Below are 1,153,433 nucleotides of genomic sequence, written 5' to 3'. Positions count from 1 at the left end.
ACCAGAATCAAAACTTTTCGTACACGTTTCATACATTCTCCTAGAGAGTAGCACTAAAACATTCAAACAAATGATTTTTATCAAAAAAGATCAACCTCAAATTACGTAATTGCATAGGAGGGAGAAGAAAAGTGTTATTATTCTTTATTTTTAAATTTATTTTTTATTTTTGAAATACGACTTCAAAATTGAACAAACACACAGCTGAAATTTGAAATGCATCATGAGAACGATTACTTTTATATTTTATTTGAACTTTATTTGTTATTTCTACCAAATTAAGTAGAGATGGAAAACAATTCCACCCCATAAGGTGGTTTTCTGCCATGCATATAAATAATAACAAAACATATTTATAATTTCGTCAATTATTGATTGTTTATGTTCTACATTTTAATTAACAACTTATAAATGATATATTTTGAACATGTTTAATACCTCTTTACGCTTTTATTGAGGAATTTTCAGTTAATATTAAATGTGAGGTGACATACTATTAAATAAAGGGTTTCTTCCTAAAACGTAACGTATTTTATGGTTGATCCCTTATGTACATCAAATATGTACTTAAAATTAAAAATCTATGAATTATCAATCCTATTATTGTAATGGTTGACTTACTGATGTGGATTGACGTATGAAACTGGATGTGTCCCACTTGCCCCGCTTAGCGAGGCAAGTGGGACCATTGGCTCATTCTAAAACTTTCTTCCAAGGTTTTCACAATTTCGAAATTATTCGATTAGTTTCATGCACACACCAGCAAGTATGTTGCCAAAACGTGATTGTGTTGTTGGATTTGAAAAATATTGACATTTGAAAATTTGATTGAACAATTTGTTTGAACTATCGTTTTTTTCGTTCCCACTTGCCCCGCGGTACCTTACTTAGGGAGGATACACAAATTATGTCACGCTAAATTTCGACTTTTTCGACCACCTCACCCACCACCCCCCCACCCCACGCCACCTTTGTCACGTTTTTTGTATGAGTCTTTCAAAAATTTTGTAAGGCTTGTCACGCTTGGCTTGAAAATCGAGAAATGCTGTATATCAGCAAAACTATGCATTGCTGAAATGGTTGCAGCAAATGGTATTACAAGACAATTTAAACCGTCTTCAGCACATAGGCTGTGCAGACTGAACGATCACTAACATTAGGCAACGGACAACACGAAACACCCAGCAGCCCAGTGATGAATTTTTCGTTCGACATCAGTTATCGCTCAGCTTCTGAGACGCGAAGACGTTTTTACGACTGCGCTCCTCATTAGTCAGGCCTATTTTTTCTGATCGTTTATCGATAGTACGTAGTGCCGCGTCGCGTGTGTGGTGATTACGCGATGAGGCGAGAAAACACCTTCCGCATCGATTACTCGAGCTTCCCCGTGAAGCCGACATTCGAAAAGGTGCACGGCTTTTGCCGCACAGTTCTCGGCCTGAAGAAGGAAGATGTGCTAAGACTACAGTGCAGTAGAGGCGAACAATGTGCATTCGTCAAGGTCAGCGACCTGACGCTTGCACAAAAAATAGTGGACGAACATAACGATCGACACGAAGTGGAGTTAGATGGGAAGAAGCACAAGCTTCGATTAACCATCGAAGATGGAAGTGTTGAGGTGAAGGTCCATGACCTCCCCGAAAACGTGACGAAAGAGAAGATCGTGGAGTTCTTGCGTGCGTTCGGTGAAGTGATCTCAATCCACGAACTAACGTGGGGAGAGGGCTACGAGTTCGCCGGCGTACCACTCGGCATATGGTCGGCCCGTATGCTATTAAACCGAAACATTGATTCGTGGATCACCATCGATGGGCAGCCGGCGTATGTGGTGTACAAGGGGCAGCTGATATCATGCAAGCACTGCAAAGAGCAGGCACATTCTGGCATATCTTGTGTCCAGAACAAAAAACTTCTGGTGCAGAAGAGCTACGCCAATGTAGCAAAGCAGAGTGGCAACCGTCCGCCACCGAAAAAATCGTCCGGTGCGAAACCACCGAGAACAAAATCGGTAGGTCCAACCGCGCCATCACTCACCTCGTCGGCTGCTTTTCCCGAGCTGCCGAAGCCCCCGAATCGGACCGAACAGTCTGTCCAGGTGACGAAAGTAAAAAGTCAATCCGACAAGATTGATTTAACGGCACTCCCCAGCCCGCATCAACAACGCGTGCACGGTTCGTCGTCGTCTCACCGATCGACTCAACAAGCCACCGAAGCTACCCAACCTAATGTTGCTGTGGTGGACTTGTTCAAAAAGCCGATCCATGCGCTGCGATCGCACAGCAAGAATGCCAACGGCAACGAAACCGATGAATCGACAGCATCTACGAGCAGCAGGCGAAGCATAGGCCGACCACCCGGCAAAAAGCCACGCCGAGAAGACGATGACGACGAGCAGGATGAGGATTCCCAATCGTAATGGCTCTCACATCCTACAATATCGCGTCCATCAACATCGGCACCATCACCAATCCCACGAAAATAGCAGCGCTGCGCACCTTCATCAACAGCCAATGCCTCGATATTGTGTGTCTGCAAGAAGTGGAAAACGACCAGCTCTCCTTGCCTGGCTTCGTCGTATACACGAATGTAGACCACACAAGAAGAGGAACAGCTGTTGCTCTGAAGGAACACATTCAAGTCTCTCACATCGAGAAAAGCCTGGATAGCCGCCTAATCGCTCTGCGAGTGCATGATACCACGATCTGTAACCTCTACGCTCCGTCCGGCTCTGCTCAGCGCGCAGCACGGGAGGATTTCTTCAACGGCACTCTCGCCTACTATCTGCGCTATGCCACTCAGCACGTCATCCTCGCTGGCGATTTCAATTGCGTGCTTCGAGCATGCGATTCGTCCAGCCCCAATACCAGCCCTGCACTCAAAACTGCTGTGCAGCAGCTGCAGCTCCACGATGTGTGGGAAAAGTTGCGCCCCCGGGACGCCGGTTTTACGTATGTTTGCCGGAACGCACAATCGCGCCTCGACCGCATTTATGTGAGCAGCGGTTTGCGGGAGCACTTGCGTACCGCGCTTACGCATGTCTGCTCATTCACGGACCACAAAGCGCTGACACTCCGTCTTTGCCTTCCCCAGCTTGGACATGAGCCCGGCCGTGGTTTCTGGTCCCTTCGACCGCATCTTCTCACCGACGAGAACGTTGCCGAGTTCCAAACACAGTGGCAATATTGGACTCGGCAGCGCAGAAACTACGGCTCATGGATCGAGTGGTGGATTTCGTACGCTAAGCCAAAAATCAAAACCTTTTTCAAGCGTAAATCGCGTATCGTCTTTGACGAATTTCACGACGCGCATCAGCGTCTTTATGCGGAGCTCCGGCTAGCGTACGACGGGTACTACCAGCATCCCGAAATGTTACCCACAATCAATCGATTGAAAGGCGAAATGTTGGCGCTTCAGCGTAACTTTTCGCACATGTTTATGCGAATGAACGAGACGCACGTGGCGGGAGAACCCGTCTCGATTTTTCAATTGGGGGAGAGACGAAGGAGAAGGACCGTCATCACCCAGTTGCAAACGGAGGAGAATGAGACCGTTGCTGAGCCTGCAGCGATCGAAGCAAATCTGCTAAACTTCTTCTCACGTCTCTACACGGAGGAAGCCACAGCAGAAAATAACAACGATGACGGGTTTACATGCGAGCGTGTGATCCCACCCAATGATCCCATCAATCAAGCCTGCACGGACGAGATCACCACTGCAGAAATCTTCTCTGCCATCCGAGCGAGTGCCCCACGGCGTTCCCCCGGCAATGATGGTATCCCACGGGAATTTTATTTGCGTCTCTTCGACGTGATCCATCGAGAGTTAAATCTCCTGCTCAACGAAGCACTAGCAGGAAACCTTCCCCCTGCTTTTGTGGAGGGCATCATCGCGCTGGTGAAGAAGAAGGGAGGCGACAACACGGCCCGATCGTATCGGCCCATCTCGCTGCTCAACAGCGACTACAAACTCCTCTCGCGCATTCTCAAAACCAGGCTAGAGTGCGTCATGCGAGCCCACCACGTGCTGAGCGATGGGCAAAAATGCTCAAATTCGGAGCGAAACATCTTCCAAGCCACTCTCGCACTGAAAGATCGGATTGCGAGTCTCCGTCACCACCGGCGCACCGGCAAGCTTATCAGCTTCGATTTGGAGAACGCTTTCGATCGGGTTCGCCACTCATTCCTGTTCGACACCATGTGCTCGCTCGGCTTCAATCGGGATCTCATCGCTCTTCTCTCGCGCATCGCCAGCCGATCCACCTCTCGGCTGCTCATCAACGGGCGTCTCTCACGTCCGTTCGACATCCAACGATCGGTCCGGCAAGGTGACCCGTTGTCCATGCACCTCTTCGTGCTCTACCTCCACCCCCTGGTGTGTAGACTCGAGCAAGCATGTGGCAATGATTTATTGGTCGCATATGCCGACGACATCAGCGTCATCGTGACGTCAGCCGGGCAGATAGAATTAATGAATGAAATATTCACCCGGTTCGGGACTGTTGCCGGCGCGCGTTTGAACGTGCGTAAAACTGTGGCGATCGATGTCGGGTTTTGCGAGGGTAATTTAATAAACACCCAATGGCTGCAAACAGCCAATGTAGTCAAAATTTTGGGTATTATCTTCGCAAACTCGATTCGATTAATGACCACCCTTAATTGGAATGCGCTGGTGGGAAAATTTACGCAGCAAATGTGGCTGCAATCTTTGCGCACACTGACGTTACAACAGAAGGTGATCATGCTGAACACGTTCGGCACATCGAAGCTGTGGTACGTTTCATCAGTATTGCCACCGCTAGGAGTGCATACGGCAAAAGTCACCTCCACAATGGGTGCTTTCCTGTGGAGAGGAATCCCCGCCCGCGTCCCGATGGTACAGCTGGCTCGCAGCAAGGAGAATGGAGGACTGAATCTCCATCTGCCAGCATTCAAGGCGAAGTCGTTGGCAATCAACCGACATTTAAAAGAGATCGATTCCCTTCCCTACTATAAATCCTTTCTATTCCACGATCATCCCCGCCCAGTAATCTCAATAGACCATCCTGACCTCAAAATAATCCTGACAAACTATTCCCACATTCCACCCCTTATCCAAGAAAACCCCTCCGCCGATCTCATCCACCGGCATTTCGTCTCCCAAACGGACATGCCCAAGGTGGAACGAAGTCATCCGACGATCGACTGGCTCCGTGTGTGGCGTAACATCAGCGACAATAAGCTCTTCTCGGCGGAGCGCTCAAAGCTCTACCTGTTGGTGAATGAGAAGTGGGAGCACCGAAAACTGCTGTTCGTGATGCGAAGGGCAGATGATGAGTTTTGTACGCACTGCGGCGGACAGCAAATTGAAACGCTCCGGCATAAATTTTGCGACTGTGCTCGTGTCGGCCCGGCTTGGACGGTCCTACAGCAGAGACTTGCAGCGCTAATGAATGGATGGAGACGACTTTCGTTCGACGACTTGATGCGACCGGCGTTGTCCGGTATTAGGAGAGCAACAAGAGTGAAGATATTAAAATTGCTTATAAAGTACATCTGTTTTGTTGATAATGTTAACGGAATGATTGATGTAAATCAGCTTAATTTTCACCTGGACCTAGAATTTTGAAATTGTACATAACTGTTTTTGTAAAACTTTAAATTGACTAGCAAATAAAACCTATTTTACTATAAAAAAAAAAAAAAATAGTTTTCACCTACTGGAGCGGGAATCGAACTCACACTTCGTGGCACCATACGCCCAGACGACTGACGCCGCTAACCGCAAGGCCACGAAGCCCACTGAAACATGGATAGAAAATTGGGTGTGTAAAAAGAATGCTTCAATTTTTCAAATGTCATCCTTTCCGAATAACTTAACTTGATGAAAATACAAGTAAAGAATTGCGCTGATTGATTTATGGATGTAGGCACCACAGATAACAGATGTTTATGTCCGATTGTAAAACTGTGTAAGACAATTAATGGTGATTTTAAGTGGCAACACAAGTAGCAATATCGTGGTGGCGCTGTTATCGCTAAGTTCCCATGGTAATGTCTCTGGTGAATATGAAACATTTCAAGATACTTATATTCACCACTGATTGCAGCAATACGTTGTGTGGCGGCGCTAGTGTTTTCAACGTGTTTTAGTTTGAATATTTACACAAGTTTTCAGAAGATTTTTGTTCTAGCATAAACATCTGTTATCTGTGTAGGCACTAATTTATGAAAAGCTATTCCATGTTTTGACACTTTCTCCAGAAAATTCAGAATCCACGGATCAATTTTTCTTAATGGATCATTTAAGGTAGTTTTTGCAAGTGCTCACCGCATCAAAGGCGCCACAGTATATGGGATTTAACATTGTGACAGCATTGCTGTTCTGTCAAACACACAAGGCTACGGTGGCGCTATCTAGGCTTTCCATAGCGGCCGTTTTGGTTATTTTAATGATCCATTGTGTGATCTTTTTTTAAGCCATCACTGAATCGAACAAAGACAATAGGGTCGGTGTTCCCTTAGTGGACAGTCCCCTATAGTCGCACTAGTGGCTTTTCACGGCCGTTTTGCTATTAATCTTTTCAAAACATTTTTTAACATGAAGGTCAGGACCTATTTATCTAAGTACCATTGATTTACATCTTGATTTTGCTCAAAAAATGATCGAAAAAAATATTTTTGCTTAAAATTTGAGCTCCCTTGCGCCTATAGTAAACCTATTGTTCCTATAGTAGCACTACTGAGAGAAACTATTTTTTATTATACGAAATAATTGATGAATTACTAACTTTTTTTACATCAAACGAAAGCTTAAGATCCACACTTTGTAGGAAAAATATAAAAGTTTTGTGAAAATACGGTTTTGATAAGTATTTTGCCGACGCCGTGATGCTAGTGCTACTATAGGAACAGAAATTAGAAATAGTGCTACTATAGGCACATGTATTCCTATAGTGGCACACGCGATAATAAATACAAACATTTGAGTTTTCGTAGGTTTTATATTTTTCCCACAAAACCAAGATAAAAAGCTATCAGATGATGTAAAAATAATGACGCTAGCATTATTTTTCGATTTTATACGAATTTTTGTTCTTAGCTATGCGGCTATTGGTACATCGACCCTAGCAGGGTTGCGGTTCTTTTGTTGTTACAAACATACTTTATATGCATTGCTGTAAACCAGCAAATTTTTGCTGATTTTTTATTTGTGATGTAAATTCAGCAATCGGTCCAGTCCAGCAAAATGAAATGTGCTGGATCTTTTAGCAAAGCAAATTCGCATAAAAATGATAGCTGTGTTACTGATCATTCAGCAAAATACATTTCAACTTGCTGAATCATCAGCACTTGGCTATTCGTTACTCTTGTGGGATTACTTGCGGTTTCCAGCAATGGATCATTAAAATAATCAAAACGGCCGCTATGGAAAGCATAGATAGCGCCACCGTAGCCTTGTGTGTTTGACAGAACAGCAATGCTGTCACAATGTTAAATCCCATATACAGTGGCGCCTTTGTTTTGATGCGGTGAGCACTTGCAAAAACTACCTTCAATGATCCATTGCGGGCCTGGTTGATGGAAAATTTAGGTAAAGTTCGTAAAAAACATATAAAAATACTATTTCGTAACATGCTATGAATATTAATTTTCACAATAATAAATAATCAAAAATTTTCTGCTGGAGGAAAGAGCAAAACCTCGTTTACCTTTCCGCTACTGTTACCATCCTAGAAATAAACACTTGAGTTTTTTTTTTTATTAAATTTTATTAAATACTAGATGTCCCGGAAAACTTCGTCTTGCCATCAAGTAGGCTGCTGTAAAACGGCATGTAATCCTCCATACAAAATGGCACATTAGTCTTCTACCGTTTTCTTATTTATTCGGAGACTTTCCCAAACTTTTTCCTCACACTATCACGTAGAATCTCTTAGCGAGTGCAACTGTGAACATTTTACGTCGATCCGTTCATCCGTTCTCAAGCCATTTCGTGACATACAAATACCAATCCATATCTATTTATATAAATAGTACTTACTTATTTGAACAAAGAAATAGTGCTCCAGAATCATAAGAACATTATTTTTATTTATTTATCAAATTTTCGATTTATGTGAATAATTGAAAAACATGTTTTAAAAAAAACTGAAGTTCGTAGACACAAGAGTCAATTTGAACAAATTGAGATGTAAAATTGTGAAAAATAATGGAATCGTTCTGGTGGGCCACGACTCGCAATACGCTAGACTGGGCGCGTTAACCAAATGCGCCGCAGAACGGGTAACGATTCTCTTTTGCTTACTTGGACATTATGGGTTTATAAAGTGCCTAGAAAGGCCGACAAGGTCATTTTTGAGCTTAAAATAGTGGCCTATGATATTCAAGTTTTATATATGAAACCGTTAGAATTTGCCATCGATTATAGGGTAGGTGTACCAGTTATAGACATAGTGGTTCCCTATTTCGCCATACGGTATTACTTGAATGTTTTCACATTTTAAAAGATTTTATGGGTTGTAGTACTAAGGTTTAAGATATATCTTGATGTTTAAACATTCAAAAAGATTTAAAATGTGAAAGTTATAAAAATTTCACGTATGGCCAAATAGGGAACCACTATGGCCATAACTGGTACACTTTCCCTAATGTAGTTTGAACCCAGAGAGGTTTTATTTGCATCCAAACTATGAAAAATTGCCATTTTTACTTAATTATGACAATATTTTTTCCTGTTTGCATTTTAGAACCCTATGTACTTCCACAAAGTTATATATTTTGACTATTTATTTCATTTTGTACAACTTTGTTACCATCAGAAACTTCAATTTTGAAAAATATTTGAATAAAACGATATTTTGAGGTCCTTTTATGAAATGTCTTTGTATTTCGTTGGAGCGACCAGATGGTGAGTTGCTGTACTGCCGTTATACGCATAAATGTCCCATGTTCCAAAATATGAAACCGAGAAAAACGCGATTAAAGATTTTCGCACATTTATGCTCCGTATTGGTGAAGGTTATGACAAATTTGAATAATTTCTTCATAATAATATGAGGCAATGGGTGTTTTTTATAGTCAAGAATTGGTTTTTGCGAAAGAATTTGAATTTAGCTATGAAATTCAAAGTGGGACGGTTATGCCTAGAAATACCACGTTTTGGGGGAATTTCTACGCATAAGAGTCCCACTAATTGTAGCAGACCGATTTAGACCAATCACATTGCTCTTGATGGTTAGTTTGACGAGAGTTTAATACCGAAAATGGAAAATGTGTATTGTAAAGCCTATATTGAGGGTTGAGACGAAGGCTCGTGTGGCATGTAGCAAAGTGGAGCCGTATATGGGTATGTGAATCAATATGGTTATACAGGTTGGTAAATGCTGGGCATGGCGTACCATTGGTACCATGTGTACCTGAAGGAACAAAATAGATCCCTTTGAGTGGTTCATAGCCTCCAATTGTAAATGTTCCTGTGCTGAGGCTTGCAGAGCCTGACACATACCCCCTAGATTTCAAGAGAACCATTCCCCCTAATGTTTGGAGGGCCATAGAGCACAGTTTAGCTTAGAGTTTTACTCTGGCACTCGGACGATGATCAGCCGCCGCCCCTGACAATGATACGCCATGCCAGTATTTACTACCCAAACGAACCATAATGTGGCATTCAATGTTCAATTAGTTGTATTTTCTTAGAAAAATCGTTAACACTAATACAACTTCACACCGCACAAAAGTACAATCAACAGAAAAATGTGATTAAGACATGAGCTCAGAAAACCAGAAACATCAAACCAATATACATGGTCAAGTAAGTGCTGAAACTAGATAACGTCGAATGCTTCTGGATGCATCCAATTAAATTTAATTTTCAAAAAGCTTCAAGCATTTGTATTTAGGAAAAATTTCCCCTTTAGGAAAAAGTCTATCCCCTGTACAACAGTCTTAGAACACTATTTTGTGAAACAGGCAGTGTTCCACATGGGATGTAAAGCCAAAGAAAAAATATGATATAAAACGATTTGACACAGCTCAATGAATCCTATAAATTAAGTATTTTATTTGCAACTGATTTTGGCAAATACATAGTGGGACAGTTATGCGTAGAAATTCAACAGTGGGACAAATTGACTTGGTATGCTTTTCATAGAGTGTTCGAACAAAGTATATGTTTTTGAATTGTTTTATAATAATATATGTTAAAATAGACTTTTTGGCTACAAAAACTAAAAAATGACAAAAAGTAACATGGGACAATTATGCGTATAACGGCAGTGTATTCAGCAAACTTTTTTTTAATTTCATTAATTTACAACTTTGTCCTAGACACCATATTAGAAAATTGACAAATAAAAAATTGAAATTTGCAGCGCCTTCTACGGGATTCCAGACTAAATATTCTGGTCACCCGATGCGCCATATTATCCGAAAAACTTTATCTGAAAACACCATTCCGACAAAAGCGCGTTTTAACATGCTACAGAAAAAAAGATTACGATTTTAGGCGATTTGGTCCCACTGTGCTATGGACCAAAAATGGTTTAGAAGCATTTATGCAAAAACTAATACACCCCAAAGGATCCTTATGACAGGCCTAGAAACGCCTTTACATAGAAAAACTAAAAAGATTGTATTATTATTTTGCTCCATCCAATTGAAGTTCGACTGAAATTTACAATTTTCACTTCTGAAAACAACAGATAGTAATAAGCTTTTCAAATTTCAATCGATTTTTATAATACTTGTAGTGAAAGTAAGAGATTTAAAAGCTTCAATTTAAAACATTAGTTTTGAATTGAGAATTGAATCTTAAAGAGATACTCTCGCCTAACTCGAACTTTTGCCCCACTTTACTCTATATCTGAGACGGAACTCGCGAAGACGGTCTTCTTTTTCTGTGATTGCTGAGTTTTTTCTTATTCCACTTTGTGTTTATACCAATTATGCGCAAGCCGTTCAAACTCTCACATGAACCTCTCAGCAAAAAATGATTGAGTTTGCATCACATCGAATCATAAATAGCCGTTTGATTGAAATTTCATGCCAGCAAACGTACCAGACATTAGAAATAATTAATCTTCTACTTAGATTTATCAGAAACTTTGGAAAAAATTGCTCCGCTGACTGAGGGTTTCAATAACAATTTACTTTGAACACAATACTTATCATTTTTTCAGCCATAAAAACGGTGGGCTGCATTTGACGTTTCGTGAGAGGGGAATCTGGGCTGCAAATGACGTTGAAATTTTTCCTCTTCGCGAGTCTCTCTCAGCTCTATATCATCATAGAATCGTAGAATAATTGAAAAAATGGGATAAATTGATATAAAAAATGCATGTTTTCATTTTTTGTTTTGTTTTTGAAAAGAATGCTGGTAAAGCTTCAAATTATTGTTATTTCATAAAAAAATCACTTTCACGTTGCCTTAAAACATAAGTAAATAAATAAATCATCATGTGAAGAACCCGATTGTAATATGGTTAGATTTATGTTACCTTAGCAAATCAGTTAAAGATTTGCTTATCGAAGTCCTTTTTTATATAAAAAATAAGGTGATGACACTGAAGAAGACTTTTTTAAATATGCAATATGATCTTTCAGCTGTAGTGACTTTCCAATCAAATAATCTTCTAAGCCTATCTTCTCATGAACTCTCTACCTTTCTTTCTGCCTCATGGACATTTTGTCAGCACATTTTTTGTCTACTGTAAAAATTTCAAAATATTTAAAATTTTCCATCATATTTGAAAAAAAAATATACTTTGAAATTTTGACAGTAGACAAAATGCCCATGAGTTCATGAGACAGAAAGATAGGTATAGAATTGAATTTCAGATTTTTGAAAAACGCGACCATATGACCTCTAATATCTATGGAGTGAAATTATCATACAAAATGTTTATGGCTAAAGCTAAAATCCACCATATCTAGTGAAAGTATTAATCACACGCTGAGTCATTCATTAAATTCCTAAATTTCTATCAACCCTTCAAGAGGTGTTATGAGAAAAGCAGTGTTAATTACATCGTTTACACGCCTTAACCAGTTCATGAAAACACAAATTGGAAGCGGAAAATTGCAAGTTTCCACGCATGCATTCAACCAATCACGATTACTATCCCGACAGATTAGTTATTCGAGCGGTCTGTCCGATTAATCGTTTCATTGAATGCTAATGAAGGATAGACATCCAAGCTTTTCCCAGCTACCGTTGATTACTATTACATATAAGGAACCTATAAGTCTACCGGCTAAATCAGAGCTGCAAGCTAAATCGATGATGAACAGCGTGAAATCGATCCCAACTGGCGGTCTACGCAAAGCATAGGATAAGTCATAACAAGATAATCCAATCTATAAATATTGTCATGTGATCCAGCCGGGGCAAAGAGCTACCGTCAACTCTTTTAGCGTGGGAGATCCGGTGAAAAAAACGATAAAACTCAGGAAGGACAAGTAACTTGTTAGGCGTTTTATCCTTTATTTTACCCTTATCTATCGCTTTTCCTATAGGTGGGTGGGCGTCGAGCCGGATTTTCTTTCCTCCCCCTGGTTGAGTATGAAACCGACAAAAAGAATTACGAGCAAAAGTGGTGCGAAAGCACGTCCAGATGAAATTATGGCAGGATTGTTTGGGAATTCGTGGAATTTCGAGGCACTAATCGGTATTTCGTGCAGTTGCCTTTCTAGGAGTGGGATTTTGTGGCACAGTCGATCGATTATTAAATTTGTCTTTCATAAGTGGTTAGCCATGGTTTGGTTTGAGCATAACAATGGTTCGTATGAACTGGTAATACACATTCAAAACATGTGATTTCCCAAGTAGAGTAAGGTGGGGTAAAATTTCGACCTAAGTGGAATAATCAATAATTCCAGAAAAAATAGTTGAAAAGAAATAAATACCATAAAGTGAACCTTCAACATATTCTTCTTCTTCTTGGCATTAACTTCCTCACAGAGACAAAGGCTGCTTCTCAGCTTAGCACTTCCACAGTTATTATTCCTTCGCCAAAGCATATTAGAGTATTGTAGTATTGTATGGTCTCCTTTTATGAAGACGCATGAAGAACGTCTTGAATCAGTTCAAAAGCAATTTCTGTTATATGCTCTTCGTAAATTGGGCTGGACATCCTTCCCTCTTCCATCTTATGAATCAAGATGCATGCTCATTGATATTCAGACATTGAAAAAGCGCCGCGAATTCGCTATGGTTTCATTCGTGAACGATATTGTTTCGCATCGTATTGATTCTCCTAACCTATTAAACAGTTTAAATTTTTTTACTCCTTCCCGGCAATTGAGGAATCGTAACTTGTTTTTTTATTAATCACCGTCGTACTAATTATGCAAAATTTTCTCCTCTAAACCGAATGATGAGTTTATATAATCAACATTGCGAAACAATAGACTTAACAATGTCAATTTAAGTGTTAACATGTAGTCTACTTTGATTGACGATAATAAATAAATAAATAAATAAATAAATAAATAAATAAATACTCAGCTAGGGAAGGCTATTTTTAGTTGAGATACCGTGGGGCAAGTGGGTAATGCAAACCGTATATAAGAAAATCACTTCATATCCTCTAGGCCCGTGATTCCCAAAGTGGGCGAATTAGCCCCCCAGGGGGCGATTTTCTGGTTCTAGGGGGCGAAAATTTGTAGAACTGAATTTGGGGGGCGAAAAGGTATTGAAAGGGAGCGAAAGTACTAATAATAAAGCTAAAGAAACATGCAAATTATAGGAGACTTAACTATGTTACCGTAATCCGGTGGCAAATTGTGCACTATTTTACAATTTTTGGTTGTGTTGTCCTTCGGAATTTAAATATTGTCAAATAAAGTTCGACAAAATCAGCACTCAATTGATCTTTGTCAGTTTATTTAATCGACTTTTCATGAAATAATATTTAACATATCATAAAAATAGTTTCAATTAAAAAAAAATTAAAATGGCACATTGGGGCGAAATTGATCACCATATAACAAAGCAGGTTAAAAGTTAAAGAATAAAAAATTTCCCTATTTACTAAATTTGGGTCTTCTGAATCTGAAAATGATGTCAAAATTCTTACAACTTGAATATTTGATCATTTTATTGCAAAATTAAACTTTGAAAATCTGCCTAATACGCCTAAATGTAGGCAATTTCGCCTGAAATAAACACATTATTTGAGAATAATCGGTTTTATGAGCAAAACACCATACAGTCACCCCACGCAGTTGAATCACCCACAATTTATGAATCAGCTGACTTCAAAAGACAAAATTATTATCAAACTTGTCACAAAACATCACAGAATTATTTTTACTGATAAGGAACTATGTGTAAAAATAATTCTGTGATGTTTTGTGACAAGTTTGATAATAATTTTGTCTTTTGAAATCATCTGATTCATAAATTGTGGGTGATTCAACTGCGTGGGGTCACTGTACTTGCTATGCTGTATGATATTAAAAATGAGTTCAGTAGTTCATACTTGAGCTTACACAACATTTTAAACACTCAAAATTGACATGTAGGCATAGCACCAGTGGATTCTTTGGCACCAACATTTCCAACTGTATTGCTTGCACCTTAAAAAGTGTGAATATTTCTATGCAAAACTGACCCTACAAAAAATGAAATAGTTCAAAATCATCATTAGACATCTATAGACTAGAAAACATTGAATGTCTGTGGTGCCAATTAAATTTTCAGCATCCTTGGGAGGAAATGTTTTTGGTACCGACCTGATCAAATTCGCCCCAGTGATCAATTTGCCCCCGGATTACGGTACCTATATTTGTTTGTACTTTTAAGTATACTCAGGTTTCAATGATAGAAAAAAAATAAGTGAATGTCAAAAACAAAATGTTAGTATTTTTGAAACATGAATCAGATACTGAGATTTTATCCAAAGTTTTCAGTCACAGATATCTTTGAAAGTGTTTATAAGGAGAAACATTTGTTGGAGCTGTTGTTTTTTTTTGGAACTTATTTAAACATCAGAGCAAATATTTAGAAACTTTTTTGTAGGAGTACTTAAAATTAGGCTGCTAAAGTTTTCGTTGGGAGAAAGTGGGTTTTCATAAAAAAATCGACATTTTTAGTTTTTGAATTTTTGTTACACATGGTCTTATCAGTTATCATGATACCAACTATTTCAAAACTTTTTTCATATTTGACTAACAAAAATCGGGTGCTATGGATAAGATCACTAATCATTAAAAATGGAAAATTTTAAAGAAGGCTGACACAAATATTTTTTTTATGTCAAATACCGTCCAATTACTTCAAGAACTCAAAAATTATGAAAGGACGAAAGGGCTTCGTGGCCGTGCGGTTAGTGGCGTCAGTCGTTCAGGCGTATTGTGCCACGAGGTGTGGGTTCGATTCCCGCTCCAGTCGGTGGAAACTTTTCGTCAAACGGAAAATTAATCACTGGGCTACTGGGTGTTCCGTGTTGTCCGTTGCCTAATGTTAGTGATCGTTCAGTCTGTGCAGCCTATGGCTGAAGACGGTGTAAATTGTCTTTTATAAAAAAATATATTTTTGACTCCCATAAGATGTTTAAAGTTTTTAAGTCTGGTAAAACGACGATCGAAAATTGCACTATTAAAGCCATAAAAAACGGTATTTTCATGACTTTCTTCCAAAATAAAAGCTCGTTGAATCAGATTTTTTGCTTTCATTTTTTTTTTTCATATTTATGTTTAACACGTTGTGGAAATCTGTAATGTGATCGATGGGAGGCGATTCTGAAATATATTGGTCTCAAGGGGGCGAAAGTCCAAAAAGTTTGGGAAACACTGCTCTAGGCTGTACACTGGTCCTACAATTATTAATAAATTAAGGCTTTGTGAAAATTCAAATAAATATATAAAGCAAAATAAATAACATATATCAATTCAGATATTTGACCAGTAGCTTTTGAAGTATTTCTCCAAATAAATATTTTGATTTTTCCCAGGAATTCCACCGAAATTGTTCTGAATGTTTTGCAAGAATTTCTCCACCACTAAAGTCTGCCATTTTAAGGGAATCTTTCTATGTTCTTCCATTCAGGATTGCTCCAGACATTCAATCAGGAAATGCTCTAAAGCTATTCAGGAAATGCTCTAAAGCAATCAGGAAATGCTCTAAGCGATTTTTCTGTAAATTCTTCTGAAATGTTTCCAGGATCATGAATTCCTCAGATAAATTGAAGAGAGTATTTTATGTAATATTACAAATGTATTACAAAGCATATCAACAGAATTATCCGACAATATTCGAAGGTTTTTCCTAAAAAATATTCCAAAAACTAAGTTTTTCGAGTTTTGAAATACTTGTGTTTCCTTGAAGTATTTCTTTCGGATTTATACTTTCATTTATTCAAAACCCAGATCAGATATTCCTTCTGATCTTTTTTCCCAAAGATTCCTCAAAAAAATATACAGCGATTTTTCTAGGAATATCTTTATCGAATTCTTCCAAGAACATCTCCAAAGATTCATTCGTTAGACATGATCTATCTTCCTTCCGGTAACCTTTGTATAGCTCCCTTCTACGATTACTGTCCTGATAATCTCTATTCCAAGGCATAACACAAAATTCGAATTTAAGGGAGAATATTTCAGAAGTCCACTGATTCAAAATTAGGTGTTGTTTGTAAGAAGCACAGGGCTGAGTGGTTGCAGGTTTGTTTTTAGAGACTTGGTCTCTATGTTAACGCAAGTCTCTAAAAAGTATCTATTCCGAATAGAAGATCTCTAAAATCTAATTTTCAACCAATATGGTCTCTAATGTCACGATTTTCCTTCTTCTTGCAGTGAATTTTGATTCGAAATAATAATTCAGGAATTTTCGCACGTATCACCATGGAAATTTTCTGATGTGCTATTCCAGGATTTGCTTTAGAGATTCAATTTTCCACTGTTTGTTTCTTTGATAGTTACACTATCAGATTTTTCAACAAGAATTCTTCCAAGGAAATCCCCAAGAGTTTATTCCAGAGTTTTTAAAGAAATTTGTAACGGGTTCTCAAGAAACCTCTACAAAAATTCTCTAATACGCCGATGTTTTCAGTAACCATCCATTTTAATATACATTTTTTTGTGAACTCTTCGCTTTATCTGAAATTCTTCCAGGGATTATTTCCGAAAATCTTTGAGGAACGCTTCCAATGTCCACGTCAATGGTTTTGATTAGGGATTTATCGTTAAGTTTCTCCAAAATTTTGTCTAGAAATATCTCGGACATTTCATCACGAATTACTTCTGCAGTTTCTCCAAACAATTATCGAGTAGTTTTTCAGGTGAAATATCCATCGATTCCTGAAAATTTCATACAAAGTTACACACCAGCAAATACTACAGCAATTGTTCTGATTATTTCCGCGTTTTTGATGATGGTTTCGATTAGGGATTTATCGTTAAGTTTCTCCAAAATATTGTCCAGAAATTTCTCGGACATTTCATCACGAATTACTTCTGCAGTTTCTCCAAACAATTATCGAGTAGTTTTTCATGTGAAATCTCCATCGATTCCTGAAAATTTCATACAAAGTTACACACCAGCAAATACTACAGCAATTGTTCTGACTATTTCCGCGTAAGCTTCATCAGGGGTTCAGTTTACCGTTTCTCAAGGAAACCCTACATAAAATTTTGCAAGATTATATCCAATTATTGTTTTAATAATTATCTTTGAATTTCATCTGACCTACAAGACTGTCTTAGAATTTAGATAGTATATTTCAGAGATCATTGAAGAGTTTATCAAAAATTTCTACAGAAGTTTGATCCAAGATTACTATAAGATTGGTTTTAGCAATACTTTCCGGATCCGAAATTTATTCAATAATGTCTTGAAAATGTCCTTGACAATTCCTTGGAGATATCTCTGGAAAAGTTATTTGAGAAGTTCATTAGGCAATATCTCAAATAATTTGTGCAGAACTTCTGGAAAAAGTTTCTGCTAGATAGCTGTAGTAATTTCTGAAGATGTTCTTAGAGAATTTCTTGGTTGAAATTATTGAAAAACTATACTACAATTCTCCAGGAAATCCTAAGAAATCATGGGTTATTTTTTTCGAAAATGTTCTAAATGAAAATGTTGGGGGATGAACTCCAGTATAATCTCGAAAAGTTTGTGAAATGATCTTTGAAGTAAATCCAGGAGAAATTCATGGTATTTATACATTAAAAAATCCAGGTGAATTCTTTAAGTTATTTGAACAAATTTCATGGAGATAAAAATAAATAAATAAATTATGTGAGCAAATACCTGCATTAGTTTCTGATGAAATTATTAGCAGTTATACATAATTGTAACCAGTGTTGATAGACTCACACTCAAAATCTCAATCAATACGCTCTCCCGTGAGAGCAAACTCATTAGAGATCTGCTTTGCAAATCTCACGCTTGAGATTTTGATGCAAAATCAACTCAATCAACTCAAACCGTAAAAAATGATTCAGTCGCAAAACCCGGCAAAAACTCGTGAAACTCGAATGTTGTTGTTTACGTTAGAAAGGATTAACATAATTTTACCAGACTAACAAAAAATTATTGCCGTGTGTGAGTTAACTGTGGAAATACGAGACAATGAGTTAAAAAGGTGAGCCGACTCACCCATGATTTTTTGACTGCTGAATTGCATGATTGACAACTCACGCATGAAAAATCTCAAGCGTGAGTTGTGAGAAATTGAGTTTTTCACAACACTGATTGTAACTCACAAAAAATACCCATCGAAAAATTTTCTGGCCGGATTATATGCATAAATTGATATATAATGTTATATATTTGCTTGGCATCTTAGTTCCCGTTCGGTCTCTTTTTGGTTCCTGTTGTTCTGTCTCTTTTTTTTAACCATAATGTTTTCGAAGCTCCTATTTTGAAAGCACTCAGTCACTACCAGGCCTAAAAGCATGTAAATTTGCTGAACGTAAAAAAATGCCAAAGCATGTCATGAGTACAAAATCATATGAACTCTCAAACCCCCAACGTCTAACTTTTCATTAAAAAAAAACTTTAAACTTGGTTAGCTATGGACCGATGCACGAGTTCACTTTTTGACGTTTGAGCGGTGCCGTGTTATTTACGTGACCATGGCAACGAGTGAATTCGGCACCGCTCAAACGTCATATTAGTGAACTCGTGCATTGGTCCATAGACCAATTTAGGATCTTTTGGTCTAAAACAAACCGCATACTCTTCAAGATTCATTATGTTCCGAAAGAAATGGGATTGATGGGAATGGGATTGGTTCCGAAGTTATTCCGGATTCAAATGGGGTATATTCGTTCCGGAAGTAAAGGTTCACGAAGATTTTCCAAGATTAGTGGTAAGAAAATTATTTATTGTGTAATTTTTCTTAATAAAAAGCTGCCAGAAGGTCAAATGACATTGTTTCTTATTTATTCTGGCCATTTTGGATACCCGGTCACCTGGCACCGGTTCCTGAAAGTACCCAAAGAGGACATTTTCTGAAACTGGGTTCTGGCCACATCTGGATATCCCGGAATCGGTTCCGGTAGGGCCTCAGTGGGACACTTTTGTAATCCTATTCGTTCATATCGCGTGACGGCTCAAAATTCATGATTTTTTATCCTGAACATCATAAGTAACAACTTCCTTCTTTCAGACCTCTCCCTCTTCCTTTCCTTTCCCTACCTCATCTGTGTACGCCCATGTGGAGCAACGAAAATGTGAATTTTTCACCAACTGTGCTTGAACAAACATTTGCTTTTTCAAGAGAATCTAACAATACACTTGTTTAAATATGGTTCGACGGTTTATCCAGGAGAAATGACGAAAATGCTCATGGGACAGAAATGTGTTTTATTGTACTGCTAGATTTACATTGAATGGATCTATTCATAGCTTACGAACATACAGTTAGCCAACATATTGTAAACAAGATTAGCAATTCTAATGCAGTTCAACACACTATCTGATGGTTTTTTTTACAGATCGATGGCCAATTTACCGTTGACCAGATGCGAGTGGTATCCAAATCGAATAATGACACTCACTTTCGCCAGACGTTGAAACAGATTCTGAAGCCCCGCATCGTTGGCACCGCCACCCACGACGAGGTCAAACGGTACATCGTGGACCAGCTGAAGCAGCAACAGTTCACCGTCGAGTTGGACGAATTCAACGACAAGACTCCGCACTTTGGAAGGCTGAAATTTTCCAACATTGTGGGCAAACTGAACCCGGAGGCGGATAAGTATCTCACCCTCGCTTGCCACTATGATAGCAAATACTTCCGAGAGCATGCTTTCATCGGAGCAGTTGACTCAGCAGTACCTTGTGCGATGATGTTAAATCTGGCGAAAACTACCGAATCTGCGCTAACATTACTCAAGAATAATACCGATCTCAGTTTGATGTTAATTTTCTTCGATGGAGAAGAAGCATTTAGGAAGTGGTCGGCGACTGATTCTTTATACGGATCCAGACACCTGGCAACAAAGTGGACTACAATGCCATACGTTTCACGAACTCTGGGAAAATCAATGCGTGAGATCGATCGAATTCAGCTTATGTTACTGTTGGATTTAATTGGTGGCGAGAATCCAAAGTTTTACAACTTTTTTGATAATACCAAAAACTACCACCGAAGGTTGAGTAGCATCGAGTCGAACCTCAGAAAGAACAGATTGTTACTGAAAGACCCGAAAAGTAGTGAGATGTTCATAGATCAGACAACGTTCAGCAGGATCGAGGACGATCATCTACCATTTTTGAAGAGAAGTACAACTAAAATCTAATGATCGCATTTGAATATCTGACTAATCATTATTCGTTCCAGATATTCCCATTCTCCATCTGATACCGGTACCGTTCCCGAAGCACTGGCATAAACCAGAAGATACGGAAGAAAACGTTAACCTTCGAACAGTCGGCAACATCAATATGATCCTGCGTGTGTTCACGTTGGAATATCTCACATACTGCAACAGCAAATATGGAAAATCCCTCAGTTCCTGTTTGGATTAAGCACGAGTGATTGAACCCTGAAACTGTTTGAAGCTTTTTACTCATGAGCTTAATGAAAATGAAATTTATGTGATTTTGCAACTGCTTTAGAGTACCTACCGCCCAAAGTAATTTATTTTCACCTCCAGAATTGTGTGCACGATTTTAAATATGCATTTTTAGCGGCAGAAAAATAAAAGTGATTTATTTTACGGAATGAAATATTTGAATTTCTTAGTTCAATAAATTTTGTTTTGAACAAAAATCGTACAAGTTTTTTTTATTAACTAGCATTGTCCACGTTTCATGCCCGTATAGGCTTCCTGGCTTTATGAGCGTTTTGTACATGGTACGTTTGATGCAGGTGTGAATCTTTTTTGACCGCAGCTTTTTGTGGAGGCTATAGTAGTCCCCGACTTCCACTGATGATGCACCTCCGTATTTCACGACTAAAGTTATAGTCAGCCGTCAGCAAGGGTTCATGGTAGACGAACTCGTCGTCCACCTCGAACGTATCCCCGTCTATCGTAGCACTGCTACCTATGCGATCCCTGTCGCGCTCGGCTCCACCAACTAGCGTTTACTTTGTCTTTGTCGTATTCATCACCAGTTCAACTTTCGCGGCCTCGAACGAACCCTTCACACAATTTGCACACCTTCCATCTTCGTGAGCTTCCCGAGAAAGCTGTTCTCGTCCATGATTTTCCATAGCTTTACGCGGTCGATACTATTGTATGCCGCCTTAAAATCGATGAAAAGCTGATGCGTTGGGACCTGGTATTCACGACATTTTTGGAGGATTTGCCGTACAGTAAAGATCTGGTCCGTTGTTGATCGGCCGTCAACGAAGCCGGCTTGATAACTTCCCACGAACTCGTTTACTACAGGTGACAGACGACGGAAGATGATCTGGGATAGTAATTTGTGGGTCGCATTTAGAATGGTGATTGCTCGAAAGTTCTCACTATCCAGCTTGTCGCCTTTCATATAGCCCCTTCCTTCCACTCCTCCTGTAGCTGTTCTGTTTCCCAAATTGTGCCTATCAGCCGGTGCAGACAAATGGTCAGCCTCTCCAGGCTCATCTTTATGAGTCCAGCTCCGATACCATCCTTACCAACAGCTTTATTGTTCTTGAGCTGGTGAATGGAATACTTAACCTCCCTCAAAGGGGGGGCTGTTTGGTTTCCATCGCCCGCAGTACTGACGAAGGCATTTCCTCCGTTGTCCCGTCCTAGATTGCCTGTGCTCTCAGCGTCATTCAGGTGTTCATCGAAGTGCTGCTTCCACCTTTCGATCACCTCACGCTCGTTCATCAAAATGCTCCCATCCGGGATGCGTTGAGCTTCTGATACAACTTACGCGTTTCTTGAGACTGGCACAGCTGTTCCATCTCCTCGCACTCCGTCTCCTCCAGGCGGAGGTCATACCGGGGCCATCGGTTCTGTAAGTTGCTAACGACGGAGAGTTTTAGGCGCAGTTTAACCATCACCAGATGGCTCGAGATAGTGGTCAGAGTCGATGTTAGCGCCACGATAGGTCCTGATGTCGATAATGTCGGAGAATTTCCATCAGTCGATTTGTGATTCTGTCTGCTGTGGTGATCTCTAGGTGTATCGGTGATCGGTGTATGTGGTGATCTCTATGCTGGAAGTAGGTGCTACGGATGGTCATGTTCTTGGAGGCGGCGAAATCAATTAGTCGTAGGCCGTTTTCGTTCGTCAGCCGGTGGGCGCTGAACTTTCCAATAGTCGGTCTGAGGAGAAATCCTGGCCAACCTGAGCGTTTAGATCTCCTATGACGATTTTGACTTCGTGGCTTGGGCAGCTGTCGTACTCGTGTTCGAGCTGTGTGTAAAAAGCGTCTTTATCATCATCAGGGCTTCCGGAGTGAGGGCTGTGCACGTTTATTAGGCTAAAGTTGAAGAACCGATTTTTTGAGCCTCAACTTGTACATTCTCTCATTGATCGGCCACCACCCGATCTCGTGCCTCTGCATATCACCCAGCACTGTAAAAGCTGTTCCCAGCTTGTGTGTGTTGCCGCAGCTCTGGTAGGTGGTATGATTACCTCTAAACGTTCGCACCATTGATCACTTCCAACACACTTCCTGCAACGCTACAATACCGAACCCGCGGTCCTTCAGCACCTCGGCGAGTATGCGTGTGCCTCCGATGAAGTTGAGAGATTTACAGTTCCACGTACCAAGCTTTCAATCGCTAGTCTCTTTACGTCGCTGTGGTCTTCGCCGATTGTCCCGGTTCGTTTTCTCTCGTTGATTATTCGATGCTTGATTTTTTTTTACGGCTGGCTTGCAGGGCCTGACACCAACCCCCTAGATTTGTGGAGGACCATTCCCCCTAAATGTTCGGAGGACCATAGAGCGCAGTTTAGCTTAGAGTCCTTCTCTGGCCTTCGGACGATGATCAGCTACCCTTGACATGGGGAACAGACGCTGTTGTGAGCCGCTCTAGGTTAGCAGATGCAAAAGCAAAAAACATGTCATGCCGTTCATCGTGCTGATAAGATATAGCAAAAAATCTGTTACTAGGTCCGAATTAGGCCGATCAGAGCAAATAGGTGAAATATAGTGGTCGAGCTTTAATCGATCCATACATACATAAGATAATTGAAATCATACTAAGAATCTCGTAAGAAGAAATGGAATAAATATGTGAAAATCTTAAGGAATTTCGGATGAAAAGCACCTTACTCCAGACAAATGATTGCTGTTTAATCTATATTGAATTATCCTTTGCTTACCTTATACTCTAAACGATACCCTAACGTCTCTTGCGACCGACAGCTCGTTTGCTGTGATTTCTCTTGCCTTGTCCGCCTTTTGGCTTCTTCCGTCCAAAGCTACCCTTACCCTTACCCTTACCTTTTCCTTTCTTCTTTCCTCCTTCCTCATCGGCAGCTGCTTCCCTTCTGCAAATAGATGAATATAAAGTAGTGATTTTCTTATACAAGATTAAATATCGTCAAACATACTCTGCTCGTGCTTCGGCTTTCTGCATCGAAATGGCTTTCTCGACGTCGATCTTGGGCTTCTTGTTCAGCACCTTGTTGACAATTTCCAAGTTTCGTTTCTTTTCGCCCGGAATCGTGACCGGTGCCCGCTTCCGTTTCCTTCCTGGCATCAGTTCTTTAACGCCAATACCTCGGGCTTGTTTTTCGTTGGACAGTTTCTCCTGGAAAACGCCCACCGAGGCGGTGGACGCCTTAGCTATGTTGGCCGCAGTAACGAGCTGAAAAAAAAACGGAAGATGATAAATAGTATCAATAGTACAGTGGTTTTCAACCTTTTTTGTTCCATGCACGCTTTCGTGATTCCGTTTATTAATCGTTTGGAATTCTATGAGTATCTCCGAGAAGGTGTTTCTGTAAGAATTTATGACATTTCGATGGGATTCCTGCAAATTTTGGTGCGATGCTTTGAAATTCTTTCGAAAATCTTTGAGAATCCGTTGATTTCCTACTTGGGATTGATTTGCGTTGGGATTGCTGATGGAATCTTTAATTGTAGTATAAACTTTTTGAACGTCGTTGAATATCTACTGCAGGGTGGCCACCGAATTTCGATTTTGAAATTCCCGCTTTTTTCCCGGTTTTCCCGGTATATTTTACTTAATTTTCCCGGTTTTTAATCCATTCTTTCCAACGACTTTAATAGACTTTTTCTATATCGTTTCTATAAAAAGTACTGCAATATGCAAACGATTCAAAAATTTTTACTTATTTTTTTTTCTTAGTAATTTGATTGTTTCACTATTGGAATAATAAGTTAACTATTAGATTGTTCTAATCTATATAGCATTTTATCCTGAAAACTATGACATGGTATAGTATTTATCTGAATCGATTTGTCTCGTGTTCGTCGAAAATCAATGAAGCCCTGGAGCTATCTATCATGAGAAAGAGATGGTTAATTGTGCTAATAAAACAGATCCTACTCTTGACACGACAGGAGTTTAATTTGAATGCTATTTGAACCATATTTACCAACAGGCCTTTAAGCCAAATTTAAAATTTTCAACTTCAAGTTTGAGGATCTAGAGAACCTGACAACCGTTCGCGTTGAATATTTGATGGATTGGTTGCATTCTGGTGATTATAAAACGATCAAAATTTTAGCTCAGAGCTCTGTTGAGAACCAAATAGACTCGTGCTCTTAAAATTGTATGGTTTGGCTTTGGTATATAATCACCTTAAGCGCATCTTAATGCTGAATTTCAGATAATATGGCCGACAAAAGCCCCAGGTGTCTAAGTAAATCATCAAGATGCCCAAGTAGTTCTTTAACGTAATGTAAATTATTTCAATTCTTAAACCATTGAATTTTCTTGTCTAAAGCAAATAAGTTCAAGGTATGGATGAAACAATTCCGCACATGTAGAAGCACTTACATAGGGCTCACTCACAATTTTAATAACACCGAAAATCATCATTTTTGACACCCATCCACCCTCTCGTAATGCTTTTTGTATGGATATTGTACACATTTTATATGCGCTGTAACAGCTTGATCGTTATTACTTAAAATCGCAACATAGTACAAATTAAATAATTAATGTTTGAAATTATTTCGAAATTGCGGATGCCATGAGAATGTCATTAAACATAACTACTTTCTTTAATTTATTTTGGAGGTAATTATGCAGATTACAGCTTGAAGATGTTCGTTCAAAACAATTTTCCCGGTGATCTTCTCAAATTTCCGGTTTTTCCCGTCTTTTTCCCGGTGGATTCAAATTCCCGTCTTTTTCCCGCTTTTCCCGTTTTTCCCGGTTCGGTGGCCACCCTGTACTGGATTCTGATGGGAATTTCTGTGATATCGGTAAGGATCTTCATATTACCAGTCACTACAATTCCCAAAAAAAATATCAACAATCCTATCTGGATTTCTGAATTTCCAATAGATAGAATTGATTAAAGCTTTTTAACGAATCGAATGCAACACAAGATTTTAACAAGAAGCTCAGCAATCTTACTGGATTTATAAGTATTTTTAACGAAATTCTTAAAGAGCTTCCTACCAGAGGTCCAATAAAATTCCTTTATTCAACTAATATCATTAGAACTAATTGTAACTTAAAGAATTCTTTGAACTGCCAGAAGTCCTACCGCAATGAAGAGAATACCACAAAAATAATCCCATATTCATCATCAGAATTTAACATGCTGTTAGGGTGATTGTAAAACTAAGTCAAACTTCGAATTTTCATGTTCACAGGTCTAGAAAACCTGACAACCGTTCTTTCTTTCTTTCAACCGTTGATAATGTGATCGATTGGTTGCATGCTACACGGGAAAAAATTCTGTGGTAAAAATAACTATTTTAGCTGACTACGCCAATTCTTAAAACTACCATGGAAATTCAGACCAATATACTATGTTTACGGTACACCCCACCGCATTACTGGTACATTTGACAGTAATATTTTACAACAATCTGATTTCAACTACAGACATGGTAAAATCAAGCGCATTTCTGGTCTGCTGAAAATTGCCGGTGCGAGCGCTTAAGTTAACCCCCTAGAATGGTAGTTTTTACCGCACAATTTTTTTGCGTGTAGTGATGATCATTCGATCAAATTATCAGCTCAGTGCGCTGTTTGGTTCTCTAGACTAGTGCTGTTGAAAATGCGAAGTTCGGTTTCGGTTTATAATCATCCTAAATATTCACTGTTAAGGTGAAACAGTTTGGAATCAACTTCTAAGATTGCACTAAAACTTCAAAGGCACAAATCTCACGAAGAAAGCATCTAACAGCAGTGCACTTTTTATTTTGGCTTTGTGCACTAGCAGAAAGCTTAAAATAAGAAGATCAGAAACGATTGCCAACTATTTCTCCAGTTTAGTGCCTTTGAAAACGTGAGTAGGGCAACAAGTCGGCCATTGTGCCGGCCATCTTTGGATTCCGAGATGTTTCAAAATTCTACCGCAAGAATCTCAGTACGAGAATTTAAAAAGGCCAGAAAATGTATGGCTAAATACAGGCGTTGGCGAAGTTGGAAAACCATACAGAATTTATTTTAATGTAAAATCATTAGCTTAGCTTGGACTGACAACACAAATCATGCACATAAAGTGAATGCTAGCAAGTTTGCACTACAAAACGTAAAAAATTGCATCACCTACATGACTTTGTGCGAATTGTCGGGTAATCGGTTACGTCATCCATCTTGTGATTATGTGATGCATAGCTGGAATATTCATGCTAGTAGTATGCTTTCATGCGATTTGCAGCATGCCGATAAATATGCTACGAATCTGGCATTCCCTTGTGCATGATTTCACGCTGCATTTTACATGGATTTTTATTTTTGTGCAGCATCAGTTGGCAATTCGCTGCTACATTGGAGATAATAAACTATACAGGAAGAATATCGCTGGCGTCGCTCTTTCATATTTTGCTGGTGGACCTTTTATCTGACATTCTCTTAATGTACATGATTTTACATCAAAAAGTTTTTCTGTATGATTTTCCGTTTTTGCCAACGTCTGTGTTTTTATCAAATTTTGGGAGTTTAGCTTGAAAGCTGCATCCTTTGTTCAATTTTTTCAATTAGCTTGAAGCGATGAACGTTTCAAGAGAAGCTCACTCCACTATATCTGCTAGCAATCACCGGTCGTCGATAGACATTTCGATTCTTTTCTGCTAAAGAAAGATCCGATTGTATGCCAAAGACTATGGCTCATGCTTTTCAATACAGCTGGAAAAACATGAACTACACCCAGCACCATAGTACGTAACTATGAGGAGGACCGGAAGGTTTGATGAGCAATCCCCACCATCTCGGTAAAAGTAATTTTGCATGAAGCAAAAAAATTAAATATTTTTCTTTGGGTTAAAAAAGTAATCTGGGACTCATGGTCTCTTCGTTGGCATCAAGACCGAACAACTTTTGCTAGGAAAATAAACCCAATGTTGAACGATGGGACGACCCAGCATCACGGAGAGACCAAATTGTCCTTTCCAGACTACGCACGGGACATACCAGACTCTCCCATAATATGGGAGCCAATGGGGACGAGTTCAGAATATCGTGCGAAACCTGCCACACCCACAACTCCGTCGAACATTTCATAGCCAGTTGTCCTAGTCTGGAGCTTTTACGAAGAGAACACGGTATTGTGTGTGTTCAAACAACACTCAGTCAAGATGAAGATAGCCGAACTAAGCTGCTTAAATTTTTGAGGGATGCTAAAATTTATGACGCAATATAGACCAAACGCGCGAAACATAGAGCCCCGAGAGATATCCTCAACTGCAACAATGAATGCCGAAAAAGCAACACGGAGACAAACAGATACAGACCCCGCAAGCACCCGGGTATGAGATGGACATCGGTACACCGAAAACATTTGAAATGTTAACATTGAAGAACCAGAAGAGAAAAATAATTATGTATTTTCAAAAACTGTTAGCTCCCCATCCCCCTGGTTTTTAACCAGGTTTCACTTTTCCTAAACAACCCCACTCTTTCTATCAATATGAGATGAACCAGCCTAGGGCTGAAAGTCTCAATAATAAAGAAAAAAAAATTTCTTTTTAAATTTTTGTCAATGCGATTTTTAATTGTTGATTTTTTCGGCTATTTATTAGTTTGGATATGTAGCTCAAAGATCAATAAAGAAAAAAATACACTTTTTAGCAATGAGGAAGTCATGTCCGTGTTGCAATATTATACTCGACGTAGAGCAAAATCAGCACGGCTGGTCTGTTGCCAAATCATTCCATTTTACTTCCGCTTATCTCTCTATAAAGGATCACTAGTTTTGATCAATAGGGTCCTAAAGGCCTGTCCCAATTTTAGAGCCAAACGCTTACATTCAGGCCAAAAACACATGTTTACTGAATGTTTTAATGTTTTTATTTTGTTTAAGTCCAAAAATTGGACTCCTTGGCTTAAACTCAAATTTTGGGTGTATTTTGCTTTCCGTGTTCCTTCCGAAATGTCAGATAGGAACAACCCCAGTGTTAAAACTAAAAGCCCTGTGGTGTTTTTGTCGATTAAGCGAACGTCAAACATGAACAAAAGTGTCAAGGTTCATTTATGGACCCAATTTTTAAATTAAAGTTTAAATATGATGTAGCCGTTATTTGAGCGGAAAAAATTGCTAAAATAGTTGCAGTAACATGGTCTTTCGTGTCATTGAATAAAAACAAGATTTCATTAAACATTTTAACATGTTTCAAGACTAACAATTCAAAAGGCCTCATCTCCAAAAAGTAAACAATGAGAAAAATGCAATCTTGTTTTGTCAAACAATAAATCAAATTTAAATTAAAAGCATTGTATGTTATTTTATCGTCCAGAAAGTCGATGGATAAACTGATTTATAGCTATGAATATTCATTACTATAATTTTAGCAAAAAATCCTGCTAAAAAAACGAGTCAAAGGAAATGAGGCTTTTATTTCCCCAAAAGCTGTGCAGCCCTTTTCATTTGTGCCCATAGACGCCGGCCGACGCTGATGAGGCCTGTGAGTTGACGCCTTTGTTTACTCTAAAATGTGTTGAGGCTAGCGATGGGCGATTTTGAATCGATGTTCCGAAAATCGATTTTCTCGTTCCGATTAATCGATTTTTTGAATCGCTCCGTAGTATAACCTGCATCTACTTAGTGAATTTGGAACGTTTTTCGCAATCTACATTGCAATTTTGATGTTTGTTTAACAGGCCTCAACTCGGTTTCCGTCAGATATAGAAATGAGGCCTTTTTGAGAAAAGGCCGCATTTGCGATGAATATCCTGGTTAGCGGAAAATGAGATGGGGCCTTTTAGAAAAATGTTATTTTTTCAACTTTTATGCATATTTTTAAATGACTATTGTATGTTTTAGTAGGAATAGGCTCTTATACACTGAAATCAGCAGAAAACCGATTTTTTTACATTTTGGACTTGAGGCCTTTTCAATTGTTGGTCTTGGTTTGTCCATTCTTTAAGATCTGGGCTCACAGTGACAGTTCGTGACAGCAGAAGTTCTTCGGATATTACATGCCTTGAAAAATGGTTTTCTCTAGTAAATTTCATCTTTTTATGCGGGTGACCATCTTGCCTCGCAGTACAGTGGGAACTCACTCGTTGGGGGTCCGCTACATGGAATTGCTCGATGGTTGGATGCTCTCTGGTTGGAAAATATTCTAACTAAAATTAATAAGCACTCAAATGTCAAATTGACTTTGACGTCTGAATGCATTCGCACTAAAGTCTCTATATATAGAACAAATGTGCATGTATATGTGCGTTTCGTGACGATTTGTTCTCCAGATGCGTGAGTCTTGAGTATTTTTACCAGCTGTCAGTCGTTCCAACTAACGGGTCGGATTGGCTAGTTGGAAGGCAGTCGTATTCCAACCAGCGACTCCCCGCTGTAATATTTGAAAAAATGTCGTGACCTCACGTAAAAATTTGATAAAAAAAAAAGTTCAAAAAATGTTTATGCCAAAATATCTACTCATTGCCTTTCGAACGAACCATAGAGCGTTTCATTTGGACATGAATTCACAGAGCTATCGACAAATACTTCTGTATGTTTTTAATAGGTGTACCCAATTTTTTGCACAGGATTGTAAATTGACTAGAGTTGGTTTGGTATCCTTTAGCAGGTTCGCGTATTTCGACCTCAACTGAAGGCCTTACTTCAGTTTCGTGTACTTGACTCGAAATATCCTTCAAAGGATATAAATTTTAATGGAATTACATGGTATGTATTATGCCTTTTATAATAATGAGTATAATAGGTACACGCAGAGAAAACAGACCTTTTTGTTTCAAAAATAAATATTATTGAAATATTTTTTAAAAATTACAATTATTTTTGTTGAATACAAATAATAAATTTTGTTGATCCAAAAATTTAAATTGTTGTTTTTGCACCAAACTGATGGGAACATACGTTGCGTAGATTCAATGAAATATTTGTTTGATTGTTGGCATAATCTGTTTCGTTTTCAAAAAAAGTTTTTTGGTTTTAAAAAAACTCTATTACTTACACACATATTTATTATATGAGAGTGTGTATGTTTTGTTTTCGCTATTATGTACGCACGGCTTGTCAGACGCCATTTCCATGATTTCAAACAAAACTCAAAATGGATTCAACAGAAGAAGTTTTGGTTATGGAAGTTGAGGAAGTTAGTGACGGTCAATTTTTTGCTGAGTTTTGGACTCTCTGAAGAAATTATCAATCGTCTTCTGGGTAAGAAATTGTCTTGTTTCCATGTAACTATCTGATATACCAACTTATACGCATTGTTCGATTGTTTCTCTCTAGAAAATCAATACTATCTTGAAATTCTGAAAATCCTGGAACGGAAGGAAATTGAAGAATTGATACCGCCGCCATCTCTGGTTGACCGGACGAATTGCATGCATAGATTGAATGTTTGGAGAATTTCACCAGGTATAAATAAACGGATGAAATGTTTTAACAAAAGGAATAATAATTGTATTTTTCTATGTATCATAAGATTTCCACAGATTGTTATTCAACCGCATCACCGGTGGTAAGAGAAAGTAATTCTGAATCCATCACTCGTGAACGGTGCACTGCAAATTACTTGCTGACTGCGTCTACAAAATGCCGAAATGGCTAGAGTAATGTTATTAATCAGAGTTCATAGGAAGGCAATAACTCATCTGGTGATTATTTCTAAATCAGATGTAAATAAAATCCAAATGGAGAGAAAATATTCTTTTTATTTATGATCATTTCAAATGAAATAGAAAATAATGAAAATACATCCTACATAAATAAAAAAATAAATATTGAATCAAAAGTGTACTTTTTTGTTTCTAAAAATACTTTTTTTGGTTCAAAAAATATAAATTTTTAAAACAACACAGTTATTTTTTAATTCAACATAAAATACTGTATTAACAAATATATTTATTATGAATTCAAAAAAATAATTTTTGTTCGTGATGACGACTGATTCTAGAAACAAAAAAATATTTTTTTGAAACAACAAGGTTTTGTTGTTGAATTCAAAAAAATATATTATTAGCCGAGAAATGATAATTTTTTCTGTTGATTTCAATACAGAATATTATTGATTTAAAAAATCATTTCTTTGCGTGTAGTATCAAATTCGGTTTTCATTTACTTAGATATTTCACTAAACAGCTCAAATATGCGAACAATTTCCTCTAGGAAAGCCAAATTCTTCCCCAGTTGAAAACCACTGAATAGTAAGACCGTGTTGAATACATACCTCTTTAGCCGACGCAGATTCCGGTCCCAGGAAACCAGTGCGCGGCGTCTGAATCTTCTTGGCCCGCGCAATATTTCTCATTCGGGAGATCTCGTTCTTGGCTATCCTTTCGATTCGCAAATCTCGCTTCTCTGCAAACATGTCCTTGTTGGGGTCGGCATTCTGTGGCACCTCTATGATCCAATCCTTCTCCTTTTCGGCCTTAAACCGCTGATATCCGTAGGTTGGAACCCATTTGTCCAGCACCTCGTCGTACACCTTCTTGTCGCGGGTTCGCTTTTTAATACCCTTGGCCTTTGCAATCTGTTCCCATTTGGTGAGTGGTTTCGGCACTGGCAACTTCCGAGCACGGGGCAGAACCATTCGTGCTGCCGGTAGTTTTGCAACTACGGATTCCTCTTCCCTTTCCGTTGGTAACTCCCATATACTGTTGATCAGCAGCTGTGTATTGTCCCTGGTCAGGTCCAGCAAGTATTGCTCTCGGTCGCTTCTGGAAGGATTCATCAAGCTTAGCAGGTAACAATAAAACACGAAATTCATTCCGTAACTTACTTGAACTTATCATCGTCGAAATAGTTTGGATCCGTCACCATTAGGTGCCCCTCATCGACTACGGCTTCCAGATGCTTTTGTACGGTTATGGGTTTATATTTCTCCAAATCCTTTTTCTGCTTCTCCAAAACTTCCTTTACTATATCCATTTTAAACCGATTCTAGCACGAATAACGAGCAAACATCCAAAAATTTCAGTGATTTCCAACAAACACGTTTTCTTTCTGCTGATGGATATATTCGCGGTGCTCTGTGTGTTTATGTCTCTCGCCAGCAGCACGAGCCGAGATGTCAAACTGGTAAACATAACCTCCTTCTCATCGTGAGAGTAAATTTGAGGTACTAGAATGCTTTCTGGGGAGTGAGTTAGCCAGCTCAAAGTACCTTCATACACAGGTACCCGATTCCCGAAAATTTGCTTAGCTCACATACAAATAGTCACAGAATTACTAAAGTTCATGCATTAATGACCATTTTCTATGTGCCTCTCTTTTATTCTGCTGTGAATTTCTACACTAAATGTCATTTCGCCTGGGTTGAAGCTTAGCGATGCTTCAACCCAGGCGAATTGACAAATAAAATTCCCTGCTGACACTGTAAGACCAAAGTACCCTTTAAAGGGTAAAAAAGTACCCTCTTTGAGAGAAACTAGTTTAACTCATAAAAAGAGTAAAGGGCCTTTACTCTTTAAAGCGTAAACGGCTTGTACGGTAGATCAACGAGTAAATTTTACCCATTATCCAACATATTTTGTAAGAATCAGAGTAAAATTTACTCTTTTTTGTAGATGAAAATCTTATTTAATTTTTATATTCATTTTCATAGAATAACCAACAGTAAAACCAAAGACAAATTAAAGACCTCCATGTCCCTTGCAGTTGCCCAAAATTTTATGGCTCATAAGGTAATCTAGAATGTCGTGAAAAGTGTACTGCGATCTGTCAAACATGGGTACCTTTTACACTACCGAGGGACCAAATGCAGTACTAGAAGTGGTACCCAATCTGAGCCCGAGTGTGACGGACCTGGTAAAACCTTATAAATATAAACAAATTTATTCAATGCATAATAAAATATACTATTCCTATCAATATCTCCATGCATCCTCTTCATCCATCAGGGATTGAGTTTGTTTTGGACCTGTAAAATGGCGCTGGAGATTCTTGTAGAGCAAAGAGCAGAACATTCACACGGGATGTACTCTGCAGCCAAAGTATCCTGTAAAATCGGATTGTTTTATACACTCAAAAAATTCAAACGTCATTGCTACGTGAAAAATTACGTAGATCATTCCAAATTCATTTTACCTCCACTTCACCTGACTAACATAAAGATCACTAAAACATCCATAACCACCAAATAGTGACTCGGTAATGTTTACTGAGGTTACCTATCGCGCTTACGTGGAATTCACGTAGGTGCCTGAGTTCATTTTGACATCTGCATAGTGTACATATATTCGGTGTTGAGCTCAAATCCTAAGATGGCGTCCGCTTGATTTTTGAAGAACTTCAGAAGCTGCTGCTGCTTTAAACACTGTGTAAAATTGATTTCAAGGTAAATATTCTTTGAATACCGATGCATCCCTGCATTACTTCATATTTCATACGTGATTTATAACCTCTATCAATTATAGCACGCGAAGGCTACAACAGGACAGACCAAACTCACAAAATTGGGGAAACAGGATTCAAAATGCTCAGATTGACAATAAAAATATCATAATCTTTTAAGTTTGTACACATTTTCCAATTGGGTATTTGTTTTCTTCCAAAGCCTATTAGAAATAAGATTGGTCTCTATTACAGTTAAATTTAATGCAAAACCATCTAGGTCATATTGAAACGCTTCGTAAAGGCTACCGGAAAATCCACGTAGCTCTTACGTTTAGCGACGGTGGAATGGACGAACTTCCAAAGTTCATGCGTTCATTCTGGGCTACCTATGATTTACGTAAGAGCTACGTGAAAAGTGCGATGGAAAAAAATCACGTATGTTTTCACGTAACAATGACGTTTGGATTATTTTGAGTGATAGATGAAACGGCAATAAAAGCAATTCATGTACCTACCTTGTGGACATTCTGCATTTCTGCTAACTTATTTAGATATTACGGGAAAAACCTTACAGCTCAATCACTGCCGACCGATTCTTGTCAAGTAATTTTTCATACATTAAGGCCGGTTTGCTACTGACAAGAAAAGGAATCGCCTATCTCGATGCGTGGAAAATTTCTCCCAAGAAATGGTCAAGAAAATCACTTTTTTCTGATCGCAGTACGCAGTTGAGAAGAAATGTCACTTCAAAGGGGGCTCTCTGTAGGAAATTTCTTGACCCTTTCAGTCAAGGAATTTCTTTACTTTTCTTGAGCGAAACAGCATACTTAGCTTTAAAGAGTAAATGAACGGAATATGTAAAAGGGCAAAAAATACTCATTATTGGAAATTTTGTAATACCCATTATTTTGACAGCTGCATATATGAGCAAAAAATGGGCATTTTTTATTCTTTAAAGGGTAATGCCGAGTTTACAGTGAATGAAAGAGAGGCAGATAGAAAATGGACCGATGCACGAGTTCACTATCTGACGTTTGAGCGGTGCCGTGTTATTTATGTGACCATGGAAACCAGTGAATTCGGCACCGCTCGAACGTCAAATTAGTGAACTCGTGCATTGGTCCGAAGTCATAAATTACTAAAATATAGTAATTTTGTGATTAACCGTGTTTCTGAGTGCTCAATCGCAGACAGACGTTCAAGTTAGACTCAGCCACTTGTGTAAAAACATGGCCGCCACAAATCGCCAAGTGGCAATAAGCTAACAGATGGCGTTAGTGGCGCATGCGTCCCGCCACTACCCCGATCACATTTCATTGACAGCATGAGTCAAGGATGGAAATCTAGTGGTCATGACAAAATAAATGATGCATCGCGGATGTTCTTTATCGTGCGATCATAGCAACAACATTAGCAAGGTTGGGAAAAAAATCTGAAATTTACTCTACAGTAGCCAAGCAAAGCAAATCACAATCAGCGAAGCTAATGAAACTCACGCTCATCGCTGCTGTAGGCCAAAGCCTTGAAAATTGCAAAACACCCGTTGCTAAGGGCAACCCACAATAACTGTGGAAAAATGTTCTATTTCCCGCTGCATTTCCCGCATTTACAGCCTATGATGACACTACAGATTTAGAGAATTCACGCACCTAAAGTAGGCTACTTGATGAGTTTCACAAATTTTTAGCTACTGTAGTGAGAGAGCCACGTGATTTTCTCGAAATTCAAGCCTACTACTATTACCATTGCCAGCACTGACCATTAGTCGTCAAGTCCTAGCAACAAACTCCGCTCCGCGAAAAATGAATCGCTCGGCATGTGTGCTAACGATCAATTGTTCGCAAACCAAAGTCATAACTTTTGAGGGATTTTTAGTTTTTATTCCGCAATGGAATAAACCATTAATGTACAATATAACGTATTACAATACAGCGTATTGTAATTGAATGTCGAAGCAACATTATTCTTGTTTGGATATACAATTCAAAAACAATATAATATATTGTAATAGAACACTGTATTGTTTTTAATTGGTTTTATACCTTACAATTTTGGTCAAATTTCTATTTTCGCGTAAAACAACTGTTGCTTTTTCTATGTAGCTTTACTGAAAGAAGTAAATAAAACAAATTCAGAAAGCAATACATGATGGGTGACATATATTCAAAAAGTAAAAATAAGTAGTTTTTTAGAAATCACTTACATTAGCTGTAACGACCAATGCAACGATGATAAATATCTTTACTTCTATAAAAGTTAAAATTATTTTGCTACTTTCGGCACGAATATCCGGTAAGTTGGGGGACAATCCATACAAAATACAAATTCTATACTTTTCATCACTAATTGAAATACAGTTCGTTGAATTGTTTTTATATTGTACAACAATACACGAATTGCTAATCCAGACAATACATAAACAATATATCGTATTGTATTTTCAAAATGTATGTATGAGAAAATATCTATATTTGTATTATAATAAATCTTCGAGCTGTTTAGTAGAATACCTATGGAAAATGGGGCCCAGATAGCCGTAGCGGTAAACGCGCAGCTATTCAGCAAGACCAAGCTGAGGGTCGTGGGTTCGAATCCCACCGGTCGAGGATCTTTTCGGGTTGGAAATTTTCTCGACTTCCCAGGGCATAGACGTGCTTATTCTGCGCGGCGTGTGAATCGAGACGAGTCGCTCCCTCGAGTGACGTGAGACGACTAATGTTAATCAAATGGGAGCGAGTCGACAATTGTCACCTCATTCGACTCGTCTCACCTCACACGCCGCGCAGAATAAGCACAAGAGTGTCTTCGTACCTGCCACACATTAGACTGGCCCTTAAACAAAAAAGTTGTAAAACTCAACGGGGCACCCCCTAGATATGAGCCTTAGGGTAAGAAAAACGCTCTCTCAAAATTTCAACTCAATTGGTTGCTTCACCAGCTGGCGCATTCGATTTGAAGTTTGTATGGGATATTCGCCTCAAATATATTGAAAATTGATCCTATGTCACTGTTTCGTTCCGTATACTAATTTTTCGCGTTCAGATAAGCCCAGAATGACAAATACACTAGTTGATACCCTAATGAACATAATTGCAGAAGGTTGTACCTGGATTTAATCTCATTTTCATTACTCTTTCAGTTGTTGAAAGTTAGGCTAAGATCAGCACTCCCGTACAGTCACTTATATGCATGCGACATGTGCCTCAGCTCGCCCAGCGTCATAGGTGGCTATGATGCGCTTAGTGGCTACCTCCAAGCTATGTTGAAGAAATACAAGCCGTGTTGCATGATATACTTCAGATAGTTAAAACACCAACTTTATTCATTTTGATCATGGTACAATCTTCTACAATATTCTTCGCTATTACATCAAGTAGTGTTTTTGACATTCTGGGTCCAATTGAACGCGATCATAAATTTTCCTGAACCAAACAGTACATGATGTGCTGTTGCTCATATGTTTGAGCTGAAAATCCCATATTAACTTCAATTCAAATGCGCCAGCTCATGGAACGACCAAATGAGCTGAATTTTTCAGAAAGGCTTCGTTTAACCCCAAGAAATAATCCTGGGGGGTGCCCCGTGGAATCATACAACTTTATTTTTCTCCCATACTGAGCTGGGCCAGTCTAATACACATGCAAAAATGGTCATTGGCATAGTAAGCTCTCAGTTAATAACTGTGGAAGTGCTCATAAGAACACTAAGCTGAGAAGCAGGCTTTGTCCCAGTGGGGACGTAACGCCAGAAAGAAGAAAAAGAAGAACCTATGAAAAAACCGAATTTCAGGTATCAGAAGGCCGGCTCCAAAGGCACGTTCCCCACCAGTTGGGAGATTTGTGCCATCGCCATATTTGAGCCTATTTCATCATCTACCCGATGGGAGAGGAAAGGGAAGGGAAAGATGGGAGGAAATAGGAGTGGGGTCCCTTGAAGAGGGAAGATCGCATAAGCGAAATGAGAGCATGAGCTCCATACCACAATGGGTTCGAACAGCGCCCTAAAAAGGGCACTGCAAAACGCATGAGCGTAAAGAGAGCCTATAGCTCATTACCACAGCGGGTTAAGAATAACAGGATGTCCTGAAGATTCAGGCTTCTGTATTCAGTTTCACTTAATAAGTGTTTACCAAGTAATTGGAATCGCATTTGCGCAAAAACTGGACAGTTACATATCAGGTGATACGAAGTTCCATAATCGGAGTCACAACTATCACACACAAATGAGTCAGCACGCTGAATATTTGCCATGTGATAGTTGAGTCGGCAGTGGCCTGTCAACGCTCTGACCAAGAGACTGCAGTTCTGCTTTGACAGATTTGTTAAATACTTCGCCACCTTTGGAGATGGCTCAGTAATATACAATTTTGTTTGACGACACGACTCCAAACTATTCCAATATTGCTTGTGCTGAGTTGCCGCCCAAGAGTTTATTTGAAGCTTCACCCAGCACTTCGAAATTGGAATAGCCGGCTCAGGGCCAATGAAGTCATGCGATGCTCCATCGCGAGCTAGCTCATCAGCCAATTCATTTCCAGCGATGGAAGAATGGCCAGGTACCCATACAAGGTTTACAGAGTTGACTGAATTCAGTTCCTCAATTTGAGTTCGACATGCGATAACAAGCTTCGACCTTGAGTTGGCCGAAGCGAGAGCTTTTATAGCAGCTTGACTATCTGAACAGAAGTATATGACTTTACCCATTACGCGCTGTTGAAGTGCTGATTGCACTCCACACATAAGAGCAAATATTTCCGCCTGAAATACGGTGCAGTTTCTACCAAGTGAGTAAAACTGATTCAGCCTTAGCTCACGAGAATATACTCCTGCACCAGCTCTACCTTCAAGAAGGGAGCCATCAGTGTAACATACTATATTGTTTGATATACTTCTTTCCAAATAGCCAGACGTCCACTCTTCCCGTGAAGGGAATTGTGTGGTAAATGTCCTGTAAGGAAAGTTACAAGCAATTGTGAGATCACTTGGAGCAAGGACAATTTTGTCCCAATTCACCAAAAGTGGAAACAACGAAGTGTGTGTAGATCTACGATTCACTGGATTTTTCTCCAGTAGATCCAGTACCCATAAACGGTAAGAGCAAGAAAGTGCTTCTTGTTTAAGATATATGTGTAGTGGCGCAACGTCGAAAAGGGCCTCGAGCGCTGCTGTGGGAGTTGTAGAGAACGCACCAGACATCGCCATCAAGCACATCCTTTGGAGATGGCCCAATTTTGATTGGATTGTTCTCACTTCGCCCTTTTGCCACCACACAAGACATCCATATGCCAATATTGGTCGAACAACTGTTGTGTAAATCCATTTGATATATTTGGGTTTAAGGCCCCAAGTTTTACCAAAGGTTCGCCGGCATTGACCGAAGGCCATACAAGCTTTTTTGACTCTGAAATCAATGTGAGCTGTCCATAAAAGTTTGGAATCTAGAATGACTCCGACATACTTTACTTGATCAGTCACATTAATCTCAGTGCCAAAAAGACTTCTTCTTCTTTCTGGCGTTACGTCCCCACTGGGACAGAGCCTGCTTCTCAGCTTTGTTCTTATGAGCACTTCCACAGTTATTAACTGAGAGCTTACTATGCCAATGACCATTTTTGCATGCGTATATCGTGTGGCAGGTACGAAGATACTCTATGCCCTGGGAAGTCGAGAAAATTTCCAACCCGAAAAGATCCTCGACCGGTGGGATTCGAACCCACTACCCTCAGCTTGGTCTTGCTGAATAGCTGCGCGTTTACCGCTACGGCTATCTGGGCCCCCGTGCCAAAAAGACGTAAAGGTCGAATTCCATCGCGGTTTCGTCTTTCCGTAAAAAGAACAATAGATGTTTTATTCGGGTTAACCGAAAGGCCATATTGGCGACACCAACTCTCGACTACCTGAAGAGCACTTTGCATCAGGTCGAATAGGGTGCTTATGCACATACCAACTATCAGAGCTAGATAGTCGTCGGCAAATCCATAAGTTGGAAAACCGCAATTATTGAGTTGCCTCAATAGCGTATCTGCTACGAGATTCCACAAAAGTGGTGACAAGACTCCCCCTTGGAGGCATCCGCAAACACTCAATTTTCGAATCGCTGCTTGACGCAATGTCGAGAAGAGATGTCGGTTTTTGAGCATTTGATGAATCCAATTGGTAATCATTGTAGGTAGCCCATGGTTTCGTGCGGCTTCCAATATGGCATCGAAAGACACGTTATCAAAGGCACCCTCAATATCCAAGAAAACACCCAAGCACGATTGCTTCTGAGCGAATGCTTTCTCGATATCGTATACAACTTTGTGTAAAAGAGTCACAGTGGACTTTCCAGATTGGTAAGCATGTTGATTCACATGAAGAGGCATGTTTGCCAAATAAACATCACGGATGTGATGATCGATAATGCGTTCCAGACATTTCAGAAGAAAAGAGGTCAGACTGATTGGTCTAAAACTCTTCGCTTCCTCATACGACGCACGTCCTCCTTTTGGGATAAACTTTACAGTAATATCACGCCAGGATTTGGGAATGTACCCGGTAGCAAAACTGCTTACAAGTAGCTTTTTCAAAACATGTTTGATAGACTCAAATCCCTTTTGGAGCAGAACAGGATAAATCCCATCCGCTCCTGGAGATTTGAAAGGAGCAAAACTATTAAGTGCCCATTGAATCGATTCAGTAGTTACGATACTGCGAGCCGAGGCCAGAGACTCGTAACTACATGAAAAGACATTTGGTTCATCCGTAGATGCTATGTCCACACATCCGGGGAAGTGTGTATTGAATAAACATTCTAAAACTTCTTCATCGGAAGAAGTAAAGTCACCATTAGGTAAGCGAATTTCGTTCACTTGGAAATCCTTAGATTTTGCAAGAATTTTGTTCAACCGACTGACTTCACTCAAACTGGAAACATTTGTACAAAGGTTTTTCCAGCCGGATCGTTCAGCAGAACGAAGAGCCTTCTTGTAAGCCTTGCGAGCCGACTTGAACGACTCTGATCCAGCTGAACGGCGTCTGTTCCAACTCCTTCTACATTGTTTCCTGAGTCTAGTCAGATCGGAATTCCACCATGGGGTCCCTCTTGTAGTCTTTACAGACCGCAGAGGACATGCTTCTTCAAAAGCTTCCATAATGTAGGATGTTGTAGTATCAACGGCATCATCCAGATCACTTGGATTTCCAACGGACGGAGAATATCCATGAAATTTGGTCGCAACCAATTCAATGTAGAGTTCCCAGTTTGTTGACCGGGGATTCCTAAAACGCAAAGTCTGCGCAATTACATTTGAATGTTCAAAGAAGATGTAGCGATGATCAGATAATGATTCCTCATCTGATACATGCCAATTCGTCAACTCGTGACTGATTCTATTCGAGCAGAGCGTTATGTCTAACACTTCTTCTCTATTAGAAACCATGAAGGTTGGGCGATTGCCTATGTTAAGTAATCCAAGGTCTGTACTACTTAAGTATTCCATCAGACTGGAGCCTCTCAAATTGATATCCGAGCTGCCCCAGATGATGTGATGAGCATTGGCATCACTGCCCACAATCAGCGGAAGGCCTTTTGTTACGCAGTGTACGACAACTCGTTTGAAGTCATCCGTTGGGGATGGTTCATCATGTGGTAAATATACCGAACAATAGACGTATTTCCTGTTGAGGTCACCAACAGAAACATCGATTGTGACAGCACATACATCTCTGGTAGTTAACTCAGAAATGAGTGTAGCAACGATTGCTTTGTTAACGAGCACGCATGCGCGGGGCATGGAGCGCGAGTTTGCCATTTCAAGCTTGCTAAAAGTAGCAAAAACTGGGTCCACAAGGTTACCTAGATAGAAGTTCCCTCTACGAAAGTAGGGTTCTTGAACTAGCGCCACTTGGGCTGCACCATTTTGCATGAGTCTGCAAAGATTGATCGTTGCTGTTCTTTTATGCTGAAGATTGATCTGAGCTAACCTAACCGTAGCCACTACCCAAACTAGGCAGGATTAAGCTTTTTGCAATCTCAGCACGAAAAAGACCAGCAACGAAAAAACCAGATCGGTATCTATTTAAAGTCGCCAAAGGCGAAAGAGCACAGAATACACTGTGTAAAACGCATAATGCGAATCCATATAGGTGATAATTTAAATTAAATGTCAACATATTCATAATCCCACCCTTATTAAGCCTCAAGATAGAGACTGAAGAAGGGCAGCCGATTATCTCGGAGAAACACAAGGTCACCTGCACCATTGCTCCGGGTAGCACAGGAAGGACTCAATACTGTGGAGGGCGCCCTGGTACCCCACAGGCTCCGTTTGCGGTTAGGTTTTATTTAGACCCCCCTAACCATTCATTCTTAGGCACGGTACGCATCACACCATAAATTAGGGGTCACCTGTGAGGTGGACTTTTACCACCGGAACAGGCAGTCCGTAGTGTTAATTCTTAGCCAGTTGAAACAACCGCTACCGACACTACGCGGCTATCTAGGCTGCTCGGGAAAAGGAGGTTAATATTGATGATTAACTCCTGACGTGCCCAAGCAGCCTGCATTTTGACGTGCCCAAGCAGCAGCATTTTGATCATGGTACAATCTTCTACAATATTCTTCGCTATTCCATCAAGTAGTGTTTTTGACATTCTGGGTCCAATTGAACGCGATCATAAATTTTCCTGAACCAAACAGTACATGATGTGCTGTTGCTCATATGTTTGAGCTGAAAATCCCATATTAACTTCAATTCAAATGCGCCAGCTCATGGAACGACCAAATGAGCTGAATTTTTCAGAAAGGCTTCGTCTAACCCCAAGAAATAATCCTGGGGGGTGCCCCGTGGAATCATACAACTTTATTTTTCTCCCATACTGAGCTGGGCCAGTCTAATACACATGCAAAAATGGTCATTGGCATAGTAAGCTCTCAGTTAATAACTGTGGAAGTGCTCATAAGAACACTAAGCTGAGAAGCAGGCTTTGTCCCAGTGGGGACGTAACGCCAGAAAGAAGAAAAAGAAGAACCTATGAAAAAACCGAATTTAGTACTATACCATTTAATTCCACTAGAGTTTGTATTCTTTGACAGATACGCGTATTTTGACCTTAACTGTAAGGCCGTCTTCAGTGTCGTGTACTAGACTGGACTTGAAGAAAACCATCGTATAGGGTGCCGGTGTAGCGCCCGGATATATATAAATGTTAATAAATTGAGACAACCGGAGAAAGACACTGATAGAACAATTACACTTCATTTCATTTCGATACATTATTCTTCCAAAGGGGGAAGGTGTCATAGGATTTGAGAACCTCTGACTACCCAAACCTATAATCATAAATTAACCCATAGGCCATCAGCCGCAAACCGATCAATGCACTCGAAAAGTGCAAGAGAATGAAATTACATCCATATATGACACTTATAGCTCAACGCTAGCAGCTATCCATCCGTTCTTCTTTTGCCCCGCTTGCGATCCGTACTCAAGCACACTTGAAACGAAAGGTTTCAAATTGCGCAACCCGGTAGGTCTCAAAATGCACCAAATGTGCGCCAGAATTAACTGACCTAGCAAAGAACATTTTTAGGTGTCACTCCTGCCGTCTCGCTCACCCAGATGCAAACCATAGATTAGGAACAATTGAAAAACGATATAAAAATAAGTGACTGACTTGAATACAGGGTTCTTTTTGACTGGAAGCGCTCTCGAGTAGTCCTTCGAACTGAATGATGAAAAGAAAGCCCTTCTCGAAATCGTACAGTGTGTGCACCGGTACCAATGGTTGTAATGTACCAGTAGATTGGACTATGGAATAAAACGTACATTTTTTGATAAAAACGACATAAGCTATTTTTGGTGGGTAGATCGTCTCTAGTTTAGTCGATTTGCCAAATTTCAGCTTTTTATTTCATCAAAAAGTCATATAAATAATTAAGGTTACGCAAAAAATTTGCTCCCTTGCACCAATAGTTGCCGTCGTGTTCCAGTAGTGGATCAATGGATGGAAGCAGTTTTTAAAATGGATGTATAAAAATGTAGAAAAGTTCCAGAGATGTTCTTAATGCTTCATTCGAAAGATATTAGTTGCTGTTCGAAGGGAAAAATGTGAAACCTGTGTAAAAATTTGCCTTTTTGTTCAAAATTCCTTGTATAATTCCCAAACGTCTACTACTGGAGCACTAGCGCAACTACTGGAACACGTGTACCAATAGTGGCTCAAGCGATTTTATGTTAAAAAATTAGTTTTATCACTCTTTTTATATTTTTCCTATATAGTAGAGGTTGAAATCTTTCTGTTGACGCCAAAAGATCTCTGCTAAGGCTTTTCGTTATTTTGTTATGATTTTTTATAGCTTAGGTAGTCCACTAATGGCACCGGCACCCTACACACATTATTTATTAAAACTAGGTAGTGTGAAAGTAACAGCATACATTACTATTGCAAAAATACCTACTATGCTTTCGAAAATGCACAGCCCTGGTAGTAATCATAAAATTTTGTTTTAGTATGCGACAATGAATATAGATGAGTCACATGAATCTGCTCGATTTACAGAATAGACCCCTATGTTACTAGCAATAACTTAAAAAAAACAATACGATAATTTTACTGATCAGATTTTGGAAATTCAAAGCGCAGGGAACCGTAAATATTTATTTAAATTTGTAAAACCTACACAATCTAACCTAACCATTTGCTTGTTTCGTTGAACAATTTCTAAGTTTATATTACATTCCAAGACCACTGTGCACTGCACCAGGGCTGTGATACATCACATCGATAAATGGAGAACTACAACCAGCGATCCTTTTCAATCTTTAATTTACGGACTTAGCAAACTGCACTTTTATTTATACGCATGTTTTGTTTCTTGCCTGTTTCGGACAACATTCTGCTTCTCATCTCACCAAACTCGCCAAGCATCTCCGAGGATAGACATATAGGCGAGGACGTCAACATCAATGACGTGTTTGCGAAATCGTGTCACGTCGTGCCGCCTCATCTACTGCTACTAGTTTCCTTTTTCGTCTGCATCTCTATCCCTCCTCGGCTACGAAAATGCACCCTTGTCTCCTTATATTCTCACGCGTTGCTGCACCTGTCCAAGATCGCCAATCAGAGCACACGTGCGTTACTCTTCTCCGTTTGCCCATTACGATCTAGGTATTCTTTCTTACTGCTTGTTTGCTTTGGTGAGTAATGGAGTTTGCTCTTGGATTGATTTCCTTTTTTGCTTTTTCTCTAACACATCGAATCGTTCGGTACAGGTTTGTTCTTTAAGGGTATGTGGGAAAGATTAGTTTCATACTGCTGTTACTGCTGCTGCGTTTGCTGGTTTTGGCTATAAGGTAGGTAGGTTTTTAATTTATATGCTGCTGCTTTGTTGCTTGGTTGCTATTGCATTTTAATGCACTATTGAATGATGCTCTACAAAGACGACGTGTGGTGCTCACGTGTTTTTTTTTTACTTTAGCAATGACATCAGGACTGTATGTTTGATTTTATTTTATTCTGCTTTGTTGCGCTCGTAGTTCGATTAATTAGCGCCTGCAAGTTTACCTTTGTATCAGTTTGTTTTTATTCGTTTTATATAAAACATATGTATATAAACGCTTATGAAGTAACCTCATCTTACCGTTTATAGTATAAGCTTAATTTTTTGTGTTTTTCTCATTCAATTTTCTGCTCAATCTTGTTTGTATACTAATATATACTTACGAATCCTTACGGTTAGTTAAACTTATTTTCCCATCTTGCATCGTCTTGTTCTATATCCTATCTTATGTGTAGAAACTTAACTTTACATGAACTCTGCTCCTGCTAAACTCATTTCGTCAATTAGTTTTTCTTATGGTTTTTAGTTGCTTGCAATCATTTGCTTCATCCCATATTTTCCATATTTCTGACTATATGTATATAAATATAGTTTCATATGTATAAATGTATATGTTGTGTGTTCTCTATGTGTTATTCTTAGTTCTGTCGTCTATTTGATCGCCTATATGTATGCATTTGTTTTCACTTCTCATCTGCTTATTAGTACATGTTATTGTTATTCCCTACTCAATGAGATAATTGTATTATTTATTCTTTTCTTTATACTAGTTTCTTAATCTCCTGCTTAGGTTGTCGCATGTCTTTCCTTGAGGCGCACACTAGAACGCATCTCGAAATTGGATTCGATCAGCTCCCAAATAGAACTTCAGTACGAGGAAAAAAGGCCTAATATATCTTGGTTAAACAACAAAATTGACTAAAAATAAAATAAGATAAAACAAAATCTCGAAAAAGAAAAGAAATTCGGAAACAATTATCATTAGCAATAGTTGCAGAAGACACTAACAGTAAAACAGAACACTTAAGATAAACGAGAAGAATTTACTAAAAAGAAGGGGCTCAAGCATCTACTACAACACTACGAGAGCAACTACAACTAGGTATGATAAACTGAAAGAACGAACGACCAGCTGATACGTGGACTACCGTGGTCCGATCCTACGACAGCATTTTCTAGATCTAGAACTAGGAAGTGCCCTTTCGAGGAAGAGATTTTTCTGCAGGTCGAATACACATACCTTGTAGAAGACAGTAACGGCACTATTACTGGGACTCGAAATCCGGGTCAAGTACGTGGTAATAATTATACCAGTGCGTTAATTAGATGAAAATAGCTTTCTTTTATTTCAGACAATCAATCCACAAAAATGAGTTTACAAAAAGAAATAATCCAATTCAATAGTACACATCTGCCATATTTCAGTAAACTATCGCTCCTGGCAAATTGCGCAGCTATTAGTAATAAGAGTTAACAGTCTAAGTGTGGCATCGGAAAGCAATTTCCTGTTGTTGGGGTTTTATAAGTTTCTTCTTTCTTAACCTCTTTCCCTTTCTCTTAAAATCGTATCAGCAGCAAAAGACAAGTAATAAGAAGTTTAGTGCGAACAAATGAAGAGCTCAGTTTAAGGTATGACGCGTTAGATCAGGCAATTTAAATACATTTATGGATACGTTTGTGTCTGTTTGTTGTTGTTGTTGCTGTTGTTGTGTTGGGTGGATGAACGCATCTCACGGTTTTTTGTTATCCTTTGCTTCATAAGTTAACTAACAGATTAAGAGAGGTCTGCAATGAAAAAGAGTAAATTATATTCTAGGTACATTCAACTTTCGATAGTAGTAATAATACTCACAACTAGGTGCCGCTTCATAGCGTCTCTGTATTTGGTCGTATGTGAATTTGACAAATGCATCGTACTGTTCGGCTAGTTTGTTAGTCAGAACGGCATCATACTGCTCCCGTAAGGCATCTTCCCTTTCTTTCAGCATACGCTCGCAGATCATTTGTACCTAGAAAATAGTATTTTAGAAAAAACAAAATCTTCATTGGTGTTCTACAAATACCCCAAGTTGTATATGGCATCGTAATTTTTCATAGACACAATTCGATATTAAATAACAAACTTTGTTACCCTCAATCCACGCTTTCTCTCTCTTCAATGAGAATACTTCAGCTTCTAATATCATGATTTTTTTGCCACAAGAAAAAAAAGGAATGATTTTCATACGATATTCATACCCGTTACATGAAAAATGCGACGAGATGCGGCTTTTCGATTCATAGCTGTTTTAAAGTAGCATATTTTTTCAACATTTTTGATAGTATTATAGGTAGATGAAATAACGAAATACATAGAACTTTCGAAGCAAACAGTTTGAGAATGAAGAATTTTGAAAAGAAGGCTATTTTTTTAACTTTTTCGCGTTAAACTACGGTAAAACACGATCCTTTCAAAATTGTCCGGTATTTCCGTTACAACTCACATTGCCGCTGAGTCACAACAAATGAAAAACATACCTGTTTGAATGTGAACAGTGCTTTTTCTGGATGTTTGACCATGCTTGGGGGACTATCCGGCCTGCGGGGGCTGTCCGGGCCCATCTCGGACCCACTGGATTCTGAATCCTGCATTCGTTCCATGTTGCCCGTGTTGAACGTGAGCTGCTTTCGGCGGTGTAGTCTTTTGATCTCCTCTGTGATGTTCTGTGCCATTTTTTCTGTAAATAGGAGAAACAAATCAAAAATGTTTTTTTTTGAAAATGATTATCAGGATAACATTTAAGTGAAATTATACCAAACCGGTTCGTCAACTAGAACATTATTCACGAGCCTCTGTTGATTTATTGTAATAAATGTTAAGTGCCAATTCTGTTATATTTTTATTTAACCCGTCTACCAGCAACTACATTTCTTTCCATAAAAAGTATTCAAATCGCGATGTTTTGTTTCTCAATATTTTTGCACCATTTTTTCACAAGTTCTCAAAAAACTCTTCTCTTTACAGAATCTGCGTCGATATTAAGTCATCTAGTTTTGAAGATATTCCGATTTTCACAGGGAGACCGACATTCCTCATATAAAATTTCTTTGGCCGCCATTTTGTTTTTAGTCAATTTATCAAAAAACAATTCGGACCTTCTCTGAAAAAATCATGCAAACCGGTTGATATTTCTCAAAAAACTATCCTAAATTTACAATATCTGGGCTGGTAGCGACAAGTGGTGCCAAGAATGGTAACCAGATTTGAGAGAAAAAATATTTTTTCACTTTTTTTCTCAAATCTGATTATTAAAATAACTAATCTTGGCACCACTTGTCGCTACTAGCCCAGGTCCGGTGACTTACGGTTCTCAAAAAAGTGACTAAAAGTGATTTGGAAGTCAAAATGTATTTTTTTTTGTATGGTATTCAGTTTAAGCTGCCTGACAGCTTAACTTGCCAAGGCTGAACCCTCGGTCTGGCTTTTGCCAAGTTTCCCCTCTACCAGGACCAATACTCAGACGGACTAGGCAATGGCGCCCACATGAACACTGCTTTTTTATTAGTATTGTGACGTGGTAGTTTTTGAAAAGTACCCATATTCCCTTGCTTCTGAGAAAAGGAAGCATTGTTAAAATCAGCAGCTCCATCAGAAGTTGTTTGAAATAGTAGTGTAGTTGTGTCATTACTAATACTGTCTAGTCAAAATGGTTTTGAATAATTTGTCATTCAAGTGCTATTCTGATTACTCCTGTCTTTTACGTAAGATTAGAATCTTAAATGTCAATTGTCGTCAAGTCTTAACAAAATTGGGCTGTTTAGTAGTAGTTCTAGTTCATTTCATTTTTTGTTGTTTAACGTATTTATTGGTCATTACGTTCATATATCCTTGAAGAAAAAAGTCGCTTTCCTTGTTTGTTCAACAATTTTTCGAAACTAGCGAGTGTACCCTAATGATCGATCTCAGCGTCTTACTTTCCATACTATTACAGTCTCCTACAAGATTCACTTTTCGGTGGCAAATGCAATGCTTCACAACGCCTACTTTCTACTTGTAAATTTTGCGAAAATGAAGCTAGAATTAGATTATTTATACCGCTGTTACAAATGAGGTATTTCTTATTATGGCAATGTAAAAACCATATTAAAATAAGATTGTCGCCACTTATTTCTACTCAGTGAATCTACTAGTCATTTTCCTAACAGTTCCTAAGCATTCCCTACGTCGTATATGATAAAGATGTGTCTAGCTAGCTATAGTAAGAGTGGCTACGGATCATTCTGGTTAGCAAAAGGCAAACTGAACGTCACCAATAGTATTAATGTCCACTTCGAATAGATTAATTATTTGAAATGGGCATCAATTCTATCAATGACGCAGAATGTCCGTTGGATCACATCCGAGATATTATTGCGTCTATGCCATATAAATTATGACGCGGCTTTAAGCAAAAAATGCCAAAATGTGATACCACCACTACAGGTTACGCCTTTGGTTTCCATCATATGGGCTAATGGATTATGCCCTCCCATCGCGGCAAGGTCGCATAACCAAGAGGAGGGATTTGGAAGTCAAAATGTAATTAGATTAATTTTAGTTCAATTCACTGCATATTGTAGGACTAATCGTGTACTATTGAAAATCGCATTTTGAAACGTTCACTATATTCTCCTCCTAAAATTTCGAGATATTGCTTAGAAACTGTTTGAATTGTATAAGTGAACTTTTTCATGAACAATTTTCATAAAACTTACAGTTTAAATCCGATTTTTAAAACGACCAATAATCGCTTCCAATTCCAAATCATTCATTGATTCCCTACTTAAAACGGCCAATGATTGAATGTCTCTCCATCTAGACGGAATACAATCGGAAAATTTCCCAACCTGTCATTGGTCTTAACATGGTGAGGACCTAGTGTTGGTCCAAGGCACACTAAGAAAAAATTTTGCGCGTAGTTTTGAATAATTCTTATAATGTGTAAGCATGTTTTTTAGAAAACCAGCATAACATAGAAGCAAAAGCAAGGAAGGCTTTGGATCAAGCAATATAACACAAAGTGAACAATCATCAGGACTGTAAATTCCTAAAGAGCTTGAACTAGATTAAGAAAGAACTGCGTCGTGATTAATCGTTCATCAATACAGTCGACTCTCCACATCTCGATGTTCTTCATCTCGATATCTCTCCCTATGTCAATGATTTCTTCGGTCCCTTCAGTCTGCATACATTTTCTCTCTCCATATCTCGATATCCTCCTTATCTCGATATCTCCATATCTCGATGTGCTCCTGTTGATTCTTCGTTCCAAATTTTCTCACCGTATGTCGATATGACCATAATCAAAGGTGACTAGACTAGATTTTAGTGATTCAAAACTATTACAGAACGCGCGATGACATCTGCTTGTTTATTATTTTCCTGGTGTGATTTTCAATCTAGTGTTCATTAAAAATGTGTTCTTTGTCTTGATCTCTCCGTATCTCGATGGTCCCTTCGATATCGAGATGTGGAGAGGCGACTGTATATCGAATTCTGAAGAATTGTCCGCGCATTCGGATTGAAGAAGTTGAATAAGGCAGCGTCCATTTATTACGTAACGCTAAAATTGGAAATTTTCGACCACCACTTTGAACGGCATTCTAGATAACCTTATGAGCCATAAAATGTTGGGCAACTGCAAGGAACATTGGGGTCTTTAATTTGTCTTTGTTTATAGTTATAAAACAGAGTGTAGTAAATTGTCTCTCAACATGCAAGAAATCATATTGATTGATTTAAATACTGAGGAATAAGAATTGAAGGGACTATCCCGTTTGACATGAAGTCATTTGACATAAAACAAAATAAATTAGAAAAATAAATAGTGCTAGTTAAAAGATAAAAAATCGTCGTTTCTCTTATCTGGCAAAACACAATACTTTTCTAAACCATCAAAAAATAGCTTTTGCGCATCAAAAGCATTATGAACATTGATGATTAGTATTGTTATACACATAAAGTTTGAATGCTGTGGCAAATTATGCAAATAAATAGCCTTACAAGCTGGCAAACTTGCATGCAAGTTGGCTAAAATAGTCAATTTTTGCATTTTCAACAACCAATATCTCAAAAACTAGACGTGCTATGATATTTCTGTAAACGGCAATTGATTGAGCAACCCTTAATTAAGTAAATAGAGGTATTTTGATGCTGGAGACAAAAACGTGTTCCGCAGTGTTATAATGCCAACAGTTTACGTAGGAAAGAATGGAAAATTTTCAATAAAAATGATAGTACAGTCGACTCTCCGCAACTCGATATTCTATAACTCGATGGGTTTTTTCTTTTTTTTCTTAGATTTATTTGGCTTTACTTATAATAACACATAGCCTGCCAAGTTGTAATCGATGGGTTTTTCGATCCCTTCAAATTTCCATACAACGTGCTCTCCATAAGTCGACATCCACTAGTCGATGTCGCGTAAGAGGTAAATTTCTCTCCATAACTCGATATCTGTTCAAAAATTCTTTTTATACGAGGAAACTTGGACTTATTTTTTTGGTGAAATACTCATTAGGGGAAGGGGTGGTAAAATGAACACCTTAAGGATATCATCTTGTTTCTGATATAAAAACGAGGAATTTGTATAGTTTTATCGCACAAGATCAAAAACATGGATGTTAACTAAAGCAGGAACACGAATTCAGACCAAAATAGCTAAATTTTCACATATTTTTATCGCTAGCAAAAAACATTTGAAATGTTCATTTTACCTGCACTATGTGGGTAAAACGAACAGCTGTTGGTGGTAAAATGAACATCATGCAAAAAACGTGAGCAAAACTAATATTTTTAACAATTTTTGCTGCAATCCCTAAAATATATCTATAAATGGTTGTAACCCATTCAAAAAGAAATGTAAAAGTTTTAGATTTGACATCACATCACAACGATATTCCCATCACTGAAAAACCTCAAGACCTCCGAGCCAAAAGTTACGTCAGCTCCAATTTTCAAACGTGGTTTTCTAAAATCTTACTTTTCGTTGATATTTTCACTTCAATTGTCCTCCGTATTAATTCGAACACTTTGATATATGCTGTAAATCGTCCATGCGTGATAAAAATTCATTGAAATTTGTTTTTCTCGGTAAAAGGCACGGTGTTCATTTTACCACCCCTGTTCATTTTACCACCACTTCCCCTACAACTTGGATGAAAGTTGTATAACATAAAAACAAAGAAAATTGTTTATCAGTAAAAATTATATGATATTTCGATTATTTTATAAAAAAAGTTTTCAAATAATGATTTTTTTTTTTTGGAATACAAATAATAATGCCAAATATTACTTACTTACAGAAGTGATCCTCATAGTATTAGAAATACAGAAATGTGTTTCTTTGATTTTTTTTTTTGTGTCGGTGTATTCTATAACTCCATAATTCTATAAATTGATGGTCCCTTGAAAATCGAATTATATAAGGAAAAATCACATATGAACGTATTGTTAGCAATTATAGTGCCAAAAATATAGCAGCACTGTCACCAAAATTCCAATGGTGTGCACAAACCTCCAAATTGCGGTTATAGGAAAATGGGTAGTATCGACAAGATACTTCTCCTCAACTCAGTTTTCAATGATTATGGCAAACGTCAATTATGCCAAACGATCGTTATGCTAAATGACATTCCCCCGATTTTTTACCATGTATATTAGACTGGCCCTTAAACAAAAAAGTTGTAAAGCTTAACGGGCACCCCCTAGATATGAGCCTTAGGGTAAGAAAAACACTCTCTCAAAATTTCAACTCAATTGGTTGCTCCACCAGCTGGCGCAATCGATATGAAGTTTGTATGGGATATTCGTCTCAAATATATTGAAAATTGACCCTATGTCACTGTTTCGTTCCGTATACTAATTGTTCGCGTTCAAATAAGCCCAGAATGACAAATACACTAGTTGATACCCTAATGAACATAATTGCAGAAGGTTGTACCTGGATTTAATCTCATTTTCATTACTTTTTCAGTTGTTGAAAGTTAGGCTTAGATCAGTACTCCCGTACAGTCACTTATATGCATGCGACATGTGCCTCAGCTCGCCCAGCGTCATAGGTGGCTATGATGCGCTTAGTAGTTACCTCCAAGCTATTTTGAAGAAATACAAGCAGTATTGCATGATTTACTTCAGATGGTTAAAACACCAACTTTATTAATTTTGATCATGGTACAATCTTCTACAATATTCTTCGCTATTATATCAAGTAGTGTTTTTGACATTCTGGGTCCAATTGAACGCGAACATCAATTTTCCTGAACCAAACAGTAGATGATGTGCTGTTGCTCATATGTTTGAGCTGAAAATCCCATATTAACTTCAATTCAAATGCGCCAGCTCATGGAACGACCAAATGAGCTGAATTTTTCAAAAAGGCTTCCTCTAACCCCAAGAAATAATCCTGGGGGGTGCCCCGTGGAATCGTACAACATTATTTTTCTCCCATACTGAGCTGGGCCAGTCTAATGTATATCATATGGGCTATCCCCCGAATGGTATTAAAGTATGTGATCAGTTGGCATACAGTCATGTGGCATAATTATTCAAAGGGCCAAGGATCGTTTGGCATAACTTGAAGAACAGCAAGTTTGAAAAGAAGAGCCAAAACTAAATCACAAGTCAACCACCACAAAACATCAGGCCAAATGGCTAAATGGTGTTGTTATGTTATGCCAAAAGACCTTTCTCCTCCGCCCATTTTATTATGGTGCACTGCAATTGTACAGTCAACCATTCGTCGATATCCAATATCAAGTCATATAAATTCAAATTGTGACTAGAAATCATTTCTTATGTCTTCCAACTCTTATTTTTGCCCAAGATCTGTTGAACCTTGTTCTGAGTACAGGCAGCATGGGAAAAGCACGCTTGTTTACACAGCACGAGCGTAATGACGCTGGCGATAGTTGGTGGCGCGACAGCCCTTCAATTAATGAGGGGCTCCGTTCATATTTTTTTCCTGGGACTCCTAAAGCTCAAATCCTTCCCTGTCGCCACTGTCACAAGGTACAACAAGGCGACAACCTGAAGGTTAGTGTCGTAGGGGTATATGATTTTATTAGGATCGGTCGACAACCGAAAAACTCTCATAGGTATTTTTTTTTTGTTGAATCGTTTTTCGATTGCAGTAATTAAATTGAAAACCTCAGTCCCATCAAAGTTCGCTGCATGTGTGCCTGCGCAAAAGATTTCGGGCTTCCTGGGTAGGAAACAGAAAAGGAACAGCATTCAGCTGTTAACGAGGTATCGTTGAGAACACGGTTGGGTATATGCATTTATGGTATATAAAATTCACAATACATGAAGACAACAATTGAACTTACCTGGGGTCAATTTTGGGCAGACGGCTTCAGCAAATGGGGAAGGTTTCGGTTCCATCACACGCATTGCACTGTTTGAGGATGAGGAGGCCATAGCGGAAGCGGATGACGATGGACTGTTTTGGGCGTTACTGCTGCTGGGACTGCCAAAGGGATGGCACCTCCGGCGTTTTGTCGGCCGTTGATTAAGACTTTCCCAGTCCAGCGACCGTTTCAGCGTTGCACAGGCCATTTTGTCTTGTTTGCAGTGATTGATTGAGAGTTTGACAGTCTTTACGGGTTTCTTAAACTGTGGACACAAAACTTGTAGTGCACTGCAATTTTACAGGAGCGCCACCTAAATTGGTCAATCAACACAAAATTTACTTCAAATTTTTATGCTAGAGAAAAACGATCGGAACCACAATTCACAGATGCACACGACTCAGTATACGAGTGACAGTTCGTTCTTTTAGCTTAATGTTAAAACGTCAAATCGATTTTTCTTCTGTTGCCAACTTTGATTCGTTTCGACGATTTTTTTTCTTGTCCCTGCTTTCCTGTTTATTGCACACACGGGAATAAATCCAATAAAAAATGTTTCTACTCCGCACTGTTCTTTTATCACAGACCGACAGAGCTTTTCACTGCTTCTTCCTGCTGCTGCTGCTTCTGCAACCCAAAAATTCAACGTTATTCTTGCTGCTTCTTTTATTCTTTCTTCCACACGGTAGGTAGTGTTCTTCACGAATTTTCGTCGTAGCAGCCGTCGCCACACAAAGGGGTATTTCGCGAATCTAGCTGGCCAAAAGTCAATTTGGAAGTTTGATCATATGTTAAAAATTCTTCTGCATAGTGGTTTCTGCGCTCGTGTACATACACGGTACATGTCACCAACACTACTTAAAAATTGCTGGTGGAAAATATAAACAAAGATCAGCTGTTCCCAGCAAAATCAAATGGCAGTAATTTCAACCAGCAAATTTTCGCATGTGTTCGTGACACCGCTCGGCGAGAGCTCAATGTGACGTGACATAGGGAGTCGATACCGATTATTGATTCTTTGCGTATTATGGATCCCTTATAGAAAAACATAAAATTACCACTCAAAGCAACATTATTCCTATAAAAATCCACCGGGGGAACTTCGATCGCATTGTTAGTCAGCAGTTTCAGACGAAATATTTGGATTGAGACGCATAAATTCAGATATTTGAAGTTTTGTAAATGAAACCACACAAAAGGGTCTATAATACGCAGGTCCATAATAGTTACGACGGCAGCGAGCTGGATTACATGGGAATCAAATGGAGGGTCCATAATACGAAACGTCAAATTTGTAAACATTCCTATTATGAACCCCGGGAGGGTCCATAATAGGCATTCGGACAACAGTTTTCCAAAGGTATATTTCGCTGCAAAAATCGAATGATTTTGTGTGTTTCATAAGCGAACTATGAAGTAAAGATATTAGGGGTATTCACTTAATGTTGCGTAAACAGAGATATCAGTGAAGAAATATTCCGATTCTGACCAGTAGAAGCAATAACCTAAGAATGCTAATGTCGCTGCTGTTTGTGTGACCAACATCTAGTTTGCTGCGATGTGACAGCGTGGGTACTGGGCCACGTGTCAAAGGCCAAAACAAAACATTCTCTGTTGCGTGGGATCGATCAATCGATTAAAAATAACAATTAAAGGTAATAATTCGTTAAATCAATTTTGTAACAACAGCGCCATTAGCGTTCTACTACTAATATTTCTATTTTCTGACCTGAAGTGAGAAGAAATAATCTAGTAACCCAAAAAAATAAGATTTCTCGTTTGTTTTTTTTTTTGTGTGACTTCACAGTTTTTATTCGATTTGTGTCAGTCAAGAATTCAGAGTCAACAAAAATCACGAAAACGGATCGAAAATCCAAAAATTCGTTGAAAAACTATCAGTGGTGGAAAAGTTCTCATCACGAAGAAGCTCACGAGTAAATAGCAATGCATAACAAACATCACAGATTCGCGAACTTGGTAGGTGTGAGTAAGCCCGCACCCGCCTGCTCGGGAGAACATGTCAAAAGAAGTAGCAACAAGCTCAGGAACGTTTACTCGTGAGTAACCGAGCAAGATGAATTAATTGTATAACCATCAAATCAACAGTAAACTACTAGTTTGTAGTCAAAAACCATTGGAAACTGTTGGATCATAGCAACTCAGATGTTGAAGCAACCGAGCTACTTAGCAACTTAGCAACCAACTAGGCGGTTGCTTATTTAGGCCATTCAATAAGTGAAAAGGCTCATTCCTAGTCACGCACCTGAAGAGAATAAACGCTTAAAAAGTTCTTGTTCCCTTATTCATATTGTGTCACCACGGTTGTGGGACATATCAGTTGGCGACGAGTTTTTGCTGGACGTTACGTTTTCAAGCGATCCAGATCACGAATCCATCCGGAAGAATGCCTGCGAGTTCAACCCCGGCGGGAGGAAGTAGCGGTGGAGGCAACGGAGGAAACGAGCTGCAAGAAGCCATTCTGCAAATCACCAGACTTCTGTCGCGGTTGGCCGTTCCAGCACCACCGAACACCGAGCAGACCCTAGAAGCGCTATCGACCAACATCAGTGAATTCACCTTCGATCCGGACAACGGGATTACTTTTGAGAAGTGGTTTTCCCGATACACGGAGCTATTCGAGAGTGATGCCAGGAATTTGGACGATGCAGCCAAAGTTCGGTTACTCCTGAGGAAGCTGGATACCGCATCTCATAGCCGATACGTGAATTACATTCTTCCGAAGTTACCCAAGGATCTTCAGTTCACCGAAACCATCTCAACACTCAAGAAGATTTTCGGTACGCAGTCATCAATTTTCCACCGACGTTTCCAGTGCCTGCAGCTAGTCAAGTCGGAAGGCGACGACATAATCAGCTATGGCGGCATGGTGAACAGAGCTGTGGAAGAATTCGAGTTCCAGAATTGCAAGATCGACCATTTCAAGTGTTTAGTGTTCGTCTGCGGACTCAAAGCTCCTCGATATGCAGACATCCGAGCCCGACTCCTAGCACGCATCGAAGGCGAAACGGCAGAACACCCGGTAACACTCCAGACGCTCATCGACGAGTTTCAACGCCTCGTGAACTTGAAAGCGGACACATCAATGATCGAGCAGCAATCAAGCTTGAAGTCATCTGTTCGCGCAGTCTCGGAGAAGAAACCCGGTAAGTTTTCCCAGCATTCGATGAAGACGGAATCGAAAACACCCCGTACTCCCTGTTGGCAATGCGGACAAATGCATTTTGTTCGTGACTGTCCGTTTTCTACACATCAATGCAAGACGTGCAATCGAACTGGCCATAAGGAGGGCTACTGCGGCTGTATTAAGAAAACTTCTGACAGTTCATCTCAAGACAAACGTTACAAGGGAAAGAAGAAGAACAGATCAGCCACACAGACCCGAAGCGTATTCATTGTGAATCAAATCGCAAATCAGAGCAGGAAGCGGAAATTTGTGACGACATCAATCAACGGAGTTGCAGTTTCACTTCAGTTGGATTCCGCGAGCGACATCACAGTGGTTTCCGAATCAACCTGGAAATTGCTGCAGAAGCCAGAAGCAAGACTACCCTCAATAGAAGCTGTCAATGCGTCCGGCGAGCCATTAGGTCTGATCGGAGAATTCCAGTGTGATGCGGCTATCAACGGCGTTGTGAAGCAAGCAAGATGTTTTGTGACGTCTGTTCCTGATCTCAATGTTCTGGGCATAGAATGGATCGACCTGTTCAACCTGTGGTCAATACCGTTCAACGCAATCTGCAACCACATTGGATCTGGAGACAAGCCATCAACCAACAATGCACTTAATCAACTCCAAGCTAAGCATGCTCAAGTTTTTGACGAATCGTTGGGTCACTGCACGAAGACAAAAGTGAAGCTGTTTCTGAAGCCTGAAGCTAAGCCCGTATTTTGTTCCAAGCGACCGGTCCCTTTCAACACGGTTCCACTCGTTGACGCCGAACTAACCCGTCTGCAGAATCTTGGAATCATCACACCAGTAGACTTCTCAGAGTGGGCAGCGCCAATTGTAGCAGTTCGCAAGCCGAATGGACGAGTACGGATTTGTGCAGATTATTCGACAGGATTGAACGATTCCCTGGAAGCCAATCACTATCCACTACCAACGCCGGAGGAGATTTTTGCGCAACTCAACGGAAGCACTGTGTTCAGCATCATCGATTTGTCGGATGCCTATCTGCAAGTAGAAGTGGACGATGACTCCAAAAAGCTCCTCACTATCAACACCCACAGAGGATTGTTCCAGTTCAACAGACTCGCTCCAGGAGTGAAATCGGCACCAGGAGCATTCCAGCGTTTGATAGATGGCATGATAGCAGATATTCCGGGAATTCGTTCGTTCATCGATGATTTGATCATTTTCGGAAAAGACTGGAAGTCACACAACGCTTCACTCAACAAGCTACTCAGTCGTTTGCAAGAATACGGATTCCACATCAAGCTGGAGAAGTGCAGATTCTACCAAACGGAAATTGGATATCTAGGACATATTGTCGACCCTCGAGGTATACGTCCGGATCCCGAAAAACTGAAGGCCATTGCATCAATTCCACCCCCGACCAACATTTCCGAGCTTCGATCCTTCCTTGGAGCAATCAATTTCTATGGAAGATTTGTTCGCAACATGCACAATCTGCGACATCCTATGGACAAGCTGCTGAAACAAGGTGTCAAGTGGGAGTGGAACTCTGAATATCAACAGTCTTTCGATGAATTCAAGAAAATTCTTCAATCCAAGCTGCTATTAACTCACTATGACCCCAAGCTACCGATGATTGTTGCAGCCGACGCATCAAGCACAGGTATAGGCGCAGTTATATTTCATGAGTTCCCGAATGGCAGTTTGAAGGCAATTCAACATGCATCGCGCTCACTCACACCAGCCGAAAGGAATTATGGTCAACCGGAGAAGGAGGCACTTGCTCTGGTGTATGCGGTTACGAAATTCCACAAGTACTTGCTGGGACGACGATTCAAGCTATTGACGGACCATAAGCCCTTACTATCGATTTTTGGATCCAAAAAGGGCATTCCACTTCACACCGCAAACCGGCTACAGCGATGGGCGCTGACTCTTCTGAACTACGATTTCCAGATCCAGTATGTGGCTACCAACGACTTTGGCTGTGCAGATATGTTGTCAAGGCTCATCGATCGCAACATTCGACCAGAAGAGGAGTATGTAGTTGCTGCAGTTACTCTCGAAGAAGACATGACAAGCATTCTGGCGGACAATGTGGACAAGGTACCAGTTTCATTCGGCGCTCTTCAAAAAGCTACCAGGTCAAGCAAAACGTTGCAGCTGGTCACGAAGTACATACGCGAAGGATGGCCAAACAATCAAACTTCAATCACCGATCCAGAAGCCCTTCCCTACTACCACAGGCGTGAATCGCTTAGTCTAGTCAACGACTGCGTGATGTTCCACGACAGAGTAGTGGTACCTGACAGGTTTCGACGGCAGATCATGAAGCAATTTCACCGTGGTCATCCAGGGATAGTCCGAATGAAGGCAATCGCTCGAAGTTTCATCTATTGGCCCGAAATCGACAAGGACATAGAAGATTTTGTCAAGCGATGTTCACCATGTTCTACCGCGGGAAAAAGTCCAACCAAGACGACTCTCGAATCGTGGCCAGTTCCATCGAAGCCTTGGTCACGCATCCATCTGGATTATGCAGGTCCTGTCGACGGTATGTATTTTCTCGTGGTTGTCGATCCATATACAAAATGGCCAGAAGTGTTTGCGACTCGGACAATGACCTCCAAAACAACAATCAAGCTCCTCAAACAGATGTTTTCAACATTCGGTGTTCCGGTAACCCTCGTATCTGACAACGGAACTCAATTTACCAGCCATGAATTCCGGACATTCTGTGAGAGCCTCGGCATCAACCACATTCGTACAGCCCCTTACCATCCTCAATCAAATGGACTGGCAGAGCGATTTGTGGATACCCTAAAGCGAAGCTTACGAAAAATTCGTTCGGGAGGAGAGACTTTGGAAGAAGCTTTGCAAGTTTTTCTCCAAGTATATCGCACCACTCCATCAAGCGACTTAGGTGGAAAATCTCCTGCCGAAATAATGTTCCAGAGGCCAATTCGAACTGTTTTCTCACTGCTGCAACCACCAACAGAAGTTCCATCAACATCCTGTGACAAAGCAGAGAAGCAAAATACAGTTTTTAATAAGAAGCATGGTGCTGTAAAACGACAGTTTGCAACAGCAGAGCAAGTATACGCGCAAGTGCATCAAAACAACACGTGGAACTGGGAGAAGGCTACCATCGTAGAGCGAATCGGAAAAGTAAACTATAACGTGTACCTAGAAGACCGACAACGCCTAATCCGTTCCCATGCGAATCAATTGAAACAACGTGTTCCTGAAAAAAAATCACATCAAGATCCATCTCCTCTATCAGTATTTTTCGACGGATTTGGACTCTCCAGTTCTGAATTTACAAGGCGCATTATGAACGCTGATGACGACGAACCTGAGATACCTGCTTTGAATGAAAATCCAAATGAATCTGACGACTCTTTTTATTCCGAAGCATACGAAGAAGTACCAGCTCCTCCAGTTGTGGATTCCGTTCCTGACAGAGCTAGACGTATGATACGGCTGCCTTCAAGGCAAAGACAAATTAAAGACCTCCATGTCCCTTGCAGTTGCCCAAAATTTTATGGCTCATAAGGTAATCTAGAATGTCGTGAAAAGTGTACTGCGATCTGTCAAACATGGGTACCTTTTACACTACCGAGGGACCAAATGCAGTACTAGAAGTGGTACCCAATCTGAGCCCGAGTGTGACGGACCTGTTCAAGGTTCCGATCCTACTTGATGGATTAAAGGGGGGAGATGTTGGATCATAGCAACTCAGATGTTGAAGCAACCGAGCTACTTAGCAACTTAGCAACCAACTAGGCGGTTGCTTATTTAGGCCATTCAATAAGTGAAAAGGCTCATTCCTAGTCACGCACCTGAAGAGAATAAACGCTTAATTTGTTACCTCTAAAAGTTCTTGTTCCCTTATTCATATTGTGTCACCACGGTTGTGGGACATATCAGAAACCATAAATGTTGGAGGGGAAGCAGCTTTTTTCCCAAATGCACAATATGACTCTGAACTGCTTCGAACACGTTCGCGAATCACTTTTAGCTTCGGTTACTCGGGAACACGACGGATGCGAGTAAACCAGCGCTCTGACGCTCGGGAGCGTTTGGTTTTGTTTTTGTTCCAGTTCAGCAGAAATGTTTGCCGCTTGCCATCACTGAAAACTATGAAACAAGATGATCGCAGGGTAGCAATCTGTCGGAACAAGTAGGCGCCATGCGGCCAGTCCAGCGCAAATCGATCGAAGTAGTCTTAGATTTTCTATGGTAATAAAATTTTCACTTCCCTAACAACCGTCAAACAGGTGTCATGAGCCAATAATTAACAACCCAACATTGATTCAACAAGGCGTCCAGTGTTTGTTTGATTGGTTTGGAAGGGACAAAACATGTTTTCATGGGTAGGAGACATCAATGATACCTCGCAATATGATCAAAATAATGAATGCGTCAACAAATACGACGATTCAATGCGATATGTTCATTTGCCAGAATTTAGATCTAGCAGCAAATGAGCCGTATACTCGAAAATCGGGAATAGATTGAGGGCAAACCGACAAGAAAGTACCTACCCAAAACGCGAAGTACCAAAACTATGTGAGGAAGAGCCGAAATGTATGCAGGAAGACAGCCGTGTCAGTCCCCTTTCCGGAGAGTCTTTTTTTTTTTTTGGGCGTAGGGTAACTAGAAGTTTAAATTCAAAACGAACCTCGATGGTTTGCATGAGTTATCGTTCAAATTATGCTTGTTTATTGGGTTATGTTTCTGAAAATTTGGAAATTGTATAAGATAATTCTGACTTTCTGTCGCCAAAATGATGTGAAATCTGTCAAGATTCTAAAAAAAGATTATTCCTACATTTTCATCACAAGTAAAGTTGTCTAGCAAACCAGTGATGCATTTGAACGCGTTCAGTTCTCGTTCCAGTTCATTTTTGGAAAGGAGCGATCAAGTAGGCTTGTTCATTGTTCAGTTCAAAAATTTGAACTCTAATGAGCATAAATTTGAACGCAGATTGTTCTGACAGATTTCACATCTTATTGTGCCAAAATTGTTTATGAGGTGAACAAAGCAAAACATAATGTATTTATTTATGATTTAATTGATTTTATTATTGATTCAAGACATATTTTCCAAGTGAATACCTAAATCTATGCTTTAATTACCATTGTAGTGCATTGCGATCTGAACGGGCCGTTCGAGAGCAGCTACAGGCTCTCGTGCAAAATTTGAACTTGCTCCGTTCAGTTTTGGCTCGCGTTCAGTTCAAAATGCATCTCTGTAGCAAACGCCAATTTCTAAAATTTAATCACACTTTCGTCAATGGCGATCGCAATGGCTGGACAAAGATCTAAAAAGATATTATTACATTGGTTGGTCGGGGTGTAAGTCAGCCGTTCGATATGATTTTCAATTAACTATGTCATCAGACAATGATCATCGGATTTTGACACCAAAGATGCAACGAAATTCGAAATATGAGCCTATTAACATAGTAGCAATCGCCCTAACCCTAGGTGTTACTATCATAGCAACCGCCCTCTGTTATTTTTCCTAACAAGCTATTCCATCCCAATACTCCAACCAGTTAAGACGTGTTATCAATAAAGCTAGTTTCTAGCGTAACATTTGAAAAGGGCCTAACTGCAAAATGTAAACAAACTTGATTATTCATTATTCGTATCATTTTTTACGTAAATTACTCCTACATACTCTTACGGGCATGCAAAATGCATTATTAATGGTAATTTTATTCAAATTTAAAAGGGCCTATCTGAAAAATGATAAAACTAAGAGGGCCTAACTGGTCATAAAAGGGCCTAACTGAAAATTTCCATCAAAATCAGATTGGCCCTTCCGTGCATTTTTAATTTTCCTCCATATTTTTCAATATTTAGCCATTGTATAGTGTTGGAACCTAGTGAAATATTTGAAAAGGGTCTATCAGCATAACGTAAAAATTGAGAAATGCTCGATTGAAGATTCTGTAACATATTGATTGTTACTATTTTAAACTAATTGCTATCTAATAGTTTTAAACTTTTGTTCGACACTCATAGTCTATTACTGGGCCACGTAACGTTTTAAATCTAACACAACATAAAAACTAGTAAAAAATGTTGAATTCAAACATCATCGGCAGATAGGCCCTTTTACGAGTCTTCAAACTAGTTAGGCCCTTTCAATTAGGCCCTTTAATTGAACATGGTTTCAGTTAGGCCCCTCCAGTTAGGCCCTTTTATTTAACATAGTTCCAGTTAGGCCCTTTTGGAATTTGTTAATTTTATTGATTATTGAATAGATTTTCAAAGTTTTAGAACAAAATCAATCGATTATGTGAGAAAATCAACATTGAATATTGAAAATTCTTTATTGAAGATTCAGTACTATATTGATTATTCATATTTCAAACCCTTTCTCCTATTTACTAGTTTTATACTTGTGTTTGACACTCATAATAGTCTACTAGGTGGCCCATAACGTTTAAAATCTCAAATAACAAAACAACTCGTGAAAATGGTTGAATTCAAACATCATCGGCAGATAGGCCCTTTTACGAGTCTGCAAACCAGTTAGGCCCTTTCAGTTAGGCCCTTTGATTGAACATGGTTTCAGTTAGGCCCCTCCAGTTAGGCCCTTTTATTAAACTTAGTTCCAGTCAGGCCCTTTTGGAATTTGTTAATTTTATTGATTATTGAAGTGATTTTCAAAGTTTTAGATCAAAATCAATCGAATAGGTATGTGAGAAAATCAACTTTGAATATTAAAAATTCTTTATTGAAGATTCAGTACTATATTGATTCCTATTTCAATCCCATTCTCTTTTTTACTAGTTTTATCATAATCTTAATGCGAAGTTAGTTGAAAAACTGATTTTTTATCCTGAAAAAAAAAATCAATTACATTAAAAATGTTGAATAATTTTTAATTGGTAATTTTTATTTGTTGCCTCTAGTTGTAGATCGAGTTCCAAAAGTCGCGATTTTCACAAAAACAAATTCGTTTGTTTTTGCAACAGCCCTGCAAGAATTCTTCTTATACTTCTTCTTGGCATTACGTCCTCACTGGGACTGGCACTGGGAGCCTGCTTCTAAGCTTTTTGTTCAATGAGTACTTCCTCAGTTATAAACTGAGAGCTTTTTTTTTGACAAGTTGCCATTTTCGCATTCGTATATCGTGTGACAAGTACGAAGGTACTCTATATTCAGGAAAGTAAAGGAAATTTCCATTACGAAAAAACCTGGACCGACCGGGAATGGAACTCAGATACCTTCAGAATGGCTTTGCTTTGTAGCCGCGGGCTTTAACTGCTCGGCTAAGGAAGGCCCTCAAGTATAAAACAAGTAAAAAAGTGAATGGGTTTGAAATAGATATAATCAATAAGGTACTGAACCTTCAACCGAGAATATCCAACATTTAGCTATTACATTGTTTTTCTCTCGCTTTATTTTATTTAAAAACTATGAAAATCACTTCAATAAGCAATAAAATCAACAAATTCCACTAGGGCCTAACTGGAACTATGTTTAATAAAAGGGCCTAACTGGAGGGGCCTAACTGAAACCATGTCCAATCGAAGGGCCTAACTGAAAGGGCCTAACTGGTTTGAAGATTCATTGAAGGGCCTAACTGCTGAAGATATTTGAATGCAACCATTTTCACGAGTCGTTATGCTATTTGAGATTACTAACGTTCTGGGCCACGTAATAAACCATAATGAGTGTCTAACACAAGTATAAAACTAGTAAAAAAAGTAATTGGGTTTGAAATATTAATAATCAATATGTTGCTGATTTTGTATAGAATAGTTTCCAATATGTAGCTTGTATGATATTGTGTTGTTTTCTCACATAATCATTAAATGTTGTCGAAGAATTATGCAAATCACTTCATTAATCAATAAAATTAGCAAATTCAAAAAGGGCCTATCTGGTTTGAAAATTCGTAAAAGGGCCTATCTGCGGATGATGTTTGAATTGAACTATTTTTACAAGTTGTTGTGCTATTTCAAATTCAAATCGTTGTGAGCCACGTAATAGACCATTATAAGTGTCGAACACAAGGGGTTATCCGAAAATGACGTCCATCAATTGGGGCCTCCTCCAATGGGGGTATGTACGAAAATGTGATAGTGCATGGATTGGGTATTAGAAAAAGCGTGACAGAGGGGGTAGAAGGGTTCTAGAAATCCCGAAAAACGATGGACGTCATTTTTGGATCTTCCCCAAGTATGAAACAAGTAAAAAGCGAATGGGTTTGAAATAGGAATAATCAATATGGTACTGAATCTTCACCCGAAAATTTCCAATATATAGCTATTATATAGTGTTTTTTTCACATAATCGCTAAATTTTGTTCAAGATTTATGCAAACCAATTCAAAAATCAATAAAAGTAGCAAATTATTAAAGGGCCTTACTGAAACCATGTTCAATCAAAGGGCCTAACTGAAAGGGCCTAACTGGTTTGAAGATTCATAAAAGGGCCTATCTGCCGATGATGTTTGAATTCAACAATTTTCACGAGTTGTTGTGTTATTTGAGATTAGAAACATAATGGGCCACGCAACAGACTTTAATGGGTGTCGAACACAGGTCTGAAACTAGTAAAAATGCGAATGGGTTTAAAATAGGAATTATAAATATGGTACGGAATCTTCAATTGAGAATTTCTCAATGTTTACGTTTTGCAGATAGGCCCTTTTCAAATGTTACGCTAGGTTTGTTCGTTACGTTACGTGTTCGTGTCTTCACTACAAACGAGCCAAGACCCTCAATAGGTTATGGGCACCACGCAAAAGGATCTCGCTCATGGAATCCCGCAATTTCGCGGAAATATTGGAGGATACGAGAATTGGAGCTACCGTGTCAGGCTTTTCCTGGAAGCGGCCGGAGTCTCGGAGGTGCTAACGGAAGATGTGCCGGAACAAGCAGCCGAGAGGACGAAGTTCGTTGAAAAGGATCGTAAGGGAAAAGCGCTGTTGGTTAGCTGCCTGGCGGACGACTGTCTGGAGGTAGTTCGCGAAAAGACGACAACTAAGCTGATGTGGGAAAGTTTGGAGGTAACATACGCTAAGAAGTCCGTTGCCAGCCAGACTCTCATCCGAAAGCAACTGGCGCGCCTCCGTATGAAGAACGGAATCGACATGAGAAGCCATTTTCTGGAGTTCGATGGATTGGTAAGAAAGTTGAAGACGGCCGGCGCGACTTTGGTGGAGGCAGATCTGGTGTCGCAGCTTTTCTTAACGTTACCTGATACCTACGACCCACTTGTAACGGCTTTGGAGAACGTGGCTGAGAAAGAGTTAACGCTGGATTTCGTCAAGCAACGGTTATTAGCAGAAGAATCGAAACGGACTGATCGCCAGGAAGAATTCGAAGAGGTGAAACCGGCAGCGTTTACTGGCCATGGACACAAGCAAAAGAAACAGCAAAAGTTCAACGGAAAGTGCCACGGATGCGGTAGGCGGGGTCATTACAAGAAAGATTGCCGTCTACAAAGCAAAAGTGAAGCAAATTCAGTTGTGAAGAATGCGGTGAGTTTCATGGCGGATGTGGACCCATGTAGACGCAAGAGAGCCGGAAGGATCGTTTTCAAATTAGATTCCGGATGCAGTGATCACTTGGTAAGCGAAAGCGCCGTATTTGCAAACCTGCGCAAGTTGGACGATCCGGTAGAAATTAAAGTTGCAAAGGAAGGCCAAGCAATGATAGCCAAGACGGTCGGAGAAATCAACGCTGTTAGTAACCGAGGAGTGCCGTTTAACGTCAAGAATGTTCTACTCGTGCCAGACTTAAGGGAGAACTTAATGTCAGTCAAGAAAATGACGAAAGCTGGTATCGATGTGCTGTTCTCCGGAGATACGGCAGTTTTGAAGAAGAACGGAAGTGTGCTGGCAACTGGATACCTAAAGGGCAACTTGTTCGAGATAGAGCTGTTTCTACAGGATCGTTGTGCAAATATGTGTGACGTCGATACCGGAAAACTGTGGCATCGCAGATTAGGCCATATCAGCCAACAAGGACTTGAAACGATGGCCCGAAATGGTGAATTAAAAGGAATGAGGAAAGCACCCAAGATCGGCATCTGCGAAGCATGTATCCAAGGTAAGCAATGTAGGGAACCTTTTAATGGAACCAGAATCCGAGCAACTCGCCCCCTTGAGAGAATCCATTCGGATGTGTGTGGGCCTATCGACCCTGCAGCATGGGACGGGTCCCGATATTTTGTTAGCTTCATTGATGACTACAGCCACTTTGGAATGATCTATCCGATAAAAAGAAAATCCGAAGTTTTTGTGAAGTTCAAAGAATATGAAGCAGCAGTGACAGCGATGATTGGCAAGCCGATTTCGCGGATGACGTTGGATCAAGGACGGGAGTATTTTTCAACTGATCAGAAAAACTACTACAAGCAGAAAGGTATCCAAGTAGAACCCACGGTGGCGTACACGCCACAACAAAATGGTGTTGCGGAGCGGTTCAACCGAACACTCGTAGAGAGAATCCGTTCAGTCCTCATCGATTCACTGGTACCGAAAAACTTATGGTCCGAAGCAGCCCTGGCGTGCGTCTATCTTCTGAATCGAAGCCCTACGTCAGCCTTGCCAAGTGGTGTATCTCCGGCGGAGCTGTGGTTCAACTCCAAACCAAATTTGGATAAATTACGGATCTTCGGATGCAAAAGTTTTGCATGGATACCGGCGCAGAATAGGAAGAAGCTGGATCCGAAAAGCCGCGAAATGGTGATGATTGGTTATGCCCCTAATGGCTACCGGCTATGGGACAAGAAATCGAGGAAGATAATCATTGCGAGGGACGTTAAGTTTGATGAGAGTTCGTTTCCATACGCTGACTTTGAGAACATGAAGCCTGAAATAGATGTGCCATTGCTAGTTCGGTTCCCTTTCGAGCAAGAGGGGGAAGGTGAAGTTGAAGTCGAGGCGGAAAGCGAAGCCCAGAACGAAGACGTTGCTGTCCCTGATAATCATGAGCAAGTCGATGCTCGTGAAAGTGAACCGGAAGAAGAGTTCAGCGACGCGCTCCCTCTGCAAACAGAACGACCGATACAAGAGTCGAGGCACAGCGGACGGGAGCGCAGGTTACCCGGTAAGTTGTTAGATTACTTAACTGGGTATAGAGCAACTTCTGCCAGTTTACTTCTACCAGATGCCCCCGAGACATTCGCTGAAATCAATGGCCGCCCCGATCGAAAAGTCTGGCTGAAAGCGGTGGAAGACGAGCTTCGTTCGATGGATGAGAATCACGTGTGGTACTTCACGAGCTGTCCGGTAGGTGTTAAACCGTTGAAGTCAAAATGGATTTTCCGAGTGAAGGAGGACGTAAACGGTCAGCCAGTACGATGTAAAGCCCGACTGGTTGTTAAAGGTTTTCTTCAGAAACAAGGACTGGACTATGACGAAATATTTGCGCCCGTTGCGAAGTTAACCACAATTCGGATCATACTGTCAGCCGGCATCCAACAAGGTTTTCATTTCCATCAAATGGACGTGAAAACGGCTTTCCTGCATGGAGAATTGAAGGAAACGATTTTCATGGAAATTCCAGATGGCGTCGATGCACCACCAAACACTGTATGTCGATTAGTCAAGTCATTATACGGGTTGAAACAATCCCCGCGTTGTTGGAACGAGAAGTTCAACCAGAAGCTGTTGGAACAAGGATTCAAACGATCAATGCATGACTATTGTTTATATACAAGAATTCTACCTGGAGATGAGATCTACATCGTGCTTTACGTAGATGACCTGCTGATCGCTGGTAGGAAGAAATCGTCAATCTTGAAACTCAAGAAGCAGTTGATGTCTGTTTTTGCCATGTCAGATTGTGGAGAAGCTAACCATTTCTTGGGAATCAAGCTGGAATATAACGAGGATCGCACCAGAATACGTTTATCGCAAGTGTCAAATATTGAAAAGATGTTGAATCGTTTCCAAATGTCGGATTGTAATCCAGTTAAAACACCACTTGAAAAAGGACTTTTGCTGCACGAAGATGGAGAATCTACAAATGAACCGTATCGTGAACTGCTGGGTACCATAATGTATATAATGCTGTGTACCAGACCAGACCTGTGTTTTCCCGTTAGTTATCTGGGGCGTTTTCAACAGAAACCTTCATCATCTCACTGGAAATGTTTGAAAAGAGTGGTACGCTACCTGAAGGGAAGGAAGTCAAGGCATTTGGAGTTTAAGCGAAACAATAATGCGGAAATTTTGATCGGTTATGCAGACGCTGACTGGGCATCGGATACTTTGAACAGGAAGTCGGTGAGCGGCTATGTGTTTAAGGTGTTTGGAAATCTGGTGTCTTGGTCAAGCAAGAAGCAGACTACAGTTGCTACTTCGTCCAGCGAAGCTGAATATGTAGCTTTAAGTTCCGCAGCGTCAGAAGGAATATGGATAGCAGGGGTACTTGAAGATCTACAACTGAAGCAAAAGGACGAAGCCTTCGTTATTTACGAAGATAATCAAGGATGTATCGGAATGGCCCGGAACTTTGAATCGAAACGATCGAAACACATCGACATAAAGCACCATTTCTTGCGTGATCATATTGCGAATGGACGTCTGAAGATTGAACATGTTGCAACTCAGCATCAGCTAGCAGATATGTTCACGAAGCCAATGGACCAGAAACGACTAGATGAGCTATGTTGCCAAATAGGAATGGCCGATTGAGAGGGGGTATTAACATAGTAGCAATCGCCCTAACCCTAGGTGTTACTATCATAGCAACCGCCCTCTGTTATTTTTCCTAACAAGCTATTCCATCCCAATACTCCAACCAGTTAAGACGTGTTATCAATAAAGCTAGTTTGTTCGTTACGTTACGTGTTCGTGTCTTCACTACAAACGAGCCAAGACCCTCAATAGAGCCATTTCAAGTTGTTCTACTCTGATGGTGAAATTTTCATTCCTCTATGCCTCTAGCTCTTTTTGTAGCTCTTATCTATGCTATTTTTGAATCAACCTAAGCTGCTTTTTTGTTCTTTCGACGTCCAGAACAATATAAATATTTTTTTAAAACAAAACCGTCAAAATTCCTATTTAATACTCATAGATGGACACAGATATCCGTAGCGGTAAACGCGCAGTTATTCAGCAATACCAAGCTGAGGGTCGTGGGTTCAGTCGAGGATCTTTTCGGGTTGGAAACATTCTCGACTCCAAGGACAGAGTATCATCGTACCTGTCACACGATATACAGATGCAAAAATGGTCAATTGGCAAAGAAAGCTCTCAGTTAATAACTGCGGAAGTGCTCATAAGAACACTAAGCTGAGAAGCAGGCTTTGTCCCAGTGGGGACGTAACGCCAGAGAAAGAAAGAAAAAAGAAGATGGACACATTAGACCAGTTTTGCTCTGGAATTCTGCCCATTTTCGTAAGAATCCGTTTTCCGGTTCTCTGTCTTTGTCCATCAGAGACCATTTTCCGATCCAACATTAGAGCAATGGGGCGCTACCCTTCTACGTCTACTTGTTCCATGTTCTTGGTAAACCTTATGGACCACGGGACAAATATGCGTAGAACGGCAGGGTCCCCTAGAACTAACAGTATGTTTATTTCTTGCTTTCCATGCAGACATTTTTTAAACCTGCTTATCAACATAGCGCCCCATTCAACATTTGACAGTTCAACAGCCGACTAAATTGGTTGAAAAATCGGTCGATTGTTACAGCGACGCTTATGGAAGTTCAACACAACGATCAATCCACCTATTTAGTAGGATTGCGTCCATTGTCATATATAACAGTTCCGGCTCTTAGTATGTGATTGCTTGTATTAGTTACGAAAAAAAATGTAAACAAAACGATCAGCTGATGGTGACGACAATGCTGCGAAAAATTAAATCGAGTGATATTCGGTTGATCCCTGTGTTAATCTTCCATAAGCGGTGCAATAATCGACCGTTTTTTTTAAGCAATTTAGTCGGCAGTTGCACTGTCAAATGATTAATGGGGTATTGAATGGATAATTCAATAGCACTACATTACTTCCTCACAGATATGTCACAATTTTATCAATAATAGTGTTTTCAGAATCTAATAGATTTTTTTATGCGATTTTGAGTAAAATAATATTTTGTATCTCGATATCGAGTTAGAGAACCTCATTGCATTACCTCGATGGCCCCTTCGATCAAATTTGCACTGGTTATGTGTTCTATAACTTGATACCTCCCTTACTCGATAATTCCTTCGATGTCGAGTTATGTACAGTTTAATGTATTACACACAAAAAGTTCCAATTTTAATACCAACCGCCTAAGTTCAGTTCAGGCCAGAAACACATAATTACTCAATTTTGCAATGAATTTCGTTGGTCTAAGTCCAAAAAACATTGTTTTACTGTTTTTGAAATTTTACCACACCCTTTGGTATAAACTTAAATTTTGGGTATACAGGTCGGATTTGATTATCCGGAGTATCGATTTTTTTTTCACTCCGGATAATCGAATCACTAAGAAAAAAATAAATGAAATCTTCGATAAAAGTACTTAAATATTATCTTTTTTTGATGTTTTATCTATATGATGCGGTGGCGTAGCCAGAAATTATTTCTAGGAACAGTAGGGGTCTTAACAAGAAAAAAAAAATATCAGCACACACAAAAAAAAACACTTTTTCAAACCCTACTGTTCTTAAATACGTTCAAAACTGCGAAACCATTTATATTGTATAATGCAATACCAAATTCTCTCAGATTTATGCATAAAAATTGAACAACATGAACAACAAAAAACAAATTCCGGATAATCGAGTCTGAAATTCCGGATAATCGAGTCTCTGGATAATCGGTTTCGACCTGTATTTTATTTTTCGTGTCCCTTCCGAAATGTCAGATAGAAACGACCCTAGTATTAAAACTAAAGCCCCTGTGGCATTTTTGTCGATAAAGTGAACGTCAAACATGATCAAAAGAATCAAGATTCATATTTGGAACCATTTTTTAAATTAAAGTTTAAATATGTTATAGTCGTTACTTGAGCTGGAAAAATTGCTACAGTAGTTGCAAGAACATTCTCTTCCGTATTATTACATAAAAACAAGGATGCTTTAGAGATAAAAATAGGACCCAATTCGTGCTCTGTTTTTTTTTTAATGTTAATTTATTGTGTTCAATAGGTTGGATTCGAAACTTATTATTAATCAATAACTTTGAGGTCATGGTATCATCGTTCCTGCCACACGAATGCGAAAATGGCAATTTTGGCAAAGAAAGCTCTCTATTAATAACTGTGAAAGTGCTCTTAGAACACTAAGCAGGGAAGCAAGCTCTGTCCCGGTGGAGACGTAATGCAGGGGGGAAGAAGGGAAGTATAATGCATCGGGTTCACCGCTGGAAACTTGAAACGTTTTCAGCTGCTTATCAATGTACAGTCGCCCCACAGTTTTGAATAACACACAGATATGGATCAGAGTTGTATTAAGCAGAGAATATCTCATCAAAATAGAGTTGCTTTTACTGTTTTACCTATACGTGGACTATAAATCTATACAGCATCACATTCAATGATAATATGCTTAAGCGTATTTTTTCCATCCATATGGGAAGAATACGGAAAAGTAATCGCCTATCTCGATGCGTGGGAAATTTCTTGCAAGAACTGGTCAATAAAATCATTTTTCTTTGATCGCAGTACGCAGTTGAAAAAAAAAAATCATTTAAAGTGGAGCTCACTGTTGAAAATTTCTTGACAATTTCTTCCGCAGACATTTTTACTTTTCTTGAGCGGAACAGCATACTTAGCTAAAGGAAATAAAATGTCAATAATATTCCTAGAAACGCTGATTCGTAACTGTGAACCATATCCCAGTTATGAATCAAAGATAAGACGAATCCGAAAGAATCGCCAAATTGTATGCTTTTACTAACATCCCATTCGTTAACCTAGTAGATAGATTGCTGTTATAGTACCGTACACCCCCGTTAATTTGAACGATACCTCATGCAAACCATCGGGGTTCATTTTTAATTTGAACATCTAGTCACCCTAGAATCGTGTTTCTGGTCACCTCTTTCACTGTTTTGTTTTGATTCTGCGTTCCGTTCCACAGCGTTCCATTTCACTTTACTCCGTTCCAGAAGCTAAATGACGTTTGAACCATTTTTAATCTGAACGATGTGCAAATTAGCGGGGTACAAATTAAAAAGTGTTCAGATTAAATGTGGTCAAACCAACGGGGGTACCCGGTATTCTGATCTATAATATGAGTCGATTTGATCCATAATAATGATCCGCCTATCCCACTGATCCACACCTGTGGGCTGGACGTTTGGAATTTCCATCGAAATCGACACTTTTTGTGTGAATAACCGTCAATTTTGAGGTGTATTCCCGAGAACAACTATATTCTGCAGTGTCAGAGAGCTAATTCTGTTTTGTACAGCGTCACCATGATTTTTAACCATATTTTATTCTGAAAAATTACCCTTAGTTGATCCTTAACATGGGATGACTGTACGAAAAGAATGTCAGCAACAACTCGAATTACTTTTGACCAGCCAGATTACCAAAATATTCCTTAGTGCGCCGTCTCGACAACGCAATGGCCTCCGTCGCCGTCGTTTTCGTCGTCTCGTTGGAGGAGCACTCCTTTTGCAGCCCGACTATGACCGCATATTGCTGCAGAGTTGCCACATTTCCACAAACGAATACTTCCTCAGCAATAATACATTATACTTATGAACCTTTTTTCACCTTTCGGTCAGCACTTTTTTATACGAACAGTTCTGTTCAGCACAAAAGCAAACGAAAATCATCCTTTTATTCCACCATTAGAAGATGACGGCACTCTGAAACGCAGCAGAAGGCACACACAAAACGCAATATTTTCCTCCCGTTTTCGATCCGATTCGAAGTGGCGAAGCGCAGGCGATTGTAGAAAATGCACCACAAAATGAATAACAAGAGCAGCAGCAGCAGCAAGTCGAAGCAGCACGAAGAAGAAAGGCAACAATAAGATGCGAAGAAAGAAATCACAGGAGGCCAATAATTTCAATTTCACTGTCTTTTCACTGGGTCAGCGGAAAATTTTCACGATTCAATTCAACACTTCTGAACCACCTTAAAACAATGAATGCACTTTGATCAGGAACTCGCGATTGAATTTCCCCGAAACTCGACTCGATTCCGTCTACTACGCGTCTACACTTTGGAATTTATAATGCGAGACGAGAAAAATATGGCTGCAAAAGGCAGGTCTTCTTCTGATGGCTGGCCGTTCAGTTCAGTTCAGAGTGAGGTTGAGCCAAATAACACACAAACACCGACAAAACATCGACCACGGCGAACGAACCTCACACGATGACTGACTGTCTGCTGATGGCTCTCTTCTGTCCTGTCCTGCCTACTTTGATGATGTTGGCCAACGGTTACTTTGGTTGGAGGAAGAGCAGCAAAAGAGGCAAGCACCGCGCACACGAAACTCCGGAACGATCCGTTCGAGTGAAGCACGATTTTGGAAATGCGAATATCTCGCCAAGAAAATGGAGAAAAAGGGGATAAAATGGTGTGAGTGTGAGTGCAAGCGAGCGAAGAATCGGGCGAAAATGCATTTTTGCCCTCGCCTGCATCAGAATGACAGCTCATTTTGGTAACGGTAACCAGCGTTGCCAAATCTCGCGTAGGTATCAATTCAAAAGGGGCAATAGAGGTCCCCAAGCAAACTGCCACGAACACCAACGCACAATCAATCTTACACGGAGACGGAATTCAACTCAATTTTGGGTTGTTTCAACGCAATTCCGTAGTTGAGCCCAATAACTCAATTTTGGCTAAATTTCCAAGGTCCCCACTAGGTAATTTGGCTTTAATTCCATTGGAAAAATAAACTCAATTTTGGGTTGATTTAACGCAAAATTGAGTTCTTTCAACCCAAACATAAGAAAAGTTGCATTTACCCAAATTTGGCTTATTGGGCCAAAGTACCCCCATTGGGTAGATGCAGCTCTCTCTATTTTTGACAACATTCGTGTGGGAGAAAGAGAAAACCGAGAGATTTTGGGTTGAAACTATAATCGATATACTTAATTTTGGGTAAAGTAAACTCAAAAGTTAGGTAAAAATATTTCTCCGTGTACACAAGTCGATTTCCTCAGAATGAAAACGTATCGATGTTTGTTTCACGTTATTGAGCTTTCGGTCAACTGCAGGCCAACAAGGAAGTGGTTGTTTTGCAGCAATTTTGTTTATATTTGGATTCTCACAGCAAACAAAAGCAATGTTGTGACAGTTCTCACAGCAAACAAAGAAATTTTTGTCAACATTGCACTATTACGCAGGCAACTGGATTGGTCTATGCTCAGATCGTTGATTCTGAGAAAATTCGATTTGAATAACTCGCATAACTCTCGCATAACTTCTGATCTCGCCCTAAAAGCCATTGGTAACCATGGGTGTAGCTCATTGTTTCTGAGCATTTGATTGAATTTACACGTTGTTTAACAACTCTATGGTGAAGAAAGGATCATTATCTACCTACAAGTGATGTTGGTTTGGATGTTTATTCCTTCACTTGCTCAGAAACAATGATCTACACACATGGTTACCAATGGCTTTTAGGGCGTTATCTCAGAGTATGCGAGAATCTCGCATAACTTGAGATCTCGCCCTAAAAGCCATTGGTAATCGAGTGTGTATCTCCTTGTTTCTACGCAAATGAATGGCTCAGGAAGGAAGCTATTACTATTGGGAGATAGAGCAGGATCTTCTCTTAATCGTAGCATTGTTGAATAACACTCAAAAACACGGGTAGTCACAGAATGACTAAATTTTAGTAATTTATGACTATTTTCTATCTGCCTCTCTTTCATTCTGCAGGGAATTTTATTCCTATTTGTCAATTCACCTGGGTTGAAGCATCGCTAAGCTTGACTTAGTGTAGAAATTCACAGCAGAACGAAAGAGAGGCAGATAGAAAATAGTCATTATTGCATAAACTTTAGTAACTCTGTGACTATTTTTATTTCTGAGTGAACGTGTAAATCCATTCGTTTCATCGGTAACAGCAAGCTACACACTCGATTACCAATGGCTTTTAGGGCGAGATCACAGGTTATGCGAGAAATATTGTTCACCACATTTTCAATTCCTGTTTCTTAGTATTCAAATCAATTAATGTGTGTTACAGCTCATACAAAATTTGAAAAAAAAAATTCATACAAAATGCGTTACGAGGGGGTGGGTGGGTATCAAAAATGAGCATTTTTGGCGTTATGAAATATATGAATAAACCCTTATATGAAATTTCTGATAAAATATTGTCTCAGATTTATATCAGTGTAGCCTGTGCGCCCAATGAGAATATGGATTAATGCACGAGTTCACTAATTTGACGTTTGAGCGGTGCCGAATTCACTCGTTGCCATGGTCACGTAAATAACACGGCACCGCTCAAAAGTCAGATAGTGAAGTCGTGCACCGGTCCATATACCGAGGTGAGGAAGAAGACATTTAGTGTGCGTGACATCCGTGTACGGTGCAAAATGTTTCACAACTACAAACAAGCAAGCTCCCATAAGAAGCCGTGGAAATTAGTGACGTAGTTATTTTTGTTTACGTTTTTTCTCTTTACTAATACCACAGACAAACAGACGTAACACTTAGAACGAAGCTTGATCAAAATCATAGTCACGAGGACATATACGCCCAATGCTAAAATCTGTGTGTTTGGCCGATGGGCCAACAGATGGCGGTAGTGTGTGAACGTCAAACACGAACAAAAACGATGCGAGCGCTGCGAGTGGTGGATTGGCCACCTACAATATATTTGAATCGACCGTTTAAAAGGTGGTCGATGGACAACAATGAGAGTGTGACGTCTGTTTGTCTGTGCTAATACATAGCCATTGCTTCTTCTTCCACACCTTAGTATATATTCTCATTGCTGTGCGCCCCAGGGGGGGTATACGCAACGAGATGCGCCTACCGTTCATGTTTTGTGGGTGTATTCGTTTGGCTCACAACGCTGCTAGGCAACCCGCTGTTTGAGTGTTGAAATGCATCAGCATTTGCTGCCTGGCATGGCCCGTGTTCGACTGTTTGGTTCAGCCCGCGTGAGAGATGATGCTGTTTGGGACGGCCCGCCCGAGAGATGATTGTTAGGCGAGCTTTGTTTGTAGTTGACAGCCGTACACCCACACGGATAAAAATGAAAATACTAATTAGAGTGTTTTTTATTCCATTCATGATATTATATATTTATAATCATTGCTCGTCATATACAATATGCATCGCCGTCTTTTAGTTTATACTTTACATTGCATATCCAAAAAATATATTCTTGATTGAATTTTGTGATACCATTGTTACTCTTGGGACTTAATGATTTTACTTTCCTTTCATCGCCAAGTTCAACGGCTGCTTCTAGAAAGTCGAACAAGTTAAGGCTTGATTTCCACACAGCAAACAATTATTTAATATGGCTCGACGTAATACCGTTGATGTAAAAAAATTCCGATGTAATCGTGTTTTCCAGATACATAATCACACCGGTTCGATGTTAAATTACGTCCATTTGAAATTACACAGAAGTGGAATTTATTTTTTTCATTATGTTGGATATATGTAATATTTACATGAACGGAATGTGAATATTACACGCAAACAGCTGCAACCAACTCGTTGCGACTAAGTTGGGTAAAATCACACAACATCAATTTAAGATCGCATTCTTTTGAAATGCGATATTAAATCTAGCAACACTGTTCTGATTTTGTTGCGCACGCGTGCTCGGCCTCAAGCCGCCATTTTCAGTTTACCGCAACCGATGGATGTTGTGTTTTGGTAAGTATTTTTTGCATTTTAAGATGTTATTTGAATTAATTCGTTCTTTCTTTGCAGGAAAATCATTGACGGTGTTGATACATATTGCAATGAGGTAAGTAAGTAGTATGTAAACTCGTTGTATGTAATGTTGAATATGATTTCCGTAGTGATGTTCCGATGCCAAGGAACTTCATTGGGAATATTTTTTCTGAAAATCTTCAATTCCAGCATTCTTAAATGACGGAACACAACTGTTGCTGTCCGAAATCAGCCTATCAGCGGCCTAAAGAACGCCGTCAAGAGTGAATCCTTGAAAATATGGAGAAAGCTCGTCGGATCTAGTGAAACCAAAAGGAATCGAGTGCGAAAAAAAGCGACCACCCAGCGCTCCACGCTAAAGAATCGTTATCGATTCCTCCAAACTACAAGTCAACCCAATGCGTTGGCAGCATCTACGTCTTGCTTGCTCAGCGATGGATCAAAGAACGTATTCCGGTAGCAGTTCGGTGTACCTGTTTCCTCAAGCTGTAACAAATTTCCAACCGGAAGAATCAACAATAAAAGGGGATGTTGCGCTGGAAGCTACATCATCCTCATCTACAAAACTTCCGCCACAGCAACGTTTCGTCAACAGACAGCGTGGACCTCAACCTGGTAAATATAAACCATTGGATGAAGGCTACGATTCCATCGCACATGGCAAAAAACGAACCATTCCTGGCTGGTCCACCGAAGGCACACGGGTGACCATGATTTCGCTCTACATGGGATGTAGCGGAGACACCAGCTGCTCCGCTGTTTTGGGTAAGTAACGATTCTATAACATTCTCCCCTGAAAGCACCATTTCTCAGAACACTATCAGGGCTGATAGCGCCTGAGTATTTCACAATTGGGAATATTAGAGATCACATGCTTAAAAAGAGATTAATCAGGAACAAAATAAATAGTCCAATCAGGAACCAGGAGAACTTCAAGAGTAATTTTATATATTAAGTATTTTATTAAAGATTACTGAAGAATCCAACCAGACACTTCTCTGAGAGCATTTCTATGATTTTCTTTAGGGCTTCGTGACATTACGCCAGATGTTACTCAAGGCATTTTTCGGGAATTCAACGCGTTTATAGTTCTTCACAATTAGGCTGACCATAAGCCAACCAGATAAAAACGGGACAAATAAAAACCAAAAACAAAACAATTTTAAAAGACATAGATTATGCGATTGTGCTACTTTTTTTGACCCGTTCCCTTGTAAAGCAATGCAGCTCAAAAAAGTGCAATAATAGTCTTTACCCGAGCAGGCGAAAAATGCTAAGCAATACCAAATTTTGATATGGACATACAAAAAAGATATTAACTTGAAAGATATAAGAGTTAAAAGATCCGAAAATAATATCTAAAATTTACTCCTGGAATACTATAGCATATCATATTTAGCTTTTATAAGGTCTCACCAATATCAGCGAGCTATTCCTTAGATCTTCCAACATCAAATTCAGCTATGGCTCAGAAGTTCCAGGAATAAAATTTTGATATTATCTTCAGATCTTTTATCTCTTATGCCAATCAAATCAATATCTCGATTTAATGGTCAGAACTTTGCTTCTGCTCGGGTAGTGAGATAGTGTTGAGTTAGAAAGATCAATGAGCTACCAAAGAAGGAGATATTTGATCATTCTCGACTAAATACATATTGCCAAAAATACATAATGTTCACCACCTTGAAATGCGAAAGGTTATGACAATTATGAGTGTTAGAACTTTTCGGATAACTGAGCTCTTCGGGGAAACGGTTTTTTTTTTTGGGGAACTTGCATTCTGAGAACTGGCGTTGGGAGAACGACATTCGGGAAACCGCCATTCGAGGGAAAGTAGCAGAACCAGATTATGCAATCCCAAGCTACATGTCTATATGATTCTATAAAAGTCACTTAAGAACCTTGAAGCGCATTCTTTGATTTCCAAAAAGCAGCGTTTTTTAAGAATTTCCCAAAAAAAATCGTTACACTTTTCAATTTTCCAATTCAAGCTTAAATTTTTCTAATATTTCATTACTTTATTGAAATATCCAATTTTTAAACAGGTAATCCAATCAATAACGTATCAGAAGTAAACACATATTTGTTCTTTTTCATATAAGGTATTATAGAATAATTATCTTATGAAGATCCGTATTTTGGAAATCCACCAAAATTTTTCATAAATATTAGTAAAGAAACGCAAAAAGTTAAGCAGAAGCGTGTACGGATCAAGTTAAATGTTTAATTCCCTACATTTAACTCTGTATGAGAAACTAATAATTGCTTGGAAAATAGATGAGTAAGACAATAAACTCTGAAATATTTCTAAAAACTGTTTGTTATGTTGTTATTTTTATTGTTTTACTGGTGTTGTAAATTATGTGCCAATTCTCCATTTCCTAAAATACGGGACAGTTCGGGCATTTTCCACAAAACGACATAACAGCCCGTCGAGTTTAAGATCATCGTCTATAATCACGGATTCGAATTTACTTCACATTTTGGAATTGCAATGCTCCTGGCTTCAACAATGGAATTTGTTGAAGTTTCAAGAGCATTGTCAATATCAAAATCCTACAGATGCTTCTAGCTATCGTCCAATCAGTTTGCTATATCAAGTTTTGTTTGTAAAGAAATGTTAAGCTGAATAGCTGAATCAGCTGAAGAAGCTGATAGGATTAAGAATCGCTTCATGGGATATTTGAAATGTAACAGGGACATGATCATAATCAAAATATGCACAATGTAATATCTTTCCGAGAAAAATATAAATATGATCAAAACAAATTACATTTTTATGTTCAACGGTGCGAAAATCTGTAGTGGGATTTTTATGCGATTACTTTTCATCATGGAACAATTTGACTTGCTGTTGTTTCCTAATTTTTTCGAACAAATCATATTATTCTATTAATGCAGCTGAAAAAGCATTGGAAGATATGTTGAAAACTGAACTCAACTCAATTTTGACGAAAATGCAGATGGGACTGACTTGCGATTCACGGCAGTATTCGTATTACAAAAAATCCTCAAAATGAAATTCCTAAATTGGTTTCAAAGAAATATTATGAAAAAAAAAGAAAAAAAAACATTTGCATGAGAACGAACATTGTACAAGTACTTCTTAAGAATTCTAAAGGTCTAGAGGTTAAGCAATTTCATAATATTTTACAACCAGAAGGAAATCTTAGAGGAATTTCATGAATAAGTTTTACAAGAAATTTTATGATTTTTTTTCTATAAAAAAAAATTTGCAGGATATCCAGATCTTCTTATGATTTTATTCAAAGGCGATTTTATAAAGTACATATTACAATAATCAGAAAGAAATATTGGAGGAAATTCATAAATTAATCGCTAAACAACCTGGAAAGGAAAAAAACGTATGGATGGATTCCAAAAAGAAAGCCTGACAGGATTAAAAAAAAACTTCTCTATTCTATTATGGAGAAAACTCAAAAGCAATTAATAAAGAAATTCTAAATGCTCAATTTATTCTATGTGGCACAATTCCACGAAGAACTTTTAGATAAATTGTACAAGAAACTATTGCTGGATTTACCAAAAACTGGTAATATAATGGAACAATTCTAAAAGTAACTATAGGTTCGAATTACATTATTAAATCCAGAAAAAAACACTGGATGAATAACATAAATGTTTCATAAATTCATATTCATATAAATTCAATTTGATAAAAGTACACTAAAACTATATGAGAAACTCATGGAACATCTACACTCAAGAAAACAACCCCCTTAAATAAAGGTGCATTTGTGCATACATTGGTCGAATTTTCATTCTCATTAATTGTATGTGTACCTCATATCAAATAAGCTCGTAATCAATATTATGTATTTGAGTAACATACCTATATCATTTGAAGAACATTCAAAGTATGTGCAAAGTTCATACCCTTCTGGAAAACATTGTGTAAATAAACATGGTCTCCGAAAAATGTTTCCGCGATTGTGATCTCCTCGGTGTACTCAAATAACAGTATTTCAACGATATCTTGATTGAATATACAGGTATTTAGAAAAGAAAAAAAAACTATCTCAGTGGTTTTTTAACATTTATTTACTTTTGTGCAGATGCGAGAGTCTTGAAACAAAGAGTTCCTGAACAGCAGCGGGACCAAATGTTACAAGCCATAAACGAAATCGAGGATAAGTTCCACTAAGAATGATAATATGCAGATGTAACTTCCGTGTGATAACATGTCTTTTAATAATAAGTTTGTTTCAATAAACTTTTATGAAGTTTGCTCATTATAACTGTCCATTGTTGATTGTTTCTTGGATCTTATTTCATTGGAATCATGTGTGTGTGTGTGTGTGATTCCGATAAAACATTTCTGATCCAAGAAACGAAAAATGGAAATTATTCCTTTTAATGTTAAGAAAAAGGTCGCTACAATATATTTAATATATTCCATATATTCCATTCAAGCCAGCTATGAAAAATATGTGTTTCGATCATGATTTCAATGAAGATAGAGATTGGTGATGATTTATTGGTTTCGCACATACTATGTATGGGCATACCCGGATAAAAACGTATCATTCAGTGAATGGAATAAACCATTAATGTACAATATAACGTATTGGATACAATACAGCGTATTGTAATTGAATGTCGAAGCAATATTATTCATGTTTGGATATACAATTCAAAAACAATATAATGTATTGTAACAGAACATTGTATTGTTTTTAATTGGTTTTATACCTTACAATTTTGGTCAAATTCCTATTTTCGCGTAAAACAACTGTTGCTTTTTTCTATGTAGCTTTGCTGAAAGAAATAAACAAAACAAGTTCAAAAAGCAAGAAATGTTGGGTGGAAAATATTCAAAAAGTAAAAATAAGTAGTTTTTTAGAAGTCACTTGACATTAGCTGTAACGACGAATGCAACCATGATACAGTTTGTTGAATTGTTTTTGTATTGTACAACAATACACGAATTGCTTATCAAGACAATACATGAACAATATATCGTATTGTATTTTCAATATGTTTGTATGAGAAAATATCTATATTTGTGTTGTTACGATACTTAACCACCCATACATTATATTGCAAAAATCTTATATACCATACAGTGAACTGTTCAAAACAATATATTGTACTGTAATTGTATTGTCATTTTACAATATACTGTATTGTATTTCCAATATATTGAATGGTACTGTTTCAATACGTTATATTGTTTTTGTATTGTATTTTTTATCCGGGTACCTCCATTGCAAAAATCCATATGGGTTGGCACATGAATCAAATGGGAAGTTTATCTTGAGTGTAGAAACGTTTCTAAAGGAATTGCGGGAAAAAGTCAAAAGCAAGTCTTGTGGAAAATATTGAAGGAATGCTATAATGTCAGGACAATATCCTCATGTAGTTTTATAAGAAGCTCATGTAAAAAACACAATAATCTCCCGAAAAAAGCTATAAGGTATTCCTTTATGAAATTCATGATGATCTTTATGATAAATTTTAAAAGCAACTCTTCAAGTAATAGGGTAACGACTGTTTATTTCGTTCTTAATCGCTTACAGTTGGCGCCAGCGGCAAAAAGTACAGGCAACAACCTTTCGAACATTCAGTTTCTTTCACCGGCCGCCGAGCGACGACACTGTTGTTTGTATTCCTCCTACTGATCACGCTACGCTGGATTCTCAAATTTCTCAAACTTTCAACACAAGCGCATGGAAGAATGGTAGTCGGAGAACTGTCAAAACGTATGGAAAATAATGAAAAACGTAAATTACTTGCAATTTGGAAACTGGATCAAAAAAGTAGTGATTAGAAATCAAGTGTGAAGTGAATACATAACTTTTTGTGTTTAGTTCATCTTCCATAGAGCTTTCTTTGCTTCAGGATTTCGTTTTTACTACCACTGAAAAAGAGCCATCTATTGCCTTTTCAGTTTTGAATATCGCCCTATTACAATAAAAAAAAACTGAGGTGGGTTATTATATTTCGTTTATTCATCGGGGCATATGTTTATGGGCCATAATATTGCTGTGCACGTTTGAAATGCAAATATCAAATGCGGGAACAACAAACGCGGTATGATTTTTCTCAAGGAAGGCGAAGTCAAAATTTTATTTTCTTTGCTAGGGTGGCGGTGATTTGGATCATGGTTGTTAAGTATCCTTTGGTTGCTTTGTGTTACCGCATTTGAAGCCCAGTTAGCCAAGTTTTGCACGTCAAACGCAAACAGCAATAACACCATTATCTTCAAACTTTCAAATGATTTTAGAACATTTAAAATAGTTAGTGAAGACTGAAGATTTACAAAACTCGTAGAAAACCATAAATGAATTTCAAAGCTTTTATGATCCATGCGAGAAGACTAAGTAGGGTAAGTGTTCCCTTAGTTGTGGGTGTTCCTATAGTTGCGGTAGTTGCGTTTCGCTGCGTTTTCACTGATTTTATTGCATTAGCCACAGAAACGACACTGTCAATCAACGTATTGGCTTGTTGATACACGTCCAAATTGCTTGAAAACTGATGAAAAATCACTATATTTTCTAAAACTGTTCTTGCTTGTACCAATAGTTGCGGTAAAGTGTTCCTATAGTGGAGGATCCCATAAGAAAACAACGGATACCGCAACTATAGGAACACAAATTAAAAATATACCGCAACTAAAGGAACAGTGTACTAATAGTGGAGGTATTATTTTTCACTGACATGCCGTGGATTACTACGATGAAATCATTTTTCTCATTAAGTCAATGGTCGTTACTTCTCGTTACAACATTAACATGTTCATTAATTACGCTTCTTGAATTAAGGCGGTTAAATGAAGTTCAATCGCGCTTAGTACCTCCACTATTGGTACATCTACCCTATTAATGTGGGACAAAATTTAAATTCTCGCTCCAGTCTACTTTTTGGATTGCATTTAGGTCCCATAACAACTGTACAAAAGTTCAGCTCGATCGGAGAAACTATATTTTAGCGCCAGCCGTTCAAAGTTTGCATGGGATTTACTATGGGAAAAGTTACTTTTACAAAGAAAAATCGCCAGAGGTCGCCCATTGTCCTCTATAAAAATTCTGAACACAGACTTAGATAGGTATTTTTACGATGAAGAATATTGCCGAAGACACGAAACAATCCGCGAAACAATCCGACACATGTGAAAAAAGTTATTCAATGAAAACCTATTGGCAAGGCGACGTTGATTAACACGTAAAGGAATAACAATGATAACAAAATCGGGCAAAATCTCCGAATAGTCTATGTCCAATAACTTTTTTCACAAGCATCGGATTGCTTTGCGTTCTTCGGCAATGTTGTTCATCGTAGAAATACCTATTGAGATCTGAGTTCAGAATTTTTATAGAGGACAATGGGCGATCCAGAGTACCAGAGGGTTTTCTGAAGCGGGTTTGTTGAATCTTTGCATCTAAGATTTCCCCAAAGCAGAAAAAAAATGAAAACTCATATTTCCGTTAAACATTTGAATAGAACTTCCGTTTAAAATATCGATCCGTTGTAGTATACTTAAATTATATATATTTATGTATAATTCAATAATATATTCTTTTGTTATTTTTTTTAGAACGGCACGAAAAACATGAACGAGCTCTACGATTCATTTCACTGTTGGCTGAAAGAAACTAATCACTACCTGAAGTGCCTGCAGGCTTGAATTTAATCTCTGTCCACTGCGGGTTCTCGGACTATCACCTGAAGCGCTCCAGTCGTTATGCTGCATCATTTTAAAGTTTTTGAAGCAATAAAAATGAAATAAATAATGTAAATTTATTTTTTTTTGTTTGAAACATATCTTATTTTACTATCAAATCAAATTCCCTTCAATGGTTGATTAAATTGTTTAAATCGATCCCAAAACATATGAGACTCAATAACTTAGTCTGTGGGTAAAACCCAATTTAACATCATAACTATTATTTAAAAGCGAAAAAATATTAAAAAGCAATTTAATCAACCATTGAGTAGAATTTGGGATCGCTTTTTTTTCGCACGGGGGATTTGCGATCGCTATGATTACATAGTTTTTATATTACACCGCATCGATTACATCGTATTTTGTACGTCGAATATATTACATCGGAAAAATTACATCGGTCGCTTTCATTACACCAATAGCCCGCGAGTACGTCGGGCTGTGTAATATTACACAACCGAGGGAATGACTTGGTTGCAGCAGTTTCGATGTAATATTCAACAACTTTTTTTGCTGTGGCAGATAGTAAATTGAGATCTACAAGGTAAGTTAATCTGATTCATTATGTTACTTTAAAGAAAATCCCATTTATCGAACTGTTCCGTCTACCAACAGTTCTACAGAAGCAGGAAAAGGAGCTGGCCGGAAGATTCCAGAGAAGGAATGAATTTCATCGATCTATTGAGCAGACTATTGTGATAACTGTGTGGAGTAATGGATCTTTCTCATTAAGGTCCAGAACGTTGTTCCTAGTCATCCCAAAACAAGGCGTTCGCAGCCAAATCAGGATTATCCAGTTATAAAATTATCCAGTGCCAACAGCAAGAGGAGTAGCTGCATTAGTTCTTACTTGCACCGGCTACATGGTAGAACCCAAAAGTGCGACGGAAACGAAACGATGCCTGGAAAACAGCACTTATACATGATTACATATGAGATAATTAATGAGTGAAATAAATAAACTTGTTCTTTTGCTATTAATTATTTTGCTCTCATTTTGATTTCATTGTTTTATGTTTGTGTATTGAAATATGTTCTTTATGCTTAATTGGATTTATAAGGCTTTTAAGCATCAAGCGGATAATTGCCCAATATGCATTAGTTTGAATTAATGTCGTTTATACAAGCAATGCATATTGCCATAATATGCCTTACCAGGGGTGAATAGATCGAATAGGATTTTAGTATGATAATTAAGCTATTTAGAATGCTTTTATTTCTGCGTGCACCCTGGTGCGCCCTTCTCCGCACGATCTCTTCCGTTTCGAATTCGCCCTTTTGAAACGTTGTTGCTAATATCGTATTCCCACCCGCATGTGGATACCTTGGCATTGTGCTACCAAATAAAATTTCGCCCGATGCAACGGAAGATCTGTCAGTCTGTCACCGCCCACTTTTCGCTTTTCGTTCATCAAAACTCTCAGATCAAAACAAACCTGCAATCAACAAAACGAATAACAAAATTTTATACAATACTTTGCACTCTTTTAACTTTTCATCAACTCAAAATGACAGCCAAATCGTCCAGTAGTTTAGATACCAGGGCAGAGCTTGCTGAATTGGTGAAAAGAAAGGCAGAAATATCGGTAAGCTTTAAAGCAGAGCGATGGCGCTTGTTTTCTAATGAAGCCTGAATGTTGTTCACCTTCTCATTGATTTTTTTTTTAGGAAACCCTCGCAAATCTTGAGCGGCAAATCTATGCTTTCGAAGGTTCCTATTTGGAGGATACGCAGCTTTACGGAAACATCATTCGGGGATGGGACCGTTACCTGACCACAAACAAAACGACCAACTCCAAGGCGGACAAACGGAACCGGAAGTTCAAGGAAGCGGAACGATTGTTCTCCAAGTCATCCATCACTTCGATGGCCGTAAGTTGTGTAAAGCTACAGATTTAGTCCAGAGCTGGTGGCAGGATTCTTTTTAAAGTTTTGGTCTATATTTTAAAGTTTCCTTTTTAAATGAAAGGTCTCCAAAGTCTCTTTGTTCCGAATTAAGTATTTTTTCCCATTTTTCTGCCTATAGTGAATCCTGCTAACAAATCCTGGAGCACCCTGACATACCTTCAGAGGCTAGTACACGACTTTTCCACTAGTTCTTCAGGATTTTTTTTCAGAATCCTTGAAGCAATGCTTCAGGTATTCTTCTATTGATTTATCCAGATTCCTTCTGGCATACTTTCAGGGATTCCTCCAGAAGAATTTCTAGAGCTTTGTTTACAGGATGTCCTTGAGCAATCCAACGTTTCTCTCTCCTTTAAGTACCATAAGGTCTTTTCCTGTTGATGTATTTCAAATAAATAAGGATTTTATCAGAGACTACCAGGGTTTACTCTAGATATTTTTACTAACTCTTTCACTGATTTCCTCAGTTGTTAGTATAGGAGTTCTTCCAAGCAAATCCACAAAGAATCACTTTAAAGTTAAATACGTCTTTAATTGCAGGCCGTGAGTGGTTTGGTAGACCCGAACGACGCTAAGCATGACCGTAACAGCGAATCGGATTCGATGACCAACGACGATTCGAGCGACAACCAAATCGGTGCCATCAATTCCAGTTCATCGCTCTCTGCAACCCACGATCCGGCGGCAGTCAAAACGCCCGTGAGCAAGAGCTTGAATTCATCCAAGAGCAGCACCATCGAGAAATCTTCGTCCTTCTTGAACCGCCCTGTAACTCCAACCAAAGAAGCCGCGAATACAGGTTCGGCGAAGGAATCGAGCACACCGAGCAGCACCGCCAAGCACAAGGCAGCAAACGTTAGCTCGGTGAAGAAAAACAGCTCCAACAAGAAGGTTCGTCATCGTTAAGCTTTCCCGAACAGGTAGGGAGCCGAATCCTATTCTTGGCACTTTTGACTCACTTGGGCAGTGGGGTTTTTTGAAAGCTCAAATTTGGCCACAATATGCGTCGTACTGGAGCGCTTCGTACTGCAAAGTTTCAGACCATTCGGCCGAGAAAAACCCCCCATGCCAAAGTGAATCTTGGAGGTGCCCAAGTGGTTCTGCACCCTACCTACCCAAATATTGCACTTTTAGAACGGATTTTAATTGTCAAGAACACAACACTATGGATCTTAAATGCTTGTAATTGTATGTTTCAATAGAACTAACTTATGGTTAATTAGAGACGAAATCTGATAGCGATGGTCAGCTACGTTGTGAATATCACATCCTTAGTTATATCAAAACGACGGTAACCAAATAGTGGTAAACGTGCAGCTATTCAGCAAGATCACACTATGGGTTACGGGTTAGCTTAGCAAAGCTGATTAGTCTTAACTTCACAAGCACAGTTTGCGATCGAAAAAAAAAAGTTTACATAGAAATCTTCAGTTTCGGTAGGATTCAAACCATGTGAACTGTCCTATTGAACAGTGCGCGCCCATTGTGTTTCTGCCTCAGTAACAGAACAGCTATACCGTTGCTATTCTGGCGACACTGGATTGGAGTGACAGAGCTGCCGCCTATCACAAGCGTCAGTTATAATTAAAACAAAACACGAAAGAGGTGAATTTCCACGTTTATTGAAAGTTTACTAGCTAAAATCTATTATAAATCTTAGTGAACTATATGAAATTGAAAGGTAATCCTATAAATTATGAACTCATACAAACTGTTGATCAATTAATGCTATTTAGACTAAGACCACAGACAAACAGACGTCACACTCTCACCATTGTCCATCGACCACCTTTTCAACGGTTGATTCAAAAATATGGTAGGTGGCCAATCCGCTACCCACAGCGCTCGCATCGTTTTTGTTCGTGTTTGACGTTTACACACTACTGCCATCTGTTGGTCCGTCGGCCAAACACACCGATTTTAGCATTGGGCGTACATGTCCTCGTGACCTGGGAGGGAGAAACCAATACAAAATTTGTCTACGTCACAGTGAGCCGAGATTTTGCTGTTACGAACTGTCACTGTGAGCACGGTTCTTAAACAATGGACAAACATGATAAAAGTGCGTAATTAGCCAAAGCATATTTTTGCATTTCATCAAAAGTAGCAAAAAATCGAGTTAGAATCAATTCATGCACAGGTTAACAGTCTCGGTGTGCTGATTGCGTAAATTCGTGTCGTCAATAGTCTTAGCACTGACAAACAGACGTAACACTTAGAGTAAATCTCGATCCGAATCATAGTCACGAGCTGGGAGTGGATGACAGAGCCACGCACGATTGCTTCCTGGAAGCCCAACTCACGACTCCGCTACCAAAAAAAATGAGAAAACCAGAAGTGGATTTTCGGTCCTTGGTGTCACCGTCGCAGTAAACTTCCTTTACCATTCGCTGCTAGCTGTAACTGGTGATTTCGAGTGCTGTAGAGATATCTCTCATACTCTACACTCTTCGCTTTTGTCCAGTCCCTAACTCGTGGCTGGCTGACGGATCGTCCGAGAATCGATGCGGTCATCGAAATATCCGGCCGTGAATTTACTGCAATGTACAGCAAACCATCCACCAGACTTTGGTACCGGGTACCCCCGTTGGTTTGACCACATTTAATTTGAACACTTTTTAATTTGTACCCCGCTAATTTGCACATCGTTCAGATTAAAAATGGTTCAAACGTCATTTAGCTCATGGAACAGAGTAAAGTGGAATGGAACGCTGTGGAACGGAACGCAGAATCAAAGCAAAACAGTCAAAGAGGTAACCAGAAATACGTTTCTAGGGTGACTAGATGTTCAAATTAAAAATGAACCCCGATGGTTTGCATAAGGTACCGTTCAAATTAACGGGGCTGTACGGTACTGGTCGCTATTCGAAATAACAGCTGAATCCTCCTCCTTTTGCTGGTAACCAGGGTCCATTGGGATTTTCGACCCTTTCGCATCCGTCTGGCCGAACCGTGCAGCAAGCTTGGTGATATAGCCTTCCTGATTGATGAGGTACCCATTTTGATGTTTGGTCACTCGCCCTCAGGACTTGCTAAAGCTTCTTCATAACTGCGTGACTCAGCAACCGAATCTAACACCATGCCAATAGTTTCGCGATAACGTACTGGTGGTATACCCTTGGTTTGACGATTCGATCTACGAGGGGTCGCAGCGGCTTCATCCAACCCGGCATCATTCACGTTGATTCATCAGCAGTGTCATAATCGCAATTTTCATCCTCCAGGTGATCGTCATCCCTGTCCTACTCATCCAACGGTTCTGAATTGACCGTCGGCGTTACTTCAACAGCGGTTGGCTTGATCCCTAACTCGAAATCGACGACGTTCTTCGCTTCATGATGCCGAATGACATTCTCGCATCACGGCTGATAATCACTCGTCGAGTCGTTCGGTCCAGGAAGCGATATGCTTTGTGGTCCGGTGAGTACCTTACAAACATTAGTTTCGTCTATGTAGGGCTTAAATTCTTCCTCTTCTGCTTGGGGACGTGAACGTGCGCCGCACTGCCGAAAATTTTCAGGTGCGTCACATCCGGCTTCCTTCCATATCAGAACTCAAACGGGGTTGGTTGAACCGATTTCGATGGCAGTGTATATAAACGTCAGTATTTAACGCCTCAGCCCAGTAGCACTCTGGAGGATTGGCATCAAACAACGTGTACTGGCTCATCTCGACCAGGTACCGATTCTTCCTCTCGGCAACACCATTTTGTTGGGGGAATAGCTTGCGGTGAACTGCGCTCGAATACCTTCACGTTTGTAGAAAGCCCTCAGCGCACTTCCTGTGTATTCGCCTCATTGGTCGCTTCTGACTATTTTCGGCGGTCGGCCGAACTGGGTCTTCATCATGGCCACGTACTCCATTATCTTCTCTGGTACATCTTCTTTCTTTCTTAGCAGGTACAGGACACAAAATCTGCTGTAGTCGTCGATGATGGTCATAAAATAACGGCATCCACACACCAACACGTTCTCAACAGGGCCGCAAACGTCGGTGTGCACGAGGTCGAGCACGGCAGTGGATTTGCTCTCCACCGATTTCGGAAATGGTTTCCGACTCATTTTGGCCTTCTGGCAGCAGTCGCATCCTTTTCGCACACCGCAATCATACACCTTCAGTCCATTCACCAGGTCCTTCTGTACCATTTCTCCGAGAGCGTTGGGGTCACGATGCCCAAAGCGCCGATGCCACACGTGTTGGCAGTTCACGTTGTGGTGATCTTTCGCAGCCATCAAAACTTCTTTCGAGGTTCTAACCTTGTGGAGTCCACTAGTCTTGATCGCGACTGTTGCCAATTTGCCTCCGACGAGAATCCGGCACCCTACTTCCCTCCCCTTGGTTATGCGACCTTGCCGCGATGGGAGGGCATAATCCATTAGCCCATATGATGGAAACCAAAGGCGTAACCTGTAGTAGTGGTATCACATTTTGGCATTTTTTTGTTTAAAGCCGCGTCATAATAATATGGCATAGACGCAATAATATCTCGGATGTGATCCAACGGACATTCTGCGTCATTGATAGAATTGATGCCCATTTCAAATAATTAATCTATTTGAAGTGGACATTAATACTATTGGTGACGTTCAGTTTGCCTTTTGCTAACCAGAATGATCCGTAGCCACTCTTACAATTAGCTAGCTAGATACATCGTTATCATATACGACGTAGGGAATACTTAGGAACTCTTAGGAAAATGACTAGTAGATTCACTGAGTAGAAATAAGTGGCGACAATCTTATTTTAATATGGTTTTTACATGGCCATAATAAGGAATACCTCTTTTGTTACAGCGGTATAAATCTAATTCCAGCTTCATTTTTGCAAAATTTACAAGTAGAAAGTAGGCGTTGTGAAGCATTGCATTTGCCACCGAAAAGTGAATCTTGTAGGAGACTGTAATAGAAGCCTAAGGTAACTTTACTCTTCAATATTCACTATAAAAATGACTATGGAAAGTAAGACGCTGAGATCGATCATTAGGGTACACTTGCTAGTTTCGATAAATTGTTGAACAGACAAGGAAAGCGATTTTTTTCTTTAAGGATATATGAACGTAATGACCAATAAATACTTTTAACCACAAAAAATGAAATAAACTAGAACTACTACTAAACAGCCTAATTTTGCTAAGACTTGACGACAATTGACATTTAAGACTCTAATCTTACGTAAAAGACAGGAGTAATCAGAATAGCACTTGAATGACAAATTATTCAAAACCATTTCGACTAGACAGTATTAGTAATGCACTAATATTTCAAACAAATTCTAATGGAGCTGCTGATTTTCATAATGCTTCCTTTTCTCAGAAGCAAGGGAATATGGGTACTTTTCAAAAACTACCACGTCACAATACTAATAAAAAACAGTGTTCATGTGGGCGCCATTGCCTAGTCCGTCTGAGTATTGGTCCTGGTAGAGGGGAAACTTGGCAAAAGCCAGACCGAGGGTTCAGCCTTGACAAGTTAAGCTGTCAGGCAGCTCCAACTGAATACCATACAAAAAAAAAGACGAGAATCCGGCACCCTACTTCGTCGAACGTCACTGCGGCGCCTTTCTCTACGAACTTCGGTACAGAGAGCAAGTTGATTTCCAAGCTTGGTACGAACAGTACATTGCCAAGGGTAACCGTAGTTGTTTTACCGTTGTCATGGTAACATAACAACCGACCGTAACCGACACCTTCGACTTTCGCATTTTTTTCATCCGCCAGGCTGACAGATTTCACAGCGCTGTCTTCGATATCTTCGAAAAACCTTGTTCGCCTCACATGTGCCGGGATGCTCCCTAGTCCACAATCCACTCACCAAAATTCGCTTGGACACCGGCCATCAGGGCAAATGTCACCGCGTCTTCACTGCGTGCAGTTCTTGCTTTTTGTGAACGACCTTTTTCCGATTCCGTCTCCTTGGCGTACAATTTACACTCCTTTTGCTTGTGGCCAGTTATCTTGCAAAAATGGCACACCAGCGGCTTCTTTTTCTTTAGGAAACTTGCCTTCATCGCTGAATCCGCCGATCCATGGTCCCGTTTGGCCACTTCATCCAGCAGCTTGCTTTTGACCAGCTCCAGCTTCAAGTTATCGTCGGAACGGCTTTCTAGGGCCATCACCAGCGTGTCGAAAGAATCGGGGAGGCTCCTATGCACCAATGCAACCATCAGTGGCTCAGCTAGGTCCAGTCCAGCACACGAAGATTACCAAACAGTTCATCCAGCTCGAATAGATGGTTCTGCATGTCGTCCCCGTCCATATACGTTTTGTTGCAAATTCGCTTCAAAACGGCAACCTTCGAGCAGAGGGACGTCTTCTGGTGGTGTTTCTGGAGATTTTGCCAAGCTTCATTGGCCATCTTCGTATCGCGAATCAGGGCGTGTTGCTGATTTTCCACGAGCAGCGCAATCGTCACTCGGTCGCTCTCGCTTTGCGGTCACCACCCTTCCATTCGTCCGTCATAGGCTCCGAGGCTTGATCTTCGATGTACTTCCACGTGTCCTCTCGAGTCAACAGCATTTCAGCCTTGAACTTCCACACAGCATAGGGTTTCAATGCTAGTAATGGACCCCTTAGTAGCTGAAATTCATTCTCGACGCTTTTCCGCAATGATACCTCAGACGCATATACGTTTTGTGGAGTCTAACAACAAATTCAATGTCTTTACTTCATAGTACGCCTATGAAACATACAAAATCATTCGATTTTTCCAGCGAAATAGGCGTTTGAAAAACTGTTGTCCGAATGCCTATTATGGGCCCTCCCGGGTCCATAATAGGAATGTTTACAGATTTGACGTTTCCTATTATGGACCCTCTATTTGATTCCCATGTAATCCGGCTCGCTGACGACGAGCCTATTATGGACCCACCTAGAAATGCGTATTATGGACCCTCTTGTGTGGTTTCATCTACAAAACTGTTCAAATGTCTGTATTTATGCGTCTCAAACCAAATATTTTGCCTGAAACTGCTGAATAACAATGTATTCGAAGTTCCTCCGGTGGATTTTCATACGAATAAGGTTGCTTTGAGTGTTAATTTTATGTTTTTCTGTAGGGGGTCCATAATAGGCAAAGGGTCCATAACCGGCATCGACTCCCTAGTTGGAATTGTTCAGCTTCACAATCGAAATCTTGCTTCCCTCCATGGTACTCCTACTTCCAGAAACTTCTACTTCGGCAGCGAAAAGTGAAAAAATTAAAATTCGCTCAAGCGATTTCTTTGACTGGGGCCCACAACCTATTGGGTATTCGGAGGGCAAGAGAAGTTCGACTGAACGGATTGACGGTTGACTAAAGACTAATTTATACAAATAATCGTTACATTCAATATAGTTCAACGGTTGCTACGATTCGTAATCTGTAATAAAATAATTATTTGTGAAATTTGAGCTCATTCGGATGAAAACTGAGATTGCACAAGCCCTTCAAAGTTCATATGGGAATTACTATGGGAAAAGCAAGCAAATCATTCAATCGGTCATAATATTTGCCCATGTGCTCTTGGGGATTAGAGCTACGTTGATACTGTGAGATACATTCATCTGCTACAACTTTGCCGAAGACCGTTTTCAAATCGGACGCCTCAGTAATTAGTTATTGATTTATATACAGTCACAAATTTTATATTTTATGGGGCCCAGATGGCCGTAGCGGTAAACGCGCAGCTATTCAGCATGACCATGCTGAGGGTCGTGGGTTCGAATCCCACTGGTCGAGGATCTTTTCGTAAAGGAAATTTTCTCGATTCCCAGGGCATAAGAGTATCTTCGTACCTGCCACACGATATACACATGCAAAAATGGTCAATCGGCAAAGAAAGCTCTCAGTTAATAACTGTTGAAGTGCTCATAAGAACACTAATCTGAGAAGCAGGCTTTGTCCCAGTTGGGACGTAACGCCAGAAAGAAGAAGAAGAACAGTCACAAATTCTTCAGCAGTGCTCATTTAACTTCTAAACAGGCAACATTGCTGCACCTGGCGCGAAAGATAGCATGTACAAATCATGGCTACTATGTTTTACTGCATATATCCAGTGATGCCTGCAGAACAGTCCAATAATTATAGCCAAAGTTTTACAACTCATTCAAAAATCAATAATTAATTACTGGGGCGTCCGATTTAAAAACGGTCTTTGGCAAAGTTGTAGGTGATTATTGTATCTCATAGTATCAAAGTAGTTCTAATCCCCAAGAACACATGGACAGACAAAATGACCAATTGAATGAATTGCTTGCTTTTCCCATAGTAATTCCCATATAAACTTTAAAAGGCTTGTGCAGTCTCAGTTTTCCTCCGACTATGCTTAAATTTTGGGAGGACACTCAGAATTTGATCTAGAACTGAATGAGCGGTGTGGAGCAAAAACGATTTTTTGAACCTCTCTAGTCTATATGTTAGTTAACCCAAATTTGGATTGATTTGTGGCTCCGTGAACGAAGAGCGGAAGTCCTTAACGGGCGCGGAACGTAGACAATGCTCATTAATCAATACTTATTAAAAGTGTAGATTTATCAATGAATTGTTTCGGATAAATTATAACGCGGATTTGCTGTATTCAAAAACTGTAGGAATAATTATTTATTTAAATTTGATTTCGTTATAGATACTGCTAATCCTTTATTCAGGGGAAAAGGAAGAATATATTTAAACTGACTATTTACATTTTGCGAAAACCAAATTGAGCCTTATTTTGGTTCGCAAGAGACATCTCCAACTTTCACATGGAAATTTGGATACGTTTTGTAATAAGCTTGTCCACCATACTTAATGACGGGTGGCAATTGCTAAACATACAAACTATATATGCCCAACGGAACATGTGTTAGAGTTTATGACTAATTTTTATTATATATAGCTTAAAACTTTATGAAATGCTTTTCCACTTGCAACCTGAGATGTATTATCCGGTTGTACAGCTTGATTGCCGGACCTAGCTTAACGTCAAGGTATTTGATCAGATCTTCCTGAGTCATACTCAGGAACGCCATTCCATTGACCTGCTCCTCGCGAATTTGATTGCCTACCATGGAGCATCCCGGAAACCGTTCCACGTAAGATGCGACGTCCTCCACGGACCAACACAGGGGATTACGGTCGTAATCTGCCATGCCGTCCGTGCAGCGGTCCAGTATCCGGCTGGTGGACCTCCACAGTTTGTAGGACTGCTTCAACCGAGGACCGAAGTCGGCTATCACCGGAAGGGCCGTCTTTATCAGTGGATCCAGCGGGACTGTGCTGCCATTCGAGGGGGTTGACGTCTGTTGGACGTTTCTAAGGGGCGGTATCGACGCCGGGAGTTGCTCCGGTTGCATTGGGAGAGGTTCTTCGGGTTCCTTTTTAATTTTCTTCGCTGGGGGCGCCTCCGGGGGCAGTGGTTCATGTGGAGCACTGCTGCTCTTCAGGGTGATGATTTGTCTGTGGAAAATTGAAATGAGTTTTAGATTCTTTGAGTTGCTTTTTGCATCTTCTTCTACTTATTTTTGGCAAAACGTCCTCACTGAAACAGAGCCTGTTTTTCAGCTTAGTGTCAGCTTATGAGCACTTCCACAGTTATTAACTGAGAGCTTTCTTTGCCAAGGTTGCCATTTTCGCATACGTATCGTGTGGCAGGTACGATGGTACTCTATGTCCAGAGAAGTCAAGGAAATTTCCATTATGAATAGATCCTGGACCGACCGGGAATCGAACCCAGACACCCTCAGCATGGCTTTGCTTTTCTGTTTTGTAGCTGCGAACTCTGACCACTCGGCTAAGGATGGCCCAAGGTTTGCAAATGATATTGAAGCATTTAAAGGTGTTTCAATAAAAATGGCTTAAAATTGCTAGACATTGTTTGGAAAGCTCGAGAAAGAGCTTTCTCCACCTCTGAAAGTTTTGTTACAAGAATACGTACACGTATGACATTTAAACATTAAAATTTGAAAATCCTGCCAAATAAATGAAAATTAATTTGAAAGCATGGAAATAATCCATAAATTATTCATTTCAAACGATTTTCCACATCACAACCAGATAATAATTCCAGAAACAATTTCTAAAGTAATTCTTGGAGAATTTACTAGACAAATCTCAGGAAAAACTTAGAGGAAATCTTAGAAAAATTTATTCGATAAATTTCTGGGTGAATTTATTTTCAAATATCCAGTAGTCCGGATGGTAAAATCCTTAGAAAAATAATCAAAAGATGCCTGGTTAATATTTTTTATCAATAATAATTTGAACATGGGATTAATTTTCGTATCAAAGCAGTTGATTTCGAAAACAAAGTATTCATTAAACCAGATCACAGACTTCGAGTTTTAATCATTATTTGTCATTAGACATCATGTAAAATAATCAATAGTAATACTTACTCATGCGTTAGTCGCATCTTTTTCCTATCTTCCAGCAACCAGTTGTTGGCCTTGTAAGGACATTCCACTTCTCGCGTGTGGAACGATTTGCTCAGAATTTTGGCATTGCCTTGCCCCAAGCAGTAGGAAACTTCGCAGGTACTTTTGATGGATGCAGGTCGATGATCTATAGTAGAGAGTGAATTGTTAGAATTGTAGATCTCCTTTATTTTCAAAAGTAGTCAGTTTTCAATTTCACCTGGAGGAAATTCAATAGGGTGATATGTCCTCTTGCACCAGTTCATCGGATGGATGTCCGAGCTGTCGTCCTCGATCCAGAACGAGTAAAAGTTCGGCCACCCGTCGAAGCACACCTTGATTTCGTACCCATCCGTGGCCACAACCGTTGCCGGTCGCAGGAGCATCTGGTTCTTGCGGTCCACCACCTCCAACTTCATGCCCGGTTTGAAATCCATCGGTTGTCGCGTGGCAAAAAGCGACTGGTCCGCCGGGATTATGGCCTTGCCTATCCGCCGTGACTTCAGCCGAATGTATTTGGCCCACTCGAAGTCACCTTTGCTCCAATCTGTTGAAAAGTAATGATAATTAGTATTAGTATGATTAGGTTTTTATTGTCCGCTAATGATTCACTTACCTGGTGGCGGAGTAATATTGTAGCCATTCTCGTGGTGCCAATCAATGTGATGGATGTACGGTGAGTGAATATCCACCCAGTAGTCGTATCGTTCGTCCCAACCGTCGAAATGGACCAGTATACGATTGTCGATTTTATCCGTCACAGAAGCGACGCAAACTTTGCCCGATTTCTTCAGATCGTCTGCTTCCAGGCTCATGCCGATTTCAAACTTGTTCTCATTCGACTGTGGAGAAAATAATGAATAAAAGATTAGAATTTTCATGTAATGGTATGTCCTTGAACTCAGGGCAAAATAGCAACAGCAAGACCTTGCTAAGGGTTATGGGTTTAAACCCTTCGGTCGAGGTAAGATCCTCCGTAATCGATATTTTCTCGGCTTCCCAAGCCATACAGTATCTTCTTTGATTCTACAGAAGATTATTCCCCCGAAAACCGTTCTCAAGAATGCACTATTTATAAGAAAGCTATATTACAATTTTTTGATCGTAGTTTTCGGACCCCTTATCTCATGGTAGCTCCAGAGCTCCATTAATTTTCTACGAACATGAGACAATTCGATACAGATGAATACTATGCAATAGTTTCTAGAACATGATTCAACACTTATCATATAAAATCTATAGTGAACCAACTTCTTAGTTTAAGCACTGTAATCATTTCCTGTAAATATCATGCAGAAAAGATATATTGCAGGGGACGGACCTGGTGTAGTGGTTAGAACACACGCCTCTCACGCCGAGGACCTGGGATCGAATCCCATCCCCGAGATAGTCACTAAAAATTTCAGTGACGTCTTCCTTCGGAAGGGAAGTAAAGCCGTTGGTCCCGAGATGAACTAGCCCAGGGCTAAAAATCTCGTTAATAAAGATAGAAAAAAAAAAAAAAAAAAAGATATATTGCATGAATTTTCATTTCCAGTGTATATCCAGTTTCATAAAGGTGGGACGGGCCATAATGGGTCACTAAGAAAATGATCCTTGTAACTCGCTAAATAAGCTAACTAGTCATCTCTCCCTAACTCGATATTGAAGGGACTATCGAGATACAGAACAAAAATTTTTCATTCAAAATAGTAAATTAAATGCGAAAAATAGTAAATTTTTAGTACATTTGGCAACGTGACACTTTTTGCATAGTCTTCAAAAATTCAATTTTGTATCACCCTGAAATGACTTGTGAACCTTCATTTTACTATCACTATAGGGTGCCGGTACCAATGGTTATAATGTACCAGTAGATTGGACTATGGAATAAAACGTACATTTTTCGATAAAAACGACATGTGTTATTTTTGGTGTATAGATCGCCTCTAGTTTAGTTGATTCGCCAAATTACAGCTTTTTAATTTATCAAAAAGTCATATAAATAATTAAGTTTACGCAAAAAATTTGCTTCCTTGCACCAATAGTTGCTGTCGTGTTCCAGTAGTGGATCAACAGTTGGAAGCAGTTTTTAAAATGGATGTATAAAAATGAAGAAAAGCCCCAGAGATGATCTTTATGCTTTATTCAAAAGATATTCTACTACTGGAGCACTAGCGCAACTACTGGGACACGTGTACCAATAGTGGCTCAAGCGATCCCAAGTAACCATAAGCACTAATAATAAGCCCTTAATCAGAATCATAAATGCGTACATGCATTATAATAGCACCACAAATGCTTACACACCCTATAACAGCACTTCCGCTGCATAGAAACCCTATTACAGCATCATTAATGCTTCTAAGCCTGATACATACGGGCATTAAATAAGCACTATATTGGCTCTATATTCGCATACAGGGCCTGTTTAAATGCCATCCAGTGTTTTGACAGATATACCACGTGCTTTGTGTTTACATATAGTGGTGAGAGGGAGTCAAACATAAGTCTTCTCACTACTACAATTGCAGCTTTTATGACGGGGAAAAGTGATGGTTTAAATTGGTCACTTTTCTTTCCAATACTATTCATCTTATGTGGGCGAAGGAGCAAAGGAGCAGAACTTCAACAACTCAACAATACAGGTGTCGCAGGTTCGAGACGCAAAATGAGGAATTTCATCATCATAAAACAAGGATCAATATGTGGCTATTTCAAGTCCTCAAAAGGATTAAAACCACCAAAATGAATAAGTCTGATACGGAGAAGTACTATCTCAATCATTTTATTACATTTTGCATACTATTCGAGGTTTCCATTTTCATTCATTTATTTATTTACCTCGTGTACCAGCTGCTTGGCCGCATACGCGAAAGCTCTCTGGCTGCGTACGTGAAAGCACAAAATATTCGCCCGAAAAACCTGGGAAAACAACTGACGTTTCTCACGTGGTCTTATATCAGCACTAGTGATGCCGAGAAGCACGGTTATATCTTCGCATTATAATGGCACGCTATTTCGCCTTTTCTGGCATTATAATAGCATTATATGCGTATATAAAACTGACAAGCATCAAATGATTACCTTATATGCGCATATAATGCTGTTACCGTGCCGCATTATCGTGCTTACTGGTTACTTGGGACAGCTCTTATGCATACCGATCATTGCTTTTCCTCGACTGTTATAGGACAAGTAGCTGTATAAAATCTTCGGAAGGAGCTTTTTCAACTATTCCGCAACCACAGAGAAACAGACGTAACACTTCGAACAAATCGCGATCAAAATCATAGTCGCGAAAACATGTACGCCCAATACTAAAAACACTGTAGTTGGCCGATGGACCAACAGATGGCGGTAGTGTGTAAACGTCAAACACGAATAAAAGCGACGCGAGCGCTGCGGGTGGTCGATTGACCAGCTACCATATGTTCGAATCGATCGTTAAAAAGTTGGTCGATGGACATCGATGAGAGTGTGACGTCTGTTTGTCTGTACCGCAACTGTTGAATAATTTTTATACACCTTCACTGTATTATCGATCAAATATTATTTTTTAGCTGATAATAAATCTTCGAGCTGCTTAGTAGAATACCTATAAGTAGATGAAAAAACGAATTTAGTACTATGGCATTTAATTCCACTAGAGTTTGTATCCTTTACCAGATACGCGTATTTCGACCTCAACTGTAAGGCCGTCTTCAGAGTTGTGTTTGATCTTTCGACCTTGGCGCTTGCTCCTGCGGGGGCCGGCGATGAGGGCACACTCAAAAAAATCCAAACGTCAAGGCTATGTGAAAAATCACGTAGACCCTTAGAAAATGAATTTTGCAAGGATTTACCTGACAACTGTAACTATCACCGTTACATGGATCAAAATTGAATGAAATGTCGATCGTATTTACTGTGGTGCTCTATCACCCTTACGTGAAATTCACGTACCTAGCCATGTTCATTTTGACAGCTCCAGTTGTTTGTATTCATTTTGTAGCTCAGGTAGATGTGTGTAAAGATGGTGTTCATAAAAAAAAAACACGCTAGTCATTTTTAATATTGCAACACATTAGTTGGTGCTGTTTTGAAGTAAAATAATTGAAATTAGATTAGATTGCTGTAAAAGTGTGAAATCGGTATGTGATAATTGGTGTTTTAAAAGATAATAACCATGCTTGTGATGGACCAAGATTGTCTCTTGCCTAATATCAAACGTAAGTAAATCCCTAAAGTGTAATTAAATTCCTAAAGTGTAATTACTTCGACCTAAGTTTGTTTCAATAAACATAATAAAATCTAATGAAATTAACTTTATTTATATATTTATGTCTGATACAATGCACTGGAGCCTCATTTATGTTTTACTCATACACCCTATGAGACTCACGAAAAAAACACGTAACAACTACCGGATGCCTCGGTGAAATCAGAGGAGTCCATCAGTTCATGAGTTCATTCATGGTTACCTTTGATTCACGTAAGTGCTACGTTAAAAGTACGATGGAAAAAAACTACGTATGTTTTCACGTAGCCTTGACGTTTGGATTATTTTGAGTGCAGGATCAAACATGTCGCGCACCGGTCGAGTAAAGTGATAAAGTGCCGCGTTCGTTTAGTTCTTTTTGATCTTTCGACGTTGACGCTTGCCCCTGGGCAGTGCGTCAAGAAAGCCCGAGCAGTCGTCAGTTGTTTTCCCTCTCGGGTGGCGCGCCTATTTTCTCTGAGTGGTTTTACATAGCTGAGCAAACGAGTGAAGCTGAAAGTGGATTGTTGCTGCTCAAGGATGACGGATCAATTGGTGAGCTCGTTTCATGCTAATATTTCAAATCTATAAAATATGTATGACTGCACCTTTAATCGTTACAACGGTGAGACGTAAATATGATTTTTTAAAAACTACGAAAGGTTCGTCATTGTGAGTGTCGACAGAAACTCTGATTCATAAATTATTCATGTCTATTTTTTGTGTATTCAAAACACTTTTCTCTTTACCTTTATTTTTGTAATTAAAAAAAACTTTGAATGGTTCGACACTACGAGTGTAGACTTGCGAAAGGTTCACTTTATTCAACAAACTTTGAAAGTGTCGGCATAATTTTTCTCTACATAGGTATTGTTCATATCAAATAAAAATATTATATTTACATATAAGCATGTTTATATCTCACCAATAATTATTTATCATGGTCTAATCGCTTATCAAAGTGAATCCTGTGGCCCAACGATCCTCCCCATTAACAAACATCCCTCCCAGTAACCTTTGTGGAGATGCAGAGGCAAACACGGTCTCCAAATAGCAAAGGTTACACACTAACATTCCTTCCCCCAATCCTACCTGACTGCAAGGACGTGGCCGGCTCCGTTATTGACCATGTATAAATAGAGGCACTGAACTATGCACACTGAAGAAAATTATGGCCAATCCCAGCCGATCTTCTAGTTGATTCTTTGTGCATTTTCACTGACTTCGGTCAATCGCGGAATAGCAACCATTGATATGTGTAGTCAGTCTAAGCTAAGCTTGAACAGTAAGGCCGTCTTCAGTGCCGTGTACTAGACTCGACTTGTCACGAGTCTAGTACATGACACTGAAGACGGCCTTACAGTTGAGGTCGAAATACGCGTATCTGTCAAAGGATACAAACTCTACTGGAATTAAATGGTATAGTACTAAATTCGGGTTTTTCATCTACTTATTTTCTAGCTGTTTCACATCTTCCAGAACTCAATTCATAAGTATCTGTATTTTATGTTCCCAACGCTACACAATGGATCATTAAAATAACCAAAACGGCCGCTTTGGAAAGCATAGATAGCGCCACCGTAGCCTTGTGTGTTTGACAGAACTGCAATGCTGTCACAATGTTAAATCCCATATACAGTGGCGCCTTTGTTTTGACGCGGTGAGCACTGACAAAAACTACATTCAATGATCCATTAGAGTACCCGCCACCCCTTTCTGCCACCACAGTATGTATCGGCTCTGTAGGCTGTCTAGTTGCACCACATATCGTTATTGTATAGCTTGTTGCTGTATGTGCGCTGTATAACAAACGACAAAGCTCTTCTCATTTATATATTACTGTGCATTGCACAGTAATGAAAACTTCTTAAATTGCTTGTTGTAGATCATCGCTGCTACTATTCAAAGTGGCGAACTCGCTTAGGGCGAAAAGCCACTCAAATAAATGTAAATAATACCTAATAAATAATTTAATTCAAATTGATTTTGTGTTCTGCGCGATTATTCCTGATTGTCCAAGGCATGATCGCGCAGAAGACACCAAAATGACGATTTACAAGCGTTTTATAAGATCATCGGCGCGAGAATTTTTCGCGCCACACATAATAAGCAGCATAACAAAACATATTGCATAGAAGCAGCCAGATGAATGATGGGACTTTAATTCCACAACATTAGGTTGCTACTGTTTAAGGTGTTGAATTACAGCTTTGTAAAGGTAGCAAAAGCGATAAAAGACGAAATATACGCAGCTAAGATTTGTAGCTGCAAAATGTTTGCGTTATAGCTGTATGGACGCTAATCGTTCTATTTTTGCCAGGTTTCATTTTTTGCAGCGTTCGCTGCTTCAATTCGACTATTATTCAGCAGAATGCAAAAATAATATTGGCTTATTATTTTTTTGTGTGTTGTTCAGTTGGAGTTTATTAGTATTGTGAAGTGGTAGTTTTTGAAAAATACCTATATTCCCTTGCTTTTGAGAAAAGGAAGCATTGTGAAAATCAGCAGCTCAGTGGCTTCTATTACAGTCTCCTGCAAGATTCACTTTTCGGTGGCAAATGCAATGCTTCACATTCACATGCTGTAATTTTATTATTTCTCGCATACTCTGAGATAACGCCCTAAAAGCCATTGGTAGCCACGTGTGTAGCTCGTTGTTTCTGAGCAAATGAAAGAATAAGCATCCAAACCAACATCACGGACAGGTAGATAATGATCCTTTCTTCCACATAGTGTTGTTAAATAACATGAAAATCCATTCAAATGCTCAGAAACAACGAGCTACACACATGGTTACCAATGGCTTTTAGGGCGAGATCAGAAGTTATGCGAGATTTATACCATTATTACAAAAGAGCAATGTAAAAACCATATTAAAATAAGATTGTCGCCACTTATTTCTACTCAGTGAATCTACTAGTCATTTTCCTCAGAGTAATCTTCCCTGTATTTCAGGTTTCAGGTTGGTCGACGGCGCTGCAGAATCGTTACCCGTTCTGTGGCGTAGTTGGTTAACGCGCCCTGTTTAGTCTACAAACATAAGTTTATTATAATATTCCTTTTGAACGTAAACAGTAACATTCGATTTTCACGAATTTATGACGGGATTTAAGAATGGATCATTTTTGACGGTTTCTGTGTAATTGAGTGATTTTTCATGAAAATCTCAAGCATGAGATCATTGAGATTTGAGTGTCACACTACCAACACTGTCCTTAAGTCCTCCCTTAAGTTTCTATGGTTCAAATGGACAATTTAAAACTCCTCAGTTTAATGTTTTTCCTACAGAAACACATTAAACAGTATCTATCTGGTGAACTACATATAAATTCACAAAAAAAAAATAAGAACTTACCGTTACACTGAGATGTTTGAACAAATGCCTCGGGGCTGGCGTTGCCTGCTTCTCGCTGAGATACTTGATCCAACTAAAATCACTGTCGTACCCGTTGGGAGGCTGCAAAATACGATTCGTCTTCTGGCACCAACCGGCCGGGAAAATATCCAACGAATCGGCATTCACCCAAAAGTCGTAATCGCGCGAATAGCCATCGAAAGTCAGCTTCAACCGGTAGCCTCGAACGTCCACGATGCTGCACACACAGAACAGAGAATTGTTTTCCGGATCGATTGCTTCCAGCTTCATACCGATGCGGAATCGGTTCAGTCCACTCGGGTAAGGGTTCGTGAACAAATCCAACGGCGAGGGCGTGCCTTGGGTCTTGGCCAGGTAAGTTTCCCAGGAGAATTTTGGTTGGTTCAGCTCTTGAATCGGGGGTGCTTCCTGAACCGTTGGCCTGGGAGTGCTACTTTCTTTGGGCGGGAAAATGCTCTTCTCTTTAAAGGCATTGGCAAAGTTAAGCGAGCTTCCCAGAGAGTCGTCGTCGCTCGTAGGGAATGGCGTGGTGTTGGATGTTGACGACTCGGAAGATCCGATGCCTTTACGCTGAAGAGACTTCGAATAGGCAATACTCGACAATAGGGGTTCATTTTTGGTTTTCTTCATACAAGCTATTGAACAGTAATCAGGGGTGGCGAAGTCCCCAGCAGTGCCACGACCTCGACAACCCTTGCAGTGGTATGATCCTTCCGTACTTGGCGTTTTACGTTTCTTCCTAGCTGCCTTTGCGGACGGTCGACTTCCAACTGGATCCTTGAGCGAATCGTATACATTCGTGTTTACGTGTTTCAGGTACTCCTTGATATCCATCGGTTCCACCAATCCAAACTGGTTGAACTGGAAATGCAAGAAACTGCTCCGCATATATCCGATTCCATCGTTCCATTTGATGAGATCCGACGGTGTGGAACCGAAATCTCCTTCGATGAAATCTTTCTCCTCTTTTTCTTCGCGATCCACTACCGATCGTGACTCGGAACGGCTCTTCTCGCGGCTTGACTTAACCATAGCTTGCCTCTTCTTGTAGCCCTCGATCGCCGCTTGGAGCTTATCCTGATCGTACGCCGGTGGTGAATCCGAAGTGTCTTCCTTCTTCGGGGGACTGATCGTATGCAGACTAGATGCCGAAGTTTTGACACTGCGACTTTCATCCGACTCCGTTTCTAACTTTTCGTTACAAAGAAGCGACGAGTGGATTGATGACTTGGACGACCTGCTTCTTCGGCTGACGGATCTTCGGTTTCGGGTCTTTTTGATGATTGCCAAAGGCTTCGGCATCGGGGGCACATCCTCTTCATTCTCTTTTGGCGGATCATCAGGTTTGGTTGGTTCGGAAAGCCGTCGAGCGCGAACTGGACTTGAATGCTGCTGCACGTCTGAGTTGGCTCTTTTATGAAGCCGAGGACTTTTGAGTTGTTCACTCAAAATATCCTCCGGTGTGGATTCTTCATCACGTTTCTTCGTTGGAGTCTTCATACCTTCTGGCAGCTCTTGTACATGTGGCTCGATGTTCTTTTCTTCGTTTTCATCTTTTTCGATCTTCTCACTACTAATGGTATTGGATCGTGCCGAACCTTGCGAGCTGTCCAACATTTCCTGCTCAATTTCCTCCGCTTCTGCCTCTTCGTCGTTCGAATCTTCCTTGGGTTCCTGATCTTCCGCGCCTGCCGTCATCTGTTCGGTTGTTGTCGAGGAAACTTCCGTTTCCGATGCGTCCACCTGGGAACTGCTTTGTGATATAGTTTTGCTAAACTCCTCAAACGAGCTATGGAACGATGGTTCAGACGATTCGGGAAGATCATCCGGTTGTTTGGTGGGCGTATCAACCGTGGATTGAGCTTTCTCTTCTTGAAATGAAGGGAACATCGGTGGAGTAGGATCAACCATCATCGGTGTTACGGTTATATTGCTACTGCTGCAGGTGGAAATGACCGCTTGCATGGTAGTTGGAATGTTATCGATGGTAGTTCTAGCTGCTGCAAGTGCCGGTGCTAGTGGCAATGTAGGATTGGCTGCCTGAACGAAGATCTGGGTTTGAGCGGGTTGGATTGTAGTCGACCGTTGTGGAATCGACGACTGTGACTGGCCTGGAGATGGTAGCCGCGTACGGTTGGAATTGTTGGCGATGATGATCTTGCGTTTCAGATCTGGGATTGAAACTGGTGAGAGGGGCGGCGTTGCGGCAACGATCCGCGGTTGTCCGGCAGTTGGACCTGGTCCAAGATGGCTTTCCGGAGTTTTGTAGATAATTTTGTTGATGATGACTTTATTTTGGGTTGGTGATGATAGTACGGTGTTTGGCTGGGTAGCCATCGTGGCCGGCGAAAGCGGCCGGATTTGTTTAAGAAGAGTTGATGTAGATGGGGATTGTGGCTGCTGTTGAATTGGTTGCATTTGAGGGTGCTGGGGTTGTTGTGGCTGAAATTGCGCCTGTTGTTGGATCAAAGAGGGCGGTTGGATGATTTGCTGGGGTTTGGAAATGGCAAGCGGGAGTTGTTCATTTCCGGCAGTGACTTTGATGGTTGTCCCGAATGGAAGCACATGATGACAAACACTGGACGCGTTTGGCGAAGGTGTTTGGATAGTGCTTTCCTGGGCAGGTTTGATCACTGTATTGGCGTAGTTAGCAATTACCGGTTTTGGGGCAATGGGTTTCAGGATCTTGATGGACGATGGAAGACGCTTAAGATCGGCGGTTCCGGGCATAGCAAGAGAACTTGGCTGGATCATTGTCATGGATGGCGGTCCCTGGGGAGCTTGATGACTCATTGGCGCAATTATTTTCTGCTGCAGTGACATGATGTTCGTATTTCCAATTTGAACTTTGAAGCCAGGTGTGTGCAACTGTAAATGGAAACAAAAGAGAAACATTTATGAGAAGGTATTATAGGATCGAATGATTTAAAAGTACGATTTCGCGATCAAGTTATTGATGCTCGATAATCTTTCCAGAATAGGTGTTTTCTTGAGAACGTAAAACAATACAAGAAAGACTGAAGGAGAGCTAGAAAATTGTAAAACTACTGGGAAGGATAACATTGTGATAGCTAATAAGACTCTTTCTTTCGCATGGTAGCTTCAGAACTCCATTGAATTTCGATGAACTTGAGACAAACCCAATCAACAGAATATGTACTCTATACCCAAGATGTAAAACAGCCTGAAAAGATCCCTCATCGAGCCAGAATCACATCCCACCATACGCAGCATGGTCTTGCTGAATAGCTGTGCACTTATAGCTACGATTATTTGGATTCCGATATATCTTCAGGGGCCTTCCTTAGCCGAGTGGTTAGAGTCCGTGGCTACAAAGCAAAGCCATGCTGAAGGTGTCTGGGTTCGAACCCGGTCGGTCCAGGATCTTTTCGTAATGGAAATTTCCTTGGCTTCCCTGGGCATAGAGTATCTTCGTATTTGCCACACGATATACGAATGCGAACATGGCACCTTTGGCAAAGAAAGCTCTCAGTTAATAACTGTGGAAGTGCTCCTAAGAACACTAAGCTGAGAAGCCGGCTCTGTCCCAGTGGGGACTTTAACGCCAAGAAGAAGAAGATATCTTCTTTCTTCAATTTTTGACTGACATAACAGTTATTTCAGAAAGAGGTCTGCAACCAAAGCATCCATGGACAACGCTTCTGGAGGATTTCCACTAACGGTTTTAGTGGAACCAATCAAAAATTTGTTTGAAAATTCGATATTAGTTTACAAATGATCTTCTTCTTCTTCTTTTCTGGCGTTACGTCCCCACTGGGACAGAGCCTGCTTCTCAGCTTAGTGTTCTTATGAGCACTTCCACAGTTATTAACTGAGAGCTTACTAAGCCAATGACCATTTTTGCATGCGTATATCGTGTGGCAGGTACGAAGATACTCTATGCCCTGGGAAGTCGAGAAAATTTCCAAACCGAAAAGATCCTCGACCGGTGGGATTCGAACCCACGACCCTCAGCTTGGTCTTGCTGAATAGCTGCGCGTTTACCGCTACGGCTATTTGGGCCCACAAATGATCTTTTAAGGAAATCTTAAGGATTTTTCCGGCAAACATCTCTGACGAAATGTTTCAAGTATCGAACCAAATATATGCCAGGAATTTACCCAAGGATAATACGTGAAACGGTCTTAGTTCATGGTAATTATACCTAGCTGCGAATCTCTATTATACATATAAAATTTGTAATCAGTATTTCCGTATATAAAAGATCACAATCAATCACATCAATAGACATCTCATTGAATATTCCCGTACTCTATTCACTCTGTTTAACATGCAATTCAAATGGAAATGACCCATAATAGTGTGGCCACTGTATATGCATGCTTTGACAATTGGCCGAATGGACGCCTTGCAAAAAAAACTGTCGGATTGGTATCTTTGTCAAATTTGAATACAAAGGATGCATTTAAATTATTGAATATCTTTTTTTATAAAAAGTTAAGCACTAAATCTAAATGAGAAACATTGAAAGCCCCAGTATCACATATAATACCTAAAGTAACAATTTGACAAACGCTTCTATAGGTATTTCAAAACAGCCTAAGTTTGAGCACAAATTGAGCATATCCTCCAGACTAGATTTTTCAGCTCCTAAACATCTCATTTAGGGAATTTTATCCAGCCTCAAGTATATTTGAAGCTAGTTTAGAAGCTGAATAAGGGTTTAATAGGGCTTATGTTAATGTGACCAGAAGGCTATTAAGTAAAGCTTAACAATTGCTTGTCCAATTTTAATTCTGCGAACGAGCGTCGCAATTTGTGAATGGTAAGGTAACATATATGGTGAAATGTACTTTTATCAAGCGAGCTCTAGTCCAACAAAAACATACAGTTGTGTTCAGAATAATAGTAGTGAAAGCCGTTTTTCATACAAAATGCTCATATGACAAAAGATTTTTGTATTTTTTTGAGGGGGTGAACCCAAACTTTTGCACGGGAGTGTTTAATTTTTTTTTAAAGTTATAATGAAAACTTCCTTAAGGTAAGTGAAGTCGTTGGATCCTAATTATGGATAGCAAAATTTATTCAATTTATTGCGTTACATTTAATCGAGCATTTCTTGATTTCTCTTTAACCCGTATAGGCATGAGTGAAAGCAAAAATACTAAAACCCTTACCACTCAGCGAATACTTAACGGATTCAAATATTTATTTGTCAGTATACTGGCTAACATATCTAGTTTCTAGAAATCACCAGAGGAACTCGGGAATACTCCTGTAGCCGGAGTTATTGCGGTGGGTCACTGGGTCAAGTCGGGTAGAAAAAGGCGATTTTTTGGGACATGCCAAGTTATCTTTATTTATTTCCAATGCCATTAATTTTATTTTGCATAAATCATTGAGATCTGATATTCAACATTATAAATTAATAGTTTTGCACCATTTAGAGTGTACCAGATGTGGCCACTCGGACTTAATACCCTGAAGAACCGGCTCTAGATTTGTTAGGTACTAAACCGTTTCAAATCTCTAAAAGTATAGATCGAACATAATAGTTCACTAAAATGCGTTCCAATAAGCTTGACACAGATGTGAAGATATAAACTGTGCACTTTATCATGAGTTTGAGTCATCCCGGAGACTCGAAAATGGTCATTTGTAGGATCAATCAAATGCAGTTGACATAATTATTCAATTTAATCGACTACCAGAAGGTTTACGCTGATGCGTTTTTCTTAAAACTCCTTGATATTGTGGTCACATTATAGCCGATTCTGGAAAATATCTGTGACGTGAAATTTGCCTACCTCCAGGGGCACAGAAGCACAGAACCCTTGTTACCCGACCTGACCCTGTGACCCACCGCAATAACTCCGGCCACAGGAACATTTCCCAGATTTTTTCACCACTTTTAGAAACAAGATATGTGTATGAGTATACTGACAAAAAATAATTGAAATCCGTTAAGTATTCACTGAGCGATGAGAGTTTTAATAATTTTTCTTTCACTCAGGCCTATACGGGTTAAGTTGATATTCCTCTAACTTAATGTTATCTAATTGGATGCGATCTGTTTCAGTTTCCTATGCAATATTATCTCTCTAACTCTGTATTTTCAAGGAAGGTCTTAAGTACAATCAGAGCACCAGTATCCGCTCATGACTCTGTTTCCGCTCACTATAGTGTTTAAACTAATTTTTGGTGTGAAATCTGTGTTGTTTTTTTCATAAGTTCTGCATTCGTCAATTTCTATTCATCGTTGCTCTCTTTACGCTATTGCAGAAAGCTGATTGTCTTCTGGTATCATATATTTGTGCTGTAGGATGAAAAATCACTATATCTTGCTTTATTAACAAGAAAAATTACAGATTTATCTAATTTAGCGAAGTTATTAGCGAAAGAGAGGATCGATGAAGAGAAATCGCTCATGTCAGATAGGCCCTTTTGAAGAAACAGCACAGAAATGCAATCTATTGGCTATTGGACTGTTATAGTTATGGTTTGACCATAAAAAATATCAGAATTTTCAAAACTCCAAATAATGCATTTTTATTTTGTTCCTCATAAAATTCATCGACAATTTATATCGCGTGCGGAAAAGGAAAACTGACCAATAACAAATGTAATGAAGGCCTCTTTCCTGCATATACATTAAGCTACATTGTGACATAAGGACTGTTGATTTTATAAAGTGGACACTTTCTGAATGTTATATACTTTTGATTCATCAACGGAATCGCAATCGATTTTCTGTACATCGTTCGAATAATATTGTACGATGATGTGATAATAAAAAAGCAAAATAAATAAATGTCATACGAATACGGAACAACGTCGTTTTTTTTTTTAAGTTATCAAAATCAAATCAGATAATTATAAATTGGCTGAAAAATTGGACAATATATTTTTAATTTTCAAAAAGGGCGTGTCTTCAAAAGTATCATGGAGAAGAAGTCTTCTAAAAACATCAAGTTATTTTATGAGCAACAATTTTTCAGGTATCATGAAAACAATTTTCACCCATTTCAGCTATAAAAGGATTTAAAATGAATAGAATTTTTAGAGTTCAAGTACATCCTGATGGAAGTACTTATATAGTATTTATATAAAAAATATTCAACACCTTCATAGAGTTGCTTATCGCATCTCCATGTCATATTTGAAGCACAACACAGAAAAAATACGTTATTCTCAGAAGACCTCTCAAAGCACGATGGAAATCATCAAAATTTGTAACACTGCACTATGGTCCAGGAATCAGTTTTACCAGGAAAGATGTATTTTGAGCTTCAGAATGAAACATTACACAAAAACGGTCTTCTACAAAGTTGTTTGTATTAGTAAGGTCCTTTGTTTGGTGTTATTGAAAATTAGGTTGGACCACATTTTCAAAGAAATTGTGTAACTAACTTTCTTATTTGTAGAAATTATAATATACATGCTTCAGCAAATTTGTAGACCATTCAATTTCAAGCAACTTTGCAAAAAAAAAAATTTTGTATCTCTTAAATTGACCGATTTAGAGCTTTTTTCCTACAGAGACATAGGGTGGTCCGAACAAAACTGGTTTTCAGGCTCTAGAGTTTTCAATTCGAATTTCTCATCAAAATAGTAAATGAAACACTTTTAGCGCTTTGAAAAATGCGTATTTTGGTGAGTGAAGAAACTCGCTATCTCCTTCCGTTCATTAGTTATTGTTGTTTTTCTCTCAAAAACATGCCTACTTTGATTGTGAATATCTCTGATTGGGGCAAACATAAAACATATCTTTTGACGGCATTCAAAAAACAAAATTTAATTGTATATTATATCAAAAAAATACAGATGTGTTATTTTTGTAACTCTAATAAAATGTCTTGAAAACAAATATTTTTTATCACAAAAACTTTAATTACTTTTGAACTAAAATAGATATCATCAATATTTTTGTATGAAAATTTGCGTTTTGGTAAGTTCTAAAACTCGTTCATAGACGACTTTGACGAGAGTGGGAACGAGTCGAAAATTGACACCTCATTCGACTCGTCTCACCTCACACGCCACGCAGAATAAGCACATCTATTTTGCAAGGATGATTTTCATCAAATGTTGTTCTGAGATTACCGATGGAGATATTTGAAGAAAACGTTTGCAAATTGCTGTACATTCGTAAGCGGAAGGTCATGGGTTCGATTCCCAATCCTCCCTCACCGAATCACCGCACACCAATGGACTACGGCTATATGGATATGGATTGGACCAACGGCAGCTCTCTCCTCTACCTGCTCGGTATGAGAGAAATAGCAATAAGGATATAAACAGATTCTGTAACGATATGATAATCGGCATAGTAGTAGTGGCCAAGTGCACGGAGAACCTAACAAAAAAAAATGCTGTACATCGGTTAAAAGTTATACGTACATGTTATAAAAATTATGAGATTTTTCAATAAAACGCCCATGAGAGTAAAATTTATACTTAACAATGCGGTTAAAGCTATTATACAAATATATTTTTTTTAGTAATGTAAACCAATTTATAACAAGCTTTTTGCTTTTGCTGTAAACCAATTTATAACAAGATTGTCACTGAAGTGACCTAGTGTTAGAGATTGGTGGAATATTATTATTGGTATTAAAGCTCATACTTCAGTAGAATAGTAAAGGATACCAACATACAAGTTGTTCATAAAAATAAGGATTTTTATGCAAAAAATTATGTTTGAATTTAAAAAAAAAAACAGCATTTCTTAGGAGTATTTGGAAAATCTATCTAGCTTTTCAACTAGAAACATTTCGTTAGATCTTATATTTTCATAACATTCATTTCTTAAAATAATAGTTGAACTATGCACAGAAAACCGATTACGATTTTATCAATAAAACAAATTATATAATACAATAATTATGCATTATGCATGAGAAATACATTTAACTTTTCTTTGCTCTATATTCTGTAACTCTAAATTTTACTTTACTCGATAAAATGTACAGTACATTTTAATCATGCATTCTTTAAGGTCATATCTCTCTTAATCAAATGGTTCTATAAACAGCTTAGTTTTGAGTTATATGTGATTATGTTTAGTAGATTATAAAATGTTTTAAAATCCACTATGCACAAAGTTATAGAAATATTTTTTCTAAGTCCATAATCTCTTGAATATCGAGAAAAGAAGACTAAACGGTACGACATTTTTAGATGATTTTTTTTCATGGCATTTACGTCCTCACTGGGACAGAGCCTGCTTCTCAGCGTAGTGTTCTTATGAGCACTTCCACAGTTATTAACTGAGAGCTTTCTTTGCCAAAGTTGCCATTTTGCGCACTCGTATATCTTATGGCAGGTATGATGCCCAGGGAAGCCAAGGAAATTTCAATTACGAAAAGATCCTGGACCGACCGGGAATCGAACCCAAACACCTTCAGCATGGCTTTGCTTTGTAGCCGTGGACTCTAACCACTCGACTAAGGAAGGCCCCCAGATGATACAAACATCATAATCAATGATGTTGGCCTAACGTGGAATTTCCTTTTGAAAGACGTGCTTCTTTGTTTGTTCTTTTTTGAATGATCCTCATAGTTTTGCTGTGTAAGAATCAATATGTTCTCTTAATGACGATGTAGCCATGGGACATGCACCACACTAAGAATAAGATCGAAGTAATGGCTCCAAACAAGTAAATGAAAAAAAAAAACATTGTGTGACATGACCCAATTGATGATTCATCGAACTGATTTCGAGCAGTCATCTGATAAGCCGGAATGCAACTTTGATAATAGTTTTCCCATTGCACATGACACTTTCTCCTGTTTGATCTTCGGCAGCTCACATGAGTAAAATTAAATTTCACTTTCCGTAGGTCATATGGTGATTCTCGTCGCCCAACTAAATAATATGGGTGGAATTAACACTTGTCACAAGTCCGATTGGACAAACAAATTGCATTGTGTCAATCAGGGTATGTTGCATATCTATATTTAGGTTCCTATAGGTGGTATATGGTATCCATAAGGGATCACTTCTGCTGAGATGTCAATTAGAGATAAGTAATTCTTATTCAGTAATTTGAGACAGTTTCCATAGGAGAGCAAAATTACATCATCCAGTTGCATTTTCATGATTTTTCCAAACAGCTGCACCGAGGAGTCCATGTCAGATCAATTATTCAGGTTAATATCGGAACGCCCAGACTGTGCGTGTTACGTTACATTATAGTGGCAGCTCTACAATAACCATTGCCATCATCATCATCATCGTCATCCCAAAACACACCAGAAAGCGAAAACGAAAAAGGCTTCCTCGCGAGACATGGCCACTGCTGCCGCATACCGTTCACATGAATTAGCACGTTTCACGGTGTAGAGGGGCGACCTTCGCCAAAATCGTACAAGTCAGGTAGGAGCCCCGCACATTCATGAAATACGCAACAAATCGCTCAACGGGGAGATACTCCCATACTTTATTGCGAAGAACACATCGCGGAACACTGCTGCCTAATGAAAACGCACTTTGCTACCGACCGGCCTTTCAATTGGAACCGATATTTTCATACTGCGAGCGAACTGCTTTTCAATCTGGGCTGTTGCAGCCATGTTGTTATCATCGTCGTCGTCGTCGTCGTTCATCGCAGACGTTGTTCTATGAATCCCAGCCATCTCGTGCACTTCCCAATGTAAGGATATAGGCAAAGCATAATGTGCCAGGATAAGCAAATGTGCACACACGAGAATGTCTCCCCTTGAACCATAACAGCGGCGTGTGACCGACGATAAATGTAGGTTTACCTGTGACGAAATCACCTGCTCCGCTTTTGAGTCTCCGTTCCTTTGCAGCACCAACCAACAAGTCAGTGTGATATCTCTCGGTATGTCGCAAAGAGATAATCAGTTCCGAACTTCGGCGACCTTATCACTGTAATTATCCCTTCACTAGACACCGTCTGGATGCGTCTCCTTTCTGCTAATGATTACGCACTTCAAAGGACTTCTATCGAAAACCAGCTCAGTGACACATGATCTCACATTTTCAAGCTTCGCAGATTTATGTTCTGACGAGTTTCACGGTCCACACTACTGCTGATGCGATGTATTGTGGTGCTCTACGGTTAACAACTGCTCGCTTTTGCTTCTCGCGACTGGAGGCAGTCAGTAGTATAGTGAAGGAACTCTTGCTCACGTTGTTGAACGAATCGAAATATACATGTTTCCACTCGAACAGTTGCTCTCAGTGCTGTCGCTGTCGGCATGGCGATACCTCTAGCGGCCAAAGTTTGAGTTTCAGCAGCTCTGTTATAACGTTATAGAGATATGGATACGACGACGGCGTACATGTGCTCGCTTGAGAAGCACGCTGCTGTGGCTGTGTGCATATCGGAGCGTTTCTCAAACTATCTTAGTTGGTGGTTGCAATTAACTCATTCAGGACTATTGGGAGCTTTTGATGTTCTGTTAACTTTCCATAGAAACATAACTGCTCCATATCCCTTTCGGGACGGACCATATTTGAGTGATTATTTCAAAATTTACCTTATAAACTCATCATCTCGTAGAACAAAACATTCTTTATTTTGGCCATTCTATCACTCCATGAACTTTTTAGGGTCAAGTTCAGACCAGCTCAATTGTGGTGGTCCGTCCGCAAGGCGGTCAATGTTCGAAAAAAACATTATTTCTTTAATTTTTTTAGAAAATTGTTCTAGTCATGCCTTTTTAAAAAATTTTGGACCCGTATTTTTTTATTTCGTCCTTAGGGTACTCTTTCGTGAGAAAGGGTGACCCAAAATTCAGAAATAATTTTGTTTTTTTTTTGTAATGTACATTGAAATTCAAAGAAATAATATACTTTAATTTATATGATTTTTTTTATAAATGGAACGAAAACAATGTACGAGAGATAAAAATACTTCATATTCTCTCTAAGATTCAAAGCATTACGTGACGATAACGTTTATCGAGATTATTCAAGAACTAGTCAACGTCATATAAAAATGGGTAAACATTCATGTGTGAATAACTTGAAAACTAATTGTCTCAATCAAAGCGTCTTGGTTTTGCTATGTTTGTTTATATCCTCCTAAATTATATGGGATTTTTTCTCAAAAATAATTATGAAATAAAAATTAAAACTGAAAATAATAATAAACCTTCAAATTGTTTAGTGGAATACCTATAAATAAATGAAAACCGAATTGAGAACTATATCATTTTATTCCACTACAGTTTGTATCCTTTGACAGTTAAGCATAATTCGACCTCCACTATAAGGGCGTTGTCAGAGTCGTGTAGGGGAATTAGGGGCATAATGGACACGTTAAGCAAATATTCGTTTTAAGACCATAAAATGGCAATGTTTTCAATTTACTACCGGCTAGTTTTCAAGTTTGATGTTAGTACAACGTGCTACAATCATTCATCATAATAAAAATAATATCATATGTCAGAAAAGCGAGATAGAAAATTAGGTCGAAAACAAGGCTGGTAAAAAGGTATCGGGGCAAAATGAACACTTGCGGGAAATTTAGTGATTACAATATATTTAATGACAGCCAATCGTTCCGATATGTAAAAACAATCTCCCTCAATCGTAATAGCTAAAAAGAACCTTTCTGGTTTCGTCACTTTGCTAAAAAATTAGATTCTTCCACGGGCTTCCTTACATGCCAATTTGAAACTGAAAAAAACTTTAAGTCAAATTTTGAAGAACAATGGAAGCAAAACATAAACTTTTATGCCGTCAAACATTTCAAATGCAATACAGATTTCATGCAGTACATGAACTTTTGATGAAATATGCATATTCTCAGATATTGAAGGGGTGTCCATTTCGCCCCGTATGTTCATTATGCCCCTAATCCCCCTACTAGACTCAAAAATTAAGTTATTTTTTAGAGACTCCCTCCAACCTCTTTCACTCAGTTCACCTAACATATACACTATCACTTTTGAAATCACATAGCCCTCCTTCAAATGATGCTTAAACGATGTTTTTGTAAAGGTTGGTAACATGGAACTGGTTTATTTCAAATAACTGGAATCATTCATTTTATTCCTAGAGCTAAAATGGAAACGTCAAAATATTCAGTCTGCGTAAGCAGCTTCCCTAAAAATTCATGTAAATTTACGTCATATGTGCCCGACAGCTTGGACGACATTTAACAAGAATGGCGCATTTTTAAGTGCAAGTAATTACCATCAAACTTCTTCTTCTTCTTTCTGACGCTAAAGAAGCCTGCTTCTCAACTTCTCATGAGCATTTCCACAGATATTAACTAACAGCTCTCTTTGTCAATCGACCAATTTTGCATGTGTATATCGTGTGACAGGTACGATCATACTCCACGCTCAGGGAAGTCGAGAAAATTCCCTTTACGAAAAGATGCTCGACCGGCTGGACTCTAACCTACGACCCTCGGCATGATCTTGCTAAGTATCTGCGCGTTTACCGTTATGGCTATCTGGCTCCCAATATCAAATTTACTTTATTTTATTTTTTACATCGAGTCTATTTGCTTGAAAGTCATTGTAATATTAGTTTTTAGTAGTGTGTAGGATTGAAAGAACTATGACGGATAAATTACATATAACAAGGAATTAAAAACCCATTTAAAAAGAGTTGACAAAATTAGGTCAATAACCATATTATAGCATGAATTTGATTTTTGAAATTGTTACATACATATATTCCAGCTAATTGAAAAATTACATGGAACAATCATTTTTTTAGTGTATTCAAATATTTGGAAACTACCAGATTTGAAAATAAAGATACTGACAATGCTTCTAATAAGACAATACATAAGACAGCTGCAATCAGTAGACTGTTTGGTTTGCCATGAGCTTTTACAGTTTCGCAATCGGTGTGTCCGTTAGATTACAAAGGAACAAAGAATAATTCTTTTACTCTCGATTCGTATCTGTGCATACCTAGAAAAAATGAATAGTTGAAAAGTTGCGACAGATAAAACTTTTTCAATTCTTACGGTGTTTGTTTACATTTTGTTTACCCTGAGCTGGTGTTTACTAAACACGATGTAAACAAAATCTGTTGTGCTTAATTACAAGTAGCAATGATAATTCAACAATCGAAATCAAAAAAGTTTAGTAAAACAATGATTTATTGGCTAAAAGAATCATTCAATGTCATGGGTGCCGAACAGCACAATTATGCTGGTTCGTCCCGAAAGGGATATAGAAAAATTACGCATTGAGAAAACAGCTCTCAAAGTTTGAAAATTGTCTGATTGTTCATAATGTTCAGGTATATTTCTGTATGCCATGTTTATAAGCATAAATATAAGCATTAAACTGATGCAAATTTTGTAGTTTTTGCTCTCCTGTGCTTAAACGATGTCAATTATGATGAAAATCATTTTCTCAAAATTTGAAGTGATTTGGAAGAAATTTGGTTGTGCACACGCCATTTGAAGTTTATATGGAAATTATTATGGAAAAGGCAATCTTTTTGTGTTCAGTCCTCTAACTGCTCATAATAGTAATCTATGTAAAAGTGAACAAACTCTTCTTATGTGAAATCTTCCCAGCTACAACTTTGTCGAAGACCATATTTTGATGAAACGTAAGGATAATTTGTTATTGTTGATTCCAAAGTATAGATCATGCTGAGATGATCATTCAATTACATTCAGAGCAACACTGCTTTTTTGTTGTAGAACATAGTAGCCTAGATTACTTTAATCTATTCTTCACGCCAGGAGCACCACTGTTGCCTGCCGAGCAGTTAGTTAAGCATGCAAAATGCAAACCCAGTTTATGATTATGAATAGCAATTTATCCTGACGTCCAATCAAAATGTGGTCTTCGGCAAAGTTGTAGCTGAAAGGATTTCACATGAGAAGAGTTTGTTCACTTTTCCATAGATTATTATGACGAAGAGATAGAGTGTTGAACATAAAAAGATGGCGTTTTCCATAGTAATCTCCATATAAACTTGGAATGGCTTGTGCACAGTAAAATTTCATCCGAATTATTTCAAACTTTGGGAGGATGCTTTTTACCATAATATCAATTGTTTAAGCATAGGGGAATCAAAATTTCAAAATTTGCGTCACTCTAATAAGCATAGATGACCGTACAATTCGTTGTTGCTACTCCGTGATTGACTAGAACAATCTAAATTGCACAGAGAAGCAATGAACGGGGCTTGGGAGCTAATCATTCTCAATGTGCATAATTCGAGAGATATAATATAAAGAATTCAGTAACGGCACCGGCCACGTCCTTACGATCATCGAGGAGGGGAAGGGATGTTAGTGTGAATACCGTTGTTATTAGAGACCGAGATCACCTCTGCATCTCCACGGTTGTCGCAGGAAGAATTTTTGTTAGTGGGAAGGGTAAACAAATTACATGTCCAGTATTCACCTTGGTAAGTGATGCGGCTCATTAAACTTTGATTCTAAATATGATTGGCTTCATTATTGGCGTCATTGTTGTAGCAGTTCCGAGAGCATGAATGCGAACTTCTTTCATTCCAATGGACCGATGCACGAGTTCACGTTGGTGCAGTTCTTAATTTTACCATGGATTCAGTAGTTTCAACAATAAAATTCATTTCAGTGTACTACTATTGTGGTGACAAACTATTCAAAAACTATTGTATAACTCAAAGAAATGAGTATTTATTTTCATTTGAAGATTTTTTTTTTCGACACAGGGAGTGACGAATCATTCATTATTTATTTAATTAATTCACAAATATTCGAGTTATAAAACACAAAAACAGTATAAATGTGTTTCAAGGGACCATCGAAGCAGCCATGAAAACCATGGCATACTATGTTAACCACTGTTATTATTGATTTCGTCAATATCTACAATTTCCGTATACCTGGCCACGCCCTAGAAGCGCATTTATATCATAATAGTCATATACTCTTAGAAAAATTGCAGAGTGATTGGTATATTAAAAAAAAAAATATATTTATAAAAATGAAAAACACTACAAAATAAGTAGACGAAAAAACGAAACAAAACAAAAATGGTCGGTGAGATATAACTAACTGATCGATTTTAAACATAAGATCGGCTGAATCGCGGAAACAGAATCAAATAAAAGCGCTTATAAAATCCCAAACAAAACAAAATAAAAACAATGGAATAAAACAAACTTTAAGTGAAAAGAACTACGAAGCACGGCTAGAGAATGCCATAAGCATTCTTAAACAAAATTTTGAATGGCCTCTGGTCATCCTTCATTTACGTCAGTGGCCAACTACCAAATATTAGAATTATGCGCTATTTTGGTGTATGGTGCAAATAATTACGTTTTTTTTCTGTGTCACTTTGGCATATGGGTGAATCAGAAGTGTCGAAGATAGGATACATTTCCGTTAATCAATAGCTCAACGAGGCAGTTCCTTCGTTTAAAGTCGAAGTTTGCTCACAGCATTGTATTTCAATCAAAACATTTTTTTTTCAACTAACAAAGTGTTCGTTTTGAACGAAAATACTACTTTCAAAAAGAGGCGAATGAACCCTTCTGGTTTAATAAACGCAAAAAAAAACTACTTTTAAAGTTTTGACCATAACGATTAATTATTCATCGAGACCGGGATACCCACAGCTTGGGAACCACTGATGTACGCCAAAGACTTCACATGAGCATGCACGAATGTATTAGTTACCGTCGTCGTGTAGCTAGTGGAATCGCAAATTGGAGTGATAGGTTACTAAATATCCCTTCCGGTATTGGACGTGACCCTTCCTCATAAAAACCCCAATCTTCGTTTAATTAGTACAGGTATCTAAACAAAAAAGATGTGGAGCCTTCACTGCAATATTTTAGCGATTCTAAATTATGCCAATCCCTATCGAGAGCGAATGACGACAGATGAGATATGTGCATGCATGGTGGTCGCTTTACTGCGCTGACTGTAATAACGGGCGTGTGCTCATGATGTTGTTTGCAGATTTGGCACATTTCAATTGAATATACCTAGTGTGTGAAGCGAAAATTTTACGTGATTTTATAGTGAAAAAATAAGGTTAGGTTATCTATTATTTGCGTCGTGTGATGAATTGCGCTTCTTTGTTGAAAAGTTTTGCTTTCCTTATCGGTATTACAACTCCAGTGGGACTTAACCAGCTTTTCAGCATAGTGTTCTAAAAGCACTTTCACAGCTATAGAAAGCTTTCTTTGTCATTCGACAGTTTTTCTATTTTATTTATTAAATTTTTCTGACTTCAATAAAACAGATGGCCTCCCGGTCAACCAGTCAGTGATTTTCGATAACGATCGATATAAATTCGTTTTGAACCGTTAGCGATCGCCATCGTTGGTCAAAGATCTATGAAGAATTATGAAGACTGGTTGGTCGGGCTATTTGCCAAAAGGTCGGTAATTCAATTCTTTTAACTAGATCCTAGCGAAAGTACCAAGATTCAGTGTATAATAATTGAGATCACAGCTGTTGAAATCTCGGCTACTCGTTTACAGATTTACAATATAAGTTCAATATCCGTTAATTCCAATAAAAGAGTAAAAATTTCCTTCAGGCATTTCTCCAATGATTTCTTGAAAAATTCATTCAATCATTTTTCACGCATTACTCTATTTTTGTTGGAGAAATCAATCAAGATTTTTTTTTCAAAATAATCCCAGAAATAACTCCAAAGATTCTTCAAGAAATGTTTGAATCCATTGCATTTAAATCAACATTTCTCTAAGTATTATACATCCAGTGATTTTTCATGGCATTTTTTAAGAGTTTTTCGAGAATTTAAGCAAGGCTTTCGAAGAATCAGGCACCGAAAGCTTTTGATCCTAACCTAGTCGAATCCTAGCATTATCTTTTTTTTTATACCAGACCGATAGGTTATTTAAGGGATTGCAGCATTTAGTCTTTGTTACAGGTAATAGTCTTTGGATTCAACATTAACAACTTAATATTATAGCTTAAAGACTTGAATTCCAGCGAAAAGTAAACTTGACACAAGTTAAAAATGAGTTAAAGACTTCTGAATATACTAACTCTTCAAGGATTTGTAATTGCCGGTATTCAAGGAACATACGAGAATCCTTATTAATGATCGAACCTCTTTGTTCAAAATCCTTTTGTTGTTAAGAAGAAGCGACCTGAGGAAATTTCAACAGCAGGACGAGGATGACGTGGCAAAATATCAGTACTGTTAGGGGCTATCCATTAACCACGTGGTCATTTCTTTAAATTTTCAGACTTCCTCCCTCCCCCTCGTGGCCATTTGTCCATACAAAAAAAAAATAAAATTTGTATGGACCGTGGTCATTGGCCTGACTCCCCCTTATGTTTTTCTCAGATAATGAATCAATTATGTTCACTAAATAAGAGGCGGGCCTTCGTGGAGTTTATTCTCTGTGATGATATGATGCTATGAAGTTTCCATTTAGTGTAGCAAAGTATCCACCGGTAGCAATGGACAGTTCTAACAAAACGCTTTGTTCAAGATTATATGGCTATTTGCATTCAATCATACTTCTGTCTGAAGGGCCAAACACGAATGGCGGACCCGTAAGCATAGACATGTTTGAAACAATCCAACATGTTTCAATGTTCAGATCGTTAGGGTACCTGACATCTGCTTTGACCTGAAAGAGACTAATTCGTAACTTTGAATGTCCTGATTTATTGATGCGTCCATAAAACCTAAAGAATGTACTATAGTACATTGAGTTAAGCCGAAAATACATATGGATTACCACCATGCGGGGTGACATTGGGCCTAGGGGGTGACTTTGACCGCCTCTTTCGATGAATCTCATGACTGGTATGAACGCCAAAAAAACTAATCTATGGCCAGCTATTGACTATGTGTAACGTATTCTTGAAGCTTTACACATTGTTCCCATTATTCTGACATCAGTTTGCTGTAAAAATGTTGGCCCAAAGTCACCCTTATGGACCAATGTCACCCCGCACGACGGTAGCTTTAATTCAGCAGACCTTCACAGCCGTTGCAACTTTGCGAAGTTTCTAATATTTATTGACAGTTGCTTGGTACGTCCAAATCATCCAAGATATCGGTTTGGTATCATGCGTTTTACACAGTGTGTTCTGTGCTTTTTCGTCTTTGACGACTCTTAATAATAGAAATATTAGTAGTAGAACGCTAGTGGCGCTGTTGTCATAAAACTGATTTTAATTGTTATTACCTTAAATTATGGCTTTTCATTGTTTGTTCAATACCATGTCGTTGTTTTGGTTCTTATAATTAATTTGACACTTTGATGCCCGATACTCACGCTGTCAGTTCGTGGCAAACTAGATGTTGGTAACACGAACAGCAGCGACATTAGCATTCTTAGGTTAATGCTTCTACTCTCTTAATAGATATCGGGGATCGTAGTAACCTGCGCGAAGATACGGACGTTAAAAATTTTCGCTCGCTTTCTTTATGATGCTGATATTAATTGTCATTCGGAGTGCGTTTTGATCCTGATCAGTCACGGATCGATGATTAATTTGGTGAGCCATGCTTTTATCTTAAATGTTGAATTATTATAAAACATGTTTTTATCACGACAACGATACAGGGATTGAGTCCTGAGAAAATTGAGAGAATCTCTCACGTATCGCTCTCTGTAACTATCATAACATGCTGCACATTATGAGAGACTGTTTATCGTATACTGCTACAACTTTGATCAGATTGTGGGGATAGTAGTGCATGATAAAACCCCTCTAAACATGCTCCAAGCCTGGAGGACACTATTGCTATTGGAAGTTCGTGGATTGTTTATCGTGCCAGTAAAGAAAAACACCTATCCCCAACGGTAAATAAGCGAGAAAAATGGATTTTATCATCGCTCTCTCATTGGGGCTCTCGCTCGCTGCTTCCATTTATCAGACTTGTTACACCTTACGATACAACGACGATCGTGGACCGCAACAGATGGGATGTTTGTCTTTGCTTGCTTTGATCGTGCTTCATACTCAAATGAGAGCGAATTCTGCAACGCCTGCAACGATGCCACTCTTTATGTATTTCAACAAAATATGAATGGTTCGTCACTATAAGTGTCGACAAAAACTCTTCTTTATGTTTAACATAATATACCATTTCATTTACCTAGGGAGTCGAATCCTATTCTTGGCACTTTTGATTCACTTTTTTGAAAGCGACAGAGCTCATATTTGGCCACTATATGCGTCGTACTGGAGCGCTTCTTACTGCAAAGTTTCAGACGATTCCGCCAAGGAAAACCCCCCATGCCAAAGTGCCCATGTGGTCCTGCACCCTATTTCTTGTAATTACAGAAACAACTTCAGGTTCACGTTGTCTTTAGTGTCTTATGTGTGACTTTTTTAAACTGAGGCTGCATGAATCGCATCACTTACCAAGGTAAATCCTGATTATGTAGCTTTTAAACCCATCCCACTAACAAATTCCTTCCTGTGATAACCATGGAGTTGCAGAGATGATCTCGGTCTCTAGTAACAATGGATGTCACACTCATAATCCTTCATTTCTCCGATGGCCGTAAGGACGTAGCCGGCGCCGTTATTGACTTTATAATTTTGGGGTTCTCGAAAGTGTACCATGCCCACACAGTTACGGATCACTTTGGCGTTCAACATCAAATAACTCACTCAAAACATAAACGTTGACGTTAAACATATTTTTCCCATGTCATACTATTTGTCTTCTACCATTTGTAATGTTAAGGTGAAACTCCGTTGAATCCGTAAGTTTATGTTTGCAAGTAGTGGTACACAAGAAATATTCTCGTAAATGCTGGTATTAGTGAAGTTATAATTAATAATACTACGTTGCCAGTAATAACTGCATCAGTTTGAGTCTTTTTCACTTCGACTGAATAATATTGCTTGATGTTGTACTCAATCATCAACATTCCTGACAACACTGCTAGCGATCAGCCGACCCAAAATTAGAAAAATGAAAAAAGCGAAAAGTTGTGATCGGGTGATTGTTTTAAGCACGGTTTTGCAAAGTTTTAAGTTGTTTTTCTCAGAAATCAACTCTGAAGTGTTCTTTAATAAACGAGTAAAGAAAGTAAACTGTGTACGATGGTCTACGTGTGGCGAAAATTATACAATTGCGCGAAAAGTGTCCTCCGGTTGCGGGTGAATAAGTGTAAACAAACGTAGCAATGTTCGCCGCTCGTGTTGAAAATTAGCACGATTCGTGAAAATTTGAACAGTTACGAGTTGCAAAACTATGAAAATTGTAAGGTTGCAGTGTTCGGATGTCCCTTTAGCAATTTGGGAGTGATTAATTATAGGTAAGAGAAATAATTTGAGAAAAAATGCAAACCACCGTCAAATGCGTTTGTATGTGTGAGGAAGCCATTTTTCCTTCCATGACAGGGATTCCTTCCTATATGTCCTTAAGCACAACATTCAACCGCTAAATAACGGTGTTTTTGACATATTTTCAATTGATACCACACAGTTATCATTATATGGTCGTTTTCTGTAAGAAGTGCCCTGCCCATAACTGCACATTTATAACATTCGACAAAATTAGGCATTGAGTAAATGGAATACCAAGTGTGCATTTTATGGCAGTATGGGAGGAAACTAAAATTTCTAAAAATTACCAGAAACTCAAAAGAGCTTATTTGAGGCTGATACTTTGTACAACTCATATCACATACTAAGTGAATAGTCAGAAAATAATTCTGAGAGAAATTTCATTGCTATTATATTACGAGGCTCATTTATAATCTCAATGTGACTGTTATGCGGTTATAATTACCAATGTGACAAAACAACTTGGTATTTTTTTCGAATTTTCTAGAACAAACTCACAGATTTCACATTTCCGATCGAAAGTATTTATCATTTGATGACTCTCCATGGTATTAACTCCAATTTGTCAAAAATATCGAATGTGACTGATATGCAGTTATGGGCAGTGCCGTCAGCATTCATAAGCTCCCACAGGTGGTAAAATTCAAAAGTTATAGCATAAAACATGCTCGTTTGTTCCGATTTAGTATGAATTCGTCTTTGGAAAACATTTTTTGCAATTTCTCATCGTAATAGGCTGTTTTTCATCACGCCAATCTGCCATGAAACGGCCTACTTTCCTGCACTGAAGTATGCAGTGCGGGAATAGTTATTACCTAACTGAAACCAGTGCTGTAATGATTCATTACGTAACGCTTTCTCATTACGCAACTGTTTTCAGTTGCGTAATGAATCATAACACAACCATTTCTCAGAAATTGTAAAATAATGGTGGATGCATTCCGATATAATTTCTGATACCCTCAAGTGGTCTTTTACGAAATTGCAAAAAATGTTGTACGTAACTCGTTGCAGAACTCGATTTTTACAGCACTCGTCGTAATTATCCTACTCGGCAAGCCTCGTAAGATAATTTTACGACTCGTGCTGTAAAAATCATCATTCTGCAACTTGTTCCGTAAACTACTATTTCTTGATTGTTGATTCTAAATACCGAACATTAGCACTTCTAATTAGTGATCCATAATATGGACCAGGAAATTATCGTTTACCACGGTTATGGATCACTTCCAAAGAATGTAGATTTCTGCTATTTTAAGCATTGGATTCGACATTTTCAGAGAATAGCACTAAGGATAAAACTAATAAAACATCAAGGTTTGTAAATTTCATTTTATAGCAGACAAAAATGAGTGCAAAACTTGGTGTGGAGCGAAAACAGTTCATCTCTCAGTAACTATAATGCAGTATCACAAAAAAGGGCATTTTATCCTTGTTTCTAACTCTAACACTGCTATTTTTTGCAGTAATATGTGACACATTGTTAACTTTCGCCAATTCATGTAATACAGATGTATTGAGTTGAAAATCTCTTGATTTTGCACACTGATCCATAATATGAAAATTGATCCATAATATGGTTTTCAGAACACGATACAATTTTTAATTTTTATGCAATCCTATGTAAGTATTACACTCAAAACAGTTCACTAACCGAAGTTCCAGTTTGAAACGATTTAATTCGTGCTTTTAAATTACAATTTTACGTTTTCCATGTCGTTTTATTGAATTTTATAGGTTGGACTCCACACTTTTTGATCCATAACGGTAGGGTCATGGTACATGGATGGAAAGCTACTCCCATGCTACATCTGTTGGTTCCTTGTGCAACTTCGATTATTCTGGTCAATCATGCTTATGCTTTAGCGACTCTTATTAGATATCACCGGTCTGCCGTTTTCCACTGCTCTCTTTTCTCATACTAGGACTGCAACAAGCTTAATCCTACTTAGTTTGGGTAGAGGTTAGGATAACTCTGATCAATCCTCAGCATAAAAGTACAGCAAATATCAATCTATATTATTTTGAGGGATTTCTTATGCGCTTTGAAAATTTTAGTGATAATAATTTCAGCATATTTGTAGTTCTGTGTCAAAATTGCACGTTGATTGCTCATAGACAAACAAAGCTACAACACGCCAGAGTTGAACGTTTTGTATGCTAATCGGCTTTCACTACTAGTATTCTGAACACAACTGCAGGCAGTAATTTTCGTAGTTTTTCTCATTTTTCTTTTCTATTGGATCATTTACTCATTTAAGAGGAAAATAACCATCATCGTTTTAAAAATTTTCAAAACCAGTTTTTTCGCTCAAAGTTGAAGCAATGCTCAAGAAAATCTATCATTGCATTGCACTGGCTATCTGTAATGCGATGATAGATTTTCATAAGGGTTTCTCCAAATTTGAACGAAAAAACTGGTTTTTATTTTTTGATGATTGCTGATGATTGAATGATGGTGTCTTGAGCCTTAACCAGCAATTAAAAGACCACCACCAATTCTGCAGACCTAAACGTTATTTTTCCTCTAATGAATGCTACCCCAATATCATTGAGTTCGTTGATAACTTACCACAGCCAAAGGGAAACACCAGGTTCATTGATTCCTTATCTCGAGATGAACGCAGTTTTGCAAAGCAGAGACATGTACAATGTATCGTGTGCGTCCCTCGCAGAGCTGGCAAGGCGCTGCCTAAATATAAACGATTGTGTTTATTTACTGCACATAAAAACAAAACAACCCAGAGCAGAATTCAGCAATTTGTGCGCTGCGGCCTAAGACAATTCTCGCGGAACATTACTAAAGGACCTATCTAACATTGAGAGGCTCTCTTTGTTTACTTTCTCTTTCATTAATAACTGTGTCACATTAACCTCTTCTGTTGCGTTTTTTGTATGAAATGCTAGTCAAGGAAACTGACTTTCGATCTATAGTGAAAAACTTCCCAAAATCTTTAGTATTCCACTGTTATAATCGAAAGAGAACGAGAGAGAAGAGAATCTCTCATTTGTACATAGGTCCTTTAGTAATGTTCCGCGAGAATTCTCTAATGACGATTCGTGGTTGAAGCGAATAAAAAGAACGGCCCAGCGAAACAAACGGTGGCAACGTGACAGTCACAACTCACACCTAGATGAGCCGTTGGCTGTCGGGCCGACGTCATAGTTCGATTGCAGTATGCGACAATAAATACTGCAGAAATTTAAAAAAATACAATCCAATTCTCCAATAATCTATTTTGATGATTATATTTCTTTCTCGTATTATGCAACCACCTTTTAATTACATATTTTTATTTTTTATGCAATTATCAATTTTTACGTTTCCATCTAAAAGCTCCATAAATTCTTCTAAAGTAAGCTTGAATGAACTTTTGAAGAATCTACACCAGCATATATTCTTCTTCTTCATGGAATTAACGTCCTCACTGACACAGAGCCTGCTTCTCAGATAAGTGTTCTTATGAGCACTTCCACAGTTATTAACTGAGAGCTTTCTTTGCCAAAGTTGCCATTTTGCGCATTCGTATATCTTATGGCAGGTACGATGATACTCTAAGACCAGGGAAGCCAAGGAAATTTAAATTACGAAAAGATCCTGTACCGATCGGGAATTGAACCTGGATTTCTTCAGTATGGCTTTGCTTTGTAGCCGCGGACTCTAACCACTCGGTTAAGGAAGGCCCCGCACCAGCATATATTACAGCAATAATTTATGTTATCGAAGAAGATCATTCCTTAATCATTGTTCAGGCATTTCGGCCTAGACCAAATAATTATTTTAGCCATCAATCAGTAAAACCTCCCTGGGGACGGACCTGGTGTAGTGGTTAGAACACTCGCCTCTCACGCCGAGGACCTGGGGATCGAATCCCATTCCCGACATAGTCACTTATGACGTAAAAAGTTATAGTGACGACTTCCTTCGGAAGCGAAGTAAAGCCGTTGGTCTCGAGATGAACTAGCCCAGGGCTAAAAATCTCGTTAATAAAGTCAAACCAACCAACCTAAAATCTCCCTCGAGTTCCTTAAGAGTCCAGGCGTTCTTTCAGAATACCTTGCATAAGTTCATCAGAATTTTTTCCAAAAAGTTAATTTGGTGATTGCTTTACGATTTCCTTAACAAAAACCTCCCGGATTTGGAGTGATAATTTTCAATAATTATTGGAGAAATAATAATTTTTGTAAAATTTCTTGTCATTTCCATGGGATTCCAGAGATAAATGAAAACCCACAAATGGAATCGCTTGAGCTGCCTTACAAAACGTCACATTTACTTTTTTGTCTTAGTTCGGTTGGCAAGAGAAAACTCGATTTGAAATCAATAACTTTTTAATAAAAACAGTTTTTCTTCTTCTTCTTTCTGGCGTTACGTCCCCACTGGGACAGGGCCTGCTTCTCAGCTTAGTGTTCTTATGAGCACTTCCACAGTTATTAACTGAGAGCTTACTATGCCAATGACCATTTTTGCATGCGTATATCGTGTGGCAGGTACGAAGATACTCTATGCCCAGGGAAGTCGAGAAAATTTCCAACCCGAAAAGATCCTCGACCGGTGGGATTCGAACCCACGACCCTCAGCTGGGTCTTGCTGAATAGCTGCGCGTTTACCGCTATCTGGGCCTCAAAAAACAGTTGTTACACGATTTAAATTATTTTTCAAATTCAACTACCATGTTCATTTGGGACTAAGACATTTGGGAGTATATTTTACATGGAATAATCATACCAGATATCAAATTCATCCGTACATTTATAATTATAGCAGTATTTGTGATTTTGTATGTTTTGTGACCTGAAATCAGGGCTGGTAGCGTTCGGACAGCAACATAACAGTGACTTTCGTGACCAAACTGGTCCGAATAGTGTCTAAAAAGTGACTTCAAAACTACAAATGTTAGTAATAAAAATGACTAGAACTGCAAATACGTTCTATGTGGATGTCAACAGAGCCAAATACTGGGTAAAATTAAAATGTAGTGAACAGCAGTAATTTGAAATATTTCTCAATAGTTACTGTCCTCACGGATAACAGATGTGTAAATATTCAAATTGAAACTCCTTGCAATCACTAGCGCCGTCACACAGCGAATTGCGTCAATCAGTGGTGAATATCAGTATTTTGAAATATTTCATATTCACCACTGACATCGTCATGGGTACTTAGCGATGACAGCGCCACCACGATGTTGCTTCTTGTGTTGCCATTCAAAATGATCGTTAATTGTCTTACACAGTTTTACAATCGGACTTAAACGTATGTTATTTGTGCTGTCCTGAATAATGTTTGATTTCCAAAAGTGTGCAATAAGATGGCGCATTGGAGATTTCATTCCTTCATGTTCATTTACGAGATAAATATTAGCTTAGTATAGGCTACTATTTTCAATTTACGATTTCAGTCGAAAGACTGGTAGTTTATCCGAATCCATGAACTCCGGAAACAAGCTCGTGAAAGAACTTTTCAGAATGATTTCAACACTTTTCTGTAATTAACGTTAACTGCGTAAATGTTTTTTTTTCTCTCCAAAAGAATAACTCTCTGGACTCCCTAAAAATGGGTGGCATGTTTCTCTTCACTCCTCTGGCTACAGAGTACAATGAACCAGCCTTGGTTCAATCGGAGCAACCACTCTGCAAGCGTTCTGGACGGTTTTACCAACTTGCCCCAGTCTCGTTCCATTGCGTTTTTCGGCTTCCTCAGTCCTCTAGTCTACAAAAATAATTGCCGGGTCAAGAATACGAAGCAGTTGACTACGTGCGTCCGGAAGATGGACGTCAGAGCCGTCTAGCGGTCTTGTGAAAGCATCGCGACAAAGTTGCATCGTACGGCCTTTTTTCAATATTCATTGACGTTATTTTAAAGAATAAACATTGTTTACCGTGATGCATCAATACCCGGACACTTAAGCTGCCATGAACGTTCAAAATCCATTTTGGATAGGTTTTCTACGAAAAATATTAAAATGTTTTTATGCAACGAATACTTCCATATTTAATCTAAACGAAAATGAACCACTTTTCCATAAATTTGAAGATTTAACTATAAACATACTTGAAACAATGAAGGTTGTTTTGTCCTTAAATCCAGACACCTGCAGCAAATCATGTCTATTAATCCGGACAGCTATGTATTAACGTACAATTAATTAATAATAAAATGTTAATTTTTTTTTTAAACAACTGAATTTATCACTCTCTTACAAACTTGAGCAATTCAAACGTTTATTAATGATTAAAACACATTAAAATGTGAGCAAATATGTGGTTTGATTACCTGGACAGAGACCACTGTGATTTGAACTGGAACAATCACTTATTAGTTCAATTTTTCTGCATAACACTATGCTCTGTATATTTTTCATCACTAATCCCACATATATTGATTGTTTTGAATGTTTTCCTCTTGACTTGTGAATTATGTTCTTACGCCTTGTGAATAAAACATTAGGTTTCAATGTCCGGGTTTAAAACACTTGGCTCCAATTCCGAACAGCCTCTTTTTGTAGATCTTTTCACTATTTTAAATGCTTGTTTCGTCCATATTTCTGTAATTTTTTGTCACTAATCTCTTTAGCAATCACTTTGGGCACAATTATTTTAAAATCACTACATGAACCGTGTAATTTCACAGCCAAACGTTGTGAGTGCGTTCGTGGACGCTATCAACAAAATCACTTGCACCGCGTAAAAATGACGTTCAACTTGAGCAACATTTTTGGTTTGTTATTTTTATTTAATTGCAAATGGTAACTAGATAATAAATAACTGTCAAACGATCAGCGTTGTTCAAAGCAAAAATTATAATATAAAATTTAACATGATAATATATAAATTTTTCCTTTAATTCTCGAAAACTTATTCAAATAGTCTCAAGTCAAAAAAGTGAATAAACTTACTTTATTGAAGCTTCGTGTTTCGCAGGCGAAATTCCACATGTTCCGCTCCTACCCAACTAAATTTTTCACTTTTAGAACGTTTAATTTCCGGATTTACAAAACGACGAAAGTAAGATTTTCAACTTTCGCAACCTAACCACTACTTTCGCCGCCTCGCTGTATAGAGAGACAAAGTGACTTAACCACGAATCAAAACAAAACACTACTTGAGCCGATTTTACACTGGTAGAAAAACGTCGAAAGTAACTGTATGAAACGGCTTATCATTTTGTCATAATTATTTTTGTTGAAAATAATAGAAACTACCTAGTTTTTGAACGCGATCTGATTGTATGCAAAATTTGAGCGATGTACACGGCGAAAAAATGTTAAAAAGGTGATTCATTTTAAAGCAGTTTTAGAAGACAGGTTGTGATTCTTCTCAATTAGTTTTCTCAAAACCGTATGAAAGTTACTTACGTCGATTTGAAAAAGTAATCGAGAATTGATGGATATTATCATAGTGTCCGCCTGTATTGCCATAACCGGTGCAGTTCGTAGTACCCCCTCGTTTGCCCTAGATGCTATACTCAATCTGCCCCGGCTGGATCAATTCATAAAGCTGGATGCTGAGAAAAGTGCTCTTCGGCTAAAACGATCAACAGTCCTACTGTCAGGGGACTTAACAGGTCACCTCAGTATATTAAACGAATTTTCGATAAATCCTATTGTTGAAAAATGTAGTGACTGGATGGAAAAAGTGGTAAACTATGACTCGCCATTCACGGTGGTCTTTCCTTCTCGTGAGGAATGGGAAGGAGGTGGACCCACCATTTCACCGGGATCTATTAAATTATACACAGATGGTTCAAAAATGAATAATTCGACAGGGTCTGGAGTATACGGACCGAAAACCAAAATCTCTGTCTCTCTTGGACAGTGGCCTACAGTATTTCAAGCAGAAGTCTATGCAATCAAGGAATGTGCGCAGCTGTGTCTGAAAAGAAATTACAGACATGCCACCATCTGTATTTTCTCTGATAGTCAAGCAGCGCTTCAATCTTTGAAGGCTTTCACTTGCAACTCAAAACTTGTGTGGGAATGCATTCTTGCACTGAAATCCCTAGCTGAACGCAATCGAGTTAAACTATATTGGATCCCAGGACATACGGGTCTAGAGGGTAACGAAATTGCCGATCAGCTAGCAAGGAATGGATCAACCAATATGTTCATTGGTCCAGAGCCATTCCTTGGCATTCCAAACTCTGCACTAAACACGGAATTGAACAACTGGTTGTTCGGTCAAATTCAATCAAATTGGAATACAGTTTCCAATGCGAATCAGTCCAAAAGGTTCGTAACAATAAACACGGCACAAACACAAAAACTTATAGGTCTCAACAAAAGGGATCTCAGAACATACATCGGTCTAATAACTGGTCACTGCCCAAGCAGATACCACTTATACAAGATCGGTGTCGTCCAAAACACAAATTGCCGTTTCTGTGATGAGACGGACGAAACCTCACAACACCTTCTCTGCTCTTGCAGTGCACACATCCATCGTAGGTTCAAAATATTTGGCAAGCACTACTTACAGCCAGCTGATATTTGGAACGCATCCCCTAGGGAGGTGGTTAGCTTTATTAGGCTGATCACGCCAGATTGGGGGAACTACAACACTGCAACCTAGGACTTCTGCCCATCAATGGCAGATGGTTCAAAGTTCAGTCAAATGCGCAAAGTATTCCGGAAGCACATTTGCTACTGGAAAACATTGTGTACATAGAGTAATAGGGTATATCACAATAGTCCTAAAAAATGGACGCAGTGATCCCACACTCGACAGAAGAAGAATAGTGTCCGGATATTGATACCGTTACAAATTGTTAAACCATACAAATTGTTGTAGTAGTGTACTGTCATTAGCATCAGCGTTAAGCAATTCGCACAAATTCGTAGGTGGTACAGTCCTAGACTGTCGTATAGGATGTCCCAGAAAATGTGGACACGACTTTACCTTACTGCCATTTCGAGACTAATGCAGATAAAAATCTGATTTTCACACATTTTATTCTTTTACTTAGCAAGTGTAGATTTTGAGCATTTTTTTCGCTGCCTGTTTCTTAAAACTACTTGCACAAATCGCGTTATTTATGAGCGCTTGTTGTACGAATTTTGTGCCAGGTTATAAAGTACGTGCAATAAAAATCTGACAAAATATATTTATCACTGCCGATAAGATAAACAATCAGACTATCACTTATTCTATTGGAAATTATAAACTTAAGTATATGAAATGTGCATAGAAAATAGAAATCCGATTTTACTTGTGGTCGATTTTTGAAAGGGTAAAAACCAAGTCCATGTATACCCAATAAAACATGTTAAAATATAAAGTTTTCGTTGCCTATCCAAAAGTATAGACATTCGATATAGGTGAATTTGAAATGAAATAATTTTATTAATACTGAAAATACTTGAAAAGCTATGATTTCGTGAAATTATAGTATGTAAAGTGAAAAACTAACGATTTTTTAGAATTTTACCATTTTGTCAAATGTTTTCTAGCAAAGCCAAAAAAAAAATAAACAAAAAATCTTGTGGAACGTCTTAGATACAATGTACTTGAACTCACCACAACGAAGGGTTTTGGAAAAATCTTTCATTACTAGTTGAGTTCCAAGAAAACACAAAAGTAGGGTCTGTGCTGGCTGGATAAGAATTGATTTTCTAAAATGAATAATTTCAACGTAAAAGTTCATTTATTCAAACAAAATTTTTACAGGCAGCATTTAAAAGCACAAAATATAAACATATTAATTTGTTTGAAACAATATTGTGATTCTTGATATCAAAGTCGTGCCCATACTTTCTGGGACAGCTTTATGAGTGTTGCCTTCTTCCCGTCCGTTACCAAAAACATAGATTTGGGACTAACTCTTGACCCTTAGACAAGATTGGCCCATCCTCCAACAGTAGAGAGCTGCGCTGGCCACGTTCTTGCGAATGCTTTATTGAACACCTACTTAGGAAAAAAAGCAGAGAACTCTACGACCTCTCATAGGTGTTACGAACGCGATCCCTTGAGTACAATATATGTGACGTTTTTGATTTCTATAAGACGATTCTATAACATTCCCCAGAAAACCATTCCCCCGAAACCCAATTCCCAGGATGTACCATCCCCCAGAATTTCACTCCCCAGAAAACCAATGCCCAGAAAATTATATACCTACCTACTTTAAAGTTCACAAGTACATGAGAAGATAAGCATTGGTGCTGCTAATTATGAACACTTTACGCATAATTCAAATTTCATTTGCAAATTAACTATCACAGTAGTTTCACTTTTATTGGCACTTATATTTACTTTGTTTTGTTCGTTTTGATCTTGATTTGTACAACAATTATTGACATTTTTATCACGAGTTGGAATTACCTAGTCATGTTGCATTCATTTCATTGAAGTTCCCAAGCACGGAGAAATATGCCGACTACATATTTTTGTAGGATTTAGTTTGACACACTCTGTGCATGATGCACGGTGTACCTAGTTATAAATATAAAACTTATGGAGAATGAATGAACAAACGATGAATGCGTCGCTCGGGTTTATGCATTCTGAAAGACAACATATCTAGAGGAGTTGTCTGTCGATGTACATATACGCTTAATAAACTACATGCATGAGCACCGAAATGCCAGGAGTGATAATTTTTGGACTCGACTGCCTATAGAAAACAAAGAACTTGCGATGACTTACCTTCTGTTGGAACGCCTTCATGGTACCCGCTGAAACAATCTGCACTCCGCCGTGGCCAGCTACGGTTCCACTCGTTCCGGGATTGGCGGCGACGATGACTTTCTGCAAACCACCACCACCACCACCATGGACAAACTGCTGCTGCTGTTGGGGATCAGCTGCCATGACGTTGATGGGGAATGCTCCCGGTGGAAGTGGAGTGTCCTTGTTGAGCACAATTACCGAAGTGGAATCCACTCCAGGGCCACCTCCACCATCTATTCCTGCTGATGCCGTGGCAAATGACAGTTGCTGTGGAGCCACGGCCAGGGGCACCGAATTTGGCACTAACAGCGAACTCGTAGCATTGATGGTCAATGGTGTCCCTCCGGGGAATAGAATTGGCGAATTCCGTTGCACGATTACCTTCTGCTGGGCACCGGTGCCGAACGATCCCGTTGGGGAAATTAGTTTATCGATCAGATCATTTTCATCGGGGTCCATCATTCTGGGGGTAGGAACTGGTTTCTTCTCGTTCTTGCTTCCTCAAGGACACTGTCACTTCACACGTAATGTCACTTCCACTTGCTTCCGAGATTATCACGCGCTGCAGACGGAAAAAGGGTTCAATGATATGGGGCCAACTGGATGACTCGTGCGTAAGCCGTCTGTTGGGTCTGTTGGGGTGGAAAGGAGAAACTGTTGTTTGAGTTACATAAAGCTAAGTGGATAAGTAAGCTGATTGCGTTTCGGACACACGGATTGGCTTTTCACTCACGTTCAGCACTTTCGAAAGGATACCAGACTCAGACAGAGCAAGTCTAGTTTCGACCAAAATGCAAACAATCGCACACTGAAACACACTGTTTTTTTTATGTTGATGCGTTTGCGAGAGCTCTAGTTTAAAGTCGCTATCGTTGGTGTAATGTAATGAATGTGTGTTGTACACTTCTATTGGCACGGAGCCTATCTACAGATATGTACCTCGTCGTTCGTACAGTTGATAGAGTTGATAGACGGTCGGTCATCGGTGTGAAATGCATCGGTGAGAAGCAATGTGATGTACCCGTGGTGGGAAAATGGGTGAGAAATTCATATTCTCAAGCTGAGCAGGCAAGAGAGATCAACGTTCATGAGGAACAAAATGAACATCGCATGCAGCTCTGTGAGAACTGTTAATTTTATTATTACCTATTTTAGATGCAAATTTAATAAATTTATTGGGTCATTCTTATTAATACCTGAATAACTGCTTAATTTCTAACTGAAAAAAGGTTCATTACAATTTCCAACGTTTTTTTAGGATATGGCAGGAAATATCCATGAATTTTATGCAGCACTATCCAAGAGCAAAGTTTCATCTTCTTATTGATATTTTTCGTGACATTGGATCATAACTGGAACAGAATAGAAGTTGTTTTTCAGCTTGGTGTTGTAGCAAACACTTCTACAATAATTAATTGAAAGTTTCCTTTAACAAAATTTTCCATTTTTACCATTTTTTGTATTTGGATACTATATTGAGGAGAATATTCCAGCCGCCTTCAACCTGTTTTTTTGTTAACCGCAGCCAGAAGGCTGAAGAGCGACGGATATTCCGTCAGATTGAACGTTCTGAATTCATCATCGTCATCATTGAAGTACCAAAACCAGTTATTGTGTTAAAAAATTGAAATTTATTCTATGACAATATGTTCGCTGCGTTTTGGTAAAAGAATAGAGTACAGTAAACGTATTTAATTAAACAATCCAGGAGCCGATATCCCAAACAGCCGTAACGGTTAACGCGCAGAAATTCTGCAAGACCAAGCTGGGGGTCGTGGGTTCGAATACCGCCAGTCGAGGAGCTTTTCATATAGAAAATTTTCTCGACATCTATATATACACTAGAAATCCTTTATAAGAGAGATTCGCGGAAGCTGACATTTCTGTCAAAGTGTGAGCCAATCGAGCAGCGAGAGCTGTCAAAGTGTGAGCCAAACGAACATGCGTTATGTTTGTTTTGAACTTTTCTTGAGGAGTAATGTAATCCGCTTGAAATTATTTCGGTAAAAGCAATTTTGCATGAAGCAAAAATATGAATGTTTTACTTTTTAAAATTTTTGTCAATGCGATTTTTAGTTTTTGATTTTTTTCGGCTGTTTATTAGTTTTGATATGTAGCCCAAAGATCAATAACGAAACAAAATACACTTTATAGCAATGAGGAAGTCATGTCCGTGTTACAGTATTATTCTCGACGCCGAGCAAAATCAGCACTGCTGGTCTGTTGCCAAATCATGCCATTTTACTTCCGCTTATCTCTCTATAAAGGATCACTAATATACACGATATACACATGCTAAAATGGAAAAGAAAGCTCTCAATAAATGACCTTGGAAGTGCTGCTCATAAAACACTAAGCTGAGAAGCAGGCTCTGCCCCGATAAAAACGTTATGCCATAAAGAAGAAGAAGGAGAAGAGTCGATATCGACTCATGCAACTACACTTAACCAAACTAACACTCAACTCTTCATCATCGGATATTTCGTCTCTCGATATCGAGTTTGGTAGTACCATAATAACCATAGTAAAAATAAGTTTTTGCATAACAACCTACTTTTTATCAAACGAATGAACAGCACTATGAACAGTATTTTTTAAATTATGTATAGATTTTTCAATCCAACAAGGATCATTTAGATCTATTAGATTTATTCAAAACTATTTGACATTGGAAGTAACAGTATAAGGGGCCTTCCTTAGCCGAGTGGTAAGAGTCCCCGGCTACAAAGCAAAGCCATGCTGAAGGTGTCTGGGTTCGATTCCCGGTCGGTCCAGGATCTTTTCATAATGGAAATTTTCTTGACTTCCCTGGGTTTAGAGTATCATCGTAACTGCCCACACGATATACGAATGCGAAAATGGCAATTTAGGCAAAGAAAGCTCTTAGTTAATAACTGTGGAAGTGCTCTTAGAACACTACGCTGAGTAGCCGGCTCAGACCCAGTGTGGACTTTAATGCCAAGAAGAAGAAGTAACAGTATAATAGTTATTTATGTTGGAATAGAGGTAGTGTCGCACCTCAGGTAGCAGAATCGTCAGTTAAGAAGCATGCGTCGTCGTAGGTAAAAGTGTGGGAGATTAGTTGAGAGAAGTATGATATTTGTGTAGGATGTTGAATTGTAAATGTAATTGTAATTACCTGGTTTGAATAAAGAGTGTTGCAGCTGCTGATTGTGGTATCAGTCAGTAGCTGCCCAGTTGAAGGAAACATCTACTGTATTGTATTTCTTTATGATTTGCAATCGGATGTGGACGGGCTAGTCTCGCTAGGATCTGTGTGGTCTTAGCGGACTAGCTTTTCAACAATTTATGCAACAAATTGAAAAATAATGTTTTTTTCAGCACGATTCGTACATTAATGCATGGTTAAAAACGACAAGTGCTGAAAAATCATCATTTTGCAACGAGTTGAATACAACTTCTTTTGAGATTACGAAAAATTTCGATAAAGTTTTATTTTTTGGAGAAAAAAAATATTTCAAGAAAATCCACATGGGCATCCAAGCGTAGTAAAAACTCAACATTTCTGAAACAGATAAGCTATGAAATTACCAGGGATTAAATCCTGAGAAAATTGAGAGAATCTCTCACGTATTGCTCTCTGTAACTACATATCATAATACGCTGCACATTATGAGAGACTGTTTATCGTATACTGCTACAACTTTGATCAGATTGGGGGAATAGTAGTGCATGATAAAACCCATCTAAACATGCTCTAAACCTGGGGGACACTATTGCTATTGGAAGTTCGTGGATTGTTTATCGTGCCAGTAAAGAAAAACACTAGATGTTCAGCAAAAAATATAAACTTAATCAAAATTCACGTTTTACAGGTGTTATTTGGGTTCAAAGTTCATATAGAGACTGTTATGTCTTTATTTTTCAATATGGGACTGCACCAGTTTTATATTTTTCCATAACATTTTCAAACAAAGTGTGTAATTTTTGATATGCATAGTAAAGTATATAAAACATGAATGTTACGATGAAAAAGGTTATTGGGTTGGAAATCCATAAGGGAAAGTTTTGCTTGTATGGGCAGTATACATCCGCAAGACTCAGAACCCGTCACGGTCAACTAGCTTCTGATTCTACATCCGAATCTACGATCCGAATCCGACCCAGTTCGGTTCGTCAAACAGATGTAGATTCAGAACCTAGTTAACCCAGTTGAGGATTTCAGAGCATTTCAAAAATTGACATGAAGGGAAGGTAAGCCGATGTCGATTTGATAACTCACAAAACAGTGCTGAAAAGTGCTACTTTTCTATACTGTGTTTAGAGCTGAAAAATAACACTTATTCAGTACTATTTGTAATGATAATAAAAGAAGGCCCTTATGCTGCTGATTTTCTTGATAAAAAGTAGGCCGATATACTGTTCTGAATTGCGTTATGAATCATCACACAACAATTTTCAGAAATTGCGAAATAATGGTAGTATGATTTCTGATATCATCAAGGGGTCTCCTACGAAATTGCAAAAATTGTTGTGGTTTAGTATGCAACTCAAAATAGTAATTTCAACCAGTTGGGTAATGAACTATATGACTGCATAGTTCAGTTCATGAAAGTAGATCGTCCCAAGTAACATTGGTAGCTGAATAACAGCTTATTCAGCTAAACTTTTGTTTATGCAGGTTCTGAACTGGGAGTGAGGGACAGATACTAAGCACGAAATATGAAACAACGTTTTTTCAGGATACTTCCAACTTGCCAACGACAGTCAAGACAGGCTTGCTGATAATCGCTACACAGACAACCAGAATGTACATATAACGAAGTTACCTTCTGCGTTATGCGATGCTTACATGTGCAAAGATTCCGTATAAGATGTCGTCAAAAGGCATTATGCGTACAAAAGTGGAGGCGTAATATGTGCATAATTTATATGATAAAAATTGACATACAATGCGAGTGCACAGATTTTATTACGAATTAATCTGTAATCTTATACGACTTAGTTTATAATAACAAAGTTGATTTGACAGCTGCTACGGATTGATTCGGCTTCCTTTGTACGTTCATACGGAACGAAACAAAATGCACTGATGAACTCAGAAAATAGCATTCTATGCAAGGAAATTCATCACTCATATGATTTCATTCACCATGTTGTGCGGGTGTGATGTAATTCGCACAAGTAAACGACTTTTTACGTAAATTTTTATGCGACTTCTGGTTGTCTGGGTAGTTTTCTTATGTTGTGTGTCACAATCTTTCCACTATGTATTATGTGTTCAATTTTCATTTTTATTGGAAAAAAGTAAAAAAAATGCATATTTCAATACTTTATATTCAATCAAAATAAAAGGGGCTATCGTGACTGTCAGATCATTGGATGTTTGTATCCTTCGAAGAAATGCAAAAATATGTTTTGATCAATTACGCGATTTTATCATGTTGGTCCATTGTTTAAGATTCAGGCTCACAATGACAGTTCGTGACAGCAGAATCTCACCTTGACGTACATAAATTTCGTTTCTCCCTCTCAAGTTCCGATATGACTCCTGGGATGACTCCACTAAAGATTCCTACTGAAATTCCCCTAGAGATTTTCCCAGGAGTTCCTCCAAAGATTCCGCCAGGAATTCTCCTATAATTCTTCCAAGACTCCCACTAGGGATACTTTCAGGAGTTTTACCAGGGATACCCCCAAGTATTTTTCTAGGACAGCGGTTTTCATATCGTGCTCCAAATTTGTGTTTTTGAAAACTTATAATTTGGCTTCGAATCATTTTCACCTTAATGAAAGTTTGGATAATATAAATCTTACTTCGCGATTTTCGTAGGAATTATAGGGTCGATTTAAGCTCGTGTAGATTGAAAACGGAGTGGTGATGAAAAACAGATGCTCCGCGTAACAATTTTATTTCAAAAAGTGCACCGCGAGCCAAAAAGGGTTAATACCCCTGCTCTAGGAATTGTATCAAGGACTTCAGAAATTCTACGAGGGATTCCTTCAGAAATTGAACACTAAAAATCTAGTATGTAGTTCTACAGAAATACAGGTATTTGTCTTGGGAGTTCTTCAGGGATTCTTTAGGGATTGCTTCCACATATTCAAGAAACGCTTCCAACAAATTTTCCTAGGGTTCTCCAAGATATTTTTTTTCACTGGAATTCCTACTGGGATTCGTAAGGTCCTCCAGAGTTCCTCGCAAAATTTCTCCAAGGATTTCTAATTCATTGAAAAAAACTTCCATAAATTACTTCATTGATTCCTCCAGTAAATGCTCCGGGTATTTCTCAAGGGATTTTCCAGTTCAGTTATGTTTTCAGAGGTTCCTTCAGTATTTCTTTTACAAATCTTTCCAAAAATTCCTCTGGATATGATCAGATGTTCAGGATTTTCTGGAGGAATAACTGAAGGAGTCGTTGGAGGAACATCTTATCCTTTTTTCAATAATAAAGAAAAAAAAAACAACCAGATGTTCCTCAACGGCTCCTCCAGTTATTCCTCTAGGAAATTTTCAAAGATTTCCTCCAGTTGTTTCTTTTAATATTTATTCAGGAAGTTTTCTAGAAATTTCTCCAGGGTAATTTTTCAACAGATTTTTGCCGGTCTTCCTGCAAAACTTCCTCATGAGATAATTTAGAAAAATCCTCCAGGGGTTTTTCACAGATATTTTTTTAACGAGACTCTTCAAAAACCTGTCTCTAAAAATATAGATAGTACTATAAGGAGTAGTAAAATTCAATTAGCATTTTTATTAAAGTTCCAATAATACCTTCAAAAGTGTAATTGTACCTAATTAGTCAATTTAAACATATTTCCATCACACTTTTTGTAAGAGTTAAACTCATATTTTGGTGTGAATTGTCACGCTTAAAAATCTGCTATTTTATAAGGACGCTCTCGATTTGAATTTATTTGGATTTGTATATTGTTTCAAAAATCTACATTCTCATGTATCACACACTGTAATCTTACACGTTGAGAGATCTGTTTCAAAAATGCATTATAATTATTATGAACGCAATCTCATTAACGCATATACACCAAAAACGCGCCTCGAAGAATAATGTTAACCCTTGTCAAAAAACTGACCAATAAAGGCTAAAAATAGTCCACAGCGAAGAGATTGTTTCCGAATAAGTGGTAGACCAACCTTGATTAATAACGAAACCACCTCCAAGTGGAAAGGAAGAAAAAGAAGAACCATACCAATGAATATATCACACTGACTCACGAGCCTTCTCACTAATTCGTTTTCAGTTCACTCACTCACTGCTCCGAAAATCGAAATGGTAACGCACTAGCAACACTGAGAGCGCTGAATGTTGTTAATTTATTATGCGATGATTTGTGGGTAGCAGCATAAAAGTTATGCTGTATACCACCAACAGGTAAAACGATGCAAATCTAACAGGATTTTTTTTTATCTGAGCAATTTCCTATTAGTTTTAGCCCATAATGCGTGACACGCCGATTCCAATGTTTATGTTTTGCGAGGACTGTCTTCTATAATGTTTGATAAAATCTTGAAAAATGTGTTAATTACACCAATGCCCATTTCCAACATACTGTCCTATATCTGGATATAGGCATTGAGAACCGTCCCGAACACAGACCCCCAATCTGTCCTTTTCCGAGAATGACAGTAATTTCACGGAACAGGAGAGTACGACTTTTCTAATGATTTTTGCTTAAACATCCAGTAAGTCGAAGAGTAGCATATTTTTTAAATATAGTTTCCTCTGTTAACTGCGAAAGATGAGTAAGTTTCAAAAACTTATAACCAGTTTTAGAGTAGCTACGCGTAGTAGTATTCCAGTCAAAAGCATATCAATTCTCTCCACTTATTCAAGTCATGTTGCATTTTTAATATGAAATCAATAAACTGCAAAATAGGATATTTTTTTGTGTATAGTTTGAATATGAATTCAAAGAAAATTGATTATTGACATAACATTAATAGGCCAGGGGAAGTGGTTCACCTAGAGTGAATTTATGTCAAAGAAAAAGTAGATTTTGTATGAGATTTGACAGAAAAATGAATGACAAGTTCATCCACTTCTCCTGGCCTATGGTGTGGAGTAGAAATCCTTTATAAGAGAGATTCGCGGATGCTGACATTTCTGTCAAAGTGTGAGCCAATCGAGCAGCGAGAGCTGTCAAAGTGTGAGCCAAACGAACATGCGTTATGTTTGTTTTGAACTTTTCTTGAGGAGTAATGTAATCCGCTTGAAATTATTTCGGTAAAAGCAATTTTGCATGAAGCAAAAATATGAATGTTTTACTTTTTAAAATTTTTGTCAATGCGATTTTTAGTTTTTGATTTTTTTCGGCTGTTTATTAGTTTTGATATGTAGCCCAAAGATCAATAACGAAACAAAATACACTTTATAGCAATGAGGAAGTCATGTCCGTGTTACAGTATTATTCTCGACGCCGAGCAAAATCAGCACTGCTGGTCTGTTGCCAAATCATGCCATTTTACTTCCGCTTATCTCTCTATAAAGGATCACTAGTGTGGAGGTATTGAAAGCATGGTGTAGGGTAGTTTTTTTTTCAATAAATTTCGTACAGTCAACTCTCCCTAACTCGATATTGACGGAACAATTGAAAACCAACTTTTACTACGGTTCTCTAACTCGATATCGAGTAAGGGAGAATTGACTGTATCTGTAAACTGAATACATTCCAACCGAAATTCTTTCAGTGCTCACACCAGTGCATTTTAGAATGGATCCATCAACTAAGATTAACGTTACAACAAGACGTATTGAGGATTATATAAAAAATATTTTATGTATGTATGTATGAATGTATGTCTTTGCTTGTAAATTGTTCAAAAGTACCTTATTACATCTAAAAAATGCAACGAAGAACTTGTGCAATCATTTAGATTATTAAAAATTAGCTTCAAATGTTGTATGTTTGAATGTTGATAGGTGTACAAATAAGCAATTGGGTCAATTTCAGACACAAATTCAATACTTTCCCATTATTCCAAAGATGAAAGTAAACGAAAACAGTTTGTCCATTAGTAGATAACTCCTATGAACTTCTTTATTGATCAACTAGTATTTTAAATTGAATACATCATCAAGTGATGCTGTTGACAGTTTTTTACCAACATGATCTGAAAACAGTGCCCTATACGAATATGAAATTGAATCACTGTTCAATATAGTCAACCCTTCATGATTTGATCTTAAAGGGACTATTGACTCGTGGAAGTATCGAGTTATGGAACAGTGGTGTGGAATAAAACACAAATTATCGACCCAGTCCCCTTTTCCGGTTCCATTTGGTTCCTACAACAACTAACTATGCAACATTTCAGCTCGATCGATGAAACTATAACTTAGCGCCAGCCGTTTAATGTTTGTATGGGATTTACTATGAGAAAACTTTTTTTTGCAAAGCAAATTCGCCGGAAGAATCCAAAAAGTGGACTGGAGCTAGAACCTGAATTTAGTCTCACGCTACACTCCAAACCCGATTAACAATATTTTGCTAAAATGAGCCGAGCTGGTGTGTTCAGCAAACCAAATTGCTGAAAATCGGTAAAAAATACCGAAATTCAGCAAATCAATGCTGATGATCAGCAGAATTAGTTGAGTAACTTTGCTTGTAGTTTTCATTACTTTCAGTCATCAAAATTGTTGACTTTATCACCCTGAAATGGGCTGTCAGCCCTCATTTTACTTTCAGATTAATATTATAGTAATCAAACCTAAGGTTTTTTTTTTACATTTGGAAGATTTGTGAAACTTTTGATGAAAACATCGATTTTGGGAGGTACCAATAGTGCACCAGTATCCGCTAATGCCCCTATTTCCACTCACTAGTGTAAAAATGGATTTTTCGTGTCAAAAACCAACATTTTTCGCACGGATATATTCTAGGTAATATACCACTTTCAAATGAAGTCGTCGTACATTATTTTCATTTGATAAAATAATTCTTTATATCGAAAACACAAGACCTCGTGAGCGGTTATTGGATCAGTAGGTTGTGTTATCAGTGTTCTAGTAACCGCTCATGCAAAAAATTAAACAAAATTTTAAAGAAATGTCGATTTTGGTATATAGCATTCTTTATTGCAGTAGTATGCATGGTTTGACCATAAAAATGTCAGGATAAATAACGAAATTCGAAATACAGATCGGACTCGATTATCCGGAGACTCGATTATCCGGAGACTCGATTATCCGGTGACTCGATTCTTCGGGATTCGATTATCCGGAATTTTAGACTCGATTATCCGGAATTTGTTTTTTGACGTTCTTGTTTTTTCAATTTTTATGCGAAAATTTGAGATAATTTGTATTTCAATTTGAATGGTTTTGCAGTTTAGAACGTGTTCAAGAAAAAAGTGGTTTGAAAAAGTGTTTTTTTTTTTTGTAAAGACCCCTACTGTTCCCAGAAAAAAGTTCTGGCTACGCCACCCTCATCATATAAATAAAATAACGAAAAAAGATAATAACTTAATTCAACGATTTCAATTTTTTTTCTTAGTGATTCGATTATTCGGAGTGAAAAAAAAAGATACTCCGGATAATCGAGTCCGACCTGTAATGCATTTTTCAATAAGTTCGTCACGAAATCTGTTTCCGTGAGTGAAAATAGGAACACTTAGTTGCAGTAACAAATGCAATTAAATATTTTTTTTATGAAAGTTTTTCAAATTCTTTTGACTTTTCCGCTGATAACATATGCTTGGAGCTACATTGTGACATAGAAAAAGTATTGTTCGACACAATAGTTATTGTATAATAAACTTTTGAACACATAACTTCCCTTTAATGAGCGGAACCTGGTGCACCGATGGTATATCGACTTTCAGAGAGATCACAGTATGCCAGATTGAAAGGACTATGCGTTCCATCGAGTGAGGGGAAATATCGAGCTACAAAGTATCGAGTTAATATTGAAGGGATCATCGCTGCCCACAAAAGCATAACCATCCCATATGGAAAAAGAAGGCATTAAGAAAATAGAACCCATAGTTTGAAGATTGTCTTCTCATACAAATGTTCATAATTTTCTAGTACATTTTTCACGCCACGATCACCGCACAAATATCTCATTTTGGTACTACCTGTTGTTTAACAAAACTATGAACCTAGACAAAATTCACGTTTTGCAGTTGCTTTTTGGTTTGAAAGTTTATATACAGACTGTTAAGCCAGAGTCGAATAGAGACGAAGTAGTCGGGTTCAGAATGGGTACCACTTCTAGTACTGCATTTGGTCCTTTGATACTGCAAAAGGTACCCAAGTTTGACAAATCGCAGTACGCTTTTCACAGTACTCTAGATTTGCTCTATTACTTTAGGTGCCATGAAATTTTGGGCCTATACAGTTTATTTGTTGGAATTTCTAATTTACTTTCTGAAATGATTGCTATCAAAACTAGTACTTGTCATGGAGGAGTATCTGACTAACTCTGATTTTTTGGTTGTTCTTCCTAATGCTCATCTTTCGGAGGAGTTTTGATTATGTTCTTTCAGGATTCTTTCTATAGTCGTAGATTAAGTTCACTAATAATTTATTCAGCAGATGTGTCAGATATTGATCATGGTTTTCACCAAAATTTACTAAAATATTTCGCCAAAAAAATCATCTCAAAGTTGTTTTACACTATATAGTGACCGGCGAAAAGAAAAGATCATTTTGCCGTTTTTTATACAAAATGACCATTTTTGGAAACTTGGATCTTGACTCCTAGAGTTCAGATAGATCTGTAATTTCTACTGGCACTAGGATTTTGATCACACACTTTGAAGTTATCGCAAATGTCCCATATTAAAGAAAAAGTTTGAATTTTGGTTTTGATATATTTTGAAAAGTATGAATTTTACATAAAAAAAATTGTTCTGCATACTTGTTTCTCTTGTTAAATCAAACATTTTTGCTAAAGGGTATTTTCAAAAATAGTTCAAAATATTTTTTTTTTACAAAATGGGGCATTTGCAATAACTTTAAAGTGGGTGATCAAAATGCTGTGAATTTTTCACTTCGCAATTTTCAAGTTATTTCCTAGCTGCGGTAAAAAATGTCAACTCAATCGGAGCTCTAGGAGCCAAGATCCAAGTCACTAAACTTGGTAATTTTGTATGTAAAACGGTAAAATGATCTTTTTTTCGCCGGTCACTGTATTTGTCTTTATATTGCAATTTTAGGGAAAACTTTCCGTTTTACGGTTCAACGAAAAGCTACCGCAGCAGTCACATCACTGATTTGCACTGGGAAATCATCAGTATGTTTCAATGATACCTTGGATACCGTCTTGATGATTTTTGTTTATTGCTATTTTGCATAGCGATTTCTCTTTCAAGCATACTATGATTGAACTGTTTGCTTCAATGATAGAATGATTTCGAAGCCTGCGGTAGAACTTTGACAGCTGCGGTAGAACTCTGCGGCTACCGTAAACCGGAAATTTTTCTTATCAACCGTAATAATAACAAATATATATTTCTTGCGAACCTAGCCTAAAATTTCATTATCATCAGATCGGGCCTTTCCAGACAACCAGAATGTACGCATAACGAAATCACCTGGAGGCTTTGTACATACAAAATTTCACTTATAAGATGTCGCGAAAAGCCCTTCTACGTACAAAAGTGGAGGCGATATGCGTGCATATATTATGTGATGATTAATAACATACAATTCGAGTGTATAAATATTCTCCCGAACTAACCTGTTATCTTATGCGATTTAACTTATGATAACAAATGTTGATTTGACAGTTGCTACGAATTGATTCGACTTACTTTGTACGAGTGTACGGGACGAAACAAAATGTACAAATAAACTCAGAAAAAAGTGTTTTATGCGAGGAAACTCATCAATTTGACGAGTTTATCTACGGTGTTTTGCGGATTTGATGTAATTAGTATGAATAAACGAGTTATAACGTGAACTTTCATCCTATTTCTGGTTGTCTGGGTTCCTTAGCAGAGTGGTTAGAGTCCGCGGCTACAAAGCAAAGCCATGCTAAAGGTGTCTGGGTTCGATTCCCGGTCGGTCCAGGATCTTTTCTTAATAGAAATTTCCTTGACTTCCCTGGGCATATAGTATAGTCGTACCTGCCACACGATATACAAATGCTAAAATGGCAACTTTGGCAAAGAAAGCTCTCAGTTAATAACTGTGGAAGTGCTCATAAGAACACTAAGCTGAGAAGCAGGCTCTGTCCCAGTGAGGACGTTAATGCCAAGAAGAAGAAGAAGAAGATCGCGAAAATAGTGACTTTGATGAACTTTTTCTGAAAAAAGTGATTCTAGTGACTTTCTAGTGACTAGGTCGAAAAAAGTGACTTAGTCTTTAAAATGTGTTGCTACCAGCCCTGGATGTTTGAAAAACGTAAAAAAGTTGACGTGTCGTTTAAATTAGTAATTGTTTTGAATATGGCAAAATAGTTTGGACCATGCAATTTAAAATGTATTTATTATGTACCATATTCAAACCAAATGTTGACAAACTACAATTTTGGTCAATCACCTTCTGTCCCCCAGTTCCGGCAGCTTACTACTTTTTTTTAATGAAAGATTGAAGTTATACCATAACACGCATAAGTATGACATGAGGTGGTACAATATTTTTGGCCGTCAGTCTACATGGAAACCGCCCATAGTGGCGGTTCGCGGTTTGCAGTTTGGTGATCACTGTTTTAAAGAGACCGTCTCAGTAACCAAAAATTGCTTTGGTATAATTAAATGAGACGATATCGAGTCATGGGACATCTACTTATAGAGTTTTCACTGTATACTAATCCTATTGACAGTCAAACCTTCATGAGTCGATGTACCATTACTCGATATCGACCTATAAAAACATTACAAAAAAAAAACCATAACTATGATGGTACCTACTCTTAAACAACAATCCAAGGAATATCTGTCCAATAACGGGACATGTCTACGAGCCGGTGGTCCCTACAATACCGACTCCTAGAGGTTTGATTTGATGTTACATCGAACACTTGGCTCATCTGAATAAAACATCTTCCTAACTTTGCGCTGTGCTCATTAGCCGATTTCGACTGCCTGGTCAAGGCTAAAGCACACAACACTATTTGTCGTGAAGTAGTGCAATGATTACGTGCTTTTCTCTGATAGATGCAAACACTGATAGCTTATAGTCGTTTATCCTACATAGCTTAGTAGCATTACATTAATTCCAGAAAAGCAAATCGAAAACCGCAACCAAAATTTCGCTGATGCCGCGAATCTTGACAGCTTCATCTCACTGCCCTCTACCCTAAAAAGTGGGTCTCAGATTCGGATGGCGAGCATCGTCCCAAAAAAGATAATTACTCCACTAGTTGACCATACATACCGATTTCCTGACTTGTAAATCAATTCCTAGCACTTTTCCGATGATTTTACCTATTCAAATCACAAATTCACCAAAGAAAATAGATCACAACATTCGCCACTGACTGGTTTCTTCCAAATCACACGAAGCTTGAAATGACGGGTGCTGGCTGCTTCGACGATAGAAGTTCGAATTTCGAAAATGCACCTACGACGAAGATCTCGCACTCGGACTGTTTCTCTCTCACGTACGCCTCATCCCACAATCGCTGTCACACGCACACCACCATAGAAACGTGTTTTCCTTTTCCGTCTGATATGATTGGATTAAGTTTTTTTCAAATGATAATCCCGTTTTCATTTCCTATGCATTGGTATTATTTCACATGAGTCGTAAATTACTAGCACGGGGCATTGAATTAAGGATCAACGACAACAAAGGATTGTTATCAGTTCAGCCTCTAATGCTCACTCATTCATTAAAAAGCAAGGCATCACAGTGTGCGTGAGGTCTTTGCGTATCTCTCGCTGCAAGCAAGAGAGAAAACTCACATTCTCTCGCCTTCGAAAACTGCATTTCGTTCGAATGAAAGAGGAGAGGGGGGGAGCAGACTGTTCATTCGCGTATTCGATAGCGCAAAGCACCGTATCTCTGTACTGCGTATTCCCGTCTGAAGGCACACATGGCACTGTTTTTGTTTTGTCGATAGGCGAAGGTGTGTTGGATTTCATTCGGATTGGATCTCACCACACTCTCGATTCGCGGTCACATCATGAATGGGGATCTCGGAACGCATGAAACAGCTGTCAAAAATTTAGCGGCACAATCAGTGGGGGTGTGTGCGTAAGCGTGGATTGATTGTTCATAACTCGTGTTTGTGAATCAAATGCGCCCCCCCATTTGGGATTTTGTTGCAATTAGGTACTGATATGATTTTTGCAATTCTACATGTTTAAATATTTCATGATTTAATGGTGATTCTGTTGAAAAACACGACATGTCTCGCATAATTTGGTACCTAGCTAAGTTTGACACTTGTTGTTTCTGAACAAATGAGTCGCCATTGGGAAATAAAGGATTTTGTTCCTTTCATCATAATATTTCCCAACTTCTTGGCATTACGTCTCCACTGGTGATAGTCTTTTTCTCAGAATATAGAAGACAAAACCAGTGCAACTGCGGTCCAAGGGACCATCGAGGTAGCCATGAAAACTAACTTTTGCTATGGTTCTCTAACTCGATAGGTGCGAACTGGGAGGGAGGCACCGATACTACACACGAAATTGGATACAATTGTTTTACAAATTGCAAGATAACTCCAGTTTGCCAACGACAATCAAGGCAGGCTTAGTGAAAATCGCTAGTTTTCATTTGTTGTGTACCTTCGATCTTTCAGGACAAACATTGAAAAAGGGCCACAGTTTTCTATGCGTTTAATTTTCAGTTTTAATGAAAACAGTTAAACGAGCCTCATTCCAATACGTTACATTCAATTAGAATAAACGGTGCTCTCGTGATGTTACTTTTGAATGTGCATGAATTGATTCTAATTCGATTTTTGCTACTTTTGATGACATGCAAAAATATGCTTAGGCTAATTACGCGCTTTTATCATGTTTGTCCATTGTTTAAGATCCGGGCTCACAGTGACAGTTCGTGATAGCAAAATCTCGGCTCACTGTGACGTAGAGAAATTTTGCATTGGTTTCTCCCTCCCAGGGTGCGAAATATTGAGTTAGGGAGAGTTGACTGTACCCCATCTAAATAGTTGAAAACCGTCTACCTAATAATAAAACCAGTTTTCACAACAATTACAGTATTGGGCAAAACATTTGCAACTTTTTCGATTTTCCATACAAAATGATCAGCTTTGGTAAGCCAGATCTCAGTTATTTACAGTGGCCCAATTTCATATTAGTACAGGATACTGTTTTTACATCAAGTTAGTAAAAAACTGTTAAATGATGTATTGAGTTTAAAATACTTTATTCACATTGAAGGTAGTAGGTGTCATCTATTATTTGCCAATCACAAACTTTTTCCATTTACGTTCATCTTTGGATTAATGAAAAAGTATTGAATTGATGTCTAAAATTCACCCAATTCCATATTCGTACACCTACAAAAATTCAAACGTAGAGCATTAAAAACTAAATTTAAAAGCTCTAATTGATTGCTGAAGTGCTTCATTATGATGTTCAAATGTAGTGTAGTACAGTTGGACAATTTAATAGTGGACATACATAAAATTTTAGTAAAATCATGAGAAATGCCAGTTTTACAATGATTTTTGCTATAAAATCCAATAATTCGAACAATAACTTTCATTTTTGTCATTGTATCCAATCTATTAGTTATATTCGTGAGCTCTGATAGAAATTTAGTTGAAATGTATACAGTTTACAGAAATCATAAACTGATTTTATCCCTTTTGAGTTCAGAAAATTGTTTTGCCTTAACTTTAAAACTCTTCTAAAATGATATTTTTAATCAATGTAAACCAAATTTTCATTCTAAACAACAGATAGATGTTAATTTTGCGCTTGTCTGTAAAAAGAATTTGAATTACGAACTTCGTTTTACAATAAAGTACCCTAAATTACGGTGTACATACCTCCACATATTGATGGTATGGCAATATTCAATTATCTTTGAATTTCAAATTTCAATTTATGTTCAAAATAACACCCTATTTTGCAATTTATTGATTTTATAAGAAAAATACAAAATAACTTGAATAAGCAGAGAGCAGAGAGATACTTTTTACTAGATTATATCCTGTTGTTTTCATCATTTTAAAAAACGTTTTTGTTGCGGTTATGGCTACAATATTTATTCTATATATCTCTGTAATCATGTTTGGTAGTGAAATGTAAATTAAAAGTAATAATTACGCAATGTTTTGATAGGAACATTATCTATGGATTATGTATACCCATTTAGGAGCCAAACTGAGAGAAATTTACTAAAATTGTTGGTTTTGGATTTGTTATAATTGTCATATTACCTAAGATCCAAAAGTATAAGTTGTCGATATACACTCCTAGCTACTCTAAAACTGATTATATTTTTTTGAAAATTGTGCAATATTCGCAGTAATCATTCTTAAGGAAGTGATGTCGAAAGAAATGTAAGTTATTGTTCGACTTACCGAATATTTTACCTAAAAACATGGTAAACGTGGTATTTTTCTTAAGTTTACTTAAGTTTCAAATATGTCCGCTTATAAATTTTCCAAATGTACTCTACTACATCTAAACAATACAACGAAGGATTTAAGCAATCATCTAGTCCATTTAAAATTAGTTTGGATTGTTAAATATTTGTTTTTTGTTAGGTGTACGAATATGGAATTGAGTCAATTATAGACACAAACTCAATACTTTTCCATTATCCCAAAGATTTAAGCAAATGAATACAGTTTGTCATTGCCAAACAATAGATGACACCTATAACCTTCATTATTGATACAGTATATCGAAGTCCATGCACCATTTAATAGTTTTATACCAACTTGATGTGAAAACAGTGCCCCGTACGAAAATGAAATTGAGTCACTGTATGGACCGATTCGAATGACATTTTACAGAATATCGGACATAACTTGAATTTTAACATACAAAGCAAAGCTGAAGAATTGTGTAGCACACACGAAGTTTGCAAGAAAATCACAACAAATTTATATGGACGCTCATGGATCGATTCATAATTTTAGACATACAGATCAAACGTGTGGACTTTTATCAGTGTGTAGTGCTACCTGGTGGTACGGTGATCATCTTCTGAAGATTATTAATCGGGACATTTTGCACTTTTCACAACGTACCTGCAAGCTCTGTTTTGTCTGAAATACTGAACATGACTCATTCCGAACATCAACGATTACAAGATTTTTTTTTCCAGGGATTTCATTAAAAACCAATTCGGGTCTTTACTCAAAGTCTCCTTCAAGTAGGTATTACCGAAGATTTTTTCAGGAATTTATTTATTGATTGTTTAATAGCACTCTCATTAAAATCTTTCATAAATTATGTTTAGAATGATTTTAAACAATTGACTTGATTTTTTTGAATTTATTGAACTTTATTGATTACTTAAGTTTTCAACCATGAAATTATGTAAGGATACCTTCAAAAATTACTCCAGATTCTCCTCACAGAAAGTCTTCCAAAAAGTACTCAAATTATTTATCCAAAAATCATTCAGGGATGTCCTGGGAATTGTCGAGGATTATTAAAACAAATAAAAAAATATTGGAATCATTTAGTAATCTCTGACGTATCTTCTGTAGAAATTCTTGATGAACTCTTAAAAGAATTCCTGAAAGAACTCCCTAATTCCTAAGGAAGTCATGGTATACTTTCTATTTTATCGAAAAATTATCAATCGTATTTCTGTATTTTAAGAAAGATTTTATAAAAAATAATCGAACGCAATACCGGAAAAATGAACGGAATAAATGTGTATTTTCTTGCTGGTGCGATAATGAGGAAACCCAGGTCAAATTATTTAAGCTCTTGGTAGAGCTCTTAAGAGATATCCTGGTATAATTACTGGAATTTTGGAACGATTCCTGAAACAAACCGTTAATGAATCCATGAAGGAATCCTTTTGATAATGAGTTGAAGAAGGAATGTGAAAATCAGCATAGGAAATTTTCGATTCTAGTAGAATTCCCTTATACCTAATTCCTTAAAATCAGTGGAAAAATCTTGTGATAAAATCCTGAAATAGTATCTATGAAATTTTTCAGAGTAATTCCTGTAGAAATTACTGAAGATAGTTGTGTTGGATTTAATGGAGCTAGTTCTGAATAAATTTCTCTAATTATTCATTGAACAATTTTGGAGAAATTTCTGAGGCAATACAGGGAATTCCAAAAGAAATCACTATAATTATTGAAGCTTTTCCTTGAGAAATCTGAAAAGAATTTCCTTGAGAATAATTGTGTAAGAGTTTCTGAAATTTCGCTGAAGTCTCTAAAATTATACACCATAAATTAGTGCAAGGAGAAAGTGACAAATTTCTGATACATTTTTTGTTTTTGAAGGAGGATCTCTTTTCCTTTAAAAAGACCAAGTCTTTAAAAAGAGACCTACTACCAGACATGCATTCTTGATGTGTTTTAATGTTAGGATAGCTTTTTTTTTAATAATTCAAACCATCTAGGTATTGACATGAGGAAATGTCCTGCTAAATCAGGACGGATGGTAAACCAACCCGGCAGCCAAATTTTCATATCTTATGGATCATATAAAGACAAACTACTTAATATCTCTACCGAAGACGTCATCATTCTAAGTGGTCAGGATTCTGATATATCTGCAAAACAAATATTTCAAGGTCTTTCCTGATATGTGCGAAACAAATGACTTATGCACAATAGCGCCGCCTGATGGCGGAAATCCAAATCTGAATGATCCCCGCATATCAGCCCTTGATAACCTAAACAACTTTGTCGAAGTTGGTTTTTCTATATTGTATCTAGATCGCGAGACGTCCCGAAGAGGAAAAATAACTCGCAATAACTTATGCATACCATATTCTGGTATCATACCATAATTAGGTATTGTTCAGTTGTCAATACAGTTAACTCTCCCTTACTCGATATTCCGTATCTCGATATTGAGTTAGAGAACCATAGTAAAAGTTGGTTTTCATGGCTAACTCGATGGTCCCTTGGATCGCAGTTGCATTGGTTTTGTGTTCTGTAACTCGATGGTCCCTTCAATATCGAGTAAGGGCGAGTTGACTGTACCTCATTTTTTTGTTATAATAATATTGGAAAAAAAATGTTTAAAACAATTGAAAATACTTCGTTTTGGTATTCAATAGTTAGTGAGGTCTGCTGGAGGTATTGAACTACTATTGAAAATTTTTACTTTTATATGAAAATCCATCATGTATTATTAAGGTATTACAATACCTGATCTAATTATCAGCTTGGTGTTCGAAGAATATGAAGAAGGTATCATTTGAGGTATTTTACCTCTTATGCAGGGCTCATTCATACCTCATTCAGGTTGTATGTATTGGAAATTATCTGGCATGGAATACCTTAGTTTAGTATTCAGTAGTTATTTCATGAACATGAAACACCAAGGGTGTTGTACAAAGAGTATTATGGAGTAACATTGGCATTGACATACCAATGTTGCTTTTTAAGTTAGAAAAAATAGGATTTCAACCGGACCTTCTTAAATGGGTAGAGTCTTATCTTACTAATCGTCAACAAATAGTTAGATACAAAGGAGTAAAATCTATTCCAATTAAAGTTACAGCGGGAGTTCCTCAAGGGTCTTATTTAGGGCCATTATTCTTTATTTTATACGTTAACGACATTTCCTTCATTCTGAAAAAAGTGAAAGCTCTCATATATGCTGATGACATGAAACTGTTTCTTGGAATAGTAAACGATGAAGATATACATACTTTTCAAAATGAAATTGATATGTTTTACAAATGGTGCAATAAAAGCCTTCTTCAATTGAACGTGAAAAAATGTAATTCAATATCCTTTAGCAGAAAGCGTAGTATACCTAACACAACAGTCTACCTAGGGAATCAACTAGTAGAAAAATGCGTAAGAATAAGAGATTTAGGAGTGATTTTAGATTCCAAACGTTACTTTTATAGATCACTATAATACAATTATCAACAAGGCAAACAAGATGTTAGCATTTATAAAACGATTTAGCTATAATTTTCACGATCCATACACTATAAAAACATTATACATAACCTATGTGCGTTCAATTTTAGAATACTGTAGCATAGTTTGGTCACCATTTTCATCAACCCATGAAAATCGTATAGAATCAGTTCAAAAACAATTTCTGTTGTTCGCACTTCGAAAATTAGGTTGGACAAGGTTACCTCTACCATCTTATGGAGCACGATGCATGCTCATTAATATTCAAACATTGAAGAAACGTCGCGAATTTGCAATGGTCTCGTTCGTAAACGATATAGTTTCGCATCGTATTGACTCGATGACGCTTTTATCAAAATTAAATTTTTATGCTCCTTCAAGACAACTGTGAAGTCGTAGTATTTTGTATACAAACCATCACAGCACAAATTATGCCAAATTTGAGCCTTTAAATCAAATAATGTCTGTTTACAATAAACATTGCGAAACCATTGACTTTACTATGACGAAATCGGAACTAAAACAAAAATTTATGTCATATCAAAATTCGAACTAGATTAAGAAAATAACGTTTTCAAACTATATAATATTAAGTGTAAAATTGTAACAAAATGGTCTACTTCTGATTGACGACATGAAATAAATAAGTACATAATTGCGGTATTCCATATTATTGCGATATAGGAACGATATAGGAATGATATAGGAATGAAAAAAGATGGTTTGAAAAATTGTGACAATTGCTCAGCATACCAACTATGATCAGATGATCAGATGATCATATGATACTATGATTTGAAAAAACATTGCTACGGGCGACCATGTGCATATTGATGAAAAATAGTTTTGAAATTACTCCTCGGCAAGCCTCGTTGGATAAACGTACGACTCGTGCTGTCAAAATCTTCATTCTGCACCTTGTTGCGTAAACTACTATTGTTGTTATCTTTAGCAAATGCACATAATTGTCTGGAATAGGATCCTAAAGCCCTGTCCCAATTTTAATGCCAAACGCTTGAGTTTAGGCCAAAAACACATGTTTACTCAATTTTCTAATGTTTTCCGTTGGTTTAAGCCCAAAAAACATTTTTTTAGATTTTGTCACATCCTTTGGCTTAAACTCAAATTTTGGGTGTATTTTGTTTTCCGTGTCCCTTACGAAATGTCAGATAGGAACAACCCCAGTGGTCAAACTAAAACCCCTGTGGTGTTTTTGTCTACTAAGCGAAAATCAAACATGATCAAAAGTGTCAAGGTTCATTTGTGGACCAATTTTTTAAATTAAATTTCAAACATGATATAGCCATTATTTGAGCGGGAAAAATTGCTAAAGTAGTTACAGTAACATGCTTTTTCGTGTTTTTAAATAAAAACAAGATTTTATTAAAAATTTTAGGACCCAATTGTTGAAAGATTCAAGAATGCAGCTGTGCACACAAATGATAGTAACGCACAATTGTTCAGTTTTCTAAAAATCTGGCAAAACTCAATTTCCGAACATGTTTTTAGTTGAAAAACAATATCAAATTGCTAAGACCACAAAAAAAGGAAGAGTTTGTTTTTGTGTGTTGACCCTAAATAGGTGTACTTGCCAAAAAATCTTAATTTTTGCTTTGAACTCAAGTAATTTTAGTTTTTAGAATAAGTTTTTCTGGTCGGTAACTCATTTTTACCTAGATTCAACTTTCCCGGGTGCAAATTTATTTTCATTTGTCGTTAACTCCATTGAATTAACAGCTATTATTGTAGGTACGTCAAATAATAAAAGGACAGCTTTATCATGTCATACAAATTGCTCTCCGCCACTCCCTGCTGAGATATCTTGCCCAAGTGCTCTTTTAAGTCTAAGAAATCAATCAGGCAGCGTCTATTTATGTAACGCTAAAAATGTATTTTTTGACCACCTCCCCCCCCCTCCACCGTAACGCTTTTTGTATGAAAAATTTCAATTTTTTGTGTGAGCCGTAACGCTTGAGTCGACTCCCCCTAGAGCGCTACGTAATTTGTGGATGCCGCCTCAGAGAAGAATGATCTTGCCAAAGTTTGCCTAAACACTAGATTTGTGGAAAAGTTGACAACCTCAAAATGTATGGAAAACCACAATTTTGTGAAAATTTTGTTCCATGAAAACCACAAAATGGTGAATATGCTCAAAACAGGGTCTGCAACCCTGAAATATGTTCTTTAACACTTATGTTAAATATTAAAAATGCGTAATTTTTGCCATGTATTTTTGAATGTGTACTACTGTGGTGGTGGTTACTTCGACCATGCATGGGCAGTAGCCTGGGACACGGTTACCGTTTTGATTCATATTACGGACAGCTTCAAATTCCGGACACTCTACTTAGTATGGGAAATATTTCACGCGAAATGTTTCAATTTTTGCTGTTCAAAAGTTCTTAATTTCAAGGCTCGTTTTAGTAAACTTTTTTCATAAATATCTTTTAAAATTTATAATGCCCAACTATCTTAGATGTCTCTTTGGTGGTTTAACGATTTCGAATGATGATGTCACTGTTCCATTAATGATTATCATGAGCTGTCCGGAATTCGATTCAAAGTGTCCGGAATATGAGGCAAAAGTGAGGAAGCGTCCGGAATAAGAATCATGAAAAGGCCACACATTTTGATTTATTTAAAATTATTGAAGTTGCGGAAGCGTATTCTTCACCCACCGTTCGAAAGTAAAGGGCTTCCGACGCTCGATAGCGCTATGGAATCATACAGAATGATTTATTTTGTATGCTCTATGCTGGGTTATATTTCCCTGAGTCCTTAAGTGTCCGTAATATGGATCAAAACGGTATATGAAAAATATGAAATCTCTCTCCACTTTTTTTAATTGCATTTGGGTCTCATAACAACTGTGCAAAATTTCAGCTCGATCGGTGAAACTATATTTTACTTACTTACTTAACTTACTTTTGCAAAGAAAAATCACCAATGGTTGCCCATAGAACTCTATAAAAATGCTGAATACAGATCTCGATAGGTATTTTTACATCGCACGGGAAAAAATTGTGTGGTAAGAATAACTATTTTAGCTGACTACGCCCATTCTTAAAACTACCATGGAAATTCAGACCAAATTACTATGTTTACGGTACAACCCACCGAATTACTGGTACATTTGACAGACATAACAGTACATTTGACAGACCAACTACAGACATGGTAAAATCAAGCGGATTTCTGGTCTGCTGAAAATTGCCATTGCGAGCGCTAAAGTTAACCCCCTAAAATGGTAGTTTTTACCGCACAATTTTTTCGCGTGTGCCAAAGACCGTACACGGCTTGGTACACGGTGTCTTTTTGGAGTAACTTTATTACAAAAAATAGGTAAGTCTGAAATTTCGAAATAAACATATTTGGCCTTAGCTATTTAATTTGCGACCAAAACCAAAAAAAAAATCGGTGGGGGGTTTAGAACTATTTTTTTAAAATTCTGTGTGAAGTATTTATGGATAAATGGTTTTGTACCGACGCACAGTTGAATGTATGGAGATAGGACAAACTGGAAGATCAAGCCATTTGAGCACCTTGGTATGGAAGGTAAAGCTGTTCTTGGTCAAAAAGCTGTAATTAGCATAAATGACATATGATATGCACATAATCGTAAAACTGTCTCAAGCGCCAATTTAGGGGGAAGTCCTTTATGCCCGGACACTTTTGGTTTGTTTTTGAAATATTTCAAAATCTACCTTAGTTTTACCCACGGCATAAAAATTAACAAGGCAGGCTCTTCACTGATGTAAATATCACCATCGTACCATATACCTTCCGGACCACTAGATCATTTTTTTCGCAAATTTGTTCGAGGTAGATAGGAATGACGTCGTCAAGTGGCTGTCAGTTTTCGGAATATATCACCTTCTTAAATATAGTACACCGTGGTTTTACCGTTAATTTGTGTACAGCAGTGTTTCCCAAACTTTTTTGACTTTCGCCCCCTTGAGACCAATTTATTTTTGAATCGCCCCCCTGATATGAAATTTAAGTATTTCAGCATTGTTTTTTTTTTTTTTCATAAGGGCCTATCTGCTTTCATTGATTTCTCTTCATCGTTGCTCTCTTTGCGTTATTGCAGAAAATTGATCCTCTTTTCGTAACATATTTTTGTGCAGTAGGATGAAGAATCACTAAATTTTCTTCATTGACAAGAAATATTACCCCAAAAAGAGTGTATTCCATTTATTTGTTTATTCTACTTATTCTATTATTTTACTTGTGTATCCATAAAAGAGTCATGCAATATCTATCATTGTATTGTTTTTGTATCACAAATCTAAGGACTGTTCAATTTATAAAGTGGACACCTTGTGCATGCTGTATCTTTCTTATTAATCAATGAAATTTCAATCGGTTTTTTGCACATCGTTCGACTAATATTGTACAATGTTGTGATGATAAAAATTCTCCAAAATAATTAAATTTCACACGAATATGGAACAACGATTAGATCGGTCGATTTTTTGAGGTTATCAAAATCAATGATTGTAAGAAATTGGCTGGAAAATTCGATAATTTATATTTTCTATTTTCAAAAAAGGCTTGTTCTTCGAAAGCATCATCAATCAGAAGCCTGATGGAAAAAATCAAGTTAGTTTTGGAGCAACAATTTTACAGATATAATAAAATCAATTTTCCCGTATATTTTAAAGAAATTTTTTTTAAATTTGATGGGAATTGATATGAGTAGAATTGTTTGTGTAAAAGTACGTCCTGACGGAAGTCCTAGTATAGTATTAATATGAAAAATAACTTACGCCTTCATAGAGTTACTTAGTAAGTCCCCACGTCACATTCAAAGCACAACAGAAACACAATTGCTTTATTCTTAGAAGACCTATCAAAGTACATTGACAATCATCAAAATTGGCAACACTGCATTAATAAAATCGATTTTATTGTCCACATATTATTTCCATAATATCCTATTCTGAGATTACCAATTGAAAAATTCGGAGAAAACTGTTTACAATTTGCTGTGGATCGATAAATATGCGTACATGATTTTAAAAGTATGAGACTTTTTAGTAAAACTACCATAAACAGTAAAATTTATACTTAAGACTGTGGTTTAATCTCACGATTTAGCTTTCGTTTATACTAATATAGTTTCTTTAGTAATTCAAACTAGTTTTGAACACGCTTTTTACTGTTCTCTTTTGCTGGGAGTGAAAGGATGGTGTATCAGCAAATTGGCCATAAATGGGTAAATCACTAAAGTTACCTAATGTCATAGAATGGTGGAATATAATTGATATTTTTAAAGCTTTACCTTTAGTAGAATAGTAAAGGATACAAACATACAATTTGTTCATAAAAATAAGGATTTTTGTTTTGCGAAAAATAATGTTAAACTTTGACGGACAGCTTTTTTTAAGAGTTTTTGGAAAAACTATTTAGCTCTTCAACCAAAAGCATTTTCAAAGATCTTATATTTTTATAGCATTTTAGAATAATAGGTCAACGATACACAGAAAACCGATTACGATTTTATCAATAAATAAAAAAATATAGCATAAACAAAGTGTCCACTTTATAAAATGAACAGTCCTTATTATCCTGGCTAATGTGCTATCATCGAAAAAGTTTCGGCTCACGTTCTGCATTTTTGTCTTCTTTTCAAATGTTTCTCAAATTGTTGAAATCAAATTTACGAAATTTTGGTAATACATTTTCTCTATTCTGGAAATAGTCCAACCTATATACAAAATATAAAAAATCAGTAAATTCAGACTTGTTGCAACTCTTCTTTCACTGAAATATTACGTTTAATTTAGAGTTTTTTTTTCAAACTTTGATCCATGAAATTTTAAGTCGCTCAGGCCTATTTTTTTAGGGTGATTTACGTGTATGAGATTCAGTAATTTTTCAATGGCGCTCGATTTTTGTCCACCAAAGTCATATAATTTTTTTTTATGATTTGTACTATAAATACTGATTAGTATACGTGTCAACAAAATATCAAAATGAGTAGTTTAACAAATGCGTGAGAAATAATTGAAATTTAAGCTGCCTTATTCTAAAGATCCCCTAACAAAAAACCGACAAACTTTACTTTGGACTTGGAAATAAATTACAAACATCGTCTAAAGTTCTCACATACTTTCTGCTTTCAAAATGCATTCAATATTATATATTGGCAAAAACCATTAACGCGTTTAGAGGTAATTAACCAATGAAATAGTTAGGAGTCAAATAAATTCTTCCTCAGATGTATATGCTATCATTAAAATATGATTATCTCTTACAAACTTTTAATCTATTTTTGTTTTTCACTTTCGCCCACTTTCTAGCAGTTTCGCCCCCCAAATTCAGTTATACAAATTTTCGCCCCCCTGGACCTGAAAATCGCCCCCAGGGGGGCGAATTCGCCCACTTTGGGAATCACTGGTGTACAGTATAAAAATTTCACAGTATTGAAGATCGCAGCCAGCCATGCGCACGGGTAGCTGCGTTTTGGATTTTGTGTCACGTTTATCTCGTTCGCATTATTTTTTTCAATTCCGCTGCTAAAAATTAGATTCGGCGGATGGTGCTGCGTTACGGCTCAAGCTAGTGTTCAATATTAGAGGAGCGACAGAAAAAGGCGGATTTTCAAAAATGGAATTTGGTGAGTTTGTTCTGATCAGCAGCGCATGATCACAATGCGTAAATATTAAATAATTGTCGGCCAGAACGTCTACCAAACGTATCCTATGGCACTATCCTTTCCATGAACATTCCACAACATCCCGTAACACCTATGAGAGGTTGTAGAGTTCTCTGCATCTTTCTTAAGTAGGTGTTCAATCAATCATCCTTTCCCATTCCTCAGCTTTCGCAAGGACGTGGCCAGGACAGCTCTCGACTGTTGGAGGATGCATCAATCTTGTCTAAGAGTAAGAGGCTAGTCCCAAATCTCTGACTTTGGTAACGGACGGGAAGGAGGCAACCCTCATACAATGGTCTAGGACTGTACCACCTACGAATTTGTGCGAAATGTTTAATGCTAATGCTAGTGCTAATGCTAAGTATAAAAAATTCACAGTGTTTTAAGTAAAAACTCACATGAGAACAAAAATAAACCCTTACATTTAATTTACATGGTGGATTACATTATGTACCAAAAATGGTGTGCACTGAAATGTGTCCTCCATGGCCGGACACTATGTCCTCTATGCTCGGACACTATGATTTTCACCATCAAAGCTTACACCAAACCCATAGAAAGGCCAAGGGGTGCTTCGTATGTCAGCACATGCCTTGTGAGTTCAATCTTTGCATAATGTACAGCGTATGAAGCATATTAGCGAGATCATAGGTCAGTTCCTCAAACTCCTTCTTGATCAGCGCCATAGATCGATTCGCCATATGTCGCCGTCTATGTTGTATTAGCGGTTGCTCGTATTCAGATGAAAATGTCTTCGGAAATTCAACGCGTTTATAGTTCTTCACAATTTCTTTGTCAGCTCGAAGTTTGAAGTGTGCTCTTAGGTACAGTCAACTCTCCCTTACTCGACCTTCGTATCTCAATATCTAATTAGAGAACCATAGTAAAATTTGGTGTTCATGGCTACCTCCATGGTCCCCGCATATTTGCACTGCTTTAGTATTGATACTGTAACACGATATCTCCCTAACTCGATGGTCCCTTCATTATCGAGTTATGGAGAGATGACTGTACATCATACCTTGTGGCTGCTTCTCGTGCGCTCATTTGCCTTTAAAGCATCATATTTACAGCACTTTATAAGGCCTACAAGGACCGAAAGTTTTGTTGTTTATGCTTTATTTTTGTTGCTGTTAATTTTTTGTACCCTACATTTATGAAAAAAGCGAATTATGAATTAGATCCCAGTTATTAGCCTAACATTTTTACTGTCCGGCCATAAAGGATAAGAGGTGTCCGGCCATAGAGGACTTGCAATGGTTTGCAAAAAAGGTTGCTTTTCTTTCAAATTCGACATTTTCTTATAAATTTTGCATTGCGATTGATTCAAAACTTACTGAAGTTAACGTACGAAGACAATTCAGATTAAGTTAGAAGGGTTAGAAGAAACATTTGTGGCTACACTTGTATGAATTTTTATCGTTTCACATTTTTTTGGTAGATTGTATCAGTGTGGAACTTTTAACAGCTACTGTTTGTTTACGTTTGGACATGAAAACGTCATAGTTTGTATACACTGCAAAAATGTGTTTTGGTATAATCCTGAAATACTAAAATCCTAATATCATTAGGGGAACTGGGGGTAAAATGAACACCCTAAGCAATTTTCATGTTTTCTTGCTTATGAAGCTGTCAGATTATTTTTCAATTGCTCAGAATTGAAGAAGGATGTTTATGCAATGTAACAAGATGAAATATTGTGATGGAAATAGAATATTATCAGCATTATTATAATTTTAAAAATTTCTTTACACAGAGTCAATGTTTCAAACATGTGGGTAAAATGAACATGTAACGGGGGTAATATGAACATATACTGGGGGTAAAATGAACACATGCTGGGGGTAAAATGAACATGTAGTGGGGGTAGAATGAACACCATTCAAATTGTACGGGTTGCGGTATGATTCTCGGCATCTGGTAAATGTTCAATGCATATCTCACAGACATTCCGGAATCGATGGAACGTTTAGCCGCGACCATTTGGATGGCTATCCATGTCTGTCTTTGTATTTTCTCCGGAAACCTCTCGGCATCTGAAATCAAATCCGTCAGTATTCGCCCTGCCATGGTGTTCATATTACCCCCATCTTGAGTGGTTCAAATAAATACTAATAAATAAATACTTTCAATTTCCGTCTACTTATCATAAATACTTTAAAGATAAGGTGTGCTACGCTGTTTAATAGATTTTTGATGATTTTAGTCATAAAAACCTTAAATTCCACGAGTGAAAAATTACATCATATGAGTAAACGGAGAGACGTACTTTGTTTTTGTTTACTTTTCCAGCTTTTGACAGTTCTAGATCACTCTAGAGTCGTCGAAATAGTCCTTTAGTCTGAGGATTAAGGATGGTGCTATATTTTGCACAGATTTATAGCATAATTGCTGTAAAACATAAACCTGTTCATTTTACCCCCCCCTGTTCATTTTACCCACAGTTCCCCTATCCGTTTTTGGAAAATTCAAACTGTCCGGGCATAGAGGACATCCCCCTAATTATTTTCCACGAAGAATCTTACAAATCACCGCTTAGCGAATTCTTAATGGATTGAAATGATTTATTGTCAGTATATTGGCACACATATCTAGTTTCTAGAAGTGGACAGAGGAACGCGGAAATATTCCTGTGGCCAGAGTTATTCCGGTGGATCGCTGGGTCAGGTTGGGTGAGAAGGGTACTGTCCGTATGTGCCCCTGGAGGTAGGCAAATTTAAAGTCACGGATAATTTCCGAAATCGCCAATAATTTGGCCACTAAATGACGGAATTTTAAGAAAATTGCATCAGTGTGAACCTTTTGAGAAACGACTGAATAGGATAACTATAAGTTTTGAATTTGATTAATCCTACAAGTGATAATTTTTGGGTCCCGGGACGCCTCAAACTTACGATGAAGTGGCCAATTTGTATCTGAACATATGTACCAAGCTTATGGGAGCGCATTTTAGTGCACAATTATGTTTGATTTCTACTTTTCGCCAATTGAAACGGTTTAGTATCCAACAAATCTATAACCGGTTCTTCCAGGCATTACGTCCGATTGGCCCCATCCGCTATATTTTAAACGCTGCAAAACTCTTCATTTATAATGTTGAATATCAGATCTTAATGATTTATGCAAATTAAAATTATTGTCATTGCAAATAAATAAAGGTAACTTGGCATGTCCCGAAAAATTGCCCTTTTTTACTCGACTTGACCCAGTGATCCACTGGAATAATTCTAGCCACAAGAATATTACCGAGTTCCTCTGGCTACTTCTACAAACTAGATACACTCCAACCTCTTTTTACGACCGTTTTACTGATGGTTCTTTTTACGACCGAAATTCAGATTAACGACCGTTTTTATAAATGATCAATATCTTAAAAAGTATTCAAAATAGAGGATCATGATGTTCAGCAAAATTGTTCAGTAGCTCAAGGGTTAACATATGATGGTTATTGAATTGCGGAATCATGCCACTAGGTGGCGTTAGTGAGCATCGAAATTTTGTTTTGCGGATATCTCAAGATCCTGACCACTTAGAAATATGGAGTCTTCGGCAAAGTTGTTCATTAGATCAAGGACTATCATTATAAAAGCTATGAGATTCAAAATTTTGCCACCAGGCGGCGCTAGTGAGCATGAAACTTTTGTATTGCGGTTATCTCAGGATCCAGACCACTAAGAAAGATGGCGTCTTCGGTAAACTTGTTGAGTAGCTCAACTTTGCCCAAGACGCCATGTTTATGTGGTCAGGATCCTGAGATATCCGCAAAACAAAAGTTCTATGCTCACTAGCGCCGCCTGGTGGCAAAATTTTGAATCGCATAGCTTTTATAATGATAGCGCTTGAGCACTGAACAACTTTGTCGAAGGCGCCATCTTTCTAAATAGCCAGGATCCTAAGATATACGCAAAACAAAAGTTTCATGTTCACTAGTGCCGCCTGGTGGAAAAACCTCGATTCTCTTGACTACAATAATAAAGGCCCCCGAACAGCTTCACCGAAGACCCCATTTTTCTAAGTGGTCAGGATCCTGAGATATCCTTAAACCAAAAAATCGTGCTCACTAGCGCTGCCTGGTGGAAAAACCTTGTATCTCTTTACTAGAATAATGATAGCCCTTGAACTACTGAACAACTTCGCCTTAGGCGTTATTTTTCTAAGTGGTCAGGATCCTGAGCTATCCGCAAAACAAAAATTCTATGCTCACTAGCGCCGTCTGATGATGATGATGATGATGAAGGCCCTTGAGCTACCGAACAGCTTCACCGAAGACCCCATCTTTCTAAGTGGTCAGGATCCTGAGATATCCTCAAAACCAAAACATCGTGCTCACTAGCTCCGTCTGGTGGCAAAATCTCGAATCTCTTGGCTAGAATAATTATAGTCCTTGAGCTGCCGAAGACGCCATCTTTCTAAGTGGTCAGCTATCCGCAAAACAAAAGTTGCATGCACACTTGCACTGCCTTGTGACACAATTTCACTTAAGCACTGTTGCCAGCTACGACAAAATTTTGAACCCTTCATGAAAAACTGGATTTCAGTTGAAGAGTATTGCTATGTTGCTAAGCATTTTATTTTTCTATTCCGCTCAAGTTTTATGGTTTTGATCTTTTCTTTATTCTTCTTGAACAGTGTTGCCAGCCACATGAACATTTGTGATTCGGATGATTGTATGGCACGCAAAACTTCCTTTAACTTTGGTGAACATTCGGTATCGTTATTTCTAATTTTTTTTAGGTATTTGCATATTACACCCCCATAATTATAACCCTGATTTTTTTACGACCGATTTTTTTACGACCCCCCGATAACGGCCGTAAAAAGAGGTTGGGGTGTATGTGCACGAAGAAATCAGACTACCCAAAAAATAAGATCTTTTTACTCAAATTTGAGTAAACTGCATTTAGTTTTTACCCACGGTTGGGTTGTTTTGCCTCTCTCGCAACAGCAATGTTGTCAAAAACAGAGAAAGACGCATCGACCATGCGTCGGAGTTCAATGGAATAAGCTAAACTTGGGTTCCTTCGAGTTTACCTAACGTTAAGTTGTTTTTACCCATCACGGAGACTTCGAAAGCTACCGCTAGGTAGTTTTTTTTTGCACTGAGTTGTTTCTTTTGCCGCTGTCAAATGGAAACAACCTAATGATTAGTATATATCACTTAACCTAAATTTGGATTATCCCACGGAAGAACCGAATTGCGTCAAAAGAAGTCAAAGTTGGGTTGATTTGCGGCTCCGTGTGGGCCATTGAACTGACAAAAAATCATTTTAATCCGTTAAGAATTCGCTGAGCGGTGAGGGTTTCAGTATTTTTGCTTTCACTCAGGCGCCTATACGGGTTAAGAAGCCGAGGAGCTGGGAACTGTTGAATCAGATTAGCAAACATGTTTAGTTATTCTGATAAAGTGAAGTTTTCAGTAAGTCTTATTTTCGTGAGACGTTCACTTAGCAGGACTTTTCGGCATGTAGTTCACCTATCTCATGATTTAAATTTATTATTTCTTTTATTTGTCATTATTTTTTCTTCATTTTTTCTCAAATTATTCACTTTTATTTTTGTTTCCATCATCAATATAATATATGCATGACCGCTCTTAAACGCTAGTTTCTTCTGTTTTTCTGCTGGGTTCGAACGTTTTTCTTCCGGTTCCGCTTTTTCCGCATGTTTGATTTTGTTTTATGTGTGTTGTCACTTTGTGTTTCGTTTCGATTACCACTTCCAAAAAGTTTCTATTGTGTTTGTTGTTGGGGTGTTTTTTCTCATTTCCAAATCTTTGTTTCTGCACATAACAGTGCTGCCAACTTATAAACTTCCTCCGCTGACTTATGCGTGTTTTAGCTTCGTTTTGAATGAGTTTACCATTGTATGCAATACCATTTTTTATTCCTTCCTATTATATGATAAGATGATCACGGAAATTTCGAAAACGTCACTAATTGAATGTTCAAATTGTTGTTTTACTCTCAGTTTAGTTTTTTTTTTACAAAATATGTCCACCCTATATAGTTTATATGTCTAGTTTATCCTCACTCTTACATCTCCGCACTGCGCACAACACGCATCGTCTTCCTTCGCCTTCTGGATTTTTTGTTTTGCTACAATTTGCTCATTTTTAATACATACGACAATACAACGAAAAAGCGAAACAGTCGACTTTTGTGATTATTTGTTTTACTTAACTTCGGTTAGCTAGCGTTTGCCTATATGTTGTTTGTTGTTTCACGAAAATTGCCATCGATTTAGAATTTCTTCCGCAAGAAAACTACCTCTGAGGAGACGAATGAGAAGCGACTACACATTTTGCCAGCTATTGTTGTTTCTGTTTCGTTTGCGGTACTTGTTTTTTTTAAATAGATTATGTTCGTTACAAACAACAAAATTCCTAACTTGATTTGCTATTCTAGCTTACGCGGATTGTATTCACCGTTGTTCTTTTTCAAGGTTCGCTTGGTAGCAAACTGAAACTGAAAACTGTCGCTTTCTTTAGCTAGAGGCTCTTAACATTACACGGTAAACGTAAAAACTTACAAAGAAAGTGAACGCAAAACAATGAAACTAAAAGTAATTTGTATTGTATCTCAATTTGCAGCGCGAATTATTGTTTGCTTAGCAGAACACACGCTCGCGAAGGGACAAAACGCACTTGCACCACGACTTGCTTCCGTTTCTACTCGCCTGTTTTGCATCAAAAATTTACACCATCCCTAAGCTAACAAACAGTTGCTTTCGCCGTTGTTTTGTCCAAGTTTCCGATGTTCTTGTCGTTTTCTGTCCACAAGTGTTTTAGTTCCTTTATTGTAATATTCTACTACTGTTGTGTGTATTTTGATTTCAACTATACCACATAAATGGGTCCAATTAGGGTTTAATTGCTTGTTTGTTGTTTTACATGTTTCTTTTTCTTCGTCTGTTTGGTTGTTTGCAATTTTTTTTTGTTGGTTTGAATTACTCTGTTGTTGTTGTTGCTCGTTCACTTGAAATACTCCATGTTGACTTTGGATGTTCATTGTTCCAAATATAGAAAAATATTTCCATCAATTTTCTCGTTTTCACGAAGTTATGTTTGATTTGCTTACTGTTGCGGTATTGTTTTAGTTGTTTTTTTGTTTCTTCTAGCAATTGAAGTTATATATTTTTTCACAAGATATGTACAAATACAGTTTCCTATTTTTTTGGGTTATCTTCTACCGCTTAATGGGTATTTTCAAATTTGTATGTGATTCTTTCAAATAGATTAAATGGTAGACAAATGTGCGAATTGTCCTAACCGCCAGCTTGTCTCCAAACGGTGAAAAATTGATAGGTTCGAACAAAATGCCAACATTTGTCTATTGCTTGAAATGTTGCTTCTTTCGATTACTTTTCCAACAGTACGGTCCTGCACGAAAGCTCACGCTTAAGATAGTATAAGTTTAAATACGTATCCTACTTAGCCTTTTGCTTCAATTTGGTGTACGTTTGAGAGACTACTCGAAAGTAATGGCACTTCACAGCATACCTAGGGTTACAAATGTTGTTGGTTTCTTTTTTGAATGATTAAAGTCTTGTGATAATACAAGATACAGTTTAGTTTGGATCGCGGAGATCACGTGTTTCGTTACCAATTTATGCGTCATACGCGACGGACAGTTTGCTTTCGAAAACGAGGTTTCATGGATCTGTTATTTGAGCTGAATCGAATGTTTGCTTATAGTTTTAAGTATACATCAGTTCGACTTGCATAACAGACTAATGTTTCAGTTGCACTGATGAGAGGTTGGAAAATAGTTTTATAAGGTGAAGGTGAATCGAAGAAATGCCTAATAAAACATTCGCATTGAGCATTCGATTGATTCGTTACAAGCGAGCGTGCTCTAACAATTTTTCACGATTGTTTTGTATTAATATTATCAAGTTTTACTTGAGACATAACACCATGACAAACTTCCACCATATTCTTGCTTTCGCACTGGGCAAAGTATAGAGTCCAGAGCGCGGCTTGCTTCAATTTCCGAGTAAAGAGTCCAATTATCGGCTTGAAGCATTTAAGACTGATTATTATCTCAGGATTCTTGTATAGATTCCTCCAGGATATTTGTCTGGGTACTTTAAAGCACTTTTCTAGGGAAGTCTTCCAGATATTCCTTAAAGTTAAGGCCCTAACGCAATGATGGCGGATCGGTAACGGAAGCGGAACTAGTTCAGTCAGAATGAATCACACCATCTTGATTGAGCCATCAAAGAATGATAGTGAAGCAACATGAGGTCGACTAGCGTGTACTAGTTCATGCTGGCGAACCGGTTCCGCTTTCCGTTGCCGTTCCGCTATCATTGCGTTTGGGCCTTAATGCTTTAATATCACAAGGCATGACTTCATGAGTTTTTCCAGTAACTTTTATAATTATTCTTCCGGTAATTATTCCAAAGATTTAGTAATGGAATTTTCAAGGATTCTACTGAGTAGTTTTCTAAAAATTCCACTAATGACATATTCAAGAAATTTTCGACATATTTATTCCAATATTCCTTCTTGAATTCCTTCAGAATTCTGTCCCGTTATTTCTCTATTGATTTTTTAATTGTGCTTATGTTTTTTTAGGGATCAGTTTACGATTTTTTTAGGTCAATTTTGTCAATTATTATTGTGTGAATTCCATTAATAATTCCTTCGTGGATCTTTTTACTGAGCAAACTTCAGGCACGGCCTGTTAATAACAAGCTTCAAGGAGTTATACATAATTTCCTCCAGCACAAGATTTCAACCAGCCATGTCTTGTGGGATTCTTTGAGAATTAAAACTCAGCATCTATCCTGAGAATCTGAGAATTTTTCTCAGATCACAAAATTTCTTGTGAGACTCGTCTAAGTATTCCGAAAACGATTTCTTAGAAAGACCTTAAAAAATCTAACACTAGTTTCATCATGAGCCCCTCTTGGAATCATTTTAAGCATAATTTGGAATATTCCTCCAAAAATTGCTCCAGAGGTTTATACGATACTTTTTTTCAAAGGGAATTCTTCCGCAATAACTTAGAAAGTATTTCAGAAACTCCTCCAAGTATTTGCCCAGAGAAGAATATGTCTTGTAGTAATTTGTGAAATTCTAGAAGTATATTTTAGGAAACGTGGCATTCTTTTTCGCTGAAATCGGATTCCAGCACGTTCACAACATCAACATCCTGCTGTTCCCCCTCTTGCTGGTAACGCAGGGGAATGATCAATGGAACATTTTTATCAACGTCATCTTGTCCATGAAACGGGAAACACTTATCGTCAAATTTCACCTCTCGCGCAATGAAGACCTTTTTCGCTGCACGATCCCACAGACAACCCGTATCTAATCATCACTCCTTCGCAACTTTTGCTGTTCAATTTCTTACGTTTCTGATCTGGCACCCATGCAAACGCTTTGTATCCGAAGGTACGGAGCTTTTCAAAATCTGGCTTCACTTTCAACCAGCATTCCGCAGGAGTCACGTGTTCTTCCAATGCGCTCGTTGGACTCCGATTAAGCAGGTATGTAGCCATCAGCGCTGCTTCCAACCACAACCTCTTCGGTGTGTTGGAATCAATGAGCATCGCCCTCACCTTTTCAACCAACGTTCTGTTGGAGCGTTCTGCTGCGGTGAATATGCAATAGTCGGCTGTAACTGGATCCCTTTGCACTTACGTTGCTTGTTGGATCAGTACTCCCTGCCTTGATCCACGGTTAACCTGCTGATTTTTTCTTTTCGAAGTCGGTCGTTGCCCACTCCTTGTCGTACTCCTTAAACCATTCGAACATCTCCGACTTCTTCTTGATCGGTTAGATGACGGCGAATTAAGTGAAGTCGTCGATAAACGACACAAAGTACTGGCTAGCATGGCCGAGTCGACGGTGCCCTAAAATAACTCACCTCAGTCGTGCACATGTTCACTGACTTTTCCACCGTTTTCAACTGTAGCTGAAGCTTATACAGATTTAGTCACAACTGGGCAATAACGATAACGTCACCGTCGTGCTTCATCACTGCCTTTTCGGTAACATGCCGTTGTGTGAAAAGCACATCGATACCTGCCTAGGACAGTTTTTTCACCGACAGCAGATTGTTTCTTAAATCCGGCAATCACATCCCGTGCTGCATTTAAAATCTCACAGCTTGCTTGGTGTCCATGTGCAGAACATGTGCCAGCATGAAAGCACTTGGTATACGATGAACAGGGGGATAACGCAGATTATGTCGTTGCTGCAAAGATGATGGCGTGAAGAGCAGAGAGCTCCGGGTCGGGTCTTCCGTCGGGGACTAGACCGAATAGAGTGGGCGTAGCGTAGTATCGGTAATGAGTCGTCGGGGCACCTGCATACCGGAAGTCATCCTCCAACCGCAATTTCAGAACCGTCCCTGGCACTTGGCCGACCAACGTCGAGTCTGAGTAGGCTGAGTCCACCGTCGGGGTCTAGCTGAGCAATTCGCGAAACAGCACCGGCAAATGGTCGTCGGGGCGCTTGTGAATCGAAAGCTTCCCACCACCGGAATTGCAGGACCGACCTCGACATCTGCCTGGATAGCATTGGTTCGGGAGATCTTCTGCCGCCGGGGAAATCTTCGTCGGAGTAGGATAGATCCACCGTAGTACGTAGCGTATCACCGGCTCAAGTCGTCGGAGCACCAGTGAAACGGAAGCCATCCTCCAACCGGAATCGCTGGACCGATATCGGCATGGTCCAGGAGATCTCGATCAGAAGCAGCGGAGAACGAGTCGTCGTAGAGCAACGAAATGCACATGAGCGTCCAGTAAAAGTTCAACAGGGCTCTGACGCAAAGCTAGCCCAAGGGCCCCGGCGAGATTCGGTCATTCACCAGGTGGTCGCTACACCCGGAACCAACGATTAAAACGGCACTTTTTTCATTATATGGTTCGGTTTGGTTCGCCATGAAGGTAACGGATTTACCTCCCACAACAGCATTAGCGTTGCTGTCAGGCTTCTTGACCCGGAAGTCTCTCTGGATTTTGGCAGTTTTTCCACAACGATGTCATTTTCCGTTGAACTTCTCCTGTTTTTTTTTACCGCCGCCGATTCCGTCAACGAACTTTTGACGGTTTCCAAGGTGAACTCTTTTTCACCAGTGGGTCGTAACTGTCTGGAAGCGTTAGCAATACCTGATCATTTTCCTCCAAATGTGCTCCTGCTGGGGCACCAGCTCGTCGAACGACGCAAAATGGCTTCTCATCGTTGTACCCTCGTTCATGTGTAGCTTGGCAAGCCGTTTGCGCAAGAGAGTCTGGCGGGCTACAGACTTCTTTGTATACGTTTCCTTGTGCCCCCCAGCGCTTTTCACATGGTTTTCGCGGTCGTGCGGACCCGAACGATTCCCAGACAACGAATGCATCCAACAACCGGTCCGTCTTCAAGAATTTGTTGTTTGGTTCACCCTCTTCTTCCAGCACGTGCATCATAGGCGTCTCCGCAACTTCCAGGAAAAGTTGAACTCGGAAACGCCAATTTTCATATTTTGTTCCGTTCAGCAGGGGAACTCCAGCACCGTCCTTCACTGAAGTGCCCATAACCTAAAGGAACTAATTGAGCACCGAGTGTTGCAAGTGCGCCCAGATAGCCGTAGCGGTAAACGCGCAGCTATTCAGCATGACCATGCTGAGGGTCGTAGGTTCGAATCCCGCTGGTCGAGGATCTTTTCGTAAAGGAAATTTTCTCGATTCCCAGGGCATAGATATCGATTCAATCTTTTGTCATTTCAACTTCGAAAAGGAATTTGATTTTTAAGTTAATGTTTAGACAATAGTTCTGGTTGATTGAAGTTTAAAAGTATTGCCGTTTGACGGTAAGTAAGATTTTCAACTTTCGTAGTATAAGAGACAAAGTGACTGAACCACGAATTCAAACAAAAGACTACTGGCCCTCTGTTAGGTTTCAACTTTTATAGAACGCTGCATTGTTTTGATTTTGTATGGGATATTGACGTTTACTGGCCTTGTTGTTTACAAATTTCAAAGTAGAGTGAATGAGAAATATAGATTTTTATGCAGACTAAACAAAGGCTGCTAGTGCCCTATTAATTTCTCTCATCGCTCGCTTGCGATTCTATCCATCATGTTCTTTCATTACATTTCTTACTCCCTTCCCCTTTGAGTAATATCGCGTTAACCGAAAAAAGCCAATAAAATGCTCATTAAATATGAAAAACACTACTTGAGTCAATCTTATACTGGTACAAAAACGTCGTAAGTAATTAAACAAAACGGAGCATCATTTTTTCGAGGAAACTCGTGAAGAAAAGATGTCAAAATGTAGATTAATTTCAAAATAGGGTTTCAATTCTTCCCATATTTTATTGGCCAAACCGTGAGAAATTTACTTACGAAGATTTGGAAAAGTAATCGAGATTTTTACGTTTTTGAATTCCTCTGTTTCTCTTTGATAAAACATGTTTCATGAGATTAGAGCTCAATAAAGACATCTCCGAAAGTTCTTTCACAGATATCTCTGAGAACACCTCCATGAATTCTGTCAAGATTGCATCCAGGCATACCTTCTGGAAATCTTTCTGTTCTTGGTAGTATTCCTGAAAAAAATCAGTAGTAAAAACTGAATAAAGCACTGGAAAATCCTGGGAACAATTGCTGACATAATACTTAGTGTATCATTGAAAGAATACCTGGTTTAATTTTTTTTTCGCAAATTCTGTTAAAATTGTTTGAAACATGTTTTTATGGAGTGCTCACGAGAACTCGAAAAATAATATTTAGTTAAAATTATTTGTATAATTTCTGGTGGAACCATCGAATATTCCATTGAAAGTATCTCGCAGGAATTACTTTCAAGTAATTCCTGGAGTATTTCTTGGAAAATAGGAATGTCTAGAGAGATTCCAGTTATCAGGGGTATTCTGACAACTTCCTGGACCGTTCCAGAAAACATTTCTAAATCAGTACCTTAAACGATTGTGGGAAAATTACTAGTAGAATTCCTACAGGAGTTCAAGAATCACCACTTTAAAAAATGTGAAGAAAATTCCTAGGAAATCTTTCACAAACTCCCAAGATTATTCCTGTGGGTATCCTTTGCTAACTACTGTATCGTTCTAAGTGCTGTGCATATCCTTGCGGAACACTATAGTTGTTTTTTTCACAATTGAAAGCAAATTGACAGTTGATTGCTACTTCATTGCAATATGTTGCAATCAATAGACATGGTCATTAATAAACGTTGCGATGAACGATCGTAATGCAAATTTTCTTGACATTCTTAGGCATAGAGTATCATCGTATTTGCCACAAGATAAATATTTTTGAAAATTTTTATTGCAATACTGAAAATATATCCATAAATGATTGTAATAAATGGGTATATTTGACATCATATCTTAACAATATTCAACTCACTGACAAGACCTCCGAGCTAAAAGTTACATCAGAACTTCAAACGCACTTTTCTAAAATATTAGCTCGTTATTGTTTTTACTTCAATTGACCTCCGTATCAACCCGAACACTCAAATTTATTCTCTAAATTGTCCATGTGTGATAAAAATTCCATAAGAGGTACGGTGTTCATTTTATTGAAAATTGATCATGAAATCAAATTTCCTCTGAGTTTCCAATGCCGGATGTATTGTTAATGCAATTTAGAAGACATGGTTGCCTGTCTTATGAAGAGTTTCCTTTAGTTTTGTGTCACTTACTCACTTATTAAAGATGCTACAACATGAGAAGCAAACGGTTGGGCTCAAAAAACATTAAGTTACCCTATAAAGCGAAAATAAGGTAGTTTTTCGGAATTCAAAAACCCTATAGGGTTCTAAAGCCATGTCCATCAAAAGCTTAATTTTAGGCCATAAACACATGTTAACTCAATTTTTAAATGTTTTATTGCTCTTTTTAATGTATTCGAATCCTCTGAGCAGAATCTCAATAGAGAAACAAAAAAGTAAATTGGAGTACCTTGTACTTTTTTGTTTCTCTATTTTTATTGGTTTGACTAAAAACAAAAACATTTTTCCGCTTTTTTAGATTTTGCCACACTTCTTGGATCAAGCTCATAGTTTTGGTGAATTTTGTTTGCCGTGTACCTTCCGACATGTCAAATAGGAACAACCCCAGCGTTGAAAAGTAAAACTCCTGTGGCGGTTTTGTGGAACTAGTTGTCGAATAATGAACGTGATACTTTGATCAAAGGTGTTTGCTACTGACAAGAAAAGAAATCGCTTATCAGGCAACATTGTTGTATCTTGCGCGAAAAATATCATACTTAATTCATGGCTATGTTTTACTGCATACATCCAACATGGATTGGATGATCTAATGTTGCTTGCAGAGCAGCTCAATTACCTATCATAGTAAAAGATGTTCAATTTACACAAACATCAATAACTAAACTAAAGACGTCCTATTTAAAAACGACCTTCGGTAAACTTGTAGCTGACAAATGTATCCAACAGTATCAGCATAGCTCTAACCCTCCAGGGCGAACATTATGACCGATTGAACATATTACTTACTTTTCGCTTATAAACTTCAAGGTGAAGATTAATCGAAGCCAGAGTTCAAATTTTTAAGAGCACGGATCTGGCGAACCAAACATCCGTTTAAGCTGAAAACTTAATCGATTGGTCACAACCTGGTGGTGATCAATCGATTAGGTTTTTTTTTAGCTCAAACGGGTGTTTGGTTCTCCAGATCCGTGGTCTTGAAAATTTAAACTTTGGCTTCGATTCATCTTCACCTTAACGTGTTTCAGGTTTTATAAAAAAAGAGCTAAAATTTTGATAAGCCATTCATATTTTTATCTAGAATAGAATGAGCAATGTGGAGTCTATACAGTCCTTGAACCTCCTTGTAATCCCCATATAAAGTGTTTAAAAAATCGAAGGACTCATATCTCTACCAAACACTGCATTAAAAAAAGACATTTCGTATATACCAGCTTTAAATCACCATACATCCCTCACATTCGAATTCGAAAGCATCGTGCCCAATCGCCATCGCGCTTCCTTGAAGATGTTACAACGCACATTATTTCTCACGTTATCGTGCAACTGTTCCCCACCATTAACGCGCGCCTTTTTGTCCCTCTCTTTCTCTCGCTTCCAATCTTCATGTTTCCTTATGATTTTTTTTTCTTCGCCTCCTAATTCACTTTTGTTTTCGTCTCGGTAACATTCTAATAACGTCAACATTATCACAGTAGTATTATTTTCCATAATTATTTTTTTTAAAGTTTCCTTTAATTTTCTCGTTATTGAAACATGGGCTGTTTTTTGTGGTTTTCTTTGCGTTTGCATACGCATTTTCTTTTCGATTACTGTAATTAATATTTCAGTTGCTGTTTTTCTGCTCTGATTAGGGGTTTGACACTACAAACGAACTTGTATAACTTGCTGTTGAGATGCTCAGTTTTGTTTTTTTTTTGTAGTTACATGATGCGATTTGTTCAATTTAGTCAAAATTTGTTGTTTTCAAAAACCGTTGATCATTTTCGATTGGTCAATGGAATTATGTGAATGGGGAAGGGGGATGCTAATAATAGACATTTCAACAGCGTCTCCTCTGTGGAATTGAACGCTTCTCCATTGCCAGCACTCGTCTTCTCCAGGGAATGCAGGAAATGATGGAAACTGGTTCGTTTCGCCCTTTTTGCCTTCACCGCCGATTTTACCAATTGTTCTATGGTAGTGATAGATTATGCTGATGAAGATGATGATAATCCTGATGCGTTATGAATTGCTTCTGCTACTGCTGAACTGGTTACAAATTGTTCCTGATGTATGTGTGTATTGGATTTATATGTACACAATCAAATGTTTGTTGTAGTAATTCTTAATGAGAAAGGTAAAATAATGAACGGCAAAATGTCTCTGCTTGATCCTGCATTGCAGCTGTCATGGCCTATGAAACCTGGAACAAATAAAAAATAAAAACGAATTTTAGTTCAGTATCAGTTTGCGGCTCATTCTTCGGTTTGTCGAGCTTACGAGTTCGCCCAACTTTAGGGGCGGTCCATTAATTACATAAGGGGTTAGGGGGGGAGGGGGGGTTTGAGATTTCTTACGCGCCATATAAATTATTTTTAATTTTCATACAAAAAGTCTTACCATTGGGGGAGGGGGGGGGGGGGGTGGTTTCAAAAACCCGCCAAAATTGTCTTACGTAATTAATGTACCGCCCCTTACTGCGAACCCAGTATTCAGAAAATAGCAAAAGCTGGTAAATACATAAATGGGAGTAACTTGAGAAGTCTCGACCAAGATGAACGAAGACAGAGAAGCTACTTCGTAGTCAACGAAGTAAGATCTACCATCATTCGATAAACTTTTGGATAAATTCAATCAAAATCTGATACAAATTTTCAAACTGTTTCGTATGCCAGATATTGAACCATTTATCCAATAACGAATAATAGCTCACCTGGTAAGATGTCGACTGCCTTCGTGCACGGCCATCTCGGAACTTTTGAACTCGTTCAGCTCCTTCCGGATGGCAGCCTTGTCCTTGGGGGTGAGTCGCGTCCACGGTTTGTCCGCCCGTCGATCGTAGTCGTGCGCCTGCGTCACCTCGATGTAATCGTTGAAGCGGATGATCTTCTTCTCCTTCAACTCGTCCACGGTGGGTCGGAAGCTCAGCTTTCGCAGCAGGTAGCGTTTCTTCTCCTCCTTTTGCTTTTTCTCTTCCGCCGGAGTTTGCGCTGTAATAAGTAATTTTGGGTCAATAAGAATTATGAGCTCAGGCTAAAGTGCTTGATACTCACTCTTCAGGATGTTCCTCTCGACCAGCTCCTCCGCGGTAGGCCGCATCGACAGTCGCCGGATCAACCGGGCCCCGATGGCTTCCTTCGATTCCTGCTTTTCGTTGTCCGACTGCAGCTGCAGTATGTTCCGATTGATCAGCTCCTGTCGGTCCGGTCGCAGAGCCAGCTTGATCGAGAGGCTCTCCTTGCGGGCAATCTTGGCCGCTCGGTCCGTGTCGTCCTCCCGGTAGCAGATCGGGCCATCGTTATGGTCATCGTTGTCGCTCTCGCGGATCACGTACGGCCGGGTGTTCTCCTTGTTCTCGATCGTACTCGGTAGGCCAATCTGGAAACGCATGGGCCGCGCGCTACAGGGGTGGAAAAGATCATCTTAGTATTGTTTCTGGGGGTGATTATGGGACAGTGCATTCAAAAGTAATGGTTGGGTTATTCAAATAAAACTGAAAACGATATATGATTGTTAAAACAACAAAATAAAAGAAATCGGTGCTTAGCGCAAAATGATCAATGCTCGTAGATTGTGTTGATTGATATCATGATGCGTGTCGTTAGATACTCCAGTCAGTGGAATCATTAGAGATTTGATGTTTCAAGAGAATGTGGTATCACTAAAACGTGTGTTGCATACATTCTAGAGGATAGCGAAGAAACCATGCCAAAACAGCATTTTGAGTAATCGTGCAGTGCGTAGAGAATAGGATGCAATGTGTACCACGAAAGGCTCATCTAATAGACCATTTCCGTGAAAAAATTTTATTGTCTCATATGCTTTATATCAATTTATTGAACAAACTTTCCTAAGGAACACATATGTTTTGAGGCCTCTAACTATTGAAAAACAACGAAAAACTGGCGGAACGCCGTTTTACCCCACGGTCTCCGAAAAAATATTTCATGTTGATATCCCTCCCGACCCCCTTTTCCCCCCATGATTTGACCACAAACGTGGTGAATTTTTGATCAGCTGACTTAGCAGCTGGCAACCATTTATGACAGATGAGTTTTTGTTTATGTTTACATTTTTCAATCTCGAAGGTTCCAAAAAGTTTTGTAATTCGTAATTTATTTAACGTAAGCTTGGTAGTTACAAAACGTTTGGTCAGTGTAAGGTGCTTTTACGAGGCACCACTGGAACAATCAGGAGATAGTGCAAGTGGAAACGAATATGTCGAACGAATGGCTTCCGGAAATAACAGGCTGGTATGGAACTGGAATAAGAAGCCGATCTGCGGTCAGTTAAAACGCCGGTAGAGGTGCTAGAAACTGGAATTTAGGGTGCAATCGAAGAAGCAGTTGAAGAGCATGCTGCTTCCACCCTAGTTGCAGAACCCGTTTAACGAACCAGCTGCGCAGAGAAGATACTGGTCATTATACATTCCGGCTGCGACGACCTGGTAAGTTTTAACGAGAGATCAACTGTTTAAATTAATCTCCGTTCTCTCATATCACTCACGACAATCTTGGTGTTTTCGCAAACTTCTAATTTCAGCTGTTAGCAGAACGTTCCGCTTTTCAACCGACTTACTACCTATACAAAACCGACAACTGGGCAAAATTTCGACGCCGTCCTCCTACCATCAAGCAATCCTCCATCGCCCTGTGACTCGAACCCATCGAAATATCATCACATTTTAAACGAAGTGCAGTACCCGACTGATTGACATGAGAAGCACTAGGTACAAATTTCATGCCACGCTGAAACCGAGCAAGGTTGTTTGTCCAACATACCACTGAACCAGTAGGCCGCAGAGCTACTTGGGCACTTCCATGATTCACTTTGGCATGGGGTTTTTTTCTCGGCCGAATCGTCGAAAACTTTGCAATAAGAAGCACTTCAATATAGTGGCCAAATATGAGCTCAGTAGCTTTCAAAAAACCCACTGCCGAAGTTAATCAAAAGTGCCAAGAATAGGATACAGCTCCTTTTGTTATCGGACGAACAAGATATTAGAACATTAAACTGGTGTGCAAGACAATGCTTAGTGCGGGTTTTTCTATGGTTTTTCTCTTAAATATAGAAATAGTGTAAATGAACGGAATAATTAGTGATTGTAGTTTGTTCCAAGTTACCAGAAATATTTTACTACAATGGGGGATATAAGTTTTTGAATCCCTCCAATTGAACATTGATTATAAATAAAATGTGTGCTTTCCATAATCTGTTGTACTGAGACTAAATTATTTCAGTCGTGTGGGGGTTGTGAATAGAATCTTGTTGGGATTTCAACCACTTGTAAGAACCTAATTTAAACCCAGTAATATTTAGGAGAAATTTCATAAGGTTCGCGTCGAATGTTTAGAGCAGTGGTCACCAAACAGCGGCCCACGGGCCCAAATTATTTTAATATCTTAAGGTGAAGATGAAGCTAAGCCAAACCTCAAATTTTCAAGAGCACAAATCTGGAGAACCGAACACCCGTTTGAGCTGAAACCAGCGAGTGAGCAATCGATTAAGTTTTCAGCTCAAACGGATGGTTGGTTCTCCAGATCCGTGCTCTTGAAAATTTGAAGTTTGGCTTCGATTTATCTTCACCTTAATACTGTGAAAAAAACATTTACCCGTACAAGGGCTTTGACAGTATTCGTGTTGAAATTATAAGAATATATATGAGAAATACAACCACATTACACATATATTCGAAAGCCCCTAAATCTTTCTGATCGTCAGATAATTTGTGTTGGATCATCGATTTTAAAATAACAAAACCATTTCAGTTTCAATCTTTTTTAATTTTATGGTCATACACGATTCAATGTTTCGACATAAACGTAATAAAATTGCAATTATCAAAAATAATTAATTAAAACTACTGTTGAAGGAAAACTTTTACAACATAATGAATAGCTGAATCTAAACATATGATTGAAAAGCTGAATCTGAAAATATGGTTACAAAGTTCTTGAACAAAAAATAATATTTTTCAAATACTGTCACCAATTTTCCATAAATTTGTCGTATTTCAGAAAAAACACCTCTAAAATGTTACATCCTTCCATCAAGAAAACATAATTTATTATTTAGATTTAAACGTTTTCTGATATTTTTTTACATAAATATTTTATATCACGGAAACTTTAAAACAGTAAAAGAAGCAGCTATTTTGAGAAATGTCTATATTGAACTTAAGAATTAGAATTAAAGAATCTTTTTCGAAAGCGAGATAAAACTGAAAATAATTTTAAAAATTATAGCACACAATTAGGCTACTTTTCAAATGTTTTAAGAGATTTATCCAACAATGTTCACTAAAGATTTCTCATAAATTCTTAAGCATCTATTCTAGAGATGCTCGGCTCTCGGGTTTTCCAACCGGAAACCAACGGTTTCGGGCTTGCAAATTTTTAAATTTTTTTGGATTTGCATTGCATTCGGGTTTGAATGGCTACAACACTATCGGGTTCGGGCTTGAAGTCGGGATTTGGTGGGCTTGGTAAACCGAACAACAATCTGAAAGTTTTTTTATTCGTCAGAAACGACGAATTTATCATTTTAGTCCAGGTTTTCAAAAATCGGGTTCAGTTCGGGTTTAGATTTGAATGTGCGGGTTTGGCATTAAATAATTGCCTCGGGTTCGGGTTTGATAAATGTGAAACTCGACCATCTCTAATTTATCGCTAAATACTGATTTGTACCAGTTATTTTTTTCCAAGATTTTTTCTTAATTTTCACATGGAATCACTAAAAACATTGCTTCAGCGATCAAGGATTTTCGTCTCAAATTCAATGGATAGAAATATAATACCGAAAGATCTTTAAGTGAAATCTCCATCATTACCAGAGAGTTACAAATATATATCAGCTATCATAAACCCATAATCATAAGACCTCCTAAAAAAATCAGACAATTTCTTATAGTTGATCATACTTCGGAGATTTATCAAAACATTTTTGAGATATTTCATGATAAATTTATCAAGGACGTTTTCTAACCGTTTGTCTGGAGTAGTCATTTCTTTTCTAATTCTTCTCATTATTAATTTTCTAAGTTTAACAATTCTTCCGAAAATTTATTTAAAATTCTATCATGATTAGGAAACATTTATTTAGTGACTCTTCCAGAAACTTCTTCAGGATATGGTTCTGCCAGCAGTTTAATCTACGAACTCTAGGGATTTTTCAGTAATTATTTTAGAATAAATTCGTTGATTTATCATAAGAGCTAATAAGAATCCTGAGGGAAATATTGCGGATACAGGGCTGGTAGCAAGTGTCTTAAAAAATAGGAATTTTAGAAGAGGGTTCTAGCTTAAAAAAAAAAACAAAATGAACGGGAACCAAAATATAACAATTTTTACATTATGTTTTTCACAAAATCTGATCTCTTTGGATATTTTATTTTTTTCAATTGCGACAGACATAACTCGTGACATAACTACAAACATGTTAGTGTAGTTTACATCCTATTTGGATGTCGGAATAATATTTAAACTATTCAGAAACCTTTTTGAATGTCCAAGATAATTCATTTTTATTTTAATTAGTAGGACACATTGATTTAATGCAATATTCAAAAATAAAATACAAAAGTTTATTTGTTTTTATATAAGAAAATTGCGATGTCCCTCTTGTAACAATTGTAAATCATTGATACTGCGCGGAAAACTAATTATGTTTTTATATAATAAGAGTCGAACCTTATTTTCCACTGAACAGCTCGAAGATTTATTATGTTATTTTCCAGTCTTGCCTACATTTTTACAATACTTCGCAATTTTCGCGTTGGCGAGTTAAATACATTTTCTTAATTTTTCGTAGTGAAAATTTTCGACTTTAATATTTACATAAATTAGAACTCAATAAATAATTATCCTTGGTTAAACATTAAAAATAAATGTTTTTAACTTTGTGAAATTTGTGGTGGCACTCTTGCCCCTTGTCCCCCATATGCATGCTTCAAGAATTTTTCTAGGAATTGCTTCAGAAACTAATTAAGATATTTATTTCAAGTAATACTTCGCCGATATCGTCAGGGATTCATTTGTTAATTGTTTAAAGACCTTCATTAATTTGTTTCAAGATACCTTTAAGAATTCAACCTGGATTGTTACTAAGCTTGACTCTAGAAATTACTACAGAGATTACGCCATAGTATTTTTCCCAAGGCTTTTTCAAAAATTTCTTAAGAAAATTCTAAGTTTTCTAAAAGTTTATAAAGTGATTTTTCTGACAATATCGTTATTATTTTGTTGAAGGTTTCCTTCCTGAACGAAATACACCTAGTAATTTATCCGGTGATGCCTCCACTGATTTTTCGAAGATTTCCTCCGTTGATTTCCTGAAGCAAATGCTAGACATTTTTTTTTAATTATCCCTTGAAAATTTTGTAGAGGAATTTTTGGACAAATTTCTAGAAGATTTTGTGGAAATCTTTAAAGGATTCTCTGGAGAGATGCCAGAAACTGGGAAAAGTTCTGAAATTCACACTACCGTAGGCAAGCGTAGCAAATCACAGTCAGAGGAGCCAGTGAAACTCACTGCTATCGCTGCTGTAGGCAAAATGCCTTGAAAATAGCAAAACACTCATTGCTAAGGGCAACCCAAAACTACTGTAGAAAAATGTTCTATTTCCCGTTGCATTTCCCGCATTTACAGCCTTCAATGACACTATTGATTTAGAGAAACTCATGTACCCAACATAGGCTACTTGATGAGATTCACGATTTAAAACTACTGTAGTGAGAGAGCCACGTGATTTTCGCGAAATTCAAGCCTACTATTATTATCATTTCCAGCACTGCCTGGAAGTATTTCCAGAAAAAACCCCTAAAATTATTCCTGAAGTTTTGCCTCGAGGAGTTATGAGTTCCAACAAATGAAATTCCTGGATAACAATCACGTGAGAGTTTCTGAAGGTTTCTCTCGAGCCTGTAGAATTATGCACCAGGATTTACTGCAAAGATAAAGAAGTGACTTTAAAGACCATTGTTGTTAGAAATGAAAGTTTCTATTCCATTCAAAATATTGACTTTTTTGAGGCTTCATTAAAATAGATGCCAACTTTTTCAAAAGAGATCTGCTACCAGCCCTGCAGATATGTTTGCACGGATTTAGCCAGAAATTATTTAAGAGATTTTTGACAAATTTCGTAAAGAGTTCTCGGAATGAATTGAGAAGAACGCGTTGAGAAGTTTTTGGATGAATGTTTAGATCAATTCCTGGGAAAACCTTTACGGAAATGCATTAAACAATCACTGGTACAATTTCGCAGAAAATCCTGAATAAATTTAATGAACAGAAATCGTGGTAAATTCCCCGAATAGCTCTTGGATGAACTTTGGAAGGAATATCTGTTGAAGCTCTTTGAGAATCTTGATAATTACCCAGAAGTTTCTTTGAATTAATTTATAGAAAAATCCTTTAAACAATGCCTGGACATATTCTTGCTACATGAATGGCAGGAATGCTAAAACAAATATCTGAGAAAGTTTGATTTTTTGGATTAACTTAAAATTTGGAATAATCTCAGAGATTGAATTTTACATTGACGGATTGACGTCAGTTTTCCGTTTGTGAAGATATGCATGAAGTGTTAACAGCACCCTTGGACGTCGCAGGTTATTGCAAGTTTTCCTTAGGCTTGAGTACAGCGACTGTCTGGATTTGACTGTTCTCCTCGTGTGCTTCGGGGTTGTACCGTTGCTGGAGTTCTCCCTAGACGTACCGTTCCCAGCCGTCTAGCTAGATCATCGTTTTCTAATGCTGGAACTTATCGGAATATCGGGTCACTACCGTCTAAGCCGAATGCGGGCACAATTCGTGATATTGGTTAGCCACCGGAGCTGCATGAATCTGGAGCTGATGGCATGATGGATGCTCTATTTGGTCCTGGTATAGCATAATTCTTCCAGTTTCAAGGTTGTATAGTTCAAGAGATATCTTCTCGGCTGTTTCCGGGAGGCAATCCAAATAAAATAAAAATGTTATTTATCAGTTCCATGTCCGAAAACCAAACAAACATTTATTTTCAAACCTACCTCATTTCTCCTCCAGCTCGTATTAGGTCCGGGTGATGATTATGTCCTGATGTGTATCTGCATACTGGAATAACCATCCACATAAAAATGCATCGGAACGAATCGAACATGTTTGATTAAAAATCAGAAATACTCCCGGATTTCTTTTGCGACTGAACTTTTTGACATTTCGAAAAGTAAACAACAGCTGATGATAGGGCTACCAGTATAACGTTTTTTTCTTTTTTTTTTTGAAGAGGTGAAAATTAATTTCACCTCTTCTAGAGTTACCATTTTCGTTCCGCACCCCTTAAAAAGTGGTGAAAATGCCAATTTTTGAAATTTTCTACAAAATTCTAGAATACCTAAAAATAAAAAATTCCGACGCAAATGTTACTTAAAAAATATTGTCTTCCGATGAAAAATATAAAACTAGGGGGTTAGATCCGACGGAAATGGTCTATTCTAAGTGGAATTTTGTCTTATTCTGTCGAAAAAATAGCATTTCCCTTTCCAACCAGCTCCGACTCTGGGGGTGATCAATCGTGTTGAGTATACGCAGTCTGCAGTGATCGATTTCTCTTAATCAATATTCTTTTTGCATTGTTATGCAAAATTCAGCCGATTTTCGTTAACTTATGCAAGGCAGTACGGAAAACAACGATATGAACTGCCAACTAAACAAAAAGTAAACAGCCAAAATCGTTCGCTTGGCCAAGTTATTTACTAATGAGAAAATGGTGTAACTCAAAAGCGGTCGCGACATCGCCATTGACACCACGCTTGTGTTGTGTACAACAAGCGAGCTTTTTCTCGTGATACGTGATACTCAGTACACGATGCGACCGGTATTGCACTTTCTTGTGGCAACTAAGCGAACATTGGAGCTAAGATTAACAATTTTCCCCAAACGTTACCCAACATATTACTTCTTGTAATTCCACAAATAGCTACAATTCGAATTACTGCAAGAGATATTCTTAGAAGAATTCTTGGACAAAACCTTAGAAACTCCTGGAAAAAAAAAACTATAGGCTAGTCCTACATCACGTGATTTTTTTTCATGCATTTCATTTAGATTATTCATATTTATAAATGTGTAGAGTTTCATTAACTAGTGGAATTATAAGACAAATACTTAGTAGCACTCTTGAAACATTCGTTAAGAACTCTTTTGTGTATTTAAGGCAGGAATTCCTCATACCTCCTTGGAGAAATTCTTTGTGTATTTAAGACAATGCCTCCGATTATGTGTTTTGAGGAATTTCAGGAAGAATTCCTAGAAAAGTCGCAAATACTTGGACAAATGTCTGATAGAATTCGTGGAAGAATCTCGATTTAAATTTACCGAAGAAAATACTTGAAAAAAAAACCCGTTGAATGATGTCTGGAGAGATACTGTTCTCGAGAAATGCTGGAAGTGTTCTTGCTAGAGACATTTTTGGGAAACTATACGATATACTCGTATTAAAGGGTGTGCGGAATCAAATTGCACCAATTTAAGGCGAAGTAGGCCGTCATTGAAATTTGTACGCGTCGTTAATGATTGTTGCTAATTCATCTCACGATTTCGAATCAAAGAAAATCAGTTGGTTTTGCACTGACATAGCTGAAAAAGTATCAGCATACTTTATGCATGTTAGCGCGTACAGTGGTTCTTTTTCAAGTCAATATAAACTATCAAGACTGAGTTTTATTCTTTTTGAAATGCATGCTGAAAAGTCATCATTGTTGCCAAAACGAATGACGGGCTACTTAGCCTTAAAATGGCTGTAACTTTTTACCCGTTGGGTATTTTCTATTGAAGTTTTGGGTGTAATTTGTTCAATGTGTATTTGTTTACACTCACTAGCGGATGTGCAATCGTTGTGAAGCTGGAGTTGGAAGAAAAGCAGCGGCGCAAACAAATTTTGCGCACGTACCTCGAAAACCCGGATGTATCTCATCGTGCAATCAGCAGAAAGCTGGGAATGATACATTTTACGGTGTCTCGTATTTTAAATCGGTACCACGAACGTTTGACCATCGATCGGAAAGAAAAAAAGTGGCAAAAATGAATCTCTGTGTTAACTGGAACGGTCAATGGACAGGTGTACTTCAAGGAATGCCTCCAAAAGCGTCTACTTCTTCATCTGAGGTCACACGATGGTCCTACGATGTTATGGCCGGATTTGGCCTCTTGCTCGAAAGAGGTTTTGGGGTGGTACAAGGCTAAGGAGGTCAATTTCGTGCCGAAGCATCTCAACACCCCGAACGCACCGGAACTGCGACCAATTGAAAAGTACTGGGCCATCATGAAGCGGCCCTATAACACTTCACCATATACCATTACCATTCCCCGAATGCGACACTTCCCCGAAAATCAGTGATGCACTTAATTCTTCAAGGACACTTGCGAATTTGAGCTTTGAAATCCATCTTCCTCGTACTGTGTACGACAAGCGAGGTTTTTCTGGTAGTGTTAAAATAGCTGTCTACTTACATTCCTATCAGTAATTTTTTGTTCTTTCAATAGGGTCCTAAAATATTTAACGAAATCCTGTTTTTATTTAATAACACGAAAGAGCATGTTACTGCAACTACTTTAGCAATTTTTCCCGCTCAAATAACGGCTATATCAAATTTGAATTTTAATTTAAAAAATGGGTTCATAAATTAACCTTGACACTTGTGATCATGTTTGACGTTCGATTAGTCGACAAGAACACCACAGAGGTTTTAGTTTTAACACCGGGGTTGTTCTTATCTGACATTTCGGAAGGCAAACGGAAAACAAGATACACCCAAAATTAGAGTTTAAGTCAAAGGGTGTGACGAAATCTAAAAATAAAACATTTTTTTTAGACTTAAACAAACGAAAACGTTAAAAAATTGAATAAACATGTGTATTTGGCCTAAACTCATGCGTTTGGCACTAAAATTGGGACAGGGCTTTAGGACCTTATTATCGGCTGTTCTTTGGAGGTTGTATAATGCCAGTGTAAATCAAATATTGGTAATGAAACTCATATTTTTGTATCAGTTTACTTTCCCCCAGATCAGGCTTGTAAGTCAACATACGAGAGTTTTTTCCTGATAGCAGAAGAAATCATAAATCAACTTCCTCCCGAAAATAAGGTGCATATTTATGGCGATTTCAATCAACGTAATGCAGATTTCATTCCTGATTTTGAAAACGAGAGTATTCTACTCCCTGTTGTTGGCGATAATGAAACTTTGCAATTTATTTTTGACAAAACTGCATCCTTAGGCCTTAATCAAATAAATCACGTAAAAAAACAAACTGTTACCAAGATTTTTTATTGACAAATATAAACGATGGACGTCATATTTGAATCTTCCCTAACTGTTATAGACAATTTGATAGACAATGAACAAGAGAAGACGTGCTTAACCTCAACTTATTCATAGAATAATATATGGTGTTCATTTGTCGGATCTTAAATTTGAATTTTTCGGGGCAAGAAAATTCGGGGTTATGGTCCTTTCTCCGAAATGGTATTGTATAAATTCAGCCGAAAGATACCCGATCGGTGCGAAAACGAACAAAAACAAACTCCGCTAGCACGAGGCCAATCTGGTTTCGAGAACGAATGCGACGTGCAACATACGCACACATTCAGTTTCACCCTTTGTTGGTGTCATTTCAATATTCAATTTCACCTAGAGGTACTGAAATTGAAAAATGAATATAAAAAAATACAAATGAATTTTATATTACTGGTGTAAGAAAACGGAAATGTGGTGCCTCCAGTTGATAGATCATGATTGTCTTTTAATAAAAAATACAACTTTTGCAATTTGCGGATGTTTTTGTGGAGTATTCTGATGGAAATGATTTTTTTCACAAGCGAAATTGAATTTGCTGTCAGTAGGTGGATGAGAATTCAACGATGACGGATCCTACTGAAGGTCGGCGTTGTTGACTGTATATTGAAATATGCAGACACTGATTCGGGGTAATGGTATTCGGGTAATTATTATAGGATCCATGAAGCAGGAACTTCGGAAGCATCTTAAGGAAGTGAAATTGGAGGGAGATAAAAATGGACTGCCACGCAAAAAAAAAGTTGGTCCAAGTACAGGACTTTATGAGTAGTGTGAAGAGAAAAGCTCGTGCATTTTTATATCAGATTGAAACTCTATGAAACAATCACGGGAAAACGTTCATAACACGTTTTATTATACTCCCAAAATGTTTGAAGATGATTGGTTGAACGTGCGGATTTTTGCCAATTATTTGTATTTGTCGCAATTTGATTCCGTACACCATTTGTGGATCGTACAATCAGAAACTCAGTTGATCCCGTGTCTTCAACTGGTGGAACAATGATTCATCTCCGGGCATTTTCAATCGGGGATGGACCAGTAATCCTTCTGAGCTTACCCTGACTACTCCCTTAACGTTTTTGTCCTGTGACTTTGAAAAACTATTTTTTTTACGAAAAAAGCGTTTTATAATAAGTATTTGAGCAATTCTTTTTGCAAATGGGCTAATCCGTTTATTTATTTTTTAGTTGTTTAAAAAAATGATTGTTTATTAGTTGTTTTATTATTTAAACAGTTAGTTTACTATTGAATTCGAGTATGGAATCATATTCTAGCAACTATCGCATAGCATACATCTGATTCGGATTGTCTCAAGTTTTTTTTTCAGTGCTACTAAAACAGTACTTTTCAATACTATTTTTTTCTACTATTGATCCCTTTACGATCCTTGTTTGGACCCGTGCCTTCGATTTTTCGTTGGACTCGTTGGCGAAAGCTAGCGGTGGTAGTCCTTCTTGGACACCGTCTTGGGAAAAAACCTCTCGAAGGTCACGTCTTCTATCGTTCATTAACTAAACCTGGTATCAACAACAAACAAAAGGAAGGGTGAATCTCTGAATTCACGACTTCCTTCCAAAAAAAGTGGGATTTTAAACTGTCACTAAACGTGGCAAAAATGGAAGAAAGGACGCTTCCCCGGAATGCGAGTTCACTTTAACAAAAAAGAACTAAATAATATTAAAGCTTTAGAAAAAGCTAGATTTATGTTCGATGTCCGTGTGACATGGGAACATTTCCAGAAACCTGGAGTAAATTACTAGAACTTCACTCAGTGCCGTCGGTGTCAAAAGTGGGGTCATGGCACAAAACATTGCCACATGGATGATTTGCTATGGACGTCTGTCCAATAAAGGAAGATACCACCAAGTTTATAAGCTCAAATTGCGGGGGCAATCATAAGTCAAATTTTTGGGCTTGCCCTTCCCGAAGGAGAGTCGTCGAGGCTTGTGCCATGCATATGCAAGAAAATATCCATTACGATAACGGTCGTTTCCGGAATTCCCTTGGTAGAGTATCGAACAATGCTCATATTTCGATCGCCTTATCAAGAATCATACCCATAATCATGCTCATTCACAAACAAATTTTAATCCGTCGGGTAGCCGTTCGATTCTTTTAATTTCGAATGTATTTACCCAAGGAAAACCCTTTGCCGATATCGTAGCAGGTAATTTGAACTCCTCCTCTATGAGTACCTATTCTACTTGTTTCAAATCAAATGAAAAAAAAAACCCGGCCGCCACAGGTAACATCTACTCCGCCTCTTCGTCTACCGCAAATTCTAACGGTAAATCATCAGATAATGTACCCACTTCAAGTGATGCCTCTGATTTTAATTTTCTAACTGAACAATTGAATCTAATGATTGATGCAATGTTCAAAGCCACCATTATGACTGAAGCAGTCCAAGTTGGTGTACAATTTACTAATCAAATTGTTATTGGATTACGTTTTGCTAATGGATCCAAATAATAATTTAAATATTTTAAATTGGAATGCTCGTTCTCTGAATGGTAAAGAGGACGAGCTGTTTAATTTTCTTACGGTTAATAACGTGCATATAGCAGTTATTACCGAAACGTATTTAAAACCTGGATCTAAACTCAAAAGAGATCTTAACTTTTTTGTTTATCGTAAAGTACCGCGGGGCAAGTGGGAACGAAAAAAAACGATAGTTCAAACAAATTGTTAAATAAAATTTTCAAATGTCAATATTTTTCAAATCCAACAACACAATCACGTTTTGGCAACACATTTGCTGGTGTGTGCATGAAACTAATCGAATAATTTCGAAATTGTGAAAACCTTGGAAGAAAGTTTTAGAATGAGCCAATGGACGCAGTTACCTCGCAAAGCGGGGCAAGTGGGACACATCCAGTTTCATGCGTCAATCCACATCAGTAAGTCAACCATTACCATAATAGGATTGATAAGTTATAGATTCTTAATTTTAAGTACATATTTGATGTACATAAGGGATCAACCATAAAATACGTTACGTTTTAGGAAGAAACTCTTTATTTAATAGTATGTCACCTCACATTTAATATTAACTGAAAATTCCTCAATAAAAGCGTAAAGAGGAATAAAACATGTTCAAAATATATTATTTATAAGTTGTTAATTAAAATGTAGCACATAAACATTGAATAATTGACGAAATTATAAATATGTTTTGTTATTATTTATATGCATGGCAGAAAACCACCTTATGGGATGGAATTGTTTTCCATCACTACTTAATTTGGTAGAAATAACAAATAAAGTTCAAATAACATAGAAAAGTAATCGTTCTCAAGATGCATTTCAAATTTCAGCTGTGTGTTTGTTCAATTTTGAAGTCGTATTTCAAAAATAAACAAAATAATTAAAAAATAAAGAATAAAAACACTTTTCTTCTCCCTCTTATGCAATTACGTAATTTGAGGTTGATCTATTATAATAAAAATCATTTGTTTGAATGTTTTAGTGCTACTCTCTAGCAAAATGTATGAAACGTGTACGAAAAGTTTTGATTCTGGTTTTTGTTTTGATAGGTCCCACTTACCACAGGTACAAATATATTTTTGGGTAAGATAGACCATCGACAATTTCATATAAAATGAAAACAAAATACTGGTTTATCGTTAGCAGCTTGTAATAATACTAAAAATTATAGCTTACTGATGGAAATTCGATTTATAACACATTTATTTTTTGCGAGTCAATGGAAGACGTGAAACGTGTCACAATTTGTCATGCAAGTTGAAAATGGCGCTGAACTGACAACTGTTAAATGAACCACATGGTAATAAAAATAACAATATGTTTAGTACTAAATACATTCCTTGTCATTGTATCTTCAACTTTGTAGAAGAATACCCCCATGGAAAACTTTTCCTAGTTGAGCTATGACGAAACGCCCCACTTACCCCGGATTCTCACTTGCCCCGGGGTACCTTAATGATAGACTTGATGGGGCATGTGGGGGAGTTGCAATCATCATTCATAGGCGTATAAAACATCAACTGTTTTCATCATTTGAAACTAAAGTTTTTGAAACTTTAGGTGTTTCTGTTGAAACACAGTTTGGTAAATATACTTTCATAGCTGCCTATTTGCCTTTTCAATGCTCTGGACAGCAAGTTAATTTGCTCCAAACTGACTTGCGTAAATTGACTCGCAATAAGTCAATTTTTTTTTTGTCATTGGTGACTTTAATGCCAAACATAGGTCATGGAATAATTCTCAAAGTAATTCCAACGGCAGAATTTTATTTGATGAGTGCTCTTCAGGATATTTCTCAATTCAATACCATGATAGCCCTACAGGTTTTTCCTCTTTTGGAAATCCATCTACGATTGACTTGGTCATAACCGACTCTAGTCATCTTTGTAGCCAATTAGTTGCTTATGATGATTTTGATTCTGATCATGTGCCTGTTACATTTCAAATATCCCATGAAGCGATTCTCAATCCTATCAGCTTCACTTTCAATTATTTTTGAGCTGACTGGAATATATATGAAACATATATTGAATCTAACCTAGATGTTAACATTCCTTTACAAACAAAGCTTGATATTGACAATACTCTTGAAACTTTAACAAATTCTATTGTTGAAGCCAGGAGCATTGCAATACCAAAATGTGAAGTAAGATATGAATCCGTGATTATAGACGATGATCTTAAACTCTTGATCCGTCTTGAAAACGTGAGGAGAAGGCAATTTCAACGCACTCGCGATCCTGCTATGAAAATTATATGGCAGGATTTGCAGAAAGAATTCAAGAAACGTGTTTGTCAATTAAGAAACAAAAATTTTGAAAATAAAATTTCTCAATTGGACCCTGGCTCTTAGCCTTTTTGGAAATTATCTAAAACTTTGAAAAAGCCTCAGAAGCCAATACCGGCATTGAAAGAGGAAAACATATTATTACTAACTAATTGCGAAAAAGCTCAAAAACTAGTTTAGAATGGTACTAATTAAGAAATTAAAAAAAAAAGACTGATCCGGGAGATGGAAAAGTGAAACTTCCAACAAAATATCCTAGAAACCACTCAGAGCCACCGCAAAACTGAGGTAATGTGTTGCTAGAGTGAGTGCTGTCCTTTTTTCGGTCTTCCAATGAAGTCGCCGACTGTGGAACTTATTTCATTAGGAATTATGATGATTAAGTGTGCGAAATTCAAGCTGAAATTGACGCTTCGTCTTCATTCCGACTGAGTGATGAATTGCCTCCCCTGAGGGCGCCATGCCGGTAAACATTGATTCAGCAGACAAAAGTCCCCCTGGGACCGCGCCATCTTTCCTATTCACAGTAAAAAAAGGCGGCGAAAACTCAAACGGACTGTTGATTTCAAATAGATCTCATCGGAACTGTTCTCTTCAAGCCAGATGAACTCCCATCCCTCTTGGCTTCTGATGTCTGAAAAGTTATCGAGTTAAACGAATACAAAATTAAACAGAAACCCATTCTGGCGAAAAACCCAATGGAAACAAGTAGCGTCCAATCAGTTTGTTTCAATTTCGTTTGTCTGGCATTGACACGAAAGTAAAGGACAACTCTCTCAAGGCGGCAAACTGTATTCCCTAGCAGGGGTAATCCCTTCTAGGAAAAAAGCTGACCGTCCGCCAACGTGATGATGATTTCCGAGAGAAGATAACTCTTCACGGAATTTTGCCCGATGGTCAGGTGATGGAAACCTTTCCCGCGTCAGTAAAGTAAATCTTGTTTAGTCTTTCATTCGACTTTATTATCCTCCTTTCGTCAGGCTATCTTTATTGAAAGCGTTGGAGCTAACGGCCATTTTTACACGCTTATGGTCAGATATGAAGGAATAGAAACCCTAAGAAGGATCAGTTGAGCGGTAAAGTTCGTGGCGGCGGTTACGAACTTTTCCTCCGGGGTGATGAAAAAAAGAATCTGTCGAGAACATAGTTCGTTTTCCTTGTACAGTTATGTGTGATTAAGGTGAAGTTTTGCGATCTGAAGGGTTTAATGGATTTTGGAACTTAATATTAATTTGATTACTTACTCCAGCTTTTAACGAGCGTTTATGGCTGCCGCCAACAGACTCGCTTTCTGGTAGGGATCGGTCGATTAGAAGTTTGGCTTGGATCCACTCAATATAAAATGACCCAAGCCAAACGTCAAATCGATCGATCCCTACCAGAAAGCGAGCCTGTTTGCGGCAGCCATTAGCGCTTTTAAAAAGCTGGATTGAATTTTCCAACGTTCAATAAGTATACAATTTTACGTATTTACTCGTTTAAAAAGTAGATAAAATAAGTAAAAGCTTCCGCAAATAGTCACTCGTATTTGCATACTGTACTTTGTGAATTGACCAACTTCAGCCACTAGACAATTTTTAACAAGTTCGATTGACATTGTTCGAGAACGGTACACTGAAATGAATTTTATTGTATAAACTACTGAATCCATGGTAAAATTAAGAACTGCACCAACGATTTTCAACCGACTACATTAATCTGTTAACTCTACCAAAACATAGTCAACATCACTACACAAGAAAATTTCTTCTGTTGATTTAACCAGAGTTGTAGTATTTTTGACTAGAAACATTCTTGATTTGAGAAGTTTAGCATCATACTTTTGACCACACTGTGTTGTACGGTGGGTGTCACGTATTGAAATACAATGCTTTGTAGTGGATGCTACTATGGACATAGTCAAATTTACTGCACTGCTCAGTGATTTTCACCAGATTATAGTAAACTTAACAGAATTTTGTAGTCGGTTGAAAATCGTTGGTGCAGTTCTTAATTCTACCATGGATTCGGTAGATTATACAACACAATTTGTTTGCGTGTAGCATTTTTTCGCTTTCACCATTTGAGACAATTTATTAAGCAAAGTTTTTATATCATCCCTTCCTAAATCATTCCATGAATTCGTATCATTTTATAATTTCTCAAGTAAAAGTTAAGGCCTCTGAATTACACTCAGGCAAATAGACTATCGATAAACATAGGAATTCCTTATGAAAATTCGCCACAAGAAATCGGATTTAAATTCATAAATTTGCCTTATGAAACCAGAATTTGAAAACAAAAAACGTTTTCGCGGCAACCTGGAATCGAACCATGAACTTTGCGATCGATAAGCCCGAGCGTACATTACACGCCTATCGACGCCTTGATGTGGAGTGATGCTAAAACGATACATAAAGCGTTCGTATTGCAATAATCGTTCCATTTTTCATAAGGCAAAATGTATGAAATTCGATAGTCCAGTTCGCTGCGTGTACGACCTGGATGGATGATTACTATTAAGCCTGAAATTGGCATATGGACGTGTATGTAGTCAAAACTCATTCTTCAAACCATAACAAAGGCGGTTGTGGAGATCTATTTAATCCCACTGAAAGTCAGTTTAGGTATGTCTCGAACTTTTCAAATAATATTCTGAGGTTTCCGAAAAAGAGCGATGTGTTGAACTAACTTTGATGAAATTTGAGTGTTTGGAATAACTTTGATGACATTTCAAATCATATACACTCAAAAAGAAACTGTAGACGGTGTCTAAAGACAAAACTTGCGATATTTGAAGATTAATATTGCTGAAAGTTTCAACTAGTATGCTGAGTTTTGGAAAGCTTTATAGAGTAGTTGAAGCTTATGCTAAATTCTAGTTTCAATCAAACTTTGACTCAACAAGAATCAGCTCGCGACCTGTAATTTTCGCAACGCTATCTTTGACTATCCATTTCAAAACTTTCTCTTGGGCTCACCGGAAGCGCATTTTTTGTCGACCCACCCACATTGATCTAAGATAGGAGTTTCATTTTTTATGAGCTGCCGAACGCGAGGTATAAAACATTTACCACCTTGCTTATCTGTTTGCTTGCGGTAGCCTCCGAAAGTTGATGTCGAAACCCACCATTTCTTACCCAAGATCAGTGTTTTCTTTCTAATCTTACCCGTAAACACGTTCCTAGCTATACGTACATGGCAATCGTTCGGCGAGAGAAAAGCGTGTTTTGTGCGAAACACGAGCAAAACTTTTCCCGGAACACATTCTGACTACTTTGGGCCGGAGCTTTCCCGGAACCGGAAATTGGCAAGTGTAGGATGAAAATTTAATTAGCTTCTCGGATGGTGGAGTTTTCGGTTAAACTCAATAAACTCGTTTTCATGACGCGATGGGCGAAAAGGGAGGCGGTTGTCAGAATTTTATTTTATTCCTGCTTTTAATTGAGAACCGAATTAGGACTGGAAAGTTGCGCGCCACAGCACGAACGCCTCACTCTCAGGAAGTGGGCAATTGAGCCGAAACTTTGACTCGTGACGGAGAAACTTCCATCAGGCTGGTTGTTGAAGGTATACCTCTAGAGAGAGAGAGAATATGTTTTCATAACGACGAGTAGAACGGTTGTTTTCACAACATTTTGAGGTTAGAGGATACTTTGGAAACTCATTATCATACACGCTTCGACAGGGCTTTCCCATTGCCTTCACCAGCCTTAGCCGAAACAATTTATGCAAGGAACGACGATTTTCACTGCAGCAATGTCAATGTGGGAGGTGACAGAGTGTGCTGTAGATGACATGGGCGTGACCAGGATTTCCTTAAAGGGGGTGAACGGTCTCAAAGGCATTATTCACCAATTTCTTACGAATTCATTTCGACCCTTTCCGCATCCTTGTTGTGTGATTAACCACTCTACCGGCAGCTCTAGCACAGATTCTCAAAAAACTCTTCTTGTTTTAGAATCTGTGTCAATATTGTTCATTGAACAACTGGATCCTGAAATAGTCCGAAATTCCTTGGGGTACCGACGCGTAGCTATAACCCACGTAAACATCTCAGGCTACAAAATCAATTTTATTGTATTCGGATATTCACTCTTCGGAATAATGAGAGTATGTTGTGAAAAAATGAAGCAATTTGGTGCTGCCGTCTTTGAGTATTGAGTAAATCCTGCCAAATAAAGATCTTAAAAACTTAACAAACTTCATATAGTAATTTTCAAATATGTGTAGTCCAAATCTTAAATGTGATTAAATGCAATGTCATGATTACGCTACGAATTTAGTTAACGGTTTTGGACGGATTGAAAAAAGCGTGATGATTTGGTTGATTACGGAAGATGATTTGATTGAGGATCTCCATAAAACAAAATTCTCCAGTGTTTCATCCCGTAATAAAACACTCCATAAAACACTTCAAGGATTACTTCATGTTTTTAGGATTACCCATAGCTAATGAATCCTCCATCAATGTCTAATAAGATATTCTAAGGTGTTGGAATTGCCTATTTAATTCTTTCAGACACCCTACAAATTTTATTTTTAAGAGATTTTGTAAAAATATCTTTCAAAATTGATTCTATACTTGTCTTGGGATATCCTGAAAATATCCCTATGATCATTACTTCTGAAAAGGCATACCGGGGAAAGCTGATACGGCTGGGGTCAGATGGAATAGCAACCCGAGCAGGTGGAAAAAGCTGGCCAAGGTCATAATTTGTTGTTCTAAAGAATAAAAAAAAATCAAAAAGCCAGCAATCAGGATCGAACCCTCGACCTTCAGATCTATACACAGAGATGCTAACCGTTCAACTATGCCTAATAAATAGGAGATCTAGGACATAAGAGCATTATAGACTTCCTTTTGTCCTTAGAGGTTGCCTTGATGTGATTTGTTATGCTTGCCTACTGTAGTGTGAATCTCATAACTTTTCCCAACCCTGCCTGTAGGTCACTGAGAACTTCCTGGAAATACCATCCCTCAAAATACAATCTGAAATAAAATCAGACATAAATAGTAAAGTATTTCTTTGAGGAATTTGAGCAAAAATTAGAAAAGGAGAGATGGAATATATGAAGGAAATAAGTAACGCCCTGTCCGGCTACGTCCATGTATAGAGGAAAAGGCATACGTGTGAAACCTGCAAGAAGGGGTGTCGGAGACTATGCTTTATTCGCAATGACACTTCTCTGGGTTGCTGGAAAAACATGACTGCATACTGGTGAGAAGAACACTGTCCGGATCCGGAAGAGATCCAGTATGTACCAGGGAGAGGCAGCAGCAGTCCTTTGGAGTGTTCGTTCATACTCTGCGAAGAATGATAAATTATTCCATTATGATGGTAATACTTCTTCTTTCGCAATGAACGTGGGAGGCTGGATCAGGAGAGTTAAGCCAGTCGGAATGTGGGTTTGCAGTTCTATATCTTATCGCAGGGACAGTAGCAGCAACAGTACAATGCCCCAGATAGATGATCACCGGCCTGAGGCTGTGTGCCAGCATGTGGATGTTCAATATTTCGAACAATATTGTATGAGAGTATACAAAAAGGACACTATCTCAGGATGACTTGTATGTGCACCGAATGGGGAAGACTGTCTTGGTACATGATTTTATGGTGAGAGAAAGAACATAATGCTTCCTTCCTTGTGACAATGGGAAATGATAAATGAGTTCTGGTTGCTTCTGGATAGTTCATAGAAGACGTGGATAAATTATTATGAAATGATGCGAGGTGTATGGTGTGTTTGTAGTAAGTTTCGTATGATTCTTGGTGCACACGCTAATTGTACAGCTTCCATGAAATCTTAGGTCTTTACTATGATCAGCAGGTGGTTGGCTCGATTCTATTTATACGATGAAATAGCCCTACCTATGTATATGCTGAAATATCTTCTTCTTCTTCTTCTTTCTGGCGTTTACGTCCCCACTGGGACAGAGCCTACTTCTCAGCTTAGTGTTCTTATGAGCACTTCCACAGTTATTAACTGAGAGCTTACTATGCCGATGACCATTTTTGCATGTGTATATCGTGTGGCAGATACGAAGATACTCTATGCCCTGGGAAGTCGAGAAAATTTCCAACCCGAAAAGATCCTCGACCGGTGGGATTCGAACCCACGACCCTCAGCTTGGTCATGCTGAATAGCTGCGCGTTTACCGCTACGGCTATCTGCTGAAATATCTATATAGGGTAATTCACCTAATGTTGAACGGTACTTGCTCCACTGTCATGTAGAAGAGAGTTTTAGTGGTAGAAAGTGAACGTTTACGAGATTTAACGACTGGGGTGGATGAGAAAAGCTTCAGTTTGCAAAGGTTGTTCCGCTCTTTTCACATGATAATTTAGAATAGCGTATCTAATGATTGAAATGTAGATGATGATACCTAACCGATGGATCAGAGTTAAAGAACATTGTGCAGCACTCAAGAAAAAACATTCACGTTTAGGTATCGTTCTAGTATACATTAGTGTAAGTTAAAAGGTGAAATTGCAATCAAAAATAAAACAAACAGCAGTGAGGTACCAAAAACAAATGAACATAAACGGGGTTAACAACAGTTTCAAGTAAGATAAAGATAGTGTCAGAACAGGGAAATTCAAACCAAACACAAGAGGAAACAAAACAAAAAAAAAACGAAACACAAAACATGTGTCACATAAACAGAGCACTATAAGATGAATTACCATATTCTAATCCGTGGTCGTAAAACTGGCCTAAAATGTACAATAAAGTGGATAGAAAAATCATTGGTTAAGTGTTGGTATTCGGTATCAAAACAGCTGAGGTAGTTATTCTCGTTCAACAAAAAACAGTGTAAATCATTAAGAACGATAAACAGGGAAGTCTTTAGGAATTACACACAGAACTAGCTTGAGAAACTTTAGTGAGCAGATAAAATTTAGAATAATAATTGTGTAAATTTAACGCTAAAAGTCGAAGACAATGAAAGCGACAAATTAATTTTTCACCGAGTTGTCGCTACCACTGTGTTCGTAGCTTTTGAAGGCATTACGTAAAGATACTGAACCAATTAAAGCCCAATCGTTAGAATTACTAGCATTGAAGGATAGATTAATCTCAAAGATTCAGAATTTCAGGATTTTAGCATAGCCAAATAGGAGAAGGTACAGGGTGCGCACAATTTCTAGTAAAAACAGGACAACCATAAATCGTTCCTGGCGATAAACTATTGAACAGGTTTTGGGTGGAGAAAAACTCGAATCTGAACTAAACAACGAACGAAAACTGTGTGTTCGAGTCTGAAATATGGTGAATGGCGCAGCGCGGGAAATGAGTTAGGAACGGTAATAGTCGGCTGAATCGTAATATTAAAATCATGGACAAACAGACGTGACACTATCGACCAAAAGGCACACGCATCGTTTTTCTTCGTGTTTGACGTTTCACATTAACGCCTTCTGCAGGCACATAATCGTACTTCGTACAACATGGCCACATGACTGTGTAAAATGAGATTTCAAAGGAAATTGTTCTAAGTGTTACGTCTGTTTGTCTGTGTTAAAATTATCCTTTCATAATCGTTGAACAAATCGTCGCCACTTACTTGATCGTCGCGGTCGGATTGTTGTCGTAGCGCACCGTTAGCGCCCGGTTGTCTTGGGTTGGCGTCCCCGGGTTGGAACTCTTCTTCTTTAAAGCTGATTTCAATGGCACTGCGTTGAATTTGGGTTCCTTCGCAGGGATCTCGTCGATACGGTTGGTATCGATGTTGGGATTTGGTTGCGACATCGTGTACATGTACTCCTCGTCCGAGTCGAGCTCCTCGTGATCATTGTTTTCATGATCTGTGGATAGAAGATGAATAAATAAATTAGAAGATAATAAAGTGGTGGAAGAATTGTTGGAGTTGTCCATAAATTATATAACCATGTTACCTAATTTTAAAAACCGATATAAAATTATGGAATGCCCTTGAAGCATCTTATATAGTTAAACTTCCATAACTTTGTAAAAATGCACAACGGCATACATTGTAATTGATTAGAAAGGCTTTAAAAACACGATTGGAAATAAAGACAAATCCTCTTTGAATTGATTGCATTGAGATATAGCTAAATTAGATAAATACACAAGACTTCCAACAACGAATCCTACTAACAACACGATTTCACCAGCCCAGTTTTAACACATTTTTGGTAAATCTTCATAATTTGTAAATTGTGAATTATACCAGTGGATTACATTACAGACAGTTTGGGAAGTCATATCTGGAAATCGTTCTAATCAAATATTGAGGCAAAACCGTAGGTATAACCATTGATAACCGTACAATTCGTAGTTGCTGCTCCGTGATTTACCGGAGTAATCAAAATTGTACAGGGAATCAACATATGCAATTGGGGGGTGGCGTACCATCTTCGATGTACAATTTCGAGAACTCCAAACTTAGTACTGTCAATAACAGCGCCGGCCACGACCTTACGGTCATCGAGGAAGGGAAGGACTATTAGTGTGACGTCAATTGCTACTAGAGATCGAGATCACCTCTACATCTCCATGGTTTTTCACAGCAAGGAGTTTTGTTTAGTGGGAGGGATCAAAAGCTACATGATCAGGATTCACCTTGGTAAGTGATGCGATTTATGTAGCCTCAATGTAAAAAGTTAGCTATCAGTGCGTCGACATTTCTAATGTCGAACTTTTCAAAGGACACCTGCAACAGCTGCAGACTTCGTGGTTGTGCGGTTAGTGTCGTCAGGCAGTTGAGCACATCGTATCATGGGGTGTGGGTTTGATTTCCACTGCAGCCATTGAAACTATTCGTCAGGATTTTTTCTCGGCTGTACCATTGGAGCATGCTTGTCCGTTGTCTAGTGTTTTTTTTTAATAAAAGAACAGGTACGTTTTTTAAATAAAAGAGTAGGTACGTGTATCATTTTTTTTTTTTAAATCAGAAATAAGGGTTCATGCCGACACTTGTAGTGACGAACCATCCATAGCATGTTAAACAATTCAATATATGCAACATTGCCACGATGCAAATTTGTGTTATCACAAGCATGAAACGAGCTCACCAGTTAGTAATCAATCCTCGGCTGAAGTTACTTCAGCAACACAGAAAAATAACACGGACCCGCTTGCTTGGGTTTCACCAAGCACTGCAGACAAAACGCGAAAATGAAAAAAAAAAAAATCAAAACTTCCAATACGGCGGCGCAGAAAAAAACAAGAACCGGTGCTTGAATTCCACAAACCACAGGCAAAACTCTAAGGCAATTACTAGAAAAATAAACGAAGAATTTTGAATCTTGACAGGATCATCTGGAAGTATTCGCACAAGAGTTTCAGAACGAATACTGTGGTGCTTCGTGGCCGTGCGGTTAGCGGCGTCAGTCGTTTAGGCGTATTGTGTCACGGGGTGTGGGTTCGATTCCCACTCCGGTCGGTGGAAACTTTTCGTCAAACGAAAAATTCATCGCTGGACTACTGGGTGTTATGTGTTGTCCGTTGCCTAATGTTAGTGATCGTTCAGTCTGTGCAGCCTTTGGCTGAAGACGGTGTAAATTGTCTTTGTCTTTATTGAAGAAACTGGTTTTAGGGAATATTTCGTGGAGTTCATGCTGGAAATTCTTGGATGAATCATGATAACAATTACCGAGGAAATTCGGTGGGCATCCCTGAAGAATTTTTTGGGGTAATCTTTGAAGAGAAACTACAATATAACTTTGTTGAATTTCTTCAAAAAAGTTCTGTAGTAATTGAAATAATTGTTTCGAAAATTATTGTAGAAACCCTTCTAAAATCTTCAGAAAAAAATACATAGACAAAATCATGGCAGAATTGATAAAAAAAATCGTAGAGAGACTTCCTGATGAACTCTTGGAGAAATCTTAGAAGAATCGTAGAAGATATTCTTTGTACACATGAAGCAATTCCTGTAGACATCTCTAAAGAATTCTCTGGAGGAATTACTTTAGGCATTGGTGTTAAAGACATCCTTTGGATGAATCCTTGCAAGAATTCCTGAATGAGATCTTTAACCATAGAAATCCATCAAAATAACAAACTTTAATGGGTTTGTGCAGTCTCAGTTTTGGTCTAGAATCAAATGAGCGGTGTGGAGCAAAAACCATTTTTTGAACCACTCTACTATCCATAGTTTATTTGAAAAATACAAAACGTAACGTTGCCTCGATATAAATGTGTAATCATGGCAATGAATCGAGCTCACCAGTTTGTAATCCATCCTCGACTGAACACAAATATCTTTTCGCACTCGCACAACGCTAACCGCACTTTGATTAAATCGCTCGCTCCACAGGAACATGCAACCACCGACGACCCGAGCAAGAAAAACGAACACTTCTCCGAAGCACTACCCACAGTCGCGCGCAAACGGGAACCGCGCCGATGACACGAAAAAATGAACACGTTTGCTCGGGCTTCCCCGAAGCACTCTATGCATCGGTTTAGTTTTCTGTAGTCGTAATAGTTTTTGGGCCGATTATCCCATTGACCTTTATATGATTTAATATATGTTATGCTATTTTTTTAAAGATCGGTCTTGCTAATGCAGCATTATACGTTAAATGTTGATACATATTCCATTTTCCATCATTCCATCTACAATTTTTCAGCTAGATTCACCAAATGATTCTTAGTGTTATCGTTGTGTGAAAATTCAGTGCATGGCAGGACGGGAATGTCGACTTTGAACCACTTTCGCCAGAATTGACCGTCAAAACGACGTCATTTCATCACCGTTGTGGAATTTTGATTACTCATTCCAATAAAACTGGTCAAGGAAGCGCGCGCGTTGGTGTATTTTGGATGCTGTGTACACATTTCTACTACTAGAGATTTAGAATGTTTGTGGTAGCGGGGAGGGGAAGGTGTCAGGGTGACCGCTGGTGGCCGATATGTATTTATAAATAAACGTGCAGATTTATGACGGATACTACGTTCTACGCGATGACTTTGCTGAGATGTGCGAAAATCTTTTATTTTGGTTCAATTATGATTTCATTCACTGCGACGGCATTCATTCATGAAAAGTGAAATTGAAAATAAACACCGATCTCGAATCAAACAAATATTTCAAATTGTAACTTTCAAATAAATTGACTCATAATCATTAGAAAGGCATATAAGTTCGTAAAAAGCGTGTAACAAAGATGATACTAACATATATGAGTTGATAATTTTGTTGAAACTATTTAGCAGGACTTTTCTTTAAGTAAACCCAATTTACAGAACTTTTTAAGTAAAATTGTAAAATTTTGACTAATGGGGATTTTTTTTTTATTATCGGACAATTTGGGCCGGAGGTTCTCTGATTTGCAAGAAAATTTTCACCAGAGGTAGAGCTCGTGGATACATGACCAAAAGTGAAATTCAAAAAAAATATAGTGGCCTATTTTCCCGGAAAACTCTAGATGAATTTTCACGATTTCTCTATATACCTCAAACTTTGAAAATTCCTATCTCCTGAACTATGCATCGTAGAACAGAAGTTGTTTAGTGAAATCGAAAGAAAATTTTCTCAGCAATTTATTAAAAATATAAAAAGAAAAACATTTCTCGGTAAATTTTTCACCATGGAGAAAATTGTCGGAAAAATAGCGAAAAGAAATTTTCGTCAATCGGATCACTCTCCATAGGTCAGTTGGGTGTTTTGTGTGCCCTTCATCAGCAACGTTAGGGTATGGATTGATGAAACAAATAATATTTGTTTGAAAATTTTTCATGATACAGACGATAGTTTTTTCGCTATTTTTCCGTCAATTTTCTCCATGGTGAAACATTTTCCGGGAAATGTTTTTCTTTTTATATTTTTAATAGATTGCTGAGAAAATTTTCTTTCGATTTCACTTAACAACTTCTGTTCTACGATGCATAGTTCAGGAGATATGAATTTTCAAAGTTTGAGGTATATAGAGAAATCGTGAAAATTCATCTAGAGTTTTCCGGGAAAATAGGCCACTATATTTTTTTTGAATTTCACTTTTGGTCATGTATCCACGAGCTCTACCTCTGGTGAAAGTTTCATGCAAATCGGAGAACCTCCGGCCCAAACCTGTCCGATAATTTGAAAAAAATGCCCTAAACGACTTGTACTGTACAAATCATTATTCTGCACTTTGTTTTGTATATAACTCTGTGATATTTTATCAAACTTCAGTAGTCAGTAAATCAAATTTCTGTAAAACTTCACAAAAATTCGGTGGAATTGCATACACTTTTGGTACAGAAACTGTTACCAAACGCAAAGCTATTTAAAGTTAGGTACAACCTAGCCGAAGTCTTCTGTTTCCGAGGAAGACAAAACCGTAAATTGTTTGCTGACGTCAAACGCCAAGTCAAAAGTCTTCCAACATTTGCTTTTTATATGTATTAGATTACATTTTTCGTAAATTATTTCAACCACCTGTGGTGTACCTAACCAAAGCATTTACAAAAAGTTGCACGCTCGTTCAACATCCCACCACAAATGTGTACCGTAAACCGGGGTAGCTTTGATAGTTTTGTGGAAGAATATTTGGTTTTATGACCTTTTAACTTATAAAAGTCATTTAGGTTGTGGAAGAATATCTGATTAGGTGTTCCAGCATTCTGCCTTAAAGATATTTATTTTATATTAGCTATGGTATTTTAGTACAGTGAACTCTCCCTTACTTGATTTTTCATATCTCGCTACCGCGTTAGAGAACCATAGTAAAATTTGGTTTTCATGGGTAACAGAAAATAAATTGTGCTACTCCGTGTAGTTAGTTGAGCAATCCGTATTATCAAAGATAATCCGTTTAACTGTAGCCTGTTTGTGCATCCACTTTCCCTGCCATCGAATCGCACCGGAATCGTCGATTTGAGCAACACTAACTGCCCTTTAGTGAGTTTGAAACGGTACAGGTAGGTATCCACACGCCGAGCTTCAATCACACGACTATTGTTGAATTGTTATCTGGCAAAACACCGCGCACGGTGAGTTTGCAAAATCATAACGAATGGGACAGCCGAATGGCACAACAAGCAACAGATGTGCTTTCCGGCTAATGGAATAACTAACAGAAAAAAAAATGATGACGACAGCGAGGACGACGTGATGATAATCGATTTAAGGGGAGTTTCCGTTCTGAATTTTCACGCTAATCACCGTGAAACACGCCATAATGAAACGTTATTAGAGGCCGGTGGGGATCGGGGCTGAGAATGAAATAGAGTTATTTGCTGGCAGCGGAACATAATCACCTTTAAATTAGACTTTTTATGCTAGCGGCACCTGCGGATTGTTGGTTTTGTACGAATATGTACGTTGGATGATTGAATGCTAAGGGCGGTGGGAAGGGATTATGGATGATTGAAAGCTCTAGGGGCTGGGAAATGATAAGGAGATTGAAAATTGAAAGATTGCATGAAGGAATATTTGGGACTATCCTTTGCCGAGCGGTTAGAGTCCGTGCCAACAAAGCAAAGCCATGCTGAAGATGTCTGGGTTCGATTCCCGGTCGGTCCAGGATCTTTTCGTAAAGGAAATTTCCTTGACTTCCCTGGGCATAGGTATGTTTGTAACCTGCCACGCGATATACGAATGCGTAAATGGCAATTTAGGCAAAGAAAGCTCTCAGTTCTTCTTTGTGGCGTTACGTCCCAACTGGGACAAAGCCTGCTTCTCAGATTAGTGTTCTTATGAGCACTTCCACAGTTATTAACTGAGAGCTTTTTTTGCCGATTGACCATTTTTGCATGTGTATATCGTGTGACAGGTACGAAGATACTCTATGCCCTGGGAATCGAGAAAATTTCCTTTACGAAAAGATCCTCGACCAGCGGGATTCGAACCCACGACCCTCAGCATGGTCATGTTGAATAGCTGCGCGTTTACCGCTACGGCTATCTGGGCCCCTGATTAATAACTGTAAAAGTGCTTTTAGAAAACTCCGTTGAGTAGCCGGCTCTGTCCCTGTGGGGACGTTAATGCCAAGAGGAATATGGAGGAATATTTGAGTGTTGAACTAGCTTTAGGATAAAAAACACAAAAAGTTAAGAAATTGTGGTCTTGAGCTTAATTGGTCGCCCGTGGATGCTACTCCAGTATCGCCAGATCAGCTGAACTTACACAAGGAACCAACCAGATGACTGCTTGGGACAAACAGACACCTTCAGTGTATAAGTGCTAGTGATCTTCTATTTTTGAGCAACAATGAGGGGAAGAGGGAGGAATTGATGATGCATTTAAAACTGGCCCCCAGTAGACAGGATATGTGGCTGCATCTACGCCAGTTTATGCGGGAAGGTGTAGGGGTGGTGAATTTATGACAGAAAGGCTTGCTGTTTGGTTAGCAGACTGCCTATGTTTTAGGCGTAAGGGAAGGCGTGCTGTGATGATGGAAAAATGGGAGCGTAGGGAAACATGTTTCTCTTCCGTCTCTGGTTTTAGCAAATGCTATATGAATTGTAATAGATCAACTGTGATATATTAAGAGTGGAAAATAGAAGGAAGTACAAAATACAATTACGAATTACGTGGACAGGGACGGGCGTGGGGTTGAACCCATGACCTTCTACTTATGAAGCAGAAGCGGTAGCCATTGAAACACTGTTCAGCAAGACCATTCTGAACGTAGCAGGTTCAAGGCTAAGAAGCCCGTCATTCGTTTTGGCAACAATGATGACTATTCAGCTTGCATTTCAAAGTGATAAAACTCAGTCTTGATAGCTTACATTGACTTGAAATTGTATCACTGTACGCGCTAACATGCATAAAGTATGCTGATACTTTTTTCAGCTGTGTCAGTGCAAAACCAACTGATTTTCTCTGATTCGAAATCGTGAGATGAATTAGCAACAATCATCAACGGCGCGTACAAATTTCCATGACGGCCTACTTCGCCTTAAACCCCACTTAGTATTATTGACCTATCTACAATCTATCGAGTTCAGATCCCTCCCAAGTGCAAGTGTGATAACTGTTTTGTTAAGCTGAAATCGGCGTATAAGCGAAATCTTATCTCTAAAAGAAACGTGCAGAGCATAAGCCGTGTACTTACCGTCGTAATCGTAATCGTTCATATCTAACGGTATTAAATTACTCGCGCTAATACTATTATTGCTACCGGTACTAGTAGTAGTGGAATGCACATTGAGGCCATGCTGCTGCTGATGCTGGTGTGAGTGCTGCTGGTGCTGTTGCTGATGTTGTAGCATTTGCTGCTGCTGTTGTTGCTGCTGCTGCTGCTGATGTGGCCTTCCCCCGATCAGGGTGGGACTTGGTGTTGAAAACATTGGCGGCGGCGGGATCGGTCCAATCTCGGACACCGGTATCGGCGGTTCCGGCAGCTCCGACAGCATGATGTGATTCGGGTGGTGATGGTGGTGCTGATGCATTCCGGCACCGCCATGTTGCTGCTGTTGGAGTGCCTGCTGGTGCTGTTGGGCGACGGCGGCTGCTGCGGCCGAAAGAGCCGCCTGAGACGGTAGCTGCGATTGCTGCTGCTGTTGGTGGTGCTGGGCAGCGGCTGCAGCAGCTGCGGCCAGGGCAGACTGTTGTTGCTGCTGCAGCGTCGGATGGTGCTGATTGGATTGGTTTTCGACGGTCGCTGGTGGTGGTGTTTTCCGTTGATTATCTTGAACTGTGGAACATGGAAGAAAAAGGCAATGGGAAGAACAGTATGATTAGTTGTGTGCTTTTATAGATTTAGGCGTTATGAAAAATGAATGAAAAAGCCTCACTATGAACAAGTCTGAGCGAAGGGTCTACAATATATGGAAATGAGTATGATCTTAAACTATGTATGGCATTTTATAGAAGGGATGGAGTTAATATAGTTCAGGTGGAATGATGTATACATATGGATATCAATATTTGTATGATTGTGAACAAAAAGTATGGTGTATTGCTGAATACTAGAATGCGAATTGGGACTTATTCTTTTGTTCAAGGATACATAAGGTTCAATATGTTATACCACTTTCAAAAATGTGCCAATATATTCAACTTGAATGTAATGAAGTATTGGTGTGAGTCAATCAGGTGCCTCATAAATAATCAACTTGTCCTCAAAAACCTTAATGAGTTTTATACAAAAAATTCAAAACAGTTTCTCTTTTATTGAATTTATTAAATTTAAATTTGCTTACTCTTAATGACATTACATCTTCAATGGGACAGAGACTATGTCTCAGCTTAGTGTTCTAAAAGCTCTTCAAAGTTACAACCTGAGAACTTTGTTTGCAATTATTGCCATATTACTCTTGTTATACTCAAGGAAGTCAAAAAACATTTGCATTAATAAGGAATCCTGGACCATCCGGGAAACACCTTCAGAATGCCTTAGCTATATTTCCGTGGCATAGACGTTACCACAATCTTAGACTTAAAAGAACGGCCTCCAAGGCTCAGAATTTGAATGTCAAGATTTTCGTTCTATTGACGATATTCAATAGCGAGAAAATTTCACTACGTTTTCTAACAGCCTCATGAATATTTTTTATCGACTATTCCTATAATTGTATTAAATCCATTATACGAGAATGAATTCAAACCTCAATTACCAATGTATTCGTAAATATACCTACTAAACTGAAAACAGTACGATGTAGACACGAATTATGTTTGGCTTTATGACATTTTCGTGCTTAAAGATCTAGAAATTTCGATTTGTATTTGATGTTAGATATTTCCATTTATGTTTTTAACATATATTTCGCAAATGCAGTGCACTTATTTCTTCATGTAATCTTAATTTTTTAGTTCAAAATATATCTAATTTTATTGTTAAAACAACTGAAAACATATGAAATCAATGTAAGATTCCGTTTTTTTTTAAGTTGTAATTCTGGACAATTATTGTTTAAAATGCGCTTTCACAAAAGAGTTTTCTTTTTAAACCTGTCACTTCAGATATTGTATATATTTTAATCTGGGACATTCCTTAGCCTTGTGGTAACGCCCACAATATTTTTATAATGCAGGGCTGGTAGCGGTCAGACAGGAAAATAATAGTAACTTTAGTGACCAAAATGTTTGTCTTCTTCTTCTTCTTTCTGGCGTTACGTCCCAACTGGGACAAAGCCTGCTTCTCAGATTAGTGTTCTTATGAGCACTTCCACAGTTATTAACTGAGAGCTTTCTTTGCCGATTGACCATTTTTGCATGTGTATATCGTGTGGCAGGTACGAAGATACTCTATGCCCTGGGAATCGAGTAAATTTCCTTTACGAAAAGATCCTCGACCAGCGGGATTCGAACCCACGACCCTCAGCATGGTCATGCTGAATAGCTGCGCGTTTACCGCTACGGCTATCTGGGACCCACCAAAATGTTTGTAATAGTGTTCAAAAAGTGATCTTAAAGCCACTTCAAAACTACAAGTATTTATCAATAAATTTGCTTGAAATGAGAATACGTTCTAAGTAGATATTAATCAACCTGCATATGGTGTGAATATAGAATGTACAAAACTGTCGTAATTTGAAATATTTTTTAACATTTATCTGTCCGGGATAAGGCTTGATAACAATAAATGGTCAAAAAGATGGTGCATTAGAGATTTCACTTCTCACTTCCAATATTAGCTTGGTATAGGTTACTATTTAAAATTGATCAGAAACATAACTTCCGGAAAATCTCTATTTAATAGATGGATATTTGTTGCTGAAATTCAGGTGATTTTGTCGTTAAAGAATTACCAATGATATCACTATTGTTTTTTTTTTATTTCCAAAATCGTTCAAAAATTCATTATAGAATCGTATTTTTTGTACAGGCGCCTCTCCACATCTCGATATCGAAGGGACCATCGAGATAGGGAGAGATCACCGATTTAAATTAAATCGCAACAATTCAAAAAAACCAATCCTTAGATCGTTGATTTTGAGAAAGTTCGATGTGACCATTGCATTTCTACTTGTGCACAAAACCAAAATAAGAGCACTGTTGTTGGATGTTTGCTTCCCAAGATTCGTGCCTTTGAAGTTTCAGTGCAATCTTACAAGTTGATTCCAAACTGTTTCACTTTAAATGCCTGGGCCCTTCTCGTTTTTCAACCAGGCATAGGCCTTTTTTATAGTCCAAATTGGATTTTGTAAGCGTGCCTTGGATCAAGGCTAGACTGGCTAGGCCCTTTGGGTTTTCAACGAATGGACAAGAGAGAGTCATTGGCCTCTCTATATGCTAAGGCCAATGACAGTTTGCGAAATTTTCCGATTGTAGGCCCTCTTGATGGAGAAAGATCCGATCATTGGCCGTTTTAAGCGGGCCCCTGCTTGATTTGGATTTGGATGATTTGAAAAAAAAAATCGTTGCTGTTGTGTCCTTTTTAGCTCGCCTACGCAAACTAACACCACTAGCAGGAAGATTAGTGCGTGATCGAGTTGAACTGGGTTCACAGCGTCTTGCAAAGCAATTGTTTACCAATGTCGATGTGCCCTTTTCAAATGTTTGTTCTGATTTGTTTACCAATTGATCATTAGTTCTTTAGAATTGTTTCTAGACAAATATTCACAGCACGTCTTGAATTTTGATAAATATTTTTGACCGATTGTTTCAACGAGTTCAAAAGTAATGAAGGTTTGACTAAAGTGCTATTTTCGACAAAAAATGTAAACGATTTATCTGAAAATAGTTAAAATGAAAAATGTTAAATTTTCATACCGATTGCTCATAGGAATACAAAGCTACAAATATTGCATGAAAATCGGCTTTTAATACTATTATTCTGAACACAACTGTAACTCAAGCTTTATAGTATTTTTAACAGAGTTGTAGATTTAGACAAGATGAACAAGTTTACTGAACAACAGTTTTTTACCCAAATTTCTTTTTGTTTATTTTGTATTATTTATGAAATTTTAAAAATGTTATTTATCAATAACAATGATTTTGTGAACACTGATCTATTATCATCATATATATCATATATCATTCGTATAGTTTTGAACAAAACGTGCGGAATTAGGGCATTTTCCACTAAGAACAACTAATACTACGACATCTTGGGTTTGGTGGCTAAATGGTCGAAAGTGTAGCATAGAATTTTCATGAAATAAGAATTCTAATTGAAATAAGAAAAACGCCAAGATTTACATTTGTTAAGGAAGCTGTTGATCCCAATGATGCTAGTTTTTGATGTGGATTTATAGTAGTTTTAAAATCTACTTTCAGTATATAACAATCAAATTAAATTAAATTGCTTGTTGCATACTCTTTAATTAGAACTGGGAGTGTACTCTCATCCGCGTCCGGAAGTTTTTTTCAGAATTCCTCAAAAGCAAATATTATGTCACCAAGGTATCGCTAAATCTAACAAACATCAATATGCTTTGTTAAAGATTCTTAGAAGAACATATTATAACCAAGATTTATCAACCGTTTTAAACCCTAAAATTATTTCGAGAAAAATCAAAATTTGTCAGCTTGTAACTATTAGAGATACTCTACAGTTTATTGACCAGAAAGAATGTTTTTCAATCCGTGGCACCTGATCGGCTCAATCTTGTCCAATTCCCGGATATGAACCTTATGATTCCTGTCACGATTCGCGTGCAGTCACAGGGGCAATACTTACAACCATCGGTGTGGTAGCAGAGGACCCGGCGGGTCAGCTTGGCCGGTCCCAGGGTGTTGGGTCGTTCTGGTTTTGGCTGTACCAGGGGCGGAAGCGGTGCCTGCTGGAGGCTACCATCGATGGTCGCCGGACCGCCACTCGGGTGCTCCACGCAGGACCCGTTCGCACTACTCTGGACGTCAGTCTTTTCTTTTCTTGGCTCTGGTTGACGAAGGCGTCGACGTTACACAATTGGGACGTTATTTGGTGGTGTTGGCAAGTTTTTTTTTAACAGTGTGTTGAGTAAATGGCGGGCGGTGGCAAAAGGTGGTTGTTGTGTTAACGGGTAGTAGTGAGATTTTAAAGTGCGCACAAGTTACAGGTAGATTGGAAAAGAAAAAAGAAAAAGGGAAAAACCTTGTAGCAAAGCGACTCAAACGGAACACGACGGTACATTGTACATTCTATGATGGGGTTTATGGGGCATTGGATGGAATTAGTGTGTAGTTTGGCTACGTTCTCTTGGTAAACTAGAATACAGGCCTATGGTACATTAGTGGCGGATGTAAAATCTACTCGATCACTGGAGCTAGAATGTTAGAGCTGTGTCTTCGGAGAGTTGAATTTCGTTGGATTTACTAAGCATCTCATATCAGCTACTACAATTAGATTGTGCACATTATTATCGTTTAAGTCTACTGAGTGAAATGTTTCAAAAGCCAGTGCACAAATTGGAATTTTGTGAGATTTTGTAATCAATAGGTAACAACACTTTTTGTCGATCGAATGACGCAAAAATTTAAGCACATAAAACATTGTCCATGTACCATTTTAAGTTTTGTCGTGGTCTCATAACCTATTTAAAGCTAAAAACAGGACTACGAAACCTTAATAAAACCAAAATTGTACTGGATGTGCTTTTTGTTCTACCGGAAACCCGTAATACAATTTTTGTTGGATGTAAATATGCATATACAATTCATTGATCAACTCGCTTTCAAATCAGAAACGCAATATATCGCATATCCTGGAAAGCGAAACAAACAAATGAAATCAAGCACGGGATCATCAACGATTCATCACAATCAAGTTTCACCATTGCTCATTCAATTGTACTTCCTCGCACAGCCCCATGCGGAAAAAAAAATAGACGCCGCAACAGTTGACTAACGTTCACGGTAATATGTACACCCAAAATAAGACCTAACACAAAATCTGTATTGAATCCTTAAGTATATAGAAAATGTAAGATTTTAATGCAATGGTGTGCTGGAAAATATCATTTATTGTATTAAAATCTTACATTGATGGTATAAGGACCTTACATAACGAAATTATACAACATTTGTAAGGTTTTCGCGCAGAACTGTATTAGATTCTAGCAGCCGCCAGTTGGGTGTAGTCTCTTCAGGGGACCCATCAAGGCACGTCCCATCCGGACAAGGATCGGCATATCCGGAATCGACCAAACAGCAAGCAGAGGCCACATTTGGAGAAATTCGCATTTATCAATTCATTATGCATGGAGCGCCGGAACTGTGGAGATGATGTTGATGGGCGGCGGTACACGCGTTTCCCCATTCCGAATCGGTTTTGATTTGTAATAAAAATGGTGCCGTCTGTAATTTTAGGTCGTCAAACGTAGGCTCGTTTATGGGCGTTTAAACTTCCACTGACAGGAGTAAAATTTGTCTTTTTATTGATTGTAGATTGTTTTAAAATGGGTTTAATAGCGCGTACATTTATCGGATGGAGAGATGAATACGGAAGACTTTGTAAATGTAGAACAGATAACATAACAGATAGTATAATAGTTAGCGTGATATCGAATCAAACTGACTTACAGTTACACAGGCCTCACACTTATTGTAAATTTTGCCTTCGTAAATTTAAACAAACTGCACGGTCGCCATTTAACGAAATCACGATCGCCATGTCCCACGAAGATTCACACCAAAGCATCACTAACCCAGACATCAGATGCAACCAATTCCATCAAACGTATTTTTCTACTTAAACTTTTCACTTTCCACCTTTTATCCATTACGATTCACAAACTTCGCTCTAATCAGATTCAAAAACACGAAAGTTCTGCTTTTACCTTGCATCTATTTCAAATTCCGTTCGCGATTGCGTTCGATTCTGTGGTGGTGCGTTAGGTACCGCCTCGGTCAAACTTGAACCAATTCGAAACTTTGTTCTTGTTCGCTCAAATTAACATTCAGAGTAGGATTGGAAAATATGCGCCGAAGAGTGGCAATAACTTGGCGCTTTTTTGCGGTAAAAATTGCACACACTCCTGAAGTGAAAACCAAGTAAATATTTTCATACTTAGGCAAACTGGAACACCGACAAGAGTGAGAAAATTGCAGCAGTCTTTTTGCACGATGGGATTTTGGGTATTTGCGAAGGATCACGCAGGAAATTTTTGTGATTAAGGTGAAGATGAATCGAAGTCAAATCTTAAATTTTCAAGAGCACAAATCTAGAGAATCGAGCATCCATTTAAGCTGAAAACTTGATCGATTGGTCACTCGCAGGTGATAAACGGATGTTCAGTTCTCCAGATTTGTGCTCTTGAAAATTTGAATTTTTGCTTCGGTTCATCTTCACCTTAAGGAGAAGTTGAATTGCTTCCCTCGCATTCAAAACATGACTGGTCACAAAGCTTATGTTGTAAATTGTTGAAGTAATGCTTAAGAGCAATCGAAGAGCAATTAAAAAAATACATTAAAGAATAATCGTCTTTTTCTTAAGCTTAGGTTAAATTATTTGTGATTAAAATTTTGAGTAATTGAAAATTAAAATCCCTCATTAGCGCAAATCATGAAAAAAAAATCATCGTTCAACACCGAACGAACATATTAAAAGGCGATGAAGCAATCATGAATAAGGAATTGGATGCAATCAATTGGTCCGATTAATTTAAAAATAATCATCACGACAAAGGTCCATCGATGCTTCAAAGGCAACGAAAAAAAGGCACCGGAAGTTCGAGGCAACTTTCCACTAATTTGAATTCGATTCCAATAACCGAAAGAATCAATATGGAAAAAGAAGCGCTCAGACTCACAGCTATAAGGGGGTGGGGATAGAAAAAGTTCCGATTTTTTTGGCTATGTCCGACCATCCATCGTTCCTCGACTGGAATTGAATATGAACGAAATTCAACGGAAGCCAAATCTTCCATTTCACTGATTTCAAAGAAAATGTTTTGCATAAGTATGGATTCTATCGTCATACCGAATGCACAAAAAACTCATCTCATGTGAAATTCAACTATTTTGAATGGCTCATTCTTATAAATCAGATCACCTTGCTTGTTGTATACCAAATAGAAGCTTTTTTCAAGAGGAGGTTAAATAGATCCCAGTAAAAAGAGAACTTCTGGAATTTCGACCGTTTATCATAGATTTTTCAGGATTTAATTAGAGGGAATCTTAAATGCTCATGAATACAGCTTTTCCACTTTGAACTATTTTATAAACTTAAAAAATTGTTACAATACATTTCGAAAATCTGAATTCGAATGGTATGGTCATGCTATGAAAGAAAAACATTTTGCTTCACAATCCTTAAAAACTCCTGAAAAGCTGAACACGAACATCTCGCACACCGCCAGTTGAATGAATCGAAACTTTCGGTCAACTTTGAAAAGTCATCGACACATCTGCTGCAACACGCAGAGTTTCGATCGTATCACAGCACTATGGCAGGCAATAACGATAAACATTTCCATCAACGCCAGCCAGAGAAAGAAAGAGAGAGCGCGCACGCTGTCAACGATGATGACACACAGGACTGTGAACGTGAAAAGCGCGAAAACAATGGATTTTTTTTTGTTCTTCCAAATTGGCAGTCGTGAAAACTTCGAAACAAAATAAACAAAGGGAAAACTAGCGAATAAAGCAGGGAAAAAATAACATAAAAGTTGGATTGTGTCAAACTTTCTGCGATATGAGAGGGGGGAAAGAGTGGGATATGTAGCGACTTCGGTTCGGTCGTTCTCTACTGTTCGACGAGAAAGTCAGAAAAAAAAACTTACTCTTACAGTTCAGCAGTTGCGATGCAGCGCGCAAACAAAACGGAGCACAGAGGAGTAAGTAGAACAAATTCGTGGCAAAAATTTCAAATTTGGAAAATTGAGATTTTCGAACCCACTATATTTTTAAACTTTAAGTTGAAGATGAATCGAAGCCAAACTTTAAATTTTCAAGAGCATAAATCTGGAGAACTGAACATCCGTTTAAGCTCAAAAATTTAATCGATTGTTTACTAGCTGGGGGTAAGCAATAGATTTAGTTTTCAGCCCAAACGGGTGTTCGGTTCTCCAGATTTGTGCTTTTGACAATTTGAAGTTTGGCTTCGATTCATCTTCACCTTAACAGTATGCTGCATGTTGTTATGGCATGGAGAAGTCGTCAATAGCCATTGAAAAAAAAGCAGAGATTTAAAAAAATATGGTATTTTAAATAAGTTTTTCCACTATTTCCATTTCCAACGGACAACACGAAACACCAGTGATGAATTTTTCATTTGACGAAAAATTTCCACCGACTGGAGCAGGAATCGAACCCATATCTCGTGGCACAATACGATTGACACCGCTTACCGCACGGCCACAAAGCCTACAGTATTGTTTTCTGCAATGAATTTTGTAAAACAAAGTTAAAATTTTTGTTTTATTGTTCATGATCACAAAAACAACATCTGCACAAAAATTAAAAAAAAAAATGTTTCACACTGAAGAAGACAACAAGTATCTGATCATGAGCATGATTGACCGCCCGCAGTTGCTTCTCCGTTATTGCAAGATCAGCTGTACTTGCATAGGGCTGGCCTCCTCCAGAATCATCCAACTCCCTCCCCCATTTTTGATGATTATAAAAAAAATTAACATGAAGCAAAATCTTCTGAATCAATGTAGATGACTCTTGTTTGTGACACAAATCTCTTCACAAATTACGTTATTTTATGTTGTAAAACTATAGTGAGAAAACCTCGCTTGTGTCACACAGCATTCCGCGTGGCGACAACCGAAAGCTTAAACGTCCGGCTGTCGACCGAATGGTTACTGTTAAAACTACCTTCAGATAAGAGCAATTTTTAGACGTCTCTGTGGCAAAAAAACCGTGGTACAAAAAAGCGTCAATATCCTGGAAATTTCTTATTTTTTTCTTATTCACTGAATTCTGATTCCTCAAGTTTTTGGGGGATACCCTGCTCGAGGTGTCCGGTGATGATGATTTCCCTTAAAAGAATTCACTAAAGAAATCCATACATTAACTCCAACTCGGATAATATCCGAAAAAATAATTGAAAAAGAGACAGAATTACTAAAGGAATTTCTCGGGAATTTTTGTCGAAAAACAAGGCTCAACTTCCAAGGAATTTCGGCATGTCCAAGTTCCCTTCAGATGAATAAAAGTAATTTAATCTGGTGTGAAAAAATGTAACACAATCGACCATAGTGTTTTCGTATTGATAAATTTATTACTTAACCCTCTAACACCCAAATTTTTCGAACTAAATATCATCAAGAAAAAACAAAGTTTTTTTCCAAGAAATCTTATTATTTCATGAATTATTTGATTTGAATTTTCAACAGATTTGTAGCGAAAATTTTCGAAAATTTTTTCGATATTCTCTATGGAATTTTAGTATAATCGAATTCCCCATCACTTTCGCAAATCTCTTGTAAGTTAGTCAAATAATATTGTGGGACTTGTTCATATTTTCAAACCGAATTCCTCCTGGTGGACATCCATTCCTTCTATTTCTACTTTTTATTAGCAAAATGATTCCGGAATATATTCCGGAATTCACCTAAAATATGTTACTCAATCTTTCAAAAGTTCAGTTCATTGATTCTGTCAAATCCAATACTGAGATATTTCGCTGAAGGTTCTACTAGAATTCTGTGCATTCCTTTAAACCCCTTTTTTCCAAAAAATATATTACAAATTCTTCCGCAAAGTTCATCAAAAGTCCTTAAGAAATATTTCCAAAATACATCACAATCCAAAATAAATTACAAAATTATTCTATGTTTACTTTTCTAGAAATTTCGCTTCAAATCCCCGGATGATTCAAGAATTCGAAAGAAAATTGTTTTTGAAAAGTCTCTTGCCTTTGAATTTAGAGGGCATTTGTTGGAAAACCCCTGGAAAAATTTTTCTGTAGAGAAGCATGTAGCAAAATAATTGGGAAGGGAGAAAGGATTTATTAAGATATGCATAAAGAAATTTATATTGATCTTCCTTTAAACGCTTCAACTTTACCAATTATTGGCAGAATCCATATTCTTGGTTTGAATTTATGTGCAATACGAGGGGGGAATTTCTAGAGGCTTTCTTGCAGAATTGTAGAAAACCAGAAGTCAAGGAAAGCTATATTTCAAAATTTCTGACGGAACTTCTTGAGAAATTTGGTTTTATTTGTAAATTTATTAGAGCGGTTTTAACTATCCTGTAATTTACCTCTAAAGAAAAGATTATAATTAATCTTTTATCTTTAATTGTACCATTAGCCATCTATTGTTGTACCTGCTTCAAAATTTTGTTGTTTCTCCTCTTCGCATGACGCTTTGAGGAACTTCGTACAAAAATCTTTCCACACTCCATACAACATACTTTAACAAAAAAGGTAAATTATAGAAGTATTGAAAAAATACAGATCGTATAGTTCCTGATTTCTGAAAGTCGACGAAGAATTCCTTAACAATTTTTCAAAGTAATGCAAAAGTTTCCCCTAAGATTTAAAATCAATAAAACCCTCCATTACGAATTTTACCACAAAAAAAAAACTGGTAATATTTCCACTTAAAACTTCTACAGTACTGCAAAATAATCGATAATTCCCCCTTCAAAAAAAGTTTGTTTGGAATTTCTAAAGGTAGGAAAGAAAACATCACAATTCAACATCAACATGTTCACCATAGTATCATGCAACTTCGGAGCTCATACATGAGCATGAGCATGAGCATTGATGACCGTACAATTCGTTAGTTGCTACTCCGTGATTGACTAGACTAATCGAAATTGCACATGGAACTAACAGATGTAGCTTGGGAGTAGCATACCATCTTCAATGTACATTTTTGAGGACTCTGAAATTAGTAATGTCAATAGCGGCGTTAATGAATGTTAGTGTGACATCCATTGTAACTAAAGACCGAGTATATTTCTGCATCGTTATGGTTTTTACGGGAAGGAGTTTTGTTAGTGGAAGGGCTTAAAAGCTACATGATCAGGATTCACCTTGGTGAGTGATGCGATTCATGTAACCTCTGTTTAAAAAGTTATCTATCAATGCGTCGACATCATAAACATCGAACTATTCATAGGTTTGAATTTCGATTTTTTTAAAAGATGAATAAGCGCTTTTTTCAACACATTAAATGTCGAACCATCCATTGTTTCTTCAATGAATATATAAAAAATACATGTCATGGTACAAATGTGTTGTTAAAAGCATGAAACGAGCTCACCAGTTGATGATCCATCCTCGACTTAACGGTCACAATCTCAGCGTCAACACGCTTAAGCAGGGATACAAAATCACTCCGATGGCACGCGAATGAAGCGCTAACTAAAAAAAAATTCGCTCCGGGCGCGCGAAAAACGAATCGGACAGCTTGTGCCTTCGCAAAGCACTCCATGCAACTTCGAAGTTCATAAAAAATATTATCTATGAATGAGCCCTGCATAAGAGGTAAAATACCTCAAATAATACCTTCTGCATATTCTACAAATACCAAGCTGATAATTAGATCAGGAATTGCAATACCTAAATAATACTTGATGGATTTTCATATAAAAGTGAAATTTTTCAATAATAGTTCAATACCTCCAGCAGTCCTCAATAGCTATCGAATACCAAAATGAAGTATTTTTAATTGTTTTACAAATACCATTATAATACCAAAATGAGGTATTGATAACTGAACAATACCTAATTGAGGTATGATACCAAAATATGGTATGCATTAGTTATTGCCGTGTTATTCTTTCCTCCTCGGGTATCTATGGAAGAAACTGAGATTGCCATTCGGGAAAAAATGGAGTTATTTCTAGAACCTTAAAGAATACTTGTTGGAACTTCCGGAGAAATTGTTTGAGATGTTCAAGGATGAATGGCAAAATCTTACCTCTTTTTAATGTATTCGAACTCTTTTTAATGTATTCGAATCCTCTGAGCAGAATCTCAAAAGAGAAATAAAAAAATGCAATGTTTTAGTAAATCTGATAAAAAATTTCTTCAAAAATTCCCAAAATAATCGTTAATGCGGTTTTTAAAAAAATCTCTGTAGAATACGTAGATGAATCTCTGGTATTTTTTTCGTAAGAATCTCAGGGAAACAATAATATAATTCTCTAAGAAATTCCTAAACAAATTACTCGGAAAATCTTGGGAAATTTTCGCGGAATTTGTTTTGAAAGAACAGTTGAATGTATTTCGCTAGCAACTTTATAGGCATTTTTGAAAAAATAACAAATACAGTCAAACCATTGACTCATAGAAATATCGAGACATGGAACAACTAACCTATGGAAAGCTGTTTGGAGGGACCATCATAGTTACCATGATTTTCTGTTTTTAATATGGTTCCATGAGTCGATAACGAGTAATGAAACAACGACTCATGGAAGGTTGACTGTAATATTATTTGGAGAGTTTTGAAGCAATGCGGGATGTAAATTGTTGATTTTAGAGAAATTAAAAAAAAATAATTACACTGCGGAACACGTTTTTGTCTCAAGCACCAAAATATCGCTATTTACTAAATTAAAGGTTGCTGAATCCATTGCCGTTTTCAGAAATATCATAGCACGTCTAGTTTTTGAGATATTGGCTGTTGAAAAGGCGAAATATGACTATTTTAGCCAACTTGCATGCAAGCTTGCCAGCTTGTATGGCAATTTATTCGCTTAATTTGCCACAGAATTCAAACTTCATGTGTATAACAATTAAATAAGGTACAGTGGGGAAAGTGTATCAGTGGGGTAAGTGGATCATTCGTCAATATTAAGCATTAATACTTGAATATGTTGAATGTTTTCGCACCATTGCTTCGTTTTAGGTTATATGCTTACGCCCACACTGATACTATTGCAAAACTAATACTGCACGTACACTAACACAAACAAACTTGTTAGCTTCAAAAATTATTTATTTTGAAAATTGTTTTCCATCAATCAAAAAACCACTGTATCTCTGTCTAAAGTCGAATACTATTAGTTTTTTCGACACGTGGTGAGCATTTCAGTTCTAATTGAATGATTCACAATGAAAAATATGTGATTTTTATAAATAAATACAGATTAATTCAACATGGTACACTTACCCCTACTTTTTGATGGGGTGGGGTAAGTGGATCAAGTATTATTATTATTTATTGGCAGACTGCTTACGATAATTTTAAAAAGTTTTAGTATCCGCAAATGTTGTTTTCTCTTAACTTCATTCACCCCCAGCCTTAATTTTTCAAATTGCCCAAAGAAAATTTGAATTAATCCAGCTTAAAGATTTTGAACCTTTCTGATATATAAAAATAATAATTTTTAAAATTTACACGAAACTTTCCGTGGTTTATCTAAGCTGAGTTGACGAAGAGCGAAATATACAAATTTTCCAATTGAAAGCATATAATCGTACCTTATTTGACCATATAAATTGTTCTAGACAGATGATACAAATTTATTCATAAATGGAATAAAAGGAGTTCAGTTTGTTATTCGAAAGTAAATGTAACTAATATTTTTAAACTACGAGTGTTTTTATAAAACATCGTTAGGAATAATCCTTCCATACTTCTAAATGACTTATGTCTATAAATGGATGAATTTTCTTCAAATTATTCTAGCTACAATATATTTTTTGTTCGAATTAGTGGGAATCAATGTATAAAATATGTATATCCATATATCTTGATTAAATAAAGATACTTTTTAATTTCAAATTATGAAAATGTAACACTACTAGCACTAATTACAAGATCAATAGTAATATCATTCGTACTATACATAATTACAAAGAGAACAAAAGTTTTTTTATTGGTGATCCACTTACCCCACCATGGTGGGGCAAGTGTATTATTTGGCGCAAATTTTCAAGTCCCTCGTACTCAATACATAACAATCAGAAAAATCGAAATAAATGACGATTTGAAGAATATTAGTCCCTCATTTATTATCCACAGAAAAAAGTTTGAATTGCATTATTCACGTTAGCTGTACATAACAATGAAGTTGAATTTTGATTTTTCTGTATCCACTTACCCCACGGTACCTTAAATAAATACAAAATAATTATTATCAACAATGTTCATAATACTTTCAATTCTCAAAAGTTATGATTTGATGGTTTCGAAAAGTATTTTATTTTGCCATACAAGAGAAACGAAGAATTTTGTATGGAGACTGCAAGCTTATTGGAAAATCGATTTAATCTTAATTTAACCGTGCAATTTCAACCAAATTATGTCTGAAATGAATGCTAAAGTTCTATTTTGCTTGGTGCTTGGTGGATTAGATCACGAAAAAAATACTTTGAATTTCATGTAAATTTCATGAAAAACTCGTGGAAGAATCACAAAGGACATTCCTTGTGAGTTTTTTTTTGCTTGCATTCTTGAAGGATTTTTAACTGGATCACAAAAAGAATGAATCATTTCCGTAACGTAAATTGAAATTTACAAATATCACTGATGTGCCGCGAAATGAGACAAAACAACAAATAAATAAAATCAATACAAATCTATTAAAACTACGAAATTTGTGAAAATCGTGATTATTGCGACTAACATTACTTCTGTAAAACAGGTATTTGCTAGGCCTCCCCTAGGCCCCCTTCAGAAAAAATCCTAGCTGCGGCAATGACAATGGCTTCGTTGCATCTTCCCCTTAAGCTATAAACTTTTTCAGTTCATCTTAGGGCATATGAAGACACAAAAAAGGCAGCAAATAATTTTAGCCATGATATGCCAATATTACTCCTGTGTGCGACATTGAAATCGATAACGATGGTGAAGGAAATCAGACTGGGCAATAGTTGAGGGATGAGTATCTAGTTGTGCAAAACTCGAAATGGAAGTCGTTGACTGCTGTTTCGAACAGGGGGCGTGGGAGATGTTAGAGTTTCTTTGTTCAGTTTCAGTTAGTGTTGAAAATTAACAGAGTTTGTTGTTTCATAAAAGTTCGTTTCAGTGGGGGGGCACCGTTGGAATTGTGAGCCTTAATCACGTTCTAGATTTTTTCAACGTTCTATAATAAGTTTTTCTGAAGTTGAAGCGTATCTTTTGTACATCACGTAATGAATCAGTCAAATTCAAAGGACCATGCTTCGAAGCATAATTTCTGTACATTCTCACAATATCTTCGGTCAATTCAATCCTTCCCATTCAAGTAATGGCCAATAATCGACCGCCACAAATTTCTCCCCAAATGACGCTCGGGAGAGACACCCATTCAAAGGCACTACTTCTTAAACATGTCGAGAAGGGTTCCGATTCCAATAAAATCACAACTTTTACCGAATCACAACCCAATGGAAAAGGTGTACCGGCATCCGTTTTTTTCGATTTGTATCCTTTTCTGCAGAGGCAAGAAACTAGCAGGGGAGATCCGGACTTTTGATTATAATAGAAGAAAGCAACGTCTCTCGTCCTTATACTTTAAAAAAATCCAATATACCGAAGCAGAAACTGTTTCCGGATTGGTATACCTTTCGATGTTCCGAAGTCGTCGTCGACGTTGCCTCAGTCGAATCCATATGAATGAAATGGTAGGAATGTTTATGTATGATTACATATACAAACCGCCCACTTCCCCGTCGAGTTGCAGTTGGGGGGCCTCTGTCGGCACAGATGGAAACTATTCCTGCAACTCTTTATTATAATTTGATTCGTTTTATGCCATTCGAGATACTACTAGAGCTTTATTTATTTTGCAAGCCATTTCTGAAGCAGCCTCCGCAGGAGCAGACGTTCAGTCGGTCGGTCGGTCGGTCGGAATTTCGATGCTTCCCCGGCCTTCTTCTCGGTAAAGATAAATAAAGGAAGTGCTCCATTGTACAGAGCAGATGAGCGAACCATCGAAACTGTCGGTTGGTGCTATCCGATAGTAAAGATTACCCCTTTGGGACCAGCAGTGCGCCGTTGCCGAGGGTCGAACCATTAAGGGAAAATGAAATGAAATTTTTATGTTGCCCCCGGGGGTTCGGTTCTGAAAGTAAAATGGTTCTAAACTAGGTGAAATTCCTTTACTTCAAAATGTGTTGGTATGCTTGCGGAAAAATTGGATGTTTATTTCATATTTTGAATCAATTTTTAGATTGAACGTAATTTTTCATACGACAGCTGACAAAAGTGAATTTGTGTGGTTGATGTGTCTTGGTGAAATCATAATCACAAAAGTATTAAGCAAACTTAAGAGGAAAATAACCATCATCGTTTTAACAGATTTTTTTTTGAATATTTTTCTAAAACGAAATACTTTTGCAAAAGGTTAGAGAAGAACTTTCTCTACCGTTCATAGATATATTTCAAGTTCAATCTGTACAAATATTAGGTCAGGCAGGTTAAGATTTTTCCAAACTAATCATTAAGAACGTCAAAATATCAAACTTTGGTCAATTTGGCAAAGGAGGACATTTCAAGCTCGTAGAACAACGGACAGATATTTGATCGAAAAGGGAGGGCATTTCCTTTCAAAGGATGATCAACGGTAAATAAATTGCGAGATCTTGTCAGTATATAGCGAGGAATATACTTTAAAGTTTCCAGAAGAAATCTGTAACGTAGCGTTGGAAAGATTCATGAAGTATTTTTTTCAGCAACTTTAGATTTCATGCTTAAAAAATCTGTTTGTTCCAGAACAATTCCAGAACAAAATTGTTCTGGAACAAACAGATTTTTTAAGCATGAAATCTAAAGTTGCTGAAAAAAATACTTCATGAATCTTTCCAACGCTACGTTACTCTGAAGCCTTTTGTAAGAGACGAAAGTCCTTGGACAGAAAATATTTTTCGCTCGTATCGATGTCTCAAGAACAACCTAACCTTATTTTTCATTACCATCTGGCATCAAAGAGAAACCACCGTTTCGGTACAATAAACTAGCTAGCGAGAGTCGGTCACATTTATGACAGAGCGGTCATAAACCGGAATGTCACCATATTTTGCAACTAATCACCGTGTCACGCGTGCAAAACTGGCAGAAAACCCTCGCCTGGCTTTTGGGGGGCCATTACTGCCGTGATTGATGCCGGCAGACAATTGGAATAACGAACCGTGAATAAAGTGGTGCCATCGTCATACATATGAGGTCTTCGTGCGAGGTAGAGGAGCACAAAGTAAGACGCTTGGAAGGGAGGAGAGAACATTCGCTTTCCACCCCAGAATTCGACTGTCTCTCTCCGTTCGACTGTTTGTGCGAGCATAGTAAACAGACAAACATTTCACACTTTCGCTGTGACGAATCGCGATTGCTCACGCTTTTCTGTTGGTTTAGCATAATTAATCATCGGCGTAAACGATGCGGCGGCAGCTGAGCTAGCGCTTCGTCGTCGTTGAGGCCAACTACCTAATTCAAGACGTTATTCTAATGGCGCCAAGTTTCAAATTTTATGCCTGACCATGCGTCTCCTTGGGGTTTTCAGGGCTGGTAGCGAAGATACCAAAATTAGGGAAAAACAAACTAACAACAAACGTTACAAGAACAAACAATACTATTTTTTTTCAGATATATCTCCACAGATTTCCTAGCAATTTTTTTAATCAACATTTTTTAACCCTCGAATACTCATTCCCGATTTTGAAAGCTGAATAATGTTGGAAAAAATCAATTATCGTATAACTTACAAATAACTGGGTCTTATTCAATGTGTAATATAAAGCATTGAATGTTTAATTTGTTTCACAATTAATTTATCACAATTGAAGAGCCTAAAGCAGCGCTTCATAACCGGGGTTCGCGGACCCCTTTGGGTTCTATCCCGTTAGGCCGAACGCCGTTAGGCCAAATGTCGTTAGGCCGAAAGGGTAATCCAGCCGGAAGGTTCATTAAGCCGAAAATGCTCGATAGTTCCAATGGATCGGAATGGCGCATTAATTTTTAGATCAAATAGGTTGTTAGTTGTTAGATCAGGGTAATTTGCATTACCTAGAAGCTGTCGAAAGAATTTTAAGGTCACATGGGGTTTTAGTTCTTAGGTCAGTATCATTTGCATTAACTAGAAGCCCACAATATCCGCTGCGAAATATAACTAGAAAGAACAACTTTTGGAATAAACACTTATGAATGTGATGAATGGTAAAATGTAATTTCATCCTAACGACCCTTTCGGCCTGACGGCTTTCGGCCTGACGGCTTTCGGCCTGACGGCTTTCGGCCTGACGGCATTCGGCCAAACGGCATTAGGCCTAACGGCCTGTCTACTTCAAGTTATAATTATTTAATAAGTTATAACCAATTTACCAAAATAATTGGCTTATTTATTCTAACTGAAATCATTATCAACTTCACTTATTGCCATCAAGGCCATTCTCGATAAAGATCTGGTAATAAGAGGTGCTCTCTGGGTTTCTTTCTACTTTCTTCTTCTTTCTTTACATTTGTTCTTCTTTCTTTACATTTGTTCAGAATCTTAAGCTTGGGTGAAATTTTTTTTAAAATCTTGATCAACTCATTATATTTTTTTTGCATTTTCCCTCTGTGGGTTTTAAATGTTTCCGTTAAAAATCAATGCACTAAAAATGCTTTGACGAATTTATTTCGGAGCTATCGGAAAAGAAAAAAAAAACAAAACCTGCTAGGAAAATTTTAAATTTTTTTTTTCGTAATTTATGGCTGATTTTTTTTTTAAATATGTATGAATTTAAGGTGTCATATTTGACTTTGGTTAGAGAATTTTAATAAGTGTTTTCGTCGATTTTGTTAGATTCTTGGTGAACTTCTGATGATGGATTTTTGATGATTGATTGTATATAATTTGTGTGCCTTTTTCTGGAAATAATTCTTCGATGCGCAACCAAAATATATGGTGGGTTCTTCAAATGGTGCTTTGTATGTTGTTTTAAAATCCTTGTATAGTTTCAGACGTAACCCCAAATATCATGTAGTGCAAGATTTTTGAAAAATTCTTGGTGCGATTTTGACAACTTTTTTTTGTGTGTTTGTGCGTTTCGCAACTTTTTTTAAGGAAGACATTTTTTATAAATTTTCGAATGAACATTTACGACCATTGCGAATGTCGTATTGAATGAATCCAAGATCTTTGACAGAAACATGTTTTTAAAAACAATACTCAACAACAAAATATTCTGCAATATTTGAATTGAACTTCAAACACCACTTATTGGACATTCAATAATATTTCTCTAGAAATCAATGCTGAAACATGAAAATTTATGTTTTCCTCCGTGACCTTATAATTCAGAGAGATTCTTTATTTTGAACAATTAACATTTGAGGTTTAAGCGCTCTTCAAACATAGTTTTCTAGAGGAATGTTTGTAAGAGCTCTGAGGGAGCCGCAACTCTGAAAAAGTTGGGAACAACTGGCCTAAATGTATTAAATTTATTCCTATAGCTACACGGAAAATAGAATATGCGTTACAAATAAAACAGGTAGTTGAAAACCGAATTTAGTACTACGTATACCAATTAATTCCACTAGAGTTTTTATCCTTTGACAGACACACGTATTTCGACCTCAACAGGGTCCTAAAACTATATATAAAATCTTGATTTTATTATATAACACGCAAGAGCGTGTTCTTGCTGCAACTTTGAAAAATTTTCCTGCTCAAATAACGGCGACATTATATTTAAACTTTCATTTTAAAAATGAATTCAAATTTGAACCTTGACACTTTTGATTATGTTTGACATTCACTTTGCCGACAAACACGCCACAGGGGTTCAACTTTTTAATACTAGGGTTGTTCCTATCTGACATTTCGGAAGGGACACGGAAAACAAAATACGCCCGAAATTTGAGTTTAAACTAAGGGGTGTAGAAAAAAAATGTTTTTTGAAGCTCAAACGAAAAACATTTAAAAATTAAGTACACATGTGTTTCTGGCCTAAACTTAAGCGTTTGGTACTAAAATTGTGAGGCTTTAGAACCGAAGGCGAAACTGAAGTCGACTTTACCATTGTGGTCGAAATACGCGTATCTGTGAGAGGAAATTTGGTTTTCATTTATTTGAAATCTTTTCAATATAAATTACGTAAACCATTATTTCATCAAGAGTAGTTTTTACGAAAACAAAATATTACAGCGGAAGAATTGAGAAGCAATTGGATTAGGTTAAAAGCACCGGTTTAGTCAGCCTAAGCGAAAATGTTTTAAAAGGCATATGGGAAGCCATATATGTGCTGCAAATACGTAAAATGAAAGCTTTCAATATGGTTTATGGACAAAAGGTCGAAAGACAAAACGTCAAAAGGACAAAATGTCGAAAGACAAAAGGTCGAAAGGACAAAATGTCGAAAATGATTTGCTTGGTGGGAAATTTTTCCTTCTTTGAAAAAAGATTTTCGACCTTTTGTCCCTTCTTTTTTGTTCTTCGACCTTTTGTCCTTTCGACCTTTTGTCTTTCGACCTTCTGTCCTTTCGACCTTTTGTGTTTCGACCTTTTGTCATAGATTCTTTCAATATATTATGAAATATTACAAAATTTGGGATCCATATACTTACAGGTATTCCACTACACAGTTCGAACGAAACGAGTAAATTTCTGAGACATATAATGCACATAATTGGAGCGTGGAATATCATGGATATTTACATGATATGTCATGTAAACTTCAATTAAATATCATGTAACCCAGCAGGGTTCTGTGTGATTACATGATAAATAGCACATTTTTACATAATTTCAGACTTAAAATTACATGACGTCATGTTTGCATCACATAAGTGAAGTTTACATGACGTGTAATCTTCATTATTTTTTACTGTGTAAACAGCTCGAAAGCTTGTTACTAAAATTTAATGTTTTCCTAAGTAGCGTAAGAGCTTTATTTTTATTTTTGCCAAAAAGTGATTTTTTCTTACTAGGCTTCAAGAAAAAAATAAAAAAATGTGAAGATGCTCAAAAATAATCAAGAAAAATCGAAAACAAAAATTCAAAGATCTACGATTAAAAATGAATTATGGCACAAAACGTGCTTAGAACCTAAGATTGATTTTCAATAATGAAAAATATTGTTCGATAGGAGTTTTGAATATTAGAGCATAGGTTCCCAAACTTGCCGTTAAGTGTTTTCAACGCGACTCACAAAAGAAATTAGTTTTGTAGGTTACCTTGTTACACCCTTATATTATGATCAAAGTTTAGGGTGAAATTGCACCGGAATCTCAGCAGTAAAACTTTCCATAAGAAATCACCGAATGATCTGTAAAACTGGTTAACAATATCATGAAAAAAAAACTAGAAAATTTAAGACCGCGAACTGAAATCTTGCCATTTTGATAAAGAAGCAAGCATGTTTCCACTGAGCTAGCTTCCACAAACCGTGAGAGTGGTGTAAAAAAATTAAACAAAAGGAGCTAATGTATGCCAGAGCGGTTGCCAAATGGTTTAACAGAAGATCTTCGTCAGTATTTTAAAAATTAATTGCAAAATAAGAGCATACAAGCAAACAAATTTTCAGTATATCTGTAAAATATTATAAAATTGTTGATTTTTTCTATTCTATTACAAAACGGGGTGATGTATTCAAAGTTAAAAGTCATTCACGATATATCATCTTACATCATCATCAAATTTAGAAACGAAAGCAGTATCACTGGACAAATAATAATTTATGACGAAAACTTTTCCACATTCAATATTTAATACGTAGCTTCAAAACCTGTTTGAACAATTAGGATTTTTTGCAAGTGAGCAGCAATATTTTGCTTTACTTTGCGAGCTGAGATTTTCAGTAAATCGAATGCTCATACTTAAAATAAAATACTTCTTGTATATAACATGTGAAACTCCGAAACATTCATCTCAAACAAATTCAGCAAAACAGTGGTGCTAAAGATGACAATATATTTTACTCAAATTTCGTGAAAATGGTCTTTTTTCAAATTGTCGATGTTTCAGTTTCATAAAAGTCTTGAATGTTAATGGCAACTGATCCAATGCGATCAATTTGTTGAATTTAATAAATGTAAGAGTGATGAACTTGAAATAATCGGTTGTCAAAATCGAAGAGTATTTAGATTTCAATCAAGCATTTTCCTTTAGGTTCCTTCAGAAAAAAACATTCTTTTAGGGCTATCTCCAGAAAAATGTCAAAAAATCAGAGTTTAAAAAACAACTAGGAAATATTTCTAACGCAAATCTTAGAGTAACCTATAAAGAAGTTTGTGTATGTTCAAGGGTTACCTTTGAAGAACTCCTATAAGGATCTCTATAAGAATCCCTGGACTTAGAGCATGTTCTATATAAGTTACTAAAATAATTAAGAAAAAATCTCTGGATTTTCTAAAGGAGTTCCTCGAAAAACATCGGACGCGTTCCTATAGAAAATTTTGGTAGGAATGATCGGTGGAATAATTGAAAAAATGCTGTAATGTTAACTGATGTAATACCTTAAATGAACTTATGACAAATCCATGTAGATTTTACTTTTACTTTACTTGGAAGAACTGAATGAAATGCAGGAGGAATTCCTAGAATAATTCTTGAGAAGTTTCATGAGAAATGGCAGGTTTAATTTTATTAGGGAATACATTAAAAGTTCTTAATAGATTCCCTCGAATAGTCCCCGCATGATTTTTTCTCTGTAGGAATTTGGAGCAATTACCGGGAGAAACCATGTATAAATTATTGAAAAAATATTATAGGAGTTTTAAGGAAGCACCAACTAAAGAATTTAATAGAAAAACTCACTGGAGGAAGTACCATTGGATTGAAGAAATCCCTCTAAGCATCCCTTGAATCCCCTTTAGATTGGTTAAGGAATCTCAAGAAGGATTTTTGTATGGATCACTGGAGATATATTCCAGAAGAAGTATCTGGAGAATTCACTGAACGGTTTTTCGGAGCTCTTTCCCGAGCAATTGTAGAAGAAATCACTCAATAAAACAAGAGAGCCTCTAAAATTTTGCACTAGGATTCACTGATAGGAGAATAATAAGAAAATTGACTTCAGACACTGTTTTGTATAAAATGCACCGAGAAATTGTTTTAAAAATTAAGAGGCTTTCCAGATATTTAATAAGCCGTAAAAAAATGTTGATTCATGGCTGAAATAATGTCAACAGGCTGTTATATAGCACTATGTAGCATGAGATTGAGCTTGATTGGCCGCCCGTGGTTGCCAGTGCCAGTCCGATTTCGCCAGATCAGCTGTAAGTGCAATCAGGTGACCGCTTGGGACTAACAGACTCCCTCAGTGTATGAGAGCTGGTGATATTCTATTTTTAGGCAACAATGGTGCCTTACACGTCAGAATGCAAACCAATGAGAGAAAATGGGAGGAATTGATGTTCCATTTAAAACTGACCCACAGTAGACCGGATATACCCCTCCATCCACGCCAGATCACACGGGAAGGTAATTTTATGGCAGAGAAGCTTGCTGTTTGGTTAGCAGATTGCCTATGTATCAGGCGTAAGGAATGGCGTGGATGAATGGAAGCATAGGACCTGGAATTGAACCCATGACCTTCTGCATATAAAACAGAAGCGGTAGCCATTAGATCACTAACATAATCGGCACTATATAAGCCGTATACGAGGGATTGAACCCGATATACAGCTTTGAGTTATCTGGGTTGTATTGAAATAGTGACCAAGTCTCTAAGAAGAGACTCGCTACCAGTCCTGCGGTTTTGAAGGCTGCAACAAAGACACGATTCGCTTCCGAGACAGGAATTTGCGCATCCGTCGTCGAATCGACGAATCGACTTGATGAATTTCAATTCAATCAAATTACATGCACATCCAGACAAGTAACAAACGTGTGCTGATGATGAAATAGCCCCTGGAGGGAGGCTGTCAAATGCTATCAATCAAAAGGTTTTTGCACGATTGAGTGTTATCCACGCCGCCCGGCAGGATTCCTGGAAAAATCAACAACTGGGGTGGTGGGGCACACAGTATCGGGTGTTCCAGTGGCGAAGATTAATGATTGTTATGGTTTTTCCTATCAGGCCGCCATCATCGCCATCGTTGCTCTCGGGGAACACTTGGCGATAAAATCAATATTTTTTTCTTACGAAATTTCACCATTTAAAATAAATTTAATTTATATTGGTCTACAGATTCTTGAGCTGTTCTTAAAATGTTTCTAACACTATCTGTTTTTTTTTTCTGAAAAATTTTGGTTTTTATTTGCAAATTATAATTTTTGAAGAAAGTTCAAATTTTTTGTTCCACAACAGTTAATTACATTAATTGTTTTTAAAAAAACGAAATTTATGATAAAATACAACTTCTTTCGAAAAAAAAAAACTACGTGATATAAAAATTTTGAGAATCGAAATTACCTGATCAAGTTTATGTAATAGAAATTTAAAGCATGTATTTCGAAAAAACTTAAATTTCCATGAAAATATTTAAATTTCTGAATACAAAATCGTTTGTCTAAAAATATGAATGTGTTGCAAATATTCTGAAAACAGTTTCGAAGCCAGCGGGCTTAAATCTATCATTACAAATGATCAAATTGTGTGAACCGGTGTTGCCTAGTGTAACCGAAGAATTCCGTTTGAAGTGGTTATTCTTCGAAAGAAATGTTTCCCTTCTCCTGGCTCGAGTGAAGTGTTTCCAAAAAAGCTAGCAAATGCCAGCAACCGATCCATTGGAATTTCGGTAAGCAACGATTATTTCACGACAAGATGGATGGTGGGCTTTGTTCGCATTTGGAATTTGAGAGGCGTTACATCCCGTCGGAGTGATGGTAAGCTGTATTTCAAATATTTCTGGAGGTGGGAAAGAATTTCTCTGCGAACAGATTACCCCCTGACTGGTCGTTTGGTCGACTAAAGATAATTTCGTAAATATTATCCTAACCAACAAGCTCCAATCCACATCTTCTTCTTTAACATCGTACTCAATCTTAATTCGCAACCACGGATCCGCTTCCGGTTCAGTCCTAAATAAAGCAGATTTTTCTCGTTCGTCATCATCATCACCAACCAATGCCAATGCCAACGTGGCCAACCTCTAATGAATTCAATTCGCTACTTCTCGCCATCCATCAGCAACGTGATGTGACAACTTTGATACGCATTTAATTTTCATCGCAGCCAGTCAGCAGCAGCCAGAGATCCTTCACGAAGATGTAGAAAGTACTTTGGCGGCTGCCATGTGTACGCTTCTTCGCGAAAATCAAAACGGACGACCGACGACGCGTCGCGACGCGGCACGACGACATATTTTTCGCACCATAAATTTTCACCCGCTATTTGACTTGGCGGTGGGGCATCACAGCACGGACTCGTCATTCTGCTTTATAGTGATGAGCTCCGTATTACCCTTGCTGTGATGCTGCTTTTGGGAGCCGTCCAAGACAAACGAAACGATTTGAAATGATAGGAAAGAGTAGGATCCAAAAGAGAGCGAAAAAACTGATTTGTTTTGAAATTTTCTAAAAAATTTGATTATGGCGAATTTTTTTGTTTTACGTGACGTAATCAATAAAATACGCCGTCTCTACACGATGAGTGTTCAACATGTGAAATTTGTCGTTTTCCTTCGATTTCAACTGAATGGAGCGAGATACCAGAGTAGCGCGTAATAATTTAGCATTTCGAAGTGGATCTCTTTGACAAAGTCTTTTGTTCACCGGATCTGTGTTGACATAAATAACTTATTCAAAATAGAAGTATGAAACGAGCTCACCAATTAATAATCCATCGTTCATTCCGGCGGTAAAAACAAAGAAACCGCTTGCTTAGGTTTCCGAAGCGCACTCAAATATCCTTTTTAGTAACTTGTGCACAAACTAGAAATACTCAACAGTTAGCTTTTATATGATTTCTGAAAGCCATTGTTGGATGAGACATTTTGTTCTCGCTTTGTGCCTATCATTTGCTCGGGAAGCACCAAAAGCTGTGCGCAGCATTCCAGGCAATACGAGGGGATTAAATTTATTCGTTCGACTTTACCTTGAACTAGATGTTCATGTTCATGCCGGCATCGTCCTCTCGTCGGCGGTCGACGTTGAATGTGACGACGAAGTTTGCAAATATTTGTACTGCACGATTTGGGCCTCCTCGGTAGACATTGTTCTGCGAAACGGCGCAGCATTTCAGCATACGATGCGAATTCCTTCCCAAATAACGCAGCGGATAGGATAATCCACTTATAGGCACCAGACCGCCGCCAGATGTTTGGGGGAACTATAGTCAACGCTCCATAACTCGGTATTTCATGACTCGATATCGGGTTATAGAACCATAGAAAAAGTTGGTCTACTTCGATTGTCCCTTGGTTTTCAGTCGCACTGATATTGTGTTCTACAGCTACTACAGCTTCCATATCAAGTTGTGGAGAGTTGACTGTATGTCACCCGTCTTCATCTTCTACTGCGGATTGGTGGCGGTGCCTTGGAATGAAAACAATCTTTGTTTGCCTTGTTCTAAAAGTCAATCTAGTCAGCCGAACAACGTGACCCACATAGTAGGCGCAATTGCTGACGGCCATATTGGGATCGACAAAAACGTGTCTCTTCCGGAAAGCACAGCGACATATCAGGTTTCTTTCTCAGTGGAAAATTGAAAAAAAAATCCATTAACATGTAACTATGGCCCCCTGTCAGCAGCAAATCAAACGTCAGTCACTTCAGAGAAAGGCGCAGAAAAATATGATCTAAGTGAAACCGTTTACGATATAAAGAGCATTTTTTTAAAACTGCATAAGAAATCATATTCACGAGAATCAAGTTCAAATTTTAGTAAAAATGGTAGTCCAACAAAAGACTTCTAGAAATAAACTGCGAACGACTGGTTTTGAAACGGTTTTAAGATAGTTATAAAATCAATTATTGGTCTCCAAGACCATAATAAAGCATAAAATTTTACTAGAGTATCGAGTTCTAGAACCATACTAAAAGTTGGTTTTCAAGGCTACCTTGATAATCTGTTGGATCGCAGTTGCACTAATTCTTGTGTTCCATAAGTAGAATTTCTTCTTACTTGTTAGTCCATTAAATATCCAGATTTGACTGTTTACTGTAAGCAAAAACATCACTGCTTTTAGTCGTACTCGATTCGCGGATGGTCTGACGACCATGCGATCTATTTAATTATGCCACACGGAAATTAAATTACTCGTCTCATTTGCGCTTTGTTTCTGAGGTTTTTTTTTATCGCTAGGCGCTGAAAAAGAGATACCCAAATTACACAGCATACATATCCCATTTGTCACATTGCACGTCACAGCTGACAGCAAGTTTCAGTTGTTTGGTGACCAACAAAAAAAAAAAAAAGAAAATTTGCGCTTCAGACGCCAATCAGATTAAATGCTTCCATTAAATGGGCACAGTGAAGATAATAAATCTGGTCAAGTCGACAGCGACATTGAAAACAGATACACTCGTCTGTGATTGTTTCGTTGAATATTTTGATCAGAAACAAAATTTTGCATGTCAAGCTTTCTTGAACATAAATTTTGGATTTTTTTTCGCGAAGTGTACAATAAGGTATTAGGGTGGTTCAAAATATCGTTTTTTTTTTATCTATACCGCTCATTCAAATTTAAACACTAAGAAAAAATCATTGAAATTGAAGTCGAAACATGTAATAGGTCATTTTACTTTATAAATTCACATTCCGAACACACACAAAAAACTGTCACATTAGACGTATTTTTACAAGAATTACGTATTTCAAAGTTTAAATACTGTAAAACGGGGTAAAGTTGAACACTTTTGAGTGATTCTGCTCAATAAGATCGGATGGGATGCATGTATTATCATCCAAATATTTTTTCAACCATTATTGGTTAGATGTTTATCCAATTACGTAAACGACATTTTGACAAAATCATATATTCATAACAAAAACAATTTTTAGAAATCAAAAAGTGAAATTTATTATTCTAGGGTGAAATTGATCGGTTTAGGGATAAAATGTCGAAAGACAAAACGTCGAATCCTCGCGCGCGTATTTTGCCTTCTTTATTGCATGCATATAGATTGATCGTTGAATAATCTATTAGTGTTGCACAAACTGATCGGTTTCCTCTCTCTTCGTATTCCGAGAATGTGTTATTGTGCGATTGTTACAGTAGTGTTTGTAGTTTAAGTTATTTAGCTTAACATACACTAACAATTTGTATAGAGTGGCATGATATTTCGGAACTTGATCATATCAATTACTTAATTTCGTTTGCATGTATTACTTATTTAATTTAATGTGACCTACTTACTTACTACTAAGACATGATTTTTGACAATTAGTGATTTTTTTATTCATTAACAACTTACTCATTCTTTCCTTGAATAAGAACACCTAAATCGAACGATTTATTTTTTGTTCTATATATATATATATATATATATATATATATATATATATATATATATATATATATATATATATATATATATATATATATATATATATATATATATATATATATATATATATATATATATATATATATAGATCTCAGGATCTCTAGCAAGTTTCCAATATGTACTATAGAATGGCGTACCAAACAACGATTTAGTTTATGGGTAGAGAATTTATATTGTTTAATCATTTATACGATAGCAAAAAAGTACTTTTGACTCCAACACCCCGAATGACGGTACCATCAAATTTACGTCATTTCATTTTTCATATCGAGTATTTTGCTTAGCATGAAATTTACGTCATATGTAATACTGCTTTTTTCCGAGTTTGTGTATCATTTTCTAAGCGATTTGTAGTTAGCCTCGAATGAACCCTACAACAGCCAATTCAAATACAATACAAATCGTTGATCATCATATGCAAAACTTTCTCTTCAGTAATATCAAAAAGAATCTTAAATCAAATAGCAGGTTTCATTAATACAAAAAAAAATCTGAAATTAAAGAGAAAAAAATATTTGGAGAGGTCCTGAAGTAATGTCTAACAGAATCCTTAAAGAGAAGCTTCGTATTTGGTACTTAAATGTTAAAAAAAAACAACCTGAAGAAAAACGAAAAAAAATGTTAATTTTTAAATTTTAAAAAAGAAAATCCTCAAATAAATTTCTTGCTCGTGCAAACTTGAAGAGAAGTTTTCTTACCTGCTACATTTTTTTTGAGAACTCCAATAGCAACTGCTGAGCTTTTATTTTGCCAAATTCTAAGAAACGTTATAATGAGAATACCCAGAGGATTTTTTTTTTGGGAAATCTCAAAAGCAATACGTGGATTAGTTTCTAGTTGACTTCTTTGAAGAATCCTTTAGCGATTCTTGGAGGCTGTTTGAAGTAAATCCTGGAGGAATCCGTGATAGTATTCCTGGTTCTTTGAACAAATTTCTGAAAATTCTGGATGAGTTCCTTAAGAACCACTGGAAAACTTTCTAAATGGTTTCTAATGCAAACAAGAAAAAATATTGCAAAAATCAATCCATACATAATAACCAGGAGCGATTTAATAAAAAATAATTAAAAGATTGTTAGCAACAAAGGATAATAATCTTTCAAAATATCAGTAAATTGATTACTGGAAGAGTTTGAAATAAGTTAAATAATTGAGAGGTTTTTTTGAAGGATCTTTATTGGAAACCTTAAAGTCTCATGGTTGGAGATGTTTTTGTAGAAATTTTGTAGAATTTGTACTAGTTTTTAAGATATACATTTATTTATTTACAAAACTTCCTACAAATATCAAATTCTTTGGGCATTAAAAGAAATTTCTTCTAGAACTGTTATGTACATTATTGGAGGAGTCTTTTGATATTTTTTGTCAGATTCCTGATTGATCATTGAAAAAAAAAAAAACTTTCATGAATTCATGAAATAATTAATGGATCAGTGAAGACTTTCTCGAAAAATTTGTGCAGGAGTAGGTAATTCCCAAACAGATTCTACAATAATTCTTTGAGAACTCCTGAAAGGTTTTCTGTTAGACATTCTAGTCTAGGTCAGAAACCTAGCAAATTTTTTCATTGCAAAATCTTTAGTGTATATGTAAATATTAGTTGGTGTGGTGTTTAATAAAAGCCTAAATTTCTTACAGATTTTTTATCTAAAGTGTTTAGGAGACAACATTCAATATACCGATGAGCCGATTTTGTCAGCCCCTTTTTGCGGAGATGTTTTTATTCTCACCGTTTCATAAAAGAATTATTCGTTTTTTCACCGAAGAAGTAATTGTATGTGCATTAATCGGTTTTCGCGTTTTGCTGGGCAGCGGCTTATTGCGCAGTCGTGAGTAGCGTGTGGTCTTTTGATTCTGTTGCATACTCCTGTAGAGTAAACGACGAAATCAAAATCAATACTGTCCGCTTCGCGATGTGCGGGTTCGAAAGAAGTATCGCGAATCCGGTATTGTTGAGGATGCTGGTGAATAAATTGAGAGTGCTTGGCGATTTCTCTATTAATTGGTGAGCTGGTTTCATGCTACTATTTCAAATGAGTTATATATGTGAACACAGATCCCTTTTGCGGCAACAGTTTTAATATTACGTTCATGTATTTATTGAAAAAATATATTGTTAAGGTTAAAAAATATAAAGTTCGAAGAATGTTTTTGGAAAAATACATACGAAGTAAGAAAAACTCTTTGCCTTTCGAATGCGGCTTAAAGAGTTTCAATTGGACGTGTAATAACAGAGATATGGACAGAACACTTTTGCATGTTTTTAGGGGGTGAACCCAAACTTATGCACGGGAGTGTACTTCTTCTTTTTGGCATTAACGTCCCCACCGGGACAGAGCCGGCTAGTCAGCGTAGTCTTCTAAGAGCACTTCCACAGTTTTTAGCTGAGAGCTTTCTTTGACAAAGTTGCCATTTTGGCATTAGTATATCGTGTGGCAGATACAATGATACTTTATGCACAGGGAAGTCAAGGAAATTTCCATTACTAAGAGATCCTGGGCCTACCGGGATTCGAACCCTGACACCTTCAGCATGGCTTTGCTTTGTAGCCGCGGACTCTAACCACTCGGCTAAATAAGGTCCCAAAAATAGGCCCTGATAATATATACTCATCAATTCACATTCTCTCAAAACTTAACCATAATTAGTTTAATCTGAGTGATCATGTCATTATGAAGAGCAGTAAAACTTCCAACTTTAAAATAGAATAAATGATGACGCCGAACATTTATTGATTAAAAACCCGGTAAACCTCTGCATTTCCACGGTTATATAGGGGAGAAGTTTCTGTTAGTGATATAAGATTAAGATTTGGCTTCTGTGATACATTTTGCTCAAATGTCGTTTCTTCTATGTGAAGAATTTTGAATCAAATTTTGCGTCTTAAAGTTTTTAGTAAATCTCCCTGGAGAAAAGTACTAGGCTGCTAAGAATACAACAAGTTACCCTACATGGACGAGTACATAAAATAACTCAGATTAGAGTTTCGATGTTAATCTAAGCTAATATTGTTCGATCCACTAAATGCTCGGAGAGATACGTCTAATCCTTCGTGTTTTCACAGCATTTGTGTACTCTGCTGCCATAAACATAATCGAAAAAGTGCGTGGCAACTTAGTCTATGCTTTCTTTCCATCCTCCAAGCTACAATTCGCTAGAAGAACTTACATAATATCAAGAGAAAAGACGACGACGACGATGATAATATTCCACGTCCAATTTGCCAATTTACGTCTGGGTCGACGAGGACGACGAGGGCTATGATACTCTTACACACATACCCGCCTTTCACTCGGGTGGTCTAATATTGGGAGGGGACACAGGACACATGTTATTCTCCGAAAAGCACCGACAAACAGCAGGTTTATGTCAACTGGCAACTGGGTAAGCCTGTATGATGGAAAGAGAGCAGGGAAATGACGGTGTCAATTCCAGCCAAATCACCAATAGACGACATTGGTCGGCCGAAAAAAGCAGGGCGAAAATGACCACCATAATGTTTAGTAAGTGGTGGGTGTATTTTCTCGTATATGATTATGGCGGATGGCAATGAATATAGGGCCGTGTAATTAGCAGCTTGGTCTGTTTGGAGAAGGGAATATGTTAAGATTGATCGGGTGAGTCATTCAACCTTCTTCTTCTTCTTGGCATTAACGTACCCACTGGGACAGAGCCGGCTACTCAGCGTATTGTTCTTATGAGCACTTCCACAGTTATTAACTGAGAGCTTTCTTTGCCAAAGTTGCCATTTTCGCATTCGTATACCGTGTGGCAGGTACGATGATACTCTTTGCGCAGGGTAGTCAAGAAATTTTCCAATACGAAAAAATCCTGGACCGACCGGGAATCGAAGTCAGATACCTTTAGCATGGCTTTGCTTTGTAGCCGCGGACTCTAACCATTCGGCTAAGGGAGAGTCATTCAACCTCCGAATACAAATTTAGAGATTTTTACTTTTTAGGACAGTATAACTCCAAAATAGGTCCAGAACAAGCCATCATGCGTATTAATTTCTAAATCTTTTCGTAATTTTTAAGATAATTTCAGATCAATTGGACCACTAGAAGCTGAGATCCAGACCGCCAAACTTGACCATTTTGTATGTCCAGAACAGTACAATGCTAAATATAATAATATAAATTTGAATTATTACTTGACAAAACAAGATTGCATTTTTCTCTTTGTTTATTTTTTGTAGTTGTGGCCTTTTCAATTGTTGGTCTTGAATTGTATAACACGTAAGAAATCTCAAAACGCCTTCCCCCATAATAACTAACGTAATTAATGGACAAACTGGTCACAAGTTAAACAGAATGAAAGCTATCTGTAGATCTCTTGTGAAGAATATACAAAAAAAGATGGATGATCAACTGCTAATTATCAGTTAATTATTCATCTTCTGCTTCCCTTTATCGCATTTGTTTTTTTTTTATGATCATTTGTGTGGCAATTGCCCAGTTAGCTTAATTGTACCAATTACTTAAGAGTTTCATCTTGCAAAAAGCACTAGCAAACGACTGCTTAATTACTCATTAATAGCCGCCGTTTACCACGAACAATTCCGAAATACTACCAAGAATAAATGAACGAAGGTTTTCTCCTCGCTGGCTAGGTGAAATGGGACTAATTTTTCATGGTAAATAGCTGAGTACCTGCCTTCGCTATAATAAACCGTGCGTCTCCATCAACAAAACAATATCCAACTAAACACAATCCGCAAAAATCCTCCCCGGCTGCCCGCATGGTTCTTGTCGAGCCTGATAGCTCGGATTAGAAAACAAATAATCAAGCTGGTTGTTGTTTTGTTATGATTTTTAAGCGAGTAACGCCATTCGCACTGAGTTTGGACCCGACAATAACTTTTTTTTCCCAGACGGCGCTCGATACTTACTCAAACCCAAATACTTGGTAGTGGTAGTAGTCGGTAATAAAGTTGGACCGAGTAAAATGGTTTGTATAGTTGCGGCGCACAAATTTTTTCGCTTCTTTCTTGCATTAGCCAGGAAGTTGTTTGCGAATAGAATAATTTGCTGAAAAGAAATGGGGATTGATCCATCTATCAGCGATAGATATTTATTTCTATAACTCTGAATATCTTCTTCTCTCTGACGAAACTTCTAGCTGGAACAGAACCTACTTTTCATCGTACAGCTTTCTTTGCCAATTGACCATTTTTGTATTTGTATATCATGTGATAAGCACGAAGATAATCTATGCCCTGGGAAATCGAGAACTATGCTCATTAGGATTTACTCAAAAGTCCACAAATTTTAAGCATTTACATCATACTATAAGCTGGACATTCCTGGACAGGAACTCGCCTAGGGCAAAAAACTAATATAATCACAACAATAATAATAATTACTATTACTATTATAACCCCCATTATCGGCGATACCATTACCTTTCGCTACTCAATTTAAGTACCATCGGGAGAATACAACAATACTAAAAATTGACCGCGGAGGAATGCGTCTAGCGGCCACCAGTTGTTGCATTTTGTGCTAGGCAGCCTGACAGCTACAGCTAGGCAACGAATCGAACGCCTCCGCACGTGCCTGTTTGGCTTATTTTAAAATATATTACTACTGCTATACCGGCACCAACTGGCGTGCGGTGCGGGGTCTATGGTGCCACACTGGGGACCCATATGGCAGGAATAATGAGTAATTATTCTTCTGCGTCTTTCGACGGACTTGAACTTGAACTTTCATAAGTATTTTGGGCGAAGCTATTACTCAACCGGGAGCAATCTTTGTCTTCGTTGAAAATAGATACGTTGCACATGTGGTTGCTCCTTTGTGCGACAATGCATTGTAATGGCAATAATCTTATTATGAATGAGCCAGATTTCCACAGGATCTAAAACATGATTCTCACAAAATCCTGGGCAGGATTTTTAGATAATAATAACCAAGATTTTTACAGAATCCTATGTCAATTTTTAGCAGAATTCTGAGAAAGATCCTAATAAAATCCTGCAACTCATTCTCAAAAATTTGTTACCATCCGTAAAAACGCAGAAAGTTTTATACGCTCACATTATATGCTAATTTTCATCATATAGCCTCCAGTTGTGTAGGTATAAGACCTTCTGGGTGACATTTTACATGGAAACGTTGAACATATAAGCATCGCACACCGCGAAAGGTGATTTCGTTATACTTACATTCTGATTTTCTGGTTTGATCTTATTCATTTTTCATTCGATTTGAATTTAAGCGCTGCAGCTGTTTTACCGCAAAAAAAATCTACGCAAGTTATGATCGCGTGGGCAATGAAGCGTCACCGCATCTTTGACGTAGTGCATTTTTTTTCTGTGGAGCGAGTGGAGCTGATCGTTAGCAGGGCGATGATTGATTAACGACCGGAAGACAAATGCAGACACAATTTTGACGCGTGTAAGCAAATGTTTGACAGATTGCTCCAGGGATGGACTTGGGCAGGAAAATTCATAAATTGACATAGTATGGAAACAATTGAATTTGGTTGAGTGGTTTGACTGAATGTTTTTCTATCTCTTGTCCTTTCGACGTTTCGTCTTTCGACCTTTTGTCCATAAACCTTCCAATGCCCCTCTTCAAATCAGACTATTCGCATGTCTTCCATCACTAACCACCCTTTCGAGGCTCAAAGACCTGATTGATTTGACTTTATTAACGAGATTTTTAGCCCTGGGCTAGTTCATCTCGGGACCAACGGCTTTACTTCCCTTCCGAAGGAAGTCGTCACTATAACTTTTTACGTCATAAGTGACTATGTCGGGGATGGGATTCGATCCCAGGTCCTCGGCGTGAGAGGCGAGTGTTCTAACCACTACACCAGGTCCGTCCCCTGGCTCAAAGACCTGTTAGCAAAAACAAATTCAACTCCCACCCAGCCAGTCAGTCAGTCAACCAGTCAGTGTTCACCCTATAGAACCTACGATGAAACGAAAATCGACGCCGGCTGGCTTGGGGATCAACGTCCCAAATTCCATTCCCACTTACTCAAACCATATTGACGTGGCCAACCCGACCCGAGTCAATGTGTTCGATACATGCATGGCTCCCGAGTGGTGAATGATAGCTAGTTGGGAACTTTCTTTGACATTTGAATGTTCTGACCGTTACAGTTTTCGTGATTAGTAATCACTGATTTGAAATCCTGTCGATGATATTGTGATATAATGTTCTGCTCGGACGTCGCTTTCTGCTGAGCTCGGATGAGTGTAAATACAAATACCACCCCAAATAACTTTGCCTAGTAACATTTGCATTGCAAACCACATCGAGAGACATTCAGCCCGCACGAGACTCGACTCGAGAAGTGTGTTGTGACGAAGTGTTCCATTCACATCTGAAAGCACACACAAGTGCTATTACATACGCAAGAGGTATCGTAAAACGGAGTAATTTTGATCGTTTTTTGGAAGGAAAATTTATTATTTCTGCACTTCAACATAACAATTGAGGGGGCAAAAGCAAGGAAATGTGACAAAAACCTAGTTCTAACAAAATCGACTTTGAAATTTTTACATATATTTTTTCATTCCAAACAATTTGTATGGGAGCCAAAAAAAAAAAACAATTCAATCTTCTCAATCTTTCATTGCATAGGCAGTCTGTTAACCAAAAAGTAAGCCTATCTGCCATAAAATTACCTTAGCCCTATACTTTCCCGAATAAACTGGCGTAGTTGCAGGGGTATATCCGGACTACCAGTTTTAAATGCAACATCGATTGCTCCACATTCCCTTCATAGGTCTGCATTCTGACGTGGCAGGCGCCATTGTTGCCTACAAAAGTGTTATAGTTGAAACATACATGATGAAAAAATATTAGAATTCTAAAAATTTCTGTATTTCCCAAAAGAAATCAGTAAATTTTTGTTTTCCGTTTTAATAATTTTTGGAATAGAAATTTATATATCTCTAATAAAATTGAATGAACTAAACAAAGTGAAATATACATTGCATAACAAGCTGTTGTATGACATGTTTTTTATGTGGAAACAGAAATGTCATCTATGACAGGTTTTCTGAGGGGCACCCTTATGATTCCAAAAACGGTCAATGTGACCAATGATTAATTTCAAATACATTTAAAGTATTCTAATGCGAAATCATGAGGAAAAAGCTGTCATACGACTTATTTTGATGAGAAAATGCAATTTTCCATTCGAAGCAGTTCCCTGAGGAAATTCTGGTGGCTCCTGAAACGGCCCAATGACCCACTTCGTATAATTTTAAAGTGTTTCCATGACAAATCATGAAGAAAAAGTTGTCGCATGACCTGTTTTAGACCTGAAACGAGAATGTGCTAGGTCACAGGGTTCCTGAGGGCGCTCTAATGTTTCCTCAAAGGACCAGAGTGGCTAAAGATCGATTTGAAATACTTCAGAAGTCTTCACATGAAAAACTATGAATAAGAAGCTCATGCGACACTTGTTTTGAGGTAGAAACAAAAATTACTCTGTCATAGTTTCCCTTGAAGGTACTCATATGGTTCCAGGAACGAAAAATCTGTCGCACGACTTGTTTTGGTGTGGAAATGCAATTGTTTTCTCGAAGCACTTCCCTGAGGGCACACTATAATTCCAATGTGGCCTATAATCGTTGTCTAATTCATAACAAGTCTTCTCATGAAAAATCAGGAAGAAAAAAACTGTCACATGACATGTTTTGATAAGGAAGCAAGGTTCCCTGAGGACTCCCTCGTGATTCCAGAAACATTCAATGTGGTCAATTATCCTTTTCAAATACTCTGAAAGTCTTTCCATAAAAATCACGAAAAGAATGTCGCACAACATATTTTGATGTGGAAACAAACATGTCCTTTGTCGTAGGTTCCCTGGTTCCAGGAACGGACACTGTCGCTAATGATTCATTTTTAAAACATTGATAGTATTCCCATGAGAAATCATGCAGAAAAAGCTGTCGCACGACCTGTCTTGTTGAGAAAATGCAACTGTTCTCTTGAAGCAGTTCCCTGAGGGCATTTCGGTGGTTGCAGAAACGACCAATGGTGGTCCAATCCACTTGAAATAATTTTGAAGCATTTTCAAGAAATATCATGATAAAAAAGCTGTTGTATGACCTGTTTTAGAGTGGAAACGAAAGTGTCCCTGTCACAGGTTCCCTGAGGGCACCCTAACCATTCCACGAACGGAAAAATTGGCCAGTCGTTTTAAATATATTGAAAGTTTTTTCCACTTTTTACAGGTTCCCCCGGGGCATTTTGGAGAGGTTTAAGGGCATATTGGAAAACTTGAAAATTGAATACTGTTTACTGTTTGTCTATGATGTTCAGGCTGTCTACTCGTTTACCGAAATGAAATTCCCTGATATTTCCAGGTTTTTCCAGTTTTCACAAAATAATTCCAGATTTAAGAAATACCCTAATTTTATATGGCTAAAACAAAGTAATAACAAATTTTGAAGTGTTTTTGATTTAATAACAATTTATACAATTATAGTCATTTTTAACGCATGCAGAAGCTATTCCAATATCCAATATTCCAATGTGAAGGTGCTAACAATCATCATCGTGAACTGCACGGAACTTTGAAAAGCATCAGTATGCTTCTTCTTGAAGGCTTGTTCAGTACTGCGTTGCAAAAAAAAAAAATATGTACCATTCATTTTTTCAGGTGTCTTTTGGATACCAAAGACAGCTTCATGGGCGCAAAAGCAACATTTTATTTGGATTTGACTAAGTTTACCGATGTTTTCGCGCAAGTTATCATACAGTTCTGACCTGCAAAAAAGTCAAATTCTTTAAAATATCTCAAACTGATAGAATCGTGTTAATGGTTATTACAAAAGTCATCTGGTACAAACGGAGATGAACCAGCCATAGGGCTGAAAATCTCCATAATAAAGATAATAATAATAATAATAATAATAATCTGCTACATATTTGATGAGATATATTCCCATTTAAATTAATACACATAATCCGTAAAACTTTTGGATCCCTGGATCCATTTTTTCGAAATAGAAACACGGTAAAATAGCTCTTGGTTAATCGCGTCCGAACTGTAGAACATTTAAATGTGGTAATTAAAATAAATGATGAATTTTTACATTGCATTCGAAAATGTTCAAAAGTTCTAAATTAACCCTCTCTTTCCCAGAGCTTCATTGATTTTCGACGAACTTAAGACTAACTAAATCAAATAAATACAATGCAATAATTAAATATATATGATGCTAAACAAATCAGATTAATCCACACTCAGTTAACAAGTAATATTTTTCTAACAGAAATTCCTTATTATATTTTTTCTAATATTTTTCCAACGTTTTTAATAGAACACCCTTCCACTGGTTTTTGTGGAACATCCTTCAAAATTCACGTTTATAACATGTTCGAATATTCAGCCAGAAACTACTCCAGATGTCTCCAAGGATTTCTCAGGATTTTCTACAAAATTGCCATTATAATTTCTTTAAGATTTTAACTAGAAATTTCTCTAAAGATATCTTCAAGAATTACTCCAGAGATTGCCCCTAATATCTCTTTGGGAAGTCATCCAATAATTCTAAGAGATTTCTTAAGGAATTTCAAAAACATTTTCAGGCGTTCTTCCAAAAAATTTTCATGTATTTATCCAAGGAAATATGAATGAAATTTTCCAGAGAGCTGATATGTGACGTATTCTTAAAGCAAATCTTAGGGTAACTTCTGTTAAAACTTGTGTAAGTTCTTAAGTCACCCTTGATGAATAATGGTGTCTAGAAGAACTCAAACTTAAGGAAAATTTTTAAGTTTTTCTAGATAATTGCTACGATAATTATAAACAAAAAAAAAAATCAAATGAATATCTGGATAATATTCCGCAGGTTTTTGTGAAGGAACTCTTGGAAAAACATAAGACGAAATCCCTAAAAAAAATGTGTAGAAATGACCGGAATGAATAAAAGAATGGCTGTAGTGTTAACTGGTGGGGAACCTAAAATGAACTTTTGAATATTCCATGGGGATTTTTTGAGTAATTCATTGAAAAATGTGTGGAAAAACTCCAGTAATCCTTGGGTGAAATGCTGGACAAATTCCTGGAAAAAAAATTTGGGAAACTTAATAATGAAACACATATCGAATTTAAGGAATTATTTGAAATGTTCTTAATAAATTCACTCGAATAACCCCTCGAGGAGTTTTTGGAGTAATTCTTTGAAATAACCGTCGATGAAATGGAGTAGAACTTCTTGTCGGGTGTCTTGAAGAAAAAAACCTTGGGCTAATTTTACTAAAAACTCTGGAATTGACCTTTGTGGGTTTTCTTGAAAAAAAAAAAATAAAAATTTTTGGAAGATCTTTTAGAGTAACAACTCGAGAATTCGGTCGTTAAGCTAGTCAAAAAAATATCTCGAGGAAGTCCTAGGATAGTCTTTCAAAAATTAGTTAAAGTAATCCCTCAGAAAATTACTGGCGGTAGTAAAGTTGAAGTGCTCGAGGATCTTCCAAAGCAAATTCTGGAGGAATTCCTTTAAGTATTATTTGGAAAATTACAGGAAAAATAAGTAGTTTTCTTGAAGAATTTCTGGAAAGAACCCTGTATTAGTTCTTGATGGTATTTTAGATGAAAGCCCTGTAGAAATCACAAGGGTAATTCTTGAAGCTGTTCTTGAGAATTATGGGAAGAAATTTTGTATCATAATTATCTACAAGCAAGATCAGGAAACAATATACTTTAGAGACCATTTTGAAAATTATATATAGCGATATTGAAAACGTCAATAATGATTTGGTAAGTTGGTAAAATTACTTAACTGAATAGCTCAAATAACCGTTTGATAGCAGCAAAGCCGTATTCTTTTCGATTTAAGAGATTTTTTTTTGCAAATAATAGTTGCTCTGAGTTTTGACGCAAATATCCTTTGTCGTGAATTACTGCCTCAAAATGATTTCCCTGATAGGGATCGAAATTCCCTGAGAATTCCAGGTTTTTTTTCCAGATTGAATGAAATTCCCTGATAATTCCAGGTTTTCCAGGTTTTTTTTTCAGCTAGTAGACACCCTGATGTTGTTTCAGGGACGTTCCGTAGGCAAAACCTTAAAACAAGAAATAAAAACTAGATGAAAAACTGGATCTTGTCTGAAAATTTCATCAGGATTTTTCAAGTTGAAAATTTGTGTCCTGAAAGAGCTTGGCATTTTGAGTGTTGATAAACTTATTTATTTCATGGAGTAAATTATGAAAACTAAGATCAAAGATACCCTGTTTTAAGGTACCGTACCAATTAGCTAATTTTAGTAGTAATACAGCAATAGTTTTTTTTTGTTTCCCAATATTAGAATACTGAGTTTTCGAAAAACGTGTTTATTCCAAAGCTGTCTATCTTCTGGCTTAAATGCGGATTTTCAAAATTAACTTACGCAAAAAATGGTACTATTTCATATTTAATAGTTGCAAGATTAGCAAGATTTTTATTAGATTTTTTTAGATTCAAAGAATATTTAAACATATTTTTATATGTCAAACATTTTCGCCACAGAGTGTAATTTCCATTTTGTTTTTTAAATTATTTTAGGAGTTGTTATATGTTGTTCTATGAGAAATCAGTTACGTAGACTCATAAAGATCAACGACTAATTTTGTCTAAACCAGTTTGACAATTTCTGAATACGTGGGTATAATATAACGAAAATTATTAAAATAGTGATCAATGTGCCGCCGATTGACGGTACTCTCATTCGGAAACTCGAGTGCAAACAACAAAAAAATCCTCAGGAAAATAAAACAAAGACCCGATTGCCTTTGGTAGCGGGAGGAGCTGCATGATGATGCGGCTGTACCCGAGCAGAGGAAAATAACTACTGAATACCAAATTGAGGTATTCCATACCAGATAATTTCCAATACTTACAACCTGAATGAGGTATGAATGAGCCCTGCATAAGAGGTAAAATACCTCAAATAATACCTTCATCATATTCTACAAATACCAAGCTGATAACTAGATCAGGTATTGTAATACTTAAATAATACTTGAAGGATTTTCATATAAAAGTGAAATTTTTCAATACTAGTTCAATACCTCCAGCAGTCCTCAATAGCTGTCGAATACCAAAATGAAGTATTTTCAATTGTTTTAAACATTTTTTTCAAATACCATTATAATACCAAAATGAGGTATTGATAACTGAACAATACCTAATTGTGGTATGATACCAAAATATGGTATGCATAAGTTAGCGAGTTATTCTTTCCTCATCGGGTAGAGAGGCAAGAATCGATTCCGAAAATAATCGCACACTAAAGAATTTACACGCATTTCGCGATAAACAAATGAGAGCTGTTCGATTCAGCTTCGTTGACTGGTGCTCTCCTCATTTTTCGGTCTCTGGTGACGGTAGTGGAAGGAAGATTTTCGACAAAGCAAGACGAGCTGACATGGAAATGTTTTTTTTGACGACCAGACGGAATAAACAAAATTGTAATAGAATCTGCTTCTCTTCTCTGATTTTTTTGTTATCACCAGTTGTTATAAAATATGTTCCGTTAGTAGTTGAAATAACAAAAAAATTAACAAAATTTTTAGCAAGTAAATCAAGAATAACAAATCTACAATTATTACAGAATGTGTTTCAAGGATATTACAAAATATCAAAATTATTTCAAATTAGAGATATGATAACTTCCCGACCAGATGGAAGAAACACGATTATAGCAGAATGTGTTTCTCTGATATTTACATATTACCAGTTGTTATAAAGTATGTACCGTTAGTAGTAGTAAAATAACAAAAAAAATCTAACAAAAGTTACACTAAATAAAACAAGAATATAACAAAATAATAATTATAACAAAATGTTAACAGAATATGTTTCGAGGATGTTCCAAAATAACAAAATATGTTTCTGATGTTATAAATCTGTTATAAATCTGTTGCAAATGTATAACAAGTTAGGAACAAAGGCATCTCTATAACAAAATTATATCAACTTCTGTTATTTTGAACTGCTGTTGATAGAAATGTGCTCTAATCTTGTTATGTGATTCTGGTCGGGTGTGCTTGCCAACTCGATTTCCAAGTCCTTTCCAATGGCTTGTGCTGTTGTTACACAAGGTATTGGGCATCGGTCGGTGAGACAGGGTGCGAAACAGCTGCTTTAACCGTTAAGACTCAGCATTTAAATTAGACATTTGCTTGATCCCCCTCGAGCCGGTGCACGTTTTTCCAATGGAAAGGAAAATTGCAGGCGGATTCAGAACGTTTTGAGTTTGAGAGTCTCCCTAGAAAAATAGCGAGCATTTTTACAATACATATAATATATTTTTTGTGTTTTTCATATTTCAAATGATAATTTATCTGATTCCCGGAATCACATAACTATATTATAACACAACGCTATCAACAGAAGTTAAAAATAACAGAATTTGATATCATTCTGTTATTGAGATGGTTTCCAAGAGTCAAGAATGAAGACTTGTTATATTTTTTGTAATAGATTTATAGCAGGATTTGTTATATTTATGATATTGCATTTGAAAGTTTGTAGCTTTTTTTAATAATTTTGTTATAATTATAATAGGACTTGTTATATTCTTGTTTCATTTTGTGCCAACTTTGTTAAAATTTTTGTTATTTTAACTGCTAACGGTACATTTTGTAACAACCGATGATGTAAAAATATCATATCGGTGATACAGATATTGTTATATTATGTTTTCTTCCGAAAGAATGATAAGGATGAAAGGGGAGTCGTTAGGCCGAAAGAGTCGTTATGCCGAAACGTCCTAGTCGGAACAAGATTTAAGCAAGGTGTGTGCATTTTACTCTGTAACCAGAGTAAGGTGTAATCACTTGGCGAAAGTGGCTAGGAGGCTATCTTTAATTGCTGGCCGTTTTGTTCACAAAACTGACTGCCTGGCCTGGATGATGCTGAAACTGAGACTGACCGTGCTGCCATCAGTGTGGGCGAAATCTTCAAAAAAGGAATAAAAAAGTAGAGCACACAAGGAGCAGGGGCGACCAGATTAGAATTATTCTTGACAACACTGTTTCTCCAACCAATCAGAAGTCGATCTCTCGACTACGTGTCTCAGATGTTTGTAAACAAAACGGCCTTAGAGCAGGATTTCCCAACCAGTGATCCGCGGACCCCTAGGGGGCCGTGACGATTGTCCAAGGGGTCCGCGAAGCCATTTGTAAATATGTTTTGATTTCCTTGATAAATGAATAAATGTGAGGAATCTCTTACATCGCTTGTTGGCCAGAGAGTAAATTAAAAGAGAGTACATAATTGAAATGGTTTAAATTTTTGATATATGATAAAGTTTGAAAATAAAATTTAAGTGACCTTATTTTCTGCTGCACAATTTTTATGTTTAGCGGTGTTCAGTTTGTAAGGTTCGGATTCTACGTTGAAAATTGAGCCAGAACCCAAATTGTATGTGTCCTGGAACTATTTTTGAAACACGTTTGAAATTAGTATGGAATTCGATTTTGAATCACCCCTTGGCAAATTTTACTACGGGACGAGCTGTTTTTATGTAAATTGAAATGTCATTGTGTCTACAATTTTGAATCTTTGTTAATTATTTACAATGTCAAATTTAAGATATTCAATTGCAGTAAAATTTTCTTATACCTACTTAGAAAAATGTTCTTTATTGATCAATATATACGGAAACCTGTTACTTTACATCGTTCCTAAAGATACTCAAAGAAAAATTCAAGGATGTTTCAGTTTTATACTTGGCAGACTTCATCAGCTTTCTATCAAAGATCCTTGGCGAAATATGTTTCTAGATTTGGCGGAATTCTCGCGAATCTATCAGCAGAAATTTGTATGAAAGTTTCAACTAATAACTTTTCCATCGATTTTTTTTAAAATTATGGTGTGGATTCATAAAAGCCTTCTCTAAAAAGCCTACTAGCAACCCGAGCAAAGTTGAATAGCAAAATGATAACAAATCTTGTTATCTGGTTATCATCATTGGATAACTGATTTTGTTATCACCTTGGCAGAATTAACAGCCAACATAACAAAAATGAGAACTCAAATTATTCGACAAACAAGAATAACAAAGCAATAGTAAATTATGTTATCATTGAGTTCATCCAATCATTTTGAATTCTATGGTCATAAATCAGCGAAAAATTTTGAGAGTTGAGTGTTTTGGATTAAACTTATGCTCCAAATAATTTTATAGAATTTTGTATGACGAACAGTCAACTTTGTTTTATAACACACGCTTTATAAAAATGTCATAGAAAAGATATCTGATAACATATTTTGTTATCAACCTGTTATCAAAAATGTCTATCACGGATACAATGATAACTAATTTTGTTATCATTCGGTTATCAATGATAACATAATATCAAAATGATAACAACGATAATAAAAGTTGTTATCAATTTGATATCATCCAGTTATCCGAATTTGCTCGGGAACTTTATTTTTAATATTCAAAGCAGTTGATGGACACCTAAACTTGTCTTTGCAAAATTTCTTGGCGGGAACTCAGCAGATTCTGGAGAAATCTTTGGAAATTCCTGAGGAAATAATTCAAATTGTGTGAAAAAATTGTGTGATTCTCAAAAAAACTTCATCAATTCCTGTGAATTTGACAAATTTCTGTGTAAACTACCAGACCTGTTTTTTTGGATTTTTGGATATTTCTTAAAAATCCTTATCAGACTCTTGGAAAGTTGTTTGGGAAACTTCTGACTAAATTCTCGGTGGATCTATGGATTCCAGAAGATCAAGGCAGAATTGTTGCATTATGTGTGGTGGATTACAGACGTGAGTTTTGGGTGCATCTAGTTGAAAAATCGATATCAACAACATCATTTTTTGGAAGTCCGCGAGATGTTTGAAGAAATTTAAAGGGGGTCGCAGCTTAAAAAAGGTTGAGAACCACTGCCTTAGAGAATTAAACCCACCTTGGATTTAAGTACATTGCCGTTCGCTTCTACACTGTATAGCCAGAAGAAGGTTGACAGAAGACAGACAATTCGGTATTTAGTTCATCAGTTTTGTCGTCTTCACAATTCGAGATAAAACTTAAATGAGTTTTCACCTTCATACGCCACTGCGCAGGCATTAGAGGCGTCGAGTGGATTAAATTTTACGGAGAAAATTTACGTTTTCTCATAACGCCGCCGTCGTTGTCATTCGCCTCTAATGCAGAGCTTTTGAGTCATTCTCGTTAGGTTTTCATGACGCGAACTCCCAATGTCAATCTGTCGCCCATAGGAGGTGTGACACGTGTGCGTGGCTTCTGCAACCGGTGTCGAAATAAAGGAGCAGCCGCAGCCGGAGTCTTGGGTGATAAAAACCTCTACACGAACTTTATATTGCGTACCTATCCCTTGTGCTTAGTAGAGCGTACAAATAGTGTCAGAGAGTTCTCAAATTATTACCGAATTGGTCTCTCGGGCCATGTGGGTTTAGATATGAAAACTTTCCATGCAAACGATGGCGGTGCTAGGTTTTATTACAATTACTTCAGGGAAGTTTCGCGACGCGATGACATGTTTACGATCGACATGATTTTTAGATTAAATGGTAGTGGCTGCGTGTAGACATGCGAAGAGCAAATGTAATTTGAGTGAATTTTTTGCAATATATTCGAACAAAGGCTAATGTTTGCCATGGGAAGAGAATCATTCTATGGATTTTCTTAAGACACACATTCCAAATGTTTCGAGGAAGCATTCCCAATGCTTCGAGGAACCATTCTCAATGCTTTGAGGAAGCATTCTCAAAGCTTCATAGAAGCATTCTAAATGATACGAGGAAGCATTCTCAATGCTTCGAGGAAACATTCTTGATGCTGCGAGGAAGCATTCCCAATGCTTCGAGGAAGCATTTCCAATGCTTCAAAGAAGCATTCACAATGCTCTAAGGAAGCATTTCCAGTGCTTCAAGGAAGCATTCACGATGCTGCGAGGAAGCGTTCACGATGCTGCGTGGAAGCATTCACAATGCTTCGAGGAAAAATTCACAATGCTCTAAGGAAGCATTCCCAATGTTGCGAAGAAGCATCCCCAATGCTTTGAAGAAGCACTTCCAATGCTCTGAAGAAGCATTCATAATGCTCCAAAAAAGCATTCAGAATTCTTTGAGGAAGCATTCCCAGTGCACCGAGGAAGCATTCACGATGCTACGAGGAAGCATTTCCAATTCTTCGAGCAAGCATTCACAATGCTCTGAGGAATCATTTAAAACCCATTGCAAAAGCATTTTGAATGCTTCGACAGAGCATTTTTAATGCTTCCAGGACGCATACTCAACGCTTTTGAAAAACTGAAATGCCAAAAATAAGTAAATACTTACTACGACATGCATTCAAAATGGTAGAGTAGACCCGCTGGAAAGCTGTTTGAGAACTTGGTTTATTTATAAATATCAATGTGGTCAAATTACTAAAGTATCGTGATTAAATTAGAATATCCAAACTACTAAATCTTACCAGTCGTTATAGTATAACTCCAAAGAAATACATTAATTCGATACAAATTTCATTCTCGACAAAACAAGTCTGAGAACACAATAAGTAGATCCAATCGAATGAAACGGCTATCCTCCAGAACCGAGACAGCGCGGCTCCGAAGGATAAACAATCCTTCTTCCACAAAAGCAGCAAAATTTAATTTCGCCTCGAATGGTGCAAACACTCGCACACATTCGCATAAATTGATTACATGCTTCTTCTCGCCAACGTCGTCGTTCGTCCTGAACCGAATCGAATTGCTTCAAGTTCAGCGATCCGACCTTTGACAGTTAATTGATCCGCTCGTTTTCGATTCCATCAAAGTGGAGAGATTGCCATTTTGCACTAGAATCGACAGGGAACAAACAATCAGGCCAGTTTCCAAGAAGTATCGTCCTAGTCGTCGTCGTCGCCGTCACAGGCAGAAGGATACCACCACCGATCGTTAATTTCGATAAATGGGAATACGATAATGGCAAGGACGACGACCATTCGTCGGAAATTCGATTCGGTGGCAATGCAGTTCCGATTTATATGCGGAGAGAATGATACTTACAGGAACATAAGTAGGTAACCCGGCTTACGCTGTTTGACGGAATCGGGGTACATAAAATTGACGAATTGCTTTCTTGTTTCGTGGAACTCACTGAAGCATTGATGACATTGATGTTGAGAATTTGTTTTTTTTTTGCCCAAAATATACCAAAATAGAACAAACTGAATGGATTCGGCTGCGGGAGAAAGGCGTAACAGCAAGAAAGACTTGTAACAGAAAGAACGAGTGTCGAATCACGCGACGCTGTAAAAGAGGGCACGGTTCGTTGAGAAGCGAAAGCCGAAATGGTTGGATTGATCCCTCTTGAGGTGAGATTTGGGCTTTCTGCGATTTGTCAAGAAACAGATTTTTCATACTTTTTAGTCAAAGTTAATTCGTTTCTCTATGTCCAGAGATTCAGGAATGTGTTTCTGTATCTTATGAAATAGATTACCGATATAGAAACACTCAATGAACAATTTAGGTTTTATCATGACCCTAAGTCAGTTGTAAAACCACCGTAATAAAACCTGTGATAATAGACAAATTCCATCCAGAATAAGTCGAAAAAAATAAAAATCGTGCTCGATAGTCTTTGATTTGGATTAAAATTTGCGCATGTTTGTGGTATAGTAGAATAAGTGTTTTTCATAGAAAAATTGAACATTTTTACTCGAGTGTAACTTTTGAAAATGGCCTATAAATTTTAGCATGCAACTTGTTTGAAAAATTCTAACTCCGAAACTGTTGATTTTAGAGAAAAATATTATATGAAGAAGTTGTTGTGAACCGTCTGGACCAGGGACGAAAAAAAATCATGCTCACTGTACTCAATTCACTGACATTTATGCCATCATCAAAGTAACCGTACCACCACCAATATGATTGTACCAATGAAGATGGCACGGAAGTAGATGGGCAAAACAAACAACGATGCCCGTATGTCGTTGGTGTTTTTGATTATCAAGAGCAGAAGAGTGTCAGTTTTAGAAAATTGATTATCAATGAGGTTTAAATAAATTAAAAAATATGCTGCTATACGGGTAATGAACGATCCAATGCACGGAATAGATTATATTGACGCGTCTTTAGTGTGCCTCGTGCAAAAATTACAACTTCCCGAAGCGGAATGTAAAAAAGTCAAGCTTGTTAGAATGAATATCATATTTTGGTTTCCGATTGTCACAAAACGGCTGAGTGGCAGCAGGTTAAAAGGAAACTGACAATCTTGCGCAAGCGCTTTGCCAATCTTTGTCGTGTTGTCAATGTTGTCAAGGTGAGGATAAAAACAAATAAAAATCAACGAAGATTCTACCCAGATAGTATCCCAGCTAGGCGAGGTAGATTGAGTATTTTCGTCTCTGGTTTGGACTATAAGAAAAAAATATACACTGAAAAAGCCATGCTGAAGGTGTCTGGGTTCGAATCCCGGTCGGTCCAGGATCTTTTCGTAATGGAAATTTCCTTGACTTCCCTGGGTATAGAGTATCATCGTACCTGCCATACGATAAATGCGAAAATGGCAACTTAGGCAAAGAAAGCTCTCAGTTAATAACTGTGGAAGTGCTCATAAGAACACTAAGCTGAGAAGCGGGCTCTGTCCCAGTGGGGACGTTAATGCCAAGAAGAAGAAGAAGATACACTGAAAAAATATTTTATTTATTTTCATTAAAAAAATCAAAAATAAAACTTAAATTCTAAATTACACAAAACCCCATATTTAATATTTTTTCAATTTTCACCATAGAATCTTGATAGTAAACAGATGTTTGGGACAAAGTTTCATGATGGAGAAATTTTTAATTAAATTTTTTTCTAACAGCAACTTTTGGTCAATTTTTAAAATTTTAATTTTATGTTAAAATAAATACGATCTGATGATACAGTAAGCAAACAGTATTAATAAATTCTCTAGAAGTAGTCATTTTCGAATTATATCGAGTTTTATGCAAAAAATATTATATAAATATTAAAATAGGCCATTTTCATTAGTTATTCGCGATTCTCCATCAAGGAAAATAAGTAAGTGGAAAGAAATATGGTCTTTACTCTCGAAAACTACCATAATGAAACTTTGTCCCAAACATCTGTTTACTAGTAATATCTTGCTACGGTGAAAATTTAAAAATTAATAAAAATGGGTTTTTTGTGTAATTTAAAATTTAAGTTTTGTTTTTATTTTTTTTATGAAAATGAATAAAATATTTTTTCAGTGTGTTTTTTTTTCTTATAGTCCAAACGGTTCCCTACAACTTCTTCATAGAAAATTTTTCTCTAAAATTAACTGTTTCGGAGCTAGATTTTTTCAAATAAGTTGCATGCAAAAATTATAGGCCATTATACTTGTTATACTTGAGTCAAAATGAGCAATTGTTCTTTGGAAAACACTTATTCTACCATACCAAAAACATGTGCAAAATTTATTCCGAATCGAAGATGGTCAAATTCTGTGACTGACCGATTTGACATGGAATTCGTCAGTAGATAAAGGTGAAGATAAATCGAAGCCAAACCTCATGTTTTCAAGAGCACAAATCTGGTGAACCAAACATCTATTGAGGCTGAAAACCCAATCGATTGTTCACCACTAGCGGGTGACCGATAGATTAAGTTTTTAACTCAAATGGATGTTCGGTTATCCAGATTCGTGCTCTTGAAAATTTGAGACTTGGCTTGGCTTCACCTCTGCGACAAAAATTTAGGTGTGTTTTCGGATCTAGTTATCCCAGGTCTTAGGAGAGGTCGAATAACATGGCGTAACCGTTGGATAATCTACCACAAGCCGTTTCGAAGACCGTAGACTGAGACTGCCTGATCCGAATATAAAACCTGCAATGTTACCAGCGCTATGCTGTACTAAATTGAAATGGAACTTTCATAGCGATTTTGCACCCTTCCAACATCGTCGATAAAGTAAAACCATTAAGATTGCGATTGAACTTCTATGGATATTCATATTTTTCGGCTCTTTGAAGGATTGTGCAATGCAAACAGCTTACGAAAACGGGATGTCCTCGATAAATCATATTTCGCGTTACCTGGGCCTGGGCCTCAAACGTTATCCATCAAACACGACCAACCGTCCCCGATGATGGAAGATGGGCTTCAAGGTGAAGCTTGATTGAGCTTTTACAGCACATGAAAGGGTTCCATCCGAGAGATGGATCGAGAAGTTCACCAACAGGAAAAGGGTATTGTTTCCATTTCTTTTCTCAATATGGGCGCGGAAGGTTACCTCGAATGTTATGCGACTTCAAACACGAGAGTGATGACTGAACTGGGACATGGTTTGCTGAAAAAGGATATTACTTCCGTGAGGAGGTGAATTGTTGAGCACGGATAACCCATTCGTCATCTGTGGCATGGGAATTTCAATCAACTTTCGGTACTCAGTTTGTTACGTAAAAGCACATTGAAAAAGATGAATGGTTATTATCAATCATCGTGGGGCAAAGGGTTTCTAAATTTGTTAACAAATAACACGGATCTTAGATAAAATTTGAAAAAAAAACACAGCGAAGCTTGTTTTTTGGAATTTCAGGTGAAGAAATCCCAAATCATATCTGTAGAAAAGACTTAGAGGCATGTTTTACACAAAATCAAAAATGCTCCATTCACTAGCAACCGTAGAAGGTATGTACATATTTACAAAACGTTGAAAAAATGAATGAACGTTGAATCGAAACGCGTTCTCATTTCGTGGAAGTAACGAGTATTTTCGCAGTAGCTAAAACAATAAAACGAGATGATCCACAGACCATGGGGCGGAGGGACACACTCGCATACGTTCTTCGTTCCCATACCTACCATGCGTCTCCAACGAAAAAAAAGATTGTTTGACATTGAGTTGTTGATACATCAGCAAGTAGCTACACAGCCGTGGATTTTTCCACTGCTACTGAATGGTCCAGTGAAGCGGAAAATAGTTGTCGACATGGTGAATTCCTCGAGTATTTTCTTTTACTGATGAGCAGTCTTAGGTACACTATTACTGTTCTTTTTTTTGCAATCTTAGCACGAAAAGCACAGATCTTTTGAAAAACGGCAAAAGCGAAAAAGCACTGTGAATGAAAGAAACCACATAGGTACAAATTTAATTGGTTACATTTTACTGTTTGTTAACAGCCTCAGGCTTGGGGCATTATTTTGTTGCGCTCTATCTTAAAAAAAGACATTCAATTACAACGTCTCTTGCTTTTCAAAACCATAGTTTAATTTCAAGCGTTTCCTCTGCAGCTACGCAACATTTCCACTCAAACCTTCCTAATGAAGTTCGCCAGCCGTGAAAGCCCAATTTCCATCTCCACTATAACCGGTGATCAAATTCTGATTCCGCGTGAAATTAAATTTCCCTCGAACAGCAATTCGCGTTCATCTCCGAACATTCCATTATTTAATTTAGATAATTCGGCCCCAAATTACACGTCATTTACCTGAGCGCGTCTGCCGTGGGAAACGACAAAAGACAAACCCTGGTGAACATCAAGCAGATGGAACTCAATGTCGCCGTTCCCAAATTGGTGCTTATCTTTTAACGTAATTTGCCTGGCACAGTAACGGATGAGTGTGTGAGAGAGTAGAATGTCCTGAGGACCCAGCCAATGAGGTAATAGCGAAGGAACAAATTTTTTTTCGGAGGAATTTTCGAGTCGCTTTATGGTGGTACCCTAAAAAAGTGAGGACGACGTCTCGCGACGGTGGACTCCTTGATTTCCTCCGTGCTTCGGTGGAGGATTTCTCGCGTCATAATACAAAAGGGACAATCCCCAGAATCGTGAAATTTGAGAAAATTCGAAATGATTTTTTTTTGCCACATTTTCAATTTGTTTTTCCTAGTTTCCAAATCAATCAATCATATTTCTTGCATTAACAATCGATTTTATTCTGAAAAGATCCAACTAGTTTTTGTTAGTGTGCATTGGTCCGAGACTTGGCCCTTATTTACATCGAATAAACAAGAGGAAGAGAGAGAGAGAGTCATTTCCCGTTTTGTGGAGGGAATAATTAAATAATAATCAATACGGAATTAGTTCTGGCTCTCCATGCTGGGTCCAATGACAGTTTGAGGATTTTTTTCGGTTATAGGTCCTTCCTTAGCCGCGTGTTTAAGAGTCCGCGGCTACTAAGAAAAGTCATGCTGAAGGTGTCTGGGTTCGATTTCCGGTCAGGTCAGGATCTTTTTTTAAAGGAAACTTCTTGGCTTCCCTGGGCATAGAGAGTATCATCGTACTACACAGATAAAAATATGGAAATGTCAATGTAGTGTAAACTGAAGAGTACTGTAGAAATAAATCTAATTCATGTATTATTACAGCATCATGTAAACCTATACAAATATACATTCAATTCTCAACTAAGAACGCTTGAATGTTACATAATCGTGTAAATTTAAAGTGAATCTAATTGAAAAATAATAGATTGGTCGTTGAAAATTACGTTTATTTTGATGCTCAAAACATGTGCATGAAAATAAACATAAATTTACAATGGCAAAGGAAGCTCTCAGTTAATAACCGTGGAAGTGCTCATTGAACATCAAGCTCATCAAGTTGAGAAGCAGACCTGGTCCCAGTAAGGATGTAATGTCAAGAAGGTCCTTTTCGTGAAGCGCTCATTGGACGTTCCAAGTAGAGGTCTTAAGAATGATTTGAAAAAAGTGATTAAAGGTAGTTTTAAAAATGTTGTTTAAAACTATAAGCTTTATGATAATGTTATAATTTTTGCACAGTTAGTGTATGTTGGGAGAAGCTCTTGATATGCTTTCTGATCATTGACCCTTAACAATTGTTACTCGAGATTTAAAAAATAAAAAATGCATATGTTTTCCAGAAGTGTACCGGATCAGGTGTACCGTGCTGGTGGCAGAGCAGAACGGTGGTAGCAGAGCATTCCGGTGAATGAAATCCAATCACGTTACAAGAATTATTTTATTATCTGGAAAGCAAGTGGTAAAACAAAAGAGTGAAATGGCGTCCCATGAATGAAACCGGTACGCCACGAGTTCGAGCGTAGGCGTAACATTGCGAATCCGTAGGTGGATGATTGAGTTTGAATTACACGTCGCCCCGGCGCAGGACTGCATTTCATGGATCAATTTGGCTTGAGCTGTATACTGAAATGAGTTCGAATTCAATGGATGTATTCTGCGCAGCAAAGCGATAATAAGCAATTGCTTTTGAAGCTGGCAACATTGCTAAAACAGAATGAAGATAATTTGAATACCCTGAAATGCAACAATATAGCAAAATAGCAAAATTTTGAGTGCAGTTCGGTTTTTCGTTCTTGGTGAAATTCTTGGCCACTATTCTTCAAGTTCATAACACTGTACAAATAAAAATATGAATGGCTGAATACTAGGGTGCAGCTTATATTTCAAAAGTTCTCAAAACCAAAAATTAGTGTGCTCTTATGAATTTAAATCACATTAAAAGATAAACCTCGAAGTTCGAGCTAAATATATTAAGATTTAGAGTTGGCACAAGCGTCTTGAAGGAGAATTTTCAATATCTATCGATTTTATTGATGTTTTTCGGTGAACAAATAGAACATTGCATTCAAGTTATAAAAATGGCCTTCAGTAAAGTCACCATAACTTCGTTGTTTTCTAACCAATTTCAAAATTTTCAGCACCATTATCTTCAAAATTGGATTTATGAAAACTTTGTAGAACACCAAATTTGTCTGAAATCGAAACAAGTCTAAGTTAAAAATTGTTTTCTCCAAATCTCGAAGACTTATTCAAACAGACTCAAGTCAGAAAAGTTAACAAACTTACTTTATCAATCCTACGTGTTTTGCAGACGAAATTCTACACGTTCCGCTCTAAACAAACTTGATTTTTCACTTTTGGAACGTTTAATTTCCAGATTTACAAAACGACGAAAGTAAGATTCTCCACTTTCGCAACCTAACCGCTACTTTCGCCGCTCTGTTGTATGGGAGACAAAGTGACTTAACACTTACACTGATACAAAAACGTCGTAAGTAACTGATTGAAACGGCTTATCATTTTGTCATACAATTTTTGTGGGAAGTAATAGGAACTACCTTGAGTTTTAACGTGTTAAAAAAGGGATTCATTTTAAAACAGTTTTAGAAGAAAGGTTGTGATTCTTTTTAATTATCTTACTCAAAACCGTATGAAAGTTACTTACGTCGATTTGAAAAAGTAACCGAGAAATGTTTTCATATTTTACTAAAAAAATAACCTTTGTTTGACCATAACTTCATAAATTCTCAACCGATTCCAAATACTTTTACATGTTTACATATCGAATTATGGAGAGTTGACTTTTGTTTAACTCTATATGAGTACTGTTGCTAGTCACTAGGATCATTTTGAGTCACAATATCAAACAGTGTATGACATTTGATTAGTACTTCAACTTTTTAACTTGCCAAATAACCGAAAACAGTGTTGCCAGCTGTAACACAAATTATATTGAAATATATAAAATGCAGAATTACACTAGGCATCTACACCTGAAATGTTGATCATTTCAATTTGCAATCAAACAGAAGATACGGTGTTCGTTGAGTAAATCCAGCAAAGTTGTCAGCTACCAAAGTTTTTAGTATTATCAATGGGAAGCCTGATAATCATTTATATTCCACTATTTTATATTTTGACTGACCATAGAGTATGCTATCTTTTTTTCAACGAGTTTAGACAACCAAGTACAACAACAAGGCCTTCGATATCCTCCAATGTAAGTCATCAATTCTGCATGACATTAAATTTCAATCATAATCTTCTTCCTTTCATTTAAATTCGTTATCTTGTAGCAGCTTCAGATCGAGTTGAGGTAGTTCTGCACTGACCTGAGCAGTGTTGCCAGCTATATAAAAAACTGTTTTGTACTCTGGCGGGGGTTCGACTGTAACATTATCTCGTTCGGATTTAACGGCTACGCAGTCTTTTCGGGAATAAAACGAGGTTTATTATTTGCCAAACGTTTCGACACGGGATTGATTATTTAAAAAATTCCATGCAACGATTGCAATAGTTGCTATATTGGAATGACACGAAACAACCTAAACAGAAGATTAACAGGACATAGAAGCAATATAAACAAACTAGAAAAAAATATGAATGACAACCATACGCACACTGAAGAAGCTACTAGATCACTTATAGAAACCACGGCAGCATTCAACATTGTATAGAGTACAACCGCAGATTCAATCTTGACCAAACACAACAAATTTACCAGGCAGTTACAGTTAGACAAAACTTAAGACCAAAAACGACAGAATTAGTGTAAGTTGTACTGACGAGACTATTTAACGGACAACATTATCAGTAGCATATTTACACACTTCCAGTTCCCCCTGAAGAAGACACCAATCCCGTGTCGAAAAGTTGGGCAAGTAATAAACCTCGTTATATTCCCGAAAAGACTGCGTAGCCGTTAAATCCGAACGAGACTGTTTTGTACTGTACTTAGCATTGAATAGCGGATTTAGTGGACAACAATAACTGAACTTTCAAAATTTCTATCTTGATGGCTCAATTTATTGTGATTTTCAGTCAACACTCCATAACTCGATATTGAAGGGACCATTGGGTTAAGGAGGTATCGAGTTATAGACCACACAACCAGTACAACAGCGATCCAAGGAACCATCGAGGTAGCCATGAAAACCAACTTTTACTATGGTTCTCTAATTCGATATCGATGTACGAAATATCGAGTAAAGGAGAGTTGACTGTATTTGCACTGCTTGAACAGTGTTGCCATCCGTCGACATAAACAGGTACCATTTCTAGCAGCTCATAAAGATTTACAAGTTTCCGGTGAATTTTTCGAAACATCATGAATATCTAATTTGATACTCTTTTTTATTCAGTTCATTTACTTAAGGCTCGAACGCGTGTAACGCTTTACGGAACCGATAATGTTTTTTGTTTTTATATTAATTTTTCTGGATTTTCTTAAGAACCTTTAAAGGTTAGATCATAAACTAAAATTTCGCGAAGAAAAAAATAAGGTTCATTCAAGTTTGATAATACCATGGTATGCGTGCGTTCATTAACTTGAGGCTCAAATGCGTGTAACGCTTTAGGGAGCCGTATATATGTTTTTCTTCTTATATATGGAAATTTAGCTCCTTAAGTAACCAATTTTGTGCAGACTGGTGTCAGATTTATCGTGGGAACTGGAGTTAATTAACTATCTTGTTAAGATAAATAATTTCCAGAGAATTATCAAAACTGTCAAGATTCTGAGTTTTTCTCGTAGCAAAAGGGATCGGAAGCGAAACCATCGTACAGAACTGGTCAGAAAATAACTCCGAAAGTTGTTTAAATTGCATGTACAGCAACATTTGCCAACAATTTCGGGAATGATCCAAGCGCAAACAATACCCATTGGAAACTGTAACCGATTACACCATCCGCTACAATACCACCCCCTAGCAACCTGTTCCCATTTTCGCACAAATTACCAACCCATTCCCCAAAAGCAAACCGGCTCCGAATGGTTTATTCTCGACAAACTTTTGCCTTGAAGTACCATTTCATTTTTCTTGCCGACCTCGGTCCGAAAACTTCCCCGTCGTCGAACACAGCGGACATCCATCCTCGCCGCCCCCAATTTACGCCCGGCACAAAATTATAATGATTTATGCCTTCTAATTATATGGCAGAATTATAAAATGAAATTGAAATTCCCACCGCAATCGCTCCAACTCCGGTAATAAGGACTGCTGGAAACGAACAATGCAGCTCCAACGCCACCACCAAAGTTCCATTCCCATTTCTGTAAGCTGCATTTGAGGGTTTGAGTCGAAAGAAAACTTTTCTCCTCCAAGCTTGGAAACGATTCGACGAGCACAACTATTTCGAAATCGAAATTGAACCTGACAACTAGAGAGACTAAATCTACCTTTGCTTTGACCTGCAAGTGAAGCTTCGAATTGTGATTTGTTATGGGGTGGGAAAGGAACTGCAGATTGCAAAAATTCCCGAGAAAACCAACGAATTTAATCTGGCGAGCTTTCCACACGCTAACGAGGCCGAGAAGAAAATTAATGAGGAATGGGGAACACAATTTGATGACGATCGCAACAAATTTTGTTCGGATTCGATTTCAATCCTAGAAAATAAAATTGGAACATAAAACAGTTCCAAACAAAATGCCCTTTTTAAAATTGCGTTTAGTAACAAAATTTGTTTTTTAAGCTTTGAAGGCCAAAAGTCACATACATGTCATGGATGTTTATGTTCCTTGTTAGACATGAAAACAAAACAAAATCAATTGTGAACCTTTTTAATTCCTTTGTTTTTATCATCACATTCATATGTTGGTGTTCCTTGAAAGTTTTTTTTACTAGCATAAGCCCTAGATACTTAACTTCATCTGGTCAATTTAATGGAATACATCAAAACTTTTTTGCAATCTACTATACATGACAAGCAAGCTTCGTCCTTTGGCGAAAAGGCCTGTGTCATCCGCAAAACAAACATTTTTGACATCCTTGAGGTAGGGTAGAAGCACCGGTTTTGGCCATACGCCAGTTGTAGCCATAGTGGGTTATAAACCGTTTTACAAAGCCAATCAGCATAAAACCTTTTGTGTTCAGTAGATCACATTCATATGATAGAGCTACATTCATTTACTTGTCCAAATTGATTCAAATTGATTCCGAGAAAAAGATAAATAAATAAATAAATAAAAAAACATAAGAAAAACAATCAATTTTCCTTGTAATTTCAACTCTCATACACCTAATTTGGCCAGGACACTCCTAATTTGGCCACTCACATGAGAAATCAATGCGATTGGCCAATTTAGGAACCGAAGTTAAATCTCTGGCCGAAACTGGTTCCGTCTGCCTATATTAACCAACAGGATTTTCAAAGCGAAAAAATGGTTTACGCTCAGTTTTGATATTTTACACACATAATATGGATTGAAAGCTTGCATTTGACATATTTGTAATGTAAAAACGGCTACCCATTTAATTTTTATTGACATTTTCTCTTAGGCTGGCCAAAACCGGTGCTTTTACCCTAATGCAGGTAAGTCCGATGTGAAAATGTTGTGTAATATTGATCCCAAAATGCTGCCTTGAGTAATACCAGTTCTTACAGAAAGTCTTTCATACTTGAAGTTCTTATAATTGACCTAAAGTGTACAATTGACAGATAACTTTGGATTATTATGTTTTATTTAAGACGCTTTACCGTTTGTCATGGCATTCGTGTCTGAACTTAGGATTATTCTAATAATTTAATTTGGAAAATTAAAGTTTTTCAAATCTTACATTCAAACCTTCATGCCAAATACTGTCGAATGCTTTTTCAATTTCCAGAAGAGCAAGACCAGTAGAATAAACTTCGGTCTTCTTGGAACGAATCAAATTTGTTACAAGTAAAGGTTGATGAGTGGTCGAAAGTGCATGTCAGAATAAAAAATGAATTAATTGTCTTTATTATCGAGACTTTCAGCAGAATAAAAATATTCATTGGCAACAATGGTTGATGAGGGCCATCATTCTGTTCAAAATGATCTTTTTAAAAAGTTTACCGATGGAGAAAAGTAAGCTAATTGAATGATGCATCGCAAATAATTTTCAAAAAAGCTTAGAGCTAGTTTCAAATTGAGATATTTTTTAGAAAAATTCTTGTTTTTCAATTGAAACAAAAACAACTTTTTTTTTTGTAATTTAACAATTGTCAACTTATCGTAATGTTTCTTCGGGCCACCACACCAAACTAAGCAACCGAAATCAAGAATTTGAACGAGCAGCTTTCAGGAAGCTGTTTTGATTCGAATGTCTCGGAAACGGATACGTACCTACACCAGAGTTCACTCCATTTCGACGACGTACACGTACACCAGTATAGTTTTCCTGGAGGTTTTACTGCTAATACGGCAGCAGTAAGCTTCGGCAGCGTCTGTGCCTTAGAAAACCCGTACACGAGATTTACGAGCCGGGATCCTTAATTGGATCGTGCTTTTGACGCTTCGGCGATTTGAACGAGCAGAACGTGAGAATAACCCCCAGCACAGAATCCATAAACTTTGCGCTGCCGGAATTATTGCCATCATTGCTCTGTGGTTGGGATCGATTGCCGTTGTACAGTGGCTATTGTGTTTGTTTATGGTTGGGTTGTAATAAAACATGGGATTTGTGGGAAAATATATGAATTGAGTAACCTTCGGTGAAATTGGATCCTGAAGGTCAGCTGTAGTCTGCAAGTAATATTGTACCTACAAATAAAAATCATGATAGTTTCTCAGTGCGCATCGTACCTTCGTGCTGTGCGTACACGAATTCTCTCTGCTCTTTGAAGATTTTTAAAACTACCTTAAGCAATAAAACAGTACTTTCCAGTGCTACAAAAACAGTACTTTTCAGTACTATTTTGTCTGCTATTGATCCCTTTACGATCCTTGTTTGGACCCGTGCCTTCGATTTTTCGTTGGACCCGTTGGCGAAAGCTAGCGGTGGTAATCCTTCTTGGACACCTCTTAGGAGGTCTCGTCTTCTTTCGTTTATTCACTAAACATGGTTGCAACTACAAACAAAAGGAAGGGCGAATCTCTGAATTCACAACTTCCTTCCAAAAAAGTGGGATTTAAAACTGTCACTAAACGTGGCAAGAATGGAAGAAAGGACGTTTCTCCGGAATGCGAACTTTCTTCCAAGGGTGAAATGGATAATGTTGATAACTGCATCGAAATGAGCAATCAGTTCGATGCTCTCGACAAATTTTCCGAACACTAAATCGAAGCAGCCTCTAGCCCAGGCTCTTTGATTCAAATGAGGAAGCAAAGAGTGCCGCCTATCGTGGTCAGTTGTTCCGAATTTGGGGGATTTAGGCAGGAGATCTTGAACTCCATTAGGGGAATTAAGGTTTCCTTCCAAATAGCAAAGAAAGGAGACTGTCGCGTTTTGCTGGAAACTATTAAAGATCGCAAACTTCTTCTCAAACATCTTGAAGAGAAAAAGCACAAATTTTTTACTTATGACGACAAAACTGAACGTTTGTTCAAAGTTGTCTTGAAAGGTCTCTCAAGTGACTATAAGTCACCTGAAGAGATCAAAAATGGAATAAATGATTTACTTGGATTTTCCCCAGTCCAAGTAATCATTATGAAAAAGAGAACCCAATCTGGCATTGTTCGGAAAGGGCTTTCTCAAGAATTTTATTTAGTTCACTTTAACAAAAAAGAACTAAATAATATTAAAGCTTTAGAAAAAGCTAGACTTATGATCGATGTCCGTGTGGCGTGGGAACATTTCCAGAAACCTGGAGGAAACTACCAGAACCCCACTCAGTGTCGTCGGTGCCAAAAGTGGGGTTATGGTACAAAAAATTGTCACATGGATGCTAAATGCATGATTTGCGGAGGATCTTCTCACGCTAAGGACGTCTGTCTAGTGAAGGAAGATACCACCAAGTTTATATGCTCAAATTGCGGGGACAATAATAAGTCCCATTTTTGGGCTTGCCCTTCGCGTAGGTGAGTTGTCGAGGCTCGTGTCAGGCAGATGAAAGATAATATCCGTTACGATAACGGTCGTTTCCGGAATTTGCCTGGTAGAGTATCAAACAATGCTCATTTTTCAGTTAACGATCGCTTGATAAGGAATCATACCCATCAGGAAGATCAAAATCATGCTCATTCACTAACTAACTTTTAATCCGTCGGGTAGCCGTTCTTCTTCTTCTTCTTCTTCTTCTTATTCTTCTTCTTCTTATTCTTCTTCTTCTTCTTCTTCTTGGCATTAACGTCCTTACTTGGACAGAACCTGCTTCTCAGCTTAGTGTTCTTATGACCACTTCCACAGTTATTAACTGAGAGCTTTCTTTGCCAAAGTTGCCATTTTCGCATTCGTATATCGTGTGGCAGGTACGATGATACACTATGCCCAGGGGAGTCGAGGAAATTTCTATTACGAAAAGATCATGGACCGACCGGGATTCTAACCCAGAAACCTTCAATATGGCTTTGCTTTGTAGCCGCGGACTCTAACCACTCGGCTAAGGAAGGGTAGCCGTTCTAATCTTTTAATTTCGAATGTATCTAACCACGGAAAATCCATTGCCGATATTGTAGCAGATAATTTGAACTCCTCCCCTATTCACACAATGAGTACCCATTCTACTTGTTTCAAAGCAAAAAAAACCCTGCCGTCACAGGTAACATCGTCTACCGAAAATTCTAACGGAAAATCATCAAATGTACCCACTTCAAGTGATATGTCTGCCTCTGATTTTAATTTTATAACTGAACAATTGAATCTAATGATTGATGCAATGTTCAAAGCCACCACTATGACTGAAGCAGTCCAAGTTGGTATAAAATTTACTTATCAAATTGTTACGTTGTTGTTGGATTAAGTTTTTCTAATGGATCCAATAAATAATAATTTGAATATTTTTAATTGGAATGCTCCTTGAATGGTAAAGAGGATAAGCTGTTTAATATTTTTACAGCTAATTTCGTGCATATAGCAGTTATTACTGAAACATATTTAAAACCTGGATCCAAACTAAAAAGAGATCCTAATTTTTTTGTTTATCGTAATGATTGATGGGGCATGTGGGGGAGTTGCAATCATCATTCATAGGAGTATAAAGAATCAACTGTTTTAGTCATTTGAAACTAAAGCTTTTGAAACTTTTGGTGTTTCTGTTGAAACACAGTTTGGTAAATATGCGTTCATAGCTGCCTATTTGCCTTTTCAATGCTCTGGGCAGCAAGTTAATTTGCTCCAAACTGACTTGCCAAAATTGACTCGCAATAAGTCATTTTTTTGTCATTGGTGACTTTAATGCCAAATATAGGTCATGGAATAATTCTCAAAGTAATTCCAACGGCAGAATTTTATTTGATGAGTGCTCTTCAGGATATTTCTCAATTCAATACCCTGATAGCCCTACGTGTTTTTCCTCTTCTAGAAATCCTTCTACGATTTATTTGGTCTTAACCGACTCTAGTCATCTTTGTAGCCAATTAGTTACTCATGCCTATTTTGATTCTGATCATGTCCCTGTTACATTTCAAATATCCCATGAAGCGATACTCAATCCTATCAGCTCGACTATCAATTATTTTCGAGCCGACTGGAATACATATGAAACATCAAGATTAGAGATGTTAATTTTTATTTACAAACAAAACTTGATATTGACAATGCTCTTGAAACTTTAACTAATTCCATTGTAGAAGCCAGGAGCATTGCAATTCCAAAATGTGAAGTAAAATTTGAATCCGTGATTATAGACGATGATCTTAAACTCTTGATTCGCCTTAAAAACGTGAGGAGAAGGCAATTTCAACGAACTCGCGATCCTGCTATGAAAATTATATGGCAGGATTTGCAGAAAGAAATTAAAAAAACGTTTTTCACAATTAAGAAACAAAAATTTTGAAAATAACATTTCTCAATTGGAACCTGGCTCTAAGCCCTTTTGGAAATCATCTAAAATTTTGAAAAAAAAAAACCCAAAAGCCAATACCGGCATTGAAAGAGGAAAACAAATTATTACTAACCAATTGCGAATAAGCTCAAAAACTTGCTATGCAGTTTGAAAGCACGCACAATTTTCATTTAGGACTTACTAGTCCAATTGAAAATCAAGTTACTCAGGACTTCGAGAATATTCTCAATCAAGAGAACGTTTTCTAAAATTCCTGGGAGACTGATTTGGAAGAAGTGAGACCGATTATCAAAAAAAATAAAAAATATGAAGGTTCCTGGTGATGATGGAATTTTCTAAATCCTCATCAAGAAACTTCCAGAAAGTAGCTTATTATTTTTAGTTGATATATTTAACAAATGTTTTCAATAAGCATATTTTCCTGACAAATGGAAAAATGCTAAGGTTGTTCCAATTTTAAAACCAGACAAAAATCCTGCAGAAGCTTCTAGCTATCGTCGTAAACTTTTTGAAAAGGTTATTTTGAACAGAATGATGGTCCACATCAACGAAAATTCAATTTTTGCCAATGAACAGTTCGGATTCCGCCATGGACATTCGACCACTCATCAACTTTTACGTGTAACAAATTTGATCCGTTCCAACAAATCTGAAGGCTACCCAGACAACCAAAGTGTACGTATAACGAAATCATCTGGAGGCTTTGTATGTGCAAAATTTCACTTATAAGATGTCGCGAAAAGGCCTTCTACGTACAAAAGTGGAGGCGATATGCGTGCATATATAAATATGCATGTATAAATATTCTACCGAACCAACCTGTGATCTTATGCGACTCAACTTATGATAACAAATGTTGATTTGACAGCTGCTACGGATTGATGCGACTCACTTTGTACGAGTGTACGAGACGAAACAAAATGTATAAATGAACTCAGAAAAGAAGTGTTTTATGCGAGGAAACTTATCAAACTGACGAGTTTATCCACGGTGTTTTGCGGGTTTGATGTAATTAGTATGAATAAACGAGTTGTAACGTGAACTTCCATGCGATTTCTGGTTGTCTGGGTATTCTACTGGTCTTGCTCTTCTAGATATAGACAAAGCATTCGACAGTGTTTGGCATGAAGGCTTGAATGTAAAATAAAAAACATTGTTAGAATAATTCAAAGTTATCTGTCGAATCGTACACTTCAGGTTAATTATCAGAACTCCAGGTGGGAAAGACTTCCTTCCTTCCTTCTTCATATTTGCAAAAATGGAAGATTTCTCCTAATGCTTCCAAAACTCAACTAATAATATTCCCACATAAACCAAAAGCTCTTTATTTGAAACCTTCAAGTAGACATGTTGTCACGATGAGAGGGGTTTCAATAAATTGGTCAGATGAAGTGAAGTTAAGTATCTAGGGCTCATGCTAGATAAGAATTTAACTTTCAAAAATCACATTCATGGCATTCAAGCCAAATGTAACAAATATGTAAAATGTCTCTATCCCCTTATTAATAGAAAATCAAACCTATGTCTTAAGAACAAGCTTTTGATATTCAAGCAAATTTTCAGGCCAGCCATGTTGTATGCTGTACCAATATGGACTAGCTGTTGTAATACCAGGAAGAAAACTCTACTGAGAATTCAAAATAAAATTTTGAAAATGATTCTTTAGCTTCCTCCCTGGTATAGTACCAATGTTACATACAGGTTGTTCGAATATTATCCATACAACAAAATTATGTTACATAACAACTTATATTTAAAATTCAAAACTCAAGCTACCTTGTTCCATATAGTTATATGTTTAAAGAAAATGTGTCTTATTTGTTAATTTCGAAATGGCCACCCCGAGCTGAGATACACGCCTTCAAACGTTTCGGGAAGTCATCCACGATGGCCGCAAGCTGTTGCACAGAAATGTCGTCCCAAACCTTCCAATGAGATGATTTCAAGTGCTCTACGGATTTGTGCGGCGTTCTGCAGGCTCTTGTCTCCAGGATAGACCATACGGAGTAGTCCATAGGGTTCAAATCCGGAGAATTTGAGGGCCATTCCTCTTTCATCAATGAACTGGGGAAAATTCGTTCACTAAGACTAATATTCTTTTCTGCCCCATGAGCCGGCGCCCAGTCTTGTTAGAAAATCCAGTCATTTTTACTAAAATGCTATGATGCCCTTTAATTTGTTTCACCAAATTAGGATGGTAGTGTTGTCTAACACAGAAAACCTATATATAAGAAATGAATGTAATGTTTGACATGATACTTATGAAGAAATAAAAAAAAGAACAAAAATTGTTGATAGGGATCGATATGTACTCTAAAAATAGTTTGGTACTTTTTCTATTCTTAACGGCGATGTTGACTTATCCAAATACAAGAGGTAAGGATATCTGTGGCATTAATTTGTCTTGGTCAGTGGTTTTGGGATTGAGCTCAGGAATTTCCATGCAGCAGAACTAGAGCATAAGCTCCATACTAAATCTGTTCTAACTTCCCAGCTTCACTAAATCCATCCGCATCCATCTAACTTGAAAAAAAAACTGTCGTGTAGCATGTACTTTCCGACATACGTGCCCTTTCAGATAGACATCCAGCAACCAACCGAGCCATTCACATTGCACACACGCCCATCTAATCCAAGGTTTTCCGAGGATAACATAACCGCACGGAATCCCACCACTGGGCTTGGCAGAGAGCGGGCTCCGATGTGTATACCCGAGTATGATGCATTTATGCACTTGTGAACTGTATAAAATGGTCCATCATGGACGTCAGTGGCAGGCAGTGTAAAATAGTCGGTGCTTGGTAATACCACTCGCCCCATCCCATAGGGGAACACAAATTGGTCAACGGGTTCTAATTTTCAATGCCAACGTTCCATTTTCGGGACCAAACCACCATTATTGTGTCGTCCTCCATCACATAGTCGTCGGTTCTAGCCAGACCGGGCCCAGTTGTGCTAACGGGAATGCGTGGGATGGCACCGTTTCAATACGGGACATAATTCATCCCACTCTGGAGTCAGGGATTGAAAATTTCTTGTTCTTTCTTGCGTCTAACTTAACAATACAAGAAATTTTGAATTTACCAAAATTTCTTGCTATTTCTTGCAACTAACTCAACGGAGCCAGAAATTTGAAATTTTCAACCCCTGGCTCTAGATTGGGATGAATTATGTCCCGTATTGTATTTTCTCCTCTACATTTTTGTTAGAAATTGAACAGTTGAAAACTTTTGGTGGTTCGATAACCATTTTTTTTTTCAATATTAGTATTACAACTGTCAAAATTTGATAATAAATTTTCGAGCTGTTTAGTAGTCGAGTCTAGTACACGACACTGAAGACGGCCTTACAGTTGAGGTCGAAATACGCGTATCTGTCAAAGGATACAAACTCTAGTGGAATTAAATGGTATAGTAGTAAATTCGGTTTTTTCATCTACTGTCAAAATTTGTTAAAAAGGTTTTAAACTATTTTTTGCTGAGCTTTTGCTTGCTACAAGCTACCTACTTTCAATCAGCTTGACTACTTTCAATCAAAATCATTTCATTATCCGGTGTTCTCACATGAAAACAAGATTTCCAAACCCTGACCCGGTGAGTGCTTGCTTGTTTATATTGGTTTGTTTGCGAGATGGCTTTCGACCGATATGAGGGAATGGTGGCTCAAGCTGCATTCTATGTAGATACATTGTGTCAGAAAACATTTTTGCTGCCAGGATCCGAAACGTTCTGATTTAAACTGGATTTTATGGGCTCTTTTCATGTGACATTGGATTTCGGCATATTTCAGTTTCGAATATGGGGTCTGTGAAACAGTTGGCTGGTTCTTGTCTGGAAATGGGAACGATAATGGGTCATGCAACACAAATATTTAATTTTCGGGTTAAGGGTTGCGGCGTTTTCTAGAATTAATTAGCATTGAATTATGGAAATTTAAATACGACTTTTCTCGAGGCTACCCATCACCAGTAGATTAGATAACTTAACGAAATTCGTTAAACGATATAATCCACCCGTAAGTGAGCCATCAAACCGATAAATAACCTTCATTTCCTAAATCCCCATCTTCCTGAATTCTAGAAAATTATTTTCACAGCTGTTCCATATAACTTTCAAAACTCGACACTCCTGCGATTTCCTCATTCCTCGTCAACAGAGAGACGACGACGGTCGCTGAAATCATTTATTTTCCCAACTTTCGGATCACTTAACGCAAACAAAATCCACTTCGGCTCCAGTTCAGTGCCATCGTCATCATCAGTGACGGTGATCAGAAATATTTTGCCATCGATATGTACTGCGGTCCAGAATTGGCCATGGTCCAATGGATCAAGTATTGGCGGTGGCGAATGGGATTGCAGGATATTCATAGCTGCTTATGAACTTTCAGTTTTATTTTAATATAAAACAGCTTCAAAGGCAAATAGTATGAATTTCGTGAACATTTTTGTTATGGAAACTGACTTGTTCCTATTTCACTTCATCATAGTAAAATCCAGGATATATTTGAATGCAAGAAATTCGAAACAAATTTCAACGAAAGCCGAAAGATACGGAACAAAAACCAAGATTTTCGGAACGAAATCCAAAATTTTCGGAACGAAATCTGAGAGATTCTGATCGAAACCCAAAAGATTTTGAACCTAGTCAAGAGATTCGAAATGAAATTTAAGAGATTCGGGACGAAATCCAAAAGATTCGTAACAAAATCGAAAAGTAATCCAAAATATTCGGAACGAAATCCAAGAGATTTGGAACGAAACTCAAGAGATCCGGAACGGACACCAAAACATCCAAGAGATTCGGAATCAAATCCAACAGATTTGGAACGAAAACCAACGATTCGGAACGAAATCTAAGAGAACCGGAATCGGGACTGAATCTTATGAACTAAAATCCAAGATATTCGGAAAGTAATCCTTCATTTTCGTAACGACATGTAAGAGATTCTGAACGAAATCCAAGAGATTTGGAACCAAATCAATAGATTCGAAACAAAATTTGAGATTCGGGACGAAATCCAATAGATTCGTAACTAAATTTAGAAGTAATACAAGATTTTCGAAACAAAATCCACGAGATTAGGAACGAAACTCAAGAGATCTGGTACGCAAACCAAAACATCCAAGAGATTCGGAACCAAATCCAACAGATTTGGAATAAAAACCAACGATTCAGAACGAGATCTACGAGAATCAGAATCGGAACTGAAGCTCAGGAACAAAATCAATGAGATTCAGGACGAAATCCAAGAGATTTATAAGGAAATTCAAGATATTCGGAACGAAATTTAAGAGGCCAGGAACGAAACCCAAAATATCCAAGAGACTCGGAACCGAGTCCTACAGATTTTCAACGAAAACCAACGAAATCTAAGAGATTCAGAACTGAATCGAAGGAACACAATTGATGAGGTTCGGAACGAAATACACGAGATACGTAAGAGATTCCGAACTAAATCCAAGATATACGGAAAGTAGTCCAAGACATTCGAAACGGAATTTAAGACACTCTGAACGAAATCCCAGAGATTCAGAATGGAAATCAAAAGATTAGGAATCACTTAGATGATTCCTAACGAAATCCAAGAGATTCGCAAGAGAATCTGAGGATTCCGAACAGAAAATAAGAATTACGAAAGAAAAAAATTTGGAATTCAGAACGGAATCCAAAAAATTTAAGGTTCTGATCGAACCAAAAGAATAGGGTCCTAAAGCCCTGTTCCGATTTTAGTGCCAAACGCTTAAGTTTAGGCCAAAAACACATGTTTACTCAATTTTCTAATGTTTTCCGTTGGTTTAAGTCGAAAAAACATTTTTTTTTAGATTTTGCTACACCCCTAGGCTTAAACTCAAATTTTGGGTGTATTTTGATTTCCGTGTCCCTTCCGAAATGTCAGATAGGCACAACCAAGGAACAACAAGGAGATTGAAACTAAAACCCCTGTGGTGTTCTTGTCGACTAAGCGAACGTCAAACATGATCTCAAGTGTCAATGTTCATTTATTGACCCAATTTTTAAATTAAAGTTTAAATATGTTGTAGCCGTTATTTGAGCGGGAAAAAAAGCTAAAATAGTTGAATAAACATGCTCTTTCGGTTTTTTAAATAAAAACAAGATTTTATTAAAAATTTTAGGACCCAATTACGAATGAAATCCAAGAGATTTGAAACGAAATCCAAGATATTTATAACCTAATACAATAGATTCGATACAACATCCAAGAGGTTCTGAATGAAGTTTAGTCGGAACAAAATTTGAAAGAGTCGGAACGAAATCCAAGAGATTCGAAACGAAATCCAAGAGATTCGGAACGAAATTCTAGATATTCGCAACGCAACGAAAGAGATCAGGATCGAAACCCTACAGATTTGAAACGAAAATCAACGATTCGGAACGAAATCTAAGAGATTCAGAACCGAATCGAAGGAACAAAATTAGTGAGGTTCGGAACAAAATCCAAGAGATTCGTAACAAAGTGTAAGAGATTCGGAACTGAATCCATGATATTTGGAAAGTATTCCAAGATATTCGAAACGGAATCTAAGATGCTCTGAACGAAATCCCAGAGATTCAGAACGAAAATCAAAAGATTAGGAACGACATCTAAGTGATTCCTAACGAAATCCAAGAAATTCGTAGCAGAATCTGAGGATTCCTAGCAGAAACTAAAAATTCCGAAAGAAGAAATTTGGGATTCGGAATGGAATCCGAAAATTTTGGAAAGACTTTTAAGGCTCTGATCGAACCAAAAGAATTACGAATGGAATCCAAGAGATTCGGAATAAAATAAAGATATTCGAAACGAATTTCAAGACATTTGTAACCTAATAAAATACATTCGGTACAACATCCGAGAGGATCTGAATGAAATCCCAGAGATTCTGAACGAAATCTAAGAGATTCGGAACGACATATAAGAGATTCGGAACTAAATAAAAGAGTTTCGAAACGATGATCAGGAGACTTGGAACGAAATATAAAAGTTTCGGAACTTGAATATCGATTAAGATTCAGATCAAAAACCAAGAAAAATGAAAGGAATCCAAGAAATTTGCAACGAATCAAAGAGACTCGGAACGATATTCTGAAGATTATTCAAGAGCATCCAAGTAGCCATTTCATGAAAACCCGATCTAGTAGGTCACCGAATTCCGTGCAAATTTGCTGTTTTGTTCCTTATCCGAAATAAGGATACACGTGTTTTTGGATTTTTTTATTAGGGTGACCATTTACAAAATAGGGTGACCAGAAAAATCGCGATTTTGCAAAATTTTAATTAAAAAAAAATTATAACTTTTGAACCGCTCGACCGATTTACAATTTGGACGAAATGAAAGCTGAAGATTTTGAATTTTCAAGAAAAATATAAAATTTCACAAAAATTGTTTTCTTACATAAGAAAAAAATCAATAATTTCCGTTTTTCGTGTTTTGAAGGCCTCGGGACCAAAGGAGCCATTGCTGTTCTCATATTTTCTTGAAAGTTCAGTGAATTTTACGTTTACTGTCAAATTTTCAGCAATGTTTTTTTTGTTATTTGAGACACATTTTTTTGAAAATAAAATATCAGTCATTTTTCATCGGCAAACACTGTAGGTCTCAGCGGAATAGATTTTTTATTTAAAAAAAATCATAATTTTTGAACAGCTCAACCGATTTCCAACACGTGTATCCTTATTTCGGATAAGGAACAGAATAGCAAATTTTCACGGAATTCGGTGACCCACTAGTTCGGTTTTTCATGGAACGGCTGCAAGAGAACATCCATTATTGATAATATCCAAGAGACACAAAATGCAATCCAAGATATTCGGTATAGAAGTATAGAACCCAGGAGGTTTGGAAAGAAGACCAAGAGACCCGGAAAGAAAACCAAAAAAATTGTAACCTAATACATTAGATTAGAAATTACATCCAAGAGGTTCTGAATAAAATTCCAGAGATTCGGAACGAAATCCAAGAGATTTGAAACAATATTCAAGAGAGTTGGAACGAAATACGAAAGATTCGAAACGATATCCAAGAGATTTGGATAAAAAACCAAGAGAAAATTAAAGAAATCCAAGAGATATGCAACGAAATCAAAGAGACTCGGAACGATATTCTTAAGATTATACAAGAGCGTTGAAACAAATTCGAATCGACATCTACGAGAGCGGAATAGAAATTCAGTAGATTCTGAATGAAATCCAACAGATTTTGAACGAAATCCAAGAGATTCTGAACGAAATCCAAGAAGTTCAAAACGAAATCCAAGAGATTCAAAACAATATCCAAGCGACTCAGAACGCCATTTATTAAATTCAAAAATAATTCAGAATCCTGCGTGGATTCTGTTCAGGATCCTATGTGGATTTTGTTCAGTATCCTGTGTGAATTCTATTTAGAATCCTGTGTGGATTCTGTTCAGAATCCTGTTTGGATTCTGTTCAGAATTCTGTGTAGATTTTGTTCAGAATCCTATGTGGATTCTGTTCAGAACTCTGTTTGGATGTTGTTAAGAATCCTGTGAATTCTTTGCAGAATCCAGTTTGGATTCTGTTCAGAATCATTTGTGAATTTTGTTCAGATTTATGTGTGAATTTTGTTCAGAATCATGTGTTGATTCTGTTTAGAATCATGTGTGAATTCTGTTGAGAATCCTGTTTGGATTCTATTCAGAATCATGTGCGGATTTTGTTCAGAATCATGTGTAGATTCTGTTCAGAATCCTGTTTCAATTTTGTTCAGAATCCTGCGTGGATTCTGTTTAGAATCTTGCTTGGATTCTTTTCAGAATACTGCGTGCATTCTGTTCAGAATCCTGCGTGGATTCTGTTCAAGATCCTATGTGGATTTTTTCAGTATCCTGTGTGGATTCTGCTCAGAACGCTGTTTGAATGCTGTTCAGAATCTTGTGTGAATTCTGTAGAGAATCCTGTGTGGATTTTTTGCAGAATCCTGTTGGATTCTGTTCACAATCATTTGTGAATTTTGTTCAGAATCCTGCGTGGATTCTGTTAAGAATCCTGTGCGGAATCTGTTCAAAATCCACTTAGTATTCTGAACAGAATTTACACATGATTCTTAACAGAATCAGAATTGAATTCTTGAAGAATATTGTAATAAAAATAAATATGTCATTTTCGAAGATATCTCTTTCGCAAAACCCATTTATATCAAAGTGACTTTCTCTGAGCAGAACAAAATGCATGCAACGAGCTTGAAAAGCTGTGGAAACCACCACTCAAATGGGTCTTCATTTTCACACACAACGCGGCCAAGCCATTATCATCTTGGTGCTCGGAAATACACACGACGTCCAATGACCAAAGTGCACACTTTCGGTGTGAGTTGCAAATGTTCTAGGAAAACCCCGTACCCCGAGATTCAAAGATACTGAAACGTGCAGACTGTGTGTTTGTGTGTACGTGTGTGAGAGGTGCGGGCCTTAATGTGCAGCAGATTCTAACCTCAAAAAGGGGCAAGGACGACGATGAATACAGACATACAACAAGGACGACATCGTGGCTAGCTGGTTTTTCGCCGGAATTTTACGATGTATTCATGGGCATGAACTTGAAAGCGATTAAAGGCCACTCCTCGGTCGGTCGCCGGCTCGAAATCCGGTGCCGAGAGATCTTCTTCGGAGCGCACAACCGCCGCACTAACATAGGAACAGATATGGATGTACACTAGAGGGTGGCCCATAATGATCAAATAACAAAAAACTTAAGCAAAATGTCCCAAATTTGTACAGCTGGACCCCCAGGAGGTAACGTGGAAATTTAAGCGGAATCCGTCAACCCTAACAGGGGTGCTAAACAAGCTTGAAGTCAATCTGTGATAAATAATTAAAATATTATTTAAGAATTTTTAAACTTTATTAATAAAATACATATTTGAAAAATTTGTCAAAATCAAATATTGAAACTGAAACGTTTTAAAAATATTAATGTTCACTCGAAAACAATTTTAAGCTTTGTGTTTTCAAAATATATGAAATTTGGCGAATTTCCTAAAGTGGGCGTTTTTATTATTATTATTATATTATTATATTTATTAGAAAGATTTTCAGCCCACGGCTAGTTTATCTCCATGTGAGAATGTTTCAAAATTCTTACATAGAATTTAATAGTTTTCTTACAAATTTAACTTGAAGTTATTTCCATTTAGTATGAAAATCGACCTCTGTGTACTTTTTTCTTACCAGTACCATAAAAATGGACCACCCTTAAATGTGCACTGAGTGTAATGGCTTTTTGCTCGCATCGTATCCGGAATGGCCGGATCCGGTTCGAAGGGGCTCAGAAGACCGCATGCGCATCTATTGAGGGAAAGTAGGTATCTGTGCTCGGGGATGGCAGCGCAAGGATTGAGGGAAAAATGTTCTCACACAGAGTTGTTTTGTTGTTGTTTTACAACAACAACGAGATGCTGATGCTGATTGCACAACATTGGCTGTTTTTTGGATCTTTTGGAGGAATGGCGAAAGTCAGGACTCAGAAGTGGTGGGGTGAGGCCAAGTTTTACAATTTGATTACACGGCTTTTGTAGACGTATTATTCTCGCTAGAGGTATGTCTTAACTTTGTCTGAAATCAAGTTCCCACGAAGCGTGATTCTGATTACCGCCCACACTGAAATTGATTATTTTCATGAAAAAGTTTGAAATTCGTATAAATCAATTTTCTTTCTGATATAATAACATTAGAAGTGATGGGTTGGGCTCAAGAACTTCTAGAAATTTGAAGGTTAAAGCTTTTCATATTTTCCATTTATGTTACTCAGTAGACGTCTTTAAAGCCAAATTCCGTCTTTAGGTCTTCTGATTCCTGTCGGGATGAAACATTGCAACCAGCTTGATAAGTGAAGAAAACATTTTGATTTCGATCCACATGACATGACCACATGTGTTTCGGAATCGGATCCAACTTCCTCAACAAAATGAAAACATAACGAAATCCCATCTAGGGACACATCAAACATCTTCTATTGAACGACCTCAAAAGTTATTTCACAAATTTTACACACAAAACTGAACCTAAATATTCCAGCAAGTGGTCAAAGTGCTTTTCTCATTTTTTTTTTATTATTCACCGTTTGAATTAGTTATTAATTTCCAAAAAGCCAGGGACAAACCTTAAATTCTGAAAAAGCCGCAATTTGAAGATCTGTAGATAAATTAAGGTAGCCTTCCTTAGCCGAGGGGTTAGAGTCCGTGGCTACAAAGCAAAGCCATGCTGAAGGTGTCTGGATTCGATTCCCGGTCGGTCCAGGATCTTTTCGTAATGAAAATTTCCTTGCCTGTACGAATGCGAAAATGGCAAGTTTGACAAATAAAGCTCTCAGTTATTAACTGAGGAAGTGCTCATAAGAACACTAAGCTGAGAAGCAGGCTTTGTACCAGTGAGGACGTAATACCAAGAAGAAGAAGAAAAAGAAGAAGAAGACGAAGAAGAAGAAGAAGAAGAAGGAACATATTTTAGCTGAGCAGGCTTTGTCCTAGGTGAGATGTACAGGGTGTCCGCAAATTATCCGTACAAACTTTGAAGGCATGGCTCTATGCAATCAAGTGGAATAAACTCAGTATTCTTGCATGGTTTAATACATTGACGTATTATATTCTTAAGCAGTAAGTGCGACACATTTCCGATTTCAAATATTTGTAAAACCGAGCCAAATGTGTTGCATGGTCTTAGAAACAGCAATTTTCGAGCTTTAGGGCAGCAGAGAAATATCCATAGAATTCACTGAATTTGAACAATATAATTTTCGTTTTCCAGTCTTACTTGAAGCCAATGACATGTACGTTACTTCAAATAATAATAGAACATTTGGATTCATCTATTTTTAATTTCAGGGAAAAAATATCGCAAATATGACTAGCGGCCCTAAAGAAAAATGACTTCGAAATGTTTAAATTAGCCTATCTCAAGAAGAAGCAATTATTTCGAAATTATTCTGAATTCTATTTTGTGTTAACATATAGATGTATTGAAAAAGGTACACTGACATTGATTTTTCTATTGTTTTCAATAAAAGATCATCTTTCGCATATTTTGCTGTTCGGATAATTTACGGGCACTCTGTAATTCCAAGAAATAGAATAAAACGAATAGAAATTTGGCAAACAAAAGCTCTAGCTGTTTGAGCTTTAAGTCCCCATACACCTACCAAATTCCTGCAGTCTTTACGATAAAATTGAACGATGAATTATTCCATCGTTACACATTTCGTCCTCAAGAGATCCTCAGAACCATTTCGCTCGTAATTTCCATCTTTACCAAGCATAAATCTGTGATAACCGAGGGGGAGAAAGACGATGATTCAATTTTCCAACTCAACTAACCGACCGACTCTCCAGTAGTAAAGCAGACAGGATTCAGATTTTTAGCCTTCCACAGGAAGCCAGCCACATTTCCGGAGAAAACTTGGTTCGGTTGGTGTGCAATAGCATCGTATACCACCTACCTCTCTAGAGCTTCTCTCCCAAGGACACAGGAAGCAAAGCGCAATAAAATGACAGAAAAATATTTCGCTCCCCGGTTGCATCCTCATCCCCGGCTCTTTTGAAGCTCGTTTTCCACAACTTGGTTAAAACCTTACTCCCAATGGTATGATTTATCAACAACGAAGAGGAAACCGCTGCTGCAACTCTGATCCTAGAAACAGTTGCACAAAGTCTCCTGTTTCGTCGTGTGGTTCTTTGAATCGGAGCTCCATCTCGACGACGACGGCAGGCACTCGGAGACTCGAGAAGAATCGAAATCCAATCCTCCCTCCACGCGGCGTTCCTTCTAACCGGGGGAAAAGAAAGGAAGAAGACAGATCTCCGTGTGACCACCGTTACAAGGAAACTCATTTGTGCCGTCGTGGGAGGGAGCGACGGTGCGTGGGTGCGAATGCTACAAACAAGTGCACGTAATTCAACACCGAGTCTTACGATTGGACCTGTGCGCCGTCGAAGAGTTTCTCTAGGAGTTGCTTTACGGATTCTATGAAGAATTTGGCTGAGAATGTCTCTAGAACTTATTCCAAAATTATTTTAATAATTTCACCAGAGATTGTTCCTGGAATTACTACAAGGATTTCTTCATGTACACTAGTGTGGGACAAAATTTAGATTCCCGCTCCAGTCCACTTTTTGGATTGCATTTAGGTCTTTTTTGCCGAAAGCAAAGGCTGTCAAATGTAAACGAAAACGTGTCGACTACCGTGATTGCTAACAACACGAACCTGAACGAGTTCTGAGAAGTATTTGTTATGAAATTACTGTGAGAATCCCAAGTGGACTCTCTTGCGAAACATTTGTGGAGTTTTCTTTCCAAAGAATAGCTAGCTAAATACTAAGAGAGATATTCAGGGATTCTTATAAAATTCCTAAAAGAATTCTTGCTGGAAACCCTGGAGGTGGTCATTAGCCTGGGACACGGTTATATGAAAAATTTAGATTCTCGCTCCAGTCCACTTTTTGGATTGCATTTAGGTCCCATAACAACTGTGCAAAATTTCAGCTCGATCGGTGAAACTATATTTACGCCAAAGTTTATATAGGATTTACTATGAGAAAACTCACTTTTGCAAAGAAAAATCGCCATAGGACGCCCATAGTGCTCTATAAAAATGCTGAACACAGACTTCGATAGGTATTTCTACGATGAAGAATATTACCGAAGACCGCGAAAAAATCCGACACTTGTGAAAAAAGCATTAAATAATTAAAAAGAGAAAATTCCATCAGAATTTGCTTAATTTTCATGTTTTTGAAAAATTTTCGGGATCCTGGGATTTTCCGGGAAATGGCAATTATTTTCCGTTTCCCGGGAAGTCGAATTCCGGAAAAACTGGAAACACTAGTGTTATTATACTGACCTTCTACGCCTACTTGGTTATTTTTTGGTAATTGCAACAAATAAATAAAAGAATAGCTACATGCAGCTCATTTTGCCGACACTTACAGTGACGAACCATCCATTGTTTGTGTAACAAATTAATGAATCATTGTCACGATACAAATTTGTGTTTTGACAAGCATGAAACGAACTCAGAAGGGTGCATATCAGATGGCCAGTTAGTTTGCCACCCCGAAATGTATGAAGTTACTACATTTCTGAGTATCAACCATTTTTCGGTGAAATAGGCGTTCGGGAAACCGACATTCGGGGAAAAGTAGCACCACCATGTTCCTAGAAAATATTACTTCTTTTTTTTTAACAGTGACTTTTTAGTGACCAGGTCAAAAATACTACTACTTATTTTTATAGTTTGCACTAACGTAAGAAGTACACGACATTCACGAGACGCGACGGAGACAAGACATAACACTTAAGAATTTGTAAGAACGATAATAGAATTTGTAAGAACGATAAGTGTTATGTCTTGTCTCCGTCGCGTCTCGTGAATGGAGGTCAAAAATAGTGACCAAATCACTAAAAAGTGATTAACTACAGGCCCTGCTGTGGCATTAGCTTGTGTGACACCTTAAACGAGCTATTGAGGAGTCCATAGAAATTTTAGCGGAGAAATTACTCGAGAAGTTGAATGAAATTTGTGAGAAATTCCTAGAGAAATTTATGTAGAAACTACAAGAGGAACTCTATGTCGAAAAACATGAGGAATCTTCTGAAGAGTATTTAATGTATTTCCTCTAAAATTTCCTGGGACAATTTTAGAGAAATTCCTGGGATTAAATGTGCAGGAATTCATATGGAAACGCATTGAAAGATAACTGGAAAAATGCGGTGGAATTTATGTAGATCTTCCTGGAAAAAATACCGTTACGAATTCCTTTATAAACTCTGAAATGAACTTTTTCTTGACAAACTACTGTTAGAATCTTTGGAATATATCCTATAAAAACAAATAGGTAAATCGATGCAAGAATTAGTCGAAAATATCTGGAGACAATGAATTTTTGAATTATAATTCAGAACTTATGGAATAATTGGTGAAGGTATCGCTTCAGGAATTTGTGGAGAGATCTCCGAAAGCATGCTAGAAGCAATCTCCAAAAAATCACTTGCCAAATTTTGGAAGCTTTTCCTCGAGGGATCGGAGAAAAAAAAATATGAAGAACCTGTGAAATAGGTCAAATAATAGTCTCTGAAGGGTGCTCTGGAACCTCTAAAATTTAGCAACAGGATTCACTGCAAGCACAATATGAAAAAAACAATATTTTGGAGATCATTTCGGTTAAAATAGAGGCTTTAGAGATCTTCCGTTAAGAATTGAAACTTTTTTTAGAGATTTACATTAAAATACAGACCAAGTCGATCTGCTACTAGCCCTGTTATAGGAAAGCAAGATTTTCTAGCGATTCCTCCAAGAATTCCTTAACGGAATCCTAAAGGGATTCCCTGAGGAATTCTATCAAACATTTCTCTAGGGATTCTTCTAAGAATATCTTCAAATGTTCAATCAGGAAATATTCCAAGAATTTCATTATGCAATTTTTCAAGGGTTCATCTAATAATACTTCCAAAAGTTTCGCAAGATTTTTTTTGAAAATTCTTAAAAGTGTTCTCTATACTGCTAAGGATATCTCCAAAACTTCCCCCAGAAATTTTGATTTTTTCGAATATACATGCTATTTTTTTCAAGAATACTAGAATTCCCGGGTGTCGACACAATTTATTTAATTTGTTTCATATAAAAAATCCAGATCATTAAATTATGTGAATTGTATAAGCAGACTTGGCAATATTGTGTAATATATATAATTACAGAACAACCGACTTTTTTTTACGAAAATCTGTATTATAACTTTAAAATTTTAGTTACAAAACATTTTCTTTCAGGTCCTTTAACCCCTCTACAGACAGCTTCATTTTTTAAGCAAAATGAATATTCAAATCGTTATAACTTTTTTGTTTTTCAATATTTTTGCTCCATTTTTTCACAAGTTCTCAAAAAACTCTTTTAGTTTTGGGATCTGTTGCGATATTGATGATTGGCCATCTGGTTTTGAAGATATTCTAAAATTCCATGGGGGACCGACGAGTAACCAGAACCCCCCCCAAGGGTACAGAATTTTAAACGTGTTTGGATATTCACGCTTCGGAACAATACATTAATGAGAGTATGTTGTGAAAAAATGAAGCAATTTGGTGCAGCCGTCTTGGAGTAATGAGCATTTAGGTTTCTGGAATCACGCTGGCCAAATAAAGATCTTAAAAACTTCAAAAAACATCATTTAGTAATTTTTAAGAATTTCTAAATTGATTCGTATGATTTTTTCAGAGTAGCTCCTTTTTACCTGGCATTATATAGCCTACATTTTATTTTTTGATAAAATAATAAAAACCAAAATTGCCGTCAAAGACATTTTATATGGAAAATGTCGGTCCCCCAAGAAACATCTGAATATCTTCAAAAACAGATCACCAATAACAGATATCGGCACGGATTCCAAAAAACTAGAAAAGTTGTTTGAGATCTTGTGAAAAAATGGTGCAAAAATATTGAAAAACAAAAAAGTTATAAAGGTTTCAATATTTATTTTGCGGTAAAAAATAAAGCTGCCGGTAGAGGGATTAAACTGTATATATCAGATTGTAATAATTATGTGAGTCTTAAAAACTTAGAAATGCGTAATTTTATGTCTCCTGAAACCTAATTTCATATCGACAAGTTTTTGGTTGTTCCTGACTACTGTTATTCCAATTACTAACTGTATGTATCTTGATATTTTTATTTGTTTGAGATAATTTTTGGATTCATAAAGAGATATTTGACAGATCCGATTTTTGAAGTAACACTTGAAGAATCTTTGGCAAACTCCTTGAAGGATTTTTGTCAAATTGTAAAACGGTTATTACATTATCAGCTCTTAGAAAAATATTTTGCAGACTTTTCTTGTAGAAAGAGCTTTTAAATTTTTTTGAGATCCTCGGCAAATTCTCAAACAATTAGAGTTGTGTACCATATATTTTTAAGCTGGTTCCAGGAAAAGGTAAATTTCATCATGAAGAACTCCTGGGAAGATGCTTAGTAGGTTTCTGACAAATTAAATTAAAGTAAAACTATTGGCTTGGATACGCCAAGATATCATAAGTTTACTGATCTTCCGTTGGACTTAGCGATAGTCTCATATCAAACATTTCTCCAAGCGCCATGCTTTAGGTATCTTTTCAAATGTATCCTCAAGACAAAATCAACTGTTTGTAGAATTATAATTTCTACGAGTTTTTTGAAGAACTAAATTTAAAATACAAAGCAGTAGGTATACTTAAAAAAAAACTACAATATTCTCACATATTTTCAATAAATGTGGTCGTCCCTTTCAAAAAATATGTTATTAGCTTTGTAATGAAATAAATTGCTTTAATATTGCAATGACTTCATATGAAATTACCTGGCTTTCCCTGACTTTCCAGATATTTTCAGGCAGTTCACACCGTGGGAAATAAAACCTTCTGGATTTCCTATAGTAATGTCTACAGAATATTCTTAAAGATTTTTTTCGTGAAAATTCTGCAGTTCATCAACTGTTTTTTTTTTACTACAAGATTTTTTTCATCAAGCTTTCTCTAGATAATCCACAAGAGTATTCTTTTTGAGATTTAATTGGTATTCGTTAAGAATAATCTGAGAAATATCTTTCAGGAATCGTTCCTGAATTTCGCGATTTTTTTTCCTTGTTATATATCTTAGAATTATTCCTGGAAATACTAAATTCTTTCAGTAAAGTTGTCAATATTTTTTTTACAATAAATATGGTATTGATGTTTGCTGGAATTCCTTCAATCTATTTCAGAATGGTATTCGTGATACAAGTTACAATTTTTTGAGTTAATTCTGCTCATTTAAAATGTATGAGAAAAATATCCGTTTGGTTACTCCATGTTAAATTAGCCAACAACAGGGATTAGAATGCAATAGTAATGCTTAAGAACTACAGCATATGATGACTTCTAAAGATAACTAAAAGAACTCTTCAAGATATACCTCTAAAATTTTTTTGCAACTATTCTCCCAAGAATATTATCAAGAATCCCTCCAGTGATTTTTTTCTGCAACTCCGCCAGAAATCATTACAACTGCAGGGACTCCATCATGAATTTATCCTGAGATTTTCCAATGCATTTCATCAGGAATTACGCCAGCAGTAGGGCTTAATCCGTTGATTCTGTTGCGTGCTCCTGTGGAGCGAGCGACGGAATCCGGATAAATTGTGGCCAGTTCGCGTGGTGCGATAGTGAAAAAAGTATCGCTCATCTATGTTCATACTCACGCATTGATATCAACTTATTTTCTTTATCGTTTACCAAAACAAATCCCTTAATAACCATTTCCTATGTACAAACTTCCAATGTTTTCTTGTGGAAGTTCAGAGGACTCCTCGGTTTTCATTGAACAAGTAACAGATCAACATTCCTCTCCAATCTTCAAATTGACCTGCATTCGGACGCAGCCGGCGCCGTTATTGTTCCTGCATTCCTATCAAAAGTTTTTCATACGTATACCTCTAGAGTTCATTTCAGGATTCTTTCAGAAAAACTTCCAGAAAAGCTCACAAGAGTTTCCCAGTGATTCTAAATTTTTTTCAGGGATTTCAAGAGGTTTTGAGGGGATTCCTTCATATATTTTTTCAAACGATTTTTCATGAACATATGTAAAAGTTTCTTTTAATTATTTCTAAGAGAATATCTCCAATACATTCTCAACAGATTTCTGTGAGATATTTTTTCAAATATTCTTACAATAACTTCTCCAGATTCTTCTATTATTTCTCACGAATTATTGAATAAATGGTTCTCTTTCACTGACTTGTAGTTTTGCAAAAATGCCCTGACGCCACCACCGATTAAAAACAATTCGGCGCACAAGTCTACTGCCGAACGACCCCCGGGGCTCTTATCAAGCAACGGATTTACGTGGGGGTCGTGGGAGTTGGCAAAACTTTTATCCCAAACAGCTCGTAACGGACCGAACGAACGGTTCTGCCGTGAGAAAGTCCTAGTCCACAGCAGAACTCGCATCCAGAAATAACAAATGGAAGTCGGTTAACCTTTTGCTTGGAAGCGCTCATCCATCACCGCAACACGCAGAACTAGTACTGGTGGCTATGCCTTGAATCCACACCGATTAATTAAACTTGGCGATGGGTGTTTTTCTTGGGTACGACCACGCAAATGCCCCGCAGGATGTACAGCAAATAAGAAGCCTTAGCTGATAAGTATGATTTGTTTTTTCACCGTTATAACTTTGGAAAGAATGTGCGAAGTGCTGGCAGTCAAAACGTGTTGTAGCGGTTAGCGGTCTGAAATTAGTTGCAACGCTCAAATATGCCCAATAAATCGAATTCATTTTCCATTCAAGTAGATTATCGATCATGCAACAATTAGTCTCAATGTTATGTTTAATGTAGAAGAAATTTTGTTATATTTTTTTGTTTTGGCTTGGTAGCAGCCAAAATTATAACAAATTGTCTTAGAAAAAATGTGCTTACTGAGTAACAAAATTTGTAACAACTCTGTTGTAATCCACTGGTCGGGAGCCGACCAGATTGACATTTCTATCAACAGCAGTTAAAAATAGAAGAAATTGTTATAAATTTGAAATCAAGATTATAACAAAATTTGATATAATTTTGAAAGTGCATTTGTAAGTTTGTCGTAAATCACATTCAAAGTTATGAAAAGTATCATAATTAGCAATATTTTTTTTATTTTGTAACATCCTTGAAACACATTATGTAATAATTTTATTATAATGACAAAAGGACTTGTTGTATTCTCGTTTGTGAAGTAAATTGACTTTTTATTCGCATAGCCAGCCTATCTATAGTCTTCCGAATTTAACTAAACTCGTTTTAGATTCAACATTTTCGAAATCAATATTCAACTCCTCTAATGAAAAACACATTCGTCACTGTTCCTCCTTCATCTCATTTAGAAGAAAAAATCTCACTATCAAAAGCCAGCAAACAATTTTTAATTGCCATGCATTCACCCGTGTCAGTCCGAGTCACGGATTCACAAAAATTCAAATCGATCACCGACTGTGTCCTGCTGCTGTTGGCAAAAGTATCTCCTCGTCCCCTGTCAGCAGCGCATTGTTCGGTAATCAAAATCTGTCAGCCGGCATTTTTTTCTCGTTTATTTATTTTTTCGGCTTGTTAAAAGCGCAAAATCAACTTTTAAGGGCACGTGTATCACCTACCGCTTCCCTGGCCATGGCTTTCATCATCTTTCTCCTTTGTGGATTCCCGATCAGTCGTTTACAACTGAATTGTAACAGAATTTGTAACTCAGGAAGCATGATTTTTTCTAATGTTATAATTTTGACTGGTTACAAAGATGTAACTCTTTTTTGTTTTCAATCAAATAAAAACAAACTCATTGCGATATTATCCATAACTGAATTATGTCAAAATGTGTTATTTTCAATTACTTTCAGAATACTTATAACAAATTGTGTTAAAATTATGTTTTTATTGAAATAAATTTAAAGCAGATTTTGTTATTCTAACTGGTTTTGTTTTGACACAATTCATAAATTCCTAAAACAACTCAGTTTGTTTCTAACAAAAATGAAACTAATTTTTTATAACACATTTTGATAGATAATTGTTATACAATTTTGTTGTAATCGATTGGTCAGGATTCCCGAAATTATATCACAGTTATATCAAGATTTGTTACAAATTATAAATTTTGTTTCAATTTTGTTAGATACACTTTGAGTTGATGGAGGAAATTAAACACAATTTAAACAACATCAGTTATAATAACAAAAGCTTTCAAATGTGTTTCAATTTGAAACTAAATTAAAACACAATTTGTCACAAAAAATCTGAAAGCGAAGAAAATAACGAATTTTGTTATAATTCAGTTATGGAAAATAACAAAATGAGTTATATTTTTGTTTCAATTATAACATATTTTGTTCAAATATTGTAGAGTGTAGAGGAAATTGTGTTATATTTTTTGTTATTTTAACAAATATCTAGCCAAAATTATAACATATTTTATTAGAAAAAAACCTGTTATAACTCTGTTGTAATCCACTGGTCGGGACTCCTCTGCTGTCAACAGGGCGTGATATTGCCTGCATGTCCCCATCGTGAAAGCCCGTCGGGATATTTCCTGCTCCCGGTGCGACGTGGTAGATAATTGAAAGCGATGTAAACGAACTGAATTCTCGGAAAGAGGGCCTACGAGGGGGGAGCTGAGTGCCGTTTGAAGCGAGTTTTGAATGGACCACTGATCGCGACAATCACTGGCCAATTAGCGAGGTAAATGTATTGTTTGGCACTGAGAATTGGAGATGTCACTTTTGTGGGTACTGAGAGATGCAATGTGAGTTTGCTGCCTGATGACAATGTTGAAACAGTATTTTATATTTTTGAGGGGTATATTGGCAGCTATTTTTGCATAATTTGTCAAATTTCTAAAAATTATCAAAACTTTAAAATATATAAAAAATAATTAACATAATTTTAAAAGTTTTGAAATTAATAAAATAATCAGAATTTTGAAAATGTTACACTTACGACTGGCAATAAACTTTCGCAAAAAATCCTAGCACGACATCTAAAAAGATAAATTGAAAAGGTACACTCGGAACATCATAGTGAAAGAAAATTGTCATCTCGCAACAAACATCCCAAGGGCAGCGACACGGAAAATTCATCCGCAAAGTCGATGCTCTCCAAGTTTTAACGCCTAGCGCAAATATTTGCTGCCGCCAATGTAACTCACGCTCATTTCCCCAAAGCAGGCTACATACTTTTTTATGCGAGGAAATTTGTGAACGAAATTCAGCACATGTTCGCACCCACTCGGTCGTGTCTCCACTCAGCAACGCCCAGGATAAGAGGATCTGTTACTTTCGGTTTCAAGTACCACTCTTACTTAGCAGACTTTGAAACGATTCAGCTACGAAAAAGAGGCTCTCAGCGCAGTCGATTTGCTCGAGGAAAACAAACAAATTTTCACTGTATCGCGAGTTGCGTCAGAGGCAAAAATTGTTGTCACGGCGATAAATTCTAGCAATTTTGAGTTAGTTCTGTAATAAACTTTTTTACTGATTATGATGCAAAACGAATTCTGGAAATTGGAAGAGTATGTTCTTTGAAAATTATTCATTATAAATCTGAACCGATTTCGATTCGATTCGATTTCGATTCGATTTCGATTCGATTTCGATTCGATTTCGATTCGATTTCGATTCGATTTCGATTCGATTTCGATTCGATTTCGATTCGATTTCGATTCGATTTCGATTCGATTTCGATTCGATTTCGATTCGATTTCGATTCGATTTCGATTCGATTCGATTTCGATTCGATTTCGATTCGATTTCGATTCGATTTCGATTCGATTTCGATTCGATTTCGATTCGATTTCGATTCGATTTCGATTCGATTTCGATTCGATTTCGATTCGATTTCGATTCGATTTCGATTCGATTTCGATTCGATTTCGATTCGATTTCGATTCGATTTCGATTCGATTTCGATTCGATTTCGATTCGATTTCGATTCGATTTCGATTCGATTTCGATTCGATTTCGATTCGATTTCGATTCGATTTCGATTCGATTTCGATTCGATTTCGATTCGATTTCGATTCGATTTCGATTCGATTTCGATTCGATTTCGATTCGATTTCGATTCGATTTCGATTCGATTTCGATTCGATTTCGATTCGATTTCGATTCGATTTCGATTCGATTTCGATTCGATTTCGATTCGATTTCGATTCGATTTCGATTCGATTTCGATTCGATTTCGATTCGATTTCGATTCGATTTCGATTCGATTTCGATTCGATTTCGATTCGATTTCGATTCGATTTCGATTCGATTTCGATTCGATTTCGATTCGATTTCGATTCGATTTCGATTCGATTTCGATTCGATTTCGATTCGATTTCGATTCGATTTCGATTCGATTTCGATTCGATTTCGATTCGATTTCGATTCGATTTCGATTCGATTTCGATTCGATTTCGATTCGATTTCGATTCGATTTCGATTCGATTTCGATTCGATTTCGATTCGATTTCGATTCGATTCGATTCGATTCGATTTCGATTCGATTTCGATTCGATTTCGATTCGATTTCGATTCGATTTCGATTCGATTTCGATTCGATTTCGATTCGATTTCGATTCGATTTCGATTCGATTTCGATTCGATTTCGATTCGATTTCGATTCGATTTCGATTCGATTTCGATTCGATTTCGATTCGATTTCGATTCGATTTCGATTCGATTTCGATTCGATTTCGATTCGATTTCGATTCGATTTCGATTCGATTTCGATTCGATTTCGATTCGATTTCGATTCGATTTCGATTCGATTTCGATTCGATTTCGATTCGATTTCGATTCGATTTCGATTCGATTTCGATTCGATTTCGATTCGATTTCGATTCGATTTCGATTCGATTTCGATTCGATTTCGATTCGATTTCGATTCGATTTCGATTCGATTTCGATTCGATTTCGATTCGATTTCGATTCGATTTCGATTCGATTTCGATTCGATTTCGATTCGATTTCGATTCGATTTCGATTCGATTTCGATTCGATTTCGATTCGATTTCGATTCGATTTCGATTCGATTTCGATTCGATTTCGATTCGATTTCGATTCGATTTCGATTCGATTTCGATTCGATTTCGATTCGATTTCGATTCGATTTCGATTCGATTTCGATTCGATTTCGATTCGATTTCGATTCGATTTCGATTCGATTTCGATTCGATTTCGATTCGATTTCGATTCGATTTCGATTCGATTTCGATTCGATTTCGATTCGATTTCGATTCGATTTCGATTCGATTTCGATTCGATTTCGATTCGATTTCGATTCGATTTCGATTCGATTTCGATTCGATTTCGATTCGATTTCGATTCGATTTCGATTCGATTTCGATTCGATTTCGATTCGATTTCGATTCGATTTCGATTCGATTTCGATTCGATTTCGATTCGATTTCGATTCGATTTCGATTCGATTTCGATTCGATTTCGATTCGATTTCGATTCGATTTCGATTCGATTTCGATTCGATTTCGATTCGATTTCGATTCGATTTCGATTCGATTTCGATTCGATTTCGATTCGATTTCGATTCGATTTCGATTCGATTTCGATTCGATTTCGATTCGATTTCGATTCGATTTCGATTCGATTTCGATTCGATTTCGATTCGATTTCGATTCGATTTCGATTCGATTTCGATTCGATTTCGATTCGATTCGATTCGATTCGATTTCGATTCGATTTCGATTCGATTTCGATTCGATTTCGATTCGATTTCGATTCGATTTCGATTCGATTTCGATTCGATTTCGATTCGATTTCGATTCGATTTCGATTCGATTTCGATTCGATTTCGATTCGATTTCGATTCGATTTCGATTCGATTTCGATTCGATTTCGATTCGATTTCGATTCGATTTCGATTCGATTTCGATTCGATTTCGATTCGATTTCGATTCGATTTCGATTCGATTTCGATTCGATTTCGATTCGATTTCGATTCGATTTCGATTCGATTTCGATTCGATTTCGATTCGATTTCGATTCGATTTCGATTCGATTTCGATTCGATTTCGATTCGATTTCGATTCGATTTCGATTCGATTTCGATTCGATTTCGATTCGATTTCGATTCGATTTCGATTCGATTCGATTTCGATTCGATTTCGATTCGATTTCGATTCGATTTCGATTCGATTTCGATTCGATTTCGATTCGATTTCGATTCGATTTCGATTCGATTTCGATTCGATTTCGATTCGATTTCGATTCGATTTCGATTCGATTTCGATTCGATTTCGATTCGATTTCGATTCGATTCGATTTCGATTCGATTTCGATTCGATTTCGATTCGATTTCGATTCGATTTCGATTCGATTTCGATTCGATTTCGATTCGATTTCGATTCGATTTCGATTCGATTTCGATTCGATTTCGATTCGATTTCGATTCGATTTCGATTCGATTTCGATTCGATTTCGATTCGATTTCGATTCGATTTCGATTCGATTTCGATTCGATTTCGATTCGATTTCGATTCGATTTCGATTCGATTCGATTCGATTTCGATTCGATTCGATTCGATTTCGATTCGATTTCGATTCGATTTCGATTCGATTTCGATTCGATTTCGATTCGATTTCGATTCGATTTCGATTCGATTTCGATTCGATTTCGATTTCGATTTCGATTTCGATTCGATTTCGATTCGATTTCGATTCGATTTCGATTCGATTTCGATTCGATTTCGATTCGATTTCGATTCGATTTCGATTCGATTTCGATTCGATTTCGATTCGATTTCGATTCGATTTCGATTCGATTTCGATTCGATTTCGATTCGATTTCGATTCGATTTCGATTCGATTTCGATTCGATTTCGATTCGATTTCGATTCGATTTCGATTCGATTTCGATTCGATTTCGATTCGATTTCGATTCGATTTCGATTCGATTTCGATTCGATTTCGATTCGATTTCGATTCGATTTCGATTCGATTTCGATTCGATTTCGATTCGATTTCGATTCGATTTCGATTCGATTTCGATTCGATTTCGATTTCGATTCGATTTCGATTCGATTTCGATTCGATTTCGATTCGATTTCGATTCGATTTCGATTCGATTTCGATTCGATTTCGATTCGATTTCGATTCGATTCGATTTCGATTCGATTTCGATTCGATTTCGATTCGATTTCGATTCGATTTCGATTTCGATTCGATTTCGATTCGATTTCGATTCGATTTCGATTCGATTTCGATTCGATTTCGATTCGATTTCGATTCGATTTCGATTCGATTTCGATTCGATTTCGATTCGATTTCGATTCGATTTCGATTCGATTTCGATTCGATTTCGATTCGATTTCGATTCGATTTCGATTCGATTTCGATTCGATTTCGATTCGATTTCGATTCGATTTCGATTCGATTTCGATTCGATTTCGATTCGATTTCGATTCGATTTCGATTCGATTTCGATTCGATTTCGATTCGATTTCGATTCGATTTCGATTCGATTTCGATTCGATTTCGATTCGATTTCGATTCGATTTCGATTCGATTTCGATTCGATTTCGATTCGATTTCGATTCGATTTCGATTCGATTTCGATTCGATTTCGATTCGATTTCGATTCGATTTCGATTCGATTTCGATTCGATTTCGATTCGATTTCGATTCGATTTCGATTCGATTTCGATTCGATTTCGATTCGATTTCGATTCGATTCGATTTCGATTCGATTTCGATTCGATTTCGATTCGATTTCGATTCGATTTCGATTCGATTTCGATTCGATTTCGATTCGATTTCGATTCGATTTCGATTCGATTTCGATTCGATTTCGATTCGATTTCGATTCGATTTCGATTCGATTTCGATTCGATTTCGATTCGATTTCGATTCGATTTCGATTCGATTTCGATTCGATTTCGATTCGATTTCGATTCGATTTCGATTCGATTTCGATTCGATTTCGATTCGATTTCGATTCGATTTCGATTCGATTTCGATTCGATTTCGATTCGATTTCGATTCGATTTCGATTCGATTTCGATTCGATTTCGATTCGATTTCGATTCGATTTCGATTCGATTTCGATTCGATTTCGATTCGATTTCGATTCGATTTCGATTCGATTTCGATTCGATTTCGATTCGATTTCGATTCGATTTCGATTCGATTTCGATTCGATTCGATTTCGATTCGATTTCGATTCGATTTCGATTCGATTTCGATTCGATTTCGATTCGATTTCGATTCGATTTCGATTCGATTTCGATTCGATTTCGATTCGATTTCGATTCGATTTCGATTCGATTTCGATTCGATTCGATTCGATTCGATTTCGATTCGATTTCGATTCGATTTCGATTCGATTTCGATTCGATTTCGATTCGATTTCGATTCGATTTCGATTCGATTTCGATTCGATTTCGATTCGATTTCGATTCGATTTCGATTCGATTCGATTTCGATTCGATTTCGATTCGATTTCGATTCGATTCGATTTCGATTCGATTTCGATTCGATTTCGATTCGATTTCGATTCGATTTCGATTCGATTTCGATTCGATTTCGATTCGATTTCGATTCGATTTCGATTCGATTTCGATTCGATTTCGATTCGATTTCGATTCGATTTCGATTCGATTTCGATTCGATTTCGATTCGATTCGATTTCGATTCGATTTCGATTCGATTTCGATTCGATTTCGATTCGATTTCGATTCGATTTCGATTCGATTTCGATTCGATTTCGATTCGATTTCGATTCGATTCGATTCGATTCGATTTCGATTCGATTTCGATTCGATTTCGATTCGATTTCGATTCGATTTCGATTCGATTTCGATTCGATTTCGATTCGATTTCGATTCGATTTCGATTCGATTTCGATTCGATTTCGATTCGATTTCGATTCGATTTCGATTCGATTTCGATTCGATTTCGATTCGATTTCGATTCGATTTCGATTCGATTTCGATTCGATTTCGATTCGATTTCGATTCGATTTCGATTCGATTCGATTCGATTTCGATTCGATTTCGATTCGATTTCGATTCGATTTCGATTCGATTTCGATTCGATTTCGATTCGATTTCGATTCGATTTCGATTCGATTTCGATTCGATTTCGATTCGATTCGATTTCGATTCGATTTCGATTCGATTTCGATTCGATTTCGATTCGATTTCGATTCGATTTCGATTCGATTCGATTTCGATTCGATTTCGATTCGATTTCGATTCGATTTCGATTCGATTTCGATTCGATTTCGATTCGATTTCGATTCGATTTCGATTCGATTTCGATTCGATTTCGATTCGATTTCGATTCGATTTCGATTCGATTTCGATTCGATTTCGATTCGATTTCGATTCGATTTCGATTCGATTTCGATTCGATTTCGATTCGATTTCGATTCGATTTCGATTCGATTTCGATTCGATTTCGATTCGATTTCGATTCGATTTCGATTCGATTTCGATTCGATTTCGATTCGATTTCGATTCGATTTCGATTCGATTTCGATTCGATTTCGATTCGATTTCGATTCGATTTCGATTCGATTTCGATTCGATTTCGATCGATTTCGATTCGATTTCGATTCGATTTCGATTCGATTTCGATTCGATTTCGATTCGATTTCGATTCGATTTCGATTCGATTTCGATTCGATTTCGATTCGATTTCGATTCGATTTCGATTCGATTTCGATTCGATTTCGATTCGATTTCGATTCGATTTCGATTCGATTTCGATTCGATTTCGATTCGATTTCGATTCGATTTCGATTCGATTTCGATTCGATTTCGATTCGATTTCGATTCGATTTCGATTCGATTTCGATTCGATTTCGATTCGATTTCGATTCGATTTCGATTCGATTTCGATTCGATTTCGATTCGATTTCGATTCGATTTCGATTCGATTTCGATTCGATTTCGATTCGATTCGATTCGATTTCGATTCGATTTCGATTCGATTTCGATTCGATTTCGATTCGATTTCGATTCGATTTCGATTCGATTTCGATTCGATTTCGTTTCGATTTCGATTCGATTTCGACATTGGATTATGTTTGCAAATCGTATCAATAAAAAGGTACATAGATCTCAATCGATTTTCAATGCTTGTCTTTTATCAAAGGTTAAGTGGTGAGTTATCGAGGTGGGCCGTTTTTCCATGTTCAACCATATTGCTCGATAAACTGGTGACCCTCCCTAGAGGTATTTTTAAAATAGATTGGTTCGTGGAAGCATACGCTTCAACGAAGGACTCAATCAACCAAACTACTCAAAAAATGGACATTCGAAAATAATCTCTCAGAAAACCGAATCCTTTGATTTCTCCAGTCAGCCGAAACCACCCTATCGCAATCTTCGTCTTGATTCTTTAGGATGCAATCACCATACCCATCGTCTGTGTGGAATGTGCCTTTTCATCGTCCTTGAACCCCCCGCATGCGACGGGAAAACTCGTCAAGAAGTTACTTACCGGTCGCAGTTTTTGGGTCCCTGAATAAATTAACCCCTGCGTAAATAGCTTTGCACCGGTGCACGAGTTGTTTCTGTAGACCGAAGACCAAAAACAGCCCGAAACCTAAGACACCGGAATCGATTAGGATCTTGTGGGTGGTAACTCCATCATGTCTTGCTGGTTGCTGGGAAATTTTTCCGATGGGTTTTGCACGTGTAAGTGACCGTTGGATAAAGTGGTGAGGTTCTAAGTTGAAAAGAGTACTAAATTTGTTTTGGATTTTTTTTTACCGTTAAGATGAGGATTATGGGTCAATAAAACGTAAAAACTGACAATGTATGTACAGATTTAATTATTATGTTGACTCGACACTTCAATGTTATAATTTAGAAGTATTGAATTCAGTAAACGTAAAAAGTGGTCGGCTCAAATATCAATATAAAAGAATACAAGAAAAAAAATAAACATTTTATTTCCAAATCAAAACATTTAATTATGTTTGCAGAATTTCGTTTTTTTTTAAATTTACCCTCGCAAAATTTTTAAAATTTTTAAATTTTTTTTAAATAATTTTTTTTTCTATATTTAAAGATTTTTTTAATAAACAATTTTTTTTAAATATACTAAAAGGTTTGAAATTTTGCTCTTTTGAAATTCTGCCTAAACATTTAGAATATTCAAAAATTTTGAGATTGACAAAATGTTAACTGAATAAATTCATGTGGCATTTCAACTTCTGTCGATCAATAATAATTGAAAATCCAGAACTGATAATTGACAATCACCTATCATTAGTTAACGAAATGATTCTGCCGTTGAAGTTCATCCTCAATTCAATTTGACATGTGCAGCGGTCATTCGATATTGATTCAAAACTATGCATTCGAATTGTAACATTGGTCATTGTTTTGGCTTAACTGTCCAAACAAGAATCGACTTGAATGACAGTCGATTGAAGCCAAAACAGAGGGTCTGCTTTGGTTGGTTCAACATTGCCCATAAAAGGCTGTTGATGATTCGCCAATGATGTTGTTTGGTACACGTTCCGCTCTAAGCCCAAATAAAGGACGTGTGTAATAAGCGAAATGGTGTCCCAGCATCGTTATTGTGATTTTTGCCAGGTATTATTTGAGGAAGACGTGAGGAGATTTGTGATCGTGTGGTTGTTGTTCGAAGATGTAACTTGGAATAAAAAATCTAAGCTATTAAAATTATCAAAATTACCAATATTTTCAAAAAATCCAAAATTTTCGAAATTAAAAAAAATGTTTTTATATTTTTCAAATTTATCTAATTTTAAAACAAAGTTTTCTTAGTTGAAAGAAAGTTCCTCTGTAATGGCTTCTGGGCATCGTTATCATGATTTTTGTAAGGTATTAGTTAAGGCCGACGTGAGAAGATTTGTGATCGTTTGCGGTCGTTGCTCAAAGAAAGGGCAATCTGTCGTCGTGTCTGTGCGGAAAAAATCGTTATGTACCCCATTGAGGTGACTTCAGCAGACCAAATTTCGTGCCTTTCGCTCTAATGAAGAGCTTTAAAAGCGATAAAACGTTCTCGAAACAAATGTGTGTACTAACGAGTGCGAAGGAATGCCGTGAAATATTTCCTTCGCAGCGTAATAATAACCTGAATCACACCATCACACAACCGTCGAAAAACGTGAACACAACAAATTGACTCATTACGGTTTATTTATAAATGGTCCCACGACGATATCGAACGCGACGACGATGGTCCATCTTTTTTTGGCATTTCGCTGGGTTTTGGCTCTCGCGACGAAGAAGGAGAACGCCTACCCCACGACCGCTGACGATGGGGCAGACATTTGAAAGATCTTACCTTCACCGTGACTTGTGCGGTATTCTGAACAACAAGCGGCTCAACTCTCGCTCTCAGAGTTTCGCGTTTGCATGGGGACGGGTGTGGGCAGTCGCTGGGAAATGAATCAGCTGGATGGACGAATCGAAATCGAATCGAAATCGAATCGAAATCGAATCGAAATCGAATCGAAATCGAATCGAAATCGAATCGAAATCGAATCGAAATCGAATCGAAATCGAATCGAAATCGAATCGAAATCGAATCGAAATCGAATCGAAATCGAATCGAAATCGAATCGAAATCGAAATCGAAATCGAAATCGAAATTGAATCGAAATCGAATCGTAATCGAATCGAAATCGAATCGAAATCGAATCGAAATCGAATCGAAATCGAATCGAAATCGAATCGAAATCGAATCGAAATCGAAATCAAATCGAATCGAAATCGAATCAAAATCGAATCGAAATCGAATCGAAATCGAATCGAAATCGAATCGAAATCGAATCGAAATCGAATCGAAATCGAATCGAAATCGAATCGAAATCGAATCGAAATCGAATCGAAATCGAATCGAAATCGAATCGAAATCGAATCGAAATCGAATCGAAATCGAATCGAAATCGAATCGAAATCGAATCGAAATCGAATCGAAATCGAATCGAAATCGAATCGAAATCGAATCGAAATCGAATCGAAATCGAATCGAAATCGAATCGAAATCGAATCGAAATCGAATCGAAATCGAATCGAAATCGAATCGAAATCGAATCGAAATCGAATCGAAATCGAATCGAAATCGAATCGAAATCGAATCGAAATCGAATCGAAATCGAATCGAAATCGAATCGAAATCGAATCGAAATCGAATCGAAATCGAATCGAAATCGAATCGAAATCGAATCGAAATCGAATCGAAATCGAATCGAAATCGAATCGAAATCGAATCGAATCGAATCGAATCGAAATCGAATCGAAATCGAATCGAAATCGAATCGAAATCGAATCGAAATCGAATCGAATCGAATCGAAATCGAATCGAAATCGAATCGAAATCGAATCGAATCGAATCGAATCGAATCGAATCGAATCGAATCGAATCGAATCGAAATCGAATCGAAATCGAATCGAAATCGAATCGAAATCGAATCGAAATCGAATCGAAATCGAATCGAAATCGAATCGAAATCGAATCGAAATCGAATCGAAATCGAATCGAAATCGAATCGAAATCGAATCGAAATCGAATCGAAATCGAATCGAAATCGAATCGAAATCGAATCGAAATCGAATCGAAATCGAATCGAAATCGAATCGAAATCGAATCGAAATCGAATCGAAATCGAATCGAAATCGAATCGAAATCGAAATCGAATCGAAATCGAATCGAAATCGAATCGAAATCGAATCGAATCGAACGAAATCGAATCGAAATCGAAATCGAATCGAATCGAATCGAAATCGAATCGAAATCGAATCGAAATCGAATCGAAATCGAATCGAAATCGAATCGAAATCGAATCGAAATCGAATCGAAATCGAATCGAAATCGAATCGAAATCGAATCGAAATCGAATCGAAATCGAATCGAAATCGAATCGAAATCGAATCGAAATCGAATCGAAATCGAATCGAAATCGAATCGAAATCGAATCGAAATCGAATCGAAATCGAATCGAAATCGAATCGAAATCGAATCGAAATCGAATCGAAATCGAATCGAAATCGAATCGAAATCGAATCGAAATCGAATCGAAATCGAATCGAAATCGAATCGAAATCGAATCGAAATCGAATCGAAATCGAATCGAAATCGAATCGAAATCGAATCGAAATCGAATCGAAATCGAATCGAAATCGAATCGAAATCGAATCGAAATCGAATCGAAATCGAATCGAAATCGAATCGAAATCGAATCGAAATCGAAATCGAATCGAAATCGAATCGAAATCGAATCGAAATCGAATCGAAATCGAATCGAAATCGAATCGAAATCGAATCGAAATCGAATCGAAATCGAATCGAAATCGAATCGAAATCGAATCGAAATCGAATCGAAATCGAATCGAATCGAAATCGAATCGAAATCGAATCGAAATCGAATCGAAATCGAATCGAAATCGAATCGAAATCGAATCGAATCGAAATCGAATCGAAATCGAATCGAAATCGAATCGAAATCGAATCGAAATCGAATCGAAATCGAATCGAAATCGAATCGAATCGAAATCGAATCGAAATCGAATCGAAATCGAATCGAAATCGAATCGAAATCGAATCGAAATCGAATCGAAATCGAATCGAAATCGAATCGAAATCGAATCGAAATCGAATCGAAATCGAATCGAAATCGAATCGAAATCGAATCGAAATCGAATCGAAATCGAATCGAAATCGAATCGAAATCGAATCGAAATCGAATCGAAATCGAATCGAAATCGAAAATCGAATCGAAATCGAATCGAAATCGAATCGAAATCGAATCGAAATCGAATCGAAATCGAATCGAAATCGAATCGAAATCGAATCGAAATCGAATCGAAATCGAATCGAAATCGAATCGAAATCGAATCGAAATCGAATCGAAATCGAATCGAAATCGAATCGAAATCGAATCGAAATCGAATCGAAATCGAATCGAAATCGAAATCGAATCGAAATCGAATCGAAATCGAATCGAAATCGAATCGAAATCGAATCGAAATCGAATCGAAATCGAATCGAAATCGAATCGAAATCGAATCGAAATCGAATCGAAATCGAATCGAAATCGAATCGAAATCGAATCGAAATCGAATCGAAATCGAATCGAAATCGAATCGAAATCGAATCGAAATCGAATCGAAATCGAATCGAAATCGAATCGAAATCGAATCGAAATCGAATCGAAATCGAATCGAAATCGAATCGAAATCGAATCGAAATCGAATCGAAATCGAATCGAAATCGAATCGAAATCGAATCGAAATCGAATCGAAATCGAATCGAAATCGAATCGAAATCGAATCGAAATCGAATCGAAATCGAATCGAAATCGAATCGAAATCGAATCGAAATCGAATCGAAATCGAATCGAAATCGAATCGAAATCGAAATCGAATCGAAATCGAAATCGAATCGAAATCGAATCGAAATCGAATCGAAATCGAATCGAAATCGAATCGAAATCGAATCGAAATCGAAACGAAATCGAATCGAAATCGAATCGAAATCGAATCGAAATCGAATCGAAATCGAGTCAAAACCAACAAATGGAAAGGAAATAATAAACTGAAATGAAACGTTTCCATAAAAGAGTAAAAAATCTCATTCAGATTCCAATTTCATCAAAATTGCGTGGGAAGTTCACCTTTCATCTATTTTAGGGCATCCTAAATAATCAAGCTTGTGCACACTAACGATCACAAAACCCATTTACCACTTGACTGTATTTACAGTGCTTTCCATTCATCCGTTCTCCGTTCCCAGATTTTTTGGGAAGTACTCAACCGGCATTCAAACTCTACGCCCACTCTAATGAGGCCCACATCTCCCACAATTTCAAACCGTTTTTTTTTTCGACGAACTCCACTAGAAGCACCATACTGCATTCCGCCCGGGTTACAAATTGCAAATTGATGATTCCATTGCCCTCTAGCGCCACCACTAGTTATTCAGCTTCGGTCCCGGGTGCATCCCATGTCAAGTGTTGTTCTGGCATCCTTTGGGGCACTATGCGAGACTTGCCTGTCAGACATGACAGAACTTTCCGAACGAACGGTGAGGCAAATGATTGTGAAGTTCGCTCGGAACCCAAGGAAAGCTTGGCGGGAAAACGATTTGCATAGCTACTGCTTTCAGAAACTGATTGCACAAGTCGAGGAACGATACGAAGCTCCATCCGCTCGCTGAATTGTTCCACTTGATTTCAGTGGCTGCTTTACATATTGTTCTGCGTTTACAAGTAGCTACTGACTTGTGTAAGGTTCCGAGATAGGGTTACCAGTACCAGATATATTTGGAAACATTTTGGGATAGAAACCAAGTATAAAATTCAATGATTTATTTGGAAGGCTCAAGCACCCTCACGCATTACGGAGCCAAATGATATGTTTTACAAAATAACAATTGTGTTTTTCTTCGTTGCTGAAGCCTTAGTAAGTAAGATATATTTAAGGGTGAAGCTATTGAAATATACCAGTATATCTAAGAACAATTTTATTGAGAAATCAACAATAAAACATTCAAATTTCACGAATTTTTCAAACCCTTTTTAACTTAAGGTGAAGATGAATCGAAGCCAAACTTCAAATTTTCAAGAGCACGGATCTGGAGAACCAAACATCCGTTTAAGCTGAAAACTTAATCGATTGGTCACTAGCTGGTGGTGACCAATCGATTAGGTTTTCAGCTTAAACGGGTGTTTGGTTCTCCAGATCCGTGCTCTTGAAAATTTGAAGTTTGGCTTCGATTCATCTTCACCTTAAGGTTCAACCGACTTAAGGCATAACGGAGCCAAGGTACATTAATTATAAATATCAAAAAAAAAAAAAAAAAAAAATTGTTCAATGCCGTTATTTCTCCACTTCAGAATCTCTACCCCACTGCGCTAACTGCCAGCCAGATAGGATCGTCGCCAATTGGTATGCAAAGTGTGTAATAATGGAATAAGAAACAGAACGTCCTTCCCCTGTTTGCCTCCAAGGAAGGAAAAACCGTTCAACCAGTCCTTCATGTTGAGCAGTGATTCTCTCTCTTTCTTTCGCCTTTGAGAGGTACGTGGTACACCAGAGTACAGTAACAATAAGGATATAGTGCCCTCCGGGACCTACTCGTCTTGTTGCACCTCCATCAGTCCTTCAGCTGTAGGGGAGTAAGCTTTCGAAGGAATCTAGTGAATTCTGATGCGAAATAATGTACGACACTTGGAAATAATGTGCAAACATTTTTCACTTGAGACCAGTAGCAGTAGCAGCAGCTATAGAAACCTGAACGACGATGGAGTTGGAGGCACGATGAGATGCTTCCAATCGACGAAGATTTATAACGCAAACATCATACACATATCTATTTCGAGCTAGTACTAGAAACCAAGCGTCTCCATCCATTGAAGGGGAAAATTGAACCATCCACTCGTCTTCGTCTTCGGTTTTCATCGAAATTGATGCTGGACGAGTAGGGGAAGATAATTCGAAATGCCAACTCAAGCTCAATCGCGTTTTACAGGGATATTACAAAGTATACTAGAAATTTGTAACGTAACACAATAGTTTACAATATTTCCTATTGTCGCATTAAGTGTTTTCCTACAAAAACAGTTTATTTGACGACAAATATAGGTTTCAATGAAACAGTACTAGTTCAAAATGCCAAATGAACGAAACAGAAAGCACTAAAACATTGGGGTAGAATGAATCAAAATATTGGCGGTAGGACGCGCTAAAATAATGGGGTAGAATGCACCAATGTGTCCAATAGCCTATTGGCAATAGGGTGAGGCTTATTTTTCAAAAGTTCTAATTTTCAGATCGCATGGGTTGTAAGGTAATTTGGTAAGGTCAGGGTCATTTGCATTACCAAGAAGCTCACAATATCCGCTGTGAAATATAACTAGAAAGAGCAGTCTTTGGAAGGAAAAACACTGATCAATGTGATAAATGGCCAAATGTAAAATTCGTCTTAACCCGTATAGGCCTGAGTGAAGGCAAAAATTCTAAAACCCTCACCGCTCAGCGAATTCTTGACGGATTCAAATGATTTTTTGTCAGTATACTGGCACACATATCTAGTTTCTAGAAGTGGACAGAGGAACGCGGAAACATTCTTATAGCTGGAGTTATTCCGGTGGATCACTGGGTCAGGTCGGGGGAGAAGGGTACTGTATGTTTGTGCCCCTCAAGGTAGGCAAATTTCAAGTCACAGATAATTTCCGGAATCGGCTATAATGTGGCCACTACATGACGGAATTTTAAGAAAATTGCATCAGTGTAAACTTTTTGAGAAACGATTAAATTGGATAACTATGAGTTTTGCATTTGATTAATCCTATAAATGATCATTTTCGAGTCCCGGGACGCCTCAAACTTATGATAAAGTGGCCAATTTGTATCTGAACATCTGTGCCAAGATCATGGGAACGCCTTTTAGTGCAAAATTATGTTTGATTTCTACTTTTCGAGAATTGAAACGGTTTAGTATCCAACAAATCTACAGCCGGTTCTTCCGGGCATAACGTCCAAATGGCCACATCTGGTATATTTTAAACGGTGCAAAACTCTTCATTTATAATGTTGAATATCAGATCTTAATGATTTATGCAAATAAAAATGATTGTCATTGCAAATAATTAAAGGTATCTTTGCATGTCCCAAAAAAATGCTTTTTTTTACCCGACTTGACCCAGTAACCCACCGGAATAACTCCGGCCACAGACATATTTCCGAGTTTCTCTGGCCACTTCTAGAAACTAGATATGTGGGCCACTGAACTGGAAAAAAATCATTTGCATCCGTTAAGAATTCGCTGAGCGGTGAGGGTTTCAGTATTTTTGCTTCCACTCAGGCCTATACGGGTTAACTTCGGTCTAACGACCTTTTCGGCCTAATGGCATTCGGACTAATGCCCTTCAGCCTAACGACATCCGGCCCAACGGCCTACTCCCGTTCTCGGACCAACTCATGACATACAAACAGCATTCCATTTTTATAAATATTGGTTAAATTTTTTTTCCTAGACATTTAAGGATGTGCTGATTAATTGAATTTTCTTAAAGCTAATAACGTATATATAGCATTTATTACTGAAACCAATTTGAAACCTGGATCCAAATTCAAGACAGATCCAATTTTATTTCGTATATTCCAAAGATTGACTGGGTGGAATACGTTAAGCTGTTACTATCGTAATTAATAGGTGTATAAAAAATAAATAATTTATCTGCTTTAAAGTGGATTGCGACAGGATCTGCAAAACGAAAATAAAAAATAGTCTTTCCGAATGGATTACCTGCTTTGCTCTTGCCCACAGTTGATCAGCAGGAGTTTTTTTTCTCATTTTATTTTGTATGGGGAAAGGCATCTAACTTCAAATATCATGTTAATGGAAGATTTAATCGAAAAAATATTTGGTAGGCATGATAGCCTTCATCATTACGCACAACCGGTATCAAATATTTTTTCGAAAATATTTCCCAATTTTGAGAAATAATTCGCCATACAAATATTGAAAGAAGTCTAAGAATTGGATCATAGCGTGAGCCTTTTTGAAAATTAACAAAAAAAATTGAAGATCCTTGGAAGCCGATAGTTCTGATCGTAACTAACTCTGTAAAATCTCCTAATATTATCGATATTATACCAAGTTACTACGAACCAGCTAAAAGCAGCTCTGGAAAATGGCGTCCAAATTCTCCTGAGCTTCCAACAATTCGCTTCCTTTTACGGTCTTCACGATAAGCACTATCTGGTTTGGAAGTTGTTGACTACACCCGATCTCGGCGGACATGGCTGTGCAAACTCTAGCAACTCGAGAGCTCCTTCTGCTGATGGCAGCTTTTCCCAACCGTCTCATATTTTCCTGACGAAAAGGAAGCCGAAAGAAAAGATTCCGGTTCATTTCCCCGTGTGGCTCAAAAGGAGAAAAATGAAGAGATTAATCTCCGTCACGTGACGTCGTGATGCAGCGAGAAGCGTCTTTCCGTCGAGTTCTAGTCGACGACGACTAACTGCCACTCACTAGTAGCTAAATTAAACTTTTTCACTCATCAGAGTCAGATCCGTTTCTCATGTCTCCTTTTCTTGAAAACGCAAGGCGTGGAAGGTGGAATTTGTAATCGTCCGCACTCTAGATGAATTTCTCTGAAAATATTGCTTACATGTGCCGCGCGCGGTGATGACCGTGAAAAGAAAGATGGGACCGTCGATCATGACATTCCACTCCGTGAATCGAAGGGCAAACCACTTTATGAGCTCTGCACTAGATATGTGCTTCTTGGTGGTTCTAAATTTGATCCCTGGGTGCAAAGTGAACCTTTAGACACCGATGCTGTATGTGTAACCTAGACCTACATCAGCCGGCAATCTTCAGAAACGTTAAAGTAGCAAGCATCAGTGTAGCCAAACACAATCAAATCATATTTGAACAGCAGAATGGCCACCTTTACCAAACCCTAAATGAAGTAAATTTAAAAAATTTTGTAAACATTTTTTGTAAATTTCTGTTTTTTTTTTGCAAATATCTGTAATTTTTAACAATTTCAGCGAATTTTTGTAAATTTCTGTTCATTTCTGTAGGTTTCTATAAAATTTCTGCAAATCTTTTTTAAATTTCTGTTAACTTCAGTTGATTTCTGTAAATTTCTGTAATTTTCCTGTAAATTTCAGTGAGATTCTGTAAATTTCTGTTGATTACTATTAATTTCTGTTAATTTGTATTGAATTCTGTAATTTTCCTGTGAATTTCTGTAAATTTCTTTGAATATCTGTAAATGGCTGTAAATGTCTGCAAATGTCTGTAAATTTTTGTTAATTTCTGTAAATTTCTGTTGATTTCTGTTAATTCCTGTTATCTTCCTGAAAAGTTATGTAAGTTTCTGTAAATTTCTGTTAACTTCTGTGATGTTGATTTCTGTAAATTTCTGTTGATTTCTGCTCATTTCTGTAATTTTCCTGTGAATTTATGAGAAAATTCTGTAATTTTTTGTAAATTTCTGTATATTTCTGTAAATGTATGTAAATTTCTGTAATCTTTCTGTAAATTTAAGTGAGTTTCTGTAAATTTCTGTTAATTTATGTAATTTTACTGTAAATTTCTATATATTTCTGTAAATTTCTGTTAGTTTCTGTAATTTTCCTGTAAGTTTATGTGAGTTTCTGTAAATTTCTGTTAATTTATGTAATTTTACTGTAAATTTTTGTAAATTTCTGCATATTTCTGTAAGTCTCTGTAAATTATTGAAAGTTTCTGTAATTCTTGTAAATATTGTAAATTTTCTAAATTTACTGCGCTAATAAAAAAAAACAATGTGAATTAACTCTCTCGGCCACCTCTTTTTTCAAGAATGGGAATTCCCCCGTCGTGTCTATTTTACTCGGCTTAGAAATTGCGTTTTCTTATGTAATCTACACACAATGTTGTCTCTGCCATCATCGTCACAGAGAAGATCACTGTCATTATCGCCGCCCCATTCGGGCCGTTTGTTGTCCTATTTCGCGTTCGTCTCCGAAGTTACACAGATGCGGACCTAGAACAACGTCAGCCCCAACACAATCAACTAAAATGTGTAGTTTTTTGAACTTGTCATGACGTGACGCTGGGGACACCGCTCATTGAGATTTGGGAGCGATGTTTATAGAATGAAAGTAGACTGTGGGAATGACAAACGAGTGATTCTTTGCCAATTGCTAATTGTAAGTATTTTCCAAGGGATTTGTTAAAACATAAACCCAAAATTAGATTATGTTTCAAACTAGTTTACATTTTTGTAATATTGAGTTATAAATCGGTCGATCCTCAAGAAAACCGAGTTAATCGTTTCAAACCTGGCAAAAATAATTTAAAAAATCTTTAAAAAATAATTCTATATTTTTGAATGTTAATGTTTTTTCTAATTCAATGATTTCTATATAATTTGTTTAGTTTAATAAATATTTAATTCTCGTAGTTCTATTTTTTTTATTTTTATGTTTTGCTTTGTTCCAATAATTTGATTGTTTTGTTTGCTGCGTGACTTAGTTTTGGTTAACATGTTCAATATTATTTTACAATGAACCACAAATTATATAATAATTTAAAAAAAAACATTAATATTGAATGATTATAAAAGTATATCCATAAAAACATTTTTTTATTAGTTTTTGAAAGAAATGCTCACTTCATGTGAATATCGATTCTTCCTTAAAATTCATAGTTGCATTCTTTTCAATCATATGTCAGATTTGTGTAAGCGAAAATGTGGGCCTAACCGAGCTCGAACTTTATTACTTGTACGAACGAACAGCAGCTGAGCCCTACGACGACGATAAACTTGGTGTGCTTCACACCTACTTACTAACTCACAGCTGTTGGAGGCATTGAAATAGGTTTTCTTCAATCTCGTCGCTTCGTTTTCTATCGTAGTAATATTTTTCATATGTTCAAGTACTACCGCCTCGTAGAGCCGTTCCACGTTTCTTCACCCTGATATGATTGATTTTCTGCTTAAAACTTTCCGAAAACAGAACACGATTCAGCTGAATGCTGCAGACGACTACGAAACGAAGGAAACTCGTACATATGAACACGTATCGTTTAACTTAGTTCAAATGAAGCATTAATCCACTTAAAGTTTTAATATTTTTTTTTTATTTTTATGTATCGAACAATAACATTTAAATGTTGGTCTAGAAATATTCAATTCGACAAGTAAAATATTAAATCACATTCCTTAAATTTTGCATGCAATAACCTCGCGTTCAAAAACTAGGTATTTTCTATTATTTTCCACAAAAAACTTGATGACAAAATGATACAACGTTTTATTCAATTACTTACGACGTTTTTGTACCAGTGTAAAATCGACTCAAGTAGTGTTTTGTTTTGATTCGCGGTTAAGTCACTTTGCCTCTTCATACAACGTAATGGTAACGAAAGTAATGGTTAAGTAGCGAAGGTTGAAAATCTTACTTACGCCGTTTTGCAAATTCAAGATGTACCATCGAATAATCTTCACCTTAAGTTTTCTATTGTCTTCATCGTCTGTATCTTAATTTCCCCAGCAAATGTAGTCAACAGTAGTAATTTTTAATGAAAAAAAAAACTGCGGCAATGTTACATTAAGGTTTAAGATAAAACCTTCTCTTATGAATGTGGAGGTGAATACAGATACGCATAATTCTCAACGTACATCTTTAAACTTGTACTCCATACCTTCCAAGAACATCAAAATTAACATGAATAATTCTAGACCAACATTTGAAAACACGCTATGTAGCAAAAGGCTATGGTAACTATGAGGTGAATTATAATGCAAAAAATAATATCCAGCAAATATAGTCAACAGCAATGAATTTAAAGTTTTCTGGAAAACTTTGCGACAAGGATAAATTATCGTTAACGGAAAAGTCAATTCACTGATGAAAGGCCAAAAAAAGAGGGCATAAATTCAGATACGCATGAAAAGCTTGCGAAATAAGAAAGGTATAACCCTTCTACGTATATCCTTTAAATTGAATTCCATACCTTTCAAGAACATCAAAATCGTACCTAAGAAAAGCCTTTTTTTACAGCTCTACTCGCAAAATATGTCTTACGGCAGTAGAGTCCCGTCCACAATCGCTACTCTTACTTTGGAAGGGATAATAATTCACAGCGAGAGAAACCGAGCGAGCAGGTCGCACTTTTGTGTGCAAAAAGCCAAACCCAAACCAAATGTGTCACTCCTGCCATCATCCGTCATCTAGAAATGATGCATGCGCTCTAGCCACACAGTAATCACAGCCCGAATAGAACCACCGAAACAACCCAAAAAGATAGAGTTTTATGATGTGGAAAAGCCTGCTTGCCGGCTGGCTGGCAGGCACATATGTCGAGCTCAGGATTGTAACGAATTGTTGCTCGAAGACGTAACGAGACGTTGGAGAAAAAAAGGCATAACAGGGACGCATCTCAAATGATGAGGTTGCGGTTCACATTTGCGAAGATTTTCTTCTTGGTTTGTAGGAATGAGATTTTCTGTATAATTACGATGTGATAAGTGACGAGACAGCTCTTGATTCTGCAATGTACTTGTTGCTACTGATTTGTAATTGGAAAGGTGACCAAATGTGTAAGATGCCTCTAATTTCTAAACAAAAATTCAAAATCGCTCACAGAAGCTTAAAAAAAAAGTTTCGCATTTATAAACTTCCAGAAGAAGCCAAGCTTCCAGAAGAAGTTTTCCAAACTTCTAGAAGAAGCTTCTCAAGCATTTGAAGAAGCTTCCCAAGATACCAGGAGAAGCTTCACAAGCTTCCAGGAGAAGTTTCTCAAGCTTCCAGAAGAAGTTTCCCAACTTTCCAGAAGAAGCTTCCCAAGATTCCAGGAGAAGCTTCCCTAGCTTCCAAGATAAGCTTCCCAAGCTTCCAGGAGAAGCTTCCCAATTTTCCAGGAGAAGCTTCCCAAGCTTCCAGGAGAAGCTTCCCAAGCTTCCAGGAGAAGCTTCCCAAGCTTTCAGGAGAAGCTTCCCAAGCTTCCAGGAGAAGCATCCCAAGCTTCCAGGAGAAGCTTTCCAAGCTTCCAGGAGAAGCTTCCCAAGCTTCCAAGAGAAGCTTCCCAAGCTTGCAGGAGAAGCTTCCCAAGCTTCCAGGAGAAGCTTCGCAAGCTTCAAGGAGAAGCTTCCCAAGCTTCCAGGAGAAGCTTCCCAAGCTTCCAGGAGAAGCTTCCCAAGCTTCCAGGAGAAGCTTCCCAAGCTTCCAGGAGAAGCTTCCCAAGCTTCCAGGAGAAGCTTCCCAAGCTTCCAGGAGAAGCTTCCCAAGCTTCCAGGAGAAGCTTCCCAAGCTTCCAGGAGAAGCTTCCCAAGCTTCCAGGAGAAGCTTCCCAAGCTTCCAGGAGAAGCTTCCCAAGCTTCCAGGAGAAGCTTCCCAAGCTTCCAGGAGAAGCTTCCCAAGCTTCCAGGAGAAGCTTCCCAAGCTTCCAGGAGAAGCTTCCCAAGCTTCCAGGTGAAGCTTCACAAGCTTCCAGGAGAAGCTTCCCAAGCTTCCAGGAGAAGCTTCCCAAGCTTCCAGGAGAAGCTTCCCAAGCTTCCAGGAGAAGCTTCCCAAGCTTCCAGGAGAAGCTTCCCAAGCTTCCAGGAGAAGCTTCCCAAGCTTCCAGGAGAAGCTTCCCAAGCTTCCAGGAGAAGCTTCCCAAGCTTCCAGGAGAAGCTTCCCAAGCTTCCAGGAGAAGCTTCCCAAGCTTCCAGGAGAAGCTTCCCAAGCTTCCAGGAGAAGCTTCCCAAGCTTCCAGGAGAAGCTTCCCAAGCTTCCAGGAGAAGCTTTCCAAGTCTCTAGGAGAAGCTTCCCAAGCTTCCAGGAGAAGCTTCCAGGAGAAGCTTTCCAAGTCTCTAGGGGAAGCTTACCAAGCTTCCAGGAGAAGCTTCCCAAGCTTCCAGGAGAAGCTTCCCAAGCTTCCAGGTGGAGCTTCCCAAGCTTCCAGAAGGAGCTTCCCAAGCTTCCAGGAGGAGATTCCCAAGCTTCCAGTAGAAGTTTTTATGAGAAGTTTAGAAACTTTCACGAGAACCTTCCGAGATTTCTAGGAGAAAGTTTTCAAGCTTCCAGGAGCAGCATCCCAAGCTTCCAAGAGAAACTTCCCAAGCTTCCAGGAGAAGCTTCACAAGCTTCCAGGAGAAGCTTCACAAGCTTCCAGGAGAAGCTTTCCAAACTTCGAGGAGAAGCTTCCCAAGATTTCAGAGGAAGCATCCCAAACTTCCAGGAGAAGCATTCCAAGGAAACTCTTTCAGCCGAAAAAAAAAAACCGCAAACAACTTTGTGTGGCCAAAGACAAATGACCAAACCGTATTCCACACAACCCGGCTCAACAAAAGAGCTCCACAAAAACTTTAAAATGTTCGAAAACTTCTTGCAATCAATTTCAGTCGATGCACAAAGGATGAAAACCTATTCAAGGCCACTTCTCGCATAATTCATACCTCGTTACCGGAGTCCCGCAGTCGCCAATCGATGTGAAGAGTACCGAGCGGAATCGTCACACAAGACGACACGATTATTGATTTATCGTGTTACACAAAACTTCTCTCAACCGAGCTCGGCTCGGTCGACCTTGACCACCGTCGAACAATGTGCATCATTTAGAAGTGCAATCAATAGGCAGGCAGGCAAGCGGAGGATGGGAGCCGGATTTCCCTTGAACAAAAGCCAAAAACTTTTTCCGGATACCTCGACCGGGACTTGCCCGCCTCTTAGCCATGGATGATGGCGCAACCGATCCGATCCGGCTAATTGAATAGTTCGTTCGGACGAGAGCGTTTGCTAGCTTGTAGAGAGCCACTTAGCAACTTGTTCCATCCCGAAGTGGGGATGATTTGTAGCAAATACAGCCACAGACTTGCGGGAACTGCTGCAGCCGAGACGGAAACAACCACCGAGAATGCAAATCTTCGCCGAGGTGAATCAAATTTCTCGGATTCCAATTCCTTGTGATTGTGACTCATCATCGCCTTCAACGCCTCTTCAATGGATGCCGGCCGTAGTCTCCGTCGTTCGATTCTTTCGATGAAGGAGGAATTGACTGGCATACTAAGTTAGCGACGGATGCTGGCTGGCGTTGATTCCAAGGTCAACACTTTGGATTGGGGTAGGCACGTGCATGCGAACAGCAGTTTCTGGAATAGAAGGATGCTGGTTGGTCCGTCTTATTTATATGAGGGACGGATTTGGCACATTCCCATTCCCCGTAATGAGCGTCTAATAATATTTGCAGACCTCGTAATTGATTAAATTATTCGGCTTGGGAGAAGCGCCTGGTGTAATGCTAGGGGAGGTCTGGGTCAAGGCAGGGGGGTATTTAATGAAATTATTATTCGGATGAGCTGAAGGGGAAGTAAAGAGAAAACGGAAGAAAAACCCATATCCAAGCACCAATCGAGATTGCTATCGAGAATCGAAGGGTAACCAGTGACGATGATGGGCGATTTCATCGAACAAGCGAAGAAGGATGATTCTAAAAGGACATAGAACAAAGCAAAAAGCTCGTATCTCTCACCCCCACAGTTGGGTCGACTTTAGAGTGGGACAAGGTCGGCGTTGGGAAGTTAGCTACGGACTACAATGTTACGGGATAGATACGCAAAAGGGGTTTGGGGCAGAAGTGGATTGGTTTGTATTCCGGTGGTGGATGAGATTATGTTCTCGCTTCAAGTGATTGGGATGTTCAAATAACATTCTGATTTTGAAATTTAAAACAAAATCTAAAACAATTTTCACTTTCCTTAAAAAGATTAATGGTTTCTTAATGCACGCGTGGAAAGCTTCATTACAGCAACTTGGAATCTTGAAAGGTTTCTTCAAAACCTTTTAAACCCTAGTAACGAGTTAACCTCTAGCTTTCAGAAAAAGCTTCCGGCAAAACTTCTCAACTATCCAGAAGAACATCCAAAGCTTACAGAAGAAGCTTCCCTAGCTTTCAAAAGAAACTTCCCAAGCTTTCAGAAGAAGCTTCCCAAGCTTCCAGAAAAAGTTTCCTAGGCTTCCAGAAGAAGCTTCCCAAGCTTTCAGAAGAAATTTCCCAAGCTTTCAGAAGAAGCTTTCCAAGCATAAAGAATAAGCTTCCCAAGCTTTCAGGAGAAACTTTCCATGGTTTCAGGAGAAACTTCCCAAGCTTTCAGGAGAAACTTCTCAAGCTTTCTGGAGAAGCTTCCCCAGCTTCTAGAAGAAACTTCCTAAGCTTCCAGAAGAAGCTTTCCAAGCTTCCAGAAAAAAAAACTTCCCAGGCTTCCAGAAGAAGCTTCCCAAACTTTCAGAAGAAGTTTCTCAAGATTCCAGGAGAAGCTTCCCAAGCTTCAAGCAGAAGCTTCCCAAGCTACCAGAAGAAGCTTCCCAAGATTCCAGAAGAAGCTTCCCAAGTTTCCAGAAGAAGCTTCCCAAGCTTCCAATGCTCCCAGGAGAAGTTTCCTGGAGAAGCTTCCCAAGCTTCCTAGGCTTCCAGGAGAAGCTTTCCAAGCTTCCAGAAGAAGCTTCCTAAGCTTCCAGAAGAAGTTTTTCAAGATTCCTGGAGAAGCTTCCCAAGCTTCCAGAAGAAGCTTCCTAGGCTTCCAGGAGAAGCTTCCACAAGCTTCCAGCAGAAGCTTCCCTAGCTTCCAGAAGAATCTTCCCAAGCTTTCAGAAGAAGCTTTCCAAGCTTTCAGAAGAAACTTCTCAAACATTCAGAAGAAGCTCCCCAAGCTTCCAGAAGAAGCTTCCCAAGCTTTCAGGAGAAACTTCCCAAGCTTCCAGAAGAAGCTTCGCAAACTTCCAGAAGAAGCTTCGCAAGCTTCCAGAAGAAGCTTCGCAAGCTTCCAGAAGAAGCTTCGCAAGCTTCCAGAAGAAGCTTCCAAAGCTTCCAGAAGAAGTTTCCAATGCTCCCAGAAGAAGTTTCTCAAGACAGGGACGAAAACAATCATGCTCACTATACTCAATTCACTGACATTTATGCCACCATCAAAGTAACCGCACCACCACCAAAATGATTGCACCAATGAAGATGGCACAAAAGTAGATGAAAAAACAAACAACGATGCCCGTACGTCGCTGGTGTTTTTGATTATCAGAAGCAGAAGAGTGTCAGTTTTAGAAAATTGATTATCATTGAGATTCATACTAATTAAAAAATATGCTGCTTTACGGGTAATGAACGATCCGATGCACGGAATCGATGATGTTGACGCGTCTTTACTGTGCTTTGTGCAAAAATTACAACTTCCCGAAGCGGAATGTAAAAAAGTCAAGCTGTCCAGAATGAATATCATTTTTTGCTTCCGATGATCATAATGCGATTGAGTATCAGCAGGGTAAAAGGAAACTGACAATCTTGCGGCAAGCGCTTTGCCAATCTTTGTTGTGTTGTCAAGGCGAGGATAAAAACAAATAAAAATCAACGAAGATTCTACCCAGCAAGTATCAATGTAGGCGAGGGTAGATTGAGTATTTTCGTCCCTGTCTCAAGATTCCAGAAGAAGCTTCCCAAGCTTCCAGGAGAAGTTTCCCAAGCTTCCAGAAGAAGTTTCCAATGCTCCCAGAAGAAGTTTCTCAAGATTCCAGAAGAAGTTTCCCAAGCTTCCAGGAGAAGTTTCCCAAGCTTCCAGAAGAAGCTTCCTAGGCTTCCAGAAGAAGCTTCCCAAGTTTCCAGAAGAAGCTTCCCAAGCTTCCAGAAGAAACTTCCCAAGCTTCCAGAAGAAGTTTTCAATGCTCCCAGAAGAAGTTTCTTAAGATTCCAGGAGAAGCTTCCCAAGCTTTCAGGAGAAGCTTCCTTAGCTTCCAGAAGAAACTTCCTAGGCTTCCAGGAGAAGCTTCCCAAGCTTCCAGAAGAAGCTTCCAAAGCTTCCAGAAGAAGCTTCCCAAGCTTCCAGAAGAAGCTTCCAGAAGAAGCTAGAAAAAGCTTTTCCCGAAGCTTCTAGAAGAAGCTTCCCAAGCTTTCAGAAGAAGGTAACATAAGAGAGCTTCCCAAGCTTTCAGAACAAACTTCGTAAGCTATCGGAAAATGCTTATGGAGTTTTCATTACAAACTTCCTAAGCTTCTGGGAGGAGCTTCGCAAGCTTCAGGAGAAGCTTCCCAAGAAAAGCTTCTGCAGACACTTAGACGACTTTTTTCAGACGCTCATTGAGTTTCTCGATAGAAGCTTTAAAATGTTTCATATATAAGAAGGAAGAAACTTGAAATGCTTTTCAGCAGAAGCTTTTCGGCAGTCTTAAAAGTCTTCGAGAAAGTCTTCTCGCAGAACCTTGAAAGGCTTATGCCAGGAGCCTGAAAGGCTTCTGCCAGGAGCTTGAAAGGCTTCTGCCAGGAGATTGAAAGGTTTCTGGCAGGAGCTTGAAAGACTTCTGCCAGGAGCTTGAAAGGCTTCTGCTAGGAGCTTGAAGGGCTTCTGCTAGGAGCTTGAAGGGCTTCTGCCAGGAGCATGAAGGGCTTCTGCCAGGAGCTTGAAAGGCTTCTGCCAGGAGCTTGAAAGACTTCTGCCAGGAGCTTGAAAGGATTCTGCCAGGAGCTTGAAAGGCTTCTGCCAGGAGCTTGAAGGGCTTCTGCCAGGAGCTTGAAAGGCTTTTGCCAGGAGCATAAAAGGCTTCTGTCAGGAGCTTGAAAGGCTTCTGCCAGGAGCCTGAAAGGCTTTTGCCAGGAGCTTGAAGGGCTTCTGCCAGGAGCTTGAAAGGCTTCTACCAGGAGCTTGAAAGGCTTCTACCAGGAGCTTAAAAGGCTTCTGTCAGGAGCTTGAAAGGCTTCTGCCAGGAGCTTGAAGGGCTTCTGCCAGGAGCTTGAAAGGCTTTTGCCAGGAGCTTAAAAGGCTTCTGCCAGGAGCTTGAAAGGCTTATGCCAGGAGTTTGAAAGGCTTTTGTCAGGAGCTTGAAAGGCTTCTGCCAGGAACTTGAAGGGCTTCTGCCAGGAGCTTGAAAGGGTTCTGCCAGGAGCTTGAAAGCCTTCTACCAGGAGCTTGAAAGGCTTCTGCCAGGAGCTTGAAGGGCTTCTGCCAGGAGATTGAAAGGCCTCTGCCAGGAGCTTGAAAGGCTTCTGCCAGGAGTTTGAAAGGCTTCTGCCAGGAGCTTGAAAGGCTTCTGCCAGGAGCTTGAACGGCTTCTCACAGAAGCTTGAAAGGCTTCTCACAGAAGCTTGAACGGCTTCTCACAGAAGCTTGAAAGGCTTCTCACAGAAGCTTGAAAGGCTTCCCACAGAAGATTGGTACGCTTCTCTACAGAAGCTTGGGAGGTTTTAAGGTAGAAGGGAGGTTTCTCAGCGAAAGTTTTGAGGGGTTTTCAGCAGAATCTTGTAAGGCGTCTTGAAAGAAGCTTGGAAGGTTTTTAGAGAGTCTTGGAGACTTCTTAGCAGAAGTTTGGAAGGCTTCTCGCAGGAGCTTCTAAGGCTTCTTACAGAAGGCTACTTTGAGCATTGAACATCCCTAATCACAATCAAGAGTCCTCTTCCTCCTGAACGCATTTCTTACTTATCAAACTGACGAGGACGACGGAAGCTGTCAACATGCTTTTTCAATGTGGCTCTCTGGGAATGTGATAGAATTGATGTAGTCAATTCCAGAACCCAGCGTGCTCCCGACATGTGGGGATGGTTCGATCGAAGTATGATTTGATTTTGATTGAAGGCTGCCCAGCAAATTATGGCCCGTTGCTGAAATTGACAAGCAGCAACCAAAGGCTGATACCCAACAAAGGTTACAAGTTAAATCAATCCTCCAGCCAGGGTGCTGAATTGGAAACCATCCATCTATGATTAATGAAGACGTCGTGTCGTTCGGAGGGTCGGACGGACGAGCTGACAGATACGGGTAAACGATTGGGAGCAGCGATGTGGAAAGTTTCAATTTTGGCTGGTCGTATATATGTATAATAGGAGGAAAGTCTTGGAGAGCTTGATAGACATTTTCCTTCCACGAAGTAAACAAATCTCTTTAGCCACGTCCAAGGGTCTCAGAAAACGATTGGCTCGATTAAAGTACGGTCTCTCTCTCACGTTCACATTCCCTTGGATCGGTTTATTCCCTTCCGTGAATCAAGACGGGTTGCGAATAAATCAACGTCCCTTCGTCTCCCGTTCATCAAAGGCAGGAAACGCAAGTGACCGGAATTCGCAATCAGATCCAGGGTAAAAAGGGGGCCCACGAAATTTCAAGGTCGGTCCAAAAGCCAAGGAAAGGCGCCCAAGTGAACATCGATTTCGGTTCGCCCCATTCTAATAGCCACGGTCCAAGGTGTGCTTTTTCTCGCAGTCACGCCGACGCCCGGAATGGAAACAATTTGGGCGCTTCTTCGAGTGGAATTTTCATCGAAGCGAACAGCGAAACCGAGAATCTCATCCAGATGACGACAACGTCCCGAGCAGACGAGAATATTCAAATCGTAATACAAGGCGATTCAATTTCGATTCGATTTCGATTCGATTTCGATTCGATTTCGATTCGATTTCGATTCGATTTCGATTCGATTTCGATTCGATTTCGATTCGATTTCGATTCGATTTCGATTCGATTTCGATTCGATTTCGATTCGATTTCGATTCGATTTCGATTCGATTTCGATTCGATTTCGATTCGATTTCGATTCGATTTCGATTCGATTTCGATTCGATTTCGATTCGATTTCGATTCGATTTTGATTCGATTTCGATTCGATTTCGATTCGATTTTGATTCGATTTCGATTCGATTTCGATTCGATTTCGATTCGATTTCGATTCGATTTCGATTCGATTTCGATTCGATTTCGATTCGATTTCGATTCGATTTCGATTCGATTTCGATTCGATTTCGATTCGATTTCGATTCGATTTCGATTCGATTTCGATTCGATTTCGATTCGATTTCGATTCGATTTCGATTCGATTTCGATTCGATTTCGATTCGATTTCGATTCGATTTCGATTCGATTTCGATTCGATTCGATTCGATTCGATTTCGATTCGATTTCGATTCGATTTCGATTCGATTTCGATTTCGATTTCGATTCGATTTCGATTCGATTTCGATTCGATTTTGATCTCGTTTAGCTTTTTACATTTTCTCGGGAATGGCAATTGGCAACGGAACACAACAATGAATGACAGCGATTCGCAGACGTTTGACTGGGGGGATTTTCTGGTTTTCTGTCCGACAGGCCCGGAATTGGATGCTTTTGTTCGGTTCAGTGGAAGCGGCCCGAACAAATGCATGGCAGTGAAAGTCTCCGCTAGATGTAATTTATCAAGCGCCGATGGGGATCTTTTCTTTACTGTGGGGTGTATTAGAAGGTGGTTTGGCGGCGTAATGGCTAACGGAAAAGGAATTTTTTTCTGGGTGTTGTGAAATCAAAAGAGGGCCGCTTCCTTTGGATTGTTGATTATGAAAAATGATGGAATGAAAGCTACTGGTGCGGAAGAAGCTGAGAAGGCAAGGATGGATGTAGGTATAATCATTAGAAGATAAAACAAACTAAACAAAAAAATTAAACATATTTGAAAATTGAGTATGTCAGAAAAAATATTAAGAGGATAATAATTGAAAAATTTTAATACATTCAAAAATTTCTATAATTTGAAAAAAAAAATAAATGAATTCAAAAGCTTTAATGAACTTGAAAAGCTAATGATTTAGCAAGCAATGATATTTTTGGAAAATTTAACAAATTTTTTTGAACAAAATTAATGAAATATGAGATATTATTAAATTAAAAATTTAATATATAAGATATTAGGAAAATTTTGAAAATTTTAACAATTTAAGAATGTTAAAATTTGAAGAAATGAAGTAATTTGAAAAAAAAGTTCGAATAAAAAAAAATTAAAGAGATTTAAAAGCTTTGAGAAAGTTGCGAAAATATTAAACGTGATATAAATTTAAAAAAAATTAGCAAATTTAAAAAAAATCAGTGTTAATTTCGCAATTTTTGTGAAATTGTTTTTTTTTAATATTTTCAGTCTATGTTACAAATTTTGTTTACCATGAGTAAATGTCAAAAGTTTTGTAGTATATGAACATTTTTTTTTTAATTTTCATATTCAATTCTGATATTGTAGTTCTAGCATTCATCACGATATATTAAAAAAAACAGGTTGAAAAAATCACCATACAATTCCACGAACATAAACATACCAATAGGTTCTCAATAAACCGGCATGTTTTGGCTTCGTTGAACCCAACACACGATACGGAGCTTTTATTCGTCGAACTCTCGCTACACTATGAATATTCCTGGGTTATGTCTCGCACAGCGGCATCATTAGCATAATGTTGCAATAACCATTGAAATTTATTCGCTTTTGATACGGTGTCGGTACTGGCTCTGTACGTAGTTTAGCCACCCTTAAAGTGTTTATTACATTAATCTCTACGTCGTCGTCGTCGCTGTAGTCGTCGTTTTGTGGTAGATGACAAGGAATTTTAGGACCACGAAAAGGACTCGGTACGTGCTTTGTCCTCGAAATGTCTTATGTTGCAGCTATCTCGGTGCACATAAACTCGAAAGCTGCCGAACGAATCTGAACATTGAACGTTATGAGGGAAAGCATATAATCCACCTGCAAACCGGACGAGTGGATTGGAATGGTGACTACGTGACGGTCCCTCTTCTAGTGTAAGCAAATATTGCCTTCGTCTTCAGATGACAGCAATCATGCCGAAAATAGACAGAGATGGGCAATACCAAGCAGAAAAAGTGAAAGCTTCCATCGTCGTAACTGGTCTCGATTCGAATCAAGTCAGTTCTCAGTATTGTGAAAGAGTCATCTTAGAAGTTTTTTTTACCTGAACATAAAAACGGATGAGCAAAGTGACTTTACGAGTAAAAACCTTGTTCTGAGGATTGAACCTAATCAAAGTTGAGGAGTAAAGTCAGAAAATAGCTATCGATGAATAGACTCTGTCGTAAACTTCCTCGCTAAACATTTCAATTCAGGGGAATACAAAAAAAAATGTAACAGACTTTGTTAGTAAGTTTTCTAACAAAATTTGTGATAATTTAAAATCAAAAATTTTTATTGAAATTTAAAAAATATATAACTTGTAATGTTGTTTTCTATAATTGAATTACCACAAAAAAAAGTTTTTCGAACATAAATAACAAATGTGAAGGTATAATCAATTGCTCTCTGATTCGTCATAACAAATTGTGTTATGATTAAACACATTTAAAACAGCCTCTGGTTCAATTCTGTCATAGTTGTTTCCATAATCTCAAAGAGCTTCTGACAAAAATGTTTGCGCGTGAAAATTTTTGACATATTTGTTATGAACCGCTGTTCGGGTCAAATCTCTACAGTAACTGATAACTATCCATAAAAAAGAATACAGCTTGAGTTATCCCTTCATCGAATCTTCTATGTGATTTACCGAAACATTTCACATTTGCGCCAGTAGTTGTTTCGACACGATTGCAGAAGCAATAAAACTTCCATGTAAATTCCTGAGCGTCATCCATCAACCTGCGGATTCGGGGCGGCGGCGGGTGTGCGAAATTCGTCTTCCATTCATACGTTCCTTATCACCCAAAGCCAAAAGCCGCCTGCACCCAACGGAAGACGAGGCTAGAATTTCGATCAGTTTCAGCAATAAATCATTTGGCACTGACTGGAACTTACACTCTCTGGTGAAGAAAGCACGAAAAAAAAGCACTTTTGAAGAGAAACATTTCAAAAGGACCTAACTGCGAAACGTCAACATCGAGAGAATCTTGTAGAAAAATTTATCACGTATCATTTTCTTAAATATTATCTCAAACTCAATCAGTTTTGATCAAATTTCATACTTGCTTTCGAAACTTATGCAAGGTTATTACGTGGTCCGTTGGACCATTTACAAAATTGGACCTTTTACAAGTATCCAAACCAATCAGGTCTCGGCAGTTTGGCCCTTTGTTCCAACAATGTTCTGGTTTCCATGGAAATCTTCAGTTAGGATCTTTTATGTTCAGTTAAGCCGTTTCAGGTATTCAATGACCAGATAGGACTTTTTACAATTTACCCGAAGTTACCTCTAAAATGCGTTTTACCTGTTCGTGAGAATATGCAGAGAAAATATCCGAAGATATTGATAAGAGCCTATAAAGCTCTCATTTCACAGTTAGGTCCTCTTCAAATGTTACGCTCTCTATGTGGCGGAAAAACCACCGACCTTCCGCTGCGACCGACAGATGGCAACGCCATCTAACAGCGTGATAAAAATCATCTGCCATCATCGCGCTATCATCAACAATGGCCGCCGTCTCGTGCTTCGTCGTTGTCGTCACCATTCGCCATTGTTGATTTAGGATTGAATGACGAGGAAAAACCGGGGAAATTTAATTTCACCGGTTTTCGGTTTGCGCGCACACATTAACAATGGCGGCGCCCGCCATGTCAACTCTCGCCACAAAGAAGTGTCTTCTATACCTAATTGTATTATGCGGATATCTGTCAACCCGAACAAGGCCCAAATCAATTTGTTTTGGACGGGAAACGCGATCTGGGTGAAGACGCAGGGTAGTTCAGTTTCAATTAGCGTTTACTCAGAGCGGTAATGATTAATCACGAATTTTGTAGAAATAACATCTCTTCTTCTTTCTTCTTTCTGGCGTTACGTCCCAACTGGGACAAAGCCTGCTTCTCAGATAGTGTTCTTATGAGCTCTTCCACAGTTATTAACTGAGAGCTTTCTTTGCCGATTGACCATTTTTGCATGTGTATATCGTGTGGCAAGTACGAAGATACTCTATGGCCTGAGAATCGAGAAAATTTTCTCCACGAAAAGATCCTCGATCAACGGGATTCAAAACCCACGACCCTCAGCATGGTCATGCTGAATAGCTGCGCGTTTACCGCTATGGCTATCTGGGCCCCTAAATAACATCTCTTATTAATGTTCGAATCCTCTGAGCAGAATCTCAATAAAGAAATTTAAAAGTAGATGGAGTACCGTGTACCTTTTAATTCCGCTCCACTTTGGATACGAGTAACTGACACTGAAGAAGACTGCAGGTGGTAGTCAAAATACGCGTATCTGTCAAAGATAAGCATTTAGGAGCGGAATTAAAAGGTAAACGGTACTCCATCTACTTTTAGGAAATAACATAATGCTAGAACAAATTTCAAATGTTTTTGGTATTAGACTTTATCATCAATCAAGAATAATACTCATAATTTTCTAGTGTACAATCCACTCGTTGCATACTTCAAGACGTTTCGTGCATACTTCGAGGCTTATAATCATTGTCCAATGCAAAAAAGTGATAAATTGCCTCAAAGTATGCACTAAACGCCTTGAAGTATGCAACGCGTACGAAGTATACTAGATAATGATGTGATTTATTGATTGATTCATAAAAAACGTAAAAGCTTTCAACATGATTCATCGACAAGAATTCAAAATTCTAATCATGATCAACTTTGCGTTCAAAGTTTAGGAGGAAACACGGTTGCCAAGATAACAGTATTCATCAAATTGGGCGTTCGTTTGAAAATGATGTGTTAGGAAATCTGAATTTGAGCAATTTTCAGGCTCTTTTTCAAACTACATTTGAGATAATTCAATTTTGAAGCCGAATTTGTGCCATGCGATGTATAAGAAATTTTTTGTGTACAGAGTATACTTCAGATTTCCTTATAAATTTCATAATAATTGAGTTGACTAGCCTCGACGATATCATTATTACATAACTACCATCATTCTTATGTAGATTTTGTCAGTCTAGACGACGGATATAGAAGGAGCAACGTATTCCGCCAAGTTTAAGACTAAAAATGTCAAGTTTGAAGCCTAGACTCAATAGAATGTTAGAATCTAATTAGTGTCTGTCAGTAACGCTCTGAAATGATTCACGTATCATCATCTACTTTTGAAATTTGAAAAAAATGGGTGAATCAATATTTTTTTCATCAAACTCGTTATAGAAGTTTGATTGTATTGTCTAAACCATTTCATATTCGCTCAAAAACTAAATATGAAGTAGTAAAATCACGAGATAACAATAAATCCGATATTTCAAGCCTTTAACACTAATGCACGGTAATAGGAAACATAAATATTTAAAAGGATCCATTCATTGTGCATTTGTGTTTCGACTGATACAGTATAAAAAAATCTTGTGTGCATAAAATCTCATGGTTCATACGATGAAATAATTTCTTACAAGAAGTACATACAGCGAAATCTTGTTTGAATTATGAAAAATTTAATACTCTAACGTTAAAATAAAAAATGTGAATTTTAGGCGTTTCTACTAAAAGTATTTGAAAATCCTAGTACTAAATAGAATTCATATCATTTTGACTACATAAACTAGGTTTTTCAAAATGTTTTGTGACAAGAACTACTTCATTTTATCAGTTTTATCTTATTTTGCTAACAAAAGAATATTTTTTTGAAAATTGTATGAATATTCTTTAGGAATTTGTATATGTGCACGGTGAATGGAGGCCGCACGATGACTGGTGACTTAACGGTAATTAAAAAAAATGTAGTTCTGAAATTCTGGTGGTGAACCATTTGAACTACAAGAAAAAATATACACTAAAACAATATTTTACACAAAAACCCTATTTTTTAATTTCCGCCATAGAATCTGTATAGGAAACAGATGCCTGGGCCAAAATTTTTTGATAAAGAATACTTTAATAAAAAAAAGTTTTTCTAACAACATTTACAAGGTATTCAAAATTTCGGTTTTTTTAACAAAATAAACGCGTTATTGTATCATCAATAAGAAACTTGAAATTAATATAAACCATCATGATTATTATCACGATTACTTTTCTAGAAGTAGCCATTTTCGAGTTACTTCAAGTTAAATGCGAAAATTTATCAGTTAAATACAAATAGGTCATTTACATTAGTTATACGCGATTCTCCGTCAACAAAAATATGACAGATTTATCAGAACTACCTCCCAAGGCCGTTTCGGATTCATTTTTCATGGAAGTCCCTAGTTCTCCACAAATGTATCTATTGATGTTTTCATCGATTACTTAAGGCTTCCTCCAATATTCCTGTTCAAAGCATCTTCCAAAACTCAAAGTTCCTTCAGAAATTTTGCTAATTTATTCCAGTAATTCTTCCAAAAATGTCTCCAAGGAAACGCCAAAGAAAAATCGATAAGAATCTCTGAAGAAATTTAAGTATGAATTATCGGAAACTTAAATAATTTCTGTCGTTTTAACTGGTGTGGATCCCTGAATGAAGTTTTGAAGGATCCATTGATATTTGAATAAAATTTAGATAAGATTAGATTTTTTGGAGAAACTCCTGTAATCGTAGAGGAAAGTTGAAAATAATTTTTATTAAAAATGAAACAAAAATCGGATTAGGAATTATTGTAGGGTTTCTTGAAAAAAATATCGAAACTCTGAAATAAACATTTGTGGAATCTTCTGTATAAAAATAGAAAAAAAATAGTTCTGTAGGATCTATGGTAAATCTTCTTAACTGTAAAAACCCGTCTGAAGGAAATCCTGAGATTTGTTTTTAGAGTAATACCTGTGAAAATTACTGGAGGTATTAAAGTTGAAGTGCTCTAGAATTCTCTTGACCAAATTCGGAGGAAATTCAGCTAAGCATGTCTTTGAAAATACTGGTAGCGTCCCTGAAGGAGTTGCTGAAAGTGTCTCAGAAGGAATCTTTGAAAAAATTACTAGAGTTCTTGAAGCATTTCTTAGCATGTGGGAAAAATATCATTAAGAGTTTGTGGAACAATCGCGTAATAGTCCATGAAGGTTTCTTTGAAATCTAAAATTTTGCTCCAGGATTCACTAGAAGCAGATTGAGGCAAAAAAAGTGATTTTAGAGACCATTTTGATTAAAATAGAGACTCTAGAGACCTTACAAAAGAAATATACGTTTAGGAGAACAACAAATAATGTCCAACACTCTAAAATAACGTCTGCTTACCTAAGAAATTAACTCTTTTTCGTACCTGTTGCATTTTTTGCTCTTTTCCTACAAAGTTTATTTTATTTGTGTAGAATAGGTGAAAAACATTTTTGTACAATATCTGAAATGTTCTCAACCATGTTTAATATGCTCATAAACGACATCCAACTGGAACTGGGAATGTTTTTTTATATTTTACAAGATTCTTGACAAAATCCTCAGGAGTTTGCATTCAAAAGTATAACAAAATCCTCTCTAATCATTCAATTGGGTTTTTTTGCGATACGATGTTCGTTTGATATCTATAGTAGTGTTCTTAGGAAGAAATCTGCGATGATTTTTTATGGTTTTTAAAGAGTTGCAGGTGAAAATTTCGACCAGCTTCCAGAAAATATGCTTGGTAGATGTATGAGCTTCATTGGGAAAATTTCTTAACTAGAGGATTCTGGTAAAATCCTTTGGACTATCAAATCTTTCACATCTTGTATAAATCTTTTGCCATAATTCTCTAGGAAATCTTCAACAAACTCCGGAGAAAATCTAGCGGAAGTTCTTGTTGGAATCTTCCTAACTACTTGGCTTTTGGGGGGTTTTGGCAAGACCCTTTCTGGGAGTTCCACATCAATCTCTTGGAAAAATGCCTCTAAAAAAACGCATAATTTAATGATGTACGTGCGAGACGGTTAACCTGGCTGGCTAGAAATTATCAGTGGACTCCAAATTTTCATAGTCGAATTCTTGTATTATCTATGATGAATAATAGGAGATTTTTAGGTGTATTTGTCGAGGATTCAAATACATTAGAAGGTTTCCTTAAAGATTGACTTAAATAACATCTGTTTTTTGGAGTTTCAAGGGAATTAGTGATGTATTGAATCCTCCACAAATGGTCAAATAGCGTTGAAAAAGTCTAATTTTTTCGACCAGTGTAATAAAATGCTAGTGTCACTATAAACAAAGGAATCCAACTCGCTTGGTGAGCTCGTTCCATATTGTTTATTAAGGTGATTATAAAACGAAGCCAAACTTTTAATTTTCAAGTGCACAAGACTGGAGAATCTGACAAGAGTTCGCGTTGAAAATCAATCAAAATTTTGTCACCACCAACCAATGGGATAAATTTTCAACGCGGAGCGCTGTTTGATTCTCAAGTCTTGTGCTCTTGATAATTTAAGGTGTGGCTTCGTTCTATAATCAGCTTAAGTAGAACAAGACTTATTTGATGATAACAGTTCCACCGCGATACAATTGGATACATTCTTAAGTTTCTTCCGCCTTCATGATCTACAAACAATAAAGATAAATCACAAAACCATAAGAATCTCAACCATAATCACACCACCGCAGTACGACATTTCTCCATCCAACTTGTTGACTGTGAGAGCTTCTGCGGCTCCCTGCGACACTCACGTTTATGGACAATCCTAAGTAAGCCCCGAACTTTTACGACCTTGCCAACGACGAAAAGTCTACCGAAAATCTCCCTACCATTTCATCGCTTAGAAGCCAAACTGCAAACACCACTAATTCCCCCGGGGGGTGGCTGGCTGCTCGTCGCAGTAGCAAAACACGCCCATTACATAATCCCCGGTCCCGCTACGGTCCAAGCTTACCCTTCATCGAAAGCCGCTTATAGCCGGGCGGCAGGAACGCAGCCGGGGGCGTAATCGGGGGCACAATGTCCCAGCTGCTCGGCGAGATGACCTCGCCCACCCCCATGATTCCGGCCGCGATTCCTCCACGGTGATCCCCGGCCGTTGGTCCAGCCGTTGGCGTAGTGGCCGCACTGCTGCTTCGATGGGGGGTCGCCCCTACGCCACCACTATCAGTGCCACCACCTGCTCCGCCTCCGCCATTGTTGTTGTTATGTAATTCGAGATTCTGTTTATCGACCCGACGCCGACGCCGGATGCTCGGGGCGAATGTTTTCATAGTGGCCAGGAAACCCACTCCGCTCATCGTGGTTTTCTTATCTGGAGCTTCCGGTGAGTGGGAATTGATTGACTTTTGATTTCCCGTAGGATGATTGTTCTACACACACGCACTGCCCTTAGTTTGGATGCACTTGAATAGTGATTCCTGAACACCAAAAGCGTTGAACAAAGAACTTCGCAACACAGATCACTAGATTCTAGTAACAGCTCAGTTAACTACACAAATCTACAGGATACCAGCTCCAGGTGTAACTCTTCGCCGAACTGCAGCAAATCTTCATCTCACTTTTCCGGGAATCCGTAGAGTTCCCCAAGGTCAAACCTTCTGCACAGAGGAAGTTTTCAGGGTCGAACACTACGTATAGCTCAAAAATCCCTGCACTCGATTCATCGACAGTAAAATACTGTATCGTAGCACTGATTGTGTTACAGTAGGGAATTCAAAAATCGATGGTTTACAAAAATAGTTGCTGATTCTATGAAAATACGGCCTTTAACAACTGCCCCTTTCACTCTAGCTAGACAAAACACGTCAACAACACTACTTCTGCTAGGAAACCACTGAGGTGATAGTCGTCCGGTTTGCCTTCTTCGCAAATATTTCCGTTTTTTTCTTTCGCAAAGGTAGCCAGGAAGCTCGATTCAAATTTCGTTCAGAAGTTCAAGAAGGAAATTGATTGGAAACTCTACCACGCTTCAGCAAACGAACTCGGAGCTACACGTTAACAACTCCCCGACCGAAGCGTCCAACTAGTAGACTGCAACGAACGGTAACACTTTTCGGGGCCCCACAACAAAGGTGTTGAGCAACAACTGGTGGCAAAATACGCCTACACTTTCGAGGAAAGCACTCAATGTTTAACTGTTTCGATGTCCGGATTTTGCTAGTGATGGATTCAGAGTTTCGCAGCGTAGATGCTAAAGATTTACTTATAAAACTCTGTTGCACAGAGATTGACACTACTGCTGCTACCGACCGTTACCACCGGGGTTTGATTGAATTATGATGAATCAGTTGGGGCTATAGGAGCTACCAAAGCGGTTTGTATGGGTGGGAGGAAGATACAACTCTTGAGTCCTGGAGGAGGGGGTCCGATACGCGCGGGTTGTTGCCGTCGTCGTCGCCGTTGGTAAACGCGAACTGATTGGGATCCGGAAAATGACTGAGGCCACTGGCGGAACAAAACCAGGATCCGAGCGTTGAGAGCGGGAGAGAGAGAGCCAAAGTTTTTCCGATTGAGACAGTTTTCCGAGAGAGTACAAGTGTAGTCACCGTTTTATTCTCGGAGATACGGGCCGAGCCCCAACCACCAGTTGACGGGAAGCTGAACGTTACGCGAGTTGACTTGATGATGGGGACAGAGGTGTCTGTAGGTTAGGGTTGCTCATAATGACCAACAACTATAAACCACACCCTCCTTGTTCATTTGAAGCCCCAAAAGCTACTGTGAAAGTTTGAGCTGAATCTGTTAACTTTTCACAGCTAAAACTATAATGTACATACTACGAATGAACTAATATTACACATAACGTAGATTTCCTGCAAAGCAAAATATACAGTGTAAAAATGATGTAAAGCAAATTTAATAGTGTTTGCACTAATAAATCGGTTATTCTTTTAAAACTACGTGTAATGGGATTGAAAAGCATTTAGATTAGAACAATATTTAACTCAATGTGACGGAAAACAACGTCATTAGTGTCTTAAATTTAAATTTGTCGTGCATATAAGGCGTAATTTTACAGGATTTTTCTGAGTGTGTAATTTAAGGTTATTTTTATGAACATATTTCGATCATCCATTTTCAATAGAATCAATAGATTTTGATTCAAATTTACACATTCATGTGACATTTAATTAGAATTCAATTCAACCAGTTAGTAATCTACCCCCTGGCACTTGCACAACGCGAACCGGAGTCGATTGATCCAGTCGAAAATAAATCGTCTTGCTTGGGCTTTCCGAAGCACTCTGAACTTGAAGTAGGACTTACTATACTGAGCTGAAACTACTCATGAAAAATCTCAGAAAGTCTTCAGTTCTTGATGGATTCAACGGCGTACTTGGTAAGCGTACGATCCATCAGTTTTGAAACTTATCTGTTCAAATCCAATGTACAGGCACAACATCATAATTTTAAACCACGGATTTATAAAAGACATAAAACCTCAAGTTATTTAATTACAGTTAACATAAATAAAGTTGAAATTACCTACGGATAGGAAAAATGAGTCAAGAGGGGTCATTTGCCTTTTTCCACTCACTGAATTAACAAAAAAAAAACATTTCACACGATGATTGGTAGGTATTGTGACTATGGAGTATGAATTCCTATTCTAAGATAATTTTTAAATTATGGATGTCAATTTTGTTGAAATTTCCTAAATCACAGCTTGAACATTCTAGCTTACCAGACTTGTTGATAGTGAAGACTATGTACAGCTTTGAAGATGATGATGTATGGTGGTAGTAAACTTTTTCGAGACATACCTGAAACGATAAAAAAAAACAGATTTTGTAACAAGTAACTATATGTAAATAACGTTAATAATCAACAACGCCATAAGCGTCGACTTTAAATTTTACTGTTCTGAGTAGAGTCCAGACGGAATGACTGGTTCAATGAACACTGAACAGTGCAAGGGAGTAACATACAAACAAACGGTTCAAAATAAAGTGTAGAGAATTCACCGCAAGGCAGTACGGATCAAAATGATATGAGGAGGTCCTATGTAATGGGCAAAGATGCAAAGCTCAAGACTGTCAGTCATGTGCAATGACCAAGTTCATTTTCTAAAACTCGGATTATATTCACAGGAATCAGTAATATATATGGGTTAAAACTGTACATAGACCGATTTAAGCCTGAAATTTACAAGAAATTGAAGAAAGCTTTTTAAGCTTTTTAAGAGTTTAATCCAGGAGTTCCTAAAAAAAAATCTTGCATTATTTTTTCATGAATTTTTCAAGTTTTTCTTGGAATGATTTCTACAGAAACTCGTTCACAGATACGTTCAAGGATAAATTTATTAATAGCTCTTTGTTAGAGAAACCTTTGCGAAAATGTTCAGGTAGCGCCATTATTTATCGTGGGTTTCAATAAATCAACACTTCAGAGAAACTTCTATAAAGATTCCGCCAAATTTCCAACAAATCATTCAAGGAATCCAGGGAAGAATTTAACATGGAATTCTCTTGAAATCGTTCTATGAACTGTCTTAAAGATTCCCTCACGATCTTCCTGGAATCACTGCATGGACTTGTCTAGAAATTAACTCTAGGATGTATCAAGAGGTCCCTCATTGCATTTTCACAAGGATTTTCCCACAGATTCCGCTAGATTAAACTCCATTGGTTTTTGCTGAAGAAAAACTACAATAATGATAATCGAAACTTCTCATGGAATTTGTTCAAGGATTCCTTCAGAAATTCTGAAGGAAGAATGCAATAGGAATGACTACAAAAACTACAGTGAAAATGGTTCCAGGGACTCCTAATGAGCTTGAAGGCAGTCTTCCGAACACAAAACACGAACACCGAACACGTTGGTTCAGGCGGTTTCGTACTCTTTTTTCACTCTGTTCACGTGTGCAAATCGGAACGCTCGAACCTGAACCTATTCCCAAACATGTGTAAAGTGAACATCGGTTTGAAAATTGGTCCATTTGTACCTCGATTGCAACCGCGGTTCAAATTTTGGTGCAAATCTTCGGTTCTGAGGTTCAGAACGATGGCACAAAACGGACAGACAGAAACAGTTGAAATCCACGCTTATCAATTTCTACTGATTGTGTCTTGTTGTATAGTAAAATCCTTTTTTTTTTTGTAAAGTTATTTATATTGATGTTGATCTTAGTTGATCTGTCAAAATGAAACATTTATTCAAGACTCAAGGGTCTTGCGATTTGTACCAAGAAGTTCCATATATGATCATAGAAATTTATCCGCGTGGAATACACTGGCGAAGCGCATTTGCGGTTCAACACAAGTTGCAAGGTTCAAACAAAAGTTAAATATTGGTTCTGTTCATGGGAAGACTGCTTGGAGGTTGTTCGTTCTCTGGCTTTTGTACAAGGATCTAACATTACACAACGCTCTTCCCCAGTACCGGCTGTTATCGATATTGGTAGATCTAGTGTAATGGTTGCGACTGCGGCTAGCACTGTGGGCAATGCGTCCCACAGACAAGTTGTATTTCCCTTCAATCCCTAACAGAAGTTACTGCGGCACCCCTTCCTTCTTCAGCGGATTCGATCCCACGAAGGACATCAGCTTCATCGTCCAGCTCTCGTTCATCCATTGATCGTCGCCCCAGCGGCTGGTTTGACGTGCAATGGAAACTTCGTGGTCTAAGGGCCAATGTCAATGAACTGAAGCTCCTCATCGCCGGCCTGGAATCTTGCGGAATAGCACTACAATAAACCAAAGTCGACCAACACGTAATTCCTCCCGACTCGGGCAATACATGTTGTTACTAGCATCGAACAACGTACACCACTGGCAACGCGGGATAGGCTTTGCTATTCGGGAAGGTATACCCTTCAAGCGTGTACTGATTGCACCTCGTCGCTGTACGCATCTTCGCACCTATCCAGGTGACCGTCGTTTTGGTGTATATCTTGCCGAGTGCAGCTCAATGACAGACCGCTTTGGGAGAACTGTTTGAGCTGCTAAAAGGTCCACTTCTTTTTCTGGGGCTTCTCTACTCGTATCGACCCAGCAACAGGTAACACCTCAGCAATCGACGGTGACCATAACCGGATGGTCCAATCATCGAACGTCACGAGAGAAGTGGCAGTACGATCAAGATGATTGGCCATTGTACGAACGTGTCACGGCGGAAACAATTCGCTCAGATGTCGAGTGGGATGTAGACAGCTTAACGGAGAAGTTTATAGCAGCAGCAAAGAAGGGCATACCATCGACACCACCCTAGACGAACTTCTGTGGGCTCCCGACAAAGGACAAGGTTCTTAAACAGGTGATGATTCAATAGAATACCCTTTTCTTAAACGTCACCATCTGTCTGTAAAGATGACTCTTCTTGAGCTGCTTGATAAAATCTAGCGAAGTGACGAGTTTCCTGCCAGCTGGCGAAATGCTATTATAGTTCTAGTCCTAAACCTGAATTGCCAGGACCGGCTGCCTTCCGGCCTATTTCACTCAACAGCTGCATGGCAAAGTTGTTTGAGCGCAATCGTCGTTTGATTACGGAACAAGAGCGACTTGACAATTGCCAGCACGTCTTCCGTGCAGGACGCTGCCGAGCTGGAGATCTGTCGAAGGCATATGACACGACTTGGCGGTACGGAATATTGCGGACATTGATATCGTGGCGAATACGTGGTTGAATGATAATCATCTTGCAAAGTTTTCTCTCGGAGCGAACATTCCAGGTGGCTGTAGGAGGACATCTGTCCCGTGAACACCAGCTAGAGAATGGGGCACCTCAGGATACGACGACCAAAAACCAAAAGGTTACATAGGCTGCTGTGAAAGCAGTCGACAAGTGGTCAAAGAGCGTATGATTCTCCATATCTGCGACGATGTCGCACAATTTCTATTGTATTTCTATTGCTAGCCTCCCAGCCCCTCCAAAAAATATAACCCGTCCAGCTACCAGAAGACGCCGCACGGAGGACCGTGCTTAGGGGAGCACATCCATCCTCCGTCAGTATCAGATGGTGACTGAGACAAACTGACCCCCTTCGCAGGCAGCTAGCCTCAAACGACACAGGAACACGGCAAAACGAACCACCGCAAGAGAAATGGACTATGGCTAATGGAAATCGATTGGACCAACAGTAGAGCACTCTCCTACCTGTTCGGTGTGAGAGCAAAAGAGCAGAAGAGAGTGAAAGCAGATGTAAATATAGATTAGCTAAAAATAGAACTGTATCGGTAAGGAAGAAACAGATAAACTGATTCCGGCACAGTAGTGGCCATGAGCACAGAGTGCCTTACAAAAAAAAAATCTATTGCTAGCCGAGAGCTAGCACGAGAAATCATCATCGATCGAAGCGCTGTACCGAAGACCAACCGTCTAAGCAAAGACGAAATAAAAAAAACATGTTCCTTGCAGTTGCCCAAAATTGTATGGTTCATAAGGTAGTAGAGCAAAATCTAGAATGTCGTGAAAAGTATACTGCGATCTGTCAAACGTGGGTACTTTTTGCAGTACCAAGGGACCAAATGCAGTACTAGAAGTGTTACCCATTCTGAACCCGACTACTTTGTCTCTTTTCGTCTCTGGTCTAAAGATCCTAGGAATAACCCTGGATCGAACTCTCACGTTTAAACCTCATTGCCAAGCGGTTAATCATGCGATTCTCAACTTCGGATCCTTCAAATGACCGGTGCCAAACTTCCCCGCGGCAATCGATCTAGCTTGCTCAAGGTAGGTTCAGCATTAGTTACTTAAAAGCTGATCCACGGGATCGAATTAATGAGCCGAAGAGGACCAGCATCTCTGCAGATCCTTGCCCCGGCGTATAACAAAATGGTCCAGTTTGCTTCCGGAGCGTTTGTTACCAGTCCAATAATATAGGTTACGGCTGAAGCAGGCACCTTGCCATTTGATCTTTTGGCAGTACAGTCGTCAGCGCGGACGACAATTCGCATTATGGCTAAGAATCGCGACAATAACAACATCCCATTGATTCGACGAAAATTGGATCGTATGGTGGAACTAACGGGAGTAACGCTCTCCAGTATCGGCCAGCTCTTAAGGCTGAGCGATCGTATGTGGCATGTAAAAAAGCCGTCAATTGTGGGGGTAACCCATTTCGTATAAAGACTTTTCACATAATGGACGTTTCGCATAAAGTAGTTTCATACAAGAACAGGTAGAATTTCAAAGAAGGCATATAATTCTCGTTATGCTAAATGTCCATTATGCCAAACGTCCTTATGCGATACGTCCTTATGCGAAACGTCTTTATGCGAAATAGGCCACCCCCATCAATTGTGTGGGATGTCAAACGACATATCGGGCCGGTGATCCACCGGAAAAGTCCGCCAAATTGTCCAACAGCTACTCTCAAACCGATTTTGACAATCAACTATCATTTACACCGATGGATCCAAGCTTGACGATACGGTAGGAGCTGCTTTTCTTACCGCCGGATTAGCGGGCACGTACAGCCTTCTGGAAGTGTATTTCAGCTGAAGCGTTCGCCATGAAAATGGCCGTCTTCAATCTAAATGTTCATCGAGAAATAGTGATTCTCACGGACTCGTCGAGCTGTCTGCAGACCCTGGAAGCAGGAAAATCAAAGCACCCGTGGATTCAAGAAATTGAATATGCGGTAAGGACCAAACCGGTTCGATTCTGTTGGATCCCTGGACATGCAGGGATCAATGGAAACACCGAAGCCACCGACTTGCCAACGAGGCGCGAAAAAACTCGTCCAAAATCATGTTTGTTCATAACTTTTCACTAAGATTTTTAACATTTTTCATGTCTTGTACAAAGTTGTTAGATATCTTAATACGCGTGTTTTTGCTGAACATTGCACCTCTCTATCTCTTAAAATAAAGGAAATATCGGTCGAATTCGTGCTAATAGGGCTTATTTGTTTGAAAAACCCATGAAAAGGCGCTTAAAGACAAAAGTTTTTATCAACTACCGAAAGGGGAGATATGGTATTCTCATGATTTGTAAAAGTTGTCTGCGTTATTTTGCGCCGAAGCCAGTTATAGGGGCCTGAACTACCCCTTGAGAAAATAATAATTTATGAATAACTTTGTTACTTCAAAAGATATGTTTAGCAAAATTACGTGTTTTTCCATGACAAACAATTTTGTAAATAAACACAAAAAATGTTAAAAACCTTAGCAAAAAGTCATGATAAAAAATATGATTTTTTGGGGCTATTCACATACAACGGCATATATCTCAAAAAGTATGAGAGATAGAAAAATCGTGTCTTGGTCAAAGTTGTTTCAAATGACCAATTCTACAATTTTGCCGAAGACACCATAGGGGAAAAGCAGCAATTTTCGACTTAGTACTAATTTTCGACTCAATAATACGATTTTGGTCTACTTTGAATGAAAATCCGAAAATTGGCACAGAATTCTTGTTACTGTTGTTAGGTAACTGAGCGCATCATGTCATGGGATGTGGGTTCAATTCCTATTACAGCCAGTGCAACTAAATGGATGAAGACAGTATCCGTGTAACCACAAGTTCAAGGAAGGCCCTTATTCCTCGAATAACACTGATCCGATCCCAGATCCAACGATTCACTTTCACTGCTTCATCCTTTCTACACCACCGTTCCGAATTCCTTTCGAAATGTTTGAGAGAACAACATCAGAGAGCACCCCACGAAATCCCCGTCGAATGCCGACAACAAAAACAAAACCCAAAGGCTAAGGCCATTGACGTCATGTGCGAGTGCGAAAAATTTTCCACTCCCGCCCAGTCCATTGATGGCCGTCTCCATCCAGAAGGAATCAGCACAGCAAGTAAAAGCGACAGCGCCCAAGCTCTTGTGTGTTTGTGGGGATGTTGTTTGAGTGTTGCAAACGAATGCGAGAGCGCGATGCGGCGCGACGACCCTGAAGATAGATAATGACCGAGCGCCGGGAAAACAGCCGCCGAGCCGAATAGATACAACTTGTTGGCGGACAACACAGAATACATACTCTCCGACGAGAACGGTTTGCTCTCGCGACACTTAGGCCAGAAATCAAAATTTCGCGACAAAAGTCTAAAAAACTATTTTATGTGAAATGAATTTCTCATTATTTAAATCATTATTTTTTACCAACGTTTTTAATCGATCTATTACAGAATTCCATTATTGCCATTGACCTTTGTTTAAAGAAAAAAGCCGGCATTATAAGCCTATTTGAACAAATATAACACATTTTTACTAAATTTTATAATCTCTACGATCTTTCTACTTCACTCCAAACACGTCATTCGCATGTATATTTGTATTTGTATTACTTTTAAGTTGAATTTGGTTCATTATAAAGTTCTAGGAATTTTGTCACGAAATATTGATTTGTGTCCCATAGTGCGCGGGATGATTCATCCACCGTAAAGCTCTGAAAGAGAGCGAGATTTGAGCAACCGGCGGCACAAAGGAAACCCTCGCCGGAGAGAGGCAGTCACGAGTTGCTGTTGGTCGCGAAACCACATGACCGGGAAAAATAACTCTTGAAGAGTGTTTGTTGCGCGGCTCGTAAGCATTACCAAGTACCGTGCGGCCGCTTCAAAAGCGGAAAATTTGCAGGTGGTTTTGCTGCGCCTATGGAACCGCACCATGTGTGTGTGTGTTGTAAACAATGACCGGAGGACGTTTCGGCGTCGCATTTCTCGTTCCGTCAGTCAACCGTTGCTACCAATTGTCATACCTACATAAGATGTGTATTGGTCCGGTCGGTCGATGATGGAAATTGGCTGAGCTGCCACAAGGTCAAAATTGATGGTCGAGGGAAACATCTGGCTTTGAGTGGTATTTGATTGAAATCGATGTAGACTTGTGGAATGAGCTGTGATGACCTTTGAATGAAGGATAGGGCAGATTTTATGGGAAGTGCGTTGTAATAAATAAGGCCGTTACGAATTGATTCTCAGCTTTTTCTTACAGTTCTGTTTGGATGGTCCAAAAGGCTTATAAGAAAATATGATTGAAACTCATGAATAGTTTGTGTAGTGTGTCCAAGAAAGCACGGACACAACTTTGATAACAAGAATCATAGTATTTTTTCGAGCAAACAAATATTTTAATAACATTGTTTTTGCATTTTTGTATTTCTCTTCATGGTATTTTAAATAATACCTAAACAAAAATAAATATACATTGAAAATAATAAATAAGGGGCCCAAATGCAAAGGGGTGTAGTCACATTTAAGGTCGAGGTCAATTATGAAAAAAAAATCCACGTGCTCAGGTTGAATTCGAACCCACGACTCTTGTATGCTAACCGAATGCTTTATCAAGTAAGCTATCGAGCCATTTGATGACCCAGCTCGGTAGCTTAGTTAATACAGCACTCGTCTAGCATACGATAGTCGTGGGATCGAATCTCATCTGAGCACGTGATTTTTTTATAATTACACTCATAATTTATTCATTTTTACCATAAAGTTATGCCATTTAAACAGCGATTTTCAGACCTTTTGGCTCGCGGAGCAACACCTGATGATTTTGAAACGCGATAATTGTAAATAAGATTTATTGTGATCACATTTTATTGATTTAATCTTGAAACATTTGATTCTAATATTAGAAGATGTGCAAGGCTTCGAGAAGCACCGAAAATAATTTGAAATCCGCTGGTCTAGTACATTAAACTAAAATATTTCTTTTATCTATAGTAATCTAACTGCGGTTCATTAATTCCGTTAATCATTAGAACACTCAGCTTTGAAACAGGCTCTATCCTAGCTGCGACGTAATGCTACCAAGAAGATTAAAATGCAACATTTATTTTCTGTCTCTTTTTCAGATATAAATATTGATATAAATTTTAATACCATATAAATAAAAGCAACTTTTTAGTTTTGATGTAAAAACTGAAAAACTGAAACGTTAGTTTTTGAAAGTTAATATTCATATATTGACAGACGGTTATCCTCGTCCTAAGGAAAAACAGCTTTCCTTAATCGAAGATACACTTGCAAATCATCGAGACACGCATAGTCTATCGCTACAGGCATCCCATCTCAAGTGGCCCATCAAATTCATTGGCATGCCCTTGTCGTCTTCGGTTCGGTCTTAACGACTTCTCATTCTCGATGGACCGACCAATTTGGGGATGTTTATGCGGCAGTGCTCTTTTGCCCGGGTGTGATTTGTGTTCCGATGATAGGTATCTATGAGCGGAGCCATTCGTGTGCTAATTTGAAGGACCCCGCAGGACAAAGGCTGTTCACCGCCAAACTAACAGGCCATCAATTATACGGCACTGGCTGGCTGGTTGCCACCAAGAGGGCAGCATGCATTCCAGCTAGAAACAATCGTTTTCCACGAATTTCCCATCCCAGACGATTTCCATGAGCCTGCCGGCGGCCAGTGTTCTTGTTAGTTAACTTGGAATAGCAATCAAAGGATGGCCATTTTTGCGCGGTTGTCCGATGAATTTCCAGATGGAATTTCCCAGTATGTAGGTACTTTCGTAAGGTTCACAAAAGTGGAATGAAATTCAACAGAAGAGATCAAACATGTGCGGGCACACGAGCTCTGCCCTTCAGAACGAAATTGGAAAAGTTTCATCTGTTATATTTTTATGGTTGATAAGTTTCGTCATCAGCTAGTGTCAATTTGTGAGCACCTTGTTGGAAGGTTGGAAAAAACTAATTGAGGGCCCAAATAACCGTAGCGGTAAATGTGCAGCTATTCAGTAAGACAACGCTGACGGTGGTGAGTTCGAATCCCGTCCAGTCAACGAACCGTGCAAGTTGGAAATTTTCTTGAGTTCCCAGCGCATATAGTATATTCATACTTGCCACACGATATACAATAAGGACTATTCATTTTATAAAGTTGATACCTTGTTTATGCTATATCTTTTTAATTTATCAGTGAAAATTAATCGGTGCATTCTAATATTCTACCATCGATTACGTAAGACAATTTTGATAGTTTTTCGAACCCCCTGCCCCAAGAATAAGATTCGTTAATGAAAAATATGAATAATTTGTATATCGAGTAAGAAATATCGATCTCCCCTCCCCCATTATTCCTTACGTAAGATACGATTCAATTCAATTTTATGTCATGCGAACTTTTTTATGCTCTCAGTTTTGATAAATTAACCGTTAAAACGACCAAAGTTGTCCAAACTCAGTTATCAAATTCCACAACATCACATCATCAAATTTAATTTTCAATATGATCTCAAGCTGGGGTTGTTTTCAACGTTCGTAAAATATTCTCGAACTTTCATCATTGCCGATTTCATTCATCAAAACGTTATCAAATAAAGTAAATTGTAGTTTGGTCAAACCTGAATCGGGTTGGGGTTGAATATGTGATTCAGAACTGGTATCGCAATTCTAGCTTAGGTTCAAAAACGATCCTGACATATGCAAAAGTAATAAAATCATAAAAAATAAAAACATGAAACGAGCTCACCAAATTGATCATTTATCCTTAATTGTGCAGCTGTAAGCTACTTTAATCGGCATGCTCATGTCACCAAAGCAAAATATCACTACGGCAACGCGGAAACCTGAACTCGATTGCACTCAGAACGCGTGCAAAAACGACACAAAAACAAAAAAGGATTTTTCTGGTGAAGATGAAACGAAGCCGCAACTCAAACCCTCAAGAGCACAAATCTAGAAAACCAGACAGTGGCTCAAGCTGAAAACTTGATCGATTGGTCACCACCAGCGAGTGACCAATCGATCAAGCCCCCAGCCCGATCCGCTGTCCAGTCCTCCAGACTGGTGCTCCCGGAAATCTGAGGTCCGGCCTCGATGCATATTCACCTTCTGCTTGGGCTTTAACAATCACTGCCCAGCAGAATGCATGCAGAATGAACTGACTTATTTCTGCTATAGACACTTTTTTCAAAAACTGCACCAGCCGTTTCACGAGCCGAAACTCTACTTCAATTGGCATGCTAATTTCACAAAAACAACATGGAATAAACCGACTTATTTCCTCTATAGACACTTTTTTTTTCAAAAACTGCACCAGCCGTTTTATAAGCCGAATCTAATAATTTTCGGAGACAATTAAAACGTGACAGATCAATTTTCAACACATCCGTTCGCTCGCGCTGCCTACTGCGGTCCACTCTGAAGCACGAGTTTTAAATTTCAGTTGATAAATTTGTATTTCCGTTACATACACACATTGCATTGAAAGCTATGGGAGAATGGATTCTCAAACTTTTAATATTTTGAACCGCATTAATATACAGCTATCCTCTGATCTACGACGTATTTCATCTACGCGGTGTCAAAGTAGAAAGATTTTTAAGGTTTCCATGTAGGACGAAACTGCGTAGATGGAAACCCATAGCTAATGTGATTTTGGTTCCAACATAGAAGATCTTGTTAACCTTACGACATAGATAGAGGCATGCAATGCAACCAAACAACGCACTATTGCTGATAAGCAATAGCGAGTTGACGATCATAAGGGATATGCCCAAAGTGCCCACCTTGACGAGTAAGTCTGCTTTCTCATTGCCAGGTATCGAGCAATGTGAAGGGACCCATAAAAATATGATGGTGTGATTCAATGAAGCACTCTGAAAAGATCATATTTTGCGGAGTAAATTTCGAGCAGTTAAAGATTGGACTCGAGCAGTTGAAGATTTCGAGCAGTTAAGGTTTGGACATTTTATCGAGAGGGTGAACATTAATGATATTTTGGGGATTGTGCGATATTTGCCAGAAAACCATTCGCCAGAAAACTATTCGCCAGAATGACATCTGCCAGAAAACCATTCGCCAGAATGTACCATTTACCAGAATACCATTTTCCAGAATGTACCATTCGCCAGAAAGTACCATTCCCCAGAATTATTTTTCTTGTCGATTTTGATCAATTACACTGTTATTTTACATCTCTTACGAGATTTGTGCCTATGAGATTTTGATACAATATTCTAAGCTATTTTACCTAGTTTTAACTTAGAGAAAATTGCATTTCCTTTCACCGCGAGCTGTTCTTCATCAGAATATTGTATTGTACAGAATTTCTCGTACAACTACCAGATAGTTTTTGCTTTTCAATTGACAGTTTATTGGTTTTTTTTTGTAGGCACTCCGTGCTCGTGGCCACTACTGTGCCGGACTCAGTTGATCTGTAGCTTCTTTATCGACACAAATCTATTTTCAACTTATCTATATTTACATCTAGTTTCACTCTCTCCTACTCTTTTACTCTCACACCGAGTAGGTAGGAGAGAGCTCTGCTAATAGTGAGGCTAGCTGCCTGCGAAGAGGGTCAGTTTGTCTCAGTCACCATCTGATACTGACGGAGGATGGATGTGCTCCCAAAGCACGGTCCTCCGTGAGGCGTCTTCTGGTGGCTGGACGGGTTTTTTGTGGAGGGGCTGGGAATCAAACCCATAACCTTCCGTTTATGAAGCGAAAGCGTAATCTCAAGGCTACAAACCCCCCCAGTTTATTGGGGTTGTGCTACTTTCTACCGAATATCGATATCCCGAATGTCATTTCCCCGAACACCTGTTCCGCAAATGCCAGTTCCTTGAATACCCCGTTTGCTCATGTGGCCTATTTTCTCGAAAATGTTCTAACACTCATAATTATCATAACTTATTATATATTTCAGAGTTCTAAACGGTTCATATGATATGCACCCTTCTTTTTTGATGAGCGGTCCTTTAAAATTTCTTCAAACTCACAATTTTTTCTTGTTTTTTTTTTCGTTCTTTCTAGTTCACCACACTGTCTCTGAAGATTGTTTCTTAATTTTGAACTGGATCTATTTTGGGGCCGTCCATAAACCACGTGGTCGTCCAAGAGGGAGGGATAGAGGGAGTGGTTCTATCCTAACACCACGATCCATACAAATTTCGAGTCATTCGGAAGTATAGATTGCGGGGAAAAGTGTCATTTGGGTCAATGGCGTTCGATGATACTCGAGGAAACTACATTCGGGTAAAATAGACCTTAAGGTTTTTAGTGATTCTTCATATATAGGATGTTCTTATTAGTTTTGAAACTGTTTTCATTTGTCTGAAAGCTCCTGAAAATTGTTATAGTAAACGTAACTTTGGTTTGCGAGTGGAGGCATTAATTACTTCATCGAACAGACGGCACAAATAGTTTCAACGAAATATCGTTACGTTATATCGAAATCTTATAAATATCCAATGAAATAGCCCTTAAGAGGCAACAAAACTTTGACGAACAGCTTATGATGAAAAGAAGGGAGAACTACTAGTTAAATATTCCAAACCATAATATATTATAAAACTTAAAAATATTAAAAAAACATTTAATTGAAGCAAAAAAAATCAGAAAGAAAATTGTTTTAAATTTACTAATTATAAAATAACATCATCTCATGCTATAACATCTGTATAAAAATAGTTGCAACGTATATTGAAATCTCGTAAATATTCAATGAATTAGTCAATAAGAAGCAACAAAACTTTGAAGAACAGCTTATGCTGAAAAGAAGGGCGAATCTCTTGTGATGTCTTGCAAATTATAATATAATTTTACAGGGACAACATATTAAAAAAAATACTTTATTATCCGTTATGCTGAATATAAAATCTTTAGATCAGTAAGCATACATAGTGGAGCAGCTGCAGCTGCAGCAGCAGTTGAATGCAACTGTTATACCATGTATACCTAGTCCAACAATTAGAATACTAGAACCATAATCCCCAAAACGGATATTCGAAACTGGTGTCCAAGAGACCCTGTACTTGTTTGAGTATACTAACAAAAATAATCCCACAAAACGTTTTAACGCTCTGGCTCGATTATTTACCCTACAAGTGCAAACTTGATTCATCTGAAGAAAAAAAAAAATAAAAAAAAAATCTAGGTGATGGTCCATTCTGGGGAATGGTACATTCTGGCGAATGGTTTTCTGGCGATTGGTACTTTCTGGCAAATGGTTTTCTGGCATATGGTACTTTCTGGCGGATGTCATTCTGGCGAATAGTTTTCTGGCGAATGGTTTTCTGGCAAATATCGCACAATCATTTTGGGTAATACTAGTTTAGAGTGTTATGTTTATGTGTGCAAAATCCCGATCTGTCAAGTAGTTTCAAGATGCATTCGAAACAAGAAGAGTTACGCCCAGCGGTGATCGATAATCCTGGTCAGTCGCCCAGATGGATCGGCAAAAGGCTTGAAATCCACCATTCCACCGTGCCCCGCGTAGTGAAGATGTTGCAGGAGACGAAGACCATCGCGCTGGAATCGGCCGAAACCCGAAAACGGAATACCCAGAGAAGGCTCGAAAGATAAGGCAGTACTTTAAGAATAACTCGAACCTTTCCACCCGAGACGTGGTCAAAAAGGTCAATTCTTAGAGTGGTTCGTTCAGCAGACCATGAAGCGGTCTTGGCTACATGTTTTTAAGGCCAGGAAGACGCCAAACCGGGCTGACAAGCCAGGCTCGCTCTTCATGGACAACGAGACATACATCGAGGCGGACACCAAACAAATTCAAGGCCTCGAGTTTTTTGTCGTCCCGCATGGATGTTCCGAAAAAGTTCCGGATGAGAAAGATGGACAAATTCGAGAAGAAGTGCCTGTTGTGGCAGGCGATCTGTGAATGCGGACGGTACAGCAAGCCGCTCGTTACAACCGGCACCATAAACGGGCAGATTTATCGAGAGGAATCATTGTAGAAGCGCTTGCTGCCCTTCCTCCGCTCTCAACGTGATCCCACGCTGTTCTGGCCGGATCTCGCTTCATGCCTTTACGCCAAAACCGTAATTTTTTTTTTTTTTTTATTAACGACACTTTACACCAAACAGGTGCATTCGTGTCAGGATAAAGATCAATAATTTTACAATACAATTTCATATTCACAAATTCATTTCATTTACAGTATTTAGCAATAAATTTATCTTGCCGTTTTGACCGCTTGTCGAATTTAATTCTCCACCAAAACTGTAATGGATTGGTACGAAGCGAAGGGCGATAATGTGGTCGAAAAGTTTTGGGCGATAATAAAGAAGAAGCTGAAGCAAAGCGGAAAAACATTCAAAACCGATGAAGCTTCAAAGAAAAACTGGGAAAAATTGTGTAAGCAAGATGGGCAAAGCCTTGCCCAAGATATAGTGAAAAAAATGTACGAGAATTCAGCTTGGCTTATGGCAAAACATAGTTTATATATAGTTAGTTTCCTGAAATTCCTGAAAATTTGAGAGGTATCCGATTTAAGTTGAATTTTTGGTGATCATATTTGTGAGTCTAGTCTGTAAGCAATGTGAAGGGACCCATACCAAGATGATGGTGTGAACCGATGAAGCACTCTAAGAAGATCACATTTTGCGGAGGAAATAGGGCAGTTCTGTACCAACTTCAACATGGCTATCCGTAAAAATTAAATATCGATCAGTGGAAAGAGGGGCAACTCGCAGTACAATACAGTATTACCGGATAAATCTGGGAAGCAACTACGAACGGTAGTATTCAACGAAGTAAAGCTCTCAGTTAATAACTGTGGAAGTGTTCATAAGGACTCCTAGCTGAAAAACAGGGATGAGAGAAAAAGATGTTCAATAAAAATAAAACAACAGGAATTATAATTATTGTATTTTAAAATCTTACTTTTCAAACTGTAAAGATTTTAATCTGTATCTGGTTTTGCTTTCAAAATTTGGAAATTAAGTCCTGGTAACCCAATGTCAAATCAACAATCACATCAGAACCACCAGCTCAGCATATCTATAACGATTATCCCATAAAGAGGGTGTATTCGGACGTTGCGCTACTACTCATTTAGTTCTGCTGCTGCTGCTGACAGAACCATTATTGACCCTCTCTCACCCCACTAGCTAACTAAAGAAGCGTTCTAAGCAACCTTCGATCCACCCATGATTGTGTCCGATGGGTGATTGCTGATGCTTTTCCGACCGACCAGCAGCAGCTTCCGCACATAGTTCCAAATCGAGAAGCCAAAATGGGGCTGTTAATTGTGGCTATCAAAGTACTTTCACCCAAACCGCTGATATGCGGTGGCTGATGCCGGTCTCTGCGTGTGATTGCCCGAGCAGGAAAAAATAATAAACAGCTATCTGTAGAATACCATATTTTAGTATTGTACCATATTTAAGTATTGTGAGGTAATTTAGGTATTGTTAAGATATTGGCAATTTGGTATTATCGAGATATTGAAAGTATTGTTTGAAACAATCAGAATAACTTCAGTGAGGTAAGCTATTGAGGTCAGCTTGAGGTATTACACTACACTACTATTACTTTTGTATAGAAATCTATGTAGTATCGTTTAATAGCTCATCCATTTATCAGCTTGGTGCTTGTAGAATATGCATGAGATGTTATGTTTGGTATTTTAGCTCTGATAAAGGGCTCTTGAAAACCTTATCCATGTAGCAAGTATTGGAATTTATCTGGTATGGAATACCTCAATTTGGTATTCGGTAGCAATTTTCTCCTGCTCGGGTTGGTGGTGAGGTTATACCTCTATCAATCTTCCCACCCTCCCGCGGGGTGCCACCGGTCGGCAGATTTCCCGCATAAGGATCCCATCATCCAGGGTGGCTGTCGCTAGTGAAAACAGGCGATAAAGTTCATGGTCAAGTGTGTAATGAAATGGAATCGCTGCATTCGCAGGATGATGGTGGGTAACAAAACCAGTGCGAGGTTGTCATTGGACCGGGATGAGTTCTATCGAGCACCAAATCAACAAGGGCTCGGCAGCTTCATGAACTGTGCAGCTTCTGGAAATAGTGTTATGCAATCAGCATGTCATCGGTGTGAGAATGGATGCGTTACACAAAGGGCTTGTCTGCATTAACCAAAATCCATGCATGCTTTCTTGACTCTGCTCTCGATATGAAGTATCTAGCCAGATTTGGAATCGAGAATGACCCTACGTAAAAAGTTCATGCAAAATGAGAAAATCTTCAACACAAGTTTTAGGAATCTTCTCGAAATTATTCCAAACATATGTTTCGAAGTTCTTGCACAAAATACTGAAGCAATTACTTCATAATATTTATCAAGAAAAATCTCTTCAGAGCATCCTGAAGTCACTAAGGGATTTTGTAAGGATTTGACCATGTATTTCAGTAAAGAAAGTTTTTGGAGATACCTCTATGGCAAAATCTGAGCAAAAATCTTGCTGGAAAAATCTCTTTCAACAAGAAATCCTAAAAGAGATTTTTATTCAGATTTTTTTTGTTCAAAAATACTTCTGGAATTCCCTCAAAAACTTGCAAGGATTCTTCAGATAACACAGCGAAACAAAAATGATATTTTTGCGGGTCTCAAGAACCAAATTATGTGTCTCAAGTAGTTTTGGGGTTGCTGAATCTGATGTCCATCTCAGAAATGTTCCAGCACGTCACAAAGTTGCATAAAACCAAAGTTGCATAAAACACTGGTTTCCTTGATGTTTATATGAAATTTAAGGTATGATTTAAAAAACTTTTTAGTAATCCACCAAGCATACAAAATAGAACTTGATCTTTCATTTCAAATATAATTTAGTTGAAATTACACGATTAAATTTAGATTAAATCGACATGCCTGCAGTCTCCATACAAAATTCACTGTTTCTCTTGTAAGGATAAATACAATACTTTTCTAAATCATCAAAAACTAACTTTTTAACATTGAAAATATTAGAACTTTGATGATAAGTATTGTTTAACAACTGAAGTTTGATTACTGTGGCAAATTAAGCAAACAAATTGCCATACAAGCTGGCAAGCTTGCATGCAAGTTGGCTAAAATAAAAAAAAATTGCATTTTCAACAGCCAATAGCTTAAAAACTAGACGTGCTATTATATTTTTAAAAACGGCAATAGATTCAGCAACTTTTAATAAATAAAATAGTGGTATTATTGTGCTTGAGACAAAAACGTGTTCCGCAGTGTAATTGATTATTATTTTTGCAATCATCCCAAACAAGTTCAAGGAATTCTTTCCAGGATTTTTCTGGATTTGCTTCTTGCATTATCGCAAGGAAACAATTACACACGAGTTGTTCCAGTAGCTAAAACAGAGATAACAAAGTTATCTAGTTAGGAATTTCCACTTAGTATACGTCTCGAAAAAACATCACTTTGGCTGCACTATTATGCATGAGTCTTATAAGTTTAAACATCGATGTTCTTTTAAATTCAAGCAATCCTAGCCTAACCACTATCTAAACTCCGAAAGTTTAAACTGTTTTAATCATAGCCCAAAATAGCACAACAACAAAAATTGTATCGATGGAAAGACACTAAAGGCGAAACAGCGCAGAACATACTGTGTGAAACCATAGCGCTATTGCTGAAGATTAAATTGAAATTAACGACAATTTATGCTCGTATTTGGTTCTGAAGGTACTGTAGCATTTCAGGAGGACGAAGTTTATTTTACTTGGTTCGTGGCCGCATCTCTCCATCCTCGGTTCTGCCCCACGCTCGCCAAATCGATACGCACTTGATCCGCCCACCTAGCTTGCTGCACCGGATCCGACGCGAACACCATCTTTGCAGGGTTGTTGTCCGGCATTCTTGCAACATGCCCTGCCCGTCGTATCCTTCCAGCTTTGGCTACTTTCTGGATACTGGGTTCGCCGAAGAGTTGGGCGAGCTCGTGGTTCATCCTTCGCCGCAACACACCGCCAAAGATCGTCCTAAGCACCCGACATTCGAAGACTCCAAGTGCCTGCAAGTCCTCCTCGAGCATCGTCCACGTTTCATGCCCGTAGAGGACTACCGGCCTTATGAGCGCTTTGTACATGGTACATTTGGTGCGGGCGTGAATCTGTTTTGACCGCAGCTTCTTCTGGAGGCCATCGCGCCTCCGTATTTCACGGCTAACGTTATTGTCAGCCGTCAGCAAGGATCCAAGGTAGACGAACTCGTCGACCACCTCGAAAGTATCCCCGTCTATCGTAACACTGATACCTACCTAGGCGAGCCCAGTCGCGCTCGGCCCTACCAGCTAGCATGTACTTTGTTTTGTTCGCATTCACCACCAGTCCAACTTTTGCTGCTTCGCGTTTCAGGCGGGTGTACAGTTCTGCCACCTTTTCAAATGTTCGGCTGACGATGTCCATATCATCCGCGAAGCAAACAAATTGACTGGATCTCGTAAAAATCGTACCCCGGCTGTTAAGCACGGCTCTCCGCTTAACACCTTCTAGCGCAATATTGAACAACAGGCACAAAAGTCCATCACCTTGTCGTAGTCCCCGGCGGGATCCAAACGAACTAGAGTGTTCGCCTGAAACCTTCACACAATTTTGCACACCTTCCATCGTCACTCTTATCAGTCTCGTGAGCTTCCCGGGAAAGCTGTTCTCGTCCATGATTTTCCATAGCTCTACGCGGTCGATACTAGCGTATGCCGCCTTGAAATCGATGAAAAGGTGATGCGTTGGAACCTGGTATTCACGACATTTTTGGAGGATTTGCCGTACAGTAAAGATCTGATCCGTTGTCGATCGGTCGTCAACGAAGCCGGCTTGATAACTTCCCACGAACTCGCTTACTATAGGTGACAGACGACGGAAGATGATCTGGGATGATACTTTGTAAGCCGCATTTAGAATGGTGATCGCTCGAAAGTTCTCACAATATAACTTGCGCCTTTCCTGTAGATGTGGCATTTCACCCCTTCTTTCCACTCCTCCGGTAGCTAAACTGTTTCCCAGATTGTGCCTATCAGCCGGTGCAGACAAATGGCCAGCCTCTCCGGGCCCATCTTTATAAGTTCAGCTCCGATACCATCCTTACCAGCAGCTTTATTGTTCTTGAGCTGGTAAATGGCATCCTCAACCTCCCTCAAAGTGGGGGCTGGTTGGTTTCCATCCTCCGCAATACCGACGAAGGCATTTCCTCCGTTGTCCCGACCATCATTGCCTGTGCTCTCAGCGCCATTCAGATGTTCGTCGAAGTGCTACTTGCACCTTTCGATCATCTCACGCTCGTCCGTCAAAATGCTCCCATCCTTATCCCTGCACATCTCGGCTCGCGGCACGAATCCGTTACGGGGTGCGTTGAGCTTCTGATAGAATGTGCGTGTTTCTTGAGACCGGCACAGCTGTTCCATCTTCTCACACTCCGTCTCCTCCAGGCAGCGTTATTTCTCCCGAAAGAAACGGGTCTGACATTGCCATTTCCGTCTATAACGCTCCACGTTCTGCCGGGTCCCTTGCTGCAGCATGACCACTCGCGCTGCATTATTCTCCTCCAGAATCTGGCTACATTCCTCGTCGAACCAATGATGGCTGCCTTCACTGTTCTCCAGCAATACTTCCGGTAAAGCAGCCTCGAGGTGCTGCGCGTATGCCACTGCGACATCCGGTTGCTTAAGCCGTTCTAGTTCGTACCGGGGCGGCCGTCGGTACCGTACGTTGTTGACGACGGAGAGTTTTGGGCGCAGTTTAACCATCACCATATAGTGGTCAGAGTTGATGTTAGCGCCACGATAGGCCCTGACGTCGATAATGTCGGAGAAGTGCCGACCATCAATCAGAACGTGGTCGATTGGTGATTCTGTATGCTGTGGTGATCTCCACGTGTATCGGTATGGAAGGCTGTGCTGGAAGTAGGTGATACGAATGAATATGGCCATTAGAGGCGGCGAAATCAATTAGTCGTAAGCTGTCTTCGTTCGTCAGCCGGTGGGCGCTGAACTTTCCAATAGTCGGTCTGAATACCTCCTCCTGGTCAACCTGCATTTAGATCTCCTATGATGATTTTGAAGTCGTGGCTTGGGCAGCTGTCGTACTCGCGTTCGAGCTGCGCGTAAAAAGCGTTTTTATTATCATCAGTGCTTCCGGAGTGAGGGCTGTGTACGTTTATTATGCTGAAGTTGAAGAACCTTTGAGCCTCAACTTGCACATTCTCCATTGATCGGCCACCACCCGATCACGCGCCTCTGCATATCACCCATCACTATAAAAGCTGTTCCCAGCTCGTGTCTGTTGCCGCAGCTCTGGTAGATGGTATGGTTGCCTCTAAACGTTCGCACCATTGATCCCTTCCAACACACTTCCTGCAACGCTACGATGCCGAATCCACGGGCCTTCAGCACGTCGGCGAGTATGCGTGTGCGAGATTTACAGTTCCACGTACCGAGCTTCCAATCGCTAGTCCCTTTACGTCGCTGTGGTCTTCGCCGATTGTCCCGTTTCGTATTCTCTCGTTGATTATTCGTTGCTTGATGTTTTTACGGCTGGCTTGCAGGGCCTGACACCAACCCCCTAGATTTCCGGAGGACCATTCCCCCTAAAAGTTCGGAGGACCATAGTGCGCAGTTTAGCTTAGAGTCCTTCTCTGGCACTCGGACGATGATCAGCCGCCCTTGACATGGGGAACAGACGCTGTTGAGAGCCGCTCCTAACATGAAGCACAAACGGTTAACCAGGTTTGCTGAAGCAAAAGCTAAACCAAACCCTCCCTTATCTGTCAGCATACGACCAAAGTTCCCACCGGGGTTGGTTTTCAGATCTTCCCTTATGTTACTCGTACCCCGGCCAGTACCACGAGGAGGTAGGGATAGGAGTTGCTGGGCAAGAGGCTAAGTACCACACAAAGGGGTCTATTTTATTCCTGCAAGTACGCGAGGTACCAATGGTACGCCATGCCTAGCCATTTACCAGCCACGAAGTGTATTTATCATTTATAAATTCCTATCCACAACCACAGAGTGACATCAATTTTTATTGAGAATCAACTCAGCACGAGGAGTCTACAACTTCAAATTTATTGTGAGTCAAAAGCTAAAAGCACTCTTACTCCTTGCCGTTCATGCACCGCATCTACCCAAGTTTTTAAGCCACTTTATTGTGCCGATTTTCAGCGGAATCCCTTTCGTTTAGTGTCCGTCAATGGTGCTCCCAGTTGTAAACTTTACAAGTGTAATTTAGTAATGGAATTACTGCCTGGATTACCCAATCAGTCAAGTAAGTGAAGTCTGAGCAGAGCTAAACACCCTCGCATTCCCACAGGAAAAAGGATTCTTTTGAGTATACTCGAATTCTACCCTGACTCGCCGGATGGATGCTGGTGAAAATGATGATGGCAAATACCCGAATAAAGCCACATCAAAAGCTCCGCAGCTTTATTATAACTCTGATACAACAAGGGCGGCTCTCTTTTGCTGCTTTCGAAATGCGTCCGTTGGCCGTTCCGCTCGTTTCACACAGAGGTAATTTGAGTGATTTATGACCAAAATTAATGGCTGCCCTGATTGTCTTTAGATATTTAAATGTGCTTTGGAACCACAATACTAATTTTTTTTGACTACACTTGCGTAATTTCGGTGTAAAAATCTGAAAACAAGCAACCAAAGTTTCGACAAAAGGGCATGATTTGGCTTAAGCAGCTTACTTTCTAATCTAATCGAACCCAAACACCTTCAGCATGGCTTCACTTGGTAGCCGCGGACTTTACCGCTAGGCTAAGGAAATAATGAAGTTCAAGTTTAAGTTGCTTAAATAGAATGATGTTTTAAATAAAGAAGAAAAAGGTTCGACTCGTTTCATATTTTCAAATTTGAAATTATGACCACGAAATCGTTCCAGTTACTTCGGTGTGCGTCCATCTGTGAATCTCGCGCATTCCATGCAAGCATAAAAGACGAAAGGTTAAAACTTGGGATTGGGATGGTGTTTGGAACGTGACTTTGGTCAATTTTCAGCATCTAGATGAGCAGCCTTTTTTTTGTTTAGTATATGATGAAAAGGCGAAAGAAATGGTAAAAAGCTTCTTATTTACCAGCGATTTACGTCACCCGAAAATTGCTTCAAGGTTATTCAATGGAACCGGTGTCGGCGAAACGGAAAATTGATTCTGCAAAAAAGAAACACAGCCACTTTCCCAAAGGACCCCAGCTCGTGATGTTCATCACCCACACGCTCACTCATGAACCATCGCGAACCGGATTGGGAAAACGATCTTGTGAATGACGACGGTTGTCGTCGTGAATTATTAAGCAGATGTTCGCTCAAAAGTCTGTCAATTTATAAGTCCCCGCTTTCTTTGGCTTGTGGCATAAAAGGCAACCTTATGAGAGCCGCAGGTTTACAAACAACAGACTAATGCAATTCCCGAGATGGAAATAGCTATCTATGGTTAGGCACGGGGAGCCGCGCCTGAGCGTGAGAAAATTCCACAAGAGTTCAATGGAATCTGATGCGAGATGCGAGTTCAATCGCTGGTGGGTAATCGCGCATGAGCAGTGAGAACGGTCTCGCTGAGATAATTGGGAAGAGAATGGGATTGCGCTCAGAAGAGTAGTGAGAGGAAGTAGGGGAATTTGAGCAATATTTGTTTCTCTACGTGTAGCAAACGAGAATTGGTCTACAACAAGATACACGACTGGAAAATATTACACATCAAGTCTACGTTTACACAGCAGAAACTGAATTAGTGATAAACTAATCCAGCACATTTCTTCTTTCATATAAATCTACTCGAATGTGGGCCAAAATAGTGAACACCCTACCCTAAACTTCTGTCAAAGTTCGAAGCAATATGTGTGATAGTTACTGAATTTGGTATCTATTTTTAAACAGCGCAAAAGATTTGTAATATTTTAGCGTGTGGTGAGAATGTTGAATTTTTCTCTCTCGAATTTACACTCTTAATCAAAATAGAACAAAAGTGAGTAAATATGACTGTAAGAACGTCCAAGTCCATTTAGCGTGATCCAAATTTTATTTTGCTTTAGGCTGTAAAATCGCGTTGCCCACTTACAATCTTGGCAATAAGTCTTCACTGGGATAGAGCCTGCTTCTTAGCTTAGTGTTCAATGAGCACTTCCACAGTTAATGAATGAGAGCATTCTTATACACACAATATTCAATATTCAAATACACTACTAAATTTTATTGAGCTATAACTAGAACTTTAAAAAATAAATCGCCAGAGGTGCAAAAGAATGAACATAATTCAGCTTCGATATAATGACAGATATCATTTGGTCTGTTTTATCCACACTGACTATTGTGCGCTGATCCTTTTAAACATTAGCAGAGCTCAGGCTGGAGGATTATCTTCGAAGCGTTGTAACAATGCACAGTTCGAACGAAACGTGTAAATTTCTGGGACATATAATGCACACAATTGGAGCGTGAAATATCATAGATATTTACATGATATGTCATGTAAACTTCAATAATATGTCATTTAATCCAGTAGGATCCTGTGGTATTTAATGGCATAAAAAACATTCATATAATCATATAATCATGTAATCAAAGATTATCCCAAAATTTTGCCAGATTACCATTTCTTAGCTAAATATTTCAAATATGAGTAATTCTCGCTGAGACCTTGCTTATGCTCATTCGAAAGCTTCTGTCGAGTAAGGAAAGAAACTGCAAAATTGGTCAAATTGATGGACCCTCGGTAGTTATAATTGAAACAGTTTTTGAGAACCGACTAGCTCAGCTTTCCAATGATACAAAAACTTTTAAAATCGGTGGTTGCGAACACCATGAAAACTCAGTTTTTCCGATAAAATCCAATATGGTGGACAAATTCAATATGGCCGCCAAATATTTTTAATTTTACTAATGAAGCTCCTATGTTTTCTCTTTCCAAAACCATGTTATTATGAGAAATTGCTGATTTATGGCAGTTTTAGTGAATCAAAAAATGTCAAAAATCGAGGGGTTCTCAAAAACTATTTTAATTATAACTATCAAGGGGTCCATCAATTTGAAAAACCGAACCCAATTTCTTTACTTACTCGACAGGAGCTTTCGAAATAGCATAAATTTGAACATTTTTAAATAGCAAGTGTAAATAATGGTCCGGTCTCAGCGAGAATTACTCTAAATGAAGATAACATCAAATTAAATTCAGAGTTGCTGTAATTTTAACAAATATCTACAGATATTAGGCTATATAAAGTCATTTAAGACACTGTCACCCACTTTCCTCCCACTATAGTTTCTCAGCATTTTTATGGTATGAAGCTGATTTTTATTCTGTGGGCAAGATACAATAGGAACATATCACACACCGAATTTCACCTGATACGATTGAACAAACAACTCAGGGCGTGAAATGGGAGGCATCCTTTAGTAGCCCTGACTATAATAGGTTGCAGTGTTGTAAAATATGTGAGAATTCAAATTTTCCTATAATTGAAACATATAATTCGGATATTGGAAGAACGAATTAAACGTTTAACTAAAAATAGAAATGGCATATTTGGCATCAATGCCATCTTTGTTAAAACAAATCTTTTGCAAGGCTGAATCGCAAAAAACAAACAAATGTGAAAAATCTAGGAACTGGCAACGTTGTTAGACCATTGCAGTTTTCAGCAAAGAAATAATAGACGTTCAGTTTTATCTAGTCTAGTTTTTGAGGTATTGGCTGTTGAAAATGCAAACTTTGACGATTCCAGCCAACTTGCATGCAAGTTAACAATCTTGTATGGAAATTCATTTGCTTAATTTTCCAAAGAATCCAATTTTCATGTGTTAAACAATACTTATCGACTATTTATAAAATTGTTTCGATGCTCAAAAGTTATTTTTGGATGTTTTTGAAAAGTATTGTTTTTGCCATAAAAGAGAAACGAAAAATTTTTGTTTCAGATTGCAAGCATGTTGAAAAAGCTGATTTAAACTAAATTTAATCGTACAACTCAAACTTAATTGTATCTTAAATGAAAGTAAAAGCCCTATTTGACATTCTTAGTGGACAAGATCAGTAAGATTTTTGATAAAATCATACCTTAAATATCATTCAAACATCAAGGATGTCAGTGTTTTATAACACTTTGGCGACCTATAGCTCAAAAATATGACGTTCTGGAGCTTGTCTGAGAACGGCATCAGATTCAGCAAATCTACTAAAGACGCACAATTTGATCCTTGAGACATGCAAACATGTCAATTTTGTTACGATGTGTAAATGATAATTTTTCTTGGTTCCGCATTGTTTTCTATTTGGCCGATCAAATTTCAAAACTGATGGTAGCGCTGCGCTTTTTGGAAAATGTCTATTTATTGCGAGCGGTTTAAATAGCGTTCAATGAAAAGTGAAGAATAGAATGCTCATGAATTTTTTGCATTAAGTCCAAGAAGTTCATGTAAAAGACCTTAATCAATCAAACATATCTTGCTAATGGTAAGTTGCGAAAGTCATAATCTTTGAAGATCAACATCAGTACATTTGTCGAGAATCTGGTGAGATCCATCTAATTTCTCTACATTGCATGCCAATTTCAATGATTGGAAAGGAAAGTATCGGCAATATCATTTTTAATTTCTGTTCAGAGATCAAGTAATGGCGCTTAAGCCTAGGCTAGCTAGCCCGGACAGAAGGTGGAAACACGTTTGTCCCATTCTAGAGAGGCCATGAATAATGGAGTGACATTAACTTTCTTAGCTACGTCACTCCCAGAGATTTCAAATATCCTCTGAATTTGAATTGGTTATCCCCTTTTTCCCTTACGATTTACAAATGTTCGTTTATTGCGGTTCGGTTAAAAAATTTCCGTTCTGCGGTAGCCGCCAACTTCTACCGCAGCTGTCAAAGTTCTACCGCAGGCTTGAAAATCATTGTATCATTGAACGAAACCAACCAATCAAAGTATGCTTGTAGCATCCAAAGCTTTGAAAAACAGCAGAAAACAATCGTCATTATTGTGGTTTCCAAGGTATCATTGCGGCCGATCGATGATACTTTGTGAAAATCAGTAATGTGACAACTGCGGTAGCTTTCTGTTCAACCGTAGAACGGAAAGCTATCTCTAAAATTGCAATGTTAAATGGTTCATCAAATGAATGATTAAATCAACATTGTTTATTGAATCGTATCAAAAACCCAACTTTGCACAGTAGGCCTATCCATTTTAATATTTGTGTCATATTACTGAAGTGCTGCAAATATTAATGCTGTCAAAAAAATGATAGAAGTTGTCGATTCTACCATTTCCCAGGGTTGGCTGTACATGAGTAGACTAGACTAAAAGAACTCATTGATTGTTTTGGTTCTTTTTATAATACGTTCCTTGTAAAAAACTACTTGAGAACTTCAATGATTTACATTGGCATAATTGTTTTTCTCGGCCAAATGGTTTGAAATTTTTCAATAAGAAACACTTTAATACAACACATATCCTGTCTAAATATGAGCTCAGTAACTTAAAAAAACTCCCTTAGTGTCAAAATAATGAGACTAGAAACAACCAATTCAACTAAAACAACGTATTCCGGGAAAAGTACGACAATTTCTTGAAATAATTTGGATATAATTCAACAGAAACTAATTCTGTTTTAACTCCAATGTTGCATTTCATGTAAGCTTCGAAGGAAAGGAAAAAAACATCATCCCCTTTTACAATAAACTGTCGGACTTTTCCCGGAATACGGTTCATTGGCGCACAGTATTTTCATCCATTTTGACCAGTTGATTCCATTTAGTTTACAGTTCGTCGATATTTTGGCAATACTTCCATTTACTCCGAGCTTCTGCTTCATCACTTTTGCAATTTCAAATCCTGATCAAGATGGTTTTTTCAAATCTTTGTGCGCAAATATTTCCCTTCTCTCTTCTTCCATGTTAAATTTCTCAGAAGTGCGTTCGAACTAAGCTACGAAAAAAATCATGTGATGTTATTATTGTTATAGAGCACACATAGGCGGTTCAGCTTGGACCACTAGAGTCGTTGTAAGAACCAAACATGTTTGTTCCAATTCTAAGTGGGCCACACCTCAACATAAGATTATGATTCTAATGATGCATTGATTCAAAATTTTGGTCAACCCAAGGCTGAGAATATTAGCCATGTTTTTACAGTGTGTTTTTTTTAAATGTCTCAACTTTAAGTTTAAATTTAGTTTACAAAATTTAAAATTGTTTTTGGAAAAATACCTATGAAGTACGAATAACTCATTGACTCATAGAAAGTTTCAATTGGACGTCTAATTACAGAGATATGGACAAAACACTTTTGTATGTTTTTTTAGGGGGTGAACCCAAACTTATGCATGGGAGTGTATAGAGTAAAGTGGGGCAAAAGTTCGAGTGGGGTAAGAGTTTCTTTTTATGATTTCTAGCTTGATTCAAAACAAATCTTATAAATGTCATGGTGGTTCGAATGCTATTCAAGTAAGAGACTTTCACTCCAAATATCATAAAAATCGATTGAGATTTGGAAAAGTTATGGCTATTTGTTGTTTTTCGACGTGAATATTGTAATTTTTGGTCAAACTTTCGTTGCATGGAACCAATTGAAGATAAAATCTTATTCAATATTTTATGTAAGGGCGTTTCTAGGCCTATCATAAGGTTGCTTTGAGGTGTATTAGTTTTTGCATAAATGCTTGAAAACAATTTTCGGCCCATAGTGGGGCAAAAGTTCGAATCAGCGGAGCAAAAGTTCGACCCATGTATAAAATCACGGAAAAATTTTCAAATTATCTTAAATCCACATATTATCTTCAAATTTAGTTTAATTTGTCTGATCGTGTGAAAACTGTCACCAAAATCTTACATTTCCACTTAGTTTTGCGAAAAACTGCTATTTTTGAGTATATTACAATTAACTCGGTTTTGGGCAATTTTTTGATGAAAATTTAGTGTGTATTTTTCGTTAAACTTAAGTTTACAGCTGGTGTAAGGTATGCCTGTCATAAAAGGATCGATATTTTGTGTTTTAGCCAGCGAACTTTTGCCCCACACTAGATTCGAACTCTTGCCCCACCGGTGGGGCAAATGTTCGAATAGGACAATCAATTTTGAAACTGTTATAACTAAAAATGTGTAAATATTTTGACACAAGTTTGTTGAGCAAAATTGTAACCAATATGTTGAAGGTTCACTGTATGGTATTTGTTTTGTTTTAACTGCTATTGTTTTCCTGGAAACTTTGATTATACCACTAAGGTCGAACTTTTGCCCCACCTTACTCTATAGAGTACTTTAATAGTATACTATAAAAATAGGACAATTTAGGAATAATAATTCTATAGCCTTTGACATGATTACTTTTGGAACTCTATAAAATTTAATTAAATTAAACGTCTCGTATTCTAATAAAAAAAGGCTTAAGAATAAAAACATTGACAAGAATATTTCATTATAAGTACAAATGTCTACATATACTAACCCCGCTGTAAAGTTTAGGTAATTATTATCATTTAGAAAGATTCATAATTGAATTGATGAAAGTTTTGTCGGTCCATATTAAACTTATGATCCAATGGTGGCTGCTTGGGCACGTCAGGAGTTAATCATCAATATTAACCTCCTTTTCCCGGGCAGCCTAGATAGCCGCGTAGTGTCGGTAGCGGTTGTTTCAACTGGCTAAGAATTAACACTACGGACTGCCTGTTCCGGTGGTAAAAGTCCACCTCACAGGTGACCCCTAATTTATGGTGTGATGCGTACCGTGCCTAGGAATGAATGGTTAGGGGGGTCTAAATAAAACCCAACCGCAAACGGAGCCTGTGGGGTACCAGGGCGCCCTCCACAGTATTGAGTCCTTCCTGTGCTACCCGGAGCAATGGTGCAGGTGACCTTGTGTTTCTCCGAGATAATCGGCTGCCCTTCTTCAGTCTCTATCTTGAGGCTTAATAAGGGTGGGATTATGAATATGTTGACGTTAAATTTAAATTATCACCTATATGGATTCGCATTATGCGTTTTACACAGTGTATTCTGTGCTCTTTCGCCTTTGGCGACTTCAAATAGATACCGATCTGGTTTTTTCGTTGCTGGTCTTTTTCGTGCTGAGATTGCAAAAAGCTTAATCCTGCCTAGTTTGGGTAGTGGCTACGGTTAGGTTAGCTCAGATCAATCTTCAGCATAAAAGAACAGCAACGATCAATCTTTGCAGACTCATGCAAAATGGTGCAGCCCAAGTGGCGCTAGTTCAAGAACCCTACTTTCGTAGAGGGAACTTCTATCTAGGTAACCTTGTGGACCCAGTTTTTGCTACTCTCAGCAAACTTGAAACGGCAAACTCGCGCTCCATGCCCCGCGCATGCGTGCTCGTTAATAAAGCAATCGTTGCTACACTCATTTCTGAGTTAACTACCAGAGATGTATGTGCTGTCACAATCGATGTTTCTGTTGGTGACCTCAACAGGAAATACGTCTATTGTTCGGTATATTTACCACATGATGAACCATCCCCAACGGATGACTTCACACGAGTTGTCGTACACTGCGTAACAAAAGGCCTTCCGCTGATTGTGGGCAGTGATGCCAATGCTCATCACATCATCTGGGGCAGCTCGGATATCAATTTGAGAGGCTCCAGTCTGATGGAATACTTAAGTAGTACAGACCTTGGATTACTTAACATAGGCAATCGCCCAACCTTCATGGTTTCTAATAGAGAAGAAGTGTTAGACATAACGCGCTGCTCGAATAGAATCAGTCACGAGTTGACGAATTGGCATGTATCCGATGAGGAATCATTATCTGATAATCGCTACATCTTCTTTGAACATTCAAATGTAACTGCGCAGACTTTGCGTTTTAGGAATCCCCGGTCAACAAACTGGGAACTCTATATTGAATTGGTTGCGACCAAATTTCATGGATATTCTCCGTCCATTGAAAATCCAAGTGATCTGGATGATGCCGTTGATACTACAACATCCTACATTATGGAAGCTTTTGAAGAAGCATGTCCTCTGCGGTCTGTAAAGACTACAAGAGGGACCCCATGGTGGAATTCCGATCTGACTAGACTCAGGAAACAATGTAGAAGGAGTTGGAACGCCGTTCAACTGGATCAGAGTCGTTCAAGTCGGCTCGCAAGGCTTACAAGAAGGCTCTTCGTTCTGCTGAACGATCCGGCTGGAAAAACCTTTGTACAAATGTTTCCAGTTTGAGTGAAGTCAGTCGGCTGAACAAAATCCTTGCAAAGTCTAAGGATTTCCAAGTGAACGAAATTCGCTTACCTAATGGTGACTTTACTTCTTCCGATGAAGAAGTTTTAGAATGTTTATTCAATACACACTTCCCCGGATGTGTAGACATAGCATCTACGGATGAACCAAATGTCTTTTCATGTAGTTACGAGTCTCTGGCCTCGGCTCGCAGTATCGTAACTACTGAATCGATTCAATGGGCACTTAATAGTTTTGCTCCTTTCAAATCTCCAGGAGCGGATGGGATTTATCCTGTTCTGCTCCAAAAGGGATTTGAGTCTATCAAACATGTTTTGAAAAAGCTACTTGTAAGCAGTTTTGCTACCGGGTACATTCCCAAATCCTGGCGTGATATTACTGTAAAATTTATCCCAAAAGGAGGACGTGCGTCGTATGAGGAAGCGAAGAGTTTTAGACTAATCAGTCTGACCTCTTTTCTTCTGAAATATCTGGAACGCATTATCGATCATCACATCCGTGATGTTTATTTGGCAAACATGCCTCTTCATGTGAATCAACATGCTTACCAATCTGGAAAGTCCACAGTGACTCTTTTACACAAAGTTGTATACGATATCGAGAAAGCATTCGCTCAGAAGCAATCCTGCTTGGGTGTTTTCTTGGATATTGAGGGTGCCTTTGATAACGTGTCTTTCGATGCCATATTGGAAGCCGCACGAAACCATGGGCTACCTACAATGATTACCAATTGCCAATTCATCAAATGCTCAAAAACCGACATCTCTTCTCGACATTGCGTCAAGCAGCGATTCGAAAATTGAGTGTTTGCGGATGCCCCCAAGGGGGAGTCTTGTCACCACTTTTGTGGAATCTCGTAGCAGATACGCTATTGAAGCAACTCAATAATTGCGGTTTTCCAGCTTATGGATTTGCCGACGACTATCTAGCTCTGATAGTTGGTATGTGCATAAGCACCCTATTCGACCTGATGCAAAGTGCTCTTCAGGTAGTCGAGAGTTGGTGTTGCCAATATGGCCTTTCGGTTAACCCGAATAAAACATCTATTGTTCTTTTTACGGAAAGACGAAACCGCGATGGAATTCGACCTTTAAGTCTTTTTGGCACTGAGATTAATGTGACTGATCAAGTAAAGTATGTCGGAGTCATTCTAGATTCCAAACTTTCATGGACACCTCACATTGATTTCAGAGTCAAAAAAGATTGCATGGCCTTCGGTCAATACCGGCGAACCATTGGTAAAACTGGGCCTCAAACCCAAATATATCAAATGGATTTACACAACAGTTGTTCGACCAATATTGGCATATGGATGTCTTGTGTGGTGGCAAAAGGGCGAAGTGAGAACAATCCAATCAAAATTGGGCCATCTCCAAAGGATGTACTTGATGGCGATGTCTGGTGCGTTCTCTACAACTCCCACAGCAGCGCTCGAGGCCCTTTTCGACGTTGCGCCACTACATTGGGACAAAATTGTCCTTGCTCCAAGTGATCTCACAATTGCTTGTCACTTTCCTTACAGGACATTTACCACACAATTCCCTTCACGGGAAGAGTGGACGTCTGGCTATTTGGAAAGAAGTATATCAAACAATATAGTATGTTACACTGATGGCTCCCTTCTTGAAGGTAGAGCTGGTGCAGGAGTATATTCTCGTGAGCTAAGGCTGAATCAGTTTTACTCACTTGGTAGAAACTGCACCGTTTTTCAGGCGGAAATATTTGCCCTTATGTGTGGAGTGCAATCAGCACTTCAACAGCGCGTAATGGGTAAAGTCATATACTTCTGTTCAGATAGTCAAGCTGCTATAAAAGCTCTCGCTTCGGCCAACTCAAGGTCGAAGCTTGTTATCGCATGTCGAACTCAAATTGAGGAACTGAATTCAGTCAACTCTGTAAACCTTGTATGGGTACCTGGCCATTCTTCCATTGCTGGAAATGAATTGGCTGATGAGCTAGCTCGCGATGGAGCATCGCATGACTTCATTGGCCCTGAGCCGGCTATTCCAATTTCGAAGTGCTGGGTGAAGCTTCAGATAAACTCTTGGGCGGCAACTCAGTACAAGCAATATTGGAATAGTTTGGAGTCATGTCGTCAAACAAAATTGTACATTACTGAGCCATCTCCAAAGGTGGCGAAGTATTTAACAAATCTGTCAAAGCAGAATTGCAGTCTCTTGGTCAGAGCGTTGACAGGCCACTGCCGACTCAACTATCACATGGCAAATATTCAGCGTGCTGACTCATTTGTGTGTGATAGTTGTGACTCCGATTATGGAACTTCGTATCACCTGATATGTAACTGTCCAGTTTTTTCGCAAATGCGATTCCAATTACTTGGTAAACACTTATTGAGTGAAACTGAATTCAGAAGCCTGAATCTTCAGGACATTCTGTTATTCTTAACCCGCTGTGGTAATGAGCTATAGGCTCTCTTTGCGCTCATGCGTTTTGCAGTGCCCTTCTTAGGGCGCTGTTCGAACCCATTGTGGTATGGAGCTACATGCTCTCAATTCGCTTATGCGATTTTCCCTCTTCAAGGGACCCCACTCCTATTTCCTCCCATCTTTCCCTTCCCTTTCCTCTCCCATCGGGTAGATGATGAAATAGGCTCAAATACGGCGATGGCACAAATCTCCCAACTGGTGGGGAACGTGCCTTTGGAGCCGGCCTTCTGATACCTGATACCATATTAAACTTATGATCCAATGTTCATCTACGTACAAAAAATGAAGTTTGGTTTTATATCTGATCAACCAAATGATTTTCCAATCAAGCATTCTAAAGCCATTGGACTAAATGTCCCTTCGATCAAACTTACATTCGACCAAAGGTGGCGAAGTATTTAACAAATCTGTCAAAGCAGAATTGCAGTCTCTTGGTCAGAGCGTTGACAGGCCACTGCCGACTCAACTATCACATGGCAAATATTCAGCGTGCTGACTCATTTGTGTGTGATAGTTGTGACTCCGATTATGGAACTTCGTATCACCTGATATGTAACTGTCCAGTTTTTTCGCAAATGCGATTCCAATTACTTGGTAAACACTTATTGAGTGAAACTGAATTCAGAAGCCTGAATCTTCAGGACATTCTGTTATTCTTAACCCGCTGTGGTAATGAGCTATAGGCTCTCTTTGCGCTCATGCGTTTTGCAGTGCCCTTCTTAGGGCGCTGTTCGAACCCATTGTGGTATGGAGCTACATGCTCTCAATTCGCTTATGCGATTTTCCCTCTTCAAGGGACCCCACTCCTATTTCCTCCCATCTTTCCCTTCCCTTTCCTCTCCCATCGGGTAGATGATGAAATAGGCTCAAATACGGCGATGGCACAAATCTCCCAACTGGTGGGGAACGTGCCTTTGGAGCCGGCCTTCTGATACCTGATACCATATTAAACTTATGATCCAATGTTCATCTACGTACAAAAAATGAAGTTTGGTTTTATATCTGATCAACCAAATGATTTTCCAATCAAGCATTCTAAAGCCATTGGACTAAATGTCCCTTCGATCAAACTTACATTCGACCAAATGTTCTAAAGCCCTTCCTGGGTCAAAATTTTCCATTTTTAGCGTTACGTAATGAATGGATACTGCTTACAAGTCTTGACGCATGCAACGAATGAGCCATAAACACGACGATTATCGTTTATAATCATCAAAATTTGATTTGAACATATAGGGTCGATGTACCAATAGCCGCATAGCTAAGAACAAATATTCGTATAAAATCGAAAAATAACGCTAGCGTCTTTATTTTTACATCATCTGAAAGCTTTTTATCTTGGTTTTGTGGGAAAAATATGAAAACTACGAAAAATCATGTGTTTGTAATTATTATCGCTTGTGCCACTATAGGAATACATGTGCCTATAGTAGCACTATTTCTAATTTCTGTTCCTATAGTAGCACTAGCATCATGGCAAAATACTAATCAAAACCGTATTTTTACAAAACTTTTATATTTTTTCTACAAAGTGTAGATCAAAAGCTCTCGTTTGATGTAAAAAAAAGTTCTTCATTCCTCAACTATTTCATATAAAAAAAATAGTTTCTCTCAGTAGTGCTACTATAGGAGCAATAGGTTTACTATAGGCGCAAAGGAGCTCAAATTTTAAGCAAATCTAATTATTTCGATCATTTTTTAAACAAAATTAAATTGTGTATCAATGGTTCTTAGATAAATAGCTCCTGACCTTCATTTAAAAAAATATTTTGAAAAGATTTATAGCAAAACGGCCGTAAAAAGCCACTAGTGCGACTATAGGGGACTGTCCACTAAGGGAACACCGACCCTAATCAAGATTAACTTGACAGTATCATCACTGGATGGACGATGTTAGATTGCAAACATCAAACATGAACAAAAACAGCTAGAGCTGTTGGTATAATCACCACCTACTAGGGGTAAAGGAACAATTTTCGATCTCGAAACAATACACGGCGGTAAATTAGAAAACGGCATCTGGTGGCGTCGCATGAATCACGAGTTGTACCCAGTATATAAAGAGGTGGATATTATCAAGTACATAAAACACGACAATCTGCGTTAGGCTGGTCTCGTTGCCGGAAGCCGGAATAACGAAAGCAAAGACAATATTCGACATAGAACCCGGACGAGGCCGCCGACTTCGTGGTAGGCCGCGCACTCGTCAAGGAGGACTTAAGGGCACTCAACGTTCAGGGCGACTGGAAGCGATTGGCCCAGTACCGATTTCAGTGGAGAAGACTCATCCAATCGGCGTAGATTCATCGTAGCGAGTTGTAGCCCATCAAGTATCAAGTAGCTTTTTAACCCTCTAATACCCAAATTTTTATTTTCGATCTAAATATCATTTTTAGTTATTTAAAATCGTTCTAAACAAGTTTTGAGCAATGATTTATTTTTATTCGCATCTATGAATTTTGGTTTTTGATTTTTATAATTTTTATTTTTGAACATCCCTACTCTTTTCCATTTTTTCTTGAAGCCTCTTCTAGTTACTGATTTTTAGCAATAATATAAATTCAAGTTTTTACGGGACTTTTAAAAATATTAAATATTTATTTTTTTTCTGGAATTATTTTAGTTTTCCGTGTAATCAACGGAAAAACAGGTTTGAAATTATTTTAATACCACCAAACTATTCTTCTGCGATAGGTTGATGGTAGAAAAATATAAAATGTACGATTTTTTATATTACACGTTTACTTAAACCCAGGCATTTGTAGATTATATAAGAAGCAGGCTTCCCGAAATCTCACGACCGCACCGATGAGACCGTGAGCAATGCGATCGGCTGTCGCATTTCTCTTTGTATTATGGAGAGCGAAACAAACAGAGCATACACAACTAAACTGTTATGAGTGCGACAAATCGCATGCTCTCAATATTCCGATGTGTCGCACGAAGTAAAATCTCATCGCAACATTGTCGCAATGTGTACACGAGCTTGACTGCACATGTGCTGTTTCATGCGCTTTCCGATATGTGACATGTCTCATGCGCTGTTCATGCGATAGGTACTGGTTTCAAAGCTCCAAAAACTTAGCGCGTTATTTTTGTTTTACAACGGTTTGAACTGCATGGGGCTCTGCACTGTTTTGATTTTGTATGGCATTTTGACTTTTACTGGCCTTGTTGTTTACTAATTTCATGAAGGAGCGAAGGAGAGCGAATAATTCTTGTGCAGAGCCCCATTGTACGAGACGTTCCACAGTGCGTTGAATGCAAGGAGATGCGAGGCAAAAATCAAATCTGTAAAATCAAGCCATTTTAACACCTCGGTATGGAAAGGAAAGTTGTTCTTATCTAAAAGAGCTGTAATTTACATAAATGACATATTATATAAATATAATCGCAAAACTGTCTCAAGCACCAATTTAATTGTTTTCGATGAACAACCCTGTAAAATGTACCGTAAATTCGGGTGAAATTGATCAGTAGGGTGAAATTGATCACCGTGTCACTCGATTTTATTTCTTCCTAATGGAGTACAAATATCAATTTTCCCTGCAGTGAATGAACGTTGTTTGTTGTAACTATTGTTGAATTGTGTGTTGTTAAGTTTTTTGCGTTAAAAATGTTTATTTCCAAGAAAATAATGTAAAATTCCAAAACCATGTGCGGTGCAATATTGACAAACATTCATAAACTTCTAGTTCTAAACAATGATATGAACATGGTATTAACCGGAAAGTTTGTGGGGATGCTTGAGATATATCCCCAAAACAGATTTCATAACCAAAACTCGTACCAATTTGGTCATTTGGTGAAAATAATTGAATTTCTGTATAGATATCGAGAAATTCCCTAGGAAATTGCATACATTTAGGCGTTTTTCGCGTAATTTTTGAAATTTAACTATTCATTATTTCTATAATTATTGTATTGTTAAGAATTTAGCAAGCATATTCTGATTCAGGGTCCTCAAATTTATTATATAGAGTTGGTTTGAAAACTAACAATAATCGCATTGACAAGTGATCAATTTCACCCCGAAATGGAATTCCCCGATTTTTTATTTTAGAGATATTTCTTAGCACTAAAATGACATTTGTAAGAAAATGTCGGTACATGAGTCAATGAGACTCACCTTCGTACTTGTTTTCCTGCATTCAATTGTTTAGCATTGTCAACAGTATAGAAAACGGACAAGAAAAACCGTGAAAAATGATCAATTTCACCCGAAATTACGGTACTTAAATTGCTCATAAAGACGCAAGCAATTATTTGCAAACATGTCACTTTTACTTTTACGCCTTTATGCTAAAAAATCGTATATTTTCCGGTTTTCAATATAAAAATTGAATAAAATATTGGGAACTACACATATTATGTTGTATCATTTTTGATACAAATTTGCTCTGGTGTAGAGTCTGGTAGCCGATACAACATAGGATTAGAAGATTTTATGTTTTTTGTATTGCATAAAACCCATGTTTATACTTGTGCTGGTTAAGGACTGTGCTGCAAATATTCAAAAATCTTTAAAAGTTGCAGTTAGTTGCAACTGTATCTTTCAGACCTCTTAAAGAACACACTTAGAAGCAAGTCCCGAACAAAGCTTGAGATCATTGTGAAAGCTTATTTTCATGTTGTAATGTCGCGGATTTTGATAACTTAGTTGGTTGTCATTTTGGTCGTTTTAACGGTTAAAATATCAAAACGGAGAGCAGAAATATGTTCCCATGAAATCAAATTGAAAACTATTTTTGCTATCAGTAACAGCAAATTGAAAACAGTTCTGCTATCATTGAGGACAAATTGAGAACTTACTGAGATATTAATATTTTTGTTTGATACCAAAACAAAAGAAGAATGCAGTATATTGTATATTATAATAGCTTTTAAAGATGAAACAGTAATAATATATAATTATATTAAACTGTTACATAAAAAAATTAAAAGATAACAAAACAAAAACAAAATATGATACCGAATATAATAATGTTAAATTGATATCAAATTTTGACATCAACTCGATGCTGAAAACAGGATATGTTTTCGGCTTGCTTTCTTTTTGATGTTGGACTTTGTTCCGGGTCTGTGCATGATTTAGCGTGAATAATGTGAACAATTTTTTGAATCGATAATTCAATTACACGTTAGTTTTTCATAACAAAATCAACGTGTTGATTCTTCAGATTCAAATACAAATTATGGTGTTCTTGTCTCATATAATATATTTACTAACCTTCAGCCATGTTTACTTAAGATTTTAGTTGAATAGATTAGGACAACAACAATTGAAGTACGTTCCGTCTTTCAAGATTGTTCCGTTTTTTGTTCTTCATTTGTCCCGTTTTTATCCGATTTGTTTATGATCAGCCTAGCCACAGTTTCTTTACTCGATAAGTTTGATGTTAGATGCTTTTCTCCATACAAAATAAAATTAATTTACTTTTGCTGATCAACTGTGGACATGAAAGAAAAATGCAATCCATTGATGAAATCTCATAAGACAAATTGCGGGCCCACGGTGCCCCGACAGACCGTTATTATGTAAAAAAATTGTCCATCAAATCTGAGCACAGGGCTCGATTCCTGTGGTCATTCTGCACCTCTGGGCCAATTTTTAAAAAAATCCCTAGGAGGAATCTCGAGACATCTTGATTTGAAGTTTATTACTTAAAAATTCAATATAATCCATATTAAAAATTTGCAATAGCACTGAAAAAACCTACAAAAACGCTCAGAAAGTTGGCCAAACTGTTCTTAACTAGTATACAATTGTTACCGTTGTTAAAATAAAAAAAAATTACAACTGGCTTAACTTAATCCACTCCTTAAGGTGAAGATGAATAGTAAAACAAGTTAAATCGAAGCCAAACTTCAAAATTTCAAGAGCACAAATCTGGAGAACCGAATACCCGTTTGAGCAGAGGATTTAATCGATTGGTCACCACCAGCTAGTGACCAGTCGATTAGGTTTTCTTCTTAAACGGATGTTTGGTTTTCCAGATTCGTGATCTTGAAAACTAAATGTTTGGCTTCGATTTAACTTATTTTTTCATAGTTTACTGGTTTAAATTTCATTGATTGTTATTTCCCATATTAAACCGATTGAAAAGTAAACCAAATAAATCAATAATTAACAATGTTGTTATTTAAAAAAAAAGGATCTGAGAAAAAATGTTGCACAATAATAGTTACCAGATAAGTCATGTGAATACTTTTATAGTCAATTAGAGCTAGTATTACCGGTTGTTTCAAATTTTGAATGATTTGGTTACTCTGGTACGCTCAAGTCAATAACAGAATGATCATACGCCGATGTCTTCCACGGGGACGCTGAGCTTCACCTGATTGATGCAACTTTTTCTTCCGGCATTCGCACTAAATGACCAGCTCACTGAAGTTTGCCTATTTTATTCGCCTAATAGTTTTCGGTCCTGTTCTCAAATAAATGTGTTAAGGGAGCCAAGAATAAGCGTTTTATACATGACAAATTAATAGTGATGTTTCTTTTAGGCATGCTTGCATTCATCGTTACTCTCTTTGAATTATGATTGAAAACTGATTTGGTTTTCGAAACACTTTTCAGTGTTGTACAATAAAGGATCGCGAGGTGTTTTGGCGAAGTTGTCAATAAAATAATTTATCTATGAAGTCAGATAAGTCTTTATCAAGCAACAGTGTAGAAATGTCGTTTCCCTTTGAAAGCTTCGGGTGCCTAAGCCGGTTACGTAATCCGTAAAGGAGATATTCACAGCCAAAACACGTGTTTTTACTCCAAGGGAAACATTATTATCATACGTCACAATTGTTATATGGCTCTTCAACAAATTCATCCACATCTCAATCAAGCACTGCATCAGCGCCAACACATCTGAACCTTCTTCTTTCTCTACATGCAACCATATACGTTTGGGTAGAGTAAATGGCATTACACGCTTATCCTAGTTGTCCATTTTTGAAATAGTGAAACCCTTCTTTACTGAACTGCGATCGATTCCAATAAAGTCATGGTCTGCAAAATCAAGGAGTATATGCGACAAAACGCAATATTGAACAGTAAATTCAGAAACTCATCTGTTCTTAGTCCATGTAATTTTCCAAAACAAAAAAAAATAAGCTCCTCGTCTATAATTCTTACACCTGATTGTATTTGTCAGCTTAATTAGCTTTAAGTCTTATTTTTAAGTCTTTGATATTACCTGCAACAGCTATATTTTTTGTTACTGAGTCGAACGCGACTTAGAAGTCAATGAACAGATTGACGATGAATTCCGAAAAAAATAAAACGAAATGAAGGGTTGCAGGTATATAGAGTGAAAGTCCTAGTGAAGTTGATACTTAAAAAGTACTTATTGGGAATTTGTTTGAAGTTGTTAATCGTCGAACATTTGCTACATATGGTCGGAGTTCAAACAGATCTGACTAGATGACATTTTCGCCTTGCAAAGATGAGTCAAGGACTCTATCAATTACAATATTTCCAATTCTTTTGATGTTTTTTCAAATTGATAAGTTCCCTTCTCACAGCAAATAATGCAGGAATTTCATTATACTTATACCGAATGCTTGGGGCACGTTTTCCTGGAACAATTAAAGAACACTTGGTCCAGTCTCTCTGAACACCGACCATATGACAATCATGTATCTCGTGTAGTTATAATCCTGTTGTGGCTGAGAATGTTGAACAAAACATTTTTTATGTTAAGTGCTGAGGGCAATACTTGGTGGAAAACTGGACGTAAACATCAAGAGTAGTACCATATGTACAAAAAGCAATTTTTATTAAGCAAAATAAATACAGCAGACTTTGGTGGGCTGGTCACTTAGTATGAAAGTCGTAAAATAAGCTGTTAATTAATAATATTCTGCATTGAATGTTTCACGTTTATGGAACGTGACATCAATTGTATATTGACATTTATTTCTTAGATTTCATTCTATTAAACTAAGCTTACTGGTTTAAGCCATGTAAAAATATACTTAAGCCACTCTGGTAAGTTAAGCCAGTTGTAAATATTTCTAATTGTAACAAAAGTAATAATTGTATACTAGTTTAGAACAGTTGGGCCAACTTTTTAAGCGTTTTTTTTTTAGGTTTTTTCAGTGCTATTACAAAATTTCAATATGGATTATATTGAATTTTTAAGTAAAAAACTTCAAATCAAGATTTCTTGAGATTCCTCCTAGGGATTTTTTTAAAAATTGGCCCAGAGGTGCAGAATGACCTCAGGAATCGAGCCCTGTGCTCAGATTTAATGGACAATTTTTTTACATAATAACGGTCTGTCGAGACACCGTGGGGCCAAATCGCAGAAACAATTATGTGTAGCGAGCTACTTTTTTAAGTGCACAAATGTTCGCATGAATTCTGATAAAAGTTAATAAATCAAATTCTTGAACAAAATCTTTTTTTTTATTCAGCCATTCCATGAAAAACCGATCTAGTCGGTCATCGAACTCCGTGAAAATTTGATATTTTGTTCCTTATCCGAAATAAGGATACACGTGTTTTTGGATTTTTTTGATTAGGGTGACCTTTTCCAAAATAGGGTGACCAGGAGAATCGCGATTTTGCAAAATTTTTATTTTAAATAAAATTATAACTTTTGAACCGTTCGACCGATTTTCAAACTTTTGGGACGAAATGAAAGCTAAAGAATTTGACTTTTCATGAAAAATATAAGATTTCACAATTTACGTTTACTGTCAAATTTTCAACGATGTATGTTTCTTAGTTTTTGAAATATATTTTTTTTTTTGAAAATAATAAAACAGTCATTTTTCATCGGCACACACTGTAGGCCTCAGCGCATTAGATTTTTTATTTTTGAAAATATCATAACTTTTGAACAGCTCAATTGATTTCCAATCTTTTTTTATGAAATTAAAGCTTAAGATTTCAACTTTTTAGACAAAATTGAAAAATCTAAAAAAAAAATTAAAATATTATATTATATGAAAAAATATAAAAATTCAATTTTTTTTTCTAGAAATTTCCTTTTATTTTAATGTAAAAAAATATATATTTTAAGTTTTATATTTTATTCTGAAAAGTTGAAATCTAAGCTTTATTTCCATGAAAAAAGATTGGAAATCGGTTGAGCTGTTCGAAAGTTATATTTTTTTTAAATAAAAAATCTAATGCTACACTTTTTTATATTAAATTTAGGGGAGGGATTATTAGAGTATGTTTAAAACTACAAATTGAACTTTAACACTTCACTTTTTGCAAAAAAATAAAATACTAAAATCACTGTAAGGCGAGCAACTACCTTTAAACTTTAATATGTGTTGCTTATTTTGACAGATAGGCCTATTTCGTCTGCGACTTACAGACTTCTTCAGTGTCGAGTGCTCGACTTCTAATGCGCTGAGACCTACAGTGTGTGCCGTTGAAAAATGACTTTTTTTTATTTTCAAAATAATATATCTCTAAAACTAAAAAACATACATCGCTGAAAATTTGACAGTAAACGTAAAATTTTCTGATCTTTCAAGAAAAAAATAGAACAGCAATAGCCCCGTCCCGAGGCCTTCAAAACACAAAAAAACGGAAATTATTGATTTTTTTATGTAAAAAAACAATTTTTGTAAAAAAAAATATATTTTTCCTTAAAAGTCAAAATCTTCAGCTTTCATTTCATCCAAAAAGATTGAAAATCTGACAAACGGTTCGAAAGTTATAATTATTTTAGAAATAAAAATTTTGCCAAATTGCGATTTTTTTGGTCACCCTAATTCGGAAAGGATTACCTTAATAAAAAAATCCAAAAACACGTGTATCCTTATTTCGGATGAGGATGACCCACTAGATCGGTTTTTCATGGAATGGCTGTTTTATTAGGAAAAAAATTGCTGCTAATTATTCTGACGCTGGATATTTCAAAAGTCCCTTTCGAAATTATATAACAATCTCACCAAGAATATTTTGAAGGATCTATCGTAATTTTTTTGTGGACAGTGAGAATGATTCCTAAGATAAAAAAACATATTCAGAATCCGACTTAGTATTATTCATCCAGCTTAAGATGTTGTGAGAGCATGACTCAAAATTTATGAAAATTGTCATCAATCTTTTGCGAGTATCCTACTTTGAAAATATTAAAGAAGGCTTTTCAATGTGTATTTTAAAATAAAACTGCTAAAAAATCTATCATTTAAGATTCTATCAAAATATTGAATAAGATTACAATCTTGCACAGGATTATAAAAAAAACCGTTCGAATCCCACCTAAACACGTGGATTTTTTTTCATGATTTCACTCATAATTTATCCATAAAAATCCACGCGTAATGAGCTTCTTCTTCTTCTTGGCATTAACGTCCTCACTGGGACAGAGCGTGCTTCTCAGTATAGTGTTCTTATGAGCACTTTCACAGTTATTAACTGCTTTCTTTGGAAAATTTATGCCATTTTTCGCATTCGTACATATATCGTGTGACAGGTACGATGATACTCTGTGCCCCCCCCCCCCCCCTCTTTACGAAAATATTCTGGACCGACCGGATGTTCCGGATCTTCCGGTAAACCCCCAAGTGGCCATAGCTGATCATAAAGCGTTCGAAATATTAGTTTCGTCTTTTAATGTAGAAAACTAGTGAAATTAAAAAACAACGAGAATTTCCAAGACATCTTCCATGATAAGGCCAGTTTCAAGGACGTTCCGGATCGTTCGGGGGACCATACAGTAGGCAACTAGAGTCACATGGTGGCCTAAATACCGATACTGTTTATGGCAAGTGAAAACAATGAATTTTCAAAAATTGCGGTGTTGTGGGATAAATCACGCGGATTGTCCACTTTTCCGGATATTCCGGATCTTCCGGTGAGCACCCAATGGCCATATATGGTTTTATGCACTCAAAGCATTGGCTATGTCTATGTATGTTGAAAACTAATGAGATTGAAAAAACCGCGGCTTTCCAAGTTATTTTTAACGATTTGACCACTTTTACGGATGTTCCGGATCTTCCGGAAGGCATATTTCAGTTTTTAAAAGAAGCTTCCCTGAAAGTGACTCCTTAAATAACTTGAATATCTTTCATGTTGCACGATTGCCTGTTCCTACAAAACATGAGTTGTTAAATGACAGTTTAGTATTATAAAACTGCTCGGGAAAGGAAGTTGATCAATTTTTTACCCGACTCGACCCAGGAGGACACCGGAATAACTCCGGCCACAGGCAAAATTTTGGATCACTTTCCCCAGCATAAGAAAAAAGAAGAGTTTGGATTTCATATAGTGAAAAAAGTATGCAAATTGAAAAAAAATAGCTTCACGAGAATTTTTTGATTTTTTCTTTCATAACCCGGTCGGATACGGGTTAAAATCATTAATATTTGATTCGAAAAAAAAGTGTAAAACTAAACTTAAAACTAAAACAGATTGGAAGAATAGTGAACGGGTCAAACATATGAAATGTGTTCGAGACCTTCGCGGCCGCACGTAATTAAGTCGTGGGTTAGACGCGGCCCGCAAGCCGAACATTGGGCAGTAGCGTGGGACAAAATTCAGATTATCGCTTCAGTTCACTTTTTGGATTGCATTTGGGTCCCATAATAACTGTGCAAAATTTCAGCTCGACCAGTGAAACTATAATTTAACGCCGTTCAAAGTTTATATGGGATTTATTTATGGGAAAACTAACGTTTACTAGGAAAAATCGTCATCTATAAAAATTCTAGAAATAGCCCTCGATAGGTACTTTTACGATGAAAAACATTGCCAAAGACCGCGAAACAATCCGACACTTGTTAAAAAAGTTATTCCGAAAATGCTCCTAGAATACCGATCGGCAGTTGCTCTCCGTATACTACACATTTACGCAGCTGCCTCGTACATATGGAAGCCTCATGAGCTAAGTCTCATGAGACGATACATGCGCTACGGTGACATGCGGTTCACAAATTGCTAAATGCGACAAACGATGCAGTCGCACAGCGCTCGGGTTTCCTATGTACGTGCGATGCGACAAACAGTAAAAGAGAGAGACGAGAGAAGTCTCATTTCAAGCGCACGTCAAAACGATGATCGTGTGCTTCTTTTCGGTGAGTCTCACAAACAAAGTCTCACGCACTTGAAGCCTGATAAGAAGACAATTTTTCAAATAATTTTCAAAAATACAAAAAAGTTTCAAAAGTCATAACAAACTTTTCTTATATGCGTGTTATGAGTCAAGGTTGAGGCCAAAAATAAAATTGAAATTTTGATTTCAGAGCTACGATAAAATACACAAAATTACAAAGTATACCCCGTATAAAGGCGGGGTTGGGTATTAGAGGGTTAAGAAAAACCCTCCGCCCAAGTGAAACAAAAGTGCTAGGAATGGGATCCGGCTCCCTAAAAGTCAAAACAATGAGGCTACAAACAACTATTCAAAGAATGTTATTACCTTTGTAAAAACGTATTGTAGATCTTTGAAGTAAATTTTACGAGGAAATCAAAACATTTTAAATTGAGATCTTGATCATATTAATATGTAGTATTGAACCTCAAAAAGTATTGTTGTTCCTTATAGGTTTACATGATATAAGTTTTTTAGCTTACCAGATTCTGACAAGTAAATTGAATTTGGACGAATCGTACCTGTAAAGAAAAAAGCAAAAGAAAATATTAAAATATGAAATATACAAATATTTGTTCTTAAATTAACCCTTAAAGCCCCGGGACAGTCCTTCTATTTTCAATCGACTGGTGCTCAGAAACAAATAAGTTTAACGAAATGTGGTTTTAACTATGATCGATGGGATGAGTTAGACTTCCTGCGAGTGGGGTTTTCAAACTGGAAGTTCAGGTCTGGACATGTTTTTCAACCGGTAATAAGTGTTCCCTAGTCACATATTTTATAACTTTAACAACGAAACCAATGTTTAACGATAAGTTTTAGCTATTTTTAGACATTATGTGATTCATGGTTTGAAAACACCACTCGCAGGAATTCTAACTCATCCCATCGATCATAGTGAAGACCGCAATTTCGTTAAACTTATTTGTTTCTGAGCACCAGTCGATTGAAAATGAAAGGTCTGTCCCGGGGCTTTGAGGGTTAAACAAAAACCCCTTGGGTTTTCCTTAAAAAAGCGTACACCACTAAGAAAAATAGAATTAAACTGATAAACCAAATGCTGAATGACACGATATTTAATGTGCGGAATGCAAAAGACGTGACTACGTTGCTTTTATGCCTATGTATTGGATTTTTTTACATTGCTAGAAAATTTGGCTTCAACATCGCACCCATCCTGGAAATCAAGTGATATTGCCAATAATCGTCAATCATTATGCATTTTTGAAGTGTCTTCTGAAGATTCGATGATTTGTATTGAACAAAATGTATATCAAACCAAATAGGATGAAAAGCTTATTCTATCGGAAAATATGTTTACTTCACACAGCACGTAAAAAGAAATTAAAAAAAAATAATTAAAGCTCAGTAATTGGAACAAGGTCGGTTTTAGAAAGTCACTTTTGTTTAATCAACTTTTGAAGCTCTGTCATATACAGCGGTAATTATATAGAGTAACATTTTTTGCTTACGTTACTTCATAAATATGCAAAGAAACTTTTCCAATCAAAAAACATTTTTTTATTCATTACAATCGTTCGATATTACCATTAACGTGTAGAAAGAAAAAATTAAAAAACGAGGTCCTTAAAAATCGACTTTTTTCGATTTTTGTATTTGTTCTCAAATGCTTGTTAAAGAATTTTTCAAAATATTTGTTACACTATGTCATGAGAGTTGTGGCACAGAATATATTAGCATAAACAAAACCCATTTTTTTCTTAAAATTAACACATTTATTAACATATCAATTTTTTCAGAGGTGTTCAAAACTTTCATCGACATCTGTTAGTAATTTGCAAAATTATCATGCAAAATGCCACTTTATTGAAACAATATCACCGCATCATCATTTCTAAATACATTGTAAAGCATTTCTGATCAAAAAATTGTTTGTAGGTTCAACCCATTATTTTTGAGACTGTTTTGAAAGTTTGCGACTACTTTTCGATACACTCCTTAAAAGCCATCGCTCAATCTACCCAACTGTTGAGGTCAAAGCAAATTTCAGTGTGTGGCTGATTATGTACATATAGCTACAATGTAGATTCTACATTCAACGTGGTCCTTTCAATCAACCCCTCGCAAATCGGTCAACCATCAACCAATTTGGCACAGAGCTAAATGGACCTCGTAATTGCCCGACGACGGTGACATGGCAGCCATACGACTGGCCAATGCAGGTCGTATCAGAATACTTACTCACTTCCAGAGTCTGTAAATAGGATTGACGGCTTCGGCTTGCGTTCCATATGCCGGAAACGGGAACGAATAATGACCATCAACCGGTGGTCGCGGAATCACCAGAACCATGACAAATCCTCTTTGAGGAACGGTTTTGTTATGGCTGCGAGCATAACATCAATCGCTAATGGGAAACATAGCTTTCTATGCTTTATTAAAGGATAGCTAGTAAAGAGAAGAACATGCCTCTTTTTTAGCTTAGTATTCTACAAGCACTTCTACAGTTATTGACTGAGAACTTTCTTCGTCATTTGTTAAGTCAATATTAGAAGCAGTTTATAATTTGTTCTAGTATCCGGTCTGAGCTATGAAATTATGTTGTGTTGATACATCACATTTCGCTAGTCACCACAGAACAAAAGCATTCTGACACCGCGATGATGCACAATGCTTCAATAGCGAAGTAAATAAACTCACGGTGTCTTTGTGGAGCAACTTTATTACAAAAAAATAGGTAAGTCTGAAATTTCGAACTAAAAACAATTAGACTTTGCTCTTTCATTTGCGACCAAAATCAAAATAATCGGTCGGGGGGTCCAGAACATTTTTTTTTATTTTGTGTGAAGTATTTATGGATATGTGTTTTTGTACCGACACACATTGCGTTGAACATAGATACGGGACAAACTGCAAGATCAAACCATTTGAACACCTTGGCTTGGAAGGTAAATTTATTCTTGCTCAAAAGAGCTGTAATAAGCATATATGACATATGATATACGCATCGTTGCAATACTGTCTCAAACGTCATTTTAGTTATTGTCTACGACAAACCTTGAAAATCGTACTTAAATTGGTCATAATGATGTAAGAAGTTATTAGGAAATATTTTTAATAGGTGAAGATGCTTCGATATCAAACCTCGAATTTTCAAGAGCTTGTTTGTAGATTTGTATCTTGAGAATCTGACAACCTTTTGCGTTGAACATTTTATTGATTAGTCACCACCAGCGAGTGACCAGAGAGTTACCGGTTGTCTGGTTCTCTAGACTTGTGCTTTTGAAAATTCGAGGTTTGGCTTCTATGTATATTCACCCTTAAAACCATTGATAACCGAGAGTGTAGCTCTTTGTTATGAAGCAGATAAACGGACCAAAATAAAAACTGTCACCGCTGGGAGACAGAGGAGGATCTTCTCTTCGTCGTAGCATTGTGAAATAAAGTGTAAATCCATTCGTTTGCTCAGTAATAACAAGCTATGGCTTTTAAGACGAGATCATAAATTATGCGAGATTTCTCTTTTTATTCGTAGGGGATGGTACACAAATTATGTCACGCTAAATTTCAATTTTTTCGACCAACCCACCTCCCCCCCCCCTTTAACACACTTTCTGTATGAGTCCTCCGATAATTTTGTAAGGCTTGTCACGCATGGCTTAACCATCCCCCCCCCCCTTGGAGCGTGACGTAATTTGCGCATGATCCCTAGATACAAAAGTGACTTATCCGCCTTTCAAACAACACAATTTCAGTTATTCGAATTAACTAGTAGAGGGCTTCGCATGTGATAAACCTTGTTATAAGGCATGTAATATACTTGCCCCATGGTGCTGAAAAATACGCTTATTTGGATGGTATATGAGAAGTTTCAAATCCTATATTTTTTATGCTATTTTCTTAATGGCACAGTGCTTATGAAAAGATCAGAAACTAACATCATGAGGCTAAAATTGGTTTGAGATTTTTGTACTTGTTTGCAGTACCATAACCCCATATTAACCCCTCTACCGGCAGCTTCATTTTTTCAAAATATTCAAATCGCGATAACTTTTTTGTTTCTCAATATTTTTGAAAAAAAATTCCACAACTTCTCAAAAAACTCTCTTATTTTCAGAATCTGTATCGGTTATGAGCATTGGTCATCTATATTCGGAGATATTCCAAAATTCCTTGGGGGACCGACGCATAGCCATAACTCTCGTAATTATCCCTGGCTACAGATTTTTTCTCATATTCGATTATTCGCTTTTCAAAACTAAACTTTGATGAAAGTCTATTGTGAAGAAATTAAACAAATCGGTGTAACTCTTTTTGAGCAATGAGCTTTTATGTTTTTGGTACCACTCTAGCCGTAACGAGATTTTGAAAACTTCTTAAAACATCATATTGAAATTTTATATGGGAAGCGTCGGTCCCCCAAGGAACACCGAAATATTTTTAAAAACAGTTGACCAATGGTCAATACCGACATAGATTCCAAAAGTAGAGGAGTTTTTTGAGAAGTTGTGAAAAAATGATGGAAAAAAATAGAGAAAAAAAAGTTATCGCGATTCAAATATATTTTTGTGCTGAAAAAATGAAGCTGCCGGTAGAGGGGTTAAGCTAAATAATAGCAAACAAACTCAGGAATATCTCTTCTGCTAACTGTCGAATTAAATTTCTCTCTTCAGCAAATTTCTTTATTATGGTTTGAAGAATGAGCTTTTACAATGGGATAATAAGTTTGTACTTACATTACAGTACAAGCGTGTTTGGAACATACCTCAAAATTTCTTCATAGTAATTTCCGTATAAACCTACATTGTCTTTGGAACACCTTAAATCACCACCTAGAAAGCTGCGAATTTCACAGAACACTATTTTTATAGTTAGCATAGTAAGGAACATATGTGAGATTGAATTCTAAACATTTTTTAGTTTTGAACCGCCCTAATGGACATAAACACATAGATAGGCAAATTCAAACATATGTGCAAGTCTCTCGAAATCAAACAAAAAAAAATACTCTGGACCCCCCGACCGATTATTTTGGTTTTAGCAGCAAATTAACGCGAGAAACCTAGACTTAGTTGTGGAGAAGTTTCAGACTTACCTATTTTTGTAATAAACTTGTTCCACGAAACACACCGTGAACTGGTTATTGATTTTTTCGTAAGCATTCTCGAAAGAAGCACCACTACCGGTTGAATTGATGAGACAGGTCGCGCTTGCATAATGTTTGCAGTTATGAATACGGATTGCATTGCTTTCGTTCATTCTGCATGAACGAATGCACTGACGGCGGTAGATCGACGACTCTTATACTACTTTCAGGCTTACCCGTATCTATGGTTAGACAAAGTCGGCGTCACGAAAAATATTGAAATACAATATGACAGAATTTTATGAATGGAATAGTTTTGATGTACGAAAGTTTTTTTTTCTATCTTTATTAACGAGATTTTTAGCCCTTGGCTAGTTCATCTCGGGACCAACGGCTTTACTTCCCTTCCGAAGGAAGTCGACACTGAAATTTTTCAGTGACTATCTCGGGGATGGGATTCGATCCCAGGTCCTCGGCGTGAGAGGTGTGTGTTCTAACCCCTACACCAGGTCCGTCCCCAGTACGAAAGTTCGTGAATTTGAGTTTATTAACACTTAAGCTCTTAACTCTGGCAGGACGACTGAAAAAGATTTTTCTAGAAGTTCTAGATCATCCAAACTGTTCTGGAATATCAATGAAGTATGAGTAAATAACTTCCCTGCTACAAGAGTATGTCCAAGCCCTTTGAATCAAGTGAACATCATACACGACGTGCAACAACATAAAAAGTAATCAAGATATTGTGAGTACTCCAAATTGTTTCGGAGTTAAAATTCTTCAATCCACTAGATCAACCAATACTTGAAAGGTTTTCTTCTTGTTCAACTCCATGCAACATCCATATGCAACATAATACATGTGACATGGTATGAAGGTATTGGAGATATTCTAGGCTTTCCATTATCTACCAGTTCAAACCATTATCTACCATTATCTACTAGTACAACCAAAATTTGAAAGCTGGTTCATTAAATCAAAACATATTCAATAGAATGATACAAATTTTTCTTCTATGCTTTTTTATATAGTGCACATTATCATATTTCATACAATAATGCGAGAGTTCGAAAACCTCAATGTAAAAACATCATTGCCTGATAAACCCCGTTTCATTAGCGCAGCGAGCAAATAGCGGCATATCGCACTTTGTATTTTAAACTACAAAATCAACACTTTACGGGGCAAATATTGAACCACTTCCAACCATCGTGCAACCTATCTCAACTTGATTGCAGAATCAACAGCAAATCGTTTCAAATACGCTCCGTTCTACTCCCCCCTGAAGCAAATCAACCGACGCATGCACCGAAACGGGACAGAAAAGTGATCAATAGATTTTCCGCGTCACAGCCAGAAGCCACTTTCGAATAACAGCCACTTCGAACTCGCCGCACTAGAGTAGCCGGGGAATGCATCCACGTTCTGATATATGTAGGTACCGTAAAACGGGGTGACTTTGATAATGCGTGAAAGTTTAATAGTACAGAACCCAAAATTTATTGAACGAAGTAAACAAAATCCTGTTAAATCATGTGTCCTGTTAAAAATGTTAAAAAAAAACTATCAAAGTTATTCCATTTCACGGTGCCTAAATACGTATGGATGACGATGGAAGATTGAATGCATCCCCATCCATCGAGTGGATTGAACGACCTACCGACCAACCGACCGACCTAACCTAGCAGGGTGTGTTTACAGAACCAATCAATCTCCGCTGCTGTCACGGTTCTGATGCAGTGCATCAACCTAGCCAAAACACACTGAAGCGCGAAGTGAAACAGGGAAGGAGGGGTGGGAAGGTGGCGTACCAAAGGACGAACCATCAATTTGCACTTCGTGTCTCAAATCGATTCGAGCGAAAGCTGACGGATCGAATAATTGGCCCGAAGGTGGATTGGGATTAGAAATTTTGGCTGCGAACGGGAATCATGCCGACGTTTCTATTTTTGTGAAACCAACAGCGGAAATGTAGAAGTGAAGGTCTTCTTGAAATTTAGGACATTTTATTCCAATAAGGCAGATACATACGAACATCGTCCATAAAGGGCAATAACTTTGATTTTGATATTGCCATCAAATTTGAAAAAAAAAACTCTTCGTATGTACAAAAATCAATTACTTGCACAAAATTGTAAATAGCATTTTCATTTATGCATTTTTAAATTTCCCAGCTATCATAAGTATATATCCCAGCTATCATAAGTAACTATAATGTTGCCACCCACTCGAGCCACCCGCTAAAGCACCCTCTCGAGCCACCCAACAAGGCGGAGCACAATGTTATGTGCGTCGGCCAAAAATAAATCATCATATTCCATGTATACCTCCACCCTCAGAATTATGTATGCAGTGTTACAAGCACACATTTCATACAAAGTTATTATTGTCGATATGAATTCATCAACAACTTCATAAAAGCTCAAAACCACATTTTTTTTTTCATTTGGTAGTGAAAACATGTTTTTTGACCAAATTTATACGCATTTTTTACACCATGCGTGTGTTGTTTACTTTTTTTGGTAGTTTTCTCCTCTCTTCTCTCGCTTCTCACGGACGGAGAAAGTTGCCATCAGTATGCATTTGAACTCTACAGTCAATTGTACTGTATAATCACGGCGTGTCTGGTAGAACAATATTATCACAAAAAAATAGGCATCGCTAAATCTTTCATCATTCGAAAATATAGGTTTTTATTTTTCATTTGACGGGTTTCCAAAAAAAATTCACCGAGGGATCCCGAGCAATTTTTTTATATTTTATGTTTTCGTTCCTTGTAATACATTATTTTCAAATATAATCATTGTAAAAGACAGTTTTTTTTTTCTCTCAAGCTCAATGGTAGCCCAAATTTCAAATGAAAGTTGATATAACAAAGATATATAAGATTACATATTGTAATGGACATAACTGTCCTATGTGATCTTGTGGATTCAATATGCCATAGGACACTTACTCGTACAGTGGAGGACATACTCAGATAATTTTCATTCTTTTACCGAGATCCGCACAGCTGAGCGGTCAGCAAATTAATTTAACTGACATGTCAGCATAACATTAAGTTTACTTAAAACAGCACCATTGGGTGCCGTCACCAGACGTCATTTTTACTAAGATGTCAGCAAACGACCTTTTACCGAGATTTGCACAGCTGAGATCGGCATTCAAATTTAGGTGTGTATTTGATTCTATTGTATAACTGTTTTTTTTTCATATTTAGAATAGATGAATTTTCTTTTTCTTCTATCTGAAATTACACCCCTATTGAGACAATGCCAGCTTCTCAGATAAGAGTTCTTCGGTTACTCATTAACTAAGAATTTGATTCGCCAATGTTTTTTTTATATTGTATGTAAGAAAAATATTCTCGACCAATAAGATCTAATCAACCATGCTGAAAATTCCACAAATTATGCAACGCTCTAGCGGGAGGGAGGACTAGGCTCGATACAAAAAGCTTTATGGAGGAAGGGGGCGGGGTGTGTGAGGTGGTCAAAAAAGTTCGATTTTAGCGTTATGTAATAAATGGACGCTGCCTGATTGATACGAAATAGAGCTCTTCTGAACCATTTCTACAAATCAATAACACTTGCAGCTGGGTTAAAATTTTCATTTTTTCCACAATTAGGCCTATACAAATATTAAATTTCTTTTATGTCCGAGCCCACTTGGAAGGTACGAGGGGGGGGATAAAAATTAATAAGGAACAAAAAAATAAAAAGGAAAAAAAAGTTATTTTTTAGAATTTTTATTTTAAACGATAATTGTTAAACTTTTATCAAACGTCCTCTGGTTAATTATTTTAGTTGTTTTTAACTTTAAAAATTGAAAAAACCTAACTGATGTCAAAAAATGATAAATCTTTTTTTTTTCTCCCCTTCAAAATTTTCGGATTTTTGAAGGGGGGGGTGACATAAAAGAAAATTAATATTTGTATCAGCCTTAATATGATATAAAAAACAAAATGCCAAAATAGTGACTCTTTGAAATGAAAATAGTCTTGCAGTTGTGCTAACTCAACTGTTATATCCTTGAAAATATCGTGTTCAACATGCACCATCTGGCTTCATAAATAAGCAAAAATGCCACATTTGAGGAACAAACAATCTATTCAAGATTCTAGAAACGCCATTCCATGACCAAGTAGGTACTAACAGTTTGGTCCAGCGTTCGCATCAAAAGAATAATTGAGCAATTTTTTTCAAGCAGTACGAAACAGTCGATGGAATATCTCTACAATGGAAATTCCATGCACATCTGATATAAAAAAGGGACATATGATTTACACATTTGAGCCAAAAAGCTCCAAAAGGGAATGTAAAATGTAATGCTGCATGGAGCTCATTTTGCTACGACCAATAAATGCGGCCACTTGATTGATGTTGTTTTCATGAAAAAGCCCAAAAAATTGCAAAATTTTAAATTAAATAAAATACCTCATACATAGAAATTTACCGGCGTAATAGATAGTGTACCCTGTATTCGCTGATGTGCGCACGAATGGGAAGGTATCTTTTCGAGATATTGAAACCCTTAAAAGAAAGCCTTAAGGCGAAGTAGGCCGTCATTGAAATTTGTACGCACCGTTGATGATTATTGCTTATTCGTCCCACGATTTCGAATCAAAGAAAATCAGTTGGTTTTGCACTGACACAGCTGAAAAAGTATCAGCATACTTTATGTATATTGGCGCGTACAGTGATACTTTGTCAAGTCAATATAAACTATCAAGAATATGTTTTGATTTTCACTTTGAAATTGCACGCAGCTAAGTCATCATTGCTGCCAAAACGAATGACAGGCTACTTCGCATTAAAAATCTACTGTAAATTGCAGTTACTCAACTCTACGGGGAAAGTGGGCACATGAAATTTAACTTATTAATCTACCTCATAATACTAACATAATTAACCATATTTCATGTTGAAAACATATATTATATGAATAAAATATCAATTTACGAGAAGTATAAAATTATAACACTTTCTTGTTTGTAAGCTGCTTACGTGTTTTAATTACTGCAGTAATTGTGGAAATTGTATTATTGTCGTTCTGCTTGTCAGAAAACCATTTTCACGGTGGAATTATTCTTATGATTTGATTTCACAGGAAATATCTTGCACTCTATACTTATTAAATTTTGAAATTCCATGCTAAAAACATCAAAAACATTACAATACTATTAAGAAAGTTCCCCGAGATAGTTACTAAAAATTTCAGTAGTGACGACTTCCTTCGGAAGGGAAGTAAAGCCGTTGGTCCCGAGATGAACTAGCCCAGGGCTAAAAATCTCGTTAATAAAGATAGAAAGAAATATATTAAAAAAGTCTGTGGAGTGTCACTTACTCCGGGTGCCCCTATAATATGCTTAATGAGGATTTTTTAAGCTTTTTGCAAAGCTCAGCATATTCAATTTACTTTCGTAGACTGTTGTAATATTGATCCATTCTACTTTTAACCTTTTAACGGTTGATTGGAAAAGAAAATTCTCAATTAATAACTAAGTACTCAACGAACTCTGAGCTGGGAAGCAGGCTATGTCCCAGCAGAGGTGTAATGCCAGACAGAAGAAGAATAAATTTAATGTATTCTAACCATGAAAGGAAACAGTGCTCTGTTAGATATACTTCCACAGTACGAATAAGTGAACAGTCGAACTTCCAACATATCTAATCGAATAAGTGGCCTATAGCTCAATAAATCCTCAAAATCATATAGGACAGTTTTTTTTTTACAAAATGAAACTCAATATATATGTACGTATATGTATTTTATGAACTTTTATATGGAAATGAAACTTCCATAGAGCTTAAGACCAACGAAACTGTCTTTTACAATGATTACATTTAAAAATAATGTAGTCTAAAGAACAAAAATTTTAAATAAAAAAAAATGTTCGGGATCCCTCGGTGGATTTTTTTGGGAAACACATCAAATAGAAGCTAAAAACCTTTATTTTCGAATGGTTAAAGATTTAGCGATGCCTATTTTTTTGTGATAATCCTTTCCCATATACACGCCGTGTAATATCTTATATTCATTTTTGCTGTTAAATTGCGTCATACATTGTTTTTCTCACGCATAAAAATGTTTTGCAATACTTGTGACATTGTACACCTTTTGAGTATTATGAAATTGTAAAATACGTGGTTGTAGCAAGTGTATGAATATCCAAACAATTTTGATTCCAAACATAAAAACTGACATCACTTCCAATCAGTGAGAGCGGCGCATCCGATTCATAAACAATGTTGGCTCAGTGAATTCGCGTTCCGGTGCTGTTTCGAGCACAAATTGACGAATATAAGTGATTTATTGCTCCCAGGAGCATTGTGCGTAAAAAATCAAAGTGTTTCAAGTATCGCATTAGATTTTTGAATTGCTACGGTGAGTAGAAATACGATTAAAAGTGAGTTTTAGAACGGGCACCGAAAAGCCAGCAAACAATATCTCGGTGCGTGAAGGAGAAGTGATTCGGAAGTGCGTGGCATTTTACAACACAAATCACAGCAATAACTACGTCTTTGCATTCAAAAACTGGTAATTTGCGAAAAACACATTATAGAATGCTTTCAGTTAAGAAACCACCCCTCTACAATATGGTTAGTAATTTCGAATAATTATTTTTTGTGATCGCTCTGGAAAACACCGTAAGAAGCGTTAGAGGATAGAGCGGAAAGTGAAGGGGGGAGTAAGGTGCCATATTAGAGGCCATTTTGGTACTCAAGGAGATATGTCCTTAATGTCTTTGTAATTATGAAGAATAAAGAAACATAAATACACTAGAACATTACCCTTGTCTTTGATAATTTCCTTTTACAGAAAACTACTACTGTGAAAATTTGAGCAGCATCTATCAACTCTAAGGAAGGGTTGAACGACCTTGAAGTTTGTAAGGAGAATGTCATACAAATGTATGAAAAATATCCGAACGATTCTGATTACATTTCCAACCTTGGATGGCGCTGTATTTGATGAATTTCTTGATTTATTTTAGATTATCTCATTTTGTTTCCTTCCTGGTATTGTATCTAACAAAATTATTGATCGATCTTCTTATTGAACATGAATACAATGGTTCTCTTACTCGATATCGACTTAGATAACCATAGTAAAAATTAATTTTCATGGCTACCTCGATGGTCCCTTGGATTGCAGTTGCATTGGTTTTGTGTTCAGTAACTCGATGTTCATTCCAATATCGAGTTATGGAGCACCAAAACTCCAAAATACCAACTTTCAATATAAACAGAAATGTTTCTGCAGCAAACACTCTAACTACCGCCAAGGATAAGAAATGACCAAATGGGAACTTCAATGCATCGACTTTTAAGCACTTTTGAAAATTCGAATAACTACCGGTTTCAGTTCAGTCAAGGTCGCCATATGCGCTTTTACAGTTATAAAGAAACACATATGACGACCATAATTGGACTTAAAGCTGCAATTTTCGTGGTTTGAAAAAATCTAAATAATTCAGAAAATCACGTAACATCGTGAAAAGAAACAAAAAATTGGAGTAATTTCTGGTACATTTAATATCAGATGAATTTATTTAAATTTATAGCGAAATTCCCGATATTCTTTTTCTTCTTGGCATTAACCCGTATAGGCCTGAGTGAAAGCAAAAATTCTAAATCCTTCACCGCTCAGCGAATTCTTGATGGATTCAAATGATTTTTTGTCAGTTTACTGGCACACATATCTAGTTTCTAGAAGTGGACAGAGGAACACGGAAATATTCTTGTGGCCGGAGTTATTCCGGTGGATCACTGGGTCAGGTCGGGTGCGAAGGGTACTGTGCGTTCGTGCCCCTCAAGGTAGGCAAATTTCAAGTCAAACATAATTTCCGGAATCGGCTATAATGTGGCCACTACATGGCGGAATTTTAAGAAAATTGCATCAGTGTAAACCTTTTGAGAAACGATTGAATTGGATAACTATGTGTTTTGCATTTGATTAATCCTGCAAATGATCATTTTCGAGTCCCGGGACGCCTCAAACTTATGATAAAGTGGCCAATTTGTATCTGAACATATGTGCCAAGCTTGTGGGAACGCATTTTAGTGCAAAATTATGTTTGATTTCTATTTTTCGAGAATTGAAACGGTTTATTATCCAACAAAACTATAGCCGGTTCTTCCGGGCATTACGTCCTAATGGCCACATCCGGTGAGTTTTAAACGGTGCAAAACACTTCATTTATAATGTTGAGTATCAGATCTTAATGATTTATGCAAATTAAAATTATTGCCATTGCAAATAAATTAAGGTAACTTGGCATGTCAAATTCAAATCCATAACCCTCAATAAAGTGTTGCTTAACAGATGCGTAATCACCGGTATTTGGGCTTGTTAGTAGTGCTCATATTTCAATTTTGTTTTTGAACAAATATTTTTCTTTCTTATGAATATAGGTTGTGTCATAGCATCACGTTGTTACAGTGATCATTCACGTCATAGCTGCAAACATTCCACCAGAAATTTGCCCTTCTTTTTTAAATAGGCTGTTCTTTCACGTTTTTGTTGGATAAGCTAGTCACTAATATTTCCATATAGAACAGCTTGTTATGAAGGAATATATCAAAAAGTGATTCCTGTTATAATTCTAATCGAAAATTTTCCCTTTCTTTTATCTTCTTGTGTTAAAACAGACAGGTCTCTTATAGATTTACTCACCACTTTTCTGCCATCATCATTTCTTCATTATCTTGAATCAAAAAAATATTTGTTTTGTAGTTATCTCACAGAAATTCAAATTAATGATCCCACAAATCAACAAAAGTTCTTACTGTAGCGTCAATCAGAGGCCGCCGATTTTTTTAACATGTACAAGTGTACAAGTACGATAGCGGAACGGTCGTCTATTAGGTTGCTTTTTAGGCGGGTTCCAGGGATATAGTTCCGGGTAAAGGAAGTGGCTACCGACGTCCAATAAGAGACTTTACTACATCCTAATTTTGTACATATTATAGCTATCCTTCTCATAATAAATTCACCCTTTTTTTCGAAATAGGCTGTTCTTCAGAGCATTGCAATGTGGCTGTGTGAATCTTCCCAAAATTAGAGGAAAAAACTTAGTGTGTAAAAATTATTTTTTATCTTCTAATATTTGAAAAATACATTTTTAAGCCAAACTCGTGAAATACTCAAAAGGAATCGTACAATTATCTCCCCAACTAGTAGAATATGTCTCAAAATGTTATCCATTCGGGGTAATGGCGTTCGGGGTAGTGACCCATTCGGGGTAGTGGCGTTCGGGGTGATGATCCATTCGGGGTAATGGCTTTCGGGGTAGTGGCGTTCGGGGTAGTGGCATTCGGGGTAGTGGCGTTCGGGGCAGTGTCATAAAATCCGATGATACTCTATGCCCAGGAAAGTCAAGGAAATTTCCATTACGAAAAGATCCTGGACCAACCGGGAATCTAACCCAGACACCTTCAGCATGGCTTTGCTTTCTAGCCGCGGACTCTAACCACTCGGCAAAGGAAGGTACCTGCAAATTCCTGATATTATTTCTAAAAAAAAAATCTCTCGTTATTAACAATATGTTAAGCCCTGGGCTAGTTCATCTCAGGACCAACGGCTTCACTTCTTTTCCGTGGAAAGTCGTCACTATAACTCTTATGTCATAAATGACTATCTCGGGGATGGGATACGCACCAAGAACCTCGGCGTGTGAGGCGTGCGTTCTAACCCCAACACCATGTCCGTCTCCAAATTTTGTGTGACTCTTTAAGCGTGTAAAGCATTTATTCCACTGCAAACTATTTTTGAAATTCCATCTGCAAGTCTTTCATTTCATTTTGTACCAGAATTCCATCAAAACCTATTGAACCTCAACATTTTTTTTCAATCGTAGTTTTTCTCTGTATTTGAATAGTTTTCATATATTCTAACAAAAACTCTTTTACGTATTTCATCAACATCCGCCACGTGGTTTGATACGAAAAAAAACCCTGGAATATCATCAAACTGTTTTACGAAGAATTCCATAAAAGTTATCCGGTCTTATCTGCAGGAAACTGCAATGGAATTGCATCACCAATCTCAGTACACTTATTCTGTTCCAAAGCCTAGATTGGATCAAACTTTCATCTCAACAATTCCACAGAATTTACTTTACAAAATGCACTCGGTGGTTTAGGTTATGCTACAAATCTAAAACTCAAAATTACTGCATAATATTGGTCCTTGACTTTTTCGTGGAACTTTGTAAAAAATATAATGAAAAGTGTTCATAGAATGCTCAGAAAACTTTCATAATTCTGGAGAATATACCTGTTCAAGGTAAGATATCAGCAGAATTAGTAGAGTAACAACTGGTTTATTTGCCTTACTTGGGTATTTCAGGAAACAAATGTGAAATAAATGTTCTACAAACATTTTAATAAAGATTTTGGTAAAACTCTTTAATCAATTTGATAACAAAAATTTAATTTTAAGCAATCTCCAAGAAAAAAAAGATATTTGTGGTATAAACTCAATGAGTTCTGTCAGAATTTAATCTTCTTACAAGTGAGTTTTCCAAAAAAAAAAGGTTGTAGCAACTTGTAGCAAAAATTTTCCCAGAGATTTCACCCCAAAATATGACCAAATTGGCTAAAATGTACTTTTACGAATAACTTGTTCCGAATTTTTACAATTGTCCTTAAGAATTTCCAGCAAAAAAAAAGCAAAAACTCTTTAAGTGCTCCTAAACATTGCTAATAAACCATTCGAAATGTGACCACACTAGAAATTCCACTGAAAGAGATCACCAAGAATTTTTGGAAGCAGGCGAAAATCAATTCCTCCCAGAATATTGCCATTGATTTTGCTAATAATTTCGTGAAAAATTCTTCCTGGAACTTCCTACTGAGCCAGGAAGATAGCGGTATACTGAATATACAAATATGATCAGTATTGTAAAGAATTCTTTTCGAAAAAAAAACACTTGCAATTTTACTGTTTTAAACTGGATGAAGAAATGTAACTTCTGATATACACTCTGACTTATTTTGAGGAACGCTAATTTTTTTTTGCAAAACCCTGACAGTAATCACATTACAAATAATGCCAGCAAATGGGTCGTTGTTTGGACGAACCGGACTACTTGCTATTTTGGCATTATAAAGATAAGGCAACGACTTCATCAATTCTGTTTTTTTCGATGCTTATTTGATACAGATGTTTCGTTAAATAGTCAAGTTCCAATATATCAGCAAATGATGCAAATGTTTTATTTATTTGTATGGTTGGAATTATTTTGTCTGAAAACACTTGGTCCTGTCTGACTAAATACCGACCAATTGTCAAAGACACATCGGTAGGAGTTTCGCCAAGAATTCTTCCTTATTCTATTGCCAGAAATTTCATAAAAAAATCTTGGAATATTTCGACAGTAATTTTGCAAATTAAGATGTTTTAAATTCTTGCCGGAATGTTAAAACGTTACTCAAGAAATTTTCATTACGTCCTCACTTTACGGGTATCCAAGAATAGCTGTACGCCATAAAATCATAAAAAAGTGTCTCAGGAGCTTTCTCCAAATATTCCGATGAACATTTTTCCAGACTCAAACAATATGATTTCTTCAAAACATCTGTTGTTGGCAGAATAAACACATTTTTCGACATGTATACTTTGACCATACCTTCTATGAAAATTCTTCAAGAAACTCATTAAGAATCTTGGATGAAGTCTTTATAATTTCCTGAAGTAAAATTCCTCGATAATACTTTAAAGGATTTCAAGGAAAAACGCCTGGAAAGATATTCATACAAATCTCTGGAAATATTTATACATGTTTGACGTATGGAATTTTTTGATGAAACAGAGGGATCAATTACTGGATAGTTTACTGAAAGTAAAATTTCTTAAGGATTTTCAGAAGATGTTTATTGAGAATTTCATGAATATCTTATCTAGGATGGATCAACGAAAAACAGCTAAAAGCTAAGTTCTAATAACTGCTTACCTTGTGACAAAGAGGCCTTATCTGTGTCTTGAAGACTTATTCAGTGTTGAGTACTCTGTCACAAGACAAGTTATGTTTTGAACGAGTTATCCAATGTTGAACGCCAAAGTAATCCGTAACTATGGGTGATCCGTAACTGGTACTCTATAAAAGTAAATTGCGGATTGATGGCAAATTCGTGTAGCTTATAGAAGGATTTTAGAGAATTTCACTTCTGAGTCCTACGGTTCTGAAAACTTAAGCTTAAGGAATATCCTGCACTACTTCTTGAATGAAATGCTTGAAAGCAAAACTGGGGAAATGAAAGGAAGACGTTTTTTACAAGAAAATAAAAATTGTGAAAGTTATTTTGTGGTCATTTATGGCGGAATTTTTAAATGTATTTCAAGATGGATTAGTGAAGAGATTTCTCGAATAAAATTCTTAAAAGAAAGTTAAACATAAAACATGTAAACGTTTAATGTTTTACACAAGAAATATAAACCCAATGATGATTTTAAGATCTAGCAGATAAATTTATTTATATTTTTATGAAAAGTCGGTGAATTTGCTGAAAATCCCTTTAATGAAAAATGAGTGGTGTAGAATTTACGGTCAATGAACGATTTACCTTTGAAACAAGCACAACCCATGATGTATCCCATCATTGGAACAGGTAGCAGTTGATGCACTAACGGTAAGAAAACAGCAGGACCGGAAACTAACGCAACTGCTGGTCACGTGTCGCGCTCTTTCAGTTGTTCGTCGTCTATCGTCGAGAGGTGTCGCTGCCTGCAGCAGATTTCTCCGACGCCGGAACCAACCAACTCGTCGCTTCTTCCGTAGTATTCTACTTCGGACACCGGAAGCGTTGTATACTAATATGCAATCCTCCTGACTACGACGACAACGGTTCGTAGATAAAAGCAGTCCTGTTGGTGGCGTCCCACTCGTCTTGTTCGTCGTCGTCGTCGTTGTCGTCAGAGATGGTGAAGGGAGCCGTGAGTGAAGACGATTGATGACTTTCATCTCACACACACAACCCCTGGCCGGGAACCCCTAACCGATTCCGAGCGCCTTTGGCTCCGGTCTTTGGGATCACGCAGACGGTATTCTTCTGTCACTGCGCTACACGTGGGCCTTGTTTCTGTTCTTGCGCCGTGTCACGGCTCTTTGGAAATGATTGATTGAATTCACGGTTCACCGTTATCAGTTTGTTAAACTCGCATTTTTCTTCTCTGAATTACGATGATTGGATTACACTGGCGGCGGATTTCATTGGGGGTTTTTCATCATTCGTTTTTGTTCACTGAACCATCACAGACTATGATTGGAGTTGTTCGACTATTCGTCAATTGAAATAATTTACTACTTAAGCAACTATCTACTTATAGGCGAAACATAGACAAACCTATTTGAGTTCACTAACGCTTGGTTATTTCTTTGAACTTGTTTTGAACGCCCTGTCCCAATACAACCTCGTCCTCGCCGAAAGCACAGTTATTTAATCACGGACATTAGCAAAAGTAGTAAAATTAATTGCACTTTACATAAAATGTCCTAACGACCATCATCTCCATCACCTGTCACTGGCACCGTTGATGGCGTCGCCCGCCCTTCTGTTTCTGTCGGTTGAAATGTTAATTTGCAGCATCCCTGCGTCTATCTTCAACCAGCTTATACTGCCGTTTACTATCCCGTTGATGATGACGACGACGATCCTCGTAGTATGTGAACCGTTTTCATGTTGCACTCTCTTCTGCCGGAGTAAATAGTCCTTTGTTTGCATTTATTTCGCATTTTTTGCTACCACTCATTTTTTTTTCTTCATAAACACACTGCATTCAGGACTCTAACGTCGTCATCTTTATGCTTCTACTAGTTTGCTACCACCACACGCCGATATGCACTGAAATCAAGAAGTAGTCCTACGGTAAGCACACTCCACCTCCATCATTTCAGGAGTTCCAAGGAGCAGCAGACAGACATCGTGGCACAGTGTTTTGGATTGGCCGAAACCGTGAAGTTAATTCAGTAACACGTGATTGCTCTATTGAGGGTATGTATTAGTTCACAACTTTGCCATTCCTTTATTTAGAATTTCTAGTTCTTTATCTTGGAATTACGTTTATTATATTAGCAATTTTATCCTTAGATTTTATTATGATTTCATAAGTTCATTTTGCTAAAAAAAATTTGACATTTTACATATTTTTAGGATTTTTAACAGGAACTCCTTCATGATTTTTTCGGTTTATTCCTTCAAAAGTTATCCAGCGATTATTCTATGAATTACCACAAAATAATGCTTTTGAAGAGTGCTTGAGGGGCCTTCCTCAGCCGAGTGGTTAGAGTCCGCGGCTACAAAGTAAAACCATGCTGAAGGTGTCTGAGTTCGATTCCCGGTCGGTCCAGGATCTTTTCGTAATGGAAATTTCCTTGACTTCCTTGGGCATAGAGGCTTACCTGCCACATGATATACGAATGCGAAAATGGCAAATTTGGCAAAAAAAAAAGCTCTCAGTTAATAACTGTGGAAATGCTTATAAAAACAGCACTAAGCAGAGAAGCAGGCTCTGTCTCAGTGAGGACGTTAATGCCAAAAAGAAGAAAAAGAAGAAGTAGATAAATTTATTTGAATTATCTAAAACTTTGTCGTAGACACCATATTAAATAATATTATTGAACTTTCAGAAAATTTAATTTACGGTGCCTCTTACAGTATGTAAGTAAACTTTTACCATCATTATGAGCACTACATTTATAGAATTGTATTGTCCGAAGCTACCATTCCGAAATAAGCTACATTCAAAAGGAAATTCTGAATTATATTCACGATTTCGGCCAATCGAAACTCTGTGGCGTTTTGCGCGCAACACAATTTCCCCGAAGAAGCGCAAGTGAGTTGCTGGCGGCCTGACACAAAAGAATTTTCCATGCACATATTTCCCGACAAGAGTTGCATTTTCTTCGGGCGCTCGCACTTGCACCACTGCACTGCACTGGAGCTGAACGACGTTCATTCGTTGATGGGAAGGAAACGGGCGGAAACGATTCAATCCATTTTCAGGCTGCTTCGGAGTCAGATACGCATTTTTGCAGTGACTGACTTGCTGACTGACTAACCGGTGTGTGAACACATCCATGAGCAAAAGAAGGTGCTGGGACAGGTGGGGCGTAGTTCGGGGGCATGGCAGGTGTGGGTGTAGGTAAATGTTCTTCATTCTTTGCACTTGGGTGGATTGTTGTTGTAGCACTTGTTTACTATCGCTTATGGCGAACGACTTTGGAGTTCGAGGTGGTTGATTGATGCATGATGATGGAAATTCTTGCAAGAATAGTTTTCATTCGGAACCAGAAACAATTTTGAAGTTCACCAACTTCACTTTTTCTTAGAAAATTTTCTCTTGCTGATATTCATGAGTTTATCTTGCAATTTCTCATTGGAACTTTTGGAAACTGCTGGACAAAGCCAGTGATATGTTATTGCCAATTCCCTCGATAGCATTTCACCCGAATCAAAGTTGTACTAAATTTTCAGATGTTCAAAGTTTCTGCATGATAAATCCAGCCATGTCAATAAATAGATTATCGAAATATTTGTTTTCTTATATAATATACAATCACCCCACAGGTATGAATCAACGTAGGGTCATTTTTCAGAACAAAATATGATTAAAAAACACGGTGACGCTGTACAAAACAAAATTACCTCCCTAGCACTGCAGAATATAGATGTTTTTGAAAATACACCTCACAATACCCGATTTTTTAAGAAAAAGTGTCGTTTTCTTTAGAAATGGCAAATGATGTTTACCCCACAGATGTGGATCAGAGGGAGAGGGTAGATCCAAATATGTTCTGCGTAATTGCAACTCTATTTGATGAGATATTCCCGTTTTAATCCAACTCTCATTCATATATGTGAATTTAACACATGCTGTAATTTATTTTAATGTGAATTCTTAACACATGCTGTAATTTATTTTGGGCATTTCACTCGGTATGTTGCATTGTAACCACCCTTTTCTACTTTCTTCTGGCGTTACGCCTCTACTGGCCCAGATCCTTCTCTTTAGCTTAAGGTGAAGATGAATCGAAGCCAACCTTCAAATTTTCAAGAGCACGGATCTGGAGAACCAAACATTCGTTTGAGCAGAAAACTTAACCGATTGGTCACCACCAGCTAGTGACCCTATCCTTTTTCATTTTTTCTTGAAGCCTTTTCTAGTTACTGATATTTGGCAACAATAAAAATTCAAGTTTTGACGGTACTTTTAAAGATAATAAATTACAAATATTTTTCTGAAAATATTTTTATTTTCCGTGTAATTAACGGAAACACAGGTTTGGAATTATTTTAATACCACCAAGCCCTTCTTCTGTTATAGGTTAATAATAGAAAAATATAAAAGGTACGATTTTTTATATTACACGTTAAATAAACCCCAGGCTTTTGTAGGTTATATAAGAATACAATTTTTCAAACAATTTTCAAAAATACATAAAAGTTTTAAAAGTCATAAAAAACTTTTCTCATATGCGTGTCATGAGTCAAGGTTTAAGCCAAAAATAAAATCATTTTGATTTCCGAGCTACGAAAAAAATACACAAAATTCCAAAGTGTACCCCGTCTAAAGGCGGGGTTGGGTATTAGAGGGTTAATGTTCTTATGAGCATTTACGTATTTAAAAACTGTGAGCTATTTTTTGCCAATTGACTATTTTTGCAATCGTTTATCGTAAGGTAAAGTACAAATATTAATCTATGCCCTGAGAAGTGGAGAAAATTTCCAACTTGATTATGTATCTGAAAAACTTATGATTTTGATAAGAATTTTACAAATTCTCCAATTTTGAACAGGGAGACAAAAGTCAAAATCAAAATTATATTGTCAATTCTAGTGACGAATAGATTTTCTGCCTTTCATTCAGAGACGTCAAATATTTTCTCACATGAAAAGTCGATCGTAAAAATCCATAACGCCCATGGAAATATCGTTCCTAGAGGAAATGAATTTCGAAAGGTTCAATAAGATTTGATAACACCAAAGCGTTTCTGTTATTCAAAAGAGGCTCTTATTTGCGACTAAGCGTCATGAAGTTCAATCATTGCCAAATTACAAAATTTTGTTGCACGGTTTGTGAGAAAATTGATCGGTGGGAGAGTCTATTGGAGGGCAAAATCTAGAATATTGAGGATTGAATTAACCAACAGATCATAAGAAACATGATCATAATGCAATTCAAAATACCATTGGAAAGTTGTCTTGAACATTATTTTTGATGACCAGTGTGAACCGACCAGCACTACATTTGACAGATGTTTTTGTTTACTTTTGGATTTGGTGCAAAGACTGCATCGAATCTAAAGTTCGTTCTGAAATTAATCGAATACGTCAGATTTCTGTTTTAAATCCTATAGAATCTTTATAAAATTGAATATACCACAGGAAAGAACATGGACAGCGACGTTTCTCACATCGACACCGACGGATCCGACCTAGGAGAGGCAGCAGAAGGTTTCGCCGACTGCAAAGAAGAGGAACTCCAGAACTATGAAGAATAGAGTTTGCAGCCCGCGGAAAACTGTTTACTGGATGGACATACGGTATGCGTGATAATCTAGTTCACCCTGCGATTCTGGTGCTTAAAACTTTATACAGTTTGTTAATATTTCATAATTTCAATATTCAATATTTCATCCACCAAAACGGCTACAACTTCATTTCAAGCATAATATTTGAAAAAATCCTCATTTCAAAATGTGCACCCTTTTAGAAAAAGGCAAATAACAAATTTCACAAAAAAAAGTTAAATTTTACGTTCATTACAAATCTTAACGCTTCCGTGGACTAAACTTTTAATTGCTTTATTTCCTTGGGTTTGAAATAACCTTTCGAAATTTAATTTCTCTTGGAACGATATTTCCAGCCTTCGTTGGTGTTCGTGGCAGTTTGCTTGTAGACCTCTATGCTAACCAAAAGCAAATCTCTCTGTCATAAAATTTCCTTACCCCCAACTCATACATTCCAGCATGAACTGGCGTAGATGCAGTCGTACTCCACGGTCTACAGTGGGCCAATGCAACATCAATTCCTTCCCCTTCCCCTCATTGGTCTGCATTCTAACGTGACACTGACAGGCAATTGTTGCCTAAAAATAGAAAATCATCAGCACTTACACACTGAGGATGCCTGTCAGTCCCAAACAATCGTCTGGTTGGTTCCTTATGTAAGTGCAGCTGATCTGGGGATACTGGAGTAGCAACCAAACAAGCTCAAGCTCTACTTTTGCCAGTCGATAAACAAAAACACGTGATGTTGCACAATCCAGAGAGAGTCTATTGTTCCTTGCCGTTGGTCGATTGCCGTGTTATCCGAGTTCGTTAGAGTAGAGCATGTTTGGTCAGAAGAGGGTCAAATCCATGACTATCTGCTTATGAAGCAAACGTTTAGTCAACTACGCTACGTCGATCCCCAACAGTTTAGTTATTCAGTAAAATCTTTTGTACAAGTATTTTTGCTAGTTGGTTTACTGAGTATCAGTATAAATAGGTTAGGTTTACGACATACAAGAATTCTGAGTCATTTTCCGAACTTTGATGCAAAGTTATTACCCCCCCAGGCAAAGGGTAAAATCATCTGAATGAGTCAAAAACTGGCGATACGTCGAAGATTAGTGTTACCCTACTGAGCTTCCGAACCTACTCAGGAACTGACAAGGAGCTAGATAAACTATTTCAAAGCAAATCAAGGACAAAACTGATTTAATCTAGTAATTTATCTCAAACTAATGGTTGCTTGAGCTTGAGCTTGAGCTTGAGCTTGAGCTTGATTGGCCGCCCGTGGATGCACTCCAGTATCGCCAGATCAGCTGCACTTACACAAGGAACCAACCGAATGACTGCTTGGGACTAACAGGCAACCTCAGTGTATAAGTGCTGGTGATCTTCTATTTTTAGGCAACAATGGCACCTGCCACGTCAGAATGCAGACCAATGAGGGGAAGGGGGAGGAATTGTTGATGCATTGAACTGACTCCCACGTAGACCGTATATTCCACTGCATCCACGTCAGTTCATGCGGGAGTGTATGGATTGGGGGAAAGGCATGGCAGAGAGGTTTGCTTTTGTGGTTAGCAGACTGCCTATGTATCAGGCGTAAGAAAGGCATGCGCGTGGAAGAATGGAAGCGTTAGGGAAACGGTTTCTTGTCCGTCTCTGGTTCTAGCGTTTGCTATGAACGAATAGTTTGAGTGTGATATATTTAGAATGGAAGATAGAAGCAAGTGAGAGATATACAACTACAAAGTACGAGGAAAGGGACGGGCCTGGGATTGAACCCATGACCTTCTGCATATGAAGCAGAAGCGGTAGCCATCAGACCACCAACCCCGTTAGATTTATCTCAAACTAATGGTTGCAGGTAATAAAACCCATTTTATTCAACAATAAAAGCTATAAGCTTCAGCATTCATTTCTATAGTTTGAACTTGTTGCTAAAAAGCAACCACACGATTCCACATCACTACACGTATTATACTGCAGTAGAGACACCATAAATCCCAACACGACCCAACGTTCCAACAATCGTGCCACGAAAAAGCGCAACAACTCTCCCTCGCTTAATTTTTGAACAGCACTTTTCGTCATTTCCCCAGCCAGCGCCACTACATTCTCGCTACTGCCCCAACTTAGTTGTGGAGGCAAAAGCTGTACCCGAAGCATGGCACGTTCTTGATTGCAAATTCACTACTCCACTACTGGTCCTACTGTTCGCTTGACCTCCTCCTGGCTCTATCCTAGTGTTCTTTGTTCGGTTGCACTCCGTAGCACCACCACCAACCATCAGCGCAATCGTTTCATAATTATAATAACCTTTATTTTTGTATGCTTCCCACACTTCCCAGTGGAAACTGTTGCAGCAATAGCAACAAGAACAACAACAAGAGTGGTATAAAACAAAACAAAAAAGTCACGAAACGTCATCAGTCAAAGTGAGTCTGTCTGCATAGGATGCGGTTAGCTATGCTGCAATTTGTTATTGTTTTGCCAGAAGAAAACGTTTCGAAATTCAAATATATCTTTGTGTTGGTGAAGGAGTAACAAACAAATGGCAGTGCTCCCATCTTGCTTGAGACATTTTATATGTATTCTTCTCTAATTATTGTTTAAATCATAATTTGTTGAATTCTGTTATTATTAACGGCGTCTGTTATTATAAACGGCGAAATTAAACTCTTGGTGCGTCCCAAACACTTTAAAAGTGGGAAATTTCAACGAACTCGCTATCCTGATACGAAAATAATATGACTCTAAGCCTTTTTGGAAATTCTCTAAAATTTTGAAAAAGCATCACAAGCTAAATCTGAAATTGAAAGAGGATTGTCCAATTAAAATCAAGTTACTCAGAATTTCGAAAATATTCTCAATCAACAGAATATTTTCGCAAATTCCTTGGGGACTGATTTGGAAGAAGTGAAAACTATTATTGAAAAATTGAAGCCCCTGGCGATGATGGAATTTTTTACATCCTCATCAAGTAGCTTATCATTCTTAGTTGATATATTTAACAAATGCTTTCAGTTGGCATATTTTCCTGACAAATGGAAAAATGCCAAACTTGTACCAATTTTAAAACCAGACAAAATCCTGCAGAACCTTCTAGCTAACGTCCTATTAGTTTGCTTTTCTCCATCAGTAAATTTTTTGAAAAGGTCATTGTGAATAAAAATGATGGTCTACATCAACGATAATTCAGTTTCTGCCAATGAATAATTCGAATTCCGACATGGGAATTTGGTCGCTCATCATCTTTTGCGTGTAATGAATTTGATTTGTTCCAATAAATCTGAAGGCTATGCTACTGATCTTGCTCTTCTAGACGTAGATTAAGCATATTTTCACATTTGAATTACCTGATTGTCCTCAGGGATGTCAAAAATCTTTGTTTGCGGATGACACAGGCCTCTCCGCCAAAGGACGAAGCCTGTGTTATCTGTAGTATATTGCAAAAAAGTTTGGATATTTTTCTTCATAAATGCAAAAATGAAAGATTTCAAAATGATTAAAACTGACATCGCTGCCAGTATACGACAGTACAATACAAGAAAAAAACAGTAGAAACACTGCGCATGATTTCATACCAATGAGAAGAGATGCATCTCTGTAACTCGTCTCTCACGCTCACATGTTCAGGATACACCATTCACATCCAAATCATGGCCTCTGCTCTGAATCCACCCTAATCGCGTTCCTCCAAGTATTGGTGCTGTCAAAACTCAACCCTGGAAAGGGGAGCCCATTCGTAATCCTTTTCTCTCCGGTGGATTAGAAAAGAAGGAGGGAGGAGTAACCACCAGCAGGAACAAATTCACGCTCCTGTCTGTCACCCGGAAAGCGATCCCTGCCATTGGTTTTGCGAAATGCTTACGCCGCAAAACACAAATAGATGGCAAAAACAATGAATGATAATGGAATACCCGGAAATTCGGTCTTCGCAAATGTTTGTGTGTTCATTCAGGCGGAATTTAAGGTGCCACGCACGATGGGGCGGAGGGCTTTGCGTCGAGATGTGGATGTTAGCAATTATGATTGTTTAATGCTACAATGGGATTTTAGTTTTCTGGGAAAATCGGCTTATCGTCGGAACAAGGCAATATTAAAATTTGTCTTGGATACGCGATGAATGTATATGGCACACTGTGCCACATGAAATATTATCTCTTGCAGGGCTGGTAGCGACTGAATAGGAACTTTAGAGACGACATACGGTATTGGACAAAACATTTGCAACTTTTACGATTTTCAATCAAAATGATCAATTTTGGTAGGCTATATCTCAGATGTTTATGGACCGATTGAAATGAAATTTTTCAAGCACGTCAGACATAAGGGAACATCAAAAAATGACGTCCATCATTAGGGGGAGGGGGGTCTACTGAAGTGTGACAGTACGTGTATGAGGTATCGGAAAAAGCGTGACAGAGGGGGGAGGGGGGTCTAGAAATCTCAAAAAACAATGGACGTCATATTTGAATCGTCCCTAACTTGAATTTCAACATATATTTCTCGCATAACTTATGGTCTCTTCCTAAAAGCCAATGGTAACCGAGTGTGAAGCTCGTTTTCAAGCAAATAATGCATCAAGATAAAAACTATCACCACTGGGTGATGAGAGAAGGATCTCTTCTTCATCGCAGCATTGTCAAATAACCATTAAATCTATTTGTTTGCTCAGAAACAACAAGCTACACACTTGGTTACCAATGGTTTTAAGGACGAGATCACAATTTATGCGAGATTATTGTTATTTTTATTTCCGATAACGAGTTCAAAAGTTTTAACGTTTTGACCAAGGTGACATTTTGGACGAAAAATTACGAACGAAAATGTATAAGCCCTACACAAAAACTGTCTTTGGCAAACTTGTTCATTTAGTCTAAATATACAACTTTGTTGAAGATACCATGAAGCTATTGTAGTGTACAGGATTAAGAAATTGACAATCTAAATATTAAGATAAGTGAAATGTGTTGAGCGTGTGTATTCCAGCATCAGCGGGCTTAGCCCTTGAGCTTTGACGTTTCTCGTTGAAGCTGGAGCAATGAATGTTTATGTATGTGTGCGCATCGTATGATCTTTGGTATCGTTGCATGAGGATGGTACATTAAAGTGATGCAAATTTTGAAATGTTAGCTCCCCTATGCTTAAACGATTTATATTATGGTAAATAGCATCCTCCTAAAGTTTGAAATGATTCGAAAGAAATTTGACTGTGCACAAGCCATTTGAAGTTTATATGGAGATTACTATGAAAAGCGCCAACTTTTTGTGTTCAGTCCACTATCTCTTCTACATAATATTTTATGGTAAAGTGAACAACCTCTGCTCATGTAAAATTCTTTCAGTTACAACTTTGCTGAAGACCACATTTTGATAGGACTTAAGGATAAATTGCTATTCTTATTCATAAACTGGGTTTGCATTTTGCATGCTTAACCAACTGCTCGGCAGGCAACAGTGGTGCTCCTGGCGGGTAGAATAGATCAAAGTAATCCAGGCTACTATGTTCCACAGCAAAAAAGAAGTGTTGCTCTGAAAGTAATTGAATGATCATCTCAGCATGATTTAGACTTTGCTATCATTAATAACAAATTATCCTTACGTCCCATCAAAATGTGGTCTTCGGCAAAGTTGTAGCTGGGAAGATTTCACATGAGTAGAGTTTGTTCACTTTTCCATAAATTACACTGCGGAACACGTTTTTGTCTCAAGCATCAAAATACCGTTAGTTACTTAATTAAGGGTTGCTGAATCCATTGCCGTTTTCAAAAATATCACAGCACGTCTAGTTTTTGATATTGGCAGTTGAAAATGCAAAATTTGACTATTTCAGCCAACTTGCATGCAAGTTTGCCAGCTTGTAAGGAAATTTATTCGCTTAATTTGCCACAGAATTCAAACTTTATGTGTATAACAATACTTATCAGCAAAGTTCATAATACTATCGATGATCAAAAGTTGTTTTTGGTGTTTTAGAAAAGTATTGCATTTTGCCATATAAGAGAAACAAAGAGTTTTGTATGGAGACTGCAAGCATGTTGAAAAAATCGATTTAGACTAAATTTTATCGTGCAATTTCAACCAAATTATATCTAAAATGAAAGATGAAGTCCTATTTTGCATGTTTACTGTATTGGATCACAAAAAAGTTTGAGTAATCATTCTTTAAATTTCATGTAAACATCACTTAAACCAGTGTTTCATACTACTTTGGCGACCTATCGCTAAAAATTGTGACGTGCTGGGACATTTCTGAGAACGGCATCAGATTCAGCGGCTCCAAATTTACTAGAAACACATAATTTGGTTCTTGAGACACGCAAAAATGTCATTTTTGTTACGCTGTGTTATTATTATGAGCAGCTAGAGGACTTAACCCAAAAGGTTTGTCTTTTCCATAGTAATTTCCATAGAAACTTCAAATGGCCTGTGCACAACCAAATTTGTTCCAAATCACTTCAAATTTTGGGAGAATGATTTTCATCATAATTAACACCGTTTAAGCATAGGGGAGCAAAAACTTCAAAATTTGCATCAGTCTAATGGTACATTGCCCATTGCACGGTGACGTCATTAGATAATCGCTCTCTTTTGCTCCTTCGGGAATGTCAAAGTTGACAGGTACTGGCACCATTGTTTTCAAGTTTTGTTGAAGAGCGAAAGAAAGAGAATTTTGCCGTGAAATGCCTAATAGGAAGGATGGAATGGAATGCAAAATGGAAAGAATGATCGGGAAAAAAGAGAGCTATACTCGATCAAATACGGGTTCGGTTCGGCCTCTCGACTTTGATTACAGCTCTGTGCTTTAAGTCTTGGGAATAGTTCGGGATCGAAAGGTTCGGTTGCGCGATGAGTAAATTTAGAATATTTGCCGGATTCGTTTACGACACAAGGATCCTGGAAGGATTTCGGAAGCATCCTGGAACGACTCCCGAAGCATCTTGGAATGATTCCCAAACGATCCTGGAAAGGTTGTAGAACAATTCTGAAAGGATTCCGAAGCATCCTGGAACAGTTCCAGTAGGATCCTGAAACAATACCCGAAGGATCCTGGAAGGATTCCTGAAGCATCCTGGAAGGATTCCCGAAGCATTCTGAAAGGATTCCCGAAGCTTCTTATAAAAATTCCCGAAAGATCCTGGAAGTGTTACCGAAGAATCCTGCAACGATTCTCGAAGTATTTTGGAACGGTTCCAGAAGGATCCTTGAAGGGTTCCCGAAGATCCTGGAATGGTTCCAGAAGGATCCTGAACCGATTTCCGAAGGATCCTGGAAGAATACCCAAAGGATTCTGGAAGGATTTTTGAAGGATCCTGAAAGCATTTTCGAAGGATCGTGGAAGGATTTCGGAAGCAATCTGGAACGATTACCGAAGCATCCGCGAAGGATTCCCAAATGATCCCGAAAAATGCCCGAAGGATCATGGATGAGTTCTTAAAGGATCCTAAATGGATTGCCGAACGATCCTGGAAGGATTTCTGAACGATCTTGAAAGGATTTCCGAACGATCCTGGAAAGATTCCCGAAGCGTCCTGGCATGATTCCAGAAGACTCTGAAATGACTCCCGAAGGATCCTGGAAGGATACCCAAAGGACCCTGGAAGGATTCCCGAAGCATCCTAGAGGGTTTTCTAAAACATCCTGGGAGGATTCCCGAAGCATTCTGGAAGGATTCCCGAAGCGCCTTGGAAAAATTCCCGAAGGATCCTGGAAGGGTTCTTGAAGAATCCTGGAACGATTCTCGAAGGATTTTGGAACGGTTCCAGAAGGATCCTTGAAGGGTTTCCGAAGGATCCTGAAAGGATCCTGCAAGGATACGCACAGGATTCTGGAAGGATTTCCGAAGGATCCTGGAAGCATTCTCGAAGGATTCTGGATACTTTCTAAAATACTTTCTAGAACGATTCCCGAAGCATCCTCGAAGGATTTCCTGAAAGGATGCCCAAAGGATCAAGAAGAGTTCTTGAAGGATTCTGGAAGGATTTCCGAACGATGCTGGAAGGATTCCCGAAGCATCCTGGAAATATTCCTGGAGGATCCTGAAAAGACTTCCGAAGTTTCCTGGAAGGATACCCAAAGGATTCTGGAAGGATTCCCGAAGCATCCTAGAGGAATTTCCAATACATCCTGGGAGGATTCCTGAAGCATCCTAGAACAATTACTACAGCATCGTGGAAGGATTCCCCAAGCATTCTGGAAATATTCTCGAAGCATTCTGGAAGGATTCCAGAAGCATCCATGAAAGATTCCCGAACGATCCTGGAAGGGGTCCCGAAGAACCCTGGAAGATTTTCCGAAAAATCCTGGAAGGATTTCGGAAGCATCCTCGAAGGATTCCCCGATGATCCCGAAAGATCATTGGGGAGTCCTTCTTTTGTGGGCTTCGTGGCCTTGCGGTTAGTGTTACCGAACATTTAGCCGCATCAAGTCAAGGTTTCCCGAAGCATCCTGAAACGATTCCCGAATAATCCTGGAACGGTTTCAGAAGGATGATGATACGATTCCCGAGAATCCATGACACTTCAGCTATTTCTTCTTATTAAGTTATGTCAAACATTAAAATTTGTAAAAAAAACTTTAATCAAACCGAAAAAATATGAGGGAGATACCAAACCTTAGCCTCCGCATTTTTTTTTTATTTCCGTTGTTAGCATCCAAATTTATAATCGTTCAAATTCATCCTATACAAGCAGGACAGTTAAATGTTCCACAGAATCACAATGGACGATAAATTTGTAAAATCGGTATAAATTGTATTTTTGTTTCTTGATATGTATTGTCTAAATGAATTATTGAATAATATTTTCAAGTCCCTGAAAAAGGCCCCAAACGGACCGAAACGTTGGACAAGTTAAAATAATGTTGTCGAGAATAAGAAGCCATGATTTTCTATTATCGATTTGGCAGTCGTCAAAACCAATCCTAACTGGCATGCAAGTTGGTAGAATTTAGTTTTTTTTTTTTTGGCCATATAACCGCAATTTTCAAAATAAACTTAAAGATTTTACACTGATTTTGATTGTAAATTGTTTGATCTTTCGATTGCCGTCATTTGTCTTTCCTGAAAAAAGCTTCAAAACCTTAGCCCTCAACAATTTGTACACACTCAGTGAGCTCGGCAAATTTTCATTCTTTTACCGAGATCCGCACAGCCGAGCAGTCAGCAACTGAGTTTCAGCTGAGATGTCTGCAAAAAATCAAGTTTGTTTATAGCAGCACCTTTGAGTGCCGAACTCAAACCGAGATTTGCACAGCAGAGATCGGCATTCTGATTAAAGTATGTGGTTAGCTTCCAAAGAACCTTACAACAGCAAATTGTTTTCGAAAAAAAATAACTACAAATCGTCCATTATTCCTGGTCAAATTTGTTTAAGAATAACCAGAGAAATTATTTTTTTTCGGAATAATCCCTGGAGATATTCCTGGAAGAATTCATGAAGGAATGAAATATCCTTATACAAAAGGCAAGAAAATATAATGACTAAAGTTTACTGTTAGACTTCCTGAAAAAAAACCAATCGAATTAAAAACAAAATCTTGTAAAAAAAAATACTTGAAAATTTTCCTGGTAAAATCCGTGAAAAGTCTAGAAGGTTTCATGGAGTAACAAATGGATAAATTTGTTCGCGTTGGAAGAGAGGAGGGCGTAAGAAGATACCAGCTTTGGACTGAAGGATTTTCTGAACCATATTCAAGTAAGAGACTTTCACTCCAAATATCATAAAAATCATTAAGATTGGGAAAAGTTATGGCTATTTGTAGTTTTTTGACGCGAATATAATATTTTTTTGTCAAACTTTTATTGCATGGAACCAAATAAAGATAAAAGATTAAAAAATACAAAAATATATAAATATAATATAGATATATAGATATATATATATAAAAAGATAAAAGATAAAACCTTTTTCGAATTTCTCTGTTAGCGCGTTTCTAGGTTGCAAAATTTGTTTGATAGTGCAAAAAAAAAGTCATCAAAATTTCAAGTTTTTACAAAGTTTTGCAACTGATATTTTTGAGTATATTACAAATAACCCTTTTTTGGGCATTTTTTGATGAAAATTTAGTGTGTATTTTTGTGTGAACATAAGTTTATGGCTGGTATACAGTATTCCTGTCATAAACGTATCAATATTTTGTGTTTAAATCAGCAAACTTTTGCCCCACACTAGATTCGAACTTTTGCCTCACCGGTGAGGCAAAAGTTATTTTCAGACAAGCAATTTTGAAACTGTTATAACTAAAAATGGGTAAATATTTTGACACAAGTTTGTTCAACAAAATTATAGTCAATATGTTGAACGTTCACTGTGTGGTTTTTATTTCTTTTCAACTGCAATTGTTTTTCTGAAACTTTGGATTATACCACTAAGGTCGAACTTTTGCCGCAACTTACTCTAATGATAAAACTTAGAATGTACAATGGTTTATATCGACAATGACATTTTTTCTCTGTTTTCATTGATTGTATGTATGTATCAGGCTTTGGAAAATTTAACGATCATTGACACACGAGCCATAATTTCATCCCATTTATTCGCTTACATTCATGCAACACCCATGACATTTACCGTTCGTGGAAGATAACGAGCCATAAACAAGACAGACACTCACTACCCACTGTTTGGCGCCGATCACTGTATGTCAACACTTGAAACATTCGCTGACCCACTCTCATTCTGATCAAGAAAATGAGGCGAATATTTTCCATTTTCTGTGCTATGTTTGCAACCAAAGAGGTGTTCAATGGTCCAATAGATTATAATTAGGTTGTTGAAGGCTGCATTACCAGAAAATATCAAAGTTATCACCAATTTCATGCAAAACAGATCACCCGAATGGCTCGATACTGTTGCAGTCTGTTGCTGTTGCTATTAAAATTACCTTATAGTTATCATAGCTGCGCCAGTTTTAGCTTAAAAATTACTAGAAGAGAATTTATTGAAGTCAAATAAGAAATTTAAAATTCAAATCATTCACAAACTCACAAAATTTAGCTAGCCATACGACATATCACTCTATGTAAGACGCACTACAAAAAGTTACTACATTGCTATGTATTACATTTCAACCTGAGTTTTGTTGTTGTCATAAACGTACGCCCTCCATCTACCACAATTTCAACACATGTCCAGGAAAATGTTTTACCCAACACCACATCGGAAAGGCAAAGAGTCATGTCTCCTCAGAGAATAGTCATGAAATTTTAATGTAGGTCGTCTCGGGGCAGCTTAGCTTCTTCCAAAACAAGTGAAAAAGAAGAGTCTGCTACACAACTTTCTCTCTCTCTCTCTCCACCAGAAAAAAAGTCAGTAGAAACAAACTTTTCGGAACGAGATTTCGATGTTTTGCCAGTTTTTCAACAAACCCACTGACTAACGAGTGACTGTGATCTGGAAACTTAATACTTGGAACGGAGCTTTTGCCAATTGCCCCCGTCGTCGCCATTCCACACAAGGCATTCACATTTGTGTTGTGTAGTGCACAACGGTCGGAAAAAATAATGTTTGGTCAAAACCAGTTTGATCGCTTTAACCGAAAATATATCTAAGGCGGCAACCACAAATTACGTGACGCTCTAGGGGGAGGGGGGGAGTAGGCTCAAGCGTTACGGCTCATACAAAAATTTGAAATTTTTCATACAAAAAGCGTTACGAAGGGGGGAGAGGGAGTCAAAAAATTTCAAATTTTAGCGTTACGTAATAAATGGACGCTACCTATTCTCAATATGGTATTTGATGTCTTTCTTCTTCTTTCTGGCGTTACGTCCCAACTGGGACAAAGCCTGCTTTTCAGCTTAGTGTTCTTATGAGCACTTCCACAGTTATTAACTGAGAGCTTTCTTTGCCAATTCACCATTTTTGCATGTGTATATCGTGTGGTAGGTACGAAGATACTCTATGCCCTGGGAAGTCGAGAAAATTTCCAACCCGAAAAGATCCTCGATCGGTGGGATTCGAACCCACGACCATCAGCTTGGTCTTGCTGCATAGCTGCGCGTTTACCGCTACGGCTATCTGGGCCCCATTTGATGTCTTTATTGTTGGTAATTTACTTTAATATTGAAGTAATAGTTACAGTTTTGTATAAAATCAGTCAAGGATCTAAAAATACAATCAAATCACATAGTATGAAAATCTCAAAATAATACTTAATAGTTTTGGCCACCTCTACGTATAAACCTTGACCATTGTGGGAATGGACGAAATTGTGAATCTGTGGAAACAATTTTCGGTTAGGGACTTTCTTCTAATGCCTTCTCCAGCAGGGCAGTGAGAAACTACATCTGCACCATGCATGTATGCATGTAGTAGGTACCTTGAGCCACCACATGGCTTTCAGACGAGGCATCCATACCACTGCAAATTGCTAACCAATTTAGTGTTAACCACACTGTACAACACACATTGGGAATCGTTCTGGCACTATTTCAAAACGTTCGTTTTCTAGGGGGAAAGTCAAGCCTAGGAACCACAAGAACGCTGCAATCGACGACAGTGTTGCCTTACATAGGTTGAAAGAGAGAAATCACACTTAGCTCTGAATGTAGTTCGGAGCGATGTTGGCAAGGAAGCTGCTACTGTTTCAATTCAGAAGAGTGAACATTAATCAATCCCTATCTGTATACAGTTTTGAACATTTATTTTTTAAGCAACATCAAAATTTTGATTTTAATTTTAATGAGAGGATAGAAACATTTTATATATTTGTTATATTTGACATGAATGCCTGATTTTTTAAAGTAAATTTTTATCTTGCATGAGCTCTAGATACTTGACTTCATCTGACCAATTTATTGGAACCCCTCTCATCGTAACAACATGTCTACTTGAAGGTTTCAAATAAAGAGCTTTTGGTTTATATAGGAATATTATTAGTTGCGCTTTGGAATCATTAGGAGAAATCTTCCATTTTTGCAAGTATGAAGAAAAAATATCCTCCCTGAGGTATTTCAGGTCAGATGTAAAAATATTGTATAATATTTACCTCAAAATTCTGCCTTGAGGAACACCAGCTTGGAGTCTTGTCGGAAACTCACAATAATGCGACTAACTATCAATTCTATTACAGGATAAGATATCGTAATGAACTAGACTAGACTATCAATTCTACCAACTCATAAATAAAGAGATTATTCTAACAAAAGGCGTAAAAATCTAACATAAAAATTACCTTACGAACATTCATCTATCTTACAAGCACATAAATTCATTTATCGTCCATTGCACTCGGATAAATATTAGCTCGCCGGCAACCCACATTCAACAGCCAACAAAGCAAAACACCCATTTAATATATCCTGTTACGACATAAATTGGGTACATGACTATATTGGCCGTTAAGACGACGGCAGACGACGGGGACGATGACGCTGCCAGTCAGTCAGTCAGCAGTCGAGACGTTCTAAGCAATTCTGCACAGTACAAATCATTGGGGCCTTCCTTAGCCTAGTGCTAACGTCCTCGGCTTCCGAGCAAAGCAATTCTGAGTGTGTATGGGTTCAATTCCCGCTCGTCGCAGGATCCTTTCGTTATGGAAATTTCCTTGACTTCTTTGGGCATAGAGTATCATCGTACCTACCACACGATGTACGAATTGCAAAGAAAGCTCTCAGTTAATAACGGTGGAAGTGCTCTCAGAACAGCTGAGCTGAGAAGCAGGTTCTATACCAGTGGAGACATAATGCCAAGAAAATGATGAAGACAAGTCTTGAGCAATGAATGATGACGATGACAACGGTGGCTGTCGCCGCAGAAAGTCAAAATTAAATTGGCACGGTCCAAGTCTTCCTCCTTACCCCCCTTTTGGCTTGGCGTGTGTCGGTTCCCCTTAGCCAGACGACTCTGTGCGTTATTGCTGATGATCTAATTCCTTGAAACCACAACGCGAAATGTATTGACCGTCAATGATGTCGGTTTAGGGAAGGCGGTGTGTGTTGTATGTGTGTGGTTTGTACATATTTGCGACTTGTTTATGCTTAAAACGCACGTCCATCACATTTGGATTGGCGGGGAATAATAGGGAGATGGCTTTGGTGGAGTATATCGGGTTCAGAAAGGTCAGGAATTGAAGCGGTGAGAATGGGTAGAGAAGTTGCCTGTATCCATTGGCGTATCCAGGATTCCCATCAAGGGAGGGCAAGCGACCTCAAAAGTTCAATAATAATCAAGATTTTTTTTTTTCAAGAAATTATTTTCAAACTTCTTTTTTTTTGTGTTATACTCAAAATATTTCTTCAGATGTTACTGCTGGTAATTTTGTAGGTAAGATTTCCTTGACACTACTTTCAAAGATGTCTATGAGACAACCTTTTTATTTTATTTTTTAAATATCTTTAGAAACCTTTCGGTCATACCTTCTGAGATACTTACAAAATTAACTTAGCTAGCTAAGCTTAGCTTAGACTGACTACACGTATCTATGGCGGCTATTCCGTGTGTGAGCGAAGTCAGTGGAGATGCACAAAAAATCAACTAGAAGTTCGGCTGGGATTGGCCATAATCTTCTTCAGTGTGCATAATTCAGTGCCTCTATTTACACAGGGTTAAAAACGGCGCCGGCCACGTCCTTGCAGTCAGGTGCGATTGGGAAAAGGAATATTAGTGTGAAACCTTTGCTATCTCTTAACATTCATTCGGAATTAACACAATAAACTACTCTAAGAGTCTAATCATATCTCTCTGATCAGCAAAATTTTGTATAAAATATTTGTATAAAAAGATTTTTCAGGATTAGAATATTTTATATGAGTTAAATTTTATAAATATATTTCTTCAGTAACTCCTCTAAAATGACGAGATCAATCATGAATTTGTCCCATGTTTTCAAAAATATTTCATGCTTGTGACTTGAGAAAGCCTAGAAGCAATATTTGCTGGATTTTCCTTTGGATTCCGCAGAATGGAATGTTTTAGAGGCAATCAAGGAAATATGACAGTAAAACCTCCTTAAGAATGTAATGGATGTTGTCCTAAAAACCCTCTCTGATACTAAAGTACAGTTACAATTACAGGTTACAATAAAAAATAAATTAATTAATGAGGGACAAAGGGCTGAACACATAATTACATTCGTAACGTTCTCGCTACTACTTATGTGAGGAACGTCACTCTTTGAGCCCTAAAGGATGACGTTTGAGTATGCAATTTTTAGGTCCTTAAGTCGTTCCCGTAAATAATTGTGTTTTACTAAGCAAATTGTTTTTGGTCGACAGTGGCACAAGTTCTGTATTGATAGCTGAGTTTTGATCTAGGATTCTGATTCCTACAGGGTACCTCGATAATGAATCGATCCCTTTGAATTTAACATTTCGATGTCTGAGGTCGAAAAGCATAAAATGTGCAAACGATTGTGCTACTTTCCCCGAATGATTCATTTCCCCGAAAAGTGATGCTGTTCAAAAAGGTGCAGGTATAGTCTTCATTGACAGGGTGTTGAACTAGATAGAGCGATAAACAATTAAAAGAAGGAAATATTGGATCATTCTCGACTAAACACATATTGCCAAAAATGCTGAGGACGGTAAGGCTTGAAATAACCGCCAGTCAAACAAAGAAGGGTGCAAATCCGTTCACCATCTTGCATAAAGTTATGGCTACTATAAGTACCAAAACATTTTGGGGAACTGGCATTCGGGGAAAAGTAGCACAACCTGTACCAACATATATTGGCACATATTATTCAGTTCTGAAAGTGATTGCCTACTTTCAGGCGATTTGGCCTTCGATAATTCTAAATTCTTCGATTTTTCTAAGATTCCATTTTGCACATTTGTAAGATTCTAGAAAATTAAGAGACCTTCAAACGTTATCTGGACATTCAAGGGGTCATCCAAAAATGACGTTCATAATTTGGGAATGGAGGGGTCTACGAAAGTGTGACAGCCCATGTATAAGATATTGGAAAAGGCGTGACAGAGAGGGGAGGTGGGGTCTAGAGATCCCTAAAAACGAAGGACGTCATATTTGAATCATCTCCAATATAAACATACATTCAACAATGAACATTTATTACAACAAAAATAATCGTAACAGTACACTGAAGTTTTTGACAAGGTTTATTTATGCGCAAAACTGCGTAAAAACCGGATAAATAAAAAAAAACGACATAAAAACCGCGTAATTTCAAAAACCGACGTAAAAAACTTGAGTCAATTTGTTTTTACTTACAAATTCGTATGATTCGTATGGTCATGAAACGTCGAAAAACCATGAAGTCTTTTTTTACGTCGTTTTTTGAAATAATGCGGCTTTTTAACGTCGGTTTTTTACGCGGGACATCGACCGACGTAAAAAAACCTTAGTGTACTTGGAAAAATATCTGTTTGAATATTAGGAGGAATCACAAGATCGTTTCCGGAAAAAATCCATGCGACATGTTCTAAATATAATTCTTGGCGGAAACACTTGAAGGTACTTCTGGTTTAACTCCTAGATTTTTCACATTGAACACTTGAAAACTGCTGAAATCCCTGTAAAAAATAATGACGGAGCTCTAAAAAAGTCCATAAGTACTAGAGGAAAAATTCTTAGATCAATTTCTTGGAAAAATCTCTAGTGAAATCCCAGAGAATTGCCTTGATAAATTTCTGCAGTAATCACTAAATCCTTATGTAATACCTGGAAAAATGTCTAGTAATGGGAAAATGTTCAGACGACATTCCAAAAAAATACCAAATGTTTAAGGTATTTTGCAGGTTTTCTGGATGGAGCCCAGAAAACATTCCGCGGCTACAAAGCAAAGTCATGCTGAAGGTGTCTGGGTTCGATTCAAGGTTAGTCCAGGATCTTTTCGTAATGGAAATTTCCTAGACTTCCCTGGTCATAGAGTATCATCGTACCTGTCACACAATATACGAATGCGAAAATGGCAACTAAGGCAAATAAAGCTCTCAGTTGATAACTGTGGAAGTGCTCTTAGAACAATACGCTGAGAAGCCCAGTGGGGACGTTAATACCAAGAAGAAGAAGGCCTTAGAATTTTCAGCGATTTTCGTCATCACCTCGTAGTGCGCGTTCAAAAAATACCCATATTGCATGGATTTCCAACGATTTTCCCCATGGAAGTCGCCATCTTGGATTCCAAAATGGCGTCGGACATCGATCGACACAAAATTGTCAAAACTCAATTTGCACACTTCGTACAAAAAGTGACGTAAATTTAATTTGCTTCGTAAACAAAAGTGATGTAAATTTAATTTGCGTAAAAAAGACTTCGCCAATTCCGGTTAAATTTCTGGATTTTTCATCCGAAACTCTTGAAAAATGTCGAAATCTCTGAAAGAGTCCAAAGAAGTCCTTAAGAGTACTCAAGAAAAAGTTTCTAGATCAATTTCTTGGAAAGATATTCGATAAAGTCCCAGAGGATTGTTTTTGTGTAATGGCTGGAGACATTCCAAGTGATGAAAAAAGGTTCAGAAGATATACAAAAGAAATTCAATTATGTGAAGTATTTTGCGAACTTCTCGGAGAAATGAACATAAGCATAGATGACCGTACAATTCGTAGTTGCTACTCCGTGATTAATCAGAACAATCAAAATTGCACAAGCTTGGGAGCTACAGAGCTTGGGAGTACCATCTTCAGTGTACGATTTCTAGAATTCCAAACATTACAAAATCAATAACGGCGCCGACCACACCCTTTCTGTCATCGAGGAAGGGAAGGGATGTTAGTGTGACATTCATTGTTACAGTAATACTTCGATACAACGTAACTGGACTTTTATTTTCGTTACGTTATATCGAGATTACGTTACAGATTACATCCAAGCAGATTTTGTTTTCTTGATTTTATCTAGATGTATTCTTCGATGACAGAATGTACCAAAAAAATATGTGAAGCAGTTTTTACAATATTTTTTCTTGGTTTTTGTTTTAATTTAATTTTTTCGGTTTTTGGTGTGAAGACCCATTCTCACCTTAGTATACTATAATCAGTGGCGCGGGAAGTGGGTAGGACAGGTAGGACATGTACTACGCACGGAAACACCTGGGTAGGACAGTCAAAGAATTGTCCTACCCATGATTCAACATAAAAAAAACAACAAGATTAGCTTGGAACATAAATTATACTATTTACCATCTGTTCATAATACATACAAACTCAAACATACTAAATATCGTAATTATTCTTATGGAGGATTGAAGACACGGAGAGATTTCTCATGGTATTCTCATGCCTAGTAAAGCGTGACATGGTTTGTGCATGACCCTCCTAAGTACTGGCTCAAGAAAACGATTGAGAATATCTACAGTGAAAATCCTGGGAAACTAACTGTAATAATTGCTACCAGAAACTTTTTTTAATTGTAAGGAAAACAAATGAGGAATTTCTGAATGAATCAGTTAATAAATGGTTTCTTAAAAATATCTTGGGCAAACCCTGCATATGTTCTGAGACAAATTGTCGTGATCATTCCGAAAAGTAATTCTTGGGAAGTTTCTGGAACACCAATAGAGAATTATCAGAAGATTATTGAAGAATCTTTGGATGAAGTAACGGATTAATCTAATAGCCAATCGCATCGTGTTACACACAACACGATTTCTCAACGTGCGATCACTGGTGATGTGATCTATCAAAGTATTGCTGAATCTCTTGACGATATTAAGATCTATTCCTATAGAACTCCCCCAGCACACTCTCTAAAAGCACACAGCACACTCTCTTGACTGATTCCGAATTGTCATAGGAATTTCTGAAAGTAGTTCGAGATAGTTCCGGGAAAAAATGTGATAAAATTTTCACTGATATTTTATATTATCATTCATTAAAATAATTAGAGTAGAGTATGACGATTTTCTGAAAGTTTTTTTTTTGCAGAATTGTTGGTGAAATTCCAGCGAACTATTTGTCCTACTCGATGTAATAAAATTGTGTAATAAAATTGAATTAATAAGGATATAAATAAAAAGAAAATGTTTAATATAAATGATAACAAAAGTTGATCCAATGAATGATACTAAATCCAGGTCTGGTAGTGGGTTTCTTGTTGGAGGCTTGATCTATTTTTTTAATGCAAAAATCTAAAAAGTCTTTATTTTTAATGGAAAATCTCTAAAGTATCTATTCCAACCTCTGCTCGCATTGAATCCTGATGCAAATTTGTGCAGGCTCCAAAGAAACCTTTAGTGACTATTACGGGTTCAACAGGCTCTTCAAGAATTTCGTCTCAAATTCCCTGAGTAAAAGTTCTAGGAATTATCATAGTAATTTTATTTGCATTATTTTCAAGATCTCCTACAGGGATCTCTTTAGATATTATTCTTGAGATTTATCTACCAATTCCCTTTGAAATTTTATCAGAGATTGCTTAAAGGATGCTTTGAAGAATTTCTCCAAAATTTGCTCTAGGAAATCCGTTTCTGCTCAGAAATCCAAAATTTCTTGAGGAATTTTTTAATTTAAAAAAGATTCCCATACAATTTTTACAACTTTCCAATAACTCTTCCGATCATTCCTAAGAAACATTTTTATAGAGATTCTGTCCAATGTTTTCCGAGAAGTTTATTTAGGAAATTCTGCGGAATATTATCCCGAGATTCTAATGATTTTTGTTTTTCGATTGGCTTAGCATCTAATCTAGACAATCTCCTAAAATTTCTTCAAGAGTCCAGGAGTTATTTCGAAAATCCTTATTCTTTTAGGTTGACTTAAAAACATACACAAGGTTCCATAGGGTTAAAATTTTTCATAGCTTAACTGTGCACAAAATATTTGCCACCGTTTGTCCTACCCATGGTATCGAACGTGGACGCGCCTCTGGACTATAATCAACCACTACCATAGTTGGGAGATGTTTGATAATTCAATAACTTTTCGTAATACGAATGACCTGGACTTACTTGACATAAAATGACAACTTTGGAAAAAATTAATTAACGGTGGAAATGTTCATATAACAATAACCCAAACAACCATATGGCGCATAACAGTTTACGAGCACTACATGGTAAATGATGTCGTTTGATCGATGAGTTTTCTCGCATAAAGTGCGATTTTATGAGTTCATATGTACAATTCGTTTCGTCTCGTATACTCGTACAAAGTAAGTAGGATCAATCCGTAGCAGCTGTCAAATCAACTTTGTTATCATAAATTAAGTCGCATAAGAGTGAGCATATAAGCATCGCTTAACGCAAAAGGTGATTTTGTTATTCGTACATTCTGGTTGGCTGGTTCTCAGCCCACGATTTGTAAAAATATGTGGCTTTCAGTGCAATCACAAAGTTTTTGGAAGAATCCTTGAAGGAATACATGGAGAAAATCTAAAGCAATACCAAAATGAGTACTTTCAGGCATCTTGAAGAAAAATGCTGCAAGAAACAATTATGTAGGAACACTATGAGGAATTCTGACAAAAATACATAGCAAAATATTTGAAAAATTCATGTGGAGACTTACTGACTGATTTCTGAATAAAATCCCGGAAAAAATCTTATAAATCTATGCAAAAGTATGCATGAAGGAACCACATGAGAATTCCATCAAAAATGGAATTACCCTTCAATAATGAAAAAGTTCAGAACGAATAGCATTCTAGGAGAAATTTCTGGATGAATACTTGATCAGTTTTCAGAGGGATCCATGAAGAAATTCTCGCAGAGAAAAAAAAAACTGGAGGAATTAGAGTTAAACTCTCAGGATGAATACTTAGGAAATTTCTCGGGGGAAAAAAATATTGAAAGCACTCGTTGAGAACATTCTAAAAAAATACATAGGGGAATCAGTGGAGAATTTTCTTCCACGGAAAATCGTAAAAATAAAATCAAGTTTTCAAGAAGAATCCTACTCTTGGATTAATCCTTGAAGCAACTCCTGCAGAAATTAATAATGAAATTTATGTATACACCTGAAGGATTTTTTTTTCAGATATTTGGAAGAGGCCTGTACGAGTTTTTATAATTCCCACAAATAATTCCTCGAATAGTTATTCGATTGTTTTTAAAAGGGGCCTGAGGAAATTCCAGCACGAATACTTGATTTTTTATGGCGGAAATCTTGGAGTAATTTCAGGTAAACTTCCCCGTGTATTCTTTAATGGAATTCGTAAGGCAAGTATTGCTCAAATCCCTATAAAAACTTTTAGAGAAATCTATTGAGAAATTAAGAAGAGATAATAAAGGAATCTTTGGAAAAACTAGGGTCGCTGGAACCATTTATGATGGAAATCTTTAAGTGTATAGATTATTATGTGTAGGAATATCTATTGGAAATCCTGTGGGTATTCCTAACGGAATTCTTGGAAAAATACCTGGTAAAATACTTAGAGATATTAATGGAACAATCCTCGAAAAACCCATGTAAAAATATAAAATTACTAAAGGAATTCTCGCAGGAATCCCACAAATTGTCAATGAAAAAAACTCTTACAAATATTTCAAGTATGATTGTACTGAATACTATGCATACCTCTGCATCTTTAAGGTTGTCACAGAAAGCATAAGTTCATAAGTGATGCGATTTATGTAACCTCAATTGAAAAAGTCATCTATTGACATAGATGAAGACATATGGCGGCACTTATGGTGATTTTGCACTTATCAAAGATCTTGTAAATATGTGACATTTTGTAAATGTTGGTTTTTAGGCATGTAGGTAAAGAAAGGAATATTTGTAACATCCATTAGTCATTGATTTGCAACTTCCCTTCAAAAATACTCCTGTATTTCTGTAGGAATCCTTCGATAATATCAGCAACTGTGTAAAAATTATAAATACAAGATTTTCGAAAGGATCCTTCAACAAAACTATCAGAAGCATGTTTCTAAAAATATATCCTTATATATGAATTGTGTTGGGGACAGATAGCCGTAGCGGTAAACGCGCAGCTATTCAGCAAGACCAAGCTGAGGGTCTTGGTATGCATTTTTCTGGAATCACTGGAACAATTGGTCAGTGTGCAGGTAGACTGGACGGAAGTTTTTAGTCCTTGTAAAAATAAGTCAAGGGTTCCATCAGTGACTACCTTTTCGTTGTTAATTTGATACAGATATTTAACAGGTAGATGAGTTCCAATATTGTAGCAAACGATACAACTATTTTGTAAAAAAAACACTTGGTCCAATCTGACTTACCAACAAACCAACAAATATTCTTCTTCTTTTGCTTTCTGGCGTTACGTCCCAATTAAGACAAAGCCTGCTTCTCGGAATAGTGTTCTTATGAGCACTTCCACAGTTTTTAAATGAGAGCTTTCTTTGCCTTTTGATCATTTTTGCATGAGTATATTGTGTGGCAGGTACGAAGATACTCTATGCCCTGGGAATCGAGAAAATTTCCGTTTACCGCTACGGCTATCCGGGCCCTATTTTGTATTAACACCGACAAATCACTGATGTTAAATCTAGTGTTTTAAGCTGCATCAGGATACCTCAATTATACACATACGCTTTAGAAATACGAGGTACTCCCGGAAACGAATCATTAAGTAATGCCTGGAGTGGTTATTGGAAGAACTCCATGAGGAATCTGAGGAAAAGTATCTATAGGAATAATATGTGAAATCCGAGGTAAAATTCCAAAGAGATTTTTGACGAAATCTTAAATTTTTGTCTGCCAAATCTTCTGAAATCTGGCAGTAAGATAAGCTTTTATACTTAAAGTATTGATGCAAATTTTGAGTTCAATCGGTTTTACAAAACCACCCAAAACGAAGAGTACCATGCTGCCTAAAATGCAACAAGTCACTCTATGTTCTTAGTAGAAACCTTTTGAGTTGTATAAAAGACTTTTGACAGATTCATTGCGGACTGTAAATAAAACCTTCGAATAATTTCTGATAAAATCTATTTGATAAACCTACGCATATAACCAAAGATCACTTCAATTCGCCCTAGTGCTGTTATACAGCTGACATGCCCTATGTTAGTCATATAATAAGCCAAAATAGACGAATTATCGGACCATGGTGGTGCATTTCAAAACTTTTCCACGAAAACTATAACGACGCATTTAAAAAAAAAAACACACAGTTAAAAAATGTTACATAGAGTTGAATGTAACAAAATGACATCCATCACATTCACCACATATTTCCATTAGATTCTCAAATTACATGTTGGACTAAGTATGAAGCTTGTATGCAATATTTCATGCAATGAATTCATCATGTAAAATTAGTTGAAATGTAATTTAAATTTACACGTTCTTGTATTTACATAAGGTGTAAATATCAGATTTTTTTCCTGTGTATGATTGAAGGAGACATTGCACAGTGGGACGGATTGGGGTTTTAGGAGGAAAGATGGAACTCACGCCTTCAATTGTGATTTTACGTAAATATGATGTTCTACAAAGTTGTTCCTATTATAAAAACAATTTTTTTGGTCGGAGCGAAAATTAGGGTGGCCCGTTGTGAAAAAAGATAATCATAAAAACTTTTTTATTTTAAGGAATATTGGTACAGTTTGTTCTACAAAGTTGAAGATCAAAAAATTTGAAGCTGATTTGACCAAAAAAGTTTTTTTCTAGCTCAAAAATTGACCGTTTTAAAGCCTTTTTCGCTATTGATGTAGGGTGGCCCTTCAAAAACAGGTTTTTGTGTTTTATTTTTTTTATTTAGAGTATTTCAGCAAAGTTGCCTTTCCATCACCTGTAGAGCTGATTGAAACGCATATTTTGGGGCCTGCACAATTTTTTCGATGAAGAGTTATAAACATTTTTCATGAAAAAAAAAAAAAATTTTCACTTGTAGATGTATTTGAGGCAAACAAAAAGTTTTTTTTTTTTGCATGATAATAAATTCCTTCCGGCTTTAAATATGAATAACAAAGTATTTTATTTCATATTTATATAAAAGTGAATATATTCAAAGGATGTCAGCAATAAAAATAAGGAAAATAGTCTTCTAAACATCTTTTAAATGCAGCTCACGGTTGAATTTGTCATCATCCTAAACTTTCGAACACTTTTGTTATGGGATTCACCAGCCTCATCGGGAAACATTCTGATTGGAAGTAACGAATTTTTAATTACCGGAAATCCGTTTACAAGTAATTTGTGCATCGAAGGAGATAAAGCGTACCTGAAACGGTACATTATTAGAGTATGATTTATGATTACGATGCTGACTTTACAGTCCAGATTAAGGTGAATATGAATCGAAGCCAAACCTCAAATTTTCAAGAGCGAATCTGGAGAACCGAACATCCGTTCAGGCTGAAAACTTAATCGATTGGGCAGTTTTCAGCTTAAACGGGTGATCAGTTCTCCAGATCCGTGCTCTTGAAAATTTGAAGTTTGGCTTCGATTTATCTTCACCTTAAAGAACATAATCATATGCATTATTTGATACGAAGAGCTGTTTTGGAAGATGCCCAAAAACTGATTTTAACAGTTATGTACTTATGATCCAGTCAGTCGAAGAATAATACATTTTTTATTTATATTTTAAGCTGAAAAACGCTATGATTATATCAACGATTTTTTTTATTTCCCCTGCTCCATAAACCCATAAAATGCTATTTTTTGTTATAAAAAAGTCTATAACTCTTCATCAGAAAAAATGTTTAAATATTCTTTTTCTTGGCATTATGTTCCAACTAGAACAGATTATGATTCTCAGGTTACTGTTTTTAAGAGCACTTCTACAGTTATTAAAGAAGAAGGCTCTCATCTTTGTCATATTTGTCATTTTGCTCTCGTATATCGTATGTATTAGTATCGATGATACATTATGCCTATGAAAGTAAATTAAATTTTCATGACGAAAAGATTCTTGTATCTATTCGTTCCAATTAGCTATATCTTGTATGTTTGCGTTTCAATAAGCTCTACAGGTGATGGGAAGGCAACTATCTGACAAAACTTGAAATAATAAAAATAAAACACAAAAACCTATTTTTGAAGGGCCACCCTACATCAATAGCAAAAATTGCTCTAAAACGGTCAATTTTTGAGCTAGAAAAAAACTTTTTTGGTCAAATCAGTTTAAAATTTTCTGGTCTTCAACTTTGTAGAACAAACTGTACCAATATTCCTTTAAATAAAAAAGTTTTTATGATTATCTTTTTTCACAACGGGCCACCCTAATTTTCGCTCCGACCAAAAAAATTGTTTTTATAATAGGAACAACTTTGTAGAACATCATATTTACGTAAAATCACAATTGAAGGTGTGAGATCCATCTTTCCTCCTAAAACCCCAATCCGTCCCACTGTGCATTGTTTGAAGAATTCCTGCACAAGATTAATACCCGCAGCGATTTTTTAAATGGATCAAGGATATTGCGAGATTTTTCTACCCAGTATCGCATCTGTCTGAATTCTTCGAGTAAGCAAACTTATGCCAATACGGTCAATATAAAAAAAAAACATCACTGCAACACACATTCCGCAAATCTCAGCTTTTTCGTACGACTCAAATATCACTCAATCCTCCGATCTGTGTTTGCCAATATCTTACATCTTATTGGCAGGGATTACATCTCTTCCAGGGTACACTACAAGCACGAATCGCACAGAGACGACGAGGAGAAGAAAATCAATTTCACATCAGTTGGCAAAACATATTTAGTTTCGAGTCTTGAGTTTACCAACAACTCGTGGTAAAAAAAATCGATAGCTTGGCCGTAAGTAATGATAAAAAATTTGCGTTGTTGCTCCAAAAGCTTACCCAATAAAAAAGACTACATCAAATGAGGGAAAATTGCATAAAATCCTCATTTAGTTGTTCCGCTTGAATAAGTTTTCTTTTTCATTTTAGTCTCTCCACCGTGATCCACTTCAATGGGGGACAACCCTCCGGCATTGGTGCATTGCTCCCTAAGCACAGCTTAAGTACTCCTTCTATCTCAGGATGCTGAAATCAAATACCCAGCTCTTAAAGACTGGTGGCACTAAATGTGCACTTAGGGAACGACAGCGACGACGACAGTAGTGAACTTCATGCAATAGTTAGTTGAATTCAAGAGAGTTGCACCGCGTGTCATCCCCATTTTTACGACTATGGGGGCCCGATCTGATGACGGGTTTATCAGCGGGGTGTAGTTTAGCTTGAAACTTTCTTAATGACGGAATCAATTTTCTCTTCTTGCATCGTTCGAACGAGGATGCTGCGTTCACATTGAGGTATACCTTGCTTTGTTACAATGGCGGGTCTCATCTTTGCTAGGCTGGGTAGTTTAGCGGTAAAGAAGTGTCATAAACGTTGCATAGTAGGGAGATGTATCCTGTTCAAGGCATTCATTGGAGTTTTCCTAAAGCTTTGTTGATAAATTGGTAGCAAAATACTTCGAATGATCATATTATGACCAAGTTATAGATAATGTGTCCGGAACCCCCATGCCAACACAAATCATGGAGATGGTAAAATAGTCCATTACCCTATGCCTAGCTCTTTTTATAATCCTTATTCAGAGTTGGGATTTCACTGTTGGTGTGAACACCGTAAAATGGTTCAACGTTTCAAGAGTTTAACGACGCTTTGCTGCAGTTAGTTTTTATTTTAATGCATGGATACACTTGCAAGCACTCTTTCCGAGATACCATAGGCTACCATTGGTATGGTGTATAACCTTAGAGTAAGGTGGGGCAAAAGTTCGACCTTAGTGGTATTATCAAAGTTTCCTGGAAAACATTAGCAGATGAAACAAAACAAATACCATACAGCGAACCTTCAACATATTGGCTATAATTTTGCTGAACAAACTTGTGTCAAAATATTTACCCATTTTTATTTATAACAGTTTCAAAATGGATTGTCTTAAACGAACTTTTGCCCCACCGGTGGGGCAAGAGTTCGAATCTAGTGTGGGGCAAAAGTTCGTGGGATAAAACACAAAATATCAATATTTTTATGACAGGCATACTTCATATATGCCGTAAACTTATGTTTGCCGAAAAATACACACTCAATTTTCATCGAAAAAATGCCCAAAACAGGGTTAATTGTAATACACCCAAAAATAGTAGTTTTTCGCAAAATTAAGCGGAAATGTAAATTTGTTTCTGACATTTTTCGCACGATTAGGCAAATTTTGCTAAATTTGAAGATAATATATGGTTTTCGGGCAATTTGAAAATTTTTCCATGGGTCGAACTTTTGCCCCGGAGATTCGAACTTTTACCCCGCAATGGGCCAAAAATTGTTTCCAAGCATTTATGCAAAAACTAATACACGTCAAAGCATCCTTATGATAGGCCTAGAAACGCCCTTTCATAAAATATTGAAAAAGATTTTAGCTTCATTTGGTTCCATGCATCGAAAGTTTGTCCAAATATTACAATATTTACGTCGAAAAACAACAAATAGCCATAACTTTTCCAAATCTAAATCGATATTTATGATATTTGGAGTGAAAGTCTCTTAATTGAATAGCATTCGTAACACCATGACATTTCTAAGATTTGTTTTGAATTGAGCTAGAAATCTTAAAAAGCAACTCTTGCCCCACTCGAACTTTTGCCCCACTTTACTCTATGCGTAATCGGATAACCAGTTCAAACGGGAAGTTCATTACACTGTAACCTCAATTTACGAACTAGATAGAGGGTTCGTAAATTGAATTGGTTCATAAATTGAATCAGTTCGTAAAAAAGGGAGATTAGTTCGAGAACGAGGTTTTTTGCTTTTAAAATATCCAAAGCATATTATTGAATTATTAGGTAATCAAGCTAAAATATGTGCGAATTAAGGTCTCCCAAGAATTCATTGGAGTTTGGGTATATGTTTCTATACGAGTACATGGAGATCAATTCATCATTTCTCAGTAGAATAATATCTCACAACACTGGACCCTAGCACAACAGGTGTTCTAGTTCATCCGAAAACTTCCTGGAATGATTTTTTTAAAGGAACTCTACTAAAATTTAATGAAAAATACATAATTGAATAGCTAATAGTGCCTACTGCATCAATAATCATCCACTATGCACCTTATTACGTATGTAGATTTTAATATCATTATTCCAACAAGATTTTGGATGACTCAAAACGGTTCCGGGTCATTTGGCCGAATGCCATTTGGCCGAATGCCGTTTGGCTGAACGCCATTTGGCCGAATGCCGTTTGGCCGAAATAGGAAACAACAGTGAATGGCAGTTAGCATGTTATTGAAGTGAGTTTCGAAGCTGAATTTCAAAGAACTTATTCAACTTCAACTGTTAATCATCAATGATATATACATAATTTGCTCTTATATGTTAGTTCAACAAACAGTCAGTGCTTATAGAAGAACATCCTATATGTAAGCAAATATTCACTTTTCTGCTAGCGGTAATAGCTGCCAGCAGAAGTTTTTGCATTGTGTTTGTAGTCAGTGTTTTGTCGCTTCTAGATAAGGAACAATTAAAATATTTTAATTTTGAGTTCTCTGTATAACAGTTAGTTGAAACGGAGCTAAAAGTAGTATTCACATTGAACATAGAGGGTAGCACAAGAGGGAATTATACAAAAACAAGCACACTCATATTTCATTGATAGACATTAAACGCTAAGAATCAAAACAAAACCAGAAAACGTAACAGTTGAAATAAAATCTGTAGCAGAACAGACTGTATGTTTAAAATTAAACCTTTTCAATAAAAAGAAACTCACTGGTGCCGTCTTAAGTGTTGATTTTCATGAACAGCCAGCTTTCGACATTAACTGAAACGACTTATTAGTCCTGCTGCAGGACTGGATTGCTTCGATCCCTCGAATCATATTAAGTAAATTGTTTCATGATTCTAGTAATCGCAAATTTGGGCTTCTTCTTTTTACAAAGGAGAAATTGTGAGCTTTTTCCACGTAATTGTTCACCGAGTCAATCAGGGCAGTGCGTCGAGAACGCCCGAGAAGTCTTCAGTTTTTTTCCCTCTCGGGTGACACGTTCTTTTCTGCCGGGCAGTGCGTCGAGATCGCCCGAGAAGTCGTCATTATTTTTCCCTCTCGGGTGACGCGTTCTTTTCTGCCGGGCAGTGCATCGAGAAAGTCCGAGCAGTGCGTCAAGAACGCCCGAGAAGTCGTCATTATTTTTCCCTCTCGCGTTACGCGTTCTTTTCTGCCGCGCTGTACGTCGAGAAAGTCCCAGTAGTGCGTCGAGAAAGCCCGAGAAGTCGTCAGTTTTTTTTCTCGGGTTGCGCTTTCTTTGGAGTGCATGGAGAAAGCCCGATTCATTTTAGTTTGTTTTTCCTCGGGTCGCGTGCCCTTTTTTCTGAGTGCTTTTATAAGGCCGAGCAAACGAGTGAAGCTGAAAGTGGATTGTGGCTGCTCAATCAAGGATGAAGGATCAATTGGTGAGCTCGTTTCATGCTTTTTTTTAAATCTGTAAAATTTATATGACCGCACATTTAATCGTTACATAAATATGATTTTTCAACAAACTATGAATGGTTCGTCACTGTAAGTGTCGGCATAAACACTTATTTATAACTTTTTGTTTTATATTTTTATATAGTATCCCTTACCTTTATTTTTAAAAATAAAAAAAAAGCTTTGAATGGTTCGGTCTGTTTGTCTGTGCTAAAAGTACAGTCTTGCAAAACGTTCATTTGATTCAAAAGACTTTGAATGTTTCGCCACTGTAAGTGTCGGCATAAGAATTTTATGTGATGGTCCAGCCAATCGATTTTTTTTTTCAATTGAATAAAATATCCTAACAGCTGCAGGAATGTTGCTTTTAGCTATTTGTTCAACAAACTTTGAGTGGTTCTTCACTTCAAGTAACGACATTCTTTTCTCATATTTGAAATTTTTTCATGTCAATTGAAAATATGATATTCCTAAGTATGTTTATATCTCACAAAAAATCGTTTATCATGGTCTAATCGCTTATCAAAGTAAATCCTGTGACCCAACGATCCTCCTCATTAACAATCATCCCTCCCATTAGCCTTTGTGGAGATGCAGAGGAAAACACGGTCTCCAAATAGCAAAGGTTACACACTAACATTCCTCCCCCAATCCCACCTGACTGCAAGGACGTGGCCGGCGCCGTTATTGACCCTGTATAAATAGAGGCACTGAATTATGCACACTGAAGAAGGTTATGGCCAATCCCAGCCGAACATCTAGTTGATTCTTTGTGCATATTCACTGACTTCGGTCAATCACGGAATAGCAACCATTGATATGTGTAGTCAGTCTAAGCTAAGCTAAGCTAAGCTAAGTAATTGTTCACCGAGTCAATCGGTTTACTGCTATACGCAAGCAACGGTGCAGAGCTCTGTTCACACGTTGCAATCCTAATATTGGAGGAGAATCAGAAAGAACAGCCTATGACCAAAAGAAGAAAAAATCTCTTATGAAAATTTAAGCAAGTGCGATGCAAACAATTTTCGTATTAGTATAACAACAAAGAACTACCGATGATTTAGAGAAGGTAAAATTCCCAAATAAAATACAGGTTGCCCAGTATAACTCGAAAGAATAGCTTATGCTTAAAAGAAGGGAAAACTTCTAATGAAATCATTAAAAAACTGGAACCCTATCATACCGTTGGTAGCCAAAGATGAAACAACTATGAGCTTTGAGTCTTGATGCAATGAGTGGAGTTCACAACTTAGTCCTAACTCATATAGTGACAAATATGACGTCCCATCACATCATTAAAGTCAATCAATTAGCTGATTTATTATTGGGTAACACCTAAGAATCTTACACATAAGTAATGTAGTAATTTGATTTTTTTTTGTTCGTAATTCGGCCAAACGGCATTCGGCCAAACGACCCGTTCGGCCAAATGGTATTCGGCCAATTGGCGTTCAGCCAAACGGCATTCGGCCAAACGGCGTTCGGCCAAATGGCCGGACACCAGGGAGATTATTAAGACGAAATTTAGTTTAAATTTTCACCTTGGGCGGCAATTAAGCACAACTAATATTGGAATAATTTGGAGTCATGTCGTCAAACTAAATTGTACATTACTGAGGCATCCCCAAAGGTGGCAAAGTATTTAGCAAATCTGTCTAAGCAGAATTGCAGCCTTTTGGTCAAAGCCTTGAATAGCCACTGCCAACTCAACTATCACATGGTAAATATTCAGCGTTCTGACAAATGAGTCAGATGAGTGTGATAGCTGTGAATCCAATTATGGAATTTCATATCACCTGATATGTAACTGTTCAGCTCTCGCGCAATTGTGGTATAGAGCTACATGCTCCCATTTCACTTAAGGTACCCCGGGGCAAGTGAGAATCTGGGGTAAGTGGGACGTTTCGTCATAGCTCACTTAGGAAAAGTTTTTCATGGAGGTATTCTTCTAGAAAGTTGAAGATACAATGACAAGGAATGTATTAAGTACAAAACATATTGTTATTTTTATTACCATGGGGCTCATGTAACAGTTGTCAATTCAGCGCCATTTTCAACTTGCATGATAATTTGCGACACGTTTCACGTCTTGCATTGACTCGCAAAACATAAATGTGTTATAAATCGAATTTCCATCAGCAAGCTACAACTTCAATTATTATTACAAGCTGATTACGATAAACCAGTATTTTGTTTTCATTTCATATGAAATTTTCGATGGTCTAACATACCCCAAAATATCTTTGTACGCGGGGTAAGTGGGAACTATCAAAACAAAAACCAGAATCAAAACTTTTCGTATACGTTTTATACATTTTCCTAGAGAGTAGCACTAAAACATGCAAACAAATGATTTTATCAAAAAAGATAAATCTAAAATTACTTAATTGCATTAGAGGGAGAAGAAATGTGTAATTCTTCTATATGTTTTTATTTATTTTTTTATTTTTGGAATACGACTTTAAAATTTAACAAACACAGAGATGAAATTTGAAATGCATCATGAGAAAGATCATTTTTCTATCTTATTTGAACTTTATTTGTTATTTCTACCAAATTTAGTAGTGACGGAAAACAATTCCACCCTATTAAGCGGTTGTCTACTATGCAAATAAGTAATAACAAAACATATTTATAATTTCGGCAATTATTGATGGTTTATGTGCTGATTTGTAATTAACAACTTATAAATGATTTATTTTGAACATGTTTAATTCCTCTTCACGCTTTTATTGAGGTATTTTCAGTTAATATTAAATGCGAGGTGACATACTATTAAATAAACGTTTTCTTCCTAAAGCGTTACGTATTTCATGATTGATCCCTTATGTACATCAAAAATGTACTCGAAATTAAAAATATATGATTTATCAATCCTTTTATTGTAATGGTTGACTTACTGATGTGGATTGACGCATGAAACTGGATGTGTCCCACTTGCCCCGTTTAGCGAGGTAACTGCGTCAAATGGCTCATTCTAAAACTTTCCTCCAAGGTTTCCACAATTTCGAAATTATTCGATCGGTTTCATGCACACACCAGCAAATATGTTGCCAAAATGTGATTGTGCTGTTGGATTTGAAAAATATTGACATTTGAAAATTTTATTGAACCATTTGATTGAACTACCGTTTTTTAAGTTCCCACTTGCCCCGCGGTACCTTATGCGATTTTTCCTCTTCAATGAGTGAGGTCTCCTATTTCCTTCCACCTTTCCTTTCCTTTCCTCTCCCATAGGGTAGATGATGATATAGGCTCAAATATGACGATGGCACAAATCTCCCAAATGATGGGAACATGCCTGTGCATTTATCCTTTATCTAATGACTTATTTGAGTTAAGCTTCAATGAGCTGATGAACTCATGAAAAAGCATATAAAATTAAGAAGATAAATTAACATGCATGGCTATTTTACAGTTATAATGTATTATGATTTAGTAACAATTTGACTTGAATTGATAAAGCCTATAGTTCTTTAAATTCACAGGATGCCCAGGAATTCTCCAGGAAATCTCAGAAACATACAAGGAATATTTAGGACTCCGTTAAGAATCTCCAGAAACACTCTAGGATTCCAAAAGATCTTGCTAGGAATCCCCAGGATCCTGAAGAGTATCGTCAGGATCTCACTGAAGATTCCGTTGAGGAAACCCAAGGGATATTCTCAGGATATTGCTGAAAACTAGGTTTCGCAAGAATCTTAAGGTTACTCAATTAGAAATTTAAAGGAATTTTTGCAAATCCCGGAGATCCCAGTAGAAATGTTCGTGATTCCGTGAAAAATTCACAGAGCTTCCAAGTAATTGCAGAAGTTTTCTAGAATACTGCTCAGTCTAGAATCCTTAGATATCGCTAGTATTCTCAAAATGTTGCAGGGAATTATAAGCATGGCGCTATCAATACCCAGAATAAGAATCTCAGGATTCAGTTGCGAGTCTCCTGAACTCTGAATGGAATCCGTTGCATCGTGCGAAAAATCCTCTTATTTCACCGATAAAATATTTTAAAACCTTTCGATTATGAAACTATATAGATTATGAAAAAGCCCGCTAAAATTTCCTAAAGAGCGCTAATATTTTGTTCAAAATGCTTAAGACGACGCTGGGATTAATCCATAGTCCGCTAGCAATCTTAGTAGTTCGAGAGGAATTCGTGGATTCCACTAGGATATCCCCTTAGAATCTTCAAGATTTCTCTGAAGAATCGGAGGACTTGTTTGACTCATTGTTTCCGCAGATATCAGTATTCCCTTAGTATTCAGCTAATAATATTTAAAACTCCGCTAGAAATTCTCAAGACCACGCTAGAAATCCCTGGATGGTACTAGGAATTCCAAGATTTTGTTGGAATCTCTTCAGAAATCTTCTGGGAAGAGCTAGAAATTCTGAGCATTTCAGGATCTTCCGAAATTCTCAGGACCCTATTTGGAATCAGAGGATCTTGATAAGAAATCGCATATCCCTCTGGGATTTCCATGCAGAGCACCACTGTCTTCTACGATTGCAAAGTTTAGAAAAACATACACTGAAAGGACAAAAAGCACCAGGGGTAATCCTGTAATTATTTATAGAGGAAATAATGATTGATTCCTGAATTCCAGTTATTCAACAATAACTAGAGTAGGATTTTTTTATGGAGCCCTTAGAGGAAGCCTTGAAGTTTTGAGACCTTGGAAGAATTGTTGTAGCTTTTCGTGGAGATATTTTTGATAGAATATTTGCAATAATCGCGGTAGAAAATTCTTTAATTTTTTTAGAAATTCATGAGTTGGATATTCTGCAGACAATTTTTGGGAAACAACTTGAATAACTTTTTGAATGTTTTCTACGAGGATTTCTTAAAGAAATTGTAGAATTTCTTCAAGATCTTTCAACAGGAACTCTATGGGAAATATCTGCAGAGATACCAGGAAAAATACCCGGTTAAAATGCTGAAGGCAACCCTGAAACGATCATACAAAAATTGCTTGAGATTTTAAATTTAGAAAAACGTTTTAAACAAATTAGTGTAAAAAGCAAAAATATCTTTTAGTTACTGTCGAAGTACTGACTTGAATTCCTTGCTAAAGCATTTCGTTTCCACAACATGTTTTTACAAGAAACGAAGAAAAATGGCCATTCTGTGATTGACAACATTTATCTTCCAAATAGCTGCCATAGTGTCCCCGAGTCGTTTCGTCTCATATTACACGTATATTACAATGGATATCATGTTATACGGCATACCCATAAACTTACATTAACGCTGCTCATCCACTGACGAACCAGGGCAAAGTGTATCGTACCGGTCATCACCGGAAAATAAAACGGAACAAACCTAATGACAACCCCCCTCCCCTTTCCATCTCGCGACGTGTCCAGACGGCCGCAAAAGATTCCGTGTCATCACGCATGCTGATCCCATTCCGTTCGGACACCGACAACTACCCGCGACGCGGCCGTATCGATTTTTGTCATGGCAATCCTCACCCCGCTTCCGGTGCCACCCTCCGATGCGATCCGAACGGAATTCGATTCCCGAATTCCCGCGCTCGGACTCCAATCCACGCGGTCAACCTGGCTGGCAACGGTTTGTTTGTCAATCACGCTGCCGGGATATCGCTCCTGTCGTCGGTGTCATTCCATGTATGGCGAGCACATTGACACATTTTGCCATGTAAGTCACGTTCTGTTTGTTTTCCCACCCGCGTTGACAATCCGGAACCACCGTCGGGCGCCGTGATTGCGACATTAGGGTGGTTCAAATTGCAACATAGTATCTTTCTTACAATCCTTATGATAAAAATAGAGTTCTGTCAAATTTTCAGATGATTTGGTATGGGTTTGCAGGTGGCGCTCAAAGACGTTGAAACATAACACAAACTTTTCTCCAATCAGTTGAATTGAATGGCTCTCTTCAGAAACTTCCTCTACAATTATTTAAAGGAGTTTTCACGAAAATATGATAAATTTGTACAAATATTGCAACGCCAACTTATTTGAAACATTTTTTCAAAATTTCGCCATAATAAATTCCATATGAACATCTGGCGTCATGCCAACACTGACACAGATCCTATTTCTCTGCATATTGTTCCTATGAGCTCTTCATCAGTTATTAACTGAGAGCTTTCTTTGGTAATTGACCATTGATACAAGCATATATTGTGTGGCAGGCACGAAGATTCTCTATTCCCTGGGAAGTCGAGAAAATTTCCAACTCGAAAAGATCCTCGACTGGTGGGATTCGAACCCACGACCCTCAGCTTGGTCTTGCTGAATAGCTGCGTAGCGGTAATCTGACCCAAACTTGTTTGTATTTTGAACCGCCCTATTATGCCATCCTTCGCAATGCATCACACAGTCGCCGATAGCAATGGGGTGTGTTGCGGTGTGTCGTCATGCCGATCGCGAGTTACCACTATTGGCTAGAGCTCTTGAATGTCCAGTATACCAACATATTTGTATGCGGGAATTATTGAATTACTGTGAGTTTGAATATGGTTAGGCCAGCCGAAAGAAGTTTATACACGGGTACGGTCAAATTTTGCCACATTTAATTGGGTTTCTGGAAAACCATCCAAAATTGAATTGGTTTGTCTGCCCTCTCTGTTTATCTTCAGTGGGAGGAATGAAATGGAAACGGATTACTGTTGAGGAAAAACGCAAATTTCTCGGTAGAAATTGATGCGTTGTGTCAAGTTTTCTGTTTAAGGGATTAAAATTCAATTGACTTTGAATTATATTTGAGTGGCTTGGAGAAGGAATGCGCAAAAAATTCCTTTTGACGTTAAAAGCCATGAGGCAAACACAGTACTATTCGTGTCACAAACACAAAACTAAAATAAATGTTTACGGTAGCTCTAGTCAAGTTCAAACTTTTAAAATATTGCTCATGAACTTTGCTTATGAACCATTTTTAAATTTAATAAGAAAAAGAGCCATTCAAAAAATTTAAATTAAGATGGCAAGAACAAAGGAAAACTGAAGTCTTTGTCGTTAATCACAAGACGAGAAAAATTGACAAAAAATTATCTAAAAATAAAAATGCATTTGAACGTTATTTTTCATGCAATTGTAACCAAATCTTGTTTTTGTTGGTAATTAGTGAAGTACAGACAGGCTGCCGCAGGTATTATTAGGTAGTGTGATACAGAATACATCAGTCTACAGGAACCCGACGGAAAATTTGAAAATGTTAACCGTTGCGACAAGCGCTGTGTAAAATAATACAAAGCGTAGTCGCTCCGTAGCATAACTTACTTCTACTTAGTAAATTGAAGCGTTTTTCGTTATCTATATTGCAATTTTGATATATTTTTTAAATGGGCCTTAACTCGATTTCAGTCGAATATAGAAATGAGGCCTTTTTAGGAAAAGGCCGCATTTGCGATAAATATCCTGGTTAGCGGAAAATGAGATGGGGTCTCTTAGAAAAATGTAGTTTTTTCAACTTTCGTGCATATTTTTGAATAGATATTGTATGTTTCAGTGAGAATAGGCTCTTATACACTAAAATCAGCAAAAACCGGATTTGTTTACATTTTGGACTTGAGGCCTTGTGATTTGTTAGTCTTGAATTCCTCTGTAAATATTTACAGGACTCCCTCAACTTCCAAATTACGCAAGATTTATTTAAATTTTCGAAACCTGTTCAGTATTCCTTGGAAACATGTTCATCAGTCAAGCTTGGTAAAGTATTTTGTTTGAAATATGTTAGGAATTCTGGCAAATGGTGTTGAACGAATTCTGTTCAAGATTTGTACGGAATCCAAGCTGAAATTAGAAAAGGATTTCCCAGGAATTGAACTAAAGCACATAAAACAAGAACATAACGAAGGAATCCTCTAATCAGGATTCAAACTAAATAAACTGCTTATAAACTCCAAGGAGTCCTTCTTAAGATTATGAGATTCAAGTAAAATTTCTAAGCAATCCTAGCCAAAACCTGACAAGAACTCCAATAAAGATTTCGATAGAATCCTGCTAAGAATTTTCATAGATTGCTGATCACAATTTTAAAAAGCTGAAATTTCCATAGAATTTGTTATTGGCTTTTTCAAAGAATGCAGATCATAATTTCCAAGGATTCTGCTCAATTACTAAAAACAAATATTTGTTAGGACCTCTAAGATATTCTACCACGAATATGAAAAATATCTTTTTTATCAGGGATTCTCAAAGAATTTATTATAGTATGAATAAGCAGGTTTGAAAGAACTCATTGAAACTAAGGTGAGAAGTAAGTTATGTCCCAGAAGGTATGTAAATGCCAACAAGAAGAAGTTTAGTGGTTAAGAAGTAATTTTTGTCAACATGCCCATAGAATCCACGATTTTTCAAGGAAGCCCATCCAGGATTTCTTATTCTTGTCAGAATGTCTTATCCTTGTAAGGATTTCCGAAAAATCCGAATGAAGGTTTTCGAATATTTTTTCTTAGAATTAGTATAGGATCCTGCTCAGGAGTTAGCAAGTAATGTTCCAAGGGGCCTGTACCAGAATTTCCCAACACTGTGCCATGATTCCACAAAGAAGTGTGTACAGCATTTCCAATATTTTTTTCGGGATTTACAGAGAAACTTGTTCAGCAATTTTCAAAGAATTTTGGTCTAAATTCCACAATAATTGTTTTCGAGATATTCAATAACCCGACCAAATTTAGGTTGGTATTTCCCAAAAAAATCTCAGTTTGGATTCATTAATGAATTCTGCTCAGAATTCCCCAAGGAATACTCATCTGGATCTCATTAGGGTGTCTGGTTCGGATTGTTCTATGAATCCTAGTAAGAATTAGCCACAAAAATTCCTGGTCAAGATTTTCCACAAAGAATCCTGTTCAGGAGTTCCTACAGAAAACCTGGTCAGGATTTCCTTCTGTGTCATGATTCTAATTTCCAAAAGGAATCTTGGTAAGGATCTCCAGGAATCCTGGTCAGGATGTTCCACAAGGAATTCAAGTCACAATACACTACAGAGAATCCTGGTCAAAACTATCTGTACGAAGTGCTGGTCAACTTTCCCTACAAACAGGGCAGGACGTCTCAGGAATGATGACTAGTATGTTTTTACAAGGAATTCTGGTGAGGAATTCTTGTAAGAAATTCTGCGCTGAATTTCCCGCAAGAAATGCTGGTCAGGATTTCCCAAGGAACCCTGCTCAGGACTTCTCAAGGAATCATGCCCAGGATTTCTCAAGACATCCTACTCACTATATTTTAAGTAATCTTGCTCAGATTTTTCCAAGTATCTGGCACAGAATGGCCCACGAGATCTTCCAAGCAATCGGACTTAGTATTGCTCCAGATTTGCCAACGAATACTGCTCAGAATTTCGTAAGGAAATCTGCTCAAGATCTGGTTTGAATTTTTCGAGGAATGCTGGTAAGGCTGGCGGGATTTCCAGAAATCCTGGTCAGGATATTCTAAAAGTAATTCAAATCAAAATACAGTGCTGGTCAAAATTCTTCGCAAGGAGTTCTGGTTAGATTTCCCTACCAACAATCCTGGGTATGACTTCTCATGAATGCTGGCCAGGATTTTTCACAAGGAAACCTGCTCAGGATTTCCCGCAAGAAATCCTGCTCTAAATTTGCTGCAAGGACTGCTGGTCATGATTTCTCAAGTAATTCTGCTTAGGACTTCTCAAGGAATCCTGCAAAGGATTTCACAAGGCATCCTGCTTGCTATCTCAAAAATAATCCTGCTCAGTATTTTTCAAAGAATTTTGATCAAAATTTCACATGGAATCCTGCCCCGGATTTTCCGTGAAATCTTACTCAGAATTGCCCAAGGGGTCTTGCTCAGGATTTTTGATGGAATTGTGCTCAGAATTTCGCAAAAAAATCTTCTCAAGTTCTTTCAATTAATATTGCCTTAGGATTTCTTAAGCAATCCTAATTAGAATTGTCCAAAGAATCCTGTTTAAGAATTTCCCAACGAACCCTGCATCAAGATTTCCCAAGGAACCATGTGGTAGGTTTTCCAAGAAATCCTGCTCAGGAGTTCCCAAATAGTCCTGCTCAGGATTATCTAAGGAATACTGACCTGAATTTCACAAGGAATCCTGCTAAGGATTTCATATAAAATCCATGAAATCCTTTGCCAAAACAAATCCCAAATTTCCCAAAACAAATCCTGGCAACGATATCCAGAAGAATCTTGGTTTGGACTTCTCAAGGAGTTCTTTGTCAGGATTCCAGGTCATTTGGCCGAATGCTGTTTGATCTAAATAAAAAAAAACAAAAGTGAACTACATTTACAGCGTACTTCTTCTTCTTCTTTCTGGCGTTACGTCCCAACTGGGACAAAGCCTGCTTCTCAGCTTAGTGTTCTTATGAGCACTTCCACAGTTATTAACTGAGAGCTTTCTATGCCAATTGACCATTTTTGCATGTGTATATCGTGTGGCAGGTACGAAGATACTCTATGCCCTGGGAAGTCGAGAAAATTTCCAACCCGAAAAGATTTTCGACCGGTGGGGTTCGAGCCCACGACCTTCAGCTTGGTCTTGCTGAATAGCTACGCGTTTACCGCTACGGCTATCTGGGCCCCTCGTACATTTGTAGTGAATTACGAAGTTGAATTTCAAAGAACTTATTCCGCATATTCTCAAAGAAGGACAAACCATCATCAGCTTTTGACAGTAATTAAAATGGTTTACGACGCGTTCGTCCTTCTACTGGATCGGTTTGCTTCAATTCCTCGAATCGTACTAAGTAAATTATTTCAAAATTCTAGCAATTACACTAACATGCAACTTTCGATAACGCTATGTTTTAGCTTCTTCTTTTTACAACGAGTTTCTTTGAGATAATTGTTCACCGAGTCATTCGGTTTACTACTATACGCAAGCATCGGTGAAGCGTTCAGTTCACACGCTGGAATCTTAATCTTGGAAGTGACATCTCACCTGAGTTAACCCTTGTGCTAAAAAAATATGTTTTGAATAATACTTTTTATGAACGTACTATAAGCCTTAATTCTAATAACTATGAAAAATACTTTTCTCTTGAGAGAACAGCCTATGTTTAAAAAAGAACAATTTGTTATAAAAATTTAAGCAAAAGCAATGAAAATTTACATAAGTGCGATGAAAATAATCGTTATAAAAGTATGACTACAAAAATCTGCCGATGATTTTAAAAAGGAAAAATTCCCAATAAAAATTATATGCTAAGTTATTTCTAATAGTAATGAAACCAGTATGACTCGAAAAAATAGCCTATATTTAAAAGAAGGAAAAACTTCTGATGAAATCATTAAAAACTTGGAACTCTAGCACACCTTTCGTATTCCAGAGACGAGTCAACCATCAGCTTGATGCGATGCATGGAGTTAAAAACATCGTCCTGAGTTAACGGGTTCATTCTCTTGGAGCACTAGCACTTATATAGCGACAAACATGACGTCCAGTCACATTATAAAAATCAACAAATCAATTAGCTGATCAGTCATTGGGCGACACTTGTTAATCCTGCACATCAGCGTTGTAGCAATTTGATTTTTTTTTATTCGTAATTCGCCGTTTGGCCGTTTCGGCAAAATGGCTGGACACCATTTCTACAGCGATCCTGCTTAATATTTTCTAAAGAATCCTATGATGAGAATTCTCAGGGAATCCAAATCGCAATGAATTCCTGCTTTATGATTTTCCAAGGAATCCTGTGCTAGAGAATATTGTGGCAAGAATCCTGTATCAGGATTATCCGCAAGGAATCCTGTGACAATGAGTCCTTTGGCAATGTCCCAACGAACCGGAATCCTAGGTAGAACATCCCAACAAATTACGTGTCGATATTTCCATAGGATTCATGGCCAGAATTCTGAAGGAAAAAATTGTGATGATTTCTAAAGAATAAAGGTGAGCGTAGCATCCTGGTGAGAATTTTTAAGTAACAGAAGTCAGTAGTTCCTACAAAGAAATAATTTCCCACAAGATCTTGATTAGGATATCCGAAATAATCCTGGTTTGGACATCCCGACGATTCCTGAGTCAGGATTTTCCGACGAATTTTGCGTTAGATTTTTTCAAGGAGCCCTGATCAGTATCTGAAAAATTTTTTTTTAGAACTTCGCAAGAGATTCTGATCAGGATTGTTAAGTGATAAATTATTGTTCGATGAGTCAACGTAATATCGATAAAAATAAAGGTTCCTCAACGACCTTTCGTTGACGATAATCAAGCATAAAATCAATTTCAACTTCAATATGCCTTCGATAAAGTGATTTACGTCTGATTAAAGATTAAAGATGAACATTTAACGATTAACAACCTTGATCCTGATTAGGATTAATTTCCTGGTCAGACAAGACTTACAATTTTTGTCATGTTATCCCAAGGAATCAGAATATCCTTGCAGTTCCAAAAATATAAATCAGAATTTTCTAGGAATCCTAGTCAAAATTCTTAGCAATACTGGTAAGAAGCTGTCCAATAATTTATGTAATATAATTTTCCGGATTTTTTAACGGATTTTGTATGCAGCATAAGAAATATAAAACCCCCTAGCCCCATAAGCGGCTTCTCGGCATTTCCGAGATTTTTAGGAAAACATGATCAATATTTTTGTTCAGAGTCTTCAACAAAGTAGTTGCAGATATTCCACTGATATCCAGATTTTTATTGCTGGTAATGTTCTAGAATTCTGAACAAGGTATCAAGGAATCCAGATTTAAAGTGTCGGTAATCCGAATTTATGAGGTATCCTAGTCAACAGTCCCCAGAAAATGATTAGGATTTATAGAATCCTGTTTATAATCTCCATCGGAGAATTTGCAACGAAACGTGATCTAGTTCCCACTGAAATTCTTTTCAGAGGTTCCACAGGAATTCTGCTCAGGATTTCCCAGAGAAGCCTGCTTAGGATTTATAGAGGATGCCTGCTCAAGATTGACACTGGAGTAGAAATATCCCAAGGAATCCTACTCGATACATCACAATGTCTGCTCAAGATTTCTCAATTCTTGTGAGGAGTCATCAATCAAATCCAAGCTTGTGTGGTCAATGCTAGACCAACAATTTACGTTCAGATAGCAAGATACAACAGTAAACGGTTTAAGGTCTATTTTGACCACGTCAAATACCTAAAAATACCGATTAGATAAACTTCGTCAAGCAAATCTATGAAAGCGCGCCCATCAATCTCCGTATCGCTTCGCCAGAACCGCAACAATGCAAACGCACGTGATTTGCAACCAATCAAACGACAACCTTCAGCCATCGGTTTGGCAGCTGATAAGCCTCCTTCGGGTTCGACTGAATAATCATTCTCATCTATCGAACTGTGAAGAGCCATTGATGAGGTGGCAAACACAATGAGATTCGCTGTTCTGTTTAACTGGAAGTTTGATTTGATGATAAGTGTTGGGTGAATTTCAAATTGGTTGTGTATTTTCCTTAGTAGTAGTAGTTTATGCTCTAATCTCGTCGTATAACCTTGATCCAATCTGGCTCAACAGAAATGCTTATAACTGATGCCAAGATTTTTTATTAAAGTACGAAACATAAAACTGCATTGTTTTGCTTGCAAGAATCATCATCATCATCACCACCATCACCACCTTACGAGTTTCTCGACCACCGGGTGCCCCGTTACATCCCATTTGTATTTATTTCCCCCTCACTCATGCATGTCACAAACAGCTGTGGCCGTTACGATTCTATACCGTTTTGTTAGAGGGGGACTATTTTGCACGAAATTCACAACTCTCGGTTATTCACAGCCAGAGGCGGTCGATGGATGCTGGCGACAGGGCCATATTAGAGCTGCTAACAAATGCTTCTCCCGTTTAGGCCCAAAAACTAGCGCTCTCGGTTAAAAGTTCTAAAAATATGGGCATGCACTGCTTTTTTTTTGCTTCTCTTCACTTTTTGCGGTGCATGACCTGATTTTATTTTTCACCCCGGAGCAGCTGTCAAATGTCAGCCGAGAGTACGGATGAAACGATTTTCTCCTGGTTGTTTGCTTCAGCTTCCCGTCTCGTGCAGTTTTCCTTTTTTTTTCAGCATATTTGCACTACTATAGAATTTTCTGGTGGTTGCACAAATTGCACGATTACGCATTGATCCCTGCTGCTGCTTCTTCTGCGCGGAAATTCCATATTCTTCACACTGACCTGACCCAGCACCTGACCCCGTGCCACCCTAGAAACCGTCTCAGTGCTTTGACTTTCCCATTCCTCCTTCATGCGCCTTTATTATTTAACGCAGTGCCCGTATTGGATGCTTCGCTCTTATTTCATGCCTTCTGACTCAACACTTTCAATCGATCCACAAAAATTCGTCTGCCGTCACCACCTACCTCACTGCGCTTCGACCCCCCTTCATAGAACACTTTCGCTAATGCCCTCTCACATTTCACTTGCGAATCTTCAAAATATTTACTTCACACTTCGATCTTTGTGCCAGAATTGAGCATGTTTTCTTGCTTTCCTCACTCCATCATCGAATGCGCCGCTTCTTCTACTGCTTCTGCTTCCCCCTCACACAAAACCACATTCGTTCCAGGATAGACACACAGGTTATTTGCACCGAAATAAAAACAGCCCCCAGTCAACCGATCCCCGAAAAATGTGAAAATTTTCACGCCGACGTCCGTCGTTCAAATTTTCCTCACACTAAACACACTAACCAACTAACGATACCGTCATCGTCCTCCGCCGTTCAACACACGGAAGAAGGATTCAGCCACCCTTCCCAGGAATTCCTCCGGTCCCTCTGACGTTCACCCTCCTTATCGCAAGGAAGCAAGGAGCCACCTCCCAACAAGATGCAGAGGTATGCAGGGTAGCGAAGACTCGAGGGAAAGGGAAAATCCAGTCTTATGCTTTTCCACCCCAGCAGCACAGACCGTCGTCGTCTCGGTTCATCAACGGCGGACTACGGCGACGGCGGTAGCCAGAAGTACGGAACGGAGACACTTTGGGACTATACGGCACGACGACAGTGCACAGACACGACGGGATACGGAACCGAAATACTACTGAACGGCGTCTTCGCTTTGGCTTCGATGGATAGCAGAAGTAGCACGGTCTCTCGCGGCACAAGACTATCGCATTCGCGGTTTTGTGTTTGGGGCGCAGACTAACGGTTTAGTATTCAGCGGATAGGGCAGTGTAACTGTATTCTGTGAAAGAGCGTGAACCGGGAGAATTTTCGGCGAGTTGATTGTGTGAGTGAGTGAGTGCGATGCGATGCAATTCGACAGGGATGCCATCCAGGTTCATGTTCTGATTGGATCAATGAGGATAATAATTGTGGGTGTATAAGTCCATCGATTTTGCGAAAGATCTTGCCGGCAAATCTTGGCAATTATAACTTCTTTTAAGGACATTTGATCATCATGATTTCTTTGGCAAAGCTGTAAGGCACATTCTAGAGTACACTTTAGCGTATTATATAACATTTAGTTCAATGTTGCAAAAATCACTAATTTAACATCTCTCATTTTAGATAATTATCAACGATGATATTGATCATTTGATAATTCTGCTCCTTGCAATCAGTCTTCAAATTCTTAGCTTGAGTTTAGTTCCACCCTAGGGAAAACTCTACCTTCTCCTCACACATTCGGTTCTCGCGTAATCTGCATGTTCTGCTACCGATTGTTGGACCTCTGGTATAAACTTTGAATTGTTTCAAGAAAAACTAAACTCAGTGGTGTTTCCAATATTTCATGATAGGTAAATATAGTTTTTGGAGTAAACTGCCACAAGAACTAAATAGAAATTGAGAATCTAGATGCACTCTCACTAGAGTAAAGATATAAGAATCATAATATAATTATCATCATGTGTGAATCTGATTCGCATTACGATCATTGTAACACTGATTTAGTTCTTGAAAAACGTGAAAAAATAGGACAGTTTTTTCCATATGAATTTCTATAGGGTAGAAGCACCGGCTTTGGTCATAGCACCAATTGCAGCAATGGTAGATTATACAGCATGAAAAAATTCGTGTCAAGTAGAACACTTTCACATTAGGGAGCTTCATTCATTTATTCGTCCAAATTGATTTAAAAAAAATCAAGAAAACAATAATTTTACTAACTTTTAACTACTATACTGCCGTTCTACGCATATTTGTACCGCGGTCCATAATGTTTACATATAACATGGGACAAGTAGGCGTAGAAAGGCAGTATACACCTAACTTGAACCACGGTTCTCCTGATTTGGCCACTCTCATAGGAAATCAATGCGATTCGCCAATTAAGGAACCGAAGCAAAAATGTAGCCAAAAATGGTTCTGGTGGGCTATATTGGCTATATTGGCCAACGCAATTATTAATACTAATATAAGGTTTAAGCTCAGTTACTATATTTTTCACATAATATGGATTCAAAGCTTTCATTTGGCGTATTTGCAGTATATGTAAGGATTTCCATATATGGTAATAAATTTTCGAGCTGTTTAGTGGAATACCTATAAGTAGATCAATTCCACTAGAACTCTAGTGGAATTGAATGGCATAGTACTAAATTCGGTTTATAATCTACTTTACATATATTTTTTTTAGCTACACTACAAAATTTAATCAGGATGCAGAAATGGTGGACGAAACGGATCACGCCAAAATTTTGCAGTTGTTCAGGGTTTATGATCACTCAACTGGAATAATCCCTGAATGGTTCGGTATTGAAATCCTTTCAAAAATTTCTAGAAGCATTTGAGGGGGTTAGAAGCAAAGGGGTGCGTGGCAAAATTCTATTTATGAGAAAAACGAGTTTGAAGTTCTTTCAGCATTTTTTTCTTTTCATGACGAATTTTATCCAGAATGAGTCGGAAAAATTAAAAATCGTGCTCGATAATCTACGATTTGGAGTCAATTTCACTCATATTTTCAGTATGATTCAATATCTGTTTTTCATAGATACATCAATCATTTCGAGTCAAGAATAATTTTTGAAAATGGCTCATGAGATCTTGCATATTCATTATTTGAAAAACTGTACAAAGTTAGAATTTTTTTTTGTAAATTTAAGTTTATTTTCATGCACATGCAGATGTAAACTGTAGATCTTAGAGAAAAAATTTCTATAGAGGAGTTGCAGTGTACTTTTTGGATTACAAGAAAAAATATATAAGTTGAAATTTTTTGCTTTTCATAGTGGAAACTTAAAATAATGAGTTTAATTTAAAATAATGGCAAAACCTTTTATTCATAATTTTTTTTTTTCACCAAAGATTTTTGATGTCTGGAACAAAATTATATGACAGAGAAATTTTAAATAAATAAGTTTTTCTGAAAACAACTTTTGGTTATTTTGGCAAAATAAATGTGTTTGGTGATACAACAAGCAAATTTCTAGCAAATCATTCTAAACCATAATGATTATCACAATTACTTCTCTAGAAGTGACCATTTTCAAGTCATTTAAAAATTAACGCAAACAATATTATTTCAATAATAAAATAATATTCGCGGTTCTCCATCAAGCAATATAAGTCAGTATAAAGTAATATGGCATATACTCTCAACAAACTTCTGTTCTTGATGGAGAATCGCGAATAACTTATAAAAATTAACTATTTTACTGTTAAATGAATACATTTCTTCATTGAACTTGAAAAAAACTTGAAAGTTGTTAGTTCTAGAGAGGTGACTATGATACACATTATGGTTTATAATAACTTAAAAATTCTGATTTTATCATCAAAACTCATATATTTTGACAACAAACCAAGATTTAGAAAATCAACCAAACTTTTTATTAATCATTTTTTTACCATGAAACTTTGTCACAACCATTTGTTTCTTATGAAAATTCAAAATATATTAAAAATTGGATTTTTATGTAATTCAAAATTTAAGATTCATTTTTTAATTTTCTGTAGCAAAAAAAAATATTTTTTTTTTCAGTATATTTTATTTTCTTGTAGCCCACACAATTCACTACAACTTCTCTATAGCACATTTTCTCAAAAATAAACGGTTTCGGAACTATATGCAAAAACTTAAAGGCCATTTTTAAAAATTATTATTGAGTTAAAATGATCGATTTTTGTGCAATTTACTGCAAACCGAACATGGTCGAGTTCTGTGACCGCCCGATTTGAACCGATGGGAACCAAGAAAAAAACAAGACAACTTTCTACAAATAATGTTATTGTTTGTGGTTGATGGAAAACCTTTTCACTACATTTTGAGTGTACTTAGCCCTTAAAAAATCTTTAAGGAAATAACTGCAACAATCCGTGAAAAAGTGAAATTGCTGGTGGAATCCATGTAGCAAATATTCAAGGAGGTCTCATGAAAGGAAGTTAAAAAGATTTTCGCGAAAACAATCCTGAGATATCCTCGTGGAGGAATATCTGCAAAAAATATCAGAGGAACATCGGAAGAGTAATTCTTAGAGAAATTTCTTGCAAATTTTTGAACAGTTTTTTGTGTCAAGCACCAAAACACCCCTATTTACTTATTTTAGGGTTGCTGAATCAATTTCATGGTTGTTGAAAATGCATTATTTAATTTTTTCAGTAAACTCACATGCAAGTGTAGCAGCGATTTATTTACTAAATTTACTACAGAATTTAACAACAGAATACTTATTCACTAAGGGGTCTATTATGTAAATCAAGCAGATTCATGTGACACGTCTGTAATCATTGTCGATCAAAGTAAGCATGCATATTTCAGATGTCACCCGTCGACTTCCATAGTAAACCAGTCACATAGAGTGACAACTGTCGAATATTTCGAGTGACAGAGCCCTGTCGAGCATATTTTTTTGGTCGACAGTGACTCCAGTCGAGTCATTTTGCTCGACTCGACTTATAAAATAGAGCCCTAAATTCATAACACTTTTGATGCACAAAATGCTTCTTTTTTTTGAAGCTTTAGAGAAATATTGTATTTTGTCATATAAAAGAAACAAAAAATATGTATAGAGACTGCAAACTTGTTGAAGAAATCGATTTAATCGAAATTTTATAGAGCAAGTGCAATTTAAACCAAACTATGTCATACCGGGCATTTTCTTAGCGTCTTTCAGTCTCAACGGCAATTAGAACTAAAATATTTCTTCTACGCCCAACGTTTCGATTGTATTTTCAATCTTTTTCAAGGGTTAGAAAATGTTGTTCTTCTTGAAAAAGATTCAAAATCGAAACGTTGGGCGTAGAAGAAACATTTCAGTTTTAATTGCCGTTGAGACTGAAAGCCGCTAAGAAAATCCCCGGTGCAACTTATAACAGTCGAAAGCATCCAATTAAAATTATGTCGTAAATGGAAGTTTCAGTCAAATTATTTATGCTTGGTAAATTAGATCTCTGAAACAATTGATACCGTTAAGTCACCAGTCACCGTGCGGCCTCCATTCACCGTGCACACATACAAATTCCTACAGAATATTCATACAATTTTCACAAATTATTCATTTGTCAGCAAAATAAGATAAAACTGATGAAATGAAGTAGTTTTTGTCACAAAGCATTTTGAAAAACCTAATTCATGTAGTCAAAATCATGTGAATTCTTATGATTATGAGATTTTTCAACACTCTTAGAAGAAACGTCGAAAATTCACATTTTTCATTTTAGCGATCGAGTATAAAATTTTGCAAAACTTCAACAAGTTTTCACTGTGGATATTATAAGTAAGATGCATTTCATTGCATGACCAATGAGATTTTATGCAAATTAGATTTTTTTTATTGTGTTTCACTTGAAACCCAAATGCACGGTGAATGGATCCTTTTCAATATATATGGTTCTATTACCGTGCATTAGTGTAAAAGGCATGAAATTATTCGATAATATTAGACTCAATGTTATGTCTTCATTAAACTACTTTATATTTAGTTTTTGAGTGAATATGGAATGGTTTGGACAATACAGTCAAACCACCTATACTGATTTTAATGAAAAAAAATATTATTTAGCCAATTTTTAAACTTTTTATGGTTTTTATTGTAAATGAAGATTTTAATACCCTTAAAAATGAGTGCGTACACTACTAGCAACATAGCTGCTCCACCAACAACGTTTCTTCAAGATACAAAACTAAAGCATGACGAAAACTATACGCACGGTGAATGGTGCGCTAGTGTGCACGGTAAATGGTGACATAGAACGGTACGAGGCGACCTTAACATGACATTTTCGAACATAATTTTTGAGTAATTTTTTGTCATGCATCACTAGTTTTAGATTTTTCCATGAATTATTATATAATTGCACGCTACGTAGTGGTATTCGCTTCAAATTATTTGGCAAAGTTATATAATTTTTTGAAGTGTACATTTTTCTTAAATGCACGGTGAATGGTAGCTTGACGGTAAATGGTTTTTGAATTTCATGTAAGGGGTCATGCACAAATTACGCCACGCTCCAAGGGGGAGGGTGTCAAGCCAAGTGTGACAAGCCTTACAAAAATTTCGAAGGACTCATACAAAAAACGTGACAAAGTGGGGGGAGGGGGTCAAAAAAGTTGAAATTTAGCGTGACATAATTTGTGTACCATCCCTAAATGTTGAAACATCAATAGTTTACACATCTGTAGCCCAAAAATGTGACGAAATGGAACATTTCTTAGAACGGCATCAAACTTTATAACGATGTGTTATCTCTGACAAGTCAATTGCTCCTGGTTGGATCTTTGGAAAAATAAATCAGAATCAGAAGGAATACAGTCAACTCTCCCTTACTCGATATCGAGTTAGATACTATAAGTTGGCTTTCATGGCTAACTCGATGGTTTGTGGTCACTTCTATCTCGAGTTATGAAAAGTTGACTGTACTCACAGGAATATTTGGGGGAATTTCCGCAGGATTGACTGGAGAAATTCTCACAGGATAGCTGAAAGAATCTTTAGAGATATTTTTGCATAACTCTATGGAGGATCCTTGCAAAAATGTTTGAAGAATATGTCAACCTATTTTTGCACAAAATACAGAACAACCTGGATTATTTCTAGCAGCAATACATGGAAAAATTATATAGAGACAGTCTTGCAAAATATTTGGAGAAATTCCTGAAGAAATCCCAGAACAAGTCCCTGAAGGAACTCTTATGAGCATTACTTTAGGTATAGCTAGATTTTTCGATAAACGCATACAGCAATCTTCGAAAGAACTCTTGGAGAAATATCTTAAAAAAAAACTTTGAAAACCATTGAAAAAATAATAATAAAGTTTTTGTTTCAGTTACAATTTAAAGAATCTTTGATGAAATCCCAGTATGAAACACTTGCAGGATTTTCTATGAAATCCTTTGGAGTTATCCTTGAAGAACTTCTAGTGAATTGTTATTATTTTCGGCCAATTTTACATGCGCCACCGCAAGATTTTATTAATGCCTTTGGAAGGTAAAGAGATCCCTGAATAATTTGTTTCAAGAATCCTGGAAACAATTTTGAAGAAGATACAGGAGGAATTCCTATAAGTTTTCATAGCGAAATTATCCAGGGCTAGTTCTTAAATGGAATGAAATCACCAGAAATGTTTTTATTACACATATATGTAAGGGAATTCACGGACAAATCACTAGAAGTATCCGATCAAATGATTTTTTTTTTTGGGAAAAAATCAGGATAAATAACTACTGGAAGACGAAGAAGAATATGTGGTGGAAATCTTGTGAAAATATTTGGAAAAATAATCAAACAATTTCTTTGTAGTAATCTATGTAACCCTTGGAGGAATACCTTGAGAAGTTCCAAAATAAATCACTGGAAAACTTACACTTAAAGTGAGTTCATGAAGAAAATTGGTTCTCAGTTAAATGCATGAGGAAATTTCTTCTTGAATTGAAAAAATCCAGGAATGATATTATTTCGGGTTGTTTGAAGAATATCCGCAGTATTTTTGGCAGAAATTCCACACTGCTGTGTATTCTTAAAAGAATTCTTGAAGTGTTTTACATAAGTATTTTTTGTAGAATACCCCGAATAAATCTAAAACATTGCTAGGACGAATACTTCGAAGTATTCATGATGAAATCTTGTGGAATTGGTGGAATACTTGGTGGAATCTCTAGTCAGTGGCATAGCTAGGGCTGTCGCGGCCCAGTGCGGGGACAATTTCAAAGGCCCATTCTATTTTTTTTTTTAATTTAACTTAGAGATCTCATGCATAAAAAAAGTGATAAAAAAAACTGATCAGGAATCACGCTTCAATAAAGATTCCTCAGAGAATCCAACCATTCATCTCTTAAAGGGCCATTCTAAATATTTCTGTGAGGATTGCTCGGGGGACGTTTGAATGTACAAAAAAAAAAACTTCCTGAGAGTGAACTTCAGATGTTTGCTAAAAGTTTCTTTCCGTAAATAATTCAAAGATTTTTTTCGGGAATTCATTAATCAATTTGATTCCTTCACATATTTCTTAAATTATTCCTCCCAGATTTTCGTTCAAGATACCTTAAAGGATTCATCCAGGATTTTTTTCCAAAGATACCCCCAGAAATGACTCTAGGGATTTCTTCAAAGAAGTGATCGTTGTCGGCACTGATCGAGCGATTCTTATGCAGAATTCAGAATCCCTCGACCGATGCGCGACATGTTTGATCCTGCCCTCATCGCCGGCCCCCGCAGGAGCAAGCGTTAAGGTCGAAGAATCAAGCACAACTCTCTTTTTCTGAGAATTTCCCTGAAAATTATTGATAAAAACTAACCAGGGTTCATCAGAGATTCCTAAGTTCCAAAAAAAACCCCAGAAGTTTCTTGTCAGAAAGAAATTTATCATAGTTTTCGCTTATTACCACGAATTCCATGGAAAGCGCATCCCAGAATACAATAACAGGATTCTGGACTCAAACTGGTAACACTTCCTCTTCTTTCGAAACATGAGAACACCCCCCCCAACAGAAGATAGTCACAAAGCAGAACGAATGCTCACCGAAAGGAAGACCAATCCTGCAAGCAGGTTGACTTTTCCGAGATTCCGAGCCTTACTCACAGGCATTCGCTACTTGAAAAATTGAAAATACAAACACGTAGCATCACCACTGCTGCCCATACTCGCATAACAGTCCCATATTATATGGGATTTCCTATATAAATGGGACTGTTATGCGAGTATGGGCAGACTACAACTTATACAATTCCGTTACAGTTTCCTAGGATGTGGGGGTATGTCTCTGCACACATACCATTGCATAATCCCCACGCATTTACACAGTGAAGTAAGAATGCATCCCTCCAAAGGATTTTCCACATCAATTATGCATGTATTTGATGACGCTGCTCGGACGGTTTGTGAAACTGTTCACCTGTATGGGTGGTGAATGCTAGGCAGATGAATGGACGAATCAGAAGTTAAAAATCTATGACTCAGATAGTTATTCGTCAAAATCATGGGATGCTTATCCCAATGTTCACAAATGGATTCATGTGGAAGATTTCCAACAAAATTGAGCATTTTGACACAACATTCTGTGACTCATACAAAGTATCAGAACCCTTGAATTAGTTACATTCCCCACCCCAGATCCATTACATCGATACCACACTGACGTCGTTTCGTTATTCACCAACTCACTCACTCACTACATTTCCCATCTCACGGTTCACTAGTCTCGCTTTGTTTGTGACAAAGGTGTATACAAATTTTCCGATCAACCACCCCCTAGGACGATTCACCACAATCCGAGGCGAGAACGATAACGACCGAACGAGGAGCGATGGACCAATTTTCATGTAAACAATTGCATTTTATTGATTTATGACCGCTCCCGGGAGTTTTCGATTATCAACTGCTGAGTTCGCTTTTCGGTTTATCTCAAATTTCAACTCGCACACCTTAGGTTCCAGTATTTGTGAGATTATACGCTCTCTATCGACGATTCCCACCGATTGCTACTGATTACTTAATTGACCACGACCAGAATGGTGGTTTGATTTTCGATTCGCTGCACTACGGTTGATAACAGTCGTTCGAATTTGACGACACGCCTTGCAGTTTATCGTACCGTGCACTCGCAACTTCTTTGCTATTGCAAACTTGTTGAAAATTTCAACTCTTCCGCCACTTAGTTGGTTAGTCACGTCGAGTGTAACAAACAGATTAGAAATCCAATTAGACGACGTCGACGGTAACGATACCATACTTGAAGCATCGATCTGATTACACACTGGAAAGAGACTGCTCAACAATAAATCAATATAGAGTGATGAGGCTTTCGTTACCCTTGTGGTAACATTTGCGAGTTTGAAGCAAATCTATACTGGAGATGTCTGAGATCTATCTTCGATTCATCACTGGATCTTCAGTTCAAGACATTTTTTATACCTTTCAAATTTTGAATCCAACAATTGTTTCATGACATCCAAGTACCTAGTAGAGTTACATATTTCTTAGGAGCACATAAATGTACTGACGAGCCTCCTACCAAACTGTCTCTCAGCTCATCCGAATCCTAGTGTGCTGCGCTAGCCGGAGGGTCACCCAAATTCTAAAAGCGCGTGCTAGGTGATGTGCTCTCTGTGAGACTCGTCTCATGCGCTGCTCGGCGCTACGACTCGCCATCAGTATCCAAGAAAAGCCTCTACAAGTATTTTCGCCTTATTATGCAGGTGTCTAGATAGTCTACATGATATGGTCGAAGACTCGCGATCCAAGAGTTACAATTTCGATCCTCGTTGAAAACTTTTGTAATCACTTCAATTATTGCGCTGAATTTTGAACAGCACATGTGACGGAGCGCTCAAGAAAAGGTCTCACAATGTACAGCGCGCCCGTGCGCTTGCCACCAATGAAGCTTCTGCACCTATGACTACAGCACGTGCACAGTAACTCTAGTACCTACTTCTTGCGAACTTCAATAGTTAAACTCAAAAGTCATTGGGTTCAACGATTGACGAGAACTATGCGTTTAGTATCCCCCGTAACGCAGGTAGATCACCTTTACGGGGTGCGTTTCGAGGCAAGATCTATCGTGGCAGCAGGGACGAAAGTCTAGGGGCATAATGGACCTCAGCGTGCTGGGGTGTTACACAAGAGGTGCTCGAGCTCACAGTGGACTCTTATGAACCTTAATAAATACCTACGCATAGATCCGAATGTAACCTAACAGGAGTGTCAACCGGCACATCAGGATTGATGGCAACAAGATCCGAATTATGGCATACTGCTCGCGACACAAACGGACAAGGAATGGAACTACGAGTAGGAGTGATTTGAGCACATTGGGACCAACGCCAGTACGACCCTAATTATCTATACTGGCAGCGCACGACGGTAACGGAATAGTAACGGATATTTACTGGATAATATGCGTCCAGGCTGACAGCGACGACATTCTACTCCCTTAGTAAGGTCGGGTGACACTGGCCTGAAACGGCGAGTGGGCTAATGGCGCAGGCTGCCCCCGTCCTGTAATCCTCGGCGGGAGGCTCAGATGCCATTATCTGACTTGCGCCGATTAGGCCTGAGCATAGTACCTCATGGAGGACTATGTCAACCCTAGCATAGCCTCCTTGCTTGTATAGATAACAAAGGCGACTACTCCAGCAGAAATAAATAGCGACTCTTAGGGAGATCCATAAGAGATGATACATCAAAACAAACAACTAGCGAACTGTTAAGGAGAAGTTTCTGGATCCATCAGTAACCGGCTAAGTTTCCTGTCAAGAACCAACATCAACTTAAGTGAGAGCAAAAGCCTAGACACTGTGACGACGGCAGGCACTGGCCGTTCCAGTGCAACATGTGAGTTGATCGATGGCCTGGAACTAATCGAGGGCATGGATTGTAATAGAGACTATCTCCCGAAAATGCAGGTAGCTGCTGAGCAACTCGATGCCAGCATCGAGTTTGTTAAGAGCAAAAGCAATATCAGCAAGGACTTGTAAGCAAGTCTGCTGAAATTGTGACAATCAGTCCTAGCTGCAAAGCATAACTACGAGTAAGCCAAGGCACAACTTGGCAATGGTAAATATTTCCAATGAACATGGTAAACATAATCAATGAAAAGCTCTTAGCGGCGGTCAAGAAAATGAAAGCGAAAAAAGCGCCCGGCCCTGATGGTATCCCCAACGTGGCGTTGAGAGCAGCTTTAGAAGCCAACCCAGATATGTTCAGAACATCACTGCATATCTGCTTAGACTCTTAGAGGAAGGGCATTTTCCGTACCACTGGAAAAGGCAAAAACTAGTACTGCTACCAAAACTGAATAAGCCCCCCGGTGAACCAGTTTGCTAGACACACTCGGTAAGCTACTGGAGAGGATCATTCTTCACACTTCAGTCGTCGCGCTGTTGTATTTTGCACAACACCGCTGAAAAAACCTCGCTTTTCGTTCACAACAGCAGCGCGGTGGTTATGAAGGTGGCAAACTGCGCGACGACTGGAAGGTTAATAGGCTGACGGCATTCACAGAAGGCGAAAATGGACTGTCGGAGATGCAGTTCGGATTTCGGAGAGGGAAATCAATGATAGATGCAATCAAAAGGGTGGTGGACACAGCCGACAAAGCAAGGACGACAAAACGACGAGGCAACTGCTTTTGTGCAGTCGTTAGATCGATGTGATGAATGCATTTAACAGCGCAAGCTGGGAAGCCATTGCTGCAACGCTGTATAAGATGAAGGTTCCTGACTATCTGTGCAGTATTCTTGGAAGTAATTTTGATAATCGAACACTGAGCTACAATACTATTGAAGGACAGACGAATATTGTGATCAGTGCGGGCTTGCTCCAGGGATCTGTTTTGGGTCCGACGTTGAGTAACGTACGACGGAGTGCTGACCCTGAAGCTACCAATCGAAATAGTAGGATTTGCAGACATAACGCTGGTGGTAATTGGCGAATCACTGGAAAGAGTGGAGATGCTTGTCACAGAGGCAGTGGACGTTCTTGAAAATTGGATGCGGGAGAAGAATTTGACCATAGCTCACCAGAAAGCTGAATTGGTGCTCATCAGCAACTGTAAAATGGTCCGAAAAGCAGAAATCACATTTAGGAAACACGTCATAGCCTCAAAACGTGAACTGAAACATCTCGGCGTAATGATCGATGATCGGCTCAACTTTAATAGCCACGACGATTATACCTGCGAGAAGGCAGCGAAGGTGATTTCGGCACTGTCCAGGATTATGCCGTACGATTCGGAAATAAACAGTAGCAAGAGAAGGTTATTGGCTAGCGTGTCCTCATCCATCCTTAGGTATGCTGGTCAAGCGTGAGCAGAAGACAAAGAGGAATCCAGTTCGGCTTGCCAGTAAGTTCAGGCTGATGGCCATGCGGGTATCGAGTGTCTACCGTACTATATCGTCGGAGGCGGTATATGTCATAGCCGGCATGCTCCCTATCGGCTACGTTTTGGAAGAAGATTGTAAGTGCTACGAGGCAAGGAGCTCTAGAGGAGTTCGGTAGACTGCAAGAATCGACACAATGAGGAAGTGGCATCAGGAGTGGGATGCCTCTGCAAATGGAAGGTGAACCTATCGTCTTATCCCAAACCTGTCGAAATGGGTGAACAGGACACACGGAGAAGTCAGGATCCATATGACGCAGTTCCTATCAGGCCACGGCTGTTTTAAACAGCACCTGCAACAAATAATAGTTGCGTGACGAACAAATTGCACCGTTTACAAATTAAGTAACGCTTTATGAAGAGTCAAAAGTTGGGTCAAACGTTATAACTTAAGGCGAAGTAGGCCGTCATTGAAATTTGTACGCGTCGTTGATGATTGTTGCTAATTCATCTCACGATTTCGAATCAAAGAAAATTAGTTGGTTTTGCACTGACACAGCTGAAAAAGTATCGGCATACTTTATGCATGTTAGCGCGTACAGTGATACATTTTCAAGTCGATATAAACTATCAAGACTGAGTTTTATCACTTTGAAATGCAAGCTGAAAAGTCACCATTGTTGCCAAAACGAATGACGGGCTACTTAGCCTTAAACAAAAATAAAGAAAGAAAAGCATTTCCATGCTAAATGAAGTTTGTGGGTGAGGGAGTATATCAAAAATTATATAAATGGTAATAGCGTATCAAATCCAACATGTTATATCTGAAATAACGTAATGAAAACGAGAGAAAAGTCGTAAAACCGCAAAAATGCATTTATATGGTTTAACTAGCTTAAACAAAAAAAAATAATCTGCGTCCAAACTAATGCTATTAGTCCAAAAAAGCCCCATAAAAATCGATTATTTGAAAATAACTATTTTACCATAAGAGATAGCAAGTTGCAATGTTCAACAAAAACATGTAGTTTTGATATTTGAACAATTTTGTAGAGGACACAAAAAATGTCAAAAATTGTAGAAAAAAGTTATACCAGATTTTTAAGGGTCATTTGAGGATAAAATTACATATCTTGTAATGTATGAGAGATAGAAATTTGGTGTCTTCGACAAAGTATCTTGAATTAACATATGCTACAACTTTGCTGAAGACACCGACCGTCTATCTCAAACAGGTAAAAAAAATTATCTCACTTTTAGGTGATTTAATCACCTGGCCGCTAGTATCAAAAGAAGCGCTTTTACAAATCAAGAAACTTCTCTGAACAAACTTTTTAACTAAAACCAACGGTTTAGACGCTATTCTATTTCGATCATAAAATGGGCTAAAAAATCACTGTGCAATGCATGGGCAGGCTTTAGTTTTAGCTAAGCTGAGTAGCAGGGTCTGTCTCAGTAGAGGTGCAACGTCTGACAGCATAAAAATAGACATATACCTTTCCCATTGAGGGGTCCATGGAAACTATTTTTTTTTTCTATTATTCTTTAGGCTGATACAAATATTAATTTTCTTTTATGTCCGAGACCACTTGGAAGGTACGAGGGGGGGATAAAATAAATAAGGAACAAAAAAATAAAAAAGAAAAATAAAGTTTTTTTTGTTTTTAATTTTTATTTTTAAAGATAGTTGTTGAACTTTTTTCAATCGCCCTCTGGATCACTATTTAACCTGTTTTTTTACTTTAAAAATTGAAAAAAAACTATCTGTTGTCAAAAAAAATATGAATCTTTTTTTTGTCCCCTTCAAAATTTTCGGATTTTTGAAGGGGGGGGGTGACATAAAAGAAAATTAATATTTGTGTCAGCCTTATTTATATTGATATCCAGGTATAGAATATTAAATTGGTTCAATCCTATAATTTTACATATTTACTACGAATGATTCATATACATCCCACCAACTTTACAGCTTAGTTTCATAACTGATTACCATTACTGTATGTTTCACACAGAAGCACTTTCTTTTGCATTTATATGTCCTGTCTGCAAAAAATTTTTAGAATCACCAGCAAAACTTTCTATTAGTAACCTGGATAACGTCCATTATCTACAGAAGAAATATCGTACACCGATTGCATTGAAAGCTTCAAAAATATCTTCCACTATCAATTCGCAAGCCTTTGCACATAAGATAATACACGACGAAACCACTCGAAGAAACGGCATGTAGCCAATACATAAGCCCCGTATCGCACCGATAGCTAGATAGCACAGCACGTAATCTTTTATTAGTCAATTGTTTACACTTCAGCGCAAAAGGAAAACATCGCGTCACTAATCACTCTGAAGAAGGTATGAACTTGCTCCCTCACCTTTTCCCCGGCAACAACTCCACCCCCTCATCCCAGGATGTGTAATAGTTATACCGGTAATTCACTTGATTTTTTCAGCCATCACTTTGCACTCGATTCCGTCGGGGCGATGACGACACCTTTCCACCCGTCTGTCTCGATTCGTCAACTCACGAACAAAATAGTGAAAGACCAGTAGCCGTCCAGACGACCATTACTCCGAAACTCACTGACCTATACTGTGGGAGGCCACGACCGACACTTGGCTCTCCGTCGATAAGGCGAGGATCGTTTGATTTTCTTCCTTCCAGTTCCAATCAGTCAACCGAGTCATTCAGTGAAGTGATTGTTGGTGTGCAGTGCAAGCCACCCGTCCCCACCCCAAATCTAACCTAACGAGCAGGGAAAACAAAAGCGAATCCTTACATCAACCCTCGCTTTCGTGCGCTCGTGTGCGTCAGCAGAGCGCACTGTCTGAGACAAAATGCAAAAGGGAGCGTTTTCCTCGAAGTTGAATCGCTGCTGTACGTGTAGGTGATAGAGAGGCATGACTGTGTGTAGGAGTTTCACTGGAAAATGGCACACACCCTCATGATTATGTTTTTCCAAGTGAGAAAGGTTGGCTTTTGAGACAGTGTTGCCATGTCGAATGAAGTAGTTCTTCCGCAGGCGCAAGAATTCAGTTTTCAGAACATTCGATACATTCTTTTATGAAATAGCAATCAAAGTTTCTATCCTTTGTCCCCATTAGAACAAAGACTTCTTTTCAGCTTCATACGGTAACTATGCAGCCACGGAGCCCCGACAGACCGTTATTATGTAAAAAAATTGTCCATGAAATCTGAGCACAGGGCTCGATTCCTGAGGTAATTCTGCACCTCTGGGCCAATTAAAAAAAAAACCCTAAGAGGAATCTCGAGGAATCGTGATTTGAAGTTTTTTACTTAAAAATTCAATATAATCCATATTAAAATTTCGCAATAGCACTGAAAAAAACCTACAAAAACGCTCAAAAAGTTGGCCAAACTGTTCTCAACAAGTAACACTTGTTACCGTTGTTAAAATTAGAAATATTTATAACTGGCTTAACTTAATCCACTCCTTAAGGTGAATATCAATGATAAAATAAGTTAAATTGAAGCCACACTTCAAATTTTCAAGAGCACAAATCTGGAGAACCGAACACCCGTTTGAGCTGCACCGCCAGCTAGAGACCAGTCGATTAGATTTTCAGCTTAAATGGATGTTTAATTTTCCAGATTCGTGATCTTAAAAAAAAAATGATGCTTGGCTCTGATTTAACTCTTTTTCATAGTTTACTGGCTTAAATTTCATTGATTGTTGTTTTCCATGTTAAACCGATTGGAAAGTAAACCAAATAAATCAATAATTCACAATGTTGTTATTTAAAAAAAAGGATATGGGAATAAATGTAGCACAATAATAGTTAGTAGATAAATCTTGTGAATACTTTTATAGTCAATTAGAGCTAGTATTACCGGTTCTTTCAAATTTTGAATGATTTAGTTACTCTGGTACGCTCAAGTCAATAACAGAATGATCATACGCCGATGTCATCCACGGGGTCGCTGAGCTTCACCTGATTGATGTTACTTTTTTTCAGGGATTCGCACTAAACGGCCAGCTCATTGAAGTGTGCCTATTTTATTCGCTCAATACTTTTCGCTCCTGTAATTGAATACTTCACGTTTATCGAACGAGACATCAATCAAATATTAACATTTATTTCTTAGATTTCATTCTATTTAACTAAGCTTACTGGTTTAAGCCATGTAAAAATATACTTAAGCCACTCTGGTAAGTTAAGCCAGTTGTAAATATTTCTAATTGTAACAATGGTAACAATTGTATACTAGTTGCATTCCTCCTAAGGATTTTTTTTAAATTGGCCTAGAGGTGCAGAATGACCTCAGGAATCGAGCCCTGTGCTCAGATTTGATGGACAATTTTTTTTACATAATAACGGTCTGTCAGGGCACCGTGTGCAGAGGATTTGCAGAACCATTGCAATAAAGAGCATTTTCTAATTTATTGAGAATCAGGGATTGAATTCTGAGAAAATTGACTGTATCTCTCACTTATCGCTCTCTGTAACAATCATGATTCGCAACACATCATGAGAGTTTATTTATGGTCTACTGCTACAGTGGCGCAGGAAGTGGGTAGGACTCCATACCTAGTAAAGCCTAGTAAAGCGTGGCATGGCTTGTGCATGACCCAAAAAAAAAATCTGGCTCGTGAGAAGAACGTTTGAGAATATCTATAGTGATTATCCTGGGCAACTAACTGTAATAATTGCAACAAGAAACTTCTTTAACATTTAGAAAACAAACAGAGCCATCATCCATGGCATTCTGAATGAATCAATGGATGGTTTCTTGAAAATATCTACGGCCAACCCTGTACAGTTATGGGACAAACAGCAGTGAGCATTATTGTAAGTTGGAATCATGACGAGTTTCTGGAACATCCTTAGAGAATTATCAGAAGATTATTGATGAATCTTTGGATGGACTAATGGATTAATCTAATACCAGTCGCATCGTATAATACACAGCACGAGTGTGTGGGGCCCAGATAGCCGTAGCGGTAAACGCGCAGCTATTCAGCAAGACCAAGCTGAGGGTCGTGGGTTCGAATCCCACCGGTCGAGGATCTTTTCGGGTTGGAAATTTTCTCGACTTCCCAGGGCATAGAGTATCTTCGTACCTGCCACACGATATACGCATGCAAAAAAAATGGTCATTGGCATAGTAAGCTCTCAGTTAATAACTGTGGAAGTGCTCATAAGAACACTAAGCTGAGAAGCAGGCTCTGTCCCAGTAGGGACGTAACGCCAGAAAGAAGAAGAAGAAGCTGAGGGTCGTGGGTTCGAATCCCACCGGTCGAGGATCTTTTCGGGTTGGAAATTTTCTCGACTTCCCAGGGCATAGAGTATCTTCGTACCTGCCACACGATATACGCATGCAAAAATGGTCATTGGCTTAATAAGCTCTAAGTTAATAACTGTGGAAGTGCTAACAAGAACACTAAGCTGAGAAGCAGGCTCTGTCCCAGTGGGGACGTAATGCCAGAAAGAAGAAGAAGAGTGTGATGGTGCTAGCGATTTCTGAACGTGCGATCACTCTTGATATAAGCTATCAAAACATTGCTGAATCTTTGACGATTTTCAGAGCAATTCCTGCAGCATGTTCTCTAGAAGTTCTTGACTGTTTCAGAATAGCCGTAGACATTTCTGTTAGCAGTTCTTAGAAAACTCACATATTTTTTGAAAATATTTAGAGCAGATAATGATGATTTACGGAAAGTTTTTTTTTTCAGAGCTGTTGAAGAAATTTGATTGAAAATATTTGATTGAGTTGCTGTGCTATGAAACATTTTCAAGCATCATCAGAATCTCATGAAAACTTTTGCGATTAGCCGCGTTACTTCAGTGCATAGAAGAAAAAAAACTACACAAGTTCACGAAATTTGTTGCTGTTCATTTATTTGTTATCAATAAATGAATGAGGAAATCAGAACAACCTCACTGCTTGTGAAGGCAATTAGATTGCTCTAATTTTGTCAAATTTATTTAATTAAATAGTTTAAAAAGATATAAATATGTATCAAGGCTATTTATATTTTTTTTATATGACTAATAACATAAGTTGCTCCAATCAGATCTTTATTTACCCGAACGGAACCAAGTACATACAAGCTTACAACACATACTTACGGTTGCATCAATTCGCTTTATCTTTTCACAACAGACTTTCATCAATCTAATAGTTTGAAAAGCGTGTAATCAAATGTTCACTGACTAAAACACAAAATATCGATACTTTTATGACACGCATACTTCATATCAGCCATAATCTTAAGTTTGCAGAATAATAATCACTAAATATTAATCAAAAAAAACACCCAAAATAGGATTAATTGAAAATATCTAAAAATAGCAGTTTTTGGCAAAACTAAGAAAACACGTGAAATTGTAGTGACGTTTTTGCACGATTGGGCAAGTTTTGTTGAATTTAGAGATAATATGTAGATTTTATGCAATAGGCTTCTAAAACTTTTGATAAAATCTTGATTTTATTAAATATAACACAATAGAGTATTCTCTTGTTACTACTTTGACATGTTTTCCCGCTCTAATAACGGCGATTCAAACTTTAATTTAAAAAATAAGTCCAAATTTGAAAAAAAAACTTTTGATCATCTTTGACGTTCACTTAGTCGTCACAAACACCGCAGAGGTTCAACTTTTTAACACTGTTCCTATCTGACATTTCGGAAGGAACTAGGAAAACAAAACACACCCACAATTTGAGTTTAAACCAAGGCACAAAATCTCAAAAATCAGAAAAATGGTATTTGGGCTCAAACGTACGAAAAACATTCAAAAAATTGAGTAAACATGTGTTTTTGGTATGAACATAAACGTTTGGTACTGAAATTGGGTCAAGGCATAGCACCCTATTTGCATTTTTTTTTCACGGTTTAAAAAAAAAATGGTTATCAAGCGTTTATGCACAAACTAATACACCTCAAATCATTCTTATAGTAGGCCTAGAAACGTTCTGACAAAAAAAAATCATGAGATTTTTTTTTGTTTCATGCTATGAGAGTTCGACCGAAATTACAATTTTACATCTAAAAACCACAAATAGCTATAACTTTTACAAATCTCAATCGATTTCTATAAAATTTAGAGTGAAAGTCTCTTACTTGGGTGAACGCTTTTTATTTGAGATTTGTTAGTCAATTCTCTGCCTAGCCTTGATAGATCATTGATGTAATACAAAATCCCCAATCGATTCTTGACGGATTTGCGACAAGACTTTTGTCGATTCATGATATGATGGGATCCTCCCGTAGTTCATCTAAGATTCTATTCTTGGTGTATTTCAGAAGAAATTCTTGATATATTGCTGTCAAAATGTATAAGCCATTCCTGATGAGACCGTGATGAATTCCTCGTAAGATATCTTATAGGTTTGAGTGCATTTTCCAGGAAACCTTTTTGAATTTGCGGAATAAATTTATACATTTTATGTTAGTTTTTTGTGCTGAATGCGTACATGTTTTTCGACTGTAACATATTCCTTCAATTATTTGAGTGTTTTGGAAAGCCAAAGCAAGACGGTTCGTTTCCGGGTCGCCGGGAGCTTGTTTTTCACAGGGGGTGAAATGAGCCAATAATTAGATACCCAACATTAATTCAACATGGCGTCCAGTGTCTTTGTTTTGATTCTTTTGGGACTGACAAAACATATGATTTTGGATAGGAGTCATCAATGATACCTCACTGATGCGTAAAACATTCAAAAAAATGTTGAAAAGAGGAAAAGCGTCATCAAATACGACGATTCAATGCAATATATTTAATTGACAGAAACTAGCACTAGCAGCATATGAGCCGTATACTCGAAAATCAGGAGCAAGTTAGGGCAAACCGACCTGAAAGAGGGTACCAAAACGCGAAGTACCAAAAACTAGGGCTGTGCAAATATCGATATTATCGATAATATCGATTTTATCGGGCCTATATTATCGATACGATATTCGATATCTCATGACCCGATATTTTTCGATATCGTTAAAACAATTGCCGATCCGATAATCAGAACTATTTTCATTAATTATATTGAAGAAATGAAACAGATCCAATGGAATTATAGATGTCCTCTGAGAATTGCATGTCGTAATCACAAAATTCAAGAAATGCACTACATAATGCAAAAGTTGATGTGGAAAATTATCGATTTTGCTTTTACACACATCTTTTAAAAATTATCGGATATCGGTTCAATACCGATAATTTCAAATCCGATATATCGCCGATACCGATATTGAATCAAAATGATATCGCCGATACTGATAAATGCATATTGTACACAGCCCTACCAAAAACGATGTGAGGAAGAGCCGAAATGTATGCAGCATGACAGCCGTGTCAGTCCTCTGGTTTTTGGTTTCGCGTGTTTTGCAGGGCAGTGCTTCATAAAGCTCAAGCAAGACGGTTCGTTTTCGGGACGCCGAGAAGTTTTGCTATTCGCGCTGTGTGAGTGCGAAAAGATATTCGTTTTCAATCGAGGATTAAACCTTATAAATGTATTACCAAAAATATGTTTTGAATTTTTCGACATTATTAATGTTGACGTGCTTTTTTTAAAAAAAAACTTCAACCAAAAACTTGCCATCTCGAGACAAAAATGCACAGTAATACTCATATGTAATTTTCAAACGAACTATGTATGGTTCGTTACTGCAAGTGTCGGCATTATTCCTTTTTCGTATCATTTAAAATATATACATATATTTTTCTGTTTTTGCCAATAATAAAAACTTTTTTTAAATGGTTCGACATTGTAGATGTTGACGTATTTTTTATATCTTTTACCAAAAACTTCTCGAGACAAAAATACAAAAACTAGTTTTGAGTATAATTCGTATTTTTCCCTCTTGTCCCTGAAAGCATTATTCGAAAACATATTTGGAAGGCGTGATAGCCATTAGCATTACGTGCAACCATTACCAAATATTTTTTTTTTGAACGACGAGCTACCGATTGGTTCGAACGGGCTAACGAGCTACCAATTGGTCAAATTTTCAGAGAGAACGGTAGTTTTGTAAACGATTTATGCTCTTGAAAATTCAAGATATAAGGACTAATGTTGAACGGCTAAAAACGTCGCCTAATGTTGAACAGTCCGTGTATTCCTTATGGCGTGTTCAACAATTAGCGAGCATTTTGACCGTTCAACAATTGGCGATTTACCCTAGTGTATTTTCAAGCCAAATTTCAATATTTGATCTTTGAGCACGCAGTTTTGGAATTACAGAAAAACTTCTGAAGAAAACCATGGAATAGTGTCTAGGAAAATTTTCAGAGTAATCCCGATGGAAATTACTAGAGGCAATTGCGTTGGATTTCGTGAAGCAAATTCTGCAAAAAATCTCTTGAAAAAACTCTGGTGGAATTACTAAACAAATTACTAAGATAAATCTTTGAGGAATTTCTGAAGGGATGCCTAGAAGAGTCCCTGGAAACATTCTAGAAGAAACCTCTGGAGAATTCACAGCAAAAGTTGCTCATGCTTTTCCTCGAGGAATCAGAGAACAAATTCCTGCAGGAAAATCCAGTAAGAGTCTTTGAAGAATTCTCTGGAGCCTCTAGAATTTTACAATCAATTTACTGCATAGAGAAAAAAAAGTGACTTGACAGACCATTTTCGTGAAAGAGAGACCTAGAAACTTGTAAACGAGACCTTTTCGGATTATGTTTTACGACAAATAAACCAAGCAGGAAAAATAGAGCGGAACGTACGAGTTAATATGTATCACTTATTAATTTTTATTTATATAGAGAAGTGTTTGATCCTTTGGGATCAAGATCAAACCTAACGCACGTCGCCCGCGCAGTGAAGTGACAAAGATTCGCGGATCGTTAGTAGTTTTTGATCTATTGATCGCATCAAATATTAATTCATTGGATTTTCCAAAAATAGTTGAATTGAATTGAAAACAAATTTGATTTAATTAAATCAAATGTCATTAAATTAACTTACACTACAGAGCTCACATTTTAGCTAACTATAAAAACAATTTTCTCGAAGCTGAAACTCCGTTTAAATGCTAATAAGCTCTGTTGCTAACGACATATTCCCGGCTGCATTAGCCGAACAAAGGCTCGCGTCTTGACAGGACAGCCCGGGGCAATAACTACCGGCACGGAAACAATGTCCAGCGCGCATGGAAATTAATTTCCCGGTCCGACTACTTGTTCTCCCACGTCCCACGTGTTGAAGCGGCAAACAGAAAGTTCATTCCCTCCACCCACCAGAGAAAGAATATTCCACTTACCTATACTACTGCTACCGCTGTTGGCCACGTTGGCAAAGTGCTGCTGCAGTTGCTGCTGGAGGGCCTGGTGTTGCGACATGCCGCCGCCGGACACTCCTATCTGGTGAGCCGACTGCGAATGCGACAAACCAGACATCATTCCGGATCCGGAACCACCTATACTGGTGGGGGCATTTCCGGTCAGTATACTGGCCAGGGCTTGCCCAGCCGTCCCACCGCTTATCATATTGGCACCGATCACCGCATTGCCACCACTTCCGGGGCCCCCACTGGATTGCTGTTGCTGCTGATGAGGACCACCGAGCGATCCGGACGACAGGATCGACGACAAGCTCAACGGACCACTACTACTACTGCTGCTAATGTTGCTGCTATTGATGATGTTGTTGCTACTACTTATCTGCTGAGCCGATTGTGATAAAGGCACATTGTTGGTTATGCTACTAGTATTTGGTACTACTGCTGACGATGATGCCGACGAGTTGGCTAGACTTGGCAGGACGGATGAATTGTTGGTTCCGTTCACTGAGTTGTAGATGGTATATTGTTCCTCGTCTGGAAAGAGAGCATGGGAGAAGGGGGAGACGGTTTCATAAATGCCAACCGGAAGTACATGTGGAGCGAGAGGCCGGCTCAACGTATATCACGGCCGGTTCTAGTATCATGATGTGTGATAGTTGCGTGACGGGTGTTACGGTACAATGAAAAGACTAACGTGCTGGAACACACAGGGGGTAACTCCACACAGCGCACAACAGTGAGACCGCCTAGCGGAGAATAGGGGAAGCTGATAGGAAATGTTTCGCTAGTCGGAACATGAGGTGCAAATGTTGGAAACGTAACACATGAAAGAGTAATGATAATGCTGGTATGAATGTTAAATGGTTTGTGTCGGTGCGAACGCTATATGAAAAGTCATATGGGATGACGATATTTATTGCGCATTTCGTTCACTGTAAGATTTGGATGGGATGGATGGATATTGGCATCTAGTGCTCCGATTCACATAAAATTTTCATCCAGCTGGGAAATTTACACAACACAGATTTTCAAAACAAACTATTGAAACTTCATTCAAAATATAAATTTGAATCTTTTTCAAAAAGAGGATTGATATATAATGAAATTATTTTATAAGGTACTCCGAGGCAAGTGAGAATCCGGGATAAGTGGGACCTTCAAGCATAGCTCATTTTGTGGTAAGATTCAATGAGGTATTCTACTTAAAAGTCGTACAGAATATGTTCTAACAAAAAATACAAATATTGTTGTATTCACTACGTAATATGTTCACTGTGCAATAGTTGAAATTTCAGCGTAATTTTCAACTTGCTTCGAAAATTACGGCACAATAGGTTACATACATGGCCTTATTCGCTACTCGCCACATAGTAACGCACATGCGCTAGTGTCTATGTACGAAAAATCGCTAAAAGGTAACGCGAAAAATATTTGTATGGCGAAAAGCATCTAACGAATAATTTCTTAAAATTGGGAACTATTTTCGAAAAAAATATTTGGTACCGGTTGTAATGATGATGGGTTTATGAAATTTATTTATAAATTTAAAAAGTTTGGTGTTTGGTGCTATTATAAATGTAAAAGGACGTCCCAAATGGTGCGGTATAGTCCCGAACTTTAGCTACCTGTCCCGCATCACCAAGCGTCCCGGATTGTATTGATAACCTAAACAATGGAATTTGAACTTGAAATATGAAAAACGATTTGTTATTGATGGTAGTTATACAGAAATTCTAAATTAATATTAATACACTGGTATGCCTTTTACCAAGAACAGACAATATTCTCATCAAAATCTTAATAGGATCCAAACAGAATTCTAGTTAATATTTCAACAGAACTTTGTCCTTGTTCTCATAAAACTTTGAAATCTCCATAAAATATTATTGGAATCCCTAAAATAATTTTGTGCGCACTCAATATTGCTGTAAACTATGTGGTTTCTGATCGAAATGTATGGAATGCACAGATTCACTTATAGTCGGATTCTTAACATAATTCTGGTAGAAATAATTTTTTTTAGGGTATTCACGGGTATAAATTTTCGAAATACAGTCAACTCTCCATTACTCTATATTGAAGAGACCATCGAGTTGGGGAGGTATCGAGATATAGAACACAACAGCAGTTGTAAATGCGATCCAAGGGAATAACGAATTAGCCATGAAAATCAACTTTTACTAGTTCTCTAACTCGATGTCGAGGTACGGAATATTGAGTACTGGGGAGCTGACTGTATTTCAGCCAGAGACTTGTCAAAATTCTTATAAAATACAGAACAGCATTTATTGTATTTGAAGCACACGATTTAGTTCAGAATGTGTTCATAGCACTGTTGGGAAAGATCTAATGATTATTTTTAGAATCTTCCAATAATTTCTAATTATTCAGAGTTCTAAATTTTTCTTCCATTCCTGCAAAGATTTTGCTCAGTATCATGTCTGAATTCTGAGGATTTTGTAAAGCAAACAAACTCCTCGGATGTATCGCAGAATCCTTCTAGATTTAGAACCTTTCTTGGGTTATATTATGTCCCGAATTTTATAAAAATGAAGTTCGAAATGCTGTTATTCTTTGCTATCCCTGAAATCGGTTTGAAAAGCTTACACAAATTTTGATAGGAACTCCTCAAAATCCTTTGTTTATAAAATCACGTGATGTGAATCTTAATTTATAATTATTTGGTAATTTTTATCAGGTCAATATTAAAGAATAAGTGGAGTTACGAGCAGAGGTCTTCCCATGTTCGCAAGGATGACGTAAGTGCCTTTGGCGTTTTCGTCACTTTTTTAAACAACACATAACAAATGCTTTAAGATTTTTTCCACATACCTAGATGAGGGTTAGAACAAACGCTCTATATAAATCAAATTTTATTATTTGCAACCATACGCTCAGTAATGTATGTTGCGATTGTCTATGGTGTTCACGTCAACCTTGCGAAAAGGGCAGAGGTGCAAAACAGTAATTTTGGTAAGTTAAACATTTTCTAGAAATAAATACCTTGAGAAATCTAATCCTTTTCCTCGAAAAAAATATATTTTATTATTTTTTATTTAAAATTAATAATATGTACTTTTCAATAATCCTAACCCAAATTCTCAAAAGTTCACTAATTGTGTCCCGCATTGAAGCCAAATGTCTGGTCACTTTACTGCCCATAACTGCATAACAGTCACATTCGACATTTTTGGCAAATTGGAGTTAACACCATGGAGAGTCATCGAATGATAAATACTTTCGATCAACTTACTGAAATCTATGAGATTGTTCTAGAAAATTCGGGAAAAATACCAAGTTGTTTTGTCACATTGGTAATTGTAACCGCATAACAGTCACATTGAGATTATATATGAGCCTCGTAATGTAGTAGCAAATTTCTATCAGAATTATTTTCTGACTATTCACCCAATATGCAATATGAGTTGTACAAAATTTCAGCCAAAAATAAGCTCTTTTGAATTGTTAACGATTTTTTGAAATTTTAGTTTCCTCCCATACTGCAGTAAATGCAAACTTTGTATCCCATTTACTCAATGCCTACTTTTGTCGAATGTTACAAATCTGCAGTTATGGGCAGTTTAGTCTATCCATACAAGTAAGGTTCTGAATACTTTATTGAAGGGTTCCGTTGCGAGCAATATTTGTTCCCACTGATTTATACAAAACACAAATGCAATGGGTTACATACATGCCCTGATTCGCTACTCGCCACATAGTAACGCACTTGCGCTAGTGTCTATGCACATAAAATCGCTAAAAGGTAACGTGAAAAATATTTGTATGACGATATGTATCTAACAAATTATTTCTCAAAATTGGGAACTTTTTTCGAAAAAATATTTGGTACCGGTTGTACGTAATGATGATGACTATCACGCCTACCAAATATTTTCTAGATTAATGCTTTCATTTACGAGAAATTTAAAATTTGATGCCTTTCCCCATACAAAATTAAACGAGGGAACTTCTGCTGATCAACTGTGAACAAGAGCGAAGCAGGTAATCCATTGCTATCGCATGATGTAAGAAGTAATATTGAAAATGTTATAATTATAACGTTGTCGACTGATTTGAACAACATGACTGACCTTAAAAAAATTGACCTCCCCGACATTTTTGAATTGCGGGCCAAATAACAATAGCAATTATTTGTAGAGGACTTTTTTTAATAAATGCATGAGATCCACAAAAAAAACAGTAAATGAGCCATCAATTTTTGAAGAAAAGGATTAACAGATAATGGATGCTTTGCTCTTGTTCACAGTTCATCAGCAGAAGTTTTCTCATTTTATTTTGTATCGGAAAAGGAATCTAACTGCAAATTTCTGGTGTATGAAAGCTTTAATCGAAAAAATTAGTGGGAGTGCTACCCTTCATTATTCGATACTCAGATTCGAAATCCTGCTTATGATTTTGTGAGACTCATAATCCGGAATGAAGAAGTTTTGCGAAAATCTTGGTCAGAATTAAGCGAGAATTCATCCAGAATTTCAATGAATTCATTTTAGGATTCTGTCAGAACATGTGTTACTCAGTGAAATTATGTTCAAAAAATTAGCAATTACTGTTATTCATGCTTCATTTATCAAATTTGAAGAAAGTCATGGTAAAAAAAACTGTTATTGCAACTCAAAAGGCTAAATTCTACAAACTTGATTTTTTTCATAACAAACCTCAATTGTATCTTCTTAGGTAGTTTCATTTGCAGAGCAATTTTAACCGGTATTGAAACTCCAATCAACAGTGCTTAAAATTTAGGTAAAGATTTTGAATGATTCATGCAATCATGTATTTGAGAATATTTTAAAGATAATTTAAATCATGACAGTGCTGAAATAATAGTTCCCAGCTGAATTTAAACTAAACAGTTAGCCTTGGTATGTTCTAACTTTAAGTTAGTGGAATAGTTAACAAGCCAAATGTGAGAAAAATCTTCAAACTCTCCGCGGGTCACACACAATGAAGTCACGGGCCGAATGGGGAGGATGTTACTGCTTTTATTGTTAATCGGGATTTCTTAACAAACGTTAAATTAATATAAATTGTGAATTTAATTGTTAGTTTTTCAAATTATTGTATTAAACAACATTGACAGACTTTTTTATATTTTTTCCCGTAGTATTCAGTACAAAAATTAAATTGGGAATAATGCTCAGATTTGGATTGTCTAAAGAAGGAGGGCTGGGCAGACTTAACGAGCTGGAAGAATATGTATGGAAAAAATCCATAAAATGTTAGAAAGAGACTAATTACAGTTTCAGCCACAAATGACACTGTAGTTGATGAATAATTTTTTTTTTAAATTTGAAGATTGTATTTGAAATGGAGAAGAGTGAGCAATAAACCGAAAGTATTTTCTAGACACAAAAAGTTATACCTATAGGAAAACTAAAAACTGGGAGACTGCTGGTTCCCCTGGATGAAACGCTCAGCTCCTTTACTGCTGTATCTTGCAATCTCTTCTCTGCAGGGTGTCCTCAAAAAAGCCGTACAATCTTTGAAGGCATGGCTCTATGCATTCAAGCAGAATAAATTCAATATTCTTGCAAAACGTACATATTATGTTTTTGAGCAGTAAGTTTGACAGATTTCCGATTTCAAATATTTGTAAAACTAAGCCAAATGTGTTGAGTGGTCTTAAAGGGAGCTGTTTTTTAGCTTTAGATTCGTCTATTTGAGATTTTAGGTAGAGAACATCTCTCCGAAAAAAAAAATAATTTTGCTATTCTCAGTAAGAATCCATTATTTCGAAATCATTCAAAGTTTTATTTTTAGTTAACATATAGATTTATTAAGAATGTACTTGGACCTTGATTTGTTATTGTTTTCAATGCAAGATCATATTTCCTATACTTTGCTGTTCGGATAATAAACGGACACCCTGTATTGATTGGAGAATCTTCAAGTCACTAACGAAAGAAATTCACAGACTACAGGAAGGCAATTCATCTGGCAATAAAATCAAAAAGATACCCATAAAAACATTTATGAGGAATTCATGAAGAATCTCTAAAAAGTTTTAATCATTTGAGGTATTTTTGGAGGAATCTACAGGGAAATCTCCTGATAGAATCCCTGGAAGTATGTATAAAGGTAGCGATTTATTAGCGACTAAAATCAAAACCCAGAATAAAAAAACAATTTTTTTGGGCATCAAATCGAAATATACAAGAATCAATATGTAATGTTTGCAAAACCAAAACAAAATAGTGTCCCTGCCAGATTTGGTAACCGTATAATTAAGCTAATATGTCTACATTATCCCAACAATAATTTGGTAACTTTAATTTCATAAATCATAATTAAGTATCTGGCATATGGTCGAATGCTTTTTCTAATGTCGAGCAAGACCAGTTGAATTAACTACACGTAAAAGCTCCACTCTCTATGTCGGCATCCAAACTATTTAATGGCAAAACACATTGAGTTTCTACAGAAGTGAACCATCATCTAGATTTAGGCAATTTTAGGAACGTTTCTTGACGACTGTGAAAATTCCATCATATTACAGAAAGGAACCGATTTTGTCATCCCCTCGGTGAATTTTAGGCTGACAAAATCGGGAACCTTTTATTTTTGTTTATGTTTATCATCTTTTGACGTGTAAATATTAATTTAAGGACCGCGTTACAAGTAATATGAACTTTGAAGAGGGAAAATAAATCTAGAATATGTTTTTTAAACGGCCTATCAAACAAAACAATTTTTGTTTTTTGGAAAAACTCAAACATGATACATTTGAATAAATTTATGGCAAAAATTGACTGGGAAACATAAACATAGTGAATCTGCATAAGATTTTATTTAATGTCATTTTGACTCATATTTTGAACAGGCTATCAGTGCCATATATGCACCTGATAGGAATGAATCAGCAATTTTATTTCCAAAAAAGGCAATTTCGTTGCTTATTTTACTGTAAACTATTTATTGAACTGTTAAAAGTAATAATGAAACATTTTCAATATTATTTTTTGTAAGGGTTTGAAGCAGGGTTTCACTCATTTTGTTTTACATTCCGAACATGTTCATTAGTTAATGGCTGTGGGATTGCTCAAAAGAACACAAAGCTGAGAAACAGGCTTTGTCCCCGTTGGAACGTAACATCACAAAGAAAAAGATGAATAATAAGCATTAGCATTAAGCAATTCGCACAAATTCGTAGGTGGTACAGCTCTAGACCGTTGTATGAGGGTTGCCTCATTCTCGTCCGTTACCAAAGTAAAATATTTGGGACTAACCCTTGACTCTTAGACAAGATTGACGCATCCTCCAACAGTTGAGAGCTGTCCTGGGTCTTTCGTGTTATTAAATAAAAACAAGATTTCATTGAACATTTTTGACCCTATTTGACATATTTTACTGAAATATTTCAACAAAATTTCATTATAAATTCAAGTATTGAGAATATGAGTGGGTTCGAAATTAGAGACAAAACGATATCGCAATGATATCGAATTTTCTTATGTACAACGATTTTTTTTTTTGAATCTATAACCGTTCTCAAATCATGGCGATTTTTAGAGCAAAATGTTTCTTTTTTTATTTAGCCTCTTATCGGTGTTCAAATTCATATTAGCCAGCATCCATTTATTACGTAATACTACAATTGGAATTTTTCGACCCCTACCCCCGCCTTCATAATGCTTTTTGTACGAAAATTTTAAAAACCTGAATAAGCCGTAAGGCTTGAGCATACCTTCTCCCCCCTTCGAGAGTTACGTAATTTGTGGACGGCGCCTCAATAGTACTAATCTCAATCAAAGCTTAACCTCTATAATATCTAACCTGAGAGTCGTTCATAAATTACATCACGCTCTTAAGGAGAGGGAAGCCTTAGCGAAGTGTGACGATTCATACAAAAATGTTGTAGTCTTCTTATAAGAAATGGGATGGGGGTTTTGAAAAGCCTAACTTTGCAAGACGTATTTTATGGACACTTATTGGCGCCATATATAATCATACGGGATCAGTTTAAATGTAAGCACGGTAAACCATGACGAACAATATTAAATCCGAAATAGGCTGACAAAATCGGGTCAAAAAGCTAAGTAAATCGGGGATGAAGAAAATCGGGGGCTGACAAAATCGGGTCAGCACTGTAATAGTTCTCACTTGAAGAAGTCCCCCAAAAAATGGGGAAAACGTTCTCTGAAAATGGTAGCAATTTGATTTTCAATTAGATTGGTGAGAACTAAATAAAAATTTGCGTGGAAGCGCGCAAAACTGCAAACCGCAAAACAAATATTTTCGATAAATATTTGAAATATGTTCCTTTCGACGACGAAATCGGCATTTTCAAAATTTTTGATAATTTTCCATAGAGCCAGGATTCTATTGCGAAATATTTTTTGAGAATATTGAAATTCCCTTCTCCTCATTTTTTTTGGATCAAGAGCTTGAGATTGTCGTCTACAATAACAAAGTCGTTTTACATTTTGGCAATATCTCTTACTTCAACAATGAAATTTGTTTCAAGTTTCAAGAGCACGATCAATATCAAATTTCTCTTGCAAATAAATGTTGACGTCTAGATTGCTATTGAAACATGCTTAAATGCATTCCTATCTAAAATACCTAATTGAAAGTAGAACTGATGGAATTGAGAATCGCTTCACGAAAATTTGAAAAGCAGCAAGAATGTGATTGAATGAATGAATGATTAATCCACTACTGGAAGCCATGCAGTTGTGTACGTTTGATGAAAGAAATGTTTTTTATGAAATTCTATATGATTGGAGTTGAATAGAAGTCGACCAGCAGGGATGTTTCCGTTTTGCCTTCAGATTTATATTTTGATCTTTTAATAGAACGAAATCTTTGATCACAACGATTCAGTAAAACAAAATCGAAGCATGACACTGCTTGATGACCCTCAGTAAACGAAAAGCAGTAATCTTCTTCTTCTTGACATTATGTCCCAACTGGGACAGAATCTGCTTCTCAGCTTAACGTTCTTATGAGCACTTCCTTAGTTATTAACTGAGTGCTTTCTTTGCAAGTGCCATTTTTCGCATGTGTATATCGTGTGGCAGATACGATGATACTCTATGCCCAGGGAAATCAATGATATCTCCACTACGAACAGATCCTGGACCGACCGGGAATCGAACCCAGATATCTTCAACATGACTTTGCTTTGTAGCCGCGGACTCTAACCACTCGGCTTAAGAAGGCCCCTAGCAGTTAAACATCACACAAAACAACCACTTCGAGAGGGATTCGCGATAAGGGCCTATCTGACAAATCAATAACAATGAGAAAATAATCAATGAAATATTCATGTGTAATTTTTAATCCCAATTGGAGAAAATATACTCCAACTTTAACTATTTCACTTTAATACACATTTCATAAACCTAGTTTCAAAATCCTCATCAATACCACACACATCTCCTTCAATTTTCCTAGCTATTTCGTAATAAAAAAATATTATAAAGTTTCGCCTTAAACGCACTCAAGAATGTCAGTATCGCCCAATGTTATGAGCCTGTAATCGATATTATTTTCAGTGTCGCCTATTACTTTTGCGCCGTGTTTTCATTCTGGTTTCAATTAAGCCCACCATGTACGCCTTGTTTATTTTTTGTTTGCAGTGTCGCCGTTTACTCTCGCCGTGTTTTGATTACGATTTCAGATGCGCCCATCACTTTGATAAACAAAAACACAGGCGTATTCAATACAGTGTGTGGTTTTGCATGAGGTGAAGTTTCGTCTTCTACAAATTTGCGTTTTTTGAATAGTTAAATTATCGAAAGGGGAAAAGTTCAACTGCAGTGGATAGACAATCAAGCTACAATTTCACCGCTATAGTTTCTTAAATTGTGTACATTTTGTCAGTTTCGCCTAATTCGCGAATCTTTCTAGACTTGTTACATAGCAGTAGTGTAGGCGAAGGAGAGACCCAGTATGAGAGCGCAATTCGGTTGAAAAACAAAACAACAGCAACTACACAGTAAACAGTAAACAAACACAGCACGCATGACAGGGCACCAACGAGCCTTCTCGTTCAGATGGTTGTACCATAGCAAATGTATTGTGAAGCTCCATTTCTCATCTAGTTGGGTTAGTTAGGGGTAGCAGCAGTCATTGGTATGCACAGGGATTTTGCATTAAACGGTAGGTTGACCATTTAATTAAGAAGTCATGTTCAATCAGTTCCGTTCATGTTTTGCTATGAAATGAACCTATTTTCCTATTAAGTGTAATATGAGTACTTTCGCAGTAACTAATTGAGAGATCTCATTTAAGCAAAACGGGGTATCTTTGATAATGCGGGGGACTTTAATAGTGCAGAACTCCTGACCTACTAAAAACAAATAAATTTTCTGTTAATCAGTTAGACACTTCGTTCATTAAATTTGAGAATATCTGATGCTTAGAATTTCTTCGAAAAAGAAATGTCTGAAGGTGTCTGGGTTCAATTCCCGGTCGGTCCAGGATCTTTTCGTAATGGAAATTTCCTTGACTTTCCTGGTCATAGATAATCGTCGTACCTGCCACACGATATACGAATGCGAAAATGGCAACTTTGGCATAGAAAGCTCTCAGTTAATAACGGTGGAAGTGCTCATAAGAACACTAAGCTGAGAAGCAGGCTCTGTCCCAATGGGGGTTAATGCCAAGAAGAAGAAGAATCTGATGCTTTAAGGAGTGTATTGAAAAGTAGTTTCAAACATGAATTCTCAAAAATATTGAGTTAAACCCGTAAACAAATTTATGATTGGAAATTCCTTACAATATATTTAAAAATGATAAGGTAGTTACACTACCCAACATAAGTATGGAATCGCATCACATAATATTGCAACACCCCGTTGTCTTTGGGTACCACGGCGTCCACATACCAGCTCGTTTCGTAATATTGAACAACGATTCGGTATGTGGACACCGTGGCATCCGAGGACAGCATTTTGTATAATGATTTTTCTTATTATATTTTTTTTTCTTGTTTTTGTTTTCTTTCTCCTTTATCTCCAATGCACATATATTACATATCGCTTACAGGTATGCCATCCGCCTTAAAATTGTGTGCAAGTTCTAACACCTTGCTGTCAAGCATTACAGATAGAGTGACATATATGTATAGAGATAGATACACAGACATGACGAACGTTCACAGCTTTCATGTATAGTAACTCTTATTCAGTGCGAGTAGCATTAGTGGCAAAAAAACTCGAAAATGGGAAAATTCTCATTCACGAATTGTATATCGTGTATTTCGCGAATATTTCGTAAAGTTGTTGAATCGGGAGATTGTTTACAGGTGAATTGATTTCACCTGCTAATAAGAGAAAAAAAAAACAAGTTTTCAATTTACTTAACCTAACCTAAATATATAACGCATTAATCGTTGCAATAGAAGATTGTAATTATTGAAATAATTGATTATTTTATTTGACGTTTGTTCCAATGTTTCAACATTGGATATTCTATGTAACTCATTGGTACTAAACCAGGGAGGAAGCTTCAGAACCATTTTCAAAATTTTATTTTGAATTCTCTGCAGAGCTTGCTTCCTGGTATTACAACAGATAGTCCATATTGGTACAGCATACAACATGGCTGGCCTGAAAATTTGTTTGAATATAAAGCTTTTTCTTAAGACAAAGTTTTGATTTTCTATTAATAAGGGGATAGAGACATTTTACATATTTATTACATTTGGCTTGAATGCCCTCAATGTGATTTTTGAAAGTTAAATTCTTATCTAGCATGAGCCCTAGATAGTTAACTTCATCTGACCAATTTATTGGAATCCCTCTCATCGTGACAACATGTCTACTTGAAGGTTTCAAATAAAGAGCTTTTGGTTTATGTGGGAATATTATTAGTTGAGTTTTGGAAGCATTAAGAGATCTTCCATGAAGAAAAAATATCCAAACTTTGTTACAATCGACTACACATGACACGCAGAATTCGTCTTTCATACCTGGAGTTCTGATAATTAACCTGATATGTACCTGTAGTGACGAGCAAGACCAGTAGAATAGCCTTCAGATTTGTTGAAACGGATCAAATTTGTTACACCGTAAAATTGATGAGTGGTCCAATGTCCATGGCGGAATCCGAACTGTTCATTGGCAAAAATTGAATTTTCGTTGATACATCTAATAAAGAAAATCCCCCACCTGTCCCATGAGAATGTGCACACCAGTGTCAAGGGTGAAATAGAAAGAGAGTGAAAAAGTGCGTGAGAGAGAGAGAGAGACAGACTAGAAAACCAGACAGTTAAAAGCTACAATACAAAACACAGCGTGAAATGTTATTTACTAGCAGCAGGGGTTCTCCCTGAGCCACATTACACCAAAAAAAAAGAGGTAATGCAGCCCACAGCAGGCACACACAGCGAGCGACAAGAGACAGAGAGACTTACTTTGGTTTCGATAATGGTTCGGCTGATGGAAGGTTTGTAGTTGTCTATGGGATGATGTTGACCACGTTAGCGATTCCGTGGGACTGATACAAATGGCTTCGCAGGTGAATTTTGGATTTCGGTTCGTTAGGGTTTTGATTTTCAGTTAGTTTCGTCGAAATATGCGCGTTGTCGAGAGAAAAAAACGAGGGATGAGATAAAAATTTTGAAAAAGAAAGGGTTTTAGTGTCAGATTGCTTCGGCTGATTGCAATGCTCATTGTGAACGATCCGTTACGGGTTTGTGATGGAAACGATCATTTGCTTTTAATGACTAACAGAAACACAGACAGAGCGTTAATGAAGATCTTACTGACCCGAAATTGCCCCCGTTTGGACGATCTTAAGCATCTTGATCTAAGGGAAAGGAAAGCCACGGCAAAACTAAAATGCGATACTCACCAGCTATGGACAGCGCCGACGTGGGACTCTCGGGCAGCAGAATGCCTTTTTGTACAAGTTCTTCGCGATTGGCACGTACTGATATTTTACGTTCTAAAGCTGCAAGTGCGACGGATGGGAAAAAAGTGAAAACATGAATGATAAAATGATGCACAAATAATATAAAAACAGTGAATTAATAAGAACAATTAATATTCAAAAACTTGATAAAAACATTGATTCCGAGAGATGCTTTGCTTGCTGTAATTCATCAGAAACAGTATCTTGTTACTTACAGAAATTTTAAATCAAAATTATTTCTCCATCTAAAATTTAAGATTAAATGAAAGCCAATTCTAATTATAAATTTTGGAAAATGTCTCTCTAAATGAAATAAAATAAAAGTCGAGAACACTCCTCACCCAAAAAGCTCGTAGCAATGGGTCTAAATTGCAAAAAATGCTACAAATATCTCCAGCCAACAAGCGATGAAAATCTAAAGTAAAATGCTACTCTGGAAGTTCTTCCTTCAAAACTCAAAACCGCTTTAGAAATGACAAATATTCAACTGATCCAATGTAATTTTTTTTAAATCCCTGTCAGAATCACATGTATGCATAAGCATTGATAACCACAATATTCGTAGTTGCTAATCTGTGACTGACAGGAATAATCAAAATTGCACAGGGAATCAACATAAGTAAGTAGCTTGGGAGAAGCATACCATCTTCAATGTACAATTTCAAGGACTCCAACCTTAGTAATGTCAGTAACGGCGTGGGGCACGTTCTTACGGTCATCGGGAAAGGGAAGGAATGTTAGTTTTACGTACATTGCTACTATAGACCGAGATCATCTGAGAGGGTGCAAAAGCTACATGGATCAGGATTCATCTTGGTGAGAGATGCGATTCATGTAGCCTCAATTTAAAAAGTTATCTATCAGTACGTCGACAATTGCAATGTGAACTATCCCAAGGTTATTTTTCAGTAATTGCGACTAATAAATAAATGAATATAAGGACTGTTCATTTTATAAAGTGGACACCTTGTGCATGCTGTATCTTTTTAATTTATCAATGAAATTTCAATCGGTTTTCTGCACATCGTTTGACTAGTATTGTACAATGTTGTGATAATAAAAATTCTCCAAAATTAATTAAATTTCACACGAATATGGAACAACGATTAGAACGGTCGGTTTTTGGAGGTTATCAAAATCAACGATTGTTAGAAATTGGCTGGAAAATTCGACAATTTATATTTTTTATTTTCAAAAAGGGCTTGTTCTTCGAAAGTATCATCAACTAGAAGCCTGATGGAAAAAATCAAGTTATTTTTGGATCAACAATTTTACAGATATAATAACATCATGTTCCCCCTATATTTTTAGAGAAAACCATTTTAAAATTGAAGGGGATCGGTATGAGTAGAATTTTTTGGTTAAAAGTACGTCCTGACGGAAGTCCTAATATAGTATTAATATGAAAAATGACTTACGCCTTCATAGAGTTACTTATTAAGTCCCCAGGTGACATTTAAAGCACAATAGATACACAATTGCTTTATTCTTAGAAGACCTTTCAAAGTACATTGACAATCATCAAAATTGGCAACACTGCTGTAATAAAATCGACTTCATTTTGCACCTATTATTTTTGTAATATGTTATTCTGAGATTACCAATTGAAATTTTCGGAGAAAACCATTTACAATTTGTTGTAGATCCATAAATATGCGTACACGATTTTAAAAGTATGAGACTTTTTAGTAAAACTACCATAAACAGTAAAATTTGTGCTTAAGACTGTGGTTTAAACGCACGATTTGGCTCTCGTTTGCACAAATATAGTTTATTTAGTAAACCAGACCAGTTTTGAACACGCTTTTTACTTCCCTCTTTTGCTGGGAGTGAAAGGATGGTGTATTAGCAAATTTGGCCATAAATGGGTGCATCACTAAAGTTACCTAATGTCAGAGAATGGTGGAATATAGTTGATTTTTTTTAAAGCTATACCTTTTGTAGAATAGTAAAGGATACAAACATACAATATGTTCATAAAAATTAGGATTTTTGTTTTGCGAAAAATAATGTTAAACTTTGACGAACAGCTTTTCTTAGGAGTTTTTGGAAAAAATATTTGGCTCTTCAACCAAAAGCATTTTCTAAGATCTTATATTTTAATAGTATTGTAGAATAATAGTTGAACGATGCACAGAAAACCGATTACGATTTTATCAATAAATAAAAAATATATAGCAAAAACAAAGTGTCCACTTTATAAAATGAACAGTCCTTATACGTGTGTCTCATAATTTTATAAAACAGGTTTCTTTCTAAAGTTTTATCGGCTCTATCAGTCTTAAGGCAGCTAAAACGACCTTTGCTTCTACTTCTCCGACGTTTCGGCGTATATTTCGCCTTCTTCAAGGGCTTAGAGGCTGCGTTTTGTTGTGTGTATTGGTGTCTTGTCCGACTTGTGACCGTCTAAAATTTCTAATGGCGTCCCACTATGATCTGTGCGTATCATTCTTCGTGGCTCTCACTGTATTACGAAATGTTTCACTGGGCTTTTTAAACTAGCTTTCGCCTGCACCTACGCTTTTCGATAAAAGCTCTACGCGATAATCGCCCGCGCATAGTTGCTTTTGCCTTTCCTAACTGATCAGTAGTAATTTGGTTTTGCGTTTACAGTATTCATTACTTAAAAATGGATGACATTTAAAATGAAGATAAATTAGTCAAGTTTTGAAGCAAAAAATAATGTTTTTGGACATGTGTAGCTATTTAGCGTCCAAAAATGTTAAACAATATTTTTCTTTATAATTTTTCCTATGTAATCATTACTATTTGATAATGTAGATGAATGTGTAATAAAACGCAAATTCATTTAATTTAACCTACCCTGTATATATTTGTCTATGCTAAATATATTTGTCGATAAGTTATAATTTTTACAATAATAATCAATTAGTAATTACAACTTCGGTGTTTTACACTGAGGAAAAAAGTGGTTCCTTTGTGCCCGTGCTGCATCTTGTTGTCATTATGTTTACAATGAATGACATATTTTGACAGCACGGCATAGCAATGTACAGGGGTTCACAACACATTTCTCACGTAACACCTCTAATAACCAACTTTTTATTTTAGATCTAAGTATTATTTTTTACAATGTAAAATCGATCTACGTTTTGAACAATGATTTATTTTTGTTTGCAAATTCGTGGTTTTTGGTTTTTATTTATCTATTTTTTAGGTTTGAACTAACCCTAACAAACTTAAAATTATCGATAATTTTATATAAAAAGAGCTCATGGCGCGTTTCTCATTACATAATATTCGGAGATGGCAGCCCTCTATTAGAATACAAAAAATGGGTATGAGCCCTTATTGAAAATATCATTTGTTCATTGTTTTGTCAAGTTCATTTTACAGTGGGATTCCGTTTTTGGCATGCTCCATTTTTGTCACCCCTCGATATTGGTAACATTTTTTTTTGGTTACATTTTACGTTTTACCTTTTACGGTTATATTTTACGTTTTTGGTAAAAATCTATACTTTTTTTAGTATCATCGTATGTTTTGTTTTAGATATTTGAACAACAGGACAGCTTCACGTTGACCATATTCCAAATCAAATTTTAAAATCACCAGCGCTTCAAAGTTCCAGAATGAGCCGAAATGGCAGATTACGATCATATTATCGTACCATTTAGAATACCAAAATCAAAATAACAAAACCAAGATTGAAACGCTCTTGGCCGACCATATTAGCTGCAATAAAAATTGTTAAAATCAAACAGTTTCCAAATTGGATTCTGGAGAATTTTTATGGGATCCTTGGTTTTTCTAGTGAGGTTCAGAGAACTCTTGAGGGATCCTAATATACATTTCAAATTATTGGAAATGCTTCGTGAAATCTGGCGATTCCTAGTAAACTCTGAAGATTTCTAAGGCGTCTTTTGAATTCATAGCTGGATACTGAGGATTTTTAGTGGTATTTTATATTGAAACTCTGAAAATTCTGAATAATTGAGGTAACCTGAGCAAGGGATTCTAATACGACTTTGTTAGCGAATGGACGTACTGTCATTTGTCCGCGTGTTATTTATATAAAATCGGTTACTAAGTACCCAGCAAAATGTTTAAACAGTTGACAGTATTCTGAGAAGTCCTAATTAGTAGTTGTGCATTAATAGCGGAGACTTGAGAATGTTTAGCAATAACGCATCGGAATCTTGAAACTCTAAGTGATATCCTCGAAACTACTAGCGAGCTCTTGAAAATATTTCAATTCCTATCGGGATCATAAGAGAGATCCTGAGCATTTTGGGCGGGTTCTGAAGGATAAGTATTTCTGTATTTTTTACACTGTTTTCGAATAAAGGACACTTATACGATTATTATTTTTTTTTTACATGACCCATGCATACAAGTAGTATACATAAAGCTTATTAAGTAATTGATGATCTTTAAGCAATGTGGAACGTCTGCCACATTTCACAATACGTGTCTATAGATTCATAACATACTTCTACCCTACGGAAATCTGGATCGAAGTGGACCTTTCAGAAGTCTGGTCATCATATGATTCCGTAGGGATGATGCAACAACAGCCTAATTTTATTTTTTAAATAATAAATTGAAATCAGAAAATAAGTTCCGGTTTTGGCACGGTTTCGTTTTTGGCAACTGAAAATTTCGTCTTTGCTGCCAAAAACGGAATCCTACTGTATTATATTTGTTTCAATATCGGTGATATATCAAATATAACTTTATCAATATCGAATCGATATCCGATAACTGAAATATGAAAAATCATGTTTATTTCTCGGTACTAGACAGAACAATATAGAATGATAATAAATCTTCGAGCTGTTTAGTGGAATACCTATAAATTAAACAAAACCGAATTTAGTACTATACAATTTAATTCCACTAGAGTTTGTATCCAGGCAGATACACGTATTTCGACCTCAACTGTAAGACCGTCTTCAGTGTCGTGGACTAAACTTGACTTAACCCTCTAATACCCAACCCCGCCTTTAGACGGGGTACACTTTGGAATTTTGTGTCTTTTTTCGTAGGTCGGAAATTGAAATGATTTTATTTTTGGCTTAAGCCTTGACTCATAACACGCATATAAGAAAAGTTTTTTATGATTTTTGAAACTTTTTTGTATTATTGAAAATTGTTTGAAAAATTGTATTCTTATATAACCTACAAATGCCTGTGATTCATTTAACGTGTATTATAAAAAATCGTACCTTTTATATTTTTCTACGATCAACCTATCACAGAAGAAGAGCCTGATGGTATTGATATGATTTCAAATCTGTTTTTTCCGTTAGTTACACGGAAAATAAAAAATGTTCCAGAAAAAAATTTAAAAATTCATATTTTCAAAAGTATAGTAAAAACTCAAATTTTTATTATTGTCAAAAATCAGTTACCAAAAGAGGCTTCAAGAAAAAATTGAAAAGGATAGGGATGTTCAAAAATAAAAATAATAAAAATCAAAAACGAAAATTCATAAATTTGCGAAGAAAAATAAATCATTGCCCAAACAGTGTTTAGAATGATTTTAGATAACGAAAAATAATATTTAGATCGAAAACAAAAATTTGGGTATTAGAGGGTTAAAGAAATCCATAGCTATAATTCCATACCCTATTTAAGAGAAACTTAAAATTTAAGGGCTTTAAGGTACATCTCTTCCTTTTTGTAGAAACTTAAAATTTAAGAGCTGTTAGGTACATCCTTAGCCGAGTGGTTAGAGTCCGCGGCTACAAAGCAAAGCCATGCTGAAGGTGTCTGGGTTTGATTCCCGGTCCGGTCCAGGATCTTTTCGTAATGGAAATTTTTTTGACTCCCCTGGGCATAGTGTATCATCGTACCTGCCACACGATATATGAATACGAAAATGGCAACTTTGGCAAAAAAAAGCTCTCATTTAATAACTGTGGAAGTGCTCATAAAAACACTAAGCTGAAAAGCAGGCTCTGTCCCAGTGTAAACGTAATACCAGGAAGAAGAAGAAGAAGAAGGTACATCATGGAAACGATTAGTAGGTATCAAGTTGAAAAGCCATTTATTGCCTTTACCTTGGTCTCTGTTGAGTAGCGTTGTTTCCAGACTTTCAGCCACACCCAATTTTTAAGTTGCAATTCACCTTAAATTGGAAACCATTTTTGAAAAAAAATGGTGCCGATTGTACGTCCAGATGATGGCTTCTACGCCTTCTAATTATTTGTTTCGATAAAAGCTTACAATCACGATAAATTCGAAGTTATATGCCTTTCCCCATACAAAATAAAATGATTTAACTTCTGCTGATCCACTGTGGACATGAACAAAGCAGGTAATCCATTGCTTCAAACACTACTCTATTAATTATTTCAAGTATTCCTTAAACACTTCTTTGTGGATTCAATAAATCAATTTATCTAAACCTAACAATGTATAAGGGAAACTCCGAATATTTAATCAGAATTTTATCTGCATGGTTCCGAAACAACCTGAGAACTTCTTTAACATGTGATATAATTTTGCATATATTCGACTCTCCATAACTCGATATTCAAGGGACCATCGACTTATAGAATTATCGAGTTATAGAACATACTGAGACTAAATATCCAAAAATGAAAGCATGAAATTTCTGTGTTTCCAATACTTTTATTATCACTTTTGTAAGAAAGCAATATTATTTTGTTGATATCATTTTGAAAAATTATGTTTGAAAACTTTTTTCCAAATGGTCGAAAAATCACGTATTTTTACTAAAAATCAACATTTTTATTTTCATTTTTTTTCTCTTACATAACTGGTCAAGGACTTTATTCACTTTCAAACCAGAAATGGAAACTGTTTCCCCGTATAAAAAGGATTTTTATGTAGATATTGAGTTATGGAGGGAAATTTTCCTCACATGTGATGTCGACTGGTGGAGACATCGAGTTATAGAAATATCGACTTATGGAGAGCATGATGTATGGGACTTTGAAGGGACCGAAAAATTCATCGAGTTGTGGAGAGTACATCGGAAGGTATCGGTAATATTTTTTTTTTAATTTCAAGCACTAATAGCTTTTTTTTTATTTGTACCATCTCTGAGTGCTCTAAGTTCGATTGTCCCGTCGGGATCAGGTTTCGTGTTTAAAGTCCGACCATCTTTAGTAATTGATACCTCATAATTTGTACCAACCTGGAACATCTTGTTAACCTTACGACAAAGAAGATCCATGTATTCGACAAAATTGTTCAACGGGACGAGGTGGATTCATTGATTTTGGAATTCAAAAAGAAGACCAAACTATTTAAAAAGGAAGACAAAACAAAATGGTTACCATGAAAATATATCTAAAACGATCAGGCGTGCTATCTACTTTCTACCTGATTTGGGAAAATTAATGGAAACTAATGTTATATAGGTATTTCAAGAACGGGCTCAACGAGTAGATGTAGGAAATCGGTTTTTCGGCTTGTGATAACTCCATGCACATAGGTATACATAAATTACGTACAAAATATCTAATTACACTACAATAGTCACAGGTATTTAACATCATACAGATTGAACCGCCGAATGCCAATTTTTTTAGCCAAAACTGAGTTTTTTATTTGCGTGTTGGCACGACGATTTTACGCTCAAGTATTCATAACCTGAAAATAATAATGACTTGAGCGGAAATCCGTGGTCTTTCTTTTTTCCCCAAAACAACATAATTTTGCCAAAAGTCGAGACAGCATTGTTATTCATCACGTTTCAGGCTTACCCGTGTCTAACGCAATCACGAATTCCAAATTCAATCGCAAGGTTATGGATGCAGCATTCGTGAAATATATTGGATAACGAATTCGATGACTCTCTTGTTATTTTGCAATATTCCTCATCTACTTCTTCTTCATCTTGGCATTTACGTCCTCACTGGGGCAGAGCCTGCTGCTTAGCTTAGTATTCTTATGAGCACTTCCACAGTTATTAACTGAGAGCTTTCTTCGCCAAAGTTACCATTTTCGCATTCGTAAATCGTGTGGCAAATACGATGATACTCAAGCCCAGGCGAGTCAAGGAAATTTCCTTTACGAAAAGATCCTGGACCGACCGGGATTCGAACCCAGACACCATCAGCATGGCTTTGCTTTGTAGCCGCGGACTCTAACCACTCGGCTAAGGAAGGCCCCTCATCCACATTGCTTTGAAAATTTAAATTTCATGAGCCATATCAATTGTCGACACGACTCAAACTTGTTACGACTTGTACAGAAACATTCGATTGGATTTATCATCATTACAGTTCGATGTAATTCACAGCACAGTACATTTTCAGCAAGCATCTCTCGAATCTCTCTCCAAACTGCCAAACAAATCAACGATAACAGTGTAACAAGAAACGTCGACCATTAGCAAGTAAAATGTCTATCCTCCTTCCCCCCAAATCGCTAACTTTGAACGGCAAAAGTCATCAATAAGAAATACTTACACTTGGAGGTGGACTCGAACTTTTCGCTTTTCTTTTTTCTTCGCCATTTCCACGGCTTGAAGAAGCGCCCGAAGGCGCTGAACTTGCTCTTCCGCTCCAGGGGTGGCGTCCGGGAGCCGGAATTCAGACTATTGGAGCGCATGGTGGCACCGTTCTGTTTCTTGGTAGCTGGAAAGGAAGCGAAAGAAAAAAAACACGAAATTAGAACCGTGATGATAATATACTGGAAGCATCTATATTTGGTGAAAATGTGTTGCGACGATTCGGTGTGACGGTTACGTCAGGGTTGAGAAATTCCAGCTGGAGATAAATATTCGTCACATCACTAAGAACATGGGAGCAGTCAGAAGGGGTACAAGGCGTGGCAACCCTCTGGACAATCGAATAAAGAACATTTAATGTATCTGCTTAGATAAATAGAAATATTTTATACTTAAAGTCGTCAAAGATTGTTCCATGCTGTAATTGCGTAATAAAGAAATTCTTTGAAAAATTAGTAGTATTGCCAAAGATCTATACATTAGAGTGATGCAAATTTTTAAATGTTGGCTCCCATATGCTTAAACGATCTATATTTTGGTAAATAGCATCCTCCCAAAGTTTGAAATGATTCGGAAGAAATTTGACTGTGCACAAGCCATTTGAAGTTTATATGGAGATTACTATGGAAAACGCCAACTTTTTGTGTTCAGGCCTCTATCTCTTCGACATAATATTCTATGGAAAAGTGAACAACCTCTGCTCATGTGAAATCCTTTTAGCTACAACTTTGCTGAAGACCACATTTTGATAGGACTTAAGGATAAATTGCAATTCTTAATCATAAACTGGGTTTGCAATTTGCATGCTTAACCAACTGCTCGGTAGGCAACAGCAGTGCTGGAAAAGTTCGCATCACGAAGCAGCTCACGAGTGTATACCAACGCATAACAAACATCACTGACTCGGGATCTGGCTAGGTGTGAGTAAGCCCGCACCCGTCTGCTCGGGAGAACATGTCAAAAGAAGTAGCAACAAGCTCGCGAGCGTTTACTTGCGAGTAACCGAGCAAGGTGTGATTTATTATGGTTTTGACAGACAAGTTAATTGTATAACCATCATATCGATAGTAAACTACTAGTTTGTAGTCAAAAGCCCTTGAAAACCATAAATCTCGGAGGGTAAGCAGCTTTTTTCCCAAAAGCACAATATGACTCTGAGCAGCTCCGAACACGTTCGCGAATCACTTTTTGCTTCAGTTACTCGGGAGTCGACAGATGCGAGTAAGCCAGCGCTCTGACGCTCGGGAGCGTTTGGTTTTGTTTTTGTTCCAGTTCAGATGAAGCGTTTGCCACTTTCCATCACTGGGCAACAGTGGTGCTCCTGGCGGGTAGAATAGATCAAAGTAATCCAGGCTACTATGTTCTACAGCAAAACAGCAATTGAATGATCATCTCAGCATGATTTAGACTTTATTATCAAAAATAACAAAATATCCTTACGTCCAATCAAAATGTGGTCTTCGGCAAAGTTGTAGCTGGGAAGTTTCACATGAGATGAGTGTGTTCACTTTTCCATAGATTATTATTACGAGCAAATAGAGGACTGAACACGATAGGTTGGTCTTTTCCATAGTAATTTCCATAGAAACTTCAAATGGCCTGTGCACAGCCAAATTTCTTCCAAATCACTTCAAATTTTGGGAGAATGATTTTCATCATAATTCACACCGTTTAAGCATAGGGGTGCAAAAACTTCAAAATTTTCATCAGTCTATCTATACATATTCGATTTAGTTTATCGCTATAACGGCGACGGAACTAGGATCAATCGAATCGGGTTCGCGTAGTGCGAAAAGATAGTCGTGTTCAGTCCAAGATGGATTGCCAACTGGTGAGCTCGTTTCATGCTTATGATAACACATTTTTATTGTGCCAACGTTACGTTGGTTCTACGTTGATCTTTTCGTCCTTCACTAATAAATACCCTTCCCGTGGTGAACGTGGAGATGCAGAGGTATTCTCGTTTTCTAGAAGCTACAAAATTCCTTCCCTATCCCAACTGACTGTATGAACTTGGCCGGCGCCACTATTGATCAATAATATGAATACTGGTAAAATGTGCACTTCGAGAGTAAGCGGAAAGTCCCATCCTATTAATTTGGATCGAAGTCGAATTCTTACCAGTTCCGATCAATCGCAGAGTAGCAACCATGTGCTACTTATCAAACGAATGACGGGTTAAAAGCCTTAAATCATCATCTAATTCAATGAAATGCCTTAAATTATTTCCACTCAATATTGTTTTACTGTGCGACGAAAAGTCCTATGCTTACTATTCCAATTAAACGTTTTTCGACCAAATTTCCAAATGTTATAGATTTGTTAAATTAAACTGAGTTCCATGTTGCATTTTTTTTTTGTGAAAATCCTTCAAAAATTTGAACGTGTTGAATTCGTGAATAAACTTTTTAGGTCCTTAGGTGAAAATTCTGACTACGCCCATGAGTGCGAAAAAAACGTGCGCCAAGTTTTGCTCCATTCGATGCGAAGATCGCTAGCAGAAAGTTGGTGACCCTAACGGAAGCACGAGTAGATTACGTCTGCACCAGAAGTAGATTTGGCGATTTGCACAGTTGGGAAATGTGCAAATTGCAAAATCAAGTGAGGTGAACGAGAGAAAAAAAAACAAGATAGCGAGTTCTTCCAGCTCAGAATCAGAATGGACCTGATAAGTGGAAAGGCGCCTGTGGAACCAACGAACGAGGAAAACTGGTTAAGTGAAAAGTATGCAAAAATAAAAATGCTGGTTTTAGCGGTGTTTGTTTGAGAGTTCTCCATGAGAGATGGGCGTGCAGCAATTTCGCATGCTTGCGCGAGGCGTCACAATATACACCGCTTTGATAGATAACGCGGCTGCGGAATGACGTGAAGTCGGGGGGCTCTTCTGATGCCGACTGCGCCACGGGTGAATGAAATAAAAGCAAAAATAAGAATACAAAAGAACTGATAGTGACGTGCTATTTATCACTGTTTATACAAGCCGTGCAAATACACATGAAAACGATACAGCACCGCCGCGCCGTGAACGGGGAGGCTTTTGAGAATGTCTGCTGCTGAGATGCAAGTGGAAAGTAAACAAGGAAATGATTTACTGCGCAGTCAAATCAGTTTATTTTTTTTAGGAATATGGTGAGATGTTACTATGTGTATTTATGCAAAAATGGTGGAATATTTCTAGTTCATGATAATTCTCATTGAGTCTGATAAATTATTATTGAATCTACAAAATTTCATGATACATTTGCATCTTTTTCGATTTTTCATACAAAAGGGTCAACTTTAAAGGGTTAGATCGAAATTATTTATGGATCGAGTTGAATTAACTTCAATTTCAACATTTATTTTTGGATGATTTTTCCAAAAACGAGTTCAAAAGTAGTCAAGGTATGACTAAGGTGATTTTTTTTTTACAATTTTTGATATCAGACATAAATTAAAAATAGGTGAAGATGAATCGAAGCCGAACCTAAAACATTACTTCTTCTTCTTTTTGGCATCAACGTCCTCACTGGGACAAAGCCTGCTTCTCAGCTTAGTGTTCTTATGAGCACTTCCACAGTTATTATCTGAGAGCTTTCTTTGTCAAAGTTGCCATTTTCGCATTCGTATATCGTGGTGCAGGGTACTACTCTATGTTCTGGGAAGTCAAGGAAATTTCCATTATGAAAAGATCCTGGACCGACCGGGAATCAAACTCAGACACCTTCAGCATGGCTTTGCTTTGTAGCCGCGAACTCTAACCACTCGGCTAAGGAAGGCGCCTAAAACCTAAAACATTATAGAGCACAAATCTGACTCGAACATTCGTTTGGACTGATAAATCTGGAGAATCGAACATTCGTTTGGACTGAAAACATGATCACTTGGTCACCACCAGCTGATTGTAAATTTAGTCGAGATGAACAGCTTTGCTAAAGAAACAACTCAACATACAATTTCCACGTAATGGTAATGGTAATGTAGTATTTCGCCGTAGAAAATACCACTGAGAGTGCAGCAGAATTCCCATAGTATTTCCATATCATTCAAACAGGACTCTTAAAGGTTTTCTACGGGAATCCAACAGGATTCTCAAAGAATATCTACCGGATTCTCCCAAAATTTCCATTGGAATTTCTACAGGATGCTCATTGAAACCACACGGAATTTCCATAGGTTTCCCATAGTTCCTGCAGTATATCCTGTCACATAACTCTCACAGTAATCCTTCCGAACACACACCAGATCCTCTCAGAATTTCCAGATTGTTTCCATAGGACATTCACAAGAATTCCAGGATTCTCAATGTATTTTAACACAACTTTCAGAGTATTGCCTCTGAAATCCCAGGATTCTCACAAGAATCCTAGGATTCCCATTGGAATGTTAGAACCCTCACTGGAATACCAGTAGACACACTGGAATATCAGAATACTCACTGGAATCCCAGTCAAACCGGAATCCCAATATTGACACAAGAAATCCAGCATCTATACTGTAATCCCAGGATCCACACTGGAATCCAAGAAAACTCAAAATCCCCATTGCTATCCCAATATCCACACTGAAATCCTAAGATCCATACATGAAATCCAGTACCCATACTGGATTCCCAAGATCTACACAGGAATCACACAATTCAAAGTGAAATCCTAGGATCCATACTGGAATCCCATTATTCACATTGGAAATCAAGGATCCACGTTTCAATCCCAGGATCCACACTGAAATCACAAGATCCATACTGGAATTCCAACATACACTGGAATCTCAAGATCCTGACTGACATCTCAGCTTCCACGCTGGAATTCCAAGATCCACATGGACACACTATGATCCACACTACAGTCCCAAAATCCACACTTAAAAACAAAAATCCACACTGGAATCCCAATATCCATATAAGTAGCCCACACAATGAAGTACCACAATCCACCTAGAATTGTAGTATCCACACTGAAACCCTTGGATTTAGACTGAAACACCAGGATCCACATTGCAATCCCAGCATTCACATTGGAATTCCAGGATCCACACTGGAATCCAAAGATCCACACTGTAATCACAGCATCCGCACTGGAATATCAGGATCTACACCAGAATCCACACTGGAAATCCAGGATTTACACTAGAATCGTATTATCCACACTAAAAACCCTAGACCCACGATAAAATACCAAAATCCACAAAAGAATCCCACGATCCAACCTGCAATCCCATCGTTCACACTGAAATCAGTTGATCTACCCTGGAATCCCAGTATCCACACTGCAATCCCAGGACGCATAGTAGATACCCAAGATCCATACTGGAATCCTAGGAATTATACTGGAATCCCATAATCTACACTACAAACTTATAATCCACACTGGTATGCCTGGATCTATACTGTAACACCAGGATCCACCGGGAAACCAGCATCCGAACTGAAATCTCAGAATCCACATTGATATCCTAGGATCTATACTGAAATTTTAGGATCCACACTGGGATCACAGTACCCACACTGGAATCCCTGGATCCACTTGAAAACCTAGGATTCACACTGAAATATCAAAATCCACAATGAAATCCCAGGTTCTACACTGGAATCGCATTATCAATACTGAAATCCCTGGATCCTCACTAGAATACCAGGATTTACTCTTGAAAACGAAGATCCACACTGTAATCACATAATCCATACTGGAATACTAGGCCATACACTGAAATCCGAGGATAAACACTGGTACTCCACGATCCATATTGGAATACCAGGATCCATACTGGAACCTCAGGATACTAACAGGAATCCCAGCATCCACACTTAACTGCCCAGGATCCATACTAATCCTGCGTTTCACATAACAATCTCAGGATCAACATCATGATCCACGCTACAATACCACGATCCACAAGGAATCCCTGAATGTATACTGGAAATTCAGGCTCTACATTGAAATCCCAGGATTTACACTCGATCCCAGCATATATACTGAAATCGCAAAATCTATCCATATCAAAGGATCCACACTGATACACCAGAATTCAGGCTGGAATCTCTCAATCAGAATCCACAATTTAATTCGAAGATGCACACTGTAATTCTAAAGTTAATAATTTAATCCTAAGTTTCATACTGTTACCAAAGGATCCATAATGAAATACCAAAATCCAGGCAGAAATCTCAGGATCCACACTGGTAATCCCAAGATCCACTCTGTAACCACAGGATCTACACGGCGATTTCAAGATCCACACGAGGAAAACTAGGATCCACATTGTAATACCAATATCCACACTGGAATCCAAGGACCCACCTCACTGTTCCAGCATCCACTCTGAAATCATGCGATCTACACTATAATCCTAGGATTCACACTGGAATGCAGGCATCCACACTGAATTACCTGAATACACACCGAAGTACTAGAATCCACACTGGAGTTTGGGGATCAACACAACTGACATCCCAAGATCTACATTGAAATTCTGCGATCCACATTACAATCTCATGATCTTCACTGAAATTCTACGATCCGTACTACAATCGCAGGTATTCTCTTCACACGTTGTAACAATACTGTAGAATAATTAAAAAAATAGCAAGTTTAAATTTCAGTCAATGTAGTTTTCAGATACAGTACCAGTATCAGTATAGTTGAAAATATTTTAGATGAATTTTTTTGGTGGATTTTATAACATTCATGGCAAACCTACCAAAAAAATGTGTAAAGTTGAAACACTGATTTGTTATTTTTTTCAAAAATCTTTGGAAAATTTCTTTGAGAAATTTGATATCAAGACCATTGAAAAACATTGCAGTTTCATGCCATATTTCTGAACCCATAAAGATATTTGTTAGTGAATTACTGAAAGAGGGCCGTGGAATTTAAGAAAACAAAATTGGAAAAGAGTTAGCAGATACTTGATGAGCTAGATGCTACGACGACGAATCTGCGCCAAATGGATGAGTCTTCTCCGCTGGGCTCGGTCCCCGCACACATGATTTCGATTCATCAAGCGTTGCACGAATCAGTCTAATCAGCTTCGCCGGAAAGCCATGTTCGGACATAATATTCCACTACTCGTATCGCTTCACTGAATCGTACGCTGCTTTGAAATCTACAAGCAGATGATGAGTCTGCAAGTTGTACTCCCGGAAGAATTTATCAAGGATTTGACGCAGGGTAAACATTTGATCCGTCGCTGATCGGCCCTCTCGAAAACCAGCTTGGTATTCGCCGGCAAAGGACTCCTCATGCGGTTTCAATCTGTTGAACAGAACTTCATACATGATTTTGTACGCCGAATTAAGGAGTGTTAGCCCTCGGTAATTGGCGCATTACAGTCGATGCCCTTTCTTGTACCAAGAGTAAATGAGGCCATCCAACCAACTAGTAGGCATTTGCTCTTCCTCCCATATCCTCGAAATGATACGGTGAAGGAGTTCGTGAAGCTGCTCACTTCCGTGTTTGAGTAGTTCTGCCGGGGGCTCGTCCTTCCAAGCTCATTCTTCAGCCCATTTATAGCTTTCTTTACCTCATCTAGCGTTGGAGGTTCCACAACCTGTCATCGATTTGAATTCTGCTACCTGTTCCATCTCCGTTCAACAATGACTCGAAGTTTTATTGAAACGCAACGATTGGACGGTTTCTAGAACTTAAAAAGGTTAACCGCGCTCAAATTTTGCTTACAACGAGATAGTGGTCTGAGTCGATATTAGGACCCCTGAAAGTTCTAACATCGATGACACCGGAAAAATGTCGGCCGTCTACCAGAACATGGTTTTGGTTGCAGAGTTCACCATTTGGATGTCATCAAGTGTGCTAGCGGATATCCTTGCGTGCAAAGTAGGTGCTACTGATGGCCATCCCCCTGGTGGCAGCAAAGTTCACTAAACGTAGGCCGTTGTCGTTGGTAATGGAGAGAAGGCTCTCCGTACCAATGATAGGGTGAAAGAAGTCCTCTCTTCCGAACCTGCATCATTCACGTCATTGGGTTTGTCGTTTGTCGGTGCATAGACGTTGATCAGGCTGTAGTTGAAGAACTTACCCCGAATCCTCAATACGCTCGTCCGCTCGTTGATCGGCTTCCACCTTAAAAAGCGCTTCATCTACTTCCCGATTACTATGAAGCCGACTCCGTGTTCAGCTTATCGCCACTGCTGTGGTAGATGTTATATTTGAGTGCGGTGTTAGCGACGGGTGTCTACCGCTCTGAATTCACTTTCTCCAGATCTTAGCCAACGCACGTACTGAATAGCAGCCACGCACACGCTAACTTTTCGCAATTCAAGAGCCAAAGGGCTCACTGGTCAATGTTCATTTAACCCTCTAATACCCAAATTTTTATTTTCGATTTAAGTATTATTTTTCGTTATCTAAAATCGTTCTAAACACGTTTTGGGCATTTATTTATTTTTATTCGCAAATTTTTAAATTTTGGTTTTTGATTTTTATAATTTTTATTTTTGAACATCCCTAGCTTTTTTCATTTTTCAATGTTGTTGATTTTTGGCAATAATAAAAATTTAAATTGTTACGGTATTTTTAAAAATATTAAATTTTTAATTTTTTTTCGGAGCGTATTTTTTTTTCGTGTAACTAACGGAAAAACAGGTTTGAAATGATTTTAATACCACCAGGCTCTTCGTTTGTAATAGGTTAATCGTAGAAAAATATAAAAGGTACGATTTTTTATATTACACGTTAAATGAAGCCCAGGCATTTGTTGGTTATATAATTAAACAATTTCTAAAAATACAAAAAAGTTTCAAAAGTCATAAAAAACTTTTCTTATATGCGTGTTATGAGTAAAGGTATAAGCCAAAAATAAAATCATTTTGATTTCCGAGCTACGAAAAAATACACAAAATTCCAAAGTGTACCCCGTCTAAAGGCGGTGTTGGGTATTAGAGGGTTAAGGTCCTGACGTACCAGGTACCGATTTTCCAATCATAGTCCTTATTTCGTTGCCAGGTCGGTTGCCGAAAATAACGTTCGTTTCTTCTTCCTTCTCCAATTTTCGCGGTAAATAATTAATTCGGTATGCTACCTTACCGGGGTTACGCTACCTACATCACGTTGATGGGGCTGCCATCTTATGTGTAGCTGACGTGATACAGCATTTCATACTCAGCCGCTGGATGCCAGAACAGACGCTGTTTGAGCCGCATCTCCTGATGTACAGACGTTCGAAATAGAGTGTCCATTTCCCGGCCATTTTGCTCGTCCCGGGATTCGGGACAAAAATCTATGCTTGTCCCGGGAAATCCCGGGATCCCGGGGGGGGGGATCAATTTTTCAATAAAACTAGCATTTTGGTTGAATGGTTTGGTTTGGTTGGTTGAAAATGTAAGTTCAAATTAAAAAACACAATGTTTTTTCAATGAAATAAACAGATAATGTAAAATAATATGTTAATTATAAAAAATCACATTTCAGATATTCTGGTGAAGAAACCTAACAAAAATCAAAACCTAGTTTGACTAATTACGGGTTTGGTATGGATTTTTTTTTTCAAATTCTCTATAACACTTATGAATGGAAGTATGATAAAAACATAAGTCCTAATATTAAAGCAATTTGCTTCAAACATTTGAGAAGCCATAAAAACCTTAAGAACAAAAGAAACGATCAAAGATCATGCTAAAAGTTAATTACTAAAAATCAATGGGCGAAGTTTACAGCCGCGAATCGCAAGTCAGTGGTATCTACATTTTGGTCAAAATTGAGTTGATATCAGTTTTCATTATATCTTCTAATGATCTTTCAGCTGCACTAACGAGAAATCACTTTTTGTTCAGTAAAATTAGGAAAGAACACCAAGTCGAATTGTCCCATAATGAAAAGTTTACGCATGTCAGTTCCACAGCAGATTTTCGCATCGTGTCACACAAAAATGAATCGTTATTTGGTCATCTTTATATTTTTCTTGGAAAGGTAACGAGGTGAAAAGCAAATTATGAAAGTTTCATTGAAATCGAAACATGTTCCAATCTCCTGTAATTTTTTGAATATTTGCATGGAAAACGGGATTGAAAACTTCTCAGTCCATTTTCTCAATGCCTACTTTTAACAGATGGTACCGATTTGCGATTTGCGGCAGTTTAGGTGTACTTTCAAATTTGTTATCTCAGCATAGGCTTATAAAAATGGCTAATGTTGAAAAGATAAGCATTAAAAATTTATAACAAGACAAATAAAAAAATGTGTTTCTTACTTATCAAATAAGGTTGATAGTGAGGAAAAATGACATTGTTTTTCATTGAAATTTGATGGTTTTCATCAAATTCTACGTACATTTCGGGAATCCCGGGATTCCCGGGATATCAGAAATAAAATCCCGGGAAACGGGAAATCCCGAAATTTGTCAAATCCCGGGATATTTTATCCCGGGATATCCCGGGATGGACACTCTAGTTGGAAACGTACATCCTCACTCTAGCTGATGTCAAAAGCGTGACAAGGGTAGGGTGTCGAAAACTAGAACAATCGAAGTTGCACAGAGATTTAATGAATGGGGCTTGGGATTAGCTTACCATTCTCAATGTGCACAAATCGAGAGCTCAAAATTTAAAGGTGTTAAATGTTTGGTGATGCGATCCATGATATAATCACGCCTAACCAGATTCGCGGTATTATTCGATACTCGCATGTACGCCAAACAAGTGTTCATCACTCGCCCCCGCAAGAGCAAGCGACGCGATCAATAGATCAAACACTACTAACGATCCGCGGCGCTTTTCCATTTCCCTACGCGAACGACGTGTGGCATGTTCGATCCTGCCCTCATCACCCACCCCCGCAGGAGCAAGCAACAAGGTCAAAAGATCAAACACTATTCAGTAACAACATAAGAAAATTTTGGAGGATTTACAAGAAATGTATTGAACGAATCTGAAGAAATTTCAGATTTTTTTTTGTGTGAGATCCTTCTTGGAGGAGTTTATGTGCAATTCTCGTAAGCAGTCCTGGAGATATTACTGAAAAAAATCTCTGATGAACTGCTAGAAACTGAATGAATTTATGGTCAAACTTCTATAGAGATCTCTGAAGTATTACCAATAAATTCCAAAACTAGGTACTTAGAAAATCAAAATTCAATTGAACTAATCTAAATTTTCGGTGCTTTGTATGTTTATATATAAATTTTAATACATCATATTTATTTAATTTTTATACAAGGCAATGTTTCCAACTTTTTTGCAAATTGCCACACTGAGATGCCTGAAATAGGAAACTTTCTTCAGCAGTTTTTCAGAATACGTTGGAATTACACACATGATGAGTTGTGTTGCGATTTTGTGCAAATAATACTCAATCTTGTGTAAATTCTTCAAAGCGTGAGCTTTGAAAAAAATGTGTTGCGTAACATTTGCCGCCCTGACTTGGTTGAACATCAAAGTTTGCTATTATTCTTTGAATCTGTATCATTGAGCTCTTCACTAGTCTATCTCCCTGAAGATTTTAGATATTTAGTTATTCTTCGTTTTAGTTGAGCAGTGTCGTCTACAGTTAAAAATATGTTGTAAATTTCAGTTTATTTTCAGGCACATATTTGGAGCATCAAAATAAACTGAAATGTCTGCGACAAATCGCTTATTTTTCAATCGAAATATGGAGTGCCTAAATTTACACGATCATGTAACATTCAAGCATCTTTAGTTGAGAATTAAACGTGATGCTGTAACAATAAATAAATATAAAAATATCCATATTTTCCAAATAATCCAAATTTATTTAATTCACATTTTCAACATATTGTATCCACCTGCTTCTCAGTTTGTATTCGTATGAGAAATTCCACAGTTTTTAACTGAGACATTTCTTTGCCAATTGACAATTTTTTAATGTGTATGTGTATGGACAAAAGATCAAAAATGATTGAGAAAGTGGATTTTTTTGTTCTTCTTTGAAAAAATCCGTCAAAATTTCGTGAAAACCAAATGTTGTTGTTTATGTTAGAAAGGACTACTATAATTCTACTAAATTAACGAGAAATCTTTGATTTGTGTGAGTAAATACGAGGCAATGAGCAAAACAGATGAGCCAACTCATCCATGATTTTTTTACTGCTGAGTTCAGTTATGAGAATTCGAGTTCCTCACAACACTGCTTATAAGTTACAGTAGAGAGGGTATAAGAGAGCAACAAGCCACTAAAACTAACCTATCCTCGATAATGAGAAGGTCGAAGTGCAAACATCAGCATCTGAGGCTGGATTCAATTCTCGAGGCAATTTCTTACCGGGTGCATGTGCTTATCTTCAGATAGCTGTTATTGATATTAAAAATTTGAGAATGGTCAACTAATTTTATGTTGTATCAATCACATAATAGCAATTGCGCAGATTGTATGGCTTGTATTACATTGCGTTGAAGGCTACATAATGGAATGAACAATTATCGAAATTATTCGATACTTTATTATGGTACCTATACCGTAACTGAATTGGGACAAATGCAGATATAAAAAGGTTTGATAAACCGAATTTCGCTTTCCATTATCCATTGCATTAACAATCTTACATAAATCTATATTGGACGAAATCACATCTTCAATTTTTCAAACGAAACCAGCACTGACAAGTGGATAACACACTCCATTCAATCAATTCGATGACGGATGTGGAACGAAGCAGACATTCGTATACATCTTCATGCAATATTGATGATGATTGCCCTTCCATATCGTTCCCATCGGTTCCATATCGAGCTTGTCAAATCCAAACATAAATTTGAGCTTTCAATTCCCGTTCTTTGTCAGAGGGGGTGGCCCCTTCCTCTCCAATACGTAATAATGTATGGGAGAGACACGAGGAGAGTTCTATTTATGAAAGAAGTGGCCTGCAAAAGCACACATCCACAGAGCAAGGATATTACTCAGCAGTTATTATTAATCTCTGGAATGCATTGCTCGCTCTATGACCTCTTGAGCGAGAGATGTGCACTGTGCGGTAGAGTAAGGTGGGGCAAGAGTTCGAGAAGAATAATTAACATTTCCAGAAAACCTAGATTAGGTGAAAAGAAATATACCACACTGACGGGATTGGTGGTGTTATGGCTACCGCTTCTGCTTCATAAACAGAAGAAAATGGATTCAATCACTCTTCAACTATTTGTACATAGCAATCGCTAGAACTAGAAACGAACAAGAACCCGTTTTCCTACGCTTCCATTCTTCCATCATTATGGCACGCCTTTCTTTACGCCTGATACATAGGCAATCTGCTAACCAAACAGAAAACCTCTCTGCCATAAAATAACCTTCTCGCAAGAACTGGCGTAGATGCTGGGTATTTCCGGTCTACTGTGGACCAGCTTGAAATGCCACATCAATTCCTCCCGCTTCCCACATTGATCTGCATTTTGACGTGGTAGGCGCCATTGTTGTCTAAAAATTGAAGATGACCAGCACTTATTATACACTGAGGATGCCTGTTAATCCCAGGCAGTCATCTGATCTGGTTGGTTCCTTGTAAAAGTGCAGCAGGTTTGGCAAAAAGATTTGAAATCGGTTAAGTATTTATGAAGTTATGGTCAAACAAAGATTATCTAGTATAATGAGGAAAAACTTGAAGAAAGCTACCTTTAATCAAGACACCGAAAGTCATATTTTATGACTAGAAATTTCACCTTTAAGTCGCTTGCGCCACCTCTTATTCTTAATATTTTTAGATCAAACTTTGAGGCTTCTCTTTTTATTATTTGAATAAAAAAAGTACACATTTTTGGTTTTGATAACATTAGAAAAATAAGCCGCACCGTAACTGTGCAATCATAATTTAGGACATTTTTCTTAAATACGATTAATAGATTACCTCCTTCGCTCTTGTCCACAGTTGATCAGCAGGAGTTTTCTCACTTTATTTTGTATGGGGAAAGGCATCTAACTTCAAATTTCTTGTGAGTGGAAGCTTTAATCAAAAAATATTTGGTAGCCATCATCATCACGCATAATCGGTACCAAATATTTTTTCGAAAATAGTTCCCAATTTTGAGAAATAATTCGTTAGATGCATTTCGCCATACAAATATTTTTTGCGTTCCCTTTTAGTGATGTTTCGTGCATAGACACTAGCGAATATGCGTTACTATGTGGCGAGTAGCAAATCAGGCCATGCATGTAACCCATTGTTCGATATACTTTAAAATGGCAGCTTTTTGCCCCACTACACTCTACTCCTAACAATCCAGCCCATTGAAAGGAAAAACTTGTACTAGCACACAATGCACCCCTTGTCATAAATGGATCACTCCGGGTGCACTTCTGCGAAACGAAGAGTAGAGCACTTTCGAAATTCCAAATGCATTCCCGCAGAGCCTCGAGTCCAGACCGAGTTTTCCATCAGCAGTGCAACAACAACAGAAAGCGGAAAACCAAAAAGTCAATAATTCATCTCGGTTCAGCAGTTGCCGCCGAGTTCGATTTGCCAAAATGATTATCGATCGGCTGGAAAATAGTGCAAAATTTCGAAGAGAAAATCGAACGCAACAGGGAAATAAACCCCATTGGAGTCAAACTGAATTGAATTGGCTCTCCAGCAGCTTGTGCTCATCATCGATTGACATGAATTAAATGGATAGAAAAAGGAATTTGTGTGGTTCACTGTGATTGAATTGATGAGACGAGCACCACCGGTCGAAATTTACATTCGCACATTTGATGAGAGTTTCTGAAAAACAGTCTTGAATGGGGGATTCACGATGTGAATTGAATCTGAGTGTTGCCATTGTTACTAAATTGGACCAAGTTTATTCGGCTTGGAGTTGAATTGCGTTACTGGAATAGCAGGGCTGGTAGCGACAGTCTTAGTGTCTTAAAAATAGTAACTTTGGAGACCTGATGCATGAAAAAGAGACCTAATAGAGACCATACAGAAGTAGGGCGATTCAAAATTTATATAATTTTGAAAATCCCATCTCCCATATCTTCCTTATCATCCTACCATAAAAATAGTGTTCTGTAAAATTTTCACCTTTCTAGAGTGTGATTTAAAGGTGGCCCAAAGACAATGTAGGTTTATATGGAAATTACTATGGAGAAATTTTGAGAAATGTTCCAAACACGTTAGTGCTGTAATGTAAGTAAAAACTTAGCATCCATCAGCACAGTGAAATCTCATTCTTCAATTCTAAATGAAGGATGTTGCTGAACAAATAAATTCCTTTTGAGCTAATTTAGATTGGGATTTTTTTAGATGATTGCAGACCTATAATCCCAAATGAAGCTAAAAAATAGCAAATAAACTCATGAATATCTCTTCTCCTATCCGTCCGATTGTATTGTTCTCTTTAGCAAATTTCTTTATTATGGTTTGAAGAATGAGTTTTAACTATGGGATGCTAAGTTTGTACTTACATTACAGTACTAACGTGTTTGGAACATTTTTAAAAATTTCTCCATAGTAATTTCCATAAAACCTACATTGACTCTGGGCCACCTTTAAATGACCACCTAGAAAGCTGAAAATTTCACAGATCACTATTTTTATGGTAAGGATGGTAAGGACGATATGGGAGATGGGATTTTAAAAATTATTTAAATTTTGAACCGCCCTAATACATAAGCATGTGCATGGTTGACCGCTACTCAGGATCAGTAGAATCCTCAATGTGTAAGTACTGGTGTTCTCATTATTATAACAAACAATAAATTCGCCGGTTGCGTCCGAATGCAGGATCATTTTGGGATGGGAGGGAAATGTTGAGGTGTTACTTGCTTTAAGGAAGCCGAGGAGTGTTCTGTACTCTCTCAAGAAAACAAAGTGAATTTAAACATGGGAAAGGGATTCGTTTTGGTAGATGATAGATATAATTTGAAATTAATACGTGAATAAACATGACTGATACTCTTTTTGTAACCGCAATACGCGAACCAGAAACGATCCTGATTTCGTCGCTCATGCAATGGATGAAACACTCAGAGATCTAAGAACTGACCGTACAGGAACCAAAAAGAGGACATAAAGGAACCAAGAAAACAAAAAGAGTCCAAACAGGAACCGGAGATAAGTGTTTTTAAACAGTTCTTTTTTAGAATCCGGTCAGATCCTTTCTAAAGGATATTTCAATGATTTTTTTCCAGGCAATTGCTAGTCAAATATTACTCGTGACACTACGATAAAAATTACAGCTCGTTGTACTGTATTTATTTTAAAGGGCTTTTTCCAAGAATTTCATCGACAACTGATTAATATCCGAAATTAATATCTGTCGAAAGTTTTCTTCAAGTGTTAAAGGAAGCGGGAGATCTCCCAATACCGAACAGCACCTAATGCTTGACACGGTCCAAAACTGCAGAAATAATGGCACAATCAATATGGTGTATTAGAAGAAAAAAATACTGTTTGCGTAGAATGACTGATCCTTGAAATATGCACGCCTTTTTGAAAAAGTAGAGATGTTTGAAAACTGACAGAAAATTGACGTTTCGTCATCAATTTGAACTTAATTAATAATGGTTTTGAACAAGAAACAAATATTTGGATCAGGCAAGCATGCTCGAATATAATCATATTTCGAAATTATGAATGTATTTTACACTTAAATTAAAATAAACGTCGACAAACTACAAGTTTCGGACAGTTTAATATATGACAATATATATTTGTAATGTTTGCATAAGTGTTTCAAAATCAGTTTTGTTCACGGTAGTCAACACGTTTTTGATGATATTCGGCAGCCTTTATTTTCAACATTCACGAAAGTACGGTAGAAAAATGTCAATTGAATGCAGCTGACTAAGACCGCGTCACCAGAAAATGGTACAGGTTTAATTTTTGTATATAGTTTTTCGTAAAAAGAGCTGCTTTCATTGTATATGAGTAGTGTGTGGTCTTTCGATTCCATAGCATGCTCTTGCAGGGCGAGCGATGGAATCAAGATCAAAACACTTTCTTCTTTTTACCTTTATTTTTGTAATTAAAAAAAAACTTTAAATGGTTCGACACTTCAAGTGTAGACTTCCAAAAGGTTCACTTTATTCAACAAACTTTGAAACGTTCGTCACATCAAGTGTCGGCATATTTTTTCTCTACATAGATGTTGTTCATATCAAATGAAAATATTATATTTACATATAAGCATGTTTATATCTCACAAATAATTATTTATCATAGTCTAATCGCTTATCAAAGTGAATCCTGTGACCCAACGATCCTTCCCATTAACAAACATCCCTCCCAGTAACCTTTGTGGAGATGCAGAGGCAAACACGGTCTCCAAATAGCAAAGATTACACACTAACATTCCTTCCCTCAATCCCACCTGACTGCAAGGACGTGGCCGGCGCCGTTATTGACCATGTATAAATAGAGGCACTGAATTATGCACACTGAAGAAGATTATGGCCAATCCCAGCCGAACTTCTAGTTGATTCTTTGTGCATTTTCACTGACTTCGGTCAATCACGGAATAGCAACCATTGATATGTGTAGTCAGTCTAAGCTAAGCTAAGCTAATAAGAGCTGCTTTCATTGTATATGACTCAACACAATATGCAAGATTAAACTATTCGTTGTTTATGATCGGACATTTCTGAAAGTAAATTCATGATTTATGAAAATGTCATCATGTCAGACGACATTCATTCCGCAGTTTTTGTGTGTATCGATGTTTATTCTACCGTTCGTGATGTTTGACGGTACCGGATGAATGCCGAGAAATCATTTCACAGCTGACCATTAGACCTGTTCACTTTTTTAAGATACCTTTTCACATAAAAAATTTATCAAAATAAGTTATCTTTCCGAAAATAAGCTAATTTAATAAAGATTTAGAGGTGTATCAAATCGATTTTGTGGATTTTTAGACTATTCTACCAAAATGCCTATGTGAAAACCCCAAAATTACTTAGAAAATACATCGAAAAAAAAATAGCCTGTTACTAGCACAATATTCTATGATTTTGCCTAAGACACTAGGAGGTTTTGATTCCTTCTTCATTTATTGCTTTTAACGTAATTACCTGGTCAAATAATCTTGAAAAAAATCGATATATTTTTCCAGTTTTCATGATCAATTCCGATAAAAATCTTATTTTATTTTGTATCCAATTCAACTAAATATTTCATCTAAGTGTTAAGAACATATCGTTCATACATCATTTTTATGTGGTAATTGAATTTCACTGTTTAATGATTGAAAGTGTATCACCCTTTACCTTAAATCTCATAGGGTTGTTAACACCACAGTTACCCATGATTTATTTTGGCATATCTTTGAAGCCTACAGTCTCATCACCACAGGCTCAAAATAGAGTTAATAAGGTAAGGTTTGGGCCTGAGGATCAGAAGATTCACGATCCAAGTACAAGGGCAAAGAAATAGTTTATTGTGTAATTAAAAGGCTAGTGATATTTTCGAATCATTTTCAAAGTTATTTTGGGGTTTCATAATAGGAGAATCGGAGATTTTTTTTTTTTTTTTTCAAAATGTGAATAGGTCTACTGACTATGGATGTGAAACAAACACCGCGGAAAATGCCGATGTTTACAGCACTATTCAAAATGCATTCATTTTTTAAGGGTGTTCTCTAGCATGTAACACGAAAAAATAATGAAGAACGAACTTTCAGACCAATATCGTAAAAAGTGTTATTTTCCATCATGTAGGGGAGAGTTCATGCAAATCTCAGTACAACTCTTCATATTGAATTTCAAGTTTAAAACATAATATGGCACATGAATTCTGCTGTCCTGAAAATAAATCACTGAGTCGGGTTATTAATTAGATTAGATATTTAAATTGATTGACATTTGTATGCTCAGTAGAATTTAAATAACTTAAGTAAAATTTGCAAATGCTATAAGTTGGTAATTAGTAACTAGTCTCTGAGAAAGTGGAGTCCACTTTCTAAATGTTCAATTTTGTATTAAAATACATCATCAAAATGCAATGGTAAAATTCATGGTTATATTATATATGTTAAAAAATTATAATATTTATCATGAATAGACAACAAAATCGCATGAAACCAATAGAATTATGAATTTATCGGCTTAGGTGTGCGGTACTAAGAATTTGTCTTAAGATAGCTGAATGAACCGGTCGTACGGTTGATTTATGAAATAGTTTCCAGGAATTAAAAATACAGCGGATGGATAATATCACATCCAATGTTTCGACCCTTGTTTGGGGCCTTCTTCAGGGAAGTAATGTGAGTAGAGTACCGCTATTGGTCGATTGCCGAATGTCAATTCACAGCCTGGCTTTTTAATTGTCTAAAGATACCTTTAGGAAGATTCATTTACGAAATCCTCTAGAAGTTCTTCAAGAAATGTCTCAAGAAAGTGATCAACTTTTTATTCCAGGGATGCCTACAGGGAATGGCAAAATATATTTATTTTAGAAATATTGAAAAAATTACTGAAAAAAATCGAGAACTATTTCTGGAAGAAAATCTATAGACATCTCTGATAAAAAAAAACCTGTAAAAATTCCGTATGAGTGGAAGAACACTCAGACTTTTGCACAAGCCTTGGTAGATTTTCTATAAAAATGGTCGGTGTTCAGATAGACCGAACTAGATAACATTTTGGCCTTGTAAAGCTAAATCAAGGACTCCATTATGATTATTTCGACTCTATTATGCAGATACAGATTTGAATCAAAAAAGACTTGAAATAATTAGAATGGAGTCCTTGATTTAGCTTTACAAGGCCAAAATGTTATCTAGTCAGGCCTATCTGAACATAATAGATATGTACCATTATTACAGCAAATATTGCAAATATTTTGTTTTACTATTGCTTGGATTCATTAAAAAAAAACTTGGTCCCATTAGAGTATGGAACAATTGCTAAAATCTACTTTTGAAGAACACGTGTTTAAAGGTTTTTCAATATTTTTTCATTCCATACTAATTGTAAGGAAACCAAAAATAAAACAAGTCAATCTTCTACGAATTATGATATTTTTATCTGTTGGACGGAAAAATCACCTGAAAATATCGTTGGAAAGCATGGAAACAGTAAAATTTTTCAGTGTACTCAACTCAAAACCTACCAAAATGTTGTTACATGACGTGTAATCTTCATTATTTCAACAGTGTAGTCTAATTATTGGAAAAGAAAGGATTTTCTGTAAGAACTTATTGGAAAATATTGAACTAAATCCCTGAAGATATATGCGTAGGAAGCATAAAAATATAATCCCAGAGTTGTCTGCCAGTAACACTCTGAAATATTTCAGATGATTTTCACAACGAAAGAAACATCACAACAGCTGTTTAGTTCAGGGAACACTACAACATATTTGCTTTAATAGTGCAACGTTCTTTAAAGCAAGACTGAAGAGTAGAACCATACAATAGCATTTTGGCAGCATGCTCAGTGCGGTATAGGCCTTTTCATGTGACAGGTCCGTCTATGCATTTGTTTACATCGGTAGAGGACCGGTGCATACACGAAGCTGTCATTTTCATAGAAGAACTGTCAAAGAGCTTCCCGATCAGCTGTTTTGGAACGTCATATGAATAGGCCTATAGTTAGCCCCACAATCGGCAGCATATTTTTACCATAAAGAAATACTTCAATTTGCTTAACTTTTTTTGTTTGTTTGCACTATTTTCATTGCGTGCTGTGGAACGACTATGGACGAGCGGCATATAATTCTTGAATGCCGGAAGTACGAGCAAGAACGACAAGAAAACAACATCGAAGCAAATCTCCGAGAGGCTCTTGGTAATGAATAAGACAGCATCAAGAAACTTTTGTAATTTTTACATGATACTGAATTGTTCAAAAAATTGTAATGTAAATTTTTGAATTGAATTTTAAAGTCCGACACGAATGCACCCTTCTGGTGTAAAGTGTCATAAATACACAAACAAACAAACTATTTTCATACAAGTTCTTAAAAAAACTCCTATTTTATGAATCAAGAAAAGAAGTTAAGTTAGTTCGAGAAGTATTTCTGGAAGAAAACGTATAGTAATCGGTATTGATCATTGGTCATATGGATCCGAATGTATTCCGAAACTTCTTGGGGGCCGACGTGTTGCCATAACCCACGTAAAAATCTCAGGCTACAGAATGTGTTTCGTTTTCGGTTATTAGATTTTTAAACCAATAGTTTGATGAGAGTCTACTGTAAAACATATTTGAATTGGTGTAACCGTTTTCAAGTAATGAGCATTTATGCTTCTAGTAACACATCTAGGATCTTGAAAACTTAAAAAAAAAAATCATCATTTTGTAATTTTTGAATTTCTTGAAGACAGTTCATCCAATTTGAATGTTTTTTTTTAGATGAGCTCCATAATACTTGACAATAGAAGCTTGAACTTGAGCTTAATTGGTCGCCCGAGGTTCCTACTCCAGAATCGTCAGATCAGCTGCACTTACACAAGGAACTAACTAGCTGACTTCATAGTACTAACAGACACCCTCAGTGTATAAGTGCTGGTGATCTTCTATTTTGCTTTTGCTACGTTAGAATGTCATTCCTTGCTGTGCGCTTGAACAAGCCAGTTCAGTTTTTGGCAGTCGGTAGTTTTTTGGTTTTTTTCTTCCACCGCCCGTGTGGTTTTTACCAGTGCAGTATTGTACCGTAGTGCTTTAAACCGCGCATCGTGAAGGAAGCGAACCAGATTGACAAGGGTCAACTGGTATCGTGCCACAATAAAACATTGTCACCTTCATCCCCCGGTGATTGGTTCCCCCGTATAAATCAGCAGTGAGAACGGCGATACGTTTTTTCTGCCTACCTACAGTGTAGAAGACCAGCTGCTGTGCGGTTATCGAACGGGAACGGATAAGTATCTATTGTATAGATCTATAGAATTGCTTTCGCATCTCCGAACAAATAGCGTTGAGTTCAAGGTTGTTTTTCGCTTCACTTCTGTCTCTCTCCCGGTGCAAGTTTTGCTCGTATAGGGGAGGCGTGTACAAAATAGTCCACTAATTAGTTAAGTTTTTTTTTCTCGTTTTTTTTTTTATTATTATTATTAGTATTTTTGTTTTTGCCCGTACAGGGGAAGTGTGTACAAAATAGTCCGCTGATAGGTTATTTTTTTCTGCATATATTTTTTTTTTTTTTGTTTTTTTTTCTTATTTGGTTGCGGTTGATTTTTATCCCGCATGGACGAATCGGATGGAGGCGATACGCCTCCTAAAGATCTCGTTGCTCGAACGCGGTTTTATCAACCGTCTTCGGCTGGGCCTTGGGTTGTCTATTTCCGGCGCAAAAACAAGATTTTGAATGTGCTCTCGATTTCTAGAGAGCTGACGCGTAAATATCCTGGGACCGTTATTCACCAAGTGAAGCAATCCAAGCTGCGTGTAACTGCACCTAGTTACAAAGCAGCGAATGAGATTGCTCAGCATGAGGCTTTTACTGTGGAATATTATGTGTATATTTTGGCCAGAGAGGTTGAGGTGGAAGGGAAAATTATCGACGCGAGTCTGACCTGTGAAGACATTAAGACAGGCAAAGGCGTTTTTGAGAACCGGTCCATTCCTGATGTGGCTATACTGGATTGTAAACAATTACAATCAGCTTCCATGGAAGGAAATAAGAAAGTGTTTTCACCGTCAGCCTCGTTTCGAGTGACTTTCCCTGGTTCCGTCCTCCCAAAATTTGTTTGCATCGATAGTGTTTTTTACCCAGTGCGTCTTTACGTGCCGAAGGTATTCAATTGTACCAACTGCAAGCAGCTTGGTCATAGTGCTAGCTTTTGCGACAACAAGTTCCGTTGTGGCAAATGCAACCAAGCTCACTTGGAAGATGGTTGCACACAGGAAGCTGAAAAATGCAGCTACTGTCGTGAGGATCTTCATGACTTGCAGAAATGCCCGGCATACAAAAGGCGCATTCGAAATGAGAGTCGCTCCATTGTGAAGCGCTCCAAGAAGACGTATGCGGAAATGGTGAAAGCTTTGAATCCGCCTGCAAAAGAGTCTTCATCAGCCATCCCAGTTGGTAACTCTTTTCAAGAGTTGTCTTCCGATGAAGCGAACGACGACGAAACCGATGGGGGAGATTCTTCGGAGGTACACGCACCCGGAAAAAGGAAGTCTCCATCTTCTCCGGGACTGCGCCGTAAGGTATTGAAATCTTCCCTCAGAAGTTTGCCTAATTCCAAAGGAGGTGGGGCACATTTGAAAATCCCGAAGAAACAGGTCTTTGATGCATCCGTTCCGTGTTGCAGCAAAGATCTGCCGCCCCCGCCTCCACAGATAAAATACACTTCGAAAAGAAGCTCTAGACAAGAAAGCAAAAGAAATGCTACTGAAGTCCCTCGCTCTTCCTCGAAAACCCCCCGGGCTAAGCGAGGACTGATAACTTTTACGGCCCTTGTGGATCGCATATGTAATGCTCTCGGAGTTTCAGACTCATTCAGAGGCATACTCGACCTTTTTCTCCCCGCAATAGAAGAATATCTCAGAGAATTGACTATCTCGTGGCCCCTCCTTGCTTCGATCATATCTTTCGATGGCTAATTCATCAAGTGAGGTACAAGATATGATCACTGTGCTACAGTGGAACTGTCATAGTCTAAAACCTAAATTAGACACATTTAAATTTTTACTTCACAATTCCGATTGTGATATATTTGCACTCTGTGAAACATGGCTTTCTTCTGAAGATGATCTTAACTTCTACGATTTTAACATTATACGCCAGGATCGAGATGATAATTACGGGGGAGTGCTTTTAGGGATCAAAAAGTGCCACTCATTCTACAGAATCCCCATCCCGACTCATCCAGGCATAGAAATCGTTGCTTGCCAAATAAGCGTAAAGGGTAAAGACCTTTGCGTAGCTTCTGTTTATATTCCTCCAAGAGTTTCAATAAACCGCCGTCATCTCTGGAATGCAGTCTCCATGCTCTCATCTCCAGTTTTAATACTGGGTGATATGAACTCACATGGTACTGGATGGGGCGAATCTTATGACGATTATAGAGCGGCTATTTTCTATGACTTATGCGACGATTTCAACTTGAACATTTTGAACACAGGTGAAGTGACACGTATTTCATCCGACGGCAAAGAAAGCCGTCTTGACCTGTCTTTGGGATCAAGTTCATTATCATTCGATTGCATGTGGAAGGTGATCGATGACCCCCATGGTAGTGATCACTTGCCCATAATAACTTCTATCAGAAATAATTTTGAAAGGTCAGAACAGTCAATTCAGGTTCCTTTTGACCTCACTAGGAATATCGATTGGCAAAAATTTGCATCAGCGGTAACTTTTGGTATCGAATCATTCAACACTCTCCCACCGTTGGATGAGTATCGATTCCTAACAGAATTGATTTATAAAAGTGCATTAGAATCCCAAAAGCAACGAGTTCCAAGTGCATCCTTCAAAAGACGACCAGCCACACCTGGTTGGGATGATGAATGCACTCAGTTGTATCGAGAAAAATCTAATGCCTTTAAAGCTTTTCGTAGATATGGTACCTCAGAACTTCATTTAGAGTACTCGAAGCTCGAAAAAAGACTGAAGAATCTTATTAAAGCGAAGAAGCGTAGCTATTGGCGACGTTTCATCGATGGCCTCTCACGAGAAACTTCAATGACGACGCTTTGGAGAGTGGCTCGCAACATGCGAAACCGCTCATCCTCAAATGAGAGTGACGAATACTCCAATCGTTGGATATTCAACTTCGCAAAAAAGGTCTGTCCAGACTCAGTTCCAGCTCAACCGCCATTCTGGGAAACCCAGAGAGACGATGCGTTGGACAGACCATTCACTATGCTGGAATTTTCTATGGCTCTTCTTTCATCAAACAACTCCTCTCCGGGACGCGATATGATTAAGTTCAATCTTCTTAAAAATCTCCCTGATATCGCTAAAAGACGGTTGCTTGACCTGTTCAACTCATTCATGGAGCACAACATTGTTCCACCTGAATGGAGACAGGTCAAAGTAATAGCTATTCAAAAGCCTGGGAAACCAGCGTCTGATCATAATTCGTACCGCCCGATCGCTATGTTATCATGTTTAAGGAAATTGTTAGAAAAAATGATCCTATCCCGACTCGATCACTGGGTCGAATCAAACAACATGCTTTCCAGTACACAATTTGGCTTTCGCAAGGGCAAAGGAACAAACGATTGTCTAGCGTTGCTTTCATCAGATATTCAACTAGCCTTTGCTGACAAGGAGCAATTGGCTTCGGTTTTCTTGGACATTAAGGGCGCTTTTGATTCAGTTTCCATAGAAATATTGTCAGAAAGCCTGCACAATAGTGGACTACCTGGAATGTTGAATAATTTCTTGTACAATTTGTTGTCAGAAAAACACATGAGCTTCACTCTCGGTCAACTGACAACTTCCAGAATTAGCTATGTGGGTCTTCCCCAAGGCTCATGTCTAAGTCCTTGCTTTATAATTTTTATGTTAAAGATATTGACAGCTGTTTGGAAGAACCATGCACGCTTAGACAACTTGCAGATGATGCTGTGGTCTCTATCAAGGGTTCACGAGCAGAAATTCTGCAAAGACCATTGCAAAATTCCCTTGATAATCTATCCAATTGGGCTAGAAGCTTAGGGATCGAGTTTGCTCCGCAAAAAACTCAACTGGTTGTATTTTCTAGGAAGCGGAATCCTGCCCAACTAAAGCTTAAGCTTTTGGGAACAGACATCGACCAGTCTTTGACTTCAAAATACCTTGGGGTCTGGTTTGATTCAAAAGGCACTTGGCGAACTCATATTAAGCATTTAACGGAAAAATGCCAACAAAGGATCAATTTTCTACGAACAATTACCGGAACATGGTGGGGTGCTCACCCGGAAGACCTCATAAAACTCTATAAAACAACTATTTTATCTGTTCTAGAGTATGGCTCTTTCTGTTTCCTCTCAGCAGCAAACTGCCACCTGATTAAATTGGAACGAATTCAATATCGTTGTTTGCGTATTGCCTTAGGGTGTATGCACTCAACACATAATGCGAGCCTAGAGATTCTGGCAGGGGTTTTACCGCTACAGAACCGATTCTGGGAGCTCTCGCTAAGAATACTTATTAAGTGTGGAGTGAGCAACACACTCGTTATCGAAAATTTCGAAGAATTGCTCAAACTGAATGCTCAGTCAAAATTCATGAGAGTTTATCTCTACTACATGTCATCTGACATTAGCCTTCCATGTTATAATTCCCCACGTGTACGCTTCACCAATGACAGTTCCTCTGTTGAATTTGATCTGTCCATGAAACAAGCTATTCATGGAATTCCAGATCAACTTCGATGTATTACTATCCCACGTATTTTTAACGCAAAGTACCAGAATGTCGATTCCTACAGGAGATATTTCACTGACGGGTCCCGTATAAATGGATCCACTGGCTTCGGTGTCTTCAATGAAAACTCTTCCGCCTTCCGAAAACTTCAGGAACCTTGCACGGTTTATGTTGCTGAGCTGGCAGCAATCAACTTCGCTTTGGGGATGATCTCAAACATGCCCGCAGACCACTTCTTCATCTTCTCGGATAGCCACAGTTCTATTGAGGCACTCCGATCGATGAAACCTGTAAAGCATGCATCTTACTTTCTTACAAAAATAAGAGAGCAGATGTGTGCACTGGTCGAAAGATCATATAAGATTACCTTTGTATGGGTCCCCTCACATTGCCTAATTTATGGCAATGAGAAGGCGGACTCTCTCGCAAAGGTGGGCGCTGAGGAAGGTGAGATTTATGATAGACGAATTTCACACGATGAATTTTTTCATTTAGTACGTCAAAGTTCTCTTCACGGTTGGCAAAGCGATTGGCTAAATGGCCAACTGGGACGGTGGTTACATTCCATAATTCCTAGAGTTTCCTTGCGAGCCTGGTGGAAAGGTTTGGACGTAAGTCGAGATTTCATTCGCGTGATGTCAAGACTTATGTCCAACCATTACTCGCTAGATGCACATCTACACAGGATTAACCTCGCGCTGAGCAATATTTGTAATAGGTGTGGTTCCGGTTATGACGACATCGATCACGTAGTTTGGCAGTGCCCGGATATGGACGCCTCCTGAGCGCAACTTTTGGATACCCTTGCGGCCCGAGGTAGACAACCCTATGTTCCTGTTAGAGATGTGTTGGGCACCCGCGATTTCATTTATATGGTCGCAATTTACGATTTCCTTCGCTTGTCTTGTATAAAAGTTTAATTCTCTTGCGTTCTCTTCTCCAGTTTTTTTTTTCTTCTGTGTTGTCCCTTTTGTGTTGGATTGAGGATCCTGGCCATCCGGCAGACGAATACCGGCAAGAAATTGGTACCAACACCATGACACGATAATAGAGCTACCACGCTATACCTCCCGGATGAGCTGCAGAGAACCCTAAACCCAATCCTTACCATGTCCTTCCCTTTCAAAATTGTGACCATTAACCTCGAGCTGCCACGAGTACCCTGGCTCCATCCCATACTAACTTTGGCAATGAAAAAGTAAACAAATTGTAAATAATACAAAAATGAACTTCGGCTCCGTAAAGCGTTACACGCATTTGAGCCCCAAATAAACGAACTAGTTAAAAAAAAAAAAATACGTTAGAATGCCAGAGAGGGGAGGGGGAGGAAATGATCATGCATTTTGAAACTGATCCACAGAAGACCGAATATACCTCTGCATCTACGCCAGTGTATGCGAGAAGGTAATTTTGTGACTGACAGGTTGCACACACACGCATCTACGCCAGTGTGCGAGAAGGTAATTTTGTGGCTGACAGGTTTTCTGTTTGGTTAGCAGACTACCAACAGTTAGTGATATAAGTTAGTAACTAAATGCTGTTTTTCCATACAAAATGCTCGAGTTTGGGGTGCTGTATCTCAGCTTCTGGTAGTCCGAATTGGCTGAAATTTGGATGCCGAACTACAAATAACTTGAAATTTTGCCTGTAAGAGAATCATTACATTGCAGTCATTTTATAAAGAGTTTCAGAGGGTTGTTCAAAGACAAAAGTAAGTAACCAACACACTTTTTAATTTAATTCGAAAACGGTATGTCGTGGAAAGTTGGTCTGTTCCACAAAGTTGTTCAATTTCAGAAGTCACACAAATTTACAGAGCACAACAACTTTCTACGACTTACCGTTTTCGAATTAAATTGAAAAAGGTCTCGATTACTTACTTTTGTCTTTGAACAACCCTCTGAAACTCTATGTAAAATGACTGCAATGTAATAATTATCTTACAGGCAAAAATCCACGCCTATTCGGACTACCAGAAGCTGAAATACAGCACCCCAAACTTGGGCATTTTGTATGGAAAAACAGCATTTGGTTACTAACTTATGTCACTGACTGTATGTATCAGCCGTAAGGAAAGGCGTGCTATAATTATAGAAGAATGAAAACGTAGAGAAACATTTGTTTTTATCCGTCTCTGGTTCACCCATGCTTTTTTTTTTGATAAATTGACAATAACAAAATGCCGGTCAAAGAAATTTTATATGGGAAATTTATAAGGAAAATCGGAATATCTTCACAGATTTCTAAACTATGAGAGTTTTGTGGTAAAATTGATGCTGGTGGGAGATAGGTTAAAGCAAAAATTTCAATCTTTAGTAATCACATGGGTAAGAAAACAGGCAGTTTTGCACGATGAAAACTTATTCCCCGAAATTATAAAGAAATTAGTCGGATACTTTACTTCATGTAGGGCTCATGCTAGATAAAAATTTAACTTTCAAAAATCACATTGACGGCATTCAAGCCAAATGTAACAAATATATAGAATGCTTTTTTCCACTTATTAACCAAACATCTGAACATTGTCTTATGAACAAGCTTGTCATCTTCAAACAAGCATACAGACCAGCTATGCTGTACCAATATGTACTAGCTGTCGAATACCAGAAAGAAAGATCTGCAGTGGATTCAAAATGAGATTTTGATAATGATTTTGAAGCTTCCTCCCTGGTATAGTACTAATGAGTTACATATAATATCCAAAGTTGGAACGTTGGAACAGATGTCGAATAAAGATAAAAAAAAATTTTAGCCGAAAATCGTTGCAATCTTCTATTGCTACGATAAATGTAGATAAATATCTACACGGTAAAAAATCAGCACGTTCGATTGAATAGATTGATCACTTGACTCAATTCAAAACACCAATCACCATGATTTGAAGAGTTCTAACTTTGGATTCGCTCTACTGTCTCTAGAACTAGACTCTGAAGTGAAAAGTCGTTGATTTTGAACATCATGTCTTTTGTGTAAAAGCAATCATTGACAGCTCGTTGTAGAAACTGATTTAGATCAATTCAACCCTTTTCAACAGATGCGAGTTGGTGTCGAGGTAAGACACTAGACTTGCACTCCGAAGATTGGTGGTTAGAATCTGGGTCTGGCGGAATTGTTTATTTTAACTTTTTTTTATTTCAAATCAAAACATGCAACGTTGAATTCAAGTGCTGTTACCTTGATTTTGTTAAGATTCAACAGTAGTGCAAATCCAAGTGCAGAACTATTGATAGCATGGTGCTTATTTTTCACCGTGTAGGTTAGGTTAAGTGGAAAACTCTCTGGAGAAAATCCTGGTATAGGTATAGTATGGTATTGATGGAGCGAATCGTGGAGAAATTCCTCTAATCACTCCTTGAAAAACCTCTGAATAAATTTTTAGTCGAAATGGAGTCAATAAAACAGAGATTTTTAAGATTAAATAGTGTCCAAGTCTTTTAAAAGAGACCTGCTACCACCCCTGGAAAGGCCAAACGCACATTTCAATTACGCGCCGGTCGCACCTAATTGAGTTTTCGCTCCATGATGGGTTCATATCAGCTCTTCGCATAGACCAAGTTTCAACGACATAGTTTATGGCTACTATTTCGTTAAAAGAACTCCCACACGCATCCAAAACCACTTCCCCATGGAAGACGATCAAGTTTGATGATGTGTCTCTAAATGAGTCAATATGAAGCACCTCGACTCGCTCACTCGACTTCTACTCTGTGTGTGGAGTAGTCGAATTCGAAGTCGCACCCCGAAGGTGATGATATAATTTAATCCAATTAGCACATTTTGAACGTTGTGTTACGTTGTACGTGTTGTATGTCACTCGAAAGCGAGTTTGTCGGTTGTCTAACTTCTTCTGCTACGGCAGCTGCTACTACAATCGGCACGTGTTTACAGAGGAATACTTTCATTGATGGGAACCATTGACAGAAGAAAATAATTGGGGAATTAATTGTGCTATTTGAAGGATTTGGAGTTGGATATAATAGGCGATCGAAGCTGATTTGAATTTGATAATTAGTATTTTCAGCAGTATCTTTGAGAACTTCAGCCAGTTCAATTAAATTCGATATAATGATTTTTCATAGAATTAAGCTTTGAAATTATAAGAAGTCTCTATTAATAGAAGGCTTAAAACCGAGCTGATCAAAGTTACTTGTTTTGAGTTCTCATCATGCTCTCATGCTGTACGTACACAAATTGTTTCGACTGACGAATGTTTTGAAACTATCTAAACCTTAAGCAACAGTACTTCTGAATGTTACAAAATCAATACTTTTCAGTGCGGTCAAACCAAATGTTACTTCCTTCCAAAAACGTAAGATTTTAAACTGTCCCTAAAAGTAGACAAATTCAGAATACGTGCTTTTTCCAAGGAAATAGGTAAAGTTGGAAATTTGCTTCGACATGAGCCATCAGTTCTATGGTTTAGACCAACCTCTAGTTCAGACTTTTCGTTTCAAATAAGAAAGCAAAGAGTGACGCCAATCGTAGTAAGCATTTCCAAATTTGGAGGCTATAGGCGGGAGATATTAAACTCCATTAGAGGAACCAAGGTTTCAATTTTAATTTACGACGATTAACTAGTTCAATCAAAAATCAAGTTACTCAGGATTTCGAAAGCATTCTTAATCAAGAGAGCGTTTTCGAAAATTCCTGGGGGACTGAAAAATGTAAGAACTATTATTTAAAAAAAAAAATCAGAAATATGAAAGCCCCTGGCGATGATGGAATTTTTGCATTCTTATCCAGAAACATACAAAGAGTAGCTTATCATTCTTAGTTGATACTTTCAACAGTTGGCATATTTTCCTGAAAAAAAATTAATATAAAAATGCCAACTGTTGTATCAATTTTAAAACCGACCGAAAATCTGCTGAAGCTTCTAGCCATCGTCCAATCAGCTTACTTTCTTCTACCAGCAAACTTTTTCAAGCTTATTGATCAGAATGATGCATTATTTCAACGATAATTCCATTTTTGCCAATGAACAGTGCGGTTTCCGACATGGACATTCGACCTCTCATAAATTTTGCTGGACTTGCTCTTCTAGACATAGAAAAAGCATTCGACAGTGTTTGGCATGCAGGTTTGATTGTAAATAAAAAAATATGATTTTCCAACATTGCAATGCATTGTTGGGATAACTCAAAGTTATCGTATCAGACATATAAACAAACAAATTCAAGGTTGGATTTTTGATAAGACAGTGTGTATGCGTGAAAAATCCTTCCATGCGTTAATTGTGTACCAGTAATGCACATGGACAATATTATCGTTTTTTTAACAGATCGCTCATAGGTACCTAACAATTATAATCCGTTGGCGTAAAGTGATACACGTTCCGTACCACTGAATCGATTCGACGTAACATTATGGACACAGTTATCTTTCCATCGCAAACAGTGATCCATGCTTACATGAACCTAATCTCTTCATCAAGACCACACCGACCATCGTCATCAGAGACGGTAATTGGCATTATGGGCGACCACCGGAGCGTGAAGCTACATTAATCCATTCGATACCGCAGTTTGTTTGTTGCGTACCTCTGTCTGATCGTTTCTTTCACACAATCGAAAACCTAAAGCATCATCTGCTTCTGTAACATTTGGAAAGCGCCAACACCATTCATCAGAGAGCTTGAAAGAATTTTGAGCAATCTTGCCGACAATTAGTTGATTACAATCGTATTGTAACAGTTTTTGATTCTAAATTAGCACTTTTTATTATTGATTATTAACACTTTATAATTTGCGTTGTTGTACTTTGTGGCACACTGATGGAGAAAGCAAAACGTGTACCGATCGGAAGGTAAATAATAAATATATTTAAATTGTGTTATGATTTTATTTGAATCAAAAGAAATAAAAGAAAATTGTTGTCATAATTGATATAGTTTCAATTCTGGCGTTTAGTATCATATTAGCGTACCTTCAGTGATCAACTTCCTTTCGTTGATTTTCTCTTTGGATCAGTACACTCAATTCAGTTGATTTTCTGAATATTTCATGCAACGTACATTTAACTGAAATAAAAATAGCGGTTGAAAACCAATGAAGAGCAATCGATCACTGCTCTGCCCATGTTTGCATGGTCGACGTAAGCACTAGCACTATCATTGTGTTCCTAGCTGCATTCTTGAATTATTTGGCCGAAATTTCAACAATATCGGTCAAATAATCTGTACATTTGCTAAAGAGAATCTGGGGCCATCCATAAGCCACTTTGTCATCTATGGGGGTGCATGGTTTCACCAAAGACCACGGCCTATACAAATTTCAAAACGTTTGTACGGGCAAAAGACGAAATATGGGGGTTTGAAATTCCAAAATAATTGTGTACGTGGTTCACCAACCAAAATCTTAAGGGGAAAATACTGTTTAACAATTTTACATCTGCTTAACATGATTTTGCTACTGTAATTTCCCTGAATATCATTTCCCCGAATGCCAGCCTACCGAATGACCCAATTCCCCAAAAGATATTTCCCCGAATGACTCGTTTCCCTGAAAAGTGATGCAGTTCAAACAGGTGCAAGAATAGTCTTTGGGGACAAGGTGCTAAACTAGAAAGAATGATAAGCAATTAAAAGAAGAAGATAATGTAGATTATAAGGTTATCCTCGACTAAATATGTAAGTACATTTTGCCAAAAATGCCGATGATGGTGAAACTCGAAAGAACCGCAAATCAAGTAAAGAATAGTAAAGAATAGTCATAAAGTTATGACAATTATAAGAGCTAAATACTTTTTGGGGAAATAGGGTATTCGGGGCACTGGCATTATGGGAACTGGCATTCGTAGAAAGCTGCTCTTACATATGTCATACTATGTTTTATGATCAAACTTGACCCAAGCTATGGATTTTTTTTGTTTTCATAGTTATTCTTCCTTATTAAAACTGGCTGTTTTTTCTAATTGTGTTGCCAAAGGGTGATTTACATTAGTGTAATATTCTTCATATGTTCAAAATAAATTGATGGAATAAATTGATGGAATTTTTTTTTTTGCTTTCTTTCACAGCCTATTATGCCTTCTTTTGAACATATGCTGTTCTTCCTCGGTTAATTGTCTTCGTAATTATGTAGATTAAGGTGAAGATAAATCGAAGCCAAACCTCAAATTTTCAATAGCACGGATCTGGAGTACCAAACATCCGTTTGAGCTGAAAACTTAATCGATTGGTTACTCGCTGGTGGTGACCAATCGATTAAGTTTTCAGCTCAAACGGGTGTTTGGATCTCCAGATTTGTGCTCTTGAAAATTTGAAGTGTGGCTTCGATTCATCTTCACCTTAATAATGAATCAAAATTACACTAGAAAATTTCTCTTGTCTTTGATAATTTCTTTTTATAGCAAAGCTCAATAGCTACAAAATATCGTAGTATGTATGCACTAGAGTGGCCCACATTAGTCAGACTACAATAAACTACTGTTAAAATTTGAACAGAGTTTATCAACTCTAAGGAGGGGCCAGGAGAAAATCGTCATAATATATAACAATCGTCCAAGCGGTTCTAAAGATTTCTAATTAATAAATGGTTCCAAAGATTTCTAAATAATAAATGAAGACTGCAACAGATCGGAAGTGCTGTTTTACCTATGAAAACTATAATTTGGTTTTCTTCGAATTTTTCGGTTAGATGTGTTTACTATTTACTATTTACCATTTACCTGGATTTTAACAACCCAACAATCTCTTGTATTTTTTTTTTTCTGGGGAATGTCTCATTCTGGGGAATGGTTTTCTGGGGAATGTCTCATTCTGGGGAATGGCGTTCTGGGGAATGTCTCATTCTGGGGAACGTCATTCTGGGAAATGTCGTACAATCTAATTATTTGGATAAATTTACGTAAACAGCAGGTCGCTGTCATAGCAACCTGGTTTTTCTTTTTTTATTTTTTTTTAAGTAAGGCACTCTGTGCTCGTGGCCACTACTGTGCCGGAATCAGTTGATCTGTAGCTTCTTCTTTACCGATACAGATCTATTTTCAACTTATCTATATTTACATCTTATTTTCACTCTCTCCTACTTTTTTACTCTCACACCGAGGAGGTAGGAGAGAGCTCTGTTGCGAAGAGGGGCAGTTTGTCTCAGTCACCATCTGATACTGACAGAGGATGGATGTGCTCCCCAAAGCACGGTCCTCCGTGAGGCGTCTTCTGGTGGCTGGACGGGTTTTGTGGAGGGGCTGGGAATCGAACCCATGACCTTCCGCTTATGAAGCGAAACCGTAACCTCAAGGCTCAACAGACCCCCTTAGCAACCTGGTTTATACACTAAACTATCCAAATAAACACTCTGAAAACCGGGTGTTTCTTCGGATAAGTTGGTGTGCTCATGTTAATCTGTTTTTCTCTTATAGTTTGAATATTTCAGAACAAATAATCGCTGTTCGCATGTCCAACCAGTGTATTATTAAGTAAAAATTGCATATCAATGAAAAAACGTCGACTAGGTGGGCAGTGCTGTTACGCGTTTATGATACTGAACGCGAGAATTGTATTGTATTTCTCTTCACCAGCTAAAAAGCTAAAAACAACTTTATTTTTGTGTATAAATTTTTGATATGAATATAGCTAAAACTGTAATTTAATATATATTTTGTATTAGTGTTTCACAATAAGTTCAACAAGTTTCACTTACAATAGATTGTTTGACTCTAGGACCTCGTGCTACGAAGTGGTCAGCAAGATACCTGTTAAGTCTGTGTATAATTCGTATTTAGGATTGCTCATATCGACATACGGAGAGAAAATTGAGAACGAAAAATCAACAGAAACACATCGAGATATGGAAATATCGAGATAAGGAGGATATCGAGATATGGAGAGTAAAAATGTATGCAGACTGAAGTGACTTGTGAAATCATCGACATAGGGAGAGATATCGAGATGTAGAACATCGAGATGTGGAGAGTCGACTGTACAAATACAATATTGCTTCGCTGATTAGCGTCCAGAAATGAAAATGTGCTAAGAAACTTGGATCTTGTAACCTTTATTCGCAGAAAAGCGGATCGATGCAAAAGACAACTTAAAACCGTTGTTAAGGGAGAGGTGATGAATTTTTATATAAATCAGCTAACTCGTACCTGAGATACATTTGAAGCGAAAGAAATTTTCCAAAATATGAGAGAAAACAACAGTTGGAAAATATGATATTCCTATTTTCTAATCTTTTCAAGTATGTTCGAACAAAGATTTTTTTTTTTGTGGTATTCAGTTGGAGCTGCCTGACAGCTTAACTTGTCAAGGCTGAGCCCTCGGTCTGGCTTTTGCCAAGTTTCCCCTCTACCAGGACCAATACTCAGACGGACTAGGCAATGGCGCCCACATGAACACTGCTTTTTTATTAGTATTGTGACGTGGTAGTTTTTGAAAAGTACCCATATTCCCTTGCTTCTGAGAAAAGGAAGCATTGTGAAAATCAGCAGCTCCATCAGAATTTGTTTGAAATAGTAGTGTAGTAGTGTCATTACTAATTTAGTCGAAATGGTTTTGAATAATTTGTCATTCAAGTGCTATTCTGATTACTCCTGTCTTTTACGTTAGATTAGAGTCTTAAATGTCAATTGTCGTCAAGTTTTAACAAAATTAGGCTGTTTAGTAGTAGTTGTAGTTAATTTAATTTGTTGTTGTTAAAAGTATTTATTGGTCATTACGTTCATATATCCTTGAAGAAAAAAGTCGCTTTCCTTGTCTGTTCAACAATTTTTCGAAACTAGCTAGTGTACCATAATGATCGATCTCAGCGTCTTACTTTCCACAGTCATTTTATAGTGAATATTGAAAAGTAAAGTTACCTTAGGCTTCTATTACAGTCTCCTACATGATTCACTTTTCGGTGGCAAATGCAATGCTTCACAACGCCTACTTTCTACTTGTAAATTTTGCGAAAATGAAGCTGGAATTAGATTATTTATACCGCTGTTACAAAAGAGGTATTTCTTATTATGGCAATGTAAAAACCATATTAAAATAAGATTGTCGCCACTTATTTCTACTCAGTGAATCTACTAGTCATTTTCCTAAGAGTTCCTATGTATTCCCTACGTCGTATATGATAACGATGTATCTAGCTAGCTAATAGTAAGAGTGGCTACGGATCATTCTGGTTAGCAAAAGGCAAACTGAACGTCACCAATAGTATTAATGTCCACTTCGAATAGATTAATTATTTGAAATGGGCATCAATTCTATCAATGACGCAGAATGTCCGTTGGATCACATCCGAGATATTATTGCGTCTATGCCATATGAATTATGACGCGGCTTTAAGCAAAAAGTGCCAAAATGTGATACCACCACTACAGGTTACGCCTTTGGTTTCCATCATATGGGCTAATGGATTATGCCCTCCCATCGCGGCAAGGTCGCATAACCAAGGGGAGGGATGTTCGAACAAAGAAATTGAATTGATATAAAATCCTCATGATGCCTTTAAAATGTTTTGCTTGGATTTGTTTTCAAATCAAAAAATAAAGAAAAATGTACTCTCATATCTGTTTGAGCATTTTCGTGGAATTTTCCGGTTTGTTGTGTAATCTCACATAACTAAAATATGTGAATATTCATATTCAGAGACAACCTTTAAAAACATTTCAGTTTAAAATGTTTATACATTTGCCAAATGTGCGGAACAGGGAATGCTTTAACACTAGAGCACTTCATGGTAACTCACAAAAGCTCTACTATTTGAAGAATACTAAAGAATTCGTTAGAAAAGAATTATTGATACTTTAAACCCTTGAAATTTCAGAATTTCGATAATTGAGCGTTGTCTTGAAGAAATGTTTGTTGTTTCAGATGATTGATTAACACTAGGAGCCCCGGGATCAAATATGAATTGTACCTTAAATTTCATTCAGCCATATCTCAACAATGGTTCAACCGATTTTCAAAAAAATTTCACGTGCCTCATGTCCATATTCCATAGCATAGCACGGTAGGAAAAATGTTCCTAGAGGTGTTCAAATTTCCCCTAGAGCATTTAAACCACTACAAATTTCTTTTCGCATACCGAAGCGACATGTTAAAATTTAAGTTATTTCAAACCCGTGTTATAACACTTCAATATAATTAAAAACCCGAAATACCAGTCAAATGATACATGTGAAGCAAAAAATAATATTTCGAGCATCCCTAACGAGGCAGGATTGTTCATTCATTTCATTTATTTAGTTAACATCTACACAGATAACACTGAATCAACAATTTCACGCCACAATACTCGGTTCGTGGCCGCATTTCTCCATCCTCGGTTCTGCCCCACGCTCGCCAAATCGATACGCACTTGATCCGCCCACCTAGCTCGCTGCGCTCCACGCCTTCTTGTACCAACCGGATCCGAAGCGAATACAATCTTTGCAGAGTTGCTGTCCGGCATTCTTGCAACATGCCCTGCCCATCGTATCCTTCCAGCTTTGGCCACCTTCTGGATACTGGGTTCGCCGTAGAGTTGGGCGAGCTCGTGGTTCATCCTTCGCCGCCACACACCGTTCTCCTGCACACCGCCGAAGATCGTCCTAAGCTCCCGACGTTCGAAGACTCCAAGTGCTTGCAGGTCCTCCTAGAGCATCGTCCACGTTTCATGCCCGTAGAGGACTACCGGCCTTATGAGCATTTTGTACATGGTACATTTGGTGCGGGCGTGAATCTTTTTTGACCGCAGCTTCTTCTGGAGGCCATAGTAGGCCCGACTTCCACTGATGATGCGCCTCCGTATTTCACGGCTAACGTTATTGTCAGCCGTCATCAAGGATCCAAGGTAGACGAACTCGTCGACCACCTCGAACGTATCCACGTCTATCGTAACACTGCTACCTAGGCGAGCCCTGTCGCGCTCGGCCCCACCAGCTAGCATGTACTTTGTCTTGGCCGCATTCACCACCAATCCAACTTTTGCTGCCTCGCGTTTCAGGCGGGTGTACAGGTCTGCCACCTTTTCAAATGTTCGGCCGACGATGTCCATATCATCCGCGAAGCAAACAAATTGACTGGATCTCTTAAAAATCGTACCCCGGCTGTTAATCCCGGCTCTCCGCATGACACCTTCAAGCGCAATATTGAACAACAGGCACGAAAGTCCATCACCTTGTCGTAGTCCCCGGTGGGATCCAAACGAACTGGAGTGTTCGCCTGAAACCTTCACACAATTTTGCACACCTTCCATCGTCGCTCTTATCAGTCTCGTGAGCTTCCCGGGAAAGCTGTTCTCGTCCATGATTTTCCATAGCTCTACGCGGTCGATACTGTCGTATGCCGCCTTGAAATCGATGAAAAGGTGATGCGTTGGGACCTGGTATTCACGACATTTTTGGAGGATTTGCCGTACAGTAAAGATCTGGTCCGTTGTCGATCGGCCGTCAACGAAGCCGGCTTGATAACTTCCCACGAACTCGTTTACTACGGGTGACAGACGACGGAAGATGATCTGGGATAATACTTTGTAGGCCGCATTTAGAATGGTGATCGCTCGAAAGTTCTCACAATCTAACTTGTCGCCTTTCTTGTAGATGGGGCAGATTACCTTCCACTCCTCCGGTAGCTGTCCTGTTTCCCAGATTGTGCCTATCAGCCGGTGCAGACAAATGGCCAGCCTTTCCGGACCCATCTTTATGAGTTCAGCTCCGATACCATCCTTACCAGCAGCTTTATTGTTCTTGAGCTGGTGAATGGCATCCTTAACCTCCCTCAAAGTGGGGGCTGGTTGGTTTCCATCTTCCGCAGTACTGACGAAGGCATTTCCTCCGTTGTCCCGTCCTTCATTGCCTGTGCTCTCAGCACCATTCAGGTGCTCGTCGAAGTGCTGCTTCCACCTTTCGATCACCTCACGCTCGTCCGTCAGAATGCTCCCATCCTTATCCCTGCACATCTCGGCTCGGGGCACGAAGCCGTTGCGGGATGCGTTGAGCTTCTGATAGAACCTACGCGTTTCCTGAGACCGGCACAGCTGTTCCATCTCCTCGCACTCCGTCTCCTCCAGGCAGCGTTTTTTCTCCCGAAAGAGGCGGGTCTGCTGTAGCCGTTTCCATTTATAGCGTTCCACGTTCTGCCGGGTCCCTTGCTGCAGCATGACCGCCCGCGCTGCATTCTTCTCCTTCAAAACCTCCTGGCACTCCTCGTCGAACCAATCGTTCCGTCGACTCCGTCCCACGTACCCGACGTTGCTCTCAGCTGCATCTTTGATGGCTGCTTTTACTGTTCTCCAGCAGTCCTCAAGAGGGGCTTCGTCCAGCTCACCCTCTTCCGGTAATGCAGCCTCGAGTTGCTGCGCGTATGCCGCTGCGACATCCGGTTGCTTGAGCCACTCTAGGTCATACCTGGGCGGCCGTCGGTACCGTACGTTGTTAACGACGGAGAGTTTTGGGCGCAGTTTGACCATCACCAGATAGTGGTCGGAGTCGATGTTAGCGCCACGATAGGTCCTGACGTCGATAATGTCGGAGAAGTGTCGACCATCAATCAGAACGTGGTCGATTTGCGATTCTGTCTGCTGTGGTGATCTCCAGGTGTATCGGTACGGAAGGCTGTGCTTATTATTATTATTATTTATTAGAGACACTTTACACCGAAGTGAAGGCTGTGCTGGAAGTAGGTGCTACGAATGGCCATATTCTTGGAGGCGGCAAAATCAATTAGTCGTAGGCCGTTTTCGTTCGTCAGCCGGTGGGCGCTGAACTTTCCAATCGTCGGTCTGAATACCTCCTCCTGGCCAACCTGAGCGTTTAGATCTCCTATGATGATTTTGACGTCGTGGCTTGGGCAACTGTCGTACTCGCGTTCAAGCTGCGCGTAACAAGCGTCTTTATCATCATCAGTGCTTCCGGAGTGAGGGCTGTGCACGTTTATTATGCTGAAGTTGATGAACCGGCCTTTGATCCTCAACTTGCACATTCTCTCATTGATCGGCCACCACCCGATCACGCGCCTCTCCATATCACCCATCACTATAAAAACTGTTCCCAGCTCATATGTATTGCCGCAGCTCTGGTAGATGGTATGGTTACCTCTAAACGTTCGCACCATTGATCCCTTCCAGCACACTTCCTGCAACGCTACGATGCCGAATCCACGGTCCTTCAGCACGTCGGCGAGTATGCGTGTGCTCCCGATGAAGTTGAGAGATTTACAGTTCCACGTACCGAGCTTCCAATCGCTAGTCCCTTTACGTCCCTACCCTACCTCCTCGCGGTACTGGTCGGGGTACGAGTAACCTTAGGGAAGATCGGGTAACCAACCCCCGGTGGGAACTTTGGTCGTATGCTGACAGGGAAGGGGGGGTTTGCTTTTGCTTTTGCTTCTGCAAACCTTGAGCGTCTGTACTCCATGTTAGGAGCGGCTCACAACAGCGTCTGTTCCCCATGTCAGGGGCGGCTGATCATCGTCCGAGTGCCAGAGAAGGACTCTAAGCTAAACTGCGCACTATGGTCCTCCGAACATTTAGGGGGAATGGTCCTCCGGAAATCTAGGGGGTTGGTGTCAGGCCCTGCAAGCCAGCCGTAAAAAAATCAAGCATCGAATAATCAACGAGAGAATACGAACCGAGGCAGGATTGTGTAGATCGCGAATTACCATGCCAAAACCTTGCATGTTGATCGCTTTGGATTTGATCTAGATAACTTATAAATTATCTAGATCTAGATCTAATATCTTGAAATGAACGTTCTGATGAAAAATTTCCTTCTGCAATGCGCACTCAAATTTGCTTGCAGAATTTCAAAGAACATGCTTAAACTGAAACCTAAATTTTTGATTACACTCAAAATTTAAATTACTGAAGAGAATTAGGAAATACCTATTTTCTCAACTATTTGTCTATAAACCAAAATTCAAAGCCCCGACATGTAATTTTCTCGAAATTAATTTGATTGCCGTATCCAATAAATCATTCCAAGTAGAAATTAAATTGCGGTAAGAACTACTCGCTATTAGAAATTCAGTGAATATGTAACAAGTACTGGCATCCTAGCTATCGATTGCAGCTGATAGAGTGCCAAAATATTGATTTGGAATGGATATATAATTTTCCATATAATCGAAAGTCAGTTTTCTGTTTTGGGGTAACTTTAATAATGGAGCATAAATTGAACAAAATTGAGTGAATTACGTAACATTTGTAGGGCATTGCATACCTCTAGGCGTTTAACGTTATATTGATATTTCTGACTTAGGGCCCTATTTTATAAGTCGAGTCGATCAAAAACGACTCGACTGCAGTCACTGTCGACCAAATATTTCGCTCGAGTCAGCTCTGTCACTCGAGTTTATCGACAGTTGTCACTTTATGTGACTGGATTACTATGGGATTCGACGGGTGACATCTGAAATATGCATGCTTGCTTTGATCGACAATGACTACAGATGAGTCACATGAAACCGCTCGATTTACAAAATAGACCCCTTAGATTAAAAAAATGGTCCCAGTTTGTGAAAATGCTTTTCGCTAAGATATTTGAGACCATATTCAAGTTCTATGATAACTAGGCTGTCAAAGATAAGTGACCAACTATTCAAAACCATATCCAATAGTGATCGTAGAACAGATTGTTTGTAAGCGTTTCGAAAATGCTGAAACCGTATCCAATTTAAATATTCGTACATAAAGCCTCAAATGTTCTCAATTCAAATGAAAATAGCTCTCACATGAAGTGTCATACTATTATCCTTTAGTTTTGCATTCGTTTTGCTTAACCGATTAACAGATCCTGGATGATCAGGATTTCGTCCCATTTTTTTCATAAGTGTTTACTGTGGTGATTTGATTTCTCGGAATCAAAATTTACCCTGAAGGCACGTCCATAAATGATGTAGCATTATTTGGCAGATTTCTGACACCCTCCCTCCTCCATCGTAATCTATTTGCCTACACCTAATACATGGTTCGTCACAACATCGTAGACTTATCCTCCCCTAAAATACTACGTCATTTATGGATGATCACAAACTGAAAATATGCTAAATAGAGTCATATCGCAGATAAAATAAGCGCTGGTGAATTGAATTGGTTTTTGGATGCCGCAAAGAAAACGATCACTACCGAAAGTAAATCCCAGGTGAAAACTATCTAATAAAATTTGACGCGAGCCTCAAGTAACAACAATTTCAAAGAATGTTATTGATTGGTTACTAGCAGGGCTGTTAAGAATCATGACCGGCTTGCGACACTGACGAAAAAAGTCTTCTAAATGTCACTAGGCGAAACTATATTTCATGTGCTCACTCCGTCAGGTCGCAATGACGGGGCTCTCACGAGAGCAATCGTAATGTTGTCTTGCTTTTAAAATTTCTATCTCATGTTGGAGAATTTCGGGAGGCAAATGTGTTCGATAAGTAAAATGGATATCCTTTCATGATTCCAGCGAAATTAAAAACAATCATACCAGCTAATGAACTAGAAATTGTGTAGTTTACAATTCCGTCACAAGCCGTAGCGACGGAAAAATGAAAGAGAATTTGAGGGAAACTTCTGTCATTGTCTCGCCGTCCGGTGACAGTGAGAGAAGCATCTATGTAAAAGTCGCGCAACACCCTCCATTTACATTGACGCTTTCCAGCACTGGTTACTAGATTATAAATGTGTCATATGTCAACGCTCGGTGGAATCATTTCATTTGAAATGTTTCTTTGCTATTTTTACGCAGATTCTTATTTATGCAGCTTTAAACTTAAAACGGCCAATAACCGTACTCTCTCCATCAAGAGGGCCTGCAATCGGAAAATTTCGCAAACTGTCATTGGCCTTCGCATGGTAAGAGGCCAATGATTCTCTCTTGCTTATTTGTTGAAAATCAAAAGGGCCTAGCCTCGGGTCAAGGCACGCAAACAAATTTCAAATTGGCCTATAAAAAAGCCCCATGCTTGGTTGAAAATCGAAAATGGACAAAGTATTTAAACTCATATTTTTTCCACAATTTTAGCAGTTTTCAGAATAAAATCGGTTATTATCGTGTAATAATAGTAAATCGTCACTCAAGGAGTAAGAAATCACATTAATTGAATTGAATACAGAGAAATAGGAATGGAAAATGTGGTGAACAATTTTCACATCGAATTTTCTTAGAATCAACTATCTGAGGATTGGCACTTTTGAATTTTTACGCAAGATTTGGTGTATTTTCTTGCATGGGACGAAAGCCGAAACCTGGTTCCGCAAGTACTTTCCGGGTAAGAACCGAGGCTAAGGAACACATGTAAATTTGACCAAAAGCAGCAATGCGACTACTGGAAAATCATGAAATCATATCAGAAACCCAATGAAAGACGCATTTATTTAAACTTATTTGTTTCTCAGCACTAGTCGATTGACAAAAAAAGGTATGTCCCGGGGCTAACCCTCAAGACAATTTTTGGATGATCTATTGAAATGATTTTTGAACAATTCCCGGCAATATATTCGGAAGCATTCCAAGTGCAGTTATTGAAACAGTTCAAAAGAATACATGAAGAAACTTCTTGACAAATATTTATTATAATTCTTGAAATGTATATCGTATGGCAGATACGAAGATACTCTATGCCAGGGCTGCCCAACGTACGGCCTGCGGGCCGCATCAGGCCCGCAACCTTATTTTGTGCGGCCCGCGGAGGGTTCGAAGATTCTTTTCATATATGGCCCGTTGAATATTCTACCAACCAGAAATAAGAACATACTAAGCCTATTTAATTTTCAATTTTGTTTCAACCTAAATTTTTAGCAAAGTGGTTATTTAAATTGTTTTGTTTAACCTTCTTAGATACTTAGATACTTAATTTATTCAAATTCTTAATCTCAAATTACAGAAGTTTCAACAATGCTTCTACCATGACTTTCTTTGACATTCATTCATTCGACATTCATCCTTGACAGGATTATAAGAAAAGCAGGTTTATCACAAAATCTTGAACAGGATCTTTTAAGAATTCTGGACACGACTTGCACGGATAACATTGACAAGATTCTCACAGAATTTTCAACGAATACATAATTTTGTAAAATCCGGGGCAAGATTACAGCATAACGTTATATAACATTTTGCCAGAAAACTAAACGAATTAATAATAAAATTATGAGCAAGTTTGTTTGTAAATAATTTTAAGCCTTTTTAAATATTTCTAGGTGGCATTTCAAAATGATTATTGAGTAAGATTCATAAGGAAGCCTAGGAACGAAAATGGTTGAACAGGATTCTAGCACATTTCAGCTCATGCTAATAATATTAGGTCGGATTCTGACAGATTTCAAATTACGATTTGAAAAAAAAATGGTGGATGTTATTTTCACAGGATTCAAAATTTATGGGGTAAATTCTTCAATATATTCTGGACTAGATTATTATATAATTTTGAAAGGGACTTTCACAATGTCCAGCAGAATGCTTAGCAGCAATTATCTTTTAAACGATTTCTTCAAACGAAATTTACTCCATTTATTGATTTTCGTCAGATTTTATGAACTTCATTTATTGATTTTCGTCAGACTGCATGGAAATATTTGTACGTTTAAAAATATGGCCCGCGACACAAAATTATTCCGGCGATGCGGCCCGCGGTTCAAAAAGGTTGGACAGGCCTGCTCTATGCCCTGGAAAGTTGAGGAAATGTCCAACCCAAAAAGATCCTCGACCGATGGGATTCGAACCCACAGCCCTCAGCTCGGTCTTGCTGAATAACTGCACATTTACCGCTACGGCTATCTGAGCCCCTTGGTAATATTCACGGCGATGGTTAATTTTCGACAAAAACTATAGAGAGATCTTTGGCATATGTTTGGAATGTTTTGGTGGATATCAAAAATTATCGGAGGATTTTCTCATGGCGCAATTGCCGTTCTAATTCAAATTCTGGACAGCTTCAAATACCGGATACTCTACTCAAAAAGGTTTCACTCGAAATGTTTCAACATTTCCCGTTCAAAAGTATCACTTTAGGTATTACTTAAAGGCGGGTTCGGTATTATAGAGTTATTACTGCATCCCGCAGAATATCTTGTATTCTGGTATGGAAATTTTGATTTTCGTGTGTTCACAATTACTGCAATGCATTAAACTGCAACGGTTCGCCAATATATTGCAACCACACCACCACTTTGACCACTGACGAGCAATAACATTAACCCAGTCGTCATGTCACATGCAGACACGATGAGACATCTCAGTTTCATTAAGCACATAATTATCAATATTGTTGTGGTCCGTGAATTGTGGTCAGCCATCCTCATCGCGGTGCTGCTTTGAATGACGGGAAGTTTCATCTTTGAAGCTAATTTCCGAACGCCGTAATAGACTTAAATTGGTTTGCAAATGACCTCCATCGCACCAATGCAATGCGCGCGGAGGCCAGGCTTAATGACATCATAATTGAAGATAGTGATCTCGGCGGTGGCATCATCTCCTCTGTCCGTTGGTTGTTCACCGCAAAGCAAACCACAAACTGCTCGAACGGTATGGATGGATGGATGAATGGATGGTGCAGTGCAATTTGAATGCATTTTTGTTTGGCGAGACTGAGCCGAGAAAGATAGAAACTTATGGGGATGTTTGAACTAAGAAGTCGTTGGGATTTTATTCTTTAGTGGTGACGGGAAACAATTCTGCGAATCTATCGGAGCTTGTGCTGCCACTTGTTCCGGTATAAATCGTTCTGTCGGCAGTAAATGTCGGCGATACGTCATACCCTTTTCTGTGTCACTTAAAATAAATTGAACTTTATTGCTCCTCTTCATTGTTGTGTAATCTCAACTTCACGCTTTGACACAAAACGTCACTAGTCACAAAAAGAATTAGGATGATAGTGTTACCTAACACAAAACATCTAGATATAAAAAAATAATGTAATGTTCAAAACTATACTAATAAAAGAAAAAAGTTCGTTCTACCTAATTTATTATAGCTATGCCTCATCAATAACCATGAGACGAAACATTAACAAACTGGTATTTGACTAAAGATTGATCAGAGATGACTCACTGGACAATCGACAATATTCTGTGCAGTATTTCGTTGAATTATCCTTTAATTTATTATTCTGCTACAAATCACCACTTCCAACGACAATTGAATAAAATGCCAATTGATGAATCATGGAAGAAAAATACTCCGTACCGTGCGTAACCAAACATCTATATTTATGCAGCTATCCGAACAGGATGATGTAATTTTAACTGCTCACTTTGTTTTTGCTAAAACATGTATTTTCACAGCTGTTTGGATCCCATAGTCACTCAGGCAGAAAGTCAACAGGTTACCAACGAACCGGCTCATGAATTGGTAATGGATGATGGCGATGAGGACCGTTGGCTTCGAACGGTGGTGACCGAATTTCGTAGACGTGAGCATGCAGTAACCATTGATCTCACACGGGTAGGTCAGAGTGCGTGTTAGTCCAGTCGAGGTGATTTCATACGAAGATGAATGATTCGATCTGATCGACATCGGAATGCTTCACCAAACCATCACCTCCAACTTTGTTAGTGATACCGTGAAATGGAGTAACTTTGATAATTTTTTGAAAAATATTCTCATTATATCTGCATTCTGTCTTGAAGTTTTTTAGATCAAATTTGATTATCGTATTATCAATGATACCCCGTTTCACGGTACCTCAGAAGCGCAGGTGTGGGCGTTCCGAAAAACCGTTCGCCCGTTCGTTAATTGTGCTATTAAGATAAATTGTCGTCGTTTTGTTTTCCCGAGAGACTTCAGTGACCACGTACAAGTGGCAGATAGTAATTGAATGGACTTGGGGATGCGGTGGGAGTAGCTTCCAAATGGTGGCAGATGGGCATTTCGCGCGAAATGCTATTTTTGCAAAGTGCGGAATGAGACTCAATTAAGTTTGTCGTCGAACCGCCAGCCAAATTGAGCGTTATTGGTGTGGAATGCTGACGACGGCAGCGGATTCTATCGCTAGTCGGCAGCCCGGATGACAATGGATTTCGTTGGATGATTAATGAGACTTAAATATAAATGCTAAAGAGATGCCTTGAAGTAGTTTGATTTTGAAGATCGTAATGGAATTGAAAAATAGAGAACAGAATAAAAAGCAGATGAAGACTCAATTCAAGAACCAAAAACTGTTATTGGTGTATCTTTTTTCAATTAATAAATTCTCCAGGAAAATCGACACAATTTTCAACTCAATAAGATCCTCGACCGGAGGGATTCTTTTTTGAATAGCTGCGCGTTTAAGCCCTAAACATGCAAGATTTCTTTACTGTGGATTTTTGAACAAATCTTACTCCACAATTTGTGCGGTACTCCTAGTTTTTTCAGGGGTTCGGAAGATTATAGCCTAATGAATAAACAAAACACAACCAAAAAATTCCTTGAGAAATACTGCTTAGAAGATAATTTGATGAATCTTTTTCGTTAATAGATTACGTCATGGATTTGTCCAATAATTTCTGTGAAGATTTCTCGAATAATTTATCCAGAATTTCATCAGTTTATTTCTTCAAGAAGCAAACTCCAATTTCGTCCAGGCAACAATTCCAGATAAAATTGAAAAGAAGCTCAGGCAAAACTCATGGAACAATTCTTTAGAGATTTCAAGGAAAACCTGGAAGGATTTATTGAAAAAATATTGATGAAATCTCATGTGAAATTTTAAAAGCCTTACAAATTGATTGGAAGCATATTAAGATGAATTCCTAGAAAAAATGGTTTTCATATTCATGCAGGAATCTCTAGAACACACAAGGGTGGATTTTTTTTTATCAAAAAGCACATCTGAAGGTCCTGAAATGAATTGCTAGAGAAGTTTTGGTGTAATTCCATGATGAATCCCGAGACACACTCCATAAGTTATTACCGGTGAAATTTTTGAAGAGGCTTCTGACGTAATTATTAGTTAAATTCCTAAAGAAACTACTTGCAGGAATCCTTGGAAAGATTTCCGTAAGCATTCTCAATGCAATTTCTAGATTAATTTTTTGAGCAAATTTTGGAGGGATTAAGAGGGATATTTATGATGTAATGTATTCATGGTGAAATGTTTGTTGGATCATTCCTAGAAACATCCCTGCAGCAGATTCTGAAGGATTACCTTACCAATTCCTGAAAGGATTCATGGTCTTTTTACTAGAGAAAATTCAATATCGCTCTTGATCTTCTTGATCTTTCGAAGCATTTCCTGTAAGAATTCTTAGATAAACTGTGGGTATACTCTATAGAGGAATCTAGTTTTTTTTTTTTTTTTATCGAGAACTTCAGTGGAAATTCCTATAATAATTACTAGAAAAACATCTGCAAGACCTGTTGCCAAGGAGGAAGTTCTGGAAGATTTTCAGGATTTATTTTTTGATGAATTTGTAAGCGAAGTACTAGGGGAGATTGCAGCAAGCCGTGCGCACGAGCGGCTGCGTTTTGAATACTGTGTCACGTTTACCTCGTTCCGAGTTTATTGTTCAAGTACCGTAAATTCGGGTGTAATTGATCAGTAAGGTGAAATTGATCACCATGTCACGCGATTTTATTTCTTACTAATAGTACACCAAGCTCATCGCAACCTATAGTAAATGAACGTTGTTTGTCTTAAATAATGTCTTATTGTGTATAGTGAAGTTTTTTGTGCAACAGAATGTTTATTTCTATGAAAATAATGTAAAATTCTAGAATCAAGTTTAGTGTGAAATTGATCATCATCTATAAACTTCTAGTTCTAAACAAGGATTTGGACATGGTGTAAACCTGAAAGTTTGTGAGGATGCTAACAATATATCTCCAAAACAGATTTTACTATCAAAACTCTTACCAATTCGCTCGTTTTGTTGAAAAATTCAATTTTCTACAACAAAGTAGGGAAATCCTTTGGAAATTGCCTACATTTAGGCGTTTTTCGCGGTATTCTTGAAATTTATATATTGATTATTTCCATAAATATTGTTTCGTTAAGAATTTGGCAAGCATATTTGGATTCAGGAGGCCCAAATTAAGGATGTAAAGTTGATTTCGAAACTAACAATAATAACAATGATAAGTGATCAATTTCACCCCGAAATGGGATTCCCCGATTTTTAAATTTAGACCAGATTTTTGGCACTAACATCACATTTGTTTAAAAACTTCGGTGCATGAGCCAATAAGGTTCACCGTCGTACTTGTTTTCCTGCATTTAGTTGTATGATATTGATAATATTTTAGAAAGCATACGAAGAAAACAGTGAAAAATGATCAATTTAACCCGAAATTACGGTATGTTCTTTTTTTCGATTCGGCTGGTGGAAATTAGATTCGGCGGATGGTGCTATGCCACGTGCAAATGTTCTGAAGAAAAATGTTTTTAGAAATGATGTTTTTTTATCATAGATTTTATCTGAAGATGATACGCGAAGTTCTTTTTACTTCTATTCGATTTGCGCGAGAATGCTCTGTGATGGCTCCAGCAGTTGAATTCGTTTTACGCGACTCGTTTTTTTATCTCCTGTGTGTGTTAAACGTGTTGATTCAAAATTGAATGTGGTTCGTGGATGCTCGGTCCGGAATGGATTATGAACTGCAGTTTTTTTGATGATTGTTTTGTACGTTATGTGCATTTTGATAGGCAGTGCTAAGCTACGGCTCACGCTATTGTTCATTATTAGGATTGCAAAGGAGTTTCACAAAAGCAATTTGGTGATTTTCCTGATCAGTAACGCATGATCGCAATGAACAAATATTAACCATTTGTCAGCCAGAACTTCTACCGAACGTATCCAATGACGCTACCCTTTCCATCAACATTCCACAACATCCTGTAACACCTATGAGAGCTCGTAGAGTTCTCTGCATCTTTCATAAGTAGGTATTCAATCAATCATCCTTTCCCATTCCCCAGCTTTCGCAAGGACGTGGCCAGGCTCTCGACTATTGGAGGATGCGTCAATCTTGTCTAAGAGTTAGAGGTTAGTCCCAACTTTCTGACTTTGGTAACGGACGGGAAGGAGGCAACCCTACAATCGTCTAGGACTGTACCACCTACGAATTTGTACGAAATGCTTAATGCTTATTTGTAAGCGAAATACTGGTTAACTTATGCGGGAACTGAAGGTACTGCTGTAAGATTTCCTATATAATGCTTCTGAGTGATTTGTGAGGAAATTCATAGAGAATTGTTTTGTGTACCGTGTAACTTTGGTAGTTTTTTTGGACGAAAATCTTCAAGATCTCAAATTTATTTTTTAACAAGTAGGGAGCCAGATCCTATTCTTGGCATTTTCGATTCACTTCGGCAGTGTTTTTTTTTTGAAAATTACTGAGCTCATATTTTGCCACAATATGCGGCGTATTGAAGTGCTTCTTATTGCAAAGTTTCAGACGATTCGGTCAAGAAAACCCCCCGATGCCAAAGTTAATCTTGGAAGTGCCCAAGTATCTCTGCACCCTACCGGTATCTTGGTTGTCGATTGCAGATGAAAGATTTTTCATTTAATCGAAAGTCGATCCTTGGTCTTGGAGTAACTTTGATAGTGGGTTTGTGAACACATGGGAATCCACAAACAATCTTCTATTTAACATCACTGCAGTAGGAACTGGATTGGGGAAATTTTCGTATCACTGAATTATAGCCCAATATTCTCTCAGAATCCTGGAAATAAATTTTACCAAAAATAGGGACATAGCATCCTTGGCAGAATTTAAAAAAGGCTTTTCACAAAATCTTGAACAAGATTTTTTAAGAATTCTGGACACAACTTTTATGGATAACAATGGCAAGATTCTTACAGAATTTTCACAAATAGAATTCTAGCCAGAATTTTCAACAAATTCATTACGTATTTTTTTAAATCCTGGGCAATGTTACAATAAAACGCTATGTAAGATTCGGCAGAACCTTTAGCGAATTGATGATAAAATTTTGAGCAGGTTTCTTTCGAAATATTTTTTAGCATTCTCAAAGTTTTCAAGGTTACATTTCGAAATGATTATTGAGAGAGATTTGGAAGGAATCCTAGGCACGATTCTTTTAAAATTCTGGATCAGGTTTTTAGTACATTTATGGTCATTCTAATAATACTAGGTCAGATTTTGACAGAAATCAGAGTATGTTTTTTTTTATAAAATCCTACCCTGAAAGCCACCGAAATGGGAAAAGCAAGAAAAAGACGGGAGTTTTAATCTATTGGGGAAAAGACGAAAAAACTGGGAATTTGAAATGGTCACCGGGAAAATAATGTTGAACGAACATCTACAAGCTTTAAATCTACACACTACCAGAAATAAGTTGAAGAAAGTTGTTACGGCTGATGATATTGCCATTAAGCATTTGAATTTTAATTATCGATCAATGATTTAATTTAATTTAGAAATAGTCTATTTTTCTACACTATACTTCTCAGAAACTTTTCTCATTGGTTAGCAATATTTGGAAACATTTCATGAAGATTTTCTCTTACTATCAGGGAATTTTTCTCTAATTTTTTGGCTCGAAGTTTTGAATCAGAGTTTCAAAACTTCTTGCAAAGAAGGATCAAGCTCTGAAAAATATTGGATTTAAAATTTTCTTTAGTTACTGAAAAAAAATTAATTAATCCGAAAATAATCATTTATTGATTAAAGTTTTTAATGTGGCTTCTGTTATCTATTTCTTTGTGGATTATTCGATACAATAAGTAAGGTGAGATACATATGTACTTAAACATATGTTTCAACCTTATCTATCTTAAACTTATTTGCGAAAGATTAGGAATTGAAATTATTTCAATTGGGGTACACAAAAGGGGCATATTGTTAATTAATATAACTTTGCTAGCTTTTAAAACAAACTCCTGTCGAAGTGAATCGAAAGTGCCAAGAATACAAACCGCCCTATTAGCATAATTGAAGAGGTTAGGATCAAAAGGTTGTAAGTGACAGAAACCAAGTTTTAGAATATCGACTTCAAAGCTTTTTTCGGCAATTTTTCATTCTTCTATGCTGCGGTTCTACGCATACCACTGTCCATATGGTGTACATAAAACATGGGACAAGTAGGCGTAGAACAACAGTACGAATTATATTATTTTTCCTATTGAACGAAAATAGTAGTTTTTTTATTATATTAATCTAAAAAATCGACAAACTAACAGATCGACAAAAACCTCTTTGCGTTTGGGCCGCTCAATTGAAACCGGAAAATTTTCGAAAATTATAATTACAAAATGGTATTTAATGCCCACCAGTTATTCTTATAGGATCCAAATTTTTTGGGGTAGATTCTTCAAAATATTATGGACAAGATTATCATATAATTTTGAAAGGGATCCTCACAATCAGTGATGCATTTCTAACTGAACGCGAACTAATTTTGCACGAGAACCTAGTAAGCATTGAACTCTCGTGCAAGATTCTGCACCTGCTCTTCAAAATGCACAATGAAGTTGAAAACCAGAAAAAAAAACTACATAAGAACATATTGAATTCATATCATCATTACATCATCATTACAAATATATGGAACCATTACAAAAATATGGAACCATTAATGTTTCCTAACATCTTTGCAAAACTTCCGCATTGAAATACATATGTCGTGTATCTGCCATGACGACAGTTTTCCTTGCACGTTCAATTTTTAGCTCGCACGGGTTCGAATTTTTGAGCTTCTCATTGTTCAAGCCTACTTGATACCTCGTTCAAAAGTTTGAACTGGAACGCAAACTGAACGCGTTCAAATGCAACACTGCACACAATATCCAGCAAGATACCTAGCAGCAATTGTCTGTTTGTTTTTATTTCTTCAAATGAAATTTACTTCACTCACTGATTTTTGTCAGATTATATGAACTTTATTTACTGACTTTTGTCAGAATTCATGCGAATATATGTGCAGTTAAAAATGTGGCGACACAACATTGTTTCTGCGATTTGGCCCGCGCCTAAAAAAAAAAAGTTGGGCAAGCCTGCGGCTATTTGTCACTTACACGGACGACGAAGCCTCAAAATCAGTTGGAACGATAAATTTATTCAAAACTTTTGGCACTTACAGGAATGTATGAGCTTCTAAATTCATGTGAAATGTTATGAAATACTTTTAGAATCTATCGTTTGATTTGTAGTACTGAAAACACCGGAGCAAATCCTAAAAATCTTGCGATTGTACGTACACAATTTTAAGTGTATTGCGATGACTATCACATCAGTGATTGGTGGTATTAGGGGAAATATCGACTAAGATGGAGCTCTGGAATGCGGTCAGCGTTAACCTGACCTGCTTTTCAAATGACCTAAACAAAAGATACAATGATATTGTAGAAGCATATCCAATTTTTTAAGATATTCAAAAATGTTGCCAAAATCGGGGGGTGCCAAAAATGGGGCATGCCAAAAACGGAATCTCACTGTACAAACAAGTGTATTTCGCGCAAAATTGATAGAATTCCTTAGAGAAACTATCTGTTGCATATCTCTAGGCGTTCAGCGTCACATGGAAATTTCAGACTTTGATTACAAAAATGCCCTAAAATTGTAAATTTCGCTTTTCGCTAAGAGATTTGAAACCATATTCAAATTTTTCTTCAACTAAGCTATCAAGGATAAGTTACGAATTCTTTAAAACTTTAATTTTAAGAACAGGTTGTTTGAAATCGTTTAAAAAATGTTAAAATCTGATCAATTTTTGATTATTTGAATAACTCTTACATAAAGTGTCAATACTCTTTAATTTTGCATTAATTTTGCTTAACTGATTAACAGAATTTATTTTATTTCATTAAGTATGTGGCGGGCCCCCAATATTAAAGTTACCCGCATTATCAAAGATATCCATTTTTATGGTACTTCAAAATAACCCTTAGAGCCACTCTTGAAAGACGTCCTGAAAGAATTCTTAGAAAGAATACTTCATAAGTTCCTGGAAAAATCCTGGCAAGACTTCTAAAGTAATTCTAGGTCAGGGTTTACTCGCAGAATTTCCCAGGAGTAATCTCTTAGAGAAATTTCTGGATATTTAAAAGAGAAGCCCTTGAAACAATCTCTCGGTACATTCTCGGAGGAATTCTTGGAGCAACCACTGAAAAATGGTCTACAGAAATCTCTGGCAGAACTTCAGATTGCAAAAAAAACATCTTCGAAAAAGTAGTCAAAGAAAAACCACTGAAGAAGCTTTTAGAATTCCTACGAATGCCCAGTAGGAGGGTAAATTTTTAAATTAGCGGTATCTTCTGTATTTTTTGGCTACATTCTTAAATCTTGAAGGAATCTCTAGGTATAGGTTTTGGTCGCGAAGTGACCACATAAATGGGGCATCAATTCAAATATGGCTGAATGGGGTTCTAAATTAAAAAGAAATGGGTACTCTACAGCTGTGAGCTGCCGTGAACATTTGTGTAATATCACGATGATTTAGGCTTATTCAATAAGTGGTAACAGCTCTGGATACTTCGATTTTGTAATGTGATCAAGTTATTATAAATAAATAATTGTTTATAAAGATCAGCGCTGAAATTCTAAAAATTCTAATTTTGTCACAGTTCTGGACAACATATCCCATCAAGCTTCATTTACTTAGTAGTCTTAATAGCTTAAATATCACTATAAGTGTACAAAAAGCCAAAAGAATTTCCTAGATAATCACTGATTCAAGTTTCAAGGATTTACCAAGTTAATTATGAATCAACTTGCTGTGCACCTGGAGAAATATTATATTTACAAATTTTTAGAATAACTGCAGTATTCGAATATGAGTCCCGTCTTTGCTGGATTGCTTATTGATACCTGACAGTAATGAGATTGTTGACACTAGAAGAGTATATTAGGGTGTGGCTTATTTTTCGTAGGTTCTCAAAACCAAAAATTCGTGTGCTCTTCTGAATTTAAATCACATAAAAAGATAAACCTTAAAGTTTGAGACACACGAATTGTTGGTTTTGAGAACTCTCGAAAAATAAGCCGCACCTTAGTGTATATCTTTCATGTTAGCTTCCAAGTAGATGAGAGGACATTTTCATTGACGGTGATAGGAGCAACACCTAAGGAATTTTGTTCCAAGAAACCGGAGGAAATAGAGACGACACCAGTGCGTGAAAAATATATCCTATGCATCTAACAAATCTTTAGGTGTATCCGTATATTAAAAACAAAACGCATGTCGCGCCAATAAGACTCGTACGCCTACAACAAGCCAATATTTAAAACCCATCCCCATTGCTCCGTGTTCCACGTGTTCAAAAACACACACTCACCAATCACAGTGCTGGCGGCCACCTCCTTGGCCACGTGGGCTGCCGCCGGACTGACGTGCAGGATGTCCGACAGCGACAGGGACGATGCAATCAGCTGCCGCTTCTCCTCAAAGTTGAGCAAATCCATCGAGCTGCTCCGCTGTGGCGTCACCGTGATTGTCACCGATTTCTGCATCGTTAACACACTCTGGTGGTTGTATTCCGGCGGTGGGGCCTGATGCTGCTTCATCAGATCTCTCCCATTGAGGGACATTTTTCTTCTTCTTCTCCTACGCTTACACTATATTACGGTGTTATTACGATGTATACTGCGTTATTGGTTGTCTACAGTTCAACTCTTCTGCAAGAGTCTTGCCTTCCGTTCCTTCCGGAGGCACTCCGATGACGATGACTCAAAATGGGTCCAATAAGCTTCATACATGTGGGTGTGTGGCCTTAACTAGTTGTACATCTATAGCTAGACACATATCGGAAAAATGGTAATAGCTGCAGATGATGCGACGACAGCAACGGAAGAGCACATCGACGACAACGTAGACTACGGAATAATTCTGGTGGGCGGTGGGCGTGGAAGCTTTTCCGGCTGCTGCTGCAGCTGCTTGTTGTCCGCTCAATTCAACTAGACATTTATCAACCAGCCAACGAATAAGCACACATCACTGCACCTTAATTGCATTTATGTAAATTTATTCACTTTTTTATTCACCTATCTTCTATCTCTTCATTCACTTCCACTTTTATTTGCCTTTCATGTGCCACTCAGCTGCTGCCGTCGATGCGGGTTTTTACACTCTTCTTATTTTCTTGCCCATATTGGTACTCAACAAAACACTCACTCTTCAGTGGCAATTTACGGCTAATACATATCGATGGAAAATTCAATATCGAATCTGGAAGCGACGAATTCCATGTGAAATCGGTCAGTCATCGAGCTCGACCCTCTACGATTTGGATTAAATTCCGCATATTTTTTGGTATAGGACAATAAATGTTTTCCCATAGAAAATTCGATGATTTTGACTTAAGAGTAAGTTCTGAAAAAAGACCTAAGAGTTTTTGCATACAATTTATTTTTAAAAAAAATAGTTTCAAAACTTTTGGTTCAGACTACGTAAAAATACACACTGAAAAATAAAAACAAAAATCCCATTTTAATTTTTTTAACAGTATAATTGTTGTGATATTTGTTTTCCAAGTTGCCCAAATCATAACCAATAACCAATAATATGTAGTTTCAAAGCTAGAATTTTTCAAATAAACCGCTTGCGAGAACTCATAGACCCTTCTCAGAAGTTATTCTTGAGTCAAAATAGTCGCTTTACACATGGAACACACTTCTTATCTTCTTCTTTCTGGCGTTACGTCCCCACTGGGACAGAGCCTGCTTCTCAGCTTAGTGTTCTTATGAGCACTTCCACAGTTATTCACTGAGAGCTTACTATGCCAATGACCATTTTTGCATGTGTATATCGTGTGGCAGGTACGAAGATACTCTATGCCCTGGGAAGTCGAGAAAATTTCCAACCCGAAAAGATCCTCGACCGGTGGGATTCGAACCCACGACCCTCAGCTTGGTCATGCTGAATAGCGGTGCGTTTACCGCTACGGCTATCTGGGCCCCCATAGAACACACTTCTTATATTACATCGAAAACATGAGTAAAATTTGATCTGAATCGAAGATTAACGAGCACGATTTCTAATAATTTCGACTCATTCTGGATGGAATTCGTCAGCACTTTCCAGTCCTCTCTTCCCCTCTGCTAAGCTATAAAAAAGAAATAACCACGTCGTAAAAAACCTTCACATGAATTTCATTTTTGCGTCGCTAAATGGCTTTCCGTAGAACCATTGCGAAAAACACACACGCGTGGTACAGTTTTAGCACTATAGAACCACTTGCGATTTCATTCGAGTGGCGAAAATCCCCAATATCGTCGGTTCGGGCTTCACTTTTCCGCGCTTTTTCATTACCATGATGGGCGATGATGGAAGCAATCGAGTGGATGGAGGTGGCGAAGCTTTCCGGAGGAAACTTTTCCCAAACTAATTAGCCCAATGGAATAGGATACATCCTGAAGAGAAAAAAACTATCTCAGCGTCGGAAGCTCTTCACAAATACCACTTTGGGAGGCAGCTCGTCGTATCCAGTTAGTTTTGGGCTTCTGAACCTCAGGGTTAGTTGTCAAGCCTTGGAGCTGCTTAACGGTTCACTTGGACTCGTTTCGCACCACTTGGGTGCTGGCGTTGCTGATCGATTTGTGAGGTCGAGTTTCTGCAAAGAGGAAATAGAAATAGGGAAAAATGAGTGAGTATGTTTTGGTAATTAATAGGTGAGAAATTGAAGCACAAGCTGGCAGAGGGCGGCGCTAGTGTAATTTGCGAGTTTGCTTTAAAGAGGTGCGGCCAATTTAGCAAAACGAAATATTTGCTCTAATGAGTAGGTAAGCTTTATGTTATATTTTAACGACAAGAGTTTATAAATAATAAAGTTTATTTTGCAATGCGCATCGTACCTTCGTGCTGTGCGTACAGAAATTTTCTCTGCTCATGGAAGTTTTTGAAATTACCTACAGCAATAAAACAATACTCAGTACTACAAATACAGTACTTTCAGTGATAAAATAAAAAAATAGTTTTCAGTGCTACTAACTTTTCAGTACTATTTTTACAACTATTGATCCTGGTCGCAATTCACGATCCTGGTTTGCCTTTCCATGCCTTCGATTATTCGTTAGAACCGTTAGTGAAAGCTAGCGGTGGTAATCCTTCTTGCATACCGTCTTGGGAAAAAAACCTTTAGGAGGACACGTATTCTTTAGTTTATTCACTAAATATGGTTGCAACCACGAACAAAAGGAAGGGTGAATCTCAAAACTACTTTCCTTAAAACTGCCACTAAACGTGGCAAAAATGGAACGCGCGATTTCTTTCAATGGTGAAATGGATAATGTTAATAATTGCATCGATATGAGCAATCAGTTCGATACTTCCGAACATTTTCCGAACATTAAATCGAAGCAACTTCTAGCCCAGGCTCTTTGATTCAAGTGAGGAAATAAACATGGTCAGTTTTCCTGAATTTGGAGTATTTAGGCAGGTGATCTTGAACTCCATTAGGGGAATCAAGGGTTCCTTCCAAATCGCCAAGAAAAAAAGACTGTCACGTTTTGCCGGAAACTCGCGAACTTCGTATCAAACATCTTGAAGATAAGAAGCACATTGTTTACTTATGACGACAAAACTGAACGTTTGTTCAAAGTTGTCTTGAAAGGTCTCGCAAGTGACTATAAATCACCTGAAGAGATCGAAAATGGAATAAATGATTACCTTGATTTTTTCCCAGTCTAAGTAATCATTATGAAAAAGAGAACCCAATCTGGCATTGTTCGGAAAGGGCTTTTTCAAGAATATTATTTATTTCACTTTAACAAAAAAGATCTAAATAATATTAAAGCTTTAGAAAAACCTAGACTTATGTTCGATGTCCGTGTGACATGGGAACATTTCCAGAAACCTGGAGGAAATTACTAGAACCCCACTCAGTGCCGTCGGTGCCAAAAGTGGGGTCATTGCCGCATGGATGCTAAATACATGATTTGCGGAGGTTCTGCTCACGCCAAGGACGTCTGTCCAGTGAAGGAAGATACCGATAAGTGTATATGCGCCAATTGCAAGGGCAATTATGAGTCCAATTTTTGGGCTTGCCCTTCGCGTAGGCGAGTCGTCGAGGCTCGTGCCAGGCAGATGAACGGTAATGTCCGTTACGATAACGGTCGTTTCCGGAATTTCCCTGGTAGAGTATCGAACAATGCTCATTTTTCATTTAACGATCGCTTGATTAAGAATCATACCCATCAGGAAGATTATAATCATACCCTTTCACAAACTAATTTTAATCCGGGTAGCCTTTCGAATCTTTTAATTTTGAATGTATCTACCCAAGGAAAATCCTTTGTCGATATCGTATCAGGTAATTTGAACTCCTCCCCTTTTCATGCTACGAGTACCTGTTCTAATTGTTTCAAATCAAAGGATAAAAACCCTGCCGCCACAGGAAACTTCTACTCCGCCTCTTCGTCTACCAAAAATTCTAACGAAAAACATCAGATAATGTACCCACTTCAAGTCTCCATCTGATTTAATTTTTCTTACTGAACAATTGAATCAAATGATTGATGCAATGTTTAAAGCCTCCACTATGACTGAAACAGCCCAAGTTGGTGTAAAATTAAGTAATCAAATTGTTATTGGATTACGTTTTTCTAATGGATCCAATGAATAATAATTTAAATATTTTAAATTTAAATGCTCGTTCTTCGAATGGTAGAGGACGAGCTGTTTAATTTTCTTACAGCAAATAACGTGCATATAGCAGTTATTACTGAAACATATTTAAAACCTGGATCCAAACTTTAAAAAAATCCTAACTTTTTAGTTTATCGTAATGATCGACCTGATGGGGCATGTGGGTGAGTTGCAATCATGATTCATAGGCGTATAAAACATCAACTGTTTTCGTCATTTGAAACTAAAGTTTAGGTGTTTCTGTTGAAACACAGCTTGGTAAATATACTTTCATAGCTGCCTATTTGCCATTTCAATGCTCTGGACAGCAAGTGATTTTGCTCCAAACTGACTTGCGAAAATTGACTCGCAATAAGTCATTTTTTTTTGTTATTGGTGACTTTAATGCCGAACCTCATGAAATAATTCTCAAAGTAATTCCAACGGCAGAATTTTATTTGATTAGTGCTCTTCAGGATATTTCTCAATAATTGAGACTCAATTCAATACCCTGATAGCCCTACATATTTTCCCTCTTATAGAAACCCATCTACGATTGATTTGGTCTTAACCGACTCTAGTCATCTTTGTAGCCAACTGTTCACTTATGCTGATTTTGATTCTGATCATGTCCTTGTTTCATTTCAAATATCCCATGAAGCGATTCTGAATCCTATCAGCTCTACTTTCAATTATTTTCGAGCCGACTGGAATATATATGAAACATATATTGACTCTAATCTTGATGTTAACATTTCTTTACAAACAAAACTTGATATTGACAATGTTCTTCAAACTTTAACAAATTCAATTGTTGAACCCAGCGGCATTGCAATACCAAAATGTAAAATTTGAATCCGTGATTATAGACGATGATCTTAAACATTTGATCCGTATTAAAAACATGAGGAGAAGGCAATTTCAACGCACTCGCGATCCTGCTATGAAAATTATATGACAGGATCTTCAAGAACAAATTAAAAACCGATTTTCACATTTTTAAAATAAAATTTCTCTATTGGACCCTGGCTCTAAGCCCTTCTGGAAATTATGTAAAACTTAAAAAAAAAAAATCCAGAAGCCTCAAATTATTACTAACTAAGTACGAAAAAGCTCAAAATTTGCTATGCAGTTTGAATGTGCGCAAAATTTTAATTTAGATCTCAAGTGAAAAAGAATATCAAGTTACATAGGATTTCGAAAACATTTTTAATCAAGATAACGTTTTCGAAAATTTCTGGGAGACCAATTTGGAAGTGAGAACTATTATTAAAAAATCAAAAGTATGAAAGCCCCTGGCGATGATTGAATTTTTTACATCCTCATCAAGAAATTTCCAGAATGTTGCTTATCATTCTCAGTTAATATATTTAACAAATGTTTTCAGTTGGCATATTTTCCTGACAAATGGGAAAATGCTAAGGTTGTACCCATTTTTAAACCAGACAAAAATCCTGCAGAAGCTTCTAGCTATCGTCCAATCAGTTTGCTTTCTTCCTTCAGTAAACTTTTTAAAAAGGTTATTTTGAACAGAATGATAATCCACATCAACGAAAATTCAATTTTTGCCAATGAACAGTTCGGATTCCGCCATGGACATTCGACCACTCATCAACTTTTACGTGTAACCAATGTGATTCGTTCCAACATATCTGAAAGCTATTCTACTGGTCTTGCTCTTTTAGACATACAAAAAGCATTCGACAGTGTTTGACATGAAGGTTTGATTGTAAAATTTAAAAACTTCAATTTTGCAACATACATTGTTAGAATAATTCAAAGTTATCTGTCAAATCGTACACTTCAGGTTAATTATCAGAACTCCAGGTCTGAAAGACTTCCTGTAAGAGCTGGTGTTCCTCAAGGTAGCATTTTGGGACCAATATTATACAATATTTTCACATCACAAAATCTTTGTTTGCGAATGACACAGGCCTCTCCGCCAAAGGACGAAGCCTGCGTGTCATCTGTAGTACATTGCAAAAGAGTTTGGATATTTTTTCTTCATCTTTCTTGCAAAAATAAAAGATTTCTCCTAATGCTTCCAAAACTCAACTAATAATATTCCTACATAAACCAAAAAGCTGTTTGTTTGAACCCTTCAAGTAGACATGATGTCACGATAAGAGGCGGCATCCATTTATTACGTTACGCTAAAAATTGAAATTTTTGACCCCCTCCCGCCCTCCGTAACGCTTTTTGTATGGATTTTTTTTTAATTTTTGTATGAGCCGTAATGCTTGAGCCTACTCCCCCCTCCCCCTAGAGCGTTACGTAATTTGTGGACGGCGCCAGAGGGGTTTTCAATAAATTGGTCAGATGAAGTTAAGTATCTAGGGCTCATGCTAGATAATAATTTAATTTTCAAAAATCACAATGAAGACACTCAAGTCAAATGTAACAAATATATAAAATGTATGTATCCCCTTATTAATAGAAAATCAAAACTTTGTCTTAAGAACAAGCTTTTGATATTCAAACAATTTTTAGGGGAGCCATGTTGTATGCTGTACCCACTGCCGTATTTGGGCCCGGGTCAGATCTCTTGAAGGGGGCCCTAGGTAAAAAATGAGCGGGAAACGCTAAGCATAGGAAAATTTAGTACCAATTATAAAAATTAATATCTAAAAAACTCAAAAATAAATAATGTTACTCGAATTTGACTTTGTCCACACCACTTCGTGTATATTGTATAGAATAAATCATCTATATAACAAACTTGAAAAATCTTACATAATAGATTATGAGATTGAATTTTGACTGAATCGTTCTCAATCAAATCCAAAATTAAAAATGTTCCAGTTAAAATCAAGACTATTTGATTCTTCGAAACTTGAATAGCAATAGCATAAATAATATTGATTTCTTTTTTTTCAATTTTGCTGCAGATATTTCCATTTCTTGGACGTTAAAGTCGTTATTGAAGCAATAAGCAAATGAACTATTTTATTTTATTGTGTAGATTTTCCGATTTCTTTCCCTTCTCGTTAGAAAAAAATATCCTATCGCGACTGGATAGAACAATATGCTTTTAAACACTCAATTAGATTTTTGTAATGATAAAGGATCAAACGATTGTCTTGCTTTGCTTCAATCAGATATTCAACTAGTTTCAGGATGATAGTGTCGTCTAATAACACAGAACACCTAGAAATAAGAAATGAATGTAATGTTTGGAATGATACTAATAAAGAAATTAAAAATAGAAAGATATTCAACTAGTTTTTGCGGACAAGGAGCAATTGCTTCCAGAAATGCACATTAGTTTCACTCTCGGTCAACTAACAAGCTTCAGAACCAGCTATATGAGCCTTCTTCAAGACTGATGTCTTTATAATTTAAATGTACCAAATATTGACAACAATTTGGAACAACTATAGAAGCTTTGACAACTTATAGATGATGCAATAGTCTCTGTTATTTACCCTTCATCGAAAATCTGGCAGACCATAGTTATATTGTCTTGGTAATCTATCCACCTGGGCTAGTTATTCAGGGATCTGGGTCAAAAGAATGATAAATTCTAAGCTCTTAGAAAAAATTGCAGTATATGAACAAATCCATGAAAATATTAATCATAAAAATTTGGTATGCATTGAAAAGAGTACAGAAGAATATGGAAATATTGAATTTCCGGTAGAATTTCAGATGTGTTTGATATAATAGTTGTTTTTAATATCCTGATTGTAAAATCAAGAATATGTATGAATTATCGAGTATCTCTTCGTCTTTTCAAGATCATATAACCACAAAGAGGACTGCAATTTGGCAGTATCTTTCTAGACAGCTGTGACAGTTTGCTGTTTTTTAACCCGAAAAGAGTTTTCATGTTTTTTGTATAACCTTAACGATTTTTCATCAGAAAATAGAACAAATTACATCGAAACTGAAAAATTCAAATAAAAATTGTAATGAACTTATAACTTTATAATAATGCATTGAATTGTGATTATTTTTTTTCCTTTTCGGGGGCCCCCTTGGCACCCCCCCCAAATCCAGGCCTGGCTGTACCAATATGGACTAGCTGTTGTAATAATAGAAAGCTCTGCAGAGAATTCAAAATAAAATTTTGAAAACTGATTCTGAAGCTTCCTCCCTGGTATAGTACCAATGAATTACATAGAATATCCAATGTTGAAACATTGGAACAAATGTCAAATAAAATAATTAATAATTTCAGGCAAAATCGTTACAATCTTCTATTGCCACGATTAATGCGTTATATGTTTAGGTTAAGTTAGGTTAAGTATATTCAAAGCGTTTTTTTTTTTCTTATAAGTAGGTGAAATCAACTCACCTGTAAAAAACCTGTAGTGTTGTTAACAAAATGTTAATTAAATCTTAAATTTGTTTTACCAAATTAGGATGATAGTGTTGTCTAATAACACAGAACACCTAGATATTAGAAATGAATGTAATGTTTGGAATGATACAAATAAAGATATTAAAAAAATGATTCAAAAGAAAATTTTGAAAATCATTCTGAACCTTCCTGCCTGGTATAGTACTTTACACAGAATATTCAATGTTGAAACAATGGATTAATTGTCGAGTAAGATTGGTAATAATTTTAGACAAAAATCATTGCAATATTCTATTGCCACGATTAATGCGTTATTTAGTTTTTTAGATTAGGTTAGGTTGAGTAATATTGATTATTTTAACACCTAGTCGGTTTTTTTTATTATGTATCTAACAATACCGTAGGGTATTATGATTGTTTTATTCCTATCTGATCAAAAATAATACTTGAAATCTGTTTGGATCTTGTAAAAAAGGACTGTACTGCAAAATCGAAACTCAGTTGATATAAATTGGAGGTTTGATTAAAATTATAATCCCCAACCATCCAGGAACAACGATGTAACAGTAAACAAAACCTGTTGACTTCACTTACAATTCAACGTAGCGCGACACGTTTCATTCATTCCAAATTTCCCATTCATGACATCGACAATTGGGGCCAAGGGGCATGACGTTACCCAAATTTACGCTGACAATCGGTAGTGTAAAGCTTGGTAGTGGTGGCAATACTACTAGCATTGCTGCTGCCCTTGAAATACATCGACTACTCGCCAGCATTCAGCATACAAACGATAAACTAGTTTTTTTTCTTTCAATGCTTCGACATGAATAATATCAGTTGGGCTTATTTCGGAAGCAAAAATCCCCAAAATCGATTAAATGTTATCGAGATCGGCACATTCAGGCGCAATTTGCTGTACGATTCTTTTGACGGCGCCCATTTCCCATCCAAAGCGCGCGCGAATCGGCGGAATATGAGGTAGGCCAAATTTTCGGTGTACATGACCTCAATTGAACCTAAATCTACCTACACGAGTCGCGAGTTCGCGCTCGCCTCTTTACCACCATCAGATGGATTGGGGTTTTGCTATTGGTGGAAGGTCAACTGCTACGATGGCGCGTTTTCATCGTATTGACGTACTGATGCTGCTTTGTTTGTAGTACGGTAACAGTTGTGGCCCCAAGCGGCATCTCGGGTCGTGTTTCATGTGATTGTTGCCATTTTTTTCGCTTTGGAGCATTTCCAGCTAAAAACTCAAATCGCAAAGACGCTACGTTTTTAAAATTGAACAAAACCTTGCGCATGATTTGCTAGCTATACGGTATAACTTTTTCCATCAACATTTTGACCAATATCTTAGACTACGTTTTGATAAGAACCTACCAAATAAAAGCATTTTTCAATGATTTGAAAATTAATAACTTAAAACGGTACATTTTTTAATATGATGTCTTCTAAGAAATTTCCGATCGAAAAAGTAAATTGTTGATATATTCAACATCAACATCAGATTCTAAGGACTGTTCATATTATAAAGTGGACACACCATCTAATATTGTACAATGTTGTTATAATAGAATATCCCCCAAAACAATTAAATTCCACACGAACAAGGAAAAACATGTAGAGCGGTCGATTTTTGGGGGGTTATCAAAATCAATATATGTTAGAAATTGGCTGGAAAATTCGACAAGCTATACTTTTATTTAAAAAAAAGCCTTTTTCTTCGAAAGCATCATCAATCAGAATTCAATTAATCAATTATTGAGTCCCGTCCCCCTCAGCACAATAGAAAAACAAATTCTATATTTTTAGAAGACCTTTCAAAGCACAATGACAATCATAAAATTTGGCAACACTGTTATAATAAATCAATTTTATTTTCCACCTATTATTTTTATAATGTTATTTTGAGATTACCAATTGAAATATTTTAAGAGAAACGTTTACAATTTGTAATAGTTCGATAAATATACGTACACGATTTAAAAAGTATGATAGTAAAATTGGGAGTATAATGAGTAAAATTTATACTTAAGACTGCGGTTAAAACTCACGATTTAGCTTTCATTTACACAAATATAATTCCATAAGAATTCCTAGCTAGTTTTATATACACTTTTTACTTTATTTTTTGCTGGGAGTGAAAGGATGGTGTATGAGCAAATTTGGCAATAAATGAATAAATTACTAAAGTGACCTAATTGTTGATTGAAATCATACTAAATTCAAATTTATTTGGTTTTTTTATGTGGTAAAATATGCTAAGATAAAAAAAACTGCAAAATAGAATTTTAAAATAAAGTACAGAACTCATTTATAACGAATGAAATATATCCCTAATGTTATCCAGCTTGTTTCAACACTGGTACGAATAGCCCATGGGAGGGCAGGGTTGTCTCAATTCAGTTTCTTCGAACATCACATTTAATTGGTATCAGAGGATGAAGAAGGTCACAGAGAACGTGTTTTTCATGGTCACAATAGAATATTTTGCCAGGGTCATAGTTTTGGGAGCATTTGCGTCTTATGGGTTTGATCGGCCTGTGTCTGTTGTTAATGTTTAATAAAAAATAAATACAGAGATCTTCTTCTTCTTTGCATTACGTCTTCACTGGGACGTATTTAATGAGCAATTCCACAGTTCTTTATTGAGAGCTTTCTTTGCCAAAGTAGCCATAATTGCATAGGTATATAAGAGTTTGTTCCTTCGGTTAGAGACAACTTAAACAAACACTTGCTCATATGTTTTGAGCCAAACTGCTTTTCATACTTATATGTTCAACCACGGCTCTCCAGAATGAGCCGTTTATTTTAAAATATGTTTAAGTCTCCAGCGTTTCAGATATTAATAGATTCTATTATTTGATATGCGCGAATGTTCAACGCTAGGCCTATTAAGAACCTCATCCCATCATTGGCGTTCTAAAAGCTTCCATCACAAAGATAATGAACTCGATGACTGCATGATAAAATTTGAAGGTATGTTTCCAATGCATCACTAGTAAGGAGAAAGTAACAAATAAAAAGCATGTTCAAAGCGAAAACCATCAGAGTCTAAACAGATTAAACAATACAAATGATGAACTTAATTTTTGTTGTTTTAACTTTCTATATAAAAAGTACCATCAAACATTGACGATTTTTGATCAACATATGACGATTTTCGCATATTTAGTGGGCCATACTGTATGAGCAACAATTTTTTTTCGGGGAAATGGATTATACGGAGAAACGAAGTATTCGGGTAACTTCCATTCGTTGAACTGGCGTTCAGGGAAACGACATTCAGGGAAAAGTAGCACAACCACAGCACAAAAATGTACGTTCCAAAACAGTTACGCAGTATGTGAATGGTCTCTTTAGAAACAATAAAAACGCAAAATAGCGTATTAGGGTTAGATAGATGACATGTACTTTCGGTAGCGTTGTTCTCTACGTATTTGGTGGTTAACTAAAACCTATTGGGAACTGAGATCCAAATTTGCACCAATACTTTTAGCATATAAGCGCGTCTTAATATTAATCTTACCAAGTTTTAGAAATTTTGGCCGACAAAAATCCTTAATGACAAAAAGATTCGACCGAAACTACGTAAGTTCCCCAATTACTCCGATTCGGGCTATCGCGCTGTTTTACTTTGTACAACAGTTGTGATTTATATGCTATAATTTTGTCTATATCTATCTATCTATCGACACCAAGCCAAAATGTATTCCTCAAGAATCTTCTTGGGAACAATGCTCGAAAGTGTTTGTTTACAGTATGGCTTTTTATAATGCGGTAAAATCAATAGATGTACACAGAAGTCGCATAATAATGAACGCACTATATACCGAGTAGACCACAATTTAAAGACACGGGGACACGTTAATGCTTCCAGTGAGCATTTTGCCCTTTGAAGGAAGCACCGCACTAGACAACGGACTAGCATGCAACGCCCAGTGGCACAGTCGGAAAACGTTCCTCACGAAACATTTTCCTGTCTGAAGTGGGAATCGAACCCACACTCCTTGACACGATGCGGCTAAATGCCTGGTGACACTAACCACACGGCTACGAAGCCCACACAATTTGAAAAAGGTATATCTCAAAAATCCAGAAAATTTCGAAACATGGGGTCTCCAGTAAAGTTGTTGTGGAGGTGAAGCGCTATCTGATAATACTGATTTAATTCGGAATTTGACCGCTCGGTGGCACTAATGGGCATGGAACTTTTACTTTTGTTTTGCAGATATTTCAGGATCCTGACCATTTAGAAGGAAGGCATCATCGGCAAAGTTGTTCAGTAAATTAAGGATTAGCATTGTTCGAGCTAATTGATTCAAAATTTTGCCAAGACGCAGGGTTAGTGAGCATGAAACTTTTGTTTTGCGGATAATTTTTCTAAGTGGTCAAGATCCTGAGATCTGCAAAACAAATGTCTCATGTTCTTTAGCGTCACCTGATGGCAAAATTAAGAATCAACTGACTCGATTAAGGATAGCCCTTGAGCTACTAAACAACTAAGTAGTCAGGCTCCTGGGATATTCGCATAACCAAGGTTGTGGTACAAAGTACAACGCGCGACTACTCGCGTTACGAATATTTTCACAACAACCGAAAGATTAAACAAAATCATAACAAAACTCGAAAATGGTCCGATCGGGAATTGAACTTCCGACCAATCAGAAAGTAGGCATGTTACCACTAAGCCAGCATTAACTGCGTGTTAGTGGTGCGCAAAAGCTGAAACAAAAGGAGCAGCTGTCAAATAGATTTAAAGAAGAAAATTTATGCTGTCACCATACTGTTCGTCAATGTTGAACAGGATCACAGCAAATTTGTTTGTTTTCACGAATTTTGTCGGTGATAAGTAAATTTCACAGCAACTAGGGCTACTAGTACTAGTAGATTGAGATGTAAGCTGTCTATTTTATAAGTCGAGTCGATCAAAATGACTCGACTGGAGTCACTGTCGACCGAAGAAATCACTCGACTCAGCTCTGTCACTCGAGTTTTTCGACAGTTATCACTCTATGTGACTGGATTACTATGGAAGTCGACGGGTGACATCTGAAATATGCATGCTTGCTTTGATCGACAATGAATTTAGACGAGTCACATGAATCTGCTCTATTTACAAAATAGGCCCCAAAAATTATGAAAAATAATGGAATCGTTCTGATGAGCTTCGATCTCACAACTCCCAAAACGCTAGACTAGGCGCGTTAACCAACGACGCCACAAAACGAGTAACAATTCTGCAGCGCCGTCGGCCAACCTGAAACTAAAGTCCGTCACGACCCCTCATTCTCCTTCATAACTCTACATCTCCCAGTGCGCATCGTACCTTCGTTCTGTGCGTACACGAATTCTCTCTGCTCCTGGAAGTTTTCTTAAAAACTACCTAAAGCAATAAAACAGTACTTTTCAGTGCTACACAAACAGTACTTTTCAGTGCTAAAATTCAAAACGGTACTTTTCAGTGCTACTAAAACAGGACTTTTCAGTACTATTTTTTCTACTATTGATCCCTTTACGATCCTTGTTTGGACCCGTTCCTTCGATTTTTCGTTGGACCCGTTGGCGAAAGCTAGCGGTGGTAATCCTTCTTGGACACCGTCTTGGGAAAAAAAACCTTTCGAAGGTCACGTCTTTCTCGTTTATTAACTAAACATGGTATCAACAACTAACAAAAGGAAGGGTGAATCTCTGAATTCATTACTTCCTTCCAAAAAAGTGGGTTTTAAAACTGTCACTACACGTGGCAAGAATGGAAGAAAGGACGCTTCCCCGGAATGCGAACTTTCTTCCAAGGGTGAAATGAATAATTGTATCGAAATGAGCAATCAGTTCGATGCTCTAGACAAATTTTCCGAACACCAAATCGAAGCAGCCTCTAGCCCAGGCTCTTTGATTCAAGTGAGGAAGCAAAGAGTGCCGCCTATCGTGGTCAGTTGTTCCGAATTTGGGGGATTTAGGCAGGAGATTAGGGGAATCAAGGTTTCCTTCCAAATCGCAAAGAAAGGAGACTGTCGCGTTTTGCCGGAAACTATTAAAGATCGTGAACTTCTTTTCAGACATCTTGAAGAGAAGAAGCACCATTTTTTTACTTATGACGACAAAACTGAACGTTTGTTCAAAGTTGCTTGAAAGGTCTCTCAAGTGACTATAAGTCACCTGAAGAGATCAAAAATGTAATAAATGATTTACTTGGATTTTCCCCAGTCCAAGTAATCATTATGAAAAAGAGAACCCAATCTGGCATTGTTCGGAAAGGGCTTTCTCAAGAATATTATTTAGTTCACTTTAACAAAAAATAACTAAATAATATTAAAGCTTTAGAAAAAGCAAAACTTATGTTCGATGTCCGTGTGACGTGGGAACATTTCCAGAAACCTGGAGGAAATTGTCGGTGCCAAAAGTGGAGTCATGGTACAAAAAATTGTCGCATGGATGCTAAATGCATGATTTGCGGAGGTTCTTCTCACGCTAAGGACGACTGTCCTGTGAAAGAAGATGCCAGAAAGTTTGAATGCGCCAATTGCAAGGGTCCTCACAAAGCTAACTTTTGGAAATGCCCTTCACGCAAAAGAGTCGTTGAGGCTCGTGCCAGGCAGATGAAGGATAATATCCGTTACGATAACGGTCGTTTCCGGAATTTACCGAACAATGCTCATTTTCCAGTTAACGATCGCTTGATTAGGAATCATACCCACCAGGAAGATCATAATCATGCTCATTCACAAACAAATTTTAATCCGTCGGGTAGCCGTTCGAATCTTTCAATTTCGAATGTATCTACCCACGGTAAATCCTTTGCCGATATCGTAGCAGGTAATTTGAACTCATGAGTACCCATTGTACTTGTTTCAAATCAAATGGAAAAAACCCTACCGCCACAGGTAACTCCTACCCCGCTTCTTCGACTACAGAAAATTCCAATGGGATATCATCAGATGACATGTCTGCCTCTGATTTTAATTTTCTAACTGAACAATTGAATCTAATGATTGATGCAATGTTCAAAGCCACCACTATGACTGAAAAAGTCCAAGTAGGTGTAAAATTTACAAATCAAATTGTTATTGGATTACGTTTTTCTAATGGATCCTGTTCTCTGAATGGTAAAGAGGACGAGCTGTTTAATTTTCTTACGGTCAATAACGTGCATATAGCAGTTATTACCGAAACTTATTTAAAACCTGGATCCAAACTAAAAAAAAAACCTAACTTTTTTGTTTATCGTAATGATCGACTTGTTGGGGCATGTGGGGGAGTTGCAATCATCATTCATAGGCGTATAAAACATCAACTGTTTTCGTCATTTGACACTAAAGTTTTTGAAACTTTAGGTGTTTCTGTTGAAACACAGCTTGGTAAATATACTTTCATAGCTGCCTATTTGCCTTTTCAATGCTCTGGACAGCAAGTTAATTTGCTCCAAACTAACTTGCGAAAATTGACTCGCAATAAGTCAAAATTTTTTGTCATTGGTGACTTTAATGCCAAACATCGGTCATGGAATAATTCTCAAAGTAATTCCAACGGCAGAATTTTATTTGATGAGTGCTCTTCAGGATATTTCTCAATTCAATACCCTGATAGCCCTACATGTTTTTCCTCTTCTAGAAACCCATCTACGGTTGACTTGGTCTTAACCGACTCTAGTCATCTTTGTAGCCAATTAGTTACTCATGCTGATTTTGATTCTGATCATGTCCCTGTTACATTTCAAATATCGCATGAAGCGATTCTCAATCCTATCAGCTCCACTATCAATTATTTACGAGCCGACTGGAATATATATGAAACGTATGTTGACTCTAATCTTGATGTTAACATTTCTTTAGAAACTAAAATTGATATTGACAATGCTCTTGAAACTTTAACAAATTCCATTGTTGAAGCCAGGAACATTGCAATTCCAAAATGTGAAGTAAAATTTGAATCCGTGATTATAGACGATGATCTTAAACTCTTGATCCGTCTTAAAAACGTGAAGAGAAGGCAATTTCAACGCACTTGTGATCCTGCTATGAAAATTATATGGCAGGATTTGCAGAAAGAAATCAAGAAACGTTTTGCAGATTTAAGAAACAAAAATTTTGAAAATAAAATTTCTCAATTGGACCCTGGCTCTAAGCCCTTTTGGAAATTATCTAAAATCTTGAAAAAACCTCAGAAGCCAATACCGACATTGAAAGAGGAAAACAAATTATTACTAACTAATTGCGAAAAAGCTCAAAAACTTGCTATGCAGTTTGAAAGTGCGCACAATTTTAATTTAGGACTTACTAGTCCAATTGAAAATAAAGTTACTCAGGACTTCGAAAATATTCTCAATCAAGAGAACGTTTTTGAAAATTCCTGGGAGACTGATTTGGAAGAAGTGAGAACTATTATTAAAAAATTCAAAAACATGAAAGCTCCTGGCGATGATAGAATTTTCTACATCCTCATCAAGAAACTTCCAGAAAGTAGCTTATCATTTTTAGTTGATATATTTAACAAATGTTTTCAATTAGCATATTTTCCTGACAAATGGAAAAATGCTAAGGTTGTTCCAATTTTAAAACCAGACAAAAATCCTGCAGAAGCTTCTAGCTATCGTCCAATCAGTTTGCTTTCCTCCATCAGTAAACTTTTTGAAAAGGTTATTTTGAACAGAATGATGGCCCACATCAACGAAAATTCAATTTTTGCCAATGAACAGTTCGGATTCCGCCATGGACATTCGACCACTCATCAACTTTTACGTGTAACAAATTTGACCCGTTCCAACAAATCTGAAGGCTACTCTACTGGTCTTGCTCTTCTAAACATAGAAAAAGCATTCGACAGTGTTTGGCATGAAGTTTTGATTGTAAAATTGAAAAACTCTAATTTTCCAACATACATTGTTAGAATAATTCAAAGTTATCTGTCAAATCGTACACTTCAGGTTAATTATCAGGGTTGGGTGACAAAACGTCGAAAGACAAAATGTCGAATGCCAAAAGGTCGAAAGGACAAAATGTCGAAGGGACAAAACGTCGAAAAGACAGAACGTCGAAAGACAAAACGTCGAATGCCAAAACGTCGAAAGGAAAAAATAACGTGAACGAAATTAGTGTATTGTCTGACAAAATGTCGACTTATTCGATTAATACAAAAAAAAACGATGAAACCCGAAAAAATGTAATGTAAAGTCCAAATACTAAACAATGCTTTGAGCAATTATATCAGTGAAAAATACAGTAGTGGGCTGTATAAAGTACAAATTGGCCATTTTTCATTCCAAATAGATCTCGGCTTCTAGTGGACCGATTGACGAGAAATTTTCACCGCAGCTCAGAAATAACATGAATTTCACTTAATTGGAAAATCAAAATATTTGAAACACAAAATTTTAAAGTTTTTGAAAATCTTCTATTTTGCGAAAACCAGCATGAAATATTTTGAAAACAATCAGTTTTTCTCAAAAATATTATTCTACAAACTTTCATCATTTTTTTTTTGTTTTTGCGGAAGGGCAAATAGTTCTAAGAAGTTATATTTGAGAATTATTTTAAATTCCAGACTGTTATCATTTCTGTCAAAATTGCAGATTTGCGATAACTCAAAAGTTTGATTATAAAAAGCTCTGAATTTTGGAGCTGCGGTGAAAATGTTATACCAATCTATGCACTAGATTCATGTCATGGGAAATGTTTTGAATTAAAACTTTCAATTGATGCTTGTTTTGTTCTTATCAATTAGTCATATAAATTCTTCACACAAAAAAGCCAATGCTGTCAAAAGTATAGAATTTTGTTTGATAGAACATGTTTGAAAACTTACTGGATATCCTGGTGAAGGATTTCTGTTTCTGAAGAGCGAATTAAAATTATTCCTATTCGAGAGAAGAACGAGTAAATTTTTAAAGAATAAAAAATGCACTAATTGTCAAAAATCCAGTTGTTAATGTGATGAAATTTACGGCACCAATTTGTTAAAAGAACGAGTGTATTTTTAAAAGAATAAGTAATACACTATTTATTAACAGAAAGCTTCATTTTTAAACAATTGCTGCAAAGAATTTGAAGAGTTTATTAAACTGATAAATAATCACAAAAATAATAGAAAAAACGAGCTTTTTGAGATGAAACTAGCTTGTTTTAAATAAAAAAAAAAACAAATTATGCTAAGGTTAAATGCTTACGCTCTAAATACAGAAAATGGTTGGAGTTCCCGCATTCTGATTCATCTGATAGAAAAGAAGATTTTGTTCGCTCACGAAGAACAGGAAAAAATATGAACAGTGAACTGCTTTTGGGGTGAATTTTCTCTGCCGTTATGTGAGTCCAGAGGTGCGGCGAAAGAAGGATAAATGTCTTGGTATTCATTTTGGCTTCATTTTCAATCTTCCTCTCAAGGTGCTGCACTGCTTCTTCTCTGGTCCGAACTAGGTGTAAAATTGACATTTTTGTGAAAATTCGTTCTATGCTTACTTTGATGAACATTGCAAATTGTGCAGTACCCAACGCCGTTCGTATCGCAACCATATATTCCTTGGTAACGTTATTGTTATCTTTACCTTCGCATGAAAAATGACTGCTTTCGACGTTTTGTCCATTCGACGTTTTGTCCCTTTCGACGTTTTGGAATTCGACGTTTTGGCATTCGACGTTTTGGATTTCGACGTTTTGTCTTTCGACATTTTGTCCCTAAACCAATTATCAGAACTCCAGATCTGAAAGACTTCCTGTAAGATCTGGTGTTCCCCAAGGCAGCATTTTGGGACCAATATTATACAATATTTTCACATCTGACTTACCTGAGTTACCGCAGGGATGTCAAAAATCTTTGTTTGCGGATGACACAGGCCTCTCCGCCAAAGGACGAAGCCTGCGTGTCATCTGTAGTAGATTGCAAAAAAGTTTGGATATTTTTTCTTCATACTTGCAAAACTGGAAGATCTCTCCTAATGCTTCCAAAACTCAACTAATAATATTCCCACATAAACCAAAAGCTTTTTATTTGAAACCTTCAAGTAGACATGTTGTCACGATAAAAGGGGTTCCAATAAATTGGTCAGATGAAGTTAAGTATCTAGGGCTCATGCTAGATAAGAATTTAACTTTCAAAAATCACATTGAAGGCATTCAAGCCAAATGTAACAAATATGTAAAATGTCTCTATCCCCTTATTAATAGAAAATCAAAACTTTGTCTTAAGAACAAGCTTTTGATATTCAAACAAATTTTCAGGCCAGCCATGTTGTATGCTGTACCAATATGGACTAGCTGTTGTAATACCAGGAAGAAAGCTCTGTAGAGAATTCAAAATAAAATTTTGAAAATAATTCTGAGGCTTCCTCCCTGGTATAGTACCAATGAGTTACATAGAATATACAATGTTGAAACATTGGAACAAATGTCAAATAAAATAATCAATAATTTCAGGCAAAAATCGTTTGGAATGATACTAATAAAAAAAAAACTTTATATCTCCTTCGGCTCTCTTAGATGCCCTATTCGACTCTCCTATGCGCGCGTTCGGAAAACAGTGAGAGAATTTTTTTTTAGCGTCGCACTGTTGCCTTGTTTCCGCCATACAACTCATAAGCCAACGTTGGCTCAATGAGATGGTATGGGTCGACCTGGATGGATCTCGTCGAACTGGCCCCTTTTGCGATAGAGAAACCGCCACTCGATTTTACGCAACTAGGGTTGTCATGTCTATTACGGCGTGAAGGAGAATGTGGGGTCGTGACGGACTTTGGTTTCAGGATGATCGATGGCGCTACATAATCGTTACCCGTTCTGTGGCGTAGTTGGCTAGCGCACCCAGTCTAGCTTTTTGGGAGTCGTAGGATCAAAGCCCACCAGAACTAATCCATTATTTTTCACAATTTCACATCTCAATTTGTCTAAATTAACTATTGTGTTTATGAACTTCAGGTTTTGTTTTCAAATTTCACAGGAAAATTTGTATTGCTGTTGTTTACAGTTCACATTCGCTAATTTTTACAGGATACGGCATTTTATTTTAAGTGTGTAACCGTTCCAAGGATCTTAAAATGTTTTTAAAAATATATTCTAAGAACCTTAGATTATTTTAAATGTTATTCGAGGTAGCCTAATTTAAGAATTTAATTGTGATTTATCAACAGTTTGAGCTTTTCGAACTGTTTTGAATATCACTATGCATTTGACCATTTGTTTTGAATATTTTTATGCATTTGACCAACCTAGGCTGAACTTAGGGTCAGATTTCAGCTTTTTCAAAAATAAATATTACAAAAATCTAAGGGAATGGTTTTGAGGAAAACCGGTTTTATACATAATATTTTCTTGATTTACTATGATTGTTTCTTCAGTGATTTTTTCTGATAGCCCTTGTAATGTGTTGGAACTTCTTAGATGACATCATTTTAATCAAATGCAACGTGTTTATGTTCAAAATTTCAAAATTATAAAAACGTCTTTATTTTAAGTAGGGTAAATGTTCCAATAGTGGAGTTACTAAGCACGATTCTACTTTATTTAACCGCTTAAAATTCAAAAAGTGTAATTAATGTACATATTATAGTTGTAACGAGAAGTAACGACCATTTACTTAATGAGAAAAAAATCGAAGTAAGCAAAGGCATGTCAGTAAGAAATAATACTTCAGTTCTGGTAGTTTATGGGACTACCGCAACTATAGGAACACCCATCACTAATGGATCGCTTACCCTAGAGGCCTTTCACAAAACTTAGTCTAGGGAACTGTCTAAACTTTTTTATGGGAAATGTTATGTGCAGAATTTCATCCAGATTAAAAAACGGCAGTCTGAATTTGCCATTTGCGTTTTGAGCTGGAAATGCTCTCTGCTGACTCCAACCCGAACTTGTTTTGTTGTTTGGAGTCATTATTGCAAAGGTGGCCGCGCCAAAACACAGCCTACCACGTAGCGAGAGCTTCAGGGAGATTGAATTTCAATCGAAGGTAATTGGTTTAATATCCGTACTTTTTACACAGCACAATGATTCTGTACTTTTTTTTCGATGCCCATGTGGAGGACGACGATGTTTTGCAATGCAAAACTGCTTCACAGCAGCGCTGGAAGCAATCGACTCCGAGACCAGACCACCATCACCACCACAAGTTGGGGCGTGAATAGAATTTAAAATTCTCTCGGTGTACTAAATTGCTGCATAATGAGCAGCCTAGTCTTCGTCGTCGTCATCGAGGTTGTCATCGTCGTCGTCGTAGGTTTGGGTGGATGCAGTTGGTTTGCATTTCGCTACGCTGCGGCAAACTTCGGCATATGTTGGCGAAAGATAGCTTTGCGCTAGAGATGCCGTATGTGTGCGGTTTCTGCTCGTTGCCATTCAAATTACGTATGGTGTACTACACCATTGCACTATGGTCCAGGAATCAGTTTTACGCGGAAAGATGCATTCTGAGCTTTAGAATGAAACATTAGACAAAAACGGTCTTCTACAAAGTTGTTTGTATTAGTTAAGCCCTTTGTTTGGTTTTATTGAAAATTAGGGTGGACCACATTTTCCACACAAATTGTGTAACTAACTTTCTTATTTGTAGAAATTATATTATACATGCTTCAGCAAAGTTGTAGACCATTCAATTTCAAGCAACTTTGCCAAAAAAAGTTTTTTTGTATCTCTTAAATTGACCGATTTAGAGATTTTTTCCTACGGTGACATAGGGTGGTCCGAACAAAACTGGTTTTCTGGCTCTAGAGTTTTCAATTCAAGTTTCTCTTCAAAGTAGTCTATGAAACACTTTTAGAGCTTTAAAAAATGCGTAATTTGGTAAGTGAAGAAACTCGCTATCTCCTTCCGTTTAGGAGTTATTGTTGTTTTTCTTCCAAAAACATGCCAACTTTGATTGTAAATATCTCTGATTGGGGCAAACATAAAAAATATCTTTTGACGGCATTCAAAAGACAAAATAAAATTGTATATTATATCAAAAAATTACAGATGTGTTATTTTTGTAACTCCAATAAAACGTCGGGACAGCTCCTATCTGCCATTGAGGGTGGTAATGCGGCATCTTTATAATTATTCATCCCCATGTGGGCCCAATTCATGGTTTTGTTGAACGATGCATGTTCTGTCAAATTTAAACAACAGTATTGAGTTCTTGAACGACACGTGGTTAGGTCGATCCTTGGCGGAGTATGTCAAAACTACGTATGGAGGAGAATAATGAACCACGAGCTCTACGGTGAACTCATTATCTTGAATGGTTTCAGAGCTGGAAGGTTGCGATGGACGCGGCACGTTGTGAGAATGCCGAAAAACAATCCAGCAAAAATGGCGTTTACCTCGAATCCAACCGGTACAAGGCGAAGAGGGGTGCAACGAGCTAGGTTGTTTGACCAAAGGCTCATGCGCATAGCAAGATTAATTTTATAGAGATTACAATATTTTTTGTCTCATAACGTTCTTCACTGTTCGATAGATAAAGTTGAATTTCTCTCGATGATGAACAATAGTTGTTATAAAAACGCTGAATTGACTAACTACATTTTCACTTATAATACAGTCAAGAATTTTACCAAACTCTTGAAGAGATTTAGGAAGAGTCAAGGTCAGAATTTCACCAAATGTATATATATCAAGCAGCTCTCTTAGAAAATGTTGGGCTCTATTCCTAAAGAATTTGGGGCATGATTTTCACACAACCGGAAAACTTAGAAAAAAAAGCACCTAGTCCTATGAGAATTTCTGACCATATTCTTTTGAATTCCTATTCCAATATCGGCAGTAGTCAAAAACACAATCAATTTCCTATCAAAGGACTGAAAATTTCTTTCCAAGCCTACACACAAAAAGTAGTTTTTTTTTTTCCTGACAAAATTGTAAATACACGACAGGTGTAGCTCAAGTATCAGTCGAAACGTAAAGTTTCAAAGATTAGGTACTCTTTCTACCTCCATTATGTCTTGGGATGTTTCAACGCCAGTCGGTATAATTTAACGAAGTGAATTAAATTATTCTTTTATGAGATTGTAAATATTGTAAAAACTAATAATGCGCTCTACAGCTCAGCTACCCCACCACCCCTTCAATGAAATTTCTTCTTCACTAGCCCAACACTGAGAGTTTATTACGGCGGCTCTGGTCATCTTCCTATATCTATGCTAGACGCACGATGATGTGCTATAACTGTCATGTTGCCACATGATGGAGAGAAAGTTTTGCAAGGCACCCAGCGGAATAAACGCCCGAGCAAATTGAGATACTTCTCTTTACGGTGCAGATATGCGATGAAAAATTGCATCCGCTTCTCGTCATAACGGATGTGTGATTAGCGGCGGTAGACTTTTTTCTGATGTGGTTGGTACTTTTTTTTCATAAAACGACGAGCGGAGCGAGCGGCTAATTGCTGTTTTTATGATACCAATCTAGCTGCTGTTACAAACATGTAAGATGTCTGTTTGCTAGCATGGGTGCACTTTGCACAGCTGTTACAGAAACCTTTAAGTGTGCTGAGTATGAGTGAAGGAGTGAATGCAAAAAAAGATTTAAAGATATTTGCAGGGTGATATATGGTAAGCATTGCATATAACTACAGACATTATGATAGTTTTCAATCGCATTTTATCTTTAGAGATAGCTACTAATTAATTTTGCGGTCTTAATGTACGAAGAAATTGGTGTAGAGCATCGATTCGCTATGAATCGCAATTTTTGAACTTTTGTAAGCCATGGGTCTTTCCTCATCGTTGGGGGGGGAGGGACGTTTCGCATAAAGACGTTTCGCATAATGGACGTTTGGCATAAAGAGAATTATATGCCTTCTTTAAAATGCTACCTGTTCTTATATGAAACTGCTTTATGCGAAACGTCCATTATGCCAAACGTCCGTATGCGAAACGTCTTTATGCGAAATGGGTCACCCCCATCGTTGGGTAAGGTCCATGATTATGGCGCAAAACCCTGCTTTTTTAATTAGAAGTTATCTTGACACACAAATGCACAAACTTCAGGCGATCAAATCTCTCACTTAACATAAAGATAATATGGAAAAAAAGAAAACAATAAAATACAATGGGGCCTTCCTTAGCCGAGGCTACAAAACAAAGCCATGCTGAAGGTGTCTGCGTTAGATTCCCGGTCGGTCAGGATCTTTTCGTAAAGGAAATTTCCTTGAATTCCCTGGGCATAGAGTATCCTCGTGTTTGGCAAACTATATTCGAATGTGAAAATGGCAACTTTGGCAAAGAAAGCTCTCAGTTAATAACTGTGGAAGTAATCATAATAACACTAAGCTGAAAAGCAGCTTCTTTCCCAGTTGGGACGTAACGCCATAGAGATGAAGGAGAAAAAGATGTTTTACATGCATATGCATCCCGAAAATCCTGCATGATTTAAAATGGAATATTATATGTTCTATTGCAAACATACTACTTCTGCTATGGAATGTAATCTCTGCATGCAGTAATCCACCGGAGTTCCGAGTGACCACCAACCGAATAGAAGATGTAAACTGCATGTGCCAACATCGAGTCCACTGCGGCAGCATCCGTCCTCTTACTCAGTAGCAGTAGCACAAAGATTTTAATTTAATTTCGTGCTTCATGGCGGACGTCGTTTCATGTTTAATGTCGGATGCACTGCTGCTGCCTTTGCTGCCATCATACCGCCGCCAGCATTCGGCTGCCTAGGCCCTAGGGACGAGTGCGCAACTGTTTGCAACTGTTGGGAACTGTCCGACGACTGACTGCTGGTCGCGGTCCCTTGTGTATATTTCACTCAATTACCCTCGTAAGACTGAGAACCGAGTAAGCAGTCACGAATAATGGATGTAAACAGATTACCACCGGTTGAAACTCGATGTTGGCAAATTATGCTACAACGCGCTAGATGGAAGTGTCGTGAAATTAATGACGCGAATTGAAGGCTTTTGATGATCATTGCAGAAGAAACTGTAGCTGTTTTAAAAAGGGCGCCTTTTTTTTTCTATTTTTTTACCAAATTACGATGATAGCGGCGCCTAACACAGAACACCTAGATATAATAAATGAATGTAATGTTTGAAATGATACTTATATAGGAATTAATACAAGAAACGAGCTCACCGATTTATACAATACCCCTACACTGTTTTACTTAAAGAAACCAAACAGTGAAACGAAAACATGAAAACTGCAATTGCAGCACCAATAGTGAACAATTCATAGCAGATTTTGGCAAAAATGCAATCACTGCACGTGTCACTATGCAACTCTTCCCAAAACGCTTCTGGAGAGGTGCACAAAATCCTATTAGGTAATTCACCCATCCATTTCTTGCAATCTCTCACACCATCTTCAGCTCGCATGATGGGCCACCATCATCATCACACTTAGTAGCAGCCCACCCAACGGAGAGCAAGCCTTTTCCAACGGAGGGCACACAGAGACTAGACTAGACGACGTACATAGGAGTAACAGGGTCAATTTCATGGCCAAAATTATTAGAGATGTTTAACTGCCTTGTTATAGATTAATAAGCTGTAAAAACTAAAAGCAAAGGCCTTGTTTTTTAAACACCCTCTATATTCGAAATAACCATTATGTTTATAGGACATTACTTACGTTTTATTTTTTAACTTTATAAACGAGATGTTCATCCCTTGGTTAGTTCATATCGGGAACAAACGTTTTACTTGTTCTTCCGAAGGAAGTCGTCACTATGACCTTTTTTTAGTCACACCAAGTCCGTCCCCAATTTGCGTTATGAAGAAAAGAACTAAAAATGCTTATTAAACTTGATTCATGAAGTGACTGCGATCTTTTATGTGTTTTTTCGCTTGCAAAATATAGTGGAAAACCGTGAATTCATTCAATACCTGCGAAAAAACTTATACATGAAGGCATTACTGTAAATAGTTGACCAAATTCTTAACTAATTGGTATTTTACAACGTCTAGTGCTTCGTTACTTTCTCAATTAGCGCAAAACTTTCAAACAGGGGCTGAAAAACTTTCATGCTTAGGAGTTCATCCGCTCCATGGATTAGGAATTCATCCACTAGGTGGCGCTAGTGAAAAGGAATCTTCGCCTTTCTCTACCACAAGGTGTCTTCGACAAAGATATTCGGCTAATTGATGGCTATATGGACTCTGGAGGTGAAAAATATTGGCGCTAATGTATGGCCGATAAGAAATTATTATTATTTATTGCTATATTCAAGCAGTTATGAAGTGTGTCATAGCCTAAAGCTGACTATCGAAAACGATGATAAAATTTGGAATGGCTGTTCAAAACCTGATTGCACATGACCGTAGCAAATCACCAACAATATACAAGTGTCTGATTCTGATTGGAAATTCATCATCTAAGTGGCGCTAGTAATGAGAAATCTTAAATCTTCTCTATCTCAAGATCCTTATCAGCTAGGAGGTTGGTGTCTTCGACCAAGCCGTTCAACAAAATAAGGGCTATTTTATGGGGGTAAATCTGATTAGAAACACATACACTAGGTGGTGCTAGTATCAAATTGTCTTCGATCTTTTGTATCTCAAGATCCTTATCAGCTGATCAAGGGATATCTGGCTATGAAATGTCTACCTGAGAATTCAACCGCTTGGTAACACTAGCAACAAATTTCCTTAAATCTCCAATATCTCGCTATACTGGAAAATAAAAGTTCGTGTCTTGTCTAACGGTGGAACCTAATTGAAGAATAATTCGATAGACGGCGCTACAGTCATCTCTAAATAACTTTAAATTCATAATCTTTATATTGAGCTTTAGAACCATATTAAGAGTAGGTTTTCATGGCTTCCCTTATAGTCTCTTGAAGCGCAGTTCTATTGATGTTGTGTTTTATTATGTATGTGACAGTGGCATACTTCATAACTGTTTGAGTAACGCACTGGTAATAATTTCTGATCATTCATACATGAGCGACAATATTTTACATCCAGATAGCATTCAATTTGCTGAATATCTTTGCCGAAAACCTCCTAGCTCATAAGGATCTTGAGGTAGAAAAGATTGAAGGCAAGGATGGCTAAAAGGAAAAAGATGAACGACTCTTTGTTTTGCCATATATTTTACCGGCGACACGCTATTCAAGTAACCCTATTGCCATCTGTTGAGTGAAAAGCGCGCAAACATTATTCTCGGCTACATTCAAACAAAGATGGTTAGAAGAAAAAAGATAACCGACTCTCGTCAAGTTTTAAACTGAAGAACTTCCCATAAAATCTTGCTGAAGACCCCAACCTACTAGCTGAAAAAGATTTTGAGATACAAATGATTGAATAAAATTTGTCACTAGCGCCACCTAGTGGAACAATTCCAAATAAGATTCTTCACCACCAGATAGCCCTTGATAGGCTGAACAGCTTTGCTGATGACACCAACCTTGTAGCTGATAAAAATTACAACCGAACAGCAAGCCTCCCTGTCATAAAAAATACCACCTCTACATCTTCCTGCATGGGGGGGTCCGTAGCCTTGAGGTAACGCTTTCGCTTCATAAGCGGAAGGTCATGGATTCAATTCCCAGCCCCTCCAAAAAAATAACCCGTCCAGCCACCAGAAGACGCCGCACGGAGGACCGTGCTTAGGGGAGCACATCCATCCTCCGTCAGTATCAGATGGTGACTGAGACAAACTGACCCACTTCGCAGGCAGCTAGCCTCAAACGACTCAGGAACACGGCAAAACGAACCACCGCAAGAGCAATTGACTATGGCTTATGGAAATCGATTGGATCAACAGCAGAGCACTCTCCTACCTGCTCGGTGTGAGAGCAAAAGAGCAGAAGAGAGTGAAAGCAGATGTAAATATAGATTAGCTAAAAATAGAACTGTATCGGTAAGGAAGATACAGATAAACTGATTCCGGCACAGTAGTGGCCACGAGCACGGAGTGCCTTAAAAAAAAAAAAAAAAAAAAAATCTTCCTGCATGAACTGGCAAACATGTAGGGGTATATCTGGTCTACTGTGGGGCTAGTTAAAAATGCATCATCAATTCCTCCCCCTTACTCTCATTGGTCAGTATTTGGACGTGGCAGGCGCCGGGGTCTGTTAGTAGCATGCAGTCATCTGGTTGGTTCCTTGTGTAAGTGCAGCTGATCTGGCGATACTAGATCAGTAGCCACTGGCAGCCAATCAAGCTCAAGCTCATGAAAACAATGATACGTTAAGAAAGTGTATTTGTTACTAGAAATAGAAGCACAATTGTACAACAATCGTATTAGGAGACTGACTCATTCAGAACTCGGCTCCTGACTAGGGAATCACAGTAAACTCTCCATTGCTCTTTATTTTGTACCTCGATTTTAGAACCATAGTAAAAATTAACTTTCATGGCTACCTTGATGGTCTTTTGGATCGCAGCTGCTTTGGTTTTGTGTTCTGTAACTCAATACCATCCTAACTCAATGGTCTCTTTAATATCGAATTATGGAGAGTTTGCTATACAATAAAATTAAACTGATTTATATTAATTGACGCTTATATTACAAAAATTGTCGAATGAAAGACAACATAGAAATTATACTCCTAATAATTTAAGGTCAATGAAACCGTTCAAGGTAACCAGCAAATTAAGGTGATAATACAGGTGCGAGGTGATGAACCTCGAATTTTCCAGAGCGCAAATCTAGTAAACTTAACAACCGTTCGGGCTGAGAATTTGATCAATTGGTCACCAGTAACAAATCGATCAAATTTTCAATCGAGTGTCGGGTTCTCTAGATTTGTGCTCTTGAAAACCCGAGGTTTGGATTCGTTGCATTTTCACCTTAACCATCTGGAAGCTTTATGCCACAAAAACGTTGTTTGAACATACCTACTCATAAATAAACTAAAATAAACTGGTCTTAGCAAACGCCGTTTTCCGAGATGGTTTAAAATAACTAGATTTAAACAGCATAATTTCCATTTTCAGCCATCTTGAAGTCAATGACTCGAAGATTACTTTTAATAAAAATAGGACATTCGGATTTATCTCTCTCAGATTTTAGAGAGAAAACAACTCCCGACGATACAATCATATCGAAATTATTTAAAATTATATTTTGTGTTAACATATGATTTTATACGTTAAACATATGTTAACTAAAGAAGTATATGTACATATTTGATAGATTTAATAATTTATGGACAATCTGTATGGTTCTTCAAATTTGATACTTATAGTGCGTTTTGGATGCTGTATTGACGGCAAAAACTTGATAAATAGAGAAAATTTTCGTTTTTTACTAAAACGGCAATCTTCTGACAATATTTTCTCACGAGAACTTTCGTTATAAGTAGTATTTATAATAGGGTTTCAAGTTTTGGAATAAAAAGTCGAAAATATTTTTTAAAAGTTAAATGTTTATCATAGTATGACCTGAAAATCAAATTTCAATTTTCAAAGATTTAAAAAAATTCTACGAGCAAGAATATTTTTAAAACTAATACTGCGAAAGAGTAGTGTTTGATCCTTTGACCCTGACGTTTGCTCCTGCGGGGGCGGGCGATGAGGGCAGGATCAAACATGTTGCGCGTCGTAGTGAAAAAGTGCCGCTATCGCATAGTAGTGTTTGATCTATTGATCGTGTCGCTTGCTCTCGCGTGGGCGAGGGATAAACATTTGGCGTACAATGCGATTATCGAATTATTTCGCGAATCCGGTTAGGCGTAATTATATCATGGATCGCATCACCAAAAATTGGTGACTCCCAGATCTCTACCTTATCCCACTAACCCAATATCATTTCCATGACAACCGTGGAGATGCAGAGGTGATCTCGGTCTCTAGTAACAACTTCCCTTCCTCGATGATCGTAAGGACGTGGCTCTCGATTCGTGCACATTGAGAATGGTAAGCTTATCCCAAGCCCCATTAATTAAATCTCTGTGCAACTTCGATTGTTCTGGTCAATCACGTAGTAGCAACTGCGAATTGTACGGTTATCTATTTTTATTGTTTTGCTATTTTCAAAACTAATACTGCGAAAGTGCTCAAACATATTCATTTATTCATCGACAAATAAAAATAAATAAAAAAATAAGAAAAATAGTATGATGAGAAAACATCTGCGTAAAACGTCAAAATGCGTAATTTTCTTCAAAGATAATATTTTTTTTTATTAATTGGTCTGGCGGAACCTCTAAACAGTTTTTGAAATAGTTGATTTGTTCTGCAAAAATGCTATCAATGAGCATATCTACCATTATCACACAACTGCAAGTATAGTAGACCAGAAAAATAAAAGGCACATGGTAAACCAAAAAAATCGACTTATAGCCAAGAATATAGTCCAGTTACTCCTATGTGCGACCCACAAGAAGCGAACCAAATTACAAGTTAATTAAATTAAAATTAACTCCATCACACATTCCTTGGGCGCGAGTGTCTGGCATCTCATGTTGGATGCATAACCCGGCGAATAATGGAGGTAATTTGGTACAGAGGCAGTCAGCATCTCAGCATCACCATTATCATCAGTCGGAAGTAGCAGCAGGGCGCTGCTGGGCATAGATCTGGTGGACTGACGTATTTTTTTTTCTTCGTTGCGCTTTTGAAGGCTTTCCATCTCTTCAAAGTGAGTATGATGGACGAAAAAGGGCCTCGCCTGCGCCAACCCGTATCACTTTCCATCGAATGAGAGAGAGGGTTGTATAATGCAATGCTTGATAAGGTTGAGACTGTAATTTGGGCACTTTTTATTGTGTGCTGGGATTTGTTTGGGCTCATTGAAACTACACTGTAGATGCTGGACAAAGGGTTCAAAGACCGCATTTATTGAAGGGTGTGGATGTTTTCTTTGAGCATGCGTATCAATTATTCATTTAGTTTTATTTAACTTGGTTGAACATTCAAAATGTTCGCAGAAAAGACAATTAGTTATTGGCATATTAATTCACGATATCAATATGAAGTTGTCTGTGCTTTGGGGTCATGTACATTAATGTAATTCAATAGTAGTAATTTGAAATTTAAAATGTTGATATCGCAGCAACAGTTCCCGAAATTGCAAGTCAATATTACGCTACATTCAAATATTTCACTATGGTTAATTAATAGAAGTAAATGGACATGTGCCACAGTTAAAACCCGTTGCCTACCTATTTCCCCGAATTCTTATCGTCTCGTTGATTCCACTTACCCTTGTAAACATCCATACAAAAATAGATACAAGTAGGCAGGAAAAAGTTTAACAGTAGCAAACAACTTTTCGCATGAATGGATTTTTCCAACATCGCAAAATGCCATTCAAACTTCATTCAGAATTATGAGAAAGAAAAACTGAAACGGCACAACGCTTCTTCGACTCCGTTTCCCAGTTTTCCACTCATCCCTGGCGATTGTCTTTCCGTAATATTTTCCATAGACAAAAAATGAGATGTTTACCGTTTATATTACAGCACACTCACGCTATGGCTCACAGATTCTGCTGCAGACAGCCTTCCCAGGGAACAACTTTTTATTGTCAGTCTATGAGACAAGTTTTGCGCTTTTTTTTGTCGGTGCCCGTCTGAAACAACCGTCTGTGGCTGAAACTTTGACTGAATGTCTTGCGACTGCCGTCGCAATAGCAAGTGAAAAAGTTATTATTATAACTGTGGCCAATTAGGCGACAAATTGATTCTTAATAGGATTTGCGGCCCAGGGGATTTGCGGATTGGTTTTCGAGAGCACTTGTCCAATCATATTCATTCGTTTCGAATAAACTTTCATTAATTTACTTTGAGTGATGTAATTCATCTCTATTGTTTTTTATGCTCAATATTATATAAATGTGTTCAATCGACGGTTGACACTCATCAGCACTTGATTTTCAAACCTTTAAAAAAAAACTGCTGACATCAATGGACACTTGATAAACTAATTTCAGAAAAAAGCTTGGTGAGCTCGTTTCATGCATCTCTTTTATTGAAAAAAAATGTGGATATTTTTCGATATTCTTAGAAACTATTTCAACACTTGACTAGTGAAATTCTTGAAGAATCAGTTAAATAGTCGCGTAATAATCTTTGAAGGTTTCTCTGGAGCACGCAGAATTTTGCTTTAGATTCTCTACAAGCAGAATAAGGAAAAAAAAACTTAAGAGAGCGTTCATTTGAAATCGTGAGTAAGAGCCATTGTGACAGCGATATTTGGATTCGGACACCTTACAACGAGTCAATTTTTGAAAGTTAGGTTAAAATGAAATTAAACTGTCAAATCACCCTTCGAACAGCTACACAATTTCGTATTGTGCAATCTAAGTTGGACAAATAGTCCCAACTCTAGCTCTCGAGTGCCAAAAACAGTTCAGCCCTAAACCCATCTTGAAACTCGACCCAAATTTCCGGTCCGGACATCTCCTTTTGTTTTTTTTTTTTTTTTTTTTTTTTCAATAAATCATTTTCTTACGCTTCTAAGGGGAGAGAGTTTATCATACTTCAGTGTAGTAAACACGAAGCAAAGAACGGTGCTAAGTCGATAAAAGGTGCACAATCAGACGTAACATTTGCGAAAAATGGGCCTAAACTGGGGATAACTTCCACCCGTCAGTCAACAAAGCGTCTTGGAATTCGCAGACCCGACCGAGTGGTCCTTTCTTGAATATACTTTCCTTTTTTTTCTCGCAAGAAAAGAGCGTAATTCTCTGGTGCGTGGGCCGTATTGCGTGTCGTTAACCGAAGGCGAACTTTGGGAGGGAGAAACAGTTGGCTGAAATATTCCCTGCTGCCACCGGATATATGAAGGTTGTAAAAGTCGCAAAGTTTTCCCTTCATTTGCCTAAGGTGGCATGGCACCAACGTGTTGCTCTGGCAGAGGAAGTTGGAACAGTTTCACCAGTTGGCGGCGGTTATTAATTGGAATAATTTCTCGTTAGATGATGATAGTGTCGTCTTCGTTACGGACGTACATGAATCATCCCCGGAATGTACAATGCGTTAAACTTAATTTAGCCTTTCTAGTGATAATACTAATGATGGGGCAAAAGTAATAAACTCATGTGACAGCTTATGCAATTTGTGACGGTAACCACTGTACCTAGCTCCATTTTTTCGATTGTCTGGGTAGATTAGCAAGTATTTGAATATTCAAATAAGACAAGTTGGCTACTCATATACTTTCAAGTGTCCGGAATTTTTCTCGACTCGATCGTCCCACTCAACGAACGTGCACCCACTATCGTTGGTGATACATTCACATTGTTCACCTCCATGGTGGAGATAATAAATTTTCCGAAACATTTAAATTGCACGTTTTAATCGTTCCCTCGCAAACACCAGTCAGCGCCAATATAGCATGTAGCGAAATTGTACATCACTTGTAACAACCACAACATCATCATCATCATCATCGTAGCAGCAATTAAGCGTCACATTCTTCATCGTTGACCACTTGAGCAACACATTGACTGTCTGACGAATGCACCCCAACTCTATTCAACAAGAATCTCGTCCTCTTAACTGTTGCCATGCCTTTGCTATCACCCCCCCCCCCCCCCCTATGTAACAGACATGAATGTAAAGAACTTTTTTGCTTCTTGAATAATCAACCGATTGTTCTGTTCGGCTTTGGTCCCACTACCCGAGCAGAATTTGCTTTCACAATTTTGTGAAGGGATATTACATGTAATTATCATACCATACTGATAACACAGCGTAACAAAAATTACATTTTTGCGTGTCTCAAGGATCAAACTATGGACTAAGGATTCATTGTTAGGAATGTTCCAGTTTAACTTTTAATTCAGATATAATTTGATTGGAATTGCTCGATTAAATTTCGAATAGACCATTTTTTTTTTCAACAAGCTTGCAGTCTCCATACAAAATTCTTCGTTTCTCTTGTATGGCAAAACACAATAATTCACTAAACCATCAAAAAATAACTTTTCCGCATGGAAAGTATTATAAACTTTGATGATAAGTGCTGGTATACTCATAAAGTTTGAATTCTGTGGCAAGTTAAGGTGACACGGGAGACCGTGTTATTTTCCCTATCTTTTGTCTCACTCTAACAATTATCATCAAAACTTTGCGGAAGCAAATCTCGAGTTTTAGTAAACCGATGAAGCTGAAAATGTATTAGGTTGTGCGCTACATATATAGAATCATAGTGATACATTTTTCGCATCTATATGTGGAATGGTTCTTGGGATTTTCTTCTTCAAATGGATAGGGTGATTATGATGACGTCCCGTGCGGCCTTAAGCAAATAAATTGCTTTACGAGCTGGCAAACTTGCATGCAAGTTGGCTGAACTAGTTAATTTTCGCATTTTCAACAGCCAATATCTCAAAAACAAGCACGTATGATATTTTTGAAAACGGCAATGGATTCAGCAACCCTTAATTAAGTGAACAGCGATATTTTGGTGCTGGAGACAAAAACGTGTTCTGCAGTGTAACAACTGATAACACATGATGACCACTTTCTGGTTCTGAAATTAACTTCCAAATTTGATATCATTATAATATATCTAAACTAAATTTTAATTTCAGAAACAATATACAATTATAGGTATACCTCGATTCCAAGCACTAACATTAAGAGTCATCCTAATATTCTTTACTCTTGATAGACAGAAATGGTGATATTTCGTTTAGTTTGTTGGGTGTCCCGTATTATCAAAGTTACACGTATTATCAAAGATACCCCGTTTTACAGTACATTGAAACTCCACCAGTGATGTATACGTTCAACACTTTCCGCGATGTTCGTTTCGTTGCCACGGTCAGCAGTGTCATTTTATTTATCTGCATTCATCTGCTAGTGTCACCTGCCACATATCGCACGAGCGTAGAATGAACAACGAGAAAAACTGTATGGTAGAATGAATGTCGTCTGACAGGATGACATTTTCATGAATCATCAATTTTGCGTAGAATTCAGACACATTCGATTATAAACAACAATTATTATGTCGAATGTGCCAGACATACAGTGAAAGCAATGCTTATTACGAAAAATGACAGAAACAAGCAAAACCATGCCATTTTTTAGCGATGCTATTGTGGTTCAGCTGCATTCAATTGACATTTTTCTTTCATACGTTCGTTTGATTGCTCACGTTGTGAATGCTGAAGGCAAAGTCAACGAAAAAGTTTCGACTACCATGATTGCTAACAACACTGAATCCCACTGACTAGATGTTCCATGACACGATGTCGAATCATAGAAGCAATCTTCTTCTTCTTATTGACATTAACGTCCTCACTGGGACAGAGCCCGCTTATCTGCTTAGTGTTCTTATGAGCACTTCCACAGTTATTAACTGAGAGCTTTCTTTGCCAAATTGCCATTTTTGCATTCGTATATCGTGTGGCAGGTACGATTAAACTCTATGCCCAGGGAAGTTAAGGTAATTTCCATTACGAAAAGATCCTGGACCGACCGGGAATCGAACCCAGACACCTTCAGTATGGCTTTGCTTTGTAGTCACGAACTCTAACCACTCGGCTAAGGAAGGCCCCAAGGTAATCTAAAATACATTTCTCGCATAACTTCTGATCTCGCCCTAAAAGCCATTGGTAACCATGTGTGTAGCTCGTTGTTTCTGAGCATTTAAATGGATTTTCATGCTATTTAACAACGCTATGGGGAAGAAAGGATCGTTATCTACCTGCCCGTGATGTTGGTTTGGATGCTTATTCTTTCTTTTGTTCAGAAACAACGAGCTACACACGTGGCTACCAATGGCTTTTAGGGCGTTATCTCAGAGTATGCGAGATTTGGTTCTTGCTTTCCAAACAGCTTTCCATAGATAATTTGTTCCATAACTCGATATGGTCTTTTCAAACCCGACTTATGGAAGTTTTACTATATGAATAAGTTTAGTGTTTTGCCTGAATAGACCTTGGAGAACTTTTGTCTAAAAAAGAGACCAAACTGAAACTAATAAGAGGCCATTACGACAAGTATAAATGCTCTTATTATTGTTTGTATTTTTCATTATTTTCTACAAAAATGTATTCAGAAGTTTGCCGTTAGTTTGCTTTGGAAAATACTCCAAATATTTCTTCAGGAGTGTATTAAGTGATTTTTACGAACTTTAAAAAAAATCCTCCAAGGGTTTCGTTTTAGAATCAAATAGTTCAATTAGGATTTTTTCTAGGGATTTACACAGAAGTTACCATAGAGATTCCACCAGGATTTTTTTAAGAAAACTCCAAGATCTCCAATAATTTACCATCGTTTCTCAAGACTAGCACCAGGATTCCCGTTTAGAACATCTTCAAGAATTCAACCGATGTTTCTTCCGGGGATTTGCTTGGATTTGCTACAAAATTGCTGTACAGGATTTTTTTAACATTTCAACTAGAATTTTTTCTAAGAACACCATCAGGAACTACCTTTTGGACTCAAATTTCGGACAGGTGGTGCAACAGTATTTTTGCTCAAGTGAAGGTTGGAGTCTTCGATAAGGATATTCAGCTTTCTGGTGGTGAAGAACCTGATTAGGAATTCATTATCCACCTAGATAATAGATTATAAACAAAAATCTTCAATTTCATGATCCTTATCAGCTACGAGGTTGGTGTCTTCAGCCAATCCATTCAACAGATTAAGGGCTATCGTATGATGGAAAATTTGATTAGAAACACATCCACGATATGGTGCTAGTAAAGCGGATAAATTTTCATACAGACTATTCAACGCCAGATAGCCTTTATACTGCTGAACAGCTTTGCAGATGGAGCCAACCTTCTAAATATTAAGTAACTTGAGATACAGACAATTGAAGAAATTTTGTCACTAGCGCCACTTAGCGAATAAATTTTCAATTAGATTTTTCCACTTCATTTCCTCAATCTCCTAGCTGTTAAGGATCTTGAGGCAGAGAAGATTGAAGATTTATATTTACTAGCTCCACCTAGCGAATGAATTTCCAATCAGACTCTTCACCACCAGATAGTCCTTATTCTGCTGAACAGCTTTGCCTTCTAACTGATAAGGATTTTGAGATACAGATGATTAAATAAAATTTGTCACTAGCGCCACCTAGCGGATAAATTCTCAATCCGAGTACTCATCGCCGGAACGATCTGCTGGATAACTTTGCCGAAAACACCAATTTTCTAGCTCACTTGGATGTTGAGATATCCGTTTGAGGCCAATTTTAGACTCCTTCGAGTCCACGCATTTTCCGTTATCTAGAAAAGGGGGAGGGGTCAAGGGAGATGTCACACCCAAGGATTGTAAGACCAAGTAATCGCATTTACTTCAAAATTTATTTCTAATTAATTGACCTACTGGTCTCCCAATTGTAGCCATTTGAAAATTGAAGGTTTGGCTCGGGCTTCTAAGCGTTAACGGAAGGATTTATTTTTTAGGTCTTCCTAGAAAATCCTTAAACAAATTCCTTAGCAACTGTGGAATGATTCTTTGTGGATTTTCTTGAAAAAAATCTTTTAAGAATGGAGAACACTAAGAATGTCTCTTAAAAAAGTTTCATTATGGAAATCACTGGATATGAATCATTAGAGTGCTCAAAGATTTCCTGGAGCATATTCTGAAGAAATTCCTCTAAACTTCCTTTGGAACGCCATTGGAATTTTTTTGGGTGATTTTGTGGTAGAATCACTCGAAGAATTTCTACACGGATCTTTGGGGAAGTCCCTGAAAGTATTCAAGAAGATATCTCTGCAGAAATGAATGTAGGAATCTGAGAATAAATTCCTGAAGAATATGTAAATAATCGCGTAATAGTCTCTGAAGTTTTTTCTGGAATAAATAGAAATTGCAGCAGGATTCATTGCAAGTAGGAAAAAAAGATATCTTAGTTACCAGTTTGGTTAAAATTGAGACTTTGGAGACCTTCCATTGAAAAATAGAGACTTGTTAGACCCTTGCATAATAAAAAGAGAACAAGTCATTTAAAAAAGACCTGCTACCAATCCTGATTACATGGACACCTCAAGTAACATTACATTTAGAGGAACAATTACAAGAAAAAAATTTCGATTTATAATTTCTGTCTCATAATAAAAAAGAAACAGTGATGAAACTTCTTCTTCTTCTTCTTCTTCTTCTTCTTCTTCTTCTTCTTCTTCTTGGCATTAACGTCCACTCTGGGACAGAGCCTGCTTCTCAGCTTAGTGTTCTTATGAGCACTTCCACAGTTATCAACTGAGAGCTTTTTTGCCAAAGTTGCCATTTTCGCATTCGTATATCGTGTGGTAGGTTCGATGATACTCTCTGCCCTGTGAAGTCAAGGAAAATTCCATTACGAAAAGATCCTGGACCGACCGGGAATCGAACCCAGACACCTTCAGTATGGCTTTGCTTTGTAGTCACGAACTCTAACCACTCGGCTAAGGAAGGCCCCAAGGTAATCTAAAATACATTTCTCGCATAACTTCTGATCTCGCCCTAAAAGCCATTGGTAACCATGTGTGTAGCTCGTTGTTTCTGAGCATTTAAATGGATTTTCATGCTATTTAACAACGCTATGGGGAAGAAAGGATCGTTATCTACCTGCCCGTGATGTTGGTTTGGATGCTTATTCTTTCTTTTGTTCAGAAACAACGAGCTACACACGTGGCTACCAATGGCTTTTAGGGCGTTATCTCAGAGTATGCGAGATTTGGTTCTTGCTTTCCAAACAGCTTTCCATAGATAATTTGTTCCATAACTCGATATGGTCTTTTCAAACCCGACTTATGGAAGTTTTACTATATGAATAAGTTTAGTGTTTTGCCTGAATAGACCTTGGAGAACTTTTGTCTAAAAAAGAGACCAAACTGAAACTAATAAGAGGCCATTACGACAAGTATAAATGCTCTTATTATTGTTTGTATTTTCATTATTTTCTACAAAAATGTATTCAGAAGTTTGCCGTTAGTTTGCTTTGGAAAATACTCCAAATATTTCTTCAGGAGTGTATTAAGTGATTTTTACGAACTTTAAAAAAAATCCTCCAAGGGTTTCGTTTTAGAATCAAATAGTTCAATTAGGATTTTTTCTAGGGATTTACACAGAAGTTACCATAGAGATTCCACCAGGATTTTTTTAAGAAAACTCCAAGATCTCCAATAATTTACCATCGTTTCTCAAGACTAGCACCAGGATTCCCGTTTAGAACATCTTCAAGAATTCAACCGATGTTTCTTCCGGGGATTTGCTTGGATTTGCTACAAAATTGCTGTACAGGATTTTTTTAACATTTCAACTAGAATTTTTTCTAAGAACACCATCAGGAACTACCTTTTGGACTCAAATTTCGGACAGGTGGTGCAACAGTATTTTTGCTCAAGAGAAGGTTGGAGTCTTCGATAAGGATATTCAGCTTTCTGGTGGTGAAGAACCTGATTAGGAATTCATTATCCACCTAGATAATAGATAATAAACAAAAATCTTCAATTTCATGATCCTTATCAGCTACGAGGTTGGTGTCTTCAGCCAATCCATTCAACAGATTAAGGGCTATCGTATGATGGAAAATTTGATTAGAAACACATCCACGATATGGTGCTAGTAAAGCGGATAAATTTTCATACAGACTATTCAACGCCAGATAGCCTTTATACTGCTGAACAGCTTTGCAGATGGAGCCAACCTTCTAAATATTAAGTAACTTGAGATACAGACAATTGAAGAAATTTTGTCACTAGCGCCACTTAGCGAATAAATTTTCAATTAGATTTTTCCACTTCATTTCCTCAATCTCCTAGCTGTTAAGGATCTTGAGGCAGAGAAGATTGAAGATTTATATTTACTAGCTCCACCTAGCGAATGAATTTCCAATCAGACTCTTCACCACCAGATAGTCCTTATTCTGCTGAACAGCTTTGCCTTCTAACTGATAAGGATTTTGAGATACAGATGATTAAATAAAATTTGTCACTAGCGCCACCTAGCGGATAAATTCTCAATCCGAGTACTCATCGCCGGAACGATCTGCTGGATAACTTTGCCGAAAACACCAATTTTCTAGCTCATTTGGATGTTGAGATATCCGTTTGAGGCCAATTTTAGACTCCTTCGAGTCCACGCATTTTCCGTTATCTAGAAAAGGGGGAGGGGTCAAGGGAGATGTCACACCCAAGGATTGTAAGACCAAGTAATCGCATTTACTTCAAAATTTATTTCTAATTAATTGACCTACTGGTCTCCCAATTGTAGCCATTTGAAAATTGAAGGTTTGGCTCGGGCTTCTAAGCGTTAACGGAAGGATTTATTTTTTAGGTCTTCCTAGAAAATCCTTAAACAAATTCCTTAGCAACTGTGGAATGATTCTTTGTGGATTTTCTTGAAAAAAATCTTTTAAGAATGGAGAACACTAAGAATGTCTCTTAAAAAAGTTTCATTATGGAAATCACTGGATATGAATCATTAGAGTGCTCAAAGATTTCCTGGAGCATATTCTGAAGAAATTCCTCTAAACTTCCTTTGGAACGCCATTGGAATTTTTTTGGGTGATTTTGTGGTAGAATCACTCGAAGAATTTCTACACGGATCTTTGGGGAAGTCCCTGAAAGTATTCAAGAAGATATCTCTGCAGAAATGAATGTAGGAATCTGAGAATAAATTCCTGAAGAATATGTAAATAATCGCGTAATAGTCTCTGAAGTTTTTTCTGGAATAAATAGAAATTGCAGCAGGATTCATTGCAAGTAGGAAAAAAAGATATCTTAGTTACCAGTTTGGTTAAAATTGAGACTTTGGAGACCTTCCATTGAAAAATAGAGACTTGTTAGACCCTTGCATAATAAAAAGAGAACAAGTCATTTAAAAAAGACCTGCTACCAATCCTGATTACATGGACACCTCAAGTAACATTACATTTAGAGGAACAATTACAAGAAAAAACTTTCGATTTATAATTTCTGTCTCATAATAAAAAAGAAACAGTGATGAAACTTCTTCTTCTTCTTCTTCTTCTTCTTCTTCTTCTTCTTCTTCTTCTTCTTCTTCTTCTTCTTCTTCTTCTTCTTCTTCTTCTTCTTCTTCTTCTTCTTCTTCTTCTTCTTCTTCTTCTTCTTCTTCTTCTTCTTCTTCTTCTTGGCATTAACGTCCACTCTGGGACAGAGCCTGCTTCTCAGCTTAGTGTTCTTATGAGCACTTCCACAGTTATCAACTGAGAGCTTTTTTTGCCAAAGTTGCCATTTTCGCATTCGTATATCGTGTGGTAGGTTCGATGATACTCTCTGCCCTGTGAAGTCAAGGAAAATTCCATTAAGAAAAGATCCTGGACTGACCGGGATTCGAACGCAGACACCTTCAGCATGGCTTTGCTTTGTAGCCGCGGACTCTAACCACTCGGCTAAGAAAGGCCCCAATTTGGCTCCAATACCAAAATAAATATTTTCGACATTTTTTTCTTCGTGTTGGTGTAAATGCATAAATTAAAACTAATCCACTTGTAGGTTTCATAAACATCAATTTTTGGATGCATTTTAAAAACAAAAGCTTTTAACAGGTATTCAAAATTACACTAAAAGTTTTGTTATGATTCTGGCTGATATGAGCGACATTTTGATTTTTCATCTCATTAAAATAATACAAAAGCCAACGATAGCCTGTCTAATGGTGGCATTGATTATAAGAAGACTAAATCTTGATATCTACTGAACAAGATTCAATCATATAGATTACATAACAATACATCATAATTGTGGATTAGTTTTCTAATTTAAACATCGTAATGCTTACTAATTTTGATATCATTTTTTTGTATTGTTACATCACGATAAATAACAAATAACAAATCAGAATTTGTTATTATTCTGTTGACGTTCAAGAAAACAATTTTCTCTCGTATTTTAATCTGATAGTTGTACAGTCACCCCACGCAGTTGAATCACCCACAATTTATGAATCAGCTGATTTCAAAAGACAAAATTATTATCAAACTTGTCACAAAACATCACAAAATTATTTTTACTGATAAGAAACTATGTGTAAAAATAACTCTGTGATGTTTTGTGGCAAGTTTGATAATAATTTTGTCTTTTTAAATCAGCTGATTCATAAATTGTGGATGATTCAACTGCGTGGGGTCACTGTAACTAGATCTAAATATTATCTTACGGAATTATTGAAATCATAACATTTAAAAAGGTTTCCAATCAGTATCTTTGCTCGGGCAGCTAAGTGGAACCCACAATGCAAAAAACCGGCAAAATTCTAAGAGCATAATCAAGACAAGTGCTACAACACTGCAGCACCACGACGATCGAGTATCATCAGTCAAAGTGCAATCATCATCGTCATCATCATCATCATCATCATCGTGAGGCTTTGGCTATTATCATCACGTTGCAGTTGAGACTGTGGTGGAACGAATGACATTTTTTCTCCGTTGCACCACACTAAACTGTGACGAACGACGTGTTGTAACTTGCACTACACCGCCGATCTTGTTCAAAAACGTCGTCAGCTGGGCTAGGGCTAGGGTTACCATCCTAAGAGGACTGAGAGTACGTACATATACTCATTTTTGCCCTTCAAAAATGTGTAGCAGTTATGGCTATAGGAGTTCCCTATTTAGGCCATATGTGAATTCTTATAATTTCCATATTTTGAATACTTCGGAATGTTTTACATCAAGATATATTTGATATCAAACCACTTGAACAAACAAAATGTTTAACCATTATGAACCATTATGTCCATAATTGGTGCAACTTTCCTTATCTTTTTCTGCTGAATGACATTAAGTGCACTTTATTCACGATCCTCCCCATTAACCTACATCCTTCCCAGTGACCTTTGTGAAGATGCAGAGGTAAACAAGGTCTCCAAAGAGCAAAGGTTACACACTAACATTCCATTCCCCAATCCCACCTGACTGCAAGGACATGGCCAACGCTGTTATTGGCCCCGTAGAGTAAAGTAGGGCAAAAGTTCGAGTGGGGTAAGAGTTTCTTTTTAAGATTTCTAGCTCGATTCAAAACAAAACTTATAAATGACATGGTGGTTAGAATGCTATTCAAGTAAGAGACTTTCACTCCAAATATCATAAAAATCGATTGAAATTTGGAAAAGTTATGGATATTTGTTTTTTTTTTTCGACGTGAATATTGTAATTTTTGGTCAAACTTTCGTTGCATGGAAGGAACCAATTGAAGATAAAATCTTTTTCAATATTTTATGTAAGGGCGTTTCTAGGCCAATCATAAGGTTGCTTTGAGGTGTATTAATTTTTGCATAAATGCTTGGAAACAATTTTTGGCCCATAGTGGGGCAAAAGATCGAATCAGCGGGGTAAAAGTTCGACCCATGTATATACTCACGGAAAATTGGCATATTGCCTGAAATCCATATATTATCTTCAAATTGGGTTAAACTTGTCTTATCGTGTGAAAACTGTCACCAAAATTTCACAATTCCACTTAGTTTTGCGGAAAACTGCTATTTTTGAGTATAATACAATTAACCCGGTTTTGGGCAATTTTTTGATGAAAATTTAGTGTGTATTTTTCGGAAAACTTAAGTTTACGGCTGGTGTAAAGTATGCCTGTCATAAAAGGATCGATATTTTGTGTTTTAGCCAGCGAACTTTTGCCCCACACTAGATTTGAACTCTTGCCCACCGGTGGGGCAAAAGTTCGTTTATGACAATGAATATTAAAACTGTAATAGCTAAAAATGGGTAAGTATTTTATCATAAGTTTGTTCAGCAAAATTATAGCCAATATATTGAAAGTTCACTGCATGGTATTTGTTTTGTTTAAACTGCTATTGTTTTGCTGGAAACTTTGATTATACCACTAAGGTCGAACTTTTGCCCCACCTTACCCTATATGCAGAAGCACTAAATTATACAAACTGAAGAAGGTTATGGTAAATCCCAGCCAAACTACTAGTTGATTCTTTGTGTATTTTCAGTGACATCAGTCAATCACGGAAAAGCAACCATTGATATGTGTTGTCGGTGATGAGTAACGACAAATATGGTAACCCTAGCTCCGGCAAATATGGTGGACGACGCGTTCGGTTTCGCCGTTCGTTTGTCATTGCAAATTGCAATTTGCTGCAATAAACAACAATTAGTCTGGCATGCCGCAATGGCACTGGCTGGGCGATGCAATTGCAAACTGTATCGCGCAAGGCGACATTGCTGTCGACTTTTTTTGACCTCAGAGCGATGGAAAGTTGGGAAGATATTTGAACTTGCAAAATTGGAATAAACGCTCAAAATTGGATGGAGGTGAGGTACGCATACCCAGAATTATATATCATCGATGAAAATTTACAAAAATCAAGTTCGAAGAATTCTAAATCAAAATCTAGTATGAACAATCAATTACATACCTAGACTAAATGTATCTGTGATAACTATCAGCCTCAAAATTATGAATCAACCAGATAAGAAGAGTATCAAATCGAATATTCGCAGCAAACATCATGCTTATCTGAGTGACGTATCGGTGACCCCTCTGAAGTCATTCATCAAACGAAAAATGACCGGAAAGAGAAGCAAGCAAACATGTTTTCCACAAGAAACCGAACAACTTACGGCAAAACACCCGTCATGTTCCACGAAAAAAACACCTGCTCGTCGGCTGCACCCAAAAATAAAATCGAACTCTGCTTTTTCCAATTTCCTTTCCATCTTATAAACGCACTTTACAGACGGATTCGTGTAGGCGATCCGAGGGAAGCAATGTGGGCACCGTTAAGGGTCATCTTATAAATTATGATCTACCTTCGTGTCGGCTTATTCGTTCGGGTTGGAATTTATTCGCTTCTTTTTTCGGTACGTTTGAAAGGCTCCAGATATCAAATGCCATGCAGTTACATGGTAGGAAAAGGTAAACGAAAATCAAGAATGGTATTCGAAAAAAAAGTCCGAAATCAAAGCTCGTATCTCTTTAAACGATGCTTGTTTAATGACCAAAATCCTTTGGTCCGGCTTTCAATGCTTCAACGGAATCTCAATCTGTTTGTGATAACAAGCAATCAAAGGGGTTAGGTTTTGATTTTATCTACTTCCGGAGAATAAACCCGAGGTACAAACATAATATTCAAAGAAAAACGAGGATTCATTAACCGAACGAGCTTTTCCATTATTGGCTCAATAAACAACTTTTTTCCTACTCAGATGATTCGGAAAAGAACCACTCAAACACGAATTTGTAGAGTTTGTCGTCTCTTGGAACGTGTTACCGAAATTGCTCTGCATGGTATGACTGAGGGGGAGTGATACTTCTGAAACAGAAGCATAACGAAGCTCATTTTAGATTATGGGTAAATTATCGGCGAAGAAAGCTTGATATGCAAGAGACTGAACAAGCACAGGCTGAAGGCAGTGCCAGAGGAATGTTTGAAGTTTGCTTCTTTTAAATCAAATGATGTGAACATTTCAAGAAATGTTTTTCTTGTCTCACAACTTGCAATCCGAACAAAGCTTCAATAAGAGAAAACCGTACTTCATCGAAAGTAAGCATAATTTTTCGTTAAATGCTTGGATGAAATTTTCAATCAAACTTAAAATGTCATGCTTTAATTGAAATCAAACAGCATATTGATTGGAAGATGAAAATAGAACTCAATTCTGTTACACATTTTTCGATTTGTATCACCATTATTGGACAGGGCAGGTAACGACTGAGCATCTTGAGAGTAGGACCGTTACAGGATACCCTCCTAACTCAATGATCCCTTCAATATCGAGTATTGGAGAGTTGACTGTATCATAGAAATCGATTGGAATTCGAAATTATTATGACTAATTGTTGTTTTTTGACGTAAAAATTGTAATTTGTGGTTGAACTCTCATTGTACGGAACCGAATAAAGATACAATCTTATTCGATTATTCATGTGTTTGTAGGCCTATCATAAGAATGCTTTGAGGTGTATTAGTTTTTGCAGAAATGTTTACAAATAATTTTTGGCCCATAGTGAGGCAAAAGTTCGACCGATATATAAACTGACGTAAACATTTGCAAATAGCCTAAAATCCAAATATTATCTTCAATTTAAGCGAAATTTGTCTGATCATGCGGAAACCAAAATTTCGCATTTTAACTTAGTTTCACGAAAAACAGCTATTTTTGGGTGTACTACAATTTTTTGATTAAAATTTAGTGTGCTTTTTTCTGTAAACACTTTTCACTTATGTAAACATAAGTTTATGGCTGGTATAAAGTATGTCAGTCATAAAATTGTCGATGTTTTGTATTTCGGCCAGCGAACTTTTTGCCCACACTTGATTCGAACTCTTGTCCCACTTTGAGGCAAAAGTTCGTTTAAGATAATCAATTTTTAAACTGTTATAACTGGAATCGAGTAAACATTTTGACTCATGTTTGTTCAGCACAATTATAGCCAATAGGTTGAAGGTTCACTGTGTGGTATTTATTTCTTTTCAACAGAAATTGTTTTTACTGGAATCGAGTAAACATTTTGACTCATGTTTGTTCAGCACAATTATAGCCAATAGGTTGAAGGATCACTGTGTGGTATTTATTTCTTTTCAACAGAAATTGTTTTTTCTGGAAATTTTGATTATACCACTAAGGTTGAACATTTGTCCCACCTTACTCTATATAAAAATGGTACATGGTTAAAATGGAGATCTTCCTCTTTATTTTTTCTAAAAGACTTATAAAAACTAGGCATACGCTACAATTCTTACACAAGATTGAGAGATTTTCTAAAGGGATTCGGCACGATAATGCTTCCAGTGGACGATTCATTGAAAAAAGCACCACACTAGACAATGGACAAGATTTCAATCGGTGATGAATGTTTGCAAATTCTTAATCCATGAAAAAAATGTAAATGATGTTCTAGCGAAATTCTTTTCAGTGTTTATGACAAAGATACTTGCCAAAATCAATTCAAGATTTTTCTGGTGCCGTAGAAAAATGCATAAAAGGTTAGTATATTATTATGACTAATTGTTGTTTTTTGACGTAAAAATTGTAATTTGTGGTTGAACTCTCATTGTACGGAACCGAATAAAGATACAATCTTATTCGATTATTCATGTGTTTGTAGGCCTATCATAAGAATGCTTTGAGGTGTATTAGTTTTTGCAGAAATGTTTACAAATAATTTTTGGCCCATAGTGAGGCAAAAGTTCGACCGATATATAAACTGACGTAAACATTTGCAAATAGCCTAAAATCCAAATATTATCTTCAATTTAAGCGACATTTGTCTGATCATGCGGAAACCAAAATTTCGCATTTTAACTTAGTTTCACGAAAAACAGCTATTTTTGGGTGTACTACAATTTTTTGATTAAAATTTAGTGTGCTTTTTTCTGTAAACACTTTTCACTTATGTAAACATAAGTTTATGGCTGGTATAAAGTATGTCAGTCATAAAATTGTCGATGTTTTGTATTTCGGCCAGCGAACTTTTTGCCCACACTTGATTCGAACTCTTGTCCCACTTTGAGGCAAAAGTTCGTTTAAGATAATCAATTTTTAAACTGTTATAACTGAAATCGAGTAAACATTTTGACTCATGTTTGTTCAGCACAATTATAGCCAATAGGTTGATATAGCCACTGTGTGGTATTCATTTCTTTTCAACAGAAATTGTTTTTCTGGAAATTTTGATTATACCACTAAGATTGACCTTACTCTATATAAAAATGGTACATGGTTAAAATGGAGATCTTCCTCTTTATTTTTTCTAAAAGACTTATAAAAACTAGGCATACGCTACAGTTCTTACGGCACGATAATGCTTCCAGTGGACGATTCATTGAAAGAAGCACCACACTAGACAATGGACAAGATTTCAATCGGTGATGAATGTTTGCAAATTCTTAATCCATGAAAAAAATGTGAATAATGTTCTGGCGAAATTCTTTCCAGTGTTTATGACAAAGATACTTGCCAAAATCAATTCAAGATTTTTCTGGTGCCGTAGAAAAATGCATAACAAGTTTTTTGCATTTTATATTAAATCCTAGAGCAGTTTAAGGAAAACAAATGAATGGAATATTTATGGTAAAATGCCTAAAAAACGTAGACAAATCTTCGAAGAAAATTTTCGGTAAAATTCATATCAAAATCCAGAGAAAAAAAAACTCAAGAGGAATATCTAAAAGAATTTCTGGCGAATTTCTTAAATGGTTGAAATTTCATAGAAGTTTCCAGATTTTGTTCATGTCAAAATCCAGAAAAACAAACTCAAGAAAAATGTCTAGAAGAGTTTCTGCCTCGCAAGTTTTCTAGCGAATTTCTTGAATAATGGTTGGAATTTCGAAGAAGTTTCTTGATATTGGCTTTCTGTCGAAGAATACTTTACATTTTTGTCATCAAGTCAGTCAAAAATACATCCTGAATTTTGGCCAAACATTATCCAAAACTACGATAGTTTCTATGGAACACCTCAAATTCAGAATATTTTTTAAGAAACCCGGTAAACAATTTCTTCAAACATTTCGCTAGAACGTTATTTATTAATTATCGAAATTTGGAATATTCGCTTTCTTGACTCGTTAATTTTGAGATCGAGAATAAATGTTTGCCTTGTTCTTATATAAGCAGATCAGCAGAGAAGAATGTTTATCTTTGCCTTGCTTTATCAGTTTGATAATTGATCTTATCCAGATTAACATTTTTCTATCATCAAAAAATATACTCTAGTGAATTGTTGCTGCAAATAATGACAAGGGTACAGAGCTATTTGGACACTTCCTTGATTCACTTTGGCATCGGGGGTTTTTCTCCACTGTGTCAAATGTGCCAAGAATAGGATCCGGCTTCCTATTTAGTGACTATCTCGAAAATAGTTACTAAAGTCACGAAAAAGTGACTCGCTACCATCCTTGCAAATAATTTTTGGAATTCTATAGACATTTCTAGAGCATGTGAAGCATTCTTATTAAGATTTTTACAGAACTTAGGTCGTTTCTGACTTTCTGTTAAAAATTACTTTATATTTTTTTTATCAGCAGATCAGTCAATACGTTCTAGATTTCGGCCTAACGTTATCCGAAACTACGAGAATTTTTCATCAAATCCACATTTTTTTTCTAAGAAATCCGATCAACAATTTGAGACATATCGTTAGAAATTTATTTTTTGAATTATCCAGACTAGTTGATTTTGTGGTCGCGTTTCGAATATTAGTTTCAGTCATGCTTTTTAAGTTTGAGAAAAAATCTAATCCAGATTAACATTTTTCTATCATCAAATCCAAACAATAGCGACATTTTTTGACATGTTTAGTTACTTTTTTAAGACATCGAATAGGTCGAAAATAGAGACCAAGTCCCTAAAAAGTAACTCGCTACCAGCCCTGCTTGAGGACCTTTTACCAAAAAAAAAACCGGAACCGAACAGGAACAAAAATTGAAACCAAGAAACCAAAAAAAATCTTATTGGTTTCAGGAGATAAGAGAATCTGATCAGTTTCTCTAAGAATAATTCAGATCGAATTTAGTACTATACCATTTAATTCCTCTAGAGTTTGTATCCTTTGACAGATACGCGTATTTCGCCCTAACTGTAAGAGCATCTTCAGTATCGTATACTTAACTCGACCTATAAGTATCATCGTATACTTGACTCGACCTATACTATGAATAATTCAGACGTTTTAGGATAAGCCCTCGTATTACTGTTTATACTTTTTCATGAGTTTCTTCAGAAATTTCATCAGAAATTAATTCATGGCTTCAAATTTTCCTTCAGATATTACCCCCCAGACTTTTTCAGGAGTTTATTTAGATACTTTTCAACGGTTCTCTAAGAAATTCCTCCAAGAATTTAGCATACAGATGGTTCTTTGTGCTGTCAGCTTCACTCTGATAAGATGTACAAAACTAAACAAACAATTTCACCAGAGTAGTCATTAGTTGAAATAAATACGGCTCGAAAATTAATCCGAAACTCAGTCCTTCAATGATTTATCCAGGGATTCTTTGTCCAAAATGCCTCCAGCGATTATTTAGGATTTCCTACAAAACTGCTGTTAAAGATTTTTTTTAATTTCAAACCGAATATTATCTAAAATTATTCATATTCAGAAATTAAGCCTTAGATACAAAACTCCTTCAGGATTTCTTCCAGAAATTCTCTGAAAAATTTCCAGGAGAAGTGTTTAAAGATTTTTTCTACGCATTCTTACAAGGATATCTTCAGGGAAATGTAAATGTAATGAACTTATGTAAGTTATAAACTGGTGAACTCCTGCAAAGATCTCTGAATGAACTTGTGGACTCTTGGGGAATGTTAGAATATTTCCTAGCTAAATTGCTCAGATAACTGCGAACAAATCAATCGAGTCTCTGAACAACATCTTGGAGAATCCACTGAAGAAATTACTTGAAAACCATCGAACATAATCCCTGAAGAAATTGGTTAGGAATGATCGGATCAATTACTGGAATAATTGCTGTAGTATTAAGTGGCGTGAAACCATAAATTAACTTTTGAGGAACCTATGGAGATTGCATTCAAACTACACGGAAAACGATTGTCAGAACTGCAGGATTATGCGATACTCAAAAAATTCCTGGAGGAGAATCATGAGGTATCCCGGGTCCAATTAATTGATGAATTCATGGAAGAGATCTTTTCATAATTCCTCTTATAATCCCTGGAGATTATTTGGATCAATTTTTGGGAGTGATCGGGGATGAATTCTTGAAGGAACCCATTGAAAACGCCTGGAGTAATAACATCAGCCTGGAGTAGAAACATCAGTGTAGGAATTCTTGTAGGGCTTCTTGAAAAAATCGTAAAACGAATTTCTTCAAAAACTCTGAAATAAATCTTTGTGGATTTCAAAAGGACGAACCCCATAGAAAAAATAGTGGAGAAATATCTAATATCATCATGGGACAATCATTGAAAAAATTGTCAAGATAATTCTTGTGGAAATTACTAGAAGTAGTTGGAAGCTCAAGAGAGATGGGAAATGACTTTATTAATAACAGTAAAAATTAAAACTATAAGATGACGGGGTTGGTGGTCTAATGGCTACCGCTTCTGTTTCATAAGCAGAAGGTCATGGGTTCAATCCCAGGCCCGTCCCTTTCCTCGTATTTTGTAGTTGTATCTTTCATTTGCTTCTATCTACCACTCATATCACAGTTCATAGCATTTGCTAGAATCCGAGACGGACATAAATAAACCGTTTTCCTACGCTTCCATTTTTTTCGTCATTATAACAAACCTTTCCTTATGCCTGATACATAGGCAGTAGCCCGGGACACGGTTATATGAAAAATTTAGATTCTCGCTCCAGTCCACTTTTTGGATGGGACCTAAACCATAACAACTGTGCAAAATTTCTGCTCGATCGGAGAAACTATATTTTAGCGCCAGCCGTTCAAAGTTTGTATGGGATTTACTATGGGAAAACTTACTTTTGCAAAGAAAAATCGCCAGAGGTCGCCCATTAACCTCTATAAAAATTCTGAACACAGACCTCGATTGCTATTTTTACCATGAAGAATATTGCCGAAGACCGCGAAACAATGCGACACTTGTGTAAAAAGTTAATCAATAAAAACCTATTGGCAATGCGACGTTGATTAACACGTAAAGGAATAACAATAATAACAAAATCAGGCAAAATTTCCAAATAGTCTATGCTTAATAACTTTTTTCACAAGCATCGGATTGCTTTGCGGTCTTCGGCAATGTTGTTCATCGTAGAAATACCTATCGAGATCTGTGTTCAGAATTTTTATAGAGGTCAATGGGCAACCTCTGACGATTTTTCTTTGCAAAAGTAAGTTTTCCCATAGTAAATCCCATACAAACTTTGAACGGCTGGCGCTAAAATATAGTTTCTCCGATCGAGCAGAAATTTTGCACAGTTGTTATGGGACCTAAATGCAATCCAAAAAGTGGACTGGAGCGAGAATCTAAATTTTGTCCCACACTAATAGGCAGTCTGCTAACCAAACCAGCAAGCCTCTCTGCCATAAAAATTACCCCACCCATTCACCCTTCCCGCATGAACTGGCGTAGATGCAGTGGTATATACGGTCTACCGTGGGAGCCAGTTCAATGCACCATCAACTCCTTCCCCTTTCCCTCATTGGTCTGCATTCTGACCTGGCAGGCGCTATTGTCGCCTAAAAATAGAAGATCACCAGCACTTATACACTTAGGGAGTCTGTTAGTCCCAAGCAGTCGTCTGGTTGGTTCCTTGTGTAAGTGCAGCTGATCTGGCGATACTGGATTGCATCCACGGGCGGCCAATCAAGCTCAAGCTCAAGCTCAACAGTAAAAATTAAAACTCTAAGCATCCCTTGAAACATCGCTGGAGGAATTTCTAAAGGTGTTCGAGAATAAATATCTGAAGATATCACTAGAATTCCTGAAACATTTCTTCAAGAGGTCTGGAGGTCTTTCTCTACCCTTTAGAATTTGATACCAGGATTGACTGCAAGCAGAATAAGTAAAGCAAGGCCTTTACATACAATTTCAATTCAAATCGAGACTTTAGAGACCTTCTGTTGATGCAAATATGTTTTAAATACCGTAAATTCAGGCGAAATTGATCATCTTATCACACAATTTTATATCTCACTAATAGACCACAAATATCAATGTAATCTATAGTAAACGAACGAAAAAAAAATGTAAATATTGATGTTTTTGGTGTTAAAGAATGGTCATTTCTATGAAAATAATGTAAAATGCAAAATCATGTACATAGATCTGAAAGTGTGTAAAGATGACTGGTATATTTTTTGATTAGATATTTAGAAATTCATTCAAAAAATGCCTACATTTTAGTGTTTTCGCGATATTCTTGATATTAAACAATTTTTAACATTTCAGTAAATATTGTATTGTTAAGAATTTGACAGCATATTCGGATTCAGGGAGCCCAAACTAAGCAAGTAAAGTTGTTTTAAAAACTGGCAATTGACAACTTAGCAATTTTACCTCGAAATAAGCTTTCTTTCTTATTTTATCGATAATTTTTAACACTAAAAACACATTTATCAGAAAAAAAATCGGTACATGAGCCAAACAGACTTGTTATCCTTCATTCAGATGTTTGGCATAGTCAGAATAGAAAACAATCAATTTCATATCCTAAATTACGGTACTTACATCAAAATAGTACCGAAGTCACTAGAAAAAAGAACTGCTACAAGCCCTGAATTAAACATACAAATCTAATGTCATCTGAGCTTTCATTAGCCCGACTATATGGGTTTGTGAATTCATTTCCCATATATATTGCCACTAATTCGTTAAATTGTGCAATAAATCTCACATAATACGGGCGATTAAAGCAATTAACGTAAGAAGTACACATCAGAATTGATTATAACCACCATCCTGGCTAACCGGCAGTCAGTATCAAACCAATGATGCTCAGCGTTTATTCAGCTATGAAATCGCTAAAAGCCCCCATTCGCGCAGTAATTGAATGAACCTTTTCGGACAATAAAATACCCAGTCAAGTGTTATTGATCGAAGAAAAAGCAATCGCTGGAAAAAGAGAATCCAAATTCAAACCGATATCCGAAAAGATGGCAGATCCTAAAAATACATCTATTTCACACAGGGAAAAACTTCTTTCGCCAGAATGCCTCAGGCATGTTTTTATCTGCACTTTCTGTTATTTTGGCCGACGGGGAAAGCCGATGGTGACGATTTTATCGGGAGCCACTTTGATCTGACAGAACGGTTTTGTCTTCGAATCGAAGACGGTAACGACGACGGCCGGGCAGTGGGATTTTCGTTATGGTTTCTACTTGAATGCCACCATAGCACGGTGGGGTCGAATAAATCTAGGCGATGACAAACGAAATCATAGCGCTGAAAGCTTCAATCCGTGCACAGCAAAAATAAAAAAAAAAAAATCGGTCAAGCTTAAGCTATGTTCCAAATATAATTTGAATCGATCACATCAATAAAGTCGCTCAATGATAAAGGTACTAATTCCTTTCAACCAATAAACACGACTTATTTGAAATTCATTGCCCCCTTTTTCAGATAAGAGATATAACCGATAGGTTCTCCTTCTTCTTGACATTACGTCCTCACTGAGACAGAGCCTGCTTCTCAGCTTAGTGTTCAATGAGCACTTCCACAGTTATTAACTGAGAGCTTTCTTTGTCAAAGTTGCCTTTTTCGCATTCGTATATCATGTGGCAGGTACGATTATACTTTATGCCCAGGGAATTCAAGGAAATTTCCATTACGAGAAGATACTAGACTGACTGGCAATCGAACCCAGACACCTTCAGTATGGATAGCCGTGGACTACTCGGCTAAGGAAGAATAGGTAGCGATCTTGGTTTTCACTCGCTAGTAGTCCAGGGTTCGATTCCCGCTTAAAATTTGTATATCTTTTTTGTCCAATTTCGATTCCAACAATTCCAACAATCGATTGCTAGACCGATTTTCAGTTGACGCCGACTAGTTTTTATACATTTGTAATCTTACACTATTTTTGCGACGTGCATATAAAATGATGCAATATTACATTTTATTTTTTTGCTGTGTATCCTACCGCTGCACTATCGCTGAAGGCGGCAGTAGTAGGAGGGAATGTTTTCCGCACCACCGCCGTAAAGCCGGTTACCGGAAAATTTCAACGGGATGGATATCCTTTTCCGGTGGGCCTTTGGCTCGAAAGGAAATATGCATTGAAGATACTGAACGGTCATGGTATTGAAAAGAAATTATGTCTCACGATGATTGGGAGAATCTACACGCAGCGAACTGGACTATCGGAATTCATACATTTTGCCTTATGAAAGGTGGAACGTTTATTGCAATGCGAGCGCTTCATGTACCGTTCCAGCATCACTCCACATTAAAGCGTCGATAGGCGCGTGGTATACGCACGGGTCTATCGATTGCAAGGTTCTTGGATCGATTCCAGGTTGCCGCGAAAACCTTTTTTGTTTTCAAGTTTTGGTTTCATAAGGCAAATTTATGATTTTCAACCCGATTCCTTGTGGCGAATTTTCATAAGGAATTCTTATGTATTTCGATAGTACATTTGCCTGAGTGTAGTATTTGATTTGGAATTGCATATAGCACTTGTAACATCTTTCTACAATAAGTACAAAATGTGAGAAAAATTCTCTCTCAATGTGTATGAAATAATCAGAGGTTTTGTTCAGCAGATTATTTGATGAACACTACTACGTTGGAGGGCTTGGTCCTCCGGAAAAGGACGTGTAGATATTTTTGGAATCTTTCCGGTAAGATGGGAAATGACGCCAAAAACAATATGTTTGTGGGCAGTTGAAAAGGATCAACTTTTGGAATCGTACAGCACATTGTAAAAATATTACCGTAAAAATGCTGTTTTAGAAATTTAAAGCAAGGCCGTTAAATGTGGTGAAATATTAACATGTATAAAACATCCTGTGCTGCTTCTTTTTTTTGTAGTAATCGAGCCCACGGCCCTAAGCATGGTCTTGTTGAAACGCTAGCTGCGCGTTTATCGCTACGACTATTGGAGCACTTTGTCTTTTTTCAAACGGAACTGAGTGTGATCCATAAAAGTGGGGGACCCATAGAGTGATGTGCTAGTATCCATCGTATTATGCATTGATCAGTGAGAACTGCAATTTTCCCAGTATTGCAGTGAATTATGCTGATACAAACCAATGCCAAACATTTCTTTCTCAAAACGGCTTTGATATTTCACAATTAGATTTTGATAAATCTTGATCTATTTTTGGAAATAATACAAAGAAAATGCACCTTGCCGTATTCTCAATCTGTCGTATCGTTCTTATTTCTGTCACAATCAGTTTCCAGATTCGTCTCACAACTTACGGCTCACTGTTATATAGTGAGTGGTCAAAACAAAACACAACATATCACCGCTATAATAAAATGTTCTACTAGAATATGTAGATCTACGGGCATCTCCCTCCATTCCTTCAGCATGATGGAATATACTAATTTATATAATAAATTATTGTACGCCATCAAAATTCAGCCCAAACAAATCAATACAATTCCTTTTGACCGAACAATTATGGAATTCGTTCAACTTGCAGCGAAAACAACACAATCAAAGGAACTGTATTTTTACGTCGAGCGTCGCGCACACATTAATATGCACAAGCATTTTTTTCTCAGTACGACGAATTGAACTTTGTTTACATTCCCAACTTTACGAGGTCGTTGAGGAAATTTCATAAAATTTCGTGAATTGTAGAACTTTTACGGCGTGTGATGGGAATGAAATCCTTAAGTGAAGAAGTACGAAGGTTTTTCATAGCGAAAATAAGAGCCCGGCGAAGTAAGTCACACAGGGGGCGGGAAGAAATATGTATCATGAAGTGGTGTGACTGGTGTCGATCGTTAAGCATTTCTCTCAAATCGTGTTCGTCCATGCGATTTCGGTGAAAAAAAAGCAAAATGCATAATTGAACTGAAGTTATTTATCGAAATATAGTAGTTTATTGCATTTTTGGTGTACAAGTGTACGAACCATGACAGCTTTCACAAAATTATTTTTAGAAAATGAGTCTATGTTGCAGGTAGGTAGGTTGGAATATCCGCCGTAGTGGAACATTTCAAGTTCGATACGACGAATAATAGCGCTTACGACGAAGTAGAACAAAACCCTATTTATGTAACCAATGAACATAGCAACAAAATATCGTTTTAATAAAAGTTTGATGAACAATAGAAAAAAGGCAACTTATAGGGGCAAGGGGCAACCAAATTTCCACATTCAAATTCCCGTTTTCCCGGTATTGTAATTAAGGGTGTCGTTGATCAGTGGGGACAAGTTGATCATTCCCGTACCAACATGTATAAACTGTCAAGAGAGCTATGAAACGTTTTCAATCATCACAATTTCTGTGACATCGCCTTACATGATAGCTGCTCTTGATGTTTTTAAATTCGGTTTGCCATTCAAGACAATTATACCATGGAAAAAAACATATTTTTAGGAATGTTTCATTAACTGTCGAGGCGACCTACTCCAAACATTCGACTATTGCCAAGGTTTTATAAAGACACTATTTAAATCAACTGTTTCATACATTAGATATATGTTTTGTGAACCCAGTTTCGAATATGCATTGAAGATAAAGAATCATTTTCAGAGAAAAAAAAGCGCTTTTTTGTGAGCGGATTGCTAATTTCGAAGAAAATTGCATACTTTTAGGCGTTTTATGTGGTGTATTCTGTAATTCACAACATTCAATTCTGAAATTGACCGATTTATCAACAAGTTGTAAGATTTTTGAAATTGGATTCAGAATCAGTGAATATTTCGTTAAAAAATCGTTTGTATAATTCGATAAACCTTCAAACAGTGCAGGTTTTTAAAATACGTGGACAATAATGCATGCATTCTTCTAGGAGTTATAGAACAGATTCGCTCAAAAGTGATCAACTTCAGCCCATTTTACGGTACCCGGTTTATTTTCAAAACTTTCCCGGTATTTAGTTAATTGTATTAGTTAATTAATTGTATTAGGACAAATCCGCTTTGAGTCTCTTTTGATTCGCTCCGGCATTGTGGTTTTTTGAAAACTACTAAACTTATATTTACTAATAATATGTATATCTTTCTGTCGAGTTTAAAACAGTTTGACCAACAAAAACCAGTCCTTTACCGAAATATAAAGTAATACTAATTCCAGGGCTGGTAGCGACTAAGTTTTCGGAAAATAGGAAGACGAGACCTCCTGTCTGAAAAAAGAGACCTAACAGGAACAAAAAAGGGACAAAATGAAACCTAATATAAAATAGGAGTTTGAATCTTTAAAGAATCGGACTAGACATTTTTCTATGATCATAGACTTTTTTCTTTTTTTTTTTCGTGTCATTACGACAAGTGTGTTTTTGTTCAGGATTTGTTTGAAATTTCAACTTGGAATTTCTCTAAGATTACTTTCACGAATTACTTCTGATGTTTACCTTAAGATTTTTACAAGAATTCCTCCAGAAACTTTTTGAGATATTTCTCAAAAAAATCTTCAACTATTTTTCCAGAAGGTCTTCCAAGGATGTTTCCAGGGAAATGCCAAGGAATTAAATTATGGACAAAGATTTAAAAAGAGCCCAAGAGGTCTTTATCCTTTTTTCAGAAACGTTGCTGTTGAGCCCTTTTTAGCCCGCCCACGCAAACTAACACCACTATCAGAAAGATTGGTGTTAGCTCTTCCTGATAGTCGTATTGATGAGCGTGATCGAGTTGAATTGGACTCAACAGCGTCTTGCAAAGCCATTGTTTCCCAATGTCGATGTGCCCTTTTAAAATGTTTGTCCAGAATTAGGAGAAACCACCGTGTGGTTTTACTAAACATAATTTAAATTGATGTCAGATATAACTTGTGTAAATTTTAAAGTCACTCTTGATGAGCAAGGATCTCTGGAAGAGCTTCTGAATTATTAAAGAAGTTTAAGGAAATTTCCTAGATTATTGAAAAAAAAATATATATATATATAAATGGATTTCTTGGAAAACATTGAATGAAATCCCTAACGAAATTTTGTGTTTCTAGAAAAACAAATCTAAAGAGCTTCATGATGGATTCTAGGTCGAATTTATTGAGGAATTCTGGAAGAGTTCTTAAAAGATTTCTTCGAATAACCCCTGATGGATTTTTAGAGCAATTTCTGAGAGTAACCGGTTGAACTCTAGATGGAATCCATACGAATGGGCGGAAGAATTCTCCGAGGGTTCCTTGGAAAAATCCTTAAACGAAATCCTTCAGAAGAATCGGAAGATCTCGTAGAGTAACAACTGGATAATGTAGTTTTTTTTTTTGTGGTATTCAGTTGGAGCTGCCTGACAGTTTAACTTGTCAAGGCTGAACCCTCGGTCTGGCTTTTGCCAAGTTTCCCCTCTACCAGACGGACTAGGCAATGGCGCCCACATGAACACTGTTTTTTATTAGTATTGTGACGTGGTAGTTTTTGAAAAGTACCCATATTCCCTTGCTTCTGAGAAAAGGAAGCATTGTGAAAATCAGCAGCTCCATCAGAATTTGTTTGAAATAGTGTGTAGTGTCATTACTAATACTGTTTAGTCGAAATGGTTTTGAATAATTTGTCATTCAAGTGCTATTCTGATTACTCCTGTCTTTTACGTTAGATTAGAGTCTTAAATGTCAATTGTCGTCAAGTTTTAACAAAATTAGGCTGTTTAGTAGTAGTTCTAGTTAATTTAATTTGTTGTTGTTAAAAGTATTTATTGGTCATTACGTTCATATATCCTTGAAGAAAAAGTCGCTTTCCTTGTCTGTTCAACAATTTTTCGAAACTAGCAAGTGTACCCTAATGATCGATCTCAGCGTCTTACTTTCCACAGTCATTTTATAGTGAATATTGAAAAGTAAAGTTACCTTAGGCTCCTACATGATTCACTTTTCGGTGGCAAATGCAATGCTTCACAACGCCTACTTTCTACTTGTAAATTTTGCGAAAATGAAGCTGGAATTAGATTATTTATACCGCTGTTACAAAAGAGGTATTTCTTATTATGGCAATGTAAAAACCATATTAAAATAAGATTGTCGCCACTTATTTCTACTCAGTGAATCTACTAGTCATTTTCCTAAGAGTTCCTAAGTATTCCCTACGTCGTATATGATAACGATGTATCTAGCTAGCTAATAGTAAGAGTGGCTACGGATCATTCTGGTTAGCAAAAGGCAAACTGAACGTCACCAATAGTATTAATGTCCACTTCGAATAGATTAATTATTTGAAAAGGGCATCAATTCTATCAATGACGCAGAATGTCCGTTGGATCACATCCGAGATATTATTGCGTCTATGCCATATGAATTATGACGCGGCTTTAAGCAAAAAGTGCCAAAATGTGATACCACCACTACAGGTTACGCCTTTGGTTTCCATCATATGGGCTAATGGATTATGCCCTCCCATCGCGGCAAGGTCGCATAACCAAGGGGAGGGGAGTAACAACTGGATAATGTAGTTGAAGGATTAGTGGGAATATATCTGGAAAGAATCCTTGAATAGACTTAAAAATAAACAAAATCATAGTAACTCCTGAGCAAATTACTGAAGGTAGTAGCGTAGGAGTGCTCGAGAAATTCCTGGAGAAATTCTTTTAAGTACCCTTTGTAAAATCGCTCGAAGCCTTTATGAAATAATTGGTAGGTGAACCTCTTGAAAATAATCTGAAGTGAATCAGACATCCCTGTTACTGTAAGGAGAAATCTTTAGTATGATTCCTCGAGTCTGAGAAATCTCAGGAATCTCTGAAGGTTCCTCTGGAGCCTGTAGAATTTGACATCAGGATTCACTGCAGGCAGAATACGGAAAAAGAGACTTTAGAAACCCTAAACAAAATGAAATAGAAACTTTAGGGACTTCTTATTAGAAATATAGACTATTTAGAGAATGGCATTAAAATAGAGACCAAGTCTGTAAAAAGAGACCTGCTACCAGCCCTGTAATCTTTCAATGTCTTCACAAGTTGAAGAGAACTCTACAGCAAAAAAAAATTAGCATGAACATAGATGGCCGTACAATTCGTAGTTGCTACTCCGTGATTGACCAGAACAATCGAAGTTGCACCGGGAATTAATGAATGGGGCTTTGGATTAGCATACCATTCTTCAATGTGCACAAATCGAGAGCTCAAATTTTAAAAGTCAATGACGGCGACGGCCGCGTCCTAACGGTCATCGGGAAACGGAAAGTTAGACAACCGTTGTTACTAGAGACCAAGTATACCTCTGCATATCCACAGTTGTCATGGAAAGGATATTGAGTTAGTGGGATAAGGTTTGGTAATGCGATCCATGATATAACCACGCCTAACCAGATTCGCGATATAATTCGATAATCGCATTACACGCCGAACCAGTGTTTATCACTCGCACACGCAAGAGCAAGCGACGCGATCAATAGATCAACACTAATAACGGATCGCGGCACATTTTTCACTACTACGCTACCGACGTGCGACATGTTCGTTCCTGCCCTCTCACCCGCCCCCGCAGGAGCAAGCGACAAGGTCGAAGGATCGAACATTACTCAGAACTCTATATAAAAAATAAGGGAAAGTAAAACAAAATCACACATGTGGAAACATCTAGCCTAATTACTCAATTATTTGTCGATTAGTTAACCAATCCGATGACATTCCAAAGTAAAATGCGATTTTTGCATCTTGCTGCTCTGTCGACGATGGCATGTCAATTGTTGAGCTCGTTTCATGCTTGAATTTCAAATGAGTAAAATAATATATCACACGTTTTTATTGTAACAGCGAAGGCCATACTATGAGTATGTATTTATTCAAAAGCATTGTATAATTGTGGTATAAACTATAATTCACGTTCCTTGTTACGTAGAAATGCAACAACTGTCTAAAACAATGACAGTAGCTTGAAAACAAAGACACTGTTGAAGTGAATCCAAAGTGCCAAGAATAGGATACGGCTTCCAATATAGCGTAATCAGTTTTTTTTTAACCATGCTTCAGAAAGGTATAAACCTCGTTAGTAGGTAGGTACTGTTGATTTAGTAAGCTACCATTTATACTAGGAAAACTTTACACCAAAAGTACTTTCTTTTTGTCTTCAATCATCATGGCACATCCAGACCATCGTTCAAAGCTGACCTTTTCGCGAATTTATGTTTCGTAGTAATTTACGTAACGTTCCATTCAAAGCTTACACATCAATGGCCGCCATGCACCAAATTGACTTTTCATCAGAGTCATAAAAGTTATATCGAGCGCTGCTGAGTCAACAATAATTTGATTGTTCCACAGCTCCCTCCCATCGGTAATGAAAATACACACAGCGCATATTTTCCGGTAATCTCAGAAAGTTCAGCCTCATAAAACAATTATTCCATCACCATGGGCCAACAACAACCATCGACGATAAGAGGTATTATACGCATGAAATGCTGCACCAGAGGGTGTACCATTATTCTCTTTTGTTAGAATGATTTTTTTTAATAACCATTGAATAATTGCAGCTGTTTTGCAAGTGGTTGCTCTCTAGGGAATCGTTGTATTCATCACCCGTCAATTTTTACGTAGACCTATGAAAGAACTATTTCATTAAATGTCTTAATATTGACGAAAAGGGACTCAAAATACTAGAAAGAAAAATACAGAGAGTAAAAAATGAAATCATTTTGAACACAATGATGATCCAGATCATAGAAAATTCATTTTTTGCCAATGAACAGTTCAGATTCCGACATGGACATTTCACCACTTATCAACTTCTATGTGTACCAAATTTGATTCGTTCCAACAAATCTGAAGACTATTCTACTGGTATTGCTCTTATTTTCAAAAATCACATTGAAGGCATTCAAGCTTGATGTAACAAATATATAAAATCTATGTTTCCACTAATTAATAGAAAATCAAAACTTTGTCTTAAAAACAACATTTTGATCTTCAAACAATTTTTCAGGTCGGTCATATTGTATGCTGTATCAATATGGACTAGCTGTTGTGATACCAGCAGAGGATTCAAACTAAAATTTTGAAAATGATTCTGAAGCTTCCTTCCTGGTATAGTACTGATGAATTACATAGAATATCCAATGTGGAAACATTGATACAAACATCGAATAAAATAATTAATAATTTTAGGCAAAAATCGTTGCGATCTTCTATTGCCACGAATAATACGTTATATATTTGGGTTAAGTTAGGTTAAATTAATTGAAAGCGTTTTTTTTACTCTTATAGGCAGGTGAAGTCAACACACCTGTAAAAATTCTGAACTGCTACGGCAAATGAAATTTAATGTGTTGTCTAAAAAATGTTAATAAAAGCTTAAGTTAGTTTAACCCGTATAGGCCTGAGTGAAAGCAAAAATTCTAAAACCCTCACCGCTCAGCAAATTTTTAATGGATTCAAATGATTTTTTGTCAGTATACTGGCACACATTTCTAGTTTCTAGAAGTGGATAGAGGAACGCGGAAATATTCCTGTGGCCGGAGTTATTCCGGTGGGTCACTGGGTCAGGTCGGGTGAGAAGGGTACTGTGCGTTTGTTCCCTTGAAGGTAGGAAAATTTCAAGTCACAGATAATTTCCGGAATCGGCTATAATGTGGCCACTACATGGCAGAATTTTAAGAAAATTGCCTCAGTGCAAACCTTTTGAGAAACGATTGATTTGGATAACAATGAGTTTTGCATTTGATTACTACAAATGATCATTTTTGGGTCTCGAGACGCCTCAAACTTACGATAAAGGGATCAATTTGTATCTGAAGATCTGTGCCAAGCTTACGGGAACGCCTTTTACTGCACAATTATGTTTGATTTCTACTTTTCGAGAATTGAAACGGTTTAGTATCCAACAAATCTACAGTCGGTTCTTCCGGGCATTACGTCCAAATGGCCACATCCGATATATTTTAAAGAGTGCAGAACTCTTCATTTATAACATTGAATATCAGATCTTAATGATTTATACAAATTAAAATGATTGTCATTGCAAATGTCGCAAAAATAGCCCCATTTTACCCGACTTGACCCAGTGACCCACCGGAATAACTCCGGCCACAGGCATATTTCCGAGTTCCTCTGGCCACTTCTAGAAACTAGATATGTGGGCCAGTGAACTGACAAAAAATCATTTGAATCCGTTAAGAATTCGCTGAACGGTGAGGGTTTCAGTATTTTTGCTTTCACTCAGGCCTATACGGGTTAACCAAATTAGGAAGATAGTGTTGTCTAACATGGAACATCTAGATATAAGAAATGAATGTAATATTTGCAATGGTACTAATAAAGAAATAAAAAATACAGCTGATTGACGAGCACACATGCGATTACTATCAACCAGGCAATGACATTGACCATGGCTCGTTTGCTTCACAGTCGTTCTCTTACGCTTGACCGGTTAACCCGTGACCGCCCAGCATAAAACTTCAAAGTGGCAATTTCGGATAGGTTGGAATCGTATGGATGTCTAGTACATTTAGGTTCATTATAATTTTTGGAATTGTCCATCGGTCCGGAGTTAATTTAATAGGTCAATGGGCAAAATTAAGCAATTCCCAGCTTTGGTATTGGGTATTTTTTCGGTTCTTTATCAATCTCCGTGAAACTGGTCCTGGATGTGTCAATTTAGTTTTTTCCAAACTATCAGAACTTTGAGAGATGGTGGACATTTTCAGAAATTCCAATGGCCCTCAAAAAAACTGGAAATACAAACACATTTAGAGCTAAAACGAAACCATAAGAAAAAGTCGAAATACCATCATTTTGATGTTTTTTTATCCGTTTGCTGGGCAGATACGGGTTAAGCTAAGTGATGTACGCGAGGTCATTTGGATCGTGCCGAAAATTTTCACTTTCATACACTCAACCGTAACCATAAACAAAACACGGTTTTCGTATCACAATCTCGGAGCACAACATGCAGACGAGTTGATCTCGTAGCTACGATCAAGTGAGAGAGAGACACACTGTATGGAGAGTTACGCGGGGCTTGTGATTGGCGGGCGGGTTAGAGAAAACATTTAAACTAATTTGAAGAGCAACAATCTCGCCAAGTTGAATGTTATTTTTGATGGTGTGATACATATGTGCGAAAAAAAAGCATACTCTGTCCGGTCGTCAACGCGCGGATGAAGTGATACTTGATCGTGTGTTGAGAGCGCGGCTGCAGCTGTCAGAAGCAACAGAGACAGCCGCCGTCAGACAGATGTGTTCTTTATTGGATTGGAATACATATTTGAAATTAACATTTTTATTTCGCTAAAATTAGCCTGGCGGTAGATCACTATAGGATAGGAAATAGGAACATTCAGACGATTTTCTTGCACAGAACAAAGAATGACAATATGAATGTGATTTGGAAACACATATCAAATTTTAAAGGAAGTATAATTTGTTTTATAGAGCTAACAGCAGTATTTTTCCATGATTTTTTTTGGAAATTCCATCATAAATTAATTCTACAAGTTTCCTTCCTTAGCCAATTGGTTAGAGTCCGCGGCTTAAAAGCAAAGCCCTGCTGAAGGTGTCTTGGTTCGATTCCCGGTCGGTCCAGGATCTTTTCGTAATGGAAATTTCCTTGATTTCCCTGGGCATAGAGTATCATCGTACGTGCCACACGATATACGAATGTAAAATGATAACAGTAAGTTTCCCAGTTATTGTTTTTGAAGCTTTGTTGATGATACCGGAGAATTATACAGAGATTTCTTTATTTTATACATAGCTGAAGGGTTTACTTAAGAATTTCTTCAATAATACTACCAAGAACATTCCAACATCTTTCAGAAAATTCCATGGGTATCTTCACAGGTGTTCCAGGAGCTTTCCTTGAAGTAAAATCTGGAGAAATGCTTCGAAACACAGTAGGACTACAAAATAATACTAGATCTTCTGGCTCATCTTGAAAACTCATATGATTCTTGAAATATTATTCCGTTCTAACACTGTTCACTACCCACCTAGGAACAATTCAGTCGAAAGTCCATTTAACCTCAGGTCAGTTCAACGATTGTCACCTTCCAGCAGAAATCAAGTCGTTACCCTTTGCCAAAGCCATCGATTTTCATTGCCCATTGTTGGAAACCGTCACTCAGCTATCCATATTGCCAACTCAACCCATCAGAGCCTGAGTTCGCAATCCAATCTTTTGATAACCCATCTCCCGAACGAGAAACATTCAAGGGTTCAACTGCTCCTCTGAAGCTCTAAATTCTGCTATACCATAAGAGCCCTCATGTTCGCTCGTTCACCAGTGCAGTTGCTCGAAATGGGGATTACACGTAGAAGCACGCTCTTATGTCTAATGGAAACACTCGACCCGAGCAAAAGGGGATAACAGGATAATAATACATTGATAACATGTTTCATTCATCGCTGATATCATTTTGATGTTTTGTTGTCAATTATAGCAGAATGATAGCAACATTTGTTATTAACGTATCTACAAATGTGTGATAATAGATTGATAACAAAATATGTTATTACACAGCTTTTTGTCAGCATTTTGATGAAGCGGGTTTTCATAAACCAGCTATTTTCTATGCAAAGTTTTGTATATTTGTTCAAACGTAAATATAAGCCATACTTATATTTTTTAAAATTTTCAAAGATCTTTTGGTTTATGTAGGAAGTGGGAATATTATATGTTAAGTTTTGGAAGCATTAGGAGAAATCTTCCATTTTTGTATAAGCGAAAAAAAATCCAAACTATTTTTGCAATCTACTACAGATGACACGCAGGCTTCGTCCTTTGGCGGAGAGGCCTGTGTCATCCGCAAATAAAGATTTTTGACATCCCTGAGGTAACTCAGGTAAGTCAGATGTGAAAATATTGTATAATATTGGTCCCAAAATGCTGCCTTAAGGAACACCAGCTCTTACAGGAAGTCTTTCATATCTGGAGTTCTGATAATCAACTTGAAGTGTACGATTTGACAGAAAACTTTGGATTATTCTAACAATGTTTGTTGAAAAAAAATAAGTTTTTTAATTTTACAACCAAGCCTTTAATGCCAAACACTGTCGAATGCTTTTTCTATGTCTAGAAGAGCATTAGTAGGAGCAAATCAAATTTGTTACACGTAAAAGTTGATGAGTGGTCCAACTGTGCATTCGCTAAAATTGAATTTTCGTAGATGTGGACAAGAGGCTTAAAAAAATCCATCATCGCCAGGGGCTTTCATATTTTAGATTTTTTCAATAATAGTTCTAACTTCTTCCAGATCATTTCCCCAAGACTCGTCGAAAACGTTCACTTGATTAAGAATGCTTTCGAATTTCTGAGTAACAAATAATAAGATATCTTTTCATGTTGTTATCAATTTCTGCTGGGGTCGGATGGTAGGTGAACTTTTCACTCCGTTTCTTTTCACCACCAAACTGCACAGCAGCACATATCCATACTGATATTTACTGACATGCGCCACTGACAGTTGGGTTTTTCTGCACTTTTTGAACACAGCATTCACGTGTGCTGGCGATGACAACGACGATTTCGGAAAAAGCATTCATCCTACGGCGTTGAATGCAGCTGAAAAGGAAACTATCCTTTGGTGTTGGATACCATCAGTCAGACTTCACCTCTGCAGGAATGGTGTATAGATGTTGACTTCGGCTAATGTGGAACCGAGCTGATGCTCGCGGGGGAACTTCATCAAAGGGAAACTACTAAAGGGGCACATTGCAGTGTTTTCGGTGAATTCGTACACGTGGGTACACAGTCGCAGCGATACCGCAGCGGGTTTGCTTCAGAGCTGAGTTGAATTCAAAACTGGATGGAGATATCTAGATGCGAATCCAATTCATGGCATAACTATACTTGATGAACAACTATCATCACTTTGGAAAAAATAAATCCAGTACATTCATACAATTGAGCTATTATGTATTGATTCAGGCAACAAATTTGAATTCGTAAGGCAAATTAAACATAATTCAGCTCCGTTATTCATAACATCACTTGAACCTACTAAACAAACGATGGTTTGTCTACAAAAATAGATTCTGAAGGATTTTTTTAAATTCTTCATTAGTATCATTCCAAACAGTACATTCATTTCTTATATATAGAGGTGCTCTGTGTTAGAAAGTACTATCATCCTAATTTGGTAAAACAAAATTAAGCTTCTATTAACATTTTGTTAACAACATATTACATTTCAGTTGCCGTAGCATTTCAGATTTTTTATAGGTAAGCTGATTTCACCAGCTTATAAGATTCCACTAAATTTTTTTTTTTTCGGAAAATCCATCAATAATTAAAAAGTCAAAAGCCCTTTCCTTACGAAGTCAAAAAATGGCACATTAGAATGAAATCATTATTTCATATTTCCGTATTAGTTCATTTTTTCCTACAATAGTTTGTTAACTATTAGATTCGATCATTGCTTGCTTTTATTGTTGTTTGCATTAATTTCTCGTAATCAAATAGAGACCTTTTCTGAAATACCAACAACAACAAAAATACAAAAACGGCCAGATAAGGCAAGTAAACTTTAGCACGTTTGCTTTGGCAGGCACTGCTTTTAGACGTGCCTCTAAAACGGCAATCGTTCCTACAGAATCTAACCGATACATTTTGCTAACGCTACTAACCGAAAACCGTTCCACAAGTCGGCCATAAAAAAAAATCGGGTGCAATAAATTTTCCCAGGGGATAATAAAACGATGCAAAATGGCAATTAGCGCGACGGGTTGTGTTTGGTCGTTCGGTACGGTACGATGTGCACTTTACCTGATGTCAGCCCGTACCTGAGCACATGAATACCACAACAACGCCACACCAACAACAATAAATTGGCAGCCAAATTAACAAGCATTTTAAAAAGGGTACTGGTAAATTAATAAATACATATCAACTCAACGATAGCTTGATAATTTATAGCAATAAAAACAAAAAAGGTTCAAAAAAGCCCTTTCTTGATAAATCTAAGCAATGATAAAATTCTATCGATATTACTATAAAAATGTGAACAATAAAATAAATAAAAAAATAGCTCTTCAAACATTGTTAACGAGCGGTTCCATTTGAATTCGAATGTCGGTTTACTTTTGTATTTTTTGATTTGGCTGAAATTTGGCATATGCTTTCTTTATACCCAAAAATGCCTATTTGCATCATCGGTTCGCCATTTTTACCCTAGCGTTACTTTTGAGAAAGGCCTAAGAAAAAAGCGGTTGTAATTTTTATATATCGAAAATAAAGCTTAAAAATCCTTTTTTTTTTAAATTTCTCCATCTTGACCCACTGTGCAAAATACTTCATTTTTGTCTACTTTAACATATAAAAAAATAAAAAAAATCAAAAATACGATTTTTGAGAAAATTGATTTTTAAGCTTTATTTTCGATATATAAAAAATTGCAACATTTTTTTTACAGTGTATATTTTTTTCCAGATGGTCCCAACAATAACCTAAAACATTGCGGAAGACACCAAACTGATCGGACAAACCGTTTCTAAGTTATAATTTTTTTGAAAATTATTAAGGATTTTTTTCTTAGGCCCTTCTCAAAAGTAAGGCTAGAGTCAAAATGGCGAGCCGATGATGCAAAAAGGCATTTTTGGGCATAAAGAAAGCATGTGCAAAATTTCATCCAAATCAAAAAATATAAAAATAAAATTTGGGAAAAAAAGTCGTCATTTTCTGTGGAACCGCTCAAACTAAAAAACTTAAGGTGAAACAGTTTGGAATAAACTTCTAAGATTGCACTAAAACTTCAAAGGCACAAATCTCGCGAAAAATGCATCCAACAGCAGTGCACCTTTCATTTTGGCTTTGTGCACTCGCAGAAAGCTTAAAATAAGAAGATCATAAACGTTTACCAACTATTTCTCCAGTTTAGTGCCTTTAAAAACGTGAGTAGGGGCACAAGTCGGTTATTGTGCCGGCCATCTTTGGATTCCGAGATGTTTCACCTTAAAATGCTCCAAGAAAAATAAATAACTAGCACTAAACATTTTAAAAAAATCCAAGAAAAAACCACTGAAAAACACGAAAAACAAGGGAAACAAAAAAATAGCACTGAAATATCCAAAAACTGTCAACAAAAAGTGCAGAAACTGATTAATATTTATAAAATTTTAAGTAATATTTCCAATATCGCATTGGTAAAGTTCTAATATTTTAGTGCCGTTTTTCAGTTCTTTCTTCGACAATGTTTAATTTTCGAATGCTAGATTCGATTTTTTTTTTTTTTTTTTGAGCAAAAAATATATTCTTAAGTGACATTTTAGAGTTGTTTTTTGGCAATTTATTTCCAATTTTTGAAACAAAACAACAATAATTTGAAACAAGTCAAATTATTTTACAGGCTGTTCTTGAATAAAACAGCAATGATTATCCTTTTCAGAAGACATGATAATATTTATCCCCACAACAATCCGAAGCGCACGATATGGTTTCTCACATCGACCACTAGCTATACGGTGAGAAGCGTTTGCAAATATCGGTGAATAAACAATTCGAATCGGATGGCGTGTTTAGATTACCTGGACTGATTACTTCTGATAACATCGGCGCAGTGGATTGTTTGAAGTTGCAGTGGTAATAATATTTCTGCCCACACTGCGGTTCCAGCTTTGCCGTTGAAATGGCAAATTGTAATTCGATTCCTATAAGCTAGGATACTATTTTACAGCGGGCATTCATTGAACCGCCGAGATTTCGAAGCTGTTTTTCGTTGCATATTTGTGACATATGGGATATGTATATATAGGCTTACCAGATGGTATCCTTTTGGAAGACATGTCCTTCTTGTTGATCATATGTCATCCCGTACACGTTTGGGCTGAAAATGGCCTCCCTTTTCAAATTAATCGAATATTGAATTTCATATCCATTAGTTTGCTGATTATTTTTTTGTTAGAATCTCTAGCTATTAATAAGTCTTGAATAAGGATAAAATCTCGCGCTTAGTATCATACAGGCGTATCTGCATTGATCGATTTCTCTTCGTCGATTTTCTCTTTAAGTTAATACATAAAATTCTAACGATTTTCATCACATTTTACGATGCAGCATGAAGAAGGATGATCAGTGCTTTCAAATGAGTCGAAAAAAGCAGTTGAAAATAGTCATCCGACCGAGTAATTAGCTGAAGAGAAATCGATCACTGCAGTTACGCCCTTATGATACTGAACGCGAGAAATATTTTTTCCCGTAAATCCAATGTTGGAGTTTGTTGAAATTCTTGAAGGAATTCATATAAAAAAGGCTAGGAGAATGACTGTAAAAATCGAGCATGAGCATGAGCATGATTGACCGCCCGCAGTTGCTACTCCGTTATTGCAAGAACAGCTGTACTTACACAGGGAACCAACAGACACTACTCGGGATCAGTAGCATCCTCAATGTGTAAGTACTGGTGCTTTCATTATTATAATAAACAATACCGACGCCGGCTGCGTCCGAATGCAGGTCAATTTGGGAATGGGAGGGAAATGCTGACGTGTTACTTGCTTTACAGAAGCCGAGGAGTCCTCTGCACTTCCACAAGAAAACACTGGGAGTTTGGATATGGGAAAGGATTCGTTTTGGTAAACGATAAAGATATAATTTTAAATGAATACGTGAACACGGATGATCGATTCCGATAGTGCGGTTACTATGCGAACCGGACACGATCCGAATTCCGTCACTCGCCCTTAAAGGATCATGCAACAGATTCAACGGATCAAAAACAACTGACGCGTCGATCCTTTATTTTCACCGACGCATTTCCTTTTTTCTTCCGCGAAACGCAAACCGGACACAATTGATCCGGATTCCGTCGCTCGCCCACAAAGGAGCATGCAACAGATTCAACGGATCAAGCACTACTGACACGTTTTGTTTGTTTTTTTTCACCGACGCACTTCGTTTTTTCTTCCGCGAAACGCGAACCGGACACAATTGATCCGGATTCCGTCACTCGCCCACAAAGGAGCATGCAACAGATTCAACTACTCACTGGGAGAATGACTGAAAAAATCGCATAAAAACTCTTTGTAAAGTTTCGTAGAAAGATTTGGTAGGTCTGCTAGAGTTGCTATTACAGAAATCAGTGGAAAAATTGAGGAAAAATCTCTGGGTAATCCATGTCAAAGTTACTGGATGTAGTAGCGTAGGATTTTCTAGATTAAATTATGGAGAAATGCCTTATCCCTTAAACGGATTTTTTGGACGAATGCATTAAAAAAGGCGGGATATTTCAGAAGGATTTGTTGGAGAATTCCCAGAATGATCGAGAGGAGAATTTCGTAACCGAAAAAACGACGGTGGCTGTTGAAATGCAAAAATTGAAATGTGAAGAGAGAAACAGGGTGGATATAGATGAAGACGGTCAAACCCACCAAACCTAGGAGAGGTTAAAAAGGCTGTCAGCGAGCTAAGAAACTGTAAGCCTGCAGCCAATCGATCCACCGAGTACATCTGAAGGTATGGGAGCACAAAGAAATGCCTACCGGTTAGTTGGATGGCCTCTTACGCTCAATCTACAAGAAAGGGCACAGACAAGAGTGCGCCAATTCTGCCGAATTCAGCGTACAAAAAACTGTCAATTTTGTTGTTGAGACCACTCGTGGAGTCCTTCGTCGGAGTATACCAGACTGGTCTTCGTGACGACCGCTCGACAATGGACCTTGCGAATGATCTCAGATAAATTCCGAAAGTATAACTTGCAGACCCAGCATCTGTTTATGGTTTCAGTGCAGCGTGTAATTTATTGAAAATAAATGAGCTGTGTCAGATAATGTCTGAACATGGTTTCCCAGCGAAACTAATTAGGCTGATACGTGCAACGCTTGGTGGTTCGGAATCAAGTGTTCGAGTTGCAGATGAGGTGTCAACATCGTTTGTGACGTAAGACGGATTGAAGCAAGGAGACGTACTTCCGAATTTGATGTGCAATATTGCACTCCAGGATGCTATTAGGAGATCTGACGTGCAGAGAAACTTGAAGAGGGAGACAGCGAAGATAGGCCTGACCATTAATTCTACCTTTAATTATTTAATTCCTTATGGTTGCAGATAGAGAGAGAGGTATGCCTAGTGCAGTTGGTACTGAAGTAGTGTTTCATGGGAATGTGTTTGAAGTTGTTGAAGAGTTTGTATATCTTGGAACACTTGTGACATGTGACAACGACGTTTCCCGCAAAGGGGAATGCCGTATAGCGGATGGGAAAAGGCCTTTTACAGACTACGTAACCAGCTTAGGTCCCACAACTTGCAAACGGAAACAAAACACGCCATGTGTAAAACATCCGGTGGCTCTCTACGGGCAGGTTTAACGGAAACTCCTCTGCAATGAAAAAATGAGGCGATTTCAAGTTTTTTTTTTCTGAGAAGTAAACATTGAACAAAAAATTCCCAACACAAATCCTGAAACGATTCGAGCGAGAGTGCACCAAATGGGAAGTTTTTTTTCTGGTACTCTTTCTCCCTTGCTGCTATGTTCACCTTTATTCAAGGGGGAGGACAGCTCTGAGCAGGCTTTGCTCATCGATCAAACTCTGAGATACTCACATTTAGCATAGCATAGCATAGCATAGCATAGACTGACTGTACATGTCAATGGTTGCTACTCCGTGATTGATCGGAACTGGTAAGAATTGCACTACGATCCAAATGAATAAGGGATGGGAGTTTCCGCTTACTCTCGAAGTGCAATTTTAGCAGATCTAATATTATTGATCAATAACGGCGCCGGCCAAGTCCTTACAGTCAGTTGGGAAGGGGAAGGAATGTTAGGGTGTAATGATTGTTGTTTCTAGAGACCGAGAATACCTCTGCATCTCCACAATCACCACGGGAAGGGTGTTTTTTATTGAGGGAGGAAAAGATCTGGGAGTCACCTCTGGTCGATGATGCGATCCATGGACAAGGGGGAAATATACGACTCATATTTAATGCTAGTGTTGTATTTTTGTCTCGAGAAGTTTCTGGTAGAAGCTTAAAAAAATACGTCAACATTCACAATGTCGAACTATTCAAAAGATAATTTTTAATAATGTATAAAAGAGACAAATATATGTATATTGAAATTGTATAACAAAAAAGCATAATGCCGACACTTATAGTGACGAACCATACAAAGTTTGTTTTAAAATTACTTAAAAGTTACGCTTTCAAGAAAATATGTGTTATCACAAGCATGAAACGAACTCACCAGTTGGTAATCCATCCTCGACTGAACACAAAACTGATACTGACAGCAAAACTTCTTGGCGTCCCGAAAACAAACCGTCTTGCTTGTGCCTTCCCAAATACCTACCCAGCAAGACGCTCCAAAACAGAAAAAAAAAATCTTTGGAGACGAAAACACGCGCGAAACCGTGAGCCAAATCTATCGGACGACGCAAAATCGAACTGTCCTGCTTGGGCTTCACGAAGCACTACCCAGCAAGACGCTTGAAAACAGGAAAAAAAAAAAAATCTCCGGCGACGAAAACATGCGCGAATCCGTGAGCCAAATCTATCGGACGACGCAAAACCGAACTGTCCTGCTTGGGCTTCACGAAGCACTACCCAGCAAGACGCTTAAAAACAAGAAAAAAAAATACTCCGGCGACGAAAACATGCGCGAATCCGTGAGCCAAATCTATCAGACGACGCAAAACCGAACTGTCCTGCTTGGGCTTCACGAAGCACTACCCAGCAAGACGCTTGAAAAAAAAAAAAAAAAAAAAAAAAAAAAAAAAAAAAAAAAAAAAAAAAAAAAAAAAAAAAAAAAATTTCCGGCGACGAAAACATGCGCGAATCCGTGAGCCAAATCTATCGGACGACGCAAAACCGAACTGTCCTGCTTGGGCTTCACGAAGCACTACCCAGCAAGACGCTTGAAAACAGGAAAAAAAAATTTCCGGCGACGAAAACATGCGCGAATCCGTGAGCCAAATCTATCAGACGACGCAAAACCGAACTGTCCTGCTTGGGCTTCACGAAGCACTACCCAGCAAGACGCTTGAAAACAGGAAAAAAAAAAAATCTCCGGCGACGAAAACATGCGCGAATCCGTGAGCCAAATCTATCGGACGACGCAAAACCGAACTGTCCTGCTTGGGCTTCACGAAGCACTACCCAGCAAGACGCTTGAAAACAGGAAAAAAAAATTTCCGGCGACGAAAACATGCGCGAATCCGTGAGCCAAATCTATCAGACGACGCAAAACCGAACTGTCCTGCTTGGGCTTCACGAAGCACTACCCAGCAAGACGCTTAAAAACAAGAAAAAAAAATACTCCGGCGACGAAAACATGCGCGAATCCGTGAGCCAAATCTATCAGACGACGCAAAACCGAACTGTCCTGCTTGGGCTTCACGAAGCACTACCCAGCAAGACGCTTGAAAAAAAAAAAAAAAAAAAAAAAAAAAAAAAAAAAAAAAAAAAAAAAAAAAAAAAAATTCCGGCGACGAAAACATGCGCGAATCCGTGAGCCAAATCTATCGGACGACGCAAAACCGAACTGTCCTGCTTGGGCTTCACGAAGCACTACCCAGCAAGACGCTTGAAAACAGGGAAAAAAAAAAAATCTCCGGCGACGAAAACATGCGCGAATCCGTGAGCCAAATCTATCAGACGACGCAAAACCGAACTGTCCTGCTTGGGCTTCACGAAGCACTACCCAGCAAGACGCTTGAAAACAGGAAAAAAAGATTTCCGGCGACGAAAACATGCGCGAATCCGTGAGCCAAATCTATCGGACGACGCAAAACCGAACTGTCCTGCTTGGGCTTCACGAAGCACTCTCAAACTCTGAGATACTCACATTTGCTCAGAAACCAGCAAACCCACTTGTCCAACTATCAGATTTGCTTCAGTTTTTGCTCTGCTTAAGACAATTTCGAGTGAAGTTTATTTTTATTTTTATTTTTTAGAATTTGATAAACCCAGAATATATTAGTTGTCGTTACGAAAAAGGGGTTTCATATACACAGTTCGAACGAAACGTGTAAATTTCTGAGACATATAATGCACATAATTGGAGCGTGGAATACCATGGATATTTACATGATATGCCATGTAAACTTCAATTATATGTCATGTAATCCAGCAGGATTCTGTGTGCTTACATGACATATAACACATTTTTACATGATTTCAGACTTAAATTTACATGACCTTATGTTTACATCGCATAAATGAAGTTTACATGACGTGTAATCTTCATTATTTTTAACTGTGTAGTAAAAACATTCAAGAACGTAAGAATAGCTTAATAGAGATTGAGGCGTGTGTAGCAATGGCCGGAACTAAATTTGCCAGTTTAGAGATTCACCACGGTTCTCTTTTTTTTTTTTATATATAGTAGGGTTCAAAAAAGCTTCAAAAGCCTGGCCTGTTGTGTGTTGGCACGGTGTGGGACTCACGTTAGGCGTGCTTAACCACTAAAAAACTTTCCCTACTGCTCCTGTGCCTCGATCTCCCCCGGAACTACATCAGGCAACTTCATCGGGGGAGGGCTGTGCTCATGCACTTCTGTGCTCATGCACTTCTTCAATCTCAGCCTCTAACTGTTCTGCTAGTTCGCTGTTGGAGCGTTTTGCCCAATTGGCGGTTGAACATCTCGCCAGGACTTTGGACAGCTTTCTGTGCGACGACGCATACTTCCCTTGGGCTGGCCTCGCGTCAGAGCTCTGTTGATCTTCTACTGGACGCTCATGTGCACTTCGTTGCTCTACGACGACTTGTTCTCCGCTGCTGCTGTTCGAGCTCTCCTTGTTGACCAGTTGGATGCCGAGGTCGGTCCAGCGATTCCGGTTGGAGGATGACTTCCGGTTCACTGGCGCCCAGACGACCCAAAACTGGTTTGTGACGATCGATGCTACTCGGCTTAGTCCCCGACGGTGGAGCTAGCCTACTCCGGCTACGCGCTTCTTCATGATTCGATACAGGCCGGTGGAGTGCCGAAGTCGGTCCAGCGATTCCGGTTGGAGGATGGCTTCCGGTTCGCTGGCGCTCCGACGACTCAAGCCGGTGATACGCTACGTACTACTCAGAGTAGTCCCCGGCGGTGGATCTATCCTACTCCGACGAAGATTTCCCCGGCGGCGGAAGATCTCCCGAACCGATGCTATCCGGGCAGATGCCGAGGTCGGTCCTGCGATTCCGGTGGAGGGAAGCTTCCGGTTCACAGGCGCCCCGACGATCATTTGCCGGTGCAACAACGCGATCTACTCAACTAGTCCCCGGCGGTGGACTTAGCCTACTCCGAAGCTGGCCGGGCAGATGCCGAGGTCGGCCCTGCGATTCCGGTGGAGGGAAACTTCCGGTTCACAGGCGCCCCGACGACCATTTGCCGGTGCTATTTCGCGAATTACTCAGCTGGACCCCGGCGGTGGACTCAGCCTACTCCGACTCGACGTTGGTCGGCCAAGTGCCAGGGTCGGTTCTGCAATTCCGGTTGGAGGATGGCTTCCGGTTTGCAGGCGCCCCGACGACTATTAACCGATACTACGCTACGCCCGCTCTACTCGGTCTAGTCCCCGACGGAGGATCTAGCCTACTCCGATCGCGACCCGGAGCTCTCTGGTCTTCACGCCATCTCCTTTGCAGCAACGACATAATCGCCGTTATTCCCCTGTTCACCGCATTCCAGGTGCTTTCATGCTGGCACATGTTCTGCACGATGTTGTCCGGATTTAGAACGCTTGCGGTTTCTGACATCATCTCGCTTCGTATATCCCTGAATCGAGGGCAGTCGAATATAACGTGCTCCGGTGTCTCCTCGATATTTGGACAGGCCGGACAATGTGGCGATTCTGCGTGTCCGAATCTGTGCAGATATTTCCGGAAGCATCCATGGCCTGACAGAAACTGGGTCAGGAAGAAGTTAACTTCTCCATGTTTTCTGGTCGTCCACACCGACACGTTAGGAATGAGCCTGTGGGTCCACCTTCCTTTCTCCGAGTTATCCCACTCCTGCTGCCACCTGGCCATTGTGTCCAACCTAATGGTATTCCTCACATTCCGTGTGTCCCTTTGCTGGTAACATGCGATGTCTTCAGCCAGAGTGATGCAGATGGGGATCATTCCGGCGATAACGCACACTGCCTCCGATGATATAGTGCGGTAGGCACTCGCAACCCGTATAGCCATGAGCCGGAACGTACCTGCCAGCTTATCTCGATTACGTTTGGTTCCCAACGCTGCAGCCCAAGCCGGGACTCCATACCTCAGTATAGACGATGATACGGTCGCTAGAAGACGCCTCGTGCTGCTTCTTGGTCCTCCAATGTTGGGCATGATCCTGGCTACGGTGTTAGCAGCTTTCGCTGCCTTTTCGCAGGCATAGTCTACGTGGCTGTTGAAGTTTAGCCTGTCGTCGACCATTACTCCGAGATGCTTTAGAGAGCGCTTCGATGGGATTGCGTGCCCTCCGACGTTGATTTCCAACTGCTGTACCGCCTTGCAGTTGCTGACCAGCACCACCTCCGTTTTATGATGAGCCAACTGCAGCTTGACTCCAGTCATCCACGATTCGATGGTGTCTAGCGATTCCGCCGTCAGCATCTCCTCCTCCTCCGCAGTCTCACCAGTTATCGCAAGAACGACGTCGTCTGCGAACCCGACGATCTCGACTCCATTCGGCAGTGACAAGGTTAGCACTCCATCGTACATCATGTTCCACAATGTTGGACCAAGTATGGATCCTTGTGGAACTCCCGCCGTGACTTCAATTGACATCCGTCCCTGGTTCGTGTCGTAGACCAGTACCCGGTTCTGGAAGTAACTTTGCAGAACTTTACACAGATATCCGGGAACCCGCATTCTGTGTAGGGCTGCGGCAATAGCCTCCCAACTGGCACTGTTGAACGCGTTCTTGACGTCTATTGTTACCACTGCGCAGTATCGATTGCCTCTCCTCTTCTGCTTGGCCGCTTTCTCCGCGCACGCGATGACTGCCCGAACAGCATCCACCGTCGAAGTCTTTTTACGGAATCCGAACTGCCTTTTCGACAATCCGTTCTCGCCTTCCGTGTAGATCGTCAGCCTGCCGAGGATGACCTTCTCCAAAAGTTTGCCAAGAGTATCCAGCAAGCATATTGGTCTATATGAAGCAGGATCTCCTGGCGGTTTTCCCGGTTTTGGCAGTAACACCAGCTTCTGCACCTTCCATCTGTCTGGGAAGCAGCCTTCCGCTAGACACTTCTGCAACGCTGTCCTGAATATGTCTGGGAACGCCAAGATTGCTGCCCTTAGCGCAACATTAGGGATACCATCTGGTCCGGGAGCTTTGTTCAGCTTCAATCCTTTCGCAACCGTTATCAGCTCGGCGTTAGACACTTGTATACCGGCATTTTCCTCATCTACGTCAGCGTACGGTGTGGGCGGCCACGCTGTTGGAGCATGCGTAGGAAAGAGACCGTTCACTATCGCCTTCAGTTTGTCGGGACACATTTCAGCTGGGGTAACTGGGCCCTTGATCTTCGCCATCACTACTCGATAGGCGTTGCCCCAGGGATTTGCGTCAGCTTCCCGGCACAACTCCTTGTAGCAGTTCGTTTTACTCGTCGATATTTCCCGTTTGAACGCGGCTCTGGCCAGTCGGTAGGTCACTTTACGCTCTTCCATGCTGGCTTCGGATCTAGCTCTCTGCACGCGTCTTCTGGCTCTTAAGCAGGCTGCGCGAAGGGTGCTGAGTCTGTCGTTCCACCAGTATGCAGGACGCCGTTGATTCCTTGGCTCCAGTTTTCTCGGCATAGTCGCGTCACACGCTCTCGCCAACGCTTCTGTCAGCTCTCCTGCATCCATGTTTGGAGCGTCGCTTACTGCTCGGAGTGCTTCGACGAAAAGATCCTTATCGAAATGCTTCGTCTTCCACCTTCGTTCTCCATTCCTCCTCTGCCATACTGCACAACTTCTCTGGCCAACGCAGTAGTGGATCGCTTGATGGTCACTGTGAGTGTATTCTTCGCTAACTCTCCAGTTCATATTGGTGACTAGTGACGGGCTGCAGAAGGTCACGTCGATGATGGACTCCCTACCGTCTTTGCGAAATGTGCTAGCGAGACCGTCGTTGCACAGCCTTACGTCGAGCTTCGCTAGAGCTTCCAGCAAACTGTATCCTCTCGCGTTGGTCAGTCTGCTACCCCACTCCACGGCCCAAGCATTGAAGTCTCCTGCTATTATTACCGGCGTTCGACCGATCAGCTTGTCGGTTAGCACATCCAACATCTGGGTGTACTGCTCCAGTGTCCATCTCGGGGGGGCGTAACAGCTACACACGAAGATTCCGTTAATTTTAACGATCACGAAGCCCTCGTATGAGCGTTCGACAACTTCTTGGATAGGGAATCGGCCCATTACTTGAATCGCCGTCGTCTCTGCTCTGTCTGCTACCCAATTGCCGTTATCGGGAGGAACCCGATACGGTTCTGCAATGATCGCAATGTCGCACTTTGTTTCTGTTGTCGACTGCCACAACAGTTGTTGTGCGGCGTCGCAATGATTGAGGTTCACCTGCGTTATCTCCATCATCATTACTGCCCTGCCCTCGCCTTCTGATATTTGGGGCACTTGAAGCCACCCGTCGTATGGGCGTTACCTTCCTCCACCTTACACAGCATGCACCTAGGTGACTTCAGGCAGTCCCTGCCAACGTGACCTTTTTCACCACATTTCCTGCAGTGTTCGGACCTGTCCGGGCCTTTGCAGTTTATTGCCCGGTGGCCGAAATCCATGCATTTGAAGCATCTCTCCACCGGATTTGTCTCCCGAGGGATCAGTTTCAGCGGGCAAACCGACCATCCCACCTTGATCTTACCAGCCTCGACGAGTTTTTTGGCTGCTGCGACTGGTAATCGGATCGTCGCTATTTGCATACCTCCGTAAGCTCTCCTCAGCCGGATGGACTGTGGTGCTTCTTCCAGGTTGCATTGAGATAGCAGTGCACCCCTCACGTCGTCTTCTGTTGTGATCTCGTCCAGTTCTCTACATTCGATCACTGCCTCCTGGGATAAGGCTCTCACGCTTGCCTCGTTGCCCAGCGACTTCGCGATGAGCTCTCGGCAGGCCGAACTCTTGATCGACGGATCTTTTTTAAGCTCAAAGAGCATGTCACCTTTCTGGTGCGCCTGGTTCTCACCACGTTTTCACCCAGCTCCTTAAGCTCTGGGTCCTCCCTCACTCTCCTGAGAATCGCCGCGTAGCTTGTCTTATCGCTTGCCTCAATGACAAGAGCATCGCCCCTGAACCTCTCGCGAGGTGACCGTTGCTTTTCTTTCTTCTTCGGTTCCTTTTTTTGCCGCTTCCTCTCCTTACGAGCTGTATTCTTCTCCTTTTGACCTTTCACGGTGCGCCATCCACTGCCGTTCTGCTCACTGACGCACTCATTGCCGCTTCTCTGCTTTTTGGGATCTTCCTCCTCTCCTGGTGTATCCCTCGTTCTTTTTTCCGTGCGGGTGGTCGGATTGCTCCTAGGCGTCTCCTGTTCAACGGCTATTGCATTCACCGAAGTTAATGCTTTTTCGGCTTTTTCCGCTCTACTCCGCAATTCCTTCTGCCCGCGTTCTGCGGCTGTAACGGCAGACTTGATGCTCGTGACCAGCTGCTTGATTCTGAGGTGGACGTTGTTTTTCGTCTTGACGAACTCATAGAGTTCATTAACCTTCCTCTTTAATTCCGACAGCTCCGACTTATCATGCTGCCGGTCGTCTTGAGCGGTGCTACTCCCCGACTTTGGTGTGAGCACTTGACTCAGGAAGCCTGCATCCCGCTGGTTTCCCGGTAGCTCACTCGGTGTGCTGCATCTGCTAGTGCTGGCTGCTACCGTCTGTGGTATCACTGGCGATCTCAGCATCTTTCCGCTCCTTGCGAATACTATCGCGTCTTCGTTCCCTCCACTAGATTCTCCATCCAAATCGATTATTTGCTCCATTCGATTGGGTCCCCCCTTCGAGCCGCTATCTCTACTCGTTGTAAATAGTCGCCTCTCGTGATCCCATGGTTGTCTATGCAAGCAGGGAGGCCATGCTAGGGTTGACACAATCCTTCATGGGGGTTGTGTTCAGAGCCGGATCGGCGTAAGTCAGGAATGTTACATCTGAGCCTACTACTCACCGAGGTTGGTGACGAGTTTCGAACGTACACGAAGGCCTGCCAAGGTTTTATCAGGACGGAGGCAGTTTCCTCATAGTCCTATTCGCCGTTTCAAGTTGGTGTCACCCTTCCTTACTCAGGGAACAGTAGAGTACGCTGCCAGCCCACGACTGTTAGTCGACGTATCCAATCCGTAATCCGTGTCCTGTCCGTTGTTCTGCGTTGTGACCAGTATACCATAATCAGGATTTTACTGGCATCCATCCTGATGTGCCGGTTGGCACTCCAAAGGGCTAAGGTACTTTGAAAGCGGTACCAGGTCGCTTGTTCAGGGTTACTTGCAGATATGTGGTTTTTTGTAGAGATTCACCAGAGCCCACTGATGAAACCCCGCCACATCCTAGGTAGACCATGCTTGAGCCCCTGGTCAGATGGACCAGACGCTCGGTCACCTCCCGAAGGAAGTACTAAAGGTGGTATTTCATTCGGCTGTATGTACGAGTTTCGCTTGGAAAGGGTAAAAATCCCAAGCTCCCACCTGGCACCTCCTCACTCTAGCTGATGTCAGAAGGACAACAGTGCCCAGGTTGCACTACCAGCAAAGTACGCAACCCTTTGCTGGCGGTCTTTGTCATCGTTAGACCCGTGGAAGCGTGAGGTAGGGGCTTGTGAGGACCAGAGCTATGTTGGACGCTCCTTCCTGGTTGTCGACTCACCATTTTGCAACCCACGGTTCTCTAGGAGAGTGTATAAGTATTAATGCAGGAATAGACCTTAGGACTCCGACTTCTACTTGTGTCCTGAGAACCACACCCTCTCATCTACCTTTATCTGGTTGGGATTATTGGACAAATTGTCGATCACATTTTCTGGATTATGATCGAGGATCTGTTCATTGAATTAGTGGCAAAACTGCAGTGCATCAGAATCATTGATGATTTCGTTTGATAGTAGCTTGTATAGTATTTGGTAAAAGCTGAAAGAAATCATTTTCGTTCCAAAAAAAACTCTGATGAGGATTGTCGGCTGTGTACGGAAAAAATCACTGCCAAACATTGGTTGCTATGTGCACATGACAACAAACGAGCCGAATTGATCAGAGATGCTCAAAATCAACTCATGATCTAGCTCAAGATCAGTAGGCTGTCGCGACCTCTGATTCACACTTAAAAAGAACTCTTTAGTGACCCATCCGAACAAAACAGGTCTCGCAGAGTTGCGTTGGCACTCATTATTGATGGAATTTCTTGTTGTGTTTTGTGCCGCATCTTCATCGCTCATTTTTCGTTTTCCCACTGCTTAGGATTTTTTCGCTCCCTTGCAAAGGGGCAAAGATAGTACCGTCAAGCCACCATTCACCGTGCATTTAAAAAAAATCTACACTTCAAAATATTATATATTTTTTCTGAATCATTTGAAGCGAACTAGAACACCACTACGAAGTGTGCAATTATACCATAATTCAGACAAAAAAATCTAAAATCAGTGATGCATAACAAAAAAATACTCAAAAATTATGTTTACATATATCATGTTAAGGTCGCCTCGTACCGTTCTATGTCACCATTTACCGTGCGTATAGTTTTCGTCATGATTTAATTTTGTATTTTGAAGAAACGTTGTTGGTGGAGCAAATATGTTGCTAGTAGTATGCGCACTCATTTTTAAAGGTATTCAAATCTTATTTTACAATAAAAGCCATATAAAGTTGAAAAAATAACTAAATCATTATTTTTTCATCAAAATCGTTATAGAAGGTTTGACTGCATTGTCCAAACCATTTCATATTAGCTCAAAAATTAAATATGAAGTAGTTAAATCACGACACAACAATACATCCAATATTACCCAATAATTTCAAGCCTTTTATACTAATGCAAATACATTTTACTAGTGGGAACGACAGCGAAAACTTGTTGAAATTAAGAAAAATTTGATACTCTTACGTTAAAATGAAAAATGGTAGTTTTTGGAGTTTCTACTAAGAGTATTGAAAAATCCCATTATTGAACAGAATTCACATGATTTTGACTACATAAACTAGGTTTTTCAAAATGCTTTGTGACAAAAACTATTTAATTTCATCAGTTTTATCTTATTTTGCTGACAAAAGAATAATTTGTGAAAATTGTATAAATATTCTGTAGGGATTTGTATATGTGCAAAATTGAACCCTACAATACGCCCTGCAATGTCATGACGCTACGCTGTAGCCATCAAAGTATTAAGATATTCCAAAAAAACCTACAATTACAAGAATTTGTTTAACTTCCCTCTCCTTGGTTAAGCGACCTTGCCGCGATGGGAGGGCATAATCCATTAGCCCATTTGATGGAAGCCAAAGGCGTAACCTGTAGTGGTGGTATCACATTTTGGCACTTTTTGCTTAAAGCCGCGTCATAATTCATATGGCATAGACGCAATAATATCTCGGATGTGATCCAACGGACATTCTGCGTCATCAATTATAGAATTGATGCCCATTTCAAATAATTAATCGATTCGAAATGGACATTAATACTATTGGTGACGATCAGTTTGCCTTATGCTAACCAGAATGATCCGTAGCCACTCTTACTATTAGCTAGCTAGACACATCGTTATCATGTACGACGTAGGAAATATAACTCTGAGAAAAATGACTAGTAGATTCACTGAGTAGAAATAAGTGGCGACAATCTTATTTTAATATGGTTTTTACATTGTCATAAAAAGAAATACCTCTTTTGTCACAACGGTATAAATAATCTAATTCCAGCTTCATTTTCGCAAAAGTAGAAAGTAGGCGTTGTGAAGTATTGCATTTGCCACCGAAAAGTTAATCTTGTAGGAGACTGTAATAGAAGCCTAAGGTAACTTTAATCTTAAATATCCACTATAAAAATGACTATGGGAAAGTAAGACGCTGAGATCGATCATTAGGGATCGAGAAATTGTTTAACAGACAAGGAAAGTGACTTTTTCTTTAAGGATATATGAACGTAATGAATAAATACTTTTAACAATAAAAAATTAAATTAACTAGAACTACAACTAAACAGCCTAATTTTGTTCAGTGCGCATCGTACCTTCGTGCTGTGCGTACACGAATTCTCTCTGCTCTTGGAAGTTTTCTTAAAAACTACCTAAAGCAATAAAACAGTACTTTTCAGTGCTACAAAAACAGTACTTTTCAGTGCTAATATTAAAAACGGTACTTTTCAGTGCTACTAAAACAGTACTTTTCAGTACTATTTTTTCTACTATTGATCCCTTTACGATCCTTGTTTGGACCCGTGCCTTCGATTTTTCGTTGGACCCGTTGGCGAAAGCTAGCGGTGGTAATCCTTCTTGGACACCGTCTTGGGAAAAAAACCTCTCGAAGGTCACGTCTTCTTTCGTTTATTAACTAAACATGGTATCAACAACAAACAAAAGGAAGGGTGAATCTCTGAATTCACTACTTCCTTCCAAAAAAGTGGGTTTTAAAACTGTCACTACACGTGGCAAGAATGGAAGAAAGGACGTTTCCCCGGAATGCGAACTTTCTTCCAAGGGTGAAATGAATAATTGTATCGAAATGAGCAATCAGTTCGATGCTCTAGACAAATTTTCCGAACACCAAATCGAAGCAGCCTCTAGCCCAGGCTCTTTGATTCAAGTGAGGAAGCAAAGAGTGCCGCCTATCGTGGTCAGTTGTTCCGAATTTGCGGGATTTAGGCAGGAGATCTTGAACTCCATTAGGGGAATCAAGGTTTCCTTCCAAATCGCAAAGAAAGGAGACTGTCGCGTTTTGCCGGAAACTCTTAAAGATCGTGAACTTCTTCTCAGATATCTTGAAGAGAAGAAGCACAAATTTTTTACTTATGACGACAAAACTGAACGTTTGTTCAAAGTCGCCTTGAAAGGTCTCTCAAGTGACTATAAGTCACCTGAAGAGATCAAAAATGGAATAAATGATTTACTTGGATTTTCCCCAGTCCAAGTAATCATTTTGAAAAAGAGAACCCAATCTGGCATTGTTCGGAAAGGGCTTTCTCAAGAATATTATTTAGTTCATTTTAACAAAAAAGAACTTAATAATATTAAAGCTTTAGAAAAAGCAAAACTTTTGTTTGATGTCCGTGTGACATGGGAACATTTCCAGAAACCTGGAGGAAATTACCAGAACCCCACTCAGTGCCGTCGGTGCCAAAAGTGGGGTCATGGTACAAAAAATTGTCGCATGGACGCTAAATGCATGATTTGCGGAGGTTCTTCTCACGCCAAAGACGTCTGTCCAGTGAAGGAAGATACCACCAAATTCATATGCTGTAATTGCGGGGCTAACCATAAGTCCAATTTTTGGAATTGTCCTTCACGCAAAAGGGTCATTGAGGCTCGTGCCAGGCAGATGAAAGATAATATCCGTTACGATAACGGTCGTTTCCGGAATTTGCCTGGTAGAGTATCGAACAATGCTCATTTTTCAGTTAACGATCGCTTGATCATGAATCATACCCATCAGGAAGATCATAATCATGCTCATTCACAAACTAATTTTAATCCGTCGGGTAGCCGTTCGAATCTTTCAATTTCGAATGTATCTACCCACGGTAAATCCTTTGCCGATATCGTAGCAGGAAATTTGAACTCTTCCCCTGTTCGATCCATGGGTACCCATTATACTTGTTTCAAATCAAATGGAAAAAACCCTACCGCCACAGGTAACTCCGCTTCTTCGTCTACCGGAAATTCCAATGGGAAACATGACATGTCTGCCTCTGATTTTAATTTTCTAACTGAACAATTGAATCTAATGATTGATGCAATGTTCAAAGCCACCACTATGACTGAAGCAGTCCAAGTAGGTGTGAAATTTACAAATCATATTGTCATTGGATTACGTTTTTCTAATGGATCCAAATAATAATTTAAATATATTAAATTGGAATGCTCGTTCTCTGAATGGTAAAGAGGACGAGCTGTTTAACTTTCTTACGGTTAATAACGTGCATATAGCAGTTATTACCGTAACGTATTTAAAACCTGGATCTAAACTCAAGAGAGATCCTAACTTTTTTGTTTATCGTAATGATCGACTTGATGGGGCTTGTGGGGGAGTTGCAATCATCATTCATAGGCGTATAAAGCATCAACTGTTTTCATCATTTGAAACTAAAGTTTTTGAAACTTTAGGTGTTTCTGTTGAAACACAGTTTGGTAAATATACTTTCATAGCTGCCTATTTGCCTTTTCAATGCTCGGGGCAGCAAGTTAATTTGCTCCAAACTGACTTGCGTAAATTGACTCGCAATAAGTCAATTTTTTTTGTCATTGGTGACTTTAATGCCAAACATCGGTCATGGAATAATTCTCAAAGTAATTCAAACGGCAGAATTTTATTTGATGAGTGCTCTTCAGGATATTTCTCAATTCAATACCCTGATAGCCCCACATGTTTTTCCTCTTCTAGAAATCCATCTACGATTGATTTGGTCTTAACCGACTCTAGTCATCTTTGTAGCCAACTGATTACTCATGCTGATTTTGATTCTGATCATGTCCCTGTTACATTTCAAATATCCCAAGAAGCGATTCTCAATCCTATCAGCTCCACTTTCAATTATTTACGAGCCGACTGGAATATATATAAAACGTATGTTGACTCTAATCTTGATGTTAACATTTCTTTAGAAACTAAACTTGATATAGACAATGCTCTTGAAACTTTAACAAATTCCATTGTTGAAGCCCGGAGCATTGCAATTCCAAAATGTGAAGTAAAATTTGAATCCGTGATTATAGACGATGATCTTAAACTCTTGATCCGTCTTAAAAACGTGAGGAGAAGGCAATTTCAACGCACTCGCGATCCTGCTATGAAAATTATATGGCAGGATTTGCAGAAAGAAATCAAGAAACGTTTTGCTCAATTAAGAAACAAAAATTTTGAAAATAAAATTTCTCAATTGGACCCTGGCTCTAAGCCCTTTTGGAAATTATCTAAAATCTTGAAAAAACCTCAGAAGCCAATACCGGCATTGAAAGAGGAAAACAAATTATTACTAACTAATTGCGAAAAAGCTCAAAAACTTGCTATGCAGTTTGAAAGTGCGCACAATTTTAATTTAGGACTTACTAGTCCAATTGAAAATGAAGTTACTCAGGAGTTCGAAAATATTCTCAATCAAGAGAACGTTTTCGAAAATGCCTTGGAGACTGATTTGGAAGAAGTGAGATCTATTATTAAAAAAATCAAAAACATGAAAGCTCCTGGCGATGATGGAATTTTCTACATCCTCATCAAGAAACTTCCAGAAAGTAGCTTATCATTTTTAGTTGATATATTTAACAAATGTTTTCAATTAGCATATTTTCCTGACAAATGGAAAAATGCTAAGGTTGTTCCAATTTTAAAACCAGACAAAAATCCTGCAGAAGCTTCTAGCTATCGTCCAATCAGTTTGCTTTCCTCCATCAGTAAACTTTTTGAAAAGGTTATTTTGAACAGAATGATGGCCCACATCAACAAAAATTCAATTTTTTCCAATGAACAGTTCGGATCCCGCCATGGACATTCGACCACTCATCAACTTTTACGTGTAACAAATTTGATCCGTTCCAACAAATCTGAAGGCTATTCTACTGGTCTTGCTCTTCTAGACATAGAAAAAGCATTCGACAGTGTTTGGCATGAAGGTTTGATCGTAAAATTGAAAAACTTTAATTTTCCAACATACATTGTTAGAATAATTCAAAGTTATCTGTCAAATCGTACACTTCAGGTTAATTATCAGAACTCCAGATCTGAAAGACTTCCTGTAAGAGCTGGTGTTCCCCAAGGCAGCATTTTGGGACCAATATTATACAATATTTTCACATCTGACTTACCTGAGTTACCTCAGGGATGTCAAAAATCTTTATTTGCGGATGACACAGGCCTCTCCGCCAAAGGACGAAGCCTGCGTGTCATCTGTAGTCGATTGCAAAAAAGTTTGGATATTTTTTCTTCATACTTGCAAAAATGGAAGATTTCTCCTAATGCTTCTAAAACTCAACTAATAATATTCCCACATAAACCAAAAGCTCTTTATTTGAAACCTTCAAGTAGACATGTTGTCACGATGAGAGGAATTCCAATAAATTGGTCAGATGAAGTTAAGTATCTAGGGCTCATGCTAGATAAGAATTTAACTTTCAAAAATCACATTGAGGGCATTCAAGCCAAATGTAATAAATATGTAAAATGTCTCTATCCCCTTATTAATAGAAAATCAAAACTTTGTCTTAAGAACAAGATTTTGATATTCAAACAAATTTTCAGGCCAGCCATGTTGTATGCTGTACCAATATGGACTAGCTGTTGTAATACCAGGAAGAAAGCTCTGCAGAGAATTCAAAATAAAATTTTGAAAATGATTCTGAGGCTTCCTCCCTGGTATAGTACCAATGAGTTACATAGAATATCCAATGTTGAAACATTGGAACAAATGTCAAATACAATCATTAATAATTTCAGGCAAAAATCGTTACAATCTTCTATTGCCACGATTAATGCGTTATATGTTTAGGTTAAGTTAGGTTAAGGATATTAAAAACGTTTTTTTTTCTCTTATAAGCAGGTGAAATCAACTCACCTGTAAAAAAAACTGAACTGCTACGGCAAATGAAATGTAATATGTTGTTAACAAAATGTTAATTAAATCTTAAATTTGTTTTACCAAATTAGGATGATAGTGTTGTCTAATATCACATAACAACTAGATATAAGAAATGAATGTAATGTTTGGAATGATACTAATAAAGAAATTAAAAAAAAAAAAAAAAAAAAAAGCCTAATTTTGTTAAGATTTCACGACAATTGACATTTAAACCTCTAATCTTACGTAAAAGACAGGAGTAATCAGAATAGCACTTAAATGACAAATTATTCAAAACCATTTTGACTAGACAGTATTAGTAATGACACTACTACACTACTATTTCAAACAAATTCTGATGGAGCTGCTGATTTTCACAATGCTTCCTTTTCTGAAAAGCAAGGGAATATTGGTATTTTTCAAACACCAGACCGAGGATTCAGCCTTGACAAGTTAAGCTGTCAGGCAGCTCCAACTGAGAACCACACAAAAAAAAAATACAAGTATTTGTTTAACTTGTACGCTAGGAATCGAATAAGAAAATTCTAAAGAACATATGGGATGATCTTATGTGATTATCACTGAATGTTTCTCTGGAGCCTCTAGAATTTGGCACCAAGATTCATTGAAAATAGAAAAACATAATTCAATAGATCATTTTTATTAGAAAATAGACTTTAGATAAATCCCATAAAAATAGAGACTTTCATTAAAATGCTGCTCAAGGCTCTAAAAGGAGACGGAGATGAACCAGCCTCGGGCTGAATTTCTCCATAATAAAGAGTCAGTCAATAAATCTAAAAAGAGACCTGCTACCAGCCCTGGGATTCATACACACGTACAACATCTCCCAGTAAACCAGTTATTGAAGACCCGACTGTAGTCGTTTCCATGATACGAGACAGCAAAGAATAGAATTTTTCCAATGCGAAAAAACTGTTCTATCTCCTACATATTTGAAATACATTTCAGCTTCTGTAATTCCAGCACTCTATTGTCTCAGAAAACATTGAACAGAAAACACAAAACCAATCGAGCATTCACTCTTGGAACTACATATAATGGCAAACTTTCCAGACGTTGTTCATTGTCACTGAGCAAGAGTTAAACGTCAGTATAATAGGAAAAAAATCGAACAAAGAATGTGCCTCTGCTAGCTACTTCTCTGACCCCGACGACCAGTATCAGAATAAGCTGCACTTCATTTGACATTAAATTGAACTTTGAAGCTGGATTTAATTTCAGATACACTTCCGACCAAATGCTTGAGGTTATTCCTCAGAAAATGGCAATTTCTTATGCTCATAGGTCTCCTAAATTGTGGTACAATGAAACAGAATCAAAACTGCTTTTTTGTAATAAGTGGCAGCATCGCATTTGTAGTAAATTTAATTTGAAGATATTTCTTTGAAAAAAAATCACCTTTTAAAGGGCTCGAAGTCGTTGTATGTCGTATGCGATATAAAATGATAACTGTGGAAATTCATAGAACACTTCCCTAAGAAACAAACTCTGTCCCAGTTGGGACGTCAGAATAACTGATACATACATATTTATGGCATCGTACCAGAAAATTGTACCCAGCAACTAGAGTTATTCGCCTTTCTTCAAGAAGCAAAAGACAATCCTTCCTCCAAGCACGTATCTCCCTGTAGAGTCGTTCACCAAAACACCATCACACCAAGGGTGCCATCCATATTATGTACGTCCTAAGTCGGTAGGTACTTGATCTACCTGTCTGCTTCACTCGAGCACGGTTCATGCAATATTCACGCGCGATGTTAATCACATACGAGATGCAAAAGAAAGATTCACACCAGACTGCTTCGAGCGGTGGTCGTGGAATCGCACCTGAAAGAATGTTTGAACCCTTCTAGGACTAATCCTTGCAAGAACAACCCGGCATGTCATATGACCCGTTGCTGCTGGAAATCCATGCCATGACATGGCATCTTACTACCCAACATTGACAGCAACAACCCATTTACACGCTCCTGTTTCTTATTACAACAACTTACAATGGAAGGCCACCACAAGGATGTGTGCCAAATCTTTCTCGGTCATGTGTACTTTGCGGTTGACAATCGCCCCAAAAGGAGTAATTAACCTGAACTCTTTCGTGTGGGACGACACAAGGCCAAATGAGTTCTTCGTCTGTCATGACTGAGGAACGGAATGAGCAGACACGGTGCTCCCCAGACCGTTATTAACAGAAAAAATCTGCTCATTAATCTATTTCTAAAGCTAAGATACATGTACGCAGAGGCATATCGATCGCAAAGTTCTTGGCTCAATTTCAGGCTGCCGGGAAACTTTTTTTGTTTTCAATTTTTGATTTCCTAAGGCAAATTCAGGTCATTCAATTTAGGAGAGAAGGTTCAAACGGATGTTTTTTTTTTTAAGAAACGCCTTCATTTCAGTTTGTTTGGTCACACTAAACGACGACTAATGGTTTTGAGATAGAACATACTTGGGACCTTCCTAAGCCGAGTGGTTAGCGTCCGCGGCTACAAAGCAAAGCCATGCTGAAGGTGTCTGGGTTCGATTCCCAGTCGGTTCAGGATCTTTTCGTAAAGGAAATTTCCTTGACTTCCCTGGGCATAGAGTATCATCACACTTGCCACACGATACTCGAATGCGAAAATGGCAATTTAGGCAAAGAAAGCTCTCAGTTGATAACTGTGGAAGTGCTCTTACAAGGGAAGGTCACGATGGTGTTACACGGGGTTTTCAACCGGACTATTTTTGTTAGATTCTACATGTCGAAATATGAAAAACCCCAAAGCCTTTCGGGTGATGGACCAGTGGTGTAGCCAGGAGGGGCTCCGAAAGGGTCGATTTTGCACGAATATAATATTATTGAGTCAATTGAAAATTTGTCAAAGAGATTTTTGTCAGTATTTATCACGATAGTAATGAACAGAATTAACATTAATGTATGTTTGTAATGTATTTTTATGATTTTAGCGTAACTAACATGGAATATGGACACCAAACAAATTTGGTTTAATCAAAATAGTATACCAACAAGAAACCCATCCCGATTGCGCCTATGGCATGGAAAAAAACATTTGAAACATACATAAATGTCAATTCTGTTCTCTTTCATCACAATAAATACAAAAAAAAATTTTTTGTTGTCGAATTCACAATTAGCCTAATATAATATACGTACAAAATCGCCCCTTTTAGAGCCTCTCCTGGCTACACCACTGGTCCATCACCCGAAAGGCTTTGGGGTTTTTCATATTTCGACATGTAGAATCTAACAAAAATAGTCCGGTTGAAAACCCCGTGTAACACCATCGTGACCTTCCCTTGTTAGAACACTACACAGATAAAAATATGTTGTAAATTTCAATTTATTTTCATGCACATATTTGGAGCATAAAAATAAACTGAAATGTCAACGTCAAATCGCTTATTTTTCAATCAAATGTACTTTAAATTTACACGATCATGTAACATTTAACCATCTTTAGTTGAAAATTAAACGTAATGCTGTAACAATAGATTAATTTGATTTACTTTTACTATACTCTTATGTTTACGCTACATTGAAATTTAAATATTTTTATCAGTGTACGCTGAGTAGCCGGCTCTGTCCCAGTGGGGACGTTAATGCCAAGAAGAAGAAGATAGAACCTACTTAAAATTAATATTTTGTCTGATACGTCTCAAAGAGGGTGTACCACAAAACTTTGTTGATCTATTACTTCAAAATTTCACCCAGAGGTAGAGAACACATATATAAATCATTTTATACCAAGTTTGGATGCTGTATTTCTTCATATAATAGTGGTAAATGAAATTCCGTGCAAATATTAATGTTTTCTTCAGAATTTGTCGGCTTACACCATCGTAAGGGCGTAACAGGTTGTGTTTGATCTTCCGACCTTGACGCTTGCTCCTGCGGGGCCAGCGATGAGGGCAGGATCAAACATGTCGCGCGTCGGTCGAGTGGAAGTGAAAAAAAAACCGCGATCGCTTAGTTGTGTTTGATCTTTCGACCTTGACGCTTGCTCCTGCGAGGGCCGGCGATGAGGGCAGGATCGCGCGTCGGTCGAGTGAGAGTGAAAAAGTGGCGTGATCCGTTAGTTGTGTTTCAACCTTCAACCTTGACGCTTGCTCCTGCTGTGGCCGGCGATGAGGACAGGATCAAACATGTCGCGCGTCGATCGAGTAAAGTGAAACAGTGCCGCGTCGATCGAGTAAAGAGAAAAAGTGCCGCGTCGATCGAGTAATGTGAAAAAGTGCCACTTTCGATTAGTTCTTTTTGATCTTCCGACGTTGACGCTTGCTCCTGGGGAGTGCGTCAAGAAAGCCCCAGCAGTCGTCAGTTGTTTTCCCTCACGGGTTGCGCGCCTATTTTCTCTGAGTGCTTATATATAGCTGAGCAAACGAGTGAAGCTGAAAGAGGATTGTTGCTGCTCAAGGATGACGGATCAATTGGTGAGCTCGTTTCATGCTATTGTTTCTAATCTATAAAATATGTATGACTGCACCTTTAATCGTTAAAACGGTGAGACGTAAATATGATTTTTCAAAAAAATATGAATGGTTCGTCACTGTGAGTGTCGACATAAACTCTGATTCACAAATTATTTCTGCCTAAATTTTTTTTTACTAAAAACACCTTCTTCTTTTTACCTTTTTTGTAATTAAAAAAAAAACTTTGAATGGTTCGACACTTCAAGTGTAGATTTCCAAAAGGTTCACTTTATTCAACAAACTTTGAAAGGTTCGTCACCTCAAGTGTCGGCATATTTTTTCTCTACATAGATATTGTTCATATCAAATGAAAATATTATATTTACATATAAACATGTTTATATCTCACAAATAATTATTTATCATGGTCTAATCGCTTATCAAAGTGAATCCTGTGACCCAACGATCCTTCCCATTAACAAACATCCCTCCCAGTAACCTTTGTGGAGATGCAGAGGCAAACACGGTCTCCAAGTAGCAAAGATTACACACTAACAGTCCTTCCCCCAATCCCACCTGACTGTAAGGACGTGGCTGGCGCCGTTATTGACCATGTATAAATAAAGGCACTGAATTATGCACACTGAAGAAGATTATGGCCAATCCCAGCCGAACTTCTAGTTGATTCTTTGTGCATTTTCACTGACTTCGGTCAATCACGGAATAGCAACCATTGCACTATGGGCCAGGGACGCAATCTGGCGGGACAAAATTAATAACTCAGTAACGAAGCGTTTTCGGTATTTGGTGTCTTCGGCAAAGTTTTTTGTAACAACGAGGACCATCTACTGACATAAACGGATAGTTCGTAAATCGTCCGCACAGGTGGCGCCACAATCTAACTTTTTACTGTGACGTTCTAGAGACTTGGCATGTTCGGCAAAGTTGTTCATTTTGATAAAATAAACAACTCTCTCGAAGACGTCAAAATTCCACAGCCTACTGTTTTCGAGTTATTGGCAAAATTAGAGAAAATTAGTGAAAAAACGATTTTTTTCACCGAATTTGACATTTTTCCTAAGAACCATGTCATATTATATTTTTTGCTGATAAATATATAACAAACGCAAGCTCTGGTGGAAAAAATTTAATAATACGACGCATAAAACTTAAGAAATTTTGAAAAAACTTGAAAAATAGAGCAATTTTTGAACCTTAATATCTCCAAAAGCGCAAAAAAACGCTAGCTCAAATTTTCAGGCAACATAGAGCAATACTTGATTAAACGGATGTCAAAATTCCAGAGAGGTATATTTTGGTGTTTTTGAGATTTTTTAATTTTTTTTACGATTTTCTTTTCATTACGCGATTAATATTTTCGTGGCAAATATTTCTGTAAATTTTAAAAATAGAGAAAAATATATATTTTATTATTTCATGAAATTATTATATCTGCTCACAGTACAAGCTGGCTTTGGATTTTATCTCGAATTCATTGTTACAATTTTCCGGCAGCTCAAAATTTAAGCAAATCCGTTGATTAAATACATATTTAAGGTTAAACAACCTAACAGTTCTCAAAATCGAAGGAATCTTCAAATTGATACCTTTGATCTGTATCCTCTGTTTCAAAACATCCAAGTATCAACGCTCTTTCCGCTTTGAAACAAATATACAAGCTCCGGACAAGAGATCGTGCGATCTGAAATTTTAGTATTTAGAGATATCGACATAAATATGCTTTAAAATTTGATTTTCCGTGTTAAAAGTAACACATTCACAAAATAAATTACTCACCTCGAACCATGATGACAACAATTAACTGATACATGATCAAGTTTATCATGGCATACTATACCATTTGAATTATTGAAGAAAAAAATTATGTACCCAGTGTTAATCTATACTTTCATCTACATTACTCGATATCAACTCAAGAAACTGCTCTTAAACTGAATTTCATGGCTACTATGATGGCTTTTTAAAACAGTTTTTCGAAAGTTTTTGTTCCACGACTCGTTATTTCTTAAAGTCGATCGTCCCTTCAGATTCCTCATGGAAACTAACTGTATTGAAGGAATATAATAATTGTAAAAAATGAAATATCTCAAAAACACCAAAACATACCTCTCTGGAATTTTTACATCCGTTTCATCAAGTATTGCTCTATGTTGCCTGAAAATCTGAGCTTGCGATTTTTTGCGCTTTTGGAGATATTAAGGTTCAAAAATTGCTCTATTTTTCAAGTTTTTTTCAAAATTTCTTAAGTTTTATGCGTCGTATTATTAAAATTTTTCCACCAGAGCTTGCGTTTGTTATATATTTATCAGCAAAAAATATAATATGACATGATCCTTAGGAAAAATGTCAAATTCGGTGAAAAAAAAATCGTTTTTTCACTAATTTTCTCTAATTTTGCCAATAACTTGAAAACAGTAGGCTGTGGAATTTTGACGTCTTCGAGAGAGTTGTTTATTTTATCAAAATGAACAACTTTGCCGAACATGCCAAGTCTCTAGAACGTCACAGTAAAAAGTTAGATTGTGGCGCCACCTATGCGGACGATTTACGAACTATCCGTTTATGTCAGTAGATGGTCCTCGTTGTTACAAAAAACTTTACCGAAGACACCAAATACCGGAAACGCTTCGTTACTGAGTTATTAATTTTGTCCCGCCAGATTGCGTCCCTGGCCCATAGTGCATTGATATGTGCAATCAGTCTAAGCTAAGCTAAGCTAAGCTTACACCATCGTAAGGGCGTAACATAAAAATTAACCCTTTTTTTCTTGGCCAGATATGCGATTAAGCTATAAACAAATCGACTGATGAACAAGCACAGATTTCATTTTTTTTTGTTTCTGGTATTAACGGTCTGGTTAGCACCGTGACAGAACATCATCACCGCAATCTTGTCTTTGTCTGAGAGGCGGACGAGCCTTGACGAGAGGACGAACACATGAAGAGACAATCGGCGAGGTGATGTTGAATAGAGCCAGATGATAAGGGACCTTCCTAGGCTAGTGCTAACGTCCGCAGCTACAAAACAAAGCCATGCTGAAGTTGTCTGGGTTCGACTCCCGGTCGGCCCAGGATCTTTTCGTATTTTTCCTTGACATCCCTGAGCATAGAGTACGAATGCAAAAATGGCAACTTAGGCAAAGAAAGCTCTCGGTTAATAACTGTGGAAGTACTCATTGAACACTAAGCTGAGAAGCGTCTGTCCCATTGGGAACGTAATACCAAGAAGAAGAAAATAACGGGACGGACGCGACACGACAGCTTGACGTGATAAGGGTTAAAGTTTGGGCTTTCATCCAACACACTATAGGAACTGCCCAGGTCGGGAAACATGGTAACGAGTTCGAAAGGTCGTCTTCGCTGTGGGCTTCAAGTGGCTGGTGTGGAGGACAACCACGAGAGGCTAACAGAATCACACGGGGCTGATATGTTGTTGCTCGTTGAAAAGGATAAAGATGTGCTATTTCAGGGAGATGTAGTCATTAAATTTCAATGAAGCGCTTTCCTGGGAGGATTTTTGTCCTCGTTGTTTTCTTAAGCATGATTGAGACTGACTTGGAGAAAGCTTAATAAAATGTATCGATTCGTTTTAGTTAGTTTTAGTTATATAAAAACAAGAAGATCCTAGTCTGGCTCTGGCGCGTTTCATAATTTTTCAGCGAATCAAACAGAATTATCAAATGAAGTTTCGTTTGTTAGACAAAAATCACATGAGGATTGAATAAAATATATTCAATTATTATCTTGAAAACATACACTACATAGATGCGCATTGTCTATTCCTACATAACTCATAGACAGCATACAATGTTGAAATCATAGCTAACCTGTATATTGATAAAAATCAAGATTAGATTTTGAAATAAACTTTTGAAGCTTCGAAAGCAACACTAAGCAGATTTGATTCAAAAACTACAATACTGTGATTTCTAGAAGGTTTATTATATGAAATCTACAGTAGTGCCTCCTAATTTATCTAATATGTTCGGACATTTTTATTTTATTTCCATGAATTATGCAACCACTACTCTTTGAATTCTTCCAAGTTTCTATTGATTTCTATTAAAACTTTATAAAATGCATCAGACCAAACAAGCCGCTTCAGGAGTAACTCCCAAAGGACGAAAGGAATTCAGGATTAATACAGGTATACTTCCAGGAATTTCTTCAACGAATCCACCAATGATTTTTTTAACAGGAAGTAAGAAGATTTCACAAAGGATTTGTTCATCGATTTCACCAGTAGTTTTATAATGGAATTCGAAAGAAACTTTGCCAGGGACATTATACAAGGAATTACTTTAATAATTTATCCATAGATTCCTGTGGCTACTTCTCATTAGATTTCATCAGAAATTTGTCAGCCTTACCCAAGATATTATGACAAATATGCATCATGCTTGTGTGAAACCTTTCTAGTACCCTAGAGATTTACTACAAAGTTCGGAAGGTTATTATTTTAAGAGGCATTCTACATTCTTGCGTCCTACTGCCAATCAAGCATGGGAAAATTCACTCACTCACCCGAACGCCGCCGATAAAAAATAGCAAAAAATCTGCTGCTACCGAACATTCAGTGATAGCTGATCCGTACTGGGTGGAGTGTAACATGAAAGCGTCGAAACCGATTGTGTAAAAGCGAGAATCGAAAGGAACACGAAGAGAAGTGAATACAAATACACTTATATCTGTGAGGCACGAGTGAACGCATTTAGCATCCATTCGCCGAATGCATTGAACTGACTGAGCGGATCCCCACTCACTGAGTCATTCCGTGGTGTGGATTTCCATTCAGTGAACGCTCATCAGCACTCAAACCCGAATGCCACTCCAACGGAATCAGAATGTAAAGAATCATTCGGTATGCATTCGGTTGGCTTCGGCTTACAGAATCAGTAGCGACTCAATCAGTTGCCGTTTTTTGTTTCGCTTGGCGCTCGTCGAAGAAGCAGAAAGAGCACTGGAAATTGAAACGATCAGGTTGGTTACAGAAACGGCTTTCTCGCTCCTGACTGTGCGTGGAAGCGAGTGAGGGAAACGCAAAAACTGACTGAGTGTTTCCCATGCTTGCTGCCAATTTTATGATCACTTCTATATTCTTGTACGATTGGTGACAATAAGAAGCCCAAATCATCAAAAAGTACTTTTTCAATCACGAAAGTAATACACTAAGTATTACTTAATTGATTTGTGTTTTTAAACATGTACAAACTGATGTTTGCAATAATTTAAGCACATAAATCAGCACACAAGGTTAACTTGTATGCAAGTTAGCTTAAACAGAAAAAATAGTCACTCTGACATGACAAGATCGAATCATTGTAAAAGCGTTTCCGAAAAATGTTTGATAACTCTGTCGATGTGAATCGATGAAGGAATAGATAAAAGTATTGATACAAATTCTGAGCCCAAAAACTTTGAGAAATTCATGCATGACGAAGGGAACAAAGCTGCCGAAAATACAACACCAGGGTTTCGACTACCTGAAAAAAAATCTGGAGAGACATGGAATATCAGGGCATTTCATTTATGACCTAGCAAATCAGGAAAAGATATGGAATTTCACTTGAGTTCAGGGAAAAATACATCCACATATTTTAAGTTAACTGAAAATTTACTTATTTTGTCTACAACGTGATTCGAAAAATCAATCCAACAATACAATAGGTTGTCATCTTTCGATATAGATCTAAAACATTTGGCATACCGTTTCGGAGTACCTTTGGTTACATAATTGGATATAGTTTTCACTGAGTTCAACTAATGGGGTTCTGTTCATGTACCTATTTTATACGAAATGGCCATTCGATATTTTCAAACAACAGTCATTCATAGAGAAAATGCCTTATTCTCAAGATTCCAAATTTCCGAAGAGTAAAAAAAATATAAATTTGACAAACGCTTTCTTTTTTTCAATCGTGCTTAAATTTTTGAAAAATGATGAGTAGGGGAAAAAATGGTAATTATTGTATTGAAAGATTTGAAAGTCCATATGGTAACAAGTTTGCTGTTTTCACTGACCTCGAACTGAAATATGTTTTATGAAAAATAAATACTATATTATCACACAAAATCAAGTGTCTAGAATATGAATTTGTCTAGAAATAAATCTAAACGATACTATTCTAAGCAATATCATCCATTTCAACCAGTCCAATAATTTCAAAAAGAATATTTTTACCGAATTCAATGGAAATCGTTTAGAAAGTCAAGTAAATTCAGGGAAATTTATTTTCAAAATTGTGTCGACATCATAAACAAATAACTCTTCCACTAAAAATAGAAATCTATTTTATAAACCGTTTTGTCTCAAATTCCGAACAGACTCATATTCCGAACACTCGGTTTTTGTATGGCGATTTGGTTGAAATGTTTCGCTGAAATTTGTCACCAAATAACAAGGAAATGGCAGTCAATTGCAATTCAATTTTAGCGTCTCCAATATAATTTTTACCACGGGAGTAGTGGTGATTCTCTAGTTTGAGACCAGTAGAACAAGCTCAGATAAATTTATTTGCGAAATTATTTATTTGAATACGATATAATCGTGCTGTTCGGAATTTGAATCAAGGTGTTCGGAATATGAGACAGAATAAACACAGTGTTCGGCATTTAAATCAAAATGTTGTTCCATACTTTTACGTTAAAACAATACAAAAAATAATTAAATCAACATTATTATTGGTACACCCAACAGCTAACAGTTAGACTTTGCGAAGAAATTAAAATTTACACAAATATCAGCCAATTTATGCCAATCAGATGCATTTGAAGTCACTGTTGTCCTTAACTGTTCGGAATATGGGTCAAAACGGTAACCAACTAAAGAACGAAGTAAAATTGCCCAATAAATAAAATAATGTACCGTTTTGACTCATATTCCGAACACTTAAGGCCAACAGTGACTTCAAATGCATCTGATAGGCATCAATTAGCTGATATTTGTAAAAATTTCAATTTCTTCGCAAAGTCTAACTGTTAGCTGTTGGTTGTGACGATAAAATTATTTATTTTAGCTTGTTTAGTATTGTTTTTACGTAAAAGTATGGAACACCATTTTGATTCAAATGCCAAATACTACGTTCATTATGTCTCATATTCCGAACACCTTGATTCAAATTCCGAACAGCACGAATAAATCGTATTCAAATAAATAAATTCGCAAATAAATTCATTAGAGCTAGTTTTACTGGTCTCGAACTAGATAATCATCACTACTCCAGAGATATGAAATAGATTGGAAGACGTTAAAATTGAATTGGAATTGAGTGCCATTTTATTGTAGTTTGATGACATATTTCAGCGAAACATTTCAACCACATCGCCATACAAAAATCGAGTGTTCGGAATATGAGTCTGTTCGGAAGTTGAGACAAAACCGTACTTCTATAATATATAGTTAAAGAGTTATAGAAATGCATTTCCGAGAAAATAAATGAATGGGTAGAAAATTAGTGCTACTTGCCGGGATTCGCGTCTGGCAAATTATTTTTAACGAAAATTAAAAAGAAAAACTGAACAAATTATAGTTTTTTGTTCCTTGAAAATGAATAAAAACAATTCTTGGGAATGTCCCATTCTGAGGAATGGAATTCTGGGGAACGTCGTTCTGGAATTTGACTTTCTGTGAAATGTCCTACAACCATGAGGTGTGATGCACATCATGATCAAAAGGCATACGGCGAATGCAACCCCGCTTGCCTTAGTTACGATGCAGCAAGCAACGGTTTCTTAAGGAATACCAACATGAAATTAATTCAAGAATTTAACACTGATTTTTTTAAGAATAACTCCAGAAATTACTGCAAACGCTTCACTATGAATTTCTTCTCCAAAAAAGATTTTTTTTACAAATTTCCCAATAAAATCTTGGAGTTCATTCAATGATTCTTCATTTGATTTGACTAGGAGTAGGTGCAAGATTTCTGAGTTGAACATTTTCAAGAAGTTATGCAATAATTTCCGCAGAGATGTCTTTACTGATTCCTTAGGATTTTCTCCAGAAGTGTCCCAAAGAAGTTTATGAAGCATTTAGACAGGATTTTTTCCGGGAAATTGTCACGCCCCTTTTTAAGGGCACTATCCCTGACAAACTCCTGAAAGTATCGGTATGTCAAATTCTAAAGTAATATCTGATGAATTTCTATTGAAATTCCTGATGAACTTTTGAGGAAGTTTCAGAGATTTTTCTAGTTGAATTTAATGATTGAAAAAAAAAGATTGAAGATAATGATTGGAAAAAAAATTATACTGAAGCCCTGGACAAAATCAAACATTGATACAGAATCCCCGACGAAACTTGTCTAAAAACGGTTGTAATAATCGCTGTTGTATTTGCTGTAACTATTCTTTATTCATGAACTCAATTGATACGACCAGTTAAGTTCCTCCAGGTTTCACACACAAAGAACTCATGGAGATTTTTCTTGGAAAATCACTTTAATATTTTTTGGAAGAATTACTACAGGATGAAATGTGGGAGAAATTCCTAGATAAATATCTAAAGGAACTTAACTGGACGACTTGATTGAGTTCATGAATAAAGAACAGTTCCTAATAGATTTCCTAGAATAATCGCTGAAAGAATATTGGAGCAATTCTTGAAATAAGCCATAGATGAATTTACAAAGGAATTCATTGGAGTACCTTGTATCTTTTAATTCCGCCCCTTAATGCTTATCTTTGACAGATACGACTTCGACTTCTCGAAATACGCGTATCTATCAAAGATAAGCATTAAGGGGCAGAAGTAAAAGGTACAAGGTACTTCAATCTACTTTTAAGTTTCTCTATTGAGATTCTGCTCAGAGGATTCGAATACATTAAAAAGAAAGGAATTCATATGAAAATGTTTGAAGAAATAACTAAAAAAAATCGGCGTAGGAACTACTTGAGAAACTCTCGTGTGGGTTCCTGGACAAACTTAACGAATATCTTCAAAAACAAAATTGGGGTGAATCCTTGGGGATTTTCTTGGAAGAACTCTTGTAGCAATCTTTGGAAAATCTGCTGGAATATCGGTGTAAAAACAGAATTGGCGGAGTAATCTCGAAATAAAATCCAAGAATAGGTTAGGTATCTCGAATTCACTGCAAGAAGGAGGGAAATAGTGACTTCAAAGACCATTTTGATCAAAAAAGAGAATTTCGAGATCATCCTTCTTCGAGACTTGCATTGAAAATAGAGACCAAGTATCTAAAAAAGACCTGGCACTAGCCCTAAAGACAGGTGCAAAAAAAATTAGACATAGGTTAAGTACATACTGTATCTATTATTGGTCTACATTTGATTGACGACCAAACGAACAAATTTGTTTTCGTATGTCCGAGAAAATTACAAGAGAAGCGCGCTATCGGCTTAGACTTTCGAGAATACGTAAATTCCCTTTAGTGATATATCAAGCAAGAGCATGTCAAACGATCCTATCTTCAAAAGAGAACAGACTCACTTTGGTTATGTTCTCTTTCATTTATTATTGTGTAACAGAAACTTTTCTGGCGATTGTCATACTATAGATTCGAACAATATTCGTTTGAATCATTATGTTATGGCAAAACTATCTCTGAAATAGGTGAAACAAGCAAATAATAACCAAAAAAGTGCACTCTAAGCAAGCATCTGTTTCGCAAAAAGGGCTATTAGACATAGTTTTACTAAAATGGCACAAAAATTAATAAGATGTACTGAACAAAACATGGAATTTCATAAGAACACAAAATCGACGCCACTATTATTGATATTTCCCGAAACAGTTGCTATTATATTTAAAATCTGGCACAAATTCAAAATCACTTGTTTTCTTTTTGAGATGGTGTATCTGTTAATTGCTTACCGCATTCAGTTAAAGTTCTTTTAAACTCGGTTGAAAAATGGTGGATAATTCTGAAAAAAATAAAAAGTCAGATTCATTAGATTGGCGTTTTTAACAGATCAAACAACTTGTAAGGATAATTACAGTTCAAAGCAAAAATAGATCCAAAAGTCATCGTCTTCAAGTCGTTTCTATAATAAAGTCACCAGAACAAACCATGAATAAAGAAACTTCATTACAAAAGTTTGACGAAACCCAAGAAAAATGCGTGCCGAGAACAGTCGAAAAACTTCGCCTCAAATCCCCATTATAGGCTTGACATCCGACAAACGAGCATAACTTTGGTAATTCTCATTGCGTGCACAAATTGCAAAACCACACTCGGGAAAATAACCCACCCCTACCACCCGGTGTCACGCATTTGTTTAGCATTTTCTTTTGGGGTTATACTTAGAAAACGTAGAGCAGTTTATGACAGCTTAACTAAATTTTCGCCTTTCTCGTAATGTTCAATACGTTCACTTTTTAAGAACATCTGTGTGAAGAGATGGTTCTTGCGGAACTCTAAAAGTTCACGCCATTTTTGAACGACCCCAATTCAGGTGACAGCTCTATTTGAAAATTTAAACGCAATCTCTAGAAATTCTAATTTATGTTCCATCCCCAAGCTATAGAATCCCAACATAATACTATGGCACTCTGAATTGGAAGAAATTGCGCGCCATTGTCGTGCTCGTTGACTAGGTCAACGGTAGCGGTAGCGCAAAGAAAGTGAAAACCCTTACTTCACCTCGCCAGGAACAGCAGGAAAAGTGAAAAGACGTTTTCCCTGTAATCCGCGTCCTAGTTTGTTGAGCCGCAGAAAAACGATAAACGATCTCCATCGGTACCATCGTGTCTCAGCACTGTGTTTGCGCTTAGCTTTCTCGCTTGGCGTTTTTCAATTACCCACAGTAATGTCTGCCAGCGGCAATCCTGCTGATGATATTGCGGCTGCTGTTACCCAGTAGTAGTAGGTTCAGATCAGCAAAACATGGTCCAGTCGAAGTCATATTTTCATTCATCTGACAGCCTTACGCACCTAACGAGGTTTACGATCACAAATCCCGCCTCGCTTTCGTCCCAGGTTGGCGCCCAACGACAACACTATGGGCGGTCAGACGGCCAAAAATAAAAAATAAATGTTCTAATAAGGTTTTTTACCATCACCCCACAGTTATGAAACAATTAGTGTTAACTATAGGCCGTATTCAAAGGTTCGTCTCGAAAACTATTTTTTTTTTTTGAAAAAAAAACATTTGTATCACAAAACTTATAAATATGATATACGGCTAAAATATGTTTGACCACCAGACTATATGGAAACATCCCGTAGTCGACCGCTACCAATAGTTCAGTATAGTTGGATTCGCGAGAAAATTGCTCATCGTACGAGCAGTCGGTTGAAAGAAAAGTGGCAAGGGGGTTGTAAAATGCCTGAGTAAGGCATCACCTCAGCAAGACAAAAAAAGTAAAAAGCACTAACGCTAGTAGCGTTCCATTGCACTCTCTAGTTACAGCCCAGTCAAGCGAATCGTGTTCTTCGTGAACCGGGACTAGCCAACCAAATGGTTAACTGCATAAAGGGCCGTTCGGTTATCGACATGTACCGGGCCGAGGGGTGCACTTTTGAATGTTTTGAGCGAAGATTCGAAAAACTTAGAGAACCTCAAATGTATAGATTAAAATTAACGACAGCTAGGTGTAGAATTCTTAATAACAAACCTAAATTTATCTCAGTACATTCCATACAAAACATGTTAAGTCTCAATTTGTGTAGTTTATTGGACTCAAATCTAAGAATTCTTTGAATCTGACGAATGAAAGTCGTTTGCAAAATTTTTTGTCTTTATATTACTCTCGTAAGACCCCTCGACCGTAAATTGTAAGCGCATGGAATCTTTCAATCGCAGGCATGAGATTCGCTCGACTGACGCCGCTGCTTTTGAACTATCTGAAAAAAAAAACACTGGTGCTGGTAGTTCTCGATCTTGTGGACCCACGGATGGCCAACTGTAGTCCAACGTGGCACAAGCCCGACTAAGGTTCAATAAACGAGAAATTAACAATAGATTGTTATCTGCAGTCCAATTGGAGGCAAAGAGTGTGCGCTTTCCAACAAGCCGCACTAGGCGCATCGTATATCATCTTGAGGCTAAACTTAGTGGAGATATATACAGTGCTAAATCATGAATCTGAAAACTATGCGGTTCGAGCGGAACTTTCTCTGCGATTGAACCAATCGAGATGTGACTTTTGTAAGCCATGAAGAGTTTATGATCTTCAAACATTACAATGTTGCATGGTTTCCGTACTCCGTGTTTGGTACATAAAATGAAGCTGCGATAGTTAATGAAGAAAAGATTCATCATTCATTTCATCAGCTATTCAATTCAGCATGACCATGCTGAGGACCATGGGTTCGAATCCCGCCGGTCGAGGATCTTTTCGAGATGACTCGACTTCCCAGGGCCTAGAGTATCTTCGTACCTGCCACACATGCAAAAAAGATCAATTGACAAATAAAGCCCTCAGTTAATAACTGTGGGAGTGCTCATAAGAATACTCAGCAGAGAAGCAGGCTCTGTCCCAGTGGAAACGTAACGCCAGCCAAAGAATAAGAACTAGTAATATAATCGTCATTGTAAGATTGAACCAGCAGTAATCTAATTCAATCGTTACTGCCCTCTGTCGTGTAGTTGACAACTTCGTCACGACACACACGGTCCAGTCGTCTTGTTAACGCGGTGTTGCATTTTTAATGCCAAACATGTCGCAATCTGCCATCACTTTCGACGAATGCAATGCAGTAGTTCCCAGCCATCAAACACCGTTCATGCGGAACCGGTTGCGTAACTCAACTCAAACAGCCAGTCATTCTCAGGCTGCTACCAGGAGAATGCTTGTAGGAACTTGTAGGAACCCGGACAGTCTAGCAAATCACCGAATGAAATGTGATCCTATTCTAGGAGCTCGGGGCCGACTACCGTGTTGTAATTCTACACCGTCATCAATATTATGAAGTTGAGCACATGTTGAAAGAACTTTTTCCTGGGCTTTTCACGTTATCCACATGTATCATGTTTTTTGCTGACATTCCTGACCTATTCAATTGTAAAATATTGACTACTGCTGAGAAGCGACTGCTGTGAACTATGTATGTACTCGAAATAGTTCATTCCGAGATAGGAATTTGTGCGCTTCTGGATCAACAAATAAATGTTTTTCGCATTTCTTTATTAGTGCCATTCCAACTATTACATTCATTTCTCATATCTAGGTGTTCTGTGTTAGGCAACTCTATTATAATGATAATAAATCTTCAAAACCGAATTTAGTTTTTTTTTTTAATTTCTTTAGAGTTTGCATCCTTTGACGGATACGCATTTATTTAATTCATACGAAAAATGTATGCTGGCAAATTTAAATTTACTGATATTACAGTTAAACCTTGATGTGAATTTCTGTCGAATACTTTTTCTATGTCTAAAATAGCATGACCAGTTAATGACTTCAGATTTGTTGGAACAAATCAAAATAATTATACGTAAATATTGATGAGTGATTAATGAAAGAATGAATTTTCGTTGAAGTTAATCATCATTTTGTTCAAAACGATAAGTTGGTTTCTGAAAGCTGCTCGATGAAAATGTAAAAAAATAGGTCATCGACAGGGATCATCATTTTTGTGATTTTTAGGAACAATTCTCACTTCTCTTGTTTGAGAATGCTTTCGAAATCCTGAGCAACTTGATTTCAATTAAAACTATTGATAACTTAATTGTATTGGTGCGTGTTTTCAAACTGCACAGCATGTTTTGGCTTTTTATTTTTTATATGTTTTGTTTTCCGTTCTTAATATCACGAGTTTTTTAATTTTTATAAAATTTCTAATAATTTTCAAGCTTATATTACATGTTCTTCTTCTTCTTATTCTTGGCATTACGTCCTCACTGGGACATAGCCTGCTTCTCAGATTGGTGTTCAATGAGCACTTCTACAGATATTACTTGAGAGCTTTCTTTGTCAAAGTTGCCATTTTCGCATACATGTATCGTGTAGCAGGGATGATACTCTATGCCTATGCTATTTTAGTTTATTCTCAGAATGAATTAGATATGACAAGCCAATAGCTAACATAATATGTAATGTCCTTGCGCGAGCAGAGGAACAAATAACTCGTATCTATCTATGCATTCCATATTTTGGTATCATAACTTAATAAGGTATTGTTCAGCAGTACATACCTCAATTTGGTAATATTTTGGTACTGAAGATATTGTTTAAAACAATTCAAAATACCTCATTGAGGTATTCGAGAGCTATTAAGGTATTCAACAACTATTGAAAAATTTCATTTTTATCTGAAAATTCATCATACTATACTTGATCTAATTATCAGTTTAGTGTTTGTAGAATATGCATGAGATATTATTTATGGAGGGCTCTTTCAAAACCTCATTTCAGTATTGGAAAATTATCAGATAAGGAATACCTTAGTTTGGTATTTAGTAGCAATTTTCTTCTGCTCCCATAGGCTCTTTGACGTGATTCCAAAACAAATCATAGGAATTAAGCAAGTCAGCTGTTATGCATCAGCATGTTGTACTTTTGCATGTAAATTGTTTTCGTTTTATGTTAAATTATTAGAGTCCCTTAAAAGGAAATCTAGTGTGCGTCGTTAGATCAATTCTGATGAAATTTTCATTTTTGATTCATCAATATTTGAATTTCTTAAAGGTTCCGGGGTCCAGATAGCCGTAGCGGTAAACGCGCAGCTATTCAGCAAGACCAAGCTGAGGGTCGTGGGTTCAAATCCCATCGGTCGAGGATCTTTTCGGGTTGGAAATTTTCTCGACTTCCCCGGGCATATAGTATCATCGTACCTGCCACACGATATACGCATGCAAAAATGGTCAATCGGCATAGAAAGCGCTTAGTTAATAACTGTGGAAGTGCTCATAAGAACACTGAGCTGATGAGCAGGCTTTGTCCCAGTTGGGATGTAACGTCAGAAAAAAGAAGAAGATGGAATTGTTTCCTAATATATTTTTGAAATGTGCGGCACATAGTGAATTATTTATTCTTTCAGAATCATTCTTCCACAGAAATTTCATTTTCTTCCATTTCCCCTTTTCGACGTTTTGGAATTCAACGTTTTGTCGCACAACCTTATGGTAAAGATGATAAGCCCCTTACATGGCTACAACAATCGACGGGATCGTCTGTCCAGCGAGTTAACAAAATAGCTTAATTTAGCCCCATGGGTGGGCTCTCGAAAATGCCCCGTACCACCTACCCCCTTGGGATTTTCATCCATTTTTTGAGGCACCATTCCGAAGACTTTACCTGAAGTGTGTTTAGCTAGCTTCTTGAATTTAAAGCACAAACACAAAAACATAGAGAAAGCCCATAACGCAGTAAGATCTCCTTTACGTGATCCGTTACGAGATATAATCTTCCGAGCTGAATTCTAGCAGCATCCTTTTTTCATCCTAGTGCTGTATTTATCGTTATTCAATGGTTTCTAGTATTTAATAATTTTTGTTGGTAACAGTCTTTGATTAAGCATTATCTAACATTATCTTATAGATATAGATAGTTCAAAAATTAAGTTTAGCCTAAGCACGTGTTTTTTTTCGCAGTTTCAATTTCAATTTGTACATTTGACACGTGTTTCGTCGTGTACATGTAAACTTCAAAACGACACCTACAACTTGATCAACTGTGCAATCAATTTTTAGTATCGTAGAATAGGGGATAACACATCCGACTGAACTGAAAAGTTTATTAACTTAATTCAACCTACACTCCCGTGCATAAGTTTGGGTTCACCCCCTAAAAAACATACAAAAGTGTTCTGTCCATATCTCTGTGATTACACGTCCAATTGAAACTCTCTAAGTCGCATTCGAAAGGCAAAGAGTTATTCTTACTTCGTATGTATTTTTGCAAAAACATCAAAGAATGTTTGTATACTAAATTTTTACTTGAAGTTGTGACATTTTTCAAAAAACACACTGAAAAATCATATTTAATTTCCTCAGGATTGGGTCGACCAAAATTTTAAATCAAAGTGTCATTAGAATCGTAAACTCATATTCTTTGAAGAGACGCCACGAAATTTTGGCGGAAAAATCTGAAAACTATTCAAAATCAATAAAACAGTCAGTCAAGTCATCGTGCGAAAGTTTGGGGTCACCCCTCAGTATAATGTATCGTGCAAAAGTTTTTGTTCACCTGAACTTACTTAAATCTATGAAATCTCAAACCAATCATGTACGCGCCATTATTGCGCTCAAAAAAGCTTTAAACTATTAAAATCGGTTGAAAAATGGCAGAGATATTGACAAATATGATGTGCGTGCGGCTCAGGTGAACCCAAACTTTTGCACGATGACTTGACTGACTGTTTCATTGATTTCGAATACTTTCCAGATTTTTCCGCCAAATTTTCGTGGGGTCTCTTCAAAGAATATAAGATTACGATTCTAATGACGTTTTGATTTAAAATTTTGGTCGACCCAATGCTGAGGAAATTAAATATGATTTTTCAGTGTGTTTTTTGAAAAATGTCACAACTTTAAGTAGAAAATTAGTATACAAAATTAAAAAAATGTTTTTGGAAAAATACATACGAAGTAAGAATAACTCTTTGCCTTTCGAATGTGGCTTAAAGAGTTATTGGACGTGTAATCACAGAGATATGGATAGAACACTTTTGTATGTTTTTGAGGGGGTGAACCCAAACTTTTGCACGGGAGTGTATCTAATCAAATAATCAATTATTTTCTTCGAATGTAACTTGAGCACTAGCAAGCAATTAACACAAATATGTGGAAAATAAAATATTTTTATTTTTATTTAGACTTAAATGTAATTTGTCATATCGTAAACAGAGTATTTCCATACTATAAGGAAACTAACTTTGCGAACCATATATCACATCTCTCAATGAATACCCCCTTTATTCGATTGACTAAGTATTACGCCGATTGGAGCATCAGACCAAGTGCAGCTTTCCGCCATTACTGATTCAAAGTTAACGACCGAGCGAGCAAGAAACGGAAATCCCTCAACTTTTTCGTATCCTGCCCAAAATGTGACGTCGCCTGCCGCCAACTTCATCACCCTTCGGCACACGATCCCAAACTCTGCCAGAATGTTAATGATGTTGTTCCATCCATCAGTGAGTATAAGTGGCAGTGGCAGGAGCAAACATCCGAGTCAAAGTTTCGGCAAAGCCATCCGCAGCATTATGTTCGACTTTCGCTGAAAGCAGTTATGTCTAGTCTGTATTGATGGTGGGGTTCTTTGTTCCTCAGATTCAGAGAGAAAGAACGAACAAGCTCGCCCTTCCGAAAGTGACACGAACCGGAAGGAAAGACCTGTCCTGTCATGTTTGTCGTTCCTTTTTTGCGCCGAGTTGTTATGTTGGAGGGGTTTAACAAACGACTGTTTGTGCCGGCATTCCCGACTGAAGTTAATGTCCTGAGATTGTGGTGGCGACATGAAGAAAAGATGAGCTATTTTTTGCATTGTTGTCAAAAGAGAAACATTTGAATAGGAGGTTGTTGCTGACAATTGCTTGAGTCCATCTTTTTCTGCGAGATGTGTACAAATTGGTATGAATGTTGATATAGAGAACTACACCCAATCAGTGAGTGCAAGATTTTAATACATTTGTCCATGAAAACCTTACAAATGTTGTATAATATCGTTGCACATATTGAAAATGCATGGTTTTTATACAAGAAAACATTACATTGTCTGTACGTGTGACGTTGTTTCTTTAATTTTTTATCAGTATCATTTCAAACATTGTAATGTTTTTTATTTCTTATATCTAGGTGTTCTGTGTTAGAAAACACTATCATCCTAATTTGGTAAAACTAAATTAAGCTTTTATAGCGTGAACGTTAGCGTAGTTACGGTATACTTCGTAGATTGGATACTAGCAACATTTATGTTTCTAATTTAATAATTTCGTCCAGACTGCTTTCAAGAACAAGGCAGGGGAGTGCACCTTGTTCCAATCTTGAACAAGATAATTAAAAGCATGAATATCGCTATTCCCGGCCACGCCTATCTTTACCGTAACTTGGGATAGGGGAAGGAAATGTTGATGTAGCACTTACTTAATGAGAGGCCACCGACTCAGCGACACCCTCATGAGTGCTACGGAGTTGGAGGTTGGGAGAGGTATAAGGTCAGGATTCGCCTTAAAAGCTGGCGATAGATAAAGAGCATTTGTTGTTTAGATGTTTTATTTTAATCGTTCGAATGCCGGCAAACAAAAGAGAAAACAGTATTTTATTTATTTTATGGATAGTATTTCACGTAATGCCTGTCGATTGTATGATAATAAGTCTTGCAAAACCGATACCTCCAGGGTCATCGGATTGAATGAAAAAAAAAACAGAAAAGACACGTGAAAAACAACTAATTAAAGTCGTCCGTTGACAAAAAAAAACATCCGGCGGAGCGAAATCTAGAATATTTGTAAAAAAGCAAAGCGAGTTTGAACTAACCACTAACAAAACAAATAAATGTCAAAAACGCGTATAACACGACCAATTAACGTTGTCCGCTACAAAAATAATAATAATAATGGCCGAGGATACAGTACTCTTCAAAAGTTAAAAAAAAGGAAAGCGCGTTTGAACTAAACACCAGAGGACAACAAACCCAAAAAAACTAAATTAAGCTTTTATAAACATTTTGTTAACAACAAATTACATTTCATTTGCCGTTTTTTCAGATGAGTTGATTTCAGAGAAAAAAAAAACGATTTCAATTAACTTAACCTAAATATATAACGCATTTATCGTGGCAAAAGAAGATTGCAACGATTTTTGTCTAAAATTATTAATAATTTTATTCGTCATTTCTACCAATGTTTCAACTTTGAAGCTTCGTCCTTTGGCGGAGAGGCCTGTGTCATCCACAAACAAAGATTTTTGACATCCCTGAGGTATCTCAGGTAAGTCAGATGTAAAAATATTCTATAATATTGTATGTATGTATGTATGTATGTATGTATGTAGCCACCAATCCTTGATTGAGACTTGCTCTGCATGCGGCTTCACTCAACAGTAAGGTCAAATTTTATTACCAATCTGCATTCAACATATCGCTATATGAAGGGCTAAAAGGGGGGGTGACGGACCCGTAAGTAGAAACACTTACGCGAAACCCGCGGGAAATAGAGAATCTCCTTCCAGCCATATGATCCAACAGATTGAGTATTAGAATTTGCAATATTTGTCGAGCTTTCCACGGAAAGGTTTGTTATAAGAAGGGCGCGTCAAATCTTTTACAACTGTTGGAGAGAAAAGTACTAGACGCGAACGACTAACACTTATCCTCCTGACTCCGGTTGGCACTCCACTTCATTGTCCAGTTGTAAATTCAATGATGTCCTGATGCTCCCTCCCTCCCCCAAAACATGATAAATTCAATTATAGTGATATGTTATATAGTAGAACAGATTATAATATATATTATAATATGAAAATAAAATGGTAGTAGCAATAAAATATGACGCAGTAAAACAGCATCTGAATGCATGCAGTATTATATCGGCCGACATATAATTTTCTTTTGAATATTTGTCCTACTGAAGAATGATAAAAATAAACAAATAATTTGAATAAAAATAAAAAAATAGCGATTCGTTAATGAAGTTTCCAGTTACATCAAAAACAAAATTCCAGCTTCCATATGTTTAGGGAGGACAAACAAAATAATATTACATCCGACGCTTCGTTTCATTCGCTGTAGCCTACTGTAGTAAACAAGGACAATTACATTAAAGTCATTTTTAAGTAGTAGCATTTAGTGCAAGGATGTTATGGCACATTCCCCTAGACTCCGGCTGACACCCTACTACATCGTCCATATATGACTTCTCTGATGTCCTAATGCACCCTCTCAAAACCCAGCATATAATAAATGATGTAATTATAATAAAATATATAAAATGGAATTTATAGTTGTATATGATATGAATATAGATGTTTCAGAATTTCTATTCTTTAAATGTGATAAATTTAAACCTTATTAGGTAGTCTCCAAAATAAGGACGAAATACAATTTCCGGAATAGAACGACATGCTGAAATATTAATAGCAGTGATTATTTTAGTATCTCCGATGACTCCATGATGCTTCTGAAAATTATGACAATGAATTAGTATAACAAACCAATTTTAAATAAGTAGTTCGTGCACCTCCATTGGACTAGTAGCTATAAGGATTAAATATTGTATAATATTGGCCCCAAAATGCTGCCTTGAGGAACACCAGCTCTTACAGGAAGTCTTTCAGACTTGGAGTTCTGATAACAAACCTGAGGTGTACGATTTGACAGATAACTTTGAATTATTCTAACAATGTATGTTGGAAATTTAAAGTTTTTTTTTAATTTTATAATCAAACCTTTATGCCAGACACTGGCAAAAGCTTTTTCTTGGTCTAGAAAAGCAAGACCAGTAGAATAGCTTTCAGATTTGTTGGAGCGAATCAAATTTGTAACACGTCAAAGTTGATGAGTGGTCGAATGACAATGTCGGAATCCGAACTGTTCATAGCGTTAGCGTTAGCGTTAGCGTAGTTACGGTATACTTCGTAGATTGGATACTAGCAACATTCATGTTTCTTTTTAATAATCTCATCCTGACTACTTTCAAGAACAAGGCAGGGGAGTATACCTTGTTCAAATCATAAACAAGAATACTAAAAGCATGAATATCGCTATTCCCGGCCACGCCCATCTTTACCGTAACTTGGGATAGGGGAAGGAAATGTTGATGTAGCACTTACTTAATGAGAGGCCACCGACTCAGCGACACCCTCATAAGTGCTACGGAGTTGGAGGTTGGGGAAGGTATATTGTCAGGATTCGCCTAGAAAGCTGGCGATAGACCATAAATATTTGTTGTTTAAGCGTTTTCAAATTAATCTTTTGAATGCCGGCAATCAAAAGAGAAAACAATAGCTTATTTATAGTATAAATAGTATTTCGCGAAATGCTTGTCGATTGTGCAGTAATATTTTTGCTCAACAACCAGTAAAAAGCAAAACCGATCCCTCCAGGGTCATCGGATTGTGTAACGATACGCGTAAAAAAAAAATCACGCCTATTGAAAAACTGTACTGTGCTCATTGAAAAACTGTACTGGGTGGTACTGTATTTTTAGATAATCGAAAAACGAAAGGAAGCGCGTTCGAACTAAACACCCTAGGACACAGTCGGTTTTTCTGCTCAAAATTATACGAAAAGCAGGATCGATCCCTCCAGGGTCATCGAACAGTTAAAAAGCATCCACAACCGATTGTTAGTTGCGTTACACCCGCCCGGACAGAATGCGCAATCTGAACATAATTATCAAACTCCGAAAATAACATTTTCCGTTCAAGAAACGATCAGAAGTTCCACGACGCGAACAAAAACGATCCGGAAGGCTCACAAAAGAAAAAGTATCATACTGGAACAAACTCACCGGATTGATTCTCTAAATTTATGTGCTGCATGTCACTTCCGGATGGTTCGGTGAACTTCGGGCGGCCAAAAACCAACAGTACTGAGGACACAAATCAAACAAATCACTTTTTCATTTTTCACTTTTCACTATTCCATTTCTGTATGTAAAAACGGTCCTGCTTGGGCTTCACGAAGCACTACCCAGCAAGACGCTCCAAAACAGAAGAAAAAAAATCTCCGGCGACGAAAACATGCGCGAAACTGTGAGCTAAATCTATCGGACGACGCAAAACCGAACTGTCCTGCTTGGGCTTCACGAAGCACTACCCAGCAAGACGCTCCAAAACAGGAAAAAACAAAATCTCCGGCGACTAAAACATGCGCGAAACTGTGAGCTAAATCTATCGGACGACGCAAAACCGAACTGTCCTGCTTGGGCTTCACGAAACACTACCCAGCAAGACGCTCCAAAACAGAAGAAAAAAAATCTCCGGCGACGAAAACATGCGCGAAACTGTGAGCTAAATCTATCGGACGACGCAAAACCGAACTGTCCTGCTTGGGCTTCAATGTCGGAATCCGAACTGTTCATTGGCGAAAATTGAATTTTCGTTGATGTGGACCATCATTCTGTGCAAAATGAACTTTTTGAAAAATTTACTGATAGAGGAAAGCAAGATAGCTGGAAGCCCCTGTAAGATATTTGTCTGGTTTCAAAATTGGTGTAACCTTGGCATTCCATTTGTCGGGAAAATATGCCAAATGCAAACATTTGTTGAATATATCAACCAAAATTGATAAACTACTCAGTGGAAGTTTCTCGGTGTGTATGAAAATTTCATCATCGCCAGGCTCTTTCATATTTTTAATTTTTTAAATAACAGTAGTTCTTCGGAATCTTCTTTATTTTCTATCTATCTTCTATCAATCTTCTATCTTTATTTTATATCGTCTATATATCTTTTTATATCTTCTATCTATCTTCTATCTATCCTCTATCGATCTTCTATCTATCCGGTATCTATCTGCTATTTATCTTCTATCTATCTTCTATATATCTTCTATCTATCTTCTATCTATCTTCTATCTATCTTCTATCAATCTTTTATATATCTTCTACAATCTGTCATCTTTATTCTCTATCTTATATCTATCTTCTATCTATTTTCTATCTATCTTTTATATATCTTCTATCAATATTTCATCTTTACTCTCTATCTTCTATCTAGTTCTATCTATATTTTATATATCTTCTAACAATCATCTATCTTTATTCTCTATCTTTATTCTCCATCTTCTATCTATCTTCTTTCCATCATCTATCTATCTTTTATCGTTAGTGCCAAATAAAGTAACGTTACCACTCTAATCTCACAAGCGTACCGTAGGCCGAACTAGTACATCGTCACGTTATCCAATAGGTACCTGCATGGTGTTCTTAAAATACCTGTAGCACCATCATCATCTTCCATCAACTAGGCAACACAACCCCAAGAGGTTTCATACGATGTAGCACGATTTTTCAATTTGAAGCAACAAGCACCGATCCTCAAATCGGTATCCGTCAAACTCCTGCCAACAACCGCGCCATGCTCGCACACAGCAAAAAAAAAACAAATTTTAATATTACATCAATTAAAAAATAGTATTATATCGTTCTCGTGATTTTTGAATAAATTTTGATCTAGATGAGTAACAAAGTGAATAAAATGTCGCTTTTAGTCGATTTACGTTGTTTCAGCCATTTTATTGAAATACTAGTGGTCCCGGCAAACTTCGTCTTGCCATCAAGTAGGCTGTTGGAAAACGTCAAAGAATCCCCCATATAAAATTACCCCTTAGTCTTCTCCCATTCTTCCGATTACTCCGGAGACTTTCCCGAACTTTTTCCTCATACGAACACGTAGTATCCCTTGTGAAGTGCAACAGTGAAAAACTTGCGTTAATCCGTTGACCCGTTCTCAAGTCATTTCGTGACATACAAACACCATTTCATTTTTATTTATATAGATTTGCATGTAATTTTACAAACTTTATATGCTATAAAATGAACGTGGTATTTTTTTTTTGCTGTGCAAATACTGTTAAGCCAGGTCAGGATACATCCAGTAGTGGCTGCGCCAGTGCCACTTCAGCGGCGGATACGCTCGATTGACTGCCGCCGTGGAGTGGTAATCGGCACCAAGTGGCGAAAAGCGAAAAGATGTATACCTACAGTGACTTGGCACAATCGAATCACGATGCTTCTTAGCAGCGGGGCGTTGATTGGCCACGGCGACCTAAAGGATTCGGGAAGTGGGGTGAACCGATTGATGTGTCCTAAGCCCATGCAGTATCGAGGGTCGAAGGGACAGAGAAGTTATTTTAAAAGCTTTGCTATTTTCGCCGTTCCATCATTTCTGAACAAAACTGTTCAACAAGTAGGTATTACACGACGATGACGGCGCTACTCCTTTGAGGGCTGCTGCCTCACCGCTAGAAATATGTATTAATTTCAGTATACACTGGCTGGGAAAAGGATCGTTCAAATATTACGTAACGCCCCAAAGGGGGGGGGGGTGTTAAATTTTAAAAATAAATAAATACTGCACTGTGAACCTTCAAGATATTGGTTATAATTTTCTGAACATTCTTGTTCAGTGCCATTCTTATTTATAACAATGTATGTCATTCTTAGTTATAACAATTCAAAAATAGATTGTCTTAAACGAGCTGTTGCTTCACCGTTTGAGAGTTCGAAACTAGTTTGGGGCAAAAGTTTGCTAAATGAAACACACAATATCGATATTTTTGGAACATAAATTAATGGCAGGAAATTGCTTTACGTAATATTCGAACGAACCCCCAAAGGCGGCATCGCGAGTAACTTCATAGACACGGACGGACGATGGATGATGGATGCCATTCAACGAAGTGTTCAGTTTGTTCAGAAATGCTACACCGAGAAGAGCGAGTGAACATAATATTTGCCCAGAAAGAGAGAGTTTCTTGAGTTCATCATCACGTCTTGGCGCCGTCCTGCTGCATCAAATTGTGAAAAAAAAAGAATCTGACGTTATTGAAAAGGAAAAGTGCAGCGTGCAAAAATGCATACACATTCCTCGGAGGGCTCATTTTCCTACTGATTTACGAGCGTTTAGTCGGAGCCGGTGTAAACTGAGAATGGTTGCTTGTGAATTATATGGAATTTGAGTCGGATGCCTGACAGATAAATTATGATGTTTAACTATGATTTAACTATGATAACTATGCTAACTGTAGCCGCAACTCAAAAACGTATACATTTTGGTCGTATATTGAATCAATTAACGCTCAACAGGATGGCTAATAATTATCTTACTTAGGCGTCACTACCTCTCCACCCCCCTCACAATTGATCCTTATGAATCAGAATCCCACACACTTAAAATAAATCGCAGTATCCTGTGAAATAAATCACCGAAATTGAGCTGTAAACAACAAACATATAGATTTTCCAGTGAAATCTACTATTTTACCGACAAAACCCGTGAAATCAACTATTTTATTGGAGAAAATCCGTGAAATCTATTATTTGACCGGAAAAAATCCGTGAAACAAACAATTTTACTATAACCCTGTGCAATACTAATGAACGGTTCTGTAACAGCATTATTTTCACCGAACTTCTGTGAAATCGTATGACAGTCGCTCTGGCAGGCATAAGCCTCCTTTTGTTTCAGTTTTTGCACAACACTAACAAGCAGTGAAAGCTGGCTTAGTGGTAGCAAGCCTACTTCCCGATCGGTAGGTCGGGAGTTCGATCCTCGGTCTGAACCATTTTCTCGTTTTTCGTTATGTTCAAAGATTTTACAGATTGTACGGTGATTTTTCACCGAAGCTTCAGCTGTTGCGATTACGGTGAAATTTCACCGTAATTCGTATTTTTTTTTAAAGTGTGCATCTAATCTAATGGGGAGCGGGTTTCAACGATCAAGAAGAATCCCAAGAATTTCATCTAAAATTGCTCCTTCGAGGCCTTCTCCAAGATTATTTTCAGAAATTTCTCACAGAAATCGTTCAAGTGTTCATCTGAAAGTATCTACCAGACTTATGTCTCTAGGAGCCTTGTCAGAGAATTTCTTCAAGATTTGATTACGTGGGATGTTTTCAGGAATTCCTTCACAGTTCATTATACATTCTTCGAGGAATCCTTTCTTGGATTTGTATAAAATTCAGGGTTTGTTCAATGAATTTCTGTAACCAGTTTAGTCCCTTTGAAAAACTATCCAGTAATTCATTCTGAAATCATTCGAAGGATCCCTACAAGAATTCTATCAAGAACCTGTAAAATATATTCAGAAATATCTTGGAGTGTTACTGCAGAAATTCCTATAGGGCTTCCTCCAAGAGTTTATTTAAGAATTTCATCCTTCAGGAGTTTAGGCAATGATTTTAACATGCAATAATCCAAGGTTTGTTTTTTTTTTCGAATCCAGCTAGAGATTCATATTACTAAAAATAAATAATATCGGCCTAATTCTTCACTATTTATCAATATGGGCAAGAGGTATCGTACACGTCTCTCTTAGTAGACCAGGGTTCGAATCTCACTCTAAGTTTTACATCTTTTTTGTTAATTTCTCAAACCGATTCTATCGATTGCTGAACCCTGATTTTCCACTGTCGCCGGCTTTACACCATAATTGCAACAGGATTAATGTACAGCTGTAATGAGGTGATATTACAAGTTATTTTTTGTTGTTTGCGTACCCCCAGGGATAGTCCCATTTTTTCAAGGATTCATCATCGGATTTCTTCAAAAATCTCTTTAATTATTCTGCCATAGATTGTCTAGATGAAGTTTACCGGAAGAATTATATAGATAAAAGATATATGATAAACGCAATTTTTCGACATCTCCGTGGCAAGAAGTACCGTGTTACAAAAATTTAAAGATAATTTAAATGTTTTAGTATAAAGAAGCATATTCACTGCATTATGATTTCCCATGTTTTTAAGGGATGCCATGCTCGAGATATCCGGTCATGATGATTTTTCTAATAAGAATTCAGTAAATAAATACATTAACTACAACTCGCACTATGCCCGACCAAATTAATTGAAAACATAAACAAAAATTCTAATGAAATTTCTTAGACAATAGATAACGGGAATTTTCAGCAAAATTTAAAGCTTACTTCATAACAGATTTTTTAAGGAATTTCTACCTGGCTATGTTTTGTTCAAATGGATGGGAGAAATTTAAAATGTTGTGAAAATGCCAAACAAAATCCAAAGTTTTTTATTTGACCAATGAATTTTTTCTTTGGATTTGCTTCATTTTTTACAGTAATTATATTCAAGAACATTTTTCAAGAAATCGACATTTCGAGAAATGTTCATGAAGATTTGTTGAAGGAATCTGGAGAGATACTTTAAGAGCAATTTCAAAGGCAAAGTTGGAAAAACTGTTGGTGAACTCTCTGAAGAATTTGTGAAGAGAAGCCTTGCTTGGAGATCTTGAAGACAATTTTGGTAAGACTACTAGAATTTCTTGTACTACTTCTTGGAGAATTCTTCAGTTATTCCAGAAATTGCATATCAAATAATTATTGAACAATTGGATAACGTTTCAAACTATCAATTGATTAATTCCAGCTGTAAAGAATTTTCCTGAAGAAATGTTTAAAATAATGTCTGCAGCATTCTCGGACAGATTTCTTTGAGAGATTTTTTAAAGCAGAGAAATTTTCTGGTGAGATCAGAAATCCTAAAGAAACTTCAGGCAAAAATCTGCTAAATAATAATTCAACGAATGATGGGAATGATTTTCAATGGGAATCTCAGAAGGAACTCAGTAAAAACTGTTGAAGCAGAGAAAACAATGTAAAAAGACCTAAAATAATTGACGAAAAAATCCCCGAGAAAATTCAGAGAGGAATCTCTTAAAAGCACATGGTTGAGTTATCTGAAAAGTTCGTGAATGAATCAAGAAGGATATTTTTTGAGTCCCTTTAAAAAATTTTGAAGGATTTTTACTGGATTAGACAAGGAATGAATATTTTTCGTAGTGAAAATTTAAACTTACCAAAATCACTGATGTGCGGCGATATGAGAGAAAATCACAAACAAATGAGATCAAATTTAAATTTGTTAGGCCCCTCCAGAAAAAATCCTAGCTACGCCAATGCTAACTACTCGGCTATGGAAGGTCTCGATTTTTTTTACATATACTATCCAAAATTCATCCAAACAATTTCTTAAAATAATTTCTAGATTTTTTTAAACAGATTTCGTATGCATACTTATTGAAATTAGGACTCCATCAGAATTATTTCAGGGATTGCTGCACCACTTTTTCCAAGTGCATCAGAAATACCAGAAGTGATATTAGCAAGACATGACCACTATACAAGCGTAAAGTTTATGATTTCCTCGTTATCTAGTGTGGTGCTTCTTTCAAAGGGCAAATCGTCCACTGGAAGCATTAACGTGTCGGTGTCTTTTGAGTTCCTGTGAAATAATGTGGCTTGACGTATGTATGTATTGCGATTCCCTGTTTGTTGTCTGCTTTTCAGCTTAGTGTTCTAGGTGTAATCTCACTATTATTTGTTAAGGATTTTTTTCTCGATTTGTTATATTTGCTTTCGTATATAATGTGGCAAATACTTAATACCTAGGGAAGTCAACCATAGATCGAAAAACGGAAAACACGGGAAGTTCGTGAATAAATTAAGCTCCATTGAGAAGGTTGGTAGTCCTCGTGTGTCAAGTGGAACTGCTGTGTTAAGGAATCAACAAAATCTCTCCACCAGCGAGATTGATGGCTTGTCGCGGCACAGATAAGTCCCCGCCGTCAAAACAGTTGCTTTCTATTCAATCGTGTTCCCCGAAGCACATCAACGACACAGCACGTAACTTCCATCCTGCTGGGAAAAGACCATGTAACTCCATTAGAAAGAGATTACACAGCTTTGTATCATCCTTAATGTCAGCTTTTGTAGCGCTCTTCATCCGAATTGGCTACAGTCAGTGTACGTCAGCTTTATTTTTCACCAGAGTAACAAATCATCCTCATCCCCAATCCCCAGGCACCTTCATTAGTAGAGCAACCGAATTGCCCCCCCTGGTAGCAACCACTAGCGTGTAAATTGAGCTTGAAAACAAGGGTCCTGTTCCTACCTTCTAGGAAGTTAAATCTTCTCTATTGGCATAGGTATAAAAAAGGAAGCCGAAAATAATCCCTACAAAAAATAACGAGGCCGGAACAGAACCTTATTGGACGGTGAACTGTTTCTCCGGAACCATTGGACAGGGTCTATCGCCTTTTCTCATGGGAATCGGCGGTTGCCGAAAGCGACGACGACGATTAACGACCAATTTACACGCTCATTCCAAATAAGCATCACATTTTTGAATAATTATTCGTTGGGTTTGGCGTGTCGTCGCCGCCGCCAGTATCACGTCGATTTAAACTGCTACGATCTGAGAAACGGCATCGCACACGAGCCAAAACTATACCACCCACTTTGCGCCTCGTCGCGGATAGAAGGAGCAACAAGTGTTAATTGAAAATGAACTGTAATTTATGCCGTCTTCTTCGCCTCCCAAGTAACGGGGGGTGCACGTTCGTGCAATGAACGACATGATGTACTTTTTTGTGGATGGAGTGCAGAATAGTGCCCTTTTTAACGATCACAGCAGGACGAAAAAAAGCGGTCTTAGCAGTGGGAGCATTAATTCAGGAGTTACTATTTATAGCTTGAAACGAGCAGATTTGGTGAAAATCCGCCGTTTCAAATAAGTAGCGTTTGCTACCATTGCGCCTGTTAGATAGGCAACTATAGATGATAAAGTGCTCGAATCTATTGTTTATAAGTGTGAGTTTTAAGATGATGATGAGAGTGGGTGAAGAGTAATGATTAACAGGAAACCCCGAGAAATGAAAATCATTCGACAAGAAAATTTTTATTACAGAATTTAAATCAAAATAGAACCGGAAACCCTCGAATATTATATTAATATAATCGGTGACAACTTTCTTGGTCAATCGAAACCAACAAGTTGGTCTTTCCCTTTTGGACCGCCAAGTAGTCAAGTGCTAAAAAAATCTTATCAAGTGCATTGAGAAAATTTTCTTAAAAATTATTTTATCTAAAACAAGTAAAAGAAGCTATAAAATCAAAAGAAGAGTGTAAATTTTAACGTGATAAAATTTATTATTATTTTCAGAGAGATAATTTGCAATTTAATTGAAATTTAATACAAACCGTGAGTCGTATGTTTAAAATAATTGTAGTCGGAAGTAAGTTGCAAACCGTAAAAAAAAAAAAAAATCTAAATTTAATATTTCGTTTTTGACAAGAAGGGTAGGAAAATTAAGGCAGTGAGTCAAAGCCAAGAAAAAAGTGAGAACAGTGAAGCAAGGAATATAAGGTAATTTGGTGAATTGATAGAAAATGTGTGTGTTGGGTACTAAGAATCTGCTATTACAGTAGCCACAGCCCGGTGGCATTCTCCATTGGGGAATTGGTGTGCGGTCGGTGCTAAAACGTGAAGGTGCGAGATTGGTGGTGCGAAGATTAATCGATCGTTGCGACGGTGAAAGTGAACCGATTTGGTGGTTGGTACACAGCGAGGTTACCCTGGGCATACCTATCGACTCGTGGTCTCGTGCCACTATAGGTACGTCTAGAGTGCGTTGGCCATCGAAGTAGGAAGCTTGGCCCCCCCACGAGAATCACACCCGCTACCCGTGATTGCACGCTCTGTGGGGTCGTCCATCAAAGGGAAGGAATTCCAGCGCCAGTGTACCCGCCCGACTCACGTTCTGAAGTCCGGAGACTGTTCGGACGGTACCAAACCACCTTTCCAGGGAGGAAAATTACCACCTCAGAACCGCGGATTGTGGATAACCTCACCCAAGTAAGAGTAGTGATCACCCTTCGCCACCTCCCGCCTGCGATATCCGGGAAGAGAAAGACAAAATTTCTGCAGCCGAGCCACCTCCCCTCGTTGTTGGTGTTCATCAATCTCGACGTGGTTGGTCGATAGCGTCGTCCTCGGGACCGATGCCACCCCCTGCTCAGGGTTGATCGTGTTAGTCAGCAAGCGACGCTCAACTGTAAGTACCCGAATCAAACTCCATCAACACACACCAATCCACCGTGATTTCAAGTAGGGAAACACTATTTGTAGCAGTAGGGGAAGAACACAGTTAGGGGGTTAGAACGACTCACGAAAGATACACGAGAGGTGAGTGACGTCACACATAGGGAGTGAGTGACTATCGGCGAGTTCGGTACCGTTGGCCAGCGTTTAGCTCCGGGAGAACAGCCGATAGCCACTCAGTACTTAGCTAGCTCTGGTAGGAGACAGTGCAGGGCATTGTACGTGATGAAATGAAAAAAAAAAAACTTTAATGAATTTTAAAACGTTAAAATTTTGATAAAAGTTTTACTGAATTGCCTTACCTAGTATTCTTTTTTTAATAAAATTTTCTCTTGTCTGCTTAACTTTAGATTTACTATTTTTTTGGTTGATCGAAAGTTTCACCATTCTGTTAGAAATTTGGGAAGGAATTTTGGGAAAGTTTTTGGAATTCGGACTGATTGTTTGTTTGTTTGGGATTGGAGGTGGATTCGGTGCTAGGCACTGAAAACTGCTAGCTGGGCATTACGTATCCGGAGTTCTTGACAGACGACTTCGTCGTCTGGCGCATAAGTCAGGGAAGTTTTAGACCCTAGCCAGGATCCTCCTTACAGTGGCGCCCAACGTGGGGCTCGAACCCACGACCCTGAGATTAAGAGTCTCATGCTCTACCGACTGAGCTAGCCGGGCAGAGAAAGACAAAATTTCTGCAGCCGAGCCACCTCCCCTCGTTGTTGGTGTTCATCAATCTCGACGTGGTTGGTCGATAGCGTCGTCCTCGGGACCGATGCCACCCCCTGCTCAGGGTTGATCGTGTTAGTCAGCAAGCGACGCTCAACTGTAAGTACCCGAATCAAACTCCATCAACACACACCAATCCACCGTGATTTCAAGTAGGGAAACACTATTTGTAGCAGTAGGGGAAGAACACAGTTAGGGGGTTAGAACGACTCACGAAAGATACACGAGAGGTGAGTGACGTCACACATAGGGAGTGAGTGACTATCGGCGAGTTCGGTACCGTTGGCCAGCGTTTAGCTCCGGGAGAACAGCCGATAGCCACTCAGTACTTAGCTAGCTCTGGTAGGAGACAGTGCAGGGCATTGTACGTGATGAAATGAAAAAAAAAAACTTTAATGAATTTTAAAACGTTAAAATTTTGATAAAAGTTTTACTGAATTGCCTTACCTAGTATTCTTTTTTTAATAAAATTTTCTCTTGTCTGCTTAACTTTAGATTTACTATTTTTTTGGTTGATCGAAAGTTTCACCATTCTGTTAGAAATTTGGGAAGGAATTTTGGGAAAGTTTTTGGAATTCGGACTGATTGTTTGTTTGTTTGGGATTGGAGGTGGATTCGGTGCTAGGCACTGAAAACTGCTAGCTGGGCATTACGTATCCGGAGTTCTTGACAGACGACTTCGTCGTCTGGCGCATAAGTCAAGGAAGTTTTAGACCCTAGCCAGGATCCTCCTTACAGTGGCGCCCAACTTATAAACAGCACGTCCCACTTGAATTAGAAATTTTATTGATCAATATTTTTCACCCCTCTTTATTTTGAATTGAACTATACATTATTAGGTTAAGATAGATTTAGTGGATTCGAGCACTTTAATACTATTTTGGTTAAATTAGTTTAGGATAAGATTATTTGAATTGGATATACATTTTCGTTCAAGGAATACATTAGGTTAAACAAGATTGAATATTCATTTTTTCTTTTTATTGATATTATTACTCTATTTTACAATATTAATCATATTTATCCTTTCTTCATACTGCGGTTGAGTACCAATTTCCTGAAAAAAAAAACCAGAAAAGTATAAAATTTAAAATGGCTAAATCAGAAGGGTCAGCTTTGCTAATAAACTCGCATGATTTAAGTGAAGATGAAGTAGGTTATGAGTTGCTGATAAGAAACCAGTTGTACGAAGAAACAGAAAAACAGAAACGGGATCGTTTGAGAAGAATATTCCTAGAAGAAGGTAACGATACTATCGTTTTAACGGAGGACATTTTTTTCGTTAATGAATTACCGTTAGTTACAAAAAAACTTGAAGAAATTGAATATGGTTTAGCCAGAACTATTCAAGTTAAATGGATTTCACAACTTCGTCACTGGAAGGAAAGAGTTAATAGAAGCAAAGTGGTTGATCTGGCTCAAGGAGAACAAAAAGTCGAGATTTTATTTAGAATCAAAAATTTGATTAAAATTTACAAAACAACTGCAGTTAGATTGATGAATCTAAGCGAGTCTGAAGAGGAACTTGGTGATTCTAAAGGCTCAGATCGAACGCAATTTAAACAGGAGAATAAATTAACAAAAGCTAGGGCACCACGTTTTGCAGAAACTTCGGTTCGGAAAGAAAATCAATCATTTGACCACGATACCTTATCAAGGGCAGTGAATTCTACAATTGGAGACTATTTCAAACAATTCCCAAATATTGCAGGAATGAAAATTAGTATTGACCGCGACGATAAAACAAAGAAAAAAGTTATTCAGGAAAGGGAATCGATGAGGAATCTAGGAGCGGTTCCCAAGCGGTTTGAAAGGCTTGGCTCTATAGAAGGACAGGATATTGAAGTTCACGAAATTAATGAGAAACAGAATAGGAAAAAGAGCAGGAAAACAAAATTACCTAAGAAACCTATGTCGGATGACAGCTCGTCTTTGGATTCGTTGAGCAGTCTGCTATCTTCAGAAAGTAGCTCGGACTCCGGATCTATTTACCCGTCAGAAAGGTCTGATGATATTGGACGTCGTGATAATCGGGTCCAGAATTACCGACTTGACAAATGGGGTATCCAGTTCAGTGGAGATATCCACGGTATGGATGTGTCTGATTTCGTTTTCCAAGTCAACGAATTAATGGATGCTGAACGCATTCCAAACGATAGATTTTTAGATCACGCCTACATTCTTTTTGCTGGAGAAGCTCGTAGATGGTATTTTACCTATAAAAAGAAGTATAAAACGTGGGATAAATTTTCGAAACAATTAAAAATCCGTTTCGGTGACCCAAATAAAGACAGGAAAATTCTTCAAGACATCAAGGATAGAAAACAAAAAAAGGGAGAGTCGTTTGTGGCTTTTTGCTCGGAAATAGAGGGAATGTTTGAAAGAATGACTAAACAGTATTCGGAGCGGAAAAGGTTGAAGGTCCTTAGAAACAACATGAGACGCTGGTACAAGACCAAACTTTCATTTTTCAAAATTAAAAACATTGCGCATTTAAGCATGCTTTGTCAGCAATTGGATAAAGACAGTGGAAGAATTTATTCCAAAACCTCCCTTCCCACAAGAAAACATATCAGAAATGTGGATGCGTCGTCTGATTCTTCTTCCTCGTCTTCTGAACAGGAAGTGTGCGCTTTCGACAAAAAAGAAAACCGACAACGCAGATACCGTGAACCCCGACCAGACATAACTGAACCTCAAGGACGAGAAAATTTATTGCAATTGAATTCTCTCTGCTGGAATTGCCGAAAATATGGTCATCGGTGGAGGGATTGCAAACAACCCAAGGTAATTTATTGCCACGCATGCGGCATGCCTGGAGTTACTTTCATGACCTGTCCAAAGAGTCATACGCTTCCTCAACAGGCTCCAAAAAACGAGAGCTCGGAGGAGAAGTAAGGGGTGTTTCTTTTCCGGAGAATTGTTTAGACCCCAAGAAAGAAAACTTGTTAGGGGATCATCATTCAAACTGGAAAATTTATGAGTTGAACATTAAGCCAAACAAATGTCCACATGTTTTAGTCAAAATTGTCGATTCTAATATTGAAGCTCTGTTAGACTCGGGAGCTGAAATCTCTGTCATGAATTCAATAGACTTAGTCCGTAGATACAATTTTAAAATTCACAAAACAAATATCAGAGTAGATACAGCAGGAACAGCTGAGCATCATTGCTTAGGTTTTGTAAATGTACCATTAACGTTTAATGATTTAACGAGAGTGGTTCGAATCTATATTGTTTTAGAATTTTCCAAACCCTTAATATTAGGCGTTAATTTTTGGAGAGCTTTCAATATAGTTCCAGCAATCGAAATGACCAATAAAGAAATCATATCCATAGATCGATTGAATTCTCAAAGTCAGATACAAGTTTGTCCAATTCGTCTGATTGAAAACTATTTTTCGGCAGATGAATCAGAACTAGCACTCACATTTTCTGAATTTGTCGGAGCAGTACATGAACCTGACAGTCATAGTGACGATGAAGACTTGTCCTTAGAAGTACCCACGCTAGACTTTCCCTCCATGTCGATCGAAGAAATAGAAACAGAACACGTACTGAATAGGGAAGAAAGATTTCAACTACTAGAGGCAATTAGTTGTTTCGAGTTTTCCGAAGATGACAAAATCGGTAGGACCGCGATCTTAGAGCACAAAATCCAAATTATTCCAGGCGCCGAGATAAAAGCTTCTCCGATGTACCGCTGCTCGCCATATATCCAGAAATATGTGGACGAAGAGTTAGAACGGATGAAAAAGATGGATGTTATTGAACCATGCGACTCGGATTATGCAAGCCCTTTGCTACCGATTAAAAAAGCTAACGGTAAATTCCGCGTTTGCTTGGATTCGCGGCGGGTTAATGATGTGACCGAAAATAACGCGTATCCAATTCCTAACTTACACGAAGTCTTACACAGAATTAAAAAGGCCAAATACTTTAGTGTAATTGACCTGAAAGAGGCGTATTGGCAAATTCCGCTGGCTAAAGAATCTAGAAAATATACTGCGTTTAGGACGAAGTCAGGGTTATATAGATTCAAAGTGATGCCTTTCGGCCTGAAAGGAGCCCCTTTTACTATGTCCAAGCTAATGGATTTAGTCCTCGGAAATGACCTACAACCCTACGTATGGGTTTATTTAGATGACATCATCCTCGCGACCGAAACATTATCCCAACATGTTGCACTAATAAAAGAAGTTGCTAGTCGTTTGAAACGGGCAAACTTAACGATCAGCCTAAATAAGTCTAAATTTTGTAGGAAAAGTGTCAGGTATCTAGGGTACGTGATTTCTGAACAAGGTATTTCGATTGACATGGAAAAGATTAAACCTATTCTGGACTATGAAGCACCGAAAACAGTGAAAGACATTAGACGTCTACTGGGACTAGCTAACTTCTACCAAAAGTTTATCAAACATTACAGCGATATAACCTCTCCTATTTCAGATCTTTTAAAGAAAGACAGGAAAAAATTTTCTTGGAGCTCTGAAGCAAACGAGGCGCTTAACAAACTGAAACAGGCACTGATTAGTCCGCCAATTCTGGCCAATCCTAATTTTGACCTAGAATTTACCATAGAGTCTGATGCGTCCGATTTAGCAGTAGGAGCCGTCCTTACTCAAAAACAGCACGGCGAGAAGCGAATTATCGCCTATTTTAGTAAGAAATTGAATTCTACACGGCGAAAATATGCCGCAGTAGAAAAGGAATGTTTAGCAGTGTTGTGGGCAATTGAAGCATTCCGCAATTATATTGAAGGAACGCATTTCCGAGTGATTACAGATGCCAGGAGTTTGGTCTGGCTTTCAAAAGTGAGCGCTGAGAAAGGCTCGGCTAAGTTATGCAGATGGGCGCTGAAACTACAGCAATTTGACTTCAGCATTGAATACAGGAAAGGGCGTGACAACATCACTGCAGATTGTCTTTCGAGATCACTCAGCACCATTAAAGTAAAATGGGAGGACTCTGACTATAGTGGAATGCTTAATAAAATTAAAGTTGATCCATTAAAATACAAAGATTACAAAATAGTGGACAACGTGATTTACAAATTCGTTAATGATGAGTCATTGATTACAGATAGGAGATTCACATGGAAACGAATTCCAACAATAGCAGAAAGGGTTGAATTAATTAGGGAAATCCATGAAGAGGCTCACTTAGGCACAGAAAAAACACTAGGCAAAATAAGAGACAAATATTATTGGCCGAGGATGTACTCTGACGTAAAAAGATTTTGTGAGGGCTGCATAGCGTGTAGGAAATCAAAATCCGATAATGTTAATCATGTGCCACCTATGGGCAAACAAAAGATAGCTAACCAGCCCTGGCAAATTATTGCTATAGATTATGTGAGACCTTTTCCTCGGGCAAAACGGTCGGGAAATACGTGCTTATTAGTTATAACGGACATATTTTCAAAATTCGTAATTATACAGCCTCTCAAGGAAGCAAAAGCGAAACAACTTTCATTTTTCATGGAAAACATGATATTTTTGGTGTTTGGCGTTCCCGAAATCGTTCTATCGGACAATGGGGCGCAATTTACATCAAAAGAATTTAAAAATTTGTTGCAAAAATACAGTGTAAGTCACTGGCTTACCCCAGTTTATTTTCCGCAAGTCAATAACGCAGAAAGGACAAATCGCGTAATCACTTCCGCTATTAGGGCTCTCATTAAAAACGAGCAAAATGAATGGGACGCGAATATATATAAAATTGCTCATGCAATCAACAACGCAACGCACTCATCGAGTAAGTTTTCTCCATATTTTGTGAACTTCGGAAGGAACCAGATTAGCTCAGGCGAGGAATATCAGATACTTAGAGATCTAGAACGAGATTTATCTCCGGAAGAACAGGAACATAGCAGTAAGATGAAAAATATTTTCGAAGAAGTTCGAAAAAATTTAAAAATTGCCTACGATAAATATTCTAAATACTACAATCTACGAGCAGGTAAAATGGTGCAATTTGCAATAGGGCAAAAAGTTCTAAAAAAGAATTATTTTCTATCAGATAAGGGCAAAGGATTTAACGCAAAACTGGCACCAAAATATTCAGAGGCCGTGGTTAAAAAAAAAGTAGGAGATTATTGTTATATTTTAGAAGATTTGAATGGTAAAAGCCTAGGAATGTATCATGTATCTCAACTGAAGAAAGTTTAAAAAAATAAAATAAATAAACCTGTAGCTATGTATAAAAACTAAGAAATCCAAATTTAGAACCATCAAAACACGCAAAGTCGGTAAACAAATAATGAAAACGTTAATATAGATATAAAATCTAGTAAATGTTTATTAAAATATTGTAAAAACAATCGAGTAACAAAATACAAACAAAAATAACAAATACGAAAAAACAAATAAAATTAACAGCATAAGATATGAATGAAATGAGATCATAGAAAAAAAAAACAAATCCTTTGCATTTAGATAATTAATTGAATATGCATTAGAAAATTTAGTTATAAAATTAGAGCGTAATATTGCAAATTATGTTTTTTTTTATAAAAGATCGAGCTATGTACAGAAACTATGGGTGAAGTCAAAAAAAAAAAAATAATAAAATAAAAAAATAACTGCACCAGAAAAATACGCAAAGTCGGCATAATTAACACAAAAAAAAAACAAAAAAATAAAATAGCACAGGAAGAATTGGAAACGAAAACAAAAATCAACTTACCAAAACCACGAAAGGAGACTACATCTCAAGAAACAAGTACATAATTCAATTCGTCTTCCAGTTTCGTGCTAAAATAAAATAAACACACATTAGCAATAGTTTAAAATGTAAATAATGTAAATAGTAGTACTAATTAAATAAGAAAGCTTTTCATCTTTCACGAAAGAGACCAAAAGATTCACATAGAATAAGAAAGTTGGGAACACTGTTCCATCATAACGTGATAGAGTCAGTAGTTTCAAGAAGAATTTCAAGGTCAAGGGGTCATAGTGGTGACTTATTGGACTGAGAAGTTTATAAATTAGAAAAATAGAAATATAAGAAATGATAGAGGTCTTAATAAGGTTGATTAATTGGTACTTACGTTTTGGAAAGGTAGACACCGGTGATCCTGCAAGCATGCCATATATAGTTTCTCAGCAATAGCCTCAATACCATTTCACAGTTTGACAGAATACGCACTATGCGCTCCAATTTTTGACAATAGACTATGCCACAGCAAAGTTCAACAAAGTTCTAATAGCCCGGTATTTCAACATTAACTGACGAACCGAGAGAGATGAGCGAGAGTTAATTGTGGATATTTGTAGAGTTTTGATCGTGTCCGTATACTGATACGGAGTGATAAGTATGAGTTAGCTACATTTTGTTAAGACGAATATGACCGACGAATAGTTCAGGTACATTTTTCGATAATTGACATATGTGGTGGTTATGAGCATGAGCCTCGGATTTCTTCCAATAAATGTATTGGAGTAAGGTATCGTTCGATATCATTTGAAAAGAATTGTTTACCAGTTAGTTAACTGGTGCGGTTTCGAATTAACAGTCGCGTCGTATCGCTCTCGGGCATGTTTTGATTTCAAGTGAATGATAAAAGAAAATCGATTCCCGAAAATTTGCATGAAAGTAGTGATAAGTGTAAAAAGTAGAATATAAGTCTAAAATACCGTAGAAGTGATGTTTTTTTTTCGGAAATTGGATATATATGAAGAAGAATAATAAGGTAAAAAAAAAATATTCCATATTTTTTTTGGGTAGTTGGGAGTGATGAAACGAGCAGATTTGGTGAAAATCCGCCGTTTCAAATAAGTAGCGTTTGCTACCATTGCGCCTGTTAGATAGGCAACTATAGATGATAAAGTGCTCGAATCTATTGTTTATAAGTGTGAGTTTTAAGATGATGATGAGAGTGGGTGAAGAGTAATGATTAACAGGAAACCCCGAGAAATGAAAATCATTCGACAAGAAAATTTTTATTACAGAATTTAAATCAAAATAGAACCGGAAACCCTCGAATATTATATTAATATAATCGGTGACAACTTTCTTGGTCAATCGAAACCAACAAGTTGGTCTTTCCCTTTTGGACCGCCAAGTAGTCAAGTGCTAAAAAAATCTTATCAAGTGCATTGAGAAAATTTTCTTAAAAATTATTTTATCTAAAACAAGTAAAAGAAGCTATAAAATCAAAAGAAGAGTGTAAATTTTAACGTGATAAAATTTATTATTATTTTCAGAGAGATAATTTGCAATTTAATTGAAATTTAATACAAACCGTGAGTCGTATGTTTAAAATAATTGTAGTCGGAAGTAAGTTGCAAACCGTAAAAAAAAAAAAAAATCTAAATTTAATATTTCGTTTTTGACAAGAAGGGTAGGAAAATTAAGGCAGTGAGTCAAAGCCAAGAAAAAAGTGAGAACAGTGAAGCAAGGAATATAAGGTAATTTGGTGAATTGATAGAAAATGTGTGTGTTGGGTACTAAGAATCTGCTATTACAGTAGCCACAGCCCGGTGGCATTCTCCATTGGGGAATTGGTGTGCGGTCGGTGCTAAAACGTGAAGGTGCGAGATTGGTGGTGCGAAGATTAATCGATCGTTGCGACGGTGAAAGTGAACCGATTTGGTGGTTGGTACACAGCGAGGTTACCCTGGGCATACCTATCGACTCGTGGTCTCGTGCCACTATAGGTACGTCTAGAGTGCGTTGGCCATCGAAGTAGGAAGCTTGGCCCCCCCACGAGAATCACACCCGCTACCCGTGATTGCACGCTCTGTGGGGTCGTCCATCAAAGGGAAGGAATTCCAGCGCCAGTGTACCCGCCCGTCTCACGTTCTGAAGTCCGGAGACTGTTCGGACGGTACCAAACCACCTTTCCAGGGAGGAAAATTACCACCTCAGAACCGCGGATTGTGGATAACCTCACCCAAGTAAGAGTAGTGATCACCCTTCGCCACCTCCCGCCTGCGATATCCGGGAAGAGAAAGACAAAATTTCTGCAGCCGAGCCACCTCCCCTCGTTGTTGGTGTTCATCAATCTCGACGTGGTTGGTCGATAGCGTCGTCCTCGGGACCGATGCCACCCCCTGCTCAGGGTTGATCGTGTTAGTCAGCAAGCGACGCTCAACTGTAAGTACCCGAATCAAACTCCATCAACACACACCAATCCACCGTGATTTCAAGTAGGGAAACACTATTTGTAGCAGTAGGGGAAGAACACAGTTAGGGGGTTAGAACGACTCACGAAAGATACACGAGAGGTGAGTGACGTCACACATAGGGAGTGAGTGACTATCGGCGAGTTCGGTACCGTTGGCCAGCGTTTAGCTCCGGGAGAACAGCCGATAGCCACTCAGTACTTAGCTAGCTCTGGTAGGAGACAGTGCAGGGCATTGTACGTGATGAAATGAAAAAAAAAAACTTTAATGAATTTTAAAACGTTAAAATTTTGATAAAAGTTTTACTGAATTGCCTTACCTAGTATTCTTTTTTTAATAAAATTTTCTCTTGTCTGCTTAACTTTAGATTTACTATTTTTTTGGTTGATCGAAAGTTTCACCATTCTGTTAGAAATTTGGGAAGGAATTTTGGGAAAGTTTTTGGAATTCGGACTGATTGTTTGTTTGTTTGGGATTGGAGGTGGATTCGGTGCTAGGCACTGAAAACTGCTAGCTGGGCATTACGTATCCGGAGTTCTTGACAGACGACTTCGTCGTCTGGCGCATAAGTCAAGGAAGTTTTAGACCCTAGCCAGGATCCTCCTTACAAGCTTTTACAGCTTGGAAAAACATGTTATTTTTTCTTTGGGGGAAATGTTAATAATTTAAACTCATGTAATATTCGCAACTGGTCATCATTACCTCGTAAACACCTATCACGATCTTACTATGCTAAAAATGCTATAACTTGGTGAGTGTCGAATATTTCTAACATTTATTTCACGATGTACTCTGACCCACTGAAACCAACAACACCTGTCCAACACACTCCAAAAACCGCAAGCTGTGATGGCATATTAGTTCACTGTCCAGATCGCTACAAGGTTCATTAACCCGAACCACGAAAGCGCAACAACATCCACTAACTGCCATCTGGAACCCATCCTTGTCGATTGCCATCGGTCTGTTTCTGCGACGGCAAAGTACATTGGATGGAAGCGCACATCCACTAGGTAAACACGACTTAAATAGCGCTCATCAATTATCCACCACAGCTGTGAACGTTTCTTCGCTGCAATCGAGAAGACCCAAAACACCCTCTTCTATCGACACAATCAACAACGCACCAGCTGCTGGGCTATCGGTGAATCAATCGAACACATCGCGGCGTGGAATGATCTAAAGCTGTATGAATTGCTAGTGATTTTCGGATGTCTTAACAGAATTCTTAATTTGAATGTAGAATAGTCTTACATCTGTACAAATCCTAGACTACGGTTTATTTTTAAAATTTTCTCATAACCTAAAATATCTGTGCCCTTTTGAATTCAAATCACATTAAAAGAGTTTGATAAATAGTAGCAGCGAACAAGAATCTCTAAAGCGAGATAAAACAATAATCAGAGCTATAGCAGAAGATGCTAAACAAGTTCTCATGATGTGCAGCGGATCATGATTGTTACAGAGTACAATAAGCGAGAAATACTCTCTATTTTCACTGAATTCAATCCCTGATGACAATAAATATGGATGTGCTGCATCAGAGATGCCGTTTGCACAGAATTATCTCTATAACATAGCCCATTCAAATGCCTTGCATCTCTGATGTGGGCTGATGAGCCTTTTCGTACTTCCTCCAATACCGAGAAGCTCATTCAAGCATTTCCAAATGCACAGCACGAAAATCCACCCAATTTCACCCCCCCCCCCTCTCATTACAGCGTTAGATCTTTGATTGAAGTTTGAAACTGTGTTTCATATTGGTAGCTCTCGGGTTCAATATCAAGAGCGCGGCAATTTCCCTTGTTTGCTGAGCTTCTGCCTACGACCAACAACGCTGTCGTCGTCGTCGATTGGGCCAGTAATTTGATACGAAGCAGCGTACCTAGGGTACAGTCGTCCCGCAGTTATGGATCATTTAGGAGTCATTTTTCAGTACAAACTATGATCATACATTACGATGACGCCTTAAAACCAAAATTATCTTTCTGGCACTGGAGAATAGTTGTTTTTAGGAATGCACCTCAAATTTCAAGTAATTTGCAAAAAAAGTGTGGATTTTAAGACAATTTTCATAAGTTGTCCATCCTAAAGGTCTGTGAGAGAGGATGACAAGAGGATCAGAACACCACAACAGCAACTTATCTGCAATGTAAATCAAAGGTATATTAGCGAAACCATGGGCCCTTAGCCGAGTGGTTAGAGTCCAAGGCTACAAAGCACAGATAAGCTGAAGGTGTCTGGGTTGGATTCCCGGACGGTCCAGGATATTTTCATAATGAAAGTTTCATTGACTTTCCTGGGAATAGAGTATCATCTTACCTGCCACACGATATACGAATGCGAAAATGGCAACTTTGGCAAATAAAGCTCTCAGTATAATAACTGTGGAAGTGCTCTTAGAACACTATGCTGAGTAGCCGGCTCTGTCCCAGTGGGGACGTTAATGCCAAAAAGAAGAAGAAGAAGATTAGCAAAACCATACGTTTTGACGTTTTTTTTTTAGATTAGCCTTACCTTTGATGCATACCTGTGATATTACTTTCGCTGTCAAGGTTTGTATGCATATGCGAATGTTTTTCAGATAATATTGATCCATAACCGTGGGATATCCACAACTGTGGGGCGACTGTGTCTCGTTGTTGCCTGGGTTGATGTGCAGTATCGATTTCACAGTAATTATTACACTGTTTATCATGCAAACCACCGACTCATCTATGGAAATTCCGCAGAAGGATACCTACATCAAATGAACAACCCACGGTCGGCTTGTTGTCTAATTTTAGGAAACGTTCGCGTTCTCATCATGCGTATGGACAAGGCGCATCCGGTGGTTGAGGTTTGATCGAGTTTGTGCAAATAAAAACAGCTTAATTAGTTGCCAAGGGAAATTGTTTATGAGCTTCTAAGAACATCACTTAACCATTTCACGGAGAAATAATAGTAAAAATGGATAGTGACTGGAAGATTCATGATGGAATAAAATGGAATTCGCTAAGTTCAGTGTTTTTTTAGGACAGATATTATTGCGGAGATGTCTTCAGAATTGCAATTCAGCGATTCCTTTACGGAATTCGTACACGCTCAGATTAGATTACTGGGGTCGGTAAAATTTTACTGGGTTTTTGAACTACCGAAAAAGTCAGTAAAATGTAAATTATCGTCATGCATGATTGAATGATAAATATCGCCAGGTTTTATTTTTCATTGGTAATTGGTATTAAAATATAGCCCACTGCAAAATTTCAAACAAAAATTCCTGTTATTCGATTTTTAACAAGTTTCCTTAGTTTACTGACTTTCTCGGTAGTTCAAAAACCCAGTAATTTTTACCGAACAGATTGAGGGTGTATCAATTTTTCCTTTAGGAAATTAAACCTGATATTTTTCAGGATGACCCCAGATATTACTCCAAAGATTCCTCCAGAACTTCTTCCGAAATTTCTCAAGGAAGTCTGTAGCCCTCTAGTGATTTATTTCCTAGGATTTCATGATTTTCATTCAATACTGCTTCAGAATACAACCAGTATATCCTAGGTATTTCTCCAACACTTTTGTTCAGAGTTGCAACAAGAATCTCTCTGACGACACCTCCACAAATAACACCAGAGATTCCCATATGATACAATTAAGGAGTTTTCTAAGAGTTTTTTTCAGAAACTTCTTGGTAATATTCTACACACTTCTAGAGCATTTAATTTCCTTCAGAACCCTCGTTCAAATTTTTGTCAAGATTGTAAAAAGAATTTCTTTAAAGATACTTTGAACACTCCAGGTCTTTCTTAAGTTTTTTATTTTCATAAATTTCTTAAGAAAATTAAAAAGAAAAATGATTCAAGAAGAATTTTTTATACATTACTAGTGGTCCCGGCAAACTTCGTCTTGCCATCAAGTAGGCTGTTGAAAAACGCCATGCTAGTCCCGTGTAGAAAATGACAGATTCGTTTTCTCCCGTTTTCTCACTATCCCGATGACTTTCCAAACTTTTTCTTCGCACAAACACGTAGGAGCTCTGGACGAATTCAACAGTGAAAGAATCATGTAAGTTCAGTCACCCGTTCTCAAGCCATTTCGTGACATACGAACACCATTCCATATTTATTTATATAAAGTTATAGGAATTCCTCGGAAAATTAATAAAGTAAAGTAATTCTATCCTACAGCACTTTATTAGGCTTAGGAACCCTTGGAGAAATTTATGTTGGGAAAATCGGACGAAACCCTTAACAAACTCAACCAATGGATTACAACAGAGTTGTAACAGATTTTATTACCCAGTAATCACGCTTTTTTCTTACAAAATATGTAATAATGTTGGCTAGTTAGTAGTTGAAATAACGAAAATTATACCAAAATTTCCTCTACACTAAACAAGAATAAACAAAACTATAACTTACTAGGTTTCAAATTAGACAAGAATATAACTTATTGTGTTTTTTTATACTTTAATTATAACAAAAATTGTTATTTGCAAATTTCGCACATTTCATTTCTTTTTTTTTCTAATTTTCTTCTTATAACTGATTATGTTTTAAGTGTGTTCTTGTCTCCTACATCAATTTAGCGTACTTATATCAAAATAGAAACAAAACGAAAACTCTAAACAATTTTTGATATAAAAGTGATACAATTTTGTTCTAATCCACTGGTCGGGAACTTTTTGCAGAATTAATGGAAAATTAGACAAAATAATCGAGATAGCTTTGAAAGAGTCTTTTGAAGTAATGCTTTAATGGAAACTTCTAGAGAATTAACATGAAGAAGTTTCTGAAGAAGAAAAAAACAATGAGAAATTCTAGACCGGGTCCCATAGGAATTTCTATATGAATCTCTGGAATATCTCCTGATGAACTCCCTGTAGTAGTTACCTAAGCAAACGGTGGAAATGCTTTTTGAAGAATTTATGCAGGATTGGCTAGAATAATCTTTGGAGAAATCACTAAAACAATTGATGCAAAAAATTGTGTGCAATGACATCCTCGAGGAAATGACTTGATCACTGCAGAAATTTGTATTAGGGAAAATTCAAACAAAAACACTGAAATAATTGTTGTAACATTTTCTTATAGAAACTCTAAATGAACTTTATACAGAGTCTATGTAAACTTACTTACAATTGCCTGTTTCAGGAAACAATCCAACAGTTTTCAAAAGGATTTCTCAATAAAGACGTTCATTTGAAAGCTCCTCCGTGACTAAACATTTCTAAGTGTATTGCTTCATGATTTTCGACCGAAATTTCATCAGAAACGAAGGCATATCCTCGAACTGCATTTCAGATTTTACTAGAAATTTCTTGATGATTTGTTCCTGGAATAATTTGTGGATGTTATTCGATGGTTTTTTTTTCTCAAGAAATAAAAAAAAAATTCAAAAAAATTGTCAAGACATTTCCGCAGGGAACTGAAATATAGCAGAAATTATTGGAACAACTCCTGCAAAAACTGGGAGACATTACATTAAACGAAAATCCGTAAGTCATCTCTAATAAAATTCATTGAAAAATTGAGGAAGTTTTGGGAGATGCTCTAGATAAATTTCTGGAATATAAAACACCTTAACCGATAACATCCATATTACATGATTTTTACACATGTAACACTTGTAGAGTAAGCTCGAGACTTTCATCCCATTGCAAAAATCCATCAAAAGAAAAAAAAACATTCAAACTATGGTCGCATATTACATACTTTCTTCGTGCACAAGAGTCATACTCTGAATCGCTGGTTGTTATAACGCTAAAGCGCCTGGGGGTATGCAAAAAATGAAACAAGAAAACAACATCAGAAAAGTTGAGTCGAGGTCAGCAGTCCAACCAACTGGCAAATGAAAAATGGTGCTGATGATGAAAAAGTGTTTTCTTCTGTTGTAGCTTAGCGATTTCTCTGGTCGTTGTACGACACAGCATAATTTCAGGAATGTTTTTTTTATGGCAGGGATTTGGGAAAGTAATGGAAGCGGACAGCTGGAATTTCCCATCGAACTTCCGGGTTGAGTTGTGGTTCCTTTCTTATAAATGGGCCAATAACATTTGTTAGTTTCGGATAAGCTGTTTTCAAAGTCAGCAAACAATATTCTGAAAATATATTAAGTTGATTTACAGTGGGGTATCCATAATTAAGCATGCTTGAGAAATGAATTTGTTGAAACGATGCCAGCTGCAAAGTTAAGATCATCCAATTTTGCACATTTCTTACTCTATTCATTTTTCTCTAGAATATGCTGATTTGCCATTAGAAGCATCTTTTATTATTTTAAATTTTGCTCAGTCATCAGTTTTGCTAATGTATTAGCGGTATGAAGTACATGACATGGCGCCAGTTAACTAACAGCACATAATTTTTATTCATCCTTTCCAACCAAGATTGCATGAAATAAAATGTCTGAAATTCTCGATATAGAGCTACATTTTACGACGCGGACGTTGTGAGAGCGGGGAAGCTGAAAAATCTGCGAATTGACTTATGAACTTGACAAGAGTAACGAACAAAACTTGAAAAAAAAATGTCCTGTAGCTCTTAAATGGCTTTATTTTCATCCTTTTAATATCATTGCGGTTTGAGAGTGTGCTGTTGTAACATGAGTTAACGTTACTCGCTCTCACTATATAATTATTTTCTATGGAATGGATGTTATTAGCATAGCATAGCATAGACTGACTATACATGTCAATGGTTGCTTTGCTACTCCGTGATTGATCGGAACTGGTAAGAATTGCTCTTCGATCCAAACGAATAAGGGATGGGACATTGCCCTTACTCTCGAAGTGCATATTTTAGCAGCTCTCATATTATTAATCAATAGCAAAACCGGCCAAGTCCTTACAGTCAGTTGAGATGGGGAAAGAATGTTAGTGAATAATGATTGTTGCTTCTAGAGACCGAGAATATCTCTACATCTTCACAATCACCACGAGAAGGGTGTTTATTAGTGAGGGAGGAACAAGATCTGGGACTCACCTTTGGTCGGTGATGCGATCCATGGATAAGGAGGAAAAATACGACTCTTACTTAAAACTGGTTTTGCATCTTTGTCTCGTAGTTTCAATAAATTCGGAGAAGCTTAAAAAAGTATGTCGGCATTCATAAAGTTGAACTATTCAAAATTTATTTTTAAGTAATTACGAAAGACGAATGGTATGTGTGCATGAAAATATATGAAACAGGAATAAGGATTAAATTCGACACCATAGATTATTTGAAAATCACATAAACGCAACGTTGCCACGACAAAATGTGTGACATGAAACGAGCTCAACAGTTGGCAATCCATCCTTAACTGAACATATTTACCTTTACGCACTCGCATAACGCGAACCGGTGGGCTTAACGAAGCACGGCCCAGCAAAATGCGCGAAACGAAATGAAAAAAATAATTCTTCAGCACCACGAAAATACGAACCGACTTGCTTGGGCCTTCCGAAGCACTCATCTATTGAATGGAGGTTAGTATTGTATCCACACTCGCGTTATTAATTCAAAAAACGTTTAGAAGATGCAAAATATTAAAAGCTTTTTCACTATTAAAGTTTCATTAAACATGCCTAATAACTCTTACATCACTGTATAATTCAGTGCAGAAAAGTAAGCCGATTCAAGACAGACAGGTGTGATAAAAAACAGTCTATTGCGATGAGAAATTGTAAAATAGTAGTTTACACAACAGTAAGATAATCCTAAAATACTAGTGTAGTTTCATTGATACAGTATACCAAAGTTAGTGTTTTAAAGAAAAAAAACCTAGACACATTATAGGTATATGTTGGATGGAATATGCTGCAGAATTGAAATATTTCATACATATCTTTATAGACTGTTCGAAAGCTTACTGAAAAAGCTATCTTATAAAAATAAAACAAAATAAAAAATCGTACTTTAGTTCAGGTTGATGCGGGGACTACACCGAAAAAAAACATTTTACCGAAAATTCACACATCTTATACTTTTTTGTCCCAAGTTGGCCCAGGCTAAAATTCATTTCCAAGGTTTTTCCAAGTTTTTCAACCTAAAGGATCGTGAAGAATTTAGCTGCACATATTTGCACTTTTTTCAGTTAGGGCTCATTGACTTTTTTCAATATTTTTGCTTTTTTTTTCTTTGATATCAACTAAAAATAATTTCAGGGGATAACTGGCTATCGCTAAATGATTCATATCATCATTATTATGTAACTTTTATTATTTATAATGGTTTTCACATTGTTAATTGCATAAGTATCCTATTTACAACGTAAGTAAAAAGACGCATTGTTTCTATATAAGCCCTTTTCATAAGTTGGTCATTAAAAACAAAATATCAAATTTTTACCACAAAACTCATAAAAATGACATGAGATGGCAAAAATATTTTTGGCGCCATTCTATATGGAAACCGCCCATAAAGAACTACAAACAGATTTCAGTTGAGAAATCTTGAGAAATTTCCCCTTCAGATATAATTCCGAAGATTTTTTCAGGAGTTCACTTTGTGATTTTTCTGCGGACTTCTCAAGGCTCCAAGCACTTCGTAAAAGGTGCCTTCGAAATTTCATCCTGGAATGTTTGGAAAGATTACCCCAAAAATTACTCCAGAGATTCTCCCAAAAATCCTTCAAATATCTTGTTTTTAATTATGAATCGTGGTTTACGGCTAACCAGCCGAGTGGAAGTTTAACAACTACCGAAAGCTAAACATGACATATATTTTGCAATTGGATTAAATGGACAAATTGATGTGAAGTTTTGCAAAAAAGTTACACGTCTTCTCAGTGAGAATCGAACTCACGACTCCCTGATCTCTAGTTAGGGCGCGTTACCCCTACGCCATGAGAGGATTCATGAACGCAGAATTTAACCTGAATTCGTTTACAGCTCATAAATATCGCTCCAGTTTAAAAAAAAAACGTGTTAAAGTGCTCCATGAATTTATCCAGTGATTCTTTCATAGATTTCCCATATATTTACTCCAAGGAGGAGAACTTTAGAATTTTCCTCCAAAAGATTTCCTCCAACAGGGTTCAATTCTCTAAGGATACTTTCCGAAATTAATCCAGAGATTCCTTCAGAAATTCCTCCATATTTTTTTTTTCGATATTCGATATTCGATTCGAAATTTGCGATGAAATGATTGGAGGAATAATTGCTGTAGTTATTCCTTAAAAGAATCCATGAAAATTTTGCTTAAGAAATTATCGCTGGATGAAATGCTGAAGAAATATCTTGAGAAATTTTAAGAGGCACGTCGCGAAGAATTTCTGACTGATTTTATTGAGGAAATCTTGGAAGTGTTCTTGAAAGATTTACTGAAATAATCCGTGGATGAGCTCTTGAGCCTGAAGCATAAAAATGGTTAAAGGAAAACTGTGACAATCGGAAAATATCCTGCAGGAATTCTTGTAGGGTTTCTTCTAATACCCCCTAAAAAATCTTCAAAAACTCATTATCAAACCTATGTGGATTTTTAATGAAAAACTTCTGTTAGAACATATGGGACTTTTCCTAGGACTATAAATGGAGTAAACAATGGAAGACTTCATAAAAAAATCCTGCAAGAAAACCTGAAATAAACTTCATTGCTATGGAAAATTAGAGGTAGTCTGGTTGGAGATCCCAATGACTTTCCTGTATCAAATTCTGGAGAAAATCCTCTAAGAATCTTCTAGAGAAATAACACGAATAATATTTGAAGCTTGTTCTCGCGAAATCTGAGAAGACATTCCGGAAGACCCTGTGAAACAGTCGCGTAAGAGTTTCTAAAGGTTTTATTGTAGAATTTTGCACCAAGATGTATTGGAAGCAGAAAACAGAAAAAGGGACTTAAGAGACCATTTTGGTTAAAAAGATGACTTTAGAGACTAACCGTTAAATATATAGAGACTCTGTAAAGACTTGCATCGAAACAGTGACCAGGCCTATGAAAAGAGACCTATCAGCAGCGCTGCTATTGCATCAGCTGTTTAAAATAATTAAAAATACCGTAATAATTGTAAGATGAGGTGTATGATCGATAACATAGTATCTAATATGAACAGTATCTAATTTAGGTACAATATGCTATAAGGTCATATCACAGACAAACAGACGTAACACTTAGAACAAATCGCGATCAAAATCATAGTCGCGAGAACATGTACGCCCAATGCTAACATCACTGTGTGTGGCCGATGGGCCAACAGGTGGCAGTAGTGCGTAAACGTCAAACACGAACAAAAATGATGCGAGCGCTGCGGGTGGTGGATTGGCCACCTACCATATATTTGAATCGACCGTTAAAAAGGTGGTCGATGGACATCGATGAGAGTGTGACGTCTGTTTGTCTGTGGTCATATGTTATGCTTTTAAAATAGAAACTTTAGAGACCTTATGCTAAAATGAGAGCAACATATTTCTATAAACTTCTCTTTTTTTGCGATTACAAGTATTACTGCTATACGTATTACTACATGCATTTTTTCAACATTTTATTTTCCTGGAGTTACGTCAGAAACCAATTCAGTCATTTTCCCAAAGCTTCAAGTATTCGAAAATTTCTGCAGGAATTCACTTATTAATTCATTGAAAGGTCCTCATCTATGAATTTAATTCAAGAAATGAGAATTCAATTGATTTTTCACGAACTTCTCAAGAAAATCTTAAGTCCTCCAGGAGTTCTTCTATATACTTTGTTAAAATTTAGTTCCAAATTTCCATTTAAGATATCTTCAAGAACTTGAGCAACATTGATTTCTTAGAATTTACTCTAGAATTGTCGTTCCGTTTTGCTTCAAAATTTCAATCAAGAACTTCTTTGAGGGTACAATCAGAAATTACTAAAACGATTTCTTCAGGAAGTTCCGCTGAAAATCTTCGAGAAACTTTTCAATAAAGCTCTCAAAAAATTTAATCACGATTTTTTCCTATGGATGTTTTCAGAGAATTGTGAAAGATACAATGTTGGAAATTATTGGAAAAATCCCTAAAAATAAACGGAAAATATTGCTTAAACAAATCTTAACTTCAAAACTTTTGTAGAAATTCCTGATTAAATCTGATATTCCGTGGATTTCTGAAAATCTCCATATTATCTGAGTTATTCTTGGAGCTATTTCTAAAAATTGCTAAGATAATTACATGGATAGTTATTGAGCAAATAATCATTCGCATCCCTGTATTACATCCTGCAGAATTTGCTCAAGGCATTCCGAGAAGAACAGAAACCCTGTAAAATGTTATATAGCAATAGTCGGAATAATTGTTGTGGTATATGCTGATGTGACACCTCGAATGAATTCTGGAGGAATTTCTAAGTCAAATAAAAATTACCAATGAATTGTTTGAAACAACTGCAGAAGCGATTCGTGGATAAAATGTTGGAAAAAATGGTGGAAAAGAACTCATCTATAAATCTTTGGTCGATTTTTGAAGACTTCCTAATAGATTTGCTGAAATAATCCTAGCAAAAATTAGGGTGCAATTCCTTAGGTAAACCGTAGATGAATCGACGAAGGAATTCTTTTGAACAAAGGCAGTAGAAAATAACAAAATCAGCACTAGAATTTCGACTGGGACTGGCCATGATTTTCTTCTATCACTAGTTGAAAAGCAGTAGCGGTTTGACTAAAGTGAATTTTTTGAAGATTTTTTTTATAATTGACATAACTAAACATACACACTTATTCAGACCTTGCGCGTTCGGTAAATAAAATTACCGAACAAATCAGTAATTCACCAGAACACCGATTATTCGGTAATTCAGCAGCTTTTGACAGCTCATTACAAACAAAACTACCGAACTACGGTAAATCCTAGGTGATCCGTCAAAAAATTTACCGATAAATCTGTGAATTTTTAGTATCACCGAAAACTGTAAAATATTCAAATGATCTTTCGGTAAAATATCTGTTAGATTACCGACTTCAGTAATTTGAACGAATGACAAGGTCAATCAATCATGTACGTTTTTCTTCCGGGTGTTGCTGTGAAATTTTTCGTGAAATGCCTAAAATCGAAATTGTGCCAGTATCTCAAAGACTCAAAGATCTCGAAGAGTATTCTAGACAGACAAATATGATGGAGGTGAGTTTATCGTAGCTTACACATGCTCAATAAGCCAAAAATTATTTTTTTTTGCAGTCAGCTTCCACTGCTCCCATGCAGTTACCCGTGCGCATCGATCCCATCAGCGGTTGGGTCCCGTCGCATCAGCTTTACATTCATCTTTACTCTACTCGTTGCTTTTATTTATGAATAAAGAAGCGCAATCATAAAAATCCTTCTTTATTTTTGTTCCTTACGAGAAAACAAGGTTCCAAGAAAAATTATCCGTGCATTATCTACAGTTCTTCGGTGAATATTACCGACAAATCGGTAGTTTTGACAGCTGAGCTCAAACACGCGGATTACCGAATGATCTGTAATCGGCTGGTTTACCGAACCGTTTACCGATCGTTCAGCTGTTGAGATTTCGGTAAATGGATTACCGAATTCGGTAATTTGATTAAAGTGTGTATTGAAGGAATAGCTTCATGGTATCTTCAGCAAAATTGTAGATTGTGACGAGATGAATAAGTTTGCTGAAGACAGTTTTTGTGTAGGGCTATCAGATTTTAAGAAAATAAGTTTTGAATTTTTCGTCGAAAATTACACTTTAGTCAAACCGTTATTACTTCTAAACTCGTGATTGGAAAAAATATTCAAAAATATATGTTAAAAATCAAGTTATATCTGATGTTCTATAAAAATTGCATTGTGGGCTTCGTAGCCGTGCGGTTAGTGTCACCAGGCATTTAGCCACATCGTGCTAGGGAGTGTGGGTTCGATTCCCGCCTCAGGCCGGTAAACTTTTCGTGAGGAATGTTTTCCGACTGTGCCACTGGGTGTTGCATGCTAGTCCGTTGTCTAGTGTGGTGCTTCCTTCAAAGGGCATAAATGCCCACTGGAAGCATTAACGTGTAAGTGTCTTTTTAAAAAAAAAAAAAAAAAAAAAAATCGGTCCATAAATAACTGAGATCTAGCTTACCAAAGTTGGTCATTTTGTATGGAAAATCGAAAAAGTTGCAAATGTTTTGTCCAATACTGTAAGTGAGGGGGTCAACGTGGCGTTGTTGGCTGCACGTTCGCTTCATAAGCGAAAGGTTATAAGCAGCCACAAACTCAACTCCGTCAACATAGAAGACACAAGCTGATATTTGGGTTTTGCGAAGTTCATGACCCAGAAAAACGTCAAAGTGAAAAAATACTTCTACTCTAGCGTTACGAAACATGAATCCGCTTGCTTGGGATTTGCAGAGCGCACTCATAGGAATTTCTGCTAGAGAAACTAAAAAAAACAGTGGATGCATTTTTGGAAAAAAAAATTCTGAGGAAATTTTGGAAAAGTAGGTATTTTGGAGAAAATAGTGATCCCTGTGCTGTAGAAATCTCTGATATTTAGAATCAGAATTTTTACTGGGAGAAGGAAGAAGATAGTGACTATAAAGACCATTTTGGTTGCCAAAAAGAGGCTAAAGCCCTTAAATTTAGAATAGAGACTTTTAGTAGCTTGCATTAAAATATAGACCAAGTCTATAAAAAGAGACCTGTTACCAGGTTTGGTTAGGTGCCGCCGTCTACAAATTACGTAATGCTGGACGGGGCGAGGGGGTAGGCTCAAGCGTAGCTACAAAAAAAATGCAATTTTAGCGTTACGTAATAAATTTATGGCTGCCTTATGTTGCCAACACCGTATAAAAATTATGTTTGAAAATGGTTTAAATCAAATAAAATCACTGAGATTCGAATAAAATCACTGCAATTCAGAATACACTCGGCATGAAACCTTGTTTAACCATATAAACTATTCGGCATGACCATGTTAAAGAATCGCGGGTTCAAGTCCAGGCCCAGTTGTAATGTAACGCTAGAAAGCAGAAGAAGAACCAAATAGACCCAATTGTTAAATTATATTCCTGTTCTTTTGATATTCTACCGAATCATGCTACTGGGTATGCTGATGCCGAATAACATGCTCATACTACATGTTTACTCGTCAGCGGGAGACACGAAGACTGAGAGCCAACCTTATCCGTTTCCATTTTGCTAACGAAAAGCGCACGTGAAATTTGAGCCCGTCCCCAGCCGTCAAATGACCCAATTTCTCAAGCTACGAGACGAGCTTATCAGTGCTAAATTTCGTCCACTTTGCTCGACGCATCACTTTGGTTGTAGCATCGTAGAGTAAAACGTCGTCATAGGCAAATGACGTCGTAGAGGTAGTTTTGTGGTTTCGTGTTGTGAACATTTGATCCAACATGAAATAGACGGAAAAGTAGAGAGAGATCGGTTTTCTTGGATGAACGATTACTACCGAACAAAGTTATGCTCCTACGCACGGGCGGCTACGTAACTTTGGATTGATAAATTAAAATTGTTTCCAGGGATTGAATGAATAGATATTTCAAGAATTAAACTCGGATTAGTGATTACTATTGCAACGAAACTCAGTTTCTGCTTGAAAAATGTAACAAGAACAAGAAATGTGTTCCGTTTGCATTCAAATCAACACTAATTCCATTCGACTGTTTCCAACGTCAACCCTTCACGCTTCATTTGGGACACTTGTTGCAATAAAATCTAATTAATTGTCGTCAATCGCCGTAACTAGCCACTAATCGACAGTCGTGGAAACGTTTGCTCCCTTTTTGTCCATTGCACTCGCCTCCATCGTACATTCCCTTGTAGGGCAGCCAATTTAATGGGCAAATGTGACGACAATCACAAAAACCGTCATCATTTTACCACACGCAATTGAATTTATCACTGTTGAAGGGGGATTAGGGGCGTAATGAACACACGGACGAAAAGGACAATGGAAATCTCCTTATTCTTTGAGAATATGTAAGGAACTCAGAGAATAATATCAGAACGATTTACACATTAATAAATTTTGTGTGATTTGTAATTTTAATCTGTACGGAATTAGAATCAGAACGGTACTAAAACTTGAAAACTAGCCAAGGGTAATTGCTCAATATAAACGTTGCGCCCTCAATCCCCCTAAATACTGCAACACTGTCATTAGATTATCACAATCATTTGGGCATATTAATGTTTATCAACCCAATAACGATAAATTCGCACAACCAGTGAACAAATAAACCAACAAGTGGCATTGCTGGCCCAGCGATTCCGTCAGTCAAATCTATGAAGGCGAAAATGAGTTCAAGGCAACCAAGGCCCACAGACGGGGAGGTGCGTAGATTTCTGCTCCATGCCAATATTAAACGACAAATAATGGATTATCACGCGGCGGGTTAGATTGGGGCTGCTGTCTGGCTGCTCTGACTATCAGCTCTCTCTCTCTTTCTTTCTTCCTGGCCTATCCACGCAATATTTAGCCTTGTATACGTCTGGTGATTTGCTTGATGGCCTTCCGCAAGCACCGAAACGAGTCACTTGCAGATGAGATTTTGATGAGCTTTTTTATTGGCCCCCCTTTGTGTGCGCGAATGTGGGTGTACGTTTGATTAAGTGGCTTGGCTTTAACTGGAATTGCTGGAGATGATTCTGATTTGATCATTCAATGGGAAGTTGATTGCGGGAATTTTCCCGAAATGAATTGAGACATGTAGAACCTTGATATGGTAACTTTGGATATTGGTCTTTTTTGGTCCATTACATACCGCATTTGGAGCTCAGATAACAGTAGCGATAAACGCGCAGCTAGTTATTCAACAAGACCAGGCTGGGGGTGGTAGGCTCGAATCCCACTGCTCGACGATCTTTTCGCAACATGCAAAAACATGGTCAATTGGCAAGCGAAGCTCTCAGTTTACAACTGTGAAAGTGCTCGTAAGAACACTAAGCTGAGAAGCCAGCTCTGTCTCAGTCAAGGCGCAACGCCAGAAAGATACAGTGCAGTGGGATTCCGTTTTTGGCAACAAAATTAAAATTTTTAGTTGTCAAAATCGGAACCCATATTTAAAATTTTATTTTTCAATTATTGATTTTAAAAACATCATTTGAATATTATTACATCATCGTTATGGACCATACGGCATCGAGACTTCGGAACGGTTCACTTCTTTTTACGCCTCAACGTCTTAAATAATTTTTCAGATGCTTTATACACACTTTTTGCATGAGTGGGCTAAAATTGTGAAAGAATACGAAAAAAATAATAGTAGTTTATGGAACAAGTTGCAGAATGATGATTTTTTCAGTACAAGTCGTAAATTTATCCTACGAGCCTTGCCGAGTAGGATAATTTGACGAGTGCTGTAAAAATCGAGTTCTGAAACGAGTTACGTACAACATTTTTTGCAATTTGTAGAAGACCACTTGAGGGTATCAGAAATTATATCGGAATGCATTGACCATCATTTTACAATTTCTGAAAAACTGGTGTGTAATGATTCATTACGCAACTCAAAACAGTTGCGTAATGAGAAAGCGTTGCGTAATGAATCATTACAGCACTGGTTTCAGTTGCGTAATGACTATTCCCGCACTGCATACTTCAGTGCAAGAAAGTAGGCCGTTTCATGACAGATTGGCGTGATGAAAAATAGCCTATTACGATGAGAAATTGCAAAAAATATATTACTGTATTCTTACAAAGATGTAATTACAAAACAAAAGCGCTGGGTATTACAAAACGGCATGATTTTTTTTTTATTTATTGAACATGGAAAATCAGTTTAACTTCTAGGCTTCAGCATAAAATTTAACCAAAATTCGACGAGTTAAAATTTGCTCCTTTAAGTTATGTTTCTGATAAAGTAAACCATTTCATAATGAATAATTGACTGCAGTCAAAAAAATCAAACATAAACAACTATATCTCATGATCCGCGGCCCGTAACTTTGTAGAATAGACAAACAAGCTTCTTATCAATTTTAGTTGTGCTACTTTTCTCCGAATGTCGGTGCCCCGAATAGCCCAGTTTCCCGAAAAGTTATTAGTACTCATAATTGACATTAATTTTTGCATTTTAATGTGGTGGACTAGAGTGTCCACCCGGGACATCCCGGGACAAAAAATGCCGGAATTCGAGAAATTTCAGGATTTCCCGTTTCCCGGGACATAAGACATAAGGGAACATAACATTTGAAGAAAACTCCAGGGGTTGATCACTTGTACAGTGCAAATGTATTTGTATAACAATAATTAAATTACTTGATTTATCAATGTAGACGCTCGCTCTTCTTCTTCTATATGCTCTTATCCTTCACTGTCCACGAAAAGATTTAGAACATCATTCGAAGTCGATTTCCCGAATTCCGACAATCTGGAAGTGGAATTGAACTTTAGGTTGAGCTTTTGTTGATGAGGTAGCAGCTCTTCTTGGGTTAACTAGTTTGACATTTTGACTAAGACAATTGCCAAACGTTTGAGCAAGTCATACTTTGCAATTTGTTGGAAGTGAACATTCAAATGCATATGAATACATCAAACATTTTTGAAACAGCAGATGCATCAGGAGTGATCCACCCTTTTCGAAAACCACTAAATTTTAAAGCCAAAAATGACATTATTTCTAAGGCTCAAGCTTAATTTGATAAATTAGGAAAGCATCATAAAAGAGAGAGGATAAACATGAAAAGAGCAAACTTCCAAATAAGTAAAATATATTTGTATTTATCTAGTTGAGCTTATTGCGATTCTCTTCACCATTAGTTTTCACAAATCTAGGTTGAAAAAGCCATTCTGAAACTTTAAAGAAAGTTTTGAAGCCAAATTGTTTTAATATTATGACTTGAATGTTTACCAAACTTTCATTCCTTTTTTTTGGAAACGTTCTTCTTCTTCTTTCTGGCATTACGTCCCAACTGGGACAAAGCCTGCTTCTCAGCTTAGTGTTCTTATGAGCACTTCCACAGTTATTAACTGAGAGCTTACTGTGCCAATGACCATTTTTGCATGCGTATATCGTGTGGCAGGTACGAAGATACTCTATGCCCTGGGAAGTCGAGAAAATTTCCAACTCGAAAAGATCCTCGACCGGTGGGCTTCGAACCCACGACCCTCAGCTTGGTCTTGCTGAATAGCTGCGCGTTTACCGCTACGGCTATCTGGGCCCCAACGTTATTAAATAAATAAATAAGCGAAGCAATAATTTTTGTTAAGTTACTTAAGTTAAGTTACACCATTATAAAACAGTTATTTATTAATTATATTATGTTAAAATTATCTTTTTGTTTTCGAACCTTACTTTCTTTACATTGCATTGTTGAAATTAAACTTCAATTTTAACAAAAATAATAATTTTATTGAAAAACTGAAAAATCCCGGGATTAGGTGTATCACCTAATGGCCGACTCAAGTGGGTTGGTCACTCAGTATGAATGCATAAAAAAAGAGATTGGTCTCTAATTGAGATACTGATGGAGATTAATGGCTTCATGAAACGTCATTGCGAATGCATGACCAATGACCATCTCGAAGTCAATAAGCTCGTACTGGAGCTCTTAGTAATAGGTGAGATTTGAGGGAATATCGACGACATTGGAGCTCTGGAATGTAATTCATGTGTAGTTAAACTGCTATTTAAATGACTAAAGCAACAAACATAATAATATTTACAAAAAATACAAATTTAATCGGTATTCAAAAATGTTGCCAAAACCGGGTCCATTCTGTTGCCAAAATCGGGAAGTGCCAAAAGTGGAGCATGCCAAAAACGGAATCCCACTGTATATTAGAATACATTTGCATTTTTTTGAATTTGCATACAAGACAATTAACTTAGGAGGATTAGATATGACGTATTTTTTTATGGATTGGAATAACATTTTCGCAACACTTTAGACATTACTGAAGTTTTTAGTGTATTTATTGAGTTTTTTTTTCTTTTACAAGTTCAGAAGTAAAATGAAAAAAGTGTGTAAAAATCATTTTTATTTACGTGCAACGAAAAAAACAGAGAATCTGGAAGGGACCTCGCTTGAAGGCGTGCCGTAAAGGTCCTGAACCACCCGAGTATCGAATCCATACATTTGTATCATGACTTTGCATCAACAATTCCGGACTTCGTCTCAAAACTACGGGAGACCTCTATTTCACGCTTAGTTCTAAAACAGTTCAGAAGCCTAGAAAGGGGCCTTCCTTAGCCGAGTAATTAAAGTCCACGGCTACAAAGCAAAGCCATGCTGAAGGTGTCCGGGTTCGATTCCCAGTCGGTCCAGGATCTTTTCGTTATGGAAATTTCCTTGACTTCCCTGGGCATAACGTATCGTACATGCCACACGATATACGAATGAAAAAATTGAAACTTTGGCAAAGAAAAGCTCTCAGTTAATAACTGTGGAAGTGCTCATAAGAACACTAAGCTGAAAAGCAGGCTCTGTCCCAGTAGGGACGTAATGTCAAGAAGAAGAAGTCTGAAAAGGCTGCTAAATATCGTCCTACATTTTCGCTGAGCTACATACACAATTGGAACACCTACGTTCCTCTGAATTTGGAAACATCGGATTAGACACATGGCTATCAATTAGTCCAATATTGATCACAAAAACACAGATATTTCGGACAGGTCAGTACGGCACCATCAGCACCACAGCTGTATTACGGGAAGCAAACTAATGAGATGCTATAACTAGACACGTAGAAATCGATTAATCATACATCGATGGCCTGCGGTTTAAGAAGATCTATATGAATGGCAAACACAGGGGATGAGATTGTGACAAGATAGAAGAGGCGCAACTAATGCGTGTCATCGGTGTCCCAGCCAGGCCTCGAGGGGATTTTCTGCTATAATGTGCGACCGGTGACAGACAGTGATAAATAATTGTTTGCACTCCGATGATGGTCTTCTTGTCCGGCACATTCATTTCGTTCCTGATGGGTCGGGTCGTTTTGCATTCGTAATTTATGACGAGAGTGTCTAAATTTTAAATATTCGATAAGATTTTCGATTTATGATTTTATATTTGACTAAATTTCTATTGACTGAAAAGGTTTGATGATTGATTTACAATAACATGCACAACGGCTACAAAGCAAAGCCATGCTGAAAGTGTCTGGGTTCGATTTCCGGTCGATCCAGGATCTGTCGTAATGGAAATTTCCTTGATTTCTCTGGGCATTAGAGTATCATCGTACCTGCCACACGATATACGAATGCGAAAATGGCAACTTTGGAAAAGAACTGATGGCTAATTAAAGTGGAAGTGCTCATAAGAACACTTAGCTGAGAAACAGGCTCTGTCCCAGTGAGGACGTAATGTCAAGAGGAAGAAGAATAAGAATAAGAAGAAGAAGAAGAGCATACACAGTATCTAAACTGTCATAAATGCATATAACAAACAACTTTTTTAAACTTCAGTGAATCTGAATAACATGTCAAAGTTACATAGAATATGATCTTGTTTTTTGTTAGAAAATTTAGATTGGATGAATTTGGATTTCGAACCACCATTTTTGACACGCTTTGTTTGAAAAGTTTGTGGCAAAATGTGAGGTTGGGTTTAATAATATAACTGAAATAGCACCGGCAAAACGTGAATAATGTTCAAGTTTACATTTCTCACTGATCAATAGATTTGGTTATTTGTGCGGTGGTTCTAAATGAATATGGGAAATATACTAGAAAATTATGGACATTTGTATGAGACGACAAGCGAAGTGTAAATACAGAATGTAAAACACTCTCAATCAGTTAACGAAATTTCATAGTGAGTACCATAGGAAGAATGAGCATTCAAAACCACTAATTTTCCTGAAGTGGACATTTGATATCACCACCGTTGTTCCTAACCAATATGACGTAGACTCGTTCGCCATGGTGACAATTTCGATAAGGTATTGCGTCTTCATTGAAAGTTTCACACCGTCAACCGAGACAATTGACGACTGGCTTACAACCAACGTTATCAACGCTACCGACTGCCAACTGATATTGGGTGATGATAGATGTGCAAATTTAACGCCCCCATGTTGCTTCGGTTACTGTTGGGTGTCAAAAAGTTTTGTGAATACCTCGTAAAAGGTAAGGTTGTCGAAAAAAAGGTCACATGATGAACGGACCCATATCTATTTTATAGATGTATGGAATGAGGAAGAATTGGAAGAATAATCAGATGATAATATCATGTTGAAAAGGTAACAACTTTTGGGGTGGATTCATACATCACATGATGATTTCCCCGAATTTCCTTTTTCTTGTGCAATGTGTATCTTGACTATTTTGATTGGAAACAAGTTCTGAGGTAGCAACAAGATTTACTTTAGCATAATCAAGTTGTTCTTTTAAATATGTTTTTCTAGTTCAAAGAGCTTTCGGGACCCAATTCAGAATAAAGTAGCGTTTGATCCTTTGATCTCGTCGCTTGCTCCTGTAGGGCGAGCGACGAATACTTGTTCGGCGTTCAATGCTTTTATCGAGTAATATCGCGAATTCGGTTAAGTGCATTCATTTGAAATTATATTTTTATCATTTACCAAAGCGAATCCTTTACCCAAACCTTTCCCATATCCAAACTCCCAGTGCTTCTTGTGGAAGTGCAGAAGAGGACTCCTCGGCTTCTATAAAGCAAGTAACACGTCAACATTTTCCTCCCAGCCCCAAATTGACCTGCATTTGGACGCAGCCGGCACCGGTATTGTTTGTTAAAATAATGAGAGCACAAATATTTACACATTGAGGATGCTACTGATCATGAGTAGCATCTGGTGGTTCCCTGTGTAAGTACAGCTGTTCTTGCAATAACGGAGTAGCAACTGCGGGCTCATGCTCATGATCATGCTCATGTAAAGCGTTATCTTCAAGTATTGTGGTGTAAATCGCCAGGATTTTTCAATCTCATGTTCGAAAATATATGTAAGAGGCAACTGGTGACTTCATGACAGAGAAGGTTATTTCAGCGTACACAATTTTTGTATTCTTGTTTCCCCAAAATCACGAATCGGGAAGTCAATTTGCGTTCATTAAAGTCTGTTGCACTTAGTATTTGGTCGCTTTTTTCTAATTACTGTGGCGTCTCTATCTGTCATAGCAAGAAATTTATCACAACCTTTTGACCCGGATGAATTGTTTATCCGATGGTAAAAAATACCATTAGGATTCATAGATATTTGCAAAAGTTTTCGAAGCTGAAAGGCGAAAGATGTGAGAGAATTTTGCCAAATTATGTCGAAAATCCTACATAGTCAGGAGAAATGATCGTGAAAATTCTTAAATTTACAAATTCCGTATCAATAATTTTACCGTGCAGAACTTAAGGTGGATGTACCGGATAAGTTTAAATAAGTTTTCACATGTAAATTCGCTTGCAAGTTGATGATTTAACATGCTATATGTGGTTATATAAGAAAAACATCACTGGTTTTTATCACTTGAACAACAAATTGGACAAGTTTACAAAGAAAAGTGTCTTTAGAACAAAATTTTTCCATTCATTCAATCGAACAGCCTTCTAAAGTTCTGAACCAACTAAGCTAGCTGCCATAAGAGACCTGACGTCATAGAATGGTATGGTATGATATGTTTATGGTATTAGCTCCATTATGTCGATTTTAATGAATCAGGCCACCAAATTGCCTAAATATCCAACAGATCGGAAAATTTTGGGCAGTAACCAAACATAAATCTAAGAAATAGATGAAAATAATAGATGGCACTGATTAATTTGATTTTGATGATTCTGACATTTTTCAAATGACAGATAAGGTAATCAATGGAATTGTGCAAGATTTTATGGGAAGAATTCGGTAAAAAGTTCGGAAATTCAACTGAACTCAACATTTTTTCTTATGTTTTTCCCTCGAATCCTAATTAAAAGCCAAAAAATGATGCACTAATTTGTTTAGGTTTTTTTTTCTTGGGGAAACCACTTATTTTGTGCGGCCAAATTGTGGAACTGACTTTAATGTTGTTTTTTATCATATTTTGAATTTTCACAACAATTTTTAAAAGCGTTGAGTTAACAAAACTGTTAATTTTATCAGTTTCGCAAGATTTAAAACTAATAATTAATCAATGATATTAGAATTTTAGATTTAGATAAAATGAGACGTTGCTAGATTGTGTCTGGTATTGGAGAGCACTTTTTAAGGCTTACTCACAAAGTTCATAACGCTAAAAGGGGTGGGTGGGTATTCTCATGATGTTACAAAATCTACTGTGTCTTTCGAATGGTAAGTGCCGAATATTTGGACACTTTTTTTACGACCATAACGGTTCTAGACACACCGTGACATCATCACACATAAATATTCTTCTTCTTCTTGGCATTACGTCCCCACTGGAACAAAGCCTGATTTTCAGCTTAGTGTTTTTATGAGCACTTCCACAGTTATTAACTGAGAGCTTTCTTTGCAAACTTACCATTTTTGCATTCGTATATCGTGTGGCAGGTACGAAGATACTCTATACCCAGGGAAGTCAAGGAAATTTACTTTACGAAAAGATCCTGGACCGACCGGGATTCGAACCCAGACAATTTCAGCATGGCTTGCTTTGTAACCGCGTACTCTAACCACTCGGCTAAGGAAGGCCCCAACATAAATATCAAAATCCTTATCTATAATTGCAAATAATGTTTACACATTACAAAAAAAAAATATTTATTTATTTCGTCAATCAGTTGTAGACTACATGTTTGCTTAATTCTATAGTGTATTATATCGATTCATAGGGCCGAATTTTGCATAGATAGTTTGATGAATGTTTGATCCAAACAAATTCCGATTTCTTAACTATCGGGCGTGTATATTTACTTGATTGAAGATATGTGAAATCGAAATTATGCGATACAATATCAATGACAAATGAAATCATGGCAAACGCTCATTTAAAGTTTGAATGTCAATATGCACGCATCGAGCCTCATATGATGGCAGTGGAAACGTTGTCCAGCCTAATTTGCGTAAGGCATATGAGTTTTAATTGTAGCTAAAACGCTTAACAAAGCTTAACATATTGGTTGCTTTATGGATATTGGTATTATAATGGTCAGTACAGGCAAGTTTAGAATTTAATATAACGCCTAAATCTCTAATCTTATTGCACTTTTGAACATTTTGGTTTCTCAAAGAGACAGTAATATGTGCATTTCGTTTTCTGATATAGATAACATTTTTGGACATTTAATTGAAGTAAGCTTTTGCTACATCATTTTTCAAACTTACTTATTACATTCAGATAAATGTCGCTGTCATTTTTGCTATTGATTTCCATATAAAGTTTCATATCATCAGCATAAATAAGCGAATCGGCTCCAGTACTTGGAGAACCTCCCTTAGTTGTTCCTTAATATGTAATTGCAATCTACCAGCACCACCAATTTCCAACTTTATCTCTGCAATGTTTACGGAAGCATAGTTTTTATCATCATCACTTATCGTTGGTAACCGATAGGCGCCGTCCCTTAACTGTTTTAGTAAAGCTCAAAAATTACCCTGGTGTGAGTGCATGCGATTCGTAGCCCGCAACTAACCAGTTCCATATTTGTTGTATGAATGAGTGGCGGCAACTGACCGTCCGTCCACCACATATTGGCTTTTGGAGCCTCAACCACTTCAAGGCTCCCCGTTAAATTTCGATGTCGCGAATTGGGCAAGCGATTGTTGACCTCTCTGTTTTTCTTTTTCTCCGATATTGATGAATAGCTTCCACTACGGGCTTTGCTGCCTTTTTTGCTGTGTATGGGTCGAGGTCAAGTGCCACTCGGGTCAAATACAAATACATTTTCTACTTCTCAAAACTTGTTCTTCAGCGAGCTGAAATAAAAGGCTACCAATGATTTGATTTCCAATATCAGCATCTGGTTCATATTTCTGCTTTTCGGCAGAAGTTTATAGTCGTGAAAGGCGTGAAGAATTTCCAGTCACCACTCAAGATGAACCTTTCGTCTGATTTCGCAGCGTGGAAAGCAAAAATGCTGCATGACAGATTGAAACCGGTGTAGAAGTTAGCAATAGCATCGTTAGCAATAACACTTACCGAAATGGATCACGTTTCGAAAAGTTTGACGTGACACCGTTCCGGTTAAATTTATCCTTCCACAGCGGTTTAATCCTTGAAACACTTCTGTCAACGAATTTTCGCTGTTCCAGTTTAGCTATCGCTTCGTTTTTAGGATTTTCGACAACGGCGAAACACCATTGCCATTAGCCTATTAGACTGGTATCCACTAAAAGTGTTGTTGTTATTTTTAGCCTATAACGGGGGTGAGTCGACCGTTATCAATGTCGAATGTACTTAGCGTGGGAAAAATGCGGAGGTGGGAATGAAGACCGCGCCTAAGCCGAAACAAAGAATAATACGACATCAAAAGTTCAACAGAGTTTTATGGTATAATCCTTGTTAGCGTCATTCTAGGAAAAAGATCAGTGTTGTGAAAAACTCAATTTCTCACAACTCACGCTTGAGATTTTTCATGCGTGAGTTGTCAATCATGCATCTCAGCAGTCAAAAAATCATGGATGAGTTGGCTCACCTTTTTAACTCATTGTCTCGTATTTCCACAGTTTACTCATACACGGCAATAATTTCTTGTTAGTCTGGTAAAATTATGTTAATCCTTTCTTACGTAAACAACAACATTCGGGTTTCACGAGTTTTTGCGGGTTCTGCGATTGAATCATTGTTTACGGTTTGAGTTGATTGAGTTGATTTTGCGTCAAAATCTCAAGCGTGAGATTTGTGAAGCAGATCTCAAATGAGTTTGCTCTCACGGGAGAGCGTATATAGTTCTCAATTTCAAGGCTCGTTTTAGTAAACTTTTTCCATAAATATCTTTGAAAACTTATAATGCCCAACTACCTTACGTACCTTTGGTGGTTTAACCATTTCGATTGATGATTTGACTGTTCCATTAATGATTATTATGAGCTGTCCGGAATTCGATTCAAAGTGTCCGGAATATGAGGCAAAAGTGAGGAAGCGTCCGGAATAAGAATCATGAAAAGGCCACACATTTTGATTTATTTAAAATTATTGAAATTGCGGAAGCGTATTCTTCACCCACCGTTCGAAAGTAAAGGGCTTCTGACGCTCGATAGCGCTAAGGATTCCTACAGAATGATTTATTTTGTATGCTCTATGCTGGGTTATATTTTCCAGAGTCCTTAAGTGTCCGTAATATGAATCAAAACGGTACTTTCATAGCTGACTTTTTGCCTTTTCAATGCTCTGGACAACAAGTTGATTAGCTTAGCTTAGCTTAGCTTAGACTGACTACACATATCCATGGTTGCTATTCCGTGATTGACCGAAGTCAGTGAAAATGCACAAAGAATCAACTAGAAGTTTGGCTGGGATTGGCCATAATCTTCTTCAATGTGCATAATTCAGTGCCTCTATTTATACAGGGTCAATAACGGCGCCGGCCACGTCCTTGCAGTCAGGTGGGATTGGGGGAAGGAATGTTAGTGTGTAACCTTTGCTATTTGGAGACCGTGTTTGCCTCTGCATCTCCACAAAGGTTACTGGGAGGGATGTTTGTTAATGGGAAGGATCGTTGGGTCACAGGATTCACTTTGATAAGCGATTAGACCATGATAAATAATGATTTGTGAGATATATACATGCTTATTTGTAAATATAATATTTTCATTTGATATGAACAATTTCTAGGGGAAGTGGTGGTAAAATGAACAGGGGTGATAAAATGAACACTTTGACTTCTATCGAGAATAAACAAACTACGATGAATTTTTATCACGTATGGACGATTTATACCATAAATCAGAGTGTTTGAGTTGATACGTAGGTCAATTGCAGTGAAAATATCAACGAAAACTAAGGTTTTAGAAAATCACGTTTGAAAATTAGTACTGACGTAACTTTTAGCTCGGAAGACTTGAGGTTTTTCAGTGAGGTGAATATCGTTATGATATGAGGTCAAATCTGATACCTTTAGAATTCTTTTTGAATGGGTTACAATCATTAATGGATATATTTTCGGCAAGGCAATAAAAATTTTCAGAACTATTTGTTTTGCTTACGTTTTTTGCATGATGTTCATTTTACCACCAACAGCTGTTCATTTTACCCACATAGTGCAGCTAAAATGAACATTTACATCGTTTTTTGCTAGCGACAAAAATATGTGAAAATTTAGCTATTTTAGTCTGAATTCGTCTCGCTGCTATAGATAACATCCCTGTTTTTCATGTTGTGGGATAGGACTATGCAAATGCCTCGTTTTTCTATCAGAAACAAGCTGATTTCCTTAAGGTGTTCATTTTACCACCCCTTCCCCTATGTAGTGGAAAATTATGCCGACACTTGAGGTGACGAACCATTCAAAGTTTGTTGAACAAATACCTAAGTGTAACATTCCTACAGCTGTCAGGACGAAAGCATGTGTTATTATATTTTACTTATTTGAAAAGAAACAAAAAACTTGATTGGTTGGAACATCATAGAACACTCTTATTCTTATGCCGACACTTACAGTGGAGAACCATCCAAAGTTTGTTGAATAAAGTGAACTTTTCGCAAGTCTACACTTGTAGTGTCGAACCATTCAAAGTTTTTTTTTTTAATTACAAAAATAAAGGTAAAAAGGGGTGTTCTGAAAATAAAAAAATGTGAAACATAAATAATTCATGAATCAGAGTTTGTGTCGACACTCACAGTGACGAACAATTCATAGTTTGTTGAAAATTCATATTTACGTCCCACAATTGTAACGATTAAATGTGTAGTCATACATATTTTATAGATTAGAAATAGTAGCATGAAACGAGCTCACCAATTGATCCTTTATCCTTCACTGTGCAGCCACAATCCACTCTCAGCCTCACTCGTTTGCTCGGCTATATTAAAGCACTCAGAAAAAAAGGCGCGCGACCCGAAAAGGAAAAAAAACTTGGCTTTCTTGACGCACTGCCCAGCAGCAAGCGTCAAGGTCAAAGGATCAAAAAGAACTAACCGATCACGCCACTCTTTCACTTACTAGATTCTGCCCTCGTCGCTGGCCCCCGTAGGAGCAAGCGTCAAGGTCGAAAGATCAGACAGAACTAACCGATCGTGGCACTTTTTCACTTACTAGACCGACGCGCGACATGTTTGATCCTGCCTTCGTCGCTCGCCCCCTTAGGAGCAAGCGTCAAGGTCGATAGATCAAACAGAACTCAATGCTCTGGACAACAAGTTGATTTGCTCCAAACTGACTTGCGAAAATTGACTTGCAATAAGTTTTTTTTTTTGTCATTGGTCATTGGTCATGGAATAATTCTCAAATTTATATGATGAGTGCTCTTCAGGATATTTCTCAATTCAATACCCTGATAGCCCACGTGTTTTTCCTCTTCTAGAAATCCTTCTACGATTGAGTTGGTCTTAGTCATCTTTGTAGCCAATTAGTTACTCATGCTGATTTTGATTCTGATCATGTTCCTGTTACATTTCAAATATCCCATGAAGCGATTTTCATTTTCACATATATTTTAGATGAATAATGAAATATTCGCAACGAAGTCTTTTTGTCAAAAAAAAAACAAGTTTTATTATTTAAACCGACGTTTCGACACAGGTATGACGTTTTCTTCAGGGAAAACTGTAATTATGTTATTGTTTACATAAGGTTTAAGTGTTAAATTAAGACAATTACTTACAATGATAGGTTCGTTAAAAAGTTTAAGGAACCTCAAGATCGGAAGTCGAGAAGCTTGACCTCAGGTCCATATCACATATATAACTGCTTAAGGGGACACGGGTGACCGTGTTATTTTCCCTATCTTTCGTCTCACTCTAACAATAATCATCAAAACTTTGTGGAAGCAAATCTCTAGTTTTAGTGAACCGATGAAGCTGAAAATTTATCGAGTTGTGCACTACATATACAGAATCATAGTGATACATTTTCGCATCGATATATGGAGTGGTTCTTGGGATTTGCTCCTTGAAATGGATAGGGTGATTATGATGACGTCCCGTGCGGCCTTGACATCAAATGCGAATGTTGTTTGAAGCACGACTGCATTGATGACATTTGCTAGCTGTTTGCTTCAATCATCATCCATCATTGAAAAAGCAAAGCTACTATGTTCAATTTTATAACATGTCAGCAATTGCGCTATTTTGGAGTAGCTCTAAATGCCGGGAAACGAGGAATCTGTCTATATATTTCTCAATTCAATACCCTGATAGCCCACGTGTTTTTCCTCTTCTAGAAATCCTTCTACGATTGATTCGGTCTTAACCGACTCTAGTCATCTTTGTAGCCAATTAGTTACTCATGCTGATTTTGATTCTGATCATGTCCCTGTTCCATTTCAAATATCCCATGAAGCGATTCTCATTTTCACATATATTTTAGATGAATAATGAAATATCGGCAACGCAGTCTTTTTGTCAAAAAATCAAGTTTTATTATTTAAACCGACGTTTCGACACATGTATGACGTTTTCTTCAGGGGAAACTGTAATTATGTTATTGTTTACATAAGGTTTAAGTGTTAAATTAAGACAATTACTTACAATGATAGGTTCGTTAAAAAGTTTAAGGAACCTCAAGATCGGAAGTCGAGAAGCTTTACCTCAGGTCCATATCACATATATAACTGCTTAACATCAAATGCGAATGTTGTTTGAAGCACGACTGCATTGATGACATTTGCTAGCTGTTTGCTTCAATCATCATCCATCATTGAAAAAGCAAAGATACTATGTTCAATTTTGTAACATGTCAGCAGTTGCACTATTTTGGAGTAGCTCTTAATGCCGGGAAACGAGGAATGTCTATCTATATATTTCTCAATTCAATACCCTGATAGCCCACGCGTTTTTCCTCTTCTAGAAATCCTTTTACGATTGATTTGGTCTTAATCGACTCTAGTCATCTTTGTAGCCAATTAGTAACTCATGCTGATTTTGATTCTGATCATGTCCCTGTTCCATTTCAAATATCCCATGAAGCGATTCTCATTTTCACATATATTTTAGATGAATAATGAAATATCGGCAACGCAGTCTTTTTGTCAAAAAAAAAACAAGTTTTATTATTTAAACCGACGTTTCGACACAGGTATGACGTTTTCTTCAGGGGAAACTGTAATTATTTTATTGTTTACATAAGGTTTAAGTGTTAAATTAAGACAATTACTTACAATGATAGGTTCGTTAAAAAGTTTAAGGAACCTCAAGATCGGAAGTCGAGAACAGAAATCAATTTTATGAGGTTAAAACCATCTCTAATCGGCATACAGTGTTCTCAAAAGTTGCTAAGTACTAATAATACGTTCAACTAGTGGTATTTATTTTGATTTTCGTTTTTAAAATTTTCGTTAGAATTTTTTGAATGTAAAAAATAGCCAAAAAACACAAACTCGACTTGAGGCACCTCCAAATCTTCTCCAAATTGGATGAAAATTTGTCTGATAGTTTGTTTTAGTATTGCAATTAGGACTAGGGGGTGACTGGTTGAATCCCAGACATTTAGATTTTTGTGAAATGGTCTAATAATTATATTATAAAAAATGGTTATATGGTTTATGTATGTATCCAGCTGATGTGGCTTTCTTAATAAGTAGTTTGTTCATTTATTGATTGATTGTCTTGAAATTTTCCATGTTTCCATAGTATTTAGTGATATTCAATTTACAGGGCTGTTACAAAAACTTCAAAATGTAATCTGCAAAACTTGCAAAATCTAAACGTTTTATTACAGACATTTTGAACTATAGCTTACATTTACAAACACACTCTTTATTTTAACTCCGTACCAAGGGTAACACCGATTTGAAATGTAATCCCTTGTATAAACTCCAGACGCATTATTGAAACCACTAAGATATATATATTTTTTTTTTGAATTACACTTTACACTACTGATTTAGAGCCATTTAGCTCATGTCTGACTTCAGTTAATTTAAATAGCATTGCTTCTAAAAAAAGGAAATAAAAGGAGGAAAGATGTAAATTCTTTAAGAAATGCTCGCAAATAGAGTAAAAGTACTCAACTAGTACCAAAATTATCTAATTACCTAAAATTACAATCCCTGAAGCCGAATATAAAGGCCAAACACTTACAAATCATTTACTTTTTGAATTATTTTAATATTAAAACGCTGAAGAAATTCTCCATTTTTCATAGTAATTTGTGGATACTTAACTGAACATATTTAAGGACGTTTTTAAAAACAGAATCGTTTTCGATGATTCATTTTCAGTAACAGCCGCATTTCTTTTGCTCATATTGTCTACAGATCTCATAATTCCAAAAGTTGAAAAAATATTTCATCGATAAATGTTGAACTTTTTACGAGGAGGGTCACTGCGATCAATGTAACCCCGCTGATCAATGTTACCCCGGATTACGACACCTAAAATGCAGGCCATTTTTTTTAAAATGTTATGTCAAACTTATATTAACGTCTTCGCCAAAACCTTTTTTTTTTTCAGTGAAGTAAAGATTATTTCGAGACTATTTTGAAAAGAACCGTGATTCGTTACTCATTTTCAAGAGTCGACTCTTTTGAATGATTCTTGAGTGACACGCCCAGAAGCGTATTTGCTTTGATAAAATAGGAAATCCGTAATGCAAAATTACACAATTGAAGGTACTTAATCCATTAGTTTTTTTTTTTTTGTAGATGTTTTCATCGGCTTTTTTCGGTGAAATTAAAGTTAAAATTTAGCATTTACCGAACGTTTCGACCTACTTATGGATTCGGTCAAAAACAGAAATAAACAGGTAGATGGTGGTGTAGGATTTGCTCTATAGCATGAACCGCTGAGGATGACCGAATCCATAAGTAGGTCGAAACGTTCGGTAAATGCTAAATTTTAACTTTAATTTCACCGAAAAAAGCCGATGAAAACATCTACAAAATCTCAAAAGCGGTGATGAAACTGACGTAACAATTAATCCATTAGTATGCTACCGCGATATTCGCGAAATTCACAACTGTTGTAACAGCCTTGAATTTATTACTGCAGAGAAGTTGTTTCGTATTTACTAAGCATTGTATATTATTTTATTGAAATGGGAAATCAATATTTATTTTATCGAGTCCAGAATTACCTGAGAACATGGCTGATAGTGACTCTTAAAGCAAAAACCCAGCATCAATCAAAAAGGTATGCCCCAAAAAAACAAAAGAAACCGAGAAACAATACTAACTAGAATATTAGGATTTATTAGAGAACCCACTCAGACATTTTTCTAACTATATTTTCAACAGATTTTTCTTATTAATTTTGACAAGCATTGAGATATTACAAGTGTAATTGCTCATTTTACTGTACGTATTTTCTCATTTAGTACACAGTTAATTTTTATTACCTACTTACTATAGTAACATTTCACTGGGTATTTTTTTCCCTTTACCAAAAATTTAGTAACACGAATCCAGAAATCAATCTAGAGATTCGTCCTAAGATTGCTTCTTGAAGAAACTCTCTGAGGATGTCTCAGGAGATGTCTCCAGAGAATTGCCAAGACTGTTTTAGAAATCATTGGATAAAACTTCTGTTGAATGTCGTGTTGAACTCCGGCAAGAATCTTTGAAAGAAGTATTGGTGAGCTTTATAGAAAAATTGCTAAGAAAATTATTGAACAAATAATCCATCAAAAATGTCGGATGAAATCCTCAGAGCACTTGATGTGGGAATGATCGAAAAAAATACTGGAATAATTGCTTTGCTAATGCGAAACCATATATTAAGTTTTTAAGAACCCTTGATACTTTATTTGTGACATGTTTGAAAGAACTACAGAAGTGATGCTTGGATGAAATGCAGGAGAAATTACTAGATAAATGTCTGGGGAACCTAATGAGGAATCCTTGGTCGACGAGTGTATTTAAAAATTCCTGGTAAAGTTCTCATTTCCTGGAACAACCTCTGGATATTTTTTAGAGAAATTCCAGGAAGACCTCATGGATGAATTTTTGAAGAAATGCATATGAAAATGACTAAAAGAAAAATTGCAATAATTAGAATTTTCTGAAAACCCCAAAATGATTTTTTTTGACTAATTTTGAATAACTTTCTGAGGTTTTTTTCCACAAAAACTTCTGAACCTTCGAAAAATCGGTGGAAACGTGGAACAATATCTGAAGGTTATTCTGAAATAGTCTCTGGGAAAATTTGCAGAGTGATCCCTGTAGAAATTACTGGAGGCAGTTGCGTTGGATTTCCTGGAGCAAATTTATAGGAAAATCCTCAATATTGCTGGGATAATTCATAGCAAATTTCAATTAACATATTCACATTTCACAGAAAAAAAAACTTTCAGTTGTGTTGAAATAAACTAAGGGAAAAAATCCACAAGATTTCGAGTTTTATCACTCTATGTAAGTTTATATTCAAAAGATATATATTCACTCTGATTATGAGTATGTAAAGGTAATGATGTAGTAGTTTACGCAAAATGTTCTCAAAACTCAAAACAGTTGCTTGATAGACTATTACGACACTTCATAATTGAGTGCAGGAAAGTAAGCCGTTTCATGTTAGATTAGCGTTGCATCACGCCTATTACGATGAGAAATTGCAAAATAGTAGTTTACTCAAGTCGTACATTTATCCAACGTGGCTTGCCGAGTTGGACAATAACGACGAGTGCTGTAAAACCGAGTTTCCTCTTGAGGGTATCTGAAATCGTATTGGGATGCATTCACCATTATATACTTATTTCTGAAAATTGTTGTGTAATGATTCATTGCATAACTTATAACTATTGCGTAATGAAAAATATTGCTTAATTTAATACAGGGAAGAAGGTCATTTCAAGTCAGAAAAGCGTGGTGAAAAACAGCCTATTATCATAGGAAATTTAAAAAAAAAGATATTCTAGCACTGAAGTTTCTTAACGACGGAAGAAGAAGAAATGCTTATCATAACTGTTTCTATACAGTTTTTGTTAGTGAACAACGAAGAAAAGCTTATTATTCAACTGAGAAGGTATGAAAAAAGCTCTAAAGTAATTTGTAATTTATTCATTCAAGTAAATACCATGGATAGTTTTATTAATAGTATTACAAATATTGATTGAAATTCCATTGCTTAAATTACAACAAAAAGCACCAGTGATAAAAATTTGGTATGGGATTTAAATTGATTTGGATATTTTGAAAACTTGAAATAAGTAAAGTCAAATGTTGCATAGCTAACGAAAAACAGAAAACAACACATTCGATAGTCAGTAGGACACACAACACACGCTTCCAGTTTAGATCGAGAAAAAAAAACGATGACGATGATTCTGATAAAGGAGCGGTTGAACAAAAGATAAAAAAAAACTTGCAGCATCACCACAAATTCCCTCAAAAAGAGTCATAGCCAGAAACGTATCTGGGTACAGATTACAACAAACAAAACCCAAACCCGAAAAACAACTATTTTCGGACCGAAAACTTGTTTTTGACATTCTTTTCCCTTCCCAGTTCCATCTTTCCCTTCGCCGTCGCGTATCGACTGACAACGACGCATTGCTTTTGCTTACAACTCGTTCGCGGTTTGTCTGTCCGTTTTTCGTCTCTTTCGTAGTTGTATAAAAGTTGTATTGCTACAGGTATATGTATATAGTGCTTGGTAAAGAGTGTATAATAAAAAAAAGGCACTTACACATGCTTGTGCGATTCCAGCGGCGAATGCTGCAGTGTTGTGTCTTTCTCGGTTGCTTCAACAACTCCGCTTCTGGTGAATGTGTGCGTAATATGATTATAATCGCGAGCTTCACTACACCACTACTCGTTTCGATATACACCTTCTTCGTCGTCAACTCAACTCCAATAATAATTCAGCTGCTGTCGATCAGTAGTGCTGCTATTCTGCTTCCACCACCGATTAGATGGTGAATGAAACACCTTCACTTCATCTGAACTCTTCAGTTGGATGAATAAAAGCTTTTTTTTATTGGATCAGCACTCGTACAAAAACGATTCACTTCATTCTAAAAACCCTTGTTTTCTTCTGTGTTGCAAATTTATTACATCTCGATTATCTTCGCTTCATTCCGCTGCACTACACAATCTTCCTTATAGACTTTGAGATGAATCTTCGTCTCGCTGCACTTCTACCCTTTGCTATCATCAACTCTTCCTCTACAAATCCCACTCCCTTGGGTTTTAGTATACTTCACTAAACGTTATCTTCTCTCCTCAATTTATTTCCACGCAATACTCCAGACTCCCATCAGAATGTCTGCCCCCGAAAACTTCACTTTTGCCACCACTCCTTCGATTGCTCACTCTTTCACTCTATCCCATCATCTCCGTGATTTCTTCTTCTGCTGACGACGGCGATGTTGTATACAAACTTCTATTCACCATTTGCTACCATCAATCCCGATATCGTTTTCACGCCAAGCCCTCTTTTCACCAATTCGCAAATCCCGCGGGCATTCCGCAAAACTCTTGTGATAATTAAAGAAAATATGGAAATTGCAGTCGGGGATAAAGAAAGACTCTGCAGAGCATTTTTTCCTGCGTTGGCCTCATACACTCTCCGCTCCACTCTCTTGCTCTTGGGAGCAACCCACGGCCCCCTCTTCATACATACACTGCACCGAGACTTTCTGCACTCGCAGACTCCACAAGGCTGTTCATGCCACCAGCTCTTCTCCCAATTCCAGCGAAGCAGAAGTAGCAGCAGCTTCCATTGTTGGTGGCTGAACCCGATCGAGATACCGAAACGCACCGTATATACACAGAATGGTACTACTCCAGTAGTCCTCCGAAACCCCTTCCCAAGTTCCCCTTGTGCCACCTGCACTACACACAGTACGCCAAAGGGCGGGAGGAGGGGACACTACACCACACGGCTACTACACAAGTCCTATACGGCGAATACGGTCTACCAAACCGAAGCGTTCCTCAACGACTGTCCCTTGCGGGCGTTGTACGACGTACGAGCGACGGCTAACGACTGACGGATTGTCTGTCTGACACCACTACCTTCAACCGAACAACGAAACGAACGATGCTGGATTGGATGAAGGAGTTTTTTTTCGTGTTGCTTCGCACACGAACCGAACCCGAACCCCGCTGCTAGTTGACCACGAACGGCGGAGAACTGTCATGAACGTCATGAATGGACCATTAATTTAATTTTAGTAACGATTGTATGATTTTTATGAATGAAATCATGTATGACAGTTTCAGCTGCCAATCAGAATTACAACATTTTCTACTAAAGGAGAATATTTGCAATCAAATCAGTACCGTTTAGAATGCTAGTAAAGACAGCTATCTGATTTGCACTGGGGTTTTACATAGTTACCCGCTTTGTCCGCTGGCGCACCGTTCGCTAAAAATTTCATGTTCAACCTGACCGCTATCTTTGCCTGTATGAAGTCTACGAAATTAGACGAATCGGATCCAATTGATATTTATTCAACCTATCTTCAACCTGGCTTTCCACTTAGAGAAAATTAAGCAATAAAAATGCTCAAAAGTTCTAACTAATTTGTATGAAGGAAGCAATAAAAATAAAGTTTTTCATTCAATAAGCGACAAATATATGACCATTTTTGGCCTATGGAGCAGGAACATCTTTTTACGATTGGTACACATTTGAACTAAAAATATGAGATGCTATCTATGTGTTGTTTGTTTTGCTAGTCCATGTTGGTAAAGCATACAACATGACCAGCCTAAAAGTTTGTTCGTAAATCAAAAGCTTGTTCTTAAGACAAAGTTTTGATTTTATGTTAACAAGTGGATACAGACATTTTCTATATATTTGTTACATTTGGCAACCAAGCTATAAATGTGACTACCGAAAATTAAATTTTTATCTGGCATGAGCCTAGATACGTAACTCGTCAGACTAATGGATTATCTGTTTTGCCGCTCAAAATTTTAAATCAATGCGTCATTAGAACCACAATCCTATCTTCCTCGAGGAGCACAATTTTGGCGAAAAAAAAAATCTGAAAACTATTAAAGATTGATAAAATATTCATTCAAGTCATTATTTTCGTTTAAAAAAGCTATCAGCATTTGAAATCGGTTGAAAAATGGCAGAATTATTGACAAAAATGATTTATTAGCGGCACAAACTTTTGCACAATTACTTGAATGACTGTTACTTTGATTTTGAATAGTTTCCAGATTTTTCAGTCCACCGAAATTGTGAAATTGATCGTCAAAGAATATATGATTGATGTTCTAAGGATGCATTGATTTAAAATTTTGGTCGATCCAATGCTGAGATAATTGATCGTGTTTTTTTAGCGTGTGTTTCAAAAAATGTCACTATTTTAAGCAAAAATAAAAAAAAAATGTTCATGTTAACATACCTACGAAGTGAGAATAACTCATTGCCTTTCAAATACAGGGTTTATTTATTGACAATTTTCTCTAGAAATCATTGATGAAATAGCAACTGTTACTAGCCAATAAGTTTGTTCTGAGAAACCTGTAAGAATTCCTTCAAGAATTCTTTCAGAACTTCTTCCAGAAATAGTCCATTTTACGAAACGACAACACTGATTCTATTGCTGTTACTTTCACACGTTACGACACCGCCTTCTGTCAAAGTTTCATTCATAAAATAAGCGATCAGCTGTTCCAAAACGTCTCGAAAAATGGACTATTCCATTTCACTTCTGTTATTAGCACAGTTTAAAAATAAAACCAGGAATTTCACTGATAACACCTCCAACTATGAGTTAGACAGGAATTGTTCAAGAAAATACTATTAGGGTTTTTTTTTCAAAAATTTGCAGAAAAATTTCTCAGACAGTTTTTTTTTAAGAATTTCATCCAAAAATTGTCCCAGGAATTATTTTAAGGATTTCTTAAAAATTCCCCAAAATTCGATAAAAAGATCTCCGAAACAAGACAATTTCCAAAAGTTCCAAGAACTCAACCAGAAGTAGGGGAAGACGGGGTAAGATCAACCTAAGCAATTCAATTCATATGTCAAAAGCATGTATCATGATCAAAAAACAGATGTTGTATTTGTAGAAATTTATTTATTTTTTGAAACTTGGAAAAGTGATTTCTTACCACAACTATTGTTAACGACGGGGTAAAACCGCTCACCCACGGGGTAAAAACGATCACCACGATTTTTGTACACAATTTTGAGAAAAATATATCTGTTCACTGTGATTCTACGAAGTAAAATGTTTTATGAATTCTACATTAGTTAGCCTGGATGTTGAAGCATTTTTTCGATAACTTAATTTAAACCTTTTAACCTATTTTAGAAAAAAAAAAAAATGCAGATTTGGTTTTCTGTTTTTAACAAGATTGATTTCATTTTACTTGTACAGTAATGTACAACTTAGTTACATTTTCTAAAAGGGTTTAGACATTTGATTTGGTAAAAAATTGAGGTGACGGTCTTATCCCATCAACAGTGGTTAGTTTTATCCCGTTTGCGAAATTTCAAAGCCAAATATTTACAATTCGAATTTTACTTCACTGAAGCAGATTTCACATTTCTGTTAATGCATCGACGGGTAGTTTGTTATGTTTTCACAAAAAAATATCACGAAATCCTTAAGTGAGCATCTGTTAAATTTGGATCAAATTCAATATCGACGAGCAAAAATTTGTTTTTGATATGTTTATAGCAAATTTGATATAAACCGAATGATAAAAATCATGTGTTTAAGCAAAGTGCTTGATGAACTTTTAAGAAAATTGCCATTTCCATGCCAAACTGAAAGTGGTCCTTCTTATCCTGGCGAGCGCTCTTACACCGTCTTCCACTACCTAATGTGATACATTTGGATTTCCTCTATGCATAAAATGGTTTCTCCACCAAAAATCCTGTGATTTTCCTAGAATAGTTCCTCCATATATTGAAACAGGAATTCTTCCAAGGATACATTACAGATTTTTCATGACTTCATCCATAACTTCCTTCGGGTTTTATTTCAATAATCATAATTTATCTATGGAAAACTCTAAAAACACTACCAATAATTATTTTGCAGAATCCATGGGAAATTACTAAACATAATACTTTTTGGATTTCATAAATTCCTGCAAGTATAACTTCCTGAAAGAATTTGGTTATATTTTTAGAAACAATTCCTTAAGAAACTTCAGAATGGATTTTTTTGGAATTCTTGGAAAAATTTATGCAGAAATGCTAAGAGGATCCCATGGAAATAACTGTTATGAATTTGTAAAGAAATCCACAGAGAAGCTTTTAATTAACCTCTGTGGGAATTGGTGAACTAAAAGTAGTTCTTGATTCTTGGAGTAGTATTGTTGGTATTGTTTATTCTGAAATAATCCTAAAAAGTAGGCCAGAAAGAATTTCTACAAAAAAAAGAAAAAAAAAAAAAGAATTTTTTAAATAACTCTGAATTGATTCCTGAAATAAACATTGACAGTATCCCTGAAGCAATCTTTAGAAGAATTCTGAGTATGATTCCTGAAGGAATTCAAGAGAAAACATTCAAAGGAATCTATTGAGAAATTGAATGTATCATTATAAGAACTCTTAGGAAAATACTGGGAGGAATTTTGAAACAAATTTTAATAGATGTTTACGGAGAAACCTTCGCACCAAATTTTAGTGCGAACTTATTTCTTGTGTATTTAAAGTTTTCATTCGAAAGAATACATAACCGAAGGAAAACCCTAAAAAGAATCAAATCCAGAAGAAATCTCTTCGGGAATCTCGAGACATTTTCTTGGGAAGTTTCTGGTGAATTCCTTGGAGGAATAGTTCGAAAAACTATTCTAGGGATACCATTAATTTGGAAGTTATTTTTGGAAAGGAAAAATGTTGGTCGAATTTTTATGCTAGTAATTCTTGAAGAAAATGTACACTCCCGTGCAAAAGTTTGGGTTCACCCCCTCAAAAACATACAAAAGTGTTCTGTCCATATCTCTGTGATTACACGTCCGATTAAAACTCTTTAAGCCGCATTCGAAAGGCAAAGAGTTATTTTTACTTCGTATGTATTTTTCCAAAAGCATTTTTTGAATTTTTTATACTCAATTTTTACTTAAAGTTGTGACATTTTTCAAAAAACACACTGAAAAGTCATATCTAATTTCCTCAGCAATGGGTCGACCAAAATTTTAAATCAAAGTGTCATTAGAATCGTAATCTTATATTCTTTGAAGAGACCCCACGAAATTTTGGCGGAAAAATCTGGTAAGTATTCAAAATCAATGAAACAGTGAGTCAAGTCATTGTGCAAAAGTTTGGGTTCACCCCTCAGTATGATGCAAATCGTGCAAAAGTTTGAGTTCACCTGAGACGCACGCGCATCATTTTTGTCAATATCTCAGCCATTTTTCAACCGATTTCAAAGTTTAAAGCTTTTTTGAGCGCAAATAATGGCGCGTACATGATTGGTCTGAGATTTCACAGATTTAAGTAAGTTCAGGTGAACCCAAACTTATGCACGATATACCATACTGAGGGGTGAACCCAAACTTTTGCACGATGACTTGACTGAATGTTTCATTAATTTTGAATACTTTTCAGATTTTTCCGCAAAAAAATCATGAGTGCTCTTCAAAGAATATAAGATAACGATTCTAATGACATCTTGTTTTAAAATTTTGATCAATCCAACGCTGAGGAAATTAGATATGATTTTCAGTGTGTTTTTTGAAAATTGTCACAACTTTAAGTAAAAATTTAGTACACAAAGTTCAAAAAATAATTTTGGAAAAATACATACGAAGTAATAATAACTCTTTGCCTTTCGAATGCGGCTTAAAGAGTATCAATTGAACGTGTAATCACAGAGATATGGACTGAACACTTTTGCATGTTTTTTAGGGGGTGAACCCAAACTTATGCACGGGAGTGCATGAACTTATTCTATCCTGTCCGTAGTAAAGTCCAACATCAAAAAGAAAGCAAATTGAAAACATATTTTGTTTTCAGCATCAAATTGATATCATAATTTGATATCAATTTATCAATAATATAATCGATAAAATATTTTGTTTTCGTTCTGCTATCATGTTACACTTTTGATAATGTTACAATTTTACGTAATATTATATTTATTGTTGCTACATGTGAACAACACTATGAAATCAAAAACATAAAGCATGTATCTTGTTGCAGACTCATTTCTATATTTAATTTGATTTCATGGAAACAATTTTCTGCTCTCAGTTTTGGTATTTTAACCGTTGAAACGACTAAAACGACAACAAACCGAGTTATTAAAATCAACGACATCACAACATTACAATTAGTTTTCAATATGATCTCAAGCTTTGCTCGGGGTGTCAATAACTGGCCAGAGTTAAATAGCTGGTCGTTAGAATCTATCCCAATTTTTTTCGAACTTTTCCAATATGGAATTTGCCAAACCGTTGATGGACATGCTACTCGAAACACAAACTGCTCCAAGACGCTTTTGGGCTCTACTTTGTTATCTGTTTAACGTTTCATGCAAAAAGGGTGCAGAGATTGAGTAGTATTTCTATATAACTTTATTTTACGACTGATAATTGAGGGCATCCTGCCATGGAAGAATCCGAAGTGCTAAATAATCGCACAAATCTGATCGCATTATCTCAGATGAAGAAAACAAAATTGAAATTTATTGAAAAGCCAGATTGAAGAACATCTCAAACAGTCGGATCTACAATTTGGTACTATTGCAACGACCCCGACAACCAATCTTTATTATCTAATCTCCTTATCTACAACAGCATCGACTGAATACAATGTAATTCATCAACCAATAAGACTAACGAAACCCACCGAATCGTCGGACATGGACTTGCAAAACCCTGATCATACTCACCACCTCCGTCTGCATCCCGGGCAGATACCGGGGAGCCTTCGCCGACACTACCTCCCGAACCGATGATACCCTCGTAGATGGATCGACCCTGATGCTTCAGCGGCAGATAGCAATCGTCGGCGGGAGTTTGGGTGGCCTGTGACACCCCTAGCACCAGATGATCCGACGACGTTGAATTGCGAGGCAGGGTCGAACCGTCTGCACACTCTGTGGAAGGATGCGGGGAGATTGGGGCTTAGCGTTGGTTCGGATTATGAAAAAAGTTTTTCACCCAAGCAGAAAGCAGAAGCTACCAACAGGTGGCCGACAATGCCCATTGAAATTCATACAGCCAGTTGTAGGTAAGGCGTTATACATTTGGAGTAAAAATATAGAACACTTATCGATAGAAGCTTAATGTTATATGTTTAATTCCATCACCATATCCAGTAAATAGTAAATACAGGTTTTTCTACAATGTCGAAATAAGTATTTCAAAAAGTTTCCTAGTAAACTTTTAACCTTTCGGTCGTCGCGCGAATTTTTGTAACGCGAGTAGTCGCGCGTTGTACTGTGTACAACACCCTTGGTTTTGCGAATATCTCAGGAGTCTGACTACTTAGAAAGATGACGTCTTCGGCAAAGTAATTCAGTAGCTCAAGGGCTTTAATTATTTTAGCCAAGAAATTCGAAATTTTGCCACTAGGCGGCGCTAGTGAGCATGAAACTTTTGTATCGTAGATCTCAGGATCCTGACCACTTAAAAAGATGGCGTTTTCGGCAAAGTTGCTCGGTAACTTATGGACTATCATTGTTAGAGCTAGTTGATTCAGCGCTTCAGCGCTAGTGAGTATAAAACATTTGTTTTCTCAAATATATCAGGCATATACACGTGTTCAGGCACTTAGAAAGATGGCGTCTTCGGCAGAGTTGTTCAGTAGTTAAAATTATTTCTTTATTTAATCCTTAAAGTTCGAGATTTTGTAAAATGATGATAGTTCCTGAGCTTCTAAACAACTTTGCTGAAGGTGCCTGTCTAAAAAGTCAAGATCCTACAGTATCCGAAAAACGAAAATTGTATGCTCACTAGCGCCGCCTGGTGGCAAAATATTGTATTTCTTCCATCAAATAATGATAGTCCTTGAGCTACTGAACTACTTTGCCGAAGACACTATCTTTCTAAGTAATCAGGCTCCTGAGATTACTGCAAACAAAAGTTTCATGCTCACTAGAGCCGCCTAGTGGCAAAATTTTGAATCAACTAGCTCGAACAATGATAGTACTTAGCTTACTAAACAACTTTGCCGAAGACACCATCCTTCTAAATGATCAGGATCCTGATATATTTGCAAAACAAAAGTAAAACTTCCATGCTCACTAGTGCCACCTAGCAGTCGAATTCCAAATTTAATGCGGTACCATCAGATAGCGCTTCACATCCAGAACATCTTTTCTAAAGACCTCAAGTTTCTATATTATCTGGATTTTGAGATATACCTATTTCAAACTGTTGTTTACTCGAACCGTATATAGTGCGTTCATTATTATGCGACTTTCATGTACATTTGTTGATTTTACCGCATTATAAAAGGTCATACTGTAAATAAAAACCGTCGAGTATTATTCTTAAGAAGAATCTCGAGGAATACATTTTGGTTTGGTGTCGATAGATATCTTTGTTGCTAAATGATAGCATATAAATCACAACTGTTGTACAAAGTACAACAGCGCGACAGCCCGAAGGTTAAGAAACGTCCATTAACTACGTCACACAAAATGTAACTTTTCCAGTTCAAAATTAACGTTGAAAGCTATTGAAAAAAATCCAGAAGAGATAATTTAGGAAGTTTAGAGACCAATAGCACTATAAATCCTTTTATTCTTAAGCCCTGCTATTTACTTATTATAGAGTGATTGGCCGTTGAAAATGCAGAATTTGACGGTGTCAGGTAACTTTCATGCAAGTTTACTAGCTTGTGTGGCGATATAATTGTTTAACTTGCTACAGAATTCAAACTTCATGTGTGAAACAACACTTATCAAAAAGTGTATAATACTTTCGACGTTCAAAAGTTATTTTTGATTCCTTAATATGAGAAAACAAAGAATTTGGACTGAGACTGCAAACATGTTAAAAGAAAGTCGACTTAAGCAAATTTAATTGTTCAAATTTAAACCAATCATAAATGAAAGTGCATGCGTGATAAACTTTTAGTGATAAATCATAGTTCAAATTTCAAGTAAACATCAATAAAACCAGTGCTTTTTTACTAAGTTGGCATCCTGTAGCTAAAACTTTTTGAAAGTAGCTAAAATATTTCTGAGAATTGCATCAGATTTAGCAAACCTAAATTTACTAGAGACACATAATTTGATTCTTGAGACACGAAAACATGTTATTTTTGTTACGCTATGTTGCCGAAAAGGAAAGCAAAAAAGTATATTCTTATTCTAAGTTAAAGGTAAAATGCATAGGTGGCGCTTTAATAAAGTAGTGATTAGTGCATCGAAGCTACAAACGATAATATAGGAAAATCATCAATATAATTTTACCGCGGCAGCAGTGTGTGAGAGTCATTAATATTTTTCTTGAGTAGGAGTGCTATTCTGATTACTCCTGTCTTTTACGTAAGATTAGAGGCTTAAATGTCAATTGTCGTGAAGTCTTAACAAAATTAGGCTGTTTAGTAGTAGTTCATTTCATTTTTTATTGTTAAAAGTATTTATTGGTCATTACGTTCATATATCCTCAAAGAAAAAAGTCACTTTCCTTGTATGTTCAACAATTTCTCGAACCTAGCAAGCGATCTCAGCGTCTTACTTTCCATAGTCATTTTTGTAGTGAATATTTAAGAGTAAAGTTACCTAAGGCTTCTATAACAGTCTCCTACAAGATTCACCTTTCGGTGGCAAATGCAATGCTTCACAACGCCTACTTTCTACTTGTAAATTTTGCGAAAATGAAGCTGGATTAGATTATTTATACCGTTGTTACAAAAGAGGTATTTCTTTTTATGGAAATGTAAAAACCATATTAAAATAAGATTGTCGCCACTTATTTCTACTCAGTGAATCTACTAGTCATTTTCCTCAGAGTAATATTCCCTACGTCGTACATGATAACGATGTGTCTAGCTAGCTAATAGTAAGAGTGGCTACGGATCATTCTGGTTAGCAAAAGGCAAACTGATCGTCACCAATATTATTAATGTCCACTTCGAATAGATTAATTATTGGAAATGGGCAACAATTCTATCAATGTTGCAGAATGTCCGTTGGATCACATCCGAGATATTAGTGCGTCTATGCCATATGAATTATGACGCGGCTTCAAGCAAAAAATGCCAAAATAGGCCAAGTAGGCAATTTCTCTTGCAAAAAGCAGTCTCACAAAAAGTTTTTTTTAAATGACTCGCTACCAGCACTTTTATTATAATGAAGTTTCTAACGAACATTAACATTAACGATTGTTGAAGAAATTTCATAAAATTTCGTGAATTGGAGAAGTTTTACGGCGTGTGATTGGAATGAAATCCTTCAGTGAAGAAGTACGAAGGTTTTCCATAGTAGAAATAAGTGCCCGGCGAAGTAAGTCGCACATGGGGGGCGGGAAGAAACGTGTATCATAAAGTGGTGTGACTGGTGTCGATCGCTAAGCATTTCTCTCAAATCGTGTTCGTCCATGCGATTTCGGTGAAAAATTGCAAAGTGGATAATTGTACTGAAGTTATTTAGCGAAATACAGTAGTGTTATGGCATTGTTGGTGTACAAGTGTACGAACCATAACAGCTTTCACAAAATTACACTTGGAAAAATGAATCTATGTTGCAGGTAAGTTGGAATATCCGCCGTACTGGAACATTTTAAATTTGATACGACGAATAATAACGCTTACGACGAAGTAGAACGAAACCCTACCTTGGGTGAAAGCCTGAAATATCGCTAGGTTAATCTCTGTAAGAATTTTCTGAAGGAACTTCATGAAGAAACCCTACACAAATTTATTGCAATAGACAATGGATTTGAGATATATCTGCAGCACTCCCTTAAATATTTCCTGGAGTAATAACTACAGGAACTATCTGAGAAGTTCTTGGAATGGTTCGTGGAGTATTTATTGAAATAAGAGGAACCCCAGTGGGAATAGCTGGAAGAAATTCTAAAGTCTCTGAAAAAATCCTGAAACACTATTTCGAGTACTCTGTGGAGGAATCTGAAAAGTAATGTGTTTAGGATTTACACCTGGATTCTTTACAAAGGCTCTTTTATGATTCGTTGCAGATATTTATTTAAACTTGTCCTCTCTTCTATTGTTTTGGACTGTGACATAAGAGAGTTCATTGTTCAAGATAAAGGACACACCCTTTATTGTGTTAAGTTTTATACAAAATTTCAACATAATCATATAAACGCCCTTAGCAGGCGTTAAAAAAACGATCTTTTTGGTTGAAATTTGTGAAAATACATTTAATTTTTTTTTGTATACCAAGCATCAAGGACCAAAAGAAAAAAGTGACTTCAAATACCATTTAGCTTTGAAAATACTTTGGAAACCGTTTATTAAAAATGGAAATTTTTGGAGATCGGCTATCAGGTGAGTTTACCTGAGCTCTAAAGGCCTGTACTAGGAATGGATTATTTTGTATCGTAGGAATAACAACAAAGCGGTGTTTCATGCAACTGTACATGAAATTATGAAATTTCAGCTATTTTAAGTGTTTTACCCAGTATTTGAAAGGTTAGTCTTAGCCTCTAGTTTCACCCGCCTTTATATGAATGAATGTTCTTTCCATTCTATCCCTCAATAAACTAAACATCTTTTTACAAAGAAAGCTTTATTCTACACCACACCATACAACACAACCTAATCCAACATTAAGCAAAGTACTGCGCGCAGTATATCTTCGTTAGCTCCCTAAACCTAGTGCAAGTGGCTGACAGTCGCAAAGCAGCCTTCTTGTCGAGATACTTCACCACCATTGCTACAATTTCGTCCGGCAATCCCCCGAAGGAGGGATACATTATGGCGTTCTGATCCTCACAGAGAGTAACCCGAATTGGGATGAAGAGACTGTTTTTGAGTTTAAGCGAAAGTTCTTTCAAATTTTGGAAGCATAGCCCGAGTTTGTAGAGGTTCACCAACGGGATGTAACGGGCTACTGGAAGTATGATACTCTGGCCCGGAGCATCCTTCCGGTGGGGAGCGGTAAAGGTCAGAATGAGCAAATCGCCACTCTTGATACCGACTAGGGAGCATCGCTCATCGGACCCCAACAGATGAAGATCCAATCGATAGCTACGACTCGAACGACTGTAGTAATTTTCCGGAACAATTCCGGAAAAGAGCCAACTAACGTTGCTGTCGTAGGAGGCGAATATGGGCTGCAAGCGACTGGACATGTACAGAATGCGATGTCCCTCGGGGATGAATCCTGTCTCGAGTGCTACGCTGTAGACAGTCATAAAGAGAAAATCGAACGCGCTAATCTCGATTTCCTTCTGATAACGACGGACGAAATGCTGTAGCAATCTTGCCAGGTACTTCGATAGCTGAGATTTTGTGCTGTCTTCGACGAGAAGTTCCACATTGAGATCGGTTATAGGGGTTTTCGTAGCTGGAAATGGAGAGTACGAGAAAAGATAAAATTAGGCACTTCTCCAACTCAGATCAGCAGCAAAATCTCAGCCATGGAAGGATGTATATCGAAAGAAGGTAAAATGAGGGCTGGTAGCAAATAAGTCTTGAAAATTAAAAGTCTGAAAAAAAAAACAGAAATCAAGGAAACTAAAAGAACTTAAAAGAACCCGGGGATACGTATTTTTAGAAGGATTTATCAGTGAATTCGACCAGTCATTTCACTAAAAAGATTTCTAAGAATATCTTTCGATTCCTCGTGCCTTTACGACGAGCATTATTGCTCGTATTATTGTATGTATTTTTATGATTGTCTTAAAAAAATCATTTTCATGATTTTCTTTTAAAAAAAACAATTTCAATGTTTGTCCAAAGTTTCTTTCAGATATTGTTCAGAATATGTTTTCAGGATTTCATTCAATGATGCTTTTTCGGACTTCCTAGGGGAGACATCCTCAAGAATTCAACCAGTAATTTTTCTAGAAATTGCCCAAGGGATTTATTTAACTCAAAATTATCATTCAGGGGTTTTTAAGATTTCAATCGGGAATTTTTTCTAAGGCACCTACACAAATTACACACTTACTCAACGATATTATCCAGGATTTCTTTCAGGAATGTCTCCAGGGAATTATTCAGAGATTTATTTTAGATTCATTTCATTTATTTAGTTAACATCTACACAGATAACACTGAATCAACAATTTCACGCCACAATACTCGGTTCGTGGCCGCATCTCTCTATCCTCGGTTCTGCCCCACGCTCGCCAAATCGATACGCACTTGATCCGCCCACCTAGCTCGCTGCGCTCCACGCCTTCTTGTACCAACCGGATCCGAAGCGAATACCATCTTTGCAGGGTTGCTGTCCGGCATTCTTGCAACATGCCCTGCCCATCGTATCCTTCCAGCTTTAGCCACCTTCTGGATACTGGGTTCGCCGTAGAGTTGGGCGAGCTCGTGGTTCATCCTTCGCCGCCACACACCGTTCTCCTGCACACCGCCGAAGATCGTCCTAAGCACCCGACGTTCGAAGACTCCAAGTGCTTGCAGGTCCTCCTCGAGCATCGTCCACGTTTCATGCCCGTAGAGGACTACCGGCCTTATGAGCGTTTTGTACATGGTACATTTGGTGCGGGCGTGAATCTTTTTTGACCGCAGCTTCTTCTTCAGTAGGCCCGACTTCCACTGATGATGCGCCTCCGTATTTCACGGCTAACGTTATTGTCAGCCGTCAGCAAGGATCCAAGGTAGACGAACTCGTCGACCACCTCGAACGTATCCCCGTCTATCGTAACACTGCTACCTAGGCGAGCCCTGTCGCGCTCGGCCCCACCAGCTAGCATGTACTTTGTCTTGGCCGCATTCACCACCAGTCCAACTTTTGCTGCCTCGCGTTTCAGGCGGGTGTACAGGTCTGCCACCTTTTCAAATGTTCGGCCGACGATGTCCATATCATCCGCGAAGCAAACAAATTGACTGGATCTCGTAAAAATCGTACCCCGGCTGTTAAGCCCGGCTCTCCGCATAACACCTTCTAGCGCAATATTGAACAACAGGCACGAAAGTCCATCACCTTGTCGTAGTCCCCGGTGGGATCCAAACGAACTGGAGTGTTCGCCTGAAACCTTCACACAATTTTGCACACCTTCCATCGTCGCTCTTATCAGTCTCGGGAAAGCTGTTCTCGTCCATGATTTTCCATAGCTCTACGCGGTCGATACTGTCGTATGCCGCCTTGAAATCGATTTAAAGGTGTTGCGTTGGGACCTGGTATTCACGACATTTTTGGAGGATTTGCCGTACAGTAAAGATCTGGTCCGTTGTCGATCGACCGTCAACGAAGCCGGCTTGATAACTTCCCACGAACTCGTTTACTACGGGTGACAGACGACGGAAGATGATCTGGGATAATACTTTGTAGGCCGCATTTAGAATGGTGATCGCTCGAAAGTTCTCACAATCTAACTTGTCGCCTTTCTTGTAGATGGGGCAGATTACCCCTTCCTTCCACTCCTCCGGTAGCTGTTCTGTTTCCCAGATTGTGCCTATCAGCCGGTGCAGACAAATGGCCAGCCTTTCCGGACCCATCTTTATGAGTTCAGCTCCGATACCATCCTTACCAGCAGCTTTATTGTTCTTGAGCTGGTGAATGGCATCCTTAACCTCCCTCAAAGTGGGGGCTGGTTGGTTTCCATCTTCCGCAGTACTGACGAAGGCATTTCCTCCGTTGTCCCGTCCTTCATTGCCTGTGCTCTCCATTCAGGTGCTCGTCGAAGTGCTGCTTCCACCTTTCGATCACCTCACGCTCGTCGGTCAGAATGCTCCCATCCTTATCCCTGCACATCTCGGCTCGCGGCACGAAGCCGTTGCGGGATGCGTTGAGCTTCTGATAGAACCTACGCGTTTCCTGAGACCGGCACAGCTGTTCCATCTCCTCGCACTCCGTCTCCTCCAGGCGGCGTTTTTTTCTCCCGAAAGAGGCGGTTCTGCTGTAGCCGTTTCCGTTTATAGCGTTCCACGTTCTGCCGGGTCCCTTGCTGCAGCATGACCGCCCGCGCTGCATTCTTCTCCTTCAAAACCTCCTGGCACTCCTCGTCGAACCAATCGTTCCGTCGACTCCGTCCCTCGTACCCGACATTGCTCTCAGCTGCATCGTTGATGGTTGCTTTTACTGTTCTCCAGCAGTCCTCAAGAGGGGCTTCGTCCAGCTCACCCTCTTCCGGTAATGCAGACTCGAGGTTCTGCGCGTATGCCGCTGCGACATCCGGTTGCTTGAGCCGCTCTAGGTCATACCGGGGCGGCCGTCGGTACCGTACGTTGTTAACGACGGAGAGTTTTGGGCGCAGTTTGACCATCACCAAATAGTGGTCGGAGTCGATGTTAGCGCCTCGATAGGTCCTGACGTCGATAATGTCGGAGAAGTGCCGACCATCAATCAGAACGTGGTCGATTTGCGATTCTGTCTGCTGTGGTGATCTCCAGGTGTATCGGTACGGAAGGCTGTGCTGGAAGTAGGTGCTACGAATGGCCATATTCTTGGAGGCGGCAAAATCAAAGTCGTAGGCCGTTTTCGTTCGTCAGCCGGTGGGCGCTGAACTTTCCAATCGTCGGTCTGAATTCCTCCTCCTGGCCAACCTGAGCGTTTAGATCTCCTATGATGACTTTGACGTCGTGGCTAGATTTATTTTAGAGTTTATTGTAAAAATTCCTGAAAAAACCAGAAGGTGTAACTAAATCCTCTGATAAAACTTCTGTTGAAATTGGAGAAATTTCTGAAAAAAATCCAGGTGGTATTTTTAAAGAAAATCCTCTGTAGATACTTCTGCAAAAACTCCTGATGGACTTCTTCTAAGATCTCTGAAAGAACTACTGAGCTTTTGACAAAGTTTTCTTCAAGAATTCCTACAGAAATTCTTTAAAAGTGTTCCAACAAGGTTCTCAATTATTTTTTCCAGAAATTATTTCAGACATGTCCCGAAATCATTTTTTTTTTTCAAAAATTATTGTAGGATTTTTGAAAAAAAAAAACAAGATAAACTTCTAAAGGAAATCCTCTGAATTCCTGATAAAATTTTCCTAGGATCTCCTGCATTTTTGGAGAAGTCTTGGAGGAAGTTACTCTGAAGAAGAAATATAAACATTTTACAACGTACCACAACCCCTTAGAGAAATCTCCGGAAATATTCCTACGGAAATACTTGCAAATATTTATAGAGAGATTCCTAAAGTAATTTCTGAAGTATGTATTCCCTGGAATAATTTGAAATCACTGAAGGAAATCATATACACTACCCATCATAGTATGGAATCGCGTATTGTATCATTCATACTAAATATTGCAGCACCTTGAGAAGTTTAACATCACCTAAAACGAATACTATCTCGGGATCAATATCTCGCATACTCTGAGATAACGCCCTAAAAGCCATTGGTAGCTGTGTAGCTCGTTGTTTCTGAGCAAAAGAAGGAATAAACATCCAAACCAACATCACGGACAGGTAGATAATGATCCTTTCTTCCCCATAGCGTTGTTAAATAGCATGAAAATCCATTCAAATGCTCAGAAACAACGAGCTACACACATGGTTATCAATGGCTTTTAGGGCAAGATCAGAAGTTATGCGAGATATATACTTTTAGGCCAGGTTTTTTTTCATTTGCGCAATTCTTGAAAAAAATCCAGGAAGTATTCATAAAGTAAATCCTCTGATGAAAATTCTGTAAAAAAAAAATCTAATGGACATCTTCTGGGTTCTAGGATCTAAGAGAGAACACCTGAAGTTTAGAGGAAGTCTTAAAGGAAATTGCTCCGCAGAATCCTTCAAGAAATCTATCAGAAATACATTGGAGATTTTCCCATAGAAGACCTCGATGAATTTATCCAGAAATTGAACAGCAAATGAACTTCTCCTAGGAATTCTGAAAGATCTCCGGAACTTTTGAGGAAGCCTTTAAGGAAATTACTCTGGAGACGCGTCCTAGGATTCCTCCAATAATTCTCCAGAATATCCTTAAAAAAATTTCCCTGAAGTTTCCAAAGAAATTATCCAGAAATTCTTTGAGGGCTGTCTCCAGGGAATTGTCAAAAGATTTTTTCAGAACTTTTTGGAGAATTTCCTGAAAAAAAAAATTGTAAGTTATTTCGTAAGCAAATCCTCTGATGTATCATCCTTAGAAATTTATGATGAATTTCTTCAAGGATCTTGAGGATTTTCTAGATAAATTTCTATGATTACTATTCAAGACATGTTGAATCGAATCCCTGTAGGATTTTCTATAGAGAAATACCATTGAAACGTAGGACGGAATCACTGAAGAAATGTGTGTATTAATAACTGGAATAATTGCTGATGTGAAACCTTGAATACACTTTTTAACAATCCATGGAATTTTGGTTTGAAAAGTTACTCATAACATAATTGAGAGAGCTGCAAGAGATATCCCTGGATGAAATTCTAGAGAAATGGTACTTCATGAGGAATACCTGTTCTAATTTATTGGGAAATCCCTGGAAGAGCTATGAGTGTCTGTCCCAATGCTCTACTTAAGGTGAAACAGTTTGGAATCAAATTTCTAAGATTACACTAAAAGTTCAAAGCAATCTCGAGAAGAAAGCATCCATTAACAGTGCATTATTTATATTGACCGTGTGCACAAGCAGAAAGCTTAAAATAAGAAGATCAGAAACGTTTGCCATTTATTTCTCCTGTTTAGTGCCTTTGCAAACGTGAGTAGGGACACAAGTCGATCATTGTGACGGCCATCTTTGGATTCCAAGATGTTTCACCTTAAAGTTTAAAGTGATAGATCGGAAAAAAAAACTGCTCGATAGGACAGATGTGGAATTATTTCCAAGTTGACCAACATTTCAAATAATTTGTGAAGTGTCACCTTCAAATTGATGAAAATTGATGAATGGGACAAGAGACGTTCTGGAATCCCTGGAGCAATTTCTGAAAAAATAAACTGTGTATAAATTCTTGAAAGAATCCATTAAAAAAAAAAGCTGGAAGAATAACGGCCCAAACGCAATGATTGCGGAACGGCAACCGAAAGCGGAACCTATTCGCCAACATGAATTACATCATCTCAACTAAGCTGTCAACGAATGAAAGTGAACCAACACTGAGTCGACAAGCATGTTAAGTTCATGCTGGCGAACCGGTTCCGCTTTCCGTTTCCGTTCCGCTATCATTGCATTTAGACCTTAACTGAAAAAAAACAGCGCAAGAACTACTGAAGAATAATATTAGGGTTTCCATGAAAATCCCTAAACACATTTCGCCAAAACCTCTTAAATGAACCTTTGTGGATCTTCATGTAGGAATTTTTGAGAGACCTCTTGGAGTAGCAACTAGAGAAAACGGTGGAAGAGTTAAAGGAAAAATCCATAGGTTCTTCAGTATTATCTTTTTTTTAGATTTAAGCGAAGTATGCACTTCAACAGAAAAGTAATCGCCTATCTCGATGCGTGGGAAATTTCTTGCAAGAAATGCTCAAGAAAAGCATTTTTCTTTGATCGCAGTACGCAGTTGAAAAGAAATGACAATTCAAATGGAGCTCACTGTAGGAAATTTCTTGACCATTTCTTGAGCAGAAATTTGTACTTTTCTTGAACGGAACAGCATACTTAGCTTTAAGTTTTCTCAGAAAATGTCTGTTGGAAATGTCTTCGAAATATTCAACTGATATTTTCCAGAAAGTTAGCATCGTCATCTTGCTCGACACAACAATCTTACTTTATTTGTCTTTATAATAACAAATAAACGTATTCCTTGCTGTTTGTGTTTGAAAAGTTGACTCAGTCTTAAATTTCATTATCATCGGATCACAAAAGTAGTGACTAAAGTGATCATTTTTCTGAAAGAAGTGATTGTTTTTGTATTTTATGTTTATTTTTGACGATAACCTATTAGTTTTAAACCTTTTATAAGGCCAAGGAAGCTGATTTGAAAATTTACATGCAGGATTTGCAAGTTGAACTAACAAACTAGTAATGAATTGAATACTAAATAACAGTGACGAACTATAGAAAAAATCAAAGGTAAACTCAAAATACATGATTAGACAAGATTTTTGTAAATGTTTTAAATGAAGGTAATGCTGGTTTAGTGTCTTTTCGTTGCAAAAAGTGACTTTTAAGTGACCAGGTCACTAAAAAGTTGCTTGTTACCACTTACCAGTCCTGATATAGTTGAAACTGAATGAATTCTTCTTTGAAGATTTAAGCTTAGTATGCTGTTTCGCTCAAGAAAAATAAACATTTCTATAAAAGAAATGGTTTGGAAAATTTCTACAGAGAGCTTTATTTGAATTAACATTCCTTCTCAACTGAAAAAAAAATCTTGCGAAATCCTCCCACGCATCGAGATAAGCGATTTTTTTAGGTGCACAGCTCCATTTGGACATTCTTGAGAAAGTATTCATATAATATATAAATGACATCCTAAAAAAAACCTTGACATAATCTCTGGGATAATTTTTGGGACAATTCTTGGTTAAATTTTTGAAGAAATCTCGACAAATATTCAAAATATTTATGGAGTAATGTTTGAGGAAGTCCGTAAAATTTCACTAAATGAACTCCTAAATAAATCTTTGGATTAATACCTTAATGAAGCTTTTAACAGATATCTGATTCGTTTACTTATGGATTTTTTTTTTAGAAAATCACGTTAAAATTCAAACAGTAATAGAAGTAGTAATATTTGGAATTTTACGAGGAATTAAAATAAAAACAAATAAAAATTAGGATATCCTTGAAAAAAATGCTTGGTAATATTCTCTGAGGAATCCTCATGAAAAACAAAAACTTAACACTCTTGATTATTTTTGTTTTCTTGATTTCTGTATGGTCTCTTTTCAGTCTCATTTTAGTTCATGTCGGGCATCTTTTTTCCTTCTTTCCTATTTTTAAGAAAGTCGGTCGCTACCAATCCTGACATTATTATCAAAAGTCTCTAAAAAGACACCAGCTAAACCAATAAAGCCAATCCGGTTAAGAAACCCCGTAAGCCACCTTCCTACCCTTGAATAGAATAAAACAAAATCAAACCTTCGTTCTCCTCGGCCACGGTTTCCAGATTGTGAATCTGGTACGGAACCGGCGATGTCTGTTCGGAGCTAGATGTTTCTGCTGCCCCTCCCTGCTGACCGCTGGATGAGTAAGACGGTTCCATATCTTCTGTGGTTCATGCGTCGCGTCACTGATAAGGCACTGTCGTCATAGGAAATATCTATCTTCTGAATTGCTTAGCTTGCTGTACTCGTAAATCCGCTCGATAAACTTCCGACTGCAGAAACTACTTAATCACGGCATTATAATTCTGTCAGCATGCAACAAGTTGATAGTAATGTCACTGCTGGACGTTTACATTCCAGAACACAACACCCGACCCGAAACCGAACACCGAATGAAACCGCGAAGTGATCCGCTAACCGTTCCGCACCCCTCGTCAAATCGTTCGTCACGGTTCAAGAACGAAAACAGCAATCAACATTCGACGCTCAAGAAATTACGCGACGCGAAATCTGCACTTTTCTAGACGCTCACTTCACTCCATTTATTTAACGTTTAGTAATCTTTTTCCACGGTTCCTTACTTCACTTTTGGTTACGAAACAAGCACTTTGTGCAGCAAAATACGCCGAGAACTTTGAGGACAAAATTTTTCGCGATTTGCACCTGCGAAGAACGACCGAAAAAAATGCTCGTTGATGTTGAATGAAAACACGCAAACCGACGAGACGACGAAAACAAAACTGTCAAAAAGCTTCCACAGCGCCCTAGTGTAAATAAAATGGATCTTATTTGGATCTAGTGCATAGTGGGCAAAAACCGTAAAACGATAGGCAAAAAATACTTCTCAGCAGCAAATCAAGCTTCACTGTTTTTTACACTGAAATGAACGCTGAAGTAATAAATAGTAATAGCGTAATAGGGACCGTAGGCAAGATTTTAAATTTATTATTCCGTTGATGATTAATCAATCATAAACGCTTTTTATGGGCGTTTCGAAAAGCTTGAAAACTGTCGGACTGCAGTTGTCTGCAGGTAAAAATTGTAGGAATAAGATGGTGTATAAGGGAAAATATTCGACTCGAAGTTATCTATACAACTTGCATCAGTGTAGTTACCGCCTTAGAGAATAAAATGCGTACGGAAATCCTACTCCATCATTCGGAACGAATGGAACGAAAACAGAGCTTGACGAGAAGCGTGGCTTGCATGGGAGATGAATGACGAAGAGCGAAAGAGAAAAGAGATCGTGGACTTCCCGATGGATTGAGTGGGTAGTCAGTTTGAAGAATGACGAGTTAGAGGATAGTAGTGTTTTGTTGACGCGGGATATGAAAGAAAAAATGGAAATTTTCTGATGTGAAAAAAACCTAATATAATAAATGTGTTTTGTGCTTTTGTGAAAAAAAAAAAAAAAAAAAAAAAAAAAAAAAAAAAAAAAAAAAAAAAAAAAAAAAAAAAAAAAAAAAAAAAAGATCTAAATTAACATCCTTTTCTTGTTTTTACATAACAACTTTGGAATCTTAAATATATAAAATATTGCATCTTTCACACGAAAAATAAGTCAATTATGAACTATTGCAGAACATTCCTGTAATAAAAGATCTTATTAATATATTTGTATACAAGATACTTACCAACACTCCACTTTATTAGAAACGCCAATAATACCAGAATACTAATCTCTACAAAATAACAAAAAAACGACAATCATTCTTTCGTATATTCAAAAAAATCATCAACTATCTTGTCAATATTTAATAACATATTTAACCTACCGACTGCGCCATTGTAGGAATTTCTCGGACTCCAAATAACTCGTACCACACATTTTCACAAAAGCACAAAACACATTTATTATATTAGGTTTTTTTCACATCAGAAAATTTCCATTTTTTCTTTCATATCCCGCGTCAACAAAACACTACTATCCTCTAACTCGTCATTCTTCAAACTGACTACCCACTCAATCCATCGGGAAGTCCACGATCTCTTTTCTCTTTCGCTCTTCGTCATTCATCTCCCATGCAAGCCACGCTTCTCGTCAAGCTCTGTTTTCGTTCCATTCGTTCCGAATGATGGAGTAGGATTTCCGTACGCATTTTATTCTCTAAGGCGGTAACTACACTGATGCAAGTTGTATAGATAACTTCGAGTCGAATATTTTCCCTTATACACCATCTTATTCCTACAAAAATGTCCATTGTTGGAAAAGTGGTGGAGTATTTTATAATGCGAAACTTTGTTTTGTTTGGTTTTATTGAATTTAATTGATTTTTTTCTTATAGAGAACACCCAATGGATGTTACTGCCATTCAAAAGCCAACGGTATCATAATAGTCCCATTGAATTTCGTAGAGGCTTGTCCGATGAGAACCTAAAACCCCAAAAATGCAACCAGACTCAGTGCCAATCTTCATAAGCAGCAAGGGCTTTCAATCCAGCAGTTTCAATCCAAGAGTTTTTTTTTTACTTTGAATTATAAATTGAATCTTCTTGCAAAAGTAGTACCTCATGTATTTTTTTTCGGTTAGCGACTGTCTTCGCCATTGGCCCCAGACTCTATAAGGAGCCACATCGTGCTTACAAGCATATATTTTAACTATCACGCCTGTACTGATAACATTGGGAATTTCATGCATCGAGATTTGAACTTTTCTCGTTCTACCCTCAACTGACTGCGACTAGGCTCTGCAGTATGAAGCTGTTTTTGACGATCGACGACATCTATTCTACTATCAATTTTTTTCTGCGTCGTTCCCGGAAACAATTCACTTGGTTATTACATGCAGCATTTTCACATAAAACTACCCTCTTATGTCACGTATCGAATCTTAAACCAAAACTCCTCCACATCCTAGAACTTTACGGGGCTATGTTCGATTAAGATTTAGCTACCAAGATCTTATCGGCACGATTTAGTCGAGTTCAATCCAGATTATTGTATTATGTATCCGGTAGAAATCAAGACCAACATTTATTTATAATTGTTGTTTTCTCGGACCCCGTGCGTCTCAGCTAATTTGTGAATAGTGCGCTGTGTTCATCAAAATCGTAAGAATGCAGCGCCACACTAAAAAACTGATTTCAAAATCGCGCGAGTTGAGACGCGTCGCGAGTCTCACTGGCGCGATCCGGTTTGGTGGCGGTGCGACAATAAGATCTCATGGTGAAATCAACTAGGAGCTCCCTTATGAGCAACTAATCACTTCATTCAAATAATTCTTTCTTAAAGTTCTCCCTTCTAGAAATCTCTCTTAAAAGCGTGGTTATAACACACACTTTTCCGTCGAAAAAAGTTATTCTTTCGTATGAGATTGCTACACAAATATCAGAAAGTTTCCGTAGCATTTATTTATTAAATCAATCGCTTTAAATCATGTGCTGCTATATCCAAACGACAAAAATGTTCTAATCCAGATCAGCTGAAATGATTTGCATCAATGATGCAATATTTTCGAGCAAATCATCATAGGAGCATTGAAATGCGAGAATTCAAATTCATCCCAAGGAAATGAAATTTTTCAAGGCATGCTTTTTAAATCTCTCTTGCGCAATGATGGTTTTGGAAGACTGGTGCCAAACGCTTAAGATTAGGCTAAAAACACACGTCTACTCAATTTTTTATTGTTTTCCGTTTGTTTAAGTCCAAAAAAACATTTTTTCATGTTTCTTTAGATTTTGTCACACCTCTTGGCTTAAACTCAAGTTTTGGGTATGTTTTGTTTTCCGTGTCCCTTCCGAAATGTCAGATAGGAATAACCCCAGTGTTGAAACTAAAAGCCCTGTGGTGTTGTCAGATGTCAGATAGGAACAACCCCAGTGTTGAAACTAAAAGCCCTGTGGTGTTTTTGTCGACTAAGCGAACGTCAAACATGATCAAAAGTGTCAAGGTTCATTTATGGACCCAATTTTAAAATTAAAGTTTAAACACGATATAGCCGTTATTTGAGCGGGAAAAAATACTAAACTAGTTGAAGTAACATGCTCTTTCGTGTTTTTAAATGAAAACAAGACCCAATTGTGTCCTAAAATGTTTAATGAATTCTTGTTTTTATTTAATAATACGAAAGAGCATGTTATTGCAACTACTTTAGCAAGTTTTCCAGCTCAAATAACGGCTATAACATTTTTAAACTTCAATTTTAAAAATGGTTTCGAATATGAACCTTGACACTTGTGATCTTGTTTGACATTCACTTTTTCGACAAAAATGCCACAGGGCATATAGTTTGAACACTGGGGTTGTTCCTATCTGACATTTAGGAAGGGACACGGAAAACAAAATATACCCAACATTTGAGTTTAAACCAAAAGGTGTGACAAAATCATAAAAAAATATTTTTTGTACTTAAACCAATGAAAATCAATTAAAAATTGAGTAAACATGTGTTTCTGCCCTAAACTTAAGCGTTTGGTACTAAAATTGAGACAGGGCTTTAGGACCCTATTGTCGGTGTCGTATAACGAGGTGACAATAGGGTCCTAAAAACATGTCCCAATTTAAGTGCCAAACGCTTAAGTTTAAGCCAAAAACACATGTTTACTCAATTTTTTAATGTTTTTCTTTTGTTTAAGTCCAAAAAAACTTTTTTTTAGGTTTTGTCACACTCCTTGGCTAAAACTCAAATTTTGGGTGTATTTTGCTTTTCGTGTCCCTTCCGAAATGTCAGATAGGAACAACCCCAGTGTTAAAACTAAAAGCCCTGTGGTGTTTTCGTCGATTAGGCGAACGTCAAACATGATCAAAAGTGTCAAGGTTCATTTATGCACCCAATTTTTAAAGTAAAGTTTAAATATGATGTAGCCGTTACTTGAGCGGGAAAAATTGCCAAAATAGTTGCAGTAAAATGCTCTTTCGTGTCATTAAATAAAAACAAGATTTCATAAAACATTTTAGGGTTCCAATTTTAGCGTTACGTAATAAATGGACGCCGCCTAAACATGTGTTTCTGCCCTAAACTTGAGCGTTTGGTACTAAAATTGAGTCAGGGCTTTAGGACCCTATTGTCGACTCGAGTGAAGTGACTCGCCGTGTAACGTGCCTATTCTGCGCGGCGTGTGAGGTGACACGAGTCGAATGAGGTGACAATTGTCGACTCGCTCCCATTTGATTAACATTAGTCGTCTCACGTCACTCGCGGTGAGAGCGAGTCGTCTCGACTCACACGCCGCGCAGAATAAGCACGTAAATCAAATGGAGAGTCACTTCACTCGAGTCGACAATTGTCACCTCGCTATACGACACCGACAATTGTCACCTCACGCCAGTCGTAGAATAAACCCAAATATTGGACAGTTCAATAAACAATTTGAAATCATTGCCTACTAAGACCAAACCATAAACTCTGTAGCAAGAAATGTCAAAATCGAATCATCCCCTGCAGTTTTATAGCTAGCGTAAAATGCTGCGCGGCGTGAGTCGAGACGAGTCGCTCTCATTTCGGGTGATGTGAGACGACTAATGCGGAGCGAGTCGACAATTGTCACCTCATTCGACTCGTGTCACCTCACACGCCGCGCAGAATAAGCCTAACACACTAAAATTTTCCTGTAAGCAATTCATCGATACTTTTTTGTACTATATTCAAATATTTAGTTTTGTTTAGCGTTAAGGTTTTACCTTGTACAAATATCTTTGACAAAAAAAAATCAGATCTATATTATTAACTCAAGAACTCTCAGTTGCTGTTTCATGTCTAAAAAAAATACATAGGGTACCTAAAAAATTACACGAATATGTTGGCTTTAATAATCGTCAAGCTCAAGGTTTCGATTATCATTTTAATAATCGTTTTATTTGCTTAACATGATTTAAAAATGCTTTTGATAATTCTTCAAATGATTCAAATAATCATGTATCAAAATGAGTGTCTTCTACAAATTTTATGAGCGTTGTTTCCAATTTTTCGCAAACTAGCAGTTTCGCTTCCTTTTTGGCTTTTTCGCCCCCAAATTCAGTTTTACAAATTTCTCCGCGGAAGCCGCTCCCTTCTCTCCGCGGAAGCCGCTGCTATTTTCACAGCAGCCACCATACCATCCGACCGGCCAGTAGTAATCCTTACAGATTCAGCAAGCGTTGTTGCTGCCTTGCAATCCGAAAGGCATACAAATCCATGGATTCAGGGGACGCTGGAAAATGCTTTGCCGAACACAACCTACGCATGGATCCCCGGACATTGTGGGATACCCGGAAATGTAGCTGCCGATAACCTTGCCGGTACTGGCCATTCTTCTCCACGTTTCGAAGAAACGGTTCCCTTCGATGACGTCAAAAGATGGATTTCGAAAACCTTCAAGACCGTATGGGGTACTGAATGGGCTCAGTCCTACGCTCGCTCCACACATACGGAAAATCAAAATCTCAACCGAAAATAGGGCCGATTGTCCGTTTCTCCACGATCAACGAGTCATCTCCCGTTTAAAAACCGGGCATACACGGGTTTCGCATAACATGGCGGGACGTGGTCCTTTCAAACGAATATGCTCTATTTGTGGCGTTCAGAACTCTGTCGAGCACTTTATATGTGCATGCCCACAATACGAATCAGCCCGAAGATCATTCGGAATTTCAGGAAGTATTCGCAGCGCCCTAGGAAATGATGCGGCCACCGTGTCAACTTTAATAGGTTTCCTTAAAGCTACCAAACTGTTCGAACAAATCTGAGCCAACAATCCAAGCCAATAATCAAGAGCCACTTCATCGTGGTTTCGCAGTTCTAATGAGCTTTCGAATGTGAACATCACTAGGATGAGGGCTACCGACAATCTCGGTAGTTACACACAATTAGGTTATCAAATTATTTCAAAATAGGGAGGTTTCGCATTCTGCGGCGAAAATTTTCAATTAGGATTTTCAAATTAAGACTGTCTGTGGGTGTTACACGTATAACGATGACGGGACGACTGTCCAGCAATGTAGCTAAAACAGCTTTACTGTATAATGGCGAGACCCCATGGTTGGGCTCGAAAGGGGCATCCCCTAAGGGTCCTCTTCTATTTTTAAGAGGCACCGTTCCGGTGACCTCTCCTGTCGAGTGTTGAACTAGCTGTAAGTTAAAAAACACTAAAATAAAGAAACAAAAAAAAAAAATGAATGGTTGACGCTGCTAACCGCATGGCCACATAGGTACCTATATTTTGTCAGCCCAATATGTAGATGATTGCGTTTGTTGAGCACACGTTTTTTTTTTTTCATTTTTACATAACGTCGGATTGGAAATTAATGCTTTCATTAATCCCTCTACCTGCAGCATAATAGGGTCCCAAAACCATGTCCCAATTTTAGTACCCAATGCTTAAGGTCTAAAAGCAAAACCATTTTTTCGGTTTTTGATATTCTGTCACACCAGTTGGTTTAAACTTGCAACGTTTTGAGTATAAACCCCTTGGTTTAAGCTCAAACGGTTCAAAATTGGACCCATTTTTTAAATTAAAGTTCAAATATAATATTGCCGTCACTTGAGCGGAAAAATATGCAAAATTAGTAGCAATAAAACGCTCTATCGTGTTAATAAACCAACACACTTAGATTTTTTTCACGAGCTCGGCTGTGCGAATCTCGGTTTCCCAATTTTAACCGAGACCCAGCTAACAATTTGTCCGGTTGCTTAGCAACAAAGCACGATTTACTGAAACTCGGCTTATATTTACTGAGATCCCAGGCAATTTGTTTGCCGACTTCTCGGCTGTGCGGATCTCGGTTAAAATAAGCCGAGATTCGGCATTCTATTTTAAGTGTGAAGATTCTGTCAACAATTTTAGGACTCGATCAACCAATATTACAATTTCTTTATAGGCATTTGTACTACGATAGCGATCGCCAATGATTCAAAACGAATATCGATATTGCGGCGCTTATATTAAATCCACATCCAGCGGCGGCGGTAACGCGCAATATTTATCGAACGCTATAAAAAACACCGGGTATTGTTGTACCGTGATGTTACCATATTTCGCACACGCTCCTAATTTCGCTCCTTGTCATTTTGTCCATTGTTGTTGATACATATTGTATTGAGTAATAGGGTCCTAAAGCCCTCTCTAATTTTTGTACCAAACGCTTAAGTTTACGCTTACCATATTTCGCACACGCTCCTAATTTCGCTCCTTGTCATTTTGTCCATTGTTGTTGATACATATTGTATTGAGTAATAGGGTCCTAAAGCCCTCTCTAATTTTTGTACCAAACGCTTAAGTTTAGGGCTGAAACACATGTTTACTCAATTTTTAATTGATTTTCATTGGTTTAAGTACAAAAAATATTTTTTTATGATTTTGTCACACCTTTTGGTTTAAACTCAAATGTTGGGTATATTTTGTTTTCCGTGTCCCTTCCTAAATGTCAGATAGGAACAACCCCAGTGTTCAAACTATATGCCCTGTGGCATTTTTGTCGAAAAAGTGAATGTCAAACAAGATCACAAGTGTCAAGGTTCATATTCGAAACCATTTTTAAAATTGAAGTTTAAAAATGTTATAGCCGTTATTTGAGCTGGAAAACTTGCTAAAGTAGTTGCAATAACATGCTCTTTCGTATTATTAAATAAAAACAAGAATTCATTAAACATTTTAGGACCCAATTGCATTTTCTGTAACCTGAAGCAGAATTCTTCAACATATTCATTCTGTGACTGAAGCAGAATTCTTCAAAATATTAGCCAACAAAAATGTCTTTTGCGAAACATGTTCAAAATGACAGTGAGCAAAATTAGAAGCGCGCGCGGAATATGGGTACTCTGCGGTACCACAAAAAATATTTGAATCGCAATATTTGCTTTTCGAAACAATACTTTGATGAGAATCTGTTGTAAAAATGAAGCAACCGTTTTTGAGAAATATGCATATCTATTTGTGGTACTACGCTTCAACCTCGCTAAGCCGCACCTTAGAGATGAGGGATTCCACTCAAACTTTCACAGTAGCTTCTAGGGGTTCAAATGAAAAAATCTGGGGTGTAATTTAAGGTTGTTATGGTTTGGTCATTTGGACCACTTTGTTTATTTTACCTCGATAACATTTTACCAGCCTTGACTTCGAACAAATTTTAATTTAGTCGTTTCTAACATTATTAGAGCAGCACGTCATGCGTATATAAAACTTGCCAACTAACTGATGGGTGCGGAAAAGTTTTGTCATCTCAAGATTGTAAAATAAGCATTCAATTTATGTGTCCATTATGATTTTACGTTTAAGAATCACTGTCGCCAATTCATTCAATTGAATTGAAAGCCTGTGCACCTTTCAGGTGTTCATCGAAGTGCTGATTTCACCTTTCGATCATCATACGTTCGTCCGAAAAGTTGTTCCCATCCTTATCCTTCGAGTTGCTGCACGATGCAGTGGCGACAACCGGTTGCTTTAACCGCTTGAGGTCACCAAGGAGGCCAATGGTACCGAACATTGTCAACACGGATAGTTTTGTGTGGTCAGAGTCGATATAAGCGCCACGATAGGTCTAAACATTGATCATGTCGGAGGTCACCCATCAATCAGAACGTGGTCGATTTGTGATTCTATCTGCTGCGATGATTGACTGCATATACGTTGGCGTCCCTAATCCGCTCATGAATAGATATTTAACTGGTACCAGTACAAGGTTGTGCTAAAATGAGCTGGATACAAAAAAAAACCACGATGTTTGAACATTTGAATGCTGCCCGCCCTCCAGAGTTGATTGCAAAGTTTGCCATTTGCTAGTATCCTGGTGTGCTTGATTTCAAATGTCTTTGGCTAACAAAGATCTCCTGGAAGGAATTAAGATTTGCCACCACAAATCTTTCAGTCATGCTGATTTTGTTACTCAAAGGATGTGATAATCGACATAAAACCATTCAATATTGTACCAACTGATTCGAATGTATTTGTTTTGTTAGTCTGTTTTTCATAAACGTACACTTAATGGACTTAGCATACAAATTTCTACTCAAACTTAAGAGAAACAACTACACAGAATTTTAAAAAATGTGTTCACAGAGGGTCATTGAACTGTGTGTGTGTGACCTTCTGCCCTAGGAGCAAGAAGTATACTGAAAACGAAAACATGAGAGTCTTTGAGTTGGTGATGCGCGAGGGGATGAAGATTCTCTGAACCTCGCCCCGCCCACCTCAGGATCAGCTCGTAATAAACCAGAGGGTTGAAACAGAATTACAATAGGACTGCTGCTGCTGCTGCTAAGCAACTCTCTCTCTCAGGGAGGAACGGACCCACAGATGTCGGAGATGCCAAGCGTCCCTTACTTCTTGGACTTTTTGCTCTTGTGGTGCGAACTGCCGTCCCTGCTGTCGTCACGTGACCGTTTATGACTACTGCTACTGCTACTGCTCTTGTGTTTGTCACTGCTGCTGTGGTGGTGCTTACTGCTGCTTCCGCTGCTGCTGCGGTGCTTATCCTTGTGCTTGTCGTTATGCTTATCCTTGTGGTTCTTGTCGCGGCTGCTACTCTTCGAAGAGCTAGATAGAAAAAGGAAAATTATTGGATTAGTTTTGTTGCAGGAAACTGAGTACACTAGCGGGTTTCCTACGAAAGGATGAAACACATAAAGCTGAAATTACAAAGGACTGAAAACATAGGTCATGGTTTTGGAAACATTCTTGGTAAAATTAACTTTAAAATTTGTCAGCGATCTTTTTTTTCTCAATCATCGATTGTTCTTACGAAACTCACTTGATGACTTTTAAAAGCATGACTAACTATGAAGTCAACTTAAATTTTTCGTTTTTTATACATATCTCGCTGAATAAAACATCTATGTAACAATGAGAGATTCTCTCCTCTCTCGTTTTTTTTTATATATCAGTTTAATACTAACATTCGGGCTGTCGCGCTGTTGTATTTTGCGGTAAATTCGACAGATAAACATATAAGTCGCATTATAATTGATGCACTAAATGCGGTTCAAGTAGTCTACAATTTCTTGTTGTTCTTCTTCTAGGCATTTCGTTTCCATTGGGACAGAGCATACTACTCAGCTTAGTGTTCAATGAGCTGTTGTGAAACAACCTCTGCGGAATTGAAAATGCATCGGTCGGACCGGCTAGCAACATAAAAACGCCACAAATAGCTTAAATCATTTTGCAATTATTTTATTTAGCATACTGGTCATCATCACCCTTATCTGCCTTCTATTCCCTAACTCTGACTTGCTTTCTTCTTCATTCCATTCATTTTCTTATACTAGTGGTACTCACGAAACTCTTCTTGGGTGCACCCTTGTTTCCTACCGAATCTCTGCATCCTGTACCTCTTGCCTCACACCGACTCGTCACCGCAACTGTCCGGGTATGCCGCAGTGCCTGTCACCAGCGAACTGAAGTCTGCGCCTCGCTTCAACTGTACGCTTCGCTCCCTGTGTTCGGCCACAGAAGCGAGATTGGCGCCTACTGATGGTGAGTGGTCTGGAGATTCCTGAGCGCCCCTTACCCTTTCGCATCAACGGTTCGCTACCGTGACGGGGTGATCCGCTCCCTGCGTCCGACTGCACACAGACGTCCGATCTGACTGCACTCCGAAAGCTTCGAAACTGTAATAATGAAAAGAAAAGCCCTGGCACGTTCCTCCAGTTAGCATCGTCGCAAGTCATCAAATTCGAATGAGGCTACTCACTTCCAGTGGAAGGCTTTTCTGTCCTGCACAACTCTCGCAGATGGCCGATGGTCGGTCTAGCTTCTAATGAGAAGGATGGATCTGCAAGGAGAGCACTTCGTTAATCCATCTGCAGGCTTTTGCGATGGAAATGACTTACGAAGCTGATTACCGCAATATTCGGTGGTCGTGAGTCACCGCGCAATTGGAGATGATACTGTCTAGTGCCGTCGTCGGCGAGCCTTCCGTACTGGTATTCCTCTGTAAGTGCTAGTTGCAGTTAAGCTGGCTCAGACCGTCCAAACAGCTCGAGGACCGAACTGCGTGCTTTGGAATAAAGGGAAATGTCACTGATGACTAGTTCCTTCCGGAACTGCTGGTAGCTATCACTCACCTCGGAGTCAATGATTCCGTCCGTGGTCCGTTTGATGTGCTGATCGGCTTGGACGTGCCTCTACCCTTGCTCTCCGTGTTGGATTTGCACGTGGGCGTATCGTTGGTGCCGCCTAATGAATCCCGACGGTACTTTTGGGGATCACGCCTCGTTTTCCTAGGGTTAAACGCCTTATTAACTGACTGGCCATTGCTTCCGGCCGAGCACTCACCTTTTGTTGGATTTTCCGAACAGTTTTTCTGCTTCCAAACTGCGCAGTACCGTGTTGATGCTCTGGGACAATTGGGTTTATTCTACGACTGGCGTGAGGTGACAAATGTCGGTGTCGTATAGCGAGGTGACAATTCTCGACTCGAGTGAAGTGACTCGCCGTGCAAATCAAATGGAGAGTCACTTCACTCGAGTCGAGAATTGTCACCTCGCTATACGAGACCGACATTTGTCACCTCACGCCAGTCGTAGAATAAACCCAAATTTACTGATTCGGTGGCGCTTGGCGGTTCTAACTGGGATCTGACTGAAGCCTTAGCCTTGTTGGCTTTCTGACCGATCTTAAAGTACACTTTCACGCAGTTTCACTCCGGCGGACTGGGCACTGACTTTTTCCAACGCCGGTCAATTTAATACTCCTCACGGACGTTGACGAGTGTCGGTGTGTGAGGACGAACGGATGCGGTTGGTTTTTGTTCAGTGGATGACCGATTTTCACTATCGTATTTGTTTTCAAGATAGAGTTCCCAGTGGGCTTGGATATTTTCGTTTGGAATTTATGCTATAAAGTATGCACGCATAACAAATACTACTCAATGCTAATACATAATTTCTATAATGTAACACAACCTTACCACAGGCGCAGAGTTTTTTGTGAGCGCTGACAGGCAGCTCACAAAAAACTCTCAGACTCACTTCTTCAAGAAGTCGCAGAGAGAGTGGAGCAGATCCGAATGTTATCACTTAAGTAGACCTTAAGATGTTGATAACCGCAGCAAAACTAACATACGCGAGCTATGTAGCTCACCAGATCCAAAAGCTCAAACATAAACAAAACAAACATAAAGACAGCGATCTGGTGATCTGAACGCTCACTAATGAGCAAATGTCTCTGCGCTAGTTCTTGTCCCATCTTCTGTGCTTTGCCGTTCCTGTGGCAAACACTCAAAAAGATCTATGCTAGCTTTAACAACTACAGTAAAACTAGAGATCAAACATGTAACGAAATGTACATTTAATGTTGGCTAATGTGAGAACGGTAATAGTGGATGTTGTCAGTTACGATTGAGAAAAGGACGCATTTCCTCGACCTAAATCACTACGAGCCCAGATAGGAGGCTTTACCGCGCCCCCCGGTCGCGTTACTTTAGAGGAAGATTTCGTAGTGACCCCCATGCAACCGACTACCACTTCGTTCAAGACCTGTGCCTGGAAATCAGTCAGGTTGGATTCACTTCTCAGACTGCGATGTGTCCGATCGGTTGATCGGTGGCGCGCTTCAGGTCCGACGACTTGTGGTCGACTGCAAAGGGTTCCAACTGATGATTGCTTGATGGCTCGTAGTGTTGGAGGTTCAGACCGTATTCGACAGATGATACTGGTGTGCTGGTCCACTGGTACGCAAGGAACGGCGAGGTTTCGGTTCGGTGATCTTGGACCTCTAGCCTCTGCCGCTGAACGTGTTTTGGTGCAGCGTATGCTCGTCGTCAACAGCTCCTTGCTCGCTGTCTGCATAGCTTATCCGGCATTTGGAGCCACCTTACTAGCTTTCGGAGTCCCAATCTCCCTCGCCGGCTGTGCTCACCGACCTCCCTTGCACCGACACTGTTTCTGGTATTTGGGGCCATCCTCTAACTTTCAGGGTTCCAATCCCCCGGGCCTTCCCTAGGCTTCGAACCTCTCTGGCGTTGTATCTTGGTTGTCGCTCCTCTTTCTTGGTGTTTGGAGCCTCCTTACTTGCTAGCTAGCTTTCAGGGTCCCAATCTCCCGGGCCTTCCGTCGGCTGCGTTGACGCTGTCTCTGGTATTTGGAGCCTCCCTACTAACTTGGTCGCTTTCAGGGTTCCAATCTCCCAAGCCTGCCGTAGGCTCCGCTACGTACTCCTCCTCTCTCAGTACAGTCCAGGTGCGATTCTGCTGCGCCTGGTAGTGGCCGTAAGCTTCGAATCCGCGTCGAACCGAACTCAATCGTCGATCTCCGGCTCTCCACTCCTCCTACCCAGAAGCCAGCTGGTGTACTGCAGAGATCTTTGCTTCCCGTTTCCAGAAATGCAAGGTGCGATTTCTCCCGACTCGCGAACGGCGCGCGGTACACTTTCTGGCGCGATGAAAGTGTTGGTGTACCGCTGAATTATCTCCTTAAATCGCCTGGGACTTCTGTTCTATGACCACAATGCGTGTGTTCTTTCCTTCTCGGCGAAGGCAGTTGTCTGCAATGTGTTTGCTTTCATAGCTGGACGCTGGTCAAGGTGGAGAGGTAGTTTAATAGAATGTTGTTGCTCATCACACCTGACTGCTGGATTCAGCTCAGCTTCGAACTTTTTCGGCTGGAAAATGCCGCTGAACGATGGCTTCGATTCTGGTGCAGAGAGATGAAACTTGTGCGGAGCAGCACCGTCTAGGTCCTCCGTGATTCCGGAGCGCGTTGAGTTGATTCTTCACTGCGTTCCTTCTGCTACCCACAGGCGTTGTCTGTCAATCATTCTGCACACAGGAATCGTAACCGCTTTGCGTGTTTTGATGCTTCTCCGTAGATAATCTGTGGTTGGCAGCTGTTGCTGCTTACATAGCTTGATAAAAAGGCTTCACTAGTCCGGTTTTATGTCCTTGGCATGGTACTGTCCTCGTTTACCATCCCTAACGTCTTCCAGCATGTACAAGTTGCTCCCCAAAACCTTAATCACTGTAGCCGGAACGAACTTGGAGTCGAGTTTGCGATTTATGTGATCTATCTTGGACGATTGCGCGAACGTTCTCCGCCATACGAGATCTCCGACCTTGAATACGATGTCCCTTGTTCTCAGATTGTACCGCTGCTTTGTCTTTTCGTGGTTGTTCTTGATGCGTTGGGTGATAAATTCGTGGATTCGTCGGATCGCTGAGAGACGTACTTCCTGCGCTACCTTCGGATCATTGGGCGTGTTCAACTCCTGCTGAGTGTAGAGGTCAGTGTGCAGTATCAACTCCCTACCGAAGTTTGCAAAGTGCGGACTGACACCCGTGGCTTCATGTTTTGCTCCGTTGATAGCTGCTACGATGGCTTGAAGGTTTTCGTCCCATCCCCGGTGATCTTCGTCTAACAGGGCTCGTATACAAGTGATCAGGACTCTGTTCACCCTTTCCGCATTGTTCACCATCGGACAGTAGAACGCAGTCTTCATATGGATGATGTTATGCTTGGAGATCAAAGCCTTGAATGCTGCTGATAGGAATTGCTTCCCATTGTCCGAGAGGATAATACGAGGTCGAGAGTACCGCAAAAAGACGTGCTGTTCTAGGAAGTTTACCATTTTCGCCGAATCTGCAGAACGCATGGGATGAACGACGACGTACTTTGTCACCCAGTCTACCACGACAAGCATCACTGTGTTTCCGGCGCGAGATCGGGTGAATGGGCCTACGAAGTCTACCGATACCAACTCCCATGGCACGCGAGCAGGTTTAGGGCCACCCATGTTCGGCATCATTATTCTATTCGGCGCCTTGCTTGCTTTGCATGTTTCGCACGCCCTAACGTATCGTGCTACGTCCTCAATCATTTTCGGCCAATAGAAGTGGTTCTGCAACTTCTGCCATGTCTTCTGGAAACCAAGGTGAGCTCCTGAGGCTGAATCATGGAATTTCGCAATCACTCCAGCTCGCTGGTTGAGCGGCACGATCTTCTTCCACTTGTGTGTCACGGCTCCTTCTTCATTCTTGCTCCTGCAGTTCTTGTAAAGTTCTTGGTTTACCACACGGAAATCCGGAAATTTGTCCCCGGCTTCCTGCACTCTCTCCATTAGCTTCTGGTACCACTGGTCGACGGCTGCATCTGCGGAGAACACCAGCGTACTAACAATTCTGGAAAGCGCGTCCGGAACAATGTTGATTTCGCCCTTCCGGTACTTTATATCGAAATCGAATGCGTTTAGTCTCAGTATCCACCGGCTCATGAGCGCTGTTGGGTTTTTCATCGACCTCAAATAGCTCAGGGCTGAGTGGTCGCAGTGTACGGTAAATTTTGTACCTTCTACGTACCCTCGAAACTTTTCTATTGCTCTTATCACGGCTAGGCATTCTCTTTCGGTTACTGAGTATTTCCGCTCCGACGACGACAGTTTCTGAGAGAAATACGCGATTGGGTGCTCTTCTCCGTCTGTTTCCTGCGTCAACACCGCCCCAATGGCTACGTCGCTTGCGTCGCATGCAATTGCAAACGGCTTGGAGTGATCTGGCATTGCTAGCACAGGCGCTGATACGAGTGCTGACTTTAGTTTCAGGAACGCATCTTCTGCATCCTTTGTCCACCGGAACTTCGTTTTTGTTTTGGTCAGCTCCGTCAGCGGTACTGCTATTTTGGAGAAGTCCGCTATGAACCTGCGGTACCAATTGCACATCCCTAGAAATCGCTGCACTTCTTTCCGGCATTGAGGAGCTGAGAAACGCACAATGCAGTCGATCTTCTCCTGATCTACATTCCATCCGCTTTGATTCAACACATAGCCCAGATACTTCATCTCCTCCAAACAAAATTTGGATTTTTCTGCGGATATGGTCAGACCGGCATCTTTCAGCCGCTTGGCCACCTTTTCAAGCATCTCAATGTGTTCTTCGATCGATCTTGAACAGATGATGATATCATCGAGGTAGTGGAACACATGAGGCTCCAGATCCGCGAAGAGGTGGGTCATCAGCCGCGCCAGGGCCTGACTCGCTGTGCATAACCCGAATGGCACCACTTTAAATTGAAAATGGCCTCTTTGTGGCACCGTGAATGCTGTCACAGGACGAGATTTCTCTTCTAAAGGCAGTTGCCAGAATGCATCCTTTAGGTCGATCGCTGATATATAGTTGCATCCGCTGAGGTTGTTCATAATGGCCGATATTTGTGGGATGGGATACCCCTCGTTTACCATCACCGAGTTTAGGTGTCGGGCATCCAGGCAGACTCTGTACTGGCCGGTCTTCTTTTTTACTGCCACCAGTGGATTATTCCATGGTGAATACAGCGCTTCCTCTATCACGTCGAGCTCCAGCATTCTGTCAATCTCTTTATTCACCTCATCTAGGACGTACTTGGACATCGGATAGTACCGTTGCTTCCGAGGCTTCGCATTTCCAACGTCAATGCGATGGACGTAACGGTCCGTTCTTCCCAATTTTCCGGGTTCTGCTTTTGGGAAGTGGCTAATGGCTGCTTCAAGTCGCCGCTTCTCTTCTTCGGACAGCGCCTTCATCGACACTTGCTGATGGTTATCTTCTATGCCAGGCTCCAGAGTCATCGTGCAGCAGACTGGTTTGATGCTGAATGCGTTCCAGAAGTTCATTCCGAAAATCACACATGTCGGCAGCGTGGGGAGTAGCAACATCGTCACGACTTCATTCTTGTTGTTGTAGGCTATGGGCAGGGCTGGTAGCAAGAATTGGTACCGAAAAAAGTTATTTTAGTGACCAAATTTGAGAAATAAGTGACTAAAAAGTGACTTTAGATTCTTGAAAAAGTGACTAAAAGTGACTTGAAAAGCAAGCCGTAATCAATTTTATTTCAATTCTAGTATACTGTTTTACGATCAATATCAATTATGATTGGGAAAATTCCATATGATCTTCTGCTGGTAGTAGGTCTAGTTGAGTACCATATTTGGACATTTTTATTGTGCTTCGAAAATTACAAGATATCGCCTAGAATTTTTTCAAACAGGGTAGTTTATATTTACGTAAATAATCCTTTTTTAATAGATTTTCAATCTTTTAAAAATTTTGTGTCTCTTATATTACCAAAGTATTTTATATTGTAAATTTTAATAAGAATTTGGAACATTTGTAAAATTGAAATTTTGTCATTTCACGTTTCCATTTAAATTCCAGCTCTTCTACCTAATAAGGTCAACATTTTTATGCACTAAACAATATTTCAAATAAAAAATGATGACAGAAGATCGAATTTGATTGAAATACTGCTTAAACCGCGTCCTTTAACGCCGAATAAGGAAGAAATTTTCCATCAGTAAGTTTAATGGAAGGTATTCACATTCTAAGACTTCCTCGTGAAATAACGACAAGTAACTTTTCGTTTTGCCGTAAATTTCTTATTACTCCGAAGACCTCTTCAGGAGTTTGTTTTGTGATTTTTACGAACTTTTTATGTAATTCTTCTAAGAATCGTTTATTTACCTTCATGAATTCAATCTGTTTTTTTTAAGAAAGACCACGTTGTTTCATTAAAATACTCTCCTACAGTTATCACGGATGGTTTTCTACAATTTTCTTAATGCGAGCCATGGTTTCAGCTCAAAAGATCATTATATTGGTTGGTTCTTTATCATGGTGAAGAAATTGATTCGATGATTCCATTAAGAACTGCTCCAAAGATCGTTTCAGACATTTTTCAAGGAAGTCTCAAGTTCCCCGGAAATTTATCAATTGATTCTTTCATTGATTTCCCTTGGACCTGCTCCAAATAAAAAAAAAGCCAAGGAAATCTTCAAAGAATTTTTCCAGTTACTCATCCTGGATTCCCGACCAATGGATAGCAACAAAATTATATCAAGATTTGTTACAAATATTTTTTTTTATTTTTTGTTAGAAGCACTTTGAGTTGATGGAGGAAATTGTAACACAATTAAAACAAAATCAGTTATAATAACAAAAGCTATTTTAATTTAAAACTGAATTAATCCACAATTTGTTATAAAAAATGATAGGAAAGAAAATAACAAATTTTGTTATAATTCAGTAATGAAATATAACAAAACAAGTTTTTGTATAGTGTGGAAGAAATTGTGTTCAAATTTTTGTTATTTTAACTACAACCCGCCAAAATTATAACATATTTTGTTAGAGAAAATGCGATAACTAACCCTTTTGTAATCCACTGATCTTCAGGGAAATATCAAGAAAAAATTTTATATTTTTTTGTGAAAAATTTTGAAAAATCCGCGAGGAATTTCTAAAAAAACCTAGTGTTATTTCTGATGAAACTTGTGTGAGTTATAATGATGAATACCTACGAGGATCACTGAAAGATCTCTCGAATTTTTGATGAATATATTTCTTGATAAATCGCTATGATATTACAAAACATATTTATCCACCAATGGTCGGAGCAATAACTATAATAATTGCTGTTGTATTAACTAGTGTAGAAGCTTGAATGAAATTTTAAAGAATCTATGAAGGTTTGGAAACTGTATTTGAAAAAATATCAGTGAAGTGTTTGAGCCGCAGTAATATTATTTTGAAGAAATGCTAGAGAAATTTCTAGAGGAATCTAATGAGGAACCACAGATGCAATTCATCGAGCAATTCTTGGAAAAGATTTATTCCAATAATACCTTAAGTAAGTTTTGAGCAATTCCGGAGAGTAATTATGGATGAATTTTTGAGAGAATCCTTATAAAAAGGCCTGGATTAAATGAAAAAGGCGTAATTATTGTAGGGTTTCTTGTAAAAATGTCGATTTTTTTCGAAAACTCTGTACTAAACCTTTGGGAAAACCTTCTGTAGAGCCTGCGGGAATAATTCTAGAAGTAGCGATTGAAGAAATCTGTGAAAGAATCAGTAATCTGGAGGAAATAATGAGATTTTTTCTTCAGAGTAATCTCTGTTCAAATTACTGGAGGTAGTAGCGTAGGAATGTTCTAAAAAAATTTAGTACCAAATTAAGAAGAAATTCCTCTAAGCTTCTATTGGAAAATTGCTGTTGGCATTCCTGGTGAAGTTCTTGAAAGCATTCCAGATGGAATCTCTGGATAAATAGTTACGTAATAGTATCTGAAGGTATGTCTGGAGCCTCTAGAATGTTGCACCAGAATTCATTGCATGCAGATTAACCATCTATTTCCGACGACTTTAATCGACAGTTTCTTTATGAAAAAGCGTTTTTATAAAAAGTAATTCAAAAAACAATATTTCAAAGGGTCAATTTTTTGCAAAATCAGTTCAAAAATTTGTTGGATGTTTCACAATAGTAAACTGATTACTTACCAATAGTTTTACTATTCAAAACATTAGTTGACTTTTAGATTAATCTGATAAGTATAGAATCATAATCTACAGTTAACTCTCCCTTACTCGATATTTCATATCTCGATATCCAGTTGGAGAACTATAGTAAGTCTGAAGTTACCATGGGAATGAGAGGATTAAGGCAAAAAAGTGACTTTAGATACCATATTGATTATGTCTTTAGAGACCTTAACTAAAAAAAAACACTTTTTAGAAATATGCATTTAAATAGTATCCAAGCCTTTAAAAAGATCTGCTCACCTGAAAATATACCTTTTTTCGTACCTGTTGTAAGCTTTAATCTTTTCCTACAAATATTATTTATTTCATATGCTAATGAAAGATGCCCAACTATAACTGGAAATCGTACTTGCATTTCCCATTTTAACATCCCTAAGTCCTACTTCCTTATTCAATCAAGTTTTATTCGGAATATTAAAAATAACTTTAAATGAATTGACTGAACAGCGGCGCAGCCGAATTTTTTTTTGATTGAAGAAATTTTGTGTTAGGACACAAAGGACACATTCTGCCATAATAATTACTGGTTCGAAGTATTTTCCCTGCGTATAGCCGAAATCCTATAATAATTTCAGTTTTTTTCCAGGTTGAATAAAATTCCCTGATAATTTCAGGTTTTCCAGGATTTTTCAAGTAGTAGACACCCTGCTAACTTAAAACTTAGCCTAAATTAAGAAGGCTGATTCAAAATTTTCTCCCGAAAATTAGCTCAAAATAGTTGAAAAAAGTGACTTTTTGACAAAAAAAGTGACTTTAGTTGAAATGGCTTCAAAAAAGAGACTTTAAAGTGACTGGCCTCAAAAAAGTGACCAAGTCACTAAAAAGTGACTCGCTACCAGCCTTGGCTATGGGCAGACGAGTGTATGATTGTATGCGATGCTCCGTGCCATCAGCTGTTCTTATGCCTCCAACTAGCGCTATCTTCTGCAAGCCCAGTTCTCGCGCCATCCTCACATTATCGCCTCCTAAAATGGAGCAGTTTGCACCGCTGTCGAGAAGACCAGTGACTTGCTTTCCTAGTACTTCCACCACTGCATGCGGACGGTTGTCATTTTCGGGATTGATGATCAGGGAACTGATTTGGACTAAATCGGGTACTATTGAGGGATCGTTATGGTAAAGCGAGGACTCCATACCCTCGGTTACTGGTTCCCCGCTTGCACGTTTCCCGAGCGTTGACGACAGGTCGGGCAACTTCGCAGCGAGAATCCCTTCTGACCACAACGATAGCAGAACAGTACTGCTTGTGGTTTGGCACAGTCCATGAAACGGTGTCCTTCTTCATCACAGTTCCAGCACATCATCACAGATGGAGGTGCCCGTGCATTGGATACCTCAGCGGCTTCTTGGTTGCTGGAATTGGCGACTGCTTGTTGTGGAAATTGGTTGGAGGATTGTCTTCCTGCTTCTCGTCGATCGAACCTGAGTTTGAGCGCGTTTACTTGGTGGAGTATGGCTTCCATTCGCTGCTCCACCTTCTCTTCCTCTTGCGTGGCCTGCTCAGCTTCCACAATGTACGAAGGCAGCGGCCCACTGTCTCCATAGCTTTGCAGCTTATCCGTTTCCAACGCATGGACCTTTCCAAATCATTGAAGCGGTTGCTGAAGCTTTGATGAACGCAATGAAGTGTTTGGTGTAGCTAGTGCTGGCTCGATAAGTGCTCCATATGGCAACGAGATTCTTCGTTGGTGTTGCTGCAGTTTTCGAAGTTCATCTAGTTCCTTGCACGCCTTTACCAGCAAACGTGTGGAGTGGTGCGACGCTGCGATGGGAGCGTATGTGGAATTCATGTTCTTCTTGATGATGAACAACTTCTCTGGATCGGTCATCGGAGGGTCGACGTACTGGAACAGAGTGGTAATGTCCTGGTAGAATTTGCTGAACGGCTCATCCTCTCCCTGCAGACGATGGTAGGCTTCTGCTCTCAGGATGTAGGCGTAGCTCGCTGGAAGGAATTCGTGTCTGATTAGGCGCTTAAAATTATCCCAGGATACCAACTCGCCAGTCACGTAAACGTTGCTGTACCAGTCAAGCGCGTCATCCATTAACAGGTGCTTAACGTTCTTCAATAATACGTCCTCAGGAACTCCCTCGGATGCTGCGAAGATTTCTACGCGTTGCAGAAAAGTATTCAGCGATGAACCATCTTTCTCGCCTTTGTACCTGAATGGCCAATTGTGAATTGCCTTCAATGTTCTCCTTTCCTCCAACAACGGCCTCGGGAAGTATTCTTGCGGTCTCTGGTTCAGCTGTCGTAGAAGATCGGCTCGGAGTTGGTAGTAATCTTCTCTGGCGTCAGCTTCACCTGCTTCTGTTCTGGGTGGTTCGTACGGCGGTGGTGGTATGCTGCTAATCGTCGGTTCACGCCCGCCAAAATCTTTCTCCATGGTGAATCTGTTGCTGGTTGCCAACCGCTGTCTCCACGCTCCCCGACCTCTTCCACGGTTGGTAGACAAAGCCTCCAAGGATTCTGCTCCCCTTTCGTTGTCGTGTTGAGTTGAGTTCATTCGCTGCGACCGATTCTCCACTTCAATCGCTGGGGATGTAGACTGTCGTTGCGGCTGTCCAGCTTGTTCGATGCTCGCATGGTTCGATGAACTTGACCGAAAAGACGGGTTTCCCTCTGCGTCGAACCCTCGGAAGTCTGCTTCGGCGGATATAGAAGTCTGGTTGGGTCTTTTTGGAACTGCTCCGGTGCTGCTTCGGTTCACACTTTCACTGTTCACTGGTCTAGCACTTTTCTTCGTTCTTCCCAAAGCATCGTCCACATCCTCTAATGAAAACTGCACTAGTAGTGATAATGTCGCGTGCGTGTCGACGAAAACCTCCGGCGGCTCGATGATGTCCAATCTATTTCGATAGTGAATTAATCGCGAACGTAGCAGACGCACGGCCGGCAAATCGCCGCGTTTCATTGCTGCTTCCACTTCTGGTAATAATTCGCGCACACGAATTTGACATTGACTGATATTGTCCCCCGCGTCCATGACGTGGGAGGAACTGTCATAAATCATGCCTCTAATTTCATCTTCCTGCATAAGAGCACGCAAGCGAACGGCTCTTGCCCTGCGAGGAAGTGCTCCGAGATTGTTAACGTGGCGCAACGCCAATTCGTAACAGATCTCTTCTTCAGACAGGCTTGCTGGATCCATGATCCAAATGGTCTTAATTAGCCAACTAGACAAGAACTAATAAAATGGTAGGTTCTACAAATGTGTTACTAAATAACAGAATTGTGCTACAAACTCAACACAAATTCTAAAAAACTACAAACCACAAACTAAAATGGTTCGTTTTGTTGGGCGCCAATGTTGTGAAACGACCTCTGCGGAATTGAAAATGCATCGGTCGGACCGGCTAGCAACATAAAAACGCCACAAATAGCTTAAATCATTTTGCAATTATTTTATTTAGCATACTGGTCATCATCACCCTTATCTGCCTTCTATTCCCTAACTCTGACTTGCTTTCTTCTTCATTCCATTCATTTTCTTATACTAGTGGTACTCACGAAACTCTTCTTGGGTGCACCCTTGTTTCCTACCGAATCTCTGCATCCTGTACCTCTTGCCTCACACCGACTCGTCACCGCAACTGTCCGGGTATGCCGCAGTGCCTGTCACCAGCGAACTGAAGTCTGCGCCTCGCTTCAACTGTACGCTTCGCTCCCTGTGTTCGGCCACAGAAGCGAGATTGGCGCCTACTGATGGTGAGTGGTCTGGAGATTCCTGAGCGCCCCTTACCCTTTCGCATCAACGGTTCGCTACCGTGACGGGGTGATCCGCTCCCTGCGTCCGACTGCACACAGACGTCCGATCTGACTGCACTCCGAAAGCTTCGAAACTGTAATAATGAAAAGAAAAGCCCTGGCACGTTCCTCCAGTTAGCATCGTCGCAAGTCATCAAATTCGAATGAGGCTACTCACTTCCAGTGGAAGGCTTTTCTGTCCTGCACAACTCTCGCAGATGGCCGATGGTCGGTCTAGCTTCTAATGAGAAGGATGGATCTGCAAGGAGAGCACTTCGTTAATCCATCTGCAGGCTTTTGCGATGGAAATGACTTACGAAGCTGATTACCGCAATATTCGGTGGTCGTGAGTCACCGCGCAATTGGAGATGATACTGTCTAGTGCCGTCGTCGGCGAGCCTTCCGTACTGGTATTCCTCTGTAAGTGCTAGTTGCAGTTAAGCTGGCTCAGACCGTCCAAACAGCTCGAGGACCGAAGTGCGTGCTTTGGAATAAAGGGAAATGTCACTGATGACTAGTTCCTTCCGGAACTGCTGGTAGCTATCACTCACCTCGGAGTCAATGATTCCGTCCGTGGTCCGTTTGATGTGCTGATCGGCTTGGACGTGCCTCTACCCTTGCTCTCCGTGTTGGATTTGCACGTGGGCGTATCGTTGGTGCCGCCTAATGAATCCCGACGGTACTTTTGGGGATCACGCCTCGTTTTCCTAGGGTTAAACGCCTTATTAACTGACTGGCCATTGCTTCCGGCCGAGCACTCACCTTTTGTTGGATTTTCCGAACAGTTTTTCTGCTTCCAAACTGCGCAGTACCGTGTTGATGCTCTGGGACAATTTACTGATTCGGTGGCGCTTGGCGGTTCTAACTGGGATCTGACTGAAGCCTTAGCCTTGTTGGCTTTCTGACCGATCTTAAAGTACACTTTCACGCGGTTTCACTCCGGCGGACTGGGCACTGACTTTTTCCAACGCCGGTCAATTTAATACTCCTCACGGACGTTGACGAGTGTCGGTGTGTGAGGACGAACGGATGCGGTTGGTTTTTGTTCAGTGGATGACCGATTTTCACTATCGTATTTGTTTTCAAGATAGAGTTCCCAGTGGGCTTGGATATTTTCGTTTGGAATTTATGCTATAAAGTATGCACGCATAACAAATACTACTCAATGCTAATACATAATTTCTATAATGTAACAGAGCATTCCCACAGTTATTAAGTGAGAGCTTTCTTTGCCAAAGTTGCCATTTTCCCAATCGTATATGTGTGATGATACCCTATGCCTATGCTTATGGACGTCAAGGAAATTTCCATTGCAAAAGATCCTGAACCGACCGGGAATCGAACCCAGGCACCTTCAGCATGACTGCTTTGAAGTCGCGAACTCTAACCACTCGGCTAAAGAAGGGATAAAACTTTGCAGGCCGCATTTAGAATGGCGATCGCTCGGAAGTTTTCACAATCTAACTTGTCGCCTTTCTTGTAGATGGGGCATATTACCCCTTCCTTACACTCCTCCGGTAACTGTTCTGTTTCCCAGATTGTGCCTATCAGTCGATGCACACAATTGGCCAGCCTCTCTGGGCCCATCTTCATGAGTTCAACTCTGATACCATCCTTACCAGCAGCTTTATTGTTATTGAGCTGGTGAATGGCATCCTTAACCTCCCTCAAAGTGGGGGTTGGTTGGTTTCCGTCGCCCGCAGTACTGACGAAGGCATTTCCTCCGTTGTCCTGACTTTCATTACCTGTGTTCTCAGCGCCATTCAGATGTTCGTCGATGCGCTGACTCCACCTTTCGATTACCTCACGCTCGTCCGTCCAAATGCTCTTATCCTTATCCCTGCACATCTCGGCAGCACGAAGCCGTTGCGGGATGCGTTGAGCTTCTGATAGAACTTGCGTGTTTCTTGAGACCGGCACAGCTGTTTCATCTCCTCGCACTCCGTCTCCTCCAGGCGGCGTTTTTTCTCCCGAAACGGGTGGGTCTGCTGTTGCCGTTTCCGTCTATAACGCTCCACGTTCTGCCGAGTCCCTTGCTGCAGCATGACCGCCCGCGCTGCATTCTTCTCCTCCAGAATCTGCCTACATTGCTCGTTGAACCAATCGTTCCGTCGACTCCATCCCGCGTAGCCGACGTTGCTCTCAGCTGTATTATTGATGACTGCTTTTACTGTTCTCCAGCAGTCCTCAAGAGGGGCTTCATCCAGCTCACCCTCTTCCGATAATGCAGTCTCGAGGTGCTGCGCGTACGCAATTGCGACATCCGGTTGCTTAAGCCGCTCTAGGTCATACCGGGGCGGCCTTCGGTACCATACGTTGTTAACGACGGAAAGTTTTGGACGCAGTTTAACCATCACCAGATAATGGTCAGAGTCGATGCTAGCGCCACGATAGGTCCTGACGTCGATAATGTCGGAGAAGTGCCGTCCATCAATCAGAACGTGATCGATTTGTGATTCTGTTTTCTTTGGTGATCTCCAGGTGTATCGGTATGGAAGACTGTGCTGGAAGAAGGTGCTACGAATGGCCATATTCTTGGAGGCGGCGAAATCTATTAATCGTAGGCCGTTTCCGTTCGTCAGCCGGTGGGCGCTGAACTTTCCAATAGTCGGTCTGAATTCCAACTCCTGGTCAACCTGAGCGTTTAGATCTTGACGTCGTGGCTTGGGCAGCTGTCGTACTCGCGTTCGAGCTGCGCGTAAAAAGTGTCTTTATCATCATTAGTGCTTCCGGAGTGAGGGCTGTGCACGTTTATTATGCTGAAGTTGAAGAACCGGCCTTTGAGCCTCAACTTGCACATTCTCTCACCACCACCCGATCACGCGCCTCTGCATATCACCCATCACTATAAAAGCTGTTCCCAGCTCGTGTGTGTTGCCGCAGCTCTGGTTTGTTGTCCGGCATTCTCACAACGTGTACCGTCCATCGTAGCCTTCCAGCTTTGGCGACTTTCTGGATACTGGGTACACCGTAGAGTTGCGCAAGCTCGTGGTTCATTCTTCTTCTCCATACGCCGTTCTCACCGCCAAAGATCGTCCTAAGCACACATCGTTCAAAAACTCCTAGCGCTTGCATGTCCTCTTCGAGTATTGTCCACGTCTCATGCACGTAGAGGACTACTGGTCTTATCAGCGTCTTGTACATGGTACACTTGGTACGGAAGTGAAGTTTACCAGACCGCAAGGTCTTGTGGAGTCCGTAGTAAGCACGACATCCGGCAATGACACGTCTCCGAATTTCTCTGCTGCAGTTGTTATCCGACGTTATCAAAGATCCGAGGTAGACAAATTCGTCCACCACCTCGAACTCATCCCCGTCGATCGTCACGCGCCTGCCAATGCGAACTCTATCGCGCTCGGTTCATCCAGCCAGCAGATATTTCGTCTTCGACGTATTTAACCTCAATCCAACCCGATCTGCTTCACGTTTCAGCCTGGTATACTGTTCAGAAACCACCTGGAACGTTCTTCCGACAATGTCCACGTCGTCAGCAAAGCAGGTGAACTGGCTGGATTTATTGAAGATCGTGCCCCGCATGTTGAAGCCCGCCTGTTTCATAACACCTTCTAGCGCAATATTGAACAGGAGGCAGGATAGAGAATCGCCTAGTCGAAGTGCTTTGCGTGTTTCAAACGGGTCCGATAATGCACCCGATATCTTCACACAGCACTGTACACTATCCATCGTTGCTTTGATCAGTCTAGTCAGTTTCCCGGGAAAACCATTCTCGTCCATAATCTTCATTAGCTCTTTGCGGTCATAATCCATAGCTCTTTGCGGTCGATGGTATCATAGGCCGCTTTGAAATCGATGAATAGGTGGTGCGTAGGGACTTGATATTCGCGACACTTTTGGAGGATCTGCCGCAACATAAAGATTTGATCTGTCGTCGATCGCCCGTCAAAAAAAACGGCTTGATAACTTCCCACAAATCTGCTTGCCAGTGGCGATAGACGGCGGAAGATGATCTGGGAAAGCACTTTATAGGCCACGTTAAGAATGGTGATCGCTCGATTGTTCTCACATTCTAACTTGTCACCCTTTTTGTATATTGGTTAGAACACTCGCCTCTCACGCCGAAGACCTGGGATCGAATCCCATCCCCGACATAGTCACTTATGACGTAAAAAGTTATAGTGACGACTTCCTTCGGAAGGGAAATAAAGCCGTTGGTCCCGAGATGAACTAGCCCAGGGCTAAAAACCTCGTTAATAAAGTCAAACCAACCAACCTTTTTGTATATTGGGTATATTATGCCCTCCTTCCACTCTTCCGGTAGCTGTTCTGTATCCCATATCCTGGCTATCAATCGGCGTTTTTGTTAGTGTGTAATGATTATTGCTTCTAGAGACCTCTGCATCTCCACAATAACCTTGGGAAAGGAGTGTTATAGTGTGGAAGGAAAAAGATTTGGGAATCACCTTTGGTCGGCGATGCGATCCAAGAATAAAGAGGATAAAAACAACCCTACTTAAAACTATCTTTGAAGAGGTATTTTGTATACTAAAATTAGAAAAAAATTATGCCGAAATGTGTAGTGATGAACCATTAATAGTTATAGATTGCCGTAATGCTTCCACGATTAAAAAATGTGTTATAACAAGTATGTAACGATCCCATAAAATGGAAATTTATCTTCGGATGAGAAATAACTTACGATTTGTCAAGCTGGGATACAAAATAGCTGAAAACGCTCGTCGTGCTCAGGCTTTACGAAGCACCGCCAAGCGAGACGCGCGAAAATGATGTCTTAAAAGGTTCTATGAGCCTCTGTACGTGCCATAAATTCTTTTGCTCATGACTTTTACTGTGCGCCGTGTGTTGGTGCTGTCTCGCTCTCTCTCACGGGCAACTTGAAATCAGAGCGCACAGTAAAAGTCAAACGTTTTATAGCATGCACAGGCGCATAGGCTCATAACGCACTGCTCCACCCCTGTAATCAGTGCTGTTAAAGGTCATGAATATCACGTGAATTTGACACTTGAATATTGTGAATATCTTTCAACCCCGTGAAAAAAGTCAACGGAAAATGATTTTCCTGGTGACCATTTTTGAGTCACTTTGTTGGTCATATTTGTTGATGCTGCATTCCGCATGGGAGAGCACTATGAGCATTTCAGTTTTTACAAAATTTTGACATTTAACAGCACTGCCCGTAATACATCAGTCGTCGGTGACGAATAACGATAAAAAATAATAATACCTCGCTTCTTGTATACAGCATCAGCACGGTGCTTCTGACGGTGGCCAACCGCGCGACAACCGATCATCAAACAAGTGAGAAAATTCATACGTTTTGGATTCAATCATTTAAAAAAATATCAGCCATTCAACATTACAAAATGATGTCAAGATTTCAAACTTCCGTGTTCAGCCTTATGTTGGAACCCCGCAATAGCAAATGTGTTCTAAGCGATAGATGCAAGCAAATCACCTGTGACCATCGGACCGCTTCTTGACCGAGGTATCTTCCCGCATACCTCGATCTCGTCTGAAGACGGTATGCGTAATGAGGCACGAATGAATTATGCAATGTTAGCAGATGAAAAAATCGACCATTAGAAGCACCCTGAATCCACTTACCTATGGTGAGACCGCTTCTTCGACGAATGCCGATCCTCGACGTAATCATCCTTATCGCGGTTGCGATCCTCCTCGGCAGCCTCTCGCTCCAGATCGGACCAATCCTTGCCGGATTCTTCATCCGAGCCCAAATCTACAACGAATAAATGTTCGAAGTATTTTTCCAGGCAATCTTTGGGCATAAAAGCTTACCTTCGTCGCTGGCACTGTCGTCGTCTTCGGAAGCTTCCGAGTAGTCCTCCGAGTCGGATTCATCCTCATCGTCGTCGTCGGTCGGCTCGTACGCGTCATCCTCTTCGTCTTCGGTGTCATCGTTGGGTTCACCTTCGCCGTCCGACTCCGGGTCCAAGAACGTCCAGCCACCGTTGTCGAAGAAGCCCTCCGGATCGTCCGTGATGGTTTTCATGATCTTGGCCCAGTTCAACGATTGGATACCCTCCGAGTAACGAATGTCGCAAGAGCTGCGGACGAGAGAATGTCATGGATTAATCAACATGTATTTAGTAGTGTTTATAACTATAGTTTTGCTGCACCAGATGAGAGATTAATTCCAAATCATACTCACTTCAACCACTCCTTCACGTGGTCCAACATGTTCATCGGAACGGCGTTCACCATCGCAATCTTTTGGTTGTAGTTCTTGAACACGAACACCATATCGAAGTTCCGCAGGTGGAACTGGACACGTTCAAAGTGCACCAACTCGACGTCCTCCAGCGGGATGACAAATGGCGGCCACTCGGTAAGGTTCACCAACGAGCCGGACGTCGGCTGCAACAATACTGTACTACGGAACGGGGCACCGGGGAAGCCCAGATCCCGGAAGGGTGTGTCGAATTCGATCTGCTGCTTGGTCATTGCTTCGACCTTTTCGCAGAAACTCTTGAATGCCGTTTTGAGTTTGTGGCGGAGCTCACGTTCGGCTTGTTCCGCGGCCAAATCGTCTCGATCGTGCATGTGCTGGTGCTTGCCCAAATCGGTTGTGATCTCACCGACTTCAGTGTAGAACTGGACATCCAGGTGCTTCTTCTTTCCGAATAGGATCGCATGCCTCAGATGGAAGTGCAGCAGGATGATCATTTCTCCGTCGCACGGTTGGAAGAACGAGCTCTTGATGTTGTTGTATAGGATGTCCACCTTGTCGCCTCGAACCGACGTGTAGCGGAATCCGTTGGAATGGGCTTCCAAGGAACCGGTCATACGCTTGCTCACAATATTAGGCCGGATGTACAGATCTTTGAGTTTGGGATTACCCTTGTTCTGCGAGAGAACCAGCGTATCCTGCTTGACCAAATCCTCCTTTTCGCGCTCTTCGGCTTCCCGGGTTTTGAACCGTTTCTGCACTTCCTTGATCAGACGGAAGGCGGTATTTAGGTTGGACGAAGGGGCAGCAATCTCTCCGGGTTCCTTTGTGTTAGTCGAACGGTAAGTACTGAAAGTATAGCTCCGATTAGACGAGTCATCAATAAGGACAGAATCAATAATGAACTTACACTTCCTTCACAAACGTTGCATCCGGATTGGGATACATTCCACCTTCGTTGCGGCCCATCGTAGCTCCGGGATGGAAGAAATTGATACGCAAATATGTGTAGTCACCTTCTACCGACTGGGAGATATTCTTGATGGTAGAAATGTGGAATGGAACCGGAACACCGAAAATAGGCATGATAACCGTTTCGTATTTGCGATCTGAAATACAACAGAAAAGTAAAACCTACATTGAACAACATATATATGACTGATGGTTACTAAGGCCAAGTCTCTCAAAGGAGGCCTATCACCCTTCCTGCATATACCACAAACACTATACACTTACCAACAAACAGCTTCAGCTCTTTAACTTCCGGCTCTCTTGGCATCTGGTTCACACCCTTGTAGGAAATGGTAGATTTTCTGATTTTCTCCGTTTCCTTGCCACCGCCTTGTTTGGCCAAACGTTCCTTCGCCTTCTCGTTCAGAGCAATTGCCAACTCCTTTTGATGTTGCTTACGTTTCTCCTCGGAGTTCTGTTCGTTACGCAACTTGCTCTCCAACACGGTCGAACGTTTGCCACTGCGACCCAGAATTTCCGGACGCTTTTCCGTCTTTTCCTCCTCCTCTTCCTCATCTTCCTCTTCGTCGTCCTTGAGGAAAATACCGATGTTCTTGATCTTCTTCTTGGACTGAGTCAAAACACTTGCCGGAGGCTCATCGTTGACCAGCACCGTATCTCCGACAAACAGAGCATAGACCTTGGACTCCTTCTCAGACGCTTCCTTGTTCTCCAACCCGGACAGGCCCACGTTCACGCTGAAGACCATTCCCTTCTTCAGCACGGCTGCGCACTTTGGTCCGATGATCATCGAGTTCTCCCGGAACTCCAACCCGATGGCGAATCCGAAAGTTTTGGTCAGCTTATCCACCAGCTTGGGTTCCTCCTTCTTGGCGTAGCTCATGCCGACATCGAAAACATCCGAAAGTTTCTTGCCCGGCACCATGACCTTGAGCAGCTCTTCCTCCAGATTCAGCAAGAAGGTGTAGTGCTTCTGGATCGTTTCCGTCGGATTGACCAGCAACGTCCGGACGATGTTCGAGCAGTACGACTTGTACCGAGCTCCCAGGGCGCAGATAATCGACCCAAAGTGCAGATAGTTTTTGTCACTGAATGCACTAAATTTCAAACTGTAATTACCACCCGACTGAATAATGGCCGGATAGCACATGTCCAGCTGGTTGGTGTCTACACCGGTGACGTATTTTTTGTCCGTCAGGGCCTGTTCGACTCCTTCCGACAGTTTCGCATGTTTCACTTTCTAAAAAGGAAATTTCAGATTACATCTTTGTAGAAGTTACCTAACTCAGAAAATAACATCCAACGTACCTTATCTGCATCAATGATCTCCATGATGTGATCCTTGAGGTACTTGTTGAACACGTCAACCGTCACCAGGCAGGCCTTCTTGATGGTGATGACCTCGGAGTCCTCCTTGGCGCACATGATGTACCCAATCGGGATGCTGATGTCCACCGATTCGAAGCTCTTGTCCTTGAGGAACGCTCGCCACGCTTCACAGAACTCGCCCGGAAAATTGTCCTTGCTGAAAACGCCCAGCGTTTTGCCATTCTTGGAACCCTTGATGGCCTCCAGGAGCTTTTCGAAGTTGGCCTTGTCCTTGTCGGTCTGCGAAATAAAAGTGAAATGTCCATTTTAAATAAAGATAACATTACTTCGGTTCCGTTATCCCAAGTGGCAAACTGAGCGCTCGCGTGTGCGTGAGGTATTGAATTTCACTTGCATCTTAACTACACAAAAGTACATGGTTGCAAGTAAAGACCGCAGCATGCTGTATAAGTTTATGCTAAGACATTTCCACACTGCCTAATTTCACGCATTTTGTCCAAAATTTCACGTACCGTCAGACGGGGCTATTTCTGATTCCAGGGGCAAGTTTGGACAATCACGTTTTGGATTTATTTGCAGCATAAATATCACTCTGAGCCATTTTGTGTCTACAGCACTTTTTTTTGGCTTTTGAACGAGAGTTTTAGCCCTGGGGTAGTTTATCTCGGGACCTTCCGAAGGAAATCGTCACTACGATTTTCAACGTCATAAGTGACTGTCTCGGAGATTGGATTCGATCCCAGGTCCTCAGCGTGAGATATGTGTTTTCTAATCACTACACCAGGCCGGTCCACAGCACTTTTATTATACAGTTAACTCTCCCTTACTCGATATTCCGTATCTCGATATCGAGTTAGAGAACAATAGTAAAATTTGGTTTTCATGGCTAACTCGATGGTCCCTTGAATTGCAGATGCACTGGTTTTGTGTTCTGTAAGTCGATACCTCCCTAACTCGATGGTCCCTTCAATATCGAGTAAGGGAGAGATGACTGTATATGCTATATGCTCTTCAACCAGGCATGACAATTTTTTGGAATAACAATAACAACAACAGATCAAAAAACATACCGTCAAACGGGGTGACTTGCAACACATTGAAATATACAACTAAATCTCACTAGAAAACACAAATATCAAAAGAAAATTTGTTATTAATCGGTACTACAATACGTGTGACTTATAATTCAAGTAGTGGCCACAATTAAAACAGTTATTAGACATATGTTTACACATTAAGGACATATCTCCTTGAGTACCAAAATGGCCTCTAATATGGTACCTTACTCTCCCCTTCACTTTCAGTTCCCTCCTCCCACGCTTCTCACAGTGTTTTCGAGAGCCATGACAAAAAATGATTATTTGAAGTTACTAACCTTATTGTATAGGGTTGGTTTCTTAACTGAAAGCATTCCATAATGTTTTTTTCACATGTTACCAGTTTTTGAATGCAAACACGTAGTTATTGTTGTGATTTGTGTAGTAAAATATCACGCACTACCGAATCACTTCTTCTTAACGCACCGAGATATTGTTTGCTGGCTTTTCGGTGCCCGTTTTTAAATTAACTTTCAATCGTATTTTTACTCACCGTAGCAATTCAAAAATCTAATGCGATACTTGAAACACTTTGATTTTTCACGCACAATGCTCCTGGGAGCAATAAATTAATTGTATTCGTCAATTTGTGCTCGAAAACAGCACCGGAACGCGAATTCATTGAGCCAACATTGTTTATGAATCGGATGCGCCGCTCTCACTGATTGGAAGTGATGTCAGCTTTTATGTTTGGAATTAAAATTGTTTGTATATTCATACACTGGCTACAACCACGTATTTTATAATTTCATAACACTCAAAAGGTGTACAATGTCACAAGTGTTGTAAAACATTATGCGTGAGAAAAACAATTTACGATGCAATTTAACAGCAAAAATGAATATAAGATATTACACAGTACAATTGACTGTAGAATTCAAATGCTTACTGATGGCAACTTTTTCCGTCCGTGAGAAGCGAGAGAAGAGAGGAAAAAACTGCCAAAAAGGTAAACAACACACGCATGGTGTGAAAAATGCTTATAATTTTGGTCAAAAAACATGTTTTCACTACCAAATGAAATAATTTGTATGGGGACGGGCCTGGTGTAGTGGTTAGAACTCACGCCTCTCACGCCGAGGACCTGGGATCGAATCCCATCCTCGAGATAGTCACTCATGACAAAAAGGTTATAGTGACGACTTCTTTCGGAAGGGAAGTAAAACTGTTGGTCCCGAGATGAACTAGCCCAGGGCTAAAAACCTCGTTAATAAAGATAGAAAAAAAATTGTGATTTTGAGTTTTTATGAAGTTGTTGATTAGGGTGCGGCTTATTTTACAAAAGTTCTCAAAAGCAAAAATTCGTATGCTCTACTGAATTCTAATTACACTAAAAGAGAAACCTCAAAATCTGAGCCAAAAATATTAAAATTTAGAGGTGGCGCAAGTGTCTTGAAGGTAAATTTTCAGGTCATGAAAAATTACCTTCAGTGAAGTGAACATAACATAATCACATTTTACTAAAAATATGTCTTGACCAAGTTTTTCAGCAAAAACTGATCAAAAACATGATTTTTTAACGAAAAATGCCAGTTTTTTTTTAATTTTTTGCCAGTTAAATATTATCTCTAAAGCTGAAACTGGCTTTTCTCATTTGTTTAACCTTTGTGAATGACTTTGCAACAATTTTTAAATAATTTTGCAACAAAATTTTTTTTTGCATATGTAAAAATATATATGCACTATTCAACTCGTAATTAAGGCAAGATGCTCTATATTTAAGTTTAATAAAAAAAATGCAATTTCCGGCGATAAAAACTTAAATACAGTACTGACCCGATTTTGTCAGCCCCCGATTTTGTCAGCTTTGAATCTGTCAAAAAAAGTGTTATCGGCATGTTTTACCACGTTTACATTAAAATTGATGATGATGTTTGATGTCATGCACGCATGGGCGTAGCCAGAGGGGGCAATGGCAATGCCTTTATTAAGTGTTAAAAATCGATATTACCAATATAAGGGAGGGGGAGCCCCTGATCAAAAAAAACTGACTACTCCCATGTCCATCGCCCTCTTAAAAGTCCATGTAACCATGTAGCGCCTCAAAATTTTAAAAATAGGAACAAAATAAAATGACCCGATTTTGTCAGGTTCCCTGTTTTGTCAGCCTAAAATTCATCGAGGGGCTGACAAAATCGGGTCCTTACTGTAATCAAAAGAAATTTGATTTTTTCATTGAAAAATCATGTTTTTGGGTACTTTTTGTTAAATAACTAAGTCAAAACCATTTTTTAGAAAAATGTGTTGTATGAACAGTTTAAAAACAAATAAATTTGCTTCAAAAACATGAAAAAAGATTTGGAATCCATTAAGTAGTTATGAAGTTATGGTGAAACAAAATTTTTTTTAGTAAAATTAGGAAAAATTTGGATAAAAGTATTTTTAACTAAGACTAGTTTTGATTTTAGACAAATTCGATGTTCTACAAATTTAATTTTGAAAATATTTATGATAAAAGCTTCAAAATCGATTGTGAAATAACAAAGTTATGTTTATTTCACTGTAGGTAATTTTTCATAACTTGAAAATTTACCTTCAAGACGCTTACGCCACCTCTAAATGTTAATATTTTTGGCTCATATTTTGAGGTTTCTCTTTTAATGTGATTTGAATTCAGTAGAGCATACGAATTTTGGGTTTTGAGAACTTTTGAAACATAAGCCGCACCCTATTGTTGATGAATTCATATCGACAATAATACCTTTGTATGAAACGTGTGCTAGTAATACTGCCTACATAATTCTGTGGGTGGAGGTATACATGGAACATTATGATTTATTGACCGACGCACATAACATTGTGCTCCGCCTTGTTGGGTGGCTCGAGTGGGTGGCAACATTATGTTTACGTGCTCAAATAACTTTCACCTGAAACATAATTCATTTAAAGGTCTTGAAAACTGATACTTGATTGATGTACCTTAGACTTAGGGGCCTTCCTTAGCCGAGTGGTTAGAGTCCGCGGCTACAAAGCAAAGCCATGCTGAAGGTGTCTGGGTTCGATTCCCGATCGGTCCAGGATCTTTCCGTAATGGAAATTACGGTATCATCGTACCTGCCACATGATATACGAATGCGAAAATGGCAACTTCGGCTAAGAAAGCTCTCAGTTAATAACTGTGGAAGTGCTCATAAATACACTAAGCTGAGGAGCAGGCTCTGTCCCCGTGAGGACGTTAATGCCAAGAAGAAGAAGAACGATGTACCTATGCGGGGTGACTTGCAACACTTAATTTCCAAGAAGTTAAAAGTTTTATAAAAGTAGAAAACTTTTGTGTTATACTTTATAATAAAATCAGTGGCGTCTCGTCCTGAGGTGCACTTGGTGCACTGCACAGTCAAAGATTTCAAACTAACAAACTAAATATATATATTATAATTCTCAATACTTCTAACATTCATAATGTGTAGTTGCTTGAAAATGTTGTTTGATTTCTTCACCTTCAACTGGTCCATCGCCCTCAGTGAACAAACCGTTTGATTCTCCCCCCCCATGGGCTTGCTCAACCAGCAAGCGAAAACAGCGAAGCAAACAAGACAAACTGCCATGCGTCTCCATCGTATTGCAGAGAATGTTCATTTCAGCCGTGCACTCTTTCTTGTGCACGAAAATAGCGTGTATGGACACAGCAGGAATGTGCATTTGTATTGACATTTCTAGAGCAACAGTGGCGTTGTATAGGTAAAATCTGGTTCACTCCAATTTGTGCACCCGAGAGAGAAATTGCCCATGACGCTCGCATTGGTTTGCAAGAATTGAGAAAGCGCGCGCAACTGGCGTCACGACGTCTGCTGTTGGAAGAGAAAGCGTCAACGCCAATGCTTTGTGTGTATGTATGTTGCATGGAGATTCCAGGTATCGCGCGATAGTAGCCGCAATATTGATTGGAACCAATACTAGATGTTATAAACATATTGGCCAAATTGATTATGTTTTATCTTATTAAATACACAAAATTCATGTGGCTTTGAATTGATTTATAAACTATGTGTGAATATAGTTTTTCTTGCTCAACAGACCGACAACTGATAAATTGCGGTGGGCGTAAAGTGGGTTTCAGCGTTCAACAGTCAGTCATCATTTCACTTGAAAGCTTTGATGTATCCACAAAAGTATACAAAGAGATGTACCAGCGCTGGACATCGTCAAAAAGCTAAGATATCGTGATACAATTGACAAGCTGTAAATAATAAGAATTATTATATAGAATAACAACGTTAGGAATAATGGAGATTCGGAATTTCGCAAAAGCCACGAAATCCACGGAATTTATCCTTCATCGCGAATCTTGGAAAATAACGCGTAAATAGTTGAATTCTGAAGGTTTATATGATAATCTCAAAAAAGTTCAGATTTTTGCTCATAAGAATGGTTTATTTATTTGTAAGCCGAGTTTCATATAAAAAAATGTGCTAATCGTTTAGTTTCAAGTTAAACGTCTTTCTTCTTGCTTTAAATTTGATAATATGATATCAAACTTATTATCTCAGTTCGCAAAATACGAAAAATGATTGAAATTTATGCATATAAAGGTAATTTTTTCTGTAAATATACATTTTTATGTCAAATATTATCAAACTATGGGACCGCGATTGATACGCAAAATTTTTCTTTCATCGCCTTGGTATCAGCGAAATTTTGAGAATTTTCCTTTTCCCTAAACATTGTATATTGGAATCATCAAAAATTCTTAAAACTTACAACTAGTGATTGAAACGAAGAAAACAAACAAAAAATACGTCCAATAAGCAACAAATATAATAGCTTCCAGACACTTCAAGATTGCATACAGTATTGGAAATTACATTTTAAGGTGTTAATAATAAGAAATTACATTTTAAGCTGAAATACATTTTAAAAAATTTTTGGAGGCGAATGACATTGAAGTTAAAACCTCCTTAATAAATAATAATAATAATAATAAATTATAAAAAATCAATTGAAAAATTCGTATTCATAATTCAAAATAAACGGTTTGTGCGAGTCAGTGCACAGGTAATCAAATTCCTCACGGGACGCCTCTGAATAAAATGAGTCATAATTCATCAATCAACTTCAAACACTCGTTCAGTTAAGATATTGAACCTTGATGATTTAACCCTCTAATACCCAACCCCGCCTTTAGACGGGGTACTGTTTGGAATGTTGTGTATTTTTTTCGTAGCTCGAAAATCAAAATTATTTTATTTTTGGCTCAAACCTTGACTCGTAACACGCATGTTTTTTATGACTTTTGAAACTTTTTTGTATTTTTGAAAATTGTTTGAAAAATTGTATTCTTAATAACCTATAAATGCCCAGGGTTAATTTAACGTGTAATATAAAAAATCGTACCTTTTCTATTTTTATACGATCGACCTATCACAAAAGAAGAGCCAGGTGGTATCAAAATGCTTTCAAACCTGTTTTTCCGTTAGTTACACGGAAAATAAAATAAGCTTCGAAAAAAAAAATAAAAATGTAATATTTTTAAAAGTATCACAAAAATTTAAATTTTTATTATTGCCAAAAATCAACAACCAGGAAAGGCTTCAAGAAAAAATGAAAAAAGTTAGGGATGTTCAAAAATAAAAAATATAAAAATCAAAAACCAAAATTCAAAAATTCGCGAATAAAAATAAAAAATTGCCCAGAACGTGTTTAGAACGATTTTAGATAACGAAAAATAATGTTTAAATCGAAAATAAAAATTTGGGTATTAGAGGGGTAACGCCTCATTTTCCCATACAAAAATATCTCAATTATTTTCTTACAAATAGGTAATCAGAATGCTCTTGTACTGGTTCGAATGCTTTTAATATATGAATAACAATACTGAACAAGTGCAACTAATAAAATATATCAACATTTTGATGGCAAAAACTAAATTAGCATTGAGTGTTGCATAAGGAAATTTTGAACAAATCACCTTTTTATGATTTTTGATAAGATAAAATAATTCGATTCAATCTATCATCTGTAGGCGGGTCGGCCATTAAACGTTCAAAAAGCAGTTTAGATTTTTAGAGGACGCTTAGATCATAGTTTTGGTTGCTTGAATTTGAAAAGCGTTGCAAGTCACCCCGTTTGACGGTGGTTCGATTTTTTTTATATCGTGGAAAGTTACTGGAAGCATCACAAAACTATCGAATCTTGAGGCTTGATTGTACTTGCCCGCGTGTGCTTGGTGGAAGACCTCTGATCCGCATATAGCTTCAGGGCCAGAACGACTACACTCAAAATAATCCAAACGTCATTACTACGTGAAAAATCACGTAGATCCATAATAATAATCATCCTTCATTTTGACCTGACTCACACGATGGACCAATGCACGAGTTCACAAATTTGACGTTTGAGCGGTGCCGAATTCACTCGTTGCCATGGTTACATAAATAACACGGCACCGCTAAAACGTCAAATAGTGAACCCGTGCATAGGTCCATTGGGATGAATCGTGAAGACGCATCAGTTGGAAATCAACGATTTAGGAGACTTTCCATCAATTAAAAATCCAAAGGTAATTTTTTAACGTTGCAGTGAGATTTATATTAATCTTAATTTTACGTCTCGATAGGTCATCTGGCCTTTTTTTGAGCTGATTTATTGTCAGCAAAGTAGATTAGATTGGACATGGTTCTGGACAAGCTGATGCTAATCAAATATGGTTATCCCGTTAGTGAAGTTCAAGCGTGAGTAAACTATGTTAATTCTGTTATGCTTCTAACTATAACATAGTTTACGGCGTTCTCTTTCTAAAACAGGAAAGTAGCTTGCTACTATCTGACGAAGGATTCGTGGATATCGAGCCCAAAACACACACACACACACACACACACCAAAACCAAGCAATCTAGAATACTTTAATATCAGATGTGTCAGCATTGCTACGCCCATTGCGTAATACTTATTTAATGTGTACCAAAACGATGGTTCAATAAATGTTGTTTAATTTTTAACATGTGTTTTTTTTAAGAATTCGATTTGAGAATAACAATACAAAGGAAGACGGAAGTTTAGTGCAATTAACAGGAAACATAAATTAGGTTTCATCCAAACACTTGAACAAATCACGTAGCTATTATGCGGTTCTCCGATGAAATGATACCAATAGACCATTTCCGTGAAAAATGTTTATTGGCTCATATACTTTCTGTCAATTTACTGAACAAACTTTCCTAAGGAACCGATATGTTTTAGAGCCTTTAACTATTAGAAAACAATGAAAAGCTTGAGGCTCGTTAGTTCAGGTCCCCTACAATTTGTTTCACCTCGAAAAACTGCGGACCCCTTTTTCCCCTATGGTTTTGCCACCACGTTGTGGTGAATTTAAGAAGAGCTGGCATACCAGATGATTTTTGTTTATGTTTTCATTCATCATAATGGGATCCGCTGTTGCAAAATCACCACGCTGATACCCATAGGGTTGAACAAACTGTGCCGCATCTCGAATTATTTTCCAAAATGTGGGGAGTATCCATGTTTTCAAAAATGTGTAAGAAAGTCAGGAGTGCATATAAACAAAATCTGAAAGCGTTAATATTCATTAAAAATGATTGTCTTTCGAAGAAAAATACAAAAACCGGGGGTTAGATCTGACGGAAATGGTCTATTCATTAGTTCATTGATTAATTCTTCGTCAACTATGATTCCCGTAAAAGCTACGTGAAAAGTGGGATGGAAAAAAACCACGTATGTTTTCACGTAACAATGACGTTTGGATTATTTTGAGTGTATGCTGAACGTTGGCGGAAGATGTGGCGCGACTTTGCTAGAGGAATCATGGGCTTCCAAAAGCTGTACAGGGTAAGTGTTCCCTTAATTGTGGGTGTTCCTATAGTTGCTGTAGTGCCGGTTTCACTGAGAAGAGCTACAAAACGAGCTGTCACCATACTCGACAACAGGACCAGGAAAGCTAAGATGGCGGGAAGCTGCTTGCGCGACTGTCTCGAGAGGTTCGAGGCCTCCCATAATGCGTTCTGGTTTGCGGCATTCAGGTATAGGGGGGATATCCCCCAGTACCGGACACTTAAGCCACTAAATTCATAATTCTAAAAATATTTGTTTTATGTGCTCGTGTTACCCATTTATGATAAATAATATCATTTTCATAGTGCACAAAAATAAATTTGAAAATATAAATATAAATTTTGACATTGCATTTTGGTGGTGTATTTTAGTACAAAATTGATCGATCTTGAAAGCTGGCACCTAATACCGGACGCGATCTGGAAATGCCTCGAATTCTGTATATTTGGACATCATTGAATGTGTTTACCATACCCGTAACGCGGGTAGATCACCTTTTCGAGGTGCGTTACGGGGTAAGATCTACCAAATTGTACTCTTGTTGTATCTGTTCTCTTGAATACTTATAAGTTACGGTCGGAAGAGTATAAGAGAGTAACAAGCCACTAAGACCCACCTATTTGTCCTAGATGATGAGGAGGTCGAAGTGGAAAAATGGCTCAATCAGCATCTGAGGTTGGTTTCAACTCATGAGACAATTTCTTTCCGAGTTGAAGAGTTTATCTTTCGATATCTAGGAGGGAAACGATTCCGAATCAGTGGAGTAGCAGACCTCTTAACTTCTAAAATAAGCTTCCTGTTTCAAGGAATCTAAATGTTTCATGGGATGAAACCTGTTCACAGTTTCAAAAAACGACTTTGAACCTTATAAGTAGAAGCAATAATTTGATACGCTAGAGTACCGATGCATGGTCAAAATCAGTATCATTCAACTAGCTTAGTGGCCGAACCTGATCAAGGGGCGCGCTTTTGAGAGTTTAATAGTGACAAACTGTTTTCTCCAAAAGGTATAAATAGCGGTATCTTTTTCTAAAGAGGCTCTATGCAAAATGGTAAAGAATGATATTTGTATAAAAAAACGACTAGTAATGGAGTAGAACGACATGCACTAAACAAAGGACACGGGTATACCACAAAAGATCAAAGAAAACTGGTCGCAGTGGTTCATCCCGAACAGAAACAGAAGGAAAAAAAATGTGTTTACCATAGGAATAGTAAATTATTGCCAATTCGATGCATTTGCAAGATTTACAAGAATAATTTGAGTTTTTCTTAGTTTGCAAGATGTCCATCAAAAAACTCTTTCATATATGATGAAAAATAGCACATTTTACGGTGTTGTTCTGAATGTTCATTTTTCTTAAAAAGCAAAACGAAAAACGAAAAACTTTTCAAGGGCGGGAAAAGCCAGGTTCTTGAGATAGAATTGGAATTAACGGGGTAATGCGCTTGGATAACTAAACGATTTGCTGTCCTTGTTTGGCTAATTCCTTCTTGATCACGGCATGTACAGATTTTTCTTCACCGAATGAAGAAACTGTCGATTTGAACCTCGCTATTTTCATCAATTTGGCGCACTCATCGCACATCCACATTAAATTTTGATTTTCATGAACGATTCTCACAAACGCCTTGTTGAGTTTTGCGACCGTACATTTCAGATGAACCATCCTCTCGCAAAAGCCAAACGAGTTACGCAATCCTTTTCCCATTTGATAGGCTTTGCGCAATTATCACAAGCAGCGTACGATAACATGTTAAGGTAGAGATGCTCTAATTCAAAAGTATGGTAGCCGAGAAAGTGCACTGAGCGTACAGGTACGCAAAACAGCAAAGCAAAAGTACGGTGGCTTGGAAAGTGTAGTAAGTGCACAAACAACAAGATAGTGCGGGAGAAATGTACCACTGTTTCACAAAATGATTCAAGTGATTTCTCGCGGAACATTACTAAAGGACCTATGTACAAATGAGAGATTCTCTCCTCTCTCGTTCTCTTTCGATTATAACAGTGGAATACTAAAGATTTTGGGAAGCTTTTCACTATAGATCGAATGTCAGTTTCCTTGACTAGCATTTCATACAAAAAACGCAACAGAGGAGGTTAATGTCACTCAGTTATTAATGAAAGAGAAAGTAAACAAAGAGAGCCTCTCAATGTTAGATAGGTCCTTTAGTAATGTTCCGCGAGATTTCTCAATCTTATCACCAACTAAACCGGATTTTCCACGGAATTAATGTTCACAGACGGGTAATTCACGGTTGACACAGAAGGGATTCGATTAAATACGATTTATAACGGAATAACACTATTGATTTCCGGAGCGATACATAAACCAATCAACTTGATGGATCGGAGATCAACATATCAATCTATCAATTGCTTCCATCTTGTCAATTCCATCAATTGCAAATGTTTTATATAATTTAAGCTAAATTGTCTCTGTACATTGACTTTAGTAAGTTTTGCATCAATCACAATACAAAATTTATTAGAAAATGTAGAATTTCAAAGAAAAGCAGCCTTTTCGTGAAACTATTGTAAGTCCCCTATGGCCGGACACCTCTTGTCCTCTATGACCGGACAGTGAAAATGTTAACCTAATAACTGGGATCTAGGCCTATATTAACATTATTTAAAACAGAATAAGGGTTTATGCCGACACTTGTTGTGACGAACGATCCATAGTTTGTTTGAAAAATACATAAACGTACCATTGACTCAATATAAATGTTTAATCATAAGCATGAAACGAGCTCACCAGTTGGCAATCCATCCTCGACCGAACACGAACATCCTTTCGCACTCGTACAACGGGAACCGGTCATGATTGTCCTTGATTGCACAGGAACATTGAACATAATCAAAGGACCACGCGCTACACCACCGGACAGTAAATTGCGCACACCGATGCCATGAAACGAAAACGTTTTCCTTGGGCTTCCTCGAAGCACTGCCCAGCATTTCGCGCGCAAACAGAATGGAGGAAACCGTTCCGATGACAAAACAACGGTAACATAAAAACAAATCACGCTGGATTTAAGCTAGACATAGAATCCTTCAGACGTTTAGGAGAATACTACATTATTCGTAGGATAAGTGTAACAACTGACCAAATCCTCATGTTTGGCACCACTGCTCATCCCCGCTTTCGCTATGCATGCTTCCATCCGGTCTGAACCCCGTCTCCCGTAATGCTTTTTCAAGACAAAACCTGACCACTACTAATTACTCACCTTATCGCGGACCAGCAACTTCACGGTCGGGACTCCCTCCTCGGCGTCCTTCTCTATCTGCTTCAGGAAGTCGATTTTTTTCTTGCTAGTCAGGAAATAGATGGAATCCTCGCAAAGAACCGTAATCGTATCGGTCAGCTCGTAGCCCAGAAGCCATGTCTGGAGCGAAGTCGATTTGCTGTAAATGGTCTCCTCATCGACACCGACCGCCGTCAGAATGCAGTCCACCTTCTGGAGCGAATCATCGTGGGAAAATTCCGGCTCCTGGAAGCAAACAAAAGCCCTCCGTTTAGGTTAGACAGCCATCTGAAGCAACAACTTTTCTTCTACTCACCTTCCAGTTGGTGTAGAGGCGTTTTATCCGTCGATAGAAGGAATCCTTATCCAGCACGATATTCGACATTTTGGACGCGATTCAACTGGCGCATCCAGCGAGTTCCGACACGAGAGCACTTCCGGTCACTTGCCGGCGTAAAATAACAGCAATAAAGTTCACAAATCGCCCGAAATTAGCACCGAAAAAATTGCGCTGCAACGAGCCGAAGCGGCTTTCCGCAAACAAAATAACAATATGGCGGCGACGGGATGAGAAAAAGCTGTCCGGAGCAAAATTTGGCAGGCGTGAGGCGTGAGAGTGTGGTGTGAGTGAAACAGGATACACGCACAGCGTTGGCGAAAGCGAGAAAGGTATACGTGTTTTGACGCGCGAAAACAAAAAAGCCGGCAGCCGAAAGATGACAGCGCACGCTGCAAACGCCTCAAGCGTTTGAAGGAAGTGAAGCCAGTAGTTTCTCGCTTAACAAATCGATTGAACTTGCTTTCCAAAGATACGTTAAAAACATTAATTGGGTCCTAACATTTTTAATGAAATCTTGTTTTTATTTAATAACACGAAAAAACATGTTACTGCAACTACTTAAGCCATTTTTTTCCGCACAAATAACGGCTATAGGCCTATTCACATGACGTTCCAAAACAGCTGGTCGGGAAGCTCTTTGACAGTTCTTCTATGAAAATGACAGTCTCGTGTATTGACAATTCGAGTGACAATTATAAGTTCGGCAGTCAAAAGTTCGGCGTCGGCATTCTAATTTGGTGCTTCCCCGACGCATAAGGATTGCCTTTGTCGGCGTAGCACTTCGGTAGAATGCCGACGCCGAACTTCGGCGAACTTTCGGTGATATTTCATTTCTCTTATGAACTTCGGTCTAAAGTTAATCTGAATGCACAATATGCACCGGTTCTCCGCCGATGTAAACAAATGCATAGACGGACCTGTCACATGGAAAGGCCTATATCACAGACAAACAGACGTCACACTCTCATCATTGTCCATCGACCACCTTTTTAACGGTCGATTCAAAAAAATGGTAGGTGGCCAATCCGCCACCCGCAGCGCTCGCATCGTTTTTGTTCGCGTTTGACGTTTGCACACTACCGCCATCTGTTGGCCCGTCGGCCAAATACAATAATTTTAGCATAAGGCGCACATGTCCTCGTGACTATGATTTTGATCGAGATTTGTTCTGAGTGTTACGTCTGTTTGTCTGTGCCTATATCATGTTTAAACTTTAATTTAAAAATTGGATTCTTACATTAACCTTAACACTTTTGATCATGTTTGACGTTCGCTTAGTTGACAAAAACACCACAGGGGTTTTAGTTTTAACACTGGGTTGTTCCTATCTGACATTTCGGAAGGGACACGGAAAACAAAATACACCCAAAATTTGAGTTTAAGCCAAGGGGTGTGACAAAATCTAAAAAAAAAACATATTTAAAAAATGTTTTTTTAATGTCAAGTGACTTCTACAAAATTAATTATTTTTACTTTTTGAATATTTTTCACTCAACATTTCTTGCTTTCTGAACTTGTTTTGTTTACTTCTTTCAGCCAAGCTACACAGAAAAGAGCAACGTATCATTCAGTAAATGGAATAAACCATTAATGTACAATATAACGTATTGGATACAATAGGGTTTATTCACAAATTTCATAACGCCAAAAATGGCCATTTTCAACACCCACCCACCCCCTCATAACGCATTTTGCTAGAAAATTTTCCGAATCTTGTACGACTTGTAACATCTTGAAGACACCCACCCACCCCCTGCAACGTTATGAAATATGTGAATGGGCCCATACAGTGTATTGTAATTGAATGTCGAAGCAACAGTATTCTTGTTTGAATTCACAGCAAAAAAAGTTGTTGAATATTACATCGAAACCGCTGCAACCAAGTCGTTCCCTCGGTTGTGTAATATTACACAGCTCAACGTACTCGCGGACGATTGGTGTAATAAATGGGACCGATGTAATTTTTCCGATGTAATATATTCAACGTACACCATACCATGTAATTGATGCGATGTAATATGAAAACTATGTAAACTAAGCGATCTAAAGGGACAGAGCTATTACAAATTCTGTTCAATGGTTGATTAAATTGCTCTTTTTTCGTTTTTTTGCTCCTAAATTTTACTCATGATGTAAAACCGGGTCTTACTCAAAGGTAATAATTATTGGTCATTGAAAAAAATAAATAAAACAAACAAAAGCAATTTAATCAACCAGTGAAAAGAATTTGATAGTTACAAGATAAAATATGGTTCGAACAAAAAAAAAAACATAAAATTCAAATTATTTATCACATTTTTATTGCATCAAACAGCTATAAATGATGAAATATAATTCCTGAGTCGCCTAACGTAGGAGATAATCCCGAGTAATCACATTGTAGTTCACATAGCATGAAGGCGTTCCTAGTACTGTTTAGATGCTTTCAGCACAGTGGAATGATCCGCAGAGCTCGTTCGAGTTCTTCGTGTAAATCTAAAAATAAAAATAAATTAAAAAAGAATATGTTAGTCTTTTATATTAATAGGTCGGTAAATCTATAGTAAATATTCATGAGGTATTGATGTTAAATAGGGGTTCTATTCAAATACTTTACAGGTATATAATTTCTCAATGTCTTACTTTTTTCTTTGTTTTTGGGGAACATTTAGATGCAAAGATTTCAACAAGCTCGTTTTTGATAATTTTCTTACAAATTTGGAAATTTGCTTGGTGTTTTAAATCGTAACGGGGTAACTTTGATAGTGCGGGACCCACCACATACAAAACGAAATAAGATAATATATGTTAATCAGTTAAGCAAAACGAATGCAAAAGTAAAATATATTAGTGTGACACTTCATGGTAGAGCTATTTTCATTTGAATTAAGAACATTTAAGAATTAATATACGAATATTAAATATTGTTGCAACTTTAGCAATTTCGAAACGTTCACTATTTGATGTAGTTTTGAATAGTTCGTCACTTATATTTGGCAGCCTAGTTATAACAGTACTGGCATATGGTCTCAAGTCTATCAGCGAGAGCCTTTTCTACAAACTGTGACAATTTTTGTAATCTAAGTCAGAAATTTCTATATAATGATAAAGGGCTCATTCATGTATTTCATAACGCTGAAAATGACCATTTTTGACACCCACCCACCCCTTCGTAACGCTTTGGCTTTTTGTATGAATATTCTACAAATTTTGTATGAGCCGTAACATCGCGAGGACACCCACCCACCCCCTTCAGCGTTATGAAATTTGTGAAGAAGCCCAAATGCCTAGATGTATACAATGCCCTATAAATGTTCGTAATTGATCCAATTTTGTTTGATTTATGCTCCATTATCAAAGTTACTCCAAACAGAAAACAGAATTTCGATTATATTAAAAATTATATATCCATTCAGTATAAATATTTCGGCAATCTATCAACTGCAATTGATAGTTAGGATGCCAGTACTAGTTTTATAAATAAAAATTAAAAATCTTTAAAACAGCATGCCTAAATATTCAAGTTTTCTTAAAAAAAAAAACTATCAAAGCTACCCCGTTTTACGGAAAATTCAAATTTGATTTTTAACAACAATTCAAACGTTTTTGGAAATGTTCAGCCCTTACTAACACATTTCCAAATATTCTAGGATCATCCAAGTGTTTTCCAGGAACTTCAACTCTTGTTTGCAAATCTATGAATACTCAGAAAATATACCTAAACTTCAACAATAATCCAAAATTGTATTGACCTACCATAGACTTTAAAAATACAGATACTGAGGTTATTGTAACTCAAAATTGTATACCCCTATAAATAAGCGAAATAATAACACTCCTGATACTCCTCTATCCGCTACTGCAATTGAAATGTAATATGTTGTTGACAAAATAGCTCAATTTAGTTTTACCAAATTGGGATGATAATATTATTTTACACTGAACACCATGTCTTATATATAAATGTAATGTTTGAAATGATGCTAATAAAATCTGCTAATCTGCTAATAATCTGCTAATATCAACGCACCCCCTAGCCATAGCAAATCTGCGTTGTTTACACAAACATCCCTATAAACCCCACGCTGGGAAATACGTTTACCGAAAAAGGCGTTATGATCTGCACTGCATTCTTGTATTGGATTTACTTTAATGGCATTGTTGTTAGCAATTCACAAAAAAGTGAAAGAGAAAGAAAACATGATTTGTGCAGGCAGAGCCCCATTGGCCATGCTATACCAGTTAGCACGCCCGACGCCCACCGATGACAGAGTGGGTAGGCTCGCACCATCGTCCCGCCCTTCTACCTATTTTTGAGATAGGCAGTTCTGTCAGGGTGTAAATAGTTTTTAAGTCTGAACCAAATTAGACTGTTATATTGGATACTTCTCTCATTTAGCTGGAGGTTGCTGCAATCCTTCGTTGGTCCGTTGGTTCCGACGATCGTTCCCGTATCCGCGTTTCCTCGGCCATTACGCTGTTTACATTGCATTGTTGCTCGTGATAGTAGCGGGTTAAATATGAAAACAAGGATAGGGAGAGAAGACATGTTAGTGATTGTAACATGCTTTATTGCAGTATTGGCGTACACTGAAGTCATACAAAATTCGCTCTTTGGATTCCCACGATAACAATCCCTGAAACTGATTATGAACCACATAAAATTTATCCGATAGAGCAAAAATCTCAATGTTTCAATGTAGGACAATCCAGCTTTATTGCATGTGAGAAGTTCTTGATGATATTCTCACAACGGCCATTCAGAATGGTTCGACGAATGTAGATAAAAGATCATTATGATAAAATTAACGCGACGACATGTTGCTCAAAAAGATTATTGTATTTGCAACTGATAATTTAAATAGTTAAGCTAAGGGTCGGTTATTGTATATAATTTTATAGATATGGAGAAGTATAGCACGAACGCGAAGTAATGACCTTCCACTCCATCTTCAAGTGCTCCCCACAAGCCCAACACTTCATTCTGGCAATTTAGAACGTCCATGTTGTAACTTGTTCACACAAGAAATCTGCCTTTGTTCTGCCGAGTTGGCAGAACGCGCCCGTACCCCATTCTGAACCAAAGGACAGGATTCAACTAATATCATGGTACCTTAACTACAAATACAAAAGCTACTTCTATGTTATTTCCACTACTACGCTCACGATAATTATGTTATGATCGTTAGAATAAAAACGGTAGAGGTTACTACTACATAACAGAAATACTACCCAAAGAACGCTAATGTCGCCAGTGTTGGTGTGGATGCAAGGTAGTGCAAAAATGTTTAGAGAATTAAATAAGTTATAAATTACAGCATTCTGTTCAAAAATATTATATTATTTTATAAAAGACAGTAAAGAATGAAACATTTCAGTAACAACAGCGCCATTAGTTTTCTAATTATTATACATATATCAGTAATACTTCTCTAATTCCGCTACAACCTTACTAGATAACGCAATATTGTAAAATGTCGTAAATCAGCACATTTTGGAATATTTCTCAAACATTGGAAATTATTGTTTATGATGTTTTTAATTGCAATTATGAATATACAAAAAACAAATAGCGGTATGGGCATCGGATTTAGGCGATGCGCTGAATTAGGGCAACCCACAGTATTGGTCTTATACCAAGGTAAGTATTACTACGTTGTTAGTAAACCTAATATAAAAGTCTATTTTCAATGTGTGAGACGCAGAGACCACCCGCACCCACTCTTGCGCCTCGTGGACTATTGAAAACGACTTGTGTATATTGAACTAATACTACTATTAGAAATAGTGCTACTGATGAAGGTGATCGTTGGTTTCCCAGTCTTATTAGTGATTTGAGTGTTAGTAGAGACTGGTAGTAGGCCCTGCCGGTCCCTCCAGCATTACGCGTAGTTATCTGGTGTTAGATCATGCGACAGTAACTAAACTCATGCTGAAGGTGTGATAAATCAAGTGTAAAATATATTTAAGCATTGCAACACATGTCATTATATAACTTAAACTACTAGATTAACTTACATTTTATAAGTTATAATTACGATTAATTTTCGCGATCAAAAAACATTAGAGTAATTTCACAATATCAACAATATGTAATGCCAACTTGATTAATCACCGTCAATCCCATCACCCAAGGGCAGGGTTGAAACGATGCTAATAAAATCAATTAAAAAAAACCCTCCTCCTTCAATTTCTTCTGAAATTATTTAAAGAATTACTTTGTATCTATTCTTACAAATTTGATATTGGTAAGTAATATCGTGAATTTCTCCAAGGAATTTCTTATGAAACTACTGCTAAAGTTTTTACATTAATCCTTAATTTTGTAAGAACTCGTTCTGTTTTTTTTTTCGGGACAGCCTTCCGATTTTTTTCCAGGAGCTATAAAAACACTTAATAAATTATTCCTGACAATTTTTCAGGATAGTCTTTTGGAATTCCTTCATTTTTTTGCAGAGCGTCTTTCGTTGGGAGCTCTTGAGATTTTGAGTTCTCCCTGCAATTTCATCAGAAACCTTTTTCAAAGTTTAAATCAGGAATTTTTCATCAATTCCTCCATGACCTCCATTACCAATAATTTACCAATAAATTATATTTATGAAAATGCTTCATGGTGTTCTGGTGGAATTGTTCTAGAAGTTCTGTTGTGGATTTTTCTTATGAAATTTAATGTTGGAATTCTTCTACACAACTTCCTCTAGTAGTGTCTAATGAATTTATATCTTAAATTCCTCCATGATTTTTTACTCTTATATTCTATGAAGATTTTGTCATGTAATTGATTCCAGAATTCCTTCCTATATTTTTAAGATTACTTTGAGGGCGAAGCCATTTTAATAAAAATAAATAATAATAATAGTATACGTTCACTGAATTCCTAAAGTGATTTATTTGGAAATTTCGACAAGGTTTTGAATGTATATATCATTTCTATACCCACGTAATTGCTCCAGGAGTTACTTTCTGGCTTAAAATAACTGTCTTCCTTCTGTGAACTCTTCAGGAATGCTCTCTGGAAATGTTTAGGAAGCTCCTTCAAGATTTTCTTTTAGAATCTCTAAATTAGTGCCTTCAGAATATATTTTGGAGTTTTTACGAAGTGCTCAAAAAATTTCTCATGCATTTCATCAGAAGCAATCCTTACAAAATTGCTCCAACTATCTGTTGGTTTAGGGTATTCGGGATCTTTTGAGCGGCTACACCGGATAGTTTGGTGATAAATGCGCTAAAAGCTAAATTCATTTTATTAAATTTTGAGGGTTTGGGTTTACATTTTTTAGGGGAAACTTACATATTTCGTCCGCAGTCCCTTTGTTGGCCAACAAATATTCTAATTTGAAATCACACTACTTGGTTTTGCCCTGAAATTCAACCTATTAACTTTACAAATTTCACAGAAGAGTAAGTACCATCAGTGCACCAGATTCCGCTCATTTAAGGGAAGTTATGTGTTCAAATGTTTATTATAAAATAACTATCGTATCGATCAATACTATTTTTATGTCACAATGTAGTCCCAAGTATAGGTAATCAACGGCAAAATAAGAAGAATTTGTAAAACTTCCATAAAAAATATTCAATAGTATTTGTTACTGCATCTAAGTGTTCCTATTTCCACTCACGGTAAACTGATTTCTTGACGAACTTACTAAAAAATGCATTATTTCGAATTTCGTTATTTATCCTGATATTTTTTACGGTCAAACCATAGCTACTACTGCAATAAAGAAGGCTGTATACAAAATTCGACATTTCTTTAAAATTTTGTTTAATTTTTTGCATGAGCGATTATTGGAACACACAAAAATATCTAGTGGTCCAATAACCGCTCACGAGGTCTGTGTTGTCAATATAAAGAATTAGTTTATCAAATGAAAATAATGTCAAACGACTTCATTTCAAAGTTGTTAGTATTGCCAGTATATATCCGTGCAAAAAATGTAGGTTTTTGACGCGAAAAATCAATTTTTACACTAGTGAGCGGAAATAGGGGCATGAGCGGATACTGGTACACTGATGGTACATACTTTTATAGGTTATCACCAGGTTTCAATATTTGCTGAATCATACAACACTGTACTCGGGTTCATAAAATTTGTATCGAATTCGGAGTTAAGTTCAGATACTTTATATTTTTAAAAATTCTACTTACAATAAGTTCAATACGAAATTATACGCTCAATCAAACTAAATTCCAAATTAATCTTTGAGTACTCTTCTGCTATGTCTGAGATATCAACCTATATCAAATCTAAATTTTAGGACACACGCTTTCAAGTGTCATTCGCAGATGTGATGACAGCTGACGAATCTAGCGCGCCGCGTTTATGTTGGATAGAGGGGTATTCAAAGCGACGGCAATATTCCCCGTAACACCTCCAGAGAACTCTATCTTATGATATTCGTTTTTACAATTACATAAACTGAAAGTATAATTTGATTTTTTTTTTCTATGATTTCCTTATAAAGCTTCTTTGAATTCCTCGTGAAATTGCTTTGCGAATTCCAAAAGATCTAGGATGGAACAAATTTGAAATTTGAAATATTATTGGATTATAAGTTTGAAGTCTCCTAAGTCCGCTTGTTACTGCCGCTGTGATTTTTTTGAACTAATGTTTACGTTCATTTTACTGTGACAATGTAGCCTGTCAAAATAGAATATTTCATTGATTTCCATGTATGCTGTCATCGCCGCAAAATTTCTGTGAACCTTAAATATCTCCCCAAATTAATCCAGCAGTTAAGAAAAAAGTAAATTCTACTTGCCCTGGATGTTTTCAAAGCGTTCATAAATATAACTGTAAGTATAATAAGTGACTTTTAAACGGGATGTTATATTTGATAATAATAAATCTTCGAGTGACTAGTCGAGTCTAGTACACGACACTGAAGACGGCCTTACAGTTGAGGTCGGAATATACGTGCCTGAAAAAGGATACATATTCTAGTGGAATTAAATGGTATTGTACTAAATTTGTTTTTTTTTTCATTTACTTAAGTTATATTTATTTTAAACCGTATGAAAACAATCTACATTTAATTTCAAGTGACATCTAAGTGAAACAGTTTCTTAATGTTCTGGAAATTCTAAATAACTAAAACATTACTTTTAAAACTGTTTTCATCATTTTTGATAAATTTGTTTTTATAGGTAATAAGATCATGTGTGCTCTGCATTACATAATCAATATATTTCTCTTAATAGGCAAATATTACGGTTTAAAATAATCTATAGATGGATCTAATTTAAAAATTGTCTTGTTTTATTGATCAAAACATTTTAATTTGTCGGATACATCTGGAAAAACATTGTTTCGTGGCATATGAAAATAAAACAAACGACGAATCAACCGAAATTTCAATTTTATTTTTTTGCACATTTGGATTGAAGGTGACAAAACAAAAAATTGAGATTTGTTCTGGCCCTATTGAAAAAATCTTAATTTTTTCTAAAGTTTTCCCTGAGAGTTTCTGTTTTAATTTTACATGATTTCTTCCTTGATTTTATCCATTCTACTAGTTATCTTGTAATTCCTGCAGGATTTCCTTCTGAAATGTATCTAAAAGTTCCTTAGAAAATTGCTGAAGGAGATTCCCCAGGATTTGTTCATAGAATTCATTCAGCTTTTAAGATTTATCTAGTCCATCCTTTTTTATTTCCCAATTTGTTTATATATCTTAATCCCACGTTAAAAATTGAGCCGTTACCCGAAGTTTCAAAATTGTCCTTGCCATAAAATTATTTTTAAAACACGTTTGTAAATAATAAGACAAACAAACTTTTGAATCGACTCTTGGTGAATTTTACTATGGGACAGGCTGCAATTGTTACAATAAATACCAAAATTAAGATATTGAAGCGCAATAAAATTGTATTACAAGTCGGACTCGATTATCCGGAGACTCGATTATCCGGGGACTCGATTATCCGGGATTCGATTATCCGTAATTTTAGACTCGATTATCCGGAATTTGTTTTTTGATGTTCATGTTTTTCAATTTTTATGCATATATCTGAGATAATTTGGTATTGTAATATACAATATGAATGGTTTTGCAGTTTAAAACGTATTTAAGGAAAGGGGGGTTTGAAAAAGTTTTTTTTTTGTGTATGCTGGTCAAACATATTTTTTCTTGTAATGACCCCTACTGTCCCTAGGGAAAAATTCTGGCTACGCCAATTTTAATCATACAAATAAAATAACAAAAAAAAGATAATATTTAAGTTCTTTTGTCAAAGATTTCAATTTTTTCTTAGTGATTCGATTATCCGGAGTGAAAAAAAAAATCGATACTCCGGATAATCGAGTCCGACCTGTATTCATAAAAAATATGCTCTTTCCCGGCTGAAAGTCCCGATAGTAAAGATAATAATAATAATAATAATAATAATATGCTCGTTCAAACATGCTACAAAAAAAACTGTAACTTTTTTATTGCTAAACAACTCAATTGACTCCAGGAGTCTTTTTTATGTAGACTTGTTGTTCCTTTTGAAATCTATCAATTAGTCTGTTGAAGATATGCGATTTTTTTAAATAGATTTCTTCTACAATCTTCTATGATTTTTTTTTAATTCCTCTTGGAGGAAAATATTGATTCTTTCCATGTTTTTTTTTTTTGAAACTTTGAAAGTCCACAAGAAATTCTTTGATATGTTTCCCATGAATGCTCTCAAGGAACATATCCAAGGATGTCTTCAGAGTGTAATCAGGATATTTTTTGTAATAATTGGAGAAATCCGAAGTTGTTTCTAAAACAGATTAAATAGAAATCCATAACGTAGCTTCCGTAGAAATTTCTAATGAACTCTTGCAAGAAGCACTGAGAAAACTCTAAAAATGTTGGTGGATTTTCGACATAAATTGCTAATAATTGCTAATATAATAACTGAAAAATAAATCGTATGTATCCCTGGATATTCTAAGAGCTAGTAATAACTGACTCCTTAAAAATAGGAATTTTAGAGACTTTATACTTGATAAAAGAAACCGAAAAAAACTGAATAGGAACAAAACAGAAACTAAATGGGAACCAAAACAAGACATTTTTAAGAACTCAAGCAATAATTTGCTAGAGATGCTTCTACTGAACTCCTAGGATTTCTCCCAGAATTGTCGATCAGTGTTTTTTAAGGTTTCAACCTACAATTTTCCTAAGGATACATTCTGAAATTAATCGAGAAATTCCTATTACAATATCTCTAAAAATTGCGGCAGAAATTCTTTGAGGAATTTCCCAAGGATGTTTTCTAATAATTTATCCAGGAACGTGTCGAGGGAATAGTCGAGGACATTTTTAAGAAAATCTCTGATAAATATTCTGTAAAAATTTGTGACGAAATCTTGAGAGAAGTCTCGGAGGTTTTTTTTTTTTTTAATTAATTTCTAAGATAATTATTGAAAATATAATCAATTCAATCCCTGGAAAATAATCTGTAGGATTTTCTGAAGGCATATTAAGAAACATGTGTGTATATAGTCGGTATAATTATGTATAGGGTGTCCCAGAAAGTATGGGCACGACTTTGATAACGAGAATCAAAGTATTTTTTTTTTTTTTCAAACAAATAAATACCTATGTTTATATTTTTGTATTTTTCCTTGGGGAATTTTCAATGCTGCCTGTAAAAATTTGGTTTGATAAAATAAAATGGTGAGTTGATGTACATTGTATCTAAGAAGTTCCACAAGAATTTTTGTTTGAAATGATGTTTGGCTTAGCTAGAAAACATTTGACAAAATGCTAAAATTCTAAAACAAAAAGGGAATCTCCATATAAGGTAATTTTGAGAAATCATAGGTTTTCAGGTATTTTCAACATAAATAAAAATGATTAATTTCAGATTTATTTATGTCAAAAATCCATAATTTTTTATGGGCAACACAAATTTTAGTTTTTTTTTTACATGTTTTAACGTATATGTAAGGACGTGGTTTTGACCCTTTCATAAATTTACCATAGCTGATATCGGAATTTTAGTTTGTATTCAAATTTTATATACTTAGGATCAAAATTACCATTAAAGTAAATGACAGTCTGATCATCAAACGTATCGGCAATGATAATTTTTTTTCAGATTTTTTATGCATGTAATTTTTGACCTAGCACAAATTTCGTACAACAAAGTCGCTCAAAATTCAAAATCTGCTCTGAAGTGCAAGAATAAAATGTGTGAAAATCAGACCCATTCACGAATTTATTTAAAAACTGTGAAATAAATCCTTGTGGGTTTGTTTGAAGTACTTTTGTAGTAATATTTGCAAGATCTGCTAGAGTAACTATTGTAATAATCTCTGAAGCAAATCATGGAACAGCATTTTGGAAAATTTTCTGGAAAATCTCTGGTTAGGTACCATAAAGCTACCATTCACCGCTCAACAATGTTTGGGCTCCATATAAAGAGGCGACGAAAACTACCAAAAATGATTTTGAGATATAATTTTTTCATTATTTCAAAATATGCCTAGTGTAACATATTATCATGATCCTTCAATTAAATTGGACTAAAATTTAAGTTCCCTTGAATTTTATGCCGTTAAATTGACTGAAGTTGAAAAAAATAAAAATTTGATCATAAAATAGAGTACAAAATATATTTTTTAGAAATCAATTATTTCCCTAATGTTATGCACTAACCGAGAACTTATAGTTCAACACTTTCATCAAGCATGAGGATGGGGAAAAAACGTTTGATTCAAATTTTAGAGATATTCAATTTAACACTTGAGTAATTCTGATGATTTTAAACATGAAAAACAGCTCTTGTCGCGTCATGTCACCACCATTTGGAATAGTGCAGATCAAACATTTAAAAACATTATTAAATATATCACAAAAAAAAAACATTTATATCAAACTCGATGAAATACAAACAAAATTTGTACCCGTACCCAAATTTTATTGCATCTATATATCTATATATATATATATAAATAAAAATGGAATGGTGTTTGTATGTCACGAAATGGCTTGAGAATGGGCTATCGGATTTTGAAATTTTTCATTAAGATATGATCCTGAAGTGTTCCGACGTGTTTGTGTGTATAAGAAACTCAGGGTGTTCACCGGGAAAGTTAGCAAAAACGGGAGTGAACGGAGCTGCCAGACGAAGTTTGCCGGGACCACTAGTTTCCAATAAAAACGCAACATATTTAGATTACATATTTCTTCGATTAAATTTGTTTTGGATAAACTTTATCTTTTACCGACCATTGTGCGCTAATTTAACAGTATCAACATGTTAAATTATAAATCTCTCAATAATTTCACAACTTTTTGCGCTAGACTCAAGGTAAAACAATTGTTTTTGTAGGAAATAAGTAGAAATGTGAAAATTGTGTAATGGTAACGAAGAACATGTACGCCAATAACACAGATTTAGGGTGCCATAAATTGCTCATCTTAACCTAGTTGAAATTAATTTATTTTCATTAGCTAGTTATCATTTTTGTATTATAGGCAGAACGACAACATATCGAATAGTGGCAGCAAAAAAGCATTTTTCGATCTGTTATAAAAAAAATCATTAATAAATCCATGTTTACCGTCTTGAATCGAAAATTATTTTTTATAAATAAAATATAGTATAAAACCATATGAATTTCACTCTGATACAATTATTTTTGGTTTACATGCTAATAACTTTTATTGCAAAAATTTGTTCGGTTTTTTTTTTCAAAATAATTTATTTAATGAGCGGTGAATGGAACCTTCTGTATTCCGAGTCATAATTATTTTTAGCATGAAGATGGAAAATAGTGGATTTAGATAAATTTGTGGTTAAAAAAGAGACTTTTTGAAGACTTGCATTAAAATAGAGACCGAGTCTCAAGAAAAATAAATCTACCAGCACTGTCCTCGGAAAGACAATCTTTAAAAAAAAATCCTTGAAAACCATCGAACGGAGCCCCTACAGGAATTTGTATTGGAATTATCGTAATAATTGCTGTAATATTTGCTGGTGTGAAATAGCGAATGAAATTTTGATGAATTCATGAAGGTTTTACTTGAAAAATTACTAGTAAATTGTTTGGATAAGCAGAAGTAATTCGTGAAAAAAAAAATCAGAGAAATTCCTTTAAAAATCTGAGAAAACTTTGTGAGGAATCCCTTATTGAAATTATCAAGAAATTGCTGAAAGAGTTCTTAATATAATTCCTGAAAAAAAAAAAAAAATTGGAGCAATTCCCGGGACAAACCGAATAATATTTGATAAAGGAAAAATGTCTGGGAAAAAAATCTTTGATAGGTTTTCCGAGAAAGCTCTCAAATAATTTATCTAGGAACGTCTCCGTTTCCGGGTAATTTGAATAATTCGTTTTAAATAATGGAGACATTCCTGAAATAACCCGTAAGATATTTTCAAAACAAGTTCAATGGGTGGTTAAACTTCCACAGAAATTTCTAATAAGCAACTGTAAGTATCACTGAAAAAATCCTCAAATCGTGAGGAAATCTTTGTTTGAAAATCATCAAGGAATATTTTGGAATTATCGAGGATAAATTTACTTGAACAATTACTCGTTTTTTGTTGTTGATAAGCTGAAGTAATTCGTGGAAGAAATTTTTCGGAGGAGCTTTGTGAAGAATACCTGGTTAACCTTCCAGTCGTCGCGTGGTTGGCCACCGTCAGAAGCACAACGCTTCCTTTGTGAATGAAAAGCGAGGTTTTTTCACCAGTGTTGTACAAAATACAACAGCGCGACGACTGAAGTGTTAATTTTATCGAAGTATTGCTGAAAAAGTTCCTCATAGATTAAGGTGACGATGCATTGAAGCCAAACTAAATTTCCAAGAGCACAAATCTAGAGAACCATAACGCAACCAGCTGTAGGCACACGCTGGTGGCTGTTTCGTTCTCTTGAAAATATGAGGTTTGACTACGTTGCATCCACACCTTAATTCTATAGCGATTCCAGGTAGATTAATTTATACAGAAAAATTGCTGGAATAATAACGCGAAAATCGATATGAAAAATGGAATGGAATTGGAAAATTTCTTGAAAAAATTTCATCCAAAACTCTAAAATAAACCTGTGAGGATTTTATTGGAAGATTTTCTATTCTACTTTTTAAAAGATCTGCTAGATTATCTATTGGAGAAAATGGTGGAAATTACTGAAGGTAGGGTGCCGGTACCAATGGTTGTAATGTACCAGTAGCTTGGACTATGGAATAAAACGAACATTTTTCGATAAAAACGACATGTCCTATTTTTGGTGGATAGATCGTCTCTAGTTAAGTCGATTTGCCAATTTTCAACTTTTTATTTTATCAAAAAGTCCTATAAATAATTAAGTTTATGCAAAAAATTTGCTCCCTTGCTCCAGTAGTAGCCGTCGTGTTCCAGTAGTGGATCAACGGATGGAAGCAGTTTTTAAAATTGATGTATAAAAATGAAGAAAAGCCCTAGAGATGATCTTTATGCTTCATTCGAAAGATATTAATTGCTGTTCCGAGGGAAAAATGTTAAACCTATGTAAAAATTTACCATTTTGTTTAAAATTCCTTGTATCATTCCCGAACGTCTACTACTGGAGCACTAGCGCAACTACTGGAACACGTGTACCAATAGTGGCTTAAGCGATTTTATGTTAAAATATTAGTTTTATCACTCTTTTTATATTTTTCCCATATAGTAGAGGTTGAAATCTTTCTGTTGACGCCAAAAGATCTCTGTTAAGGCTTTTCGTTATTTTGTTATGATTTTTTATAGTTTAGGTAGTCCACTAATGGCACCGGCACCCTAGTTGCGTTGGATTTCGTAAAGAAAATTTTGGAGAATTTTTGTTGAACTTCCATTAAGAACTTCTGGAGGAAGTTGGTTATGAATTTGCCGGAAATCTCTAGAATTTTTGTCGGAGGGATGCCCGAAAAAGTTCCTGGAGGTATTTCAAAATGTTCAAATATCGAATTAACTTAGAGAATTCAAAAAAAAAAATGCAAAAATATGAGAAGAAATTTGTTTACAGCTTCGTGTTAAAAAATGGGTCAACCCAGCGACGTGGCAAAGTTGTCCAAACATCTAACCCATTTTATTAACACGAAGGAGTATATTTCAGAGTTTAAGAGCAGTTTGTGTGTCATTGCGTTCATACTTACCCGTTTCACCGTAGTCGCCGTTCCGATGCTAGATAGCACTTTCTGGCATTTGAAACACATTGCCGTGATTACATGTCCTGTATTAGTGGGTGCGGGAGTTCCTTCATCCATACAACATGATGTATTGGGTCTATATGATGCCACCTCCAGTACAGTCCGAGGTATATTTACGCCACCGATGGAACGGCACACCATTCCAGAATCGAACGAAAATTGTGGTTCCATTTCTAAATCCGCCGGTAAACTGGATCATCACGAGCAAGAGAACGACTGCTACTTGGTTCTCCTAGCAATCATAAGTAGGGAGACCACCGGGGCAAAAGCGGTCATTTGCTACTCTATCCGGATTCCGGGGATTGGAATGGGAATCCTGCTTACGCTGGTCAATGATGTCTGCTTGGATCATCTTTTGTTTTCACTTGCCAGGAAGAAATTACAAATTTGGTAAGTTCCTTGGCTTATGAGTCATTGAATTTATCACTTTTTTGTTTCACCACACTACAATTGGCATCGGTAACGAAATGTTTTTAAATTTGTCGAATAGATAGATCACTTATTATTACAGATTTAAGTAAGATTCCCGAGTATTTCGCGAGATGAATTCGTGCGAAAAAAAAACGCGATCGCGAACTACTGCCATATCGGCCATCTTTAACCGCTGACCAAAACAAAGTATGGCAGTGTTGCGAGATGTTTTATTACATTAGTGTTGAGTGCGAAATGACATCGAAGTTGTGTAATATCACTAAAGCAGGTCGGAACGAAAGGGTTGCAGCTGTTTCTGTGTAATATCTATTTAGTTTTGGTGTGATTATTACACAAATTCTATGTGATCGAAAATGGTAACGTTGTTTCTGTGTAATTTCAAGACGATGTAATATAACATGAAATAGATGCCATATTGCGTATGAAATTAGCGGTTACATCGGATTTTCTCTACATCTACATGAATTACATCGATGCGGATTACATTATTTTTTGCTGTGTAATATACAATTCAAAAACAATTTACTGCTTCGCGACTAAAAATGGGTAAACCAACGTGCGAAGTTCGATTTTTGACCAACTTCGCCGCGTCGCGAGTCGCTTCGCTATAGAGCGCATCTATGCCCTCCGCCGTGTGCATTATGCGCACTATTGAGAGTCGAGCTGCGACCCGGCGAAGTTGGTCAAAAATCGAACTTCGCACGTTGGTTCACCCATTTTTAGTCGCGAAGCAGTATATAATATATTGTAACAGAACACTGTATTGTTTTTATTGGTTTTATACCTTTCAATTTTGGTCAAATTGGGTCCTAAAATTTTAAATGAAATCTCGCGTAACTTTTCAAAACGGCCTATCTAACAATTCGCACATTTCGAGTAAATCGAGCTTGAAGGTTGTGAAAATATATTTTGAAACTGTATCAAAATGAAACAATTTTTCCCCACTGTGTTGCTTGTAGAGGGAAGCAGTGAAATAGAGTTCAACGTATGAAATGGAATTTTGTAAATTTATTTGGAAATTACACTGAAATCTATAAAAACATCAGATAGGACGTTTTGACCAAAAATATGTACATAGGATAAATCACATAGGTCGTTCTGTTTCAACAATTGTTACATTGGACATTCATTTCGGTCATTTTGTTTCAGTTATAGTAACATCGGACATTTTGATTTCAGCACACAACAAGCATGTTTTATTTCATTTTGTATCCACGTGCGTTGAACTGCTTCAACATTCAAGTTGAACTGCTCATTTTGTTGCGGTGTGATAATCGCAGGCACCAGCTGTGCTTTGTTTTGATTCATTTGAAGAAGGGACGAATGACCTTCGGGTTAAAGTCTCTCACGAACAACAACAATTTGATTCATTCAATGCCACGCCGTCACTTTTTCCCCTCCGTCTATGTGTCCTATGTAACAACAGAAGGAGGGGAAACGTTGAGCTGTATTTGGGACTTTTTGCTTTCTCGCTGTTTCTCTCTCACTATTCCCCCCGTTTCAATGCTGGTTTCGCCCACACTTGTTCGTGTGTGAGTTACCCACTGCACGACGGGTAGTGACAACTGTGTTGCATTTGGCACCAGCCGTCGACGCAAACAAGAAATAGCGGTGGGAAATGATGACGATGACGGCACCGTCGATTGTGTTGTAAGAAACCAATGCCAAACAAATACATACAGCTTCTCCGCTCTTCGGTGAATGATTGATCTACAAATATATGTGCGCAAGTCGCGCATGCACGTTGCTCGTGTTGCTGCCGTGAAGCATATGTATATGCTTCATGGACCATGGATCTGAATCGGATTGATACAATAAGAGCATGATGCTGAATATCATTTCCCTACATGCACTCAATACGCTGATAACATGAAAAGAGAACTGGCAGCTGAGCGAATGCTGATCCAATCCAGCGTAAGCCTAAAACATGATTTGGCAAAAAGACCAAAATACAGTTTTGTGTACCTCGTTCTCTTTTTGTTATTTGAGCGTATTCAATATTCCGAGGCAGAGTGACTCTGAAAATATCGACATTTTGTTGCGGTGTGCTAATCGGAGACACCAGCTGTGCTTTGTTTTGATTCATTCAATCCCACGACGTCACTTTTCCCCTCCGTCTATATTCTCGCATACTCTGAGATAACGCCCTAAAAGCTATTGGTAACCACGAGCGTAGCTCGTTGTTTCTGAGCAAATGAAAGAAAAAACATCCAAACCAACATCACGGACAGGTAGATATTGATCCTTTCTTCACCATAGCGTTATTAAATAACATGAAAATCCATTCAGATGCTCAGTAACAACGAGCTACACACATGGTTACCAATGGCTTTTAGGGCGAGATCAGAAGTTATGCGAGATATGTCCTATGTAACAACAGAAGGAGGGGAAACGTTGAGCATACATACAATAGACAAATTAAAGACCCCCATGTCCCTTGCAGTTACCCAACATGTTATGGCTCATAAGGTAATCTAGAATGCCGTTCAAAGTGTACTGCGATCTGTCAAACCTGGGTACCTTTTGTACTACCGAGGGACCAAATGCAGTACTAGAAGTGGTACCCAATCTGAGCCCGAGTGGGACGGACCTGTATGTACTTTTCTCATATATTACATTTGTTATCAATGTTATGAGCAGAGAATTTGTTTATATAGGGTTTGTTCACAAATTTCATAACGCCAAAAATGGCAATTTTCGATATCCACCCACCCCCTTGTGACACATTTTGTATGAATATTTTTAAATTTTTGTATGAGCTGTAACATTTTTAGGACACTCACCCACCCCCTTCAGCGTTATGAAATTTGTGAATGGGCCCATATGAATGGCGCTGGTAACGTTTTTGTTGGTGATGACATTTTTATCTCTATCTGGCTATTTTTCTACGCGGTTACATGTATGATGTTACCAGTAAATAAAATAAATTCTTCCCTGCCTGCTGATTTTTATTTTACAGAGGAAAGGCCGGTTTGCTACTGACAAGAAAAGGAATCGCCTATCTCGATATGTGGAAAATTTCTCCCAAGAAATGGTCAAGAAAATCACATTTTTCTGATCGCAGTACGCAGTTGAGAAGAAATGTCATTTCAAAGGGGGCTCTCTGTAGGAAATTTCTTGACCCTTTCAGTCAAGGAATTTCTTTACTTTTCTTGAGCGAAACAGCATACTTAGCTAAAGATTGAAAAGCTCGTTGCATGCCATTATTGAATGAGCTCCTTCCAAATGTGGCGCTAGAATAAACGTAAATAAATGGGCCCGCCAGCAAGCTTCAAAGCTGGTAAACAATAGAAATCCTTTATAAGAGAGATTCGCGGATGCTGACATTTCTGTCAAAGTGTGAGCCAATCGAGCAGCGAGAGCTGTCAAAGTGTGAGCCAAACGAACATGCGTTATGTTTGTTTTGAACTTTTCTTGAGGAGTAATGTAATCCGCTTGAAATTATTTCGGTAAAAGCAATTTTGCATGAAGCAAAAATATGAATGTTTTACTTTTTAAAATTTTTGTCAATGCGATTTTTAGTTTTTGATTTTTTTCGGCTGTTTATTAGTTTTGATATGTAGCCCAAAGATCAATAACGAAACAAAATACACTTTATAGCAATGAGGAAGTCATGTCCGTGTTACAGTATTATTCTCGACGCCGAGCAAAATCAGCACTGCTGGTCTGTTGCCAAATCATGCCATTTTACTTCCGCTTATCTCTCTATAAAGGATCACTAGTAAACAAACAAAAAACATATGATTCGAAACGTCTCATAAAATGGCTTATAACATCTTGAAGACACCCACCCACCCTCTTCAGCGTTATGAAATATGTGAACGGGCCCTAAACACTTAAATTATTTCACCGACCTCAGTAAAACGTTTTGCCGAGAACCCAACAGCTGAACATTCGGTAAGTTTCTATGCCGAATCTCGGTACTTATTTTATCGAGATTTCGGCAATCCAATTTTTTTGCCGAGATTTCGGCGAACGTTACCGAGATCTCGGTAGAAGTTTTACCGAGAATCGTCCAATTATTACCGAGATATCAGCTGTTGGGTTCTCAGCGATTCCGTTTAAGTGTGCAGTAATGTGGTTTTAATTTGACCCTTGATATAGACAGCGTTACCATGCCTTTTTATCAGTGCACGTTTGCATCTTGTTACCTTTATCCAGCTTTTTAAAAGCGTTAATGGCTGCCACACACAGGCTCGCTTTCTGGTAAGGGTCGGTGGATTTGACGTTTGACTTGGGTAGTTTTATATTGAGTGTACCCAAGCCAAACGTCAAATCGACCGACCCCTACCAGAAAGCGAGCCTGTTTATGGCAGCCATTAACGCTCGTAAAAAGCTGGATTGACGGAAGACAAGATCAGTCGGGATAAAACGATCATGTTACTCGCGCCCTTATTCAAGCCCACGATTGAATTTTGGGTTTGCGTTTGTTTTGACGTTGGATAACGTCTTACGGCAACATATGGGGGTACAATTCAGAAAAACGAAAAATTGAGCATGTAACGAAAAATGGTCAGGTTTTGACCGCTTATAACTCAGTCATTTATCGATAGATTTTCAATATTTATCCATGAATCGATTGGAAATTTATCTACGCGTCGATCCAAATGGAGGACACTATTGATTATTAGCAACAAACTATTGAAATATCGTAAAACGTTGACCCCTTTCTTATCTAACCAATCACGTTCAAGCACATTTTTCGGTTCCGCTTCCCACTATAAAACCGCACCGCACCCTGCTTCTTCCCTCATTCTTCTTTTTGCCGTCTGACTGTGAACACGGTCGGCGAGCAAATTTCGAGAGTCATTCGCGTCCTCAGTTCAGTTTTCAATAGGACGCGAATACAACACGCATTAGAACCGAAGAACCACGCATTTCGGAGCCGCAGCAACTGAAGCCGCTCATTTGAGTGCACCAGCCAGCATATTCTTGTTCTGCCAGAAATCGTCGCTACCAGCCAGTGCTCCGCTGTCATTGCCATGCGGGAGGCTAGCGCGGTCATTCTGGTTCATTAGATCGAGCGGCACAGCCGTCACCGTCCGTGTAATATTCCCTAATTTGTACGAGATGGCTGAAGAAAATCGACCAAAGCCGCTTGTTGAAGCGCACATCGTCATCCGCACCGCAAATCTCATCGGGCGATGCAGATTGAAACCAGTGCGCCGTCAAAATGTGTCCGTGTTACGCAAATTCAACAACTCAATCGGCCCTTTTGTGAGCCAACAAATGTGTTTTAAAGAGTTATTTGTATAATATTCCCTCCACATACTTGCTATAACCCGGATAAAAACGTATCATTCAGTGAATGGAATAAACCATTAATGTACAATATAACGTATTAGATACAATACAGCGTATTGTAATTGAATGTCGAAGCAATATTATTCTTGTTTGGATATATAATTCAAAAACAATATAATATATTGTAACAGAACATTGTATTGTTTTTAATTGGTTTTATACCTTACAATTTTGGACAAATTCCTATTTTCGCGTAAAACAACTGTTGCTTTTTTCTATGTGGCTTTGCTGAAAGAAATGAATAAAACAAGTTCAGAAAGCAAGAAATGTTGGGTGAAAAATATTCAAAAAGTAAAAATAAGTAGTTTTTCAGAAGTCACTTGACATTAGCTGTAACGACGAATGCAACCATGATACAGTTCGTTGAATTGTTTTTGTATTGTACAACAATACACGAATTGCTTATCAAGACAATACATGAACATTATATCGTATTGTATTTTCAAAATTTTTGTATGAGAAAATATCTATATTTGTATTGTTACGATACTTAACCACCCATACATTATATTGCAAAAATCTCATATACCGTACAGTGGACTGTTCAAAACAATATATTGTACTGTAATTGTATTGTCATTTTACATATACTGTATTGTATTTCCAATATATTGAATGGTACTGTTACAATACATTATATTGTTTTTGTATTGTATTTTTTATTCGGGAATCTCTTAATTCATCTCATAGCATCATACAATAATTGATTTATTACGAATAATTGACAATACGGCAATTTGAAGCTGTTTCCGAGGATGCTGCTGCAGTGCCGTCGGGTTGCAATAACAGCATAATGCTAATCTGTACATCCCTTACCCAGACATCAGTTTCATATAGCCTATTTCCCAAATAAGAAAACGAAGAATATGAAAGGAGGAGCATCATCTGCTATTCTAAGGGTATAAAGCATCCCTCCTTCGTTGAATCTGGTTTCATTCTGTTTTCGCTTTCGAGCTGGTAAGAGCTCCTCCAAACCTGCTCAGCTCCTCGCCACCAGAGGCAAGCTGTTGTACGAGATGGCTGAAGAAAATCGACCAAAGCCGCTTGTTGAAGCGCACATCGTCATCCGCACCGCAAATCTCATCGGGCGAGGAGGATTGAAACCAGTGCGCCGTCAAAATGTGTCCGTGTTACGCAAATTCAACAACTCAATCTGTTGAAGTTGATGCGACTGAAAACCCCAGCATGCCATGACTTTTATATGTAATTTGAATTTGAATAAATTGTGTTAGTTCTAATTTGACCGTCAAGCAAACCAGTTGTTTTATTGCTTTCGGTCCGACCTACGGCCACATCCCATAGGTTATGGGCCATTTAGTAGAAAGTTCGAGAAGAAAAATTTTCACCCCGTAATCAAGATTTTTCCACGTTCCCGGCATGGATGGAAGCAAGTTCGGCCTGGAGAAATTGAAGAGCGGCGGCTACGAATGCTGGCAATTCAAGGTGGAGATGCTGTTGGTGCGCGAAAACCTGTGGAAACACGTTGCGGAGGCCGCCCCAGAACCTCTGACGGACGCGTGGCAGGAAGGCGACGCCAAAGCACGGGCCACTATCGTTTTGCTCGTCGACGACAGCCAACACCCGCTGATCCGGAACTGCAAGACTACCAAGGAGACCTGGGAAGCTTTGCGGAAACATCACCAGAAAACGACGATGTGCACCCGCGTGTCGTACTTGAAAAAGCTGTGCAAAGCTGAGTACGCCGACGACGGGGACATGGAGGGCCATCTTTTCCACATGGAGGAGCTGTTCGCAAGTCTCGCGAATGCTGGACAAGACCTGGAACCTAGCCTGAAGGTAGCGATGGTGCTGAAGAGCATGCCCGACTCGTTCGATACCCTGACGACAGCGTTGGAAAGCCGTTCCGATGAGGAGCTCACCATGGAGCTGGTGAAGCGCAAACTGTTGGATGAAGCCCAGAAGCGAGCCGAAAAAAGCCATCGAGGTGAGTCCATTCTGCGTGCTGGTGGAGACAAAAAGTCCATTGTCTGCCACAACTGCAACAAGCCCGGGCATATGAAGCGAGAATGCCCAGCATCAAGAGCCGGAAGAGAGCCAACCAGTAGCGGTGCTAGCCAGAGCCAAGTGTCGAAGAAAAAGTCAAAATCGAAGGCAACGGTTGGAATGGTAACGCCATTCGCGTTCATGGCTACTACGACCGTGAATTCAAATGTGTGGATCGTCGACTCAGGAGCAACGTCGCACATGTGCTGTGACCGTTCGTTTTTCGACGAGCTTAAGCCAAGTTCGGGGATTTCCATCACGCTGGCCGATGGAAACGAGACGTTGGTGAAAGGTGTCGGTTCTGGGCGCCTGTTTTGCCAAGACGAACAAGGTAAGCAGCAAGAGGTAATCCTGTCCGAAGTGTTCTATGTTCCAGATTTGGAGTCGAACCTGATCTCGGTAGGAAGATTGGTCGCCAAGGGAGCCGAGGTGATTTTCTCCAATCGCCGTGGTTGCGTTATCCAACGTGACGGTGCTGTCGCAGCAGTTGCGAAAAAAGTTGGTGGGCTATACCAGCTGGCTACCAAGCAGCGTGGTATGGTGGCGTCACACCATAATAAGGATTGCATCCATCATTGGCACCGCAAATTAGGCCACCGTGATCCTGATGCGATACATCGAGCGGTGCGTGATGATTTGGCGACTGGCGTGAGCATTCAGAAATGTGGCGTGTTCCAGACATGCGAGTGCTGCGTCGAAGGTAAAATAGCTCGGCTGCCATTTCCGAGAAAGGATTATCATCAATCTGCGAAGGTGCTGGACATCATTCACACGGACATCTGTGGACCGATGAATACCATGTCGCCGGGTGGTTCACGGTACTTCCTCACGATGATCGACGACCACAGCCGGTACACCGTGGTGTATTTCCTGAAGAAGAAGTCGGAAGGTGCGGATGTAATAGAAGATTACGTGAGTATGGTCAAGAATCGTTTTGGAAGATGTCCGACCGTTATTCGTTCCGACCAGGGAGGCGAATACAAATCGAAGCGTTTGGGACGGTTCTACCGAGAAAATGGAATCGCTCCCCAGTACACGGCTGGGTATGCACCGGAGCAAAACGGAGTCGCGGAGAGGAAAAACCGGTCGATCGTTGAGATGGCTCGATGCATGCTGATCGACGCGAAGATGGGCTACGAGTTCTGGGCGGAAGCGGTCAACACGGCCGTTCATTTGCAGAATATGCTGCCACCGAGGTCCGTCGAGAGGACACCGTTCGAGCTGTGGTTTGGCAAGAAACCGGATTACGGACGATTGCACATTTTTGGGTGCACTGCGTTCGTTCACATTCCCAAAGAGAAGCGAAGCAAGTTGGCACCGAATTCGGAAAAGTTGACTTTCGTTGGCTACTCGGACTGCCACAAGGCGTACCGCTTCATCGATCAAGCAACGAAGAAAGTGGTCATCAGCCGTGATGTACGTTTCGTGGAGATGGAAGACAACGTTGAGAACGATGATTCGACGTCGAGGTCACCGTCAGCGACGATGGTGGAGTACGAGTCAGTGCTTTCACAACCAGTTGTGGAAGATGAATCCGACGATGACGCGTCGGTTCAGGAGGAGTGCGAATCCAACTCCTCATATTATGATTCACCGTCTGAAGATGTGCTCGATGATGATGGCAACGAAGAAGAGAAGACGCCCCTCCGGCGTTCAAATCGAAGCACGAAAGGACAGCTGCCAGCTCGATTCCGGGAGACCACCGGTATGGCGCGCAAGTTTGTGGCGGAACCGCGAAGTTTCTCTGAAGCAATCAACGGTCCAGAGGCAGCGCAGTGGCGTGCTGCAATGGATGATGAGATCAATTCGTTGAAGATGCACGGTACCTGGAAGCTGGCGAATCTGCCTGCTGATCGCAAGCCAGTCGGCAGCAAGTGGATTTTCAAGCGCAAGCTCGACGAGAACGGCAACGTTGCGCAGTACAAGGCTCGATTGGTTGCGCAAGGATTTTCCCAAAAGTTTGGCACGGATTTCGACGAGGTGTTTGCCCCCGTGGTGCGGCAGGTAACGTTTAGGGCGTTGCTTACAATCGCCAGTGCGAAGAGCATGATGGTGAAACATGCGGACGTCAAGACGGCCTACCTCCACGGTGATCTGGACGAAACGATTTACATGCGGCAACCGCCTGGCTACGAAGTGGGTGGTGGAGGCGCCGTATGTTTGCTACAGAAGAGTCTGTACGGTCTCAAGCAAGCGGGACACGTATGGAACCGAAAGCTGGATGGCGTGCTGAAGCAACTAGGTTTCACGCAATCAGCAAACGACCCGTGTTTGTACGTTCGGCAACAAGGCAAGCAGTTCACCTATCTGGTGGTATACGTGGACGACATGGTCATCGCTTGCCACACCGAGGAGGAGTACGCCGAACTGATGACAGCATTAAACCATAGCTTCACGGTGACATCGTTGGGAGACTTTCGGCATTTCTTGGGCATCCAAGTGCGACGCACCGAGAAGCAGTTTTCTCTGAACCAACGAGTTTACATTCAGAAGTTGCTGGAGCGGTTTGGGATGACTGAAGCGAAATCGTCGAAGATTCCTTTGGACCCTGGCCACCTGCAACAAAAGGAGGAGAATGAGAAATTGCCGAACAATCACCAGTACGCCAGCTTGATTGGTGGTTTGTTGTACGTGGCAGTAAACACCCGACCGGACATCGCAGTCAGCGTATCGATTCTTGGGCGATCGGTAAGCAACCCGTCACAGGCAGATTGGATGGAGGCAAAACGGATCCTCCGTTACCTCAAGCACACCCAAGACCACGAGCTTGTACTGGGACCAGGACGAGCAGTGATGGAGGTTTACGTCGACGCCGACTGGGCCGGTGATGGTAAAACTCGGAAGTCGAATTCCGGATTCCTGGTTACGTTTGGTGGTGGACCAATCCACTGGGCATCCCGGAAGCAAACGTGTGTTGCGTTGAGCAGCACCGAAGCGGAATTTGTGGCGCTCGCTGAGTGTTGCCAAGAATTGCAGTGGATCAATCGCTTGCTGACCGATTTTGCTGTGGACGTGACGAAACCGATTCGTATCCACGAAGACAACCAGTCTTGTATGAGGCAGTTGGAATCTGGAAGAATCAACAACAGGTCGAAACACATCGACACGAAGTACCATTTCGTCCGACAAATGAAGGAAGAAGGGAAGATCTCCCCGAGTAACACACATGTTATAATTGATGCATATTAACTCTTATATGACAAAATCTAGTCATATAAGAGTTAATATGCATCAATTATAACATGTGTGTTCCTTGGGCCGTTGAGTATTGTCCGACGGACAGGATGGTTGCCGACATGCTAACTAAGCCGTTGGCAAACCTGAAGTTGACGAGATTCCGTGAGGCAGCTGGAGTTCTACCGTCGAGGAGGAGTGTTGAAGTTGATGCGACTGAAAACCCCAGCATGCCATGACTTTTATATGTAATTTGAATTTGAATAAATTGTGTTAGTTCTGATTTGACCGTCAAGCAAACCAGTTGTTTTATTGCTTTCGGTCCGACCTACGGCCACATCCCATACAATCGGCCCTTTTCAGAGCCAACAAATTTGTTTTAAAGAGTTGATTGTGTAATATCCCCTAATTTGTTCGAGATGGCTGAAGAAAATCGACCAAAGCTGCTTGTTGAAGCGCACATCGTCATCCGCACCGCAAATCTCATCGGGCGAGGAGGATTGAAACCAGTGCACCGTCAAAATGTGTCCGTGTTACGCAAATTCAACAACTCAATCGGCCCTTTTGAGAGCCAACAAATGTGTTTTAAAGAGTTGATTGTGTAATATTCCCTAATTTGTTCGAGATGGCTGAAGAAAATCGACCAAAGCCGCTTGTTGAAGCGCACATCGTCATCCGCACCGCTAATCTCATCGAGCGAGGAGGATTGAAACCAGTGCACCGTCAAAATGTGTCCGTGTTACGCAAATTCAACAACTCAATCGGCCCTTTTGAGAGCCAACAAATGTGTTTTAAAGAGTTGATTGTGTAATATTCCGTAATTTGTTCGAGATGGCTGAAGAAAATCGACGAAAGCCGCTTGTTGAAGCGCATATCGTCATCCGCACCGCAAATCTCATCGGGCGTGGAGGATTGAAACCAGTGCGCCGTCAAAATGTGTCCGTGTTACGCAAATTCAACAACTCAATCGGCCCTTTTCAGAGCCAACAAATTTGTTTTAAAGAGTTATTTGTATAATATTCCCTAATGTGTTTACCACATACTTGCTATAATCTCTTAATTCATCTCATAGCATCATACAATAATTGATTTATTACGAATAATTGACAATACGGCAATTTGAAGCTGTTTCCGAGGATGTTGCTGCAGTGCCGTCGGGTTGCAATAACAGCATAATGCTAATCTGTACATCCCTTACCCAGACATCAGTTTCATATAGCCTATTTCCCAGATAAGAAAACGAAGAATATGAAAGGAGGAGCATCATCTGCTATTCTAAGGGTATAAAGCATCCCTTTTTCGTTGAATCTGGTTTCATTCTGTTTTTGCTTTCGAGCTGGTAAGAGCTCCTCCAAACCTGCTCAGCTCCTCGCCACCAGAGGCAAGCTGTTGTTCGAGATGGCTGAAGAAAATCGACCAAAGCCGCTTGTCGAAGCGCACATCGTCATCCGCACCGCAAATCTCATCGGGCGAGGAGGATTGAAACCAGTGCGCCGTCAAAATGTGTCCGTGTTACGCAAATTCAACAATTCAATCGGCCCTTTTGAGAGCCAACAAATGTGTTTTAAAGAGTTGATTGTGTAATATTCCCTAATTTGTTCGAGATGGCTGAAGAAAATCGACCAAAGCCGCTTGTTGAAGCGCACATCGTCATCCGCACCGCTAATCTCATCGAGCGAGGAGGATTGAAACCAGTGCACCGTCAAAATGTGTCCGTGTTACGCAAATTCAACAACTCAATCGGCCCTTTTCAGAGCCAACAAATTTGTTTTTAAGAGTTATTTGTATAATATTCCCTAATGTGTTTACCACATACTTGCTATAATCTCTTAATTCATCTCATAGCATCATACAATAATTGATTTATTACGAATAATTGACAATACGGCAATTTGAAGCTGTTTCCGAGGATGTTGCTGCAGTGCCGTCGGGTTGCAATAACAGCATAATGCTAATCTGTACATCCCTTACCCAGACATCAGTTTCATATAGCCTATTTCCCAGATAAGAAAACGAAGAATATGAAAGGAGGAGCATCATCTGCTATTCTAAGGGTATAAAGCATCCCTTTTTCGTTGAATCTGGTTTCATTCTGTTTTCGCTTTCGAGCTGGTAAGAGCTCCTCTAAACCTGCTCAGCTCCTCGCCACCAGAGGCACCCGGATAAAAACGTATCATTCAGTGAATGGAATAAACCATTAATGTACAATATAACGTATTGGATACAATACAGCGTATTGTAATTGAATGTCGAAGCAATATTATTCATGTTTGGATATACAATTCAAAAACAATATAATGTATTGTAACAGAACATTGTATTGTTTTTAATTGGTTTTATACCTTACAATTTTGGTCAAATTCCTATTTTCGCGTAAAACAACTGTTGCTTTTTTCTATGTAGCTTTGCTGAAAGAAATAAACAAAACAAGTTCAAAAAGCAAGAAATGTTGGGTGGAAAATATTCAAAAAGTAAAAATAAGTAGTTTTTTAGAAGTCACTTGACATTAGCTGTAACGACGAATGCAACCATGATACAGTTTGTTGAATTGTTTTTGTATTGTACAACAATACACGAATTGCTTATCAAGACAATACATGAACAATATATCGTATTGTATTTTCAATATGTTTGTATGAGAAAATATCTATATTTGTGTTGTTACGATACTTAACCACCCATACATTATATTGCAAAAATCTTATATACCATACAGTGAACTGTTCAAAACAATATATTGTACTGTAATTGTATTGTCATTTTACAATATACTGTATTGTATTTCCAATATATTGAATGGTACTGTTTCAATACGTTATATTGTTTTTGTATTGTATTTTTTATCCGGGCAAGCTGTTGTACGAGATGGCTGAAGAAAATCGACCAAAGCCGCTTGTCGAAGCGCACATCGTCATCCGCACCGCAAATCTCATCGGGCGAGGAGGATTGAAACCAGTGCGCCGTCAAAATGTGTCCGTGTTACGCAAATTCAACAATTCAATCGGCCCTTTTGAGAGCCAACAAATGTGTTTTAAAGAGTTGATTGTGTAATATTCCCTAATTTGTTCGAGATGGCTGAAGAAAATCGACCAAAGCCGCTTGTCGTAGCGCACATCGTCATCCGCACCGCTAATCTCATCGAGCGAGGAGGATTGAAACCAATGCACCGTCAAAATGTGTCCGTGTTACGCAAATTCAACAACTCAATCGGCCGTTTTGAGAGCCAACAAATGTGTTTTAAAGAGTTGATTGTGTAATATTCCGTAATTTGTTCGAGATGGCTGAAGAAAATCGACGAAAGCCGCTTGTTGAAGCGCATATCGTCATCCGCACCGCAAATCTCATCGGGCGTGGAGGATTGAAACCAGTGCGCCGTCAAAATGTGTCCGTGTTACGCAAATTCAACAACTCAATCGGCCCTTTTCAGAGCCAACAAATTTGTTTTAAAGAGTTGATTGTGTAATATCCCCTAATTTGTTCGAGATGGCTGAAGAAAATCGACCAAAGCCGCTTGTCGAAGCGCACATCGTCATCCGCACCGCAAATCTCATCGGGCGAGGAGGATTGAAACCAGTGCGCCGTCAAAATGTGTCCGTGTTACGCAAATTCAACAATTCAATCGGCCCTTTTGAGAGCCAACAAATGTGTTTTAAAGAGTTGATTGTGTAATATTCCGTAATTTGTTCGAGATGGCTGAAGAAAATCGACCAAAGCCGCTTGTTGAAGCGCACATCGTCATCCGCACCGCAAATCTCATCGAGCGAGGAGGATTGAAACCAGTGCACCGTCAAAATGTGTCCGTGTTACGCAAATTCAACAACTCAATCGGCCCTTTTGAGAGCCAACAAATGTGTTTTAAAGAGTTATTTGTATAATATTCCCTAATGTGTTTACCACATACTTGCTATAATCTCTTAATTCATCTCATAGCATCATACAATAATTGATTTATTACGAATAATTGACAATACGGCAATTTGAAGCTGTTTCCGAGGATGTTGCTGCAGTGCCGTCGGGTTGCAATAACAGCATAATGCTAATCTGTACATCCCTTACCCAGACATCAGTTTCATATAGCCTATTTCCCAGATAAGAAAACGAAGAATATGAAAGGAGGAGCGTCATCTGCTATTCTAAGGGTATAAAGCATCCCTCCTTCGTTTAATCTGGTTTCATTCTGTTTTCGCTTTCGAGCTGGTAAGAGCTCCTCTAAACCTGCTCAGCTCCTCGCCACCAGAGGCAAGCTGTTGTACGAGATGGCTGAAGAAAATCGACCAAAGCCGCTTGTTGAAGCGCACATCGTCATCCGCACCGCAAATCTCATCGGGCGAGGAGGATTGCCGTCAAAATGTGTCCGTTTTACGCAAATTCAACAATTCAATCGGCACTTTTCAGAGCCATCAAATGTGTTTTAAAGAGTTATTTGTATAATATTCCCTAATGTGCTTACCACATACTTGTTATAATCACTTAATTCATCTCGTAACATCATACAGTAATTGATTTATTACGAATAATTGACAATACGGCAATTTGAGGCTGTTTCCGAGGATGCTGCTGCAGTGCCGTCGGGTTGCAATAACAACATAATGCTAATCTGTACATCCCTTACCCAGACATCAGTTTCATATAGCCTATTTCCCAGATAAGAAAACGAAGAATATGAAAGGAGGAGCATCATCTGCTATTCTAAGGGTATAAAGCATCCCTTCTTCGTTGAATCTTGTTTCATTCTGTTTTCGCTTTCGAGCTGGTAAGAGCTCCTCCAAACCTGCTCAGCTCCTCGCCACCAGAGGCAAGCTGTTGTACGAGATGGCTGAAGAAAATCGACCAAAGCCGCTTGTTGAAGCGCACATCGTCATCCGCACCGCAAATCTCATCGGGCGAAGAGGATTGAAACCAGTGCGCCGTCAAAATGTGTCCGTGTTACGCAAATTCAACAACTCAATCCGCCCTTTTCAGAGCCAACAAATTTGTTTTAAAGAGTTGATTGTGTAATATTCCCTAATTTCCCCTTTTCAGGGCCACAAAATCAATGAAAAAGAGTTTTTTTGAATTAATACATTTGAAAAACAATTCTTCAATATAATCGCCTAAGCTTCTGAATACATGTAAAGTGATTATTTTGTATTAACACAAAATAATAACACACAATGTCTATAATAAATCAGAATTGACATGCAACAAATAGTGTGAAAATTAATTGGATTTTTAGCAAAAGAAATGTTTCATAAGTTTGTGACTGTCTCAAGCCAGCAAATAGAAGAAGCTAACGTTATCCAACGTCAACTTGGCGGTCGTATCTCGGAAACAACCTCTTACTTTTTTACTGTGTGTAAAAGGAAGTGAACTTGGCTGATGGCATTTATGTAAACACCAAACAAAAGAAAGCGATAAACAACAACAAAAACATTCTTTGCAGTGCGCGAGTTTCGAACAAATTAAACGTGTTTCTTTAATGTATGTTTATTTATTTGTGACGATAACCTATTAGTTTAAAAACTTTTTACAAGGTCAAGGAAGCTATCGAAAAGGTCAAGGAAGCTAATCGAAAAGAATCGGTTAAACTTGCTAAAGTCTCCCACGATGCATTCTGATTCGGACGATTACTTTAGCGGTGATGACGACGACTTCGACCGGCAGCAGGAAATAGCCCGAAGCGCTTTCGCCGACATGTGCCACGATTGGGAGCGCAATCAAAAGTACGACCGGGCTCTGCAGTTGACGATCGAAAGATTACACTGCGAGGGAAAGGAGGCTCACGTGCTGGACATCGGAACCGGAAGCGGTCTGCTGTCAATGATGGCCGTTCGCGCCGGAGCGGATAGCGTAACGGCGTGTGAAGCATTCCGACCAATGGCCGATTGCGCGGAGAGGGTGATTGCTTCAAATGGCATGGGCCATAGGATTCGTTTGGTGAAGAAGAAATCTACGGAACTGGAGGTGGGCGCTGGGAAGGACATGGAGCGTAAGGCAAATGTCCTCGTGACGGAGCTGTTCGATACCGAGCTGATTGGGGAAGGTGCTATTGCTACGTATAGACATGCCTTGCAATTTTTACTGGAGGAAGGCTGTCGGGTGATTCCGGATAAGGCCACCGTTTATGCTCAAGTTGTAGAATGTCCGTTGGCAATGAGTTGGCAGACTCCGAAACTGTTATGTAGCTCCGATGGCGATGTACTGCTGAGAGTCCCAGAGGAAATGGTAAACTGCCGGGGTTCTTCAGCGGTATTCGACGTGCAACTCAGTCAATTACCTTTGGAAAGCTTCAACGCTCTATCGGAACCAATTCCGGTGTTCGAGTTCGATTGGTCCAGCAGGGAAGCCCTTAAATTCAAACGACACTCGAGGAACCTCCTGAAGGTCCAAAGCTCAGGCATCCCACAGGCAGTTTTTATGTGGTGGGATCTCAAAATGGATTTGGAAGGGACAGTTCTTTTGTCGTGTGCTCCTTTTTGGGCCCATCCCGATTTCGAAGAGCTCAAAACTCAAAAGCAAAACGATTCCATTCCAGAGCCTAATTTGATACCTTGGCGAGATCATTGGATGCAAGCCATTTACTTTCTACCTCACTCGAAAACGCCTTTGGCCAAAGGTGAAGAAATCGCCTTAGATGCCTTCCACGATGAGTTTTCCTGGTGGTTTGGTTTGAACGATTTGAGTTTAGATCCTGGTCATTGTTCCTGTGGGATGCACATAGCGTATTCACGATCACGGATAGGGCAACTCAACGATGGTCCTCGTAATAAGCGAATGCTGAACTATTTGGAAGAAGTGCTGGACAAAAACTCAGTCGTTTTGGTGCTGGGAGATGGTTCCCTTTTGGGACTGTCCATAAGAGCGATGGGTGCAAAGAAAGTTATCCTCGTGGAAACTAATCAAACTTCGAGACATTGCATGGAACGTCTTGTTGAGCACAATGGATTGGAAAACGTGGAAATCTTATCCTGCTTAGATGATCTGACCCCAGATGCAACGGCCGATATGACCCACATATTTGGAGAGCCATTCTTCACTTCCGCGATCCTGCCATGGGAAAACGCTATTCAATTCATATGGGAATTGAACCGAGTGAAGGCTTTACTAAACCACGAGGTTTCGGTTATACCTCACAGCTTCAGTATCTATGGTGTTGCCGTGGAGTTTTTGGACCTGCAGAAAATCAGCGCTCCTCTCGGGACTTGTGAAGGATTTGATCTGAGCCTGATGGATAGAATGATTGAGGTAAGATAGAGTTTTTTTTACAACAAAACAAAGATTCATTGGTCGGTGTTCAGACAGACCGGACTAGATGATAATTTGGCCTTCTCAAAGACACCATCAATTCTGGTCTTTCCGTTGCTAATTTGATATAGATGCTTTATGAAATAGATAAGTTCCAATATTACAGCAAATATTTCAAGAGGTGACACGTTCCTTTCTGACAGGCAGTGCGTCGAGAAAGCCCGAGAAATCGTCAGTTTTTTTATTCTCGGGTTGTGCTTTCTTTGGAGTGCATGGAAAAAGCCCGGTCGCGCGCCTTTATTTTCTGAGTGCTTTTATATGGCCGAGCACACGAGTGAAGCTGAAAGTGGATTGTGGCTGCTCAATCAAGGATGAAGGATCAATTGGTGAGCTCGTTTCATGCTTTTTGTGCAACCCTTGTACACGATAGTTAATGTAATGAATCCTATGCACCATCTATTGTTATATTAGCCACTGTGGATTTTACCTTATGAGGTGGTTACACACTAACATTCCTCCCCCCAATCCTACCTGACTGCAAGGAAGTGGCCGGCGCCGTTATTGACCATGTATAAATAGAGGCACTGATTTATGCACACTGAAGAAGATTATAGCCAATCCCAGCCGAACTGATTTATGCACACTGATTTATGCACACTGGAGAAGATTATAGCCAATCCCAGCCGAACTTCTAGTTGATTCTTTTTGCATGTTCACTGACTTCGGTCAATCACGGAATAGCAACCATTGATATGATTCTACACACTTAAACGGTTTCGCCGAGAACCCAACAGCTGATATCTCGGTAATAATTTGACGATTCTCGGTAAAACTTTTACCGAGATCTCGGTAAACGTTTACCGAATCTCGGTAACGTTCGCCGAGATCTCGGCAAAAAATTCGGATTGCCGAAATCTCGGTAAAATAAGTACCGAGATTCGGCGTTAAAATTTACCGAGCTCTCAGCTGTTGGGTTCTCGGCGAAAAATTTTACTGAGGTCGGTGAAATAATTTAAGTGTGTATATGATACTATGGACCAATGCACGAGTTCACTAATTTGACGTTTTAGCGGTGCCGAATTCACTGGTTGCCGTGGTCACGTAAATAAAACGGCACCGCTCAAACGTCAAATAATGAACATGTGCATCGGTCCATTCGTGCGAAGTTATTGCGGTTTGAATTTGGTGTCAATATGACGCCAAGGATAGACAACGTACTATTTACAAGAAAATTATTCTATATAAAACTATTTTTCAAGTTGTTTGAAATAAAAACTCCACGTACAAAACAAAAAATGCGAAAAAGCACCAACATTTCAAAAAGAAATCACAAATTAGTTCGCTAACGAATAGCAGCAGCACTTCATAGTGCTTTATGATTTGACCCCATAACATAGTTAAATAGTTAAAATAGTTAAAAAGCACTTATAAGCGGTTTCTTCACCACCGCTTAGGCCTTAAACCAGGTTTAATCGTATGGGTAAACGTGGTTTACGGCTTAAGCGAAGGTGAAGAAATCGGCCCTTAGTCAGATTGAACACCGACCATTTATACTCTTCATTTTTTTTCAGGAACATTCAAAAGTGGCAGATTCCCCTGTAGAAGCCCAACCGTTGTGGGAGTACCCCTGTCTACCCTTAGGACCCAAGTGCAAGATGATCACCATCAATGTGGCCGAAGGCTCCCAGAACCAACTGGAGCAAGGGAAAATCACATTGACACGGCATCACGAAATCAAGGAATGCAATGGTATTGCTCTGTGGGCAGAGTGGCATATGGGCAAGAATGTCAGTCCCAAGAATACCATTAGTACCGGTCCACTATCGGTAATCGATGAAGCATCTGAGCTTCCTGTCCGACCCTTGCAATGGAACTCGAACTGGAGGCAAGGAGTTCATCTGCTTAGGAAGCCACTCGAAGAGTCCAAGATGTTCCTAAGCTGGACAGTCAAGTACAACGCTCAGCTCAAGTCGTGCTATTTTAAATTCGATTAAGTTTCAGATTAATGTATCCATGGGATAATATCGATAGTAATATAAGGTCAACGGGTTGGTCATCCATGTGAAACTATTGAAAATCTTTGTAATCGCTTGTATTGTGAAAGCACTATGTTCGATATGGACCCCAACTTTGTGTACTTTTGAGTTGCAGTACGGGACAGAGCTACTTGGGCATTTCCATGATTCACTTTAGCATTGGGGGTTTTTCTCGGCCTAATCGTCTGAAACTTTGCAATAAGATGCATTCAATAGAACGCATATTGTGGCCAAATGCTCAGAAGCTTTCAAAAAACCCCACTGCCGAAGTGAATCAAAAGTGCCAAGAATAAGATCCGGCTCCCTACTATCTCAGTTATGTCTATCTTTAAGAACACAACTCTAGAGAACCAGAAGGCTGTTCAAGTTAAGCAGAAAACTGATCAATTCAGTTTTTGATGAGGGCTTATCTGCCTTCATCGTTGCTATCTTTGCGTTATTGCAGAAAACTGATTCAATTTTTGTAACATATTGTCTTGCTGTCGGATGAAGTATCACTATATCTTTCTTCATTACACTAACAATTTGTGTGATTTGTGCTTCATTAACAAGAATTATTACAGATTTATCTATAATTTAGCGAAGTTTTTAGCAAAAGAGAGGATCAATGAAGAGAAATCGCTCATATCAATTAGGGCTTATTAACAAATTTCATAACGCCGCACGGAGAAAAAAGAATTGTCCAGTCAATCATATTTGCTGATAGATCAATCATATTTTACATTGAATTTTAGTCAACCATACATTAAAATTGATTCAACAATATCTATGATTGGTTTAACTATTAGGTATGATTGGTTCAACTACACAAAATAATTGAATCAATCATAGATATGATTGACTCAATATTAATATACAATCATGACAATGGTATTATTTTTGATGTTGGGTTGTCAAAACCGGCACGAATCTTCTTTATCGACATTGCAAAAATGCGACAAAATGTAAATAAAAATGGGAGCAGGAATTCAAACCACTATCTTGAGAGTGAGAGCGCACTAACTTACATCTACTCCAACATCGCTTGTTGGTAAACAGCGGTTTTTCGCGGTACAGATCATAACATTTCAAGGTAAAAATGTGCGGAAAGCTAATTCAACAATCATATAATTGAAATAATCATTTGATGGAAGACAGAAACAAACGCAAAAGCGATTGGGCAAACCATACTGTCAGTTTAGAAGCACCAAAAATATGCATGTATCAATTGTATCCTGGCATGTTGAAGCAACTATCGGAAAAGTTATGTCAATCATGCAAGAATTTTCTGCGTGCGAAGGGGGTGGGTGGGTGTCCTTACGATGTTACGGCTCATACAAAATTTGAAGCATATTCATACAAAAAGCGTTACGAAGGGGTGGGTGGGTACCAAAAATGGTCATTTTCAGCGTTATGAAATAAATTAATGAGCCCTTAGGCCCTATTGAAGTAATACCACAGAATTATTGATCACTCGCTGGTGGTGACGTTTCAGTTACATTAAACGATTAAAACGATCGGAAACATAATATTAGCGCATTTGCTTAAAAGGAATGACATGTATTATATCCAGCAGACCACACCAGTCAATTGGGTTTATTCTACGAGTGAGGTTATTCACCTCGCTATACAACACCGACAATTGTCACTTCACCCCACTCGTAGAATAAACCCAAATATTAAATTGAAATAAAATCCGCTACTTTACTGGGAATGTGTTATAACTTTCGCCCTTATTCTAGCACTGCGTTATTTTTTCCTCCGTTCTCCAATCCCAAATCCCACCCTGTTTCTTGCTTGATCCTTTTCCCAACATCGCCAATTTGCTTGCAGCTTAATTTTGAAGTTACGTTAATCGATTCATGCTCGGCAGCTGTCGATCATCGCCGTCGCATTTTTTCATCGACGTTGTCCCGCCGCGTTCGATTCGGAACGAAGAAGAAGAGTCACAAAAACGCAAGACTGAAAAAAGTTTAGTCACGAAAAGGGAGGAAAGTGTCAGTCAGGCCATCAGCGCCGCTAAAATACGCGTAAATTGTAAGTTCTGCGGTCCCGGTGGCAACGGGAATCGATTCCGAACAAGGAACGGCAGGTATTTCGCCCGAAAGTGCATCCGAATGGTGGCACCGGAATTGGTCCGGGGAAAAAGTGTTGGATTAATTTTTGGTGGCGTGCGTGTGTGCGGAGTGTGAAAAGAGCAGTGGGGTGTAAAGCTCCCTTGCCTGGCAAAAAGTGGTTCGGTAAACTCCCGGTGCGAGTGACGTAAAACGGAGCCAAAGCCAAAAACACTTAGTGTTAGGATTTTGAACCTCCCCCCAATTTCGGAATTGGACACGTGAAAATAAAGACTCCCCACGATCGATATCGATTCGCGATTGCCATCGACGACGCTTTTAACCTTTTTCACATGTTGCTTGTGACGTTCTTTTTTGACGTATACTGAAGTTTTGTCTTTTCTTCTCCTGTTTGCCTGGTTTTCAACAATAATCAATCCGTCAAAAGACAGCGACCGAGATTAGAAGCGGAGAACATCAAATTCGATTAGCAGGAGACTCTTCTTTCCCATTCGTCGGAACATCCGGAGACAACAGCAACTGACCAGCAGTAACCCACAATGGCCTCCACAACCGGTGTGGGTAAGTGTGATCAAACTTTATTCCTATCCATTCCACCGGAATCGATCGAAACAGGTAGAAATTCCAACTCAAAGGCGGAAGAAGAGAGGGCAAAGCGAAAAATGACAGAAATGCCAACTACCTAAATATCCTAGCGAAGGTATCGGTCTTCGGTCCGCTCCGCCTATCGGTGTGTTTGCTTGTGCTGCTTCTTTCTGCTAGATTGCTGCCTGGTCTGGTGATGCGTCGCGGCATAGTGAATGTATAACCACACCGCATGATGCGCAGAGAATTCGATTTTTTTTCTTGTGTTGCATTTTGATTTGGTGACAGGTCGACTTTTCTTACGTATTTTGGCCAGCGAGTAAACCGGCTTTCAGGGGTTGGTTTCAGTATTTATGCAACGGTATAAAATAAGCAATTCTTGAGAATTATTCCAATTTTAAAATTTGATTTTAACGAATTTTCCTATCAAAACATATATTTATTAGGGTGTGTCAGAGAAAAACAATGTTCCAAAAGTCATGCTAGAATGAAAAAAAAAAGTTGAACAAATCTCATCTAACTTTTCAAAACGTCCTAAGTAACAAGTGTAAACAAATCGAGATTTTCATTACAAATCATTCGTTTTGCACCACTTTACATAACATTAGAACGCTCATTGATACATCTATTCTAAAAAAATAGTTATTGTTCTATTAAAAACTTGACATAATGACCAATGTTCAAACTGTTTAGCTTATAATCAATAATTATTACTTCAGACCTTTGATCAGAGAATCAACGATACGTCGTAAGCAACATCATGAACAAATACGCCACATAGGGCATTCCTCGAATAGCTTTGGATCTGGGATGGAGAAACCCTGGGAGGGAGAAACCAATAAAAAATACAATACAATTTGATCCATAATATGAAAATTGAACCATAATATGGTTTTCAGAATTCAATACAATTATTAATTTTTGTGCAATTCTATGTGAATATTATATTCAAAACAGTTTACTAACCGAAGTTCCAATTTGAAACGATTCAATTCGTGCTTTCAAATTACAATTTTACGTTTTCCATGTCGTTTTATTGAATTTTATAGGTTGGACTCCACACTATTTGATCCATAACTGTGGGGTCATGGTACGTCATAGTGAGCCGAGATTCTGCTGTCACGAACTATCACTGTGAGCCCAGATCTTAAAGAATGGACAAACATGATAAAAGCGCGTAATTAATCAAAGCTTTGTTTTGCATTTCAACAAAGTTGTCAACAATCGGTTTAAAATCAATTCCTGTACACCCAAAAGCAATTCCATGATAGCATTTTTAAATTTGATCGAGTATAAAGTATTGAACACGCATCTTTTTACTCTTTTCCAATCAAAATTAAAATTAAATGCACATAAAACTATGGCCCTTTTTCCAAGTTTGTCCAGAAAGATCGAAAGTACACAACAAAAGAGAACTATCGTTTTTTTACCAAGCCTGTCTTGATTGTCGTTGGTGAGCGGGAGTTATCTAGCAACTTGGAAAACTGTTGTTTCATATTTCGTGTGTAGTATCTTTGCCTCCCTACCAGGAGAAACCGATGCGAAATTTATGTACCGTAATCCAGCACTCAGGTAAATGGACTATCGATAAACATAGGAACTCCTTATGAAAATTCGCCACAAGAAATCGAATTGAAATTCATAAATTTGCCTTATGAAACCAGAATTTGAAAACAAAAAACATTTTCGCGGCAACCTAGAATCGATCCAAGAACCTTGCGATCGATAGCCCCGAGCGTACACCACGCGCCTATCGACGCCTTGATGCGGAGTGATGCTAAAACGTTACATAAAGCATTCGTATTGCAATAATCCTTCCACCTTTCATAAGGCAAAATGTATGAAATTCCATAGTCCAGTTCGCTGCGTGAGGGTAACATTGATCGGAATGTCCCTCCTAGTAAGAAGTTCGAATCAACATTAGTTATCAATGGAATATTTTCAATGCATGAATGGTTCCACTCTTTCTTATACTCATAAGTTAATATAAATAAAGGTTTTTTTTATGGGGCCCAGATAGGGGGTGGTCCATTAATTACGTAAGGGTTTTTGGGGGGAGGGGGGGAGGTGTTTGAGATTTCTTACGCGCCATACAATTTATTTTTAATTTTCATATAAAAAATCTTATCATGGGTGGAGGGGGGGTTGAAAAATCCCGAAAATTGTCTTACGTAATTAATGGACAGCCCCTAGCCGTAGCGGTAAACGCGCAGCTATTCAGCAAGACCAAGCTAAGGGTTCTAATCCCACCGGTCGAGGATCTTTTCGGGTTGGAAATTTTCTCGACTTACCAGGGCATAGAGTATATTCGTACCTGCCACACGATATACGCATGCAACAATGGTCATTGGCACAGTAAGCTCTCAGTTAATAACTTTGGAAGTGCTCATAAGAACACTAAGCTGAGGAGCAGGCTCTATCGCAGTGGGGACGTAATGCCAGAAAGAAGAAGAAGAAATGAAGGTTTTTGAAAAAAAAAAAGAGTTTTGTTCAGGGGTATTTTTTTCAACTTTTCGAAGCAATAATTCCCATGACCATCGATGACACTACTAAACATTGATGTGTCACATGAGTTCTGTATATGATACAAGCAAGGAAAATGCGTTGTTTACTAAAAATGGCATCGCCAAAAACAATTCCGTTGGAAAAATTTTCGTAAATGTTGTCAAAACTGTATGTAGAAATGTATTAAGAAATTGCCTACCTCTAGGCGTATTTCGCGATTCAAAGACCTAAAAAAAGTAAGTAACTTGTGGAAGTTTGAACTTCATATTTAGGGGACGGACCTGGTGTAGTGGTTAGAACACACGCCTCTCACGCCGAGGACCTGGGATCGAATCCCATCCCCGAGATAGTCACAAAAAATTTCAGTGACGGCTTCCTTCGGAAGGGAAGTAAAGCCGTTGGTCCCGAGATGAACTAGCCCAGGGCTAAAAATCTCGTTAATAAAGATAGATAGATAACTTCATATTTGGCTTCAGGAGCCATGATTTTAGTAAGTAATGATATTTTCGATATTACCAATCATATTTTACATGGATGATCAATGTTATCCCATATGGAAGAATCAAATATGACGTCCATCGTTTTTCGGGATTTGTAGAAGACAGGGCCTTCTGTCACGCTTTTCCCAATACCTTATACATGCACTGTCACACTTTTATAAATCCCCCCTCCCCTAAATGATGGACGTCATATTTGGATGACCCCATATCAGCTTAACCTTCCGTCAGTCGCTCAAAAAAAAGTAACACCAGCAGTCGCATCGTGTACTGAGTACACGCGGAGCAATTTTGATTGTCAATCTAAAGCTAGGCAAGATAGATTATTGATGTCTTCGGCAAATTTCTTCAGTTCAACGGTACCAATTGGTCAGTGGACAAATGAAACTCGGGAAACATCCTAAACTTCCAGTGGCCATCGGATTGTTCCCCGGGGGAACCGATGAAGTGGACATTTTGCAGTGCAACTTCTCGAACACAAATATCTCAGGATCTAGATTGTTTAGCACGATGGTGTCTTCGGCAAAGTTGTTCAGTAGGTCAAGAACTAACATGTGATAGGCCGCTTGTTTCGGAATTCTGCCACCAGTTGGCGCTAGTGAGCATGTAATTTTTCAAACACAGATATTTCAGGATCTCGACTACCTACTAGAAAGATGCGGTCTTCGACAAAGTTGATTAGTAGGTCATGCACTAACATTTTTAATAGGTCATCTAACTTGAAATTCTGCTATCAGATGGCACTAGTGAGTATATAATTTCAATCACGAATATCTCAGGATCCCGATTTTTTAGAAAGATTGTGTTTTTGGCAAAGTTGTTCAGTAGTTCAAGGACTAATGTGTGATGATCTATTTATTTCGGAATTCTTTCACCAGATGGCGCTAGTGAACATGAAATTTTTCGAACACAGATACCACAGGATCCCGATTACCTTGAAAGTTGTCTTCGACAAAAGTGTTGACACAGAGAACAGACATGCAGGCTCGAACAAAATTCCATCTAAACCATGTGTAAAGGTTCGAATCAACCATCAGCGCCGGCACCGCAGACAGCCCGACATACAAACTCGTTTCGACAACACGATGTCACTAGTGAACGTCAAAATTCATTAGCACACACAGCAACGCTAGCGACAAGTGGCAATTTTTGATATCGACACTAGCGCCAAAGTGTAAAAGCGGCAAATTTGTAGCGTTTCCAATCTGACGTCAGCGCCACGTAACAGGAACATAACGACATACTTTGAAATGAACAGTACAATGCTTTACACACGCTGACGAGAAAAGATAAATGTCTGTTCTCTGTGGTGTTGAGTAGGTCAAGGTCTAATATGTGATAGGGCACCAAACTAGAAATTATACCACCAGATGGCGCTAGTGAGCATTATAGCTAGATGGTGTCTTCGACAAAGCTGTTTAGTAGATCAAGGACTAAACATATGATGTGCCGTTTGATTAGAAATTCTTCCACAAAACGGTGCTAGTGATCATGGGATTTTTCAAACGCAAATATCTTTGGATCCTGATTTATAAATAAATGTCCTGAGATATCCTCATTACTAAGAAATATAACATCTTCGGCAAAGTTGTTCATTAGATGAAAGCCTAAATCCGATGGACCTCAAGTTTCAAAATTCATCCAATACGTGGCGCTAGTGAGCATGCAGATTTATGATTTCTAAAATCTGAGGATCCCGATTACATTGAAAGATGAAGTTTTCAGCTAAACCTCCTGATGTAAGTATTTGAAAGTATTTGTAAGTATTTGAAGCAGCCCACTGCATTTTAAATTGAATGTGGAAGAATTTCAAGTATATTTCACCCCTCACACGTTCGCCCGTGATCAACAACTTCATCAAAGACATAATCTTTCTAATCTAAATTTATTTTCCTAATCATTCATTTATTTAGTTAACATCTACACAGATAACACTGAATCAACAATTTCACGCCACAATACTCGGCTCTTGTAGATGGGGCAGATTACCCCTTCCTTCCACTCCTCCGGTAGCTGTTCTGTTTCCCGGATTGTGCCTATCAGCCGGTGCAGACAAATGGCCAGCCTTTCCGGACCCATCTTTATGAGTTCAGCTCCGATACCATCCTTACCAGCAGCTTTATTGTTCTTGAGCTGGTGAATGGCATCCTTAACCTCCCTCAAAGTGGGGGCTGGTTGGTTTCCATCTTCCGCAGTACTGACGAAGGCATTTCCTCCGTTGTCCCGTCCTTCATTGCCTGTGCTCTCAGCACCATTCAGGTGCTCGTCGAAGTGCTGCTTCCACCTTTCGATCACCTCACGCTCGTCCGTCAGAATGCTCCCATCCTTATCCCTGCACATCTCGACTCGCGGCACGAAGCCGTTGCGGGATGCGTTGAGCTTCTGATAGAACCTACGCGTTTCCTGAGACCGGCACAGCTGTTCCATCTCCTCGCACTCCGTCTCCTCCAGGCGGCGTTTTTTCTCCCGAAAGAGGCGGGTCTGCTGTTGCCGTTTCCGTTTATAGCGTTCCACGTTCTGCCGGGTCCCTTGCTGCAGCATGACCGCCCGCGCTGCATTCTTCTCCTCCAAAACCTCCTGGCACTCCTCGTCGAACCAATCGTTCCGTCGACTCCGTCCCACGTTCCCTGACGTTGCTCTCAGCTGCATCGTTGATGGCTGCTTTTACTGTTCTCCAGCAGTCCTCAAGAGGGGCTTCGTCCAGCTCACCCTCTTCCGGTAATGCAGCCTCGAGTTGCTGCGCGTATGCCGCTGCGACATCCGGTTGCTTGAGCCGCTCTAGGTCATACCGGGGCGGCCGTCGGTACCGTACGTTGTTAACGACGGAGAGTTTTGGGCGCAGTTTGACCATCACCAGATAGTGGTCAGAGTCGATGTTAGCGCCACGATCATCAATCAGAACGTGGTCGATTTGCGATTCTGTCTGCTGTGGTTATCTCCAGGTGTATCGGTACGGAAGGCTGTGCTGGAAGTAGGTGCTACGAATGGCCATATTCTTGGAGGCGGCAAAATCAATTAGTCGTAGGCCGTTTTCGTTCGTCAGCCGGTGGGCGCTGAACTTTCCAATCGTCGGTCTGAATTCCTCCTCCTGGCCAACCTGAGCGTTTAGATCTCCTATGATGATTTTGACGTCGTGGCTTGGGCAACTGTCGTACTCGCGTTCAAGCTGCGCGTAAAAAGCGTCTTTATCATCATCAGTGCTTCCGGAGTGAGGGCTGTGCACGTTTATTATGCTGAAGTTGAAAAACCGGCCTTTGATCCTCAACTTGCACATTCTCTCATTGATCGGCCACCACCCGATCACGCGCCTCTGCATATCACCAATCACTATAAAAGCTGTTCCCAGCTCATGTGTATTGCCGCAGCTCTGGTAGATGGTATGGTTACCTCTAAACGTTCGCACCATTGATCCCTTCCAACACACTTCCTGCAACGCTACGATGCCGAATCCACGGTCCTTCAGCACGTCGGCGAGTATGCGTGTGCTCCCGATGAAGTTGAGAGATTTACAGTTCCACGTACCGAGCTTCCAATCGCTAGTCCCTTTACGTCGCTGTGGTCTTCGCCGATTGTCCCGGTTCGTATTCTCTCGTTGATTATTCGTTGCTTGGTTTTTTTTACGGCTGGCTTGCAGGGCCTGACACCAACCCCCTAGATTTCCGGAGGACCATTCCTAATTTCCAGGACCATTTTCCTAATCAGGATCCTGAAATATATGCTTTCGAAAAAATACATAAACCGTGTTGTGTAAGAATTTCTAATCAAACGGCACAGCACATGTTTAGTCCTTGATCTACTAAACAGTTTTGCTGAAGACACCATCATGCTATAATATCGCTATCCTGAGATAGCCGCGATCAAAATACAGCATGCGCACTATCGCCATCTGGTAGTAGAATTTCAAATTAGGTGGCCTATCACATGACCTATCACCTACTCAATACTGCCAAGAGATCGTGTTATTAGGGCGACCAGAAACCCGATTCTTAGTGGAAGGTGCATACTCGAAAAAGATGTACATAATTTGTAAGACGTTGTTGATATGTGAAATGAACAAATACAATTTACGACACAAATGCACTCTTTGAGTTTGAAGTGTCTTTAATAAACAAAAAAAAAACACTTTTGTTGAAGACGTAAAATTTCTAGATTTACGGGATCCTGAGATATATGTGTTCGAAAAATGTCATGCTCACTTGCGTCATCTGGTGAAAGAATTCCGAAATAAATAGATCATCACACATTAGTCCTTGTACTACTGAACAACTTTGCCGAAAACACAATCTTTCTAAAAAATCGGGATCCTGAGATATTCGTGATTGAAATAATATATACTCACTAGCAAAGGATGGAAAAAAATTGACTCTAGCGACAAACAACACGGTATTTGAACGGTTTAAGTGGGCCGTCGCTCTTGCAGCAACACGATTTGAAAACCTCACTACGCGCGCGTTGGACCGATAAATCAAGCATCAGATGCACTGTTTGTCGTGGGACAAAGAGTTTATCGGATGTTGTTACAAGTAGCGATCAAACTCGAATCATGCCATCTGCGAGCTGTTATTTTTCTTGGAGCTCATGCCAAAATGATTAAAGATCAATATACAGCATATCCGAATTCAAATCACTAATAAAAAACGAAAGAATCCTCAAAATAATGAAATTTTGACTAGCGAACAATTAATCGCTAGCGCACATGCAGAACGATGCATTATTCGCGGAGCGTAGTTTGTTGTGATAGCTTAACGACAAAAGGTTGATCGTTGTTGCTATGATCTCAGGATAAAGAACAACCGCGATGAATCATTTATTTTGTCATGATCACTAGATTTCCATCCTTGCTCACTAGCGCCATCTGATAGAAGAATTTCAAGTTAGATGGCCCATAATCCCGACCAACCAGTCCTCCGATTTCTTTATAGATCTTTGTCCAACGATGGCGATCGCCAACGATACAAAACAAATCGGTATCGATCGCTATCGAAACTCGCTGACTGGTTGACCGGGATATGTTAGTGCATGACCTACTAAACAACTTTCCTAGGTAGTCGAGATCCTGAAATATCTGTGTTTGAAAAATTACATGCTCACTAGCGCCAACTGGTGGCAGCATTCCGAAACAAGCGGCCTATCACATGTTAGTCCTTGACCTACTGAACAACTTTGCCGAAGACACCATCGTGCTAAACAATTTAGATCCTGAGATATTTGTGTTCGAGAAGTTGCATTGCAAAATGTCCACTTCATCGGTTCCCCTGGGGAACAATCCGATGGCCACTGGAAGTTGAGGATGTTTCCAAAGTTTCATTTGTCCACTGACCAATTGGTACCGTTGAACTGAAGAAATTTGCCGAAGACATCAATATTCTATCTTGCCTAGTTTAGATTTATAATCAAAATGCTCCGCGTGTACAGGGTGTCCGCAAATTATCCGTACAAACTTTGAAGACATGGCTCTATACAATCAAGCATAATAAATTCAATATTCTCGCATGGTTTTAAACATTGGCTTATTATATTCTTAAGACGTAAGTTTGACACATTTCCGATTACAAATATTTGCAAAACCAAACCAAATGTATTGAGGTGTCTTAAAATGAGCTGTTTTTCGAGCTTTATGACGGAAGAGAAATGTCCATAGGACTCACTGAATTTGAACCGTAAAATTTTCTATTTCCAGTCTAGCTTGAAGCCACTGAACTGCAGGTAACTTCAAATAATAATAGGGCATTTGGATTCATCTTTTTTAGATTTTAGGGATATCTCATCTGCAGTATGACTAGCGGCCTTCAGGAAAAACGTCTCCGAAAAATTTAAATTTGCCTATCTCAGTAACAAAAAATCATTTCGAAATTATATGAAGTTGTATTTTGTGTCAACATATAGATGTATTATAAAAGGTACATGAACATTGATTTTTCATTGTTTTTAATGTGAGATCGTGTTTCCAATATTTTGCTGTTCGGATAATATGCGGACACCCTGTACTCAGTCACACGACCGCTCGTGTGAAGGGCCCGGTAAAAAAAAGTTACACGAGCGGTCGCACTGGTGTACTGAGTACACGCGTAAAAACTTAGGTTAAAAACACGATGTTTTCGAATAGTTTTCGTTGATTTTTTTCGAAAAATTTCTTCTGTACAAGCAAAAAAAAGAGTAGATCTTGGAATAGGACCAACACCCGGATCAATTTGCAAAGAGGTCCCCGGGCAGCACTGGCTGAGGGAAAGTTGTGCATTTTTGACGTGGTGTTCGAATGGTGAAAAAAAAGTGGAAATGTTAAAGTAAAATCGACGAAAAACATATATCCGAACGTAGAAAAGAGCAAAGTCGCGAGTGCAAGTTAAATTTCAATTGAAAAATATATAAAAAGTTAATAATTTAAAATTTTAAAAAGTGGAATTGATGTGAAAAAAAAAGATCGATGACAGCATGCGCGGGGGGAAGTGATAAATGTTTGAGTGAACGTGGTCTCAGTAGTAGTGGTAGTGAAAGTGATGTAGTGTGAGAGATGAACGTGTGGAGAATTACTGCTTGCGAGCAATGAGAATATATACTAAGGTGTGGAAGAAGAAGCAATGGCTATGTATTAGTAAAGAGAAAAAACGTAAACAAAAATAACTACGTCACTAATTTACACGGCTTCTTATGGGAGCTCGCCCGCTTGTAGATGTGAAACATTTTGCACCGTACACGGATGTCACGCACACTAAATGTCGTCTTCCTCACCTCGGTATATATTCTCATTGGCTTGCGAGGCTTACCCACACCAACAGACTAGAGTGATTTCTCGGAAGGGGGAAAGAGAGGCGGGTATGAGTAAGATGATGGTACGATTAGAAAACTCGGCATGTACAATGGTGTTCAATTGGAGTGTTGCAAATTTGATACAGTGCCCGTTTGATTTTGGCAACTTTACCGTTCGATCTTTATTTCGAGAAGCCCAGCAAGCGGGTACAGTTTTCGCATAAGCAAAGTATTCTGGCCTTTTTTCGATTGTCGAGCAGTGCGCTTCGAGAAGACCAGCAAGTGGATCCGATTTTCGTACCGCCCTATCGCAGGAGTGGGAGTTTGTTTTTTCCCGAGTTTTGAACAGTTCCGTAGTAATTTGCATGAATAATACTCTATAGTTAACGGTGGAATAGTTCGACGACATTGTTTTGACGACCAGCTTAAAAATACTACAAGGATAAAAAAAACCGGTGAGATCTTTTCATGATGAATTGTATTATTTGATTATATTTCCAATCTTTTATGCATTTTGGGTTGGGTGGGATCATCAGGGCACCCGATTGAAGCGAGATGGATAGGAAGAGTGAAACTGTCAACTTCCTGTCGCCAACATTTCGTGGAAAAAGGGCGGGCTCTTCTTCCCATCTATTGGGTCTTTCTGACAAGCAAGGGCTTGATTGTACGACTGTTTGTGTGAACTTACTTTTGGAAGGAGATTATTTTTCCCTTGCGGGTTTCGCGTAAGTGTCTCTGCTTGCGGGTCCGCCATTCGTTTTTGGCCCTTCAGTCATGAGTATGATTGAATACAAATAGTCATACAATCTTGGTCAAATTGTTTTGTTGGAACAGGCCATTGCTACCGGTGGATACCTTGCTACAATAGATGGCAGCTTATATCATCATCATCAACACCCGGATCAATTTGCAAAGATTTTCAACGTGTTTTTCGGCTTTTCGCAAAGTGCGTGTACTCAGTACACTAGGGCGACCGACGGTGGGTTAAATGTTTTTTTAAACATGCTTAAAACTTACAGCAAACAGAATACAGTTCATACACACGAGCGATGGGTGCCAGTACTTGTTTAAAAATATAAAACTTGCAACATTTGCATCTTCTATAGAAAATTTCAACAAATATCTAAAAAAAATGATCAATGTTACCCCGAATTACGGTACGTCAAAGTGAGTCGAGATTCTGCTGTCACGATATGTTACTGTGGACCGGGATCTTAAACAATTGACAAACATGATAAAAGCATAAAATCGCGTTTTTTTTTGCATTTCATCAAAGGTGAGAATATATACTAAGGTGTGGAAGAAGAAGCAAAGGCTATGTATTAGTAACAATATAAAACAGTTGCTGTTGTGCACTCGCCAACGCCGAACACGTCTGATATAGCAGTGGACTATCGATAGCTGAAAAGTGCTATTATAGGTAGTTTTTTTCTGTTAGGTCTGCTAGTGCGTTTGTTCGATTTCTCATACCATCCAGCACAAACGGTAAATTGAGATGAGTGGAGAAATGATACCCAACACGGTGAAATTTGATTTCCCATTTGGATCACCAAGACCATCCTGGGTCGAAATTGCTGGTTTTCTTAAAGTCTTGAACACGGACTTGATGAACATGGAAACCGTGTACAAAATGGGAACAGACCGAAGCTTGTGCATCAAGTTTATCTCGGAAGCTGCAATGCAGGACGCACTACGACGGAATCAAGATGCTGTAAAATTTTGTTATGCCAGTGGACAATCAGTGGAGCTTCGCATGTTGACTGCGGGCATTGTAATTGATTACGTTCGTGTTTTTGATGTGCCTCCGGAGGTATCGGACAATGACACCATTCTGGCGCTTGGAAGATATGGGAAAATTCAACGGATAGAGCGGGAAAAATTCCCAGTATTTGTTTGATGTGGCTGTTCTTCCAGTTTCCTACTACGCGGTTGATGGCGTCGGCGTTATCATAGGCCAGAAGAAGTGGATGAACTTGTCATTCATTTACTTGTCAATTTTCATGCAAAAGCTACATCACTCTAGGTGAGCAACTTCTTCTGGCCTATGGATCAATGCATGAGTTCACTTGTTCACGAATGAAAAAATGAAACGAATGAATTTTGCATCACTAAAAAGTCAGATTAGTGAACCCGTGCATGGACCAATGCACGAGTTCACGAATTTGACGTTTGAGCGGTGCCGTATTCACTCGTTGCTATGGTCACATAAATAATGTAATTTTGATAAAAAATTGTATCTGTGAAAGTGAAGTTATATAATGGAAAGTATGCATATATGATGTGTATTACGGAAGTTAATGAGTGATAATCAGCGATATTAGTGATAGTGTTAAAAACAAAAGTGACGACAGCAAAAGTGTGATAGTTATGTGACAGTGACTGATGAAATAAAATGGGTAATGAGGACCTTTCAATAAAACTATTTCATTCTTCACTTCAACCACTTTGGTAGCATTTCAAGTCTTATCATAGTTTTATACTAGCCTGGAATACAAGACTGCAGAAATACCGAAAGGGTTGATTGCTGCTAGGGTACACAGTGACCATTTGAGCAACATTGCTTAGAAACGTCTGTGTGATGAATGTAATAGAGGCTTATAAAAGCAAATGTTGGGCAGGAGCTTAGGGCAGATTAAAAGTGCCAGTACTACCCCTATCGCTACTGACAAAAAAGATAAGGTAGCTTTAAGCTGCTATGACCATAATGCCCCGTTCCTACATGTTTTTTTATAAGTTCTATTTTTAATAGAATTTCATTCTAGAATCCATACAATTTCGTGCACAATATGCTCATCAATAGTGGAAGAACGAACTGCTGTGAAAAAAATCCCAACACAATAGATTAAAATTTACGTAAAGCTTATCGTTATAGCCACAATCTTATAAAATATTCGTAGTAGCAAAAAAAATTCACATTTTCCTGAGTACCGTAATCCGGGGGCAACTTGATCACTATTTTACAACTTATGATATGTTATCCTTCGGAATTCTAATTGTTTCTAATAAATTTCAACAAAATCAGTACTCCATTGATCTTTATCAGTTTATGTAATCGAATTTTCATGAAATAATTTTTAACATATTGGGCGAAATTGATCATTATATAACAAAGCAGGTTTAAGAATGACAAATTTCCATATCTACTAAATATAAGTCTCCTGAATCTTAAGATGATGTCAAAGTTCTTACAACTCGCGTATTTGACAATTTCATAGCAAAATTAAACTTTGAAAATCTGCTTAATACGCCTTAATGTAGGCATTTTTTTCTTGAAATAAGTACATTATTTGAGAATAAACGGTTTTATGAGCAAAAACTATACTTGCTATGCTGTATGATATCAAAAATGGCTTCAGTAGTTCATACTTAAGCTTACACAACATTTTAAACACTCAAAGCTTACATGAAGGCATAGCGCCTGTGGATTGTCTTGATCCGACATTTCCAACTGCATTGCTTACACTTTCAATAAGTGCGAATATTTCTATGCAAAACTGACATTAATAAAAATGAAATAGTTTAAAATCATCAGTAGACATCTATAAACTAGATAATGTGAAATATCTGTAGAGCCAACGAAATCTTCAGCATGTTTCAAATGTTTTTTATTCCGACCTGATCAAATTCACCCCAAAGATCAATTTGCCCCCGGACTACGGTATCAGATTTGTGCACGGTTTTCACGGTGGTGACTAATTGGAGCATCCTTTATGGAGTCCTAAGGTTATCGGGTTCAGAATATGTGCTTCAAGCTCAAATCGAAAGGTGGCCCATATTGCCCCGCCTTACCCTATTAAGTTTTTTTGCCATGATGTCTGATGGAAGTAATAATTAAAAGAATAAATAAATGACTTGCACTTGGATTGCCCATCAAACGCTGCAAAATGATTTATAACGCCCTCTGATCTAAATGCTGTTTCTTGTTTTTTCAGTGGTACCGCGTAATTTCCGACTCCTGGAAGAGCTGGAAGCGGGACAAAAGGGTGTAGGCGATGGCACCATTTCCTGGGGTTTGGAGAACGATGACGATATGACACTCACTCACTGGACTGGCATGATCATCGGCCCCCCTCGAGTACGCTCACCCTAATGGTTATGATCATAAGACTGCTCCTTATTATGTTTCCTTTTCTCCTTACAGACTCCATATGAAAATAGGATGTACTCATTGAAAGTTGAATGTGGTGAGCGCTACCCAGACGAACCACCAACGCTAAAGTTTCTTTCTAAAATCAACATAAACTGCATTAATAGTCAAAACGGAGTGGTAAGCTGATCATATATGAAACCATATTAAATGGTGGAACACTTAACTCGTCCATCTTGGTTGCAGGTCGATCATCGGATGGTTCCCGTGCTGAACAGATGGAACCGTGATCATACCATTAAGACAATTCTGCAAGAGATCCGTAGGATTATGACGTTAAAGGAAAATTTAAAGTTAACACAGCCACCGGAAGGAAGCTGCTTCTAGTGGCTTTAAACCACGGGTGGGAAAGTTTAGAAAGGCATAATAACCCGGAACATCGTGAAACTCTACTCTTGCTGCTGGTTTTGGTTGTTTTGCGTTGTCGCCGTCATTTTTGTTCAATGTGGGTGCAAGACAGTCATCTGTAAGAGACCCCTGTAAAATAAAAACGAGAAAAAAAACTACCACACTATCTGGACAGCGCAGAGAGAATTTAAATATCATTCGAAAAACAAAAGAGAATTCTGCTAGGTACTTTCTATCGCATTCACTCATATTCAATAGTGAATATTATTGTTGCTGCTGTTCTTCAATGTTTCCTATTTTCTTATTTCGTTACGTTCTCTTGAAAGAAATGGGATAACCTGCTAACTATAAACTATCATTCGCAGCAAGACCCAAAAATCTTGCTGCAAAAGTCACCAACAAAGCACTTTAGTAAAAAAAAAGAAAGCAAGAGAAACTCTCACCCACTCAGAAGAATAAAATATTTTTTCCCACTACTGCTAAATAGAGAGAGAAAGAAAGACGCAAGAGATATAAGGGGGATTTGGCATGGGAAAATGCTTAAAATGATAATTGCAGTAAACCTACAACACACACTCCAAAACGGCTCGAAGGATTAAGAGCAGTCGTTGATAATGATTTGGAATAGTAAAGAAGGGCAAACTTAAGAAAAATTGATGATATCGGTTTAGAATTAACGAACACTGCTGATGATTAAGGAAGGAAACAATAAATGCGGATACTATTCTCTAAAAAACACACATTGTCCAAGCGATTATTTTACTGGGGGAAGGACGTCCGTTCTTGAAGCGATTTGTTGTCAGCTGAAGAATCATACCGAAGAATTTTAGAATTTTTCTTAACCGATAGAGCGTTGATCTTTAAGTGCATCTAATCGTTGCTTTGCCTGTAGAATACATTTAGGGTTCTTCATCCGAAACAGTGAGGCGCGAAAGTCTTGATATGGAAGGATGAGTACTTGAAGCAAGATGTAAGGAATTGTTTCTAGCCAGTAGAGATACCAGGCTAGATTGATTGAAGATAGCTGCGTTAACTATATTTATCCAATCTTATGTAACATTAAGAAGCAGCATACTTCCTCCATTGAGCACGTGGTCCAGAATGATTCTTATGTAGGTTATTTTTCGAAACAACCAACACACGATTTGATGAGTTCCAACGCCAGACAAAAATAAAATCTAGATGTATCGAATCGTTTATTCCGTTCAAATATGATAAAGGAAACCTATAGGACAAACTATGAGCCGCAACACCCGCTAGTGAACAACCAACGCGAAACGAAGCTGATCCCAACACCCGTCGTTTGAAAGACCCTCTTTCCCTTCCCATTCTCTCCCCTTAACGAATCGGTGTAACATTGAAATTAAATCCAAGAACAAAAAATCAACGAGATGGAGCTTTCGTTCTTTTAAAAACAGCATAATGAAATAAAAGGTAAAAATCTGCAAGATCTGCCGTGGGTGTTCGTTTTATCCGAAATTGGCACTCCTTTCTTTCGAATCATTTTGATTAGGGTTGTCCACAGTACATGGCTGGTAGCAGATATCTTTCTAGAATAGTGGTCACTATTTTAATGTAAGTCTCTAAAAAGTCATTCATTCATTTGTAGCGGACAATCTATAAAGTCCCTTCTTAACCAACATGGTCTTCAAAATCATTTTTGACTTTATCCTGAAAGCAGTCAATCCTGGTGAAAAATTCCAGAGCCTCCATCATCAGAGGTTATTCAGTATTTTTTTCTCCGATTCCACAAGGAAAAGCTTCAGGAATTCTTCTAGTGATTTCTGCAGTAATTGCAGGTTCTCCAGAAATCCCCGCAAAAATTCCTCTAGAAATTCCTTCATCAATTATCGCATGTGTGTGTAAAGAAGTTCCTCCAGCGATTTCTCAAGGGATGTTTACTTAGAGGAATTTCTTCAGAATTCGCTCCAGAAAATCCTCGAGCAATTCAACGCTACTTTTTATTTTATGTGCTGGGAAATCTTCCTTTTTGAAAGAAAAAAAAAATATAATAAAACATTTATGTTTGGTTTGGCATTTTTGAAGAACGTTTATGTTTCACTCTTTGAATAAATTCGATTTTATTTTCAAGAAATCCTACAAGTATTACCTCTACGAGTACTCCGATTTTTCTAGTCTTTTTCATACCTATTCCTTTGAGAATTCATCCACGGTTTCCCCGGAATTACTACAAAAATCCTCCAGATGTTATTTGATGAAATCTATTAAGAACTCTTCCTGGAATTCTATAAATTCAAGCAGGGATTCCTCATAATCCTAATAATTGTCTCTCTTAGCTGCGCGTTCATCGCTACGACTATCAGGGCTCATATCTTAAAAAAATCCTTAACCACATTTTCGGAGGATTCTAAGAAATCAGTTGAGAAATTAGAAATAGCTTGAATTCTTAAAAATGTCTCACACGTAAATCTTGAACATATTCGTAGAGAATTAATACGCGCAGCATCTTGAGGCAGCGTTGCCGGATAAGGACGAGATCGAGGACTGCTGGAGGATAATCAAAGCAGCCATTAACGACGCTGACGGAAGCATTTGGGTTTATTCTACGAGTGGCGTGAGGTGAGAATTGTCGGTCTCGTATAGCGTGGTGACAATTCTCGACTCGAGTGAAGTGATCCATTTGATTTGCACGGCAAGGCACTTCGTTATACGAGACCGACAATTCTCACCTCACGCCACTCGCAGAATAAACCCAATTGTCGGATACGTGGAACGAAGTTCAAGAAATGATTGATTCGATTGGAGGAGAAGAACGCAGCGCGGGCTGCAATGCTTCAGCATGGTTCGCGGTAAAACGTGGAACGATACAGACTGAAGCGGAAACAGCAATGGACCGATGCACGAGTTCACTATCTGACGTTTGAGCGGTGCCGTGTTATTTACGTGACCATGGCAACGAGTGAATTCAGCACCGCTCAAACGTCAAATTAGTGAACTCGTGCATCGGTCCATAGGCGGGTGCCTATTATAAGACAAAAAGCGCGGGAAAAGGTGGAATGCCAAGAGCAGGGTTGGGAAAAAATCTGAAATTCACTCTACAGTAGCCAAGCAAAGCCAATCACAGTCAGCGAAGCCAGTGAAACTCACGCCCATCGCTGCTGTAGGCAAAATGCCTTGAAAATAGCAAAACACCCGTTGCTAAGGGCAACCCAAAACTACTGTAGAAAAATGTTCTATTTCCCGCTGCATTTCCCGCATTTAGAGCCTTCAATGGCACTCATGATTTAGAAAATTCGTGCACCCAACATAGGCTACTTGATGAGATTCACGTTTTTGAACTACTGTACTGGGAGAGCCACGTGATTTTCGCGAAAATTCAAGCCTACTACTATTACCATTCCCAGCACTGGCCAAGAGATGGAGTTGCTGTATCGTTCTCAAGAAACGCGGAGGTCCTATCAGAAGCTCAACACATCCTGCAAAGGTTTCATACCGCGAGCTGAAATGTGCAGAGATAAGCATCTTGACGAGTGGAAGCAGCACTGCGATGAACATCTGAATCGCGCAGGGGACACAGGCATAGAAGGTCAGGACAGTGTAGGTGATGACTACGTTAGCACAGCGGACAGTGTTAACCAAACAATTTCCACTATGTGGAAAGTTAAGAATGTCGCTCAACAGCTCAAGAACAACAATACAAGGATGGTATTGGAGCCGAGCTCATCAAGATGAGTCCGGAGAGGTTGGCCGCTTGTCCACATCGGCTGATAATCTGAATCTGGGAAACGCTCCATCTCCAAAAAGGACGGCAAACTAAAGTGTAAAAATTGTCGTGCAATCACTATCCTAAACGCCTCCTACAAAGTGTTATCCCAGATTATCTTCCGTCGTATATCACCTATCACAAACGAGTTTGTGGAAAGTTATCAAGCGGGTCTCATCGACGGCCGCTCAACAAATGTTGTGAGTACCGTAATCCGGGGATGAATTTGATCAGGTCGGTACCAAATATTTTATTTATTTATTTCGTCAATCAAATTGTAGACTACATGTTTGCTTAATACTATGTTGTATTATATCTAAGGGAATTAAAATATTGCCTAAGCTTAGTTCGCGACATGGTCAAATCAATTTCTGTGTAATGCTGGTTATAAAGAGACATCATTTGATTTATTGGTCCGAACTTGGCATAATTAGTTCGATGATTGTTTGATGCGAACAAATTCCGATTCCTCAACTGTCTGGCGGGCGTGTAGAAATTCAAACTAGATAAGAGATTGGTGGAATCAATACGATGCGATACTATATCATTGACAAATGAAATCATGGCTAATTCGCGACGCTCCTTTAAAGTTTGGATGTCAATAAGCATGCATCGAGCCTCGTATGATGGCAGTGGAAACGTTGTCCAGCCTAATTTGCGTAAGGCATATAAAAGAAATTGCTTCTGTACTGATTCGATTCTATCCTCATGTGTTTTCATATGTGGGGACCACACAATACTACAATATTCTAAAACTGATCTTACATAAGCAATGTACAAGGTTTTAATCGTATATGGATCCCGAAAATTGAAGCTAAAACGCTTAATAAAGCTTAACATATTGGCTGCTTTATGGACAATAGTATTATAATGGTCAGTAAATGTAAGTTTAGAATCTAATATAACACCTAAATCTCTAATCTTATCGCACCTTTGAACGTCTTGATTTTCTAAAAATACAGTAATCTGTGGTGTATTACGTTTTCTGCTATATGTGATTAGATTACATTTTTTGACGTTTAATTTAAGTAAGCTTTTACTACACCATTTATCAAATATACTTATTTCATTCAGATAAATGTCGCTCTCTTTTTTGCTATTGATTTCCATAAAAAGTTTCATATCGTCAGCATAAATAAGAATTTTAACATGTTTTATCACATATGAAATATCATTAACAAACAATATGAATAACAATGGGCCTAAATGTGAACCTTGGGGAACTCCTGATGTAACATGAACAGGTTTAGATAGTTTTCCCTCAAATCTTACTATTTGTTGGCGATCTGTTAAATACGATTCAATCCAGTTGAGGAGTTTCATTGCAATTCCCATTTTATTTAGCTTAAAAATCAACATAGGAATATCTAATCTGTCAAATGCTTTACTAAAGTCGGTGTAAAGTGATTCGACGTGGTTACCTCTATCCATTGCATTTAAAGTGTAATTAACAAATTCCAAAAGGTTCGTTGTAGTAGAACGACCTTTAAAGAAACCATGTTGTACATTCGTTATCCTATGTTTTATTTGGCTAAATACTTTTTTATTAATGATTGATTCAAATAGTTTTGGAATGGATGAAATAATAGCAATTCCACGATAATTTCGAATATCAGATTTTTTACCAGACTTGTAAATGGGTATAAGAAATGACCTTTTCCATTCTTTTGGAAATCTGCCCTTTTCAAGTGACATGTTGAACAGCCAAAATAATGGTGCTGTAAATTCATTGGCTAAGTTTTTCAGTAAAGCAGGTGGGATTCCGTCAGGCCCTGATCCTTTGGAGGAATCTAAATTCTTCAGTCCTGTTAAAATGTCTTGTACCTGTATTTGACTAACGCCTACATCGGTTGTAAAATCAGGAAAACTAGAAAAGTGCTCAAAATCACGGTCATTATCCGAGAAGTTTGTATAAGTCTCTTGGAAAAAATCAGCAAAGAGATTACAAATGTCATCTTGATTATCTGCTACTTTATCATCCAATGTCATTTTAGATGGAAAGTTGTTAGACTTCATCTTAGTTTTAACATAATTGAAGAAATTCCTAGGGCAAGATTTTAAATCATTTTCAATTTTTGTGTTGTACTCTTCAAGTGCAGTGGATATGGCCTGATTAAGTTGGTTGACAATATACAAATAATTTTCTAAACTTTCTTGAGTTTTTTGTTGTCTGTAAATTTTATGAGCCTTTTGCTTACGATTTTTCAAATTTTTTATTTGCTTATTAATCCAAACAGGATTTTTTGACCCATTCCTACGACGTCTCCTCAAGAGTGGAACATCCATCTGAATAATTTCCGACAAAATTGAATAAAAACCCGTAACTGCATACTCCAAATCTTCCTGATTTTTCAAAACGGATTGCCAATCTATACTATTCAATTTCTGTTTGATGCCGTTATAATTGGCGTTTTTATAATCAAAGAAATTCTCAAAGTCATAGTAGTCGGAATTATGATAATTATGAACAAAGATTGAGTACTCGATAGCTGTATGAAACGCTTCATTTTTCCATAGTGGAGAAAGAGATTCGTTCACACAGAAATCTTCCATTATGTTTGAGAATAAGAAGTCCAAATAACAGTTTTGTCGGTTTTTCACATGATTGATTTGATTTAAACCTAAAAATGCAGCTCTTTCAAAAATAAGTTGTAATGATTCGTTTTCACCAACAACCGGCAGCAGAACATTTTCGTTTTCGGAATCACGAATAAAATCAGCATTACGCTGATTAAAGTCGCCATAGATATGCACTTTGAATTCTGGAGAAAATTGCGACAAAATTTCTTCAGCGGTTTGAAAGAAAATTTCATATGATAATTTGCAAGCATGGTCTGGCGGAAAATACACAGAAGCAAATATATGTGTTTCACCGGCGATATGTGCTTTTACCCATACGTGTTCAAACTCTTTATATTTTGATGAAACAATTAATTCTGAATTGAATTTCGAAGATATTGCAATGAGAACTCCCCCACCAGACATTCTTTGGGTAAGAACCAGATCGCGATCATCTCTAAATACATTAAAATCATTACCAAAAACTTCTTCACTCTTAATTTTTTCGTTCCAACTAGTTTCAGTACCCAAAACAACCGAGAAGGATGAAGTTACTATTCTTTTATAAATTTCGTTCATTTTTGATGCACTCCTCATGCGATTGAAATTTTGGCAATATACCAAAATTTCGGTAGCTTCTGAAGAAGTTTTTGGAAACACACCCCTTTGCACAGCATTACTTGAAATTCCAGATCCTTCATTAGACACATCGTTATTATTTAAAATATTACCTAGAACAATTTGTTGAATATCACCCACTATTGGATCGTCATGGTCTACGTCTGGAGACTGCGTCAGGTTGAGCGTAAACGGCTGAGAAGTCATCAGGTCCTGGTGAGCATCGGTTTCCGCACAATTATTGTCGTCATAATTTGCTTCCTCTGGAGAGAGCGTCAGTTCTGGCGAAAACACGTGTGTCTACAGGGGCACTCTACGTAGGATGATGGAGTTGAAAAAGTTCCTTGTGGCATGTTTCGTGAAGTTGTGGGGGCGCTTGGTTGGTAGGGATTCATGGTTTCCCTTTTTTCAAATTGTATCGTTGGTTGGTAGTTTAGCGGTGGACGTGAAAACTGATTTTTTGCTGCTGCAAGTAGCTCACGATCGGGTGGAAGGTGGAAAGAGTTTGCATTATTAGCAGTGGCATTCCTGCGATTGCCGAAAACAGTACGGCGGGAGTTCATAGAATTTAAGCGGAGAGGGGTATTGACAGAACTGTTGTTGCAAACGTTGTTTACATTACAACCCAAACTGTTGGTTGTAGCATTGCGTGTCACGTTCCGCTTACGTCGCCTTCTGGCCTTCTCGGCCTGCTTTTGCTGATTCAATCGGTGGAGTTGGCGTTTGTCGTATTCCGCCCAATTCGCTTTCCATACTTTCCTCGTGCCTAAGAGTCGCCAGCCAGAGTTGTCTTCTTTGTTTTTATTTGATTCAGAATTTAAACTGGGCGGTGAACCTGCGGTACCGGAACTCGAACCAGAGTTTACATCAGCAGTTTCAGCCAACTCTTGTAATAGGCTTGGCGGTGACTCATCTTCCGCAAATCGGTCTCTGCCAATGCTAGCATTGTGTTCGTTGCAATGAGCAGCCATCTCAATGGTTAGGCTACTCAAAGACTGAACCTCGGTACAGATCTTTTTTAATTCATCAGTCAGATCTACCGTCAAAGCCTCTACAAAATCTTCAATATGTTGTTTTGAAGATTTCATTGAAATATCTAATAGACCAGTCAAATGGTTTTTTAATGCAATCAAATCGTTGCTGGGCATATCATTCCTATATTCTGAATGCTTTTCGGCCACACGCGATAATACCGATACAGCATTTGACACGCTCGCCGATGTGCTATTATTAATGCACAACACCGATTCCTTCAGTTGATGCTCAATTTGGTCAAATAAATCCCCCATTGCACTAAGTTTTTTAAGATCGGCGGCTACTCGAAGATTGGCGTCAGTTTGTGCTCTAATTGAATCGATTAGCTGCTGCTGTTGATGGAGCACTTTGCGGGTGTCAATTCCGGTTTTCAAATTATGCTGGCAATCGCCGCATAGAGGTACCATATATGATAAAACAAAGTTCTCCTGATGGCGTTGCACACCAATGCATGCCGCGTGGTAATTTTTAAAGCAGAACTCGCACTTCCATAGGAAGCGATCGTCACTGATATTGCATGATTTAACACTGCACTGCATTTTTACCGGTCGCGCGCGATGTTTGTAAACAGCAAAGAAGAAAAAAAAATTAAAATAACTACGGAGCGCTTAAAAATGCGTCTACACCCGACGACTGACTCAACTGACTTTTATAGCATTTCCTTTTAAGGACTTATATAGCATTTCCTTTTAAGGATGATAAATACACAGACAAACAGAAGTCACACTCTCATCGATGTCCATCGACCACATTTTTAACGGTCGATTCAAATATATGGTAGGTGGCCAATCCACCACCCGCAGCGCTCGCATCGTTTTTGTTCGTGTTTGACGTTTACACACTACTGCCACCTGTTGGCCCATCGGCCAAACACTGCGATTTTAGCATTGGGCGTACATGTTCTCGCGACTATGATTTTGATCGCGATTTGTTCTAAGTGTTACGTCTGCGATTTGTTCTAAGTGTTACGTCTGTTTGTCTGTGATAAATACTTCATTGCCAACACAGACATAGCATGTTTTCTAATTTATAGATGTCTAATGATGGGTTTGAAATATTTCGCTTTTATTAAGGTCAGTTTTGCATAGAAATATTCAAAATTTTTGAAGGTGTTAACAATACTGTTGGATATGTCGGTACCAAATAATCCGGTGCTGCGAAGCCTGTATGTGAACTTTGATTGTTAAAAATGTTAGCTTGGTTCAGTGTGAACTGCTGAACTTATTTTTGAAATCGTACAGCATTACAAGAATAGTTTTTTTGCTCGTAAAACCGTTTACTGTTGAATAACGTGCTTATTTAAAAAGAAATTGTATACATTTAGGCGTATTATGCAGATTTACAAAGTTTAATTTTGCAATAGAATGATGATATACACGAGTTGTAAGAATTTTGACATCATTTTCAGATTCACGAGACCCAAATTTAGTAGATAGGGAAATTTTACATTCTAAAATATGCTTAATTTTATAGTGATCAATTTCGCTCCAATGTGTCATTTTCAATTTTTGATAATACAACTAATTTTATGAAATGTTAAATTTTATTTCATAAAAAACGATTACATAATCTGGTAGAGATCAATGAAGTACTGATTTTACCAAAATAAATTTGACAACTTTTGTATTCTAAAGGAAATCATGACAAAAAGTTGTGAAAAAGTGATCAATTTGCCCCCGGATTACGGTACCATCAATGTACCAAATTCCGCTCATTTGAGGGAAAGTATGTGTTCAAATGTTTATTATAAAATAACTATTGTGTCGATAAACACCATATATATATATCACAATGTAGCTCCAAGTATAGGAAATCAGTGGCAAAATAAAATGAATTTGAAAAAGTTGCATAAACAATTATTTAAAAGCATCCAAGTGTTCCTATTTCCGCTCACGGTAAACAGATTGCGTGACGAGCTTACTAAAAAATGCATTTTTTCAGATTTTGTTATTTATCCTGATATTGTTTATGGTCAAACATAGCTACTACTGCAATAAATAAGGCTGAATACTAAAATCGACATTTCTATAAAATTCTATTTAATTTTTTGCATGAGCGGATATTGGAACACACAAAAATACCTAGTGATCCAATAACCGCTCACGAGGTGTTGTGTTTTCAATATAAAGAGTTATTTTAACAAATGAAAATAATGTCAGACGACTTCATTTGAAAGTTGTTAATATTGCTAGAATATATCCGTGCGACAAATGTTGGTTTTTGACAAGAAAAATCTATTTTTACACTAGTGAGCGGAAATAGGGGCATGAGCGGATACTGGTGCACTGATGGTACTAAGTTCATATGCACCACCTGATCATCGATTTCACACGACAGTTTTTTCACGAGATCGGGTCCACTATGGGCATGAAACGTGGGCAATGCTCGACGAAGATTTGCATGCTCTTGGGGTTTTCGAACGCCGTGTGCTAAGGACGATCTTCGGCGGCGTGCAGGAGAACGTATGTAGTAGCGAAGGATTAATCACGAGTTCGCCTAACTCTACACTCAAAATAATCCACACGTCACTGCTACGTGAGAACATACGTGTTGAAAACATTTATCACATTCAACCACTATCCAGTATCAGTTTATTCAACAAAGCTGAACAGTATGTAGGAGAATTAGAACACTACTGTTTGATTTCGTTTGCCCTAATAAGTGCTTTGATCTCAGAGGTCGTAGCACAAGCATCGGTATGTTACAGTTTCATACGAATGTTTCTGCATAGTTGTAAAACATAATTATTTGTAGAATTGGGGAATTAAAAATATCACTTACAAAATCAAGTTTCCCATTTGACTAAACAATCCGTCCGGTTCCAGAATCCAAAACTGTTTAGTTCCCACAGTTAGCGAGTCGACCTTGCTGCAGGAAGTTTTACAAAACACTGCCATAATTAATAAATGTTTCGTTAATACGAGATTATTCGATATATAAAGAATATTTACCTTAAAATCGATTGATTGAAACATCAAAATCCGATAAATCTCTTGGAAAAATGGTACTGTCTGTCCATTTGAGCTCAACACAGAATGAACGCAAGGTGCAAATGTAAGTGTGATGGGATTACACCAGTGAAAATGACCGGCTCTCCTTTTGATGTTCATTTATGGTCCGGTGACTATGGACCTATGCACGGGTTCACTAATTTGACGTTTGAGCGGTGCCGAATTCACTCGTTGCCATGGTCACATAAATAACACGGCACCGCTAAAACGTCAAATAGTGAACTCGTGCATTGGTTCATTACCTTAGTCAGGTAAAGTCAAGGTAGAATGAATTTGGATTGATCTACGTGATTTTTTACGTAGCAATGACGTTTGGATTATTTTGTGTGTACGGCGAAATCATTTGTGCTTATTTTGCGCGGCGTGTGAGGTGAGACGAGTCGAATGAGGTGACAATTGTCGATTCGCTCCCATTTGATTAACATTAATCGTCTCACGTCACCCGATATAAAAGCGGCTCGTCTCGACTAACACACCGCGCAGAATAAGCCTGATTATTCAGCAGGTGGCCAAAGCTGGAAAGATACGTTGGACAGGACATGTTGCAAGAATGTCGTACGGCAGCCCTGTAAAGATGGTGTTCGCTTCGATTTCGGTCGGAACAAGAAGGCATGGGGCGCAGCAAGCTAGGTGGATTGACCAAGTGAACCAGGACCTGGAGAGCGTGGGTCGCAGTCGAGGATGAAGAGAGGCGGCCGTGAACCAAGTGAATTGGCGAAATATTGTTGGCGAGGTTTTATCAAGTTGATTGATATAGAACCAAATTAATAAATAATAACATGCAAACATTGACGATCGACAAAGAAAACTCTCAGTTAATAACTGTAGAAGTGCCAATAAGAGCACTAAGCTGCGAAGCAGACTCTGTCCCAATCGGGACGTAACGCCAGAATGAAGAAGATGTTTGTAGCTCCATTCGTAATTTATAAGGTATCAGTTGCAAAGTTATACGTTTCATGCTTGTAGGTCGCCCATCGGACTTTCTTTCCGAAAATTTAATCCACTGTTAGCGCGAGGTGGGTTTATTCTAACAACACGTTGCTTTATTTGCGTTCCTTCTCTCCTCATCGAGGTGGCTACATAGAATTCCGGTCGTTGTTTCTCCTTCCCTTCCTCGGATGTTAGCGTTGCCCTATTCTGGCTGAAGATCACATTTTCAGCAGTACTTGGTATCAATTGATGGTAGTGATTTTTATTCTGTCTAAGTGAAGTTTTCGATATAATTGTACAATAATCGTTATTAGCGGCATAATTGCGTTTTTGGTTTGTTAAATAGATGTTGCTGCAGCTTGATTTCCGGTTTGCTTCTGTGTATCCTTTCCTATACGTCACATCGGCACCCCTAGGACCACCCGTACCTACGTTTCACGGTTTAAAATTACTTTTGCTTAGGATAGAACGCAATCTTCCTAGTCTTGAGGGCGGCCCACTTGTGTCGCTTCAGATAGTACACGAGCGTACCGAGCACCAAGATGATACCCAAAGATTTGATGCCCATGCGTTTGCGGTCATCGTGGCATGGATCGGCGGACCAGACCAAGAAGGTGGACACATCTTTAGCCAGCTGGGCAGCCGAAGCCGGAGTTCCGTCGCTGTATTCCGCGGACTGTAAAAGTTTACATTTGTTAAATAGGGGATTAACGTTAAGTGTGTTTGTCGTGCTTTACCTCATTGTACAAAGCCTGGGCCATGGAGATGGCACCTCCCGGGAAGTAGGGATTGTAATACTGCCCATCACGCAGGACAATACCGGCCGGAGCGTCACAATAGCCGGTCAACAGAGCGAACAGATAGTCCTCTCCACCGTGACGAGCCAGAGCGATATAGCTCAGATCCGGTGGGTAAGCACCGTTGTTGGCAGCACGAGCTGCTTCCTCGTTGGCGTACGGACTCGGGAAGTAGTCGGACAGCTTACCCGGCCGCATGAAGTAGTTACCGGCCTCATCCGGGCCATCTTGAACCTGAAAAGAGCGGAATAAGTTGAGATTTTCATTCGATTTTTAATATGGTTAATGTCTACTAGATCGACCGTAATACAGGTCGGACTCGATTATCCGGAATTCGATTATCCACTGCATTATACAGACAAAACATCGAAAAAAAGATAATATTTGAGTTCTTTTATCGCAGATTTTAATTTTTCTTTTAGCGATTCGATTATCCGGAGGATTCGATTGCCCGGAGTGAAAATAATCGATACTCCGGATAATCGAGTCCGACCTGTACAACAGGATGTCTACTCGTTTACAGCAATGAAATTCCCTAATATTTCTAGGATTTAAAAAAAATCCAGATTTAGGAGATACTATAAATACAAAAATGATCAGCCAAAAGATGGCCAAAACTACACTATTTTTGATGTTGTTCTTAATGTCTGAAACACTGAAACCAAAAATCCGAAGATAAAAATTCAAAGTGTTTTAATTTAATTATTATTAAAATATTTTTCATATGCTTCGTGGTTTTTAAAGAAAATCTGAAGAAATTTGGAAGATTTCTAAAAATGAACTTTTTTAATAAAAAAAAATGAATGTTGTGCTACTTTTCCTCAAATGTCGTTTTCCACAATGTCATTTCTTCGATTGCCAGTTTCCCGAAAAGTGATGCAGTTCATAAAAGTGGGAGAATAGATTTCACCAGCTTATTTATAGAAGAAGACAAATTCTTTCATTGGAACATTAGCAGCACTAACTCCAACAATTTTGTGGACAGTTTAACTATAAAGAACAGCCATCAATTTAAAGAAGGGATATTCTGTAATGAAAAAATTGCCTGTACATATAATAAAACTCACAAGATGAGCAGCACACTGTTAAAAATAATGAAGATTACACGTCATTAGGGACAATGGAAATTCGCGGCAAAATTCTTGAAATTTCGCGTGTGTCAAAAGCGATAAAATCAAAATTTTGCGGTCCCATAATTTTGGCCACATTTTACACAAAAATATAAATTTTCACTCAACTAGTTGAGTAAATTTGAGCGGCGATCTCTCTATCGCAAAAGGGGTCGATATGACGAGATACGACCACGTCGAAAGCCGGACCCATACTAACTAGTGATCCTTTATAGAGAGATAAGCGGAAGTAAAATGGAATGATTTGGCAACAGACCAGCAGTGCTGATTTTGCTCGGCGTCGAGAATAATATTGTAACACGGACATGACTTCCTCATTGCTAAAAAGTGTATTTTGTTTCGTTATAGATCTTTGAGCTACATATCCAAACTAATAAACAGCCGAAAAAATCAACAACTAATAATCGCATTGACAAAAATTAAAAAAAAGAAAAATATTTATTTGATTTTGCTTCATGCAAAATTACTTTTACCGAAATAATTTCAGGCGGATTACATTACTCTTCAAGAAAAGTTCAAAACAAACATAACGCATGTTCGTTTGGCTCACACTTTGACAGCTCTCGCTGCTCGATTGGCTCACACTTTGACAGAAATGTCAGCTTCCGCGAATCTCTCTTATAAAGGATTACTAATACTAACCATCTCATTGCGCCAATGTTGGCTTATGAGTAGTGTGGCACAAACAAGGCAACAGTGCGACGCTAAAAATAAAATATCTCACTGTTGTTCGTAGGCACGCTTAGGAGAGTCGAATTGGGCATCTCAGAGAGCCGAAGGAGGTGTAGGGTTGTGAAGGAGAAAATGGGGTCGTGACGGACTTTGGTTTCAGGTTGGCCGATTGCGCTGCAGAATCGTTACCCGTTCTGTGGCGTAGTTGGTTAACGCGCCCAGTCTAGCGTATTGGGAGTCGTGGGATCGAAGCCCACCAGAACGATTCTATTATTTTTCACAATCCTACAACTCAATTTGTCCAAATTGACTTTTGTGTCTACGACCTTCAGGTATTTTCATAAATTTTCAGTAAAAATCGCCTCTATATGTGTAAATTTCATTAAATATAGTTTTTATTTTACAAATAAGGATGATAAATTTGATATCAGAGTGGGAATGCAAAATTTAGAACTATAGAAATAAGCCAGAATGACGTCCAAGTCAAACTAAATGGTTATAAAATTTTTGATGGAACTTCCACTTCATGATCAATAAACCATTTTCATGAGCAGAAAAACTGGAATTCACTATGGTTTTCATATAAATTCACACAATTTAACTTATTTCGCGGAATTTCCTGAATTTCGCGGCAAGGGCCCAATAGGGTCCTAAAGCTCTGTCCTAATTTTAGAGCCAAACGCTTATGTTTAGGCCAAAAACACATGTTTACTCATTTTTTTATGTTTTTCGCTTGTTTAAGTACAAACATATTTTTTTATGTTTTTTTTAGATTTTGTCACACCTCTTGGCTTAAACTCAAATTTTGGGTGAATTTTGTTTTCCGTGTCCCTTCCGAAATGTCAGATAGGAACAACCCTAGTGTTAAAACTAAAACCCCTGTGGTGTTTATGTCAACTAAGCGAACGTCAAACATGATCTAAAGTGTCAAGGTTCATTTATGGATCCATTTTTTCAATTTAAGTTTTAATATAATATAGCCGTTATTTAATCGGGTAAAATTGCTAAAGTAGTTGCAGTAACATGCTCTTTCGTGTTATTAAATGAAAACATGATTTCATCAAACATTTTAGGACCCAATTTCGCGGATTTCGCGGCTTCCGCGAGTTTCTATTGTCCATACACGTCATGTATACTTCATTCATTCGAAGTAAATATGAAGTCATGTAAATTTATGTCTGACACCATGTAAAAATGTGTTATATGTCATGTAATCTCACAGAACTTAGCTGTATTACATGACATATAATTGAAGTTTACTGTTTACATGACATATCATGTAAACATCCATGATATGCCACGTCCAATTATGTGTATTATATACCACAGAAGTTTACACGTTTCGTGCGAACCGTGCAGGTCATGTACTGATTGTGAGTCATTCTTATTCTTATTCTTCTTGCATTACGCCCCAATACAAATTCTTATGTTCTACGAGCACTTCCACAGTTATTAACCATCAGTTTTTTTTCTGCCAAAGTAGCTATTTTGCATTCTTAATTGTACACGATACACGTTTACACACATTTACGTCCTCACTAGGACAGAGCCTGCTTCTCAGCGTAGTGTTCTTATGAGCACTTCCACAGTTATTAACTGAGAGCTTTCATTGGCTAAGTTGCCATTTTCGCATTCGTATATCGTGTGGCAGATACGATGATACTCTATGCCCAGGGAAGTCAAGGAAATTTCCTTTACGAAAAGATCCTGGACCGACCGGGATTCGAACCCAGACACCTTCAGCATGGCTTTGCTTTGTAGCCGCGGACTCTAACCACTCGGCTAAGGAAGGCCCATTTACGGGCATTTACGTATGGACTGTAAATAAAATACGAGTAAAATGGTAAAATGAAGTTTAATAGTTATTTCTCAATCCCTGAAGTTTTGATGGCAATCGGATAAAAACTCGAATTTTGCGAATCAATTTTGTGTGTGGCAATTTCATCGTGGACACCCTTTACTCTATGCCCAAGGCAGTCAAGAATATTTTCATTACGAAAAGATCTGGGACCGACCGGGAATCGAACCCGGAACCCTCAGCATGGTCATGATGAATATCGCGTCTTTACAGCTTCGACTATGGGGGCCCTATATAACCTGGTAGATTATATAACTGAACTCTATTTAGCGAAAAAAAACACTGCCACAAGGGCAGATTTGAAGTTCTGAGCTCCAGGATAGTTTGGAAAAGCTTTTGAGATTCTCAGAGGTCAATAGATTCCGTTTGAGTTGAAAATATTATTATTTGCAGCGTTGCCAGATCTACGGAAATTTCCGTAGATCTACGGAATTGAACACTTTCTACGGATCCGTAAGATAATTCTACGGAAAATGTATATTTTCTACAGAAAGCTACGGAAATTCTCATTATTCTACGGTAATTTACGGATTTTTCCAACGGAAATCTACGGAATTGCAATGCCGGGGATCTCTCCCCCCGCTTATCACTTTTCGTCTACGGAATGATTTCCAAAGAAATCTGGCATCGCTGATTATTTCTAGCGCAAGCAACTACTGCTGTAAATTTCGAGAATTGAGCTTCGGGATAGTCTGAACGTCGTAGAATATCCCAGGACATGAAAATGCATGTGAAGCAGCGTTTTTCTTGACATAATAGGTATGTATTACCAAGTACGAACATCAATTGTATTTACAAAAGGCATTTTAAGCTACTTTTATACTAATTATTCTATTTGTCAGACTTCTGCATGTTCAGGATGTTCTAGGTTGCCAAGTAGGATATTAAGGCATACACCTAAATTTTTTCCCTGACAGGGAAGTATATTTGCAAGGACTTTTCCGAAGACAGTAAATTTTATTCATTGGTTCTTTTTATACAGCCATTTTCCGACTGCGGCCATAAATGACTGTGCCGGCCCCAAAGGGAAAACTTTGATCATTTTAGCGAGAAAAGTTACTGGAACAAGGGTAGACCTGAAGTTCTGAACTCCAGGGTAAATTGGAGGGCCTGGAATATCACCAACATTTCTTGAAATAGCCAATTGGTCTGTGAGAAGGTTTAGTGAACATGGTAGATTATATAACTTCACCCAGTTTAGCAAGAAATACTACTGGAATAAATGTAGACATGAAATTCAGATTTCCTGGGTAATTTGGAGGGCCTGGAATACCTCAAACGTTTCTTGAAGTAGCCTTTTGATCCGTGACAAGGTTCAGTAAACATTGTAGATTATATAACTTCACTCAGTTTAGCGAGAATAACTACTGGAACAAGTGTAGACCTGAAGTTCTGAACTCCAGGGTAATTTGGAGGGCCTGGAATATCCCAAACGTTCCTTGAAATAGCTCTTGAGATTCTCAGAGGTTGGTAGATTCTATTTGAATTTGTAATGTTATTGTTTTTAACCCGAACAATTACTGTTACGGTTGTAGATTTCAAAGAGTGTGCTTCAGGACAGTTTGGACGTCCTAGAACATCCCAGGACATAGCAAAGCAAGTGAAATAGTGTTTTCGTTAAAAGAGTAATTCTGTATTATCTAACCTGAACATCATTTATGTTCACAAACAGCATTTCACGCTTCGTATGTACTTATAGTTCAATTTTCCAAACTTCAGGATGTTCTAGGTTGTCAATTAGGTCATAAAGGCATATACTTCATATTTTTCTCTGATAAAAGAGTATATTTGGGACAACTTTGCCGAAGACAGCATATACATTTGTTCATTGGTTCTTTTTTTACAGCCTTTTTTGTACTGCGGTCATATATGACCGCGCTGGCCCCAAAGGGTTAAAGTATTTATGATAAGTAGACGAAAATTGAAAGTACTTTTATCTTCTAATTTCTTAGAACAAATGATTTGAATGAGTTGATTCTTTGGGGGTAATATGAACACCATGGCAGGGCGAATACAAAGACAGATGCCGAGAGTTTTCCGGAGAAAATACAAAGACAGACATGGACAGCCATCCAAATGGTCCCGGCTAAAATTTCCATCGATTCCGGAATATCTGTGAGATATGAATTGATCATGTACCAGATGCCGAGAATCATGCCGCAACCCGTTCAATTTGAATGGTGTTCATTTTACCCCCCATTGTATGATCATTTTACCCCCAGTATATGTTCATATTACCCCCATTGTATGTTCATTTTACCCCCAAGTATATGTTCATATTACCCCCGCTACATGTTCATTTTACCCACACGGAACATTGATTCGGTGGAAAGAAGTTTTCAAAATTATAATAATGTTGATGAAATTCTATTTCCATCACAATATTTCAACTTGTTACATTGCATAAACATCCTTCTTCAATTCTGAGCAATTGAAAAAGAATCTGACAGCTTCATGAGCAAGAAAACATGAAAATTGCTTAGGGTGTTCATTTCACCCCCAGTTCCCCTATAGATTTGTTGGATACTAAACCGTTTCAATTCTCGAAAAGTAGAAATGAAACATAATTGTGCACTATAATGCGTTCCCATAGGCCTGGCACAGATGATTAGATACATATTGGCCACTTTATCGTAAGATTCAGGCGTCGACCGGGACCCGAAAATGGTCATTTGTAGGATTAATCAAATGCACAACTCATAGTTATCCAATTCAATCGTTTCTCAAAAGGTTTACGCTGATGCAATTTTCTTAAAATTCCGTGATATAGTGGCCAAATTTTAACCGATTTCGAAAATTAAATGTGACTTGAAATTTGCCTACCTCGAGGGGCATAAAGGCCCAGTACACTTTTCATCCGACCTGACCCACTGAAATAACTCTGGTCACATGAATATTTCCGCGTTCCTCTGGCCATTTCTAGAAACTAGATATGTGTGCCAGTAGGGGGACACGGGGCAGTATGGACACCCTAAGGAATTTGCTTATTTTGACTGTAAAGACATGAATATTATACAGTTTTTTATGTGCAATATGCTTTTTATAGTTCTTAAGCATTTGTTAAACATGGTTGCATAATTAGGAAAATAATATTTTGTTTTCAAAAAAAGGTTTAAAAAAAGCTTATATTTGGTAGTCGTCATCAACCTAGCGGGGCAAAGTGGACACCCCCATGGGGCAGTATGGACACCTTAACGTTTATAGGAAAATTGTCTCGCGATCGTTCCCAAAACCTCTAAAAATGAAATACATATTCAGGAATCCATAGTGACAGGTCACTGTGCCACTGAAAACATGATTTAATTCAATTTACGACATTTTTCGTAGAGATGCTTTCAATATTGCCTCCAAGTTAGTTTTAATCAATAATTGACGATTTTCAACCGATTTGTGGTTCCGCATCATAATCATGGTATTAAATGCTAAATATTTTTGGATAATTTTGTGTTTGAAGTTATATTTTTTTCTCTTTGAAATGTCAGCTCTACTTTGTCACCCGGTGTCCATATTACCCCAATAGTATGAGAAATTTTCATATAATTTTTTAATGTCGTAAAGTACCAGAAAAAATCTACTATATTTTTGAATATAGCATAAATAATTGAAGATTCAATCAAGAGCTACATTATCGTTCAACTTGCAGTCATTTGCGTCTGAAACCTTATTTGGTGAGGTGTGAATGTTATAATTTTTGAACCAAACAAAATCATGCTCAATTTTTCGGTTCAAAATCAATGTTTTAAACAATTTTTCTGAAATTTTAGTGGATAATTGACTCTTCCGAAAGGCAACTGAAATATTGTTAGAATCGAAAGTGTAAAAGTATTCGCCTATGCAAAGATACAGGGGGTGTCCATTCTGCCCCGGGTGTCCATACTGCCCCCGGTACCCCTATACTGACAAAAAATCATTTGAATCCGTTAAGAATTTGCGGAGCGGTGAGGGTTTTAGTATTTTTGTTTTCACTCAGGCCTATACGGGTTAATACAAAAAATCATACCTTTCAAATTTTTTTACGATCAACCTTTCACAGAAGAAGAGCCTAGTGGTATTGAAATAATTACAAATCTATTTTTCCGTTAGTTACACGGAAAATAAAATATGCTCCAGAAAAAAATATAAACTTAATATTTTCAAAAGTACCGTCAAAACTTAAATTTTTATAATTGCCAAAAAACAATAACCAGAAGAGGCTTAAAGAAAAAATTAAAAAGGGTAGGGATGTTCAAAATTAAAAGTTATATAAATCAAAAACCAAAATTCATAAATTCACGAATAAGAATAAATCACTGCCCAAAACGTGTTCACAACGATTTTAGGTAACGAAAAATGATATTTAGGTCGAAAATAAAAACTTAGATATTATCTTTTGCGGGAGCGCATTACTCTAACAATTATTTTCAGTCAATGACCATAATATGAAACATAAACTTTTTGCTTTTATCTAGCTTTATTTGAGTGGCTTTTTGCCCTTGGCGAGTTCGCCATTTTTTAACAACAAAAAGACTAGCCAGATGGGTTAGCCTAGACGGATTACATTGAAAGTTTTCACAGATTGAACATTACTAATTACTTTTCAATTAACACATTCAAACAAAAAAGTAAAATGTAAGGAACAATACTACAAGTTAAAATTGGAATTGGAAAAAAGAAACCACTACAACATATTTTTCCGTGTTTGGAATACTTTTTGCTATGGCAGAGAATTTTAAAAATTCGCTGATAACGAATTATTCTTGAAACTATTGCGCTATACCTTTGCGGAAATGGTGCCTTCGAATAATAAATGATCTTGTGTTACAACAGTTGTATTCTGCAGTCTGGATTTTTGTAGAGCGTAAAGAACCACCGCTTAAATGCATCGTCATCGACATTTTCTACCATGTACTTCTTGTTTTTGGCACTTATGCAGACCCTACTTCTCAGTTGAGCACTTTCACAGTTATTAACTTAAGAGATTTATTTGGAAACCTTGCCTTTTCGCATTCGTTAAGCAGGAACGATGATTGGGCCCTGGAAAATTAAGATAATTTACAATACGAAAAGATCCTGGATCGACCGGGAATCTAATCCAAGGCACCTATAGCATGGCTTTGCTTTGTAGCCGTGGACGTTACCACTGGGCTAAGGATGGCCTTTAAAAAGGAGAGCGAGCTACTTCGGCACTTCCATCATTCACTTTGTCATGGGGGAATTCTATCGATCGAATAGTCTAAAACTTTGCAATAAGAAGCACTTCAATACGACGCATAGGGAGCCGGATCCTATTCTTGGCACTTTTGGTTCACTTTGGCAGTGGGTTTTTTCGAAAGCTACAGAGCTCATATTCGGCCATAATATGCGTCGTACTGAAACGCTTCTTATTGCAAAGTTTCAGACGATTCGGCCGAGAAAAACCCCCCATGCCAAAATGAATCCTGGAAGTGCCCAAGTGGTTCTGCACCCTATTGTGGCCAAATATGAGCTCAGTAGCTTTCAAAAAACCCCACTACCGAAGTGAATCCACTCCTGATCCGTCTCCTTTTAGGTAGGTACTTCTTTAAAATAATTTCCCCAATTCCCATAATCCCATGTTTTCCAGATAGTAGCCTCCCCGTATAAGCAACACTTTGTAAACTTACCATAATTTCGGCAGCTTCGGCCTTGGCTTCCGCTTCGGTGTGCGTCACGCCAACCAAGTTACGGTAGGCGATGAACCGCATCGAATGGCAGGCAGCGCAAACTTGCTTGTACACCTCGTAGCCACGGCGAACCGAAGCATGGTCCAGGGAGTTGAACACACCCTTGTGGCTCCAGGGCAGCTCTGGAGGGTGCACTTCCGTTCCCGAAGCGGCCACCGACTGTTCCAGGGCATAGAGCAGGGCACCGGCACCTCCGACGGCAATACCAGCGGCGGTGGCTAGCTGTAAAGATGGTAAAGATAGAACATGGTTGTTAAACTTATCAATCAAGAGATCACAGATCTTGCTTGAAAAAAAGACAATAAAAATAGGTATCAAGAAAACAAAAAAAAACTCACAGGAACTAGATGTTTATTCCTCAGACATTTCTCTAAAAATATGCTGAAGATATTCTATGAGAATTCCACATCACATAACATTATGACAATAATTATTGATTCAGGTATTTGCCTAAACTTTTCTTCATCTTTGGAGTAATGGGTTTCAATTGGTGATTTTTACGGGCTTCCAAAGGAATCTTTTCCAAGAGTTGTGTTTTAGACACCTTGAAGATTATTTCTAAGGATAACCACATACGTTACCTCAGAGATTCCATAAAGAATTTCTACAAAGATAATTTCAGTCAACAACTTCCTCATTTTTCAGGAATTTATCCAATTATTCAACCACCGTTTTCTCTAGTACTTCCTCCAAGATTCTCGATTAGGACATATGTCCTAGAAGATATCTTCTAGAATTCAATTTGTTTGGAAGAACTGCTGGCGAAATTCCTACGTAAATTTATGGAGGTTTTCAAGAGGAATTCCAGGTCGAAAATATCAAGGAATTCCTGGAGGAGCATTTCCTCAGACAATTCCTGGGAGTTAATGTGAATGAATTCTTGTGGAAGCATAACTGGAAAATTTAACTATTCGCCTATTCGACCGAAAAACAGATTTCATTACTCGGCAGGTCGAATATTTGGCAAAATCTAAATAATCGAGATATTCGGCCCGAATATTCAGTACATCTCTACTTCCAAGGTATCGAAAGATAAGCACTCGAATTTGAAAGGAACTTGTCTCACGAATTGAAACCAGCCTAAGATTCTCTTTGAGTATTTTTTTCCACTATGACCTCCTCATCATCTAGGACTAATGGGTGGATCTTAGTGGGTTGTTACTCTCTTATACTATTCCGATTGTAACTTATAAGTATCAACAAGAACAACTACAAAAAGAGTACACTATGGTAGATTATACCCGGTAACGCACCTCGACAAGGTGATTACGGGTCCAGGAACCAAATAGCTAAGTTGCCATTCGACCGAAATGGCTTTTGACTCATTTATGCGAATGGCACTAAAATATAACATTATTTCAAAATATCGGCCTTATTCAAAGGGTCATTTTTGCTGAGACTCCGAATGTCTATCTCATCATTCCAGCGAGCTAGAGGATTTTTCCACTGTTTTTCGATTCCGCCCCAGTGTGCAGCCCTCAAAACATTGTTTGTTGAGACTAATTACCTTTTGACTTCTCGTCCAGGGCCGGCTTGTCGAGAATTGTTGTACCTGGAAGAAATCGGGAATATTATTTCATTGGAGCGAAGCGCACGCATGGAATCCTGTGAACGGCGAGTCGTGCCAAGAGATGTCTGTGAGAGATGCCAAAGTCTCGACCTTCCTCCTTTCTGTTACATAACCCCAGTGGGGGAAAACAGAACTTCTCGCTTTAATATCCCTTGTTTTGATTTAAACGGCCCAACTACACAAGATCCCTTTTTGAATCCGGAACATCCCGTCGCGAATGAACCGACTGCAAGTTCTCTTTCAGCAACCACACTGCATCATCACAGCTGATTTCCACCAGATGAAATTTTTCCTCGCTAATTTTTGCCCCTGTTCGCTACTTTGCTGTCTGATTACACAACTAGAAGGGGAACGGTCTTCGCCACTGGCACTCAACAGAACAAGCCCTGGAACACGCCCTCGTCTTTTTTCACTGGAGGCCCGGAACCGGTGCGGATTCAGCTTCACAGGATACAGACCTTCTGCAAGGTAACTCCATTTTTCGAACTCAGTAAGCCGGATCCACAAATTCTTCCTACGAAAGCCGCCATGATGGACTGCGATGGGGAAAAGTGAAGGATCTCTCTGCGACGGTCGTCGTGATGTCGTTTTCGTACTTTTTTCGCGTTTGACAGCTACTGCTTGACGTTTCTCGGTGTCAAAAAAATGAGACTGTGAAGATTAATCTGAAGAGAAAGCCCAAGATCGATATAAATATATAGATCATTTTGGCAACAACATTTCAAAAAGGGCTAAATTTTTGCACAAACCAGAATCATATGGATCATTAAAATAACCAAAACGGCCACTATGGAAAGCATAGATTACATAGCGCCACCGTAAATACAACCGTCATTGTCGAAATAACCTCTTACAAATGTGGCGCTAGAAAAAACGTAAATAAATTGGCCCGCTAGGGGTTCATTAACATATTTCATAACGCCAAAAATGACCATTCCTGACACCCACCCACCCCTTCGTAACGCTTTTTGTATGAACATTTTGTATGAGCCGTAACATCGAGAGGCCACCCACCCACCCCCTTCAGCGTTATGAAATTTGTGAATAAGCCCTAGTAGGTTTAAAAGCTGGTTAAACAACGGAAAACATATTCTCGCGTAACAATTCAAAAGGGCCAATCCTCAGAGAAAATTCTATTTGAATTATATTACTCACCACATTTTCAATTTCTATTTCTCCGTATTCAAATCAATCAATGTGATTTCTTGCTAGTTGAGTGACGATTTACTATTACTACACGCTAATAATCGATTTGTTTCTGAAAACTCACAAAAATGTGGAAAAATTGATGAGTTTAAATGCTTGGCCCATTTTCGAAATTTTCCGATTGTAGGCCCTCTTGATAGAGCGATAATCGATCATTTGGCCGTTTCAAGCAGTGAGCAAATGAATGATTTGAAAAAAACCGTTATTGGCCGTTTTGTAAATCGAGTTTATAAAGGTAAGTTTTATGATTATGTTGACAATGTTTGCATAGTTTGTGGGTGTTGGGAGATGCTTTCGAATGGTATCAAAACCCAATTTGTTTACAATTTGATCATTGGCCCTTTAGAGTTGTTACGGGCTTGTTCACAAATTTCATAACGCTGAAGGGGGTGGGTGGGTGTCCTCTCGATGTTACGGCTCATACAAAACTTGCAAAATGTTCATACAAAAAGCGTTACGAAGGGGTGGGTGGGTGTCAGGAATGGTCATTTTTGGCGTTATGAAATATGTTAATGAACCCTATGCGAGTATTGGGTTCAAGCACATATATCCAGGCTATCGACATGGATGAAGACACCATCTTCTAATACTGTGACAGAGGGCTCAATTGGCTTGTCAGATGGATCGGTCCCAGTATACTGTCAAGCGCTGCAGTTGATATGTTCAAGGTGTGCATATTTCATAACGCAGAATATTACCATTCTTGACACCCACTCACCTCCTCGTCACGCTTTTTGTATGAATATTTTACAAATTTGGTATGAGCTGTAACCCACCCCTTCAGCGTTATGGAATTTGCTAATGGGCTTATAAACCAAATGCGGTTATTTTGCGTTGAAACAACCCAGGTATGAGTAAATCCGCGTTTCCGTGCACACAAACATTGTTCCTACCCAAATAAAGGTATCTTGTTTTGGTGCTTACCTTTCGTTGTATGAAAACTTTGATAGCCATGACAGTTCGGTGACAGTTCAGTCGATCAATCGCGGGTCATTTTGACTCGTCATCATCATTGAAATCGATGAAAAATCCATCATTCGGTATCATTTACTGATTAACGGCGGCCGAAGCACACGAGCCAGCAGTCGGCAGTCTAGAGCGTACGCGAACGGGTTTGTTATTTCGAAATTTCCTTACAATTATGGATCTTTTCCGGTAGTGAATTATTTAAAAGGCTTCGTTTCGATTTCTTACGGTGAAGGATATTGATTCAATCACTGGGTAGGTAAAAAATGGTCGGTTAACTCGTATCTGTTATTGCCGTTACTGAAGTTTCCTACGAAGTCTTTGCCAAACGCGATGTTTGCATGTGGGTATTGCGCATTTGGCACATAATTAGATGCGTCGCTAAATAAGTATATTAAAATTTCAATTTTCAATATAAACAATTTCATTAACAATTAATAAATTGTAATTTTAAGGTAATTAGGGACATGGTTTTAGATAAAAAAGAACAGCGGTAATCACAAAATAATTTCAAGCATGTTCTAGAATAAGGGCGTAAGTAACATGCTCAATTTATCTTCATCGATCCTCTCTTCAGTGAATAAAGGTGTCAAGATGCTGGTTTGTTGCTACTTTTCACCTTAGGACGCAAGATCGCAACGCTGGCTTGAGCATTGGCATACATTAAGGGCCCATTCACAAATTTCATAACGCTGAAGGGGGTGGGTGGGTGTCCTCGTGCTGTTACGGCTCATACAAAATTTTTAAAATATTAATACAAAAAGCGTTACGGAGGGGTGGGTGGTTGTCGAAAATGACCATTTGTAGCGTTATGAAATTTGTGAAGAGACCCTAAGTGGAAAACTTATTATAAAATTGCATCTTGCCACTTCTAGGGTGATTAGAGTATTTTAGCCCAGAGGACTGACACGGCAGTCATACTGCATACATTTCGGCGCTTCCTCACATCGTTTTGGTACCCACTTTCTGGTCGGTTCGCCCTAACTTGCTCCTGATTTTCGAGTATACGTTTCATGTGCTGTTAGAGCTACACTCAGGCAAATTAATTAACGAATTTCATAAATTTTTCCTTATGAAGCATTGAAAAATCTTTAAAAACCTATTTCAGAAGGCTAATATGGATTTCATATCGTTAAAATGGTAATCATAATTGAGAAAATAGTTAAATATAATGAGCATATACAAATTTCATTGCGCGCCTTATGATTACCATTGCCGTTATTAGTCATTTCCTCAATGATACCATCTTTCATTAGGCTATCATGGATTTCATATTAGTTCGATGAAAAGCATAATTGCGAAGCATGATAGACCTCATTAACGTGTATCAATTTCATTAAGTCACCTTATGATTCACATAGCTGTGACTAGTGTGAAAAACTCATAAGGTTGTTTTTATGAAAAATTGTAATTGGAAGCATTGTATTGGACGCTGATTGCGGATTTATGTACGGAAGCACCATCAATTTGTTCGTATGTTTTCAAAGGTAATCAATTGTCTAGTTACGGGGGAAGGAAGTACGGCAATGAACAAAGGTGGAAATTGTAAATAAAAACATAGAAAAAGAAAAATTAGTTTAATAAAAGGATTGAGGATGAGAGTTCTGATGTATTGCATATTTCATTATTATCTTCTTTGCATCTTTAGAAAATGGCTATAAAAACGCGTAAAAATCGAATTTTTATCCTTCGTCGCGTCGCAGCTCAATATGCATCCGTACTTTACTACATATTGTTGTAAATTGAGTAGCAACACGACAAAGTAGGTGGAATTTCGATTTCCACACGTTAGGAAATCAGTTACCTAATATTAAGTAGATGAACACATAGGAAATTCTGTAAATATTCAGAATGAAATGTATTGTTCACGAGGTATAAAAAACGAACTGTGGAATAATAATTAGTGTCATAAAAACTAATGTAGTTTATACTGCTAATAAGAAATTCTTAAATTATCATTTCAATTTTCATAATGCTGTTTTATGAAATAAGCAAGACATCCCATTGACATGATTCAGACCAATTCATAAGGTGAATCAATGAAATACTTACCGATTTCTTGTGGCAAATAAACATAAGGGAAAATAATGGATATTCATAGTATTTTTGCCTGAGTGTAGTTTATGGCAATTAAACATATTACGTTTAATCGTCATATTTGATGACGCTTTTCCTTTTTTCAACATTTTTTTGAATATTTAACGCATGAATGAAGTATCATTGATGTCTCCTATCCAAATAAAAAAAAAAACTCTGTTGAACACTTTTTGTACACCTGTCCCACTCTGGAACTCCTGAGAAAGCAGTACGATATGAGAAGCATTCGAACGATCTTACAGGATGATAGAAGCAGCGAGGCTACGCTTTTCTGTTTCCTTAAAGATGCCAAACTTTTTGACGAAATTTAAAAACAGAATCTGTTCATTTAACCGACGGAACTTTAGAGTTTTCGGATAACCTAAGCGCAACTGGGCTCCCCAAGCACCTAAACTTGGGTGGTAAGTCCCACGTCTACGCCAGTGAAAACGTTGACCTACCATTAGGCAACGAAACCCGTAACTGGGCACCCTGAGCACCCAAAACTCAGGTGGTAAGTCCCACGTCTGCGGCCGTATCAACATACTGAACAACACACAAGAAAGAAATCTGGATCCTGAAAAGAAACAAAAATCAATAAGTTAGGCACAATTGTGCTACTTTGTAGCCAACTCACCCAGGCTGTCAGTCGATCTCCCCTCCGTCACGATACGATACGATGTTTTGGAGGAGAGAAACAGCCTCCTACATAAGGCATATCGTCTTGTATCAGGGATGCTGCCAGGATCAACCTTTTACTGAATCCTCACCGCTGCTACCGGTCGCTCATCGGTCCAATAGCTGGTGGGTGGTCTTTCCCCGCACCCGTCATAGCCTCTTTCGCTGGGCACATCTTCGTAGGAGGAACAGAATGCTGGCGACCAACACCCACGAGTCCATCACTGGTACTGACCAGTCCACGGCGGTTTTGGACAGACCCGGAGTTTGCCCGAAATTGGTGGAAACAAGAGAGAAAGAAGAAGCGTGTAAACGTTAAACGTTAAAAAATACGTTGTAGTGATTTATTTTTTATTCAATTCAAATTTTAACTTGTAATATTGTTCCTTTCGTCTTACCTGTTTGTTTGAATGTGTTAACTGTACAGTAATTAGTATCGTGAAATCTGTGAAAATCTTCAATGTAAGCTGCCTAGGCTAGCACACCTGGCCAGTTTTTTTGCCGTTTTAAAGTGGCGAACTCGCCAAGGGCGAAAAGCCACTCAAATAAAGATAAATAATAATATCCAAATAATCATATGTTTTGTCAGTCCCGAAACAACCAAAACAAAGATACTGGACGCTATGTTAAATCAATGTTGGGTAACAGATTATCGGCTGATTTCACCCCCCTGTTTTAGACAGACCGTTACTCGCTTATTATTTGACCATTTACGGCAAAATCAAATGGAGCTAGCCAAATTATATATGCGTAACGCTCTGACCAAAATATACACGGGAAAAAATTCTGTGGTAAAAATAACTATTTTAGCTGACTACGCCCATTCTTAAAACTACCATGAAAATTCAGACCAATTTACTATGTTTACGGTACACTTCATCGTATTACTGGTATATTTGACAGAAGTAATTTGCAACAATCTGATTCCAACTACAGACATGGTAAAATCAAGCGCATTACTGGTGTAGGCGCCTAAGTTAACCCCCTAAAATGGTAGTTTTTACCGCACAATTGTTTTGCGTGTATAAACACCAAAGACAAATTAAAAACCTCGATGTCCCTTGCAGTTTCCCAAAATTGTATGGCTCATAAGGTAATCTAGAATGCCATGAAAAGTGTACTGCGATCTGTCAAACTTGGGTACCTTTTGTACTACCGAGGGACCAAATGCAGTACTAGAAGTGATACACAATCTGAGCCCGAGTGTGACGGACCTGTAAACATTATTCTTTGAATAGGCGATCGATGAAGAGAAATCAATCGATCTATGTTTAAGGTACGTTCGAGGGTTCATTCATAAATTTAACAACGCCAAAAATGGCCATTTTTGACACTCACCCATCCCCTCGTAACGCAATTTGTATGAATGTAATGGATGAGTTGTAATTACTGTTGGACGATTTTAAATCGATGTTTTCATTCCGATTAACTTGTATAGGCCTGAGTGAAAGCAAAAATACTAAAACCCTCACCATTCAGCTCGTACTTAACGGATTCAAATAATTTTTTGTCAGTATACTGTCCCACATATCTAATTTCTAGAAGTTATTGCGGTGGGTCACTGGGTCAAGTCGGGTAAAAAAGGGCTATTTTTTGGGACATTCCAAGTTACCTTTATTTATTTGCAATGATAATCATTTTAATTCGCATAAATCATTAAGATCTTACATTCAACATTATAAATGAATAGTTTTGTACCGTTTAATATATACCGGATGTGGCCATTCGGACGTAATGCCCAGAAGAACCAGCTATAGATTTGTTGGATACTAAACCGTTTCAATGCTCGAAAAGTAGAAATCAAACGTAATTGTGCACTAAAATGCGTTCCCATAAGCCTGTCACAGATGTTCAAATACAAATTGGCCACTTTATCGTAAGTTTGAGGAGTCCCGGAACCCGAAATTGGTCATTTGTAGGATTAATCAAATGCACAACTCATAGTTATCCAATTCAATTGTTTCTCAAAAGGTTTACGCTGATGCAATTTTCTTAAAATTCCGTCATGTATTGGCCACATTATAATCAATTTTGAAAATTATCTGTGACTTGAAATTTGCCCACCTTTAGGTGCACAAACGCACAGTACCCTTCTCACCCGACCTGACCCAGTGATCCATCGGAATAATTCCGACCACAGGAATATTTCCGCGTTTCTCTGTCCACTTCAAGGGTTCATTCATTTATTTCATAACGCTGAAAATGGCTAATTTTGACACCCACCCTCGTAACGCTTTTTGTATGAATGTTCTACACATTTTGTATGAGTCGTAACATCGTGAGGACACCCACCCACCCCTTTTAGCGTTATGAAATTTGTGAATGAGCCCCAAGAAACTAGAAGCACCTAAAAGTGTGTGCCAGTATGCTGACAAAAAATCATTTGAATCCATTAAGAATTCTGAGCGGTGAGAGTTTTAGAATTTTTGCTTTCACTCAGGCCTATACGGGTTAAACTAAAATCACTTTCTTATGGAGTCCAAAATACGACCGTTACCCTACCATATATCCAAAGTGGCAACGAAGGGAATGGAAATAATCATTTTTTGATACAACTTCAGAATTATATTTATGGCACTCATATCCGAGATATAGTCGACTCTCCACATGTCGATGTTCTATTAGGCATTTCATGGCAAAATTCTCTTTTTCGCTCTTCAACAAAACTTGAAAACAATGGTGCCAGTACCTGTCAACCTGCACCGATGTTTTCAGATTTTCCGAAGGAGGGAAAGAGAGCGATTTTATGATGACGTCATCGTGCAATGGGCAATATTTCGATATCTCTCCCTATGAGCCATTTTACGAAGCAGGTCAAATGACAGGAGACCTGGGATTTTTCAATAATCGTCGTCAGTTATGGCGATGATGATGGTTGATGACTGTGCGCATTTCAAGCGTAGCTTTTCATACAGGCGAAAACTTAAATGGAGAAAAAATATTAAAATATTTCTGATCATAAAAATGCCTTTTTATGTGAAATATAGGTGAAAAAGAGGTAGCTGATACAATAACTAGGTGTAAAGTTGCAGTAACAAACATTTTTGGATCTCTTTTTTGTCATTCTCTTCATGTCCTCGTTTGGTAAGATGAGGCGTTGTTAAAAATCACGCTGGATTTAATCCCAGGTCTCCTGTCAATTGACGCCGTTTCGGAACAGCTGATCGCCGCAACGGCGTCAATTGACAGGAGACCTGGGATTAAATCCAGCGTGATTTTCAACAACGCCTCATCTTACCAAACGAGGACATGGAGAAAATGACAAAAATGAGATCCAAAAATGTTCGTTACTGGAACATTACACCTAGTTATTGTATCAGCTACCTCTTTGTTACCCATATTGCACATAAAAAAGCACTTTTGTGAACAGAAATATTTGAATAATTTTTCTCCATTTAAGTTTTCGCCTGGATGAAAAGCTACGCTAGAAATGCGCACGAAAACTGACGACGATGATTGAAAAATCCCAGGTCTCCTGTCATTTCACCTGCTTCGTAAAATGGCTCATGTCGATGCTTGCTTCGGTCCCTCCATTCTGCATACGATTTCTCTCTCCATATCTCGATGTGTTCCTGGTGAATTTTTGTTCCCAATTTTCTCTCTATAGGCCGGTTTGCTACTGACAAGAAAAGGAATCGATGCGTGGAAAATTTCTCCCAAGAAATGGTCAAGAAAATCACTTTTTTTCTGATCGCAGTACGCAGTTGAGAAGAAATGTCACTTCAAAGGGGGCTCTCTGTAGGAAATTTCTTGACCCTTTCAGTCAAGGAATTTCTTTACTTTTCTTGAGTGAAACAGCATACTTAGCTTATATATCGATATGAACATTATCAAAGGTTACTAGACCAGATTTAAGCGATTCAGAACAATTTGGAAACTCGAAATGAAGTTGTTTGTTTATTATTTTCCTAGTAACGGAGTGATTTTCAATCTAGTGTTCATTAAATTAATGTTCTTTGTCTCGATCTCTCCCTATCTTGATAGTCCCTTCGATATCGAGATGTATTTGAGTCAATGTATAATGTATCCATGTTGTTTCTAGCATTTGGTGGATTTAGGTAAAAGTATGGAAGAATTTTAGAAAGAAAAACTTTTTCACTTATTTTGATAGCAAACAAAATTTATATTCGAAAGGATAACATTATGTGATTATGATTATGAATATAAGAGAGATTATTATATTTTATGAAAAAAGATGTATATGAGTTTGGGGCCTTCCTTAGCCTAGTGCTTAGGGTCCGTGGCTGCAAAGCAAAGCTATGCTGAAGGTGTCTGGGTTCGATTCCCGGTCGGTCCAGGATCTTTCCGTAATGGAAATTTCCTTGCCTTCCCTAGGCATAGAGTATCATCAAAGTTGATTAGAAGGTAAAAGATAACCGATTCCTGTATTTTCTAGGCGACTGGTGAATCAAAGGCCAAGTAACATGTAACGTTCTCCTAGTGACCACCAGATGTTGAAGTGTTAGTTTTTGACATTCACACCTACAAAAAGGTACACAGCTCAAACGAGGATGTTTGATATTGCCAATCGTTTATAAATGCTATAAAATGTAAGAAAAAGAAGAAGAAAAAAAGGAAAGGAACATTTTTGTAGTGTGTGTAAAAATTACACCATTGTTCCAGCTTTGACAGGTCTCCTGCTCGATTGGAACGCGGATTTGTATGGAAATAACAGTTCGCCGCTGTTCAAATTTTGACATTGACGCCACTCTTATTTAAATCCACTCTGGTGTATCGCGTGTATCCTTATTTCGGGTAAGGAACAAAATAGCAAATTTTCACGGAATTCGGTGACCCACTAGGTCGTTTTTTCATGGAATGGCTGCTATACTAGTTATACCACTTGCCAGCAACTGGAAGTGGATACAACTTTTCTATTCGCTTTCACTTCTAAATCTAAGTTCCACATATATTATGTGGATCGAACCAAGAACCTTGCGATCGATAACGTACACCACGCGCCTATCGACGCCTACACTGAGATAACTCTGATAGTAAACGCTATATGTTAAGCATATATTTTTACACTATTGGATTTACATATACCGGGTACCCTCGTTGCTTTGACCACATTTAATCTGAACACTTTTTAATTTGTACCCCGCTAATTTGCACATCATTCAGATTAAAAATGGTTCAAACATCATTCAGTTCATGGAACGGAGCAAAGTGAAAATGAACGCTGTGGAACGGAACGCAGAATCAAAACAAAACATCAAAGGGGTAACTAGAAGTACGATTTTCTGTTGTTCGTTGGATGACTAGAAGTTCAAATTAAAAATGAACCCCGATGGTTTGCATGAGGCACCGTTCAAAGTAGTGGGGGTGCACGGTAGTATTAACTTGAGGGCGGAAGAGGTAACTTCAAGTTATATGCAACGCATATGATGAGGTGCGCGAAGAAGCATGATATTATTGTTTGCCAACCATTGAATTTCTGCAGAAGAAAGGTGTGTACAGATTTTATATGAAAACCCAATACATTCAAATGAAGCCCGACGGATTGATTATATGCAAATACAATAAGTTTTATTAAAGTAACAAATAATTTGAAAGTATGTTTCAGATATTAATAACAATGTGTTTTTACTACATACACACTAAGCTCTTACGGTGAATTTCACCGTAATCTCAACAGCTGAACAGTTCGGTGAAATAAAACACCGTAACTTCGTCGGAATTTAACGAATTCCGGTGATTTTTTACCGAATACTGTAAAAATTTACCGTACTCCGTTAATTTATTTTACCGAACTGTTCAGCTGTTTAGATTTCACAGGAATCCGTAAAATAATTTATGTGTGTATTCAAGTATTATTATTTTAACAAATATACAAAATATACACATCATAGTTATCTATATAAATAAAAATGGAATGGTGTTTGTATGTCACGAAATGGCTCGCGAACGGGGCAACGGATTTGGATAATTCTTCCCCCATTTTGTTCGTCAAGGGTTCCGACGTGTTTGTGTGTATAAAAGTTTCAGGATGTTCACCGGTAAAGTAGGAGAAACGGGACTGAACGGAACTGTCATTTTGTATGGGACGATTCATAGCGGTTTTCAACAGCCTACTTGATGGCAAGACGAAGTTAGCCGGGACCACTAGTATACATATATAATTATATAATGAAAAGCATGTTTGTGCCATAACTAGACATGGGGGACACTTTCGATGATATGTTAAATCTCTTCCAATGAAACCAGTGTGATGTTCAATTGGCTCTGCCAGACCAAAGAAAAGAAACCTTGAACCTGTCGTGGAGGAATAAAATGTGTTTTCTTAGAATCCCGTTTATATTACTAATACAATATTTACCATTGAAAATACTTCTACTCGATTTGATGTTTTACAAAACAAAACTTTACGTACAGACTATTTTTTCGACTTGCATCTCGATCATATTTTTTACAGCGCATACCACCATATAACATTTAACGAGACAGCCTGTTTGGAAAATGTAAACGCGATGCATATACCAGATAAATGCTCGCAGCATATGATTCATGTATGAACCCAGCATCTTTAATTTTTATTTTACCCTTGTTGTATTCGAATAGCTTTACGAATGATAGGTATAGGAGTGCTTTTGGAATATCGTGCACCCCCGCTAATTTGAACGGTACCTCATGCAAACCATCGGGGTTCATTTTTAATTTGAACATCTAGTCACCCTAGAAACGTGTTGCGAAATTTGCGAATGATACACTCATGATAATGTCCTCATTTGATTCATGTGCCAACCCATATGGATTTTTGCAATGGGGGTTTGCATATGGAAAGCATGTGCGTAATCAATAGATTGTCGCCAATCTTAATTTCCATTGAAAGCATGATTATTTCATATCAAATCCATAATCCAGGCACATACTTTACATGGGCGGCCTCAATGGAGTATATTGACCGACCAAATCATTTCAATGAAGGTTTTTTTGTTTTTTCTTGTTAAATCCAATAATGAGCAAAACAAATAAGTGAATATAAATAAAGTTTATTATATAGTCTGATAAACACATTAGAACAGTTTCAATACGTGTAGTACGATGAAATAATGAATTAGAATGAGCAGCAGAAGAAAACAAACCAAAAATTACCAACTTTTTGGAGCGACTCGTATTGTTCTTCTGCGCAATCTCTGTGGGCAGCGAGTTTATCAGTCGGTAATCTTTTTTTGCTGTTACATCTTTCAGATGAAATTCGATTTCTCCATCTGAATAAAAGTAAACATAAGTTAAAACAATATCAAAGTATTGAATTTTAGCAAATATACTTTCCGATGCAGCCAAAACATCGCTGGATAAATACAGCTCAACGAGATCACTACCGCGAAACCTTCACACGGACGCCATATTTTTTGCACAATGTGCTTCAGAAGAACGTATTACTTGCACATACTTTGAATATGTTTCAAATGCTATATATATGATACAAATAAAACTAATGATTTTGGCAATTTGAGCACTGTATGTGCAAATTCACATGAATTGAAGGAAGCTATTTTCTTGAGTGTAGGTACAGGAGTGCTTTTGGAATATACGTGTAGCGCAGAAACTATAGTTTATATGAAATTTCTGATATAATAGCCTGTTCAATTTATTTCAATGTATATTCGTATTGTAATAAATAATCGTTCCACTTTTCATAACGCAAAATGTATGGACTTCGAATGTCCAGTTCACTGCGTGTATGCTTCGCAATAAACGAGTAGTATTCACGCTTTGTGATGTAAACATACAATGAACGAATATTCACGGTATCGTGCGATCAAGCGTTTTTAATTGCATAATCCCAATTTGTTAGAATTCATGAATATTTACATATTGGCAACACTTCTCAATCTTTTTTTCCAGCTGTGCGGCCGCTGCCGTTTCCTCCGTCGTTGCAAGCAATCATCGTCATCAGTGAAACTCGATCATCATCATCATCAGCAGCCAATCGTCATCAGTATTTTCGACGGTAGTGTCATCAGCATCAATCTTCGAGCTAGCGGCTTGAAACAGTCGTCCATCTTTGAATCGTCGAATAAGCCAGCCAGCCTACTACGTGCCGTGTAGTTTGCGTTTTTTCCGCATTCATTCGCCGTAAAGTGCTGAGGAAGGATCTCGGATATTCTCTCCTGGGGGACAAGAGTGAAAGCATTCGAAAAAAGTGTAGTGTGGAGTGTGGATTGAAGGGAAAATTTCCCACCTTTCCTTTTTTGCTTTTGGTTGTCGCTTTTCGAATGGTCGTCGCATTTTGTGCGAAATCATCGCGTTTTGGCTTGGATTATCGTCGTTTTTTTCAAGCAAGAAAGGGAAAATAGTGTGCTGAAAAGACAAGTGTAAAAGTTTTTCCGTAACGAGTGCAGCCAACTTGGATTAGAGGCCATCAGCCAAGATGAGTTGCCCAATGCCGGAGATCGGTTCCTGCATATCGCTGATTTCGAAAGCCGACATCCGATATGAGGGCTTGCTGTTCACCGTGGATCCGGACCGTTGTACCATAGCTCTAGCACGGGGTAAGTTACTTCCATCTATTACAAAGACTAGAAGCAACCATTGCGTCAACATTACGTTGTGGGTTTGTGGTTAGAAAGCTTCCATTTTTGCTGGATAGTTTCGGGTGAAAAGCAGCCATTGTTTGACAGCTTCTTTTTCATCATTCGACTCTTTTTTTTCCATCCCGTTGTGCTACTGAACTTTGCAAGCTACTATTACAGCGGAGTAGGTGACGGACGACGGATACAGCTGCTGAAAAGGGGGAGGGAGAGGACGGCATCTAACCTCATTTTCTTTTGGTGTCTTTTGTGATCGACATTTACAAGCGAAAGAATAGAAAGACACGTAAAATGCGACAGAAAAAAGACGCCTTTAGTGGACGGAAGTTTGTTTTGCAAAGTAGGCCTCTTGTTTCTCCTCTGTTTCGAGGTGGATTTCGACGAAATTTACCCCCTCCCCCTCCCATTTTACTCCATCATTTAGACGTCGTTATCGGAGGGGGAGTTTCATCAATCCGGTTGCGTTTTCGTGTCTGCTCCGCCGTATGGTTTAGCCAGTACCACACTCTCACACGACTGGTCGTCCAAATCGGAAGATTACGAACAACTTTCATTGCTGGATGTATTTGTGAGAGTGTTGTGTGAGCTCGAACGGCGTATCATGTGTGACGTTACTACTTTATGTGTCGATGATAAGGCTCTGTTATTCTTTACTCGTCAAAACAATAGATTTTGCTTGGTTTCGTATTCTGCATCAATACCTGAAGCACCTAAACCAATCAGTTAACATTGAAGGAGGGGATTACAACTTTTTTGAAACTGTAATCCCCTTTCAACTTCTACAGACATACTGGCGATTCCTGATAAAACCAGTTCTTACTTGTTAGTTACTCAGGATTTCTCGCTGAATTTTACGCAAGGACCTATGTAACAATTAAAAATTCCCTCCTCTCTCACACTCGTTGGATTATATCAGTGCAATACTGAAGCAATAAGGAAAATATTCACTATGAATCGAAAGTCAATGTCCTTGTCCTTCATACACAAAACGCAACAGTTATTGATTAAAGAGAAAGAAAACTAAGAAAGCCTCTCTGTCAGGGTTGGAAAAAAATCTGAAATTTACTCTACAGTAGCCAAACAAAGCCAATTACAGTCAGCGAAGCCTGTGAAACTCACGCCCATCGCTGCTGTAGGTAAAAAGCCTTAAAAATTGCAAAACACCCGTTGCTAAGGGCAACCCAAAATTACTGTAGAAAAATGTTCTTTTTTCCGCATTTAGAGCCTTCAATGACACTAACGATTTAGAAAATTAATTCACCCAACATAGGCTACTTGATGAGATTCACGATTTTGAACTACTGTACTACACGGAGAAAAAAAAAAATGGTAGAAACAACTAATCTTTGCTTCATTTCAAACAAAATCTTAGGTTGAAATTTGCACAAACATGTTCTTAGTTTGATTTTACTTTGTGCGTTGGTTGAAACAAACTAAAATTCTAGGTGGTTTTTATCTTGGAAATGACGATTGGTTTTAACAACTTTTGTTTGAAACAAACTAGAAATTTGTTGTTCGATTTGACAGAAATAAAAACAACCAACATTTTAGGTTGTTTTAAACTTAGAAAAGCGGTTTGAAAGAATAAAATTTTATTTTGGAACAAAGTAATCTCTTGTTTGTTTTTAACATTTTTTTTTGAACGAAACCCTGCTTTGCTTTCATTCTAAATATTTTAATACAAAAATGAATTGAAGAGCATAATTTTTTTGTTTTATATTACTATATACATAACAAATTAATAATTAATTTTATATGCAGCTTTCAATGGGGTCCGCATAAACAATCCATTGACCCATACGTCATTTGCGTGATTCCTATGGGGAACGTTAAATTTTCCAGAATACATTATCTGTAAAATAAATGAACAGTTGATATTGTATAAAAATATGAAAATTTCAAATTTTACCTTTTTCCTGAAGGAGGGAAACACAGATAAATCAAACTTCTTCCTGGGGAACTTGAACAAAGGGAATCTGAAATATTATTAGAGGTAGCGTAAAGGTTACTATTTCCGGAAGCGGTTGTGCGATTAAAGGTTTAACAATACTTCAATAAATAAGTTATGCTTACCTAAAGATACACACATATGACAATATAACATCATATACAAACTGGTAGATATCAAATAATATTGTTGATTATATCACAATAAATAAGCAAGCGCTGCAAAAAACCAAGAACAAATCAACAAATATAGACAACCTAATTTTTGGCAAAAGTAAACTAGGCTTTGGTTAGGAATAAACTATTATTTTAGTTTGAAACAACTTCGACCAATGGCGAATCAAAATGAAAATTCCAGTTTAAAACATCACAACTTTTCAGGTTGTTTCAAACAAAACCATGACTTTGTAGCAACAAATTAATGGTTAAGAACAACTAAATTTCTAGGTTGAAAAACAACAAAAAATTTGGTTGTTTCAAACTAACTTGATTTTTCTCCGTGTAGGAAAGCCACGTGATTTTCGCCAAATTCAAGCCTACTACTATTACCATTCTCAGCACTGAACATGAGTTGAAAAATGTTTTTATTTTGGCAGATCGAAAAATGCTTCTTAGCTGCCAATCTTTAATATGTTGTTGTGCTATAGTACAAAGATAACAACCCTCTAATGAAAGTAAATTAATTCCAACTAATTGTGTTTATAGAGCCTCATACTTAGGATGAGCGGTGAATGGCGCCCTACACATGTATCATTGGCATACATGTTATTTGGTACCATTATACGTTGTTCACATTTCAACTTCTTTCCTACAAAAACAAATGTTTTATCTTGTGTCAAGCGCAAAAAGTTGCGAAAAATATCGAAAAACCGATTTTGTGTTGAAATGCTGTTAAATGAGCGGTGAATGGCGTCCTTACGGTAAAAGCTTTATACTCAAACCATGGAAAAAATCCCTCGAAAGTTCGTTTATATTGTATTGCATATAAACTTTCTTGGAAAAACATATCGTCAAAAGGATATGCATTTCTTTTTAATGTATTCGAATCCTCTGAGCAGAATCTCAATTGAGAAACAAAAAAGTAGATTGGAGTACCTTGTATTTTTTAATACCGCCATAATTGCTTCTCTTTGACAGATACGTGTATTTCGACAACCATTTGCAGTCTTCTGGATACAAGTTAAGGCTAAGTAGCCCGTCATTCGTTTTGGCAACAATCATGACTTTTCAGCTTGCATTTCAAAGTGATAAAACTCAGTTTTGATAGTTTATATTGACTTGAAAAAGTATCACTGTACGCGCTAACATGCATAAAGCATGCTGATACTTTTTCAGCTGTGTCAGTGCAAAACCAATTGATTTTCTTTGATTCGAAATCGTGAGATGAATTAGCAACAATCATCAACGACGCGTACAAATTTCAATGACGGTCTACTTCGCCTTAACCCCTCTACCGGAAGCTTTATTTCTTTCCTTCAACAAAATATTCAAAACGCGATAACTTTTTAGTTTCTCCATATTTTTGCATCATTTTTTTCAGAAGTTCTCTAGTTTTAGAATTTGTGAAAAAATTGATCATTGGTCATCTGGATCCGGAGATATTCTAAAATTCCTTGGGGGACCGACGCGTTAACAATAACCCACGTGAATTTCTCAGGCTACAGAATTTTTATCGTATTCGAATATTCACTCATCGGAATGATATATTAATGCGAGTATGCTGTGAAAAAATGAAGCAATTTGGTGCAGCCGTCTTTGAATAATGAGCATCAGTGATGGAAAGTGGCGATCATTTCTCGCGTAACAATTCAAAAGGGCCAATCCTCAGATCGCTGACTCTGAGAAAATTCGATTTGAATATTACTCACCACATTTTCAATTCCTATTTCTCAGTATTCAAATCGATCAATATGATTTCTTGCTAATTGAGTGACGATTTACCATTACTACACGGTAATAATCGATATTTTTCTGAAAACTGACAAAAATGTGGAAAAAATGATGAGTTTGAATGCTTGGCCCATTTCCGATTTTCAACAAGACATGGGCCTTTTTTATTGGCCAAAATTGAATTTTATTAGCGTGCTTGGCCCAAGGCTAGGCCTTATCGATTTTCAATGAATGAGCAAGAGAGAGTCATTGGCCTCTCACCATGCTAAGGCCAATGAAAGTTTGCGAAATTTTCCGATTGTAGGCCCTCTTGATAGAGCGAGAACCGATCATTGGCCGTTTCAAGCAGTGGGCCAATGAATGATTTGGAAAAAAGCGGTTATTGGCCGTTTTGAAAATCGAGTTTATAAAGGTAAGTTTTATGATAATGTTGACAATTTTTGCATAGTTTGTGGGTGTTGGGAGATGCTATCGAATGGTATCAAAACCCGATTTGTTTACAATTTGGTCATTGGCCCTTTAGAATTGTTACGCGAGATTTCTACTGAACTGGAACAAAAACAAAACCAAACGCTCCCGAGCGTCAGAGCGCTGGTTTACTCGCATCTGTCGTGCTCCCGAGTAACCGAAGCTAAAAGGGATTCGCGAACGTGTTCGGAGCTGTTCAGAGTCATATTGTGCTTTTGAGAAAAAAAAAGCTACTTCCCCTTCGAAATTTATGATTTCCAAGGGTTTTTGACTACAAACTAGTAGCTTACTGTCGATTTGATGGTTATACAATTAATTTGCCTGTCAAACCCATAATAAATCACACCTTTCTCGGTTACTCGCGAGTAAACGTTCCCGAGCTTGTTGCTACTTCTTTTGACATGTTCTCCCAAGCAGACGTGTGTGGACTTACTCACACCTAGCCAGTTCCCGAGTCTGTGATGTTTGTTATGCGTTAGTATACACTCGTGAATTGCTTCGTGATGCGAACTTTTCCAGCACTGATGAGCATTTATATTTCTGGTACCACGCTGGACAAATAAAGATCTTGAAAACTCTAAAAAACCTCATATCGTAATTTTTAGATTTCTCCAAGAATACTGAATCGATTTTTATGATTTTTTCAGAGTAGCTCTTTATTACGTAGCATTGTATTTTACACAATTTATTTTTTTGATAAATCGACCAAAAACAAAATGGCCGGCAAAGACATTTTATATGGAGAATGTTGATCCCCCAAGGAAAATCGGAATATCTTCAAAACTAGGGAGTCGATGCCGGTTATGGACCCTTTGCGTATTATGGACCCCCTACAGAAAAACATAAAATTAACACTCGAAGCAACTTTATTCCTATGAAAATCCACAGGGGGAACTTCGATTACATTGTTTGTCAGCAGTTTCAGGCAAAATATTTGGTTCGAGACGCATAAATACAGATATTTGAACAGTTTTGTAAATGAAACCACACAAGAGGGTCCATAATACGCATTTCCAGGTGGATCCATAATAGGCTCGTCGGCAGCGAGCCGGATTACATGGGAATCAAATGGAGGGTCCATAATACGCAACGTCAAATTTGTAAACAATCCTATTATGGACCCCGGGAGGGTCCATAATAGGCATTTGGACAACAGTTTTTCAAATGCATATTTCGCTGGAAAAATCGAATGATTTTGTAGGTTTCATAGACGTACTATGAAGTAAAGACATTGAATTTGTTGTTAGACTCCACAAAACGTATATGCGTCTGAGATATCATTGCGGAAAAGCGTTTAAAATGAATTTCAGCTACTGAGGGGTCCATTACTAGCATTGAAACCCTACATCACCAATGATTAATATCGACACGGATTCATAAAGTAGAAGAGTTTTTTGAGATCTTGTGAAAAAATGGTGCAAAAATATCGAGAAAGAAAAAAGTTATCGCGATTTGAATATATTTTTAGCGGTAAAAAATGAAGCTGCCGGTAGAGGGGTTAATACTAGTAACTGACACTGAAGAACACTGCAAGTGGTAGTCCAAATACACGTATCTGTCAAAGATAAGCAATTAGGTTTTAATTCAAAAGTACAAGATATGCATTTGTTAATAACTATTTGATTACGAAAAAACAACACTAAACATCAAAACATAATTAGTGATCTAATTAGAACATTCGGTGGTATGATATGAAAAGTAAATTGTGCGATGGTTTTATTTAAATATAGATGCTCAATTCTTCATTGAGACAGAGCTTCCCAAAAAATTCGGGAATCCCGGGAAACAGAAAATCATTTCCCGGGAAACGGGAATTCCGAGAAATACCATTTGGAAACTCTAGCTGCTTGTATTATTGGATATTATTATTTCTTCAAGGTCCACGCATCATGCATTTAGTTTTCAAAATTTCTGTGAAACAGCTTCAAACTATCGGTATTCCACAAAACTCCAAATCTAAATGCAAATGCGCATACCTTGAATAAAGTCAATACAAGACTAACAATTCAAAAGGCCTCATCTCCAAAAAATAAACAATGAGAAAAATGCAATCTTGTTTTGTCAAACAATAAATCAATTTTAAATAATGAATTTAAGCATTATATGTTATTTTATCGTCCAGAAAGTCGATGGATAAACTGATTTATAGCTATGAATATTCATTACTATCATTTTAGCAAAAAATCCTGCTAAAAAACGAGTCAAAGGAAATGAGCCTTTTATTTCACCAAAAGCTGTGCAGCCCTTTTTATTTGTGCCCATAGACGCCGGCCGACGCTGATAAGGCCTGTGAGTTGACGCCTTTGTTTACTCCAAAATGTGTTGAGGCCTTCTAGTTGTGGCTTGTTTTTTCATCATCTTCTGATGTGGCCTTTTGAAAATCATTCAAACTTGATGATGAAATAAGAAATTTGAAGTGTAGAAGAGTGTTAAGTGGTGAAGTAAAGTACATGGAGATCCCTACAGCAAGAGAAGATTCGTGCGGTCGATTAAATATGTGATTGATTGAACCCTTCGTCATCCATGAACATTATGTATGTGCTACGCGAGTTTGTCGTCGAGAAAATGTATGTAAAATTGGTCCAATTGAAATAATAGGGGGAGATCCCCCAGTGCCGGACAGCACCCAATACCGGACAAAGTCGAAACATTGAGAAATCGTGGTCCAATCAAGATGGTGTATTTGTAGAAAAGAAAGCTAATATGTAGACTAATGTTTGCGTAGAATAACACATCCTTGAAGTATGCATGCCTTTTTAGAAAAGTAGAAAAGTTTGAAAATTTTTAAAAAATTGACGTATTCGCTTAATTTTGAGCTTATTTAGTTAATATTTTGAATATGAGAAAATATTTTGGATGCCGCAATCATGATCGAAAATAATCCTTATTTGATAGTATGAATGTATTTTGTACCATAATTGAACTAAATATGGACAAATTTCAATTTTGGTTAAGCACCTCCTGTCCCTCAGTTTCGGACAGCTTGATTTGTTATATGATATCTTTGTAATTATTGCATCAGTGTCTCAGAATACTTTCATTTTTCATGGGTTCCGTCGATCATGGTATTAAACATGCAATAAAATTAAGAAGAATGAACATTCAGAACAATATCGTAAAATGTGCTATTTTTCATCATATATGAAAGAGGTTTTTGATAGGCATCCTGCAAACTAAGAAAAACTCAAATTATTCTTGTAAATGTTGCAAATGCATTGAATTGGTAATTATAAACTATTCCTATAGTGTACACATTCAATGATGTTCAAATTTACAGAATTCGAGGCATTTCCAGGTCGTGTCCGGTATTGGGTGCCACCTTTCGAGATCGATCAATTTGGTACTAAAATTCATCATTTAAATGCAGTGTCAAAATTCATATTTATATTTTCAAATTATTTTTTCTACACTATAAAAATGATAATATTTATCATAAATGGGTAATACGAGCCTATAAAATCAATATTTTTAGAATTATGAATTTAGTGGCTTAAGTGTCCGGTACTGGGGGATCTCCCCCTATTGCAATTGAACGTTATTTTTCATGCAATTGAAACCAAACGGTGTTTTTGTTGATAATTTGTGAAGTACAGACAGGTTGACACAGGTAATATTAGGTAGTATGATACAAAATACATCAGTCTACAGGAACAGGAACCCGACGGAAAACTTGATAATGTTCGCCGTTTAGACAACCACTGTATAAAATAATATAAGGAGCAGTCGCTCCGTAGTATAACCTGCATCTACTTAGTGAATTTGGAACGTTTTTCGCAATCTATATTGCAATTTTGATGTTTGTTCAATGGGCCTCAACTCGGTTTCCGTCAGATATAGAATTGAGGCCTTTTTGAGAAAAGGCCGCATTTGCAATGAATATTCTGGTTAGCGGAAAATGAGATGGGGCCTTTTAGAAAAATGTTGTTTTTTCAACTTTTATGCATATTTTTAAATGACTATTGTATGTTTTAGTAAAAATATACTCTTATACACTAAAATCAGTAGAAAACCGATTTGTTTACATTTTGGACTTGAGGCCTTTTCAATTGTTGGTCTTGAATATATATTTGCAAGATATTATTTTTTATTTAGTTCTATAATTTTCACTTAAGAAATGCCTTTAGCAAAAAAAAAGTGTAGGGACGATATCCATTACAGCTTCTGTAAACTCTAAACTTTCCTGTGGCACCGATTATAAAGAAATCCGGGTGGAGGTTTTCATTGCTCGATGCGTAGGCCAAATTCCGTCCCTGTAAATGAATTAGCTTATAGGAAAATAAATTATGCTATGATATAAATTAGAAGCAATTACAGCAGGTTTGGTTAGTATTTCTCTGCTATACATTGCGCGACCCGAGTCTCGGCAGCTCTGGATTTTAGTATGATGAACTCTACACCCAAAATAATCCGCACGTAATCCTTGGTAAAAATCCATATGTTTTGGTTAGATAAGTCCCATTTATATAGGAATTCCCATAGAGTATGGGACTGTTATGCGAGTATGGGCAGTATAGTGCGCACATAAACACTCCATAAAAGATTGCATATAAAATCTGTCAGTTGGATAGAAAATATGTGCAATATTGCATAAACTAAGTTCTGTACTCTTAAAATGCGAATGCATAGCTTGATTACAAAAAAAAAATATATGCTTGCGGCACATAGAAACTAGCTGCGGTTATTCTCAGTGTAGATTCTCAGCCCGGGCTAAAAATATAAATGAGTATTATTTTATATCCAACTCAAATTTAGATCATACGCTCCGTTTCATAGGTCTTAATCTTAAATATTTGAAAACAAGAACTGCTATTTCTGAATAATTACATTTCTGCTATTTTATTATTTCTATTCAGCTACTTTTCTTCAATAATGTTTGATATTATTAATAAAATCTGAAGTGAATCACACAACTAAGCAAGCTCAAGGCTTGACTGGTGCACAAAAAATGGCGTCATAATCAGAGTGAGCGCTAGTGAGAATTACATTCTTTTAATTCTTATTCCTACCATGGGCATGGTAAAATCGAGAACACTTTCCGTTATTCATTACTAAACGTGTAGTCAGTTTAAGTTCAGAAAGAATGATTCTTGATTTTAACAACATAGTTGAAAATACACAGTATTCTCTGTGGTATTATGGTATGGCAACAAGGTAATTTCAATAACATTTTTTTTATAATTGAAACGAATTCAATGAATTTAACATTCATCGAAAATAGTTGCGTTAACAAGAATGGTATGGTTTAAGTTACTACAGCATTAGTTTCAGTGCAGGCTCTTAAACTATATTCTTATCATAAACATGAAATTGTAGTTGTAGTTTAGGCCGTTTTCTTCATCTTTGTCATGGGTGGTTTTCTAAAATCTACTGGGCTAAAAAATTGCACAAAACTTTCGGCATGCAAGCGTATTATACTGACGAATTTCAGATAATTATATCGAAAAATATTTAATGGAAGGCACTTCCAAGACTTAGGAACACCCACATTTATTGGGTCATTTACCCTACAATGAGTTCCCTAGGGGTAAACACAATTTATGCAAATAAAAGAAAAAGTTTCAAAACCCGTGTCTTATAATGCAACACGTCCAAAAATTTCATAGTTTAGCATAGACTCTACGGTGTACATATTAATGGTTGCTACTCTGTGATTGATCAGAACTGGTAAGAATTGCACTTTGATTCAAATGAATAAGGGAGGGCACTTTCCGCTTACTCTCGAAGTGCACATTTTAGCAGCTCTCATATTAATGATCAATCATGGCGCCGGCCTAGTCCTTACAGTCACTTGAGATGGGGAAGGAATGTTAGTGTGTAGTGATCGTTGCTTCTAGAGACAAAGAATACCTCTGCATCTCCACAAATACCACGGGAAGGGTGTTGATTAGTGAGATTTTAAAATTCTGGGACTCACATTTGGTCGGTGATGCGATCTATGGATAAGGAGGAAAAATACAACTCTTACTTAAAACTTGTTTGGAATTTTGTATCTCGCGGTAAAAATATAAAGCTAGATTGGTAGAAGATTAAAAAGTACTTCGACATTCATAATTTCAACTATTCAAACAGGAATTCGAGTGAGGTGAGAATTGTCGGTCTCGTATAGTGAGGAGACAATTCTCGACTCGAGTGAAGTGACTTGCCGTGTAAATCAAATGAGGAGTCACTTCACTCGAGTCGAGTATTATCAAATAAGACACTTAAGTAGAATTCGCCAGTGATATCACCGTATTATGCAAGAAAAAAAAAACAAATAATCTGTTCAAAAGTTAGGTAGTTTTAGAAGGAAACTTTCTTGAAATCTGCCTAAATTGAGTTTGCCATAATTGCCAGGAATTTATCAAGAATTTCGACAGTCCCTCAAAAGTCACATATTTTAATAGAATGTATCTGAAGTCTCTTTTTAAATCAAAATTTACATTTTGCTGTTAAGGTGAAACATCTCGGAATCCAAAGATGGCCGTCACAATGGCCGACTTGTGCCCCTACTCACGTTTTCAAAGGCACAAAACTGGAGAAATAGTTGGTAAACGTTTCTGATCTTCTTATTTTAAGCTTTCTGCTAGTGCACAAAGCCAAAATAAAAAGTTCATTGTTGTTGGATGCTTCCTTCGCGTGATTTGTGCCTTTGAAGTTTCAGTGCAATCTTAGAAATTGATTCCAAACTGTTTCACCTTAAACATAGACTTGCAATAAAATACGTATTTTGTAGTTGAAGCATTTTACGATTTTATTGATTGCATTAACATCCTCCCTCATTCTAATAATTCAACATGTTCTCGTTTAGTCTTCGCCAGTCTTTGATGAACATATCAGCGGCTTGATTCTTTTGAGAAGCATTTCATTTTCAACTGTAATTTAAGATCGTATCGTAATGGTGATCGTATCCTATTTTATATCAATTTGCATTAATCGCTCATAGCTACTAGCATTGTTGACTGTGTAAACGCATCCGTTTGCTCGGTAACAACAAGCTACACACTCGGTTACCAATGGCTTTTAGGGCGAGATTACAAGTTTTGCGAGACTTTGTTTGAAAATGTTGCGGAAAAATATGAAGTTGATGCAGTCTCATATTGAAAAATAAAGGCAAACATAAATTACAAAGAAAACAAACTTCTATGCTGACTTTCAACGCGCATGAGATTTTGTTACTAGTGGCTTTTAGTACTCGTGTTGTGTTCACTAGATCAGCGAGTTCGATTTTGCGCACGGGGGTCATTTAAACCCGATACCTTCAGGGCCGTTGGGGGACCACTTAGCGTCCACGTATAGACTTCAAATTTTTTACCTGATTTTTTTCTTACCAAAACGAGCACTTTACAACAACGAACTTGTAACAATACTCATTTTCGAAAAACGAGGGACTGCCTAATGAGCAGTCTACGTGTTGCCAAAATCAAGGTTAACAAATTGTACATCATATTTCCGTAATGTTTTATCAAAGACGTCTTTAGTTTTAGTCTCCGTATTTATTTCAAGATTGATCTTATATCCAAATTATTGTCTCTCGTCCAATTGCAGTAAAATCTTACGGTACGGAAGATCGTGAAACGCAGTTCCCTATCGCACCGCAGAACCAATGCTACGATTACATTCTGTTCCGTGGGTCCGACATCAAGGACATCCGCGTCATCAACAACAATCCTGTGCCGAACGATCCGGCCATCATGCAGATGCATTTGCCGCCACAGCAGCCACTTCCGCCGATGCAGAACAAGCTCGGACAGCCCGGATTCCAGCCGCAGCCGGGCTTCATGATGCCTCCCATTGGTCCCGGAGGACCCGGTCCGATGGGCGGCCCACCGCCCGGTCATCAACCGATAGGTCAACCGTACTCTTCATTCGGTGGAATGAACAACCTTGGAGGTATGCTTTCAAACGATTTGGTAAATAAGAGTCCATTCCCTCCTGGTGGGCCGGTCAATCAAATGCCTGGGCAGCAGCAGCAGCAACAGCAGGCGCAACCAGGTGGTGGCACCGGCGCTGGCTCCTCTGTTGGGGGTGGATCCGCCAAGGCTCCCGGTTCCGAATTGGCCAATCTGCTGAGTGCGGATCCACCGCTCCAGCAGCCGACACCACCAGGGCCTGTAGGATCTTCGTCCTCGTCCGTCATCGTCGGAAATGAGCTCAAAGATCAAGGTGGGAAGTTATGCGGTAAAATCGATTTTTTTTCATCATTTTTATCGATTGATTATGTTGGGTTTTGTTGTTTTCCCATTTATTCCTGCCTGTGTTGTTCTCATGCATAGTGTTTCTTCCTGTTTATTAGATACATATCGTTATACATTTCAACATCCGATAGTAATCATCATGTTTGGCTTTTTAACCGCAGTAGTAAAGGTAGTGTTAGTGTGAATATGATTCCTTTCTGATGCGTTTTTGTTGAATACATCAAACGTACTGTTTACTCAGTCTGTCGTTAGTAGGTAGGTGTGAGAGTTTAGGGTGAAAAATCAACCAGACATGTTTTATTTCAAATTGTTTATTTGAAGCGTTGAGGCTCCCGTAATATGCTCTATGAAGCTAAAAATTTGATGTGACATTCTAGTGACGGCTTTCAGCATCACGATCGAATAGAGAAAGTCATGCTAATTATCATCGTACGTAATGATAATCATCCTTGAATTTGTATTCTGTATTTCAGCTGCAGGGCTAGTAGCAGGTCTATCTCAAGCGACTTGGTTACTATTTCGAGGCAAGTCTTTAAAACATCTCTATTTTTAATAGAAGGTTTCTAAAATCTCTCTTTTAACTCAATTGGTCTACAGGATTTTCAGGTAATTTTTTGCTGATTCCACGAGAAAAAGCTACAACAATTCTTCTAGTTATTTCTTCTGGAATATTTGCAGAGACATCTCAAAGCACTTCCTTTAGAGATTCCTCACCAGTTCTCCCAACATTGGTCTATAAATTACTCCAGAGATTTTAAGGAGGTGCTTAGGAGAATTTCTCTAGAATTTGCTCCAGAAGAATCAACGGAATTTTTGTTAGTGATTTCCACAGGTTTCCGTTAAAAAAATTCTCGTAGATCATTCCAGAGATTATCTGCTGCAAAGAATTATCCACGTTTACTTTCATCAATTAGTAATTACTCTTCGTTCGTTTTAAATTCGTGTTCAGGATTTCATGCGCTGCAAGGATAAACCCACAGAGTTTTTTTTAGTAATTTATTTAAACTTTCTTATATAGAATTTCAATTGTAATTTATTCAAACTTTTTCATAATTCATCCACAGTTTCTTCTAAGAATTGCTACAAAAGATCCTCCAGGGATTATGCCAGGAAATCTGTAAAGTACTCTTAAGAATTACTCGATAATTTCGAGCAGGTATTTCTTCAATATGTCGTCGACGCATTTCGCTAGAAATTTCTCAATCAAAATCTCCGTGGATTTTTAAAATTTTATTTAGGGGTTCTTCAACAATTCTTATACAACTTTCTTCAGGGGTGGGTGCCGTCTGCCGTCTGATGTTTCCTTCAGATTTTTACTTCAGAAAATCCTGCTGGATATTATCCAGTTATTCGATTGCTTATTTATCTTAGAAATTGATCTAGAAAATCCATAAATACTTCCTCAGGAGTCCAGGAATTCTTTTAAAGAATCTTGTAGGAGTTCATAAAGTATTTCTACAAAAGCTTCCTCAACGATCCCTTCATCATCTTGCATCTTGCAGAAATACCACCCGGATCGATCCCGGATGGTATCGATGGGTCTACCCCGTTTGGCATAATGCCATTTGGCATAATGCCGTTTGGCAAACAGTCGTTTGGCATAAAGTCGTTTGGCATAATAGTCATTTGGCATAACAGTCGTTTGGCATAATGATCGTTTGGCATAATTTGAAAAAGGAAGATACTGCAGTGGTACAGTAATATGCGGGATCATAAGATGCGTCATAAAATACCAGTTTCCTTTTGAAGCTTGAATGAATTAAGCTTTTGAATGGATCTGATGAGTATGAAATCATTTTCATTTCGATGATCGTGAAAAAAGCACATTAAAAAGTATTTTTCAGGAAATCACAAAAAATGATTAGCTAATATGTAATTAAAAAAAAAGTCGATTGAGATGACATAACAGCTCTCTAAATTGCTAGTACAACTAAGAATACCACTTTCTACACATTCCTCTTCTAGTTTCACCAAGAAATAACAGTAGATAGATAACAATAGGAGAAAAAGTAGGTGCCTCTGCATGCGTATCGGAATGAAATTAGCAATGAAAGTATTGCTACAAACGTTTGTATAGGTAATTTCTACATCCAGTTGCCGTAGATTTTATCAATCATTGTCATCGTTTATTCATCGCCATTGATCACCCAGTTTTCTTCTTTCTAGTTATTCTGGCTACGTTATTCTGAATTGTTTATTCCTCTCCAGCATCATACTTATTGCTTTGCTGCCTGCTTGCTACTCACAACGTATTGTATTTGAGTTTGATCTTTAGTACCCGCCTTTTTCCTTTCAAAGTACATACGGATATGTAAATTTCTTGCGAAATTGCCTAAAAGAAACTGACCTCATGTAATATCAGAATCGGTTTTAGATTTGATTGGGGGCGGAGCTGGTGGAGCCGGCGGTGCCGGAGGAGCCAGCGGATCCCGCTCGACGACTCCGAGCAACTTGCTGTCCCGTAAAAGCCCAACCGTCGATATGGGAGTACAAACGAACCAGCAACAGCAGGGAGCTGGTCAACAGAACAACCGGGACGGTAACCGTAGCGGAGGCGATGGTGGAAATCTGGATCGTGGTAACATGCCACCGCGCAATAGGAACAATAGCCAGCGCAGTCAGGGACAGCAACAGCAGCGCGAGAGACGCGATTCTGGCAAGACCGATGGCCAAATGAAGGATAACTATAACAAGGTAAGCAGGAAGATCTTGTACTTACGTCGTTGAATTGGCATTTTAATTACACAAACTTTCCCAAAAGACTCATATTCCGTTTACCTTGATTTGAACTACAGACCATTCATAATGTTTCTGTAAAAAACTATTTGTAATCCATAGTCCGCATTTTCAAGGATTTAATGGATATCAAATGTGTGTTTCGGGAAAGTTCTTCAACATCAATATTAGATACTTCGTTATTGTATGTATTATAAGATTTTAGGTTCATATTAAAGTTTGGTAAGGCTTCTCCTATGTTCACTTCATTGCTTGGGTTTCTGATGATTTGTCTTCTTCTTTTCTCCAAATTATAGAACATGCAGAGACAAGGAGGTGGCAATCAGAACCGTGGCTGGCATAATAATCGTGGCAATAACCAGAATATGAGCAATAACATGCGTGGCCGTCCGCGTGGACGTGGAGGTCTACCGCAGGTAATGTGTTTGTTTTTAGTAAACTTCAGGCCAACGATGAAAGGTCACCAGCATTAAACAGTTCCCCAATAGATTAGTTTGAAAATACTTTTACCCCGTTACGCGACAGACAGGTTCTGATTTCTTTTCCTCAATCGATCTTGTATCATCTCGTCTCGCAAGCAGGATATTGTAATTTTTGTTTCGAGTGAAACACTTCAATTTCTTTTTCATCACCATTACTCATCGTATTTTAGTTTTAAGATTAGGGATAAAAATACGCTTCTTAATTGGTTTGATTGGCATGTTTGATTCAATTTAATGCAAATATGTTCCATAAGTTGCCACAATTCGCTTTTCTAGACCGTTTTGAAAGGCTTTTCCCTCAGGTTGCTTTGCAATTTATATTGGGTTCCGAACAAAACATTACGAAAAACATTCTGTTACTGCTCTATTTTGTAATATTTTCCGTTGCTATGCAAAGTCACTTAACTTCTTCCTTTTTCTTGTGTTTCTGTCTTCCGCTGTCCACGCTCCAATAATATAAAACTGTCTTTCCACGTCACTGTTTGATGTACTAAATGTGTTGAATCTTTGAAATTAAATTCAATCAAACCAAGGCCATCAACACCGATTACCATCGCCGAAAGAGCGCTACTAACGAAAGTCAAGCTAAGAACCCTCCATCGAAAGCAAGCGTTAACAATAGTAACAACCTTAATAACAAGAAACATCCCAATCATCAAAAACAGGGTGGCAACCGCGCAAAGAATCTGCTCAAGTTCGAGAACGACTATGACTTCGAGCAGGCCAACAGCAAGTTCGAGGAACTCCGATCCCAGCTGTCCAAACTCAAGGTGGGCGATGAAGCAAAGCCAGAGCAGGTATCCTTCTTTTGTTCCCTTATACTTATTTTGCTACAACAGAACTACACAGCACAACTTTCAATCAATTCACTCTTGTAAGAACGGCTCTGTTTGCTATTCTATGCTTGTATTTCTATTGAAGATAAGAGAAATAGATTAAATATTGTTTAATTGACTTGGCTTGGTATATTCTCCGTATGGAATTGATATAAGAGCATAATAATAGCAATAGGAGTGTGTATCTTATGAGTCTTTCAATTGAACGAATAACGAGAGTATATATAAAAAAACTTATAATTCAATTACATAACACTAACAGCAAAACCAGATGAGCCATTTAAACTTCAAGTGGACCGTTATAAAACACCGTGACTTAGTTCTTCCCCTGTTGCTTTTTTATATTTTCAACTAAAAACCGTTAATAATCGTTATTATGAATAATTTGTAATTGTATCGAAGGAATACAATTACCAATTCCTGGTTGAAAGAGTAAGCAACACCCAAACAACATTCGGCTCTCAAACAAAGTATTCAAATTTAGAAAATCAAATCTTGCTTATTCGTTTCAATCATTTTGAATGTGTGTACACTTACACTTCACACACCACAGACTTAAAACCTAATTCTATAAACATCTCTCCGTTGTTTGTACTTTTTCGTTGTAATGTTGCTTGACAACTACAGCTGAACACCGAACAGCTGGATAAGCAAAAGGACGATTCCGGCAACGAAACGGGCGCCGGAGACCACGAGCAGGAAGAGGAGGATCTTGTGTGCTACGACAAGGCCAAGTCGTTCTTCGATAACATCTCCTGTGAGGCGATCGAGCGAGCCAAGGGCAAGCAACAGCGCACCGACTGGCGACAGGAGCGAAAACTGAACACCGAAACGTTCGGTGTCGGATCCACCCGGCGTGGAGGGTGAGTAGTGAATATTTTTTTAACATACCTACTGAGAATAAACCACATCATGTCTGGCTAAGATTTTTGTAAAAATGATGATTTACGGCCGAGCCTTAAATGTTCACCTGTACCTTCCTGGACACCACAATGTCAAGGCTCCCATAATATACCTATACCATTCCAAAGAATTGGATATTGAGTGAAATCTTAAAGCGCTATGAAAACTACTCTGAAGTAGTTTTTCAAATAGGCTTTGAAAAAATTAACAATCACGAGCCTCAATTTCATACCATGTATCCGCCTGCATTCATACAACACGCATTACAGTCTTTTTTTTTTTTTTTTTACAAGGGGGAAATCTGCAAACAGATCCCCTGAGAAGATAACTCAGGGAATGCGGGGATGACGCACCAACGACGACCCGCTAAAACCAGCCTATGCACTGTGCATGAGCAATTCATTTAGAATTGCTCAAGTGGTGAACAGTGCATCGACATGACCCTTGGACTCAGACCCTCATCTCCCCGGAACCACCTTACGGTATTTCTTCGGGAAGGGACCAGTGCATATAGCACAACACGTGTAGCAGAAGTAGCCTAGGCAAACTGCTTCTCCTAGCCGACTTAAACAATGTTACAAGGGACCAGCCTCGGCAGGGCTAATCCTCTGCAGCCAACTCTTGGTCGGCGCGCCATAGACGCTGCAATTCTAACATAATGTGAGTGACAGCCGTAGTTACTGCATTCCAGCACTCGGCATCCGCACACATTCTCTCTATAATATTGTCGGGGGACGTGTCCCCTCCGCATGTAGTGAGCATGCGACCTCTCACAACAATGAAACGGGGGCAATCGAACACGACATGCTCCGCTGTTTCCTCTACACCAGCACAATTGGGGCACGCAGGAGATTCTGAGTGCCCGAACCTATGCAGGTACTGTCTATAGCAACCATGTCCTGACAGAAACTGCGTCAGGTGGAAGTTCACTTCCCCATGGCTTCTACCATACCAATCTGACACATTTGGTATTAGTCGATGGGTCCATCTACCCTTAGTGGAGTTATCCCATTCCTGCTGCCAGCTTCTGAGCGTTTCCTCTTTACACGTGTCGCGGACTCCTCTGGTACCCCTTTGGTTGAAGCATTGAACATCTTCCTTGATGATGAGCCCGATGGGCGTCATCCCGGCTATGATGCACACGGCCTCTTTAGATACCGTCCGGTATGCACTTGCTACTCTTAAGCACATTATCCTGTACGTGCTTTCCAACCGCTTTAGGTTTCTGTTCGTTCTAAGCGCTTTTGACCAGATTGGTCCTCCATACCTTAGTATGGATAGCGCCACGCTTGCCAGCAGCTTGCGTTTGCTGGCAATTACAGCAGAGCTGTTAGACATCATCCTCGAAAGCGCCGCTATAGCCGTAGATGCCCTTTTACAGGCATATTCAACGTGGCTAGCGAAGCTCAGCTTGTCATCGATCATTACCCCAAGATGCCTAAGGGATCGCTTGGACTCTATGGTGCAATCACCTACCGAGATAAGCGCCCATTGCTCGGACTTGCGGTTGTTGACCACCACCACCTCAGTCTTGTGACGGGCCAGTCCTAGTTTCCTAGACTTCATCCATTCCTCAACCAGGAAAATAGAGTGCGCTGCTGTCAACTCTACTTCCTCCATCGATTCACCATAGACCACTAGGGTGATATCGTCGGCGAAGCCAACAATCTCAACACCCGTCGGAAGGGGCAGCCTCAGTACGTCATCGTACATCGCATTCCATAACAGCGGGCCCAGGATTGAACCTTGAGATACTCCCGCGGTAATTCGAACGCTTTTCTGCCCCTCCTCTGTGTCATACAGTAGAATCCTACCATCAAAATAGCTTTCTAGAAGCTTACACAACTGCACCGGTACCTTGAGGCGGTGAAGCGCGTGTGCTATTGCTTCCCAGCATGCGCTGTTGAACGCATTCTTCACATCCAGAGTGACAACCGCGCAGTAACGGATGCCGCTCCTTTTATGCTCGATTGCCACCTCAGCTGTTTGAACGACCGACTGGATGGCGTCCAGAGTAGATTTACCTTTTCTGAATCCAAACTGGTTGTTGGACAGGCCGTCCGCACTCTCCGTATACGGTACTAGTCTGTTGAGAATCAACCTCTCCAATAACTTGCCCGTCGTATCTAGTAGACAGGTAGGTCTATGCGCCGACGGGTCACCTGGTGGTTGCCCCGCCTTTGGTAGTAGCACCAATTTCTGTCGCTTCCATACATCCGGGAAGATTCCTTGATCAATGCAGCGTTGCATCGTGGTTCTGAACATGTCCGGATCCGTGTTCACTGCCGCTTTTAAGGCAACATTCGGGATACCATCGGGTCCCGGTGCCTTGTTTGACGCGAATGATTTCACGACTTCTGCCAGCTCTTCGTTCGTCACTCTCGCCACTTCTTCTCCTTCATCTGCCGCATACGGCGCTGGGGGCCATGGGCTTATGGGATGGTGCGGGAAGAGTACATCGATTATCGATCGCAGCAACTCGGGCGATTTCTCTTGTGGCGCTATGGCTCCTTTGGTCTTAGCCATTACCACTCTGTAGGCGTCACCCCATGGACTAGAATTGGCACTCTCGCATAGACTTTCAAAGCATGCCCGTTTTCGACTCTTGATTTCCTTTTTGAGAGCCAACTTTGCCTCTCTGAATGCTGCACCGCGTTCCTCTCTTTGTGCTTCTGTGCGTGCGCGTTGCATTCTTCGTCTAGCCCGAAGGCAGATTGCTCGAAGATTTGCAATTGATTCGCACCACCAATACACTGGCGGCCTGTTCTCTCTAGGAGGGGCTTTTCTCGGCATGGAAGCATCACACGCTCGTGATATCATAGCAACTAGCTCTTCACCGTTTAGGTCCAGAGTGTTTCGTTCGCGCCTCAGGGCTTCAGTGAATACTTCGCCGTCGAAGCGCGCTGTTTTCCATCCTCGGGCTTGGGTCGAGTTACATCGTGCTGCCTTCTGCCCGCCTGGTATTATACTAGGGCAAATGTACCATTAGTGGTGCACCTAAGCGAAAACTGCTATAACATGGTGATAAAATCAAAAATTATATGATTTTAGCGTATCAATCGCTAGATCTCAAATCCTTCTATCATTAAAATGTATAAAAATCACGATTCATTTGAAATTTCCCTGCAAAAAGCCTTGCACCAACAATAGGAACACTGTTCCTTTAGTGGAGGTATGTTTTAAGAATGGTTCCTTTAGTGGCGCAAACCATTGATTTCTTATGGGACCCTCCACTATGGATACTGATGCACCACTATAGGTGCAAAGGAGCAAAAAATTTAAGCAAAATAATTGTTTAAAATAGGTTTATGGTTAAATTTTATGAATATTTTTCGATAACTTGTATCATTTTCACATCGTACATCATAGAAAAATATCACATAGCCATAAAAAAGTGCGAAACAGGTCAAAACACACTACCTCCACTATTGGAGCTACCTCCACTAAGGGAGCGTTTGCCCTATAGCGAATCGATTGATGATCGCTATGAGTATAACCGTCATCAACGCGCCAGTTCATGGTACCTAAAAGGTTAGGACTACAAAACGTCACGTCGATGATCGATTCTGCACCATTTCTGCGGAAGGTACTCACTGTACCCACATTTGCCAGCTCTACATTTAATGCGGCCAGGGATTCCAACAATAGCTGGCCTCTTTGATTGGTGCAGCGGCTACCCCACTCCACTGCCCATGCATTAAAGTCGCCAGCTATCACTACTGGCTGCCGATTAGCTAGTTCGGCCATCATCCTGTCAACCATGTGGGAAATTTCCTCAATCGACCACCTTGGGGGCGCGTAACAACTGCAATAGAACACGCCGTTGATTTTTGCTATCGCAAAACCGTCATTTGAGCTAGAGACTACTCCTTGGATTGGGTATCGTCCTGTCGTCCCTATAGCTGCTTGCTGTTGAGACCTATCCGCCACCCAGTTCCCGTTGTTGGCTGGTATGCGGTATGGGTCCGATAATAACACCACGTCAGTATTGGTTCGCATTACAGTCTAAGCGCGTTATAACGACATCGCAAGGGACCGTCGCAATAGAGAAAAGTCGTTATAGAGAATAGATATAACACTGAAATATTTTTTATGGGTCGAAAAATGTCGCTATAGAGAGCTTTTGTCGTTATAAAAGTTGTCGTTATAACGAGCTTCGACTGTAAATTTATCATTTGTGGAGGTAATGAAAGGAACCACCCACTGCTAGGCGCCGATCACTGTGTGTCAACACTTGTAACATTCGCTGATACATTCTCATTGTGATCAAGAAACAGAGAAGAATATTTTCCATTTTCTTTGCTATGTTTACAATCAAAGGGATGTTTGATTATCCAATAGGTTAGAATCAAGTTGTGTAAGGTTCCATTACCAGAAAATATAAGAGTTACCTATAACCAATCACCAACATTAATCACCCAAATGGCTCGATACCGTTGTAGTATGTGAGAGTTGCTGCTATTGAACGCTCTCTTGTCACATACCAAACGAGAGAGTGAATAGCAACATTCATAGGGCTCTCCGATTACGATGTGCCACGAACTGTTATGATTCACGAACTGTTACACTCTCCGAATATGGTTCGATCCTCTTATTTTATTTTTTTTATGGTGTACTCAGCTGGAGCTGCATGACAGCTTCGTTGTCTATGCTGGACCCCGTAGTGCAAATTTTTACCTCTACTTTTGCCAACATTTAGACGGAATAGGCTATGTTGCCCGCTTTAACACTATTTTGTTTGAATATTGTGCAGAAGTAGTTTTTTTATTTTTTTTTTCTTCAGTTTCCCTCCCGTAGTCATGTTTGTATAGTCATCGTTTAGTTCTGAGCAATCGGATTCTTGTAAATGAATTAACTTTAATATCATCTGGGGCAGTTTCTAAGAGGAAATGTATCGAACACTAATTAAAATAGATGAATAAGATATTTATGTTTAGTTGAACGAAAAAGTAAGATGAATTCAGTTAAGTCACGTTTAGAATTGTGCACTTTTCTATCATATTGCAATTGTATCGATTAAAAAGACACATGTCCTATGTTACTGAATAGAGAGGAATAATAAATATTGTTGTTTTCAAATTTCCCACAAAAGCGAAAGAGAACGATTTCCTCGGGACGTCATCGTGCAATAGGTTATTAGAAACTGGGAAAATTTAGAAAACTATGCCAAAATCGAGCAGGCACTGTATACCCTTCCAGTTTTCGCGAGGTTTTAACACTTATGTTGTACAAATACAAAATTGTTGTTGGGTATGTCTGCTAAGAATAGACCAGCTGACACACCCAAAAAGCACTAACCATATTTCAGCTGAATAAACTCTTATTCAGCTAGTAATGTTACTTGTGCATCTTGTCCCGCCTTACCCTACTGTAAAAAATCACTAAAATTTGTTTTTAAATTTCGGCCTTCCGTGATTCGGTCTTTTTCATTAATATTGCAGCTGAATCTTGAAATTCTAAGCGATAACCTCATAATTTCTAGTAAGCTCTTGGGTAGATGTCAATTTCTATCTGATTCCTAGCGAGCTTCTTCAGAATTCTAGCGGGTTTCTGTGGATTTTTACTTACAACTGAAAATTCGTATTCGGCATATGTTTGATAAAGCTCAACAAGCTCAACTTCTAAGTCAACCACGCGACGACTGGAAGGTTAAGGCTTAGTCATTACTGTTTCGAAAAAAAAAATATATATATATATATATTTTTTTTTTACAGCTTTCACTGTTGTCAATCATTCCATATGAGATGCCTTACTATGCAAGAGCTCTTTTCAAATTACTGAATATTGTCTCTGTTAATAAATTAGAAAAATCATTTAGTTTTGTAACATTTTACACTAATTTTAAAAATTGACCAGTTCTTTTTATTTCCACATGGCCTATGTTGACTAATTGTATTAAACAACAAAAAAACCTAATTATGCAGATACTTCAACAATGAATAGTGTGTGGAAAGTCTGTCACAATTATTATGACGGCTCTGTAAGTTTATAGCATTGCCATATCTTACGGAAATCTGCTTCAAAGTGGACCTTCGGAAGTTTGGCCGTCATTTGGTTCCGATTGTGGCACGGTTCCGTTTTTGGCAACTGAAAATTTCAACTTTGTTGCCAAAAACGGAATCAGCTGAAATATGGTTAGTGCTTTTTGGGTGTGTCAGCTGGTCTATTCTTAGCAGACATACCCAACAACAATTTTGTATTTGTACAACATAAGTGTTAAAACCTCGCGAAAACTGGAAGGGTATACAGTGCCTGCTCGATTTTGGCAACATGCCAAAAAGACCCTCCTTAGCGTCCGCGGCTACAAAGCAAAGCCATGCTGAAGGTGGGCCCAGATAGCCGTAGCGGTAAACGCGCAGCTATTCAGCAAGACCAAGCTGAGGGTCGTGGGTTCGAATCCCACCGGTCGAGGATCTTTTCGGGTTGGACATTTTCTCGACTTCCCAGGGCATAGAATATCTTCGTACCTGCCACACGATATACACATGCAAAAATGGTCATTGGCATAGTAAGCTCTCAGTTAAGAACTGTGGAAGTGCTCATAAGAACACTAAGCTGAGAAGCCGGCTCTGTCCCAGTGGGGACGTAACGCCAGAAAGAAGAAGAAGAAGGTGTCTGGGTTCGATTCCCGGTCGGTCCAGGATCTTTTCGTAATGGAAATTTCCTTGACTTCCCTGGGCATAGAGTATCATCGTACCTGCCACACGATATACATAGGCAAAGAAAGCTCTTAGTTAATAACTGTAGAAGTGCTCTTAGAACACTACGCTAAGTAGCCGGCACTGTCCCAGTGGGGACGTTAATGCCAAGAAGAAGAAGAAATTGAACCGTTCTAAAATTTAACACTTGTTCTTATTGAAACTTTTTTATCAAAGTAATAATGACCACGAATTAAATTTAAGTATTTTGAATATGAAAGCCTTAAAAAGGCCCACAGAATTATTGAGATTGACAGGATTTGTGACTGACCATGATCCATTTTTGGTGTACATGCATTTCCGTGTTGCCAAATTCAAACCGAGTCAATCGAATGGGCACTGTACGATGAAAAGTATTCTTAGTAAACTTAGTACAGTCATCTCTCCCTTACTCGATATTGAAGGGACCATCGAGTTGGGGAGGTATCGAGTTACAGAACACAAAACCAGTGCAACTGCGATCTAAGGGACCATCGAGTTAGCCATGAAAACCAACATTTACTATGGTTCTCTAACTCGATATCGAGATACGGAATATCGAGTAAGGGAGAGTTAACTGTATTCTTATGATCACTTAAACACTTGTTATACCCTATCTACTGCTTGTTGCGTAAAATACTATGGTGGCATTATACCGGGCAAACGCTTGCTATCCGAATTCGCTGTCGCTCGTCGGACCTAAAAACGGGAAAACATTCTCTGTTTACATTATACCGGGCAAACGCCTGGATTTTCTGTTTGCATAACACCGGATATATGTTATGTACACCCTTCGGATATCAGAGATTTCGGCGGCCTTCTGCCGCCTCAGTTCCTCTATCCTCAATATGGCTTCGCCGCATATAAATTTTGCTGGACTTGTTCTTTCCATATCCAAGCTTTATTCTTTAGGTTTGTAACTTTAATTCGGCCTTCTGTGATTCGGATTTCTGTGATAATCCCTCCTCAAGACTCCGATGGAAAATTTTAAAAGTTTAAAAGGACTTTCTAGATTACTACTAGCAATCTCCAAATTCCGCTGGAAACCTGTTAAGAAACCCCTTGAAAAATCACAGAAGCCCATAGAATAAGAACATGGGATTTTGTAAGAAATCTTTAGAATTCTAAGAACTCTTCGACCCAGCTAGGGATCATCAGGATCTCGTAAGGAATATTTTGATTATATCATGCGGTACGCATACTTGATTAAAATTTCGATTGGCACCAAACACACGCCCGAGCATCACTTGTATAAAATGTTCAATCGTTTCTTAAAAAAACGATTATCATATCGAATGGGTCGTATAACATGAAAACCTGATAGATTAAAACTTTAGTTGAGATACTCATAGAGATTAATGACTTCGTGAAACGTTGCGAACACATGACCATCTAAAATTGACGAAGCGCGTACGTGACCTCTATCAGTCGGTGCAATTTGGGGGAATATCGACGAAAATCGAACTCTGGAATGCAGTAAGCATGAAGCTTGATTTTGATGACTAAACCTTTACAATACATATATTTACAAAAAATCTACAAATTTTAATGGAATTTAAAAATGTTGCCAAAAACGGATCCCTTTTGTTGCCAAAATCGGGAGGGGTTGCCAAATATAGAGCATGCCAAAAACGGAATCCCACTGTATAAAATAAAAGCGTTTGTAAGGACCTAGCCAGGTGTGTGAAGAGGAGTGAGTTAACTGTATTGCACATTTTGGCGAAATATGCAATGCAAATGAATATGCTCATGTTTGCATAACTATAGGGGCAAAACGAATAACGAATAGGGGCAGTAGAGGAATCTTGACACTTCTGGGTACAAATTTGGGAAAATGCTTGAAATAATTTCCCTTGTAATATCTGGATAAAATAATGAAAAGTACTTAGAATAATACATGATGTTATTTGACGAGAAATTTACAAACAAATCTTATCGCTTCCAGTAGTCGTCCTGTTGTATTTTGTAAAAATACAGGTGAAAAAACATCGTTTTAATTACACCGCATCAACGCGATGCTTCTGATGCTGGTCAGGAGGAATGTCTGGGCGGATTATTTATGAAATCATGATAACAAAAACCTATGTAGTATTCCTTGGATCCTGTTTGGTTTTTTTAGCAATGTGGTCTCTGACTGATGATCCTTTTCAGTCTTGCATTAGTTGAGACGACCTCTAAAAACCAATTCTAAATAAAATCTCTTCCATCTCACTTACAGCTACAACCGACGCGGAGGCTACTACAACCGTGGTCCGCACAACTACCGCAACAACCAGTACCGTGGCGGTAACAATTACCGGGGACGCAGCGGTAATCGCCCCAACCAACCCAACGGTCTTCCTCACAACACCAGTCGCCTAAACACCAACCAGCAGCAACAGCAACAAGCGCAACAACAGCAAGCGTCCCAACAGCAGCAGCAGCAACAGCAGCAACCAGCTGTTATAGAGGTTGCGGCAGGTAAGCGGATTGTGGCCATTGTCCAAACTGCCCCTACTCGCATAACAGTCCCATATGAATTTTCATCACTTTTGAGTTTTCTTCATGAATCATGTTTATTGTTAGTGTACTTCCTGGTATCATACTCAAAATTGTTTGCTTGTATGGACAAAATGCGAAAAAAATACCAAATCATGTGCGTCCCATATTAAAAGTACCCGCATAACAGTCCCACTAGTAGATTACGGTGAAATTCAAGCAAACTTATACCTGTTATAATTGTTGTTATATTGCATCAATGTTTTCATCCCATAAGAAAAAGGAATATTAAAAATGAAAGTGTTTTAAACCATTTTTATTCCATTAAATTATTGTTCTTGTTTGACATGACTTGATTCTTTCGCAGAATGTTTTTGGTGCGATAAATGATAGAAACATCTAGATGTTAATTCTTGCGAGAGGCTAAACAAAAAATAAAAAAAATAGTTTCCATCCAAGGCAAACCTTAAGCTGTCATTACTCTCGTCCTCTAGCCAATTTGAACGAAATCTCTGGTAGATTCATCTTTCCACGATATGGAGGGGGAGGCTTTTTGGGCCAACATGGGAATACGCGCATCACGACTGGTATCGTCGACATGTCTAACTGTATGTTAGCGATATCTAATGATGAGAAACAAGAAGTCAACATTATGCATATCTAAGAAATGTCCAACAGCTGTGTCGAAATCAGACTAACCAAAATATGCTCGCTGGGGTACCTATTTTTCAAATCTAACATAAAGCTGCTACTGATGAATCCAGAATACCTTCCTTATTGGCCGGCCGCAACGCCTTCTGCAAACCCAGGAATGTCTTCAGCACTGTCACTATCACCACCGTATAGTTTAATATTTTGTAGTAACTATTGAAATTAAAAGTTGAGAGTACTAATGGTAGCCAAAGAAAAAGTGCCTTGTAACCTGTAGTAAACTTGACAAAATATGTGTCAAGGTGCGCGGTAACATAGTAAGCGAGCTCCTAATAATGGGACTGGTATGCGGGTATATTTGGATTAGTTGAGAAAGTACTCGGATAACGTGTCCCACTTGCTAGTACAGGGTGTCGACTACCTGGAAAAACCTGGAAAGTCAGGGAATGTCAGGGAATTTAGTTTTGACCTGGAAAGTCAGGGAAAATCAGGGAATTTCACCTGAGGTCAGGGAAAAAATATCAACAGTACAACATCAAACGAGTTTATTGTCTGCAAAGTTATTGATCATGCTAAATCAATACACCTTCAGCATGGCTTTGCTTTGTAGCCGTGGACTCTGACCACTCGACTTAGGAACCAGGAACCAGAAAATTCTCCAGAAATTCTGAGGATGATTCTCAAAGTTCCTCGATTATTTTTAGTAATTCAGAAAATCATTGAAAAGCAGAAATTTCAGGAATATCATTTGAAATAATCTTGGTAATCTATTGACAATTTGTGATATTACCTAGAGATACTCGTAATCCTAAAATATTACCTAAAAAAAATTACCTGTAACGAATCATCGTGAAAAATTATCAAAGATATTCTAAAAAAAAAAATGAAAACAATTTGGAAAAAAATCTGTGTCATCTTGAGAAATATTTTTATAAGCATTCCTGAAATAATTCTAGGAATTCCAAATGCTATTTTTAGAAATATTTAAGACTGGAAAAAGAAATTCTCTAACAATTTTTAGAGAATCTTGGAGATGAGGAGCTTCTGGAGGAAATCTTTCAAGAGTTCAGTGAGAAGTATTGAAGGACTATCTGGAAAAATATCTTAAGAATTTCTAGAAGAATTTCTGAGCAATCCATGTGGAATTCCTTGAAGCAATTCTCCAAGAAAGTTCTATGACAATGGCTAGAATTTAGCCTGGAAAAAGAAATAGCCAAATTTTAGGATAGCTTTCTTCCACTAAAAAAGTATGGTGGATGATCGTAATAGTGTTGCCTCTTGTATAAAAAAGTCATAATCAGGAAGGAGTCCAAAATATTCATTCTAGCCTAAAATTTTAAATTAGGTCTGAGGTAGTTCACTAGCCGAGAACATCTTTGTTCATACGGATCTTCAAGTTTGAAAAGTAAATAGATTCTCAATTGTTCAGTTTTATCACATCAATTTGAATAAACGTTCAAGAATGTCATCTGGCAAGTACATATATCTCAATGAAGTAAAAGCTTTTGATCAGTTTATTCATACGACCTACAGTCATTGACATAAGTTAGTAACCAAATGCTATTTCCATACAAAATGTCCAAGTTTGGGGTGCTGTATCTCAGCTTCTGGTAGTCCAAATTGGCTGAAATTTGGATGAAGAACTACAAATAACTTGAAGTTTTGCCTGTAAGGGAATTATTACATTGCATACCTTTAACATAAAGTTTCAGAGGGTTGTTCAAAAACAAAAGTAAGTAACCGAGAGACTTTTTAATTTAATTTGAAAACGGTAAGTCGTGAACAGTTAGTGTTTTAGAATTAAATTAAAAAGTCAATCGATTACTTACTTTTGTCTTTGAATAACCCTCTGAAACTCTATGTTATATGACTGCAATGTAATAATTTCCTTACAGGCAAAACTTGAGGTTATTTGTACCGTTTTGATTCATATTACGGACACTTAAGGCCTCAGTGAAGTATAACCCAGCATAGAGCATACAAAATTAATCATTAATCATTAATCAAATTTTGAATAAATCAAAATGTGTGGCCTTTTCAGGATTCTTATTCCGGACGCTTCCTTACTTTTGCCTCATATTCCGGACACTTTGATTCGAATTCCGGACAGCTCATGAAAATCATAAATAGAAAAGACAAATCATCAATTGAAATCGCCCAACCACTAAAGAGCCATCTAAGGTAGTTGGGCATTATAAATTTTCAAAGATATTTATGGAAAAAGCTTACTAAAACCAGCCTCGAAATTGAGAACTTTTGAACGGCAAAAAATGAAACATTTCGTGTGAAATGTTTCCCATACAAAGTAGAGTGTCCGGAATTTGAAGCTGTCCGTAATATGAATCAAAACGGTAGTTCGTCATCCAAATTTCAGCCAATTCGGACTACCAGATGCTGATATAAAGCACTCCAAACTTGGGCATTTTGTATGGAAAAACAGCATTTGGTTACTAACTTATGTCACTGACTGAATAACATAAACATCATCAAAGTCGTCGAATATGTATCTTGTAAAAATCGTACTTATTTCGGTTCAAATTAACCAACTCTGTGGTCTGGAACTTTTCTGGAAAATGACTGGAAGGTCAGGGAAAGTCAGGGAATTTTATTTTCAAAATAGAGTCGACACCCTGTAGTATCTTGGATTTGTACTTTGAAAATAACCGCATTAACAATATTCTAGTTCTTGAAGGTTTTCTTATACTGTATTGATAATATGTTGAGTAATACCATCAGATTTTTCTGCTCCCAGCAGCGGCGTTACGAAAACTTTTTCAATTATGTTTGGATGCGTTTTTCTCGACATGATGATTTTCCTAATGGGACTGTATTGCGAGTATGGGCAGCAAAGAACTGTTGAATAACTGCTATTTCTTGCATTTGCAGGCAAATAATGCTGTAAAACAACTAAGGATGTACTTTTACTTTTAAAAAGCTGACCAGAGTTCCGTAAAAGCTTATCACCAAATAGAAGAAGACCAAGCAGTAACAGAAAATTGATAGCATGATGAGGTCCTGCTGCGGAGCTGTGCTCCCTGCAAGCGTTATTTGCAAACCTCCAGGCCGATTCGAGGGTCTCCGGAAAAAACGCGTCCCTTTGTAAAGCCCTGAGGAAACATAATAAAAAAGATAGAAAGTAATGAAACAGACCAACAGTGTGAATCGCAAAGGACTCGAGAGAAGGCGTAAGGAATTGCTCACCTAGGGTTAGAGGAGATACTGTAATATTCGAAGTGCCACTCGCTGCAACAGCGACGGAGAGTGCTCGAATCTGAAAGAGACACCTACGCGTATTTATCTGGACGTGAACGCTTATCACACGCACACGCCGGTTCCGTAACCGAGCGCGCATCAGGGAAAACAAAAAACGAGGACAACGTCGAACGTGTGTCCCCACCACAAACTTCCCTTTCCCACGAATCGATGCCAATCGGAACGAACGGATCCGCGCCTGTGGTTCGCTATCATGGAATGCAACTAAAAAAAGAATCTAGAATAATCTGTGAACTCAAATTGAAATCGCCTTCTTTCCCTTCGATTCAGTCCCACCGCTGCGTGCAAACATTTGTGTGCCCGTTAAGATGAGATTTGTTTTTCTATTGCTGGCAACGGAAAATTTGTGTCATCGCCGTCGAATCAGGGAATATGAAAGAGAGGGAGTCATCCCACAAAGAGGAAAGTAAAGCGAGTACCGAGACCAGGAGGATACCGGAACTACAACCGTGTACAGTACAGGAAGAAGCCATCATCACATGTGGAGCAAATGGACGTGAATAGAGTTTAGGTGAATTTAGACATATGGTAGTATTTTGATGCTCGGGAGAGTCAGGGCACCAGCAGGACTTCTATTTGAATTTGCAATGCGAGGAGATAGGAAAAGAGGAACTTTGTAGAATTTGGAAATCGCGAGAGCGGAACGTGAAGTGAATGAGCAACTTTTTTTGCATTAAGAATGAACATAATGATTAAGCTAATATATGAAGAGCTGGAAACTAATACTACTCCCCTAGAACAATAGAGGAGATCAAAAAGTGTAAAGAAATGACAAATTTAGGCATGGAGCAAACATTTAGGATTATTTAAGCAAGAGAACATCGAAAGATGTCATCGCGCCAGAAGCGCGAACCCGTTCCAGGAAATGAGATGAGAGATGAAGTAGAGAATTTCATAGAGGAGAGCCCGTGAATGAACACCGCTGGAGTTGTCCGAGAAAATCGATCAAAGATTAAAATTTATATTATTCAAGCCAATATAGAAACGTTACTGAAATTGATATTCAAACTGTGTGTGATAGAGTACTTATGAAGAGGGCGTTTAGGAGACGAATGCGCGGTGCGGAGATTTTTCTTTAATGTTTACTGATTTCCTCACTACACAGCTTATTTTCTTAATTATTATTTTCTTTTTTTAATTTCTAGTTTTTTTTAACCTAACCAAAAATGCATGCATTTTCCTTGATGCGAGGAAACTCTGGTGCGGTTGAGAGTTTAGTTTTCGTTTGTTTCCTACGACTTGTTAAGCAAAAACTGGGATAGTTTGAGTTAAGTGCGATGTTCAGGTCTCTGGCGGGTAAATTGGGCTCTCTCTCTCCCGACAAGCAACTCGCAAACGATAGAATGTTATTTCAACAGGTATACCCGTAATCTCGCATAGCATTTCGTTGGAGGAGAAGATTGTAAACCCGATTTTTTGTTCTGGAAAAGGATTTTGAGATATAGTGCGGAGGAATAAGGGAACTATGTAATAATTATGATTATGCTAATAATATTGAATGATTATAAATATTATACGGAGGAAACGATGGAAAAGCTTGGGCGTGTAATTATTTCACGAAAGTGCGTTTCGCAAGGGTTGATTGAGTGACGACGTAAACTGTTTTGTGCTTTCGAATACACATTCTAGTGATGCGTATTCAATGAAAAAATCAAATCTATAAGCGGGCACAAACATCAATGTTATCGAAATGATTTGGAAGGTTCAAAACAGTTTGCATTGCCATCACAATATTGAACTAAACACTCTGCGCAAACGCATATATGAAAATACTTAGCTAAATCCTTGAAATCGTAAGCAGAAGAGAAAAAAAATCGGGCATCGACTAAAAATGAAAAAGATTAGCTAAAATCCAGTCGATAAGAAAAACACTTGATATAGTACTGAACAATTAGTTTATATGAACTACTCGGAATCGTTTCAACACTACATGATATGATAGGAAGAAACTTTAATCAGGAATGGATGCATACTATAAAGATGGCTAAACTTTTCGGATCGCCACGGGCGCCTAATCAACCCGTAACGCGATGACCGGAATAACTCAATGAATTAATGGGAACGATAAAAAGCTAAGGATCCAGTCAATGGAAGAAGATGGCCAAAAGAGTAAACGACGAGTAGTGTTTTTATTGCTATTATATTTTTTCGGGAGCTAGAAAGAGAGACGAAGGGAACCCGGATCCGACCGATCGGAGATACCTATTGACTAAATATATAAGAGAAAGTGCGGAAGAGCAGAAAGCAGAAGTCATTTATACTAACACAGAAGAGCGGGAAGAGTGTGCCTGGCGTGTGGATGGGAAATAGACGTGAGTAAAAGAAGATAGAAGGAGAGAATTCACTCAATCAGGATTTGCGCACGGAAATCGAAATGGACACTATTTTTAACAATGAACTCATGCATAGAAGCGTAGTTTCTTTGCAAAACACACCAAGTCAGTCCACAGGATTAATACTACCACTGTAAAACGAACGGACTTCAGCAGCAGAACTAACACAATAGACAGACATAAAACCGTGATGTAATGATGTACAATATAAATCTGATATTAACAAGTAAGCGCAGAGAGACAGCAAAGGTAATATATGGATCAAAGTGATTATTCCTCACTTTTCTGTACTAGAACAAAAATCAACTATATATTAGAGCGGAAAGGATCTAAACTACACAAACCATGCCAAATTCGGTCCAATAGGTGTGCGCACAGTGAAGGGGAAACAGATATAGCTGTAATTTTTAGTATTCGAGAGGGCAAGATAGGGGGAAGGAATAGTAGAGCGAGGAGTGGAATGTAGAAAACAATAGCGAATTACCAACCAACGTTTTATATTGGCCAAGCAAGTAGAGGAGTCTAAATCCGGTTTACCATTACGCGACAGGTGGCTTTGATAAGCTAAGATAAACAATTGGAGGCAGGTCGTAACTTACCATACCTTACGAACCTATAGTTTAGTCAAACGGAGCTGTAAATTTATCTCTAAACTGCAAAAATTGATTAAAGTTTCAAGCCACTTTAAAATCAAAATCCATGAAATGGCAAGTCGACGTCTTGGTTTGTACTTGAGGCCTGGTAGCAGGTCTCTGTTTTAAAGACTTGATCACTATTCAAATGCAAAGTCTCAATTTTTAAAGGAACGAACATTTTTATCAAAGCAAATTTGGCCAATGTGAAGAAACTGCTGTAATGAACTTGAATTTCGTTTAGTAGCCCTAGCTATCCAGATTTCCGTTGAGCTACTAGTTTATTGATAAGAACACATTCTACAAAAGTGGACTTTTTCGGCAGGGGATCCTTATTGGTAACTAAATGCTGAACCTAATCCGTTCTAAATTTCATAGTTAATACAAAAGCTCTTATTAGACCAATAAACTGAGGCATTCAAAAATGATCAGCAGTCGAAATGACCACCTCTACAAGAACGGTGCTAGTCCAGGCATTCATTTCTAATGGCTCTACGAATTTCGTTCAGATCATGGACGAATACGATTCATCATTTACTTTAATTGGAAAGCGAGCCATTTGGCATAATGGCAATTTATTATAAACAGATTTATATTGCTTCTTTCAAAGTGTATCAGTTCATGATGAAACAATATAATTTCAAATGACATTTATGCCAAATGACCCAGACCCTTTACAGTGTCATTGAACGGAGTCAGTACTCAGCTAGGCCCCTGGCTTTAATTTAGATTCCATATCCGGGTTTTCGAAAATCGATGCATATGAGCTAAAAACATTTTAATTTATTTATTTGAACAATAATTAGCTGTTGGTCCTTAAAAAATACGTCGTTGTCAAAAAAATGTTACAAAATTATCGCAGCTGCAAATTAGGACTATTTCATCTGAATTAAATACTGTTTTCTGGCGCAGTTGATTATGCATACTTTGGCATAGTTTACCACTTCACTTGACTTTCTAGCCAAATTGAACAGCTTTCGTAGTCGCACATGTTGTGATCTTCATAACTAAACTACCTACCTTACACAGTCTCATTCAATGCCAACCCCAAGAAGCATAAGCAACGAATTTCGGGTGCAATCTATTTTTGTTGCAGGACATGCGTCGAATAGCATTAGCACCTATTTGTGTGGGGTATCTATATCCCCCCTTTGTAACGGAGAACAAATAGTACATAAAAGAAGCCGCGGTAACATCATCAACCATCTCAAAACAAAATGAGAAAGTATGGTAACAGCAAAGATCACATTGTAACAACAACAAAAAAATATCAAACATTATAAACTTTATGGTTGAAAAAAAAAACAAAAACAGGATGACAAAAAATTAAACAAAACAATTGAAATACAGCAAAACAAGAGTTAAAAAATATATGAACTCTAAGTTTAAAACAGAAAGTTGGATTTTTGTTGAATACACTTTTTCGAAGCTGTCCGAAATAGTCCCTTTACTAGCCCTAATTGAGTTCAGGCTTAAAGGGCCCAAGGGGTCTTGAGTCTTTTTTTCCAGAAACGTTGCTGTTGAGCCCTTTTAGGCCGGCCACACAAACTAACAGCCCTATCAGAAAGATTAGTGTTAGCTCTTTCTGATAGTGGTGTTGGCGAGCGCGATCGAGTTGAATTGGGCTCAACAGCGTCTTGCAAAGCCATTGTTTACCAATGTCGATGTGCCCCTTTCAAATGTTTGTCCAGAGAAGCTGTTTTGAGCCGCCCCTAACATGGAGAACAGGCGCTTTGATGAGCCACATCCTCTGAAGAGAGGAGTCCACCTTCCCTGACAGCATACGACCAAGGTCCCACCGGGGTTGGTTTCCCGATCTTTCCTATGGTTACTCGTACTCCAGACGGCAACGCGGGGAAGTAGGTCCAGTAACTGACAAGAGACTAAGGACCACAAATTGAGTCTATTTTATACCTGCAGGAACGCGAAGTACCAATGGTACGCAATGTCCACTCATTTACAACCCATATACTGCCGTGAATCACAAGCCAGTCCCATCTGCAGGGCTGGTAGCAAGTTACTTTTTAGTGACTTGGTCACTTTTTTCGACCTGGTCACTAAAAAGTCACTATTTCCAACAAAAAGTCACTAAAGTCACTTTTTTCAGAAAATTGGTCACTAAAGTCACTATTTTCGTGATCTAACGGTATTGAAATTTAAGGCTGGGTTATCGTTTCAAACACAAACAGCAAGAAATAGACATTTATTATAAAGACAAATAATGTGATTTGGAAATTTAAGAATCGAAAATGAGGGATTGCTGAATATTTTGTAGACATTTGCAACGGAAAATATAAAAAATCTGGGAAAGGTTTTGGAGAATATACTGACAAATTTTTTAAGTCGTAATATTTTAATAAATTTTGGCGAATACCAGGGCCAATATTTGACAGATCTGTTGAATAAATTGCTAGTGAACTTTCTGCAGTAATATGTGACTATAGAAGGAATCTTTAACCTATTTGTTTGAAAGATCTTCATCAAAATTCCTCCCGGAGATAAGCCAGAGACCGGTTTCAATAACAAACAAAAATTAAAGAGTTTGTTAGCAACTCGTCCAGGATTTCGAAAGCGAGTACTAATATTGATAGGAATCACTTCATCTTAGGTCAACTATATCTATACAAAACGGGTTGTACAACAGATAAAACGTGAAATTACGAGTCGTCACTGAGTGATACGATTGTGTTCAATAATTCCAGGGTGGCCACTGGACCGGGGAAAAAGACGGGAAAACCAGAAATTTGAGATGGTCACGGGGAAAATAATTTTGAACGAACATCACCAAGCACGAAACCTACAAACCACCAAAATAAGTTGTAGAAAGTTGTTAGAGTTGATGATATTGCCATTTACGAAAACCTGAGCCAAATGAATATTTGACAAATTTCTTGGAATTTCTTGGACAGATTAATTCAGAAGTACGATTGGCGGATTTCTGACATGATACTGATTTTCGATGGAGCCTTGTCTGGATTACCTATTAGTTATTCCTTGATCTATGACAAAGTTCATATGAGGCCCCTGACGAGATTTTGTTTAGATTTCTGCAGATTTATTTATTTATTTATGTAATCACCGTCTTCGATTTACGTACAGACTGTACTACTTAGTAAAACTATTACAAACGATTCCTAATCCTATTTACAAATATTGTTTTCGACACGTTAAAATCAAACCCCTCTGCGACTTCGTTGAACGCACGCAAGCAGGCACTGAATGAGCTATTGAATCCATAGTTTGTTCTATGGTACGGGATGGCCAGTAGAACCACGTTGCGAAGCCGACGAGGTGGAACGTTGATGCAAATTTCCCCGAGAAGTGCTGGGCTGTCTATGTTACCTTTAAGCAGGTCGAAGATAAACAATCGTTGTTGCTTCAAACGCCTTGCCGATAAAGATTCCAAGTTAATCAACTGGCACCGGTCAATATAGCTCGGCAAATTTGTAGGGTCATGCCATGGTAGATTACGCAATGCAAAACGAAGGAATTTTGTCTGGACGCGTTCGATTGCCAGAATTTGCGTCATGTGGTAGGGGCACCAAACAGGCGAAGCGTATTCTAGAATACTTCGTACCATAGAGCAATACAGTGTCTTGAGAGCGTATATGTCGGTGAAGTTGGAAGCATGTCGACGTATGATTCCAAGTACGGAGAATGCCTTGGCGGTCATTTTTCCAATATGCTCACTAAATTGCACATTCGAATCTATAGTGACGCCCAGGTCGCAGATAGATTGTACACGATCAAGGATAGCCGTGCCCATCCGATAATTATGTTGGTACGCACCGTTACTCCGTGTGAACGTGATTGTCTTGCACTTTTCGGAATTGGCACGCATCCCATTGTTGTCGCACCACACAAGCAAAGCGTTTATATCCTCCTGAAGCGCATCGCAGTCCGCAGGACCACGTACGATGCGATAGAATTTCAAGTCGTCAGCGAATGAAAGATTGAACGACGAGAGCAACGGGATTAAATCATTTATGAAAATGTTGAAGAGTAGCGGACCCAGAACACTTCCTTGGGGCACGCCGGATGTGATGTCGAAAGTACGGGAATGGGCTGAGTTCACAACTACAAGTGCTTTACGATCTGTCGGGTACGAGAGTAGCCTTTCTGTAGCCCAATCAGGAAACCCTAGATGCTTCATTTTATCGATAGCAAGGACATGTGGCACGGTATCGAAAGCCTTCGCAAAGTCTACATATATGGCGTCAACCTGGTGCTTCGCTTCAACTTCACGAGACACCATCGAAACGTAACGCATGAGATTGGTAACTGTCGATCGATTTTTCATAAAACCATGCTGATTTTCAGAAATAATCGGGAGTGCCGCGTTGTACAGTACTTTGTGAATCAGTTTTTCCATGACTTTAGAGAGACAGCAAAGTATGGAAATGCCACGATAGTTTGCTACATTGTTACAGTTGCCGGATTTGTGTATTGGAATAATGTATGCGGTTTTCCATGCTACCGGAAATACTCGTTCTTGAAGTGAACGGTTGAAGATACGAGTAATTGGTACAGCAAGTACAGAGGCGCAACTTTTGAAGACCAGTGGAGGAACGCCGTCAGGTCCTGATCCTTTTTTGACATCCAAATCTAGTAAAACTTCCAAGATTTCGTCAGGTGAAAACTGGGGTGCAGGAAGTGAAACATTGTGCGTCTGTAAATGTGCAAATATGTTTTGGCGTTGAACGGGAGATGCTTTGCTGAAAACATTCTCGAAAAACGCAGCGAACAAATCGGCAGCTTCCAATCCGTTATGAGCCACTAGTCCATTGAATTTGACAATTTCTGGAATGCGGTTATTTGATTTTATTTTCTCGACGAAGTCCCAGAAGCGCGATGTGTTTTTCCAACCATTCCCAACAAATTTCATGTAAAATTGTTCATAAGTTTATGGAAAAATCTTTTAAAGTAAATAAAAAGCAAGGTCTATTAGGTAATCTTAGTCAGATTTTTGTTAAGTTTTTGACGCAATTCTTAGCCAAATTTTGATAGATTGCTTGTAAGATGCAATTTTAGATTTATGTTAAAAATTTATCCAGTTCAAAGGAGAAAAATAAAATGATTTCGAAAATACCGTTTCTGTTAAAAAGATCCAACATAAGTTTCGCCAGATCAATAATTTGTCCAGTAACCAGTCATGGTCTACGGCTAACGCATAATTTCGAAGGCAGTCTTAGAAGGTTTGTTATTGAACTTTGCAGTTTTTGGGAAATCAATATAAATTACACAGAGCAAAAATTTGTTCATATATTTACAAAATCTCTCTGAAATTCCAATTACTACAATGGGGGACGTGCTTTTAGATATTTCAACAAATAAGTTCATATTATTTTGTCCAAAACTCTTTTGAAATTCGAAACATATTAAGCTCACAGTATTAATCAAAAATAATTTAATTAATAATCTCAAATCTTTCGATTTTGATTTTTTTGTATAAAAAAAAAACTAAAATATATTTTTTTTATTATTTTGGGCATCAGGGAATTGAAAAACTGATTTTGCATGGACACCCTACTGCATTGCCCATATTCGCATGGTATTTTATTTTATTTTTATCCGAACAGTAAGTTTCAATCATGATCATAGCAGACTGGTTTTTACGCTGAACTATCCGAACAAACACTAGACAAACCGTGTGAATGTTCGCATAAGGTGGTGTATGTGCTAACAAGTAAGTGCTGTTCGCATGTCCAACGAGTGTGTTATTAGGCAAAGAATGCATAGCAACGAAAATATGAATTTTGATCATATTGGCGCTTACGTCGACTATGTGAACATGGGCAGTGCAGTTCTCTACACTCTAAATTCACCCAAATTGTAGATGGGTAATATCCACATAGAATGTGTCTTCGTTTATAGTCATTTTCATGACTAATACATGTAGTTTTGAAGTCACTTTTAGGTCATTATTTGGTCACTTTTTGGTCACTATTTTTTTCATTTTGGTCACTAAAGTCACTATTATTTTACTGTCTGACTGCTACCAGCCCTGCATCTGTAAAAAGTAGGCATTGAGAAAATGGGGTGTGAAGTTTCCAAACTCATTATCCATATCAATATTCAAAAAATTCCAGAGGATTGGAACATGTTCAAATCTTAATGAAACTCACAACTTGCTTTTCATTACGATTCCTTTCTGATAAAAATATAAAGATGATCAAAACACGGTTCATTTTTGTGTTACACGGTGCGGAATTCTCTAGTGGGACTGATATGCAGTTACTTTTCATTATGGGACAATTTGACTTGCTATTTTTTCCTACTTTTTCCGAACAAATCTTATTATCTCATTAGTGCAGCTAATAGAGCATTAGAAGATATGTTGAAAACTGAACTCAACTCAATTTTGACGAAAAGCAGATGGGACTGACTTGCGATTCACGGCAGTATGAATAAACCAATTCTGGAAACCAATAAACTGTTTTGTAAATAAAAACTTAAAATATGCATACATGAATGACTCAATAGTTCTTTCATGATAAACATTTGAACATATAACTTCCCTTAAATGAGCGGAATCTGATGCACTTTACAAAAAACCTTATATTTCTTGTAAAGATTATACTTGTTTGAAATCAATGGTCTGGAATTTCCAAAAATGGTTGAAAAAAACTCAGTAATATTTTACCTAAGCGTTCTGAATAGTCTCAAAGGTTTACGTATACGTAGAGTCAGTAATATATACAAATTAGTTTCACCTACCCCATTGCCCCGTGGTATCTTAATGGATTTAAAGTAAATGTTGATCAAAGTCAAAGCTGTAATTTTCCGTAACACAAATCTTTACGCTAAAATCTGATAGCTATCCTATTTAGTTCTCTAGATTTGTGCTCTTGAAATGGTTTCGCCTTATCCTGACCTTAACAATACTCTAATTCTAGCAGCAGGTCAATGCTTTCATTCATGGTGCTCCATGTTGATTTCTATGTCTCTGGATAGATTACATTGTTCGAAAGAGAAAATTATGCTGACATAATTGGCATAATTACCTGAGGCAACCGACAACTGAATAAGACGTAGTATACTGTTTCGTGTAGCACAACAAAGAAAACATTCTAGGACGCTCATTAATGTAACAGCAATATGGTGATTAAACGCCAATAGAAATTCTCCCGAAAGGGAAAGGTTTGCAGCTGAAAGAATTATAATAGGTAGGGTAACGGTCGTATTTTGGACCCCCTAAGGAAGTGATTTTAGTTTTTTGTCCCTACTAATTAATTGCACAGCGTAACCAAGTAAAAGAACATGCCAAAATGTAGAGAAAAACTTCCTTTACAAGATAAAAATGCCCAAACGGTCATGTAGGATCCAGAAAACGTCGAAAATAATTGAATTGTGATGTACTGCTTTTCATTATTTTGGACACACCAATACATTTTGGACCCTCAAAGTATATATTTTGGACACCCGGTGTTTTTTATCATTCGGTGACAAAGCTCACGACACTGGTTGTATAATATGCTTGCCCATAGTCTAATCAATCGATTGACAATGGAAAACCGAAAAAAATCGACACGTTTAGTCCAGAAATTTGAAAAAAGTTTTTGTTTACATTTGAAAAATTTCTGACGGCTTTAAATTCTGTGTGTAACGTATTGTAACGGTTGTATGGATGAACCGTTTAATTTTAATTAATTTCAGATAAAATAAACACATTTTCTATGTACAAACGGTTGATGCAAGTACGGAATAGTCCTATCTTTCCAAATGACATGCGAATTGAGTTGGTCTTTCGATTTAAACTTGTAAATTTGCAGGAAAATGGACCAGGGGGTCCAAAATATATTGGTTACCCTAATCCCTTCTTTCCCAAATCCTTAGGCAAAACACTTCACATCCGCTATATGTATGACTGATTCCATGTTTTTTTGACCTTCCATCATTCATACATGTAGTGGAAGTCTAGAGAAGAAGCAAAACTTAAAGAACTTTCTGGTCAAAGATCTTGCGTTGCATACTTCCCAAACTCCAAAACCCTCGGTGTATTATGGAAGGTGTGAGTTTTTAAACTTATGCTGGAGACTTGGCCCCTGACCCCCTTGTACATCAATAAAATTAAAAAAAAAATGTTTTTGGTTTTGAAATTTATGTGTAGTTTTTTTTTCTTCTTGTTCTTCTTCCAACCAAGAAATAAAATGATTTACCGAATTTCGGTAATGGTGTGCCGAGTTTTTCGGCAATGGATTACCGATCTCTTCGTCAGATTTTGACAGCTGGGTTGATTTAACATTTTACAGCACAATCGGCACTTTAAACTTTTACCGAGATTTTTGACGAAATCTCAGCTGTTGGGTTCTCGGCGATTATTTTTGCCGGCCTCGGCAGTGTGAAGAGTTCCTATAACGCATTATTCGTATTCATTTTAAGAATTCTCTGTAATATCATCAGAAATTTCTTAATAAATGGTTCAAATATTCGTCCAGGAGTTTCAAACAATTAGGTTATGATGTCCAAGGAATCCTCTTCAAGTATTTTAAAGGAGATTGGGCAAAAATGTATGGAGTTTGGTCCCGGAATGTACACGGATGACTTATATATCATTTGAAAGATCTAAATGAGACAAAAAAATGTTGATATGGGGCCAAAAATATTCGTTGTGGGAGAAAAAAGTTATGTGTGCTGGAATGGTGTAAGAAGAGGTATGTTTTGGACAGTTCCTATTGAAAAATATTTACTTGCGCAAATGTTTTGAATTCGTGCCTATGTATGTGTTTAGGTATGTTTTTATTCTAATTGTAAATATTTTAAAAATGTTGTGATTTGACACAGATTTCAGAACGTTTTGAGTTGCTGAAATGTGAATACTTAAAACATACGGTGATAAAAAAAATTATAAAGATATAGGTATGAGCGTTTCGCAAACACGTCACTTTAGGTAACAGTTGGACACAAATATCAAATCGTATTGTCCTATTTCAGTGTTCTAGCAATATGTTTGTATAAAACGGCAGTTTACTCAGGAAGGATTTTCCAGACTATATCCGTTTTATCAATACAGTGGTTGTGTTGTTATATTCTGTACTACACTGGAAGAAATACCTCGCTTGTCGTACACAGCTTCAGCGTGCTGAAAATCCGCGCGTCAGTTACCTCACTAATATCTTTGATATCAATGACATTATACTAGCATGCTATTGTTTCTCAGAGAAGGAGATCATTTGAACTAGTAGTAACTGTAGTGTTTGACTGTTTGCTGTGAACAAACTGCCAATAATTCGAGCAGAACCATTTCGGTTTGCTTTCAATGTCAGCTCCATTGGCGACGCCTGAGCACATGTGGCTCCACAAATGCTTCGCTAAGAACGCTAAATACTCATGAGGATGTCAATAATGTGAATGTTTAGAAGTAATCATACCATCTTGCAGAGCTGCGCGACACACTTGAGCTGGGAACAGCTTTCATTGTGATGAACGACATACAAGAACATGAGATCGGATGGTGGTCAATCTACAAAAGAGTGTGCATGTTGAGGATCAACGGTCGATCAACGGATGACAAAGACGCAGCTGGAACGCAAGTAGGACCGCCACCCATATTTCCACGTTAAGATCATTGTAAGAGATAAGAACGCCAAGATTAGGAATTGAGATGGACGATTGGGAAGATCAGTGCTGTCGGACTGGCAAACATGAATGTCCAATGCTTGACTGTTTTGCCGCCTCTAAGAATATGGTCATTATGGTGTAGCACCTACTTCCAAGATAACCTTCCGTACCAATGGTGATCGCTAGTTATCCACAGCAAATGAAATCTCGAATCGGTCAGGTATTGCTTGATAGATTGCACATCTCCGACATAATCAACGTCAAAATCTATCGTGGTGCTAACATTCACTCTACCCACTACCTGATAATTATAAAAATGCGCTTCAAACTTCATGTCGTTAACAATGAACGGTACCGACGCCCGCCTCAGCATGACCTTCAGCGTCTGAATTACACGGATGTCGCCACAGCATCTCTAGCAAGCGTAACCGGAATAGGTTTTGCTTGCTGAAACCCTTCTTGGCTATTGTACTACAGTAAAAATAGCCATCAACTCACAAGTGGAGTCATTGTACGTTGAACGTAGTCTATGGTACGATTGGTTTGCTGAAGAGTTTAGAATTATTCTAGAGGAAAAAAACGTGAAGCACCATACACAGAAGCGGAAGCAGCAGACTTGTATTGATGACACAGGACCGGAGGTTCAAGGCAAAGGAGAGCATTTCAACGTTTGAATGTTGGACAAAAGCAGCCAACCAGATCCCACTTTGAGTGAAGTTAAGGATGACGTTCAACAACTCAAGAATAACACAGCAATTGTTGAGGATGGTATATGAGTGGAACTCATCAAGATGATCCCGAAAAAGTTGATTGCTTGTCTGCATCGGCTGATAGTAATTACTATTCTTAAGAACCTGGCAGTTATAACATCTGCAAGAAGAGTAGAGCCAAGGGATTAAATACTCTGCCTACAGAAAACGTTAGTGCTTATCTATTTGTCTTTTCTTCTATCTGTAAAACTTGCATAAAAATTGTCAAGGGATTGTACACAAGTTAATAGAGGGTAACAGACGGAGAGAGATAGGAGATAATATAAGATATGCACTCATTAGAAAAAAAATAAGTTCATTGGACTCCACGGCATTCGTATATCAATTCCTAAAACGATAATGATTGACATTTTAACTTAAGACTGGTTGAATAATGTAGGAGCTCAGGTGACATCCACGTATGCGGTATACAGCGCGAGATGATTTATACTAGTGAGCTAGATTGCCATTGATTTAAACACATGAAATCCTAAAACTACGCATATGTTACTGTGTAGCATTTAGCAATAAGCATGTCAACTCACATTTAACGTTTTTTGATGCTGATGATATTGTTCATTGAGGTTGAGTGGGTTGAGCTGATGGTTTTAATGATCTCTTGGTAAAATTCGTCCTGGAGAAATATTTACTTCAGCAAAAACAAAACAGTCAGTTCTTTTATAAGACACCACACATTTTTTTTCACCACTGTTTCCCAATTACTTTTCATCGTATGAGGCTGACTTTTTTTTTAGAATACAAGTCGTAATATTACTTTATCACGAACAAAAAATATCGTATAGGTTGGTTAAAAAACCGTTAGGAATTGTGATTAGTATAATGTGGATAGCAGGGTCTGGCAGAAAACTTTACTGAATAAACATATGTATTTTAAAATGATTTTTAATATTATTATGGTCTAACATGTAATGTTTTTCATCTTTGAATCAAAGTCCTAATTCACTTCTTTAAAACATAGAACATCTAATCATCATATAGGTGCAGAAAAATATATGTTTTCATTTTTAATCGATAAAAAATATAGCAAAAATTAATAAAATACATAGAAAATCCATCTCAAACCATGCGGAATAACTTTTTTCTCCCACGACGGATATTTTTGACCCCATATCAATTTTTTCTTGTCTCATTCAGATCTTTCAAATGACATATGACTCATCTGTGTACATTCCGGGCCCAGATTTGCCCAATCTCCTTTCTCCAGTAAAGCTAAGTATGCTGTTCCGCTCAAGAAAAGTAAAAAATTCTGCGGAAGAAATGGTAAAGAAATTTTCTACAGTGAGCTCCATTTGAAATGACATTTCTTTTCAACTGCGTACTGCGATCAAAGAAAAATGCTTTTCTTGACCATTTCTACGAATTTTCCTGGGTTAAAAAAAAAAAATCAAAAAAAAAATCCGAGATTCCTGCGGGAATTTGTCTAGAGGTTCCTTTATTATTTACTGAAAGAATTGTTTTAAACTCTTTTTCAAGAATTCCTTCGGAAATTTTCTCTGGAACTATTCCAAGAAATTTCTAAAGAATGTTCTAAATGTTTTGACTATGAATTCTTGTAGTGAACCCTCATAGAGCTCCATCCTTGTTGTTTCTATAATTCATGTAGCAATTTCTTGATTAATGAAATTCGTCAAAACTGAGAAATGTTCATGTTCACATTAACTTTTTAAGGTGAAGATGAATCGAAGCCAAGCCTCAAATTTTCAAGAGCACAAATCTAGAGAACCTAACACCCGTTTGAGCTGAAAACTTAATAACCACCAGCTAGTGACCAATCGATTAAGTTTTCAACTTTAACGGATGTTTGGTTCTCTAGATTTGTGCTCTTGAAAATTTTGAACTTATTCTATGAGAAAAAGAAAATTCGGTGTTTCTCCGGATCCAGATCACCAATGATCAAAATCGACACAGATTCTAAAAGTGGATGCGTTTTTTGAGTTTTTTTTTCCAAAAAATGGTGCAAAAAAAACAATTGGAAATTATTTTGTACTGAAAAAATAAAATAATGCTGCTAGTAGAGGAGTTACTTTAGTGTTATTAAACATGAATGATAATGTTGCCTAACACAGAACATCTAGATATAAGAAATAAATGTAATGTTTGACGCATTTATCAGTAGAGTAGAATTGATCGGAATGTCCATCATAGTAAGAAGTTTGAATCAACATTTATTGATGGAATATGGCACTTCTAATAATTCATGTCTCTCACGAGCTCTGCAAATGATATAAGCAAGGAAAATAAGGTTATTACTCAAAATGGCATCACCGAAAACAATTCCGTTGTCAAAATTTTCATAAGTATTTTTACTTAGCAAAATTAACGAATTACAGTTAAATCTCCCTCACTCGATATTCCGTATCTCGATATCGAGTTAGATAATTATAGTAAAAGTGGGCATTCAAGGTGTTTTTGTTTTTAAAAAAAAACTCAAATAAATTTGCTATGACTTTAGTAAGTAACAATATTTTTACATGGGTAATCAGTGTTATCCCATATCAGCTCATTAAAAATCCCATATTATATTTTTATATATGCTTAAAGCTTTCAGAATTGTTTTAAAACTATACTGCCCATAAATGCATGTCAGTCCCATGTTTGCTGGATTTCCTATTCACATGGGATAATTATGCGTTTATGGGTAGTATAATACTTGTAATATATGTATCTTTAAATGAAAATTCTAATAAATGTTCAAACAAAATGATCAATGTTTTCCCGAATTACGGTAATAAAGAAATTAAGAAGATAATGGTAAAAATATAGTATTTCTTTCGGGAAACATTTTTAAATGCTATAAAAAATGATTTACTATGAACATTACAAAAAAGCCTTAATGATAAAGCAAACTGTGAATGCTATCGTTTCTACATCGTCATGACAATTTCTACTTATTTGCATTCGTTAATTACCCACACCAAAACAAAGGCATATTTCATGCCAATATAGGTCATAAGAACTCATTCACTTCCATGCTCGTAACTGGAAGGCTTGAAGATTTACAACCATCCAGCTATTATAATATCACTGCACGCCACAGCATGGTCATTTTCCCAGTTACTATACTATACCTTCATGTAGGTTTTGCTTGTATCCGGCGGAAATCCGTGTGACGGTCCACGGAGTCGGTTGTCGTGACAAACTGTACGTTCATTACATTTAGTGTCGGGTCGAGGTTCCCGCCATAAGTGAACATCGTACTTGCTCGTTAAGTCCCTGCGGAACACGCGCTCGAGCATTAGCTGTTTTAAAGGCTATCGCAAATTTTGCATAATGCACCTAAAACACCCCTCGTTGGGACTCCCTTCAATGATGTGGAAAAACCATTTGCTGTGCATAATTACAGATATGGCCAATAAGCTTCTACGATTTAATGAATTAATGAATTAAAGTTGAAAATTGTATGACATGAGCTGCAAAAAAATGAAAAAACGTTATATTCAAATAAGAAACAAACATTTGAAAATACAATTTCTCAATTGAACCCTGTATCTAAGCCACTTTGGAAATAATCTAAAATTTTGGAAAAAAAATTAAGCTCAATTCCGGCACTGAAAGAGGAAAACAAATTATTACTAATTGTGAAAAAGCTCAAAAATTTGCTATGCAGTTTGAAAGCGCGCACAATTTTAATTTAGGACTTACTAGTCCAATAGAAAATCAAGTTACTCAGGACTTCGAAGAAATTCTCAATCAAGAGAACGTTTTCGAAAATTCTTGGCAGACTGATTTGGAAGAAGTGGGAACTATTATTAAAAAAATCAATAATATGAAAGCTCCTGGCGATGATGGAATTTTCTACATCCTCATCAAGAAACTTCCAGAAAGTAGCTTATTATTCTTAGTTGATATATTTAACAAATGTTTTCAGTTGGCATATTTTCCTGACAAATGGAAAAATGCTAAGGTTGTACCAATTTTAAAACCAGACAAAAATCTTGCAGAAGCTCCTAGATATCGTTCAGTCAGTTTGCTTTCCTCCATCAGAAAACTTTTTGAACAGAATGATGGTCCACATCAACGAAATCAATGAGATCGCAGCAGGCTGTGCGCGCGGATGGCTGCTTTTGTTTTTTTGCTGTCGCGTTTATATCGGTTCCCCGTAAGGGGTCATGCACAAATTACGTCACGCTCTGAGGGGTGGGCCAAATGTGACAAGCCTTACAAATATTTCGGAGGACTCATACAATAAACGTGACAAAGGGGGGGGGGGGTCAAAAAAGTTGAAATTTAGCGTGACATAATTTGTGTACCATCCCTAATATTCAATTCCGGTGAAGTTGCCCGTGAGGAAGAGCGAGACAGCACCAACACACGGCGCACAGTAAAAGTCATAAGAACAAAAGAATTTATGGCACGTACAGAGGCTCATACTAAATACCTGAGACGAGACTCGCGGAGACGGTCTTCTTTTTCTGTGGTTGCTGAGTTTTTTTCTTATTCCACTCAGTATTTATATCAATCATGCGAAAACCGTTCAAACTCTCACATGAACATTCCAGCAAAAAAAATATTGCGTTTGTATCACCGAAGCATAAATAGCCTTTTGAGTGAAATTTTCATGCCAGCAAACATAACAAACATTATGAATAACTAATTTTGTGTTTAGATTTATCAGCATCTTTGGAAAATCTGCTCCAATGACTGAGGTTTTTATTGCAGGTTTATTTTGATTACAATACTTTTCACTTTTTCAGCCATAAAAACGATGGGTTGCATTTGACGTTTAGTGACAGCGGAATCTGGGCTGCATATGACGTTGATATTTTTTCTCTTCGCGACCCCATTAAACATTTGACAGTTCAACAGCTGACTAAATTGGTTGAAAAATCGGTCGATTGTTGCACCGACGCTTATGGAAGTTTAACACAGCGATCAACTGACTAATCTAATCGCTATATTAAATCGGGTGACCGAGGAAATCTGATGTTTAGTAGGTTAACTTGCTTGGATTTTACTTAAAATACCGATTTATCCACCTATTTAGTAGGATTGCGTCGGCCCACCCTATGAAATCGGGTGATTTTCGGTTGATCCCGGTGTTAATCTTCCATAAGAATCGGTGCAACAATCGACCGATTTTTCAACCAATTTAGTCGGCTGTTGAACTGTCAAATGTTTAATGGGGGAGTCTCTCTCAGCTAAATACGAGCCAACTCTAAAAAGCATATTTTAGAATTTGGAAGTGTTTGTATTATCATTATCCATTTGATAACGGTAATGCATACATTCGGGGCTTATTGTAAGTGAAGGTGACTTCTGAATGGACGTGTCTCTCCAGCCATTCTGAAATGGGTCACTGGATCTGCAATAGAGCTATCACCTTCTAACTCCTGGACTAAATCAAATTCGTACTATTCATGTATAGAACAAGAATTCAAATTAAATGGCTCGTTACGTTAGTTCGGCAAGGGTCTTGATAATTGTATGCAATTCAAGTCATTCAATATTAAAAGAATAAATTAAGCTTTAAATTTGTAAAAATAATCAATAATAAGGTCACAGTGAAAATCGTCCACCTTGCCGTTAAGCATGATTTTTGGGGTAATATTATAAAGTTTTCATTCATAACATTTCTTTAACTCGCGCACACACATACATTCAAGCACGATCTGCTATGCAAGAATAAAAAAGGTTTAGTTTTTTAATACTCTCCATTAAAATGGGACGAAGTAAACAGACATCGTCAGATATAAGAAAACTTGTGATAAAACTACACAAAAATGGCAAAAATCAACTGAAAATCACACAAATTTGTTGGAAAAGGGTGTACTACCGTATAGAGTATAATAAATAGCTACAAAATTAAGCATTGAAGTAAAATCAAACCCAAAACATCGTTGAAGAAAATTATCAATGGAGTGGTTGAGCGTAAGCTTCTTCGCCAGGTTGATGCTGACCCCAAGAGAAGTGCACCGAAACTCGCAATTCAAGCGAAAAAGTATCTCAGGAAGCAGGTAGGGGGACATGGGGCAAGAAGGACATCCGGGGCAAAAGTGCCACCTCTAATTTCACGTAGTTCAAATCAATTTTTTGATGTTTTACGCAGGATCAGAATAAATTGAGTACTAATTGAGGGTTGTGTAAATATTACAGTTAAAAATGTTTAGTACAAAAAATTAGAAAAATGTATTTAACTCACCAACGCAAAAAATGCGAAATATTATAAGAATGTAAGACTGGAAAACAAGGTTTGACTCCCAATAAATACAAAACATATTTGTTTTTCCGCACAGTATTGATGATTTTCAATTGTTAAATATAGTGTGAGGAAAATTTTTCGAAAAAGTTCTTTTGACATTAAGTTTTACATAAGGTACCGCGGGGCAAGTGGGTAAATGGGGTAAGTGAAAACAATTGATATATTTTACTGAATATGTGAATTAACGTTTTAAACTCGTGTGTAAACCTTTGAGGCCATTGAGAACATTACGATAGGTAAGAGATTTCTGAGATTTTTCAGCCATTATTGCATAATAGAGCGACAAATTGTTAACCTGTCAACTGTTACTCCGTAACAAGTTGGCGGCGTACAATCTTATTTTAATATTTTCAGTGGAAAAAAGTTGCGGAAAATAATTTACTGTACCACTTTTTAGTTGTCCTCTGTGACAGTTTCAAACTTCAATAAAAAAAAGTTTTAGAATTAATTTGACGCAGACCTAAAAATAACTAAATTTAAACACCGTCAATTTTCTTATCAGGTGGGGCAAGTGAAAAGTTTATCATTAGAGATTGAATTTGTGTTTTCTCTTTAAGTAGCCATAAGTAAACATGGTTCGCAATTATCATAGAAAAACATATCGTGCTGATAATTCAAGAAACACTATACTCAAGCGTTAAAAGCTATTAGAAATCATGGAACTTCTCTAAAAGATGTTGCCAAACATTACAATATTAATATGTCTACTTCGGGCAGCCAATTGAAAGGAAGACGTTGACTGAAATGTTGCAATATTAGAGAACACACGGAAATCTCGTGGAATGTCTATGTAAAGCTAGTTCAAAACATAAAAATGGGGTATAGGTCTATCCACGTAAAAAAGATTCTAAATACGTTATTGAAGGATTCCGTTTGATTTCTCCCGAAGAGTTATCCGACGTTATATCCGACTTTCTCAAAAACAAATAACGAGCGGTGAAATTCTACAGAGCAGAAATGCAATTGCTGTCCTATAATGTAAGAACTAACATTGGAAATGTTGCAGCTATAATGTTGTCGAATCATTCAAACTAACATAACTGAAGAGAAGAAAATTCAAGTGAAAAGAATAAAATTTTCTTTGTTTACATGTTACTTATGTTATTGTTAATTGGGAAGTCTTAACAAATGTTAAAGGTAATAGAAATCGTGAATATAACTGTTTGTTTTTGAATTTATTGTTCAAAACGGTAAACTTTTCATTAATTTTTCATAAAAATCAATTTCAGCATGCTGCTTATATTTGGTGGGAGTCAAGCTAAAAAATATACACGACCTCATTTGTTTCAATTTAAAGTCTCTAGAATTTGAAGAATCTCAACTATGCAAATTCCATTACCCACTTGCCCCACGGTACCTTATATAAAAACAGTATGTCTTATGGGGCAAGAGGGACGCCGCAATTTTCTCATATAAAATCACATGAACTTTTATTTTTCTTGTTTAATATTGCATTAAATCAATGCTTCCTACTAAATAAAATCAAAATAAACCATCTTGGACATTCAAAATCGTTTCTAAAATTTTTTACTATCATTGTTACAGTCAAATAAGATGAGAACTAAATTAATTTCGAAAAATTACTTTTTAACTATAAGTCAACTTTTGTCCCTCAGTTTTTATCTTTACTTACTCTAGAATTTATCGTTTAGGTGGGGAAATAATAATATACAAAATTTGTGGCATTTTGCTTTGGTGGTCTTCTTGCCCCATACGAGTGGCACTCTTGCCCCGTGCCTTGTTGAAAAACCTCATAAGAAGGGACATTTTCAAAAATCTAAAATCATCATGTAATTCTTATATTTTTGAAATCTATCGATAACATCATTTAGAACAAGAGGTGAGCTTGCCCCTACACGGGAATAATCTTCAAAAATTGTGCTGATCAACCATGATTTGAACCCATATATCTTAAGGTGTCCTTCTTGCCCCCAGCCCCCCTATCTCTGAAAAAGTATCTCATAAAGCCAGAAACTATGCGCAGAGTGCTTCGAAAACATAACGTTTCATGGCCGAGTTGCAAGTCGGAAGACGTTTGTATCGCCGAAGTACGTGAAACGTCGTATGGAGTTTACAGAAACACACGTTGGAAAGGATTTCAACTTCTGGAAGCACTTACTATTCACAGATGAGAGCAAGTTTAATATTTTCGGATCTGACGGCAGGGTTATAGTTTGCCGGAAACCGAATGAAGACCTGAAAATGAAAAATCTTTGTGAAACTGCTAAGCATGGTAGTAGTTCCGTGATAGTTTGAGGCTTCATGCCAGAATCTGATGTTAGTAACTGGCACTTTATCGACGGGCTCAATACGTCTATCTTAATCCATTGAAGAAGAATCGAAAGCCTAGTGTAAAAAATGGCTTTTAATTTACCTATCTACCTTATCTCAAAAAAATGGGCATTACATCTACCAGGATAAACATCTGCAACATACAGCGGCAAAACCGAAAGCTTGGTTAAAAAATGCCCATCAATCATCAATCTGCCAAGACAATCTACAAATCTCGACATTATCGAGAACTTGTGGCTCTGTTGGATGTTTAAATCAGGAAACATCAAATAACGAGCAGCATGAGATGAACCAGCCTAGGGCTGAAAATCTCAATAATAAAGAAAAAAAAAAAAAAAAAAATAACGAGCAGATATAGTTTGAAAAGTGCGCTTACTATTGAGTGGATTAAGATCGCTAAAACTTAAACTAAGAAACTTGTGCGATCTATGCCAAATCGTCTCATGAAAGTTTTAAAGAGCAAAGGCTTACCTACTCGATACTAGTTTATGGATTGACACCTGATAAAATGACAATTCTTTTAGATCAACTATAAATTGATATCACTGTGACTTGTATTTGAGGTTTAAATTTAATTTATTATTTTTCGATTCCATTTTGTTTTTAATATTCATAAAAAAACAGTGCCACAATGAAGTAATGGAAATATGCAAATAATTGTATGAATTAAAAAACCACAGCTTTTTAATAATAACAGAATTTTGAAAGGAAAATATGAGGGTGGACGATTTTTACTGTGACTCACTGTATCTGCAAAAGCAAAGTAGCATTGCAGATAGGTTTTTTCCATAATATCACTGCCGGACAGTGGGTGTTAGATGGAATACACACACAATGATGGTCCACATCAACGAAAATTCAATTTTTGTCAATAAAAAGTCCGGATTCCGCCATGACCATTCGACCACTCATCAACTTTTACGTGTGACAAATTTGATCCGTTCCAACAAATCTGAAGGCTATTCTACTGGTCTTGCTCTTCTAGACATAGAAAAATCATTCGACAGTGTTTGGCATGGGGGCTCGATCGTAAAAATAAAAAACTTTAATTTTCCAACATACATTGTTAGAATAATTCAAAGTTATCTATCAAATTGTACACTTCAGGTTAATTATCAGAACTCCAGATCTGAAAGACTTCCTGTACAAGCTGGTGTTCCTCAAGGCAGCATTTTGGGACCAGTATTATACAATATTTTCACATCTGACTTACCTAAATTACCTCAGGGATGTCAAAAATCCTTGTTTGCGGATGACAAGCCTCTCCGCCGAAGTCTTCGTGTCATCTTTAGTCGATTGTAAAAGAGTTTAGATATTTTTTCTTTATACTTGCAATAATGGAAGATTTCTCCTAATGCTTCCGAAACTCAACTAATAATATTCCCACATAAACCAAAAACTTTGTATTTGAAACCTTCAAGTACACCATAAATTGGTCAGATGAAGTTAAGTAGGGCTAGGGCTCATGCTAGATAAGAATTTAACTTTCAAAAATCACATTGAGGGCATTCAAGCCAAATGTAACAAATATGTAAAATTTCTCTATCCCCTTATTAATAGAAAATCAAAACTTTGTTTTAAGAACAAGCTTTTGATATTCAAACAAATTTTCAGGCCAGCCATGTTGTATGCTGTACCAATATGGACTAGCTGTTGTAATACCAGGAAGGAAGAAAGCTCTGCGGAGAATTCAAAATAAAATGTTTAAAATGATTCTGAAGCTTCCTCCCTGGTATAGTACTAATGAGTTACATAGAATATCCAATGTTGAAACATTGGAACAAATGTCAAATAAAATAATTTATAATTTCAGGCAAAAATCATTACAATCTTCTATTGCCACGATTAATGCGTTATATATTTAGGTTAAGTTAGGTTAAGTAAATTTATAACGTGTATTTTCTCTTATGAGCAGGTGAAATCAGCTCACCTGTAAAAAATCTGAAATGCTACGGCTAATGAAATGTAATATGTTGTTAACAAAATGTTAAATTTGTTTTATCAAATTAGGATGATAGTGTTGTCTAATAACACAGAACACTTAGATACAAACAAATGAATGTAATGTTTGAAATGATACTAATAAAGAAATTTAAAAAAAATATTTTTGGCTTAAACCTTAGCCATATATATATATATATATATATATATATATATATATATATATATATATATATATATATATATATATATATATATATATATATATATATATATATATATATATATATATATATATATATATATATATATATATATATATATATATAAGGGATGTTATTTATGACTTTTGAATCTTTTTTGTATTTTTCGAAAATGTTTGAAAAATTGTATTTTTATATAACCTACAAATGCATGGGGTTAATTTACCGTGTAATATATAAAAACGTATCTTTAATATTTTTCTACAATCAACCTGGTGATATTGAAATAGTTTCAACCCTGTTTTTCCATTTAGTTACACGGAACATAGGAATGTTTAAAAATAAAAATAAAAACCAAAATTTATAAATTTGCAAATAAAAATAAATTTGTGTCGCAATGATAAAATACGTGTTGTGAACACTATTTTACACGATTTCAAAATATATCTTGAAGACAGGTCCAATACTTCAAAGTACTCTAGTTATGCTGTTTGAACTAAGTGCGAAAATGCTTAGCTACTATATCTTTTGAATACCGAGTGTCAATCCTATGGACATTTTTATTGATAAATAATGTACAATTTTATAACAATGGCATATATATGAGCTCTTTTTTAAACATCATAGAAATAATGGTAAATATACATAGCACTGTAACTTGTGTGCCCATTGAATGCATTTTAATGGTTTGTTCTATTATCGAAATTGATTTTTTTTTTGTCTAGGTCTGGATTCGAATTTGTGATGAGGAGATGATGTGCTGGATACTGGATGCGTTGGTGCTCTATCGTGTAGGCGCTCTTGTGATATTGGTAAATAAAAACATCTCTTAAACTAAGCGTTGAGTAGTACTGTTTGTGTTGTGTTCCCGTTATCTAATGAATACATTCGACACACTTGGGATTCGAATCGAGCCTAGAAATAATCAAAACCGATTTTAACGATTTTACCGGTTATCCCACTCTATGCCCAGGGAAGTCACGGAAATTTCCTTTACGAAAAGATCACACTTTGTAGCCGCGGACTCTAACCACTCGGCTAAGAAAGCCCCCTGATAGACATCTATATATGTACTAGAAAACGTGGAAAGTCTGTACCTAATTTCAACGAAACATTCAGCATCCTTGGAAGGAAATGCTTTCTGGTCCAGACAAGATCAAGTTAGTTCCAGTGAACAATTTGCCCCCGGATTACAGTACCAATTTTGCATTCATATGTATATCATGAGACAATATTAACGATTATACAAACTTGGAACGAAATATACGCCGACTTTGTGAATTTCACGCAGAGGGGAGCTATTTTTTTTGTTTTTCACTCACCACAACCCCAAAAGTGGATTTAGTCATTGCAGATTGACTTTTGGAATTGATATATCAGCCAAGCTTTCGTTTTCGAGCAGTATGCCACAACCTCTTCTTTCCGGTGCATTTCTTTGCCATTGCCCTGTGATGGAGGTGGAGTATGTGAAAAATGGACTGAGCAAATACCAACAATATAGCTTGTCTGGCAAACCTGGAACCTCCGCAGCCAGTTTGATCGATATAGCTTTCGTTTTTCTCGAAGCCGACCGTCCGGCCACCAACGGATGTGAGGGTGATGCCTGGAATGGAATCGTTCCTTCCGTATGTTTTTCTGCGCTTCTTCTGTCGAATCTACAAACGATGGGGGACGGTCGTAGAAGATGATACATTTGCTTGATACAAAAATATGCTTCCCCAGCAGCAACTGCATTATATTCCAAAAAGGTGTTTTTTAAATATTGTTTCAGTTAGGTTTCATTAAAAACATCTGCAAGTTTGCTTGTTTCAGTTCAGTTGCATCTAAATGTCAAGTATTAAAGTTTCAACTATGTTTTACTGAAAATACCGTTTCATTTCGTTGCCAAACACGTGGGGCAACGAAAATCACTTCGTGGAAGCGTTGGGTCAGGCAACCGATTTTTGGAACTATTTTTTAGAAAATTTAAGTCAATTTAGTACGAAAACTGCTCAAATCATCTGTATCGCAAGGCTTTAAACTGGTAATTAACACCAACAAGTCATGCTTCCCGAGCAAAGTTGGGTAACAAAAAGATAACAAGTTGTGTTATCCGATAACAAGCATTTGATAACATAGTTTATTTTCATTTTGGTTGAATAAGCAGGCAACATAACAAACGTGATAATAAAAGTTTATACTAGAGATATCATATAAATATCTCATTGTGTTATCATTTGAAACACATTGATAACAAGTTTTGTTATCCAGCCAATTTCCATCATTGATAACTCATTATGTTATCATTTTGTTATAAAGATCGAATTATGATAGCAAACATTTGACGTCATTCAGCCGTCGGTGGCATCCTCTATCTGACAGCTCAAAATTCGTTGATAACAAGAGTCTTCGTATTGATAACAAAAAATAACAAAACGAAATCATGATGTACATCTTGTTATCACTATGTTATGCGGTTGTTATTCGACTTTGCTCGGGTTACGTCTCAGGAAAGCGGTTTACAATCTGGTATTTATCCATACTGTTGCATCCATAATTGGTACACCTACCCTATTCGTGTTTTGTTCACTTTGTCATTTAAAATATTGTCATATTATTTCTTCTTCAAATTATACATTTTAATCTATAAAATGTAATTCATACATAACGTACTCCCACATTATTTTATTATATAATGCCTTATAGACAGGACAAATATGTGTAGCATCGGCTCATGAAAACAACGAGTCATAGAAGATAATGCGTTATATGTTTAGGTTAAGTATATTCAAAGCGTTTTTTTTTTCTCTTATAAGCAGGTGAAATCAACTCACCTGTAAAAAATCGGAACTGCTACGGCAAATGAAATGTAATATGTTGTTAACAAAATGTTAGTAAAATCTTAAATTTGTTTTACCAAAATAGGATGATAGTGTTGTCTAATAACACAGAACACCTAGATATAAGAAATTAATGTAATGTTTGAAATGATACGAATAAAAAAAAAAGAAAAAAGGGTCATAGAAGAACAGATAGTCTTTAGAAAAATGTTTGATGGGACTATCACAATAATCATGATTTTTTGGTTTTAAGTATAGGAGTTCCATGAGTCGATACTAAGTAATAGAAGATGATGGAGGTTTGTCTGTTTGATGCTTGTATAAAAATAGGATTCATTGGAAAATAACTTAATACCGAATTTCTACATGTAACTGAATTTGAGTTGGAGTTAGTTATGAAATCCCGACCAACCAGTCCTCCGATTTCTTTATAGATCTTTGTCCAACGATGACGATCGCTAACGATTCAAAACGAATCGCCTAGATCGCTATCAAAAATCACTGACTGGGATAGATTCATCAACTCAAATTACAGGACTGGTAGTGAGTCACTTTTTAGTGACTTGGTCACTTTTTTCGGCCTGGTCACTGAAAAGTCACTATTTGTAACAAAAAGTCACTAAGTCACTTTTTTCAGAAAAATGGTCACTAAAGTCACTATTTTCGTGATCTGACAATAAATAAACTAAGTGCTGGATCAATTTTTCAAAGTCAAACGGCAAGAAACACATATTTGTCTACAGACAAGCGCAGTGTAATTTGGAAATCAAAGTGCCAAGAAAGATTCCATCGAAAAATGTGAAATATTTCTTGGTAAATTTTGAAGAAGAGTTTAACAAAATTTAGGAAACGATTTTAGGCGAAAATCTGGCCAGGTATTCGAATAAATGTTGACGAAAGCCAAATCCAATATCTGACATACTTGAGCAAAGAGATGCTTGTGAAATTTCAGCAGCAATCTTCGACGTACAGGAATCAACTGTGATGGAGGTTATGTTTCCATGGGATTTCGGCTTTCAGTTTCCGTTTATGATCTGTATAGACTGAAATCCAAAAACCCATCGAAACGTTTCGACTAAGGTAGGAATCATAAACCTAAAAGAACTAAAAGAACCTCAACATAACTCCTTCGGAAGGTAAGCCAGAAGTTCAGAATTAGTAAATTTTAGGTTCGAAGAACAGGTTAAACATGAGGTGACAAGACGTCACTGAGTGCTATAATTATTATTAACAATCTTATTGAAACGTTCAGTTGAAATGTAAATATTTTAAGTGCGCAAGTCATCATTTTCTTTTAGCTAATGCACAATACTCAACTAATTAGGTTTACCTCGAGTTTGTAAAAAATCCTTGGCGTTCTAGATTTAATTTTTAGCGAAAAGGAAAGGTTTAATTTCTCAGCAATTTTGCCAAAGATTCATCATGAGATTTATTTTTTTGTTTTTAAATTTGGATTCTACCAGAAATTTCTACATAATCTTCTGAAAATTTTTCATTTTTTAAAGACTTTTGTGGTATTTTTTGTCGAATTATTGCACAAATTTGTCCAAATATGCTTCAAGTGATTTGTTTTGTATCTCTAAGACATTTGAAAAATCTTCAACGAATTTCAGCTACCATCAGTGCACCAGATTCCGCTCATTTAAGGAAAATTATGTGTTCAAATGTTTATTATAGAATAACTATTGTGTTGATCGATATTTTTTATGTCACAATGTAGCTCTAAGTATAAGTAATCAGCGGCAAAACAAAAATAATTTGAAAAACTTTCATAAAAAAACATTGAGTTGCATTTATTACTGCATCTAAGTGTTCCTATTTCCGCTCACGGTAAACAGATTTCGTGACGAACTTACTATAAAATGCATTGCTTTGGATTTCGTTATTTATCCTGATATTTTTAATGGTCAAACCATAGCTACTACTGCAATAAAGAAGGCTGTACACTAAAATCGAAATTTCTTTAAAAAAATTGTTTAGTTTTTTGCATAAGCGGTTATTGGAACACACAAAAATACCTAATGACCCAATAACCGTGCACGAGCTCTTGTGTTTTCAATATAAAGAATTATGTTATCAAATGAAAACAATGTCAGACGGCTTTATTTGAAAGTTGTTAATATTGCTAGAATACATCCGTTCGAAAGATTTTGAATTTTGACACGTAAAATCAATGTTTACACTAGTAAGCGGAAATAGGGGCATGAGCGAATACTGGTGCACTGATGGTAGTATGTTCTTCATGAACAGTGGATAAAGCTTGATTTTGGATTTGATAAACTACGAGTTGTCTACCGACTAAAATAAGATATTCGAAATAGAAGTCCCTGTCAAGCGTATTCGTCTCGTAAAAAATAGGTGTGAAATCCTCAATGCACCACGTTTTTTGACCATTCGCAATCAAGTCTTATCTCGGATAAAGAGCTGTTAAGAAATATCCCAAATATCTGCAGTCCACTACATTCTTAATGTCATATAATATGTAGATTGTTTAATGTACATGCAGAACGTATTTTCATTATAATTCATTATTTGTTTGACAAATCCTCGAAGTTTTGAAGTCACTTTTTAGTCACTATTTGGTCACTTTTTTATTCATTTTAGTCACTAAAGTCACTATTATTTTGCTGTCTGACTGTTACCAGCCCTGAAATTAAGATAGGTATGTGCTACCGTGAATCGCAAGTCAGTCCCATCTGTAAGAAGTAGGCATTTTGAAAAAGGCTGTGAAGTTTCCAAACTCGTTTTCCATACGAATATTCAAAAAATCTCAGAGGATTGAAACATGATCAGATTTTAATGAAACTTTCACAATTCGCTTTTCATTTCGATATCTTTTCGAGAAAAATATAGAGATGATCAAAATACGGTTCTTTTTTGTGTTACACTGGATGGAAATCTGTAGTGGGACTGATATGCGGTTTCTTTTCATTATGGGACAATTTGACTTGCTATTTTTTCCGAACAAATAATATTATCTTATGAGGAATCATCAGGAATATCTCAACAAATTTTAAAATTATTGCAAAAATGTCCTCCAAAACTTAAAGTAAGTTAAATCTTACGGAACGAATTTTACCATTAGACATCTCTGGAAATGTTATAAGCAATACCGACATTATTTTTGAGTTAAACTTCTACAGTTCTACCATAAATAATAAAATAGTCCTTTAAAAAAAGTTTGTTTGGAATTTTTGCAAGTAGTTCTAAAAATTCTACATCAATTTGTTCACCATAGTATTATGAATCTATGAATCTAATGCAAAAAAAAATTATGGGATGTTAGAAACAAATACTTTCAGCAAAAATTTCATCCGTTTTAACGCCAACCATTATCCATTAGAGAAAAACGAAGAAAATATAATAAGATTTTTTGTAGCAATGACCCGATTTTGTCTACCCCCGATTTCAGGGACAACATCCCAGGAGAAATTTACAATCGACTTTCCACATTTCGATGTTCTACATCTCTCCCAATGTTGATGATTTATTCAGTCCTATCATTCTGCATACATTTTCACTCGCCATATCTCGATATCCTCTTTATCTATATCTGCCTATCTCGATGATATCGAAATTTTCTCTCCGTAGGGGAAGGGGTGGTAAAATGAACAGAGGTGGTAAAATGAACACCGTGCTTTTTACCGAGAAAAATCAAATTTCAATGAATTTTTATCATGCACGGACGATTTAGAGCAGTGTTTCCCAAACTTTTTTGTTTTTCGCCCCCTTGAGATCAATATTTTTTGGAATCGCCCCCCTGATACGAAATTTTAACATTAGTATTAAGCGTTAAACTTACGTTGAAGTATTGGTCAATATCTCATCATATAATATACCGAAATTAGTCAAATTTGAAGGGTGTATCAGTTAATCATTATGCTTCAATAAAAATATCCTTCCACTTGTATATCCATAAAAGAGGCATGCATTGCATAGATATCATATGTATCAACACTACTTTTGTATCAACAAATCTATCATCCTGGCAAATGTGCGATCATCGGAAAAGTTTTGGCGCACTTTCTGCTTATTTGTCTTCTTCTTCTAATGTCCCTTAAGTTGTTGAAATAAATTTACGAAATTTTGGGTAACACATCTACATACAAAATATAGAAAAATATCAGTAAACCCAGACTTTTTTCGACTCTTCATTCAATGAAATATAACGTTCAATTTAGATTTTTTGAAGCTTTGATCCATGCAGTTTTATGTCGCTCAGACCTATTTTAAGGTAGGGTGATTTACGTATATGGCATTCAGTCATTATAACATTGGAACCCGATTTTTGACCACCAAAATCACATACATTTATTTATAAAATGATTTGTACTATAAATACTGATTAGTATGGGTGTCAACAAAATATCAAAATGAGTAGTCTACCAAATGCATGCGAAATAAAAGAAACTAAACCTGCCTTATTCTAAAGATCCTCTTGCAAAAAGTCACCAAACTTTACTTTGGAATTGGAAATAAATTTCAAACATCGCCAAAAGTTCTTACATACTTTATGCTTTCAAAATTCATTCAATATTATTTTTGAAAAAAAAAAGAATCAGATCTCAATGACAATCGTTAAATTTGTCTATCATAATTCAAAAACGAGCGCGTTTAGAGGTAAAGAACAGATAAAATTGTTAAGTGCCAAATAAATTCCTTCTCAGATGTATATGGTTTCATTCTCTATCAAACATTGAATCTATTTTTGTTTTTAATTTCTCCCACTTTCGCCCCCTTTCTAGCTTTATCGCCCCCCAAATTCAGTTTTACAAATTTTCGCCCCCTGGACCGGAAAATCGCCCCCAGGGGGGCGAATTCGCCCACTTCTGGAATCACTGATTCAGAGCATAATTCGGTGGGTTCAGGTTGATACGGAGGTCAATTGAAGTAAAAATATCAACGAAAACTAAGAATTTAGAAAATCACGTCTGAAAATTAGAACTGACGTAACTTTTTGCTCGGAGGTCTAGAGGTCTTTCAGTGAGGTGAATATCGTTATGATATCATGTCAATTCTTATATTTATAAATTTCTTTTTGAATGGGTTACAATCCTTAATGGATATATTTTCGAATATGCAATGAAAACTTTCAAAAATATTTGTTTCGCTCACGTTTTTTGCATGATGTTCATTTTACCACCAACTGATGTTCATTTTACACACATAGTGCAGGTAAAATGAACATTTGCATCGTTTTTTGCTAGCGATAAAAATATGTAAAAATTTAGCTATTTTAGTCTGAATTCGTGTCCCTGCTTCAGATAACATCCCTAACTTTGATGTTGTGCGAAAGAATTATATAAATTCCTCGTTTTTCTATTAGAAACAAGATGATATCGTTAAGGTGTTTATTTTACCTTCCCTTCCCCTACGTCGATATGTCCATTGGCTACTAGACTACATTTTATGGATTTAAAGCAATTTGCGAACACGAAATGACGTCTGTTTATTTTAAATTTTTCTGGTAACGGAGTAATTTTCAATCTAGTATTAATTAAACATTTGTTCCTTGTCTCGGATTCTACCCCATTACCCCGAATGTCACTTCCCTGAATGCCATCACCCCGAATTCCATTACCCCGAATGTACCATTACCCCGAATTCCATTACCCTGAATGCTATTTCCCCGAATTTACAATTATTTTGACATGATGATATTGATGACATTGACCCCATGATTTTGGAATTCGGGGTAATGTCATTCGGGGTGATGGGTTGTTCGGGGTTTTGAAATTCGGGGTAATGGCGTTCGGGTTAATGTCATTCGGGGTAATGGGATTCGGGGTAATGGGGTAGAATCTTGTCTCGATCTCTCCCTATCTCGATGGTCCCTTCGATATCGAGATGTGGAGAGTCGACTGTCATATGATTCTTTGACGTAATCCCCGAACAAATTGTTCGGGAGATTTTTGAGTATTTTGGCGAAGAAGTTTTTGAAAGGACAGTTTTGAAGAGATTTGAAGAAATGCGGAGAGCTACATATCATATGTCATGATTTTTGAAAAAATATAAAGAGACATTTAAAGAATATTCTGTGAAAAAAAAAAATGCAAATATATCTGCGGAGAACTCCTCTGACAAATCGCTATGAATATTTTCCCAATTGAATCTTGTTTAATTGTGCAATATTAGAATGAATTCTTAGATTATCACCTGGAAGAATGTAATGTTTTCTTTTTGCACGAAGTTCTGGTTTATTTTTAAGCTAAGTATGCTGTTTTGCTCAAGAAAAGTAAAAAAATTCCTTGACTGAATGGGTCAAGAAATTTCCTACAGAGAGCCCCCTTTGAAATGACATCTCTTCTCAACTGCGTACCACTAGGCGTTTAACGCCATATGGAAATTTCTGACTTAGATTACAAAAATGGTCCCAGTTGGTAAAAATGGTTTTCGCTAAGAGATTTGAGCATTGGCGTAAATAGGGAGGGGCCAGGGGGGGCCTGGCCCCCCTGAATCATGGGTTTGGCCCCCACGAAAAAAATGGAAAAGAAAAGACTATATAGTTAAAACTAGTGTTCAGTATCAAAAATGCCCTTATGATACTAAACACGTTAGAGGCATGTTGATTGAATATACATTTCTGGATGGTCATTGTTTGACAGGTAATAGCAATATGTAGTTGTAAAATGTCACATACTGCCATACTGTTTCCTTTCCGCCCTTTCCCAATTTGAAATTCATTGAAGAACGTTTTAAAATTGGCAGACCTGGTTCGATCCATTTGTAGTTCTATTGTCAATTAGAAAACTAAAGTCTCTTCAAATTTTAAAACAAACTGCTATATTTTGTGATCCATTATCTAGAACGAATTGTTGTTACTGGGAAATATTTGTGAATGAGTTATGGTAAATTAAAACAAAAATGTCTCAAAAATAAAAATTGATGCATCAAGCCAGTTTATATTTTCACCATCTTTGAATTATTTTGTATTCAAATTCAGGAGCCATTCGATAAATTTGTATCTGAGCCGTTAGGAACAGATATTAACTGCTGGTAAGTAGACGTCATAAGTGATTATCTCTGGGATGGGATTCGATCCCAGGTCCTCGGCGTGTCTTCTAACCACTACACCAGGTCCGTCCCCACATCAATCCTGTTCAGAGTTGTTTAATTTTTTTAAATATATCTGCATTCATGTAAAATTTCTGTAATTAGAAGATGTTGCGTTACTTAGATAAAACTTGCCTCTAGTTGATGACGAAATATCGACGATGTACTGCTTTGTTTTATGTATATTTTTTATTGCAATTTTGAACAAATCTAGAAAGACTAACTGCAAACGGTTTTCTGTAAGTTACACTAACATTAAAAATTTTATGCATGAAAAATCACAAAATATTTTTTTAATTTCTCTTGGCTCAGATTTATTATTTTACCAAGTCCAACGACACAGCCGTTTGTTAGACATTCACTTACATCTATGTCAGTCCCCCCTATGAAAATTGGCAAACAAAAGTTGAAAAAACAAAAGTTTTTCAAGAATGAGCTTTTGTATTTTTCAGTCTTACATTTTTATTTTGAAACCGGATTTCTTTTTCGATTTTTAGTAGCCCAAAATTGGACAATAGAGTAATGTGGGCCAAAGGTTCGAGATTTGGAAAAAAAATATAGCTATTTGTTGTATTTGAACGTAAAAATTGTAATTTTTGGTCAAACTTTCTTTGCATGGAAACAAATAAGGATAAAATCTTCTTCGATTTTTTATGTAAGGGCGTTTCTAGCCCTATCATCAGGATGCTCTGAGGTATATTAGTTACTACAGAAATGGTTGTAATCAATTTTTGGGCCATAGTGTTGCCAAAGGTCTACCCACATATAAACTCGGGGAGAAATTTACAAATTACTCCAAATCCCAATATTACACAGCGTTACAAAAATGACATTTTTGCTTGTCTCAAGGATCAAATTATGTGTCTCTAGTAGATTTGGAGTTGCTGAATCTGATGCCATTCTCAGAAATGTTCCAGCACGTCACAATTTTTAGCTACAGGTCGCCAAAGTTGTATAAAACACTGGTTTTATTGATGTTTACATGAAATTTAAAGTACAATTTATTTAACTTTTTTGTAATCTAATCCACCAAACATGCAAAATAGAACTTAAACTTCCATTTCAGATATAATTTGATTGAAATTTCACGATTAAATTTCGTGTCAACCGATTTTTTCAACATGCTTGCAGTCTCCATAGAAAATTCTTCATTTCTCTTATATGGAAAAATACAATAATATTCTAAACCATCGAAAAATAACTTTTTCGCATCGAAAGTATTATGAACTTTGATGGAAAGTATTGTTATACACATAAATTTTGAATTCTGTGGCAAATTAAGCAAAAAAATTGCCGTACAAGCTGGCAAACTTGCATGCAAGTTGGCTGAAATAGTGAATTTTCGCATTTTCAACAGTAAATATCTCAAAAACTAGACGTGCTATGATATTTTTGAAAACGGCAATGGATTCAGCTAGCCTTAATTAAGTGAATAGCGGTATTTTGGTGCTAGAGACAAAATCGTGTTCCGCAGTGTTATCTTTAAGTTAAGCAAAACTTGCCTGATTGTGTGGCCAGCGGCCTTTTGCCTTACACTAGATTCTAACTCTTGCTCCATCGGTGGGGCAAAAGATCGTTTAAGACAATCAATTTTGAAACTATTATAACTAAAAATGGGTAAATATGTTGATACAAGTTTGCTCAGCAAAATTATAAAAAAATAAGTTGATGGTTCACTGTGGGTATGATTATACCACTAAGTTCGAACTTTTGCCCTACTCTACTCTAATTGGATATTATAAAATCTTTGAGCAAAATACCTTCCATTTTGCTTTCTTCAAACCAGTGTAATCGTACGAGTTTAATGAAGACAGTTTTTTGAAAAAAATAAAATAAAAAAAAAACAACTTTCAATCCTTCAATATGATGATCGCCAAGCAGCATTAAGATGTAAAGTCCTTAACTCTAACAAAAAATGGTATTATTCAATTCTATGTTAAAATTTTGGTTTAAAGAAATGAAATGTCGAGCAACAATAATCCATATTTTCTAACGAGCAAGCGGTTTTTTTTTAAGGCTAGGTTTTTTTGGCTTCAACAGGGTAGAATTTTACATTGATCTTGAACCTTGACTGAGATTGGGTTAAACACGTCATCTTGGAAAAATAACAGGAAAAAATAGAGTTTTTAATTTTACTATTTTTCTATTTTACTATTTTTCTATTAAAGTGACATTTGGTAGCATGGTTTCAATCAATTATAGACGATTTTTAGGTTTTGGTAGAGGTAGATCTGTATGGGAGTGCGCCACTTTAATCAGTTCACTACTATTATAGAAACGAACACTGTAAACTCATCTAAATCCTTTACGAATTTTATCTCTCATGAGAAGGGGCCGTGGCCCCCCTCAAGTCTGACGGCTATTTACGCCCATGGATTTGAGACCGAATTCATGTTCTACTACATATAGGCTGTCAAGGATAAGTGACGAACTCATTATGACTTCATCAGATAGTGATCGTAGAACAGATTGTTTGTGAGCGTTTTAAAAATGCTAAAATTTCCTATTTTTTAAATATTTGCATATAAATCCTCAATTGTACTTGACTCCAACGAAAATAGCTTTGACATGAAGTGTCTAGTGATACTCTTTACTATGGTAATCGTTTTGCTCAACTGATTAACAGGAACTCTGTTATTTCGTTTAGTATGTTGTGTATATCGCACTATCAAAGTTACCCCGTTTTACGATATTACTTTTAGGAAGAATCCTCAGTTACATCAGAAATTTGTAAACAATTTATAAATTAACAACTGGATGATATTTTAAACTGACAACTGGAATTTATATGTAATGAGTACGTAGAGGATTTTCTTGGAGAAACATTTAAATAGTTTCTTATACTTTATCTGGCGGAATATTTTAGGAGATTTTTTAAAGTTATTTGATAGAGAATAATCAAGAAATCTTTTGGTAAGATCAGAAAACTTAAAGAAACTTCAGGAAAAATCTGTTGAATAATAACTATTAATTCCGGGAATAATTTTTCAAGGGAATCCCAGAAGGATTCTGAAAATATACGGAGATCATCGTGGGAATTCTCAGGGGATTATCTTAAAAGCACATTGTTAAATGCCTGAAAAGTTTGTGAAAGAATCACTAGGGATATTTCTCGTGTTTTTTTTAAAGAATTATTAAATAGATTTGACAAAGAATAAATATTCTTCCAGGTGAAAATTGAATTTTACAGGTACACCCCAACCTCATTTTACTACCGTTTTTGGGGGGTCGTAAATAGAATCGGTCGTAAAAAAAATCAGGGTCATAATTATGTTTTTGAAAAACGCAATGTTTAGATTTGGGAATACTGATCCGAAATTTTCGCAAAGTTGAAGCATGGGTTAAGAACTTTCCAAAATGGCCGTTCAAGTTTCCATATTTTGGTAATAGATAGAACACTGCTCGATTGTTATCAAAAGAGCCAATTATATGGGAGTGTGCTATGCAAATACCAATAAATTTTAAAGGTAACGATACCGAATGTTCACCAAAGTTGTAAGAAGTGTTGCGTGCCATACAGTCTGCCGTATGTTGAAAACTGAACTCAACTCAATTTTGACAAAAATGCAGATGGACTGACTTGCGATTCACGGCAGTGTGGTCCTGTGCATCTTCTCGTTCAGGTCATACCCATAATCTTTTTTGATGTAAAATGATATAAGGAATTTTAATTTCTATTGCTATATTAGATTTCACAACGAACTTTCATCGCGTAATGTGTGGAATCGTCCGTAGGACGTTTGGTTACCATGAGCTCGCGAACACGCAAGCCTTTGAATGTGAGTACCTACACAGGACCTCTGTTGAACGGTAGCCCGCGAACTTGCTACTCTGGGGTTCACAGTTGCTAGCGAAAGCGGAATCCAATCAGTTTGTTTAGTTTACTTTTGCCGGTCGGTTCATTACGCGAATACAAACGACGTCGAATCCGGTAGGCAAAGAAGAGTTAATATATTTCACGGAAGGAAATGCCAACGCCGATGAGGACTTCCTTTCTGCGTATTGTGAATTAGTTTATGAGCATTGGCTATGGAATTTGAATATATCTACCGAGAAGCTCTTGAATAAGAAATAGAAGACTCGAGTGCAAATGTTCGTGACACGTGCAGATGTCCTCAGTTGAGAGTGTCGTGCCATCAACGGTCATAGAACGAAGCATGCTTTGATTATTGACTCTCGTTTGATAGTAGATTAACCTTCGACTAGCTCGTAACCGATCAAACACATTTCGATTAGCAATTGCATCGCTAGGGTATCACCGTAGCAGTAGGCGCTGGAAGGTGGAACAAAGATACAAGGGACGATACGAGGCGCCCATCCAATGCGACCGAAAACGGCGACGAAGAAGATTTGCCAGTCCGAAGCTGACGTGATGATAGACAACGAAGACGAGGATGATTACGAAGGATACTGTGAGTATTGTTGGTTCGATTTGTCGACGGAGTGGATCATCCTTCAATATCCGGCCAGAGTTAGTGTTGCTAACGGGAAGACGTTTGTGGTGCACCTTCATACCTAATTACAGTTCTTCGGCCCGCCAACGAGTACAATATCAAGGAGAAGATTAAGCTAGCGAATCAAGAATCTTTTGCAATACCGACGCCCCCATCGCCGAAATATTTGGTTGGAGAGCGTAGGGTTACCTTCAGGGCACAATTGGTGGATTACGAACCGGACGAGTACAGTGACGGCGAAGCAGAGGAAGGGAATTACACGGCTACAAATGGTACGTTGTGTTAAGATATGTGCAACCAATATTTTAGAAGGAACAGGTGTTATATAAGACACACATATGTGTAAATTAAATGACAAATTGTTGGGATTTAAACAACTGTGCAAAGCTTGAACGCGCTTGGCTATGCCAGGCCTTCCTCAGAATTCTGCTAGATTCCCACTTAGTATTATTCGAAAATCAGATCAGAATTAAATGAGAATTGTGTACTGACTTTTAGAAGAATATGATTCTTTCAGAACCACGCCGAATACCTATTTCTTTCGAAATCAATGAAAATACTATCCAAAATCTCATTTTAACCTTGTGCAGGATTTCGATGAAAATTCTGAGGAAGTATGTGGTATCCTGTTAAAGATCCTGTGAGGATCTTGCCCATATGATCCGTGAAAATTGTGTCCAGAATTCATAGCGAATCCTGTCCAAGATGTTGTCTATGTCTATTAATCCTGCCAAGGATACAGCGTTTACCACGAGTTCTTAAAATCCAATTATCCAGAATTCTTGGAGAATATTACTCAACGATTCAGTGAAATTATGTTTGAAAATCTAACCTTTTGGCAATGACTTCTGTTCATGCTTCATTAATCGAATTAAATAAATGTGGCTGCAATCCTTATTTTATAAACTTGATATTTTTCATAATATTTTTTTTATTGAAACTCAGTTTATTTTTTATTGACAGTGCGAAATAGTCACCGAGCTGAAATATTAGTTCCAAGCTAAAGACAAAACTAAAACATTTGTCCACCAGTTCTAACTTTAAGTTCGTAAAGTCAACGGATGGAATATGGAAAAAACCTTCAAACACTCCGCGGGCCGCACAAAATGGAGTCGTGGGACGTACGTTGAGCAGGCATGGGCTATGCTCACGTTTTGCGTGTTAAAATGGAAATGTGTATGAGAATGTGTATAAGCCAACTCACTTTGCACTCCCAGTTTAACTACATCTGTATTATCTATTATGGGGTAACGGTAGAGAATATGTGTAGTTGTTATTGAAGAAAGTATGATTCGCAGGGGTTGAATTCTTAGAAAATAGAGAATATCTCTCATTTATCTCTCCCTGTAACAATCATGATACGCAACACATAATGATAGCCTGTTCGTCGTCTACTGCTACAGCTCTGATTATATCGGGGAATAACAGTGTATGATCAAACTCATTTAAACAATCTCCAAACCTAATGCTCTGGGGGCACTATAAGAAATGAACGCGAAAAATGAGTTTCATCAATTGAGACCGGATTCTGCAATGTCTGGTGCTCTGATCCATCTAAAAAGTTACAATTATCTAAAGGCTGGAGATGTTTCCGCCAAAACTGCAGTTGAACAAAGGGAATGATTTTTTTTATAATTGTTTAGGGGTACCGTCAAGCTACCATTCACCGTGCATTTAAGAAAAAAATTATATAACTTTTCCAAATAATTTGAAACGTACTAGAATACCACTACGTAGCGTGCACTTATATAATAATTCAGGGAAAAATCTAAAACTAGTGATGCATGACAGAAAATTAATCAAAAATTCACCATTTACCGTGCACACTAGTGCACCATTCACCGTACGTATGGTTTTCGTCATGATTTAATTTTGTATCTTGAAGAAACGTTGTTGATGGATCAATTATGTTGCGAATAGTGTGCGCACTCATTTTTAAAAGTATTCAAATCTTCATTTACAATAAAAACCGTAAATAGTTTAAAAATTGGCTAAATAATTATTTTTTCATTAAAATCGTTATAGGAGGTTTGACTGTATTGTCCAAACCATTCCATATTCACTCAAACACTAAATATGAAGTAGTTTAATGGCGACGTAATAATGAATCTAATATTATCGAATAATTTCATGAATTTTACACTGATGCACGGTAATAGGAACCATATATATTGAAAAGGATCCATTCACCGTGCATTTGGGTTTCGACTGAAACACAATAAAAAATTCTAATTTACATAAAATCTCATTGCTCATACGTTGAAATACATCTTACTAATAGTATCCACAGTGAAAACTTGTTGAAATTGTAAAAAATTTCATACTCTATCGTTAAAATGAAAAATGTGAATTTTTGGCGTTTCTACTAAGAGTGTTGAAAAATCTCATCATCAAACAGAATTCACATGATTTTGACTATATGAACAAGGTTTTACAAAATGCTTTGTGACAAAAACTACTTCATTTCATCAGTTTTATCTTATTTTGCTGGCAAAAGAATAATTTGTGAAAATTTTATGAATATTCTATAGGAATTTGTATATGTGCACGGTGAATGGAGGCCGCACGGTGACTGGTAACTTAACGGTATCTGATTTTTGTATATTCTTAACGTTCAAGAATCCGTCATCGTAATCATCGTCATCATTAAAACTTCAACAGCAGTTTCTCTGTTCAAAACTAAAATTTATTCGACGAAAATATCGCCAGTTGTTATGAATGGTCAGTTCATCGAATGGTCGGAGAGTGCAAGTAACCTAGGGTTTATTTTTCAAAGCAATTTGCAATGGGATGCCCTAGTTGCTCAACAGTGTGGGAAAATCTATGCTAGCCTGCGTACGCTTTATAATTGTACTTTGGCGGCGCCAACCGCAACTAAACTAAAGCTGTTTAAATCGTTGATTCTTCCACATTTCCTATTCGGTGATGTTCTACACGTTCATCCAAGTGCAAATTCCTTTGAAAGACTCCGTGTGGCGCTAAACTGTTGCGTACGGTACGTGTTTGGATTACACCGTCTTGACCCTGTAAGTCACTTACAACAGAACCTAATTGGTTCTACTCTACGAGGTTTCCTGGCTCATCGATCTTGCATTTTCTTGCGAAACCTGCTAACAACACAGTCTCCCGTTAAATTGTATCAGAGGATCATTCAAACCCGAGGTCGCCGTTTAAATAACTTAATAATTCCAGCAAACAACACCACATGTTATGCTAGATCATTGTTCGTTCGAGGTGTGGTAAACTGGAACAAATTACCACCCGAAATAAAGCGTTCATCGTCGGGGGCAATTTTCAAAAGAGGCTGCATCAACTTCTGGAACCGCAATAGTTAGAGTTAAAAATAGTTTATTTATTTAAATAAGAACTGCAATAGTATAATAGTTATTTCTTTGCAAAACCAGAGGTAGCAATTATAAAAGATTTATATCTTACGCTGCTGGACAATAAAAACAAACAAACAAACAAACAAACAAACAAAATATGTTCACTGTGTTTTGGTTGGAGAATAGAATAAAGTGAACACATTGTCATCATCTTTCATGATTTTGAGCGAAAAAACTGCTTTTAAAAATTCTCAAATTGTTGACTGATCAGGCCTCCTAAAGGGGGGTCAGAGCACCAGTTTTCGACCTAGCACTAATTTTTGTCCCATTCATACAATTTTGGCCTACTTCTTATGAAAATCCGAAAATTGGCACGGATTTCTTGAGAGTCGAAAATTAGTGCTTTTCCCCTATCCGACATTAATTTTAAAATTTTCAAAAGGTTTGTTTCTCTCGTTTGCAATCAACAAGCCCTAAATAAAAAATTGTTTACTTAATTAGTTTATTGTAAACTCCAACCAAAACACAATAAACATATTTTCTGAGAAACAATGTCAGTTTGAGCTGGAAAACTGCTTTTGAAGCTGCGATGATGACGATGACGGATTCTTGAACGTTAAATTAATTTAAAAATTGTACCAGAACCGTTGGTTTCAAAATGTTTGGTGTGCCAAAAATACTTTTAAAGTGTGCTTGAAATTTATAATGGGATTTCGTTTGCTGCCAACGGAAACAATGTCGAAATTTCCAGTTGGGAATTGAATGCATATAGCCGTAACTTTAATCACCGTCAAACGGGGCTTCTTTTGAAATTATTTCCACATTCTTTGGATTTGTAACTCTTAGAATTATGGATAGATATTGATAATTCTTGCCTATTCTTCTTTCTGGCGTTACGTCCCAACTGGGACAAAGCCTGCTTCTCAGCTTAGTGTTCTTATGAGCACTTCCACAGTTATTAACTGAGAGCTTTCTATGCCAATTGACCATTTTTGCATGTGTATATCGTGTGGCAGGTACGAAGATACTCTATGCCCTGGGAATCGAGAAAATTTCCTTTACGAAAAGATCCTCGACCAGTGGGATTCGAACCCACGACCCTCAGCATGGTCATGCTGAATAGCTGCGCGTTTTCCGCTACGGCTATCTGGGCCCCAATTCTTGCCTATATTTAAGTTGTATATGTACGTAACAAATGTGCAAAATATGAGGCAAATCCATCAAGAAATAACAAAAATGCTTGAATAGTAAAAAAATGTGTCCTTCAAGACAAAATAGGGGCTACTTTTGACATTTTCAATATTTGATAATGAAATGATTTTTCCTTATAACTGTCAAACTGATTCTATAGATTATCGTCCACTGTGATGTTTTTGAACGTTTTTAATTAATAAACATAATTTAAAAAATTACAAAGTTAGAAACAGTTACCCATATATAACAAATTTCAACGAAACATGCCATTCACTATTCTCAGTTTGCAGTATGAAACTTAAACTTTCAACTTCCTCATAAATGGAACTATCAGTTACGAATGCTTGATTTTTAAGTTGACATAAACGAACGATGTAACTACTAGGTACTGCGATGATTAATGAGTTATGTACAAAAACTGTTTTTTTTTCTATTCTTACTGTTATATGAACGATATGTAGAAGGATCACATTAATACCAGTAACTAATTCAATACCAGTAAGTAATTTTCATTAAAAACGCAATCTATGAAGAAAAGTTTTGCAAGATCGTAAAGAACTATGTTTGCTTTTTAGCTTATTAGCAGTTTAGAGCTGGCTTGAGAGTAGTTTATTTTAAGCATTTGAAAGATGCAATTGTTTTGTACTGCAAATTCATGTTAAATATGACGGAAAATATTTTTTAGAGATTATGTTGTGAACTTGTCATTGGTATGTATTGTGTGTATATGTGTGTTTTATGTCTATTCACTTTAACAAACATTTTTTTTTTTATATTGTAAAATATACAAACCAAAACATTATATTATATCAATTATATCAATTATTTGAATAAAACAACAATTTTAAGCAGAACAAATCACAAAATTTTCATGTAACATGACGATTTGATAGTTTTGTGATGCTCCCAATGAGTTTCCAGGACATGGGTAAAATTCAAACAATGTTTGCATAGCAAATGTTTTATATCTGTGAATATTTATTCGGACTTTTTTTAATGTTTTCTTGTTTATCCTGTTATTATTGATGTTGTTTCAAAAAAAAAATCATGCCTAGTGATAGAGTATACATTGATTAATAAAAGTGTTGAAGACACAAAATTGCTCAGATTAATATTTACGCTGCTAGTAAATACATAAGGTGAGTGTCCAAAGTAGCCCCTGGAATCAAAAGTAGCCCCGTCCGACGGTATATATAAGTATTTTTAATTCTTTCAATTATACTTTGAATACCATCAATTTGTGTGAACGTAAGAAAAACAAGACATTCACAAACCGCAACGCGAGACAAGACATAACACTTATGGTTTTCACTAAAATCAAGAAAGCTTAAAAATTACCTTTCTGTCGACCGGTGGGCGCGATGTAGCCAATCTACGGGGCAATGTCCGACTCTTTTTAAGCTTTCTTGACGTTACTAAAAACTATAGGGGAAGTGGTGGTAAAATGAACACCGTGCCTTTTACCGAGAAAAAACGAATTTCAATGAATTTATATCACGCACGGACAATTTAGTGCATAAATCCGAGTGTTCGATTTGATACGGAGGTCAATTGAAGTGAAAATATCAACGAAAACTAAGATTTTAGAAAACCACGTTTGAAAATTGGAGCTGACGTAACTTTTGGCTCGGAGGTCTTGAGGTTTTTCAGTGATGGGAATATCGTTGTGAGGTGATGTCAAATCTGAAACTTTTACATTTGTTTTTGAATGGGTTGCAATCATTTATAGATATATTTTAGGGAATGCAGCGAAAATTGTTTAAAATATTAGTTTTGGTCACGTTTTTTCAATGATGTTCATTTTACCACCAAAAACTGTTCATTTTACCCACATAGTGCAGGTAAAATGAACATTTCAATTGTTTTTTGCCAGCGATACAAATATGTGAAAACTTAGCTTTTTTGGTTTGAATACGTGTTCCTGCTTTAGCTAACATCCCTGTTTTTGATCTTGTGCGATAAAACTATACATATTCCTCGTTTTTCTATAAGAAACAAGATGATATCCTTAAGGTGTTCGTTTTACCACCCCTTCCCCTAAGTGTTATGTCTTGCCTCGCGTCGCGTTTCGTGAATACTTTAAATGCTTTATCTATACAATCTATAGTCTCATAAGAAAACATTATTCAAAAACTGAAAAATGGTCTAAAATTTGAGAGTGAAGAATTCGCGATAAAAGCGATTTTTATGATCTGTTAGTGATGTAGACATTTTGATGGTCTGACACACACAGCTTGTAGAAACTGTTTTATTACAAAGAGAATCACAATTTGAAATCATAGCATTCTTAGGAGGATTTTGTCCGAAAGCCAGAGCAACAATTCCTAAAAGATTTGGTGGAGAAATAACCTGAAGATCGTGTTTGCCGTTGCCGAAAGTTAGTGATCGTTTAGACTGCAATACGCGGGCGCTTCAAAATTGAAAAATGTTTGAGAATCCAATCTCCCATTTGTTCCTTCCTGCATTAATTCTTCTAGAAACACAATAAAAAATTTTTTTTGGATTTTTTCGAAAAATATTCCAGATAATCTTAAAATTGACGATTCACATTGTCTTCAGCCAAATGATACACAGAGTCTATAGTATTACAGTAGGTCGATTCAAATTTTAAAAATGTTTGAAAATCGAATCTCCCATATGCCCCTTACCATCCTTACCATATAAATAGTGTTCTGTGAAATTGTCAGCTTTCTAGGTGGTGATTTAAAGGTGGCCCAAAGACATGTAGGTTTGTACGGAAATTACTATGGAGAAATTTTCATATATGTTCCAAACACGCTAGTACTGTAATGTAAGTACAAACTTATTATCCCATAGTAAAAATTCATTCTTCAAACCATAATAAATAAATTTGCTGAAGAGAGAACTTCAATCCGATGGATAGCAAAAGAGATTTTCATGAGATTGTTTGCTATTATTTAGCTTAATATGGGATTATAGCCCTGCATACATGTACAAAAATCCCAAACTAAATTAGCTCAAAAGAGATTTGTTTCTTGAGCAACATCCTTCATTCAGGTTCAAATAATGAGTTTTCAATAGTGGTTATTCTCAGACGAGTCAAATGAGATAACAATTTTCGACTCGCTCCCATTTGATTAACATTAGTCGTCTCACCTCACACGCCGCGCAGAATAAGCACAAATATTAGCTTTTTGAGCTATCCATCCCCAAGAATCAAAATTTGTCCTGTTGAAAGTAACATTTGAAACTAATTTGTGAAGAAGAAACAAACCACTTGATTAGAAACATGCAGTTGATTTTTATGTACCATTTCGATTCATATTACGGACACTTAAGACAAGACCTCAGTGAAGTATAACTGATCGTTAAAGCACTTAACTTTCGAATGGTGGGTGAAGATTTTGATTCCACATCATGAATAATTTTAAATAAATAGAAATGTGTGGACTTTTTATGATTCTTATTCCGGACGCTTCCCTACTTTTGCCTCATATTCCGGACACTTCGATTCGAATTCCGAACAGCTCGTGAAAATCATATATAGAAAAGACAAATCATCAATTGTAATCGTTAAACCACTTGACAGACGTATGAGGTAGTTGGGCATTATAAATTTGCATCTATGGAAAATGTTTATTAAAATGAGCCTCAAAAGTAAAAACATTTGAGCGGCAAAAATTGAAACATTTCGTATGAAATGTTTCCCATACAAAGTTGAGTGTCCGGAATTTGATGCTGTCCGTAATATGAATCAAAACGGTATATTTTATAATTCGTAAATTTTTACACAGTCGAAGGATGGTTTGGGGGATCAGAAGTGCTCTCCTGATTGTTCTAATTCATGAAATTAAGCATTTTTCATCCGGTCTGTCCTAAAATGTCGTGATATTGATCTGAAATATTGAGGTTTCGAAATGATAAGATGTTACGGGAAGAACATTTGAGATTTACCGGCTTCAGGATTTTCCTTTCCATAGATCAAAAAACAACGTTTTACTAGCCTGGCACAGTTGCTTTCGGCGGTTGAAGTGCGAACAAGGGAAACAGTGCGAGGGTGGCTCTTTTCGCATTAAATTATTTTATGAGAACGTTTGGCATAGTACATTTGTCATGATGCTCGTTTAACATGAAGTGACTAAATGATTCTTATACTATTTTAACAATTTTTTTTATGAAACTATATTGATAAAACCTGTCCACCAAATTATAAACCCAGTCTTATTTGGCAACAATCTTATGAGAAAAACGATGCGCCATTATATTTTCTCCGGTCTATGAGGACATAAGTGTGAAATTGGATGATACAGTTAACAGATATTGAAGGGACCATCGAGTTACAGAACACAAAACCAGTGCAGCTGCGATCCAAGGGACCATCGAGGTAGCCATGAAAACCAACTTTTACTATGGAGCTATGTACGGGTTCATTCGTTGACGTTTTAACGGTGCCGTGTTATTTATGTGACCATGGAGACCAGTGAATTTGCTACCGCTCAAACGTCAAATTAGTGAACTTTTGCATTGGTCCATGGTTCTCTAACTCGATATCGAGATACGGAATATCGAGTAAGGGAGTGTTAACTGTATTTGTATGGTATTCTGAAAAAAAAAAACACCTAGAAAGTAATATTTCTGTCCTCAGTAAATTTTGAATAACTATAAAACGCGTTAAATCAGGGGTATGATGTCTTCGGCCGTTTTCCCTTACAAAATTGTTGATCTTTCCGTAAATAAAGAATAATACAAACGTCCACTTTAGAAGATATAAAATAAAAATGTTATGAAAAAATCACAGTTATCGAACATTTAAAACATCTGTGTGCAAAATTTTCGTGCAAAACATACAGGTTAATTATTTTTCCAGATAGCTTGTACCCCATTGGATCCGCAAAAAATATGAAAACTATGGGTTTGACGAAATTTTGCTGAACTAAAAATATCTGTTGACATTACTCACGAAAATCAGTTTTTTCCAAAAATCTCAATGGGGCAACCTCTAAACGTAATTTCTCCATACACAAGTTTGATTGTAACATTGTAGCTACCATTTGGAGGTTGAGCCCCAATGTTTTCTGACAAAGTGAAATTTTGGGACACCCTACACTACATACATTACAGTGCAACAGTTTTGAGTCCTTTGGAATTCCTCCCGAATTCCTTTAGAATTTGCTTCGAAATTTGCTTTGGTATTATTTACTTCGGAATTCCCTTTGGAATTTCCTTCGAAGTTTCCTTTTAAAATTTGCTTTCAAAATTTCCATTGGAATTTCTATTTGAATTTATTTCGGATCTTTGTTAGGAATTTTCTTCAGAGTTTCCTTTCTTTCGGAAGTTCCTCCTTTTTCTGGAATTCCCTCAGAATTCATTCGGGATATACACTCATTGCATTCCACTTGAAGTACCTCCACAAATTTGTCTGGATGTTCCTGGAAATTACTCTAGGGATCCTGTCAACTTTCCTTCAGAAATTCTTCATTGAATGTGTACAGGAATTATGCCGGAAATTCATTCAAAAATCCACCAAGAATCACTCCGTAAATACTTCTCCAGGACAGGATTTCCTCCAAGAACGTCTCCTAGAATTTCGCAGATTTTTTTCAATCGTTCATTTTGGAATTTCTCCAGAAGGAAACTCCTGGAGCATTTTCTGCAACTTCTAACAAAATTTCCGTTTATTCTTGGGGGTCTTTCTTAGCCGAGTGGTTAGAGTTCGCGGCTGCAAAGCAAAGCCATGCTGAAGGTGTCTGGGTTCGATTCTAGGTCGGTCCAGGATCTTTTCGTAATAAAAATTTCCTTGACTTATCATCAATACCTGCCACAAGATATACGAATGCGAAAATGGCAACTTTGGCAAAGAAAGCTCTCAGTTAACAACTGTGGAAGTGCTCATAAGAACACTAATCTGAGAAGCAGGCTCTGTCCTAGTGGGGATGTAATGCCAAGAAGAAGAACAAAATTTACGAAGGAAGTTCCTTCGAAAAACTCCAAATGAAATTCCTAAGAGAGTTCCAAAAAAAGATTATTGGAAATTCCAAAGGGAAATTCAAAGAAAATTCCGAAGGAAATCATGGGAGTTCCGATGAAAGTTCCAAGAGAGTTACTAATCATGAAGAAAATTTCAATGGAAAGGCCGAAGGAAAATACAAAGCATTTTACCAAGAAAATTTCAAAAGGAATTCCACAAGAGGAAAAGGAAAGAGAAATTTCAAAAGAAGGAAATTTCAATATAAATTCTGAAGAAAATTCCAAAGGAAATTTCGATGGAAATGGCGAAGAAAAATACAAAGGAAATTCCGAAGAATATTAAAAAAAAAACTCGGAGGAAATGCCGAAAAAAAAATCCTATGTAAATTCCGATGACATTGCCAGTCAAGAAAATTCCAAAAGAAATTTCGAAGGGTGTTTCAAAGGAATTTCCGACGGAAATGCCGAAGAAAAATCCAAAGGATATCTATCTATATAAATAAAAATGGAATGATGTTTGTATGTCACGAAACGGCTCACGAACGGGGCAACGGATTTGAATGATTCTTTCTCAATTTTTTTCGTCAAGGGTTCCGACGTGTTTGTGTGTATAAAAGTTCCAGGTTGTTCACCGGGAAAGTAGGAAAAACGGTACTGAACGGAACTGTCATTTTGTATGGGACGATTCATAGCGGTTTTCAACAGCCTACTTGATGGCGAGACGAAGTTTGCCGGGACCACTAGTTTCTAATAAAATTCTAAAGGTACTTCTGAAGGAAATTTCAAAGGAAAAGCCGAAGAATATTCCAAGGGAAATCCAATGAAAATACCAGAGAAAGTTCCGAATTTTGAAGGAAATTATGGAAATTCCCATGAAGTTCCTAATTCCGAAGGGAATTGCAAAGAAAATCATGAAGGAAATTCCGATGGAAGTTCACAAGAAAATTCAGATGGAAATTCCAAAGCAAAATACAGAGGAGATTCCGAAAAAAAATCCAAAATAAATTCTGATGGATGTTTCAAAGAAACGAAGAAATGCCGAAGTAATTTCCTAAGAAAATCCCAAGGGCAATTCCGATGGAAATTCCTACAGAATTTCTATGGAAACGCCAAAAAAAAAAAATCAAAGCAAATTCTGAAGGAAATTCCAAATAAATTTCTGAGGGAATTAAGAAGGGAATTCCAAAAGAAATTCCGATGGAAGTTCCATTTCTTTATTCTTTATTGATATATAATTCCAAAGCAAATTTCAATGAAAATTATAAATGAAGTCCCAAAGAAAATTCAGAAGGAAGTTCCGAAGGAAACTCCAAAGACAAAACAAGTTCCAAAGAAAATTTTGAAGGAAATTTCTAATGCAAAGTAAATTTCAATGGAAATGCCGAAAGAAAATCCAAAGTTAATTCCGCAGGAAATTCCAAAGAAAATTTTAAAGACATTTTAGAAGAGAATTCCGAAAAAAAATCCCCATGGCATCCGGAAGGAAATCCCAAAGGAAAATCCGAATAAAATTCCAAAGGCAAAAAGGAAATTTCTAATTCAATAAAAATTTCAAAGGAAATTATGATTTAAATGGCGAAGTAAAATCCAAAAGAAATTCCAGAAGACATGTCCAAAGATAATATCTGGTGTGAACCGGTTTCGTGATAAGTTGTATCATGATACAACTCCGTAGTCTGAACAAGGCATTACTCCAAAATGAATGTTTTCTAGATTTCTTTGTGGTAGCACGTCTAATGGAGACTTTCTATGGCTTATTAGTACTTTTTTCCATTTATTGGATCGCACAAAGGTTCCGTGAAGTTCTGGCCAGCTGACATTACAATAGCAATTATCAGTCCCCTAACTGGTCATATATCCAACTAATCGAATAATTTTAGGCACTTCTTCTTCTTTTTCTTTTCTGGCGTTACTCCCCACTGGGACAGAGCCTGCTTCTCAGCGTAGTGTTCTTATGAGCACTTCCCCAGTTATTAACTGAGAGCTTACTATGCCAATGACCATTTTTGCATGCGTATATCGTGTGGCAGGTACGATGATACTTTATGCCCTGGGAAGTCGAGAAAATTTCCATCCCGAAAAGATCCTCGACCGGTGGGATTCGAACCCACGACCCTCAGCTTGGTCTTGCTGAATAGCTGCGCGTTTACCGCTACGGCTATCTGGGCCCCTCTAATTTTAGGCACTATCAGGTGGGAATCTGAGGATAAAGGTAAAATAATGGAAACTCCGTATAATTTAGAAATAATCTTGGAAAAAATCAGACAAAGTAGACAATGGTACCGTGCAAGAATTTATGGATGAAATTCAGCAATCAGTTAGGAAACTGATTCGAAAACCTGATAAATATTTGTTCTAATATTTTTCTTCGAAAACTTAATAAAAATGCTACAAAATCATGTGCTACGATTTTTTGTACATTTTTTCCTCTTGGAGATTTTGTGCCGCCAAATTCTAAGTGGAACAGGTTTTATTTTAGAACTTATAAGTTTCCATAGTCTCAAGTATGTTTTTCTTTAATACCCATACCCAGGTGTTGCCCACGAAGGGTCCGAATCTTCTCCGGAGATAAACGATCGTTCCCTAAGCAAAAATCCCGCTGGCGATATGGATGAGGTTGACGAAGATATAATAGAAGAGCTAAGCATCAATGATACCCCTGAGGATGACATTGAATCCCGCGTCGAAACGGTGCAAGATGAGGAGGAACAAGAGGAAGAAGAAGACGAAGAACAAGAACCGGAAGACGACGAAGAACTAGATGACGAAGTAACGGAATCCAGCTTGGACACGGAAATTCATAATCCTGAAACGACTAGCGAGGACAGCAGCAGTCCGACTAAGGCTCGCGCAAGTGAAGAAGGTTCCGGTTCCGGAGATGCACAGGAAATCAATTACTCGGAAGATTCTCAAAACGATGAAGATAACTCCGAAGAAAGAGCCATTTTGAAAGAACAGTTGATGAGAGAATCACTGTCGTACGATAACGAGGGTGTCGATAATGAAGATGAAACCCAAGATCAATATGACGATGATGACGAGGAGGATGAAGATGGTGACGATGGTAGAGACAGTCCTTTACAGGCGCACTTAGAGAAAAAGTCTGCAAAATGTCAGCGGAAGTGTTGTCGGTTCAAAAAGCATGTGAACGAAAAACTTCCGTATTACAACGGCTACCATTCGGAGTATGGGTTATCGAAGGCTGAACTGGACGCGAAGAGAAAACGAGTCGAGGCAAAGAAACAACGATTTCAGGAACGTTATCAACGCAAAGTAGAGGAACAACAAATAAAAGCGCAGACGAACGAAGAAGCTTTTGCGACATGGTTGAACAAAAAGTTGAAGAATTCTATCAACAAATATCAAAACATGTACGATTTCAAGGGGAAGAGAAACAAAAGAAGACTTTCGAAAGAGACAACCTCTGCGACGGCTGTTGCATGACATTTTGATGCACATTTGATTTGCATTACTTGAATTGAAGTTCAATCTTTTGGAAATAAAACTCAATGAAAGTATCATTTCAATTACTGTAAGCATAGAAGTGAAAGAAAAAAATCCACTATTTTGCACCAATTTTATTGCTGATACATAAATTATGAATCTTCGTTAAGCCAAGACTCTAAGAACATGTTGCCAATGACAATATCGATTAACAAGTCACAGATGTTATGCATAATAAACAAGTAAATATCCGTTTGGTAAATGACTTTCGTCCATCTAATGTCTACTAGGCGGTCGTAATGAATGGAACCGCTGTTGACTTCGACTTTGAACGTATAAGTTGGTATGGTTTTGGCGAAAGAGGGTGCATGATACATATTTAAATTTATGATAATGTCAAGTTACCCTGTACTACAGATGACACGTAGGCTTTGTTCTTTGGCGGAGAGGCCTGTGTCATCCGCAAATAAAGATTTTTGACATCCCTGAGATAAATTTTTGAATTGTTATGGTAGTTATTTCTAACGTTATCTGGATTACATTCCAGAGTAGTTTTGTTGAGGTTCTTTAAGGCATATTTAGTATTCCTTCTATAGCCGAAGATTACTGCAGAAAATTCAGTGGCATGTCAAATATCGGTCCTGATTTTCGTCAAAATTGATTCAAATATCTTGGTTAGACAATTCAGCTCAAAGGCGTTTCCTTTTTTCTGTCAGAATCTGCTTCAAGAAAGTTTCACATGTCTCTGAAATACTCACTCAAATTCATCAATGACGATTCTCTAACCTAAAATCTGTCCGTTCTAAGAATAAAAATTCAAGAATTTTTAGAACAAATGCTCATCTACTGAGTAAGGAATAGATTAAATTGTTATTTTGATTAATTTATTTTTTAAATTTAATAGTAAATTAGCCAAAATATCAATTCATGGTGTCGTAAAACAGGTTAAAGTGTGGTTACGAGGCGCTCCTGGAATTCTTACAGAAATTTTACCAGGAATCCCTATCTTTCGAGGCAGTTTGATTTCCAAATCATGTTATGATTGTTTTGAGTTCAAAAGTGAATACAGCCTTGTTTCTTTATCATCAGATCACAAAAATAGTGACCTTAGTTATCATTTATCTAAAAACATGACTTTAGTAACTTTTCGTTGAAAATAGTGACTTTTGATTGATCAGGTTGAAGAAAGTGACCAAGTCACTAAAAAGTGACTCGCTGTGTTGCTTGAAAACCAATTCGCGCCATTTCGCATTCCGAGCTGGCTGCAGTTAGCATGCATTTATAATGAACTTCAAAGAGCAGTTTATTCTCTAAGAAAGATAAATCCTCAATGATATCCAACTCTTTAGTGCTAGATCAAGAAACAATCAATGCCGAAAAAAGAACATTCTAAAAATGAGCAATAATTCACTTCTCTGCTAGCGGTAATAGCAGGCAGCAGAGGCTTTGATCAACCAGTTTCAGATTTGTACTGAAATCAGAATATAAATTCAATTAATTCAATTGGTTTGTTTAGAAGCATCCATTTTTTTACATAGCATGATTCTACGTCAAAAATTGAGCCAGAATCCAAAATTTCATAATGTTCCGTGCCCTGGAACTATTTTTGAAATAAATTTGAAGTTAGTATGGAAATCGGGACGAGCTGTTATTATGTAAATTGAAATCTCATTGAGTCTACAGATTTAAATCTTCATTAATCATTTATAACGTCAAAATTATGATATTGAAGCGCTATCAAATTGTATTATACTAAGACAATTGTAATCTTTCGATCAAGCTACGAAAACTTTTTCAGTGCCAGTTTTCACCGGTTTGGAACTAGAAAAGCGCTTAAATTTCACAATCAAAATGTCGAATTGTCATGTTCCGACATGCAGGAGCAAATTATATTCCAAGAAACCCTAAATAAAACAGAACTATGTAAACCGGTTACATTCCATAGAGTTCCAACGATTAATGTTCAGAGAAACCGATGACTAACATTTTTGGCCTAAAACGTGAAAACAAATACCAAGAATCTTTTCGTATGTTCCAAGCACTTCCGAGAATGGGATAGCAGAACTATAGCGGAAGAAAATACAGAAAATCTTGATGTAAGTTTTGAACAACTATCGAAAGTTAAATTAAACTGAACAATAAACAACAAGCAAATGCACCTTGTGTTATTTATTTTATTATACCTATCCAAAATATCGAAAGGGTCTATCGAAAATCTTCCAAAAACACTGTTGTAAAGCTTTAAACTTTTCAGTATACTTAACTGAAAACCGACCGAAATGTCACACTCACTCCTTTGTATTTGGGCCCTTCATGTGAACAAGACGTTCGGTCAAATTTCCCAAATTATATCAGATAGAACTCCTGCGTTCCGTAAAATAAGGCCTTTCTATGTACATCTAGTAAATATATTCTTGTATATAAAATTAAAAAAAAAAAACAACTTGCAATTACAATTACAATTACAAGTTGTTTCTGATGGAGGTAATGGGTTGTGATGAGTAACATGAAAAATACTCCTCATAAATAGAACAAATGCATTAAATGACCGCCCAATCGGATACGTAACAAATTATTCTGCTAAGTTATCGATATTTTGTTATCCTAAATACCTAAATTTACTTAAATTGCATTAAAATATAACAAATGTCATACAAATCCGGAAAAAGTTCATAACTATCTACTAATACCAATGCATAGTCGTGAATAGCATACCTTCTATAGCTGTCAATTTACTTAGAGCGATCGCCAACGATTCAAAACGAATCGATATTCAATCGTTATCGAAAATTACTGAGTAGTTGACCGGGGGTTTCGCATTGCGTTCGTAGCCAGCTTTTGACAATAATTAAAAAAAAAATACGATTTATTCATCCTTCGGTAGCATCGGTTTGCTTCAATCCTTCGAATCGTACTAAGTAAATTAAGTAAATTAATTCACACTTATGGATCCTAATAATAATAAGTTTTTTGAGAGTAGAGTAGCCTGTTTCTGATTACCGTTCTGATTCAAATTCCGGGCATTTGAAGCTGTCCGCAATTTGAATCAGAACGGTAATTATGTTTATGTTAGTATGTTTACTGTTCACGAGATGAGCACTCTTGAGGAAAAAAAGATTTTCTAACAAACTGCATTTTTGATGCTACCCCTTATGTGGTGCCCTCGGTTCCACCTGACAAAATTAACTGTTATCGTGTTATTATGATCATTTAATAACTTTCTGCAGTAAAAGCATGGTTTGATTTATATTACGGACACTTAAGGCGAAGTAGGCCGTCATTGAAATTTGTACGCGTCGTTGATGACTGTTGCTAATTCATCTCACGATTTCAAATCAAAGAAAATCAGTTGGTTTTGCACTGACACAGCTGAAAAAGTATCAGCATACTTTATGCATGTTAGCGCGTACAGTAATACTTTTTCATGTCAATATAAACTATCAAGACTGAGTTTCATCACTTTGAAATGCAAGCTGAAAAGTAATCATTGTTGCCAAAACGAATGACGGGCTACTTAGCCTTAAGCCCAATTCTGAGTGTGAGCCATCTAAAAGCATATAAATTGAATAATTTTTTATGATATCTCTGGGACACTTACCTCTCGAATGGTAGGAGAAGATTTGAATTCCTCAACTCCAATAAATAGAAATGTGTGTCCTCTTCATGATTCTAATTCCGGACATCACTTCACTTTTGCTTCTTGTTCTAGACGCTTTGATTCGAATTTCGGACAGCTCGAGAAAAGGAAAGTTGGAAATGTTAAATCGTTAAACAAACACTACCAGCAGTTAGACAAACGTCAAAAATAGTTGAGCATTGTAAATTTTCATGGTTTGCTGTGTAACAAGCTTGATAAAACGAGTCTCCAAATTGTGAGCTTTTGAACGACAAATTATGAAACATTTCAATTGAAACCATTCCCATACAAAGTTGAGTGTCCGGAATTTTAATCAGAACGGTAACTATGTTTATGTTATTATGTTTACTGTTCACGAGATGAGCACTCTTGAGGAAAAAAAGTTTTTCTAACAAAAATTTTTCTTGTCTTCAAATTTAGGACAGAATTAAATGAAGTTCAACTACAGAGTAAATTTTGTCTGATCAGTTTACTTGCATTAATCAATAATTTCTTATAATAATTGTCTTATTTGTGATCCACACTGAAAAAAAAAGATTTTCAAAATTTTAAGTCGACTTCAAAAAATCATTATTTTTCTCTCACATATTATTTTAGTACAAGACAAAACAATGAAGAAATGATATTTTCTATAAGTTCTCATATCCATTATTTGTATGAGAGCGTGCTTATTCTTCTTCTTCTTTCTGGCGTTACGTCCCAACTGGGACAAAGCCTGCTTCTCAGATTAGTGTTCTTATGAGCACCTCCACAGTTATTAACTGAGAGCTTTCTTTGCCGATTGACCATTTTTGCATGTGTATATCGTGTGGCAGGTACGAAGATACTTCTATGCCCTGGGAATCGAGAAAATTTCCTTTACGAAAAGATCCTTGATCAGTGGGAATCGAACCCACGACCCTCAGCATGGTCATTCTGAACAGCTGCGCGTTTACCGCTACGGCTATCTGGGCCCCCAGAGCGTGCTGTCAACTCCAAATATAATGTAGCGAGAAATACGTTGTTCCTTACGTCTGCCGATCGAATCATACGTCGCCATGAAACCACGAATTCTGCACGGCGTCGTCAGTTCCAGGCTGGCATATCCGCTCGACTCCAAAGAGGGTGACGAAAATCAGCCTGTCTGACTCGGCTGGGTTAGATAGTTTGCGGTCCGTGCTCGGTGCCAGGGAAACCAATCCCGAAGAAAGAAGTTAGCCAGTTTTCTTACGGCTACCATATTTGCCAATGCGAGGAGCTGCATTCGACTGTTAAGAACTACTTTTCCATGGACAGCCTCGGAGTTCAAATTGCCAATAAGTTACTGATATCCTAGAACGAGGAGCGAGCGGTTAAGCTTCTGCAAACAAATGCGATCCGTCGTGATAAAGGTTCTAAACTTGTCTGCTATGGCGTTATGACGATCCTCGGCTGCCGGAAATTAGATCCATGGCCTTGAAGCGGCACGATTACTTAAACAAGCGAACCAAAGCTTGCCAAGGAACTACAGCAGAACATCTTGAACTATCAAGTTAAAGCTTACATTCGGAAGCTGTCGGCACAGGAACGCACACCGAGCGCTAATGGTATCTACTGATCTTTCCGGACGTGAACCCCAACAAACCTGGAAAGCTGCGAATCGTTTGGGGTGCCGCCGCCAAAGGAGGAAAGCTCTTACTCAATTCATTTCTGCTAAAAGATCCCGATCTAGTCACGCCACTACAACACGTCGTCCAACGGTTTAGAGAGTTCCGTACGGTGGTAACAGAAGACATTCGAGAAATGTTTAATCAAGTCCGGATCAATCCCGAGGGTCAACATTGTCAGCGGTTGCTTTGGAATGATGGCGTTCCCGGAAAAGTTCCTTAGACGTACGCGATGGAGGCGATGATGTTCGGCGCGAGCTTCTCCCCAAGTACTGCACAGTACGTGAAGTACCTGAATGCGGAACGATTTAGGGATCGTTCAAATATTACGTAACGCAACAGAGGGAGGGAGGGGGTCTCACATAGTGTTACGGTTCATACAAAAATTTAAAATTTTCCATACAAAAGCTGTTACGTGGGGGTGGGAGGGGGTCTTAAATTGCCAAATTTTGCGTTACGTAATATTTGAATGAACCCTTAGAAGCCAGTTTCCGGATGCGGTTGAGGCGATCTGCAACGGGACGTAAGTGGACGACATGCTCTGCAGCGTTGAGTGGAAATGCTCATATGAACACTAAGCTGAGAAGCAGACTTTGTCCCAGTGAGGACGTAATGCTAAAAAGAAGAAGAAGAAGAAGTCTTCGTCGATGCCAGCAAAAACAATTACTCAGCGGTTTTCTATGATATGATTGCCTTTGTCACCGCGAAAACACGTGTTGCACCCTGAAGTACGTTTCCATCCCGCGGCTGGAGCTTCAAGCGGCGGTGATTGGTACACGTTTGGCGGAGGACATTGCTGAAACCCATCGAATTCCGGTTCTTTTGGACCGATTTTAGGGGTGTCCTGCTGGCTGTGCTCGGACCACAGGAGATACAGCAAGTTTTTTTGGCGCCAGAGTTGGTGAAGTCCTGGAACCGAACAGTTCTGGTTCTGGATATCAACAAGGGAGAACGTGGCTGACGAAGGCACAAAGCGGTATAAGCTTCCCGACCTTTCTCCGTCAAGTTGGTACTTCGAGTGACCAGATTTCGTGTGGAATAATCATACGGTGTGGTCAACCCAACCGACAAGCTACGACATTACTACGAATGAAATAAATGCTTCGGTTAATGTCCACTCATTACATGAAGCTATCCTAAGCTTCACTGAGTACTCCAGCTGAGGCGCGAGCTTTTGAGGGTGACGGCATACGTATTCCGGTTCATCAGCAACATTCGAGCCAGATTGCAAAATCGTCCATTATCTATTGGCATTCTCAATCAAACGTTGCTGCTCACAGCGGAACGTTGTAAGCTCAACTGGAAGTCTTCGGGTAGCAGATCTCTCAACTGAAGCACTCGATTACAGGAGGCAAGCCAGTGACACCGATTCCTAAAAGTAGCTCACTATACAAACTATCACTGTTCCTTGATGTCTGGCTTGTCTAGCCGCTTACTCGAGGCCGTTTTCCTATGCCGGGATCAACTTCTGTGGACCAATTCAGTTTGTTGTAGGACGGAAAAGAGACGGGGTGTGCACCACCCACATTGAAATTGCTCATTCGCTTAACGCTCCGCTACTTTGGCGAATAATTGGAAGACTTCCCAAGTCTATGCCAACATGTTCTGGAGATATGGTGTTAATTATCGACCCGAACCTACCGAGGAATTCATGGCCAAAAGACCGCGTCGTAGACGTCAGTTGTAAGAATGGTCAAGTGCGCAGCGCAACGATACGGACGCAGTTCAACATCTATGAAAGCCCGGCAGTGAAGCTTGCGACATTGGAGGTCGGCGCAATGGTGTGTACTCAGGTTTCTTCATCCTGTGTATTGGGGGGACTGCACGGGTAGAAATCAGAACCCAAAAACAAGATTATAGCTCATGATATCATGATTTCAGAGTGTTTTCAGCTTATGAAAATACACCATGATTTGGACTCATGATATCATGAGTCAGATTGCCGTAACGCAACACACGCGTTATGTTTTTTGTTGTGGATTGCTCAGAATCATGAATCACATGCCTAAAATAATGAGTCGCGCTTCCTTTTTATGATCCAACAATAAACAAAAAAATGAAAAGCTATAAGCGAGATTCGCACCAAGAACCTTCTGATTGAGAGACCCGTAGGGTGTTGTGCTAGTATCCATCGTATTAAGCATTTATCAGTAAGAACTGCAAATTTCTCAGTATTGCAGTGAATGATGCTGAGACAAACCGATACCAAACAATTCCTTCTCAAAACGAAACGGGTTTAGCATTGTACAATAAGATATTGATAAATCTTAATCTATTTTTGGAAATAGTGCAAAGAAAATGCATCTTGCCATATTCTCAATCCGTCGTATCGTTTTTATTTCTGTCGCAATAAGTTTCCAGATCCGTCTCACAACTTACGACTTACTGTGATATATTGAGTGCTGTAATAAAATGTATTATTAGAATATATAGAACTACGGGCATCTCTCTCCATTCCTTCAGCATGATGGAATATACTAATTTACTTTAAAATTCATTGTTCGTCATCAAAATTCAGCCCAAACATATAAACACAATTCCTTTTGACCTTACAGGGACGAATGACCTTCGGGTTAAAGTCCCTCTCAAACAACAACAACAACAATTTTGACCTTACAATTAGGGCCCATTCACAAATTTCATAACGCTGAAGGGGGTGGGTGGGTGTCCTCGTGCTGTTACGGCTCATAGAAAATTTGTAAACTGTTCATACAAAAAGTGTTACGAGGGGGTGGGTGAGTGTCGAAAATGGCCATTTTTTGCGTTATGAAATTTGTGAATAAACCCTTACGGCATTTGCTCACAGTGCAGCGAAAACAACACAATCAAAGGAACCGTATATTTACGTCGAGCGTCGCTGCACACATTGATGCTCACAAGCTTTTTTTTTCTCAGTACGACGGATTGAACTTTGTGTACATTCTCAATTTTACGCGGCTGTTGAGGAAATTTTATAAAATTTCGTGAATTATAGAACTTTTACGGTGTATGATTGGAATGAAATCCTTCAGTGAAGAAGTACGAAGATTTTCCATAGTGAAAATAAATGCCTGGCGAAGTAAGTCACACAGGGGTGCGGGAAGAAACTTGTATCATAAAGTGGTGTGACTGGTATCGATCGTTAAGCATTTCTCTCAAATCGTGTTCGTCCATGCGATTTTGGTGAAAAAGTGAAAAGTGGATCATTGAACTGAAGTTATTTAACGAAATACAGTAGTTTTATTGCAGTTTTGGTGTACAAGTGTACAAACAATGACAGCTTTCACAAAAATACACTTGGATAATGAATCTATGTTGCAGGAAAGTTTGAATATCCGCCGTAGTGAAACAGTTTAAGTTTGATACGACGAATAATAGCGCTTACGACGAAGTAGTACGAAACCCTACCATACCACATTGCCACTTTATCATGTTGAAATAAAGGTGATCGAAACGAATGAAATGATGCAATGCACTCCGTTTAGTATTGTCCATCTGGATGTTGCATTTATGAGGGAATCATGATTTGTGGTCCTGTTATCATGAGCTAACCAAATTATGAATGTCATGACTTGTAAATCATGAATAGGGAATCAGATGTTTATCCATGTGTTCCGCAATCTACGAACGCGTCTCCGCTACCAACTAGCTCGAATCGGGACTTGCTGAAACTGGCTTAACTCGATTTAGTTTGTGTAGTAGGTAAAGAGGAGGAACGAATGTACCCATAAACAAAGCAGGTAAAAAGACATTTCAGAATAGCAATTACGTAGATTTTAGAAAACTGTTTCTAGCTAATTACTAGATTAAGCAGTGCAATATTACTAGTGAATACGCCCCTGAATCCACAATATCAGAATTCACCCTGGAAGAAGGAGGCATTAAGTTAGCGAAGAGCTGGTAGGTAGAATGAATTGGAGAAAACATAATACGAATAACTTTTACCTACAATTAAATAAATAATATAACAGATCGGAGTATCACAGCTGAAGAGTTCCAAGCAAATCTAGGCGAGACCAATTCAAGACGATTTGTTATTGCATTAGGCCGAATCAAGGTAAATTTCTTTAAATATACTCTAGTAACAGTACAATAAAATCACTAATGTGAATACAAATTAGGAATCACAACTACAGTGCGGTACCGCTTTCCGGACGAAACGAATCAACGCAAAGACATTAAACGTGAGTAATAGGTTAAGGCAAGCAAATACCATCAGTGCACCAGTAGCCGCTCATGCTCCTGTTACCGTTCACTAGTGAAAACGTTGATTATTCTAGAAACATCGACAACTTTCAAATGAAGTCGTTTGACATTATTTTTATTTGATAAAATAATTCTTTACATTAAAAACAATAGTAGAAGTACACGTATTTAGTTGAAATTTTAAATTATTGATATATAGTAATCAAACTTTCAAATGACTATGAAGTTTTGATTTTGAGTACTTCAAAACGAGAAAAAAATGTTTTTCATTAAAACCAGTGATTTTCAAATCGACTTTTATTCTTGCCAACCGATCTAGGTCAACAACTAAATATTACATTTTGCAACAAATTCGCACACGTCCTGAAGTACTCAAGAGCTTCATCTTAGTGAAATTTTTGCAATTTTATTCAGAGTCCTTGAAATGAACTATTGCATACTAAATTACTAAAGATTTTAGACAAAACAGAATACCTTAATATAAGAAATGTATGCAATTATTAAAATGATTCTTATCTGGCTTTACAGAAAGGATGCTTGTCATGTCTTCCATCTAACTCATTTATGTAAGCACGGGTGATGTGATATATGCCTACGTTCAAGGAGATTTCTTTCGCGAAAGAATTCCTATGCGTGTCGTGTAAAACACTATAATGTTATAAATGTTTATTCGAGATGTATCCAATGTTTGTATATCCTTATACATATTATGTGGTTGCTTAATTGCCGCGTATTGGATGTTAATTTGTTTACTAGTTAATATGCCTATTTAGCGTAAAATAATCGTAACAGTACATTTACAGTAGTTCTTTTAGACGGTGGTTCTTACCGTTAAAATGCTGAATCAATTTGCTAGTAGGTGTCTTCGACTTTCCCATAATTTTGTTGTAAATTATTCAAAATTCTAAAACCAATTTAATAAAATGGATAATATCCACACTCAGTCCAATCAATTGTCATGTTGTAATGTGTTTAATATTATAGTTAGGTGTGTATCGATTTCTTATACGTTAGGGTTATAAATGTTAGGTATTGAAATTCAATCTTTCGACGATAAGGTTCCATTGCAGAAAATAGAGTGCGAATATAATTTAGTTTCGGTTGTACCAAAGGTTAACATACGTACTTGAATGTTAAGTAGCTCGCAATAAGTCGAATTTAAACCACAAATTCATTACATTTTTCTTTGTCTCGGAAGCCTTGGGGTCTTATATCGTTAGCGTATGTTAGTAATATCATTTACAATGTAAATCACTCCGTTTTTTCTTGTGTTTTCCTGTGTTTATACACTCTTCCAATGGTAAAATTGTAGTGAAAGCTTCATAGTTAGTAAAAAAGCAGCTTCTACGGTTATTACATACTTTATAAATCGTGTGTCCAGTCTCGTCCTGTTCCATATGCTCCTACACAATACTGATTATTTAGGGGAGTGCTTTGAGGTGGAAATGAGGGAAACTTTCACTAGGCATGTTACATTGCTTGTTTTCTATTGTTTTTTTTTTTTGGTGCGAATCATTTTAGTTTTTTCTATCATATATGAAATTTGTTGATCGTGCAAAGGCTCAATGTTAAGCTAGATGATTCTGTTTGCCAAAAGAAACGGTACAAAAAAGACTTTTCGTTTAGTTAAATAATTTTCGGATGGTAACAAATTTCGAGTATCAAATATTAAAATGGCACAATTATGAAGTTTGGTACCATATAGGATTCTCGGCATTAAATCTTGACGATAAGAATATATGGGAAAATAAACGGTTTGCTAATTGTGCATGGCCCAGTATAAGTGATTATGTGCAATAACCAACCTATTTATTTCATTGTCCTTTCTGCTGATGAACGAGAGCTACTAGCAGAATACTAATAAACCTAAACGCTCTACAATACTCGACACCATGCGTAACTCAAATTGATCGTTAAACCACAGACAAACAGAGGTGACAGCTAGAACATTTATCAAATCAAAACGAAGTCATGCAAATTTTATCGTCTCAAGCTAAGAACGCTGTGTTTAGGCAACTGGGAACTAGTTGGCGGTAATGAGCAAACGTCAAATTCGATCGAAAGCGATACAAGCGTTGGCCAACTAAAAAATATTGAAGTTGCGTGCTATTTTGCTGTACGATGAAAATAATTCCGAGTGTTGCCTCGGTTTGTCTGTGGTTAAACGATGACAAAAAGCAAACAAAAGTCTATCCGTTTCAGTCGCGTGTCACGTTACGATTAATGCCGGTACTAATATACTTTTGACTGGAATTGGGGTTTACCACGACGGCCGGATGGAATGCACCATGGCTTGACTGTTCGGAGATTCCCAAAATTGGTTAAATTGCTATCATCATCACATGCGAACGACGAAGGCACCGGTTTGCGTGACCAGCAGTGATTTGGAGTAATGCGATGCTATAAACTGGGGTGTCATGGCAAATCCGGAAGAGATTTGTCATTTGGTTTCAATGGAAATTTTGAATCATCTTTGATAGTAAGAATTTAAAAGTGTTCATTATTACCTTTCATTTTTGCGCCCTCACAACGTCGGCTTTGTCCTTAGCACTTTTAGTTACCTTTACGAGAGAATACCGTCTTGCTTAAATTTTGATTTATTTTATACTAAACATTCAAAAGAATCTATTTTGCAACAAAACAAAACTGGTAATTGTTCAACCCTAATTACACTAAACACTAGGTACTGTCAAGAGTTTTAGAATTTTCAATTCCATGTCCGTTATTTGACTGGCATTCATAAATTGGTTAGGTCATGATATCAGTAAGTCAAACCACGGTTCCTGGAGTCGTAATCTAATCATGATTCTTCATAAGCGTGACAACGCTAAGCGGTGCGCTTTGTTTCAGCTGATTCATAACAGAGATTGAGTTCTGAAAAATAAAGTTTTTTTTTGCTAATCGATCTCTGCAACAATTCTGATTCGCTACACATCATGAGCATCTGTTTATCGTCTGCTGCTACAGCTCTGATTATATCGGGGGAATAACAGTGCATGCTAAAATCCATCTAAACAAGCTCCAAACCTATTGCAACAGGATGTTCGCGGATTGTTTATCATGCCAGTAAAGTAAAATACCTACCCCCAATAGTAAATAAGCGAGCAAAATGAATTTTATCATCGCTCTTTCTTTTGGGCTCTCTTTCGTTGCTGCTGCTTATCAAGCTTGTTACAACATGCGAAACTTAGCCGATCATGGACCGATACAGATGCTATGTTTTTCTTCGCTTGCTTTGATCGTGATTCGAAATCAATTGAGAACGAATTCTGCAATGTCTGATTTGTATCGATCACCCATAATTCAACACGACAAATAGGTAGTGTGGCCTTCAATCAGCAGGTTCTTGGTACAAATCTCGCATGGTACGTAGTGGTGGAAAAGTTCGCAAAACTCAAAACAGTTGCGTAATGAGAAAACTTTGTGTAATGAATCATTATAGCACTGGTTTCAGTTGCGTAATGACAATTGTCGTACTACATACTTCAGTGCAGGAAAGTAGTCCGTTTCATGACAGATTGGCGTGATGAAAAACAGCCTATTACGATGAGAAATTGCGAAAATTATATTTTCAGGGAATCCTCCGAACAGAGATCCGATGTTTTACAAGGTTCAGTAAAACCTGAGAGAAGTATTTTTGGAGATTCGATTGATTATATTTTCATCTTAGTATATTATCTAGGAAGTTTTCTAAAACTTCCTCAAAAGTCCATGAGTTCTTTTGGAAATCCTTATTCGTCAAGTGTAACTTTAGAACTTACACAAGTTTCATTAGAGGTTACTTTAACATATTCTTCGGAAATGCCTAAACAAAATTATCATGATTTATCATTATGATTTCCTTTACATTTCCTTTGAGACAAGCTTGGACAAAATTCAGGAAGAATGCCTGAACAAATGTTTGAAGACTTCCTCGAGAAATATCTAACGAAATTAATGGAGCAATTCCTTAAGGAATCTTAGGAACCCGACTAGAGGCTTGTGACAAAAATATAATAAAATTTTATCAGAATTTTATCATATTATGATATAATTCAAGACGGTGATAAATAAATAAATAAATAAATTTTGTTAGGCTTCGTTGTCCATAGAACATAATAAAACAGAAATATAACATAATGTGTTTTATTTCCCTTTAACCCTCTAATACCCAAATTTTTATTTTCGATTTAAGTATTATTTTTCGTTATCTAAAATCGTTCTAAACACGTTTTGGGCATTTATTTATTTTTATTCGCAATTTTTTAAATTTTGGTTTTTGATTTTTATAATTTTTATTTTTGAACATTCCTAGCTTTTTTCACTTTTTCTTGAAGCCTTTTCTAGTTGTTGATTTTTGGCAATAATAAAAATTTAAATTGTTACGGTATTTTTAAAAATATTAAATTTTTAATTTTTTTTCGGAGCGTATTTTATTTTCCGTGTAACTAACGGAAAAACAAGTTTGAAATGATTTTAATTCCACCAGGCTCTTCTTTTGTGATAGGTTAATTGTGGAAAAATATAAAAGGTACGATTTTTCATATTACACGTTAAATGAAGCCCAGGCATTTGTAGGTTATATTAGAATGCAATTTTTCAAACAATTTCTAAAAATACAAAAAAGTTTCAAAAGTCATAAAAAACGTTTCTTATATGCGTGTTATGAGTCAAGGTATAAGCCAAATATAAAATCATTTTGATTTCCGAGCTACGAAAAAATACACAAAATTCCAAAGTGTTCCCCGTCTAAAGGCGGGGTTGGGTATTAGAGGGTTAAGATATTTTTTTGTTCATTTTTAACAACTTTATAACAAAATAAATAGATAGTTATGCATTTCAATAATAAACAATATTATCGTATATCGAACAGTATTATAATTTTGATACTTTGTATCAAACATTATAACTTGGTTTGATATGTTTTTGATAGAATTAAAAAACATTTTGTTATGTTTATGTTACTATTTATACACTTTTTGTTATAATTTTAGTTATTTTAACAACATCCTGCATCAAGTTTGTAACAACCTATGTTCGAAAAAAACTTATAACATAATAACATATGCTGATATAATTTTGTTATGTACCCTTAGTCGGGAAGAATCTCTGGAGTAATTCTGGAAGGCATCCTTAGGGGAATTTCTAGTTAAAATCTCAATTAAATCCTAAAGGACAATTTTGTAGGAAACCCTAAGAAATCTCTGGAGGCACTTCTGGGGAAGTTTTTTGATTGAATATGTGTAGATACATTAAACGAAAGTCACGGACATGTCGTTATATATTTTTGGAGATTTTGGTCTGATTTTATGAGAAATCAATCTGGTTCGTTTTGTTTTCTTGATTCCTGTTTGGTCCTTTTTCGGTTTCTTTTGGTTCCGGTTTTTCAGGCAAGAGGTCTCCAAATTTCTTGTTTTCAGTATATTCAGTTGCTACTAAGAAGCCTTGGTATCAATAAATTCACTGCCTACGGTATCTTCAATGAAATCGCCTTCCGAAAACATCAGAAACCTTGCACGGTTGCAGAACTTACAGCATACAACTGCACAGACTGTAACTTAACACTAGACAACGGCCAACCATGCTCCAGTGGCACGGCCGCTTCAACATTCCTGACGAAAAATGTCAAAGACTGAAGCGGGAATCGAACCCACACCACATGACACGGCGCGCTTAAATGTCTGACGACACTAGCCGCACGGCCACGAAGCCCACCATCTTGCTTTGGTAATGATCTTCAATATACTCGCAGACCATTTCTCATCTTCTTGGATAGCCTCAGTTCTATTGAGACAATACAGTGAATGAAATCTGTAAAGCGCAATTCTTACAAAAATAAGACAGCAGATGCCTACATTGATAGAAACATCATACAAGATCACCAATATGTAAGTCTCCTCACATTGCACAATAGGGGAATTTACGTATTCTCCGCAGTCTAAGCCGATAACGCGCTTCTTTTGTAATTATCTGGGACATAAATAGGGAAATAAATTAAGTGAGTTCGTACTGTTCACATTCATGCGTTGTCTAATCCTCTATCGATACACAACGACAGAGTATCTAAAAACTTTTTGGACATGTTAACGCTTCAAACTTTTCATGTCTGTGCGACTATTGTCGACAGCCTCATTTTCTTCGGCAGCCCTTCCCATAAGAACTGCGGGTTAATATGTTGTTCCATTATCGGCAACTTGAAATATGCCGCATTTTGAGCTATGATAACGCTGGTGAAATTGTTTGTTCGTTCTCGGTCCAGTGAATAAAATTGTCATCAAAACAGACGATAAACAAGCAACAAAAGTCCCTACTTTTGCGGATAGGGACACAATCAAAAGCAAAATTGTCATGACAATCACAAGGCACAACATTGTTGCAACCTTTTCAACTCACGATTAATCAGTTATTTTAAACACAAAACCAAATTTGTTTTATGGATGCTGTTCAATAATGTGTCAATGTTTTCCAACACGAAGAAAGTTCTCGATAATTACAATGCGAAGCCCAGAAAATCGGTGCGCACGTGGTGATCGATCATTGTCATATTCTGTTCAAGTAATGATAAACTGTTGTTGCGGAATAAAATTGTTGCAACAAGATTAGGAGATGACAATGTCTTTGTTGCTGCGTGTTGGGTGACAATTGATTCACTGGTCTCGGATTTTTTTTTTCAGGGGGAAGCTGACAGACCACCAGCTGCCGGTATGCATTTTTTAAAGATTTTTATTAGAAACTTAACCCAGTATTTGCCCAAAGAATACTTGCGTAACTTTACAAAAGGACCTATATAACGATGTATTAAACATTTATTGATTTTAAGGGTGTGCCTAAGAAATTTTCCATGAAATTAGTTCATTATACCTTCAAAAATTCATCCTGGATTTTTTTAAGAATATCCCTGAAAATTACTCTAGGGTAGAGTTTTCGGTACTAGTGGTACAGAAAATACCGATACTACCAACTATGTTTTGGCACCGGAATTACGGTACCGTAAATTCGCGTGAAATTGATCAGTAGGGTGAAATTGATCACTGGGTCACACGATTTTATTTCTTTGTAATGGAGTACAAATATCAATATAACCTGCAGTGAATGAACGTTGTTTGTCGTAACTATTGTCAAATTGTGTGTTGTGAAGTTTTTTGAGTTCAAAAATGTTTATTTCTATGAAAATAATGTAAAACTTCTAAATCATATACAAGGCAGTACTGACAAATATCCATAAACTTCTAGTATTAAACATGGATTTGAATATGGTATAAACCTGAAAGTTTGTGAGGATGCTCAAGATATATCTCCAAACCAGATTTCATCACTAAAACTCGTACCAATTGGCTCATATGGTTGAAATAATTGAATTTCTGTTATATATAAGGAAATTCCTTTGGAAATTGCATACATTTAGGCGTTTTCCGCATAATTCTTGAAATTTAACTATTCATTATTTCTATAAGTATTAGATTTTTAAGAATTTAGCAAGCATATTCAGATTCAGGGAAGTCAAATTTACTATGTTGAAATGTTTTGAAAACTAACAACAATCGCATTGACAAGTGATCAATTTCATCCCGAAATAAGATCCCCCGATTTTTTATTTTAAAGATAATTCTTAGCACTAATATGACATTTGTTAGAAAATTTCGATACGCGAATCAATGAGACTCACCTTCGTACTTGTTTTCCTGTATTCCGTTGTTTGACATTGTTAACATTCTAGAAAAACCGTGAAAAGTGATCAATTTCACCCGAAATGACGGTACCGAGCTTGATATTAGCTCCGGTATTTTTGATAATCAGTAATATTATTTAAACCTTAAATTTTATCATTTTATGATATTGAATATGATGTCGATAATGCTTTTAACGTTAGTCGAACGAAAACTCTAGCTTTGAAAATTATTTTTCACAAAGAGATCTCATAATGTATTGCACATCCTTACGCCAAACTGGTGACTATATGATTTTGAAATTCATAGCCTTGAGAATTCGAAAAGAAGCTATTAGAAGGGTGGTTTTAGCGATCGGTTTTGAAAAAGAGTAATAGGTGTGTAACTTACAAAAAAATAGTTTGAAATGATCATCTTAACACTTCAGGAACGACGTTGTTGTAATTGCAGAACGCTCATAGAAAAAGTTCGGCTGTCGTACCATCAGTAAAGCAGTTCTGGTGGTGGCAAATCACGTGACAGCCGAAAGGTTAATTGTTCCCATGGATATTATAAGCATTATGAAAAATAGCAAAACTACAGTATTATTGCTCGATTTTCCCGGTACTACCGGTACTGACTGCTGCAGTACAGTAGAACCGGTCTCAGCATGAGGTACCGGAAACGCTACTCAAGAAACTCAACCATGATTTTCTTCAGGAATTATTACAAATATTCTTTCACGCATGTATCAACAAAAACCTGGAGTTCATCCAGTGATTGCTTAATCGATGTCGCTAGGATTTCGCCCAAGATTTCCGTTTTATGAAATTTAAATGAGATTATGCAATAATTTCTCCAGAGATGCTACCACTGATTTCTTAGGATTTTCACCAAAATTGCCGTTCAGTTTGTCCGAAATTTTGACCAAAAATTTTCCACCTACGATTACTTTAGAAACTCCAGCAGAAATTCTTTGAAAAATTTCCCACGAATGACTCCAGGGAGTCGTCAAGAACATTATTATGTTAACACTAGAAAAGTCCCTGAAGAAAATCCAGGTATTATTGCACAATAACATAACCAGAAAATCCTGCAGGGTTTTATCCAGAGATTCGATAAAACCCTGCAGGATTTTCTGGTGGTATCGCTTGAAAAAAAAACATTGAACAGAATCCCTGCAGAAACTTTTAGAAATGATCGGAATAATTTCTTTAGTATTCACTGATGTGAAACCTCAAATAAAATTATGAAGAATCCATGAACCCTTTGCCTTTAAAATTACTCGAGTATTGTTTATAAGAAAAAAAAAACTGTAAACGCCATCGTGGAAGAATATCTAGAAGAGATCCTAATACATTTCCTGGTGTAATCTCTGCAAGAATTTTGAGGCAATTTCCGTTTATGAATGTTATTTAGAGTTCTGTTTCTCAACCTTGATAAATGGCCGGAGAACTAACTAAAAATCGACGTAGAAACTTCTTGAGCAATACTTGAAAGAGTTCCTGGAAATACATTAAAAGAATTTTTACAACAAAAATTGAAGGGGGTATTTTCTCCGAAGGAGTCTTGTAGAAATGTGAAGATCTGCTTAAGTAATTACTGGAAAAACTGTGGAAACTGGAATTGGTGGAAACAATTTTGAAGGCAATTCTGGAAAGGCATTTTGGAAAATAATGATTTTTTTTTGGGACTAGCAATAAAATAGATATCAAGTATCTAAAAAGAACCCTGCTGCCAGACCTGGCGTATATGACAATATAAGAAGACAAACTCTCTCGCAAAGGAAGATCTATTACCTGGTTCAAAGATCTTTTCCGTTCATTCGGAAGATGTAACAAGGTAACGACTATTCAATCGAGCAATAATGAACACTTCTTCATTTTTTCATCGCCTAGTTTTAATCAAAACAATAGAATTCATTTAAAAGTGGTCAAAAAATCGCCAATTCGATTTAGTTTTATTTAGTTGGGGTGGTTATAAAAATATCCCATATATTTAGTTATAAAAGTGACTATACAAAGGACAGTGTATATAGCAGCGTAACTCTAACAGTGTATTAAAACAGTAAAGAAATAAAAGGTACCTAAATAACTTATAATTTAATCACATCTCGTCTAGTCGAGTTACCTACCGTCGAACTATCTAGTGTTCTTTCAAGCCCTTCTACGGATCCTTCTCCCCAGGGAAGGATTCATGAGCAAACTTGTCTATTTCGTATAATTTCGAGCACATTTCCTAGCCATTAGAATTGATCTTACGTGAACAAAGGCAAATGGTAGAAGTCGAATCCCCGGTAGCCCCGGGCAGCCAACCAGATGTACACCACGTGGTATGCTCCGGGCACAAAACAGATGAATCCCGCTACGAAGAAGACTGCTGCCTGGGATCCGTTGTGTGGTTCGGCGATGGCGTACGCCCCCATGGCTATCAGGCCGGTTCCGATGACTAGTAGGGTGGCTGCGGCCAGGACGGTTCGCCAATTTTCCCGAACCTTCGGGTGGCGCCAGCAGTAGGTGTAGGTGTCGTTGGACGACAGGTTGCCGTATTCCTGTATCAGCGAGTCACTGTCCCTGGAGGTGGTATCATCGGTGTACTTTAGCGTCCTGAGCAGTTCGGGAAGGATTGTTAAGCAATAGACCCAAGCACCAGCACCAGTAGAGGGGAAGCGATAGCAGGTTAGGAAGAGAACAGATGAGAAAAACAGGTTCAGCAATCACCAACTGATTGTGAAAATTGTTTGATAAATCCAATACTTGATGGTTATGTTAATGGGCTTGAAGGTAAATACGGGTAAGTCATGATAAACAAATGTAACATATTGAAGGTCGTCGATAAATTAGGTCACGAATGTAGGGCGATGGGCGTTTGGAGAACACAATTTTTAAGCCTTCGTACTAAAATTGTGAATAGCGGGGCCCCGACAGACCGTTATTATGTAAAAAAAATGTCCATCAAATCTGATAGCAGGCCTCGATTCCTGAGGTCATTCTGCACAACTGGACCAATTTTCAAAAAAATCCCTAGGAGGAATCTCGAGAAATCTTGATTTGAAGTTTTCGACCTAAAAAATCAATATAATCCATACTAAAATTTTGCAATAGCACTGAAAAAAACTACCAAAACGCTCAAAAAGTTGGCCAAATTGTTCTAAATTAGTATATAACTGTTACCATTGGTATAATTAGAAATACTTATAACTGACTTAACATACTAGAGGGACTTAAGTATGTTTTTACATGGCTTAAACTAGTAAGCTTAGTCCTATACAATGAAATCTAAGGAACAAATTTCAATATACAATTGATGTTGAGCATGAGCATAAGCATAATTGATGTTACGTTCGATAAACGTGAAATATGCAATGCTTAATATTACTAAACAAAAGCTTAATTTTCGACCTTCCCACTAAGTGACCAGCCCACCAAGGTCTGCCGTTTTTATTTTGCTTAAAAAAATTTCCTCTTTTGTATATCTTGTACTACTCTTGATGTTTACATCTAGTTTTCCAGCGAGTATTGCCCTTTTTACGTAAAAATATCATGTTCAACATTCTCAGCCACAACAGGATTATAACTTCACGGAAAACATGATTATATATAACACGAGTGTTCGAAGATTAACAGTCTTTAACAACAAATCCCCAATAAGATCTACTTAAGTATCAACATCTTTAGGAAATCCACTCTCTATACCTGCAATCATTTACTCCGTTTTATCTTTATTTTTTGATTCATCGTCAATCTGTTTATTGTTTTCTAGGTCGCGTTCGATTCATTAACAAAAATCTAGCTTTTGCAGGTAATATCAAAGACTTAAAAATAAGACTTACAGCTGATCCAACTGACAAATAAAATCAAGTGAAGACGAGGAGCCTATTAGTTTTGTAAAATTACATGGAATGAAAAAAAATGAGTTTCCGAATTTACTGTTCAATATTGTGTTTTGTCGCATATACTCCTTGATTTTGCAGACGATTACATTGTAGGAGTCGATCGCAGAGCAGTAAAGCAGGGATTCACTATTTTAAAGATGGACAACTAGGATAAGCTTGTAATGCCATTTACTCTACGCAAACGTATATGGTTGCATATAGAGAAAAAAAGCAGGTTCAGATATGTTGGTGCTGAGGTAATGCTTGAGATGTAGATGAATTTGTTAAAGAGCCATATAATACTTGTGACGTATGATAATAATGTTTCCCATGTAGTAAGAACACGTTTTCTGAATGCGAATATCTCCTTTTACGGATTACGTAACCAGCTTAGGGACCCGCAACTTGCAAAGGGAAACGACATGTCTACTAGAGTGGTTCAAAAAATCGTTTTTGCTCCACACCACTCATTCGATTCTAGATCAAATTCTAAGTGTCCTCCCAAAATTTGAGCTCTTTCGGATGAAAACTGAGACTGCACAAGCCATTTAAAGTTTATATGGGAATTACTATGGGAAAAGCAAGCAATTCATTCAATCGGTCATAGTGTTTGCCCATGTGCTCTTGGGGATTAGAACTACGTTGATACTGTGAGATACATTCATCTGCTACAACTTTGCCGAAGACCGTTTCAAAATCGGACGCCTCAGTAATTAGTTATTGATTGAAATCCAGTCACAAATTCTTCAGCAGTGCTCATTTAACTTCTGAACAGGCAACATTGCTGCACCTGGCGCGAAAAATAGCACGCACAAACCATGGCTACTATGTTTTACTGCATATAACCAGTGATGCCTGCAGAACAGTCCAATAATTATTGCCAAAGCTTTACAATTCATTCAAAAATCAATAACTAATTACTGGGGCGTCCGATTTGAAAACGGTCTTCGGAAAAGTTGTAGCAGATGAATGTATCTCACAGTATCAACGTAGTTCTAATCCCCAAGAGTACATGGGCAAACACTATGACCGATTGAATGAATTGCTTGCTTTTCCCATAGTAATTCCCATATAAACTTTAAATGGCTTGTGCAGTCTCAGTTTTCATCCAATTGAGCTCAAATTTTGAGGGACTCAGAATTTGATCTAGAATCGAATGAGCGGTGTGGAGCAAAAACGGTTTTTTGGACCACTCTAATGTCTACACTAGACTGGCCCAGCTCAGTATGGGAGAAAAATAAAGTTGTATGATTCCACGGGGCACCCCGTTGGGGTTAGACGAAGCCTTTCTGAAAAATTCAGCTCATTTGGTCGTTCCATGAGCTGGCGCATTTGAAATGAAGTTAATATGGGATTTTCAGCTCAAACATATGAGCAACAGCACATCATCTACTGTTTGGTTCAGGAAAATTGATGATCGCGTTCAATTGGACCCAGAATGTCAAAAACACTACTTGATGTAATAGCGAAGAATATTGTAGAAGATTGTACCATGATCAAAATTAATAAAGTTGGTGTTTAACCATCTGCAGTATATCATGCAATACTGCTTGTATTTCTTCAACATAGCTTGGAGGTAGCCACTAAGCGCATCATAGGGACCTATGACCGTGGGCGAGCTGAGGCACATGTCGCATGCATATAAGTTGTACGGGAGTGCTGATCTAAGCCTAACTTTCAACAACTGAAAGAGTAATTAAAATTAGATTAAATCCAGATACAACCTTTTGCAATTATGTTCATTAGGGTATCAACTAGTGTATTTGTCATTCTGGGCTTATTTGAACGCGAACAATTAGTATACGGAACGAAACAGTGACATAGGATCAATTTTCAATATATTTGAGACGAATATCCCATACAAACTTCAAATCGAATGCGCCAGCTGGTGAAGCAACCAATTGAGTTGAAATTTTGAGAGAGCGTTTTTCTTTCCCTAAGGCTCACATCTAGGGGGTGCCCCGTTGAGTTTTACAACTTTTTTGTTTAAGGGCCAGTCTAGTCTACACTGTTGCTTGATAAAGGCTTATCTGACTTCATAGATCCATTATTTCGTTAACAACTTCGCCAAAACTCTTCGCGATCCTTTATCGTACAACACTGAAAAGTGCTTCGAAAACTAAATCAGTTTTTAATAATAATGCAAAGAGAGCAACGATGAATGCAAGCATGCCTAAATGAAACATCATTGTCAATTTGCCCTGTATAAAATGCTTATTCTTGGCTCTCTAAGCATATTTATTTGAGAACAGGAGCGAAAACTATTGAGCAAATAAAATAGGCAAACTTCAGTGAGCTGGTCATTTAGTGCGAATTCCGGAAGAAAAAGTTGCAGGTCAGTGGTCCCGTGGAAGACAGCCGCGTATGTTCATTCTGATATTGACGTGAGCGTACCAGAGCAACCAAATCATTCCAGATTTGAAACAAACGGTTTATACTAGCCCCGAGCAAAGTTCAGTAACAAAAAGATAACAAGTTAAGTTATTCGGATAACTTAGTTTGTTTTCATTTTGGTTGAATGAGCAGCCAACATAACGAATGCACAATGGTCCAGATAGCAAGTTTAGGCGGACATGAACTTTTCGACGTCATTTTGTGGTTTTAGAGTATAGGTTGCTTCTCAGAAGTGTCTCGAAATTAGTTGTACTACAATTCGTACGAAAGGGATTTTTTTTCTACATTAATCGCAATAGTGTCCTATACGCCAACTTTTTTATGTTAATAGATAGCAAGTTGATATGTTCAGCAAAGTTGTAGCATATTCTAATACAAAAATCTTTGTAGAACAAACTTTTTCTCTATCTCTTATACTTTCTGAGATAATTGACTTTTTATATGAATAAAAAATGAAGAAAATCATTTTTTCACTCATAAGTTATTTATTTACAAACTTTAGCAGCCTACTATGTTCTACAAAGTTTTTGGTACTATTATATTCTACAACTTAGGTGAATATACCACAGTTGTATTTTTTCTTGTTTTCTTATTGTCTTCTTCTTCTTCTTCCTGACGTTATGTCCCAAAGAAGATTTGAATTTAAAATCATGCCATATTAAAAGTCATAAATGGTAATATGTTGCAAGAGTTGAGAGGCATTCAATTTATTTATCTTGAGTCTTTGATTTATGTATAGCAGTAACTATTACAGTAGTTAAAGTCGTATTGAGATCAGTCATAGTAACCATGTTAAAAAAATACAATTGCGATTGCTACTCACATCAGATCCAGTGATCTCACTGACAAATCGTCAAATCGCACAGAAGCATTCGGAATTGCACGAAGAAGCGCAAGAATTATTGAAAAAGTTTTGAAAATTATGCTTTTTAATAAATATAGTACACTCTACAAAATCTAAACAGGTGTTGATTATTTCATGCTGAATCGCGGCGGCCATGACTTTTGTGTGTTTTATAGAAGAGATGACTAATTACTGTGTTTTAATTGCAAATCACCCGTCATTGAAAATAGTCTTAAAAATATATATAAACATAATATATTCACCAAATTTCACTCAAATACTCTTTAAGGGGTGTAGAGCCACGGTGTGACAGGTAAGTTCATTTTCAAGTGCATCTTTGCGAGTTATTTGGCCTGTAATACGGCATGATTTTAAATTATTATCTCCTACAATAAGAAAACCAGAAGAAACACAACTGTGGTATATTCACCAAAGTTGTAGAATATAATAGTACCAAAAACTTTGTAGAACATAGTAGGCTGCTAAAATTTGTAAATAAATTACTTATGAGTGAAAAAATGATTTTCTTATTTTTTTTATATAAAAAGTCAATTTTCTCAGAAAGTATAAGAGATAGAGAAAAAGTTTGTTCTACAAAGATTTTTGTATTAAAATACGCTACAACTTTGCTGAATATACCAACTTGCTATCTATTAACATAAAAAAGTTGGCGTATAGGACACTATTGCGATTAGAGCAGGAACAAAAATCCCTTTCGTATGAATTATAGTACAACCAATTTCGAGACACTTTTGGGAAGCAACCTATACTCTAAAACCACAAAATGACGTCGAAAAGTTCATGTCCGCGTAAACTTGCTATCTGGACCACTGTGGAATGTGATAACAAAAGTTTATACTAAGGATATCATATAAATATCTCAGTAGAAACAGATTAATAACAAGTTGATGAATAACATCCAATTTTCCCCATTGATAACTCAGTATGATATCAATTAGTTAAGGTTCGAATTATGATAACAAACATTTGACGTCGTTCACCCGTCGATGGCATCCTCGATCTGAAAGCTCAAAATTGGTTGATAACAATAATCTTTTTTTCGACAAAAAAAAAACAAAATGAATTCATGATGTACATCTGGTTATCACTACGTTATGCGATTGTAATTCAACTTTGCTCGGGGTTCTAATCGATCATAAAAGTATTCACATGGCTTATCTTCTAACTATTATTGTGCTACATTTATTCCTATAATTTTTTTTTTCGAAATCACAATTTTGTTAATTGTTAATTTATTTGTTTTACTTTTCAATCGGTTCAACATAGAAAACAACAATCAATTAAATTAAATACCGTTTTAATCAGTAAACTATAAAAAACAACATACTTAAGCCACTCCGGTAAGTTAAGTCAGTTGTAAATATTTCAAATTATAACAATGGTAACCATTTGATACTAGTTGAGAACAGTTTGGCCAACTTTTTAAGCGTTTTTGTAGGTTTTGTCAGTGCTATTGCAAAATTTTAGTATGGATTGTATTGAAATTTTAAGTCAAAAGCTTCAAATCAAGATTTCTTGAGATTCCTCCTAGGGATTTTTTAAAAGTTGGTCCAGAAGTGCAGAATAACCCCAGGAATCGATCTCTGTGCTCAGATTTTATGGACAATTTTTTTACATAATAACGGTCTGTCGGGTCACCGTAAGGGGGGATTTAAAATGGCCAACTTATGCGTGACATTGTTTATGAATGTTTCATGTTGACCAAATTGGTTATAAGTATATTCATTGACAGTCATTGTGCATACCTTATTAAATTAAATTACTATTGAACTTGAGTGAACCTAAAATTTTCATTCGCAGAGTATGAGTATAGTCTAGCCCCACTTTTCTTAACAGGGCGACCCCCAACCATGTGAAAAGTTCGATGAAACGAGCACTTTACCGTGAGGCGTTTTTTCGTGGGAAACAGTGGTCTAGCCTTTCAGAAAACTTTTGGTTCAAATTACTCTATCGATGAAAAAATAACGAAGATATGTTATGAATTAGATTGCTAGCAGCTCCCTATCAGGATGGTTTAAAGGAAATTTAAAAGTTTGTTTGCTTTTTTAAAGCTCATGCACCAATTGCCATTGCAGAGCTATTTTTTTCATGATTTCGAGTTTACAGTAGTATTGCGTTCGTTGGACTACATTCTTTACATTGGTAGTTTACTTTTACCCTCAACTGCTAATACTAGTAAAACTAGGAACAAGTTTTCGTCTCAAGCACCAAAGTACTTTATTTAATTGTTAATTTTAAGGAAACTGGAGAAGCTTGAGAAGCCGTTTTCAATACTTATTCAATACGATTTATAGCAAAACGGCCTAAAAGACTCTAATGCAATTGAAGGAGGCCGTCTACTAAGGGTACACCCACCTCAGGTGAAACAGTCTCTAAGCGGTTTATTGCCAAAAAAAGAACTTTTACAAATCAAGACACTTTTTTTTCGGTGGTTTAGGAACTATTCAAGTGCCTTGACCTGACAGCCATGGGCGTAGCCAGGTTTTCCATCAGAGGGGTGCGAGTGAATTCAAAAACATATTCACAAATTTCTTACAAAACGATCATTATACACAACATTTTTACCCTTTTTGCATGAAACATTAAACTTTGAAGATTTACCACATCCTATCCCTTTCACAGTTAGCAAAGTGGAGTTCGAAACGTGTCTTGGTTCAATTTTTTGTCTGAGTAATTGGTCCATTAACGCATTAAAATATTACGGAATGGAAATTGCCTGAAGATTCTATTGGTAAAAGTCCCTTCAGAAGTTACCAGTGCCCATCTAATCTAAGTGCATATCTAACTGCCACCAAGGAGCTTAAACTTCCACATATGTGAATGCGGAGATGATAAAAACTGCACGACCTGTTAAAACAGTACTTCACCGTTGAAAGCGTTGGAGTTTCAGCAGATTAAGGACCAGAATCTGAAGAGAAGCGTGCCAGATCAATTCTCGAGCGAACCAGAAGAAGTCGGAGAAAGATTTGAGACGGGGATCTTATGGCGGCACGAACATGTGGAGTTCCCTGATAGCTACCCAATGGCAGTTCGACGGCTACAGTGCTTCGAGCGACGTCTGAAGGAGTACCCAAAAACCGAAGAAAGTGTTCGACGTGAATACCGCCGTGTGGAGTGACATTGGGCCTAGGAGGTGACTTTCTTGAAGCTTGATATATTGTTAACATTATTCTGACATTACCTTGCTGTGAAAAGGGTGGTAAATGACTGGATTGCGCGTACCTGCAGGTATAAAATAGACCCCCTTTGTGGTCCTTGGCCTCTTGTCCAGTAACTCCCCGCGTGGTACGGGTACGAGGAACCATAGGAAAGATCAGGTAGCCAACTCCGGTATGATCTTGGTCATATGCTGACAGAGAAAGGGGGCTCCCCTCTTTTGAGCGTGTAGCTCATCCGACTGTCTGTTCTCCATGTTAGGGGCGGCTCAAAACAGCATACATATGTACTCCATGTTAGGAGCGGCTGATCATTGTCCAAGTGCCAGCGTGGGACTCTAAACAGTGCTGTGCACGATGGTCCTCCGGCGAAACAGGGGTTGGTGCAGGCCTTACAAGCCAGCCTAAAAATCGTCAGTACAGCAAGCATACAATGTAAATTCGTACCGGAACAATCGGCAAAGACCCAGGCATCGAAAACGTACTAACGATTGGTAACTCGGACGGATCATGGAACTGCAAGTCTCTAAATTTCTTGGGAGGTACCCGCATTCTTTCCAAATTATTGAGGGTCCGCTAGTTCAACATCGTAGCGCTGCAGGAGGTTTGCTGAAAACGGTTGACGTTACATACGTATAGGAATAGACACGAGCTGGGCACAGATTTTATCGTGATGGGCGAAATGCAGATGCGCGTGATTGGGTGGTGGCCAATCGACAACAAAATCTGCAAGTTGAGGATCAAAGGCCGTTTCTTCAATATCAGCATAATCAACGTGCACAGCCTTCACCTAGCAAGTGACAATGACCATAAGGACGCTTTCTACGCGGCAACTGGAACGTGACGAATTCTGCTGTCCAGTCGTATTCAGCTGCCTAACCCATGATCGTTATCGGAGGTCTCAACGCTCAGGTTGGCCAGGAGGAGGAATTCAGACCGATTATAGGGAAGTTCAGGGCTCACCAGCTTACGAACGAAAATGCCCTTAGACTGATTGATTTCGCCGCTTCCAAGAACATAGCCATACGTAGTACCTATTTCCAGCACAGTCTCCTGTATCGGTACACTGGAGATCACCCCGACAGACTGAATCGCAAATCGACCACGTTTTGATTGATGGAAGACTTCTCGGACATTATCGACGTCAGAACCTATCGCGGCGCAAGCATTGATTCGGACCACTACCTTGTGATGGTTAAAGTGCGCCAAAGACTTTCCGTAGTGAACAACATTCGGCACCGACGCCCGCCACGGTACGATCTCGAGCAACTCAAGCAACCCGAAGTCGCAACTGATTACGCACAAAGTCTTGAAGCAGCGTTGCCGGATGAGGGAGAGCTCTCTTGAGGACTGCAGGAGTATTGTCAAAGCAGCCATTAACAACGCTGCGGAAGGTACTATTGGGTTCGTGGAAGGAAATCGATGGAATCGTTGGTTCCACCAGGAGTGTCAGACGGTTTTGGACGAAAAGAATGCATCGCGGGCGATTATGATAAAGCAAGGCACTCGTCAAAACGTGGAACGATAGAAACAGAAGCGAAGACAGCAAACTTACCTATTCCGGGATAAAAAAGCGCAGCTTGGAAGAGTTGGGGTGCGAAGAAATGAAGCAGCTGTACCGTTCTCAAGGAACGCGTAAGTTCTACAAGAAACTTAATGTATCCCGCAAAGGCTTTGTGCCGCGAGCCGAAATGTGTCGGGATAAGGATGGAGGTATCTTGGACGGACGAACATGAGGTGATTGAAAGGTGGGAGTAGCACTACGATGAACACCTGAATGGCGCAGAGGAGGAAGATTAAGGCAGCAGGAGAAATGGCTTCATCAGTACGGCGGATGAGGGAGATGTGCCAACTCCCACAATATGTGAAGTTAAGGATGCTATGAAACAACTCAGGATACAGAACAGCTACCGGAGGAGTGGAAGGACGCAGTAATATATCCAATATACATAAAGGGTGACAAGCTAGAATGTGAGAACTATCGAGCGATCACCATTCTTAACGCAGCCTATAAAGTGATTTCCCAGAACATCTACCGCCGTTTATCGCCGCTAGCAAGCAGATTTGTGGAAGTCGACGATTATCTCAACAGTTTTGACGGTAAAGACGAAGCATGCCGTGTGGCGGAAGAGGTGAAGACAATCCATTCATGAGGCGATTCAACCATCCGAAACTGGTTATCCAATTCTTCTATGGTTCTGCGACGGATCGAGGCAACAAGTGATTGCCGTCAGATGGCGGTTGGTGTCAACAAAACCAGTCAAACGGAGAGTTCTTGGCATGCTGTGAGACTCCAGGTCAAATGTTTTCGTTTAAGCAGCCGCATTGGATTTGTCGACAACACTCACACCAAGAGTAACATTCTTCGCTGCGTCATGAGTCAGCACGGGCCAGTGGGATTACTCTCCTATTATCTTATCTAGAGTCGCGTTATAATCCAGAACATCTAGACAACGAAGGCCGCCTGGGATGATACTGTTGGAGACAAAATGAAATCAAGCTGAGGTTTATCTCAACCGATTCCAAGACGGTTCTCACATGGAACAATTCCGATCATCCTCGCTACCGCCAGTTCGTGGCCTGCAGAAATGGAGAAATTTTGTCCAAAACTAGTGCCGAAGAGTGGATGCGAATCCCTACGAAACAAAATATCGCAGACGAAGCTACAAAGTGGGGAAGAGGTCCAAGTATCGATCCGGAAAGTCGCTGGTTTACTGAGCAAATTCTGGCCGGATCAAATCACAAATTTTGAAACGCCGGAAGCGCAGAAGCCTTGCCTAGTGTAGCACATACAGCCGCAAAATTTGTTGGTCGATTGGAGCCGCTTTTCAAAATTCGAGAGACTCTGGCATGTCATTGCCTGGCACCGAATATTGGCCACCTTACTCGAGAGGAGCTGAACAAAGCTCAGAACAGCCTGTGGCGTTTGGCTCAAGAGAACGCATTTCCCGATGAAGTGACTATGTTGAAGAAAACAGTCGATGACAATCGGTGAGTGCAACTGATGAAGACGAGCCGCAACTACAAATTATCGCCATGTATGGATGAACACGGTGTGATACGGATGAACTCTCGACTTGGTGCAGCTAAATACCACGCGTTCGACGCAGTTCGACGTTCCAGATCCCAAAAAACATCCATCAACGAACCTTTTGTTGGACTGGTATCACAAAACCTATCTTCATGGAAACAACGAAAACATCTTCAATGATGTGAGGCATCGATTTCAAGTTCCATAATTGCGAACACAGATGCGGAAAGGTGCGAAGTTCTGTATGCATTGCAAAGATTGAGCCCTTTCGTTAGACCATTTTCGTACGTTGGTTTGAACTGGTACCGCTGGATAAAGGAGTACTTGCCAACTATTTCTGGCCGCCCGAAGTGGTTTGAAGACCCAAGAGATTTGAAGGAGGGCGAGTCTATAATTGTGTTGGATGAATCTACCAGAAATGGATGATTACCTGAACGAGTATTGTCGGTGGTAAAAGGATGTGATGGACGAGTTAGGCAGGCCTACGTCAAGACTCCAACGAAAGTTCTACGGAGACCCACTTCGAAGATTGCGATCTTGGAGATCCAGGATAAGAGTTCGCGACAGGTTTGGACAAATGGAGACCATTGACCAGCATTACGGGTCGGGGGATGTTGGGGCACTACGACACTGTCCGATGAAGTCGGGTAACTTTAGAGACCCTGCGTTTACTACTTGAAAGTAGTTGAGTCGAAATGTGGTGACAACTTGTTTTTTTTTTTTCTTTTTTATCTTTATTAACGAGATTTTTAGCCCTGGGCTAGTTCATCTCGGGACCAACGGCTTTACTTCCCTTCCGAAGGAAGTCGTCACTATAACTTCTTACGTCATAAGTGACTATGTCGGGGATGGGATTCGATCCCAGGTCCACGGCGTGAGAGGCGTGAGTTCTAACCACTACAGCAGGCCCGTCCCCTACAACTTGATTGTCAAAATCCTCAAACCATTATTCGTAAGTCACGAATAAGGCAGAGTTAAAATGAATCTAAAATTATAATTGTTGGTTGGTAGGAGAAATAGTTGTTAGACCAAAATTGTATCTACTTACAATGTAAGATGATGAATTATTCCTAATAATGTTTCAAAAAAATATGAATAACAGCTTTTGAGCTCAGTCTAACCCCTAAAAAATCGTGCTGCAAAAACGAGATCCGAAACTACCCCCAACAGATCCTATCGTTAAAAAAAAACTTAAAACCTAATTTTTTATGTTTGCAAGGATAGAATATCTTGAGCTAAATCAAAGTTACTGAAGTTTAAATAAGACCGTGTAAAGAAATTTTTTTATGTTCATTCAAGATTGGTCATAATATGGTTTCAAGTATGCGTGGGCCAGTCACTTTTCAAATAATATAATTCTTAAAAATCTATTGTTAAAATGTAATACATATGGTTATCCGTAACACCCAAAAAGTTTATATTTACATTCTTCCAAAGTCCTCCCAAATCATTATAAGATTCTTAGGCTGTTGTGAATTATAACAAAATTTGTAATTTATTTTTAATTAGAAAAACGCAGAAAATTTAGATTAGAAACACATCCATCCCATTTTTTGTAAGAATATTCTACTATTTTTGTAAGTTGTTTTAAGGATATCAATCAACTTCCTACAGGCTTATAGAATTTGTTAATTGGGCAATGGTTTATAACTTTATGGAGGCTCACTATCTACATATTACTCGCGAAATGGAAGCTTAAATACCACAACCAAAAACATTTCTATTAAAATACAAAAATAATTCTCCTACCTTTGGTCGTGGTGCACCCGGATGGACACATCGTCCGGAGATCTGGCCTTGGCCCGCATAGGCGTCGATATCACAGTCGATCCGTACACTTTGATGACCTCGTCCGTTTCCTCCTCGAAGGCATCGTGAATCGAGAAACGCTTACTAGGCTCCGGTCGGCCACTCCCGGCACTACCGGGACCTCGAAATCCTCCGGCAGAGTTGCTCATCGTGAACCTTTAGAACCCTATTGTGTGAACGTAGCCGAACAAAAACGTTGCAGCAACACCCTGGTTTTCCACAAACAATCGGGACGGAATTACGCCGTTTGTTTCAAAATAAGTTACGATTGTCCCGATTGTGAAAAAAATCCCACAAAACTACATCAAACCACAGACATGTTGATTTTTTTCCTCTTCCCTTTTTGTGGATTGAGTTGGTTGAGTACAAGTTGAGCACTTTTCCACAAGTAGTTTTTCCTGCTGATTCAGCACACGAACAAGATTTCCACTAGTTTAACTACAACGGTGAAAATTACCGTATCCGAGTTGACGCACGATTTCTTCAATTTTCGACGGTAGTTGGCTAAATTTTCACTTTTCGGTCCATAATAAATCAAAAATAGTGTTGTTTTTGTTCGTTTCTCTCCAACTTTAACGCGTTTGACAGCTTACCGAAGAAAAAAAATGAGTTCAGTGGATTCATCGATTGTTGATGTTTTCAAATCTCGATCGATGAATCATGCAGGGTTTCATTCAAGGGGTCGCCCGATAGGAAAATTTCAAGGTGGTTATATGAGCCAATCAGGGTGGGTGTACGGCTGTCAACTACAAACAAAGCTCGCCTAACAATCATCTCTCAGGCGGGTCGGCATAAACAGCACAGGTCGAAAACGCGAGCCATGCCAGGCAGCAAATGCTGATGCATTTCAAAACTCAAACAGCGGGATGCCTAGCAGCGTTGTGAGCCAAACGAACACACCCACAAAACATGAACGGTAGGCGCACCTCGTTGCGTATATCCCCCCTGGAGCCAATGCGATTCTTTTGAAAAACAAGCGTGTGCTAGAATAAGGGCGTAAGTCGCATGATCGATTTCTCCTCATCGATCCTCTCTTTTAATAATAAAGGTGACAAGACGCAAGTTTGTCAGCATATTTTCACCTCAATAGGAAAGATTGCATTGCTACCTAGCGTCCTGAAATGAAAAAAATGCTAACAAATCCGCATTTTGTCACCTTCATTCACAAAAGAGAGTATCGATGAAGAGAAATCAATCATGCGACTTACGCCCTTATTCTAGCACACGCTTGAAATGTTCCGTTCTGCGGTATTGAGCTCTCGCCGAGCGGTGTCACGAACACGTGCGCAAATTTGCTGGTTGAAAATACTGCCGTTTGATTTTGCTGGGTACAGCTGTTCTTTGTTTATATTTTCAACCAGCAATCTTTAAGTAGTGTTGGTGACATGTAACGTGTATGTACACGAACGCAGAAACCACTATAGCCGCCTACCGCAGGCTTGAAAATCATCGTAACGAAGGAAACCATCTAAACGATATGACATTTGGCTTGGGTCCGACAATAGAAATGACCCAAGCCAAACGTCAAATCGCCCGATTCCTTCCAGAAAGCGAGCCTGCTTGCGGCAGCTTTTAGCGATTTTAAAAAGCTGGATTAACAGAAGAGAGGATCGATGAAGGGAAATCGATCATGCGACTTACGCCCTTATTCTAGCACACGCTTGTTTTTCAAAAGAATGAAGAATCGCATTGGCTCCAGAGGGGGTATACACAACGAGGAGCGCCTACCGTTCATGTTTTGTGCACACGCTTGAATTTTTCGGATTTACAAAAGTTTTTTTTTCAACTATCGCGACCTAACCACTACTTTCGCCGCCCCACTGTATGGAGAGACAAAGTGACTTAACCACGAATCAAAACAAAACACTACTTGAGTCGATTTTACACTGGTAGAAAAACGTCGCAAGTAACTGAATAAAACGGCTTGTCATAATATTCTTGTGTGAAATAATAGGAACTCCATAGTTTTTGAATGCGAGCTCATTGTATGCAAAATTTAAGCAATGTACACGTCGAAAAAATGTTAAAAAGTGATCCATTTTAAAAACAGTTTTAGAAGACAGGTTGTGATTCTTCTTATTTTTTTTCAAAACCGTGTGAGAGTTACTTACGTCGATTTGAAAAAAGTTATCGAGATTTTTTGAATGAAAATTTGACAGGAGGCGATTGCGTATCGTGTGAAAGTAACAGCAATAGCATCAATGTTGTCGTTTCGTAAAATGGACTATTTTTGGTATTCTGATTTCACCTTGTATCGAGATGGCCGTATGCCTGTTGATGGACCCCTTGTTAATCGATTTTGCCTTTCAATGTCGCGTCCACCAGTCTACTTTGTGAACGTGTCTTTATTGGAGATGGCAGCACTGGCTTCGCCGATGTTTTCTGCAACGGTTTTCGTCTCGCGCTAACCTCACTCCAAACGGTAACCGGAATAAACAAACGAAAAAATCGGTCGAAATGTCGCGAAATCATGAAATTTTCGGTTAAAATGTTCGTTTAAGTCGGTGACAATCAGTGTGAAGTGTTTTCTTTAAGTGGATTTAGTAAATAAATGCGTAACGCGAGTGGATAAACGATGGAAGGCAAGCAGATAAGCGCGCGTACTGCGCGTCTGAATGGTTTCATTCTTGGTCATTCGGTTGGTCCGCTGCCAAATTCCGCTACATCGTCCGGTGGTATTACGGATGTGCAGCACACCGAAGATGGCTCGGTGCCACTGGAAACGGCCCTTTCCCGCGAGGGCTTGCTGGATTCGCTGTTTGTGCTGTACGAAGAGTGCAGCAAAGATGTCATCAAGAAGAAGGACAAAAATGTTGCCGACTTTGTCAACAAATGTAAGTAGGGGTGCTCAGGTTTTTCAGTGAGTCGTTGATGCAATGGCTACTGGGATCGGGATGGGGCTTGGATGAGCAGCACTTTCTTTAAGGCGAAGTAGGCCGTCATTGAAATTTGTACGCGTCGTTGATGATTGTTGCTGATTCATCTCACGATTTCGAATCAAAGAAAACCAGTTGGTTTTGAACTGACACAGCTGAAAAAGTATCAGAATACTTTATACATGTTAGTGCATACAGTGATACTTTTTCAAGTCGATATAAACTATCAAGACTTAGTTATATCACTTTGAAAGGCAAGCTGAAAGGCATCATTGTTGCCAAAACGAATGACGGGCTACTTAGCCTTAAGCTAAGTATGCTGTTCCGCTCAAGAAAAGTAAAAATTTCTTCTCAAGAAATGGTCAAGAAATTTTCTACAGTGAGCTCCATTTGAATTGACATTTTCTTTTCAACTGCGTACTGCGATCAAAGAAAAATGCTTTTCTTGACCATTTCTTGCAAGAAATTTCCCACGCACCGAGATAGGCGATTACTTTTCTGTCGATGTGCATACTTCGCTTTAGGGTGTAACATAAAATTTATTTTTACTTAAGCCTGATTTGCTACTGAACAGGAATCGCTAAAGAAATTTCTCGCCGATTCCTTGCAGAAATTTTCTACAGCGACTCCCGTTTGAACTGACATTTCTTTTCAACTGCGTACTGCGATCAGAAAAAAGCGCATTCTTGAGCGATTCCTTGCAGAAATTTTCCATGCATCAAGATAGGCCGAGAAATTACTTGTCAGCAGCGAATCAGGCTTTACTTTGAAACAATTTATGCAAAATGATCCTATTTCGGAAGAAATACGAATCATATTTTGTTTTTCGAAAAATAGGATCACTCCTATGTAGTAGATCAAATTCAAGTAATTTGTATTGCACACTATTTTCCCGTTGTTAGGAATTTAAAAAAAAATCCAACATGTTTCAACATGTTTGTTTTACAAATAAGAACATAATAATTTATTATGCTTAATTGTTAAGCCTCAAAGTTTTTCCGAACTGTAGCGTTGAAGGATCGGAGAAATAGTAAGTATACAGTTTTTTTGGTTTTTGTGTATATACGCCATAACGGTTATTTAAGAGAGTCAGTAATGTGTGGGCTTCTGATTCCGTTCCGTGTTCCTGTGGTGTGAGTGACGGAATCAAGACCAACCGTGTTCGGTTCGCGTTGTGCGAATGCGAAAAGATATTCGTGTCCAGTCAAGGATGGCTGCTCGACTGGTGAGCTTGTTTCATGCTTATAATAACACATTTTTATCAATGCAACGTTACGTTTACATTAAACAAACTACAAGTGTCGACATAAACTTTTATTCTTATTTCATATAATTTTATTGTACACATACCTATTTTCGTCATTACTTAAAAAAGCTTTGAATAATTCGACGTGCATTTTAAATATTGTACCAATATCTTTTAGGACAAGAAAAAAAAATGCAAAACAATTATTAAGTAAGAGTCGTATTTTTTCTTAATAATCCATGGATCGCATCACCGACCAAAGGTGACCCCCAGATCTCTTTTCCTCCTTCACTAATGTGATGGATCCCGTGCTGTGGAGTTGCAGAGGTATTCTCGATCTCAGAGGCGTCCCGTGAGGAATTTGATTACCTGTGCACTGACTCGCACAAACCGTTTATTTTGAATTATGAATACGAATTTTTCAATTGATACATTTTAAAAGTATTTCAGCTTAAAGGGTAATTTCTGTTGTTGCTTATTGGACGTATTTTTTGTTTGTTTTCTTCGTTTCAATCGCTAGTTGTAAGTTTTAAGAATTTTGGATTATTCCAATATACAATGTTTAGGGAAAAGGAAAATTCTCAAAATTTCGCTGATACCAAGGCGATGAAAGACAAATTTTGCGTATTAATCGCGGTCCCATAGTTCGATAATATTTGACATAAAAATGTATATTTACAGTAAAAATGACCTTTATATGCATAAATTTCAATCATTTTTCGTATTTTGCGAATAATTTTAATATCATATTATCAAATTTAAAGCAAGAAGAAAGACGTTTAACTTCCCTGGCCACGATCACAGGGTTTGACGGTGCCAAAGTAGAAGGTGCACCATAATAATACCCGTCTGTGAAACATATCACCTTCCCAATACTTTGGCACACCTCTAACGGTTCATGATTTATCATGAAACGGCTGCATTCAGGCGGAGGATCTGTTAATATGTTTCGGCATATTATCAGGTCCTCTTCGAACGGAGGGACCACCAGGGCTCATTAGTTACTTATAAACCAGTGCTGGTTGTTGATGGTTCAGTTCGTTTACCATGAGCTGTAGCATCCTTTGTACTAATCAGTAATGGTTGTTAAGTTTCGAAGCTAACGTGTGATCAATCGTTTTATAATCCAACAAAAGAATGGGTGTTTGGTGGAACTGCGCGTTGTTATTAAATTTAGTGATTGTGAGGGTGCTAATAGTGATTTTATACTAATATCTATGGTGAAGAAAATTTGAAAATGAAATTGGAAGTGATTCTGATAGTTTTGTTAAAAATATAATAATGATGATGTGAACTCTACTAATTTAATAATGACCATAATACATTTTGCAATCATTTCTCTGAACATAAACATTATTGCCTAGTTCTTCAAACATGCATGATAAAAGTGTTAATAATGACAGCGAGTGCAGAAGAATGGATCGAAGTGATTTTGTTTTACTGTAACTTTCGTGATAGTTCTAAATTGTAGTTTGAACAGTAATGACTCTACAGCAACAAAAATAATGAAACATTTAAATTGAATATCTTTTAATTACTTAGTATTGTTAACAGATGGTAAATGGTAATAACAATGAATTTATATGAAAATGGTGTGATGTGAAAAGTGATATAATGAAATGTATATCTGAAGTGTATTACGAAAGTTGATGAGTGATAATCGGTGATATACGTGATAGTGTCGAAAATAAAAGTGACGATAGTGAATGACGAAATGAAATGGGGAATGAGGATTTTTTAATAAAACTATTTCGTTCTTCACTTTAAACACTCTGGTAGCATTTCGGGCCTTATCATAGTTTGATAGTAGTCTGAACTACTAGACTGCAAAACTACGGTTAGGGCTGATTGCTGCTAGGGTACACAGTGACCATTTGAGCAACATTGCTTAGGAACGTCTGTGTGATGAACGCAATAGAGGCTTATAAAAGCAAATGCTGGGAAGGAGCTTAGGGCAGATTAAGAGTGCCAGTACTACCCCTATCGCTACCGAAAAAAAAAAAAAAAAAAAAAAAAAAAAAGAAGAAAGACGTTTAACTTGAAACTAAACGATTAGCACATTTTTTTTATACGAAACTCGGCTTACAAATAAATGAACCATTATTATGAGCAAAAATATTAACGGATAAATTCCGTGGATTTCGTGGCTTTCGCGAAATTCCGAATCTACAATATTCCTAACGTTGTTATTCTATATAATAATTCTTATTATTTACAGCTTGTCAATTGTATCACGATATCTTAGCTTTTTGACGATGTCCAGCGCTGGTACATCTCTTTGTATACTTTTGTGGATACATCAAAGCTTTCAAGTGAAATGATGACTGACTGTTGAACGCTAAAACCCACTTTACGCCCACCGCAATTTATCAGTTGTCGGTCTGTTGAGCAAGAAAAACTATATTCACACATAGTTTATATATCAATTGAAAGCCACATGAATTTTGTGTATTTAATAAGATAAAACATAATCAATTTGGCTTATATGTTTATAATATCTAGTATTGGTCCAAATCAATATTGCGCCTACTATCGCGCGACACCTGGAAGCTCCATGCAACATACATACACACAAAGCATGTATGGCGTTGACGCTTTCTCTTACAAGAGCAGACGTCGTGACGCCAGTTGCGCGCGCTTTCTCAATTCTTGCAAACCAATGCGAGCGTCATGGGCAATTTCTCTCTCGGGTGCACAAATTGGAGTGAACCAGATTTTACCTATACAACGCCACTGTTGCTCTAGAAATGTCAATACAAATGCACATTCCTGCTGTGTCCATACACGCTATTTTCGTGCACAAGAAAGAGTGCACGGCTGAAATGAACATTCTCTGCAATACGATGGAGACGCATGGCAGTTTGCCTTGTTTGCTTCGCTGTTTTCGCTTGCTGGTTGAGCAAGACCATGGGGGGGGAGAATCAAACGGTTTGTTCACTGAGGGCGATGGACCAGTTGAAGGTGAAGAAATCAAGCAACATTTTCAAGCAACTACACATTATGAATGTTGGAAGTATTGAGAATTATAATATATATATTTAATTTGTTAGTTTGAAATCTTTGACTGTGCAGTGCACCGAGTGCACCTTAGGACGAGACGCCACTGCTCGATCTACAAGAAACACTCACTACACACTAGAATTCCTCCTCCATCCCAACAGACTGTAAGAATTTTGTCGGCGCCTTTACTGAGTAATAATATGAGAGCTGATGAAATGTGCACTTTGAGAATATGCGGGAAGTCTACTCCCTCATTCATGTACAGTCAGTCTGTGCTACGCTACAAATATTGTGAGTGTTTTTTCACATTTCATGTACACACTTAGATTTTTTTCACGAGCTCGGCTGTGCGAATCGCGCTTTTCCAATTTTCACAATAGAAATATAAGAAGTAGAACGCTAGTGGCGCTGTTATCATGAAATAGAATTATTTTATTAATACTTACTATTAATGTTTTTGATTGTTTGTTTAGTGTCATGTTGTAGAGAATGTTTTATTTTGTTGGTTAAAAAAAAATGATTTGACACTTATAGACCCGGTACTCAAACTGTCAGAGCGTGGCAAATTAGATGTTGGTCACACGAACAGTCGCGACATTAGCATTCTAAGGCTAATGCTTCTACTATTTTAACCGAGACGCATCTAACAAATTGTCCGTTTGCTCAGCAACGAAACACGACTTACTGGCTTTTATTTTACCTGAGATCCTAGGAAATTTGTTTGCCGACGACTCGGCTGTGCGGATCTCGATTAAAATTACAGCTGAGATTCGGCATTTCAAATTAAGTGTATATCTTTCTATTTGTAGAAACCCTATTTCGTTATATTTGAATAAGGAACCACAGAAAAAATAATTAAATTAAAAACTACAAATGCATTAAATAATGTTGAATTTATAGGAAACATCATTGTTTATTGATAAATAATTGACTTTTATGCCATTTTCGATTTTATCATCTGAAAATGAAATATTTAATGCATGATAAACTTTGGTTTAGCAATTTCACCTTCCTCAAAAGTATTCCACGGGCCCCATCATTGGAGTTTAAGGGCCGCAGGATGAACATCTTTGCTCTCCTACTCTCGCCTTCAGACGGGGAATATTTTTTATTTTACATACACTCAGGCAAATGGACTATCGAAATACGTAGGACCCACTTATGAAAATTTGCCACAATAAATCGGGTTGAAATTCAAAGCTTTGCCTTATAAAACTAAACATGTTTTTGCGGCAACCTGGAATCGAACCAAGGACCTTGCGATCGATAGGCTAGTGCGTACACCACACGCCTATCGACGCCTTGATGTGAGGTGATGCTAAAACCACAGACAAGCAGACGTAACACTCTAATTATTTTTATCGCACAGCAGAATAGCGCCCAATTCTAATATTTGATAGTTGGCCGACGGACCACTCGTGGCGCTCGCATCGCTTTTGTTCGATTTTGTCGTTTGCTCACTACCGCCACCTAGTTCGCGGTTGGCCAAAAGAAGTGTTTTTAGTAGTGGGCGTAGATGTTCGCGTTTTAAATTGATAATTGGTCTAGCTGTTACGTCTGTTTGTCTGTGCTAAAACGATACATCAAGCGTTCGTATAGCAATAATCGGAATTCACGTATTCTCGGCAGTCTAAGCAGATGCTGCTCTTCTTTTGTTATTTTCTCGGAAATACGCACACAAATTACGTGTTTGTCTGTTTACATTTATGCGCTGCTTAATCCTTTATCAATTCACACCAACAGACTGGTTAAAAACTTATTGGAAACGTTTTCACAACGCTTCGAACATCTCATGTCAGTTTGACTTTTGTCGGCAGCCTCGTTCTATTCAACACACTTTCCCATAAGAACCGTTGGTAAATCTGTTCGACAATTCCAAATCAGCCGCATTTTGAAGCGTATTTAGTTCAATTAATTTCTGCTCTAGTGAATTTGTTTGTTCAGTCTCGAAATCTCGTCAGGGGGAAGCTGACAGAACAAAGAATCATCTGAATATTTCCATTGATGTGTTTGATACAAAAATACTGTGAATTTGGCGTTATAATTTGGGTTGCCGATAATAGTTGAATGGTGCCGAAGCCGTAAATTACGTAAATTAGCTCTGAAATTAAAATGACTATTTTTCAGGCTAATTGACTAGACCATAAAATGTCAGGAAGGTTTTTAATGACTAGGCAGCATCAATTTATTACGTAACGCTAAAATTAAACATTTTAGCACCTCTCCCTCCCTCCGCTAACGTGACATTTGAGCCAATCCCTTCCCCTAGAGCGTTACGTAATTTGTGGACGGCGCCCTATGGTTTATGGAGCTAAACTTCAAACCTCTGTTATTCAACAATCCAACTGTTTCTATATACCCTTATCTTTGGAATAATGAAAATATATTGCATTTTTGTCTAAAATTGATTAAATTCGATATTCGTTCATGCAACAAAATTCGAACAAACAAAACCTAAAATTAAATTTCAATGCTTACTGGGATTCTTCAAATCTTATATATATCTTCAGATGTTTTGGACAATTTTCAAAACATTAAAACATTCATAAATTTGTAAAAAATAGCACTTTTTCAATGATTTTGCATTATGATAAAATTGTTGGAGACTAACCAAGATAAACAACCCGAAAGATTTCCTAAAAAACGATGCAAATCTTACAAGATTCTGTTGAAATTATAATAATATTCTACCAAAATCTTGTCAGCAGAACTACTAGTTATCAGGGCTGTGCAATGTTATTTTCACGTGACTTTGACAACTGAATATTTTTTTTCTTATCATCCTTCCCCGTGGAAAAAGTCATCGGAAAAGCTTTTCCGGGAGACCTTTTCCGAATAACTATTGGTTGTAAACATTTGCCGATGATGTACTCTGCATGGAAATTTTGACATTTAACAGCACTGCTGTTGAATGTGTATTTGCCAAGAAATCTCTGAAAGGGTTCTTCTATCTAAGGATATTCCTATTATTGTTCTTGAGAAAGTACCAGGATTTCTTTTCTTTATTGTGTCCTTACTATTTTCCTCTAAACATAGCCAGAACTTGAAAATTTTGCGAGCTACTTCTATTCAAACACCATTTTGATACGTTTCAAGGTACTATCAGAGATGAATAGAGACATAGTAGTCGAGTCCAGAATGGGTACCACTTCTAGTACTGCATTATTTGGTCCTTTGCTACTGCAAGTTTGACATATCGCAGTATTTACACTTTTCACGGCATGAGTCGAGCCCATGCATGCTATAAAACGTTTGACTTTTACTGTGCGCTCTGTTTTCAAGTTGCCCGTGAGAGAGAGCGAGATAGCACCAACGCACGGCGCACAGTAAAAATCAATAGAACAAAAGAATTTATGGCGCGTACAGAGGCTCATTTTAGCTTTTGCTCTATTACCTTATGTGCCATAAAATATTTGGGTAGCTGCAAGGTACATGGAGGTCTTTATTACATCTTTGGTACTGTGGATATCAACGTGTGTATGTATACTGCATGCATAGGCTGGATATAACAGGGTGGCTACCGAACCGGGAAAAACGAGAATTCAATTCCACCGGGAAAAAGACGGGATTATGTTTGAATAACACATTGAAACGCTTAAAATTTTTAAATGATTTAATTTCTTCTTTTTACACTATGCGTCTTAAAAATGTTCCACTTTTCTCACAACATCGCTAACCATGTCTAGATTTTTTTTTTCAAATCTCTCCAATACTGTCGAGGTCCCTAACTCAAGAATAACCTTTTTTTAACCTTTTCTATAACTTTTTTGACTCGATGTTTTGAATCAAGGTTCAATATTGATTTTTGATGTTTATTTCACCGATCGATCCGTGAAGCTAGGACAAGTTCAGCTGTCTCAAGTACTGAATAGTTCGGTTATATTTTACGAATAATTTCCGGTGATTTCTACTTCTGAACAGCGAGAACAAAATTAGACATGTTGAAATGAAAGCACTCAACAACGGAAGCTATTTTTAACTTTTTTTTTGTCACTAATCGTCTATTGAATGAAATTCCATAAATCATTTATAATTACAAAAATACCTAGCGTTTCATCTTGTTTTTGAAGTCCAGTATATTTATATAAATATACATTAATATAAACTTTAGCGAAGTTTGCAATTATAATAACGCCCGACACGTCTAATGATTTCACAGATTGTCAGTGTAACTTTCGGTGTAGGGTAAAAAAATGATTTTCACCGAGCTTCATGTTAATTTTTCACAGACTTTCACAGAATTTTACAAAATTTTGTTGAATTTGAGTTAAAACATCTTCAATCAGCTAAATCGAAAACCGGGAAAAAATTGGCGACTGTGCGGGAAAATCGAAAAAAACGAGAATTTTAAAATGGAAATTTGTTGGCCAACCTGATATAAATTATGGTAGAACGTAAATCTATAATTTTAGAGTAGTTTGGATGGCCTAGATTATACAAAGTGCATTCCAAATGCGCTGTAATTATATTTGAGGGTAGACAGGTCTGCTAGCAGGTCTATTTTAAGAGACTTGTTCTCTTTTTCATTGAAAGTCGCTGAAATGTCTATTTTTAATGGAAGCTCTCTAAAGTATCTATTTTAACCAAAATGGTTTCTGAAGTTTTTTTTCCTGCTTGCAATTAATACAGCTGCACTTTCTATTTGTACCAGAGAATCCTTAAGAGATTATTACGCGACTACTTTGCGACTACTACTTTCTTCTCAGATTCTTAAAGTGCAAACTTCCTGAATTAATCCAGTGATTTCTGCAGATTTATCTCCTGGAATACTTTCAGGGACTCCTCCAGAGATCCGTGCAGAAATTCTTCAGGTAATTCCACCACCGAGTATCCAAGAAATTTTTCCAGCGTCGTTTTAAAGAATGGTCCAGGAAATCCTTGAGCACTTCACCGCTTCTACTTCCTGGAATTTCCACAAGGAAATTCTTCCAAGAGACTTCCTCAGTGTTTTCTCCAGATATAATTATTGCTAGTTCTTTCACTGATTTTTCTATTTGTTACTGTATAGAAGTTCGTCCAAGAAATTTCCTGGAAGATCTACAAGAATTCCTACTTTAATTTCTCCAGTTATCATTCCAGTAAGAATTCTCGCGCGTATTTTCTTCGACGAAAGGAAATTTTTTTGCTTGTAAGTAATGGAAGAGAATTTCTTTTCTTCAATGAAATTGTTCGTCGGAACTCGCCTACAGGCATTTTCATATAGATTTTTTTAAGAATTTATCTACATTTACACCCAGGTTCCAAGGAACATTGGATGATACAGTTGTTCAAAACTATTTATTACATATTTCCCAAGTAAAATTTCAATAGCTTCTTCATAAGTTCATTTAAGGTATCACACAAGCTTATACTAAAGTAGCTATTCTAATGATTCCTCCGATCATTCTTACGCAAATTGCTTCTGAAGTTTTGTTCGATTATTTTTGAAGAATTCATGCATGATGTTTGCTTTATGATTAATCCTCTAATACCCAACCCCGTACACTTTGCAATTTTGTTTCTGGCTTAAATCTTTGTAGTACTTTTAAAAAATTCAGGGCTGATAGCGTGTCACTTTTTAGTGAATTAATCACTTTTTTAAAACTTGTCACTCTAAAGTCTGTTTTTTAAGCCATTTCAACGAAAATAACTTTTTTCGTCAAAAAGTCATTTTTTTTCAACTATTTTGTGCTAAACTTTTGGGAGAACGACTTTGAGATCAGTCGAGGCTAAACTAGCCTCGATTCTTTAAAAAAATGGTCCAATCTCCTCGAATAAAAAAAAAACTCGATTTTTATGTAAATTGTCTAATAGCTTTTGAAAAGAATAAAAATCTTGACATTTTCCTGGAACATTGCTGACAAAAATCTTCTAAGACTTCTTTGGGACGATCCATTAATTACGTAAGACAATTTTCGGGGTTTTTCGTAGAATAACACATCCTTGAAATTTGAATGCCTTTTTAAAAAAGTAAAAAAGTTTGAAAATTTTGAAAAAAAATGACGTTTTGCCTTAATTTTGAGCCTATTTAGTAATTATTCAAGATATGAAAAAATAATTTGAATCACGCAAGCATGTTCGAACCTAATCCTTATTTGATAGTATGAATGTATTTTGTACCAAAATTGAACTAAATATGGACAAATTACAATTTTGGTTGAACGCTTCCTGTCCCCCAGTTTCGGACAGCTTGATTTGTTATATGATATCTTTGTAATTATTGCACCAGTGTCTCAAAATATATTCATTTTTCATGGATTTCGTCGATCCTGGTATCGAACATGCAAGAAAATTAAGAAGTATGAACATTCAGAACAACATCGTAAAATGTGCTATTTTTCATTATATATGAAAGAGGTTTTTGATGGACATCTTGCAAACTAAGAAAAACTCAAATTGTTCTTGTAAATGTTGCAAATGCATTGAATTGGAAATTATGTACTATTCCTATAGTAAACACATTCAATGATATTCAAATTCACATAATTCGAGGCATTTCCGGTTCGTGTCCGGTATTGGGTGCCACCTTTCAAGATCGATCAATTTGGTTCTAAAATACATCATCAAAATGCAATGTCAAAATTCATATTTATATTATCAAATTTATTTTTGTACACTATAAAAATGATAATATTTATCATAAATGGGTAACACGAGCACATGTAGCCAATATTTTTCGAATTATGAATTTAGTGGCTTAAGTGTCCGGTACTGGGGGATCTCCCCCTATCTCTCGAAGGATACAAACTCTAGTGGAATTAAATGGTAAAGTATAAAATTCGGTTTTATTTTTTATTGGTTTTCCTCTAAACAGCTTAAACAATTATTGTAAAATTATTAAGCTTACACTAAACTTTTGGGTGGGTAAAGATTTTGATTTCGCAATTTGAAAAATCTTAAAATGTGTGGCCTTTTTATGTATTTTTTTTTTCTTTTTTTTATACCGGATTTTTTTATTCGAATTCCAACTAGCTCATGAAAAGCACAATCAGAAAAGTCAAACAGTCAAATCATTGACAAGGCTCACCCAGCCATTAAAGAGACGTCTAAGCTAGTAGGGCATTTTAAATTTTAATGGATATTTGTAGAAATCGCTTATAAAACACGCCTCCAAAGTAACTAATTTTGAATGGCAAATTTTGAAATCTTACCTAGTAAAACATTTCTCAATGTTGTAGCAATTTCAAGAAATTCTGAAAGAATTTTTAGAGGAATTAGATGGAATCTCTGAGGTAATTATTATCTTTGGAAAAAAGTCTAGATTGAATTATTTGATTATAAAATGAAACTTTACGAGGGATTCCTTAGGAAGTTCGTAAAAATTACTATATGACCTCCAGAAGAACATTTTGGAGTATCATATGTAGCAAACTTTAGGCAAATACCTAATTAAATGGTTGAAGAAAATGATAAAATACAACATACGATACTGGCTAATAGGGTAACGGTCGTATTTTGGACTCCCTAAGGATGTGATTCTAGTTTTTTGTCCCAATTTATTAATTGCATAGCGTAACCAAGTCAAAGAACATGCCAAAATATAGAGAAAAACTTCCTCTATGAGATAGAAATGCCTATACGGTCATGTATGATCCCAAAAACGTCTTTTAGTTCAGAAATTTGAAAAAAGTTTGTGTTTTGCATTTGAAAAAATCTGACGGCTTCAATTTCTGTGTGTAACGTGTTGTAACGGTTGCATGGATGAACCGATTAAATTAAATTAATTTCAGAAAAAATAAACACATGTTCTTTGTACAAACGGTTGATGCAAGTGCGAAATAGTCCTATCTTTCCAAATGGCATGCGAATCAAGTTGGTTTTTCGATTTAAACTGGGAAATTCGCAGGAAAATGGCTCAGGAGGTCCAAAATATATTGGTTACCCTACTTGCCGTTATGTCATTATGAATTCACAAAAAAAAAATCGTAACAACTTAGAGGTCCTTTCTTGGTCTCTTTTTTAGACAAGAGGTCTCCAAACTTCATATTTTCAAGGCACTTAATCGCTATCAGTCCTGACCTAAATATTTATAATTTAGATGTGTATATGCTAATACATTTCGTCTTCATTTCACCTACAGATCGGCCCATCATCAACCAAACTCGAACCATACGGGTCAACGTGAACGATTTCAACGTGAAAAACCTAATCGGAAAAGGATACTTTGGAGAAGTTCATGTAAGCCCATTTACATAAGAAATCCTGCGAGTTAAAAATGCTATAATGTACCTCTACATATTTCAGCTCGTTTCGGAAGCTGCCACCGGCGAAGTGTATGCCATGAAGAAGATGCGCAAAGCGATGGTCACTTCTACCCAGATTCGCGAGGAGCGCGACATTATGGCCTCGAGACAGTCGGACTGGATCACATCGCTACAGTATGCGTTTCAGGTAAGTGATGTTCTGTCTTGGTGTGCAGAAACTGTCCTTCTTTGCGTTATCCCTTTGCCTGTTTTGTGCAGGACAATCCATTTCATGTTACTTGTGGTGCAAGGTAGAAGTATCAGACAAAAGGGGGAACATCTGCTGTTGCAGATGTATGAGCGGCGAATACCTACTGTTTTTTTATCAATCGAGTGAAAAAAACAAGACACGTCCAGTGTCACTTGCAACGTTGAAGTGTGTACTCGCATGTAAGTCGTTTAATTATAACTTTTTGATTGCACATTTCTTGTAAATGAATCCACTAAATATTTTGAACGATCTTATCAAATTAGGGTATGTAATACTAAATGGAAATGTAAATATTTTTAGCATTCTAAACATTTTTATTCAAATTGATGTTATGTATTAATGAAAATTGGTATCACAAGTGTGATTTTGGTTCAAACGTTGTTTTATAGTTTGGAAAACTAATCAAAATTTGCATCCTTCATTCATGGCAAACGCCAGTTATTGAAATGATGACAGAACAAGAGAGAGAATGTTTTTAAATCGTTCCTATTTATTTTTTTTGTACTACACAGGAATTCAATTTTGTGAGAATTAAGAGTATTTCTCACTTATCGCTCTCTATAACAATCATGATCAAAAGCACATCATGAAAGTCTGTTTATCAGCTTCTGCCACAGTTTTGATTAAGTCGGGGGATAACAGTGCATGATAAATCCCATCTAAACAAGCATCAAACCTGGGAGACAGTATTGCTATAGGAAATTTTGGCATTGTTTATCACGCCTATAAAATAAAACACCTACTCCCAATGGTAAATAAGCGAGGGAAAAGAATTTTATCATCGCTTTCTATTTGGGGCTCCTTTTCGCTGCTGTTATTTATCAAGCATGTTAAATACAACTTGCGAAACATTGCTGATCATGGACCGAAACAAATCACTCGGTTCTTGACCATCCCTCTCTATCCTCGGCTCGGCTGCGATCCGCACTCTCCAGGTTCTGGTGCACCTGATCAAATCACCTCACTCCCTGCGCCACAAGCCTGATATATCTGGTCCGTTGTCGAGCGACCGTCTAAGAAAGCCACCAGATAACTTCCCATGAACTCGTTTGCTATAGGTGGTAGACGATGGAAGATAATTTGGAATAGCACTGTTTAGGAGGCGTTTAGATAGTGATTTTAAGTTAGTTTTCACTCTTCAGTTTGTCGATAGTAGGGCTGGTAGCAGGTATCTTTTTAGAGACGTCTTCAAACAGTCTATTTTGTATGTATGGTTTCTAAAGTCTCTATTTTACTTATTTTGCTTGCAATGAATCCTGATGAATTCTGCTTTTGATTAAAATTTCCTCTAGATATTTTTTCTTTATTCCTGCAGCTGAATTGTCCAATTGTTACTCTAGGACATCCGGAAAAATCCACAGATGTTTATTCCAGTTTATGCAAGAATGTGCATTCTTTCAAGAGTTGATCCACGTATACTCCCAGTAATTTCTTAAGGGGTTGGTTATGCTCAATTATTACGCCTGTACAGGGGATAGGCAAAATGATTGAGATAGGCAAAATTTTGCCTAAATTCAAATGCTCATAACTTTATGAAAAATTGATAAAATTGGATGCATCTGGAAGCAGTCGACGGCAAATTAGGTCTACTTTCAGGAACATGCTTGGCCATGCATATTGGCCACTGGACACCGGAGATGTTCCGGATTTTCCGAGGTCATGTCTAAATGTCATTTTTTCTGTCACTTGTATTTTTGTGCGGTGTAAAGTTGGATAGATGTTTACTATTTTCCTAGAAACTAGAACTAATAGGAAGTCGAATGCCGTCAGACGCATCAAGATTGGTTGGAAATCTTCAGAAATATGACCATTTCCGTAAAATGGTTCCGGAAAACATGGTCAGTCATGTGTGTATTTCCAATTATGTAAATATTAACCAGAACTATATCCAAGTGGGCATCAACCTTAAAAATAATGTTTCCAGCAGCATATTCAAAACCATTAGATACGTAGACCACTCGACAGAAGGTTCCAGGTGCCCTGGGGAAAGTGGTCAATTAGGAACATATCTGGAACCATATCAATATGGGCATTAAACTTCATGGTTTTCAAAGCTTATGCTATCCGAAGCATTTCCAGCACCACCGGCTGCCATGACTACTTAATTGTAGGTTCCAGGTGCCCCAGGGGATTTGGCCAATTTGGCCGTTCACCTGTTAAGAATCACCTTCTACCATGAACAGTAGGATCCATGTGACTTGAAGGATGTGGAGCATTTTCAGAATCACAAGATTAAATAACCACTCTGTAGTAGATTCCATGGGCTCCTAGAGATGTGGCCAATTCGGAACATAACCACATCCCCAGGGCCCATGGAAACTATTACACAGTGCAGTGGTTATATAAATATGTTGCACTGTAAATGCTTCTAGTAGCATAGCCTTCAAAAAACTTGATGTTTATACCCATACTGATGTGTTTTCGGGCATGTTTTGAATTGGCCACATGCCCGGGGGCACCTGGAACCTACTATAGAGTCGTCATGGCAGCCGGTGGTGCTGGAAATGCTTCGGAAAGCATAACCTTTGAACATCATGAAGTTTATTGCCCATATTGATATGGTTCCAGATATGTTCCTAATTGACCACTTCCCCCAGGGCACCTGGAACCTTCAATAAAGTGGTCTATACATCCAATGGTTCTGAATATGCTGCTGGAAACATCATTTTAAAGGTTGATGCCCACTTGGATATAGTTCCGGATAGTATTTACATAATTGGGAATAAAAACATGACTGACCATGTTTTCCGGAACCATTTTACGGAAATGGTAATATTTCTGAAGATTTCCAACCAATCTTGATGCGTCCGGCGGCATTCAACTTCCTATTAGTTCTAGTTTCTAGGAAAATAGTAAACATCTATCCAACTTTACACCGCACAAAAATACAAGTGACAGAAAAAATGACATTTAGACATGACCTCGGAAAATCCGGAACATCTCCGGTGTCCAGTGGCCAATATGAATGGCCAAGCAAGTTCCTGAAAGTAGACCAAATTTGCCGTCGACTGCTTCTAGATGCATCCAATTTCATCAATTTATCATAAAGTTATGAGCATTTGAATTTAGGCAAAATTTTGCCTATCTCAATCATTTTGCCTATCCCCTGTAGTTATTCCAAACATTTCTCAAGGAGTTTCTCAAAAAATGAAATATTCAAAAGTTTATTTAAGGTTTCATACCAGTTAATACTGTAGCAATTTTTTCCAATGATTCCTCCGATTACTTCTGAAAAAAAACTTCAAGAATTCTGTCCAATGTTCTTCGAGGATTTCCATTAGAAAATCCTGCGGAATATTATCCAGAGATTCGATGTTTTTTTTTTTAATTATCTTAGGAATTTATCTAGGAAGTCTTTTTAAACTTTCTCAAGAGTTCAGGAGTTATTTTAGAGATTCTTGTTCATCATACACAACAACTGTAAAAATGTATTTTAAGCCCCTAACTGTTCCACGAATTTGTCAAGTTTTATTAGAACCACTACTGTATTTTTCTCATACCCGTTTCCTTGACCTAATATACAGTATGACTAACAGGCTAACGTTATCAATAAAACAATAAAATTACAAAAAATAACAAAAAAAAATATCTTAAATTTACATCGTACGTAAAGTCACTTTTTTGTGATAAATCAACGATGACTTGGATAACCTTCTTAAACTTAAATAGCAGGAAAATATTGTTTTACTGGTTTTTATTATTCCAAAGCAACATTTTATATATGTCAAAGAAAGAAAGGTATTTTTTATTACTCTTCTGGAAGAATTCAGGTGAATATTGCGCATTTATTGTAATTTATGATAAACGTTCTGGCATAGTTTTGAAATTTAAATGTCGGCATAATTCCTGACAGACTTGCTGAGTTTATTTAGATTTCGATCGACTATTTCTATTCCAAATAGGCGTTTCTATAAAGATTTCTCGAACACACATGTGTAAATGGGCTAATTGTTTCGAAATCAGTTTATGTTAGGGTAAATTGGGATTATGCGCCCTAATGGACAATACGCCTACTTCATTTTTAAGGAATTGTGGCTTCTTTTACACGTACATATGATTAAGCACGTTAAATATCCGCGAAAAAATCATGCTGCGCATATAAGTTCTTTGGGAAATATACGAAAAGAAATTCCAAAAATATCAAAAATCAGATTTTTGGCGTAAGATTTTGCGTTTTATAAACAAGGAAAACCGGAAGACAACTGCTAATGAACTTTTTTAAGCTTAGCAAGTGGTTGAATTCTCTTTGGAAACATTTTCCCAATAGCCACGCTAATTCGCCTTGTGTACCAATCACTATATTATACAGCTATTATACTATTATACAGCTGACATGCTCTATTTTAGCCTATAATAGCCCTATAAAGCCAAAAAGGCGAATTAGCGGGCTAGTGGTCTACAACACTGTGGAACTTGTTCTTACGAGAGGGGCATATTTTCCGGGTTGTATTGAATCGTCAAGATTTGGTCCGTTTACAAAAAAACATTTTGTACCCTTTTTAGAAGCTACCTATCATGAAAAAGTAGCATGACCAACTAAATAAATAACACCAATGCATTTGCTATTACTATAGAAAAGTTTTTCTTCAAGGGGGTGGGTGTTCGTATTATACCTTTTCATCTTAAGTGTTAATTGTTATTTTTCAGTGATACGATTGTTTTGGATACTCCGGGTCCTGAGTAATATCTAGATTATTGTAATACGTATAAAATAATTTTCTAATTAGGGGGCCGGTTTTTTTTTACAAGGGGGAAATCTGCAAACAGATCCCCTGAGAAGGTAACTCAGGGAATGTGTGGATGACGCACCAACGACGACCTGCTAAAACCAGCCTATGCACTGTACTTGAGCAATTCTTTTAGAGCAGTGCATTGACATGACCCTTGGATTCAGGCCCTTATCTCCCCGGAACCACCTTAGGGTGTTTCTTCGGGGAGGGACCAGTGCATATAGCACAACACGTGTAGCAGAAGTAGCCTAGGGTGCCGGTGCTATTAGTTATATGTAGTTCAGCTATAAAAAAATCATAACATAAAAACGAAAAGCCTTCACAGAGATCTTTTGGTGTCAACAGAAATATTTCAACCTCTACTGTATGGGAAAATAATGAAAATAGTGATAAAATTATTCTTTGAGCATAAAATCACATGAGTCACTATTAGTACACGTGTTCCAGTAGTAAACGTTCGGGAGTGATACAAACAATTTTAAACAAAATTGTTGAATTTGACATATGTTTAATATTTTTCCCCCGGAGCAGCAACTAAAATTTTTCGAATGAAGCATAAAGATCATCTCTGGGACATTTCCTAATTTTTATATATCTATTTAAAAACTGCTTCCGTCAGTTAATCTACTACTGGAACACGACGGCAACTGTTGATGCAAGGGAGCATTTTTTTTGCGTAAAATTTATTATTTATATGACTTTTTGATAAACTAAAAAGCTGAACTTTGGCAAACCAACTAAACTAGAGGCGATCTATCCACCAAAAATAGCGCATGTCATTTTTATCGAAAATTCATCTAAGTTCATCTAAAATCAGGGATTGAATCCTGAGAAAATTGAGAGATTCTTTCACGTATCGCTCTCTGTAACTATCATAACATGCTGCACATTATGAGAGACTGTTTATCGTATCCTGCTACAACTTTGATCAGATTGGGGGGATAGTAGTGCATGCTAAAACTCCTCTAAACATGCTCCAAATCTGGGGGACACTATTGCCATTGGAAGTTCGTGGATTGATTATCGTTCCAGTAAAGAAAAACACCTATCCCCAACGGTAAACAAGCGAGAAAAATGGATTTTATCATCGCTCTCTCTTTGGGGCTCTCGCTCACTGCTTCCATTTATCAGACTTGTTACACCTTGCGATACAATGACGATCGTGGACCGCAACAGATGGGATGTTTTTCTTTGCTTGCTTTGATCGTGCTTCATTCTCAAATGAGAGCGAATTCTGCAATGCCTGTCTAAAATAGATAAAGCTTTGAAACTACCTTATATAAAAAATATTTAATGAATTTTGGCAATTAAATTCACTACCACAAAGCATTTTGCCATAATTTCTTTCTTCAAAGTCGTTGGGTTTTGAATTTCCAGGTGCTTATCTCTACTGACTGCAATTCGAGATTCAAATTTTTAGCGTATGTCTAGCATCTACACTCCCGTGCAAAAGTTTTGGTTCATCCCCTAGAAAACATACAAAAGTGTTTTGTCCATATCTCTGTGATTACACGTCTAATTGAAACTCTCTATGGCGCATTCGAAAGGCTAAGAGTTATTCCTAGTTCGTATGTGTTTCAAAAACTATTTTTCGAATTTTGTATTCTAATTTTTACTTAAAGTCGTAACATTTTTCAAAAAACACTGAAAAAACATGGCTAATTTTCTCAGCATTTGGTTAACCTAAATTTTAAATCAATGTGTCATTACTAGCGTAACATTTGAAAAGGGCCTAACTGCAAAATGTAAACAACATGATTACGGGCATGCAAAATGCATTATTAATGGTAATTTTATTCAAATTTAAAAGGGCCTATCTGAAAATGATAAAACTAAGAGGGCCTAACTGGTCATAAAAGGGCCTAACTGAAAAGTTCCATCAAAATCAGATTGGCCCTTCCGTGCATTTTTAATTTTCCTCCATATTTTTCAATATTTAGCCATTGTAGTGTTTTTCTCACATAATGGAACCTAGTGAAATATTTGAAAAGGGTCTATCAGCATAACGTAAAAATTGAGAAATGCTCGATTGAAGATTCTGTAACATATTGATTGTTACTATTTTAAACTCATTGCTATCTAATAGTTTTAAACTTTTGTTCGACACTCATAGTCTATTACTGGGCCATGTAACGTTTTAAATCTAACATAACATAAAAACTAGTAAAAAATGTTGAATTCAAACATCATCGGCAGATAGGCCCTTTTACGAGTCTTCAAACCAGTTAGGCCCTTTCAATTAGGCCCTTTAATTGAACATGGTTTCAGTTAAGCCCCTCCAGTTAGGCCCTTTTATTTAACATAGTTCCAGTTAGGCCCTTTTGGAATTTGTTAATTTTATTGATTATTGAATAGATTTTCAAAGTTTTAGAACAAAATCAATCGATTATGTGAGAAAATCAACATTGAATATTGAAAATTCTTTATTGAAGATTCAGTACTATATTGATTATTCATATTTCAAACCCTTTCTCCTATTTACTAGTTTTATACTTGTGTTCGACACTCATAATAGTCTACTAGGTGGCCCATAACGTTTTAAATCTTAAATAACAAAACAACTCGTGAAAATGGTTGAATTCAAACATCATCGGCAGATAGGCCCTTTTACGAGTCTGCAAACCAGTTGGGCCCTTTCAGTTAGGCCCTTTGATTGAACATGGTTTCAGTTAGGCCCCTCCAGTTAGGCGCTTTTATTAAACTTAGTTCCAGTTAGGCCCTTTTGGAATTTGTTAATTTTATTGATTATTGAAGTGATTTTCAAAGTTTTAGATCAAAATCAATCGATTAGGTATGTGAGAAAATCAACATTGATTAATAACAATTCTTTATTGAAGATTCAGTACTATATTGATTCCTATTTCAAGCCCATTCTCTTTTTTACTAGTTTTATCATAATCTTAATGCGAAGTTAGTTGAAAAACTGATTTTTTATCCTGAAAAAAAAAATCAATTAAATTTTTTATTTGTTAATTTTTTATTTGTTGCCTCTAGTTGTGGATCGAGTTCCAAAAGTCGCGATTTTCACAAAAACAAATTCGTTTGTTTTTGTAACAGCCCTGCAAGAATTCTTCTTATACTTCTTCTTGGCATTACGTCCTCACTGGGACAGAGCCTGCTTCTAAGGTTTGTGTTCAATGAGTACTTCCACAGTTATAAACTGAGAGCTTTCTTTAACAAGTTGCCATTTTCGCTTTCGTATATCGTGTGACAAGTACGAAGGTACTCTATATTCAGGAAAGTAAAGGAAATTTCCATTACGAAAAAACCTGGACCGACCGGGAATGGAACTCAGATACTTTCAGAATGGCTTTGCTTTGTAGCCGCGGACTTAAACTGCTCGGCTAAGGAAGGCCCTCAAGTATAAAACAAGTAAAAAAGTGAATGGGTTTGAAATAGATATAATCAATAAGGTTCTGAACCTTCAACCGAGAATATCCAACATTTAGCTATTACATTGTTTTTCTCTCGCTTTATTTTATTTAAAAACTATGAAAATCACTTCAATAAGTAATAAAATCAACAAATTCCAAAAGGGCCTAACTGGAACTATGTTTAATAAAATGGCCTAACTGGAGGGGCCTAACAGAAACCATGTCCAATCGAAGGGCCTAACTGGTTTGAAGATTCATTGAAGGGCCTAACTGCTGATGATATTTGAATGCAACAATTTTCACGAGTCGTTATGCTATTTGAGATAACAAACGTTCTGGGCCACGTAATAAACCATAATGAGTGTCTAACACAATTTAAAACTAGAAAAAAAAGTGAATTAGCAAATTCAAAAAGGGCCTAACTGAAACCATGTTCAATCAAAGGGCCTAACTGGTTTGAAGATTCATAAAAGGGCCTATCTGCCGATGATGTTTGAATTCAACAATTTTTACGAGTTGTTGTGTTATTTGAGATTAGAAACATAATGGGCCACGCAACAGACTTTAATGAGTGTCGAACACAGGTATGAAACTAGTAAAAATGCGAATGGGTTTAAAATAGGAATTATAAATATGGTACGGAATCTTCAATTGAGAATTTCTCAATGTTTACGTTTTGCAGATAGGCCCTTTTCAAATGTTACGCTAGATTAGTATCGTAATCTTATAATCTTTTGAGAGCACCAGGAAATTTTGGCGGAAAAATTTGAAAACTATTCAAAATCAATAAAACAATAATTTAAGTCATCGTGCAAAAGTTTGGGTTCACCTGAACTTACTTAAAACACGAACAATCTGTGAGATCTAAAACCAATCAGGTAAGCGCTATTATTTGCGTTTCATAAAGCTATACAATACAAAAAAACGGTTGAAAATGGCACAGATATTGACAAAAATGATTTGCTTGCTGCTCAGGTGAACCCAAACATTTGCACGATGACTTGAATGACTATTTCATTGACTTCGAATGGTTTTCAGATTTTTTCGCCAAAATTTCGTGAGTGCTTTCAATGAAAATGAGACTACGATTCTAATGACACATTGATTTAAAATTATGGTCAACCCAATGCTGAGAAAATTAGCGTTTTCAAAAAATGTCACAAAATTATGTAAAAATTTTGCATACAAAATACAAAAAATGTTTTTGGAAAAATACATACGAGGTTAGAATATTTATTTATTTTTCGATTGCGCCATAGAGAGTTTCAAATGGACGTGTAGTCACAGAGATATGAACAGAACACTTTTGTATGTTTTTGAGGGGGTGCACCCAAACTTTTGCACGGAAGTGTACCTATCTGTTGTAATTCGGTGAAATAATTTGCATACGTTTAAAGCGATACCACAATTAAAGCAATACCTAAGGTAATTTCATTTTTAATTTTAATTAATGTGTAGGCTTGTTAACATTCTTGATTATAATCACCATGTTTTATTATCTAAACTTTTATTCTGGACTAATGTTTGAAGTTTTGAAGTCATTTTTAATCACTTTTTGATATTTTTTTTTTGATAATGTTAGTCACTAAAGTCACTATTATTTTGCTGTCTGACGGCTACCAGCTCTGAATGTCGTTTGACATAACATGAAAAACAGTTATGCCAAATGACCAGTATGCCACAAGCCCACTCAATATTATTGTTATGCAAATTGGCTTCATTAAAAACGACTTTATGTGAAACGACCTTATGCCATATGGGCTCGAGTGCTTGTCGATGGCCCAAGCAATCAAATACGGGGTTTCACATTTCTTCTCGTGTGCACGCATCGATTGCTGAGCAGTGCCTTTCGAAGACCCAAGTTTGAGTTTCTTGCCAAGTTTGAGTTTCTTGCGTCGCAGTTGTGTATTTTATTATGCGATGAGCATGCTGATTAGGAAGTTTAAAGTATCTTACGGCTGCACAGTCAAGGAAAGATGATTGATTTGATGAGCTCGTTTTATGCTTTTGTTTTAAATGTACAATCTTATCTAGATTAAAACACATTCGTGTATTCACATTTTCAAAAATATCTGGTTTCCTCAATGGCACAATTCATATATTTTTTATGGGACCCTACACCAGGCCTGTCCAACCTTTTTGGATCGCGGGCCACATCGCATGAGTAATTTTGTGTCGTAGGCCACATTTTAAATGCAAAAATATTCCCATGAAGTCAAAAGCCTGTAAATGAAGTTCATAAATTCTGACAAAATCAGTGAATGGAGTAAATTTCATTTGAAGAAATCGGAAAAAAGACCATTGCTGCTAAGCATTCTGTTGGACATTGTGAGAGTCCATTTTAAAATTATATAATAACGAATTTTGTCAGAATCCGCCCTAATATTATAAGCGGAATGTGCTAAAATCCTAATCGAGCTGTTACGAAACATTTTGATCAGAATGTCCAAGATTTTACAACTTTCGTGCCTAGGATTCCTTCACAATTTCACTCAATAATCATTTTGAAATACCACCAAGAAATATTTGAAAATGCATACAAATATTTCAAAACAAACCTGCTCATAATTTTATTATAAATTCCTCGCACTGAATTTTACAAAATTATGTTTTGAATTCGTTGAAAATTCTGGCTATGGAATCCTGATAAAAATTCTTGGAGAATCTTGTCAATGTTAGCCGAGAAAGACGTGTCCTTAAAAACGTTCTCAAAAAATCCTGTCAAGATTATGTAAAAGGCCTGCCTTTCTTATAATCCTGCCAACGATGAATGTCGAAGGAAGTCATGGTAGAAACATTGTTGAAACACTCAGAATTTGAGATTTTGAATTTGAATAAATTAAGTATAAATTAAATCTATGCATAAATTGTAGGTTTAAACTAAATTGAAAATTAAATAGGCTTAGTATGTTCTAATTTCGGGTTGGTAGAATATTCAACAGGCCAAATATAAGATGAATCTTCGAACCCTCCGCGGGCCGCACAAAATAAGGTCGCGGGCCAGAAGCGGCCCGCGGGCCGTACGTTGGGCAGCCTTGCCCTACACCATGGGTACTGATGCACCACTCTAGGTGCAAAGGAGCAATATTTTAAGCAAAACAATTATTTTAACTTACAGTAAGATTAAATTTCGTGAATATTATATCTTTGCTGATATTATTTTTGCATCGTTTTGTCATAGAAAAATATCACCTAGTCATTTACTGGTTCCAGTAGCGCAACCAGGATTTGGTTCTAGGGGGGGTTTTGTAAACTTTAAGGTTTATTTTTGAAAACGTAGTTAGGTTTAAAAATTAGTCGAGAAATTCATGTATATTACACCTTTTTAACACATATTTCAAAAATAGATTGAACAATATAACAATATATTTGCATGATACGAATCAATCGCTCTTCATCTGTGTTAGTGCTCAAATATGTTTTCAAGTTTTTCTACAATGACCGCAGCAATTTACAATAGAACTCATTGCCACGATTCTTACAGTAGGTCAGAAGCAGTGCTGGGAATGGTAATAGTAGTAGGCTTGAATTTTCGCGAAAATCACGTGGCTCTCCAGTACAGTAGTTCAAAAACGTGAATCTCATCAAGTAGCCTATGTTGGGTGCACGAATTTTCTAAATCATGAGTTTCATTGAAGGCTCTAAATGCGGGAAATGGAACATTTTTCTACAGTAATTCTGGGTTGCCCTTAGCAACGAGTGTTTTGCTATTTTCAAGGCTTTTTGCCTACAGCAGCGATGGGCGTGAGTCAGAAGTAAATCAGCATTGGAGAACTTGACTTATAAATCCAAAAAATTGAGTTGAGGGTCAGAAAGGTGTTTTGTTTTCATTGTAAAGATTTTATGAACAAAAATGTGTAATATTTCAAAACTTTCAATGCGACCAACTTTGTTTTAGGATGACTCTGTAACCAGACTGAACAACTACTATAGTGGGACGCTTATTCGTTCTATCTAAATGGGACAAGTCGGAATCACATTTTACCAACAATTTCACTAAAAAAAAACTCAATTTTCATGCATCCTTTTTCCTAAAAATTCAATGTAATTCATTATCAACACCTGCAAAATATCGAAAATTTTAGAACGCTCAATAAGGCAGAGATGCTTCCATCAGATGCTTAATGCATTCTGAGATTTTCAATCTATAAAAACCGAAGAATAGTTTCTTCGGGAATTCATATGCTCTGAAAGTCGTAAAATTTAGCAAAGGGTTTTCGATGCTTCGGGAACTGCGTCAATTTTCTGTTAAAAAGGTCCCCATATATCTGAATGTTTAACAAACTTCTCACATAAAGCCCTTAGTTTGTTTTCCATAAAAGGCAACAAAATTTCATTAATTTCGCATGTAATTTTAAAATTCTACAGAGGTCAACAAATAAAAAGAAAACACTTTAGGAGAATATAACTGTGAAAACCATTGAATTTCACAATTTTAATTCAAACCAAACTTAATTACTACTTCGTTGTTCTTAGTTGTACGATGTGTAGTGTTGAATTTCAAAAATATATTTGGTAATTATTATATTTTTTTCTGGCTCTGGGGGGGGATTTAACCCCCAAAACCCCCCCTTGGTTGCGCCACTGACTGGTTCGAAACGTGTTTCAACAAACTACCTCCACTAAGGGAGCGTTTACCCTAAATCTAGTGAGAACTATGAATTGTACGGTCATCAATGATCACCCCCTGTGTTTCTTGTTTCATTGGCAAAAAGGCTGCTTAACAGTATAGTGATCTAATTCTTCTACAGGATTTAACTAAGAGTTTTGCTCGAATCTCAATTGAACTACAGTGCAAAATGTTTAACTTGTTGCTTTAGCTTTTTACTGCAATTCTAATGAAGATTTTCCATCATGATTTGTTTTTTTCAGGACCAAGAGTGCCTCTACCTGGTGATGGAGTACTTGCCGGGTGGTGACCTGCTTAGTCTGATGATTCGCATTGGCGTATTCGACGAAGAGCTGGCCCAGTTCTATTTGGCTGAATTGACAGAGGCACTGCATTCGCTGCACAGTATCGGATATGTGCACCGTGACATCAAGCCGGAGAACATCCTCCTCGATCGGTTTGGTCATCTCAAGCTGGCTGACTTTGGTAATGCCACGGCCATCAATAAGGATGGCAGTGTTACCAGCATGACCCCGGTAGGGACTCCGGACTACATAGCACCGGAATTGTTGCAAACCCTCTCCACTACCATCAAGTCGTCTAGAGGAAACCACGATGTGACATGCGATTTCTGGTCCATGGGCATCATCGGATATGAGTTTATAACGGAGACAACCCCATTTCATGATGAGAATGTTAATGAAACCTACTCGAAGATTTTGTCGCATTGCGAGGGTCGATTCGCAAGGAAGTTGGAATACCCAGCGCACGTTGCCATTTCGTCACATTTTAGAGACCTATTGGATCGACTGGTAACGAAAGTGTCCAACCGAATCGGCTACAAGGAGATCAAGAGGCATCCGTTTTTCAGTGATATTAACTGGGAAAAGTTGAGGTACAAGATTCCTCCGATCATACCGAATGTGAGTAGTGATGACGACGTGTCCAACTTTGAAGATGTCGATAAGTCACTGAAAAGGAATGCTTTCATCAACAAACCGACATATCCGATATCCAAGGTACACGACTTCAGTGGCCAAAATTTGCCTTTTCTTGGATACACCTACGTGTACGAGGAAGCAGATCCTGCTGGAAAGTATCGTGATACCGATGAACATATGGCAACGACGCGGCTATCGCAAAAGATTAAGGAACAAGACAAACTGATCAAGGATCACAAGAACGAAATTCATCAACTTCAGAGAGATTTATTGGAAAAAGATCGCAAAATTGCAACTGTCAACGCCCATAACAAGATTTTCGGTGAAACCAAGAAAGAACTGGAGAATCTCCAAGAACTGTTGAAGGTGAAAACGGCTGAATTGGCAGCGGCTAAGACTGACATTAAAACGCTTAAGAACCGATTAAAAATCGAAGAAGAGCAACGTTCGAAGAACGACGCTTCAATTGCGGACCTACTGAAGCAAACCTACAAGAAATGGGAGCGGGCCAAACAGAGCTCCGATCAGAACTACGAGAAACAAATAGCGGAGCGTCGAACGGAAATCAGTGCCTTGAACGAAAAGTTTCGCGCTCAGACGACCGAGTTGCGATCAAAGGTGGAGGAATGCGCTCAGCTGCAGTCGATGATAGAGAATTACAAGGACTTGCTGAAGAAATCCAAGGATAAGTTGATGGCGGATAAGGAAGAATACGACAAGAACCATCGGGATCTAGTGGCTGTCTATGAAGCAAAACATGTGGAAATGAAGCAAAAGTGTAAGGCGGAAAAAGAGTTGCGAGTGAATCAAGAAGAGCAAGTTCGAGAGCTACGGGCTCGCTTGCAAGAGTACGAAAACAATGTGAAGAATACGGAACACTTGCACAAGAAGTTCGTGGATAACATCAAACGAAGAATGACCATTCAGATGGAAGAAGCGAAACAAGTGTCGGACAAAATGAGTGAAGAAATGCAGCGGAAGTGTGAAGATTTGCGGAAGGAGATCAACAAGTTGCAGGAGCAAAGTGTTTCCAGCAGTGCCAACAGTAGCAAGCGCAGTTCGCTGCAGGAGCAGGAGTTCCGCAGCGCCAACTCCAGTATCCAGTCGCTGAATGTGCAGGTGGAGGAACAACTGCGGCACGATTTGATTCGGGCAAGGTAAGTGCCGCTTGTTACTTTATTTTTACTTCATTATTTTTCATAATTGTGTCGAATACATCTACCTTTTTATTCGGGCAATTATCACGGGAGTGTTTAGCGCTGTTGTATTTTGTAAAGGGACCAAATATCAGTAACGGTAAGTGCGCAGTCTTGCTGGAAAACGTGGATTCGAATCCCATCTTTCCGTAATTTTCTTGATATTCCAGCGCCTGGAGTTTTGCTGCTCAGGTTGGAGTAGATTATGTGGATCCATATCGAGTGAAATTCTTAAGCTTATGTGGAGGAACTTCTAATTTTCAGGTTTCCATAGTGACTTCAGTAAAATCTAGGGACGTCTGGTAGATTCCTGGGTTTCCTAGCGTAAATCTGAGAATTTTCAGCGGAATCTTGGAGATTATGAGCTGGATCCAAAAGGGATCCTTATGGCCCAAGTAAAAATGGTGCAAAAGTCAAAAATGAAAAAGCAGTTTTCTCTTTTAAAATAAACAAATCGAAGAAAATAGAAACACACAGCTCTTTTATTTGCCAAATAAAAAGTCTGTGTGTTTTTATTTTCATCAATTTGTTGTTTTAAAAGGAGAAAACTGCTTTTTCAGTTCTGACTTTTGTGCCATTTTTTCTTGCACCTTATTCTTGCGTAATAAATCAATCATTCGATTCCTGAGGATTTGCACCGGAATCTAGAAGATACTGAGCGAAAATTAAGCAGAATCTGGATATTGATGGTGAACTTCAGGGGTGCCTAACCGGATCTGGAAAATTTCCAGAGAAGTTCTGAGGATTTTGAGTGGGATCTAAGCCATGTATACAAATATTAGCGAACTCCTAAGGATTTGTATATTCTTGCAGGATCCTGAGAATATCCAGCGGGGTGCACTGCCCATAAACGCATAACTGTCCAATGTGGATAGGAAATCCAGCAAACATGGGACTGACATGCATTTATGGGCAGTGCAGGACTATTCTAACGGGATTCTAAAAAATCAACGCAGTCCTTAAGGTCAAACATTCTGGAATCCAAATATGGCTGTCACAATGGCCGACTAGACCACCAACTCACGATTTCAAATGCACTTTCCTTTTGATGGCTCTACGTCCTTCAAGACATGACCTGCGCCACAATGTTACGCCAACTAACTCGATCCATGACTGCTAACGTCCAGTTTCTCGATCGTCCCTCACTTCCATGATCCTGCTCCACTTGGTCAAACCACCTAGCTCGTTGCGCTCCCCTTCGTCATGTACCGGCCGGATTTGAGGTGAACACCATTTTTGCGGGATTGTTGTCCGGCATTCTCACAACGTGTCCCGCCCATCGTGCCGTTCCAGCTTTGGCGGCTTCCTGGATACTGGGTTCACCGTAGAGTTGCGCAAGCTCGTGGTTCATTCTTCTCCTCCATACGCCGTTCTCACCACCAGATCGTCCTAAGCACACGTCGTTTAAAAACTCCTAGCGCTTGCAGGTACTCTTCGAGCATTGTCCACGTCTCATGCTCGTAGAGGACTACCGGTCTTATCAATGTCTTGTACATGGTACACGTACGGAAGTGAAGTTTATCAGACCGCAAGGTCTTGTGGAGTCCGCAGTAAGCACGACTTCCGGCAATGATACGTTTTCGAATTTATCTGCTGCAGTTGTTATTTGACGTTATCAATGATCCGAGGTAGACAAATTCGTCCACCACCTCGAACTCATCCCCGTCGATCATCACGCGTCTGCCAATGCGAGCTCTATCGCGCTCGGTTCCTCCAGCCAGCAGATATTTCGTCTTCGACGTATTTACCTTCAATCCAACCCGGTCTGCCTCACGTTTCACCCTGGTATACTGTTCAGAAACCACCTGGAATGGCCTTCTGTAATTCGGCCTTTAGTAATTCGGCCTTATGTGATTCGACCTTCTGTGATTCGGCCTTTTGAATGTTTCGGCCTTTTGTGATTCGGCCTTTTGTGGTAGACGGTCTACCGTAGACCCGTTGCCGCAGCTCTGGTAGATGGTATTACCATCCCTATAAGCATACGACCAAGTTCCCACCGGGGTTGGTTACCCGATATTTCCTAAGGTTACTCGTATCCCAGGCGGCACCACGGGGATGTAGTGATAGGAGTTACTAGACAAGAGGCTAAGGACTACAAATGGGGTCTATTTTATACCTGCAGGTACGCGAAGTACCAATGGTACGCATTGTCCAGTCATTTACCACCCAAGCTATTGGCTAAGCCTATGAATAATCAAAATGCATTTCACGTAAGCAGCACTCGATTCTAGTTCACCAATTAGCCAAATGTCTATCTAGATACATTTTGCTTATTTTATTACCGTCAATAAAACACAATCGAAATTCGATCTGCCTGACGAAACGCAAGAAAAACGTGTGAAATATTTTTTCCCAATGATCTTTTCCCGCCTCAACCACGTGATTGTTCCCCACCACCAGTCAACTGTTGTGAGAATATAGGCATCAGTTACAGACGAAACACGCGCCTAAGCAGCTGATCGATATAATTTATACATTCCTATACGTTCGAACTACTACCATCATCCCCGCCGCCGGTGTTAACCAAATGAGATTGAATTATTGATTTGTGTTCGACATGGCTAGGCCTAGAAAATCATCTGCTGGTGTAAAATATTGTAGCAAACGAGATGGAATAAATGAAAATGAGCATCTCAGTACTGGCAGTGCCAGTACTCAATACATAACTGTCCTACGTTATCACCTGTGAATCCCATGGAAATGTGATCTGCTTGATAACTGCTTTGAAAACAATTCAATTTAGTTCACAAAACAAATAGTAACTATAGATACTTATGCATATCGATTGTACGAAGAAGAATATTGCAGGATATTTGGAGCAACGTTGGTCAATTATGCGTACACCGGCAATTTGGCGAATACGAGCAATACACTTACGCACGAGCACTAGGGTGGGCCAAATTAAAAAAAAAATCAATCTTCCTAATGATCCTCTTCCTAATCTTTTCAAATTTTTTGTTGCTGGTTTGAAGGTGGTCCAAAAACGATGTAGATTTATATGGACGTTACTTTGGCAAAATTGAAAAAAAAAATGTTCTGAACACAGTGTAGTTCTTTTATGTGAGTAAAGTCACCTGTAAGGACTGGTCACTATTTTAATGCAAGTCTCTAACAAGTCTGTTTTTAAACGAATGTTATTAGCTTTGTTAACAGTGCAGTGAATCTTGGTGCTAAATTCTAGTGATTTCAGAGAAATCTTCAAAGACTCCCGCGATTTTTCTCCAGGAATTTATTTTCCTCAAAGGAAAGCTTCAGAAACACGTTTTGTTATTTTTCCAGATATATCTTCTGTATTGTTTTCAGGAACTCTTATTGACTCCCTTCAGAAATTCCTTAAGTGATTTCCCACAAATTCTCAATGGATAACCATAGATTAGCATGGGATGTTTAAATTTCTTTAGAATTTGCTCCAAGAAATCCAACGCAACTACCTCTAGCAATAGGGTCCTAAAGGCCTGTCCCAACTTTAATGCTAGACGCTTAAGTTTAAGCCAAAAACACATGTTTACTCAATTTTTTAAAGTTTTTCTTTTGTTTAAGTCCAAAAAACATTTTTTTAGATTTTGTCACACTCCTTGGCTTAAACCCAAATTTTGAGTGTTTTTTGCTTTCCGTGTCCTTCAGATAGGAACAACCCCTGTGTTAAAACTAACAGCCCTGTGGTGTTTTTGTCGATTGAGCGAACGTCAAACGTAATCAAAAGTGTCAAGGTTCATTTATGGACCCATTTTTAAATTAAAGTTTAAATATGATGTAGCGGGAAAAAATGCTAAAATAGTTGCAGAAACATGCTCTTTCGTGTCAATAAATAGAAACAAGATTTCATTAAACATTATAGGACCCAATTTTCACATGGATTACTCTGTAAATTTTTCTAGATGCTACTCCAGGACTTTCTCCACAATTTTTCCCGCTAATTCTCCAGTTGTGAATCTAGCAGATCTCAAAGATTTATTCAAGAGTTCTTCCAAGAAAATCCTTAACTGTTCATTTAAGAATTATGTAAAAAAAAGTTAAGGGATTTTTGCAGTGAGTTCTTATTTTCCCTGTTTTTTCTCCTGCCGTTTTCTATGAATTCCTTTATAAATTCATTCACGGTTTGTTTTCAGAATTGCTCCAAAACTCCTTCTCTTCAAGCAATTCCCCAATAAATTTTAACAAAAATTTCTTGATAGGATTTTCCAGACATTTTTTTAGGAATCTTCATTTCTGAGAGTAGTAACGCTGTATAATCAAAATGAGTTTCTCCAGAAATCTTTGAAATAGCAATTGAAGGAAGTTCTGGACAAACACTTGAAATAATTTGTGATGGGCATTCTGGAAAAATAGCTTAAAAAAAAGCATACAGTAACCTACTTGTCGTAGTTCACAAACAAAATCAGAAATATCCATGTCTGGCCTATTGGTCTCTTATTGCTGTTTTCAAGTATGAGGTCTCTAAAATCAAATCTTTCTGTAAACTACTTGTCAGCCCCATGTGGAAGTCTAGTTCAGTAAACTTCTACAAAAACCTCGAATAACTAGCAAAAAACTAGTTTAGCTCCGATTTATTTTGTCAGCATCCTGCTTCAGAAAAAGGATTAACGATGTACACTATATAGGTACCATAAGTATGGAATGGCATCACCTAGTATTGCAACACCCCAGTAGAATACTGCATCACCTCTGAAAAAGTTTAGCATTACCTAAAACTTCATTAGGTGAAATTTTTTATGTGTAATTTTGCCGCTACGTGGCGCTAGTGTGCATGTAATTTGGTCAAGCCTAGAGAGTTCGTGTCTTCAGCAAAGTTGTTAAAAAGCTTGAAAGCAATTTGTGACAGCACTGTAAAATAAGTAGTATTGCTTACTAAACAATGCTTTCTCAAATTGCTTTCAAGTTTCTGAATAACTTTGCCGAAGACAAGAACATTCTAGGTGGTCGGGATCATGAGCTAAAATCTACTGGAATATGACCAAATTGCATGCACACTAGCGCCACGCAGCGGCAAAATAGCCAACCAAACAGTGCTGCCTCAAATTGCTTTCAAGCTTCTGAACAACTTTACCGAAGACACGAACTTTCTAGGGGGTCAGAATAATGAGCTAGACTCAGGGTTTCTCAACCGGTGGTCCGCGGACCCCTAGGGGCCTTCTCAGGGGGTCCGCGAAGCTGTTTTTAATAAGTGTTATTTTTGTATTGATAAATAAATGAGAGGATCGAAGTCCAATCGGAGTCAGGAGGAAAAATGTTGTCAACGACTGATATTTTTTACTCCAACAGTTGTAATCGATTTGACGCACCCTTCTTCAAACAAACCATCCCGTGTAAAGCTAGACAAGTACTGCAAATTCCAATACTCAAGCTGTTGGATCATACTGTTGGAAAGAGATTCTTTGTTTCCCGCGGATTTCGCGTAAGTGTCTCTGCTTATGGGTCCACCTTTTGGTCCTTTGTACAGCGGTATGTTGAATTCAGGTTGGTAATTAAATTTGACCTTACTTTTGAGTGGAAGCACAAGCAGAGCAAGACTCAAGCAAGGAAGGTGGCTACCTACATACATGATAAATAAATGAAAGGAATTTCTTATATCGCTTGTTTAGCAAGAACTCATAGTAAGTGGAGTTTTATTTTCAATTTTAGAAAACGGACTTTTTTATTTACACAATCACCGGTAAAATAATTATAATGAAATTTTATCCATATGAGATTACAAGCCTATGTTTCAGTGCAAGCCAGAGAATGAAATTAACATCTTTCCTAACGATGTATGTAGAGAATTCCTGGCATTTTTTTGGGCATATTGACATATTTCGCCAGCTTCCTGGTGAGCAGGCTTGATAATACTCCTTAATATCATCAAAGTTCGCCGCAGAACACACGCCTCTCACGCCGAGGACCTGGGATAGAATCCCAACCACGGGATAGTCACTTATGACGTAAAAGTTATAGTGACGACTTCCTTTGGAAGGGAAGTAAAGCCGTTGGTCCCAAGATAAACTAGCCCAGGGCTGAAAATCTCGTTAATAAAGAAAAAAAAAACTTTGTGATGACTATTTGTTAGGGCGGGGAGATGCAAGAGTTCTGTTGAAGTGTGAGTAAGGAAGTACAAGAAAAATCCTCGCATTTTTTTACACTCACACTCTGTGGATCTGTGTTGAAAATTTTGAGTTTCTGTCAAGCATACTGGTGAGTTTCTAAGAATTTCCCTAGCGAACTATTCACGAGATTAGAAGAAATTGAAAGTATTCACTGTTTTCACTCAAACCATAAGCGAAATCTGGTTGAACCTATCAGCAAGATTTTTAATGAGATTTCCGAAAGATATTCAAAGATATTCATAGCAGTGATCCTTAAAAAACTACAAAAATTCTTAACGGATATCTGTCGAGGTTTTTGTTGGTTATTGGTTAGGTCAATTGAAAAGTTTTTTTAAAATACATATTCAAAGAATCATGCAGTGGTAGAATCCAAACATATTTTTGAAAAATTTATTTATGAGAATCTCGCGGATTCTGATACAACTTCAGGTACCCGAAGAAATCTCTCAAATCTTGTAAGAATAATTACGACGTTTCTCGTATAAAATTTCATTCTAGGTACTCCCGGACATCTTTTTTCCCTCCCCTTGGTTATGCGACCTTGCCGCGATGGGAGGGCATAATCCATTAGCCCATATGATGGAAACCAAAGGCGTAACCTGTAGTGGTGGTATCACATTTTGGCACTTTTTGCTTAAAGCCGCGTCATAATTCATATGGCATAGACGCAATAATATCTCGGATGTGATCCAACGGACATTCTGCGTCATTGATAGAATTGATGCCCATTTCAAATAATTAATCTATTCGAAGTGGACATTAATACTATTGGTGACGTTCAGTTTGCCTTTTGCTAACCAGAATGATCCGTAGCCACTCTTACTATTAGCTAGTTAGATACATCGTTATCATATACGACGTAGGGAATACATAGGAACTCTTAGGAAAATGACTAGTAGATTCACTGAGTAGAAATGAGTGGCGACAATCTTATTTTAATATGGTTTTTCATTGCCATAATAAGAAATACCTCTTCTGTAACAGCGTAATGATCTGTAATAATCTAATTCCAGCTTCATTTTCGCAAAATTTACAAGTAGAAAGTAGGCGTTGTGAAGCATTGCATTTGCCACCGAAAAGTAAATCATGTAGGAGACTGTAATAGAAGCCTAAGGTAACTTTACTCTTCAATATTCACTATAAAATGACTATGGAAAGTAAGACGCTGAGATCGATCATTAGAGTACACTTGCTAGTTTCGAAAAATTGTTGAACAGACAAGGAAAGTGACTTTTTTCTTTAAGGATATATGAACGTAATGACCAATAAACACTTTTAACAACAAAAAATAAAATTAACTAGAACTACTACTAAACAGCCTAATTTTGTTAAAACTTGACGACAATTGACATTTAAGACTCTAATCTTACGTAAAAGACAGGAGTAATCAGAATAGCACTTGAATGACAAATTATTCAAAACCATTTCGACTAGACAGTATTAGTAATGACACTACTACACAACTATTTCAAACAAATTCTGATGGAGCTGCTGATTATCACAATGCTTCCTTTTCTCAGAAGCAAGGGAATATGGGCACTTTTCAAAAACTACCACGTCACAATACTAATAAAAAAACAGTGTTCATGTGGGCGCCATTGCCTAGTCCGTCTGAGTATTGGTCCTGGCAGAGGGGAAACTTGGCAAAAGCCAGACCGAGGGTTCAGCCTTGACAAGTTAAGCTGTCAGGCAGCTCCAACTGAATACCATACAAAAAAAAAAGGTACTCCCGGACATCTTTTTGAAAAACTGTTGGAGGTAGTTTTTGTTGAAATCTTCTCAACTAACTGATCTTTTGTAGGATTTTGTAAGATCCTTTAGAAGTTTTCTATCGGAATCTTGGAAAGATGTTATATAGACTTCTGGAAAAGTTTTTTTTAGTGAACTCCGAATAATCTTTGAAATATTCTCCTATTATCTGTGGTGGTGGAGCCTACTGGAATTTATTACATGCACATAAGCGCCACGTAGCGGCAAAATTGTGCATTCAAAATTTCACCTAATGGAAATCATAACGCTGCTGAACAACTTTGCTGAAGACAATACTAGGTGATGCGATTCCATACTTATGGTGCTTAGTGTATACTAGCATCAAAGAGGATATAATTGTACCGTTCTGCATCGAATTGCCGGACGCTTCGAAATCCGGACACGTGCTTTTTTCACGGTGTGTTTGGATCTAATTCCGATTTTTTTCTCGCCTAGAATCCATAGTTAAGATGTCTTCTACATTCTACATGCCCAAAAGTTGTATAAACTATTTTTTTTATATTTAATCCGGACACTTGAAATCAACACGGTATAACCGATGTTGTATCATGAAATACTATTTTAGTTTATTCATATAAATTCTCACATAAAGCTTTTAACACCTTTGAGCTAACTTTATATACTCACCAAAATACAGTGATATGCAAAATAAAGTGCCCACCTTACCAGTTTTCGAATTTCTCTCATTTATTCGCCTGGGAAGAACTAGATCCACAACACCTACAAAACCTGGTGAAAAGCATGCCGAAGCGCCTCCAGCAAGTCCTTAAGGCCAAAGGAGGACACATTAACTATTAAATTGCTTTTTATTTTTCTTAAATCATCTTTTCTGGGGCCAAGAAAGAAGTGGGCACTTTTTTTTGTCACTATTTTTTTTTTCAATACAAATTGATTTTCTTTTTCTTTGAGTAAAATTATTTTTTTATCAAAATTTCGTAAGTGCAACTTTAAATGAACATCTAAAATAAAATGTCAATAAAGATTTAAGTGTGTTAACTTTAATTTGAACCAAATCAATGGGAGAAATTCGAAAACTGGTAAGGTGGGCACTTTATTTTGCCTATCAGTGTAATTGCAAATTCGACAAAACCTTATTTTCATTATAAACTTATAAAGACTGTAAAAAAAAACGTGGGGATGATACTCTCAACTTTTTTTTATTCTGAGCCACCCTAATGTACACACTTGTTGGCTGAAATCACCCGCCTACTATACCATTTTACTGTATTTGATACCTATATTTTGCCTGTGTACACGGCACGATCGAGTGTGTTTTATAATCGCGGCGGTTCAATATCGGATGGTAATTGAGAAGGAGACCCACATGTTTGGTGCGTTAAATTAATTGATCGCAAGAAGTGACGAACGACGAGGCCAATAATGCAAAAGAGATTCCCCTTCGGAATGCATTATTCAATTGGAAACAAAACCGAAAGTGGTGTGTAGCCGCTCCGCTCGCTCGTACATACGATTGAGAAAAATGCGATCGGGTAGTGACGAGATGGAAAACGCGTGTGCGCGATGTTCGCGGTTATTGCTGTTGAAGAGCAGCGAGTAGTGAATCTGTTTTCAGGGGCATGCTTTAGGAAGGTCTCCGTTAGATGTATTCTGAACTTGAATGATTGACGATTTTGGTGTAATCGTCAGAATCAGTGAAAAAGAAGGCAGTTAGCATCAGAAATATATAAATTAATTTGAAACCACTGACTGAAAGAAGACGTTTTATTTATACCAAAGCAAAAACAATTATCCAATAGAACTTCTGTGAATCATGATGACTCTGAAAAATTGAAGATAAAGGTGGTAAGTGTCAGTCCACAACAAAAATAGCATTTGTATGAAAAGCTTTGTCATGCTCATCTAGATAACAATTCTTATATACAAACATCATTGTTTTTTTAACTACTAGGTATTTAAGGTGAAACAGTTTGAAATCGAACTTCTGATTTTGACAGCTGATCCACTTTTATTTGCGGAATGTCACTCTTACGTGCGGAATAATTGAGCGGTACATTTTTCCGTACGGAAAAGTGACAGCTCCATTTGATTTGTACGGCAGGCGTTACCGACGTTATGAAATCAGCTCTACTTCTCAGCAGCCGGAGCGGTAGCGGAGTCATTTTTCAATCGTTTCTTGTCCTATCCTTTTGCACAGTACTTATGAACAGCGTAATACCCATTAGGCTGAAATAGCCTAGTGCTCGGCAATTTTAATGTGTAATAAGAACGTTACTTTCTTATATAAATAGTCGAAAAAGTCGTGGGAAAGAAAGGATTAATTTAGGGGACGCATTAGGTGTAGTGGTTAGAACACACGCCACTCACTCCGAGGACCTGGGATCGAATTCCATCCGCGAGGTAATCACAAGGGAGGTACTCGCGGCTCTTTCTTGCAACCCCAACGAGTTTCTAAAACGTAAACAACCATACAATAAAACGACCAAATAATGACGAAGGCATTAGCAGCATAAGCTAGCACAGGTGATAAAATAAATCAAATGCTCGTTCGCTTAGATTAAGCATGAGTTCATCATGGGAAAACATTTTTCTTGATTGTTGATTCTAAATACTGAACATTAGCAGTTCCAACTAAGGTTCCATAATATGAACCAGGAAGGGATTGTTTGCCACAATTAAGGATCATTTTCATAGCAAAAATGACTTCTGCAATTTCAAGCTTTGGATTTTAATTTTTTATCACACTTACAAAATCAAGAGTTGTAAATTTTACTTTTAAACAAAAACAACTGGGTGATAGGCTTGAAGGCGCAAACAGATTATGTGTCACATGTCAATTACCACAGTGCACAAATTTCCAGAAAATATAAAATTAGAGCAGCAACTTATTTGGAGGTCAAATATGCTTGAAAATGGCCAAGCGAGATTCCTAAAAAGTGTAAACTATCTGAATAGAAACTCTACGTATTAATTATCCATCCGTTCCTAATTCCTTTCATTTATGCCCATTAAAGGACGTTTTATCCTTGTTTCCAGCACCAACTATATTCAATAAGACGCTTTGTTAATTTTCGCCAAGTCACTGCAATACAAATACATTGAGTTGAAAATCTCTTGATTTTACACACTGATCTATAATATGTCACAGTTTGAACCATAATGTAAAAATAAACTATTATAGTGTTTTCAGTTTTTTATTATTTTTTAATATTTTGTGCAGTTCTGAGTAAAACATACTCCACCAACAGATTATTAATTAATTAAAATTTTATGTTTACTATGTTGTTCTATTGAATTTGAACTCGACACTAATTGATTCATAACTGAGCAATACTCGCTGTTAGAATTCCAATTTTATGTCACTGATCGCTAGTATATGCTAAAACCAATGACGAAATAAACTCCTAATGCTTCCAAAACTCAACTAATAATATTTCCACAAACCACAAACCAAAAGCTCTTTATTTGAAACCTTCAAGTAGACATGTTGTTACGATGCGAGGGGTTCCAATAAAATTATTATTATCTGACCAAATGGTCAGATGAATTTAAGTATCTAGGGCTAGATAAGAATTTAACTTTCAAAAATCACATTGAGGGCATTCAAGCCAAATGTAATAAATATGTAAAATGTCTCTATCCCCTTATTAATAGAAAATCAAAACTTTGTCTTGCGAACAAGCTTTTGATATTCAAACAAATGTCAAATAAAATTATTAATAATTTCAGGCTAAGAATCGTTACAATCTTCTATTGCACGATTAATGCGTTATATGTTTAGGTTGAGTTAGGTTAAGTAAATTGAAAACGTTTTTTTTTCTCTCTTATAAGCAGGTGAAATCAACTCACCTGTAAAAAATCTGAACTGCTACGGCAAATGAAATGTAATATGTTGTTAACAAAATGTTAATAAAATCTTAAATTTGTTTTACCAAATTAGGTTGATAGTGTTGTCTAATAACAGAGAACACCTAGATATAAAAAAAATGAATGTAACGTTTGGAATGATACTAATAATGAAATTAAAAAAAAGACGAAATGAAGTCCTCCAAGTTACTTGCAGTTGCCCAAAATTTTATGGCACATAAGGTAATAGAGAAAAATCTAGAATGCCGTGAAAAGTGTACTGCGATCTGTCAAACTTGGGTACCTTTTGCAGGTCAAGGGACCAAATACAGTGCTAGATGTGGTACCTAACCTGAACTATTACTATGTCTCTATTCGTCGCCTCTGCTAAAACTAAAGTTTGCGATAAAGCCCATTTTATGATAAATCTTTTTTCTAACAGTTTCTGCGTTTTGAAACATATATGATTTTTTTTATTTAAATGTGGTTTGATTGAAATGGTCCTATTGTATGGTGCAATTTGATGTCATGATTGACAAAACTTATCAGAAACAAATCGATTTATACATTTTTTTCAGCTCATTCATTTTAAAACAAGACGATTTATCTTTAATAATCCCAAACGATAACTAAGTTTTGAATATATCGGAGTCGCAGTTATCATTGAAAGTAAAAGCTATGTGTAAATCAACGATTATTTTTCGAAATTGGTTAGCAAAGAGATGCGTGGTCAAATAATTTGCATTTATTTTTACATTAGCATAGCATTAGCATTACACAATTTACGCAAATTCGTAGGTGCAACAGTCAAAGATCGTTGTGTGAGGCTTGCTTTCTTATGGTCTGTTACCAACGACAGAGATTTGGGACTAATTTTTGACTCTTAGACAAGATTGACACATTCTCCAACAGTCGAGAGGTGTCCTGGTCGCGTCCTTGCGAATGCTGTGGAACGGGAAGAAATTATTAATCGAACACCTACTTATGAAAGAAGCAGAGAACTCTACGATCTCTCATAGGTGTTACGAGATATTGTGGGATGTTAGTGGGAGAGGTAATACCATGGGATATGTTTGGTTAATGTTCTGGCCATTATTTGTATAATATTTGTGCATTGGTTGCAGACCAAAAAACTCAAAGAATTAGTTTCAATACGATTTGCATTCATTTTTACTCAGCGAATTATTGCAAATATTAACCAGCACGCAATTTGAACATCGATAAAAAAATATAAAAGTATGTGTAATATTAGAGCGTTTCCTAATACCCTGGCCATGATCACAGGGTTTGACAAAGTAGAAGGTGCACCATAATAATAGCCGTCTGTGAAACATATCACCTTTCCAATACTTTGGCACACCTCTAACGATTCATGATTTTCATGAAACGGCTGCGTTCAGACGGAGGATCTGTTAATATGTTCGGCATATTATCAGGTCCTCTTCGAACGGAGGGACCGCCAGGGCTCAGTAGTTACTTATAAACCAGTGCTGGTTGTTGGTGGTTCAGTTCGTTTACACGAGCTGTGGCATCCTTTCCCGGGTAGAGGAGAATAGCAAAAGAATAACAAAATTTACTATTAAAATAGAATGTTTGAATAGCAAAATTTGTTCTTTGTTTGTTTGAAATAAGAGATAAAATAACAAAAATAATAACTAAGTTTGTATGGCATAAAAACTAAATAATAACATATTTTGCCATTTTTATAACAAAATATAATTACTGTTAACAGTACAGTAAAAATAGCTGACTGCAAAAGTCGAAAATAAAAAAGAGAAGAGTAAACCCCTTTGATACGGATGTATCACAGCCGTCGTTGGTCAGTGTGTACGGCAGCAACCACGTACCTATTCCTCAGCCGAATCGACAACCCGTGCGATCATATGGGGATGTAGGTACAATAGTGTTGCGTTTTCTCACACCGACTGTATTCAATGCCGGCAGATAGAGATATGGTGAGGGATAAGTGTGGTATATTGGACTAGCAAGATTGTGGGGCTTGGGGATGCTACAAAGGTCATTAGCCAAATACTTCAGTTTACCGTAGCGTAGCTGTAGTATAATTGGTAATGCGTCCGTGTACAGAATGGAAATTGTGGGTTCAAGTCCCGCCGGCTACATAATCTTTTAGCACAATGTTACCACAATTACACTTAATTTGGCAAACATATCTCTATCTGCCGATATTGAATACCTTTCCCCTAACAGTAAAAATAGCTGACTGCAAAAGTCGAAAATAAAAAAGACCCTTCGATATCTTTATATCTGCAGCCAATTTTAGCCCAGGAGATGAAAGGTGATAGCTCTACTGAAATTCCAACGACCCATTTCTAGAATGGCAGTAAATACACACACATTCTGAGGTCATTTTCATTTACAGTAAGCCCCGCATAAAAACACCCAGATATCAAATGGATATGTTTTTACACTTCCCGAATCGAAAATTATATTTTCGACCCTGGCACGTATTTAGTTTGAATTGGTAATAAGTGAGTAAAGTAAACAATAATAAAGGACGATTTTACCAGGATGTGAAGCAGTTTTTCTCCGTCGCCGCACTGGGGTTTCCGTAAAATACTATACACTTTTTCACTGCACTCCACGCGCATCACGTTCGATCCTGACCGCATCATCCGCCCCGCAGGAGCAAGCGTCGCAGTCAAAGGATCACACGCGCGAATCCGTCAGCAAAATCAATCGGACTACGCAAAACCGAACTGTCCTGCTTGGGCTTCACAAAGCACTACCCAGCAAGACGCTTCAAAACAGGGGAAAAAAAAAATCTCCGGCAACGAAAATACGCGCGAATCCGTCAGCAAAATCAATCGGACGACGCAAAACCGAACTGTCCTGCTTGGGCTTCACGAAGCACTACCCAGCAAGGCGCTCCAAAACAGGGGAAAAAATTCTCCGGCAACGAAAATACGCGCGAATCCGTCAGCAAAATCAATCGGACGCAAAACCGAACTCATACTTGGTGTTATAACAATACTACAATACTACATACCTGCGTTCCGAATTCGTATGTTAATAATATAAATCCAATAAATGAACCATTTCATACCTTGGTTTGCCAATCGCTAATCCATTGAGAAACAAAATAATAATAAAAAAATATATTATCACCAATCACTCACTTCACCCGTTCTTGTTATTCGTATATATGCTGCGAATGCTATCTACATTCTATATTTCTCTCTTTCAAATCTGCTCCACTTCCATTGATCAAGCCATTATGTTGATGCTCTTCACCCTGACATTTCGTTCACACGTTTTTATTTTAAGTTTTATTCTGCAAGCTCTTCTCAACTACACTAAACGATTAACCAAAGCTCTCAATTGCCTTTTTTTTTCTCAAATATTCCATATTTTGTTACTGTCCTATTCCAATCGTGAGTCAGATTACGGGCACAAGCATAATGATCGATTCCCACCCCCTGCAAATGAAGGTGCTAGATGCAATTGTACTTTCTTCGTCTCAAAACGCCAGATTCAGGCGGCGTACGAACATGGTTTTCCGACGAAACTAATTAGGCTGATACGTGCAACGCTGGATGGTTCAAAATCAAGTGTTCGGCCGGCCGAATATTCGGGCCGAATATCTCGATTATTTTGATTTTGCCGAATATTCGGTCTGCCGAATAATGAAATCTGTTATTCGGCCGAATAGGCCGAATAGTGACCGAATAATAACAACATAAAATAAATTGTAACAAAACATTATATTTCATACGAAGGAAAATTAAAAAAAAAAAACGATTAATTTATTCAAGTGATAATACATCAAATTTTCCCTTTGGTGAATTCCATGGATGGAGTTTGATACTAAATGTTTAAAAATGTGAGAATTTTTCCGTTCTACGGCATTGCGATGCTGCTCAATATACAAGCCATTCAATATTTCACTCATCTTGCATGGATTGTATTGTGGCATTATTTTTACGTAAACTGAAAGTGCTTTTCACCTGGGTTTTGTAAAAAATATGGAAACAACGAAAATTCAAACTTTTGCTTTTATTACCGCTTGTGCCTATAGGAACACATGCACTATTTCTAATTCCTGTTCCAATAGCTTTACGGCGTAGGCAAAACAAAAAAAAAACAAAATCATATGTTTATTCAAAAAAAAAAAAAAACAAAGTTTCTCTACTATAGGAACAGTAGGTGTACTATAGGTGCAAGGGAGCTAGAATTTTAAGCAAAAAATCATTTCTTGAACAAAATTGAGCTGTAAATCAATGGTACTTAGATAAATAACTCCTGACATTCATGTCAAAAAATATTTTGCAACGATTTATAGAAAACGGTCGTAAAAAGCTACTAGTGCGAATATAGGGGACTGTCTACTAAGGAAACACCGACCCTATGCGATGTATTAGCTCTAATTAATATGAAGCACTTCCAGAAGTCGGATGAGAAATAAAGCGACGTATTAACCTAGTTCCTTAAAAAGTTAAATGGATCAAAACTGCAATCAAAAAGATACAAATCCCTTACTTTAGAAATATAAATCCTCAGAGCTTTTGACTTTTGTTTTTTCTTCGCACGGTTTCAAAAGCTTAAAACGATCATTCCGATCAATTCTTCACCGTGGAAGCTATCCCTATTTAAAAACTAGGTGTTATTCGACCGAAATTAACGGTTTTATACGGCCGAATATTGAGTCATGTGTCGAATGTTCGGCCGAATATTCGTTTGGCCGAATAATAATTTCTCAACTATTCGGTATTCGGCCGAAAGCCGAATAGTGCTATTCGGTACATCTCTACTCAAGATATTTACAAAAATGTAAAAATTTCTCCTTATAATTATAATTTTGGCAGTTTTTAATTAAGACTATAAGACAATTATATTTATAATTCTGGCAAATTTTATCAATCCATTGAAACATCTGATCATAATGAACAGTTCGTGAGCGAAATTAGATTTGTTCTTAAAAAGTATTGAAAAACAATATATTATTTTTAAGATGAAGAGGCGGGGCAAAATGAGCCACCTAAATTTAAGCAAAACAAACGATGTTTTGAACATAAAAATGCATTAGCCAAATATACCAGATTATTTTTTTACTGCATAGTCATCTTTATGCACCATTACAAATGGAACACTTTGCTAGAAAATACGTTGAACCAAGTATCGCAATTTAGTACTAACATGGTCTGTTTACTATGAATTATGAATCTTTAAAAAATAAGTTGCTAGAATCAATAATTTCAAGCAAAGCTAATAAAATTTCCTTTCCAATAATATACTCTTCACCACAAACTCTTCTCTATACTGTTTTAAATAAGAATCATTCGATTGAATGAGGTGGCCTATACTGCCCCGTAGGGTGGCTCATAATGCCCCATATGGTTGGTGACCCGATCATCCCTACAAGCGATCCGTGACATAAAATTGTAATTCTAACGATGTGTGCTGAAGGGCGCCCTGGTTTCTGCGAGAATTGCTCAACTGTGGTGTTTATCAAAGATTTCCCCCCATAGTCTCAGCCACAAACGAACAATCAGCTTCATTCCAAAACAATATTGCACAGAAATTGCTCTGGGTGAAAAATGGGTTTCAGCGTGTTATAGGAGACCTGACTGTAATTTAAAACAAAACGCAACACCTGTTCTTTTCAATAAGTTATCATCATCAGAGCCATATCACACGATTCCCGCGATACGCCACTGTTGAAGCAGCCAACTAATTGTTACTCTTTTTGTTACCGTTTTTTTTCCACAGAGAAAGCGAAGATCTGCAGCGCAAACGTGCTGACGGTTTGGAGGAGGTCGTCTCGCGATTGGAGAAGATTATCGATCAGTTCAAGACGGGCCACCCGGTGGGCGCAAGTGGCAAGTCAGACGGTACGACATCGCTTCTAGAGCGACAGAACGAACGGTTGGAGGACAAGCTGAGCGCGATTCGAGAACAGTCTATCCTTGACAAACAGTCGGCTCGTTCGGCCAACCTGTCTCTGTGGAAATTGGAGAAGGAATTGGAAAGGGTCAAGCTAGACAACTCGATTCTGGGACGGCGGGTTGAGCAGGCTGATGAGAGGGTAAACAGGGTGCGGAAGGAAAAGGAAGAGGTGGCGTTCAAGATAAAGCAGTTGGAGGAGACAATCAGCGGAAAGGAGAAGCAAATTGATGATTTGAAGGAAGACATAAGGCTGCTGAAGGATGAACTGAGGAAGGAACGGTACTCAAGAGATTCAAACGAGAAAGGACGCTTGGCAGAGAAGGCAGAGTTGATAACTGCTGCCGCGAAAATCCAGAGTTTGGAGGAGAAGTTAGAGGAAGCGAAGCAGAAAGCAAATCAGGCAAATGATAAGCTTAGAATGATGACATCGGAAAATTCCAAACTCATGCGAGAGTTGGACGAAAGCCAAGAAGAGTTGGCTGATGCCCACGGGTCGGTCAAAGAGTTGGAAGAAAAGTTGGCAGTTGCGACAAGAAACTTTAATATGCTGAAGGGGGCCTGTAGCATCACGGAAACCCAACTAACGGAATTGGAAATTCTTCTGGAGAAGGAACAGAGGAAGAATAAAGAATGTGAAGAAACAGTCGCTGCTTTGTACAAACAAATGAAGGATAAAGATGCTGAGCTATCCAAACTGCGCCAAGAAATAAATCAAGAGAAAACATCCAAGACTTTGAGTGAGTCGAAAACTTCCCAACTTGCGTCGGAATATGATGAACTGCGCAAGAAGTTTGAAGATTTGCAAAATCAAATGGTTGATCAGCAGAAAGATCTCATTGAAAAAACCACCAGTCTTTTCGAGGTTCAAGAACGTATCGAGATGCTCAATCTAGACACCTCAAACCTGCAGAAGGTTGTGTCAAACTACGAGCAAGAGCATCTGATCCTGAAGGAAGAGAACTCTAAAATTCTCACCGATCTGTTCTTAGCTAAAGAACACATAACAAAGCAGAATAATGACATCAAAGACTACAAGAATCAAATAAATCAGTTAAACAATGAGCTTGACCACGTCAAGACAGTCCTTACGGAGCAGAAAACGTTCTACACCGAACGAGACATCAAATCGGAAGCAACTCTTGCTCAGCACAAGAAGCTGATCGATTACTTACAAGCTCGCGTCGAGGAAGGATCTCATAAAAAGAAGAAAACTTTTGCCGATATGCTTTTCGGTAGCAGTAATCACGAGAAGAAAGAAAACGTCCCACCAAATCCTATCCTGGTAGAAAACACCACCAGCTACAAGAAGCTTCAAGATGAGCTGCAAAAAGAGCGCCAACGTACGAACCAGCTCAAAGAACAACTGCTGCGAGCGAAAACCGATATGATTGCCATGCAGGGTTCTCTTAAGAAGGCCCAAAAAGACGAAGAAAATAATCAGCAGGTGGAAGCCAAGGACAAACAACTCCCGGGAAGGACCCCTTCCAAGATGCAGAAACCTTCCTTCCGACAGGAGCCTGCAGCCACCCCTAAGAAACCCAACCCACCAGGAGGAAAGTCCCACACCTTTGACATGACTTTGGAAACGTCCTCATCGAAAAATCCGATTCAACTGTGTAGTGTTTGCGATCGGCACATTCTGGCTGGCCACCCCTACTGGAAGTGTACGGTTTGCTCCAATAATGTCCACCGGAAGTGTCGCTCCGGGGCCATCAACAACTGCCTCGGGGATGGCGATTTGGATTCCTTGGCCAATGAGCTGGTGGCGGGGGGAATCAGTGATACCGAATCCTTGCAGGATCAGATCAGTTTGGCGCCTGGTGGCGGGGGCAGTTCAGATGGTGAATCGGGAGGTGACGGGGCGGTAAGCAGTGTGGAGGAGAAGGCCGATGATGATGAGGACAAATATGTGGGTGACTTGCTGTTCAAGACGAAACGCTTGGAGCCGAAATTGATCATTAACGACGTGTATGACGTGAGCGAGAACGTGGTGCTGTTGGGTAAGTGTGAAAGCAATTATTTCTTGCTTGTTACTTTTTTGTTTCACTTTCGATTGTTTGATAATTTAAGTGGGTCATCTGGTGGATGGGGAGCAAAACAAAGAAAGTGATAATTGTTCGATGAACACGTGCGAAGATAAGTTGGCGGACGATGCATCAATCATCATGAAAGCATGATTATAATTTTCGGATCTGCTAGTTTGTATTGGATTTCAGTTTTTTCTGCATGAATTGCTCGGCGTTCGGGTCCGAAATTACCTTACCTCCATTTAACTTTGATCAGATTTTAAGAATGCTGTAAACTGCAAACCATATCAGCGAAAATGATCAGTGCGCTGAGGAATGCGAGGAAATTAAAAACATTTCAAGAGATTTGTCAGATTTCTCGACATTGAATGATTCTTTTACTTATTCATCAATAGAAATTTATAAATATTACTTAATTCGATGCACTCGATTTTGATTTTTGACCATTTACCATACTTGGATGAGTGATCAGAAATTGTAACAATTTCTTTGCAGACAGAGTGGACCAAGTGTCGAAAAGCAATAAAATGATTGATTATTGCATTTTAAGTCAATTTCAGAGTCCGATAGAAGTTTATGGTTGTTCTATGGTGTATGTATGGAATGTGCTAGAAGCCGCTTATTGGACCAGTATATTTTGGTCGGTACTCAAAATTGTCACTTGGTCCACTCTGACTGAACACATGTATGAATATTTCCTTCAATACTCTGACCATGCAAAACTTTAATTTTCAAGCTATCGTAATGCCACTGATTTCGGTATTGATGATATGGATTATTAAAGAATTTACGATATTTGTGTCGAAGGGTCTTGATAATCTGTTTTTCTTAGAGATATGCACCCAGTTTGACCATGCAAGCATTGAATGATTGTTATTTTCCTAGAAATTGTTCAGTCAGAGTGGACCAAGCACACATAGTCCATCAGAAAATCGTCCTATGAGAGGTTTGGATTATGATTTTTCATGATTATCACTTCACATTATATTGTTTGAAAGTATCACAAAGATGTGTAGAAATATTGAACCAAATTTTAAACGAGTTCAAAAATTACAGAGCGTTAGACTTTAAACCCATTTTTCTCAAAATATGAAAAATGTCACTTTGTCCACTCTGACTTAACGCCGACCAATTGTCCGGAAGTAATTTTGGCAAGATACTCTGGCTCGTTCCGATTTGTTTCTACTCTCTTAAAAATACACAAAATCGGGCTCTTCTGATCCAACACGCCGTGTTAGTTATGCTGATTTCTGCTTCATTCTTCCAAACTTAACAATGGTACACAAATTATGTCACGATAAATTTCAACTTTTTCGACCACCTAACCACCCCCCCCCCTTTGTCACGTTTTTTTGTATGATACCTCCAAACATTTTGTAAGAGTTGTCACGCTTGGTTTGACCACCTACACCGCCCCCCCTTTGAAGCGTGACGTAATTTGTGCATGATCCCTTAGTAATGCGGACCTTCTTTATGTGTCATATATTCTTCTTCTTCTTCTTGGCATAACGTCCTCACTGGGACAGAGCCTGCTTCTCAGCTTAGTGTTCTTATGAGCACTTCCACAATTAACTTAAAAGCCCCACCATAAACTATTACTTAATTACTGAACGGCCTCTTATATGTGTCCAGTTTTTGCGCAACTACGATTCCAATTACTTGGTACACACTTATTATGTGAAACTGATTTTAAAATCCTGAATCTACAAAACATTAAGTTATTCCTATGCTTATTCTGTTTCGCTCATTTTAATAAAATCCGCTACAATACAATCCTTCCCGGTTCACCGTACTGATTAAGCCATTCTTCCTGCTGACTTGGTCTTCCTCCTCTGTGCCATTCAGATGTTCGCCGTAGTACTGCTTCCACATTTTAATCACCTCACGTTCGTCCGTCAAGATTCCTCCATTCTCATCCCTGCTCATATCGGCTTGCGGCACAAAGCCTTTGCACAATTTCTCTAAAATAAACGAGTTTTGAGAGAAAACCCCTATGTGGATTGATGAAACGTTGTAAACTGTTGTCACCCTGAGAATTTGATACATTTTGAATAACTTAACAGAGGAATAGCACAATGAATTCGAAAAACAAGATTCTGATGTAACTTTCCAGATCATTTCACTTGTTGTTTCGAAAGCGATGGGTTGAGATTTTTACAACCATTAACCATAAAACAAATGATTAGAGACTGGGTTAGTTGTTGATTAGATGATTTGGCGAAATAACACAACGATTTCAATTTTCCATAACATTTTCTGTTAAGCACCTGGGGCAACATGCACTCAATTGGTCGGGGCAGAACGATCCATTCCAAAATAAACTACAATCATAAAAGTTAGGTCATTTGAAGTCTTTACTAACGTATGTATGTACAATTGTATCGTCTTGTAGACGAAAATCATCCAAAACTCCTTTTTACGGTAAAAAATATTACGTCTAAAACACGATCGTGCAACTCGTCTCTATGTTGTGGTGCGTTCTGCTCCAAAAAGTGGTGCATCGTGCCCGCATTAATCTGAATTCACGCAACAGTAGTGTTTGAAAAAAGTTAAATTTTCCGACAATCTAGTTTAATTATAATGAAAATTCGCTCAAAACCATGTAGGGTGAGCCCAAACCAATTAGAACCAGTTAGAATTAGAATCCCTCATCTGGAAACGCTGCTTCAAGGCATTTCGCGTAATCATTTGCGACTGGGTAGCTTGAGTCATGGCGGGCGTCGGTACCGAATGCTGTTCACAACGGAAAGTCTATGGCGCACTTTAACCATCATCGGTAGTGACCCGATTCAATGTTTGCGCCGCAATAGGTTCTGACTTCGATAATGTCCGAGAAGTGTCTTGCATTCTATCAACATTTCACGATAACATAAACTCATGCTGTTTATCGTGCTTAGCCTTCTGTCTGTGCAAGAAAAGTTACGTTGTCTGTGTTTTGGGATCATATGGACCTCAAATGCAAAGCGCGATAGCTTCGTCAAATTTAAATTATTTATCGCGCGGATGGGTTATTGTGAAAAAAATCAGAGGAGGTTATGCCATATTACCGTAAGGACTCCATTCACCGCTCATTGAATTATTTTGAGAAAACTGATCAAATCTCGCGAAACAATACTAAAGGACCTATGTACAAATGAGAGCCTCTCATTTGTACATAGGTCCTTTAGTAATGTTTCGCGAGAAATTTCCGCAATAAAAGCTATCAGCATGTGTAGGCATATCAGAATGGATTGTATTAGAATAAAATTCACATGATTGTATATTAGACTGGCCCAACTCAGTATGGGAGAAAACTAAAGTTGCATTATTCCATGGGGCACCCCTCAGGATCATTCCTCTAGGTTAGAGGAAGACTTCCTGAAAATTTAAGCTTATTTGGTCGTTCCATGAGCTGGCGCATTTGAATTGAAGTTAATACGGGATTTTAAGCTCAAACATATGGGAAACAGCATATCCTGTTTGGGTTTGGGCCTGTTTGGGTCAGCAAAATTGTTGATCGCGTTCAATTGAACTCAGAATGTCAAAAACACTACTTGATATTATAGTGAACAATAATGTAGAAGTTTGTATCATGATTAAAGTTGATAAAGTTGGTGTTTCATCTATCTGAAGTAGATTTGCAATACTGCACAGTGGGACGGATTGGGGTTGTAGGAGGAAAGATGGAACTCACGCCTTCAATTGTGATTTTACGTAAAAATGATGTTCTACAAAGTTGTTTCTATTATAAAAACAATTTTTTTGGTCGGAACGAAAATTAGGGTGGCCCTTTGTAAAAAAAGATAACCATCAAAACTTTTTTATTTTAAGGAATATTGGAATAGTTTGTTCTACAAAGTTGAAGATCGGAAAATTTTAAGCTGATTTGACAAAAAAAGTTTTTTCCTAGCTCAAAAATTGACCGTTTTAGAGCATTTTTCGCTATTGATGTAGGGTGGCCCTTCAAAAATTGGTTGTTGTGTTTTATTTTTATTATTTCAAGTTTCTCAGCAAAACTGTCTTTCCATCACTTTTCGAGCTAATTGAAACGCAAACATAAAAGATATAGCTAATGGAAACAAATAGATACAAGAGTGTTTTCGTAATGAAAATTTAATTTACTTCCTTGGACATAAAGTATCATCGATACTAATACATACGATACACGAATCCAAATTGCAAAAATGGCAAAGAAAGCTCTCAGTTAAAAACTGTGGAAGTGCTTTTAACAACAATAACCTGAGAAGTATGATCTGTTCCAGCGGGGACGCAATGCAAAAAAAAAAGAATATTGATACAATTTTTTTCTGATGAAAAGTTAAATACTTCTTAATAACAAAAAAAAAAAACATTTTCTATATGTTGGTTTAGCTGGGAAAACAAGAAAAAAAATGTGTTGACATGACGATAGCTCGAAAATGTGAATAAAAATCGTATTATTCTTCGGTGGATCTGTTTGCTAACGATATGACTGGTTCATATGTTAATAACCGTTAATAACAGATTTTTAAAAGAACTCTCAAATTAACTATCTCTAAATTATAGCCTTAATTAGTCAAAACATCTAAACATGATCAAATAATGCATTTAGTTATTCTCCTTAATCTAGGCTTGAAAGTCAGCGTCATAATCAGGAATCGTACTTTAGTAATATACCGTTTCAGATACGATATATCTCCTACGGTGGACAAATTACTTGTAAACGGATTTGCATCAATTAAGCATTCGTAACTTCCAATCAGAATGTTTCCCAAAAAGCCTGACAAATCCCAAAACAGAAGTACTTGGATGTTTGGGAGGAGCCATGCCGGGAAATTCAACCGTGTGGTAAATTTAGAATTTATTTTCAAAAGACTTTTCTCCTTATTTTTATTGCTGAACTCTTTTGACGTTTGTTTTATATGAAAAATGTTTATAACTATCACCTACAAAATTGTACAGACCTCGAAACATGCGTCTCAATCGGCTCTAAAGATGAAGGGAAGACAACTTTGCTGAGAAATCTAAAAAAACACACAAAAACCTATTTTTGAAGGGCCACCCTACATCAATAGCGAAAAATGCTCTAAAACGGTCAATTTTCGAGCTAGGAAAAAACTTTTTTTGTCAAATCAGCTTAAAATTTTCCGATCTTCAACTTTGTAGAACAAACTATTTCAATATTCCTTAAAATAAAAAAGTTTTGATGGTCATCTTTTTTTACAAAGGGCCACCCTAATTTTCGTTCCGACCAAAAAAAATGTTTTTATAATAGAAACAACTTTGTAAAACATCATTTTTAAGTAAAATCACAATTGAAGGCGTGAGTTCCATCTTTCCTCCTAAAACCCCAATCCGTCCCACTGTGTACTGCTTAGTATGTCTTCAACATAACTGGGGGGTAGCCACTAAGCGCATCATAGCCACCTATGACGCTGGGCGAGCTGCGGCACAAGGTGCATGTGTATATGTGATTGTACGGGAGTGCCGATCTAAGCCTAACTTTCTACAACTGAAAAGTTAATGAAAATGAGCTTAAAGCCAGATACAACCTTCTGCAACTATGTTCATTGGGGTATCAACCAGTGTATTTGTCATTCTGGGCTCAATTGAACGCGATTAACTAGTATACCGAACGAAACAGTGACATAGGGTCAATTTTCTATATATTTGAAACGAATATTCCATACAAACTTCGAATTGACTGCGCCAGCTGGGAAAGCAACCAAATGAGTTAAAATTTTGAGAGAGCTTTTTTCTTACCCTAAGGCACATATCTAGAGGGTGCCCTGTTGAGTTTTACAACATTTTTGTTTTAGGGCCAGTCTATTGTATATCTTACACTTTATAAATATTAAACATAATTTAATGCCGTTTAAGATGGCAAATATGAATTTATCAATGATTTCTATTATAAATGTTGGAAACATGCTTCTTAGCTGCTATGCTTCAATATGTTGTATTATCTGTATTATAGTACAACGATAACAACCAGATAACAACCAGCCAGTGAAAGTAAATTAATTTCAACTGTTGCTGTATATGAGCGGTGAATGGCGCTCTAAACCTGCATCATTGTCACCGAATAATATCGGTTTCATTGGACATTTTTCACATTTCGATATTTTTCCTGCAAAAACAAATATAAAATAAATAACAAGAAGTTTTGTTAAATGTCAAACACCCGATTTTTGACAGAATTAAGCATCTTGAAATGCTGCTAAATGAGCGATAAATGGCGTCCTTACGGTATTTGTTGCATGTTGATAGTTTCTGATTTCAATTCCGTGACGACACATGATTTCTTCATAATGTAGATTTTCTTTTCTGGCATGTCGAAAATTGATTCGGTAAACGAAAAAAATACCGAAAATGTCTGTAAACTAGAGTAGAAGCGGCAGCTGTCAAATTTACTGACTAATCGGTAACATTCACCGAAAAAATGTGTGGTTTGTAATATATTTTATCGAAAATCTGTATTTTCATTGTGGATTTATATATATATTTGTACTTTCCTATCTTGTTCCACATACTCATTTAGAATAAAAAACTCATAAATAGCATGGTTTATATTTTATTTTCCTTTTTTTTATATCACTGAATACAAATTTACTCATTCCGCCTCTCAGGTTCCATTACCGCTCAGTTAGTTGCTTCTTGTTAGTGCTCCCGTAGCAATAAATCAAATCCGGAACTAATAACCGCCCATCTGCTCGCCACCTGAAACATCATGTTTTATTTATGTATAAAACGAAACTGATTGTATTTCTTTTATCTTACCTGACTACATGGCCGCTCCTATTTTGCACATTATTTTATTCGTAAATGATGTAAAATAGTAATCATTTATAAGAGAGATTCGCGGAAGCTGACATTTCTGTCAAAGTGTGAGCCAAACGAACATGCGTTATGTTTGTTTTGAACTTTTCTTGAGGAGTAATGTAATCCGCTTGAAATTAGTTCGGTAAAAGTAATTTAGCATGAAGCAAACATATGAAATATTTTTCTTTTTTTGAATTTTTGTCAATGCGATTTTTAGTGGTTGATTTTTTTACTGTTTATTAGTTTGGATATGTAGCTCAAAGATCTATAACGAAACAAAATACACTTTTTTAGCAATGAGGAAGTCATGTCCGTGTTACAATATTATTCTCGACGCCGAGCAAAGTCAGCACTGCTGGTCTGTTGCCAAATCATTCCATTTTACTTCCTATCTCTCTATAAAGGATCACTAATGTAAAATCACCATTAGCACTCGACTTCTTATGATACAGGCACATTTCACTGAAACAGAAGAGCTCACACATCTCCCGCGGCACTTGTAAAAAATCTGGAAGTTTGATACCCATATTAATATGGTTCCTGACATGCTCCTAATTGGCTACTTCCCAGTGCACCTGGAACCTACTATACAGTGGTCCGTGTACAGTCACCCCACGCAGTTGAATCACCCACAATTTATGAATCAGCTGATTTCAAAACACAAAATTATTATCAAACTTATCACAAAACATCACATAATCATTTTTACTGACAAGCTACACATAGTGTTCAACCATTCCAAGGCTTTTTATCTCAGTAAAATAGCTCTTGATCGCGGTATGAACCAACAATATTACTAAATTCTTTTTGTAGCTATTTGGGCTGTATTTTGTGCCAACTTCGTAAGCCGTGTACCTATTGACGCCTAGTTAGAAATGACGTTTTAAAGTGTGTTTTAAATATTTTTCGTGAGAGTTTGAGCCCCAGACAACATTTACAGATTCAATAAACATAGCTATTAGAGAAAAATGCGTATTTATACGGATTTTGATGAGATTTTTGAGTGAAATACTTGATCAATAAATTGTGGGAAATATACACACCAGTCGCAATTTATAAATCAACGTTCAAACTACTAGTAATTAGTATTTTGAAAAATAATTCTAAGTTTCAAATAATGTTCAATGTAAATTTTTGTTACGGGAGAGCAAAAGTGCAAAGGGACCGTTCATAAACTACGAAATTTTCTTTTTTTTTTGTGAAAAAGGAGTCTGAACATAATAATGAATTTCCATGATTTAGGAAAAAAACAATTTTTTATGAAAAAAGTTATTTAGGGGTATTATATGGCCATACAAATTACGGACGTTGTTTATGTAAGGCCTCAAAGATTATTATGTTGAATAATTTATGGATAAACAATGGAGGAAAAAAAAAGAAACAGTACAGATGTAAAATATATAAAGAATTTTTTAACTACACCTGGTAGGTTCTTCCTAATTTTGCTCTAAAGCGGGGTTTTGCTTCAGCAGAAGGACCAAAAGCAACGAGTGGGAATTAAAAGAACTGGTTTGCATTCTCTCTGATTGATATAAATAGGATTTTTTGTCATTTTTATGATCTCTTTTGTTGCACGTAAGTTTTTTAGATTAACTCCCAGGCTAAACTGTTGGCTCTTCTATCAGACACATGGAGAAGTAAAAGGTATTCACACTTTTAAAAAATCCAAAAACCAGAGGTCATGGAGTATCGTTAACATTCCGATTTTTTCACGTGCGTAATGTGCCACCATATAATATTGGAATCCTTACACTGAGAAAAATCTACACGTCAAGGTCATGTCTTTTACTTATAGATTTGCGCAATGAGGAGACCACATGACTTGAGTGGGGTAGCCATATGGATTCCGTTATTTCTTCACATGTGTATCAAAATTAAGTTGTCATGTGAAGCAAACATGAATGTCTAAATAATAAATTATGAAAACCGACTGATTTGCTTATTGAATTCGAAATGTAGTGACTTTAGATATCCATGTGTGACAGAACATGAATGTCATAAGAATGAAGGAAGAAATTTAGTAGAAGAACTCTTGCTCCCCAAAATATGGATACAAGGCTCCTCTGCCTACATTCAAGCTCACTTGAATGTTTTTTTATTCAAGTGAGTCAGCAACAAGCGGGACGCTGCAAATTCATAATTTGGGAAGCCCGAGATTAGCATACTCCAATTTTTTTTCATAACTGAAAACCAGAAAAATCTGTTAGTGGAATCCGATTTTTCTTCCAAACCATACATTATGTTCCATTTTCGTAGAGAAAGGTAGAATCCTCTTATATCGGACAACTTTATTAATAAAAGAAAAATCGAATTCACAAATTTCATTTAACACTTTCAGCTTCCAAAATGGCTTCTTTTCTTCATGATGACTGTCGTTCAACTCGAGGCCCAACCATAGTTTAGTTCGCTATGGGTTGATCACAAACAATTTAGAAATTTTGGGGACGGACCTGGTGTAGTGGTTAGAACACACGCCTCTCACGCCGAGGACCTGGGATCGAATCCCATCCCCGAGATAGTCACCAACAATTTCAGTGACGACTTCCTTCGGAAGGGAAGTAAAGCCGTTGGTCCCGAGATGAACTAGCCCAGGGCTAAAAATCTCGTTAATGAAGATAAAAAAAAATTAGAAATTTTGAACATGGAAATTCATAGCAAAGCTCATCGATTTCATCATAACAAACTCATTGCGCAATTCGATAAATTGACCAATTTGAACATGATGATTATGACACAAGCTAACCATAAGCAAAACACACTAAATTCGTGTTCAGTGATGATCTATGCGTCCATAGGTTGACGCATACGAATCTGAAGGGAAAGCTTCGGGAATTAATGTGGAAAAAATGAATCAATCAATGAAGCAAAAGAAAGGAATTTAATGTGTAACACACACGAAGTTTGCAAGAAAATCACAGCTATTCGATATGAACGCTCATGAATCGATCCAAAATTTTAAACACACAGATCGAACGTGTGGATTTTTATCAGTGCAGTAAAGGCAGTCGAAGAGTCAAGCATTTACGAGTTTTGCCACATCTAATGATTGTCTAATTACACTACCTGTCATCATCCTCCAAATAAACTTGCTCCAGAAGCATATAAATCCACAAATTCAATGTTCACTAAGCTCGCTCAGTAGCAAAATTAAAAATCAAGGAATGTCATGCAGATTCTTGAAATATTTGGTTCCGGTTCACCCCCGGATATAATAAACGTTGTCCGAGGCAGTGTTCTAACAAACATATGAACCATGTAGCATTATTTGCAAAATAATTGAAAGTAGACAAGTGATTCATAAATCGTGTTCACTTTGATTCATATTTGTGGACAACTTTTTTGCCGATTCATAAATTGTGGTTTTAAACAATGTTCAAATAAGTGAAAATTTCAAATGTTTTCAACAATTTTAATGACAACATTGTGCATGAACTGCAGGTATATACCCCACTTTACCATTCGGAATTGATTTCATAAGAAAATATTGTTTATTTTGCTCTCTCGAATTTTTCAAATTTAAGCAGAGCCTTAAATGATTCATAACTATGGGACCAGTGTATCTAATGGTGCTACTGAAAGCATAATTTTGAAGTTTGATGCCCACTTGCATATAGCTCCGGACGATATTTACATGATTGGAAATACAAAAATGACTGACCATATTATCCGGAACCAGTTTTACGGAAATGGTCATATTTCTGAAAATTTATAACGAAAAAAAACATTTAACGGCATTCAACTTCCAATTAGCTTCAAGAAAAACTGTAAACATATATCGCACACAAATACAAGCGACAGAAAAAAAATTTCATTCGGATATGATCTCGGAATATGGCCCAGCAAGTTCCTGAATTTAGACCAAATTTTCCGTCGACTGCTTCTGGATATATCCAATTTCATCCATTTTTCATAAAGTTATAAGCATTTGAGTTTAGGCAAAATTTTTCCTATCTCAATCGTTTGGCCTATCCCCTGTATTACCGCATCTCTTACGGTGATTTTCAAAATACCTAAAGCATTCGCAGCTTTCGTGAATTATTGATCAGTGTACACTGCTTCAACGCTTTTTCCTGAATGATCAGCGTTATATTTCAGATTCATACTACAGGTCGGACTCGATTCCAGAGTATCGATTATTTTTTCACTCCGTATAATCGAATCCTCCGATCACTAAGAAAAAAAAAATCTTCGATAAAAGAACTTAAATATTATCTTTTTTCGTAGTTTTATTTATATGATGCGGTGGCGTAGCCAGAAATTATTTCTAGGAGCAGTAGGGGTCTTTACAAAAGAGAAAAAAAAAAATGATAAGCATACACAAAAAAAAAAACATTTTTTCAAACATCTCTTTCCTAAAAAAACGTTCAAAACTGAAAAATCATATTGTGCATTGCAATACCAAATTATCTCAGATTTATGCATAAAAATAGAAAAACAAGAACATCAAAAAACAAATTCCGGATAATCGAGTCTAAAATTCCGGATAATCGAATCCCGGATAATCGAGTCCGACCTGTATCATATTTATTGGCTAAAACGTGATGAAATATGTTGAAGTTTTGCACTGTACGGATTAAGATTCAATCTATAAGAAGTCATCATGATCAACAGTTGGTTCAGAAAAAGTGTGAATTTGACTATTAACATGTTGGAAACTATTCTCACTCTTCTTAGCAAATCACACAAGGCACACAAACCAATCATCACATTGATGAGCGGTCACATTTTGATTTTTAAAATTTTCAAATCGAGGCCTACTTGTGTCAAATTAGCATGAACAACAACTTATAACTTATTGTAATTAGATGTGTAATGTTAAAACTGTATATTTATTCATTTTAATATTAAAATAATGAAAAATTAATCAAGTGTACGGATTTTGGTGCCGTACGGATTTCGGTCCCACACGGTACCAGATTCCGCAAATGTTTAAAAGCGAAAACTAGTAATGAAGTTTGATTCCCATTGTATGGGAGTATCACTTCTTTAATTAATTTTCTTGAAACTTGGACTTGAATGAAACAAGCAGTTATAGTATAATTACATTATTCTCTTCGTTATCCACACTATAAAATAAGATAAAAATAAGTTTGAAATAAATTTCACGTGAGGTGGGTGGTTTTGCTTCAAACCAGTTCCAAACGCAAGATTATCAATTTCAACATGTAAAGAATAATTCAACTCTCGCATAACTTGTGATCTTGCCCTTAAAGCCATTGGTAACCGAGTGTGTAGTTCATTGTTTCTAAGCAAATGAATGGTCGCAAAATTTTAGATTTTCAATTGACACCCAGTATAATGCCGTAAGACGTAGTTAACGTCAAAAGGTCCAAACACAACGAATTTTTGAAACTTTGGACTATTATCTCTCAGGAGTTCTACATAAAATTAACATGCAAACAAAGAAAATTTTATTATATTTTTTCTGTTCAGTTATGTTTGTTGAAATGATTCGACAACATTATAACTGTAACATTTCCAATGTTAGTTCTTACATTATGGTACAGCAATTGTATTTCTGCTCTGTAGAATTTCCACCGCTCGTTATTTGTTTTCAAGAAAGTCGGATAACTCTTCGGGAGAAATCAAAAGGAATCCTTTAATAAAGTATTTAGAATCTGTTTATGTGGAAATACTTATATCCCATTGTTATGTTTTGAACTAGTTTTAAATAGACATTCCTCGAGATTTCCGTGCGTTCTTTTATATTAGACATAATAATAACGTAATGTTTGGCAACCTCTTTTTAGAGAACTTCCATGATTTATAATGACTTTTAACGCTTTGAGCCTAGTGTTGCTTGAACTATCAACACGTTCTGTTCTTTTATGATAACACAGCGTAACAAAAATAACATTTTTGCGTGTCTCAAGGATTAAATTATGTGTCTCTAGTAGATTTGGGGTTGCTGAATCTTGTGCCATTCTGTTCCAGCAGAAATTGCCAGAAATGTTCCAGCACGTCACAATTTTTAGCTACAGGTCGACAAAGTTGTATAAACCACTGGTTTTATCGATGTTTACATGAAATTTAAAGTACAATTTATCAAACTTTTTTGTAATCTAATCCACCAAGCATGCAAAATAGAACTTGAACTTTCATTTCAGACATAATTTGATTGAAATTGCGCGGTTAAATTTCGATTTAACTGATCTTTTCAACATGCTTGCAGTCTTCATACAGAATTCTTCGTTTCTTCTATATGGAAAAATACAACAATTCTCTAAACCATCAAAAAATAACTTTTCCGCATTGAAAGTATTACAAACTTTGATGATAATTATTGCTATACACTTCTTCTTCTTTCTGGCGTTACGTCCCCACTGGGACAGAGCCTGCTTCTCAGCTTAGTGTTCTTATGAGCACTTCCACAGTTATTAACTGAGAGCTTACTATGCCATGACCTGGGAGGGAGAAAACAATACAAAATTTCTGTACGTCATAGTGAGCCGGAATTCCGCTGTCATGAACTGTCACTGTGAGCCCAGATCTCAAACATTGGACTAACATGGAAAAAGCGCGTAACTGATTAAAACACATTTTCGCATTTCATCAAAAGTGACAAAAATCGAATGAAAATAAATTCATGCACACAAAGCAAGTAATGTCACGTGCTCACCTTTCAATCGGATTGAATATAAAGCATTGAAAAACGCATCGTTTTACTTTTTCCAATAAAAATTAATACTTAGTGCATAGAAAACTGTGGCCCTTTTTTCATGTTTGTCAGGAAAAATGGAAAGTACACCACAAAAGAAAACTAGCGATTTCCCCCTAGCCTGCCTTGATTGTTGTTCGCAAGCTGGAGTTATCTTGCAGTTCAAACAAACATTGTTCTATATTTCGTGTGTAGTATCGGTGCCTCCCTCCCAGGCCATGACCATTTTTGCATGCGTATATCGTGTGGCAGGTACGAAGATACTCTATGCCCTGGGAAGTCGAGAAAATTTCCAACCCGAAAAGATCCTCGACCGGTGGGATTCGAACCCACGACCCTCAGCTTGGTCTTGCTGAATAGCTGCGCGTTTACCGCTACGGCTATCTGGGCCCCTTTATTTATTTATTGTTATACACATAAAGTTTGAATTCTGTGGCAAATTAAGCTAATATATTACCTTACAAGCTGGCAAACTTGCATGCAAGTTGTCTGAAATAGTAATTTTTTGCATTTTCAACAGCCAGTATCTCAAAAACTAGACGTGCTATGATATTTCTGAAAACGGTAATGGATTTAGCAACCCTTAATTAAGTGAATAGCGGTATTTTGGTGCTGGAGACAAAAACGTGTTCCGCAGTGTAATTGCGAATTATGTTTACTTATAGCTACCTAATAAGAAAACACAAATTCAATCTCTAATGAGAAACTTTTCACTTGCCCCACGTGATTAGAAAATTGACGGTATTTCAAGTCCAGTCAAGTCTACGTCGAATTAATTGTATAACTTTCTTTGTTGCAGTTTGAAACTGTCAGAAGGGACAACTTAGAAGTAGTACAGAAAATTATTTTCCGCAATTTTTTTTCCACTGAAAATATTAAAATAAGATTGCACACCGCCAACTTGCTACGGAGTGATAGTTGACAGATTAACAATATTTCGCTCTATTATGCAATAATGGCTGAAAAATCTCAGGAATCTCTTAATCTTTTAATGTGCTGAATGGCCTCAAAGGTTTATGCATGAATTTGAAATGTTAATTCACATATTCATTAAAATATACCAATTATATTCACTTACCCCATTTACCGACTTGCCCCGCGGTACCTTATATATATTTTTTATGAACAATTGTTTCAACCATTATTAAGGGGTCAGGATCCGTCATTGATTTCAAAAATTTAAAGCAGTTTTTTTCCTTTAAAATCAAGAAAATTTACATGAAAATGTGTTCATTGTATTCTACTTTCTACCCGAAACACAGTGAACATCCAATAATTTTCAGTTTTGATCAGAAAAACTGATTATGACGATGATTGCGATGACGGATCCTGCTTCCTCAACATAGTAGAGGCACAATGATTTACTACTACGAATTTACGAATTTACGAATTTTAAGGCCTCTTGGAGGAATCCCTTGCGAAATTCCCAATTTGCTTGAAATGAGATTTGCACAAAACTATTGAACCTTTTGGAGAAATGGGCTTCGTGGCCTTGCGATTAGCGGCGTCAGTCGTCTAGGCGCATTGTGCCACGAAGTGTGGGTTCGATTCCCGCCCCAGTCGATAGAAACTTTTCGTCAAACGTAAAATTCACCTCTGGGCTACTGGGTGTTTCGTGTTGTCCGTTGCCTAATGTTAGTGATCGTTCAGTCTGTGCAGCCTATGTGCTGAAGACGGTGTAGATTGTCTGCTTAAAATTTCTGGAGAAATCGTTGAAGTCATTCGGGGAAGAATTCATAAAGGAATTTTCGGAGGGATTTCTGGAAGAACATATATTTAATAGAATCTTATGTTGGAATTTATCAAAGATCCAGTCTAGATTCATTCACTGAATTGTAGATATACTTAGAGATTTCCTGGAACAAAAATTGTACATTTGTATAATAAATGCATAACAATAGACTTTTTTCATTTCGTCGCTTCTAGAGGTAACTAAAAATTAGTTCTAATACGAAAATGTTTCCACGATTCAAAAAAAAAAAAAATAGAAAAACTGCGCGTCTGAGTATAGTATAAGATGGGGTTATCACAGGAGGCTGAATGCACAGAAGGCTGAATCACAAAATGCCGAATGCACAGAAGGCCAAATCACAAAAGGCCGAATCACAAAAGGCCGAATCACAGAAGGCCGAATCAGAGTTACAAACCAAAAGAATAAGGCTTGGATATGTAAAGAACAAGTCCATGTTTTGTTAAATGCATTCATGTCAGTAAACAGTGCAAAATTTACATGCGGCAAAGCCGCATTGAGGTTAGAGGAACTGAGGCGGCAGAAGGCCGCCGAAGTCTCCGATATCCGAAGGTTGTGTAAAGCATCTATTCGGTGTCATGCAAATAGCAAATCCAGGCGATTGCCCGGTATAATGCAAGCAGAGGATGTTTTTCCATTTTTAGGTCCGACGAGCGACAGCGAGTTCGGACAGCAAGCGTTTGCCCTGTATAATGCCAACATAGTCTTTTACGCAACAAGCAGGAGAATGATTACAGAGATAGGGTATAACAAGTGTTTGAGGTGATTATAGAACGAAGCCACACCTCAAATTTTCAAGAGCACAAGACTTGAGAACCAAATAGCGCTTCTCGAATTTAATCCCATTGGTCCACTTGATTGATTTTCAACGTGAACTCTTGTCAGATTCTCCAGTCTTGTGCACTTGAAAATTCAAAGTTTGGCTTCGTTTTATAATCACCTTAAGTGATCATAAGAATACTAAGTTTACTAAGAATACTTTTCATCGTACAGTGCCCGTTCGATCTTGACTCGGTTTGAATTTAGCAATTACGGTGATACAAGTTTTAATAAAAATAATCATTAAATTTTGGAACGGTTCAATTTAGGCTACATGAAAATTTTTGGCATGTTGCCAAAGTCGAACAAGCATTGTATACCATTCCAATTTTCGCGAGGTTTTTACACTTATGTTGTTCAAAATACAACAGCACGACTACTTAAGCTCCAATTATAGGTTTTTTTGTGTTTGTCAGCTAAGAATAGACCTGGGAGGGAGAAACCAATACAAAATTTCTGTACGTCATAGTGAGCCGGGATTCCGCTGTCACGAACTGTCACTGTGAGCCCAGATCTCAAACATTGGACTAACATGGAAAAAGCGCGTAACTGATTAAAACACATTTTCGCATTTCATCAAAAGTGACAAAAATCGAATGAAAATCAATTCATGCACATAATGCAAGTAATGTCACGTGAGCACCTTTCAACTGATTGAATATAAAGCATTGAAAAACGCATCGTTTTACTTTTTCCAATGAAAATTAATATTTGGTGCATAGAAAACTGTGGCCCTTTTTCCTTGTTTGTCAGGAAAGATCGAAAGTACACAACAAAAGAAAACTAGCGGTTTTCCCCAAGCCTGCCTTGATTGTTGTTGGCAAGCTGGAGTTATCTTGCAGTTCAAACAAACGTTGTTCTATATTTCGTGTGTAGTATCGGTGCCTCCCTCCCAGGAATAGACCAGCTGACACACCCAAAAAACACTAACCATACACTCTTATTCAGCTAGTAATGTTACTTGTGCATCTTGTCCCGCTTACCATACTGTAAAAATGTTCATAAAATTGTAGAAAAATGATCTGCATATTTGTGGCTTTCCCTAAAATTTATTTTAAAATTTCGGCCTTCCGTGATTCGGCCTTTTGTGATTCGGCCTTATGTGATTCGGCCTTCTGTGATTCGGCCTTCTGTGATTCGGCCATTTGTGATTCGGCTTTCTGTGATTCGGCCTTTTGTATGCTTCGGCCTTTTGTGATTCGGCCTTATGTGAGACCCCATAATTGATGAATACGAGTTATGAAGGAGATCTGCGTGAGAAATTGGAATTTGAATCCGAAACTTGCCTGAGTTATACTGCCCATAAATGCATAACAGTCCCACGTGACTTTTTGTCATTTTTTAGTTAATTACGGGAAACGTCATTAAATTGCATGTACTTTCATTGTATTCATCTTCATCTTTCTGGCGTTACGTCCCCACTGGGACAAAGCCTGCTTCTCAGCGTAGTGTTCTTATGAGCACTTCCACAGTTATTAACTGAGAGCTTACTATGCCAATGACCATTTTTGCATGTGTATATCGTGTGGCAGGTACGAAGATACTCTATGCCCTGGGAAGTCGAGAAAATTTCCAACCCGGAAAGATCCTCGACCGGTGGGATTCGAACCCACGACCCTCAGCTTGGTCTTGCTGAATAGCTGCGCGTTTACCGCTACGGCTATCTGGGCCCCTTTCATTGTATTATAAGAAAATAATACGTTTGTTCTAGAAATGTTAAAAACAATATCGAACTTGGTCTGTCCCACGTTACTAATAAACGCATGTCAGTCTCGCGACTTGTGTGATAAGGACTTGCGACAAATTGTGTTGATAAGTAAGTCAAGTAAAGGAAAATATACTTATCCACAATTGTTGCCGTAACCCAGGGTGGTCAGAAAAAATCTACGACACACTTAAACGGAAGAATCGTTTGATTCAGCATACAAAGCTATTGGATTTCCTTGGATCGTCTTCCTCGTACTTGTACCGACGCCGTCTTTGAACATCCACTCGTTCCCCTCGTTCCACGCACTGGCGTATATAGCTGGTTTGCTCTCGTGAATCCAATGCCTAGAGCAACGTGTTAAGACGAATACGGGTTTTCTTCGGTATTTTAAGCCCGTAGTTCATTATACATCCACAAGTGACAAGCTTTACTTGGTGCGATAATCGACGCTTCTTGGCGTTGTGTGTCGCTTTCATGTTGTTGTTCTCTTGCGTTTTTGGGAAATTCATCAACGGCTGTTTGACTTCCGTCTGAGTCCATTTCATCAGTCCCCGTCACATATATAGTGTCCTCCAAGGATTTTAAACAGCTTACCCAATGCTACGTCTTCGGTGGAAACTGAAATATGCCGTCGCCTCCAGCATTGCCGTCCTTATCGTTGAAGCCAGCGAACTTGTCTTCAGAGCCCGCGTCATTGTACAACGGGACGCCATCGGCCATACTCCTGCACTCATCCTCGGAACTATCAGAAGTACCATAACTTTTCAAATAATCGAGAGCAGACTATTTTCGCGAGTTTGAATGCGGACACTAAACTGTCAAACAACAATAATACACATGTGAAGACCGATGCATCATAGTAAGCACTGATACTGTTATGCGTTTATTCTTGTACATTCAAAAGCAAATAAACGCATATTAGTCACGCGTACATTTTTTCGTATAATAACTAAATATTTGAGAAAATTAATAAACAAAATGTATGTAATACTGTAATCAATAGTTCATTGCACCATTTGAGTTCAAATTTGGGTGCGAAAACATCGCATTTTCAATATAATTTGAGTAAAGAAAGCACGCAGGTGTTCACGACTTCTATCGCGTTTTTCTTGGGTGCGCTGTTTTGCTAGTGTGACTGGTATGCATTTATGGGCAGTATAGGGCCATCTAGTGTAGCTCGGTAGTATAGGTGGTGAAACACTCATCTAGCAAGCGTCGTAGATTCGAATCCCACTTGAGCACGTAGATTTCTTTCGTAATTCCCCTCATAATTTATTGGTCGTTACCATGCGAAATGCGTTAATTAAAAAAAAAACGATTTCTGTATTTTTTGTTAAATGTTGTAGCTTTGTATTAAAATAATTTTCAATAAAACTTCTAATTTTGTCTCTCTATTTGCAGGATGCGACAATGGCCTCTTCTCCTACAACACTGATTCGTCCGAGCTGGTCCAAATCCGTGGCATATCCAATGTGAAGTCCTTCACCATCTCGCAACACATACCCAAAGCCATCATTATCGGAAACGATGGCGAGTACCTGTACCAGTGTGACCTGCGCCATCTGCATAGCCGTGCCCAAGCTTCATCTTGCCTCTCGCCGAAGCTGGAGACATTCGTGCTTGATCTCTCGATCGCCAACCGAACCCACAGCGAACGGTGGCACTTGGTTCGTATGATGGATGACCCTTCGTGCCAACAGCTGTCGGATGTGATAGCAATCGCTGCAACGTCCTCGAGGATTGTCATTCTCAAGTTCGATACCAGTCTGGGACGGTTCAAGCCGGTGCGAGGATTGGACACCGTTCTGCCGGTTACTTCGGTTCTCTTCACCAAGCACACTGCCATTGTCAGTTCGGACAAGTTCTTCGAAATCGATTTGGGAACCTATGGAGCCGAAGAGTTCCTCGACATGTCCGACTCGAGTCTACGGGATATCCGCTCGTGCAGCCCGATGGCAGCCTTCAAGGTTAACAGTCAGGAATTTTTGCTCTGCTTCAAAGAAGTGGGGATTTTCGTGGACGAGTACGGCTGTCGATCACGACCGGATAACATCAACTGGCTGCAAGAACCACTCGATTTTAGATACCGCGAATCTTGCCTTTTCATTGCGCATTCTGATTGCGTTCAAGTTATGTACGTTAGTAAATCGTACACCAAAGAGATAGAACGCAAAGAGTCCTCAGAAGAGCGACGAGCGTTCGTCAACCTCAACTCTCCACAGTTGTTGGCGTTTTTGGATTTCGCTCGCACCAGCATTTATGTGGCCTGCGAGTGCGGTCCGGAAAAGGAGCAGGAGATCATTATGTTGGACGGGTACAAAGCACTGCAGACAACTTCGCCCTGTATCAGCAATTCCATGGAAACCTTGTCCAGTTTGTCGAGCTACCCGACGACGGTGACCCAGAGTAATGAGACACTATCGCTAGGACATGCGGTCTGAGTACTTCTTGAATGGTTGTTTTAAGTATTTAGGGAACGGTTACTCGCATGTGAGTGATCATTTTCATATGTGACAAGAACTATGTTTCATTCAATTTCAATAAAAATTGTACTATGTTTAAGATATTTAAATCAAAATGCATATTTTTTTTAATATCCGAAAGTTTCCTGCTTTTTCGCAAAAAAGGAATGTGGTAATATACGAAGTGTGAAGAGGACTTCGACCCACCAAAACCAGCACAATGCCCTGCATGAACCGTAAAAATGCGTTTACCGCTCGTGACACATCAATACAGAGCTAGAAGAGTGGCGAATGTGAGCTTGTGCTGGACTGGCCGCCCGTGGTCCCTACTCCAGTATCGCCAGATCAGCTGCACTTCCATCAACCAATGACTGCTGGGAGCAACAGACACTCTCAGTGTATATGTATGTGCTGCTGATCTTCTATTTCTATTAAACGGTTTCTTGTCCGTCTCTGGTTCTAGAGATTGCTATGAACGAATAGTTGTACAGTGTGATAGATTAAGAGTGGAAGATAGAAGCACAGATAAACAGACGCAACACTGACGAAATTTCCATCGACCACTCATCTAACGATCCCTTTCAACTCGCTTTGTTACATATATCCGCCATCTGTAGGTCTTGTTGAACGTAATAGTATTTGGTGATGCATGCTTACCAGATGATTATGATGGTGAAACTGGGCGATGGAATAAAAAAAGTTCATAGTGTTACGTCTGTCTGTCTGTGATAGAAGCAAGTGAAAGATACAACTACAAAGTACCACTAGACCTCCAATCCCGTCTTAGAAGAGGGGCGAATGTGAAAACTAATACATTCTCTGTAAAATCGGTTCGATGTTTAGCGGATACCTACCTTGATACCTTGATGGCTATAGCGTAGCGTCACGCCATTGCCGGGCGTATTGTAGAGCTACATCTTCACGTGCCCCGAACGTTTAGGGTCGCTAGGTCATCTTCCACTGCGTACAGCCAGCGTATTCGTCGTCTTTCCCAAAGCCGCTGAGCTCTACCTGGTTCCCTGCTGAATATTATTTTCGCAATTCTCTCTTCCGACATTCGCACTAAGTGACCAGCCCACTGAAGTCTGCCGTATTTTACACGATTGATAATATTCGCATCTTTGTACACTTGATACAACTCGTGATTCATGCGTCTGCGCCACACACCATTTTCGAGTTTCTCACCGAGTATTGTCCGATCGAAAACACCGAGAGCTTTCTGGTCTGACTTTTTCAACGTCCACGCTTCGTGCCTGTAGCCACCGGAAGAATCAATGTTTTATACAGGGCAAATTTTGTTTCCATTTGCAAGCTGCGGGACCTAAGCTGGTTACGTAGTCCGTAAAAGGCCCTATTCGCAGCCGCAACACGTCTTTTCACTTCGCGGGAAACGTCGTTGTCACATGTCACAAGTGTTCCAAGGTAAACAAATTCTTCAACAACTTCAAATACATCTCCATCAAACACTACCTCAGCACCTACACCACCATGCCTGACTCTATCTCTACCTGCAACCATGTACTTCGTCTTGGTAGAATTAATGGTCAGGCCTATCCTCGCTGTCTCCCTCTTCAGAGGCACGAAGGCCTCTTCCACTGACCTGCGATCGATTCCAATAAGGTCTATATCGTCCGCAAACCCAAGGAGTATGTGCGACCTTGTGATAATAGTGCCATTTCTCTGCACGCCAGATCTCCTAATAGCACCCTCGAGTGCAATGTTGAACAGTAAATTCGAAAGTGCGTCTCCCTGCTTCAATCCGTCTAACGTCATGAACGAGGTTGACACCTCGTGTGCGATCCGAACACTTGATTTCGAACCATCCATGATCATTCGCAAGCTAAACATCTGAACCGTTGTCGAAAAACCAGCTTGGTATTCGCCGACGAAGGACTCCTCGAGCGGTCGCAGTCAGTTAAACAGGATGCGCTACAGAATTTTGTACGCCGAATTCAGCAGGGTAATTCCTCTGTAATTGGCACACTCCACTCTGTGCCCTTTCTTGTAGATAGGGCGGATGAGGCCAGGCCAGCCAGTGGGCAATTCTTCTTCCTCCCATACCTTCAGAAGTACTCGGTGGATCGACTGGTAAAGCTGCTCGCTTCCGTGCTTGAGAAGCTCGACCGGGATCTCGTCCTTCCCAGCAGCCTTACAGTTCTTCTGCTCGCTGATAGACTTTTTAACCTCTCCTATGGTCGGTGGGTCCACAGCTTGATCGTCGTCATCAATGTTCATCCTGTTCCTCGCTACTTTTCCATTTCCACCGTTCAACAATTGCTGAAAGTGCTCCTTTCACCTGGCAACCACCGCCGTTTTATCGGTCAGCAAATTCCCTTCTCGATCATTGCACATGGCGGGCACTGGTACGGTATTGTGCCGCGCACCAATGACCATTGCATAGAATCTCCGCATATCATTCCGGTTCATGCTTTCTTGAGCGTCAGCTACCATACTTTCTTCGTGCTGGCTTTTCTTTCTGCGGTGGATTCGCTTTTTTTCGGCTCTCGCTGCCCTGTACCGCTCTCTGTTCTGTCGGGCACCGGCCACAAGCATACGGCTTCTGGCGACATTCTTCATGTCTGTCACTCTCTGGCACTCTTCATCGAACCAGTCGTATCGTCTTCGTCGTTGACCAGTGCCGATCACTTCCCGTGCCGTTGTTGTCACAGCTTCGTGGATAGGGTCCCACAGGCTGTCGAGATCTCCAGCAACGTTGATTCTTCCCAAATGCTCGTCTAGTTGCTGACGGTACTGCGCAGCTACCCCATCAGTCGACAAGCGTTGTATATTGAAGCGCAGAAATGTCGCCCATCAACCAGCACGTGGTCTATTTGGGAGCAGGCATCGCCAGGTGTGTTTGCGGATATTCTTTCGTGCGAAGTAGGTACTGCTGATTGCCATCTCTCTAGCAGCAGCGAAGGTTACTAGCCGCGGGCCATTATCATTGGTAACGGAATGAAGGCTTTCCGTTCCAATGACGGGTCGGAAGAAGTCTTCTTTTCCTCTTGAAATCTTGAGTAAAACGCAGCTTGAAGAACTGGTGCTTTATTACAAACGTCTTTATTGGATGACGGTTAAGATTGGAATGAAAAAAATACATTACAGTTTATAAGTGGTTGCTGTGATGTAAATCCAGCAGTCAGCGAGTGCTAGATTTCTAACACCCCCTCTCAATCGATGACCCCGATCTTGCTCCTGAGGGATTGGAACCAGGTGACATCTAACACCTTCGTGAAAAGGTCTGCCTGCTGCTCGGTGGTGCTGATTGGTTCGATCTTGATGGTCCCGGCAGCCACATGGTCCTTGATAAAGTGGTGCTTGATATCCACGTGCTTGATGCGCTTCGATTCAGCATTCTTGGCTAGCCCTATGCAGCCACGGTTGTCTTCGTATATTGGTACAGGATCCGTCAGCTTCTTGCAGTTGAGGTCTTCTAAAATTCCGGACAACCAGATAGCATCCGATACGGCTGCACTCAATGCGACGTATTCGGCCTCGCTTGACGATATGGAGACCGTTGGCTGCTTCCGACTAGCCCAGGATACCGTCGAGCCGTAGACTTTGAACAGGAAACCTGTTACCGACTTCCGATCTTCCGCATCGGATGCCCAGTCGGCGTCCACGTAACCGACGAGCGGTCTGCTGTCCTCGTTTCTCTTGTAGTGTAGTCCCAGGGTAGCCGTCCCTTTGAGGTATCTGACAACTCGCTTCAGCGCCTGCCAGTGATTGTCCGTTGGTGATTGCTGGAACCTTCCCAAGTAGCTGACCGGGTAGCACAAATCCGGGCGTACACACAGCATTTGATACATCAGGCTGCCCAGCAACTCCCGGTATGGCTGGGAAGTGCGACATCCTTCACGATACAGCTGCAATCCTTTCTCCATCGGATTCTTGGCGGGGTTACATTCAGTCATACCGAACTTCTCCAAGATCTTCGTGGCAGCTGTTTCTTGGGTCAACTTCAGGTCACCATGCTCCGGATTATAAGCGAGCCGCATCCCCAAGAAAAACCTTGCTTCGCCGCAATCGGTCATTTCGAACTCATCGGAAAGACGGCGCTTCAGCTTCTCAATTGTTCGAATGTTCCGTCCATCTACCAGGAGGTCGTCGACGTACAGCACTAAGAAAACTTCATCGCCTTCAGTGTTGCACACGTAGAGACAGTAGTCACGGTGGGATCTGCTGAATCCCAGCTTCAGAAGCGCTGAGTTGAACCTTTCGTTCCAGCAACGTGGTGCTTGCTTCAACCCGTACAACGACCTCTGCAGCTTGCACACGCTGCCGGGCTTCGCCTTCACGCCTTGGGGTACTTCCATGAACAAATCTTACTTCAGCATACCGTGGAGGAACGCTGTCTTGACGTCCATCTGGTGCACCTTGAAACCATGATGAACCGCAACGGCTAGCACCACTCGCACGGTAGACAGCTTTGCCACTGGTGCGAACGTGTCCTCGAAATCGATTCCAGGATGTTGAAGGAAACCCTTGACCACCAGTCGCGCCTTATGCCGAACCGATCGTCCAGCCTCGTCCTTTTTGAGTCGGAATACCCATTTCGTTTTGAGTAGCTTCACGCCGGCGGGGCACGCCACCATCTTCCAGACATCGTTGGCCTTCATTGAAGGGAGCTCGTCCTGCACCGCCTGGTTCCAGAGGGCACGATCCTCACGGGTACGGATTTCATCGTATGTTTCGGGAACGTCTGAAGGGGAGGGAGGACCAACAGCAATAGCTCTAAATCCAGTAAGATAATCATTAATCAAGGAACTTACCCGGAAAATGGCGCTCCCGTTCGCTGCGCCTCTCGGACTGCTCGCCTCTAGGGCCGGAGGACATGTCCAGATTTGATTGCGAAGGGAGCGCAGGGTTGGCTAGTTCCGTCGCAGCTTCGTCATCGGTATCATACTCGGTTAGAAGTTCGCCTTCGTGGTCGGACAGGTCGAACGGACCGACCGCCGCATCATCAGGTTGGATGGCGTCCTTGGCATATTCTTCCCCCTCTTGCTCGTAGATCAAGGGTAACACCAGTCTCTCTTCCGCGCGATCTCTTGCGTTGTTGGCCCACGGAAAGTAGTTTTCATTGAACTTGACGTCACGAGCAATCACGATTCTCCTTTCGTCCTTGTCCCACAGCCGGTAGCCATTGGGCGCGTAACTAACCATGATCAGCTGTCGACTCTTCGCGTCGAGCTTCTTCCTCCGTTGACTCGGTATCCAGGCATATGCTTGACAACCAAAAACGCGTGCCTTCTCCAGACTTGGCTTCCGACCGTACCATAGTTCAGCAGGCGTAACGTTTCTTGGAACAGCCGAGGTTGGGCTCCGATTGATCAGGAACACGGCCGACAGCACCGCTTCACACCAGAACGATTTTGGAGCATGAGATTCAATTAGCATGGTACGTACCTTCTCGATAAGGGTCCTGTTGAATCTCTCCGCTACTCCATTTTGTTGCGGAGAGTAGGCTACAGTTGGCTCGACCTGAATCCCCTTCGCTTTGTAGTAGTTCTTCTGGCTGGTTGAGAAGTACTCACGTCCCTGGTCCACGGTCAGTTTTGAAATCTTCGTGCCACAAGCCGCAGTCGCCATCGCTTCAAATTCCTTGAATTTTTCAAAAACTTCCGATTTCTTCCTGATCAGGTACACCACAGCGAAATGCGAGTAGTTATCGATGAACGAGACCAGATAGCGATGACCTTCCCAGGATGCAGGCTCAATCGGCCCACACACGTCCGAATGGATACGCTCCAACGGTCTGGTCGCCCGGTCTCTTGCACCATCGAATGGGTCCCGGTTGTGTTTTCCCAGGACACACACGTCGCAGAACTTGATCTTCTCCGGCTTGAAACGCACACCAAGGGCCAGGTTCTCACGCACCAGAGTGGCCATTCCACTTTCACTGATGTGACCGAGACGACGATGCCAGAGGGTAGCACTATCCGCTTCAGCCAAGCTTGCATTGGCCCGTTGCACTGCGATTTCCATAACGTAGAGGTTGCCCCGCATATGTGCCGTCGCAATCGTCTCACCATCCTTCTTCAGCGTTACGTATTTTTCGTTGAAAATGACTTCCACGCCGGCGTTCGTCAGCTTTTTCATGGACATGGCGTTATCCCTGAGGGAACAAAGAGAACATCCTTCGCATGCATCAGAACGCCACGGTTGCTCATTCCGCTGACAACACCTTATTCCTTGGCCACGACGGATTCTCCATTCTTCGCTACATCAATGAGCACAGGTTTATCGAGGACTTTTATGGTCGAAAAATGCTGCTTCGTGTTCACCATATGGTCGCTGGCCCCCGAGTCCAGCAGGAATTCGATCTTCTCACCGCATCTCTCCTTGCTTTTACCGCCGTCCCCACGGCCGCCCGCCATATAGACAACCGATCTTGGCTCACTGGCAACGTTGGCGTTTGTCTTCTTCCGGCAATCCTTCTTCATGTGGCCCCGTTTGCCACAGGCATGGCACTTCCCGTTGAACTTCTCGCTTCCTTGCTTCTTCCGTTGGTCACCGGCGAATGCAGTTGGTTTTTCGTCGTTGCTATGTATCCTGTCCAAACGCTTCGACTCGTCGCTTAGCAACCGGGTTTTCATCAACTCGTCCTCCGGCAAATTTTCAAGGGCTGTCATCAGGGGATCGTAGGACTCCGGGAGGGTCAAACTGAGGGCCGCACAGACGTCGCTTTCTTCTAGTTTTGAACCGGCCACCCGGAGCTGCCGAACGAGGTCCTCAAACTTCAACAGGTGGGCACGCAACGATGCCCCTTCCTTCAGCTGCAGACGAGCGATTTGCTTCCGTATAACCGTTTGCTTACCTGCCGACTTCTTGGCGAACGTATCTTCGAGAACCTTCCACATTTCCTTGGTTGTAGACTTCTCCCGGATACATCGCAGATACTCGTCGGAGATAAGGCAGGGACTTCGCCTTACAGTCCATGTCCTTGAACTTGGCTGCTTCCCCAGCTTCTGCTGGAACATCCTTGACGACTGCATCCCACACCTTCGAGGCTTCGAGGTAGACTTGAACGCGGAACTTCCAGGTATCGTAGCCGGTTCCGGAAAACTGCTGGATGCCGTGAACAGCTACTTCCTTCTTGCTGTCACCCATAACCTCTTGAAATCTTGAGTAAAACGCAGCTTGAAGAACTGGAGCTTTATTACAAACGTCTTTATTGGATGACGGTTAAGATTGGAATGAAAAAATTACATTACAGTTTATAAGTGGTTGCTGTGATGTAAATCCAGCAGTCAGCGAGTGCTAGATTTCTAACATTTCCGATCTGCGCATTTGCGTCGCCGATGACGTCTTGTTTTGGGCACTCACCGTAGGCCTTATCCAGGCTGTCATAGAACTCATCCTTCATGTCATCGGGCTTATCGTTCGTTGGCGCATATATGCTGATCAGGCTGTAGTTGAAGAACTTGCCCTTCATTCTCAATACACAGATTCGGTCGCTTACCGATTTCCACCGAATAATTTACTTCATCTGCTTCCCAATCACTATGAAGCCAACTCCACGTTCTGCTCTGTCGCCACCACTGTAGTAGATGTGGTACTTGAATGAAGTGTTGGCAATGGGGTCCACTGCTCGGAATTCGCGTTCTCGGCCAGTGTATTTCTTGGATAGCTGCCACGTTCACACCGACATTCCGCAGTTCACGAGCCAGGAGCCCAACACGCGCGGTTTGGTTTGACTTTATTAACGAGATTTTTAGCCCTAGGCTAGTTCATCTCGGGACCAACGGCTTTACTTCCCTTCCGAAGGAAGTCGTCACTATAACTTTTTACGTCATAAGTGACTATGTCGGGGATGGGATTCGATCCCAGGCCCTCGGCGTGAGAGGCGAGTGTTCTCCACTACACCAGGTCCGTCCCCAACCAACACGCGCGGGTTCATTCAAAGTTCTCACGTTCCAAGATCCAACTTTCCAATCGTTGTCCTTTATTCGTTGCCGGGTCTGTTGCCGTAAAATCAATCCGTTTGCTCTACTTTTGCCTTTCTTGGTTGGTGAAGAGTCTTCGATAGACCACCTAACCAGGGTTGCGCTACCTACATCGTGCTAGAAGGGCTGCCTCCTCGGTGCTGACACGATACAGCAATGTCCGTTTGTTCTTTACATGATGACCACGGTTCATAGCCATCACAACCATCCGCCTTTATCAGGGCTTTGAACCTGTAGCTCTGGTTCTCAATAGTTTCAAGTTCTTTCGGACATGCTACTATGGTGAGCCGTCATGCGCTAGCAGTGTTGTTTAGCCAATATAATTTCAATTTTATAAACTTAAGTCAATATTCAGCGTTATGGAGTAGTGTTTGATCCTCCGACCTTGACGCTTGCTCCTGTGGGGGCGGGTGATGAGGGCAGGATCAAATATGTCGCGCGTCGGACGAGTAAAGTGAAAAAGTGCCGCGTTCGATTAGTTCTTTTTGATCCTTCGTCCTTGACGCTTACTCCTGGGCAGTGCGTCAAGTAAGCCCGAGCAGTCGTCAGTTGTCTTCCCTCTCGGGTCGCGCGCCTATTTTCTCTGAGTGCTTTTATATAGCCGAGCAAACAAGTGAAGCTGAAAGTGGATTGTGACTGTCCAATCAAGGATGAAGGATCAATTGACTGCATGACTGCACATTTAATCGTTACAACGGTGGGACGTAAATATGATTTTTCAACAAACTATGAATGGTTCGTCACTGTGAGTGTCGACATAAACTCTGATTCATGAATTATTCATGTTTAACATTTTTTTTCAAAACTCCCCTTTCTTTTTACTTTTATTTTTGTAATTAAAAAAAAATGAATTGTTCGACTTGCGAAAGGTTCACTTTATTCAAACTTTGGATGGTTCGCCACTGTAAGTGTCGGCATAAGAGTGTTCTATGATGTTCCAGCCAATCGAGTTTCTTGTTTCTTTTCAAATAGGTAAAATATAAGGGGGGTCCGTAGCCTTGAGGTTACGCTTTCGCTTGATATGCGGAAGGTCATGGGTTGAATCCCCAGCCCCTCCACAAAAAAACTTTCCAGCCACCAGAAGACGCCACACGGAGGACCGTGCTTTGGGGAGCACATCCATCCTGCGTCAGTATCAGATGGTGACTGAGACAAACTGACCCACTTCGCAGGCAGCTAGCGTCAAACGACTCAGGAACACTGCAAAACGAACCACCGCAAGAGCAATGGACTACACTGCGGAACACGTTTTTGTCTCCAGCACCAAAGTACCGCTATTCACATTATTAAGAGTTGCTGAATCCATTGCCGTTTTCAGAAATATCATAGCACGTCTAGTTTTTGAGATATTGGCTGTTGAAAATGCGAAAAATGACTATTTCAGCCAACTTGCATACTAGTTTGCCAGCTTGTTAGGTAATATATTGGCTGAATTTGCCACAGAATTCAAACTTTATGTGTATAACAATACTTATCATCAAAGTTTGTAATACTTTCGATGCGGAAAAGTTATTTTTTAATGGTTTAGAGAATTCTCGATTACTTTTTCAAATCGACGTAAGTAACTTCCATACGGTTTTGAGAAAATTAATTCAGAAGAATCACAACCTGTATTCTAAAACTGTTTTAAAATGAATCACTTTTTTAACATTTTTTCGACGTGTACATGGCTCAAATTTTGCATACAATGAGCTCGCGTTCAAAAACTATGGAGTTTTTATTATTTCACACAAGAATTTTATGACAAAATGATAAACCGTTTTATTTAGTTACTTGTGACGTTTTTCTACCAGTGTAAAATCGACTCAAGTAGTGTATTGTTTTGATTCGTGGTTAAGTCACTTTGCTTCTCCATACAGCGGGGCGGCGAAAGTAGTGGTTAGGTTGCGAAAGTGGAAAACTTACTTTCGTCGTTTTGTAAATTCGGAAATTAAACGTTCTAAAAGTAAAACATCGAGTTGGTTCAGAGTGAAACGTGTAGAATTTCGTCTACAAAACACGTGGGATCGATAAAGTAAGTTTGTATACTTTTTTTATTTGAGTCTATATGAATAAGTTTTCGAGAATTGTTGTATTTTGCCATATAGAAGAAACGAAGAATTTTGTATGGAGACTGCAAGCATGTTGAAAAAATCGGTTTAATCGAAATTTAATAGCGTTATTTCAATCAAATTATGTCTGAAATGAAAGTTCAAGTTTTATTTTGCATGTTTGGAGGATTATATTTCAAAAAAGTTTGATAAATTGTACTTTAAATTTCATGTAAACATTAATAAAACCAGTGTTTTATGCAACTTTGGCGACCTTAAAAATTGAGACGTGCTGGAACATTTCTGAGAATTGCACCAGATTCAGCAACCCCAAATCTACTAGAGACACATAATTTGATCCTTGAGACACGCAAAAATGTCGTTTTTATTACGCTGTGCTATGAGCCTCTGTACGTGCCATAAATTCTTTTGTTCGTTTGACTTTTACTGTTTTACTGTTACCCAAACGTGTGTTGGTGCTATCTCGCTCTCTCTCACGGGCTTCTTGAAAACAGGGCGCACAGTAAAAGTCAAACGTTTTATAGCATGCATAGGCTCATGGCTTATGGAAATCGATTTGACTAACAGCAGAGCACTCTCCTCCTTCTCGGTGTGAGAGCAAAAGAGTAGAAGAGAGAGAAAGTAGATGTAAATATTCGAGTGTACGAAGGTACGGTGCTGCCATCTGGGAAAAGTTTGCTCGATGCGTGAAGCGTCGAAAATTTTACCCGGCAAGGTATAGGAAGCGAAATTTCAAATGCTCATATAAAATTAACTACAATAGTTATTTAAAATCTTTTCAGTGTATGTTGATATACTTTTGATGGGCTACATTATAGGCATATAATTTTGAGTTTTATATTTTTTTCTCAATATGCTGCTAATTCTATAGTTGATCATTAGTCTAACCCCGTACACTTAACAGAATTTAATTAAAAAGTGTTTTGAATTTTTTAGAAGCATTTGAAAATTGACTTCCTATGCTTTGCCATGTAAAATAATCGGAGCTTCACGCATAGGGTCAACTGTGGTAATTACCTTCGTAGACGCGAATAGATTAGTTAAAAATAGATCTGTATCGATAAAGAAGATACAGATGAACTGATTCCGGCATAGTTGTGGCCACGAACAAAAAAAAGTAAAATATAATAACACATGCTTTTGTCTTGACAGCTGTAGGAATGTTACATTTAGGTATTTGTTTAACAAACTTTGAATGGTTCGTCACCTAAAGTGCCGGCATAATTTTCCTCTACATAGAAATTGTTCATATTAAATGAAAATATTATATTTACATATAAGCATGTTAATATCTCACAAACAATTATATATCATGGTCTAATCGCTTATCAAAGTGAATCCTGTGACCCAACGATCCTCCCCATTAACAAACATCCCTCCCAGTGACCTTTGTGGAGATGCAGATGCAAACACGGTCTCCTAATAGAAAAGGTTACACACTAACATTACTTCCCCCAACCCCACCTGACTGCAACGGCGTAGCCGGCGCCGTAATTGACCCTGTATAAATAGAGGCACTGAATTATGCACACTGAAGAAGATTATGGCCAATCCCAGCCAAAATTCTAGTTGATTCTTTGTGCATTTTCACTGACTTCGGTCAATCACGGAATAGCAACCATTGATATGTGTAGTCAGTCTAAGCTAAGCTAAGCTAAGCTAAGTTATGTCAATATGTCAATATTCAGCGTTATGCATGGGAATGCACAAAAGTTTAATCGTTACTTATTGAACGTTTCCAAAGATTCTCATTCGACTAGTCAAGATTGCTTTACCAATAAGCTGAACAAGACATGTTTTCCCCCAATAAAAAAGCCAATATTTCACCAAACAAATGTATATGTGTAGAGGGATATTCAGAAGACGAACTAACGTTTCACTTGCTTCGCAGTTCCAGCTATTTCTACAAGTTTTATAAAATCTTAATTCAGCTTCGGTATATTATGAGAACAGTTTATCCAAAATATCAATTAATAAACACATTGTAAAGCAATAAATAAGCCTTGCAAAAGAGGTCACACTATAGCTAAATTATCGAAAAATGGGACAAAATATCCGAAATTCGTGATGAGTTCCGAATGTATTCAAAAGGTCAAATCTATCTTATATAAATACAATTGGAATGGTGTTTGTATGTCATGAAATGCCTTATGAACGGGTTAACGGATTTGAATAATTCTTTCTCAGTTTTGTTCGTCAACGGCAGGGTTGGGAAAAAATCTGAAATTCACTCTACAGTAGCCAAGCAAAGCCAATCACAGTCAGCCAAGCCAGTGAATCTCACGCTCATCGCTGCTGTAGGCAAAATGCCTTGAAAATAGCAAAACACCCTTTGCTAAGGGCAACCCAAAACTACTGTAGAAAAATGTTCTATTTCCCGCTGCATTTCCTGCATTTAGAGCCTTCAATGACACTCATGATTTAGAAAATTCGTGCACCCAACATAGGCTACTTGATGAGATTCACGTTTTTGAACTACTGTACTGGGAGAGCCACGTGATTTTCGCGAAAATTTAAGCCTACTACTATTACCATTCCCAGCACTGGTAAAGGGTTCTGACGCGTTTTTGTGTAAAAAAAATCCCAGGATATTCACCGGGAAAGTTGAAAAAACGAGCGCGAACTAAACTGTCATTTTATATCGGACGATCAACAGCCTATTTGATGGCAAGACGAAGTTTGCCGGGACCACTAGTTACTAATATAAAAAAAAACATCAGATACCATCACAGCTGATACTTTCTCAAAACTTAAAAAAGCTGTTTGAAAAATAAACATAATCAGCCTCCAGAAATATAGGATTATTTCGAAAAACAAAAATAAACTTTGAAGCAGCTTTGGAAGGAAATGTTATATGATACTGACGTGATCAAATTCACCCAGTGTTCAATTTGCCCCCAGATTACGGTATATTTTTTCTGTAGTTTTCTTGATAAAATAAATTTTGAGTGTTATCGGAAAACCATTTTTTTACTCAAAAATGTTCACTTGACTTTCACAATCAATTTCATGTCGTAAAAACTATATGTCATCGCTTTGAATTTAGATTTACAGGCAAACTGGTCTAAACAATAGGGTTTTTCGTAATGAGCCTATGCATGCTATAAAATGTTTGACTTTCACTGTGCGCTCTGTTTTCAAGTTGCCCATGAGAGAGAGCGAGACAGCACCAATACACGGCGCACAGTAAAAGTCATGAGAACAAAAGAATTTATGGCACGTACAGAGGCTCATAGTTAAGGTAAAATAAATTTTGAATGTAATCAAAAATTTCAAATTCTGCTAAAACGTGTTCACTACACTCAAACATGCAAATTAATGTCGAAAAAACTACGCTTCAAATGTTCTTTTATTGGTGAGTTCATGAAAAAATGCATTTTTCAAAAAAATAGCCTAATAATTATGGGTAGACGCATCTATTTCAAAAATGAACATCATTCTTGAATAAGTGTCCAGTTCCATTTTTTGAAAATCGCTTCGAAAACTACAAAAACAACTGGTCAAAGTTATACTTTCGGTTTTTCCGAAAGGGGTTGGGTGTACAGGTGTTAATCAAATTTTGTTTCACATTTATTTAGGACAAGATAAATTTTTTGTTGGAAAAACCTTGTTTCCTTAAGAATGCTTATCTCGCGATGTGACGGTTTAACTATCTTGAGACAAAGTTTCATTAAAATAAAAAAAAAAGTTTTTTGAATCGAGTTTAAATTTTGAAAATCATTATTTTTAGTGTAGGCCACAAATTTGTTTTTTTTTTATTTTTATTCAAAAAATCAGACAATTGTCTACAAGTCATCCATACAACACTTTTTCGTTAGAGTTGGGATTTACATTATTTTGTAAAAAAATCGGATAACAAAAGTTTGGCACTTTTCAAATGATAGTCCAGATAAATTTTGGAAAAAAACTAGCTATGAAAATTGGCTTTTGGGGATTTTTTTTATTACCGTACGGGTTTGGGCCGAAGGGTCTCAGATTTTCATGAAACTTTTTTCACAGGCAGGGCTCATGGATATATGAATAAAAAAATTGAGAAAAATTCAGGGTCGCCTATTTTTCCGGAAAACTCAGGTGGAAATTTTTTGTTTACCCTTGACACTACTTACTTTGAAAAATCATGACTCAAGAAGAAAGCATCGTAGAAACAAATTTTTTATATGAAAATTTAAGCAAATTTTCTCAAAAATAAAAAAAAAATATGAACTGGAAAAAAGTTTTCCACAAAATTTTCCACCGTTGGGAAAATTTGTAAAGAAAAGCCGGAAAAACTATGCCCGAGCTCGTGGAAAATTTTCAAAAAAATATTTTCGAGAAGGTAATTTCATAAGCTTTAATCACTGAAATTTTTGGAATGCACTTTTTTTCGTGATGGCCAATTTTGTGAAAAATGTCCAGATGTGCCATATAAGACTTTTCTTTGAAAAATCATAACTCAAGAACGAAACATTGTAGAAACAAAGTTTTTATATGAAAATTTAAGCAAATTTTCTCAGAAATCCAAAAAAAAAATATGAACTGGAAAAAGTTTCCCACAAAATTTTCCACCGTTGGGGAAATTCATAAAGAAAAGGTGGAAAATCTATGCCCGAACTCGCGGAAAATTTTTATTAAAATATTTTTGAGAAGGAAACTTTATAAACTTCAATTCTAGTAACTTTTAGGATGTACTTTTTTTGTTCTTGATCTTTGGTCAATTTTGTAAAAAATGCAAAGATTTGCATTTTCGTTTAAAAATCATGACTCAAGACTCATCATGATTTGTCGAACCGGATTCAAATTATCTCAAAAATATGAAATTTTTGAAATGGAATCAGTTTCCCTGGACATTTTTCACTGTTTATAAAAACAAATAATGAAAACCCGATTAGCTATTCCAGCTTTCAAACAAAGTATATTTGAAAAGAGCGATCAATAAGATCCAATCCTACAATATTTTTCAATACGCTCATTTTTCGTTCCTAAAACATGATCAAATATTGCTAGGATGAGCTGTTTGAACCATATATTTACAAATTTATAAGTTCATAAACAAAATTACTTAAGAACGAAACTACATAGAAACAAAGTTTTCTTCAATCAGAATGTAGGCAATTTTTTCCTGTTAGGTAACTACAGAATTGACAGTTAAATAAATGGGTAGACAATATGACAAATAAGTATTTACCAATTCAAGTTTAAAGCGTTGAAATGGCTTGAGAATCAAAAGTTTACCAAAAACTAACAAAGAGCAGTGAGAAAGTGCAAGTGTTGTCTATCAGCTGTATATTCCTCGTTATTATTTTTTGTAAAGTGAAAAAAGTTTTCCCGAAGCTGTTGAAATGGACAAAGTTCAATATTACGAATACAATTCTATATGCTGTAACCCCTTCGGACTGGACGGCCACAAATCAGTAAGGACAAATCTACGATCGATCAGCCAAGGCCTCATACGTAAGCTTCATTCGAATGGAGTTCGGTGGATTACGGAAAAGATGAAAATTTGCGTGAAGTGCTCCATTACCGGTGACCAGAAGGCTCTCGTAACGGATCTTCCAGAAGCAATGGCGTTTGAGGAACAAGTTTCACCACTATCTTCTTTGGCGTCGCCAAAGGAAACTCCTTCCTCGGGTGAGTCAGTTGGTTCTATAAATAATGTACAAAAAATACAAGAGCTTGCTAAATTATTGGAAATTTCTTTTCAAGTAAAATCTTCACGTTTGGATGCTTCTAGTAGTAACTATCGCAATGCTTCTATGGACGAAATGTTCAATCAAATTTTGAGTAAAATAAAGACTTGGTTTCCACCTAATATTGTCGATGTTACAGAGGATTTTGATTCCGTTTTATTAAATTTGAACTCAGCTGTTACAAAAGCCGAACCTGACAAGCAAATTGAACTTCTAAAATTACTTCCTAGGAATTTCAGAAAATTGACCATAACTCAGGAACAAAAAAAAGTACATATTAAAAGTTACTAGAATTGAAGTTTATAAAGTTTCCTTCTCAAAAATATTTTAATAAAAATTTTCCGCGAGTTCGGGCATATATTTTACAGCTTTTCTTTATGAATTTCCCTAACGGTGGAAATTTTTGTGGAAAACGTTTTCCAGTTCATATTTTTTTTTGGATTTCTGAGAAAATTTGCTTAAATTTTCATATAAAAACTTTGTTTCTACAATGTTTCGTTCTTGAGTTATGATTTTTCAAAGAAAAGTCTTGTATGGCACATCTGGACATTTTTCACAAAATTGGCCATAACTCAAAAACGAAAAAAAAAGTGCATTCCAAAAATTTCAGTGATTAAAGCTTATAAAATTACCTTCTCGAAAATATTTTTTTTGAAAATTTTCCACGAGTTCGGGCATAGTTTTTCCGGCTTTTCTTTACGAATTTTCCCAACGGTGGAAAATTTTGTGGAAAACTTTTTCTAGTTTCATGAAAATCTGAAATTTTGTGGAAAACTTTTTCCAGTTCATATTTTTTTTGGATTTTTGAGAAAATTTGCTTAAATTTTCGTATCAAAACTTTGTTTCTACGGTGACAGATCTGTACATCCGCCTGAAACGTGAAGCGTCAAAAACAAAGTACATGCTAGACTAGACAGGACATGTTGCAAGGCTACCCGACAACAACCCTGCAATATTTGCATCGAATCCGATTGGTACAAGAAGGCGTGGAGCAGAGCGAGCGAGGTGGCTTGATCAGGTGCAAAATTTGGTTCCTGGAACTTCTGAACCATAGCAAAATTTGATGTTCGCTGATCTAATGAATAGCTCTCAGCTATTGGTCAAATCTTACAAAATATAAACCTGACATGCCAATGTTGTTCTAGGAGTTCTGCTTGGGATGTTGTTCCGTACTACAAAAGTGGTAATTTCTTTGACAGAATCAAAGTTAAAGAAATTTCTATAGAGAGCTACATCTGAGATGAAATTTCTTCTCAAATGAATACTGTGGTCTAAACCAAAAATATAAATAATAAACCATAGAAAAAGAATGTCTCTGGTGTCGTTGTCGGAACATCTTTTGCTGGTGGAAATAGGCGGGGCTATAAATGTCAAAGCGAAATGTATGCAGTTTGACATTTATGTACTCAACATGCTTCTGAGCGAGAACAAAGGGAACATTTACAATACACGACGCGAGACTGGACACAACACTTATTGTTCTTACAAACATAAAAAGGAATTAAAATTTACCTTTTCCGTCGACCGGTTTCGGGCTCGATGTTGCCCATCTACAGGACGATGTCCAACTGATTACACGAAGAAAACAACACAGCTTCGTACTTTCTCCAGTACTCGTCAGAAAGAGAAAGCATCAACGAATATTTCGTTTCGTCAAGAGGAAAAGTGGCGAAGTTATTGGAGCATCGTCATCATCAGTGGTTGTTCTGCAGTGGCGATGAACATTGATTCCCAAGCATTCAGGTGGGAAACTTTTCTGATGCTCTTTTTAAGCTTCTACGATGCTTCGTTCTTGAGGTATGATTTTTCAAAGTAAGTAGTGTCAAGGGAAAACAAAAAATTTCCACCTGAGTTTTCCGGAAAAATAGGCGACCCTGAATTTTTCTCAATTTTTTTTTATTTTTTATATATCCATGAGCCCTGCCTGTGGAAAAAGTTTCATGAAAATCTGAAACCCTTCGGCCCAATTTGTACGATAATAAAAAAAAATCCCCTATTTTTAGATGTTTATTTGTATACTGATGATAAATTGTTCTCTTCTAAAAATAAGTTGTCCCATGCAATATATAGCGCTGTTCTGAATAACAGTAGTGCATGTCGATTTTCATACAAAATGTTCAACTTCCCAAGTTATTATGCTGTACATGCAACATATGCTTTATATTTCATCAGCATAACATATGACGACATCCACTAGGCATATCTCAGCCCCATATGATGCTGGGCTCGCTAAGGCCAAGGCCGGCAGGGCTATTAAGCAGGAGTGTTTATTAAAACATTGCCTCCAAAAGTAAAAAATCTCAATAAAAATGAGCTACGCCTGTTTTGGACCCCCTAAGGAAGCGATTTTAGTTTTTTGTTTCAATTAATTAATTTTATGCAACTATGCTCGTTAGGGTATCGAGCGGGAGTTGTATTATTTGGCTTTTGATTGAATTCCCAACCGTACGGAAAACTCGATAAAAAGTAACTTTCCTGATTTTCCGAATTCATTAAATAAGAACATTATTCATTCTAAAACCTATTTGGATATATAGTGATCAATATCGCACCAGTGTGTTATTTCCAATTTTTACATTCTAGCTAATTTTAAGAAATATTGAACGTTATCCCATAAAAACAAAACCAAGTAGGGGAACTTACGTATTCTCGGCAGCCTCAGCCGATGCCGTGCTTCTTTTTTATTTTTCTCGGAAATCAGCAGACAAATTCCGTGTTTGATTATTTACATTTATGCGTTGCTCAATCCTCTATCGATTCACACCGATAGACTTGTCAAAATGCTTTTGGAAACGTTTATACAACGCTGCGAACATCTCTTGTCAGTGTGACTATTGTCGGCAGCCTCACTCTCTTTGGCAACTTTCCCATAACAACTGCTGGTGAATCTCTTCCATCTCTTCGGCAGCTCCAAATCAGTCGCATTTTGAGGCGCGCTCATTTGAATTGATGACATCTCCGGCGATATCGTTTGTTTAGTCTCGGAAATCTCGCCAGCGGGAAGCGGGCAGAACAAAGAATCATCTGAATGCTTCCACTGGTGTGTTTTGATAAAAAAATACTGTGTATTTGGCGTTCGAAATTTGGTTGCCGATAATAATCGAATGGTGCCGCAGCCGTAAGTCTCCCTACGTAAATTGATAAAGATGAACAAAATACTGATTTTGTCAAAATAATCTGACAATATCTGCATTCCTTAGGAAAATGTTACAAAAAAGTTGTATAATAGTTATCAATTTTCCCCCAGTTTATGGTACGCCTGTGATTTTGCAAATGATTTGCAATGATAATGCATTATTATTCTTGGAGACATTCCATAATGTACACATTTAGAGATCTCGCGACATTTCTTGGATGTGTTCGGTATTGGAGGCCAACCTTCTAAGATTGGTCAATTTGGTACTAAATTGCATCATCAAAACTCATGTTCATATTTTCAAACTGATGTTTGCACGCTACAAAAATGACGATAACATTCTATAAACAAATCCAGCATTGGATATGGTCCAAATTGCTCGTGTATGCAAATTGATGTCATTCAAATGCAAGTCATCTGGGTAAAAGCATATATGAGATAAATTCTGAGCAGCAAAAACCCGATTGAAATACCGACGTCAATCAATAAATGTATTGGAACGATCGAAATCTTCATATTGCAGTGAAATATTATATTAAGGCGTTGATTGACAAGTTTGTTTCGAGGTTCACATTAAGCCCCTCAAACAAGCTCACTATTTGCCTTGCATAGAAATTCTTGCATCCAGCCCAGACGGAACAACAAATAACCCTCATGGTACATATTTGGAACCAAATCAATACCACCATTGATGATGTGGGGCGGTGCACACTTAGTGCAAGCGGTCGAACCGGTATAGGCGGATTAAGGCTAGGTATTTTCCTAAATTCAGAAATACCATCGTTTGTATTCGCAATGTTCCAAACCTATAATTCAACCAATACATCATTCTCACTATCTGATATCTGATTTGAAGTGTTGTGCAATGAAGAGAATTTCAGCGGATCCATATAGGGGAGAACGGTTCCAAACGGTACGGCTATTATAAGGCTATAATAGCTATAAGGGGTCATGCACAAATGACGTCACGCTCCAAGGGGGGGGGGGGGGGGAGGGGGTCAAGCCAAGCGTGACAAGCCTTACAAAATTTTCGGAGGGCTCATACAAAAAGTGTGACAAAGGGGGGGAGGGGGTTGAAAAAGTTGAAATTTAGCGTGACATAATTTGTGTACCATCTCTAAGGCTACGTCTTATTAGCATTGTATCAGTAATCGATGATTTAGCTAAATAATTGGAGATATGAGATTAAATGTTATTACCTGAGTGTTATAGTATGGATTCATGTATTCAATTATAGTGCGCATTGAAAAGTGTCACTGACAGGCAAACAATTCTGGGATGTTATATATATGGTGAACAAACATAATTATTGTAGAAAAGTGCTTCTGAGTCTTGAATGAATGAAGATTAGAAAATAGTGCGTTCTGCAGCATTTTCTCCTTTGCCGGCGTACCACTTAGCTCCTTATTACGACTTGGTCAATCGATCGAAACGCCAGTAGTGCAACAGGTTCTTTAAACTTTAGATTATGAATAAAGTGCCATGAAACGATACGATAATATCTCTCCCACAATTGCTGTAGATTCGGGCGTCGCCCCCTTTATAGCGTAGTTTTTTGCGCTGTTTTCGGACCATGCAAAGCGTGTGTGAAGCAATTGTGATAAACCGGTACACGCGTCACTTCAAGTGTTGCCATATATGCATGTTATGTATGTATTGATTTTGTGATAATTTGAATCATGGGGGGTCCGTAGCCTTGAGGTTACGCTTCCGCTTCATAAGCGGAAGGTCATGGATTCAATTCCCAGCCCCTCCAAAAAATTACCCGTCCAGCCACCAGAAGACGCCGCACGGAGGACCGTGCTTAGGAGGGGAGCACATCCATCCTCCGTCAGTTTCAGATGGTGACTGAGACAAACGACCCACTTCGCAGGCAGCTAGCCTCAAAACGACTCAGGAATACGGCAAAACGAACCACCGCGAGAGCAATGGACTATGGCTTATGGAAATCGATTGGACCAACAGCTCTCACTCTCCTACCTGCTCGGTGTGAGAGCAAAAGAGCAGAAGAGAGTGAAAGCAGATGTAAATATAGATTAGTTAAAAATAGAACTGTATCGGTAAGGAAGATACAGATAAAACTGATTCCGGCACAGTAGTGGCCATGAGCACGGAGTGCCTTAAAAAAAAAAAAAAAAATTTGAATCAGGCTCATAAAATAGTTCTACATATTTTTGGTCATATGTAGAACTATTTTATGAGACTGATTCAAATTATCACAAAATCAATACAGAATGTGCATATAATCATGGACGAGTACAGCTTTCCCGAGAAGCTGACAAGACTAATAAGAGCAACGATGGACGGTGTGCAGATTTCGGGCGAACATTCCAGTTCGTTCGAATCCCGCCGGGGACTTCGACAGGGTGATGGACTTTCTGCTTCGTGCCTGCTGTTCAACATCGCGCTAGACGGTGTCATGCGGGGTTTAATAACTGAGGTACGATTTTCACAAGATCCAGCCAATTTGTTTGTTTCGAGGATGATATGGATATTGTCGACAGAACATTTGAAACGGTGACAGATCTGTACATCCGCCTGAAACGTGAAGCGTCAAAAACAAAGTACATGCTAGACTAGACAGGACATGTTGCAAGGCTACCCGACAACAACCCTGCAATATTTGCATCGAATCCGATTGGTACAAGAAGGCGTGGAGCAGAGCGAGCGAGGTGGCTTGATCAGGTGCAAAATTTGGTTCATGGAACTTCTGAACCATAGCAAAATTTGATGTTCGCTGATCTAATGAATAGCTCTCAGCTATTGGTCAAATCTTACAAAATATAAACCTGACATGCCAATGTTGTTCTAGGAGTTCTGCTTGGGATGTTGTTCCGTACTACAAAAGTGGTAATTTCTTTGACAGAATCAAAGTTAAAGAAATTTCTATAGAGAGCTACATCTGAGATGAAATTTCTTCTCAAATGAATACTGTGGTCTAAACCAAAAATATAAATAATAAACCATAGAAAAAGAATGTCTCTGGTGTCGTTGTCGGAACATCTTTTGCTGGTGGAAATAGGCGGGGCTATAAATGTCAAAGCGAAATGTATGCAGTTTGACATTTATGTACTCAACATGCTTCTGAGCGAGAACAAAGGGAACATTTACAATACACGACGCGAGACTGGACACAACACTTATTGTTCTTACAAACATAAAAAGGAATTAAAATTTACCTTTTCCGTCGACCGGTTTCGGGCTCGATGTTGCCCATCTACAGGACGATGTCCAACTGATTACACGAAGAAAACAACACAGCTTCGTACTTTCTCCAGTACTCGTCAGAAAGAGAAAGCATCAACGAATATTTCGTTTCGTCAAGAGGAAAAGTGGCGAAGTTATTGGAGCATCGTCATCATTCATCAGTGGTTGTTCTGCAGTGGCGATGAACATTGATTCCCAAGCATTCAGGTGGGAAACTTTTCTGATGCTCTTTTTAAGCTTCGCGTGTTCCCAGTCTATGGTGTGGTTAAGCTCTGTAGAGTGTGCTGCCACACTTGATTCGTGGACTTTTTCGTTGTCCACGGCGTTTTTATGCTCCCTCAAACGAACTCTGAATTTCCGACGGGTTTGTCCAATGTATACCGATGGACAACTTTTGCAGGGAATCTCGTAGATTCCAGACAATTCGTCTGCTGGAATTTTATCCTTGAGGGCACATAAATATTCCTTCAACGTGTGACCGCTCTTATAAACTGCATGCAGTCCGTGTTGTTTGAGAACAGTTTGCATGGAGTTTGTGATTTTCGGATAGAACGGTAAGCTTATCCGAACAGCTTTTTCTTTTTGTGGTTGGAGTGTGGTTGCGTTTTGGCGATGTTTTTTCCGTTCATGTTTCCTGAGGATTCTTTTTACAAATTCTGCACTGTAACCATTCAAGGTCGCGGCTTCGTGAATTTTCTTCTTCTCCGCCACGAATTCTTGGTTCTCCATAGGAATGTTGAAAAGTCGGTGAGCCATTGAATGGAAAGCAGCTTGCTGTTGTGCGCCGAAGTGGTTGGAGTCAGATGTTATATAACGGTCGGTTGACGTAGGTTTACGGTAGATACCAAATTTCAGAGTGTTGTCCTCCTTCCTTGCAATCATCAAATCCAGGAAGGGGAGTTTTCCGTCCGACTCTTTCTCTACTGTAAATTTGATGGTGCTGTGCCGAGAGTTCAACATCTCAAGCGTTTGTGACAAATACCGCTCTTTTACTATTGCAAAAATATCATCAACATAACGTCTCCAAATGCGTGGAAATAGTTTTTCTTTTTGAAGTTCCATTTCGAAATCGCTCATAAACACATCAGCCAGAAGAGGGGAAAGTTTGCTACCCATACTAAGTCCAAAGGTTTGTTTATAAAACTTACCCCTGAACGTGAAGTAATTCTGGTTCATGCACACTTCCGCCACGAAAAGGTACGCATTGATGTGATTCGGAGGTGCACGACGCCGTTCCAGATGTCTGTGTAAGCTACGAAGTGCGTCCGCAACAGGTACATTTGGAAACAAAGCGGTAACGTCAAACGATACCAAAACTTCACCCCTCCGCAACTCAATGTCTCCCAATTTATCCACAAAGTCCACGGAATTTTTTACATTTTTCCCGTGAGTAACCGGATAACTTTTCATTTCATTCACCAACCAGGCAGCCATTTTTTCCGTTGGGGTGCAAATGTTGGAACAAATCGGTCTCATCGCTATCGGGTTTTTGTGGATTTTGGGAAGGCAATACAGCGAACAAAGGGAACACCAGCGACATTTTTGTCCTCTATAGTTTTCTATCTTTATTAAACCAAATGATTTACTTGGTAATTTCTGAAAAAAATCCTACGCATCAAGCTTATCGATTACTTTTCTTTTCAGGTGCATAGTCGTCAGAACCCTCAAAATGATAGAATATTTCTTTAAAGCATAATAGGTTTATGGAATTTTTTTAACTAATTAACTAATAAAATATAATTTATAAAATAATTGAGTTTTAATTTAGGTTAATGAATCATTCAAGTTAAAATTTTGAACAAGCTAAAACTTATCATAAAATTGAATTTTTCATTTTAGACTGATTTTACTTTGTGTGAATAAACTTTATTTTTGGCCATCATTGACATAAATTTACTCACTATGCGCTAAAAATAGCCGACTGAACTTAGCTTGGATCAAGATTTATTGAAGGGAGGTTCAGCATCTAAGAAAACTGTGGGTGCGAAGTGGGGTCAGCTGCAGGGGAAGTGGAAGTGACAGCTGGCGAGTTTATGTACTCTGTTCTTCAATCTACTGTTTGTATGGAATTGTTAGGGGTTGTTTACTGCTAGCAACAGCAGTTGAGTGAACATTTTCTCGCAAGTTCATGATCCTTCTTGTCGCAGCTTGAACTTCAACCAAAGTCGCCAGCTGTCACTTGTAGTCAGGGTTGGGAAAAAAATCTGAAATTCACTCTACAGTAGCCAAGCAAAGCCAATCACAGTCAGCGAAGCCAGTGAAACTCACGCCCATCGCTACTGTAGGCAAAATGCCTTGAAAATAGCAAAACACCCGTTGCTAAGGGCAACCCAAAACTACTGTATAAAAATGTTCTATTTCCCGCTGCATTTCCCGCATTTAGAGCCTTCAATGACACTCATGATTTAGAAAATTCGTGCACCCAACATAGGCTACTTGATGAGATTCACGTTTTTGAACTACTGTACTGGGAGAGCCACGTGATTTTCGCGAAAATTCAAGCCTACTACTATTACCATTCCCAGCACTGCTTGTAATTTCAAAATGGTGGAATGAAGAATCTGGCAGATCGGATTACCTCCTTTCTGGATACCTTGGCTTGGATCGGCAATAAAAAGCAGCTGAATAATACGCTTGTTCAGTTGTTGATTAGCGTCACCTATTTTAAACAAAAAATCAAATTTGTTTCAAGGTTGTTACTCGATAATGTGGAAATGTTAACTAACACAGAAAAAGTTCTCGGAAATTGCAATGCAAAGCCCAGAAAATCGTTACGCACGCAATAGGCGATCATTCACTCTTAAAAATAAGAAATTTAAAGGTGATTTAATTCAATTTGCACTTAAAAATTTGGTGACGCAAACGCTTTTATAACTCAATTATAAGTGCCAGTTGATATAAAGTTCAAAAGCGTTAATCGATATGTTATTTCCTGTAAAACTAGATTGAGAATTACATTCGACAATCAGACTTTACAGAAACCTATAACGTTTGTGACATTTTTTTTTTCAATCTGCATTCCGTAAAGCACAAGCGTGGAATTGAAGTTTCCATTTCAAAACTTGTAAATTCACATGATCTTTGACGTTGGCGTAGTTTTCATGCAAATCGTTGAGTTTGTTTTGAAAGATGGCCGGTGCTGTCCGACGCGATTTATCTCTCCTGGTGTTTATGTGAAACACCTGAGAATACATAGGAATGGTATTTGAATAGTAACTAACTATTTCTTTTGTAAAGTGCAATTGTACCTGATCACAATTACACCCTGTGAGGTGTAAATTATAAATCGTGGGGCTCCGTGGGAGTGAAAAAAATATTCGTTCGGTTCGCGTCAGCTGATTGATGTTCAATATGAAAAGTGTCTTTAATGTTATACTGTGAAATTTCAGATAAATTGATAGATTGAAATAAGGAGTCCCAACGCAGTGTTCTGTGCAGTGATTTATTTAGTGCAACCAAGATAAATCGGGTTTAGCCATCCTGATTGACCATTATTCGTCTCCAGTGAGGAATAAAGAAGTCTATGGAAACATGCGGCAATTTGCGCCTAGTTCCTCGTCTTTGCCCATTGTATATATTTTTAGATCTTATCATCAGAAGCAGCAAAAGGTAAGAGTATTAAAATATTAATTCCCAAATGTGTCGATTTCAATCCATCTATGAATTCTTAGACACGTGACAACAATATTAAAACAACATTACACGCCGGGATGTAAAAATCAGTCGTATTGACTTTTACGTCCAGGCGTATATATATTTTTTTAGGTTTTTGTCGTCATGTAATTTTAAGAACAGATGTAATATTATATCAATAGGTTCACTTCTTTTATGTGCATCCAAAAGCACGTAAATTTACTTTTTTGTAAGAGTGTGTCATATTCTGTTCAGGCTGTGATAAACTGTTGTTGTGGACTTAGATTGTTGCAACCAGAATAGGAAAGGATAATGTCTTTGTTGCAGCGTGTTTATTGATAATTGATACAATGGGCGTAACACATGGTACAATTAAGATTTCTATTCAGACTAGTCAGCAAAGTTCAGGATTGGTAATCTAAACTGTTAAAAAATGAAGTTTACACGTCAAGTAAACTTCATTTATGTAATGTAAACATGACGTCATATAAATTTAGTTCTGAAATCATTTAAGTATGTGTTATATGTCACGTAATCTCACAAGATCCTGCTAGATCACATGACATATAATTGAAGTTTACATGACATATCATGTAAATATCCATGACATTCCACGCTCCAATTATGTGCATTACATGTCTCAGAAATTTCCACGTTTCATTCGAACTGTGTAGACATATAAGGATTAATTTTAATAGAGGATTTTTACATGTTGGGAAATTCATCAACTTATTGAGAATATAGTAGTTCCTCGATTATATCACTGCACATTTTTATCGCGCTTCATTTTGTCACGCCCAATTGGGTCCTAAAGCCCTGTCCCAATTTTAGTGCCAAACGCTTAAGTTTAGGCCAAAAACACATGCTTACTCAATTTTCTAATGTTTTCCGTTGGTTTAAGCCCAAAATTTTTTTTTTAGGTTTTGTCACATCCTTTGGTTTAAACTCAAATTTTGGGTGTATTTTGTTCCTTACGAAATGTCAGATAGGAACAACCCCAGTGGTCAAACTATAACCCCTGTGGTGTTTTTGTCGACTAAGCGAACGTCAAACATGATCAAATGTGTCAAGGTTCATTTATGGACCAAATTTTTAAATTAAAGTTTAAACATGATATAGCCATTATTTGAGCGGGAAAAATTGCTGAAGTAATTACAGTAACATGCTTTTTCGTGTTATTAAATAAAAACAAGATTTCATTACAAATTTTAGGACCCAATTTAAGCACGGTTTTCTTTTCGATTTTATCACGCCACGGTAATTATATGATTTTACATGAGGTGATAATTCAAAAACAACTAATATTTCGTTCCATATGTGCCTTTCATTCGATTCACCCAATTTCTGCTATGTGTTTAATGAAGATTTTAATAAAAAATGTATGACCAGAAAATACCATTTCATTTTATCACGCTTCACCGTGATATAATCGAAAAATTACTGTAATAACATATTTCACACAGTTTGCATAAATGCCGTAACGTCCTTCAACTAATTATTTTGCAACTTTAAGAAGAATAAATAGTGGAAATCAAATGACCCTCATTAGCCTTGTGGTAAAGTCCGCGGATACAAAGTAAAGCCATGGTGTCTGAGTTCGATTCCCTGTAGATTCCCCAAGATATTTTTAGATATTTTTTTTCTAATGAAGATTTCCTTGACTTCTTCGATTATTTGTGTATAATCGTGCCAGCCACACGAAATACGAATGCGAAAATGGCAACTAGAACGAGAAAGCTCTCAGTTGAAAACTGTGGAAGAGCACTAAGAACATAAGGTGTCCCAGTGGGAACGTAATGCCAAGAAAAAGAAAACCTAGTCGAAATAAGCAGGCAAAATGCCAGTGGGGATAAAAAAGAGAATAAGAATCGTTTTTGTTCGTGCAGTTCTATTGTACAAAACAGTATCTCGTGCAACATGCGCACCAGATGGATATGGTGTAAACTGGACGATAGCTTTTAAAGAAGAAGAATAAGAATAAGAATAAGAAGAAGAAGAATAAATAGTAGTAGTAGTAGTAGTAGTAGTAGTAGTAGTAGTAGTAGTAGTAGTAGTAAAGAAGAAGAAGAAGAAGAAGCTTTTTAGAATGCCCTATCAATTGAACGATTTATAAAATTTAACAAATTCATAACTCAATTACGGTGCATTATTAAATTAAAAAGATGACTTTGAAAAAGCTTCACAAAATGGACTGTTAGAGAAAAATACGGAAAGAAAAAAATCCTGTTTACTCCACGTTAGATAATAAAGTTGATATTCTCGAATGTTTCTGAATGTTGTGAACAAAATAAACGAAATTGCTCACACTGCACTGGTATAGGCTGCGCATGTGAGCAGCTTGTTCTAAAAATTTTAAAGCCTCTTTTATATACTCACTAAGTACCGGCAGGCGGATTGTGAGGATATCCACTCGACAAGCCATCAGCAAGCGAGAAGTCGAGTTGGGCAATGTAGCGGTTGGTGGCGTTGGTGGGTTGGGTTGGATACGGCAAACGCAACAAAAGGTGATCCACTTACGCGAGAGTAATGAAGCGACCTTGAACCAAACCCGTCCGAGTTTGTTGGTATTTAGACATGAAGATGATTAATTCGAGACTCGGTCTCGAGATCTGGAGAGACTGCTTGTATTTTCTCTTTTGATTAACTTTTAAGCGTGATTGATATCTCGGTTGATTGGTTTCAATTTACAGTATTCGTTGCTTAGGGGTCGTCCACAAATTAGGCCCCTCTCTTGGAGGGAAGATGCTTTCATTAAAATGTGACGATCATTACATTTTGTTTTAGAGTTCCCATACAATATGTATGAAAAAGGTGGACGGTATTTTTTTAAATATTCAAATTTAGCATGACGTTACTTATATGGATGCTCCATAGCATATTGATTTATTACCAGAGAGACACTGTAATTGAAGCGGTCTTTGTACGACTTCTGATTCATGTCAAAGATGGAGTTTGAGCGATAAGCATTTCAATTTTCAAAGTTGTTTTCGTATTAGGGTAAAAGCACCGGTTTTGGCCAGCCTAAGAGAAAAAGTCAATAAAAACTGAATGGGAAGCCGTATTTATACAACAAATATGTCAAATGCAAGCTTTCAATTCATATTATATGTGTAAAATATCAAAACTGAGCCAAAACCATTTCTTCGCTTTGAAAATCCCTTTGGTCAATATAGGCCAACGGAACCAGTTTCGGCCAGAGATTTAACTTCGGTTCCTAAATTGGCCAATTGCATTGATTTTTCATGAAAGTGGCCAAATTAGGAGTGCCCTGGCCAAATTAGGTGTATGGGAGTTAAAATTATAAGGAAAATTAATTGTTTTTCTTATGTTTTGAATCAATTTGGACAAGTAAATGAATGTAGCTCTATCATATGAATGTGATCTACTGCACACAAAAGGTTTCATGCTGATTGGCTATGTAATACGGTGTTTAATCCACTATGGCTACAACTGGCGTATGGCCAAAACCGATGCTTCTACCCTAGCAATGCACGATAATGATTATTGATTATACCATCTAGTTTACATATATCTGATTACGTTCTCTCTTACACTCACACAGAAGTGCTCGCTCAGTATAGATAAAGACAATTATATATAGATCATATTATTTATTAAACATGATCGTGAATGATCTACATCACTGATAATGCTGCTTTCTTGTGCAGACGTGTCCGAAATCGAAACGATTCATCGTAGCTCCCACATTGCAGTCAACGACCTTGCTGTCTGCAACATCATTCATAATGATGAAACCGATCGATCCTTTGGAGTTCTGACAGTTCAGATTATTTTTCACCTGGGCGTACTAGAGTGGAACAAAATTCTGATTTACGATCTAGTCGATTTTTTTTTTCAAAAATGCAATGTGTGATGTTGCAAATTTTCTCAACAACAAATGGAACCACCTTCTAGCCCATGCTCTTCGATTCAAAAGAGGAAGCAAAAGGTGTAGCAAATCGTGGACAGTATTTCTGAATTAGAAGGTTTAAGAAGTACCCAAGTAACCACAAGCATTAAGGCATTACCGTATTTTAACTTTAATTCAACGAGTGCAATGCATCATTGCTTTTATTCTGCAATATGCGTGCAGTAATGCTTTAATTCCATTTTATGAATGCAATGTAGCATTGTTCTGTTGTAGCAGTGAAATGTGCATTAATGGGTGATATAGACCAATCCAGTTGCCTGCGTAGTAGTGCAATGTTGACAAAATTTTCTTTGTTTTCTGTGAGAACTGTCACAACATTGCTTTTGTTTGCTGTGAGAATCCAAATATAAACAGAATTGCTGCAAAACAACCACTTCCTTGTTGGCCTGCTGTTGACCGAAAGCTCAATAACGTCAAACAAACATCGATACGTTTTCATTCTGAGGAAATCGCCTTGTGTAAGATTGATTGTGCGTTGGTGTTCGTGGCAGTTTGCTTGGGGACCTCTATACGGTCACCATTCAATGCTTCATTGCATCATCTTACTCAATGCTTCATCGCAACAAAAATGGCAAGATTTCATTGCTCTATTTATTGTCAACCTTCCCCTCACTCAGGCAAATAGACTATAGAAATAGTTGAATATCCCTTATGAAAATTCATCACAAGAAATCTTGTTGAAATTCGTAGATTTATCTTACGAGAAACCAGAATTTGAAAACAAAAAATAAGCAACAGCCTGCAATTGAACCAAAAACCTTACGATTGATAGGCCCGTGCGCACACCACACGGCTATCGACGATTCAATGTTCCGAGATGCTAAAACGATATATAAAACGTGAAGATTTAGCCCCACACAATGAAAACAAAACAAAATCTCAACAGCAAAAAAGCGACAGCCGTGGTAAACTTGTAAGTGCAACAGTCGTGTCCACTTACTTATTGCGCACTTCACCCCAAATTGGACTATCACAAAGTTTGTAGAGTCCAAAAAATGTGATAAGGGTGCACGCTTGCATCGGATCATTAAAACGTATTCGGTACACTTGTTCCTTGAACCACAAGGAATAAGTGCACTAAAAACACTATCATGATTCGACGTAATCCTGAGCTGCTTACACACTTTCAATCGACAATATTTATCACTGGCAATGAAAGGGAGCTGCTTGAAGTTGCACAATTTTCCCGGCCAAGACATCCAGCATTCATGGTCCGAAGGATAGGCGCGGCGAGTCATCGAAAACATCACACAATTAATTTAGGTTCAAATCCCAGCAACAGGGAGTAAACAAAATACACATATGAATCGGCAAAAAAAAAAGCAACGCTGACCTGACATCCAACGAACAAAAAATACAAAAAAAATTTGTGTTTCTATTTTTAATCCTTTCCTTCATGCATTAAATACACTTTGGCTAAAGCTTTTATACGGTACAGACAGTAACTATACTTTAGCAATTGCCAGCATAGAGCTAGGAAATGTAGCCGTATTTACACTTTAATAGCGCCCTTTTCCACTTTAATACTGCATTAACGAGACATGCAATGCAGTATGACTTTATATGCCATATTTTATAGAAGCATATAAAGTGATATTAATGCAACTATATACAGCTGTACGGTTACTTGGGTACTGTCTTAAGTTTCATTAAGCGAATCAATGTTTGCTTCCAAATCACAAAGTTCGAAGACTGCCGCGTTGTACCAGGATGGCGAAATACGTTTAAAGATCGCGAAATACTTATCAAACATCTTGGAGGGAAGAGGCACAAATGTTGCACTTATGACGACGAAACTGAACGTTTGCTCAAGGTCGTCGTGATAGCTCTCAAGTGGCTATAATTAGTCCAGTATTTTCTTGTCATCAATAATATTTGCAGCAAATCAGTGATATGATACAAATATTAAAATGGCCAGGCCATGGGCCAGACCTACTATGTAGAAATTGTATTGAAGATAGTTTAGAAATTGGCGGCGATCAGATCATTCACTCATGAATAATATGATAGACAAAAATTTCTAAACTGTTTGAAGGAAGAAACGCGGACAACCGTACCAATCGTTTTATTTCAGGGGATAGATAAAAACGTTGGGAGTGGCTTTGCTAAGAATGTTAGGGTGCACTCCATCGTAGTAAACTTTCCAGCTGCTGGGATGCGACATAGGTTTTTCTGCCTTATGCCCTGGTTCAAGAGCCTTGGCTTAAGCGCCATTACTCGCTCTCTGGAATTAAAAAAAAACATTCCCATTCCAATTATAGAACAAATCAATGGAAAACATAAGAACAATAATAGGCATTTATACATGGCCAAAAATCAAAATTGAGGCCGAGCAAGTAGCAAAAGTGATACTGTCTCGGAAAAGTGCCACTGTGAAATACTCATCCGCTAGATTATTACTAGAATTGACTAGTTCACAGCAAGCATTCTAAAAATATTCAAATGGAATTCTCTCACCGAATTTATGGTCAACGTATTTTTTCTCCAATCGTAAGTCCAAGCACTTCTCCATGATTAAAACAGGACAAAAAAAAATCTTGTTAATCAGGATCATCTGCAGCCAAACCAGCGTTTTTTTCAGCTTTTGGGGCTTATTGGTAGCGGAGGCGCGTCCGCGGATGGCGGAACAACCTATGAACGGCCATTTTTGCAAAGGGCATAATATTTATTATATTTTATCAATGTTATCTAGAAGTAGAAGTTTTTCAATTAAAAAAGTCCCAAATAAAGTTGAATATTCTTGCGGTTAACTATGTCAAACCTTGTACAGCTTTCCCCATGTTGGACAGTTATTCATACCACGTGCATATGGGATTTCAGTCAATGATTCCAAAACGCAAACTTATCGCAATGCACAGATGCATTCACTCTAACCAAGACGAAACAAAGACGATCATTTCGTTTGAATTTGCCTATAATTTGATGACAGGTAAGGTAATATACAAACACATAAAATACTGAGAGTGTAACAAACAAACAAGTACAAGTGTAACACAAGTTAGGTACCTAGCGTAGTACGGAGAAACCAAATATAGTAGTTAAAACAATTTTATCTGTTTTCAAAAAATAGTAAGCTTTGAAAATTCGACATCTTCAGCAATTGATGTCAGCATAAAATAACGATCAAATTTGCCGAAGAAATCATATACATACCTGAATTGTCATTCGACCGAAATGGTTTGATATAATAGTGGCGCTTAGGGCATTGTTGCGAATAGAGCAATGTATAGGCAATGTGTATAACACATATTGGAGTAAATGTAGCTGCGGTTCACTGCAAGAATGTTCATTATTTTATTGAACTTTTGTTTTCATTGGAACACTGCTGAATAATTTTGAATCTTTTTATGAGCTTAGCATACTTCCAGATCGCATAGAAAAAAAAACATATTGAATATCATATCCTAGAAAATAATAGACAATAATGCTATGACCTTTCGTAAGTGAATGGCGATGAAAACACCTGCCCAAACTTGCCCGATCACAAGAATGACCTATACGCAATATCCCTGTTTTTTGGAAATAATCTTTGAAAAATCAAACAAAATTTTATGTTTACCATCAAATTTTTACCAGACCTACTTTATGCCAATAAATGACACAGTCATAGGCGATATAAAATCGATATAAATCCAAGCAAAACTCAAATATTACGGTTTACAACACCATTTTTGTTTTAATTGTCTATATTTTAAAAATAGTAGGCCTTGGAAATTTGACGTCTTCTGCAATAATTTTCAGCATAAATGAACAACTTTGCCGAAGAAACCATACATCTAAAATGCCATTTGACCGAATTGGCATGTGAACCATTTATGCAAATGACACAAAAAAATATGACTTTATCTCAAAACATCGGTTTAATTGAAACGATATTTTTTGCTGAAAACACCAAACGTCTTTCTCTTCATTCCGAAGAATTACAGGTTGTTTCCGCGTTTTTTCGACCCTGCCTTAGTGTGCGGTGGAGATCGAACCCACGACTCCCTATTTGCTAATCGTAATTCAGTTCGCTTCCGAGCTTTGGGGTCTCTTCATGCCGGTCGTGCATTATAAAGACTATTAGGTTATTGGGCCAACCATTTTTTTTTTTTTTCGAAAAAAAGAGTTTATTTTCGAGGAATTTGATTTTAGATATATTTTCCCATACAAATAAAACGATTTACCGTTTTGCCTCAAATTCCGAACAGACTCATATTCCGAACACTCGGTTTTTGTATGGCGATGTGGTTGAAACGTTTTGTTAAAATATGTCATTAAATTATCAGGAAATAGCAGTCAATTGCAATTCAATTTAATCATCTCCCAATCTATTTTATACCACGGGAGTAGTGATGGTTCGAGGTCAGTAAAACTAGCTTAGATAAATTTATTTGCGAAATTATTCATTTGAATACGATTTATTCGTGCTGTTCGGAATTTGACTCAAGGTGTTCGGAATATGAGACAGAATAAACACAGTGTTCGGCATTTGAATCAAAATGTTGTTCCAAACTTTTACGAAAAAACAATTCTGAATAAGTTTAAATAAACATTTTTATCGGTACAATCGACAGCTAACCGATAGACTTTGAGAAGAAATTAATTTTTTCACATATATCAGCTAATTTATGCCCACCAGATGCATTTGAAGTCACTGTTGGCCTTAAGTGTTCGGAATATGAATCAAAACGGTAACTTCTGCTGATCAATTTTGAACTTGAGCAAAGCAGGTTATGCCAACAACTACTGCGGTACTGTGCGAAGTGACATTCGAGGAACTGGCGTTCGAAGAAACGACGCTCACATATCGTTTTTACTCATATACCAAATATTTAAGGTCCACAGTGACTTCAAATGCATTTGATAGGCATAAATTAGTTGATATTTGTAAACGTTGTAATTTATTTTCAAAATTGAACTGTTAGCTGTTGGGTGTACTGATAAAAAATGTTGATTGACTTTATTTTAGTATTGTTAATACATAAAAGTGTAACTATGATCACTCTGTCTTATATTCCGAATACCTTAATTCAAATTCCGAGCAGCACGAATAAATTGTATTCAAATGAATAATTTTGCAAATAAAATTATCTGAGCTAGTTTTGCTGACCTTGAACTAGAGAAGCATTACAAATCCCAATGTATAAAATAGATTGAAAGACAATAAAATTGACTGCCATTTACTGCTAATTTGATGACAAATTTCAGCGAAAAATTTCAATCAAATCGTCATACAAAAAATAGGAATATGAGGCTGTTCCGAATTATAGACAAAACGGTACTGCTGTTTAGTATTTTTTTGAACTTTGATATATTTCATAAATCAAACGTGTATACTTAATTGTATTAAACAAAGACACTTTTTACACAATTTTACACAGATCAATTACGACATTTCAGTTAGTACGAGTTCCGAGCGGATTTATCAGTGTTTCAGATCCTGGCATTGTCTTAGTTCAGTGCACGAGCCTTGGCTTCAGCAACGGCCTTGAAATGTTCCGCTTTAGCCTGGGCAACCTCGGGTGTGTCCTGAACCGGTTGTGGAAGGTTCTCGGTCAGTGGCAAGGCTCGGGCATACAAGCGGCTGTCGTAGAAAGCAGGAGCGCCATAACTGTAGGCATAAGCTGGGGCATGGTTCCAGGCGTAGGAAGCTGGCAGGGAGTAGGAGTTCAATGCAAAAGCCGGTGCGGTTTCACTGTAGGTTGCGTAGGATAATTGGGACGGGGCAAAGGCAGCGATTTGGGCTGGAGCAGCATAACTGGCGATGGTCAATGGTTCCTTTTGAAGGGCCAGGGCAACTGGGGCAACGGCGGTTGCATCTCGAAGCTTTGCTTTCTCGATGGCCATCATGTGGTCAGCTTTAGCCTTAGCGACTTCAGGAGTATCTTGAACTGGTTCGGGAGCTACACGGGTTTCGATGGGAGCTTGTGGAAGGTTGGTAGCTTGAGCACGGAATCCATTGAGGGCATCGGCTGTGTATGTGACGGTCTGCAACTTATTCTCGGCATCCAGATAGCTGTACGATCCCCGGGTCACACCATCAAACGATTTGGTTTCAGTTTTCGCCGAAAGACCTCCATTGTATCCATATGAGTATTGTCCGAGGTTATCCTGGGAGTGGTATTGGCTGGATAGTTCAGCCGGAGCAGCATAATAGGCAGCAGCTGGAGCATATCCGTACCACCGTGGAGCCAAGAAGCTGGTCGAAGCCGTAGCAACGGCCAGAAGTGATGAAACTACAACGAACACCTTCATATTTGATAGCAATTATTTTTGCGCTGCTGGTTTACCAGTACTCGCTTGTTCGAAGGATGGAAAACGATTGACACTTTGGCGGACAGCCTTGGGAGCTTTTTATACGCAACCAAAAGGATACACCCATCCTTCCGTCAAGCGTAAACGAACAACAAATAATGTACAAGCCCACTGGCTGAACCTTCTTTGCAAAAGTAAAAGTTGATCTGTTTCATTTCCTGCAGGACCACATTTTGATCGGGCTCGCTTCTGGATCGTCACAAGTAAGGATGATAGTGTCGTCATTAAACTATCGAGCATGCAGTGCCTGGTGGCAGCATAATTTGCGCAAGCAACATATCCATGTATTCCATTTATGGATCAAGTATTTTAAACAATGCGTGACATTTGCCAAAGCTTATGAATATAAAATAGGTGATATAGATTTACATAGCCAATCAGCAAGGAACCTTTTGTGTTCAGTATATTACATTGAATTAATAGAGCTAAATTAATTTACTCGTCTGAATTGATTTAAAACTTTAGAAAAATAATTCATTTTCCTTATAATTTTAACTCCTTATACTCGGTAAGTGGGCCTTGACCAGGTTAAACGAGTTTTTCTTCGTTTGTCATTTTTTTCTATTCCAGATCTGAATTTCCCGAATTTGAATTTGAATTTTGACAATTTGCTTGGAGAATTTTCCCAGTGTTAATAATTCAAGAGCTGCCCATCAAGTTTTCGTCATATTTATCGTTATTGGTGTTTCGTTCGCTGCAATTATTATTTATTATTTATTTCTGATATTTTATTCCTCATTTGACACAGTTATTTCTATCCGTGTTAAGTTTCCATTATGGAAACTGACAGGGATGAGTGGGAAGAAAATTCCGATTGTATGACCAAACCTTTTCGTGTAAAAGTTTACCCTTCTAGTTTTTCTGGGCCTTTTGTTGAATGAGATTTATACAAATTATAAATCTGTAAAGGAAACCAAAAAAATCATTGGACAAGTTGAGAAGAGTCTTTGGATCGCGAGATGAAGCATATGCTCTCTTGGAATCCAAGTATTTTTTTAATTCCTATTAAGTGTATGCACCTTGTGATTCATGCGAAATATATGGAATAATATATGATGAATCATTGAACTGTGATGACATTAGAAATCATGGTTCAGATTTTTAGGAAAAAATCAATTTCTCTTGTCGAGATATTGGGTTGCGTCCGTTTATCAAAATTATTTATTGATGGAAATGATACCAAATATGTACATTTTAATTGTATCAAGATTACGTTTTCTTGATCTGTACTTCTAGACTACGTAGATGTTGATAATGTAATTTTGTTGCGTAAGACTTTATTATCTTAAGCTCATGTATTGTGATCGATGCATTGGTCACACTTCAAATTTTTGCTCTAACAAACAAAAATGTTTTAAGTGTGGTGACTATCATTCTTCAACCACTTGTAAGAATCAATCTAATTTATGTATTTATTGTAAACAGAAACACAATTCTTTGAAAGAATGTGCTGTTCACATTTAAAATCAAAATTCAATAAAAAAAAAAAAAAAAAAAACAAAATCTCTTGTCTTGTGCTGAAGTAATGAGATCCAATGAAAACATTGCTTCTGTAAATACCTTTGAAATTTTGTACTCGTACTTTGTAGTTGTATCTTTCACTTGCTTCTATCTTCCACTCTTAATATATCACAGTTGATCTACCACCGTTCATAGCATTTGCTAGAATCCTAGACGAACAAAAAAAAACGTTTCCTTACGCTACCATTCTTCCATCATTATAGCACGCCTTTCATTACGCCTGATACATAGGCATTCTGCTAATCAAACTGCAAGCCTCTCTGCCATAAAAATTACCGCCCATCTACACCCTTCCCGCATGAACTGGCGCAGATGCAGTGGTATATACGGTTTACCGTGGGAGCCAGTTTATTGCATCATCAATTTCTCCATCTTCCCCTCATTGGTCTGCATTCTGACGTGGAAGGCACCACTATCGCCTAAAAATAGAAGATCACCAGCACTTATACACTGAGGGTGTCTGTTAGTCCCAAGCAGTCATCTGATTGGTTCTTTGTGTAAGTGCAGCTGATCTGGCGGTACTGGAGTAGCAACCACGGGCGGCCAATCAAGCTCTAGCTCAAGCTCAAATAAAGCTACAGAGGATACTGATAACTCAATTCGGAACATTTTAGAAGAAATAGTAAAGTTTTTAGCACTCAATCCCAAAAACTTTACTTCCTACAAAAAATAAAAAATGGAAATATTTTGAATTCTTTTTAAATAAATTGAATTCTTTTGGCCCTCGTTTATCTTCATTTTTCTCTTCGTAATGGCTCAAATAAATAATAATGGTATGAACATTTTACAATGAAATTGTCGCAGAATTATTCCAAAAAATGATAGATTAAAAGTTTTGATAAGCAGTTATAATATAGATTTGTTTTGTTTAAATGAAACTTGGTTAGTATCATACAAATTCTTCCATGTTTCTAAATTTAATATAATTCGAAAAGATAGAGATTTTTTGTATGGACGAGTTCTTATTGGAAGTCGTGATAATATAGGATTTTCGTTATAAGATTTATCAATGCATTCATAAGTTGATTAGATTGCAATTTCTGTTAAAAGAGAAAAGTGTGAGTTTTCAGTTTTTTCGCCTCCATATTCCTCTTAACAATTCTTTTTCTTTATCACAAGTTTGAAGTATGTTGAATAAAGTTTCTCCCCCATTTGATATACTAGGTGATTTTAATGCACATAATTTTGCTTGGGGTAGTGAGGAAACGAATGGTAGAGGTTTATTGATAATGGAATTAATTTATGACTTAAACTTGCATATGATGGATCTTTCACTAGGAGTGTAGTACATCATTCGTGTATTGACTTATCTCTATGCTCTAATAGCTTGTCTGTGTAATGTTCTTGGCAAACTATTGACGATCCTAACGGTAGTGATCATTTACCAATTTTAATTGAAATTCAAAATACTGTCCAAGGTAAATTAATCAATGAAATTAATGCTCCTGACCTATACAACAATGTTAATTGGAAAACATTTTCTGATCTTGTATCTCTTTCACTAATTTATATTGTTAAATTGATATCTCCAATTGAAAATCACAATTATTTTTCAAAATTTTCAATTTATTGTTTTCACAAATCTCAAAAAAAAAAACATGTTCTATTAGAAAAAATTGCCCTTTTTAAGTGGGGTAATGAATGTTCCATTACAAACTAAATCTTATGCTTTTAAATTATTTCGTCAATCATGCTCCAGAAATCAGTATTTTCTATATCGTATTGCTGAGGCACAATTTATAAGACTATAACTAAATCCAAAAAAGAGAAATTACTGGAAAAAAATGTTCAAAATTTAGATACAGAAACTTCTTTATCTGTCTTGTGGTCTGTTGCCAGAAATCTAAGAAATTATGAACCCACCGCCACCGTTCCTAATGTTTTAGAATATTCCCAAAAATGGATACTTGAGTTTGCTTCAAAAATTTTTCCTGATTTTGTTCCACGATCCATTAAATTAAAAATAGTTCATTTTATTATTTTCCTGAACTTTGCTGTTTATTTTCATTAGCTGAGTTAAATATTGCACTATCAATTACTAAAAATACTGCTGCAGGTTTAGATAATATTGAATTTATTATGTTAAAAAAATTACCTGATGATGGAAAACTTCATTTACTTTCAATATATAATGCTTTCCTATATCAAAATATCATTCCTACTGAATGGCGTTCAATCAAAGTTATCAGTATTCTAAAACCTGGTAGAGATCCGTCATCAGCTTATAGTAGATGACCTATTAGTTTATTATTTTATTTGCTTAAACTTTTGGAAACAATGATTTTAAATCGTCTTGAATTGTGTGCTGAGAACAATACAATTTTTCATCTTCTAATTGTGTTTTACTCTTAGCTCTTCAACTTCCATTCAATAAAAAACAAGACTTAGTTTTCACTTTACTTGATGTTTCTGGAGCCTATTATTTTGTTCTAATCGAATTATTCTTCAAAAAGATGCATAATTTAAAAATTTCCGATATGATTTCTAATTTCTTAAACAATGTATTTTCTTTCCAAATTATGAACTTTTTCCATAATGAAGATTCAAAATTAAAGATTCAAAATTAAGGATATATATATATATATATATATATATATATATATATATATATATATATATATATATATATATATATATATATATATATATATATATATATATATATATATATATATATATATATATATATATATATATATATATATATATAATCAATGAAATCGCAATCAGTTTTCTGTACATTGTTCGAACTAATAAGGAACAAAGTTTAGAACGGTCGATTTTTGGAGGTTATCAAAAGGTTATTAAAAATTGGCTGCAAAATTCGATAATTATTTTTATTTTTTTTCAAAAAAAGGCTTGTTCTTCGAAAGCATTATCAATTTGAAGCTTGCTCTACAATATCAAGTTATTTTTAGAGAAACAATTTTCCAGATATAAACAAAATCATTTTTATCGATTTTTTTTTTCATTTATATGGATATGAGTAGAATTTTAAGGATTAAATTACATCCAGGCGGAAATAATAATATACAGTCATCTCTCCCTTACTCGATATTGAAGGGACCATCGAGTTAGGGAGGTATCGAGTTACAGAACACAAAAGCAGTGCAACTGCGTTCCAAGGGACCATCGATTTAGCCATGAAAACCAACTTTTACTGTGGTTCTCTAACTCGATATCGAGATACGGATTATCGAGTAAGGGAGAGTTAACTGTAGTATTAATATGAAAAATAACCTACGCCATTATAGAGTTGCTTATTTAGTCTCCACGTCATATTTTAAGCACAATAGAACAACAAATGCTTTATTTTTAGAAGACCACACATGACAATCATCAAAATTGGGAACAATTCTTTAGGCCGTCATTGAAATTTGTACGCGTCGCACAGTGGGACGAAATCAAAAAAAGTGAGACATGTGTGTTTGTGCTTAAACTATTGGGTTTAGCGTTTCGACATGTTCTACAAAGATTCATCATTTGTTGAGTACTTAATTTAGACACTGAAAAAAAATTCACTTAAAGTGATATACACTGAGAAAATAAATTAACTTTTTTAATTATTGTCAAAATTGAAAACTGTCTAAGGAAGTATTGTAGGCGACATCATTTCATGAAAGTTTGTCGAGGACAGGAAAGCTCTATCTTCGACACTGACGAAGTTAGGGGGTAAAAATGATGGGTACCCCCTTAAAACTCATATTTTCTTCATAACTTCTATATTTGAGTTTTTACATTTTTACAATGTTTCAATGATTAAGGTGCTGTAAAAATACACATTTTTGCCCAAGACACTGAAGCGCTAGCTCTCCATTTTGAAGATTTACGAACGATTTTCTGATTTTTTCACATCAAATTTAAGTGTGCATATCTTGTAAAGTTGCAAGTAGTAGCAGCTAATTTTAGCATCATGCTGTTCCTCAACCTTTACCCTTTTAAAATATGTACGAATAATTGCGGGGTCAAGCGGGGCTCATCGCAGTTTGTTTAATGGAAAATTGTATTTCCCATAATTAAATATATATTTTTTGCAGTTTTTTATGTATGTGGTATAGTTTTTAAGTATTGTTTTTATTTTGCTATGGAATTTTTAATGTTTGCCCATTTTTTTTACTGTCGTACACAACAAAATCGATAGATTTTTTTGAGAAACATTAATAAATTACTTAAAAAATAGAATGTAGGTACAGTACAAGTTGACTGGTATAAAAAAAAAAATATAACAAATATATGAATAATTAAAAATAAAACATCAAATTTGCTTAATTTTCACGTTTTTGAAAATTTCCCGGGATCCCGGGATTTCCCGGGAAATGGCAAATTTATTTCCCGTTTCCCGGGAAATCAAATCCCGGGAAATTTGAAAACCCTATCAACAAATGATGAAACTTTGTAGAACATGTCGAAACGCTAAACCCAATAGTTTAAGCACAAACACACATGTCTCACTTTTTTTGATTTCGTCCCACTGTGCGTCGTTGATGACTGTTGCTAATTCATCTTACGATTTCGAATCAAAGAAAATCAATTGGTTTTGCACTAACGCAGCTGAAAAAGTATCAGCATACTTCGTGCATGTTAGGGCGTACAGTGATACTTTTTCAAGTCAATATAAACTATCAAGATTGAGTTTTATCACTTTGAAATGCAAGCTGAAAAGTCATCATTGTTGCCAAAACGAATGACGGGCTACTTAGCCTTAATTAAATCGTATTTATTTTCCATGTATTATTTTCAGAATGTGTTAATCTGAGATTACCTATCAAAACATTCGGAGAAAAATGCTTACAATTTGCTATAGATCGATAAATATGCGCATGTGATTTTAAAAGTATGACATTTTTCAATAAAACGGCCATAAAGAAAACATTTTGTACCTAAGAATGCGGTTAAAACTCAAGATTCTTCGCTCTTTCATACAAATATAGTCTCTTTAGTAATCTAAACCAATTTTTACACGCTTATTACTTTACTATTTTGCTGAGAGTAAAAGGATGGTGTTTCAGCAAATTTGGCCATAAGGAATAGATCACTAAAGTGACCTAGTGTTAGAGAATGGTGGAATATTATTGATGTTTTTAAAGCTTTACCTTTAGTTACAATTTGTTCATAAAAATTTGATTTTTTAATGCGAAAAATAATGCTTAACTTTGACGAACAGTTTTTCCTAAAAGTTTTGCAAAAACTACTCAAGTAACCGTACAGCTGTATATAGTTGTATTAATAAGCACTTTATTCTTCTTCTTGGCATTAACGTCCTCACTGGGACAGAGCCTGCTGCTCAGCTGTTCTTATGAGCACTTCCAAAGCTATTAACTGAGAGCTTTCGTTGCCAAAGTTGCCATTTTCGCATTTGTATATCGTGTGGCAGGTACGATGATACTCTATGCCCAGGGAAGTCAGGGAAATTTCCATTACGAAAAGATCCTGGACTGACCGGGAATCGAACCCAGACAACTTCAGCATGGCTTTGCCATGTAGCCGTGGACTCTAACCACTCGGCTTAGGAAGGCCCCTGTAAAATATTGCATATAAAGTTATACTGCGTTATATGTGTCATTAAAGCAGTATTAAAGTGTAAAAGGGTACTATTGCAGTTTAAAACCGGCTACACTGCCCATAAAGGCAAAACTGTCCCATATGAAAAAAGTAGGCATTGGGAAAAAAGCGTTCAAAGTTTGAAGTTTGTCTTCTCATACAAATGTTCATAATCTTCTAGTACATTTCTATTTACCATAATTATTCAACACAACCGCATAGAGCCTGTTATTTCTTTATTTTTCAATATGGGACTGCATCAACTTCACATTTTTCCACAACATTTTCAAACATTTTTTTGTGTTAATTTATATATGCATAGTAAAATATATATATATATATTGAAACATGGATGTTGCGACGAAAAAGGTGTTGGTTCGAAAATCAATATGGAACAGTTATGCTTTTATGGGCAGTACATTTCCTAGTCTTTTGTTGGTAATTGCTTAAGTATAGTTAGGGTCTGTACCGTATAGAAGCTTTAGCCAAATCATATTTAATGTATAAAGGAAACCATAGGTGATCGAACTTCGTTGCATTTTCAAATGTTAAATTTATGTCATATTATGCATGCATAAAGCATAACAATGTGTTTATTTTAAGATCAAAAAACAGAAACACAATTTAAAAATAATATTTCCAAGATCCATTGCATTTTTGTCGTTGGATGTCAAAGTCAACACTTGATATTGAACTTATTTGTCCAACTATTAACGCATCGTTTTTGTTCGTATTTGAAGTTTACGCACTACCGCCAGCTGTTGGCCCATCGACCAAACACGATGATTTTAGCATTGGGCGTACATACTCTCGCGACTATGATTTTTGAAGCAATTTGTTCTAAGTATTACGTCTGTTTGTCGGTGGTTGCACTCTCAAGTTACACTGAGAAAAATCTACACGTCAAGATCGTGTGTTTTACTTATAGATTTACGCAAAGAGGAAAACCACATTACTTGAGTGTGGTAGCCATATGGATTTCGTAATGGACTTCACGGTATAATAACATGTGTATCAACATTAGGTTGTCGTGTGAAACAAACATGAATGGCTAAATATTAAATCATGAAAACCAACTGATCTGCTTATTGAACTCGAAATGTAGTGGCTTTGGATAGTTATGTGTGATAGAACATGAATGTCATGAGACTGAAAGAAGAAATTTTATAGAAGAACTCTTGCTCCCCAAAATGTGGATTCGAGGCTCCTCTGCTTGTCGCAAGCTCATTTGAATTTTTTTTTTCAAGCAAGTGAGTCAGCAATAAGCAGGGCGCCACAAATCCATATTTTGAGAAGCCCGGGATTAGCATTTTAAATTTTATTGGAAGCTGAAAGCTAGGAAAATCTGTTAGTGGAATCCGTTCTTTTCTCAATGCAAATTTTCCTCTAACACTTTCAGCTTCAGAATTTGCTTCTTCTCTTTGGAACATGATGATGACTGTCGTTCGACAAGAGGTCCGACCGCAATTTAGTTCGCTATGGGTTGATCACTAACAATTTAGAAATTTGGAACACGGAAATCAACAGCAGGCTCATCGATTTCAAATCGACCAACTTGAACAAGATGATCATGACACAAGATAACCATAAGTTAAACACACTGCATCCGTGTTGGGTGATGATCTATGAACCCATAGGTTGACACATACGAATTTGAAATGGAAAGCTTCAGGAACTTATGTGAAAAATTATGGAATTCTTGTTGTCGGTTGATGAATCGGCCCATGAAGCAAAACTAAAGAATTGAATGTGTAACACACACGAAGTTTGTAAGCAAATCACAACCAATCGATATACAAGTTCATGAATCGATCCATAATCAAACGTGTGGATAACCGCGTCTGTCACGTTAGGCGGATGGTATGCGCATGCGATCGCGGGATTTTTGGTTCGATTCCAAGTCGTCCCGATTTTTCTTGTCCAAATTTTGGTTTCTTATAAGGCAAATCTAAGAATTTCAACCCGATTTCTTGTGGCGAATATTCATAAGGGTTATTTATGTATTTCTATAGTCTATTTACTTGAGTGAGAAAAACAGTGACGATAAATACAGCTTGAAGTCTTGCCGTATTTGTTGCGATGAAGCATTGAGTAAGATGATGCAATGAAACATTGAGTGGTGACCGTATATACCCCAATAATGCACGTTTCACTGCTACAATAAAGCAATGCTTCTTCTTCTTTCTGGCGTTACGTCCCAACTGGGACAAAGCCTGCTTCTCAGATTAGTGTTCTTATAAGCACTTCCACAGTTATTAGCTGAGAGCTTTCTTTGCCGATTGACCATTTTCGCATGTGTATATCGTGTGGCTGGTACGAAGATACTCTATGGCCTGGGAATCGAGAAAATTTCCTTTACGAAAAGATCCTCGACCAGCGGAATTCGAATCCACGACCCTCAGCTTGGTCATGCTGAATAGCTGCGCGTTTACCGCTACGGCTATCTGGGCCCCCAAAGCAATGCTTCATTGCATTCATAAAATAGAATTAGAGTATAATTGCTCGCATATTACAGAATAAAAGCAATGATGCATCGCACTTGCTGAATTAACCCGTTAACGCCCAATGTATCCCACAATTGTGCTTAAGTCTCGAAATTGTTGTTAATAGTTAGGTGTCCATAAAATAAACACAGTTTCAGCAAAAATATTAAAGTATATGGTGAAGATCAAAAAAAAAAAAAAAAATCTTTAGAGTTTGTCGTCAATATCTGATAGCTCTATAGAATTAATTTTGCATTTTATTAAGACGAAATTAATGCTAGTTGATCCTTTAGAAACAGCAAGCGTTGTGAAAAATAACTCTTTTACTACCACGGGGGAGAAAATTTACGCTTACAACAAAGGGTCCAGAAAATGCGTTGGAAGTCCAGCTTTAAAAATGCATATCTCCGTCGTTTTCTAAACGATTTTTTGCAGCAATGGAAAGAGACAATTTTTGAGATCAATATCCATTTAAAATTTATTAAAAAAAAATAGTATACCCAAAGTGTTTTTTAGCGAAGTTTTCTTCTTAGTGTTATTTGGTACGGATTTGTGACACAAATTAAGCAATGTAACAATATTGAAGGTAATAAATTATAGTTTGCTTGGTGAAAATAAACCCTGTTTTATAATATTTTTACCTGTAAATCAAAATTCGGCGCTGTAACATATATTTTTTTCTACATGGATTTGATTCTAGAAGCCCAGCAAACAGAAATAGATTATTTTTTATAGCACTCAAAATATCATTCAATTAAAACAACCTATGAAAATTTTAATTTTTTAACACTGTTTGCCTAAAAAAGCTAAATTCATAGCAATAACTGATGGATTTCGTGACTGAAATATGTCTGCTGAAGTCTGTTGAATATAGTTGTGCAGATATTTGCATAATATTTTGATTACGCTTTAAATTGATTTCAATTTTGAAAATTACGAGGATTCCATTTTTTATTCTATTTGTCAATAAAACAAAATTTTATGCGATGACATCTTGTTTTGTCGTTATAAATTTTATTATAGAAGTCTGGAGGACATGTTTGTCCAGAAAATAAAATTTTTGAGTGCATTCAAAATTAATTTAATTTAAAAAATTATAAAAAGTCCCTTTTGAAACTTTTTGTCTGCAAATTAAAAATTAAAAACAATTTATTCGAATTTGTTTCCCCACGTTCCCCTACAAACGATCCGGAGAAAGTTTGAAGTTGTTTTTGTTTTATTTCTTGGCAAATGACGAAATACAAATACATGATTTTTTATCATGAAGTGTGTTTTTGTTTTTTAACATGTAATAATTGTTAAACTAGAATGATTTATACAACAGTGGTAAAAATTAGTTTCGGCGGATAGTGTTATACAGGCATTGCATTTTATCTCATCTTTCGATCATCTGAGCAAGATATGGATCGAATAAACGTATATTATCTAGAGCTCTTTGATCATCTTTATTGTGGAAATCTATGGCTCTTTTGATGCTCGATAAAATCATTTCGACTCAGCAATCCGCGTTGTTTATACAGTGACAGCTTTTGCAAGAATTACAAAACAATTCGCAGACTCATCGAAAGTAAGTGCCCTAACACATTTAGAAGGCAACCAGTTTTCAATTTAATCACCTTTAAGGTTTTGCAGAATTTCACTGGTTTCACTGGTGGATTGGAGATTCTTTCGCTGCATAGTGCATAATGAATTTTCGCAAAACGAACCAGTGAGTCTAGCCGCATATTACAAGTATAACTATTGAGGATCCTAAATGCCACTTTTTTCTCAAACAGAAATCAAGCAGGACGACAGACGCCGTAATATTTTAAACGACAAAGAAAAATGAAATAATAAAGAGCACTATTTGCTAAAAGAAAAGCAATTTTTATAAATTTTATGTCTTACACCCTTGAAAAGAGAACGAAAATCTATTTTTCTCCAAGTCTATGTGTCAGGCATGGCATTTGTTGGGTATGGTACGCTATGTAGCATACTGGATCTACCGTACAACTTCAGCATATTTAGGTCATATGCATGGATTTGGAGAAAAATAGACTATCACGTGTCGATAATTTAGGTTCATGAGAGTGTTCAGAAGTGTACGTTCGCTGCTGTAATAGAAAACTTTTCATTGAACGAAAAAAGCTCCACTAGTCCATTGAGTGTTTCAAGTGTCTTCTGATGTAAGACGGTTCAGTATCTGTGATACGTTAGTAAAACAAACTTTCACTAGTTACATTTTTCTCATCTCTAAAAAGTTCAATAGTCGATTGCAATTAATCCATACAACAGTTCCTTGAAATCTTTTTCGTTCTTCAAATTCTTCGGAACACTGAACTATTAATCTATAGCTCATCAATCAGTAGGCACCACGTTCTGAAAATAAGCTTTTTCCGGAGTCACAAAATGTTATTATTTCTAAGAAAAAGATGATAAGTTCAGAATTACCAACCTCAAATTACGTTACTGAACTCAAGTAATCAGTTATGAAACAGAACTTTGATCATATCGCCATAGAGCTGTCAAGATAATCAAGATGGAAAGATGAAATCATTCCAATGCGCTCTTCGATTAGGGATAATATCTTTGAATCATACGCAGATGATCTCTTGGATCAGATGAGATTGTAATGCCTGGTGTTATACCACGTGCAAATGTTGTGTGAAAACTTGTTTTTCAAAGTGATTAAATTGTTTATTTTTTCTTTTCGAAGTTTATATCTGAAGATGAGTCGTGGAGTTTTATTTTCTTCTTTTTATTTGCTTGCGTTTTGCTCGATAGTGCTCTGTAATGGCTCCAGCAATCGAATTTGTTTCGCGCGACTGCATTTTTTTTATCTCTTGTGTGTGTTAATCGTGGAATTTGATGAGTTTGTTTTGATCAGCAGCGCATGATCACAATGAGTAAATATTAAACATTTGTCGGCCAGAACATCTACCGAACGTGTCCTATGGCACTATCCTTTCCATCAACATTCCACAACATCCCGTAACACCTATGAGAGATCGTAGAGTTCTCTGCATCTTTCTTAAGTAGGTGTTCAATCAATCATCCTTTCCCATTCCCCAGCTTTCGCAAGGACGTGGCCAGGACAGTTCTCGACTATTAGAGGATGCGTCAATCTTGTCTAAGAGTTAGAAGCTAATCCCAAATTTCTGACTTTGGTAACGGACGGGAAGGAGGCAACCTTCATACAATGGTCTAGGACTGTACCACCTACGAATTTGTGCGAAATGCTTAATGCTTAATGCTAATGATAATGCTAATGCTAAAGTTACCTCAATGCACAATGAATGCCAGATTGGGTTCTCTCTTTCATAATGATTTTTTGGACTGGGAAAAATCCAAGTAAATAATTTATTCCATTTTTGATCTCTTCAGGTGACTTGATAAATTTCGCAGCTTAAAACAGTTTTGTGATGAAAAAGCGTTGCGTAATAATCATTGCGTTGCGTTATGACTATTACCACACTGAATAATTCAGTGCACAAAAGTAGGCAGTTTTATGACAGATAGGCGTGATGTAAATCAGCCTATTATGATGAGAAATTGCAAAAAGTTTATTCTGCCATATCAAATGCTTTATTGAATCTCTTACGATTTAATGTATGGGTGCAAAACCTAAAAAAATATTAGCAGTTAGAAATTATTGAAATTGTTACTTGGGAACATGTTTTAGATCACTTTAGCCAAAGTGTATACTAGGTATTTCATTAGAGCTTCTTTAAGAGTTGTCCAATGCTTTTGTTTGAAAGAAATGAAGATTTCCACAAGAAAATGTTAGTCATTTTGCTTACGAATTATTCGCAAAAATAACTTCTGTTAAAGGTTGAAATTCCAAGTAACAAAATTAGTTTCATGATTTTCTTCAGAATTTTTACAAGAACAAATTATAAAACTCAAGAATAAATCGATTCATCCTGCAAAACCAGAATAAAAACACGATGATAATCTCATAAAGCTAATCTGGCCCACGCTTCAGTAGGTTTTCAAATAAATAAAAAATAAATAAATAAATCACTAATCGTTTGGAAAGTGTTTTTTTAGCAATTAGACTTTGTTTGGTACCTATCGCGATTGAAATCATTTCTGAACTTTAAAGAATATTTAATGTGATAAAGTGACAAATGTTTCAAGTTGGTACCGATTAAGGAATTTTAATCAATAAACACTAAGGTGCTGTTTTGTATTTTGAGTGGGAGACGGACTACACTGGCAATATAAAGTACCTTTTTTCACCTTCCTCATACATCATTTTTTTATCGTTTATGTTACTTTGAACTCTTAAGATTACATTTAATCTTAATAAAAATTATTAAACAATGTTGGAATATGTAAATATCGTCAAGAACATGATTATAAATTAATGCTACAACTTGGTATTCAGGATATTGGAATCAATATTGAGGAAAGAGTTCTGATTTTTGTTTGAGAACAAGGAGTTTGAAGATTGATTTAACAATGGGCTTAGTAAATATATTGGGTTTTACTGTGATCAGCATAAATAATCCACAATACAATGCGCAATGCGCTATATTGAAGAATTTATGGAGAGCCTTGTAAAACTTACTTCTAGGTCAAATATTCTTATAAAACCAATGGTTTTATAGGGCAAACTTCAAGTATTTGTGAAGATGGTTTGAAGGTAATGAACTGGAGGAGATTACTTCAACTTGTAAAAAGATACTATACAACTGCAAAAAATGATCGTGCTATTATAAAACCACCATAAAAATTGAACAAATCCAAATAGAATCGGAATTGTTAATTAGGATAGTTACTCTTTTGTTTCTTCCTTTCCTGCATGTTAAACGGACTTGACCACATCTAAAGCCAAGATTGCAAACATTATGCACGCACGAGATTCGTAGCAATCAATTTCTCGCGCTTTTTAGCACCCCAGAAAATGACGCTCAAGATTTCCTACCGAGTTACGCACGATTGAGATAGTACACGACTGCCAAATGAAAGTAAGCCTAAGATAAAAAAAAGCCAGTCATCCCTTACTCACGAGTAGAACCGGATTTAGCCAAGTCGTCGCCGGTCAGGGTGGAGTTGAACTTCAATTCACGCGTCAGGGTCTCGGTCGTCTCCCGCACATGCTGCTCGTGCTCGTGCATTCAATCCTTTGGAAAGGGTATCCGGTAATGGATGGCGGGAGAGGGAGAAAACAGGGAGGTAAAATACCTACCAGCAGTACGAAATGTGTATATGTAGCAAGGTCGCGGATGTTGGAAGCTGGGAGGAACGCTTATTAAACCATTGTTTCACGTTTCTTCTCTTTGATGCTTTCAACCGGTTTAGTCGTATAAGGATAGTCCCGATATGATATTATGTCTATGTGATCCCACCCCACATACGTCCTGTTCTGCTAAAGAAATCAGGTTGAGAGCAAGGGAAGAAAAAATGCGAAACCAACGATCAACGACAACTTTTATTGTATCAAGTTTAATTTTTTGTTCCATTGCTTAAAATTGATAGTGTCCAATGTACGGTGGTTGAGAATAAGAACGACGATGAAGAAATGCGAAAACAAGTCTTCCAAGAAGAAACCTTCTAGCAATTGAAACTGGGAGCAAATCGGCATCGGGGTATAAATAGTTCGGTAATTTGGTTCTCCAGGTATCAATCGTGTTTAGTCCTTCGAATTAGCGAGTACTGGTATTCCAGCAGCGCGAAACATATCAAATATGAAACTGTTCGTTGTAGTGTCATCTCTGTTGGCCGTTGCCACTGCTGCTCCTCATCTGTTGACGCAGCAAGTGTACAGTGCTATTCCAGCAACTACCTACATTGCTGCTGCACCTGTGGAAGTGTCTAGCCAGTTCCACGCCCAGGATGCTCTCGGTCAGTACACATATGGATATAACGGAGGACTGTCTGCAAAGACGGAAACTAAGGCTATTGATGGAGTGACTCGTGGAGCTTACAGCTATCTGGATGCTGAGAACAAACTGCAAACCGTTACCTACACTGCTGATGCCTTGAATGGATTCCGTGCTGAAGCTAGCAATCTGCCAGTTGCTCCAGTTGAAACTCGCATGGCTCCCGAACCAGTTCAGGATACCCCTGAAGTAGCTCAAGCTAAGGTTGAACACATGGCTGCTGTTGAGGAAGCTAAGGTTCGCAATGCTGCCGCTGAACAGGCTGATGAGGAAGACAAGTCATCTGTCGTCGTGGATGCTGCTCCAGTTGCGCCAATTGCTGCTGTCGCTCCTATCACCTATGCCGCCGCTGCTCCAGCCATAGCTTTGGCCCCAGCTTCCGGATTCTCATACTCCACATCCTCCTTGGCTCTGAAGCAGGAACCAATTGCATACACCACCTATGCTGCTGCTCCAGTTCCAGCCGCCGTCGAAATCAAGTCTCCAACATCCTATTCCTATTCGACCTACACCCAGTCGGCTCCAGCCACCGTTGCCGTGAGGACCGCTGAGATCCCAGCTGCTGTCCACTACAGTGCTGTCCAACAGCCCATCTACGCCTACTCTTATGGTGTTCCGGCTTACTACACCACTTCCAACATTGCTGCTCCAGTTGCCATCGCCCGTTCTCTGCCAGCTGCCGAAGTGGCTCTGCCCGAACCAGTTCAGGACACCCCAGAGGTCGCCAAGGCTAAGGCCGAACATCTGCAAGCTGTTGCCGAAGTTAAGGCTCGCAACCTGCAGTAAGACACAACTCGGATAACTCGGATCTTCAAACCAACCAGCAACAATAACTAGCTCATCGGAAATAATCTTGAATTACTTTTGTAAAAAGTGTACAATTTATGATTTGAACAAAAACAAAGTTAACTCCCACAGACTGTGAGTGTAATTAGAATTCTGTTTGCGCAGAAATGTACAAAAACAAATGAAAACCAAAATAAAAATGGAGAGGAAAGTGAATAATAGCAATTTGAAGTGTTTTATTATTATTTATCTTTATTTGAGTGGCTTTTCGCCCTTGACGAGTTCGCCACTTTGGAGTGTTTTAATTGCAACATAATTTGTTCATTAAGCCAAATATTATGATTGTTTTTACAGTAAAAACGCGTCAACATTTCCACTACACTCGCCTCTCTCTATTCTCGGCTTAATTTATTGCCTAACGAAGTGCATACTTTACTACCCAGGTTACATTGGTAGCTGAATAACAGTTTTTTTTAATTCTTTATTAGTATCATTCCAAATATTACATTCATTACATATACCTAGGTGTTCTGTGTTAGGCAACACTATCATCCTAATTTGGTAAAGCAAATTATAGCTTTTATTAACATTTTGTTAGCAACATATTACAGTGCTACAGCCGTAGCAGTTCTGGTTTTTTACAGGTGAGTTGATTTGAACTGCTTATAAGAGAAAAAAAAACAAGTTTTCAATTTACTTAACCTAACTTAACCTAAATATATAACGCATTAATCGTGGCAATAGAAGATTGCAACGATTTTTATTAAATTTTTTATTTGTTATTATTATTATTATTTTGTATAAACATTGGATATTCTATGTAACTCATTGGTACTATACCAGGGAGAAAGCTTCAGAATCATTTTCAAAATTTTATTTTGAATTCTCTGCAGAGCTTTCTTCCTGGTATTACAACAGCTAGTCCATATTGGTACAGCATACAACATGGCTGGCCTGAAAATTTGTTTGAATATCAAAAGCTTGTTCTAAAGACAAAGTTTTGATTTTCTATTAATAAGGGAATAGAGACATTTGACATATATGTAACATTTGGCTTGAATGCCCTCAATGTGATTTTTAAAAGTTAAGTTTTTATCTAGCATCATCTGACTAATTTATTGGAACCTCTCTCAACAAGACAAGATGTCTACTTGAAAGTTTCAAATAAAAAGCTTTTGGTTTATGTGGGAATATTATTAGTTGAGTTTTGGAAGCATTAGGAGAAATCCCAGATAGCCGTAGCGATAAACGCGCAGCTATTCAGCATGACCATGCTGAGGGTCGTGGGTTTGAATCCCGCTGGTCGAGGATCTTTTCGTAAAGGAAATTTTCTCGATTTCCAGGGCATAGAGTATCTTCGTACCTGCCACACGATATACAAAATGGTCAATCGGCAAAGAAAGCTCTCAGTTAATAACTGTGGAAGTGCTCATAAGAACATCTGAGAAGCAGGCTTTGTCCCAGTTGGGACGTAATGCCAGAAAGAAGAAGAAGAAGGAGAAATCTTCCATTATTGCAAGTATGAAGAAAATATATCCAAACTCTTTTGCAATCTACTACAGATGACACGCATGCTTCGTCCTTTGGCGGAAAGGCCTGTATCATCAGCAAACAAATATTTTTGACATCCCTGAGGTAACTCAGGTAAGTCAGATGTGAAAATATTGTATAACTAGCTTACCCGACTTGGCTAGCCACGTTCCAACAAAATTTTGAAGCGAAAAGCTACGTATAATCTTTCAAATGATATGTTACTGATGACCGCTAAATCGCCTAAATTTATGCTCTGGCTATACTCCATCGAGCACGTGGCCTATATGCTGTTGTAGTGTTCTATTATGAAATAGTTATAGCCTTATATGCTATTGTAATGTTTCTTATGCTGTGAAATATTGCAAAAGTTCCAGAAGATTCTATGAATTAGAGAGTAGAATCTTATCAAACATTCTAGCATATTCTCCAGAATAGCTGCTGCAGCGTGGTAGGACTCATTGCCATTTTTCAAAATTACAGTTGTGGTGAAAATACCATCGACTCAGGGAAATATCGAGCCATAGAACAGGAATATTTTGGAAAGCTGTTTTAAGGTATCATTATAGTAAGCATAAAATTTTGTTTTAAGTCTGCATCCATGAGTCGATATCGAGTCATTCAACATCAACTTAAGGAAGTTTCACCGTCACCTGAGTTGGAACTGGAGAAACCCGTTTCACATTTTCAACTCCAACCCGTTTCAAGTTCGACCAAATAACAATTGGCTTGAAGCTGATTTGTTCACGTTTAGTCACCACCCAATTACTAAACTGACGACAATGATATTGGATTTGAGAATATTGTGCGACTTGGAATGAACAATGTTTCAGAAAACTCCAGAATATTTTGTCAAAGAGCTATTGTCGTGCTCCACAATTTGCAATTGTAATGTTCTAATGTTGAAATTTACCGTTGTAGTGCTCTTAAATTTCTGTTGTAGTGCTCAACGAAACTTTTCGATGAAACATTTCAAGCGTTACTGACAGACAGACAACTCTGGGATTTTATATTATTGTATAATATTGGTCCCAAAATGCTGCCTTGAGGAACACCAGCTCGTGCAGGAAGTCTTTCAGACCTGGAGTTTTTTTTTCTAATTTCTTTATTTGTATCATTCCAAACATTACATTCATTATTTCTTATATCTAGGTGTTCTGTGTTATTAGACAACACTATCATCCTAATTTGGTGACACAAATCTAAGATTTTATTACAATTTGTTAACAACATATTACATTTCATTTGCCGTAGCAGTTCAGATTTTTTACAGGTGAGTTGATTTCACCTGCTTATAAGAGAAAAAAAAAGTTTTTAATATACTTAACCTAACTTAACCTAAACATATAACGCATTAATTTTCAGACCTGGAGTTCTGATGATTAACCAGAAGTGTACGATTTCACAGATAACTGTGAATTGTTCAAACAATGTATGTTGGAAAATTGAAGTTTTTTTCAATTTTATGATCAAGCCTTCATGCCAAACACTGTCGAATGCTTTTTCTATGTCTAGAAGAGCAAGACCAGTAGAATAGCCTTCAGATTGGCTGGAACGGATCAAATTTGTTACACGTAAAAGTTGATGAATGATCGAATGTCCATGACGGAATCCGAACTGTTCATATGCAAACATTGAATTTTCGTTGATGTGTTCAAAATGACCTTTTCAAAAAGTTTACTTATGGAGGAATGCAAACTGCAGGATTTTTGTCTGGTTTGAAAATTGGTACAACCTTAGCATTTTTCCATTTGTCAGGAAAATATGCTAATTGAAAACATTTGTTAAATATAACAACTAAGAATGATAAACTACTTTCTGGAATTTTCTTGATGAGGATGTAGAAAATTCCATCATTGCCAGGAGCTTTCATATTTTTGATTTTTTTAATAATAGTTCTCACTTCTTCCAAATCAGTCTCCTAGGAATTTTCGAAAACGTTCTCTTGATTGAGAATATTTTCGAAGTCCTGAGTAACTCGATTTTCAATTGGACTAGTAAGTCCTAAATTAATATTGTGCGCACTTTCAAACTGCATAGCAAGTTTTTGAGCTTTTTTGCAATAATTAATTAATTAAATAAGTAATAATTTGTTTTCCTCTTTCAATGCCGGTATTGGCTTCCGATGTTTTTTTTTTTTCAAAAATTTAAGAAAATTAACAAAAGGGCTTAGAGCCAGGGTCCAATTGAGAAATCTTATTTTTAAAATGTTTGTTTCTTAATTGTGCAAAACGTTTCGTGATTTCTTTCTGCAAATCCTGCCAAATAATTTTAATTGCTGGATCGCGAGTGCGTTGAAATTGCCTTCTCTTCTCATTTTTAAGACGGATCAAGAGTTTAAGATCATCGTCTATAATCACTGATTCAAATTTTACTTCACATTTTGGAATTCCAATGCTCCTAGCTTCAACAATGAAATTTTTTAAAGTTTCAAGAGCATTGTCAACATCAAGTTTAGTTGGTAAAGAAATGTTAACATCAAGATTAGAGTCAATATTCGTTTCATATATATTCCAGACGGCTCGAAAATAATTGAAAGTGGAGCTGATAGGATTAAGAATCGCTCCATGGGATATTTGAAATGTATCAGGGACATGATCAGAATCAAAATCAGCATGAGTAATCAGTTGGCTACAAAGATGACTAGAGTCGATTAAGACCAAGTCAATCGTAGATGGATTTCTAGGAGAGGGAAAACATGTAGGGCTATCAGAGTTTTGAATTAAGAAATATCCTGAAGAGCACTCATCAAATAAAATTCTGCCGTTGGAATTACTTTGCGAATTATTCCATGATCGATGTTTGGCATTAAAGTCACCAATGACAAAAAATTTTGACTTATTGCGAGTCAATTTTCGCAAGTCAGTTTGGAGCAAATTAACTTGCTGTCCAGAGAATTAAAAAGGCAAATAGGCAGCTATGAAAGTATATTTACCAAGTTGTGTTTCAACTGAAATACCTAAAGTTTCAAAAACATTAGTTTCAAATGACGAAAACAGTTGATGTTTTATACGCCTATGAATGATGATTGCTACTCCCATAAGTCGATCATTACGATAAACAAAAAAGTTAGGACCTTTTTAACTTTGAATCCAGGTTTTAAATATGTTTCAGTAATAACTGTAGATCTATTCGAAATTAAAAAATTCGAACGGCTACCGGACGCATTGAAATTAGTTTGTGAATGAGCATGATTATAATCTTCCTGATGGCTATGATTCTTAATCAAGCGATCGTTAACTAATAAATGAGCATTGTTCGATACTCCACCAGGGAAATTCCGGAAACGACCGTAAATCGTAACGGATATTATCTTTCATCTACCTGGCACGAGCCTCGACGACTCGCCAACGCGAAGGGCAAGCCCAAAAATTTGACTTATGATTGCCCCCCTCCCCATTTGGCGCATATGAACTTATCAATATCTTCCTTCACTAGACAGACGTCCTTAGCGTGAGAAGATCCTCCGCAAATCATGCATTTAGCATCCATGCGGCAATTTTTTGTTCCATGACCCCACTTTTGGCACCGACGGCATCGAGTGGGGTTCTGGTAATTTCCTCCAGGTTTCTGGAAATGTTCCCATGTCACACAGACATCGAACAAAAATTTTGCTTTTTCTAAAGCTTTAATATTATTTAGTTCTGTTTTGTTAAAGTGAACTGAATAATATTCTTGAGAAAGCCCTTTCCGAACAATGCCAGATTGGGTTCTCTTTTTCATAATGATTACTTGGACTGGGGAAAATCCTAGTAAATCATTTATTCCATTTTTGATCTCTTCAGGTGACTTATAGTAACTTGAGAGACCTTTCAAGACGACTTTGAACAAACATTCAGTTTTGTCGTCATAAGTAAAAAAAAATGTGCTTCTTCCCTTCAAGATGTTTGAGAAGAAGTTCGCGATCTTTAAGAGTTTGCGACAAAACGCGACAGTCTCCTTTCTTTGCAGTTTGGAAGGAAACCTGGATTCCCCTAATGGAGTCCAAGATCTCCTGCCTAAATCCCCCAAATTCGGAACAACTGACCACGATAGGCGGCACTCTTTGCTTCCTCACTTGAATCAAAGAGCCTGTGCTAGGGACTGCTTTGATTTGGTGTTCGGAAAATTTGTCTAGAGCATCGCACTGATTGCTCATTTCGATACGATTATTCATTTTACCCTTGGAAGAAAGTTCGCATTCCGGGGAAACGTCCTTTCTTCCATTCTTGCCACGTTTAGTGACAGTTTCCCACTTTTTTGGAAGGAAGTTGTAAATTCAGAGATTCATTCTTCCGTTTGTTTGTTGTTGCAACCATGTTTAGTTAATAAACGAAAGAAGACGTGACCTTCGAGAGGTTTTTTCCCAAGACGGTGTCCAAGAAGGATTACCACCGCTAGCTTTCGCCAACGGGTCCAACGAAAAATCGAAGGCACGGATCCAAACAAGGATCGTAAGGGGTTTAATAGTAGAAAAAATAGTACTGAAAAGTACTGTTTTAGTAGCACTGAAAAGTACCGTTTTTAATTTTAGCACTGAAAAGTACTGTTTTTGTAGCACTGAAATCGTGACCGGCGCCGTTATGGACTTCTAAAGTTTGAGCTCTCGATTTGTGCACATTGAAGAATGGTAAGCTAATCACAAGCCCCATTCACTAAATCCCTGTGCAACTTCGATTGCTCTGGTCAATCATGGAGTAGCAACTACGAATTGTACGGTTATTTATGCTCATGAAAAGTACTGTTTTTGTAGCACTGAAAAGTACTGTTTTATTGCTTTAGGTAGATTTTAAGAAAACTTCCAAGAGCAGAGAGAATTCGTGTACGTACAGCACGAAGGTACGATGCGCACTGCAGTATATATCGATATACCTGTGAACGGACTCGACAATGTTTCAGTAATGGCAAGGTACTTAATCGAGTTCATATCATTTTTGACTGATTTTAGACTGTCGATCTCGTCATATTTTGTACATTATATTTTATCTCCCATACTCGATAGCATTGCCACACTGGACCGAATCGACAATTTATCCGGAAAAAAGTGTTTTCTCTGTTCTCGTCGATTTTAGACGTTCGATGTCTTCAGAAAAGTTATTTGTAATTGAGTTTTGCATCTTTTGAGAAATAAGTTGAATAGGGTGGCCCTTATTTAGGTTAAAATTTTGACTCAAACTTTTTTGTTCAATGAAATTTGTGGCTGCGCTCTTCTGCAAACTTTTAGAAAATGTTATTTTGAACAACTTTGTCGAAGGCACGTTTGATCTAACTCTTCATTTGAGCTAAGTAAATTGATTTTGAAAGTTTTAACTTAGGGTGGACCCAAAAAATTAGTTATTTTGATCTAACTTTTTTATTTTCAGTTTTACGTGAATGTGGTCTTAAGAAGAGTTGCAGAGGAAGTAAAAATACGCATTTTTGCTGAACATTGCAAGTTTGTTATTCTTGTGATTTTGATGTTATAAGCAAATTCAAGTGAAAAACTATGAAATCTTTAGATGCCCATAACTCATGGAGTTGGTTCGATAAAAATTTTCTTTAGTTTGTAACTCACAAGATTTTGAAGTTAACGGCGTACTGTCTTCAGCAAAGTTGTAGAATTCAACTAGATCTACAACATTCCCATACACCACTTTTTAGAGAAATGTGAAACAAAATATTAAGAAATGATGATACGATTCAGATGTAGATCATCTTATATTTATTACCATAAAACATTAAGTTAGTATATCAGTAGTCGCTTTCATATACTTGATGTTGTAAACTTCGTATGGTATTATGGTTTCATTATTATTTTATCAGTTAATTCAAAATGTAAAACTTAAGAAACTTTAAATGTTTCGTCATTGTGACTGCTATTATTGTGACTGAATACATACAAAGTGTCCTGGGGTACAGAACTGTGGAAATGGTGGAATAACCTAACGTTATTGAAGAATCCAAAGTTACCAAAAGCTGTGCAGGCTTAGAAAATTATTGATAGAATAAAAGTACAATTAAGTTGCTACTACTTGAATTATTTTGTATTAATCAATAGTAAAATGTATTATAAGTTCTACATATTTTTGTTTCACATTTCTCCATAAAGTTCAATATGAAAAAGTTGTAGATCTAGTGAAATTCTACAACTTTGCTGAAGACAGCACGCCGTTAACTTTAAAATCTTGTAAGTTACAAGCGAATTTCGAGTTTTTTAAGTGTATTTTTGAAGTGAATTTTCTCAATTTACAAAAATTACGTCCTCACAGCTTTTGCATCAAAAGTTGCCTATTGTATGGCCTTTCTAATGCCATTAAAAGAAAAAAAATATCGAACCAACTCCATGAGTTATGAGCATCCAAAGATTTCATAGTTTTTCACTTAAATTTGCTCATAACTTCAACGTCACAAGAATTACAAACTTGCGATGTTCAGCAAAAATGTGTATCTTTACTTCTTCTGCAACTCTTCTGAACACCACATTCACGTAAAACTGAAAATAAAAAAGTTAGATCAAAATAACTGATTTTTTGGGTCCACCCTAAGTTAAAACTTTCAAAATTAATTTACTTAGCTCAAATGAAGAGTTAGATCAAAAGTGCCTTCGACAAAGTTGTTCAAAATAACATTTTCTAAAAGTTTGCAGAGGAGCGCAGCCACAAATTTCATCAAACAAAAAAGTTTGAGTCAAAATTTTAACCTAAATAAGGACCACCCTATTCAACTTTTTTCTTAAAAGATGCAAAACTCAATTACGAATAACTTCTCTGAAGACATCGAACGTCTAAAATCGGCGAGAACAGAGAAAACACTTTTTTCCGGATAAATTGTCGATTCGGTCCATTGTGCATTGCACAGATTATAGCAACAGCCATTTATTAGGTTCTGTTCCAAGGGTAGGGGAAGAGGTCCAACAATCCTTAACAATCTATAAGCCATTTTACGAAGCCTGGTCAAGTGACAGGAGACCTGGGATTTTTCAATCATTGGCGTCAGTTTTCGCGATGATGATGGTTGATGACTGTGCGCATTTCTAGCATAGCTTTTCATCCAGGCGAAAACTTAAATGGAGAAAAAATATTAAAATATTTCTGATCACAAAAGTGCTTTTTTATGTGCAGTATGGATAACAAAGAGGTAGCTGATACAATAACTAGGTGTAAAAGTTGATTAAGAGCTTATACCAACTGCCATACACTTTATTCATAAAACTTTACAAAATGGATTCTTACCAAAAAGTTCTAATTTGGTGATGCTTGTTCTGCAGTATGTACACTTTGGTGTTTTTGATGAACTTATCAATATTGTTTTACTTAATAAAAAAATAAAAACTTAAATTCAGTTTAAGGTGAAGGTTCATTGAGCACGTAAACATAATGTTGCCACCCACTCGAGCCACCCGCTAAAGCACCCTCTCGAGCCACCCAACAAGGCGGAGCACAATGTTATGTGCGTCGGCCAAAAATAAATCATCATGTTTCATGTATACCTCCACGTGCCTCCACCAATAAAATTATGTAGGTAGTGTTACTTGCACACGTTTCATACTAAGGTATTATTGTCAATATGAATTCATCAACAACTTCATAAAAACTCAAAATCACAATTTATTTCATTTGGTAGTGCAAAAAATGTTTTTTGACCAAAATTATAAGCATTTTTCACACCATGCGTGTGTTGTTTACTATTTTTGGCAGTTCTCTCCTCTCTTCTCTCGCTTCTCACGGACGGAGAAAGTTGCCATCAGTATGCATTTGAATTCTACAGTCAATTGTACTGTATAATATCTTATATTCATTTTTGCTGTTAAATTGCGTCGTACATTGTTTTTCTCACGCATAAACATGTTTTGCAACACTTGTGACATTGTACACATTTTGAGTATTATGAAATTGTAAAATACGTGGTTGTAGCAAGTGTATGAATATCCAAACCATTCTAATTGCAAACATAAAAACTGGCATCACTTCCAATCAGTGAGAGCGGCGCATCCGAATCATAAACAATGTTGGCTCAGTGAATTTGCGTTCCGGTGCTGTTTTCGAGCACAAATTGACTAATATAAGTGATTTATTGCTCCCAGGAGCATCGTGCGTGAATAATCAAAGTGTTTCAAGTATCGCATTAGATTTTTGAATTGCTACGGTGAGTAGAAATACGATTAAAAGTGAATTTTAGAACGGGCACCGAAAAGCCAGCAAACAATATCTCGGTGCGTGAAGAAGAAGTGATTCGGAAGTGCGTGGTATTTTATAACACAAATCACAGCAATAACTACGTATTTGCATTCAAAAACTGATGATTTGTGAAAAACATATTATGGATTGCTTTCAGTTAAGAAACCACCGCTCTACAATACGGTTAGTAACTTCAAATAATCATTTTTTGTGATCGCTCTCCAAAACACTGAGAGAAGTGTGGCAGGAGGGAGCGGAAAGCGAAGGGGGAAGTAAGGTGCCATATTAGAGGCCATTTTGGTACTCATGGGGATATGTCCTTAAGTGCTAGCCTATTCGTGATCTAACGCAGAGCTAAACGGTGAAGGTGACGCTCTCCTAGGATGACGATTAGAGCATCCCAGACGAAGTTGGTAGTGATTACTTTAGACGAAAAACTACTACAATCATTTTACTAAATAAATTTTGACAATTCAAAGCACAGGAAGGAAACCGTAAATATTCATTTAAGTTTGCAAAACTTAAACTTTGCAAACATAATCCAACATTTATTCCGTGAAAAAATGTACCTTGGCAAAAAAGCTCTCAGATGATAACTGTGAAAGTGTTTATAAGAACAGTAGGCTGAGAAGAAAGCTCTTTCTTAGTTGAGATGTAATGCCATAAAGAAGAAGAAGCAGACAAGTAAGGATGAAGAAAAGAAAAAGAAATTATTTCTTTTTAAATCCTTCTTGGGGACCGTCATAAATGACGTAGCATTTTTATCACCCCCTTCTCCCCTCGTAGAATTTTGTCACAAATGCCGACACTCCATCTTGGAAAATACGGAGCATATCATTGTTTTTTATTTTTCCTCCTAAGCGAAAAAAATGGAATTCAGAAGTTGATATTTCCTGTTTAAGTTACATAATTTTGGTTTCCAGTTTCATGAAGGCTAAATTGTATTACTTTTTCTATTATTACCATGAAAATCAAGTTTACAGCTGGAAATGTAAAAATAAAATTGTAGTATTGTGCTAATGGATTAGATTAGAGTAGGCCATGCTTGAGAATTGTGACAGGAAGGTTCAGAATAAAACATTGTAATTCATCACTCTGAAGACGGAAGATGTATTTTCACTTTGTTACATTGGCGACGATTGTTGGAACGGATCCCATTTTGACTCGAGTGCGCGGTTCATAGATTTGTGCACAAACATCTTGAAAATTGGCTGTATGCTGTTCGGAGGAACGCCTGACGAAATGACGGGAAAAGGGAAGAGGAAAAATATTGCGATACAGATTTTGATGCTGCCTATGATCGGAACGTATCTGGAACCGGAAATACATGTAGGTAGACACAGTTTTGTTTATCCCGTGTTAACTTTTGAGTGGTTTCGACAGCCAGCGGTATGTCTAGTTTAAAAACACTCAGAAAGTTTATTTTGAATGATATCGTGATTTGCGATCCCAATTACAGTTAATTTCATCAATTGAACTAATAAAAATAGTTTAGGTTTGTTTAAGAAAGCTTTATTCAATGTATCACGATGTTATCCAATTCAAAATTTACAATTTTAAAAAGTGAAGGGAGAGAAAAGAAGATTAACAAAATATACAAATTGTCAAGCAATATCTAGTTATAATTTTCATTAAAAATTACTTGATTATTCCTCGTTGTTGGTTTTCTTATATCAATAAAGACAAACTATTTGGGTTATGCTTTTTATCTTGAAATCTGGCAAATTTAGTTAATAATTGAAAAAATCGTACAAACAACATTTGTATGGCTTTGAAATAGATAAAGTAGAGTCATAAAGAATGGCGTATAATAGCCATTAATCAAAGTGCAAAGTGCTATAATCAAACACTCGATGTGTTCATTGATAAATTAAAAATGTAAAATGAATCAATTCGATAAATAAACAAAGAAGGAGGTTTTGTAGTATGATACGTTGGAAACACTTGAAAGGTTTTGTTATGAACATAAAGGTAATGAAAAGGCACCAGTTTTATTTGAACGTTACTTCTTCTGCGACGATAAATTCATGGAACAACGAAAGAATATTTTCAATGTGTGATTTATGATTTTGCATCAATTTAAAGCATTCCTCATGGAAAATGTTCATGCAACACAGTTTGTGCATAGTAACCATCTGGGAGGGAGAAACCGAAACGAAATTTATGCACGTCAAGGTGAGCCGAGATTCTGCTGTCACGAACTGTCACTGTGAGCCCGGATCTTGAACAATGGACTAACATGATAAAAGCGCGTAATTGATCAAAACAAATTTTTGCATTTCATCAATGGTGACAAAAATCGAATGATAATCAATTCATGCTTATTCAAAAGTAATGCCACGAGTGTACCTTTTACTCCGATTGAATATGAAGTATTTAAATACGCATATTTTTACTTGTTCCAACAAAAATGAAAATTAAATGCATAGAAAACTGTGGCCCTTTTCCCGTGTTGGTCCGGAAAGATCGAAGGTACACAACAAAAGAAAACCAGTGATTTTCATCAAGTCTGCCTTGATTGTCGTTGGCAAACTGGAGTTTTCTTGCAGTTTGGAAAAACTTCGTGTAAAATTTTGTGTGTAGTATCTGTGCCTCCCTCCCAGGTAACCATTATTGTGTGTTTTGGCGTCATTTATATGGCGAAGGCAGAAAAGGAGTATTTATATATTTTATTAATGTAATTTACATTTCAATCTTGAGCTTTATTATTTTTCCATTAAAATTCATGTGTGTTCCGAAGCAAATATTAGTTGTTATAAAAATATGCATCTGGAATTACATCAGAATAAAAGAACACAACAGTACTAAGTTTATTGAAATATTTAAACATTTGCATTTAAAAGCAAATGAAGCAGTAGAAAAAAAAACAAATAGTCTGATTCCGTAAAAAAATTGGTTGCCTAAGGAAAATATCGAAATAAGAAAGACACCAAAACGTTTAGTTCAACGGTATTTTTATATGATGTACAATATATTTATTCAACGTTCTAAAAACTTTTTTTTTTAATTGTTTAATTCTATAGTTAGAAAACATTCAATGTATAGTAGTGGTGTTGTCGTATTTCAATGTATTGTACGTTTTGTTGACGAATAGATTTTCGAGATAATTTGCAACGTGAAGAAATAAATATTCACACGTCTGTTTATATGGCAGTTTAGGAGAAGCACGCACCTTGAATTCAATGCACAATCCAACAGTGTGCGTTACAAATGCGTTACATGTTTGTTTTGGTAGCTACGACGCCATTCAATATATGGGTAACATGGTGAGAGAATATTTTGATGTGACAAAATTATTTAGGTGTGAGTCTATTGGAGGGCGAAATCCTCATCGTTTTCATTATATTACTCTTGCGTTATTCAAGGAAGGAAAGTTTAATTGCTAAAAAGGCTTACAATTTTTATCAAATCTTCTTCTTCTTTCTGGCGTTACGTCCCTACTGGGACAGAGCCTGCTTCTCAGCTTAGTGTTCTTATGAGCACTTCCACAGTTATTAACTGAGAGCTTATACTATGCCAATGACCATTTTTTTTGCATGCGTATATCGTGTGGCAGGTACGAAGATACTCTATGCCCTGGGAAGTCGAGAAAATTTCCAACCCGAAAAGATCCTCGACCGGTGGGATTCGAACCCACGACCCTCAGCTTGGTCTTGCTGAATAGCTGCGCGTTTACCGCTACGGCTATCTGGGCCCCCAAATCATCAAATCTACTGAAGGTATTAATTAGGACCATAATTTAAATAAACTTAAATGTCTGGTATGATACCATAAAGGACATATCGGAATTAGTCAACTTGACTCTATGGTTGTTGATTATGTTCTGTCTTTTATTTTGAAGTCAATCTTACAGCTAACCTCGAGCTTAATCTAGTACTCCACTATATTACGAGAAGGCTGAAACAACCAATATTAATTAACCAATCATAGAATACAAATTTAAAAGAAGGCGTTTACCAAACGGATGGGTAAACGTTTACATGTGTGTTCGCTGGGCCGTTGCACTGTCGGGTCAAATCAGTGCAAAGGCAAAAGTAGAAATTGTCTTTATGGGAATTGAAATATGAAGCTTCTCAGCATGAATGCGCTTCGTCATGAGAACAAAATAAGTTGCTCAAGTTGTGTGGTATGTGGATAATCGATGGGTTGTGAAAAATGAAACCTAGTCGATTAGTTGAAAAATGACATGTACCAAATGCTTTGAAGATGCAAGTACAGCTAACTTGCGTGTGGGAATGTTTTCCTAGAAGTTGAGCAATGTAAGCTGTCATGATCCTTAAATTATGATCTTTTTGAAATGCGTTAAAATAAACATGCTACACCATCCCCCTTTGGGTGAATGACGTAACGTAGTGAAGACATTCAATTCTTGTCAACATATGTGATATAAATGAAAAAAAAAATGTTGTTTCAATCTCCTTTACAATGTTAGATTATATTATTTTGATAGAATATTGGTAAATGTATTCAAAAACAAGAAGAAAAAATGCTTAATTAAATATCCGAATTTCTCACTTCTCAGCTTGCGCTAAGAATTTTGACCTATCTCATTTTTTTACTGTTTTTTGATTTTCATTATTTTTTTTTATGAGATTAGGCTCGGTTTTAAAACTAACACTTCCTAGGATTTAATTAACCTATTTTTATGAACTAAAGATAATTGATTTGTTTGTAAATTGATGATCTCACAATTTGGTTCTGTTATTGATTTTACTTTATATGGACCTGAATAAAATGAATCTAATTTACGTCTGTTTTCTTTTTGCAAATAAACTATATCTCCTATCTTGATTTGTAATGGGTTTATCGAACGATCATTTATTTCCTTTCGTATTTGTTTTTGTTCAAGTAATTTTTGTTTAACTATTTCATGTGACTTTTGAAGTTTGTATCTTAATTCTTTACTATAGAGATCAAAATTATAAACAGGATCAATTCTATCTGTGTATGTTTCGTGTGGTACTCTTGCTTTAACTCCAAAAACCAATTCATATGGTGTTAAACCATGATCAGTGTGTGGGCTAGTATTATATGTAAATGCATAAAATTGTAACCAATCATCCCAATCTGACTGATGTTCGTTGACAAAATTTCGCAGGTATTCATTTAAACACCTGTGATTTCTTTCCAACGAACCAATCGTTTGAGGATGATAGGCTGTAGAAAAAGTTTGCTTAACCTGTAATAGTTTACAAATTTGATCAAGGACTTCATTTTTGTATTCAGTTCCTTGATCCGATTTTAACTCTAAGAATTTTCCATATATTAAAATAAAATTTTCAACTAAAGATTTAGCAATTACGTTTGCTTCTTTTGTTGGAATAGGGACTAAAACTACATATTTAGTTAATTCACACTGTATCGTTACAGCATATCTATTATTATTGTTTGATTTGGGAAGTGGTCCTATAGTATCAATAGATACCACTTCAAACGGTTTAGACGGTGTATTTGTAATTGTTAATTTTTCCTTTGTATGTTTGGTAATCTTGTTCAGTTTACACAATTCACAGGCCTTTATAAATTGTGCTATTGAACTTTTCATATTTGTCCAATTATAAATTTCTCTCAACTTGAGGTATAGTCTGTGCTGACCTATATGTCCTCCAGTCGGTGTTTGATGGTAATTTTCAAGTATTCTTTTAATCTCATCAAGATCACTAATGAACTTGGGTGGATTATATATTATTATCTGCAAATTTTTTATAGATTTCAAAACTAGTTCTTTAAATGTTTCTTTGGGTACCCATTCAAAAATACAGTCATGACTCGATAGCGCGATTTTTGTAATTCTCTTCATTTGCATTTCTTTTTCTAACACTGAAAGTGCAAACACTAATGTTTGTCTTATACTTCGCAGTTGTGTTGTAATTCGTATTATTATTTTATTCTTTTGTGATGCTTCATGTAATGTAAATATTAAATTCTCATTTTCCATTGCACTTCGAAGTTTTGGTAGTTTTCTAGTTTCAGTCGGATTCTCTGTCGTATAAATAACAAGTTGATCAGGCTTATTATTAACGGCATTGTTTTGACTTTTGTTTTCATCAGGTAGTTCCTGACTACGTTTAGACTCTTTCAGTTTTCTTTTTGTCATGGCTCGTGTATTAACAGTAAATATACTTTTAGATTTTAATTCATCTGACGTCGTTACTATACGTGATAACGCGTCGGCAGTAACATTTGTTTTACCTTGAATATATTCAATAGTAAAATCGAAATCTTCCAAATCTAATCTCATCCGGGTCAGTTTGGATGTTGGGTTTTTCATATTAAATAAAAATACCAATGGACGATGATCTGTACGAATTACAAATTTACGTCCATACAAATAAGCTTTGAAGTAATCGATAGCCCAATGTATTGCTGTCAATTCCTTCAAAATTACTGATTTATTCTTTTCTCCAGGCGTAAAACTTTTACTGGCAAACGCTATGGGTAAGTCGTTGCCATCAATATTCTGTGATAATACCGCACCACATCCTACATCTGATGCGTCGGTAGTCAATATAAATGTTTGCTTAAAATCTGGATATTGTAATAGTTTTGGTGACATCAAAAATGATTTTAGAGCATTAAAAGCATCTTCACATTTTGATGACCATTCAAATTTTATGTTTTTTCTCAACAATTGATTCAACGGGTATGCAATTGTTGCAAAATTTGGGACGAATTTCCGGTAGTAGTTACAAAAAGCTACAAACCTTCTGACTTCGTCACTGTTCTTGGGAACTGGATAGTTCTTTACGGTATCATATTTACTACTGTCAGGCAAAATACCTCTATCGGTTATTCTGTGCCCTAAGTACGTTACTTCTGTATTAAAAAATTTGCATTTTGACAAATTTAATTTTAAATTATATTTTCGAATTCTTTCAAAAACAACTGATAAGTTGTGTAAATGGTGTTGCATTGAACAACCTACAACAATTATATCATCGATGTAAACAAATGCTAGTTCTGGCGTCAACCCAGACATTGCAATTGTCATCATCCTTTGAAAGCTGTTTGGGCTAATGTTTAGTCCAAACGGCAATCTTGTAAACTGGTAATGACCTGATTGGGTCGAAAAAGCTGTATATTTTTTCGAATTTTCATCCAATGGGATTTGGTGAAATCCCGACATTAAATCTAAAGTTGAAAAATACTTCGCTCTACCAAGCTGATCTAATATGGAATCAATTCTTGGTAAAGGAAATTTGTCACTTAAAATCTTTTTGTTGAGTTGCCTAAAATCTATGACAAGACGCCATTTTTTCTTATCATCTGTTGATTTCTTCGGAACCAAGAGTATTGGACTATTATATGAGGATACTGAGGGTTCAATAATATTATCCTTCAACATTTTATTAACTTGGGATTGTATTTCATTACTTTGAGAATGAATAGTTTTATAATTTGGTATATAAGTTGGAACTGGATCATTCAAATTAATGGTCTGTTCGTAAAAATTGTTTGTAGTTACTGGTTCATCGGGTAGTGAAAAAATATCTGTATATTTTGTAATTAATTGTTTTAAATCATTTTTTGCATAATCTGGAACATTTGTTAAGTCAACTTCCTTCAAAATTTCATTATTTCTTTTCTGTGTGTCATCGGGTTTATTATTTTTTCTAGTATTTAATATTTGATAACGGGTTAATGGTTCTAACATAAATTCTAGGTCAACATTTGAAACATTGATGGGTCGTGATGTAGTATTCATAAATTTTACATACTGACAGGTTGGTGAAATTATTGCATTACCACAGAAAAGACCAGGCTTAATTTCCTTAGAAAATAAAACCATGTCTTCCGTGATTTTTAAATCTTTGATCTTCCGAATCACTTCACATCTCTGCGGAATTATGTAATTCTCATTTACTGTATCTTGGATTGGAACAGATACAGCTATATTATCAATATTAAAATTCAAAAGCCAAGATTCGTAATCAATATTGCATCTAAAAAGAGACAAAAAATCTCTTCCTAAAATACCATCTGTTAAAATCGGAAAATTCGCATCAACTAAATGAAATGAATGATTAACTCTTATCCCATTTCCAAAATTCAACACTGTCTCTGTTATTGCCATTGTTTCAATTTCTCCTTCTGTAATGCCTGTAATTCTTGTTTTAACTTTGTAGTTTATATTGTGATTTGTTAAAATTTTGTCAGTTTTAAATATAGAAATGTCCGCACCGGAATCTACAAGTAAAGTACAAACTGAATTTGCCATTTCTACTCCAATCTCGATAAAATTAGAAGCAGAAAGGTTTATGGTTAACACTGACCTAAAAAATTTCTTTGACTTTGTTGTTGTTGTTGTTGGGGAGCAGCTCTGTTTGGAGCATCGCGGTTCTGGTTTTGTGGTGGACCGTACGGTTGATCCACATTTGCCACATATACTCGATTAGGGTTGTCATATCGTGGACGATTATCATTAAATCTTCCACGATTATTGTATCCGTTATGGTAACCACCACGTTGGTATCTTCCACGCGAAGAGTTATGATAATAATTGTTTTGGGGTCTTTGAGAAAAACCTCCTCTATAGCAATTTCCAAAATTTCGGTTTCTGTTGAAACCATTACCTCGGAAATTCATTTTCCTTTCATTTGGGTTAAATTGTTTATTCCGCAAATTGAAAACTTGCGATGATGTATTATCAGTAGCACTCTCTTGTGCTTTTTGCAAGGCTTCTCTAATCGAAGAGAAATTGCCAGCTTTTAGGATTAGTTTAGTTTCGCTAGCGTTAATGCCATTAATGAGAGCATTTACGCCTGCTTTTGTGGTCATTGCCTTTGCTACATTTTCCGGGACCTTTTGAGAAATGTAACTATTTTCGAGTTTGCTACAGAGATTTTCAATCTCTTCACAGAAATTTAATATTTGCCCTCTCTGTTTTGTTGCATTTAATTTTGCAACAATCAGATCTGGTGTTAAAGTATCTTGACACTTTATTTTAATGTGCTCAATTAATGCATCAATTGTTACTATCGTATCTGGAAAGCCACAGCGAGCTTTTCCTGTTAAACGTGTTTTAAGGAATTTTACGGCCATTGCCGTATGGTTAGGTTGAATCAATTCTTTTAAAAAATTTACAGAATCGATAAACGATTCCAAACCAGCCGCACTACCATCATAGGGCTGCACTAGCGCTGTTGCTTGTTTAACGTCAAACTGACGTTCCACTTCCGGTTGCACCATACTGATCGTAGTTTCGTCCAACTGGTTTTTGGTGTTTAAATTATCTAATTTGACTTTTAAAACTTGATTTATTTCTAAATACCACTTTTTTGCATTACTTATTAAAATTTCATCCACAGAGTTTTCACTAAAATAAATTTGCAAATTTTCATAAATTTCCTTACAAGAATCTGATTTCTCTCTCAGGGTGTTCTCTGTGAGAGGAGTGTTAATTGATTTTTTTATATAATTATATAAATGTTTTAATTTTTCATATTCACTCATTTGAAATTCAAGATTATTAAATCTTTGGAAATTATTAACTATAAATGAAATTACTAAAATAACAATAAATTTGTGATGCTTGCTATGTGTTACATAATAATTTTTCCTAAATCAGTATATGATGGTGATGTAATAGTGATGTAATTGCACGTAGAGAAATAGATACACTGACCTCATCTAGTCGACTGGTCCGCGACTACAAACCTCAGCGACGGTAAGCCGGAATCATCTTACGTACGAACTGGTCCGCATTCCGCAACCACGAATCTCCGCGGCAGCAAGCAGGCATCGTCTTCTTATTAAGCTGCCTAGAATCACTGGACACTGGCACCATCCCTGTACGTTGAATTGTTGCACCACTGCTCCACCGCAAAAAAATCTCAAATTTACACGACTCGCAATTTCACCTTGAACCATGTAAAGTCATTCTTTTCCACTTTTCTGAAATAACTTTTTCCGTGAACTCTCAAAATGCTTACATAATTGTGCACTGTACGGCGGTATTAGATTTTCATTTGCACACATACTGTACTGGAACCAAGAATGTTTTGTTCGTAATCACCTTTTAACCTTTTCAAACTGTGCGGAGGTTACTTAATTGTACTTCTCTCCTCGCTTCTTCTTTCACTTTTCCTTGCATGTACTTTGTGTACATCCTCATTATGACGAAAAGAATTAAAACTGCCACAATCACTACGAGTGTAGATGCAATTACTGTGTTCTCGGGCGTGGATGCATTGGCAACAATCTCATCGTTACTGAAAAAGCCCATTATCACTTATAATATCACTGTTTTTCCACTAAAACTTTGTCTGATTTTCCACTAAGACTTTGTCAGTTTTTCCACTAAAACTTTGTTGACTGTGAATATTTCACAAAGTGTCAACCAGTCCGGTCGCCATCTGGTATGATACCATAAAGGACATATCGGAATTAGTCAACTTGACTCTATGGTTGTTGATTATGTTCTGTCTTTTATTTTGAAGTCAATCTTACAGCTAACCTCGAGCTTAATCTAGTACTCCACTATATTACGAGAAGGCTGAAACAACCAATATTAATTAACCAATCATAGAATACAAATTTAAAAGAAGGCGTTTACCAAACGGATGGGTAAACGTTTACATGTGTGTTCGCTGGGCCGTTGCACTGTCGGGTCAAATCAGTGCAAAGGCAAAAGTAGAAATTGTCTTTATGGGAATTGAAATATGAAGCTTCTCAGCATGAATGCGCTTCGTCATGAGAACAAAATAAGTTGCTCAAGTTGTGTGGTATGTGGATAATCGATGGGTTGTGAAAAATGAAACCTAGTCGATTAGTTGAAAAATGACATGTACCAAATGCTTTGAAGATGCAAGTACAGCTAACTTGCGTGTGGGAATGTTTTCCTAGAAGTTGAGCAATGTAAGCTGTCATGATCCTTAAATTATGATCTTTTTGAAATGCGTTAAAATAAACATGCTACAAATGCAATTATCAGAAATGTACATGACTCAATCATGTGATTATAAATAGTTCGTAAACTCGTGGATACGTTAAGAAGGTGCATAAGACTACCAAGTACAAATAAAAAAAAAAAGAATTTAAAGAAAGTTGAATTCTAAAAATCTCGAATAAATTTGACTCGCAGATTGGCGTTAAAAAAATGTGAATTAGCCTGCGAATACAGAGCATGACAAGGCAGATGTAAAATAGGTTGACAACGGAATAATTATGCTGTCTATGGTCAAACAAGATTAGAAAACAATAATAAATTGCTAAGAATTAAAAGATTACTGAAACATATATGATTTGTAATGTAGTTCAAGGCTACATATATATTAGGAACTTAGTTCATTTTTGAAAACGAAATGAAAGATTGGAAGAAAATATTCGTTCCTTTTCAAGAATTAAATGAAGGAATATAATACACGAGCAAGTTATTTATATTGATAAGCAGAGAGTAAAGGGAATGCATTAAGTAATTCCGGTCTACGTCTCCTTATGAAACGAAGAGGATGAACCTGGTCCGTTTCTGTAACAAGAACGTAGGGAGTTTGTTGAAATTCGGCCGATTTCTGATAAGTAATGAAGGAATAAAACAAATCATCCGGTCCGCTCTTGGAGAAAAAGAAGAGAGTAAAGAGAACATTAAGAATGATTCTGATCTACTTCTCCATAAGAAATGAAGAGGATGAAAAAATCCTGGTCCATTTCTGTAACAAAAACGTAGGGAGATTGTTGAAATTCGGCCCATTTCTAAAAAGAAATGAAGGAATAAAACAAATCGTCCTGTCCGCTCTTAGAGAAAAAGAAGAGAGTAAAGAGAACATTTTGAATGATTCTGGTCTACTTATCCATAAGAAATAAAGAGGATGAAATAATCCTGGTCTATTTCCGGAAAAAGAACGCAGGGAGGTCGTGAAAATTCGGCCCTGTTCGAAAGAGAACAGTAGGAATGAAACGTATCATCCGGTCCGTTTCTTTATAAAGAAAACGATAAAAATAATACAAAAGTATATTCAACACCAAATAAACGAAAGATTTCAGTCTGCAATTGAGAAGACCAGATGTAGGAGATCCATCTCAGTCCTTCTGGCAGTCCGGTCTATTATGAAATGTAAGTAATATTTTTTCCAGTACATCTATGATAAAGGGACATGCAATGGAAATAAAAGTACTATCAGTAGTACAGTTTGTTACTAGGCAAATTAAGTTTATTATATTGTATTTTTAGCAGTACTAATTCATATAAAATGCGTTCATTTATCTATTTTTGTTAACATTTTTAGTAGTGTCAAAAGTATAGAGCGGCATGGATTGTTTAAAGCATTTCAAGCGAACTTTTTTTTACAACAATCAAGAACGAAGAATGGGCAAGATAAAGCATGCTTTGCATAAATGCAGAAATTGAAACGGTAATGTAAAATAAATAATTTAGCGATAAAAGAAAAGAAAGAAGTAACTCAATGCAGCTAAGTATATTTTCAGTTTTGACTTATTGATGCTATATGTTTAATAATTAATTCCATTTGCGTTTAGAGACCATTGGTGGGGTGACGAGATACGCACAGTATCAAACTCATCAGTACAAAGAGGAAAAACTCGAGGATGTCGTGCTTTATGCTTCCGGCAGAGATCAACAATATTTCAAACAATGAACATTCCTGAAGACCATTCATACATTATTGAAAGAAAAACAGTTTTGACTGTTTAGTAGTTTTTAAGCTAGATTAAACTATTGATTCACATTTATGGAAAAAAGGAGAGATGTAGTATTGTGCTAATGGATTAGATTAGAGTAGGCCATGCTTGAGAATTGTGACAGGAAGCTTCAGAATAAAACATTGTAATTCATCACTCTGAAGACGGAAGATGTATTTTCACTTTGTTACAAAATTAAAACTCTTTGATTTAATTAATGGAGCTAACAGTTACGAGTTATCCATTTAGCAACTAGTGGCCAGATGTAGAAAAGGTTACACTTGTAATATTTTGAATGTTTTGAAAATTTTAGCGATTGTTACACAAATTATTCATCTTTATTAATATGTCAGCTAAAATTCATTATCGTTCCCCATACTGAAATAATCTTATAATGAAACAATTAAATAAGAAAAATAATCTTTCTTCAAATTACCGAGTGATTAAGAGAATTGAATGATAGGGCAATGTCGATAACACCCGAATATGTTACCCTCAGTAATATTCAGGCTATTTCAGCAAGAGCATTAATCATCAAGACAAATTGATGAGTTGATTGGGTGGAGATCTCTTGTAACATTCAACGAATAATTCACGGAATAAATATCTTGTTTTTATGTAATATTTGCCAAAATTAGCATATTTTATTCTTTTGAATATATCAAACTCTAACAGAAAATATTAATAAAACTAAAACGGTTCATTGAATGTCTTCTTGTAAATAGAAAAAAACGATGTTCTTCAAGCCGTTAGAGCATTAATTTTTATTTTTTTTTTTTGAATTTTCAATTTGTTAATTTATAAACTAATTTATTTAGACACGAATACAATATAATATTCACATAATTTAAAGATTTGATTGTACGGGGCCCAGATAGCCGTAGTGGTAAACGCGCAGCTATTCAGTAAGACCAAGCTGAGGGTCGTGGGTTCGAATCCCATTGGTCGAGGATCTTTTCGGGTTGGAAATTTTCTCGACTTCCCAGGGCATAGAGTATCTTCGTACCTGCCACACGATATACGCATGCAAAAATGGTCATTGGCATAGTAAGCTCTCAGTTAATAACTGTGGAAGCTGAGAAGCAGGCTCTGTCCCAGTGGGGACGTATCGCCAGAAAGAAGAAGAAGAATGCTTTGAAAAATCTGTTTTATTAAATTGATTAAGGAAATCTAAAATTTTTCTTCGAATTTAATAAATCTTGTCATATAAATGTTTTGAAGCTGAATCATCTTTTTATGACTCAAGTTTATAAATCAAACAAAAAAACAGAAGTTTAAAAATAATTGAATGTAATTTCTCTCAGCGCCTTTCTTTTTATCGACGTGATTCAAAATGCCACGTCCACTAGCTAGGACCCCTCCCTCTCCCTCGTCGCACATCGTCACAAATTCGTGAAGCCCCCCTCCCCCTAATATGCTACATAATTTATGGACGACCTCTTGGAAAAAAATAATCATCATCAAAAATAATCATTTATGTGATTATCGTTTTAATATTCCATATGGCATACATTGAAATTCTATCCAAGAGAGCTTAAACTATTAATGATTTATCGCATAATCGTATTGATAGATTGGAGTCTGCAATCAACTTTATTTAAGAAATTATACGATTGAATAAATAATTAAAAAGCAATCGTCCATTTTGTGAAATGTTTCGTCGAATCCACTGCATTTAAGAATGATTCGTACATTGTGTGCCACTAAATAATCGAATAACGATTACAAAATTGGTACAATGTAACAATAATTGTTTGTTTTGATTCGGAGTCTGAAATTTATTACGAAGCTGGTTTCATACATGCTACGAATCTGTTTCGCTGCAGAAAGGTATAATTTTGTGAAACGAACGATTCCGTTAAACCAATATATATTTTCAGTGATAATCTCACATCTCGCATCATTTTGTAATATAGTATTACACGCTATGTCCAAACCAGCAGATTATAAAAATTGAATGCACCTCAAATTGTTTTTTTTTTGGGTTATATTTTCATAAACGGAAGCTTTTAAAATATTCCATCGGTGAAATTTTGATTGTTTCCACTAGTTAGCTATTTTTTCATATACAGCCCATGAAAATCACGTTTTCCTACGCATTTCAGCCCATACAAAATGTACGGACAAAGTTTCACCGATAGAATACATATTTATTTTAAAACCTTTCGATTATGAAATTGTAGACCAAATACTAATCTCTAGCGGGAAAAAATCCGAGGTACATTCGATCTTCATAATCTGCTGGTTTAGACATAGCGTGTGTTATGTTGTTCATTCAAAATGCAGTAACCTTAACAGTGTTCAGTTAGCTTTCGGCTCGTAAAGATGAATTCGTTGATAATCTGTCTACTTCTTTCGCTAACAACAGTATCTTCTGACTTCTTCATACCAACATTGAAAGTAAGTAGTATTCTTCAGACTAATTCCTCCTCATGTAACATTTATTTTATCGATCCAGGCAAATTGGTTTCAGGCAAATGAATTCTGTAACTCCATCGAAATGAAATTGGCATCTGTGCCGAACAAAACCGTCCATGACGAGCTCGTCAATTTCATGAAACAGTCGGACAAATTCTCCTATAAAGGACGCTATTGGCTTGGGGCGAGCGATTTGGGAGAAAATGGCACCTACACTTGGGTTGCAAACGGTAGGATGATGACCTTCAACAATTGGCAGCAAAACAGACCAAATTACACCGATCCATTCAATCGGTGTCTGGAGATTGCACATTGGCCATCAGCGGGCTGGAATTGGACCTGGGACAATAGTAACTGTTATGATCAAAAATTTTACTTTGTTTGTGAGAAAGGGATTAAGCAAAACTGTATTGAGGAGTTTTAATTGTACGAATACACTTATCAGTATGTGCTATCATCAAACGAGCACGGGTAAAACCCGGCAACCAAAATGTTTGTCTTTGCTTTGTGAAAATTCATCACGTATTCAGGTCTCTTGACGTTAACTACGTCTTACTGCAATATACTGGGTGTCAATTGGTCGGTGTTTAGTCAGACTGGACCAAGTGCTTTTTATTGGCTTTAAGAAAACGTATTTCAACCATTCCAAATAACAAAATATTAGCGCTTTTTACCGTAACATTGGAAGTTATGTACCGTCGAACCTCCATGAGTCGATATTGAAGGGACCATCGACTCATGGAAATATCGAGTCATGGAACAGCAATGCTATGGAAAGCCGTTTAAGGGGACCATCATAGTAACCATGACAATTCTCGCGTAACTTTTCAAAACGTCCTAAGTAACAAATGTAAACAAATCGAGATTATCATTGCAAATCATTTGCGTTGCACCACTTAGCAGCACACTAGAACACTCGTTCTGCTATATTAACAACAAATTAATCTATTCAAAGCTTAACAAAATGACCAATGTTCAAAACTGCATCGCTTTTAATCAATTGTTACATTGGACCTTTGATCAGAGAACCAACCACATGTCCTATGTAACATTTATGAATAAACACGATTCTAATGTTACATTGGACATTCCTGAATAAAGCTTTGGAATGGAGTTTAAAAGGTAGAATGATGTGTAGAAGCGTGTCTGAGACACTACTTAGATGCATAGAATGCCATAATAAGGCTGATACAAATATTAATTTTCTTTTATGTCCGAGACCACTTGGAAGGTACGAGGGGGGGGATAAAAATGAATAAGGAACAAAAAAATAAAAATTGAAAAAAAAAAATATTTTTTTTGAATTTTTATTTTCAACGATAGTTGTTAAACTATTTTCAATCGTCATCTGGATTATTATTTTACCTGTTTTCGACTTTTAAAATTAAAAAACCTTACTGATGTCAAAAAAATGATGAATATTTTTTTTTCTCCCCTTCAAAATTTTCTGATTTTTGAAGGGGGGGGGGGTGACATAAAAGAAAATTAATATTTGTATCAGCCTAACTGCTTCTCAATCATTTCAGTCGATATTTTCAGAGTCGCACTGCCTCGCAAAATTGAAAACGCTCAAGTGACAAAAAGAGAATGAGTTATACAAAACTGTATTTTGGTCTTTTTGCCAAACCATGTTTTACCGTTTCGCTGGATTGGATCAGCTGCAACATCTCTTTTCATATTATTACCGCATTGCGTGCATATAGGGGAATGATATAGGGCGCTTGCAGCAAACAAAAGTGTGCCCAACCAGGGGGGGTATACGCAACGAGGTTCGCCTACCGTTCATGTTGTGTGGGTGTATTCGTTTAGCTCACAACGCTGCTAGACAACCCGCTGTTTGAGTGTTGAAATGCATCAGCATTTGCTATCTGGCATGGCCCGCGTTTCGACCTGTGCTGTTTGGGTCGGCCCGCGTGAGAGATGATGCTGTTTGGGACGGCCCGCCCGGGAGATGATTGTTAGGCGAGCTTTGTTTGTAGTTGACAGCCGTACACCCACCCTGTGCCCAACGGCCCCCTTTGATTTTGCTGGGTAACGGTTTGAAACGGAAAACACGTTACGAAACGTTTCCCAGCTAAATCAAAGGGGGCCGTTGGGCACACTAAACAAAGGCTGCAAGTGCCCTATTGAGCACAAGATTGAGCATCATGATGTCATTGTATCAATCTCATTCAGATGCATGGTCGATCAAGCATATAAATATGCTTCCCGGCAGCAACACGAGCAACGTACATGCGCGACTTGCTCACACATATTTGCAGAGCGATCAATCACCGAAGAGAGGAGAAGCTGTATGTATTTGTTAGACGTGGGCTCCTTTCTCGAGTTCCTACAACAAGATGGACGGCGTCGTCATCGTCATCATTCCCCACCGCAATTTCTTGTTTCTACCGACGGCTGCTGATTGCAACACAGCCATCACCACCACCACGTCATGCAGTGGGAAACTCTCACATGATTATGTGGGCGAAACCGTCATAAACACGGGGGGGAAATTGAGGGAGAATCAGTGAGAGAGCAAAATGTCCTACATACAGCTCAACGTTTCCCCTCCTTCTGTTGTTACATAGGACACATAGACGGATGGGAAGAAGTGACGTCGTGGGATTGAATGAATCAAAACAAAGCACAGCTGGTGTCTCCGATTAGCACACCGCAACAAAATGTTGATTATCAGCGAATTGAGTGCATATAGGGAAATGATATTCAGCATCATGATCTTATTGTATCAATCCGATTCAGATCCATGGTCGATGAAGCATATACATATGCTTCACGGCAGCAACACGAGCAACGTGCATGCGCGACTTGCGCACATATATTTGCAGAGCAATCATTCACCGAAGAGCGGAGAAGCTGTATGTATTTGTTTGGCATTGGATTCCTACAACACAATCGACGGCACCGTCATCGTCATCATTTCCCACCGCTATTTCTTGTTTGCGCCGACGGCTGGTGCCGAATGCAACACAGTCGTCACCACCCGTCGTGCAGTGGGTAACTCACACACGAACAAGTGTGGGTGAAACCAGCATTGAAACGGGGGGAATATTGAGAGAGAAACAGTGAGAAAGCAAAAAGTCCCAAATACAGCTCAACGTTTCCCCTCCTTCTGTTGTTACATAGGACACATAGACAGGGGGGGGAAGTGACGGCGTGGCATTGAATGAATCAAATTGTTGTTGTTCGTGAGAGACTTTAACCCGACGGTCATTCGTCTCTTCTTCAAATGAATAAAAACAAAGCACAGCTGGTGCCTGCGATTATCACACCGCAACAAAATGAGCAGTTCAACTTGAATGTTGAAGCAGTTCAACGCACGTGGATACAAAATGAAATAAAACATGATTGTTGTGTGCTCAAAATATCCGATGTTACTATAACTGAAACAAAATGACAGAAATGAATGTCCAATGTAACAATTGTTGAAACAGAACGACCTATGTGATTTATCCTATGTACATATTTTTGGTCAAAACGTCCTATCTGATGTTTTTATAGATTTCAGTGTAATTTCCAAATAAATTGACAAAATTTCATTTCATACGTTGAACTCTATTACACTGCTTCCCTCTACAAGCAACACAGTGGGGAAAAATTGTTTCGTTTTGATACAGTTTCAAAATATATTTTCACAACCTTCAAGCTCGATTTACTCGAAATGTGTGAATTGTTAGATAGGCCGTTTTGAAAAGTTACGCGAGAATTGATTTATAGTATGGTTCCATGAGTCGATATCGAGTAATGGAACATCGACTCATGGAGGTTTAACTGTATTTAATAAAACATCTGTATGAAAATCACATCGGAAAAATCAAAATTGGTGGAGTCCTGGGTCTTCAGGAAAATGTCAAGAATTTTTTTTTTGAAAAAATAAAATGCGTAAGGTATTTTTAAAGAAAATACTAGAGTAATCTGTGATAAAAGCTGTGTATGTTTTAAAGTCACCCTCAATAAACAAGAATCTCTTAAATTACTCTTGGACTCTATATATTTCTATAGAAATTTGTGTAGAAATATTGAATTGTAGAAATTATTGGAAAAAATTGCTGTAGTATGAAGTGGTGTGAAAACTCAGAAAAACTTGTGATTATTTAATGGGGATTTTTTTTTGAGAAACTTCTTAAGAAATGTTGGATATAACTGCAGGAGCAATACTTGGATGGAATGCTGGAAAAATTTCTAGTAAAGAAAAAACAAAATTTGTTCAAAGAATCCTTTAAGAAATTTTGGATTTATGAGAGGAAACGTGGATGAATTCTTGAAGCAATCCATACAAACAGGCGGAGGAATTCTTGCATTGTTACCAGTGCTGGAAAAGTTCGCATCACGAAGCAGCTCACGAGTGTATACAAACGCATAACAAACATCACAGACTCGGGAACTGGCTAGGTGTGAGTAAGTCCGCACCCGTCTGCTCGGGAGAACATGTCAAAAGAAGTAGCAACAAGTTCGGGAGCGTTTACTCGCGAGTAACCGAGCAAGGTGTGATTTATTATGGTTTTGACAGATAAATGAATAGTATAACCATCAAATTGACAGTAAACTACTAGTTTGTAGTCAAAAGCCCTTGAAAACCATAAATCTCGGAGGGGAAGCAGCTTTTTTCCCAAAAGCACAATATGACTCTGAACAGCTCCGAACACGTTCGCGAATCACTTTTAGCTTCAGTTACTCGGGAGCCGACAGATGCGAGTAAACCAGCGCTCTGACGCTCGGGAGCGTTTGGTTTTGTTTTTGTTTCAGTTCAGAAGAAGTGTTCGCCACTTTCCATCACTGATTGTTACTTGAAAAAAAAAACTAAGCTTTTTTTTAAACACTCTGGAACACGTTGGAAGATCTTCTAAAGTAACAACTGGAGAATTCTGTTGAAGGATTATTGAACAAATTCTAGAAAAAAATATTAGGATAGGGTAGTTCTGAAAAAAAAAAATCAAAGTAATACCTAAGGAAATTACTAGAAGTAGTAGCTTTCGAGTTCTCAAGGATTCAATCAAGGAGCAAATTCTGTATTACTTCTTCTGAGCATCCTTTTGAGAATCCTCGAATAATTTCTAAAAAAAAATTGGTAGAGCAATTTCTGTAGAGATCGCTGTAGAAGACCCTGAAAGTATTCTGAATAATTCCTGAAGGTTTTCCTCGAGGAATCTCAGACGAAATTCTTGAAGAGCCTGTTGAACCCGTTATAGTCTCTGAAGATTTCATTCGAGCTTGTAGAATTTTGCGTCAGTATTCAATGCGAGCAGAATAAGGAAAAAAGAGACTTTAGGACCATTTTGGTCAAAATAGATATTTTAGAGACCTTCCATTAAAAGAAGAGATTTTTTAAAGACCATATGGATAGAAACCATATTCTATTGAAATTGCTCTACAAATCGTCAAGAAATTCATCAATACTTTGATAAAGGGTGTCCACGATGAAATTGCCACACACAAAATTGATTCGCAAAATTCGAGTTTTCATCCGATTGTTTGATGGCAGGGATTGACAAATAACTACTGAACTTCATTTTACCATTTTACTCGTATTTTATTTACAAACCATACGCAAATGCCATGTTTTTTTTTTTTTTTTTTTCTTTATTTTAGTGTTTTTTAACTTAAAGCTAGTTCAACACTCGTCAGAAGAGGTCACCGAAATGGTGCCTCAAAAAAGAAGGACCCTTAAGGGGTGCCTCTTTCGAGCCCAACCAAGGGGTCTCGACAAACACAGAGTAACGCTATTTTAGCTGACTCACTGGATAGTCGACCTGTCGTTGTTTTACATGTAACACCCATCGACAGTCTTGAATTTAAATATCCTAATTGTGAATGCGCACCGCATAATGCGAAAATTCCTTGTTTTTGAAAAAATTGATAACCTAATTGCGTATAGCCGCCGACTTTGGCGGTGGACATCTGCTTAGCCGGACTAAGCTGGCTTGTAGTGTTGGGTCATATTTGTCCGTACAGGTTGATAGCTTTTAGGAACTCTATTAAAGTTGACACGGTGGCCGCGTCGTTTCCTAGGGAGCTGCGGATACTTCCCGAAATTCCGAAGGATCTCCGGGCTGATTCGTATTGCGGACATGTACATATAAAGTGCTCGACGGAGTTCTGAACGCCGCAGATTGAGCACATCCGTCTGAAAGGACCACATCCATCCATGTTATGAGAAACCCGCGTATGCCCGGTTCTTAAGCGGGAGATGACTCGTTGATCGTGGAGAAGAGGACAATCAACCCAGTTTTCGGTTGAGAGTTTGATTTTTCGCAGGTGCGGAGAGTAAGACTGAGCCCATTCAGTACCCCATGCGTTCTTGAAAGTTTTCGAAATCCATCTTTTGACGTCATCGAAAGGAACCGTTTCTTCGAAACGAGGAGAAGAATGGCCAGTCCCGGCGAGGTTATCGGCAGCTACATTTCCGGGTATCCCACAATGTCCGGGAAACCATGCGTAGGTTGTGTTCGGCAGAGCATTCTCTAGCGTCCCCTGAATCCATGGATGTGTGGGCCTTTCAGATTGCAAGGCAGAAACCACGCTCGCTGAATCTGTAAGGATTAATACTGGTCGGTCGGATGGTATGGTGGCTGCTATGAAAATAGCAGCGGCTTCCGCGGAAAAAACGGAGCATATAGGAGGAAGACTAAGGCTTAGTGAAATGTCGGAGGCCGAAACTCCCAAACCGACGCCAAGGTTCGAGAGTGACCCATCGGTGTAGCGTTTTTCGTGACTGGGATACTTGTTATGTAGCCAATCGAGGACGGTAGCTCTAAGAAACGATGAATTGTCACCTGCGCGAAACTGATTTGCAATTGCGTTGTCTATGTTTGGTTTCGATGAGTGCCAAGAAATATCTCCGTACCAGTGAACCTTGGCCACTGGGGGGAGGTCCACGTTGGCGGCCGACTGGAGGATTCTGCACGCTTCAGATAGGATAAAAATCCTGTCGTCTCCGGATGTTTTTTCGGTTATAGCGGCAGCTTTTCTGCAGACAGCCGTGTAAATGAAAAAACGGAAGGGGAGAAGACCTGCTTCGACGCAGCTTGAGTCCGCCGGAGTTGAAGGAAGCAACCCTGATATTATGCGTATATACCCGTGGTATACGGGAGCGAGAGTGCTAACGAGTCGGTCTAACGCTATACAAGTGAGTTCTAACCCGTATGTTAGCCTGCTATCGATTATGGCTTGCGCAACCCGGAAGCGCACTGCCCGATTGTTCGTTCGGTGGGGGCGTGAGATCGTCCGGATTATATTTAGGCGGGTTTGACAACTCTGCTTCACCGAGTCAAAGTGATGCCGGAAGGTGAGCCCATGGTCCACAGTGACCCCAAGCACCTTGACGGTTTTTTTGTTAGGAATAACTGCCCCATTGACCATAATTGGGACGGGGTTACGATGATTAGATGGACACACATGACATCTAACGCTTTTCGATGCGGACAGCTCGAAGCCGACTGCAGAGGCCCACTTATATACCGCGTTGACAGCTGCTTGGGTTTTAATTCTGACACGAACTGGTGTTTTACCGCTAACGACAAGAAGGATATCGTCAGCGTATACAAATACATATATGCCACTGGGAAGGTAGCTAAACACTCCGTTCATTGCCACCAGAAATAAGGTGACTGCTATCACGGATCCCTGTGGAACGCCGGTCTCTTCCCGATATGAGTCGGATAGGAAGTCACCAACAAGGACTCGGAAGGAACGCTGTTGTAAAAAATTCTGCACGAAACGCATGATGTGCCCTGATAGATTCCATTCAACTAGTTGACGGAGAACTAATGGACCCCATGTCCGGTTGAACGCCTTCGATAGATCTAGGGAAACGATCTCGGTATGCAAGCCACTAGAGTAAGCCGTATGTAGGACATCACCGAGTTGGGAAAAATAGGTTGAAGTCCCGTGCCCTGCTCTAAAGGCATGTTGTCTATGGTCCAAGAGGTCATGAGATTCCAGGAACTGTTTCAGTCGACGGTTCACCATCCGCTCCATCACCTTTGACATACAGCACGTGAGTGCAACTGGCCGGAATTTGGATGGGCCACGAGAGTCACTGTTAGTCTTCGGTATGGGGATGATAAGGCTTTCGCTCCATTCTGACGGAAAACTGTCCGTGAGCCATGTATTGTTGATGAGATCCAGGAGTTGTAGTTTGCCGGAAGGAGGAAGATTTTTTATGAGAGGATAACCGATGCCATCTGGACCAGCAGATTTACCGGTACTACATTTGATTGCGAATATTAGTTCACTGAGAGTGAATGGATTGTTGATTGGCGCGTTATCATGATCATCAGGAACGGAAAAATCAGCCACAGAACTGAGAGTTGGTTGAATACGGCGTTTAAAGAAATCGCTGTAGCTATCGATGGCTGCTAGCTTTGCGAAATATTCGCCTAGAGCCATTGCTACTGCTGGAGGTTCCGAAACATCAGAGCCTTGAATTTGAAGTGTAAGTGGTGTTGCTTTACGCTTTCCACTGAGAGCATTTATCTTGCTCCAGAGGTCAAAGGAAGTTTGTGTTGGATTGATGCTGTCCAAGAAATTTTCCCAGCTGGCACGCTTGGCGTCCGCGATTATCCTTTTGCATTCCATGTGTCGCCGCCGATATAGGTTGATTGCATTCTCCTTGTTGGGGTGGCCAATGGGAATACGCTTGACCGTGCGTAGTGCTTTCCTCCTAGATTTGACTGCTTTTCTGGTGTCATCCGTCCACCAGTGTAGAGCCTTCCTGCCCGGTCGATTGCTAGTACGAGGTATAGATGATTCCGCGGCATTGTGGATCACTTTGGCCAAATCGGTTAAGTTGGTGGGTGCATGATTTCGGGAAAGATAGCGAAAGCTTTGAGTGTATTCGTTCCAGTCTGCCTTCTCGTACATCCATCTAGGCCGACGGGCCAAAGCCGGCGGGGAGGCACATGAGCCTATTCGAATAGGATGGTGATCGCTACCGTACATATCGGAGTCCACACTCCACTGAAAACGGTTAACGAAGGAGCGACTTACTGCAGCTACGTCGATGGCTGAGGAGGTATGCCCGTTAAAGAAGGTATTTGCACCGTTGTTAAGGACAATAAGGTCATGTTCCTCGAAAATATTTTGTAGGGTGATTCCTCTGGCATCAGAGCGGTGCCCGCCCCAAATAGGGTGATGAGCGTTCATGTCGCCAACGAAAAGGGTGGGTCCGGGTATCACCTCAAGGATTCGATCAATCCGCTCACGCAGGTTGGGTAAGGTTCCGCAGGGGAGATAGACGTTTAAAACGGAAACCCTGATAGGCCCGTTAAGGCGTATTCCGACGACGGGTAGGTCTGAGTCGAGCCTGAGGACCTCAAAAGGGATCGACTTTAATACACCCAGGGCGACTGAGTGTCTCAAGTTACTGCCACGGAGCATAGTCCAACGATATTGGCCACGAAGCGAGCGGTTGAGCTGCTCAACCGATACCCTGTTCACTTCCTGCAGAGCTAAGCACCACGGTGCAGTGTCATGAACTAGAAGTTCGAGGTTTGCGAGGTTATTATAGAAACCAATCATGTTCCATTGAAGGAGAAAGGTAATTGGTTTTGGCAGAGTTGGCGTGGGAAAAGAAGTTCGGGAAATCGATGAGGTTCCGCTGGAGTTCTGAGAAGTTTGCCGTAGAAAGGATCTGCCGCCCAGGTTGATGTGCTGAGAATGAGCTGCCGCTGCAACATTGGTGGTCAAGCTGGCAGTTTCGGAAGGCCTGGTTGTCAAACCGCTAATGACGGAGGGGGACTTATCACACGGGTTGAAGTGCCCGTGGAGCCCAGAGGGGGAGTCTATCCGCTGGGACCGGTTGTCCGAGAAGGATGTTTCGGAAAACCCTGACGATGGTATTGAAGGAGCATTCGGTGACGGTGAAGTTTCGACGGGATTTGGGTAGCGTTGCATGTGATGTCTAACAGGCACTCCAGGTACCATGGAGTTGGGCGAGCTGAGAGTATCGGAAAAGCTATTGACATGGAATGCTCATTATAATAAATAATGGAATAGTCAAATCATCAACTGAAATTGTCAAACCACTAAAGAGACGTCTAAGGTATCAGGTATCAGAAGGCCGGCTCCAAAGGCACGTTCCCCACCAGTTGGGAGATTTGTGCCATCGCCATATTTGAGCCTATTTCATCATCTACCCGATGGGAGAGGAAAGGGAAGGGAAAGATGGGAGGAAATAGGAGTGGGGTACCTTGAAGAGGGAAGATCGCATAAGCGAAATGAGAACATGTAGCTCCATACCACAATGGGTTCGAACAGCGCCCTAAAAAGGGCACTGCAAAACGCATGAGCGTAAAGAGAGCCTATAGCTCATTACCACAGCGGGTTAAGAATAACAGAATGTCCTGAAGATTCAGGCTTCTGAATTCAGTTTCACTTAATAAGTGTTTACCAAGTAATTGGAATCGCATTTGCGCAAAAACTGGACAGTTACATATCAGGTGATACGAAGTTCCATAATCGGAGTCACAACTATCACACACAAATGAGTCAGCACGCTGAATATTTGCCATGTGATAGTTGAGTCGGCAGTGGCCTGTCAACGCTCTGACCAAGAGACTGCAATTCTGCTTTGACAGATTTGTTAAATACTTCGCCACCTTTGGAGATGGCTCAGTAATATACAATTTTGTTTGACGACACGACTCCAAACTATTCCAATATTGCTTGTGCTGAGTTGCCGCCCAAGAGTTTATCTGAAGCTTCACCCAGCACTTCGAAATTGGAATAGCCGGCTCAGGGCCAATGAAGTCATGCGATGCTCCATCGCGAGCTAGCTCATCAGCCAATTCATTTCCAGCGATGGAAGAATGGCCAGGTACCCATACAAGGTTTACAGAGTTGACTGAATTCAGTTCCTCAATTTGAGTTCGACATGCGATAACAAGCTTCGACCTTGAGTTGGCCGAAGCGAGAGCTTTTATAGCAGCCTGACTATCTGAACAGAAGTATATGACTTTACCCATTACGCGCTGTTGGAGTGCTGATTGCACTCCACACATAAGAGCAAATATTTCCGCCTGAAAAACGGTGCAGTTTCTACCAAGTGAGTAAAACTGATTCAGCCTTAGCTCACGAGAATATACTCCTGCACCAGCTCTACCTTCAAGAAGGGAGCCATCAGTGTAACATACTATATTGCTTGATATACTTCTTTCCAAATAGCCAGACGTCCACTCTTCCCGTGAAGGGAATTGTGTGGTAAATGTCCTGTAAGGAAAGTTACAAGCAATTGTGAGATCACTTGGAGCAAGGACAATTTTGTCCCAATTCACCAAAAGTGGAAACAACGAAGTGTGTGTAGATCTACGATTCACTGGATTTTTCTCCAGTAGATCCAGTACCCATAAACGGTAAGAGCAAGAAAGTGCTTCTTGTTTAAGATATATGTGTAGTGGCGCAACGTCGAAAAGGGCCTCGAGCGCTGCTGTGGGAGTTGTAGAGAACGCACCAGACATCGCCATCAAGCACATCCTTTGGAGATGGCCCAATTTTGATTGGATTGTTCTCACTTCGCCCTTTTGCCACCACACAAGACATCCATATGCCAATATTGGCCGAACAACTGTTGTGTAAATCCATTTGATATATTTGGGTTTGAGGCCCCAAGTTTTACCAAAGGTTCGCCGGCATTGACCGAAGGCCATGCAAGCTTTTTTGACTCTGAAATCAATGTGAGGTGTCCATGAAAGTTTGGAATCTAGAATGACTCCAACATACTTTACTTGATCAGTCACATTAATCTCAGTGCCAAAAAAACGTAAAGGTCGAATTCCATCGCGGTTTCGTCTTTCCGTAAAAAGAACAATAGATGTTTTATTCGGGTTAACCGAAAGGCCATATTGGCGACACCAACTCTCGACTACCTGAAGAGCACTTTGCATCAGGTCGAATAGGGTGCTTATGCACATACCAACTATCAGAGCTAGATAGTCGTCGGCAAATCCATAAGTTGGAAAACCGCAATTATTGAGTTGCCTCAATAGCGTATCTGCTACGAGATTCCACAAAAGTGGTGACAAGACTCCCCCTTGGGGGCATCCGCAAACACTCAATTTTCGAATCGCTGCTTGACGCAATGTCGAGAAGAGATGTCGGTTTTTGAGCATTTGATGAATCCAATTGGTAATCATTGTAGGTAGCCCATGGTTTCGTGCGGCTTCCAATATGGCATCGAAAGACACGTTATCAAAGGCACCCTCAATATCCAAGAAAACACCCAAGCAGGATTGCTTCTGAGCGAATGCTTTCTCGATATCGTATACAACTTTGTGTAAGAGAGTCACAGTGGACTTTCCAGATTGGTATGCATGTTGATTCACATGAAGAGGCATGTTTGCCAAATAAACATCACGGATGTGATGATCTATAATGCGTTCCAGACATTTCAGAAGAAAAGAGGTCAGACTGATTGGTCTAAAACTCTTCGCTTCCTCATACGACGCACGTCCTCCTTTTGGGATAAACTTTACAGTAATATCACGCCAGGATTTGGGAATGTACCCGGTAGCAAAACTGCTTACAAGTAGCTTTTTCAAAACATGTTTGATAGACTCAAATCCCTTTTGGAGCAGAACAGGATAAATCCCATCCGCTCCTGGAGATTTGAAAGGAGCAAAACTATTAAGTGCCCATTGAATCGATTCAGTAGTTACGATACTGCGAGCCGAGGCCAGAGACTCGTAACTACATGAAAAGACATTTGGTTCATCCGTAGATGCTATGTCCACACATCCGGGGAAGTGTGTATTGAATAAACATTCTAAAACTTCTTCATCGGAAGAAGTAAAGTCACCATTAGGTAAGCGAATTTCGTTCACTTGTAAATCCTTAGATTTTGCAAGAATTTTGTTCAACCGACTGACTTCACTCAAACTGGAAACATTTGTACAAAGGTTTTTCCAGCCGGATCGTTCAGCAGAACGAAGAGCCTTCTTGTAAGCCTTGCGAGCTGACTTGAACGACTCTGATCCAGCTGAACGGCGTCTGTTCCAACTCCTTCTACATTGTTTCCTGAGTCTAGTCAGATCGGATTTCCACCATGGGGTCCCTCTTGTAGTCTTTACAGACCGCAGAGGACATGCTTCTTCAAAAGCTTCCATAATGTAGGATGTTGTAGTATCAACGGCATCATCCAGATCACTTGGATTTTCAATGGACGGAGAATATCCATGAAATTTGGTCGCAACCAATTCAATGTAGAGTTCCCAGTTTGTTGACCGGGGATTCCTAAAACGCAAAGTCTGCGCAGTTACATTTGAATGTTCAAAGAAGATGTAGCGATGATCAGATAATGATTCCTCATCTGATACATGCCAATTCGTCAACTCGTGACTGATTCTATTCGAGCAGAGCGTTATGTCTAACACTTCTTCTCTATTAGAAACCATGAAGGTTGGGCGATTGCCTATGTTAAGTAATCCAAGGTCTGTACTACTTAAGTATTCCATCAGACTGGAGCCTCTCAAATTGATATCCGAGCTGCCCCAGATGATGTGATGAGCATTGGCATCACTGCCCACAATCAGCGGAAGGCCTTTTGTTACGCAGTGTACGACAACTCGTTTGAAGTCATCCGTTGGGGATGGTTCATCATGTGGTAAATATACCGAACAATAGACGTATTTCCTGTTGAGGTCACCAACAGAAACATCAATTGTGACAGCACATACATCTCTGGTAGTTAACTCAGAAATGAGTGTAGCAACGATTGCTTTATTAACGAGCACGCATGCGCGGGGCATGGAGCGCGAGTTTGCCATTTCAAGTTTGCTAAAAGTAGCAAAAACTGGGTCCACAAGGTTACCTAGATAGAAGTTCCCTCTACGAAAGTAGGGTTCTTGAACTAGCGCCACTTGGGCTGCACCATTTTGCATGAGTCTGCAAAGATTGATCGTTGCTGTTCTTTTATGCTGAAGATTGATCTGAGCTAACCTAACCGTAGCCACTACCCAAACTAGGCAGGATTAAGCTTTTTGCAATCTCAGCACGAAAAAGACCAGCAACGAAAAAACCAGATCGGTATCTATTTAAAGTCGCCAAAGGCGAAAGAGCACAGAATACACTGTGTAAAACGCATAATGCGAATCCATATAGGTGATAATTTAAATTAAATGTCAACATATTCATAATCCCACCCTTATTAAGCCTCAGGATAGAGACTGAAGAAGGGCAGCCGATTATCTCGGAGAAACACAAGGTCACCTGCACCATTGCTCCGGGTAGCACAGGAAGGACTCAATACTGTGGAGGGCGCCCTGGTACCCCACAGGCTCCGTTTGCGGTTAGGTTTTATTTAGACCCCCCTAACCATTCATTCTTAGGCACGGTACGCATCACACCATAAATTAGGGGTCACCTGTGAGGTGGACTTTTACCACCGGAACAGGCAGTCCGTAGTGTTAATTCTTAGCCAGTTGAAACAACCGCTACCGACACTACGCGGCTATCTAGGCTGCTCGGGAAAAGGAGGTTAATATTGATGATTAACTCCTGACGTGCCCAAGCAGCCAAATCATCAACTGAAATTGTCAAACCACTAAAGAGACGTCTAAGGTAGTTGGGCATTATAAATTTGCAAAGATATTTATGGGAAAAGCCTAATAAAACGACCCTCGAAAGTGAGAACTTTTGAACGGCAAAAATTGAAACACTTCGTATGAAATGTTTCTCATACAAAGTGTCCGGAATTTGAAGCTGCCCGTAATATTAATCAAAACGGTAGATCATCAGCCAATTCATTTCCAGCGATGGAAGCATAGCCAGGACCCATACAAGGTTTACAGAGTTCACTGAATTCAGTTCTGTAATTTGAGTTCGACGTGCGATCACAAGCTTAGATCCTGAGTTGGCTGAAGCAAGATCTTTAATAACAGCATGACTATCTGAACAGAAGTATATGACTTAACCCATTACGCGCTGTTGAAGTGCTGATTGCACTACAAACAAAACAGCAAATATTTCCGCCTGAAAAAATGGTGTAGTTTCTACCAAATGAGTAAAACTGATTTAGCCTTAGCTCACAAAGTTTTACACCAGCACCAGCTCTACCATCAAGGGAGCCATCACTGTCACAAACTATATTGTTATACTTCTTTCCAAATAGCCAGACGTCCACTCTTCCCGTGAAGGGAAATGTGTGGTACATTTCCTGTAAGGAAAGTGAAAAGCAATTGTGAAATCACTTGGAGCAACGACAATTTTATCTCAATTCACCAACGAACTTTGTGTAGATCTACGATTGACTTGTTTAAGATGTATGTGTAATGGAGCAACGTCGAAAAGGGCCTCGAGCGCTGCTGTGGGAGTTGTAGAGATCGCACCAGACATCGCCATCAAGCACATCCTTTGGAGATGGCCCAATTTTGATTGGATTGTTCTCACTTCGCCCTTTTGCCACCACACAAGACATCCATATGCCAATATTGGTCGAACAACTGTTGTGTAAATCCATTTGATAAACTTGGGTTTGAGGCCCCAAGTTTTACCAAAGGTTCGAAGGCATTGACCGAATGTTATGCAAGCTTTTTTGACTCTGAAATCAATGTGAGGTGTCCAAGAAAATTTGGAATCCAGAACAACTCCGACATACCTTACCTGATCAGTTACATTAATCTCAGTGCCAAAAAGACGTAAAGGTCTTTCCGTAAAAAGAACAATAGATGTTTTATTCCATATTGACGAAACCAACTCTCGACAACCTGAAGAGCACTTTGCATCAGGTCGAATAGGGAGCTTATGCACATACCAACTATCAAAGCTAGATAGTCGTCGGCAAATCCATAAGCTGGAAACCGCAATTGTTGAGTTGCCTCAATAGCGTATCTGCTACGAGATTCCACAAAAGTGGTGACCGGACTCCCCCTTGGGGGCATCCGCAAACACTCAATTTTCGTAGCGCTACTTGACGCAATGTCGAGAAGAGATGTCGGTTTTTGAGCATTTGATGAATCCAATTGGTAACCATTGTAGGTAGCCCATGGTTTCGTGCAGCTTACAATATGGCATCAAAAGAAACGTTATCAAAGGCACCTTCAATATCCAAGAAAACACCCAAGCAGGATTGTTTCTGAGCGAATGCTTTCTTGAAAGGCAAAAAAAAAAATGCACATTATGCAATCATTTTGCCTTTTGAAAATCATCAAGTTGGTTTGTTTTTTGGTTGAAATCCAAAAATAAAACAAGTTTTTAAGTACTTGTTTTTAATTATGAATCGTGGTTTACGGCTTAACCAGCCGAGTGGAAGTTTAACAACTACCGAAAAGCTAAACATTACATATAATTTGCAATTGGATTAGATGGACAAATTGATGTGAAGATTTGCGAAAAAGTTACATGTCTTCTCAGTGAGAATCGAACTCACGACTCCCTGATCTCTAGTTAGGGCGCGTTACCCCTAAACCACGATTCATAATTTAAAACACCGTAAACCACGATTCATAATTAAAAGCAAGTATTTATCGAGCAACGGACTCATGTTCCGTAACCGGTCGTTTGAGAACGTCGCGACCCATTGGAAGCCCACACAATAGAAACCTCAGCCAGTACAGTTGCTGGCTAGTGTTGTGTGCTATTTCATTACCTAAAAAATAATGCGCTCTCGCGCTAGGCATTGGATATAAATAGAAAACGTTGTGTTTGGATGGGAATCTAATTCTTCCGAAAGAGGTGCACTTTGCGAAAAAGGACCACGTGATTATTGAGCTGAAATCGAATTCAGATTAACTTCTGCGTTCATGAGTCCTCTCATGGCGTAGGGGTTACACGCCCTAACTAGAGATCAGGGAGTCGTGAGTTCGATTCTCACTGATAAGACGTGTAACTTTTTCGCAAATCTTCACATCAATTTGCGCATCTAATTCAATTGCAAATTATATGTAATGTTTAGCTTTTCGGTAGTTGTTAAGTTTTTAAGGTTTTTAAGATTTTGTTACAACCGTTGGTTTAAACTCAAACTTTGGGCGTCAAGTTTACCAAGGCCAGATACGTTTAAACATCTGCTAGAGAAATTTTACTGGGGCCATCATTAGCCGAGTGGTTAGAGTCCGCGGCTACAAAGCAAACCCATGCTGAAGGTGTCTGGGTTCGATTCCCGGTCGGTCCAGTATCTTTTCGCAATGGAAATTTCCTTGACTTCCGTGGGCATAGAGTATCATCGTACCTGCCACACGATATCTGCATGTGTCTACATGTGAATTCTGTTTAATAATGAGATTTAGTATAAACGCCAAAAATTCACATTTTTCATTTTAACGATAGAGTATTAAATTTTGCATAATTCAAACAAGTTTTCACTGTAGATACTTCTAGTAAGATGCATTTCATCATATAAGCCATGGGATTTTATGCAAATTATAATTTTTATTGTGTTTCAGTCGGAACAAAAATGCACGAAATGGACCCTTTTCAATATTCATGGTTCCCATTACCGTGCATTAGTGTAAAAAGCATGACATTATTGGATAATATTGGATTTATTGATATGTCGTAAACTTCATATCTAGTTTTTGAGCTAACAGGAAATAGTTTGGACAAGATAGTCAAACATCCTTTTATATCCTGTAAACAAATAATATGTTATTCATTCCACAGTCCGAGAAGTCTCTCCCTTCTGCGCCTTCCCCTTCGGCAGCCAATATATATCACAGGAATTTCGTAGGTACGAACATGTAAGAAGTATCAGAATAATTTTACTGTACTACCAGTAAAACCTCCATGAGTCGATATCTGAAGGGACCATCGACTCATGGAAATATCGAGTTGTGGAAACAAGTGCTTTGAAAAGCTTTTTGAGGGGATCATCACAGTAACCATGAAATTTTGTTTTAGTATGGTTCCATGAGTCGATATCGAGTCATGGAACATCGACTCATGGAGGTTTCACTGTATAAATAATAACGCTTAAAAACGGTAGACACAACACCTCCTATAAAGATTTTAATAAAAAAAATAATGATTTAGCCTTTTTTCAACTACTTATGGCTAATTTACAATAAGATCTTGTAACATGGTCACTTTTTTGTAAATACTATTTAAAGATTTATTCAATATAAATATAGACACGGTGTGCCAGAAACCGTTATTAACGTAAAAAAAATGTCCAAGATTTTGGCACCTACCATTCGAAAGATATAGTATTCAAGCATCTTCTCCGTGAATTTGAAAATATTTTAACGAGGGAATCGAAAGTTATCGTGATTTGAAGGGTTTGAACTGTTTTGGAATGGATTTTTACATACTTCACAATTTTCCCCACCAGTGCATCATTATCAATTTGTAAACTAGCCAAATAACCATCAGCTTTGCATTGAGCATTCAAAACATATGTTATCCAAGCATCTTCTCTGAAATTTTGAGACAATTTCTTCGAGAAAATCAGAAGTTACAGTGATTTGTATATTTACCATTATTTCTATGAAGTTTAACTAAGGGCTTATTTATATGGCTTTGCTATATTGATGCGCATAATTTACAAATAAAAATGTGTATAGCACTGACACTCGGTATCCAAAAGATATAGTAGAATCTTCGCAGTTAGTTTGATGACATTTTATCGAAAGACAACATAACCGGAGTACTTTGAAGGTTTGGACATGTCTTTAGGATTTATTTTCAATCGTCTAAAATAATGTGCACCACACGCATTTGATCATTGCGATACAAATTAACTTAACAGATTTGTATTGTCTTTGTGTTGAACTTGTTTTGACTTGTCTTTCATTCAAGAAAGGCAGTGTTTCGCATAAGCAAATGTGATCATTTTCGGCGTTTTGCTGGGCAGTGATTCGTTATGGCCCAAATACGCGTATTGGTTAATCTGAATAATTTGAAAATGGTTCTTTGTTGCTCAGTCGAGGATGGATTATCAACTGCTACTGTTTTAAATGTTCTAAATACGATTTTTCATAATTTATTTGGACAACGTTTATATTTGTTCAAATAATAGTTCAATAGTTGTTCAAATTAATTCAAATAATAA

At 37.9% G+C, this 1,153,433-nt stretch overlaps 17 protein-coding genes, 4 long non-coding RNA genes and 1 other non-coding gene across 54 annotated transcripts in view; 9 read left to right on the top strand and 13 right to left on the bottom strand.

Annotated features, from left to right (window-relative positions):
* The window catches only part of LOC5575939 (glutaminyl-peptide cyclotransferase), a 24,667-nt gene extending 3,511 nt beyond the window's left edge, over window positions 1-21,156 (top strand). The window contains exons 2-3 of the mRNA XM_001662242.2: window positions 19,920-20,709; window positions 20,768-21,156. Of these exons, the coding sequence (XP_001662292.2) occupies window positions 19,920-20,709; window positions 20,768-20,955 (978 nt within the window). The 3' untranslated portion in view covers window positions 20,956-21,156. The remainder of the gene's footprint in view (window positions 1-19,919; window positions 20,710-20,767) is intronic.
* Window positions 21,157-23,653: 2,497 nt separating this feature from the next.
* LOC5575941 (ribosome biogenesis regulatory protein homolog) lies at window positions 23,654-33,009 on the bottom strand. The gene is made up of 4 exons (XM_001662243.2): window positions 32,710-33,009; window positions 32,158-32,647; window positions 23,925-24,181; window positions 23,654-23,861 (listed from the first exon to the last, which is right to left on the bottom strand). Exons 1-4 carry the CDS (start codon window positions 32,856-32,858, stop codon window positions 23,714-23,716), a joined length of 1,044 nt encoding a protein of 347 aa, XP_001662293.1. The 5' UTR covers window positions 32,859-33,009; the 3' UTR covers window positions 23,654-23,713.
* Window positions 33,010-45,059: 12,050 nt separating this feature from the next.
* LOC5575938 (akirin) lies at window positions 45,060-75,601 on the bottom strand. 5 transcript variants are annotated; one of them, XM_021843472.1, is made up of 5 exons: window positions 75,178-75,601; window positions 54,933-55,309; window positions 48,105-48,304; window positions 47,440-47,596; window positions 45,060-47,372 (listed from the first exon to the last, which is right to left on the bottom strand). In XM_021843472.1, exons 2-5 carry the CDS (start codon window positions 55,159-55,161, stop codon window positions 47,362-47,364), a joined length of 597 nt encoding a protein of 198 aa, XP_021699164.1. In that variant the 5' UTR covers window positions 55,162-55,309; window positions 75,178-75,601; the 3' UTR covers window positions 45,060-47,361. The 5 variants fall into 5 exon arrangements, with proteins under 5 accessions (XP_021699164.1, XP_021699162.1, XP_021699167.1 ...); XM_021843470.1 differs by having other exon boundaries at window positions 54,933-55,266; XM_021843475.1 differs by having other exon boundaries at window positions 54,933-55,218.
* Window positions 75,602-78,546: 2,945 nt separating this feature from the next.
* LOC5563628 lies at window positions 78,547-86,682 on the top strand. Of its 2 annotated transcripts, XR_002500220.1 has the most exons (4): window positions 78,547-78,897; window positions 78,955-78,991; window positions 79,108-79,683; window positions 86,477-86,682. XR_002500220.1 is itself a non-coding variant. In XM_021843469.1 (2 exons), exons 1-2 carry the CDS (start codon window positions 79,317-79,319, stop codon window positions 86,536-86,538), a joined length of 429 nt encoding a protein of 142 aa, XP_021699161.1. In that variant the 5' UTR covers window positions 79,047-79,316; the 3' UTR covers window positions 86,539-86,682. The 2 variants fall into 2 exon arrangements, 1 of the variants encoding a protein (XP_021699161.1); XM_021843469.1 differs by lacking the exons at window positions 78,547-78,897; window positions 78,955-78,991 and having other exon boundaries at window positions 79,047-79,683.
* A 1,303-nt stretch (window positions 86,683-87,985) lies between these two features.
* On the top strand, window positions 87,986-89,741 carry LOC5575943 (chromatin modification-related protein MEAF6). The gene is made up of 3 exons (XM_001662245.2): window positions 87,986-88,191; window positions 88,274-88,477; window positions 89,051-89,741. The coding sequence occupies exons 1-3, from the start codon at window positions 88,114-88,116 to the stop codon at window positions 89,414-89,416; spliced, it is 648 nt and encodes a 215-aa protein (XP_001662295.2). The 5' UTR covers window positions 87,986-88,113; the 3' UTR covers window positions 89,417-89,741.
* A 7,312-nt stretch (window positions 89,742-97,053) lies between these two features.
* On the bottom strand, window positions 97,054-152,809 carry LOC5575936 (lethal(3)malignant brain tumor-like protein 3). 4 transcript variants are annotated; one of them, XM_021843465.1, is made up of 7 exons: window positions 152,657-152,809; window positions 138,330-138,985; window positions 106,454-109,342; window positions 99,496-99,721; window positions 99,100-99,426; window positions 98,862-99,027; window positions 97,054-97,923 (listed from the first exon to the last, which is right to left on the bottom strand). In XM_021843465.1, the coding sequence occupies exons 2-7, from the start codon at window positions 138,813-138,815 to the stop codon at window positions 97,365-97,367; spliced, it is 4,653 nt and encodes a 1,550-aa protein (XP_021699157.1). In that variant the 5' UTR covers window positions 138,816-138,985; window positions 152,657-152,809; the 3' UTR covers window positions 97,054-97,364. The 4 variants fall into 4 exon arrangements, with proteins under 4 accessions (XP_021699157.1, XP_001662296.2, XP_021699160.1 ...); XM_001662246.2 differs by lacking the exon at window positions 152,657-152,809 and adding an exon at window positions 139,087-139,248; XM_021843468.1 differs by lacking the exons at window positions 138,330-138,985; window positions 152,657-152,809 and adding an exon at window positions 130,258-130,428.
* Window positions 152,810-181,014: 28,205 nt separating this feature from the next.
* Window positions 181,015-738,253, bottom strand: LOC5565278 (phosphatase and actin regulator 4). 16 transcript variants are annotated; one of them, XM_021843452.1, is made up of 14 exons: window positions 717,255-718,572; window positions 550,554-550,854; window positions 548,581-549,470; window positions 493,266-493,433; window positions 484,798-484,896; window positions 484,358-484,453; window positions 471,958-472,512; window positions 217,240-217,440; window positions 212,722-213,303; window positions 205,278-205,518; window positions 204,397-204,426; window positions 182,671-183,017; window positions 182,331-182,607; window positions 181,015-181,820 (listed from the first exon to the last, which is right to left on the bottom strand). In XM_021843452.1, exons 3-14 carry the CDS (start codon window positions 548,831-548,833, stop codon window positions 181,805-181,807), a joined length of 2,865 nt encoding a protein of 954 aa, XP_021699144.1. In that variant the 5' UTR covers window positions 548,834-549,470; window positions 550,554-550,854; window positions 717,255-718,572; the 3' UTR covers window positions 181,015-181,804. The 16 variants fall into 16 exon arrangements, with proteins under 16 accessions (XP_021699144.1, XP_021699146.1, XP_021699149.1 ...); XM_021843454.1 differs by having other exon boundaries at window positions 548,581-549,436; XM_021843457.1 differs by lacking the exon at window positions 550,554-550,854 and having other exon boundaries at window positions 548,581-549,037; window positions 549,417-549,470; window positions 718,189-718,572.
* On the bottom strand, window positions 188,622-190,018 carry LOC110676264. The gene is made up of 2 exons (XR_002500219.1): window positions 189,646-190,018; window positions 188,622-189,555 (listed from the first exon to the last, which is right to left on the bottom strand). It is a non-coding gene; the product is annotated as an uncharacterized LOC110676264 (long non-coding RNA).
* On the bottom strand, window positions 673,543-673,615 carry Trnak-cuu. The gene has a single exon. It is a non-coding gene; the product is annotated as a tRNA-Lys (tRNA).
* A 9,098-nt stretch (window positions 738,254-747,351) lies between the features above and the next one.
* Window positions 747,352-782,621, bottom strand: LOC5575496 (FACT complex subunit spt16). Of its 2 annotated transcripts, XM_021843447.1 has the most exons (10): window positions 782,377-782,621; window positions 782,043-782,306; window positions 769,903-770,202; window positions 768,859-769,834; window positions 768,533-768,731; window positions 767,605-768,471; window positions 767,232-767,500; window positions 767,040-767,172; window positions 766,891-766,947; window positions 747,352-747,966 (listed from the first exon to the last, which is right to left on the bottom strand). In XM_021843447.1, exons 1-10 carry the CDS (start codon window positions 782,443-782,445, stop codon window positions 747,750-747,752), a joined length of 3,351 nt encoding a protein of 1,116 aa, XP_021699139.1. In that variant the 5' UTR covers window positions 782,446-782,621; the 3' UTR covers window positions 747,352-747,749. The 2 variants fall into 2 exon arrangements, with proteins under 2 accessions (XP_021699139.1, XP_001662009.2); XM_001661959.2 differs by lacking the exon at window positions 766,891-766,947 and having other exon boundaries at window positions 782,377-782,620.
* Window positions 748,532-749,785, bottom strand: LOC110676263. The gene is made up of 5 exons (XR_002500218.1): window positions 749,704-749,785; window positions 749,493-749,648; window positions 749,259-749,425; window positions 749,120-749,200; window positions 748,532-749,059 (listed from the first exon to the last, which is right to left on the bottom strand). It is a non-coding gene; the product is annotated as an uncharacterized LOC110676263 (long non-coding RNA).
* Window positions 761,051-762,630, bottom strand: LOC23687452. Its single transcript, XR_002500217.1, has 5 exons — window positions 762,219-762,630; window positions 762,008-762,163; window positions 761,774-761,940; window positions 761,635-761,715; window positions 761,051-761,574 (listed from the first exon to the last, which is right to left on the bottom strand). It is a non-coding gene; the product is annotated as an uncharacterized LOC23687452 (long non-coding RNA).
* A 2,056-nt stretch (window positions 782,622-784,677) lies between the features above and the next one.
* LOC110676262 lies at window positions 784,678-799,430 on the bottom strand. Its single transcript, XR_002500216.1, has 2 exons — window positions 798,484-799,430; window positions 784,678-784,875 (listed from the first exon to the last, which is right to left on the bottom strand). It is a non-coding gene; the product is annotated as an uncharacterized LOC110676262 (long non-coding RNA).
* A 15,380-nt stretch (window positions 799,431-814,810) lies between these two features.
* LOC5575498 (protein arginine N-methyltransferase 7) lies at window positions 814,811-818,752 on the top strand. Of its 4 annotated transcripts, XM_021843443.1 has the most exons (3): window positions 814,811-814,906; window positions 814,996-816,675; window positions 818,247-818,752. In XM_021843443.1, exons 2-3 carry the CDS (start codon window positions 815,038-815,040, stop codon window positions 818,667-818,669), a joined length of 2,061 nt encoding a protein of 686 aa, XP_021699135.1. In that variant the 5' UTR covers window positions 814,811-814,906; window positions 814,996-815,037; the 3' UTR covers window positions 818,670-818,752. The 4 variants fall into 4 exon arrangements, with proteins under 4 accessions (XP_021699135.1, XP_021699136.1, XP_021699138.1 ...); XM_021843444.1 differs by lacking the exon at window positions 818,247-818,752 and adding an exon at window positions 816,883-817,250 and having other exon boundaries at window positions 814,821-816,675; XM_021843446.1 differs by lacking the exon at window positions 818,247-818,752 and adding an exon at window positions 816,879-817,057 and having other exon boundaries at window positions 814,822-816,675.
* Window positions 818,753-820,571: 1,819 nt separating this feature from the next.
* LOC5579263 (ubiquitin-conjugating enzyme E2 variant 1) lies at window positions 820,572-837,042 on the top strand. Of its 3 annotated transcripts, none has more exons than XM_021843440.1 (5): window positions 820,572-820,727; window positions 821,193-821,326; window positions 835,032-835,174; window positions 835,241-835,366; window positions 835,433-837,042. In XM_021843440.1, exons 2-5 carry the CDS (start codon window positions 821,305-821,307, stop codon window positions 835,571-835,573), a joined length of 432 nt encoding a protein of 143 aa, XP_021699132.1. In that variant the 5' UTR covers window positions 820,572-820,727; window positions 821,193-821,304; the 3' UTR covers window positions 835,574-837,042. The 3 variants fall into 3 exon arrangements, with proteins under 3 accessions (XP_021699132.1, XP_021699133.1, XP_021699134.1); XM_021843441.1 differs by having other exon boundaries at window positions 820,585-820,727; window positions 821,197-821,326; XM_021843442.1 differs by having other exon boundaries at window positions 820,598-820,782.
* A 10,516-nt stretch (window positions 837,043-847,558) lies between these two features.
* LOC5575492 (cytochrome c1, heme protein, mitochondrial) lies at window positions 847,559-859,829 on the bottom strand. The gene is made up of 5 exons (XM_001661963.2): window positions 859,638-859,829; window positions 859,117-859,161; window positions 857,550-857,831; window positions 848,209-848,502; window positions 847,559-848,147 (listed from the first exon to the last, which is right to left on the bottom strand). The coding sequence occupies exons 1-5, from the start codon at window positions 859,707-859,709 to the stop codon at window positions 847,920-847,922; spliced, it is 921 nt and encodes a 306-aa protein (XP_001662013.1). The 5' UTR covers window positions 859,710-859,829; the 3' UTR covers window positions 847,559-847,919.
* Window positions 859,830-861,447: 1,618 nt separating this feature from the next.
* Window positions 861,448-907,427, top strand: LOC5575495 (protein LSM14 homolog B). Of its 3 annotated transcripts, none has more exons than XM_001661964.2 (9): window positions 861,448-861,606; window positions 871,957-872,603; window positions 884,472-884,816; window positions 887,496-887,815; window positions 888,154-888,273; window positions 889,005-889,136; window positions 889,803-890,038; window positions 898,974-899,215; window positions 902,771-907,427. In XM_001661964.2, exons 2-9 carry the CDS (start codon window positions 872,483-872,485, stop codon window positions 902,776-902,778), a joined length of 1,524 nt encoding a protein of 507 aa, XP_001662014.1. In that variant the 5' UTR covers window positions 861,448-861,606; window positions 871,957-872,482; the 3' UTR covers window positions 902,779-907,427. The 3 variants fall into 3 exon arrangements, with proteins under 3 accessions (XP_001662014.1, XP_021699130.1, XP_021699131.1); XM_021843438.1 differs by having other exon boundaries at window positions 861,449-861,606; window positions 887,484-887,815; window positions 902,771-903,245; XM_021843439.1 differs by lacking the exon at window positions 861,448-861,606 and having other exon boundaries at window positions 872,105-872,603; window positions 887,484-887,815.
* A 33,367-nt stretch (window positions 907,428-940,794) lies between these two features.
* Window positions 940,795-955,380, top strand: LOC5575499 (probable serine/threonine-protein kinase kinX). Its single transcript, XM_001661965.2, has 3 exons — window positions 940,795-941,372; window positions 941,486-941,686; window positions 954,396-955,380. The coding sequence occupies exons 1-3, from the start codon at window positions 941,282-941,284 to the stop codon at window positions 955,304-955,306; spliced, it is 1,203 nt and encodes a 400-aa protein (XP_001662015.2). The 5' UTR covers window positions 940,795-941,281; the 3' UTR covers window positions 955,307-955,380.
* Window positions 955,381-972,434: 17,054 nt separating this feature from the next.
* On the bottom strand, window positions 972,435-988,111 carry LOC5575500 (transmembrane protein 134). Of its 2 annotated transcripts, none has more exons than XM_021843436.1 (2): window positions 987,447-988,111; window positions 972,435-974,984 (listed from the first exon to the last, which is right to left on the bottom strand). In XM_021843436.1, exons 1-2 carry the CDS (start codon window positions 987,653-987,655, stop codon window positions 974,636-974,638), a joined length of 558 nt encoding a protein of 185 aa, XP_021699128.1. In that variant the 5' UTR covers window positions 987,656-988,111; the 3' UTR covers window positions 972,435-974,635. The 2 variants fall into 2 exon arrangements, with proteins under 2 accessions (XP_021699128.1, XP_001662016.1); XM_001661966.2 differs by having other exon boundaries at window positions 972,435-974,951; window positions 987,447-988,110.
* A 1,764-nt stretch (window positions 988,112-989,875) lies between these two features.
* Window positions 989,876-1,057,789, top strand: LOC5566455 (citron Rho-interacting kinase). Its single transcript, XM_021843435.1, has 6 exons — window positions 989,876-990,340; window positions 1,002,688-1,002,785; window positions 1,002,852-1,002,998; window positions 1,016,038-1,017,872; window positions 1,035,293-1,037,469; window positions 1,056,613-1,057,789. The coding sequence occupies exons 1-6, from the start codon at window positions 990,082-990,084 to the stop codon at window positions 1,057,650-1,057,652; spliced, it is 5,556 nt and encodes a 1,851-aa protein (XP_021699127.1). The 5' UTR covers window positions 989,876-990,081; the 3' UTR covers window positions 1,057,653-1,057,789.
* Window positions 1,057,790-1,092,520: 34,731 nt separating this feature from the next.
* LOC5577134 (cuticle protein 19.8) lies at window positions 1,092,521-1,093,549 on the bottom strand. The gene has a single exon (XM_021843434.1). It carries the CDS (start codon window positions 1,093,478-1,093,480, stop codon window positions 1,092,677-1,092,679), a length of 804 nt encoding a protein of 267 aa, XP_021699126.1. The 5' UTR covers window positions 1,093,481-1,093,549; the 3' UTR covers window positions 1,092,521-1,092,676.
* Window positions 1,093,550-1,108,674: 15,125 nt separating this feature from the next.
* Window positions 1,108,675-1,109,963, top strand: LOC5574855 (cuticle protein 19.8). The gene has a single exon (XM_001661629.2). It carries the CDS (start codon window positions 1,108,758-1,108,760, stop codon window positions 1,109,736-1,109,738), a length of 981 nt encoding a protein of 326 aa, XP_001661679.1. The 5' UTR covers window positions 1,108,675-1,108,757; the 3' UTR covers window positions 1,109,739-1,109,963.
* The last annotated feature ends 43,470 nt before the right edge of the window (window positions 1,109,964-1,153,433 follow it).

This window comes from Aedes aegypti, chromosome 2, assembly GCF_002204515.2.
Source record: "Aedes aegypti strain LVP_AGWG chromosome 2, AaegL5.0 Primary Assembly, whole genome shotgun sequence".
NCBI classification, from domain to species: Eukaryota; Metazoa; Arthropoda; class Insecta; order Diptera; family Culicidae; genus Aedes; species Aedes aegypti.
This window is presented reverse-complemented; position numbering and strand designations above follow the sequence as displayed.

Excerpts from the sequence above, each read along its gene's own strand:
- LOC5575941 (XM_001662243.2), bottom strand. The coding sequence starts at position 32,858 with ATGGATATAGTAAAGGAAGTTTTGGAGAAGCAGAAAAAGGATTTGGAG. Across the intron at positions 32,648-32,709 it reads TTCGACGATGATAAGTTCAA|AAGCGACCGAGAGCAATACT; the intron begins GTAAGTTACGGA and ends GAATCCTTCCAG. Across the intron at positions 24,182-32,157 it reads AATCTGCGTCGGCTAAAGAG|CTCGTTACTGCGGCCAACAT; the intron begins GTATGTATTCAA and ends TTTTTTTTTCAG.
- LOC5575938 (XM_021843472.1), bottom strand. The coding sequence starts at position 55,161 with ATGGCCTGTGCAACGCTGAAACGGTCGCTGGACTGGGAAAGTCTTAAT. Across the intron at positions 48,305-54,932 it reads CTGCCCAAAATTGACCCCAG|AAAAAATGGCACAGAACATC; the intron begins GTAAGTTCAATT and ends TCCTATTTACAG. Across the intron at positions 47,597-48,104 it reads CACTGTTCACATTCAAACAG|GTACAAATGATCTGCGAGCG; the intron begins GTATGTTTTTCA and ends ACTATTTTCTAG.
- LOC5563628 (XM_021843469.1), top strand. The coding sequence starts at position 79,317 with ATGCGTTGGCAGCATCTACGTCTTGCTTGCTCAGCGATGGATCAAAGA. Across the intron at positions 79,684-86,476 it reads CAGCTGCTCCGCTGTTTTGG|AACGGCACGAAAAACATGAA; the intron begins GTAAGTAACGAT and ends TATTTTTTTTAG.
- LOC5575943 (XM_001662245.2), top strand. The coding sequence starts at position 88,114 with ATGACAGCCAAATCGTCCAGTAGTTTAGATACCAGGGCAGAGCTTGCT. Across the intron at positions 88,192-88,273 it reads AAAGAAAGGCAGAAATATCG|GAAACCCTCGCAAATCTTGA; the intron begins GTAAGCTTTAAA and ends TTTTTTTTTTAG. Across the intron at positions 88,478-89,050 it reads CATCCATCACTTCGATGGCC|GCCGTGAGTGGTTTGGTAGA; the intron begins GTAAGTTGTGTA and ends CTTTAATTGCAG.
- LOC5575936 (XM_021843465.1), bottom strand. The coding sequence starts at position 138,815 with ATGATGGACCCCGATGAAAATGATCTGATCGATAAACTAATTTCCCCA. Across the intron at positions 99,722-106,453 it reads TCAAACATCTCAGTGTAACG|TCGAATGAGAACAAGTTTGA; the intron begins GTAAGTTCTTAT and ends TTTTCTCCACAG. Across the intron at positions 99,028-99,099 it reads CCCTATTGAATTTCCTCCAG|ATCATCGACCTGCATCCATC; the intron begins GTGAAATTGAAA and ends TCTCTACTATAG.
- LOC5565278 (XM_021843448.1), bottom strand. The coding sequence starts at position 737,675 with ATGGAACCGTCTTACTCATCCAGCGGTCAGCAGGGAGGGGCAGCAGAA. Across the intron at positions 217,441-471,957 it reads CAGCGGTAGCAGTAGTATAG|AGCCAAGAAAAGAAAAGACT; the intron begins GTAAGTGGAATA and ends TTCGTCAACCAG. Across the intron at positions 182,608-182,670 it reads CGAGAGGAACATCCTGAAGA|CGCAAACTCCGGCGGAAGAG; the intron begins GTGAGTATCAAG and ends TACTTATTACAG.
- LOC5575496 (XM_021843447.1), bottom strand. The coding sequence starts at position 782,445 with ATGTCGAATATCGTGCTGGATAAGGATTCCTTCTATCGACGGATAAAA. Across the intron at positions 770,203-782,042 it reads AGTTGCTGGTCCGCGATAAG|ACCGACAAGGACAAGGCCAA; the intron begins GTGAGTAATTAG and ends TTTATTTCGCAG. Across the intron at positions 768,732-768,858 it reads AGAGCTGAAGCTGTTTGTTG|ATCGCAAATACGAAACGGTT; the intron begins GTAAGTGTATAG and ends GTTGTATTTCAG.
- LOC5575498 (XM_021843443.1), top strand. The coding sequence starts at position 815,038 with ATGCATTCTGATTCGGACGATTACTTTAGCGGTGATGACGACGACTTC. Across the intron at positions 816,676-818,246 it reads TGATGGATAGAATGATTGAG|GAACATTCAAAAGTGGCAGA; the intron begins GTAAGATAGAGT and ends ATTTTTTTTCAG.
- LOC5579263 (XM_021843440.1), top strand. The coding sequence starts at position 821,305 with ATGGCCTCCACAACCGGTGTGG. Across the intron at positions 821,327-835,031 it reads GGCCTCCACAACCGGTGTGG|TGGTACCGCGTAATTTCCGA; the intron begins GTAAGTGTGATC and ends TTGTTTTTTCAG. Across the intron at positions 835,175-835,240 it reads TGATCATCGGCCCCCCTCGA|ACTCCATATGAAAATAGGAT; the intron begins GTACGCTCACCC and ends TTCTCCTTACAG.
- LOC5575492 (XM_001661963.2), bottom strand. The coding sequence starts at position 859,709 with ATGGCGGCTTTCGTAGGAAGAATTTGTGGATCCGGCTTACTGAGTTCG. Across the intron at positions 859,162-859,637 it reads ATGGAGTTACCTTGCAGAAG|GTACAACAATTCTCGACAAG; the intron begins GTCTGTATCCTG and ends GATTTCTTCCAG. Across the intron at positions 848,503-857,549 it reads CCGAAGCTGCCGAAATTATG|GTTCAAGATGGCCCGGATGA; the intron begins GTAAGTTTACAA and ends CGCTCTTTTCAG.
- LOC5575495 (XM_021843439.1), top strand. The coding sequence starts at position 872,483 with ATGAGTTGCCCAATGCCGGAGATCGGTTCCTGCATATCGCTGATTTCG. Across the intron at positions 872,604-884,471 it reads TACCATAGCTCTAGCACGGG|TAAAATCTTACGGTACGGAA; the intron begins GTAAGTTACTTC and ends GTCCAATTGCAG. Across the intron at positions 888,274-889,004 it reads GACGTGGAGGTCTACCGCAG|GGTGGCAACCGCGCAAAGAA; the intron begins GTAATGTGTTTG and ends CATCAAAAACAG.
- LOC5575499 (XM_001661965.2), top strand. The coding sequence starts at position 941,282 with ATGCGACCGAAAACGGCGACGAAGAAGATTTGCCAGTCCGAAGCTGAC. Across the intron at positions 941,373-941,485 it reads GGATGATTACGAAGGATACT|TTCTTCGGCCCGCCAACGAG; the intron begins GTGAGTATTGTT and ends ACCTAATTACAG. Across the intron at positions 941,687-954,395 it reads GAATTACACGGCTACAAATG|GTGTTGCCCACGAAGGGTCC; the intron begins GTACGTTGTGTT and ends ACCCATACCCAG.
- LOC5575500 (XM_021843436.1), bottom strand. The coding sequence starts at position 987,655 with ATGAGCAACTCTGCCGGAGGATTTCGAGGTCCCGGTAGTGCCGGGAGT. Across the intron at positions 974,985-987,446 it reads CGGGTGCACCACGACCAAAG|GACGCTAAAGTACACCGATG; the intron begins GTAGGAGAATTA and ends CGAACTGCTCAG.
- LOC5566455 (XM_021843435.1), top strand. The coding sequence starts at position 990,082 with ATGGAAGGCAAGCAGATAAGCGCGCGTACTGCGCGTCTGAATGGTTTC. Across the intron at positions 990,341-1,002,687 it reads TGCCGACTTTGTCAACAAAT|ATCGGCCCATCATCAACCAA; the intron begins GTAAGTAGGGGT and ends TTTCACCTACAG. Across the intron at positions 1,002,786-1,002,851 it reads GATACTTTGGAGAAGTTCAT|CTCGTTTCGGAAGCTGCCAC; the intron begins GTAAGCCCATTT and ends TACATATTTCAG.
- LOC5577134 (XM_021843434.1), bottom strand. The coding sequence starts at position 1,093,480 with ATGAAGGTGTTCGTTGTAGTTTCATCACTTCTGGCCGTTGCTACGGCT.
- LOC5574855 (XM_001661629.2), top strand. The coding sequence starts at position 1,108,758 with ATGAAACTGTTCGTTGTAGTGTCATCTCTGTTGGCCGTTGCCACTGCT.